At 40.0% G+C, this 1,126,839-nt stretch overlaps 16 protein-coding genes and 1 long non-coding RNA gene across 26 annotated transcripts; 11 read left to right on the top strand and 6 right to left on the bottom strand.

The window, feature by feature from the left end:
• Positions 1-25,277: 25,277 nt before the first annotated feature.
• LOC132829827 (transcription factor AP-2-beta-like) lies at positions 25,278-107,703 on the bottom strand. Its single transcript, XM_060847195.1, has 7 exons — positions 107,677-107,703; positions 106,598-107,059; positions 98,294-98,354; positions 50,284-50,509; positions 49,740-49,858; positions 37,513-37,654; positions 25,278-25,569 (listed from the first exon to the last, which is right to left on the bottom strand). Exons 1-7 carry the CDS (start codon positions 107,701-107,703, stop codon positions 25,278-25,280), a joined length of 1,329 nt encoding a protein of 442 aa, XP_060703178.1.
• Positions 107,704-330,783: 223,080 nt separating this feature from the next.
• Positions 330,784-435,734, top strand: ago4 (argonaute RISC component 4). 2 transcript variants are annotated; one of them, XM_060847567.1, is made up of 19 exons: positions 330,784-330,867; positions 374,306-374,477; positions 375,184-375,304; positions 376,598-376,779; positions 380,250-380,386; positions 385,439-385,573; positions 388,197-388,284; positions 392,330-392,477; positions 394,177-394,296; positions 395,552-395,680; positions 402,986-403,119; positions 403,492-403,676; positions 405,535-405,694; positions 408,359-408,449; positions 408,935-409,159; positions 413,534-413,668; positions 417,409-417,510; positions 417,777-417,976; positions 428,951-435,734. In XM_060847567.1, the coding sequence occupies exons 1-19, from the start codon at positions 330,849-330,851 to the stop codon at positions 429,057-429,059; spliced, it is 2,592 nt and encodes an 863-aa protein (XP_060703550.1). In that variant the 5' UTR covers positions 330,784-330,848; the 3' UTR covers positions 429,060-435,734. The 2 variants fall into 2 exon arrangements, with proteins under 2 accessions (XP_060703550.1, XP_060703549.1); XM_060847566.1 differs by having other exon boundaries at positions 395,552-395,734.
• A 5,917-nt stretch (positions 435,735-441,651) lies between these two features.
• Positions 441,652-558,108, top strand: LOC132830136 (protein argonaute-1). 2 transcript variants are annotated; one of them, XM_060847642.1, is made up of 19 exons: positions 441,652-441,762; positions 477,290-477,476; positions 482,615-482,735; positions 484,501-484,682; positions 489,031-489,167; positions 491,445-491,579; positions 496,773-496,860; positions 498,301-498,448; positions 499,237-499,356; positions 501,442-501,564; positions 506,362-506,495; positions 514,058-514,242; positions 517,110-517,269; positions 531,050-531,140; positions 546,512-546,706; positions 547,147-547,281; positions 548,417-548,518; positions 550,214-550,413; positions 554,551-558,108. In XM_060847642.1, the coding sequence occupies exons 1-19, from the start codon at positions 441,738-441,740 to the stop codon at positions 554,657-554,659; spliced, it is 2,577 nt and encodes an 858-aa protein (XP_060703625.1). In that variant the 5' UTR covers positions 441,652-441,737; the 3' UTR covers positions 554,660-558,108. The 2 variants fall into 2 exon arrangements, with proteins under 2 accessions (XP_060703625.1, XP_060703626.1); XM_060847643.1 differs by lacking the exon at positions 554,551-558,108 and adding an exon at positions 548,816-548,868 and having other exon boundaries at positions 550,214-550,381.
• A 14,250-nt stretch (positions 558,109-572,358) lies between these two features.
• Positions 572,359-693,926, top strand: LOC132830127 (protein argonaute-3). Its single transcript, XM_060847629.1, has 20 exons — positions 572,359-572,710; positions 612,925-613,096; positions 626,616-626,736; positions 631,715-631,929; positions 640,654-640,790; positions 660,333-660,467; positions 664,758-664,845; positions 666,344-666,491; positions 667,659-667,778; positions 668,898-669,020; positions 675,115-675,144; positions 675,923-676,056; positions 676,212-676,396; positions 682,140-682,299; positions 685,343-685,433; positions 686,272-686,466; positions 687,389-687,523; positions 687,729-687,830; positions 690,434-690,633; positions 691,671-693,926. The coding sequence occupies exons 1-20, from the start codon at positions 572,692-572,694 to the stop codon at positions 691,777-691,779; spliced, it is 2,619 nt and encodes an 872-aa protein (XP_060703612.1). The 5' UTR covers positions 572,359-572,691; the 3' UTR covers positions 691,780-693,926.
• Positions 693,927-720,443: 26,517 nt separating this feature from the next.
• On the top strand, positions 720,444-739,338 carry tekt2 (tektin 2 (testicular)). The gene is made up of 9 exons (XM_060847486.1): positions 720,444-720,599; positions 721,966-722,091; positions 724,432-724,637; positions 727,956-728,099; positions 729,591-729,705; positions 732,868-732,975; positions 734,527-734,670; positions 736,292-736,371; positions 739,125-739,338. Exons 1-9 carry the CDS (start codon positions 720,444-720,446, stop codon positions 739,336-739,338), a joined length of 1,293 nt encoding a protein of 430 aa, XP_060703469.1.
• A 9,289-nt stretch (positions 739,339-748,627) lies between these two features.
• On the top strand, positions 748,628-767,641 carry LOC132829911 (RNA-binding protein 38-like). Of its 3 annotated transcripts, none has more exons than XM_060847327.1 (5): positions 748,628-748,690; positions 748,905-749,065; positions 760,976-761,099; positions 763,283-763,334; positions 766,557-767,641. In XM_060847327.1, exons 2-5 carry the CDS (start codon positions 748,907-748,909, stop codon positions 766,810-766,812), a joined length of 591 nt encoding a protein of 196 aa, XP_060703310.1. In that variant the 5' UTR covers positions 748,628-748,690; positions 748,905-748,906; the 3' UTR covers positions 766,813-767,641. The 3 variants fall into 3 exon arrangements, with proteins under 3 accessions (XP_060703310.1, XP_060703309.1, XP_060703308.1); XM_060847326.1 differs by having other exon boundaries at positions 748,656-748,720; XM_060847325.1 differs by having other exon boundaries at positions 748,658-748,747.
• A 15,093-nt stretch (positions 767,642-782,734) lies between these two features.
• Positions 782,735-823,086, top strand: cap1 (CAP, adenylate cyclase-associated protein 1 (yeast)). The gene is made up of 13 exons (XM_060847467.1): positions 782,735-782,809; positions 789,807-789,911; positions 795,981-796,081; positions 799,895-799,972; positions 805,572-805,715; positions 806,830-806,915; positions 808,411-808,516; positions 811,579-811,750; positions 812,878-813,050; positions 813,721-813,844; positions 814,914-814,996; positions 818,206-818,346; positions 821,077-823,086. Exons 2-13 carry the CDS (start codon positions 789,815-789,817, stop codon positions 821,158-821,160), a joined length of 1,389 nt encoding a protein of 462 aa, XP_060703450.1. The 5' UTR covers positions 782,735-782,809; positions 789,807-789,814; the 3' UTR covers positions 821,161-823,086.
• Positions 819,330-834,755, bottom strand: ppt1 (palmitoyl-protein thioesterase 1 (ceroid-lipofuscinosis, neuronal 1, infantile)). Of its 2 annotated transcripts, XM_060847469.1 has the most exons (10): positions 834,593-834,755; positions 832,645-832,754; positions 830,903-831,030; positions 830,714-830,784; positions 830,327-830,429; positions 827,592-827,682; positions 827,210-827,308; positions 826,156-826,227; positions 824,885-824,973; positions 819,330-820,438 (listed from the first exon to the last, which is right to left on the bottom strand). In XM_060847469.1, coding segments are annotated over exons 1-10 (891 nt in total). In that variant the 5' UTR covers positions 834,720-834,755; the 3' UTR covers positions 819,330-820,437. The 2 variants fall into 2 exon arrangements, with proteins under 2 accessions (XP_060703452.1, XP_060703451.1); XM_060847468.1 differs by lacking the exon at positions 819,330-820,438 and having other exon boundaries at positions 824,731-824,973.
• Positions 834,756-836,892: 2,137 nt separating this feature from the next.
• Positions 836,893-871,902, bottom strand: LOC132829854 (palmitoyl-protein thioesterase 1-like). Of its 2 annotated transcripts, XM_060847239.1 has the most exons (9): positions 871,779-871,902; positions 870,219-870,325; positions 869,317-869,444; positions 869,097-869,167; positions 866,287-866,389; positions 859,748-859,838; positions 857,218-857,316; positions 849,974-850,045; positions 836,893-838,603 (listed from the first exon to the last, which is right to left on the bottom strand). In XM_060847239.1, exons 1-9 carry the CDS (start codon positions 871,879-871,881, stop codon positions 838,481-838,483), a joined length of 897 nt encoding a protein of 298 aa, XP_060703222.1. In that variant the 5' UTR covers positions 871,882-871,902; the 3' UTR covers positions 836,893-838,480. The 2 variants fall into 2 exon arrangements, with proteins under 2 accessions (XP_060703222.1, XP_060703223.1); XM_060847240.1 differs by lacking the exon at positions 870,219-870,325 and having other exon boundaries at positions 871,779-871,860.
• A 30,211-nt stretch (positions 871,903-902,113) lies between these two features.
• On the top strand, positions 902,114-912,044 carry LOC132830167 (uncharacterized). The gene is made up of 3 exons (XR_009646334.1): positions 902,114-902,691; positions 905,060-905,159; positions 911,990-912,044. It is a non-coding gene; the product is annotated as an uncharacterized LOC132830167 (long non-coding RNA).
• Positions 912,045-919,668: 7,624 nt separating this feature from the next.
• LOC132830165 (elongation factor 1-alpha-like) lies at positions 919,669-924,564 on the top strand. The gene is made up of 8 exons (XM_060847703.1): positions 919,669-919,776; positions 921,129-921,290; positions 921,458-921,637; positions 922,071-922,367; positions 922,536-922,689; positions 922,818-923,074; positions 923,881-924,115; positions 924,203-924,564. The coding sequence occupies exons 2-8, from the start codon at positions 921,147-921,149 to the stop codon at positions 924,319-924,321; spliced, it is 1,386 nt and encodes a 461-aa protein (XP_060703686.1). The 5' UTR covers positions 919,669-919,776; positions 921,129-921,146; the 3' UTR covers positions 924,322-924,564.
• A 13,085-nt stretch (positions 924,565-937,649) lies between these two features.
• Positions 937,650-953,276, top strand: rpl11 (ribosomal protein L11). The gene is made up of 6 exons (XM_060847632.1): positions 937,650-937,724; positions 944,281-944,431; positions 944,523-944,629; positions 945,884-946,015; positions 950,615-950,725; positions 950,840-953,276. The coding sequence occupies exons 1-6, from the start codon at positions 937,719-937,721 to the stop codon at positions 950,867-950,869; spliced, it is 537 nt and encodes a 178-aa protein (XP_060703615.1). The 5' UTR covers positions 937,650-937,718; the 3' UTR covers positions 950,870-953,276.
• Positions 952,345-970,578, bottom strand: LOC132830128 (kelch-like protein 31). The gene is made up of 3 exons (XM_060847631.1): positions 970,469-970,578; positions 958,910-960,122; positions 952,345-957,026 (listed from the first exon to the last, which is right to left on the bottom strand). The coding sequence occupies exons 2-3, from the start codon at positions 960,094-960,096 to the stop codon at positions 956,294-956,296; spliced, it is 1,920 nt and encodes a 639-aa protein (XP_060703614.1). The 5' UTR covers positions 960,097-960,122; positions 970,469-970,578; the 3' UTR covers positions 952,345-956,293.
• Positions 970,579-989,090: 18,512 nt separating this feature from the next.
• Positions 989,091-1,040,755, top strand: eloa (elongin A). Its single transcript, XM_060847344.1, has 11 exons — positions 989,091-989,174; positions 1,015,248-1,015,304; positions 1,018,007-1,018,119; positions 1,019,741-1,020,791; positions 1,023,267-1,023,381; positions 1,024,987-1,025,139; positions 1,027,212-1,027,309; positions 1,033,103-1,033,283; positions 1,037,758-1,037,866; positions 1,038,131-1,038,285; positions 1,040,006-1,040,755. Exons 1-11 carry the CDS (start codon positions 989,100-989,102, stop codon positions 1,040,065-1,040,067), a joined length of 2,169 nt encoding a protein of 722 aa, XP_060703327.1. The 5' UTR covers positions 989,091-989,099; the 3' UTR covers positions 1,040,068-1,040,755.
• Positions 1,040,756-1,047,264: 6,509 nt separating this feature from the next.
• gale (UDP-galactose-4-epimerase) lies at positions 1,047,265-1,072,693 on the top strand. 4 transcript variants are annotated; one of them, XM_060847264.1, is made up of 12 exons: positions 1,047,265-1,047,345; positions 1,049,075-1,049,143; positions 1,049,258-1,049,384; positions 1,054,266-1,054,381; positions 1,056,347-1,056,460; positions 1,060,138-1,060,314; positions 1,062,004-1,062,117; positions 1,065,965-1,066,031; positions 1,071,465-1,071,550; positions 1,071,712-1,071,789; positions 1,071,915-1,072,029; positions 1,072,197-1,072,693. In XM_060847264.1, the coding sequence occupies exons 3-12, from the start codon at positions 1,049,261-1,049,263 to the stop codon at positions 1,072,277-1,072,279; spliced, it is 1,074 nt and encodes a 357-aa protein (XP_060703247.1). In that variant the 5' UTR covers positions 1,047,265-1,047,345; positions 1,049,075-1,049,143; positions 1,049,258-1,049,260; the 3' UTR covers positions 1,072,280-1,072,693. The 4 variants fall into 4 exon arrangements, with proteins under 4 accessions (XP_060703247.1, XP_060703249.1, XP_060703246.1 ...); XM_060847266.1 differs by lacking the exon at positions 1,047,265-1,047,345 and adding an exon at positions 1,047,357-1,047,458; XM_060847263.1 differs by lacking the exon at positions 1,047,265-1,047,345 and adding an exon at positions 1,047,357-1,047,472.
• An 849-nt stretch (positions 1,072,694-1,073,542) lies between these two features.
• lypla2 (lysophospholipase 2) lies at positions 1,073,543-1,103,637 on the bottom strand. Its single transcript, XM_060847302.1, has 10 exons — positions 1,103,538-1,103,637; positions 1,097,488-1,097,592; positions 1,096,565-1,096,596; positions 1,086,479-1,086,544; positions 1,085,588-1,085,635; positions 1,084,948-1,085,018; positions 1,082,535-1,082,608; positions 1,082,352-1,082,453; positions 1,080,262-1,080,435; positions 1,073,543-1,076,925 (listed from the first exon to the last, which is right to left on the bottom strand). Exons 2-10 carry the CDS (start codon positions 1,097,563-1,097,565, stop codon positions 1,076,875-1,076,877), a joined length of 696 nt encoding a protein of 231 aa, XP_060703285.1. The 5' UTR covers positions 1,097,566-1,097,592; positions 1,103,538-1,103,637; the 3' UTR covers positions 1,073,543-1,076,874.
• A 3,941-nt stretch (positions 1,103,638-1,107,578) lies between these two features.
• On the bottom strand, positions 1,107,579-1,124,840 carry pithd1 (PITH (C-terminal proteasome-interacting domain of thioredoxin-like) domain containing 1). Its single transcript, XM_060847377.1, has 6 exons — positions 1,124,552-1,124,840; positions 1,121,244-1,121,287; positions 1,118,130-1,118,207; positions 1,113,553-1,113,657; positions 1,112,330-1,112,438; positions 1,107,579-1,108,817 (listed from the first exon to the last, which is right to left on the bottom strand). The coding sequence occupies exons 1-6, from the start codon at positions 1,124,744-1,124,746 to the stop codon at positions 1,108,716-1,108,718; spliced, it is 633 nt and encodes a 210-aa protein (XP_060703360.1). The 5' UTR covers positions 1,124,747-1,124,840; the 3' UTR covers positions 1,107,579-1,108,715.
• Between the last annotated feature and the right edge of the window lie 1,999 nt (positions 1,124,841-1,126,839).

The following is a 1,126,839-nucleotide window of genomic DNA, read 5'->3' as shown; positions in this document are numbered from 1 at the left end:
GACTAAGTTTGATGTATGAGCTTAGACGTGGGTTGTTCAACAATGGAAGTACCATACTAAGCCAATTCCCTTCTCAATAAAATGCTCACTTAATTTAATCACACAATGCTAAGTTGCAACCAGGTGAAAAGGATTCCTCAGCCCATTTTGTACAACAAAATTGTGAATGCATTGAATTGAACAATTTTCCTGCATAATGTGCTCGGGGAAACATTCCTTTACGGGGTGGGAAGTAGAAACTCTGGCTGACTCTCCTCTCGCTGAGTCAGGGAGGTGAATTGTTATATCCTTATTATAATCCCAATATTATATTGTCACTGACCTGAAAGTGAACCTGAGACTTTTTAGTCTGTATGTCTCCATTACATACCAGCTTTACCAATTCAGTCATGAGTCGATCTCACTGTTTGCATTTTTGGTTGTAATGTAAAGTAAGGGTGTGTCTAGTCAAATTAAGCTAGTGGAAAATATTTAAGCAAATAGAAGCATAAGAGAGATCAATGTAAATCTGCTTTACAAGAGGCAGATAAACAATGAACAAAAAAAAGTATAATTTTGAAAATGTCAGGAAAAGCTATCTGTAAAACTGCAGTGAGGATTATGGTATATCTAAAGGACCACTCAACAGTTGGTATACCTATGTTGCTCACAGTATATTAAAAATGACAAAATTTAGATGATATATAATGTGGGTTTTATTGTACCTACTGGGAGAGCTCTCAGTTCCAGCCAGTTTCCTTCCCATTCTATTTCTATTTCTGTAAGTCTTTCTCTTATCACTTACATCTTTGAAATTCTGTCCTTACTTTTTCTCATTTCTTTTTTTCTGTAGGTCTATTAGCATTTTCCATTGTAGTTGTTGGCCTGAATTTCATTCCCAACATTTCTATAGTAGAAAAAGTTGTTTTCATCCAGAGGATAGTAGGAGTCGTGAATGCATTGCCTGGGAAGGTCGTAGAGTTGGGAAACCTTACAACTTTCAAAAGTATATGCACTCAAAATGTGATTACATTCAAGGCTATGGACCACGTGCTGAAAAGTTGGATTAGTGTAGAAAGGACAGTCCAGACTCAAAGGAGCTATTCTGTGCTATATGACTCCATTGTTCTCTATGTTCTATCTGAGTGACATTCTCTGGATCTCTGTGTCTCTTCCTTATATCATTTTTCTTCGCTGTATAAATAATAGCTAAATGTTTTCTTTAATATATCATTTTTTTCTCCTGTTAATTTTCTCATTATGTCTGCCTGTCTACTCGCTCAACCACACACATTTGGGTATTATTATCACTTTTCTGGCATCATAACAACAGGTGCTTTACTCCTGTATGTTATGAATATTCTATTTTACACACAATTGAACTATATTAAAAATGAGTGAATGCCAAAACAAATGTTTTATTTCTGTTGACTAGAGATAGTGTCAAACCAATTCTTTACTTAGTAAGCATTTTATATGAGTTCAGTAGTACACAAACAGCAAGGTAGGCAGACACTTTGATAAATAGGTACATGTTGGTCCTGGAGCAGATAAGTGGGTACGAAGATCAGTAGGTAGGACAGGTTATGAGGATGGTGCTGAGCTGGCAGGTTGAAACTGGGGTAAGGTGGAGGAGGGGAAATGAGGAAACTGGTAAAGTCCACACCATCCTCATGACCTGTCCTACCTGCCAATCTTCCTTCCCACCTATCCACTCCACCCTCCTCTCCAACCTATCACCTTCATCCCCACCTCCATCCACCTATTGTACCCTTAGCTACCTTCTCCTCAGCCCCACCCACCTCCCATTTTACTGTCAACCCCAGAGGGTCCCTGCCTCATTCCTGATGAAGCGCTTTTGCCCGAAACATCAATTTTCCTGCTCCTTAGATGCTGCCTGACTTACAATCCTAGAGTCATAGAGATGTAAAGCATGGAAACAGACCCTTTGGTCCACCCCGTCCATGCCGACCAGATATCCCAACCCAATCTAGTCCCACCTGCCAGCACCCGGCCAATATCCCTCCAAACCCTTCCTATTCATATACCCATCTAAATGCCTCTTAAATGTTGCAATTGTACCAGCCTCCATTACATCTTCTGGCAGCTCATTCCATACACGTACCACCCTCTACGTGAAAACGTTGTCCTGTAGGTCTCTTTTATATATTTCCCCTCTCACCCTAAACCTATGCCCTCTAGTCCTGGACTCCCCGACCCCAGGGAAAAAACTTTGTCTATTTATCCTATCCATGCCCCTCATAATTTTATAAATCTCTATAAGGTCACCCTTCAACCTCCGATGCTCCAGGGAAAACAGCCCCAGCCTGTTCAGCTGCTCCCTGTAGCTCAGATCCTCCAACCCTGACAACATCCTTGGAAATCTTTTCTGAACCCTTCCAAGTTTCACAACATCTTTCCGATAGGAAGGAGACCAGAATTGCACGCAATATTCCAACAGTGGCCTAACCAATGTCATGTATAGCCGCAACATGACCTCCCAACTGCTGTACTCAGTACTCTGACCAATAAAGGAAAGCATACAAAATGCCTTCTTCACTATCCTATCTACCTGCGACTCCACTTTCAAGGAGCTATGAACCTGCACTCCAAGGTCTCTTTGTTCAGCAACACTCCCTAGGACCTTACCATTAAGTGTATAAGTCCTGCTAAGATTTGCTTTCCCAAACTGCAGCACCTCGCATTTATCTGAATTAAACTCCATCTGCCAATTCTCAGCCCATTGGCCCATCTGGTGTAGGTCGTACTTTTCCAGCACCACTCTAATCTTGACTCTGATCTCCAGCATCTACAGTTCTCACTTTCACCTACATGTTGGTCCTGTCAACCTTCACTGTTGTAAATCCATCTGAAAGATTCTGAAAGGATTAATACTGATGAAAGCCATAAGTACCACCTACAATTATACTGTCACATATACTTGTGGGCAGAACAGGTTAGGGTCTCAAAAGAGTTAGGCTTAATGTCCTCCTCAAAGTCTTCTGTAACAATATCTATCAATTTAACCTAAAACTACTGAATAACATACAATATTTTTTATTTCAATGAAGAAGTAGTTTTCCTCTATCAGACCAGACCAATCAGGCCTGCAGTTTCCTACACTGTAAGAGAATAGTGGCTGCAACTTTCATCATGAGCATTCTCATTAAGCATAGTGATCTAGCATACCCATGCAAGATTCATTAATAGAGAAAAATAAGGAGGGAAGGTTAAATACATTAACATTGAGCAAGTTGCAGTCTGGGCAGCAGTGATTTGTTTAATTTTAATATATTTCAGCATTGACATTGACATCCCAGTTTGGAATGGTTACTATACCTTCTACACCTAAAGAGATTAAAGGCAGTGACAGTATACTAGACTTTCACATCAACCAAAGAGTGTTCAACTCTTGCTTTTCACATTTTATGCATATAAATCACTTAATTGACTCATTGTACCACAACATCTTGTATGCTTCACTCAATATTTCCTCAGATTGATGCACCAACAAAATCCAAAACTGATTCTTAATTTTTGTCAGTTCATTATCTGAAATAACCTGAGCTAGCCACAGGGCAGAGACAGATGGATAAACAGAAACAAGTTAGTCCCATCAATCTTTTTTGTAACTTAAATCCTGTGATACCACACACCAACCTCGCTGACCTTTCCATGAGTGGGAACAAAGGAAAGTGAATAGTTTTGAATGTTATAGAGCTTAATAACATTCTGTGTGATGCATCATAGCTGTGTGGATTCTAGGCAATGATTACCCAGTATAATGTGATTCTGTCTGATATCTTTACAGTTTTATTTTACTAATAAAGTCAATGTATTTTCATAAAGTAACTCTGCAGTATAATCAGTCTGATTTTATTTGTTTCAAAAGGTAAGAATGAGCCTCTTCATTCAATCAAGGTAATATGGATCATTAGGAAATTAAGGAAACAGCTTTTCATAAAAAAAAGGCAACAGAAATTAGTATCATAGAATTGTTACAGTGCAAAAAGAATAAATAAGTAATTTGTCTCAATCTTCAGAGCAGAGGAGGATCTTGAAACCAGAACTTTGAGAGGTTCGTACCTAAGTAATTATTAGAATTTAATGTTCAGGGAGAATTGAACTATAAAGATTAATCATAAGTCACCCAGGAGCAAATGGTCAGTGTCAAATTATCCTGTGGGAATAAGAGATGAAAGAGCCTAGGTTTCAAATATAATTTTCCAACAGTCTGTAGAAGTGACAGCTGTGCGAAAAGATGTGAGGATAGAAAATACATTACTCTGCAAAACAGACAGACTCCAGAAGTCCTATGGAGTTTTTGAGAAGATTTGAAGCTCAGGTTAAGGTTCTGGATGTATGTTTGCTCACTGAGCTGGAGGGTTCGTTTTTCAGATGTTTCGTCACCATACTAAGTAACATCATCATTGAGCCTCCGGTGGTATGGCTTGCATTTAGTTATGTGTTTAGGTTTCCTTGAGTTGGTGATGTTAGTTCCTACGGCAATGTCATTTCCTGTGGTGATGTCATTTCGTGTTCTTTTTCTCAGGGAGTAGTAAATGGGATCCAAGTTAATGTGTTTGTCGATACAGTTCTGGTTGGAATGCCAGGCTTCTGGGAATTCTGGCAAGTGTCTCTGTTTGGCTTATTTTAGCCAATTTTAGCCAAGAAGTCCTATCTCAGTTATTGGTAAACTTGTTGTTTGTTCATTAATTCCATTAAATTTCCACTGTTCCTGAATCAGGACCCTGGAATTTCCTTCCTAAGGGCATTGTGCATCAACCTACACCATGTGGACTGTAGTGGTCCAAGAAGGTAGCTCCCCACCACCTTCTCAAGAGCAGCTGAGGACAGGCAATAAATGCTGGTCAGCCATGAATAAACAAAAACACCAATGGTCCCTGTGATCAGCTTTTCTTTCTCCCTGATGTCCCTGATGTATCCATCCCTTTGTCTGCCTAACTGCTGCTCTTTCTCTCTCTCTCTCTCTCTCTGGAGTTCATCTCCACCTATCATAACTGCCTCACATTTAGCATAACCTTGGAGAATGAAAGGAGCAGTTACTGAGGGAAGTTCTTTAACTGGGGAAAAGGAAATAATGACGCTATCAGACAGGAGTCAGGAAGTACAGACTAGGAGCAATTGTTCCACAGAAAGGGCACAGCAGACATGTGGAGACTATTTAAGGAGCATTTGTTGCAAGTAATACACAAATTTGTTCCTCTGAGACGGGTAAGAAGGGGTAAGTTTAAGGAACCTTGGATGACGAGAACAGAGGAACTTCTTGTCAAAAGGAAGGAGGCAGCTTACGTAAGATGGAGGAAGCAAGGATCTAGCACAGCTTTAGAGAACTACAAGCTTGCTATAAAGGAGCTCAGAATTGGACTGAGGAGAGCCAGGAGGTGGCACGAAAAAGGCTTGGCAAGAAGGCTTAGGGAGAACCCAAAGGCATTTTACTCATACATGTGGAATAAGAGAATGATCAGGGAGAACGTAGGGCCGATCAGGGATCGTGTAGGGAACTTGTGCGTGGAGTCTGAGCAGATAGGAGAAGCCCTAAATGAGTTTTTTGCTTCGGTTTTCACCAAGGAAAGGGAACTTGGTGTAAATGAAAACTTAAAGGAGCTGGGATACAGTCTTGACCAGATCAAGATTGATGAAGTTGATGTGCTGGAAAGTTTGGAAAGCATTAACATTGATAAGTCTCCAGGGCCAGACTAGATTTATCCTAGGCTGCTCCAGGAAGCGAGAAAGGAGGTTGCTAAGCCGCTGGCGAGGATATTTGCCTCTTCACCCTCCACAGGAGTCGTACTGGAGGAATAGAAGGAGGCGAATGTTGTTTCTCTTTTCAAGAAGGGTGATAGGGAAATCCCTGGCAATTACAGACCAGTCAGTCTTATGTCTGTGGTCAGCAAACTTTTGGAAAGAATTCTGAGGGATAGGTTTTATGACTACTTGGCAAAGTATAGTGTGATTAAAGGCAGTCAGCATGGCTTTGTGAGGGGCAGGTCATGCCTCACAAATCTTATTGAGTTCTTTGAGGACGTGTCAAGACAGGTCAACGATGGTTGAGCAGAAGATGTGGTGTATATGGACTTCAGCAAGGCATTTGATAGGGTTCCCCATGATAGGCTCATTCAGAGAGTCAGGAAGTATGGGATACGGGGAGAATTGGCTATCTGGATTAAGAATTGACTGGCTAACAAATGGCAGAGAGTGGTTGTAGATGGAAAGTATTCTGCCTGGAGGTCAGTGTTGAGTGTGGTCCCGCAGGGCTCTGTTCTTGGGCCTCTGCTCTTTGTAGTTTTTATAAATGACTTGGATGAGGAAGTTGAGGGGTGGGTTAGTAAATTTGCAGATGACACAAAGGTTGGAGGTGTCGTCAATAGTACAGAGGGCAATGGCAGGCTGCAGCACGGCATAGACAGGATGCAGAGCTGGGCTGAGAAATGACAGATGGAGTTCAACCTGGATAAATGCGAAGTGATGCATTTTGGAAGATTGAACTCGAATGCTGAATATAGGATTAAAGACAGGATTCTTGGCAGTGTGGAGGCACAGAGGGATCTGGGTGTGCAAGTACATAGATCCCTTAAAGTTGCCACCCAAATGGATCGGGTTATTCAGAAAGCATATGGTGTTTTGGCTTTCATTAAAGGGGGATCAAATTTAAGAGCCGTGAGGTTTTGCTGCAGCTCTATGAGGCCCTGGTGAGACCACACTTGGAATATTGTGTCCAGTTCTGGTCGCCATACTATCGGAAAGATACAGAGGCTTTGGAGAGTGTGCAAAGAAGGTTTACCAGGATGCTGCCTGGACTGGAGGGCTTGCCTTATGAAGAAAGGTTGAATAAGCTCGGACTTTTCTCTCTGTAGCAAAGGAGGAAGAAAGGAGACCTGATCGAGGTATACAAAATAATGAGCGGAATAGATAGAGTCAATAGCCAGAGACTTTTCCCCAGGGCAGGATTGACTGATACGAGAAGTCATAGTTTGAAGATATTAGGAGGAAGGTATAAAGGAGATGTCAGAGGTATGTTCTTTACACAAAGAGTTGTGAATGCATGGAATGTATTGCCAGCTGTGGTGGTGGAAACAGAGTCATTGGGGACATTTAAGTGACTGCTGGACATGAACATGGATAACAGTGAGTTGAGCGGTGTGTAGGTTAAGTTACTATATGTTATATTTGGATTAAATCTCAGCACAACATCGTGGGCCTAAGGGCCTGTTCTGTGCTGTACGTTTCTATGTTCTATGTTCCTCCCCACATACCCCCTCATCTCCTCCACCTCCACTCCCCATCTCCTCCTAAAAACACCTGTCTTCAGCATACATATCATGTTTCCTTAGCTCCTATCCGTTACGCAATTTCTGTTTTTGTGTCATTAATCCCTGCATGCTCTTTGCTCATTGTCCAATCTAAATCATAGAAAAGACACTGAAATCTCAGAAGACAGGAGAGCTCATTTTGAGTCTAACATAGGACAGAAAATATGAAGTACTTGGAACAGATCATTAACAGGCAGGTCATGCTTGATCGATTTTTGAAAAATAGAAATGATGATACATAAAAGAAATGCAGTAGATGGACATCATATGGATTGTATGCAATGTGAAGGTTTCGACTTTTCAAAATTCTATAAGAAGAAAAAATATGCAAAAGATTGAGGGTAGCAAATGTCTCCTCTTCAACAAAAAGAGACGGTGACAGGTGAGTGATTCCAAAATCTTTGCTTTGGTAAACTCAACATCATTAGTTTAAGATTGTTGACAAAGCTGGGTTTGATTCGGCTACAGAGATGACTAGGGCAGAAAACAAAAGTAAAAGCTAATCATTCAGACTTTGTGGCATTCTAGAGTTCCATAGGGGCCTGCGTTTGGATCACTCTTATTTACTTTATCTGTTAGTGATTGAGACTTCAACATTTAGAGAACAATATTAAAATTTCCTAATTCCAGCAAATGTTCTGACATATGGAAATCGTGAATGAAATGATAAATGAAGCATAAACAGGCAGGGTGGTGGTCAAGTTCAATGATGAAGACCACACATTGATGAATTTTTGAAGTAAGAATAGGAAGTGAAAATATATTTTAAATAGTAAGATTTTAAAAGGACGGGAAGGGGAGAACAGTAAATATACTTGACTTAACATACTACATTTACTACTTCAGAGGATACAATAACATAACTTGCTTCCAATGTGCAATATTAATATCATATGTAAACCTAAAGTCATAATTCATGCCTTTGCCTTGCCAGGCTCTTTACTATTCCTTATCAATTGAATCATAGCAACAGTTTCCATTTTCTGAGCCACAATGAGTGAGATCTGATAGTTCTCAAATTACTGCTTGTTGGTGGCACCCAACCAAGAGAGATAGCTGTAATTAAAGATCTAATTAAAGGGCTTTGAAGTGTAAATGAAATTGGCAATGCATGATAACTTTACCTCTTTGTATGTGACACAGAGATAGAAAAGCATAAGCTTCCGGTTGATTCAAATCCAACATCCAGACATTTAGTGACATGCAGTGACTCAAGTAGATCGATAATGCCATTATGATTCTTTGACTCTTTAGGAGATGTCTATTGTTTGTTCCACTCTTACTTCAGAATATGACGGGCCTTTAAAATCTGAGAGTGTGCAGATGACTGCAGTTGCCTATAATGATGAAAAGATAGGTAATATCACAGGGTGGCACAGTGGCTAACACTGCTCCCTCACAGCCAGGGACCCAGGTTTGATTCCACCCTTGGGCAACTGTCTGTATGGAGTTTACAATTCTCCCAGTGTCTGCATGGGTTTCTTCTCACAGGCCAAAGATATGCAGGTGAGATAGACTAGCCATGCTAAATTGCCCAAAGTGTGCAGCCTAGCTTTGGAAAAAGCAGGGTTATAGGGTGAGGTGGGATGCTTTTTGGAGGATTGGAATGGGCCGAATGGCCTGCTTCTGCACTGTAGGATTTCTATGATTCTATCTCAATCAAACAGGCATTCACTCTTCAGCCTGGTTGCAAATTAATAGTTTTAAACTTTCAGAGATGTCAAAAACATCTAGGCTGATGTTAAAAATTCAGTTATATTTTGCACTGTACTGAATGCACTTAAGTAATTCTTAACATCTGATTGAATATGTCACACTCCGTCTCTGATGCTGATTACATGTTGTGCATTTTTGGTTTCATTTCAAACCTTCAGGTTGCTTTTCTTCAGCTGTACCATCTTACAGATCGATTTTTTTTTCTTCATGAGAATTATGTCAAGTTCTAAATTATTTTTGTAGTTTAGTAAGCCTTTCATTTGATGAGCAATTGTATATTAATTTATGCAATCCCATATGTGTTTCATAAAGTATTGAACATCCTGACTTCCTAGTGCCTGTTAGAGGGTTACATGGATACACACCAAGATAATGGCACAGGTGGAGCTTATACAGGGAGCAAAATTGATCTGAACTGACACAGCCCATTTAGCCTTGGCTTCTGGGAATGTCAGGGGCAGGACTGTGTTCTGATGGTCATGTTGTTTTAGATATGTATAAATATATATATATGTCTAAATTTCTTGTGGTGATTTGATTTAACTCAATTAACCATTCTGACATAAATGATTTGCCACTGCTCAAATTATTTCCTTATGAATCATCCCTGATTTATAACATGCAATTTTCCAAATCTCCATAGTAAATGAGTGTTATAATTTCCCTTCTAACTATAGCGATCTCCATCTTAGACATCATTGTAATTTACAAGGAATTGGAACAAATTTTTCCTTATAAACATGATGTTGTCAAGAATATAAATCCACTTAACATATAGGCCATCATGTAGACCATAGAGATTGCCTTGAAGAAGAAATCTGGTAAATTAGAAAATGACATCGTACTGCCGGATCCTATTCCTGGATATATTGTCAGAGGAAGGTTCATCTGTAAAGAGGGTATGTAATACTCTCCCATAAAAAAGAGAAATAAAGTTAGTATTTGCAAGGCTGTTTCTGTATATCTCCTAGGGAGAAAAAGTGAAAACTGAAAGTTGACTGTCAATTCATTAATTGGAGAATGACAAGCCCAATATGGAGACGTATAAAGACACTGAAGAAAACCTGTGCATAGCATAATCAAGTGTCAACATCCCCTCGCCTGAAGTAGTCATGGCTGCAATTCCCACCCAAAGAATAATTAGTCTTAAGCACATCACAATAACAGAGACAGACTTTTCTCTCAGAGAGAGGAGGAAAGTATTAAAGGAAAGCTCACAAAGCATGATTCCCAAAGACCAATTAAAAAGCAGGCAGCATGGTGGCTCAGTGATTAGCACTGCTGCCTCACAGCACCAGGGACCTGGGTTTGATTCACCATCGGGTGACTGTGTGGAGTCTGCATGTTGTCCCTGCATCTGTATTGATTTTCTCTGGGTGCTCCAGTTTCCTCCTACCTTCCAAAGTCATGCAGGTTAGGTGGATTGGCCATGCTAAATTGCCCATAAAATTCAGGGAGTGCAGATTAGATGGATTAGCAATGGGAAATGCAGGGTTACAAGGATAAGGTAGGGTAGTGTGTCTAGTTCAGATGCTCTTCAGAGGACCAATATTGATGTGATGGGTTGAATAGGGACTCAATGACAAAGCAGCCCTGAAGGAGGACTAGCCTAGAAGTAAAGTGACCATTCATCCATCTTCTGTCTTTATTGTGGTAGGTTTATAGAAAAAGAAAGAGATAAAACTATTTTAATCTGAACGTGTGCATTGTATCCATGTATGATAATGTTTTTCATATGGTTCCCTGGACCTGCAAGATTCCTTTTGCTGGTACTGCCTCTGCTTTCAACAAGGATACACTTGTCTGCATGAAATTTCCTTCATTGGACAATGTGTAACTGTGTCGTCAGATTGGAATACATGCTATGTTTCAGAAATCTTTTCTTTTTGGAAGTCATACAATTCTGGAGATTATTCCCATATTCTTCAAATTTCACGAGTGAGAAATTCACCTTGAGCAACAGTACGAGATGGATAGCATTACATAGGCTGTTTATTATTTATGTCATTCTCCATTCACCCCTGTTAAAGTCAATGGAAGTGAGAAAGGGTGCATAGCAGAAGACCAGATTTGTGTTGCCATCTCAGATATATTTCTTTCCTACTTTTTTAAAAAAAATTCTGATCTATTGCCTTTTGTTTAGTTGACATGCAGGACATGGGTATTGCTGGCTGGGCCAGCGTTTATTGCCTATCCCTAGTTGCCCTGGAGAAGGTGATGGTGTGCTGCCTTCTTGAACCACTGCAGTCCATGTGCAGTCGGTACAGCCACTATGCCCTTAGGGAGTTCCGGAAATTTGACCCAGAGTCACTGAAGGAACAATAATGTATTTCCAAGTCAGGATGGTGAGTGGCTTAGAGAGAAACTTGCAGGTGGTAGTGTTCCCATGCAGTTACCTCTTTGCTTTTGTGGGAAATATAGTCTTGTAACAACATTGCATTGCTGACACTCAAATGATATATCACTTTGCAATACTCAGCAGTTTAACAATAAGATACATCAAATTTGTGTTATGAAGCGAGTGACAAGAGAGTCAAAATTTTGTTTGTTGTAGCATTCAGTCTCACTGAAATCCATCCTTTCAACTTGGCATCTCTGGAAATGCCAAGAGTGTTGTGTTCTTCATTAAATGCCTGTCATATCACGTCTGGAGTGTTGAATTTTATTTGTGTCACCACAGAAAGGCCTTCTGCTGTCAGCGTAATTATTTTTCAGAATGTGCCAACTTTAAAACTGCTGCAAATTTGTTAGAGCATTTGACATTTAAACCACTCTGGAGTTGAAAAATGCTCCATATGTTCTGTCGTGACAGCCCTGCTACTGTTGTATGTTGGAGTCTAACAGTCCAAGAATCAAAGCTAAAACACCTGCCTGTGATTAAGAAATCTAACAAAGGTTCCTCATGGAAAAAGACAGTATAACCAACACAATCTCCCTTCATTGTAACAAAGTGAAATTGCCAATGTCAATGTATTGTTAATGCATTCATCATGAGTGACATGAATGACTAATCTATTTAAGAAGTTAAAGTTATGTATAACTGCCACATGAGTTGCATACGTGTTTTTACATTGATTTTCATGTAGCATCCGGCTGTGTTTTTTTGGAACACTTCTGCTTCCATCCATAAGGCTGGCAAACTAGAGGAAATAGTCTTCTCAATGAACAAATGAATTAGAAATGTGGTATTCAAGCAACCACCAAGGTTACTGCCAATTCTGTGGCATTCACCTCAATTGTCCCAATTATTATCTGGAGTCTCAAAAGAGTCTGCTCTTCCAAACTGTATACCTTATTAAAAGTTTCAAACTTTAATGGGAAAGTTTGTGTGATGAAGTGTTAAACAGGCAGATGACCCGATATATAAGATGAATTGTATTCCAAAGGTTTCTATTGTACCCAATACCAGGTCTTACTCACCCAGGTCTGCATCTAGGCAGGAGACACCGAGTAGCCCTGGCCCTCTAGAGTCAAAGGAGCTAGAAACAGCCATCCAATCTCCTAAGTCAATAGCGCCAATTACAGTTCAGGCTCGCTCCACCCTTGATGCAGAAGGCAGGACTGCACTTAAACATGATAAGGTGGAAAAGAAGAAAGAAACCTACTGATGGAACATCATTGTAAATTACCTTTAACTTTCGGAAATATATGCTCACTTACACTGTTAAAATGGCTGCTGTAATGTCTTTGTAGCTGGAAGGCCTGGTTAAGTCACACTCACTGGATAGATGAGCAGCTGTTTCAGTCAAAATCATAAAATTAAAAGAAGGTTGCATTGGTCAAGCAACTGACTCCTTGAATGCAACTAGCCTCAGATGCCAGGGATCCTTACACTGTGACATTGAAGATCACACACCATGTTGCACTTTAATAAGGTGAGCACTGAGGGTGACCACAAAGAACCGCCTCTCACAGATTCAATGCTGGCCTCAAGCAGTCTAGGTGCATTCTGAAACATTGAAGGGTTACTGGTGACGGAAGAGTCAAAAGGTGATTCCTCATGATACCTCTCAACCTGGTGACTTTTTTGAAAGACTTCATAACATAACACTCTACTTTTTATCCTTAATGCCTTAGGAGCTACAAACCTTACTGCCATGTGATGTTAGTGCAGTGCCTGTCAATAGGATCTGTAATGTGTTGATACTGAAAGTGGGATCAGCCAACAATATCAAACATACAGTCACATCTATAGCTGTAACCGAGCACTGAAGACCCTGTGCATGATGTGAAGTATACAAAAGCTGGCTGAGAGGATAATGGTGAGCTGCTTTCTTGAATCGCTGCTGTCCTTGCCATGTAGACATTGCCACAGTACTGTTAAGAAAGGGGTTCCATAATTTTGACCCAGTGACATTGAAAGAGGAATGATATGGTTTAAAGTTGGATAAAGTGTTATCTCAAGAGGGATTTGCAGGGAGTTGTTTTCTTATGGCCTTGTCCTTCAAAGTGGTAGAGATCATGGGTTTAGAAAGTGTTGCCTAAAGAGGTTTGGTGATTTGTTGCAGTGCATCTTATAAATGGTACATACTGTTGTCATTGTGCAGGAGTGAATGCTCAAGGTAGGTTTGTTGCCAGACAAGTGGGCCTCTTTCATAGGATTCTTTTTAATTTGGTCACTGTTTCAGCAAAGATAATTGAAATTTACTCCTAAGTGGAAATGTTTATTACAGTTAAAAATTGACTTGATAAAAATTAATTTTTAAACATTTATTTGTTGCAGGACAGATGATCCAAGTACAGACAAGGGAAAAGGACAGTCAAGAGAGCTTATATGAACGTTTTGAAATATGTTTGCTAGATCACTGAATGCGAATCTCAGATTCTTCCACAGTTTGTAGCTTTCTTAAGCAGCAGCACTATGTGGAAATGCTTGCAGCTGCCTTCGTCTAGAGTGCTGGTTGCAGACTGTTCACAGTGTGAACTCATGTAAACTGCACTCTTTAAACTAATTTGTGTTATCGAACAACTTCAAAGCTGACCCCATGAACAGACACAAACACAGAGAGATGAGTTAGTAGTCCCCAAAGATAATGGAAAATTATAGATCATTGGGTAATTACAGTTCTACAGAAGTTCATTTTCTCTGACATCCCAGTACACATTTTGGTCTCGAATATCATCCTCTATGTGCTTGCGCAAGATAGCAAGTTTTACCAGTCTTATTTCACTTATCCAGATCAGTGGCAGGTGGATAAGAAATTGTCAGCCTAAGGACCCTTCAAAAAGTAAACAATGTGAGATTAACAGGATCAGTGGATCTATTTTCAGGTTGTAATTCAGAAACTAAGTGTAGCTGTGAGGAACTGACTTAGATTAGGTTCCCTACAGTGTGGAAACAGGCCCTTCGGCCTGACAAGTCCACACCAACCCTCCAAAGGGTAACCCCCCAGACTCATTTCCCTCTGACTAATGCATCTAATACTACGAGCAATTTAGCATGGCCAATTCACCTGACCTGCACATCTTTGGACTGTGGGAGGAAACCGGAGCACTTGAGGAAACCCACACAGACACGGGGAGAATGTACAAACTCCACACCGACAGTTGCCTGAGGCTGGAATCGAACCTATGTCCCTGGTACTGTGAGGCAGCAGTGCTAACCACTGAGCCACCCCTAAAAGTAAAGCAATGACAAACACAGACCCAGCAAGTGCAAACCTGCACTTGCAAACTCCAACGCTACACCTGATCAGCTTGAAGATTGAACCCACAACCTTGGTGTTATTAGTACCATGCTCTAGCCATCTGAGCTAACCAACTAATACTTGCTGAGGAGACATAAGAATGATCTCAACTTTTTCTAAATTATCACAATACAGTCGGTTCTTCTATAATACCGTGATTGCCTTCTTGGGCAACCTTGCGTTATAGAAAAATCACACTTCAGAAACAGTGCTGAAAGTGTTGGTGCTGTCACTGCATTACAGCCAACACACGTTTTACAAGTTCATGCTTTAGAAACAGCATCCCCAATCATATTGCAGTGAATTTGTGTTGATGAAACACACGTTATAAAAGAACAACCTGTAGTGGTAAAATCAATTTTCAAATTCCAATGTGCGAATTTTAATAGCTGAGACTTTCATGGACTAAAACCATCTTTCAAAGGAAGGAAAATGGACTTAAGTTGGCTGCAGCAATCACATGACCATGGGTTAAGGCAAGTTAAAAAAAAATGTGGAATAAACAAAATTTTCTAATTTGAAATTACCATTTTTTCTAAAGATATTGAAACCAATCAATGAATTCAGGAGCAAACAAACTCACCTCCTGTTTTACTTGTTACTTGTCTGATACATTGCATTTATCGTGGAACATTACCCACAAGCATCCAGCTTGGAAATCCAATAAAGGCAGACTTGGGAATACGTAAATGAACGTTAAGGTCAGCAGAAAGTTAGAAAGAAAATGAATTGGAAATGGAAAAAAATTGGAATACATTTTCTTCTTGTTTCTTTCTAATCTTGAAAACTAGAACCAGTGATAAAACCCATTGGAAAAAATATCCATTAACAGATAATTCAAGGATTCATAAATTTTGCCACAAGACAAGACACCAATTAAACAGCCATGGTCTCAGGTTGAATTCTCACAACTCAAGGGGAGGTGGTGACCTCATGATATTATCACAAGACTATTAATCCAGAAATTTAGCTAATGTTCTGGGGTCCTGAGTTTGAATCCCAACATAGATAATTGAATTAAGACTCTTTTGATGACAATGAAACCATTGTTGATTGTTGAAAAATGGTCTAGCAAGCCACTTAGTTGTAGCAGTTGTTATGAAAGCTCAAGAAAGAAATGAAACGGGACAGACCAACTGGCATCGACCAGTGCTCCATAAAAGGCAATTGCAGAAACAGTGTTAGTGCCAAAATTGAGAGACCCTCTCATAGACTAGTCAAGCATAGTCACACTCACAGAGTCATACCTAATGGACACTGTCCCAAATACACCATCACCATCTCTGGATATGTCTGATCACACCAGCAGGACAGACCCAGCAGGCAGCACCATGGAAGAATTGACCTGGGTGGCCTCAACATTGACTGTGAACCCCATGAAGTCTCATGGCTTCAGGTTAAACATGGGCAAGGAAACCTCCTGCATATTGCAACATATCACCCTCCCTTGGCTGATGAATCAGTACTCCTCCATCTAGGGCAACACTTGGAAGAAGCATTGAGGGTGCCTAGGGCACAAAATCTAGTATGGATAGCAGATTTCAATATCCGTAACCAATACTGTCTCAGCAGCAGCACTACTGATTGAGCTAGTCGGGTCCTAAAGGATACATCTGCTAGAATTGGGGCTGCGGCAGGTGATGAGGGAACCAAAAAGAGGGAAAGACATATTTTTATCTCATCCTTACCAATCTGCCAGCTGCAGTGAGAGTGACGGTATCAGTGAGAGTGACCACGCACAGTGCTCATAGAGATGAAGTCCCATCTTCACATTGACAATACTATCCATCGGGTTGTCTGGCACTATCACTGTGTTAAATGGGACTAGACTTCGAAAGATCTAGTAACTCAATAATTGGTCATCCATGAGGCGATGTGGGCCATCAACAGCAATAGAACTGTACTCCAGCAGAATGTGTAACCTCATGGCCCGGCATATCCCCCACTCAACCATTACCATCAAACCAGGGGATTAACCCTGGTTGCATGGAGAGTGCAGGAGAGCCTGCTAGGAGCAGCACCAGGCATATCTAATAATAAAGGTGTCAACCTGGTGAAGCTACCAAACAGGCTTACAAAACAGCATAAGCAGCAAGTGAAAGACAGAACTAAATAATTCCATAACCAATGGATCAGATCCAATGTCTGCATTCCTGCCACATCCATTTATGAATGGTAGATACTTAAACAACCCACTGGAGAAGGAGGCTTCACAAACATCTTTATCCTCAATGATCGGAGAGCCCAACACATCAGTGCAAAAGATAAGGCTGAATCATTTGCAGCAATATTCAGTCAGAACTGGCCTCCTCCAGTTGTTCCCAGCATCACAGATGCCCGTTTTCAACCAATTTGATTCAATCCACAGATATCAAGAAACAGTTGGAGGCACTTAATACTGCAAAGGCTATGAGCCTGAGAACATTCCAGCAACAGTACTGAAGACTTATGCTTCAGAACTTCGCCACGTCCCTAGCCAAGATCTTCCAGTATGATTACAACACTGGTATCTACCCAACTGTGGAATATTGTCCAGGTATGACTGGTACACAAAAAACAGAGCACGTTCAACACAACCAATCACTGCCTAATCAGGCTATCCTCAATCATCAGTAAAATGATGGAAGGTATCATCAACAGTGATTTAAGCTGCACTGCTCAGCAATAATCTGCTCAGTGATGCCCAATCTGGGTTCCATCAGGGCCACTCAGTTCTTGACCTCATTACAGCCTTGGTTCAAACATGGTCAAAAGAGCTAAATTCCGGAGATGAGATAAGAGTGACAGGCCTTGACATCAAGGCTGCATGTAACCGAATCTGGAATCAAGGAGCCCAAGCTAAAATGAATGAATAAGCATCGGAGGCAAATTCTCTGCGAGCTGGCACATAGGAAGATGGTTGTGGTTGTTGGCGGTCCGTCATCTCAGCTCCAGGACATCTCTGAAGGAGCTCCTCAGGGTAATGTCCTAGGCTCAACCATCTTCAGCTGCTTCATCATAAGGTCAGAAGTAGGGATGTTTTCCAACAATTGCACAATTCAGCACTATTCACGACTCCTCAGATACTGAAGAAGTCCATGTTTAAATGCAACAAGATCTGGGCATAGACAGGTTGGGCTGACAAGTGGCAAGTATCATTTATGTCAAACAAATGCCAGATAATGACCTTCTTCAATAAGAAACAATCTAGCCATCGACCTTTGTCTTTAAATGGTGTTACCATCACTGAATCCCCCACTATCAACATCCTTGGGGTTACCATCGACCGGACACTTAACTGCTTTGCCATATAAATACAGTGCTACAAGAGCTGATCAGAGGCTAGGTTTGCTCTGTCAAGTAACTCATCTCCTGACTTCCCAAAGCCTGTCCACCTTCTACAAGGCACAAGTCAGGAGTGTGATGGAATAACTCCCCATTTGCCTGTGCGGGCGTAGCTCCAACAACACTCAAGAAGCTTGGCACCATTCAGGGCAAAGCAGCCTGCTTGATGGGCACCACATCCACCACCAATGTTCTTTAGCAGCAATGTACTACCTACAAGATGCACTGCAGAAATTCACCAAAGATCCTTTGACAGCACCTTCCAAACTTACGACCACTTCTATACAGAAGGATAAGGGCAGCAGATACATGGGAACACCTCCACCTGCAATATCCCTTCCAAGCCACTCACCATTGTGGCTTGGAAATATATTGTCACTGTTGCCAGGTCAAAATCCTGGAATGCCTTCCCTAATGTCATCATGGGTCTATCTACAACTCATCAACTGCAATGGTTCAAGAAGTAGACAAGCAAGCCAGGCAGCATCAGAAGTCAACATATCGGGTATAACCCTTCTACAGGTTCAAGAAGGCAGGTTACCTGTGACGTTGCTTATTTTTCTTAGGGTTACCAATGAGTCAAATTCTTCTTTCCTTTATTCAAGAAAATCTTGTAATTGATTCCTTAATTTAGATTGGTACGATGTTTTACTTGAAATGGGAATATAGCCGTATGCTAAGGAGAATTACAAATCTTTATAAAGGCCAGCGCAGGAGCTAAAAATGGTGGTAGCCAATTCACACCTCCCAACTTAGTTGTAACAAATAAAATGAAGAAGGAATTATTTTTCCAAGCTACTACAGAAATGTTGCAGTTACAGCAAGACTTTTTTTGATCAACAGACAATGTATAATATACTAATCACAATAGTGTGGGTGGAACCGTGTGTTCCAAACATAGAATGTTCTTAGATCATTGGGTCCATAAAACAATTTTAAACAAATGACTTGAGGAAGGGGAGAGTTATTACACTGGAACACATTCCTGGTTGCATTTTAATCAAAATGTTATTGGAAAGGCCTTAAGGATTTTTGAGCAACTAAATAAAAGGGAAAAAAATTACTATGTGGTACCATGGATTGTGTATGTAGAATCTTCTGTAAGAATGTCTGTAATGAAGTTCCCTATTGCCAAACACCTATCCATTGCTCTTCATTTTCTCAATGAATTATTTCTTCAAAATTATTGGTCATTTGAAATAAGATATGGCATGAAATCACCACTTCAGTGTGGTGACATAAGATTTTTCTTTTCTATAATTTATGCCAAGAAAGTGGGCTTCAGACTTCACTTTTAAAAACTCAGTTTACCATTAACAGTGTACAATTGTACATTTGAGACATAAATTTAATTAGGATCACAATGGAATCTTGTTTTATATCTACTAACTTTGGTTTAATCTCTACCCTATATGTTTACATGAAGAGCAAGCTTGGAATTCACCAGCAACTATCCACAAGGCGTTTTCAGGAACATGCCCATGTGATAATTCCACTCTCTACTGAATTCCTGTAGAACAGCTCTTTTAAGACTATTCTTAATGTTCTCCCTCACTAATGTCATTGATTGGTCAGTATGTGTTCATCCTGAGACTCCTGGACTGTCTCTGTGAATTAACCCAACAAGACAGAGTTCTTACTGTGTCACCTAGAACAGCTGCAGTTCAAAACTCTTCAGAAAATGGGTCGACCTCCTCGAAGCATTCCATATGTTTGCTATTGTTCTTTTTCATCTTTTTTTTAAGGCTGCAATTTAATCTTAACTCATTCTCTCCAATATTTGGTTTGAACAAAACGTCCCCCAAACAGCATTCTCTCAAATCCTGGGGGCAATTACTTTGGGCAGTAAGATTGTAGAAATTCTGTCCTGAACACACCAAATTCCTCCGTCAGCTATTATGGCTAAAATGCTAATCTGTTTAAAATAACTGGGAATAGAGTAACAATGCCATTACACAGCAGTGAAAACTGTTACAAAGACTATTGCACAGCAAGATGTTAAAGCATAATCTTTAGCTAAATAGTTGATAATATCCAGGAGACATTTTGTTAAAGCTCTGATTAACCTTTTTCTATTCCCAACACTGATAACTCTGCTCTATATTTCAGCACTGTCTCTCTTTTAGAGTTATATTCAAGCTTTTCTTTTTAGCCCAACATGAACTTGTACACTCAGTTGCACCATGTGCTTTTTATAATATTTTTCTTCAGGGTCACATACTATGAATAAATTGGTTAAAAATGCATTTAGGAGTACAAAGCAGACTGTGAGTTACTTCCTTCCCTACCCCACCCCCAGCTCATCCCATCACACAAACTCTGTTTCAGATTCCAATCTGACTGTTTTCATTACTTTTGCAATTCCAAACGCACATTTCTCTATTCCCTGACAAATCAGGATCTGATTAAATTTTCTGCTGGATATTTCAGTGGAAAAAGTAAATCCTGTTTTATTTCATGACTTTAAAAGGTTATTAGTTATTCTTGAAGTTATATTTATTTGGAGATTTACTTAGCAATGTTTCATTGTTGAAGGTGCTCTTTTTGGTGAAATGTTAGTTGAGCCTTGTCCGTCTGTTCTTGTGAATATAGAAGATCCACTGGTGATATTCAATGAAATGCAGTGAGTTCTCCCAATGTCTTTATGAATATTCACTCTCAATCTCCACCACTGCAGCAATTCACCTGACTTCTATGGAAAGACCTTCCAAACTCTCTACCACTAGTACAAGAAGAATAAGGGTATCTATTCCATGGGAACACCACACCACTATCATAACTTGCAAATACATTGTCACTTCTTCATTGTCACTTGGTCAAAACCCTGTAACTCCCTATCTCACAGCACTGTGCATGTACCTATATCATATGGACAGTATGATGCAAGGCAGCAATTCACCACCACCTCCTCAAGGGCAATTAAAGATGGGCAATAATGTTGGTCTCATGAATAAACAAGGAAAGAATAACTGGGTCATTTGCTAGCAGGAGACTCATTCTGCAAAAAAATTGGCAACTTAATTTGTTTATGAAATACATTTCAAAAATAATTAATTTACTATGTGGCACCTTGTAATATCTTGTGGGTAAGAAAACATTAGAGCTTTCTACAAGATTTTTTCCCTTTTTAATGAACTTATTAAATTCATAATTTGCGCAAATTACTTTGCATTAACACGATTGTTCATTGTCATTTTAAGATGTTAGACTATCACCCTCCCTTTAGATTTGCATTAACAATTTTATTAAAATATGAAGTTATATATAATTTTCAAACAACCAGGGTTCAGTGCTGTAATCAACATTTTTTTCACTTGGAGAGTTCTAGGTAAATAATGCAGCTTACTTCCAGAGTATATCACTATGTTGTTGAACTTCCTTTAAATGCAGTGGGCTACACTTTCTATTAAATACTAATTCTTCAATCCAGTTTTCATAAGTCAGTTATTTGATGGCCTTGGTAGTCTTTAAGTAGAATTGTTTTCCGACTGGTGCTGCTAAATTATTGCCTATAGAATCAGAATGGAATAATAGGAAGAGGAGAGAGATATAATCAAATTGCTGACTGAAAACACACACTTTTCCTTTTCAACATGAGTGTGTAATAAGCCCCAAGGTGCAGGAGAGATATTTACAGAAAAATGAACTGTTTTGTTCTATAACTAACAACATTCTCATCCTTGTGAGGTGCTAGTACTCCAATCATGCGTTCTAGTTGCACTTGTGGGTAAAAAAGAACTATAGTCATTTTATCTCTTTCAAGTTTATGCAAGCTTGCTGTGTGGAAATTGGCTGCTGCATTTCCCTACACTACAACCAATGTTCCCTCTAACTTTTCCTGCCACTGCTTTGAGGTCAGAGTATGGCAGCAACTTCCAAGCAGAAGCTATGCATTGGCAAGCAATTAGCATGCCCAGAGCTTCCTAGCAGCTGCACAACCAGATGTGCAGCTTTGAAGAAACACTGACTACAGCAGTGACTGCACTTCTAAAATACTTAATAGACTTGAACTTCTGAAAATTATCATACAAATTCAAGCTGCTTCCTTCATTTCTTCTTCATTCACTTCCAGTTCAACTTTAAACCACTTCCACCCATGCCTTTCCCAATATTGTAAGCATTTTTTAGTATTTAGATGAGGGCATTAGCATCCAGTTGCTTTACTATTCACACCTAATACCCAGAATCACGTGTAACAAATTCCCTTGTCTCCTTTTAGTAAAATTACAGGCTTTCTTTATTTTAGACATAATGCCATATTATAGCTGCGCATAAATGATTAATTACCATCACTCCCATTTTGGCAAAGGCAATAAGCCCATTCATTCCCATTGCTCTATTTCAGGCTCCAATCTGCAGACAGGCAGAAGTGACTGATACTGGAAGCCATGTCTTTAAATGTGCAGCAGCCCACAACTAATTATTTATAATTTCAAATTTCCCAAATAAAGCATACTAAAAGTGACACATATTTGTACATTTGTGAGGTCCAAATTAATAAATAACTATCAGCTTTATGGTATCCATCCGTGGGTATCCCTGGTATGGCCAGCATTTGCTACCAGTCTCCAATTTTGTAACAGTTGGATTTAAATTCCACCTGCTGTCATGCCAGAATTTGTACCCACTTCTCCAGAAAATTACCCTGAGCCTCCAGATTACCAGTTTGGAGACATTACCACTATGCCACCATCTCACCTTATGAAACACATTCCTCTACTGTTCAATCACAGAGCCAGAGATATGGACATCAAGCTGCTTATCACCCAGCTTTTAAAAATAATGCATGTCAAGGCAGAATTATTTTGTCACTCAGTTACTTTTCTCACATTTTGTTAATAGAAAGACATCTTTCACTTCACATCAATGCAAAACATACAACGAAATTCAGGTCTTAAATCATCTGAAGTGAATTTAGTTAATTCTAGATTTGTTGAAAGCACATCTTTAACTTTTTCAGTGCTAGCATGGAGCTGATGGTCCAATAAATCTTTCTTCTTTTTTCCCTTGTTTAACTTGGCCATCTAGTAGAAAGTGAGGACTGCAGATGCTGGAGATCAGAGTCGAGAGCGCGATGCTGGAAAAGCACAGCAGGTCAGGCAACATCTGGGGAGCAGGAGAATCGCCTGCTCCTCAGATGCTGCCTGACCTGCTGTGATTTTCCAACATCTCATTCTTAACTTGGTTATCTGCCAGCTCCATGTTGTACTAAGCAGCTATCTTGTGACAGAAATGTCTTTTTTTTTGCAAATCAGCAGCACTGTTTATATTAGGAATACATTAACAATCATCGAGTCAAACTAATCAGGACTTTTTGAACAGCAAATATTTCCTGATGCTGATAACTGTTTTAATTAGATTCTTAATCAGACTGGGGCTAAGGAAAAGTCATTCATATTTAGCTTGCTAATTTTCAATCCCACAACAAACTTCTTCTGATTCAGCATGCCACCAATTCTTATATCTATCTATTTATGGAAAATAGACAGATGGACTAAAACACCTGAGTTGAATTCATATGATATGCTTCAATGCCATTGCTTCTTAAATGTAAAGAGAGTTTTGATAAGGGTTAATGTTTAACAAGACTGGACAGGGTTAATTCAACAATATTGATTCAACAGCAGAGAACATGAAACAATATAAATTCTTCCTGAGAATTTTTTTTGCTTAGTTTCACAGTACTGTGTTTTTTTTATGGTGCTTTCTAAAAGTACATAGAGTGAGCTTATATCTTGGGGGAGCTCCAGATTAATTGTTCCTCAAGCCTGATGGAATCAATGGAATGTTAAAATGCACCCTCTTACATAGCACCTAGGGCTGCATGTTCCTCGGGGAGGGTAGTGAGGTCTTATATTTCAGTGAAAAAGGGAAATATTCCATTTCAATTATTTTGCAGCAATTATCTATTTGAACATTTGATTTATCAGCAGGCAATATTCTGTTATTTTAATGCTAAGTATTCCTCTTCACAATTACAAGAATGGAATAAGGGTCTGGGGATAATCTCTATCCAGAAATGCAGTGCAGATTGCAAGAGAAAAGTCACAACAGCTCTTCTGCCTATGGGTTGTTTCCTGCTGTGTCTGATAAGTTGCCCAATTGTTCCGCTACTGATTTGATGATATGACCCACCCTATTTACTGTTTTCACAATTGTTCTTTACACAGTGAAGTAGGGTAGGTAATTAAGCCACCTCATGCTGGTAACTCCATATTGATCACACCAACAGTGAAGAATTTGCCCTAGTATGGGTGTCAAACAGAATCATGTTTAATTCAGGTCATTGTTGAAACTGCCAGATTAAAACCAAAAGATTGTGTTTATTGCACTAGATTGTAGTTTTTAAGGAAAAATAAGTCAACTGAAGTGAACATTTAAAGTTTAGCACCGTTTAAATCATTTTCTTTTATTAACAAGACAGAGTGCCTCATGGGTTTAAAACTTAAACATTGGTTCAGCTTAAACCTTTTTTTTGCAAAGTCCTGACAACCGTGCTTTCATTACATGAAAGAAATATATAATAGAATTGTTCTGTATAGCAGCACAATTTATTCAACAATTTATGAAACACTCTAGACAAACAAATTAAGAGATTTATAACCTCGTACCTCATACGCCACCATTTCAAAATATGGTTCAGGAACACATTCACAAATATTCCTCTGTGCATCACTTCCACAAGAAAATACAATAACCTATACACAGATACTGCCAATCTGCCCTTATCCTGTGCCTGAACCCTCAAGTTAAAAAACAAATCTAAAACCAAGTCTTCATCTCCTATAACTCACAGCAGAAAACCAGGTCAGCAGATAAATAGCTTGCGTGGGTCTATTTAAAGTTCCCATTTAATTACACATAAATAAATATATACATATGGAACACTATTTGCTCGTTCTGCTGAGGCTGATGCTCCAAGCTTGTGCTTTATCAATGTCTTGCCATGTTAATGTTCCCAAATTCTGGATCAATTGTCCCAAAGTAATTCAATGTGCATATCACTGATTGAGATTAGCCCAAGCCGAGGCCTTATTTGGTCTGGACAAAACCAGGCTAATTCTCTTCTCCTGCTTCTTCCTTGCTTTCTCACCTCAATTAGAAAGTTGTCACTGTGCAGTCACCTCCACACAATCCTCCTGATGATTTTTTTTGTCCTTTTTTTTAATTGCACGTTGAATGACTGTTTAATCTCTTTAATAATTAGAACAGTTTGGTCCATGCCATCTGTCCCTGGTTATTTCCGATGTTTGGCCTCTTTTTCTGTGCTTTTAGTCCCAGATTCCCCCGGGGGATGGCTGTTGGATGAGCTCAGAAACATCTTATCCAGCCCCTTTAGAGCCTCCACCAGGTAATTCTGGAAGGCAGTTAATGCAGCGATGATGGCGGGACTCCCAAAGCCATGTGTAATCAGGCTGAAGTGAGTCAGGCAGCTCTGGACTCCCTCTTCCAGGATGGCTGAGGGGCGGCTGTTTCCCAAAGGAGACCGGTCCTGAGCCAATAAATCTGTGAACTCTTTACAGATCTGCCTAAAAAAAGAAAGGAAATGTGAATAGTAAATATTGGCTATTAAGAAATATCTGGGTTGAAATCATTTTGTGCCATAGTAAGGAGAGTTTTGAAGCTTTTTAATTAATCCAATACTATTTTAAATGAGGATGTTTTAACTTTACTTTAGACAGATTAATATCTTTGTCCAAATGGCAACACCAACAAAGTTTACCTAATAAAATCGATCACTGTGGTCACTATTTTGGATTTCAGTGCCATTAAATATTGTAGCTCTCTTAAGCCTTTTAGCTACTTTCTCCTCTAGCTGAAAAAGGTTCAGCTTTTACCTTGTTTTAAAACATTACGAATGACTTTGGTGTCCTATTTTAAGTTCGGTAAAATAGAGAACACAGGTGGCACTCCAGCCAGAAGCTACAGCCAGACTAGCCTGATATTAATGGCAAATGGTAAATCCAGAGTGCATTAAAACTAAAACAGCTCTACGAATCGTGTCATTCTCCTTCCAGCGAAGAACATAATGAGAGAAATTTTCCACAAGTGCACCCGTCCCCAGAGGAAAAGTGACCTGCAAGACCAGGTCTCTGGCTTGTTTGAACCTCTTGTCCATATCCTGGAGAATCCTGACTGACATCCAATCAAAACAAGTGGAAGCATTTAAAATGTTTATAAATTGCTTGAAGTAGTGAGAAGTCATATGCTTCCAGTGTAATTTTCTCGAAATTCCATTGAGTGGACACACACACAAAAGACCTCACAAGGGCCATCCAATAGAGTTACTGATAAGAGACAGCCAGGAAACTCTTCAGCTTCTCATCAATGTCAATGATGCAGCAGGGGTGCACTGAAGAATAGGAATCCAGTTGCTGTTCCTCCTAAATGGCAACAGATCAAAACAAAGATACTCAAATTTACACTAGCTTTAAGGTTTGCAGTAGGGAATTACGTATTTTGCCTGAAGCCCCTAATTTCTCACTCACATAGGGCACTTAAGTGAGCTAAATTCAGAAATACAGCCAGGCTCAGCCAACATGAACTCAGACACTATGTGAAAAACACATCAGTTCACTCTCAGCAAGATGACAAAAAAAACAGTCCCAGCAAACGTGATGTCATTGGGCCTCTTAAAAATATTCAAAATTTAACAAAAGTACAGAAAAATATATTGAAACTGATCATATATCCCCATGTCTTTTTCTTCTCATACAGAAGTGAAGTTATCTTTTAATATTCTTATGCAAAAGTGAAACATTCCATCAGTTTTATTAGTTTCTGTTTTATTATGGATAAGTTTTTAACTCTGCTAAAGTTCTTTCTGAAATTCCAAGTGTATTTATAGCTCCTTCCTGTTGAGCAAAGCATCATTAATATCAGAGGTACTCTCTTATAGAGAAAAAACAAGCTTGCAGACTCATCTCCATTTACCGTATTGCAAATTGGCTACAGTACATTAGCCCCAGTAGTTAGGCTTCCATTCACATTAATTGTACTAGACTGACATATAACGATCCTTTGTGGCAAGTGATTCTGTGGGTAGGTTTGTTCCTATTTCCAAGCGGAAAAGTTTTGGTTTCAGAGAGAGAGGTTACAGGTTCGCTTGCAATCCTCTGTTATGAGGGCACTTACTCCAAATGGACTGCAACAGTTCTAGAAGACAACTCATCATCACCTTCTCAATGGTAACTAGGAATGGACACTAAATGCTGGCACAGCCAGCAATGCAGATTTCTGATGAGTGAATGAGAAAACATTACAAACCAACAGTATTTACATATATTATAGATATTTTAATGAATCTGCTCAAAGACAGAATTTGAACCTTTTGGCCTATAAATAGAGTGATAATTATCACACTAATATAGTATGATAACCTCAGTTCAATTGGACAAGCACACGATTATCTCCAGGTTAATTATCTCTTCCACTTGTGAGAAATATTCAAAGTTGGAAATGAGTTTTGAACAAAATGAGTAGTTGGAGTTTTTCCTCACTAAGGATCAGATGAGAATGGAGAAGAGGTGGACTCTTGTATATCCCCAGCTCAGGCCCAAGAAAAGCTCCATTCATTCTCCCACTCAGGAGATAGTGTGTGCGCCATGGAGAAATTATAAAAGCTTGTGGGGGAATAAAAAGCTTTAAAAAAAGTAAAAATAAAATGCCAGAACAAATATAGATAGATTAATGATGAATTTGGAGGATACTGTTGAGTGTCAAATACAAGGACAATGTGTACAACCTGTCTGTAACTGTATGACTGTAGGATTTATAATACCCATAGGATATGGAAACAAAATGTAAAATAATTACAGGCCACATATTATAAGGAATTCAAATGTCTGGCAGTAAGTTGCCAGCAGTAATTCAATTAAGGATTCTGATGTCACCATAAACCATGAAAGCAAAGAGGCTTACGAACCTCAGCAGAACCACAAGTTTGAATTACTGTGTGAAATTTATTACCAAACATTTGTTACTCTTTACAATATAGAGTGTATAATTATTTAACATTTGACTTTTTAACATCCTGTGGTGGCCTCACCAAGCACAGTAAAGGTGGTATAATGTAAATGGGAAAGTGATGAAGCTAGAGAAGCATAGAACTCCTGAAGGCATATGGTGATATGTGACACTGCACAGTTCCACTTCATAATACTTTGTATTGTACAGCAGCAGATTGTAGGAAACACATAAGACACTATAATACAAACGATGATATATAAAGCCAGGATTTACAATACATTATATAATTCACAGGTTGGTCTCATGTTATTGTTTAATGTGCAATCTTGGATCTAATGCTAAATTATGATGTGAATTGTCATTAAACTAGCCCCATCTCTAAAGCCACTGTTCAGAAAACACAGGTAGAAAGTTGATCTATGACATTTTGAAATCATCTGGAATTCAAATATTGTGAGAACTTCTCTAAATTGACAGCTACTTCTAAATTTTTGGCTCATGCTGTAGTACAGGACCTGATTATCGACATCAGCAGGAAATTGATTTTATTTTTAGAATTCAGACACTCTTATGAGCAACAGAAATGCACTGTTTTTAATGTACCTTAATGGATCTTTCATAAAATTCAGTTGATATGTTTTTCATAAAGACACAAATTTTTGTTTCAATCTGCTATTCAACATGTAAAACGGACGTTAAGGATACAAAATCTAATTTTAAAGCCTCAGGTAATTAATCATTCAGGTTGTAAGTTTACCCGCAGAGCTGCTCAGCATGCAAACTTACAACCTGAAACTTAACCTGAGCTACAAATCTTCTCTAAAATCACAATCATCAATCATTGCTTCATTACTATTTGGTTAGAAAGTTTAGCACATCAGCATGCATAGCTGGAAAATAATGGTCGCTTTGTCAGGAAATGTTTCATAATGCAATAAGAACTCTAATCAGTAATTGTTTTGGAATTCTATGTGTAAACAAAATAGAGCATGGACTGTAACAATCATCTTTTTTGATCTCTTGTAGATGAACTCTTTGAAGTAAAAGCAAGAGACCTTGATGTGTAGCTCGCATTAAATTCAATTTCCAGCTCATCTTGAAATCATCTGGGAAAACTGACTGTTTTAGCCTGAGTAAAGACGCAATTTGACATTGATATTAATGAAAATAAGTAAATTTTCTGTGAACAACATTGGTTTAGGATTACTCACTAGGAACTAAATAAGGTACAGGTGGTGTATACACTACCTTCCACACTACCTCTGAATTAAAACTTTTAGCTTTTAAAATTCATTCTCCAGCTTTCATACCCATCATTCACAAACTCGGAGAAACTCAAACATCCCATTATAGCATGAGGAAAAGCATACTTCCACTTGCTCTGAGAAAACCATCTTAATGTTGGGAAATTCTTCACACTGCGTGCTCAGATTGTAGCATCATGGGAATCACAGGCACAGGTGTAGTTGATTAACTCTCTTCAGCTGACAGAGTGAGAGCTCTGGGAAAAATATCAACAGCAAAGCTCAGGCTTTTGAGAGAGGCTGATGTCCCTAAGTAAAAATCTTAATCATAGGACACAAAAAGACATTTGCTTAATATAATTAAGGAATATCTAACTTTTGCAAAGTTTTTATTATAGTAGAATGTATATTTTGAGCCCAGTCAGGAAACCTAAGGGGACAAATGGTGGACCATAGAGTTTTCACTAAAAATGCTAAGATTTGATTTTCTTTAGACCATTTCAGATAGAATCTTCTGACTAACCATTCTAGCCTTTCGCTTTTATAAAGTATTTGCAGTTTTCCATTAATAATTTTCCAGTCACTTTCCTTCCTTTGATTCATACAATTTCTCATTCCTCATTTCAGATTTGTCACTTTTTATTTCATTGAATCAGCAAACTACGAACCTGAAATGTGCTGATGTGCGGTCAACAAAGAAGAATACTTATTTTATAATTAGATAGATAGATACATTATGAAGTATTACTTTGCATATTTACACCATATATGAATTTTTAAATATCCAATATGTTTAGTTTATTCATTAAGATGTTTTTTTTTAACAATTTCATGGAACAGAGTGATGGGAAGAGTGTTTCCATCATGATTCTCAATAATGTCAACATCAGCAGCACTAAAAACCAGTCAGGATCTTCCTCACAGAGAAGATTCCTCTGCTGCCAATTCTAAAGCAACATTAAACAGTTTGGGAACAGGTCTGAATACTGACTTAAGTCCAAGGAAGTGTGCAGTGCTGGAAAAGTCAAAGGAAATAGTACAAGGAATATATTTTTATTACAATGGAAAGCATTTATTTTGTGATACATAATATATCAGGAGATACATATATATGTAGATTCGATTAGAAACCACTCACTGACAGATTTATTTTTATTTTTCTTTCTGACATCTTTATTCTTTTCAATACATTCATCAATCACTGATCTGGAAATGTCACCAAAGTTTATTTCTGATTCCTCTTTATGGTCAGCCTGTCTAAATACAATATTATCACATGTACAGACACCAGTCAAAATTTCTAAATGTTCTTTACTCCATCAAAGCAAATATTGGAACCATGGGCATAATAGCAATACCCCCACTGCTGTCTGGAATGTTGCTCTCATTTGGAATAGTTTGTGCTAAATAACAGTTCAACTAGAAAGCTTCATAGGGGAAAACATTGCACTCAAGTAAAACTCTTATACTGTCACTTCTTGCCTGGTGTCACTTAGCAGCAGAGCTGGCAAATTGATGGTGACAGTAACAGGGATCCAATACAATACCAATTGTATGAAATGTTGTGAAAGTTATTCTTCCAAGAAAATTTAATGATATCACAGTGTTAAGCCCTGTGGGTCTAAGGTTGTTGGCAGGTGTACAAATTCCAGTTCAAACAAAATACACCCTGACGGCAATGCTTGAAAAACATTACATCATGGCCTATTAATTAATACCAGACAGGGAAATTTGCCAGTTATTCCCCCACAGACACACACATCAGATATTGCACTGATCTATCAACAGGCCAAAACATCACTGTGCTAGAGCCCAGCCTGTGGGCTTACAAAACACCTTTTTCTTTGATTGGAAGTGATCCTGTCTTCTATGTAAATTTCACCCAATTTCACTGGGCAAATGATGATAATAAAACTGCCCAAAAAAATTCTAAAATATTCTGTCACGGGTTGCAACAAAGAGAAGATAATGAGCCTTTCCAACCACTGGGTGACGTATTACACCCACAATCTCAATTCTAAGCAGGCCCTTAAATGGTTCTCTGCATCAGGACTATTTCTTGTTTACGCTGAACAATAATTAACAAATACTTTCCTGTTCATCGGTATTCACCATATCAAGCATGACATGTTAATGAGCCTGATTTTCTTTGCATTCCTCCCAGCTTCACTTCTAAAGGTGTTTGTAGTCATCTAATCCCACACAATGGCTATTATTAATATGTGAGCTGAAATAATTAATATTGGCTCTTGTACATGATATCACAGTGAAACTAGATCCTCCATTCAAACATATCATTTCTCATTGGACACTATTCTTGAACTCCTTCTATTAAAAACAATCCTTGGCAGCTTTCTGTCTTGTGAGATGATGTTTTGCACCTTGGTAGTCCCTTCTGCGAGAAGCATCATCTTGTGCAGCTCAGGAACTCCGTTGTAGCAAGAGAGTCTGCCTTATTAGCTGTCGATGAAGACAATGGGCTGAGAGGGTGCAGAACTTTCTGACTTCTGTTTTCTCAGGGCTCTCTGATGTTTCTGCTTGATCTCATTTCTTCCATTGCTATTAGTCAGCCTTGACAACGTGATGTTGGAGGTTGTTGATCACACAGTGAAGCTCCACTGTCACCAGCAATCTGTCACATGATGCTGAAATCAGCACATACATTCCAAAAGCTGTAGCTTATATCTTCAAGCTGAGTTTAAAAAGAAGTGGGAACTTACAGCAACTTGACTGAAAGCACCAAATTGAGTCTACCAGTCCTCTGTCCACTCCTATACATTAGTGATACCTAGACAACAGTTGCTAGGCAGGAGAAAAGGCTGAATTGATTCCACCTTCATTGTGCCAGGTGTTTCCTCAACATCTCTTGGTAGAACAAACTCTCCATCTCAGAACACCTGGAACATGTTAACTATAACAACATAGACCCATTGCTAAACTGACAACATCTGCACTGGCTTGGCCACATTCACCGGATGGATGACAACAGTATACCCAAATACCTTCTACACCAGTCACTGGGTCAAGTATTGTCCAGAAAAGCTAAAGTTCAAGCAGTTACAGGCTTTCCTGTTTTTAAGACCAAATGAGAGACATTGCAGTTCCTCGGAGCATATGGATTTTACAGGACATTTGTACAAATTTAGGCTGCTCCATTAACATTATTGAAGAAGGAGGACAGTATGGTTGGGCAGAATGTTGTTAGACTTCCTTTGAGAGATCAAAGATTACCTTAATAAATGAGACTATTTTAGTTGCTTTGAATTTCAACAAGTTATACAATTCATTCCAGTGATATGGGCATGGGAGACATATCTTTCCTAGATGGTGATATTAAACTATCTATGATATTGATGGTGATATTAAAGAGCATCCAGTTAGTTATTTTTTGAGGAAACTTAATCCTTGTCAATGAATGTACTCCCTAATTGAAAAAAAACTTAGCTTTGCTTTGCTTTTTCAACAGTTTTCAGCAAAGTCAAAGAATTGTGATCGACCCAGACCACAATCTATCTACATTTTTGGAGAAACTCTAGACCAAAAGTTTCTATTTGTTTTGCTAGAGTCTGATGTGGCAATCATTTATTTTAAAAATTGTCCATATTGCAGGAATAAACCGCATAAAGGCAAAGATTTTATCCAAAATTTGATTGTTATACTAAATGTAAAAAGTGAGGTCTGCAGATGCTGGAGATCAGAGCTGAAAATGTGTTGCTGGTTAAAGCACAGCAGGTCAGGCAGCATCCAAGGAACAGGAAATTCGATGTTTCGGGCCTCATTCCTGATGAAGGGCTTTTGCCCGAAACGTCGAATTTCCTGTTCCTTGGATGCTGCCTGACCTGCTGCGCTTTAACCAGCAACATATTTTCAGCTTGTTATACTAAATGACTCGTAACCTCAAAAAGGTGATTTAAAAATGCTATTTATACAAAAATTGCTTTGGACCAAAACTCTCCATCTATTTAAATAATATTATCTTTGAATTAAGAACCTGTGATTACAGGGAATTTTGAATGAACCATGGCAAGGGGATCATTGTGTATATTGTAATAAAATGTGTCAATGTTGGCAAATGAAATGAAATTAATTTAGGATATCTGGTCGGCATGGAGGAGTTGGACCAAAGGGTGTTTGTCCATGCTGTAAAACCCTATGACTCTAAGATAGTTGTTAAGTTGTTCATCATATTAATGTGTAGTATTTTAAAGGATAAGTAGTTTTTTTTCTTTTAAGAAGGAAATGTGATTGTCTAGGTGCTTTTGGCAGGGTGGGGTGGTGGGTGGTGGGGGGAATGTCTTGTATTTTATGTTGCAGTGATGGTCTCTTAAGAATTTGGTTTCACTGGGAGTTGAGATCTGAGAAATGCACCTTGCTTGCAGTAGCTGATCATGTAGCCAGGTTGTCTGAGAGGTAAACAATAGAATAGCAAAGGGTCAACCAGCAGCTAATTACAGGGTGAGTAGATTGAAGGTGGGGCTCTGGTCTCAAGCAGAGTTTTAGTACTTACTTTGAAAACCAGTTGAGAAGTTTGAACATTTCTTTCAAGTAAGATTCAGTAAAGTTCTGTGTGATGGCTAAAGAGAGTTTAAAACTCTGAAGGACTGCTAATAGTGACTTGAACCTCTGGAATAACCAAGGTGAGAAGAGAAGAGAAGCACTTCAGATACAAAAGCCAGAGTAAAAGGCTAATATAGCTGGGGGTGGTGGTGGGAACCTAACTTATCTCCACTTAAGTTACTAGTGACACCAATGTTGATCAGGGATCCATGAAGAGAAGATTTACAGAAAAACCTTTGCTAGAAGTAAGCAGAAGGCCCAAGAAATATCAATCCTCAAACAATTCTTTGAAATACTCCTCAAACAAATTCATTAATTTTCTAATTTCCAATAACTATCTGACAGGAGTTAGTGCGAGTGCAAGTCAAATGGGTGCAGAAGGAAATTTCACTTCAGAAATTTAGCTCAATTTACAATTAACTATGTACATTTTTAGTGTCTAAAACATCACTACATTCTATCTTAAATATTTGGTGATTAGTATTCACGTTATTTAGCTTTGGTGAATTTTCTTTCGTTTAAAATCAAGAACATTGAGGTTTCATTCTTTTAGTAAACACTTAGATTCTCAGTTTCTAAAAAGAAACTAAATGGATTACTGGACTCTACAACAATCATAATTATGAAAACCAAAGTTAACATATTTGTTTGCATATCACAGCAGACTATCTCATTTCCATGGAGTTAGGCAATAGTAGGCCATTCTTAACTACATCAATGAAGAACCCTGTGCATGAGGTGCTACACAAATTAAATGTTCCCCCCTTTTTACCTTTTATTTGCCCAAGAACAAAATCAACTCTAGGGCAACCATTGCCCTTGTTGCTTAGGTCCGGTGATTCCAAGTCAAAAAGAGGATGCTTCTGGTCAGTTTCGTGTTGGAAGAGCAATTACTATTATGAAGATCTCCCACTATTTAATTTTCTTTATTTTAATCATGTGAAAAATTTCCAGAGCATAATAATCACTATTTCATGGTTGCCACTGCAATTGGTTAATAGTTAATTCCTCACTGTCCAAAAATATCACTTCTCTGCAATGATTTTCCTTTGCCCTACTCCCAAATAGCACCTAAAATATACTTGCAATGCAGGTTGAAATAGGTGCTAATCCATTCTGTTCCTGAAAAGCATTGCACAATAATTTCCTGTATGGTTAATTTGATGACTGTTTTTGAGTGCACTTGAAAATGTTACAACAATGTTAATTTGATACAGATGAATGGCAGAGACCTCTGCACTCAGATTTCCTCTAACAGTTCTAGGTCCAGTTCAGGGGCAGCCAGCACCAAACAAACCCGTTGCTACTGATTTCAGAGCTGCTACTTCAGTGTTAACTGTCTCAAGGAATAGGCTTTGATTGTCAAGTGAGTCCCTTTTTGTTTGCTTTTTCAGCAGAACTAGTGGTGTTGCACTCAGACTTGTTGAAGAGTGTTATTATGACTTTACACATAGCAATGAAGGTCATTATTAACCATATGATTAACTACCACACTCTTTCTGTTTATGTGTTATTTTGATGCAGATAAGGGAAACAATCACAAGCTCCACTGCCGATTCATTCACACCAATTTCTTCTGAGCTCCTGACAATTGTCTCCCTACCACATTCATTCTTCCCAACCATGTCACCTGGGGTTAAAAGAAGCTTCACAGTCAAGACAGCATCTTCCTCCTCTTCTCAAGCTATCAACCTTAATTCTTGTACTTGTTCTCTATGTCTCTCTGCTCATTGCCTGCTACTGCTGTGTAACCCACTCATCAACTCCTCTCAAATATGCTGCGCTGGTGCCTACTCTGCTGCTTGTTAAAAATCACACAACACCAGGTTATAGTCCAACAGGTTTATTTGGAAGCACTAGCTTTCAGAGTGCTGCTGATGAAGGAGCAACACTCCAAAACTACTGCTTCCAAATAAACCTGTTGGACTATAACCTGGTGCTGTGTGATTTTTAACTTTGTACAACCCAGTCCAATACCGGCGTTTCCAGATCACTATTGTGCTGTTGCTTTTCCATGCAGCAACACAAGTATATTCAGAGGACAGTGTACCTTTAAATAAGCATGAAAATCATCAACTTGCAATTTTACGGCTATTTTGGCCAGCTAAGAGTGCGAAAGCTATGTACATTTAATGGCAATGTTGTTCACTATTTTTACACAAAATTGAGATCTCAAGAGATTGCAGTACCATATGTTCCTTGAGAATGGGACTTTGTTAATATTGATGAGAAAATAACAGCAATCAAGCTGCACCTTGTCAAGCAGTTGAGCAGTCACTATATAAATGGAGAACAATTACTGCTGTAGCAAAGCAAGGATTCAATACCGAGTTCAAACAAGACTTACTGAAAGGTTTGCAGCTAGCCTGCACATGTTGGAAACCACTGTTATGTCATAAAATCAATCTGTAACAATTTGGGAAGGCAACACTTTAATCTAAATGCTGTTGGTACCGATATTTAATATAGACAATCAGAAAAATCTCACTCATTCTTTTTTAATCCACTTTTACATTTTTAAAGGATTTGTACAAAAACTTCTTTAAACAGGAGTAGCAATGACTTGAAATTTGTTCCTCTGGTAGGTGTTAGAGGCAGAGATGTCAATTATTTCAAAAGGAAAGTAAATGAGCACTTGAAGGAAATAAGCTGACAGAGCTGAGGGGAAATTGATTGTATTGCTCCATTGATAACCTGCAAAGACTCAATGGGCCAAATGGCTTTCTTCTGTGCTATAAACAGCAATGACTTTTAACTAGTTTTAACTACAATGACTTTTAACTACAAGATTTCCCAATTTTTATAACCTATGTCATGTGTCTCTATGTATTTCTCCATTTTGGATGTATTGCTTCTAGACCTTGGAAGGCAGGTTTTGCACATTTAAGTTTTTTTTTGGATCATTATAAATTATTGCATTCCAGTTGAACAAAAAACATACTTTGTCTTTGCAGTTCCATTATTTGACAGCTGAGTGACCTTTATCAGCATTGCAATTGCCCTGCATCTTCCAATTAAGTATATGCTGGAATAAGAGACTGAGAGAGCTGGTAACTAAGTGCTTCAATCAGCTCAAAGTACAGTATTCCATTGTGGAAACATCTGCAGGCTGCACAAGATTATTGCTATTAAATGTATAGTGTATTGATTAGAACAATAAGATCCTGTAAGGACTGGGAGATTCAATTCCAAGTAAACAGCCTGGATACAATTCTAATTCTAATAGTGTTGCTCAGATCCTGAGATGAAACTCAAACTCAGCAGGGACTTTTGAGATTAACTCTTTTAAGCCTGTCAATTTATTTCTATGTTCGAGCTAAGAATAAAAATCTTATGATTTCTCAGTTAATCTGGTGGTCACTAGTATAAAGAAATGCATTGGAAATCGTTATGATCTATCTTAGAGAAGTGGCTTTCAACATGTATAGGTCAAGTGCCTCAAGTTGGGAATCAATGGATAAGTAGATAAAGTGGGAAAATGAACTTGAGGAGAAGATTAACCATGATCTTAGTGAATGGTGTCGGCTCAAGAAACTCCATAGCCTATTCCTGCTCCTATATTGTATTTTCTTACATTCTTGCTGAACTTTGAGAACTCCAAATGTTCAAAAAGCTCTTGATTGTACAACCTGAGCCTGAGCTAAGGGTATGTTAAGATCTTTTTGAGGGGGGAAAGATGTGTATCGAAAATCTGGTACTCACTTGGTGGCAAGCAGCATATTTTTTCGAGTATGGAGCTCAGCTGGGTCTGAATGTTGTCGGGTCAGGAACTCTGCTGCTGCCTTTGCAGGGAACTCAGTCTCACAAACATACCCAAAATCCCGGGCCAAGTGCACAGCCTCTCCTACAGGAAATAAATTGGAAAAGAGAGTGAATTAAGTAATTTAGGGTCTGCAGTGTGAACAAATTTTTTTCAGCATGAGGTCAAAAATATAATAGTTAATTTCTCCCACTGGTGAATTCCTGGGCTTGGCTTCAGGTTGAGCTAAGTTTCAAACCTTAAAGACTGCACAATCTTAAGGCAGTCTTACCACACCATCATTCCGGCTAAAACTCTAATTCAAGCCTTTTAACAACTTTGCTGACCTTTTCTTAGCCAGTGTTTGGATCAGCATCCACACACCAATTATTTTGGAATTTTGCAGCTCCCTTTTTTTCATGTGTTATGTGCCACGCACCTACCTCCCTACCACAGTTAACTTTCACTGGCTCCCCATATCCCAATACATTGGTTTCAAAATCTTCTTGCCTGCTTATAAGTTCCTCAATGGTCTTGCTCCACCCTTATTCTGCGTTCTACACCACCTCATCATTGCTTCTGATTCTATTGAGCTTGCTTCAATCCTATATGGATGGTATTCATATGAGCTATTATCTTCCTGAGTTTTGTAATTCACTTCTTAAACCTTGATTCTTCTCTCCCCAACTACAAAAGCCACACTTCAGTAACCTTCCCTAACTCATCACCCAATACCTGTTTCATGTCCATTTCCCCTTTTCATTTCTTCCTCTTGAAATGTCTTTATTCATGTAAGTCATTTTTATTTTCCTTGTAAACAAGAAAGTTCAGCACAGTATTTTAGTTACAGGGCAACTTTGTTGGATTCTCAAATGGGAGAGCTGGTGAATGAATCCCAGTCATGGATTTGGCCTTGCATATACATTTGACAGTAATCACCAGATTGTCTTAGGTAAGTAGTAGTCAGTCATTGCAATGTTCAAAAGCACTCGCATGCAATTGACCGAGGACAACCCTGGGACCACATTAAGAATGTAGGAATTTAATTCATATGTGGGTATCTAAAGAAAAAGCAATTATATTCATTCATATAAAAAAAAACAATGACATCCTCAGCTAGAACTACAGATAAGAGCTCTCATTTTACACAATCTGAGATGGATCTTTAATCAATTCAGCTACAAAAATCATTTAAGAAATTTTGGAAGTTGGATAAAAAGGCATCAAAAGCTAACAGTTGAGTGCCTTTCAGTAAATATTCCTCTGTTAAACATTAAGGAAAGCAAATGTACTTTAGATGTATTTCACGACTGTCATCAATTACAGATTTAAAAAATAGAAAGGCCTCACTAAAATATGTGTTCCTGAGTGGTTCCCTACTTTGTCCATAACTATTAAAAAGTAGTTTAGAAATACTGAAATAGTCTAGAGTTTTATAATCAATAGTTTTTTTTTCAAGCAGGACCTTTCATAGTACCATCATGACCCAATCTTAATTTTTTCAAAAAATACTGTTAGCGCTGTAACAGTTTTGTTGACTACTTAAACATTTTACGTTATGAATGTGACATCTCAATGTTTAAAGAAACATTCCCTTTGTGAAATAATGCCATGATGTCCAGAGCAATTCAAAAGATGTCATTATTCCATTATTCAGTTTCGCTTGTCATAATTCATATTTCCTTCAAATACTGAGGCATTCAACCTCTGCATATTTTGGGTGTATAGCTTCTGAATTGGAATCCAAGTTCAAGGAAGAGATAGTGAGCTTTTATTGGCTCAAACCACCTGCAGAATTGTATATCATTCTGGTCATTGTACTACAGATAGAGTGGCCTTATTAGGGGCAAGGTATGTATGAGACAATGAAACTGACCATAAGACCAGAACACATCAGAGCAGAAATAGGCCATTTGGCCCATTGAGTCTGCTCCAGCTAATTTGATAATCCTCAACTCCACTTTCCTGCCTTTTCCCCATTATCACTGATTCCTTGAATGATTAAAAATCGGTTTCTCACAATCTTGAATATACTTAATGGCCCAGTCTCAACATCCAGCTGTGATAAAGAATGTTAATGATTCAGTATGAGAAGAAATTCCTCTTCATCTCTGTCCTACCTGGACAACCCCTTGCTCTGAGATTATGCCTGCTGGTCCTGGACTCTTGCACAAAGGAAAACAATCTCTCAGCATCTACCCTGTCAAGCCCTGTAAGAACTTTTATGTTTTGATAAGTTGTCTTTCCCTTTTCTAAATTACATTTAGTACAGGCCTATACTACTCAATCTTTCCTCATAAGGAAATCCCTCCATGTTCAGGATCAACCTAGTGAAACTTCACTGGACTGCCTTCCTGAGGTAAGGGAAACTGAGAATTAGAATCCTTATAGTGTGGAAACAGGCCATTTGACCCAACAAGACCACGCCAAGCCTCTGAAGAGCATCCCACCCAGACTCACTCCCGATCCTGCTCCTGTAATCTTGCATTTCCCATGGCTTACACACCTAACCTACACATCCCTGAACACTATGGGTGATTTAGCATTGCCAATCTTTGGACTTTGGGAGGAAACCAGAGCACCCGATGGAAACCCATCCAGACATGGTAATAACATGAAAAGTCCATACAGACAGTCACCCGAGGATGGAATCAAAACCAGGTCCATAGCGCGGTGAGGTAGCAGTGCTGACCACTGAGCAATTGTGCTACCCCTGGAAAACTGGGAATTTTCAAAGCAAAAAAAAAAGGCTTAAAAGAGCCCGTATTGAAGCTTCTGGACCCTAAGGGTTAAAAATTGAACCTTCATAAGTTGTTTGACATAACTACAAACTCTGTAATTACAGTACAGTTTAAAACAGTGAAGGTGTATAAATTGTTTAGATTCACAGCAAAGACAATGAAATCACAATAGAGTGAAGGCAGATAATGCTGACAAATTCACAAAGGAGCAGATACATAATGTGGTCAAGCAACCACAGGCCAAACTAGTCACTCTAAATTGACCCACAGCCGGAGAAATCAGGCCTGACATAAAATTGGCCAAACTAAATGAAACACCTGCCAGCAGCTATCGGCTACAGAACAGTGGAAGCCAAGAACAAAGATGTTACAAGGGTTCATGAGGAATCAATTACAACCAACCCTAGGTTTTTATATTGGAGAAGTGTCGATCAGATGTTCAGGCATCTTCTCTGCCTAAGTATGTGCACTTTACACCTCCCAGCATGGCAGCAGTGAAGTGTGTTGATGCAATCCTATTGGATGATTTCAGCCCAGCCTATGACCCTGTTGGCCAAAGACCCACAGAACATTTTGGAAATTCAGGAGTGAACAGTGGTTAAGAACTCACCCCTGGATGCCACCCCTCAATAAAGGCAGTGAAGACACAATGAAGATTGAATGAAGACCCACAAGGAGGTTTTGCAGAACAACCTATACAATATTTAAAAGGCATCTGGATAGGTATATGAATAAGAAGCATTTAGAGGAATATGAGCCAAATGTTAGCAAGGGGAACTAGATTTATTTTGGATGTCTGGTCGGCCTGGACGAGTTGGACCAAAGGGTTTGTTTCCATGCTGTAGAGCCCCATGACTCTATGCTTCTATTTGTGGTAGAGATCCATGTGGTAGCTTAAGAAGATTCAGCAGAAGATCCTGACCTGCAAGCCCCACCTTTGTGGAAGACAGCCAGCCCTATGTCAGAGAGGAAGGAGATTCCAACAGCCCAGCTCAAACACATGGATCATTACAGGTTATACGGATAGAGCTAGATAGGGAGTAAATATTATGGGAATTTGGGAAAGGTCACATGGTGTTTTAATAAGGAACATGTTGTTAATAAAATCATGTTAAACCACAAACCAAATTTTGTGTCCCTTCATCTGTCTCACCACAACAGTGCTCGGGTAAAGTGATTTAATACATAAACACATTTAATACATAAATACATAGTTCAAGTGTCCAAAACAGAGACAACATTAAACACGCCATTCAATTTAAACATCAAGATTTTGGGAACTCATTCAAATATGTGTTTGACTTGTAACCATTAATAAAATTTCATAAGTGCTAATGACAGCTATAAAAAAATCTTGTGTTACTAGTGTATTTTTTTGTTTTACTGCTTAATACATTTGTTTGACATTTATTATCTTTCAAAATTTGACAACTTCTGATCTTCTGATGAAAAGAAGATCATGTGTGAACATGATGGAGTCAGTAACATAATTAAACTGAAGGAGGTCTTCTGTTTATCATCTGGGCAGCTGACAAAAATAGTTTCATCTCTGAAGAGTGAAAGTATTGGGAATTGGAGTTCACTTAGTCAAAAATATAGAAGTTATAGAATCATAGAGGCATACAGCACAGAAACAGACCCTTCAGTCCAACTCATCTGCACCAACTAGACATTAAATCTGACCTACTCCCATTTGCCAATCCTTCCTATTCATACACCCATCCAGGTGCATTTTAAATGCTGTAATTGTACCCATCTCCACCACTTCCTTAGCAGCTCATTCCAAACACGTGAAAAGGTTACCCCTCAGGTCCTTTTTAAATGTTTCCCTCTCATCTTCAACTATGCCCTCTAGTGTTGGACTCCCCAGTCCTAGGAAAAAGACCTTGACTACTCACCCTATCCATGCCCCACATGACTTTATAAACCTCTATAAGGTCACCCCCACAGGCTCCAACACTCCAAGGAAAAAAGCCCCAGTCAATTTAGCTTCTCCTATATCTCAAACCTCCAGTCCTGGCAATACCAATGTAAATCTTTCTGCTCCCTCTCAAGTTTAAGAACATCCTTCCTATAGTACCTATAGATTGACTTAGATCTCTGTCGTTAACATGCCAACATTTCCACATTATTTAGGAGGTTACCGAGTAGGACATTGATCTGCTGGGAGTTACTACATGATTTCACAGTTTCAATTTCCCACTGCAGCAACAACTCTTTGTCTCCCCATTATATTCCAATAACCGTACTCTGCAGAACATTCAGTAAACAGTTGTTGTACAGGAGCCGGTTGAGGGAAAGGAATCAAAAGAGTTGAGGAAGGGCAATCGGGGTGTTGGGGCTTGGGAGTCTATCAAGTGAATGACTGGGAAAGAGGCTAGGGGACCTGGGGCTGAAGTGGGCAAGGGAGCAAACTGAGATCAAATGTATCTAGAAAAAAAAATTAAAACTCAATTTTCTTAAGTTTTCCAATTTTCAATGATAATCTTTCTTTTTTTACCATTTCATATCTCTCAGTTTCTATCCTCTTAGAACTTGCTATGGCTGTCATTTTTCAGAAGGATACACACCTGCTTACTTCTCAATTGAAAAAAAATGTCAGTGCACCTGAAAGGGCTCAATGCCTCTCACAGATTTACAAATTTCTGTCAAGTTTTGGCTGAGAAGTTAACTAGGAGAAAGTGAGGACTGCAGATGCTGGAGATCAGAGCTTAAAAATGTGTTGCTGGAAAAGCGTAGCAGGTCAGGCAGCATCAAAGGAGTAGGAGAATCGACGTTTTGGGCATAAGCCCTTCTTCAGGAATGAGGAGGATGTGCCAAGCAGGCTAAGATAAAAGGTAGGGAGGAGGGACTTGGGGGAGAGGCGTTGGGAATACGATAGGTGGAAGGAGGTTAAGGTGAGGGTGATAGGCCGGAGAGGGGGTGGGGGGGGGCGGGGGAGAGGTCGGAAAGAAGATTGCAGGTCAAGAAGGCGGTGCTGAGTCTGAGGGTTGGGACTGAGAAAAGTGGGGGGGGGGGGGGGGCGGTGAGGTGAGGGGAAATGAGGAAGCTGGAAAAATCTGCATTCATCCCTAGTGGTTGGAGGGTTCCTAGGCGGAAGATGAGGTGCTCTTCCTCCAGGCGTCGTGCTGCCTTGGTCTGGTGATGGAGGAGGTCAAGGACCTGCATGTCCTTGGCAGAGTGGGGGGGTGAATTAAAGTGTTCAGCCACGGGGCGGTTGGGTTGGTTGGTGCGGGTGTCTCAGAGGTGTTCTCTGAAACGTTTCGCAAGTAGGCGGCCTGTCTCCCCAATGTATAGGAGGCCACACCGGGTGCAGCAAATGCAGTAAATGATGTGTATGGAGCCAACCAACCCAACCGCCCTGTGGCTGAACACTTTAACTCCTCTTCCCACTCTGCCAAGGACATGCAGGTCCTTTGGCCTCCTCATCGCCAGACCATGGCAACACGACGCCTGGAGGAAGAGCACCTTATCTTCTGCCTAGGAACCCTCCAACCACAAGGGATGAATGCAGATTTCTCCAGCTTCCTCATTTCCCCTCTCCCCACCTTTTCTCAGTCCCAACCCTCAGACTCAGCACCAACTTCTTGACCTGCAATCTTCTTCCCGACCTCTCTGCCCCCACACCCACTCCGGCCTATCACCCTCACCTTAACCTCCTTCCACCTATCACATTCTCAACGCCCCTCTCCCAAGTCCCTCCTCCCTACCTTTTATCTTAGCTGCTTGGCACACCTTCCTCATTCCTGAAGAAGGGCTTATGCCCGAAACATCGATTCTCCTACTCCTTGGATGCTGCCTGACCTGCTGCGCTTTTCCCGCTGTGAGATGTTAACCACTCATATTCCACCAATATCAACTGCCTCTTAAAAAGAATCAAATTTCAGAATATTGTTTAATGATAATTTCAAAACATTCTCCTTTCCCGATCAGAATGCCTTCCACTTATGAGATCTCAAATGACAAGTATTGCAAATTCAATGTAATAGATTTTCTGCGGGGCTAGATTTGGATTAATTGCTGAAAATTTTCACTGAAAATGTACAAGAAAATATAAAGAAATCATCTACCTGGCTTCTGCACATTATAACAAATATATCTCACCTCTTTGTGATAAAGTAATGTCACATTTTCATTTTAATTACTCCTTTATACAATGACTAACAATAAAATTTAGCAAAAGAAATTTGTTGTTTTGAAAAACTATAAACCTAGATCTTAAAGCACTGAATATGATCAATGAACAACCAGGAGATGACAGGATTTATTGAAAACACACCATTTATTAGCTTTTAATTCGAAAAGGGACAAAATTGGTAAATATATTTGGATTAATACAGTGGTTTTTACAACCACAGGACACCTCAAGGCACTTTCAGCCAATTAAATTTAAAAGGCCCTTTAAAGTATAGTGACCAATGTCATGTAGGAAATGCAGCAGCCAATTTGTACACAGCTAGTTCGCAGAAACAGGAACATGATCATCACCAGATAATCTATTCTTGTGGTATTGATTGCATAATAAATATTAGCTAAAATACCAGGAATAACTATTGAGCTCTTCTTTAAAATAGGATCTTTTAAATTAAACTGAAGCTGGATGGGGCCTCAGTATAACATTCCATGTTAAAGACAACAAATCTGAAAATGCAACACATGCTCAGTGCTACATTGGAGTATTAACATTGATTTATTTTCTGTGACTCAAAGGCAAGAATACTGCCAAATAGGTTACAGTGACACTCAGTTACACTGACATTGAGAATATTTTTGCACAGAAAGAGACAAAATGCAACTAGATAACTATAATGGTTAGTAGAGAGACTTATTTGAGATAAGCCAAATCAACACAGAAGTTACAGAATGATTATGGCACTGTTAGAAATGATAGATTTATAATAAATTAATAAGATTTTTTTTTAAATTAAATAAGTTTCAACAAATAACCAACAAATAAGCAAACTTGCCAAGACCTCTCTAACAGTGTCCCCCAAACTTTTTACCTCTGCTACTTAGATGAACAAGGACAGTGGATGCCTGGAAACCTCATTGTCTCAAATAATCCTCCAAGGTACACATCATCCTGGCTTAGAAATATTGCTTGGTCAAAATTCTGGAACTCAAATTTTAACAGCATTTTGTATGTAACTATACCATGTAGACTGCAGCAGTTCAGTTGGTGACTCACCACTACCTCATCAAGGAAAATTATGAATGGGCTGTAAGTGCTGGCCTTCCTAATGATGCTCACATCCCCTCAATGAGTATTAACAAAACAAGAAGTGAGGCTCAAATCAAATGTTTAAAAACATCGTTAAGAGGTATGGTAAAACGAAGAGACAGAAAGGATAGAATAGTGAAAAAAGAAAGTGCATCAAGAAAATGGTTACAATAAGAGAAAATGATAATGGAAGACACGTTTATTTAAGAGAGTAACAATAAACAAAGAAACAGGGAAATTAAATAATGAAAAATTGAGAAGGTGAACGAGAAAAATGACCTTGCAAATATACCTTTAAAGCAGCAAATAAATGCTTAATAGAGAAGAAATTACAAGAAAAACAATAGAACATTTACTGATTTAGTGAAGGTGTCAGTGAAATGTTGAAATTAGCTTTGAAGACAATTTTGAAAGTGAGACAAGAAGTAACTCAAGCACAGGATCCATGATAACAAAAAGTTGTCAGTGACAGTGAATTTGAGGAAGGGGATGCACACAACTCAAGCAGCAAAAGGTGAGTCCTGTGGGAGTAGGTTGCAAAATGGAACTCTGGAGTGCACAGTATGTTAGGAAAGTGGGAGATTGCAAAGAAAGCTGAAGGATTTGAACTCATTATTCTGGCGAGGTGTGAAAGAATGAAACAAAGTAAGGTGAAGAAAGTGTCAACATTACAAAATGAGACTGAAAGTGGAAGGAAGTGTGTGTGTGTGTGTGTATACACACTGTGAATTCAAAGGTGGAGGGTATTTCATCTCAAACTTTAGAATCACTTGGATTACAGTTAAGAAACCTTAATACAACTAAAAACATCAAAAAGATTAGTCTTCTTCAAAAACAATGATTGAGAAAGCAAATAGATCATCTATAAAGCAAGTGTTTATTATTTGTCAAGTGTTAGCAATTTCCTTTTAGAAACAGTTTTTCATTTCCTTGAACAAACTCTGGCTAATCAGGCAGATAATTAGATTTGCCTACACAAATGACCTGCTTTCTCCCACCAGACAGTAGAGTCTGCAGTACTTTCACGTCACACCAGTATAAGCACCCTTTTTAAAAAAAATGTTTAAAATGACTGTGCACCTGCAAAATGGCAGCAGGAGCAAAAATTTCAAATGAAATTCTAGAACAATTGTGAGCACAGGATTCAGCGGTCTGATGATTACTAAAAACAAAATTTTACTCATGACAGGAGAAATTCAATTTATCTCTCAGCATTCAACCTCCAGGTTTTGGGTCTAAACTTCACCAGGATGATATACAGGGTGTTTCTTTGGTTCAGGTAACTTTTAATAGTTTAAAGTGGTCTGCTGAAACAGAAATTACAGCGCTTTTGATTAAAATTGGAATCCTTTGCAGTTGTAAGACTCTAAAGATAAAATTCAACATAATAAGCACAGCCTGTGCCATGCCTCCTCCACCTAGTCACGACTGAATTTGAGTCACTCAGCAGATCAGCACAGATCGACAAGCAAACCAATTGCCCAGCCAAAGTTTTACCTAATTTGGTCTCAAAAGAGATCAGATGTTTGTAAAGAAGATTTCATTTAAACCCAAATTTTGAACTGCATCCTCAGTCCAAGTATACAGTATGACTTTTGTGTGTAAGATACACACAAAATAATAAGTAACACATTGCATTAATAACAAGTGTATGTTTGTAATATACACTTGTATATAAACTACCTGTACAACTTGCAGTAAATCCCCAAATGGTATATTTCAGGGACAGAATTCAAGCGAAAAGGATGTTTTGCTAACCACACAATAGGTAATGTGGCATGAGTTTCAGTTCAAGTGCCAGGCTGTAGTCCCAATGACTGGCTGACCATATTCTTTTGACCATCCACAGCAGGAAGCATGCAGACCGTGTTTGCAAAGCTCAGAATACGTGTCCGATACTAGATCTGATTTTGCCATTGGATGACATTGACCAAGTAACCCTGATTGTGGTAAGGATTGAAAACCAAGAGTATCAGTTCCACTCAATGTGTGATGCGTGAAGCTGCGTACATTTACACATGGAGCCCTTTTCTTTGTAAGCAAAAGGAATTTATCCATATATTGCATCTTTTTCCCATTGAGGAAAGGATTATGGAGACTGTCAATCTATGTTGCATTCAGATGGCAATGCTAGTCTAAGGAAAGCAAGTTGTTATAATGGGAAATATAAGAAAGCTATAAACCATATTAACAATTAAGAAAATGAGCAATGATCTGGCAAGTGGAATTTAATATCAGAAAATATGAACTTGCCTTTTTCAACAGGAGGAATAATAATAAAGCATATTATCTAATTGATGAAAGATTACAAGGTGCTGAGGCATCCGGGTATTCCAGTGCAAAAGGTTTAGTGTGCAAGAGCACCAAGTACTTAGAAAAGCTAATATGATGTTCTTGTTTATTCCAAGAAAATCAAATACAAAAGTTAGGCAGGTTATGCTTCAGGTATATGGACCTTTGGTGAGACCCCATCTAGTGTCTGAAAGATTATTAAGAGGTGAAGAATCATCAGTCTCTTACATTTCCTGGTCTGCTGTCTGGAAGAATTCTTCAAGGCTATTGATTACTTAGCCTATTTAATGACATAACTGTTGCTGGGTTTTAAAATTACAAGTTGTCATAAATACAGACTTCGAGCAATTGGTAAACAGGATATCATGGTGGCTCGAAATTAACAAATAACAGCAGGACCTTGATTGATTTCAATCAAGCTCACTGACATTACTGGGTTTTTCAGTTCTTGCAAAGCAGTTAGTCTTAAAATATTAATGTCACCATTTACTGTTTATAAAGTCAAACAATCAAAAAGACTGAACCAGTCAGAACAAAAGGATGCTATGGTCAGTCTTTATAATAGTTTGAATATTCAAAGGACACAGTAAAGGCAAAGTTCTTTAAGCCTTCAGACAAAAGAAAGTCAGTAAAACATTTGTTTACTGAGATGACAGACAGGCAGCATGAATGATCGTTTTGGCACTGTATCAAACAGAAATGATTATAATCAGGCTGCATACCACAATAGGAGAAAATCATCAATTTATTTTTAGACCTAAAAATAAATATTAATAATAACTATATTATCTTAAATCTAATAATAATTTAAAATAAATATAAATAAATAAATAAATATTTTTCCCTTTTACCTCAAATTTATTAATGGAGTTTACAAGAGACAAAAAAGGGCAGAAAGAAATTCCTGTTGTAGTTTTCCCTCACAATTTGAAATGCCTTAACATATCTTATTAATGGTCTCCATGATATTGCCATCCATTTGTAACTTACTAAGCACTAAAATCTCCCCCTGAATTTTCTTGGCCTCTGACTGTCTCTTTTTTTAACCCTACATTTGGCAACTGTGCCTTCAGAAACCAACCTCGCAAACTCTAAAATTTTCTTTTTAAACTCTCCCCTTGTTCATTCATCCCTCCATCAACCAAACTCTTCCTTGCAAAATGTCTTTTTGAGCAATGTGACAATATATCCTAATCATTCTTTCTTTGGTCAAATTTGGTAGTGCTTATGTCTCTATGAATCAACTTGCAATATTCATCTATATTAAAAATGCTATGAATAGAAATGCAAGATTTTGTAGTTAACCTGAAAGAAACAAATGTTGGGAGATCATAACAGGTCAGACAGCTTCTTTCTCATCTACACTTTGTAAAAGAGAATCTTGATCATGTAAAAAAATGCTATCAGTTGAAGCTGCTTACATTTGAGTGTTCTGATAAAACTGTTTATAGCACTAAATTCCAAATTTGTTGTTTTATATTCTTAATATGAGCAATAAGCTCATTTGAATTTTTTAATGAAAAAAGTAGCTTTTAATTATAGGGGAATAGATTATATTTATGGAAGCAGTTTAAGGCAAATTTTAAGCAAAAAATGAAGTTATGCTCCTTACCTCATTTGCTTGCACAATGAGATCAATAGGCATGTAGATCTTCATGTACTTGTGTGTTGTCATCCAGTATTAATATGAAACAGTTTGGAATATGTAGAGTATATATTTGTTGAGTGCCTGAAAATTCCTGTAGGATTCTGCAGAACTAAGCTCCTGAGGTTGAGTCTCAAAACTAATTATCGACTTTTTACATGCATTCATGAATTCACAGGGGCATAAATACGTTTTTACCCCCATGTACATTTATCAGCATGCAGAACCAAAGGGTTTAAACATGAGCTTCTATTACAGATGCCCTTGAGTGGTTGCTGAAAAATTCCTTACCTTCGACAAGTGAGGTGAGTAAAGTAACGTTGGCTGCTTTGCGCCTTCCTGCAGGCAAATTCAATCCAATCTTTTCCAATTTTTCTCTCAAAGATCTTCCTCCATTTTTTGACTTTGCTCTAAGGAAGACAGACATTTGTTTCAATTGAGTGCACAGATGGAAAAGTAACAATTTTATACAATTCTCTGTTTATTCAATATATGTATGAATTTAGCAAGATTTCATGAAAATATTAATGATGTTTTACATGCTCACTCTAACTTGAAATACATTTAATTTCTATGTATTTTGCTTATCTCCTTTTATCCTACTTCTCAGTTTGCATTTTATTATTTTTGTTAGATTCTATCCTTCCTAATTTTCTTTCTTTAGTCATTTCTTCTTTTCCAGTTCGTACTGCATTTCATCCCCTTTACTTCTTATGTTTACCATTATCTCGCTGTTCCAAACCAATGTCTTAATTAATCTTTATTCTTCTGCTTGATTCTTTTTTTCTCTCAGCAGTTCCTCCCTGCTGTATCGGTCATTCTATACTTGACCCACCTCCTCAGCACGCCTCCGAGTAGTGATGCGTTCAAACACTCTGGTGGTGACAGGCGCCTCTGAACCTCTCCCACAGTCACTTTGTACTTGGACGTAGAACTGAGCAGTGACAGACGGCCTGGGACGGAGCAGAACACTTCATTTGGGTTTGTCACTCCTCCAATCAAGCCATCCTTTTGCATGCTTGAAGAAAGTGAACCACCATTTGCTTTAATCGGCATTGGAACTGAAATAGAGCAAAGAGAAAAAGAGGTACTGGACAATATAGTGCATCAAAGTTTGAATGCAGTCTATATAGAACCAATAGGGATTACAGAACAGATGAGACATTCTGCGATGGAAAGAGTGTTTGTCAAATATCAGGCAGTAAATTAATATGTCATTTTCATTTAGATTATGGTCATGTATTGAAAGCTCAAATGAAACAATGATGGTGACAGAGGTTCCTGAAAATTAGTCTAGGTCTGTGCATCAACAGCAAAACCACAAACTCATATGATAAGTCCAAAACTACTATTGTAGCCCAAAACATCTCAGTTATTAATGCTAGCCATCCATTAATTTGTACACTAACAAGCACATTGCTGATCAAAATCTAGAAGTAGAATGCTTTAAAGCAGACAGAGGACGATAAATGCCCCATGCCAGTAATACTTCTGCTCCAGAGATCACAATTAGAAACCAAATTTTACTGGTCCTGAACGTTGTACAGAGGTACAAAATATTTATTTTTTGAAAGTATTAAAACTTCTCAGAAATGGATGTTGACTTCATGGGAGCAGGACATGAACCATCTGCCTTCCCTAAAATCAGGAATACTTTCCTAACCTAATGGAGGGCAAAGAATACACTGAGTCCCATATTAATTTTGCCTGGGTCTACCTTCAATGGCATATGAACCATTGTGGAAAAATATACTTCATTCCTGATGGTAGTGAATTTGAATACTTAAAGATCTGGCTAACTAGTGATTAAAAGCTCAGGCTAAAACTACTGCTAGTTGTCTAAGCTAGTGTCTGCTCAGCATGAATAGGGCCTACTGTACATGGAAGTGCATTGTATCAAAATTTGTTTCCAATCAAATGCATAATGTTATGAATTTAACAAAAGTAAATTCTTCCCAAGTGCTGATTCAATTCAAGGATGTTAGTGTTGTACCCCAAACTGTTCATACATATAACCCTATTCAGATTTTTGTTTTAAATATATTTTTTGACAATTTTCTCTGACAAATTCCTACTGCCCACCACCACACCCACAACATTTTCTGCTCTTTATGAAGGTGCAATTCCACAAAAATCAGTTGGCTCAATATGTAGTCCAAGAGATTACAATTGATTATTAAATCTTAACAGTATGTTTCAGTGATGTGGATCATCGCAGACCTGTTTCCCAGCAACTTTCCTCTACCTACTTCCTGAAGAAGTAATTGGGGACAAACATACAAAATGTTCCTGTTTGATCAAGATAATCAGTATTTTGGGGTTGATCTTTTTTACTTCATTCACAGTTCTAATCTGGATCACTTATCCAAATTTTGATTGATGCAGTATGTACTATGAGTATGAATTCTCATTGGATCAGGAACTCCCATTAACAGTAGGAGCACCAGCAGGGGCAGTACCAACAGAAAAGAAAATAAACAATAGTTAGGGAGAAAATAGGAGCAGTAAGCCCATTGCATTTTCAGTATCTGTCTTAGGATGATATCTGATTAATTCTTCCCCAAGATTGTTTTGGGCTGATGGCTGTCGTCAAATGTTTCTAAGTTAGAATGCAAGGCAGAAGACATATGGCTGAATTTTATGATTTCTTGATTAGGTCCTTTTTTTGGAGGGTTACTTTTGCCACATAGCTGAGCTTGTTCTCACACCAGATCTTTTCAAACATGCCTCATTAATTATCTACCCACCCCTATGGCAACCCCATGTGCAGTTCTGTCCAGTCTAACCATGCACCATTCCAAAAGCAAAACTCACCACTCAGCAGAAAGACCAGCATTCCTTGTATCTGCACCATGTTTGAAAGGTTGCTGTGCATCTCGACAAGATTTGAAGCTGGCCTGCCCATTGACAACCAGACTCTGAATATGTCAGAGAAGAAAAAGATAGCACCGCAAATCTCCAACCAGGACCCAAACATCCTGCTCAAGAGAGCAGTGCAAAGAAACAGATTAGCAAAGGAGGTTACATCACCATACCTTGGCATCCTGGTCCCATGTTGCCACCCAAGTCAGTGTCGTCTCCACAGTGCAGAGAAATGGGCAGTGGTGCCACAAGAAGGTCAACGGCTTCCTCCATTGCTCTAAAGTAAGTGCCACACTTTACTACTTTAAAGTCACTCCATCTCTGATACTGCACCCATCTCCCAGCAAGGCTCATGTTCTGCCTCTCTCACTATTGCCTGCAATTGATTTTTCACATTCAATCTCACCAGCCCAGCCTCCCACCCCACTCACTCTATGTGGCCTTTGCAGTGGTTTTTCATTCCTTGGAAAAGCAGCACTAACAACCATACCACCAACTTTCACCTGAGTTATCCTTCCTTTTCTCTCATTGGAAAAACAATCTATAATTGGATATAGAGTCACTCATTTAAGAGAGCTGAGGACATGTTTTTCTTCTCTCCGGTGGTAGTGAATCTGTGGAATTCATTTTCACAAAGGGCTGTCGAGACTGGTTCATTAAGTATATTTAACTTGAGATAGACAGATTTCTAATCAGCAAGAAAATCGAGATTATGAAAATATGGTTGGAAATTGGACTTGAGGTTTAACAGGTCAGTCATGATCTCATTGAATGACAGAATGAATGGTTTTATGAACAGTTGTGTATGTAAGTCTGCATGTATGTGCATGTGTGTCTTAGGGTGGGTGCAGGTTGGGCGTTGTTTCTTCAGTTAAGCAATATAGTCACTGACCAAAAGAACATCTCAGTACTCAACTAAACTGTTTTGCTATAGTTCATTTAGAAGTTGACCTCCCATTGTTTCCATTGGGTAGAGAATGTTGATTAAATATATAGAGGCCTCCTTACATTGATTTAAAAGGAAAAAGATTACAAAACTGTTCTATGATTGCTGAAAATTAAAATTATTTAAGCTTGGGGAATTTTGTTCAAGTTAATTCAATTTGTATTTACAGTTTCATGAAAACACATTCTAATTTGAAGCACAAATATTCAGTTCCTGCATTAGATGCAAGTTTGCTCCCCACCCACTGTACAAACAAGATAATACTCAGCATTAATATAGCCAATCTTACTGCATACAAATGTGATTAGAAGCACTGTCTTGCTTTACCTAATCCAGTAAAAGGATTTAACTGCATGTCTAAATGTCATAGTCATAGCAGTAATTATCAAGTCAAGGAATAAAAAATAGTTGTGTTGACAAGAAAACATACACTTAGGTATGATGGGATTTCAGTCCCATCCAGTACTGAATCACTGTTTTGTTGCTATAAGCGGCAAAATGAGGGTCGCACTCAACAACTGGAAAAATGACTGGCCAGTGTTATTAGCCGTTTCTTGAATAACTCATGATGTTACTTTGAGAACTACTGCAGCTCTAAATGGTGCACATGCAAGGTGAATTATGAAGACCATGAAGACCAGAATGGGAAAAAACAGAGGGGAGATAATATCTAAATATACTCTCAAGCAAAAGATTGTGGAAGTGAAATACATTAGGAATATCAATTACAAAAATATCCTGAGATCTCAATTTAAAATAATTTCCTTCGGTAGATATGAAGGAAGGATATGGTCCTTACAGACAGGTTACCCATTTCATCCATTAATTTCTACTGTAAATGAAATGTTTTGTAAACATTTATTACATAGAATGTCACAGCTCAGAATTAAACCAATCAGCCCAGAATATCTATATTCGTTCTTATGCTCCACATGAGCTTCTTCCCAGCTTACTTTCTCTCACCCTGTTACCATATCCTTGTATTCACTTCGCTCTAATATACTTATCAAACTTCAGCTTAAATGCTGCAAGTGGTAACAGGTTCCAAATTCTAACCAGTCTCTGAATGAATAAGTTTTGTCTCAACCTCTGGAATGTTTTATACAGCATCATTCACACTCATTGCAATATAAAATGAGGAGAATCAAAGGTGCCCTGGCTTCCACATCTGTACCGGAACTTAGATCTTTCCATGGACTGGTGAATTATTATGGAAAGTTTATACATAACCTGGCGTCCATTCTGGCGCCTTTACATTTGCTATTGAAAAAGGTCAGTCTTGGAAGTGGTTTCATATAGAAGATACAGCTTTTAGGGAAGTGAAGAAGCAGCTATCATTATCTAAGGTGTTGGCACACTACACCCCAAGCGCAATCTGGTGCTGACAGGTGATGCCTTCCAAATAATATCGGGGTAGTATTTGACTCACAGGTGGCCCAACGGAGAGGAAAGTTCAATTGCGTCCACTTCCAGGACTTTGGCTGATGCAGAGTGCAAATATACCCAGATAGAGAAGGAAGTTTTGGTGGTCATCTTTGGTGTGTGGAAGTTCCATCAATCCCTTTACTGATGTAAATTTAAATAGTAAATAGACCACAAACCCCGCACTGCCCAGTTCTACCTACTCCCCAAGATCCACAAGCCCAACAACCCCGGCCAACCTATTGTCTCAGCATGCTCCTGCCCCACTGAACTCATCTTGTCCAACCTCGATTCCATCCTCTCCCCCTTGCTTCAAGCATTTCCCACCTACATATTGACACCAAACATGCCCCCCATCTCTTTACAGGACAAGGCTGTAAAGCCCAAAGCTTCAGGTCAACTTCAGCAGTGAATTCTCATTCTAAGTGCGTACAAGTTGGTCACCATCTGGGAGGCCACGTTGTAAATGTGAATGCCTTGAGCTGCCTCCTGCTGGCAGAAACACCATCAGTGGTGCCACCACTGGAGTGTCCATTTTTGTTTTAAATTTCCTGGACACCCTTCCTGTCACCGCTGACAATATCAGACCATGGACACAAAAAGATCTGGTTCTGGCAAAACTAAAACAGCTGGTGGTGTTGGGGGTAACAAAAGAGCCATCACAACCAGAACTGAAACCCTCCTGGATTCATTGAGACCAGATCACCATAGAGGATAGCATTTTATTATAGTGAGCAAGGGTGATTGTCCCAAGCAAATGTCACTGCCAGGTGGCTGAATTCCACCAGGGTCATCCAGGGATGTCAAAAATGAAGATGTTGGTGAGACGTTATGTCTGGGGACCAGGATTGGGTGCAGACACAGCCACCTTGGTGGGGCAGTGCCTAGAGTGCCAACAAGGACAATACTTACTGCTAGCAGCTTGCCCCATATTTGTGGGAATGGCAGGGTAAATCATGGCCACACATCAACTATGCCAGCCCTTTCATAGGCTCAATGTTCTAAGTCATTGTGGATGCCCACTTAAAGTGGTTGGATGTACATAGAGTGTATTTGTCAAACACAGAGACAAGGTTTGGTGCCGAAATGACAGAAATGGCCCTGCATGGGTAAGAAGCATTGTCAATGCAAGGTCAGGTCCCATGATATACAAAATTTGAGTAAGTGAGGAGCACGTGGACCACATGAAAGCTACAAACTCATAAACAGGACAGGAGCAAAACATACCCATCCCCTCAGAGCATCCAGAAAGGCTGTCGGAACACATGGGTTCTCCCCATCCATCTGGCGTCGAAGCAATCTCAGAGTCTGAGATGGACATGGTAGATGTCACAGCCTTGACGCATTTACTGCCTGAAGGAGAGGATGAATTTCTTCTGAGATGCTGTGGATGTAAGAGGCTAGCCATGGTCCAGTACACCTGCCCCCACTTCAACGAATTCTGGAGCTGCCACAACATGGAGCTCTTCTTCCTCCACCTCTGTTCCTTCTTCTTGGACAAAAACTCCCAACCTTTCTCTGAGGACCCCTTCTCCCACATCCAACCTTCCTCCTCCACTTGGTGACACCCCCCCACCGGCCTTGTACCCACCCTAGAACTCTTCATTGCTGACTGCCGACGTGACACCAGCCACTTAAATGTCTCCACACCCCTCACTCCTTTCGAACATACAGCTCTCCACCCTCTCTGTGCCAACCCCTGGTTCTCCATCAAACCTCCTGACAAAGGCGGGGCGGTGGTTGTCTGGGGAACGTTCCTCTGTGTCACAGAGGCCGAATGCCAACTCACCTGACAACACATCATACCTCCCTTACCCACGACCCCACCGTAACCCATCATGCCAAAATCACTTACACTGTCTGTGCCCTCATTGCCTTTCACTGTCTCAAAACTCATAGCCCCCCAGCCCCGCACTGCCCAGTTCTACCTGCTCCCCAAGATCCACAAGCCAACAACCCCGGCCAACCTATTGTCTCAGCATGCTCCTGCCCCACCGAACTCATCTTGTCCAACCTCGATTCCATCCTCGCCCCCTTGCCTCAGGCATTTCCCACCTACATATTGACACCAAACATACCCCCCATCTCTTCAGTAACTTCCAATTCCCTGGCCCACAGCGCTTTCTCTTCACTATGGATGTGCAGTACTTATTCACGTCCATACCCCACAATATACCGACCACTGCAACGGACAGCTGGAACCGACAACCGGAAGTGGCAGAGACAAACCACTATAAATGCCGGAGGAAACATCACAGAAGCACTCCACAGGAGGCTCCCAAACACTGAGGATATCACCCAGACAGGGGATGAAACATCTGCAACACAAATTCCCAGCTCGGCGAACAGAACCACAACAAGGATGGCCTCCAGACTCTCCAACAGTCTCATCTGGTCCACCTCCACCAATACCCTCCTCCGCCTCACCGAACTGGTCCTCACCCTCAATAACATTTCCTTTATCTCCTCCCATTTCCTCCAAATCCAGGGGGTGGCCATGGGCACTCAGATGAGCACAGCTACGCCTGCCTCTTTGTCAAACAGTCCCTCATCAGTACCTACACAGGCACTGTGCCCCAACGCTTCTGCTGTTACATTGAAGACTGCATCAGTGCAACGCCTTGCTGAACTGGAGCTGTTCATTGACTTCGCTCACAACTTCCACCCTGCCCTCAAATTCACTTAGTCCGTCTCGGATACCTCCCTCCCCTTTCCTGACCTCTTCATTTCCACCAACAGTGTCCAGATGGATGTTTCCTACAAACCCACAGACTCCCATAACTGCCTGGCCAACATCTCCTCCCACCCAGTATCCTACAAGAACTCCTTCCCATTCTCCCAATTCCTCCGCCTCCGTTGCATCTGCTTGGATGAGGAGACTTTCCATTCACAAGCATTCCAAATGTCCACCCTATTTCGATCAAAGTGCTTTTCTTCCCTCTGTCATCCGGACAGCTCTCCAATGCACCTCCTCCATTCCCATTCCACTGCTCTAAACCTCCCCTCCAAACACAATAAAGACAGAGTCCCCCTTGTCGTCACCTACGACCCCACCCGTCTCTGCATTCAACACATCATCCTTAATTACTTCCACCAACTCCAACTAGACACCACCGTCAAGAACATCTTCCCCCTCCCCATCCCTCTGCCTTCCTCAAGGACTGGTTTCTTTGACAGTCCTTGATTTGCACCACTCTCCCCACCAACCTCCCAGGTACCTTCCCCTGCAACTGGAAAAGATGCAAGACCTGCCAGTATACCAGCCCCCTCACCTCCATCTATGGCCCCAAACAGTCCTTCCAGGTGCGACAGAGGTTCACCTGCCTCTCTTCCAACCTAACTTACTGCATCAGGTGCTCCTGACGTGGTCTTCTCTACATCAGGGAGACCGAATGTAAACTTAGGGAACAGTTTGCTGAGCATCGCAGCTGGGTCTGCAGGGGCTGACCAGACCTCCCAGTCACTGTCCATTTTAATTCCCCTTCTCACTCCCTTTCGAACCTGACCATCCTCAGCCTTTTCCATGGCCATAACAAACAAAACCGCAAATTGGAGGAACAACACCTCACCTTCTGCCTGGGCAGTCTACAGCCCAGAAGACTCAACATTGAATTCTCCAATTTTAAATAACCTCCCTTCCCAAATCCCAACTCACTGATCAGCCCCATCCCCTCCGTTCCATTCCTCCCTGCCACCAACCGGATTCATTCCTCCCATAGACCAACCAGGTAGTACCCTCTACCTGTCTTCACTTATCCCCACTTCACCACCTGCCCCCCCACCCCCTCTATCTGCAACTCCCCCTAAACCCACTCACATTCATAAAGAAGGCTTACACCCGAAATGTCGACTCCTCCTCCTCCTGATGCTACCTGGCTTGCCATGTTCTCCCAGTCTTCTGCTTGTATCTGAGGCTGAGTCAGAGGAACTGGACCTGGTGTGAAAACACGTCAGGAGAGGCTACAAGGTGAAGAACAGGCTGATGTCCTCTGACTCAGAGGGGAAGGGATATTGTAATTATAATGGGGTCAGCCAGGGAGCCCTCATAGAATATGAATTCCCCAATTGGGGATGTTAGCCTGGTCCATTCAGGAAGTCCCGGCTCACAGATATAAACAGGAGTGTCCCTTTTAAGGACATAAAAAGGCGGGTCCTATATTGACTGCTGCTGCACACCGTCCACCTCTTCTCCCTCATCCACCGTCCGGACATGCCTTAGCGTGCCCATTTGCCACTGGGAGGTGGGGATCCCCAGTGGATGGCTCTCTACGCGGGAGTCCTCCCCCTTTCTCTCGGGGATCTGGGGTGGAGGGTGCTGCACGCAGCAGTCCCCTGCAACCGCAGATAGTGGTGGTTCACGAACTCCCAGCCCAACTGCTTGTTCTGTGGTGCTGTGGAGTCCGTGGACCATGTGTATATTGGGTGTGGGCGTTTGCACTCCCTTTTTGATTTTCTGAAAAACCTTCTCCTCTGCTTTTGGTTGCACTTCAGTCCCACGCTCCTGATCTTCGGGCACCCAGTGCGGAGGAGGGAGGGCAGGTCTGAAGACCTCCTCGTGGGTCTGCTCCTGGGCCTGGCCAAACTGGCCATAAACAGGTCCAGGCAGCGGGCCGTGGAGGGGGTCGTTAGGGCCGACTGCCTGCCCCTCTTCCGCGGTTACGTTAGGGCCCGGGTGTCCTTGGAGAAGGAGCACGCGGTGTCCACCAACACCCTGGAGTTGTTCAGGGAGAGGTGGGCGCCGCAGGGAGTGGAGTGCATCATTTCCCCCTCCAACTCTATTTTGATTTAGTCCCTGCCCTCCCCTTCACTGTTTTGATCACACAGCATTGCCCTTTGATGTGAAGGGCACTGCTCGTCACAGGCCACTCGGGTGTTTTCCTACTTTTCCTGGTGGTGGAAATTAAATAAAGATTTGTGCACTTTATGTCTCTCACTGTGTCTCACAACTACACACACACACACACACCATGGGTGCTGGGGAAAATAAGCACTACCGCAGTTAGGCGGTAGTGTAGGGTTAATAATAAAAAAAAATATAACCAGGGGATGGGGCACTGCTAGAAAAAAAAACAGGAGTGTCCCTTTTAAGGACATAAAAAGGTGGGTCCTATATTGACTGCTGCTGCACACCGTCCACCTCTTCTCCCTCATCCACCGTCCGGACATGCCTTAGCGTGCCCATTTGCCACTGGGAGGTGGGGATCCCCAGTCGATGGCTCTCTACGCGGGAGTCCTCCCCCTTTCTCTCGGGGATCTGGGGTGGAGGGTGCTGCACGCAGCAATCCCCTGCAACCGCAGATAGTGGTGGTTCACGAACTCCCAGCCCAACTGCTTGTTCTGTGGTGCTGTGGAGTCCGTGGACCATGTGTATATTGGGTGTGGGCATTTGCACTCCCTTTTTGATTTTCTTAAAAACCTTCTCCTCTGCTTTTGGTTGCACTTCAGTCCCACGCTCCTGATCTTCGGGCACCCGGTGCGGAGGAGGGAGGGCAGGTCTGAAGACCTCCTCGTGGGTCTGCTCCTGGGCCTGGCCAAACTGGCCATAAACAGGTCCAGGCAGCGGGCCGTGGAGGGGGTCGTTAGGGCCGACTGCCTGCTTCTCTTCCGCAGTTACGTTAGGGCCCGGGTGTCCTTGGAGAAGGAGCACGCGGTGTCCACCAACACCCTAGAGTTGTTCAGGGAGAGGTGGGTGCCGCAGGGAGTGGAGTGCATCATTTCCCCCTCCAACTCTATTTTGATTTAGTCCCTGCCCTCCCCTTCACTGTTTGTTCACACAGCATTGCCCTTTGATGTGAAGGGCACTGCTTGTCACTGGCCACTCGGGTGTTTTCCTATTTTTCCTGGTGGTGGATATTGAATAAAGATTTGTACATTTTGTGTCTGTCACTGTGTCTCACACCTGCACAAAAAAAAAACAGGAGTGTCCCTTTTAAGGACATAAAAAGGCGGGTCCTATATTGACTGCTGCTGCACACCGTCCACCTGTTCTCCCTCATCCACCGTCCGGACATGCCTTAGCGTGCCCATTTGCCACTGGGAGGTGGGGATCCCCAGTGGATGGCTCTCTACGCAGGAATCCTCCCCCTTTCTCTCGGGGATCTGGGGTGGAGGGTGCTGCACGCAGCAGTCCCCTGCAACCGCAGATTGTGGTGGTTCACGAACTCCCAGCCCAACTGCTTGTTCTGTGGTGCTGTGGAATCTGTGGACCACGTGCATATTGGGTGTGGGCGTTTGCACTCCCTTTTTGATTTTCTTAAAAACCTCCTCCTCTGCTTTTGGTTGCACTTCAGTCCCACGCTCCTGATCTTCGGGCACCCGGTGCGGAGGAGGGAGGGCAGGTCGGAAGACCTCCTCGTGGGTCTGCTCCTGGGCCTGGCCAAACTGGCCATAAACAGGTCCAGGCAGCGGGCCGTGGAGGGGGTCGTTAGGGCCGACTGCCTGCTTCTCTTCCGCAGTTACGTTAGGGCCCAGGTGTCCTTGGAGAAGGAGCACGCGGTGTCCACCAACACCCTGGAGTTGTTCAGGGAGAGGTGGACACCGCAGGGAGTGGAGTGCGTCATTTCCTCCTCCAACTCTATTTTGATTTAGTCCCTGCCCTCCCCTTCACTGTTTGATCACGCAGCATTGCCCTTTGTGAGGGGCACTGCTTGTCACAGGCCACTCGGGTGTTTTCCTATCTTCCTGGTGGTGGAAATTGAATAAAGATTTGTACACCTTGTGTCTCTCACTGTGTCTCACACCTGCACACACACACCATGGGTGCTGGGGAAAAAATAATAATAAGCACTACCGCAGTTAGGCAGTAGTGTGGGGGAAATATATATTTTAATAAAAAAACCAGGTGAGCATTGTCCTTTGATAAGAAAAAAAACAAAAAAAAAGGAACAGGAGTGTCCCCGCCCTCCCCTTCAAAAAGAAAGAAAAAGAAAAAAAAATTAATTATTGACAGAAAAAAAAATAAACAGGAGTGTCCCTTTTAAGGACATAAAAAGGCGGGTCCTATATTGACTGCTGCTGCACACCGTCCACCTCTTCTCCCTCATCCACCGTTCGGACACGCCTTAGCGTGCCCATTTGCCACTGGGAGGTGGGGATCCCCAGTGGATGGCTCTCTACGCGGGAGTCCTCCCCCTTTCTCTCGGGGATCTGGGGTGGAGGGTGCTGCACGCAGCAGTCCCCTGCAACCGCAGATTGCGGTGGTTCACGGACTCCCAGCCCAACTGTTTGTTCTGCGGTGCTGTGGAGTCCATGGACCACGTGCATATTGAGTGTGGGCATTTGCACTCCCTTTTTGATTTTCTTAAAAACCTCCTCCTCTGCTTTTGGTTGCACTTCAGTCCCACGCTCCTGATTTTCGGGCACCCGGTACGGAGGAGGGAGGGCAGGTCAGAAGAACTCCTCATGGGTCTGCTCCTGGGCCAGGCCAAATTGGCCATAAACAGGTCCAGGCAGCGGACCATGGAGGGGGTCGCTAGGGCCGACTGCCTTCCCCTTTTCCGCGGTTACGTTAGGGCCCTTGGAGAAGGAGCACGCGGTGTCCACCAACACCCTGGAGTTGTTCAAGGAGAGGTGGGCGCCATAGGGAGTGGAGTGTATTATTTCCTTCTCCAACTCTATTTTGATTTAGTCCCTGCTCTCCGCTTCACTGCTTGATCACACAGCACTGCCCTTTGATGTGAAGGGCACTGCTTGTCACTGGCCACCCAGGTGTTTTCCTATCTTCCTGGTGGTGGAAATTGAACAAAGATTCGTGCACTTTGTGTCTCTCACTGTGTCTCACACTTGCACACACACACACCATGGGTGCTGGGGAAAAAATAAGCACTACCACAGTTAGGCGGTAGTGTGGGGTTAAAAAAATTTTTTAAAAAAATGAACAGGAGTGTAGTGGCCCTGGCTCGCCAAGGATTTGAGGTTTGTCCTCATCTCCCTGTAAACTGGTTGAAGGGTAGGGTTTGAGGCCTAGCTTTGCTGCTCCTCTCCCTTGCAAAATTGCTGTCTCTTGCGTACAGCTGTAAATGTTAACTGTTTTTTTGTAAACTGTTTTGTAATTTGTATAATAAAATTAAAAAAAACAGGAGATTCAGCATCTCTTTAATTTAAAAAAAACAAGAGTGTAGTGGCCCTGGTTCTCCAAGGCTTTGAGGTTTGTCCTCATCTCCCTGTCAACTGGTTGAACAGTAGGGTTTGGGGCCTGGCTTTGCTGCTCCTCTCCCTTGTAAAGCAGCTGTAAATGTTAACTGTTTTTTGTAAACTGTTTTGTAATTGCTAAAGAAAATTAAAAAAATAAACAGGAGTGTACCAGGGCGGGCTGTCCTAGAGATGTCGAAAGGTGTGTCAGGGCGGACCGAGAACTGGAAGGGCATGGGGTGGACTGAGAGCCGGAAGGTGTGTAGGGGCGGGCTGCCTTAGAGTAGCCGGAAGGTGGGAGGGATGGGGGCTTGCTAAGTCTGTATTGCATGCACTGTTTTTATGTAATTGGATTGTCTTTTTATGTACAAATGTCACTGTTGCTGTCTTGTAATGTTTGAAACTGGGATTTGAGGTTTGTCCTAATTTCCCTGTAAACTGGTTGAACGGTAGGGTTTGCTGCTCCTTGCCCTTGTAAAATTGCTGTTTCTTTGTATACAGCTGTTAATGTTAACTGTTTTTTGTAAACTGTTTTGTAATTGTTTAATAAAATATATAACCAGGAGATTAAACAAAATAAACAGAGGTTCTGTTCATTCTGAGAGCTGCTTGTCAGGAAGCCAAACCAGTGTCAAGAGCTGTCCATGTGTAAATAAAGGGTGACTTGATGACGGCCACTGTGGAGTTATTTCATACACCAAATAATGATGTGTTATGGCATTATTTTACAGAGTTTGAATGATATTTACACAGAAGGGTTAAACCTCTGAGATGTGGCACACAAGATAATTGTTACAGGAGAGTCACAAGATGCAACTGATCAGTTTATGCATGCCACCTGAGCCCCAATGTCGATCATAGTCGTTATTCCATCAGCATTATTTCTCACTTCACATAACATCCACTGCCTATCAAGCATGACATTACAGTTTTTAAAATATCCCATCTATTGCTCAACACTTTGGCAGAAAAACCCTGAGGATTTAGCACTTCAGTTATTTTACAAATTGCCAGTTAAAACTAGTCTTGAATTATCCAATATTTTTTTGAATTCAAACTCTTCTAGAACTGGGTTATACTGCCACCTGTGTACTGGAAAACCAGCATGTATACACAGCTCCTACTTTACTGTGATTAAAAAGTTGGACAGTTTCTCCAAGTGTCATTGGAAAGCAAATGCCGGATTGTACCAAAGCAGGAGGAGCAATAAAATTGAAGCCTTGCAAAACAGGTGTCCACAATTAATCATCACCTTTGGCAAATTATTTTACGTGCATCTGCTTGCTTCTCACAGAAAAGTTTCTGTTGAAATCTCAAACATTTCAAATGGGAGCATTATGAACAAATTCAATGAACAAGTGTGGAAATCTAATCCTAAAAATTATTTTGACTTTCTGAAACATAGACCCTTTGATGTTAGTCTGGTTAAAATTTCTACTTTAAAAATTATTTCAATATTATTTGTGTGCACAGAGTTGATTATTTTCGAAAAAGAAATGTTGAAACAAGTTATATCTTAACAGGAGAGATTTTTAATGAAAAAAAGATGGTGCAATTACATAGGTGGTAGTGCAAATAGAAAAAGCCATTTTGGATTTTATATGTAGCATATTGAATATAAACTTTGTTGAATTTGAACAATGCAATTGTACATTCACAGTTGGAGTATTGCATTCGGTTCTGGGTACTCTATTATAAGAAAGATGTTAACAACTTTAGAATTTATGTTGCCAAATATTATTAAAGATTATGCAACCAAAGTGTTTAGATGGAATTAGAAACAGATCAGCCATGATCTGGTAGTTAGCTTAGTAAGACTGACTAATAAGGTTCGATGATATGAGATCCAGAGAGAGCTAGCCAAATGAATACAAAATTGGTTTGATGGTAGGAGACAGAAGGTAGGGGTAGAAGGTTGTTGTTCAGACTGGAGGCCTGTAACCAGTGGTGTGCTGCAAGGATTGCTGCTGGGTCCACTCTTGTTCATCATTTATATAAATAATTTGGATGAGAATACAGGAGGCATAGTTAGTAAGTTTGCAGATGACACCAAAATTGGTTCTCATTGGTCGGAGCATTGAGTATCGGAGTTGGGACATCATGTTACAACTGTTCAAGATATTGCTAAGGTCACAACTGGCATATCGTGTACAGTTCTGGTCATGTGGAAAGGGTGTCAGAAAGATTTACAAGAATGTTACTGAGGTTGGAAGGTTTGAGTTATAAGGAGAGACTGGAGAGGCTGAGACTTATTTCCCTACAGCATAGAAGGCTGAAGGGTAACCATATTAAGGTTTATATAATCATGAAGGACATAGATATGTCTTTTCCCCATAATAGGGAAGTCCAAAACTAGAGGGCATAGGTTTAAGGTGAGATGGGAAAGGTTTAAAAGGGATTTGCGAGACAACCTTTTCACACACAGGGTGGTGGGTACAGAGGAACCTTGATTGTCCTGCATTCAATTATCTGAATTTCGGATTATTCGAACAAGATTGCAAGGTTCCAATGTGTGGTTAAACTCTGTTACCGGCATTCAATTATCCGGTGTTGGATTAACCAAACAAAATACTTCCCGCCCATGGCCTTTGGATAGTTGAAGTTCCTCTGTATATGGAATGAGCTGCCTGAGGAAGTACAATTACAAAATTTAAAAAATATCTGGACAGGTACATGGTTGGGAAAGGTTTAGAGGGATATGGGCCAAACATGGGCAAATGGTACTAGTTCAGTTAAGGAAACTTGATCAGCGTGAATAAGTTGGGCCAAGGGCCTGTTCATGTGTATGACAGTATGACACTCTGAATGGCAGAACATTCAGGCTCACAGGGCTGAACAGCATCTTCCTGTTCCTATGCTCCTTAGTGCTACAGCAAAATTTTACATGGATGATATCACAGATGAGAAGTTATACAGTAATTACAGAAGGTACAGGAGTATAAATATCAAGTAAAGGCAGTATCAAGCTGAGTGGCAGATGAAATTTAATTTAGATAAATGTGAGGTGCTGTATTTTGGAAAGCAAATCAGAGCAGAACTTATATACTTAATGGTAAGGTCCTGGGGTGTGATGCCAAACAAAGAGACCTTGGAGTGCAGGTTCATAGTTCATTGAAAGTAGAGTCACAGGTAGATAGGACAGTAAAGAAGGTATTTGGTATGCTTTCCTTTATTGGTCAGAGCATTGAGCATAGTAGTTGGGAGATCATGTTGTGGTTGAACAGGACATTGGTTAGACCACTTTCGGAATATTGCATGCAGTTCTGGTCTCCTTCCTATCAGTAGAATGTTGTGAAACTTGAAAGGGTTCAGAAAAAATTTGCAAGGCTGTTGCCAGGGTTGGAGGGTTTAAGCCCTAGGGAGAGACTGGATAGGCTGTGGCTGTTTTCCCTAGAGTGTTGGAGGCTGAGGGGTGACTTTATATAGAGGTTCATAAAATCATGAGGGGTATGGATATGATAAATAGACAATGTGTTTTCCCTGGGGTGGGAGAGTCCAGAACTGGAGGGTTTAGGGTGAGAGGAGAAATATATAAAAGGGAACTAATGGGCAACGTTTTCGCACAGAGGGTGGTGCATGTATGCAATGAGCTGCCACAGGAAATGGTGGAGGCTGGTACAATTACAGCATTTAAAAGGTATAGGTATATGAATGGGTATATGGATGGGTATATGAATAGGAAGGGTTTAGAGGTTGGACCGAAGGGTCTGTTTCCATGCTGTACATCTCGATGACTCTCAGCTTGAATGATTCCCCTGGCCCTGGTTTACAAATAGTGTTTGGATGCTTATGGGTTACAAATTCATGTTGGATGATGGTGCAGCACAGTGGTTAGCCATTAACAATAATGCTAACATTAATGATATACCAGGCTATAATCAGTTTTACACATTTTGATAGAGCTGAATATCGGACAGGGGCATAGATTGGATGTCTGAGGCAATGCATATAGGTAATGCCTGTCTATTTATGTTTCCATTTAAAACTCACTACCTCAGTTCACATATGAAGGAAACACCCTGGTTGAGGTGTTGGAGAGTTGCTGATTCTTTTCAACCATACCTGACATGAATCACTGTCTTCATGCAAAATGGGGAATGAATATATTAAATAGGCATGAAAGGTTTTGGCGATCATTCTCTAATCCTTAATACTTCATTTTATTTTCCTCAAATACTGTGTCATTAATAACAGTAACTGAACAATAAACTTACTTCAATTGTGCTACTTTCTATTTACATGCAGGTGTGATGAGCCATATAAACTGTCTGGATTAAAGCACTCAGACCACCGTTTATCATCTTAATTTGCTCTGCTCAATTCTTGTGCCAGCCACTCTTTTATTTTATTACAATTTTACTGATTCATCTTAGGAAAATGCAAACAGCTATTCAGCAGCACTATCTCCAAATGGCTCCAGCTTAACACACCCTGTGTTGTATTGGGGAAAAAAAACAGCTGGTGCTCAGTCTAACAGCACACACCTGAAAAACCTGCACTGGTGTGGTTACCAGAACACAGTGCACATACTATGCTGATCTACTGCACTAATTAATGATTTCTGCTCATTTGCACATTGTAGCAGAATGAGTCCCCAGGCCTGAAAATGACTTACTGCAGGCAATTCCTACTCTCTTTATATCACCGGAAGACCAACATCTTTGTGTTCAAGATCACATGTGGCTCAGCAGCACAAACTTAAGATGTGTTCAACTCTTGATGATTCATGATATTTACTCACTGACACATTCGTTTCAGAACATAAGTAATTATACATTTACTGTAGTTGTTATCCCTCATGTAATTTAAATGACGTGAGCATGTAACTCAGCTGACATTTAAATGCAATACTTATTGAACACCGTATTACCAGGAAATTGTATGCCTTTATAGATAAACAAAAAAGCATTATATGCCATCATTTTACTTCATAAAGCAGAGCATTCTATTGCTATCCAAGAAAATATTTATCCCTCAACCCCCAGCATCAGCAGAACTTATCAACTGCAAGTTGACAACATTGTCATTTGTGGCTGCTTATTGTGACTGGTGCTTTTGCAAAACAACAGCTTACAGGTACATTGGGACTTCATGAGGATGTATAAATGCAAGTTATTTCTTTATTTCCTCATTCTTTCTAATATAATCTGATTCCAGCACAGTCAGTCCATTTTAAAATAAATATGATCAAGTTCTATAACATGTCTAGAAAATCTATCAGTTACAGAACGAACATTTTATCTTAAAGGCTTTTTCCTCAATTCTTCCTTTTCTCCCCTCCTATCTTAATGCTGGCTCAAGGTATGGTTCTATACACAAAGTATTTCATCCACTTACTGCTGATGATCAGTGGGTCTCCCTCATTAATAGTTGGCAAGATTTCTGCTGCTACAAAACTCAAATATTCTATTTTCTGCCAGTTGACATCCAACTGCTGTTTAGGATGCAAATAAAGTTACTGGAAAGATTACAGAGAAGGCAGACCTCAGCACTGAAAGTCTGTTTGATCAGCACCTTCCCTCAATGATTTGCTATTGTCAGGAACACAGCTAAGATGTAAACAGGATTTCAGCTTTTCCCAGTAAAGAGGATAACTTTTCTTGCTTATTATTCTGGAACTGACAACTATTATCTGCATACCAATTGACTATTGAAAAACAGAAAAAATTAGTAGAGAATAGATAAACTCTGCCTTGATGTTACTTCATTACAGTTAGCATGATTTACATTGGAAATTAATTTTCAAATCTGTTGATAGTTCATAGTACCAAACAAACTCTGTCAATAATTAAGTATCCAATTTTTTGCCAGCAGGAAACACATGACATTAGTTTCTTGTCTTTGTAACAAAATAGCATTTATTACATTATTTTATTTGACCCTATTGGGACTGTGAAATTACAGCGGTGAAGTATACTAGTGTATGAAAACAAATCTAAAGAAGAGTTAAAAGCCAAGAATAGATCATTGGGAATGCCAGAGTTGATTAAGCAAGGCTAAGAGGAAAGCCATTCCCTGTGATGTACTGATTGCACTGAATTATAGAATGGAAACTCATAAATGCAATGCTCTGGAGCTGAACCACTAGGGAAAGATGGTGGAGCAAAGTGGCACAGTCAACCATGACAAGGGCCATAGAGATTTAAGGAGATCAAGGAGGGATAAGGCACCACAGTTGCAATTACAAAATTTAACATGTCTGACTCTGATTAGGCAGGTGTTTGGTGCTGTAAACAGGGGAGAATGAAACTAAAAGAATTCCAACAGGGGTTTGTGGACTAGATGGGCATAAAATTGGAGTGTAACAGTATGGTCAGGAATTTAGACAAGGAGAATAAGGATGATGATCTGGCATTAATTGAAAAAAGCAAATTTAAAAAGTGTGAGAAAACTGTGCCAACAGTTTTGAAATGAGAGGAACAATACTATAGCCAATGTGCGGACATGGAAAACCAAATGGAGAGGGAGCACAAGGCAAGTTCAACAGAAAGGATATCCTGAAGCAAACAAAGCATGTGGAAATGTGCAGACTGGCAGAGGATGGAGTTATTGGAAAGTTGGGCACGGGAAGAGGATTGATAGATGGTTGAATAGACAAGTCTCAATTTTAGAAGAAAAAAAGCCCTCATGTTTGGTGTAGGAGAAGTGGGTGAAAAGATTACTGTCAAAGATTTTCATAAGAAGTAGTTTATTGTATACAGAAAGTATCACGGCTGCCCTTATCATCCAAGACAGTCTTGGGATAATCATAGCACTTGAGGCACTTGAGGCATTTGAGGTCAGCTTACATTGTGCCAAAGTTACGTGCAAACCTGGGGCTTCAGGACTGAAACAAACTGTACCTGGAGAACAGCAAGGTAGGCAATAGGTGAGTGACATTTGGACATGAGGACATTGACGCCAAAACCTGTTTAGTAAATTGACATTATCAGTGGTATCATGGCAAATTAATGGCCAGAATGAAGGCGGTTGGGAGTTTGTAATCAAACTGATAGATAGCTGGGTTGAGTTTCTTTCCACAGGAGATGGATTGAAGGAATACAAGGAGATGTGGATGACAAAACAAATAAGAAAAAGGTGGGTAATAGCATGATTAATGACACTGACCATAAGTGTGGCACGGTCATATGAAATATGGCAGTCAATGGGACAAGGTGGCATGGTTGTGATTGTGGTTGAGAGAGTTTCTATGAAGTATGTGGTTAAATGATCTAAAGGGAAGAAGCAAAAACATTTTGCAGTGAGTAGTCAGGATCTGGAATGCACTTCCAACGAAGGTGATGGAGGCAGATTAAATTGGGTTTTTAAAAGAGAATTGGATAACTATCTGAAGAAAATAAAAATAAAGGCTCTAGTCATAAGATAGGAAAGTGAGACTAATTGAGTTGCTCCAGCAGACAGCCAGCTCAGACACAATTACCTCCTTTTATACTGTAATCATTCTATGATTCTATGAAGTGACATACAAAGGCATGTTAGTCCAATGAAATAGATGGAGGTTGAGATTATTGTTGAAAAGGTAATCAGTGCAGAGTGTTTGGCAGAAGTGGAAGGCTTAGAAGAATCCCTACAGTGTGGAAACAGGCCTTTTGGCCCAACAAGTCCACACCAACCCTCCAAAGAGTAATCCACCCAGACCCATTCCCCTACCCTATACTTACTACTGACTAATGCACCTTACCTGCATATCCCTGAACACAATGGGCAATTTAGCATGGCTAATTCACCTAACCTGCACATCTTTGGATTGTGGGAGGAAATCTGAACACCCAAAGGAAACCCACACAGACATGGGGAGAATGTGCAAAATCCACACAGTCATTCACCTGAGGTTAGAATCAAACCCAGGTCACTGGTACTGTGAGGCAGCAGTGCTAACCACTGAGCCACCATGCCACCTGAATTAGATAATGAAATTGTCAAATCATAAACGTTGCAGATGATGAGGACTTTGAAGGAATAGTGGAAAGGTTTGAAGCATAAGGGAAATAGGGACAGGAGTCAGAAAGAGCCTTATCCAAAGGTTGAGTGAAAACATTTTCCATGCATCTGGCTCTAAAGTATCTTTCATTAATATTAGCTTATGCGTCCCTGTACTAACATCTCAGATTAACATGAAATAATCTTCCAAATCTGCTTTATCTTTCCTATTTCATGTTTACTTGTACAAATGCTTTTTCAAAAGAACTTAAACTTTCTCCAGTCTCCTTGGGACTTTGCTGGAATCAGTGATTGACCTCTGAACTGGCTCTTTGATTTCATTTTATCCCTATTCTATCATTAGCTATTTCTCCAAGGTTCATTGTGTATAAGTGTAATTCATTGTTGTGCAGCACCTTATATTTATTTGCAATTTCCATACTTTAGTTCTTGTGCGAGCTATTCTCAATCCTTCCCATTTTACTACCTTTCCAGTCCTGACCCCCCCATGCCACACTGTCCAATTTAATATCATGTTTCACTGTGGCCAATTTCTAGTTCATTAATATACACATGGATATCTTTATCAGATGTGTTTTACGGCATCTTGGAAAAGCAGACAAACCTTAGTGGCATCAATTACAACTGGTAGTGGTTCAACACGCCCTGTGTTGTATTGGAAAAAAAACAGCTGGTGCTCACGCTGACAGCATAGACACTAATGTTGTTTCCAGATCAGAGTGCACACACTATTATGAGTTTGTGCACTAATTAACAAACTAGCGGAATGAGTCCCCAGGACTAAAAAAATGACTTACTGCAGGCGATTCCTACTCTCTTTATGTAACCGGAAGAATAACATCTCTGTATTTAATCAGATCACAGCAATGCAAACAAACCAAGGATGCAGCTTAGTACTACATTCAGTTCAGTAGACAAATTTGAATAATGGCTGGTAAATTTGCTTTGTGAAGCAATATAATATTTTAACTTCCTATTAATTTCTCAATTTACATGTGACATCAACTGTTACTCAATGTAAGTCTGTTCTTTTTTAAAAATATAAAATTGTAAAATGGACTCCTGACCACAGAAATCAGTTTTAAGTGGTTCGGAGCTTAAGAACAGGAGTAGGCCATTTTAGCCCCCACTCCCACACTGAAACCGGTCCCCTATTCATTGAATCTATGGCTTCTCTGCAGCCAAACTACTTTTGACCAACTTTGTCCTATGCCCATTATATAAAAGATCATGCAATGCAGTGACAGCAGTCCTATCCCTGAAACAAAATTATAGATTCAAATCCCACCTCAGGACTTGATGGCCACAGACAGCATGCTGCAATATTACCAAATAAGTAGATTGGTATTCTACAAATTTCTGTAAATCCTTCTGATATGTCTATGACAGATGATAACAGTAGAAGAATTTCTTGATCAGCCACAACAGTGTGGTATCTACAGTGCAACTGCTTCCCCATGTCAAAAGACTTTTATGAACAGGTTATTGCCAGGTGCAAGCATAATCCTTCTTCTGAGTGATTACTGCACACGCATCCCCAAATACATCTGGTTTGCACTCTCAGGTTTGAAATTAATGAATGATCCAGCATTAATTACTATTACAGAAGGGAGTTCCAAAATTGTGAATCCTCTGTGTTTTCTTACTTCATTCCCAAATTATTTGCACTCAATTTTACAATATACCTCTAAGTTTCAATCTCCTCAACTGATGAAATAGTTTCTTTCCTACTATCCAGTCAGTTTTCCCGAATGCCTTTTAATCTGCTAACTTCTGAAATACCAGGGAATACAACCATTGTTTTTGCAATAATCTCTCAGAATTTAGCTCTCTAAGGGGATTTCAACTCTGGTAAAATCTGGGCTTCATTGATACATCTTCTCTAAGATATGGAACCCAATAATGCTCACAAAATCACAAATGTGACCAAACCACTCCATTAACCTGATAGATTTTTATTGCATGTGTTCATGGCATTTCAATGACTAAATTATCTGGACCTTCAAGTTGCCTTTGGCCACCATTTTTTCTATCTTATCGCCATTTAGACAATACCCCGTTCTGTCCATTTTAGGTACAAAATGGATAGCCTCACATTTGTATACACTGGAATTCATTTGCCAGAATTTGGCCAATTCACAATCAATACCTTTGAAATCTTTTGATCCTTTGAAATTTATTGCTTCTACCTCCAATTCTTGCAATATTGCCTACCTTTGAGCCTGTCAGCAAATTTGGATATATGATTTTCTGTCCCTATAACATGGTTTGTTTCCTCTTTCCTTGTTTCCAACTGTGGGTAAATTTGGACAATGGCAGTAAACTAAATTGACTATGCACATGACATTGTTACAAAATTATTTCACACCTTGTGGTTCTAGTATAGATCTTCATGCTATCAGAGGGGTCACACAGGCTAATGGTATATTACAGGATAATATTACTATTATCCCACCCAGACCATCTCTGGTTAAAACAAATGGTAAGACAATGGCAGGTAGGGCAAGTAGCAGACATTTATTGGTGTCACTGAAACCATTTTACATCAGATGACATAGTGTAGTATAAAGGGAGGATGGGCAAGTAACCTTTCTATTATGGGCTTTTAAGCAGAAACTTCAAGAATTAACATTGCTGCATAATTCATTCTGTTGTATAAGAGGTTAATGTTCATGTTGCAATGGCTATACCCATTCTACTATGTTGCACACAGACAATGAGTGGACACTCTCACTTTCAGATGGAACAGAGGCATCTGATTCAGTTCCGTAAGGTACTAGTAATTATACCTTGCCAAAGGTAGTTGTCTTCTCACTATCACATGATAAACTTTCTTATTATCCAATTCAGTTTCTCTTCTGAATCCTCCACCACTAATCACTGGATAGACCCAAGACAAAGCAAAGACAAAGGAGGATTAGTGGCAGCGAACTATCTCAAAAAACCCATACTTGGTAGAGTTGTTGCCACAAGGTACCAGGAGAGGTCATCTGGGAAAATTCCTCACAATCTCCAATTCACTCTCTCCCAGCTCCATATACAGCAATGCTGCAGCCTGTTTGATTGCATGAATTTACCTCATAAAGGTCCAAGAGAAAGGACCCTGCCTCCTATCACTTCGTAGTGCTGTGTTTTAGTGTCTGGAAGTGATGCATCACAAAAGCCATTCGTCAGAATCTAACAAATCTTTGGCAAAACTTGAACATTCAAATTACAGCAAATTTGCTTAATGGAATTTCCAAATAGCAGAAACATCAAAATATCAAACAAGCATTTGCTGCAATTTAAATAGTAAAATTTAAATCAATAAAAATGAAGTGTCATAATAAATGTGGCCATTAAGCTTTGGAACAGCCATGAAAAGAAAACTAAAACTCTCAATTTTCTAAATCTGAGCCAGACAAAATCCATAAATCACAACAGTGTTTGTTAATATTTACAGTCCTCTCCATGACAGAAGTTGACATTTATTTCTATTATCTTCTAAGGATGTTTTAAACATATTTATTTTGTTCTGTACACATTAGAACAGCCTTCCTGTAAACTCAGGACTTTATGTTGAGTTATGCTGTGTTACTGATTGATGGGAGACTCATTTGTACTTATCCTGTAAAAATGGTTTTGGCAAAAATAAGTACAATACGTAATATTTTAGACAGATGTGATCTGAGGCAATTTGAAATCTATTGTTATTATTTTAAAGCTTGATATCTTTTTAATGCCCTAGGCATTTGCAAATGTTCTCAAAATACTTCATAATCAAAGAGAAAAAGAAAACCTAATTTTCCAGCTGCTTGTGTACCTGCCAATGAAATGTATTAACGTATTGGTTGGCCAACAGCCCTAAGCATGTCGCTCAAACATATAGTCTACACCGTGAAGGTTGTTTCACAATTAGCTAGTGCTAAAACAACATGCAATACCATATATCGATGGCAGTCATGTGATGTGATATACTTTCCAGATCTATGCCATTATCACCAGCATTACTTTTTTTCCGTTTCTTCATTATTATCTATTGCATACAACCTTTTCACAACAAAGTGTTTAAAAATACCAAAATTTGTGAATATGAGATTATAGGTTTCACATTATAAAGAATAACAAGCAGCTGGCAGTGAGTTTTAGGGAGTAATTTAAGCTTGGCGTTCTGTTGACGTTTACAAGTCTGCTCGAGCTTCAGTCTTGCTATTAATGGCGTCATCAGAACCACTTTATTGAATTACTGCTTTTGTAACTGACTGCCAGCCATCTGTTATCCTATATGTATGTGTTATGATGTAACATTAGACATAGATAAAAAAAAACCTTGCTGTCATTTAAAAGAAAAGAAAGTCTAAGGTAACTGGAAGTGGCAGCTTCTGCATAAATCATAAAAAATTATTATGCCGCCCTGTGATACTGCATACTGACATTGGTTAAGGAGCATCTGTGATGGGACCAGCTTTAAATAAGCCAGCTATATCCACGTCTGATCAACTCAATTAAGCTTTGAATCCTAAATTAAGCATTTAATTTATCAGAATCAAAGCTGTTAGAAACTATGAGGGAAAAGGAAGGAACGTGTGTCTGCAAATAAGTACTCTTAAAAGTTTCATTTCTGGACATGCTAACCAGTTAGTACTTTAAAATCCTTTGACAATACTATTTTTCTGTCTTGAAAAACAGAATAATAATACTTATGACTGTAACATATAGTAATCTTTCATTTTATTATGAGGTGAGAGATGCTCACTAATTAATCATACTAGAGAGTTTATCAAAAACTCAACTACATGAGAAGTTGAATGTCTATAACAGAAAATCGCTAGCATGTTTTAGTAAGAATGAAAGAAGGTCAACCGAAGAGTTCAAATCTCTACCAGAACCATTGTTTAAACAATGTGATCTCAAAGAATAATTAAATTTTGCTGTCTTAAATAGGACAAGCAGTTAAAATTACTCTTTAACCCTGACAAGAATAATTTAGTTACACTGAAGAAAAAGCTTGTCCTTAAAGGACAGTGATCTGATGGAGGATGACACCTTTTTGCTGTCCTACGTGAAATGTCAATCTAATTTATATGGTAGCCACCTCCTGTGTCCAAAACCTTGAATATCTCCAATAAAATGTTATTAACAGAAAAGAAAATGTCTAAGCAATTTGCTTTCAGATAAAACATGATCTTTCTTCTTTAGCATTACATAAAAGTTGATAGTATGGGACATCAATTCAAGCTGAACCTAAAGAACAGAGAGGTTGTCAGAGTTGAGGCCATATTATAAATAATAAGTCAGGACGTCTTTTGAAATTTGACCCAATATGGAAAAATTCTTTAGTGGGTTCAGCTGTGTTGTTCTGACAATTTTTGTGATTTGTCTGCTTTCATTTATTTGGAGACAGAGAATGCACTGTGACATATAAAATTGAGTAACAATAATCATTAACTTAACATATTGCATTTGAACAATACTGTGTGCACTTATTCTAAATATTAACTTATACATTGTTGAATAAAAATCTAGGCAAACATGTAGTTGAAAAAGTCATGATTTTTGTCATGATTGTTACAAATAAGGACACAAAACATACAACAATATCTAACATGTTTTCTTCTCTGAAATGCAGTCATTCCTTGTTGCTTATTCCCTGGTTGCAATTATAACGTGACAGCAAGTGATTATAAAACAGGTTTGGAAGTGAATTACATTGAAGTTTACTGGAGTGCTGGGGTATGTAATGTTCACAGGTAGCAGGAGGCCACCTCAAACAGCTACAATTACACATCCCTGCCAAAAAGAAAAATGCCTCCCACAAAGATTCAGACACTAATGCTGCTTCTTTAATGTCTCAAGTTGGAAGAAATGTTTTGCTGTCAAACAAGGAAACCAAAACAAAATTCGTCCAATACTTTATTCACAATCCTTTCAAAAAGGGTATATTTTGCACAGTCAGTAAGAATGAATGTATGACATTTATGCATGTATTATTTTCACAGCAAAGCAAGTGCTAGAATAACTTTCAACAGAAATGTCGCCTGTTATCTTAATGAAAATAAAAGCCATCTGGTGCTGTTTGTTATTATCAGTAATTATTACAAACTGTACAGATCCACAATGTTCTACAAAATCTCCACTTAGCACTGCAGACATTGCACTGATTAAAATTGATTTACAGCCACAACTAATTTTAGGTTATATGAACATTTCTTACATCAAATGAAATATAAGTGTTAAGAAAAATAAAATATTATTAAAAATGAGATAATGAGAGTCCAGAGACAGTATATTTCTGTTAGGGTGGAACAAGAGGCTGGTAGGTATAGGGAAAGCTGGATGACTAAAGAAATTGAGGCTTTGGTTAAGAAAAAGAAGGAAACATATGCCAAGTATAGACAGGAGAGATCAAATGACTCCTTAGAAGAGTATAAAGGCAGTTGGAGTATATTTAAGAGGGAAATCAGGACGGCAAAAAGGGGACATGAGATAGCTTTCGCATATAGGGTTAAGGAGAATCCAAAAGGATTTTATAAATACATTAAGGACAAAAGAGTAACTGGGGAGAGAATAGGGCCCCTCAAAGATCAGCAAGGCAGCCTACGTCTGGAGCCACAGGAGATGGAGGAGATATTAACCCCTTACCCAGCAAAGACGGGTTAACTTGTCTTCACCCAATTTATCTTTTTCAGAGTGCGACGAGTAAACTTGTCCAAAACATATAATTTCAAAAACAGCCACAGACGAGTTTATACGTCAATTCTCAGCATTTCTGGGCCCTTCTCAGCTAGAAATGAGTATACTCGGTGACTCATACGTCTAGTAGCTGTGTCTCTTCCACCTCAGGCATTGCAAGAAGCGTCGACGCACCGCTTTTGGGCACACACTGTCATTCTGTTTTTTTTTACAAATTACGCCCAGATGTCAAGCTCAGAAGATGACAATGAGTATGAACCTTCTGTTAGAAGCTTGGATACATCAGATGAGAGTGCAAGCTCCTCTGATAATGGCTATTCCATTCCAAGTGAGGAGGAGGAGGAGGATTGACGAATTTGGTGTCGACGTGCGATGTCGGAAGAATGCATGCTTCCTCCAACACCACACTTCCCATTCACTGAAAATCCTGGAATATCAATTGATCAAGACACAGCTGATATGACTCCTTTGGATTTTTTTAGTCTTTTATGTGACAACAGAATTATTGATCAAGTTGTGGACGAAACTAATCGCTTTGCTGAACAAACTGGAGAAAGAGATTATATGTGCGCCCGGTAACAAAGGCAGAAATTTGTGCGGTTTTCGCCTTGAAAATGCTTTGGGGTATTGTGAAAATGTCAGATCAAGAAATGAACTGGTCGAAAGATGAGCTACTTGGAAGACCAATTTGTTTTTGCCAAAAATGGTATCTTCAAAATAAAATTTCAAGTAAAATATTGGAAATAGATAAAAACAAAAGTTATTTCCATAATCAGCATTAAAAATACTATTAAAAATTTTTAAAATTCGTCTGAAAATGAAACATTTTCTCCAAAAAAAGTCGCCGGGGAAGACGTTAAACGATTAGTTTGCATCAGTGTTTACTGTGGAGAAGGACATGGAAGATATAGAATGTGGGGAAATAGATGGTGATATCTTGAAAAATATCCATATTATAGAGGAGGAAGTGCTGGATGTCTTGAAATGCATAAAAGTGGACAAATCGCTAGGACCCAATCAGGTGTAGCCTAGATCTCTTTGGGAAGCTAGAGAGGTGAGTGCTGGACCCTTTGCTGAGATATTTGTATCATCGATAGTCATAGGTGAGGTGCTAGAAGACTGGATGTTGGCTAACATGGTGCCACTATTTAAGAAAGGTGGTAAGAAAAAGCCAGGGAACTATAGACCAGTGAGCCTGACATGGTGATGGGCAAGTTGTTGGAGGGAATCCTGAGGGACACGATTTACATACATTTGGAAAGGTAAGGACTGATTAGGGATAGTCAGCATGGCTTTGTGCATAGGAAATCATGTCTCATGAACTTGATTGAGCTTTTTGAAAAAGTAAAAAAGAGGATTTATGGGGGCAGAGTGGAAGATGGCGATCTGTGTGGACATCAGTAAGGTGTTCGACAAGGTTCCTTATGGGAGACTGGTTAGCAAGATTAGATCTCATGGAATACAGGGAGAACTAGCCATTTGAATACAGAACTAGCTTGAAGGTAGAAGTCAGAGAGTGGTGGTGGAGAGTTGCTATTCAGACTGGATGCCTGTGACTAGTGGTATGCCACAAGGATCCATGCTGGATCCACTGCTTTTTATCATTTATATAAATGATTTGGATATGAACATAGGAGGTATAGTTAGTAAGTATGCAGATGACACCAAAATTGGAGGTGCAGTGGACAGCAAAGAAGGTTACCTCAAATTACAATGGTGAGCCAATAAGCTGAGGCAGATGATATTTAATTTAGATAAATTCAAGGTGTTGCGCTTTGGAAAGGCAAATCTTAGCAGGACTTATACACTTAATGGTAAGGTCCTAGGGAGTGTTGCTGAACAAAGAGACCTTGGAGTGCAGATTCATAGCTCCTTGAAAGTGGAGTCACAGGTAGATAGGATAGTGAAGAAGGCATTTGGTATGCTTTCCTTTATTAGTCAGAGCATTGAGTATAGAAGTTGGGAAGTCATGTACCGCTGTACAGGACATTAGTTAGGCTACTGTTGGAATATTGTGTGCAATTCTGGTCTCCTTTCTATCGGAAGGATGTTGTGAAACTTGAAACAGTTCAGAAAAGATTTACAAGGATGCTGCCAGGGTTGGAAGATTTGAGCTATAGGGAAAGGCTGAATATGTTGTGGGTGTTTTCCCTGGAGCTTTGGAGGCTGAGGAGTGACCTCATTGAGGTTTTAAATCATGGGGGGAATGGATAGGATAAATAGACAAGGTATTTTCCCTTGGTTGGGGGAGTCCAGAACTAGAGGCCAAAGGTTTAGGATGAGAGGGGAAAGATATAAAATGGACCTAAGGGACACCTTTTTTGCACAGAGGGTGGTGTATTATGGAATGAGCTGCCACAGGAAGTGGTGGAGGCTGGTACAATTACAACATTTGAAAGGCATTTGGATGAGTATATGATTAGGAAGGGTTTAGAGGGATCTGGGCCAAGTGCTGGCAAATGGGCCTATATTAGGTTAGGATATATGGTCAGCATGGATGAGTTGGACCGAAAGGTCTGTTTCCATGCTGGACATCTCTAAACCTCTATGACTCTAAATTAAGAGAGAAACAGGTTTTGTTCTTAAAAGGAAGCATTATGAACAGTGCTACCAATAAGTGAACATTTCTTATCATTGAATAGAAATTGAGCATCAAATTCCAAAGGCATATCTCCAGTTCCTTCCAGTTCACTGAATGTCTTTAACTGCATATTCCCATTAAGTAAATAGGGATTCAAACTAAACTTTAAGATTTATTTTGGAATAAACATCCCATGTTGCAATGTAAATTTCCTGATGACTATTGTTAACACATGTATGATATTTATTATATTTGCGGCAAATAACATATGCACTGAACAGAAACCTACTGTATAATGATTTCCATCACTTTTCTAGAAGATAGATTCTGTGGAAGACATTTAGATCCATGGATATATGTCTGCCCAACGTTTTTAATGCTTGTTTTGTTTTCAGTTTGATTTTGACTAACTTTCAATGTTAAAAGTTTGCAGTCAGAACCATACTAAATGAGTTACTCAGATTAAAATGTAAATAATTACACATACTGTAGTTCGGCCTTCCTGTCATATTTTGATTAATTCTGGCAAGTATGTTGAAATTGAATACTTTGAAAATGCTTAAAAAATCATTGATTCACCATTTATTACTGATTATATTTTTATACTTAATCAAAAATATCCACAATTTTTAATGATTTTCAAGCATTTTCTCTAGCACATAACATCATCCAAAATGGAGGTTATTCAATCAATCTGGTCCCAGTGCTATGGTAATATTGCTTTGCAACCCTCTGCTTGGATGAAGCACTGCGTTTTTTTGGATGACTCGGGAAACTTGACCTCTGCCTTCATCCCTCTTGTTATCATGAGATAAGCAACAAACCTCAATTTGTATATGGTCCACCTGAGGCTGACAAACCATGGTGTAAATAATCACGGTGTTAGCCTGCAATTTATCTTTCCATGGTACACAATATGTATTTTCTTTCAAAAATACTTAACTTCATTTGTTTGTTCCATTAGTTTAGCTAGCAACAAAATTTAATCTCTCCACACTCTTCAGCTTGATATTTGTAATGATTTAAATCCACAAAATTAAACTAATTATTTCTTATAGCCCTTAATTTAATGCAACAATAACTAGCCCTTTAAAATAGTTAAAAGTGAAATTTATGTATCATTTCTCTTTATTAAAATGAATTTTGTTGAGCAGATTATTTTTCTCTTATTTGATTGAAATGTTGATTATTCCCCCAACACTTTCGTCCATTTAGATCACCAAATCACAATAAATCCCATTCTTAGATTGGCTACATTGTGGAAGCAGACTGTTCCGCCCATCAAGTCCACACTGACCCGCCGAATAGCATCCCACCCACATCCACCCTTATCCTATAATCCTGCATTTCCCATGGCTAATCGTCCTAACCTGCACATCTTTGGACTGTGGGAAGATACCAGAGCACCTGAAGGAAACCCATGCAAGCACAGGCAGGATCTGCAAGCTCCACTGAAGCTGGAATAAAACGTTGGTCCCTAGCACTGTGAGGCAGCAGTGCTGACCACTAAGCCACCAAGCCACCCAATCTGCATGTGCAGTTGGTTCTTTTAACATTATTTTTAATACACTTGTGTTAATATTATGTAATATTTAAAATGAATACAGCTAAATTGCCCGTAGTGTTAGGTAAGGGGTAAATGTAGGGGTATGGGTGGGTTGCGCTTCGGCAGGTCGGTGTGGACTTGTTGGGCCGAAGGGCCTGTTTCCACACTGTAAGTAATCTAATCTAATCTAATAAATTATTGGATAGGTTTCCAAATATTACAGGTTCCTCCTCAACAGATTTTACTGAAAAGAGATGTTTATATTTTGTGAGGAAAGAGTGCTGTTTGGTTGACAACTTGCCAAAAGTTCAGCACTCTCCTCTCATAAGGTAGAAGTGTTGTTTCCTTGTTACTTTGGTATTTCTTGTGAATTGTCCTAGTAAGTGTAAGATGAAAAGCTTCAAAAAAATGTGTATTTTTTTCAGCAACAATTAAGTTCTGTACTACCAAGTGACAAGTAAATTTTACTGTTCTCTTCATTGCTGTTACAGAAATTATTAACCTGAGCACTGCTCATTAATTTTGTCAGCCCTATGTGGCACAGTATCTTTGAGTTTTCTTAACAATAATTTTTTTAAAAGTTAATTAAGTAATACAATTCACAGTTTAACTAAGAGTTCAAGGGAATTAGCACAAATTACATGTCTTCAATTAAACATATGTGCATGGATTAATAGTCATATAGGATCATGAATGATTAATAAAGGTACAATCATTTGAGATGAATTGAGATTGTGAATATCTCTTAAAAATGGTTAACATCATAATTAATACTTGTCAACTGGTGGAAAGTGCCAGATAATATTTGCCAAACCAGTTCTTACAAAGGACTATGACATGCTAAGAAAACTCATAACATACTATATAGCCAATACATATTGAACAAAAGAGGTAAAATATAATTTTGGGCACAATTGAAATCCCAATCCAAATTCTGCCCACAATTGCATCAATTTGAATGATTTTATTCCACCAAGTTTCCACACAAATGTATTTGCATAATGCTAAATGCAAAATCTGGCACAAACCAGCAAAATTGGGCTTTATTTTAAAGCAATCCTTTCAAAGCTTTGTTGATATATTTAACAATTGTAATTTTATAAAGTTGTATTAACATAGCTAAATGTCGTTTATGGAACAATGTAAAAAAAAATGTATATTAAATCTTTGACCCTCCATCACTACTCATGATCCATTTAAAATAACTGAAAATGGCACTAGAAAGGTATGCAAAACTATTTTAGTTAGATTCATTTTTTGTAAAACAAAATACATTCAAATCCTTATAAAATGTAACTATTAGTGACTTTGCAACCAAAGGATCCAGCTTAATATTTGACCCTTCTCAAAAATCTAGAAATGAGTGCCATTTGCCCCAAATACCCAGTGTTGATTAATTCATCCAGCTGAGTGATCTTTTTGTGGGTTACACAAAACTCAAGCGGTTTGTACCAATAAAAAATGTGCAATTGAGCAGAACTGCAGGGACTAATGTTGCATTGATAATATATTGCAAACCAAACTAGTCAAGATATTTTGAAATAAATTAGATATGTTTGAAGAACAAATGGCACTAAATAATCTTCCTTGTGATTAATGCTTTTACCATAAGCATTCACTTAATAGGAATTTGGACTTAAATACTAGATTCGGCATTATGTACTAATATTTCTAAAACATTTTCATATGTCTGGGACTCCTGGTTGCAGGGCAAATGTGGGTTCATCCTAGGACTTGGTGCCGGCATTGGCAAGAGCACAGTGGCAAAAAGATGACAGCTAAAGAGTGGTAACTCCAATGATGATGGGTCCAGAACAGTCAGTGGCGAGGCAGTGAAGGAGGGATGGTGGCGCAGGTCTCATGTGGCTGGTGAGCCGACTCAGGACTCACGATGCAAATGGTGGTACAAAGATAGTCTCTCTTTCAGTTATATCTTTTTACTCTTTTTTTTATTCTTAAACCATTCAAAGTGGCGCCAGATTGTGGCAGCCGTTTAAGCTTTTCACTGTATTTTACTGTATTATTGACTGCAAAATGCAAGTGACAATTAATCATTCAAATTCAAATGTGTATAATTCTAATTTGGATTGCCTATGTATAAGTGGGAGTGCAGTATTCACCTGGGAAGTTGCTTCAATGATGATTGTGTCAGTTGAACTGTAAACATAATGAAAAATGTGACATGTATTTTTAGTAAATATAAACTTTCAATTAATGTAGCTCGAAATCAATGCAATGTTTGTAGATTTGCACAAAAGGGCTTTTTGTTCCCGATCCCTTAACACAATATTGGATAGTCCCTTAAGTATGCAGCTGACATTGCATTGAAGTATAACAGATGAACAATGCTTCAGAAATTGTTATCCCAAGCAGTTAGAGAGTCGATTATTTATATGTACAAGGAATTTACCTCAAAAGATTTGATCCTTCTGGGTGTTACAGTGACTACTCTTTATCAGAATAATATTTTAGAGTTCACGGCAGCTTTTTCAGACCTCAGGTCTCTCTCTTCTACATTGATGGAGTGCCTGCAATAATGACAGTTGCTCAGTAAGCACTTTATCACCTGGGAAGAGACCACTGGGATCAGCCAAGCTCACCAGGGTCCTGTGGAATAGGTACATCTAATCAAAGTTGCCATTATTCCTGTGGACTAGACCTCTGTGACTGATGTAGAGGCAACTTGCCGATGGCATGACACTAATTTTATCTTACAGATCTAGCTTGAGTCAAGTTTATTTAAACAATATAAAAGAAAACAGGACATACTGATTCAAATCTCAAAGTTACCATTGCATCTGACAATTGCAACACACAAATTTATAGCTTACTGCATGTGAAATCAGACTCACTGATAGGATTCTAAAAAATTAATTTGGCACCTAAATAATTCTTCATAGTAATAAATATGAGCAGCTAGATTTAATGTATATAAATAATCAACAAATAATTGCTTGTAACCATATTGTAATCAAAGTCAATCAAGTACATTCAATGACTGACCTCATTCTGGTTTCTCATGTATATATCGATTTGTTGATAAGTGATTGGAGACAAGAGTTTATTTTTAGTACTCCTTGTTTGTTGTTGTGGCATAATTATAAACACTAGTCATAAAAGATGGGTAGGTGTTCTACTTCACTGGAAATATACCAGTTTCCTTGGTTTATGGATTATCAACACAGGAAACACCTCTCTGATGGGCAGTTCATTGAAATACTCAGATGGAAAGGGAGTTGTGATGCACATTTCCCAAAATTCAAGAATGCAGAAAATTTATTCCACAAGATATCCAAGGGAAAATAGTGCCCCACTGTTTCTCCAGAATCAGTTATGTTACTAGGTCATTTAAAGGCTACAAATCATAGCAAAAGATAGCAAAAATAATTCTCGATAAGAATGAGAGTAACAGGATAGTTGTTATGGAGGAATTTAACTTCCCCAATATTGACTAGGAATATTACAGTTCAACTAGTTTAGATGGGCCAGTTTTTGTTCAATGTGTGCAGGAAGGTTTTCTGACACAGTATGTAGACAGGCCAAAAAGAGGCAATGCCATTTTGGATTTTGTACTGGGGAAACACCAGCCAGGTGTTAGATTTGGAGGTAGGTGAGCATTTTGGTGATAGTGACCATATTTTGGTTATGTTTACAATAGCAATGAGCAGGGATAGGTATATACCTCAAGGAAAGAGGTATAGAGTCATAGAGTCTTGGCGATGTATAACTCGTCCATGCCAACCAGATGTCCCAACCTAATCTAGTCCTGGTAATTCCAGGTTTTTGACCCAGTGAAGGAACAGCAATATATTTCCAAGTCTGGACAGTGAGTGGCTTGGAGGGGAACTTGAAGGTAGTGGTATTCCTGTATACCTGCTGCCCTTGTCCTTCTAGGTGGAAGCAGTTGTGGGTTTGGAAGGTGTTATCTGAGGATGTTCGGTGAATTTCTGCTGTGCATCTTGTAGATAATATACACTACTGCTACTGAGCGTTGGTGGTGAAGGGAATGGATATCAAGCATGCTGTTTTGTCCTGGATGGTGTCAAGCTTCTTGTTTGGGCTGCATTCATCCAGGCAAGTGAGGAGTATTCATCATGCTCCTGACTTGTGCTTTGTAGTTGATGGACAGGCTTCTGGGAGTCAAGAGGTGAGTTAGTCACCACTGTATTTCAAGGCTCTGACCTGCTCTTGTAGTCATTATGTTTATGTGGTGTGTCCAATTGAGAGCTAGTCATGCATTCACATATCTTCTTAGCATCATAGCATTTTTTTTTTGGGAGGGAGCTTCTGCATACACCAAACATCTGCTAAATTGAGATCTGCTAACTTTTGTTTGCAGACACAAATAGATTATAGCAGCGAGTGGCTATAGAGCATACAGTTGACATGGCCTTGCATTCCTCTGAAGTCTGTCTTTTCTTTTTTCAAATACCTTTGACAGTTAGATTTCCTTTAGGGAACTGCTGGGATAAAGTCAAATTGAACAATTGCCACAAAGGTCCAGAAATAAAAGCACAAATCAAAAGCGACAAACAAAATGACTGAAACATTACAGCTTCAACTGATTTAGAACATAGAATATAGAATGTTACAGTGCAGTACAGGCCCTTCGGCCCTCAATGTTGCACCAACCTGCAAAATTAATCTGATGCCCATCTAATCTACACCATTACATTATTATCCATTTGTAAGTCCAATACCCGTTTAAACGTCTTTAATGTCGACAAGTCTATTACTGTTGCAGGCAGGCCATTCCACATTCCTACTACTCTCTGAGTAAAGAAACTACCCCTGATACCTATCCGAAATCTATCACCTCTCAATTTAAATCTATGTTCCCTTGTGTTAGCCTTCACCATCCAAGGCAAAAGGCTCTCACTGTCCACTCTATCTAATCCTCCGATTAGTTTATATGTCTCGATTAAGTCACCTCTCAACCTTCTCTCCAATGAAAACAGGAAATTCGGCGTTTGGGCTTTTGCCCGAAACGTCGAATTTCCTGTTCCTTGGATGCTGCCTGACTTGCTGCGCTTTAACCAGCAATACATTTTCAGCTCTGATCTCCAGCATCTGCAGACCTCACTTTTTACTCCAATGAAAACAGCCTCAGTTGCCTCAGCCTTTCCTCATAAAACCATCCATCCATACCAGGCAACATCCTAGTAAATCTCCTCTGAACCGTTTCCAAAGCTTCCAGATCCTTTCTTTAATATTGTGACCAGAACTGCATGCAATACTCTAGGTGCGGCCTTACCAGTGTCTTGTACAGCTGAAGCATGACCTCGTGGCTCCAAACCTCAATCCCCCTACCAATAAACGCCAACACACTATTCCTGTTATTCTTACAAAGTGAACTACCTCACACTTATCCACATTAAATTCCATTTGCCACTTCTAGGCCCAGCTTTGCATCTTATCTATGTCCCTCTGTAACCCACAACATCCTTTGGCACTATCCACAACTCTCCTTATTCTTAGTGTCATCTGCAAGTTTACCAACCCATCCTTCTACGCCCACCTCCAGATCATTTATAAAAATGACAAACAGCAATGGCCCCAAAACAGATCCTTGCAGCACACCACTGATAACTTAGTTCCATCAACCACCATCCTCTGTTTTCTTTCAGCAAGCCAATTTCTGATTCAAATCACCTTCAATCCCAAACTCCTTATATTGTGCCACAGCCTACCGTGTGGAACCTTATCAAATGCCCTACTCTAGTTCACATAGACCACATCAACTGCCTTGCCTTCATCCACCTGTTTTGTCACCTTCTCGAAGAACTCAATAAGTTAGTGAGGCACAGCCTACCCTTCACAAAACCGTGTTGATTATCCCTAATCAAATTATTTCTCTCCAGACAAATATATATCCTATCTGTTGTAAACTTTTCCAACACCTTACTCACAACTAAAGTAAGGATCACTGGTCTATAATTACCAGGGTTGTCCTGACTCCCCTTCTTAAACAAGGGAACAACATTTGCTATCCTTCAGTCTTCTGGCACTACTCCTGTCGACAACGACGACATAAAAATCAAAACCAAAGGCTCAGCAATCTTCTCCCTGGTTTCCCAGAGAATCTGAGGATAAATTCCATTCGGCCCCAGGGTCTTACATATTTTCAGCTCCTCCAAACTTGCTAAAACCTCAATCCCATCCAAACTTGTAGCCTGCATTTCCATATTCTCACTAACATTGACCTTTTACAATGTGAATACTGACGAAAAGTGTTCATTAAGCACTTCCCCTATGTCCTCAGATTCCACACACAACTTTCCACTACAATCTTTGATTGGCCCTAATCTTACACTAGTCATTCTTTTATTCCTAATATACCTATAGAAGGCCTTAGGGTTTTCCTTGATCCTATCTGCCAACAATTTCTCATGTCTCCTCCTGGCTCTTCTTAGCCCTCTTTTTAGATCTTTTCAGGCTAACTTATAACTCTCAAGACCCCTAATTGAGCCTTCACGCCTCATCATCCCATAAACCTTCCTCGTCCTCTTGACAAGAGCTTCAACTTCTTTAGTAGACCTTGACTCCCTCTCTCGACAACTACCTTCCTGCTTGGTAGGTATATACTAATCAAGAACCCGAAGTAGATGTTCCTTAAATAAGCTCCACATTTCAAGAGCGTCTATTCCTGCAGTTTCCTTCCCCATCCTCTGCAACCTAAATCTTGCCTAATTGTATCACAATTGCCTTTCCCCCATTAAAGACAAAAGGGTAACTAGAGAGAGAATAGGCCCCCTCAAAGTTCAGGGAGAAAGTGAGGACTGCAGATGCTGGAGCTCAGAGCTGAAAATGTGTTGCTGGAAAAGCGCAGCAGGTCAGGCAGCATCCAAGGAACAGGAGAATCGACGTTTCGGGCATTCCTGAAGAAGGGCTTATGCCCGAAACATCGATTCTCCTGCTCCTTAGATGTTGCCTGACCTGCTGCGCTTTTCCAGCAACACAATTTCACCCCTCAAAGTTCAGCAAGGCGGCCTTTGTGTGGAGCCGCTGGAGATGGGGCAGATACTAAACAAATATTTTGCATCAGTATTTACTGTGGAAAATGTATTGGAATATATAGAATGTAGGGAAATAGATGGTGACATCTTGCAAAATGTCCATACTACAGAGGAGGAAGTGCTGGATGTCTTGAAACGCATAAAAGTGGATAAATCCCCAGGACCTGATCAAGTGTACCCCAGAACTCTGTGGGAAGCTTGGGAAGTGATTGCTGGGCCTCTTACTGCAATATTTGTATCATCAATAGTCACAGGTGAGGTGCCGGAAAACTGGAGGTTGGCTAACGTGGTGCCACTGTTTAAGACGGGTGGTAATGACAAGCCAGGGAACTATAGACCGGTGAGCCTGACCTCGCTGGTGGGTAAGTTGTTGGAGGGAATCCTGAGGGACAGGATGTACATGTATTTGGAAAGCAAGGACTGGTTAGGGATGTCAACATGGCTTTATGCTTGGGAAATCATGTCTCACAAATTTGATTGAGTTTTTTGAAGAAGTAGCAGAGAGGATTGATGAGGGCAGAGCGGTAGATGTGATCTATATGGACTTCAGTAAGGCGTTCAACAAGGTTCCCCGTGGAAGACTGGTGAGCAAGGTTAGATCTCATGGAACACAGGGAGAACTCGCCATTTGGATACAGAACTGGCTCAAAGGTAGAAAACAGAGGGTGATGTTGGAGGGTTGTTTTTCAGACTGGAGGCCTATGACCAGTTGAGTACAACAAGGATCAGTGCTGGTCCCTCTACTTTTCATCATTTAAGTAGCTGATTTGGATGTAAGCATAAGAGATATAGTTAGTAAGTTTGCTGGTGACACCAAAATTGGAGGTGTAGTGGATAGTGAAGAAGGTTATCTCAGATTACAATGGGATCTTGAGTAGATGGGCCAATGGGCTGAAAAGTAGCAGATGGAGTTTAATTTAGATACATGTGAGGTGCTGCATTTTGGGAAAGCAAATTTTAGCAGAACTTATACACTTAATGGTAAGGTCCTCAGGAATGTTGCTGAACAAAGAGACCTTGGAGTGCAGATTCATAGCTCCTTGAAAGTGGAGTTGCAGATAGACTGGATAGCGAAGAAGGCATTTGGTATGGTTTCCTTTACTGGTCAGAGTATTGAGTACGGGAGATGGGAGGTCATGTTGGGGTTGTACAGGGCATTGGTTAGGCCACTGTTGGAATATTGCGTGCAATTCTGGTCTCCTTCCTATCGCAAAGATGTTGTGAAACGTCAAAGGGTTCAGAAAGGATTTACAAGGATGTTGCCAGGGTTGGAGGATTTGAGCTATAGGGAGAGGTTGAATAGGCTAGGGCCGTTTTTCCTGGAGCATCGGAGACTGAGGGGTGACCTTATAGAAGTTTATAAAATCATGAAGGGCATGGATAGGATAAATAGACAAAGTATTTTCCCCCGGGGGGGGGGAGAGAAATATATAAGAGACCTAAGGGGCAACCTTTTCTCTCAGAGGGTGGTACATGTATGGAATGAACTGCAAGAGGAAGTGGTGGAGGCTAGTACAATTGCAACATTTAAGAGGCATTTGGATGGGTATAAGAATAGGAAGGGTTTGGAGGGATATGGGCCAGGTGCTGGAAGGTGGGACTAGATTGGGTTGGGATATCTGATTGGCATGAATGAGTTGGACTGAAGGGTCTGTTTTTGTGCTTTAAATCTCTATGACTCTATGTCCTGCTCTTTGGTTTGAAATTCTATTCCATTTTTGTCTGTCACTTTTCAGTTTTCTGCCCATTCAGCTTTGCCATCGTGTTCAAGTTGCTTCTTGAGTTTTTCCCAAGGCACCTGGTATTTCTGTGACCTTAGGCTGAATATTATGTTCACCTGCAGCTGTGTTTTCAGTTGGCAGAGAGGAGTGCAAAATAGATCAAGTGCCCCTGTCCAACCTGTCACCTTCCTGCACGCATCCTGAACTCATAACTGTATGAGGAAGGTGGGCGGGTGCAAGAACGGGTAGTCGCCTGACCATATTTAGATAATCAATTAAGAGTCAATTAAGTCTGTTAAAATATGGCTGGCATGGTGAGTCAGACAGGAATGGATAACCTTTTTAAAGTACCTACATGAAGGAAGGTGGGAAAGAAGGGGTGCACCTTGTCCAAGATGTAACCTCACCCTTTCTTCTGCATCAACTGCCAGATAGGACCTGCTCCTCACTTCTCTCTCCCTGGACTCTGGATCAATCCACATCATAAAATTTCAAGAGGCAGCCATGATCCTCCTTAGGCTGCTTTCTGAACTTCCAACAACACCCATCACAGAGCTCTGACACTGACAGGAGGAATGAGTTGCTGGCCAAACAGAATGACCATCAGCCCCTGAGGGCAGGAATTCTTCCCAAGGGAGGGAGAAAAGTTCCTGCAGTTGGTCAATTTAGCCCCACTTGTAGTGTGTTCTGCTTGCAGTTCCACTTGTATTCAACATGCTGACTTTTACACACAAATTATCTGCCAGGGCTTGAGGGGTGGGGTTTGAATCAAATACCCCACCCGGCCATAAATATCTGCCCTTAACTAAATACTCTTTTTTGTTTCCTTCCCTTTGGATTTCAAATGCAACTTTACATTCCCAACAATTGTGTTCACTGCCTCTATCAAAACCTATTGCTGAAACAAAAGCTGATACTGTGTAAACTTCAGAAGATTAGATAAATACTTTTATGTTAGCCTTCTAAACCTGCATTTAGGATATATTTGTGATAGAAAATCTTGCTGAAGTATTACCTCTAACATAACAGCAACCATCTCTCTGCTTTCAGCCTATTTTGTTTTGCTTTGACAATATTTTACACAAAAATGCACCACTCAATTTATTTTTGACTCAATATATGTGTATTTGGCCTTCTTTTAAAATGTTTTCATAAATTTCTTCTTTTCTCACTAATTTGTTGTTATCCTCCCCTCTCCTAAGAGACTTGACACCTTAATGAAGTATTGGTACAGGCTGGTCATGCATTCTCTAATAGGATACCTCAAAGTGGGCATCAATCACTCATGAACCTCAATACTGAGTTTTGAAAAACTGTTGCAGAGATGTCACATTCAAACTTTTTCTCCCCTCAGTCAACATCTCATATAGTGCTTTCAGCAAGGAGGACTAGTTTGGGAATATGGTGCAGGATCCTATGATCAATTTTCTTTACTTCAGTTATCTCGACTGAGATTAGTTATGCAAAACACTACAGATGATTTTTATTGGCTGAGAAATATATGACAATGTATACATGTAGGCATAGTGATTTTAGAAGTGGGCCATAGTAACCAACAGTAGCATTTATTTATTAATATTTTATTACAGAATCAGAAATCAATGAGGAAACACAATTTTTCTATATTTAACTTTTCAAACATAGTGAATTATTTTTCCAAGTATCATGCACACCTTTTCCCAAATGAAATTGAAATGTGTGCATTGTACTTGGAAAAATAATTCACTATGTTTGAAAAGTTAAACATAGAAAAATTGTTTCCTCTTTGATTTCCAATTCAGTAACAAAATATTTCCAACATTTTCCACTGTTACATGTCTAGCTATAGGCCTGTAACATATTAGAAAATACCATGAGTCCAGTTCTTATAGTTTTCTTGACAATGTGTGTAAATAGTGTTTGTAGCACCCATGGCATTTCAAAATATAGAATCACTTCCAACAGCACAAAGCATTCTCGAGTCTTGTGAGTTACAATTGAAGGTTGTGCAAAACATGCAACTCCTGTAGATCAGCGTCAGAACTGGCGACAAGCCACAGGCAAGGGAATGCCATGGATCATAGATCTCAAAGGCAGCTGACTCAAAAATCCCATTTCAGAAAGTTCCACACTAGCAGTATCACTTTACCTTCAGTTCACTACTTTGATTCAATTACAGATTTTCAGAGCCCAGTGCATTAAATTAGATAGCACTTTTGATGATGTAGTCCTATCGGTTTAGCTGGATTTCTGATTGAAAAGCAAAATGGATTTGATCAGCATTGTAGATGTTGATATTTCTTTTTGTGTAACTATTTATGTTATGGGAGGAGTGAAAATCTTTCAATACATTTGAGATTAGCCTTGCATCTGCTGACTTCATTATGCAACAAGCAATGTTAATTTTTCTCAAAATGAAAACCTTATTGGACAAAGATAACACTTTAATGCAGGTTCATACAATTTTCTGTTACGTGGTTAACTCTATCGCTGAAGTTTAGTTAACCAGATAATTTTCATTTGATAAAAGACTTGACCAACTATATATAAGATTAGTACAAAGAATGAATGCCATTTTCTTAGTCCAGGTTCAGCTTTATTACTGGATTTGATTTTGTTTCTTGAAATTTTCCCCAAGGGACAAGAAAAAACCAAAATTTAATGCTAACAGGATGTAAAATTGCAGCTAAAGATGAATTGCTTTCAACTTAATTTTGCTTCAATTAAATCATATTATTTTGCTATGACACAGTTGCTATTTTTTATTACATGAATATTTTCTATGAATATTTGATTGGTATTGCAAGGTTCAGATAAAATATTTCAGGGTTTATCTTTCATTGTTGCTTTTTTTCTGAGATTTGTTTTAATCCAAAAGTGAATGAAAGGAAAATAATAATTTTTAAAATTCCTTCTCAAACACTGGGGAGAACTTGTTAAGGGTCTCACTTGAAACATCTGTGCAGAGAGAAGATATAGTTGAGAAGTGAATCCTGACCTCAATTTAAAGATTGATGTTGATTAAAGGAAAAATTCAAGATATCAAATACCTATTGTTAAATCATTATTTAAATGACATGATGCCTCACAGGAAGAATATAAATTGTTGCAATATACTTAAATGCATTTTTTGAAAATTATATTCTATAGTCAAAGCAAATTAATGATATTTCAGTAAGTGTCCAAGACTTTTTGTAGTGTCAACTGCATTGTAAAAAATCAATTATAGTTGTTTTAGATCTCATTCAATTTCTGAAGAGCAACAATCACAACTTGAAAAGTGAAATGATCATCTAAAATAGATTTTGAAGTTTTGTGAGGTAAGTGCGAGTTCAAAATAAATTTTAATAATTGGCAAAGAAATTATTTGCCTTATGGGTTTTTTTATACATTGTTTCTACCTACAGCGTAAAGCAAGTCTGGAATCATCTTAATAAAATAATTAATGTTAACTTCCATTATAAATTCAACATTGAGCTTTCACCCCTACTTAGTATTCGTGTTGCTAGTAGTATTTCATCCTTTGCTATATTCTTCATTCTGGTAATTCATATTTTCACATTTCAGATAAATCACTGGTTATAAAGTCAATTCCAATATTTGAAATGCATTGGATAAATATATTAAATATTTTGTCTGTGTTGCTGTTTTTAAAATATGATTATAATGAATGTCACAACATCTACATCTTAAAAATTAATTAATTATTTTCAATTATGCTCTTTCAATATATGAATTCATATTCTGAGCTTGAAAATAATCGTGTATAGTAAAGCCCTATACAAAAGCTACCTGAGACTACCCACATAGTAACTAATACATATTTACAACTCTCCAGTATATTCCAGTTCACCTACCGATTCAATGAGGAAAAAGAACGAGCAGGAACTGATACAAATTCGTATTTGACTAAGACGGCGAATGTGGTACACGCTGCACTTTTTTTTCTGTGCTTTCTTAGTTTTAAGTCAGCATGATCTATCAATGATGTTTTCGTCTATCGTTTCTTCTTTTTATTTTCTAATATTCTTTCTGGATGTATCTTTATAGTCTAACCACAACGTAAAGATTTGCCTTCTCAAATCAAAATTACTGTTCTTTGATTTCATTTCTGTAATGTAAATATACATGCTGGTGTCAGCCATTCAATGTTCCCTTCCTTCAGCAACAAGTGATTTGGGAGCTGTTATTAGCTATTCAGTCACAGCCAGATGTCAGTTCCATTTGCTAACCTGAAATTAATATTTTAGTACTGTGGAGAAGTGGTAAAAATACTCATGAGGTCAACACTCTTTATCCTTTCCTGAGTGACACATTCGTAGCAATCATGATGCTAGTACGGGTATGCGTGTGTGAGATCTATTCCACATTTAATAGTAGGGTGTGTGCATAATTTGTATAACTGATTCTGCAATTGTTCATTTCTACTATAAATTCACATTGAAATGTACTCTGCCATCAAATAGTAAATTACAGAGATATAAAAGCTATTTGTGACCAAGATGGTAACGTCGAGGAAGAAAACCCTTATTTGTAGGAGGCAATTAACCAAGAAGCAGCATGTACTCTGCATTGACTACACTGAATGTATCATTGTTTCTATATCCAAGTGACATGCGACCTGCTTGAGCAATCTGAAATGAGCATTGCTGCGGCCTATTCCAATCGGAGCTTCCGAATGTTCACAAGAACAGGTCTGTGTCTGCGTTTGTGTTCACTCATTGAGGCCATTACCCTTCCGACACCACAATATTATACAGGAATCTGAACTTGACTGTGGCTTCCTGAAATGAGAAGTCCTCCTTCCCTTGTGTCGGCGCAAGTTGCATTGACCGCGCTGTTACAGGAGGGAAACATCTAAATACACAAACGCTTAAAGCACAGGGATATCTGAAACTTCAGAAGTAGAGCTATTAACCCTTTCTCCGAAAATCTGGGAAGTTTGACCCTTTGTGACTGAAATACATTTACCGATTTCTACCTCAAGAGCACCTCAAACTTTGAAGCTCATCATTTGCTAAGAATCTCCAGTCCTCGTCCAATTGTTTAAAACATTCTGCAATACACAGGATGACGTTTTGATTTGCATTTTTTAAAAGTGCGGAAGTTTCATTAGTTTGTCCAAATAGATTGAGTCGACGATGTGACTTCATAACTTTTATTTGTAAGACGCAGTTGTGGAAATAGTCACCAGATTATTGTTTAAGTTATTCACATCCTAAGCGAAGATACAAGTCCCAAGTTAGTTCCAGTCTGTCGATCTAAACGACAATAACCACAAGAGTTGCCCTTGCTCTTGACAGTTTTTGTATTATGTATAGCATCCACCAAATTTTAATAAATACTTATTTGGGATTCACTTTGATCAGAATGATTTTCGAACGATCAAACTTTAAAACAAAAGTGACCCTTGCAGCCAAGATAGTCCTTACACCCCCAGAGTCTCCCTCCATATCGTAATCACACACCGATCATTCCTAGTTCTGAACTTAAAGTATTGTGCTAAAATGTCTAACGTTTTAGCCTGAAACTGTCGTAAAAGAGGTTTACAATGTCACTCAGACAATCGTCTCACTCCTAAGAGGGTAATGGTCACCCTACTGGGAAATCTCCTTTCCGACCAGGCATCGAGAGAAGACAGAGAGGGAGAAAGAATGTAAAGAGAGACACTTGAACACAGCGCAGTAGCTAGATGGCTGTAAAGTTGTTGTTCCCTGAATTGAGGCTCGCACTGCCGCTTGCGGCTGACGGCGGTCTGACGCTGTTACAGCGCAACACCGGTTCATAATGGAAATGAATCGAGTCCCGGAGTGGCTTTCTAAGCAACCAACGTTCACCAACTCCACAAGCAACGCTGTTTTTTTTAACAATTGCTTGTATTTATTGGCATTTTACGTTTATACCAACTGCCGCTATTTGACTGTTTATGATTTTCCTTTGATAGTGTTGGACATCGCCCCTCAAACTGTCTCTGTGCTCCCTGCTAATGGAACTTGTTGGTGGGGTTGGGGAAGGGGATAGGGAGGGGGGATGGAAGAGGTGAGAAAAGGGGAAGTGTTGTTCTCCACAATTATCTGTCCGCAAACAGCATGATCCCACCTCAAGGGGAACTGAACACGAGACTTGGACGCGGGTGAATTTTACGATTTCAATGGTGCTTCTCAAAACGTGAAAAGGAAAATAAAAAGTGCCCCGGCATTTCTTTCGGACGTGGCCTTTCAGTTGAAGTAGTTTCGCAATATTCGTTTAATATTTATTTGTATGGCCTTCTCTAATGTATTTAAACACGTTCTTCAATGTATATAAACTTTCTAAATACATTTTAAAACGTATACAATATGTAACCTAAACAGAACTATATGACGAAACGCGAGTTCTCACGGACCAATAAGAAGACAGTGCGGAAAGACGTTATTTCGCTGTTGATAGATATGACGTAAAAAAGATTGGAGATGGTTTCAGTTGGCTTTGAAGCAAGTGGTTTATAAAGACATATTGCAATACATTGATGCACTAAAATTCGATTAGATTTTTGGCCCAACATTAAGTGTGACTGAAGCGATGGCTTATTAATTGGCTGGAATTTAGAGTACTCTCTATGGCTGGTGTTTACTTTTATTTCAGTTTTCAGTTGTGTTGTGGGACACTTAAGGCACATGGGAAAAATAGAAACCCTGAGATCAAAAACACGCTGGCACTTTCTCTGCTAAATTCACCGGTGGCTTTGCTAAACTAATTAGGTCGGTGGTTCGGTGCTGGGGATTCGCACGGAATCCCGAAACCTCGCTGGAGCATTGGTTTGAATTGCGCCCTGAATTGCAATACAGTGATTATTGAGCTGGTAATTTTCATAGTCGGAATATTCCTCGGAATACCAGGGCTGCAACACATACATGCTCTGATTGTATTTTACCTTTTGTCAACACAACCTTATTTGATCGAGTACACTCCGAATTCGTTACACACTACTGTATGTGGAGAACAGGAGAATTCAACCAACTTTTCTCTTCACTGACCCCGCGTTCAGAAACTTACAGTCAACATCACACAGGTTTATCTACACCTTCTAGCCAAAATCGAATGAAGACAGATATTAATTATTTCATTTTGGCTTAACGTAACACCTGTCTCTCCTTTTAAAGCAAACGTCTATTTATTTCCAGCCTCAGTCACAGCATTCAGAAACCAGTCGTGGGGGGTTTCCTGTATTAATTTTGAAGGCTGCTCTATTCAGATTTCGCTCACAGAAAAAATCACTCAGCAATCAGCCTTGTCTCTGCTCTCATTTCCTCAAATTAATTGGAGATTGAGCTTGTATAAATACTTGACACTCTTTCAGCAGCCTATCTTCTTAAAAGTGTCACAACTTTGCCATGAAGTTCCACTTACTTCTAATAAATTCAATTAAAGGAGAGCGTTGGTGTTTGTTTTTAATGGTATTTGACAGTCTATCCAATGTGTATAAAGTCTTGGATCACTGTGATCAGTCTAGGTTTTGCAACAAAAAGGGTGATGGGATGTGATGGATTGCTCATGTCACCAAGACTTCGACTATATTCTGAGTGTTTATGCTGTCTCAATGTTCAAAACTTTTTTAAAAATCAACATGCTTAAGCTTGGCCTTAACAAACTTTCGGCATGGAAATAGAAATATTATTACAATGACTGCTGTTTATTGGGCATGTTTTGATGCATTCTGCCAAATACATTTTAATCAGACCCAGCTTAAAATCTCACACTATCACACCGTTAATGTTATGGTATCATAAACTAATCGGGACAGATAACATTGAGACAGTAAAAATAAGCTAGTCGAATATTTAAATATGAAGTGGTTGCAAACAGACTTCTGGTAGTGCATATTCCGGGAGACCAATGCAGGTGACCTCCTAAACAGTGATAAGTGAACACTCTTGCGGAAAAAAGTGTTTACAATAATACATTCATAATATATCATAAAATGAGTTAAATACGCGGGCAATCCGTTCCAATTTATTACAGCTTGATCAGAGCAGGAGGGGTCGTTTACCTTTTTTAATTACCGACTGGTCCAATATATTCATCCCAGAGCTGCCGTTATCATCCACGGCCTGAAGAGGGGGGAAAAGATAAGATCAGACCGTTTAGTTAACAGCATTAATTCAGTAACAAACGTCTCTCATGTACAGTACTGACTATAATGCACCTCGTTGTTGAATTCACTTGGTTCCTTTGCCTCTAAGTTATGTGAAACTAGCTCTAGTTTGAATAAATTTTAAAGTAGTGCCTCTCTTCTGACTGTCACTTGCGCCTAACGGCGTAGTTTTCCCCTTGAGATTGTCCACTCACATGTGGCCGCATCAAATCTTTCTGGATTAACTTTCCTCCACGCCAACTCCCCTTCCCCAACGAATATTTATCGGCGCGCCATATGTATTGGGGTGTGTGTGTATGCCTGACTACAAAACCGAAGAAGTTCGTGATTTTTTATAACGCCTCTCGCGACGCGTTGCGGACGCCTGAAAACTAGTTGTAACCAATGGAGAATTGTAAGTGTAGTCACTATTGGAACCCAGCAATCAATCGGCCATCAGCAAACTCCGACAAACGGCAATGTGACTGGGTAGCCCCTTTTTTTATGATGTTAAGTATTCGCCGAGGCACCCGTGCAACTCTGTTTCTCTTTGAATAAGTATTTTGGGATGTTTAACGTCCACCAGAAAGGGCATTGAGGGCTTCGGTGTAACATCTCATCAGAAAAAAGAGCATTTCCACCATTGCAGTATCCTTGCACTACTGCACTGAAATATCAGTCTTGAGGGCACGGGACGGGACTTGAACTCGCCGATTTTTGTCCGAGAGGACACTATCAGCGAGTGTTCTGGTTCGTTTCAGGATCGATCACAGCCAAAAGAAACCTTCATGGAACCGCTACGTTCAATTCATGGCCTAAAACAAAAGGCTTCTTCTAGAATCGTTCATTGCACTCGAAAGAAAATATCAGACAAATTCTGCAGTGACATTTTCTACAAAAGTGACAGAAACGACCCAGTTTTTTCTCCTCTTTATGGTTCTTGCCGGTCATTGTTTAAAGGTCCAATGCTATCGTGTACTTTTCTGTGGAATTATCGAAAATAATTAAATGTTTTGATAGATCCAATATTTTCAATAACACTAGTCAAATGGATGGAGTACATTTTCCCCAAAATGCACACCTTGCAAAAAGAAGAAAGGTATTACAAATGGGGTGCAACAATGATCAGGAAGAGGGAAAACAGTTTTCTTTCTCTCTGCAATCATTCCCGCGCGAGTTATTGTTCTAAAAGATAAGCCACTTTTGCTAGTGAGGCCCTAATGGAGATTGTCATAATTTCACCCCTGAGTGAATGGATTTGTTGAGAAGTGGAGGTGTGTATATGTGTACATATATTTACATATAGATAGAGATCGATATTATCAAAGTGCGTGTGTGGGGGGGAAGGCGAAACACGGTACTCTGGATAGGCATCGCTAAACCAATGCGATAGGGAGGAATCTAGACTAATTTCCGTGTGTCCTGTCACAGAACATTTTCATGGATCATGTTGATGACAGGCACGGTGGACACCAGGAACCGGATTGTCACAGCTCACGTTTATTGGTGTGTCCGAGTCTCTAATTCGCCTAGAATTTGCTTCAAGGTACCTTCTACTGATTAATTTCTCGGTTCCTTACATACAACAAGGTTTATGCTGGTTTGTAAATGGAAGGGACAGGCTCAGATTCAAATGAATTACTGTAATCGCGATTTTGACAGAACTGAAAAAGGGAGCCAATGTGAACGAAACGAATGCCAGGAATTTAAACTGGAGACCATGTACTTTTAATTTACAGGTAACACTAACCAATTAATGGTGTGAAAAGTGATCCACAACTTATCGGTTGCAGAATTCTTTAAACTTTACAGTTAAAGAGGAGCTTGGTTCAATCTTATGCTTGATTCAACCTTTAATCTGAACCGATGATGACCCTGAAAACACATAGTTGGACCAAACTTTATAAATAATGGAAATAAATGGGATCCTCACCCTCAATCTAAGTATAGCATTCCTATGTGTCAATCCATTTCTCAAATTACACAGTAGCCTGATCCAAAAGTCAAATGTAACTTAATGATTAATTCATCAAAATTAAACTATACATGCTCATAAACAACGTTTTAAATCGTTTTTCTTTCTACACGGTCCCCAAGTGGAAATCAGGCGGACAATATTGCTCGTTACGTCAGAAAAGAACGAGCGTTGGAACTTTTAACTCGGAAATAAGCGGGGGGGGGGGGGGGGGGGCGAGTGAATAGAATTATTCTATCCTGCAGTTTGTTGCCTGTCCCGTTTGAGCTTTCTGAGTGGAAATGAGCGAGCCACACGGCTCATTTGTTGGCTACTGCAACGTTCAGAAGGCTGCACCGAACCAAACCTAGACATCATTTTTCCTTCACGGGCTACCGAGGTTTAGTGCTGCATGAAATCCGTCGATATTTTTAAAGCTGCAAAGGCCAGTGGGTACGGTAGATGGTTAAAGCAGCTGTTCCACACAGTGCCCACATTAAAGGCGTGCAAACAGATTTGGGTTATAAGGCAGCAGAATCAGCTCCATATGTCCTGGTTGTTTATGGTCACTTTGGGATTTAAACTGCAGCATCTGTGATACGACAATAATCATCAACAGGAAATCCTATTTACATCTAAACACGTTGACAGAAGAGATCCGACTGCAGTTAACTGTGCTGGCCTATGGTGAAATAACTAGACAGACACTACTGGGGCTATCAGCATCTCTGTTATAGGAGTAAGGGTGAGCCTGTGTACACGAACACGCCACATTAATACTTACTACATTAAATGATCGCCTTTGTGATTGCCTTGCATTTAATAGGATCATTCTTTAGTATTAATATGAACGATTTTGTATTGGAGCGCTTATTCTCTTGTACACGAGAATATACTACAGACATTACAAAATTCTAGAATTTTGATAGCTAAAGGCATGAACAGGTTGGAATTAAAACAGGTATTTCGTATTAGAGGTTCCTGGTTTGTCCTGAGAACGAGAGAATTACTCTTCTCAAGGTAAGCCGCAATCATCAACACCAGAGGTTCCAGTTGTAACATCGCTGCCCGCACGTGTGCATCCCTGGTACAGTTTATTTATCACACGGGATGGAATTGAGTCCTAGACTTCGACCCGTTTTCCTTTGCTTTTCATTGCTGCAGTATAAATATAAGCATTTAATACGCGGCTCTCGCGATTCAAGATTAAGTGTTGACTGGAACTATCTTGGCTTGATTAAAGTTATCTTTATATACAGAGTACATGGTTCAGGACTAGTTCTGAAGTCTCAAGTCCTCAACAGATAGGGGACGAAATATAATTGAGTCTATATTTCTAAGGTAAAAGTTAACCTACCAATCAGCATTTTTGAAAAAAAGCATGTGGATTTGATATTCGAGGTTTGCTCGTGGCAATCTAGTAAGACAATTGAAAATCAAATTAAGCGTTAACTTTAAAGAATGCAACTTTGAAAATTAGCTTTCATCCCGAAGCTGTAAAATAAGTTATATTGACTAATGCCTTACGCATTTTAAATCTTAAACAATAATTACAGAAGCTAACAAGACTAAATGATACTGCGCGGGTAATAACCATTAATACGCCATAACCCTATATTAGGCAGAGCTGCGATTTACGCTAAATTAGAAGTTACTGTGGGTCCTTAGTGAATTTTGTCAATTTTCTAGTCTCGAGAATGGATTAAAACAAAACCAATAATAACTAATTTGTGAGTATAGCTTTATATCAAAATTATTCGCATCAGATAAGGGGAAGAGTGACTATTTCAGGACACAGACGGAACTTTTAATCTGGACGAGTTTCATGTCCCAAAGAATAAACAAAGAGCCGTGGTCAGCTTCGCAGTTTGTTTTCCCGGTTTTGACATTATATAGATTTTAAACAAGCAAGAATACTCCGCACCAACATAAGTTAGGTTGATGTGGAAAATTCTACCTCACTGTGTTCGCTTATGGAAAGATTTTCTTTCCGTAGTTCTTATCTGACTTATATACCATTAATTTGTATCTCCTACTTTTCTTCTCACTCTCGTACACACGAGCCAGAGCTCCGTCAATTCTACATTTGAAAGCAATGTAAGAACAAATCTCGAATCTTGATTTCCAACTATGATGTTTACACATCAAGAATTTATATTTGCCTTTATATGATTTCAAAAATAGCCCCCAGTTTTATTACCTGCGAATCTTAACAAACGCAATACTGGGGACAACATCATATTGGGGCGACTATGATACTTGGGGAATGTGACATAATCGGGATTGGGATATTGTTATTATATCATATTTAATAATATAATTATTAAAGGAATGCAATGTCAGGAGGAATATGACCTTATGAGGTATTATTAGTGGAGTGTAACATTAAAATAATTCGATAGTAGGGGAAAGGAGGTATGGGAGGGAAATGACAGGATGGGTATATGACATTAGAAGCACTATGATACTGAGTAGAATGTGACATTAAGGAGAATCTGGTATTGAGGGAATGTAATATTTGGGACAATGTGAGATAGCAGGAATGTGGCACAAAGAGGAAATTTGACTTTGAAAGGAGTGTGATATTAGAAGCGGGAGATGGAGCTGAATCGAAGCTCAGCGAAATGAAATTATCCTCCCCCACCCCCATCCCCTCCACCCCACCCCATGCCTTCTACAAACATGCTCGTACAGGCAGCACCTTCGTGTAACAAACTAGTAAAACCCAAGCAAGTTCGAACATTCCACGGATTCTTCGCAATTAACTTTATTTTCCAGGTGCTTGTGGTTTGAGCTGTATCTGTTCTGATCATTTACAAGATGTCCCGGGGTTCTCGAGTTCTTTAAGGAGTAAATGTTCATAAAGCCGGAAGTCATCAAACTTCCTTTATTACCCAAAATACATTGTATCTGACGAGTTTACACAGTACTTTCACTCCCGGTCTACGTGGCTATATTTTAGTCCTCAGGAGTGGAAAAGCTGGAAAGTTGGACAATATCTCGGAATTTACTTTAATGAAGTTGTTTAGGCTGTAGGCCATACTTTATGTTAAACTGCACTGAGGTCTGAATAAAACGCTATTATATTCATTAAGCCGAGATCAAGGTGAGAAATAGCACCTGATAGTTTTATAATTGAAATAGACTCTAAATTTGTCCGTACTCAGTGGGAATTCCAGTTCTAAAGAGAAACAAACATTGGAAACAGCAAAGGATGTTATTATGAAATAAAATTGCTGGGAAGCATTTGTAGTGAGAGGAAGAGAGAGACAGGGAATGTTCGAGTCTAGTGGCCCCTCTTCAGAACTGGAGACGTTCCTGAAGAAGGGCCACTAGACTCGAAATGTTAACTGTATTCTGTCTCCACAAATGCTCTCAGACCTGCTGAGTTTCACAGCACTTTCTGGTTTTGTTTCATATTTCCAAAATGCTTTACTTAATTTCAGGGACTGCATTATTCTGAAATAATTATTGACCAGAGGCAGAGAGAGTGCACTGGTGACAATCCGTTTATTAATAAATTGACACCTGGTTTGAAAATGCCGCTTCTGGACGTTAAATTGCGCATCTGGTTTTATAACTTACATCCAAACTCCTGCAACATGAATTACATACTAACCCGCCCTGCGGATGTAATATTTCTGGTAGCAAGCATCTTCAAACTAGCTTAGCTAAAGCTGTGGTTAAAGTTCGCTTCCTATAAAAGTCCGATTGTCATATGACTATCAGGTTACAGTGAGGACAGAATTGGTCCTTTTAACAGAAAATATCACTTTTTTTTAGGAGGTATCTCCACTGGTCATTTTGCCAACTTGCCAGCTAACTGAAGCCAATTTTAAATTAACTGGGCAAGTACCGGTCGAATATATTTAAAATTTAGATTTCTTAATAAAAAGTCTTAGGTGTATAATGTGAAGTTCGGCAATAAATTTGGTCAATCGCGCAAAACGGCGGAGTGCATTATTGTTATGTATCTGTAGATTATAAATCCTATCGTATCCCTTATTATTTATCATCCCACAGGCTTGATACATCGTCCATTTTATGGAAAATACAATATAGTTTCATTACCTCTACTCGAATTTTGCTGGTAGCTAAGGAGGAACAGGGGAAGGGTGAGATTTTCACTTCCCTTTGAGAAAACTCGCAAGCAGTTTATAAAATGCACGCCGAGTTAGAATTGGGGACTTTTCATACGCACAATGTTCGCAAATTGTATGTCAATTCTGAAATTTAATCGCGTTCGTTTTCTCGGCACCTTCGATATTATACTTACACAGACCAAACTCTGGCACTGGGACCGGAAAGTCAAAGAACACTTTGCAATAATAACAGAATCAGAACCCTGCATTTTACAGTGAGCAAATCGACCTCAGCACACAGTTTACAATGGGGACGAGAGATTGAACAGATCAAGCTAGAGAAAATCCTATTAAATATTGCTTTGCACTTAAGTTATAAAATTATTATAGACAAAGCTTGTACGCACAACCAGGGAAGCATTGTCGCACCACTTTTCTTTATGATAGCAACCCATGTATGACGGGCACTTTACAACTGTCTCTCAATCTTTCTATCTAATGATTAAATTGATTTTGTTTTCGATAACAGATGAACTCTCTCTGACTTTTTGTTTTGTCGTGTTGAATTTAGAGTAATTTCTCTCTCTGCTAAGTGTCACGCACAGGATTAACTTGCGGAATTAATAAAGCGAATAGTAATTACAAAACCTCTAATTAGACAAAAATAAATCTTTTAGTGGAACAATTCACCGAGATGAGGATGAAGAAATCCCGCCAATGCTGGAGGACAGGGAGCCACCAGTGATATGCTCAACTCCAATCGCTCTCGACTTGATTCGCAGCAACACGGCCGCCTTGAACAAATCTATGAAGAGCTCCATGCGAAATAAAACCAATTTAAACCACTTTTATTGTTTGCAACTGCAGTTAGCTGAATGGAAGACGGAAAGCGAACGCTGATAGTGAACGTTTCACTTGGCCTTGTTTTTAATTTGATTGTGTATCACTGAGATTGAAACTGCAAAAACATTTCCACCTGATACCAGGAATCATTTTGTTTTTAACAAAAAAAAGGGGGAAAGACATCATCGGGTTGTGTAGTGAACAGCTCCCTCACTCACAGATCTATGGGAAAAGGCAGGCTCAATAATAAAGAAAACACACATTTGGAAACTCTGCATTGTGGCATTCACTGTTGCCCTATCCAGTACCCGGTAAATTTGTTTCGCATTGTGCATGTTACAGGGGCTGCTGCGGTTGTACCGTCATACCACATCTAAATCCAGCTGTGTTTAGTAAAACTTGTCAGGTTGCGTTCTGATCAGCGAGCCATAGCTTAAACATAAGCCAATAGACCATACAAATCCTTCACACAAACCGAGAGAAATAGTGGGAGGAAGAGAGCCGGACAAAACCCATAATCGGAAGTGTGAAAATAATGAAACATTTGTATTATAAACTGTCACTTTCCCCTTGGTTTAAATGAATTTTTACTTAGCTTTTCTTCCCTAACCAACTCGCTGTTGCCAAGAGCGCTGCATATAGGCCACAATGATCCATAAGTACCAGGACCCGTAATCATATGTTCCACACACACACACATTCATCGTCTACTTTTCAGACAGTGCCTCAGTAATGCAAAAATTGAAAAAAATGATCTTTTACTAACGAAATAAACCTGTTAATATACCATTGGCCAAATCAGTTAGCTATTTAAAAATCAACAGGAAAAGACACTTGCAACATTAAACTAAAACTTGCAATATGTTCGCCTTTGAGTAAGAAACATTCATTCGTAAATAAAGCGAAGTATACTTCTTTTTTCTCAATATATTTATATAATTGAGAGGATTCGACTAGGTTAAAATAGATGGGTTTTTTTCATATTGACGAGTCATAGTAAATAATTGTCAGCGTTTGCAAACAATGCAATCGCCTTCTCCCGGACTGAGTGTCCACCTAGTGTAAGGATACTGGGTGCAGCATAAAAAAGCCAGTCACTTCACTGTAAACTTAGCAATTATCTACGCTCCGTTTATTTCAGATATTTTAGTTTATTAGTACAAATTGCCCAATATAACAATAGCACCGTGTCATAAATAACTGAAGGTTTAATTTTAGTTAAATTCCTCTGGATCTTTTTCTCCCTCTAAAACTATTACATTTTCCTGAAGTGATTAGAAACATATTTTTTCTGGTATGCATGTAACTCATATCAAGTGTTCAGTGTATTGAAGACTGTACCTGTACATCGTCCAATCCGTGATGATTGAGGGCATGAAGAGCGAGTGTGTCCACCAGTCCATGGTTGGTGTCGAGGCCGTGGCCGGAGTGGAGCAGCACGTCAGGCCGCCGGATCCCATGGTAATCCCGGCGGTGGTCGAGGCTTGACAACTGGGAGAGACCTCTGGGTTGATGCAGGATGCCCTGCTCAGCCGCCACCTCCTGACGCTGCCTCTGTTGCCACGGGTGTTGCTGGGGTTGGTGCAGGGGGCTGGCCAGCGAGTAAGGGTCGTTGACGTGAGCGTACGGCTCCTGGCTCTGGGGATAGGGCAGAGGCTGGTAGGGCGGCGGGAAATAAGGCGGCTGGAAGTCCGAGGATGGGGTGTGCGAGAGCGGCGGGGCCGTGGAGTATGGCGCCTGGCTCATGGAGCCGAGCTGGGCGAGGCGGGCACTGTGGCTACCGTTCATCCCATCGTGCCGATCCTGGGTGAGAGAAATCAAGAGATACGATCATAGGAGCGGAACTCACTGTGTGCATAAAAGATAGACTGGGCCAAAACTATATAATAATCCCTTTCCAGTTTTAATATGACTTTATGTATAGTTGATCTTGTAAAAAAAACTTATTTTTTCCATGTCATTCTTACTTTCGTTTACAGCTTGGTGCCATTATTTGAATTGTTTTTCTCTGGTTGACTTCTGCCTCGATTTAAAACTACATCTGCGCTCTCCCCACCCCCACCCCCGTAAGTTGGTGGGATCAAATAGATCGGCCACATATCTACAAATAAAACTGAGTCCCAGCCCAAAGGAAAACATAGCTCCCCATCCCCTTCACATGCACGCAGCCCCCGGTTTACGTTGTGTATCAACATATTAAAGTTGCACCATGTGGGAGTTTCAGCTGTATTGTGAAATGTAAAAAGTTGTCCAAAATAACGAAAGCGATGAGGACAAAAAAAACAATGCGAGTCAGGTAAACCATCTGCAGTACATTACTTGGTAAGACCGGCTTTTTAAAAATTTCTCCCAGACGATTTCATCAATTTAGATTCCAATCCCATTAAACGGCCCCGTTTTCCCCTCTCCGCCGTACTTACCATTGCAGCGTATGTGTGCACCAACATCTGTGCGATCTAGGGACACCAAATCCCGAACAATCCCAGTTTCTTGTTTCTATTTTTGTTTCAATCGGAACACACTCCAAAGAATGAGGAGAAAACGAGCCCAAAATCCATAAAGATCCGTCTGTCGGGGATATGTTTGAAAGAGGAAACCAAGCTATAGGAGCTGGAGGAAAGGATTGGGTCCGATTTTCTCTCTCTCTCTCCTTCTCTCTCTTTCTGTCTCTCTCACTGAGTCCGGGCTTTCTCTTCTATTAAATATCAGCAAATCTCTAATCAGCCGAGCGTGAACGAGCGCCGCGCGTTCCCGACACGGGCCCGGGGACGCGCACTTCCTGTGTCAAATGGAACAACTCCTGATCTGGGAGGGAGAGGAAAGTAGCGAAGGAACCGAATCGAGACATTTACAAAGAAAAGCCAGAGACGATATAAATACGTTTTGCACATTGTTTATTAAGACTTGTCAGCGCGCTCCTCAGCTCTCACTGCTCGCAGCTTCTCACATACCGGATGCAAAGTGACTGCAGCTGGGGAGGTGGGGGGGGGGGGGGTGTAAATCGTCCAAAGCCCAAGGATAGGGGCTAAAAAGACACAGGCTATTCGAAATGCAGCTTAACCGTTGATATTTTAAAGAAAATAAACACAATTTTTAAAAGGTCTCCTTTTATACGTAGAAAAGAAGCGCATAAAATAACATCAATTTCAGTCTGGACTTTGTTCCAATCTTGCAGCAGGATAACTTGGTGAAAGTTTGAGGGACGTCTGGACGGTGGAAGCCGGCAATCGCTGCGCTGTTAGGTTTTTTCTACCCTTTCCACAGTCCAGGGATGTTGCCCCAGGGCTTGTTTTAAATCTGAATGCGCTGAGCAGTTGGCGTCGCTTGAGGCTTCGCTGCTTTTGAAACCAGTCTGAAAGGACTGGCCGGCCTGCTGCTGAATCTTTCCCGAATTTCCACGTCCGCTTCAGCGTCGGAGAATCGTCGCCTCCGCCGATAGCAAACCAAAACCAAATACAGTACATGTTTGTTTAGTATCATTTTGTAATAGTTCGGTGAACGTGTGGACATGAAATGAGATTAAAAATTATTCAGAGTGCAGTAATTAAATATTCATAAACTCCTTTCTGTGCAGAGTGCAGGTAACTGCACTGTAGGCTTCTGTGCTATAGTCGACATATCAACATTTCGATTTAATGATTAAATATTGCTATTTTCATACAACAGAGACGTTTAACAAATTATTTCAGGAGTAAACATCAAGGCGCACACAATCTAGCTAGGAGCTCATTTGAAAGTCTTGCGTAGTGCTTCCTTTGTATTGCTTTTGTTAACATCACTTCAGGTACTCAGTCGTTTTTTAATCGTTCCTGTCCGTCTGTACTGTACTTACTCTTTACTTCTGCAGATATTTTGAAAGAAGTTTCAGATTGCCTGTTCTGTGCTGTATTGTTCTATATTGCAATAGCAGCAGTGAATGTGCAGCATTCCTATTGCAATGTGAAAGCGCGCTGACAAAACCCCACTTACATTTCCAAATTAATGATATTGAGAGGCCGATGATCATTAACAGGTGCAATACATGAATTATTGGATAAAGTACGTAGGTCCGGGACTGTATTCATGTTCTTCCTTCTAATTGCTCTTAATCGGCCACCCTTACTACTGTACTAGTTACATTTTAGTTCGAATTAACCCGTCAAATGAATGGGAGAATTTAGAAATGGCCGCTGACACGCACACAGACCCTTCGTGCAACCGAAACGTGGGTCGAGGGAGATTAGACTCCAATTTGTTCGACACGAGCGTGGCTCAATACAATAACAAACACTTCAGAACAATAATTAAACTTTGCTGCTACCTGTAAACCAGACTGCGTTCAGAAATATTCCGTCCTCACTCCAACGTATGAATATCCGCAATGTTAATAATACAATAATGTTTGGGTCAGTTGTAATGACTATTTCGTAGCGGGATTGCCATGGGGGATGGCTGATTTACATTTTAAATCCCCAACGAGTCGGTTATATTTACTGTGGTCGCACCATTATACATATAACCCGAACATTAATAATTCAATTTCCACACAAAAATGCTTAAGAAACAAAACCGTACAAAAATACTTTCTCAAATTTCTTTAAAGTTAAACCCATCCACTAAATATTATTAGAACGCCCCCTCCCAAAGAACGACACAACTTAATTTAGAATGATCTTTATGGCAACAAGGATTGGATTCGGACTCTACACGATATTGATGTGTAAATTCAATTTGTAGTTTGTGGAAGTAGTCCATTTAGATCGAAAGGCATTTGAACCTTTGCGAGAAACAAGAGCTTTCTCTGCGATTTCTAGGAGAAATAACATATATTTTGGCTATCGGGAGAGATGCTGTGTGAAGAAAAGGCTGTGAGAATAGGAATTGATAAAATAGGGAGTTCATGCTTATGATGCGTGTTTGGTTGCACGAGAAAGGATTGTCTCTTTTCAGCTCAGAGAAACGATGTCTGTAAGAAACATAGAGTAATGGGGTAGCGGAGTGGGGGCGTGGGGAAGTGTAGGTGGTTTCTAATGTACAGATGTACATTGTTGGTACTAGTGCCTCTCACTGGTGGCAATACTGGCGCACTAGATGCACACACTGGGCTTTCTTCTGTTCATTCGGTTGCATTGCCTCGACCTCGGTAACCATCACTTTGTGGCAAGAACTACACCGTGAAAAAAAACCAAAGCTTTTTGAATTCTGACTAGAACGATTCCTCGAGGCAGCTGAGACGAACTGTTTACTGATAATGCATTTCGTTATGAATGCTCAAAATATTCCAAAACATTCACAATTTGTCAGATTAAAGCAACGCGGGTAAGCTGCATAACAAGAAGAACGGGTTGTAAGCACATTTCCCAGACTCTGCTCAGTGTATACTAATTAACTTCACACACAACTAATCAAACAGCTCATTTGAATAATGTCCAGCGAAGGACATATTTCCTCAGAGTTATTGCAGACTAATGCTAAAACCCATAAGTGCATTTTCCTTTGCATTTTTAAAGAATGTTTTTTGTCACGACCGAAACTCTGAATTTCTCCCATTAAACATTAATGTCGCCCAACCCATTTTTTATAAAAAGGACAAATATTATCCCGGATAATCTATGGGGAAAATCAGATGTACAAAATCAACTTGAATCCAGATGTCAATATAATAAACCGATAAAAAGTTTGTTCGCATGTCTATTTATATACGTGCGCGTGTATGTAAATATGTACATTCATTTGGGAAGGCTATTTACAGCATAACTGACACACATTTATACTTGATCTTATTAAGGGTTCGATCAATTTATTACGTTCATCCGAAATAAATTTATACTTTTTTTTGCCAACAGGGTTAAAGTCTGTAGTCCAGCTAAGGAAAGAAAAAAGATAGATGGTTTGTAATTACTGCGAATGGACTAGTAGCGTCTTCTTCACGATAAGGCTTTCTAGTTTCCGAAAGTGGAGAAATTCACGAGGCACAGCGTAATTGGGACAGTCGTCGGACCTTGAGAAACTCTGATTATAGAAAAATAAACTCAATTTCCCCGTCTATTTTACTGCTTTGGAGACTGAGGTTGGGGAGAAAGGTGCCTGACTTATTCATGCTTTACAGGAGTTCCGTAAGAAATTAATGGCCCAATTTAAAGTTGTTTTTAACGGGATGATACTAGTTATTCATAAGATATTTTAAAGAGAAGGAGACTGACTGTGTCTTATTAGCATTAACACAATTGATCAATTGTTCAAGACTGGAAACGTTTGCCTCTTCCCAAATCCGGAGATGTCTTCTCCAGTGTTTAAAGCTACACAAGTCACTCGATGCACAACATCCGCACGATTTCCTAGTGGTGAACGCCAGGAAATGATAAAACAAAAATAATTTGATAGAATTGGCGTTTGACTCAGTATTTTCTAAGTCCTTTAGTAATAGCATTCCACATATTTAAATTCAGAAATGCTTTGCATCTTAATGATTATATCTTCATAATTGACTCCATCGCTTATTTTGGTTACACTATATCGAAAAACGATTCCTTATAGATCTCAAATATTTCCATCTGTGCAAACAACCCAGTGTCTGTAAAAGGTCCCTATTTGAATACCATGCCATTTTACATATACGTTCCAGTTTTGCGGGTCCGTGTTGAAGTATCGTTAGGGGTGTTAGTCGCGCTCTCTAAACGAGCTGTGATCTCATATGTCATTCAATATATTTGCTTAGAATGTGTTTTCTTTGTGTAACTTCCATCGCTGTTATGCTTTCTGACAGAAAAGTGTATGCGATTCGATTCTTTCTGCTGTCTTTGCGTAATTCGTATGTTTTTAGGAGATTTAGTCCTGTTTCTCGGTGAGAGCTTTGAGGGACATATACAGATTCAAGATCTCACATTAAAATCAATTGAATTCTCCCTCTGTCGCCTGCAGCAATCCCGGCTTTTTGTTGTTGTCGTTGGATAGCAGAGAAATAGGAGGGGGTGAATCTTATCGTTTAAGAAACCTGAATTCCATCTTTAAACAGTTACTTTTAATTAAACCCACTATAAAATGCTTTACAAAACCCATTTCCTTTGCAGAAAAAAACTACTAATCGATTTACTTTTTTTCAAAACAAGAAATCCTTTTCTTGTTTTTCTCAATCAGAATGTTCCTTAAAGCGAATTATTTTCCGCGACAACATTTCTCCATAAATTAAATGTACCGCTCCATCCCCAACATGCACGGACACATTAATGCACACGTCGGATGCAAATATGACAAGATATCTCTAAAGTTATTAAAACCAACCGCTTGATGATTTATATCAAACTAAGTTCCAAACTGTTGCAAAAAAGTTCTAAAATCAAACTCAAGTTGAAACCTTTACTCATCTTTTGATTGGAAGATAACATAGGTTTGCTGTTTGATTGTTAACACTAAAACACACACACTATGTGTGTTTATTTTCATAGCTTTTTATGATAAAATTCACAGTTCTCCTTTGCGGTCTGTCGGCGAGTGTACTGGATACAAAGCAGCTTTCCATTTTCTTGCGTCACCCCAGCAGACCCATGTATCAGTGTCACAGCGACACCCTGTGGAACACACTACAAGATTATAGATTCAAACCTTTTAGTTCATGTCTGTTGCAACCATAGCATAACAACAGTTGAAATAGTTACATACACGAGGACATTGCCAACTACCAAATTATTTTATCAACGGGAAAGACCAGAATTCAATGCGCTGATGTTTATTCCATATACAAACTGAGGACAACAGTAATCGCCACCTCCCCACAAAGTTATTGAAGTTGGATTTTACTTGAATCGAAATTGCAATGTTTCTGTGAGTATTCAGAATTATTTGCTGGGGGAATGATACTGATATCTTGCAGTCCTGTTGCGTGGGTGTCTACAATCTAGCCATTCGTTTGTCTTGTTCTCAGAGCAATATTTGGTGATTTACGTTAAAAAGCTGATCTAAACTTTTCTAAACAGTGCTAAATGTTTCAGAAACTGGGATTCCAGGACCAAAACAAAAATCTGGGTCTAACCGGTGGTAACCTATTTAAATTAGTGGGTAAGTACTCAGTAGGAAGGACATAGAGAACCAGACACATGTACCACTTGAAAACGGAAACGCACACGAACTTCTAAATCAGCACAAGATCACCTGAAGAAGGCAGCTTGACTCCAGCTTGGTACGAATACACATTCTAAAAGTCCCTGGACAATATGTTAAATCTACTGGGAACTTTATAAATTTCTCCTACCTTCAGTAAAGGCTGAAAGCCGCCTGGAGGCTTCCAATGTTAAAAATTAACCATCTAGGGATAGGGCTTATTTGTGTACCCAAGCATAGCTCCTTTGTCACTAACCTCAATGTAACCCACAGAAAAGTCGTGGTACAACGTATTCTGCTTCGTCGAGGATGAAACCATTCACGCAATTCAGTCGTGCTCTGGCTTTTGCAACTCTTTTTTTACACCAGTTACAGAACTGTGAAATGGTACATGCAATTTACCGAACTGCTTTAAATTCAAAATTGGCCGAGGATTTGCCTATGGAAATAATTATGAAGCTAGTAACATTCACTATAATGTAAGCCTAAATGGTACAGTAAACTTATGTGACGGTCAGGCGTGCGATGAAAAGTTTATATGTCCAAAAGTTGCCTCCCTGGTACGGCTAACTGTAGCGCACTGTTTGTCTTACTACTGAAATGAACTATTGGCTTGAAGTTATTGTACTTAATAGATACTAGTACATGCAAGCTCACCAAAAATATAAGCCAATGATTACAAAACTGAGTGTCATTTGTAATGACGTGGAAAGTACTGTATATTTCCATTTACTTTTTCGACATTGAAAATTAACTATTAAAATTGTACAGAATAATTACTTCAAGTATTAATTGTTGACGATATGAAAATGTCAATAATACATACTTTTTAAAAAGTCCTTTCCATTATCTTGCCGCAATCCAATCTTTCTTACTTTTTAAAAATCAGATTTGATATTTAATTCACCTCTCTAATTTACAGTTCCTTCTCCATCCTCTTTATTTCAAAATCATTTAGTCTGATTAGTTAAGAAGATACACAATTGCCTAGTCTGTCAATTCAGCTTCCAAATACTGTGTTGCCCTCAATGCCCACAACCACTCACACCTTCAGAGTGATAAACAAACAGCAAAGCTGCCATCAGAACAAAATGTCTCAAAATTAGAAGAAATCAAAGAATTATCAGCAACAATTATGTTTTTATGGTCTGTTTCATGTAGTAAAACATTGCAAGATGCTTCACAGGAGACAAAAGCTAAAAACCTTAACTTTAAAAAAACTGAAAACTTTATAAAAGTTGGTAAAGTACTCAGTGTCTCCTTAAATCCCAAAATGTACAGAACTAAGTTTTAACTAAAGCAGGGTAACTCCATATTGTTCACTCATACTGCTCTAAAAATTGCACCAACTCCATATGTAACTGCAACATGAAATAAATAGCCAAACAGTGATAGAGGAAAAAAAAATTCTGCTATATGCATGACCTATCAGTCACAATCTAACTACATTGTACTGTAGTCATATCTCTCCTTGAATATTGTATCTAATTCTGGTCATTGTGACACAGGGTTCAAATGTTGGAGGCAGTGTACATAATGGCCACAGGGCTGACCCTCTAATGTTAGACATCTGAGTTATGAGGAACAAAAGAGAGACTTGGACTTTACAGCCTACAAAGGAGATTTCTAAATTATGCTTCTACTATGGAGGTATGAAAAACAGTAAACCAGTATTGAAAATGTAAATCTGGGTAATTATTTTAAATTAACCATCAAAATAGCATGAAAGATTATAGGTTCAAACTAATAAAAACAAAATTGGACTGCTATGAGAAAGTTCTTATTCAGAAGTGTGATGAACACATTCAAACAAGGCAACTTATGCTTAATGCTGGAAACTGGAATTCCCTTTCTAAAGGTGGTTCATCATCACCATGTCAAGGCAAACAGAGATGGGCAATAAATGCTGACCTATCTAACAATACTGTACCCATATTCCATGAACAAATACATTTTTACAAATCTGAATCAAAAACACAAATACAACATTAGAAATAGTCAGTTGGTCAGGCATTATCAGGTTAGATGGATTGGCATTACTAAATTGTCCATAGTGTCCAGGGGTGTGCAAACTAGGTGGATTAGCCATGGGAAATGCGGGTTACAGGTATAGGGTAGGAGGTTAGGTCTAGGTCAGATGCTCTTCAGAGAGTCGGTGTGATGGGCCAAATGGCCTGCTTCCACACTGTGGGGATTCTAAATTCCATGATTCTATGATGTCTAGAGAGGGACAAAGAATTAGCAATTCAGGTTGATAACCTTTCATAAGAACTGGAATATGTTAGAAATGTTGCAACTTCCAGCACATATACAAAGAAATAAAGTTGGAAGGATGTAGGGTAAGGTCTGCACTAAGGCAAAATGCAGGAGAGATTAAATTACAAAAAGCATCTTTATGTAAGACAAAAGGAAATACCAAACCAACAAGAAAAGAAACAAAAGACAGATATAGATAAATTCTGAATGGGAATAACAAAGCCATCATCTATAGCTGTAGTCTTAAAAAATAACAGTAAAAATTATGATCTGAAATTGTTGAACTCAGTGTCTGGAAAGCTGCAAAGTACTTCATCAAAAAATATGATTCTGTTGTTCTAACTAATTTTCAATTTTATTGGAAGAGTTTAAGGGGCTAAAGGCAGACAGACCATAATAGAAGCTGGTCAGAGAACTAAAATGGCAAATGTTATGATCTAAAACAGGACTGTTAAATTTATATCATGATCTGGTTAGGGACCAGTAACATTTGTTTAACAATATACAAAATTTAATCTTACAGATAGTGACCGAGAGTAAAGCCACAAGATTCCAGTGTTTTTAAACAAACATGTAAGCTTCACTATGCAAGATGAGAAAATTAACACAATCTATAATCTATATACACAAGTTGTTTTCTAATATCTAGAATTAAAATGAGTTAAATAGGATTTGATAGACAAACTGTGAATGAACATTCCACAGCTGGCATTGGAAAAGCAGATGCAGTCAAGACCAATCTCAAGATTTTTAGCAACCTAGCCAAATATTAATGATACTGTCAATCCCAAATCTCTTTAAAACTTTGTCTCTTTCACAACGTCTATCAAATCATCACTTTTGAATACCTATCATCTGACTTTCCTCAAAAACTGTTCAACTTTGCATCACTTCAAAGGGTGCTCAACTCCCAATGGTTTGAAAACTTTTTTTGGAACTACCCTCTTGGATTTCCAAGGCTGTACTCTATCACCTGCTCATGGCATATTCCAGCTCTTTCGTAAACATTTAGCTTCACTGAACTGTCACAATCCCTGTACTTGTTTGATTGCCAGTTTCTCAGCTACATTGAGCTACAGATGCTGCTCCTGGACTTCTTTGAGCCTTAACTCTCTGGGCAGACGGTGGTGTAGTACTAATGTTACTGATTTTGTAAGTCAGAAATGCACTTTAATGCTCTGGGAATATGGAATCGAATCTCCCCATGACAAATTCTGTAACTAACAGCTATCCTACCATGTAATCACTGTTATTAAAAACCCATCTAGTTCACTCATACTTTGAGGGAAGTCAATCTGCCATCCTGACCCTTATCTGGCGTACATGTGACTCCAGACTTATAGCACCCTCTAGGGATGGGTGATAAATCATGGCCCAGCCAGAAATGCTGACATCCATGGATGGTTTTTTTCAAAAGGCCCTTGAAAATTCAATGAGTCTCCTGTGCCTCAGAGCTAACTGCTGCCTGCAGCCACCTTTTCAGATTGACAGAAACTGACTCTTGAACTGATTTGAAGACTCGTGACAAACAAGCCCCATTTATGTTATCAGGAAGGATTAAATGTAATCAGCATTAGAATATCTTGAGCCTTAAATATTTAAAGGTTGCTAATAGCCACAGTAGATACCGATAAAGAAAATACAGCTGCATCATATAGGTAACAAGAAGTTTGGGATTACTCATAAAGATTGAATGGAGATGTTCCACAAAGCAGTCAGCAAATGTCCATTTAGTCTCCCAATATAGAGGATTCAGTATGATACCTACCTTTCTGAGACTGTTCCATTCTTGACACCTTGGGACCAGCCTGCAATTACTTCCAACACTCCATCCATTTCCTATTTCACTCTGCCATGAAAAGACATGAAATGAGACACTAAACATCCATTCAGGTGAATCAGTGACTTTGTATTTGCTACTCACAATGTGATCCTCTCAACCCTGGATGTAAAATTAGCAACATTACAAGAATATAATAATCTCCAACTGATACACAATTCTAAATTAACTTGCATTGCTGTTCCTTCATAATTGCTCATTCAAAGATATCGTATTTTCTATTTGATACCATTGTAAGAATACTATCATTATAATGGGAATTTTTCCATTCACATTAAGACTTATACAGTTGTTAAAATGAACTAATAGTTACCCCTTAGGTGGCAAACCTGAAATGAATTAAGGTTGCTTAGAGTGATCCTTTATCAAGATTAGTTCACCAGAGCATTTACCAATGATACATAACTTTCTGTCTTCTTTCTTTGAGTTGCCCCCATCAATAATACATATCCTCTGTCTTCCTTCTAGAACCCTGCTTTTTGAGTTTTTATCAAGGGTTTACAAATAGAATTCCGTTTTTGAAAGAGCCCATTCACAGTTGGATTTCTGGATTCAAATTAGTTAGTCTGATACACGATTGGCATTGTCGGTTGGGTAGTGTATCCCTAAATCGTCTTCCATTTGCCTATTTATGTAAGGACTTTGACCAATCTTCTACAATTAGTAGTTTTACACAATTCAACTTGTTCTATTCAATTCAGCTGTACTATTGCAACTAATAAGTATTGATGTGGTCACAAGCAATACAGCTATCCAGTTTCTACATCATAAATACTGCTCCAATCTGGCAACCAGTCCATTGGCTGATTTTTTTACAGTATTGAATGGCTCAAGATATCTGTGGACACGTTTTCATTAATAAGTGTCTTTAGAAGAGATGAACAATGTCAAAAAACCATGTAAATTTATAATTTATTTGTTGCGAATATAAGTTACACTATTCTGATCAATGAAAAGAATAACGTTAGTATAAAATTTGCAAAATAAGTCACACCAATGAATTTAGTGAATTTAGTTGATTAGAATTTGCTTGCATACAATGGTATTGAATGGTGTGAGTAACATATACAGTTAACTTTCCATGTGAATCTTTAACCCACAAAGAAGTTAAGGAAGTTTACTAATTCTAGCTTGAATTTGAGGGACTTGTCAGACTTTTTAACCTCTTGGTTTGGTCTTTATGCCTAGAGGGTTGGTTTAGCTTAGATGGCTGGTTTGCAATATAAAGTGACACTGACAGCATGGGTTTAATCCCCACATAGGCGGAGATTACCATAAAGGTAATCTTTCGCCAACATCTTCCCCTCACTTCAAGTTAAGTTACCATCAATCATTTCCATCTAATGACAGAGCAGCCTTGTCGTCCAGTATGATGAAGTTACCTTTTGTCTTCACCCCTTACTGAGGACAGATACGCAGAATTATAAATGGTTGGATTCGAATAGCTTGGCTTGTTTTAATCAGGAGGTTCCTATAATATTATGAACCACAATAGCAAAATGTTTTGAAGGTATCACTTTAAATCCAGGATTAATTTATAGCCAAATTGCTCACTAGGAGCCACACATTATTTTTACTGTATGTAATATAGCAAAAGGAAAATAATTCTAATGACATTGAAAAGCACTGTCAGAAACACAATGTTAGAAAATTGTAAAATGTTACTGTGATACCTGTAGTTCTATTTGTAGCCTTTAGACTGTAATCTCATTTTTAGACACGCTTTGTACTGCACCTGCAATGCTTTTCTACATTTCTTATTGTATATGGTTGGTCCTTGGATTGATGATAGTGGTAGAATGATGGGAATGGAAGAGTATGGGACATGGCAGGAATATGATTACAGATCGTGATGGATTACAATTATTTTGCTGCAAAAGATCCACAACATTTCCTGAAAGACCCATTTCTAGCTGATATACGTTTTGAATCTATCTCATTTAGCACAGTGGTATTGACATACACCAGAACGCATTCATAATGTAACCAAGGGACTTGTTAACAAAGACTTCTCCCAATATTGTCTTGGACAGGTGCACTTGTAAAAGATTGGCCAGATGAGGTCATGTAAATTTTTACCTTCTTTCATTCTCTCATCATCTGCTGTATACTTGTCACTGTTCAGCTAACCTGGTCAGTACAACGATAGGCAGTGAAGTGCTTCTTCCAAGTTGTCTTTAATATGGAGCAGTACAAATTCTGCAGCTAAGGAAATGCCTCAACCATAACATTGTCACAAATCAGCTATCTCATCCTCAGACTTTAGTTGAAATATCTGCTTAAATTACATAGACACATTATTTTGCTTATCTTTTTTTCCAAGTTTGCTTGCCTTTCAATTAACCCAAAGTGATTTATATTCACTGAACTCTGCTTATAGAGAGAAAAGTAGGTAGGAGTATGGAATTTGAAACACAAACAGATCAGCCATAAATTTATTCAATGTCAAATAGCAAACTCAAGGAGCCAAATGGCCTAATTCTGCGCCTTATCAAACGTTCACATGCATGTTAGTAAACGCTGATATGCAGCTGAAGTAGAGCTAGATGAACTCAAAAGAGGCAGAAGGCAATTTGGACTAATAATGGCACAAATATTCATTGAATGTCTGCAATCCTGTTCAAATAGGGAACCAGTACTCATCTGCATGCAGTTTTTAAATGGTACATGATCATGTTTACATTTTTTTATAATATATTTTTATTAAGGAAAAATAGATTTTTAAATATTACAAATACAAAACAATGCAATTCAAAACAGTACAAAAATAGTATAAAACTAAACCCAAATAATAAAAAAATTCCCCAACCCACCCTCCTATACGAATGTATAAACATATATAGAGAAGTATAAAACTTTAAAAAAAACCTAAACTAGCTATTTAACTAACGAAATAAATACCTAACAACAAACAAATAAATAGTAATAACTTAGCCCAGCCAAACAAAACACTTATACATTCACAGTTCCTTCTCCCTGGATATTGGACTCATGAAACACAATCGTTACAGCTATATAAAAGCCCTAGTTAGTATGGCAGATAAATCTGTGTCAAGGTATTTTAGAAAGGGTTGCCATGTCTTGTAAAAATTCTCAGTTTTGTGGTGTACCATATTTGTGAGAAAATCCAGGGGAATATGCTCCATAACAATCTTCTGCCAACTCGACAGACCAGGGTATTTTTCTGATATCCAACCTAGCAAGAAATTCTTCCTTGCACAGAATGTAAGAATATTGAAAAGTTTTGCCTTATGCGAGTCTGCAGGAAATACAATGGGTAGGCCCAAAAGGAGTGAAATAGGGTCCTTCTCCACCCCTACACCTAAAATCCTCTCCATTGCACCCACCACAGTGCTCCAATATGTTTGCAGTCTGTCACAAGGCCAAAGACAATGGGTAAGAGTACCCGTACAGACCTTGCACTTGGGGCATGCTGACAAACGGTCTGGGGCTAAGTGGACCCTGTGGAGAATCTTCAACTGTAAAGCATGGGTCCTATTGCAAATTGATATCTTCCTTGCATTCTCCCAAATATCCTCCCATGCCTCTGAAGAAACTTCAACACCAGCTCTCTTTCCCACATCTTGCAGAGTCGATCAGACTCATCTGAGGTTGCACCCCCAATTGGTGATCTAGAATACTGACAGAGAGTGTACTCTTAGCCCTTAGTACTCCTCTTTCTATGTCAGATTTGTAGGGATCAGTCAAAAGTGTGTTTTTTTTTAATAAAATCCCTAACTTGAAAAAAACGGAAGAGGTCTCTATTAGGTAATTCGTACTTCCGTACTAACTGATCGAAGGACATCATTAAATCTCCCCCAAATAAATCACCCATGCAAGATATACCCCTAGCTGCCCAATGTTTAAATCCTGAATCTATCATATCTGGTTGAAAAATTGGCATACCCACTAAAGGTGTAAACAAAGATGTTTTGCCAATATTACCTTCTCTCTGCCGAATTGCCCTCCAGTGAGAGGGACTCACTGAAATCCTTGTAGAGGGAGGAAGAGAGCTTCTTAAAGGAAGGCATCCTTGCAAGAGGACTCTCAGTAGGTTAAAATCTTCGAGGAGAAAGTGAGGTCTGCAGATTAGATTAGATTAGACTTACAGTGTGGAAACAGGCCCTTCGGCCCAACAAGTCCACACCGACCCGCCGAAGCGCAACCCACCCATACATTTACCCCTTACCTAACACTACGGGCAATTTAGCTTGGCCAATTCACCTGACCCGCACATCTTTGTGACTGTGGGAGGAAACCGGAGCACCCGGAGGAAACCCACGCAGACACGGGGAGAACGTGCAAACTCCACACAGTCAGTCGCCTGAGTCGGGAATTGAACCCGGGTCTACAGGCGCTGTGAGGCAGCAGTGCTAACCACTGTGCCACCGTGCCGCCCATTATTGAACCCACGCTGTTGGCGCAACACTGCTCTGTAAACCAGCAATCCAATCAACTGAGCTAAACCAACAGCGTGTGTTGCTTGGATGCTGCCTGACCTGCTGCGCTTTTCCAGCAACACATTTTCAGCTCTGATCTCCAGCATCTGCAGACCTCACTTTCTCCTCGAAGATTTTAACGTACTGAGAATCCTCTTGCAAGGATGCCTTCCTTGAAGAAGTTCTCTTCCTCCCTCTACAAGGATTTCAGTGAGTCCCTCTCTCACTGCACCCCCCAGGTCATCTCCTCTGATTTCCTCAAACTCAGCACCGCCCTCCTAACCTGCAATCTTCTTCCTGACCTCTCCGCCCGCACCCCACTCCAGCCTATCAGCCTCACCTTGACTTCCTTCCACCTATCACATCTCTATCGCCCCTCCCCCCTACCTTTTATCTTAGCCTGCTGGACACACTTTCCTCATTCCTGATGAAGGGCTTATCCCCGAAACATCGAGTTTCCTGTTCCTTGGATGCTGCCTGACCTGCTGCGCTTTTCTAGCAACACATTTTCAGCTCTGTCCAGCATCTGCAGACCTCACTTTCTCCTTTGAACAGCCAATCCAGAACTGGAGTAACGAATATGCCCAAATACACAAACCCCCCTGTGACCACCGAAATGGGAATCTATAGTCACTCTCAAGAGCCAACTCTTTTGTAAGATCACCCATAGGCATAGCCTCTGATTTAGCAAAATTAATCTTATACCCTGAAAAAGCGGCAAACGCGTGAATGCAATGTATCAGGCAAGGCACTGAAACTGCTGGATTTGTCAAGAAAATTAGAACATCATCTGCATACAGCGAGATCTTATGTAATTTTGACCCCACTTCTGGAGCTAATATATTGAGATCCCCATGAATGGCCTCTGCCAACGGTTCAATCATCAACGTAAAAAGTAATGGTGAAAGGGGACAGCCCTGCTGGCTGCCCCTAGAAATATTAAAATTGCTTGATCATACCCTGTTGGTAATGACCGCAGCGAGAGGTACACTGTAGAGAACCTTTACCCATCTTATGAAAACTTCGCCCAGACCAAACCAGTCTAGAGTATAGAAAAGGTACGGCCACTCAACTTGGTCAAATGCCTTCTCTGCATCTAAAGAAATCACCAATCCCTGTATTGACTGCTGTTGGCATGCTTGAATTACGTTAAGCAGCCTCCTAACGTTATTGGAGGATCTGCGACCCTTTATGAAGCCCATCTGATCCTCTTTAATAATAGAAGGTAACACAGTCTCCAGCCTTAACGCAAGAGCCTTAGAAAGGATCTTAAAGTCCACATTTAAGAGTGAGATGGGCCTGTATGAAGCACATTCTTCCAGATCCTTCCCTTTTTTAAGGATAAGTGAAATATTGGCCTTCCTCAGAGATGGTGGGAGACAAACATGACTGTATGAATCATTAAACATATTCAGCATCGGGCCTGACAGTATACTTATAAATTCCTTATAGAATTCACTGGGAAGTCCATCAGGACCGGGCGCCTTTCCACTCTGAAGCTGCCTCACATCTTTCTGCACTTCTTGCTCTGATAATGGGGCACTGAGAAAGGACTGTTGCTCGGGAGTCACACCCGGGGGCTTCAGAGCTCTAAAAAAGGATTCCATTTTGGCCTGCCTCTGCTCACAATTCTCAAACTGATATAATTTAGAGTAGAATCTCTGGAACGCCACATTAATCTTTTTAGAATCACATGTTAGGTTCCCAGACCCTTCCCTAATCGCTGTAATGGTTTGTGGGGCACTTCTCTTTCTGGCAAGGTATGCTAAGTATTTGCCTGGCTTGTCACCATGCTCACATAACCTTTGCTTTGCAAAAGCCGGTTCTTTCTTTGCTGTCTGCGTGAGCATGGAATTTAGTGTAGACCGCAGTGCCGTAATCCTCTGTTGTTTGACCAACGAGGGTCTGTCAGTATAGGCCTTCTCGGCTGCCTTCAACCGTGCTTCAAGGAGACGTTGCTGCTCATCCTTCTGCTGCTTCCTACTGGTGGAATATGAAATAATTAACCCTCTGGCATAAGCTTTGGCAGTTTCCCAGAGAACAGATGAGCTATCAACCAAGCCTATGTTGATGTCTAGGAATGCCCGAAATTCCCCAGAGAAATACTCCACAAACTTGCTGTCCATGAGAATAAAGGGGTCCATTCGCCAGTACCTTGAATCCACTGTAACATAATTAATTTTAACCATGAAGTACACTGGAGCATGATCAGTGATGGCAATATTACCAATTGTACAGGATGCCACCAGATCCAGGGTTACCACAGGGGTCAGAAAAAAATGAATTCTCATGTGACATCTGTGTGGATTGGAGAAAAACGTGAAATCCCTACCTGTAGAGTGGAGACACCTCCAGACGTCCACCACTCCTAATTCCCCACACAAACCCAATAACTGTTTAGTTTGTGCAAAGGGTATCGAGGGACCTTTAGGCAACCTGTCTACTGTGGCGTCTGTGAGGCAGTTAAAATCTCCCCCTATAATGATGTGCTGAGACTTGAGACTTATCAGTTTAGAAAAAGCATCTACCAAAAATTTAAGAGGATGAGTCGGGGGACAATAAACATTTAAAATGCCATACTCTTCCCCATTTATTAAGGCTAAAAGAATTACAAACCTCCCGCATGTGTCTTTAACACATTCCGACAATTTAATTGAGAGATTTTTCCTAACCAATATAGCCACTCCCCAACTTCTGGTATTAAATGATGACAAATAAACTCGGTCAAAGCCATTCTGCTGTTATTTCAGATGTTCCTTGTCATCCAAATGTGTCTCCTGTAACAAAGCAATATCCACCTTCTCCTTTCTAAGACTCAAGAGTACCTTCTTCCTCTTAACTGGTGAGTGACTTCCCTTGATATTCCAGGTACACCATTTAATCAAATCATTCGCCATAATCTTCTGCAATTACATTTAAATTCCAGAGAGGAGGAACCCGAACCACAAATTGCTGAGCCTTAGTGTCGCATGATCCCCAAATATAAAAACTACATAAACTAAAACCGCCACATTTAACAAACATACAAAAATATTAAAAATAAAAAACAACAAAAACTAGAAAACAAACCAACATATAAAGCACCAATAGCGCTGAGTAGGGGAACTCACCCCCTGCCCGGAGGGGACAACTTCCCATCCTAAACCACCCATAAATAGGCATCTAACCATCTCAACCACCTTCACTTCTCCCAGCTAGAGCTGCATCGCAAGCACAAGCTAAAAAGAATAAACACTCCATAGAATATCAATATGAATAAAAAAAATTCTTTTACAAAAAAACGGGGGAATAAATACCCCACCCATCCTTTGGTATGTCCTAACTTAGAAATTTAAAATGTACATCTTAACCACCGCCAGACATAGTTTGGACCAAATTATTATGAATAGAGGTAAAAAAAGGGGGAAAAACAAAGCTCCAACTGGATTTCCTCCATTTCTTTTACAGAATGCTAAACACAGACTCAAGCAATGATATTTATATATACTACAATTGTTTAACTTAGGTTAGTTTGTCCACAAAGTCTCTTGCCTTCTTCGATGTGTCAAAGAGATGCATGGATCCATCTAAGGTGATCCGAAGCACTGCCGGATATCTCAGGGAGTTCTGAATCCCAAGCTCCTTCAATCTTCTCTTGACACCATCATACGATTTTCGTTTCTGGATCCCGCCACTGAAAAGTCCTGAAAAAACATGATCTTAGACCCCTCGTAAATTAGGGCCTTTGGATCCTTCCCCTGGAATCTGGAAGCCTCCATGACTCTCTCCTTAACCCGGTAATGATGGAACCGCACCAGGAAAGGATGAGGGTGTTGACCCAGACTCGACCTCCGTGCTGCGACCCGGTGAGCCCTCTCTATCTTCAATCCTTTCATGCCAGTCTCCAAGTCAAGGAATTTCGGAAGCCAATCTTCAACAAATTCCGCAGGCCGCTCACCTTCCTTACCCTCGGGCAGACCGATGATCCAAATGTTTTTTCTCCTGCCCTTGTTTTCAAGTTCATCCACTTAGTCACGCAAATTACGAACCTGCGTCCTCAGGGCTTGGATCTCTTCCTTGAATGAACTGGCATCAGCTTCCACTACTGTGACCCTGTGCTCCACCTCATCCTTCCTCTTCTCCAGGTCTCCCAGCTGCTGCTCATACTTCTGCAGCATGACAGAGACTGGAGTCAGCTTATCTTCAATCTGTTTCACCAACATCTCGCGAGATTTAGAGAGCTGGTTCACCAGGTCCTGGAGAGTAATCTGCTCTGAGGCTGCTGCAGGCTGAGCTGCAGGCCCGGCCTCAGATGCTCCTTCTCCCTTTTTAGGCATGTCTGAACAGCTGAAAATACAGGTAAGTCAATTTTTAAATGTTTCTTGGGGCTCCACAATCTTTCCAGCGCCCCAAGAAATCCTGATGACCTGGGTTGGGTGGGTTAAAGGACCGTCCTGCTCCTGCTGCGATGCGAAACTCTGCAGGGTGATCTTCTCAGATCGTCGCCATCTTAGATCCCCATGTTTACATTGTTACTTTGTCAATCTGTCATTAAGTGAGAAAGATAAGTCTGTTGGGGAAAGATGCATCATTGGTAGCTAATGGTGGAAGTTAAAGATAGAATCAAATTTTTAAAAAGTCCAATTCTATGAAGATTAGTAGCAAGTCATAAAATAGAAAACACAGCATAGAATGACAATAAAAAAGAAAGAGATCATGGTATACAGAAGGCTCGCTGAAAATATAAAAAGAGAGTAGGAGTTTCTGTTGGCATAGTAATGTTCCACATGAAAAGTTATTGTGGAAAATAAAATCTCCTGGTGTTCGGGCATGTATAAAAATGACTAAACAGGAAGCAAAGTGCAAGCATAAATGGATCTTTTACAGGTTGACAAAATGTAATGAGTATTTCAATTCCATCTCAAACATCAAAAACTGTAAGTACAACAAACTTTTATCCATCCACCTCCATAACCAGTGCTCCTCAAACATTCCAGAAGATTCCCCTGGCCTCGGAAATGACTCAGACACCATTAGCCATGCGGCTGATGCAGCTACCACCCCCACGCTGATTGATGATGTCACGTCCGCCCCATTATAGCCACTCCCACAGCCACTTCCACCCCTCACAATTCCTCATGCATCACACGTGACATCACATCCGCCCCTCACATCATCGCTGATGCCACACGCTCAATGACTTCCGCCACCCCTACTGCCGTGATCACCACCACTTCCGCCCCCACCAGTGCCACTCACCTGCATTCTGCTGACATGCCCCCCACAGACCCCACTGTCACTATCCCCACCCTCCAGAACCCCGAGGGGAACACTACCCCTGCTCATGACTCCACCCCCATTCCCCTCACCATCACACCCATGCCAGTTACTGGCTCTGACCTCACTCCCAGCTCCACATCCACACCAGATACCAGCTCCCAGTCCTGTCGGGTTTTCACCATCCCTCCAGACCTCCCCCTCACTGAGGACGAACAATTAGTCCTCAGCAAAGGACTCACCTTCATCCCCTTCGTCCACGCATCAATGAATTTAATACATGCCGTGACGTCGAACAATTCTTCCGTCGCCTCAGCCTCTGAGCTTACTTTCACAATCAGGATTCCCGCCCACCTTCCGAGGACCCCTTCGCCCACCTCCAACACACTGCATCCACCTGGACACCCCGCGCTGGCCTATTATCTGCCCTTGACCTCTTCATTTCCAACTGCCGCTGGGACATTAACCGCCTCAACATGTCTACCCCCACATCAACCTCTCACCTTTACAACGTGCAGCCCTCCAATCCCTCTGCTCCAATCCCAATCTCACCATCAAGCCAGCGGATAAAGGGGGCGCAGTGATAGTCTGACGCACTGACCTCTACACCGCTGAAGCCAAACACCAACTCGAGGACACCTCTTCCTACTGCCCCCTCAACCATGACCCCACCCCCCCCCCATCACCAAACCATCATCTCCCAGACCATACAGAACATCATCACCTCAGGAGATCTCCCACCCACAGCTTCCAACCTCATAGTCCGAGAACCCCACACTGTCTGGTTCTACCTCCTTCCCAAGATTCACAAGCCTGACCACCCTGGCCGACCCATTGCCTCAGCATGCTCCTGCCCCACTGAACCCATCCCTACCTACCTTGACACTGTCCTAACCCTCCTGGTCCAGGAACTCCCCATATACATTCGAGACACCACCTACGCCCTCCACCTCCTCCAAGACTTTCGTTTCCCTGGCCCCCAACGCCTCATCTTCACCATGGATATCCAATCCCTCTACACCTCCATCCACCATGACCAGGGCCTCCAAGCCCTCCATTTTTTCCGCTCCAGACATCCCCAACAGTACCCTTCCACCGACACTCATTAATTTGGCCGAACTGGTCCTCACCCTTAACAATTTCTCCTTTGAATCGTCCCACTTCCTCCAGACCAAAGGGGTAGCCATGGGCACACATATGGGCCCCAGCTACACCTGTCTCTTTGTGGGCTACGTAGAACAGTTGATCTTCTGTAATTACACTGGCACCATTCCCCACCTCTCCCTCTGCTACATTGATGACTGCATTGGTGCCACCTCGTGCTCCCGCGAGGAGATTGAGCAATTCATCAACTTCACCAGCACATTCCACCCTGACCTTAAATTTACCTGGACCATCTCTGACACCTCCCTCCCCTTCCTGGACCTCTCCATCTCCATTAATGACGACCGACTTGACACTGACATTTTTTACAAACCCACCGACTCCCACAGCTACCTGGATTACACCTCTTCCCACCCTACCTCTTGCAAAAATGCCATCCCGTATTCCCAATTCCTCCGCCTCCGCCGTATCTGCTCCCAGGAGGACCAGTTCCACCATAGAACACACCAGATGGCCTCCTTCTTTAGAGACAGCAATTTCCCTTCCCACGTGGTTAAAGATGCCCTCCAACGCATCTCGTCCACATCCCGCACCTCCGCCCTCAGATCCCACCCCTCCAACCATAACAAGGACAGAACGCCTCTGATGCTCACCTTCCACACTACAAACCTTGGCATAAACCAAATCATCCACCGACATTTCCGCCACCTCCAAAAAGACCCCACTACCAGGGATATATTTCCCTCCCCACCCCTTTCTGCCTTCCGCAAAGACCGTTCCCTCCATGACTACCTGGTCAGGTTCATGCCCCCCTACAACACACCCTCCCATCCTGGCACTTTCCCCTGCCACCGCAGGAACTGTAAAACCTGTGCCCACACCTCTTCCCTCATCTCTATCCAAGGCCCTAAAGGAGCCTTCCACATCCATCAAAGCTTTACCTGCACATCCACTAATATAATTTATTGTATCCGTTGCTCCCGATGGGGTCTCCTCTACATTGAGGAGACTGGGTGCCTCCTAGCAGAGCGCTTTAGGGAATATCTCCGGGACACCCGCACCAATCAACCACACCACCCCCGTGGCCCAACATTTCAACTCCCCCTCCCACTCTGCCGAGGACATGGAGGTCCTGGGCCTCCTTCACCGCAGCTCCCTCACCACCAGATGCCTGGAGGAAGAACTCCTCATCTTCCACCTCGGAACACTTCAATCCCAGGACATCAATGTGGACTTCAACAGTTTCCTCATTTCCTCTTCCCCCACCTCACCCTAGTTCCAAACTTCCAGCTCAGCACTGTCCCCATGACTTGTCCGGACTTGTCTAGCTCCTTTTCCACCTATCCACTCCACCCTCTCCTCCCTGACCTATCACCTTCATCTCCTCCCCCACTCACCCATTGTACTCTATGCTACTTTCTCCCATCCTCACTCTCCTCTAGCTTATCTCTCCATGCTTCAGGCTCACTGCCTTTATTCCTGATAAAACACACAACGCATTGTTAACCACTTATAGTCCCCATTAGCAGCTACTTATTCTTATAGGTTGACCTTTATCCACCCTTTTATCTGTCCAACTGTTCTTCTCTCTCTTTGGACTCTATTTCCACCTCTCCTTTACTCCTTATCCCCTCCTCTCACCCCACCTTCTGCATAAAACCTGACTTTTTCCAGCTATCATCAGTTCTGAAGAAGGGTCTCTGGACCTGAACTATTATTTCTCTCCACAAATGCTGCCAGACATGCTGGGTTTTTCCAGTCATATCTGGTTTTGTTTCTGAATTCCAGCATCTGCAGTTCTTTCACTTTTTTAAATTTCAAAATTTTGCACACTTTTATAAAACCTTTAACTTTGTGATGGCCCTGGGAATAGCGAGAGTCGATTCCTAGCACAATACTCCAATGAGGAACAACACATCAAAAATGAAAACAAAGGCCAGAATAATATAGGAGTCTGAGTGATGTAAGCTATGGTGAGATGGCTAGTAGAATTGGGCAAAAAATGCAGCAAGGCTCAACTTGACATCAAGAGTAACTCATATCATCTTTCATGCTTTGTCATAAGAAGCATGACAAGATTTTCAATAAGTAGCAAGTTGCCAATTAGCTGTGATTATTGCTTGTAAAATGCCTTATTAACAGCTCAACTCACCTCATCAATATTTCCATCTTACCAAACTCACCAAACAAGCTTGACATCAGGGAAACCTAATAAGGAAGCCAGAGTGAGCAAACGGTTCATGGTTTGCTCCAAAGGACCTCCATGTTGGAAGTGTGGCATCAATATCTCCAAGCATGCTCCATCAGTCACATGTTCAGTCACATGCAGACATTAGCATTTGACATGTGCCAACCTCAAAGAACCCTCATGGCATATCTCCAATCCACTTATAGGAAGATACTGCATTTCAGATGCACTTTAGCCTGGATCATTAAAATGCTGCAGCAAGAACCCTTTATGCTCAGGGATATGTGCCCAGTTCATGGACTGAATCAGGCCGTATCTCCAAGCACTTTGTTTGCTCTCATAGTACTCACTCACCATAAACCTAAATGCTCTCAACATTCCTGCATTGCACTGCCCTGCCTTTCTGTGTTTTGCCTCCCTTAACCAGACACAATAAGCTCACAGTACTGCTCTCCTGTAGTGCCATTTCGCACAGACACAGAGGCAGAAAGCTTCTCACAGCAGTCCTCAGTCAAGTTCGGAGGGATAGCCTTCATTTAGGGGTTCCTGGCACAGAGGCAGCCTCCAATACCAGTTCAGGGCAATAAAAGTCAGGATCAGCTCCTCAGAATGGGGAGGATGGGAAGGGGAAGAGGAGAAATGACAGGAAGCACACCACACACCTTGAAGCCTTCTGTCATATTGCAGGCTGTTTTCCTGATGGAACAAGAAAGAGGCAAGTATTATTGGAGTTGAAAGTGGGTGATACAGCTATTACTGTTGGCGCAGATAGAGAGGTTTAGATTATAGATTGACAAGTTTAGATGCTCTACAATGCTGAATTGGCCCAACAAGTCCACACCAACCCTCTGAACAGCAACCTACCCAAACCCATTCCCCAACACCTAACACTACGGTCAATTTAACATGGCCAATTCAGCTAACCTACACATCTTTGGACTGTGGGAGGAAACCGGAGGAAACCCACGCAGACACGGGGAGAATGTGCAAACTCCACACAGACATTTGCCTGAGGATGGAATTGAACTTTGAACCCTGAGCCACCGTGCAACCCCAATTGTTCTGTGTGAACAAGTTGATTGTATAGTATGCATGCAAGTTTAGTGGTGTTGGGGTGGACAAGTGAGTGTGGAAGCTGTTGCAGGAAATAGTGAAATTGTTGGAGCATCAGACTTGTTGGGAAGTGAGTCTAGTTGCAGAGATAGAGAATGAAGTATTGGAGGGAAAAAGGAGGAATTTACCCTGTCGTAACACATTAACCTTCTTCCAACAGTGCTGGGCATTCCTCCAGACAACTGTCAGTGGTTTAACTCAAGTGGCAATGTCAGACTTGGCAGGCAAGGTCTGGTGTTGTGGATTCCACTCCTGGCCCTAATGGACAATGAGGTCCTGTATACCTTATCACCCAGTAGGACCTTAAGGACCCTGCACAAAAAGCAAGGTGCCAATTTCTCCCTGTCTGCACACGTGCAGCAAATGTCAGCAAGCTTGCAGGGCTTAACAGCTCCAGATTGACAGAGCTTGTCTGAGTGAATATTGAACTTTTAAAGATGATGCAGGCAGAAGGTATGCCTGTTGATACTGGGAAAATGGCACAGGAACAGCACATGATAAGATAGGGTGGAAATCGGACATGAGAGATGCCATTGGGATGTGTTAGGTAATTAATGAGATGAGTTTGGTAAGATATGGCTGGAGAACGTCTCGGCCTTGGTATTGTAAACTCTCCAAATATCTCAGTGCAACCAAAGGAAAAGATTATATTCAGTCCAAGATACCCTTTCAAATGCTGAGAGTATTTTAATTGTTACTATCAAACGGTTTTTCTTGGACACGGTAGGAAGAAATCTCCTGATTCTGTTAACTTATATTACATTCAGATCAGCTTGGTTGTACTTTTGTTTATGTATATAAATACTATTCTACTTGGGTAAGAAATGCCTTTGGTTTTTGCAGCTACATGGAATGTCAATTCCAGTGTCTGTTTTTCTTGATACACAAAGACTTTCCAGAACTGCCTTAGAACCTGTGAATGTAGATAAAGATTTTTCCTGAATAAAGTACATTTTTGCAATAAGAAAACTTGTTTAAAAGCAATTGTCTTTGTAAATCTAATAACCAATTAACTACCTTACATGTAAGAAATGGTCAATACTGAAACAACCTCCTTTCTAGAAATTTCAGACTGTTTATTAAAATAACAAAATCTATAGCAAAATCTGCACAAATCTGGGAATCCAAATCTCAGACATTATTAAAAGTTTATAGAGACCAGTGATCATAAAAGGACTGAAGATTTGCAATTATTTTATGTTTGAGATAGGCCAATTTTCAGATGATCATAAATATATCAACTTCTGAACACTAGATGGCATCTATTATTGTTGAAAAATCAGTTCGGCAACTAGCTATTGTGGAAAACTTTAATTCCAGGAGAATTGGTGACTTTTAATTGCTCATTTTGCATTCACTTTGTTTAAAAAAGCAAATAATTCCAATGTACTCATAGGCATCTCCGAATGCTTGACTTTTGACAAACATTACCAGAGGTTTGATGAGGGCCATCTACAAATCTCCCAGGTCACACATGGTTTAAACAAATGAAAAAGAACTAAAACAATATGAAGAAGAAAATGAGATGCAGATTAAAATTCACACAAAAGATGCCTATTAATTTTAACTCATTTGAACCTATAACATTACACTTATTTCCAGTGATGGCCATTTCATTTTAGTGAAAATACACTTAGATGGTGAATGTCAATGTATATTAAAGATTCCAAGCAACTGCTCAACTTACAAGGGTTTCTTGCCTGTGCAATATTTATTTATCCACCAACATCATCAAAGCAGAATATCTGGTCATTTACTTGATTGCTGCTTGAGCAAATCTGTAATGCAAAAATTAAATCTTGTTTACTTTCCTTTTGCTCATTCATGGGATGAGGGTGTTGCTGGTTAGTTCAGCATTGATTGCCCATCATTAATTGTCCTTGAGAAGATGGTGGTAAGCTGCCTTCTTGTACCACTTGGTGTAGGAACAGCCACATGCCGTCAGGAAGTGTGTTCCACAATTTTGACTTGGCAACACTGAAGGAACGGCAATATATTTCCAAGCCAAAGATGGCAAGTGGTTTGGAAAGAAAATTGCTAGTTGCCATGTTGCCATGTATCTGCCTTTGTCCTTCTAGATGGCATTCATTGTGAGTTCAAAAGCAAAGTCCCCTCTATATTGCACCATGACGCAGACACAGCCACTCCAAGGTGCCAAGCATGAGGATTTACACAACGTTCGTGGAACTGGCTTCTGGTCCCAGAAGTTGGTGCTATGTGTGGACCTCAAAGACTTGCACAGCTGTACAGAAAATTAGAAAGAATGCTGGTTGGAAGCTGCTTCTAAAGTACTTTCATGTATTTCTGCAGTGCACCTTGCAGATGGTACACAATACTGTTACTCAGCATTAGTGGTGGAGGGACTGAGTGTTTTGCAGATAAGGTGCACATCAAGTGAGCTGTTTTGTCCTGGATAGTGTTAAATTTCTTGAATGTTGTTGGATCTGCACTCATCCAGGAATGTGAAGGGCATCCCATCATACTTTTGAGTTGTGCCTTGATGATTGTGGGCAGACTTTGGGAAGTCTCAAGTTGAATTATGCTTTTCATGATTCCCAGTCTCTTGCCTGCTCTTATCACCACAGTATTTATATGCCTAGCCCATTTCAGTTGCTGTTCAATGGTAATTCCTAAAATATTAATAGTGGGAGGATTCAATGATAATAATGCTACTGAATATCACAGGATGATTGTTAAGTTCTCTCTTATTGGATGTCTTTGCCTGGTACTGGTGTGGCACATTACTTAGCATTTGTCAGGTCAAGCCTGGATGTTATCCTGGCCTTTCTACATTTGAAAATGGGCTGCATCACTTTCGTGTATAAGTTTCACTGGTTGTAAAGTGCTTTAGGATATCTTTAGCTTGCAAAGAATGCATATGTAGTCTCGTTTCCCCTTGACTGGCCTGAAACATGAACTAACAGTAAAACGTGATGGGATTGGCCTCACGAATGTAGAAATTGCACAAAGTATATCCAAAGCATTTTAACCATTTTAAAACAATTGATCATCTGAAATTCAGTTTTGAAGAAGTCATATCGGATTCAAAACGTGAACTCTGCTTCTCTCTCTTCATAGATGCTGCCATACCTGCAGACTCCAGCATTCAGTGTCTGTTTCAGATTTCCAGCACCCACAGAAATGTTCTTTTATTCGATTACTTACCTTTTACTTAGGACCATGTTCGTATTTTTTAATATGAAAATGTTCCAGGTACTGATCCCAAATAAAACCTATTTAAGTTTTGAGAAAGCATAAGTAATTCACCCCTGCAAGTAACAGCGCTTTCGCCACAGCAAACGACATCAGCCTTAAACAATAGAAGCCTGGATTAAAATGTTCAAATCATGGAATTATGAAACAAAACAGTTACATAAGCAATAGGGTTTTCACCATCTAAATTACTTGGATGATTAGTTGTGCGAAGAGCACAGGAGTAATCGAACCAAACTCATTGACACGCCTCTCTGAAGCAGCGAGGATGAAGCTCGCGCGGATGAAGCTCGCGCGGAAAGGTCACGTGCTACCACCGCGCGGAGGGGCAGCCGTTGATGTGGTGGCCACGTGCCCTGCGAGTGAACAAGGAGGCGCCGAGAAGCTTAAAGAAGCTCACCGATGGTGATGGGGGATTTCTTCTGACCGGTCTCATTCCTCCACCCTCCCCCGGACTAATAATAACCCTCACACCTTAGACTTCCTCTATTCTTCCCCCACACACTGCCCTGCCAATTCACCCTATCCCCCCTCTTCGCTACATGCACCTTCACCCTTCCTCACCTCTCACTTCCCGCTCCCCCTTCACTTTTCTCTTCCTGCCTCTCATCTCCTCACTCTTCCCTGCATCCCTCTCCTCCCCTTCCCCTCAAATCCCTCCGTTCCTCTTCCTCACCCTCCACTCCAGCTACTTTTCAACGTTAAATATTTATTATTTGTGGTCAAATGTTCTTCTTACTGTTCACTTTAGGAACGTTTATCTCGCTTTGATGGACGACGATGGCTATCACAGAATCCACGAAGGAGCATCCTTGTACGCGCACGATCAAATCTTAGTCTTTCACGTCTCGGTTAGTTTTAGTTGATCAATGTATACTGCGAATATCATTTAACATTCCATAAGCTCAGACATAGTGACTCGAATTTTCTGATCTGAGTCGGTTGAACTCCCCGCTACTAACTCAGATCAAACTCAATCACATACCTATGGATGAGTTCCTAACTCAAACCTCTAGGGTCAGGATCCTTATCAGCTGAAGTAGCGCAGTTCAGGAATCCACCAAGAAAGGAACATAAAGGTGTCGTCGGTGTTGGGTCCCAGATTGAGAAGTTGGGTGTCCATTTCCTGATAAAAAGCATCCCAGGTGAGGGAACTCCTATATCGTTGGGAGGTCTGGCTGCTCAGTGGTGGGTAGTTAGTGAGTTTAACAGCCAGGAGTTACAACTAAGTTTTAATTTCGCTAACTTTTCCTGGCTAACTATTCAAGTAAATGAATCACAATGATCCAAAGTCTGTAACTCCAGCTCCAGCTGGGAACTCCTTGGAGGGTTTCAGACAGCAGCTCATCAGAAATATCAACTTCCCAGGCAATTCCTGTAGAGTCAGATGAGTTGTGTCCTTCACGTGGTAGCAATGTATGGATGATCTGAGTCTTTTCTTGTATTAGTTGTCAATTAAGATTTCATTTGATGAACAAAACAAATTGTTCTAATGTGATGTAATAAATACAACAAAGGTTTACTAAATTGATTCCTGGGACGGCATGACTGATGAATGAGGAGCGATTGATTTCATTTAAGGCTTACTAAGCAGTCTGGCTTTACAGCTGAGTGACTGCCTAGGGTGGCAGGATGCGAGCAAAGCAGGAGATATTGTCTCCATGGACCTTAGTAAAGCCTTTGATAAGGTTCTGCATTTAGGCTGATTAGTAAAGTTAGATCTCATGGAATTCAGTGAAAAGTGTGAGAATAAACTTTACTGGACTGTTATTCAAGTTTTTTTGACCAATTAACATTGAATACACATTTTGGCTAATAAGACTTTCAGTCAATGAAAACCCAAACCACAATTACCCACCAAGTTACCTCTAAACTGCTTTTACCTGGGAGAACAAAATAATGGCATTAAAGATATACTTCAATACAGCAATGAAATTAATGAAATGTGCAGTCAGTTATAGACTTTGAGTGAGCTGTCATTAATTGGTGTCAAAACACCAGGGGTTTTCCAATATTCTTATGGTTATCTTCTCTGATCCTGGATCTGTATTTCAGAAACATTTACAACTATAATAACTAACGAATTTCAAGAGTCAGCACGTGCAGAAGTGATCAGCAAAATGTTCTTTGAACAGTTCATCAATCCTAAAACTAAATATGAGGTAACAGCCAAATACATCTTTTTTCTTCAAACCTAGCAAAAAAACATTATAAACTTCACTGGCTTTACTCTGGTTACTGTAGCAGCCCCAAATAGCAGAGGATTTTCAATAGTTAAGGAGGGAACCTAATAAGTAGTGAGGAGCAAAATAGTAAAAGCAGTACTGCTGTTAGGTAGAAGAATCCATAAAGAAAAGTAGAGTGGGAACCCCTCCTGTTCCACTACATTCTTTCCTCTCCTGTATTCTAACCCATTTTCACTCCATTGTATTATTAATTTAAACTGTACAGCCTCCCTTGAGCTTTTTAAAATTATTTTCCATCTCCAGAAGGTTTAAAGCTAATTTTTTTTATTTGTTCGTGGTGTTGCTGGATAGAAAAAGCATTTATTGCCCAGAGGAGAGGCTGCAGGCTTGGTGTCACAAGCAGGCAGATCAGGTAAGTATGACTATTTCCTAAAGTACATTCCTGAAATAAGATGACTTTTACAGTAATGATTACGTGATTACCATTAAGCTAACTCTTACACCAGGTTATTTTGTTGAATTTATATTTGACCATCTGCCACAGTGGGATTCAAACTCATAATCATACAACATTAGCCTAGAATTCTGAATTCCGAGTTTAATGACATTACCACGACACCACCATTTAGTTTTATCTATCCTACTCTTAAACTTTTTTGTTGTTTTCTCTTTCCCCTAGCCAATACCAACGGCCTTGTCCCAATCTAGTGTAACTTGCGCTTCTTGCTGTTTTATCTGATACTGTCCCCATCTTGCCTCAGCTGTAGCTCAACTTCCAACCATTAACCCACTTGACGTGAAAGCTGCATTTACTTTTGACTACTCAGACAGTTCTGTGATAAGTTAACAACTGATCAAATGTATATTTTAACATTAGGGGTTCAATAATCTGTGCCTAGATTTTGTTTAGTGTATATAGTCATATATTATTATTATGAGCTGGAAGGTTTATTTTCAGACATTTTGTCACCATACTAGATAACATCATCAGTGAGCCTCCGACGAAGCACTAGTGGTATGTCCCACTTTCTATTTATGTGTTTAGATTTCTTTGGGTGGGTGATGTCATTTTCGGTTCTTTTTCTCAGAGGATGGCAGATGGAGTCCAAATCGATGAGTTTATTGATAGAATTCCAGTTGGAATGCCATGCTTCAATGAATTCTCACATGCGTCTCTGTTTGACTTGTCCTAGGATGGATGTGTTGTCCCAGTCAAAGTGGTGACCTTCTTCATCTGTATGTAAGGATACTAGTAACAGGGGGTCATGTCTTTCTGTGGCTAGTTGATGTTTATGTGTCTTGGTGGCTAATTTTCTGCCTGTTTGTCTGATGTAGTGTTTGTTACAATCCTTGCAAGGTATTTTGTAAAATGATATTTGTTTTGCTTGTTGTTTGCATAGGGTCTTTTAAGGCCATTAGCTGCTGTTTTAGTGTGTTGGGAGGTTTGTGGGCTACCATGATACCAAGAAATTTGAGTAATCTGGAAGTCATTTCAGAGATGTCCTTGATGTCAGGTAAAGTGGCTAGGGTTTCTGGGTATGTTGTGTCTGCTTGTTTGGGTTTGTTGCTGAGGAATCGGTGGACTGTGTTTATTGGGTACCCACTCTTCTTGAATACGCTGTATAGGTATTTCTCTTCTGCACTTCGTAGTTCCTTGGTGCTGCAGTGTGTGGTGGCTCGTTGAAATAATGTCCTAATGTAACTTCATTTGTGGGTGTTGGGATGATTGCTTCTGAAGTTAAGTATTTGGTTCATGTGTGTTGTTTTCCTGTCGATGCAGGTTTGAAGTTCCCCATTGAGTGTTCGTGCTACTGTGACATCTAGGAATAGCAGTTTATTGTTGTTCTCCTCTTCTTTTGTGAATTTTATGCCAGTGAGGATATTATTGATGGTGTTGTAGGTTTCCTCTAATTTGGTGATGACAAAGGTGTCATCCACGTAGCAGACCCAAAGTTTGGGTTGGATGGCTGGGATAGCTTTGTTTTCAGTCTCTATATTACTGCTTCTGCTAGAAACCCTGATATTGGTGATCCTATGGGTTTTCCGTTGATTTATTTGTTGGTCTTGTTATTGAAAGTGAAGTGGATGGTAAGGCACAGGTGCACCAAATTGACAATGTTATCTTTGCTGATGAACTTGGCGCTGTCCGGTGTTCATTTATTCAGTTCTTCTAGTAGCGTAGTCAGTGTTTCTTTGGCCAGGTTGATATTAATGGATGTGAACAGGACTGTTATGTCAAAGACGACCATTATTTCATCCTTTTCTATCTTGGTGTCTTTTGATGATATTTATGACTTCTTGGGTGGAGTGAATAGAATGGCGTGAGTTTTCTATTAAATGTTTTAGTCTTTGGTGGAGTTCCTTGGCTTGTCTATCAGATAGTGAGACTACAATTCTGAGAGGGGCTCCTCGTTTGTGTACTTTGGGTAATCCATAGAAGGATGGTGTGTTGGATCCATTTGGTTTCACTTTTTGGAAATCTGTTTTTTTTTAATTCTGCTGATTTCTGAGGTTTTTTGAGTAAGGCTGTGATTCGGTTTTCTATTTGTGGGGTTGGGTGTATTGCCACCGGTTTGTAAGTGTCAGTATCTGCATGCAGTATGTTCGCTTTTTGATAGTAGTCTGTTTTGTTTAAAATGATGGTCATGCATCCTTTGTCTGCAGATAGGATTACAGTGGCAGGAAATTCTGCGCCAAAAACTTTACTCGCTAATGCGACAGACCGTGAACGGACAGACATACTACAATGAGCCATAAGCATCAAACAGCAGCCAATACAGAAAATGAAAAATCTAGCCCTCCAGGTAAAAACAAGACAAGCTCACACAAAAGAACAACACAGACTTGGATAAAAACTTTTCAGTCCAACCTCAAACATACAGAACAAGCCGTCCTAGTAAGATGATTAAACTACAACTATAGAGATGCGGACAAATGGGCTTTCTAGCAGCATTAGAATCTGAAAGACAATTGACTCACAGAAGAAACCAAACAGACCATCAGACAGACAGTCATACCAACACTAAGCAGGAAAAAGGAAGGAGACGCACTCAATACACAAGAAAGGAAAGCACTAGAATGACTCAAAAAAAGACAAAAACATTGTAATCCTACCGGCAGACAAAGGATGCAAGACCGTCATTTTAAAGAGAACAGACTACTATGAGAAAGCTTGCAGTTACTGACACTTATCAACAGGTGGTGATTGACCCGACCCCCACTCGTGAACCGAATCACTGCCTAACTCAAAAACCTCAGAAATCAGGAGAATTAAACAGATAGACTTTTAAAATGTGAAACCAGATGGATCCAACACCCCACGCTTCTACGGATTACTCAAAGTACACAAACCAGGAGCCCCCCTCAGACCCGTAGTCTCACTACTTGGAACACCAATGTGCAGACTAGCCAAGGAACTCCGCCAAAGACTAAAACACTTAATAGAAGACTCACGCCACTCCGTTTACTCCACCCAATAATTCCTGAACACTGTCAAAGACACCAAGATAGAAGAGGATGAAATAATGATCTCCTTTGATGTAACAGCGCTGTTCACATCCATTAATATCAACCTGGCCAAAGAAATACTGACTACACTACTAGAAGAACCGAAGACACAGACAGCAGACAGCGCCAACTTCATCAGCAAAGATAACATCATCAAGCTAGTGAATCTATGCCTTACCACCCACTTCATATTCAATAACAAGACCAACAAATAAATCAATGAAACACACATGGGATCAACAATATCAGGGTTTCATCAATAGCAGAAGCAGTGATGCAGAGACTTGAAAGAACAGCTCTCCCAACCATCCAACCCAAACTTTGGGTCCACCAAGTGGATGACACCTTTGTCATCAAATGAAACAAATTAGAGGAAACCTACAAAACCATCAATAATATCCTCACTGGCACAAAATTCACAAAAGAGGAGGAGAACAACAATAAACTGCCATTCCTAGATGTCACAGTAGCACGAACACTCAATGGGGAACTTCAAATCTGCATCGACAGGAAAACAACACATATGAACCAAATACTTAACTACAGAAGCAATCATCCCAACACCCACAAATGAAGTTACATTAGGACATTATTTCAACGAGCCACCACACACTGCAGCACCAAGGAACTACGAAGTGCAGAAGAGAAATACTTATACAGCATATTCAAGAAGAGTGGGTACCCAATAAACACAGTCCACCGATTCCTCAGCAACAAACCCAAACAAGCAGACACAACATACCCAGAAACCCTAGCCACTTTACCTGACATCAAGGACATCTCTGAAATGACTTCCACACTACTCAAACCTCTTGGCATCATGGTAGCCCACAAACCTACTAACACACTAAAACAGCAGCTAATGAACTTAAAAGATCCTATACAAACAGCAAGCAAAACAAATATCATTTACAAAACACCTTGCAAGGATTGTAACAAACACCACATCAGACAAACAGGCAGAAAACTAGCCACCAGGATAGATGAACATCAACTAGCCACAGAAAGACATGACCCCCTGTCACTAGTATCCTGATGTACAGACGAAGAAGGTCACCAGTTTGACTGGGACAACACATCCATTCTAGAACAAGCCAAAGAGACATACATGAGAATTACTTGAAGCAATGCATTTCAACAGGAACTCCATTAATAAACACATTGATTTGGACCCTATCTACCATCCTCTGAGAAAAAGAACTGAAAATGACATCACCCACCCAAAGAAATCTAAACACATAAATAGAAAGCGGAAGATACACAAGTGCGTCACCGGAGGCTCACTGACGATGTTACTACTTAGTATGGTGACGAAACATCTGAAAACAAACCTTCCAGTTCAGCGAGCAAACATACATCGAGAACCTCAACCTGAGCTACAAATCTTTTCAAAAATCACTTGCAATATTATATTTATCATATTTGTGAATAATGATTTTAGTACAAGATTATTTCAAGTCGGAGGATTAATTGTATACCTCCACTTGTTGAATGGGATTTTCTAGGCAGAAGTGGGTAGGCGTGTGAATTTATGCCACTGATTAATAAATCAGTTTATGGGCTCCATCCTTTCATTGGGCTGTTTTCCACTGTGGGATAAAGATATAATATGATATGTCTCTAATCCCATTTTGTCATTGTTGCACGTGGGAACCAAATAACACAGCAAAGATGAATATTTACTTCCTTGCTTTTTCTCAGTTATTGACTAAATTTGAATTTTTTTTATCTTGACATGCCCATTTTTGTTAGATTGATCTAGCTTTTTTAAAGACACTTCTACAACAAGGTGCTAACATAAATTTCAAGGATGTGAATGGATGCACTGTTCTACACGAGGTAAAGTATATTTAATCTTGCGTATTTATTAGTGCATTGTATTTTGGAATACCTAATTTTAAAACTGACCTGAGGCTATTCCTTGAGTAATAACTAACAGAATAGTTTAACCAAAATATCATTCAATAAATCTGACTACACAGCTGCATGAAGTTCAGACTTCAGTTGAAAACTTTTAAACTTTTTTTTATTTCACCTCTATTTTTGTAAATGAGTCATGGAAAAGTATTAAATCATTGATCCTTTCATTTTAGGCATTATACTTTTGTTTTTTCATGTTCCTTAGCATGTTGTTGAAATTTCCTTTCAATCTTAGCTTTGCCTTCATTTTCTGTCTTATTTCTTAAGTGCAATTTCCCATTTGCGCAGAGTTCATCTACCACCTTGGTTGATGTTACTGACATTCTTTGACCGAGTCAATGACATTTTCTTTTTCTTTGATGTTCAGTTTAGCCATAAAATCTGTTCTACTCAATAGCCAATCTGTTTGGTTCCAATCATACCTTTTTAATGCGGCCAGCTCATTTTCTACAACAGATTCTCTAATTTCCTTCACATCTCCTTGGGAATTTCCCAGAGTTCTACACTTACCATCCTTTTAATTTTTCATTTCACGCTGTCCTTTAGGAACATGAGATGAACATCTTGCATGCTGATTATCTTCAATTCTACATTGTTAGTGTGCCATATTTATCTCCACGTTACCAAGTTGTAGCTTAGTTATTTCTTTCTGAAATTTAACATGACTAAGACCAAGATCATCTTAATTGTTTCTTAACAAAAACTATTGACTCAAGTAATTGACAACATCCCGATTATAGCCACAGAATCAGATTGAATTCAATGATGCACAACCTTAGTGCCTCAAATATCTCAAAATTTCATAATTTCTCTGACACTTCACTTCATCCTTATCTCACTTGTACCACACTGAAACTTTCATCCATTCCTTGTCACTTGGGCAGTTTTAACATGCATCTAAGTTGAAGTATTTATAATCTCCAAATTGTGATGTCTTGAGTCCCATTCTCCTATTCCATAATTCGTAACACAACTAATGAATATGAATAATCTCTTTAATAGATTGCACAAGATAAGCAAAATCTACCTGTCATTATATATATTGTTGTTATTTTGCAGGCTGCTGGTACTCTTGTCAAACTTTTCATAACTAAATTAATTAACCTTGGGTTTATACATGAATAAGTAAAAAACAATTTGATAATTGACATTGAGCCCTAATATGCCGGATTTATTTAATTGGTGTAGGTGGCTCGAAACTGGCACGTGGATATTGCAATATTTCTTGTGGAGCAAGGCGCTGATGTGAACCAGACTGATGTTTTTGGAAGAACTGCCCTACATGTGGCAGCTGCTGCAAACAATGTGGAAATGATCAAGTTCCTTATCCAGGAAAAAGGTATCAAGATATGGATTTATTTGAAAATTATATTTTAATGCAAACATTCAATGTCTACAAATACATATATTTTTCACTTTAGTAACAACATTTCCTTGTAATGTTTTTGTTTGTTGAAAATCATCTGACACAAATACTTTGTAAAAAGTTATTAGATTGTTAATATTTTACAAAGTCAATTGAATGATTATTAAACATAAATTCAGTTTCCAAGTGGGTATTTTAAAGGGAGATGGTGGCATAGTGGTAAAGCTACTAGACTACTAATTAACAGCTTAAGCCAGTGTTCTGAATACATGGTTCAAATTCCTCCATGCCACTGATGCAATTTGAACTCTGTTGACAAATCTGAAAACTAAAATAAACTCCGTGATGGTGGCCATGTCAATTATCATTGATTGTTATGAAACCATCTGGTTCACTAATGTCTTTCAGGGATGGTAAATTGTCATCCTTACCTAATTTGACCTTCATGTAAAGATAGACACACAGCAATGTGGATGATTTTTAATTGCACTCTGAAATGGCCTCATACGGTACTCAGTTCAGCGGAAATTAAAGAAAGGCAACAAATGCAGTCTGTGTCAGTGACATCCTGAAAGAATAAATTGTTTAAAAACTCTAATAAATTCCCTGAGATTGCAGAATGTTACAAAAAGAATGTCTTGTATCAGTTCTTCAAACATGCTTTGTAACTATCGTTTATATTATAATTTGGTGTTAATTCATTTGAGGCAGAATGAAAGTAACATTTTGTGTTCTCCAGTATGTCACTAAAATGTTCACTGAATCGCTGTTAGGACTGTTGCTCATCCTAAATAATATGCTAATAGACTGTCAGTTTGGTTAGAGGAAAGTTTTGGCACAGTGCTGACAGCTAGCATGCAGTGCAAAGATCATTATGGGCAGGGAAATGGTAATCAACATAGTTTCAAAACATCTTATACTTCATTGTGTGTTTTAATAACCATACTATTGAAGTTCATGAGCAAGAATTGACATTTATCTAACTTTGATATCCCTTGTAATGTTTTATAATAAAATCATCAATCTCTTCATTCAGAAATGTCTGTTGTGGAAATAACATGTGCAATATCTTACCGCCTGATTTTCATTGAAGATGGATGCATAAGCTGTACCATAGAACTTGGTGATTCTTGGAGTGTGCAGTTCTGAAGGATAGTGAGCAGCAAGCTACATTGGCTTCAGTATTACTGTGCTACTGAGTGGCTAGCACTGTGGGAGAGTTGTAGTTATTGCAAAAATATTTGAATTAGGTGTAAGTCAGGAATTGCCCTCTGTCTTGTTTTACTGAAAATGGTGCTATTTAACTCAATACAGGGGTGGCATGGTGACTCAGTGGAGGAGCGGCATGGTGGCTCAGATAGGAGCAGCATGGTGGCTCAGTGGTTAGCACTGCTGCCTCACAGCACCACAGACCTGGGTTCGATTCCCGCCTCGGGTGTCTGTGTGTATGGAGTTTGTACATTCTCCCCGTATCTACATGGGATTCCTGTGGGTGCTCCGGTTTCCTCCCACAATCCAAAGGTGTGCAGGTCAGGTGAATTGGCCGTGCTAAATAGCCCATAGTGATAGGTGTATTAGTTAGGGGTAAATTTAGGGGAACGGGTCTACGTGGGTTACTCTTTGGAGCGTCGGTGTGGACATGTTGGGCCAAAGGGAATTCCGTACTATAGGGAATCTAATGTAATCTAATCAGAAATGCTGATGGATGTTCACAAGATCTGGTGCGTGGCACAGTGGGATAGTGGTTAGCACTGCTGCCTCACAGTGCCAGAGACCCGGGTTCAATTCCTGCCTCAGGCGACTGACTGTGTGAAGTTGCACATTCTCCCCGTGTCTGCATGGGTTTCTTCCGTGTGCTCCGGTTTCCTCCCACAGTCTAAAATGTGCAGGTTAGGTGAATTGGCCATGCTAAATTGCCCGTAGTGTTAGATGAAGGGGTAAATGTAGGGGAATGGGTCTGGGTGGGTTGCGCTTCGGCGGATCAGTGTGGACTTGTTGGGCTGACCAACAAGTCCACACCGACCTGCTGAAGCACAACCCACCCATACCCCTATATTCACCCCTTACCTAACACTATGGGCAATTTAGCATGGCCAATTCACCTAACCTGCACATCTTTTGGATTGTGGGAGGAAACTGGAGCACCGGGAGGAAACCCACGCAGACACGGGGAGAACGTGCAAACTCCACACAGTCAGTCGCCTGAGGCAGGAATTGAACCCGGGTCTCTGGCGCTGTGTGAGGCAGCAGTGCTAACCACTGTGCCACCGTGCTGCCACTGTAAGTAATCTAATCTAATAATAGCCTTTATAAAATACATATAGTTACTTTTGTCAGTCAAAAAATTAACAATTGATATGTAACAATTCAATTTTTTCCAGCAAATGTAGATCAAGTTTCAGACGGAGATATGCTGACACCAATGCACTGTGCAGCAAAACACGATGCTTTAGAAGCTGTTGTATGCTTATATGAACACCATGCAAATATTCACAGAAAGGACGCCAGAAAGAGAACACCACTTTTCCTTGCTGCAGCAAATGGTCAGTGAATAATGATGAATTGTGTTTTTATTTGTATTTTTGTTTTTTCATTGTTGAACACTGAAATTGAATGTTTGAAGAAATAAGAGGATGAGTGGATTCAGTCTGTAGGAGCATATTCACTTATTCACTAAAATCTATTCAACTCACTGCACAATCTCAATATTCCTGTTGCCCTAAATCTATAGAAATATTGATCTTTGTGTTGCTTGTACTCAGTAACTGAATGTTCACATTTATCTGAAGAAGATTCCAAAGATTTACAATATTTTGAGTGAAGACATTTTTCACCTCCTAAATGCACAACTGCTGATTCTGACTATGACTCCTGATTCTAGACCTTGAAATAAGGGGAAACATCTTCCCATACATACCCTTGTAAGTCCTTAAGAATTGATGTTCCAATGTGATCACTTCTCAAACTTCCAAACTCTGAAATATATAGGAGAAAGTGAAGACTGCAGATGTTGGAGATCAGAGTTAAGAGTGTGGTGCTGGAAAAGCACAGCAGGTCAGGCAGCATCCAAGGAGCAAGAGAATTGACGTTTCGGCCAAAAGCCCTTCATCAAGAATCGGGCTTTTGCCCGAAATGTTGATTCTCATGCTCCTCGGATGCTGCCTGACCTGCTATGCATTTCTAGCACCACACTCTTGACTCTGAAATATATAGGCCTAGTATATTCAGTCTCTTCTCAAGTTAATGCCATCGTCGCAGAAATCAATCAAGTCTACCTTTATTACAAACCCTTTAAGGCAGGTATGCGGGTATTTCTGGGATAACACGCATTTCGGCAGCGCTATAACATCACTGAAGAATTAGGGAATGGTATTTTGGAGAATGCTTACCTTCGTTGGCAATAGCATGATTCCAGCAGGGATCAGTTTGTGTGCCTTGTTCTGCGTATGCACTGATGTGCTTGCTGAAATTGCTGCTCCATTCTCCCTATGCACAGATTTTATTGCCATTTCTGTGCATGCGTATTGTCAGCATGTGCCGTTCTGCGCATTCGCGATATCACTCAGTCTTTGTGTCGTTCTGTGCATGTACTGATGTCAGCTGCCAACAGAGCAGCATTCTGTGAATGATACTGTACAGAGACAGCTTTCTAACATTTTTTTTAAATGTACTGTGTGAAACTTATTATAGTTTTGTTAATAAATATTATTTCAACTTCCATGCAGACTGTGCTATATGTTGTGTTAAACTTTTTGGTGGTTATTGAGCGATCATGAATGATTTCTTTTGCTGGTCTGCCACTAACCCTACTTTTCCCATTAGAATCCATTATTTATATTAAGCAAGGTTCCGCTGGAACACACCTACAGCATTATAGGAGAACTACCTGTATCATTCTTTAGGTTAGAAGACCAAAACTGTCCACTATGTTCCAAGATGTGGTTCAAAAGCTTATGTTGTACTTCAAATCCCTTTTAAAAGTTAATGAGTCCTGTCTGTGTGTGGGCCAGACTTGCTTTTGGCAGAAGACGACCATCATTTCTACCTTCTACAGTCAGGTATCAACTTACCGTTGAATGTTGACCAGGGAAGAAGAGTCCATGCAATAACAGCTACTAACAACTGGAAGAAGGCTGAAATAGTCTTTTATATCTGTTAAATTTTTGCTTTGATGTCTGCAGCCAAGTTTCATGACAAAGTTCAGTGTTTTCTGGAGCTTCATTAATTCTGGCAAAGCGGAAGGTAGCCCCACCATTGCAGTCGAAAACAACCTAGGACCAGCTAAGTCTTTGGCCACTTATGATGCTGCATAACTCATGGAGCCTAATTAAGTTCTGTTTTAGAAATTCATTGATAGTCACCTCAAACAACACAATTTGGAACTGATTAAAGAGTAAGCTGTATTACATTTGGTATTGTGTAATGTGACGGCATTAATTAATGACTTCAAAGTAAAGGCACCTTTAGGGAGCAGCAATCATAAGACGATTGAACTTTGCATCAAGTTTGATAGAGTAATGAGCGATTACGGGACTGGTATTTTTAATATAAATAAGGACATCTGTATAGGAATGAAAGCAGAGTTAGTTGAATTGAATTTGAATGTTAAGATAGATCATTAGAGAAGCAGCAGCAGTCACTGAAAAAGAATTTCCAAAGTTAGTGCGTTCCTTGTACAAAGAAAACTTCCAAGGAGAACACCCACCATCTGTGGTTAACTAAAAAAGTTAAGGAGAGCAACAGATGTAAGGAAAAACCTGCAGTTGCACAAAGGTGACTGACATATCAGATGACTGGTCAGAATACAAAGAATGGCAGAGAATGACAAAAAAATGAAATCAGGACTAATAAATTACAGCATGAGAAATAACGAGCTAGAAATGTAAAATCAGATAGCAAAAGTAAATAAAATGAATATTGGTCCTCTAGAATGTGAGGATGGGGAGTTAAAAGTATATAATAAAGAAATGGAAAATGTATTGTTGATTATGTCTTCCCGATAGAGGATAAAAAATTCCAGTAATACATATAAATCTGGAGTTTGAAGGAAGAGAGGAACATAGTGAAATTATAATTACTAGCGAAGTGGTACTGAGCAAATACCTGGAGCTGTGGGTTGATAATGATTCTGAATCGAATGGACCTCATCCTAGGGTCTTAAACAAGGTGGCTAATGATGTATTAGTTATATTGCTGTGAGTTCTCCAAAATTAATTAGACTCTGGAAAGATTCTATTAGATTAGAAAATAGCAAATCTGACCCCTCTGTTCAAGAAGGAATGGAGGCAGAAAAATGGAAATTGGAGGCCAGTTTTGCTTGACACTTTTTGTGGGAAGATGTGAGAATTGATTATTAAGGGGCACTAAGGAAAACTCAACAGAATTGGTATAAGTCAGCAGGATTTTATGAAAGGGAAATTGTGTTTTACTAACATATTGGAATTCTTTGAAGGAGTAACATGTACCATGGATAAAGATGCACCTTTGATATATTGGAGTCAGATGTCCAAATGGCATTTGACAGGGATCTGCATAAAAAGTTTAGTTCAACATAGGAGCTCATGGTGTTGGAGATAACATACTAATGTGGGTAGAAGATTTGCTAGCAGACAGAAAATAGAGCATACGCATATGTGGATCTTTTCCAGAAACTTGTCATAAGACAAGTGGCAGGATATGATAAGCGGGATCTTGTAAGCACCTGTTCTGGGCTCTCAACGTTTTACAATTGCATCAATGACTTTGAAGAGGGGATTAAGGCATGGTGACTAAATATATAGATAAGAAGCAAAATATGTTGTGAAGATGACATAACAATGATATAGTAGGTTGTGAGTGGGCAAAAATCTAGCAGATGGAGTAATATGAGAAAATGCGAAGTTGTTTACTTTAGTAGGACAGATTTTTAAAAATGTATTATTTAAATGGAGGAGGACCCCAGAATTCTGAGGTGCACAGGGATCTTAGTGTTCTAGTGCATGAGTCACAGAAAGTTAGTATGCAATACTTATATGTGGTTAAAAATAATAGAATGTTATCCTTTATTATTAAAAGAAATTGAACTGAAAAGTAAGTATGTTACACTTCAGTTATACAGGGCATTAGTGAGAACACATGTCAAATACTGTACAGTTTGGTTTCCTTATGTATGGAAAGATGTATATACTTTGGAGGTATTTCAGAGGAGATTTACTAAACTGGTACCTGAAATGGATAGGTTACCTTATGAGCATAGATTGAACTTTTTTTCACTAGAGTTTTGAAGAATGAGGGGTGGTTTGACTGAATTTTAAGATTATGAAATATCTTGAGAAGGTGTGCATGGAAGTGACATTTACTGATGTGGGTGAGTCCAGAACTAGAATACTTAACACTGTTCAGAGTTGTCCTTTTAGGACAGAGGCGAGGGGATTTTTTTTTCTCACATCATTGTACTATTTTGAAACTCTATGTCAGAAGTCATGGAGGCATTGTCATTTATTATTTTAAAAGTGGAGGTAGATATATTTTTGTTCGGTAAAGGAACTGAAGATTATTGCATGGAAATGTGGAATATGGAACAGAAACAAAACAGCCATAATCTTATTGAAAGGCATGAAGGGTTGAATGACTTAATTCTGGCCTTAATTCCTACGTTCATGCATTCATTTCTGGGGTAAGGGTGTTGCTCTGGATCTGATGTTCCTCTGACAAGTCCTGATCAGTTCCTGATCATATTTATATTTCTTTGTTGGTTGATGACATCTAGAGCATTTAGACCTATTCTTGCTAGTTTATTGATTTGCGTGACAACTGCTTCTGCTACTGTACCCAAACTCCATGGCACAACCTTAATAGTGAGCAATTGTAGAGAGTCACACTATGGTGAGAAATCAGGGCAGAATTTTATTAGGTAGTTTATAAACCTAACAAACAATTGCACTACTTTCATTTTTGTTGGTTGCTGTATCTCTGCTATATCTCTCCTTTTGCCAGGATCCAGACAAAATATTTGTGTTATCAGTACATGACCTATGAACTTGATTTCAGACGTTTTCAATTGCATCTTTTCCTCTTTGTTCCATTCTTTTTTCTTATCACAGTTTTTCTCCCGATGTTCAGTGATTGATGTCTTTCCTGCTTTCACTTGGTTATCATTATCTGCCAGCTCGTCAAGGAATGGTTTCTTGGCTATCACATTTTTCTATCCCATTTCAGGACTGCCTAGGTCAGTGGGGTCACTGGTTCCTTTATCGAGTCTTTCAGGCTGGAGTTGAGAACAGCTAAAATGCTTCTAACAGGTGCTGAGTCTCACAATCCTATTTGCTTTGAGATGATATATACCAGGAAGACAGCTATGGAAGCATTTTTGCAATTTTCTGGGATTTGTTCAGCAGCCAATAGCTTGGTAGCCTGTAAAACAGTACAAATCTTTTCTGGTCTGTTTAGGGTAACCTGTGCAAGTTTTAGACTTGCTTTTGAGATTAGTGGATTTTGCATGACATCTACCATCTGAATCTGTAGATTTTCATTTTCTTCATTACATTCAGCTCTCGGCTCCATTTATCTTTTTGGAATGAATATTGCTTCAATATATATCTTCAACTTTACCTTTGAGGGCTTCATTTTCAGGTCACCATTTGAGTTGCTTTGCAAATGCCTGCATTTCATGTATACCTGATCTCCTTCTGCAGTCACAATTCCAACAGTCAAAACTTTTTTTTAATCGATATTTTTATTGAAAATTTAACATGTTTTTACAAACTTACAAAATAATACACACAAATACAAACATTAATATACAATTAAATATTTAAAAAAACCAAAACCTAACAGCCAAAAAAAGAGAAAACAAAACTCAACTAACTACGAATCTAACCTATAACTAACCAGAGTGTACAATAAAATATCTTACATTACTCAAGAGAAAAAAAAACATAATACTTAAATAGTGAAGTACATGCTTGGAACGAATTAACATTAAGTCATAATAAAACCCATATTCATGCGAGATTCGTCCCCCCAAGGACCCCCGGACCAGCCAGAACCGCTACCACAACTAGATGAAAGCCCTTGACAAAATGGCTGAAATATTTGTATCTATGTAATTCAGGAAGGGCTGCCATATTTTATAGAATAATTCAGTTTTATGGTGCACCATATTTGTAAGGAAATCAAGGGGAATACATTCCATGACCAACCTACACCAATTTGAAAGTCCTGGGGGGCCCTCAGCATACCGAGTTTACTAAGATATTTTTCCTTGCACAAAAGGAGAGAATGGAAAATAATTTCTTCCTGTGCACATCCAGGGACCACAAGCTCAAAAAGCCCAGGAGAAGAGATACTGGATCTACTCTAATTTCCGCTCCCAGGATTTCTGTCAAAGCATTTGCTACTCTGACCCAGTGTATTTATGGATCTTATGACATGTCCATAAGCAGTTGTGAGAGTGCCCACCTCTATTTTACATTTGGGACACATTGGAGATACTCTTGCCTTAAATTTTGCCAATCGTTCCAGTGCTATATGAGTCCTGTGGAGTACCTTTAACTGAATGGCTTGGGTTCTATTAAGACGGAGATTTTTCTGGCATTTTCCCAGACGTTGTCCCATATTTCTGTGGATATTTCCAACCCCAATTTCTGATCCTATGTTCTAAGCAATCGTTCCATGTCTTCTGAAACTTCGTTATGTAATAAATGATAGAGAGTGCTGACTGAGGGCAAACCCATTGGCCACAACACTCTTCGTTCCCTATCTGATTCATAAAGGCGAGCTAATAACGTAGTCTTCTTCAGTATGTAATCTCGAATTTGGAAATATCGAAAGAGGTCTCCATTAGGTAGTCTAAATCTCTGGTGCAGCTGTTCAAAAGACATCATGACCCCCTCATCAAACAGATCCCCTAAATAGGAAATACCCCTGGACCTCCAGGATTTAAATGTGGCATCTGTGAGCCCCGGTTGAAAACCCCATGCCCCCACTATAGGAGTATAAGGGGAGGTTTAATGTGAATTACCCTCGTTTTGCCGCATTATCTTCCAGATTTTAATTGTGTTTAATACAATAGGGTTTTTACAATGGTCCATAATGACTTGCATCTCATTCAAAAATAAGAGGTTCATAAGAGGACCCTTTGCTTGAGAAGCCTCGATGTCCAGCCAGATTGATTGCGGGTCAGACGAGACCCAATCGGCTATGTAACTTAATAGAGAACTCAGCTGATACTTCCTAAAGTCTGGAAAATCCAGCCCTCCCCTTGCTTGTGAAAGCTGTAGCTTCTTAAACTTAATGAGGGGCCGTCTATGATTCCAGATGAAAGAACCAAGCCAACCATATAATTTGCACAATGCCGGCTTTGGCAGCATCACTGAAGCATTCTCATAGGGTATAAGAGACGGGGCAGGACATTCATTTAATTAGAGCTATTCTACCTCGCCAAGAAATTGGAAGATCCCCCCAGCGTTGAAGATCCTATCTGATCCTTTCAAGTAGGTGCACAAAATTGACCTTGTACAGCTGACCAAATATTGGGATGATAAAAATACCTAAGTATAAAAAACCCTCTAGAGACCACCAAAATGGAAAATGAGATCTGTCCAATAAGTGGGACATACTAGCGAGACCACCCATCGGCATGGCCTCCGATTTTGAGAAATTAATTTTGTAACCTGAGAGTGCACTAAATAAATTAATATCTTGGATCAGGTGAGGCACGAACATCAAAGGATAGCTAAGAGAAAAGAGAACATCATTTGCATAAAGGGTAATTTTATGTTTACCCGTGCCAACCCTCGGGGCCATTATAGTAGAATCAGCCTGTATAGCTTCCGCTAGTGGCTCAATTATTAGGCTGAATAGTAACCGTGAGAGAGGACATCCCTGACGGCAGCCCCTACCCACACTGAAGCTATCTGAGTCTAAACCATTGGTGATCGTGGCTGCTTTGGGGTCATTATACAATGTTAAGACCCACTTAACTAATACCTTTCCAACGCCAAACCTTTCCAGAATATAGAACAGCTATGACCATTCAACCCTGTCAAATGCCTTCTCCGCATCCAACGAGACTACTATTCCCATCATTCTTTCCTAATGACAGACTTGAATCAGATTCAAAACCCTTCTAATATTATTAGATGATCTACGGCCCTTGATAAACCCCGTCTGGTCCTCTTTTATGATATCTGGCAATACACTCTCCAGCCTCAATGCTAATGTTTTAGAAAGAATTTTAAACCTACATTTAGCAAAGACATTGGTCTGTATGATGCGCAATCTTCTGGGTCCTATCCTTTTTTGAGAATGAGAGAAATATTCTTTCAACGAAGGTGGGAGGCAGTCCTGACTATATGAGTATTTGCTGAAAATGTGTTGCTGGAAAAGCACAGCAGGTCAGGCAGCATCCAAAGAGCAGGAGAATCGACATTTCGGGCATAAGCCCTTCTTCAGGAATGACCTGGGGTGTGCAGTGAGGGAGGGACTCACTGAAATCCTTGTAGAGGGAGGAAGAGAGCTTCTTCAAGGAAGGCATCCTTGCAAGAGGATTGACCTGGGGTGTGCAGTGAGAGAGGGACTCACTGAAATCCTTGTAGAGGGAGGAAGAGAGCTTCTTCAAGGAAGGCATCCTTGCAAGAGGATTGACCTGGGGTGTGCAGTGAGAGAGGGACTCACTGAAATCCTTGTAGAGGGAGGAAGAGAGCTTCTTCAAGGAAGGCATCTTTGCAAGAGGATTGACCTGGGGTGTGCAGTGAGAGAGGGACTCACTGAAATCCTTGTAGAGGGAGAAAGAGAGCTTCTTCAAGGAAGGCATCCTTGCAAGAGGATTATGCCCGAAACGTCGATTCTCCTGCTCTTTGGATGCTGCCTGACCTGCTGAGCTTTTCCAGCAACACATTTTCAGCTCTGATCTCCAGCATCTGCAATCCTCACTTTCTCCTATATGAGTAGTTGTACATGTCCATAAGTGGACCAACTAGTACTCCTGTAAACTCTTTATAGAATTCAACCTGAAATCCATTTGGACCAGGTGCTTTACCACTCTTAAGCTGCCTGATTGCGTCAAGTACTTTCTGGGTTGTTAGGGGAGCATTCAGGATCGACACCTGTTCCGGGGTTAAGTCCGGAAAGGCCAGGCTTTTAAAAAAGGACTCCATCTTCTTGGCTCTATCTTCACAATCCTGCGATTTATACAAATCAGAGTAAAACTTTCTGAAGATTGTGTTGATCCTTTTATGATCGTGAGTTAAAGTACCAGCACTTTCCCTGATGGACATGATAGCTTGAGGGGCCTTTTCTTTCCTTGCGAGAAATGCTAGGTATCTGCCAGGTTTATTGCCATATTCATATAATCTTTGCTTTGCAAATAATATTTCCCTCTTTGCCGTTTGGGTATGCATGGTTTTCAGGGCTGTCCTAAGGGCTGTAATCCTTTGTAAGTTAGCAACAGAGGGCCTATCAACATACGCTGTCTCAGCTGCCTTTAAGCAAGCTTCGAGTAGACGCTGTTGTTCTCCCTTTTGTTTTTTCTGGGTCGCCGAGTATGAAATGATCAGACTCCATGCATAAGCTGTAATGGTCTCTCACATCACTGACGGGATACTAGCCGTACCTGAATTAATTTCCAAAATATTTGAATTCTTGAGAGACATATTTTGCGAATTTACTATCCTTCATTAAGAAAGAATCTATACGCCAGTGTCGGAGTGGGGGGGGTCTCATTGTTCCTAGTCTTGATTTCCATATACACTGCAGCATGATCAGAAATTATTATATTACCTATTTTGCAGGATAATGTGGAATTCACAAAGGTCAAGTGGGCAAAAAACATATAAAATTTTAGTGAGACACTTACGTGGATTAGAATAAAAAGAGAAATCTCTGCCTTGCGGGTGGAGGCACCTCCACACATCTACTAATCCTGGCTCTTTATTCAAATCTGCTAATTGCCTGGATCTGGGAGATATACCCGCAGTATTCTTGGGTATCCAGTCTATCTCCGGGTCCATAATGCAATTAAAATCTCTTCCTATAATTGTGTAACGAGCCCTGAAAGCCATCAGTTTGGAGAATGTTTCCATTATAAATTTGAAAGGATGTGCCAGGGGACAATAAAGATTCAAAATCCCATATTTCTCTCCATTTATAAGGGCTTTAAACAGTATGTAACATCCAGATTCATCTTTTATCTGACAAGATTTTGAAAGGGAGATTCTTCCGAATGAGAATGACTACTCCCCTACTTTTTGAACCGAAAGATGAAAAGAAGGCCGGATCAAGTTCACCCTGTCGTAATTTCAAGTGCTTCTTTTCCAGTAAATGTGTCTCCTGTAGAAGAGCTACATCAACCTTTTCTTTTTTGAGTTTGATAGTATTTTCTTCCTTTTGATTGGCGAAATACTCCCCTTGACATTGCAGGTACACCATTTAATCAAATGACTAACCATAATCGTCCAGGCAAGTCCGAGACCCCCCGGGAGGAAGAACCCCATCCAAAGAACCCCGAGCATAGACCATAGAAAATTCACAAAAATAGAGATTCTTTAAGACACTCATGCCAATATAGTAAAAAAGTATTTCTAAATAAAAAAAACATATTTAAAAGGAGATTTTCCCCCTTGCTTCCAGGGGGCATCACTTCCTATCTGAAAACCCATTATATCCTCTCCCAACAAGTGCCCCACCCTCGACCCAGGCACCCCAAAATAAAATAGAAAAATTCAAGTGTACTATAAAGTTAAAATTAGTGGTGAGTACCTTAACCCCCCCCCCCTCACTCATACCAACATCTAGATACATTTAGTAACGATAATACCACATATAAACATATAAAACTATAAAGTTACCGACTCAGCAGGTAATAACTAAGTATAATAACACAAAACAAGGGGGGAAACCCCACTCTAAAAGAAAGAAATAAGGTAGGACAAAGCAAACGCTACTCCCCTCACCTGAATCAATTAAATCGCCCGGTGTATAATAAAAAAAGAAATTGCATAGTGGAGAACAAATAAGCCCCCCCCTCCCTACTCCCTGGAGATGATATTAAACAATAAAGAAAATAAGGGAAAAAAGGATAGACTGGGGGAGGGGGAGCAAAACAGCATCATTAACCACACGGATTAATTCTTACAATCTATTTAAGAGAATCCAAAACTTCCTTGGTCTTCTCCGGCAATCCGAAGTTATAGCCGGATCCTTCGTAGTTAAAACGTAGCGTCACTGGGTAGCGCAAGGAGTACTGGATGTTTAAGTCCCCTAGACACTTTTTTGTTTCATCAAACACCCTCCTCTTGCAGACCAAAGCTGGGGAAAAATCCTGAAACAGCATATTCCTTGATCTCTTATATGTCATGGACTGGGGATCTTTCCTGAGCGTTCTGGAGGCTTCCAGGAGCATTTGCTTCTCTCTGTAACATTGAAGCCGGAACAGGACCAGGCGGGGGCGCTGGCCTGACCTGGACCTGTGTATAGCAACCCGGTGGGCCCACTCTACCTGCACCTGGCCAAATCCAACCTCCAGCTTCAACATCTGAGAGAGCTACTGCTCCAAAAACACTGCAAGCTGGCCTTCCTCTTCCCGTTCGGGAAGGCCCAGCAAACAAATATTTTTTCGACGACCCTGATTCTCGAGGTCGTCGATGTAATCTTCTAAGGCCTGGACTCGCTGTTCAAGTCTGCAGCAGCCCCAGAGGTTGCGGCCTTTAGCTCTGCCCCCGCAACACGATGTTCGATTTTTTCAATATCTCGGTCATGCTTTTGCACTGCGACTCAGAGCGACTCTCAACTGCTTCTGGACTCCTCTATGAAGACGTTGATCTTCTCTTCCAGCTTGGTAATTACAACAACAAGGCTCGCCACTGTAGCTAAGTCCCCCAGGGCGGCTGCAGACATCTCTGCTGCAACCGGGCGGGAGTTTGGGGAGGGGTTCCTGCGAGCTGCGGGCATCCTTTCCCTTAGTCATTTTAACAAAGCACCAAACTACTCAAGTTTGATGCAAAATGATTAACTGTATTGAATAAAAGTTATTTTGAATGGTTTGGCAGGTGGAGTAGGGCAGCCCATTTTACTGAATTTTGGGCAGAACACGACAGACTCAGACTTGCTGGGTCGCCACCATTTTGGATCTCCCAGTCAAAAACGTTTTATTAGCTTTAGACCTGACCATGCCAACTGTTGAATAGTCTAAAATGATTCATTAATACCATCATCCAACATATCTCCGACAGCCACCTTTATAACTTATTCAATCCACAGATTCAGTCAATAAGCACATCGACCTGGACCCAATATACCGGCCACTGCAACGGACAGCTGGAACTGACAACCGGAAGCGGCAGATCAAACCACTACAAATGCTGGAGGAAAAATCACAGAAGCACTTCATAGGAGGCTCCCAAGCACTGAGGATGTCACCTAGACAGGGGACAAAATGTCTGCAACACAAATTCTCAGCTCGGCGAACAGAACCAAAACAACGAGCACCCGAGCTACAAATCTTTTTACAAACTTTGAAGATAAACAAACAGTTAAGATTACCATTGCTATGGTAATGAAAGCCTCCATATAAAAGCTAAGTATTGAGAATACTGGAATCTGAAATAAAAGCACAAAGAGTGAGAAAATCTCAACAGCAGCATCTGTTGTGAAACAGTTAACATTTTGAATTCAGTATGATTCTTCTGAACTCATTGTTCAAACTGGGAACAAGCTCAACCAGGTGAAGCAGGATAGTACTGAATGAAGATTATTCTGGCTTCTTTTCAGGGAAGAAGTGTGAAGATACTATGGCTATGAGAGGTGTATTTTGTCCTTTATTTTGAAAAGAGGTTTTGAGACAGAGGTATAGAGTTGTCTCTTCCAAGCCAATAAAGTAAACAGCTTGTGAGGCTTTGGGTTTTTTTTAAGTGAAAACAGTAGCGGCAGCATGAATGAGTGGAGAGAGGTGCCCAGACAGCCAGTGTTTTAGTTTAGTTTCAATGTTTGGAATTTTGAAGTTGGTTGTGGAAGCTGCTGTACATCTCACTGCTACAGCAAAAAACTTGAGTTCTCTCTCTTTCTGCTAGGGCTTTCTTTGATGTTCTTTTCACCTGGACTGGAGAAACATTGCATGTGAGATAATCTATTTTACTGAATTTGCCTTTCCCACGGGTTTATAGGATGTTACTTTATTGGAACAATTACTGTGTACTCGTTAACTCATCAATTATTCTAATAAGTTTTCCAGTAGAATCAGTTATACCAATTCTCCTTTCTTTTGTTTGTATTTTAACTGGGTATAAGAATAGAGTGTTTTGCTTAAAGCTGAGTAGTGTGACCAATTGAATTCCATCTGGAACACATTACCTTACACTTGCCTTTAAATAAGATAAAAGGTAGCGTCTAGGCTATTTCTGTATATTTGAAGGGATTTGGTCCGGTCCATAACAGAAACAAGGAGCCAGTAGAACATCCTGATTGTGAATGGGTGTGCATTGGGAACTGCATATCCATGGTAAAGGGAAGACAACTAGAAATTGTGGAATTGATGTACAGGGTCAAAAGGGACTATCAATTTCAATCAGAAGAGACTGGATGAGGGGAGAATAAATCAAAACCGGATGAAATAAATTAAATGAGCAGGAACAGGCTAAAACAATGAGTCTGTCAGTCCTATTTCTGGATTTTTAGGAATAAGGTAGAAACAGGCTAAGCAGAGTTGAGGGTCTATGAGGTGGGAAGCTATGGAGGGGTGAGCTCCAAGTGAAATAAGATCAGTGACAGTCCTGGAAACAAAAGCTTTGTGTTCAGTGGTAGGATCATGTTCCCGACTGGAGTAAGAGTTGGCGCTCAACCTTTGCAAGGTAGAGTTCAACATGCCAGATGACAACAGCATCAGGTTTATCAGCAGGTTTGATAATGAAGTCAGGGTGAGACTTGAGGGAACAGAATGCAGTAAAGTTAGAGTGGGTGAGGCGAGCAGAGAAAGTAAGGCACACTGAACACTCGAAGTATGTCAAGTGATGACCTTAAAAATCCAAAAAAAAAAGCTAACACTCGAAGATCAAATATTGCTCAAATACAGATAACATCATTTGAAGTTCTTATGTTGCAGGCAACAACTGACAGAGACCACTGATAATTCACGACAAGATGTAGAGACAAGAGATCTGATTGAATTTTTATTGCAGCTGAACTAGCTGATAGAATAATCAAAATCATGATATAAGAAGTGTTCCAGAGGGACCTCTTGGGCCAATCTAAAAGTTATAATGTGTAGATTCTACTGTTAATTGGACACAAGAACAAAGTCATATATATAAGTGTCTTTCACACAGGCAAGCTGAAGGGAATCAAAGGTGAAGCCTCATGGGCAATGCAACCTCATACATGCACCAAGATATTCCACAGCTTTAATGATATATGCAAGGCATGTGGCTCCAGTGGGCATTGGAAGTGGCAGTGCAGAAAGAAAGGTCTGAAATCATTCGATGTCATGAGTAGCCACAACTAGATGTTAGATAAGTGCAGCAATCAAGTTAACCAAAAGCATGTAACAGATGCATCCAAATAAAATCCACAAGATGTTTAGCCAACTGCTCAGTAAATGAAGTTACCCAGACTATTTAACCACACCAGTAACAGATATTCCCTACAGTGAACATCAAAAAACAAATATATGTACATATAAATACATAAATTAGGAGCAGAAGTAAGCCATTTAGCTATTCAAGCTGTTCATTTAGTAAGATAATGACTGACCTGGTTCTGCTCTAAAATCCACATTTCCTTCGACACATGGTAACCCCTGATTTCCATGTCTGTCAAAGATTTATGTACCTCTGCCTTAAAAATATTCTGCCTGCACCACCTTCTAAGACAGAAAGTTCCAAAGTTGCATGGTGCTCTGTGAGAAAAAAAATCCCCTCATCTCTAACCTAAAAGGATAGCCACTCATTTTCAAACAGTATCCCTAAGTTCTGAACTCACCCATAAGATCAAAGATCCTTTTGTGTCCACCTTGTCAAGACCATCCAGGGGATCTTATGAACTTCAGTCAAATCATCCCTTGTTTTTCTGAGCTCTAATGAAAACAAACCCAGAGTATTCAATCTTTCCTTATTAGACAACCCACTCATTCAAGGTATCAATCAAGTAAACTCCTCTGAACTTGCTCCAACTCATTTATATCATTTCTCAAATAAGGAGACCAAAGCTGTTGACAGTATTCAAAGTCATAGAATCATACAGCCTGGAAACAGACCCTTAGGGCCATCTATGTCACGCAGACCATGTTCCTAAAGTAAACTAGTTCCACTTGCCTGTGTTCGGCTCATATCCCTCCAAATCCTTCTTAGTCATATACGTATCCAATTGTCTTTTAAATGTTGTAACTACCTGCATCTACCACTTCCTCTGGCAGTTCATTCCATACATAAACCACTCTCTGTGTAAAAATGTTGCCAGTCATGTTCTTTTTAAAACTTTCTACTCTCACCTTAAAAATAGTTTGTTTTGAATTTCCCCATCTTAGGGAAAAGACTATTGCTATTTACCTTATCTGTGTTCTGCATGATTTTATAAACCTCTATGAGGCCACCCCAACCTCCTACGCTCCATTGAAAAATATCCCAGCCATCCAGCCTATTTTTAGAGCTAAACCCTCCATTCCTGGCAACATCTGGTAAATCTTTTTTGAACCCTCGCCAATTCATGATATTGATCCTATAGCAGGATGGCCAGAACTACACACAGTATTTTGCAGAGGCCTCACCAACATCCTGTACAACCCAATTCCTATACTCAAAGTTCTGAGCAATGAAGATAAGCATGCTAAACGGCTTCTAAACCACCCTGTCTACCTGTGATGCAAATTTCAAAATTATGTACCTGAAACATAACATCCTTATTTTTATGTTCAATTCCTCTTGTAAAAAAGTTTACATTCCATTAACCTTCCTGCATATGTGATGTACCTGTATACTAACGTTTTGCGACTCATGCACAAGCACGTATAGATCCCTCTGAACTTCAAAATTCTGTTGTCATTCTTTGTTTAAGTAATGCTCTACCTTTTATCCTTCCTGCCAAATTAACAAATTCAGATTTCCCCATGTTACACTCTGCTGTCATTCTGTTTAAGTAATGTCCTACTTTGTACCCTTCCGGCCAAATTAAAAAATTCAAATTTTCCCATGTTATAAGCCATCTGCCAAATGTTTAACCTACTCACATATCCAGTCTCTTTCGATCTTCATCCTTGTTATGTCACATTCATAACACATTTTCCTGTCTTCAGTTGGAACTCTTTTCCCCAAAGGAAGGTTTGATAAACATTTACAAAATCTTGTGGGAGTCTGGACAGAGTGGATAAGCAGAAACTGTTCTAACTCATAAACAGATTGAGAAGCAGAGTTTTAAAGAGTTTTGCAAAAGAAGCAATGCAAGGTAACAAAACACGTTTTACATAGCGAGCAGTTAGGGTATGGGATACAATACCTTGAAGTGTGGTGGAGAGAGGGTTTTTTTCATAAAATACCTTGTGGTGTGGTGGAGGCAGGGTTTTTTTCAAAGAATTGCCAAAGTGGGAACAGACCCTTCAGCCCAACAAGCCCGCACCAGACCCATCCTCCTGCATTTTCGTGGCTAATGCACCTAACCTACACATCCCTGAACACTATGGGCAATTTAGTATGGCCAATCCACCTAACCTGCACATCTTTCAACTGTGATTCAACTGAGAACATTGAATGATTACTTAAGTAGAATTAATGTGCAGTGTTAATACAAGATTGGCACTAAGATAAAATGTTTAGAGAGCACTAGCAGACATGATGCCCCCCCCTCCCCCCCCCCCCCCCCCCCCCCCCCCCACTGGCCTGTATCAATACCCAAACGCTTCTGTGATTCTATCTTTCTGTCATCTACAAATTTAACTGCTCTGCCTTCAATTCCCTCATTCAAGTCATTGAAACAAATTGAAAAAGGTTGATGGCCTAGCCTACATACTCAGTGGAACTCTGCTGATCACATCCTGCCAATCTAAAAAAGACCTTCACTCTCTGTTTTCTGCCAGCTAACCAGTCTTCAATCCAGTCTTTAACCCTACACCATGAACTTCTGTTTCATGCAAAAACCTTTTATATGCAACCTTTTCAGATGCCTAGTGGAAATTCAATTACAGTATATCTACATCATCATCCTCTCATCCACAGTGCATGTTCCTCCTCTAAATAATTGTAAAACTCAGTTAATTTCCCCTCCACAAAACAATATTGACTCTTCCTGATTACTTTGAGTTTTTCCAACTGCCAAATTATAACATCAGTTACTGATTCTAAAAACTTCCCCAAGGTAAACATAAAGCTAATTGGCCTATGATCTTTTTTTCGGCTTCCCTGGCTTCATCAATAGAGGAGTTATATTTGCTATTTTCTAGTCAAATGGAACCTTTCCAGAGTCTAGTAGATTTCCAAAACTTAACATCAATGCATCTAATATATCATTAGTCACCTCATCTAAGACCCTGAAATAAAGTCCATCAGAATTTGGAGTCTTATTAACCCACAGCTCCATCAGTTTGCTCAGTACCACTTTCCTAATGAGTACAATTGCACCATGTTCCTATCTTGTTTAATCATGCGGATTTATTGGTATTATTGGGATGATTTAGTACACTGTATCACAAAGACATAAGCAAAATATTTATCCATTATATCCATCATTTCTTGGTTATACATTATTAACTTATCATTCTGAACCTCTAGAGGACCAACATTCACATGACTTTTTTCCCCTTTTAGATACCCACAGAAATTCTTTTGATCTAATTTTACATTTCTAGCTAGCTTTCTCCCAATCTCTAATTTTTTAGTCCTGATTAACTTTTTTGTCATTCTCTCTTGTTTGTAATCTGACCAGTCATCCGAACTGCCACTCACCTTTGTGCAATTATGTGCTTTTCCCTGATGCTTGATGCCCACTTTAAGTTTTTTTCTGTTTAACCATGGATTAAATTGTCACCGTGGTATCTTTCTTATAAAGGATTGTATTTATACTGAATGTTTTGTAATATCCCTTCAAACATCTCCAACTGCTTCTCTTCTGCTCTGTTAACCTGATATGTTATAGTTATCAGTTATGTCAGCTAGCTCAGCTTTTATGCCACCTAGTTGTCCTTTATGAAGTTTAAAATATTCGTCATAGACCCCACTCTTCTCCCTTTCAAACTGGGTGCAAAATTCAATCATATTATGATTGCTGCTATGTAGAGGTGCTTTTACTCTGAGGTCATTAGTCAGTTGTCTCACATTATGCAATATCAAGTCTAGCTTGCTCAGTAGCTGATTCCAGAATGTGCTGATCTAAGAAACTTTCTGAAAAGCATTCTGGGAACTCTTCATCCAGACTACTGTTACAATTTGACTGTTCAAATGTAGATTAATTAAAATCCCTCATAACTATTGCTGTTCTTTTATTAAAAACATCCAAAATTTCTTCTTGTGCAATTCGTCCTACATTGCGATGACAATTTTGGGCTTATAGATCTCTCCAATGATAGACTTCTTTCCCCTATTCATCATCTCCACCATACAGATCGTACAATCTGATCGCCTGAATCAAGGTCACCTCTATTCATTGCACCAATGTGATCTTTGATCAGGAATGCTAACCCTCACCATTACCTATCTTCGTACTCTTTTTATATGTCATATACCACTCAATATTCAGAATCCAGTTCTCTGCAGCCTGCAGCTATGTCTCCATGATGGCTATCAGACCAAATGTATTCACTTTGTTAAAGTACTTATGCGAGACAGCTGAGGAAATCCCTGATGGACTTGACTTGTAAGGCTCTCTTGGTTCGTCCTGAAGATCGTACTCTGTGGTAGTCTGGAATATAAAACTCTTACAGACAATTTACTTTAAATTATTACCTTTATTTACCAATGACATCAATGTCACACTATAACATAGATACCTACAAACCAGGCTTGAACTAAGGTTTTAAAACCATTAGCAGAATAGCGGCACCAGCTCTTACCCCTAAGAGCTCTCTCAGCTATTCCCCTTATTGCTGCAAACAAACTGTCTTTAGACAGAAATTGGTATTAAAATTGCAAAAACACCACATATCCTTATCAGATAAGCTGTAATAAGATGCAAAAGTTTGCAGGGGAAGAGAAACTCATTGACAGGTCTGAGTGCGCTTGACTAATTAAGCTACATGCACATGATCAAGTCAGGCCAAACAGCCAATTGCTTTGGCTAGATAACTTTCCCTTTTAACGGTACATCATAACGAGAGACTAGTCTAAACTACGTGGAACTGGTCATGAGGTAACCTCGCTCAGCTAACATGCCCAGTATCATTGTCCTACAAAATGGCTTTTTCTTTTAAAATCATCGAAAATTGCCAAAATGCAAATTAAATTCATAATATTCCCAGATCGCAAGCTCCAGGGAACAACACACAAACATTCGATCCATGACAAGCAAGTGTACATTTAGATCAGACTACAAAAAGTTAACCTTTTCACCAGCTTCCGTCCTCTCTCTCTCTCTTTCTCTCTCTCTCCCCGTGTCCCTTGAACCCTTTGGTCAGTGAATCCAATTTACAGAATATTGTTCTCTCTCTCACGAACATCTTCCAACACTTTCTTACTATGTCAGTTTCAGTCTTTGTAGTTTCCTAGCTTGTAAGATTAATTAGACATTCACATTCCAGAACATTCAAGATTAGGGGGCTGAGCTTCATAAATTCAAATCTGCTCAGTGTGGTGTATGTGAAAATGTACCAGGATTGTTCTTTTAATTGCATATTCCACTCGGCTTATTAAATTACAAGTTCTTTTACTATTGAGTATGAGTTTTGTTAAGAGTTTTCAATATAAACCAGAAATTCAGTTATCCATCGTCCAACTGTGAAATATGCATAGCTGCTGGCCATCAGGGTCAAAAGGAAATGCTGCTACCCATTCCACAAGTGAATAAATGTTGTCACCTTATTTACACTGATTCATTGATACTAAGAGCAGATATCCTGCAGCAGATGTGTAAGGCTACTAGCTTTCTCAACTTCAGTGTACGCAACTAATTCATCAGCTTCATTCAGATGCACATCTTTTAATTTTTTTAGTTACTTTTGTAGCATCTAGTCTTAACTGCTGGTATATTCTTAGCTTTTTCTCTCTGTCTCTTTCTGTCATTCTTTGATCTTTTCCATTTTAATATTTTGTTCTGCCCACTTGTTTAGCTTAGGGCTCTGTCTACTTCCCTAGTTGTGAGGCTCATGAGAACACGAATGCTAGCATGAATTCAGGTCCCGCTTGTACAGATCACACTTTCTCTTGTACTAGTGCCAATGGCCCATGAACCAGAACTCAATTTTCTACCAGTCTTTGAGTCATTGCATGGAATTTTCTAATCTTATTCATCCAAAACTAAGTTGTACCTCAGTAATTTCAAAGGTCTACTTTTAAATTTAGCACCTAACTTCAACTACTCCCTCAACTGAAACGCTTTTCTAGTTTTGCATATTTCATTGGTACCAACGTGGATCACAACTGATGAATTCTTCCCTTTCCCCAACAAGTCCTTCTCTAGCCTAGAGGAAATATCTCATACAAAACAGAAGTTATGAGAAATCAAAATTAATGCTTTGGGTCCGGTGACCCTTCCTCAGAATTGGCAACTTTGATTTCTCTGCACAGATGCTGCCAGACCTGCTGAGATTTTCCAGCAACTTCTGTTTTTGTTTCTGATTGAGAGCATCCTCAGTTCTTTTGGTTTTTCGCAAATATCCCAATCCTAGCTTCGGGTAAACAATAAAGCCATCTCTGCTCATGCTCTTTGTTGCAGAAAATGGTGTTAATTGCTCTCATTATACTATCCATTTCTACCTTTATATTCCTTCTTGCTCTTCCCAATTGATTAGCTTGCTGTATCACAGTGCCATGGCTAGTTAGTTTATCTACCTTATCTCCCAAATAAACTAACTGAGAAATCCTCAAACCTAATGGGCAATTACAAATGCTGAGGATCCTATACTCCTACTGTCTGGGTCCCCTTTTCTGCCTCACTTGCAGTCACAGCCCCCTGTTACTGACCATTGACTGATTCAAAAGGGTATATGACCACCTTTTGAAATAAAGTAACCAGAAGGTTTGTAGCTCGGGTGCTCGCTGTTCGCCAAGCTGGGAATTTGTGTTGCAGACGTTTCGTCCCCTGTCTAGGTGACATCCTCAGTGCTTGGGAGCCTCCTGTGAAGTGCTTCTGTGATGTTTCCTCTGGCATTTATCGTGGTTTGTCTCTGCCTCTTCCGGTTGTCAGTTCCAGCTGTCCGCTGCAGTGGCCTGTATATTGGGTCCGTGTCGGTGTGTTTGTTGATAGAATCTGTGGTTGAGTGCCATGCCTGTAGGAATTCCCTGGCTGTTCTCTGTTTGGCTTGTCCTATAATAGTAGTGTTGTCCCAGTCGAACTCATGTTGCTTGTCATCTGCGTGTATGGCTACTAAGGATAGCTGGTCGTGTCGGTTCGTGGCTAGTTAGTGTTCATGGATACGGATCGTTAGCTGTCTTCCTGTTTGTCCTATGTAGTGGTTTGTGCAGTCCTTGCATGGGATTTTGTACACTACATTGGTTTTGCTTATGCTGGGTATTGGGTTCTTTGTCCTGGTGAGTTGTCATCTGAGCGTGGCTGTTGGTTTATGTGCTGTTATGAGTCCTAGTGGTCGTAGTAGTCTGGCTGTTAGTTCAGAAATGTTCTTGATGTATGGTAACGTGGCTAGTCCTTTGGGTTGTGGCATGTCCTCATTCCATTGTCTTTCCCTTAGACTTCTGTTGATGAAATTGCGGGGGTATCCGATTTTGGCAAATACATTGTAGAGGTGTTCTTCTTCCTCTTTTTGCAGTTCTGGTGTGCTGCAGTGTGTTGTGGCCCTTTTGAATAGTGTCTTGATGCAACTTCTTTTGTGTGTGTTGGGGTGGTTGCTTTCGTAGTTCAGGACTTGGTCTGTGTGTGTGGCTTTCCCGTATACCTTTGTGGTGAATTCTCCGTTCGGTGTTCTCTGTACCATCATGTCCGTATCCATGAACACCAACTAACCATGAACCGACACGACCAGCTATCCTTCGTAGCCAGACACGCGGATGACAAGCAACATAAGTTTGACTGGGACAACACTACTATTATAGGACAAGTCAAACAGAGAACAGCCAGGGAATTCCTAGAGACATGGCACTCATCCACAGATTCTATTAACAAACACATCGACCTGGACCCAATATACCGGCCACTGCAGCGGACAGCTGGAACTGACAACGGGAAGCAGCAGAGACAAACCACTATAAATGCCGGAGGAAACATCACGGAAGCGCTTCACAGGAGGCTCCCAAGCACTGAGAATGTCACCTAGACAGGGGACAAAACGTCTGCAACACAAATTCCCAGGAGAAAGTGAGGACTGCAGATGCTGGAGATCAGAGCTGGAAATGTGTTGCTGGAAAAGCGCAGCAGGTCAGGCAGCATCCAAGGAGCAGGAGAGTCGAAGTTTCGGGCATGATTCCTGAAGAAGGGCTCAACACATTTTCAACACAAATTCCCAGCCCGGCAAGTTTATGCCTTCTTGATTAGATTAGATTACTTACAGTGTGGAAACAGGCCCTTCGGCCCAACAGGTCCACACCGACCCACCGAAGCGAAACCCACCCATACCCCTACATTTACCCCTTACCTAACACTACGGGCAATTTAGCACGGCCAATTCACCTGACCCGCACATCTTTGGACTGTGGGAGGGAACCGGAGCACCCGGAGGAAACCCACGCAGACATGGGGAGAACGTGCAAACTCCACACAGTCAGTCGCCTGAGTCGGGAATTGAACCCGGGTCTCAGGCGCTGTGAGGCAGCAGTGCTAACCACTGTGCCACCGTGCCGCCCACACTGCAGTGACTGTAGCTTGCAGTGATATGCTGCAGTGACTGTAGCTTGGCCTCCAGCTCAATAATTCTGTGCTTAAGTTCCTGCTGCTGTAAGCCCTTATTGTAGATGTGTTTACTCTGTATTTCACTGGTACCCAGGAACTCCCACAGTCTTCAATCATAATACATCAACAGTCTTGCCTATATGTGTTGGTGAATTCGTAATTACTAATTAATTAACACAACCTATATCTCCACAATGTATTAGCGCTGCCAGTAAACGTTACAATACTGATGAAACAATGCAGTATTTCTAATAATGATAACATTTACAGTTTCTAACAATACTAGTTACTACTTAACTGCTCCTTCTGTTGCACAAAATTGGAAATCAAATGCTGGAGGCTGCAAAAAAGTAGTCAAAGAAAAGATTACCTCCTTCCCATCTTTCATATAACTCCTCATTCAGTGCACCTTGCTTTATACAGTAAAACGTACTTAAAATACCTGTTTTGCGCTTTGTATGAATTCCTATTTTGCACCAAATTCATAGATATACTCACTCAACTGTTGTCTCACTGAGATGAATGTCACACTGAATGTGCTCCTTACTGACAGTTGTTTAGTGTAAGTTCTTCTCCAGCCCAAAGCAGATATCTTAACCCTGGCTTCAGAAAAACAATAAAGCCATCTCTGTTTACAATCTTTGTTGCAGAGAACAGTGTCAATCCCTCTCGTTATGCTGTCCCTTAGTACTACCACATCCTTCTTAGTTCCCCCAGTTGAATGGTTTACTGTATCATGGTGGGCTTTTGCCCGAAACGTCGATTTTCCTGCACCTCGGATGCTGCCTGACCCTCTCTGCTTTTCCAGCACCACTCTAATCTAGACTCTTGCTGTATCATGGTGCCATGGCCAATTGTTTAACTACCCTACAGCCCTCACTCGCATCTAAACAAACTGAGAAATCCTCAAATCTAATGGGCTTCTATGCTGATACTGTCTTAATCCCCTTACCTGCCTCACTTGCAATCGCAGCTCCCTGTCACTAACCGTTTAAAGTACTTCTTTTTCTCCATCCATGAATTCCTACTTGGCACCAAATTCTCATATGTTCATTCAGCTGTTATCTCACTCAGTGAATGTTAAAATAAATGTGCTTCTTACTAACGGTATGTATTAAGTATTAACAGTATTAAGAAAAATATTTGCTACCATTCCAGACCACATGCACGTAGATGCAGGGACAGCAAAAATTTATACCATTACAGGTGTAAATGTTTGCACTTTGTATATTGAAATGTACAAAACCACAGATTCAAGTGGTAATTTCACCACCAAGTGCCAGACTCAGATCTCCTAAAATGTAAGCAGAGGATAGGTAGCCACAGGGTGGATGTAAACAAAGATGGATTGGTCAGACCATCTCATTTCTCCAGTATGTATTCCCATTTTTATTAAGTTCTCTAACTCTCAGCCTTCAAAACCAGTCATTTCTCGCTCCTTCTGCTTTCAATGCCAACCGACTCTCAATGCCCTTGAACCAGTCAAAATAGGGTCTGTTTGAACTCATTGTTTGAATTCAAATAGACCTGTTGACCTTGGGCTTGTCACCTGACTGATTTACAACCGTTCCCCTTCCTCACCAGTAAAAATGGGATCTGTCATACATGGGATGAGGTTTCCTCATCTAAATTCTGCATTACAGTTTTAAAAGCTGAGTAGTTTTCCCAGCTCCACAAAAATCTGTCCCTATTTTGTGAATGGGATGTGAAAGAATGAGGGGTTAGTTGAGGGAAATAGTAAAAAAGATAGATAAATTTGGCAATCCTTCTCTTTGATTTAGAAATGCCAAATTTCATAAACATGGTCAACATGTTTTGGCTTGATCCCTGCTCATTATTGAAACAAAATTATAAAATGATTTCCTTCATGAATTAACCAACAGAATTTTGATTTGATTCTACATCTGCATCCTACAAGTGTCTAATTAACAGCTTTCAAACAGGCCTCTAATTATTTACAGGAATCCAAACTGGGAACATATTCCAGTTTTGAAATGGTGTGTAAATTGTTATTGTTGTGCATGTATATGGAACACACTGTAAATTGTAAATTGATTCTTACGAGACGATAATTTGTTTGCAAATTACTGATTTAAGATTTATTTCTTGCTCGTCAAGGTTATAGTAGAACAGCCATAATGTTGTTGAAGCTTGGAGCTAGTGCCACAGTGGAAGACAACTCTGGATTCTCATGTCTCATGGAAATGATCATTAAAATGCCTACTGTGGTAAGATTCATATAACCTATTGCAACAACATATAATTTATCTATGGAAAAGTTCAGTAAAATAGCTGTATTTAACCATCAAATTAGAAGTTACATATGTGCTAGTGATATAACTGGTACCAATGAGTTGGTGTTCTTGATTCCTGAGGAAAATCAGTTGCCTAAATACAAAGATCAAACAAATAGTCTGAATACTTAATTCATTGGATCTCTGCCCTCTTCCCTGAGTTATTGGGCCTTCACTGGGAGCATGTGGATCTGGTGCAACACTTGTAGTAGCCTTGTATTATTTGCAAGCTCATTGCACACCAGCAAGCATTTTGGCTGTGGATTTCCTAGTTCATTCATTCAGTGTCTCCTTGAAGGGGGCGAGAGGGTGTGCAGAAATTCTGGCAGCATGAAGTGAAGAGTGCCAAAATGTCAAACTAACTGATGACTGTCAGATACATTGAAACTGTAGTTTATTCTACATACTACTTTCCCACCTCCAGAATCTTTAGAGACAATCCAAGACCTCAAGGCCATCAGCATCCATAATGCCATGATCTTGGAAATTTGTGGTTCAAAGAATTGTACTCAACACTATCCATATTTAAAACAGAATGTTTGGTCAATGCAGATGTTTTGCCAAGAATATCCACAGACCATATTAATGACCCAGGATGGAAAATAACAATGCTCCTGTAGGTAGTCAATAGCTTCTCCCATTTAGCTTTTGGAAGAGGACACCAGGAAAATCAAATCCATGGAGAAAAGAATAGATTCAGGATTGGTGCGTGTGTGTTTATGTATATATGTTTATGAAAGTACTTGCTGCTGGTGAGGTGGAATGACTGCTCTTGACACTAAGGCAACATTTTACCATATTTTGTGCCATAGAGTCCGAGAAAACTTTAGGTCAATGGGAAATCAGAGAGAAAATCTACAGTGGTTTGAGTCATATCAAGCACAAAGGAAGCTGGTTACATTTGTTTGATGCTAATCATCTCAGCCTGAGTACATTGCTGCGAGAGTTCCTCAGGCATCATTCTAGGCCCAAACACCCTCAGCAGCTCATCAATGATCTTCCCTCCATCATGTAAGATCTGGAGTTTTAATTGTAAAGCTGAAGTCAATTACATTTATAACCCAAGTTGGGAGAATGATATTAAAAGGATGGTTAATTCTGATGAACTACTAACCATCTCAGGTAGAAGTTTGCCTTTGCAAGATTCACACATTAAGCATAAAAATGTGTGTTTACAAGCAAAGTTAGTATGCAGTGTGGTCCATCCTGAAACACCAGTTCACATCTTTTAGCAAGATGTGGTGCATTTCCTTCTATGACCAAAGTCTATCTTTTTTAGAGTCATAGAGTCATGGAGATGTACAGCATGGAAACAGACCCTTCGGTCCAACTCGTCCATGCCGACCAGATATCCCAACCCAATCTAGTCCCACCTGCCAGCACCCAGCCTATATCCCTCCAAACCCTTCCTATTCATTTACCCATCCAACTGCCTCTTAAATGTTGCAATTGTACCAGCCTCCACCACTTCCTCTGGCAGCTCATTCCATATACATACCACCCTCTGCGTGAAAAAGTTGCCCCGTAGGTCTAAACCTATGCCCTCTAGTCTGGACTCCCCAACCCCAGGGAAAAGACTTTGCATATTTACCCTATCCATGCTCCTCATAATTTTATAAACCTCTATAAGGTCACCCCTCAGCCTCTGATGCTCCAGGAAAACAGCCCCAGCCTGTTCAGCCTCTCCCTGTAGCTCAAATCCTCCATCCCGGGCAACATCCTTGTAAATCTTTTCAACCTTTTCAAGTTTCACAACATCCTTCCGATAGGAAGGAGACCAGAATTGCATGCAATATTCCAACAGTGGCCTAACCAATGTCCTGTACAGCTGCAACGTGACCTCCTAATTCTTGTACTCAATACTCTTGACCAATAAAAGAAAGCATACCAAACAACTTCTTCACTATCTTATCTACCTGCGACTCCACTTTCAAGGAGCTATGAACGTGCACTCCAAGGTTTCTTTGTTCAGCAACACTCCCTCAGACCATACCATTAAGTGTATAAGTCCTGCTAAGATTTGCTTTCCCAGAATGCAGCATCTCACATTTATCTGAATTAAACTCCATCTGCCTCTTCTCAGCCCACTGGCCCATCTGATCAAGATCCTGTTGTAATCTGAGGTAACCCTCTTCGCTGCCCACTACACCTCCAATTTTGGTGTCATCTGCAAACTTACTAACTGTACCTCTTGTGCTCGCATCCAAATCATTTATGTAAATGACAAAAAATAGAGGGCCCAGTACCGATCCTTGTGGCACTCCACTAGTTTTGCTGCATGCCTGGCTGCCGGAAGTTGCTGCAAATTAACCCTTGCTAGCCACTAACTCTGTGCATGATCTGTGGTGTTCCAGTATACAGATTGGCTCAGAAATTGCATGATCAATGTCTGATTCGTTTCTTAAGTGGTATAGTCATTTTACCAATGTTGCTTCTTATTTTGACTGACTCCCTCAGGAATCAGTTACTGGTGGAATCATCTTCCTTGGTCTTGTTTTTGCTGTTATTTTAAAGAGAATTTTAGGTCTCTGAGCTTAATTTATTCAAACTTGGCCTTCAGAAATGAGATAACAAGTATTCCTGACAGGGTGAAAGGGAAGGCAGGTAGGTATAGGGAATGCTGGATGACTAAAGATATTGAGGGTTTGGTGAAGAAAAAGAAGGAAGCGTATGTCAGTATAGACAGGATAGATCGAGTGAATCCATAGAAGAGTACAAAGAAAGGAGTATGCTTAAGAGGGAAATCAGGAGGGCAAAACGGGGACATGAGATAGCTTTGGCAAATAGAATTAAGGAGAATCCAAAGGGTTTTTACAAATATATTAAGGACAAAAGGGTAACTAGGGAGAGAATAGGGCCCCTCAAAGATCAACAAGGTGGCCTTTGTGTGGAGCCACAGAAAATGGTGGAGATGCTAAATGAATATTTTGCATCAGTAATTACTGTGGAAAAGGATATGGAAGATATAGACTATAGGGAAATAGATGGTGACATCTTGCAAAATGTCCATATTACAGAGGAGGAAGTGCTGGATGTCTTGAAACGGTTAAAAGTGGATAAATCACCAGGACCTGATCAGGTGTACCCAAGAACTCTGTGGGAAGCTAGATAAATAATTGCTGGGCCTCTTGCTGAGATATTTGTATCATCGATAGTCATAGCTGAGGTGCCGGAAGACTGGAGGTTGGCAAACGTGGTGCCACTGCTTAAGAAGGGCGGTAGAGACAAGCCAGGGAACTATAGACCGGTGAGCCTGAACTCAGTGGTGGGCAAGTTGTTGGAGGGAATCCTGAGGGACAGGATGTACATATATTTGGAAGGGCAAGGACTGATTCGGGATAGTCAACATGGCTTTGTTTGTGGGAAATCATGTCTCACAAACTTGATTGAGTTTTTTGAAGAAGTAACAAAGAAGATAGATGAGGGCAGAGCAGTAGATGTGATCTATATGGACTTCAGTAAGGTTCGACAAGGTTCCCCATGGGAAACTGATTAGCAAGGTTAGATCTCATGGAATACAGGGAGAACTAGCCATTTGGATACAGAACTGGCTCAAAGGTAGAAGACAGAGGGTGGTGGTGAGGCATTGTTTTTCAGCCTGGAAGCCTGTGACCAGTGGAGTGCTACAAGGATCGGTGCTGGTCCCTCTACTTTTTGTCATTTACATAAATGATTTGGATGCGAGCACACGAGGTATAGTTAGTAAGTTTGCAGATGACACCAAAATTGGAGGTGTAGTGGACAGCGAAGAGGGTTACCTCAAATTACAACAGGATCTGGACCAGATGGGCCAGTGGGTTGAGAAGTGGCAGATGGAGTTTAATTCAGATAAATGCGAGGTGTTGCATTTTGGGAAAGCAAATCTTAGGAGGACTTATACACTTAACGGTAAGGTCCTATGGAGTGTTGCTGAACAAAAAGACCTTGGAGTGCAGGTTCATAACTCCTTGAAAGTGGAGTTGCAGGTAGATAAGATAGTGAAGAAGGCGTTTGGTATGCTTTCCTTTATTGGTCAGAGTATTGAGTACAGGAGTTGGGAGGTCATGTTGCGGCTGCACAGGACATTGGTTAGGCCACTGTTGGAATATTGTGTGCAATTCTGGTCTTCCTGTCGGAAAGATGTTGTGAAACTTGAAAGGGTTGAAAAGATTTACAAGGATGAATCCAGGGTTGGAGGATCTGAGCTACAGGGAGAGGCTGAACAGACTGGGGCTGTATTCCCTGGAGCGTCGGAGGCTGAGGGGTGACCTTATAGAGGTCAAAATTATGAGGGACATGGATAGGATAAATAGACAAAGTCTTTTCCGTGGGGTGATGAAGTCCAGAACTAGAGGGCGTAGGTTTAGGGTGAGAGGGGAAAGATATAAAAGAGACCTAAAGGGCAACCTTTTCACGCAGAAGGTGGTATATGTATGGAATGCGCTGCCAGAAGAAGTGGTGGAGGCTGGTACAATTGCAATATTTAAGAGGCATTTGGATGGGTATATGAATAGGAAGGATTTGGAGGGATATGGGCCAGGTACTGGCAGTGGGTCTAGATTGGGTTGGGATATCTGGTCGGCATGGATGGGTTAGACTGAAGGGTCTGTTTCCATGCTGTACATCTCTATGACTCTGTGACTCTATGAGGTGAGTAAATCTTATCTTGATAGGTGAATAAATCTTATCCATGCCCCTCATGATTTTATATACCTCTGTAAGGTCACTGCTCAACCTCCTGAGCTCCAGTGAAAAAAGTACCAGCCTATCCAGCCTTATCTTAATACTCAAACCCTCCAGTCACGGCAACATCCTAGTAAATCTTTTCTGAACCACCGTGTCTACCTGCAACTGTGTACCTGAACCCTAGGTCTCTCTGTTCGTCACAATGCCAACCACCCTACCATGAAATGTATAAGTTCTGCCCTTATTTGTTTTACCAAAATGCAGTACCACATTTACTCAAAGTAAACTCCATCTTTCACTCCTCACCTCATTGGCTCAATTGATCAAGATTCCTTTGTTATCTTCGTTAACCTTCTTGACTATCATCAAGACCACCAGTACTGGTGCCACCCACAAACTTACTTACCACGCCTCCTAAATTCTCATCCAGATTGTCTATATAAATGACAAACAACAGTGGACCCTGCACCAATCCCTGCAGAACACCGCTGGTCACAAGCCTCCATTCCAAAAGTCAGCACTCCACCATCACCCTCTGTCTGCTATCAAGCCATTATTTTTTCCAATTGGTAAACATTCCCTGAATGCTATGTGATCTAACTTTTCTAATTAGTCTATCATATGGAACCTTGTCAAAGGCTTTAGTAAAGTCCAAGTAGACAACTTCTACCACTCATCAATCCTTTTGGTTACGTCTTCAAAAAATTCAATAAAGTTTGTGAGACACATTTTCCTATGCACAAAGCCATGTTGCTCATTCCTAATCATTCCTTGTCCCTCCAAATGCATGCAAATCCTTTCTTTGAGATACCACTCCAACAATTTACCCACCAATGATGTCAGGCTTCTCCATACAGCCTTTCTTGAATAAAGGCATAACATTAGCCACCCTCCAGTCCTCCGGCACCTCACAAGTAGTAGTAGCATATCCAAATATCTCTGCTGGGGGTTCTGCAATTTATTCTCTAACTTCCCACAATGTCCTGGGATATATTAAATCAGGTGCTTTGTGTTTTCTAAGACCTGCTCTACTGTAATGTTTCAAGACATTAATATTTATTTCCCTGAGCCTCTACATCTTTCCTCACAATCAAAACCAATGCACAATATTTGTTTAGTATCTCTCCCATCTTCTGAGGTTTAACACATAGACAACCTTATTGATCTTTAAGGAACCCTATTCTCTCCCTAGTTGCACTTGTCCTCTTAATGTACTTGTAGAATCTCTTTGGATTATCCTTAATTTAATCTGCCACAGCTATCTTATATTCCCTTTTTGTTCTCTTGATTTCCCTCTTAGGAATGCCCCTTCAATCCTTATACTTTTCAAGAGATTCACTTGGTCCTATTTGTCTTTATCTAACATATGTCTCTTTCTTAGTCTTGACCAGAGCCTTAATATGGCTCAGTGGTTAGCACTGCTGCCTCACAGTGCCAAGGACTTGGGTTTGATTCCCCCCTTGGTCAACATGGAGTTTGCACGTTCTCCTCATGACTGTCTGGCTTTGCTCCAGTTTCCTGCTGCTGTCAAAATATGTGCAGGTTAGGTGGATTGGCCATAATAAATTGCCCATAGTGTCCAGGGATGTATGAGGTAAATGGATTAGTCATGGGAAATACAGGGATAAGGTAGATGGGGTGCATCTGGATGGAATGCTCTTTGGATGGTCAGAGTGAACTTGATGGGTTGAATGGCCTGCTTTCACACTGTAGGGATTCTATTATCTTTATTTATCCACTGTTCTCTACTCTAACCAGCCTTACCCTTCACTTCAGTGGGAACATAATACCTCTGAACTCGTGAAAGCCTCCTACTTGCTAGTCTTCCCTTTACCTGCAAACAGTCTACTCCAAGTAATGTTTGAAAGCTCCAAGTGGGATATTTGTTGATCATTGTAGTGTTCAATACCATTTGTGACTCCACATGTACTGAAGCAATTATACCTGTGTATGCAACAAGACCTGGACAACTTTCAGGTTCACGTTGATAAGTAACAAGTGTCATGTGGGAGTAAATTCAGAACAGAAATGCGGAGACATTTCTTCAGCCAGAGAGTGGTGGGCCTGTGGAATTCGTTGCCGCATAATGCAGTGGAGGCTAGGACGCTAAATGTCTTCAAGGCAGATATTGATAAATTCTTGATGTCACAAGGAATTAAGGGCTACAGGTAGAATGCGGGTAAGTGGAGTTGAAATGCCCATCAGCCATGATTGAATGGCAGAGTGGACTCGATGGGCTGAATGGCCTCACTTTCATTCCTATGTCTTATGTGCATTAAACAAAGACCATCAGAGAAAACCAAACTTTGTCCTTAATGTTTAATGGTATTACTATTGCTGAATCTCCCACCATCAACATCCATTGATTAGAAACTGATTTGGCGAAACTGAGGACTGCAGATGTTGGAGATTAGAGTCAAGATTAGAGTGGTGCTGGAAATGCACAGCAGGTCAGGCAGCATCCGAGGAGGCTCCTCAGATGCTGCCTGACCTGATGTGCATTGCCAGCACTCCTCTAATCTTGACTAGAAACTGATTTGGGTCAGCCATATAAAAACTGTGACTCTAAAAGTAAGTCAGATTTAGAAATTCTGTGGCAAGTAACACCTCTTGACTCTCCAAAGCCTTTCATGATTTACAAGGTAGAAGTCAGGAGTGTGATGAAATACTTTCTACTTACATGATTAATTGCACTCAATAAGTTTGGCACCGTCAGTACAAAGCAGCTGCATGATTAGCACCTTATCCACCACTTTAACTATTTGCTGTCTTCACTGCAAGTGCACTGTGGCAGTGATAGCCATATCCTGTAAAAGAATTTTGCAAAAGTGAATAGCATAGTAGCACTCATTAATTTAACTTAGATACATGTGAAAATTGAGCTCTTATTTTAGATACCGGGGGCTGCTATTTTGCTGGCTAATCACCACTAGCAAATGGGGATTGCTAAAGAAAATAAATTGAAAAGAAAATTGAAGAAAACAAAGGTGTATTTTCCAACACTGAGTAGTCCATCTTGAATAATTATAAAATAAGAAGCTATTGAGCCTGAGCGGAAAGATGTATTAGCATATTACGTACTGGCAAAAGGGAAATCCTTGAGAAATCAGAAGAGATTTCTCGAGGTGAAGTTATGGTTACAAGTATATTGACCAGGGTTTCTTATGGCCTCAGATAGTACCAACTTTACTAGATCAGTGAATTGTAATGCTTGTCTACATATCCATAGATATGCACAATGTTTTACAAAATCGCGGAACATGTCATTTCTCCCACCGATATAAATACTAAACAGTTGTACAGGGACAATTTCATCTGTGTGCTTTCATAGTTCTTGAGATTAGCATTGTTGTAATTATGTTTGATTACAAACCTTCAAAACTCTTGTGGTTATGTTCTGTGATACAGTTTTCCTATGTTTTGTGGACATGGTTCATTTTTTTGAATTAGTTTCCACACATTTAGGAGGGATTAAAATCTTATAGAATCATTCAGTACAGAAAGGCCGTTTGGCCCATCAAGTCTACACTACCAAAAATATCTATTACTTGCACAAGTTCCACTTTCCTGCTCTAGGCCCCTAGCCTTGAATGTTATGATATGTCAAGTGTTCATCCAAGCACTTTTTAAAGCTTGGGAGGTTTTCTGCCTGATTACCATCCCACGCAGTGCATTCCAGACCCCAAACCATCCTCTGAATGAAAAGTGTGGGGGTTAAAACAAAATTTAAAAAAGAAAAGAAAACAGCAGTGCCCCCCTCCAACTCTATTTTGATTTAATCCCTGCCCTCCCCTTCACTGTTTGATCACACAGCATTGCCCTTTGATGTGAAGGGCATTGCTTGTCACTGGCCACTCGGGTGTTTCTTTTCTTCCTGGTGGTGGAAATTTGAATAAAGTTTCATGCACCTTGTGTCTTTCACTGTGTCTCACACCTGCACACACATATGGGTGCTGGAGAAAAAAACAGTGCACCCCTCCAATTCTATTTTCAGTTTCCTTATTGGGCTTTGCTTGCTACTGGTTCACTGGCCACATGAGTGTTTTCCTGGTAGTAGAAATATTGTATATATTTTGCACAATGGTGTCTTCACTGAGCTCTTACACATACACACAACACGGGTGCTGGTAGAAAATATAAGGACTATTGTCGCATAGTGGTAGTGTGAAACAAAGGATAAACGGGGGATTCAGAATCTCCTTAGTTTTGGGTCTGAGTCCAAGTTGGCTGGCCACAGGACAAAAGAACAGGAATATCAGACATCCTGTTCATCTGAAAGCTGGCTCTGAGGGAGCTGTATCAGTGTCAGTGACTTTCCACATGTAAATAAAGAGTGACTTGATGATCACCTGCCTCTGTGGAGTTATTCAGTGGTGATGACAATGGGTTTTGAAGTATTGTCAATCTGTGCAAACATTGGAGGACATTTTCCAAAGTCTACTCATTGTTGCCCATTATCTAGATGACATGCTAATAACACTGAAGACCAATAAGAAGCACTTAGAGGGCTTGGACATAGTCCTTAGATGTTTATTCCAGTCAGACATACAGCTTAGAAGGGGATAATGTGTGTTACAGGCACCTCAAGTGACCTACTTATGCTACAGAGTTGACAAGACCAGGGTATACCCATTGGAAGATAAAGTGAGGGTGATCAATGGTGCCCCAGCTCCTTTATCTGTTTACTTGTGCTTAATTATTTCCTTGGGCTGGTGAATTATTACAGGAAGTTCATACATAATCTGACCTCAATCCTGGCACCTCTACATTAACTCTTAAAAGAGGGTCAGCATTGGAGGCTGTAGTTTTCAAGGAAGTGAAGAAACAGCTATCATCTTCTAAGGTGTCAGTACACTATGACCTTATGCGACATATGGTATTAACATGTGATGCCTCCTGGTCCAGCTTTGGGGTAGTATTAACTCATAGGTGACCCAATGGAGAAGGACACCTAGTACGGTATGCATCCTGGACATTGCCTAATGCAGAGCATAAATATGCCCAGATAGAGAATGAAGGTTTGGCAGTCATATTTGGAGCCAGGAAATTCCACCAATACCTTTACAGATGTGCATTTGTAATAATAACAGTTGACAAACCCCTGCTAGATCTACTTAAAGAGGACAAGGCAGTCCTGCCCAAAGCTTCAGGCCATGTTTAATGGTCGACTGTAATACTAAGTGTATATAATTACAAGTTGGAACACGATCTGGGAGGCCAAGTAGCAAATTAATTGAGCTGCCTCCTGCTGGCAGATACACCACTGGTGCTATCACCATTGGAAAAGTTCCTAATGGTTTTTAAAAATTTTCTGGACACACTTTCATTCACAGCTGGCAATATCAGACTTTGGAAGCAGAAAGATCTTCGCAAAACTGAAACAGCTGGTGGTGATGGTGTAAACCAAAGGGTGGTCACAACTAGACCTGGAGAGATTAGATCACAGTAGAGAGTAGTATATTATTATGGGGAACATGAGAGATTGTCCTGAGGAAAGGTTGCCACCCAGATACTGGAACTCCACCAGAGTTATTCAGGGGTGTCCAAAATGAAGATGTTGACAAGACGTTATGTCTGGTGGCCAGGATTGGATGTAGTCGTATCTGCCTTGGTGGGGCAGTGCCCAGTGTGCAAACAAGGACAAAACATACTACCAGCAGCTCCTTCATATAAAGAGGAAGGGCTGGGTAAACACTAGATTTGGTTACACTTTGACTCTACAGGCCCTTTAATGGGTAGAATGTTCTTAGAATGTGGAATGCCCATTCATAGTGGTTGGACGTGCATAGAGTTCATTTGTCAAACACGGGGATAATGATAGAAAAACTGCATGCATCTTTCGCAATACACAGACTCCCAGAAGTGTTGCTCAGAGATAACCAGCAGGGAATTTGAGTATTTCTTAAAGTCAATTGGTATTCAGCATATAAGGGACAGCTTCACCATCCATCATCTAATGGCCTGGCAGAAGGACCAGTCCAAACTTTGAAGGCAGGCTTAAATAAACAGCTTCACTAGAAATCAAACTGTCCCAGGTATAGGATTACCCTTCATGGAACTGCAGGGATAGCTCCAGCAGAGTTGATAATGGAGAGAAAACTCTGTATCAGATTAAATTTGATCTTCCTGGGGGGAATCTAAGATGGCAGAGATCTGAGAAGATTGCGTTGCAGAGCTCCCCACCGCAGCACAAGTGGGACGAACTTTTAACCCACCCATCCCAGATCATCGCAATATCCTGGCACTCTAGAAAGGTTGTGGAAACTGTGAAAAATTAATTTACCTGCGTTCCTTGCCATCCAGAGATGCCAAAGAAGGGAGGAGGAGCGTCTGTGGCCGGGCCCGTTGCCCAACCTGCAGGATCCTTGGACTCGATTACTTACCAGGCCCTGGTGAACAAGCTTGTAAAATCTCATGACATGCTGTGTAAGTAGAGGAGAAGCTGCACCTGATTTCTATTATGCTGCAGTAGCATGAACAGCAGCTGGGAGACCTGGAAAAGAGATTGAAAACAGAGTCACAGTGGTGGAAGCTGATGCCAGTTCATCTAAGGATGGGATCCAAGCCCTGGAAAGGGAGGTCCGTACTTTGTTCGACCAAATGGATGAGCTTGAGAACAGGCAGGAGAAAAAATATTCAGATCATCAGTCTGTCTAGGGTAAGGAAAGTGAATGACCTGCGGAATTTATTGAGGACTGGCTGCTGAAAGTCCTTAACTTGGAGGCTGGCCTGAGAGGCTTGAAGATCAAGAGGCCACTCCGGGTCACGGCATGGAGATCAGGTTTGGATCAATGTCCTCGTCCTCTCCGGATGTGGTTTTATCACTACAGAGAAAAAGAGAGAATTGTGGAAGTTTCCAGAATCCAGGGGAAAGATCCAAAGGCCCTAATTTACAAGGGCTCTAAGACTATGTTCTTCCAGGACTTCTCCGCGGCAATGATCTAGAAAAGAAAATCTTATGACGGTGTCAAGAGAAGACTGAGGGAGCTTGGGTTTTAATACTTTATGAGGTATCTGGCGGTGCTTTGGATCACCTTAGATGGATCCGTACATCTCTTTGACACATTGGAGAAGGCAAGAGACTTTGTGGACAAATTAACCTAATCTGAACAATAGTATGTACAAATAGTAGTGTTGTTTGGGTATGTCTTTGTTGTTTCTTAAAATAAACAGAAGAAGTCCGGTTGGAGCTTTCTTTTCCTTTTTTTTCTATTGGTAATAATTTAGTTTAAACAATGTTTGGCAATGGTTGAGATGTGTTCTTTCAATTTCTAAGTTAAGTTACACCAAAGGATGCATGAGGTATTGACCCCTTTATTTTTCTTTAACTTTTTTTTCTTTTCTTTATTCATATTGCCATTCTATGGTGCATTTGCGTTCTTTTCTGCTTGTATTTGCAGTGCGGCTGTAGCTAGGAGGGCTAGATGCCTACTTATGGGCAGTTTGGGATGGGTAGTTGCCCCCTTTGGACAGGGGGTGAGTTCCTCTATTCAGCGCTGTTGGCGCTTTATATGTTGGTTTGTTTTTTTTTCATTTTTGTTGTTTTTAATCTTTGATAGTTTGTTGGTTTGTTAAATGTAGTGATTTTAGTTAATGTTTTTTTTTGGATCATGTAACACTAAGGCTCAGCAATTTGTGGTTTAAATTCCTCCTCTCTGGAATTTGAATGTTACTGCAGAAGGTTATGGTGATTAAATGGTGTACCTGGAATATCAAGGGAAGTCACTCACCAATTAAGAGGAAGAAGGTACTTTTGAGTCTTAGAAAGGAGAAGGTGGATATCGCTTTGTTACAGGAGACATACTTGGATGATAGGGAGCATTTGAAACTACAGCAGACTGACTTTGATCGGGATTACTTTTCATCATTTAATACCAGAAGTAGGGGAGTGGCTCTATTAGTTAGGAGGAATCTCCCACTTAAGTCGCTAGAGTGTGTTAAAGACACCCACGGGAGGTTTGTAATTTTTAAAGCCTTGATAAATGGAGAAGAATATGGTGTTTTAAATGTTTATTGCCCCCCAGCTCATCCCCTCAAAATTTTGGTAGATGCATTTTCTAAACTGATCAGTCTTGAGTCCTGGCATATCATCATAGGGGGAGATTTCAACTGTTTCTTGAATCCCACTGTAGACAGGTTGCCCAAAGGCCTCCTCTGTACAAACTAGACGACTGGTGGATCTGTATGTGGAGTTAGGGTTGCTGGACATCTGGAGGTGTCTCCACCTTACAGGCAGGGATATTATGTTGTTTCCAATCTGCACAGATGTCATACCAGGATTGATTTCTTTTTCTGACCCCTGTGGCAAGCCTGGGCTTGGTGGCATCTTGTGTGAATGGTAATATTGCCATCTCTGACCACACTCCAGTGTACCTGTTGGCTAAGAGTAAGGACGTTACAGGGGGTTCAAGGCATTGGCAAATGGATCCCTTTATCTTCAAGAATAATAAGTTTGTGGAGTATTTCTCTAGGGAATTTCAGGTGTTCCTAGACATTAACTCAGGCTCAGTTAGTAGTCCATCTGTTCTTTGCGAAACAGCCAAGCTTATGCCAGGGGGTTAATTATTTCTTACTCTGTCAGTAGGAAGCCGCAGGAGGACGAACAGCAACGTCTCCTTGAAGCGCGGTTGAAGGCGGCCGGGAAGGCTTATCTTGACATGCCCTTGTTGGTCAAACTACAGAGGATTACGGCGCTGCAGTCTGCACTGAATTCATGCTCACGCGTATGGCAAAGGAGTTTACCTTTGCAAAGCAAAGTTTATATGAGCATGGTGACAGGCCAGGCAAATACGTAGCATATCTCGTCAGGAAAAGGAGTGCCCCACAAGCTATTAAGGCGATTAGGGAAGGGTCTGGGAACTTAACATATGACTCCAAAAAGATTAATATGGCATTCCAGAAATTTTACTCTAAGTTATATCAATATGAGGGTTGTGAGGGAGGGGCGGGCCAAAACAGAATATTTTTTAAAGGATCTGGAGCTCCTGGGTGTGATCCCCGAACAAGAGTGTTTTCTCAATGTCCCCTTATCAGAGCAAGAGGTGCAGGAAGTTGTGAAGCAGCTTCAGAGTGGTCCTGATGGACTTCCCAGAAAATTCTATAGGTATACTGTCAGGCCCGATGCTCAATATGTTTAATGACTCGTACAGTCATGATTTTCTCCTGCCATTTCTGAGGGAGGCCAATATTTCACTTATACTTTAAAAACGGGAAGGTCCCGGAGGACTGTGCTTCATACGGGCCCATTTCACTCTTAAATGTGGATTTTAAAATCCTCATAAGACTCTCACATTAAGGCTGGAGACTTGTTACCCACTATTGTTAAAGAGGATTAGATAGGATTTATGAAGGGCTGCAGATCCTCCAATAACGTTAGGAGGCTGCTTAATGTAATTCAAACTTGTCAACAACATTCAGTACAGGGATTGGTGATTTCTCTTTGCATAGAAGGCATTTGACTAAGTTGAGTGGCAGTACCTTTTCTATACTCTGGAGCGGTTTGGTTAGGGCAAAATCTTTATAAGATGGGTAACGGTTCTCCACAGTGGCCCTCTTGCTGTGGTCATCACCAATGAGGTACAATCAAATAATTTTAACAGTTTTAGGGACAACCAGCAGGGCTGTCCCCTTTCACTACTGCTTTTTATGTTAGTGATTGAACCATTGGAGGAGGCCATTCGTAGGGATCCTAATACAGGGGAACCTCGATTATCCGAAGTCCTTGGGCAGGCAGGTTTTCATTCGGATAACTGATTATTTGGTAACTTGATTTGATGTTAAACAAAGGAAGTTGCACTGCCCATAATTGCATTAAAAAGCATGCTAACAGAGTTTTATTTCATTTGATCACTAAAGTTTAAGCATATCGCTTATAAGTTCATGACATTTTACAACTCAGATCACTTTTTCTGGAACTGTACAATAAAAAGAATTCATTGAGGTGGGGGTTGGTTATTATTTCTGAAGAAATTATCCAGCCACTGTTGCTTGAGGAAGTGCTGTCACTTTTCTTTTGCGAACAGTAAGCTTAGACGAAGATACATCAATTTAACGGCATCAACTTTATCTTGTGCTTCGTACCACTCCATGAAAAATCGCAAACTGTCAATAGCTTCATTAATGGGGACTGGAGGTGGTGCCGGTATTAGATTTTCCTTGCTATTCACACCATTCGTACATTCCTGCTGTTCCTCTGTGACTACGTTGACTGTTTGACCATCGGTGAGTGTCTCTGTTCCAATTTCGTTATCACAGTTCACCCAATCATCAATCTCTGTCTCTGCAACATCTCCTAAACCCAGCTGTCTGCAGTTTTCAGTGATGTCAGTGGTTATGCTTTGTACACAACAGTCTGCAATTGTCTGCAAGAACATTGAGCTGCCTAACGCCGTGACCATGTTTGAAGTGCTGTAACCAACCCAATGATACACTGTGATCAGACTCACCGGTATGGAGGCCTTCATGGAAACTGGTAGCTTTTTCCAGTATCAGAGGCCAGATACGGGAATTCCTTTTTCACACTGCTGTGAAAACCGCAAAAATACAGCTTGGTCGAGTTGCTCATCCTTTGCTGGCTTCATGGATTTTCTTTTTAGAGCATTTGCAGTGTCACTTAGGCTGGTCTTACTTTCTTGATGTCAGACACTGTCTCTATTCCAGTGTTGTACTCCTGTGCAAATCTGGATGCCTTTTCACCATGATCCAAGTGCTGTAAAATCTCTCTTTTCTGTTCAATTGTCACTGTGGTGCGCTTTCTCTTCACAGACATGGTAAGTACAGTATGTACAACAAACTCGATCAGTTACACCAGATACGAACTCAGAAAAAGTTGTAGAGGGAATGAAGACACCACTGACTTCGTCACTCATTTTAAAATCCTTCAGCATGTCAGTCATTTTCATATGTTAAAATTCTTTCAGTACTACGACAATTGACTGACTAAGATAGTTGGACAGTGTCATTAATGCCTTATCTGCTGCAATGCTTGCACGTCATTTTTTGTGCGCGTATCCCCCTGTTTTCCTCAGTTAAACTAAAGACTGATCTTTGCACAACTGTTGGTGAAAATTATGTTAACACTGCTACAATTGACTGACTGAGGTTTTGCAGCTGTATCATTAACATCTCTTTTATGCAACATTTGCAGATCTTCTTCAGTGCAGGCAACCCTCGTTAGTGCTGCTAACAAAAAACGTGATGGTGACACTATTATCAGTAATGCGACTTTGTTGTAACGGTTTCACGGGACCGTCAGATTCCTTTCGGATAATCAGATTTTCAGATAAATGGTATTCAGTTAATCGAGTTTCTACTGTATGTCAGCTCCAGAAGTGGGGTCAAAATTACATCAGATTTTATTATATGCGGACAGTGTCCTAATTTTTTTGTCAAATCCAGCAGTTTCAGTGCCTCACCTGATACAATGCATCTGCGCGTTTGGCGCCTTTTTGGGGTACAAGATTAATTTTGCTAAATCAGAGACTATGCCCATGGGTGGTCTTACGAAAGGTGTTGAAGGTAAATATCAATTCCCATTTAAGTGATCATGGTGGGGGTTTATGTATTTGGGCATATACATTACTCCAGTTCTGGATCAACTCTTCAAAACCAATTTTGTTCAATTATTTGACAAAGTCAAACAAAACCTTCAAAGGTGGGAGGTGTTTCTGGTCTCCTGGTTGGCTCAGATAGCGCTAAATAAGATGAATATTCTCCCCTGTTTGCTATACCCTATACAGATGCACCCCCTGATTTTCAATAAGCAAATATTCAGGAGACTGAATGGCTGGTTCAGTTCCTTTATTTGACATCGTAAGTGACCCCTCATTAAATTAGCTAAACTGCAATTGCCTCACAGATTGGAGGGAGTGGGCCTTCCAGACATTGAAAACTACCAACTAAACTCACTTTTATGCTACATGAGTGATTGGGGACCTTCTTTCAATATGATTAGATATCGAAGCCTCCCAGGCAGGGTGCCCCTTACTAGCTTGCTGTTTTTGGACAAAATGAGGACAGTTAGGGAATATTGTCACAACCCAATAGTTATTAATACTGTTAAAGCATGGGGGGAGGGGGCAATTTGGCAGAGGGAAGGCAATATTGGCAAAACATCCTCATTTACACCATTAGTGGGTATGCCGGGTTTTCAACTGGGTATTATATATTCAGGATTCAAATGTTGGGCAGCTAGGGGTGTGTCTTGCATGGGCGATTTATTTGAGGGAGACACAATGATATCCTTCGATCAGTTGCCACAGAAATATGAGCTTTCTAACAGGGACATCTTCGTTTTTTTTTCAAGTTGAAGATTTTATTAAAAAAAACTACACTTTTGATTGATCCCTACAAATCCGACATAGAGATGAGGGGTGCTCAGTGCTAATAGTACACTTTCTGTCAGCACTTCAAATCATCAATTGGGGGGAGGGGTGCCCCTCAGATGAGTTTGATCGACTCTGCAGGGTGTGGAAGAGAGAGCTAGGTTTTGAAGTCTCCTCAGAGGCAAGGGAAGATATTTGGGAAAACACAAGAAAGATATAAATTCGCAATAGGACCCATGCTTTACAATTAAAGAATCTTCACAGGGTCCACTTGGATCCAGACAGTTTGTCAAGATTTAACATGTCCCAAGTGCAAGGTATGAACAGGCACTCTTACCCATTGTCTCTGGTCTTGTGGTAGGCTTCAAACATACTGGAGTGTTGTAGCAGGTGCAATGGAGAGGATTTTGGGTGTAAGGATGGAGAAGGACCCGATTTCTCTTCTTCTGGGCCTGCCCACTACATTCCCTGTAGATGCGCATAAGAAAGAACTTTTCAATATCCTCACTTGTTGTGCAAGAAAGAATAGCTTGCTAGGTTCGGTATCCGAAAACCACCAAGCCTGTCGGGTTGACGGAAGATTGTTATGGAGCGTATTCCCTTGGATTTTCTCGCAAGTATGGTACACCACAAAACTTTTTATAAGACATGGCAGCCCTTTTTGAACACAGATGTATCTGCCACACTAACAAGGGCTTTTGTACAGCCGTAACGATTGTGTTTTACGAGTCCAGTATCCAGGGTGGAGGAACTGTGAAAGCATGAGTGTCTTGTTTGGCTGAGCTGAGTTATTATTATTTATTAGTTTGTTATTGGTTATTATTTATTTAAGTTTAATAGTTAGTTGAGGATTTTTAATTCTATATTTTTCTATATATATTTATACATTTTTACATGAGGGTGGGTTGGGTTGTTTTTACTTTGTTTCTTGTGTTTTTTTGCATTGTTTTGAATTGTATTGTTTGTATTTGTTGTAGTATTTAAAAATCTATTTTTGCAATAAAAGTATATTTTTTTTAATAATGCGATCTTCCCAGACCTTGGTGGGGGTACAGAGTTTGAAACAGCATGAGGGATGCCAATGCTGGACACAAGACTCCTTTGAGTGAGAGAGACAGCTTACTTCAGGGGATGAAGCTTGGTGTCGGAGCCACAGCAATGGCCCTGCATGGGTAAGAGGCATGGTTGACGGAATTTCTCCTTCTGAAAATGTACAAGCAGGACTGCCCAGGCAGACCCATTGTTTCTGCCTGCTCCTGTCCCACAGAACACATCTTTTTCTATCTTGACTCAGTCTTTTCTCCCCTGGTCCAGTCCCTGCCCACTTACATCTGTGATTCCTCTAATGCTTTATTCCAGCTTTGGAATTTCTAGGCTCCAGCCTTATCATGGATGTGCAATCCCTTTATATGTTTATCCCCCCACCCCGATGGTCTCAAGGCTCTCTGCTTCCTCCTGTTGCAAAGGCTTGAACCATTCCCACCCACCACCACTCTTTTTCACTGGGCTAATCACATCTTTATTTTCAACAATTTCTCTTTTAATTCCTCTCGTTTTCTTCAGGTCAGAGGGGTAGCCATGGGTACTTGCATGGGCCCCAGTTATTCCGGTCTTATTGTGGGGAAATGGAACATTCCTTGTTCCAGTCCTATTCTGGCCCCCAACTAAAACTCTTCCTCCAATATGTTGATGATATCATCAGTACTGCTTTCCTCTCTCGTGTGGAATTGGAAACGCTCATCGATTTCGTTTCCAATTTCCACCCCACCCTCACATTCACCTGGTTTATCTCTGATACTCCCTTACCTTCCTCAACATTTCTGCTTCTGTTCTGTGGTTAGACTGGCCACTAATATCCACTATAAACCCACTGACTCTCACTGCTACCTGGATTATACATCCTTGCTCTCTGTTTTCTGTAAAGACTCCATTCTACTCTCTCAATTCCTCCATTTTCATCACATATGTTCCAATGAGGCAAACTTCGATAAGGGAGCCTCTGAAATGTCCACGTTCTTCTCAACTGAGGATTCCCCAGCACTGTTGTCAACAGGGATGGGTCCGACCCATCTCCCGCACCTTTGCCCTCAACCCCTATCTTTCCTCCCACAACAGCAATAGGGTTCCCTTGACCTTACCTACCACCTATCAGCATCCACAACCAGAAGATCATCAGCCACCATTTCTCCACCTCTAGTAAAATGCCACCATCAGACACATATTCCCCTCCCCTCCATTGTCCGCCTTCTGCAGTGACCATTCCCTCCAGAACTCCCTGGTCCACTCTTCCTTCACTTCCAATACCCTCCTCCCTCACACCGCATGATACTTTCACTTGCAACTGCCGAAGATGTAACACCTGCCCACACATACCTTTCAGGTGAAGCAGCACTTTGCCTGTACTTCTCACAATCTAGTCTACCATACTCACTGCTCACAATGTGGCAATGGTACTAGATCAGTTTAGGATATCTGGTCGGCATGGACAAGTTGAACGAAAGAGTCTGTTTCTGTGTTGTACATCTCTATGACTCTATGTCCTAACTCACAACTCTATGCACCAGGCCTTGTTACCACATAGTCTGCCATTATACACGACATAATGTCAGCCACTAACAGTCTTCATTAACAGCTATTCACCCTTACTGCCAGATTATTATCGGTTCCTTTGTGCAACTGTTCTTCTCTCTCTTTGGGCTCTATTCCCACCTACTGTTTACTCCTTACCTCTCCCCCCAATCTATCTTCTGCATATAAGCAGACATCTTCCGGGCTACCATCACTTCTGAGTAAGGGTCACCAGACCCAAAATATTAACTTTATTTATCTTCACAGACGCAGCCAGACCTGCTGAGCTTTTACACTACTTGCGTTTTTTTAATGATTGATTTCAGGTCATTTTCATTGACGTATAAAATTTGGGTAGATGGGCTGTATGAAAGCTGAAAACCCGCAATTGGCGTGGGAGCAAAACAGCTCCATGACAGCCTTTCTGACTATTCCGAAACCCATGGTTTCTTCCTTTTAGCTGTTGAAAATATTTCAGAATCTGAGATGGACACGGTAAATGTTGCCGCCTCAATGCTATTGCAGCATGAAGAAGAGAATTAATTTATTCGGAGATGCTCCAGGTGCAAGAGGCAAGCTACTGTGCATTTCGCACTGTCCATATCAGAGGCAGATTTGGAGGAACCTGACCTGGTGCTAAAATGCCCCAGGGGAGCTACAAAAAAAAGGCCCATGTCCTTGGACATAATGGGGAAGGGGACTGTAACAAGATCAGTCAGGTGGTCCTCATAGAATGTGAGTTCTCTGATTGGACCAACTTTACAGCCGCTATAAGAGAGACCTGGCTGACATAAAAACAGGAGTGTCAGACAACCTATTCACCCTGAGAGCTGACTCTGATGGACTTGGATCAGTGTCAAGGACTCTCCATGTATAAATAAAGGATGATTTGTGATGAGATACTAGCCTTTATGGAGTTATTTCAAACACCTTCAGGGATCTATGAACAAGCAACCCAAGAACCTTCTGTTTCTCTGAGCTTCCTACTGTCTTGCAATTCATGAATATTCCCCTGCCCTGTTTCTTTTTTTGAAGTGCGTTACCTTACATTTATCATGTTAAATTCCATCTGTTATTGATTTGCCCATCTGACCAAACCATTTATATCCTCCTATAACCGAACATCTTCCTCCTCACGACCAACCACCTGGCCAATTTTTGTGCCATCCTCAAGTTTACTTATCATCCCTCCCAGCTTCTCATCTATATAATTCTCACCTATAGGGTGGCAAGGTGGTTCTGTGGTTAGCATTGCTGCCTCACAGTGAAGGGGACTCAGGTTTGATTTCAGCCTAGGGTGACTGTCTGTGTGGACTTTGCACATTCTCTCTGTGTCTGCATGGGATTGCTCTGGTTTCCTCCCACAGTCCAAAGATGTGCAGGTTAGGTGAATTCTTTTAGATGATTTTTTTTTCATCCAAGGATGTGCAGGTTAGGTGAATTGACCAAACTAAATTGCCCATAATGTTCAAGGATGTTTAGGTTAACTGCATTAGTTAGAGGAAATGTAAAGTAATACGGGAATGGGTCTGTGGGATACTCTTTGGAGAGTTGGTGTGGACTTGGGCCAAATGGCCTGTTTCCACACTGCAGGGATTCTATGATAATTTATGAATATCATAAACAATGAAGAAACCAGATCCCTCTGGTATGCTACTGCACACTGTGCTCTTGTCACACAAGCAGCCTTCTACTACCAGCCTTCATCTCCAATCATGAAGGCAACTTGGATCCATCTTGCCAAGTTACCCTGGATTACATGAGCTTTTAGAGTCTTTTAGAATCTCCTGTATTTATCCTGCATTGCTAACTTGCCTACTTTGCCATCAATCCATTTAATAACTTGCCTGGCTGCCTTGTCAATTGCTGTGGTTTAAGAAATGTTTGATTGGCTGCTTTATCTGGCATCACAAAGTATTATTCCCAGTAATAGAGCACAGTAAGGTCTCTTGGATTTTCCTTCTTTCCATATAAGTAGGAATCTCACTAGCGGATCAACCTACAAGAACAAATATACCAATTGCTGGAGACACTCAATAGGTTTGGCGGCATTTATGGAAAGAAGGTAGAGTTAATATTTCGAATTTAGTGGCTGTTCTTCAGAACAACCTATTGTTGTTTCTCGAAAGAGTACCATTTACTGACCTGCACCAATTTCATCCATATTCCAAGTCAGAATTGTGTTGAACTAATCATTGTTTTCCTGTATTCCGCTCTGCTATTACTGAGTGGCCACTTCTAACTGATCCAAAGTGAAGAAGCTAAAATCTTTCACATAGGGAATATTTTTTTAACAGAGCTTTTTGGAGGAAAGTACAATCAATGTATAGAATTAAAGTAAAGTACTAATGCTAACCTACACAAATTTTATTTATAAAGCATTGTGTGACAATGCTGCCCCTTTAACAAGGTTATGTTGTCCTTGTTTTTTCTCAAGACGAGTCGTGAAGGCAGAAGTTCTGATATGTCTGGAAATGGCTACTTAAAAAGAATGGCAGGGGAATGGCCAGTTCTCCCAGTTCAGGTTTTTTTTCAAGTTTGATCTGTTTTAGCAAGCAGTCAGAAAACTGCTGGTAGCAGAGAAGCAGCTACCGTGAAAAGAGGTTCCATGCTTTAACAGCTGAACGTTTCCTCTGAAACCTTTCCTGCCTGTAAGAACTGTGTTTGAATTTATCTTTTGCCAAGGGGTGTGTTTATGGGATGTTGGGGTTTGGAACAGTTCCATCGTTAAGTTGCGATAGAATTGGTTGGGATATTAAGTAAGTTAAGTTGTTCCAAATTCTGTTTTCTTTTGTTCATGTTTCATCCATAGTGTTGAAATAAATTCTGTTTTGTTTAAAGCTGAGTGGTTTTACCAGCTGCATCGCGCTTGGAATATACACGTTACATCTGCCTAATAAAAAATAAAAAAGCTAGCATCTGGACTACCTTCTTAAAATGGTTTGAGGTTGGCTACCCTGGTCCATAACAGACTGGAGGCTCTTGACTCAATTTATTCTATAGTTCCAATTTGGGATTAGGGTTGTTGGACCAGAAGGCAATGAGTTGTAGGTGTTAGTGTCTTTTGTTCAAGGTTTTGAATTCAGTTGGTTTAAGCAGTGCTTGATGTAGTAATAGCGCTTTCAGTCACTAAGAGTTTTCGGAGGGTGGAAGGAATGACTTAGAGAGCTTTACCAAAGAGCTTTACGCAAGGCAAAGCGGCTGGGAATTGGCAGACAAGCTAGAGTTGGAGTTACCTTCATCCATGAGAAAAGGAAAGATAATTATAGCAATAGCTTGGCATATAAATTTGCTGGAAACACCATCAAAATCTTTGGAAATGGCTAAAATTCAATTGAAAATGAAGCCGCTTGAGTTAGAGGCAAAAGAAAGAGAAAAAGGAATGAAACAGTTTGAATTACATTTAAAAAAACAGTGCAAAAAGAAAAGGACAGAATCGCTTTAGCAGCACAAAAGATAAAGGAGAAGGAAGAAAGGGAGAAAGAGAAAGTTTGAGCTTCAGAAATTGGCACTTAGATAGGAAAGTTGGCTTAAAAGGATGGAGGTGAAGGCTGAAGGTAAGCTAGTGAGGAAGAGAGTGAGGATGAGCAAACCCATTGTAGCCAAAAGACTGGTGGGGACCTGTTTTAAGTATATCCAAACATTGCTTAAATTTGGTGAGAAGGTTGTGGAAGTTTTTTGCATCTCGTTTGAGAAGATGGGCTTTGTTGATCCAAACAAAGCTGGTAGGTAGAGCTCATGAGGTATTTGCATCACTATTAGAGGAGGTATGTGGGGCATATGAGGAGGTGAAGAAAACCATTTTAAGCCTACAGACAACATTTCAGGAATCTAAGAAGGGACCCTTGTCAATCATATATTAAGTTTGAAAGGATCAAACAAAGAAACTTTTAATAGGTAGATATGGGCATTAAAAAATAGGGCAAAAATATGATGCTCTTAGAGAGACAAATATTTTGGAGGAGTTCAAAATTTCACTTCTTGAAGTAGTGAGAACATATGTAGAACTGCATAGAGTTAAAATGGCATGATTAGCAGCTGACATGGCTGATGAAAGTTTGGTTTCCAATGTCGATTTAGAAATTGGGGAAAAAGAAATCCTCACATGGTAAGGGAAAGGTAGATCTCGGTGACGATCATAAGGATAACATCATAGGATAAAAAGGAAACCCATGAAGGGGAAAGAGAAGAAAAGGGTTCCAGTGTTATCACTGCAATAAAGTAGACCAGATGAAAACAAGAAGTGGGATAAAAAATGCTCAACAATGTAGAGTGAGGTTAGAGTGTCCAGTGAAAGATGGAGAGATGGTGGTAAGAGTACTGGAGAAACTCCCAGCTCCAGGAATACAATTTGTCCTTGCTAACACTATAGCTGTGTCATAGGTGAGAGTGCTGCCTACTGTGGTTGAATAGCTAGTGGATAATCAGACAACTGAGGTATTATAGGAAGCATGTCCTGGGAGTTTTCCTGACTGTGTGGTAAAGAGGTCACAAAGTCACCAGCTGAAACAGAAGGGAAATCAAAGAATACAGTTAAGAAAGTTGAAGTAGAATTATCAAATGTTTGATCAAATGCGACAAGACAGGAACAGATGGAGGACAACGTGGATATCTTTTGCTCAGAGAAGTTAACTGAATTACAACACAATGATGAAAAACTGAAGAAATTGTTTCAAAAGGCATTCAAGGAAGGAGAATCTGAGTGTATCCTTGAGTGATACTGTCTTAAAAATGATGTCTTCATGAGGAAATGGAGACCATCACATAATCTGGCAAATGAGAAATGGGCAGACATTCATCAGGTTGTGTTACCAATGGGTTATAGAAAGGAAGTATTACGGGTAGCACATGAACTACCAGTACGAGGTTATTTAGGGGAAAGAAAAATTCAAGTCAAAATACAGTAATATTTTTACTGTACTGGACTGCATAAGGATATAGTTAAATTTTGTCAGACATGTCAAGTTATTGAAAACCACAGGCAGTAATATAAACATGCACCTTTAATACTGATTCCTGTATTTGAGGAACCTTTTACAAGAGTCTTAATTGATTATATAAGACCCCTACCTAAAACAAAAAGTATGAATCAGTATTTGTTAACAATAATGGATGTGTCGACTAGATTTCCAGAGGCCATTCCATGACATAATATGCTGCTTTTTTAATAGGATTGTATTGTCCTTGATTTTATCCAAAATGTCTTCTAAACGGCAGAGGTTTCAATATAACTGGAAATATCTACTTGAGAAAGCTTCTAAATTTTTCTTAATGAAATGGGAGTTCTTCCAGTTCAGGGTTTTGATTTGGTTTAGTTTCAGCTGGGGAGCTAGAGAAACAGCTGCTGGTAAAAGATATAACTCCTTGCTGATCTTTTCTCCTCTGACATCTCTCCTGTAAGATTGTTTGATTTTACCTTTTTTTGCTAAGGGGATATTGATGGAGATGTTGCAAGTATTTGGAACAGCATCATTAAGTTGTGTTTTCATGTCGGTTGGGTTTTCAAATAGTTGCGTTATTCTAAATTCAGTTTTCTTTTGTTCATGTATAAATAACTTCTGTTTTGTTTAAAACTGAGTGGTTGGGTTAGCTGCATCACTTCTGGGGTATCCACTTTATATCTGCTTAAAAAACTAGGAAAGTTAGGGTCTAGGCTACCTTCTTGAAATGTTTGAACTTCAGAGATTGGCACTTGGGCGGGAAATAATGAGGACTGCAGGTGCTAGAGATCAGAGTCAAAAATTGTGGTGCTGGAAAAGCACAGTAGGTCAGGCAGCATCTGAGGAACAGGAAAGTCGACGTTTCGGGCACAAGCCGTTCATCAGGAAAGTCAGCTTAAAAGGATGGAGATGAAGGCTGAAGGTAAGCTTAGTGAGGAAGAGCGTGAGGATGAGCATACCTCACCAAAGGCCTGGTGAGGATCTGTTTATATATATTCAAGCATTGCCTAAATTTGGTAAGAAGGATGTAGAAGCCTTTTTCATCTCATTTGAGAAGGTGGCTGAACAAATGCAGTGGCCATTGACTGTGTGGGTTTTGTTGATTTAAACAAAACTTGTAGGTAGACCTACTGAAGTATTCGCATCACTATCAGAGGAGATATCTGGGGTGTATGAGGAGGTGAAGAAAGCCATTTTAAGTGCATGTGAGCTTGTGCCTGAAGCGTACAAACAATATTTCAGGAATCTAAGGAGGGACCCAGGTCAAACATACATTGAGTTTGAAAGGATCAAACAAAGTAATTGTTGCCTCGTATGGAGGGAAGTTCTTACGAGGAAAGGCTGAGGGACTTGAGGCAGCTTTCATTCGAGAGAAGAAGTTTGAGAGGTGACTTAATTGAGACATGTAAGATAATTAGAGGGGTAGATCAGGTGGCCAGTGAGAGCCTTTTTCCTAGGATGGTGATGGCTAGCCCGAGGGGGTATAGCTTCAAATTGAGGGGTGATAGATATGGGACAGATGTCAGAGGTAGTTTATTTACTCAAGAGAGTAGTAGGGGCATAGAATGCACTGCCTGCAACAGTAGTAGACTCGCCAACTTTAAGGGTATTTAAATGGTTACTGGATAGGCATATGGATGAGAATGGATTAGTGTAGGTTAGATGGCCTTCAGATTGGTTTCACAGGGCGACACAACATTGAAGGCCGAAGGGCCTCTACTGCACTGTAATGTTCTATGAAATCAGTGTTGTTGGGTTAGAAGAAGAACCGGGAAGCCCGATGTTGGAAAACAGGATAAGCCAGTGAATTTTGTTGGAGTGGTAACGGAATGCACAGGGGAGGCTAAAAAGCTGCACTAGAATGTTCAACCTAGTTGGAAGTTGGTAAAGGAGAAAGTGCCAGATTTTCTTCGACTATATACTTGAGAAGGTAAAGTTTACTTGCCAGGAGCAGCAGGTAAAGAAGTTACATTTTTAAGAGATACAGTGCCCTCTCAATCTTTGATGTTGAAAGATGAGGAGATATGTACGTCTGGAGGACTATTGCCAGAAAACACACTAGTAACAGGAATTCATGGTGAACCAAGAAATGCTCAATTATATAAAGTGAAGTTAGAGTGTCCAGTGAAGAGTGGAGACGTCATGGTAGGAGTACTGGACAAATTCTCAGCTCCAGGAATACAATTTGTGCTTGCTAACGATATAGCTAGCCCCATAGGTAAGAGTGCTGCTTACTATGGTTAAAAAGTCAGTGGATAATCCAGCAACTGGGGTATTATAGGAAATGTGTTGTGGGAATTTTCCTGACTGTGCGATAATGAGGTCACAAAGTCACCACGTGAAACAGGAGAGATCAAAGAGTACAGATAAGAAAGTTGAAGTGGAATTATCAGAGACCCTCGTGATCAAATGGTTGAGACAAAACAGGAGCAAATAGATGACAAAGTAGAAATCTTTAATTCAGAGAAATGACCTGAGTTACAGCAGAAAGATGAGGAACTAAAGCAATTGTATCAAAAGGCATACACAGAAAAAGAGTCGGAATGTATCCCTGAATGTGACTATCTTAAAAATGATGTCTTATTGAGGAAATGGAGACCATCACACATGCAGGCGGATGAGAAATGGGCAAAAGTTCATCAAGTCGTATTGCCAGTGGGTTATAGAAAGGAGGTGTTGCGGGTAGTACATGAACTATAAGTAGGAGGTCATTTAGAATAAGAAAAACTCAAGCTAAAATACAAAAACATTTTTACTGGCCTGGACTGCACAAGGATGTAGTTAAATTTTGCCAGACATGCCATACATGTCAGGTAATTGGAAATCCACATGCAGTAATAAAACCTGGTCCTTTAATGCCTATTCCTGCATTTGATGAACCTTTTACAAGAGTCTTAACTGATTGTATAGGACCCCTACCTAAACCAAAAAGTGGGAATCCACTAGATTTCCAGAGGTCATTCCATTATGCAATATCACAGCTAAAAGGATTGTAGAGGAGTTACTCAAATAATTGACTAGGTATGGACTACACACAGAGATACAATCAGATCAAGGGTCAAGCTTCACGTCAAAATTATTCAAGAAAGTTATGGACAGCTTAGGTATAAAACAATTCAAATCTATTGCATACCATTCAGAATTGCAGGGAGTGCTAGAAAGGTGTCATCAGACATTAAAAACCGTGTTGAGGGCTTATAGTCAAGACTATCCAGATGATTGGGATAAAGGAGTTCAGTTTGTACATTTTGCCATCAGAAATGTAGCAAATGAATTGACCAAATTCAGCCCATTTGAATTAGTTTTTGGGCATGAAGTGAGAAGAACACGAAAATTGATTAAGGACAAATTGGTAAGTCAGAATTCAGAAACCACATATTTGGACTATGTATCAAATTTTAGGGAATAGTTAAATAAAGTGAGGGAGTTGGCTAGGCAGCATTTAAAAGTATCACAGCATACAATGAAACAGGAAGCAGGCAAGAAATCAAAAACTTGCAATTTCGCTATCAGAGATAGGGTGTTAGTGCTACTTCCAGTGGTAGGTAGACCTTAAAGCAAGGGTTAGTGGACCTTATCAAATTGAAAGGAGATTGAGTGAGGTGACCTGTTTGATAAGGACTCCAGACAGAAAGAAATCTCACAGAGTGTGTCATGTGAATATGCTCAAAAGATATTTTGACAGGGAAGGAAAGCGAAAGGAGAGTGAAGAACCAAATTCAGAGGATTCTGAATTTGACATTCCTCAAATTAAATTGGACAATGAAGAAGTTGTCAAAAATTTGAATGACTTATTGAGTTACCTTCCAGAGGAAAATGGAAATGACCTGAAAGGGTTATTACTTTCACATAAGAAAACAAGCAAATTATGCATGATGTAGTTATAGGTGATGCTGTTCTGATTAAGCAATATCCTTATAGACATAACCCTCTAAAGTTGTCACAAAAGGAGATTGAATGCATACTTCAAGACAACATAATCAGTGAGTTACAGTGACTGGTGTTCACCCATAGCACTGGTGCCAAAACCAGATGGTACATAATATGTGTCAGTGCAGTTACAGAGGTTGATGCATATGTGATTCCACATTGGGAAGACTATATTGTAAAGGTGGGAAAAGCAACTTGCATTTCTAAGTTGAACTTGCTCAGAGGATACTGGCAGGTACTTTTGGCCAAAAGAGTGAAGTCAATTTCAGCTTTTGTAACGCAGAATGGACTGTATCAATTAAAAGTCACGCCATTTGGTATGAAAAATGCACCCGCCACATTTCAAAGACAAACCAATAATGTCATTTCCACATTACCCAATTATGTAGTTTATATTAATGACCTGGTGATATTTAATCACACATGGAAGGAACGTTTACAACATTTATCAGAATCATTCAATCGACTTCGGGAGGCAGGTTTGGCGATAAACCTGGCTAAGAGTGAATTTCCCAAATCCCAAGTCACCTTCCTGGACCATGTTATCAGACATGGACAGATGGAACATAAAAACAGAATGTAAAAACCAAGGTTATTGGGAGTTTCTCATACCATTGACAAAGAGAGCAGTACTACGATTCCTGGGATTGAGTCAGTTTTAATGGAAATTCATATCGAATTTCAGAAGTGTGGCTGCTCCACTCACTGAATTCTTAAAGAAAAATAGGAAGTCCCAGTGGATGGCTGACTGTCAAATGGCATTGTTAACCATTGCCCCAGTATTAGCCACACTTAATTATGCAAAGCCATTCAACGTGGCTATAGATGACAGTGCTGTGTATGTCTCACAGGAAGATGATGTGAAGATAGAAAGACCAATTGGATATTTCTCCATGAAACTGAACATTCATCAGCAGAAATATTCGACAGTTGAGAAGGAGACTTTCGGCTTGGTGCTGGGGTTACAACAGTTCAACATTTATGTTGCCCGTAATGAGTCTGAGACAATCATATATACCAATCATAACCCATTAAAAGTTTTGGAGACATTTAAGGACAAAAATTCCAGACTGGCTAGATTGTGCTCATTATTTGAAAATTGTGCATGTGGCAGGGCGAGAAAACTCGATTGCTGATGCATTGTTGAGAGTTGCGTAAGAAACAGTGGCAGGAGTAAACAGATTGAAATAGAATGTGGTAGGGCATGTTTGCATGGTTATAGTCAATGCAATGTACATGTATTGTAGTGTGCGAATACACTACAATACAAATACAATACAATAGTGTACGATTACAAGGGATGAATTCAGATTTCTCCAGTTTCCTCATTTCCCCTCCCCCCACCTTGTCTCAGTCCCAACCCTCGAACTTAGCACCACCTTCCTAACCTGCAATCTTCTTCCTGACCTCTCCACCCCCACCCCACCCTGGCCTATCACCCTCACCTTAACCTCCTTCCACCTATTGCATTTCCAACGCCTCTCCCCCAAGTCTTTCCTCCCTCCCTACCTTTTATCTTAGCCTACTTGGCACACTCTCCTCATTCCTGAAGAAGGGAGGAGGTGTGACGATGCTGCCCTTTAACAAGGTGATATTGTCCCTGGTTTTTTTAGGAGGGGTCGTAAAGGCAGTGATTCTGATATGTCTGGAAATGGCTACTTAAAAGGAATGGTGGGGAGATTCAAGATGGCGGTGACCCAGTAGGTCTGAGTCTGCTGAGCTCTGCCCAGGACCCAGGCAAAATGGGGTACCTACCCTCCCCTCAGTTTTCCCAGCAGCTGCAGTCATTCTGCATGGGTCAGGTCTGGGCTCTGGAACGCCATAAATCGAGGTCATCGGAAGAATATTCAGTTGCTGAGCCTTCCTGAATGGGAGGAGGAAGGCGAGCTTGTTGACTTTTTGGATCAATGGCTCCCACAACTGCTGAAGCTGTAGTCTGAGTTAGGCCAGGTGCGGGTCGAGCAGGCCCACTGGGTTGCTGTGCGCAGGCCCGGGTCGGATAGCACCCCTGCCCGGTCCTAGTATGACTTCAGCACTACAGGGAAAAACAAATGTTGCTGGAGGCCTCCAGAGTTTTGGGGGAGGATCCCCAAGCTATGGTGTACAAGGGATCCAAAATAATGCTGTTCCAGGACTTTTCTCCGGATGTGGTACGCAAGAGGAAGGCATTTGATGAGGTAAAGAAACATCTGAGGGATTTAAAAATTCAGCATTCCATGTGACACCTGGCAACGTTGCGCTTCAGTCATGGAGGGTCTGTGTATAATTTCGGATCGCCAAAAAAAGTAAAAGAATTTTTGGATGCTGTCAAAAAAACTGATGGACTTGAACTATATGGACAATGACTTTATTTTACCCCCCTTTTCTTTCCTCCTCTCTCCTCCTTTCTCTTTTCCATCCTTTCTTGAGTGGGTTTTTTTTTTCAACTCTTATCTATAATTTGCTTGGTTTGTCTGGTTGGTGGGGGATGTTTCTGAGTTTGTTTTTCTTTCCTTAATATTTGCAGGGATTGTAATTTTATATATTTTATTTTATATTGCTGTTTTGTTAAGAGTGCCTAGGTAATAATATGGAGGGGTGGGTGGTTGCCCACTTCTAATTCTTGTATTATAAGACATTGGCATTTGTTTATCTTCCTTTGTAATATCTGGGCTGAGGACATGGCTGAGCTGGGAGGTATTATGGTAGGATTATTGGAAGGTAGGAATGCCCCCTGTGGACCGGGGAAAAGTCTCCTTTTAATTATATCTTCTTTTTAAGAGTAGTTCTTAGTTGTTTTGATTTAGTTGTTTTAAAGGTTGTATTTTTAAGTTTATGTGAATTGTTTACGGTCTCTACTCAATGCTTTTTGAGGGGGGGTTCTTCCTTCTGGGGGTTCTCAGATTTTCTTGAACGATCATGACTAGACATTTGTTTAAATGGTGCACCTGGAATATCAAAGGGAGCCACGCGCCAATTAAAAGGATAAAGATATTATCAAGTCTTAAAAAAGAGAGGGTTGATGTAGCCCTTTTACAGGAGACACATCTACTTGATAAGGAGCGGTTGAAACTGCAGCAGGGAGGATTTGGTCAGTTCAAAAAGTAGGGAGTGACCATTCTTATCCGGGAGAATCTTCCCTTCCAAATGCTAAACCAGATAAAAGATGAGTCTGGTATACATTAGTTAAAGCCCTAATATATAGAGAGGAATATGGGATTTTGAACGTATATTGCCCTCGACACATCCTTTTAAATTTGTAACAGATGCTCTCTCCAAGTTGATGGCTATTGGGGTGCATCACATAATTATAGGAGGAGATTTTAATTGTATTATTGACCCTGAGATGGATAGGACACCTAAGAGCTCTGTGGGTATATCTCTGAGATCTAGGCATTTGGCTGATCTGAATAGGGAGTTAGGACTGATAGATGTGTGGAGGTGTTTTCATCCTGAGGGTAGAGATTTTACTTTTTATTCCAATCTACACAAGTGTCATACCAGAATCTATATGTTTTTTGTCCCTTTGACCTTTCTGAATTCAATATTGTCTTGTAAAATAGGGAATATAACTTTTCCAACCATGCAGCAGTGTATATGGAGGTCAAGACTAGTGATGACAAGATAGGTTCCCAACATTTGCATATGGACTCTTTCCTACTGAGGGATAGTAAGTTCACAGAATATTTCTCGCAGGAATTTAAAACTTTCTGGGGTATCAATTCAGGTATGTCCAGTAACCCATCGGTGATGTGGGAGATTGGTAAGGCATATGGGTGCGGCTTGGTCATCTCATATTCTGTGACTCAGAAAAAACAACAGGGAGAACAACAGCATCTGCTTGAGGCTCGCCTGAAGGCAGCTGAGACAGCATATGTTGACAGGCCGTCCGTTACTAAATTACAGCAGATTGCAGCCTTCAGGGCTACTTTGAATACCGCACTTACTCAAACAGCAAAGAGGGAGATACTATTTGCGAAGCAGAGATTATTTGAACACGGTGATAAGCTGGGCAGGTATCAAGCATATCTTGCTAGAAGGAAAAGGGCTCCCCAATCCACTACGTTTATTAGTGAAGATGCTGGTACCCTGACTTGTGATCCTAAAAAGATCAGTGCAGCTTTTAGAAAGTTCTTCTTCGAGTTGTATAAGTCAGAGAGCTGCGAGGATAGAGCGAGGAAGATGAGTTTGTTTAAAAAACTGGTCCTCTTGGCTTAACTTCAGAGCAGGTGTTGCTTTTGAATGCCCCCACTAACAACACAGGAAGTCCAGGAGGTGGTGAGGTAGCTCCAGAGCGGTAAAGCGCATGGACCAGATGGATTTCAGACTGAGTTCTATCAAGAATATATAGATGAATTGGCTGGACCACTCATAGATACATATAATTATTTATATAGTCAGGATCGCTTCCCGCTCTTCCTAAAAGAAGCAAATACCTCTTTCATTCTTAAGAAAGGAAAAGCCCCAGATGACTGTACTTCATACAGACCTATATCCTTATTGAATGTGAACTTTAAAATTCTCTCAAAAACGTTAGAATTAAGAATGGAGAGGGTTTTACCATTTATTATAAAAGAGGATCCGACGAGGTTTATTAAGGGTCACAGATCTACTAATAATATTAGAAGAATATTAAACATGGTACAAATCTGCCAGCAGGAAGCGATACCGGGATTAGTCGTTTCCCTAGATGCAGAGAAGGCATTTGATCGGGTAGAATAGCCATATCTTTTTTAGAGCTGAAAAATGTGATGCTGGAAAAGTGCAGCAGGTCAGGCAGCATCCAAAGAGCAGGAGAATCGATGTTTCGGACATAAGCCCTTCTTCAGGACTTTCTCCAAGTTGATTTTAACCATTTTTTTAATACTATGTAACGGTTTGGCATTGGAGAGGTCTTTACCAAGTAGGTCGCTGTATTATATAATGACCCTAAAGCAGCGGTGATTACCAATGGTTTAAGATTGGATAGTTTTAGTGTTGGCAGAGATTGTCTCAAGGATGCCCTCTCTCACCACTACTATTTACACTAGTGATTGAACCGCTGGCGGAAGCTATCCGAACTGACCCGGAGGTAGGATCAGGTAAGCATAAAATCACTCTTTATGCAGATGATGTCCTTTTCTTAAATGATCCATCGATATCTGTACCCCGCTTAATTCAAGTGGTTAACCTATTTGGTACGTTCTCAGGCTACAAAATTAACTTTATGAAATTGGAGGCCATGCTGCTAGGAGGTCTTACCAGCACATCCAATTTTGCGGATGGATCCCGCTTCCCCTTTCAGTGGTCTCTGGGAGGTTTTCTCTATTTAGGTATTTTTATTACCCGGGTATTTGGTCAGGTATATAAAGCTAATTATATGCATTTATTAGAGAAAATAAGACAGGACCCAAATGCTGGGAAGACCTCCCGATATCCTGGCTAGGAAGAATAGCTTTGGTCAAGATGAATATTCTACTTCGTCTATTATACCCCATGAGAATACTTCTTTTGATATTGTCACGACAGGTGCTGTGTAAGCTTTATGGCTGGCTTGGCTCCTTAATTTGGAATCATAGACAACACCTTATTAAATTAGATAAATTGCAGCTCCTACAAGTAAGAGGAGGTCTAGATTTTCCGGATTTCAGGAGGTACCAACTGATTGGGTCTCTTGTGACCCACAATCAATTTTGTTGGCTATTGAGGCTTCCCAAGCAAAATGCCCCCTCAACAATCTATTGTTTATGGATAAGATGAGAGTTATTTTGGATCATTGTAAAAACCCAATTGTATTAAATACAATCAAAGTTTGGAAGATGAAGCGACAGAATAAGGGTGATTTACAAAAAACTTCCCCATCTACTCCTACAGTGGGAACGTTGGGATTTCAGTCAGGCTTGACTGACACTGGATTTAAAATTTGGGAGTCCAGAAGCATATCCTGTTTGGGAGATCTGTTCGATGGGGAGGCCATGATGTCCTTCGAACAGTTGCGTCAGAAGTTTGGGTTGCCTAGCAAGGACTTCTTTCGACCTTTTCAAGTACAAGGCTTCATACAAAAAAAGACCACATTGATGACTGATCCGTACAAACCAGATATGGAATGGAGAGTGGTTCGGCCGACGGGTGCACCCTCAGTCAGTTTTCTCCACCACTCGCTAGGTAATAAGGTATCGAAGGACATGGACCGGTTATATAAAACCTGGAATCAAGAATTAGGGATAGAAATCTCCTTAGAGATGCAGGAGGATATCTGGGAAAATGCCAGGAAGATCTCTGTCTGTAATAGAACTCAAGCTATTCAATTGAAAATACTTCATAGGGCTCATATGGCATCAGAGCGGCTTGCAAAGTTCAAGGCAGGAGCATCCCCAATGAGCCCTAAATGTAAAATAGAAATTGGTACTCTCAGTTATAGTTTGTGGACATGCCATAAAATTCGTAGATTTTGGGACAAGGTAGTGAATGCCTTGGCACAGATCTTGGAGACGGAGATGGGTTGCGTCCAGTGTCTCTCCTTTTGGGCTTTCCAAATTTTCCTTCTCTAGATACATATGGGGAGAAACTATTTATTATCCTTTCCTTTTGTGCAAGGAAAAACATTTTAGTAAGTTGGGTATCAGATAGTCCCACAGGACTTTCGAATTAGCATAGGATAGTTATGAACTTCCTTAGAAATATGATGCACCAGAAAATGGAATTATTTTATAGAACATGATGGATCTTTTTAAACTACACCGATGCAGATGGATCGGCCATAGTGTTTAGGGTCTTTGTTTAGCCATGAAAATGATGTTTGTTGGCTTGGGGGCCCATGGGAGGAAGAATCCTGTATAAATATGGGTTTTGGTATGACTCAGTATAATTTTGTTTTGAATGCATATTTATTTATTTACCTTTTTTTCCCCTTTTTGTTGTTAGTAATGTACAATACTGTGGTCTTATATCTTGTTTTGTGTTTTCAGAGTTTGTCGAGTAGATTAGTAGTTAGTTTACTTAATTTTATATTGGTGCTGTTATTATACTGTAAAGTGGATACACTATTTTGTATTGATTTTGTAATTTGTAAAAAAAACCTCAAAAATCTTTTTCTTTCCAATAAAAATATTTACAAAAAAAAAACAGGAGAGTCACCAGTTCTCCCAGTTCAGATTTTCTCTAGTTTGGTCTGTTTTAGCAAGCAGTCAGAAAACTGTTGGCAGCAGAGAAACAGCTACACTGAAAAGAAGTTCCATGCTTCAACAGAGCTCTTGCCTGAACGTTCTCTCAGAAATCACTGCTGCCTGTAAGAACCTGTGTTTGAATTTACCTTTTGCCAAGGTATGTGTTTATGCAATGCTGGGGAGATTGGAACAGCTCCTTTGTTAAGTTGTAGTTAGGTTATCAAATAAGTTATTCTAAATTCTGTTTTCTTTTGTTCATATTTCATCCATAGTATTTAAGAATATTCTGTTTTGTTTAAAGCTGAGTGGTTTGACTAGTTGCATCACTCATGGAATATCCACTGTACATCTGCCGAAACGAAATTAAAAAGTTAGCATCTGCGCTCCCTTCTTAAAATGTTTTAAGGGAGTCTGGCCTGGTCCATAACAAGTGTGACACAGTATTAATGAAATACTAACCATTTTGTTTTAAATTTCAGGCAAAGTATGCATTGGACCAGCTGCACATTGTTGATGAAACTGGAAAGAAGCAACACTATTATCTCAAATATTTGCTGCCTACTGGTGATGTGGGTGAGTTGTTTCAAATTTCACTGACGTAATTAAATATCCCAACTCCATGCTGTATCTGTGTTGCTCATGTGATGCAATCTTGGGCAGGAGGCAAGCTCAATGCTCTTTGGTAGCACCATATGACAAGGAGCTAGAAGGTTCTCATTGGAGGAGGCAAATTGCCTATTGAAGGCAAAAGGCAGCCATATTTGGCCCTGCTGCTGCCTTTCTAAGAGGGGAGATGGGAATTCTGCAGGTTTTGAAGCTTTTTAGCTCAGATTATTGATTAGATAATAAATGTCACCATGTCTACTTTCAAGGCGAAATCATTGGAGCAAAAGTATTTCCAGTTTAAAAATATCTCACTAATATATATCAGATTGTACAGGTTTGGTGATTTCCAATTTAAGGATTGTGTTCTGGCCCTCCCCAGCACATTAACAATTGTCTCAAGGGGCTTAATGAGTTCCTAATTGAAAGCAAATAGTTTCCCTATTACTTATCCTGCCATACTGCTATTGAAAATTCAGCTTTTCTCTGTATTCCTTGGACAACCAGTTTGAGGATAGTCTGAATGAATTATTGGTGGACTTTTTTTTATCAACCTGTTTTGATGTATTATGACACAACCTTTTTCACTGGAGCATAGGAAGTTGAGGAGTGACCTTATAAAATCATGAGGGGCATAGATAATGTGAACAGCAATACCTTTTCCCCGATGTGGGCGAGTTCAAAACTCAGGGACATATTTTTAAGGTGAGAGGAGAAATATTTAAAAGGGATCTGAGGGGCAAACATTTCACACAGGGTGAAATATGTGGAATAAACTGCCTGAGGAAGTGGTGGATAAAGGTACAGTTATAGCATTTACAAGACATTTGGATAGGTACGTAAGTAGGAACGTTGTAGAAGGTTGTGGGCCAAATGCAGGTAAGTGGGAACAGTTTAGTTTGGGAAACTTGGTAGACATGGATGGGTTAGTCTGAAGGGTCTGTTTCCGTGCTGTATGACTCTATGACTGTGTATAACTCTGGAGCAGGTGGGACTTCAACCTGGGCCTTCTAACCCAGAGTTAGGGACATTATCACTGTTCCACAGAGACCTTCAAATTTATAATATTTTGAATCAACGTGTTCAGACATGTTATGATATACCTCAGGAATAGGTGAGACTTGAACACAGGTTGAAGTAGGGATGCTGCCACTGTCCCACCAGAACCATAGAAATTATGAGTATTAAAGAAAGAGTCACATTGTTTGTGTACAGTTGAAAATTCAGTAATGTTTTTCATATTAATTGTCCTGGGCTGGTGAGTAAAGGAGCAGTTGGATGATGCAGGTTAATGTGTGGCTGAAGAAATAGTGCAGGAGAAAGGGCTTTACTCTTGAACCAGTCCTGTCTAGGAAGGTCCTGAGCAGGATGGACAACCTACATCTCAACAAGAATGAGGCAATTGTCTCCTCATGGAATTTAAGACCAGAAGACATAGGACAGAAGTAGGCCATTTGGCCCATCGAGCCTGCTCCACCATTCAATAACTTGATGGCCGATTTGATAATCCTCAACTTGACCTTCCTGTCTTAACTCTATAATTCTTGATTCCCTTCAAGATTATTAATCTGTCCAATTTAACCTTGAATATATTTAGTGACCCAGCCTTAACAGACATTTGTAGAAAATAATTCCACAAATTGTCTACCCTCCTCATCTCTATCTTAAATGTGCCAAGACTATGACCTCTCATGCTAGAGTTTTCCACCAGGGTAACAGCATCTATTCTATTAATCTTGCATGTTTCAATTAGCTCTCCTCTCATTCTTCTAAACTCCAATGTGAACAATCCCAACCTACTCAACCCTGGTTTGACATGTGCCTTGCATAGTTTCTGTGCTAGTCAACGAAGATCTAACTACATTAATCCCATTTTCCAGCTTTTGGCTTATAACCCTTGAGGCATTGGCAATCCAAGTGAATGTCTAAATACTGCTCACATATCACAAGATTTTCTGATTCAATCATCTTTCAAGCAGTGAGTTTCAGACTTCCACCACAATTTCTCCTCAACTCTCCTCTTAGACTTCTGTCTCTTGTCATAAACTTATTCTTGCTGGCTATTGACCTCTCTTCTAATGCAAAAAGTGCTTATCTATCCAACCTGTCTATGCCCCTGATAATCTCATACATGTCTGTGAGGTTCCTTGTCTGCTATTACGCTTCAAAGAAAACAAGCCCAGCTTCTCCAATCTTTTTGCATAGCTCATTGCTCTAGCCTGGCAGCATCCTGATAAATCTCCTGCGTACCGTCTCTAGAACGAGCACATCGGTGGGGATCCACGATGGCGGCGACCCAGCAAGTCTGAGTCTACAGTGCTCCTCCCAAGACTCGGGCAAAGTGGGTCACCCACCCCCACCACATTCACCAAATCATTTAAAATAGCTGTTTAATTTAATTGGTTGTTTAGTAAAATGATTAAAGTGAAGGAAGCCCGCAGCTCTCAACAAGCAGGAACCCCTCCCTCAACCTCTCCAGCTGCAGCAAAGGCGTCCGCAGCCGCCCCGGAGGACTTACCTACGGTGGCGAGCCTTGTGGAAATCATCTCCAAACTGTATGCGAAGATCGACGCTTTTATTGAAGAATCCCAAAGCCGATGGGACTTACTCTCGGCCGCGCTGCAAAAGCGGAGCTAAAGGCCGCAACCTCTGAAACTACAGCGCAATCGGCCGTGGATCGAGTCCAGACTTTCGAAAAGCGAGTCCGGACCTTAGAGAACCACATTGATGACCTTGAGAATCAAGGTCGTCGAAAAAATATTCGTCTGCTGGGCCTTCCCGAATGGGAAGAGGAAGGCCAGCTCACAACGTTCCTTGAACAGTGGCTTCCACAGCTGTTAAATCTGGAGGCTGGATCAGGCTAGGTAAGGGTAGAATGGGCCTAACGGATCACAATACACGGGCCCGGCTCAAACCAGCGCCCCCGCCCGGTCCTGTTCCGGCTGCAGAGCTCTAAGGAGAGGCAGATACTCCTAGAAGCCTCTAGAAATCTTGGAAAAGATCCCCAAGCCATGACCTATAAAGGATCTAAGATCATGTTATTCCAGGACTTTTCCCCAGCTCTGGTCCGAAAGAGGAAGGCATTCGATGAGGTGAAAAAGTGTTTAAGGGACTTAAATATCAGTACTCCTTACACTACCCAGAGACGCTACGCTTTAACCATGAAGGATCCATGTATAACTTCGGATCGCTGGAAAAGGCCAAGGAATTTTTGGACTCTCTTAGATAAATTGTAAGAGATAATTGATGTTGGTTTGCCTCCCCCCACTCTGATTTATATCCCCCTCTTTTTTTTACCTTACTGTTTTACATTACCTTGGGGGGGTGGGGAGAGGGATTTACTTGTTTGTTCTCTACTTAACGATTTTCTCCCCCCCTTGTTTTTTTTTAATTATTCTATATATATATCTATATATAGACCGGGGATCTAGTTAATGTTGGTGGGGGGAGGTGGTTACCTTGTTCTATTTTACCTCTGTCTCTAGGAGCGGGGTTGTTTTCCCTTGTTATTTTGTATTATTATATTTAATTATTACTTGTTGAGGTTGTAACTTTATATAGTTATATATGTTTACACATGATATTAACATTACCATATATATCCAGGTGTTGGTGTGGGTGGAGGGGTGGGGTAGGGTGCTCACTGTTAACTCAAGCTCTGTAGTATATTTGAATTTTCCTCATCCTATTGAGGAGTGCCTGGGTCAAGGGTGGGGCACTGGTTGGGAGAGGATACGATGGACCTTTGGAAAGGAAGTGATACCCCCTGGGAACAAGGGGGAAAATCTCCATTTGAGTACTTTTTTTTATTTAGAAATAGTTTTTTATTATCCTGTTGTGAGTGTATTAGAGAGCCTTTATTTTTGTGAATTTTATATGCTCTATGCTCGGGATATTCTGGATAGGGTTTCCACTCCCGAGGGGTCTCGGATATGTCCGGATGTTTATGGTTGATCAGTCGGTTAAGTGGTGCACCTGGAATGTCAAGAGGAGTAATTCGCCAGTCAAAAGGAAGAAAATATTATCAAATCTCAAGAAAGAAAGGGTTGATATAGCTCTCCTACAGGAGACACACTTGTTGGATAAAGAACACTTAAAATTATGACAGGGTGGATTTGATCCTTTTTTTCTTCTTTGAGCTCAAAAGCAGGGGAGTTGTTATTCTTATTCGGAAGAATTTCCCTTTCAAACTCCTAAATCAGATAAAAGATGAATCTGAACGATATATTCTGATTAAAGCCCTTATAAATGGAGAGGAATATGGGATTTTAAATTTGTATTGCCCCCTGGCACATCCTTTTAAATTTATAATGGAAGCCTTCTCAAAATTGATGGCTCTCGGTGCCCGTCATACAATTATAGGGGGAGACTTTAATTGTATTATGGATCTGGAAATAGATAGGATTCCCAAGAGTACTGCAGCAGTATCTCCCAGATCTAGACAATTGGTGGATTTGAACAATGAATTAGGATTAGTAGATGTATGGAGATGTCTTCATCCACAGGGCAGAGATTTTTCTTTTTACTCCAATCCACAAAATGTCATACCAGAATTGATATGTTTTTTGCCCCCTCGATTTCCAATGTGTCCCAAATGTAAAATAGAGGTGGGCACTCTTGTACATTGCCTATGGACCTGTCATAAGATCCATAGATACTGAGCTAAAGTAGCAAGTACCCTGACAGAAATTGTAGGAACGGAAATTAAAGTGGACCCTGTATCTCTCTTTTTGGGCTTTTCAAACTTACCCTCCCTGGATATGCATGGGAAGAGATTATTTTCTATTCTCTCTTTCTGTGCAAGGAAAAATATTTTGGTAAACTGGGTGGCTGAAGGCTCCCCTGGACTTTCAAATTGGCACAGATTAATTATGGAATGTATTCCCCTTAACTTCCTTACAAATATGGTGCATCAAAAGACCGAATTATTTCATAAAATATGGCAGCCCTTCTTGAATTATATAAATACAGATATTTCGGTTATCCTAACAAGGGCTTTTATTTAATTGAGATTGCGAACCTGGCTGCTCCGGGGCCCCTTAGGACAGGAATCCCGCACGAATACGGGTTTTGTTACATTTGATGTTAACACATTCCGAACATGTGTCTCACTATCCAATTTCTGTGTTATCCGTTGGTTTTTTTTCCTTTCTCTTATGTGAATAAAGTAAGAGACTTCATTATACACTCTGGTTAGTTGTAGGTTACATTAGTAGTTAGTTGAATTTTGTTTTTTTTCGGTATTTTTCTTTTGTTAAATTTTGGTTATTATTTATTTAAGATTTTATTGTATATCAATGTTTGTACTTGAGAGTTTTGTTTATTTTTGTAAACTTGTAAAAATGTTAAATTTTCAATAAAAATATCTATTAAAAAAAAACGAGCACATTGTTCCTGTAATATGGTGACCAGAACTACTTTTGTTCCTCCAGTTGAGGCCTAACCAGTGCTTTATAGAATTCCAGCATAACCTCTTTGCTTTTGCAATTTGTGTCTTGATGCATAAAGGCAAGTATCACATATGCCTTCTTAAACATCTGCCTACTGCCCTGCTACTTTCAGGTCCATGTACACCAAGATCCCTCTGATCTTCGGGAATTTCTAGGATCCCGCCATTCAGAGTGTAATCCTTAGCTTGTTAGGCCTCTGCCAGTGCACCACCGCACATTTTTCTGGGTTGAAGTTAAGTTGCCTTTCCTCTGTCCATATGTCCAGCCCATTGATATCCTCCTGCAATTTTCAAACTATCTTTCTCACTATTTGCCAGCCTACCAATTTTCATGTTATCCACAGGACTTCTTGATCATTCCGGTAGCAAATAGGGGACACAGGCTTAAAATGGCCACTGCAATTGTTGTCGAGGAGAATACTGAGATACCGGCTACTAGAATGGATGGGATTGAGGTGCACAAGGAGGAGGTGTTAGCAATTCTGAAAAGTGTGAAAATAGATAAGTTCCCTGCCGGATGGAATTTAACCTAGGATTCTCTGGGAAGCCAGGAAAGAGATTGCCGAGCGTTTGGCTTTATCTTTATGTTGTCATTGTCCACAGGATTAGTGCAAGAAGACTGGAAGGTAGCAAATGTAGTTCCCTGGAAATTATAGACCTGTGAGCCTTACTTCAATTGTGGATAAAGTGTCGGAAAGGCCTATAAGAGACAGACTTTTTAATCATCTAGAGATCAATAAGTTGATTAGGGATCATCAACACGGTTTTGAGAAGGGTATGTTGTGCCTCACAACCTTATTGAGTTGTTTGAAAAGGTGACCAAACAGGTGGATGAGGGAAAAAGCCACTGATGTAGTGTATATGGATTTCAGTAAGGTGTTTGATAAAGTTCCCCATGGTAGGCTATTACACAAAATATGGAGGCATGGGATTGAGGATGATTTAGTTGTTGTATCAGAAATTGGTGAGCTGAAAGAAGACAGAGGCTGGTGGTTGATGGGAAATATTCATCCTGGAATTCAGTTACTAGTGATGTACTGCAAGGATCTGTATTGGACCCATTGTTGTTTGTCATTTATATAAATGACCTGGATGAGGGCACAGAAGGATAGGTTAGTAAATTTGCAGATGACATAAGGTTTGTAGAGTTGTGAATAGTAATGAAGGATTTTGGAGATTACAGAGAGACATAGTTAAGCTGCAGAGCTAGGTTGAGAAAAACATGACAGTTAATATTTGGGTTGTTAAAATCCCCTACTACTACTGCCTTACTGTTCTTATACTTTCCACCTTCCTGCCACCATCCAAGCAGCTAGACCACCCTAAGTGGCTTGGCTATGGTCGGTATCCACAGAGGAATAGTCACCCTCACATTTTTCTTTTGGCCAAAAAGAGGGATGCAAGTGAGGTGCATCCAGAGGTATCCCTCATGACCTGCCTGGTCTCCTTCTTCTAGCAGACAGTCATCTATTTCTTCTTTCCTTGCACTTCCTTAAGTTGTGGAGTGACCACATCCTGAAATGTGCTATCCACGAATTTCTCAGCCTCATGAATGCACTGTAGCTCCCCAGCTGCCATTCAAGTTTGAAAACCTGGAGTTCAAATTGCTCCAGTCAGCAGAAATTCCTGCATACATGGCCATCCAGACCATGAGGAGCACCTGGCATTTCTCGCATAGTACATAATATGCAAATCATTGACCTGAGCTCCCCAGACATGTGTCATAACTGAATAGAACATGAACCATTGTGTTTATTTCACCCTTGCTCCTACTCAAGTGTATATGAGAAAAATCTAAGTCAGGTGTATATCCCAAGACCCACTCAGGTCTTCTGCCAGTCTGTCTGCTATTCTGTGAGGTCCTCTCCTCGCCCATTCCTCTCAGTTTTGCTTATTGACTGTCACAGCACTTCAACCTCGCCTACTCCTGTCGGGATGCTGACTGCATGTCACAGTGTCCTTGTCTTCCCTGTTACTCTGCAAAGAGGCCCATTTTAGGAGGCCAATAGGCCACACTCAATAGTGATGTTTTTTTTTTGCTTTTATTTTATCAGCACCTGAACTGATTCTTTATTTTGAACTCTGGACCAAGATCATTTCTCAGTACTGTACCAATTTTATATTTTATTAACAGAACTACTGCACCTCCTTTTTGTTTCCTCCTGTCCTTCCAAAATATCAAATATCCTTGAATATTCAGGTTGTAGCTCTCTAATCCTATTTCCTTGCCTTTTCTATACCTCTTCCCAGTTAGTCCCTATTGTTACAAAATCTCCCTATTATGTATGCCTCATATCCATCAAATGTATGTATTATGTATGCTATGAATAGCAGTGATTCCAACACCAGCCCCTTGTGGGTACTATTATTTCCAACAATGAAATTCCTTTGTGCACCCTGACAGCTTTTGGACTTTAAAAAAATCTCAATCTGATAATCAAAATTAACAAGCAATATTCCCTTGTGCTAGAATGGCGTATCAACATAGATCATTTTCTTCATAGCACAACCTTCTGACATGAAGGCAGAAATTCTGCCACTAAGCCCAATTGAACTGTAGCTAACTTGTGTTATTGAAAGATTTATTTGTTGTTTTTTCTGTTTATCTTCAAGAAAATAAAACATTATCCTCCAAGACACTGGTAAGACAACTTTTTTTCCTTAATGTTCACTTGCTTATATTTCTTATTTTGTATAAAGTATATAAATACATGTATGAGTACACAAAGACAAATAATTTTCTGCTAAATGTATCTATTTTTATTGTCTGTTAATATTCCCCCTTCTTGTACTAATTAAGGCTGGCCTCTACTGCTGAAAATTGCTTCAAGCAATTACAGTCAAACAAACATTTTTTGAACTTTAATGTTGAATAAGCATTTTGATAACTGCCATTCAGAAATTGTGCACATCAAACTGATTCTATGTTTTTGAAATGTTTAATGAATGGATTATATGTTTGGTAGCTTATTCAGAAAGCTGAAAAGAATATTATTACAAGTGATGTATGTTTGGCTGTAATTAGTGCTTATTTTGTCAGCATTTCCATTCTTACCCCTTAGAAACTGACCACAGCTTCAGCATGTGACACATATGCAAGTTTTAATGGAAATCCTGAAATTATGGTCATTTAATTAGTGAACCATCACAGGCAGCATTATAGCCCAGAGATAACAATCGCTGAAATCAGTTCCAAGTTCAGTTTCTCTCACTCCCTCATCACAATTAAAATTTCTGTAACAAGTTACAGTTGTTCAACTCAGGAGTAACTTGTTTTTAATATTGATACAATTAATAATGATGAGCAACAGAACTGATTGTAAAAAAGTTTATGTTTGTAGAATGCTGTTAAATGATTAGTGGATTGTTAAACTAATTTATTTAAGTATTTTCAGAATGTTTTATCTTTTACCTTGTGGATGTCACATTTTTTAACTTTTGCTACATAAAATAAAATGATTTTATTTTGCTGTAATGAGTTATTTGATGGGTGACTACAAAAACCTTATGATGTATGTGAGTGCTTGAACAGCTTGATGAATCATTCTGGCTCCATGCTGGAAATGCCCTGCAAAGAATGCAGCAGGTAATCGTATTATCACTGCACATGATAAAGATAAAATTATTGCCAATGAGGTCACACAGTTTCTCAATGAAGCTGATTTCAAGATCAACAGCGAATGCCCTTGCTTTGCCAGACTCTAGGCTTGTATTTTTATTATATCTCGTAATAAATCATATTCCATGGGTTTCAGTAAAGCACTTGGAATAATGGAATCTTAGAATAATTAGAACCTTAGGATGCAATACAGAACAAGGCCATCCTTCACCACTACCAAGACTAATGGATTGACATGTAGTTTCTGAGCTTAATTTTGCACCTTTCTTGAACAAGAGTAATACATTTGCAATTTTTCAGTCCTCTAACACCAGTCCTGAGTCTGAAGAGTGGTGGAAAACTATGGCAAGTGTCTCCTCACTTCCACTCAGTTCTTTCACTCTTCTTGGATTCATATCTGCTGGACGTGGCTATTCAATACTTCTTGCTGATCAATTTTAAACCCTACAGTTGTCTGAACATCTTACTCTTTCGCCATGACCTCTGCAGCATCTCTTTGATAGAAACAGATGCAATGGATTCATTCAATGTGTCATTGCCTCCATGTGCAAACTTCTGTCATAGTCCCTAATTAGATGCACACCTCCTCTTACCATGTGTTCATTTTTTGTTTCTTCTCCTGTTTATTTCTGTAAAAATAAATGTGGGAAATATTGTAGTTCAAATTCGTAAGTACAAGAACTCATAGTTTTGGTCATGGTAATAGGTCATTGTCGTAGTTTTAGGTCATAGTTTTAGGATAAGGGGTAGCAGATTTAAAACACAGATGAGGCAAAATTACTTCTCTCAAAGGGTCATGAATTTGTCGAATTCCCTCAGAGTGCAGTGGGACATTGAGTAAGCTTAAGGAGGAGACAGAGAGGTTTTCATTAGTAATGGGTTCAAGGGTTAAGAAGAGTGGGCAGGAAAGTGGGATTGAGGCTGGCATGAGATCATCCACAATTGTACAAATGATGGAGCAAGCTTAAAAGGCTTAATTGCCTACTCTTGTTTCTAGTACTTATGTTCCTAAATTTTTTGTGAATCTTACAGATGATATTGCTTGATCTAATCTGGTGCAGGAAGGCAATGAAATAAGGATTTCTTACTGCAGCACATTTTGAGGCTGGAAATGTTTTGACAATTAATCAGCTGATTTTCAGCTATTGATTCAGACAGTGAGCAACTTCATGAATAACTGGAGATCAGCATCAGTTTTATATGTTATCAAAATTGATAACTGAATAAAAATTGAAAGGATAATGATACGTTAATCAGATTTTCAAAAGTGAAAACAGACCTTCTGAGGCAATGTTCTGTCAAATTAGAAACAGATATGTCTTTACAACTCCTCAACGTAGCATCTTCTCCATTTTTATCATTGTGCTGATTGAAACAAGTGAAGTAGCCATAAATTATTGCTTTTCTTACTTTGTAAAGTTGACTCCCCACAACGTCCTGAAGAAACAACGCTCTGTGGATGTAAACAAAATGAATACACACCTCCTGAGTTCCTACCATTCATAGAAATATGGAAAAACAGGAATAGGATTGGATCATTTGGCCTTGCAAGCAAGCTCAACCATTCAACATGATCATGACTGATCATCCAACTCAGTTGTTGCCACTTTTTCCCATACTCTTTGATCCCTTTAACCCAGAGAACAACATCTCCTCCTTGAAACCACTCAATATTTTGGCCTCAACGGCTTTCTTTAACAGAGAATTCCACAGGTTTACCACTCTCTGGATGAAGAAATGTCTCCTCATTTCAGTCCTAAATGACCTCATCCATATATTTATACTGAAACCTCTGCTTCTGGACTTCCTGGTCATCAGAAATATCCTTCCTGCATTATTTACATCCAGTCCAGTTAGAATTTTATACATTTATATGAGATCCCCTCTAATTCTCCTAAATGAATAAAGTCCTAATGGATTCAATCTCTCTTCATATTTCAGTCCTACCATCGTAGGAATCAGTCTGGTGAATTTTCATTGCACTCCCGCCATAGCAGAACATTCTTCCTCAGATAAAGAGACCAAAACTGCATTCCAGATGTGGTCTCATGAAGGCCATGTACAATTGCAGTAAGATATTCCTGTCCTATATTCAAACCCTCTCTCTATGAAGGTGAGTACACCACTCATCTTCTTCACCACACTGCATCTGCATGTTTACTTTCAGTAATGGTGTACAAGGACCCCCTTTCCCAATCTATCATCATTCAGATAATAATCCACTTTCCTGTTTTTGCTCCCGAACTAGATAACCTCACATATATTTATGTTATACTTCATTTCCCTTGTATTTGCCCATTCATTGAACTTGTGGAAATCATACTGAAACATCTATGCATCCTCTTCACAGTTCACCCTCCCAGCCAGTTTTGTGTCATCTACAAACTTGCAGATATAACATTTAGTACCCTCATCTTAATAATTTAAATATTTTTGAATAGCTAGGCTTCAAGCAGTGATCCCTGCAGTATCCAACATAACTAGCTGCCATTCAGAAAATGACCCATTTATTCCTACTTTTTGTTCCCTGTCTGCCAGCTAGCTCACTATCCATCTCAGTACACTACTTCCAATTCCATATGCTTTAACTTTACATGCCAATTTCTTATGTCGGACTTTATTGAAAGCCTTCTGAAAGAAAAGTGAACCATGTCACTGGCTCCCCATTAACACCCCTACTAGTTACATACTTAAAAAAATCCAATATATTTGCAAACATGATTTCCCTTTCATAAATCCTTGCTGATCTGTCCAATCTTATCATTGTTTTCCAAGTGTTCCACTATTCAATTGGTTATTACAAACTCTACATTTTCCCTATTACTAATGTCAGGCTAACCAGTTTATAATTTCCTTTTCTCTCTTTACCTCCTTCTTTAAACAGTGAAGTTTTATTAGATACCTTTAAATCCATAGGAATTGTTTTAGACTGTATAGAATCTTGAAAGACAAACCCTGGTACATCCATTAATTCTGGAGCCAATTCCTTAAGTACTCTAGAATGTAGATTGTTGAGCCATGGGGATTTGTTGGGCTTTAATCTCATCAATTTCCCTGACACTATTAAACTTACTAGTATTAATACTAATAATACTCCTTCCTTGGATCTAATACTTACCCTTATTTCTCTTGTCAGTATGACAGGACCACCTTTCCCATTTTATTTTTGTCGCAAATAGGATGAATAAGTGGTGAAATTTGAGTTCAATTAATATTTGGAATGATATCTATGAAATCATTGTCAATTGGTATCTCAAAGCTGAGGGAGGATACATCAGAGGACTTGTGTAGCGAAGGCAATATGGGTAGAACTCAGGAGTAGGAAAGGTGAAATCACAATGCTGCGGGTATATTGTTTGCCTCCCACCAGCCAGTGGGGGATAGAGGAGAAAATATGTAGACAACAACAAGGTTGTTGTGGTGGGTGATTTTAAATTCCTCTAGATTAACTTGGCCCCACTTCATTCTAGGGGCTTGAATGAGACAGAATTTGTAAGGACCATTCAGGAAGGTTTCTTGACCCAGTATATAGATAGTCCAACCAGAAAAGGGATTATACTGGACCTGGTTTGGCAAATGAACCCGGCCAGTTGAACGAAGTTTCAGTGGGGGAGCATTTCGGGAGGAGTGACCTAATACCATGTGTTTTTAAGATACTTATGGATAGAGATCACAGCAGACCTTGGGTGAAGGTGTTAAATTAGGGGAAGGCGAGCTATAACAATATTAGGCAGGAACTGGAGAATCTTGATTAGAGACAGTTGGTTGAGGGGAATTCCACATGGGGCATATGGGTGTATTTCAAACGTTAGAAGATAAGAGTTCAGGAGCAGCACATTCCTGCGAGAATGAAGGATAAGTATGGTCAAAAAGAAAAAGGAAGCATACGTCAGGTCTAGGGGAATGGAATTGACAAAGTCCTTGAAGTACATAAGGAAAGTAAGAAAGAACTTAAACAAGGAATTAGAAAGGCTATAATGGGTCATGAAACATCATTAGCGAACAGAATTAAGGAGAATCCCAAGTCTTTTTATACATATATAAAAAGCAAGAGGGTAGCCAGGGTTGGCCCACTCATGGACAAAGGAAAGAAACTATGTATGGAGCCAGAAGAGGTAGGTGAGGACCTAAACTAATATAGGTAGACAACCCTCTATCTAAAATCCCAAAATCCGAAAAGCTCCAAAATCTGAAGATTTTTTGTGAAGATTTTATCTGACGAACATGGTTTTTGGCCTATAAACAGTTAACCCAACTGCACACCCACCCGATACGTGTCACTCAGATGCGACGTGGAGGGGCGTGGCGCAGCACAGGCAGACCTCAATTCTGTCTCAGGGCCCGTTACTCACAGTGAGTCTGCTGTTCAGTAAGATGTTTTTAAAATGTCACCGTTGAACTGTCACTTACTCTGAAATTCAAAAAAATTCTGAATTCCGAAAACCAGCTGGTCTTGAGCGTTTCAGATAAGGGATTGTGTACCAGTACTCTGTGTTGGTATTCACCAAAGAGAAGGAATTGGCGGAGGATGATCTCAGGGAAGGGAATGTCGAATTTCTAAGCCAAGTTGCTACTAAAAAGGAAGAGATGTTGAGCATCTTGACAAGTGTCCAGATAGCTAAGTCCTTGGGTCCGATTGGGATCTATCCTAGAATGTTGTGAGGGGCAAGAGAACAAATTGCTGGAGCATTAACAGACTTTTTTTTATCCTCTTTGGCCACAAGTGAGATCCCAGAGTACTGGAGAATAGCTAATATAGTCCCATTGTTTAAGAAGGGTAGCAGGGATAATCTAGGAAATTGCAGGCCTGCGAGCCTCACATTGGTGGTAAGGAAATTATTGGAGAAGGTTCTCAGGGACAAGATCAATCTGCCTTTTGAAGCAAATGGACTTATTAGTGATAGACAGCAAGGTTTTGTGCAGGGAGATCATGCCTCACTAACTTGGTTGAGTTTTTGAGGAAGTGACAAAGTAATTGATGAGGGAAAATGTTGTCTACATGGTTGATGTTGTCTGCATGGACTTCAATAAAGCCTTTGACAAGGTCCCTCATGGCAAACTGATACAAAGGGTGAAATCACATGGTATCAGGGTGAGCTGGTAAGATGGATACAGAACTGACTTAATCATAGAAGACAGAGGGTAGCGGTGTAAGAATGCTTTTCGGAATGGAGAGTTGTGACCAGTAGTGTTCCACAGGGATCAGTGCTGGGACCACTGTTGGCCTACATTAGAGGAAAGTGTGGTTAGTCTAATTAGTAATTTTGCAGATGATACAGACATTAAGGAGGATTATCACAGGATACAACAAGATATAGATCAGTTTGAAGCATGGGCAGAAAAATGTCAGATGTAGTTTAATCCTGACAATGTGAGGTGATACATTTTGGGAGGTCAAGTATAGGTATAAATTATACAGTGAATGGCAGAACCCTTAGAAGTATTGATATGTAGAGGGATCTGGATGTGCAGGTCCAAAGATCACTGAATGTGACAGTGTAGGTAGATAAAAAAGGCCTGTGTTATGCTTGCCTTCATTAGAAGGGGCATTGATAGGCAAGTTATGCTGCAGCTTTATTGAACTTTAGTTAGGCCACATGTGGAATATTGTATACAGTTCTGGTCAGCATACTACCAGAAGGATGTGGATGCTTTGGAGAGGGTACAGAAAAGGTTTACCATGATGTTGACTGATATGGGAAATTTTAGCTTGGAACAAAGGTTGGGTAGACTGGGTTTATTTTCACTGGAACGCAGGAGGTTGAGAGGCAACCTGATAGAAGTTTATAAGATTGTAAATGACATGGATTGAGTGGAAAGTATGATGCTTTTTCCCAGGGTGGAGAGGTCAATTACTAGGGGACACAGGTTCAAGGTGTGGGGGTGGGGTGGGGGTGGTTTTCAAAGAGATGTATGAGGCAGGTTTTTCACACAGAGGGTGGTCAGTACTTGGAACATGCTGCCAAAGGAGGTGGTGGAAGCAGACAAAATAGCAGCATTCAAGAAGCAGTTGGACAAATACATGAATAGGAAGGGAATAGAGGGATATGAATCCTGTGATTTAAGATAATTTTAGTATGGAAGGGCAAAAAGTGTCGACATTGGCTTGGAGGGCTGAAGGGCCTGTTCCTGTATTGTATTGTTCTTAGTTTTCTTTGTTTGGAAAAATCCATCTGGTTCACTAATGACCTTTAGGGAAAGTCCTTACCTAATCTGGCCTACATGTGACTCCAGACCCACAACAACATGGTTGACACCTAACTGCCCTCTGGACAGTTAGGGACAGGTAATTAATGCTGGTCTGGCCATTGAACCCTCATCCCATGAAAGAATATTTTAAAAATTCAGTAAAGCTTTTAAAGATAACTTTGTTGATTCACAACTTGATTTGAAAAAATATCCTATGATAGATTAAAGACTCGATAAAGTTTGATTAATACAACATGCGAAGAGCTAAAGACAAAAATATAGGCATTTCAAAGCATAGGGTGGAATCTTATGACAGTCTGAGGCATGTGGGTGATGATCAGCTATGTGGCAGAATTGAGCAACAAGTGAGGCCAGTCTGATCTTGATGTTGAGATCATCTTGTTCCATATTTTATGCTTTCGACAAGCAGTGTGGCAATATTCTCATGAAGTAGCGATGAACTACCAATAGACAATCATGATGCCTTGTTTAATACCTTATTAATGCTGCCACTTGCCTCATTAATACTCAGATTCCAACTTTCCAAACAAGCTAGCCAGGACTGAACCAGAGTGTGTACCTGGTGGATTAAGCTTGTCACTTTTTGCAAACAACCTCCATATTGGACACTGGGCAATGACATCTCAGGATATGATTCACGGGCACAAGCTGTTTGTACCTTTCATCGATATTCCCTCTAATTTCATTCTCAGTGTGTCAACCTCCAAGCCCAACCACAACAGCAACGTCTGAACCTCAAGATCATTGCATCTATATGGAAACTGCTTTTAGGGAACAATGCTGTCAACCCAGGGCACACCAGCATCTACCATTGAGAAGACTGCAACAGGGACACTTTGTGCACATGGACAGATTGACAACCAGGTGACAGATTGGACCAAGTTGCATCTGAGGGCTGCTCATTTGTTCTCTTCACACTCTCTCATCTAATACCTACCTGCATGCTCATACCATCCATGTCAAAATATCCTTGTCCTGACATGCTTCATGATGTCCATTCGCTCATTGGCAAACCAGAACAAAAGGCTTTCACTGTTGGCATTTTAAGCTGCTTGTCATGTTTGTCATTATTAACGGTCCAAGGGAAGGGTAATATCTTAGTAAATGACACACTGAGGCAGCAATGGCAGACACTACTCATTAAGTTAGGCAAATGGCATGTTGGAAAATGGTGGAGGATAGTGCTCAATCCATTCATTGCGGTCTACCGTCGGTCAGGAGGATCCCAGTACCATTAGCCAATGGCATTGTTTTCTCACAGTCCAGGGATTTTGACAAGGTTACTTGTCTTCTTTAGATGCTCACAGGAGATCTGTCCTAGTACATACTAGGGAGTATTTGTGTTCAGTGCTCTAATGCTAGCAGATGTGATTTGGGAGCTGCAAACACAGCAGTCAGAGATCTGGTTGGTCATTTCTGGAACTGTTCTTGAAACTCGTGAGAGATCTGGGGCAAAAACAGTTTTGGGTTTCTGTCTGTCAACATTGCAGAATAGTTCAAAAGGTTTAGGGACAGTGGGGCATCGAAGACAAAAAATGTGGGGGTGGTTACAGCTGGCATGGTGAAGAAAGTAGAAGCATTTATTGTAGTTGGGTTGAGGGTAAGGATGAACGAGTCACAATACTGACACAGGCTCTGTGTGTTCTGAGACAAAATGATGGAAATGTGCAAGATGCTATAGTGGGATTTGAGGGCTGCAGGAGTGGGAAGTCATCCTCTCCTAGTAGCTGTGAAGTTCACTGTGGTGCGAAACATTCTATTTAAGAGGCTCCTTTTAGGGAGTGATAGGAGATATGTGTGGGATCTCTCAGTTTTGTGTCAAGACCTTGAATGATATTGTCAGTGCAAGGTAGCATTGGTTCATTTGCTTCCCTCAAGTTGAGGTGTGCTGCAGCCCAGGAAATAGAATTCAGGAACAATAGCTGACTTTCTCCAGGTGCAAGTTTCCATCAAGTGTATACACATAGTCCTGAAGCAGTGTGTAAGCTGCTGAAAAAGTGATTTTGCTGCTGAAACAGTGGTTTTGCTGATTGGACTATTCTGGGGGGACCCTCTAGTATATGCCAGACAGAGTATGCTAGATCATCCTGGTTTGCTGTGCTTTGCACAACTGAGTAGGCAATGAGGTAATTTCTTGTCTGCAGAGTAACTGGGGGATCAGGAGCAGTCTTCTGAAGAGGACGAGAACCTTGGGAGAGCAAGTTGAAAATGTCTATGACAACTGTGACAAATAGAACATAGAACATAGAACATAGAAAGATACAGCACAGTACAGGCCCTTCGGCCCTCGATGTTGCGCCGACCGAATCCTACCTAACCTACACTAGCCCAATAACTTCCAAATGCCTATCCAATGCCCGCTTAAATGACCATAAAGAAGGAGAGTTCACCACTGCTACTGGCAGGGCATTCCATGAACTCACAACCCGCTGTGTAAAGAATCTACCCCTAACATCTGTCCTATACCTACCACCCCTTAATTTAAAGCTGTGTCCCCTAGTAACACCTGACTCCATTAGCGGTAAAAGGTTCTCAGTGTCGACCCTATCTAAACCCCTAATCATCTTATACACCTCTATCAAATCTCCCCTAAACCTTCTCTTCTCCAATGAGAACAGCCCCAAGTGCCTCAGCCTTTCCTCATAAGATTTTCCTACCATTCCAGGCAACATCCTGGTAAACCTCCTCTGCACTCGTTCCAATGCCTCCACATCCTTCCTATAGTATGGCGACCAAAACTGCACACAATACTCCAGATGAGGCCGCACCAGAGTCTTATACAGTTGCAACATGACCTCAGGACTCCGGACTCAATTCCTCTACCAATAAAGCCCAGTACACCATATGCCTTCCTCACAGCACTATTTACCTGGGTGGCAACTTTCAGAGATCTGTGTACATGGACACCAAGATCCCTCTGCTCATCCACACTACCAAGTAGCCTACCATTAGCCCAGTAATCCATCTTCTTGTTACTCCTACCAAAGTGAATGACTTCACACTTAGCTACATTGAATTCCATTTGCCACATTTCTGCCCAGCTCTGCAACTTATCTATATCCCGCTGTAACCTACCACTTCCTTCCTCACTATCCACAACTCCACCGACTTTTGTGTCATCCGCAAACTTGCTTACCCAGCTTTCAAGCCCTTCCTCTAGATCATTTATAAAGATAACAAAAAGCAATGGTCCCAAAACAGATCCTTGTGGTACACCGCTAGTAACTGCATTCCAAGATGAACATAGTCCATCAACTACTACCCTCTGTCTCCTTCCAGCCAGCCAATTCCTAATCCAAACCTCTAATGTATCCTCAATGCCATACCTCCGTAGTTTTAGCATTAGCCTACCATGGGGAACCTTATCGAACGCCTTACTAAAATCCATATACACAACATCTACTGCTTTACCCTCGTCCACTTCCTTAGTCACCTTCTCAAAGAACTCAACAAGGTTTGTGAGGCACGACCTGCCCTTCACAAAACCATGCTGGCTATCCTTGATCACGTTATTCCTATCCAGATGTTCATAAATCTTATCCCTTACCATTCTCTCTAAGACTTTGCCCACCACTGAAGTCAGACTCACTGGCCTATAGTTACTAGGGCTATCCCTACTCCCTTTCTTGAACAAGGGGACCACATTCGCTATCCTCCAGTCCTCTGGTACTATTCCCGTTGACAATGACGACATAAAAATCCAGGCCAATGGCTCTGCTATCTCCTCCCTAGCTTCCCATAGGATCCTAGGGTAAATGCCATCAGGCCCAGGAGACTTATCTATTTTCATCCTTTCCAATATTCCCAGAACCTCTTCCCTGCATATTTCCAGGCCATCCATTCTAATCATTTGTGACTCCATATTCACATCAGCAACAGTGTCCTGTTCCTGAGTGAATACTGATGAAAAGTATTGATTTAGTGTCTCTCCAATCTCCTCCGCCTCCACACACAACTTCCCACTACTATCCTTGACTGGACCGATACCTACCCTAGTCATCCTTTTATTCCTGACATACCTATAGAAAGCCTTTGGGTTTTCCCTAATCCTACCAGCTAAAGACTTTTCATGTTCCCTTCTCGCTTCTCTTAGCTCTCTCTTTAGATCCTTCCTGGCTACCTTATAACTCTCTATCGCCCCAACTGAACCTTCACGCCTCATCTTTACATATGCCGCCTTCTTCCCTTTCACAAGGGATTCCAATTCCTTACTAAACCACGGCTGCCTCACAAGGCCCTTTGCACCATGCCTGACTGGTACATACTTATCAAGGACACGTAGTAGCTGCTCCTTGAACAATCCCCACATCTCATTAGTGTTCTTCTCTTGAAGCCTGTTTTTCCAATCCACACATCCTAAGTCATGCCTCACTGCATCATAATTTCCCTGCCCCCAGCTATAACTCTTCCCCTGCGGCGCACACTTATCCCTCTCCATCACTAAAGTAAAAGTCACCGAGTTGTGGTCACTGTCCCCGAAGTGCTCACCTATGCTACACATTAGACAAAACCTCATTGACACCCAGCTCCAAAAGAAGGGAGCTGGGTACCATAGACAATTATTGCTTGTAATATTTTTTGGACATGATGACAAAATCTGATTGGCAGAATTTGGCATTGTGGTGGCATCATTTCTAAACCCTTTCCTTTAAAGTAAATAAAATCTCATTGTTGTATTTGGAATTGTCCAATTACTTGCCTATTTATGGTCTTCCCCTTCAGGACAGTGACAAGCTACATGTGTCTATTGAGCGCTGTGGATGGAGTAGCATTGACTTAGGTGTATAAATAAAAAAAGAACTGCAGAACCTAGAAACCTGAAGCAAAAACAGAAATTGCTGGAGAAACTCAGCATGTCTGGCAGCGTCTTTGGAGAGAAACAGAGTTAACATTTTGAGACTCGTGACCTGTCTTTAGAAATGACTTAAATAGTTTTCAGGTGGTATGTAGCTAAAGAAAGCTAAAGTGTAGCATGGTGGTTAAACAGCAACTAGAGGTGAGAGAACGAGGTTATATATATGACACAGTGTCAGCTAAGTCGGCTGTATGCAATGGCTTTGTGACTGCTGTGCCATGACGTTGCCGGAGATGGTGAATGCTGAATTGTCAACTCTTGTCCAAGTGCACAACAGCCTTTCAAAAACAGCTATCAGTTTCCTTGACCTCTGAACTTAATCTGTCATTAGGCTTTGGAGCTCAGCCAAACATTTATAACAAAATTCCTTTGCATACAGTGTCATCATAATCTCCTATGTGGGATATATTAAAGCTTTTAAAGTAGTAGAACAGATGGCCATATATCCCATTGCTCCAAAAGCCAAATAGAAGGCTGCATTGTCAATGATAGGCAAGCAGGAGGCTGAAAGAACAGAGCAAACATGACAGCATCAGGAGATGGAGAAGTCAATGTTTCAGGTGTAAACCTTCTTCAGGACTGGGGGAGAAGGGCTGAGTGGTTGTACCCTCTACCTGTGTTCATCTATCACTGCAAAACCACTCAGCCCTACTCCCCACCGAAAACCCTCCCCCAACCTCCCCCCCACCACCTTTATCTGCAGCTTCCTTTATACCCCACCCCCAGTTCTGAAGAAGGGTTGCACCCAAAACGTTGACTTCTGCACTTCCTGATGCCACCTGACGTGCTGTGTTCTTCCAGCCTCCTGCTTGTCTACCTTGGATTCCAGCATCTGCAGTTTTTTTTACTTCTAACAAAGTTGTCAATGAAGCAGTTCAGCCATTTGTTGCACTGTTTCAAAGGTTAAACAAATGGGTGACCTTAAATCAATGAGAAGATGAGAGCAGAAGCTGTTATTGACCCCAGTAAAATCTGTTTGATGCAGAAAAGCACTTTATCCACTATGTATGTTAATCACTTTGACAAAGCTGATCAATTTAATCATAACTTGCCTTTTCTAAACAAAACCTAAACATTGAACACCACATTAAAATATATTTAATGTATCATTCAGCATTGGATTATGAGTGTAAAATATACAACACTTTTTAAAGTTACCCATGAAAAGCAATCCAACTCTAGAATTGGCTTTCAACATGGTTCATGGCATCTCTAGTCTGGAATGAGGTATATGAAGTATATGAATAACTGTATGAACTACTGTCACAATGCTAGTCTGGTACAAGGATACTTTGCCCTTCAGTCTTTTTTCGGGGGGGGTGTGTAATTGGCCAGGCTCCATCATGCCTGAGGTCTGAGTGGTTCATTGGGGGCCTTGTTGTTTATCCTAACAGTAGTTCACGCCAAAAGCTTGAAAGATCTTTTGAAAATTGATATAATTAAGGGGGCATGGACAGCTCTCTAGTTGTGCAGTTCAATTCATTTCAGGAGTGAGTTGAGTAAGATTCACAGGGGAAATTGTTCTTCTGCCCTATGATTTCGAATTGTGCCATTGTTTACTGTTTGTGCTAAGGGATGTGGGTATTGGGACTGTTGCAAGTATTTTCAGAACAGGATCATTAAGTCAGATTTGGATAGAATATGTTATCTGGTATTCTGTTTTCTGTTCTTTGTGTTTCATTCCAAATTTTGTTCGTTTAAAACCTAGCAGTCGACCCAGCTAATTTACTCCAGGAATATCCACTATACACCTAGCTAAACAAATAGCTAAGTTATGGTCTGGGTTACCTGCTTAACAATGTTTTGAGGGGTCTGGCCTAGTCCGTAACGCTACGAAGTGGCATGGTCTCTTTTCAAAGTCAGTCTGATTATAGGGTGGACAGAAAGCACCACTCTTGCAATGGAGCAATTGACTTTGGGATTTTTTGTATGGGGGCTTGTGACCTGCTCTTTATCCCATGCTCTTGAAAGTACTACATGATGGGAATAGAACAAAAATCTTGGAATTAGGTCCAACCCACCTCTTGCTGCCCCCCCGACTCAATAGGTTTACCCTGTGTTAGGTTGGTGAATTAGAATCACAGTATCGGTCAATCACCTGCAAAAGCCTGATTTTAAATGATTGAAAATGATAAGTAGAGTCATAGAGATGTACAGCATAGAAACAGACCCTTCGGTCCAACTTGTCCATGCTGACCAGATATCCTAACTTAATCTAGTCCCATTTACCAGCACTTGGCCCATATCCTCCAAACCCTCCCTATTCATATACCCATCCAGTTGTCTTTTAAATGTTGTACTTGTACCAGCCTCCACCACTTCCTCTGGTAGCTTCTTCCATAAATACACCATCCTCGGTGTGAAACATTTGCCTCTTAGGTACCTTTTAAATTTTTCCCCTCTCACCCTAAACCTATGCTGTCTAGTTCTTAACTCACCCACCCCAGGGAGAAGACCTTGTCTATTTACCCTATTCATGCCCTCATGATTTTATATACCTCTATAAGGTCACCCCTCAGCTTTCCAAGCTCCAGGGAAAACAGCCCGAGCCTATTCAGCCTCTCCCTATAGCCCAAATGCTCCAACCCTGGCAACATCCTTGTAAATCTTTTCTGAACCCTTCCAAGTTTCACAACATCCTTCCTTTAGCAGGTAGACCAAAATGTATGAAAGTATTTTCTATTTAAATTGGAGTATAGTAATGGGCTTCTTAGGCATTTTTAAAAAATATTCAAAATCTTTCAAAACTTACCAGAATCTTTGAACTTAAAGTTCCAACTTAAGTTCTGCAGTCTCCATCAAAGCATTTAAACAAATGAGTGGAATTTCCCAAAAGTGATTAGTTCATGCTCAAGATGTGATCACTTTTTCGGTGTGGCCTGCATAGGTCGGGTTCTTTTTTAATTAGTGCAACAGATTTATAGTGGTTCTGTTCGCCGAGCTGGAAGTTTTTGTTGCAAACGTTTCGTCCCCTGGCTAGGAGACATCATCAGTGCTGTGGAGCCTCCTGCGAAGCGCTTCTTTGATGTTCCTTCCAGCATTTATAGTGGTCTGTCCTTGCCGCTTCCGGGTGTCAGTTTCAGCTGTCCGCTGTAGTGATTGGTATATTGGGTCCAGGTCGATGTGTCTGTTGATGGAATTTGTGGACAAATTCCATCAACAGACACATCGACCTGGACCCAATATACCAATCACTACAGCGGACAGCTGAAACTGACACCCGGAAGCGGCAAGGACAGACCACTATAAATGCCGGAAGGAACATCAAAGAAGCGCTTCGCAGGAGGCTCCACAGCACTGATGATGTCTCCTAGCCAGGGGACGAAACGTTTGCAACAAAAACTTCCAGCTCGGCGAACAGAACCACTACAACAAGCACCCGAGCTACAAATCTTCGCACAAACTTTGAACATTATTTATTTTTAAAATCTTTAAATCTAATGCACAAATGACAAAGAATTATACTTAGAGAATCATTAAATAATCAAGCAGAAATCATTTAAAAATTTTAATGTTGATCTATGTTATAATGCTGACTTTTGCATTTACTCTGCTTTTCTATGCAGCTGGAAGTGATACTAATAAGTAAATGCTATGTTGTTCTGGAACACTCAGTTCTGAAGAAATTGATTGAATTAAAGTGGAAAAGCTATGGATTGTGAGTAACTTAAAAATGTCATTAATTACAGTAAAGAATTCACAAAATAAAAGGAAATTCTAAATAGTCAAAATGTCTTGTATTTAAGCAGAAAATGTAAGGATAATCAATATTAAATCACAACCAGTTGATAATCATATCTCAAACATTGGAGAGTCAAAGATGTCAGTGTGGCAATTTTTAAATGACAGGTATTCAGAGGAGGAAAAAAAAGAGAATTCTCATTTATTTAGCATCTCTAATGTTCTGAGAATGTCCTGGTGCATTCTATCTTGAATGGATCACTTTTGACTTGTAGGGCTGAATTTACCAACATGGCTAAATGCCAATTTGGGGATGTTTCACAGAAGGTTTTCCTCCATGAACTCTAGTGAGTTTCTCATGCATATTCATGCTGCTCAACTCGTTACAGGGGAAAAACAATGACTGCAGATGCTGGAAACCAGATTCTGGATTAGTGATGCTGGAAGAGCACAGCAGTTCAGGCAGCATCTAAGGTGCAGCGAAATCGACGTTTCGGGCAAGAGCCCTTCATCAGGAATAAAGGCAGTGAGCCTGAAGCATGGAGAGATAAGCTAGAGGAGGGTGGTGGTGGGGAGAAAGTAGCATAGAGTACAATGGGTGAGTGGGGGAAGGGATGAAGGTGATAGGTCAGGGAGGAGAGGGTGGAGTGGATAGGTGGAAAAGGAGCTAGGCAGGTAGGACAAGTCATGGGGACAGTGCTGAGCTGGAAGTTTGGAACTAGGGTGAGGTGGGGGAAGGGAAAATGAGGAAACTGTTGAAGTCCACATTGATCCCCTGGGGTTGAAGTGTTCCAAGGCAGAAGATGAGGCGTTCTTCCTCCAGGCGTCTGGTGGTGAGAGAGCAGCGGTGAAGGAGGCCCAGGACCTCCATGTCCTCGGCAGAGTGGGAGTTGAAATGTTGGGACATGGGGCGGTGTGGTTGATTGCTGCGGGTGTCCCGGAGATGTTCCCTAAAGTGCTCTGCTAGGAGGCACCCAGTCTCCCCAATCATTACAGGGGAACCTCGATTATCCAAATGTGATGGCTGGGCACTATTTTGTTCGGATAATCGATTATTTGGTTATCGATTAAATACCTTTCCTCTAGAGCTCGGAGTTTTTAAAGTCTGCTCCTTGTTCAGGAGATGCAGCAGCATACAGCGCGCAAGGCCCCGCCCCAACCCCCACCCCCGATGCCGTCAATCACCGCCCCCAACCCTGTGCAACACCTCTCCCCCACCCCAACCCTGTTTAGCACTGCCCCGCCCCCAAAAACCGTACCCCCGCCCCCAACACCGTGCAACACCTCCCCCGCTCCCCTACCCCCAATCCCGTCAAAGACTGCCCCTGTCCCCCAAAACCGCACCTCCAACCCCCAAAACTATGCAACACCTCCCCAGCGCCCCCCCAAGACCACACCCCCACCCCAACCCCATATTCGGATAATCGAGGTTTCTCTTTACGGTATTTACCAAGCCTCTATGGCACTGCTTTTGTGCTTATCAATTGTAACGTATTCCTCACTACTGGGAAATGCATGACTCGCACTGCCTGTGCCATACTTAAATCCTTGCTGTGTACCTGGTCTAATACTGCAAACCAGTTGCATTTCAAAATGTGTTACTATGCAGTTCTGAAGAATGTAGCTCAGAAAAGGAAGTTGTACCCCTGCTTTGCCAACAGAGTCCTGCAAGTCCTGATGGGCAGGATGATGGTAAGAAGGGTCATTTTCTTTCCACAGAACTGCCAGAGGAGATCATGACACCAGACTCTAATAAGCTGGTCCAAATTTGCCACCAGGGTTGGGTGTGGTGTCCACACTCCAGATAATCATCCAGAAATTCCCTGAACTCGAAGCTGTATCCACATCATGTTTTACACTCTCACAATTTTAAGTTGAATCTTCCCTCAATCACTCTCACTTGCCTCGCTCCATTATACCATTAACCCAGTATGCTGTCTGCATTTTCCACTTACTCATCTTGCAGAGCTCACTGTATTTCTCATGCTTGCTCAGCATAATAGCCAAGCCCCTTTTGTCTTGGTCAATACTTTCCCTTGTCTCATTCCAAGAGAAAATTGTCCACAATAGGGCTGAAGGAATCAAGACAGATGGTAGAGTGCCTGACATTCATCATCTCATCCCCTATCAAGAGAGAAGAGAATTTTTGGCTGAATGGGCAAAGACATTGCCTGAACAGGCAAGAGTAGGGACAGCCAGTGTAGTGATATCAAGACCTCTATGTCCAAATAACCCAGTAAGATTAATTTGCATGTTTTGTCCATTAGTAATTTTGTTCGAGTGCACAAATAGATACAGAAGCAACAAGAAGGTTTGTTGGAAACACTTGGGAAACTGGAACAGAAATTGCAGGAATCCACTGATGCGATCATGCACTAGGCTGACTTTGGCATGCATGTATCTGTCCGTCTCCATGGATAGAATGGTGGCTACCATGGAGACCTAGGTGCAGTACACTTAATGTTTGGTAGATATGCACATGGACGTACTCCATTGCTGTATCCATTGGTGTTCACACAAACGATAAAGTGACAGGGAGACAAGGGACCTTAACTCAAGTGTCCTTTTCTCACAAGTAGACAGATTGGTCCCAGTAAGAACCTAACCATAGGAGGAACCACAAATCCCCCCAGATGTTTTCTGTCAGGATACTGCTGAAGTTCACAACTCTTCAACCTCCAACCTGTCTGCACTGTTGAGTTCAAGTTGAGGAACGTGAACCTACATCTAGCCAGGACACACTCAACATGTCTGGGTCTTCTAGAGATAACCTGCTCAAAGCCAACACGCTTCACTTCGGAGCAGACCTCCTCCATACCCAGCTGCAGACCCTAATTTGCACCTAGATGTAGAGGGAGGGAAAGGAAAAATAAAACCTTATGAGGATACATAAATGGCACATGTGAAACTTCATTGTAAATACATCATTACATTTTGATATATATATTCAGTTTTCGTCATCAGCTCTGTAAATTACTGTCATTGTAAACGCAACAACAAAATGATTGTAAACAGATGAGCCATAGTTCGCACCACATGCCCTTCTACCCTGCCTGAGTGATAGGTGTCCTTTCCATTGTGCCTATATCAGCAAATCCCAAGATCTGACGGTTTCTATCCGAAAGTATTAAAGGAAATTGGGGAGTACATTAAGGATGCCCTAATCTTAATCTTTCAGTGTTTCCTAGATTCAGAAGTCATCTCTCTGGGGATGTGCCATTCTGGACATGTCATTTCACTTTTTAGATTACTTACAGTGTGGAAACAGGCCCTTCGGCCCAACAAGTTCATACCGACCCACCGAAGCACAACCCACGCTGACTCATTCCCCTACATTTACCCCTTCGCCTAACACTACGGGCAATTTACCATGGCCAATTCACCTAACCTGCACATTTTTGGACTGTGGGAGGAAACCGGAGCACATTGCCTGAACAGGCAAGAGTAGGGACAGCTCATGTAGTGATATCGAGACCTCAATGTCCAAATAACCCAGTAAGATTAATTTGCATGGTTTGTCCATTAGTAACTTTGTTCGAGTGCACAAATAGATACAGAGCACCCAGAGGAAACCCACACAGACACAGGGAGAATGTGCAAACTCCATACAATCTGTCACCTGAGGCGAGAATTGAACCCGGGTCTCTAGCGCTGTGAGGCAACAGTGCTAACCACTGTGCCACCAAAGAGGAAAACCAGGGAATTTCAGATCAGTTAGCCTAACATCTGTGGTGGTGAAATTGTTTGAGTTTATAATCAAGGAAGGGTAACTGAATACCTCAAAAGTTTCAGTTAGTCAGGGAGAGGCTGCATGTATTCATGACAAGCAGGTCATGCCTGGCAAATCTCATTGCATTTTTGAAGAGTTGACTAAGGTAGTGAACTGGGCAATGTATATGGATGTTGTTATCCTGAAAAGACAGGATAGATAAAAATTAACAATTTCCACTGGTTGGGGATTTTAGAACTAGGGAGCATAATCTAAGTATTAGGGCCAGACCGTTCAGGAGCGACGTAAGGAAGCATTTCTATACACAAAGGGTGATATATGTTTGGAACTCTTCCATAATCTGGAGTCGATGTTAGATCAGTTGCTAATTTGAAATCTGAGATGAATAATTTTTTTGCTAAGCATAGGTATTAAGGGATTATGGGACAAATGCAGATATATGGAGTTAGACTTTAGGTTAGCCATAATCTCATTGAATGGCAGACAGACTCGGGGCACTGAATGGTCTATTCCTATTCATGTGAAACTTTGTCATGAAGAAGCATCAAGTGTTGTGAAGGCTTCCATCGATTTGTAACCTTAACCTTTACTAAACTTTACAATGAAGAAGCATCAAATGTTGAAAGGCTTCCATCAGTTTGTAACCTTAACCTTTATTGAAAAAGGTGTTGCTGGAAAAGCGCAGCAGGTCAGACAGCATCCAAGGAGCAGGAGAATCGACGTTTCGGGCATAAGCCCTTTCTCAGGAATGAGGAGGGTGTGCCAAGCAGGCTAAGTTAAAATGGGGGAGGAGCATTGGGAATTTCCCCTCCCCCACCTTATCTCAGTCCCAACCCTCGGACTCAGCACTGCCTTCTTGACCTGCAATCGTCTTCCCGATCTCTCCACCCCCACACCCTCTCCGGCCTATCACGCTCACCTTAACCTCCTTCCACCTATCGCATTCCCAACGCCCCTCACCCAAGTCCCTCCTCCCTACCTTTTATCTTAGCCTGCTTGGCACACCCTCCTCATTCCTGAAGAAGGGCTTATGCCCGAAACGTCGATTCTCCTGCTCCTTGGATGCTGCCTGACCTGCTGCACTTTTCCAGCAACACATTTTTCAGCTCTGATCTCCAGCATCTGCAGTCCTTACTTTCTCCTCACTTAACCTTTACTCAACCTTGCAATGAATAAGCTCCAAATGTTGCGAAGGCTTCCATCAGTTTGTAACCTTCACCTTTATGAAACAACAGGAAGATCAAACGAGTAGGCTGAATTCACACAATTCAGTTCCATTGAATGAGGCTCACAAGGAACTCCTCCTTGCATTGATTTGACTGATACAGCTGTCTATAGGATGCTAAAGGTGAAAAATGTCCACATCCTCCTTCTCAGTACAGTGCTGTGGCTCCATGGATCCTTGATGTCCATCATGTAGCTTTGACGTGTCCTCTTGTAGTGTGAAGCAAAATATCCAAGATTAGGCAGCGTTTTCTGCACTGCAACACGATGGATCCCTAGACATAACTTGCATAGGAATCTCGTGTGAAACAGACATCTTTTGGCCCTCATTGGTCACAGTAGAAGAAGGTGTTGAATTGCGGATACATTGGACATCATGACATTGCTTTCTGGCTGTCAACTCTAAATACACTATTGCACTACTGCCTCAATCTCATCTGTACAACATTCCATGAAAGACAAGCAAACGTGGTTCTCCTGCACATTCACTGCATTATGAGGGTCCGAATGTCTGGAAACTTTGCATTTGGAGACTGCACCACATCCACTGGAGGTTAATGATTGCCCTAGGTTTACAGACTGATGTGTTTTTCATACATTTCTAAAGTTTCTTAGTGCACCATCAACAGCTTCTGTTCCTGAATCCACTGGGGACAGTTTCATAGAATCCCTACAGTGTGGGAGCAGGCCATTTGGCTTATCAAGTCCACACTGACCCTCCGAAGAGCATCCCAACCAGACCCACAACCCCTCCATCCAGTCCCTGTAGCCCTATATTTCCCATGGCTGATCCACCTAGCCTGCACAGCTCTGGACACTGGGCAATTTAGCCAATCTATCTAACCTGCACATCTTGACTGTGGGAGGAAGCCAGAGCACCTGGACGAAATCAATGCAGAAATTGGGAGAATGTGCAAACTCCACACAGTCACCCAAGGGTGGTCTGCAACCCAGGTCCCTGGCGCTGTGAGACAGCAGTGCTAACCATTGAGTCAACATGCTGCCCAAATAACCTTTGTGGATAATATCAGAAACAAAGCAGCTCCTCAGTAATGTGATAATTTAGCAATTGCAACACACATAACTGACATGGAAACAGTGTCCTGAAAACACTGAGACATAAAACTTCTAACAAGGAGGCCAATCAAATACCTCTACATGGTGTACCTATATATCACTGATCTGATTGGATTAATGCTGCTCAAGCCATTTGCACAATACAGTAGGGGAAGATATATATGGTAGCAATAATTAGAATTTCTTCTCAACCCTTCACCCTTACATTACCCAAGAATGGCAGTAAAGGTAATGGCATTTTATAGTCCAAGGTGTGAAGTGAACAACTCTTGGACCATGTGCAAGCTCTGAAATCTTGGAAACTGATTGTGACTTTTGGAACTAAGGTGAATTTTTACAGTATGCTTGACATCACTTCTGCTTCACAGCCATTATTAGGATTAATTTGTGTTGTTGAATGCTATGGTAAAAATTGTTTGTTGTTATGAAGTTTAGCCAAGAGTTTGTTAATGCATGAAGTACAAATAGAGAATTATGTGAGAACAGATGTCTGTAACCTGTACTATGTATATGTCAATTTCATGTTATTACCCATGAAGGACTTCACATCACTCTCATGTAAAGCTCGCACCTTCACTTATTCTTCCCATTCTGGATGTGGTGCCAGCCATTTTCTATCTCAATAGCACATGTGCGATTTGAATGAGAGTGGAAGACAACACAGGACGCGCTTCACAGAGTGAGTTGTAGGTTCAGCCTGTCAAACTACTGATCAACGCCCCCCAAACCTTCATGTACCTTACAGCCTGCCCAGCCTGTCAACATCAGTACTGTTCCCCACTTTCCCTCCCAAATGTTTTGTTTAACTGCTCACTTCCCAGCTTTACTCCTGAGGGCCTAATATACAGCTTAGAAATGCCAAATATAGTTATGCACTGCCTTCTTATTGAAACCAGGATGATGGAGATCATTGATAGTCTCCCCTCCCACAGTAACCATCACCCTCTCATACTGTTGTCATCTCCCACCCTTATGTTAAGTTGCCATTCATTACAATTGTTCTTCTGTCTGCATCCCAGTATGCTACCTCCCCATAATTGACTTCCACAGCATCCCCAATACAGTTCTGGCCCCTGATAACTCCCTTGACTTTCAGTGAATATATCCCCTAGACTGACTTTGGGCCACCTCTTTGACTGCCTTTGAAAGACAACTCCGACTGATGAATGAACAGACTCCTGACTGAACAGCTCCCCTGTATAGTTCCCCAACAGAGTTTTCGCTAATCCCCAGACTGGTTGCACTGAATCTTCAGGAATAATCATTGGCACTCTGCACACTGTAATGATATCAACTCAATGACTCTGAGCAATCCAAGCACTCCACTGGTCTGATATTGGATGGTGTACTTGGCTTACTGTGCCGGTATCTCCTGACTGATGATAGTCGTCCTTATCTTAACTGAGGATTACTTCCCCTAAACTTTTGAGACATGCAATTTGATTGAAGTGCAGCACTGTGCAATCTGACACATCTCATGATGCAGGTATGTCACTGACAAGGCATGGTTCTCTATAGCAATGTGTCCATCCCCTTGACTGATAATTGTTGGAAAGCATGGTTGGCTTTGTGTCTGCAGTCTGACTGTGATAGGCCTAAGTACCCCGCTGACTGTGACCAAGCCCATGGACTGATATTGGATGATGCCCTGTATTCATTCCCTGACTCATGACAATTGCCCTTGTCTTCACTGAGAATTACTTCCCCTGACTTTTGAGATTTGGCCATTTATCTCTGCACTATGAGGCAATGTAATATAGAAGTGCTGTGAGTTTGTAAATTCTAACTGAAAGGCAAAACAAAGGAAAGATGATGTGAGTATCCAAGTAGGTGCAAAGTGAGTGAGCACTATGAAAGTACCTGGCAGCAGCATTACAATGAAAAATGATACAAATAGAATCCCTCCAGTGTGGAAACAGGCCATTTGGCCCAACAAGTTGGCTTTTGAAGAGTATTTAATTCAGACACATTCCCTGCCATATTACTCTTACATTTCCCCTAACTAATACCCTGAACACCATAGGCAATTCAGCATGGTTAGTTCACCTAACCTGCACATTTTTGGGCTTTGGGGGGAAGCTGAGGCACGCGTGGAAATCTATGCAGACACGGAGAATGTGCAAACTCCACACTGACAGATTCAAACCCGGGTCCTTGACGCTGTGATGCAGTAGTGGTAACCACCAAGCCACTGTGCTGTCCTAAGCTGTGATATGTAGCTGAGACATGACATGCTGTGATACACTGATGATTTGTCACAATCATGCTATGATACTTACATTAGCTCCCACAAAAAAAGGATGAGATGTAGTCGTGGAGCACCAAAGAATATAATAAACATTTTTTGAAGTAGCTGATATCTATGTATGTATATTACAATCACAGGTCCTTGAGTGCTTGAGCTCAAGCTAAGTGATTCAGATGTCAAGCAGCATGCTTTCTTCCATGTGTCATTCTGTAAGAGAAAACAGCTCAGTGAGATGGAGATTGCAAACCTTATGCCATTAGATCACATACCATGAAATGGTGATGACATCATGAACATGGCCCTTAAAGAATTATTGCATATCTGCTGCAAGACATAAAACATCCCCCTTTTTCCAAAGAAAAGAATTCCTGACAAGTATACATCATTGTACATAGGTATGTTTTTTCAACTCAGCAATTATGTAAAAACATAGTAAATAAGATTTAATCAATCAAATTTCACTTATAACATTTTGGAGGTTTGACAACAAACCAATGCTGATGATCCTGCACCATTTAGAAGGTGTGTGTTATTCTTGATTGCTCTTAACTGTCAACTTGATTGTCTTGGTATTGATTACCATCTCTCGGCATCATCACATAATCACTGATATTTAAGTTTACATCTCGTCTTTCTGTGTGCATGATTAGCATGTCGTAAATTTTTATTTACTCGTGGGATATGGGACATGCTGGCTGGCTAGCATTTATTTACCATCCCTAGTTGCCCTTGAAAAGATCATGGTGAGCAGCCTTCTTAAACCACTGCAGTCCATATGCTGTAGGTTGACTCTTCATCAATCCTCTTCGTCACTTCTTAAAAAAATGCAATTAAGTTAGTGAGACATGATTTCCTATGCACAAAGCCATGTTGACTGTCCCTAATCAGTCCTTGCCTTTCCAAAACATGTAAATCTTGTCCTTCAGGATTCCCTCCAGCAACCTGCCCACCACTGATCTCAGGTTCACCAATTTATAGTTTTCCTGGCTTTTCCTTGCCACCTTTCTTAAATAGTGGTACCATTATAGCTAACCTCCAGTCTTCCAGCATCTCACTTGAAGCTGTCGATGATATAAATATCTCAGCAAGGGTCTAGCAACACTTCCCTAGCTTCCCACAAAGTTCTGGGGTATACCTGATCAGGTCTCGGGGATTTATCCACCTTTATGCATTTTAAGACATCCAGCACCTCATTGTCTGTAATATGGACATTATTTAAGATGTCGCTATTTATGTCCCCAAGTTTTCTAGCTTCCATATCTTTCTCCACAATAAATACTGATGTAAAGTACTCATTTAGTGTCTCCCCCACTTCCATCAGTTCCACACTTGCTGATCTTTGAGGGGGCTCGATCCTCTCCCTAGTTATCTGTTTGTCCTTAACCTATTTATGGAATCCCTTTAGATTCTCCTTAACCCTATTCACCAAAACTATCCCATGTCCCCTTTTTGCACTCCTGATTTCTCTCTCAAGTCTACTTCTACTGCCTTTATACTCTTCTAGGGATCCACTTGATCCCTGTTGTCTATACCAGACATATGCTTCCTTCTTCCTCTTGACCTAAACCTCAATTTCTCTAGTCTCCCAGCATTCCTTAGACCTGCCAGCCTTGCCCTTTACACTAACAGGGGCATACTGTCTCTGGACTCCCATTACTCATCTTTAAAGACTTCCCACTTTCCAACCATCCCTTTACCTGTGAATATCTGCCCCCAATTGACTTTTGAAAGTTCTTGCCTGTGGACGTGATCTATGGACTTAAATAAGACATTTGACAAGGTTCCGCTTGGTAGAATGATTAACAAGGTTAGATCCCATGAAATTTAGGGAGAATTAGCCATTTGGATATGGAACTGGCTTAAAGGTAGGAGAAAAGGGTGGTGGTGGACGATTGTTTTTCAGCCTGGAGGTCTGTGACTAGCAGTGTTCCACAAGGATCAATGCTTGGTCCACTGCTTTTTGTCATTTATATAAATGATTTGGATAACTAATTTTGCAGATGATGCCAAAATTGGTAGTGTCGTGGACAGCCAAGAAGGTTCCCTCAGACTACAACGGTACCTTGATTAGATGAGCGGTGGGTAGAGGAGTGGCAGATGGTGTTTAATTTAGATAAATGTGAGGTGCTGCATTTTGGAAAAGCAAATCAGGACAGTACTTGTATGCTTAATGGTAAGGTCCTGGGGAGTATCGCTGAACAAAGAGACTTTGGAGTGCAGGTTCATAGTTCCTTGAAAGTAGAGTCGCAGGTAGACACAATAGCGAAGAAGGTGTTTGGTATGCTTGCCTTTGTTGGTCGGTGCTTGAGTATAGGAGTTGGAAGGTCATGTTACAGCTGTACAGGACATTGGTTAGGCCACTTGTGGGATAGTGTGTTTAATTCTGGTCTCCCTGCTGTAGGAGAGATGTTGTGAAACCTCAAAGGGTTCAGAAAAAACTTACAATAATATTGCTAGGTTTGGAGGGTTTGAGCTATAGGGAGAGGCTGAATAGGCTGGGGCTATTTTCCCTGGAGTGTCAGAGGCTGAGGGGTGACCTTATAGAAGTTTATAAGATCATGAGGGACATAGCTAGAGTGAATTATCAAGGTCTTTTCCCCAGGGTAGCAGAATCCAAAAGTGGAGGGCATAGGTTTAACGTAAGAAAGGAAAGATTTAAAAGGGACCTCAGGGGTGACTCTTTCACGCAGAGGGTGGTGTATGTCTGAAATGAACTGCCAGTGAAAGTGATAGAGACTGGTGCAATGACAATATTTTAAAGGCGTCTAGATGGGTATATGAATAGGAAGAGTTTAGAGGGATTTGAGCCAAATGCTGGCAAATGGGACTTGATTTATTTAGGATATTTGTCGGCGAGGACAAGGTAGACGAAAGGGCCTGTTTTCATGTGTACCTTTATGCCTTTATGATCCACAATGCCTTTAGGGAGAGAATTCCACAATTTGTACTCAGCGACAGGGAAGGAATGGTGAAATATTTCCAAGTCAGGGTGGTGAGTTGCTTGGACGGAAATTTGCAGGTGGTGGTATTCCCATGTATCTGCAGCCTTGTCCTTCTAGATGGAAGAGATTGTGGAAGGTGCTGTGTCAGGATCTTTTGTGAATTTCTTCAGTGTAGATAGTACACACTGCTCCTACTGAACATCGATGGTGGAGAGAGTGATGCCTGTGGATGTGGTGCCACTCAAGCAGGCTGCTTTGTCATGGGTGGTGCCAACTTTCTTCAGTGTTGTTGGTGCTGCACTTATCCAGGCTATTGGGGAGTATTCCATCATATTTCTGACTTGTGCCTTGGAGATGATGGACAGGTTATGTAGATCAGGAAGTGAGTTACGCACTGCAGTGTTCCTTGCTTCTGACCTGTTCTTGTAGCCATGTGTTTAGGTGGTAAATCCAGTGAGTTTCTGGTCAATGGTAACCCCACAGCATGTGATGGATGCCCAGTCTCGAGTTGCTAGATCCATTTGAAGTCTGTCTCATTTAGCATGGTGTTACTGTCACGCAACACAATGGAGGTTATTCTCAATGTGAAAGCAGAGCTTTATCTCCACAAGAACTATACAATTGTCTCTCTTACTGATTTTATCATATACAGATGCAACTGCAGCTGACAAATTGGTAAGGATGAGGTCAAATATGTTCTTTCCTCTTGTTGGATCTCTCTCCACCTGCTGCACACCCAGTCTGGCATCTGTTTCTTTTAGGACCTCACCACCTTGATCAGTAATGCTGCTGCCATGGTGGACAATGGAATCCCATTGTCCCACTGAGTACTTTTTGCGTGCTTGCCATCTTCAATGCTTCCTCCAAATATTGTTCAACCTGAAGGAGTGCTAATTCATCAGACAAGGGAGGATGGTACATGGGAATGAGCAGGAAGTTTCCTTGCCCCAGTTTAATCTGAAGCCATGAGACATAATGAGGTCCAGAATCAACATTTAGGACTCCTAGGCAATTCCCTCCTGTCTGTATACTAATGTGCTGCCATCTCCTAAGGTCTGTCCTACCAGTGGGAGGAGACATAACCAGGGATGGTAATAGTGGCATCTGGGAAAGTGTATGTAAGGTATGATTCTGCGAATATGTCAGGTTGTTGGTAGGTTTATCTGTGAGACAGCTTTCCCAATTTTGGCACAAACTAAATTGGTCTGAGCTGTCTTCTGTACCTTCTTAATGTAGCCTCATGATCTGTAATGACTTCACACAACCTTGGCTGAAGGCATATCATAGAAAACTTTGCTAGTATTTGGATATTTGCAACTGGATTTCTAACTCTCAGTCTCTACCCAGTGTGAAGTTGTGGTGGTTCCCTACCTACTTAGTATGGTGTATCTTTTCAATTCTCAATGTACTTGAAGAGTTCCTGTAGCCGTTTCATTCTGTACCACCTTGGGTAGTTTCAATCTCATGAATGATTACAACGCTGAGATCGCTACATACTAATAGTTCTGACAGTGCTGAATCGGTATGAACTGGGTAGATGATTTCAGAATTCCAACCTGAGATCGTACACTGGTGCTGATAAGAAATTAGTCTGTCAGTCTTGAATACATTTAATGACCCAACCTTGACAATAACCTGTTGTAAAAGACTCTACAAGTTCACTACCTTCTGAGAGAAAATAAAATCCTCCTCAGTTCTGTCTTAAAGCAGTGACCTGTTACTCTGAGATTAAGCCCTTTTGTCCGAGATTCTACCACAAGAGAAAACAGCTTTTCTGCATCTATTCTGTCAAGCTCCTTTGGAGTCTTACATTTTTCAATAAGGTCTCCTCTTCATTTTTTAAAAATCCAATGAGCACAAGTCTAAATTACTCAACTATGCTGCCGCAAAGCTCGTCCCTTTTTTTTCTAAAAGCTGTTCCTTGGCTTGAGGATGTGATGTACTTGATTTTCTTTCAGAGGGGGAATAAACCAGGCCAGGCTCCAATCAGTCTGGTGTGGTACAGAAATGAAAAGGATTTTGAGAGGCCTTTTGTTTATACATAAACAAATGAGACTTCAGGCCAAAGTGGTCATATTTTAGAAGTGATCTGGACAAAGAAAAGGGAGTGGTCAGCTCTCTGCTGTTCTGAGCAGTTTAGTTCAATCTGAACTGTTAAGGAGTTCAACAGTGAGCTGTGTGGAACATCTGTCTCCCTCTCTCTCTTTCTGCCCTCCAACTTCAACCTGTAAGCATGTGTTCCATTTATACTGGGTTTTAAAGGGAGTTTGCTAATTGGGACTGTTGTGTATATTTGGAACAGCATAAGTCTAGTTTGGGTAGACTGAGTTCTGTAAGGGTTCTTTATTCTGTTCTTTGTGTTTCATTGTGTAATTTTGTGAAAAAAGTTTGTCTGTTTTAAAATCTATTAGTCAACCTAACTAACTTACTCTGGTAAGTTTCACTGTCCACTTAGCAAAACAAATTGCAAAGTTATGGTCTGGGGCTGCCTGCTCAAGAATGTTTTGAGTGGTCAGGCCAAATCCATAACAATGCTCAAGAATATTTCTCCATACACGGGGTTGCCCTACTGAACCAGTGTAGTGTGATTGTGCCACTGCACAAAATTGACAATCTGTTGGACGCTGCAAGGCAGCCTTTTGAATGTTGTATCAGAAAATTCCATGTGTTAGGAGATATATCTTTTAGAATGCATGGTGGTCATATGATGGCAGCTCTTTCAATTTTGTATTTGAGGATATACTGATCTACCTTTAGGGGACATACAATGTTGATAGTCACAAAAACTTCTGCTTGTCAGTGTTGTTGATGTTGTGTATGATATTAACAATATGAAAAGGTCAATCATCTTCCAAAGATTCCTCCTTGGTTTGTTAGCTGTTCACTTTATTGATGTATTTGTGTAGAGTCATTGAGTCATAGAGATGTACTGCATGGAAACAGACCCTTCAGTCCAACTTGTCTATGCCAACCAAATATCCAACATTAATCTAGTCCTATTTGCCAGCACTTGGCCCATATCCCGTCAAACCTTTCCTATTCATGTACCCATCCGGATGCCTTTTAAATCTTGTAATTGTACCAGCCTCTACCACTTTCTCTGTGAGCTCATTCCACACATGCACCACCCTTGCTTGAAGAAGCTGCCCCTTAGGTCCCTTTTGAATCTTTCCCCACATTTGGATGAATTTCTTTTCTGCCAGTGTTGTGATTTTGTACCACCGTATTGATCACTTTGTCTTGATCTAAGATCTACCAGATTTTCTGCATAGATATGTCTAATGTCCTTTGGCTCTACATTGTGGCAGATGTGACAAAATGTTGAACAATTTCTGTGTGGGTGTGACAAATACCATTTATAATAGATGTTGCTGGTTCAGTGTACTTCTGATTGTAACCAAGATGTTGTCTGCATCCAAAGCATATAATTGATATTGTACTGCCTCCATGGCTTCACAATGGCATCTGTCTTCCAGTAATGCATCAATGATGTGGCCCCTTACTTTGCCCAGAAGATCTTTCTCAATGGCTTTCATTGAAGTGGAAGAGATTACCACTTTGTTCTTCAGAACCTCTGTTCTTCAGAAAAGTCACAATCCATCCCTTTGCTGCCATATCAGCAATAAAGTCATCAATATCGGGAGTTTTGTTTGTACTCTATGAGCTGGAGTGTGTTAACCTGGAATTTGTTTTATACCTTGAGAAGGTTCTTTACGATCTTTGTTACCTTTTTTAGAAAGGCTGCATATCTTTATTCAGTTAACTCCTCCTTGCTGGTCACAATTAAAATTTTAAGAGATTTTGTGTTGTGATCATTTATGGCTGGATCTATGAAGTAGAGCTGTCATTCAGTGAAGATGTCATTTGCTGTCAAATCTAAATTTAACTGCTTGCCTTCCATTTTTGTTCTAGTCTGTAGCTTTTCTTCTTCTATTGAAATAGGATGCAGGGCTTATTTTATTTTCTTTCATTTATTGGGTTCAGAGTACTGTTCTTTTATTTTTTTTTATTTTGCTTTATTTTATACACTTGTGACCTCTAAGAATGTTTTCTGAGAGTGCCTGTGTCTTTAAGAGGTAAATGACTGTAATAGCAGGTTTCAGCCAAATAAGAGACTGATGATGTCATACCAGCTTTGTAGCCAAATTGAAGAAAATAAACAGTTGAAACAACTGACTGCTGCACAGGTAAGCTGCTCTGGTATAGAAAATCACTTTATTGTTCTTAATATTTTGTTTTTTTTTTAAACAGAAAGACTGTATAGTTAAATTGAAAATATCCTTTGACTGTTGATATTTGTTTTGAGCCTGTGAGGAGACCTTTACCTGCAGATTTTACTTTTAAGTTGGAAAGCTGGCTGAACTTCAATTTTTTTCATTTTTGTAAAGGAGATAGATGACTTTTGGCTTGACAGGTCTTGAACTTTAAGTAGAGAAAAAGTATGCCTACCTCCTGGCTATTTAAGCTGGAGATCTGTATTCACATAAACATATTGTAATCGGTTGTCCAAATGCTTTATTATCTATGTGATTTTCAATGAGGATTGTTTAGGAAACATTTACTGATGCCTACTACTGCAGTGCACCATGACAATATCATAGCTGAAACATGATGTAATATGATAATACTATTGATCTGCTGCCATCACACAATGATACTTCCTTAGCTTCCTTAAAATAAGGATGTTAGCTTCCTTAAAATAAGGATGGGTTGTTTGGTACGAAAGAATGCAATGAACTTTTATTAAAAACCTGGTTTCCACATATGCATATCATATTCATATCACTTGCTGTCTGCTCTCAAGCTCAACAGTTCAGATATACTGCAGCATGCTTCCCTCAGCATGTCATGCTGCAAGAGAAAATAACTCAGTAATATGGAGCCTGTGAGCTTTATACCGTTACATCACATATCATGGTACAGTGATATCATTACAAGCATGTGCTTTAAAGGTATGTTGCATATCTACTGCAAGATATAATACAAGAACTGCCTAAGGTGTTGAAGAGCTCCAAAGTTCAATACTGAAGTAATGAACTGTTTTCTAAGTGATTTGGAAATGTTCCTTGACGTGGTGAGGCTGCTGCAGCTCTGATGCCAACCACAGTGGAGGAAGTATGCTGCCTATGGAGCTTGCCCTGACATGTTAGGGAATGCTGGCCAAGATGGAGGCTTAGTGGAGCAAACAGTGAACTAGAATGGCCAGGTACCTACTCAGCTTTCCTATCGGGAACTGTTGTCATTTTTGGGTGGCATGGTGGCTCACAGCACCAGGGTCCCAGATTCGATTCCAGCCTTGGGTGACTGTCTGCGTGGGTTTCCTCCAAGTGCTCTGGTTTCCTCTCACAGTCAAAAGATGTGTATGTCAGGTGAATTGGCCATGCTAAATTGCCAATAGTGTTAGGTGCATTAATCAGAGGGAAATGGATCTGGGTGGGTTACTCTTCGGAGGGTCGATGTAGACTTGTTGGGTCGAAGGGCCTGTTTCACACTGTAGGGAATCTAATCTAATCTCAAACCTCTATGCCAATTATAATTCAAATTATATATGAATGAGAGACAATACTTAATAATTAGATGACAGTGCATGAACATAGGCCTCTCACTGCTTAATAGTAAGATTCTGGCCTCACTATTATGCACTGCGTATGGTTTTATATCGAAACTATGTGATAGTTTTTCATTGACAATGCTGGGGTAATATTCTGGCAGAACTGTTTTCCTGCCTTTTATAATACTGGTCTAATTTTCACACAAAGGAGCTGGAGTAGGTCATTTGGCCCTTTGTACCTCTTCATTATTCAGTAATAACAAGGTTATTTGATTTAACCTCATCCAGATTCCTATCTGCCCAATAACCTTTCACCCCTTTGCTTATCAAAAATCTATCTACCTCTCCCTTTAAAATATTCAAAGGTCTTCCCTCCTCCTCCTTTTGAGAAACAGAGTTCCAAAGACTTTGAACTCTCTTGAGAGAAAAAAAAGTGGTCTTATCTCTAAACAGTGACCTAGTTCTAGATTTTCCTACCAGAAGATACAACCTTTCCATATTCACCCTGCCAAGTCCCCTCAGAATCTTTAACTTCAAGCAAAATACTGAAAACAATAAAAATCAGAAAAAAAAAACAGAAAATGCACAGGAAACTTAGTGGGTTTGGCAACATTTGTGAAGTGAGAGAAATGGGGTTAATGTTTCAAGTTCAAAGAATTTTCCTAAACAGAGTTAACAGTTCAAGTCCAAGATCATTTGTTACATCTTCCAATAAGAAAGATTCTATTTATGCCTACTCTCTGCTTTTTGTTCTCCAGTCAATCTCATATCCATATTGCCCCCAACACTGTAAGGTTATATTTTGTGAAGCTGCTATACCTGTACTCTTTGTCATACAATGTTCATAAAGCTGACTTTAATGGATTGAAAATCAGGCACATTGTCCATGAATCACTTCAAAATCACCTAACCATTGAAGATGAAATACATCCATGTATGTAAAGTAAGTGTCAAGGTAATAGAGAAAGTACCAATTTAGGTTTGCTGACATGCTGCTTGGTGTGAGTAAATAAAAGCAGAAATAATCACTTGGTACTACAGATCTTGAGTATTGCTGAAAAAGATGTGCCTTTGATATTTTTAGTCTTGCACTTTATCAGGACCGAAGCAAGAATGCAAAATTTCAAAGGGAACAACAATTTATACTGTATGAGTAAAAGGATGCTTATTGGTCAGCAAGTGGATTCTGATTGGTCAATGCATTGCCATGGCGAGTATACTAGGGAGGAATTTTCAGCAAAGTGTCAGTTAAGATTCAAAATGAGGTTGACTGTTGTTGGTCAAGGTGTTGCCTTTGGGAATGAACCAGGGAACAGGTAGCTCCCTAATCCTTTTAGCTGAGAAAGGCTCAATGTCTCAATATGTCCTTTCTGTTTGCAGGAGCAGGGATCTGCATATCAACATATAAAGCTTCTAGCAAATGGGAATGAGTCACATTGCAAGTCCAACTGATAAACAAGATTAAGAAGCACTGTAATTTTTTTGTATTTTTGATTTTGGACAGAACTTTCATTATTCAACATTTCTCACTTGCTGTGAACAAATGCTTAGTTCCTTTAATACAACCAAAACCATTCCTCCTAACTTTTGTTACATGTCATGTAATTTCTTCTGCCGTCACAACTCTTTCCTTTTTTCCCTTCTTCCCCCTCCTAATCCTTTGATGGCATGACACCCATGACATTTCTATCTTTCTTCAGTTCTGAAGAAGAATCATATTTGATACAAAACATGAACATAGTTTGTTTCTCCACAGATGCTGCCAGATGTGCTGAGTATTACCAGTTTTCTGTTTTCATTTCAGATTTCCAGTACCTACAGTATTTTCCTTACAATTTCTTTTAAATTTTTATAGTATGTCAAACAGCCTGTTGATCATAATAGATTTCATCTTCATCATCAGTTGGGCTTGTGTGTTACTAATGAACAAGTGGACAATTTGGCATGCCTTTTCTGAGGTAAACTATCTTCCCATTATACGATATTTTTGTGTAAATAAATGAAATAGATTTTAAAATTACTATATTAATTTGTATACTAAGAACTAAACCAGAAGTGCACAATTCCTAAAATGTATTCCGAAATTTGATTATTGTGTTAACATTTGGTCACCACATTAGATTACTAGATTAGATTAGATTACTTACAGTGTGGAAACAGGCCCTTCGGCCCAACAAGTCCACACCGACCTGCTGAAGCGCAACCCACCCAGACCCATTCCCCTACATTTACCCTTTCACCTAACACTACGGGCAATTTAGCATGGCCAATTCACCTTACCTGCACATTTTTGGACTGTGGGAGGAAACCGGAGCACCCGGAGGAAACCCACACAGACACGGGGAGAATGTGCAAATTCCACACAGTCAGTCCCTGAGGTGGAAATTGAACCAGGGTCTCTGCCGCTGTGAGGCAGCAATGCTAACCACTGTGCCACTGTGTCGTCCACATTGATGGTTATGTTCCAACTTAAATGATTCAAACAACCTTGCCCAACTTTAGTAGTATTTCTATTCAACTGACTGCACAATGTGATATTAAAAGCAATGTGCAGGAAACAATAGCAGAAACGATGATGTGTTTAAAGTGAGCATATTTTAATAAAGATGACTATTTTATTTTATGTACTAAAAATTAAACCAGAAGTGCACAATTCTTTCATCACTGGAATTTTATATACTGCATTCAAAGATTAGGGCCTAAAGATTCTGTCATTCAGCGTTCATTTTTCAGGCTTTAAATGCCCTCTTAAGTCTCCACGTGGTTTACCGGATGTGCAACTTCATTTGTTCTGGAAGTGGTCTGCTCTCTATATTTGTGGTTGTGAAATAATCAGTAGATATTTCTCATGCCCTGCATCAACCCCTCCCCAACCAACCCAATGGACACTGATCTACCCCTACGCCATGGCAGCTGTTGTGTCTCTCCCCACTAGAGACTGTCTCCCAGACCATCACTCCACATTGCCAGTCCCTTTTCCCACGTACTCATCAGCAGCTGCAGTAAATGCTTATTGTTCCTTGCAGTCTGCTTTCTTCACAATATCACATCTTTGAAGCCAATGATTAATTACTTCTCCCACTGATTGGCCAAGAGTGGACATAATCAAACTTTTAAACTCATGTGTGTCTCCAAAATGTAGATTAACAAGGAAATAATGTCTAATTGTCTTATAGATTTTTTTTTGTCTGGCTTACATGTGTTTAGAGATCCAGAATACCAGCAACAACATTTAATAATTTTATCATACCTTTCTAGGAATGGTGGTATATATTACTGAGTATCTTCTGCATTGTGGAAATGCTGTATGTAATATTTGCAGAGGTTAATGAATTCTTAACATTAAGGAATAAGATGCGAAAATGGAAGCTTTGGAGGAAAAGTCATATATTACAAGACCATATTTATTGCCATCCTCATTGGCCCCAGGTAAAGAAATTAATTGGATGAAGAAGGTATCACATCTGTACTTAGTATTTCCTGTTGTGATTAACACTCAAGCCTATTAGATAGATTACGTTTAAGAAATCATTTTATGATACAAAGGTTGGGCTGCATTTAATTGCAGTTCCAAATGTTTCGTGGCAACTGATTTAAAAATTGAAAAAACTATTCAAGAGATGAAAGGTGTATATAGAGATATACAGCAACCAAGGGAACTAAATTTTATTGCTGGAAAAGCGCAGCAGGTCAGGCAGCATCCAAGGAGCAGGAGAATCGACGTTTCATGCATGAGCCCTTCTTCTGGACTCATATCAATATCAGGGCTCATGCCCGAAACGCCGATTCTCCTGCTCCTTGGATGCTGCCTGACCTGCTGCGCTTTTCCAGTAACACATTTTCAGCTCTGATCTCCAGCATCTGCGGTCCTCACTTTCTCCTAACTAAATTTTATTATTTGGAGATAATCTTCAGTTTATTTTACCTCAACTGGAAACCCAAGTTTAGGGTCTACCTACAAATGTAAGAGGTTTGAAAAGATGATTCAGTCAAGCCTTAGAAGCATAATCCCTGTAATACACAATAGTAACTTCTGTTTTACACCAACATTGTCTTAGTCTCCTCATAGCCACTCCCAATAACTCATACTGGGATATGATGACTAGGGAGTTGGAATTAATCCAAATGCCATTCTTCCCTATAAGCAAAGACAATAAATGCTGGCAGACTTGTACAAAGTAATCAAGTTTGATGGTTTGTTATGCACCAAACCAAGCACTCAAAGTATATCAAAGAGATAGCTTAAACTCTACTTTTTATCTTATTTGCCTTATTTCATATATATGGCACTGCATTCTAGATGTGATTCAATTGGTCACACTACTCAGTTTTAAGCAAAACACACTTAATTCTTATCCTACAATTAAAATGCAAACAAAAGAAAGAAGAATTGGTATAACTTTAACTCTATTGGAAAATAGATAATTTAACTAAAAACAGCAACTATTCCAATTTAGTAACATACCATAAACCATTGGTAAAGGTAAAGTCGTCTAGGAGAAAGTGAGGACTGCAGATGCTGGAGATCAGAGCTGAAAATGTGTTGCTGGAAAAGCACACAGCAGGTCAGGCAGCATCCAAGGAGCAGGAGAGTTGAGGTTTCGGGCATGAGCCCTTCTTCAGGAATGAGGAAAGTGTGTCCAGCAGGCTAAGATAAAAGGTAGGGAGGAGGGACTTGGGGGCGGGGCGTTGGAAATGCGATAGGTGGAAGGAGGTCAAGGTGAGGGTGATAAGCCGGAGTGGGGGTGGGGGCGGAGAGGTCAGGAAGAAGGTTGCAGGTTAGGAAGGCGGTAAAAACAATGACTGCAGATGCTGGAAACGAGATTCTGGATCAGTGGTACTGGAAGAGCACAGCAGTTCAGGCAGCATCCAACATGCAGTGAAATCGACGTTTTGGGCAAAAGCCCTTCATCAGGAATATAGCGGAGAGCTGAAGCATGGAGAGATAAGCTAGAGGAGGGTGGGGGTGGGGAGAAAATAGCATAGCGTACAATAGATGAGTGGGGGAGGGGATGAAGGTGATAGGTCAGGGAGAAGGGTGGAGTGGATAGGTGAAAAAGAAGATAGGCAGGTAGGACAAGTCATGGAGGTAAAAACAATGACTGCAGATGTTGGAAACCAGATTCTGGATCAGTGGTGCTGGAAGAGCACAGCAGTTCAGGCAGCATCCAACAAGCAGTGAAATCGACATTTTGGGCAAAAGCCCTTCATCAGGAATAAAGGCAGTGAGCTGGAAGCGTGGAGAGATAAGCTAGAGGAAGGTGGGGGTGGAGAGAGAGTAGCATAGATTACAATGGGTGAGCGGGGGAGGAGATAAAGGTTTTAGGTCAGGGAGGAGAGGGTGGAGTGGATAAGTGGAAAAGGAGCTAGGCAGGTCAGACAAGTCCGGACAATTCATGGGGACAGTGCTGAACTGGAAGTTTGAAACTAGGATGAGGTGGGGGAAGGGGAAATGAGTAAGCTGGTGAAGTCCACATTGATGCCCTGGAATTGAAGTGTTCCGAGGCGGAAGATGAGGCATTCTTCCTCCAGGCGTCTGATGGTGAGGAAGCGGCAGTGTCCTCGGAAGAGTGGAAGGGGGAGTTGAAATGTTGGGCCACGGGGCGGTGTGGTTGATTAGTGCGGGTGTCTCGGAGATGTTCCCTAAAGCGCTGTGCTAGGAGGTGCCCAGTCTCCCCAATGTAGAGGAGACCGCATCGGGAGCAACGGATACAATAAATATTAGTGGATGTGCAAGTAAAACTTTGATGGATGTGGAAGGCTCCTTTAGGGCCTTGGATAGAGGTGAGAGAGGAGGTGTGGACACAGGTTTTACAGTTCCTGCAGTGGCAGGGGAAAGTGCCAGGATGGGAGGATGGGTCGTAGGGGGGCGTGGACCTGACCAGGTAGTCACAGAGGGAACGGTCTTTGCGGAAGGCGGAAAGGGGTGGGGAGGGAAATATATCCCTGGTGGTGGGGTCTTTTTGGAGGTGGCGGAAATGTCGGTGGATGATTTGGTTTATGTGAAGGTTGGTAGGGTGGAAGGTGAGCCCCAGGGGCATTCTGTCCTTGTTACGGTTGGAGGGGTATGGTCTGAGGGCAGAGGTGCGGGATGTGGACGAGATGCATTGGAGGGCATCTTTAACCACGTGGGAAGGGAAATTGCGGTCTCTAAAGAAGGAGGCCATCTGGTGTGTTCTATGGTGGAACTGGTCCTCCTGGGAGCAGATACAGCGGAGGAATTTGGAATACGGGATGGCATTTTTGCAAGAGGTGGGGTGGGAAGAGGTGTAATCCAGGTAGCTGTGGGAGTCAGTGGGTTTGTAAAAAATGTCGATGTCAAGTCGGTCGTCATTAATGGAGATGGAGAGGTCCAGGAAGGGGAGGGAGGTGTCAGAGATGGTCCAGGTAAGTTTAAGGTCATGGTGGAATGTGTTGGTGAAGTTGATGAATTGCTCAACCTCCTCGCGGGAGCACGAGGTGGCGCCAATGCAGTCATCAGTGTAGCGGAGGAAGAGGTGGTGCCGCTGTAATTACGGAAGATTAACTGTTCTACGTAGCCAACAAAGAGACAGGCATAGCTGGGGCCCATACATGTGCCGATGGCTACCCCTTTGGTCTGGAGGAAGTGGGAGGATTCAAAGGAGAAATTGTTAAGGGCGAGGGCCAGTTTGGCCAAACGAATGAGAGTGTCGGTGGAAGGGTACTGTTGGGGACACCTGGAGAGGAAAAATCGGAGGTCTTGGAGGCCCTGGTCATGACGGATGGAGGTGTAAAGGGATTGGATATCCATGGTGAAGATGAGGCGTTGGGGGCCGGGGAAACGGAAGTCTTCGAGGAGGTGGAGGGCGTGAGTGGTGTCTTGAACGTATGTGGGGAGTTCCTGGACTAGGGGGGATAGGACAGTGTCGAGGTAGGTGGAGATGAGTTCAGTGGGGCAGGAGCATGCTGAGACAATGGGTCGGCCAGGGTGGTCAGGCTTGTGGATCTTGGGAAGGAGGTAGAACCGGGCAGTGCGGGGTTCCCAGACTATGAGGTTGGAAGCTGTGGGTGGGAGATCTCCTGAGGTGATGAGGTTCTGTATGGTCTGGGAGATGATGGTTTGGTGATGGGGGGTGGTTAGGAAGGCAGTGCTGAGTTCAAGGGATTTGACTGAGACAAGGTGGGGGGAGGGGAAATGAGGAAACTGGAGAAACTGGAGATTTGTCTCATCAAATCCCTCGAACTCAGCACTGCCTTCCTGACCTGCAATCTTCTTCCTGACCTCTCCGCTCCCACCCCCACTCCGGCCTATCACCCTCACTTTGACCTCCTTCCACTATTGCATTTCCAACGCCCCTTCCCCAAGTCCTCCTCCCTACCTTTTATCTTAGCCTGCTGGAAATACTTTCCTCATTCCTGAAGAAGGGCTCATGCCTGAAACGTCGACTCTCCTGCTCCTTGGATGCTGCCTGACCTGCTGCGCTTTTCCAGCAACACATTTTCAGCTCTAAAGGTAAAGTCGGTAAAGCAGATTTTCTCGCATGTGATTCTAGCAGCAGAGAGAAAATCTCAGCTCTTAGCTGTCGCAGAGAGAGAGAATGTTGTAGCAGCTTCCACAACCAGCTTCAAAACCCTAAACACTGAAAAATAAACTAATACCCTGGTTCTGTGGGAGCCTGCCTCCACTCATTCATGCTGCTGCTATTGTTCCAACTTTTTAAAAAATCCCAAGGCCTCACAAGCTGTCCAATTTATTGACTTGGAAGAGACAACTTTGCATCTATGGCTCAAAATCTCTCTTCAAAAAAACCAGGACAAAATGCACCTCTTAAAACCATAGTATCATCATATTGTCATATATATCCTTTTCAATCGCAAGTCCTGAATAATAACCAAGATTGGGATTCTTGCTGTTTTTGTTCTTTCCTTAGCTCAGTTGAAGTGAAGACAATTAAAATACCCATATCACTGCCCCATTAATATTCTATTCATATTCAAAGAATCAAGAATAATAACTTTGATCATGGTGTGGTTTGTATGATGCACTAAACCAAGTGCTGAGTTGACAATATGAATCATACAAGTTCTCTTATTTGGGATCCCAGCATGTCTAATTTCCTCTCCTTCTTTTCCCTCCTTGACATTCATTCCTTAGAACTCGTCTTCTTTGCCAAAGCATCTTTGTCCCTTACATTTTTGTAAAAGGCCTTGGGAGGATTTTTTTCATTAAAGATACTAACTGTATTTCAGAAACCAACACCAGGAGCCAGTATTGAAGAAAACAATAAAGAAGTACCCTGTGCTACCACAAATGAAAGCAAAATACTGTGGATGATGGAAATTTGAAGTGAAAACATAAAGTGCTAAAGATATTGTATCCTGCTCTGTTACCTTAATGCAATCATATAGAATGATATGCCTGTAAAGCACCTAAAACAACACTTTTCACTGTACGTGGATACACGTGACAATAATAAATCAAATCGAATCAGTTTTGGCAGTGTAGTGGTTGTGATGAGATCACCAAGGTGGAACTCATAGAATTTCAATTCCCTGATTGGAACTGTTAACCTGGTCCAGTCAGGGAGCCTGGCTAGCAGGAGTGTCAGAGGTTCTGTTCAGTCTGAGAACTGGCTCTGAGGCTGCCATTTCAATGTCAAGTACTATGCACGTGTAAATTAAGGGTGAGTTGGTGACAGGGTACTGGTCTCCATGGAGTTATTTCAGTGGTGATGAGAGAAAAGCGTATGCTTCTGAAAAATTTCACTCACAATAGTCACCTTTAAGTTAGTTTAAGCATTCCTGCATCATGCTGTTATTTGGGAAACATGACTCGTTTGAAGCAGCCAGTAGAAAACTGGGCCAAATATGTGGAAAGAATGTATAATTTCTTCTAGGCAAATGACATTGAGACAGATGAAAAACAATGAGTAACTCTTCTGACAGCTTGTGGACCCACAGCTTTTTCAGTTATTCAGAGCCAATGTTTCCTGAGGTACCAGTTACTAAAGCCTTTCAAGAGTTTGTGGATTTAGTAAAGGAATATTATGACTCAAACCTTTCTCTAATTCTGAGATGCTATCATTTTTACTTGTCATTTCAAGAACAGTGGAATCCATTTCAGGATTTTTGATGAGGTTAAGATGACTGGCAGATACTAGGATACCGTTTGGTATGTGGAATTAATGATATAACCATGTAAAAGCACCTAGCTGAAACTCAACTGGACTTTACACAGACACTACAACTGGCTTTGTCATTAGAAAATGTAGCAAGTGGAGTATATGAGTTACAGGGTATGTGATAGAAATGGAAACCCTCGCCAAGCTGACTGAGCTCGGGGGACACCACTTGAGTGAAGACAATTGCATAGCCTCACTCAGAACATACCCTGAACATTGGGACCGAATGTCAGTCCACAGTAAAAACCAAGACAAGAGGGGGATCCAAGATGGTGATGACCCAGCAAGTGTGAGCCTATAGTGCTCCTCCCAAGACTTGGGCAAAGTGGGTCACCCACCCCCACCACACTCACCAAATAATTTAAAATAGCTGTTTAATTAGTTGCTTAGTATTAAATTTAAACAATCTAATCTTCAGTAAAAATACTAAAGGGAAGGGAACCCACAGCTCTCAGCAAGCAGGAACCCCTCCCCCACCCTCTTCAGCTGCAGCAGAGGCGTCCGCAGCCGCCCCAGGGGACTTACCTACAGTGGCAAGGCTCGTGGAAATCATCTCCAAACTGTATGCGAAGATCGACGCTTTTATTGAAGAGTCCCAAAGCCGATGGGACTCACTCTCGGCCACGGTGCAAAAGCACGACCGAGACATTAAGGAAATCGAGCGCTGAGTCGGAGGGGCGGAACCAAAGGCCGCGACCTCCGAAACTACAGCGCAATCGGCCGTGGATTGGGTCTGGACTCTCGAACAGCGAGCCCGGACCTTAGAGAATCACATTGACGACCTCGATAATCAAGGTCATCGAATAAATATTCGTTTGCTGGGCCTTCCCAAATGGGAAGAGGAAGGCCAGCTTACAGCATTCCTCGAACGGTGGCTTCCACAACTTTTAAATCTGGAGGCTGGATCAGGCCAGGTAAGGGTGGAATGGGCCTACCGGGTATAAATACGCGGGCCCGGCTCGGACCAGCGCCACCGCCCGGTCCTCTTCCGACTGCAGAGCTATAAGGAGAGGCGGATACTCCTAGAAGCCTCTAGAAATCTTGGAAAGGATTCCCAAGCCATGACCTATAAAGGATCCAAGATCGTGTTATTCCAGGTGTTTTCCCCAGCTCTGGTCCGAAAGAGGAAGGCATTCGATGAGGTGAAGAAGTGTTTAAGGGACTTAAATATTCAGTACTCCTTACGCTACCCAGCAATGCAACGCTTTAACCATGAAGGATCCGTGTATAACTTCGGATCGCCAGAAAAGGCCAAGGAATTTTTGGACTCTCTTAGATAAATGGTAAGAGATAATGGATGTTGGTTTGTCTTCCCCCCACTCCAGTTTATATCCCCCCCTTTTTTTTACCTTACTGTTTAATATTATCTTGGGGGATGGGGAGAGGGATTTATTTATTTGTTCTCTACTTAACGATTTCCCCCCCCTTGTTTTTTTAAAATTATTCTATATATATATATATATATATTTAATTATATTTAATTATTACTTGTTGAGGTTGTAATTTTATAGTTATATATGTTTATACATGGTATTAACATTACCAAATATATCCAGGTATTGGCGGGGGTAGGGTGCTCACTATTAACTCTATCTCTGAGGTATATTTGAATTCTCCTCATCCTATTGAGGAGCGCCAGGGTCAAGGGTGGGCACTGGTTGGGAGAGGATACGATGTACCTTTGGAAAGGAAGTGATACCCCCTGGGAACAAGGGGGAAAATCTCCATTTAAATATGTTTTTTTTTATTATTTAGTAATAGTTTTTATCATACTGTTGTAAATTAATTAGAGAGCCTTTATTTTTGTGAATTATATATGCTCTATGCTCGGAATGTTCTGGATGGGGTTTCCCCTCCTGAGGGGTCTCGGATTTGCCGGGACGATTATGGTTGATCAGTCGGTTAAGTGGTGCACCTGGAATGTCAAGGGGAGTAATTCGTCAGTCAAAAGGAAGAAAATATTATCAAATCTTAAGAAAGAAAGAGTTGATATCGCTCTCCTACAGGAGACACACCTGTTGGATAAAGAACACTTGAAATTATGACAGGGTGGATTTGATCAGGCTTTTTTTTCTTCTTTGAGCTCAAAAAGCAGGGGCGTTGTTATTCTTATTCGGAAGAATTTCCCTTTCAAAATCCTAAATCAGATAAAAGTCGAATCTGGAATGATATATTCTGATTAAAGCCCTTATAAATGGAGAGGAATATGGGATTTTAAATTTGTAGTGCCCCCCCCAGCACACCCCTTTAAATTTATAACGGAAGCCTTCTCAAAACTGATGGCTCTTGGTGGCCGACATACAATTATAGGGGGAGACTTTAATTGTATTATGGATCCGGAAATAGATAGGATTCCCAAAAGTACTGCAGGAGTATCTGCCAGATCTAGACAATTGGTGGATCTGAACAATGAATTAGGATTAGTAGATGTATGGTGATGTCTTCATCCACAGGGCAGAGATTTTTCTTTTTACTCCAATCCACTTAAATGTCATACCAGAATTGATATGTTTTTGCTCCCTCTATTTTTTGAGATTCCGTATCATCCTGTAAAATAGGTAGTATAGCAATTTCCGATCACGCTGCTGCATATATGGAAATCAAGGCGAGGAACAATAGGACATCCCCTCGGCATTGACGTATGGACCCCTTCTTGGTGAAAGATAGTAAATTTGTAAAGTACTTCTCTCAAGAATTGAAACTTTTTTAGAAATTAATTTAGGTACGGCTAGCAACCCATCAATGATGTGGGAGACCATCAAAGCTTACGCGCAAGGTTTGATCATCAGCGACCCAGAAAAAATTAAAGGGAGAACAACAGCGTCTGCTCAAAGCTCACTTACAAGCAGCTGAAACAGCATATGTTGATAGACCTTCTATTATCAAATTGCAAAGGATTACGGCCCTTAGGACAACTCTAAACACCACGCTTACCCAAACGGCTAAGAGGGAAATATTATTTGCAAAACAAAGGTTTTCTGAATTTGGTGACAAACCAGGTAGATACTTAGCATTTCTTGCAAAGTAAAAAAAGGCCCCTCAAACAATCACGTCTATCAAGGAAAGTACGGGTATTTTGACTCATGATCATAAAAGGATTAATGCAATCTTTAGAAAATTTTATTCTAATTTATATAAATCGCAGGATTGTGAAAACAGGACTGGGAGGATGCAATCATTTTTTAAAAATCTGACCTTTCCAGACCTAACTCCGGAAGAGGTATCGGTCTTAAATGCTCCCCTAACAGTTCAATACTTGACGCAATCAGGCAACTTCAGAGCGGTAAGACACCTGGCTCAGATGGTTTTCCAGCTGAATTCTATAAAGAATTTACAGGAATATTGGCTGGTACACTTATGGACATGTATAACTACGCGTGCAGTCAGGGCTGTCTCCTGCCTTCGTTGAAAGAGGCAAATATCTCTCTTATCTTTAAAAAAGGAAAGGATCCAGAAGATTGTGCGTCATACAGACCAATATCCTTGCTAAATGTAGATTTTAAAATCCTTTCTAAAACGTTAGCATTGAGACTAGAAAGGGTATTGCCAGATATCATAAAGGAGGATCAGACGGGGTTTATTAAGGGCCGTAGATCATCCAATAATATTAGAAGGGTTTTGAATATGATTCAAGCCTACCATCAGGGAAAGATACCAGGAGTAGTAGTCTCATTAGACGATGAAAAGGCATTTGATAGGGTTGAATGGTCATATTTGTTTTATACATTGGAAAGGTTTGGCGTTGGAAAGGTGTTTACCAAATGGGTCTCAACATTGTATAGTGATCCCAAAGCAGTTGTGGTTACCAATGGATTAGGTTTGGATAGCTTCAGTGTGGATAGGGGCTGCCGTCAGGGATGTCCTCTCTCGCCATTGTTATTTACGCTAATAATTGAACCACTAGCAGAAGCTATACGGGCTGATCCTAATATAGCGGCCCCGAGGATTGGTACATAAAGTTACCCTTTATGCAGATGATGTTCTTCTATTCCTCAGTCATCCTCTCAGGTCCGTACCTCGCTTAATCCAAGTTATTAATACATTTAGCGCATTCTCAGGCTATAAAATTAATTTCTCAAAATCGGAGACTGTGCCAATGGGTGGCCTTGCTATGATACCCCACTTAGTGGATGGATCCCACTTTCCCTTTCGGTGGTCCCTGGAGGGTTTCTTATATTTAGACATTTTCATTACCCCAGTATTTGGTCAGTTATACAAGGCTAACTTTGTGCATTTACTGGAAAGGATAAGGCAGGACCTCCAGTGATGGGGAGACCTTCCAATTTCCTGGCTGGGTAGAATAGCACTAATTCAAATTAATGTCCTTCCCCGTCTCCTATACCCTAAGAGAATGCTTCCGGTGATGCTGCCGAGGCTGGCACTCCGTAAATTATATGGCTGGTTGGGTTCCTTTATCTGGAATCGTAGACGGCCCATCATTAAGCTGAAGAAGCTACAGCTTCCACAGGCAAGGGGAGGATTGGACTTCCCAGATATTAGGAAATATCAGTTAAATTCCCTATTAAGTTACATAGCTGATTGGGTCTTGTATGATCCGCAATCAATCTGGCTGGACATCGAGGTTTCTCAAGTAAAATGCCCACATATTAACCTTTTATTTTCAGACAAGAGGAAAATCAATACGGGTCACTGTAGAAATCCTATAATACTAAACACAATTAAAGCTTGGAATATAATGCGGCAAAATGAGGGCAACTCACATAAAACATCCCCCTATCAGCTAATAGTGGGAGCATGGGGATTTCAACCGGGGTTTACAGATACCACTTTTAAACTCTGGAGATCCAGGAATATCTCATGTCTAGGGGACCTATTTAAAGAAGGGGTCCTGATGTCTTTTGAACAGCTGCGTCAGAAATTCAGTTTACCTAGTGGAGACCTCTTTCGATATTTCCAAATTCGAGATTATATACAGAAGAAGACTACGTTATTAGATAGTCTTTATAAATCAGATAGAGAATGTAGAGTGCCACGACCAATGGGTGTATCTTCCGTCAGTACTATTTATCATTTACTACATGATGAAGTTTCGGGAGATATGGACAATCTGCTTAAAACATGGGATCAGGATTTGGGACTAGAAATCTCTATAGAAACGTGGAATGAGATTTGGGAAAATGCCAGAAGAATCACCTCTGCAACAGAACTCAGGCTACCCAGCTGAAGATACTTCATAGGGCCCATTTAGCACCGGATCAATTGGCAAAATTTAAGGCAGGAGCACCTCCAATGTGCCCCAAATGTAAAATAGAGGTGGGCACTCTTGTACATTGCCTATGGACCTGTCATAAGATTTGTAGATACTAGACTAAAGTAGCAAGTACCCTGACAGAAATTTTAGGAAAGGAAATTAAAGTGGACCCTGTATCTCTCCTTTTGGGCTTTTCGAACTTACCCTCCCTGGATATGCACAGGAAGAGATTATTTTCTATTCTCTCTTTCTGTGCAAGGAAAAATATTTTGGTAAACTGGGTGGTTCAGGGCCCCCCTGGACTTTCAAATTGGCACAGATTAATAATGAAATGTATTCCCCTTGACTTCCTTACAAATATAGTGCACCGAAAGACCGAATTATTTCATAAAATATGCAGCCCTTCTTGAATTATATAAATACAAATATTTCGGCTATCCTAACAAGGGCTTTTATTTAATTGAGATTACGAACCTGGCTGGTCCGGGGCCCCTTGGGAGAGGAATCCCGCACGAATATGGGTTTTGTTACATTTGATATGAACACATTCCGAGCATGTGTCTCACTATCCAATTTCTGTGTTATCCGTTGTTTTTTTTTTCTTTCTCTTATTTGAATAATGTAAGAGACTTAATTATGCACTCTGGTTAGTTGTAGGTTAGATTAGTAGTTAGTTGAGTTTTGTTTTTTTTCTTTGTCAGTATTTTTCTTTTGTTAAATTTTGGTTATTATTTATTTAAGATTTAATTGTATATCAATGTTTGTAGTTGAGAGTTTTGTTTATTTTTGTAAACTTGTAAAAATGTTAAATTTCCAATAAAAATATCTATTAAAAAAACCAAGACAAGGGCAAATGGTGAACATTTTCTTCAGGATCTGGGCTGGATTTATCTGGATGACATGCCAATAACAGGAAAGACCAATAAAGAGCACCTAGAGAACTTGGACATAGTCCTTAGATGTATCTCCAAGGCTGGCATACACCATTGAAGGGAGAATATATGTGTTTCAGGCAATGCATGTGACCTACTTGGGCTACAAGACAAGGCCGGGTTACACCTGTTGGAAGAAAAAAATGAAGTCAATTAAAGGTGCAACATCTGTACCAGTGCTTCGTTCTTTCTTTGGATCGGCGAATTATTACTGCAAGTTCATACAGAACCTGGCTTCAATCTTGGCACCCATACAACTGCTATTGAAAAAGGGTCAGCCTTAGAGATGGTCTCATAACCAAGACATAGGCTTTAAGGAAGTGAAGGAGCAGCCATCATTGTATAATCATTGCACTATGTTCCCAAGTGAGATCGGTGCTGACATGCAATGTCTTCCCGTTTGGTATTTGGGTAGTGTTGGTTCACAGATGGCCCAGTGGAAGGGTAACCCAGTAGTGTGTGCTTCCAGGACTTTTGCTGATGCAGAATGCAAATACGCCCAGCTAGAAAAAGAAGGTTTGGCAGTCATCTTTGGTGAGAGACAGTTCCACCAATACTGTATGGATGTAAATTTGTAATAGTAACAAACCACAAAACCCTGCTCGGGCTACTCAAAAAGGATAAGGCTATGCCACAAATAGCATCAGACCGAACTTAGCAGTGGGCTATTATTCTAAGTGCATGCAGTTACAAGTTGGAGAACTGTCCAGGATGTCAAGAAGCAACTGTGGATGGATTGAGCTGCCTCCCACTGGCAGAAACACCACCAGTGGTGCTGCCACTAGAAGAGTCCATTCTGGATTTAAACTATCTAGACACACTTCCATTACCACTGACAATATCAGACTGTGGACACAAAAATTTGGTCCTGGCACAGCTAAAAAACCTGGTGGTAATGGGAGAAACAAAAGTGCCATTACAACCCAGAATTGAAACCTTTCTGAACCTGGCAAGACCAGATTACCGTAGAGGATGGCATTTTATTCAAGGGACAAAGAGTGATTGACCCAAGCAAAGGTCACTGCCACGTATGGCTGAACTCCACCAAGGTCATCCAGGGGTGTCCAAAATGAAGATGCTGGTGAGGCGTTATATCTGGTATCAAGGATTGGATGCAGACATAGCTGCATTGGTGTGGCAATGCCCAGAGTGCCAACAAGGACAAAAACTACCACCAGCAGCTTCCCCACATTCATGGCAATGGTGGGGTAAGCTTGACTTGGGTTCCATATTGTTCCCATGTTCTGAGTCATTCTGGATGCTCACTTAAATTGGTTGGAACTTCATAGAGTTCATTCTTCAAGCAGAGGGATGACAACAGAGAAGCTGCAAGTATCTTTTATGATAAATGGGCTCCCAGAAGTGTCAGTCACAGACAACCTGCCATCAATTACCAGAGGGAATTTGAATATTTCCTAAAGTTGAATGGCATTTGGCATATAAGGACAGTTCCATTCCATCCATCATCTAACGGTATGGCAGAAATAGCAATCCAACCTTTGAAGACAGGCTTAAAGAAACAGCCTACAGCTTCATTCGATATCAAAGGGACCACCCCTCATGCAAGTACAGAGATAGTTCCAATAGTGTTACTAAAGGGGAGAAAACTCTGCACCAGTTTAAACCTGCTTTTCATGGATCTTCATGGGAAAGGTGAGGTGGATTCTGGGCAATCCAAGATGGAGGACGAGAAAAATTTCTGGCTGTAACAGCTGTTCCTTTTTTGAAGTATTTTAAGTGCTAGGGATGATTTCTTCTAATTCCAGGAGCAGCAAAAAAAATTCAAAACAACAGCAATTTTAAAAGGGAGAAGAACAGACAAAGGAAACACACGGTGAGGACAGTGCAGGAGAGAGAGAGAGAAAGAGAGCCTGCACAGTTACTACCTTTGCTGTTTTGAATTCATGTATCACTGGACATTGGAGTGCGTTTGGGAAAATTAACAAACAGTGAAATTCACAACTAATCTTGGAGGAACCTGTTTGGGCGAAGTTCACAGCACAGAATCAGATAAATTAATCGTTGTTTTAAGTGTGCCCAACAGAAAGGCTGCAGTAGTGTGTAAATGGGTTCTTTCCTGTTTATATGTTTTTGGAGATATGTCTCTTGATTAAATTTAAAATATAAGCCATAACTATTAATTTAGCCTGGGGCAGTGTTTTGTAAAGGAATAAGTCAGTGTTATGTTCTGGGTCTGTAGATTGTGAAGGAGCAAAAATGGCCTTTAGTACAGTGACATGTATTTCTTGTCAGATGTGGGAGTTTAAAGAGAGTTCAAGCGTTACTGCGGATTATATCTGCCATAAATGCTGTTGGATGTGAATCTTATCAGATCAAATGGATCAGTTGGAGAGACAGTTAGAAGCAATGAGGAATTTGCAACAGCAACAGTATGTGATGGATGGCAGATATAGGAAGGGGGGAAAGTCTCAGATACAGTCACATAGATGGGTGAACTCTCGGAAAGGTAAGAGAGGTAGGCACCTAGTGCAGGAGTCTTTTGTGATATACCCATTTCAAACAGGTATGCTGTTTTGGAAAATGTAGGGGGTGATGGATTCTCAGGGGAACGTAGCACAAACAACCAAGTTTCTGGTATTGAGACTGGCTCGAATGCAACGAGGGGTACGTTGGCTTCCAAGAGATCAATTGTGTTAGGGGATTCTGTAGTCCAAAGTACACACACGTTTCTGTGGCTAGCAGCGAAAAAGCAGAATGGTGTATTGCTTCCCCGGTGCCAGGATCAAGGATGTCTCAGAGAGGGTGCAGAATGTTCTCATGGGGGAGAGGGGCAGCAAGCGGTCATTGTCCACATTGGAACCAACGACATAGAGAAAAGGTTGAGATTCTGAAGGGAGATTCCAGAGAGTTAGGCAGAAAGTTAAAAAGGAGGTCCTCGAGACTAGTGATATCTGGATTACTCCCAGTGCTACAAGCTAGTGAGGGCAGGAATAGGAGGATAGAGCAGATGAATGCATGGCTGAGGAGCTGATGTATGGGAGAAGGATTCACATTTTTGGATCATTGGAATCTTATTTGGGGTAGAAGTGACCTGTATAAGAAGGATGGATTGCACCTAAATTGGAAGGGGACTAATATACTGGCAGGGAAATTTGCTAGAACTGCTCGGGAGGAGTTAAAGTAGTAGGGTGAATGGGTGGGACCAAGGGAGATAGTGAGGAAAGAGATCAATCTGAGACTGGTACAGTTGAGAACAAATGTGAGTCAAACAGTCAGGGCAAGCAGGGACAAGGTAGGACTAACAAATTAAACTGCATTTATTTCAATGCAAGGGGTCTAACAGGGAAGGCAGATGAACTCAGGGCATGGTTAGGAACATGGGACTGGGATCTCATAGCAATTACGGAAACATGGCTCAGGGATGGGCCAAACTGTCAGCTTAATGTTCTAGGATACAAATGCTACAGGAAGGTTAGAAAGGGAGGCAAGAGAGGAGGGGGAGCGGCATTTTTGATAAGGGATAGCATTACAGCTGTGCTGAGGGAGGATATTTCCGGAAATACATCCAGGGAAGTTATTTTGGTGGAACTGAGAAATAAGAAAAGGCTGATCACCTTATTGGGAGTGTATTATAGACCCCCTAATAGTCAGAAGGAATTTGAGAAAAAAACTTGTAAGGAGATCTCAGCTATCTGTAAGAATAATACGATGGTTATAGAACATAGAATAATACAGCACAGAACAGGCCCTTCGGCCCACGATGTTGTGCCGAACATCTATCCTAGATTAAGCACCCTTCCATGTAGCTATCCAATTGCTGCTTAAAGGTCGCCAATGATTCTGACTCTACCACTCCCATGGGCAGCGTCTTCCATGCCCCCACCACTCTCTGGGGAAAGAACCCACCCCTGACATCTCCCCTATACCTTCCACCCTTCACCTTAAATTTATGTCCCCTTGTAACACTCTGTTGTACCCGGGGAAAAAGTTTCTGACCGTCTATCTATTCCTCTGATCATCTTATAAACCTCTATCAAGTCACCCCTCATCCTTCGCCGTTCCAATGAGAAAAGGCCGAGAACTCTCAACCTATCCTCGTACGACCTATTCTCCATTCCAGGCAACATCCTGGTAAATCTTCTCTGCACCCTCTCTAAAGCTTCCACACCTTTCCTAAAGTGAGGCGACCAGAACTGCACACAGTACTCCAAATGTGGCCTAAACAAAGTCCTGTACAGCTGCAACATCACTTCACGACTCTTGAATTCAATCCCTCTGCTAATGAACGCTAATACACCATAGGTCTTCTTACAAGCTCTATCCACCTGAGTGGCAACTTTCAAAGATCTATGTACATAGACCCCAAGATCCCTCTGTTCCTCCACCTGACTAAGAACCCTACTGTTAACCCTGTATTCCGCATTCTTATTTGTTCTTCCAAAATGGACAACCTCACACTTGGCAGGGTTGAACTCCATCTGCCACTCCTCAGCCCAGCTCTGCATCATATCTAAGTCCCTATGCAGCCGACAACAGCCCTCCTCACTGTCCACAACTCCACCAATCTTCGTATCATCTGCAAATTTACTGACCCACCCTTCGACTCCCTCATCCAAGTCATTAATAAAAATTACAAACAGCAGAGGACCCAGAACTGATCCCTGCGGAACTCCACTTGTAACTGGGCTCCAGGCTGAATATTTACCATCTACCACCACTCTCTGACTTCGACCGGTTAGCCAGTTTTCTATCCAATTGGCCAAATTTCCCTCTATCCCATGCCTCCTGATTTTCCACATAAGCCTACCATGGGGAACCTTATCAAATGCCTTACTAAAATCCATGTACACTACATCCACTGCTCTACCCTCATCCACATGCTTGGTCACCTCCTCAAAGAATTCAATAAGACTTGTAAGGCAAGACCTACCCTTCACAAATGCTGGCTGTCCCTATTCAAGCAGTGTCTTTCCAGATACTCTTAAATCGTATCCCTCAGTACCCTTTCCATTACTTTGCCTACCACAGAAGTAAGACTAACTGGCCTGTAATTCCCGGGGTTATCCCTATTCCCTTTTTTGAACAGGGGCACAACATTCGCTACTCTCCAGTCCCCTGGTACCACCCCCGTTGACAGTGAAGACAAAAAGATCATTGCCAACGATACTGCAATTTCCTCTCTTGCTTCCCACATAATCCTAGGATATATCCCGTCAGGCCCGGGGGACTTGTCTATCCTCAAGTTGTTCAAAATGTCCAACACATCTTCCTTCCTAACAAGTATCTCTTCTAGCTTACCAGTCCGTTTCACACTCTCGTCTTCAACAATATGGTCCCTCTTGTTCGTAAATACTGAAGAAAAGTACTCATTCAAGACCTCTCCTATCTCTTCCGACTCAATACACAATCTCCCACTACTGTCCTTGATCGGACCTACCCTCGTTCTCGTCATTCTCATATTTCTCACATACGCATAAAATGCCTTGGGGTTATCCTTGATCCTATCCGCCAAGGATTTTTCATGCCCTCTCTTAGCTCTCCTAATCCCTTTCTTCAGGTCCCTTCTGGCTATCCTGTATCCCTCCACTGCTCTGTCTGAACCCTGTTTCCTCAACCTTATGTAAGCCTCCTTCTTCCTCTTTACTAGACATTCAACCTCCCTCGTCAACCAAGGCTCCCTCACACGACCATTTCTTTCCTGCCTGATAGGTACATACATATCAAGGACACGTCGTATCTGCTCCTTGAAAAAGTTCCACATTTCCACCACATCCTTCCCTGACAGCCTATGCTCCCAACTTATGCTCCTCAAATCCTGTCTTACAGCATCGTAATTTCCCTTCCCCCAATTGTAAAATCTACCCTGTTGTGCGCACCTATCTCTCTCCATAACCAAGGTGAAAGTCACAGAATTGTGGTCACCATCACCAAAATGTTCACCCACTAACAAGCCCATCACTTGTCCCGGTTCATTACCGAGCACCAAATCCAATATGGCCTCCCCTCTGGTTGGGCAATCTACATACTGAGTTATGGTAGGGGATTTTAATTTTTCAGACATTGACTGGGACTGCCATAGTGTTAAAGTATTAGATGAAGAGGAATTTGTTAAGTGTGTGCAAGACAATTTTCTGATTAAGTATGTGGATGTACCTACTAGAGAAGGTGCAAAACTTGACCTACTCTTGGGAAATAAGGCAGAGCAGGTGACTGAGGTATCAGTGGGGGAGCACTTTGGGGCAAGCGACTATAATTCTATTAGATTTAAAATAGTGATGGAAAAGGATAGACTAGATCTAAAAGTTGAAGTTCTAATTTGGAGAAAGGCCAATTTGAACGGTATTAGGCAAGAACTTTCGAAAGCTGATTTGGGGCAGATGTTCGCATGTAAAGGGACGGCTGGAAAATGGGAAGCCTTCAGAAATGAGATAATGAGAATCCAGAGAACGTATATTCCTGTGAGGGTGAAAGGAAAGGCTGATAGGTATAGGGAATGCTGGATGACTAAAGAAATTGAGAGATTATTTAAGAAAAAGAAGGAAGCTATAGACAGGATAGATCGAGTGAATCCTTAGAAGAGTATAAAGGAAGTAGGAGTAAACTTAAGAGGGAAATCAGGAGGACAAAGAGGGGACATGAAATAGCTTTGACAAATAGAATTAAGGAGAATCCAAAGGGGTTTTACAAATACATTAAGCTCAAAAGGGTAACTAGGGAGAGAATAGGGCCCCTCAAAGATCAGCAAGGTGACCTTTGTGTCTAGCCGAAGAAAATGGGGGAGATACTAAATGAGTATTTTGCATCAGTGTTTAAGGTGGAAAAGGATATGGAAGATATAGACTGTAGGGAAATAGATAGTGACATCTTGCAAAATGTTCAGGTTACAGAGGAACAAATGTTGGATGTCTTGAAATGCATAAAAGTGGATAAATCCCCAGGACCTGACCAGGTGTACCCGAGAACTCTGTGGGAAGCTAGAGAAGTGATTGCTGGGACTCTTGCTGAGAAATTTGTATCATTGATAGTCACAGGTGAGGTGCTGGAAGACTGGAGGTTGGCAAACATGGTTCCACTGTTTAAGAAGAGTGGTAAGGACAAGCCAGGGAACTATAGACCGGTGAGCCTGATCTCAGTGGTGGGCAAGTTGTTGGAGGGAATCCTGAGGGATGGGATGTACATGTATCTGGAAATGCAAGGACTGATTAGGGATAGTCAACATGGCTTTGTGCATGGGAAATCATGTCTCACAAACTTGGTTGAATTTTTTGAAGAAATAACAAAGAGGATTGATGAGGGCGGAGCGGTAGATGTGATCTGTATGGACTTCAGTAAGGCATTCGACAAGGTTCCCCATGGGAGACTGATTAGCAAGGTTAGATCTCATGGAAAACAGGGAGAACTAGCCATTTGGATACAGAACTGCCTCAAAGGTAGAAGACAGAGGGTGGTGGTGGAGGGTTGTTTTTCAGACTGGAGGCCTGTGACCAGTGGAGTGCCACAAGGATCGTGCTGGTCCCTCTACTTTTTGTCATTTACATAAATGATTTGGATGCAAGTATAAGAGGTACAGTTAGTAAGTTTGCAGATGGCACCAAAATTGGAGGTGTAGTGGACAGCGAAGAGAGTTACCTCAAATTACAACAAGATCTTGATCAGATGGGCCAATGGGCTGAGAAGTGGCAGATGGAGTTTAGTTCAGATGAATGCGAGGTGCTGCATTTTGGGAAAGCAAATCTTAGGAGGACTTATACACTTAATGGTAAGGTCCTATGGAGTGTTGCTGAACAAAGAGACCTTGGAGTGCAGGTTCATAGCTCCTTGAAAGTGGAGTCGCAGGTAGATAGGATAGTGAAGAAGGAGTTTGGTATGCTTTCCTTTATTGGTCAGAGTATTGAGTACAGGAGTTGGGAGGTCGTGTTGCAGCTGTACGTGACATTGGTTAGGCCACTGTTGGAATATTGCGTGTAATTCTGCTATCCTTCCTGTCAGAAAGATGTTGTGAAACTTGAAAGGGTTCAGAAAAGATTTACAAGGATTTTGCCATGGTTGGAGGATGTGAGCTATAGGGAGAGGTTGAATAGGCTAGGGCTGTTTTCCCTGGAGCGTTGGAGTCTGAGGGGTGACCTCATAGAGGTTTACAAAATTATGACGGACATGGATAGGGTAAATAGGCAAAGTCTTTTCCCTGGGGTCGGGGAGTCCAGAACTAAAGGGCATAGATTTAGGGTGAGAGGGGAAGGATAGAAAAGACCTAAGGGGCAACTTTTTCACACAGACGGTGGTACATGTATGGAATGAGCTGCCAGAGGAAGTGGTGGAGGCTGGTACAATTGCAACATTTAAGAGGCATTTGGATGGGTATCTGAATAGGAAGGGTTTGGAGGGGTATGGGCCAGGTGCTGGCAGGTGGGACTAGATTGGGTTGGGATATTTGGTTGGCATGCACAGATTGGACTGAAGGGTCTATTTCCATGCTGTACATCTCTATGACTCTATGAGGTGGTGGTGAGAGGGGTGAATAGTTGAAACAGCATCAGGAACACAAGAGACAAGACAAAGGCATTTTTAGATGAGAGAGACAGTTTACCTCATCTAAAGTTAAACTTGATGCGAAAGGCATAGAAATGGTTCTGCATGGGTAAAAGGCATGGTTGATGTGAGCTCATGTCCTGTGACTTATTAAGTTTGAGTATGTGAAGTGGTCCTGAACAAGTACTTGGACCACATGAAAGCTGCAAACCCAAAGACAGGGCAGGAGCAAAACATACCTGTCCCTTCAGAAAGGCTGTCAGAACCCATGAGTTCTCCCCCTCAGTCTAATATTAAAGAAACCTTGGATTCTGAGCTGGACACTGCCAATGTCTTGACCTTGGTGCCTTTATCGTCTGAAGAAGAGGATGGATTTCTTCCAAAGGCCTCCTGACACAAGAGTCCAGTACACACCACCCGTATCCCAATCTGAGTCATAGGAACCAAACCCATTACAAAAATGCCCCAAGAGAGGCTACAAGAAAATGAGCAGGCCTATGTCCCCAGACCTAGAGAAGAAGGTGTGCAGTTATTGTAATGAGATCAGCAATGTGGAGCTTATAGAATATAAATTCCCTGACTGGAGCTGTTAACCTGGTCCAATCCTAGAGCCCACTGAGGAAGCCAGACCAGTGTCAAGTACTATGTGTGAGTAACTAAAGGGGATCTTGGTATTGGGATGCCAGCCTCTGTGGAGTACTCTCAGGCAGCACCTGAGAACAGAGGAGCAGCCAGTACTTTTCAGTCAAATATGACTTTCTCAGAAATGGAAGTTCGGCCAGTATTAGCTCTGTTTCTCTATTCACAGATCCTTTAAGCCATTTTGAGCGTTCCCAGCTTTTTAAAATTTTACTTATACAGCATTACTGCCATGTATTAGTCTATGTTCTTCTAGGATTAATTAACTTCCTGTTTAATTTATTTAAAACTCTAATATATTGACCCAGATCTTCCAATAACCAGATAACCATAGATGTGAGTTGCATATGGGGACCTCGAGGGATCCTCATCATGGCAGACGTGGCAAGTATTGCCCAGTAAATTGAATATTCCACTGGGTGATTCTTCTATGCATTGAACTCTGAAAATATCCATTTAAATCTGAGATAATTTGGAGAGTTCTAATAAAATTAAGTAAGTAATTACTCTGGAAAATTTAGACCATTAAATACATCATCTAACTGCAAAGTAACTACTCAACTAACCCCATTGGAACTCTTCTGAAGAGTCATGTCAGACTCAAAGGATTAACAATTTTTTTCTTGTCACAGATGCTGCCAAACCTGCTGAGTTTCTTTAGCACATTCAACACTGCTTCAGATTGACATGATCCGCAGTATTTTGCTTTTATATACACACAATGTAACTGTTTAAACTGAATAAAATAGGTAACTGCCTTTTACTGTTTCATTTCCCAAGGCAATGTATTGACCAATCAAAGTCAACCTTCCTAATATACATTTAAACAAAGCTTGGAAGTTAAATGTAAGTTATCATTTAACTGTATATTTTCCATGACAATGTTTCTAACAATCACAGTGCACTTGCAAAATAATCAACTTTTTTTTACACATGGTACGCTTTTGCAGACTATTCAATGATAAAGAGCCATTTCAACTATGCCAGATCTTGACAATATCTGATGCTCACACATACAACTCCAATAAGACTTCTGTGTAATAATAAACAGCCTGGAGGACTTTGCTTTATGTTCTCAGATTCTGAGGCAAGTGGTAACACTTCACTACTACCTCACCAAGGACCAAACAAACAAACTGTGAATTTCCGAGATACTTTTCATGTCTTCAGTTCATTCCAAAATGTTTCATAGACAACCAAATAATTTTAAATTCCAGTCATTGTTCTATTGCCTATCTTCAATGAATTTAGAATTTTCTTTGAAAGCACAATGTGATATGATATCTGAAGCATACATATTTATACAAATTAGTACAATTTTACCCCAGGAAGAACTCAACCTAAAGAGAGAAATTGCTGCTGTGGACAGAATGAAAGACTATTACTTCCTTAATTGGTGGTAGGTTCGAGTATTATTTAAAATTGTATTTCATTTGTTTTTGATGACATTGATTATATTCAAAATGGATTGCTGGTATTGAAACACCAACAAATGAAAAGGATGGTGATTTTTTTAATGCTTAACTGTACAATGAAATTTGTAAACAAATCAATTGCATGCGGTTTTATGAGTGACAACAACAGGATGCCTGCATATTAAAATAAGGTAGCAATCTGTAGAAAGCAAATTTCCTAACACTACATTTTAGACACACTTTTCTGTCAATCCTTACTATAAATTCAGTAATGCTAATATTAATATGGTTGATATTGAACCAATTATGGTATTAGGCTGAAGCTTTTTATAAATTGCTCTCCAGTTGGTACAATATTTTGTATGTTGTGAGGTGGAGGTGGTGAAGGGACTCTTAATGCAAACAGAAATATTGCAGTCCATCAGTCCAATTTATTTTACTTATTGCAAGAGTGTGATGGAGGAAATAATGAAAATCGAATTAAGTATTTTTGGAAAATGTGTGCATCTGGCAGTTTAGTTCAAGAAGAAATGTATTTTAAAACTCTGGAAGCCTCTTATGTTCCAGGCAGTCTTTGCAAAACATAGATCTGTATAAAATGAAGGCCTTAATAAGTCAGGAATTATTTGACCATTTGTGATTACTTTAAAAAACTTCAATAGTGTATCAAGTTTTAGAAATTAACTTAGAGTCATAGAGTACAGCACTGAAAAACACTTTGGTCCAACACGTCCATGCCAACCAGATATCCTTAACTAATCCATCCCATTTGCCAGCATATGGCCCATATCCCTCTAATCCCTTAGTTATCCTGTATTTATCCATCCTGTTCAGATCACCCATGGAATTTCTATGCTTTGTCTTCCATACCTTCCATCACTACTCACTCATTATCCACTGTGTACAGTCCGCAGATTCCATCTAATATCCATAAAAAATACTTTACTCTCCATGAACAATATCCTCTATCCATATTGTGAAAGAAAATGTGTTCATAAAAAATCCTGATGTACTTGTAATCTATCACGAAACCAGAGACCAATTCAGAGGAAGGAGCTGTATTAAAACTTGAAAATATAATTTATTCTCAGATGAATGGAACACCAATGTGTTGAAACCCATTATATTTTTGAAAATTAGACAAGAATTCAGAATTACCATAGCTGTCCTAAGAATAGACTTCTGTGTTAGAAGAGAAAAACAGAAGGTACTAATTTCAATATCAAATTGGAGTCCATTTCAATTAGGTAGGAGCAGAATTAGGCCTTTCGGCCTATTCAGTCTGCTCCTCCATTTGATTATAGTTGATATTTTTTTCAACCTCATTCTCCTGTTTTCTCCTCATGACCCTTGATCCCCTTACTAATCAAGAACCTATCTATTGCTGCCTTAAGTATACTCAATGACTTAGCCTCTATGGCCTTCTGCAGCACTGACATCCACAGATTCAACATCTTCTGGCTGAAGAAATTTCTTCTCATAGTCCTAAAGGGTTGTCCGCTCATGCTGAGGCTGTGCCCTTGGGTCCTAGTCTTTTCTACTAGCGGAAACATGTTCTCTACATCCACTCTATCCAGCCTCCCAGTAATCTGTAAGTTTCAATCAAATCTCCTCATCCTTCTAAACTCCATCCAGTGCAGACCCAGAGTCTTCAAGCACTCCTTGTATGAAAAGCCTTCATCCCAGGATCATTCTTGTAAATCTCCTCTGGATCCCCACCAGCGCCAAAGCATCCTTCCTTAGATAAGGGGCCCATAACTGCTCACAATATTCCAAATACCAGTAAATGAGCAAGTGGCTCGACCTTTTTCATATTAAGATTTATTTTCAAATGTCAAAGTTTTGTTTTTATCAGCCAGAGCCATTTAGGTTACAGCAGAAATGATAGCATTTTGTAAAATTTGTCACTGCAATATGGCACTTTCTCCATTAGAAAAACACTATCATGATTGTTAACAAATACATAAAATCTGTTTGATGTAAATGTCAACATATCTTTAAAAGCCATTCTGATGAACTATTGCATTCAAAACAGAACTACATTGCAGTATAGCACATAATTGTGACACTCGAAGGTATGAAAACATTTTACACTTATCTTTCAGAATGTACCAGATGCCTCAGCAGACTTGGCATTTTCTCCAAAAACCTTCAATCCTGTTTTGCTTATAATGGGTTTCCAAATGCCCACACTACTAGACAGAAATGATGTATAAGAGGAAATCCAATTTTGTCCCCTATATAAAATAGGGAATCAGAAGGACAAGGTGTGCATTTTGTAAACTCAGCATTTCTAACCTGCAAAAAAGCCTGAGGAAAATGGCACTGTGTTTAGAATACAGAGTAAATTGGATTTCCACCAAAAAACATCAAGTGTGACCATTCATGCATTACAAAGCATATCCTGACCAGACAAAATAATAGAGCCTAAAGAGAGAGAAGTGCAGTTGGACAGACAAAGGAGTGAGGGTCACAGATGCTGCCTGAACTGCTGTGCTTTTCCAGCATCACTCTAATCTAGACTCTGGTTTCTAGCATCTGCAGTCATTGTTTTTACCCAGACAAAGGAGTGAATAATGGTCAGCCTAAGAAAATGAATGACTGCTAATGGGGCCTATTAGTGGTTAACAATGAGTATTGGGAAATAGCAGACCATGTGATAAGAAGTTCTGGTTTGTGGGGGTTGGGGCAAAGACATAGGAGAAGGTGCCTCAAGCCCTAACATTGTTGAATGTGCGACCAGAAGGCTATAGAATTCCCAAGCTGAAAATGAGGTGCTGTTCTCCCAGCTTGCGCTGAGTTTGGCTGGAGCACTTCATCAAGCCTGAGACAGAGATGTTGACCAGGGAACAAGGTGGTATGTTGAAGTGGATGGCAACTGGAAGCTGAGGGTCTCTTTTGGGAACAGAACTTAGACTGTGAAGCCCAATGTCTGATGAGGTCACATGGCCATATGGACTGAGGAGTGGTAGATGGATATGCCTTTTGGTAAGGCAAATCTGGGCAGAATGCTGTGGAGTGTTGCTGAACAAAGACCACCCTGAGGCACAGCTATATAGGCTGTGAAGAAGGCATTTGGCACGCTTACCTTTATTGGTCAGTACAGATGTTGGAATGTTATATTATGACTCTACAGAACATTGGTTAGGCCACTTTTGGAATACTGCATTCAATGATGGTCTCCCTGCTATAGGAAATAGGTTGTTAAACTTCAAAGGGTTCAGAAAAGGATGTTGCCAGGGTTGGTGGATTTGAGCTATTGGGGGAGGCTGAATAGGCTGGGGTTAATTTCCCGGGAGCGTTGGATATTGAGGGATAACCTTATGGAAGTTTATAAGATCATGAGAGACATGAATAGGATGAATAGCTAAGGTCCTTTAGTTAAAAATCATACAACACCAGGTTATAGTCCAACAGGTTTAATTGGTAGCACACTCGCTTTCAGAGCGACCCTTCAAAAGCTAGTGTGCTTCCAATTAAACCTGTTGGACTATAACCTAGTGTTGTGTGATTTTTAACTTTGTACACCCCAGTCCAACACCGGCATCTCCAAATCATAAAGTCATTTTCTTAGTGTAGGGGAGTTCAAATCTAGAGGGCATTGGTTTAAGATGAGAGGGAAAAAACTTAAAAGAGAACTAAGAGGCAACTTTTTAACACAGGGTGGTGGGTTTACAGAATGAGCTGCGGAGGAAGTGATAGAGGCTGGTATAATTGCAACATTTAAAGGCATTATTTGGATACATGAATAGAAAGGGTTTAGATGGATATGGGCCAAATGCTGGTAAATGGGACTAGAGTAATTTAGGATATTGGATTGACATGGATGAGTTGGACTGAAGAGCCTGTTTCCTTGCTGTACAACACTATGATTCTGAATCATAGAATTCCTACGCTGTGCTCACAAGGCCAGCACAGTGGCTCAGCAGTTAGCACTGCTACCTCACAGCACCAGGGTCTCAGGTTCGATTCCAGCCTTGGGCGACTGTCTGTGTGGAGTTTGCACATTTTCCCCGTCTCTGCGTGGATTTCCTCTGGGTGCTCTGGTTTCCTCCCACAGTCCAAAGATGTGTATGTCAGGTGAATTGGCCATGCTAAATTGCCCATAGTGTTGGTTGCATTAGTCAGAGGGAAATGGGTCTGGGTGGATTACTCTTCGGAGGATCGATGTGGACTTGTTGGGCTGAAGGGCCTGTTTCAAGATTAGGGAATCTAATCTAATCTAAAAAAACATCCTCACCAACCATCCAAAGAGTATCCTACCCAAACCAATTCCTCTACCCTATCACTCTACATTTCCCATGACTAATGCACCTAACCTACACATCCCTGAACACTGTGGGCAACTTAGCATGGCCAATTCACCTAACCTGCACATCTGTGGACAGTGGGAGGAAACCAGAGCACCAGGAGGAAACCAACGCAGATACGGGGAGAATGTGCAAACTCCACACAGACAGCTGTCCGAGGCTGAAATCGAACCTGCGTCCCTGGCGCTGTGAGGCAGCAGTGCTAACCAATGATTGTGAGCAGTGAATGTAGTAAACTAGATTGAGTGAAGGTAAGACACTGCTTCGCATGGAAGATATGTTTGGGTGGTTGGATACTAAGGATGGTGCTACTTAGCCTTAAGAAACACAACATCATTTATTTTCTTGTAGCCCTCATGTCAGGTGCATTTGTGAGGGCACTTACACTGATCTATACTGCTATTCAGCCCAGTCTCGATGTGTTTCATGGGATGGCTTCCTGGTGTGTCCCCTAAGAAGAGGACTGTCTTCTGTCCCTGACTCCATCCAGGAGTAGTTTTAATAAAGGATCACTGGAGTTAGGGGTGAGATTCTGATTCTTAAGCTTTTCATTCGATGTGTTGACAACCACCGTAGGGCTTTTTAGAAGCTTGTGGCTTGTAGCAAGTGGTTTGGTGTCAAGCTTAGCCATTAAAATGGGCCAGAACCAATGATCCCACAAGGTTTCACTAGAGGGAGAGCTTCCTGCTTGCTTGCCACATGCATCTGCTGAAATCATCCACAGCAGCTCACTTATATATATAATGAGGTGAAAAGGAAGCAATTATGTGGAATAACTTTCCCTGGACTTTGGCAGATGTGATTGCAATCTAAGATGCCCACTGCTATAACAACTCCAAATTGGGAAATTTCGGCTTCTGTTAAGTTTGAACTATTTGTTCTGTGATCTTCAATGGAAAGATTGGACACAATGAAAAATGAACACCCAATTTTCTCTGAGTGTATTTCACGCTGCAGAGTTAAACCAATTATACCCCCATAATGTTTTTAAACATATTAGGAATTTAATAAATTATGTGCTACAAAATGTATATGCAAATTTGTGATTTTCGAAGATTTTACTTCAGCCCTCAGATAGTCGAGCAAGCTAGCAGTTCAGTGTAAAAGTTCTGCCTTTTAAGATAAATATATATTCATGAAATACAATAAGGAAAATTATTTAGCTGAAAGTTGAGATGTTGGGCCTATTTGAATGCACAAAGGGCTAAGGTTTATTAGGTCAGAGGATAATGATAAAACTCAAATAAAAGAAAATTGGCGTGAATGCTGGAGATATGAAATAAAAACAAGAAGTGCTGGAGAAACTCATCAAGACTGGCAGCATAAGTGGAAAGATAAACAGAGTTGAGGGTTTGACTCCAATTGACTCTTCTTTGGAACACATTGATGAGACTGGTGCACAGGTGCAAAAGTCAGTTTGCCATTTTACACCATGATTCGTGTCACCAGCAATTTTTCTCAGGATGGAAAATGTGGGCACAGTAGCCCTACCCAATTTGAAAATGAGTCTAATTAATCTTGTTAACAAGCACATTGTCAGCTTTTTAAGTGTTAGTTGGGATTTTCTTTGGGAGGTGTTTTCAGATGACACCAAAATTGGAGGTGTAGTGGACAGCGAAGAGGGTTACCTCAGATTACAACAGGATCTTGATCACATGGGCCAATGGGCTGAGAAGTGGCGGATGGAGTTTAATTCAGATAAATGCGAGGTGCTGCATTTTGGGAACGCAAATCTTAGCAGGACTTATATACTTAATGGTAAGGTCCTAGGGAGTGTTGCTGAACAAAGAGACCTTGGAGTGCAGGTTCATAGCTCCTTGAAAGTGGAGTCGCAGGTAGATGAGATAGTGAAGAAGGAGTTTGGTATGCTTTCCTTTGTTGGTCAGAGTATTGAGAACAGGAGTTGGGAGGTCATGTTGCGGCTGTACATGACATTGGTTAGGCCACTGTTGGAATATTGCGTGCAATTCTGGTCTGCTTCCTATTGGAAAGATGTTGTGAAACTTGAAAGGGTTCAGAAAAGATTTACAAGGATGTTGCCAGGGTTGGAGAATGTGAGTTACAGGGAGCGGCTGAACAGGCTGGGGCTGTTCTCCCTGGAGTGTCGGAGGCTGAGGGGTGACTTTATAGAGGTTTACAAAATTATGAGGGGTATAGATAGGATAAATAGACAAAATCTTTTCCCTGGGGTCGGGGAGTCCAGAACTAGAGGGCATAGTTTTAGGGTGAGAGAAGAAAGATATAAAAGAGACCTAAGGGGCAACATTTTCACGCAGAGGGTGGTACGTGTATGGAATGAGCTGCCAGAGGATGTGGTGGAGGCTGGTACAATTGGAACATTTAAGAGGCATTTGGATCGGTATATGAATAGGGAGCGTTTGGAGGGTTATGGGCCGGGTGCTGGCAGGTGGGACTAGATTGGGTTGGAATATCTGGTCAGCATGGATGCTTTGGACTGAAGGGTCTGTTTCCAAGCTGTACATCTTAATGACTCTATGACAGACCAAGTGCAGGGAGGCATCTATGCTAGGGCAGCCGTCGATGGCCACACTGTGAAATTAAGTGGGCTATTCCTTATTTTTAGTCATGGACTGAAGCAGGAAAAAGATTGTTTAAAAACCAAAGATTGTGAAGATTATTCTTGCATTGTTAAAAAACACGTTGCCTGACATTCAACTGTAAGTGCTGTTTTCTGCTGTTTGTTCAAGTTGTGGAGCAAGTTTAGCTGCAGATGAGCTGAAGCCAAGAATTATGTATGAATGCAATGGTAACAGGTAGCTGATTGATCTGGAAATTGGGGATTCTTTGTTGATGACAAAAGTCTTCTTCCTGCTGTTACAAATTTGAAACAGTGTATGCTCACTTTAAGATAGAAAGCATTTTCTGAATCTTAAAGTACAGCTCCAGCTAAGAGAAGGGCTGTTCCATATGTAGCAAATGGCTGTTAAGTGGATAACTGAGTTTTGGTTGCTATTTTGGCAACAATTCAAATTTAAACAATTAAAGTTATGCCCAGGATACCAAAACCAAATTGAGCTTGAATTTATTGTATTCACAACATTGGACTAATGAGAGGGTACAATGTTCAAGGTATAAAAAACGCGGGCATTTTGAAAATTAGTTAGAGCAACTGCCGTAAAACCAGAGACCTAACTATCCATCTAAAATGAAAAGCTCTCAAAGAAATCAGAAGGCACTATCTATCAAAAGTAACTATTCTTGTACAAAGTTAGAAAGAAAGAAGATGACTCAGGGAGAAGACAGCAGAATCCAAGACCGGAAAGAGACTACCTCGACTTGAGATTAAGTTAATCTAATGTTTAATAATTATGTTATTGGAAGAGCATTTTTCTTGAGTTGGGGCCAGATAGTAATTACTTAAGGAAAAGGGGGCTTAGATTTGCTAATAGTTTTTGTTTAGTGTTCACTATTAGAGTTAGGAAAATAAATTGTTATTTTTCTTCAAATTGTGGAAATTAGCAGCTCACACACTTTAACAGATTATGAGGAGAGGTGAGCTTTTTTGGGTGTTTGATTTTAATTAACAGAGGGGTTCTATCTCTGCATCGTGACACTGCCAACAACTATGTGATCAGCTGCCAGGTAGCTAAATAGCTTGTGGGAATGTTTGGGCAGAAGCTGTCAGACTGCTGAAAAGGAAAGAGCTGCTTTTTCTCAACAGTAAAACACACCAAACCTGAAGAAAACCAGTTTTAATTTCCCTCATCAGTTGCTGTAAACTGGGGGTTTTAGCCAAGAAGTCAGAGGCATTATAAGTGTGCATCAGTCATTCTGTGACTCTGTAAGCAAATTAAAATACCTGGAGAAGGAAGACCAATGAGCAATGCATTGTGACAAGGCAAAAGGATCATCTCAGTAAACCCTGAGAACAGGGACCATTGAACATCTTACCTCAGCCCACGACACCCATTTTGTTGTATGTCTCTGTGTATATTTATGGAGAGTTTTATAAGTGGGTTTAGAGTTTTAACCCGTAGAGATTTATGATGAGGGTTCATAGTTGTTTATCTATAGCTAAAGCTATTTGTTTGCAGTGAATTTGTATTAAGTATGGAAACCTGATCTGTGCTTTCTGTCAACCTGGATCTGAAAGATATGTAAATTGGGGAATTTTGCATATATTTATAAAATCTTTAACTTTTGTGATGGCTCCAGAAATAGTGGTACTTGACTTCCAGTGTGCTACCTCAGTGAGGTATAACGTTGCAAAGACCTAGGAAGAGGGGAACAAGATGTCAGATATAATTGTCAGTCTTCTAAATGCTTGTTAAGATCACCGCTGATGTGGGATTATGGTTCTCAGATACCGAATTATTGACAGTGAGAATGAGCATCTTTTATTTTTATTCTTCCTTGGCATATGGATGTCACTGGCAAAGCAAGAAATTGTTTCCTACTCTTACTTGTCCTTGAAAAGATGGTCCTTAAACTGCTATAAACTGTCTAGCTCAGGTGTGCCATCTTGACAGAAGAGAGTTGCAGAAACCGAAACAGAAATTGCTGGAAAAGCTCAGCAGTCTGGCAGCATCTGTGGAGAGAAATCAGGGTTGAGTGACTCTTCCTCAGAATATTTCACTCAGGTCACTAAACCCAAAACATTAACTCTGATTTTTCTCACAGATGCTGCCAGACATGCTGAGCTTTTCCAGCAATTTCTATTTTTGTTTCAGATTTACAGCATTCGCAATTCTTTCAGTTTTTGTTTAGAGAGAGTTATAGAATTTTATTCCAGTAATAGTAAAGGAATGGTAATATAGTTCTAAGTCAGATGGTGTAAGGCATGAAGGGAATTACAAGGGGTGATTATGCCATGCATCTTTTTCCCTTCTCCTACTGTGTGTTAAAGGTCATGGATTTGAAAGGTGGGATTCAAAGAGTGTTGGTGAGCAACAGTTTGTCTTTAGTTGCCACTGTGCATAAGTGGTGGAAGTAGTGAATGTTTAAAATGGTGGATGAGATGCCAATCACCTAGATTGCTTTGTCCTGAATGGTGTTGAGCTTTTTGAGTATTGTTGGAGCCATATTCATCCAGGCAACCAAAGAGTATCCCATCACACTCTTGATCTTTAAGAGCTTCAGGATGGTTTTATGTATTGCAGACTAACTTAAGGCTTGTCTCACACAAATTACCTGCTGAAATGTGTAGTCATCACCACTAAATTTGGTGATCAATATGATTGTTTTCAGAAGATATTGAATTTTGCCACATCAATGTTTGTTACATAACAGGGATATCATTTTTGCAGTAAATTATTGACTTTTGTAACATTCACAATCCTTTTTGCAGGAGCATACATGACTGTATTATCCTGTCTTTTTTATTTGCAATTGTTTGCACCTACTTATTTGCCCTTGGTCTGAAAGTAAACGTTGACATCTTTCATCGGCGTCTTATTGCAATCTCATTGATTCCATTATGGCTGAAGAATTTGAAGCACCTTCGTGCTTTCAGGTAAAATAATAGGATTTTTACTCTGACTGCTCTGTTTGTTACTTATGTGCTCTTTCCTTGTTTCTCTCCTCCATCCTTATAAAGTGAATGATTATGAATATAAAGACCATGTCTTTATGTTTCTGTATTTTTAATTATGGACCAATGAAAAAGAATTGTTTTAAATCCGATGATTTCTGAGGATTGCTGCGTGTTTTTAAAACATGTAATCTGACATTCCTCGTAAAATCTGGATTATACAATTTCTGACAGTACTGCCAGTAATAATTGAAGTATATTTTACAGATGAACTGGAGCCAAAGGGTTGTGTAAAAATGGACTTTTTTTTAGCAATGAGTAGCTGATTGATCTGTGGACTGCTGACCAATTATTATTCACAAAGGCCTTCTGCCTGTCAACAATTATGTGATTGGTTCTCAGGTAGCTGTATCACTTGAGGCTGCGAAGAAGCTTCAGTAGAGTCTTCACACTTCCATCAACTCAGGAGCTCTATTCCTCTGCCCTCTGCAGTAAAAGCCACATTAAGCCTGAATAAAGCTAGTTTATTTTTTCCTTCAGCAGTTGCTGTAAGCAGCGACTTTTAATTAATGTCAGAGATCTGTTACAAGCATAAACAAGCCTTCCAAAGTCTGTTGCGAGTGAAAGCTTTCAGAGAAGAAAGAAAGACTGAAAAGCAATATTCTGATGAGTACAACATCCATCTCAATAGATCCTGTGAATAGAGATCTTTGAACTGCCTTCCCAGATTTCCCTCTTCCCATAAACCCATCTTTTTGATATGTGTGTGTTTGTGTGTACGCCCATGCAAAGGGATTAGAGTTTTAACTAGTAAAGTTCAATGCTAATAGTTAGTAATTGTTTAATTGTAGTTAGAGTCTATTTGTAATAAATAGTAATTCTTGTTAAATAAGGAAACCTGAATCATGGTTGTTGTCACCCTGTGTCTAAAACACAGGTACATTGGAGAATTCTGCAAACCTTTTAAAATGTTTAACTTCTGTAACAACTCTCGAAATAGTGGGGCTTGACTTCCAGCATGCTATCCAAATGAGTTGTAAAACTGTTTGGAGAAGATTTGCGGATGGTAATATTATATAACACAGGATGGGAAAAGAAAACAGGTTCTATCCTGCATTTAAGACCTTGCATTAGAAACAATAAAGGATTTCTTGCAAGTGCCACAGTTGTCCCTAACAGTTGCAATGGAAATCTCAAAGACCAGTAAAATTGACTTATCGAGTCTTTGAGTCCCACAGCACAGAAACAGGCCCTTTGGCCCAAACTAGTCCATGCTGACCAAAATGTCCATCAACGCTAACCCCATTTCCCTGCACATGGCCCATATCCTTCTAAGTCTTTCCTGTCCATGTATTTGTCCAAATGCCTTTTCAATGTTGTTAATGTGCACACCTCAACCATTTCTGCTAACAGCTCATTCCATATGTGTACCACCCTCTGTAAAAAAGTTGCCCACTAAGTTCCCTTTTATTCTTTCCCTTCTAACCTTAAACTGATGCCCTCTAGTCCTGCATTCCCAAACTCTGGGAAAAAGACTGAGTGCACTCACCCTATCCATGCCTCCCATATTGTATACACTTCTATAAGATCTCCCCTCAGTCTCCTACACTCTAGAGAAAAAAGTCCTAGCTTGTAAAACCTCTCCTTATAAGTCAGACCATTGAGTTCTGGCAGCATGCTTGTAGATTTCATCTGCACTCTTTCCAGTTTAACAATATCCTTCTTGTAGCAAGGTGACCAAAACTGAACACAGTACACCAAGTGTAGCTGCACCAATGTTCTGTACACTGCAACATAACTTCCAAAGCGAACGATGAAGGCCAGGTTGCCAAAAGTTTTCTCCACTGCCCTGTCTAACTGTGACTCCACTTTCAGAGAACTGTGCACCTGAACTCCAAAGTCCCTGTGTTTCACTACCTCCTTAAGGCCCTACCATTCACCATGCAACTCCTACCTTGATTTGACTTTTCAAAATGCAAGACCTCACACTTACCTATATTAAACTCCGTTTGCCATTTCTCAGCCCACTTTCCCAGCTGATCAAGGTGCTGCTGCAATATCTGATAACCTTCCTCACTATCCATGATACCTCTTATTTTAGTGTCATCTGCAAACTTACTATTCATGCTTTGTACATTCTCATCCAGGTCATTGATATAGATAACAAACAGCAGTGGGTGCAGCACTGACTCTTGAGGCATTCTACTAGTCACGGGCCTCCAGTCCAACAAGCATTCTTCCATTATTACACTCTGCTTCTTACCATCAGGCCAATTGTGCATCAATTTTCCAGCTCCCCCGAATTCCATGCAATCTAACCTTCCAGAGCAGCCTACCATGTGGAACCTTTTCAAGGGCCTTATTGAAATCCATATAGACTATATCTAACTTCATCAATCTTCCTGATCACTTCATCAAAGATCTCCAGCAAATTTGTGAAGCATGATCTCCCTCACACAAAGCCATGCTGACTATTCCTAATCAAACCCTGTCTTTCCAAATGCATGTATATCTTATCTCAGAATCTTCTCAAGTAATTTACCTACCACAAATGTTAGGCATACTGGTCTACAATTTCCAGGTTTTTCTATGCAGCAGCCTTCTTGAATAAGGGCACAACATTAGCTACCCTCCAGTCTTTTGGGACATCAGCTGGGGCTAACAATGATGCAAAATATCAGACAGGCCTCCGCAATTTCTTCTGTAGCCTCTTACAGTGTCCTTGGATATATCTGGTCAGGACCAGGGGATTTATCCATCCAAACACCTCCTATTCTGAGATTTGGACTGTCCCCAAGGTATGACCACTAACTTCCCCAAGTTCCCAAACCTTCTTGCCTTTCTCTGCTGTAAACACAGAAGAAATATTCATTGAGGACTTCACCCATCTCCTGCAGTTTTACACACATGTCCACTTTGGTCCTTGAGGAGTTCTATTCTCTCTCTAGTTATTCTTTTAACTTTAATATACTTAAAAGATCTCTTTGGATTCACATTAATCTTCTCAGCCACTTGTTGAGTAAATTGGCATTACCTGACAGCATTAGCAAGTCAGAGGTAATCAAGGTATTACTTGTAACAACAGAAATATAGGAAGGGTCAGATATTCCAGGGAGTGAAACATTGAATCAGGTAATATTCCATTACAGTTAAGGCAGTTTGAGCATGAGGAAACAATGAAAATATGCCAGAAAAAGACAAGGAAAGAGCAGAAAAAGACAAAAATAAAGCAGAAAAAGACAAGGAAAGGAAATGAGAAAATTCAAATTAGAAGGGTAAGAAAGTCAAAGAAGAGAATATTAGTATCAGCGTAAACAATGCATTTGAAACAGGAGACATTACATGCTGATGCAAACTGTGGCAGGGAGATTCTGAGTCATAATTTTGAAATATTTAAGTGTGCACGGGCCCTATTAAAATTTGAGAAAAAGGATGTGGAGGCATTCTTTGTGTCATTTGAAAATTTGGCAAAACAAATTAATTGGGCAAAAGAGGACTGGATGTTGCTCATGCAAAGTAAGTTTGCAGGTAAATCAGGAAATTTACATTTCATTGTCAGATGAGACTTCTCAGGATTATGATATAAGAAAACTATATTGGCTGCATATTGGTTAGTGCGTTTGGCATATATGCAAAGGTTTTGCAATTTAAGGAAAAGCCTCAGAACAGCTCACTTTATTGGTATCCCATCTACAAACATCCACCACCTCCACCAGTGACACTCAGTAGCAGCAGTGTGTACCATCGACAAGATGCATTGCAGAAATTCACCAAAGATCCTTAGATGACACCTTCCAAACCAATGAACATTATTAGAAAGACAAGGAGCAATAGATGCACGGGGTCACCACTACTACTACAACCATCTACAAGTTCCCTTCCAAGTCACTCACCATCCTAACTTGGAAATATCACCATTCATTGTGTCTGTGGGACAAAACCCTAGAATCGCACTCTGGACCCCATGGCATTGTGGGCTTACCTACAGCATATAGACTACAGCAGTTCAAGAAGGCAGCACACCACCTTCTCAAGGGCAACTAGGTATGGGCAATAAATGCTGGCTGAGCCAGCAACCCATAAGTACAATAAAACATTGAATATGAAAAGGTTGAACAAAATCATTTTGACATGTGGAATAGAGCATGAGAAATTGAAATCCCACATGAATGAAGCTGTTAGGGATATTGTTTTTGGAGAGGAATTTAAAAGCTCATTACTTTCCAGAATAAGAACCCATGTTCAGTTCCAAAGGGTTTGCAACTGCTAGACAGGCAGCAGTAAAGGCTAATGATTATGAGTTAATCTGTCAACATTACCCCTCCCCCCCCCCCCCACATCATCCTCATAATTGAAAGGGATAGAAATTAAGAAAGTGAAAGGAAGACAAATAGTCAAGCTAAGGAATGGATAACTGGGAATGCTCCAATATCTCCTCAGATCAGAAGGGAAAATGCTGAGGTAGAGGTGAAAATTGGAAGTTGAAATGTTTCTGCAGGAACAAGATGGGATATATTCATTCAGAATGTCACAAATTGAGAGTTTGTAAGAATGAGAGGAGATTCAGAAGGAAAATGCCACGGGACATATTGTGGCCTTAACTACAACTAGGAGGTCAGATGTTGACACTGCTGTAAGTGCAGATGAGAGATTTGTAGTACTAATATAGAAAGGGAAGATAACCCCTTTTTTTCTCCCAAAAGGAAGCATCCCCTAGCTCTTAACTATACCTAGGAATACTGTGACTACTCAGCCTCTCTTGATCCCTGCAGACAGTTCAGTTAAAGCCAAAGTGTTGATAACTGGAATCGATGGAAAGTCTATCCCAGTTCCGTTGTCCAGTTTCACAGTGGTAATTGCTGTTGTTATGACGTTATCTGTGGATGGAGTTGGTTTGCTCCTGGGAAACTCCTGGGGTGAAAATCATTATATTATTTTATAATATAATGATATTAACAACAAAGTACTGAAGAAGATGTGGAGATATCCTCACAGACCTGCAGATGAAAAATGGACAGTTGTTCACTAAATACTGGTACTGTCATGTTAGAAAGAGATCTGACTACACTAGATGAAGGCAGGGCAAGACATAAAGAAATACCAAAAGTACATGCCTCAAAAATCAAGCATTTTACAAGGCCAAGACTTAATAAAAATGTAGTGCAGTTCAGTACAACAGATTTCAGGTTGTAGGAAAAACTTAATTGCAACTAAACCAGCGCCTTTGATCGCCACACCATCTTTTGAAGAGCCATTCAGTTGAGCATTCGAGGATAGTGTGCAATCACTATCAAAAATAAAAGCAGGTCATCAGTATATCCTTACAACTATGGCATCTCCTAGGAAATACCAGGCCAATCTAAATTATTTAGTTTTTACCTTTCTTTACAATTGAGACTGGAACACCTACAACAGATAATTAGAACTCAGCAGGTTTTAGGAATCTTACTCAAATTGTAATATTAATTTGTTCATTTGAGACTTTAATCAATGGGGCAACTGTAATAGCTTCACAAAGGCTGGTATCCCTTCACCAAGTCACTCTTTATTAACACTTGCACAGTAAACTGGCTGTGGCCAGCCAGTTTGAAGTCAGTCCTTGAAGTGAGGAGATTCTGAATCTCATGTTTATATCTAATTGCCCAGGGCTTCCTGATTGGCCCAGGTTAACAAATCCAGTCATGGATCTCATAGTCAATGAGATCCACCTGTTCTAATCACTACATTCCTTCCCCTCACTGAGTCGGGGACACAGGCCTGCAATGTTTTCACCCCAGGTCTGGTTCCTCGGACATAGGCAACTTGTACCAGACCGTAGCCCATCTCTTCCAGAGCATCTCAGGAGAGCTTCCTACTCTTCTTCTAGTAGTAACAGTATGGAGGCAGCATCCATCTTGGTCTGAGGTTTCCTTGACAGTCAATGGAGAAGGGGATTCCCACAATTTCTGACAGGCATTCTGGCTGTTCTGAGGGACCAGGTATGTTTTGCTCTTGCCCCGTTTGCGAGGTAGCAACTTTCATGTGTTCAGTACCATCTCATCTACCTGAAGTTCATATGCCATGGGACTGTGCCTTGCATCAACCTCGCCTTGGATTACAGAGCCATTTCCATGGTTCCAGCACCAAACTTGGTCCCCTGACTTAAACCGTCTCTCTCGTTTTAGAGAAGTTATATGGCCAGCATTGGCATTCCTGCTGCCATTTCACCCTCTCCCCAGCAGATCTGGGAACATCAACAACTCTGCTGGAGCTATCTTTGTATTACGGGGAGGCGGACCTAAAATTGAACAGGAACTGGTTTGGTTTGGTATTGAGACAATGTAGGCTGTTTCTTTAAGCCTGACCTCAATGTTTGGGCCACTTTTTATGCCAAACCATTGGATGCTGGATGGTATGGAGCTGTCTTTCTGTACCAAATGCTATTCGACTGCAGGAAATATTCAAAATATTCCCCACTGGTAAATTATGTCCCATTGTGCATGACCAATACTACTGGGAGTCTGTATTACACAAATGATACATGCAGCTTTTCAATCATCCCCAAGTTTGCCAACTGAACTCTATGCATGTCTAACCATTTTGAATGGGCATCTATGACGGCCAAGAACATTGGGCCCACGGAAGTCAACATGTAACCAAGATCGAGGGTTTACCTGGCCATTCCCACAAATGTGGGGGCTTTGGCGACAGCAATTTCTGTCCTTGTTGGCACTCTGAACACTGGCCCACCAATGCAGATATGTTGATATCCAATCCTGGCTTCTTCTAACTGGGAAGTTTAAAACGAGAATGGACTGTTCTGGGGTGGGCACCACTGGTGGAATATCTGCCAGTAGGAAGCAATTCAAGGCATCCACATTAGCCATTAGCTTCTGGGATAGTGTTCCAACTTATACTTATGTGCGCTGAGTGTAAGATCCATCACTGAATTCGATCAGACTCTCTGGGCGCCACCACCTTGTCTTCCTTCAAGTAGTCCTAACAGGGGTTTGTAGTCTGTTATTATGACACATTAACATATGTAAAAGTAATCAGTGGACTTGCACCCAGGATGACCACCAAACCTTCCTTCTCTATCAGCAACAGCCGAAGTCCAGGAAGCATATCCTATTGGGGGTTCCTCTCCATTGGGCCACCGGTGAACCAATACTATCCCGATAATGTATGGGGAGGCATCATGTCAACACCATTTCTCACTTTGGATTGTAGTGGACTAACACTTTGAATGACAACAGCTGCTTTTTCACCTCCCTAAAGACTACTTCTTGGTGACAAGACAATTTCCAAGGCTGACCATTTGTCAATTGCAGGTGTAAGAATAGCAAGATGGGAATTAGGTTACGTATGAATTTTCTGTAATACTTCACTAACCAGAGGAAAGATCTAAGCTCCAGACATGAGAGCTGGGGCACCTTTGTTCGGCCTCACTTTATTTTCCAACAGGTGTAACTCGGTTTTAGTTGACTCTGTAACCCAAGTAGGTGGTCACTTGGATTGCCCAAAACACACATTTGTCCCAGAACCGAAGTCATACCCTTAATCTGAAATGACTCCCCAGTGTAGTTCTCAGTCTGGTCGAGGCCTTACACAAACTTAAGAGTTAGAGTCCAGAATATATCTTGTTAAAGATGGTTTTGCAAACACAGATAAACTGCGCCATTACCAACCTCCATTTTACCAAAAGCTAATTTTAATTGGTTCTGATGTGGATGTTGTTCAGCATTTTAATTGTTCCAACCCGCATGTATGTGGGCTTTAAAGGGTTTGCACTGTCCTGGATGTCAGCCTACAAGTTATCTTGTTCAAGTCAGGCATTGTTGGACTCCTTTGCTGTCTCGAGTCTGCATACTGGCAGCAACTACAATGACTTGCTGGGCCAGATCCTGAAAAGGTATGTGATTTTGGGTTAATCCTGAATGAGGTGCTGAGACAACATTTGGTACATGGGATTAATGGTGCAACCATGCAAAATTGCATAATAGCTGAAGCCCAGATAGATTTTAAACAGGCAATACAACCGGCTTCATCTTTAGAAAATGCAGCAAGTAGAGCATGGGAGCTACAGGGCATCCCAATGGAAGTGAACACTCTCATCTGCCTGACTGAGCTTGGGGAACACCATTTGGGTATAGGTAATTGCAGAGCTTTATGCAGGGCATATCATGAGCCGAGGGACTCTAGCCCATTCCACAGCAGAAACCCACAAAGTTGATCCTCAACCAAGTGGCTTAAAAGTCATAGAGTTATAGACAAATTCAGCACGGAAACAGATCTTTTGGTCTAACTTGTCCATGTCAACCAGATAAGCTAAATAAATCTAACCCATTTGCCAGCATTTGGCCCATATCTCTCTTAATCCTTTCTATTTATGTACACAGCCAGATATCTTTTAAATGTTGTAAATGAACCAGTCTCCACCACTTCCTCATTCCATACACGCACCACCCTCTGCGTGAAAACGTTGCTCCTAAGGTCTCTTCTGAATCTTTCCCCTTTCACCTTAAACCTATGCCTTCTAGTTTTGAACATTCTAACCCAGGAGAAAAGATCTTGTCTATTTACATATCCATGCCCCTCATGATTTTATAAGCCTGTATAAGGCCACCCCTCAGCCTTCGACGCTCCAGGGAAAACAGCCCTAGTCTATTCAGCCTTTCCCTACAACTCAAATCCTCCAACCTTGGCAACTTCCTTGTAAATCTTCTCTGACCGTCCTTCCTGTAGCAGAATGGCACATAGTATTCCAATAGTGGCCTCACCAATGTCCTGTACAGCCAGACCATGACCTTGCAACCCTATACTTATTGCACTGACCAATAAAGACAAGCATACCAAATGCCTTCTTCACTGTCCTACCTAAATGTGACTCCACTTTCAAGGACCTATGAATCTACATGGAAGGGTATAGTGTCTGGTGCATCTGGGAATGTTAAGTCCCTCATAACCAAAAATGCTACAGGTTTACAAACAGTCAGAAGGATTACTCGTTACTTTTCATTTGGTCCAATATCATTTGCCTGGTAAACATATCACATTCTTCCCATATACTGGGCCCAGTCTTCAATGGCAGGATCAGGTAAGTGAAGCTTCCCAAATGACAGCATGATACCAGAAACACCCCAACTCAAAGACAACTGTTCAAGCAAATGTTCTTCAGCCACGTACTGCTTTCTCCCATTGCCGCTAAAATAACTGCACAAACGCCACCTCTACACACCCTTAGCAAAGGCAAATTCAGTGAAAAGGCTTGTCTCACATGCAATGTTTCACCAGTCCAGGAGAAAAGACACAGAGAGATAATTCTGGCAGAGAGAGAACTTCAGCTTTTTGCTGTGGCAGAGAGAGAGAAAGAGAGAGAGACCTTCCACAGTAACCTTCTAAACCCCAACAAGTACTGAAAGCTAAACTAAAACCCTCGTTCTGTGGGAGCCTCACTCCAACCATTCATGCTGCTTCCATTGTTCCAACTTTTAAAAAAGCACCTCAAGGCCTCAAAAGCTGTTTACTTTATTGATTTGGAACAGACCACTCTGTACCTCTGAGCTCTCTTCATAATCAAAACAGGACAAATTGCACCTCTTGAAGCCACTCATCACACTGGCTCCTTCCCCACCTGCTGCCGAGCTAATCTAACAGCTATGTCGTTAGGACCTGACCGACTTGATTAGTTATGCTGCTGTCAAGCCATTCTTGATGTTGGACATTGAAATCCCCCACCCAGAGAACATTTTGCACCCTTGCAACCCTCAGTGCTTCTTCCAAGTGTTTTTCAATGTGGAAGAGTACTGATTCATCAACCGAGGGAGGATGGTAATGGTAATCAGCAAGAGGTTTTCTTGCCCCTGTTTATCTTGAAGTCATGAGACTTCAACAGGTCTGACTCAATGTTAAATATTTGGAGGGCAACTCCTTCTCACCTGTAAACCACTGTGCTGCCACCTCTGCTGGATCTGTCCTCTCAGTGAGACAGACATACCCAGGAATCATGATGGTGGTTTCTGGGACATTGACAGGTATTATTCTGTAAGCATGACTATGTCAGACCAGTGCCTGCCTATTCTGTGAGATAGCTCTCCTGATTTTGACACTAACCCTCAGATATTAGTAAGTACGAATTTGCAGGGTCAACAGGGCTTTTTCTTGCCTAGGTTGATGCCAGGTAGTCCATCTGGTTTCATTTCTTTCTTGAGACTTTGTAGCAGTTGATAGAACTGAATGGCTTGCTAGGCCTTTCAGAGCACAGTTGAGAGTCCATCACATTGCTGTGGGTCCAGAGTAACATGGTGGCCAGACCAAATGGCCCTGGTGCCGTAGTGAGAGCTACTACCTGAACTTCTGCTGTGGTGGGATTTGAACCCGGGACATCAGAACATTAGCTGAGTTTCTGGATTAATAGTATTCCGATAATATCACCAGGCCATCGCCTTCCTAGTTTAATGTCTTTCATAACATTCGTATTTTATTGTAATTGCATTTATCAGTTCTTTTCTCCTCCCCAGTGTTATCGGTTCTATTGTTGTGACAGTTGGCAAGATAATGGCTGATGTTGCAAAGTTCTTATTTCTATATCTTGAATTTTATTTTGCATATATCTACACCTATTGGTTAGTATTTGGAGGTAAGTTTAATTACGTTCAACCTTTCATCTATTGTGTTAATACACTGATAATTCGAATCAAAGACTTAAATGTGCACTTGTGGTTCCTGAGAAACTGAGACAGGAGAAATTATACAGAATATGGAAATCCTAGAGATATTAAACAAAAAATATCCGTCACCCTAAGACACAATAGGACCCATTACCCAATTACCCAATCTATCAATGTGCTTTGACCTACATTGGCTCCTGGTCAAGCAATGCTTCAATTTTAGAATTGTCTTCATTGTTTTTATTGTTTTCAAATCTCACCATGATCTTAACCATCTCCATATGTGCAACCACTCCAAATACTTGTTAAGGAAATTTAAGATTTTCTAATACAATTTAAATAGATTCTTATTACATGTTTTATAGTTTGTAATTATTGTTATCGTGATCATCAAAATGACAGAAGCTAACATAAATATATAATTTGACGGTCCTTACCTTAGCTGATTCTACATAAAACTTTTATTGTTACTTTACTCAAAATCTAGGAACTCCAGACCTGCAAACTTTGGATGAATCATTTTATTTTGTGTTTCGGATTAGTGTTAACGATGAATGGAATACAAAGCAATTAGAAGCTCGAGATCCTGTCTTAACTTACATTATCATTGGTACCCACATTGGCCTTACTTCATTTCTATGTTTTAGTATTTTTGTTGCATTGATGGACAATACATATATGAGGTAAGAAAGATTTCCCAACCGTGTTTGTCAAGGATATAGCATTGTTATTAATTCTTTTCCATCTCTGTATTGTTTAAATACTATAGGAATACTGGTCCATTGATCAGATAGGATGGAAAATTGTTGGTTTTGGTGTTAGCCAGAAATTCAAGCTGCAAGACTGTGTCCATATCATTAAAAGTGGTCATTGTCTACTCTTGCAAGACTCTGGATCAGGATGGATGTCAAGAGTTTGTATTCTAGGAACAGCAATCACTAACTGTTTTAAACAGTCAGAGAGAAAATTCAGCCTTCAGGTGGTTAGATCTTGCTCGTGGGGAAAATGAAAGATTTCTCATATAGAACCCAAATTAAGTTTTAGCGTGCTATGAAACGCACATGGGAAAGAACATGAGTGTGCTATTGGTTAGTGTATAGATAGATAATGGAAGTGTTATGGGTCTGCTAACAGCAGATCACTGAGAAGTTTGCCAATACCAGAGATAGTTTGGCTGATGACAAAGTACCCCTTTAAGTATTAAAGGCTAGCCCAGAGAAGTTAAGGAGACTGAAGAAAACCAACATCGAGTGGTAGGAAACCCAAGAACCAGAAAATGTTTGGAAGTCTTTTTTATTTTTTTCAATCTTATTATTCTCTTCTCTTTGGGGTTGTGGAGATAGGGGGAGGGAAGATTCTGCTTTTAACCAAGAGGACGACATGCATGTTTGTTGCTTATCTTTAGTTATGGTTACCATAACGTGTGTGTTGTTTATTAACAGAAACTTCTAACCGACAAAAAGAAAGTATTTCTTTCTAACCACCCCAGTATGTCATGTGGAGAAGTAACTGAAAATCTTCTATTAGCTGTTCTCATTCACCATTTCCCTTGAAACTACTCCCTTTGCAAATTTTGAGTCATTAGCATAGAATTGAAAGGAGTTGAATGAAAGCTGAAAGAAAACAAGTTTTTGACATCTGTGATCTGGACTGGTGCCAAAACTGTGTTTCTCTGATTTTACTTCTCTCTCCATCCAGAATACTTGTGCCTTGTCTTTTTTTTTGCTTGTTTGTACGTGTATGGAAATTTTTTAAAGGAGTAGAATTTAAGTTATACAGTTGTAAGTGAACAGTAAAGGTTTTGTTCTTGGTTAAAAAACAGTTAGATTACGACAGTTATTTTCTTGTTTATTAATACTCTGTGTATATTCTTTTTGACATAAATTAGACAGGTAAAATTTGTCAATTCAGTAGCTTAATCAAATTTTCACATTTATGATAACTCGAGCGATAATGAGGCTTCATTCTAGTGCACTATGCAAATGAGCCATGATAAGCCCTACAAGGAGCAACAAAGCTTGTGAGAGTTGGAATCGCTGAAGAAGTCTCACTTGAATTAAATAAGTGGGAGAGGGCAAGGATTTTGGGAACTGAGAGGGGTTTGGAAACTCAGCAGAGGGAGTAAATCCCATAAAGTCCAAGGAATCACTCAATTAAACAGGGCAGAAGTTAAGCCAGACATGTCAGGAAGGAGTTTAAAGCGAGATCAATCACCTTAAAAGGCCAAAAACGACCAGGGAAGGTGACCAAGGATAACAGGCCAGAATCAAAGATGAGATTAATACATACCTCAATAGAAAAATTCTAAGAGGGAGAGTGGATTTCTCAAATGTGTCAGAAGAATGCAAAGCTAAAGCCTCTCATAGTGGAAGAACTGTAGGAGTATAGCATTTGAATACCTACCTGGTACACAGTTCCCAGGATTCAGATTTTAATACTTGAGACTTTGTCCTGCACTACATTCATTTACCACCCCTTCCCCCCATCCCCCCCGACTCCCCCCAACCGCCAGTGGCAATATGTCAGATGTACTTGTTTTTAGACACACTGCTTAGTAGGTATTTAGTCACCTTTAGTTGAAGCAATACAAGTATCAAGGCTGAAAGCAATGATACCGTTTTGAGTGAAAAGCAAAATACCTATACCAAAAATTTTGAAAATTTGAAACAGAAACACACAGCCAATGACTCAGCAACCACAGTGAGAAGAGAAAAGATTATTTCTAAATCAGAAATGTTAAGGCTATATTGATGGAATGCTACACCACAAATCTTAGAATGGAGGATTTACTTCTACCCCATTTGTTTGCATCGATCTTTGACGGTGTATTGAATTACTTTGGTCGCAATGTTTGAATACATTTTTATTAGAGACAAAGTGATTGCTGCTTCACTGCCCCCCATGTTCTACAGATTTTTAATATTTTTATGACAGTTATAAAACAGATCACATGATCTCACTAAATGTATTGAAGCCTTTATATAAGACTGCCCTTTCCACAACCAAGCCAGGTTACACACAAATGATTGAATTGGTAACTTCATTTTCTGAAAACTGAAAGACATTCTTTTTTGAATACTTAAGAATAACTTTTTCTTTCTATTTAGAGTTTATGAGAATTTGAATGCGAATGTTCTAATGGAGCGAGTCAAAATTATACTCCAGGTAGAGAAAAATTGGTCTACACGTCTGCACCGTGAAGCACTTAAGAGTTTTATACAAGACAACTGCGAACCTTTAACACTACGATACAACAGGATGAGAAATCTAAGACAAAATACCATTCCATTTGGAGAAATTGAGGAGAGAAAACTAGTGGAGTCTGTGTTGAGAATCAAGGTACAATTTGATGGTAAAATTGAAAATGTTCTATTTAATGACTTCTTGGAGGGAGTTTTGTGAGTCGTTGTAAATGTCTTAAGGTTATGGCCTAGAACATTGTTTTTGCAGCACTCATTTTTTAGGATACTAAACTTCATCCTAAAAAAGATGTTTATGTACGTCACAAGCCAGAAAAGTAGGCCACCTGCAACATTGGTTAACGTTAAAAAATTAACAGTGCAGTTATCAAAGTGGCATTATGCCCAATCATATGTTGCAAAATTGGTTTACTTTAAAGCAGTCACATTGGCTGCATTCAAACTAATCAGGTCAATCTGCAACCTGACAAGTGAGCCAATCGTTTCAAACCAGACTTATGAATAACCAGTCCCAGACTTTGTGAGTAATTAATTCCGGATATTGGTTTTGTATCTCAAACAAAATACTTTACTATTTATTAAATACATACTAATTTTAGCAGAGGAAAGTTTAAATAACAAAGGTAAACTGATTAATATCTTTGCATTAAATGCAAAACATTTGTTTTAAGCATCCATTCACACAGAAAGATAGACAAACCAACACAGTTAGGGATAAACAAAACAAAATAACAAAACTGGCCAGATTACTTAAATAGCTTTCACAATGTGTTGATTCACAGGCGTGGATGTAGATCCTTGGTTGCTTGCCTGGAACAGCCAATTAAGGTAATCTTCTCAGTTCACGAGGTGAAGATAGTAATAATTCTCACTCAGCTTTCTACTGACTGGGCTGTCAAGAACCGGTTTGCAGATTAGGCAGGGAGGTTTCAAATCTTCATGCCGTGTTGACAGCATAGAAAATACACTTTAGAAAAAAGACTTTAACTATGATTCCATACTCATAGATTGTCCCAAGGCATCAATTAACAATCAATATTTGCCATCTGCTTGAACATCGGGTTTCTTCCAGACTTGTCAGAACCAATTTTATAAATACTGACCTTATTAATGGCCAACTTCTTCATAGAATCATAGAGATGTACAGCATGTATACAGACCCTTCGGTCCAATCCATCCGATCAGATATCCCAACCCAATCTAGTCCCACCTGCCAATACTCGGCCCATATCCCTCCAAATCTTACCTATTCAGATACCCATCCAAATGCCTTTTAAATGTTGCAATTGTACCAGCCTTCACCATTTCCTTTGGCAGCTCATTCCATACACGTACTACTCTCTGTGTGAAAACGTTGTCCCTTGTGTCTCTTTTATATCTTTCTCCTCTCACTCTAAACCTATGCCCTCTTGTTCTGGACTCACCGATCCCAGGGAAAAGACTTTGTCTATTTACCCTATCCATGCCTCTCATAATTTAGTAAACCTCTATAAGGTCACCCCTCAGCCTCCAACACTCCAGGGAAAACAGCCGCAGCCTGTTCAGCCTCTCCCTTATCAGTCAAATCCTCCAACCCCTGGCAATATCCTTATAAATCTTTTCTGAACCCTTTCAAGTTTCACAACATCTTTCCGATAGGAAGGAGACCAGAATTGCACGCAATATTCCAGAAGTGGCCTAACCAATGTCCTGTACAGCCACAACATGACCTCCCAACTCCTGTACTCAATACTATGACCAATAAAAGAAAGCATACCAAACACCTTCTTCACTGTCCTATGTACCTGCGACTTTACTTTCAAGGAGCAATGAACCTGCACTCCAAGGTCTCTTTGTTCAGTAACACTCCCTAGGACATTATCATTAAGTGTATATGTCTTGCCAAGATTTGCTTTCCCAAAATGCAGCACCTCACATTTATCCAAATTAAACTCCATCTGCCACTCCTCAGCCCATTGGCCCATCTGTTCAAGATCCCATTGTAATCTGAGGTAACCTTCTTCGCTGTCCACTATACTTCCAATTTTGGTGTCATCTACAAACTATACCTCTTATGCTCACATCCAAATCATTTATATAAATGATGAAAAGTAATGGAACCAGCACCAATCCTTGTGGCACTCCATTGGTCACAGGCCTCTAGTCTGAAAAACAACCCTCCACCACCACCCTCTGTCTTCTGCCTTCAAGCCAGGTCTGTATCCAAATGGCTAGTTCTCCCTGTTTTCCATGAGATCTAACCTTACTAACCATTCTACCATGGAGAACCTTGTCGAACACTTACTGCAGTCCATATAGATCACATCCACTGCTCTACCCTCATCAATCCTGTTAGTTACCTCTTCAGAAAACTCAATCAAGTTTGTGAGACATGATTTCCCACCCACAAAGCCATGTTGACTATGCCTAATCAGTCCTTGCCTTTCCAAATACATGTACATCCTGTCTCTCAGGATTCCCGCCAACAACCTGCCTACACCAACATCAGGCTCAGCTAGTCTATGGTTTCCTGGCTTGTCCTGACCACCTTTCTTAAACAATGGCACCACATTAGCCAACCTCCAGTCTTCCGGCACCTCTCCTGTGACTATCGATGAGACAAATATCTCAGCAAGGGGTCCAGCAATCACTTCCCTAGCTCCTACAGAATTCTAGGGTACACCTGATCAGGTCCTGGGGATTTATCCACTCGTATGTGTTTCAAGACATCCAGCACTTCCTCCTCCGTAATATGGACATTTTTGAAGATATTGCCATCTATTTCTCTACATTCTATATCTTCCGTGTCCTTTTCCATCGTAAACACTGATGCAAAATACTTGTTTAGTATCTCCCCCATCTCCTGCAACTCCACACAAAGGCAGCCTTGCTGATCTTTGAGGGGCCCGATTCTCTTCCTTGTTACCCTTTTGTCCTTAATGTATTTGTAAAAGCCCTTTGGATTTTCCTTTACTCTATTTGCCAAAGCTATCTCTTGTCCTCTTTTCGCCCTCCTGATTTCCCTCTTAAGTATACTCCTACTGCCTTTATACTCCTCTAAACGATTCACTCGATCTATCCTGTATATACCTGACATTTGCTTCCTTGTTTTTCTTAACCAAATCCTCAATTTCTTTAGTTATCCAGCATTCCCTTTACCTACCAGCCTTTTCTTTCCCCCTAACAAGAATATACTGTCTCTGGACTCTCATTATCTCATTTTTGAAGGCTTCTCATTTTCCAGCCATCCCTTTTCTCGTGAGCATCTGCCCCAATCAGCTTTTGAAAGTTCTTGCCTAATACCATCAAAATTAGCCTTCCTTCAATTTAGAACTTCAACTTTTACACTGGGTCTATCCTTTTCCATCACTAATTTAAAACCAATAGAATTATTGTTGCTGGTCCCAAAGTGCTCCCCCACTGTCACCTGCCCTGCCTCGTTTCTCAAGAGTAGGTCATGTTTTGCACCTTCTCTAGTCAGTACATCCACATACTGAAGCAGAAAATTTTCTTGTACACACTCAATAAATTCCTCTCCATCTAAATCTTTAACACAATGGCAGTCCCAGTCTATATTTGGAAAGTTATTATGTATTTCTGGGAATATCCCCTCTCAACACAGCTGTAATGCTATCCCATATCAAGAAAGCCACTCCCCCTCCTCTCTTGCTTCCCTTTCTGTCCTTCATACCATTTGTATCCTGGAACATTTAGCTTCCAGTCCTATCCGTCCCTGAGCCATGTTTCTGTAATTGCTATGATATCCCAGTCCCATGTTCCTAACCATGCCCTGAGCTCATCTGCCTTCCCTGTTAGGCCTCTTGCATTGAAATAAATGCAGTTTAATTTATCAGTCCTACCTTGTTCTCTGCTTTGTCCCTGCTGGCCCTGACTGTTTGATTTGCCTCTCTTTTCAGCTGTACCAGTCTCAGATTGATCTCTTTCTTCAGTATCTCCTGGGTCCCAACCAACCCCCCCACCCCCCCCCCCCCCCACAACCACCACCACCGCAACCACCACCACCACCACCAACTTATGAGTTTAAATCCTCACAAGCAGCTCTAACAAATCTCCTTGCCAGTATATTTGTCTCCTTCCAGTTCTGGTGCAATTTGTCCTACTTGTACAGGTCACTTCTATCCCATAAGAGATTTCAATGATCCAAAAATGTGAACCCTTCTCCAATACACCAGTTCCTCAGTCATGTATTCATCTGCCCTATCCTCCTATTCCTACCCTCACTAGCTCATAGCACCGGGGGTATTCCAGATATTACTACCCTCAAGGACTTCCTTTTTTAAATTCCTGCCTAACTTTCTATATTCTCCCTTCAGAATCTCATCCTTTTCCTTTCCTATGTCGTTGATTCCAATATGTACAATAATCTCCTCCTGGCCCCTCTCCTCCTTGAGAACATTCTGCACCCTCTCTGAGACATCCTTGATCCTGGCACCAGGGAGGCAACACACCATTCTGATTTTCACTGCTGGCCACAGAAATGTCTGTCTGTGCCTCGGACTAGAGAGTCCCCTATCACAATTGATCTCTTGGAACCCAACGTACCCCTCATTGCATTAGAGCCAATCTCAGTACCAGAAACTTGGCTGTTCGTGTTACATTCCCCCAAGAATCTATCACCCCTACATTTTCCTAAACAGCATACTTGTTTGAAATGAGTATATCCACAAAACACTCCTGTACTACCTGCCTACCTCTCTTACCTTTCCTGGAGTTAACCCATCTATGTGACTGTATCTGCAACTTTTCTCCCTTCCTATTACTGGCATCCATTACACCCCCTTGCTCTTGTAAATTCCTCATTGTCTTTAACTGTCTCTCCAACTGATCCATTCACAACCAATGGCATTTATTGCAGATATAATCCTCAGTGACACGTAAACTCTCCCTAAACTCCCACATCTGACAAGAAGCACATATCACTCTATTAAAGACTATTTTTGCTTCTTTCAATCTACAGACCCAGAAAATAGCACTGTCTTATTCCGCTAAAAAACACTGCTCTAGGCAGTGTTATATAATGTTTTTGGCTTATATTTTTAAGATTAATCAAGAGATATATCTCAATAAAACACATAATCAAGAAAGAACCCACTCTACTCAGTACTACAGACTTACTGTAAGGTCACACTTAAACTATTCACTTATCCATTTCTGTGCTGTGACCTCTCCCAAACAGTTTCCTCCAAGATTAGTTGTGAATTTCACTGTTTCTTAATTTTCGCAACTGCACTCCGATGTCCAGCAATACATGAATTCAAACAGCAAAGGCAGTAACTGCACAGGTTCACTGCTGTGTCAGTTAGCAGTGTGGGTTTCTTTCTCTCTTTCTGTCTCCTGCACTGACCTGACCATGTGCTGCCTCTGTCTGTTTCTCTCCCTTTTACAAGTGCAGTTTTGACAATTTTCCCCAAAGTTCCAAAACAATGCTACAGAATATAAAACAGTAATTGCTGCCCCTAGAATTCAAGGAAAACCCTGCTAACACCTAAAATACGTCAAAAAAGCAGCAGCCTGTTACAGCCAGAAATTTTTCCGTTCCTCAAACTTGAAGAATCTCCTGTGCCCCAAGACAGCCACCCAGTAAACCCTAATTTTGTCTACAGTCTTTCAGGATAACATGTAGCTGTTATGCATTCTGCCAGATTGAGGGACCCAACATTGAATAGGATGTATGTTGTGAAGGACAGATGAGTGCGAAGGAAAGCAAGAGATCCATTTTCATACCATCAATAGCATGCTTACCACACCAGATAGAAGAACCATGGTGAGGTGAGAGTTGAGAAGAGGCATAAGGCAATGTAGTAATCGCCAATATTTTCACCACCTCTAGATGCCATAGGCTGTAGTGCAGCTGGCTTCATGATATTGAGACTCATTTTCTCTTTAGAGCTCTGGAGATGTGAACATTCTTATTCCCTGCCAGTCTGCCCTTCTCCCTTTGATTGTTCCACAAAAAAAGAGGACAGAATACCAGTGATTATGTAGTCGGCAGAAGTGGGTACTGCAGATGCTAGAGATTAGAGTCCAGATTAGAGTGGTGCTGGAAAAGCATAGCCGGTCATGCAGCATCTGAGGAGCAGGAAAAATCAATGCTTCGGGCAAAAGCCCTTCATCAGGAATTTTGGTGATGTGCCTACCATAACTGAATGGCTGGAGATGTGTGGGAGCATTGACTATGAGGCTGACCGGATGGGTAAGCTTTGCAACATTGAGAAATTGGGGTCTGTTAAACAGCATGAGAGGTTGGTGTTATGGTGGATGGGAAGTCTCATGGGAAGATCCATTCACTGACCACCATGTAACATCATTATACTTCTTGTGGCTTTCCTGCCAAGTCTCCTGACCCCCTGAAAACCGTTGCATCTCTCCTCCTGCCTGCCTCAACTGCTAACACTTCCTGCACTGCATTTTCACTCCGGAAACTTATCTAAACCCTGATACTCACTGTTTAAAGTACAACAATATTATTCAGTGCAGGTTGATGTAAAAGGACATACTGCCTTTAAGACCATATTGCTGGCTGCACCATGTATTGTTCGTACATGATAGTTTATGCTGCTGTTTTCTTATACAGGTTTACTTTTCAGGACATTGAAATAATAAAATAATCTGGAATAAGGTAATGAAATGCCAGAAGCAAATGCTGGGATGTCTATTCCACTTACCTTCAGGATCCATTAAACCTCCTTCACCAACACCTGCAACTGAACACCCCTCAACCCTTTCTATCCTTCAACCCTTTCTGAATGGTCTGCAGAAGACAATAACCCAATCACTGTAGTAATTGTTTTTATTCTGCAATCACGTTAATAAGTTGAGAGACCAAGCTTACATGCTACTAACCATCAAATGAACTGCCACAGACAAGTTGAGAATTGTAACACTTGTGCCTGAAAATGGAGCAAACCAGTTTTTAGTCCAGGCTTGTAAATGGTAATGGGGTGTATCTCTGTTTGCATATTTAGGAGATGGTCAATAATTGCACAAACGTAATTACTGGAATCCCAAAAAAGAATGAAGCAGAATCTATGAGCTACGTCCTCCAGCAAGATCAACAGTAAGTACTGGAGAGATCCAAGATGGCGGCGACTCAGCAAGTCTGAGTTTACAGTGCTCTTCCCAAAACCTGGGCAAAGTGGGTTATCTGCCCCCGCCACACTTACCAAACCACCCAAAAAATTTTTTTAACCTTAATTAGCTGTTTACTATTATATTTAAGCAGTTTAATATTAAGTGGATAATGAGTAAACCAAAGGGATCCCGCAGCTCTCAGAAAACAAAGACCCCTCCCCCACCCTCTCCTCCTTTGGCTGCAACTGCAACGTCTACAGCCATCCCGAGGGTCCTACCGGCAAAAACAGGCCTTGAAGAGATGATTGCTAGGCTGGAAACGACACTCGGCGATTTCATCGTAGAATCCCGACAACGCTGGAATGCATTCGAAGAAAAGCTGCAGAGACACGGCCAGGCCATCGGGGAATTACAGGGCCGAGTGGAGGGGGCGGAACTAAAGGCCACGACCTCCGAGGCTGCAGCTCAAACAGCTGCAGAACAGGTGCGAGCTCTTGAGCAGAGAGTCCGGGCCTCTGAAATTTACATGGATGACCTCGATAATAGAAATCGGAAAAAAAATATTCAGTTGCTGGGCCTTCCCGAGCAAGAAGGGAAGGAACAGCTAGCAGCATTTCTGGAGCGATGGCTGCCGCAGATTTTAAACCTGCGGGCTGAAACGCACCGGGTAAGGGTGGAGTGGGCCTACTGGGTCGCGACACGCGGGCCTGGCTCAAACCAGCGCCCACGCCCGGTCCAGTTCCGGCTGCAGAGTTATAGGGAGAGGCAGATACTCCTGGATGCCTCTAGAAATCTTGGAAAGGATCCTAAAGCCATGATCCATGAAGGATCCAAGATTACGTTATTTCAGGACTTCTCCCCGGCTTTGGCCCGAAGGAGGAAGGCGTTTGATGAGGTGAAGAAATGTCTAAGGGACTTAAATATTCAATACACCTTACGCTACCCAGCGACGTTATGCGTTAACCACGAAGGATCCGAGTATAATTTTAGATCACCAGAAGAGGCTAAGGAACTTTTAGATTCGTTTAAATAAATCGTAAGAGACAATTTATGTTGGCTTGCCTTTTCCACACTCCGTGGGGAGAAATGGATACTTTATTATACTTTACTTTTGCTTCTGGGAGCGGGGTTGTCTTCCCTTGCTATTTTATGTTATTATACTTAACTGTAATCTGTTGGAGTTGTAATTTTATAGTTATGTGTGTTTGTACGTGGCATTGATGCTATCAGATATACTCAGGTGTGGGTGGGGCGCTCACTGTTAACTCTAGCTCGGTATTATATCTAAATCCTATTAAGGAGCGCCCGGGTCAAGGGTGGGACACTGTTTGGGAGAGGATATGGTGAACCTTTGGAAAGGAAGTAAGGCCCCCTGAGAACAAGGGGGAGGATCTCCATTCAATAGTTTCCTTTTTATCATACTGTTATGAGTGTACTAAAGAACACTTTCTCTTATTTGAAAGATGTAAGCGACTCAATTGTACACTCTGGATAATTGTAGATTAGATTAGTAGTTAATTGAGTTTCATTTTTTTTCTTCTTCAGTATCATTCTTTTGTCGAATTTTGATGATTATATATTTAAGATCTATTTTCATATTAATGTTTGTATTTGAAAGTTCTGTTTATTTTTGTAAATTTGTCAAAATGTTAAATTTCTAATAAAAATATCTATTAAAAAAAACAGTAAGTACTGAAACAAAGAAACTTACATTTAGAATAAAAGTAAAAAACAAACAGTATCACTTAAGTAATTTTGCTCATGTATTGTCCTTCATTCAGTGTAGCCACAGTCTCTCATTATCTGTGAGATATGGTAAGCTGGGAGTTGTTAAGAGGCATAAGGCAATATAGTAATCTTCAATATTTTCACCACCTCTAGATGCCGTGGACTGTAGTGCAGCTGGCCCATATTGAGACCCATCTTCTCTTTAGAGCTCTGGAGAAGTGAACATGCTTATTCTCTGCCATTCTGCTCTTTTCCCTTTGATTGTTCATCACCTTGTCCTGCAAAAAAGAATGGCAATGGTTATATAGTGGGCAGAAGTGGGTACTGCAGATGCTAGAGATTAAAGTTAAGGTGCTAGAAAAGCATAGCAAGTCAGGCAGCATCTGAAGAGCAGGAAAAATTGACATTTCGCGCAAAAGCTCTTCATCAGGAATCCATTGTTGTGCATGAATTTGAAAACAATGCCATGATGTTTGAAATAAATTAAACTTTGCATGATACATGAATGAATTTTGTCAGCTGTTTGTAATACAAAGGCTCTAATTTAAAACCTAATTTCTTCTTGCATTAATTTTCTATTCCAAAATTTGGGTAAAGACTTCAGCCAAAGATTATGGTTATTATTCCACCACAGTATTACCTTATACACAGTAACCATTCATCTCCTTGATTATCAAGAATCAACTTACCTTTGCTTTAAAAATATTCTGCTTTCAATGCCTTTTAAAGAAGTGTTCCAACGACTCATGAACAATGATGAAAATAATTATTTGTTCATCTCTGACTTAAAGGATAACCATAAGGCATGGGAACCAGAAGTAAGCTGTTAAGGACATCACCTCTAATCTGCCTTTCAATGAGATCATGGCTGATCTGATCATCCTCAACTCCACTTTCCTGCCTTTTTCCTATAACCCTGATTCCCTTCGTGATTAAAAATATATTTCAGCTTTGAATATTCTTTGTGATTAAAAATCTATTTCAGCCTTGAATATATTTGATGACCCAGCCTTGAAAGCCCTCTGTGGTAAGAAATTCCATGGATTCAGTACCCTCAGAAGACATTCCTCCTCATCTCTATTTTGAATGTGCAACCCATTATTCTGAGATTATGCCCTCTGGTCCTAAACTTTGCCACAAAGGGAAACAACCTTTCCACATCTACCCTGTCAAATCTCTTAAGAATCTTAATGTGTTTCAGTAAGGTGCCTCTCATTCTTCTAAATTCCAATGGGTACAGGCTCAGTCTATGCAACCTCTCTTCAGAAAACAGCCCATCCAATCCAGTTCTTTGGACTGCCTCCAATGCCATATGTCTTTCCTTAGATGGGATGAATGGCCTACTGCTGCTCTTATTATCTGTGTCGATATTTAAGGTGTTCAAAATCATGAGCGACCAGGACAGCGTAGATTGGGAGACATTGATCCCATTGGTGGAAACATTGAGAACCAGAAGTCACTGATCTTCACTGGTAACATGAAAAGTATTTTGATTCCGTGAATATTTAGGATCTGGAATGTACTACAATACCATGCAAGTATACTTAATCATGGCTTTCAAAAGGGAATTGGATCATTATCTGAAGTGAAATGAAATAACAGAACTACCAGAGTAAAGCAAGAATTTGGCATGAGATGAAGGGATTTTGCAGAGAGCTGGTATAGACATAACAGGCCAAATGGCCTCATAATTTTATAATGTCTCACCTCCAATTTTTAACTCCCAGTGAAAGCCCTGCATGATGGGGTCAAGGTTGACAGGAAGTTCAAATAATATTAAATTTTATATCATGGGTCTCATCTGCACATCTGTCTCTTGCCTGAATTTAAGCTGAATTGCTACCTGTAAGCAGGCACGAGCAAATTTTCATGGAGCGAGAGACTGCCTCTGAGGAACAAACATTGAAGTAAGGTGGTGCGAGCCTAAATTGCATATGCAAAGAAATACTCCAAGTGTTTCAGCAGATGTCCCATTCACCTGCTCATAAGAACAAGTTAAAATCACAATCTTTGAGATCAAAAGAAGTACTTGTCATTGCAGGTATTTTGACTTTAACTCTCTTTCACAGGTTGACAGAGTTGAAACAGCCCACTAGCTCTTAATTAATATCCTGTCTGTAACTTATAGGCTGTTGGATGACTGCAGATGTCGAACCTGAGGGAAAGAGCATGTCAAACATTCTGAAAGTAAAAAGACTAGGACAACAAGGAGATTTCTGCCAAAAGACCTTTTTAGTCCAGTTCATAGAAAATGAAGTATCAACTTCTGATTCTTCATAGATTTGAATCATATGGCATTAACTGTTTCTGGCTTGGAGATTAATTTTGTTGGCATTTTTTGAATGAATTTGATCTGTGCATTTCATTTTGATGGGGCAATTTCTTTATAGATCTGTATAAACATTTCATAATATCAAAGTTGATGCTTTGGAAACACAGTAAAATGGACTTTTGTATACTTTTACATTGTAAAGGTCAAAGGGTAAGAAACTAGCTGTATTGCAGAAACACCTATCGACAGTCCAGCAAGAATTGGAAGTGCTGCAATCTCAGCAAGAAATCATTGATGAGGAATTACAGAATGACATGGACAGACTAAAGGAAGTGGTGCAGAAAATGTGTGAGCTGCATCAGAACAGAGGTACATCACATCTCAGGTTTATGGTGTTAAAATTCTACAGTAACTGGATGTTATTAGGAAATTACAGATAAAGCTCTGGTATTGAATTTCATCTGCACCATAATGTTTCAGACCTCCATTGAGGAACATGGAAATAAAAATCTGTTTTAATCAATTCAAGTAACAATTTAAAGTTTTAAAGTTATACGTTTAAATGGTGGGCCAAATATTTAGGCCTACAGTGCCATTAGAAATGAAGCTATGCAATACTTGACTGGGTTGTTCATCAAATAATCAGCCACTTCCAGTGTAGCCATGGAGCCTATTGGTGCTCATGTCACCATATCTTGGGCCCAGTAGAAGAAACTAAATTAATTGATTTTCCATAGCTCTATTGAATGGCATAATACCTATAGATGCCAAATTTATCACTTAACTTCATTCAGTGAATTTGCCATATCTTTCAGAAAAGAATATGTGTTAAGGTGCAAGAGGGGCCACCAATATTAGCATTACTTAAAGGGTCAGGTACTCAACTTGAATGCAGAGTAAAATATTTTTGAAGAACCTGTATTGCAAAGTTTCTTGAGTGCTTTTGAGGTGTTGGATAGGGAATATTGCTAGCATCATCAAAGATAAAGCAGAGAAATATGTGATCTCTTGTTTGGAGCATACCAGTTCAGTACCTTTGTGACTGCAGACAACACGCAGATAGAGCAGAATAAGGAAAAACTTTTGATACCCATACAAACATGGAGTTGGACTCCTCCAAGCGCTTTGACAGTGACAGAAAGACCAGCCAATCCATTTAGTATGCATTTCAGTTGTCTGTCACTCTCATCAAGGTTCACATCTGAATCTTCCATACAGAGTTAAAAATCACACAACACCAGGTTATAGTCCAGCAGGTTTAATTGGAAGCACTAGCTTTCGGAGCGCCGCTCCTTCATCAGGTGGTTGTGAAGGACACAGTTGTAAGACACGGAATTTAGAACAAAAGTTTACAGTGTGATGTAACTGAAATTATACGTTGAAAAATACCTTGATTATTTGTTGAATCTTTCATCTGTTCGAATACCATGATATTTTCACTTCTTTCATGTGTAAATCACAAAACTTTTTTTTAAAAGTTGCATTCTCAGGTTAACTGTAACAATTGGCGTTAGCTAGACAATATGTTGAAGGTGTTAGCCCCCGTGTTCTCTGTCTGCGCCATAATGTTTAGACTGATTCTAATCTAAAAAGTGAGATCACAGAGTCTTACACGAATTCATGCAGTTTTTGAGCAAAGTACCATGTAGCTCTGTAAGTACAAATTCACCCCACAAACGTATATGTATATGTGTGCATGTGTGTATGTGTGTCTGTCTGGGTTGGGGGGTTGTGATTATCTGTGAGAGAGAGTGTGCATGTGTGTGATTGTGAGTGTAGAGTGTCTTAAGTCTGTGAGGGGAAGCATGGGTGAGTGTGGGAGTGTGTGTGTCTGTAAGGGTGTGTCCATATGTGTATGTCTGTGTTTGTGCATGTGTGTGTGTAGGAGTGTCTGTGTGAATAGTGCAATGGTGGTCACCTGTAGTGTGACATGAACCCAACGTCCCGGTTGAGGCCCTCTCTATGGGTACAGAACTTAGCTATCAGCCTCTGCTCGGCCACTTTTCGCTGCTGCCTGTCCCAAACTCCGCCTTGGAGGATGGTCACCTGAAGGTCCAAAGTCGAATATCCTGGACCGCTGAAGTGTTCCCCAACTGGGAGGGAACACTCTTGTCTGTTGATTGTTTTGCAGTGCCCATTCATCTGTTGCCGTAGACTTTGCTCGGTTTCCCCAATGTACAATGCCACAGGGCATCCTTGCCTGCAACGTATAAGATAGACAACTTTGGCTGAGTCACATGAGTACCTGCCACATACATAGTGGGAGGTGTCCCCACATGTAATGGGAGGTATCCATGTCCACACTCTGACACATCTTGCAGCGCCTACCGTGACAGGGCTGTATGGAGTTGTCCTGAAAGCCAGGCAATTTGAGACAAACAATGATCTGTTTGAGGTTTGGCGGTTGTTTAAAGGCAAGCAGTGGAGATATGGGGAAGGGCTTGGCAAGGTGCTCATCCTCATTAATAATGTGTTGCAAGTCATGAAGAACATGGCGTAGTTTTTCAGGTCCTGGGAAGTACTGGACAACGAAGGGTATCCTGTCAGTTGCAGCATGTGTCTGTCTTCTGAGGAGGTCATTACGGTTCCTTGCTGTGGCATGTTGGAGCTGGCAGTCGATGAGTTGAGAATCTTACACCGTTCTTATGAGGACATCCCTGAGTACTTCCAGGTGCCCATCACGTTCCTCCTCATCTGAACAGATCCGGTGTACGTGTAGGGCTTGTCTATAGGGGATGACTGTTTTAATATGTTTTGGGTGGAAGCTGGAGAAATGTAGCATTGTGAGGTTGTCCGTGGATTTGCGGTAGAGTGTGGTGCTGAGGTGTCCATCCTTGATGGAGATGCATGTGTCTAAGAATGAGACAGATAGTCGAGAGTAGTCCATGGTGAGTTTGATGATGGGATGAAATTTGTTGATATCACTGTGTAGTTTTATCAATGATTCCTCGCCATGGGTCCAGAGGAAGAAAAAGTCATCAATATACCTGGTGTACAATGTTGGTTGGAGGTCCTGCGTAGAGAAGAAGTCTTGTTCGAACTTGTGCATGTAGATGTTGGCATATTGGGGTGCAAATTCGGTCCTCATGGCTGTTCCATGTGTCTGGATGAAGAACTGGTTGTCAAAGGTGAAGACGTTGTGATCAAGGATAAAGCGGATGAGTTGTAGGATGGTGTTTGGAGATTGGCAGTTGTTGGTGTTGAGTACTGAGGCTGTTACCGCGTACTTCTCGTGCAGGCGACCTCTACTGCCTTCCAAAGGTACACAAAGCCCAACACACCAGGACATCCCATCATATAAGGCAATGGGATCCTGTGTGAGAATCTCTCCGGCTTTGTTGAAGGCATCTTGAAACCAATTGTACAGGGGATCCCAGCTTCTGTCACAACACTACGGATTTCTTACAGAACCTCAGCACCTACGGACCAATCAAACCGGGAACATCCCTTGTCACAATGGACGTTTCAGCACTCTACACCACCATCCCCCACAATGACAGTATCATGGCAACTTTACTTTACCCTGGTTCCTAGCCTTTGCCCCTGCTCTAGATCTTTTCTCTGCGTCTGGTTTCGCAGAATCAGGTTCCCACAGACATACCGAAATGTGGCTTCCATATGGCTAGCTGCACATGCTCAAGCAGTGACATTATTACGTGCAGAATATAGTGGTCAACCGTACATTTTCAGATGGCATCCTAATTTCAGGATGTCTCTCGTCAGCACCTGCTATCATCAGATCTCTTTGTGCATGTGGCAATTTTGATGGCCATCTTTGCATTCAGGACAATTATTCTGATTTTTTAACATTCTTTTAATTCATTAAGGTAGCAGATATTAAAATAAGGTGATGGAAGTTGAAAAAGTATGCTTCATAAGGCATATTTTGGTCGCAATAGTTAGTTAGTGATAAATAATCTCTTAGGTTTACTTTGGTTTAGTTACCTATTAATTATATTTGTTCCACATTAATTTTAATTTTTAGCTGCAGTATAGCAGGAATCTTCCATCAGCTGCTGGGAAAATCATCTCTTTTTAAAAATGAGCAATCTTTTTAGAATTGTGACATTCTACTCCTTCTATGTTATGATCTGAAGGTGCCGGTGTTGGACTGGGATGGACAAAGTTAAAAATCACACAACACTAGGTTATAGTCCAACAGGTTTATTTGGAAGTACAAGCTTTTGGAGCACAGCTCCTTCATCAGATAACTAGTGAGGCAAGATCATAGGGCACAGAATTTATAGTAAAAGATCAACGTGTCAGACAACTAATGCAATGTATTGACAAACTGAGATTGCTGTTAGGTTTTTAATCATTGTGAATGGCGATGCAAGTTTCTATTGATTAATACATAAATCCTAGAACTTCTTTCAAGTCACAGTCCCGAGATAATTTAAGATTTTATTTTTAAAAAGTGACATTTCAGCTCAGACAATGCATTAAAAGTGTGAGGTTAGAATTTGTCTCTGTGTGTGTTTGCATGTGCATCATAGAGTGAGTGTGTGACTGTGATGGAGTATGTGTCTGTGAGAAGGTGTGTGTGTCTGAGAGAGAGCGCATGTGTGAGAGAGGGTCTGTGTGAGTGTGATCATGTGTAAGGGTGTATGTGTACAGGTGTATGTTTGTGTGTGAGTGTGTGTAGTGTAGTGGGGTCACCTCTACTGTGACATGAACACAAGATCCAGCTGAGGCCATCCTCATGGGGATCAAACTTGGCTATCAGCCTCTGCTCGGCCACTCTGCATTGTTTGGTATCCCAGAATCCACTGTGGAGGGCAGTCACCTGAAGATCTGAGACCGAATGTCCTCGATCGTTGAAGTGATCCCTGACTGGGAGGGAACATCCCTGTCTGTCGATTGTTGCGAAGTGTCCATTCGTCTGTTGTCATAGCTTCTGCTTGGTCTTGCCAATATACCATTTCTTGGGTCATCCTTGCCTGCAGTGTACGAGATAGACAAAGTTTGCTGAGTCAAATCGCCAAACAGTAATGTTCCCTCACTTCAGCAGTCAAGGACATTCGGCCTCGGATCTTCGGGTGACCGTCCTCCAAGGCAGATTTCGGGATACGCAACAACGCAGAGTCATCGAGCAGAGGCTGATAGCCAAGTTCAGTACTCACGAGGACAACCACAACTGGAATCTTGGATTCATGTCACACCACAGGTGACCCCATTACATGATGCATCCTCATTTACATACGCACAAGCACACATACACATTCTTACACACAATCAAACTCACACACTCATACAGACCCTTTCTCATGCACATGCTTTCTCTCAGAAACACACACTCACACTCACACCCTCTCACAGGCATACACTCTGTTACACTCACTTATATACTCTAATAAAGAATGTACAGATGCGCACACAAATTCTCACACTACCTCCTTCTCTCCCACATACACTCTGTCTCTCTCTGTTTGTCCCTCCTTCACATGCACACACACACGCACACAAACACATATAAGTCTACGGAGCGAATTTGCATTTGCAGATTTGTATTTGCAGATACATTCTATTTTGTTCAAAAAGCACACAGTCTATAGGCAGTCAGTCCATGTGACATTTTATCAATTTCTACTTTGCAAATAGAATCAGTCTCACTCCAGAGAAATATAGACAGACAGACAGACTCTAACCTCACACCTTTAATGCATGGTCTGAGCTGAAGCGTCACCTTTTCTTATATAAAATCTTAAGTTACCTCAGGACTGTGACTTGAAAGAAGTTCCAGGATTTACATATTAATCAATTGAAACTTGCATCATCATTCACAGTGATTAAAGACTTAACAGCAATCTAGATTTGTTCAATAGATTGCATCAGTTGTCTGACACTTTGATGTATTACTATAAATTCTGTGTCCTATGACCCTGTCCCACTAATTACCTGACGAAGGAGTAGGGCTCCAAAAGCTTGTACTTCCAAAAACACCTGTTGGACTATAACCTGGTTTGTGTGATTTTTAACTGCTTCTACATTGTCAGACTACGTGTTCACCATTGTATCTTGAATGATGTAAGTTTCTTCCAACTAAATATTGAGAAAACTGAAGCCATTGAGTCAGATCTCTGCCATAAACTCAGAACCCTTGTTTCCAACCAACAAAGATTATCTTGGGTTACACAAGACTATTTACAACTTCAGTTTCATATTCAACAATTGAACTTAGAGTCGTAGAGTCATAGAGATCTACAGCATGTCCATGCCAACCTAGTCTAGTCCCATTTGTCAGCCCTTGGCCCCTTATTCTTCTAACACTTCCTATTCATATGCCCATCCAGATGCCTATTAAATGTTGTAATTGTACCAGCCTCACCATTTCCTCTGACAGTTCATTATATAAACACACTACCTTCTGCGTAAAAAAGTTGTCCTTAGGTCCCTTTTAAATTTTTCTCCTCTCACACTTAACCTATGCCTTCTAGTTCTGAACTCCCCCATCCCAGGGAAAAGACCTTGTCTATTTACCCTTCCATACTTCTTATGATTTTATAAACCTCTATATGGTCACTCCCTCAGCCTCCGACAATCCAGGGAAAATAGCCCCAGCCTATTAGACCTCTCCTTATAACTCACACCCTCCAACACTGACAACACGCTTGTAACTCTTTTCTGAACCCTTTCAAGTTTCACAACATCCTTCCGATGTGGCCGAACCAATGTCCTGTACAATCGCAACCAGATAATCTGACCAGATAATGGTTTTGTAACAAAGTCAATCATTTTCCACCTTTATACATTGCCTAAAACTGTAATTGCTTTAATCAAACTTCCCTAAAAGCTTTTCAACTCCTTTTTCACCTCCAGAGTCATCTGTTATTATGCACTTCTTGCTGGTCTCTCCATCACTTAGAACATAGAACAATACAGTGCAGAACAGGCCTTTCGGCCCTCGATGTTGAGCCGACCTGTGAACTATTCTCAGCTCGTCCCCTACACTATCCCAAAATCATCCATGTGCTTATCTAAGGATTATTTAAATCACCCTAATGTGGCTGAGTTGACTACATTAGCAGGTAGTGCATTCCACGCCCATACCATTCTCTGTGTAAAATTTTGTTTCATACACTTCAGTTCATCGATAGTTCTGCTTCACAAGAACCAGATTTCGTTTGCCTATTTCTATTCATCTATATCAGCTTCTCATCCCCAATGCTTCAAATTTAAAATTCTAACCCTCATATTTAAAACTGTATAAAAACTCCCCCATTCATATCTCTGTGTTTCTGACATCAACCTGTTGTGTCTGAATTGCTGTTTGTATTACTGCTGCTGTCTAAATCTTAGTTTATAACTTGCAAGTTATATTGTGTAGTATGCATAATTCTTGCTTAAACTAGTCTATTCCAGACTTTATGGAGGTGCAAGTACCATGATCTGAAGCAGAACTATTCTCAAATCTCTACTCCAGCAGTACATTGGAATTTCAGAAATAAGAATTGGATAAGAAATGGATAAGAATTTAACTTTATTGCCATTCTGCAATTTATTTTCTGATTTCTTGATTTTTCTGTGTGTTACATTTTGTAATCGAGAGAAAGAAAGATTATAAAGGTGTAAGAAGAAACAATTATGAAGGAGTGAATTAATTCAAGTAAATATTTCGTGTATGTTTATATGCATTTTAATGCATTTTGTTCTCAATCTGGTTCCAATTAGCATCACTAATCTTCAGCTATGAGAGGTGTAGGGAAATAGCAGGGAAGTGGTAGTAATTAATTAGGTCTACTGAAGATCCAGTAGAACTACAATGACCAAATATCCTCTTCTGCCCTGTGTTGTTATATCATTTAATTTCATTTTGGTTCCACTTATAAAAAGGCCCAAAGACTGTTGTTTTTCCTAAATCATTAGTTTCTGATAGTATTAAATGCGAAATAAAAGACCCATCAGTACTATATGATGTTTGTTTCAACCCTGGAATAAATATTAATTTTAATGCTGTAAATAATTTTACATAATTATAGAAGTGTTCTGGTGCAAGAGAACGCCATTCAGCCTATTGTGTGTGCATCAGTTCTCCAAGTGAACATTGTGACTTAGTACCATTCTCCAGCCTTTTTCCCATACCTTTGCTATTGTTTAAGTAATCTTCCAATATCTTTTTTAATGCCTCGGTTGAACCTGCCTCCACTACACTTCCATGCACTGCATTCCAGGCCTAAATGCTTCATCGTGTGATAACGTTTTTTTATTCTCACATCACATTTACTTCTTTTTTAACTCACTTTAAATCTCTGCCCTTTCATATTTGGTCTTATTATGAATGGAAACAATTTCTCCTTGTTGACTCTATCCAGCCCCAGCATGATTTTGAAAACTTCTATTGGATCTCCTCTCAGGGTCCTTAGTGTGCTTCTCTCCAAGGAGTACACTCCCATCCCTCCAATCTGTTCTCAAAATGTAAGTTTCTCATTCCTTGAACCATTCTTGTAAATCCCCTCTCCAACGTGTTCACATCCTTTGTATGATGTAGTGCCCAGAGACTACACAAAACACAACACAGCTGAGATCTAACAAATGTCTTAAACAGATTCAGCAGTGCCCCCCTGTTCTTGCACTTTATGCCCTTATTACAAAAGGCCAGCATACTGCATGTCTTATTAACTGCTCTGTTCACCTGTCCTCCCACCTTTAATGATCTGTGCCAATATGCACTTAGGCCTCTCTGCTTCTGCACCGGTTTAGAACAATACCTCTTATATTGTCTGGCCATGCATCACCCCACATATCTGTGCATTGAACTTCATCTGCCACCAACCTGTTAATGTCCCTTTGAAGTTCTACACTGTCCTTCTCCCAGTTTACAATGCTTGTTATTTTCATATGATCCACAAACTTTGAAATTGTGCCCTGCACACCAAGATTTAGATCATTAGTATATACCGCAAAAAGCAAGGTTCCTAATTATGATGATGCTGCTCCTTTAACAAGGTTATGTTGCCCTTGGCTTTTTTTCCAGAGAGATCATAAAAGCAGCAATTCCTAAAAGTCTAGGTTTGAAGGGCTTTCGGGTCAATTTGATTATAGGTGACAGATACTGCCTCAGGCAAAAGGCATTTAAGTTTAAAAAAAACTTGTAAAATGAAAGGAGAGTGGCCAGTTCTTCCAGCTCAGCTTTTCTCTGGTTTGGTTTGTTTTGGTTTTTAGCAACCTGGCTGTTCACTGAAAGCAAGCCGTCAGTTTGAGGCTGCTGGTCCAAGAAACAGCTGCATGGAAGAAGGTGTTCAATGCTGAATCCCTCTCTCCTGTAAGACCCTGTGTTTGATTCTTCCTTTTGTGCCAAGGGGTGTTTATGGGGATTGTTGCAGGAATTTGGAACCGCATCATTAAGTTTGGATAATCTGCTTGGTTTTCAGGTAGGTTAAGTTATCCTCTATTCTGATCTCTTATGTTTATGTTCCATTCAGTAAACTTGCAAATAAATTCTGTTTTGTTTAAACTAAGTGGTTGGACTAGCTGCATCTCTTCTGGAATATCCACTCTACACCTGCTTAAAGCAACTACAAAGTTAGGGTCTGGGCTACTTTCTTGAAATGTTTTGAGGGGGTCTGGCCTGGTCCATAACAGATTGGGGGCTTTTTGTGGGATTTATCCTATAGATCCAATTTGGGATTTGGGTTGTTGGACTCGAAGGCAGTGAGCAGTAGGTGTTAGTGTCTGTTGTTCCAGGTGTTGATTTTGGTCAGTTTAAACAGTGCTGAGGATAGCAATGGCTCTTTCAGTCACCAAGGGTTCCCTGGGGGTAGAGGAAGTGATTTTGGGGGTTTTGCAAAAGGTGATTAGGGCCAAGCTGTTGGAATTAGCAGACGAGCTGGAATTGAGGAAAGAAGAGATAATTACAGCAATAGTTCAGCATTTAAATTTGCTGGAAACATGATCAGAATCTTTAGAGATAGTTAAAATTCAATCAAAAATGAAGCAGTTTGAGTTGGAGGCAAAAGACAAGGCAAGTGCAACAGAAATGAAACAGTTTGAATTACGATTAAAAGCAGAGGAAAGACAAAAAGAACGAATTGCTTGAGCAGTAAACAAAGAGAAAGAGGGAGAAAGAAGAGAGGGAAAAGGAGAGAGGGTAAAGAAAGGAAGAGAGGGAGTTTGAACTTCATAACTTTTACTAGATATGAACTACCCTGAGAGAAACAATTAGAACAAGGGTCAAACTTTACATTAAAATTATTCAAATAAGTTATGGACAGATTCGGAATAAAACAATTCAAATCTACTGCGTACCATCCAGAGTCACAGGGACCGCCAGAAAGGGAGCATCAGACATTAAAGACCATGTTGAGGGTTTATAGTCAAGACTATCCAGATGATTGTGACAAGGGAATTCTGATTGTACTTCTTTCAATCAGAAATGCACCAAATGAATCGATCAAATTCTGTCCATTTGAATTAGGTTTTGGGCATAAAGCGAGAGGACTGCTAAAATTGATTAAGGAGTAATTGTTAAGTCAGAATTCAGAGACCACATATTTGGACTATGTGTCAAATTCTAGGGAATGATTAGATAGAGCAGGGGAGTTGGCTAGATGGCATTTAAAAGTATCACAGCATACAATGAAACTGGAAGCAAACAAGAAAACAAAAATTCGCAGTTTTGGTATTGGAGATAAGGTGTTAGTGTTACTTTCAGTGATAGGTGAACCTTTAAAGGCAAGGTTTATGTTACCAATAATGTATCTAAGACAATGATATACACTGATCATAACCCAATGAAGTTTCTGGAGATATTTAGGGACAAAAATGCTAGAGTGTTTAAATGGAGCTTGTTGTCACAGCTATTCACTTTGAAAGTTATGATAGTGGCAGGAGGAGAAAATGTGATTGCCGACATATTGAAACTTGAAAAAGAAACAGAGGCATTCGGTGGCAGGAGTAAAACAAACCGAAACAAAGTGAAATAGTGCATGTTTGCATGATTATTGTCAATGTAAAGTATATGTGTGCTGTAAAGTATTAACAGTTTAAGATTGAGGGCTTTTAAAAAGAAGCCATCTTTGGATATTGATGGTTCTTTTTTTAAGGAGGGGAATGTGACAATGCTGCTCCTTTAACAAGGTTATACTGCCCTTGGATTTTTTTTTCAGAGAGGTCGTAAAAGTGGTGATTCCAAAAAGTCTATTTTTGAAGGATTTTAGGGTCAATTTGTCTATAGCTAACAGATACTGCCGCAGGCAACAAGCTTTCAAGTTTTAAACATTGAACAATGAAAGAGGAATGGCCAGCTCAGCTTTTTTTCTGGTTTGTTTTGATTTTTAGCAGACTGGCTGCTCACTGAAAACAGTCAGTTTAAGGCTGCTGCTCCAAGAAACAGCTATGTAGAAGGTGTCCAAGAAACTGCTACGTGGAAGAAGGTGTTCCATGCTGAATCCCTCTGCCATCTCTCACTCTTTCCTGCAAAACTCTCTGTTTGATTTTTCTTTTTATGCAAAGGTGTTGTTGCAGGAATTTGGAACAGCATTATTAAGTTGGGATAATCTGATAGGTTAAGTTATTCTCTATTCTGTTCTCTTCTGTTTGTGTTTCATTTGGTAATCTTGTAAATAAATTCTGTTTTGTGTAAAACTAAGCGGTTGGGTCAGCTGCATCTCTCCTGCAATGTCCATCTTACACCTGCATAAAACAACTAGCAAAAGTTGGGTCTAGGCTACTTTCTTGAAATGTTTTGAGGGGGTCTGGCCTGGTCCATAATATACCGACCACTACTCCACTCCAAATCTTCCTCCAGCTCCAAAGATATTCTTTGACCATTTCTCTCCATTTTGTATCATTCAGCAAGTTTTGTATCAACATTTCCATAGTCCTTTTTGTTCCATGAGTTTTAATTTTTCTCATAAATGTTGTGTGGCTCTGCATCAAATGCATTCTTTAAATGCATGTGCAACAGATCAACAGCATTACACTCAGTCATCCTTTCTATTGCCTTTTCAAAAAACATTTCAGCAAGTTAGTTAAACATGATCTGGCATTTCGAATCCATGCTGGCTCTACCTAACCGATCGATTTTTTTCCATGTGACTACTAATTCCACCTTCAATATTTGTTTCTTGTAGCTTAAAGTGAGTGTTCCATAATTGCTAGGCTTATCCTAATCATCTCTTCTGAATAAGGATTTAATGTTTGCGGTTCTGCAGTCTTCTGGCATCTTCTCTAAGATGGGAGAGACTGAAAGATTATGGCCAGTTCTTCTGCAATTTCAACTGTCACTTTCTTCACTGTCCTTTGACAAGTTTGCCAAGAAATTACATAAATTGCTGGGAATTACTGTTTTTCAGCATTCTAACTGATCATGTCAATAAGGCAAATGCAGTAAATAATATGTATCATAAATACTGTTGAAGCCATTGTTTAAAAAGGTGGTTCATAGAATTCTAGGTTTTGTGATTGTCAATGTTTTCTTGAATGTATCCTTTTACTTATTTCATATGATGTTTCCTTTACAGGAAGGAATTAAAAAGTAGGAAGATCATTAATCAACACCCGCTGACAGCTGGCAATTCAGATTTCACAGAGAATTATACAAGCGTCTAAAACCTAATTGATTTAAATTTGAACAGCAAGGTAACAATCTCGTTTATTTTTGTTTCCACAATCCCTATCAGTCCTCTAGGCTTTAGAATGAAAATAATCTGAATGTAGCTATGAGTACTTATCAGGCATTCTGAATACTTATCAGGCATTCTAAGCATTGATTTGAAGCCTGTAGATGATACTGGGACTCCACAGAAGATGTTTAGTTCCACTAAACAAGCTGAACTTGATCTTAAGACTTGAGTTTATTGTTCTGTTGAATTCTCCTTTGTATATAAACTCTGATAGAGTTAACCTTGATTGTTGTGGGGTGATCCATATGGAGAACCAAGATCCCGAAGAGTTTATTAAACACAGAAGCTGCTGGAAAAGCTCAGTAAGTCTGTCAGCATCTGTGAAGAGAAATCAGAGTTAATAGTTCAGGTCTGGTGAGCCTTCCTCTAAACAGCTGCCAGACCTGCTGAGCTTTTCCAGCAACTTCTGTTTTTGTTTCTGATTTACAGCATCTGCTGTTCTTTTGGTTTCCAAAGATCTTATGTTATCCAAGGCCATGATTTCAAACTAAGTGTGAAAAGACATTGTTCAGACCTTCTGCTCTGTGAATTTATACAGCAATGTTTTCTTACTCAGGAAACATCGCCAAAAACAGGATTATATGTAAACCAGACTTAGAATTTTAAAACGCGAAAGGAGACCATTTGGCTCAGATTCCTATGCCAGTTGCTTAAAAATGCAATCAAATTTGTTCTGCTTGCCTGCTTTCTTTATGTAACTGAAAATTCCATTGAAGTTCCCTTTCTTATTTTTGATGTTTGAGCTAACATTTGTGATTACGTCCACTTGTTATTTGGCAGTATAGGCCTCATGAGTACCTTCTAAAATATATCACTGTCTTCGTTGTTAATTTATCCAGACTCTCCTTAAGTTAGAATAGACATCTGAGAATGGTGGTGTGATAAAATATTGAACATAATTTGAACTCAACCTCACACCTAAGTAGTATTTCTACTCAATCAATGGAGAAGTTGCTAATTTAGATTTTCATCTAAAAGAAAGAAAATATCTTCTTTTCAGGTACTGTCTTAAAATTCAGTTATTCTTTAACATTTGCAATTCTAGTTCGCCAGTCTTCAGGAGGCTCATGTAATATAGTTGATCAGATAAGTGTGTTACTGTCCTGGATTGCATTTGTTTTAAGATGGACCATGACTTTTGACCAGGATCAGAGTTAATCCAGAGCTATATTGGCCTTACAAAGGTCTGGATTTTCATAGAGTACAACCATATCAGGGGATCATTAAAAATGATAAGGAGACCTTGGTGGGATTTTCACTTCCATTCCCTTTTCTGGCATATTATGCTAGTTTGGGATAAACTACACCTACACACTCTTATCCACATCAATACATCTCAAGCTCACTATCACTACCCATAACTTTTGATAGACTTAGGTAGAAGCTGACAGATTGTTTCTGCTGGTCAGTGAATCAAAAACACAGGGCATAGACTTAGAATAAGGGGCGATCATTAAGAATTGAGATGCGGAAATGTTTCTTCAGGCAAGGTGTTGTGAATCTTTGGAATTCTCTGCCCTAGAGAATTGTGGATGTACATCATTTAGCACTTTCAGCTGGAAGAGAAAATAGTTTTGGTCTTTTAAGGAATCAAGCGATAGCAACAATGGGCAGGAAGATGGAGTTGAAGCCAAGATCATTCATGATCCTAATAAATGGTCAGCTATTTAGTCTACTTGTGCTCCTATTTATCGCATTTATTCTGTCCATTGACAAAATGATTCGTGGCATGTCAGAAGTCATGAACCACAGGGGAACCATAGACTTGAGCCAGGAACAAAAATGTACAGATTTTTAACATTACCTTTGAAATACATTGCCCATGTTACTTTTTGATAAAGCTATCAATCAACACAGTCATGCCAGTTTATGCATCAGTTTATGTGGTCAGGTTGCTACAAGGTTATAATGATATCAATCAAAAAAGATATAATTTGTCTGCAACCTGTATCAACATTGCTTGTTGAGCACTAAGTGGATTTAGCCATTCTTGGAGCTCAACTGAGCATTCAGAATGAAGCAATCTGGCAACTATTTCCACAGGAGCAGTTGCAACTAATGGCCAGACATCTTTTTTTAAATGGTCTCTTTTTAAATGTTTGGCTGAGTTCCAAAGATTAATGGGTCAAGTCACACAAATCATCATAGATAGTAACACTGTTTCTTAGTATTGGATGCTGATGGGAAGATTGGAACCTTTGAAGTTTTATCAAGTTGCTGCATTTTGTTGCAGTTGTGCTGTATTACAATGTTCATTAATTTTTATTATATACATTAACCAAAGTGTCTTGAATGCTGGCTGTTAATTTCCAATTTGTTTAACACCTGAGTTTACTTTACTTTACTTTCATAGTGCTGTTCTCTACTTGAGTCATACCTATTTCTTTCTCTGGGGGCTCATATTGTTTATGAACAAAGTTATGCATTTCCTGGCATAAACTCCAGATTCAATTAGGGCAGTGACTTAGGTCAGGACTCTTTTCAATGACTTAACAGCAATTGATTATTAATTGCTAAAAGAATTTTAGACATTGAACCTGGTTGCTAGTTCATGTCTTGGCCTTGAAGGCCACACCCTCAATTTGATTACAGGCAGGCCTTCTCAGATGGGTGATCCTGCTTCCAGTTTTCAATTTCCTTCCTGAAATTGGACAAGCGTCCTGACTGAAGGTGGGAGTACTCCCTAATCAACTGTAGTTCCCTTCATCCTGCTAAGGACTGGTCCCCTTTGTTTTTCAGACTTGCAATTCAGTCGAAGTATAGACAGTATATTTGCCATGTAAGCTACTGGCACATACCATAGATTTAACATTGACACCGCACAGAGCCATAGCGGAGCATGTTCCTCCTTAAACCATCAAGAAGCTGCCTGTAAGTCCCTCTGCACTAAAAAGCAATGTTAGTAACAGAGATGTCAGCCTGTGAGATCGGACTGAAAATTAATACAAATCACAGAGACATGCACCTAAGTGCAAAGTGATTGAGTGCCAAGAAAGTAAACTAAAAGTTATAAGATGCATGAGATGTGTATAGATCCCATGGATAATTATATTCAAATGATTTTGAGTCCAAACTTTTGTGAGAGCATTATTTCAGTTGGTCATGCTCCATTAAACTTGCATCTCACTGTTTACTAGCTCCCTATATTGAGTCAAATAATTAAAACTTAATTAACTGTTAACTAATATATCCATCAACTGTTCCCTCATTTGAGTAGGTTTCAGACATTCTTTTAGACTTGGCAGAAGTTTCCAAATCATACAGGTTTCCCTGAGCTCCAAAGTAAGTTCCTGAAAAGCTGGTATGTAAGTTGATTCAAAGCAGCCATGATGGGGTGAGGCTGGTGATTTGGTGATGCCCACTTGCATTGATGAAAAGTGGAAAATTACTTTATGGTCTAATCATGGAGCACGCAGGAAGTTTGTAATGTAGAAAGTATTATCTGAAGAGCTGGAGAAGCAAGCAGTGAGCCGCTGCTGCAAGTTAACTACTCTGACTTTCATGTCAGGGATTGACACTGTCTATTTTCTCTGGAAAGGAGAGAATTAAGAGCTGTGTCAATATGAGACAAGCTTAGCTAATAATGAGAAGTCAATACATGGAAATAAGATAGTTGCTGCTCATTAATGAGATTCGGAACTTAGTTTTTAAATCTTAAGGGAAAATCAAAAATGTTTGCTAAATGTTGAGAAATTGATTTTTTTCAATTTTAATATACTTTCACAAATCTCTTGCCATTGCCCATGCCTCTCCAGGGAGCAAAAAGTTCTACCCTTTGCCTTCCTTGGCATCCAGTTATTTCCTAAGACCATTGATGAAAAGATTTAGAATGCCTCTTCACATTAAACATAGAACACAAATTGAAGTTGACTTCAAAAGTGCTCTCGAAATGCAAGTTAGTGTGAAAAAACATGCCACTATTTCCAACATTTAGAATTTACTGTATTTTGAAAACTTGTAGCAGAAAATTGTTACAATTGTTGAACTGAAAAGTTAAAGACTACTTGATTTGGGTTCATACATTACTAGATAGAATGTATTCTGGAACAATACAAATTTCTGAATATTACAAACTTTTATACAAAAAGCATAACTGTCCATATTATATCTTCTCTAATTTTATGTTCATTTTCTATCTTAAAGGAATTTGAAAAAAGCTATGTTGCGTTCCAGTATTTTATTAAATAATATTTCCTTGCATCAATCACCAATTATTTATGGAATTTTTATTCTTGGCTGATCAACATCATCAAACTAAGATTGAAAAGAATATTAAGCCTGACTAAAGCTTGGATGGTAAAACAAATTTCAGCTCTTAAACATTAAAATTATTTTTAACATATAAATTTAGAAGATAGGACCATTATGCACAAATTCTCTAAAATATTTGAGTAACACCCAACAATAAGAGACTTGATTTCCAGCCGGGAAGATCTTTGGTTATTTATTTTCTCAGTCTTCTCTCCTTTTCAAGAGGTATCAATAAACCAAGGGACAATGTCAAAGGCAAAACCAAATATCCAGTACATTTTCCAAGCCTTCAATTATATACCCACAAGAATGTAATTCAGCCTTACATGTCGAAAGAAATGGTTTGTGCATTATGGTCAACTCTATGTTAATTCCGTGTGAATGACATGAACATAATTTCCAGTAGAATTCACAGGGAGGCATTCAGGAATAGAAACTGTAAATAATTTCTTCTCATTATCTAGATAGCTGAAATATTCAACTGAATTGTAACACCTGAACTACAATACTGGCTAAAAGCACATATTTCTAAGGAAACCAAAGCTCCAACTTGCAATTCTCATGTGACAAAATCATTGTCCTTAGATTTAGTTTCAAATGTTGGATGAAAAGTTGTGCAAACAAATTTTTTAAATATACCCTGGAACAGATTAAAATATACTTTGAGGTCTGAATAGCTCAGTTCAACACTGGAAATATATTTCCCAATCAAATTATTTGGCATAAATCTCAGTTAAAAGAGCGTTATAGGCAGGTTACTAAACATTGTTTAAATTTGCTCAGAGGAGGAAACAAAATCAGTCTCATTGCCACACAAATTACTTACTCTCACTGCTAATGCAATAATCTATGTTATAATCTTGCCTGAAAGAGAAAATTTGTCAATGAGAAATATTAAAGATTAACTGGCCATTTTAGATTATTTAATATAATTTTATTTTCCTATCCTATGACAGTCCTAACAATACAATTAGTGCTGTATGCACAGTGAATTACTTTATAGGATGATGTTTACTTTGTTGATATTTCCTTTGTTGAATTGAGGCACAACCATTCATAGATTTTATCAATTACTGACTGGAACATCCTATCATATGATCAGATGACAAAGGATCTAGGCAACAATATCAGAAATGTAAACAATAGACCAAGTTATTGTTCCTTTACCTTGTTAGTGTTTTTCAATGTGTAAAGCATTTACTTTTAGTTCAATGTCCAGTCAAATTTTTATGTGAAATATTTACATTCTTTCTCTGCAGCATTCAATTATGATCGAGATAATGATACAGATCATTTTACTTTATTCTATTGGAATCTTTCACAAAAACTCATTAAAATAAATTATCTTCAAGTGTGGATTATAAGTTAGTTTCTTGAAGTACTTCAATGTATTCAAACTTATGATACTTTACTTTAATTCATTAAATCATTAAGTATATTTCTGATCGTTTATAACTTTGCTGTGTTTGGTGCAATAGTAAATATTAAATTACAAAAGAATGCTGTACAGTAATTTCTAGTCTTCAATTGTCATTATTAAATTTCCAGAATACTCATGATGTCGTTGAAATGTATGTCATTGAAAAAAAATTACTCAGGAAATTTGACATTCTATAGACTTCATTTTAAGTCTTTCGAACTAAATGGAAATGTATATGAATGTAAAATTAATCTGAATATTTGCATTAATGTTTTATGGTTTCATTTGAGAAATATATTCACAAATAATTACTAACATCACTTTGAAATCAGTTTTTTTATTACACACATTTATATACCATTTACAGATTGGGCAATGGAAGCTTCCTCTTATTCCAAAAGTCATATGAAACTTAGACAATTATTCTTATCTGTATATAATTAAATACCTTATAAGATTTGTATACACATTGATTCAATACTTCAATTTAATATGTTTAGTTATCACTTCTTCCTGTTTGCTTTTACTTCCACATATATTTGTTTCTGCACACTAATGTACATAAGTCAGTTTCTTATGCACACTTCTGCACGACTTAATGGAACTGCATGATTTAAGAACTGTACCAGTATCAGGCACAATCACTAATGATTGAATAAGCCAAATCCTCTTTACTCTTCATCATTTCCCCAACCCAAATAAGCCTCAGTCTAAAATAATGAGTTAAATAGTGTTCTGTTCTAGAATTCTCCAATTTCATAAGGACTATAATGGGGTAGAGAAAGGGAGGTTGTGGCACACTGCTATGTCCTTACCTTTGAACCAGGAGGTCTGGATTCAAATCCCACCTGCTCCAAAAGTGTATAATATCACTGAAATAGGTAATTTAGAAAATATCTGGACTAGGTAGAGATGAAATGTCCTCATTGGTAGCAAGATCAAGAACCAGGGAATACCAATTTAAGGGAATTGGTGTGTGGTGCACCTTTAAGAGAGAGTGAATGCTGTTCTGAACTGAGTGATTACAAGCACCTGTGTATATGACAAGATGGCAGTCTCAGAGCTTACTGGAAAATTGAAACTATGTAACATTTGGCTGTGAAATGGATACCTGAGTTGATTGTTGTTTTGACAACAATTCGTATTTAACCAATCAGTTTAAATTATGCCCCAGGATACTAAAACCTAATCGATTTTGAATTCATGATTTTGCCAACATTGAACCAATGTGACAATCCAATATAAAATGGAGATATAAAAATGCAGACTTTTTAAAAATTGCAGAGAGAGCAACTGCCATTGAGAGTGATCCAAGAAATCAGGAAATACTCTCCATAAAAGGAACCTTTTCATATGAAATATATTTGCAGTAAAAAGAAAGAAGATGATGCAGAGAGATTTTCAGCCAGAAGAAGGAAGACCGAAGATGACAGCAGATATGCTGGTTTTAAATTAAGTTGATGTAATTTTCGTAAGTAGCTTATTGGAACAGCATATTATTGTAGAGTTGGACGCAGATAATAAGCAGTGAAGAGAAAAGGGAACTTAAGAGTTGTGAATAATTGTTGTTTAATATTCACATTTAGAGTTAAAAAATAAATTGTTATTATTTTCTTTAAATAGTGGAATTTGGGAATTTGCTGTTGTAGAGTCATAGAGATGTACAGCACAGAAACAGACCCTTTGGGCCAACTCGTCCAGGCCGACCAGATATCTCAACCTAATCGAGTCCCATTTGCCAGCACTTGGCCCATATCCCTCTAAACCCTTCTCTTCCTATTCATATACCCAGCAGGTGCCTTTTAAATGTTGTAATTGTACCAGCCTTCACTACTTCCTCTGGCAGCTCATTCTCTACACACACCACCCTCTGCATGAAAAAGTTGCTCTTTAGGTCTCTTTTATTTTTCCCCTCTCACATTAAACCTATGCCCTCTACTTCTGGACTTCCCCCACCCCAGGGAAAAGACTTTGTCTATTTATCCTTTCCATGCCCCTCATGATTTTATAAACCTCTATAAGGTCACCCCTCAGCCTTCGACATTCCAGGGAAAACAGCCCCAACCTATTCAGCCTCTTCCCCGTCACTCATATTTTAACAGATTACAGGATGAGGTGAGCTTTTCTGGGTGTTTGGTTTAATTAACAGAAGGGTTCACTGCCATGTTGTAACAATTGCTAAAAGCAATGGGAATCCAAATATTTTTACAAAGGCTATGTTTATGATCTATAATACATTGCCTAAGAGGGAGGTGAAAGCAGATTAATTTCAAAAGGGACTTAAATTACATTGTTACAATGTAAAAGGCAGCCATTCAGCATACCCTATATGCACCAGCTCTTTGAATGTGTGATTCCCTTAATGCTATCCCCTGCAGCCTTTTCTCCATAAGCATGCACGTTCTTCCTTTTCAAATAAAAGAGTAAATTCCCTTTTGAATGTTTTAATTGAACCTGCTTTCATCAATGTCATGTAATACATTCCAGATCTTAACAAGTTGGCATCTTTAAATGGCTCCCCCTCCCCTGCCCCTTCCTTCCAATCATTTTTGTCAATTACTTTAAATGCGTGCCCTCTTATTTCAGTTCTCTCGCAAATTGCAACAGTTTCTCCCAATCTACTGTGATCAGGCCCTTCATGATTTTGAATACCTTTATCCATTTCCTCTCAGCCTTTTTTTTCAAAGGATTTATACAGACCTGACGTTTTCCAATCTATCTTCATAAGTTCCACATCCCTGAAATCGTTCGTGATTTTTTAATGCTCTCAAGTGTTCTCACATCCTTCCTAAAATGTGACAATCAGAATACTCCAACTCAATAAACATTAATTCAAGAGGAACAAAAAGCAAGGCTATGGAGAAAGGGTGAACTATCTAAATTGCTTTTGCAGACAGCTTAGATTCAGTGGATGAAACTGTCTTTAATTCCATCACCATTTTTTAATATTCTAAGGGTGGCTCAGTGCCAGGTACGCAGGTTTGACTCCAGCCTCTGGTGACTGTGTGGAATTGCACATTTTCCCCCATGTCTACATGTTTCCTCTGGATGCTTATGTTTCCTCATAATCCAAAGGTGTCGAGGTTTGGTGGATGAGCTCAGTTGCTCATAGTATCTAGGGATGTGCAGGTGAGGTGGATTAGCTGTGGGAAAGGCAGTGTGACAGGGATGGGATGGGATGCTCTTTAGTGGGTAGGTTTGGGCTTGATGGACTGAATGACCTTCTTCCACTATGTAGGGATTCTATGATTCCAAGTTGCAGTGATCAATTAGAAGAACTGAGGAAACTTCCAGTAATACCATTTAATATACAGGTAGTATGCTATACTTTTGAAATAAATGTACTGTATTGAGATGTAATGGTACGCGAAGGGCGAATCAGAAACAGTAATGATTAAGAGGTTGGTTAACTGTGGGATTGGGAACAACTGCTCTACCCAGTTCCACATTTCAGCTAAGTTTCTTATTTTCTTTATAAAAGTAAAATACTGCGAATATTGGAAATTTGCAGCGAATCAGAAAATGTTCAGTGGGTTGGGCAGCGTGTGCGGTGAAAAAAAAGCATATCGTTTTGGCCAATGATCTTTCATCAACACTGGGTCACTCACTTTTTATCTCTTTTATTTGAAGAATATTCTTGGACCTGTCAATTCCCAATCCATGACTCTTGTTGTTAGTCTATCAGTAAAGACACGCCTTGAAAATTTGTGATCATTCTACATGATAAATGTAGTAAGGCCCACGATGTGCAGATATTACATTTTCTGTTCAATTCCACTTTTTTCTCAATAACTTTATACCTTACACCTTCTGCAATTTTACATTCTTCCACATCCCCGGTTTTCTTTTCACGCGATATTTTCTGTTTATTTCAGGTAAGCTTTGTGCTGCTTTCCAACGGTACTAAACCGGCTGCCCGTCTCCCATCCAAAACTTCCATAGCTCCGGTCACACCGACCCAAGAAAATATTCTAGGGCAAAGGCAAGATGTTGAAAGATTTTAATTTTTCCCCCCCGTGCTAAAAAAGCACCAAACAACTCTGTGGAGAGAGAAGTACACATTTCGAGACCTGTACGATTGTTCTTCGGAGTTACATGAAGCAAATCACCAGCTGAGCATATCCGCGCAGAATTCATTCCTGGTCTCATGCGCGGGCACAGTGCCGCGCGGTTTAAAGCTCCCTGAGCCGCGCACCCATGTTCCGGGCTCTCGCTTCTGGGCCGCATGCGCAGTGATTGTGTTGTCTGAAGCGTCGGTTTGTCGGGTACTTGACACGAAACGGGGGTCGGCAGCTGCGGGAATGGAGCCGGTGTCCCCAGGTAAAAGGATGGCGCTCGTGCCCTGGGGGGTGGTGTGAGGCAAGGAAAATGTAATTGTCAGTCATTCAGTAAAGGTTTGATGGCGGGGGTAGGTGAGAATGGAAAGAAGGGTTGGTTCAGGGCCCAGTCTCCTGCTCGCAGCCAGACCGTTTGGAGGAAAAGAAATACTTCTAACTTAAGACACGATGGGTTGTTTCTTGGGTGAATGTCTAATCGGATACCTTGGAATCGAGGCCTGCCCCGATTCCCCAGCGACGGGTTGAGGCAGACATGAAGTTCAAACCTGTTTGTATACAGGTGAAACGGGCTGTGAGTTCCTGGGTGACGGTGAGGAAGCTAGGCCCAGAGCAAAGCCACGGGCCTGGAAGCGAAGAAAGTGGCCGTGGCGTCTTTATAGTGAGCGTTTCCTTCTATCCCTCTCCCGTGGCCTGGTACAGGGCAGCAGGGCATGCTAGAGCGAACTAGTTGTTTCGGTCGGAAAGCTGTGTATTGGGGTAAACGGGACGTGTTCATTACTGAGGAAAGGCGGCTTTAAATTCACCCATGGGGCGCGATAACTCGGCATAGTGGGGAGGAAGGTGGACGCATGACTTCTAAAAGCTATAAAATTGGGTTGTATAGATTTCCTTTTACAATAAAGGACTCCGTGCGAAGGGACGTAATATCCGTTTCCAGGAAGCTTATAACAGTAGTAGACCAGTTAACTCCCTCGAATTTAATAAGGTCAATTCATTCGCATTTATTTTTGATGAAGGATTGTTGTGTCGTACACTTGGTGGATTTAAAGCATGCTCGATGAAAACATATATGCAGAATCTACTGTTTTCAAAGATAGAGGATGAAATTACAATTGAAATCTGTTTAACGTCTATTTGTTTCCTGCTTTTTGATTTGGGTCAATGCTTGGTCTTTGGTTACAGAACCAACTAACGCAAGGATCCTAAAAAGTAGCATTCGAAGAATACGTTCCTATGCAGTTTACTTTTTTCAAGGCAATATGTCTCTTTTTCGGTTCAACAAGAAATGTGAGAATAAAGGGGGAAAAAGTAGTCGTCTTTGTGCAGAGTACTGGAATTTTGATTTACTTTTAACCTGAATATCAGGGTTTTCCACTGTCATAGTTTTCTCACATCAATGCTGGATGAACTACAGTTGTCTCTAAGTAAAAATTGGAAGACAAAAACCATTGTCTTTGACCTGCACCACAAACCTTTGTTTGTTTCCCATTAATTTTTGGATCAATCTCTGGTTACTGCCAACAACCTTGATGACCTGTTTAATCTCATTGAATTTGGAGCTTATCCTCTCCATTGTAAAGATCTCAACGTCAATTTCTGTATTATTATCTATCTGTCTCAACTCCGCTTACCTGCTGCTCAAACTATTGGAGGAGAAAGTGAGGACTGGAGATCAGAGCTGAAATGTGTTGCTGGAAAAGCGCAGCAGGTCAGGCAGCATCAGAGGAATAGGAGAATCGACGTTTCGGGCATAAGCCCTTCAGGAATGAGGAAAGTGTGTCCGGCAGGCTAAGATGAAAGGGAGGGAGGAGGGGCATTGGAGATGCGATAGGTGGAAGGAGGTCAAGGTGAGGGTGATAGTCCGGAGTGGGGTGGAGGCGGAGAGGTCAGGAAGAAGATTGCAGGTTAGGAAGGCGGTGCTGAGTTCGAGGGATTTGACTGAGACAAGATGGGGGGAGGGGAAATGAGGAAACTGGAGAAATCTGAATTCATCCCTTGTGGTTGGAGGATTCCTCGGCGGAAGATGAGGCGCTCTTCCTCCAACCGTCGTGTTGCTATGGTCAGAGTGCCTCATCTGGAGTTAGGAGTCTAGCTGCCTGTGCTTTTCCAGCACCACTCTAATCTAGACCCCAAAATTTTCATATCCTAAGCTGCACCAAGTCCTGTCTACCTTGTAGTAACTGAATTAAATTGGAGATGTCGATATGTGCGATCTTCTTGGAGATCCTCTCCACTTTTCGTCGTCTTGGAGACACTCATGCACACACATATACAATCGCTCTCTTGAAAGCTAGTGTGCTTCCAGTTAAACCTGTTGGACTATAACCTGGTGTTGTGATTTTTAACTACGTTCACATATACATTCTCTCTCGCGCAAAACCCCCAAGACACACAGACAGAGACACACACATACACACACACCCATGTGTGCTCATATATTTTGTGGAGTGAATTTGTACTTGCAGAGTTACATTGTACTTTGCTCAAAAACTGCATGAATTCATGTAAAACTCTGTTATCTCACTTTTTAGATTAGAATCAATCTGAACATCATGGCATAGACAGAACACTGGGCTATCACCTTCAACATATTGTCTAGCTAACACCAATTGTTACAGCTAACCTGAGAATGCAATTTAAAGTTTTGTGATTTACACATGAAAGAAGTGAAACTATCATGGTATTTGAGCAGATGAAAGACTCAACAGACAATCAAGGTATTTTTCAATGTATAATTTCAGTTGTATCACACTGTAAATTTTTGCTATAAATTCTGAGCCTTACAATTGTCCTCCACAATCACCTGATGAAGGAGCAGCGCTCTGAAAGCTAGTGCGCTTCCAATTAAACCTGTTGGACTATAACTTGGTATTGCGATTTTTTTTTTAAAACTGAATTAAATTGGTTTCCAGTCCAAAGTGCCCCAATTTTTAAAAAATATCTTTACTGTTCAAAAAAGGCATCCGGATGGGTAGGTGAGTAGGATGGGGTTAGAGGGATATGGGCTGAAAATGTGTTGCTAGAAAAGCGCAGCAGGTCAGGCAGCATCAAGCAGGATTCCTGATGAAGGGCTTATGCCCAAAACGTCGAATTTCCTGTTCCTTGGATGCTGCCTGACCTGCTGCGCTTTTCCAGCAACACATTTTCAGCTCTGATCTCCAGCATCTGCAGACCTCACTTTTTCCTCCTGAGAGGGATATGGGCCAAATGCTGGCAAATCGGGCTAGATTTATTTAGTGTACCTTTTATGTCGGATGAAGGCTCTGTTTCCACGTTATACGTCACTGATTCTGTGTCCATGTCCTCAATGGTCCCCCATTTTTAATCTGTACCCATTTTGAAATCATCTGACACCTCTTCCAAAGAGATGTTAAACCAGGGATCGAACTGCTTGCTGTTTTAGATGCAAAAGATTCAAATGAAATATCTGAACCACAATAGAGGAGTTCGTCCTAGGGTTTAACACTCGAGTCAACATCTCTTGCAAAAGTCTAATTACTGTTATGAAGGATTTATTTAGTTTTCACTTAGGTGTAACTGGAATTATATTCAGATGAAATGAGGGCAGAGAATTTTTTTTAACCTCCAGACAATTCAATTGCTTAATAGCTTAAGAAGTATTTCTGAGTGTAGTAACTATTCTAGTATAGGAATGTTAAATTACTTAAGATATAATTAAGGAATAGTCCATTTTTGTGCTTTTGGTAAAAATTATCAATCTCAAAGTTCGTGTAAAAGTAAAATTACAATTAACAGTTTGCTGTAAATAAGCCCCCATTGCTTATCATTAAGAAACAAGTCAAAAAGAATGTTTTCAATTTAAAAAAAACTAGGTTATAAAGGAGTCATCTATGGCTCGGTGACTAGTTCACACTTCTCCAAATCAGAAGGTTGAGATTATGTGCACCAGGGACTCAAACGCAAAAGACTCCGTGTAGTACATTACAATGGTTAAAGAAGGCAGATCATTACCACCTTCTCAACAGCAACCAGGAATGGGCAACAAATGCCAGCTTGGCCAGGGATGCCCATGCTTCACGAGTGACTGCAAAAAAAAGGACTGGTGCAGATAAGAAATTTAACCAAAGCCCATGAGTAAACAATCTGATGTCAATATCTTGCAGAAGAATAATTAGTGTCCCTAGTATCCTGGCCAATGTTTACCCCTCAGTTCTCCACTAACACTGCTGAAATAGATTTTCTAGCAATTGTATTGATGTTTGTGGGATCTTTCTGTATGTAAATTGGTAGCTGCATTTCCTGTGTTACCATAATTGTTTATGTAAAGTGTGTTGGTTTTAAACTTATTTGGAACCTCATAACATTTTGAAAGATGCTATGTATAAATGCAAATCTTTGTTTGCTAAGAAGGTTTGGCTACTTGAGTTAATGTTGCTTGAAATTGTCATACCAAATCTGACCGGAATAAGCATGGACAACCAAGGATATTGTGACATGGAGTTTCTACATGATAATTATTTAATCTGGTTACAATTAAATGAAGTAATGCATAAGATCAACTTGTAAATGTAAGTATGTTGGCACTGAAACCAATTTACACTTGTGACTGTAATCTTTTGTATTAGTTCAGTAAAACCTTTACTCAAGACACACTTGCCTACAAAACTGTCCGTGCCACCAGGTGGTGGTGGTCCATTTATTGGGTGTGCGATTGATGATATTTTACTGAGCGAAGCAGACATCTGTGCTGCCCAGAACCTGGTCAGATTTAACTCCTCGATCAGATCTGCCATGCTGCCCCAAAATTTAGTTTCTAAGATCGAAAGCATCAGATGGGTCTGTTGATGTGCTGTTTCAGAAATATCAATTAGTTAATTGAACCAGTGATTACAATCTGTGATTAACTGTCAATTGAGGCTCCAAACTGACAATCCTGCTGTAGTTTTAAAAAGTTTCTCTACCCAAGCATCTTGACCCTGTTCTAGTTACTAATCAAATATGTTGCTTGCACAGCTTGATTACACTGATTCATGGTAGTTTTTTTGAGTTTCTGATAATGAATTTGCATGGAATTGGGACGTAATTTTAACTTGGCAAATAGGGTGTTATGTCCAGCGATTTGCTGTTTGTCACTCTAGCAGAAACCTCAAATTATAAGAAGCACACTGTGTGAGGTTGCCCTACAGTGAGATGAAGGCTTTGAGTTACTGACTTTCCTATTGGAATTGCAATGTAGAGGGGGATAGAGATGCTTTAGCTAAGGTTTACTGCAAGAAGTAAACTCTCCAGAGTGAGTGTTAAGTGAGACCAAATAAAAGGAGTGGTTTGACAGATAGTGAACCTGGTGGAGAACCATAGTGTTCTGCAAAATGCAGGGAAAGAAGCAGTTGGTGAGTGGGATTTATGAACGTTTCTAGTCATGTAATTAAGATTAAAGTCTTTAGTTTTTGTGTAGGTCTCTGCTGTTTTTATTTTTCAAAACAAAAAAGCTGCTTACGTATTAGATTGATACTGACTTTTTCTTCACTATTTTATTTATAAGTTAAGTGTAGCGAGCAGGGAATCACAAGTAATTTATTTGAGTCAAGTCAATGTGATGGCAGGATGGGTAATGTGCTAATGTTTGTGTGTGGAAGCTGCTGGACACATTCATTCTGGATCACATGTCTCTAGTAAATGATTTGGAGATTCTGGGGTGTACAAAGTTTTTAAAAATCACAACACCAGGTTATAGTCCAGCAAGTTTAATTGGAAGCAATAGCTTTCGGAGCGCTGCTCCTTCATCAGGTAGCTTTCTCTGAAAGACCGCACTCTGAAAGCTAGTGCTTCCAAATAAACTTGTTGGACTATAACCTGGTGTTATGTGATTTTTAATTGTGTAGTAAACGTCTGCATTTTGAGGAGTTTGGGTCTGAGCTGCACATGCTGCACCAGGGGAAATTGCTTTGACACTTTGCTCTGGAGAGTAGTCACACTTCTCAAACTTAGTCATTCAAAATTGGTCTATGATCAGGGACAGAAAGATGTGACTGTAGGTGGCAGAAATGAGGACCCGGGGATTAAAATGGAGGAGTCTCAACCCCAGCCATTAACCAACAGTTGCGAGGTTTTTGAAAGCATTGTGAATGGGAGCTGTGGGAATAGTGAACAGACTAACTATTACCTTGGTCCAGTGGGTCATTTCGGGTTGGGGCAGGAAGTAAGAATGGAGTTGTGGGAGGGGATGGTAATGTTAGGAGTATAGATACTGGTCTCTGCAGCTGTGAGTGGTAGTTTCATGGGCTATGTTACCTGCTTGGTGCAAGGGTTAAGGACATCTTAGTGATGGAGGAGAACTTGGCGGGGGGGGGGAAGGTGCAGTAGCCATTGTCCACGTTGGCACCAATGGTATTAGTAGGAGTTGAAAAGAGGTTTGATTTCAACAGTTAGGCACCAAATGGTTCTTTTCATAAATGCACATTAGTATTTGGAATAAAATAAATGAATTAACAATATAAATGTAGTTTAACAGATATGATCTTGTAGCCATGATTGCAACATGGTTACAAGAAGATCAAGGCTGGGAACTAAGTATTCAGAGATATGATGTTTTGTAAGTACTGGCAGGAAGAAAAGGGTGGTGAGATAGCATTGTTGACATGAGGTGGAATAAGTCTGATAGAAATGAGTGAACATGGATTGAAGGATATAAAGTCTCTATATGTGTACAGAAATAAAAAGGGAATGAAGATACTAGGAGTAGTCATGATCTGCCTTAACATCTACACGGTTGACATGAGGTAGAGGATATACCATTGCTGATTTTATTAATCTTTTAGAGTGAGAGTCCTGTTGGTAGGGGAAGCCACGAGGAAGAATTCAGTGTGTACTTGGAACAGTTTCTTACTATTATATTGCAGATCCAAGCAGGGATCAGTCTCTTTTAGATCTGATGTTGTCTAATGAAGTAGGTTTCGTAAATAATGCCAGAGTATGCCCCTCAGTGGCCATAAACATCTAGCATTCAATTTAATGTGTAGGAACGTGAGTCGGAGACAATTGTGCTAAGCTCAAATAAGGTTAACAATCGTAGAATGAGAGCAGAGCTGGCTGGAGTGGTAAAGGAGTTTTTGCAGCAAAGAAGGTTTAGGAAGAATGGGAGCATTCTAGGATTCCTGAAGAAGGGCTCATGCCCGAATCGTCGATTCTCCTGCTCCTTGGATGCTGCCTGACCTGCTGCGCTTTTCCAGCAACACATTTTCAGCATTCTAGGAAGCTCAGGACCAGGGTCATCTTGGGGTGCTTGTCCACAGATTTCTGATGATGGCAGGATAGTTAATAGGGCAATACGGACTGTTCCCTTTCAGTCTTCGTATTGGTTATAAGAGTAGGGTGGTTATGGTGGAGCTGGTCAAAGCTTTGGTTATGCCACAGCTGGAGTAGTGTGTGCAGTTCTGGTTTCCACTGCAGGAAGAATGTGATTGCACTTATAATGGGTGCAGAGGAGATTTAACAGGATGATGTCGAGGATGGAATAGTCTAGCAATGAAGGGATACCTTGGGTTGTTTGCTTTAGAGCAGAGAATTCTGAGAGGGAACCTGCTTGAAGTATGCAAGGTTGTGAAGGAATGGACAGAATGGGCAGAAAGCAGTTCTTTCCATTAGTTGAAGGGTCATTAACAAGGGGGTGTACCTTTTTTTTATAATGTGAAAGGCAGATTTAATGGCGATTTGAGGAACACCTTTTCATCCAGAGAGTAGTGGGAATTTAGAGTGCACTGCCTGGGAGGGTAATTGAGGCAAGAAGCAGCAAACTTTTAAAAAATTACTTGGATGAGCACGAAAATGTCCTAATGTTCAAGGCTATGGACCAAGTGCTGGAAAATAGGACCAATGACATTCAGTGGGTTTTTTTGTGCAGATTTGATGGGCTGAAGGGCCTGTTTTGTACTCTCTGTATTTAAGAAAATACTTCGTGGCTCACAGCAAAGATCTATTAGTGAGAAAGAAAGGAAGGAGATAAGCCAATCATGGTTAACCAGGAAAGTTAGGGATAGAATTGAATTGATGGAAAGGACATGTACGTGGGAAGCAGAGGATACGGAAACTTATAAAAACCAACAAAAGATGACCAAAAAGCAGACTCATTCATAGACCTGACAGTTGAACATACAGTAAACAGTGCTTCAAACCAGCATCTGCAGAAAAACAACATGCAGACCAAATACTTAGCCGCAGAAGCAATCATCCCAACACCCACAAATGGAGCTGCATCAAGGCATTATTTCAATGAGTTACCTCTCACTAGAGCACCCAAGAACTACAAAAAAAAATCTGTACAATGTTTTCAGGAAAAATGGGTACCCAGTCAACACAGTCTGCCAGTTCCTCGAACCCGAACAAGCAGACACAATGCAACCAAAATCTATAGCCACATTACCTTGCATCAAAGATATATCAGAAATGACTTTCAGACTACTTGGACTCCCTTGGCATCATGGTAGCTCACAAACCTACCAACACACTTGAACAGCGACTAATAAACTTAAAGGATCCATTAGATACCATCAGCAAAACTAATGTCATTTACATGATACCATGCAAGAACTGTTTTTAAAAAAAATTACATCAGACAAACTAGCAGGAAACTTGCCACTAGGATACGTGAACACCAGCTGGCCACCAAATAACACCATTCACTAACACTAGTTTCTATACATACAAAGAAGGATATTACTTTGGGGCAACACATCTCCTCCTAGGACAGGTGAAACAAAGATGCACACAAGAATTCTTACAGGCATGACATTCTAACCAGATAAAGTTAAAAATCACATAACACCAGGTTATAGTCCAACAGGTTTAATTGGAAGCACACTGATGAAGGAGCGTCGCTCCGAAAGCTAGTGTGCTTCCAATTAAACCTGTTGGACTATAACCTGGTGTTGTGTGATTTTTAACTTTTGTACACCCCAGTCTAACACCGGCATCTCCATCCAAATCATGACTTCCATTGATAAAAACATTGATTTAAGTCCTATCTACCTTTCCTTGGGGGGGACCGGAAATGACATCAAAAACCTTAAGAAACCAAGACCTATAAATAGTAAGGTGGAACATGCCACCAGCACTTCACCAGAGACTCTCTGCTGATGTTACCTGGTATGGTGTCGTAACATCTGAAAACAAACTTTCAAGCTCAGCAAGCTAACTTGCATTCTTTTCATCGACCTTAGCTACAAATCTTCTCAAAAATTGCTAACTTTCAATATTTTGGTTTCCCTCTTACTTATAAGCAGAGGCCCCTGAGCGAATGAGGCTAGGTATAATGGAGAACCAGGAAATAGCAGTGAAGTTGAATAACTACTTGGCATCAATCCTCATTTTAGACACTAATAGCATATCAAAGTTAGTAAATACTTAAGTGGCAAAAGGAACTAAATAATGTAAGTTTGCTGCAATCTTAACCCAACCCTATGGTCTGTTATCAGAGATGACTGGTGGTAGTTGCTATGCCTCAGATGAGGTGAAAGGTTGAGAAATAAAGAATTCCTTAATAGTAACCCCAACCACGTGGGAATTGAGCCTACATGTGGTTGTCACTTTGCACTGTTAACCATCCATCGATAGGTAGAAAGTAGGGGGTTGCTTTCCAGACTGGAGGCCTGTGACCAGTGGAGTGCCACAAGGATCGGTGCTGGGTCCACTGCTTTGTCATTTTATCTAAAGGATTTGAATGTGAACATGGGTATAGTTAGTAGGTTTTCAGATGGCACCAAAATTGGAGGGTAGTGAACAGTGAAGAAGGTTACCTCAGATTACAATGGGATCTTGATCAGCTGGGCCAGTGGGCTGAGGAATGGCAGTTGGAGTTTAAGCTAGGTAAATGAGGTGCTGCATTTTGGAAAAGCAAATCTGAGCAGGACTTGTATGCATAATAAAGTCCTGGGGAGTGTTGCTGAAGAAAGATCTTGGAGTAGTCATGTTCGGACTGTACAGGACATTTGGTTTGGCTGCTTTTGGAATATTGTGTGCAGTTCTGGCCTCCTTCCTTTCAAGTTTCACAACATCCTTCCAATAGGGTTCAGAAAACATTTACAAGGATGTTGCCAGGGTTGGAGGGTTTGAGCTACAGGGAGAGGCTGAATAGGATGGGGCTGTTTTCCCTGGAACATCGGAGGCTGAGTGACGACCTTATAAAGTTTATAAGATCATGAGGGGCGTGGATAGGATAAATAGCCACAATCCTTTCTCTGGGGTGGGAGAGTCCAGAGCTAGAGGGCATAGGTTTAGGGTAAGAGGGGAAAAATCTTCTCAAAACTTGCTGGGAGGGGCAATGTTTAAAAGGGATCCAAGAGGTAACTTTTTCATGCAGAGAATAGTGTGTGTATCGAGTGAGCTGCTTGAGGAAGTGGTGAAAGCTAGTACAACCGCAACATTTTAAAAGGCATCTGGATGGGTATACGAATAGGAAGGGGAGGGATATGGGCCAAGTGCTGGCAAATAGGACTAAATCAGATTAGGATATCTGGTCGGCATGGATGAGTTGGACTGAAGGGTCTGTTTCCGTGCTGTATATCTGTGACTCTCCAGAATCTGGTTTCCAGCATTTGCAGTCATTGTTTTTACCTAGTTGATTTTAACCCTACTGCGAATCCTCTTGCAAGGATGCCTGCCTTGAAGAAGTTTTCCTCCTCTCTCTACAAGAATCTCAAGGAGTCCCTCTCCCACAGCAACTCCCAGGTCATTTCCTCTGCCCTGAAGCTCTTCAACCATGTTGTGAAACAAACTCGGTACCACAGCCACATTTGCTTCCTCAGTGCCTGCCTCCGTAACCAACTCATCCCACACGGACTCCGAACCACCGTTAAGCCAGCAGAGTTCGGACCCGAACAGGACGAACAGTACAGACTACAGATTCAAAAACACCAGCAACCGTTCTCTTTCAGGATCCTCCGCTCCACGCTTGCAGCAATGCGCCGGCACCTAACCTCCCTACAGTCAGCCCTGCCTCAGCTGAGGGCCACACTCTCTCAGAATTGCAAAGGACCCCTCCTGTACTACATCCTCAGGAGAATTCATACTCTCAACAAACAGTACTTCAACTCCATCTCCAACATCAAAAACTGTAAGTACAACAAACTTTTATCCACCCACCTCCATAACCAGCACTCTTCAAACATTCCAGAAGATTCCCCCAGCCTCGGAAACGCCATTAGCCATGCGGCTGATGCAGCTTCCACCCCCACACTGATTGATGATGTCACTTCCGCCCCCATTATGGCCACTCCCAAAGCCACTTCCGGCCCTCACATCATCAGTGACTTCCGCCACCCCTACTGCCGTGTCTGCCACCACTTCTGCCCCCACCAACGCCGCTGACATGCCCCCCACAGACTCCACTGTCACTATCCCCACCCCCCAGAACCCTGAGGGGCACATTACCTCTACTCATGACTCCACTCCCCATTCCCCCCACCATCACACCCACTCCAGGTACTGGCTCCGACCCCACTCCCTGCTCCACACCCACACCAGATCCCAGCTCCCAGCCCTGCCGAGTTTTCACCATCCCTCCAGACCTCCCCCTCGCTGAGGGTGAACGATCAGTCCTCAGCAAAGGACTCACCTTCATTGCCCTCCGTCCACGCATCAATGAATTTAATACACGCCGTGATGTCGAACATTTCTTCCGTCGCCTCCGCCTCCGAGCTTACTTTCACAATCAGGATTCACGCCCACCTTCAGAGGACCCCTTCGCCCACCTCCAACACACTGCATCCACCTGGGCACCCCGCGCTGGCCTATTACCTGCCCTCGACCTCTTCTTCATTTCTAACTGCCGCCGGGACATTAACCGCCTCAACCTGTCTACCCCCCTCCCCCACTCTAACCTCTCACCCTCGCAACGCGCAGCCCTCCAATCCCAACCTCACCATTAAGCCAGAGGATAAAGGGGGTGCAGTGGTAGTCTGGCGCACTGACCTCTACACCGCTGAAGCTAAACGCCAACTCGAGGACACCTTTTCCTATTGCCTCCTAGACCATGACCCCACCCCCCCATCACCAAACCATCATCTCCCAGACCGTACAGAACCTCATCACCTCAGCAGATCTCCCACCCACAGCTTCCAACCTCATACTCCGGGAACCCCGCACTGCCCGGTTCTACCTCCTTCCCAAGATCCACAAGCCTGACCACCCTGGCCGACCCATTGTCTCAGCATGCTCCTGCCCCACTGAACTCATCGCTACCTACCTCGACACTGTCCTATCCCCCCTAGTCCAGGAACTCCCCACATACGTTCGAGACACCACCCACGCCCTCCACCTCCTCCAAGACTTCCATTTCCCCGGCCCACAACACCTCTTCACCATGGATATCCTATCCCTCTACACCTCCATCCGCCATGACCAGGGCCTCCAAGCCCTCCGTTTTTTCCTCTCCAGACGTCCCCAACAGTACCCTTCCACCGACACACTCATTCATTCGTTTTGCCGAACTGGTCCACACCCTTAACAATTTCTCCTTTTGAATCCTCCCACTTCCTCCAGACCAAAGGGGTAGCCATGGGCACACGTATGGGCACCAGCTATGCTTGTCTCTTTGGCTACGTAGAACAGTTGATCTTCCATAATTACACCGGCACCACTCCCCACCTCTTCCTCCCCTACATTGATGACTGCATTGGCGCCACCTTGTGCTCCTGCGAGGAGGTTGAGCAATTCATCAACTTCACCAACACATTCCACCCTGACCTTAAATTTACCTGGACCATCTCTGACACCTCCCTCACCTTCCTGGACCCCTCCATATCCATTAATGATGACTGACTTGACACTGATATTTTTTACAAACCTACCGACTCCCACAGCTACCTGGATTACACCTCTTCCCACCCCACCTCTTGCAAAAATGCCATCCCGTATTCTCAATTCCTCCGCCTCCACCGTATCTGCTCCCAGGAGGACCAGTTCCACCATAGAACACACCAGATGGCCTCCTTCTTTAGAGACCGCAATTTCCCTTCCCACGTGGTTAAAGATGCCCTCCAATGCATCTCGTCCACATCCCGCACCTCCGCCCTCAGACCACACCCCTCCAACCGTAACAAGAACAGAACGCGCATGGTGCTCACCTTCCACTCTACAAACCTTCGCATAAACCAAATCATCCGCCGACATTTCCGCCACCTCCAAAAAGACCCCACCACCAGGGATATATTTCCCTCCCCACCCCTTTCCGCCTTCCGCAAAGACCGTTCCCTCCGTGACTACCTGGTAAGGTCCATGCACCCCCCCCCCCCCCCCCACCCCCCACGACCCATCCTGGCACTTTCCCCTGCCACCGCAGGAACTGTAAAACCTGTGCCATACCACCTCCCTCACCTCTATCCAAGGCCCTAAAGGAGCCTTCCACATCCATCAAAGTTTTACTTGCACATCCACTAATATCATTTATTGTGTCCGTTGCTCCCGATGCGGTCTCCTCTACATTGGGGAGACTGGGTGCCTCCTAGCAGAGCGCTTTAGGGAACATCTACGAGATACCCGACACCAATCAACCACACCGCCCCGTGGCCCAACGTTTCAACTCCCCCTCCCACTCTGCCGAGGACATGGAGGTCCTGGGCCTCCTTCACTGCCGCTCCCTCACCACCAGACGCCTGGAGGAAGAACGCCTCATCTTCCGCCTCGTAACACTTCAACCCCAGGGCATCAATGTGGACTTCAACAGCTTCCTTATTTCCCCTTTTCCCCCCCTCCATCTTAGTTTCAAACTTTCAGCTCAGCACTGTCCCCATGACTTGTCTGGCCTGGTCCAACCTGCCTATCTTCTTTTCCACCTATCCACTCCACCCTCTCCTCCCTGACCTATCACCTTCCTCTCCTCCCCCACTCACCCATTGTACTCTCTGCTACTCTTTCTCCTCTCTTCCTCCCCCCCCCCCCCCCCCAATGCTTCCAGCCCACTGCCTTTATTCCTGGTGAAGGGCTTTTGCCCGAAACGTCAATTTCACTGCTCGTTGGATGCTGCCTGAACTGCTGTGCTCTTCCAGCACCACTGATCCAGAATCTGGTTTCCAGCATCTGCAGTCATTGTTTTTACCCATCTGTGACTCTGACAACTGCACTAACTGACCCATGCAGACAATAAATATCCCTCTCTCCCCTCTCCCCTCTCCCCTCTCTCTCTCGGAAAATGTGTTAGGGAAGCTAATGGTCTAATGATAAAGCCATCAGACCTGATTGGGTGCATCCCCTGATATTAAAGGAACTAAAGAGATAGTAGAAGGCACTGATAGGATTCAAGGCATTAGGACACTAATGAGATTACTTGGATTCTGAAAAGGCTTTAGACAATTGGAAAGCTGCCAATGGAGCACATTTATTTAAAGAAGGAAGACAAAAAACAGGTAATTATAAGACAAGTTGGCTTAATGTCTAATTGGAGGAAATACTGGACCCTATTATGAGCCATGTAATAGCCTGAAGGAACACAATTTCATCAAGCAGAGTTAGCATGGCTTCATGAAGGGAAAATCGTGCCTGCCAAACTTACTAGAGTTCTTTTGAGGAGATAACAAGTAGGATAGATAAAGGGGATGCAATGGCTGTAATATATTTGGATTTTCAGAAGGTCATAGTCAGAGTTATACAGTGTGGAATTGGACCTTTTGATCCAACTCCTTCATGCTGACCAAGTATCCTGAACTGATCTAATTCCATTTACCAGCATTTTGCTTATATTCCTTCTAACTCTTCCTATTTATGTACCAATTCAGATACCTTTTTTAATTGTACCAGCCTTCACCACTTCGACAGATTATTTTCATACATGCACTACCTTGTGTAGTAAAAATTGTTTGTTGGGGCCCTTTTTAAATCTTTCCCCTGTCACCTTAAACGTATGCTTTCATGTTTTGAACTCCTCTACCCTGGGGATTTTTTTTAAAAAAAGTTTATTCACCCTATCCATCCCCCTCATGATTTTACAAACTTCTGCATAGTTACTCCTCAGCCTTCCACATTCAAGGGGAAAAAGCTCCAACCTATTCAGCGTCTCCATTTAGCTCAAACCCTCCAATCACAGAAATGTTCTTCTAAGTCTTTTCTGCACCTTCAAGTTTAACAACATCTTTTCTGAAGCAGGAAGACCAACACTGAATGCATTATTCTAAAAGGAGCCACACCAGTGTCTTCTACAGCTGCAACATAACGTCACAGCTCCTATACTCAATGCACTGACTGATGAAGGCAAGCATGCCAAGCACTGCCTTCACCACAAAACCAAAAGAAATGCAGGTGCTTTGAATCAGAAACAAAAACAAAAGTTACTGTAAAAGCTCAGCAGATCTGTCAGCACCTGTGAAGAGAAATCAAAGTTAATGTTTCAGATCTGGGGACCCTTCCTCTGAATTGATGATAGTAGCTAAGAAAATGTCGGTTTATACGCAGAAGATAGGCTTGTGGGAGGGAAGTGTAAGGAATAAATGATGGTATGGATAGAGCCCAAAGAATGAGAAGCAAAGCTCAACAGACAAAGAAGTTAATAACAATCTGACTGGGAGAGTAAATAGCTGTTAATGGAGATGTTTAGTGGCTAACATTTAATAGTATGTGAAGGAAGTCTGTGATAACAAGGCCTGATGTGTGTAACAGTGGGCTCAGACATGGGGGCGTTCAGGCCCTAAACTTATTGAACTTGATATTGAAGCTGGAGGGATGCAGGGTCCCCAAATGGAAAATGAGGTGTTCTTCCAGCTTGTGCTGAGCTTTGCTGGAGCACAGCAGCAAGCTGAAACAGACATTGGTCAGGGAAAGGGGTGGTGTGTCAAGTGACAGGCAACATGAAGCTTGGTCTATCTTGTGGGCAGAATGTAGATGTTCTGCGAAGTGGTCACCCACTGTACACTTCGCTTCCGCATTGTAGAGGAGACCACATTGTGAGCAGCGAATGCAGTAGACTAGATTGTGAGGAGTGCAGTAAAGTGTTGTTTCACCTGGAAAGTTTGTACCCTTGGATACTGAGGAGGGAGGAGGTAAATATGGAAATGTTACACCTACGTTTGCATGGGAAGGTGCTGAAGGGAGGGCCTGTGTTGGTAGTGAAGGAAGAGTAGACCAGGTGTATCAGAGGGAATGGTCCCTGTGGAAGATGGACAAAGGAGTGGAGCAGAGTGTCTGGTGGCGGCACCTTGCTAAAGGTTGTAGAAATGATGGCTGATGATCTGCTGGTGGGATGGTAGGTAAGGACAAGGGGAACCGTACTGTTGTGGAAGGGAAGACAAGGTGTGAAAGTGGAGGTGCAGGAAATGGGTTGGATCCAGTTGAGGGCCCTGTCAACAGTGTTGCTGGGGAGTCCTCGGGTGAGGAAGAAAGTGGACGTTTCAGAGGATGAGGACAACCTTGGCCAAGTGGAGGAGGGTGGTGGTGGGTGGGGACAGTTCAGGCCTCTGCTCCAGGAAGAAGCGGAGACCATCCTGATTGGGGATGGATCCTGTAAAGGGATTGCACATCCATGGTAAAGAAGAGGTGGTTGGAGCCTGTAAACTGGAAATTCCAAAACTGGCATAAAGCATCAGAGGAATTGTGGATGTGCGTGAGTAAGGACTGGACCAAAGGAAGAAAATGCTGAGTTAGGTAGGAAGAGATGAGTTCTGTGGGCCAGCCGCAGGCTGAAACAGTGGGTCTGACCAGGCCAGTCCTGTTTATAGATGTTCGGAAAGAGATAAAAGTGGGATGGAGCTGGGGGAATTATCAGCTTGGAGGTGGAAGGGGTTAGGGTAGACTTTGCCAGATGAAATCAGGTCAGTGATTGTAGTTGGTAAAATGGTGTGATGTACCAAAGTGAGATCATCAATCAGGGGAATATAGGAGGAGGTATCTAGGAGCTGGTGCTCAACCTCTTCAATGTAGAGGTCAGAAGACCAGACTACTAGAGTAGCACCTGTACCGTCAGGGTTGGATCTAAGCACAGGGACTACAGTCAGTTTGGAGGGGGATTGGTGGCCTCAATCTCTCTGATCCAATCCAACCTATGTCAAGCTAACAGATCTCAATGAATAGAGTGCAGGTAAGAGGCTGGAGGGAGACTTGGAGCTGGGCAAAGTGGCCTATGGGACAGGGAGAGGACTCTTAGCCAAAAATAACACCAGCCTGTCTACCTGTGGCACCACTTTCAAGGAACTATACACCTAAACGCCCTAGGTTTGTTTGTTTGGCAATACTCACCAGGGTCCTATCATTAAGTGTACAAGGCCTTCCTCGTTTGCCTTCTCAAAATACAATACCTCACATTCATCTAAATGAAACCCCATTTGCCATTCCTTAGCCCATCTGATTAGGGTCCTATTGTACTGAGGTAATCTGCCTGAGGTTCACTTTGTTACCAATTTTGATATCATCTGCAAACTTACGAACCATACCTCCCTATATTCCCATCCAAACTTATTTATATAAATGACTGAAAACAGTGGACCAAATACTAATCCTTGAGGCATACCATTGTTTCTTGAGGCTACTTGAGAAAATATGCCATGGTGTTGAAGGTAGATAGAAGTTTGGCTAATTTAATGGAAGATAGGTGGGATAAAGTGGGGCATTTTTAAGGATGGAAATCTAACTGTTTGTATGCCGCGGTAATGGTGCTGAGGCAACACCTATTTATAATGAGTAGATATCTAATGGGAGTATACTATAGCCAAGTTTGAGATTACCCAAGTCTACATGGGAAGCCAAATCTGGAGGATGACAGTCTGCAGATTGCAACTGATTGGTTAAATGAATGGGCAAAAACCTGGCAGATGGAATATAATGTGGTAGAAACATGCACTTTGGCAGAAAGAATAGACTAGCTGAATATTATTTTAGAGGAAAGACCGCAGAAGGAATGGGACAGAGGAATTTGGGCATCCACACCTTGAATCACAAACAGTAAATCCAACTTCACTAGGTAATAAGGGAAGGCAAATTGAATGTTGGTTTCTATTTCAAAGGGAACAGACTATAAAAGTGGAGCGGAATAGATGTCTGGTGGTAGAGAGAATTTGCTAAAACTTACAAGGCACGAGTCAGACCATGCTGTGAACTGTTTTTGGCTCCTTATCAAAGAAAAGATATGCTGGCGTTGGAGGCATTCTTCAGAACAGTCTTTAGGGTAGGTTGAATAGGTTGGGTACATAACCATTGGAATTTAGAACAAGCAGCAACCTTATTTAAACATAAAAGTTGTTTTTTCTTTTTGGAGAGTCTAGGACCGGGGATGTAATCTCAGAGGAGGTCAGGCATTCAAGATTGAGATGAGGAGGAATGACTTCTGAGGGTACTGAATCTGTGGAATTCCTTGCCACAGAAGGCTTTCAAACTGTTGCTAATTGTATTCAAGGCTGAAATAGTCTCAATCATTAAAGGAATTTGAAGCTTAGGAAAATGGAGTTGCAGATGATCAGATTAGCCATGATCTCAATGATTAGCAGAGCAGTCTCGATGGGCTAAATGGTCTACTTCTCCTGCACCTTTTGATCTTGTGTTTAAGCCTGACAGATTTAAAGATGTACAAGTGAATTGCATAGTAGGCTTGGGAGGAGAAATAATCTGTTGGTAAGCAAAGAATCAATTGGCCCATTGATATACTCTTCCAGATTATATTATTGCTTGCAAGAACGCGAATGTTTTGAAACAGTTTTTTTAAACAGAAGTTTGGGAGGGGTGTTTGGAAACTAAGGTCTGACAAATGAGGATGTCTGGGCCTTCAAAGCTTGATTGATCAGGAGCTGTTTGTTGCACTTTCAAAAAAATAGCCTATTTAGTGATTGGGGATCAGCTTGTTAAAAATCCAGGATACAAAATATTGCAAATGCTAAAAATCTGAGAAAAGGCTGGCAACATCTGCAGAGAATAGCAGAGTTAATGTTTCATATCAAAGATCTTTCTTCAGAAGTGAATAAAGAGATCTAGGTATATGCCTTCTAGGCCATTGTGAAGTAGGCAGGCAGAACAAAGATCTGTAATAGGTCAGAAGCCAGGGGAGATACATTTCATAATACCTTTTATAATATGAGCCAAAAACAGTGGTGGTGGATGTAATGAAGAAATAATCTTGTCCAAACAAAGCTTTCATTTAGCAATTTATGCCATCTATTTGCAACTTCATCATAGAGATGTACAGTATGGAAACAGACTGTTCGGTCCATGCCGACCAGTTTTCCCAACCCAATCTAGTCCCACCTGCCACCACCTGGCCCATATCCCCCTCACCCTAAACCTATGCCCTCTAGTTCTGGACTGTCCCCACCCCAGGAAAAAGACTGTCTATTTATCCTATGCATGTCCCTCATAATTTTGTAAACCCCTCAGTCTCCGACACAGCATCCTTGTAAGTCTTTTCTGAACCCTTTCAAGTTTCACAACATCCTTCTGATAGGAAGGAGACCAGAATTGCACGCAATATTCCAACAGTGGCCTAACCAATGACCTGTACATCCATAACATGTCCTAACTCCCATACTCAATACTCTGACCAATAAAGAAAAGCATATCAAACACCGCCTTCACTATTCTATCTACCTGTGACTCCCCTTTCAAGGAGCTATGAACCTGCACTCCCAGGTCTCTGTTCAGCAACACTGTCACGGACCTTACTTTAAATGTATTAAATCCCTGCTAAGACTTGCTTTCTCAAAATGCAGCACCTCGCATTTATCTGAATTAAACTCCATCTGCCCCTTCTCAGCCCACTGGCCCATCTGATCACGATCCTGTTGTAATCTGAGGTAACCTTCTTCGTTGTCCACTACACCTCCAATTTTGATATCATTTGCAAACTTACTAACTATACCTCTTATGCTCACATCTGAATCATTTATGTAAATGACAAAAAGTAGAGGGCCCAGCACCGATCTTTGTGGCACTCCACTAGTCACAGGCCTCCAGTCTGAAAAACAACCTCCCAGCACCACCACCCTTTGTCTTCTATCTTTTGAGCCAGTTCTGTATCCAGTTGGCTAGTTCTCCCTGTACTCCATGAGATCTAACCTTCCTAACCAGTCTCCTATGGGAAACTTTGTTGAACGCCTTAATGAAGTCCATATAGATCACATCTACTGCTCTGCCCTCATCAATCCTCCTTTGTTACTTCTTCAAAAAACTCAATCAAGTTTGAGACATGATTTTGAAGGGATAAAGAGAAATATGGATCAACCCAACAAAGTCAAGAACTGTGGAAGAAACAAGGCATAGAATGAGTTGGAAGCAAAGGTTATGATCTAGTTGTTGAACTCCATACTAAGTTCAATAGTAATGATTTGAAAGATAAGGTAGTGTGCCTCGAACATGTGTTGAACTTCACTGGAACACACAATCATGCCATATACAGAAGGGTCAGCATGGGAGTAAGGTGGAAAATTAAAATGACAAGCAAACAAGCTTGCAGTTACACTTGCAGACAAAATAGAATCACTGCTGAGGGGACTACTTAATGCAAAAAGGAGCTCATGTTGTGAGCAATGAATATTATATACTAAATTGAAAGAAGTGGAGTTAAATTGTTTCATTTGGCGAGTTTTGGGCCTGGGACCGTGAAAAGGGAGGAAATGAACAGGTAGGTGTTGCACCTCCTATGCTTGTAGGGAAAGTTGCCATACGGAAGGGAGGTGGTGTTGAGGGTGACTGAAGTCGATTTGAGGGAATGGTTCCTATGAACAGCAGAGGATGATGTGTTTGGTAATTGTCATGCTGAAGCTGGTGGAAATGGCAGAAAAAGCCGACGTACCAGAAATTGGTTAAGTTGGAGGGTCTGTACAAAAGGCAGTCACAACTTGGGCCTGTGTATACTGTATATCCATAACAGCACCTTTTTTTTATTTGGAGCAAGTGTGTGGATTTGAAAGAGATGTTTAGAATGAGAACATGCTTGACCAGGCAGAAGATGATGATGATGGTGGATGGGGACTGTTTTGCCTCCTTGAAAGGAGGCCAGAGAGCTCAGAACATACAGCTGGGGTAGAGGAATTCATAGTGAAGGCAAACTGGTAAGGGCCAAGAATCTCAAAATTGTTGAATGATCTAGAACATCAGAAATGTCATTGATGTAGATTGGAAGAGCCTGCACAAGGGGAAGAAAAAGGCTTCATGTCCATTTGTTTGTTCTAGGCATGCTACAGTGCTTCAGTAAATTGGTGTAAACTGGATGAACAACATCTCATCTCCAGACGAGCACTTTAGACCTTCTGGACTCAATATTGAGTTCAACGTCTTCAGCTGGTCCAAACATTTTAGTTCTGTTTGTTTGCTTCGTGCTAATCAAGTTTTTATTTTAATTAAGCCGATGCCCTTCATCTGTAGTTGAATAATGCAAGAATTTTTGAAAAAAAAACTTTCAACACGAGAACCAAAGGGTCTTTTGCAGGTCAGTCATTTATTTTGATGCATTCAAAATGAAATGACTAAAAAACTTTGAAATGACTAAGTATCCTTCATACTATCAAGAAGTAACAGTATTGCAGTGTTTACACAAAGGGAGAAGTTTGTTTGTCTCCAATGTGACCTGTGGGCACCAACAATTGTTTAGTATATCGCTGAATCAGACCTCTCTCATGTGGTATCAATAGAAGTTTGGCATTGAGTTTCCTTCTAATTGGCAATACTCAATATAACCCTGTGGAATAAGGGGATTTGGCACTAATGAAATATAGTGTGATCCATGTACTATAGGATTACAGGGCAACTCATTGAAAGGGACAGTCTTTTAAAATTCCTAATGAAGTAGGAAAATCTGATTATAGCAATTTTGCAAGCTGAGCAGGTAGATGAGGAAAACCTCCATTTTGACTTGTTATGATAGTATTGATTGCAATACCTCCATCCGTGCCTTACATCCTTGATTTGCCATTTAATGATAATTTATAATCAAATATACATATCTGGATGTTGAGTGAGAACAGGATTATGCTTGGCTATGATGTCCATCTTGATAAAATAGCTTCACTGTTCTTGCTGTATAAGATCAATTTTGTATAATCACTTTTACAAATTGGTTGTAGAATCTCTACAAGAGTCAACATCTTCAAAAGCAGGAAAAAAATGCAGTGAAATCGAATACATCTTCAAAAGTTGATATTCAAGTAAACTGCCATAATATATTTCTCCACTATCTAGGTTTTCAGCACCTATCAAATTTTAATTGCACAATAGGGTTTACTTTTCCTTTTCCATGGTGATATGTCAGAGTGACTGTGGGAATGGAGAATGAGCTGCTTGATTTCATTGTTTTAAAAGTTTTTTTTTGTTTTACTGCTGATAGTAAACTTAGTGTGGTAAAATGGAAACCTCCCTTTTTAAATAGCTGGGAAATTGTGAAAGGAAGAACCGCATTTTTGAAAAAAAGAATATTCAAATAATTAACTTTATTAAAAATATTATTGTCACTGACATTTGTTTGCCGATTTGCGATTCGTGATTTTGTGGATACAGAGGATTTGCTGTATGTTAATTTTAATACTGAATTGGGCGTGTTTAAAAGCACCACCTGTCTTTTTGCTTTGCTTTGTTCATGCTTCCTTTTAATGTTTGTAGTTTTTCTTTTTTGCAGTGTGGTTGAATCTAATAACCAGGTACTGAAATTAACAGCTTGAAATTTGCAGCGTTTTGTGATTGTTTTTCCATCTAAATTATCTGTTCATCACATGGTTGAAAGCAGATATGTTATTCCTTTTTTTATTCACTGTTGTTAAACTTGCAGTAGATCTTTGAAGAGGGTTTGAATATTTGAACATTTACAACTTGCATAATAATTCTACATCAGAATTAGCTGTCATAGTCATACAGCACAGAAACAGACCTTTTTGGTCCAACCAGTCCACGTGGAACAGAATCCTAAACTAAACCTACCTGTTCCTGACCTATATCCCTCCAAACCTTTTCTATTCATGTACATAACCAAATGTCTCTTAAACACTTTTTAGTTGTACCCACATCTACCACTTCCTCTGGAAGTTCATTCCGCACGTGAACCACCCTCTGACTTTTAAAATAAAATTGCCCCTCGTCTTTCTTTTAAATCTCTCTCCTCATCTTTAAAAATGTGTCCTCGGTCTTAAAATCCCCATCCTAGGGGAAAAAAAACAGTATGTGTCAAATTTCCCAGGCCCTGTAGATTTTAATAATAAGATGAAAAATGTAACCTTGTTTCAATGCTTTTATCTATGAAGAAGGGAGGAAAGTAAATTGTGAGGAAGCTGCATCAGGGTTGAGAGGTTGTGAATGGACAAAAATTTGGCAGATGGTGTGTCATACATGTAGATGTGAGTGTGTTCATTTTTTTGAAAGAGCAGATACATTGTGCACAATTTAATGAAGAGGGACCACTGAGTACTGCAGAACAGAGCTAGAATATGCATATGTCATATAGCATGGAAACGGACCCTTCATTCCATTTAGTCCATGCTGACCATGTTCCTAAACAAAACTAGTCCCAGCTGCCTAAGTTTGGCCCATATCCCTCCAAACATTTCTTATTCATCTACTTATCCAAATGCCTTTTAAACATTGTAACTGTACTTGCATTCACCACTTACTGACAGTTTATTCCACACGCTAACCACTCTTTTAAAAGGTTATCCCTTACGTTACTTTTAAATCTTTCTCCTCTGTCCTTAATGTTGAACTCCCCTACCTTTTTCACTAAAGGTGAATAGCGAAGGTCTTTTTCCTAAATCCCCCTTGTAACCTCTATGAAGTCAACCCTCAACCTCCTACACTCCAGTGAAAATTGCCTATCTAGCCAATTTTTAAAAAATTTGATCTCTTCATTCCCAGTGACATCCTGGTACATCTTTTCTGCACTTTCTACTGTTTTTAATAAAACCTTCCTATAACAGAGCAACCAAAACAGAGTATTCCTGAAAAAGCCTCACCAACGTCATGTACAACCTCAACATGAGATTGTTGGTAGGATTAGGGAAAACCGAAAGGCTTTCTATAGGTATGTCAAGAGTAAAAGAATGACTAGGGTAGGAATAGGTCCAGTCAAGGATAGTAGTGGGAAGTTGCGTGTGGAGGCTGAAGAGATTGGGGATACACTGAATGAATACTTTTCGTCAGTATTCACTCAGGAACAGTTCATTGTTGCCGATGTGAATATTGAGTCACAATTAATTAGAATGGATGGCTTTGAGGTATGTAGGGAAGAAGTATTGGAAATTCTGGAAAGGGTGAATATAGATAAGTCCCCTGGGCCTGATGCATTTATCCTAGGATTCTCTGGGAAGCAAGGGAGGAGATTGCAGAGCCATTGGCCTTGATTTTTATGTCCTCGTTGTCTACAGGAATAGTGCCAGAAGACTGGAGGATAGCAAATGTGGTTCCCTTGTTCAAGAAGGGGAGCAGGGATAACCCTAGTAACTATAGGCCGGTGAGTCTCACTTCTGTTGTGGGCAAAGTCTTAGAGAGAATTGTAACAGATAGGATTTATGAACATCTGGATAGGAATAATGTGATCAAGGATGGTCAGCATGGTTTTGTGAAGGGCAGGTCGTGCCTCACAAACCTTATTGAATTCTTTGAGAAGGTGACTAAGGAGGTGGACGAGGGTAAAGCGGTAGATGTGGTGTATATGGATTTTAGTAAGGCGTTTGATAAGGTTCCCCATGGTAGGCTACTGCAAAAAATACGGAGGTATGGCATTGAGGGTGCGTCAGAGGTTTGGATTAAGAATTGGCTGGCTGGAAGAAGACAGAGGGGAGTAGTTGTTGGTAAAGGTTCATCTTGGAGTGCAGTTACTAGCAGTGTTCCGCAAGGATCTGTTTTGGGACCGTTGCTGTTGGTCATTTTTTTTTATAAATGACCTGGAGGAGGGGCTAGAAGGTTGGATGAGCAAGTTTGCGGATGATACGAAAGTCGGTGGAGTTGTTGACAGTGAGGAAGGATGTGGCAGGTTACAGCAGGATATAGATAAGCTGCAGAGCTGGGCAGAAAGGTGGCAAATGGAGTTCAATGTAGCTAAGTGTGAAGTGATTCACTTTGGTAAGAGTAACAAGAAGATGGGGTATTGCACTAATGGTCAGATACTTGGTAGTGTGGATGAGCAGAGGGATCTTGGTGTTCATGTACACAGATCTCTGAAAGTTGCCACCCAGGTAAATAGTGCTGTGAAGAAGGCATATGGCGTACTGGCTTTTATTGGTAGAGAAATTGAGTTCCGGAGTCCTGAGGTCATGTTGCAGTTGTATAAGACTCTGGTGCGGCCGCATCTGGAGTATTGTGTGCAGTTTTGGTCACCATACTATAGGAAGGATGTGGAGGCACTGGAACGGGTGCAGAGGAGGTTTGCCAGGATGTTGCCTGGTATGGTAGGAAGATCGTATGAGGAAAGGCTGAGGCACTTGGGGCTGTTTTCATTGGAGAAAAGAAGGTTTAGGGGTGACTTGATAGAGGTGTACAAGATGATTAGAGGTTTAGATAGGGTTGACCATGAGAACCTTTTTCCACGTATGGAGTCAGCTATTATGAGGTGGCATAGCTTTAAATTAAGGGGTGGTAGGTATAGGACAGATGTTAGGGGTAGATTCTTTACTCAGCGAGTCATGAGTTCATGGAATGCCCTGCCAGGAGCAGTGGTGGACTCTCCCTCTTTTATGGGCATTTAAACGGGCATTGAATAGGCCTATGGAGGTTAGTGGGCTAGTGTAGGTTAAATGGGCTTGGATCGGCACAGCATCGAGGGCCAAAGGGCCTGTACTGCGCTGTATTTTTCTATGTTCTATGACATCCCAACTTCTATACTCCATGGTCTGAGCAATGAAGGCAAGCACGCTAAACACCTTTTTGTAACCGCCCTATGTGTGACGCAAATTTCAAAGAATTATGTATCTGAAACCCTAGGTCTCTCTGTTCTACAACATTACGAGGGCACTACAATAAATGTGTAAGTCCTGTCCTTTTTTTTTTGTTTTACCAAAATAGAATCATAGTCATAGAAATGTACAGCATGGAAACAGACCCTTCGGTCCAACCTGCCCATATTCCAATCCATCTAGTCCCATCTGCCAGCACCTGGCCCATATCCCTCCAAATCCTTCCTATTCATATACCCATCCAAATGTCTCTTAAATGTTGCAATTGTACCAGCCTCCACCACATCCTCTGGCAGCTTATTTCCTGAACGTACTACCCTCTGCGTGACAAAGTTGTCCCTTAGGTCTCTCTCTTTTTTTAAATATATCTTTCACCTCTCACCCTAAACCTATGCCATTTAGATCTGGACTCCCCCACCCCAAGGAAAAGACTTTGTCCATTTATCCTATCCATGCCCCTCATTATTTTGTAAACCTCTACAAAGTCGTCCCTCAGCCTCTAACGCTCCAGGGAAAACAGCCCCAGCCTGTTCAGCCTCTCCCTATAGCTCAATTCCTCCAATCCTGGCAACAACCTTTAAAATTTTTTCTGAACCCTTTTGTTTTACAACATTTTCAGCACATTCTCCTTCCTAACATCACATTGATCTGTTTCATGCTGTCCTCCGAAATGTCAAGGTCCCTCTCAGTAGTGAATACTGAAGCAAAGTATTCATTCAAGGGCTCCCTCCACTTCCTTTGACTCCAGGCGCAAGTTCCTTCCATTATCCCTGATCAGCCCTACCCTCTTTCTGGCCATCCTCTTGTTCACCAAGAAAGCATAGAACACCTGAGGGCTTTTCTTAATTCTACCTGCCAAAGCTTTCTCATGACCCCTTCTAGCTCTCCTCAGTCCATTCTTCAGTTCTGTCCTGGCTACCTGATAGCCCTCTAAAGCCATGTCTGAAGAATCATAGTATCCCTACAGTGTGAAAACAGACCAATAAGTCCACACCGTTCCTCCTAAGAATAACCCACCCAGACCAGTTCACCCTATCCTATTGCTCTGTTTACCTCTGTCTGATGCACCTAACCTACACATCCCTGCAATCTATGGGTACTTTAGCACTGCTCATTCACCAAAGCTGCACATCTTTGAATTGTGGGAGGAAACTGGAGCACCCGGACGGAAGCCATGCTGACACAGGGAGCATGTGCTAAGGCTAGAATCGAATGTGGGTTCCTGGTATTGTGAGGCAGCATTGCTAAAGACTCTGCTGCCCCTTAAAATGTGGCACCTTGCATTTATCCAAATTAAACTCCATATCCAACTGATCAGCCCATTGACCCAATTTGATGTTTTAGTGTTCATTTTCAATTCTTGTTCTAAACTTCTAGATTTGGTGTGGTCTTCAATGTTTTGCAGGGTAACTTGCAATTCGGTGTTGCTAGTGTCCTCCAGTTTTATTCTTTAATTGCCTCCAATTTTTACCCCGAAAGTACAAAGGACACAACTCTCTAAATTTGTTCTGTGTACAGACCAAATTATTTTATTGACAGCACACAGCCTTGCCGTACTCTCTTCATTCAATATGTTTAAAACAAAAAGTGCAGGAGAAGACCATTTAATTCTTAATCTCTCCTGCTAGTCAACAAAATTATGGCTGATATGCCCAGGCCTCAACTCCTCTTTCATGCCAGCTCATCATAGCCATCGATTTGTTGATACCTCAAAATTCCATCTATCTCATTTTAGAATAAGAGTCACAGAGCCATGTCACACAAAACAGACCCTTTGGCCGACCTCACCCATGCCGATTAGGTTTCCTAAACTGAACTAAACCCATTTGCCTGCATTTGGCCCGTATCCTTATAAACCTTTCCTATCCATATACCTGTCCAAATGTCTTTTTAAATATTATAATTGTTTCTACCACTTCCTCTGACAACCTGTTCTATATATGTACCACCTTCTGTGTGAATGTTGTCTGTCAAGCCCCTTTTTTTTTGAAATGCTTACCTTCTCAACTTAAATCTATGCCCTCTAGTTTTGTACTCCCCCACCCTTGGCTATTCACCCTGTCTGTGCCCCTCATGATTTTACAAACATCTAGAAGCTCACAGCACAACTCCCTTTGTTCCGGGTGGGAAAGAAAAAGTCAAAACCTATCCAGCCTCTCCTTCTAACTCAACTAAGTCATTTTTTTCTTTTTGCAGCCTTTCTAGTTTAATAACATCCTTCTTGTAGCAGGGCAACCAAAATTGTACTTAGCACTCCAAATGTGTAGTACTCCCTTAACCTGCACACTTTTGGATTGTAGGAGGAAACTGGAGCAACTGGACAGAACCAATGCAGACACAGGAAGAATGTGCAGAGGCTGGAATCAAACCCGGGTTCCTGGCACTGAGACAGCAGTACTAACCACTGTGTGCCGACCCTTAAAGTGCAGGGCAACCAGCATTGTATATAGTACTCCAAATATGGCCTTAATCAATGTCTTTTGTAGATGTAAAATGAGGTCCCAACTCCTGTACTCAGTGCTGTGACTTATGAAGCCAAGCATGCTAAATGCCTACACCACCACCCTATCTACCTGGGGCACCACGTTTAAGGATTTGTATACCTGCACCCCTAGATCTCTCTGTTCAGCAACACTCCCCTACCATTAACTGTGTAAGTCTTGCCCTGGTTTATCTTACTAAAATACAATCTGTCTCATTTATCTAAATGAGTCTCAACTGCTGCCACTCAGTCCCATTGTACTCTTCGATAAACTTCTTCACTGTCCACAATACCCATCAATTTTGGTATCATCCACAAACGTACTAACTATGCCTCCTATATTTTTGTCAAAATTGTTTATATGGATAGAATTGGACCCAGCACCGATTCTTGCAGGATGCTGCTGATTACAGCCTCCCAGTCTGAATAACAACTGTCTGCCATCGCTCCCTGCCTCCTGCCATCAAGCTAATTTTGTATTCAGTTACCTAGCTCTCCCTGGATCCTGTGTGATCTAACTTTGCTAACAGGTCTGCCTCTTCAAATACTTTGTGTTCTCTGGGGTAAAAAAAATTCTAGATGTTTTGACCCTCTGGTAGAAGAAATTCCTTTGCATCTCAGTTTTTAAATGAGTGTTAAGAATAAGGAGACAATGGCTTTTAATTTGACACTTACCCCATGTGTGGAAATGTTTTCTCTCAATATCTCCCCTGTCAAGTCTCCTCAGAATCTTCTTTCATTCACATCACCCCTCATTCTTCTAAAATCTAATGAATAAAAGCCTAATCATTTTAGCTGTTCTTAAGTTTAACCCCTTCAACCTAGAAATCAACCAAGTTAACTTTTTTTGAACTGTCTCCAATGCAAGAATATCCTGTTTTAAATACAGGGCCAACACTATACACAGTACTCAAGGTACAGCTTAACCAATACCCTGTACAGTTATAACAAGACTTCCCTATTTTCAAACTTCAATTCCCTGGTGATAATGACGAGTTCCATTTGTTGCCCTAATTGCTTGCTGTATGTGCATGCTAACCTTTTTGTGTTTAATGAAGAACACCTAGATTCCAAAAAGACTTGAAGCAGTGTGGGATCTACCTCCCTCTAAATAATAGACTGCTTTTGACTCTTCCTACCAAATGCATGACTTTACACTTTCTGATATCAAATTCTATTTGCCAAGGTTTTGTGCATTCACTCAACTTCTCTATGTCCCTGTGCAGATTCCTTATGTCCTCATCACAACATGCCCTCTTACTTATTTTTCTATTGTCAGCAAATTTGGATACATTACGCTTTGCCCCTACTTTGATAAAGTTCTCAATTGATGCCTTGAGACTGATCCTTGTGGCACTCCATGAGTCACATTTCTCCAACCTGATAAAGACCCACTAATTCTGATTCTCTGCCTTTTGAATGTTAACCACTCTTCAATCCACACATATATTACCCCAATACTGAGTTCCTGTCTTATGCAAAACCTTTTTAATGTGGCATCTTAACTGCATGCCTTCTGAAAACTGTATGTCCACCAGTTTCCCTTTTGTTAACACTGCTTATATCATCGAAGAACCTTAGCAAATTCATCAAATGTGATTTCCCCTTCATAAAACTTTTCTGGCTCTGATTTCATTGAGCTTTTCTAAAGTCCAGTTATTTCTTCCTCAATAATGGACATTAGCATTTTCCAATGACTGATGTTAGGCTAACTGGTTTGCAGTTTCCTTTTTTTTATTACTTCAGAATGTTGGCCTATATTGCAAGGAGAATGGAGTATACAGTTAGGAGTACAGCTGTGCAGGGCATTGGTGAAATTGTGTTTAGAGTATGTATGGTTTTGACCACTTTACTTAAAGCATTGCATTAGAAGCTGTTCAGAGAAGATTGGATAGTCTGATGTTTGGGATGAAAAGACTGTCCCAAAATCAGATTCAGAGGTGATCTTATTGAAACATGTAATATTCTCAGCAGGGTAGATGCTGAGAAGATGTCACCTCTTGTGGGGAAATTATAATTCAAGGACTGTTTTTCAAATAAATTTCCTGGGTTGAGGATTTTTTTTTGTTTTGAGATTAGCAAGGCACAAACTTCAAAAGAGACATTTATTTTTGCTATTTTTAGAACTACATTTTGGTTTGCAGGAACTACACATTAATCATCACTAATTCCTTTATTAAACAATGCATTCATGTAATTTCTGGCTAGTCTCACCACTTGGATCAATCTTTTTTAAAAAAAATCAAATGGTAAGATTAATAAATTTGAAGTCAAATTACAATGCTTTCCACTTCCAGTGGCTAAGCTTTCTAAAACACTAAATGTGGAGCAAAGATTTTAATATTTTACATACTGCACTCTTTTAGAGTGCTACTTAAAATCTTTGTCAACTTTATTTTATGGATGAATGATCTAGTCAGGTTGTTTTCCAATTATCAAAGGTTTTATCTTTAATTGCATCAGAAGAAATTATTCTTCTAGTAACCAGTTAAGCTGTACAACCTTTGTTTTATTTAACATACTTTTCTAGGTAGTGTCTCCAAGTCTGCCATTCAGTTAGATTTTTGCCTAAACTCTATCAAATCCGTTTTCCTGTTTTATTTCTCTTTGCTCCATTTAAATTGTACCAGAATCAGTGTTTTCATAGTTCCAAATTTCTAATTCTAGGTGCAAAACTGCTTCCTTATTTTGTTACTAAATTTCAGTGATAACTCCTCAATTGTAATTTTTTTCTTCTTGCCTCTAAACTCTAGCAAAGGAAAAGTCATTCAGTATCTACCCAATCAAATCTAATTTTTTAAAAAAACATTTCAATATGCTTACTCTTCAGTCTCTTGTACCCCTCATGCAAGCCATGTTTATGCAAACTGTCCTCCCTGAGATTGAATCTTCTGAAGTAAACACACTGGTGATTGTGCACAGTGCCCCATCTAAAATCTATACAAAGAAATCCCTATTATCTGAAGGACATTGGCCGGGAGAGTTTTGTTCCATTAACTGAATTCTGGATAATGGGATGCTGGATAACATTGTTTAGCCACACATCAGGACCTTTTCGATCTTGCCGGATAATCTGATATTTGGATAATCGAGGTTCCTCTGTATATTGTTCCTGAGACATGGTCGCCAAAAGTTTAGTGCACTACTCAGAATCATACAACAAGGAAACTGATCTTCAGTCCACCTCATCCATATTGTCTAAGTTTCCCAAACTAAACCAGTCCCACTTCTCTACATTTGGCCCGTATCTCTCTAAACCTTGCCTATCCATATACCTGTCTAAATATCTTAAATATTGCAACTGTACTACCCTCTACCACTTCCTCTGCTAGTTCATTCCACATATGCACCATCCTTTTATGAAAAGACCTTTGCTATTCTGCTTATCTATGCTCCTCATGATTTTATAAACTTCTATGAGGTCACTTCTCAACCTCCTGTCCTCCAGTGAAAGAAGGTTCCAGCCTACTCTTGTAACTCAAACCCTCCAGTCCTGGCAATATACTGATTTAAATTGTTTGAGCCCTCACTACTAAATGATATCCTTCCTGTTGCATTTCAACCAGAACCATACACAATGGCCACACAACCGTACAAAGTGGCCTCACCAACATCTTGTACAACCTCAACAGGTCCCAACACCTATACTCAATAGTCTAGCATGAAAGCAAACATGTTAAAAACATTCATATTCACACAGAAAGTTGTTTCACAGGTAGACAAAGAACAATGTATTTTTGATATGGGCTGAGCAAAGTTCTATATAATTTATGTTTAACTTTTTTTGTCTTACATCCTGTTGAGAGAATGGGCAACATTTGTATCTGTATGTTGGGTTTTTGATTGATGTACATGGACAAAAAATTCTGCTGATCCTTTATAGTTCCTAACTACTTAGAAATGTCTCTTGTTTGGGTCCACTCGCATGACTCGTTCACTTGTCAGAATTCATTGGGTAGTGCACTGGAAATCAAGTTCCAATATTCCTGGAACAAACAAAAACAAAGTATTATAAAAACTCTGGTCTGGCAGCGTTTGTGGACAGAAAACATAGTTAATGTTTCAAGTCTAGTGACCACTCTTCACTATTCTTGGAGTCGCCTCATGTGACAATGTAATGAAACTGCCAAAAAGCTTAACTTGCTTCTGACTGCTACCCAAGATAAATGCAGACAACATCAGGTTTCTTCCGAAACCATAAGAATTAACTAGAATTGTTGTAACACTTCAATAAGAATGGTGAAAGAGCAGAATATCTAATTTTGCAGCTTAAATTTTACCCCTTTTAAAATTACTGTGCACATAACACACACTGGGAAGAAAGAGACAAAATGTGAATAGAGGAGGGAAAAGTCAGGGGAATGTAGTGCTCTTTCACCAGTCCAAATCACAAAGCTAGATAAGTTTGTTTCACAATGCTTTTGATGTTTCAATGTTATGTGCACAGTGATAATCAATCTATTGTCCATTGTTTGATTGGTTGCACTTGACTTTATGGTTGTCTTTTAAGTTTAAGAATTATTTCTTCCCAGTGTCTGAAAACACTAGTTCTGTTCTTTCAACAGAAAATTAAGGAAATTGAATTGAATTGAATTGAATTTATTGTCACGTGTACCAAGGCACAGTGAAAAGCTTTGTCTTGTGACCAATATGCAGATCAGAGTTAAATAGCATAGATAAGTAAGTAAACAGCAGCAAAAACCAAAACACAGATACAGGCGAATGCTAAGAGTTTGAGTCCATTCAGTATTCTAACAACAGTAGGGTAGAAACTGTTTCTAAAATGGCTGATGTATGTTCAGGCTTCTGTACCTTCTCCCTGATGGAATTTGTAGAAAAACATTGCCAGGGTGGGATGGATCTTTGAGAATGCTGGTGGCCTTTCCTTGACGGCGGGTTTGGTAGATGGATTCTATAGATGGGAGAATGGCCTTTGTGATTGTCCGGGCCATGTTCACCACTCTCTGTAACCGTCTCCGATCTTGAATGGTATAGTTGCCATACCAGGTAGTGATACATCTAGACAGAATACTCTCAATGGTGCACCTACAAAAGTTGGCAAGGGTATTTGCCATCATGCCAATTTCCTCAGCTGTCTGAGGAAGAAGAGATGTTGTTGGGCCTTTGTAACCAGCACATCTACGCAAGACCAAGAAAGCTTGTGTGGATGAGCTTGACACTCCACTCGTTCCACCTCTGTGCTGTTATTGTGCAGGAGGGCATGAGTAACATCCTGCCAAGAGTCAATATTGGGAAGAAAAAGATTGAAGCAACCGACTTTTGGAAGTCTGTTTTCATTCCTTCGGAGACTGTGTGTTAAGCTGCACTCTGACCAATCAGAAGGTTGTTGCTGTGCTGAGCCTTGTGGATTAAATGACATTGGTTCGTCTGGACTCAGTTTATGTAAAATAATGTCAGTCATGGTTAATTAGCTTGACTTTTTCTAAGTATCTCCTTGCACATTCTCCCCCTTTTAAAAGCAGTATTCCATTTTTCTTAATCACAACCAATCACAACAAAAATTTGGAATCTAATAATTATTATTTGCCATATTTTTGTCCATTCATTTAATTCAGTCTGTCCATATACTTTGAGAAAAATAAACTTTAAAATTTCAGTATAACCCTCTGGGTTGTGCATTTGTCATGTATGAAATGAATTTTTAAAAACATTTATCTAATCCACCTGTTCAAAAAATGTTATTACACCCCTCTGGCGCAGGTGGAACTTGAACCTGGGACACTACTACTGAGCTACAAGAGGACTCGCGTTCAAAATACATTCCTTTATACTTGAAGAATCTGTTTTAAATTTACTTAATGCTTTTGGGGGCAGAGTTTAAGGCTGGATCCTGATTGAAGAACTACAGTTCCTGGCATGCCAGTGACTCTGATGTAGTCTCCATTTGTGCCAGAGTGACAAGCCATGTATAGTGGGTCTGTTTCTTTTTGCCTGCTCAGAGGCTTTGCAAACCTGAACATGAAAATGGGCATGACTTGCATATGAGCCCACACAACATGGTTAATTTGGAACTGTTCTGTGAAGCTGATATGAAGTTGTCTGTTCTGTGCAGCTTCGACTGTGAGAAACCAAGGAGCAGTTGATACTGCATGCTGTTAGTGATTTGGAGCTTCAAGGTCTTTGGAGCATTTTGGGAAAACAAATCTTAACAGGACTTGTACACTTAATGGTAAGGTCCTAGGGAGTGTTGCTGAACAAAGACCTTGGAGTGCAGGTTCATAGCTCCATGAAAGTGGAGTCACAGGTAGATAGGATAGTGAGGAAAACATTTGGTATGCTTTCCTTTATTGGTCGGAGTATTGAGTACAGGAGTTGGGAGGTCATGTTGCAGCTGTACAGGACATTGGTTAGGCCACTGTTGGAATAGACCGCCTTTTCCCTGGGATGGGGGAGTCCAGAACTAGAGGGCATAGGTTTAGGGTGAGCTGGGAAAGATATGAGACCTAAGGGGCAACTTTTTCATGCAGAGGATGGTATGTGTATGGAATGAGCTTCCAGAAGAAGTGGAGGAGGCCAGTACAAAGGCATTTGGTTGGGTGTATGAATAGGAAGGGTTTGGAGAGATATGGGCCAGGTGCTGGCAGGTGGGACTAGATTGGGTTGGGATATCTGGCTGGCATGGACAGTTTGGACCGGATGGTGCTATACACCTGACTATGTTGATAGCTCTGTTGGGATACAAGAAACTGGAGGAGTTGTCAACTCGGTGAAGCTAGCATTTCATGTAAAGAAAAGCTAGTGAAATGCAGCTGTATGTTAGAGTTGGGATCAAGCTGATGATTTAATGTTGGCTGAATCCTTGTAAATTTAGTGATATGTACAGTCTTGAAGAGATGAATAACTGTGAAGATGAGCAGTCATTGAAATATAATGAGCTGGAGTCTGGTTGCCTGATGGCCCATTTAGAAGAAGCAAAAGGATGTCTAGTCTAAGTTGGAATTGCTATTGAGATAAATCAAAGACTAAATCCTCAAATAAGAGCTGAAATCCCATGTGTTGAAGACAGTGGATGAAGAATTTTTGCAGTACTTAGTGAGCTTGAGGTATTGCTCAGATTTATGGGATCTGTTTGGCATGTTTTTGCAATTTGGAGTACAGTTCTTTATGGTAATCCATATTTGTCTTGTTAATTCCTAGATGTTGGAGCATTAAGATTGACAGTAATGAATATTGTGTGTACTAAAAATTCTTTTTGTTTATAGCTGAAATCTTGTATTTTTATTCTTTTCGTGAATAACTGAAACTTCAATAATTTGTTCCAAACAAAAGTTTTTTTTTAGATTACTTACAGTGTGGAAACAGGCCCTTCGGCCCAACAAGTCCACACCGACCCGCCGAAGCGCAACCCACCCACACCCCTACACCTACCCCCTACCTAACACCACGGGCAATTTTAGCATGGCCAATTCACCTGACCCGCACATCTTTGTGACTGTGGGAGGAAACCGGAGCACCCGGAGGAAACCCACGCAGACACGGGGAGAACGTGCAAACTCCACACAGTCGGTCGCCTGAGTCGGGAATTGAACCCGGGTCTCAGGCGCTGTGAGGCAGCAGTGCTAACCACTGTGCCACCGTGCCGCCCACAAATGAGAGAGATATTCCTTTTGCTTCTTCTCAATTCTAATCCTCTTCTCTTGCTTGTGCAAATTCACAGATTACGACTTCACACATTGTTAGCTATACAAGTCAAACAGGATATGACATTTAAGTTATTGATCCCTAACCAGATCATAACAAAATTGTGGGTGGTCTTTGGGATTGTAACAAATACTTATTGCTGTCTCCTATGCAACCAATTGCCAGTCCCTATTATAACGTGATCTGCTAATTTGTTGTACATTTGGAAGTGTCCCACTCATCCTGATTCAGCACGTGTTGTAGCTTCTCATTTTGTCTTTGTTCAAATATCTTGCCACATAGGAGGTGTTCTTTTGGTAACTGGTTGTCTAAAATCTTTATTTCAACTGTAATAGAAATTGTAGAGGGGAAGAACGTCTATGCCAATCCCTCACTCACCGACAGCATGCTTTTAAAATTTGTACAGTATAAGCTATGTCCAGCCTCTTATGAGCATATTGAAGTTAAAGCTTGTGTTCAAAGACTACTGGGAGGGTAAATACTATGTGGCGTATTGTGCCTGTACACTTTAGTAATGGCACTTGCACCACAGTGCTATGAAACAACTTTTTAAATGTCATATCCTGTTTGACTTGTATAGCTAACAATGTGTGAAGTCGTAATCTGTGAATTTGCACAAGCAAGAGAAGAGGATTAGAATTGAGAAGAAGCAAAAGGAATATCTCTCTCATTTTTGGCACTGAACCATTTCTTTTGCTGAACACTTTGGAGATGGTGTTCTTAGTGTACTTGCAAGTCTTATGTTTTTGCAGGGAAACATGCAATCATAATATCTCTAGCAGCATTTGGAAAGGCAAGGACTGATTAAGTTAGTCAACATGGCTTTGTGTATGGGAAGTCATGTCTCACTAACTTGAGTATTTTGAAGTAACAAAGAGGATTGATGAGGGTGGAGTGGTGATCTATATGGCCTTCAGTAAGGTGTTCATCAAGGTTCCTCATGGGATACTGGTTAGCAATGTTAGATCATATAGAATACAGTGAAGTAACCATTTAGAGACTGAGCTGGCTTGAAGTTAGAAGACAGAGGGTGGTGGAGGGTTGCTTTTCAGACTAGAGACCTGTCACAAGTGGTGTGCTGGGTCCACTGCTTTTTGTCACCTTTTTATATAAATGATTTGTATGTGAACATAGGAGGTATTGTTAGTAGGTTTGCAGATGGCACCAAAATTGGAGGTATAGTGGACAGCAAAGAAGGTTACTTCTGATTACAATGGGATCTTGATCAGATGGGACAGTGGGCTGAGGAATGGCAGATGGAGTTTAAGCTAGATAAATGTGAGGTGCTGCATTTTGGAAAGGCAAATCAGGGCAGGACTTGTACTTAAGGTCCTAGGGAGTCTTGTTGAACAAAGACCCTTGGAGTGCTTGTTCATAGTTCCATGAAAGTGGAGTCACCTGTTGATAGGATAGCGCAGAAGTCATTGGTGTGCTTTTTTTATATATTGGACCGAGCATTGAGTATAGGAGTTGGGAGGTCATGTTGTGGCTGTATAGGACATCGATTAGGGCAGTTTTGGAATGTTGCATGCAATTCTGGTTTCCTTCCAAAGGAAAGATGTTGTCAAACTTGAAAGGGTTCAGAAAAGATATACAAAGATGTTGCTAGGATTGGAGGATTTGAGCTACAGGGAGAGGGTGACTAGGCTGTGGCTGTTTTCCCTGGAGCATCGGAGGCTGAGGTGTGACCTTTTTAGAGATGTTTATAAAATCATGAGCAGTGTGGGTAGGGTAAATAGACAAGGTTTTTTCCTTGAGGTGGGGAGTCTTGAACTAGCGGGCATAGATTTAGGGTGAGGGGAAAAATTTTAAAGGGGCAGCTTTTTCACGCAGTCTGTGATATGGAATGAGCTGCCAGAGGAAGTGGTGAAGATTGATGCAATTACATCATCTGGCTGGGCATATGAATAGGAAGGGTTTAGAGGGATGTGGACCAAGTGCTGGCAAATGGGACTAAATTAGGTTAGGATAGCTAGTTGAAAATGTGTTGCTGGTTAAAGCACAGCAGGTTAGGCAGCATCCAAGGAACAGGAATTTTGACGTTTCGGGCCAGAGCCCTTCATCAGGAATGAGGAGAATGTGCCAGGCAGGCTAAGATAAAAGGTAGGGAGGAGGGACTTGGGGGAGGGACGATGGAGATGTGATAGGTGGAAGGAGGTCAAGGTGAGGGTGATAGGTTGGAGTGGGGTGGGGGCGGAGAGGTCAGGAAGAAGATTGCAGGTTAGGAGGGTGGTGCTGAGTTGAGGGAACTGACTGAGACAAGGTGGGGGGAGGGGAAATGAGGAAACTGGAGAAATCTGAGTTCATTCCTTGTGGTTGGAGGGTTCCCAGGCAGAAGATGAGGCGCTCTTCCTCCAGCCGTCGTGTTGTTACGTTCTGCCGATGGAGGAGTCCAAGGACCTGCATGTCCTCGTTGGAGTGGGAGGGAGAGTTAGTGTTGAGCCACGGGGTGGTTGGGTTGGTTGGTCCGGGCGTCCCAGAACCAACCAACCAACGCTTCTCTGAAGCGTTCCGCAAGTAGGCGGCCCGTCTACCCAATGTAGAGGAGGCCACATCGGGTGCAGCGGATACCACCCCACCAACCTCTGCATACAGCGTATCATCCGCCGTCATTTCCGCCACCTCCAAACGGACCCCACCACCAGGGATATATTTCCCTCCCCTCCCCTATCAGCATTCCGCAAAGACCACTCCCTTCGTGACTCCCTCGTCAGGTCCACACCCCTCACCAACCCAACCTCCACTCCCGGCACCTTCCCCTGCAACCGCAGGAAATATAAAACTTGCGCCCACACCACCTCCCTCACTTCCCTCCAAGGCCCCAAGGGATCCTTCCATATCCGCCACAAGTTCACCTGCACCTCCACACACATCATCTATTGCATCCGCTGCACCCGTTGTGGCCTCCTCTACATTGGGGAGACGGGCCGCCTACTTGCGGAACGCTTCAGAGAACATCTCTGGGACGCCCGGACCAACCAACCCAACCACCCCGTGGCTCAACACTTTAACTCTCCCTCCCACTCCACCGAGGACATGCAGGTCCTGACCTCTCCGCCCCCACCCCACTCCAACCTATCACCCTCCCCTTGACCTCCTTCCACCTATCACATCTCCACCGTCCCTCCCCCAAGTCCCTCCTCCCTACCTTTTATCTTAGCCTGCCTGGCACATTCTCCTCATTCCTGATGAAGGGCTCTGGCCCGAAACGTCAAAATTCCTGTTCCTTGGATGCTGCCTAACCTGCTGTGCTTTAACCAGCAACACATTTTCAGCTCTGATCTCCAGCATCTGCAGACCTCACCTTTTACTCTAGGATAGCTAGTTGGCATGAATGAGTTGGACCAAAGGGCTTGCTTCCATGCTGTATATCTCCTATGACACATGATAACAGTCTTGCCTTAGGACCCAGTTAAGACTCCAGTGCTAGTTTTAGTAGAAGGTATTATATAAAGGTAGTTAGTATCTGAAAGGGTTGACTGACATCATGAGAAAAGCTCAGCCCATCAAGATGTAAAGGACTGTTCTGGGAAGGAGTAAACTAATTCAGCTGCATAATCATATGTTAACAATGCTGTAGGAGAATATTTCAGTAATATTAATTTGAGACTGATGTCTACCAAGTGACCACAATGTATATCAAATATAATGTAACCACAATAATATGTAATCTATTTACTAAGGCTGAATCTTGAAGCAGTCTCCTGCCAAATACTTTGTGTGGCCATCCTTCCCCCACAAGGTTTAGACTAATTCTAGCAAGAAGGATATATGGCAGCAAATCTATTCGAGACATTGCTAGTTCAGGTGGATAATCGTGACAGTGTAAGAGAAGGGGCCTTCCTTTCTTGCGGCTGATCTTGTGGTTGTAAAACTATATTGCGAGTCTTGACCTTAAAATGCTGTTAAGACGCCTCTATTAATTTGTGAATTTGGTAGCACATACTTTGGGATGTCAACTCTCATGAGCAATTTTATAATTGCTTCCTACTAATTTTCTACAGCAGTTCTAAGTTGAAATAATTGTGATTAATCAAGACCATAATGAACATTTATTTAGAGACAGTCAAATTTCTTCATTTTGAATCTGTTTCCTGTCTTTGGGAGCTGGACTGGGTTGGCACAGTCTTCAGTTTTTGAAGGAAGAAGACCCTGTAATCGCAGTCTAGACATTTTGGTTGGTACTGTGCTGGGTAACACATTGTATTATATATCCTTTTTGTTAAATGTGGATATTAAACTGGATGTGCATGTGGTCTGCCTGTAAAATTGTAACAACAGCTTACTCCTGTACTCCAATTTTCTTGCAATAACAGGTAACTGCCATTTGCTTTCCTAATTGCTTGCTGTACCTATTTGCTCAAGAGCTCCTTTCTGAGCATACCCAGATCTTTTTGGTCATTAGGACAGAAAGGAATCATTTCAAAATTGCACACGGCATATTCCATCTGCAGAGCTCTTTCACCACACTGGTAGTTCCCCTCCCTGTGGAGGTATAAATCTCACCTGCTTTTTGAAGTGTCAGAATTTGCTCAAACAAGTTGATTTTTAAAAAATAATCTAGGGATTCCGGTCGCAGTCGGCGTAGAGATAGAGACATTACCAAAAAGACTGTGTTAAAGTCACACTTGCTCAAGAGATGTGTAATAACATGGCTGAATAGATGAAGTAAATATGTTAATCAGTCAACTATCTTGTTGCCACAGACTCAACCTGTTTATGTCTCTTAACTCCATGACATCCCCTCTGTTTACCCCTCTACTTGACTTATCAAATGCCTTTTGGAAATGTTAGGCATGCTATAATTGCTGGTTTTGTTTTTTTATCTACCCTAATGCTTACATCCTCAAAATATCTTGAATGTATCAAACAGCAACTTGCTTTTGTAAAACCCACTTTGACTTGCTATAATTTTCTAAGTGCACTATTAAGACTTCCTTAATGTAGATTCTAGCATTTCTTCCAACAACTGTAGTTAGGATAACTGCCCTATGGTTCATTATTTTCTCTTGTCTTTCTTGAAAAATGACATTGTATTTACAGACTTCAATCTGGCACTATTCCAGTACCCAAAAATATTTGGATTTTTTAGCCCATTCATTATTTCCAGAGCTGTGTCTCCTAGAATTCTGGAGTGTCAACCCTCCCTCCTGTCTCAAATTTTGACAGATTATAGTCAATGGTCTTCTCCAAATGTTTTTCTGACATTAATTTTATCTTTTTCTTAGCACCCCCCCCCCCCCCCCCCCCCCCCCCACCCTGACTGAACCCTTATTCTTGTATGCAACTTGTGTCTTCTACTGTGAAGATAGACAAACACAAAAATATTTACTCAATGCCTGTCTCCTGTCCTGTCACTGTTTCTAAGCAACCAGTTTTTACTTTAACTGTTCTATTTATTTTTGCTACTGGGAAGAGTATGTTCTCCAGCCAGAATATATTATCTGCATTGTGTGTGTGGTGCTGGAAAAGCACTGCAAGTTAGGCAGCATTCAAGGAGCATGTAAACGGACTCTTGAGGCATAAGTCCTTCATCAGGAATCTGTGTGCTTTTCCAACACCACATTCTCAACTCAGAAAGTGAAGACTGCAGATCGGAGGTTATATTACCTGCCCTTTCTGCTTGGTATTTCTTTGAATTGGTCTTCATCAGTATGACCTCTAATCCATCTGGGGCACCAGATGGTGATCTGTAAGAGGTTTCCTTGTCCGTACGTGATGTCATGAAACTTCATAGGTGCCAGAATTAATGTCTGGTGTCTTCGCTGAGTGGTCTAAGCGGATGGAATACAGGCTGTTCCTCCCACGGTGGCGTGAGTTCGACTCCGAGCGCTCCTATTGTTGTGTTGCAGATTAGATTTCAGTGTTGAGCACTACTGTGTTTAAGGGCAGCTCAGTGGTACAGTGGTTAGTACTGTTGCCTCTTGCCTCAGGCAACTGTCTGGAGTTTGCACATTCTCCCCATGTCTGTGTGGGCTTTTTAACGGGTGCTCCAGTTTCCTCCCACAGTCCAAAAATGTGTAGATTAGATGAATTGGCCATGCTGAAATTGCCCGTAGTGTTAGGTGAAGGGGTAAATGTAGGGAAATGGGTCTGAGTGGGTTGATCTTCGGAGAGTCGGTGTGAACTTGTTGGGCCGAAGGGCCTGTTTCCACACTGTAAGTAATCTAATATTAAAGGACACCTAGGACCACACTACCTTGGCTAGGTTGCCACCTCTGGTCAGTCTGCCTTGTTGGTGAGACACAGTGACTGAGAAGATTGGCTATCTGATATGATTTGGTGAATATGATTGTCCATTGTAACTTGACTAGAATATGGGGCAGCGTTCTCAACTTTGGCACAAGTCCAAAGTATTAATGAGGGTGATTTTGCAGGTGTAACTGTTCATAGTGCATCTTCTGTCGTTTCTGAAACCCAACTGGATTTTGGTAGATCAACTGATTTTAATCTTTGAATTTTCTGTGGTAGTTTGATACAACTGGTTGATTGATTGATTTTTTTTTAATGTAGTCAGAATCAACCATATAACTATGGGCCTGGAGTCCTACATGGACTAGACTGGTTGAGTGTAGCAGATTTTCTATCCTGGAAAACATTAGTGAACTGGATGGGTTTTAGATGTCAATCTGTTAGTTTCATGATTATCAACATGATGTCAGTTTTTCATTCTAGATTTTACAGTTGGTTGAATTTAAATTGTCCCCACTGCCTTAATGGAACTTGAACCAGTATCTCTACATTAGTCCATACTTGGGATCACCAGACCAGTAACATTGCCAGGGGTAATAGCATGGCAATAAATAATAAACTAAGTGGATTTGTAATCCAGCAAAATATTACTTTACACATCCAAGGTTATCTACCTTGTCTGGAAATGTGGCCATTGCTTTTTTTCACTTGAATTTCCATGCTGGGTCTTGTTACATGAATCAATCTAACCGATGGGTTATTATATTTCTCAATTTGATTCCTCCTTTACTCTTATTTTGCCCCAGTGAGCGCTGTAGCTGCCAACAAGGTGGTGAAGCCTAGATGGCAAATCCTGGCAAAGGTCATAATTCAATCGTTCATTGACTCTGAAGGATATCTATAACTGAGTGAAATGTTTGTACTTCTGTTAACTCTCCCTAATTGTTTGAAATCCTGCAACTTTGTCTTGGCTCAAGTGCAAGGAAAAGTAAACTAGACAAGCTGTTTGATGTTTTGAGAATTTTAGAACCAGTTCTTGGTAGAAGGATGCAGGTGGAAAAAGAAACTCATTTTTCTTGAACTCTTAGTTTTGGACTTCTGACAACATAATCTTAATGATTGTCAAAAGCTCTGTTAGTGCACTAGTGCAAAATAAGAACAGTTAGTTTCTAAACCTTGTTTATGGTAACATGCTGCTCTTTATATGAAAGGATCTCCTGGCTTGTTCTACTGTTGGAACATACTACCTTATCATAGAAATTCCTTTTACCTTGATAACTATCTTAATGATCTTGTCATGTGCTTTGTTTCCTTCTTTCCTTTTGATCTGTAAAAAATGAGTTTGTTTTCAGATTGTACTATGTTAGAAAGAATTTTCTCATTGTGCTCCAAAGAATGATGTTGGGGCATTTGAACCAGGATCTGTTTTTCATTTGGAAAATTGCTTCTAGCTTTTGTTAGATGTTTAATGAAAATTTAAATGCTGTTGGGCAACTCTTGGAAATTTGTATAATATTTGTTTAAATCTTGTATATTTCAAAAGAATTCTGAACCTATGGATTTTTTTTCAGCCCCTCCTGCAACCACCAACCTGTTTCAGCCACCTCGCAGGCCAGGTCTTGGCACTGTAGGAAAGCCTATACGTCTGCTAGCCAATCACTTTCAAGTTCAAATCCCAAAAATTGATGTTTACCATTATGAAGTGGACATTAAACCAGAGAAACGCCCCCGCAGAGTTAACAGGTGAGAGAAAGACTGGTAGAAGTCCTTGTCCTCCGCTTCCATTTGGTTAGTATAACAAGAATCTAATTTTTTATTAATTGAAAGTTTCATTTTAACCTTTTTTTGGTAACAAGTATTGAAAAGTGTTTCCTATTTGGAACTTAGTTAATCCTTGTATGCATCCCTATTAACCGATTACAGGAATGTAGGCAATGCAATGAACATCTCTTGCACTTGACAGATGACTTGTTAGCAGAAATTTATCTTTGCTGAAAACAATGTCAATAAATGGATCCTCAACTGTCTTTGACTTCTTGCCAGCAATTTCTATTTAATTACAACTTTGGGGGGAATAATAAAATTTTCAAAAAATGTACTTCATTTGAGACAAAGTTCCTTTCTGTACAGAAAGGACATCACCATGTAAGTTGACCATTGCTGGGTTTTGGGATGCTGTGGGGATAAGGTAACAAACTTTCACTTGGCATGTAGACTTCACTGGGCGGAATGTAAGTTTTATATTTCTTTTTTCTTTTTGAGACCAGTTTGCTTTTCAAACGACACTTTTTTTTACATTAGTCTTCATAAAAATACAAATCTAGATTGTCAAAAATGGAGGAAATAGTAGATATCTACCTCTTAATAATATCCAGAATCTGTTTTTTAAATGAAAAATAATAACCAATCTGGAACAAATCTTTATTGCAAATTTTTATTCTGTTTGTAGAGAAGTGGTTGATACCATGGTCCGACACTTCAAGATGCAAATCTTTGGAGATCGGCAACCAGGTTACGATGGAAAAAGGAATATGTACACTGCAAATCCATTACCAATTGGCCGAGAGAGGGTGAGAATAAGATGTTTATTTAAGATTGCTTTTGCAGCTTTTGAACTTGATTGAGGTATTTAAAGTTTTGCAGGGTTTTAAAATTTTCTAAGATCTAAAATACCATTGTTATGAAAGCAGCAACAAAGAAGGAATATTGGGAAACGTGGGTGGTAAAGGTGAGAGTTGTTCTTAGTCGAAAAAGGGGGCAAAATGATCTCACTGTGGTGCTTTTGGGAGACAGGACTATATCAACATTGACAGTGAGATTGGAATGATCATTTTCATCATGACCTCCAGAGGGAGAGGTGGGACCATTACTTATGTGATCTGTTGGGTGGAAGAAAGTCAAATTAACTGGCTGCAAGCAAGCGAAGAGTGCCAAATAAAATGGGTTGAAGAGGAAAGTGTCATAAAATAAGCTGAAATTAGAGGAGAGAGAGAGGGGAAGTTGAGCTTGGTTAGCTAGATGGTATATTTCAGAATAATGCCAACAGTGCTGGTTTGATACCCTTTTCTAGCAGAGGTAGACTTGGGACCTACCTCTGTGCCATGCGGCTGACTGTGGAGGATGATGGCAAAACACCATTAAAAGAAGCTGTTCAGAAAATGGCTCCGGGTAAAACATGAGCCAATGATCAAAGGACCTGCTTTGGGCAGAGTGCATATGTGCGAGTGACTGGGAGAAGAGAAAGGATGGGAAAGTTTTAGATAAAGGAAACGGTCTAGTCTGGTAGGTTCAGAGAGATGTGGTATTCCTTTGCAGATATGGAGAGCTAAATGTAGGAAAAGTTGAATGTTTAACAAAATTTTTGTCAAGTGATATTTGATTTGCTGAAAATTCAGGTGCCTCTCAATCTTGACCTCCATTTTTATACCTGCAAATGTGTTGCTGGTCAAAGCACAGCAGGTTAGGCAGCATCTCAGGAATAGAGAATTCGACGTTTCGAGCATAAGCCCTTCATCAGGAATACTCGAAGATTTTTTACTCCATTTTTATACTTCATGCTTTGTGATTTTAAATTGAGATAAGCGTTTTGCAAAACTAATCAATTCTGTGATTTGACATTTTGAAAGCCCTCAACCTCCTTATACTCGTAGTACATGGGAAGTAATGTTGTGCATGCTTTAACTATGAATTGCACAGACTAGTAGCTCTTGTGTCTTTTGAGAGCTTTTGAATTGATATTTAATGTTCTATTGTCAGGTTTGTTTTTAAAAAGCTTTTGGAGTTTTCCTGGTCAGCAGGTATGTATTGTGTAACGGCAAGTTGTTACTCAAGGTAAGTGGATCTAACTTTGAATTTTGCCACAGGTTGACTTGGAAGTGACCCTTCCTGGGGAAGGCAAAGACCAAACCTTCAAGGTCTCCATACAGTGGGTCTCAGTTGTCAGTCTACAGTTGCTGTTAGAAGCTTTAGCAGGGCACCTTAGTGAAGTTCCTGAGGACTGTGTACAGGCACTTGATGTTGTGACAAGACACCTTCCTTCAATGAGGTAGGTCCTGACGAACTTTTACTGCTTTTCTGGAAAATAGAAAATGTGCTATATTGGAAGATTGTGACTGCCCATATGTATGCGTTGTTTGTATCATTTCAATAAAGTGTGGTATTTTGCATTTTTAGCAATTTTTGAACCAGCCATTGGCCAAAACATGGAAGAGAAAAAGCTGCAAATAGTAGAACCTGCTGGAAATGTGTAGCAAGATTGATTGATTGCTTATTTAAATTAGAAAATGAGTTAACATCAGGTGTTTTACATTTTCACCAGAATTGAAAGCTAAGAGGAAAATAAACAAGTTCAATGTACTCACAAATAGCAAAACTTAACTGACTAGTTGTTTCTAAATTTGTTTTTAGAAAGGAGAATCCAAAGGGATTTTATCAATACAGCAAGGACAAAACTGTAACTAGATAGAGAATAGGGCTCTTCAAAGATCAAGGCAGCCCATGTGCCGAGCCACAGGAGATGGGAGGAGATATTAACTGAGTATTTTGTATCAGTGTTTGTTGTGGAGAAGGGCATGGAAGATACAGAACGTGGGGAAATAGATCACATCATATAGAGGTGTTTGACAAGATTCCTCCTGGTAGACTGGTTAGCAAGGTTACATCACTTTTGAATACAGGAAGAACTAGCCATTTGGATACAGTACTGGCTTGAAGGTAGAAAAGAGAGGGTGATGGTGGTGGAGGGTTTTTAGATTTAGATTCACTACAGTGTGGAAACAGGCCCTTCAGCCCAACAAGTCCACACTGACTCTGCACAGTAACCCACCGAGATGCATTTCCCTACATTTACCCCTGACTAATGCACCTAACAATATGGGCAATTTAGCATGGCCAATTCACTTGACCTGCACATCTTTTGGATTGTGGGAGGAAACTGGAGCACCCAGAGGAAAACCATGCAGACACTAGGAGAATTGCAAGCTCGACACAGACAGTTGCCCGAGGTGGAAATCAAACCCAGGTCCCTTTGGAATATTGCATGCAGTTCTGGTCTCCTTCCTATAGGAAGGATGATTGTGAAAGTTGAAAGGGTTCAGAAAAGGTTTACAAGGATGTTGCCAGGATTGGAGGATTTGAGCTATAGGGAGAGGCTGAATAGGCTGGAGCTCTTTTCTCTAGAGTGTCAAAGGACGCGGGGTGACTTTTTAGAGGTTTACAAAATCATGGGAGCATGAATAGAGTAAATAAACAAAGTCTTTTTCTTAGGTTGGGAGAGTTCAGTACTAGAGGGCATAGGTTTAGGCTGAGAGGGGAAAGATATAAAAGACAACTAAGGGGCCACTTTTTCTCAGAGGGTGGGTGCGTGTGTGGAATGAGCTGCCAGAGGAGGTTGTGGAGGCTGGTACAATTGCAACATTTAAAAGGCATCTGGTTGGAAATATGAATAGGAAGGGTTTAGAGGGATATGGGTCCAATGTTGGCAAATAAGACTAGATTAATTTAGGACATTTGGTTGGCATGGACAAGTTGGACCAAAGAGTCTGTTTCCATGCTATACATCTCTGTGCCCCTATAATGCTGGAGAGAGGTAGAAATATATGGGCCAAAATATAACTCTTGTTTTAGACCGTGAAGTTGTATTAGACCAAAAAGAAATGAAAATAGTTCTAAGTTAAAAAGGCAAATGGGGCCAAGGTATTAAAAAAAATAAAATTTAAATACCAAGAGAATAGAAAGACATCAGCATTACCACAGGAATTTGTATTGGAGGAAACCAGTTGATGGGCAAGAACAAACTCTGACTGTTGGAGTAATGGCAGGTGGTAGCATGTTTGGTAGAACTGCTCATGTAAAATTCAAACCATGGTGAGGGTGTAGTGATTGGATGAGGCTGAAAAAGTGAAATCATTAAAGCAAGAAAGTCATCGAAGATAAGGCTACAGAAAGTTTTAGTCAACTTAGTCGTGATAACAAAAATCTGAAACAGATGTGACTTGAAAACAAGCTTACTGGCCCAAAGGTACGGGCACTACCACTACACCACAAGAACCTGTAAGGTAAAGCTGTGCAATGTTTATTGTACAAAATATTCTCTGATGTCTAATCTACATCCTAGGTTTATTAGTCTCTATTAGCTGAGGTGAGGACAACAGCCATTCAAACACTTGACTTTGATAAGTGCTCACAAGTCTGCTTTCATTGAATTTGTTTATTTGTGCTAACTTGCATAGCATTGTACACCAATGCACAAAATTGGCAATTATTGACACATTGGTTGACAGGCTCAAGGCTACTAGGTTTCTTTCCAATTTATCATGCCTTCATTGAATGTGCCACTCATTTTCTTTGTAGGTATGTAATATTTTACGTTAATCCATATCAAATTTAATATACAACAAGAGGACATAATCTTAAATTTAGAGCTACCCGTAATTTTGGAGTGAAGTTTTAAAACACTTTTTCCACATCACGTGAGGTGCTGTGGCTTTAAGAAGTTATTTTGTCCTTTTTTTTTAAATTTTGAAACAAGGTTGTAAGGCAGAAGTGAAGAGTACCAAAACCACTAGAATAAGCAACTTTTGAGGCCTTGGGTTCTTAAGTCGGAACAATTTAAAGCAGCCTGGTTGAGTGTGGCCAGCTGTCCTAGATCAAGCTTTCTAGTTTTGTATTTAGTTTTTATCATTAAGCAGTTGCTGTTGTGGGCTTGAAGAAGTAGAAGCTATTTTTTCCCTCTGTTACAGCTAGAAGCTGGGGTTTCTCTGAGGTGAGACAAATCTATTTTTCTGTATTTGCCTTTTTGGCCAAGGAGTGTGTTTATGGGATGTTGTTATATTGGAACAGTTAATTAGTAATAGTTACTATTTATTTTTCTGTTATGTTTTCCAATAGAGCTGTTATTCTGAATTCCTTTTTCTTTGGTTGTATTTTAACTATAGTGTTTAAATAAATTGTTTTGCTGAACATTAAAGTGTTTGGTCAGTTATGTTGCATCTGGAACAAGGCTCTTCACATTCACCTTTAAAATTTAAAAAAAAGTTAGGATCTAGGTTACCTTAAAATATATATGTTGAGGTCGTCTGGTCTATAACAATAAGCATTCGTGGATATCTGGAACTGGAAGTTTTCAGTATTTGACAGATTTTTATTGGGTAATGGTTGTGTTGTTGAGATCCACATCCATGATATTAATGAACAGGTTAGCAATGCTGAATGGTCTATCCAGATTTTGAACTTCTGTCTCCTTGTAATGTGCCCAATGTAGCTTGTGTTGCATTTTCTGAATTCCCAGTTCTTTCTAACCTGATAAATATTCTGGCACTTTATTTGCTGTTATAATAGAACTGTTGCCTCCAAGAAATAGGTTGCAATGAAATATCTCTAAACGGTGAAGCTTTAGACTCCAATACTGTTGACTGAATGTCTGTCTTGTAGCTTGTCAGGCAGATTTAAAGATTAGTTTGTTTATCGAAAAGTTCTGGAATCTTTAATGTCTTCCCTTTCCCAATCTTCTCTCAGGTATACCCCAGTGGGCCGTTCCTTCTTCTCTCCTCCAGAAGGTTACTACCACCCACTGGGTGGAGGTAGAGAAGTCTGGTTTGGTTTTCATCAATCTGTCCGACCTGCCATGTGGAATATGATGTTAAACATTGATGGTGAGTTGAAAATACTGTGCACGCATTTACTGCATTGATCCAAAACATGCTGGAATTTTTTTCCAATTTTCTGGAATACTTCTGCAATAATTAATATCTAATCCAGTATGGTTATCTTATTAAGAAAGCCAAAGGGTCTTGTGGTGTAGCAATAATGTCCTTACTTCTGGGCCAGAGGTTTCAGGCTCAAATCCTTGGGACGTGATGCCCATGAAAGTGTTATAGTACGTTCCAAATAAGTTGATTTAAAAATACAAAACGATCTAATGTGATATTGGGCAATCAACTGCAACCTATCATTATGATAGATCGGGTAATCTTAACCATGTAAGACAAAAGATGAGCAATAGCATTTGTAAAAGTATTAAATCCAGAGGAGCTGATTTGTTTAATTAAGTGAAGCATGAGGAAATAAAAGTAAATTATTTTTCTGTTCAATCATCTGTGGGCAAACTGGTACTTGCAGTTCATTACACCATACACTTGTTCACAGACTTCCTACAGAGTTTTCTCGTGGAATTTGTTGTTTGCCCCTCTATTTGCTGCAATAATGTGTACTTGGTCCTTGCTGTTTAGAATTGTACCTTTTGTACTGAGAGAAAATCAATACTAGATCAGTTCGTTTCACACCAGACAAAATATACAAACTTATTGAGGGTTCTGGTTTGCTTACAAGTATCATGTTTGCCAGTGAATCACCAAGGTAGTGTTTTCAAGTTCCATTGCAGAACCTGAATGCACAAAATCAAGGTTAATAGTTCAGTGTAGTGTTGAAGGAGAGCTGAACCATCTGACGTCTTTCAGTTGAGATGTTAAATTGAGGCCTTATCTTGTTTATTTGTATGGATGTAAAAGATCACATGGCACTATACAGAAAAAGTGCAAGCAAATTGTTACTGGTGTTATGAGCAATACTCATTTCTGTATCAATTTCACCAAAAAAATTATCTAGTTGTTATCACATTGCTGTTCGTGTGTAAGTTTCAAGTTAAGGCATTGCTTAATTGGGACCTAGTAGATAAGTGAGTACGCAGTTAATGAATGAACAGAACTTAAAGCAAATAAACATCAGAAATTTAGGTGGGCAAAGTGTAGGGGTAGAATGTGAAAGGCTGCTGAGAAAACGGAGTGTAGTCCAATCTGAAGATAAATAAGACAGTGTTTCAACAATAGAAGAATTGAGATAAGGTGGATAACGGAAGTCAGAGTTGGGAGTGGTAGTGATGACACAAGATTTATAGTTGGGTGATTTATCTCTGGGTCAGATTTGGCAAAAATGTGAGCTGTCTGGTTCCAGCTACAGCTGCCAAAGAGGAGAATGGGGTCAGTGGCTAGGGAGTCTTGTTTGTAGCAAGGGACGAGTAGCAATGACATAGTGTGGCATTCTCTATATGAGTTGGGGGACTTGAATAATAAGGCAAGTAAATGTGGCATTTTAACCAAAATATTGAATAATCCTTCAAGCAGCATCTGATTTCGGTGCCAAACACTATAAACAATAAAATGGAGGGAAAGGAAGATGGGGTTAAATTGAAAGAAAGTCAAATGCTTTTAATTTTAATATAAAATCTGAAGGAATGAAAGCCAGTATTCAGTATCAGTAGTTACTTGCCCATTCCTGCGTAAGTTTTATTTTTATTGGGTGGCAAGGCATAACCTTTCTATGTTGGGTTAAATGGTATTGATAATGTAACCGTTGTAACTGATTGCCATTCCATGTGTTTCAGTGCTGAGTGCCAGCAAGATATTGGAATATTGCAACTTGTGGAGGTGCAGTGGTGTTTGGACAGCAACACTGAATTTCTGTTTAACTACAAATATGCAGTCACTGTAACTTACTATCCAGTTTACTTTAATTATGAATGCTGATAGTCTTATCCTTTTTTTATTTTTATCACAAAATCTGAGCCAATACTGTGTGGATGAATTGTGGATGTTTTGTATAGAGATGGAAAATCTCCATGGGGCAAAGGTGTGGTTTATTTCTTGATAAACAGTGACAGTGTGTTCAAAATGTGTCTATAAACTACTTTTGCAACGTCCAGTAGTGTGCAAAGCACTATGCAATTGCAAGTCCTTTTCACAGTGTCTAACAAATCTTCGAGAGTTTTGTTTTGAAGAGGTAACCAAGAGGATGGATGAGGGTAGGGCAATGAATGTTATCCATATGTGCTTTAGTAAGGCCTTTGACAAGGTCCCACATGGCAGGGTGATCATGAAGGTTTGATTGTGTGGGATCCAATGAGAGCTAGCTAATTGAATTCAAAATGGCTCAATGGTAAGAAGCAGAGGGTTGAAGGTTATTTCTTGGACTTGAGATATTGTGTTATAGGTAATCTTTAACTCACTCACCAGCTTGCTATATTCCTTTAATATGGGGTTCCTGTTCATTCATTCATAACCCTTTTTATTAACAAGTTAATTTCTATAACACTTTCTTTAACAAAACTGTGGTTCTGTAGTATATTTTACTATCCAAATTTAAAAACAACCTTTTCAAGCCCATTACTGCATTTTCACACCTTTATCAGCCCTTGCTTTAAGCAGTTTTTGTTTACCTCTGAATAAGTGGAGCATATGGAACAATTCCATACCCATCCAGTCTCCATAAAACATTATAATATTAATCAGTCCTTACCAATCATCTGGACCCAAATAGAATTAAGTACCTGTTAAATATCTTTTAACTGGACCATTATCCCTTTTAAGAAACAAACTGACAAAACAGCACTTCCATGAAATTGCATGAGTGAATGAAACTCATTTCTGGTGAATAGTAAATAAATCTCTCAACGAGGCTGTAGTAATCCGTTTAACTGACCCTCCGAAGAGCATCCACCCAGTCCTATTCCCCTACTCTATTACTCTACATTTAACTCTAAGTAATGCATCTAACCTACACCCCCCTGAAAACTGTGGGCAATTTAGCATGGCCAATTCATATAATATGTACTTGTTTTGATTGTGGGAGGTAACTGGAGTATCTGGAGGAAACCCAAGCAGACACTACAAGAATGTGCAAGCTTGATACAGACAGTTGCTTGATGCTGGAATCAAACCCAGGTCTCTGCTCTGTCAGGCATCAGTGCTAACCACTGAGCCACCATGCTGCCCCACTTATTTAGAGCATATAGGCCTAGTATTTTTACTGACATTTACTAACTTAAAACACAAAAGGGCTAATACCTAATTCTGCAATCAGACTGGACAGACAGCCCATCAAAAGTAGCAGCTAGCACTTAGCACATTTTAACCCATCTCTTGTCTCCCAGGACAGAAGCCTTTCAAACATTTGTATACTATAGATAAAAAAATGTAACACCATATTAATGGAATCTTAACATATATAAGAACGGTGTATAAATGGACTGTTGGAAGAATTGTATTTCGGGATTGTATTGCTGCCTCAGATCTATGCTGTGATTACTGAATAAAAAAGGCTATTTTTGCAGTTACTGATTTTGGACATTATTTGAACACGATCCCACAGACTGGAGGTCTATGACTAATGGTATGACACAGATCAGTGCTGCGACCTTTTGTTATTTACACAAATGATCTATGTGTGAATGTACAAGGCATGATTAGTAAGTTTGTGGAAGAAGTAAGTTTGTACAAAATTAGGAAGAATTGTTGATGGTGAGGAAGGTTATTAAAAATTAGAGGTATCTGGATTGGATGAGGAAGTGAGCTGAGGATTGGCAAATGCAATTCAGTACAGATAAGTATGTGGTGTTGCACTTTAGAAATCTTACCTTAGTTTGACTTGCCACAGTAAATGGTAAGGTCCTGAGGTGTGTTGTGGAACAAAGGGACTAGGAGTACAAGTACATAGTTTTATGAAACCCGCTACACAGACTGGGTCGTGAAGAAGACATTTAGCATGCTGACCTTCCTCGATTGAGGCATTGAGTATGGGAGTTAGGATGTTATGTTGTAATTGTATAAGGTTCCAACCTGAAACCTTGACTCCTCTTCTCTGCTGCTTTACCTGCTGTGCTGTTTCCAGCTCCACTGACTCTCCAGCATCTGCAATTTCAAAGTCGCTGGTGAGGCCACACTTGAAGCATTGTGTACAATTTTGATCACTTTATTAGGAAAGATGCAGCTAACCTGGAAAGGGTGTGAAGAAGAATTAAGAGGATGTTGCCAGGACTATTAGGCCTGAGTTATGGAGAGAGGTTGGGCAGGCTAGGACTTTATTCCTTGGAACGTAGGAAAATGAGGGATGATCTTTTTGAGGTGTACAAAATCATGAGGGGCATGGATAGGATGAAGGCATGTAGTCTTTGTTTTCCAGGGATGGGGGAATTGAAAACTAGAAGGCATAGGTTGAAGGTGAGCATGAAAAGAAGGACCTGATGTGCAGTGTCTTCATGCAGGGAGTGTTGGGTGCATGGAATGGGCTGCTAGAGAAAGTGGTTGAGGCAGGTACAATAGCAACATTTTTAAAAAAAAAGACACTTTGGAGGTAGGCAATTGGAACTAGCTGAGTGATCACCACAGTCAGTGTGGAACAGTTTGGGCTGAAGGGCCTGTTTCCATGCTGTATTACCCTATAACTCTGTAATTTGAATATCCATTGTTTACTTTTGAAAAGATTGCGTTACTCTGCTTTCTTTTGCCACAGAGTAAACCTTTGATCTCTAAATATTGTGCTTGTGCCTTCGTTAACTTGTTTGAGGAACATTATGTAAATTAAGGAATGTTTTGACACTTGGAGATACGCATGTATATTTTTAGGCTAGGTTTTTCAGTGTGAAAGAGAACTTTTGAGTCTTTTGAATAATTTTGTGTGCACATCACAGCTGGTTTTCTGTTTTTGTTTAGGGTGGAAAAAGGAAGTTTAGACACATTCCCAAACCATCTCCCAATATTGTCTCCATTTATCTGTTGAGCATGAAGAGCTTTCAGGGCTGGCACCATACTCCTGCGATCAGAAGGCCATCAGTGGCCGCGATGTGCTCTGAAAACTGGAGAATTTAATTACTTATGAAACCTGAGTTGATTTTAAAGTTCCAAGGAAAGTGATTATTGTCTTGTCTCTTCCAGTATCTGCAACAGCATTTTACAGAGCTCAGCCAGTAATTGAGTTCATGTGCGAGGTACTAGACATTCAGAACATCAATGAGCAAACCAAACCACTGACTGACTCTCAGCGTGTTAAGTTTACCAAAGAAATAAGAGGTAATGTGTTTAGTCCAAAGGCATTATTTAAAGCTTTTTAAGAAGCAATTTTGTTATCAGAATTCTCTGTACTGAAAATATTCTGCTGTTTAAAGGAGGGGTGATTTGATTTTTGTTAAGCTCTGAGTTTGAGTTCAATTATTTTTAATTCCATTGTTTTTATTAAACCTTTTAAAATCCAATGAAGCACTTTTTTTTAGTTGTGATATAATTGACAACTATCTCAACTGATCAGTGTTACATTTTGCAAAGTATGTTTCTTAAATCTTTAATTGCATAAGTTCCATATGTATATATGAAACATTATGGAATGAACAGCTTATGTTTTCAAGCTGTAGAATTTTGAACATGAATTCTGCTCTAAGATACATTTGATATATTTTGTTGGTTGTGTACACAGCAAATTCTGAGCAGTTTGTCTAATGAAATGTAAGGCATAAAGTTATGGAATATTGTTTCCATCAATTCCAAGTTTTTAAAATACAAGATGAGAGAATGCACTGTACAGCAGCATAATGTTAATTTATTAATGGAGTCCTTATTAAAATAATCTAATTCTCTCATTTGAAGTGATGTGCTGTATGTGTTTGGTTTACCAAATCTTATGTGAACAATATACATTCTGATAAATTCTGTAAAGATTTTGAACAAAAATGTTGCTGACTTTTCTTATGATAAAAGTTTGTATTATCACTTGAAACTTGGGAGTGTTAACCATACACCAGGCCTCTTCTGTGCTATTGACAGGTACCCTATGAACATACAGTAATGCCACTGTCATTGCAGTGGCTATGCTATGTGCTTGAAATGCTACCTTTCAAAATATCTTTATTTTCTGCAGGGATCTATACTACAATGGTTCTTATGAGTAACAATAGAATCCTAGAGATGTACAGCATGGAAACAGACCCTTCAGCACAACTTGTTCTTGCCAACCAGATATCTCATCCCAATCTAGTCCCACCTGCCAGCACCTGGCCCATATCCCTCCAAACCCCTCCTATTCATATACCCATCCAGATGCCTTTTAAATGTTGCAATTGTACCAGCCTCCAGCACTTCCTCTGGAAGCTCATTCCATACGTGTACTACCCTCTGCATGAAAAGTTGCCCCTTAGTCTCTTTTATATCTTTCCCCTCACCTTAAACCAAAGCCCTCTAGTTCTGGACTCCCTGACCACAGGGAAAGGACTTTGTTTATTTATCCTATCCAAGCCCCTCATGATTTTAAACCTTATATGAAGGTCACCTGTCAGCCTCTGACATTCCAGGGAAAACTGCCCTAGCCTATTCAACCTCTCCCTATAGCTCAAATCCTCCAACCCTGGCAACATTCTTGTAAATCTTTTCTGAACCCTTCCAAGTTTCACAACGTCCTTCCGAATAGGAAGGAGACCAGAATTGCACGCAATATTCCAACAGTGGCCTAACCAATGTCTTGTACAGCTGTAACATGACCTCCCAACTTATGTACTCAATGCTCTGACCAATAAAGGAAAGCATACCTAACGCCTCTTCTATGCTCTCTACCTGCGACTCCACTTCCAAGGAGCTGTGAACCTGCACTCCAAGGTCTCTTTGTTCAGCAACACACCTTAGGACCTTACCCTTCAGGATATAAGTCCTGCTAAGATTTGCTTTCCCAAAATGCAACCCTTCATATTTATCTAAATGAAACAGTATCCGCCACTCCTCAGTTCATTGGCCCATCTGATCAAGATCCCGTTGTAATGTAAGATAACCTTTTTCACTGTCCACTACCCCTCCAATTTTGGTGCCATCTGCAAACTTACTAACTATACGTCTTATGCTCCCATCCAAATCATTTATATAAATGATGAAAAGTAAAGGACCCAGCACCGATCCTTGTGGCACTCCACTGGTCACAGGCCTCCAGTCTGAAAAAACAACCTTCCACCACCACCCTCTGTCTTCTACCTTTTTGAGCCAGTTCTATAATCCAAAAGGCTAGTTTTCCCTGTATTTAGTGAGATATAACCTTGCTAACCAGTCTCCCATGGGGAACCTTATTGAGTGCCTTATTGAAGTCCATATAGATCGCATCCACTGCTCTGCCCTCATCAAAAAACTCTTATCAAGTTTGTGAGACACTTCCCACCCACAAAGCAATGTTGACTATCCCTAATCCGTCCTTGATTTTCCAAATACATGTACGTCCTGTCCATTAGGATTCCCTCCAACAATGCGCCCACCACCGACATCGGGCTCACTGGTCTATAGTTCCCTGGCTTGTCCTTACCACTTTTCTTATACAGTGGCACCACGTTAGCCAACCTCCAGTCTTCCAGGACCTCACTTATGACTATCTATGATACAAGTATCTCAGTAAGAGACTCAGCAATCACTTTCCTAGCTTCCCACAGCATTCGAGGGTACACCTGATCAGGTCCATGGGATTTATCCATCTTTTATGTATTTCTTGACATCCAGCACTTCTCCTCTGTAATATGGACACTTTTCAAGATGTCACCATCAATTTCCCTGCATTGCATATCTTCCATGTAGAAATGTGTAGTTGGAATTTTAAGACCGTTGTTTAGTTCAACTCAGTTGAATGTTTAACTATTCTAATGTTAGTCCTGTTGACCTGCTCGATTTCTAGGTCTGAAAGTGGAGGTGACTCACTGTGGACAGATGAAAAGGAAGTACAGAGTATGTAATGTTACCCGACGGCCGGCCAGTCACCAGACGTAAGTGTGCAATCCTGAATAATGTTCTGACAGTTTTTCATTTTTGCCTGGACCAGTAGAGCAAGCTTAAACGCCCAGAGTATAGTATTTAGAGAACTAAGCAAATGTTCTTCTATAAAACTAAATAAAATGTATGGATAAAGACTGGTATGCTTGATAGAATACATCCTACAGAATATCACATTTCTGATATATTATGTAGAAGTATTTGTGATGCAGGATTAACTTCTACCAAAAACCTTGAAATAGAGAAGAATTAGAAGGGACATAAGGAAAAGCCTTTTTACCCCAGAGAGGTGTCTACGTTTGGCTGAGGTGCAGATATTGAACTTGTTTAAAAGGAACCTGAAGCAGTGTAACCTGCAAGGCTGGGGAGTAGGTGCTGGAAAGTGGGACTAAAATGGGTGGCTCTTTTATTCAAATGGTTAGATTTAGATTCCCTACAGTATGGAAACAGGCCCTTTGGCCCAACAAGTCTACACAGATGATCTGAAGAGTAACCTGCCCAAACCCATTCTTTTACCCCAGACTAATGCACCTAACAACAGTCTGGGCAATTTAGCATGGCCAATTCACTTGACCTGCATGTCTTTCGATTGTGGAAGGAAACCGGAGCACCTGGAGGAAACCAGCACACTGGGAGAATGTGCAAACTCCACAGTCAGCTAGCTGAGAGGTTCCTGGCACTGTGAAGCAGCAGTGCTAACCACTGAGCCACTGTGTCACCCATAAACTAGTGTATACACTATGGGCTGAATGGTCTCTTTGTGCTGTGACTTTTCTATGATTCTACTGACAGGCAGAATGGAAGAGGAGGAGGAATATGCCGGATAGTGAGGATGATATAAAGACAATAGTGAGTCAGGATTTTGGCTTGGAAGATTTCAATGGTAATTAGGGTCAACCTAAAACAGAAAATGGTCACAGCAGTATGCTTTTAGATCCCCCTTAGTAATAGGTTGTTGAGCTATGCATTAGGCAAGAAACAGGTGAAGCAAAGTAATACTTGATAGTCTGTACAAAAATTAATCAAATTGGTGCAAATATTCAGGGAGATGAGTTTGAGGGTGCTGTTGTGACCATACCCCACTAAACGTTGTGGGAATGACTAGTTTTAAAGTCACCTATATAAAACTATTTTATATCTAGTTTTATGCCATGTGTCAGAGTTAGTTGTTAATCTCGTAGTGAAAGATCTGCTGTGCAAAAGTGATCATTATACATTTGAATTGTATACTAAGTTTGAAAATGACATACTATGGTCCCAAGCAAAAATCTTAAGTTTAAGCACCGGTTATTACATAGGTTTGCGTGGGAGAGGAGCCAAAGGTTGATTGCGTAAACAGACTAAAAGGTACGTGATTAAATATTTCCCATTGTTAGATTTAAGAAACAATTCAACATTTGACAAAAATGCATTTCATTTTAATAACAAAGCAGCAATCAGCAAGAAAGATCCAAGTGCAGCTTTTTGAGGATAGCAATAGGTTAAAAGAAAAGACTTGTAATGTTGCAACAAATGTTAGAAAGTGTGAGGATTGAAATGCTTAGAAGCCTGCACAGGGGAAACAAAAAGTTGATTTATAAAAAGAGAATAAACAAAGAGTAAACTAGCCAGGAATAAAAACTGATCGTAAACTTGAAGGCAACAAAAATAAATGCTGGTTCTTTAGAGACAGAAGAAACAATTATGGTGAACAAGGATATGGCAAAGATGTTGAGCACATACTTAGTCTGTTTTCACATTAGAGGACAAATTACAAACCAGGAATAGAGGATAACTAAGGAGCAGACAAGAGTTGAGGGAAAAGTACTGCATAAACCTCAGGGATTAAAATCCAACCAATCCTTAGGATTTTTTATTTAGTCATGGGATGTGGGTGTCATTTGGCTAGTCCAACGTTTATTGCCTATCCTAGTTGCCTTTGAGACCTGTCAATCAACCACTGTGGTCTATTTAGTGTCAGTATGGCAATGCAGTAGTTATTTTTTTTTTAATTTTAAAATGGTCTAAGAAGATTGGATGTTAGAAAACGTGACACTTCTATTTAAAGGAAAAAGGAAGGTGGAAAGAAAGGAACTATGGACCAGTTAGCCTCCCATCCACTATCGGGAAAATGTTGGAATCTATTCAGGTAGTTTAGTATTGTACTTAAGGGAGAAATTTCTTTACTCAGGGTTGTGAATCTTTGAACGTTTATTCCAGAATGCTGTGAATAATCCTCTGAGTATATTTAAGGCTGGGATCGGCAAATAAGAAATCAAATGTAAAGAGGAGCAATGTGAAACTGAGTTGTGCAGATGATCATTTTGAATAGTGGGGTCCTTTATAGTGATATTGCAAAGTTATGGAAACCAATTTTGTTGCCAGATGATTTAAAGGAGTAGAAAAGCATGAGCTATAGTTGTTGCTTACCTAACTGAAATATTGGTTGAGAGCTTGCCCTCGCTTGCCAATGTCATTTAATGGATTCTTAATGTGATAGTGGCAGGATTTCTGACCCTCTAGTTCTGGACCACAAAGCTGTTGGCCATTCACGTGGCTGGCAACTGTAGGCCCAGAGAACGTTGGATGGGAGCAGGGTGATATCATCTGGAAACACAGCAGTACCCTTTGAGAAATGTCATTGGAACTGTCTATCCAGATCAGTGCATTGGCAGATCCCAGTGAGGGCATGGCAATGGTAGTGGATGGATCTTGTCATGAAGGAGGGGAGATGTGTGGGGTGGGTGGATCTTCTCAGGGATGGGTGCCACTAGTGGTCAGAGGGGACCTACGATGGAGGTCCTATTTCTTAATTACCCCAACAGCTAAAGCTACTGCACCATTCATGTGCCCTAGATAAAATTAGAGCGGTGTGTTCATGAAGCTGTTAAGTGCCCATTCATTAGACGTTGCTAGGCGCATGGGTTTCCTCAGTGCCCCCACTGCTTATCCAGGCTAGACCATGGTGTTTAAATTAAAGTTCCCACTTTCAAAGACAGTGGAGAAACATATATCCAATCTGCGGACTCCTAATAGTTAAGATAAAGCATGGTTGTGAGTTTGTTCTTAAAGCTAGTTTTATCCATTTAAGTCTTGAATACTGTTCAAATTATTCAGTTAAATATTTAAAATTAATTTGAACAAAAATGAAGTCCGAATTTTTTTTTTTGATTTGTGAATCTATTCTGCATTCTTGTAGGAGCACTCGGCTGTGTGCAATGCATATTATCTATAACAGACTCCAGACAAGATCTTGGAACCAATATTTACACCTAGTTACTTATTGTACTGTTAAGTTTTAAAAAACGGTTAGTTTGCTATTTAATCCCAGGGCTTTACAAGAGTAGAATTTGCTCAACTGCTTTCTGAAAAAGTAAGGGTAAAGTTGCTGTATCCCACTGGACTATAGGGCTGTTCCATAGGCTGCTATAGAGGGAAATGACATGTGGTGACCCTCAGGTTATACCACCAAGTCAGGAGAGGAAGAGGTTGAGAAGGAAAATTCTGCATGGTCACCTCAGCCGGAGCTGGAATTTAATTCACGCTGGCATCACTGTGCAAACTCATTTTATTCATTTCTTACTGCTGAGAGTTAAATGTTTTATTTTCCAAATGTATCAGATTTGTCAAGTTTATTAATCTATTACTTATTTCTCACTTTTGTGATCTTTGACAATTAGTAATGGCATCCAATGTAATACACTGAGATACTTTTTTTGGACTATACTTGTTATAGGGAACTGAATATAGGTTCTAGATGTGTGCTTTCCCCTTTTCATATTGAAATCCTTAAGACAATCTTATTCATGGATCTCCTTCGATATTTATTAAAAATAACTAGCCTTGTCTATGTGCACTTTTTTTCCTTGAATTTTAAGATCAATTCCAGCCCAAAATGCCTCTAGCTATTCTTTTGTAACGCATTCTTTATTGATGCCTGCTTACGTATATATTTTTGAAACCATCTTCTTTGTTATATGCAGCTTTGCTTTGTGTTGTCCACTTAGCTTTGATTAGCACTGACCTGCCTCATGTTTGTTAATTATCTGCCTTTGCCAGGTTTCCTCTACAACTGGAAAATGGGCAAGCAATGGAATGTACAGTGGCACAATATTTCAAACAAAAGTATAATTTGCAACTTAAATATCCTCACCTACCTTGTCTACAGGTAGGGCAAGAGCAGAAGCACACCTATCTGCCACTTGAGGTAAGATTTGAAATGTAGGGATTTGTATACTTTAAGTGAAAAATTGTAAACTAATTGAATTGTTGGGGTCATCGGCATGTCCATATGTTTACTGTGCTCTATTAAAAATGTTAGTTTTAATTCTATTTTTATATAACATTTGCTTTTGATTAGTGTCATTACTTAATGCAAGAAAGAAAAGGTTTTCTGGTTTATGTTGCCAAAGTTTCTCTCTTTTTTTTAAAATCCAAAGTGGTAGATTTTCTTATCAGTATAAAGTTCCACAAGTCGTCACCCTATAATACTTCAAGTGGTCATTATTCATGTTGTCCATGTCAGCAGGTTATCCATTATCAGAGATGTTGCAGATGAGTTACAGCCTGATCTCGGGCAGTGTTCCCAAATGCAATTTATAAAGCACAAGATTCTAATCATCACTTTCTTTTCTTGTTCGTGGATGCTGTAGCCATCTGTTGCATTCCTAATGCTGACATGGCTGGCATTGGTTAACAGTACAGATTTATGTTTGAACTTGGGGAAAGACCTGGTTCATAAAATGCAAGTAGTGTTTTTAACTCTCAACTAAACTTTTAATGCCTAAGATGGCACAATTTTTAAACTTGAAAAAAGTTGTAAAATTCTTCTGAGTTGATGGATTGGGTGGCAAATGGTAAATAATATTTAATCCAGGAGCGTGGAGAGATTTTGTTTTTGTGGAAAATGAGGCAATACAAACCTAAGAGGTGCAGTCCTACAGAAGATGCAGATGTGTGTAAACTGTGCAGTCTGATAAGGTGCTTTTGAGAAAGAAATTTGGGATTCTGGGCTTCGTAAATGGAAGCGTAGAATACAAAAGCACGCAGGTTATGATGAAGTATTGTAAAACATTGGTTTGGCCTCAACAGGAGTATTGTGCATCACAGATTAGGAAGGTTGTTGAGGCTTTGGAGAGTGTACAGAAAAATGGTACAATGGTTCTAGTCCGATAGATAGATAGGAGAACCTAGGATTGTTTGCGAGAGAAGTGAATGTTAAGATTTGATACAGGTATTCAAAACTGTGTGAGATCTAGTCAGAGTAAATAAAGTGAAACTGTTCCCTTTGCAGAAGTGGTTGTAAACTACAGAATACCAATTTGGGACCAAAGACGACATGAGACCTTTTTTTTAAAAAAAAAAGTAATTTCAGTTGACTGTCAAAAGGACATTGGGTAAGCACCGGGGACATAGAACTGGCTGGATGTTTCTTGCAGAGTGCAGATGCAGCAAACGCAAGCTGAAAGATTGCCTCTATCCTGTAAACATTCTAGAATTCTAAGCAAAATGCTTTTCAAAAACTGCTTGTAGCTGACTTCTGAATTCATATCTTAGTTAAAATTTCCCTTTCTACAAATTTTTTAAAAATCATTTACGTAGTGGTAGTGATAAAAGTATTTGAAATAAGTGTTTTTCCCCTGTCCTTTTACATCCATGAAGTTACATACACTCAAAAGGCATTAATGTGTGGAAGTAGAGACAAATGTACAGTTGAGTGGTCTGCGTAATTTAAACCATGTGTAATTGCCAAATATCTTGTCACACTTCTCACGTGATATTGTGCATGATAACAGTTTAATTGAGGAAAAGTATCCATTGATACAGTACATATTGTGCGCTGTTTCATATAAGGCTTGTTTAAAATTAACTTGTTAAATTCATTGTTTCTAAATTTCCATTTGAAGGTATGTAACATTGTAGCAGGGCAGCGCTGTATCAAGAAACTAACAGACAATCAAACGTCAACCATGATCAAAGCTACAGCACGATCAGCGCCCGATCGACAAGAGGAGATTAGTCGTCTGGTGAGTGAGTTTGTTTTTTTAAAATGAAAATTCAATTTCTGGTGCAGGTTCACCTAGAGCTAAACTGACTAGTAAATCATATTGGAAATAGAAACTTACCATTTGTGTTCCAAAATGTGTAATTGGAAACAAGCAGCTTTTTAAAACCTGATTTTGAATTTGAAGAGATGTCTTCAATGCTGAAGAATGAAGACTGATGAGTTATTTGTTTAATTCCTGATCTTTGAATGAACTGGTCACCAGTTTGTGCAATAGTCCTGATTGAGACAAGGAAAAGATATCATTCAAGATTCCAACATCTATTTAATGATTTCTGTTGAATGCCTACCTATAAGGCTGTGGTTTGATAATACCTTCATATCTGTGCATAGCCAAAATGATAATTCTTCTCAAGATCTGCCAGCATCTGAGGGATTTACCCTTTGAAAGAAAATAGGAAGGGGAAAAAAAATCAAACTTTTGGTGCAAGGTGATGCTTTTGAACTATTTCAAGCTGAAGAAGCAGACTTTTTTAAAGTCTAGTAGCCCTTCTGAATAAGATTTGAGTGAAGCATCACTACTACAAATCCAAACCAATAGAAGTTCTAGAAGATGCATCTTTCTAAATTATTAAATGTCACGAATTCCTAAAACTGCAGATGATTTAATTAAACTAGCAACAATGTGTCCCTTAAATTTAAGGGCTAAAGTGCAGTCTGCATTTTAGAAAATTGTGCTTTTTCTGTTCAATCATTGTTAACTTTTTTTTGCCAGTGTTGTTGCGTACCCTTCTCATTTAAACATTATTTATAAAAATGAGAGTTTACTTTCTTTTTTGCTGTATGCAGTGATCATCACCTTGGAATAAGAATGCAAAAATTTGTATGATAATCTGTTAGATTTGGACCAAATTTCACTGCTCCTGTACAATGATTGATTGATTGGTGCTGTTGAATCTCTGCTGAGTTTTTTATACCCCCAATTGCAATACACTTCCTGTTGCTCTCTTAAACCATGGGACTGTTCAAATGTAAACACCTGAAAAGATAGTCTGTTTTATTTCTGCAAATCTGGGGATATCTGAGCTTTTGCAGTCACACATTGTTGTGCAAGATCAGAAGTACCCAATATATGCTTCCTTTGGATACTTGTCAAGTTGTTCAAATGGTATGAAGCATACCTATTCGCCTACAATTGGATGCAACTTAGTTATTTTAGCAGGAACATTTTAAAAATAATTTTTGGTATCACTGTGTGCCTTGTTTTTTTTTGAAAGGTGAAGAGTAACAGTATGATTGGCGGGCCAGATCCATATCTAAAGGAGTTTGGTATTGTCGTTCATAATGAAATGACTGAAGTTACAGGTCGAGTGCTGCCTGCACCGATGCTCCAGTATGGAGGCAGGGTAAGTCTGATGTTGGACGGAAGCAGCTGGAATTGTGAATGCACAGGACTTGAAGTAAGTGATATAGCACACTGCTATGCAATATGTATGAGCTATACAGCAAAACTATTTTAAGCAAAAGTATTTACCAGCAACTGTTTAATTCTGGCAAGTTAAAATTCTTGCCTCATTTGGGAACTGTTACTCTGCTATATTTGACAGTGTCCAAAGTATTGTCCAAAGTAGATTTCATGTTGCACTTAAGATTTCTTTTGCTCGTGGGAGTGATAAAAGAGCTATTATTTCTGAGGAAAGAAAATATGTTGGTTGCAAAAGTTTTTCTTAAGCCATTTCTATGAAGTAGGTTTTTTAAAAATTATTTTCAACTTGCTACTAATTTCAGTGTCTAATCAAAAACTTGGAGCTGTTTCCATTATCTTACGGTATTACATCATATTGCATGATGATGCAAATCAGTTTTCTTTGGACAGGGAAACAGCTTGGTTATGCACATTGGGCAAGTACTTATTTTGACAACTGATATTTGTATTTTAACCAGTTAATTTCACATTGAAATTTTAGGGGAGAAAAATGCTCCAAGGGAGACTTGTCTTACCACAACATACATTAGAATTTTTAGTTTCAGGTTGGAAGTATTTCATTATTCCATACAAATTGATATTCCCTTTATAAATCAGTTCTACATTGTGGGTTAAAGGGGCCTCCTGTTTTCATTTTGCATGTGGAAATAATATTTCTAGTTTATACCTGTAATTCTTAGCTGTTAACATGAAGTAGCAAATTTAATTCTAATCGCACAAATAGAACCTGCCATTTAAGCACTTAATTTTGAAACCAATCCAATTTTTTTTAGATGGGGTGTTTGAATTGCATGAGTATGCCTTTGTTACAATAGTTAAAAATCACAACACCAGGTTATAGTCCAACAGGTTTGATTGGAAGCACAGTAGCTTTCGGAGCAACGTTCCTTCATCAGGTGATAGTGGAGGGCTCATTTGTTACAATACACTCCTTAAGGCAAATTTCTATTATGAAGATAGCAGTCTATATCAAACAGTGCACTCAACTGATTGGATACAGACACTGAAGTGTGTACCGTAGTGTTTCTTCTTGGTAGCAACTGAAATCAAGCAAGCTGCTTCAGTTGTGGCCTGTCATGTTCAAACATATAGCAGTTGCAAACTGCAAAAGATTAAAAATAGTTGGGACCCAGTAGGATTTGCGAATTTCACTTTTTTTTTTGTTCCAAGTGAAGTCATTGATGCAGATTTCATTTATAAACTTCAAGTTTCATTCACTTCTCACTTTTTGCATTGCCCTCCACATACAAAAGGTTAGAAAGACAATAGGTCAATTTCAGAGGTTTACCATGTGCAAATTCTCTTTTTTCCAAATTCCTGTTGTCCATTCTGCCCCAGTGGCCATCTTTGCCCCTGCAGATGTTGCTTGTGCATTGCTTTCATTTGTGCACAAGCTCATGTTCTTTTAAGATCGGATTGCTTCAGACAATTAAATTTTTATGACAGTTTCTGGTAGATTTGCAAAATGTGTTTCTATTAAACACAAGCCCATTCTAATTTTTGTAAATGGTTTAAAATTTTGTGTAGTTGGTTAATGTGTCTTTGTTCTGTCATGCACCAGAAGATTTTTTTCATTCTATCAGAGCTTCCAGAGAATGCTGGATTAATTTCCGTTTAGTGTCTGAATGCAAGATTGTGCTGATATGAGGAAAGCATGCTAGAGAATCTCTTATTCTTTGGCCTTGCTTTGATATTCTTCCAGTGAGAGACTGAACACCAGAGCATTAAAGGTGCTTTGCATCAGACCAAATATTTGGAATTTGTCTTTGTCAGTAAAGTATCACTGCTAAGTCAATTCCAAACACTATTTTGAATTTACCTAAACTAGCAATTCTGCAAGTATTGCCCAACTAGGTTTCTTTTATTTGAATACATTGGTTCAACGATTGGTCTTTCTGTGTTTACTTTTGTTAGTTTTTAAAAATACATTAATGTATTAGCATAATGCCTAAATCTTTGTGTGTGTGTCTATTGCTGAGGTATGTCTGTTTGAGGTTTCTTGCTGCATGGAAGGCAATGAACTCATCCACCAGACCTGTAGCAAATGCATTCATTTGCTGGTCCAGAGAAGAATTTATGAAAAATAGTTAAGGAAATTATGGTATAGCTTCTGGGAGAAAAGGGATCTCTTCAAAAAGAAATTTTCTGATTAGTGTACAAATCTTGAATATTTTCTCTAATGAAGTTAACAGTGAGAAATCATCTTTTATGGGTGAGTAGTTGTTGAGGCGACTTGGAAACTGGAATATTTCTCCTTAACCATCAATTCTCTAAGGATATAAATTGGAACAGTATTAAACTACACTGCCATGTTGAACCTGCTCAACCATTCAGTAAGGTCATGGATGATTTTCCTATTTTATCTCCTATTTTCCTATTCCTTAATTCCTCTTTTTATTTCAGAAGTCTATTGATATAAATCTTCAATATGCTTAATGACCTGAACTCTAACAACCATTTTGAGTAGAGAGCAGCAAAGATTCACAACCTTATGAAGAAATTTCTTCTGCCTTTTAAATGGCTGGCCCCTAATCCCAAGAGCTTGATTCAAACTGTCCAGCCAGGGGCAGTGGCTTCAGCATCTACTCTTTGATGCCTTTTTGAGAACTTGCTGTGCTTCAAGATATTGGTCAGTGGTGTGATTTTTAAAATCGGTCTTAACAGCACCATGCTCTATCCAACTGAGCTCTGCTTGAGAACTAAAGGAAGTATGGAATAGAAATATTCAAAAGTGTAAAAAGCATTAGATACAACAGAACTGTTGCTGCTAGGAGATCAACAGAATGAAAATTTTTAGTTGTCAAAAATATCCAAAGCAACAAAGACAAATTATCTCCTGCAACAAATTAGGATCATGAATGTACTGCCAAAAAATGTAGAGGAAATAATAAGTCATTTACCTTCAGAAAGAAATTGAGTGCAGATATATTTAATTTACGGGTGTACTACAAAAAGTGGGAGAATGCATTGGCATTATAAGCTGAATGGCTAGCTGGTTTGTTTCTATATCTGTTCTTTGGGTGCACAGCTGAGAGACCTAATGATTGTTGTGCCTTATCATTATGCTGTTTTTAAAATAGAACGTGACAATTTTTTTAAAATGTCAACTTCTTTGGGTTTTATCTTTTTATCTGGCCTGACATATGTGGTGTCAGTTATATTCCAAGCATTTTTAATATTGAACTGAATTTAAAAACCAGCAAAGAATGACTTAAAAATTAATGAGGGGACAATTAGGGAGAAAGTCAGCCTGAAACCAAAAAAAAATGTAGCGAGGGTTCCTACAATATTTTAAAAGGTTCTTAATCTTGTAAAAGTGAGCGTTGGTTCCATAGAAAGTGAATCTAGGGAGTTTGACAAATGTAGGATAGAGATTAAAATAAATCGAGCAGATATTTTGCATCTGACTTTACTATAGGAGATACAAGTAACAATCCAGAAGCAATCTAAATTTGGAAACAAAAGGGAGGGGGAAGTTGTAGGGAAATTTATAACCATGAGGAAACTGAGTAAATATTAGATCTGCCAAGTGCCCAGATCTTAATGATTTCACCTTAGGATCTTAAAAGAAATGGCAAGTGAGATAGACGATGCATTGGTTTCTGTGTACCAAAACACTCTAGATTCTTGAAGATCCAATTAGTTTGGAAAATAGCAAATGTAACAACTTTATTCAAAAAAGGGAGAGACTGAAAGCTAGAAGCTACTGACCAGTTTCTTAACTTTCGTCATAGGGAAAATGTTAGAAGCATTGGTACACAAGTTATAGCAGGACACTTGGTTAAGCTCGAGGTAATGCAGCAGAGTCCACATGGTTTTGAGAGAGAAATCATGTTTAGGCAATCTGTTTAGAATTGGCTGAGAAAGTAACTTGCTGTGGACAAAAGATGGTATACTGTATTTAGATTTTCAGAAAACCTTTGTGGCAATTTATCAAATGCTTTGTGAAAAACAAAAGCTCCTGATGTGGGAGGTAGCATAATGGTGTGTATAAAAGATTGGTTAACAGGAAGCAGAGTGTAGGCATAATTGGGGTCTTTGTCAGGTTGACTTGATGTACAAGTGGTGTGCCTCAGGAATTCGTTTTGGAACACGGTGGCTCAAGGGCAGCACGGTGGCTCAGTGGTTAGCACTGCTGCCTCACAGCACCAGGGTCCCAGGTTTGATTCCAGCCTCAGGTGATTGTGCAAACTCCACACAGACATTCTCCCCATATCTGCGTGGGTTTCCTCCCACAGTCCAAAGACGTGCAGGTAAGGTGAATTGCCATGCTAAATTGCCCATAGTGTTCGATGCATTAGTCGGAGGGAAATTGAGCTAGATGGGTTACTCTTCGGAGGGTCGGTGTGGACTTGTTGGGCCAAAGGGCCTGGTTTCCACACTGTAGAGAATCTAATCTAATCATCTGTTTACAATTTACGTAAATGACTTTGAAAAGGATCTGATGATAAAAATCTTGGAGCACGAATAAACTATTTGGCCCTTCTCTGCCTGTTCTGCTATTCATTGTGATCATGGCTGATCATCAACTTGGTACCCTGTTCCTGCTTTCTCTCTCTATGCCTTTTAGCCCCAGGAGCTATACCTAACTCCTTGAAAAACACAAAATGTTTTGGCCTTGACCACTTTCTGTGGTGGAGAATTCCACGGTCACACCGCTCTGGGTGAAGAAATTTGAATAAAACAACGGTATTTTTAGGCCAAATTTGTTGATGACAATAGTGTAGAAGTAAGTTATGCAATGGAGTATAATATGGCTGAATATGAAATCGTTAGTTAGTAGAAAGACTATCGAAGCATGTTATCTAAATGGTGAAGATTGCAGCATTGAGGTGCTGAGGATCTAGGTATCCTAATTCATGATTTTCAAAAGGCTAATATACAGGTACAGCATGTAATTAGGAAAGCTAATGGAATGTTATTTATTATGAAGGGTATTGAATACGGGGTAGGCAGTCTTAATTCACGCAGGACATTAGTGAGACCCCATTTGGAGTACTGCTATAACATCAGAAGGATGTAAATGCATCGGAAACTACTCTATCATTTACTAGACTTTTACTTTTGAATTAATTCAATTTTGTATTATGAGGAAAGGTCAGACAAGCTAAGTTTGTGTGGTCTTTCTAATAATAAAATGCGACTTAATTGAATCACAAGATCTTGGAGGGGCTTGTTGATGCATAGAGGGTGTTTTCTCTTGGGAAGAAATCTAGAATAAAGGATCACAATTCTTGTTGGGGGATGGGAAAGAGTTGAGGTGAAATTTATTTTTCTGTATGAGTCGTGAATTTTTGGAACACTGTGTTCCTGAAGGGGTGATGACTGCAGAGTTTTTGAATATATTCAAAGCAGAGCTGAATATATTCTTGGTAAACAAGGGGGTGAAAGATTATCTGGGGTAAGTGTGAATGTGGAGTTGAGCTTGGGGTCAAATCAGCCATGATTTTACTAAATAGTGGAGCAGGCTTTGAGTGAAGAAATTCCTCTTCTCAATCCAAAATGGTCTGTCTGCCCACCAGGGTAACATCATCCCTAGGCTGAATGGCTTACTCCTGCTCCCTGTTGGAATGTTTTATATTGAGTGTTTTCTTTTGGTGGGGAGTGACAAGTGGCAGTAGTAATGCAAGGATAGTCAAGGACAGTGATTTAGCTTTGTAATGGTTTGCTTTTTCTGTGATCTTTGACTTTATGGGTTCTCAAATTTGAGCCCCAATTGTCAACATGGGCTTTCTCCTATAATTTTAGGTATGGGGCTTTAAACAAAAAAGAATTGCTGTTGAGCACAAGCGTGCAGTGGTAAGTTAACTGCATTCTGTGCCATTGTTTGCTAGCAGACCATGCGAGAGAGGTAGAAAGAAGTGGGCTTGAGTTCACACAAATCAATTTATGTAGTTTTTCAATTCAAAGGGGAGCCACAATTCTTTTAAACTTGACCAGAAAGGTTGCAGTTTGATTAGTGGTGTTCGGCTTCATCTTTGTTTTTTCTTCTGAAATAATATGATGCTGTTGAAGTTGTCCATAGTATGTGAAGATTAACCAGAATAGAGACTGTTTTTTTTGGAGGTATAAAGTAATTTTGCTGAAATTAGCTAGTTACATAAATTCTGCATCCTCTGGAAGCCATGTCTGTACTCTGTCTTTCTGTCTCCCAATATATTTGTTTTTGCTGATTTGAGAATTTTAATATTGCTTGTATTTGCAGTTGGTATGCTACATTTTATAGTTTGTTTATTAATATTTGCTGATTTATTTGCAAGCTGTTAACAATGCTATAAGAAAAAGTCTCCCCTGATTGGGAGAATGGGGCATTGGAACTTTGTTGCCTAATCTTGCATTGCTTCTCCTTTTCTCACTGGTCCAAAAAGGAGCTAAAGATGGCCATGTGGGTTGCAATTATAATACATTGGAAAGGGACCTTGCGTTGATACGCTTCAGCTGGAATCTAAGAGACTGTATCATTTGGCTTGTTTTGATTTATGGTTGGACATGGGTGACTTTATCTAATGATTTGATGCCAGGTAATTTATTTGAAGAATGAGGACTATTCCACTAAAGCTAGTAATCCAGTCTTGTTATCCATGATTTGCTGTAAAGTTGTTTTGGCCTACTAGGATGAATTGGGCTTTATTGGCAGAGATCCAAGAGATTTATGTTGTAATCAATTCAAGTGCAGGATTAAAATAGTCATTTGGAGGTATTTATAACGTTTATATTTAAGATGTTGCCATTATTTGGAAAAGTAATTACATCAGGTGATAACTGTGCTTCAATCTGGCTAACATTTATTTTTGCATAGATCCCACTTAATACTGGAAAGCAACTAAAAGTATGCTCAAAACCATGAACCATCTAAGGGTTTTGGGAATGGGCAACCTATTATCATGTTGCCTGTGGGCCTGTTTTCAAACCTAGTTTAAATTTGCTTGCCTGCCCTGCTTAGTTCACTCCAAATATTTGAAGAGATTTATTACTTTCCCTTTGGAAGTTATGTTAAATTAGTTCTGTATTTGAATATACCGACAACTGTGGAGAACAAAAACCAGTCTGAGGCTCTTGTTCCCAAATTTTTAGATATTGGTTTCCATCAGTACTTTGCAGTTCACGTTGAGAATAGTGCAAAAGACAAACAATAGTTATATTGGTTAAAGTATGCCATTATTCACTGCCTGTCTTTTAACAGGTTTTTTTTTTCACTTTCCCAACCCCTGTGTATTTATTTCAGAATAAGACTGTTGCTACCCCAAATCAAGGGGTGTGGGACATGAGAGGCAAACAATTCTATGCTGGCATTGAGATCAAAGTCTGGGCAGTTGCTTGCTTTGCACCACAGAAACAGTGTCGGGAAGAAGTCCTAAAGTAAGCATCTGATGTCTTCTTGGTTTCGGGTTCATTTTATTCAATGTTGGATGAAAATCATTCATGTTTAAAAAAAAAACTTGTGCTCAATGTTCTTGTGTATCTTGGTCAATACTTCTTCCAATCTAAAATTTCCAGTTTCTTCTAGTCTGCGTAATAGTGTACTATTGAAAATACACCTGTACGGTGTACTGTTTTTACTGTTTTATGTTATTTTATAACTTGCAGTAATTTCAAAGAACACCAAATTGGCATCAAATTGAAACTAGTTAACATTAATTTTCGAAGTGCTGGATATAGGTGGGAGTGGATGCTCTTATTCTGTCTAGTTTTAATTGTGTTCCTCATTCTTTGCTGTTACTCTTTCTCCAGAAATTTTACTGACCAGCTGCGTAAAATTTCAAAAGATGCCGGAATGCCTATTCAGGGGCAGCCATGTTTTTGTAAATATGCCCAAGGTGCAGACAGTGTTGAACCTATGTTTAAGCACTTGAAGATGACTTATGTTGGTCTACAGTTGATTGTGGTCATCCTACCTGGAAAAACCCCTGTATATGGTATGTAAAAGATTTAATGTATATTTTTATTTGCCTTCACTTTCCTAATTTTAGGTTGTAGTGGAATTTGGATGCCACCGAGTGCAAAATAAAAAAAATTCACCCTTTTTCAGGAGCTACAATGCAAGTAAGACATAGAAAATAGTCCCAGGAATAGATGATTGAGCCTGCTCCTCCATTCAATGTGATCATTATTGATCCTGAATCTCAAAACCATATTTCTGTTCTCTCCCAATACTCCTGACATCATTAGCCTATAGAAATCTGCTTATCTTTTCCTTAAATACATTCAGTGACTTGGCTTCCACTGCCTTCTATTGTAAAGAATTTCACAGTGTCACCCACCCTCTGAATGACAGTGTTTCTTCATCTGCCTAAAATGCACACATCACTCTCATCAGTTCTGTCCAGCACTGTCAGAATTTTATGTCTTAATAAAATGCTTCTCCATTCTTCTAAATTTCAGTGGACACAGTCACAGGTTGATCCAGTCTGTTGTCTTGCAATCAACAATCCAGCAGTTGGTAGTGAACCTTGAAACATTGCCATTGCCATATTGAAACAAACTACCATTTTCCATCCATATTCAACATTCCATGCCTTTGGGTTCCTTTGTTAAATGTTTTAGTCTTGGTAATTTTTGATATGGATTTGTGAGAAATATGAAAGGTTTAACAACTTTGTAGCATTGATGGAATGTAAACTTACAACTGAAAATTGTGCTCTGCACTTCCTATCTGAGTTAATTTAAGAGGAAGTTGATGGCAACAGGAAAGCTCTCTGAGAAGGAAAATCCAACTGTGTGCTACAACTATGGCTCCAACAAGCATGTTAAAGCAGTTTTGCTAAACTTATGATGCCGGTTTGTTGGCACAACTGTGAGCCTGCAGTGTAATGGGTGGTGGGCAAGTAGTGAAATGTAAACTAATGTAAAAATATTTTGTAACATGAAAATCATTTAATTTCTGTACTTGCAGATTACAGATGTGGTTATGTCAACCTTTATTAGAGGGCTAATTACTTTTCATGATACATTATTTGCTTGATAGATTGTGGTGGTGCTCTTTCTTACATTTCACCACATGATCATTCCATAATGCCGAGTAGAAGGTCATTAAATTTAGATTTGCCAGGATGTTACTGGGAATGGAAGGGTTAAGTTATAAAGATAGGCTGGGACCTTTTTCACTGGAGCATAGGAGGTTGAGAGGTGATCTTAGAGGCTTATAAAATAATGAGGGATATAGATAACGTGAATGGCAGATATCCTTTTCCAAAGGTGGGACATTTCAAGACTAGGGGGTGTATTTTTAAGGTAAGAGGAGAAAGGTTTTAAACAAAAATGAGGGACTTTTTTTTTAGAAGTTTTTAATGTGTGAAATGAACTACCAGGGGAACTGGTGAATGTGGATATAGTTAGAACATTTAAAACATTCAGATAAGTACATGAATAAGAAATGTTTGGAGGGATTTGGGCCAAGCGTTCCAGATGGAACTAGTTCAGTTTAGGATTATGGTCAGCATTGCGTAGTTGAACCGAAGGTCTGTTTCTGTGCTATATGACTCTATGATTCTATAAATAACGAAAGGTTTGGTGAAATGAAGTGATATCACAAACCAAGTAGAAGATTGATATCAAATATACTAATGCAGTAATCCTAAGGAAAAATAGATTTGTTCTGAAGAACTGTTCACAGGATGGACAACAAATTTATTTGGATGATGTCTTTGACTTTAACTTAAAGAAATGTTAATATCAGGAGCAGAATGTAGGCATTCTTTTCCTGTTTGGGAACCCATAATAAATTCTCTGTTCTCTGGAAATGACAGTTTTTCAAACTTGCATTTTCTCTTCTAGCTGAAGTGAAACGTGTAGGCGACACACTACTGGGGATGGCAACACAATGTGTTCAGGTGAAGAATGTGGTCAAAACATCCCCACAGACTTTATCAAATCTCTGTTTAAAGATCAATGCAAAACTTGGTGGAATCAATAACGTCCTTGTACCTCATCAACGGTAAATATATTCATTTTGCATTTGCCCAGCTTCCATTGCTTTAATGCACTAACTTTGAAGGCCAACTTGCCAGTACTACATAAAGAGTTTGTATCAAAAGTGACACAACATATTATTCATTGTATTTGTTGAGATAACTGGAAGATTCCACATTTTGAGATGCTTGATAGCTGTTGCATGAAGCATACTGGCAAATTATTTCATGAGATCTTGACATCACTGGCAAGATGATGCCTATCCCTACTCTCCCATGGGAAGGTGCTAGTGAATTGTCTTTTTGAACCACGACAGTCGACATGACATGATGCAAGTAAGCCCATGGTGCTATTAGGGATTTTAAGATCTTGACCTAATTAGAGTGAAGGAATGATAGTGCCAGATCCAGATGTTGTCTGACTTTTATTGGTAATGTCCAACATTCCTATCCTTGTTCATTTATGTGGTGGAGGTCATTGTTTGGAAGGTATTGTCAAAAGAAGCCTTTGGCAGTTGTTGCAGTTAGATGCAGCTGCAACGGGTATATTGATGAGAATGAAACCAAGCATGTCTTTCACTTTTTCCCTTTTTGGTTTCCATCCACCTTCTGCAGACTCCCCACTTAGTGATGTCACCAAGCCAATTTGAGTGGGCATTTGAAAACCACTAACTCTCTCCTCTCTATCCTGTTTCCGGTTGGTGTTCAGCTTGAAGTATTGATTCATCAGCTATGTTGGTTTGATGCTAGGTGGTACTTGGCATAAGGTTTCCTTACTCATGTTGAACCTAATGCCATGTGACTTCATGGGTTCTGAAGTTGGTGATATTAGGGAAGTCACTAAACTAGCAGCTGAAGATTGTTAATCCAAGAATACTGCCTTGAGGAACTCCTGCAGTGATGTCCTGGGTTGAAGTTTGGCCTTCTAGCAACCAAAATGATGCTTTGTGATAAGTATGACTCCAACTGGCATAGATGTTCTCCGATTCCGTTTTACTTGGTGGTCTTAATGTCACAGGGAGGAGAAAGTGAGAACTGCAGATGCAGTGTCAAAAAGTGTGGTGCTGGAAAAGCACAGCTGGTCAGGCAGCATCCGAGGAGCAGGAGAGTCGATGTTTCGAGCATAAGATTTTCACAGTTTGTTAAATGCACCCTGATTGAGCAATTACTCACCTTGCTTCTAGAATTCTGTTCCTACCTGTGTTTTGGATCAAGGTTTTAATGAGAATGAGCACGTTTTTCTGATGAAACCCAAACTGAACATTGAGCAGGTAAGTGCCACTTGATGGCACTTGATACACCTTTTGTCACCCTGCTGATGGTTGAGAGTGGGGTAGCGGTGGTGATTGGCCAGAATGGATTTGTCTTGTTTTTTTGTGGGTATGATGTGTCTGAGCAAGGTTCCACTTTGAGGTGGTACTAGCATTGTTGTGGTGCTAGAATAGCTAGATTAGGGTATTGGAATTGAAGTGGAAGTAATAAGTGCATTAGTATATTACAGTCATTAAATTCCAAGTATCTGCCAAGTTTTCTTGGTAGCCAAGCAGAAAGAGGAAGCATTTTCCAAATCTAGCATGCACGTCCATCTGCTCTGATGCAACACATCTGATGTAGATAACATGTAATAAATATTCAAACAGAGCTGAGTTTCTTTGGGAATTCAGATGACATCTATTGTTTATCCATCTATAATCTACATGCTTGTTTAAACAGTTATTGATGTAAGGTTGTAATTTTCTCTCAGGCTAGATAATACTGTAGATCATTCTGATTTTAACTTTTTATTCCTTTCATTGGCTACCATGTTTGGGTAATGGGATGCAACTCCTAATACCAACACTTTCTTATTAACGCTGCAATAATAATGACAACATTTAAAACTAAAGCAAACATTAGTTTATGGCGTCAGCATTTGATGTTATTTGTAGGATCATTTTCCTGCCTACTGACATATGATCTATGTGCATCATTATTGCAACTTGATCACAGCGAATGCTTGAAAGTTAATGACTTAGTTAGGATAGGAAACATGCATGATCAGGAAAAAGTAGGGCCCATCTAGGACCCAAGTGACAAACTGTGTGGACCAGAAGACATAGGTGAGGTTTTAAGAGTTCATTGTCCTTCTCTATAGTGAATAGAGATGCAATCTAAGTATAGGAATCAGAGAGCAGGTTTGTGATTTATTTGAACAAATTATATTCCAAATGGAGGAGGCATAAAATTTGATTAAAAACACTGGCCCAGATATATCCCAGGCTGCTGTGAGAGGAGACTGCCAGGATCTTGACATTAATACTCAAATACTCTCTGACCACAGTACAGCAGGAAATTTTTGTAATCCAGAAGATGGTGGCTATCTGGAATTCACTGCTTGAAAGGATGATAGAGCTGGAGACCTTTTACAACATTTGCATAGTGAACATTTGAAAGTCAAAGCGTAAAAGGCTATGGTTCAAGTGCTGGCAAATGGAACAAGAGTACATAGCTGCATGGTGACCAATGTGGACATGATGGGTCCAAAGGGCCTCTTTGTGCTTGAAATCTTTGACTTCCTTAATATATTTATTATATATTATCTTAAGGATTCGCCTAAGCCATAATTTTTTTTACCTTTACTAATCAGTTAAGTATTACGCCGTTGAAGCCCACTGCATTTTTAAAAATGTGAACATTTGTATTATATTTAGGCCATCTGTGTTCCAGCAGCCTGTCATCTTCTTGGGAGCTGATGTCACACACCCTCCAGCCGGAGACGGCAAGAAACCCTCCATTGCTGCTGTAAGTTTTGAATGCTATATTAGAAAACAATTTGTGACAATGTTGAAAAATTGACTAAACATAGGTTCAGGAAGTAAGTGTGACAAATACAGAAATTTGCTGAGCAGTAATTGAAGCCCTCAATTTGCCTTCAACAGAGGGTATTATATTCAAAAATTAGCCAGAGCATTATTTGGCTGGAAAAACATGCAGCAAAGATACTGATAGTGGGTCACTGCTCACGTTAATATCAGGCACAGTGTTAACAGAAAAAAGTATGCCTTGTGGCTCAAAAATATGCAAGAGGGAAATAACTTGCTGTTCTTGGGTAGCTTTTCTAATTAGGTTAATGGAAGGTAGTGTTTTTGTCATTTATTCAACTATATATCTTCTAACTAAGTGTACATTCAAGAAAGTTCCTCCCTCCACAGTTGGTGATGCTGTGATATTGGTTTTAACCTACAACAAACTGCAGTTAAATACTTAATATTTTGTTTGCTTTCTAGGTAGTTGGTAGTATGGATGGGCATCCCAGCCGATACTGTGCAACAGTACGTGTGCAGACATCAAGACAAGAAACTTCTCAGGACCTGCTGTTCAGTCAAGAGGTGATTCAAGATTTATCCAATATGGTGCGTGAGCTCCTAATTCAGTTTTACAAATCGACCCGCTTCAAGCCAACGCGCATTATCTACTACAGGGGTGGAGTTTCTGAAGGACAAATGAAACAGGTATGTGTTGGTGAGATGCTTAATAAATCATGGAATCATGTAGTAGTATAATGCATAAGAAGGTCAATTAGCTCATTTAAGTCATGTGGTTCTTTGAAAGAGCAATTTGCAGTGAATTCATGAGTCACGTCATAGGGGAATCTGCTCTCTAGATTTTAGTGGTTTTACGACCATTCTGGAAAAACCAAAAATTATCCTTGAAGAGGAGCAGCATTTAGAAAAAGGGGACCAGCTTTGTGACATTCCATAATAACAACTTCTTGAAACTGGCCTTGAGAATAGTTGGTTTGTATTCGTGCTGCTTTTTGATGGCTTCCATTATCTGGCTGGTGAGCTGTTATCACTGGTGTATTTTCAGGTTCTTAATCTCCCCAGATGCATTGGCAGGAATTTAGCCATGATATTGGGAGGCAAGAATGACTGCTGGACTCAATAGTATCAAGCTATCTTTGTTGAACAGGACAGTTATCTATGCTAATGATGATGATCCTTTTCTATTAATACACATTGCCCACTTTTCTGATTCACACCCCAAAAATGCTAGAGGTCATGCAGGAGATTTTGTTAATCTCATTGCATCGGATGTTTCTTGGCATTTGCAAAGTACTGTGACTTCTTGAACTCTATTGAAAGAGACTAGTTTACAATGTCATCTATTTTTGACATAGATTACTTTCACTTTCTACCATTACATGTTTAATCTTAAATATCTAAGCACTATATTCTTAAAATGTATCAAAAACCGTCTGGTTTCATCTATGTCAAACGTTACTTCATGCATACTGGTTCATGACATGTGTGAGATTATTTTGCAGTTAATCGTCAGTAGATGTAAAGCAAGGAAACACTCCCTTTGGTCCATACCGACCACATCCCAACCCAATCTAGTCCCACCTACCAACACCTGGCCCATATCCCTCCAAACCCTTCCTATTCAAATATCCATCCAGATGTCTATTAAATGTTGCAATTGTACTTGCCTCCACCACTTCCTCTGGCAGCTCATTCCATACATTTCTGTGTGAAAAAGTTGCCCTTTAGGTCTCTTTTATATCTTTCCCCTCTCACCATAAACCTATGCCCTCCTAGTTCTGCACTCCCCCACCCCAGGGAAAAGACTTTGTCGATTTATCCTATCCATGCCCCTCATGATGTTATAAGCCTCCTATACGGTCACCCCTCAGCCTCTGACGCTCCAGGGAAAACAGCCCTAGCCTATTCAGCCTCTCCCTATAGTTCAAATCCTCCAACCCTGGCAACATCCTTGTAAATCTTTACTGAACCCTTTCAACTTTCACAACATCCTTCCGAATAGGAAGGAGACCAGAATGCATGCAATTTCAAACAGTGACCTAACCAATGCCCTGTACATGACCTCCCAACTCCTGTACTCAATACTTTGACCAATAAAGGAAAGCATACCAAACGCCATCTTCGCTATCCTATCTACCTGCAACTCCACTTTCAAGGAGCTATGCACCTGCACTCCAAGGTCTCTTTGTTCAGCAATGCTCCCTAGGACCTTTTTCCTTAAGTGTATAAGTTCTGCTAAAATTTGCTTTCCCAAAATGCAGCATCTCTCATTTATCCAAATTAAACTCCATCTGCCACTTCTCGGTCCATTGGCCCATCTGATCAACATCCCATTGTAATCCGAGGTAACCTTCTTCACTGTCCACTACACCTCCAATTTTGGTGTCATCAGCATTGTTTCCATAACTGCTGCACCCTCATGGCTTATTAAGTGGATGATAATGCCATACCTTGTCTTGAATTTCCCATTCATTGGTGCTGGTGAGCACCATTGTAGTCCAGCCCCTTTCCCAGGGTGCCACCTCTTTTGCTGTAGAATTGGACTAAAACTGGGAAGCTCCAGCTACCAAGAACCAAGAGGTGAGCTGCTTCGACATTGAGATAGGTAGTGGTTTTCACCCTCTTCCTTATGAGAGAGAAGACATGCTTGCTCAGCACCACAGTTGTCCACCTGCTGTATTGACTTCAATTTGTCTCTGGTCAAAAGCACTTCTAATTTTCTGACTATTTTAGTCATAGGATTTGAATTGCCTTTCACAGGGTTATCTTGTTGTCAGGCAATGACTTGGCGCCATGATTTTGCACAGTTGGATGGCCTAGCTCTATTCTGATTCATTAGTGAGTCATAGAGGTGTCCAGCACGGAAACAGAACCTTTGGTCCAACTTGTCCACGCTGACCAGATGTTGCAACCTAATTTTGTCCCATTTTGCCAGCACTTGGCCCATATCCATCTAAAATCTTCCCATTCATATACCCATCCAGATGCCAAATCAATGTTGTAATTGTACCAGCCTTCACCACCACTTCTGGTAGCTTGTTCCATGCATGCACCACCCTCTGTGTGGCAAAGTTGCCCCGTAGGTCCGTTTTGTATCTTTTTCCCCTCTCACCCTAAATCTATGCCCTCTAGTTCTGGACCGCCCCATCCCAGGGAAAAGACTTTGTTTATTTATCCTATCCATGCCCCTCATGATTTTGTAAACCTCCTATAAGGTCAGCCATCAGCGTCCGACGTTCCAGGGGGAAAAAGCTCCAGCCTTTTCAGCCTCTCCCTACAGCTCAAATTCTCCAACCCTGGCAACATCCTTAAAAGGGTTCAGAAAAGATTTACAAGTTTCATAACATCCTTCCGATGCAATGTTAAATAGAATCCCCACAGTGTGGAAGCAGGCCATTCAATCCACACTGACCCTTCAAAGAGCATTCCACATAGACTCGCGCCTTCCTTGTAACCCTGCTAATCCAGGTAGCTTGCATATCCCTGAACACCAGGGTAATTTAGCATGACCAATGCACCTGATGTGCACATCTTTGGACTGAGGGAGGAAACCCACGCAGAACGTGCAAACTCCACAGAGACCAAGGGAAGAATTGAACCGGGATCCCCGAGGACTGAGGCAGCAGTGCTAACCACTGAGCCACTCCTTTTTATATTTTACATGACTTTGAATTAGTCAAAGTCAGTAGCCTAAAACTTCAGTTTATCTTGGGTGTTATCCCTTTGGATTTGATTGACAGCTGATGGGAAGGGCTAATAACTTCAACATAACCAGAATTTCAGGTTATCCAAATGTGATTTCATTGTAACTTGCGCAAGTCCCTATGTCTCCAACATGTAATATTTTTTCCTACAGATATCTATATAGTTCCCAGTTGAAGGATGCCTTCAGGTAATGCATTCCCAAATCCCAAATGTTCAAATATTGTCATGCAACCCCTGGCAGATGTTTTTAAACATTCAGGTATATTATGACACGTCTGGAGTAGGTTGGATTTGAACCCAGTCCTTTTAATCCAGATGAAGGCACATTACCATGGCATATAAGAGCCCTGGTGTCACCTCTACTAGTACTTATGCCAACCACTTCATTCCTCTGGTTACTGATCATTAGCTATTGGAGACAGTCATCTGAACCTGCAATGATTTGAACAAAGTGTTTTTTTAGATCTGTGTTCTCTTTTGTAATACACCCACAAACTGGCTGTTGTGTTATATTTAAATTTCTGTACATTGTTTCCAATCATTAATGTCGGATTTCTAAAATATTGCATTGTACTTGAACTTTATTATAATCCAACTTTGCAAGCCTAGTTTTGGTTACAGTTAGGGATGAATCTTAACCAAGGGTTTTTCTTCAAATAGCTCAGCTGCCTCATGACAGTTGTTCCATGCAAATACATAAGTTTGGTTATCAATTCCAGTAATACTAATTCCTAACCTTGGTTTCGCTACTGTTGAGACACTGAATCATGTCAACTTTCTCCCAAAAAGTATTGGCAGTCATATCTTTTATCTCTGTGCACAGTCACAGTAGTATTGAATGCTTGAAGTTTGCTCAGCCTGGGAAAAGAATGGTCACCTTAGAGAGGCCTACTCTTAAACATGTTCTACAGCCTTTTTATTGGACAAAGTTTAGTGGAATAAGCAATGTGTTGGAAAATTAACTATAAGGAAATAACACAATTGAATGAGAAAAGTCCTTACGACATTTCGTGGGCGGCACAGTGGCACAGTGTTAGCACTGCTGCCTCACAGCGCCTGAGACCCGGGTTCAATTCCCGACTCAGGTGACAGACTGTGTGGAGTTTGCACGTTCTCCCCATGTCTGCGTGGGTTTCCTCCGGGTGCTCCAGTTTCCTCCCACTGTCCAAAGATGTGCGGGTCAGGTGAATTGGTCATGCTAAATTGCCCCTAGTCTTAGGTAGGGTAAATGTAGGGGTATGGGTGGGTTGTGCTTCGGCGGGTCGGTGTGGACTTGGTGGGCCGAAGGGCCTGTTTCCACACTAAGTAATCTAATCTAATCTAATTAATTCATTTTCTGTTCAAACCTGCATATAGGTTGCCTGGCCTGAGCTTATTGCCATTCGGAAAGCCTGCATTAGCCTGGAAGAGGACTACAGACCTGGCATAACGTACCTTGTCGTTCAGAAACGACATCATACACGACTGTTTTGTGCTGACAGAAGTGAACGGGTAGGTGTCCTCGTGTGCACACATACTGCCGTTATAAATGAATCACACTCTAGGTAAATGCATTCTCTGTTCTGGAAATAAACTATATAATGCAGGAGTATCCAGCATGATCCCCCCCCCGATTACTGTCTCACAACCCTTCTCATCTTCTTCAGGGAAGAGCAACTAACTAGACAAGACCCCATTAGTCTTTGTTTGTGTAAACAACTGCTTTCAGGATAGAAGGAGCAAAAATTGTGAAGCAGGAACATAAAAATAATTCATTTTGATTTCCTTCAGGATTGTCTATATAATTGCCATTGTAGTTTTTAACCATTTTTTTTTTTTGCAGTATTATCATGGTACAGTATTGCATCTTACGAGCAGTTCAATGCTTTTAAACAATTGATACATTGATTTGGCTGAGATCTGTCACTATCCACTATCCTATTACAAACCTCCCTCCACACAGCACCTTGTAGGTGGCAATAACAATGTTAGGATGCTTACATAAATAGTTATGTTGTAGTTTATCCATTTAAAAAGACTACATATGAATAAAAGCTGTACAAATATAATCAAAACTATTCCTTGTACCATTCTAAGTACAGTTAATGAGTGATTTTTGAAAGCTGTCGAGATAGCTGGCTGACTGTGTAGTTAATTTTGAATGTGAGATACGATTGTAAGTGAATAAGAGTACTGGACACTGATATGGGTCTTTACAAATGCACGCTTATCCTGTTGGTATATAGTTCCTTGCCTGTCTCTTATGAAGAAAACATAGCAAAGCTGTTTCACAGATTTAAAATTAGTGGTGAGAGATCTAGAAGGGTGATAAGAATTTTATTTGCTGTGATTTAGAATGTTCTACCTAAAGAAAGTGGTGAAAGCTGCTCCAATAAATTTTTAAAGCAAGGAAATGGAAAGGTACTTGATGAAGAATTTAAAGGGTTACATGCAGAAGGTTGAAATGTTGAGCAAGAACTAAAATGTTTTGTGGAGTATGTACCAGTATAATGACAACTTTTCATACTGAAAGTTGCTATGATTCCATACATGATTTGGACCAGCAGCCAGACAATGTTGTGGCTTGATCTAAAATACTAATTATATGATTTTTGTCTTGTATTCTATTTCAGCTATCCTTCCTCCCCTTTGTATTGTCCCACAGGTCCAACAAGGCGTTTATTAATGCCTCCTTGAAGCAGCAATCCAATCTGTCCTGTTTTTGCACCACCTACCCTGTCCATCTAACTTTGTGGTCTTTTTATCACCAACTCACAGCTTTGTCCTTTTTTCTTCTGACATTTAGTTGGCCTTTATCATTGCCCTTTGTAGCTAGTTAGCTTTTGGTAGCTGGTGTACTGAAACCTCTATCAAATCTCTTTCTTTAATTTATAGATTTGTCTCTGTCTTAGATCCAAAATAGATTTTTGACCTCTTCATCTCTCTTTTGTATGCATTTAAATCTATATTTGACCAAACATTTGAGGGTCCCCTTCTAATATTGTTACCTTTTTAAATTTACATTTTATTTTCTCCATACACCTTTTTTTATGAAGTTCCTTGAGACGTCTCTGTTCAAGCTGCTACATAAACATTTATCCTTTTGGATATGTTTGCTCTGAAAAGCAACCAATAATGTTTGCAAAAAAAAAATTAGATTATCAGAGCTTATGCTGCACTTCTATTGAGGCAAGAGATTTTACTGTACATGGTAGGTAAATAGTGTCTGGCTAATTTATTAGAGTTTTTTTTGAGGAAGTCTCAACAAGAATGGATAGAGGGAAATGAATAGACGTGTTGTACTTGGACTTGGAGAAAGTATTTGACAAGGTACCTTGAAAAATGAAATCATCAGAAAGAGCCCACGGCTTTAGTATCTTGGCATGAATAGAGAATTGGCTTGTGGGAGGAATCCAGGCTTGTGGGGGGATAAGGGATTATTTTTCAGGTTGGCAGCCCATGACCAGTGGAATTTTATGGGTATCGGTGCTGGGAGTACAACTGTTTACAATGTATGTTAGAGACTTGGAGGAAGGCAGTGAATGTACCATAGTCATATTCGCAGGTAACACAAAAATAGGTGGAAAGGCAGTTTGTGAGAGAAATGCAAGTAGTTTACAGAAAGCTACTAATAAGTGGGAAAAACATTGGTCAATGAAGTATAAGTCGGGAAACTGTGAAGTTGTAAATTTTGGAAGGAAAATGAGAACACAATATTATTTAGAGAAAAATTGTAGGGAGCTGAAACACAAGGGGACTTAGGGGTAGTTGTGCACGAAACACAGAAGGCCCTAGTATCAAGTGTAGCAGATAATGAGAAGGCTGATTGAATGTTGGTCTGTATTTCAAGGGTTTTGGAGCCCAAGACTAGGGAAGATTTTACTGTTGCTGTATAAGGAGCTGGTGAGACATCTGGAGTACTGAGTGTAGTTTTGGTCCCCTTATTTAAGGAAACATTTTAATTAGAGGCAGATCCTTGGTATGGAAGGATGGTCATGTGAGCAAAACTGGTTGGCACTATACTCATTGGAATTTACAAGAATGAGAAGTGATCTAATTGAAACATTATAGGATTCCTTAAAGGAAGGGCTTGACAAAGGAAATGTTGAGAGGATATTTCCCCTCATGGGTATAGTCTAGGACCAAGGGCATCATCTCAGAACAAAGGGCACCAATTTAAGATGGACGTGAAGAGAACCTTCTGAGGGTTGAGAGTCTTTGCAACAGCTTTTCACAGAGCTGTGTGAATCTTCACTATATTTAAGTTTGAGGTAGATTGTTGATCAGTAGGGAAATTGAGGGTTATGGTGGCAGAGGCTTGAGGGGTCAAATGGCCTACTCTTATTTCTTATTGCCGTAATTGTTTCTGCATTTCTCTATCACAAACTTAAGCACCTTTTTAGCTCAGGCCTAATTTACACAATTATACTTAAACGGTTTAAATTCCTTTTAGTTTGGGTGGTGTTTTTGAATGTTAAACAACATAGACCTTTTTTGTAAGGGACATTTAACCAGCATTTGTTAACTTTGTAAATCTTGCATGTGAAAATCATTAATGTGCTCTATGATCTAATTAAAAAACAGCAGCATATTGCAAATGCTTTTTATATGGTCTCTCATTCAACTGCATGAGACAATTGTGTGTTTAAGACTCACTCCAGGCACTTGAACATATTAGGTGGATACTTCAATGCTCTTTGAGGTACTGACTTTGGGATAAAATCTTGGAACGTGACTCCCTCAGTGGATATAAAAGCTAGCACAGCTGGTCAGGCAGCATCCAAGTAGCAGGGGAATCGACGTTTTGGGCATTTGCCCTTCATCGGGCTGAAGAGCTTATGCCTGAAATGTCAATTCTCCTATTCTTCAGATGCTGCCTGACTGGCTGTGCTTTTCCAGCACAGCACTGTTCGACTCTGATCTCCAGCATCTGCAGTCCTCACTATATTTTTTTTCTCCTGGATATAAAAGATACCATGGTACACTTGGAAAACTTGCTTTGCGAATATTTTATCCCTCAAATAGCATCTAGAAACAGATCTTCTAGAACCTGCCATATGTAGATCAGATGCTATTATTTTGTATTGCAAGAAAGACTAAACTTCAACAGTACTTGGCTGGACTGTACTGTAGGTATCTCTAGCTTAAGAAATAAGCTAGAGATGTGTTTTTTTTTTCAATCAACATGCTTGTCATTTGTAGCTTTTTAGTTTTCTGTTTTTTTTTAAGTACAACTTATTCTTCATTGACAGGTGGGTAAAAGTGGCAATGTTCCCGCTGGCACAACTGTAGACAACACCATCACTCATCCATCTGAGTTTGATTTCTATCTCTGTAGCCATGCAGGAATTCAGGTACAATGCATTCTGTCACCTTGTTTTGATATTTAAACTTATTTAAAATTTCCAAGTTTTCGCATTTTTTTTCAGATTGTGTAGGCATGCATTCTTTTCACAGACTGTCTTGTTTGCTTTAGCTGTCTGCTACCTCAATTCTTGGAAAAATGTATTTTTTGACCTGATTGTTTTAAAGATTTGAACTTTACTGCTGAATAAGAATCCCTGGCATGTTCTCTGTCCTCCATAGATAGCATTTAATACCATTTTGTTTGTATTCTTAGGGTACCAGCCGTCCTTCGCACTATCATGTCTTGTGGGATGACAACTGCTTCTCAGCTGATGAATTGCAGCTCCTTACCTATCAGTTGTGCCACACTTATGTACGATGCACGCGTTCTGTCTCCATTCCTGCGCCAGCATATTATGCGAGATTGGTTGCTTTTCGAGCAAGATATCACCTTGTTGACAAAGATCACGACAGGTAAAAATTTTAGCCTGGCTCTGTAATTTTGGTATTGTAGTCATAGCCTTATTGAGAAAAGTGAATTTCTCCTCCATTTTAGATGTAATGTCACAGGATTTGTACTTTTTTGGCATCCCTGCATGTAATGCTAAAATATGCCCAAATAGATGCCGTTGATGTAGAATCCTAATTGTCCAGCACGCTCAGACCTTGTTAATGGGTTCCTTGAGAAATGTGCCTTCAATGGGATAATATCTAACCTCCTGAACTTATCTATTTTTGTGAAAAATAGATATGTTTGCTATATTTAGGTTTGCAGATGTATATAAAAATTTCCTTTAAAAATCTTACTATGCTCCATGTTTCATTCAAGTTCACTTTTTTGAAATGGCGCAGTTAAATGACCATCCTTAATGTCACAGTTGTGAAAATGGCAGGGCTCCTTGACTGAAGGCCTATCTTCATTGCTCATTTGCACATGTTGGGATTCCTACAGTAAGATGCACTATAGTTTTAGTATGGAAGAGCAAAATGTGGCGATGCAGGCTTGGAGGGCAGAAGGGCCTGTTCCTGTGCTATTTTCTTTTGTTTCTATAAGGTTAGCCTTTTTGGCAACCTTTTAAATAGGGCCTACCCCATTTATTCATCATGCAAGCTTTGTGCTAAACCAGGGCATGTCAGTCATCCTGCAGAATAATGACTGCGCTGATGAGATCATTTCTTGTTGTATGTCATTCAAATTCACGAATAGGTCTAAGGTGATCACACTTGATTCTGGAAAATACTCATTGTAACTCAGATTACTGTAGAATGGTGAAGTTTCTCAAATGTTTAAACAATAGATGAAGCTGGCTGTTTCATGCAGCTATGATGTAGTAGCAATACCAGTGGTGTACACCACTGATGAAACCTTGCTGTCAAGTCCAACGACATTCTGCCTATCACACGGATGAGTAAGGTGCATGAAATTAAGTGATGCCAGGTATGTAGTCTGTACATCCCGTAGACTGGTAGCGTATCCTTTTGGCTGTTTGTAAAGGACAAATTGTTAACTGTACTCAACTGGTATGTGCTTGCAAAATGGCAAACATACTATCCAACATTAAATATGGTTCTGCAAATGGACCATGTTTGTTAAATATTCCTGACTAAGCAAAGCATTATACTGACAACTGATTTAGTATGGTCAATCAACTCAAGTATCATATACTTGCATGTGTTAGAAGCTGCATATATTAATACACAGCCCTCTTTCTTGCAACAGAAAGAACTCCTATACATGCTGCACCTGTTTCCAACTCCACAAAACAGGCAATAGCCATTCTCTGGTTCATTTCTCAGGACAATGCCTTGACCAATCTGACTCAGCTTTCCTGTTTAAAATTTTAAACAAAACTTTGCAATTGGCTGTCAATCACACTCCAATTTCCACATTCTCTGAGACAATGTGCTTGCTACTTAAAATTCACTTGTCAACCAACCAGCCCCACTCTACAATAATTCAGTATAATAAATGTTGTTTTTACATTATATTGATATTTCTTGCAAATTGTGCTGATGAATAAATGATGAAAAGCTTTAATAAAATCCTTTATCAGAAATGCTAAAGTTAAATTAGTTATTTAGGTATCAACTAGAGTTCAAATTTTGGGTCCTTTTGGTGTTGAGTTTTAAATTTTTTGAGTCATAAAGAAGTGTTATGCAGAGAACAGAGCTTATGGAGATAAAGGATATCAAATTTGACCACCTCACTCTGTGTCCCCTGTTAACTCACTGAGAATATTATCGTGTTCCACATTCCTGTATGAAAGGGAGCACGTGGGTTGGGGGAATAGAATATATTTGCCTTTTTAAAAACCATTTTCACTTGAGCAAATGATTTTAATTTCTAATGAGGCAATCTTTTTCTCCCTATTGGAGTAAATGACCAGGGGCATTGCTGGGGGTTTATGATCAGCTTTGGTAATCCTAAAGTTTATAAAATTGTTCCAGCAATTCTCTTTAAATTTGACTACCCATTGAGTATTACTGTGGGTAATAAGTCACTTCAATATGCAAGGGTTTTAAATTCATGGTTTCAAATGATTGACTAATTAGATCCTTTTCTATGAAGTTTGTGATTTACAATTCCAAACCTAACATGTTCCTTTTTTTTTTAAAAGTAGTTTTTGGGTTTTAAAACCAGTTTTGAAGAGGTTTTGTATGTCTCGCTAATAGCAAACGTATCTCCAAATATCTTTACATTTCTGAGCAGCCAAATTATAAGCACTTACAAATTGACAAAATGAGTTGTAAATCTTTCTGAAAATGTATGGTTGCAAGAGGGATTTGCTAGTTGCAATCATTTTATTTCATATAAAAATAAGAAAATGCTTTTTTTTTGCACAAGCTTTCTGCCAGATGGTTATACCATACAGAAATTGAGGGGCATGGATAGGATAAATAGACAAAAAGTCTTTTCCCTAGGGTCAGGGAGTCCAGAACTAGAGGGCATAGGTTTAGCACGAGAGGGGAAAGATATAAGAGACCTACGGGGCAACCTTTTCACGCAGAATGGAATGAGCTGCCAGAGGAAGTAGTAGAGACTCGTACAATTGCAACATTTAAGAGGCATTTGGACGGGTATATGAATAGGAAGGGTTTGGAGGGATATGGGCTGGGTGCGGGCAGATGGGACTAGATTGGGTTGGGATATCTGGTCGGCATGGACGCGTTGGACCGAAGGGTCTGTTTCCATGCTGTACATCTGACTGTATGATAAGTGATCTCTTGATGAGGAAGTGGACATCCATTGCACATTCGAGCAAATGAGAAATATACAGAGATTCATTTATATTGTTTTGTCAGTAGGGTATAGAAAGGAGGTGCTGAGAGTGGTGCTATCACTTGGAGGTCTTTTAAGGGTGAGGAAAACACAGGCTAAAATACAAAGACGTTTTTACTGGCCTGGACTACACAGGATGTGTCATACATGTCAGCTTCTTGGAAAACCACAAGCAGTACTAAAAGCTGTAGCTTGAATACCTATTCCAGCATTTGAGGAACCTTCCACAAGCGCCTTGATTGTGTAGGACCCCTACCTCAAACAAAATGTGGGAATAAGTATTTATTAACAATGGATGTATCGACTAGATTTTCAGAGGCAATCACATTATGCAACATCACAGCTAACAAGGCTGTACTAGATATGGACTACTAGTAGAGATCCAGTCAGATCAAGGATCAAACTTCACACCCAAACTATTCAAGGAGGTTATGGATAACTTGGGAATAAAGCAATTCAAATCTACCGTGTACAATCCAGATCTGCAGGAACCGCTGGAGAGATGGCATCGAACACAAGACCTTTATTGAGGGCTTATGGTCAGAATTATCCAGATGATTGGGATAAAGGAGTTCCATTGATACTTTTTGCAATCGGAGATGCACCAAATGAATGTACCAAATTCAGTTCATTTGATTTAATGTTTGGGCATGAAGTAAGGGGACCATTAAAATTGATAAAGGAGAAATTAATAAATCAGAGTTCAGAGACCACCCATTTGTTTCAAATTTTAGAGAATGATTAAATAGGGCTGGAGAGTTGACTAGACAGCATTTAAAAGTATCATAGCATACAATGAAACAGGAAGCAGATAAGAAATCTCAAATTCGCAATTTTGCAATTGAGGATAAGGTATTGGTGTTACTTCCAGTAACAGGTGAGCCTTTAAAAGCAAGGTTTAGTGGACCGTATTGAATCGAGAGGAAATTGTGAGGCGAGCGACTTGATAAGCTCTCCAGACTGGAAGAAATCTGAGTGTCATGTGAATATGCTCAAAAGGTATTTTGATAGGGAAGGAAAGCAAGAGGCGAAGGTGTTAATAATTACAGCACAGAAGGAAGAACCAAGCTCAGAGAATTCTGAATTGGACATTCTTCAAATCAAATTGGACAATGAGGAAGTTATCAAAAATTGGGATAGGTTATTGAGTTACCTTCCACGAGAAAATCAAAATGACCTGAAAGACTTATTCCTATCACACTGGGAGATATGCGGATATAAACTGGGAAGTGCTAACCTAATTGAGCATGACTTGGAGATAGGAGATGCTGTTCCGATTAAGCAACATCCTTATAGGCATACCCCTCTAAAGTTGGCACAGGTTCAGAAGGAGATAGAGCATATGCTCCAATATGGCATAATCAAAGTGAGTTACATTGATTGGAGCTCACCCATAGTCATGGTGCCAAAGCCAGATGGCACTCAACAGTTATGTGTCAACTATTGCAAAGTCAACACTTACAAAGACTGGTTATCCAATTACACACTTGGAGGACTTTGTTGAAAAGTGGAACAAGCAACCTGCATTTCTAAATTGGACTTGCTCAGACGCTACTGGCAAGTATCTCTGTCAGAGAAGGCAAAGGCAATTTCAGCTTTCAAATGCCAAGTGGACTATATCTCTGAGAGTGCTAGTCCAGGATTCTCGAAAGGTTGACTTGCAGGTGGTTAAGAAAGCAAACGTAATGTCATTTATCTCAAGAGGATTGGAATGTAAAAGCAGCGACGTGAGACTTCCTAAAGATTGGGTTAGGCCGCATTTGGAACATTGTGTCCAGTTTTAGGCCCCACACCTCAGGAAGGACATATTGGCACTGGAGTGTGTCTAGTGGAGAGTCACATGAATGATCCCTGGAATGGTAGGCCTAATATATGATGAATGGCTGAGGATCCTGGGGGAGATCTGATAGAAAGTTACAAGATAATGCATGGCTTAGAAAGGGTGGATGCTGGGAATTTGTTTCCATCAGGTGGGGATACTAGAACCTGTGGGTACAACCTTAGAATAAGAGGGAGTCAATGAAAATGAGACGTTTCTTCAGCCAGAGAGTAGTGAGCCTGCAAAATTCATTACCACAGTGCGCAGTGGAGGCCAGGATGTTGAATGTCTTCAAGGCAGCGATTGATAAATTCTTAATCTCACAAGGAATTAAGGGATACGGGAAGTGTGGATAAGTGGCATTGAAATGCCCATCAGCCATGATTGAATGGCAGAGTGGACTCAATGGGCCGAATGGCCTTACTTCCACTCCTCTGTCTTGTGGTCTTATATCAGTTCAAAGTCATGCCATTTGGTATGAAAAATGGTCCAGCCACATTTCAGAGACCGGACTGACTGACCTACCTACCTACCTGTTTACATTGGCCTGGTGGATTTTACTCACTCAGGGAAGGAACGTATACAGCGGTTATCGGACTTGTTCGATCGACTTTGGAAGGCAAGATTAGTGGTAAGCATCAAAGGAGCAGGAGAATCGACATTTCGGGCATAAGCCCTTCAGGAATGAGGAGGGTGTGCAAAGCAGGCTAAGATAAAAGGTAGGGGGGAGGGGCGTTGGGATGCGATAGGTGGAAGGAGGTTAAGGTGAGGGTGATGGGGCGGAGAGGTTGGGAAGAAGATTGCAGGTCAAGAAGGCCGCCTTGACCTGCAATCATCTTCCTGACCTCCGCCCCCAACCCCTCTCCAGCCTATCACCCTCCCCTTAACCACCTCCCACCTATCACATCCCCAATGCCCTACCTTTTTTGTCTTAGCCTGCTTAGCACACCCTCCTCATTCCTGAAGAAGGGCTTATGCCCGCAATGTCGATTCTCCTGTCCCTTTGCTGCTGCCTGGCCTGCGCTTTTCCAGCAACACTTTTTTCAGCTCTGATCTCCAGCATCTGCAGTCCTCACCTTCTCCAAGCTTAGTGGTAAACCTAATAGTGAATTTGCCAAAGTCCAAGTCACCTTCCTGGGCCATGATATTGGACATGGACAAATGGCTCCATGGGATGCGGAAACAAACTTAACTGGGGAATTTCCCACCGTCAATGAAAGAAGCAGTACTATGGTTCCTGGGATTGAGTGAATTTTAGCAAAAATTTGTGCTGAGCTTTAGCAGTGTGGATACTCCACTCACCAAATTATTTTTTTTTTAAAAAAGGCAGCAAGCTTCAGTGACAGCCTAAAAACTGTATTAACCACTGCCCCAGTATTAGCCACACCAGATTACATGAAGCCTTTCAAGGTGGCTGTCTAGGCCAGTGATGTGGGTGTCGGTGCGGTATTCCTGTAGGAGGATGACGAGGGAATAAAAAGACCCATTTTTCCAGGAAATTGAACGTTCATGAACAGAAATATTCAACAGTGGAGAAAGAGTCTTTAAGCTTGATGTTGGCATTACACCATTTCAGTGTTTATATTACCAGCAATGCATCTGAGACAATCGTGTACATTGATTGATAACCTGTTCACATTTGTGGAAACATTTATGGACAAAAATGATGGACTGTTTGGCTGCAACAACAAGCTCCATCTATTCAGTTTGGCAATTGTGCATGTGGGAGGTCGTGAAAACATGATTGCTGATGCGTTATCGAGACTCTAACGAGATATGGAGGTGTTCAGTGTTGGTTATGCCACAGCCTGAATACGCATATAGTTGTGCATGTTTGCATGTGCATAGTTAGTTTAATGTATATGTGTATTTTTGATGACTAACCAGTTTGTTTGAAGGGTTTAAAAAATGAAGCCTTTTTTGGTTTTTTTTAAGGCGTAGAGAGATTTAAAGGGTATTGAGAGGCCTTTATGTTTATATGTAAACAAATGAGACTTCAGGCCAAAGTGGTCATGTTTTAGAAGTGACCTGTATAATAAAAGGGGAGTGATCAGCTCTCTAGCTGGGCACTTCAGTCCTGAACTAGTTAGAAGTTCAGCTTATGGGAACAGGTTGCAAAGCACGCTCTCCTTCTGCCATTTGAACCTCAACCTCTAAGCATTTGTTCAATTTTTTTTAACTGTTTTTAAGGGGGTCTGTTTATTGGGACTGTTGTGTATATTCAGAACAGCATAATTAAATCTAGTTGGATAGACTGAGTTCTGTAGGGGTTCTTTATTCTGTTCTTTGTGTTTCATTTTGTAATTTTGTGAATAAATTTTTCTGTTTTAAAACCTGGTAGTCAAGCTAGCTAATTTACTCAGAGTAATTTTCACGATACTGAAGCAAATTGTAAAGGTATGGTCTCAAATGTTTTGAGTGGTCTGGTGTAGTACATAACAAGTGTTACAGCTGCAGAGAAGGTGCAGAAAGAAATCAGAATTCACTTCAGAGTTCTATTCAAATGTCTGATAAGAGCAAGGAAGAAGTTGTTTGTTGAAACTGTTTGTAATTGTATTCAAACTTTTATATCCTTTTTTTATGGAAAATGATGGAAGAGAGTATAACATGAGGGGGGTGGGTGTCTTTTGATTATCTTTTGATTTCCCAAGGTATCAGGAAGGATAGATGGGATTAAAGGTTGAAAGGCTGGTTTGTGAGATGGACTGAGCTGTGTTCACTATTGTCTGCAGTTTCTTGTGGTCTTGGGAACAGCAGTTGCTATACCATGCTGTGATGTATCCAGATAGGATATTTTCTGTGGTACATTTATGGTGGTGTAGATGATGGACTTGTGGCATTATTACTGGACTGTTAATCCAGACACCCAGGGAATGTTCTAGGGTCCCAGATTTGAATCTCACCATGGCAGGTAGTGAAATTTTTAATTCAAAAATCTGGAAAGAGGAGTCTCGGTTGACCATGAACCCATTGTCGTTCGTCAGAAAAATCCATCTGGTTCACTAATGGCTTTTAGAGAGGGAGTCTGCCATCCTTTCTTAGTCTGATCTGCATGTGACTCCAGAATGACAGCAATGTGGTTGACTCTTAACTGCCCTTTTGGGGATGAGCAACAAATGCTGGCACAACCAGTGACACTCACATTCTGTGAATAAATGTAGCTGTTAAAAATGTCAAATTTCCTTAGCCTCTTGAAGAATTAGAGACATTGTGTTTTCTTGACCATTGCAATGATGTGGTTGGACCAGGACAGAGAGATGATCACCCAGCTCTTGACCATCTTCACCTCCACACAATTGATGCAGACCGATGCGTGCCTTCCACTCTGCTTCCTGAAGTCAATGATCATTTATGGAGAGATTGTTTTTATATCATGCTGCGAAGCATTCAATTTCGTTCCTGCATCCTCCCATTGTTTTGAGATCCGACTTACACAGGTGATTTCGTGAGCAGATTTGTAAATGGAGTTGGGTGGAATTTAGTCACATAGCCCCCTGTTGTTTTTCTTTTTATATGCTCATGACTATGCAGCCTTGTGGGACATCAGTGTTGAAGATTATGGTGGAGGCGGTGTTGTCACTTATCCTTACTTATTGCAGTCTCTAGGTCAGGAAGTTGATAACCCAGTTACAGAGGAGGGAGCCCAGACCAAGGTCCTGGAGTTCAAAGGTGAGTTTGTTTGGAATGATGGTGATGAAGGTGGAGCTGTAGTCAATAAGTAGGAGACTGATATAGATATCTTTGTTATCCAGGTGTTCCAGAAATGAGTGTAGGGCCAGGGACGTGGCTTCTGCATGAATTTCAATGGATCAAGGCAATTTGTTAGGCTGGAGTTGATGTGAGCCATGATTAACCTTCCCAGGCACTTCATAATTATGGAGGTCAGAGCTTCTAAATTCATTGAGGCGCATTGTATGATTTTCTTTGGCACCAGGATGATCATCTTGAAACTGATGAAGACTTCAGACTATAATGAGAGATTTGAAGATGTCTGCAAATACCCTGCTAGTTGGTCCATACAGGAGATAGGCGGACAGCTGGGGACTCTATCCGAGTCAGTTACTTTCCATGGGTTCATTTAGCATTGTGGGTGCCTCGGAGACCATTGGGATAGGTGACGTTGTTTCACTGACCTTGTGTTCATTTTGAGTATGGAATGCATTGAGCTCATGAGGTAGGGATGTACTATTGCCCATGATTCTGTTCGACTTTGCTTTGTATCCTGTAACCCTTTGTTCGCGGCATGGCATACATAACAATCTGTTTGTGGGGTTGATCTGGGTCTCCAGCTGAATTTGATATCACCTCTCAGCATCTCTGATGGCCTCACAAAAGTTGTACCTGGATATCGTGTATAGGTCAGGGTTGCCCAATTTGGATCGTCTCAGACCTGAACTTCAGTAGGGAATGGATCTCCTGGTTTATCCATGGTTTGCAGCTGGGGAACACTTGGATCAAATTCTTCGACATGCAGTCTTCTACACACTTGGTAATTAAATCTGTAATGGTAGTGGCACACCAGTTTAGGTTGGCAGCTGAGTTCTTGAATATGGACCAGTCCACTGCTTTGCTAAGCAGTCTTGTAGAAGCCTTTCCGTTGCCTCAGACCAACACTGCGCAAGTTGCTGTACTCTGTTCTCATGCTTCAATTTCTGTTTGTAAGCTGGAAGGTGAGCACAGTGTTGTGATCTGATTTTACAAAATGCAGACAGGGGTTGGAGTGGTCGACATCTTTTGGTTTATAGAAATGCTCAAGCATCTTCCTACCTAAGGTAGGATAGGAGATATGTTAATGGTATCTTGGTAACACCATTCTTGAGGTTGGCCTGGTTGAAGTCACTGGCTCTGAGCATAGTCTCAGGGTGTACCATCTCAAGACTGTTTGCAGTGTTGTATACTAATATCAAGGGGTGGCATGGTGGACTCAGTGGTCAGCACTGCTGTCTCACAGTGCCTGGGACCTGGGTTCGATTCCACGCTCTGGCAACTCTGGAGTTCGCACATTCTCCATGTCTGCGAGGGTTTAGGTTGGGTGCCCTGGTTTTCTCCTACAGAGGGAGCTTAGGTGAATTGGCCATGCTAAATTGCATGTAGTGTTCAGGGATGTGTACGTTAGGTGCGTTAACCATGGGAAAAACAGGGTTACAGTGATAGAGGAAGGGAATGGGTCTGGACGGGATGCTCACCAGAAGGTTGGTGTAGACTCGTTGAGCCAAAGGGCCTGTTTCCACATTAGGGATTCTATGTAAGTATACTCTTCACTTCCACACAGGGTGGGATGTGGACCGCTGTCAGGTTACTGAGGTGAACCCACGCAGCAGGTAGTAGGGATGGCACTTTACTGTAAGATGTTCTAGGTTCAGGGAGTAGTAACTCACCAGGGTCACCATGTCAGAGCACCAGGAGGTGTTGATTAGGAGGCAGACACTCCCTTGCCCAAGGACACTGATCTATTTTAGTGAACTGAGAACCCTCTAGTTGTAAGGTGCAGTCAGGTGTAGCAGAAATGAGCCATTTCTCTGTAAAACAGCACCCTGGCAAGACTACACAGTGTGCAGTATTAAACTCCATCTGCCATTCCTCGGCTAACTGGCCCAGTTGATCAAGATTCTATTGTACTCTTAATAACCTCCTTCACTGTCCACTACAACAATCGATCTTGGTGTCATCTGCAAGCTTACTAACCATGCCTCCTATATTCTCATCCAAATCGTTATGTAAATGAAAAACTCCAGAAGACTCGTCACTGATCCTTGTGGCACACTGGTTCCAGGCATCCAATTTAAACAACCCTCTACCACCATCTCTGTCTCCTACTGTTTAGCCAAATGAGTGTCCGTCCCGCAGAAATGGAATGTACCTATGACTGCATTTGTTCCCTTATGCAAATGCTAAATAATAAAAAAAAGGATTCACTACCCTGTGATGGTCAAGCAAGTTCTATTTTGCATTTTGGCAAGAAAGGGACTACATTTCTTTTTTAGTGGCTGCTGTTGAGTTTTTTTTGTCAGAAAGCTATAATTTTAGATAATTCTCAGGGTGTTGAAATTGTCAGTTGTAATTAACAGAAATTAACTCCCTAGAGTCATGATTGAAAAACACCCAGCGTGTGGTACTGTTTATTTTGAGATTTTTTTTTGTTCTTAAGTATTTGATGGTAAGAAAAATATTGACTGAATACTGCAGAAGAGTAATCAATGATTCAATGTCATATTAGCAGCAAGATAAAAATCTTTTTGAAGAAATCTTCATTAATAATTGGATGTTTCAGATTGAAATGTTCTTTTTAAAATGTTTGATTTTAATGCATCTTCCAACATGTACATATGTATCTATTTAATCTTTACAGTGCTGAAGGAAGCCACATCTCTGGACAGAGCAATGGACGGGATCCTCTGGCACTTGCCAAGGCTGTACAGGTCCACCACGATACCCAGCATACAATGTATTTTGCATAAGACCGACTGAAGTTTCCAGTGATTTTACAGAATACTGTGCCGTTCTGAAACGTCCTTCCTTAGTGCTAATTTTCTTCAACTAACTCTTGAGGGCCAAGCCAGTTTCAGACAACAGTCTACCAGCGAATAAGATGCAATGCACTGAATGACTCATTTAGGATTTAAATGCACGGAGAAATGAGCCATTCTTCTTCAAAGTCTACCAGAGGCACTATATATGGAAAATACTGGTGGTTTTTTCCCACCATACTGATTTTATATTTTTTACCTCAAGGCCGAACACCCTAAGGAAAAGTTGCATGAGTGACTTTGAGTGTTACTACATTCAGTAGCAAGTTTTGATATTGTGTGTTTTCTTTCTCCGTTTATACGAGGTAATACTGTTGTAAAACTCGCATCTATTTTTAATCTTTTACACACCAGACCGTGGATATGTGTGTGGGAGAATGAACACTTGGGATTCCTTTATAGATAGTTCTAGTATGTAAATTGTGGAAAGATTTTAAAGGGAGCCTTTGAAATTATACAGCTATAAAGGCCCAAGTATTTCCAAACTATACAAGTACAGACAAAGATCATTACAGTGCACTCGAATAATTTCAAAGGAGCTCTTGATAAAATTTATGCTCCTCATGATTTTGCAGCTTCATGGAGATTGAATAAAATGCGAGAGGTTTGTTTTAGGATTTAAAGGAAGATTTGACTCTATGTAAACCTAAAATAAACAATTTTGGAGAACTATGGTTCCAAAATTGTAAAGCAAAATACAAGGAAGAACATTCCCTCTAAGCTGCATAGTTGCTCAGTCTGTGCATGCTGACACTGTTCCCAGCATTAACTTCCCACCTGAGAATCCATTGGTGCACATGGCCTGTGCAGAAGCAAAAAGAATTAGAGGGAATATAGACTGAGAATGCTGGAGATCTGAAATAAGAACATAAAATAATACAAAGGTTCTGGTTGGGCAGTATCTGTGGAGAGAGAAACAATATTTAATGTGTCTGGCCAATGTACTTTCATCAGAGTTGAGTAAACTCAGGAAAAAAGGTTTTGCCAATTCTGATTATCAGTTATCAATCTGAAACATAATTCAGTTTTCTATCTACCGATAGCCCTGCTGAGCGTTTTCAGCATTTTGTTTTCATTGTATGGTTCCGAAATGTTTTGCTTGAGCATTTGCAATATCCTATGATGTTGAGCTGCCTAGCTCAAATTGTCTGCATAATAGTGGATACTCTCTGCTTATTGATGGTCTGACCATTTTGTTGCTTTTTATTAAGTAAGGCCAGCTGGACTGTCCATCCCCAGTTAGATCATCCATCTGTGATATGCCAGCAACTGTGTATTTCCCACAATTGACTATTTTGACTCATTGGCAGGCATGTGGCAAGTCAAAAATCAAAGCTTTTATAAATACAAGTTTAATTAGTTTGACATCTTGTTGCCATGACAATCCTAATTGATGCAATGGCGAACTGCCCAAGCTGCCACTGATGAGTTCCATTCTTGGTACTAGAGTGAATTTTTTTTTTAAAAATATAGGGATTTTGCACTAAAAGTTTTTTGATGTGATTTTACCTTTTAAACCTTAATTATAGTTGATTTATGGTAGAGTTGTATGCAATAGATAGACAATTCCTCAAATCAAAGTTTCATATACCAGGGGTGAAACTGCTATTTTGCAGAAGTTACTTGCTGGAGCTGTATATGCTATATGTGGACTGGACTGTACTTGGATATTTTGAAGTGTTCATGAACTTTTTATGCCGAATTGTAAATTGAAATTGTCCAGTCTTATTTTTTGGTTCATCCATTTCAGAAGCTAAGTACCTGTATTTTGCTGCAGTGAATTTTAGTACAGTACCCTAAGGTGCCAGCTTGATAAGTTGTGAAAGATGTTGAGTTCATGAAACTGTTTGGTGCTTAAAAATACTTGGACTGTATTAACATTGGGGCTTTTTCTAACTAGTCTGTCCAAGTTTATAGTTTTGGGCAAGAAAGGTTCAACTTGCTTTCCTGTCAAGGAGGCTGAAACTTTGGGCATAATACTGCAGGGCAATTGGATCTTTGAATAAGAGACATCTTGATTCATAATCAGGCGTAATTCTCTTTTATTTAAAGTTGTGCATACATTACTATGTTTATTTGAAGTTTTCTTGTGCAATACGTTCAAAACCGTCAACTGTTTTTTAAAAAAAAAGACAAAGGCAAACAAACTGTAAAGGAAGGGAATTAACTGGCCAGAATGTGTGGATGATGAAACACTGCCTTCCTTTTTAAATCCCCAGATCTCATTTTGAAGTTTTTGTCAAAGTTAACTGAAGATGTTCTCTATCCTTGTTTTAGAATACAATTTTACATGGCTAGTGAGCCTTTTTTTTAAGGTTAGCAGCATATCCACTTTGTGCCATCTTCAGCTGAGCAAACAACATTTTTATTTAGCTATTATGGGAGTCGAAGGAACCCAAGGAAAAATGCTGTTTTTAACTGCTAGAATTGTTTAGAGCATTCAAGTCTTCAGGAGCCTCAGCTTGTGATTTTGTTTTTACGAAAGATCAACAGGATGAAAGCAATTTGTTTGCTTCATCCTACAAAATTTGTCAGGTCACTTTCCATGTATTGTATTTTGACATTCCACGGATAAAGTCATCTTAAGGAGGTTGTTTTTATCCATATGTCCAATATAGCTATTGGCTGCTTTCAAATAAATGGCTATGTACACTTTTTTTCCCCCTTGTGTTATGCTGTTGTACAGATGTCAAAATTTCATGATAGCCATGCTTTTTTCATCATGTGAGAACTACATGAACATTTTGTCTTCCTCCAAATTTCTCATGGCACCCAAAAAGGCTAGGGTCTTTACCAATAACTGAAATGATTCATTATACCTATTTAATTTGGTGGCTGACCTGTGTTTCATTAACATACATGCCTGGTATTGTGTTTAACCTTTTTATCCTGGCATTTGCAAATTGGCACGGGTGTTTTTTTTCTTTTAAGCTGATCTTGCTGTGAGTAGTTTAATACAACTGCTAAGATAGAAGGCTATTTTTAAAGCTACAAATCCAGTAGCTAATATCTTTATGGTTATTTTTCCACTTATAATTCACACTTCTTATGTTGTATTACTCATGAAATTGCTACTGTTTTTTTTTAAAAGGCAGGATTACTGGGGTTGTGTGAACTTGGCATTAAGTGGACCAGTAAAGCAACCAATTTTTGTAGGGGGCTTGATGTAGCATCTGTCCTTGTTGTTGCTTTTTTTTAATGCACCTTTTTATATGGATTATGGTGGTTTGTTTTGTGCTTTTAAATTTTACATGCACTTCAACAATATCTGCAATAGTTTTCAAAACTTCAACCTTTTTAAAGACACAATTTCAGCAGCTGAACTAAGACTTCATTCTCAAGCAGACTTTACAATCTTAATGCAATGAACTTTACCAGCAGAACTGATAGCTTCTTACTTCACTGCACTTTGTAGCCAATTCACCTAGCCAGCATACTGTACTTTCTTACTATGACACACAGCATAGAATTACTGGTACTTGTACCTTCAGATTAAATTGTTGCAACTAGATGGTGCCAAAAGTGCTTGAAGCTGAGGTTTAAGATTAGCTTTTACAGACAGTATTTTTATGAACAGTTTTCAAAGTTCTTGTTTAAAATACAGCTCTCCAGGAAGATGCAATTTTCAGCTCTTCTCCCAAAAACAGAATTGTCTTTCAGTGTTGGAGTATACGGATCCTTTGTTGAGCAGCACATCTTGTATGGGGTATATTTTATATTTTCTTTAATAAATTGTTGATTGTAATGGAAATGTATATTTGTGGGATATTGGATCCATACTTTCAAAAGAATGCAAATGCTTTTGCAAATTCATATATTGCAGATAGATTGGACTTTATAATATTCTGTTTCTATATACTTAGCCTTAATTAAGCTACAGGGCACGTTAATTTTCAATTACAATTATTTTGCAGTTTGTCTAAAGAATAGCTGTCAGTACAGATTATGTTATTAGAGTGGCAGGAAATAATTACAATTTGTTTTCACCTTGTATGAATGCGCATATCTAATTCTGAGTTAGAGCAAGGCATTTTTCAAATAACTATTTTCCAAGTATGAACAGCATTTTTGGCAGAATTTAAGTAGCTTAATATAGTAAATGCTTGGAAAAAATTTCAGGGATATGATATTAATTTTTAATTCTGTGGAGATGGACAAACTCCAGCTGTTTATGCCCAGAACTAATAGAAAATGTATCCTGAGGTTTTAATTTCTAATGCTACAGATAAACTATCTTTCACTTGATTTACTCTGATACACCTGTAATGGAATCAAGCAGGCTTGGTTTCCACATCACGATGAAATAATTACCTCATGAACATGGGAGTGAAAGCATTGTATGTATGTATCTACTCTCAGCTCAGTAGCATAAGTGCTTTCATGGGAATTTAATACTGAAAGCTTAATGTGCAGCAGTGCAAAGGACAAGAGAATAGTTTGAACTCGAGGAAAGTCTGATTTGAAACAAGTTTTTAAATGCTTGGAGCAGGGATTTCTAGGAAAGTATGTCACTTTATCGATCCTTATGGACTAAAACTCCAAACTGATCATGACACTTTGGAATGTTTTGAATAATATTACTCAAGCTCACTGAAGTATACGTTATGGTTGTGGATTAGTTTTTAATAATGCAAATTAACAACATTTGACACACACAAATGGGCAGGACATTGGCCATCAGATGTAATATCGTTGCAATTCAGTTTAAAGTTTCACCGAAAAGAAGAACACGATCCAACCCATTATGCTTTCACAGGTTCTCAAAGAACTGCCTGTTTAAATCCATTCTTCTACACTATCCCAACACGACTTTTCCTCTTGTTAATTTGTTTTATTCCTTTATAAATCCGTTACTGATTCCCTGCTTCTAGCACTTAACTGGTACCGTCTTTCATGTATTACCAGTTCGCTGCACTTCTATAATTTCAAGAAACTCCAAACATCTAACTTTTGTAATGAATTTATATACACTGATTCACCAGCTGCAACTTTTGGTCAGATTTTGTCATCTCAATAATATCACTGCAAGAGGCACATTTATTCCATTGCAATTAAAACTCACCCGTTCATTTGAATTTTTTTTGTCTCCCTGTCCTAAAGAAGTTTTTATTTTATTCATAACTGAAAAGAGCAGGACTGTTGTTTCAGTGGGTGTCACCACTGTTGCTGTAACCTATTGATAGCTATTGTAAAGTGTTTTTGTAACATTGCTGTACCTTGGCAATGTAGTGTTACATCTGCTTTGCACATGAAATGTCAAAAAAAATTCAAATTCTGTTGATACCAGAATTGAAGTTGTGATTTGGGTGAATAATCAAAGTGCACTATATTGAAAACTACTAGATTGTCCAAAGATTTGAATAAATACAATTAATTTCCTGCAATTTTCAGAGTATTTTTAAGAAAATATATTCATCTATCATGAGGAATCAAAAATCCATGCCTTCAAAATGGAAGGTCCCTCACCAGCATGTCATGATTTGTATTTTTAAAAACTCCATTACTATCACCCCTTCTCTAACTCACCTCCCTGCAGCAAAACATATGAGCACACAACAAAAATATACATGGGGCCTTCATAGTCTGCATGGGTTAGTATCACACCAGCCAAAGCATTTAATGATTCACCATGGTAGCTATGTTCTTGTTACCCTGCAAGCAATATACATTCTAAATTTAGAGATAGTATGTTGGACTACAGAATCAAATAGATGAATCCTGTTTTTTTTTGTATTTTACCATTTTTGAAAACGTTGTTGTATTGTTGAATGCTGGTATAAATTCTCCAGTTGCTGTGGGTAAGTCATGTCTCTAAACTTGCAAGTGAAAGACCAATTGTGAATGGGTTTTAACTAAATTTTTCCAGAGAGGGTATAAGTCAGAATTCTGTACTTCTGACTTATACAAGGTTTATTTGTTCTTGAATCCATTCTTCTATCATTGAACAATATTGAGTATCTAATCTGATGCACCACCACAACATATATTGTTTTTGTTTATGTTCATTACCATTTAAAACTGATTTAAAGCATGTTTGGTGGTATAAGTCTGTCCAAATCAGAATGCAGTTTGCACCTTCTGAATGTTAAATGCTGTTACCTTTCTTGTTCGCTAAAGACTGGTCTGATTTGTTGATGATGCGATTTATTTTGGGGTGCAGGAAAAAGGAATTGGAGCCTGGCATTTGTGAGTAGTGGCATCTGGTAATCCATGGTCTTAAGGTCCCTGCCTGTACAAAACTGCATTGAAAGAATTTTATGCTGCATAGTTCTGCTGTATCCAATTTTTCTTTTGTATGTAGTTGATTGGAAAACCTTGGTACAATGTATGTGTTTTTCAGTAAAATTGGAAAAAGCTGTTTTCTAGTTCCCATACAGATGTTTAGATAAGTGCTGTTTTGATTATTTTGAGTCTTGATTTGTGAATATGTCTATCAATACGAGGTACTTTCTTGAGCAGTGGGTATGGATAATGTGATAACTTTCCCGACATTGCGAGAAGATGTTGGCTGATTGAATTACAAAGCTGTACTGCAATATGATTTTTAGCCTGCAGGGACAATTTGTGTTCACGTAACAAAATAAAATGGTATTTTTTGTGCCAGAATTTCCAAAGTCTATCAACTTGATACTTTTTGTTTTCCACACCTTTTTTGTCCAGCTTTTTTTAGTATTCGTTGCAATGTACTGTGTATATGGTGGCTTGGGCTCTGAAGGTGAATTTTAGGAACCTCTGTTTCTCTCTGATCCCACCTGAATTTTGGCTTTTATCTATTCAGTGAGGTACAGTAAATGATGAATATGGCAATTAATAATGTGCTACTTGCTGAGGGTCGGATGAAATTTCTAATAAGGTCTTCTCCCTTACCAGCACGGAAATGTCTGATTTTCTTGGACTGGACTATTTTCTGTAGCTATTGAATCAACCTTTGCCTGGTGTTGAAGGTGCAGGATGATTGGTAGCTGCATTGCTTTGCTAAGGTTGGAGGATACCAAATGTTGTCATGTGTAAGCCTGAATGCATTATGCATGTCTGGTTCACATTAGTGATAACCTTTCGACCATACTATGCTGTACCTTTTTTGCCAATTGGACTGGACTCTTTGGATATAGATAAGAAATGGGAATTGTACGCTCCTCTTCACAGCCTATACAGCGCTTTTGTTGTGACATGGATTCCACCTATGTTATAGTCATACAGCATGGAAACAGACCATTTGGTCCAACCAGTCCATTCTAAACATAATCCCATATTAAACTAGTTCCATCTGCCTGCTCCTGGCCCATATCCTTCCAAAGCTTTCCGATTCATGTACTTTCCAAATGTCTTTCAGTAGTGTAACTGTATCTGCATCCACCAATTCCACTGGCAGTTCAATCCACAAATGGGACTACTGTGGTTGTTTTTCTTAACAAAAAAGGTTGCCCCATGTCCTTTTTTTTTAATCTCTTCCCTTTCATTTTAAAAATATGCCCCTAGTTTTGAACTTCCCACCTTAATAGACCTTTTGATATTCACTTTACTGCCCCTCCTGATTTTATAAACTTCTATAAGGAAACATGGCGTGGTGGGTAGGGGATGGGTCTGGTTGGGATGCTCTTTGGAGGGATGGTGTAGATTGGCAAAGCTGAATGGCCTGCTACCATGCTGTAGGGATTCCATAATTCTATAAGGTCACCCCTTAATTTTATCCTCCTGTGAAAAAAAATCCCAGCCTTTTTTTATGTAACTCAAACGCTCCATTCCTGGTAAATCTCTTTGAACCCTCTTCAGTTTAATAATAATTTTCCACTAACTGGGTGATCAGAACTGCATGCAGTACTCCAGAAGAGGCCTCACCAAAGTTGTGTACTTGATCTTGATATGCACTTTTAATTACAGATTTAGACTGCTTCATTGATGGAACTTGAATCATCTTTGAAAATTGCTTACAGATAATGCTTGCATTTTTTGATCATTTTGTATCCTCTTGAATATAATCTTTGAACCAAAATGCAGGTTAATTAGTTGCAGTGTTCCATGTACATTCCAGAATGTGTTAGAGAATTTGGTTTGGTGTGCAAAAGAAATAATTTGCCTCCTGTCTTCCTAGTTTATTTGTAATCTTTTTTACTTCTACAAATTTTTGTTTCAGCAATGTGAGCTAGTTTCATGTGAGATGGTAGACGATATTTTCACTTTGAAGGGAGGAGCTACACTTCCAGAGAGATTGCTGTGGAATTTGGTCTGTGGAATAATTTTATAGAGAAATTACTAGAAAGGATCCATGTTACCAAGTGGGACCAGGATGTAATTGCAGATATGGTGTAAGCGGCAGTGATTGCTGGTGGGAGGTCCCAGTCATTTAGTCAGACTACTGGTACTGGAAGGTCTTTTTTGAGTGGGTAGCATCCTTGAGTCAAAAGCTCCAAATCGGAGTCTCACCCCAGGGTTTGATGACGACCAAGAAAAGTACATAAAAGATATGATCAAAACAGTTGATTTACCAACCTGTGAATCCCTCCAGCATGTTCCAGGTGGCATACACCAAATGTGGGAGATGGTCAGCCATGTGTTGGAAGGAAGGTTGTATTCTATGCCAACACAGTCCAGAGCACTAGACCACAGCATACATGTAAAAGTGTATGCTGCCACAACAATCAGACTATCCCTAATCAGTCCTTGCCTTTCCAAATACGTGAACATCCTGTCCCTCAGGATTCCCTCCCAACAGCTTGCCCACCACCAACATCAGGCTTACTGGTCTATAGTTCTCCGGCTTGTCCTTCCCACCTTTCTTAAACAGTGGTAACACATTAGCCAACTCCAGTCTTCCGGTACCTCACCTGAGACTATCGATGATACAAATATCTCCGTAAGATACCCAACAATCACTTTTTTTTCCTAGCTTTCCACAGTTCTAGGGTATACTTAATCAGGTCCTGGGGATTTATCCACTTGTGCATTTGAAGACATCCAGCCCTTCCTCCTCTGTAATATGGACATTTTACAAGATGTCACCATCTAGTTCCCTACATTATATATCTTCCATGTCCTTATCCACAGTAAATACTGATGCAAAACACTCGTTTAGTATCTGCCCAACTCCTCCTATGGCTCCACGCACAGGCTGCCTTTGTGATTTTTGAGGCGCCCCATTATCTCCCTTGTTACCCTTTTGTCCTTTTAATGTATTTGGAAAAACCCTTTGGATTCTCTTTAACTATTTGTCAAAGCTATCTTGTGTCCCTTTTTTTAGTCCTCTTAATTTTTCTCTTCAGCATACTCCTACTGCCTTTATACTCCTATAAAGGATTCACTCAATCTATCCTGTCTATAACTGGCACATGCTTCCTTTTTCTTAACCAAGCCCTCAATCTCTCGTTATCCAGCATTCTCCATACCTACCAGCCTTTCCTTTCATCCTAACAGGAATATATTGTCTCTGGACTCTCATGATCTCATTTCTGAAGGCTTCCCATTTTCCAGCCGTGCCTTTACCTGCGAACATTTGTGCCCAATCAACTTTTGAAAGTTCTTGCCTCATACTGTCAAAATTGGCCTTTCTCCAATTTTGAAGTTCAACTTTTTAGATTTGGTCTATCCTTTCCTATCACTATATTCTAAAACTAATAGAATTATGGTCGCTGGCCCCAAAGTGCTCCCCCACTGACATCTCAGTCACCTGCCCTGCCTTATTTCCCAAGAGTAGGTCAAGTTTTGCACCTTCTCAAGTAGGTACATCCACATACTGAATCAGAAAATGTTCTTGTACACACTTAAATTCCTCTCCATCTACACCCTTAACCCTTTGGCAGTCCCAGTCTATGTTTAGAAAGTTAAAATCCCCTACCATAAACACCCTATTATTCTTACAGAAAACTGAGATCTCCTTACAAATTTTTTTTCTCAAATTTCCCCCTCTCTATTAGAGGGTCTACAATACAATCCCAACAAGGTGATCATCCCTTTCTTATTTCTCTTTTCCACATAAAAGTATATTCTAGCTGATGATCAAAATCTTAGTAAAAGATAGATTTTTATGAACATCTTTAAAGGAGGCAGTCATGCAAGGAGGTGATTCCAGAATTTTAGGTCCTTGAGAGCTAAAGACAAGGTCGCCAATAGTACACCAATTTAAAAAGGTGGACGAGAGACATCAGTTGTAGTGTGGATATCTAGGATTGGCAAAGATTAAAAGTGAAGGGTAAGTCCAGTAAGGAATTGAAAACCAGGATAAGAACAGAGTAGATTAAACTTGCATATGAATGGACTGCACGTCATAATTTTAAAAACCTCTTTTCAAATCTCCAGCCTTTTTTCCCCACTCAAGGAAAACCATTCCCAATGTTTAGTTGTTATTATTTGTAATTTCTTATCCTTTATATCTAGCTAGTGCACTCTCCAATGCATTCACATCGTATAACTGTGGTACCCAGACAACTGTCTTAAACATGTGACATCCCCCTCAATCCTCCAGAATCCTTTAGTGTAGAAGTAGGTCACATTGACCCTTTTGAAGATATCCTGCTCCCCCGCACAACCCTATCCTGCATTCTCCATGACTGATGCACCTAATCTGCACATGTGAATCAGAAACCTCCCCAGAGAGTCCCTGTTGCTGTTAAGAGACAAAAACTAGCAGATGCTGGAATCCAAAGTAGACTAGCAGGAGGTTGGAATACTAGAGCAAGCCAGGCAGCATCAGGAGGTGGGGAAGTTACATCTCTGATATAACCCATAAGGAATGGAGGTGGGGGTAGGGAGAACTGCAGATAAGCAGGAGGGTGAGGGTTCTGGGTGGTAAGGAGAGAATGGTGAGGTCATGATAGGTGAACACAAGTGGTGGGTATGACATGGTTGACGGGATGGCTGCCCATAAGGGCCAGCTTGACCACTTGATCACCACCCATTTCAATTCCCCTTCCCACTCCCTCTCCATTATGATCATCCTTGGCCTCCATTGCCACTGTGAGTGAGACTGCAAATAGGAGGAAGCAACACCTTCTGGGCAGTTTCAAATAACCTTCCACCCGTCCTCTGACTCCTTTCCCACCATGCCTTTTCTCCCATTCTGCCCACTGATCCTTCCAGCCACTGACCTGATTCATCCGTTCCATCGACCAATTAGGTTGTACCCATCATCTGTGTTCACCTATCAGGACTAGCCATTCTGCCTCCCACCCCCACCTCCATTCCTGAAGAAGGGTTATACTGGAACATTAGCTTCTCCTCCACCTGATGCTGCCTAATCTGGTGCTGTGAGGCAGCAGTGCTAACCACTGACATGGCATTAACCTAAGCCATGCCACTCCATGACTACTTTTATATCCATTCTCTGTTCTTGCTGTCCCAGGACTCCATTTCTAAGCTCTCTTTCTCGATTCCCATTCTGAACTAGCACAAGTCATAAACCCCAACTATTTTATGGCAAATGTCAGCGTTGATAGCCCTGTAATGATGAACATCTGCCACGAGAGGGAGTTTCATCCATTTAAAAGTAGTTACAACAGACAAGGTCTTTTCTCTGGGATGGTCGAGTCCCGAACAAGGGGACATAAGTTTAGGGTGAGAGGGGAAAGATTTAAAAGGGACCTAAGGGGCAACATTTTCACACAAAAGGATGGTGTATGTTTGGAATGAACTACCAGAGGAAGTGGTGGAGGCTGGTACAAATACAACAATTTAAAAGGCATCTGGATGGTTATATGAATTGGAAGGGATATGGGCCAAGTGCTGGCAAATTAACTGGTCGGCATGGACGAGTTGGACCGAAGGATCTGTTTCTGTTCTATACATCTCTAGATTCTAATTTTCAAAAGACCATTTCGTACTTATGTATTGCATTTATTTTTCATTTATGATGTATTTTAGTTTGTTAATTATTCCAGCTTTTGTGTTCAGTGCTGCACACGTATGCTGCAGTATTTTACCTTATTGCCTGAAAAAAAACAATTTATAACATTTTAAATCGTAATTTTCAGGGAACACAGTCGCAAATTTAAGACTCCTCATTCATGAAGACTGTTGTCTAAATTATGAACTTATAATGATGTGCCGTTTAAAGTACACTCTCTATTGTAAAACAGACTGCTCCTAACTCATTCGATGAGAAGTGGTGTCCACACTGCGCAATTTTGCCTTTCCATGTTTTAAGTAAAAAATGAGGTCTGCAGATGCTGGAGATCACAGCTGCAAATGTGTTGCTGGTCAAAGCACAGCAGGCCAGGCAGCATCTCAGGAATAGAGAATTCGACGTTTCGAGCATCTAAGAACACACTATTCACAGTAACCACTCACTGCTGCTCCGCCAACGTCCGCGATGCGGCGCTACCTTCCTTGTCTACCTTGATGGTTGTCGCCAGGTGCGTCATGACGTCACGAGAACGTAACTTCTGGGTCAAAAGAACGAGGTTTTGTGGGGAGCGTGTGGCGCATGCGCAGTGGACAGCGGTTAATAGACTGGCGCGTGCGCATTTGTCGCCCCTTTAGGAGAGTGCCCGCCCGGGCGGCGCATGCTCAATGCCAGTGTGCGTGTTGTGTTGTGGAGTGGAGTTGGTCCGTGGGGAGGTCGCGGGGGTTTAAGCCTTTTCACCCGGGCAAATCCGCGCGCTCACGTTGGTATATGGGATGGAAGCGGGGCCAGCGACAGCAGGTAACCCAGTGGGGAGCGGGAATTGAGTTTTTGATTGTTATTTTTCTGTAAAGTGAGCTGTGGGGGCTCAGGTATAGGGTCTTCTGAGGGAGCATGCGCAGTACCGCAGCAGCAAGCAACAAGAGTTGTTTTCTTAAAAAAAACACACGCCAAAACTGAGATTGCAAAGCTCAGTGCATACAGTGCAGGGCAAATAAAATCTCACTTTGCTGCACAGCGCACGAAAGGAGCCCGTAGAATCGTCTCCGATTCAAACTTTGCGCTGAGCTGCAGGTATATGCATCACATTTGATGGAGAAATTTGCTCTTGGAATGTGGACTGCAAAAACCCCAAATCATGTACATCTCATTTATTTATTCGGAAAGTTAACTATGCTTGAAGTAAGGTGCAATGCAATGTGATGTAAGGCATGGTCGTTGGAATAGGGTAAAGAAACCAAAATACTCAGCAATATTGTTCCATCGTCAGTATTATGTCACAGGATGAAATGATGAATTTGTAGATATAGTATTCTGGACACTATGTATACCGAGTGCTGAGAGGCGTTTTTGTTGTTAACAGAAGAAAAACCTCAGGTTCTTCAGAGGATGCAGAGAAGTGCCAAGATCAAAGGATTCCGGGATGGAGAAAGACTCTTGTCCTTGAAATAAGTGATCTTTTGTGAAAGCACATAAAGCAAGCAATGCAGAAAGCCTCAATCTGAACACCAATGTGTAGAAAAATTATTTGGGCTTGGAAGAATTTCTTCGAAGAGTAATGAACACCAACTTTTAGATGGTTTAATGTGAAAACGACCTTTGGTTATTTTAGAGTTAGATAACTTCTAATTTGGGGTGAAGGTGGGTGGGGAGGGAAAGATATGTTTCATATCTGTTTTGATCTTCAACTTTGTAGATAATGGAACGTTTACTCTCTAGATTCATGAGATTGTGTTTTCTGTCAACCAGATATTTAAATTTTCTTGGTACACCAATGAAACAACAGTAACCACATCTTCATGGAATTTGAGCTATGAAGTGCTTTTCCTGGCTCAGACCTAGTACACCTACATCAGAAGGTTGTGGGTTTCCAGCCTTTAGAATATGATGTTAATCTGAAGCCCTTGTTCCAATCTTGGCAAAGTCTCAAATGGTTGTATTTAAGATCATCAATAGAGTTCTAGTATCCCAGCTAATCTTCCTCGCTCAACTTCACAAAAATAAGGCAATTTGATTTTTTTTCAAAGGTAAACCAAACCAAAAAAAAGCTAATCAACTTTATAAAGTATCAGGGCAAAAGCCATCTAACCTCTGGTTAGACCACACCTGGATGGTGTGGGAAGTTCTAGGCACCACACGTGGACACTTGTATTTTTTTTTAGGTTAAACGATGTGTAGATACAATCTCCCCCTCAATTATGTTAAGGGGAATGATTTGGGACTGTATTGACTGAAATTTAGAAAGTTATGCAGTGGTATCATTAAAGATCTCTGTTATCAAGGCTAATGTCGAAAAAATGTGAGGTGCTGCATTTTGGAAACTCAAATCAGGGAATGACCTATACGCTTAAGGTCCTGGAAAGTGTTGCTGAAGGAAGAGACCTTGGAGTGTAAGTTCATAGTTCCTTGAAAATGGACTTGCAGATAGATGGGAAAGTGAAGAGGGTATTTGGTATGCTTTCCTTTGTTGGTTGGAGCACTGAGTACAGGAATTGGGAGGTCATATTGTGGCCGTGCAGGACGTTGGTTCGGCCACTTTTGGATTATTGTGTGCTATTCTGGTCTCTCTCCAGTCAGAAGGATATTGTGAAACTGGAAAGGGTTCAGAGAAGATTTACAAAGATGTTGCCAGGGTTGGAGGGTTTGAGCTACAGGGAGGGGCTGAACGGGCTGGGGCTCTTTTCCCGGAGCATCGGAGGCTGAGGGGTGACCTTTTTATAGAAGTTTTACAAAATTCTGAGGGGCATAGACGAGGTTTTTTCCCTGTGGTGGGGAGTCTAGAACGGGAGGGCATTGGTTTAGGGTGAGAGGCGAAAGATATAAAAGGGACAATGTTTTCACACTGAGGGTGGTGAATGTATGGAATGAGATGTCAGAGGAGGTGGTGGAGGCTGATACAATTTCAACATTTTAAAAGGCATTTGGATGGATATATGAATAGGAAGGGTTTGGAGGGATATGGGCCAAGTAAGTTAGGATATCTGGTTGGCATGGACAAGTTGGACTGAAGGATCTGTTTTCATGCTGTACATCTCTATGACACATACTAGATAAAATTGAATTTAGTTACGGAGTCTGGAGCCAGAGGGCATGATCTTTAAAATTCGACTCAATCAAAGGTATATTAGAAAGCGCTTTTATATCCAAAGTGTGGTAGAGGTTTGGTAGCTGATCTTGAGTTGCTTGTTCATTTCAAACCAGAGATCAATTTTTTTTTAATTATTGAGGAAAATGTGTTTAAGACATATGGGGCCACAGTGACATAGATCACAAACAGCCATGACGTCACTGAATTATTGGAGATATTTTCTAATTTACCTGTTCAGGCATGTCTCAACTAAGTGGGATTTGAACTCGACCTTCCTAATCCAGAGGTAAGGGCCACTGTCACTGTACCACAAAACCCTTTTTTTAATTGATTAGTTGCACAGACTTGAGCTAAATGATCTACACGTGTTCCTTCTTCAACAGGAGTATTGTGTCAAGGTTGTACTTCCGAAAAGATGAGAGCTTTGAAGAGAGTGCAGAAAGGATTATAATTTTATGGTTAGACTGCAGACGCTGGGATTCTTATTTTGAGTAGAGAGGAATGAAGAGATTTGATTGAAGTGTCATGGGTAGTTTAGGTGGTGCAAGTAAAGGGAAAATATCCGTTGGTGGTAGGGTGAATAACAGGAGGGCAGAGTTGTTGGCTGACTGGCAAAATAGCTTTGGCAATGAATGGTTAGGAATGTAATGCACTGCCTAATAGTGTGCTGGGTACAGATTCAATAGTGGTCTTCAAAGCAAGAAACATATTTTTGAAACAAAAATAGAAATTGATGGAATAACTCAGCAAGTCTGCTAGCATTTGTGGGGAGAAAACTAACATTTCAAGTCTGAAGGGCAGTGCTATTTTGTAGATTTACAGCTAATTACATAATTACATTTAAGCTAATCTAAAATTGCCACTCTGCACATGTTCAGCATGAGCTGTCCAATCCATTGTAGATGCATTAGGTTTGTGCTGTAATTCTTAGTTGAGAAATTATTTCTAGATTTATACAAAATCCTTTCTAGAATTAAAGTCTAAACATTGTCTGCAGTGCAGTAATGGGTTTGTTTTTTCTGATGTGTAGCTTGTGTTTTTATTTCAAAGTGGGTTCCTGTAGTTTCTGCTGGTTTATTGGTTAACTAACAATCAGTTAAATAAGTCTGCCTTAATCCAATAAAATGTAAATATTTTGAAATTAAAAAGATTGATTACTGGTATCGAAGTTGCTCAGACAGGTACCCATTTTTCTTGTCCGTGTAAACAGCAGGCTGTTTGATGGTGAACCACCTCGTGTACTCACCAAATGCCCAGACATGCACAGTTCCAGCAGGGACTGCTGACTTTCAATGAGGAAAATGTTAATTTGTGTTCCTGCAACTCCTCAGCCTGATGTCATAAGACCTTCACTGACATCCTAGTTAACTGTTGAAGACCAACTTAAACCTTTCTGTTTATTGAAACAGCAGGATATTCACAACTTTATCATCCTGAACCCAGAGATTCCCTGATAGGTCTGCTTTCTGTGGCAGGAATCAAAATGGTGGCTGTAACGTGCCTAGGAATGGAGCTCTTTGTAGACATAGGAGCAGCCATAAATCTTGAACAGAAGAACTGCCCTTGTACAGCTTCCAGTGCAGACATAATATTTCTCAATGGTTATTGGAATGCTGTGGCCTAAATTTCCCTATCTCTGTCATCTCTCTCTGAATCTCTCCAATTCAATTTCTCTACTCTCCAATTAAGCTGTGTTTTCTCATTTGAGGATTGCCAAGATTATGCACAACAATGTTATTAATCTTGCCACCTCCTCCAACATCTTTGCTTTGCCTTGCTCTTTAGGACGACCCTAACTTACATTCCTGCCTATCTAATCGGTTAAAAATCACACAACACCAGGTTATAGTCCAACAGGTTTAATTGGAAGCACACTAGCTTTCGGAGCAACGCTCCGTCATCTTATCACCTGATGACGGAGTGTCGCTCCAAAAGCTAGTGTGCTTCCAATTAAACCTGTTGGACTATAACCTGGTGTTGTGAGATTTTTAACTTTGTACACCCCAGTCCTACACCAGCACCTCCAAATCATATCTAATTGGTGAGTCTTCAAATACCCTGAAGTATGTATCCCTACTCAGTTCCTGTTTGTTCTGTGTATTATTTGTAGCAGTTTAATGTAATTGAGGAGCTTGTTGAACCAACTTGGTATTAAAAGTGCTGATCATTACCTGTCCTGTCCTGTTAAAGGTTATGACTGAATCAGATGAGTTTTTAAGCAATTTGGCAGCATTATTAATCTAGATCTCTGGATTACTCCTTCAGTCTTGAATGTCCTATAACTTCAACCAGGCAAATGTGGGTAACCAATTGCCCTCAGCCAGTTCATACAGATTACTAGCTTTGCAAATGTGGCCTGTAAAATTCACAAGCTGACTTCCAACCGCATATGCCAGCCATCCTAAACAACGTCCACTTCCATTTCCATCACATTTTCTCTCCCTGCACCTAGGTCTGCAGATCTCAAGCCCTTGTTCAGTCTTTCACATTTCAAGACCCTATTTGCTCAAGTGCTCCTTTGGCCAGTCTCTCTCTTGCATTTTCCATTGATTTCTGTTTATCCAGGAGCTTGTCCCCATCAGTTATAATTTCTGCTGCTGCTGTACTGATCACCTCACCCTGAATTTGGACCCCTAAATTCTGGAATTACTTTCCTAAATCAGTGCCTTCCTACCTGCATCTTTTTTGAAATCACTTCATTCTTTTGGTCTCTTTTGACTTGCACATTTTTTTTCTTGCTGTACTCTCTAGGGATGCTTTTCTGTTATGCTATATAAATATTGTATGCCGATATTTTTGAATTAGCCTGTTCAGAGATGATATTTCATATCTCTGGAGGAGGTGTGTGACTTGAGCCCAGGCCTTCTGGCACAGAAATAGGGACACTGCCATTGTGTCTCACGAGGCCCTTAAGTGCTGTTGTATACTTTTTCTTATTTGCCATTCCCAATTTATTTTGGGATATATAGTTCATTTTCTAGATAGATAGTCCAAAATTCTTACCTAGGTGATGATTTATAAACTGGAAGAATTGTTCGTCTGGCATTTAACAACTAAATAAAGGTTTGTAATAATATCTCTGAAAAGGTTAATTAGAAAATATCTGAAGGCAAAATACTGTAGATGCTGGAAATCTGAAACAAACAAAATTCTTGAGAAACTCTGGTGTGGCAGCATCTATGAAGAGAGAAACAGTTAATGTTTTGAGTCCAGTGTGAAACCACTTCAGATTTTGGCCCCTAAAGACTGAACTGTTGAGTATCAGTAAATTTCAGTTTGATTGTCGCAGTTCTATTTGTGTCTATGGCAGGAACGTATTGTGATTTGAGGTATTCTATTCCAGCTGTTTCATATGTTTCTACTAGCTATATAGCATAAAGCGTAAATGATACTGATATGATGCAAGCTTACACATGTAATGTTACAGATGCATTTTTCAGCATGGTGAGTGTCTGGCCATACCGAGCAAGCTAAAAGGCAGATCAGGGAGTGAAGAAAGGACTATTTTATACGTCTTTGAGTCCAATCTATAAAGATCCATAACAACAGTATGATGAAAGAGCATTCTGTGGAGGCTCTGGGACAAACACTTTTTTTTTTCTCATGCCAGACTTTTCCAAACCAAGTTATGCTGTAGTGTAATAATTCTGGAGATATGCATAACCTTAGACAAAGTACCATTATTATGATTCTTATTCATGTATGTGCCTTGCGTGACTGTCAGGTTGCCATCTTGCATGTACTTGACCCTGATTTTATCCAAGGTCAACATGCAGTCTTACAACAAAGTTCGCTGGATAACAAATGTATACAAGAATCTAGCTATTTTTTATTTTGTTTAACAAAGACGCAGGCCAACTGTAATCCACACAACTTGGCACCGATTATGGATCGAAGTCAGGTGTTGACTCTGAGAACTACCGTGTAGCTCAGGATAGGGAAAAGTGGTTTGAGTTTAGGTGTGCATATTTATTCCAAAAAGTGAGAGTGCAGGATATAAAAAGAAAATTACACTTGCTGAGGAAGCTTTTTCTTATTTTATAGCTAATTTTAAAATGGCCTACCTGCATACCACTAACTGCCTTTACTTTTAGGTTTTTTTTTGAGTATCTGTATTGGCTGCAGAGATGCCCTGTACTCCTGCCCATCTATAGTAAATATTTGACTGGAGGAGTAGGAGAAGTGTACTATCTTCTAATATCCAGAAGATTAATAAAGGAAAGAGTGCATTTGCATAGCACTACCATGTCTCCTGGAGAGTGCAAACAGCTAGAAGCATTGTAACCTGCTTTTTGTAATAGTAGGAAAACGTGGCAACAAATCTGCACACTGTTATGTCCCAATAACAATGAAATAAATGACCAGAAAATCTGCTGTAAGTGCTTTTAAGAAGAAAAAGTTGACAAGGACTTCTCCGGTCTTCACATTGATTTCACAGGATCTCTGTAATCATCTGAGGAGGCAGAGAGACAGTTCCTTGGTTTACGAATCCATCTGCATTTCCTCAACATTGCATAAGTGTTAGCCTAGTTGACATTGTTTTCTTGTTTTATGCTCAGAGGGCAGCAATTTAAGCAGTACTGTTTTTGTCTTCACCAATGTTCAAAAATGCATTTGGTTGTTATAAAGGCCTAAAAGGATAAGCTCTCTGGGCTGCAGGGCTCTTTCAAATTATTAACTTTTCTGTTTTTATGTCCGTTTTGATTTTGGGTCAAACTGTTTGCCAGCGAAAAGCATGCTGTGTAATTCACCACAAATAATTTTAGGTTCCACTCACCTTTGTAAATAGTCTGAAATTTTACTAGAATTGATCCTGGGTGCAAAAATGGCATATGATATTTGTTGCTTCCTCCTTTATAAGCTTGGAATGGTTTGCAGATTGCACTTCTTACTGTATGTTACGACCTCTTTGTGGATTTGGCAATTGATATTAAACTACTAATAAAGCCAGTAAAATATTGAAATACATAAACAAAATTATAGAATATAAGACAAAGTTGTGATCAAAGGATAGTGTTTCAATCAGACCACATCTTGAGCACTAACTCTGCTAAGAAATGAAGTAATTCAGGCTTTAAAAGTGATTATGAGAACACTCCCTTTTACTTTTTGACATCTTTTCCTAGAACTAAAGGAAAGGAAAGACAAAAGAGATCAAGTGAATCCTTTAGAGTATAAAGACAGTAGAAGTATACTTGAGGGAAATCAGGAGGGCAGAAAGGGGGCATGAGATATCTTTGGCAAATAGGATGGTAAGGCAAAGGCTGATTAGGGATAGTCAACCTGGCTTTGTGTGTGGGGAAATCATGTCTTACTAATTTGAGTTTTTTTTTGAAGAAGCAACAGCGGGTTGATGAGGACGGTGTGGGGAACGTGATCTATCTGAACTTCAGTAAGGTGTTCAGCAAGGTTCCTCATGGTAGAGTGGTTAACAAAATTGGATCACATGGAATACAGAGAAAAAGCCATTTGGATGCAGAACTGGCTTGAAGTTAGAAGACAGTGGTGGTGGGTTGCTCCTCCTACTGGAGGCCTGTGACCAGTGATGTGCCATAAGGATCGGACTTATGTGCCATAAGGATAACACTGTTTAATCATTTATATAAATGATTTGGGTGTGAACATAGGTTATAGAGTAAGAGATATACAGCATGGAAGCAGATCCTTTGATCCAACTCGTCAATACTGACCAGATATCCTTACCTAATCCAATGGCCAGCACTTGGCCCATATCCCTCTAAAGCCTTCTTATTCATATACCCATCCAGATGCCTTAAATTTGTAATTGTATCAGCCTCCACCACTTCCTCTTGCAGCTCATTTCATACACGCACCACCCTTTGCATGCAAATGTGCCGCTTGGATGTCTTTTTAAATTTTTCTCCCCTCACTCTAAACTTATGCTCTCTAGTTCTGGACTCCTCCCAACCAGGGAAAAGATTTTGTCCCATTGCCCTATTCATGCCCCTCGTGATTTTATAAACCTCTGTAAGGTCACCCATCAGCCTCCAACACTTCAGGGAATACAGCTCCAGTCTATAGTTAGTAAGTTTGCAGATGACACCAAATTTGGAGGTGTAGTGGACAATGAAAAAGAGGTGGGGGAAATGACCTTTATGGAAGTTTATAAAATCATGAGGTGTCTGGATAGGGTAAAGAGACATGGACCTTTTCCCTGGGGTGGGGGAAATCCAGAACTGGAGGGCATAGGTTTAGGTGAGAGAGGAAAGATTTTAAAAAGGACCAAAGGGCAAACTTTTTCTCACACACAGTGGTGTGTGTGGAATGAGCTGCTGGGGTATGTATGGAATGAGCTTGGTCCAAATACAATGCTTAAAAGGCATCTGGATGAGTATGTGAATAGAAAGGGTGTAGAGGGATACGGACCAAGTGCTGGCAAATGGGACTAGATTAATTTAAGATGTCTGGTTGGCGTGGATGGCTTGGACAGAAGGGTCTGTTTCTGTGCTGTAAATCTCTATTACTCTATCTGGAAGGTGACCCCTTGCTGATAAATGGTTAATCTGGAATGCTATCAAATTAATCAGTGGATACAGGAAAAGGTCATGCAGGTTGAAACTAGTAAAAGGTATCTCTATTGATGTCAGGAGGAGTCTCTTTATTCAGATAATCAGAATAATTTGCAGGCTGTGGAATAGAAATGAAAATCCTGGAATCCAGTAGAAATAATGAAAGGCAGCACTGGGGGAACAACCATGTGGAATTTGAATGTGAGATTTCAGATACTAATCCTCATTAGGAAATATCTTGTGATCTTTCTCCACTCATGCCAGCGTGCATGTGTGCCTTAGAGCTTTATTTTTACTCAACTTGAACTGGATTGACATCACAATGTCACATTATGTTTCTGCACAGTTTTTCATGATTGCTTTAAAGAACTATCAAAATCATTACCCATAGAATTTCTAAGTATTGAACGACAAATGTCAGTTGCTTGAAAATGGGTTTTAAAAAAGTGATTAAAAGTTTTGTTTTAATGGTGACTTGTGTTTGGGTACAGTTAATACTGCTTATGGAGTTATTTTTGTACCTCATTCATGCTACAGAACTGTGCTGGAGCATCAATTCTGTCTATTGAAACTAACCTGTTTTTCAGCTTTTTGACCGTCTCCTCACTCTTGGTTTATAGGTTCATTTTTATAGAATATCAAGGGGCATCGGTTTTAAATATTTCAAAGAGGAAATGCACATTTATTGAGTGTCTATCATGCTGGAAAATATAAAATTGCTTCCCATGCAGTATTTTTTAATTACCTAAAAAGGTCATAGTTATTATGTTGGAATGTCCCCAAAAACTACGTATGTGAAAAACAGCTAGGTAATTTTTTTGGTGTTGTTTGAGGAATGATTATTGTCTCAGGCAGCAGGAGAACGTGCACCTATTCCTCAGTTGGTAGTCGAGGGTCTGTATTGTTTTTCCGGGGAGATTACCACTAGACCACAAGAGGGGAAGAGTCTATTATTAGGCTGAGTGTACCTAATGGGTTCATTTAAGGTCTGAACAAAATGATTACCAGAAGGCACATGTACTTTGATAGAAAACAAATTTATTAGCTTAATCAACTAAAATATACAGTATTACAAATTTATGGGGGCTAATGAGTGAATCTATTAGCTTAACTTTCATAACATACGTGTATGTAAGTACCACAAGTTAGATGGTCTCTGCTAGCACGTTTGTTAGCAATGAATGTATAATAACGGGTTTCACTGCCTTCTGCCCATTGGGACCTCTCTTTGCGACGGTTGGTCTGAAGAACTCAGAGGAATTCCTGGTACCATTTGCGATCCTGGTCCAAGGTGAAGTTAGTGTGACAGAGTCCCTGATATTAATACTATTCTTTTTAGGGCTATGTTACCATTTTGTCGTACTTTTCCAGATACTCCACTATTTGGACAATAAGTTGAAAATATGCAGTAGCCCTGTGTCAACTACCTTTTTAAAGGGTTCCCATAGACAATCGACATTATGCAGTTACCCAACAGATAAATTCAACGGTTTGTTTTTACACTCAGCCAGTTATCTTCCACTTGTTTCCTATTGCTCCTTAATGCGTCCAATTAACTCTTAATGGTCTGGTTTGAAAACATTTTTTTGAGCCTACCACAACAGAATCTTTTATGATGATTGAGCGAATGAAGTAAATTTTTAGTGTAGCTCTGACCATGTAACACTAAAGTCAGCTTTGAGTTTGTGGGAATCAAATCCTTTATTGAAATAAAACAGAACGGTACAAATACTGAATAGATCAGGCAATATCTATGAAGGCAAATAGAATTAGGCTTTCAGGCTGATAGCATTCCATGTACGTGAAATGCTAATTCATCACCCACTGGTTCCAAATTTTTTTATTGCTGAAGTGTATAATTTCTAATGTACCTGTTTACAGATAAATGTCTGATTTACCACCACTGAAGTCAGCTGCTTTCACTCATATGTATGTACCTTGAGAGAGATGAAAATGTTGTCAATGGTTAGTGTTTTCACAAGAGATGATTTTTGACACCTTTTTTCCCCCCTCTCCCTTTGAAACATACCAACTCTGCAACACATCTCAGGTGGTTAGACTCATAGGAGCTCAGTAATGCACATTGGATTACTTAAATACAAATTATATTATAGCTGAGTTTGTCCGCTAACCAGCAAAGACCGAGGGTAGGAACGAGTGCAGATTTGCCATTTGTATGTCAAGTTGGGGAAACGTGACCAATCATAGAACTACAAGTGGCCCTTGTCGCTGCTCAGACTCTCATTTGTAACAAAGTATTAATTGCAATTTTTTTTTAGTTGAAGGTGTGCAAATCCTGCAAAGTCATAGTCATAGAGATGTACAGCATGGAAACAGACCCTTCGGTCCAACATGTCCATGCCGACCAGATATCCCAATCCAGTCTAGTCCCACCTGCCAGCACCCGGCCCATATCCCTCCAATCCCTCCCTATTCATATACCCATCCAAATACCTTTTAAATGTTGCAATTGTACCAGCCTCCACCACATCCTCTGGCAGCTCATTCCATACATGTACCACCCTCTGCGTGAAAATGTTGCCCCTTAGGTCTCTTTTATATCTTTCCCCTCTCACTCTAAACCTATGCCCTCTAGTTCTGGACTCCCTGACCCCAGGGAAAATACTTTTTCTATTTATCCTATCCATGCCCCTCATAATTTTGTAAACCTCTGTAAGGCCACCATTCGACCTACAACACTCCAGGGAAAACATCCGCAGCCTGTTCAGCCTCTCCCTGTAACTCAATTCCTCCAACCCGGGCAACATCCTTGTAAATCTTTTCTGAACCCTTTCAAGTTTCACAACATCTTTCCAATAGGAAGGAGACTAGAATTGCATGCAATATTCCAACAGTGGCCTAACCAATATTCTGTACAGTCGCAACTCCTGTACTCAATACTCTGACCAATAAAGGAAAGCATACCAAACGCCGCCTTCACTATCCTATCTATCTGTGACTCCACTTTCGAGGAGCTATGAACCTGCACTCCAAGGTCTCTTTATTCAGCAGCACTCCCTAGGACCTTACCATTAAGTGTGTAAGTCCTTCTAAGGTTTGTTTGCCAAAATGCAGCACCTCGCATTTATCTGAATTAAACTCCATCTGCCATTTCTCAGCCCATTGGCCCATCTGGTCAAGATCCTGTTGTAATCTGAGGTAACCCTCTTCGCTGTCCACTACACCACCTCCAATTTTGGTGTCATCTGCAAACTTAGTTTCTGTAACTCTTAATGCTCGCATCTAAATCATTTATGTAAATGACAAAAAGTAGAGGATCCAGTACCGATCCTTGTGGCACTCCACTGGTCACAGGCCTCCAGTCTGAAAAACAACCCTCCTCCACTATTCTGTCTTCTACCTTTTTGAGCCAGTTCTGTATCTAGTTGGCTAGTTCTCCCTGTATTCTGTGAGATCTGACCTTGCTAACCAGCCTCCCATGGGGAGCCTTGTTGAACGCCTTACTGAAGTCCATATAGCTTACATCTATCACTCTACCCTCATCAATCTTCTTTGTTACTTCTTCAAAAAACTCAGTCAAGTTTGAGAGTTCAATCAACTCAAACAAATCAATGAGAGAGAAATTTTCTGGGAGAAATTACTAAGATTAGATTAGATTATAATGAGTTTGGAACTCAATTTTTCAATTTGGCACACTCGCTACTTTGAATCTGAAAATGATAGATTTAATCCTCATTCAGAATTTGAACATACAATAAAAGCCAGTTGTACTGATGTTTAGTTTATTAGTTTGTGATTCAGATGGGTGCTGGTCATAAGATTTTATCTCACACTATCCTAGGAAAGGCAAATCTTTTCTTTCACTTTCTTCAATGAATGCTTTTAAAAAGAAAATAACTAGTGGTTATCATGCAGCTCTTTTATAAGACTTTTGTCCACATAAACTATTCTTCGGATTGATTCATTCATTATACCTGAAATATTATTCAAAGTTTGGGAGAAGTATTATGGACTGATCGTGCAAACCATATGAATTCAAGTCTGAAAGCAAAATACAGTGAATGCAGGAAATTTGAAATAAAAACGGAGAAAGTTATAAATACTGACTAGGCAGCATCTGTGAAGCAGAAAACAGAATTAGCTTTTCTGGCTGATTAGGATTTTGCCTTTTTGAAACACTAACTCTTCTCCTGGTAGGTTCCAAATTTTTGTGTAAATGAAGCGAGTGTATAATTTCTAATGAATACATGTGTCATTCTCAAATCTTGTCTGATTTGACACCATTTATGTGTCTTAATCCCATCATCTTTCACTGATACGTGGATCTTTAAAGTAATTTTCTGAGGAGCTCTCCAAAACACACTTGCACATGTCAGCTGTGGGTAAAGTTAATTAACTTTTTGCTAAATGGAAACTGGCAAGTACAATTGCTATGCATACCTTTTTTATAAAAGAGGAATTAGATCAGCAACTCCACAAATCTTGTTTCTACAGGGTTGTGCCAACAATTCACAGATACGGAGAGATGAGAAAGTAGCGTCTAATATTTTCACACACCTTCCATAGCACAGCTATAACCTTTGGGAGTGTAATATCTTATAAAACGTCTCCCATATCAGGCATTGGTGGTTAATTAAAGAGTCATAGAGTTGTTCGGTATGGAAACAGACCCTTTGGTCCAACGCATTTATGCTGACCAGATATCTAAAACTGTAGTTCCGTCTGTCAGCATTTGGCCCATATCCCTCTTAAATCCTTCCTATTCATGTACCTATCCAGATTCCTTTTAAATGTTGTAATTGTACCAGCGTCCACCACCACCTGGGAAAAAGACCTTTGGTATTTACTCTATCCATGCTCCTCACGATTTTATAAACCTCTAATCTCACTCCTTAGTTGGAGACCCTTCAGGGAACAAAGTGTCTGCCTAAAATGGAGATGAGGCAAGATTAAAGTTCTGGGAGCTGTTCGATACTGGTGGACTTGGTCTGTCAACAAACATTCAGCTATACTTAAAATCATGCTCCAGAAAACTCCTGGGCAGAGACTGCTAGTTCTTTACTGGCTCAGTCTACTGCCCCATGGAGAAACCAAAGCTGTTTGTGCAGCAGCGATGCATCCTCGGCCACGTTTAACACAAAATGACTTTGACTTAGAATTGAGGTCAAGGTTAAAATATCTAGATTTTTCAAGAGTTGAAGGAATGTTTGGCATATGTACTGATTGATTGATTGTCATTTCTGACAGTTTGCATGAGTTTCATGAGGGCAGCAAATTATTCTGTTTTTTTTCATGTTGTGCAGCCGTGTTGATTCATGATAACTATAATTGACATTTAAAAATTTGTTAAGCATACTGCAGGTCTGGAGGGAAAACCAGTATAAAATGTAATGTAAGCTTTGCAGTTACATTAAAACAGTTCTTAGGTGGATTAATAATGGAAGGCGGCTGTTTAGGAAAATTAGTTTGCAATCAAATCATTTGATTTATGTGCAAATCCTTTGCAGGCACACGAGGTTTCTCACTTTGCTCTTGATTGTGTGCGTGTATGCACTTTTTCTATTCATTCTTCAGAAAATTTAACCAAGTGAATTTTAAAATCAAACAACTGGGGCAAGTCTATTTATAGTTTTGTGACTTGGAAATCCATAGGTACTTTAAGAACCCATGTGTAGTTGCCTTTTGCTGCATTTTCAAAAGGTCAGATGTTCAAACCCACAGATGCATTTGAACAGAAATATTGCTTGTGACAATTGGCCTGCCCTTGTGTAAGAGGATGGATGCCTACTCAGCATGACAGATGGCAGTATAGAGAAAATGGACAAAGGTTCTTAATGGACAAACCAGAAGAGAAGGCAGACACAAAGGGACAAAGCATAGTAAATGAATTATGGAATGAGAAATGCCATGTGGTGTGAGAGACAAGAAACAATGGTTAGCAACAACTCTTACATTTTAAGTTTCACTAGATTGTATTCAGAAAATCACTGTTTGAAGAATTATCATATCTGGTATACTGGGCTGATTTGATGCTATATTTCACTGCTGTCTTGCACTCTGTTTTAGTTGTGTGAGTAATCTAGATATTGTGTCCTGCAGCTGACATTGTATTTTAGTGCTTTTATACTATTTTCCACTTGGCTAGTCTTTTATTTTAAATTTTGTTTAACTTATTCGGATTACAAATTTGCCTGAGATTAACAAACCATCTGAATTCACAATGAACTACCGCTATCAATTGTTGAAGTTAATTATACTGAATTGGTACTGCTTTGGAGATTTGATGACTGTCCTGGCTCAAATGCATGCTGCGATAAGCTTGGCAGATTTAGTATTAAATTATATCTTTTTTTTTCCCCCTTCATTCCCTGGTGCACATTTATCAGCCATCCTATAATATTTGTTTTCATTGCCTGAGTTCAGTCTTTTATAAAAATAATTTTCGCCTGCATAGACTTGACTGTGATGTTTAAAGTAGCTGAGCTTAATCTATCTGCATGGCTATTTAGCCCTGAATGTGGTTGCGATACTAGATCATGGTACAGACTACTTTGGTGGATGTTTGTGCTATGAGTGGATAATGATGCTGGGTTCCTTGTATTATGATCCAGGTTAGCTTGGCAGTCATCAAGAGTTGTCTTGATATTTCAAATTTACTGTAAAATAATTATTACCGTAAATATAGAGCGATGTCATCCTTACTTCATCCTGAACTCCATGCTCCCAGATTTAGTAACATGTTTGAGCATTCATGAATCACCGGTGTTCATTTAATCCATTGTCTACGGTAACTTCACATCAGAACTTTGTAAAATCATATTTCTGTTCCCCATTATCTATCTTCCAATTTTATCTATTTCCTTCTGAGATCCCATGATTTAAGTCCAGCTTCAATATTTATTTTAATGAAGGTTCATGCAATTGTAATAGCCCTTTGTGTATGTAAAAACCCATAATTTCCTCAAGAAAAATTCAAAATATCCCATTTTAGTTTTGGAGCTGGTATAGATTGATCCTGTGGTTTCTGCAGAGCCTCTGATGTTTATTTCGAAAGAGTTGTATTGCTTCTACCCAACTCTTATGAAAACATTCCCTTTTTAATGGACTAAATTTCAGAGAAAGGAAGAAAATTCTACTTACATTTCGGCAATATCTGAATACATGAATATTACAGGAGCCAAAATAATTACTATTTCATGCACTTTAAAATTGTTCATTGTTTTGAGGTTATTTCTTCAGCTAATTCATATTTTATTCAGTGATCTTTTTATTGTAATTAAAACTGAAAAGCTTGGATAAAGATATAGTGCTGAATCTTCCTATCCTGCAAATTTCCATGTGATTGTGTGTCAGTGTGGACAGCATGTTCAATGTACCTGTATTCCTGATGAAGTGCTTTTGCCCAAAACGTCGATTTTACTGCTCCTCGGATGCTGCCTGAACTGCTATACTCTTCCAGCACCACTAATCCAGAAGCTACTTTATTTGTGTCAATCATTGAGCCCTCCATTGCAGGGTTTGGGATTCTTTAAATTGTTTACACTGCTAGGGTACGACTGATATTAACCCCTCACCTACTCGCTGCTTTATGGTTTGCCTTAGTTCAGTTTAATGTGTTGTACAAAAGTGTATTGAGTAGACATGTGACCCACGATGTCTGGATGGTGGAAGCAGGCATTGTGAATGAGGATGCCTCATAGGTTTTCTTTGTATTCAATTAATATTTAAAGACCTGCTGATGGTGTGTTAGCGTCACTGGACCCAGAAATCCAGGGTAAGGTTTTGAAAAATCCTTTTGAATAACACTAGTGCAAGAAAAGTTTGCATTTTGTAAAAATCTGGAATTAAAATGTAACTAAATGCTGACCATGTAATAACTTTGTTGATTTAGCTTAAAATTCCATCTGGGCAAAATGTGAGGACTGCAGATGTTGGAGATTAGAGTCAAGAATGTGGTGCTGGGAAAGCATAGCCGGTCAGGCAACATCCAAGGGACAAGAAGATCAACATTTCAGGCAAAAGCTCTTAATCGGGAATGAGGCTGGGAGCCTCTGGGCTGGAGAGATAAATGGGAGGGGATGGGGCTGGGGGGGGGGTGCGTGGGGGGAGATTGGGGTAGGGTGAGAAGAGGTGCAATAGGTGGATGGTGTTGGGGGTAATGGTGAGAGGTATGGGTGGAGCGGATAGGTGGGACAGGTCATGAGGGTGGGGCTGAGCTGGGAGGTTGGAACTGGGATAAGGTGGAGAGAGGGAAATGAGGAAACTGGTGAAATCCATATTGATGGGTTGGAGAGTCCAGAGGCAGAAGAGAAGACATTCTTCCAGGCATCGGGTGGCAATGGAGGCGGCCCAGGACCTGCACGTTCTCCTGTGGAGTGGGATGGGGAGTTGAAGTGTTCAGTCACGGGGCAGTGGGATTGGTTGGTGCGGGTGTCCCAGGGAGCTCTGGGACACCCACACCAACCAATCCCACCTCCCTGTGGCCGAACACTTCAATGCCTCTTTCACTTCGCCAAGGACAAACAGGTCCTGGGCTGCCTCCATTGCCACTCCCTTCCCTCCTGACGCCTGGAGAAAGAATGCTGTCTCTTCTGCCTCTGGACCCTCTAACCCCATGAGGTCAGTGGATTTCACCAGTTTCCTCACTTCCAGCCCTCCACCGTTTTTGTCCCAGTTCCAGCCTTCCAGCTCAGCCCCGCCCTCATGACCTGTCCGACCTGTCCATCTTCCTCCTTCTCCCCACCCCCCCATCCACTCCATGCTCCCCTCTGCCCTATCACCATTACCCCCACCTCCATCCACATATTTCACTCTCAGCTACCTTCCCCCTCCCAGCCCCACCACCTCCCATTTATCCATCCACTCCCGAGGCTCCCATCCTCATTCCTGGTGGAGTTGCCCGAAACGTCGCTTTTCCTGCTCCTTGGATGCTGCCTGACCTGCTGTCTTTTCTACACTCTCAATGAAAATTCCATCTTGTTCACGAATATCCTTCAGGGAAAGAAATCTTCTATTCTTGTATGAGCTGGCCTACATGTCACGCCAGACCCGCAACAATTTGGTTGACTCTTTTTTTTATTCTAAGGGGTGGATAACAAATGCCGTCTGGAATATGATGCCTTCATCCCATAGACAAATTTTAGAAAGTCTTCCTCAGGATTTGTTGAAACTTCTTTTAAACCATTGCTCAATTGTAGTGTGCTTGTCCCACCTCTTAATTGTCAATGTTAACCATATTGTGTTTAAAAGTGTGAAATTTTTTTTAAAAAATTGATCAAATTAAGCACCTTTAAGTATATTGAGTGTTATCTACATTTTTAATCCACAGTAACTAACTTTTGAAATCTATCATCTGTTGTCAATTTGCTCGAAATTAGTCATAGTCAGAAAATAATAAGCATAAGAACTAGGAGTAGGCCGTCAGGTCCTTCGAGCCTGCTCCGCTATTCGGTAAGATCATGGCAGATCTTTTCATGGACTTGGATCCACTTAACCCACACTCTCTCACCATATTCCTTTATTGGTCAAAAACATTTCTATCCCATTGTTTACTGAAAGTGGGCATGGAGTTCTGTAGATTAACAACCCTCTGGATGAAGAAGTTCCTTCTCAATTCAGTCCTAAATCTGCACCCTCTATTCTTGAGTCTATGCTGTCTTGGTAAAAACAATGACTGCAGATGCTGGAAACCAGATTCTGGATCAGTGATGCTAGAAGAGCACAGCAGTTCAGGCAGCATCCAAAGTGCTGTCTTGTCCTAGCTTCACCTGCCAGTGGAAACATCCTCTCTACTTCTGTCTTATCTATTCCCTTCATCAAATAAGAGGTACAGTTAGTAAGTTTGCAGATGACACCAAAATTGAAGGTGTAGTGGATAGTGAAGAGGGTTACCTCTGATCACAACAGGATCTGGATCAGATGGGCCAATGGGCTGAGAAGTGGCAGATGGAGTTTAATTCAGATAAATGCGAGGTGCTGCATTTTGGGAAAGCAAATCTTAGCAGGACTTATACACTTAATGGTAAGGTCCTAGGGAGTGTTGCTGAACAAAGAGACCTTGGAGTGCAGGTTCATAGCCCCTTGAAAGTGGAGTCGCAGGTAGATAGGATAGTGAAGAAGGTGTTTGGTATGGTTTCCTTTATTGGTCAGAGCATGCAATACAGGAGTTGGGAGGTCATGTTGTGGCTGTGCAGGACATTGTTTTTACCTCGCATTCCAACAGTGGCCTAACCAATGACTGCAAATGCTGGAAACCAGATTCTGGATCAGTGGTGCTCAAAGTGCACAGCAGTTCAGGCAGCATCCAACAAGCGGCGAAATCAACGTTTCGGGCAAAAGCCCTGATGAAGGACTTTTGCCCGAAACGTCGATTTCGCTGCTCATTGGATGCTGCCTGAACTGCTGTGCTCTTCCAACACTACTGATCCACTGTTGGAATATTGCGTGCAATTCTGGTCTCCTTCCTATCGGAAAAATGTTGTAAAACTTGAAAGGGTTCAGAAAAGATTTACAAGGATGTTGCCAGGATCTGAGCTACAGGCTGAACAGGCTGGGGCTGTTTTCCCTGGACTATCGGAGGCTGAGAGGTGACCTTTATAGAGGTTTACAAAATTGAGGGGCATGGATAGGATAAATAGACAAAGTCTTTTCCCTGGGGTGGGAGAATCCAGAACTAGAGGGCATAGGTTTAGGGTGAGGGGGGAAAGATATAAAAGACACCTAAGGAGCAACTTTTTCACGCAGAAGGTGATACGTGTATGGAATGAGCTGCCAGAGGGTGTGGTGGAGGCTGGTACAATTGTAACATTTTAAGAGGCAGTTGGATGTGTATATGAATAGGAAGGGTTTGGAGGGATATGGGCCGGGTGCTGGCAGGTGGGACTAGATTGGGTTGGGATATTTGGTTGGCATGGACGAGTTGGACCGAAGGGTCTGTTTCCATGCTGTACATCTCTATGACTCTATTTTATATCTTTCAATAAAATCCCCCTCAATCTTCTGAATTCCGATGAGTAAATTGGGATTATATTCAATCTCTCCTCTTAAACCAACCTGCTCAACTCCGGAATCAATCTAGTAAAATCCTCTGCACCCCCTCCAGTGCCAGTACATCCTTTCTCAATTAAGAAGACCAAAACTGCACACAATACTCCAGGTGTAGCCTCACCAGCACCTTGTAAAGCTGCACCATAACTTCTTTGCTAAAAGGATTGAGTTTAAAAGCAATGAAGGACAAAATTCCATTTGACTTCCTAATTTTGTGATTCATGGAAATGAGCTCTTCGGCCCAAACTGGTCCATGCTGACCATGGTGCCCACTCAGCTAGTCCAGCTGCTGCATTGGTCCATATCCCTCAAATTTCCCATCTATGTACCTTCTTAAATGTTGCTATTGTATCTGCCTTAGTAATTTATCTGGTAGCCCATTCCATATATGCACCACTCTGCATGAAGAAGTTGCCCTTCAGGTTGTACTTAAATCTTTCCCCTCTACCGTCAACCTCTGCCCTCTAGTTTTCAATACACCATCCCTGGAAAAATGACCACATGCATTCATCCTCTGAATGTCCCTCATGATTTTATGTGCCTCAAAAATGGTCACCTCCCCTCTCTTCCCCCCCCCCCCCCCCCCCCCTCTTTTTCCTACCTTCCAAGAAATAAAGTCCTATCGTGGTCAACGTCTCACCATTACTCAGGCCTACAAGTCCTTGTAAATCTTCACTTTCTTTCCAGTTTAACTATGTCTTTCCTTTACACAATGCTGCAAGTGCAGTCTCACCAACGACTTATACAACTGTAACATAACGTCCCAACTCCTATACTCAGTGCCTCAAATGATGAAGGACACTATGCTAAATACCACCCTGTCTACTTGTGACGCTGCTCTCAAAGAGCTATTTACTTGTCCCCTTGGTTCCATGACACACCTCAGGATCTTGCCATTTACTGTAGAATCCCTGCCTTTGTTTGACTTTCCTACTTTCCTTACTCTTTCCTGTATTGATTTGCATTTGCCAATCCTCAGCTCACTCCCCCATCTGATCAATATAGCTCTAACTTTTGATAACCTTCCTTGCTATCAATGTTTCCTCTTAATATTGTATCGTCTGCAAACTTACCAATCATGCCTTGTACATTCGCATCCAGATCTTTTATGTAAATAACAAATAACAAAGGTCCCAGCATTGATCCTGTAGCACACCACTAGTCACAGGCCTCTAATCCAAGAAACAACCTTCAACTATGGCCCTCTGCTTCCTAACATCAAGCTAATTTTGAATCCAGTTAGCTAGCTCTCCCTGGATTCGATGTGACCTAACCTTGTGACAAGCCTGCTGTGCAAGACCTTGTAAAAGACCTTTCTAAAGTCCCTATGGACAACATCCATTCCCTACCTTCATCTATCCTCTTGGTTACCTCTTTTGTTTTTAGATTTTTTTCAAAGATTTGTCAGACATGACTTCCCACACACACATCCATGCTGACTATTCCTAAGCAGATCTCGACTAAACAAATGTTGATTGATCCTGTCCCTCCATATCCTCACCAACAACTTACCTTCTCTTCACGTCAGGTCACTGGCCTGTAGTTCCTGGATTGTCTTTGACTTTCTTCAACAATGGGACAACATTCGTCATCCTTCAGTTTCCGGAACTTCACCAGTGGCTAAAGATGAAGTGAAAATCTTTGCAAATACCTCTGCAGTTTCTTCTGTAGCCTCCCACAATGTCCGAGGTTGGACTTGATCAGGCCCAGGCAAATTTATCCACTTTAATGCATTTTAAGGCTGCAACCACCTCCTCTCTGGTAATATGTATGCAGTCCAAAATATCCCTACTTGTTTTCCTTAGCATCCATGATTCTCTCCTCTGTAAATACGGAGTAGTGAGAAATAACACTAAATGTTGAATTGTTTAGAAGTTCTAATATGCGAATCAGTCTCATAGCAGTGACTGGGGATTAACCCTAAAATGACCCAAATCTCAAATACTGTTCCTACCTCAGGTGTTGCAACTTATCAAAAAACTGCATGGACTAACCTGAACAGAGCTCCATAGCAGTGAAGAGCAGACTTTGAAAGTGTTTTTGAAAACTTTTTGGGAAAAGAAAATGTGCATATGTACCCTTTTTAGAATATTCTGTGCTCGATCTACATTTTGCTTTCCCATCACTTCCCTACTTAGTAAGTTGCATTAACTTTAAAATAATCATACTTGTGTTGAAGCCCCCATCCCCCCACTCCCACCCCCTTGCCTCATCCCACCTCCTTGCCTCATCCCACCTTATTCCTGTAGCTTTCTCTCTCTACAGAATATTTAGTACTATTCTAAAAGGCTGATTTCCTTCATTGTCTTAGTGGTGCAATCTGAAAAACATGATCCTCTTGCTTCTCTTCACAACTTTAAGAACTCCTTTTAAAATCCAACTTTTGGAACAAACCTTTGCTTCACTGACCATCACCTGGTACTTTAAATTAATGGTTCACTGCTTTTTGTCCCTTTTAACTTTTATTTAATTTATAATATTTTACACTGATATATTACATTTGGTCTGAAATAGTTGCTTTAACAAAAGCCCAGATTTTTAAATATTTCTGCCTATGGATTTTTTCATCTTTTAAAAGAGGTGGAGATGTTTCCTCTTCTGTTTACTTTCTCTACTTCTCCCTCTCAGCTGTAGGGAAAATAAAGGTCCTCAGATTAGAAGTCCTTGACTGAGTAGACGCAAAAAAGTAGTTATTTTAAAAACATTGTCAATGGTTGTGAGTAACACAAGGATTTTAATTTGCGGAGGCCAGTACAGCGTGTGAACAACTGCTTCGTGTCCCAAGCTACTGCATTTCTAATGAAGAGGAGATTTTGCATCATTGAGTGAGCGCATTGTGTGTGAGGGGAGACACAACCCCTGTCACACCATTCAAATCTCCATAACAATGTGAGAGTATAGCTGTCTCTGCCATGGAGAGGTGAAGTATGTGTGACCCCTGTATCCAGGAGCTGAGAGGGAAAGCAGCCCCCACAGTCTGAAGCTGTGACAAGAAGCCATTTCTCCACTGGCTCCCTCTTCTAGCTTATTGTGCTTGTCTGAAAATGTTCGCTACTGCTTTGATTGCTGCAGATTATTCATTTATATTTATAGCCCAAATGTAAAGCATTTGTTAACTTATTTCTATATACGTTGCCTTCGCAATACTTTGCTGTAGATTGATCATAGCAAGTGGGAAATTGAATGGTGAATATCTAAATGTATATTACAGACATTAGGAGATGTTTTATTCAAACTTTTAACAAATGTTGGTTGAATTTATTCTTGATATTTTGAATGATGATTTCTCCCTCCTTTTGGAAGGGCACAGATTCATATTCTCTCTTGAATGTTCAAAGAAACCCAAAAGAAATCCATTTTAATGTTCGGGTCTTGTGTAATTGTGTGAATGGAAAAAGATTTTTAATATTCAACTTGGACAAGAATGTGGCCTTCAATCTCTGTTAACTGGTTCAACCTGAGTGCACAGTACAGAGAAGCCACAGATTTAAGAGACCAATGTGTTTCTGTCACACAGAAGCAGCTTCTGCCTTGAGTATTTTTTTCTGATTCTCCAGGTTCCTGTGTTGGACTGGGGTGGGCAAAGTTTAAAAATTGCGCAACACCAGGTAGGTAGTGGGGCAAAGGAGCAGCACTCCGAAAGTTTGTACTTCCAAATAAACCTGTTGGGCTATAACCTGGTGTTGTGATTGTTAACTCGGTCAAAATAGCCAATCAGCATTGTTTACAGTGATCAAGGCAAGGTAATGGCTGAGTGATAATGTTACTCGGATGCATTATGTATGAGGAGAACAGGTGAGAGTACAGCCTTGAAGCATGCCTGAAGGGACCTTGCAAGTGTGTAAGGAGCAGCCATTCTAGGAGATTCACTGAGTACAATAAATGACAACATGGTGCCTTTTAAATTAGGAACAAAACCCTGAGGTTTTTGAGGCATAAAGGGATAAATGAAAGCTAGGCCAAAGGAGGAGGTGTTAAACAGGCAAGTTTAATACATGAGGTTTTCTTTTAAGGAGGAATTTTATGAATCAAGTGGATTAAGAGAAATAATATACATTTAAGAGATTAACTCAAATCCTGTACTCCTTTCTTCACTATGTAAATTAGTGAACATTCATCATGACCATTCCTCCTCCCAATAGCAGCCCAAGCAAGTTGGTCTGTCAGACCCACAATTGTTGCCTTTAGAAAGAATTCCAGCAGATATGGGGCTTAATGGTAATGGAGTGGAGCAGAGTGAAAAACCATTTTCTTCACTGAAGTGTATTTGAGCTTATAGCTACTAACCAGATACTTGCTCAACTTTTCAAAAATCGAGGACATGTAGATGGACAGCACTAAAACATCAGGGTGTAGCTATTTTAGTATGTTGACAGGTTTCTCAGCCAAGAAAGTAGCCAAGAATACACCAGAGATGGTTTCAGTTCCTCAAATAAGTTAGATGTGGCTTTCCATTGTTTTTATGCAAACTTCAGGGTATCAACACCTGAAATAAAGCCTCTATCAAAAGCATTTGCTTGTTTTTGGGCACCTACTTATCTCAACTATGCACTTTATCCTCAGCGGTGCTCATTGCTGATTGATGCTTCACAGAAGTACATAAGACTGTAACTAGCTTTGGAGATGGAATGCATTCAGTGCACACTGATCCACTATATTGCAACAGCATCCACAATAGTTCAAATCAAAATAGTCAGTAAGAGAGAGGCATCAATGCTCTAGGGTTGTATCATGTCTGTTCACTAATGTTTATAGCACTGAACATTATTATTTTACACAATGTTGATATATGCATTTTCATCAAAGCATTCTGCTTTGTAAATTCTCGTGCAAACTTTCCCATGAGAAATGATTTTACACACAGCCCCTTTTATGCTGTTCACCTCTGCAGCAGAAAAACTTGTGAGGGGTGGGGGAGCAAAAAGATTCATCTTCACAAGCTCCAGTTGTATTAATGGGTGGTTCAGTTCCAAATCCTTAAGTTGATGTAAGCCAGTTGTGCAGACATTGAAAACTGTGTATGATATAGGCGTAAGTGACAGGGGAAGGGTGAACACGTCCTATGTAGCTTTTCCAAATCTGGAGAATAAGTAAAAACCAAAGATCCTAGAGACTACTGAAATAATGACTGGCCAAATCATCCCTCATTCACGAAAAGGGTGGTCCCTGAGATGCCAGAGGAAGTGGTAGAGGCTGATACAATTACAGCATTTAAAAGGCTCTGAATGGGTATATGAATTGGAAGGGTTTAGAGGCATGTGGGCTAAGTGTTGGCAAATGGATCAAGCTAATTTAGGGATATCCGGTCGACATGGACGACTTGGACCGTGCTGTACACCCCTAGGACTTTTATGACTCCAAAGATGCCAGAAGATTAGAGGGCTGCATTCTCAGAGAGAGAATATTGATGGTAGTTTAATCCGAGGGTCACCACACCTCAGGAGAGGGGAGATTTTGTAAAAGAAAGTCTATTATTCTTGACTGGTGCGGGAATTGCAATCCACACTATTGGCATTACTCTGTGTTGACTCAACAGTTGGCTTGCAATGAAGTGCATGCGTATGTAACCAACTTTCACCTGACAGCATAAAAAGTAATGTACATTCCCAATACCCACATGTTATGACCCACATTTAAATAGAGTATTTGGTAATGTTAGTTTGTATAGACCTGGAACTTGATCTGAGGGCTTTTGGCTTAGTCTGCTATTACTTTGGAAACTGTATAAGGAGAAAGTGAGGACTCAAGATGAAGAATAGAGTTGGAAAATGAGGCACTGGAGAAGTACAGATCAGGCAGCATCTGAGGAGCAGGAGAATCGCCTTTTCCGGCATGACCCTTTCATCAGGGGGAAGGGAGCTGAGAGGTAAATAGAAGGTTGGGGAAGGGGTGGGGGAAGGTTAGCTGAGAAGGCACTAAACAGATGCGGGGGGAGGGAAATTGTGATGCATTTACCTATTGTCTTCCCAGCTACCATCTACTCCCACCCTCCTAATTATCTCTCAATCACCTCCACATTCCTGATGAAGAGCTTATGCATGAAATGTTGATTCTCCTGCACCTCTGATACTGCCTGACCTGCTGTGCTTTTCCAGTGCCACACTTTTCAAGACTTTTGAGGAGATTAGCGAAGCATTTTATCAAATATCTGTTCCTTTTTAACCTATTACATTTTCAAAAAAGCTCTAATGCATAACATTGTATGATCGTTGTTGATCCTCAATGCAATTGTCTTTAAGTATTGAAAAATGTGTATCAGACTATGATCTTGGAACTATGATCTTAGAGTTGAATTATTAGTTACAGACTAATAGGAGTTTAAATTGTCCTTTTCAAAAATTGAGATTGGTCTTTTGTTATAGTTTTTGTAGTTTCAGCACTACAGAATTCTTTAAAATTTGCTATTACGTTACATGTTGAAGTGGTTTTAATGAGTGGGGCATTTAAACCAAATTTTTTTAAAACCATGTAATTTGGCTTTTGTGTAGCATTCTTCTACTCTGCCTAATCAGCATACCGCAAGCAACATTATGCTAAGAGAATGAATGAATGGATCAGTGTTGTACATTCTCCAGATAAGCAATAGAAAAATGAAACTGAAGGCATTGCAATTTTGTATTTATTCCACTATATGACAATAAAGTAATTTTGGGTCTCCACTGAGAGCTAATCTGCTGAAATACGGTGTGGGAGAACTGTGGTTTTACTCCACAGGAAGCTTGGAAAAGCAAGAAACATCCAGCTGGAGAAATCAGCAGCTCCCTACTCTGCATTTTTGCTTTGTAGATTGATTTGGCAGCAATCAATATTAATACACAATTTATACCCAAAGGTATGCCTTCTGTGTCCTGCTTATATTTGAGGGCATTTTGTCCTGGGCTCTACTGGAGTTTCCTCCTGTAACCTTTACTAGGAAGGGAAGTGCCTCTGGCTAGGAGCAGGAAGGGAGTTTTATTTCAGTTTCAAAGTCACACCCAAAAATTTGGAAGTTGCAGTTTTTTATTCTCAAAGGCTGAACAAACAAATTCGGGCATTCCAGGTTCTCACAATTATCATTCGGGTAAGGTGCCTTCAGAATTGAATGCCCAGTATCTTGACTCTGTGTTGAGCAAGTGACTGTGGTTGCTGCGTATCTGCACTTCATTACATTGCAAAGGGATATGCCCTTAGGTTGACAGTTCACTCACGTGGCTGTGCTGCCCAGAAGTGATTTGGTTGATTTTAAGTAATGTGAACTTTGCAGTAAACTTGAAGTCAAACTTTTGATTCCATTTATAGCAGCCAACTTGGGTGATGCCTGACATTGGATCCTGTTAACATGATTGAAAAGGTGGTTAGTCTTTGAAGCCAAAGACTTCAATTTATATGGTATTTTATCCTACTTCATAGTAATGAATTCATTTTTTTTGTTGTTGTTGAGAATTATTATTGGTCTAATTCGGGAGAACTTTGCTACATCAAGCCACTTCAATGTCATTCTAAGCAAGCAGAGCTTTAACCTTATTTTCCTGACGGACAGTACAATTGATAAAATAGCAAAGTTCCTCTCCTGAACTGGTGCTCGTCTGTTCTTGTTTTTTCCTTTGCCCTTCCCTTTTTTCCCTTTCCCGTTTCCCTCCCTAGTAGGCCAGACCAGGGTGGGACAGCTGGCAGCCCAGGGTGAAGATGTCTGCAGGATGGGAACCAGTGAAGCCCTGTCAACCACATGGAGCCCTTAGGCTGTAGTGTTTAACTTTTTAGCTTTATTTCTTGTTTTTCTAACGTACACTACATTACAGATGCAATAGACCTTTTTTTCTTTCTTTTCTTTTCTTTTTGGACATAAGTACTCAGTACTTTGTACCGAAGATGCTGCCGTGCGTTGGTGACATTGCACAGTTTTTACTCTGCTTCAGGTTTTTCGTAACTTGAGTACGCGTGACATTAAATCTCTTTCTAAATTTCTATGTTTAGATTTCTCAACTTCCAAAATGAGGTTTAAACCTGCCATCTTTGATCAAAAGACAAGCTGGCACATAAACTGTAACCAAGATTTCAAATGTTGAAACTGATGAACCATCTTCATATTCTTCCTGTGTAAGATGTTGTTTTTAAAAGCTAATTTTCAGTCATTCTCCATTGCATAAGATAGTGTCATTCAGTTGCATGATGCTACTCAGATTATTGAAACATGCGTAAATTTTCAAATGTTGAGTTAGGTTAATGTTGAGATGGAATGAAGGTGTTTCGGTTGTTTATATAGGGGAAAGTTGTGGAAATAGATGACTGTGACTTCTCATTGACTTGGAGGATATGACTAGAGGGAGAACTGGAAAACAAGTAGTTTAAAAGTAATGAATACTTAACACGCACACTGGCAAAATCATTAAGAAAAGTTCAAGGTGAAAAGGTGGTTGGTAGAATTATCCAAATGTTAATCACGTAATCATTCTGGAAGATCTAGGTGTGATACAGTTTGGATTATTATGACTGACCCTCGAGGAATGCATTGTTGCTCTAAACCCATACTCCACACATTGAATGAATATAAGCTAAATCTTTTTTCCAGTTACCAAGAAAATTCTCATCTGCTTGGTCCTTCTCCCTGTTGGAATTGTCTTGTGGGTTTCTGGGGAATGGGGCATTCTTTTTAATTTGACTGTTACTGGGTTTTACTTTATTTGTTTCTATAAGTGTATAATTCAAGATTATATTTTCCAGTTATAAACTGAACATAGGGCAAATTTTATGAGACTTCATTTGTTTAGAAATCATAGAATCCTGACAGTGTGGAAACAGGCCCACATCCACGCTGACCCTCAAGAGTATCCCACCCAGACTCATTCCCCTAACCTATTACATTCCTTCTGTTTAATGCACCTAACCTACACATCTTTGAACACTATGGCTATGGGCAATTTAACATGGCCAATTCATTTATCCTGCACATCTTTGGACTGTGGGAGAAACCCATGCAAAAACGGAGGATAAGGTGCAAACTCCACACAAACATTTGCCAGATGCTGGAATTGAAGCTGGGTCCCTGGCACTATGAAGCAGCAGTGCTAACCACTGAGCTACTGTACTGCCCACCGTTTAGCTTGCAATTTGACTTGATTTTCAAGCACATCAGACTGATCAGATTTTAATATAGTGACCTCCAATGAACAACAAGATGCTAAAGAGCAGGTCGAGTGTGTGGTGCTGGAAAAGTACAGCCGATCAGGCAGCATCCAAGGAGCAGGAGAATAGATGTTTCGGCATCTATCAGCAGCTGGGCCAATCTATTCCAAAACAGTTCCTTAGACCAGGATAATGCTATTTATAATACTATGCAGTATTCTTTACAACATTGGCTTATTTGACATATGTATTTTCATCATTCCAGTATTTTATTGTTATAACAAAATATATTGGACAGGTACAGTTAATGAAAAGCTTTTTTTTTGTTCACTAGTAAGCTGTGAATACGTTTTGATTTTTTTTAACAGAATGCAACATTTCTGTATTAACATGAAAATTGCACTAACAGATTGCAAATGATTGCATGGATGCCAAACTTGATTCATAAAAGTAATGTTCTTAATAGGTTAAGTTTTTAAAAAGAAACTAATTTTCTTGCCTGATGTTTCTCAATCATGAGTGCAGTTGTGTTTTAACTCTTTACAACTGTCTCTAGCTGTTGAAAATGGCAAACTAATTGACATTTAAGGAATAAAAGAGTGTAGTATTATTGCATTGCTTTCAGGTACTCTAGCTTTCAAGTCAGTAAGGTGACACTCTAATATGAGGTCTCTATTCTTGTTCTCTGTACCATTTCATTAGTTGGCTGTTCTAATATATTTAATTGGCAACTAGACAGTGAGCAAGCAGCTAGCTACCTAACCGACCAGTTAGTCAGTCAGCCAGTCATTATTATATTTAATGGAATAATTTAAGTATATAATCCAGAATGTATATGCAAATCATATTAATGTACATACTTGTTAATAATAAACTTTGAGATATAACTCCGTACAGACCAGACTCTGGATATATAAAATAAAGTACCAGGGTTTCAGAAGCAGCAGCAAATGGGAACTGAAGTGGCAGTTGTGAAAATATATTTTCCTAATGGGCATTCCTTATCACCAACCTGAGCTAGTAGCTGAAGCTCTCTCTCTTCCCCTCCCCCTCCCATTTGTCTCTCTGCACCCCCTGCACACTCTGTTGCTCTAACAGCCCACCTCCCCGAAAGGACACAAGTTTGTAGCATTTTTTAACAGGACTGCACTTCGGTGATTGACTCTACAACTACTTTTGCAACATTCAAGAAGAACAGCAAAATGACCAATCTTGTGCAAACTGTCAATTATTTAGAGGGATGATATGATGTTCAGCATTTTGATATGCATACAAACTAAAATGTTTCAAGAGGGTTAAATGTTGGGAGAAACCCAAACTGCAATGCAGTTCTCTGAAGCAGCATATGAAAAAGATCCTCAAAGAAACAATATCAAAGACATCTCAAGCCTCCATCCATGGCATACAACTTTGCAATTACCTCTCGGACTTCAGTTACAACTTTATAGTTTGCAGACTTAGTCAGAAAATTTGTGGTTAATTTGGTGCACATCGATGTGATCAAAAAATCTGAAGTCTTTGCTTCCATCCAAGCGATATATCCCAAAAAGAATAGATAGCATGTACTGTATGCAAAGATTGACATTGCACATCCAAATCCCATTCTTTTATGCATCTCTCAAGGTTTACTCAGGGAGACTGTTGCAGTCTAAACATAACTGCTTATGACTTAAATTCCATTCATAGATAATACCAGTCTTAACTGCCAAACAGCTTCTCAGGATGGACACCAGAATTTTTTTTTTCTATTGTTGATACTGCAGGATTTTATATAATTGAACTAACTGCATACATGGATCCATCATTGCAATCTACGAGGTAACCAGTCACAGTTTCAACAACAATGATATTAGACTGCACCATCAAATCCATCCATGACTTGATGAACCTCTATCCAGATCTGTTTGATTCTGTTGGTAACAAGAAAGGTTTTTACAACCTTTCATTTGAAAGATAATGCCCAGTCCAGCATTAAACATCCTCTTAAGTGTAGCATTCACATTCAGGATGAGCTCAAACTGGAAATGGATTCCATAGTAGAAAATAAGGTTGAGCATCTCACTAATTAATGCAACACCGTTTATTTATGTTTTGAAAATAGATGACACACCACTAGCAAATTCCCCACCAACCTATTCAACATCCTGCTTTGGAAATATGATGTTCATTTACTGCTGGATTAAAATCCTGGAATTCTCTTCCCTAATGGCATTGTGGCATACCTATAGCATATAGACTGCAGGGGTTCAAGAAGACCGCTCACCACCACCACCTCCAGGGATGGGCAATAAATGCCAACCAGCACATATCTCATGAGTGAATTAAAATAAAACTGCAGCTTAAAAAATGTCAAGACTAGATTTCTAGTCCGTTTATCTTTTCCCAGAATCACAGGAACTGCGAATATTTAGAGCATTGTTTGATTGATATTGTTTTCTCCAATTACAATTTGGATCATCTGTTAGCTAGGATATATTCCAAAAACACATGGATCGTATCATAGACAATCTACCAGATCTGTATGTCCACAGGTAACATTGCTGTTCTTTAGAAAAGTAAACATGTACATGATAGAAATCTGCTTCAGCTCATGGAAGCAGAAACAAAGCAAGGTTTTGTTTTTGACAGCAAACATGCCAAATCAATAACTTGAGGTTAATCTACTCTTCAGAAGGCATTAGATCTGATCCTACCAAAATAGAACAGGTACAAAAGATGCCTTCATCACTAGGCACAGATATTTCAGTTTCTTTTTTTTTAATCCCTATATGTGACCAAAGTATTTTCTCTTTGAAATTTGTTGTACAAAGATGTGACTTACTCGTGACTGAAAGGTCATTAATATATCTTTTGAATTTCTCAAGAATGCTTTATCTTCCAGCAAATTTATCCTTCAATATATAATCCCTCAAACCTAACATATTGAAAGTGCATGTATTCTAGGAAGGCCTTGAAGCATATTTATTCCAGCGTGCCAAGTCTATTGTATTTTGTTTTAAAGTCATTACAAGCAAACTACTCCAACATAGGGATGTTGTTGCTTTAGCTTTCAGAGTGAGCTCAAAGATTCAACATATAGCGCTTTAACAAATCTTTAATTGATATGAGCAATCACAAGCCATTGGAAATGATCTGTCAAATCTCTTACAACTACGTGGGATAACTACTTATGAATGATTTTATTGTCTCCTGATTTTAGTGAAAAATACACTGAAAACCTTCCACTGTTGCTATAAGGTAGTGCCATTTTGAATAGTTTAAGAATAATGGGGGGGGGGAAAAAAGTCATTTCAAGAGAGTCCATAACCCTTCCACTACCTCTTTGTTGTCACTATACCCAACCAACATCAAAGTCACTGCTCCACAGGTACCATCTTTTGCCACAGCAGCTACCTTGCTAACGTCACTTCCACCGATGTAGCAGCTGATACCAGGTCCTGTGCTCGTAGATCCAAGAGTTGCAAGTATCATATAAACTCTGCTTTTGCTTTACTATTCCTGATGCTCTTTGCAGAATTCCAAATCCAGCTAAGAACGGAAATTTATTTTGTTCAAATTGCTGGAAAAACTCAACAGGTGTCTGGGGGAGAGAAAACCAAGTTAACATTTTGAGTCCACTGGCACTTCTATATTCTGAAAAAGTGTTAGAAGAATCCTGGGTATAAGTGAGAAGGGACTGGTCAAGGGGAGAGAAAATTGAGTCAAGATAGAAAGACACAAGTTCTGTGGGGCAAAAACAGGTCTGCCCAGGCAGTTGTGCTTGTAGATTTTGGGAAGAAGGTAGAAGCAGCTGTAGAAGGTTGGGGTACCCAGAACTTAAAGGCTGTCGAGGGGAGATCCCCAGATAAGATGAGATTAGTGGCCTTTGTCGACAAATAACCTTGTGCTTGATGATGGGGTAATGGACCTGACTGAGCGAGCAGGAGGTGTTTGAGAGCTGGGCTTAGCCTCCAATGTAGCAGTCAGTATGCCATCCAACAATAGCACCACCGTTGTAATCAAGCCTGCTGATAAAGTCAGCATTGGATCTGAGAGCACAGAGTGCTGTCAGCTCATGTGGAGATAGATTTGAATGGGTAAGGGGTAGGGATGCTGTGAAAGTATGGTGACTATGCGCTGTTGTGACATCAATGAGTAGGTCAAGTGCAGGTAAAAGGGTAGAAGGACGGGTCCAAGTGGAGGGAGAGTGTTAGAGAAGGGTGAAAGGGTCTGAAGCACAGGGAGACTCTTGCCCACCGAAATGGGCGCAGAAGTAAAGATGATGGAAGAAGAATTCAATGTCAGGTCATGTGCCTGAAATTCATTGAGATGGGGGTGCAGAGGAATAAAAGACTCATGCTGGGTATAGAATGTTGCTGTGTCTGAGTGTAAAATCAGAAGGGATAGTAAATGTCCAACAGGAGACGGAATGGAGATCAAGGGGTGGGGAGGAAGGTTCCAGAGGGGCTCTGCGCTTTTGCAGCTTTGCTTTATTTAAAGAACAGGATTTTCCTCCAGGTTTAAAAATTTGATATTTTTAAATCTGAATTTGATGGACTCCAAATTGATCTAATTCATTTTGATCAAACAGCGCAAATTCAGCTAACTCTATCAAATAATGTCCAGCCACAACAGCTCTAGATGATAAGATATTCATCAACAGTCCCTGAGAAAGTGCAGCTGTTCTGATCTGAGATGAATTGTGCCTCTCTATGCCTAATTAAGTAATTAATCCTTAAACTTTTGATATTATGCTTGACCATATAAGTATAAGTCACATGGATACAAAAAAAACAAGAGATTGGCATCTAAATTTGTGTATTGGCCCCACATCAGTAAGGACATTGACCAACTGATTCAAGTTGTATGAAACGTCAGTTCCGTAAATCTCAACAACTGGGAGAATCTCTCATTCCACAATTCCTTCTAAGCTGTAGTCGAACGTTGTAACTGATATTTTCCAAGTCTAAGCATCCCAGTGACTATATTGAAAAATTTCCTTTCATGCAGCAAATCAAAATCCCCCGAGTGTAGCAGCTGTTGACATGTTAACTGCCAATTTCAGTTTATTGTAATTATAACTTGCCTAGTTGTTCAGGAAGTCGGGTATTCAAATACATTCCTTTCTCGGTATCACTCTAATTGTCTCTCAGCACCAAACAGCCACATCTATAGGAAGCATTGTTGAAAAGAAGGGAGAAAGTGGTATGTTCTGCTTCAAGTTAACATTTTGAGATTTTTGTACAAATATATGGGTTTGTGGAAAGATGAAATGACATCTTGTACAATCAAGATCATACAACAGTGTTATAAACAATGGTCAAATCACACATTGAAACAAGACCCATCTAGTGCTACATGACCTGACTCCAGTACTAAAAGTGTGACATCTGACAACAACTAGGTATCAATAATGCATGAAACACATGCTTCTGCAATGACAGTACAGCACATTGAAGCTACATAAGCAAATTGTGATAAGTTTGAGGATTAGATTGGTTCACATTGTGCATCCATCAAAACATTTAGAATAGTAACTTATTGTCACTTGTGTTTATGAAAATACAGTGAAATGTATATAGAAGTTGCCACAATTCAGCACTATTTCAATTATAGTAATTAAAAACAAATAATTGAGACAGGCCAAAATTCATCTTTTGTTCCTTTCATGGCAATCTGGGATTCTAAGATAACTATGGGATGCCACTGCTGAGGCCACCAAAGGAAGGATTTTCAGCCAGGACCCACTTCGCTACTACTGCTACATCCAATGCTGAAGCAACTGCATCATTGCCATTGCAAGGAGGGACAGACAGGACCCACCAAGTTGCTGAAGCTGAAGTTGCCACATTGCCACCATAGCCACAAGTAATGAACCAAAACCATCGTGTAGCCACTGCTGAAACTACCACACAGCTACCAGGAGAAACAGACTAGATCTTCTGACAACAAAGCCTTTGATAAAGCCATGAGGAACAGACATCTGGATCCATTACACATTGACAAATTATTTTTATACATTAGGACAATGTGTTTCCTTTATATATTAGGATAGATTTCCTACTCTTCTACAAGGAAATGTATGATGTATTAATGCATAGCCCTCAGGCAGTGTACCTTATAGATGGCTAGATGGCATCACAACATGTAATGCTCCAGCATAAGAGATTTCAATCTTATTCTCTGCACAATCGCAACTGGCAGTTGGTCTATTCGCAAACAATCAGCTAGCCAGATGCTCAGCTGGTGGATGGTGTGTGTAAAATAGTCATAATCTAACTGAGCATATAATCCAATAGTGTAAATATAAATCTGAAATGTTGTATTTTGTATCCATAGTCATTGTTGTTAAATCCTTCTATATCTGAATCTATGCACAACGTGATGTGCTACGTGAACCACTGTGTATGTTTGTGCGTAAAAGATTTTTGCTGATTTAGCATGCACTAGTGTGAAGTAATGAATCTAAAGAAAGCAGTAACGCTAGGAAGAAAACAACCACTTTCATGTTTCTGTGGAAACCGATTAATACCTATTTGCTTCTCCTGAAAAGTTTTGTTTGATAATGTACCTTATCTGAAAACTCTGATAAAATACTAATTTTCTTTTCATGTCTTTTCAGCAACAGTTGGCCCATATGTGCCACCTCTGCAGCAGGTGTTCCAGGCACCACGGCGACCAGGGATAGGAACGATAGGCAAGCCAATTAAACTTCTAGCCAACTACTTTGAAGTTGATATTCCAAAAATAGATGTTTACCATTATGAGGTGGATATTAAGCCGGACAAATGTCCAAGGAGAGTAAACAGGTACCAATCAATCAGCTTTATAATTCAGAATAATTTTATTCTGTAAAGATATACAAAATAGAAGCAGAAGTGGACTATTTAGCTCCTCATTCACTGACTGACATGCTGGCTCTGCCATTCAGTAAGATCATGGCTGACCTATGTGTTTCGAATTCCACATTATTACTTATTCCCTTTGATCATTTTGCCTAGCAAGGGCTAATAGAGAATTGAGCAGAGGAACCTCGATTATCCGAATATCAGATTATCCGAAGGGGATCTCAAGGTCCCAATAGAAATATTACGTCAAAGGGTTGTTTCAACCCAGATCGCGTCTTTTGTTTACGGGTACAATGATTGAAAACTAATTCGGCTCACTGAAATGCTGCCGAGAACAGTCCTGGACAAGTCCAGGCACCGTCTCTAAATGACTGTTTGTTTGTTTCTCTCTGTCTCCGGACTTTCCCTGGATTTTTACACAGGGGTGTACCCCAAATGCCCCCCGCACTTTCCCCCAGATAATCTCTCCAACATTGTCCTGTACAGGGCAGAGGTGGCGCCTGTCAGAAAGTGTTTCTGCACACGCTATTTGGATACTTAGCCCACAAAGGTGGCAGCAGTCTTACTTTTGGTGTCCACTCTGGCTGCCCCAGAGGCAGGGGCCAGTTGGATTGGGGGGGCATGGTGGGAGTGGACAGGTTTGGGGTCTCGCATGCTTGTGCTTTTGCCTAGTTTCCTGAATGGGGAGCAGACTTCACAAAAAACTCCGAGCCCCAAAGGAAATCAATTAACTGAATAATCAATTATCCAAATAAAATAGTGCCCATCCATCTCATTCAAATAATCGAGGTTCCTCTGTAGATCACAGTTTGTTCTATTAATGCCTCTTGTTCCCTTTGAGAACTATATAGTGTCTTTTCACACTACAAAATACCTTGATACAAACCTGAGTACATTTCATTGAAGATGTTGAGAGTTATCTTGTGAAATGGTCTTTCAGGGTGACCCTGCAGCACAATAGATTTTTTTTTGTCTCTTGATTGTATGTTCACAATTTTCACACACACAGATCTTTAAAATTAAGAGTGTCATAGCTTGCTTAATAAATAATTCAAACATTTTGTAGCTTGAATCTGTTGGTTTTATTTTGGCTATTTACCTTGTGGTTTAGGAAGATTACTGGATGAAACACAGCCAAATAGGCTCAGGACCAAACCTGGAATTTCTCCCTCTACTGGTCATTTATAATCAATATTGATATTGTATCAAGAAAAAATGGGGTTTTTTTCTTTGAACTTTATGCAGATGCATGTTAAAACCAAATGCACTTCTATACCAGTATAATGCTGGCTTTGATATGCATATAATTTAAGGTTCCCTGTTCACTGTCGAAATCATGAAAATTTCAACTGTGCAAATGCACTTGAAACATGTTAAAATGGATATATTTGCCATAATATATTTGATACCAGCATAACATTTTGTTATTTTCACAGAATTTTTAAAAATAATAATGGTATGTTATTCAAGATTGGTTTCACACATTGGCTGTACTGAAGCATGACTTGCATTGACAAATGGAAATAAAGATTGAGTAATTACATTTAAAAATTTGGAAACATGTTCCCATCGTAATAACAAAAATAGACAAATTCAAGTAAGAGGGATGAAGGAATATTACATTAAAGTGCAAACCAAGAAATAGACCACTGAAGTACAAGTAGATTTCTTGAATTACTTACTTAGATTGGCTTCCCAATTTTGGAAGGAGTGGAGCTACAACTATTATGCAATGTTTTTAATATTAGATCTTGTGAAAGATTTATTAAAAATAAACTGGTCATATCATTGGCAGTAAGTTTCTTATTTTGACAAGTCTTTCAGCTTCATGGAGGAATAAGAATAATTGTAGATACTCTAGTGGAAATAAAATCGTCCTATCAGTTGTGATACCATTTGTTGGCATTACTGGACAGGTCAGATCCCAGAATGTTCTAATATAATAAATTAGTTCCTTCTGTTTAGTTAGTTCATGTGGTGGTTAGTCACTGAAATATTCATGTGAGGCTATTGATTCTCTTGGACAACAGAATTTTATTACAGACAAATAAATTGAAAGGTCCATCTAGATGTAGAAGAGTTAAAAAGATGTAAAAACACACAGCAAAAATGTTCCAACCTGTTTCTTGGATACTATCCATTACAGAGACTCTAATCCAGAGAAACTTTAGGGTTCTACCGACTGTACTTGTTTTCACTTCAGTTATTGACCTTTGCCTGTAAGGAAAAAGCATGTATTTATTCAGCATCTTTAACATGTCAAGGCCATTCCAAATTGCTGTTACTGTTCATGGCACAGGCAAATACATGTAGCACAAAGCATAGCCTGTAAAACAGCAAACAGGTCATGCCCTTTGTGAGTTTTTGATGCACTTGGTAGACAAAGAAGAACACTGCTGTTCCCCTTGATGGGAACTTTTATTATCACTTGAGCAAGAAGCCGAAGACACTCTTTAAAAGTCTTGATCAATAAAAGACAGCATCAGAAATATGCTACCTAGGCTGGTACAATTACAACATTTAAAAGGCATCTGGATGGGTACATGAATAGGAAGGATTTGGAGGGATATCGGCCAAATGCCGGCAAATGGGACTAGATTAATTTTGGATAACTGCTCGCCATGGGCGAGTTGGACTGAAGGGTCTATTTCCGTGCTGTACATCTCAATGACTCTATATTTCAGGGAGGCATCAATCCAGATGCTGCCTGTGATAGAGTGCTACCAATTTATTTCTGAGCTGACCTCCTGTTGATTATTTATCAAATTTTATTAAGATAGGCATTCGACAAGGTTCCCCATGGGAGATGGTGAGCAAGGTTAGATCTCACGGAATACAGGGAGAACTAGCCATTTGGATACAGAACTGGCTCAAAGGTAGAAGACCAAAGGGTGGTGGAAGCCTGTGACCAGTGGAATGCCACAAGGATTGGTGCTGGGTCCTCTGCTTTTTTTTGTCAGTTCCATAAATGATTTGGATGCAAGCATAAGAAGTATGGTTAGTATGTTTGGAGCTGACACCAAAATTGGAGGTGTGGTGGACAGCGAAGAAGGTTACCTTAGATTACAACAGGATCTTGATCAGTTGGCCAAACTGGCTGAGAAGTGGCAAGTGGAGTTTAATTCAGATAAATGCGAGGTGCTGCATTTTGGGGCAAATCTTAGCAGGACTTATACACTTAATGGTAAGGTCCTAGGGAGTGTTGCTGAACAAAGACACCTTGGAGTGCAGTTCATAGCTCCTTGAAAGTGGAGTCACAGGTAGATAGGATAGTGAAGAAGGCGTTTGGTATGCTTTCCTTTATTGGTCAGAGTATTGAGTACAGGAGTTGGGAGGTTATGTTATGGCTGTACAAGACATTGGTTAGGCCACTGTCGGAATATTGAGTGCAATTCTGGTCTCCTTCCTATCAGAAACTTGAAATGGTTCAAAAAAGATTTACAAGGATGTTGCCAGGGTTGGAGGAGTTGAGCTATAAGGAGAGGCTGAACAGGCTGGGGCTGTTTTCCCTGGACCGTCGGAGGTTGAAGAGTGACCTTATAGAGATTTATAAAATTATGAGGGGCATGGATAGGATACATAGACAAAGTCTTTTCCCTGGGGTCAGGGAGTCCAGAACTAGAGGGCATAGGTTTAGGGTGAGAGGGGAAAGATATAAAAGAGACCTAAGGGGCAACTTTTTCACGCAGAGGGTGGTACGTGTGTGGAATGAGCTACCAGAGGATGTGGTGGAGGCTGGTACAATTGCAACATTTAAAAGGCATTTGGATGGGTGTATGAATACGAAGGGTTTGGAGGAATATGGGCCGGGTGCTGGCAGGTTCAAAAAAGAACCTACATTGGGTTGGGATATCTGGTCGGCATGGACGGGTTGGACCGAAGGGTCTATTTTCATGCTGTACATCTCTGACTCTACTTAACTAGCTCCTTCATGGTGCTTTTCTGTGGACTATAGTGGCAACTCAGTGAATCATTTCCAAGTCTACCAACATGAGCCTTTCACTAATTTGAGACCCTAAATTTTCTCAGTTCTAATAAGTTGCAGATTTCTGACCAAATTCTCCTGGCTTGGAAGATTTAATCAAGTTAAACTTTTCTGCTGAGGTGACCAGTTCTCTTAACTGCCTTGAATTCCTCCTAGAAGAGATACTAAATGTGTTTTTGAACTCCACCCTGATGTTTTTTGAACTGAATTTTTTAAAAAACTTTTTCAATACTGGATTCTTCTGAAGCGAAAACAAGGCTTATGACCTTTGTTTGCTATACCTGTCATAAACCAAAACAATATAAACACTTTTCTGTTAACATCACAAGGTTTGCAGTCACCTGCTTAATGACATGCTGAATTAAAGTCACTGATTTGGAGAGAAACTTTGTTTTCCTTTTTATATTTCCCTTTTAAACATTATATCAAGCATCCAGTAGTTCTGTATCAAACAAAAATTTGACTCTAAGTCCCATAAGGATATAACAGATGTCTAAAACCTTTTAAGGAATATCCAGTGTACAGTGGCAGAGAGAGAATCCTGGAGTTACAGGCCCAGGCAATTGAAGGCACAGACTTTGGTAGGGTAATTAAAATGAACAGTCCAAAAGTCCAGATTGGAGGAAATAACAGAACTCCAATTAGATAAAATTTGAAAATTTAATCTAAGAATCCTAAATTCAAACAATTTTGAACTTTATTGTATCTGAATCTATCTATGCCTTACGAAGCTGTCATTTTCCTGATTCATAGAGAGGATAAAACTTTCAGTGATATCTTTGCTATTATTCCACTTGTGGTGTTAACTCACATTTCACAAATAGGATGATTTCATATGATTCCATAAGGCATACATGTTTTAAATCCCAGAAAAGGTGTGGACAAGTCACCGGTCCACCCCTCACTCCTCCATCCAGACCTAAATGTAATTTCCCTGTGAATTCTTGTAGTCACTACAACAAAAATCAGTTGCTGCTTCTGCTTCCAATTAATACGTTTTAACTGTTTGTCTCTTAACTTGAGATGCAATAAAAGCACACATTCTCCATATAACTGTAAAATTGATCTAAAATAAAAAGACTTTTTGAATCTACTCAACATGTCTGTTTTGCAGGGAAGTGGTGGAGTACATGGTTCAACATTTCAAACCTCAGATCTTTGGAGACAGAAAGCCAGTGTATGATGGGAAAAAGAATATTTATACAGCAACACTACTGCCAATTGGCCAAGATCGGGTATGAAAAATTATTGATAATCTCTTGCTGGAAAGAGGATAAATCCTTTCATCCTAACCCAAAAATGGGAGCTCTATTTCTTTTCAGTCTGTGAAATTAAGTCTCAAAGTTGCTTTGTGTAGAGTTGAGCACATCAGAGGGGCACATGTTTGAATCCTATTGTTTACTTAGCTGGTCTAGTCATAGATTACACTCTAGGTTGAAACTGCCAGTTGTGCTGTGAAAATAATGAGCTCGAGTTCACTCTACTGCTTCAATATTCATCAAACGCCTGTGTGAAACATGTGGTATTATTGTTGTAGTTCTCATGGTGTTCTTTCTTCAGACTTTGTATGGTTAACAAATTTACCTGTGATGAGGTGGTTTAGCAGTGGTACAATTTCATAAAGATACACACAAAGAGAAGGAGTGGGGCAATTTGATAAGATTATGGCTGATCTAAATCTCAAATCCAAATTCTGCCTACCCCTGATTATCTTTCACCCTCTTGCTTTACCAAGAATCTATCAAACTATCAATATCAATATCAATATATTTTCTTCTGTAAAGATTGCTTACTTGCACTCATTTAACACTGATTATCTCTGCTTTTCTGCTCATTCTCATAACCCTCAACCACTATTTTTGTTACCACCAGATTTATCTATTTTGATGCAATCCCATTTGGCCTCCCATCTTCTAACTTCTTGGGCTTGAGATCATCCCAAGTCTGACTTGCACAAAGTCCTGTCGCTTATTACTTCTGCCATACATTGGCTCCCTGTCTATCCATGCCTTCACTTAAAATTCTCATTCTTGTGTCAAGTATTTGCATGTAGCACTTACCTATCATTCAGGTTACCAAAAATTCTGCATACTTTGAATGGCCACCAACAGCCTTCATCACATTATTGCCTACAATGCTTTAGCTACCCAAATCCTAATTTCTGTTTAACAAGCTGTTAATTTCCTACCCTGTATTTCATTTGGTCCTTTCAATCTTAGTTGGATTATGTTTTTTTTAATGCATTCATGAGATGAGGAGGGTTACTGGTTAAGCCTGTGTGAGACAGTTAAGAGTCAATCACATTGCTATGGGTCTGGAATCACATGCAGGCCAGAACAGCAGATTTCCTTTCCTAAAGGACATTAACCAGAGCAATTTTTCCTACATTCGGCGGTGGATTCATGACCATCATTAGATTTTTAATGCCAGATTTTATGTAATTCAAATTGTACAATGTTGTGGGGCATTTTCTTGTGTTAAAGTAATGAAAGTGTTATAATGGATGTATGTGATCACTTAATCTAGCAACAGTTTTACTCTGAGGACTGCTGTTAGTGAGTCACATATGATATTTCCGTTGTAAATATAAATGACACAACCCAGTATACTGAGAGTTTTAAATGAGGTGTCCCCTCTTCCACCCCACTAAACATCCTGTACCAATTTTGTGTGTCTGAATATTTTAATTGTTAAGTAAGTAGGCAGTTTTACAAAGCTAGTTTTAGTTCACACTTCTCAATTTTTTGTGCATTATTTAAAATCAAGTTTGGAGAATCATTGAGGCCAAAAAAATACTATGCGTCATTCATTTCCTTCCCTAAAGGTGAAAGTAGTACAAGGAAGTTGTTTGACAGACCAGTATTTAATATTGATAGTTATTGTAATCCATGAAATTTGCTGGTCTGGATGGTCAATTATTTTTAGTTTGCCTTGTGAAATTGCCCAGAGTGAATAATCTTCCCATTAAGTTTCATTTATTTGTTGTTTTTTAAATCTAAGGTTGACTTTGAGGTGACCATACCAGGTGAAGGAAAAGATCGCATTTTTAAAGTTTCAATTAAATGGTTGGCAGTGGTGAGTTGGAGATTGCTACATGAAGCCCTCGTCAGTGGTCGAATTCAGGTTCCTTTAGACTCTGTTCAAGCCCTGGATGTAGCTATGAGGCACCTGGCATCAATGAGGTAATTTAACTTCCTGTTGATTTATCAGAAGAAGTATATGTAATAGTCAAAGCTTGAATATTTGGTTTAATATTTTAGATTTGGTTTTACATTCGTTAAGGCAAAAAGAGAATTTTGGGAGGCATTTTGATAAAAATGCTCAATATTATGATGGCTGCAAACAGTGTTAGAAGAAACTGTTTCTAATAACAGTAGGAACCTGTGAATAGTGAAATGTGCATTCATCAGTGCATCCTTCTGACCTTATGTTGGAGGGGAGATCATTGTGCGTAAGGCACTATCCTGCAGTGACCTCTGGACCTCCAAAATCACAGCCATCTTCCTTTTGTGTTAGATATGACTCCAACTAGTGAAGACCTTTCCCACAATTTCCACAGACTGCAGTTCTGCTTGGACTCCTTGATACATAAGTCAAATGGTGCTTTGATATCAAGGCTGGTCTCTTCCATGTCATCTGTAGAATTCAGCTCTTTTTTTTCCTCTCCGTTTGTTTCATGGCCATTAATGAGGTCAGGAACTAAGTGGTTGGTAGAACCCAAACTGATTGGCAGTGAGCTGGATATTCATGTGCTGCTTGATACCACTATTGATGACCCTTTCCATCACTTTGAGGGTAGAATGATGGGTGATAATTGACCAGGTATAATTTAACCATTTTTCGTGAATAAGGCGAACGTGGACAATTTTCCCCATTGCCAAGCCAAGTACATGTCTCTGTTTAGCTGTACTGAAACAGCTTGGGTAGAGGCATGGCTATTTCTGGAGCACAAGTCTTCAGTACTACTTCCAGAATATTGTCAGGGCCCACAGCCTTTGCAGCATCCAGTGTCTTTAGCTGTTTGTTGATATCATGTGAATTGAATCATATTGGACGAAAACTTGTATTTGACACTGGAAACCTTGGGAAGAGATAGAAATAGATCATCCACTTGCCACTTTTGCCTGAAGGTAAATGCAACTGAAGGTAAATGCAAGTTCTTCAACCTCATCTTTTGCACTGATATGTCGGGCTCTCCCATCATTAAAGATGTTTCTTTCCTTTTCATTGTTTAATTATCCAGCATGATTCATGACTGGCTGAGGCAGGATTTCAGAGCTGAGAATTGATCCTTTGATTGTGGAATCACTCTGCTCAGTTTATTGCATCCAGCTTCGGCTGTTGGTATGCAAGTAGTTATGTGTTAAAGTCTGGATTACATGATGCTCCTGGAATGCCCTCTGCATTCTTCATCGAACTAGGATTGATTTTCTAGTTTGATGGTAATAGAGTGAGGAATATGCCAGACCATGAGGTTAGAGATAGTGGTTGAATATAATTCTACTGATGGCCAACAGCCCCATATGGTTGCCCAGTTTTGTGTTGCTGACCTCTTTGAGGTTCGTCCTACTTAGCATAATGATAGTGCGACACATATCTTAATGTGAACTTCACTTTCTTGGCAACTGTACAGTAGTCACTCCTATCGATGGTATTAATGGTCAAACATATCTGCTGCAGATAGATTGAGGATAAGATGAAATACATTTCTCCTTTTGGTGAAGATACAAAGATTGAAAAAGAATTGAAACTTTGCTTCAGTGTAAGCAGATAACTTGCCATGGCCAGAAAACATTAAACTCCAAGATCCAGGAAGCACAGATATCCAAATACATGGGAAAATCTTCGTAAGGTTTAGTCATGAAGAATGAAATGTCATTTAAGAAAAAAATCTATTGAGTGATTCAAATAACTCATTGTTGTCAGCAATCACCGTCCATCTAGGAATTCTGTGGATCCTTGCATGGCTGATAAACCTAATCCTACAGCCGCAAATCTGACCACACATTTGGCAGCTTTGTCCGGGAGGTGGAAGTGGACCTTGGCCTTCAGATAGTGGCATTCCTTGCTCTGGTTCCATTACAGACTACTTGCTGAAGGATTTTCTTGAACAATTGTCACTTCACATAGGAGTTTCCTCCAAGTCACTTTCTTCTACATGAAGATCTCAATGCGATGACATCAATATTGCATTTTTTTTTTGCAGGAAGCCCTCAGAGTTTTTGAAGCATTTTCCTTTTTCGAGTCTTCCTTGAGTTGGATGAAAACAGTTTACTTTGGCAGTCAGAACTTGTGAATGCTAAGCATGTGGCTGACCCAGCGGAGTTGGTTTTGAATGATCGTGATCATGATGCTGGTGGTATTAGCTGCTCCAAGAATGCTGATGTTAGTGTGCCTGTCCTCTCCGCTGATGTAACAAATCCTTCTCATTGATGGTATTTCTGAAAGGTCTTGAGGTGGTCTCTGCACGTAGTCCAAGTTTCAGAGCCAAAACAAAGAGTCAGAAGTGTGACTGTCTTATACACAGGGATCTTGGTATCAGCACAGATGTCATGGTTGTCAAAGACTGTGATACTTAGGCATCTGAAGGCAGCGCTCACAGATTGGATTTGATATTGAATTTTCGCATTGATGTCAACCTTGGATGATAAGGAGCTTCCCCAGCAGAGGAATTGTTCCACATTTTGGGATGATTTCTCCACGGAGGGATGGACTGGAACTTGACCTCAGATGGGCTGCTAAAGGATTTGAGTCATCTTGATGTTGAAACTGTGACCAATTTGACAGTATGCTTCTGTAAAGTCATTAAATGAGACTTGAACATTCTCTTTTGAGAGAGCAGAAATAGCATTGTCATCTGCCTACTGACATTCCACAAGTCGATGTCGTTTTCTTGGATTACAGCCAGTTGGGTTTGACAAGATTTCCACCCTTCTGTAAACAATGTCAAAACCACTGTACTTGACAAGATGAATAGTGATGATAAAAATGGAGTAATGGGTGGGGATGATGACATCCCTGCTTGACCCTTTCTTGACCTCAAAGGATTCTGTCATTATTACCATCAATGAGGACCATTGCCGACATCTTGTCTTGGAGGAGATGGAGAATGTTGATTTGAGTTTCGCTAAACAGGCGGCCTTTGACAGGATCTTCCACAGCAGATCCCAATTGACTGTGTTAGAAACTTTGGTCAGATCAATAAATGCTCTGTGGAGTGGTTGCTGGTGTACCTGGCATTGCCCTTGGAGTTGTCAGGCTGTGAAAATCATGCACATAGTTCCATAGTTTGGTCAGAAGCCACACTAGCTTTCAGGAAGGATTTCCTCAGAAACTGGAAAGAAAGTGCCTAGCAAGGACTTGGGCAAATATCATCTTGGTGATGGAAAGCAGAGGATTCCTTTGTAGTCATACCTGTTGGGGTGGCACGGTGGTTAGCACTGCTGCCTCACAGCGCAGTGACCCGGGTTCGATTCCAGCCTCGGGCGACTGTCTGTGGAGTTTGCATATTGTCCCCGTGTCTGCGTGTGTTTCCTCCAGGTGTTCCGGTTTCCTCACAATCCAAAGATGTGTAGGTTAAGTGAATTGCCCGTGCTAAATTGCCTGTAGTGTTCAGGGATGTGTAGGTTAGGTGTATTAGTCAGGGGTAAATATAGGATAATAGGGTAGGGGAGTGGGTGTGGGTGGGTTACTCTTCGGACGGTCAGTGTGGACTTGGTGGGCTGAAGGGCCTGTTTCACACTGTAGGGACTCTTCGTAGAATTCAGCAAGCCTGTTCTTTGCCCTTCCCGGGGACAAGGCAACAAGCATTGAGCTTATGCCTTTAGGATAGTAGGTTTGTTAAAAGTGCCCTTCTGACTCCAATGTTACATTATTGTTTCTGTTACTTTTGGGTGCATCTAGTATTTTCCTGCAATTATCATTTTAGCAGAGTAGTTGTTTGTTTGATATAAGTGTCCTCTGGTTCAGCTTTGAAATGTTCCTTCCTACTCATTTAAAAATGAAATTCAGCAAATTTTGTTTGAAGGCCATATAGAATTTTGCTTCAATGCCAAATAGTTTCTGTAGTAAGATTGAGTGAAACCAATTGATGAACATATTATGGAAGTTAATCTGGCAAAGACAAAGTTTTATTCTAGAACAAAAATATGAAGTTTTTTTGTTACAATCTTGCAATTTTACCCGTGGTTAAATGCCAGATTACCTGCAACCAAACTTGGGTGAGATTAGCTAATCAGTTTCCCCTTAATTTATATTTATTGTCAGTTTCTGACACTGACTACAAAGTTGTCTTCCTATTAACTTCCATGAGGTGGCAGTGCTAAAAACTGCTTTCAAACGTTCATATCTACACAACTGCAACAGCTTGTAGCTGTGAATAAGCATAATTAGGAATCAGTTGTGTGGGCTTTCCCAGTCAGCTTGTACGAAAATGTGATAGTCATTATCTGACCTCATTCTCCATCCCTAATTGTATGAAATGTGAGGAAAAAGTACTAATCAGATCAATAACCCATTCTTTAATTTCAGGTACACCCCTGTTGGTCGATCTTTCTTCTCTCCACCTGAGGGTTACTACCACCCACTGGGTGGAGGGAGAGAAGTCTGGTTTGGCTTCCATCAGTCTGTCCGGCCTGCCATGTGGAAAATGATGTTGAACATTGATGGTAGTGTATTTTCTGTTGAACAGTTAAATTGATTAATTGTCCTTTTACCTGTTATTGAAGGTCAAGATTGTCTGTTTAAAAACAAATTATCATGCACATCCTGAGAATGAATAAATTACACAGGCTCGGGCATAAAAACATGGCCACATTAGACGATGAACATTATACCATCTGTGCAAGTATACTCTGGCAAAAGTTTTTTTTAATGAAAGGAAGGCTGCTTTGCAATCAGTTACATTATAGAAAGCAAAATTAGGATTTTTTAAAAATGGTCCTTTTAGTTGCTCTGCAAGCAAAAATTAACATAAAAGTTTCAGTTTATTATGGATAGCTGCATTAACATTCATTGCTTTCACATTTAAAACAGCTGTGAAGAGAAAACTGTTTTGTGCTGTTAGTTACTGTCCTCTTCATAGGTGTCACTATAAACTTTATGGTTCAATAAACGCTTGGTCAACCTGGCCCACCTCATTCCCGAGAACTTGGTCTAGTAGTGCTTCCTTTCTCTTTGGACAGCAAACATTGCTGCAGCAAATTCTCCCGAATGCACCCTAAGAAATTTTGCTTCTCTGTCCCCTTTACCCTCCAACTACTCCAGTCTATTCAAATATTCCCCATAATAGTTACTGTATAATTTTTGAACATCTCAAATTTTTCTCATCCTTGCCACTATTTGGTGGCCAATAGACTACATTGAGAAATGCCTTTTTTTTGTCTCTTGGCTTTAGCCAAATCACTTCAGTCATTGTCCCCACCCCCACTGTAATTCTGCCCTTAATCAATACTACTCCCCCACCCCATTTTAATTCTTGCCTATCTTTCTTGCACACTTTATCTCCAGAAATATTTAACAGCCAGTCCTGCTCTTCTTTGAGTCAGATCTCTGTTTTAGCTATACCATCATATTTCTATATGGCTGTCCCTGCCTAAAACTCGTCAGTCTAGTTGAGTATATTTGTGCATTCACATATTGGAGTAATTACTGAAGTGCTAAATTGTCTGTTAGTGACATCAGGCTATGTCAGACGTTAGGATGTGGCTGTGCACATACATCCAGTTCACATTTCTCTGTCATGATTTGTCAGCATTATTGCATGAACAGATTTCCATACCTTTTAGTTCATGTTCGTTTTTAGAAGCGATCCCCAATACCCATGCTCCTCGGCTATTTTCCCCAGCTCCTTACATCGATTTCATTCCAGGATGGGGTGCTGCTTAGTCCCTCGTTCCATTAGTTTTGACCCCTGTGGGAGAAAGTGACTGTTCAGAAGTCAAGGAAGCTTTGATTAGCTAATATCCCTCTGAAGCATGTAATGTTTTGTTTCAGCTGATTGTATGTGATCACAGTGATTGTACTGGCAGCAGCATCTTTGTGCCAGCTGTAGCTGCTCTATAACTGGGCATGATGTCTCACTGCGCACTGTGTTCCTGTGCTTGCTCACTCCTTGCTCCATCCAAAGATGGCCTTCACAATAACCATTTTCTTCGTACATACAAATACACAGTAACACTGATTTAGACTTTATTATTTTTTCCCTTATTCTGAACCCACCTATTAACTACTTATTTGTTATCCTAGTGTTCTCTCTCTCCTGGTTCTCAGATTCCTGCCAAGCTTTTTAAACCCTTCCCAAAGCACTAGGAAAACACTCTGCAAACAACTGAGCTGCAGTTCTGTTTGACTGCAAACCATCTGCGCTAAAACCAACCCCTCTCTGTCTCATTAGGTCTCTTTAGACATGTATGCTCTCTTTTCCTCTTCTTCATGGGTCCTGTCGTGACTGAAGGCACTTGACTGCCCACCAGTCTTTTTGTAGCAAAAACTTTTTGAAATGATGCAAATAGTGACTTATTGTATTGCATTTATCATGATGCTGTTTTATATCCTTATGTGCACATTCTGATATGGTTGAAAGTTGGTTGTTAAAGCTGCAAGTACAAGCACTGTGAAGTGAAAACAGGTCCCCTGTTATTATCAAATGGTTGTATTCCTTTCCTAAGTGCATGGATTATCAAATGGCTTCACAGGGACAGCTTGCATTTATGTAGCCCCTTTTATGAAGTTTCACTATGTTAAAGATGCTGTCTTATTGCAAGCTGTAAAGAGTGCTTAGGATTGCTGTAGTGTTTCTTTTAAAGTTACTTTTCACCTTTTATCATTTTTGTTAAAAGTTTTTTGCCAGTCACTCTTGAACAACAATTTTAATCTTACACGTTGCACTTGTTAGTTATATTAGTAATAGTCATTGACTATGGTCTACTTTCACCTTATTTTAGTATCAGCAACAGCTTTCTACAAAGCTCAGCCTGTAATTGAATTTATGTGTGAAGTCCTTGACATACGGAACATTGACGAGCAGCCAAAGCCTCTTACTGACTCTCAAAGAGTGCGTTTTACGAAAGAAATTAAAGGTAGGTTTCATCATTTGCCTTTTTGTTTTGGTGTTCTTGACATTTGGTCAATATTTTATAAGTAAACACAGCTAATTGCATGCAGCAAGGCACACAAACTGTGATAAATGACCAGAAACTCTATTAATATAAGAAGGGCTTATGCTCGAAACGTCGAATTCTCTATTCCTGAGATGCTGCCTGGCCTGCTGTGCTTTGACCAGCAACACATTTGCAGCTGTGATCTCCAGCATCTGCAGACCTCATTTTTTACTCTAATATAAGTATTTGCTGAGGGGGAAATGCTTGCCAAGACACCTGAACAACTGTGTTTTCTACATGTAGATGCTTTCACAGTAATCTTGCATTCATTCATTCAACATCAATATTTTGCAATGAATGGATTTTTCTTACATGCAGTCACTCTTGTAATGCACGTTGTGAAAACCAATGCATACAGTGAAAGATCCTACAAGCAGCAAATTAAAGGACTACCACATTCTTTATGTTTGATCAATTAAATAAATAACTGTGGATGCTGAAGATACAGAAGAAAAACAGAAATTGTTGGAGACACTAGTCCTTCAACAAGGTCCTGCATGGTAAACTGGTTAGTGAGGTTTAGAATCTTGTGGGAAGCTAGGGAAGAGATTATTGGGCCCCTTGCTGAGATATTTGTATGATCAACAGCCATGGGTGAGGTGCTGGAAGACTGGAGGTTGGCTAATATGCCTTTATTTACGAAAGGCTGTAAGGAAAAGCTGGGGAACTGGTGAATCTGACATCACTGGTGGGTAAGGTGTTCAAGGGCATTCTGAGGGATAAGATTTACATGCATTTGGAAAGGCAAGCACTGATTAGGAATAGTCAGCATGGCATTATGCATGGGAAATGGTGTATCACTTAACTGAGTTTTTTTAAAATGACTAAGGTAGCATAAACTTTGTCTGAATGTACTTCAACAAGATGTTCAACAAGATTCCACATGGTAAACTGGTTAGTAAGGTTAGATCACAATGGGATGCAGGGTGAGCGAGCCAGTTTGATACAAGTTGGCTTAAAGGTAGGAGAGAGAGGGTGGTGGTAGAGGATTGCTTTTCAGACTGGAGACCTGTGCCCAATGGTGTGTCACAAGAATCAGTGCTAGGTCTACTGCTTTTTGTCATGTGAATAAAGGAGATATGGTTAGTAAGTTTGCAGATGATGCCAGAGTGGGTGGTACAATGGCCAATAAAGATGATTGGGCAACAGGATCTAGATCAATTGGGCTGAGAAGTGGCAGATGGAGCTTAATTTAAATTTGTGAGGTATTGCATTTTGGTAAGGCAAATCAGGGCAGGACTTGTACCTTAATGGTAGAGCTGTGGAGAGTGTTATCAAACAATGAAACCTTGGGGTGTGGGTGCATAGTTCCTGAAAGTGGAATCGCAGGTAGACAGGGCGATGAAGAAGGCAAAAGTAAGGACTGCGGATGTTGGAAACCAGAGTTTAGATCAGAGTGGTGCTGGAAAAGCACGGCAGGCCAGGCAGCATTCAGGGGAGCAGGAAAATCAACGTTTCGGGCAAAAGCCCATTATCAGGAAGCTTCCAGGGTGAAGAGATAAATCTGCATACAATTGTGGTCACCCCTCTGTAGGAAGGATGTCCACCCTGGAGGCTTCCTGCCTCTATTCCTGATGAAAGGCTTTTGCCCAAAGGGTGGTGAAGAAGGCATTTGACACACTTGCCTTCATTGGTCAGTGCATTGAGTAGAGGTGTTGAGATGTCATATTGCATCTGTATGGACATTGGTCAGAACATTGTTAGAATACTGCATACAATTGTGGTCACCCCTTTGTAGGAAGGATGTCGTTAAACTTAAGAGGATGCAGAGAAAATTTACAAGGATGTTGCTGGGGTTGGAGGGTTTGAGTTATAGGGAAAGCTTGAATAGGCCAGTGCTTTTTTCCTGGCGTGTCAGAAGCTGAGGTCCGATCTTATGGAGCTTTATAAAATAATAAGGGACATGGATGAAATAAATAGCCGATGTCCTTTTCCTAGAGTGGGGGAGTCCAAATGTAAAGGGTATTGGTTTAAGATGAGAGGGGAAAGATTTAAAAAGGACCTGAGGGGTAACTTGGTCACGCAGAGGGTAGTGCGTGTATGGAATGAACCGCCAGAGGAAGTGGTGGAGGCTGGTACAATTACAACATTTAAAAGGCTGGGTATATGAATAGGAAGAGTTTAGAGGGATATGAGCTAATTGCAGGCAAATGGGATTAATTCAGTTTGAGATACCTGGTCAGCATAGATGAGTTGGACTGAAGGGTCTGTTTCCATGCTGCATAACACCATTGTTCTAGGTCTGGCTGCATCTGTGAAGAGGAAGCAGAGTTTGTTTCAAGTCCAGTAACCTTTCTTTAACTCTGCATTCTCTCCACAGAAACTGCCAAACTTGCTGAGTTTCTCCAGTAATTCCTGTTCTTGTTTCATTTCTTTAATTGAAGTGGTTTGAGAGATGTATGTTGGCCAGGATACTAGAAGACTCTCCTCTTTGAATTGGCTCATGGGGTCTTCTACATTCACTTGAGCTACTAGGTAGGACTTTGGATGAATGTGGGTCAGTGGTTAGCACTGCTGCCTCACAACACCAGGGACCAGGGTTCGATCTCAGCCTCGGGTAACCGTCTGCATAGAGTTTGCCCATTCTCCCTTGTCTGTGTGGGCTTCCTCCTGGTGCTCCGGTTTCCTCTCACAGTCCAAAGATGTGCAGGTTAGGTGAGTTAGCCATGCTAAATTGCCCAGTGTTCAGGGATGTGTAGGTTAAGACCATAAGACACAGGAGTGGAAATAAGGCCATTCAGCCCATCGAGTCCACTCCGCCATTCAATCATGGCTGATGGGCATTTCAAAGGTGTATTAGTCATGAGAAATTTAGGGTAGGGAATTGGTTTGGGTTGGATACTCTTTGGAGGGTCGGTGTGGACTTGTTGGGGACAAATGGCCTGTTTCAATACTGTAGGGATTCTATGGTACTTATATGGTGAAAGGTGGCAGTGCAGCACACCCTCCAGTATTGGACTGGAATATTGAGTTAGAACTATGGGTTTAGAACTTCGGCTGCCAGTTCTTATAGCTTTGTCTCCCATTCTCCCAGTAACCTGCAGCTAATGAATAGTCAAACCCAAGACTGCAGGTTTTGTTAAACCAGCAGTCAGAAGACCCATTTTTCACTACTTTATGCATTTAGTGATTTAACTCTGGCTGTTTAAAGATTTTTGAGGTTACTGCAAAATATTCACAGATTTTCAGATCAGCCTAGCTGCAGTCACAGCATTGGTACATTGTGGAATTACACAATCTTGGCATATTATATTTGCAGTAGCCAGTTCATCATGGCTCCTCCATATGTAAGTAACTCTGGAATGTACTTTACTCCATCCCAAAGGAACATGCCTACAATTTCATCTGCAATACACCCTGTCAATTCTACAGCACACTGTTCGTGCTTCACAGAAACATGAATCTAAGTTACACATTTAAGTTAGATGGGGTTTAAACTAGTCTTCAAACTTGCTGAGAGTACCTGCTTGAGGCCACCTATAAATTTGTAAAATTGTTGTTTGAAATGGGCAAAATTCTACATGCCCTGTACAAACAAAAAAAGGGTGCTTGGTAGTAGTTATTTTTGGTATTTCTTTCTTTGGTCCATAGCAGCTTTTAACAATGTACATAAGTAGTAATGACAGACCTGTTGAAGAGTAACACGTTGCATTCACACACAATTAGGCATTTAGAGATGAAGATAGTTTAAAAGCTTTACTTTTAAACTATCTTCATCTCTATAATGCTACTGCTGCTTGGTCTTCAGTTTCTTTTGTTCAATGTATTGTAGGAATTTGGGATGTAAGAGAAAATAGTCAATAGTGTAGCTTCTATTGAGCATGTTTTATGGGAGAACAATATCTGAAATGCAGGTTGTCTTCCAATGTCTGTCTTTATTCAGTGGACAAAGCACAGCAGATCTGCAGCTTCTGTTCAATAGCATTCCTCTCATTCCACAAACTATTCATATGCTGTATAAACAGAATTGCCAGGCATTTTCATAAAAAAAGCACGAGCAGTAATATAAATATTCAAACTGGAAAGGAGATTTCTTTTGTGTTAATGGTTTTCCTGTTAGCAGGTAGCCCTCCATTATCATTACCGAATAACAAAAGGCTGTGTATATTGTCTGAAATGCTGTTGAGTGGTTTATTAGATAAAGTGGAATATTTTCCCATACCACTCCCTCCTTTGATGCAAGCAAACACATTCCTGTTCCCCTCCCCTCCCTTTTATATTAAGAACCACTTAGAATGGTAATCTTTTGTTATTAACTCTGTCCATTTATTCTGTGGGCATGTTTGACAACAATAGAGAGACTGTGTACTTAGTTTAACATTGGGTTTACTAATTGATCCTGCTGTTCAGAGCATTCCCTGATATTATCGGAAGGTACAGCATATAATACGAGGAGAAAGTGAGGACTGCAGATGCTGGAGATCAGAGCTGAAAATGTGTTGCTGGAAAAGCGCAGCAGGTCAGGCAGCATCCAAGGAGCAGGAGAATCGACGTTTCGGGCATGAGCCCTTCTTTAGGAATGCTTTATTCTCACAGAGCCTGAAGAAGGGCTCGTTCCCGAAACGTCGATTCTCCTGCTCCTTGGATGCTGCCTAACCTGCTGCGCTTTTCCAGCAACACATTTTCAGCACAGCATATAATACAGCAAGTCTGAAATGCAATGCTGTCCAAGCTCAAGGTTATTGTCCTAAACCATGTCATTCATAGGACCTGTGCAGCTTCCTTGCGAGATGTACTCATGCTCAGAAGCACAAGGGAAAGTCAGAGTTTTTGGGGTTTCAGGAGCAAAAGATCATTTACATTGTATAGTTGCCTTCTGACATCTACATCACATGCTCAAACTGTGAGAATAAAGCATTAGTTTCATTGACTGACTGGCATGTTAAGTCATATCCTCAATGCAGAATCATACATTCACTTCTGATATAGGTCACTGGATGACTTTCAGAAAATATTTCTTGTCTTTTGCATCCAATGCCATCAACTAATTTGGCTCAAAACCGGGAATACAATCTAGATCTTGATTGTCAGCTTATTCATTTTCTAACCAGCTGAACCATCAGGGCACTTCCAGTATTCCTGGCCTTGATCTTTTTGTTCTGATTTGTACAGGTTTAAAAGTAGAGGTGACTCACTGCGGACAGATGAAGAGGAAGTATCGAGTGTGCAATGTCACCCGGCGGCCAGCCAGTCACCAGACGTTAGTATATACTTTAATGCAATGAAATTAGTGTTTCATTCTATGCATATATCTGTGAAAAGCAGTCAGGTTAATTGACCTTTGAAACAGACTTTAGTGGTGCACATATTTATTTCTGGGCTCTAGTGTGGTGGTGCTTATAGTTCTGAACTGCAATGTACTCATTGATGGAAAGTAGATCTTCATTTGCTTTCAAATAGCGTAAATGAAAATCAGTAATGATCCAAAAAACAACCTAAAATCTCGCAACAAATGAATACAGCTGTATTCATATCCCATTTCAGTTTTTTGAACAATCTGAGGCCTACTAAAATGTGTAAAAGTTACCTTAAAATTTTGGAATTATAATTTTAATAACAGCACCTCGTATTTATGTAATGCTTACGCTATGGATGCTGTCTTGTGACATTTCGGTTACAGGATGCTGAGCAATACTTGAGTAAGAGGTGACTGAAACCCTCAAAAGTGGTAAGTTTTGCAGTGATCCTGGCAGAAAAATAGAGAAATTGAGAAGTTTCGGGAGTGCATGGCTCCAATTTAGGGAAGGTGGGATACAAAAAAAATCTCAACAGGTAATTTAAATTGGGATTAGGAGTCGGACTTTGTGGGTGGGGTAAGATTGTTGAGGTCTTGTAAGTGAAAATGTTGAGACTATTAGTAGAATTTTACACATAGAAGCATACTGTTTATCTTAAAGAGTGACTGCCAGTGTTTATGCAGCAAATGAGTCTCCCCTCACGCTACTTCTAATCCTGTCAGCTTGTCCTTCTACTTCTTCCCTCGTTTACTTAACTAGCTTTATTTAAATTCATCTGCTCAATTCAGAATTTCACATTTTCATCAATCACGAGGCAGGTATTTCTCTGAATTTGTTTTTGGATTTATTGGTGATTATACTTGTTTTAAAAAGAAACCTTGCACAGGACTGAGATGCCTCATTCATTTTTAAGTAGTGTATCATAGTACCTTTAAATTAGGGAACTGGGAACCAGTAGAGGTTGGCAAGGCCAATGACAATGGAGAGCTGAACCTAGCACAGGATAAGATGGCAGGCTGTTGGGAGATAATGTAGTATGGAATATTATAGACCAGCAAGGAGAGTACTGGAGAAGTTAAGCTTAGAGAAATTGAATGGGAGCTTCAGTGCATTGGGAATTTTAGCTGAAAGCAGAAGCAAAGATTGTTAAAAAGATTAAAATAAATAGGCTTGGGTTATGAATTGGACATGAGATGTGAAATTCATTTCAGGATCTAGCAGGGTCCTCATTGTATGTTGTCAAGTTCTGCTTGATGGAAAGGAAACTGAGCTAAGGTGTAAAGTTTTTGTTGAGAGTGAAACACATTGGCCCTCAGCCTTTCTGATACATGGGAAAAAGCCGAGTCAGGGGTTTCAATGTTTGTGAACATCTGGTAATCACAACGTGGTTATTTTTCTCCCAGGTTCCCCTTGCAACTGGAAAGTGGACAGACTGTGGAGTGCACAGTAGCGCAATATTTCAAACAGAAATACAACCTTCAGCTAAAGTACCCACACTTACCCTGTTTACAGGTGGGACAGGAACAGAAGCACACCTACCTGCCGCTTGAGGTGAGATGTAACTGCAGTGTAGCTGAAGGGAGAGCCTCTTCATAGGAATGAGCAAGAGGTTAGGTCATTTTTGGTGAGGCCAAAGACGTGAGTCTCCAAAGGGGAGAGATTTTTTTTTAATTGGCAGCAACTGGTTGAAACTTAAAAAGACAGACCTGGGAAAAGGGCTGGAGAGTGAATTGGGGATACGAACAGGCACTGTCGCAGACCAGGTGCAGGTTTGACGGCAAAATCTCATTTATAAAAATATAAATGGCAGCATATATTTTAATATCTGAAGTACGTTGTTTAAAATGAGAGTGGCAATTGGTGCAGCACAGAGCACACTTTAGTTGTGTAGAGAGTCAAGGCAATGATGCTGAAGGATAATGGAAAGTGCAGTAGCATCATCTAGTGGTAGGCAACTTGCACTTCTCGTATGATGAGCAAATATTAACACAGCTTTCATTTCTGCTAAAATGTTTATCCCTTAATAAAAACTACCAGAAAGATTGCAGCTCTGTCAGTTTACTGTAACATTGCTGCAACCTGTTGAACACCTGTGTGTATGACATAGCTGATTTTAAAAATACAAAAGAAGCTTCTGAATAATTTCCCTTCCCTGACAGTAAAATTCTTTGCTCTGTTTTACTGTTTTGCAGTGTTATACCGTCATTTTTTTGCCAGTTGTCAAAATCCTTATTTCATTGCTTTCACTCTCGTGGAACATGAGAAATAAAAAAAAGTACCCAATTTTTACTTACAAATATAACTTGGCCAGGACTAAGATTCCTTGTTCATTTTCATAGGTATGTAACATAGTACCTGGACAACGATGCATCAAGAAACTTACGGACAATCAAACATCAACAATGATTAAAGCAACAGCACGATCAGCGCCAGACAGGCAGGAAGAGATCAGTCGACTGGTGAGCGGTGGAAATCCATATAGACAATAGATATCTGATGCACAATTCATTTGGGTCTTGCGTTTAATTCATATCTAGTGTCACTTGTATGGCCACTCTGTTTTACAGGAAAATTGTCTATAGTTTTCATTTTCCATTTTGCAGTTTAGTTGTTGTCAGTGAGAAGTTAATTTACTTAATATAATCAGAATTATAATAAGTCCCACCTGCTTCAGAGGTGTGTAATAACATGTTTGAACAGATTGTTTAGAAAAAATTTGGAATTTACAACACAGAAGAGCATTCAGTCCATCATGCTGATGCTGCTGTTCCACCGAAGCTAATCGTTCTGTTCTCATTTCTGTTTCCTTTATTCTTTGATCAAACTAATGGTTTTCATTTGAAAAATGTTGTAGTCTCACCTCTATAAATCGCTTGTGATTACCTCTCCCATATTCTACTAATTGTCTCCATGAATATATTTCTTGTTCAAACCTCCTCCCAACAACAATTTTGAATCTATTACCTTTGTTCCACTGGTTACAAGTTCTCATTATTTATATTTTTTAATCATAATTTGGAAAATCTCTATTCAATCTTGTTAACCTTCTCTGCCCCAGTGAAGAGAACAATGTTTGAAAAGCTGTAACCTGGTTTATAGTATATAAAAGTCAGGTTATTGACTCATCTGCTGGTGCTTCAGCCTGAGCCATCTTTTTGGCAGTTTTTCAATTATGAAAGATAATTTGAAACATTCCTCTTCATCCCCTTTCCATGGCTATAATTGTGCATACAAATATTTAGTGGATATATTATGACTGTAGAAAATGTCCAGGACAAGCCCTTACAGTTCTGTCACTATGTCATTGCCAAGTGCTCGGGCTCTCTGTACCGAGCAAGTTGATCTAAGATTCTTCTCTTCATTTTCAAATCTTTGCAGACTACATTGTACCTGAAAATAACCTTCACATGTTCATCATCACTTAAAATCTTCACTCTCCCAGCACTAAACCATTTCTCACCATTGATGTTCTATGCCTTGCAATAGGTGCCTGCTCTTTATTGGCACCTGCATTTTTAACTATTTTTAACCTCTCTGTTTCTGAAACTTTTTATTCTCTCTTTCCTTATTCTGTATCGTGATACTTTCTTAGTTTTCAAACTTTGCTCTGTGACTAAACTTGGCACTCTGCCTTGGAATGTGCAAGTTGCTGAGCAGCACTGTCTGAAAACATGTTGACAATTTCCATGTTTTCAACAATGATGGCAAGTATTCCCTATATTCTTCATGTTTTTTTGTTAGACAAAACAATTGTCTAGTAATGGATGAGGTAGAATCGTATCCAGCTCAACATCAGCTTGGCCGAAACTGTTCTTTACAGTCTTCATCATAACCATAGCCCCAATTTCATCTCACTTGTAAATTGCTTACAGATTTATAATTGAACTCACTGGTGCTCAATTTCTGTCTTGCTTGATCCTAAGCTAAACATCCACATTATATCTGGTTTATCACTGAAACTGCTTTCGTTTCTCATGTAGCCCATCTTTACTCCTGCCTCATTTCTGTCACTATTGAAACTTTCATCTGCACTCTTGTCACCTCTGGGTTGCATTAACTAACTTTTTACTGTTTGTCTTCCTGACTTCCCAAAGTACCATTCACAGATTTTTCTCATTTATCTGGAGGTCTGCATACTGCACCCACTTTGGCCCACTCCTTACTCTTGCCTTTGCCAGTTTCACTGGATCTGCATTTTCCACTGTGTTAATATCTCCCTACCTACCTCTACTAAACTCAAATTAACACCCTCTACTCTGGTACACTGTATTTTCTTCCACTTCCTGATTGGCAAAATAACCTTTAGTCGTCATGCCTCAGCATTCTGAAACTCACCATTTTCAAAGTGTCTGTTTAAATCCAGTAATGGATTTAGTCAACTTCATTAATCCAGCCTTCAAACTCTTGCAGTGTCCAGTTTGCTTTTCATGTCGCAACTTTTGGTGGAGAAAATAAGAAAAAAATGTATGTCAAATTTGAAAATCTCTCATTTCTGCAAGAGTTTCAGCTGTGGGATTCAATGCTAATTAACATTTTATGTGCAGATGAAGAACGCCAGCTACAACCTTGATCCTTACATTCAGGAATTTGGGATAAAGGTGAAAGATGACATGACTGAGGTTACAGGCCGGGTTTTGCCAGCACCAATTTTACAATATGGTGGCCGGGTAAGTGACAACTGTTCCCAGATATTCGCATAAGAGAAGACACCATGCATAATTTGGAGAGCAGCACAATAAAATACTGTGATTGAGTTCTAACATGATAAAGATTGATTGTGATAACTGTCAGAGTATCATAGAGAGTTCGGTAGACTTTATACCCGTGAATGCAGTCTATGTCTAATCCAACTGAGTAGTATTTTCTGCCCAAGTTCACGCCTTAAAACATATATCAAAAGTAAATAGGCTTTCTATCTGCAAAGAAATCTTAAAAACTGTCCAAGAGTTGCGTGGAGAGGCAGCATGTACCTTAACTTTCTCCTCAATGGAACTGAGAAATACAGAACAAGAAGATAATTGAAAGCTGATTTTAGTTGGGCAAAAGGCAAAATGTTATAGGTATTGGCACTCTTTAAAAAAAAACCTCAAATCTTCAGAAGTATTCAGGCATTGAACAGAACCTACAGTCCAGTAATCCTGACTCGTGTTCAAAATACTTCATCTATTCTCTTTGCAAATACTCCTGACTGCGGAATGTTTTCAAGAATTTGCTTTATGGCTAGAAGAAGTCAACTAATATTTTCATCTTGTTAATATCCAGTAACCTCCTGCAATACCCTGTCTGTGGATAGGGTTGAGGGCAGTGTTAGGACCGTGTTCCAGATTTGTATAAACCTCTAAGCACATAGAGTTAAAAACACTTCTCAGATTAGGCATCATCTGTGAAGGTAAGGTCAGAGAAGAATCTGAGTGTCGTCATGCCACAGCCGAGGTTGAGAAAGCAGGACAGACCTTCATGGTGACCTCTGCCAGTACGTGAGTTGAACCTGTACTGTTGGCATCACTGTGCATTGTAAACCAGACATCCAGCAAACTGAGCAGAGAAAGAGGCCATTCAGTCCATCATGTCTGTACATCTGAAATATAAATAATGTTTAAACTGAGATCATCAACCTGAAACATTGACTGTTGCTCTTTGTATTGATATGTTAAATTATTTGCTGATTGATTCCAGTAGCTTCGATGGCTTTTATCAGATTTTCGTAAGTTGCTGTGTTTTATTGAAAAACAGCCTCCTGATTAAGGTAGTCAGCACAAGCCTTATTCCCATATATTGTCAGGGGAGCGAGTATTAAGTGTTTGTTCAGTGATGTCCTTAGTGTTCCCGTTATCACTTCCACTTCAGAGAATTAATGGAAGGAAAACATTGATTATTTTCCTGATCAATCTTTAGACAGTATATTTCAGTGCTATTCTGTAGGTAGATACAAGGTCATCTTGATAATCCCATCCATCATTCTGTCCCAAATTACGAAGATTAAAATATAAAGGGATTTTAGAAAGGCCTTCTGGAGAATGTGACTCCTTTCTTTAATCTAAATATATCTGAGTTAATCTGGTCCTTCACTTACCAACAAGTAAGTTTGAACTTTTGATTTATTTTCGCATCTTACTGTAGCCTGTGCTTCACCCTAATTCAAATAGTTTCTTATCTTTGATCCTTGTGCAATTATGCTACTTTAACTTCTGGCACCCTCTACCCTAACAATGTATTCCTTCACATATGACCCTCTGCCATTTTCTATCATCCCATCTTGGCCCATCCATTCCTGCTTTTAGAAACAGCCAGTTATCAGTTTTCACTATCCTAGCGTCTCTTTTATTGTGTTCAATCCATCCTTACTGAAATTGTTTTTCCTGCACGTGATGTTTGTTGTATAAACACAAGTTGTTAATGAAATTGTTGCCTCATATGGTCAGGAGTTACTTGTAAAGGCTTTTTATTCACATTGCTTGGTTCTATATGAATCTTGTCATCCTCAGTATGTCAACAAGGGTGACATTTGCCAACCTTCATGATTTGTCTTTCATCCTGTGATTCATTCAGCCAATTCTAAAGCCAAAGGTTTTTGGACAGAGAGGACAAGAGTTGCTGTGGGAAAAGAGGGTTCTCAAACCAGGGTTCTGTATTCCTTCTGCTTTGGCTGCTTTTCCACCGCAGAGGTTGTGTACTCAGCTTTGTAGCTACCTGCAATTGTATGGCCATGTGGCACAATTTGCAGCAAGATTCTTCCATGTACCAATGTCATATAGGGGTGCAGCACGGAAAAAGGCCCTTCAGTCCAACTCATCCATGCAACCAGATATCCTAATTTAATCTAATCCCATTTGCCAGCACTTGGCCCATATCCTTCTAAACCCTTCCTATTCATATACCCATCTAGATACAATTACAGCATTTAAAAGGTATCAGCCTCCACCACTATCTCTGGCAGCTCATTCCATACACGCACCACCCTTGGTATGAAAAAACTGAGGTACGGTGTCTCAGTGGTTGGCACTGCTGCCCGATAACACCCGGGACCCGGGTTTGAATCCAGCCTCTGGCAACTGTCTATTTGGAGTGTGCACATTCTCACCATGTCTGTGTGAGTTTCCTCTGGGTGCTCCCGTTTCCTCCCACAGTCCTAAGATTTGCAGGTAGGTGAATTAGCCATATTAAATTGTCCATAGTGTTTAGGGATGTGTAGGCTAGGTGCATTAATCAGGGGTAAATGTAGGGGAATGGGTCTGACTGGGTTACTCTTCGAGGATCGGTGTAGACTTGTTGGACCAAAGGGTCTGTTTCCATGCTGTATGGATTCTATGTATTCTTAGGGCCCTATTAAATCTTTGCCCTCTCACCCTAAACCTATGCCCTCTAGTTCTGGACTCCCCCACCCCAGGGAAAACACCTTGTCTGTATTCCCGATGAAGGGCTTTTGCCCGAAACGTCGATTTTGCTGCTCCTCGGATGCTGCCTGAACTGCTGTGCTTTTCCAGCACCACTCTAATCTAGAACCTTGTCTGTTTATCCTATCCATGCCCCTCATGATTTTATAAACCTCTATAAGGTCACCCCCCCTCAGCCTCTGACTTCATTCAGCCTCTCCTTGTAGCTCAAATCCTTCAACCTTGGCAACATCTTTGTAAATCCTTTCTGAACCCTTTCAAATTTTACAACATCCTTCCGATAGGAAGACGACCAGAATTGCACGCAGTATTCCAAAAGTGGCCTAACCAAATGTCCTGTACAGCCGCAACATGTCCTCCCAACTTCTATACTCGGTGCTCTATCCAATACAGAAAAGCATATTAAACACCGCCTTCACTATCCTATCTACCTGTGACCCCACTTTCAAGGAGCTATGAACCTGCACTCCAAGGTCTCAGCATCACTTCCCAGGACCTTACCCATAAGTGTATAAGTCCTGCCCTGATTTGCCTTTCCAAAATGCAGCACCTCACATCTATCTAAATTCAACTCCATATGCTAATCCTCAGCGCATTGGCCTATCTGATCAATATCCCGTTGTACTTTGAGGTAACCTTCTTCACTGTTCACTACACTTCCAATTTTGGTGTCATCTGCAAACTATACCTCCTATGTTTGTATCCAAATCATTTTGAATTTTTAGTGAGACCTTTAGAATTTCCTTAACATTTTTTAATGTTTCAAAATATTCTCCATAAGATTGAGCGCCAATCTTCAGTTGCGAAAAGAGGATCTCTTTTAAAAGCTAGTTATTAGTTAATTGGATGTGGTATCTAGAGTAGTAAAGCTGATTATGTGATTATGTCTATAATGCTGGGGAAATTAAGTTTAACAGTGCCCATACAATTAGGGATGTCGGCCAGCATTGTGATTTGCCTTGAAGAAGGGTTACGCCCAAAATGTCAACTTCTCCACCTCCTGATGCTGCTTGGCTTGCTGTGTTCTTCCAGCCACCTGCCTGTCTACAGTCAGCTTTGTGATTTGTGGCATCAATTCCTCTGTAAGCTGTTAATATCGATGCACTCCCATTGATACCGCACCATCTCAGAAAATTATAAACACAAACAATTTGATCTTTCTGCAATTACATTTCCTGCTTATGTTAATTGTACTGGCTGGTGTTCTCATTTTCAAGGCTGAAGGAGACCTGATGGAGCCAAAAGCCCAGTAGGAGAGAATTGTCTATAAGAGCTAAACATACAAGGGGGAAGACAACAGTAACTTAAGCTAGAAATATACAGAGGTAGTCATGTAGAGTGCCTACCTCTGACTGAGATTGCTATGCATTTGAATCCCCTGAATGTTCAAGCTGAATTCCACAGACAATGTTAAATAGCTGACCTGACCTCACCATGATATTGTAATTCATTTTGAGTAGAGTGAGAGGGAAATCTGTTGTAACTAGTTCACCCTGCTATTAATGCATATATCATATGTCAGTCCAACTTTCTGCTGATCATTTCTCACTCCTCTATGACTGTAAAAACTTTTACAAGATGGTATCATGCAGAAAATTCCACTAAAACAGGTTTGTACTACCACATAAGATGTGTACAAGCAATCATTTTTTTTTGGAGTAACATAAGACATCTTAGAGGATCAGGCACAGTGTATTAGGGTGAAGAGACACTAAGCCACCACCAGGGAAAGCTGGATTTGGAGGCCGTAGGGCACAGTTGGTATCTGGCCAGTGTGCAAGCTGTCAGGGGAGAAACTTTGATTGTAGGAGAGTGTACCTGAATTGCCGTCTACTGAAGAAGTCAATTTAGCAGCGAATTAGCTACTTCCATTCTCTCACATACCTGTTAAACCAGTCTGTGGACTATTTTAAAAAAGCAAAGAGACTTGAAACATCTTACAGATGACTATAAACATTACAATAGCCTCACAGAATGGTGCCATCCATCAAAATGTAGTTGTGACCTTGTAATTAAAATAAGAATCTACAGAGGTCTTCTGAAATTGTTTGTTTCTTTTGTGTTTCACAGAACCGAGCAATTGCTACTCCAAATCAGGGAGTGTGGGATATGCGTGGCAAACAGTTCTACAATGGGATTGAGATCAAAGTCTGGGCCATCGCCTGCTTTGCTCCACAGAAACAGTGCCGGGAGGAGGTGCTGAAGTATGGAGATTTTCTTTAAGTATAAACAAAGAACAAACTTGCAATTATTAAAATGTCTTGAAAATCTATGAACATGCCAAGCATTTCCAGTTTTTTGGAAGTGGGTTGTCATTGTTTTTAAATAGGACATTATTTATGTATTTGGTATCAGTCCATCTGTTTTTGGTGGTAATCATTGAAAAATGCCTGTGGCCATTGCATTGACAGAAGTTTTCTGTTCTTGAATAGTGCTGTGCTACCTTTTATATCCAGCTGAACAACCAAAGGACAACCCCTCCAGCAATGTAATATATTATTATAGAATAATGCAGCACAGGAGGTGGCCTTTCAGGTTATCATGTTTGTGTCAGCTCTGTGGAAGAGCTGACAAGATTATTTCATTCTGGATCAGTGGTGCTGGAAGAGCACAGCAGTTCAGGCAGCATCCAACGAGCAGCAAAATCGACATTTCGGGCAAAAGCCCTTCATCAGGAATAAAGGCAATGAGCCGGAAGCATGGAGAGATAAGCTAGAGGAGGGTGGGGGTGGGGAGAGAGTAGCATAGAGTACAATGGGTGAGTGGGAGAGGAGATGAAGGTGATAGGTCAGGGAGGAGAGGGTGGAGTGGATAGGTGGAAAAGGAGCTAGGTAGGTCAGACAAGTCGGGACAAGTCATGGGGACAATGCTGAGCTGAAAGTTTGAAACTAGGATGAGGTGGGAGAAGGGGAAATGAGGAAGCTGTTGAAGTTCACATTGATGCCCTGGGGTTGAAGTGTTCCAGGGCGGAAGATGAGGTGTTCTTCCTCCAGGTGTCTGGTGGTGAGGGAGTGGCAGTGAAGGAGGCCCAGGACCTCCATGTCGTCGGCAGAGTGGGAGGGGGAGTTGAAATGTTGGGCCACGGGGGTGGTGTGGTTGATTGGTGCGGGTGTCTCGGAGATGTGCCCTAAAGCGCTCTGCTAGGAGGCGCCCAGTCTCCCCAATGTAGAGGAGACCGCATCGGGAGCAACGGATACAATAAATGATATTAGTGGATCTGCAGGTAAAACTTTGGATGTGGAAGGCTCCTGTAGGGCCTTGGATAGAGGTGAGGGAGGAGGTGTGGGCACAGGTTTTACCGTTCCTGCGGTGGCAGGGGAAAGTGCCAGAATGGGAGGGTGGGTTGTAGGGGGGCGTGGACCTGACCAGGTAGTCACGGAGGGAACGGTTTTTGCGGAAGGCGGAAAGGGGTGGGGAGGGAAATATATCCCTGGTGGTGGGGTCTGTTTGGAGGTGGCGGAAATGTTGGTGGATGATTTGGTTTATGCGAAGGTTTGTAGGGTGAAAGGTGAGCACCAGGGGCGTTCTGTCCTTGTTACGGTTGGAGGGGTGTGGTCTGAGGGCGGAGGTGCGGGATGTGGACGAGATGCGTTGAAGGGCATCTTTAACTACGTGGGAAGGGAAATTGCGGTCTCTAAAGAAGGAGGCCATCTGGTGTGTTCTATGGTGGAACTGGTCCTCCTGGGAGCAAATACGGCAGAAGCGGAGTAATTGGGAATATGGGATGACATTTTTGCAAGAGATGGGGTGGGAAGAGGTGTAATCCAGGTAGCTGTGGGAGTCGGTGGGTTTGTAAAAAATGTCAGTGTCAAGTCGGTCGTCATTAATGGAGATGGAGAGGCCCAGGAAGGGGTGGGAGGTGTCAGAGATGGGAGGTGTCAGAGATGGTCCAGGTAAATTTACGGTCAGGGTGGAACGTGTTGGTGAAGTTGATGAATTGCTCAACCTCCTCACGGGAGCATGAGGTGGTGCCAATGCAGTCATCAATGTAGTGGAGGAAGAGGTGGGGAGTGGTGCCGGTGTAATTACGGAAGATCAACTGTTCTACGTAGCCAACAAAGAGACAGGCATAGATTATTTCATTTCCCAGTTCTTTCCTTGTGGCCCTATATTTGTTTCTGCTTGTGTATTTTCCAGTTTTGTGAAGCGTTGCCACTGAACCTGCTTCCACCACTCTTTCAACAAGTAAATTCCAGATCACCAGAACTCGGTGTAGAGAAAACACTGTTCCTCCTGTCACCTCTGGTTCTTTTGTCGATCATGTTCTTTGTTTACTAACCTTTCTGCAACTGGGAGTACCTTCTCTAAATTTATTCTTATCAAAACCATTCATATGCTTGAACACCTATCAAATCTTTTAACCCTCTCTGCTCAGAGGAGAATAACTGCAGCTTCTCCAGAATTTCTGCAGTGTTAAACAACCTCATTCCTACCATTCTAGTAAATCTCCAGCTTTGCAATGCCATGATATCAATCCTGAAGTATTTGACAATCTGTTAGAATCTTCAAAGAATGTGACCAGGTTAACCAGGGTGGAAAGCAGTAATATACAATATTTGGATGTTTAAAAAGCATTCAATCAGGTACCACAGGACAAGTTTATAAACAAAATTAGGCTACCTAGGATTGGGGGTGTAATATATTAACATAAATTGTAGATTAGTTAATGGACAGAAAACTGGAATTTTACCAGTGTACTGGAAGGATATGTAGTTGGGTCCCAGTTGTTTATAATCCATATTCATTACTTGGATGAGGAGATTGCATGTAAGATGTTTGAGTGGATGGATGATGCAAAATTACAAAGGTCAGTAAGCAATGAAGAGCATGCAAAGAGACTGTATAAAGATGTGGACAGATTGGATAAATGGGAGACAAAAAAAGCAGATAGAATTGTGTAATATGAAATTAGCCATTTTGGTTAAAAAAATTAAATGGAGATGTTAGAAAATATTTAGCTAGTTTTCTACCTGTTTGTCCAATGTAGTGGACAGGGTAAAAACAATGACTGCAGATGCTGGAAACCAGATTCAGGATTAGTGGTGCTGGAAGAGCACAGCAGTTGAGGCAGCATCCGAGGAGCAGTAGTAGTACTGCTCCTCGGATGCTGCCTGAACTGCTGTGCTCTTCCAGCACCACTAATCCACAATGTAGTGGACAAACAGGCAGAAAGAAAACTAGCCACCAGAATACATGGACATCAGCTAGCCACAAAAAGACATGACCCACTCTCACTAGTATCCTTATATACAGATGAGAAAAGACACCACTTTGACTGGGATAACACTTCCATCCTAGGACAAGCCAAACAAAAACACGCACGAGAATTTCTAGAAGCATAACATTCTAACCGGAACTCTCTCAACAAACACATTGACTTGGATCCCATTTACCACCCCCTGAGAAAAATAACAGAAAATGACATAACCAACCCAATGAAACCCAAACATAAATAGACAGCAGGCTACACCACCAGTGCTTCATCTGGAGGTTCACTGAAGATGTTACATAGTATGGTGACGAAATGTCTGAAAACTAACCTTCCAGCTCAGCGACCAAACCTACATCCATGTCACCATCCATTATCGCATTTTTATATCTTCCACGTAAACACAAAATCTCCCCCATTTCCTGCAGTTCCACACATAGGCTGCCTTGCTGATCTTTGAGGGGCCCAATTCTCTGAGTAAAAGGTGAGGTCTGCAGATGCTGGAGATCAGAGCTGAAAATGTGTTACTGGTTAAAGCACAGCAGGTCAGGCAGCATCCAAGGAACAGGAAATTTGACGTTTCGGGCCAGAGCCCTTGATCAGGGCCCAATTCTCTCTCTAGTTACCCTTTTGTCCTTAATGTATTTATAAAATCCCTTTGAATTCTCCTTAACTCTATTTGTTAAAGCTATTTCATGTCTTCTTTTTGCCCACCTGATTTCCCTCTTAAGTGTACTCCCATTGTCTTTTACGGATTCACTCAATCTCTGCTGTTTATACCTGACATATGCTTCCTTTCTTTCTTGACCAAAGCCTCAATTTCTCTATTCATCCAGCATTCCCTACACCTATCAGACCAGCCTTTCACCCTAACAGGAACATACTGTCTCTGGACTCTCGTTATCTCATTTTTGAAGGCTTCCCATTTTCCAGCCGCCCCTTTTCACAGCTTCCCCTCACCCCCTCCCCCCCCCCCCCCCCCCCAACTTCCAAATCAACTTTTGAAAGTTCTGTCCTAATGCTGTCAAAATTCGACCTTCCTCAAATTTAGAACTTTAACATATAGATCCAGTCTACCCTTTTTCATCATTATTTTAAACTAATAAAATTATAGTCTCCAGCCCTAAAATGCTCCCCCACTGACACCTCGGTCACCTGCCCTGCCTTATTTCCCAAGAATAGGTCAAGTTTTGCACCTTCTCATAGGTAAATCCACATACTGAATCAGAATTTTTTTTTGTACTCACTTAACAAACTCCTCTCCATCTAAACCCTTAACACCATGCACCATGGCAATCCCAGTCTATGTTTGGAAATTAAAAATCCCCTACCATTATCACCCTAATATTCTTACAGATAACTGAAATCTCTCAAATTTGTTTCTCAATTTCCCACTCACTATTGGGGAGGTTCTCTAGTATAATCCCAATAAATTGCTCATCCCTTTCTTATTTCTCAGTTCCACCAAATAACTTCCCTGGACATCTTCCCAGGAATATCCTCCCTCAGAACAGCCATAATGTTATCCCTTATCAAAAACACCATTCCTTCTCCCCTCTTGCCTCCTTCCCTATTCTTCCTATAGCATCTGTATCTTGGAACATTAAGCTGCCTGTCCTGTCCATCCGTAAGCCATATTTCTGTAATTGCTATGATATCCCAGTCCCGTGTTCCTAACCAAGCCCTGAGTTCATCTGCAATTTAATTTATCAATCCTACCTCGTTCTTTACTTTGTTCCTGCCTGCTCTGACTGTTTGACTTGCTCCTTTTCCCATTTGTACGAGTGTCAGACTGAAGTCTTCCCTCACTAACTCCCTGGGTCCCCTTCCCCCCAAAACCCCCCAACCTAACTAGTTTAAATCCTCCTAAGCAGCTGTAGCAAATCTTCCTGCCAGTATATTAGTTACCTCGCAATTCAGGTGCAATCTGTCTGTCTAATACAGATCACTTCTACCCTGGAAGAGATTCCAATAACCTAAAGATGTGAACCGCTCACCCTTGCACCAGCTGCTCAGCCACCCATTCATCTGCACTATCCTCCTATTCCTACACTCACTAGCTTGTAGCACGGAGAGTAATCCAGATATTACTCTCTTTGAGGACCACCTTTTAAAATTCCTGCCTAACATCCTGTATTCTCTATTCAGAATTTCATCCTTTTTTCCTTTCTATGTCATTAGTTCCAACGTGTACAATGACCACCTGCTGGTCCTTCTCTCCTTTGAGAATATTCTGCACTCTCTCCAAGTTATCCTGGATCCTGGCACCAGGAAGGCAATGCACCATTCTGATTCCTCCCCTAGCAATTTGACAGTAGGAAACCCAGATTGAAGGGTATTGCTGAGATTATTAGAACAGTATTGTGTGAAGAATTTAGTGACCTGTAGTGCAGTAGAACATGTACAGATCTGGTTTCAGTGTTCTTAACCCAGATTCTCACTTCAGTGGATTGTGAAGCGTTTATTTTGTACATGGTAAGCCAGCTATTAAACACAATTTTCCTTCAACTAACTACTGAATTATAGTGTAATTTAAAATTTCTGTGTAGAATTCTTTCTGCATTAGTCTGCAATTACAGGCTATTGCAACTACCATTGCAAGAACTCAGTACCTTACCCTATGTATTTTACACTGTCATGCTTGCACCTGCAAAGCTTGTGACCTGCATTTAGAAGGCTATTGTAAAGCTTGTTTCGAACACAAGGGAATTAATGTTACTTAAAATCAGTACAATCACAGAATTGCTTCAGTGCAGAAAGAGGCCATTGTACCCATCAAGTCTGCAGCAACCCTCTGAAACATATCCCACCCAGAACTATCCCTGCAACTCCGCATTTCCAATAGCTAATCCATTTAGCCTGCACATCCCTGTGCACGACAGGACCATTTAATGTGACCAATGCACCTAACCTGCACATCTTTCGACTGTGCGAAGAAATCACCCAGTGGGAACCCATGCAGACATGGGAAGAATGTGCAGACGCCATACGTTCAGTCACCTCAACGTTGAATTGAACCTAGGTCCCTGGCACTGTCGGACAGTAGTGTTACCTGCTGTGCCACTATACCATCCAGATCAGTTACCAAACAATTGAACACCTTATCTTTGGAAAAAAAAGACTTTAGATGTTGAAAATCTTAAATGGATGTTAGGCTGCATGTATGGAGAGAACAACATGTTTTAGATCAATAATTTTTCATTAGTTATGATGATGAAAAGCCATCAACCTGAAACATTAACTCTTTTTCTCTGTCCATGAGTATTGTAATTCCCTAAAACTGTCCCCTTTATGTAAATAGCAACACAGTATGAAGAATGCTCTGGTGCAACTTCTGCTTCCCTCCACTGTATCACACAATATGCATTCCAGTTCAGTGGTTTGTTTATCTACCTGGATACTGCAGAGAAACCAACAGAATAGAACATGCAGAAGAAAATAGATGTTGTTTGGTAGTACATGAGCTGAAAAAGACACATTTTGTTGAATGTCTTCATTTTGCACTTATCGGGTCAAATTGTATCAATGCCAATTCAAATGGAAAACCAATATTTATACTTTAAGAAAAGCGTGCAGATTGGTTGGCATGTTGACTCTGGTTGTGATGTTGCCATGGAGAACACACCAATAAATAATGACTGACAGCTGCCAGGTTTTATCTAAATTTTAAATCAAGCAGGTTGATTGGTGAAGACATTACCCTGAGAAATTAACCAATGAAAGTTGAGTTGGAACAGGTGCAGAGTGTATACATGTTCTTTGTCAAGCCTTATGTATTAATACTTGGTTTTCAGTGCCTGCAAGTGTGCACGCAGCAAGTCTGACTGACAATCTGAAATTATCCTGCAAATGCTGTCCAATCGCATTTAATCACATTTTATTCAGCAAAATCCAATCTGTTGAGACCATGTTAGATTTTAGACTTTCTCATCTTTGGATTACCCATTTAAATCTCTCATTTTCCTCGCTATGTACAAGGACACAACCATCTTGATAGGGCCATCTCTGAACTGCCCTTTCACCAACTGTAAGCTTTTGTTGATCTTAGTCTTGATATATGTTTGGCAACAATAGATATTATAAGTGAAAATAGATCATATCGCTAATATTGGTGCTTTGGAACAATATCTGTGATATCTCTAAGCGGGCGCATAGTCATATATACAGCAGTAGTGACACATGGTAAATGGAAGAAATTACAGACACAAAACAATAATTGTTAGAATTGTAACTTATATCATCATTTGCCACAATTTGCTGCTGAATTTGAGGAATATATTTGATGTGATGTTGTATAAGCAGACAGATTTTGTACATAAATCTTGAGTGGCCCCCCACAAAGGAAATTGTCTTTTTGGATAATTTCTGTTTTCAGACAGCTGTATTTGGCAAACTTTATGTATATTAATAAGGGGAAAAGTGTAATTGCTGAGGGATGTTCTGACTTCCCACCTTGTATGGCGGATCCTCAGAAAGCACAATTCTTTTTAGAAATCACAACAGTCCCAACTGCCCATAGAGCTCCATATTTAAAAGTTTTGTCTTTCAAACATATAGGAGTTTTACTGACCAGCTGCGAAAAATATCTAAGGATGCGGGGATGCCTATCCAGGGCCAGCCGTGTTTCTGTAAATATGCGCAAGGAGCTGACAGTGTGGAGCCAATGTTCAGGCATCTGAAGAACACCTATTCAGGACTCCAGCTTGTCATTGTTATTCTACCGGGGAAAACACCTGTCTATGGTAAGAGTTGTAGAAGCTTCATGTAACTTTGAATCAATTGCTTCTTAAATACAATGGCACCACCTGGTGGCAAACACTTACTTTTGGCTCTCTTTTTCAACGAACTTGCATATAGGAACTGATTATCTGTCCCTATCGGTTACATTCATGATTCTGATTCTGAATCTGAAAAGGTGTTCAGTTAATTATATAATAGGGCAGCATGGTGGTTCAGTGCACCAGGGACGTGGGTTTCATTCTACCTCCGTCAACTGTCTACATAGATTTTGCACATTCTCCCATGGTTTCCTCCAGGTTCTCCTATTTCCTCCCACAGTCCAAAGATGTACCACGCAGGTGTATTGGCCATGCTAAATGCAGGGATAGAATAGGGGTGGGGGCATCTGGGAGGGATGCTCTTTGGAGGGACAGTGTGGGCTCGATGAGCCAAATGGCCTGCTTCTACGCTGAAGGGATTTTATGGATCCTATTCTATGAATTCTATATTGAGTGTGCAGTGAGTTTAAGTAATGAATAGATGAGCCCCACAGATCAGGAAGATCTAGAGTTCAATCTTTGCTAAATTAACTGACCTCAACAAGGGAAGAAAAAGTGACAACACAGTGGACTGTAACAGCCTGGATTAGGAAAAGGTCATTTGGGTGGGGTTCCGATTTTTAAATACGATTCAGTAATACCTGTAAAAGTAAACATGTGGACAACTGAAGACATAGAGTCATCGAGGTTTTTCTGATAGAAACAGACTTTTTGGTCCAACTTGTCCATGCTGACCAGATTTCTTAACCTAATCTAGTCACATTTGCCAGCACTTAGCCCATATCCCTCTAAACCCTTCCTATTCATATACCCATCCAGGTGCCTTTTAAATGCTGTAATTGTACCAGCCTCCACCATTTCCTCTGGCAGTTCATTCCGTACATGCACCACTCTCTGCGTGAAAACTTTGCCCCTTAGGTCCCTTTTAAATTTGTCCCCTCTTACCCTAAACCTATACTCTCTAGTTCTGGACACCCCTACCCAGGGAAAAGACCTTGTCTATTTATCCTATCCATGCCCCTCATGATTTTATAAACCTCCATAAGGTCACCCTTCAGCCTGTGATGCTCCAGGGAAAACAACCTCTCCCTGTAGCTCAAATCCTCCAACCCTGGCAACATCCTTGTAAATCTTTTCTGAACCCTTTCAAGTTTCACAACATTTTTCTTATAGGAGGGACACAGGAATTGCACACAATATTCCAAAAGTGGCCTAACCAATGTCCTATACAGCCACAACATGACCTCCTAACTCCTATACGTAATGCTCTGTTCAATAAAGGAAAGCATACCAAACGTTGCCTTCATTATCCTATCTATCTGCAACTCCATTTTCCAGGAACTGTGAACCTGCAATCCAAGGTTGTTTTGTTCAGCAACACTCCCTAGGACCTTACCCTTAAGTGTGAAACTCCTGTCCTGATTTACAGTTCCAATATGCAGCACCTCACAGTTATTTAAATTAAACTCCATCTGCCACTCTTCGGCCCATTGGCCCAGCTGATCAATGTCTGGTTGTACTGTGAGATAACCTTCTTCGCTGTCTGCTATACCTCTAATTTTGGGGTCATCTGCAAACTTACTAACTATACCTTCCATGTTCACATCCAAATAATTTAGGATGATAAGCAGTGGACCCAGCACTGATCTTGGTGACTGCTACTCGTCATAGGCCTCCAGTCTGAAAAGCAAACCTCCACCACCACCTCCTGTCTTTTCACTTCCAGCCATGCATGATTCAATACTGATTCTCCCTTGTGATCACATAATTTGGTAGCGCTCTGATATTAAAAATGTTCATTTGGAAAGAAAATTTAAAACTTGCTTTTATATGGCACTCTCCATGATCCTAGCCCCATTACCCCTTGGCTTCCTTTAAAACACTGTAGAGACAACACTGAGTGTTGTCAGTGAGCCCATACAGTGATGTGATAATGACCGGATAATCTAACTTGAAAGATAAATGTTGTCCAGGGAACAGGATGATATTCTGGTTTACTTCAAAATAGTGTCATGGATTATTTTACTGGCTTGAGAGAGAGCAGATGAGTCCTTGATTTAACATCTCATCTGAAAGCTGGCATCTCTAACAGTGGAGCAAACCATCATTACTACTCTGGAATGTCAGCTTTGAATTTTGTGATTGTCATAGGGTGAGATGTGACTCCACACGTTATACATTGGAGATGGATGTACCATCAATAAGCTATAGAAGTCATCTAGCAAAGATTTGAGGTTTAGGACTGGATGAGAGTAAAGATGATCACAATATTTGCTCTTCTCAAGAAATTCTATATCCCATTTCTTGAAAATTACTGTGGTTATTTATTGATAGACAACTGAACTTGAATATTAAATATGAATGGGACCTGTGTATCACCATTGCTTGAGAATCTAACACTGGAGATAAAGGTTGCACTAATTTGGGACAAATATTCCTTTATTGAGAATTGAACTCCCATAACAAGTGATTTGCATAAAGCTTATAACAGTGCTTTTTTGAAAATTGAGATTCTCACTAACAGAGTAGAAGGTGAAACCTTCATTTAGAATAATGATTAACTTCAATTGCCAATCAAGTTGACCCAGCAGTGAAGCATTTGGATTGCTGCAATCAAGTGACACCTGAGATATTTTAGGTCTTCAGGCTTGATAGTTCAACCAGGTCTTTAGTATTATGTGTTAAATGAAAATATTTTGTTTTGAAAGTTTTGGAACTTTAATTTTATAAAAACATACTGCTAGGCATATTGCCCTTTTTAACTTAAAATATTCAAAATTATGACATTTGAATTTCAAGTACTAATTTTTGATTTTGTTTCCCCAATTTAGCTGAGGTGAAGCGAGTAGGTGATACCCTCCTTGGCATGGCAACTCAGTGTGTTCAGGTGAAAAATGTTGTGAGGACATCTCCTCAGACATTGTCTAACCTCTGCCTAAAAATCAATGTGAAATTGGGTGGAATCAACAACATATTGGTACCTCATCAACGGTAAGATTCATACGTTCTACAAATAAGGTTTGTGGTGGTATTAGGTAGCTCGGGTGCTCGTTGTTGTGGTTCTGTTCGCCGAGCTGGGAGTTTTTGTTGCAAACGTTTCATCCCCTTTCTAGGTGACATCTTCAGTGCTTGGGAGCCTCCGGTGAAGCGCTTCTGTGCTGATTCCTCCGGCATTTATACTGGTTTGAATCTGCCGCTTCCAGTTGTTGCTGTCCGCTGCAGTGGTCAGTATATAGGGTCTAGATTGATGTGTCTGTTGATAGAATTCGTGGATGAGTGTCATGCTTCTAGGAATTCCCTGGCTGTTCTCTGTTTGGCCTGCCCTATAATAGTGGTGTTGTCCCAATCGAATTCATGTTGTTTGTCATCTGACTGTATGGCTACTAGGGATAGTACACCTGAACTACAAAACGAGGAAGAAGAACACCTATACAAGGTATTCGCCAAAAACGGATACCCACGCAACTTTATCACCAGATGCCTAAGAGATAGACCACGGAACGAGGACATGCCACAACCTAAAGGACTGGCCACACTACCATACATCAGGAGCATTTCTGAACTGACAGCCAGACTGCTGCAACCCCTAGGACTCATAACAGCACACAAACCAACAGCCACTCTCAGACAACAACTCACCAGGACAAAGGACCCGATACCCAGCAGGAGCAAAGCCAACGTAGTGTACAAAATCCCATGCAAGGACTGCACAAAACACTACATAGGACAAACAGGAAGACAGCTAACGATCCGCATCCATGAACACCAACTAGCCACGAAACGACACGACCGGCTATCCCTAGTAGCCATACACTCAGATGACAAACAACACAAATTCGATTGGGACAACACCACTATTACAGGGCAGGCCAAACAGAGAACAGCCAGAGAATTCCTAGAAGCATGGCACTCATCCACGAATTCTATCAACAGACACATCGACCTAGACCCTATATACTGACCACTGCAGCGGACAGCAACTGATAACCGGAAGCGACAGATTCAAACCAGTATAAATGCCGGAGGAATCAGCACAGAAGCACTTCACAGGAGGCTCCCAAGCACTGAAGATGTCACCTAGAAAGGGGACGAAATGTTTGCAACAAAAACTCCCAGCTCGGTGAACAGAACCACAACAGATAGCTTGTGCTTTTAACACCATTTTTATACTATAAATGCAGTAAATTATTGAGGAACCTTCCTTGGTCCGACCTCTGATACAGCAGGCAGCTTAGCAAAATTTCATTGGTATTTTGGGAGTTTTTTTCTTAATCCATTGATACTATGGTTGAAAATTAAGCAATATATGTGCAATTTACCAGTAAATCTCAAGCTATGTCCAAGGTTTAATTAATATCTTGGCATTTTGGAAAAATGCACTTCCTGTTCTTCCAAGCTTCTTAGAGATGACATGTGCATTTTCATCAGACTTTTCTTTCCTTCAAGGGGTCATTGCTGATCAGATGAAAATTTATTGCCCATTGCTAGTTGTCATTTGAGAATCTTGTGGTCAGCTGCTTTTGCAAACACAACTGTAAGGCTTCATCGTCCATTTCAGAGGACAGTTGAGAGTCCACTGTTATTCTGTGCATTTGAACCAGGTAGACCAGATTAGGCAGACCACAGATTTGTTTCTCTAAAGGGCATTAGTAAACTAGGTAGGTTTATATGACAATGTGATTATTTCATAGTCCCCATGACTGTTACTAGGTTTTTATTCCAGATTTATTTAACCATTTTGACCTAAATTCCCTAGCTGCTATGCTGGGATTTGAATTGATTTCTTTGGATCATTAGACCAGTCTTCTAGATTACTAATTCAGTAACATAACCTGAAGGCTTGCGGCATCCTTGAAGTGATGAAAATTCAGTGTGGCGCAGAATGTATATGATTGCACCAACTTTTCTAGAAGAAAAGATTTTTTTCTCTCCATAAAAATGTGCAGTTTGACTTGAAGACAAATAGGATACAGACCAGCTGGCAATGTCTATGTATTTTGGTGGCACAGCAACTGACTTTTGGAAGTGCACAAGTGGCGGATTTTATTTCACGGTTAAGTGACAGGAATGCATGCATTTATTTGGCTGCGAGGAAGCAAGGCACAAGTCCCATTGCTTTCTCATGCTCCAGATGGAAGCTGTGGGGAATTGCTTTTCATGTTATTTCATGGGATTATTTTCAAAAAGAGAAGGAAAACTTGTTAAACATTTTCTACATCTAAACATCTTTTAGTGCAAATTATGGTTGTGGGGATAGCTAGAATCGACATGATTTCATGCATTCAATTTAGCAAAATTAGTTTTGAAAGACTTCGGGGAGTTAACGATTGTATGGGAAGTATACTTTGTACACAATCTTTAGCATAAAAATCAACTTGCTATTAAATAATTTATTTGTACATGTAAAATAGTTTTGTGTATTTTATTTGGCTGGAACAATTCTGTAATAGAAACAAAAGCAGCAAGGTGATCTCTTCAATTTAGCAGTCCTTCCTGAAGGACACAAGGAAGTTAAAAACAAACACATTTTGGAACTAATAAGCACATTGAATTTGTTCTCAATCAACTCTTTAAATTTAAGGAAATGTTATTCTACTGTGACATGGAACTGCTTATGCTTCAGAAAAGCTTGTTTACGATTAAACTTTCCTCAAATCAGAAGGTAAAAATACAGCATGCCCTCCAGAGACTATTCTCTTGAGGAATTTAATTACGTGCTTGATATTCAGGATACAAGTTCAACACCAGAAGACAATGAGAGCAGGATGAAGCCATCCAGCCTAATGTGTTTACTCTTTCATTTGATCATATCTGCTATGTTTCTCAACCTCATACTCTTATCTTTTCCTCATAACTCTTGATTCCCTTATTAATCAAGAACTTATCTATCTCTTTCTTAAATGTATGCAATGACTTGTCCTCTATAGCCCTCGGTGGCAATGAGTTCCACAGATTAACCATCCCCTGTTTGAAGAAATTCCTCCTACTCTAGTTCTAAAAGGTCATTATTCACTCTGACAGTGTGCCCTATCATCCTGGTCTCTCCTATTGGTGGAAACATCATCTCCACATCCACTGTATCCAGACCTGTATTGATGAGATCCCCTTTAATCCTTCCATTTCTCATGACAAGATCTTCATCCTTGGGATTATTCCTGTAAACTTGCTTGGACCCTCTCCAAGGTTCCTTAGATATGGGCCCAAAACTGCTCTCAATATTCCAAATACGGACTGTTCAGCCTCAGTAGTACATCTTTGCTCTTGCATCCTAGCCTTCTTGAAATAAGTTCTAAGTTCTAAGGCAAATAAGTTCTATTTGCCTTCCTAACTGCCAACTGAAACTGCACATTAACCTTAAGAGAATCTTGAAGTCGGACTCCCAAATCCCTTTGTGCTTTAGTTTTCTGAAGCTTTTCCCATTTAGGAATAATAGAGGCTTAGACTATTTTCTATCAATTTGGTGTTTGTTATAAAGAGTCCTGTGTGGTGTGATTTTTTTTTCCGCAACAAGTAGAGTGTCTCTTAATAAATATGGAAGTCAGAACAATAGAAGTGTCAACATTTCTAAGACAATAATACCAGGGAACAACATTTTTATTTTTCTTTTACCGCTCAAGTTCCAATTATTTCAACTAGCACAGTCCTTGACAGCAGGAGGAGATATTTAGGTGCATGCTGTCAACCTTTGGCTATATAGAAATGCAGACTAATTGACCCAATACTCGAGTCTAGGCTCCGACAGAACAGATTAGTTTTCATTTACGGTTGTGGATTGTTCCTCACCTCTAACTGAGCCCCATGAGTTAAATTTTTATATCTGCCTTTTCTTAGCTGTACTTTCTAAACTATATTTGGTAGTCATACATTCTCATAGGAGAGTTTATTCCCTTAATGAAGCATATACCCTGTAGTATGTAACTTGTTTTCGTAGCATTAAATATCACTTCTTTTGGACAAAAATAAATGTAAGATATGTTTTATTCTGTTTTCTATATTTATTTTTTTAAATTAAAATGGGTATACTGCTAAAACAATGAACTTTAAAATCTTGGTGATTGTATACTTGAATCTTGTTGGAACACATTTTACATCTAATGTTTTCTTTCATGGGTTTTTTTCACTAGCTGTGCTTATGGATTGACTAGCCTACTTAATTAAGAATTCTATTAAAAAGTGACAGATGGCAACGGAGATTAAGAAAAATTCTCTTTTATTCAAGAATTGCTTATTGGTTCCTGGTAACCATGTGATTGCAGCTGCTTTGTGGTTTTGGTCTGCTGAAACAATGTGACTGAAAAACTTCATCTGTGATTGATGTCAGGAACTGCTGCTAATTGTTTTTAGTAATCGTTGAGGATGTCACATATTAATTTAAACTGATTTATTTTGGGCCTCAATAAAATGAGCTGCCAAAACCATAATGGAATACAAATTAGAAGGCTTTTCGAATCAAATGTTAATTTATATTGTTATATCCAATTACAGAATGCCACGTGGCATTGCTCACAGAGAAATGGAGGATTTAATGACACTAATTGATATTCTCTTTGTCTTCCCCACCTGGGGTCTTTCAAATTACTTTTGAAATGAAAAATTCCAGCTGGGGAAAACAATTACGTCTTAATTTTTTAAAGCTCAGTACTAAACATTTTAGCAGTCTGAGTGGTTTACTGTAACTAAACATTAGACTTGGAGGTTTCTCAGACTATTTGGGAGAATTGTGTAGTCTACTTAAAAGCAACTAAAGATTAGGGCAGAAGTATTCTAAGAATAGTGAGAGTCAGAACAACTGATGAAAAGGTGATTAAATGTGGTTACAAGGAGGTGGTGCAAATTACGTCAAAAGATTAAAGAAACTGGGAAAGTGAACAAGAATGACAGCATTCCTGGTGCATAGTGGGAGCAGCAGACGAGGTGGACTGCACATCTCAATGACTGGAGATATGGAGGAAGTAAAAATAATGATCTTAGAAATCAAAAGTCAAGTTATATTTCCTACTTGGAGACTATGGAAGATTGTTGTCCTATTGTCCCACCATACTGATTTTTAATCTTCGAGTAGGGGTAAATTCCTATGGGCTCAACATTGATACTAAAGGGATAACAGGGGTGGAATCAAAGTGTATTTTTTTTTGGTGGAATAGTATTATTTTAATAGATGCATCAATTTACAATGGGATGAGGATAGGAATGTATCTTTAGATCCAGAATAGCATTGGAGAGCAAGATAAGGCAAATACAGAAAAGAGTTTTAAAATTGGGTGTGAGAAATATTTAGACAGCATCTGTGGAGAAAAGCAAAGTGAAAATTTCATGTTGATATTGTCCCTTCATCAGAATGATCTTCGAAGAACAACCTGATGAATATTTCCGTAATTTTCTGATTTATTTTAGATTTCCAGCATCTAGTGTTTGTCTTTTTTTTAAACTAGACCCTGACTGCAATTTTCAGGAAAATGTTGAATACATGTCAGTAAAATTGTTGAATGTGATGAGCAGAGCATGACAAATTTGAAACTAAAAGTCTTTCAAGAACCACAGGTAATTACTAAATGTATACTTTTAGAACAGGAAATTTCACTAAGGGAAGTTATCAGTGCGGTTTTCAATGTGATGCATATGCAAATATGAAATTCAAAATAGATTCACTACAAAATTAATAGCGATGTCTGGTAAAGGAATGCATATAATAACTATATTTGTCTATTATAGCAGCCTTGCGAACAAACCCCCATCTGACCCTACAATACTGATTCCAATCCAGAGCCTTTTCAGTAGAAAATGAAATAATTGTGTTCGTCACATATTCACAAGCCCATGAATTTCTATTATACCAACAGATTAATCACAATTATTAATGGCCAATGAGATTGAGTTAATAATTATAACAGCTGAAAAGTCACATGATCACTAGATCTGTGAGCTTGCTCATTTGAGACTTATAATACAAGTAAGAAAAATTAGAACTAAGATGTCCTATGTTTCTATAATAGTTTCACACAACCAGTATTAATGAAAAGCTTATAAAATTCACCTGAAGTAAATGCAAATGCACTTTTGCTTAAAAAAATCACACCCACCAATTGCATCAGAGCTGTTCTTATTAGAAGTTAATCTGTTGAACCAATAATTTCATCATTGAACCGAACTGGAGGAGAAATATTAACAGAAATCAATGTTATGTAGTGCAATCATTTATTTAGCTTTTTAAACTATTGACTATTATCCACTATTTAGTTATTTAAATCCAGTATCTTATGAATATTTAAGTAGCAAGTTCAACTTTATACAAGAACTGTTGATAATTTGTCACATTAAACCAAGGTTAAGTAGCATTGTGGTTATGTTACTGGACTAGTTTAAGGGCGGCACGGTGGCACAGTGGTTAAGGGCGGCACGGTGGCACAGTGGTTAGCACTGCTGCCTCACAGCACCAGGGACCTGGGTTCAATTCCCGCCTCAGGCGACTGACTGTGTGGAGTTTGCATGTTCTCCCCGTGTCTGCGAAGGTTTCCTCCGGGTGCTCCGGTTTCCTCCCACAGTCCAAAGATGTGCGGGTCAGGTGAATTGGCCATGCTAAATTGCCCGTAGTGTTAGGTAAGGGGTATATGTAGGGGTATGGGTGGGTTGCGCTTCGGCGGGTCGGTGTGGACTTGTTGGGCCGAAGGGCCTGTTTCCACACTGTAAGTAATCTAATCTAATCCAGATGCCTGGACCAAAGATTTGGAGATATGAGTTGAAATCTTACCATGTCAGCTAGGAAATTTAAATTCTTACAGTTAGATGTAAGAGGATTTGAGCTACAGGGAGAGGCTGAATAGGCTTGGTCTGTTTTCCATGGAGCTTCAGAGACTCAGGGGTGACTTATAGAGGTTTATAAAATCATGAGGGGCATGGATAGGATAAATTGACAAAGTCTTTTCCCTGGGGTCAGGGATTCCAGAACTAGAGGGCTTAAGGGTGAGAGGGAAAAGATAAAATGAGACCTAAGGGACAACTTTTTCACGCAGAGGGTGGTGCGTCCATGGAATGAGCCGCCAAAGGAAGTAGTAGAGTCTGGTAAAATTGCAACATTTAAGAGGCATCTGGATGAGTGCATGAATAGGAAGGATTTAGAGGGATATGGGCCAGGTGCTGGCAAATGGGATTAGATTAGGTTAAGGTATTTGGTCGGCATGGACAAGCTGGACCGAAGGGTCTGTTTCAGTGATTACATCTAGAACATAGAAAAGTAAAACACGAAATAGACCCTTCAGCTCACGATGTTGTCCCAAGGATTATTCCTAATCTTAAAATAAAATAACGTAACCTACGCACTCCTCAATTCGCTGCTGTCCATGTCCACTCCCCAATTCACTGCTGTCCAACAGTCACTTAAATGTCCCTAATGACTGTTTCCACCACCACCGCTAGCAATGCACTCCATGCATTCACATCTCTGTAAAGAACCTACCTCTGACGTCTTCTCTATACCTTCATCCTAATATCTTAAAACGATGATCCCTCATGCCAGTCAATTCTGCCCTGGGGAAAGGTCAGGCAATTGACTCTATCCATGCCTCTCATACCTTGTGTACCTTGTGTACCTCAATCAAGTTGGGTCACCTCTTCCTCCTTCTCTCCAGAGAGAAAAGTCCAGGCTTAATCAACCCTGTCTTTCTAAGACAAGCCCTCCAGTCCAGGCAGCATCCTGGTAAACCTTCTTTGCACCTCTCCTGACCTGCACTTTTCCAGCAACACATTTTTATCCCTGACCGGCCCTACCTTCTCCCTGATCATTCACTTACACCTCACGCATGAGTAAAATGCTTTTGGGTTCTCCCTAATCCATCCTGCCAAACCTTTTTCGTGCCCCCTCATGGCTCTCCTCAGTCCATTTTGAGCTCCTTTCTAGTAAGCCTGTAATCCTCTGAAGCTGTGCTAGATCCGTGCTTCCTCCACCTTACGTAAGCTGCCTCCTTCCTTTTGACGAAAAGCTCCTCTGTTCTTGTCGTCCAAGGTTCCTTAATCTTACCCCTTCCTGCCTGGCTCAGAGGAACCAATTTGTGCATCACTCGCAACAATTGCTCCTTAAACAGTCTCCAACATGTCTGTCCTGCCCTTTCTGTGGAACAATTGCTCCCAATCTGTACTTCCCAATTCCTGTCTGATAGCATCATAATTTCCTTTTCCCCAATTAAATATCATCCCTTAGTAACTGCTCCTTTCTCCCTCCAAGGCTGTGGTAAATGTGAAGCAGTTGTGGTCACTGTCACCAAAGTGTTGTCCCACCGTGAGATCTGACTCCTGTCCTGACTCATTGCAGAACACCAAATCCAAAATGGCCTGTCCCCTCATCGGCTTGTTCACATACTCCGTAAGGAAACCCTCCGGAACACATCTGACAAAAACTGCTCCATCCAAACTATTTGCGCTAAGGAGGTTCCAGTCAATATTGGGAAAGTTGAAGTCACCCATAACAACAACCCTGCTACATCTGCATTTTTCCAAAATCTGCTGGCCTATGAGTTCTTCAATCTTCTTACTGCTATCAGGGATTTGTAGAAAACCCCCAAAGAGGTGGCTGCACCCTTGCTGTTCCTACCTTCCACTCATATTGACTCAGTAGACAAACCTACCTCAACAACCTTCGTTTCTGTAGCTGTGATGCACTTTCTGATTAGCAATGCTACACCCCCTCCTCTTCCACCCTCCCTGTTCTTTTTAAACATTCTAAACCGTGGAACATCTAGCAACCATTCCTGCCCCTGTGAAACCTAAGTCTCTGTTATGGCCACAACATCACAGAGCATGGATCAGTACTTGGGACTAAGTTCATCACTCTTATTTCTAACACTCCTTGCATTAAAGTAGACACACTTTAACCAATTCCTTTGTTTCATCATATGAAAAACCTTCTCGATGGATTTACTACTTCCTGTTGCTGCCCCATCTACAACTACCCCCCTCTCAGATATATAGCTCCGGTTCCCACCCACTTGCCAAACTAGTTTAAACCCTCCCAAACCACACAAACAAATCTGCTATCCAGGACATTTGTGCCCCTCTAGTTCAGATGCAACCCATCCTTTTTGTACAGGTCCCACCTTCCCCAGAAGGCATTCCCAATGGTCCAAGTATCTGAAACCCTCCTTCCTGCACCAGCCTCACAGCCATATGTTAAGCTGCACTCACTTACTGTTCCTCACTTCACTGTCTCGTGGTACTGGTAGCGAACCTGAGATCACTACTCCTCCTGCTTTTCAGCTTCCAACCCAGCTCGCTGTAGTCACTTATCATATTCTCAAACCCTTTCCTGGCTATATCATTGATGCCTATGTGTACCACGATTTCTGGCTGCTCACCCTCCCCTTCAGAATCCTGTAAACCCGATTGGCGACATCCTGGACCCTGGCACTGGGGAGGCAACATATCTTCCAGGAGTCCCATTCCTGACCACAAAATCTCCTGTCTAACTATTGAGTCCCCTACCACTAGCACTTTTGTATTCATCCCCCCTTCCCTTCTGAGCCTCAGTGCCAGAGACCTGACAACTAAGGCTTTCCTGGTAGGCCGTCCCACCAGCAGTATTCAAAACAGTATACGTATTGCTGAGGGGAACGGCCACAGGGGATCCCTGCTTTATCTGGTGGTTCCCTTTCCTCTCCTTGACTGTAACCAGCTGTCCTTATCCTATGTCTGAGGAGTGACCACTTCCCTGTACATCCTGTCAATTTCTCCCTCAGCCTCCCAGCTGAGTAGTTCATCCAGCTCCGGTTCCCAACTCGGTTTTCGAGGAGCTGGAGTTGGGTGCACTTACCGCAGAGACATGTGTCGTGTCTCTCACCTGCCACATTAGATTAGATTACCTGCAGTGTGGAAACAGGCCCTTCGGCCCAACAAGTCCACACTTGCCCCCTAACACTACGGGCAATTTAGCATGGCCAATTCACCTGACCTGCACATCTTTGGACTGTGGGAGGAAACCGGAGCACCCGGAGGAAACCCACATAGACACGGGGAGAACGTGCAAACTCCACACAGTCAGTTGCCTGAGTCGGGAATTGAACCGGGTCTCTGGCACTGTGAGGCAGCAGTGTTAACCACTGTGCCACCGTGCCGCCCACATTCTGCAGGAGGAACATGCAACTGCCCTATCAGTCACACCCCCGCTAATCTGAAAGCCCACACAGCACTAAACAAGGAAGAAAAGAAAAGGGAAAAAAAAGAGAAACCTTAAAACTTAGAGTTCACAGACTCTTAGTAAGGTTAGAGGAGACCCTATGGTGTAGGATCTCTGGTTTAGATCTCATCCACTTAAAAACTTCCCAGCAGCCCTCCTTTCTCTCTGCCCTCTCTCCTCGCCGCTGTATTCAAAATGGAGACCTGACTCTTGAGGCAAGTCCCTTTTTAAGTGGGAAAAACTGACTTACCCGACAGCCCTCGCTTCTCTCCGCCCTGTCTCCTCGCCGCTCTGTTTAAATCTCTATGACTGTGTAATGGTCATCATAAAACCATTGGATTGTTGTAAAAACCCATCTGGTTCACTTGTCCTCTTTAGGGAAGGAATCTGCAATCCATATGGGATATGGCTAACATGCAGTCCAGACTCAACACAGTAGAATCCTCTCAAAGCCAATTAGAAATGGATAAAATGCTAACAATACCCACCTACCGATGAATAGGGGAAAATACACTTCTAAAAAGTTATAGTGCAGCTATGCATTGTATAAAGATTCTGGTAAAACATGAGTGCAAATTATAGAGTACATTTCATGTAGAAAACATCCTAATGTGTTTAACAAGAGCAATTGACATCAAGCCAAAAGAGATATTAAGAAAAGTGATTAAAACCTTAAAGTAGCTTATAAGTAAGGGTCTTAAGATGCAGAACAGGTTTACTGAGAACAAATTCTGATCTTCCCAACAAAAGGTATAGATTGTCAATGTTAGGGTAAAGGAATTGGGTGATAAAGAGGAAAGAGTTGGAGGAATACAGAGAGCTTGAAGTGCGTTGAAGTTTATGGAGGCTATAAATTGGCACGCTGTCAAGAAAGCATTGGGACTGTTTAGTCCCGGGACTGCACAAACATGGATGATGGGTCCAGATGCAGACAATCTGAGGCAGGAAGTTTTGCAATTTTATAGAAATGGAAATAAATGTTTGTTTTTTGATGAACAAGACAACCGGTCCTTAATTCAGCTCAAAGCTCAAAAGAAGACGTGGCAAACAGGATTATTAATCCTCAAAATTGGGGTTAATCAAGGAAGGGCAAATCTGTGAAACTTGACCTGTATTTTGATGTTGCTGAGAGGCAGCATGAGGAATTGGAGGAGCTAACAATAGATCATTTGGGGACTCCAAACATATTTGCTTTAAATTGGGAAAAGAAACCACTTATGGGTATAACTGAATACATGAGAGTGAAACCAGGCAAAGCTGGGAAATGGAGATTCAATGGTCCGTAAGGGTAGTTTGGTCAAGCGTGTTCAAAATTGTTGGGTTGAGATCCTAGGTATGATAGTGTACTCCAATCGCAGTTGTGGAAGGTGTGATTTGTGACTTTAATTAGAATATTTTCAGTGCTATGAGAGGTACAGAAGTGTGTTTGGAGAGATTCAGTAATGGAGATATGGAAGGAGGGTCAATGATTTTGGGGACATTAGCAAAGAATTTGAAGAAGAGTAGAAGGTTTAAGAAGGGACTGTTTTCAAGAAAAGATCAGCTTCTTATGGAAAAAGATGATAATAGCCAATATGAAAAGAATTATAGAAAGATGGGTGAAGTCCTAGAATTTGATCTAGGAAACACAGGCAAACATCTGAGAAGCACATAAATTAAAAATGAATCTGATCTATTCAATAAATCAGCTAACTATTGAATTACATTATGGCAATTCAACAAAAGCCTCAATATTATAGCATTTTACTCTTTTACCTAAATCTTCAGTAATCTGTGCCATGTACCATTTCTGCAAATATTCAAATGCGGCTCAAATTGCTAGCAAAAAGTGCTAAAGATAAGCTTACACTCCAGTGTTTCCTTTTTCTCTACTGGAGAATTGTTTCTCGCGTTCAGTTACTGCTTTCTTCCTCAACCTATTCCAAATCAAAACCAATAGATCGGTGCTTTATTGCAGAGGAATAGCCCTTTCCATATTGTGTCTGGTCCAATATTGAACTGTATGAAACTTGTATAAAATTTTAAAAATGTAAAGCATCTGATAGTGTCAGAAAAAATAACATACCCCCAAACAGTAAAGTCTGGCTGCAGAGGATACAAGTTGCTTTGCCCTAGAAAGTTATGGCCACATTTACAAATGAAATCAGATTTACATTTTAAATCCATAATTGCAAACTGTACAAGAGGACTTCCCATTTATATACTTAACAACAGATTATTTTTCAACAATAGCTCAGCAAATTCTGGGATTTTGGATGAGAATAAATTGATCACACAATTACTTTTTGTTTTGCGTTCCATTTATATTGCTGAATTCTTCAATTTTGTGTGCTTAATTGGGCCAATACAGCAATAGCAAACAATGGCAATTGTTCTTGCATTGTGAGCTTGGTTTTGTTCAACAGGGTAATGATGAGACATTCTACACAAACTAGAAATAGTAATGGAGATACTTGCATGTATTTATTGAGGCCAACAAAAACTCATTCCACAATGTTTACTCTGAAGGATTATCTCCAGCAGTAAATATACTGTTGGGTAATGATGAAGTCTTGAAAGGAAAACTAAAACCAGGATGTCATACCTATTTCAACTGTCAACAGCAAGAGTTTTGATGTATGTAAAAACAAAATGCTAGATGACACTTTGCAGAGTATGTCAAATTGAAGCTTTTCACATGACTGGATTCTGGGTAATCCAAGATGGAGGACAGGAAAAAAATTCTGGCTGTAAGAGCTGCTCCTTTTTTTGAGGTAGTTTAGGTGTTGGAGGTGATTTCCTCAAATTCCAGGAACAGCAATTACTGTTTTAATGCTGTTGCATTGTTTTGGAACTTTGGGAAAAAAAAGTCAAAACAACAGCAGTTTTAAAAGGGAGAAGAGCAGACAAAGGAAGCACATGGTAAGGACAGTGCAGGAGAGAGAGAACCTGCACAGTTACCATCTTTGCTGTTTGAATTCGTGTATCGCTGGACATCGGAGTGCATCTAGGAAAATTAACAGTCAGTGAAATTCACAACTAATCTTGGAGGAACTGTTGGGTGAAGTTCACAGCACAGAATCAGATAAGTTAATTGGTGTTTTAAGTCTGTCCAAGAGAGAGGCTGTATTAGTGAGTACAGTGGGTTCTTTCTTGATTATATGTTTTTTGGAGCTAAGTCTCTTAAACATTTTAAGAAGCATTTGGATGGGTATATAAATAGGAAGGGTTTGGAGGGATGTGGGCCAGGTGCTGGCAGGTGGGACTAAATTGGGTTAGGATATCTGGTTGGCATGGACAGATTGGACCGAAGGGTCTATTTCCATACTATGACTATGACTCTATGATTTGAAATAGTTACTGAATCATTTAATCCTCGTGTAGTTGGAAACTAAAGTGGTCATATTGAATAATTAACATAACCTGTGCAGTTTGGAAATATATCATGTTCCCTGTTCCTGGAATTTAAGAAAAACCTGTAAAAAAAGGTAAATTGTTCAACAATGTGTTCAACAAAAAAAGCTTAATTTGATGTTGTGTTAATGATGTAGCGCCATTCAGTGCTTTCAATAGTTTATTCACTTTATGTAAGTAAAGTTTAGAAAAGGATTTCCACCTGTTTCCTTTCAGTTCAGCTGTGTTCCAGCAGCCTGTGATCTTCCTGGGCGCGGATGTCACACACCCACCAGCTGGAGATGGCAAGAAACCTTCTATAACAGCAGTAAGTTTGTACTTTAGGATGTCAAATTATGTACTGTAATAATTGTCAGTGACCTTCATGTGCTAGGGAAAGAAAACTTGTATAAGCCTTGGGCTGTGTCCTTCTGTGTGATCTTAGTGTTCATATGTTTATGGCTAATTAAATGGTCTGGTTTATTATAATTGGAGTAATTATAACGTGTTCACCATTATATTCCACTACTATATTTGACTGTTTAAATGGCCTATCCCAATAAGAACCAAAAATATCTTAACTGCTATGAGTAAATACTGAAAAAGTGAAATTCAAATTCTGCGGAATGAAATAGTGTGAACAACTCAACCACCTATTACATAGCTCACCCAATTACCCTCTTCACAATGCAAAAATAAATTAGTGTTGTAATAGCCAAACAATTTGCTGCCTCTGTATTTTATGCTCCTTCCTAAGTTGAGTTTCACTTGAGGTTGCTGAGCTAAATTGTTGTTTGGCTGAGGAACTCTGTAGATTGAAATGAGCTTGTCAGTTTCAGTGAGTAACTTAAGAGTTTAAATTATTTTAATATTTTGAATATATAACAAAGCGATCTGTGTCCTGTGGTCTGTGTAGGTTTTTAGCACAGTTTTCTGTGTATTCATTATATAATACTTGACATACCCACATTAATCATAAACTTATGCTGATATTTTGTTTGCAAACAGTAGCCCTGTTGAGAAAATAAGAGTTATCTTCTTACCAGTTTAACTGGATGTTAAAAATACGGGGTACTTTGTCAAAGAATAAAATCAATTATTTTTATCCATGTGGTAACTTTACTCTCTCAATCCATAAACTTGGCATCAGCAGCTGCAAATTCTGACAGTATAGTAGCATCATGTTCCAATATAATAACAATAACTATTTTAAAAGTAATTTAATGAAAAGCATTTTAAAATGTTTTCATAACAGGATAAGATACTTGGGAAAAAAAATTAGAACAATTATTAAACATGCTTTAAGCCCCCGAGACTACTTGCCTTATTGGGTGAAATTTTTATCTGAGTTTGTAATCGATATCTTTGGACTAATGATAGAATTCCAGTGAATACAAAGAGGCTGGAGGTTGTCCAAGTTTAGTTATGTTAGGAAGAAGTGTTGACTTATTTATCATGCTTTGGTGCTTCACAGGAACAGTTAAATATAATCATATTTAAACATTGTCTTACTGCAGGTGGTCCATCTTATAAAGTGCACTATTTGGTACACATTTTTTTCTGCACCATCGGCTCAAAAATGCTTTTGTGTGGTAATTTGCAGGGTGTGTGAGCTGATAAGAGTAACCCAACAAGACATTTGGAATCTGTGATCAACTGTTATCAATGAGACTTAAGGACTAAGAAAAAAACAGGAATGACTGAAAAAGAGAATTTGTCCTAGTATAGAAATAAAAAGGAGAAGATTTAATTACAAATGTAAAAAAGAAATGAAGGCTATTTAAATAAAATACTAAGCTTGCCATTAAAATTTCTAAAAATGATTTACACACAACAGTAAGACTGAATTGTTTAAATTGTTACCTTTCTGGATTAGAGAGGTTGATTGGATTGCCAGAACAACTATTAGTGTGATTCTGCTTATTATTCCAGTGTGTAGCATCAAGTAGATCCACTGAAATTTGCTTGCTAAAATTATTTTTTTCTCATATCAATTTTCTAATGCCTTGTCTCTGGAGGACATTGAAGTCAGTCCCAGTAACTCTGAAAGTACCTTACAACTTATTGTTGTGTGAACTTTAATGACAATCCCTGGTTGGCAATTCAACCACCTAAGCATCACTGCCAAGCCCCCTTTGAATCCTTCAAGTACAAACATCCCCCCCCACCGCCTTCCGCGTGCACACGCACACACTCCTTTCTTCCACAGGGACTATTCAAAAACTATCCTTTTAGCTCAAATTTCTAATTGCTTTTCTGTTTGACCTTATCTCCGACCAGACTACACAGTTACCTTTCTATTTGTGAATGTTGCACAAAGATATGTTTAAAAATTAAAACCAAATAATTCCCTGGTCCGCGTTAGTTTTAATTCTCTTATCCTTTCAAATCTGCAGTGTCAGCAGCAATTAATTATTTCAAGTGACAAGAAGGAGCTGAATCAATAATGAAAAGCAATAGTTTGAATCTGTTCTTTCTCTGAAATGTTTGAAGTGAATGAGTTCATGATTGTTAACAATAACGTCTCCATGGTCAAATTTGTCAGTGATTAAAGTGGCTGCTACATACTCCCCTTTCAGAACACCATTTCAACAGGCTATTTAGTAATGAATCTTCATTCACTGCAGCACAAATGAGGATTTCATTTTAAAACATACCTAACCAAATGTTAACATAGTGGCACGTGTAGAGCTAATTTTTCTCTTCTAATCTTGATTATTTAATTGCTAATTTAGCCTTTCTTTAGTCTGGGTCACAGTTGGGTAATGTTCATCTGTGTCAATGTTGGCCCCTTTTGGAATGAGAATTTTGCAAAGTCATAAAAGGTGTCAGTATAGTCCTTTTTTTTTTGTAGAGCCTCATTATGTATACAGTGATGTCAGGATACAGAAGCTGTATTTGGTTACAGAATGAAGTGAAGCTGTGTTCCTACATTATCAGCACTAAAAATAATGTTTCAAAAAAGCCTACTGGTGGCTACACTAAATGAAATAAATCCAAAAATAAACTTTATTAAAGCCCCTTAATTACATCTGCAACAGGAGAAAAAGACTACCAGGTTTTTGTGTGGCTGCTGCAGCTTTACCAGGAAGAAGCATTGGGAATGACTATGACCTATGATTATATTTCCAAACCTTGAAGTCAAATTACCTTTCTAACAAACTTTTTCACAATATTTTCACCTTCCTTCCTCTTTTAATGGTATTGGCTCTGTATTAGAGTGCAGTTTTGCAATTATTGAAGGGTTGTGATGCGCCATCTGAATGTGATCTTAGAAAGGGAGTACTGACAGGCAACCTGTCATTGGTAGAATCACAATTAACACCAAAGATGTCTTTCTGCCCAGCCATCAACATTCATCTATGGACTGATTTCCAGTAGAAATTGTTATATAACATTGGAATGAGGCGGCTTAATTCGTATTTTTGTTCTTTCTCTCTCAAGCTCAAGGATGAGGGAGGCCATTTGACCTATCTAAGTCAATCCATCCAGAGCTTGCCAACATTCCCTTACAACAGCATTGTTTTCTAGAATGATTCCAGGAATTTCCCTTTTTATCTCTCTACCCAAAGGTCTACGCCAAGAGTTGATTATGCAACATATGAAATGGTAGCATAAGTTTTTCTAAATTTTTCTAATAATATCTGGCCTCATCTTCTGGATATTTTAGCTGAAAGTAATATGCTAGGTGGACTTTTTCACGTCATTTCCTGTCATAACTCTGCAATAACAATTGATGGTGCCAAGGGTCAGTATCACAGCTCTCTTCCATTCTGTCAGTGCACGATTCTGCACGCTGCATGGTCTTAAACATAGAAAATACGAGCATGATTAGACCATTCAGCCCATCAAACTAACTCTGAAATTTACTGTTATCATGCCCGCTTCTCCATCTCACCATACTTCTACTTTTTCACTAAACCCCTTGGCAACTTTAGCTTCTAAAAATCTATTTGCTTCGTAAACATGTTCAATTATTTTGCCTCCGCAGCCTTAGTTCCACAGCAGAGCCATGGAGGCCTACAGCATTGAAAAAGGCCCTTTAGCCCATCAAATCTGCACTAGTCAAGCAACCATCCAACTAACTCTAATCCCACTTTCCGTTTGTTCCAATGTTTTGTTATCACAGTGTGCATCTAAATATTGTCATAAAGGTTTCTGCCTCTACTACTCTTACAGGCAGTGAGTTTCAGATTCCCAGCACGATAGAATCTTTTATCACTTTTACTCTTCCACCTATTTTTTTCTCCCCCTGCCCCTGAGTCAATCTTGCTGCACTTTCCTAGCATCTAAAATGCAAAATCTGTTAAGAGAGATGACTCTAGGGGATTTCTGCATTAGCTGCTGGTGGTTTTATTCTGGAAGTCACCTATTCCCTTTCTGTTTGTGCACTCTCTACCTGAGGTGTGACCACCTCACTGTACATGCTAATCATAGATCTCAGCATTGCAGAAGTTGCACTTGACAACAGCTCCTGTTCCAGATACAAAACACAGATTTCCAGTAGAAGGAGTACACATGGTCACCCTGGACATGAAGTGAACCTGACTTTCCACATTGCATTGGAGGAGCATTCCACCTGACCGAGCCACCTTGTGCTTAAATTACTCACCATTTCCTCCTGTGATTTAAAGAATGTTCAATATATACTTTACCACATTTTGTATACGTAAAACAATCTTTATCTAAACTGAGGACCAATTTTAACATAAGTACCAGTCAGTAGTAATACACAGTGTCGCCATTAAGCTCTTGGTCCCACTTGATGACCTTATGTTTTCCCTGCAATGTCAGCCTCAAATGTGTTTAAGCTAACCCCTCATGATCAACTCCTGGTCTCCTTGAGGTGGTTTCCCAGTGATGTCACACTTCTTATGTGTCCCAAATGTGAAGATTGCTCGTGCTGTTTGAAGCTGCCTCAATCTTGAACTGAACCTGAACTCTCCACTGCTTTCTCATGCTGTTTCAAGCATCCCCAATCTAACTCTTGTTACCCTGAGACTGAATTAGCAACATCAGTCTGATCAGTCTATAAAGTTTGATCATGCCTTCTTCAGCTTAAGTTTTGGCTGCGGAGCTCAACATCCAGTTGGTTTATGTTGATTGCATCACTGCTTTATTATCATATGTACTGAGACCAATGTTCGGTGAAGTAAAGCAGACCTACTTGCTAGTTAAACTCATTGATTCATCAAGTAAAGTTCAAGATTAGAACCACCTTAAACTGTGACGAACAATTGTGCACTTGCATCTTGACATTTTGTTTCATTTTGAAGTCAGACATTTGATGCAAAATAACAGGAGAGCCAGTAGGAAATCTGATTTTGGAGAGTTTACAAATGACACATTTTCTGAAATCCGGAAACAATAACCTTGAACATTCTTGTGGAAAGATAATCCAAGCCCCAAATCCAATAAAGGCTTTGCTTATGAATCAGATGCACTGCTTGATGTGCAAGATAGTGCAACAAGTAAATACATGCCATATGTGCAGAGCAAACTTACAGATTAGTTAGCTCCCTTACAATTCATGCCATAGAGTGGAAATGCCTATGGATTGATTAATTTATGGGATGCCATTCTAAGTTAAAAGTTAGTTTATGAACTCAACACAGTATATAATGGCAAAAACATGAATGGATTTCATGTTTTCGTCCATTGTCAAACTCTCCTGATGCTAAACACTTTTTTAATAAATAAAACAGTGTATGTGTGTGCCATTGTCTTTTTTGAAATTATACTGCATTAATGATTTGGTAAATTAATTCTCTTTGAGAAATCTTGGAGGCTAGTCAATGATTGCAGTCTTGTTTTTGAGTTTAGAGGAATTTATTTTCTTGTAAAATCAGTCAGAAGTACAAAACAGTGTAGAAACATTCTTGTCTTTTTCTCTGCACTCACTGAAATTGACAGCTATAGAGATTCAGATTTACTCTGCAAAACAAAAATGAACCCAAAAAGCACAGTTGACAGTGGTGTTCCATTTTTGCTGGAAATTTAAACTTGGGACTCTCTTGTTTCCATCTCTACCTATGAGCATAAGTCAGCCCTTCTGTTTCCATGACATTGCTCTTGTAATTCCTAAATTAGCCAGCAGGCAATAGTCTAGAACAGCCTGATGTCTAGTTTCTTGTGTGTAGAAGCCTCTATTTTACAGTTTTTGTGTACCATTGGTTTGGATGACATTCAGTATTTGTCACCCACAGATCGTTAATCTGTGACTCAGTGGAACAGAATGTTGGATTGCTGTACCAGGTTTACAGCAAACTTTCCTGATCAACAGACACGTGATTCCATTTGATGGAAACTATATTTAGATAACCATTGTATTCAATTTCCAGTCTGCACAGATTTAGATTTAGCTTGTTCCAAGCTTAATCTATAGACATAATGTGGCCTGTTAGATGCTGAGTTAATGAGATAATCCAATCCCTGTCCATAATGAACCCTGACTGCAGTATGAATGCTTTCGCTCAGCACATTTCCAAAATCTGAATTTGGAATATTGTGTGCTAGAATGCACAGCATCTAGATTTCCTGATGTATGGATACAATTCATCCTTTTGTGTTTTTAATTGTCAGATTTGTGTCATGGCTCAATCTAAAATAATGAAGAGATGGGAGCTTTGTGTGTTTGGAACATTTGATAATTTGAGCTTTTCCCTGAGAAATATATTGAGAAGGAACCAGAGATGGCTTATCTTTATGAACACATTGTGCTTCAGAATATCTGGTACGTTCAGGTCCTACACATTGTACCATGCTTTCTCACATTTTCTTTCACAGCAGTACCTTTGTGAGTCACCAGTTAACTCGCTAACAGAACTTGTTGCCTGGTAACAACAACTGCCAGCTGACTCATAGACTAATACAAAATGATGTCACTCTTTCCATTGGTGGAACTGTGACTTTATTTAAAGAAAACCATTTTACAGATGTTCTCTAACAAACTATAGATTTTATTTGCTGTCAGCTTGTATTTTCTTATCAAGACTTTAAAATAAATAGACTATATCCTATTATTATGTAAATATTAATTTCCAAAAGCACAGAATACATGAGGCAAAAGAATGAAGCCTTCTGCACAAGCCCGAGAGAGATGACACTTCAAGTCCAATATGAGTTTTCCGTTCTGGACTGAGATGAGTTTTTTTTCCACTGAGTGGTGAACATGTTGAATTCTTGACCAAGTCACTAGATATATTTAAGAAAGGCCTAAATTTTGAGAAGCTAAAGGTTTCAAATGGTTTTGGGAGTGAGTGGAAGCATGGTATTGTGATCAAGGATTAGCCATGGTCATGTTGAAAGCGGAGCAGGATTGATGGGCAGAATAGCGTCCCCCCTGCACTCACACACATACCTTTCTTTTCATGTTTTACCTCGCCAAATTGTTCAAGGAGAAAGTGAAGACATCAAAAACTTCTGAAATTTAACCCTAATCAACATAAGAAATAGGAGCAAGGGTAGGACATTTGGCCCCTCAAGCCTATCCCACCATGGCTTATCTACCCCAGGCCTTTTTCATAACAGCTCCTCTTTATATACTTGATGATTTAGCTTGAACAACTCTCTTGGATACAGAATTCAAGACATCCAGTAACCTATGAAATTCCTTCACACTTATTTTTAAGGAGTGTTCTCTTAGTTTGAAATACCATCCCACCAAAGTGGAAACACCTTCTCAACATCCACCCTGTCAAGCCCTCTCAAGATCTTATATGTTTCAATAAGATCATCCCTCATTCTTCTAAACTCTTATAAATAAAGGCTTAACCTGTTTAGCTGTTCTTAGTCAAAACAGTGGCATTTTTAAAAGGGAGAGGAACAGACAAAGGCGAGGTCAGTGCAGGAGAGCAAAAGAAACCAATACTACTAACTGACTCAGCAGTGAACCTGCGCAGTTACTGCCTTTGCTGTTGAATTCATGTAATGCTGGACATCAGAGTGCATCTGGGAAAAGTGACAAACGGTGAAATTCACAACTGATCTTGAAGGAACCTGTTTGGGAGAGGTCACAGCACAGAGACAGATAAGTGATTAGTTTCACGTTTGGCCTGGGGCCTTGCTCTAAGTCTGCAGTAGTGAGTAGAGTGGGTTATTTCTTGAATATGTTTTATTGAGCTATTTCTCTTGATTAAACTTAAAAAATGGAAGCTATAAGTATTAAGTTAGTCTGGAGCAGTGTTTTGTAGAGGAATAAGACGGTGCTATTTTCTGGGTCTGCAGATTGGAAGAAACAAAAATGGCCTTAGAGTGATATGCTGCTCTTGTGGGATGTGGGATTTTAGGGAGAGTTTACCTATTACTGAGGATTATATCTGCACTAAATGTCATTGATTGTGAATACTATCAGATTGAATGGAACGGTTGGAGCAACAGTTAGAGGCAATGAGGAATTTACAAGAGCAAGGGGCTATGATGGATGGCAGTTATAGGAAGGGAGTAAAGATACAGATATAGTTCTATCGATGGGTTTAACATCAGGAAAGGTACGAGAGGTAGGTAGGTAGTGCAGAGATCTTCTGTGGCTATCCCCATTTCAAACAAGTATGCTGGTTGATGGATTCTCAGGGGAATGTAGCACGAAAGCCAAACTTTTGGTTTTGAGACTGGCTCTGATGCAATGAGGGATACATTGGGTTCCAAGAGATCGGTCGTGTTAGGGGACTTTCTAGTCTGAGGTACAGACAGATATTTCTGTGACCATGAGTGAAAAATCAGAATGGTGTATTGCTTCCCTCATGTCAGGATCAAGAGAGGGTGCAGAATGTTCTCAAAGGGGAGAGGGGCCAGCAAAAGGTCATTATACACATTGGAACCAACGACAGGAAGGGAAAAGGTTAGAATTCTGAAGGGAGATTACAGAGAGTTAGGTAGGAATTTAAAAAGGAGACTCTCGAGAGTAGTAATATCTGGATTACTCCCAGTGCTACGAGCTAGTGAGGGTAGGAATAGGAAGATAGAGCAGATGAATGCATGGCTTGGGAGCTGGTGTATGAGTGTTTGGATCATTGGAAGCTCTTTTGGGGCAGAAGTGACCTGTACAAGAAGGACAGATTGCACCTAAATCAGAAGGGGACTTGCACACTGGCAGGGAAATTTGCTAGAACTGCTCGGGAGGATTTAAACTAATAAGGTGGGGGACATGGGGCCTAGGGCGATAGTGAGGAAAGAGATCAATCTGAGACTGGTAATTTTGAGAAAAGAAGCGAGTCAAACAGTCAGGGCAGACAGGAACAAAGCAGAGAACAAGGTAGGACTGATTAAATTAAACTGCATTTATTTCAATGCAAGGGGCCTAACAGGGAAGGCAGATGAACTCAGGGCATAGTTAGGAACATGGGACTGGGATATCATAGCAATTACAGAAATATGGCTCAGGGATGGGCAGGATTAGCAGCTTAATGTTCCAGGATACACATGCTACAGAAAGGACAGAAAGGGAAGTAAGAGAGGAGGAGGAGTGGCATTTTTGATATGGGATAGCATTTCAGCTGTAGTGAGGGAGGATATTCCCGGAAAATCCAGAGAAGTTATTTGGGTGGAACTGAGAAATAAGAAAGGGATGATCACCTTATTGAGATTGTTAGATCGACCCCCTAATAGTCAGCAGGAAACTGAGAAACAAATTTGTAAGAAGATTTTGGTTATCTGTAAGAATAATAGTGGTTATGGTAGGGGATTTTAACTTTCCAAATATAGACTGGGACAACCATAGTATTAAGGGTTTAAATGGAGAGGAATTTAAGTGTGTACAAGACAATTTTCTGATTCAGAATGTGGATGTACCTACTAGAGAAGGGGCAAAGCTTGACCTGCTATTGGGAAATAAGGCCAAGCAGGTGACAGTGTCAGTGGGGGAGCACTTTGGGGCCAGCAACCATAACTCTATTAGTTTTAAAATAGTGATGGAAAATGATAGACCAGATTTAAAGTTGAAGTTCTAAATTGGAGAAAAGCTTATTTTATTAGGCAAGAACTTTCAAAAGCTGAATGGGGGCAGATGTTCGCAGGTAAAGGGACAGCTGGTAAATGGGAAGCCTTCAGAAATGAGATAACGAGAATCCAGAGAAAGTATAAAGGGGAACCTCAATTTATCCAAACAAGATGGGAAGGCAGTATTTTGTTCAGATAATCAATTAAAGATCTTTCCTCTGGGGTTTGGAGTTTTTAAAGTCTGCTCCCTGTTCAGGGGACAAGGCAGCAGCACACAGTGCGAGGCCCCGCCCCAACTCCACCTCCTGCCAACTCTGCCCGTCCACCCCCACTCCATATAGAGCGCGCGCGTACACACACGCACGCACTTTTTACTGCAACTTTTTGACAGGTTCCACCTCTGCCCTGTACACGACAGTGTTGGTCAGATTACCTAGGGAAGGGGAGTGGGTTAGAGTACACCCCTCTGTAGGACTCCAGAGAAAGTGTGAGGAGAGAGAGGGCAGGAGGTCAGTTATTTGGAGACGGTGCCTGTTTAATCACTGTAAACAAAAGACGCGATCACTGCTGGAAACACGTCTTTGATGTAATGTTTCTATCAGGATCTTGAGATCTCCTTCAGATAACCTGATTTTTGGATAATTGGTGTTTGGAAATCAAGGTTCCTCTGTATTCCTGTTAGGGTGAAAGGAAAGGCTGATAAGTGTAGGGAATGCTGGATGACTAAAGAAATTGAGGGTTTGGTTAAGAAAAAGAAGGTAGCATATGTCAGGTACAGGCAAGATAGATCAAGTGAAACCTCAGAAGAGTATAAAGACAGTAGGAGTATACTTAAGAGGGAAATCAGGAGGGCAAAAAAGGATATGAGCTAGCTTTGGCAAATAGAGTTAAGGAGAATCCAAAGGGCTTTTACAAATACATTAAGGACAAAAGGGTAACGAGAGAGAGAATAGAAAGGCCCCTCAAAGATCAGCAAGGCGGCCTTTGTGTGGAGATGGGGGAGATACTAAACGAGTATTTTGCATCAGTATTTGCTCTGGAAAAGGTCGTGGAAGATATAGAATGTAGGGAAATATATGGTGACACCTTGAAAAATGTCCATATTACAGAGGAAGTTGTGCTGGATGTCTTGAAATGCATAAAAGTGGATAAATGCCCACGACCTGATCAGGTGTATCGTCGAACTCTGTGGGAAGCTCAAGAAGTGATTGCTGGGCCTCTTGCTGAGATATTTGTATCATCAATAGTCACAGGTGAGGTGCCGAAAGACTGGAGTTTGCTAACGTGGTGCCACTATTTAAGAAAGGTAGTAAGCACAAGCCACAGAACTTTAGACCAATGAGCCTGACGTTGGTGGTGGGCAAGTTGTTAGAGAGAATCCTGAGGGACAGGGATGTACATGTATTTGGAAAGGCAAGGATTGATTAGGGATAGTCAACATGGCTTTGTGCGTGGGAAATCATGTCTCACAAACTTGATTGTTACCTTCAAAAAAACTCAGAGGATTGATGAGGGCAGAGTGGTAAATGTGATCTATATGGACTTCAGTAAGGTGTTTGACAAGTTTCCCCATGGGAGACTGGTTAGCAAGGTTAGATCTCATGGAATACAGGGAGGTGGTGGTGGATGGTTATTTTTCAGACTGGAGGCCTGTGACCAATGGGACCACAAGGATCGGTGCTGGGTCCACTACTTTTCATGATTTACATAAATGATTTGGATAAGAGCATACGAGGTATAGTTAGTAAGTTTGCAAATAACACCACAATTGGAGGTGTAGTAGACAGCAAAGAAGGTTACAACGGGATCTTGATCAGATGAGCCATTTGGGCTGAGGAATGGCAGATGGAGTTTAATTTTGATAAACGCGAGGTGCTACATTTTGGGAAAGCAAACCTTAGCAGGATTTAAATACTTAATGGTAAGGCCCTAGGGAGTGTTGCTGAACAAAGACCTTGGAGTGCAGGTTCATAGCTCCTTGAAAGTGGAGTTGCAGGTAAATAGGATAGAGAAGAAGGCATCTGATATGCTTTCTTTATTGGTAGAGTATTGAGTACAAGGGTTAGGAGGTCATGTTGCGGCTGTACAGGACATTGGTTAGGCCACTGTTGGAATATTGTGTGCAATTCTGGTGTCCTTCCTATCAGATAAATGTTGTGAAACTTGAAAGGGTTAAGAAAAGATTTACAAGGATGTTGCCAGGGTTGGAGGAGTTGAGCTATAGGGCAAGATTGAATAAGCTAGGGCTGTTTTCCCTGGAACTTCGAAGGCTGAGGGGTGACGTTATAGAGGTTTATAAAGTCATAAGGGGCATGGATAGGGTAAAGGTCTTTTCCCTACGGTGGGGTAGTTCAGAACTAGAGGGCATAGGTTTAGGCTGAGATGGGAAAGATTATAAACGACACCTAAGGGGCAGCTTTTTCACGGCAGAGGGTGGTGCGTGCGTGGAATGGGCTGCCAGAGGAAGTGGTGGAGGTGAGTACAATTGCAACATTTAAAAGGCATCTGGATAGGTATATGAATAGGAAGAGTTTGGAGGGATATGGGATGGGTGTGCTGGTAGGTGGGACTAGATTGGGTTGGGATATCTAGTTGGCATGGATGGGTTGGACTGAAGGGCCTGTATCCATGCTGTACATCTGACTCTAATAAGTCAAACCCTTCATCCCAGTGACTCTTTTCTCATAAGGAATGTGATGGAATCTGGTGCTGAACCAGATGCTCACAAGCTGGCATCCTGTTTGACCCTGTGCTGAGCTTCCAATGCCATATTTTCTCTATCAAACTGCTCTTTCCACCTCGGTAACATTGCCTATCTTCATCAGTGCCTCAGCTCATCTGCTTATGGCCTCATGTCCTCCTTATTATAGTAGCACTTTCTAGTCCTACAGCACTTCTGATTTCTGTGTCATTCTTGTGGACCCCCAATTTTTATTACTTCACCAATGGTGGCCAATTGTTCAGCTGTTCCTGGGCTATAGGTTCTGGATTCTTGAAGCCCATTGAGAAGTTTCACAAATTTAAAGGTGCTAAATAAATACAAGTTTGTTCTATCTTTCATACTTCACTCTTATTTCAGCATAAAAGTAAGGAACATTTACAGGGAAAGATAGTGTGCACAGCCTTTTGGTACCTTATTTACTTCAAATAAATGATCTTCAATCCATCAGGGATGAAATGTGTAGAAATATTCAAAACCAGACTATTTGACCCTGTGCTGAGCTTTGTTTGATTTTAAAATGTGCACATCCTAATACTGAATCTTTTCCTGCACTGGATATCCTTGTGGGTTTTGCTACAGGTGGCACTTGCAACTAACATCAATTCTTTCCATTAGGCTTATTCAATACCTTTTTCCAATTTAGTTTCTTTATGCCAAAGATCGCCTACGTTGCTTTAACCAACCCTCTTCAAATGTGATATCAGAAAATTCGAGGCTTCTCTACACATAAATATCAGTCTTGTACATTCTTACCTTTCTCGTCTTCTAGTGATTTCTTACAGCTGGATGATCGCCAACTCCTTTTTGAAGCTGCATTACAGCCACTTAAGTGCTGCAATAGTGATATGTCACCCTTCACATCACAGTGAGGACCTCCCAGCAGGGAGGGAGAGTGTATACAACCTTGGAATTCTGGCCACAGTGTTAGAGTTGAACTAAACTTGAAAACAAGTTACTCTCACAATAAATATGTAAGAAATAGTATCCACTACATTGTGTTTAACTCAAAGTACCACAACTTTAAAAAAAATTATCTTTTTTTCATTCCAACACCATTTGTGATATTATCATACTTGATTAGATTGTCAAACTAAAGTATACTCTAATTACCAATTTTGGAAAGAGCCCTGAAAAACCACAAAAACAATGGTAATATGATCTCAGTTCTTTATAGATTGAAAAGAAAGCACAAAGAAACTTTCCTTTGTCTGAATGCTGGAAAGACCATCATTAGTTTCAGCTGATAATGTGAAGTCCTGCCCTCTAATAGTACCCCCCTCTTGCGTAACTAATTCAGATTCTATTAAGTCACGTGTAAATCATAGTAAGAATGGCAGCCCTGCAGGGAAGCCCCCAGAAATTGTCGATGTTAGCCAGACCTGAGGCTATCAAAGCAGGACAGGACCCAGCATCCTACAGGAGGTGGTCAGGCAGGCAGGTAAAAAAGGGTTACTGTATTTTGGAGGTGCCCCCAATGTACACAAGACACAGCCTTGAATGATGCACCTTCCGCTTTCTTTCCCTTTTTAAAGGAAACTGTCAACCCGTTGTTGCCCGCTGACCCCTGGCCAGCATTTTATGGCAGTGGAGGTGAATTGAGGGTCTTTGGGCAATAATTGGCCACTTTAGGGTCTCCGATGGCCTGAAGTCTCTCAATCCAATCCATTATTGTCAACAAAAGACTACTAAAATTTTGCTTCACTTCCACCACCACCACTAAACACTGATGCATATGTCACCTTGAGTTGATTTATTTTTCCGAACATCCCCCTTTCCATCCATCCCAAATTTGGCAATCTATTAAATTTAACCTATTAATAATATGCTGCGTGCACGAGTCTCATTTATCTGTAATTTCTGTTCTTCCTGATCTCCACGTGGCTTCCTAGTGTGTTGCCTCCTCAGATTTATGCATGGTCTTGTCTCCAATCTGTTTGTACTCCTCTAGCTTTGTCTTCTGCACTCCTGAATTCTTTAAGTTTAGTTTTCTGTGTATCTTTCCTACCTGTCACTCCTCCAATACATGCTCTCAACCATCAAAAGCTATATTTTGTTAAAACATATTTTGGTCATCATGCCTAACTCCATCATGGTTTAATATATTTCCTTACTTAACTTATAAAATACCTTGACATATTTTTCCATATTCGCTGCAGTTGCTCTGAAATACCACTGCTATTCATGTGTTATCTTTCTAAGCCAGGACTAAATCTGATGTTGCCTAGCACTGACCCACCCTGCCTTTAATTTATAAGGGCAACTCAGTTGCATGTCCTTTGGCTGTTCATCTTCCTAAATCCTGTGTAACAGTTGGGTATTGTACTGGGAAAGATTGAAATAAGCAGTGACACCTTAAAAAGCTAATGGTTGAAGATTCTAGCCAAAGAAGTTAAGTCATAAACCTTTGGCCATAAACTTATTTTATGGATATTTGGCTTTGGGATGATTTCACACCATTATTAATGAATGTTTCTAATGGATGTATGTAAGGGGAATCCAAATAAGGAAACAGGGAATTGTAAGGCAAAGAAAAAGTGTCTAAATTTTTATTTGATATTTCCTTAAGAGACATGTGTGTTTTATTCAAGGGGAGATTCAGGTGAATATGTTAGACAGCTGTTCAACTACTGGAAAGCGTGAACAAGAAGGTAAGTCACGACCAAATGCACAAAAACGCACACTCAAATCTTTCAGCTGGAATTACAATGTTGAGAATAAAAAAGAACACAAGTAAATTTTGCAACTTTTTAAGATCAGAGTCACTAAAGGCATTTGGAATCAAAATGAGCTTGGAACCTTCTTCCTATGTACGACGTAGTACAGGGTTTTGGGGAACTGTATTACATAGATGAACAGCCAAAGGACGTGCAACCGAGTTGCCCTTGTAAATTAGTCAGTGTTATACATTGAGGAACTGTATGGCAATTTGTTATCCAGTAAAATCTGGATTCAGACGACTTAGGTACATTCAGAATTTTGATGTTACAATTGTTTACGTGAGATTGCTAGTTTGCCTGAAAGTTATGTTTTTCTCATTCTAGGTGGTTGGCAGCATGGATGCTCATCCAAGCCGTTACTGTGCCACAGTTCGTGTGCAGCGACCCCGTCAGGAAATAATTGAAGACCTTTCCTACATGGTTCGAGAACTTCTGATCCAATTTTACAAATCTACTCGCTTCAAGCCAACAAGGATTATCTTCTATAGAGATGGCGTTCCTGAAGGACAGTTACCACAGGCAAGTTGCAGTCGATTACTGAAATGAACACCCAAAATGGCTATAAGTAGTGCTAGTCCATTAATGATTAGATGTACTTTGTTGGAATTTAAATTTGATTTAATATGAGCAAAAGTGAACTGTACAAACAAACAAAAGTGAAAATTGGTTTAGTTTGTCTATCAGTTATTCTCCTTTAATACCCTTCTTTGCACATTGTCCTTTGAGTAGGGGTGCAGGCTTGGGTTAGATGTGATCTGAAAATTGCTAGTGAACTGTAGATCAAATGTGGTCACTTGGACATTGCAGCCTGTACTTAATACAACTGCATAATGAAAAGTAGCTGCTCCCTGCACTTTCCTTACTCATTTTGCAAAGATGTTTCTACTTCACAGTTTTGTTCCCCTGTTATCACAAAACCCCACAATTTTAACTTATAAACAATGTGAAACCTTTTTTAGATACTACACTACGAGCTCCTGGCTATTCGTGATGCCTGTATCAAACTGGAAAAAGACTATCAACCTGGAATTACCTATATTGTTGTCCAAAAACGGCATCACACACGGCTCTTCTGTGCAGATAAGAGTGAGAGGGTAGGAGATGATTTCTATTGTGCTATTGATGAATCTATAGTTGTTTCACTTTTTCCCCCTCTTCCATTTCATGACTTCTATCCCCATCACCGTAGTGCTCCCACCACCGCTGAAGGTATTGTTTCCTTCTCAATACATCAAATCAACGTAGCTGGCTTTCAGTGTTGAAGTTTCACATGTAAGCTCAGACAGAGAGTGCTTGCACATTATTTGACTGTGAAGGCGAAGGACAAGAATGATCCTATCCATGTACATAAATTTTTGGATAGAGTTCAGAATTATTAGTTCAGTGAAGTTTTCCCCTTTTCTGTGCTGCGTAACAATGATGTTCTTTGCTCCTACTGCCACTCTGAATAAGGTCAACTAAATTCAGCCTTGTTTGGATGCCTATACCATATAGTGCTGCATTTACTCAAGGGAAACATGTTTTTAAAGAAAAACCTTAATCCATGACCAACCAAATTAAAGGAAGATGTGTCCAATTTAATGGGGAATACCTGTACTGGTTACTTCTGGGAAACTTATGGACTTTATTTGATGAGAAATTTGTGTTGTGGTTACCACTAAATCAGGGTAAACTTTAGGATAAAATTAAGTCTGCAAAGTATATGACAATTTGGTGGTTATTTCTGACTGTATTAATCATTCTATATGTGCTCAAAAAGAGAAAATCTTACTGATTTGATTTCATCTACCAACTTGAAATATAAATCCCGCTGTTAAAATTGTGCTGGAATTGAGATGAGAAATAAAGAAATTGGACCCATCTTAATATTGAAGAAATTACATTTATAGGCAAATATTAATCTCTACAATCCACCTATTGGATCTGTGTGTTTGTTAGTCTCCAGATGTCATTGTTATGTATACGATGTGCAGTCATTGCCTGAGCTTACAGGTGAAGCAAAGCTACTTTAATAAGGCACCAAAGGCCCCTAAACCAGTTTAATACATTGAGCAAACATAAACACGAGAACTAATATCACCTAAACATATCATCTTGTTTCAGTGCGTGCAAAATGTTATGATGCGCTTAGAACTAATAAGCAATGGGCCAATATGAAATTTTTACACATGACAAAATGTTCATTTGTTATTTTCTTCAAAGTAGTGTATTTTCTTTTTCTTTTGCCAGATTGGAAAAAGTGGGAACATACCAGCAGGGACAACAGTTGATACCAACATCACCCACCCATTTGAATTTGATTTCTACCTTTGCAGTCATGCTGGGATTCAGGTCTGTTTGGTAACTTGTGACCATTACAGTAGCAGAGAGTCAAGGGTGGTTGCTATACATTAGCTCCTGTATTACCATTTAATAATACTGGAGCTGCTCAGCTGATAGCTTATTCTTCCCATTAAGGCACCTCCCCTCTGGGGAACTGGTACTAATTTATTTTAAGGTCAGTTACAGGTTAATTGTTGTTGATGGGGAGCTTTATAGATTGGCAGATTCAATTGAATTGACAAACTTCAGTTACAAAGAGAAATTAATAAATAGCCTCAGCATGAAATAGATGCCTTTGCTTTTTAGATGGATGAAAGAAAAGAAGAAAGCAAACAAGGAGGGAAATTTCTAGGACACTGGTAATGTTGCCTAAATTGCTTGCTAAATTTAAATGCATACTTATTGATTCACCCCTGGATAATCAGGCCTCAGATTCTTCTGACAAGCGTCGGTTCCACACCCAGTTATCTTGATGTATGTTTGTTGACTATCTAAAGATGGAGTTGGAACCAGAGGTTGTACAACAAAACCCATGTCAAAAAGCAAGAGTTTAAGGAGCAGGAAGATCATGAAGTTCGCCTACAGTTTGGAAGGACTAACAAATGGAAGCGGAAGGGTAATAGTGTTGGTAGCCATATAAAATGAGAAAAACTACAACAAGGAGTGAGTTGATTTAAACTGCAGGAGTGTTTTAAGCTGCAATGCAATATCATGCTCTCTCATACCTTTTTTTAGTCCACCCACAATAATCAGTATATTTAAAGATCTCTGTCTCCCTTTATGCCATTTAAGGATTTATTCTTTGAAGAATCTTTGGATTGAATGCAATGTGAAGACTGTTGATGCTGTTTGACAGTTAGACATACCCCAGTTTGAAAAACAAATTTTGGTTCAATACATTGTAATAAAGAAAATAGTATAGAAAGAGAATTGTCAATTGCACAATAGGTTTAGTTTCAATGTATTGCAAAGGGAACAGAGATGTGAAATGTTATCAAAAAAGAAATTGCATTTTGAAGTAGTTTTCTTTCTCCCTGCCTGAATTTTGATAAACAGTCAATGATTTTGGAGATCGCAGTCTAAATTTAATATCTTAGTTCACTAATCGAACAAATTCTATTAACAGATATGATGCATGTAGTTTTGGTAATGTAATTACTTTTTCAGTGATGACAGGTTTTCAGATGCAGTACTTAGCCTCATAAATATTAAGATACTATTCCTATTATTAGTAATATTGTAGTTTTCTCTCCAGTTATGTGGTTAGCACTATCTAGATTCAGTATTGTCCTGGATCTTTCCTAGCTTATTAACCTTGCTGAATTGGCGAGATAGATCTAGACAACTTATTTGAAGCATTATCCATGCTGATGTGTTTTCTGTCTGTCGGGAAGCATCATCAACTCATCTAGTATCCTGCGCTGGTGTTGCAATTAGGGTTTTGCAGATTGTATTTGTATTGTAGGATCAAAGAGAAGAGTGAGGATGTTAACCTTTCCAAACTTTGGGAAATAGTTTGTATTTTCTTAGGATGTAGGTAACAAAAAGATGTTAGTCAGTTTAAGTATGAGACAAGGTGGCTGAGTAGTGGAATTAAGCTTATTGAACTTTACAAATATCTGTTCAATTTAGTAATGGAGAAGAGGTAAAGTTGAGTTTTCATTCTCAGTACTATTCTCTAAATTTCATCCCTTATGACTACAGGGCACCAGCAGACCTTCACATTATTATGTATTATGGGATGATAATCGATTCACTGCAGATGAGCTTCAGATCTTGACCTATCAGCTGTGTCACACCTACGTGCGGTGCACACGTTCTGTCTCTATTCCAGCACCAGCCTATTATGCCAGATTGGTGGCATTCAGGGCAAGATATCACTTGGTGGACAAGGAACATGATAGGTAAGAAAATTGTCTGAATATTTACATAAAGTTAATTTGCTGGCTTATAAATAACTTTGGGCTTTTGCATTGGATAGTGTAAGGAAGTGGTGAAGAAAGACTGTTTTTAGACTAACTATTATTACCTTTTATTGTGGAGGTGCAGAGCCTGCACATTACTTAGATAAGCAACTTGGTTTGTGGTGTTCAGTATACATTATTTTTTAAAAATTATTTATAGGATTTGGGTGTCACTGACTAGGCCAGCATTTATCACCTATCTCAGATTGCTCTTGAGAGGTTGTTGCTGAGTTGCCTCCTTGAACTGCTCCATTCTGTGGGAGCTATATACAGCCAGAGCTGTTAAGATAGGGACTTTCAGGATTTTAACCCAGTGGTTAGCACTGCTGCCTCACAGCACCTGAGACCCGGGTTCAGTTCCGGACTCAGGCGACTAACTGTGTGGAGTTTGCACGTTCTCCCCATGTCTGCGTGTGTTTCCTCCGGGTGCTCCGGTTTCCTCCCACAGTCCAAAGATGTGCGGGTCAGGTGAATTGGCTATGCTAAATTGCCCGTAGTGTTAGGTAAGGGGTAAATGTAGGGGTATGGGTGGGTTGCGCTTCGGCGGGTCAGTGTGGACTTGTTGGGCCGAAGGGCCTGTTTCCACACTGTAAGTAATCTAATCTAATCAATGATGATGGAATGGTAATTCTAGTTCCATATCCAGATGGTGTGTGGCATAGAGGGGAACTTTAAGGTGGTGCTACTTCCATCCATCTGCTGCTCTTATCCTTTACTGTGATGTTGAATGGTGTTATCAAAGAAGCTTTAAGTTGCTGACTTGCATCTCATGGATGGTAATAGACTGCTGCCACTGTGCATCAGTGATAGAGGAAATGAATGCTGAAGATGGTGTGCCAATCAAGTTGGCTGCTTTTTCCTGGATATATTGAATTTTGTGTTGTTGGAGCTCCAGCAAGTGGAGTTTGTTTGATCACAATTCTGACTTGTGCTGTGTAGGTGGTGGGTAGGCTTTGATGAGGCGAGTTGTGAGCTGCAGAACTTATAGCCTCAGTTTAGTCTCTGGATAACTGTAACCTTCAGGACGCTGATAGTGGGGGAATCGGCAATGGTAATGCTATGAATGTCAAGGGAAGGCGGTTAGATTCTCCCTGGTTGGAGAAGGTTATGGCCTAGCATGTGTAGTACAAATATTAGTTGCGGGTTTTCAGGCAAGTGCATGAACTAAAGCATCGATTACTGTACCTCAGAGCACGTTTGACATTTTCTATTAATTTCATTTTCTTGTCTATTATCATAATTGTTAATGCAAATTATTTTAAACTTGAATACGAGAGAATTTGTGCATTGGGTGTGACAGTTTCCACAGAAATTGTTTGTCAGTCTGTCTTGGGAATTTGTACTCTCCTTCATTCAGTAAACGATGACTCAGCCTTCCTCACTCCAAATCATCACACAAACACAACTGCATTCTTCTAACATCTGCAGAGGATCCTCAGTTATGCAGATGCAATGGGTGGACACTATTTTGTTTGGATAATTGATTATTTGGTTAATTGAATCAGTGCCTCTCCTCTGGGGCTCAGAATTTTCTGGTTTCCTTTTTCCTCTCTCTGTCTCAGGGCTTGTTTCTGAGCAGAACGCCTTTTGTGTGTAAGGGACCTGCAGCATTGCTGAAGCCTCCCACCTCCTGCCCTAGTCAGTTCAAAGGGATTGACACAGCAAGCACTTGGTAAGTCCGCTCCCCGTTCAGGAGACTCGGAGCAGCACTCTGCATGCGAGACTCCATCCCCTCACCCTTGTGCACCGCCCCCCCCCCCCCCCCCCCCCCCCCCCCCCATCCATGCCCCAATCCTGTCCACCCCTGCTCCCCCCAGTCTGCCGTCCCAACACCGCACCCCCATCCAACACCATGCCCTGCTCTCCCCCTCAACCGACAGCACTCCATCCAGCCCACACTACCGCCGGGGCAGCTGGACTGGACAATAATAATAAGACTGCTGCTGCTTTTTGAGTTGGGGGGGGGGGGGGGAAAGAGGTGTGGGGGTGAGCCAGTCTCAAAATACTGCGTGTGCATGCCACACACACACTTTTCACAACTTTTTGACAATGTTGGAGAGATTATCTGAGGAATGGGGCAGTTTAGGATACACCCTTGTGTAGAACTCCAGGGGAAGTGTGGGGAGAGAGAGAGCACACTGATGGTGAAGTCATTTGTAGACGGTGCCTGGGCTCCCATCGATGTCTAGGTCTGTTCTCGGCAGCATTTCTGAAGGCATGTTCGTTTTTAATCATTGTAAACAAATGACGCGAACAGAGTTGAAACACCTCTTTGATGTAATGTTTCAATTGGGACCTTGAGATCATCTTCGGATAATCCAATATTCGGATAATAGAGGTTCCTCTGCATATAGTCATCCATAGTTTACAGTAAAAATGTCAATTGAATTTACCAATCAGTTGAACTTTCATGTGAACATGCTTTCATTGTCTATTGAAACATTGATATTGGTCTTCTGCTACATCACCAGTTTGATTGTTTAGTCATTTAAAAGAGAAAACAGATTTATTATGAAGCCCTGAGGCATTCGCATTTGTGAAAATCAACATACAAAGTGCATTGAGTACATTTAACAAGGGGAAAAAGTCTGTCACCTCTTCGGATAAGCCAAATTACTGTGACACAATCGAAAAGGACATTATTCATGACTTTTGTTGAGACTGATTGAGTGTCTGGGACTAACAGTAAACTTAATTGGATTAAGTCACACCTATTGCATGAAAAGTGATAACATATTTAAGAACTTCAAGAATAGGAAGTTGAGGTTAGATTATAATTTGAGGGCAGATGGATGAAAAGTCCATTTTCATTGAGGCCAATGCTGAAGACAGTTTTAAGAAGTTTGCTACAGGGCTGAAGGTGGTGGAAGTTTTTACAATGTAAAGCTAGTAACAGGGCATAGAAGGGAAGTTGGCTACCAACACTAGTGTAAATGGCGCTTACTGTGGATTGTCATGTTGTAATGGAGAGGGTTCTATGTAGAATACAATAAGGGAAGTAATATTAATTATTGTAAGAGTTTATTATTCCAGAGTATTCCTGTAGTTATGGATTGTAGAGCAACTTCCAGAATGATACTAATATGTATTGCATGTGTAAAATATAGATAGAATTCTTCCTTAAATTTTTAAAGTGACCAAAGAATATATGAAAATCACATCTGTAGTGATAGTATCTTGAGACTAATAGAGGAACATTCAACTAAACTATTTTTAAAGGCTTCTTTTAAACTCTTTTGCATGGGAAGTGGGCATTTATTTTGCTATTCCAGTATTTACTGCCCATCTATAATTGTCCTCGAAGTTGGGAAGCTGGTAGTGAACTATTATCTGGAACTATTGCAGTCTGTGGTGCAGATACACTACTCTTGTAGCCACAATATTTATATGGCTGGTGGACCAGTTAGGTTTCTGTTAGTGGTAGCCACCAGGATATGGGCTGTTTCAGCAATGACAATGCCTTTAAATGTCATGGGTAGGTGGCTAAATTCTCCCATTCTGGGATATGGTCACTGCCTGCGACCTGTGATGCTCTAAATGTTGCTTTCCACTTAAATCCAGTTTGGGCCTATATTTCTGCCCTAGAGAGCAATCAGTGACTTTGTATGATAATTATGTCTGGTCACAATTGGCTCAGCTCATTGAGCATCTGTTCCTAGAGTTTATATCCTTCTGACTGATTAAAAAGAGGGGATCTGTTTCCAGGATAATAACAATGATTGTTCTCTGGGAATGAGGGCATCAAAAATGATGATGGAATAAGCTGAGCAATCAACAGCTCTCGAATTATTGTGGCAAATTGAGCCCAAAATCAATTGGAATTTCAAGAATGCACTGCAGAATATGGAAGATTTTTCCAGGGGTATTTGAGATGGTTAAAAAAAATGTTAATTTCAATTTTATTCCTTCAAATCACCATCTTCCAGATATAGCATATAAGTGCTTTTAAAAAAAATTAAAGTACCCTGGCCCCAAATAGCATTCAATTCAACCTGCTTTAACTGTTATTAATCCTAACTGGCAACCTGTTGTTAGTCGGCAATTACAATTTTTTTTACACTATGTTTTTTTTTACAGTGGAGAAGGCAGCCATATCTCTGGTCAGAGTAATGGACGGGATCCCCAGGCACTTGCTAAAGCCGTCCAGGTTCACCAAGACACCTTACGCACAATGTACTTCGCTTAGCTGTGTGGTAGTTTAGTCACCTCAACCTGCCAGCCTTCTGGACCAGAAGCAGCCATACATAAACATTTGAGTATCTTCCACTGACTATGCCTTGGAGGTTGGAAACGGTCAACATATATTTTACAATAAGTAGCTAATGAACTACAAATGGACAGGGAAAGATTGACCAGAAAAATTATCGAACAGGTCAAAACTATTCCACATGAAGAAAACAGATTTCATGTTCAAGTTTTATTTTTTACTTGTTTATGCAATATATTGATAACTTTTTAATGTAAAATGGAAATGTTCACCACTGCCAAACTCCTGTTTGTTTTTTATAACATATGAAAGAAAATGACGAGCAACCACTTCAAAGGACATCATTCAAGAGATGAGAAATCCCAACTGTCCAAAAGCTGAACTTTTCAGTTTAGTGCCTGGACTTAATTATTTGAATTTGCCGATCTGTTAACTTGCCAGAGTTCTTTTCATGCATATGCCGAAGTTGGCACCAAAACATATCAATAGTTCTCAACCTGATTATGTTCTTTGATGTCTCATTCTTTGCTATTCCTCGGAATTTCATTTTGACAAGTGCAGAAAGTTTGTGTAGTTACACAATCTAAAATGTTATCATGGTCACATTCCAAAGTCTGGATTTTGAAAGTTATGAATTTATGGGCAGGGAGGGGGGAGAGAATAGAAGTCCTGATTGAGGCAGTAAAAGAGAATCTCTTGTAAATTTTTTTTTAATGTTATAAGAACCTTAAAGCATTGTGATGGCTGCACATCTTTGTACTGATATTGTAAGCCACTCTTGCTCAACCTATAAAAGGGATGAAAATGGCAACAAGGAAACAAGTAGAATATAGATAATCAGATTTAGCGCAGTTAAATGAATAAAAAAGAGCTGGGGTATTTTGAAACTTGCTGTTCTTTGAATATTCTTCAGCTGTCTAGCAAAAGAATTGCACACCAGTGAACACTGGCTGTAATTCCCACTAATTATTTTGGACCTGGATGTAGATTAACAAAAAGCTTAATTTTGTATTTTTTGAAAGGGGCATTAAAGATTGAGCATTTTTTTGATGTTCCTCCAAACTGAATTAGTGCTTTGTTTTAAAAGCTTTGCTTAGCCTTCATTTGGATTTGAAGCTTCTTATTTTCCTTTTCCATACCCACTTTTTTTTATACTCTAGATCAGTGCCAGTAAATTGAGAATTTTCCAGATAATTCTGGAACCATCCCATGTCAGCATAAAACATTGGGCAAATGTCATAAATAATGATGCACTACTAAAGCTTCCTGCACTGTATTTCTACAGGTTGTATTTCTTAAACTAATCATACTGTGAAACTGTCAAATAGGTTGGCGATCAGTTATGTCCACTGAGCACTAAATTGGAACTGGCCAAAACTTGTGTGCATTAATATGAACCCAAGTTCCAGAGATGCATGTTTTAGCTTGCTGCACAGCCCAATTCTATAAATAGATTTTAAAATAAGGTTGCAAAGACTAATAGACTGGTCCTCTCAAGATAATAAAGATTTACTCAGCATATTGGGGAGTAATTTTATATTCACAAATTTTGCACTGGAATTAAACCAATCTAGAACAAGTCTGCTGACATTCCTGTCAATAACACTAAATTTCACGAATACAATGCACTACAAACAGACAGTAAATACAAGTAACAAAATATAATACAAATGTAACCAGTGGGAGGAAACCACTAGAAATACATTAAGATGCATTTGACAGTCCATGATTTTTACTTGAATTTAAGTTTTTTGGAGCTTTTCATTGTCCCTTCAATCTACATTTGTCCTTTTAAGATACCTTATTGGAATATGGTGAAATGGCTCTAGCTGCTGTTTAATCTCATGCAAGGCATCTTTGAGTGATTATATCAGTTTAGAGAGAAAGTGTATAGCTAAAAACTTTGAATATCTAAGCATGAAGGCCTGCAGAATCCCACACTTGCCCTCTTTGTCATCTCACTTTGTAGCAGAGATCACTCCACAGTAGTTGAGAATGAGACCCTGACTAATTGGAAATCCTATAACTCTGCACAATCTAAGAATTAAACAGAAGATCATGCAGCCTTTCAGGGATAGTTTCAGCCTACTTTTGTCAGCTGTCATGGAAGAATTTTGTACATTTTAAAACTTCATTTGAAACAAGTGCACCAAAGCTAATCGTAGTGTTTTAGGAATAGTTTAAAACTGGCATCCACGAGAAGATGATCACCAGTTACACCACTTCCACTTGCTGCTGGTTACAGTCTTTTATACCTGGACATCAGTGTTGTATGTTAGTGAAGCTGATGTTTCCACTCTGCATGCTACTCAAAGTGTGGTTTGTTTTCTCCGCTTATTATTTGTCAGCTCACATCTAGAAAAGTTTTCTAACGAATGAACTTTGCTAAGTTTATTTTGGATCTGTAGGAACAAGTTGGCAGCTAACAAAGTGAAAAACACATCGAGGACCCAATAAGACAGACCAGTGACAAGAGTTGGGTTTTATCCTCAAGTAGAAAGTGAAAGCCGAAAATTGTTAATCACCCATGTCTAATGTGCTTAAAAATAATTCTGTAAACTTTATTTTTAAAAACTACCTTTGTGAAGATTATACAAAAATGTATGCGCAAGTGGCTCAGGAGTCACAGGATGTTCCGATCTGATACTTGGCTGCATTAGAAGATAAAAATCAGAATCAAGCAGGTTGCTTTTCCCCTCAGTTATCTATTGGAGATGGGCACTTTTAGAAGCCTGAAATTGCTTGTTTATCCTCTTGATCCAAAGCATAATGCATAAGAAGGAAAGCAAATTAACTTTTAAAATGCACATTATTAATTCTCTATTTGTCAAATTCTGAAAGTATAATAAAGAAATAATGAACAGTGTACAGAAGGTCAATGGCTAGACCCTCCCTTAATCCTGGTTGATTATCTCTTTGGCAAGTTTAGACTAAGAAACACTTCCCTATTTTGTAGGAAAAGGTTCCAAGCTTCTTGAATGACACACAATGAATAGCTAAATCCCAGATTCAGTCTTTGGTCTTTGTTGAATTACCTGATTGATTGGAATTTATACTTTAGGTCACTAACCACCAATATTTGCTGGAAATGAGGTGTAAGCCCTTCACAGTTAAATAATCTAAAGGGTGAAGAGCAAAAGTTAAACAATATTCAAGTGAATACTTGGAAACATCCACAATTTGACACTAAAACTGATTCTCACCATTTGGTGAACTGATAATTCAGTAATTCTGGGGCTCAGACTTTTTTTTTCCCAGGACAATATCAGCCATTCCTGTTGTTTTAAAAAAGTTATAGTCAGTTAAGGCAATTGTCTTGGTGCTGAGAGTTATGCTCAAGTATTTACAGAGGCAGAGTGGTTTATTTTCTTACACTGAACCAATATACTGAAGTTAACTCTATTTATAATTTTCTATGTTCCTTTTCCTCAATGCACAAGTGTTTTTAAAGAAATAAAAAAAAGTGATTTGAAGAAACTTCTCAAAGTAATTTTATTCAGAACATCCCAGAATAAACATCCATTTTCACTGAAGAGAACAGCAATAAAAGTTAAATTAAGATGCATCAACTCAAGTGGAAAAAAGTGTATCTTAACCATCTATCAAACAAGAATGTTTCAGTAGTTTGGCTACTTGTGCACACTTGCACTTAGGCTGGAATATACTGCCATATTGTGCCAAAGGTGGTTTTTGTGTCTCAACATGATAATTCAAGATGACACTAGTCAACATTTCTGATCAATCATATTACTAAGAAATTGAAACCAAAATCATGCAGCAGATTCAAGCCTTATGCAGAACATAATATATAGCAGAGATAGGACAGCCTGATCAGTTATGCTGTTAAATTTCTACAATGAAAATGCTTAAGACTTGTATTGCATCCGATGGTTTAGATTTTACAATTGTAATATTGATGTAACTTCTAAATTTGAATGGGTGATTGGAAAAAAATACGCTCAATCAAAATTGTCAATCAAGTGGCGATGTCTGTTTCTTTCCCTCTTGCAGGAATTCTGGTAGCTTACTGCAGTCCGAAGGCTAAATTCTGAGGAAGGATCACTTGACCTTAAACATTAACTGATTTCTCTCCACAGATGCTGCCACACCTGTGGAGCTTTTCCAACAAATTGTTTTTGTTTAAGACTTTTAAGGCTCTTTTACATGTTCTTAAAAGCATAAAGCAATAATGGTGCTACCGAAGTGAAGCTGAGAAACCTCGAGTGCGTTATTTTGAGCTATTTCTTTATCTGTTAAACCATACAAGGAGTAGGACTGGGCCATTCAATCCTTCGAGCATGCTTCACCATTTAGTGAGATCACGGCTGAACTGTTTCTAACTTAAGCGTGCATTCCTGCCTGTCCAGAATAACCTTTCACCCTCTTCCTTGAGAATGTTTTAAGGCAGAGGGCTCCACCTTAAACCACGGCTCCTTAAAGGACTGAGTTCACCACCTTTGAGGAAGAGTCTCAAAGACTCAACTTTCCAAGAAATAAATCTAGATTTAAATAGTCAATTCCTTATTTATAGATAGTGACCCCTAGTTCCAAGCTCTCCCATAAGAAAAGTCCTCTCTATATCTACCTGTCCAGACCCTTTAGGATCTTGTGTTTCAATCATTTAATTATTCTTTAAAATCCAGCAGATACAAACCTTGCCCGTCAAACCTTTCCTCATAAGATAACCGACTCATTAGAAAAGTTGACTGAATGATCCTTATCACAAGGAGAATTGAATACAGAAGGAAGAGCGATGTAAATGCCTTATGTAAAAGTCGTTATATTGTAGTAAGTTAACATATTTACATCTATCTTCAAACTGAATATTGTACATAGTGCTCCCAGTGTAGTTTCACCAATACCCTATATAATTGAAGCATAACCTTCCTGCTCTTTATTCAATTCTCCTTGTGATAAAGTTCATTCTATACACTTTCCTAATTGCTGTTTTGAAGAATTCTGCTTTTTGCAAGTATTCAAATTTTATATCTGCATATTACATTATGAAACTTACATTAAGATCAATAAAAGGATTCCACCTAAGAACTAGAAGTAGAATGCAGAAGAGATTTACTTGCAAATTTCCAAGATTGATTAAGGACAGGGATAGACAGGAAAGATTAGGATTGCTCTCCTTTGAGAAAAGCCTAGGAAGAGATCTGGTAGAGGTTTTCAAAGATATCAGGGGCCTGGATATAGAAACTTCCTGCTCAAAATGATCAAGAACAAAAGGAAACCGGTTTAGAGGTGATTTGCAAAAGAATGTGGAGTGAGAGAAAAAAACATTTCATCAGCGGTTGAGGTCTGTAATACTGTTTGAAGTTTGGTTTAGGCATTTTCAGTAAAAGTATGCAACAGGGCATTGGATGACTATTTATATTAAAAAAAGGATATGGAGAGAGAAAAGACAGGAGGAAGCCACCTACTTAATGCTACTTTGAAAAGTGTGGTTTGCATTTGTGTTGGGAAAGATGCAGCAATGCATTGACACGGAACACCATAGCCTAATTTAAGATCTTAGTAACTGCTACATTGATACATCCCTCAAGTTTCATACTAACTGCTGTATAATCAGAAATGAAGTTATCTTTAATACCGAATCTTTAGATTCTATGTGGACTTCTTTTATATTTTATTATAGACAAAGCATGCTTAAATGTTAAAAATGTAAAATGAGGGTTATGTATAGACTTTAAGTTGGGAGGATATAGGAGTATTTCGCAAAACATTTGGAATCTTGGAGTTTGTAAATGGATTGCAAATGCTGGGACGTTATACAGAATCTTTAAAGCTTTGATTAGGTGGCAACTAGAGAATCACATGTAATTTTGATCATCACATTTCTAAAATAATGAGGGCACCTTGAGAAGGTGTTGATGAAATTTATCACAATGGTTCCAAGGATGTGTAATTTTAGCAACGAGGTTAATTTGGACAAGCTATGTTTTTCTTCAAACAGATGAGGTTCAGGGGATATTTGATAGAGAATAGACAGGGAATAGCACTGATTCAGATTGCTCATACACAATGCCAGCATGGATTTGGTGAGCTTCGATAGAATCAGTCATTATAGCACAGTAAGCTATGACTGTTACTGAGGGTGCTGCTCTGTTTGTACATGGGTGAGACCTTTTTTCTCCCCCAAGTACATAGTAATGATGGCTGGCACTGTTAGTTTGCATATAATTTTAAAGCAATATCAAGCTGCTACCTGTACTATAAAAGTAGCAGAAGATAACCTTATCTATTTACACTATTCTTAAATCCACACAATTACTGTAGTGAACTATAGTTACTCAGAAGTCCCAAGGTGAAAACAAGGATCACTGCTAGAACCAGTTTGCTCTCCATTTCCATAAACAATTGAGTCTCTGGAATCTTGAGTACAATTTGGATGGCATGATGGCTCAGTGGTTAGCACTGCTGCCTCAGTACTCCATAACTGCATGGGTTTCAGCCAAATGCTCCACATTCTTTCCACAGTCCAATTCAAGGGGCCTAACAGGGAAGGCAGATGAACTCAGGGCTTGGTTAGGAACATGGGATTGGGATATCATAGCAATTACAGAAACATGGCTCAAGGCTGGACAGGACTGGCAGCTTAATGTTCCAGGATATAAATGCTACAGGAAGGACCGAAAGGGAGACAAGGGAGGAGGGGTAGTGGGGTTTTTGATAAGGGATAGCATTACAGCTGTGCTGAGGGAGGATATTCCTGGAAATACATCCAGGGAAGTTATTTGGGTGGAACTGAGAAATAAAGGGATGATCACCTTATTGGGATTTATTATAGACCCCCTAATAGTCAGAGGGAAATTGAGAAACAGATTTGTAAGGAGATCTCAGTTATCTGTAAGAATAATAGGGTTTTATGGTAGGGGATTTTAACTTTCCAAACATAGACTGGGACTGCCAAAGTGTTAAGGGTTTAGATGGAGAGGAATTTGTTAATTGTGTACAAGAAAATTTTCTGATTCAGTATGTGGATGTACCTACTAGAGAAGGTTGCAAAACTTGACCTGCACTTGGGAAATAAGGCAGAGCAGATGACTGAGGTGTCAGTGGGAAGCACTTTGGGGCCAGCAACCATAATTCTATCAGTTTTAAAATAGTGATGGAAAAGGATAGACCAGATCTAAAAGTTGAAGTTTGAAATTGGAGAAAGGCCAATTTTAATGGTATTGGGCAAGAATTTTGGGCGCAGATGTTCACAGGTAAAGGGATGGCTGGAAAATGGGAAGCCTTCAGAAACGAGATGAGAGTCCAGAGAAAGAATATTCCTGTTAGTGTGAAAGGAAAGGCCTGTAGGTATAGGAAATGATGTATGACTAAAGAAATTAAGGAGCATATTTACGAGAGAAATCAGGAGGGCAAAAAGGGGACGTGAGATAGCTTTGGCAAACAGAGTTAAGGAGAATCCAAAGGGTTTTTACAAATACATTAAGAACAAAAGGATAACAAGGGCCCCTCCAAGATTAACAAGGCAGCATTTGTGTGGAGCCACAGGAGATGGGGTAAGATACAAAATGAGTATTATGCATCAGTATTTACTGTGGAAAAGTATATGGAAGATATAGACTGTAGGCAAATAGATGGTGACATCTTGAAAAATGTCCATATTACAGAGGAGGAAGTGCTGGATGCCTTGAAATGCATAAAGGTGGATAAATTTCCAGGACCTGATCAGGTCTCTGTGGGAAGCTAGGGAAGTGATTGCTGGGCCTCTTACTGAGATATTTGTATCATCGATAGTCTCAGGTGGGGTGCCAGAAGACTAGAGTTGGCTAACGTGGTGCCACTGTTTTAAAAAAAAGTGGTAAGGACAAGCCAGGGAACTACAGAGCAGTGAACCGGATGTCAGTGGTGGGCTAGTTGTTGGAGGGAATCCTGAGAGACAGGATGTACATGTATTTGGAAAGACAAGGACTGATTAGGGATGTCACCATGGCTTTATGCATGGGAAATCATGTCTCGCAAACTTGATTGAGTTTTTTGAAGTAATAACAAAGAAGACTGATGACAGCAGAGCAGTAGGTGTGATCTATATGGACTTCAGTAAGACGTTTGACAAGGTTCCCCATGGGAGACTGGTTAGCAAGGTTAGATCTCCTGGAATACAGGGAGAACTAGCCATTTGGATTCAGAACTGGCTCAAAGATAGAAGTCAGGGTAGTGGTGGAGGGTTGTTTTTCAGATTTTCCTCTGTTCTGTGTAGTTCCTGTGCTGCAGTATGTGGTGCCTCGTTGAAATAATGTTCTGATGCAGCTTTGTTTGTGGATGTTGGGATGATTGCTTTTGTAGTTCAATATTGGTTTGTAGGTGGTGTTTTCCTGTAGACGCTGGTTTGAAGATCCCCATTGGCTGTTCGCTCTACTGAGACATCTAGGAATGGCAGTTTGTTGTTGTTTTCCTCCTCTTTAGATCTGTTGCTGAGAAATCACTAAACAAGCAGACAAAACATGTCCAGAAACCCTAGCCACTCTTCCCTACATCAAAGACATCTCTGAAATGACTGCCAGACGACTCAGACCCCTTGGCATCATGGTAGCCCACAAACCCACTAACACACTAAGACAGCAGCTAATAAACTTGAAAGACCCTATACAGACAACAAGCAAAATTAATGTCACTTACAAAATACAGTGCAAGAACTATAACAAACTCTACATTGGACAAGCAGGCAGAAAACTAGCCACCAGGATACATGAACATCAACTAGCCATAAAATGACATGACCCTCTCTAACTGGTATCCTTACATTCACCACTTCGACTGGGACAACACATCCATCCTAGGACAAGCCAAATAGAGACACGCACGAGAATTCCTAGAAGCATGACATTCCAACTGGAACACACTCAACAAACACAATGACCTGGACTCCATTTACTACCCCCTGAGAAAAGGAAACATCACCAACCTAAGGAAATCCAAACATATAAATAGAAAGCAGGAAATACCAGCGGTGCTTCATCTGGAGGCTCACTGAAGATGTTACCTAGTATGTCAAAATGAACCTTCCAGCTCAGCGAGCAAATCTACATCCAAATTGCCCAGTGTCCAGGAATGTGGAGGCTGGGTGGATTAACCATGGGAAATGCAGGGTTACAGGAACAGGGTTTATGCAGACTCAAGTGGCCTGCTGCCACATTGTAGGGATTCTAATGAATTTCAAATCTGTGCATGATACCAAGTTTTACAGGTATGGCTAATAGAGATTGTGGCAAAATATAGATTTGCAGAATGAAGGTGTAATTGGAAAAATATAAATAGACCACATGGTCTTCAGAAAGTAATTCAAATGGATGAAGAAAAAGTGGAATCTGAAGAATACTAGTACATAAATCATTAGAAGCTACACCAATGAGTTTTTTTTAAAAAGCAACCAAGAATCAATCACTTCGAATAGCTATAATTGTATTAGCCTCCACCACTTCCTCTGGCAGCTCATTCCCTACACTTACTACCCTCTGCATGAAAAATGTACCTCTTAGGTCTCTTTTATATCTTTCCCCTCTCACTGTAAACCTATGCACTCTAGTTCTGGACTCCCCCACCCCAGAGAAAAGATTTTGTCTATTTATCCTATCCATGCCCCTCATTATTTTGTAAACCTCTATACGGTCACCCCTCAGCCTCCGGCACTCCAGGGAAAACTGCCCCAGCGTATTCAACCTCTTCCTATAGCTCAAATCCTCCAACCCCGACAACATCCTAGTAAATCTTTTCTGAACTTGAAACAATATGGTTACAGGTTTCCCTGCTATCTGAACGTAGAGTGTTCCTATGAAACCTTTCATAAGCCAAATGGCGTAAAACGAAGAAGCATTAATTTACGTGGGAAAAAATTTCACCTTTTCTCGTAAAAGCAAAAATCCTCTTAAAATTTCCTTCCGCTAGAGAAAGCAGGTACTAATGTAGGTCTTTCTTTCGTAAAAGTAAAGTGGCGTAAAGCAGAATTTCAAAGTGGGGGATACCTGTCAAAATTAATTTACTGGATGAGACCAATACCAATAAAGCCAGTACTGATTGCTCATTCCTGAGAAGGTGGTAGTGAGCTGCTTTGTTGAATCATTGCAGACCACATGGTGTGGGACGCTCAGTGCTTTGGGGAAGGGAATTCCTGTATTCTGACCCTGATGAAGTATACAGTGACACTGATGAAGTGGCTACGCAGTGCTACGTCAGGATGGCGAATGGTTTGGAGGGAGGTTTGCAGGTGATGGTACTCCCCAGTGTCTGCTGCCCTTCAAAGTGGAAGACGTCATGGGTACAGAAGGTGCTGTCAGAACAGCCTTGGCGAGTTACTGCAGTACATCCTGTCGGCACACACACACAGCTCTGAGGATAGGGAGAGTTCTCTTTCAGAGAGGAGTAGGGGAGATTTTCCTGGTGGAATGGTTAACATTCATCTAAAAATCACTAAATAAAAGAAACGGAGTATCACTTCATTTTCAAAAGGGAGCTTACTGTGAATCAATTGGGTGCTGCACTTTCTACATCCCAATAGTGACTGCATTTCAATCTTATTGAGCACAATCTGCTTTGGGACAATCTAAGTTCATGAAAAGAACACTCTATTCAAAGGAAGTGGTCGAGGCAGATACGTTAACAACATTTAAAGGGCATTTGGGCAAAAACATGGATAGGAAAAAAGGTTTAGAAGGGTATGGGCCAAATGCAGGGAAATGGGGTTAGTGTGGATGGGCCAAAGGGCCTGACTCCGTGCTGTAGGACTCTATGACTCAAAGGAAATGCAGGGGGTTACAAGAGTGGAGCCCACCCACAGAAACAGAGGGCTCAAACTTCAAATCAAATCGAGAACAGAAAAGAATAACCAATTCTAACAGTCTCCAACATTCAAACAGTTGATCTGTAATTAACATCACGTCAATTAAATCCTAAAACCAGCAGGGGTGATCAACTGGTGCTCAGTAACTCCACATCCCAGTCAACACAATGCTAACTGGACATTGAGGGTCACATTTTTAATGATGCCCTTCAATGTTTCTGTCCATGTAACAGCAACACAATAAGCAAACGTGGACAGAACCTTGGAATGAAACATGTGACAGGAAATATTCACCACGGCTTAAGGTATTCAATCTCACAGTGTATTTGCAGGCCATTTAGCCCACTGTCCTTGTATTAGATCTGTCAAAGATCTATTCAATCAGTCCCACTCCCCTGCTCTTCCCCCAAATTCTTACACTGCTTGATTTCAACTATTTCACCAATTCCTCTACGAATATTATGAATTGAATCTGCCTCCACTGGTCTTTCAAACATAGTATTTCTGACCAGAACAGCTCATTGCGTAAAGTTATTTCTCATCTTACCTATGGTTTTTTTATGTTCAATCTGACCGCTCTGGGGCACTGAGCCGCCTACAGAAGCCTGTTGCTTCATACTCACTCAATTGAAACCATTCAAAAACAAATGTTTGAATGCCTAGAGTGAATTTCTCCTCAATCTTCTCTCTGTTCCCAGGAGAACAAGACCCCATTGTGTCCATATTAACAAATTCCAAATTGGCACTGCACTCCAGAATGGATTTGATTACCCAGTATTTTCCATCATACAGCATTCATCATTTTTCAAAATTCCTCTCCACTCCCCTCTTCTCCCATTTCTCAGATATGGACTAAACATGAAGTGCCCACCAGATAGTTAGAGAAGTGGTTCACTCGGCTGATTGCTGAGAGAAAAGCATTACCTCATCAGGAAAGTTTGAGCAGGGTTGGTCTTGTACTCATAAGGGCTTAGGAGGATAAGAGGTAATCCTACAGAAACATACAAAATTCTGAGCACAGTTCAACTGGGTACAAGCTGTGATGATATTCCCTCAGCGGAGGCTCACTGATGATGTTACCTAATATGGTGACGAAATGTCTGAAAGATAGAACTAAAAAGCAAATTCTTTTAGAGAACTTTGGTTAGGACATACTTCAGAGTACAGTGAACAGTTCTGGTGTACATTTTACAAAGTGCACAGAGACACTGGAGCAGGTGTAAAATATTTACTTGAATAATAAATTGCAAGGTGAGATATCTATCAGGAAATACTTAAGGGTCAAGTGCTCTTATGTAGAAAAAAGGATACAGGCATAAATAGACTTAGGTTTTATTGTCACGTACTCAAGTACAGGGATACAGGAGTACAGTGAAGTTTATAACTTTTCACAGCACCATCTTAGGTAAAATGTAGAAAAAGATATGTTAAAATTCCAAGATTACAGTTCTTCTCAGTATAAAGTAGTAAATAAGAAATAAAAATACTAAAAAGTTCCAAATTACAGTCCTCCTTTAGCTATGGGTCTGCAGTTTCTCCACACTGGGCTATCCACAAGAGGGCTCAATCTCTCCTATGCTGGGCTTTATCTCTATTTGATAGAGAGGAGTTTAGGATTATGAAAAGGTTTGACAGAGTAAATCTAGAGATTATATCTCCACTTGTGGGGATAGATTAGAAGGAACATAATGATTATCCTATTCTTACAAATCCAAAAGTCAGAAGAAAATCACTTATCAATAATTGTTTAGGGTATGAAACATGCTACCCGAGGAAGTAATTGTAATAGGGTCATAGAGATGTCCAGCATGGAAATAGACCCTTCGGTCCAACCTGTCCATGCTGACCAGATATCCCAACCCAATCTAGTCCCACCTGCCAGCACCTGCCCATATCCTTCCAAACCCTTCCTATTCATATACCCATCCAAATTCCTTTTAAATGTTGCAATTGTACCAGCTTCCAACACATCCATATGGCAGCTCATTCCATACACGTACCACTCTCTGTGTGAAAAAGTTGCCGGCTGGGAATGTGGGTTCAAATCCCAAAATGGCAGAGGGTAGAATTAAAACTCAATGAGTAATTCTGGAATTGAAACCTAGTTTCAGTTATGGACACCATACAATTATTATTCTTAGTTGCAAAGAACTATCTGGTTTCTTTTGGTCCATTAAGGAAGGGAAGCGGACAGGTTTACCTGGTCTGGCCTGAACCCTCTTCAGTACCTCCACAATGTAGTAACCACACTATGTGAGGTCTGTTAGCCACTTGCTATTACACTCTATATCCCTGGAATAATACCAAGACTCAGTGTTATACAGATATATTCCCATTTCCTAATCTTAATTCCAAATGGATTATTTCATATTCTTCTACACCTGTCACCTGTTTGCCTCCATATATCTTGCTGCACAACCATCTGTCAGATCTTCAGTAGAATTTATTACACATGTACTTTGTAATTTGCATGTTGTGACTCAATTCTCATTTTGTTTGCTTAGCGACTAAATCCAGATCATTTACACTCTCATCAAGAATGCACGTATGCACACACACACACACACACACACACACACACAAATCATCCAATTTGGACCATACCAGGATTGATCTGCATCATTCAAATGGTGGAAAGTAAGGAATTATGGCCATCAACAGACATTTTGGAATGCATGCACACACAATGCTACAGAGTAGTCCTCAATTACAGAAGAATTGTAATGAAGTATAGGTTTTGGCATATTCTTTAATGAGATGTGGATGTTACAGGCAAGGCCAGCATTTCTTTCCCACTAAGTCAGACTCATTGCTTTATGAAGTCACATAGGCCGCACAAGAGAAGGTGATACAAATTAAGTGATCGTGGAACTAAGACAGCCAGATAGAGTTAGTATACAGATCAGACATGATCTCACTGAATGCTAGTCCAGGCCCACTGGGCTGAATAGATTGTTCCTGTTGCTAGGTATAAAGGCAGCTGAATTGTTATGAATACTTCAGCCTTATCTTTTGCACAAATGTGCTGGGTTTCCCCATCACTGAGGATATTTGGGAATGTTTGTGGAGCTGCCTCCTATGAGCTGTTTAATTGTCCATCACCATGTATATTGTGACAGAACTGCAAAGCTTAGATCTGATCTGTTGTGTGTGGGAATGCACAGCTCTGTCTATCACTTGCTGCTTATGCTGCTGATCTGCATGCAAGTTGTTCTATTCGGTAGCTCCACCAGGTTAACAACTCATTTTTATGTATGCCTTGTGCTGCTCCTGACATGCTGTCCAATAGGTGTAGATTATTTACTTTCCAATTAAACAAGAGGAAAGAGAAATAAAAGGATCTGTCAACACGGACAAAGAAAGATGCAAGAAGGTTTTTCCTGGAGCATTAAAGCCAACAAGGACCTGGTTGGATTATTTCTGTGCTGTAAGTGTTTAGAACATAGAACATTACAACTCAATACAGGCCCTTCAGCCCTCAAGTGTTCCACCAACCTATGGAACCAATCTGAAGCCCATCTAACCTACACTATTCCATTCTTGTCCATATGCCTATCCAACGACCATTTAAATGCCCTTAAAGTTTGAGAGAGTGTACTACTGTTGCAGGCAGTGTGTTCCACGCCCCTACTACTGAGTAAAGAAACTACGTCTGGCACCTGTTCTAGATCTATTACCCCTCAATTTAAAGCTATGTCCCCTCATGCTAGCCATTGCCATCCGAGGGAAAAAGTTTTACTGTCCACCCTATCTAACCCTGTGATCATCTTATGTCTCAATTAAGTGACCTCTCAACCTTCTCCCTAATGAAAACAGTTTCAAGTCCCTCAACCTTTCCTCGTAAGGGACTTCTCTTTGAACTGCTGCACCCACAATGCTGTTGGCTAAGAAATTCTGATCCGATAACAATGAAAGAGCAACACATATATCCAAATCAGGATCAGAGCTCTGAAGGGACTTTGGTGTGGAGGTCAACACCTTGACTTTTTGCATTGCATCCTGGATACCTAACATACTGCTGCTGTGGAAGATGTTGAATCCAGGAAAAGGGATAGTAATCTGTATGCCCTCAGCTCTTTGAGTATGGCACCCATTGTAAATGGTGAGGTGATAGCCTTACAGTATTATCGATAGATTCTTAAGCCAGAGACCCAGGCTTGAATCCTGCTACGGCAGAAGGTGGAATTTGAATTCAATATGAAAATTTATCTTGCTAATTAGCAGCCTAATAATGACCATGAAACTATCATCAATTTCAGGGAACACCCATCTGGTTCAATAATTTCTTTTAGGGAAGAAAATTGCCATCCTGATCAGATCTGGCCCACATGTGACTCCAGACCCAGAGCAATGTGGGTGACACTTGACCATTCAAAATTAGGGATGGGTAATAAATGCTGGCCTGGCTAGTGACACCCATAGCCCATGAATGACTAAAAAGTGTGAATAAAACTTGCAAGGGCTCTGATGAGCTACTCGCTATCTTGTTTCCATTGACATAGTGGATGGTATTTAATCCAATTGACAGGAGTCTTACCTGCTAGCTGAATAGTGGCTCCATTCCCAATTGAGGAAGTCATTAAATCCCATCCGGTGTTTGGGACTGACATAATTCAACTAATTAATGCTGACCTCCTAGGAATTTAGTAACAGCAACTTGCCCTTAGTGATGCTCCGAGGGTCACAGAAACAGAGCTAAAGATTTCTGTCGTTTGAGCTGGTTTATGTGCAAAGGTATCTGCTTTAGACACTCAAAGATGACTTTATCAAAAAAGTGTGATGAATGGATTCAAACACTGGCCAAATCCACTCAAATTCATGATATGCCAGTGGTCAAAGTTGTGGCAGATAAAGTTCCAGGAAACAGTTCTTGTAATAGATTCTGAACCTTTGATCATTGTTTTCAAAAATCAACTTCCTCAAGCATCTTATGTTGAAAATGAGGAGAACAGTAATTTTACCAAATGGCATAGGAATTACAATCACAGCTTTACTTTGAAAGTTTGATTTACTTAGAAAGAAACTTCTGCATCAAAAAAAAACAGGTTTTCGATAGTCCATGCACCTGAAAAATTTTACCCAAATCAGATAAAAATTTCATTTAATCAAGGATCATAGTAAACAATATAACTTAGGTTAAAAGCATTTGAATAGAACTCACTCCGTGGAAAATAATGTACAGCTTGATTAAAGTACTTCCAGTAAAAAATTAGGTTTGCAGATGCTGGAAATCACAGCTGAAAATGTGTTGCTGGTCAAAGCACAGCAGGCCAGGCAGCATCTCAGGAATAGGGAATTCGACGTTTCGAGCATAAGCCCTTCATCAGGAATCAAGAATTATCTTCAGCCTCATGTCACGATTCCAAAACATAGATAACATTTTAAATGCCTCGAATGTGGTGAACAGCCATAAAAGATGATGCAAAATTTAGAAGTTTGCTGTTCCAACAAAAAGGTCACTGATCTTAAATATTAGTCTGTTGCTCTCTCGAAGAAATGATTAGGTCAGGCAGCTTCTATCATTTTGTTTTAAATTTCCTAACATTGAGTTAAGCCTTTTTCTAATTCACAAAGTAAAGCTGAAGTAGAAGGTTGCAGATTCAATTTGTAACCTGTTGAGTTAGCTGATTATCTGAAAACCTAGATACCCATATAAATATTGTCCGGATTGGATGAGTGTAGACCGGCTGCATCACTGCAAAAATTGTTAAAATTATAAACAAATACAAAGTGAGATTTCCACGATTAGTTTGCAGCATCCCCATTCACAACTCAGACAATTCATTACTTTCCAGTTGACCTGTGATTAGTACAGCCAAAAAGAATTGGCTGAAGTCAAAGCAAAGTTCTCATCTCACCACCTGGTGGCCATTTTCGGAGGGGCTTCTGGGGAAAAGCCCGAGTCTTCAACATGAGGGTTGTACAGAGAGAAAAACATGTTCAGTGTATTCAGATTTTTATGAATTAAAATATAGAAATGCTGTCCAAAAAAAGTCACCATTACGCGCGGATATAAATCTTAAGAACGCACTCGACAAAAATACCATACCGCCTTATCATCCTGAGATAATGGAGATGCTTCAAAAAGAACACGAGTTGCTCCCGAGGATTCCTCACATTCCCTCCCCATTCAAATTTGTAATTTAACTCATCCTCTACTATTTCGAATGCTAGGGATGTGGTAGAGTAACTATTAATTGTTGACAGGATTAAACTGCACCTGTTCTTTCTTTATACGACTAAAGATCTGACCCTTATCTAAAATATACCTTATCACTCTTCTAGGCAATCACTCGCTAACGAGTTTGATGGTCCACCAACTTACTAGAAAATGTGGCTCACGTACTTTATTGTTCAGCTTCAGGAAACATTTTCACTGAATCACGTACTCCGGCTACACTGGGCACCTTGCTTTGTAATCCTGGGTTCTCATTTTGCTAACTCTGCGAAGAAGGCAGCTGCCTTTTACCAGAACCATCTGAAGTTGAAAGAAGCCTCGAAGAGAAGTTTATATCCTCGGCGTTGCTGGAAAGAACATTGATTACAAAACAAAGACATGGTTTTGAGCCTAGAACTTGGTCATGAAGCCCAAGTCGAACACGTGTAAATTATTCGCCATACCAGTTGAACAAAAAAACAAAGAGGACTGAAAGGAAAGCAATTTCCGCTCCACTTGGTGAAAGAGAATCAAAAATAATATCTTTAAAAATAATCCTTAGGAAAAACAATGACCTTGCGTTTCCCTGGAAACCGGTTTACAAAATGGCGACGAATAGACGATTACGTCCCGTGATGACGTAAGGCCCCCGAAACATTGGAATAAATAACCCAGGGTCGCCAATCGTCACTTCCGGCGGTTAGATGACGGTTTTTCCGGTTGGGGAGACGCCGTAGCTGAGGGGGAGAAAAAAAAGACGAAAGAGGCGGAAAATAAAGTGGTGTGCGCGGGGCCCAAGTGATCACGAGTAGTAGATACCTCTGAGTCCGAAGCCATCCTGCCCACTTCAGGGGTTCGTCTCCGGTCAGTGAAAGGGAGAAGCCTCGCCGGTGTTTTACAGCCAGGGAGGAGCGGGCCCGCCAGGCAAAGATCTGCACCGAACCGGGCAGACCATCCCTCCGACAGCGCAGCGGCTGGGGATCGAAGCGGGTCACCCGCCGGCCGGTATCGTCCGTCAAGAGGCCGCTGAAAACCAAGCCTGTGTAGGAAGGGGCTCCATGAATGGAAATCGGAACCCCAGGTATGAGTAGCCGCTGCACTGGATCCCGCAAGTTACTTGAACATGCCCTTAAACGGCGAGTGGCGAAACCTAGGGGATTGAGTGCTGCGGAAGGAATCTAAGCACAGTAGCGGCCGCGGGGCGGGGAAGGAGCAAACTGTCATAAAACCAGAGAAAATAGGCGAGCGAGGGAGATATTTATAAATGGGTTACTGGAAATGTTAAAGTCAGACTTTAATTAGATGAGAAACAAAAAAAGAAGTTGCTGGGAAAGCTTAGCAGGTCTGGAAGTATCTGTGCAGAGAAATCAGTTATCATTTCGGGTTCACAGAACTGAAGAGTCACCAGACCCGAAATGTTAACTCTGATTTCTCTTCAGAGAGAAAGTTACTTGGTTTGACTGAGATGATATTAACTTGACACGCTGTGTGCACTGGCGCCGTCGGTCAAATTTCTAATATTTCAGTTGCAGAATAATCTGACTTATAAGCTTTAGTTTTATTTTATCACTGTTTGTAAACTGAAAGGTGCAAAAAGAATGTCAGGAAAAACAACTTCAATACTTGTAAGATAAATTATTTGCTGCCTCCGTTAATTTAGAGGGACCTAGCAGACGTTAAAATCCTGTTAGAAATAAAACCTGTGATTCTGCCTGCTGAAGAAAATGATTATGCCAACTTTTTTTTTAAAAAATCCCCACTTTTAATTACAAAGTCATTGAGTCATGCAGCATGAAAACAGACATTTCGGCCCAACTAGGCCATGTCGACCATGTTCCCAATCCGAACTCGTCCTGCTTGCCTGCATTTGGCCCGTACACCTCCAAATTGTTCTTATTCATATACTTATCCAAATGTCTTTTAAATGTTGTTGTAACTATACCTGTATCCACCACTTCCTCTGGTAGTTCATTACAATAGACAATAGGTGCAGGAGTAGGCCATTCTGCCCTTCGAGTCTGCACCAGCATTCAATATGATCATGGCTGATCATCCTTAATCAGTATCCTGTTCCTGCCTTCTCTCTATAACCCTTGATTCCACTATCTTTGAGAGCTCTATCCAACTCTTTCTTAAATGAATCCAGAGACTGGGCCTCCACTGCCCTCTGGGGCAGAGCATTCCACACAGCCACCACACTCTGGGTGAAGATGTTTCTCCTCATCTCTGTCCTAAATGGTCTACCCCGTTTTTTAAGCTGTGTCCTTTGGTTCGGCACTCACCCATCAGCGGAAACATGTTTCTTGCCTCCAGAGTGTCCAACCCTTTAATCTTATATGTCTCAATCAGATCCCCTCTCCGTCTTCTAAACTCAAGGGTATACAGGTCTAGTCGCTCCAGTCTTTCAGCATAAGGTAGTCCTGCCATTCCAGGAATTCACCTTGTGAACCTACGCTGCACTCCCTCGATAGCCAGACTACACATAAAAACCACTCTCTGCTTTTTAAAAAAAAAAGATGTCCCTTTTTAAATCTTTCCCCTCTCACCTTTAAAATATGCCTTCTACTTTTGAACTCTCGCACTAGGAAAATTATCTTTGCTATTCACCTTATTTATGCCGGTCGTGATTTTATAAATCTCCTGAGGTCACCCCTCAACCTCTGATACTCCAGTGGAAAAATATCCCAGCCTATCTTTATAACTCAAAACTTCCATTCCTAGCAGCATCCTGGTAAATCTTTTTTGAACTCTCTCCAATTTAGTAATCCTTCATGTAGCAGGATGACCAGAACTGTACACCATATTCCTGAAGAGGCTCACCAATGTCCTATACAGCCTCAACATGATATCCTGATCTCTATACTCAAAAGCCTGAGTAATGTAAACAAGCATGATAAACACTGCCTTAACCACCATCTGAATAATGCAAATTTTGAAGAATTATGTATCTGAACCCCCAAATTTCTCTGTTCTGTGACATTATCCAGAGCCCCAAAGTCTTGTTTTACCAAAATGCAACACCTCTCATTTATCCAATGGGCTGCTCCTCTGCCCATTGACCCAATTGATCAAGATCTCTTTGTAGTCTTAGATAACCACCTTCGCTGTCCACTATATCACCAATTTTGGTCTCCTAAATTCTCATCCAAATCATGTATATAAGTGACAAACAAAAGTGGACCCAATACTGATCCCTGTGAAACACCTCTGATGGCAAACCTCCAGTCTGAAAAACAAACCTGTACCACCACTCGGTGTCTCCTGATGTCAAGCCAATTTGGTATCCATTTGGCAAGGTTACCCTGAATCCCATGTGATTTAACTTTACTAATTAGTCTACTGTGCAGAACCTTGTCAAAGCACCCCTCTGCCCTCCTCAATCTTTTTGGTTCCATCTTCAAAAAGATCAAGTTTGTGAGACACTATTTCCTTCACACAGAGCCATTCTGACTATCCCTAATCAGTTCTTGCCTCTCCAAGTGCATGTAAATCTTATGTTTCAGAATCACCTCTAACAACTTACCTATGTCTGACTCACAGCTCTATAGTTCCCAGGCTTCTTGTTACAGCCTTTCTTAAATAAAGGCACAGCATTAGCAATCCTTCAGTCATTGGGCATCCCCCCCTGTGGTCATAGATAATATAAATGCATCTGTTAGAGGTTCTGCAATTTCTTCCCTAACTTCCCACAGTGTCCTAGGACACGTTTGATCAGGTCTTAGAGATTTACCTAACTTATGTTTTCTGGGACCTCCAGAACTTGCTCTTCTGTGGATGTGAACTGTTTTCAAAACATCAATATTTATTTCCAATTTCTCCAGTCTTCGTTTCTTTGTCCACAATAAAAACCAGTTCTCAATATCTCTTCCACCTCCTGAGGTTTAACACAGATGACCTTGCTGATCTTTAAGTGGCCCGATTCCCTCCCCAGTTGCTCTTTTGCTCTTAATACTGCTTGTTGAATCTCTTTGAGTTAGCCTTGGCAGCAGAGGTAAATGATGCCTCATATCTCCTTTTTGTCATCCTGATTTCCCTCTTAAGAATGCCCCCACATCCATTATTCTCCTCAAGCACTTGGTTATGTGAATTAACGTTCTTTCTCCACCTTCCCCAACCAATACAAGATACATTGTGTCCTTGCTATATTCAGTGCTTTGTTTGAAGTATTTGTGTACCGGAGAGCACTGATTCATCAGCTCAGGGAGGGCAGTATGTTACATTCAGCACAATGTTTCCTTGGCCATCTTTGACTTGATGCCATGACCCCCTTTCACTGACATTAGTACTAGTCATTTTAAAATAATGACTTGTGATTAAATGAAAAATTAACACTTCTTACAATATTGAAAGTTGAGAGTTCTGTGAAGTGTAATTCGGGGAAGCAGGATTGACGAATTACATGATTAATTTGCTGAAATGTTTAGAAGCATTTACAGTAATTGTCTAATGGTCATCTTAGACAACATGGGTATGGTAAATGGCCATTTGGGCACATCTTTTAATAGGGTTAGTGAAGTTGGCTGTTAGTGCTATTGTAAAAGTGAACATATAAATCGACATTGCTTTTTGTTTATGCAATTCCTTGTGCACTTTCTATAGAAGATGAAAGTTGCTTGGATTACATCTCTATTACAATGTGGTAATGCATTTATATCAGACTGATATATCATGCTTGCAGTCATCACTACAATTCAATTGTTCAATTCAATTGTTTTGATGAATTGATAGGATTAGTTTGGTCATCGATGCACGCAAATGTAGTCTGAAGTAATTAGAACAATTGGGGAAAATGATTGTAAATAGAAATGGAAAGTTAGGTATTATTCCACCTTCTAGCAGTTGGTGAAAAAGATCATTCTGGTCCCATGCTCAGTATTCTCTTACGATTAATTTAACCAAGTTTTTTCACAATTTAATATTTAAATAAAATTTCCAATACATCTTCCTCTTTTTAGGCTTTACACATACTTAACCTTGCTGAAAATGTGTTGCTGGAAAAGCGCAGCAGGTCAGGCGGCATCCAAGGAACAGGAAATTTGACGTTTCGGGCATAAGCCCTTCATCTTTCCTGATGAAGGGCTTATGCCCGAAACGTCAAATTTCCTGTTCCTCGGATGCTGCCTGACCTGCTGCGCTTTTCCAGCAACACATTTTCACCTCTGATCTCCAGCATCTGCAGACCTCACTTTCTCCACATACTTAACCTTGCCTAGTAATGTTGTAGATCAACTACATGTTGTTCCAATGCCGATGTTTACTTGAGATACCCACACACAACTGTGGCTATTATTTATTTATTCTTCCCATCTATTAACAGTGTCTCTGAAATTTGATTACTTATTTTACCACTCCACATCTTGATTGATTTATTGCTGTCATATGTACAGTGAAAAGTGTTTTGTGTGCACTGCAGGCAAATCATGCCATACAAAGTGTATCAGGGTAGCAGAACAGAGTGCAGTATACAGTGTTACAGTCACAGAGAAGGTGCAGAGAGAGAGATCAGAATTAACATTTAAGGAATCTGTTCAAAAATCTGAGAACAGTGGGGGGCAAAGCTGTTCTTGAATCTATTTGTATGTGTATACAAACTTTTATATCTTATGCCGGGTAGAAGGGCATATAACCATGGGGGGAAGAATCTTTGTGTTAGTTGCTTTGTCGAGTTTGCAGGATGTATAAATGGAGTAATTGGTTGAAAGGGTTCACTTACGACCTATGTTTCTTCCCAATCTTTATTTGAAGAAGAAACGAAGTGCAACCAGTCTTCTGGATTAGTTACATCCAGCAAATGTTTAGCACTGTTCAATGTTGTAAATTAAATTGAAATATTTCAATAAAATTAGTTTCTTTCCAAGCAATGCCAATGACAAGCAGAGTCCAGAGATGAATGAAATGTCAGTTAATGAACTTTTTTTAGTATCGCAATCAACAACAAGCTTGCTAAAATTGGTAGCGTTTTGGTAGCCTGATAGCACTAAATTAACTTTATATCCCTTTTTCTCTTCTTGACATGCTGGAACATAAAGATCTAACTCCTCTGGTCCTAGCTCAGCGCAGTTTATGATAATAAGACCGTTTGATAATCAGTTGCTGTGAAATAATTGTTATCAGGCCAACTTCCCTGAATTGAAAGTTTGTAAATTCAGGGAAGAAGCAAGAACATTCTTCTGCTTAAAAATAGTTTGAAATATTGGTTGAACCAATGTAGTTGGCAACTGTGTTTTTTAATGCACTATAATATACAGTTCCCTTAAATCAAAGTGCTGAATAATTCTAATTAAATAGATCAGTGTTGGATATAACTCAGTTGGTAGCCTGTGTACTTCCTACCCAGATGGTTGTGGGTTCAAAACACACTCAAGTACTTGAGCACAAAAAAAAGATTGAAACTCCATTGTGGTATTAAGTGATCACTTTGTTTTAGGATCTGCTGATTTTTGGATGAGATGTGGTCAGAAGTGTAGTCATAAATAATCACCTGGCACAATTTTGATGAAAATTAGGTAAGTTCTCTCGAGTGTCTTGGCCAATATTTATCCCTCAATCACTAACACTAAAACACGTTATCTGGTCTTCAATACATCGCTATTTATGGGAGTTTGGAGTGTGAAAGTTGGCAGCTGTCTTTTGAAGACTGTAACATACTTTGAGGTATCTTGCGGCTGTGAAAAGGACTATATAATCTAAAGTTGTTTTTTATTTCTGTATAGAATAAGTTCTGGAACATACCAGTTGTTGCAGGATTTTGACAGTACACTGTATTCCTGTGCCATGAATTATATAGGTAACTACCAGAATGGTACTGATTGATAGATTTGTTTCTTCTGTTCATAAGGTAATCAGCTAATGTACAAAAATAATGTCTGTAGTGATAGTTTCAAGATACTAATACAGGAATGTCGACCAAAAGCTTTCTTTGTATTACTATTTCATGGGCAACACTGGCTAGTCCAGCACTTACTGTCTATCCATAATTGCCTTTGAGAAGATGATAGTGAACGGATCTTTGAATCTTGTGGTATAGGAATACCAAAAGCATTGTAAAGAATAGTGTTCTAAGGTCCTGACCCAGTGACAATAAAGGAACAATACTATAGTTGCAAATCAAAATTGTGTGTGGCTTGGAGGAAACCTGCAGCTGGTGATAATCCAAAACATCTGCTGCTCTCGTCTCCTAGATGGTACATGATTTGGAAACTGTTGTCAAGGAAGCCATTATTATAATGCATCTTACTGATGGTACACACTGCCATTTTAAATTGGTGGAAGTGGGTGTTGAAAGTGGTGGATGGGATGCCAATTGAATGGCTATTTTGTCCCTAATGGTGTTGAGCTGCTTGAATGTTGGAGCTGCAATTGTAAAATATTCCATGACACTGCTGACTAAACGCAGATTGTAGATGGTAAACAAGCTATGGCGAGTCAAGGCAGCATGTTGCCTGCTGCTGAATTTCCTGCCTCCGACCTGCTCTTGTAGTCACAGTATTTATATGGTTAGTCCAGTTCAGTTTCCAATCGGTGATTCTTTGCCTGTGAAGCCCTCTGATGTTCCAGGGAAGGGAAATATACAACATAGTGGAACTACTTTGTTTATTGTAGCAATTGCTGTAATTGTAGTTCATGTAGTATTATTATTATTATTATTATTACTACTACTACTACTACTACTGGACAGGATGATTGGCAGTGTCTTGATGATCTGAATTTCAAAAAAAGACTTTGCAAGTTGAAGATCTGAACATCATCCATGGAAGTTTCTGTCAGTTGAATAAATGCTAAATGTTTGCAGTATGTTTTAAAATACATAATTTTGTGTTCTCATTGACGTTCTTTGATTGAATGTATTTGGGGCTGATGTATAATCACACGACTAATGAAATCCTTTATCATGACATGGCAATAATGTCCTTTTTAAAAGGCTGGAGGGAGCCAAAATTGATTGGAAATACTGTTTGTAATGTACACTTTACATATTCTGACACATGGTGCAGAAAGCCAGAAAAGATTCCAGAGAAATGTGCCTTGTTTCAGTTGAATTTTCATTGCTTTATATTCAACTGACATTACAGCTGATACAGAAGAGCCAAATAACAGCCTTAAATAGTTAATCCGCTCTCTGCTGCTGTGCATGTTTGCTCATTAGTTTGAGTTAAATAATGTACATTGGCTATACCACTTGTTCCTGACAAAAGATTAGAATAGATTACTTAGTGTGGAAACAGGCCCTTCGGCCCAACAAGTCCACACCAACCCACCGAAGCGCAACTCACCCATTCCCTTACATTTACCCCTTTACCTAACACTACAGGCAATTTAGCATGGCCAATTCCCCTGACCTGTACATCTTTGGACTATGGAAGGAAACCGGAGCACCCGGAGGAAACCCACGCAGACACAGGGAGAATGTGCAAACTCCACAGTCAGTTGCCTGAGTCGGGAATTGAACCCGGGTCTCTGGCGCTGTGAGGCAGCAGTGCTAACCACTGTGCCACCGTACTGATATTTATCTGTATGAACAAAATACAGGTTCTAAGTAGATGTAAAATTGAAATGTATGTTTGTGCATAATTTGTTCTGCATGTAGACCATTGTCAGGTTGTTTTAGTCAGTCAGATTCTTCCAGAACACTGGCTCACATAATCATTTTCCGTGGTATGCTGTCTGGACGACTACCTTGCACCCTTCAGAAACATTTACTCATTCAGAAAATTGCCTGTTTACTAACTCTCAACACTGTGCACCAGCTCCTCTCATTGGCACCTTACCTTGCGAAGCTGCGGTTTTAGAATTCTCACCTTCTGTTAAAGTCCTTCTGTGACCTCCATTCTGTGTGTCTGAATCTTTTTATGTGGCTCTATGATCCACTCTAATACTCCAATTCTGACCCTTTGTGCATTATGAATTTTCCTTGTGCAGTTGTCAGTCATCTGCTTGAAGATCTAACATCCACCCTGACCCTTTCAACCTCTCTCTCTTCCTTTTTCTTTTCCTTTCAGATCTCCTTAAAACCTACATCTTTGACCAAGCTCCTGGCTATCTGATCTGGCAACAAATTTTGATAGTGAGCCAATTAACAATGTATGAAAGCTGGTTAAATGCTTGATGAACAAGAGGATGGAGAGGTGGAAATATTTGGAAACTAGTTTCAGAATTTAGGACTGTAGACAACTGAATGCTGATTATCAATTTAGGGACAAACCAAACTGAGGGTTCGTGAGGCCAAAATCTAGTATTTTATTATAGATCTATAAGCACAGACATTTCTCTAGTATAAATAGGGCCATTCCGGGAACCCATTCACAACTTGCATTCATGCATCTTCAAATTTAAAAGATGTCAAACAATTTTTTTTCTTGGAGATGTAAGGGCAAAAATGAACACTGATCCTAAAAGGAATGAATAAATGCTTGGTGCATGTGGTGACTATTAAATAATATCTAGGAAATGAGAGACCAGGAGCTTAAGGAAAGAATTTATAATGTGGAGCCTTTATCAATTGAAAGGACAGCCAGCATTACTAGACAGGATGAAGCGGTGCACAAGTTGTTGGACATTGGAGTGGAGATTTTGGATGTGGGAGTCTATATAACCAAGAAGGCATTTGCATAAAATGACTGTGTATTTTTACATTTTTGAGCTGTTGGAAAGATCAAGAGAATTTTTAAACTGGCAATAATAGGAATGATGGGAGAGTCAGTGACATGAGATGCTATGCAGACATGAACTTGGGATGAGTTGCAGTTCACCAAGGCTGGAGAATGTGAAGCCAGCAGAAGTGCTATTGAATAGTCCTGTTCACAGCTAACTGAAGGAATGAAAGTGGTTCAGTTGTGGATTAGTTGAGGTAGCAGTCCAGCTAGAAGAATGGGTGTTTGGAAGGTATAAAATGAGAACTTCAACTTGTGACCAAATAGGATAGTCTAGCCTGTGACTGGCTGAGAAAAGAGATAGAGTTGATAGTGAGAAAGAAAAGCTAAGGAGAGCCAGGTGTGATGAATGTGGACCATATTTTTATTTTTGCTGTATTGCTGCCTCTGAATTAGCTGTTTAACAGCTCTTTAATTAGGTCATAATTTTGACTATCTTTATGAATTTCAACTGATAAGAATGGAAATTTTGTTTTTTCCTATTTTATTTGAACACAGCTGTTTTTTGTGTTTTTCAAATAACAGGCTGTTCTCCTGATTTCAGACATTAGCCAATTTATTTCTATTCCTGGTTAGAAGAAACAAACTGCATTGATTTAGCAAATGCTTTTCCTGTGAGGACATGTAATCTTAGTTTTATCAGCCAGATACTCAGTAACCTAGGAGTTGGGGTACAAGCCTCTGTTTTAATTCTTTCTTGTTAGAACCTTGATGCAATGTTTTCTTTAGAATTTAGCAGATTAATGGATGATCTGATAGAAATCTTTAAGACATTAACAGAAAAAGACAGTAGATAATTTTTTTTTCCACAGGTTAGGGATTGTCGAAATAGGGAACATAGTCTAGAAATTTGGGCCAGACCGTTCAGGAGAGATGTTGGGAAACACCTCTGTACACAAGGGTGTTTGGATGCTTCTATACACAAAAATGTATGGAACACTGACAGTGGGTGTTGGATCAGTTGTTAATTTTAAATCTGATAGATGATTTTTATCTCTTAAACAAAGATCTTAAGGGATATGGGCCGACAGCAGGTTATGGAATTAGACCAAAGATCAGCCATGATCTCATCAAAGGTGGATCAAGCTCAAGGGGCTGAATGGCCTATTCCTGTTTCCTTGCAATGGCATAGCAATTCAATGCACAATTTTAGTCAGCAATGATTAGACCTATTCATTTGACTCAGGATTGACAGCTGGTGCATCGGTTGTTTACAATTCTGGATGCTTTTTTTTCTAAGGTATAGTTACAGCAGTTAGTTTATTGGCTGATGCCCGACATTTCAAATATAATGTACTTGCAATTCTATTCACAATAGCACTGTACTACATTATATGCATATACAGCAAGACACGGTTTTTGAATTTCAGTATATTCAGCAACAGTATTGAAATAGGTATTAATGAAACGTTTTTAAACATTGTGGTATACTTCATTCAGTTTTGGGTTGGCTTGAAGTCAGCGTGGATTTATGAAGGGGAAATCATGCTTGACTAACCTTCTGGAATTTTTTAAAGATGTAACTCTGAAGATGGACAAGGGAGATCCAGTGGTTGTAGTATACCTGGACTTTCAGAAAGCCTTTGATAAAGTCCCACATAGGAGGTTAGTGAGCAAAATTAGGGCACATGGTGTTAGGGGCAATATACTGACGTGGATTGAAAATTGGTTGGCTGACCGGAAGCAAAGAGTAGTGATAAACGGCTCCCTTTCAGAATGGCAGGCGGTGACCAGTGGTGTGCCACAGGGATCAGTGCTGGGACCGCAGCTTTTTATAATGTACATTCGTGATATGGATGAAGGTATTAAAAGTAATATTAGCAAATTTGCTGATGACACAAAGCTGGGTGGCAGGGTGAAATGTGAGGAGGATGTTATGAGAATACAGGGTGACCTGGACAGACTAGGTGAGTGGATGGATGCATGGCAGATACAGTTTAATGTGGATAAATGTGTGGTTATCCACTTTGGTGGCAAGAACAGGAAGGCAGATTACTACGTAAATGGAGTCAAGTTAGGTAAAGGGGCAGTACAACGAGATCTAGATGTTCTTGTACATCAGACAATGAAAGCAAGCATGCAGGTACAGCAGGCAGTGAAGAAAGCTAATAGCACGCTGGCTTTCATAACAAGAGAAATTGAGTATAGAAGCAAAGAGGTCCTTCTGCAGCTGTACAGGGCCCTGATGAGACCATACCTGGAATATTGTGTGCAGTTTTAGTCTCCAAATTTGAGGAAAGACATTCTGGCTATTGAGGGAGTGCAGCATAGGTTCACGAGGTCAATTCCCGAAATGGCAGGACTATCATACGCTGAAAGATTGGAGCGACTGGGCTTGGATACGTTTGAGTTTAGAAGGCTGAGAGGGGATCTGATTGAGACATATAAGTTTATCAAAGGATTGGATACTCTGGAGGCAGGAAGCATGTTTCTGCTGTTAGGTGAGTCCTGAAGCAGAGGACACAGTTTAAAAATAAGGGGTAGGCCACTTAGAACAGAGTTGAGGAGAAACTTCTTCACCCAGAGTGTGGTGGGTGTATGGAATGCTCTGCCCCAGAAGGCTGTGGAGGCCAGGTCTCTGGATACTTTTCAAGGAAGAGTTGGATAGAGTCCTTAAGGTTTGTGGAATCAAGGGTTATGGGGGTAAGGCAGAAACAGGATACTGATTGAGGATGATCAGCCATGATCATAATGAATGGTAGTGCTGGCTCGAAGTGCAGAATGGCCTACTCCTGCACCTATTGTTTATTGATTGTGCTATAGATTTGAAACTTGAATCCATATTCATTTGTGATGTAATTTTAGTTTTAATTTTCAAACATTATGGTATATTTCTGACCAGCTGGGGATGAAGGTGGAAGAATTATAGAAGTGACTGATAGCTATGTTGATAACAGTTTAGGCCTGTGCTCTTCGTTATTCTGAAAGCTCTTAAGCTTCAGAAATGCATATTATATGCTTTATCGTAATTACATTATTGACATCTATACATACCTTCATAATAACTGTTGCTCAAACTTCCCCATACCACAAAACTTTTCCTTCTTTCCACAGTTTTTCACTACCAAGCCACATTACTTGATTTATCTAATTTTCTCTCCCATCTCTTGTTTTTAACTATGTTGATAACATAGCCATTCAAAATTTCTGGCAATATTTAACAGGAATGAATTCTGTGTTTAAAAATTACCAGAAAAGCTTATGAATGCCTAAATACTAAACATCGAATCTGATCACCCCCTATCCAAAGAGACCATTTTAGGATAATTTTTCTTTGTGTAGATTGCGTTGAAGCATCATTCCGTTTCAGGTGGTGACATCTAAAGTTCAAATCCATACTTAAATTTATTTACACATTTCAAATCTAATAAATTCTTGGGAATTGTCTACCTATACACAATAGTGCAAAGTACAATTCTTTTTAATCTTTTGGGCCCGTATGTTTAAAAAAACAAAACTAACTTAAACTAGACAAACCACTGAAAGGTAAAATTAGTGAGTTTTGAGAAGATTTATAGCTCAGGTTGAGGTTCTGGGGGTAGGCTTGCTCACTGAGCTGAAAGGTTTGGTTTCAGATGTTCTGTCACCATACTAGGTAACATTATCAGTGAGCCTCCGGATGACATTGGTGGTATGGCCCACTTTTTATTTGTGTGTTTATGGTTCCTTGGATTGGTGATGTCATTTCCTGTTCTTTTTCTTGGGGGATGGTAATTGAGATCCAAGTCAATGCGTTTGTTGGTAGAGTTCCGGTTGGAATGCCATGCTTCTAGAAATTCTCATGCATGTCTCTGTTTGGCTCATCCTAGGATGGATGTATTGTCCCAGTCAAAGTGGTGTCCTTCCTCATCTATGTAAAGGTACTAATGAGAGTGGATCATGTCTTTTTGTGGCTAGATGTTTCTGTATCCTGGTGGCTAGTTCTTTGCCTGTTTGTCCAATGTAGTGTTGTCCAAACTCATTAGTACCTTTACATTCAGATGAGGACTGATATAGCATATCCATTATAGGACAAGCCAATCAGAGACACACATATCCTAGAAGCATGATATTCCAACCTGAAATCTATATCACCAAACACATTGATTTGGGTCCCATTTATCACCCCCTGAGAAAATAAACAAGAAATGACATTACCACAGGAAATTATGTCGCCAACCCAAGGAGACCTAAACACATAAAAAAGCAGGCCATACCACCAGTGCTTCATCCGAAAGGCTCATTGATGATGATACCTAGTATGGTGATGAAATGTCTGAAACTGACCCTTCCAGCTCAGCGAGCAAATCCACGTCCAGAAGAGTAAAATTATGTGCAAGTAGGATTTGGTTGTACAGGTTTGGATTAACCTATGCTTAGTTGCAAAGTGGACACTCATGTACTCACTGTGTACACCACACTTGGTCAATTGGTTGAAATAAGAGCATAATGCAATACTAGTGCAATGTGAAAGGCTACAGTGAAATAGCATTACTAATGCTGAGTAATCAATCCATTCCAGGAAATTAAACTGCTTGCTTCAAACACCACAGCATGATCATAGTATGATTCATCCACTGGATTGATCAAAATTCTTCGCACAAAGCTTTCGTTGAATATATTCTATAGCTTCTTCCTCTCCTCCTCTGTCGTTTTCCCCTAGCCTTCACCCAAAATATCCCCAATGATTAATAAACTTCATTTGACTTAAAAAGAAATACATAAATTCATTTTATCTTATGAATGCGCTAAGTATTCAGTTTGTTCACATCATGGTATGAAGCACAGTGGAATTGGGTGAGATTACTGCCAAGGAGGGAAATGAAATATGATCTGCAAGCTTTGTTAGTCACTTTTTCTTGCCACCATTTTTAATTCAGGACAGGTTCAGAATGTGAGATTCAAACTTAGCTTTGTGGAATTGCTCACATGTACTGTATTCCCGCCTAAGTCTAAATATAGCTTTATGTTTCAAATGAGAAAAGAATCTTTTTGAAGAACAGGTTTCGGATTTAAATTTGAAGACTTCTTTATTGTGAAAATAAACTTTGAATTCCACATCACTAGGTAATACTTTTAATACACATTTTCGCTCACATTGCAGCACATTTATCTGAGTGTAAAGTGTGTGACTGAAAGCCCCAGTGTGGATTTGAATATGGCATCTGAACCAAAACTTCACTAGTGTTAAAGCAAAATTAAAGTCCTTTCTTTTAGCCAATTCAAGGCCTTGGTTCAGTTGTTTCCATTGGATGTAAAAGATGCCACTTGTTATTTGAAAGGGCAAATGATATCGGTGTCCTAGACAAAATACTTCCAGTCAAAAAAAACCAAAAAAATTGCAGATGCTGGAAAGCTGGAACAAAACTGAAATTGCTGGGAAACTCCAGTAGGTCTGGCAGCATCTTTGGAGAGAAATTAAAGCTCGCATTTCAGGTCCAGTGACCCATCCTCAAGATCTTTCTTTCCAATCAAAGTTCTCCCAATATTACCGTTGCCAAAAACAGACTAACTAGTTATTTAGCTGTTTGGAATCTTGCTGTTCACAAATTGGCTGCCTCATTTGCGCACATATTTTTAGATGATAATAATAAATTACTAGTAAACAAGAAGCATCATGAAACCCCTTTGATACATTTTGGATTTGTAATTCACAACTGGATATGTCTTACCTCAGCTGTGCAATATACTTTGTGCTTTTGAAAGCTGATAATATATTGTGCTAGCGTATTCGTAGCAGAAGCCAAATAGTAAATATATTTCTCATCCTAGGAAATACAAACTTGAAGACCCATTTCAGTATCCTGCTTTAAACATTAATGTCTTCTTCTAAGAAACTGAACCAGAGGGGGTTTTCAGAAAAAGCAGTTTTAGGTGAAACAGGCCTAAGATAGAGGAACAGAATCAGGCCATTCAGCCCATTGATACTACTCCATCATTTGAACATGGCTAATATGTTTCTTAATCCTATTCTCATGCCTTCTCCCCATGACCCTTGATCCCCTTACTAATCAATAACCTATATAATTGTCTTAAATACAATCAATGATTTGGCCTCCACAGCCCTTTGCAGCAATGAGATACACAGAGTCACCACCCTCTGGTTGAAGAAATTCCTCCTCTTCACAGTTCTAAAGGGTTGTCCCTTCACCCTGAGGCTGTGCTCCCAGGTCCTACTCTCTCCCAGTGGAAGCATCATCTTCACATCCACTCCAAGCCAGGCTTCTCCGTTTTCTGTAAAATTCAATCATATCCCCCATCAACTTTCTAAACTCCGAGTATAGGCCCAGAGAAATCAACTGTTTCTCTTATGACAAGCTCTTCATTCCCAAGATCATTCCTCTGAACTTCCTCAAGAGCTTCTTTAGCCCAAAATGTGGTTTGACCAGAGCCTTGTACAGCCCTCTTGAAATGAATGTCAGTGTTGCGTTTGCCTTTGTATTGAACCTGTATATTAACCTTAAGAGAATCCTGAACTAGGACTCTCCAGTCCCATTGCACAACAGATGTATGAAGCGTTTACCAGTTAGAAAATAGTCTACACCTCACTTTTTCCTACCAAAATGTATAACCTCACATTTTGCCACATTGTATTCCATCTGCCACTTTTTTTTTGCCTACTTGCCTAATTTGTCCAAGTCCTTCTGCAACTTCATTGCATCCTCAACCTGTCCCTCCACTGACTCTGTATCATCTGCAAATTTTGCGGTAATGCCCCCTAGTTCTTTATCCAGATCATTTGTATATAATCAGAATAGTTGTGGTCCCAACACTGATCTCTGTGGAACACCACTAGGTACTGGCTGCCATCCTGAAAAATAAACAGAAGGAAAAAGCATTATTTATTCATGACGTGTTTGAGACATTTTTCTGCAGCAATAAATCCTCGCTAGAACCAACAGTAGAGCCTATTGAGTCAGATTGAGCTAACAGCCTTACGGTGAATAAAAATTATTTGATGATGAGGTTCCACATAATTGTATGAAATGGAGGGATTGGAAGGAGTTACTAAGATTCCAGATTTAGGCAAAGCTACATTGAATGTGATAACGTATCACTCCCTGAGGCGCTCGATGGTTTCTATGCTCAGTTCGAGTAGAATGCCAGTGGCATGGTGTCACTTGCTCCAACAACCCTGAATCATCAGTTCCCTCCATCACATGTCAGATCGCTCTTCCTGAGAGTCAATCCAAGGAAATCGACAGGCCTGGATGGAGTTCCTGGCCATACATTTCGATCCTGTGTGGACGAGCTGACAGAGCTGTTCACTGACATCTTCAACTTCTCCCTCCTAGAAGCTGGTGCACATCTGTTTCAAAATGACCATCATTCTGATACTAAAGAAAGCATATGGAACGTACCTTATTGACTACTGTTCTCTATATAATTGTAAAGTGCTTCAAGAAGCTGGTCATGGCCCATGTCGACTCTAGCCTTCTAACGTGCTTCAATCCCCTGCAATTTGCCTATTGATATAATATGTCCACGGGGGATGCCATTTCCCCAGCCCTGCACTCATCTCTGGGACATCTGGACACCAAAGACACCCAATCCTCCACATCAACGACAGCTCTGCCTTCAACATCTCAAACCTCCGAGACCTAGGTCTCTACTCTGCCCTCTGCAACTGGATCTTCAGCTTCCTGATCCACAGACTGCAATCAGTGAAGATTAGACAGGTGCCCCATCTCCCACGATAACAATCAAAACTGCAACCGCCCCATTCCCCCCCCCCCCCGATGTGTTCTCAGCCCCCTGTTATACTCCCTGTATCCCCACAACTATGTAGCCAAATTCCAAGTGAACATCACCTACAAGTTTGCTGACGACTCCACCGTGGTAGGACGATACCAAACAACAAGTCATCATACAGAAAGGAGATAGGCGTGGTGCAATGATAACAACCTCTCTCAATGTGGGCAAAACAAAATAACTGATATTTGACAAAGAACAAAGGAGGAGGACACACCCCCATCTACATCAATGGAGCAGAGATTGAGGGGGTTGACAGCGTCGAGTTCTTCGGGGTGATTGTCATCCTATTTCCCTATCCCTGTATCGGTCGAAGCAAACACTCAGCGACACAGTATGGCTTTACCTTCTTTACATCATCTGGCATTTCACAATGGATGTTCCCCACCTCATTAACTGATATTATACAATGGATGTTCTTTACCTCGTTAAACCACTACCCGTGCTTCCAGCACCTCATTATTTACTGCAAGTTCTTATCTGGTCAAAGTCATGCTAGCTGAGCCTTTGTCTCACAATCCAAAACTTGACACTTTTCCTATCTGCTCATACCTTATATATACCTTCTCATGATGATAACTGACTATCTGTCCTGGACTTATCACATAGATGTGACAGTTGAGAAAGCACAACAATGCCTCTTCTTCCTCAGACAGATTGACACGTTCAGAATGTCTATAAGGACCCTCACCAACTTTTACAGATACACCATAGAAAGCATGCTACCCAGGTGAGTAATGGCCTGACAACTGCTCTGCCCAGGATCGTAAGAAATTACAAAAGGTGTGCACAGTCCAGACCATCATGGAAGCCAACCTCCCATCCATGAATTCCATTTACACTTCTTGTTACTGTGGAATGGCTGCCAAAATCATCAAAGACCACTCCCACTCTGGTAATGCTCTCCTACAATCTCTTCTGTTAGGCAGAAGGTACAGAAGCTTGAATACGTGTACCACAGGTTCAAGAACAGCTTTTTCCTTGCCAATATTAGACTGATGAATGGACATTCCAACTTCAAATAATGTTGATCTTGCTTCACACATCTCCTATGCTGTGCAACCTGTCTACCTGACTCTGTCCACGAACCCTATGAACTGTATGTCCTTACTTGTAATGATCTTCCTGTACTACTTACAAACAAACCTTTTCACAGTACTTAGGTACGCATGACTACAATAAATCAAATCAAGATAACCAGTCAATTGTGTTAATGGACAAAGTGGCAGAAGATCATTGGAAGGTGTTTTAAAAAAAGATTGAATGGGATACAGAAATTCCTTGTACCATGCGGGGCAAGGACATTGCTTGCAGTGGCAAGGAGAACCAAAAATGCATAAATGGGCAAGAGACATCAGAACCAAAGTAAAAGTCTTTCATTGTCTAAGTTTCTTCCTTTTTGCCCAGCTTTAGGTGTGATTTTGCACAATTACTTCAACTGTAAGTGACAACATTTATTGAAATTTGATTCAATTACTAACTATAAGATGATTTCCTCATAAAATCCCCAATGTCTTTCAAGATTACTGGCCAAAAGTCTGTCTTTCTGGTCAACTACCACGCTGGAGGTGTCAGGCATTTTTCTGAAGTCTACCTTCTGAGCCATTGTTCTTTTGCCCCTCTTGCCAGGTCATCTTCTCTTCCTCACTTCCAGAAATCATGCACTTGGCAGAGACTCCCTTGTCTATTCCAGCTAAAGGTGCTGATTTTCTCTCTTAGCTAAGCTGAGATGAGGTCGTCAATATGCTATTAGTGTGCATTGCCACTTGTAGTTAGTTGTGACAGTCGAGGACAATCTGGTACATTAGTGAACCTTACCATCAAAAGTGTGAAGCTGACAGTGGCTCAGCTCAGAGTTAATAGTCATGTAACAAGAATCCCATATAATGTGAAAGCTTAGAAATCTGCAAGAAAATCACATTCTAGTCAATGCGAATGATGTAAAGAATAGCCAAGAGGAACAAATAAGGGAGTATGAAAGAAGGATAAAAAGGAATATCAAAATCAACAGTAAAACATTTTGGGAGGTGGGGGGGAATGTTGATGGTCAGGAGCAATGTTGCCCCTTTCAAAATTTAAATATCAGTAATATTGTCAAAGTAAATAGGAGACAGCAGACACGTTCAATAATCCATTTGCATCAATACTTTACACGTTGGAAGAGTTCAGCATCTTGGCCATCTTGAGAAAACTAGTATTGATTTGGGGTCAAGGACTCAAAAATGAATGTAAGCAAGATAAATTAAGAAAATAATGCCATCAAAGAAAAATCTCCGTGCAAATGATTTCCATCATTTGAGTTTTTAAAAAAGTGGTTGAAAACACTTAAAACATAGAAAGATACAGCATAGAACAGACCCACGATTTTGTGCTGAGGTTTAAATAATAATTTAACCTACTCACTGCTATCCATGTGTATGTCCAGCAGTCGCTTAATGACTCTGCTTCGCACTGTAATTTTGAAACTATCTATTAATTCAGAAACCACTTCTTCGATTGGAAAATTATAGATATAAGGAAAGTGAGAGGGGTAAGCTAGGGAAATATAAGCCAGTATCCTAACGTCTATTACCAGTTTGTTTATTAGAGTCTATAATTTAAGGATTGAGTGAACACCTTTGAAAATTTTCAGTTCATGGAGATACAGCATCAGTATGTGATTGAACATTTTGAAGTGATGACTCAGGCATTTATTCAGGGAATTTTTTTTTTAACATGAACTACTAGAAAGCATTTGATTGAGTGCCATTATAAGATACTGTTAGCTAAGGTTGAAACTTCTAAAATTGAAAACAAATTATTGACTTGCTTAGGAAATTTGCTGAATGGTAGGAGTCAGAGTTAAGGTAATGGGCAGAAACTCAAATTACTATGATGTTCCACAAGGATTTGTTCTGGGGCCTCAATAGTATAGATTAATAACTTGGGTGATGAGATGAAAAAAAACTGCAATTCTTTGTTTAACAAAGATATATGTGGCATATCAAAGCATAATATCACAAACCATTATCAATGGTATTTATACTTGTGTGACATTCAAATTTTTGCACTAATGTTTTTTGGTCAAAAATAGTGTTGACCTTTACATTCAGAGACTTTTTGAGAATCCAAACGCTCCCATTGCATCTAACACCAAGTTGCCAGTTTGGAAATTATTCCGGCCAACTGCACCCCAAAATGAGCTAAAATTACACGTGCTGACTGGCTGAACAAGCCACCTGCAATGGTGTACTATTCTATCCAGTGGATTTGCATCAGGGTGAGTCTGACTCAGTGGCAGGTACAAAAAGTTTGACATTTTTTGGCAAATAACAAAGCTATACGAAAGATAAATGATGTTTTTGACCATCAGTCAGAGGTTGACTTTGCACAACTTGAAACCATTACTTGAGTATATGTGGTAGGTGAAGTGAATGGACAAAACTGTAGCAAATGGATTTCAAACATGAAATCATCCACTCTGAGCCTAAGAAAATGGTGAAACAGGATATTTTCCAAATGTTGAAAAGTTAGCAACGATGAAGGTACAAAGTACGTGGGGCTTCAGTTATGTAGATGATTAAAATAACCAAAAAAGCTATTGAAATACAGGTCTTCATATCTAGAGGACAAGAATACAAGGTTGGGATGGGGGGTGGGGGGAAATCATGTTATAGCTGAATAAAGTTTTTGTTAGATCAAACCTGGAGTACTTGGAGCATTCTGGGTGCCACCTTCTAGATTTGAGGGAGTGCAGCATATCTTTTGGTGCAGTGTTTGTCCTTGCCCCTGGACCAGAAGGCCCAGCTTCAAGTCCCACCTGCTCCAGAATTGTGTAATAACATCGCTGAACAGGTTGATTAGAAAAAAAGCCCAGATCACCATCTTGACTTCGAGGCCTCAATAATAAGGAAAGTCAATGCTTTGATTCAGTCTGGAGTTTTACAATGGTATAACAGTTGTTTTGTACAAGCCATGTTAACATGAAACCAAGTTTGAGCTGCATGAACAATTTTAATTATCCACAACAACTTCCATTTAGAATGCTAGTGCTCTTTTTGACATGTTTTAAATGTGGTAGAAATTAGCATTAATTGAATTGAAGCCAGATGAATTAGGAAACAAGGCATGGAATTTGTTCTTGATAAGATTGGGTTCTATGAATAAAACTATTACAAATCTCCACTTTCTGACCACCATTCCAATGTCTTAGCAGTCCCTTTTTCATTCTGTCTTTGAAGCCCAATTCTCCAGTGGCAGAAGGTCTGAAGCATATGAGTGGATACCAGGTGCTTTCTTTCCAGCAATACAAGGATTGGAATGTAACTGTGGAAAAGAGAGAGGCAGTTGGACAACTTCTACATGTTCATGGTCATCACAGCCAGGCCCAGAAGCAGACTCAAGATCAAGGAGCAATTGTTTTTTTAATGTTAACCAGTTCAGGAATGTTATTGCACACCTCCAAACCATGTGGGACTTGAACGCAAGTTTGTTGGCTCAGAGGGTAGGTCACTACCAGTTAACTGTATCATTGAAACGCAAGAAGTCCAGGTTCAAGTCCCATCTGCTCCAAAAATGTTTAATAACAATGAGGAGTGGATTTATAACAACTGTTAAGTAATTCTCCTAGTATCTCATTTGATTTATTTAATTTTTAAAACCTTATTCCTAGCCTTGAAGTCAATTTTGGCTTTCCATTAACCATGCTAAGTTAGCCTCCCTAAATTCTTAAATAGCCAATGTTTTTCAATCCATGTCATCGGGACTGCAAACAGTCCAAAGAACTCTGGTTATAAAATTAAAAGATACAGCTATATTGTTTTGAATGACAGAAAAGGTGTGTCATGTTTGCTTGCTGCTCTTTTCTGTCTGCACCAGTTGATGTAAATGTTGGTACTGCCATCAAACAGCTTATAGAATGAGAGCAGATCAAACCTTGTATCCAAAAATATAACTAGTGTTTAAAATGTGATGTACTGATGAAGATCCAATTTTGTATTTAACCAGTAAGTAACTTCTAACTTGGACCCATTATTAGCAACAGAAAAGATGTCCTATTCTCTCACTACGGAAACTTCTGTGTGCATTTTGTTTTACCTCTATAATAGTTTTTAAATTCAGTTTTTCTCATTTTGCAATCGTTCTACCCAACCCCCTCTTTTTTTTAAAAGGGAAAAATGTATGCTTATATTGACATCTGTTTGGCTGTCTTGTCAATAACAAATTTGTTTTCACACAAGTGTTTTGTACTGTCAGGGGAGTCCTTTCTATTAGCTTTGGGACAAGGTGTGTCAGTCCTAATTAAATCTGTGAAGTATTTGAATTTTTACATAGTCCTAATCACATCATTGTTGACTCCTCCTTAAAATGATCTTGAGCACCAAGCCCATTCATTTGATTGAGATCTTAAACTTTGGTTAAGGTGACAAAGTTTTTCTGGTATTTTGTGCATTTAAATAAGATGTACATTACTTTAGAAATTATGATTTATGACGCAATGTTACTAAACCTGCCTGAACTATCTGTGTCATACTCCATACTGCACTGCATAAGTACCAGAATGGTGACCTAGTTTAGGTGTTAGATCATTAATAAGAAACAACCCTTACTGCAAGAAGGCTTGATTAATTGATTTCAAATTGCTGACTAAATTACTATGATTGAGATTGAATAATAAATGCCATTCATTTTGGTAATTCAAATGTTTGAAATTAAGGTTTAAACTTGTCTCTGTGCCCGGCGCAGTTCGATAGATCAACGGGCATTGATGAAACTAGTGCAATGTGCTTTGCCGGCTGGTCACAGTCCTATGGCACTGAAACAGATCCTTTGGTCTAACCCGTCCACGCCAACCAAACACCCCCATCTGACCTAGTCCCATCTGCCAGCATTTGGCCCATATTCCTCTCAACCCTTCTGATTCATATACCCATCCAAATATTTTTTAAATGTTGTAATTGTACCAGTATCCACCACTTTCTCTGGCAGCTCGTTCCATACTTGCACCACACTCTGTGTGGGGACAAAGTATTGCTCAGATCCTTTTTAAATCTTTCCCCTCTCACCTTAAACCATGTTCTCTAGTTCTGGATTCCCTCTCAATAGGAAAAAGACCTTGGCTATTCACCCTGTCCATGTCCCTCATAAATTTTATAAACCTCTACATGGTCACCCTTCAGCCTCTGACGCTCTAGGGGGAAAAAAGTCCCAGCCTATTCAGCCTCTTCTAACTCAAACCCTCCAGTTCTAGCAACATCCTTGTAAATCTTGTCTCCACCCTCTCCAGTTTAACAACATCCTTCCCATAGAAAGTCAAGTAGAATTGTATGCAGTGTTCTGAAAGTGGCCTCGCCAGTGTCCTGTACAGCCACATTATGACTTATTTCGTAGTTTATGTAGTCCAATTGCTAATCCAACTCTCGAACTTAATAAGCTTGCTGTGGAATAAAACAACATAACAATTATTTTTTAAAAAGTCAAGAACTGTGAATGCTGGAAATCTTAAAACATAAGTTGCTGGAGCAACTCAGCATTTCTGGTATCATTTCAGGTCCAGTGATCATCCTCCAGAATTCTTTGGATAGATCCAGGCCTGCTGAATTTCTCCACCAGTTTTTGGTTTTGCTTCAGCATGTTAGGTTCCCTACTTAAGATTCTTAAGCGCTTGATGCAACTGCAATTTGCCAACTGCTGTGAACAGCTACAATTTATTTCGGCATATACAAGCTTTTGGAGGATCATTTAACACTGTTCACGATGCTTGTGGAGGGTGTCAAATGAGGCTGTCTGAACAAGGGAACCATCCTCCCTTTATATAGGATTTTGCATTACAGTCAGTCATGCCTGCAAGACACCACCCCCTCCGTTCCCCCATCGTCACATACCACCCAAAAACTCTGTGATGAGGTTATTCCTTAAACAGCAGCATTTACAGATTATGATTAGATTGTCACATCCTGCCTGCAAGACTCAAACCACCCCACCCCGAGACATTCAATTTCTTAAGTCAGCAGAACAAATGAACCCTTTTAATATCTCATTCCCTCTATCATTCCATGATAACCAGCTAAATGGGGCTTCGAAAGGCGCTAGCAGCTTATTCATAAGAATCTGGCAGCCAGTATTTAAGCAATGATTATAACAACAAGAATTACTAGCTCATGCAGTAGATAGGATCCTTCCAGTAGCCACCCTAGCCAGCCATCTCCATTCTGAGGACCTTATCTGAAATAATCCAATTGGTTCTTAATATCCTGGATGGCATGGGCTATGTTGTATGATTCATCTATAACAATGGGTGATGTGTTTGTCTCCTATTATTGTACACACTCTTTCCCCCCCCCCCCCCCCCCCCCCTTGTTGGGCCAGTTGATGGACTACTGTGTATCTAGTCTGTTGTGCATAGAGCCTTAACTCCATCAATTCCTGATTAACCGTGTCTAGTCCCTTTACTGCAGGGGTGGGCAATTAATTCTTCCTAGGGGCCACATGAGAAACCGGTGTTGTGTTGGAGGGCCGAACCAACAATAAGTTGAACATAATTCTGTTCAGTATTAATTTTCTCCCATTGTAAAAAGTACTAAATTATATAGTTTTGTACTGAAACTCTTAATCAAAAGAATAAGGATACTCTGTTACAATAAAGATATGAAATTGTGGAGTAGGTCAAATATAGAAGAAATAAACAGGTAAAAACAATATTTTCAGTATTACATTTTATTTTTAACATGTTAATCTCACAAACCAATAATGAAAAGTTGTTTGATTATTGTTCAGTATTACAAACAAACAATTCTATACAAAAAGCCCTAAGTACTTTTGATGCTTTTCAGTTCACTTTTTACTTCTTTAGTGACTCTGAACTCTGGACCCAAGTCTCGTGGCTGAGGGGGAGGCACTGCCACTGTATTCAAAACATTAACTCTACTCAGTTGCTATCAGACTTCTCAAGTTTATCCAGCATTTTCTGTTTGTTGCAGATGCTGGAAATCTGAAGTTTTTGCTTTTATTTGGAATCAGCAGTACAATTTCACATGTATGGTGGGGGGGGGAGGAATCTCATAAAAACACAAAATCCTGATGTAATTGGACAGGCTAGATGAAGGAAGAATGTTCCCAGTGTTAGGCAAATCCAGAGCTATGGGTTACAGCCCAAGAATAAATGGGGGTAAATCATTTCAGGACTGAGGTGAGGAAGAATTTCTTCATTGAGTTGTCAACCTATGGAATTCTGTACCACAGAAAATTGTTCAGGCTGGTCAGCTAGACATATTCAAGAAGGAGCTGGAGTGGCCCTGTGGCTAGAAGGATCAAAAGGTATAGAGAGAAAGTGGAAGTGGGATACTGAAATTGCATGATTGGGCATGATCATATTGAACGGTGGTGTAGACTTGATGGGCTGAATGGTCAACTCAACCTATTTTCTATGTTTAAAGTGGTCTTCCAAGGCTAATTAATTTATATAAAAGCGAAAAAGTGCAGGTCCCAAAAAGCAGACGAGACCAGGCCAGGATCTCGCCTCCAGGCCAGGAGTCTGCACTCGCTTCACCCCAGACCTTGAAATGAGGGGCAAGGGGTGGGGGAGAAACAGATAGAGCAGTCGAGATCCGAATCAGGAGTCCAACTCTGTTGCCACCTCTACTTGAAAGGACTGTACTTCTGAGCTTCTTATTTCTTTATTCTTCCAATATGTCCTAGATATCTTTTGTACTTCAGATAACGCAAAGGTCGGTAATACTGAACATTTTTTATTTTTCTAATATATTCCTAAGAATCTGTACTTAAGATGGTGCCGTAAGCAGTTTGACTTTGTAGACTTTTCACTGTACTCAAGTGAATGCATGTGATAATAATTGTAATTCAAACTTCCTATTTGCCAATCTGAGTAAGTAACACCATCGTTCTCTGCTTTTTTACATACTTCCCAACAAGACTAGAGTTTAGAAACAGTGAACTTGTTAATCAGGTTTTAAAGGCCTTATATCTTTAAGTTTTCTTTCCTGACTTAATAAGATGCAGTGGCAATGTGCAGGAAGGCTGTATTTTTCTCAGGTTTGCACACTATTAAAAGCAGTTGTGTAAACTGTTTGAAAGTTTAGTGCAGAAAGTGAATTATCACTAATTTACTTAGAATGCCCCATAAAATAAATTAATGCATTTGATGACATTTCTAATCTTGAATGGAACCTGTTTTCTGTAATAGTAGATGTTATTAATCAGTTGCTCCAGCCATGTGCTGACACCTCGCTTGTGCAGGTGGAACTTGAACCTGGGCCTTCTAGAAGCAGACAAGAATTCTGTCTGGTAATAACAAGAGCTGTTTGACATGTTTGAAGACTTTTAAAGGGGTGTTTGTGGCTCAGGATAATGTCTCTAGTTTTCTGATTAACATTTGTTACTTAAGGAATACAGTCAATGTTGATTTGTGGGAGTCCACTGTCGACTTGCTGGCAAACACTATAAAAATAATGCAGCTTGTATGTGAGCAAGGCCAAGTATTTGGAGTAAGACTAGAATAAAAATAATGCAGCTTGTATGTGAGCAAGGCCAAGTATTTGGAGTAAGACTAGTATAATCAAGGTCTTGGGTACAAGCTCGGTAATTTACTTTCATGAATGAAGAGCAAAGCAAAGTTGCAATGTGGTATTGTCCTACTGGACTGGTCACTTTGGCTTTATATAGCAAAACTGAAGTCAATTAGAATCAGGAAATAAATTCCCCACTGAAATTTTTAAAAAAATATTTATATATGTATTTGTTTCAAAAATATTCTGAAATATAGATTGATAAGAGAATATCAAATGCAGTAATTAAAATTGTTTCAAGTTGTTTTCAACTTCTATTTTGTGTTAACCCCGACAATTTTACTAAGAGTCTACTGTATAGATCCTGGAAAGTCTTGATTATGGATAGGGTAGTGATTGAAGGCTAGACGAAACAATGGATGTATTTACCAGGAGTTAATTCAAGATGAGGGAGCCCACAATTATTTTAAATATGCATGAATGACTTGAATTCGGAATCAAAGCAAATTGATCAGATTTGCAAATAGCCCATGTTAAGAGAAAATTTGAAAATTTCCTTCAGAACATAGGAAGTGTGTTTGGGTAGGGCTATGCCCGATCAAATTTAAGCAGACCTATAAATTGGAATGAAAATGTATGTCCAAATTGCTATTTTCATACTGGACGGAGAGAGAAATTCAAATGGTGGATGTGGTGCAAAGTGCCTCAAGGGTGATCTCTCATGTTAATGGTCAAATTGAAGAAGAAACCTGAAGATACTTCCGTTTTTCATCCTGGGATGAGTGTATCTGACAAGCACTTGTATTTATTAAAACCCCTTTTAACATCAAAATATCTCTGGCCTACAGGAACATATGTAAACAAATTTCAACACCAAATCATACAAGAAAGTATTATGACAAAAAGCCAGAAGCTCAAAGAGGTCAGTTTTGAGCTGTGTCCTTGAGGGGAAAGAAGAACGATGCAATGATTAGAAGGGAAGTCCCAAACTCTGGACTAAACTGGTGAAAGCAATTTACCAGTAAGATTTCGAAGATGCAGTTGCATCAAAATGCACAAGGTATAAAATGCCATGGATAAAGTAAAACCAGGAAACAACTTAAAACCAGGTTGTGATATTTGGATATAATTTCAAACAAGTGAAAAGCAAATTTTAGAATGTCAATTTTCGTATATGTCTGGATTGATTGAAATGAGGCAGATTCATCTAAAATGGTGAAAGTGAAAACATTCGAATAATTTCAGAACAAATGGTGGGGCAAAGAATCTGAAAAAGCATAAGATTTTTATTAGTGCATTCTATAACAGAAATCACCCATCTGAAATGGCTAAATAGATTTATTATTAACTGTTAAAAAGAATTTGGGTACGTAAACTCACAGGAAATATTTACAGAGCTATAAGAAAGGGAAGGAATAGTGGGTTTAAGCGGACAGCAAAAGCACGATAGATCAAATGGCCTCCTCCTTTCCCATGGGATTCAGTGATTCTGTATGCATAAATTAAATAGAACAAATTAATTTCCTCATCTGTAAATTTTTTGTGCTTATTCCTGGGGCATGAGTATCACAGGCAAGACCAACATTTTCATTGTTCTTCTCTAATTGCTATCAAGTTGATGATGGCAGCAGCCCTCCCGACTCATTGTCTGTGATAGTACATGACATCTCAACATGGTGGGAAATTCCAGAATTTTGACCCAGCTGCAGTGAACAAGCTGCAGTCTGATTTGAATTTGTGAACGCTTGTGACTTTGGCAAAACAGGCAAGTGGCATGTCTGTTGCCCTCATCTTTCCAGAGGATAGAGGTAATGCATTCAGAATGCCTTGCCAGAGGGATCTTGGTAACTTCCTAGTGCATGTTGTAGATGGTCAGCAATGCTGGTTCTACACCAGATGTGAAGGGAGTTAATATTGAAAATTTGTGGGTGGAGTGCTAGTCAAGTAAACTGCTTTGTCTTCTATATTGTTGAGCTGCTTCAAAATTTATGGAGTTGCATTCATCCAGGCAAGTGAAGAATATTACATCACGCACTTCACTTGTGCCTCAGTGATAAATCTTTGGAGAGAGAAGTTACCACAGAATTCTTGATATCTGACCTACTTTTGCAGCCACCGTATTTTATGTGGTTGGTCTGGTCGGATTTCTGGCTAATAAGATAATAAGCCTTAAGAGCACAAGTAGACCACTTAGCTCACTGTCTGCTCTGCCATTCAGTGAGATCATGGCTGACCTGATAATCCTCGACTCCACTTTCCTGCCTTTTCCACAAAACCTTTTGAGTCCCTTATTGATTTTTAATCAATATATCTCAAGCTTGAATACACTTTGCGACCCAGCTTCTTCAGCCCTTAGTGTTAAATAATTCTGGAGTCTCCTCTGAGAAAACAAATTCCTCCTCGACTCCCTCTCCTAACCACACTACACCACAAAAGCCGCCTTTTTTCTCAAATGAGATCCAACCACTGCCTAGTTAGTTTAAAACTGCTTGAAGACATTGCTTAGAATGTTATGCATTATGCCTTTTTAGTCCAACCCTTTCTCTCAAGGGAAGACAGTCTCTCTGCATTTACCCTGTCACACTCCCTAAGTATCTTTTGTATGTTTCAACAAATTGATTCTCTCATTCTTCTAAACTCCACTGAGTGTAGGCCCAACCTTTTCAGCCTTTCCTCATTTAAAAAAAATCCCTCCATACTAGGGTCAACTTTCTCTGGACTGTCAGTGTTTCTTTCACATGGATTAAAATTGTTCAGTTTTCCAGCTGTGGTCTGACCAGTGCCTTATACAATTTTAACAACTTTTTTGCACTCCATTCTCTCTGAAATTATTACATTTGCCATCCCTATTACCTGCTGAATTTGCTTTTTTTTGTGAATAATAAATGAGCATTCCAAATCCCTCTATGCTTTAGCTTTGTACAATTTTTCTTCATTTAATTAATGGTGAGTTCCTCCTATTCTTTTTCATCACCTCATCAATCATACTTTCCCACATTATATTCTATCTGCCAACTCTTTGCCCACTCTCTTGACCCCACGATATCCCTTTTGCAGATTCTTTGTGACATCCCTACCATTTGCCTTTCCATCTGTTTTGTCATCTGCAAACTTGGCTTGGCTACATTCACTTTCCTTGTTTAAATTAATAATATAGTTAATTTTAACAGCCTATTCATGGATGTTAAGATGCACTTCTGAAATAGGTGGGATTTGAGCCTATGATCTTGACCAGAAGTAGGGATGGTACACTACACCACAAGAGTCTTTTTTTTTCTTAAATGAGATTCAACCACTGCCTAGTTAGTTTAAAACTGCTTGAAGACATTGCTTAGAATGTTATGCATTAAATTTTATAGGCGGAAGTGGAAATTAGTGGTGCTGGAAAAGCACAGATGCTGGAGATTAGAGTGGTGCTCGATAAGCACAGCAGGCCAGGCAGCATCTGAGCAACAGGAGAATCGACATTTCGGGCAAAGGCCCTTCATCAGGAATGAGGTTGGGAGCCAAGGGGGTGAAAAGATCATTGGGAGGGGGATGGGGCTGGGGACAAGGTAGCTGAGAGTGCAATAGGTGGATGGAGGTAAGGGCAAAGGTGATAGATTGGAGAGGAAAGTGGAGTAGATAAGTGGGAAGGAAGATTGACTGACAGGTGGGAGAAATCATGAGAACGGTGCTGAGCTTGAAGGTTGGAACTGGGGTAAAGAGAAATGAGGAAACTGGTGAAGTCCACATTGGTGCCCTGGAGCTGAAGGGTCCCGAGGCTGAAGATAAGGCATTTTTTCTTCAGGAGTCAGGTGGTGAGGGAGTGGTGATGGAGGAGGCCTAGGACCTGCATGTCCTCAGCAGAGTGGATGGGGAAGTTAGAGATTAAACCATCTGCTGTTACATAATGAATGGTCATAACCTTGTAAACTGGCATCACATAATAAATACTTTTCCCCTTGTTCACTGACTTTACATACTGAATGCTTCTTCTTGTTAAATGATTTTATATACTAAACATTTTTCTGCCTTGTCAACCCACTGCCCTTGCCTCCGGCACCTCATTGTTTACTGCAAGTTCTTATCTGATCCAAGTCATGCTAGCTAAGCCTTTTGTTTCACCAAACTCAAAACTTAACTCTTTCCCTACCTGCTCATACTCTATACATATTCTCAATTGTAATGCAAGTTTCACCTCCAAATCTTATTTCCTGTCTCTCTTGTTTGGTTTTTAAAATTTTTCCAATCCTTTGGCTTACTACTAATTTTTGCCATGTTGTATGTTTTTTTTCCCTAACTTTGTTGCTTTCCTTAACTTGCCTAGTTAACTATTGTTGCCTTGTCTCTTTACTAGATCCTCCTTTCTCACAAGGATATTGTCTTTGTTGTGAGCCATGAACTATTTTCTTAAATATCTGCCTTTGTTCCTCAACCATTTTTGCTACTAAACCACTTTCCCAGACCATACCAGTTAACTCTGCCCTCATTTCTTTGTAATTTATTGTATTTAAGCTTAGGACAGTTGTTTTGGACTCCCTCAAACTGTATGCTAGATTCTACTATGTTATCACTTTCATTGGGACTCTCTCTTACTCTAAGCTCATTAATTAAACCTACAATATTACACATTACCAGATCCAAAATTACTTGGTCCCTGGTTGGACCTTTAACATTGTTCTAGGAAACTGTCCCAAATACAGTCTGAATTCTTCTTCATGGCTATGTTGATGTAGGATTGGAAACAGGGCCATGTGGATCTCATTGGCGATGAGATCCTTGATTTGAGAGATGAACAGGAGATTCAGAAGGTCTCCTCAGTCTAGGGACTGGCTTTGATCTGGCTGTTCAGAGCCCATATACTATGCACATGTAAATAAAGGGTGCCTTGGTGACAGAATACTTGCCTCTCTGCAGTTTTCTTTTAGTCTACCAGTCTGATTTTTACCAATTTACATGAAGATTAAAGTCATCCATGATTAATTAATGCCTTAATGATATGACCTTATTGCCTCCTGTTTTATTCTCCGTCATGCCATATTGCCAATATAAAGTTCCTGTCATTGTCATCTTTCCCCGTGTTATTTCTTACCTCCACCCATTGCTATTGAGCAAGTTGATAGGCTGAGAAAGTGCACAATTCACTGACCTCTGTTTTCTGTGAGCTCTTCCCAGCCAACTGAGCTTTTGTTTCTACTCCCTTTTATCAATCCCTTCCATACAGTCACCCTCCAGAGGTCACAGCCATCAGCTACTGACTCCCAACTGTAAGTGTTCATGTTTATCGTTTACATATATTGCTTGCAGATGCTTTTAAGCGTGAACCGCCTGTTGGATATAACCTAGGGGCTTGTCCATCATGCAGAAAGTCTTACATCACTTGAATATGATTGAGCCAGCGCAGGTATCATTGACTGAGCAATGAGTATGGATATTTTTAATCAATGTATTCAGATATATTTTGATACATGTGTGATGCAGGTGGGACTTGGACATGGATCTTCCAGCCAGAGATAGAATACTAACACTGCATCACGTGAGTCCTGTGCTGATGGAACTAATGTGTACTAGGACTTCTGAATTGGTGACAATGCCCTACCAAAAGATTCTAGGAATACATTTGAGACAGTGACAGTGGAAGGTATTCATCCCTTTCTCCTGCCTACTAGATTGTCCAGGTCTCAGCACTGTATTACAATGTGTTAAGCATGCAAATTTGGTAAACTCGCAGTTTAAGATTCCCAGTCAAGTTGCTGTTGTTTCACACCCTTACTCGGACTTGGCAGCTGCAACGTTTACATTGTGAGAGTTACTTTTGACCGTCAAGGGACACGCTGGTGAGTATGAAGGCTACCTACTACTTCCAGAGTCAACATTCCAAATACTGAATTAACTGAATAGTGATATGGCGTCTTCCTGAAAGACATGATATCTACAATGTTCCAACATTTCAAGGGGTTTCAATAAATTTATTAAGCATGACTTGCCTTTGGAATTGTTGCATTAAAATTGAAGTGATTTTGAATTGTGATAAGATCAAGATATTGAAAATTCTTTTTTCTGCAATGATATTGTAAACAGGTTGACATTTATAAAGATTGTTCATGATTTCAGATTAATATCAGCTGATGTTTTAAAGATCAAATTAATTTGGAAAAACATTCATCCAAACTCACCACCGTTTTATAGAAAATCATGACCATGATCAAATGCACAAATTTTTGTAATGAGTTGTATTATTGCCTATCCACAATGAAGTTTATAGCCTAACACCACTTCAATAAAACCATTGAATTTAAAGACTAAAATTGGCAGATGTCAGTATTCTAAAAGTGAAGTTTGGTATACTTCGTTTTAAATGTTAAATAAAGGCTTTAGCATTAACACCCTAGATTGCAGTGTGTAAGCCAACCCTGTTTTGGGAAAGATTTTGAATCTTCACTGGACCGTTTGTACGCCAAGTACAAGATGTGAACTGATGTTGGTGTGGTTAGTTGCCACTTTTAAAGCATGAAAAGAAACGTGACAATGATGATTTCATTTAAATTACATGACAAATACTATTGAATGAATTAACTTATTTATTTTATCCTTTTTAAAGTAGCCAAAGTTATGCCAGACCATAGTCTGCTCTCATTTGAGAAGCAGTTTAACCTGAGGATCACCACACAGCCAAGGGGAAGAGATTGAGAAAGACAATAACCACAATTTAAACTTTTTTTTAAACTATCTAATACATTTGTTTTCAGCATCTGACACAAGGCTTCATTCGAAGACACTTTTGCTAAGGTACCAAGTTACCATTCTGGAGTAGCTTTGGTAATTTTGATTTCAGCAACAAAAAACCTTCCTCTTCTCCTACAACATTAAACATTCCTATTCCTTCAAACAATATACCAACTAGCTATTGCTCTAAAATCTTTGAGAGTTACCTAGTTTGATTTAGCCTATCTATGTACTTATATGCACGCATTGCATTTCTGGTGACAACCTAATCATTGTTGATTTTTGAAAACCCATGTTGATACCCATTTAAAATCCAGCCACCGACTGGTCTCTCTGCTCAATTTGTTCTTCATTTTCAGACGCATATTCATTCTTCTTCCATTGTCACATATTAGTATCAATTTCTCCTGCAGCAGCAATGGATTAATGAATATTATGGCTGTTAGTTTTAAGCCAGATTCATACTTCTTGCTGGAGTCCCTAGTGTTCATTGCTGCACACTGTCAGCTCTGTGTAGACGTATCTTCTGTTCCTGCGTGTACACTTAGTATGGCCTGCATCACCCACTTGACCCCATTGCTGATTTTCAAGGTGAATAAAATAAGTGTCTGTGAGGATTAAGACTCTTAAGTACTAGCATTTCTTAGTACAAATGAGAGTTGATATGAATGTCAAGTATAGGCCTAAACATGAATATTAGCACTGAAAAAGGGGGGGGGGGGGGGGGTCATGTGTTATTCTGACATACAGACAATTTATTTCATTTACACATATCAATTTTTAAGTTCTTCCACTCCTTCACAAATTTAAAACTCCAATGAAACAATTTGTTTTGTGTATTCCTCTGATGCATAGTTACATAATGCAACTTTGATATCCAGGTATTAGGGATCCAATTATATTAGTACAGTGTTTGCTCTGTTCTCCTAGAGACAATGATTATATGATAGTTGTTCTTGCAAGCTGAACATTAAAAAAAATTTATATGTTTCATTATGTCTGTCAGGAAAGACTAAACAAGCTGGGGTTCTCTTTAGGTGGAAGACTGCTGGTTTTTAAATGTTCTTTCATGGGATGTGAGTGTTACTGGCAGGACCAGCCCATGCTGCCTATCTCCAATTGCTCTTGGTATGGTGATAATTAGTTACTACCTTGAACCACTGCAAATCACCTGCTGTGTAGGTCTACTCAGTATTATTAGGAAACAAGTCAGGACTTTGAGTCTAAGACTGTGAAGGAACGTTGATATTATTCCTGGTTAGGACGGTGTGAGGCGTACAAGGGCTTGGGCAGCAGCCTAATAAAAGTCTTTAAAATTGTTAAGGATTTTAATAGGATAAATGTAGAGTCAGTGTTTCTATTTGTGAACAAACTTAAAAATAGGTTCACCAATACAAGATGTTGCAACAAACCAAATAGGGGGAAATTCCTTTACACAAATTGTAGTGAGATTTCAAACTTGCTACCACAAGTAGCATGATACAAATAGTATAAAAGGAAAAGTGAAATGGCCTTTAACCATGGTGGAGGTGACCACCTTGTGGTATTGTTGCTGGACTAGAAATCCAGACATCCAGGTAAGGTTCTGGGGACCTTTTTGTTCAAATCTCCCCACGACAAACTGTGGCATTTGAATTCAGTAAAAATATGGAAGTAAAACTAAAATTATCATATTGTCATGAAAACATTGTTGTAAAAAACCCATCTCGTTCACTAATGTACTTCAGAAAAGGATACTGCCATCCTTACCTGGTTGGGTCTACGTAAATATGACTCCAAATGTGGTTGACCCTTAACCGAAAGTCATTCAATTCTATCAATCACGAGAAAGGGAAAAGGGAGTGAAACTGGACAAACCACACGACATCAACTAAGGCACCAGAAACCACAATGCTGTCAGCCTGTAAAGTCCTCCTTGCTGGAGACTTGTGCTAAAATTGGGTTAGCTGTAAGACTGATTATTGGTTCCACAGCCAACAAATCAGACTGAAGTTCTTCATTTCTGCCACTTTTAGTCATGAATTGCAGTGGACAATTAAACAAACTACTGGAGGAAGAGTCTCTGCAAATATCCCCATTTCAACGATGGGGGAGCATGGCACATCAACGCAAAAGGCAAGGCTGAAGCAGTTGCAATAATCTTCTTCCAAAAATGCAGAATGGATGCTCCAAACATTACCGATACACATTTTCAGGCAATTTGATATCAAGAGACGATTGGAGGCACTGGATACTGCAAGGTATATGGGCATTGACAACATTCCGGCAAAAGTACTGAAGACTTGTACTCCAGAACGTGCTGCATCCCTAGCCAAGCAGGTGCTGTACATAAATTTAAAAAAAGCAAAAAAAAAAATCCAAAACAGTCAATTAAGCCCCATCCATTTACTTTCAATCATTGGTAAAGTGCTGGAAGGTGCTGTCAACCTGGAACATGATATCTCACAACACTTGCTCACTGGAGCCCAGTTCAAGTTCTGCCAGGGCTACTTAGCTCTTCTTGTCATTACAGCCTTAGTTCAAAGATGGACAAAGGAGCTGAATTCCAGAGTTGAGGTGAGAGTGACTGCCCTCAATATCAAGGTTGTGTTTGACTAAGTGTGTCAGTGGACATCAAGGGGAATACTCTTCACTGGTTGGCGTCATACCTGGAACAAAGAATAATTATTGTAGTTTGATTAGATTAGATTGCTTACAGTGTGGAAATAGGCTCTTCGACCCAACAAGTCCACACCAACCCTCCGAAGAGCAACCCACCCAGCCCCATTCCCCTACATTTACCCCTTCACCTAACACTATGGGCAATTTAGCATTGTCAATTCACCTAACCTGCACATTTTTGGACTGTGGGAGGAAACTGGAGCACCCGGAGGAAACCCATACAGACACAGGGAGAATGTGCAAACTCCACAAAGACAGTGTTGGAGGCCAGTCAATTAATGCTGTCCCAGCCAACAACATCCATGTCCTGTAAATCTCAGGAAGAAAGAAGCAGGAAATGTTGGCATAGAGAGGTAAGGAAAGGAGGGAAGTGGCTTCTTTGTCATGTAACCATCAGCATACCTCTGTTGCATAGTCAATAGATCGAGAGATTCTTAAGTCCAGATCTGTGGTTTCATTGCCTACGTTGATCTTGTCACATAGTGATAGTATCGCTACCTCCGGGCCTGGATTCAAGTCCCACCTGCCCCAGACAGGTCACGGCACATTTAACCAGGTTAATTAAAAGTGTTTACACCTATTGTAGTAAATAGTCTGTTTCTGTGCTGCACAATTCCATATGATTGTCTGAGGTTAATACTGTTTTCTTCCTTGTGATGAACATTGGTTATTTAGTTTCTGTAATATGCATTTTATGTTTTATAAGGGGCGAGGGTCTGTTGCTGGCCTTGTCTACTGAGTTCAGACATTCTTTTATTTTCCAAGGTACATTATGGGGGCTGCTATGTTGATGAGTTACTGAAACTGTATTCACTTTGTGCTGTTAGTACTGTTCTGTGGGGGTGAGTTCTACAGTTTGTCTGATGATTAATCCTCTCCATTATTTGACATTTTAAGTTTTGAATGAGTGAGTGATGTTCTGTGGGTGGTGATACAGACTGTGTCACTTCGTGGGTGTGTGGGTAAGTGTATTCAGAAAGAACAGGCAATGCTAAATCCAGAAGTTGTTTTCTATTCGAGCTCTTTGTTTTAAAAAAAATCAAATTCGGCAATGTCTGGTTTTTAGTGAAATCAGCAGTGCTGTCTGCTTTTGCAACATTTTAAAATAGTTCTTTTCCTCCAGTCTGAGGGAGTCTGAAGAGTCCATGATCTAGATCATTGACATATCTTGTGGGTGATAAGGTGTTTCCTATGGCTTGTGGCTTTTTGATGGAAATCAAGAGTTCATTTATTGAAGTCCAACACCAGCATCTCCAAATCATAACTATATTTGGGGATAGGACACTTTGGGGGAGAAAGGGGCATTATAAAGGTAATGCATTCTAGCTTTCTGTTGTGTCTAACCAAACTTTTGCCTGTAATTTAAAGTAAATGTAATGTTCCTACTTTTTTTTTATTGGCAGTCTTGATATGTTATTTAATTTTAACCTTCCAGTATTTTATTAAAGTGTGTCAACAAACATTGACAGTGGCTTTCAATCCATTCTTTGCATATTGTTGAGATTGATTTCCAGGCAGGGTATTCCATCATACTGTTGCCTTATCCTTTATAGGAAATAGGGTAGTGCAAAGACTTTAGGTAATTGTTACCAACATTGCCATGAACGAATGCATCTGCAATAGGTAGATTTGTGAGGATGAAATGAAGTAATCTCTCTGTTCCTTCACTACTTGCTTCAGGCCTAGTCTTATCCGTTGTGTCCTTTAGAACTCATTAGAGTCCCCCAGCCAGAGTATATTGTGCCCTTAACACCCTCCATTCTCCTTGCAACTGGTGTTTAACACAAGGGAAGACTGGACTCCCAATTTTGGTACAAGTCCACAGAGTTAGTGAGAAGGATTTTGCAAGGTAGATTGGTCTCTATATGCCTTTGGCATGCAGAGTTGTAGAGATGTACAGCACGGAAACAGACCCTGGAGTCCAACTTGTCCATGCCAACCAGATATCCTAAATTAATCTAGTCACATTTGCCAGAACTTGGCCCATATCCCTCTAAGCCCTTCCAGCCTTTTAAATGCTGTAATTGTACCAGCCTCCTCCACTTTCTCTGGCAGCTCATTCCATATACTCCCCATCCTCTGTGAAAAAGTTGTCCCTTAGGTCCCTTTTTAAATGTTTCCCCTCTCAGCCTTAAACTTATGCACTCTGATTCTGGACTCCCCACCCCAGGAAAAAGAAAAGACCTCGAATATTTACTCTATCCGTGTCCCTCATGATTTTGTAAACCTCCAAAAGGTCAGTCCTCCCTCTAGCACCCCAGAGAAAATAACCCCAACCTATCCTCAGCCTCGCCCAGTAGCTCAAACCCTCCAACCCCAGCAACATCTTTAAGTCTTCTCTGAACCTTCCAAGTTTCACAACATCTTTGCTGTGGGAGGCAGAGCAGGATTACACAATATTCCAAAAGTGGCCTAACCAATGTCCTGAACAGCTGCATCATGACCTCCTATACTCAATGCTCTGACCAATAAGGAAAGCATACCAAATGCTGCCTTCACTATCCTATCTATCTGCAACTTCACTTCCAAAAAACTATGAATCTGCACTCCAAGATTTCTTTGTTCAGCGAAACTCCCAGGACTTTACCATTAAGTGCATATGTCCTACCCTGATTTCCCTTTCCAAACTGCAGCACCTCTCATATATCTAAATTAAACTCCATCCGCCACTCAGTACATTGGTCCATCTGATAAGATCCCATTGTAATCGGAGGTAACATTCACTGTCCAATACACCTCCATTTTGGTGTCATCTACAAACCTTTACGAACTATACCTCCTATGTTCGTATCCAAATCATTAAGATAAATGAGGAAAAGCAGCGCAACCAGCAACAATCCTTGTGGCACATAACTGGTCACAGACCTTCAGTTGGAAAAGCAACCCTCTACCACCACTCTGTCTTCTACCTTTTGAGCTAGTTCTGTATCCAAATGGCTAGTTCTCCCTGTATTCCATGTGACCTAACCTTGCTAACCAGTCACCATGAGGAACCTTTTTGAATTTCTTACTGAAGTCCATATGGGTCACGTCCACCACTCTACCCTCATCAATCCTCTTTGTTACTACTTCAAAAAGCTCAATCAAGTTAGTGAGACACGATTTCCCAAAAACAAAGCCATGTTGACGATCCTTAATCAGTCCTTGCCTTTCCATATACATGTAAATCCTGTCCCTCCGGGTTCCCTTCAACAACTTGCCCACCACCAATGCCAGATTCACCGGTCTATAGTTCCTTGGCTTATCCTTACCATCTTTCTTAAATAGTGGTATCACATTAGCTACCCTCCAGTCTTCCAGCATCTCATCTGTGACTAATGATACAAATAACGCAGCAAAGGGCCCAGAAATCACTTCCCCAGTTTCCCACAGAGATCTAGGGTACACCGGATCAGATCCTGGGGATGTATCCACTTTTTGTGCATTTCAAGACATCCAGCACTTCCTCCTCTATAATATGGACATTTTTACAAGATGTCACCATCTAGTTCCTCACATTCTACATCTTCCATGTCCTTCTCCTCAGTAACCCTGAAGTTCCACGCATAGGCTGCCTTGCCAATCTTTGAAGGGCTCTATTCTCTCCCTAGTGACTTTTTTTGTGCTTAATGTATTTGTAAGATCCCTTTGGATTCTCCTTAACCCTATTTACCAAAGCTATCTCATGTCCCCTTTTTGCCCTCCTGATTTCCCTCTTAAGTATACTCTTACTGCCTTTATGCTTTTCTGAGGATTCACTCAACCTCTGCTGCCTATACCTGACATATGCTTCCTTCTTTTTCTTGACCAAAATCTAAATTTCTCTAGTCATCCAGCATTCAGTACACCTACCAAACTTTCCCTTCATCTTATCAGGGCATACTGTCTCTGGACTCTTGTTGTCTCATTTTTGAAGGCTTCCCATTTTTCTAACGCCTGGGTCAATATAAGAGAGGCTGTCCAATTTTATTTTTTGACTTTTCTGCAGTTTGATATGCTTGAACCTGTCTCCGGCACTAAGGGGTCAACTATATGCTGTGAATCTGCAGTTTTGTGTTGGTCAAACTCCTAAAGAAGACAGATTTCCTTCCCTCAAGGACATTTGTAATCAGAATGCATTTTTATGATAATCTGTTAATTCCATGATTGCCATTTCTGAGACTGCTGTCTGACCTTTTCACTTTAGATTTATGACTTAATTGAATTCAATTCCACTAACTGCCAAGATTGTAGTGAAATTTGGTCCTCGCACTGAGCAGTATGCAAGTTAGTGATGTGTCAGTAATGCTTGATATCACTATCTATAGTTCCTTCCATCACTTTGACTGTGAATAGACTGATACAGTAATAATTGACTGAATTATATTTTCTCTTCTGTAGACAGGTATTTCTTTGACATTTAATTTGTTCAATCGGTCTCCATTTGTAACTACCATTTTCCTGTATATTTCTGTGAGTTCACTTGTTGGTAGTCTTTGTCATAATTGCTCTTGTTTATAGATGAAATTCATTGAAATTAGATCAACATACCTGCCTGAGAGATTCTTGTATTTGATTTATTTTTAATAAATCTTTACTTTTTCAAATGGGTGAAACCAAGTCTTAATATTATATAAGCATATGAGAAAGATATTTTAATTTTATGTTAAACAACATTTCTCCATCACAACCATCAGCGAAGAAAATGCTTCGAATCACAGCACTAAATAATTCAAATTTTCAGATTGATATATGTGGCATGTTAAGATTTTGTGCTTCCCTGTGGCGTTGCAATACAGTATATTACCACCATCAATTGCGTACTTGCATAACATCCTACAACATTTACGATCTTGTTGTCATCAAGCTCATTGTGGGGAGGAGTTGATTAGAGACCAAGCACTTCCTTTTAGGTTTTGGGGTGTGGAATACCATTTTTCTGGTGGTCTGGGAGCCAGTTATGCGCTGTCACATTTCATACATAATTATCATAAAAACAAATAGGGGTGTTAACTTTTAAATGAAAAGAGCTATGTCTGAACCTTCAGGTGATTTTTCAATTATTTTCTTTTCCATTCTTGCAGGAGCTGTTGGGGCTCAGCCCCTTTTCACGGTGCCAAGGCGTCCAGGATGTGGCACCATGGGAAAACCGATTAAACTGCTGGCCAACTGCTTCCAAGTAGATATCCCAAAGATTGACGTCTACCTCTATGAGGTAGATATTAAACCAGATAAATGTCCTCGCAGGGTAAACAGGTGCGTATAGAGACAGATAAGTCCTAAGGTGGAAAATAAGGAGCGTCAGTGTACTGTTACATTTGTACACACCTTTTACTTAAATTTGAATACGTTGTTTTGCAGCATATTTTGTATTGTTCAGGAAGAGGCAAAACTCAACCTACTCTTAAGAAATAGGGCAGAACAGGTAATTGAGGTGACATTGGGGTGTAGGACCAGTGATCATAGTTCTAATAATTATGGAGAGGTATAAAATTGGTCCGCACTGGCGGCACAGTGGTTCAGTGGTTAGCACTGCTGCCTCACAACGCCAGGGATCCGGGTTCAATCCCTGCCTCGGGCAACTGTCTGTGTGGAGTTTGCACATTCTCACCGTGTTTGCTTGGTTTCCCCAGGTCTTGCGGTTTACTCCCACAATCCAAAGATGTGCAGGTTAGGTGAATTGGTCATACTAAATTGCCCATAATGTTGTTAGGTGCATTAGTCAGGGGTAAATATGGGGGAATGGGTCTAGGTGGGTTACTCCTTTTGGAGGGTCGGTGTGGACTTGTTGGGCAGAAGGACCTGTTTCCATACTGTAGGGAATCCAATCATCTAATCAAGTTCTAAATTGGGGAAGGCGAATTTTGATCGAATTAGACAGGAGCTTGCAGGGATTGTTTGGAGTGGTTTGTTTGCAGACAAAGGAACCTTCAGCAAGTGGGAGGTCTTTAAATATGAAATTGCTGGAGTTCAAGGTCTATCTGCTCCTGTGAGGGTTAAAGGCAAGCTTGAGAGGAATAGCGAACCCTGGATGACAAGAGATATTGAGGCTTTGACCAGAAAAAGAGGACGTATGGCTCAGGTACAGGCAGCTGGGATCAAGAGAATTCCTGTAGCTATGGAGGGAATACAGGAGTTTACTGAAGAAGGAAATCAACAAGGTGAAAAGTGGGCATGAGAGCCTTGGCTGAGAAGTTTAGGATGAATTCAAAGAGGTGCTTTAAGTTATAAAAGGAAAAAGAATAACTAGAGAGAGAATGTGACCCCCAAAGACCAAAATGGACATGTATATGTAGAACCTCATGAGGTGGGTGAGTTGCTCAATGAATATTTCTCCTGTGTTTCCAGTGGATAAAGACATGAAGACCTGGGAACTTGGGGAAGTTAGTGGTCATATCTTGGTGATAGTCCATATTCTCAGTAGAGGTGTTGGATGTATTAGATTGTATGAAGGTGGTCCTGACCAGATCTATCCAAAGCACTGCAAGCAGTTAGAGAAGAAATTGCCAGGACCCTGGCTGATATTTTTGCAACATCGTTAGCCACGGGTGAAGTCCTGAAAGACTGAAGGGTAGCGAATGTTGTGCCCTTATTGAGCTGCAAAGAAAAACCTGGGAACTATAAACCAGTAAGCCTAACATCTGTGGTAGGTAATTTAAGAAGATTCTGAGAGAGAAGATATGTATGCATTTAGAATTAGAGTTTGATTAGGAATAGTCAGCATGATTTTGTATGTGGAAGATCATGCCTCACAACTTTGAAGTGACCAGAAAAGTTGAGGGCAGGGCAGTAGAAGTAGTCTACGTGGATTTCAATAAGGCCTTTGGTATGATTCTACATGGTAAACTGCTCTGGAAGATTAGATCACGTGGAATCCGGGGAGCTGGAAAATTGGATATACAATTGGCTTGATGGTAGGAAGCAGAGGGTAATAGTGAAAGGATGCTTTTTGAACTGGAGGCCTGTGACTGACCAGAGTACCTCTAGTCAGTGCTAGGCCCATTGCTGTTTGTTATCTATATCAATGATTTGGATGAGAATGTACAAGGCATGAATAGTATGTTTGCAGATGACACTGAAATAGGAGGTACCATGCACAGTGAGGAAGGTTATCAGAAATTGCAGCAGGACCTTGATCAGCTGGGGAAGTGGGCTGAGAAATGTCAAACATAGTTTAATATAAGTAAGTGTGAGGTCTTGCATTTTGGAAAGTCAAATCAAGATAGGAGTTTCATGATGAATCATAAGGCCTTAAGGAGTGTAATGGAACAGAGACCTTGGAGTTCAGGTGTATGATTCTCGGAAAGTAGAGTCACAGATAGACACGGGAGTGACAAAGGCTTTAGGTACACTGGCCTTCATCAGTCAGGATATTGAGTATTGAAGTTGGTAAAAGTTTCATGTTGCAGTTGCACATGATGTTGGTGAGACACACTTGAAGTATTGTGTTCAGTTTTAGTCACTTTGCTATAGGAATGGTGTTATTAAACTGAAAGGAATGCAGAAGAAGTTTACAAAGATATTGCCAGGACTCAATGGGTCTGAGTTTTAGGGAGAGGACTTCTTTTCTCTCAAGCGTAGGAGACATGGGGGAGCTCTTATAGAAATGTATAATATCATGTGAGGCATGAATATGGTGAATGTACTCAGTCTGTTTCCCAGGATGGGGGAATCGAGGACTGAAAGGTATCAGTTTAAGGTTAGAGGGGAAAGAATAAAAAAGAACTTGAGGGGCAACATTTTTACACTGAGGGTGGAACCCATATGGAATGAGCTGCCGGTGGAAGTGGTTGAGGTGTGTACAGTAACAACATTTTTAAAAAGCATTTGGGCAAATACATAGATAGGAAAGGTTTAGAAGGAATATGGGCTAAGTATAGGGAAATGGGGTTAGTATTGTTGTGGTTCTGCTCGCCGAGCTGGAAGTTTTTGCTGCAAACGTTTCGTTCCCTGGCTAGGGAATATCATCAGTGCTGTTGGAGCCTCGTGTGAAGCGCTGCTTTGATGTTTCTTCCAGTATTTGTATTGGTTTGTTCTTGCCGCTTCCGGGTGTCAGTTTCAGCTGCAGTGATTTGTATGTGGGGTCCAGGTCGATGTGTCTGTTGATGGATGTTCTTGCCGTTTCTGGGTGTCAGTTTCAGCTGTAGTGGTTTGTATATGGTGTCCAGGTCAATGTGTCTGTTGATGGAGTTTGGGGATGAATGCCATGCTTCTAGGAATTCTCTGGCTGTTTTCTGTCTGGCTTGTCCTATGATAGTGGTGTTATCCCAGTCAAATTCATGTTGCTGGTTGTCTGAGTGTATGGCTACTAGAGATAGCTGGTCGTGTCGTTTTGTGGCTAGCTGATGTTCATGGATGCGGATTGTTAGCTGTCTTCCTGTTTGTCCTATATAGTGTTTTGTGCAGTCCTTGCATGGTATTTTGTAAACTACGTTAGTTTGGCTCATGCTGGGTATTGGGTCCTTTGTTCTAGTGAGTTGTTGTCGGAGCGTGGATGTTGGCTTGTGTGCTGTTATGAGTCCTAAGGGTTGCAGTAGTCTGGCTGTCAGTTCTGAGACGCTCCTGACGTATGGTAGAGTGGCTAGTCCTTTTGGTTGTGGCATGTCCTCGTTCCTCGGTCTATCTCTTAGGCATCTGGTGATAAAGTTGCGTGGGTATCCGTTTTTGGCGAATACCTTGTATAGATGTTCCTCTTCCTCTTTTCACAGTTCTGGTGTACTGCAGTGTGTTGTGGCCCTTTTGAATAGTGTCCTGATGCAGCTTCGTTTGTGTGTGTTGGGGTGGTTACTTTCATAGTTTAAGACTTGGTCTGTGTGTGTTGGTTTCCTGTGTACCCTTGTGGTGAATTCTCCGTTGGGTGTTCTCTCTACTAACACGTCTAGGAATGGGAGTTGGCTATCCTTTTCCTCTTCTCGTGTGAATCCGATTCGTGTCAATCCATGAACATCAGCTAGCCACAAAACGACACGACCAGCTATCTCTAGTAGCCATACACTCAGACAACCAGCAACATGAATTTGACTGGGATAACACCACTATCATAGGACAAGCCAGACAGAACAACCAGAGAATTCCTAGAAGCATGGCATTCATCCCCAAACTCCATCAACAGACACATTGACCTGGACACCATATACAAACCACTACAGCTGAAACTGACACCCGGAAACGGCAAGAACATCCATCAACAGACACATCGACCTGGACCCCACATACAAATCACTGCAGCTGAAACTGACACCCAGAAGCGGCAAGAACAAACCAATACAAATACCGGAAGAAACATCAAAGCAGCGCTTCACACGAGGCTCCAACAGCACTGATGTTCCCTAGCCAGGGAACGAAACGTTTGCAGCAAAAACTTCCAGCTCGGCGAGCAGAACCACAACAACGGATACCCGAGCTACAAATCTTCAATCAGATTTTAAGGGGTTAGTATTGATCAACGGTTTGGTCGGATGGACCAGTTTGGGCCAAAGGACATGTCTCCGTATTGTGGAATGCTATGACTCTATCTGTAGAGCACAGAAGACTGAAGTGACATTGATGTTGGCATTTAAGTAATACATCACTGAGCAATAAAAAAGATACTTTTAATACATAAATATGATAACTCAATAACATAATTGGCATTAGGATATGAGTAACAGGAAAAGTCTATACTACTTACAAGATCTTTATGATATTTTAAATTTATGGTTTGTTTTACATCTCATGAGCTTAAGAAGTGCTATAAAATACGGGCTTGTTTGGTGTTATCGGTAATCAGTGTGAAAAATCGATCTGTCTGACGAGTGGAGCATTCCAATTCTTTGCACGACCCCAGGATTAAGATCACAAATAAGCACATAAGGAATCAAATTTATAAATTTATGTCCTATCAATCTATGATGCATTGCATCAGATTATCCAGATCTACCACAGTACCACTGGTATTTACATTTAATAACCAACCTTCTGCAATGTCCAGCTGTTCAGTGTTGCAGAATTATTTTTAAAAATCTTTACTGAGAGATTTCAGAGCAAGTCAAAAAATTGCTTGCATTTCGATCTAGCATATTATGCCATTTTAGCCACTGAAGAAAACAATACCTGTAACATCATGTTCTACTTTTGAAAAAAATATCAAATTTGACCTGAAAGCTGGCAGTATTTAGTATCTTCACTGTATAACAAATATTTCGAATGAGGACTCCACCTACTATGTCAGTTGAATTTTATTTGGTCTGGAGAAGAAAGGTCACAGGAAGGTTTAGTTTGAAACGTTTTTTTACCAGCACATGAACAGTCTTTGTCCATATCAGTGGAGGATTAGTGATATTATTTCATAATTGAGTGCACTGTAAATCAGTTCATGGATAATTAAATTAATGGAAAGCCATATGCAATTTAGAGGTAACCGAGTAGCTTAGAATGGCATGGCACTAATCTCTCAGAATCCTAGATGACATTTTGATTCATTCAAGCAATGATACAACAGTCATATGGATCCTAAAATTAGGTTGCAGCATTAGAGTTCTAAGTTGTATATTATTTTTATAATACACACATTATGAAGTTTGTAGTTACTTCCAGGTGTGGGAAATTGCTGTCCTAACAGTTGAGTTGATACCAACTGCCCACAAATGAAGATCATTTGCAAGGGTTATTGCTGACGGTGGCTGCAGGACTACATTTATCATTGACTAATGATAAATGTCATTGCCATTGCAGCAACTTGAAGTACTCAGTAGACTATATACAAGTCAAAGAAGCAAGCTGCTGCCTGCAGTATAATTTCTGTCATGGAAGAATGTTGAATTCTGAAGTGGTGCAGACATCTATGAATTTCTAATAATGAATGGTATTTCTGTATCCAATTAACCTATAGGATTTTACTGAAGAATGTTGGAATTCTGGTACCTTTCTCAGAAGTCTTAGTGAAAGTTTATAATGACAGTAAGACTTATTCAGCAATGGCTCCCAACATTTCTAATCTTTGATAAATTGCTATCACTAATTCAGAAAAGCATCCTTGATATCAATTAAATCAAACTTGACTTCAGAGGTGGTGGTGTAGTGCTAATGTCATTGGACAGCAATCCAGAACCCTAGGTTAATATTCTGGGGAGTATGGATTTGAATCCCTAAATGGTGAAAATGAATTTAATAAAAATTAGAATAAAATAAAAGCTTAATGATCAGGAAACTACTTTTGATTGTTGCAAAAACTCATTTTAGTGAACCATGGGTTCACTAATGAATCAAGGCCACTACTAAATTCCCTTTGGGGAAGGAAATCTGCCATTCTTACCTGGTCTGCCCATCGTGTGACTCCAAACCCAAAAGCAATTTTGTTGACTCCTAAGTGCCCTCTGGGCAGTTAGGAATGGTAATAAATTCTGGCCCAGCCAGTGATGCTCATACTGTATTCTGTGAACAAATAAAGGTTGAGTTTCATGTTCAACTGGACATTGATTTTGGAATGAATCCTTTTACACCTTCTATCTATATAAAGTGAGACGGTAAAAACTGATTTGGACAGAGTTAGTAGTAATGGGGGTTTGTGCTTATGCTACTCTTTTTTTTTAAACGGTTCAATTAGTTAGATGTATAACAGCAAATGAAATTATAACTGCAACACATGAGTAACTGTACGTCCTCAATTTATACAGGGAGTACATTTGTACTCCTCATTAGGATATTCTGTTTCTGGAGCAAGGAATTATTGAATTCAGCAGAATTAGTCATGGTGTGTAGTATCAGAACAGATTGTGGTTATTAGATGAACTAAAGAGAATAAGAAATCTGGGGCAAAGTTGAACAATAAGGCTGGGGGGGGCTGGCATTTGTAGAGATTTATAAAATCATGAGGAGCATGGTTAGGGTGAATAGCCAAGGTTTTTTCCCCAGGGTGGGGGAGTCCAAAACTAGAGGACATAGACTTAAGGTGAGAGGGGAAAGATTTAAAAGGGGCCTAAGGAGCAACTTTTTTTGCGCAGAGAGTGATGCGTTTATTGAATGAGCTGCCAAAGGAAGTGGCCGAGGCTGGTACAATTACAGCATTTAAAAGGCATCTGGATGGGTATATGAATAGGAATGGTTTAGAGGAAAGTGCGCCAAATGCTGGCAAATGGGAATAGATCAGATTGAGCTGTCTGGTCAACATGGACGAGTTGGACCAAAAGGTCTGTTTTCATGCTGTATGACTCTATATGGAGTTGTATGTTACAAATCATTTGAATGGTAGAACAAGTTCAAGAAGTTAATCAACGTCACTGTTCAGTCAAACAGAAGAATCTTCATTCAGATTCATCTAAACCAGGAAGTATTTAAAAATTGCATGTACATACATAGAAAGTACATGAGAGGCAAAGAAAGATGTTACTCATTCAGGCACAGTAAAGGCAACACATTAAGTATCCTTCTTGATGCTGCTTATGTTCCCTTCATTATTGAATCTCCTACAAATGCCACATTATGCTTCCCCTCTTCGGCCCACCATCAGCTGCAAGGTGCTGTGGTTCAGCATTTTCTTGTCCCCACACTAGGCTTTATCCTTGTCATCATAAATACATTGTGCCAGTTGTTTAGAATCATTTGTGCTGACTCCTTTTTCTCTAGCTCACCAAATTCCGCATATAGTAAAGACTATTGTTGCACCAATTTTATTCTGAACCTGCATCTGAGGTGTTACCAAAATCTAGAGCAAACTGCCCAGGTCCTGCTGCCCCTCTCATTTATCCATCAATATTTCCAGTTTGCATTTAAATGATCACTGAATTGAAGAGATTTGAATGGAAGCATTGACTGACTGCAGATGTGTTCACTTGGGGTAATCTCACTGTCCACAAACTCTCTCAAAGCTGCAGCTTAGACACATAACCTGCTCTGTTATATCCTAAAATAGAACAAAGAACTGCAGATGCTGGAGGTCTGAATCAAAAAAACAAATTGCTGGAGAAACTCACCAGGTCTGGCAGCAACTGTGGGAAGAAAGCAGAGTTAATGTGTGGAGCCTGGTGATTCTGATGACGAGATCCAGACCTCCTGATTTTCTCCAGAAGTTTGTTTTCGTTTCTGTCATATCATAGTCTAGCTTATTTTATGTTGTTTTATCTATTTCTAATTTCAAGTATTTTTAGTATTATATGTATGAACTTGCACTAAACATTCAACAGAACTTTGAAGTCCATATTGCCTCAAGCTTAATAGGCCGGTACAACAATTTAGAGGTTAAAAGCAGCATTTCTTTCCTCCACAATAATGAAAACCCAGTCTCATCAAATTCTTGATTTCTGCAGTATTTAGGTTGTGTTCTTTTCATAATGCGCCTGAGAGCAGGTACTGCTTGCTTAGCAAGGTACTATGTCTTTTTCAACTGAAGCAGAGAAGACTAAAAGGAGATTTAAGTTTTTTGATGAAATGAAGAGGGAAACATTACTTTTTCTGGTAATGAATGGTATTGGAGACATAGAGATGTACAGCACAGAAAATGACCCTTCAGTCCAACTTGGCCATGTGGACCAGATATCCCAATCTAATCTAGTCCCATTTGCCAGCACTTGGCCCATATCCCTCGAAACCCTTCCTATTCATAAACTCATCTACATGCCTTTTTAAATGTTGCAATTGTATCAGCCTCCTCCACTTCCTCTGGCAATCTGTTCCGTACACGCACCACCCTCTGCGTTTTAAAAAAAAAAGTTGTCCCTTGGGTCCCTTTTAAATCTTTCCCCTTTCACCTTATGCCTGTACCCTCTAGTTTTGGACTCCTCACCCTTCACCCTGGGGAACACATCTTGACTATTTTCCCCAGTCCATGCCCTTCATGATTTTATCAAGTCCGTCTTCCACATGTGCGGAACCTCGGAGTAGCTGTGCACCCACACAAACTCCAAAACAAAACTCGGATTGACAGAAAGATTCAACAGGTCTGGCAGCATATATGGAGAAAAAAACAGTTGGTGTTTCTGGTCCAGTGACCCTTCTTCAGAACTTAGCTTTGGTGGTATTGATTTAAAATATTGCAGGTAACAATAACGGATAGGAGATCATTCTTTACAGAGCAATTTGTTGCACCTTAGAGATCTCTGGCACAAAGAAAGTCTGAGACAGTCACTGTTTCCCTCTTTTTAGGAAAGTAGATAATCATGGGGAAAGGCAAGGGCTGTGAAATAAGTCCTTTTTTTTTTAAAACAGTTCAGCCACAGACAAGCACAAATGTGATGGATTTTGTGACCTCCCTCTTTGCTGTAGACATCTGTGTCTCTGGACAAGTAAGGCATTATTATAAAGTATATAGGTCCTTGAAGACCAGAGTCCAGAACCGAGTCACAGCCTAAAGATGTGGAGTAGGCCATTCAGGACTCGTGAAAAATCGCTGCTTCCAGAGAGTGGTGAGCACATGGAATTCTGCCACAGAAAGCGGTTGAGACCAAGACATTGAATGTTTTCAAGAAGGAGGTAGATACAATTCATTGGGGCTAAAGGAGGGAGAAATTTGGAACAGGGTACAGAGTTGGATGATCAGCCCTGACAATATTGAATGGCAAACAGGCTTAAAAGGCCAAACACCCTACACCTCTTTGTGTTTCTGTGTTAATTCCAAAATTAGCATTGCTGTAGGCACAACCTCTGATATCTGCATGACTCCTCTTTGGAGTTTGAAATATTACAGATATTCTGAGTTTTTACAAGATCTAACTTTGTAAAAAGATAATAAGAAAGCCCAGGATAAATGTTGCCAACTGTTTTACCAAGAACTTAGACTTAATATAACTTAGCCTCTCCTGTATTTCTAGTGTTCTATGAAGAATTCTAGGAGGTTTTAGATTTTAATAATCTAAGATGTGGAAGTTGTAGCAAACCAGGAGTAGAAGAACAAAGATAATTGGAGAAATGCACAAAAAGCTGGATTTTGAGCAGTGCAAAGACTTCAGCAATTTGTAGGACTGGAAAGGTCACAGAGAAGAGTTAGGCTAGCTGACTTGTAACTGTTGACCATTTTTCCATTTCTTGGAACAAGACGTACTGAGCATACGTTGTTTCCTTTTAAATTGAGGGTCATTCAGAAGATTAGAGTTGAAAATGTTACTAGTTCTGTAAAAATGCTGGTCAAGAATAAATTGAAACAACAGCATTTCTATCCCTGAGAATGAAAAGTAGCACCAAGTTAGGTGCTTTGTCTCATTACACTTCAATCTCGGCAACCTTCCATCTTGTGGGACATAATGTAAGAATTGAGAACAGGAGTAGGTCATTCAGCCTATTACGCCTACCTCACATTTTCCCATTTTAAACTCCATCTGTCAGGTTTTGCCTACTCACTCAACATATTTATATCCCTTTGCAGATTCCTTATGTCCCGATCATCGATATGCCCTCACCACCTATTTTTGTGTCATCAGCAAAGTTGGATACATTCCACTCTGCTTCCTCCTCCAAGCCATTAATATAAATTGTAAATAACTAGGGGCTTTGGGCTGATCCTTGTTACACTTCACTAGTTAATCTTTCCAACCTGAAAAAGACTCCTTAATCCTGTCACGTATGGACTGAGAATCAGTTAACATAAATAAAGTTTACCCCCAATTCTGTGATCTCCAAGCTTGTGTAATAACCCTTTTAAGTGGTACCCTATTAAATGTCTTCTGGAAATCCACAATTTATCTACCTCTTCCCCTTCAACAACTCTGCTTGTTATATCCTGAAAAAACTCAAGCAAATTTGTTCAAATATGATTTCACATGTATATCCCTTTCACAACACCATTTAGGAAAGCTTAAAGTATCAAATAGAATGGTTTGCTATTTTATACTTAACAAAAAAACTCTAGTATTTTTTCAACAATGGATATTCAGCCAACTTTATTCCGTTAGTTTTACAAATGATTTGCCCAGTGTGTTCCATAAGTTAAACATCACTAGATGTGGCCCTGGCATGCCTGAGAGGGGTTTCAATCTCTTGTCAAGGAGAAAACGTTGAGTGCAGGATTTTTTGGCTCCCTCTATTTCTTCTGAACCATCTTCTCAGCCAGCTGAATTTATTATTTCTGTTTGCCTTTTCTAATGCCCCTCCAAACAGCCTCCATAAGTCACAGCCATTAACAGCTGTCTCCAAGTCCACCAACTTCATGTCTTGCTTGCAGGTGTGCTAGTAACAGATATGGATGCCCTTGAGTAATGGGCTGTCATCCATTCATTCATAACTGTACCAACGCATACATCTTTGACTTTACTGTGACTGAAACATGGCAGCACTCAATTTGAAAGTGTGGAATATGATTTGGAAATAACTATCCTCAACTTAATTTAGGGTAATTACATGTTTGGGGGCAGAGTTGGCTGGCATGGATTGGGAATGAAATTAAACAGAAAGTGATTGAGAAACAATGGCAAATGTTTAAGAAAATAATCCATGACTCGCAGCAAAAATGTGTATTGGTGAGGAAGAAAGATTCTAGAAATGGGATAAACCCATCGTGGTTAGTTGGCAAGTTCAGGATCGTGTCAAGTTGTTAAAAAGTGCATCAAAGGTTAATGGTAAACTAGCTGATTGGATAAGCTTTAGAAACCAACAAGAGGTGACCAGAAAGGAATAATGAAGGGAAAAAATAAACTGAGCGCAAACTATCAAGTAATATAAAAACAAACTACAAGAGCTTCTTTAAATAAATCGAAAGGAAGAGAAACCAAAATAAACAGGGGCACCTCTGTAAATGAGATTGGAGAAATAAAGTGGAGTGAGAGTGCAGAAGTAAACAAACTAACACACCAGAGGGGGGAAAGGGTACCAGTCAAAATAGTGGGGATAAAGTTCAATAAGTCCTCTGGACCTGAAGGTTGCATTCTAGCATTTTAAAGGAAATGGCTCCAAGATATTGGATGTACTAATAATAATCTTCCAAGAATCTTAAGTTCTGAAAAAGTCCCAGCTGATGAAAAACTGCTAATACAATATCTTTATTCAAAAAGGGAGGAATCTGTAGGTCAGTTAGCTTGACATCAGTCGTTGGGAAAATGTATATTATAAAGATGTAATAGCATTTAGAAATGCATCATAAAATCAGTCAAAGTCCAATCATGCCTGACAACTGTATTAGAGGTCTTTGAGGAAGATACAAGCAGAATAGACGATGGGGAATGAGCAGGTGTAATATATTTGAATTTCCAAAAGATGCTCGCTAAGGTTCTGTATATGAGGCTGCTTAATAAATTCAAAGCCCATGAGTTGGGGATAATATATTAGCCCCAATAGTGAATATGTTAACTAATGGAAGTCTGTGTCTAAGATAAGGGAGACATTTTCAGACTGGCAATCGATAATTAGTGGAGTGCCATGGGGAACAGTGCTGGGGCTACAGTTAATTACAATATATGTTAATGACTTGGATGGGACAGATGAGCGTACTGTTGCCAAGTTTGCAGACAAAAATAAATGGGAAGTCAAGTAGCGAGGATGTCTGAGCATCTATAGGAGGACATAGATTAAATGAGTGAGCAAACTTTGCAGATGAGATATAATGTGGAAAAACAAAATTATGCACTTTGGCCAGAAGAATTGAAGAGCTAAAAATTAAATGAAGAAAACCTTAAAGTTATAGCATGGTGACTTTTGGGGTCCTTGTGCATGAATCACAAATAAGTTAGCATTCAAGTTCAGCACATAACCTAGTAAACCTTCTCTAGAATACCTCCAAAAGTTGGTACAGGTACACAATCATTTGTCTGAAATCCTTGGAGCCAGTTGTTTTTCAGAGTTCAGAATATTTTGGTTTTCAGAATAAATGACATTTTCACAGTGAAATAAGAAAAACTAACAGTAGATGCACGTGTGACTAGTACGAGCGCAGAGACACAATTGTCGCCTGCCAGTGCTGGGCCACACCGCCACGTCACAACTGAGTGATGTGGTTCAAGTGAGCGTGGAGTTGGGTCACCTGTCCGTGTGCCAAAATAGTGCTCGACACTCCACGCTTCACAAAATTGCGGATCTTTCGGCTTTTTAGAATTTCGGATAAAAGATTGTTTACCTATGTATGTTTTCATAAATAGAAGCAAAAACAATTTGTGGTCTGACAGGATTTAGTTTTAGCAAGACCACCTTTATTTTTATCCTCCATTCCCTTTGAAATAAAGGTCAACAGTCCAAATGCCTTCCCTTTGACCCACCATGAATCTCAAGATGTCCAGATGTTACCCTATCATATCTGACCTTGCCCATCATATTGTGGAAAGAGATCACACTGAACAACTTTGGAAGACAGCTATTTTTCTGCAGAGTTTAAATATGCTGGTTCTGCTCATATTGTTGTATGCCATACTGAGAACAGTTAGGGCAATATTTTGTGGTCCCAGCATTTCTCTTGGTGGCTGTCAGACTGAGAAAATCATGTCAGTTTTAGATCTTCCAGTTCTGATGCCACACTGAGATTCAATAAGATTATTAGTACTCATTAACTATGCCATTATGTAGTCAAAAAATGTGATGATAGAAAAGCACAGCAGGTCAGGCAGTATCTGAGGAGCAGGTGAGTTGACATTTCAGGCATAAGCCATTCATCAGGAATGCCATCATGTACCATAGTCATTTGGTACATTCCAGGAAGTAGTTGCCTGTGGAAATATGACTATATATTGACATAAATATGAGTTGCTCACTCAGATGGGAAGAGGGTTAAAAATTACCTTCTATTGTTTAACTGCTTTGTTTATTATTAAATAGAATGTTGACTTTTGATTCTTTTTTGCTTCTTGTACTTTTCTCATTTGTCACTTGTTCTGTGCTATTATAGGGAAGTAGTCGACTCTATGGTCCAGCATTTTAAAGTTCAGATTTTTGGAGAAAGAAGACCTGTCTATGATGGGAAAAGGAGTCTCTACACTGCAGATCCCATTCCCGTCAGCACCACTGGAGTAAGTGCTGCTCAAATTTATTTAATTAAATTTATTGCCTGTTCTGCAGTATATACAACAGATAGGTTAATTACTACTAGACATAAAGTCGAATGCACTTAGTGTGTATCAGATAATGAGCATGTAATTATTGTGCTTATTTTAACTGGGAATCTTAATTTGTGTCAGAAAAGGAATTCTTATAAAAGTTTCAAGTTTCAAAAGTGCTCTGGTGGCTGAAAGTCTGCTTGTGAGCACTTAGCTATTTTATGGACTTTGGTTTATCCTTTCTTTTCAGTTTCTTAGTGACACTAGTAAGCAAATTTATTAATTCAAAAGAAGACTTATTTAAATAAGATGGATTTAATGGTTAAGTTATGAAATTAACAGTATGGTTGCTAAACAATTGGTGTCTTTTTTCATTCATCAGTTCTGGTAAATCATTCCACATTGAGTGCCATTTTCAAATTTGCTTTAATGTTGGAGGACCTTGAATTTGTCTAGCATGTAAAATGGTCATCCTAAGATTGTAGCGTTTTGCATGCTTCGCTCTTTTAAATTCTACCCCTCTATGCTAGATTTTCTTCGGGACTTGCACTCAGAATGGCACTGTCCTCTGAATATTTAGGTCATGTCTCACATTTAGCTATTCTGCATAGCCGTCAGGATCAAGAAATATGCCTTTTGCCCACGAACTAAACAGAGAAAGTTCCTAATGATACAAACAGCTTTGGTTGTCTGCCAGAAATCAGTGCATCTGTCCCATCACTAGCCGAATAGTGACCATCCACAAAACAGTGGTAAAAACTTGAATGGGACAGTGAATGGGTGATGATAAGTGTCCACCTAAACTGAAAATGCCAAAACCCATGCAACTGGCACCAATCTAATCCACACCCTAACTGTCTCACCAGCCCTTGAGAGTTCAGGTTGCTTTGGTAATAAATTCTTTTTACATGCATATTGTAGCCTGGAGCTTTGCATTATAATAATGGAGACACCAATTTATTTCCTTTTGTTATTCACTCATGGCATGTGGGGACTACTGGCTGGACCATCATTTATACCCTATCACTCGACACCCTTGATGGTGGTAGTCTGTGTCGTTTTGAACCATTGCTGTAGGTAGACCAAGATGCCATTATGGAAGGATCCATTTTGACCCAGCGAAACTGGAAGAACAGCAGTATATTTTCCAAGTCAGGATGATGAATGGTTTGGAGGTTGGTGGTTTTAGTCTGACAAGGGATTCCTCCCCCCACCACCACCACCACCACCCCACCTTCTTGGCACTTGCCATTGACCGGTTTTGGAAGTATTTACAGATTGTTACTCAAACTGTCTCACCACATTATGAACGCATAATGGGACTTGAACCAGAAACTCCATATCAAAAACAGGGACACTACCACTTCATCACAAGACCACCTTTTTCCTCAGTTACAAAACTGAAAGTATTACTTCAAGCTTCTCCTTCATTGAAGAGGCTTCCATCTAATCTATATCCAACAACCTGCTCTGAAAACATTCTAACAACTATTACAAGTTCCACTACAATAGTCTAAACAATCCATAGCTTTTTTTCTTTCAACGTAAAAACATAGCAATATTGTTCCCTCAATTATCAATGTAGCTTTTAAAATTCAGACATTTGCTTCTGTGCACAGTCCCATTTTAAAAAAGAAATAACTGGATGTTTTTATTACAGGAAAAAGGCCTACACACTATGTACCTCTTATTTTGCTGCTCCTCTCACAGTTTGTGGGAAAATTGGTATCGATGTATTACTTTAAATTCCAAATGTATAATTTATTCATGAAATAGCTGTAAATCCTTGAAATTCAGTTTTAAAAACATGAGAGGAAAATGAGGTTTGGTTTATCATTTGGCCCTTCTGTTTCTCGTGTGCGTGCTGCTCCCTACAATCCCATCTGAAAGCACAGAACTTGCTTTCACATGTATGTTGACTATGTCCAGTGCTATCCTTTACAACTGTCTATCTCAACGCATTCACAATCTCTAAATTATCAGATGCTTATTTGATATCCTATACTGGATGTGCAGAAATTTCATTCCGTTCAATACTGGAAATTGTTTTCTGTCTTCTAATCCAGAATCCATTCACTAGCTACTGACGCCATCTTTTTCCCTCCCAATAATCTTCAGACTAAACAGTCCTTCCACAAATTTGGAATTATAATTGACATCCAAAGATGAATTTCTGACTTCATTCACTCCACCAGTAAGACTGGCTGTTAACTACCTCCGTAACATGGACTAATTTTGCCCCTGTCTTAGCTGATCTGCTACTGAAACCCTCTTGTATTTGGTTGACTGGACTATTCCATGGCTGGCCTAACATATTTTATCCTTTTATTATTGTTAACGTATTTTTCTAATTAACCTATTTAGAAATGTTATACACACCTGTGGAGCAGATGGAACTTGAACCCGGCCTCCCAATCCAGAGATATGGGCACTACAACTGCCCCATGAGGGGGCCCCTTGTTCTTCCCTCTAAAACCTTGAAGTCATCCAAAGGAGTTGCCCGTGCCTTAATTCACACCAAATCTTGTTTCCATATGAATCAAGCGTATTTTGATCTACTTTGGCTCCTTGATTAGGCTAACACTTCATTTTAAAACTTTTGTTCATATTTTGTTCAATCTCTCCAGGGTTTCTTTGTCTCTAGCCACATCCTTCTGAGATATTTGCACTGCTCTGATTCTGAATTCTTGAGCATTCCCAACATAACTTGTTCACTTCTTCTGCACTTCTTGTTGTCTAGGCCCTAAGCTCTAGAATGCCATCTGCTCTTGCCTTTTTGCCTGGGTAATTTCTTAAAGCCTATTTCTTAAACAAGCTTTTGGTGTCATCTGAACTAATGTTTCTTTCAGCAGCTTGGTGTCATATTTATTTAAAATGTTTCTTTCAAGCACTTTGGGACATTTTAATGCTTAAAAGCTCCAAAACAGTGTTCAAGTTCATTGCATTTTTACTTGAATCTGGATTAACTGTCAAGGATGTTGACAAGTGCTGAGCTCTAATTACACCCACTGACTCCTGTTGGCACAAAAAGTCAGCTATTACAAATGTGGTGTCTCAAGCCTTCAGGTTTTAATTGTTACTGAACATTTTAGAAGTACAAAATTAAAATTGTTTTCAATTTCTTTCTTTTTTTCCCCTTTCAACCCTATCATTTTCTCTTTATTTTCCATACTTGATTTGGTATTATATTTATCCAGGCCTGATATGTACTTCACATGTGTGCTGTTCATTTCTTTACAAACTTCAATCTGGTTAAGGAGGTACGCAATGATTGCCTTATTCAGTCAGGTATCAGATGCTATTTTCCTTGCATTGCACCATTACTAATTTTTCAAGCAACTTAACATCCCCATGCTTTTAGAATTTGAATACACAGGGGCTGGTCTTAAAAAAAAAGTTAACATGACACAAAATTAATTTTAAATAATTTTCCATTCTCTAGTGGAGTTATAGACAGGATCACCATATAATCCACATCCTCACTGCATTTAATTTATTCCTTGTTGTGCAGCACAAACTTATCTGTGAAATAGCTTTGAATGAGTGAAGGTTTAGCACTGTTCTTGTACACTTGTTCACTTCCCTACCTGTCTTTTTATTTTTGTGAATTATACAGTGATAGGTACTCCCAGGTCACCTATAGTACGGATAATTACAATATGTTTTTGTCCCCATTTCAGTAGAATATCTCTACTACACAATATAATTCTTCCTAACATATGAAGTTCACTGACTAGTATCTAAGAGACCCACAGAACACTTGTACTCAAGTTGGTCCTAGTTGGCTCTGTAATTAGGTTAGTTAGTTACAGTGTGGAAACTCCTCTACACTAACACTACGGGCAATTTTAGCATGGCCAATTCACCTAACCTGCACATTTTTGGACTGTAAGAGGAAACCAGAGCACCCGGAGGAAACCCACACAGACACGGGGAGATTGTGCAAACTCCACACAGACAGTTGCCCGAGGTAGGAATTGAACCCGGGTCTCTGGCGTTGTGAGGCAGCAGTGCTAACCACTGTGCCACCATCCCACCCACAATTCCTCTCATTGCTCCCACACCATTCCCATTATTTCTCCAGCAAGATCACCTTACAGATGGACTTCCCTCACTGTTCTTTTTCTCAATCAACATCCCACTGACACTAATAATTGGCAACCTCGTTACAATCCCCAATGAGATTAATCCGCTCTGAATCTTCCTTGGTTCTTTAAACTATAAATGTTCCTTTGTCGTCTTTACAAATGGAAGTTGACAGAAATTATATCTGCTTTACAACTCTCCTAAACATGCATCAATCTTAGTTATAGCTTGTGTTCTTTTTCTCTACACGATCTCTATTTGACTAAAGCAAGACCAACTGTACTCCTTTTATGGTCATGTGTAAGAACTTGACTCTTGAGTTTCTGTAAGTTTCAATCTGGGCCTCTGTCTCCATGGAAACTAAATCACATGGGCCTGTTTCTGAATGCAGTTCAGCGTGATTTCAGCATCACCCATTCTTGGACATTGTCATTTACTTCTAAAGAAATGTTTTAAATCATAGTAGTCTCCTGAAGTCTTGCATTTGGAACAGCATGTTCCAGAGGCCATCACAAGGCCAATCCACCGACCAATCAAAAGTGTAGATTGAAAACTTGCATATTGTTATGATAAATTGTTACAGATTTTGTGCTGTTGAGTGACATCGATTAAAATTGATCCAATCCATTTTCACATAAAATCTCTTCCAACCAGCAAAATAGACTATACCTTTCCTCCCATTGTTTGGACTGTATTTGAGCTCAGATCTCAAGAATGAGATGTCATTTCAATAAGCAATTGCTATAGAGGCCCTTGTATTTTTGACCAATTTTCTGTTTGTAAATATTTAGCAGTAAACTTATCTTTATGTACCTAGCTAAAGAAATTTATGTCACAGGTTGTCTTAAAGCATCTATTTTTGCAGGTGGATTTGGAGGTGACATTACCAGGAGAAGGGAAGGACCGAATTTTCAGGGTGTCAATTAAATTTGTTTCAAGAGTGAGCTGGCATTTGCTGCATGAAGTTCTGACAGGCCGCAGCATGCCAGAGCTACTGCCTGGGTTAGACCTGGACAAACCACTCAGCACAAATCCTGTACATGCTGTTGATGTTGTCCTCCGACACCTCCCTTCCATGAAGTAAGTATCAACTTGAAATTTTTACTAAATTTGTTGTTTTTTTTTATTATTGTTTTCAGTTTCTCAATTCACCAAGTGCACACACACACCATTATTTTTTTTTATTGGAGTTATTAGCCTTTTAGTTTCCCCTGTGTCTTTGTATGTCTCTGTATCTTAAAAAGATAGACAGCTAGTGAATAACGTCTTCGTCTATTTCTGCCAGGGTTGCACTATAAGCAGTCAGAGCCATACATATATGCATATATGAGGTAAAAGCAATGACTGCAGATGCTGGAAACCAGATTCTGGATTAGTGGTGCTGGTGGAAGAGCACAGCAGTTCAGGCAGCATCCAAGGAGCAGCGAAATCGATGTTTCGGGCAAAAGCCCATTCCTAATGAAGGGCTTTTGCCCGAAACGTCGATTTCGCTGCTCATTGGATGCTGCCTGAACTGCTGTGCTCTTCCAGCACCACTAATCCAGATATATGCATATATATCTTGACAATTGTCATATAGAGAAGCATATGTCCAAACTGAATTCTATCATTGGTAATTTATGTTGGTAATTAACACCTTTCCTCCACTTTGTTGTCCTATTACAAAATGGACTACAACATTACCAGGTAATATATCTTGAATAAACAATAATTCTCAGACATCTTGAGATACTGTGCATTTACATCAACATTGCTATTTGAGACCTTGGTCAGATACAACAAAAACATCCCAGAGTTATTTTGTGAAAACCACTCCTGGAAAATCTGAGAGGGTCCTTCCTATTTCCCACCTAACTTTTGTTAATGCCCCGTAGAATTATAGAAGATGATCAGAAGTATCTCCTAGAATTTTGGAACCAAGCTCATGTAGCAGATATACTTTTGGCAACATCCATTGTGAATTTAGCTCTTTCTACATTTTCCCAGATGTCTGATCAAAAAGAGTAGTGTAGTCGGTGAAGATGAAGAATCTCAAATGGAAATAAAAATGCATTCCTGAATTTTAGTTAAAGGACTGTGAATGATTTACATTTTTTCATTTTGCAACATTTTTCCATTGTCATCAGTTGGGTAAGTTTTAGTTGAGTCATTGTTTACACTTGTCAAGGTGCCATCCCGATTAGATATCATGCGCTTCATATAGAAGTTACCTTTTAGTGTACTTCAGCCTTAAATGAATCCCTCACTGGATCAATTTGAATATGTAAACTTCGAATATATTGTTATGATGGACTTGGAAATAAATTGGCAATCTAAATTGGCTCACAGTTCTTTTGCTATCACATACTGGATCCCTAAGAACTAGATTAAGTTGTCGGAACTTGAGGGACTTCAGAATCAATACAAAAAAAACTGAATTCCCTCAGCACGAGTTAGATTGCACCTGCCATACATTATTCTTTCCATTTTGGTAGGATCTGTTGAAGGCAGTTAGGGCTTAACTTGACAGCTTCCTTCTACTGTTTTACACTATTGTGGCTGTTGACTTCGACTAGAAAACAAATTGGCAACATAGCAAAAATTCTGTTTTACACATTTGAAGGAGTAGGTTGCTTGAGCAAACAGCTTTGTGAGAAACCTCAACCTTAACATTATCCACAATAACCGAGCAATTTGTGAAAGTAAACTTTTTTAAAAAACCATAGTCTTACCAGACCATAGCGTTGCTCTCTCAGCAGAGAGAAACATCTGGTGGTGGTTTAACTGAAAGATCACCCCACATCAGGGAGAAGTTGAAAAAGAATTACCTTTTGTGATAGCCTCAGCCGGTATGGGAATTAAACCCGCGCTATTGGTTTCACTCTGTATCGCAAACTGACTGTCCAGCCAACTACGCTAACTGCTCCTGTTGTGAAGAATGTCACTCCAAAGAATCAATGTCTGGCTGGGATGTTCTTCAGAGGGCCGGTGCAAACCCAATGGGCCGAATGGTTTCTATCTGCTTCATAGCAAACAAGAAAGAATTAGAAATTCTATCATTAAACATTTAAATAAAACTCCTGAGAGTATTTGTGAAATTTAAAATAGCAAGCGTTGGTTGTTAATTTGCAGAAATACTTACAATTCTCGGAGTTGTATGTATTCTCTAAGTTGTTTGATATCATAATTTGATGAGCATCATTTCTGTATTTATACTATTCCTGTAACTTGATATGTTTTGAAATCTAATTTCAATTTAATTATATAATTGAAAGCTTTATATTTGAGTTCTATGTCAGCATTTAAAATTTAAATAATATTGTCTTTATGAAGGAACATAAATTGTGACCAAATGAAGATTGAATTGTGCAATTTATTGGTACAGAATACAAATTTTACATCTGATACTTGGTTCAAATTAATTTTAGACTAAAGAATTACATGGCTTCTTGCTGTTAAGATTCAGTTATGGTTTGAAAACTGCTCTACTTTGCCTTTAAATGGCAAATGTAGGCAAGATGAGGGGAGATTGTGGCGTAGTGGTAATGTCACTGGACTAGTAATCCAGACCCCCAGGCTAATCCTCTAGGGATATTGGTTTGAATCCCACCAAAACAGCAATGACAATTGTTAGAATTTTGATTTGATGAAGAAGTGTGGATTATAAAGGTAGTCTGAAGTAATGGTGTCAGTCACAACTGTCATTAGAAAACCCATGCAGTTCACTATTTTGTTTTAGGGGTTGTTACCTGCTGTCCTTAACTGATCTGCAATCTGACTTCCAACTCACAACTTGAACAACCCCAATGTGGTTGACTCTTAAATGCTTGACTCTTAGATGCTGTTTGAAATGTCCTAGCAAGTCACTCTAGGCCAAATAGGGATAGGTGACAAACAGTCATCCCGTGAAAGAATAAAGAAGATGAAGAAATGCAGCTAGTGTGGGAAACAAAAATTACAACCTATTCCGGACGTTTACTGACTTCTTAACCCTTGACTTAGACTTGGTCTTCCTGCCCAGGAATTGAGCTGAGCAAAGAGCCCTTGAAACTGTTTCTGATTTATTTTTTGAGGTACATGCTAGTGCTAGTTCCTTCATGTCTGCTGGATTGAATATGTGCTGCATATTGGTTATATGCTGAGGCATTTTAACAGGATTAATTCCAACAATATACTTGTTCTCTTCAATGTCAAACAACAAGCACAATACAACCTTATTGTCTTTGGACATAAAATCGATCCTTAAAATAATAATCTACTTTATGTGGTGGAGCATGACAACAGAACCAATGTTCCAACTTCATCTTCCTGCTGACTGATTCATTCACTGAATATATAGTCAAATATAACTCTTGATCAAATGCACCTGTCTGTATTATTACGTGTCAGAGAGTCTACAGACAATCAGTGGCTACTCACCAACCATCTCCAAAATGTCGTCTGCTCTATTTCACCCAGACACAACTGCCAATCAAATCACCTCTCCAGGGTAGTCATTATCCTAGAACATTTGGAATTAGATGAGACCATCTGATGCATTGATCTTTGTCATGTTATCTGTGAGACAGATCCCTGAGTGTGTGTTGTGAAGTGTCATTCACCAAGTTCCAAACCGGTACAGATATTTACCTTTTTACTTTGACAAGTATTAGCTAATCTATAATGTAAATATGTAAATCCATAACTAATAACTGCCCAATTCGGTTGTTGTGTTGTGGTTAGTAATAAAGAAAACCATTGTTAACTAAGTCAGACATATTGTCAGTTTCAATCTTCTGGACTGTTTATAATTCCTCACATGGAGCAAATCATTTTAAAATCTTCTCTTTGCATGGTTGCAGAAACTGCTAGAACAACAGTGAAATGGATGTTCAGTTTTTACTGGAATCATACAGCATGGAAACAGACCTTTTGGTCCAACTCGTCCATGCCAAACAGATATCCTCACTAAATCTGGTCCCATTTGCCAGCATTTGGTCATATCCCTCTCAACCCTTCCTATTCATATACCCATCCAGATGCCTTTTAAATGTTGTAGTTGTACCAGATTCCATCACTTCCCCGGTAGCTCATTCCATACATGCATCACCCTTTGGGTGAAAAAGTTGCACCTTAGTCTCTTTTTTTTGAATAGATATTTTTATTGGAAATTTAACATTTTGACAAATTTACAAAACTAAGCAGAATTTTCAAGCACAAACATTAATATAAAAATAGATCTTAAATATATAATCACCAAAATTCAACTAATCCACAATCATCCAGAGTGTATAGTTGAGTCGCTTACATCCTTCAAACAAGAGAAAATGTTCTCTAATACACTCATAACAGTATGATAAAAAGGAAGCTATTTCCAAACAATAAGAACAAAAAAAAATTAACATGTTTGAATGGAGATCTTCCCCCTTGTTCTCAGGGGGCCTTACTACCTTTCCAACGTTCCACCATATCCTCTCCCAAACAGTGTCCCACCCTCGACCCGGGCGCTCCTTAATAGGATTTAGATATAATACCGAGCTAGAGTTAACAGTGAGCGCCGCACCCCCACCCCTCCCCACCCATACCTGAGTATATCTGATAGCATCAATGCCACGTACAAACACACATAACTATAAAATTACAACTCCAACAGATTACAGTTAAGTATAATAACATAAGATAGCAAGGAAGACAACCCCGCTCCCAGAGGCAAAAGTAAAGTAGAATAAAGTATCCATTTCTCCTCACGGAGTGTGGGAGAGGTACGCCAACATAAATTGTCTCTTACGATTTATTTAACCGAGTCTAAAAGTTTCTTGGCCTCTTCCGGTGATCTAAAATTATACTCGGATCCTTCGTGGGTAAAGCATAACGTCGCTGGGTAGCGTAAGGTGTATTGAATATCCAAGTCCCTTAAACATTTCTTCACCTCATCAAACGCCTTCCTTCTTCGTGCCAAAGCCGGGGAGAAGTCCTGAAATAACATAATCTTGGATCCTTCATGAATCATAGCTTTAGGATCCTTTCCAAGCTTTCTGGAGGCATCCAGGAGTATCTGCCTCTCCCTATAACTCTGCAGCTGGAACAGGACTGGGCGTGGGCGCTGGTTTGGGCCAGATCCGCGTACTGCGACCCGGTAGGCCCACTCCACCCTTACCCGGTCAGTTTCAGCCCCCAGGTTTAAAAGCTGGGGCAGCCATCGCTCCAGAAATACTACTAACTGTTCTTTCCCTTCTTGCTCTTGAAGGCCCAGCAACCGAATATTTTTTCTCCGATTTCTGTTGTCAATATCATCCATGTAAATTTCAAAGGCCCTGACTCTCTGCTCCAGAGCTCGCACCTGTTCTGCAGCTGTTTGAGCTGCAGCCTCGGAGGTCGTGGCCTTTAGTTCCGCCCCCTCCACTCGGCCCTGTAATTCCCCGATAGTTTGATTCTGTTTCTGCAGCTTTTCTTCGAATGAGTTCCATCTCTGTCGGGATTCTGCGATGAAATTGACGAGTGTCGATTCCAATCTTGCAATCATCTCTATAAGGCCCGTTTTTACATCAGCTGCAGCCGGAGGAGAGGAGGGTGGGAGAGGGGTCTTTGTTTTCTGAGAGCTACGGGGTCCCTTTGATTTACTCATTATCCACTCAGTATTAGACTATTTAAATATAATATTCAGCAGCTAATTAAGATTAAAGAAATTTTTTGGGTGGTTTGGCAAGTGTGGTGGGGGCAGGAAACCCACTTTTCCCAGGTTTTGGGAAGGGCTCTGTAGACTCAGACTTGCTGAGTCGCCGCCATCTTGGATCTCCTAGTCTCTTTTTAAATGTTTTCCTCTTTCACCTTAAACCAATGCTGTCTAGTTTTGGATGCTTCCCCGCTTCCACCTCTTCCCCCCCCCCCCCCCTCCGAAAAAAACTGTATTTATCCTATCCATGCCCCTCATGATTTTATAAACCTCTGAAGTCATCCCTCAGCCTCTGACGCTCCAGGGAAAATAGCCCCACTCTATTCAGCCTCTCCTTATAGCTCAAACCCTCCAACCCTGGCAACATCCTTGAAAATCTTTTCTGAATCCTTTCAAGTTTCACAACATCCTTCTATAGCAAGGTGACCAGAATTGCACGCAGTATTCCAAAAGTGGCCTAACCAATGTCCTGTACAGCCACAACATGATGTCCCAACTCCTATACTCAATGCACTGACCAAGAAAGGCAAGCATACTACACGCCACCTTCACTATCCTATCTACCAGTGATTCCACTTTCAAGGAACGATGAACTTGTACTCCAAGGTCTCTTCAACATCTCTCCCCAGGACCTTGCCATAAAGTGTATAAGTCCTGTCCTGAGTTGCCTTTCCAAGTTGCAGCAGCTAACTTTTATCTAAATTAAACTTCTTCTGCCATTCCTTGGCCCATTGGCCCATCTGATTGAGATCCCATTGTACTCTGAGGTAACCTCTTTGATAGTATCAAAATTGGAGGTGTAGTAGACAATCTGTAAACTTACTTAACCATACTTCCTATGTTCACATCCAAATTATTTATATAAATGACAAAAAGCAGTGGACCCAGTACCAATCCTTGTGGCACTCTGCTGGTCACAGGCCTCCAGTCTGAAAAGCAACTCTCCACCACCACCTTTTGTCTTTTACCTTTGAGCCAGTTCTGTATCCAAATAGCTAGTTTTCCCTCTGTTCCACGAGATCTAATCTTGCTAACCACCCCTACCATAAGGAACCTTGTTGAATGCCCTTCTGAGGTCCATAAATATCATGTTCACTGCTCTGCCCTCATTAATTCTCTTTGTTCCTACTTCAAAAAATTCCAGTTAGTGAGACATGATTTCCCACGTACGAAGCCATGTTGACTATCCCTAATTCAGTACAATCCCAATCAGGTGGTCAAGCCTTTTCTTATTTCTCAGTTCCACCAAATAACTTCCTTGGACGTATTCCCAGGAATATCCTCCCTAAGTACAGCTGCAACATTAAACCGAGTCAACCACTCCATTTCTATATTTTTTTTTGCCCCACTTTTGATCCTCCTTATAGCATCTGTTTCTGGAACATTTAAGCTGCCTATCCTGTCTATCCCTAAGCCACATCTCCATAATTGCTATGATATCCCAGTCCCATGTTCCCAACCAAGCCCAACGTTCATCTGCCTTCCCTGTTAGGCCTCTTGTATTGAAATAAATGCTGCAAAATTAATCAGTCCTACCTTGTTTTCTTTGTTCCTGCCTGCCCTATCTGCTTGACTTAATCGTTTTGCTAACTGTACTAGTCTCGCACTGATCTCTTTCCCCACAATCTCCCAGGGTCTCACCATCCTCCAACCGCCCCCCTGGGCAATCTGTCCTCCTTATATAGGTAACCTTTACCTCAGAAGACGTTCCAATGATCCAAAAGACGTGAATCCTTCTCCCCTGCACCAGCCCCTCTGCCACGCATTCACGTCTATCCTCCTATTCCTATCCTCACTAACTTGTGACGTTGGGAGTAATCCAGATATTACTACACTCGAAGACCTATTGGTTAAATTTCTGCCTGACTTCCTATATTCTGTCCTTAGAATCTCATCCTTTTCTCTTCCTATATCGTTAGTTCCTTTGGGTACAACAGCCTCCTGCTGGTCCCTTTCCCCTTTGAAAATATTCCACCCCTCAGAAATATCCTTGACCCTGGCTCCAGGGAGACAACACACCATTCTGATTATTTGCTATCAGCTGTGGACTCATCTGTCTGTGCCTCTGACTAGAGAGTCCCCTATCGCAATCGATTGCTTGGAACATGGCATTGTATTAGAGCCATTCTGGTTACCAGAAACCTGGCTGTTGGTGTTACATTTCCCGGAGAGTCCATCACCCTCTACATTTTCCAAACCAGCATACTTGTTTGAGATGTGGATAACCACAGGAGGCTCCTGCACTTCCCGCCTCCATCTCCTACCTTTTCTGGAGGACACCCATCTACTTGACTGAATCTGCAGTTTATCTCCTGCCCTGCAGCTGTCATTCATCACACCCACTAGCTCCTGCAAATTTCTCATTGCCTCTAACCCAGCACACTTCCTGTAGACATAATCATCAGTAACATGGAAACTCCCTAAACTCCCATATCCGACAGGAAGAATGCATCACCCTGCTAAAGGCCATTTTAGCACCTTAACAATCTACAGACCCAGAAAATGGCACAGTCTTGCTGCTCCAAAAACACTGCTGCAGGCTAGCTTTGTACAATCAGATTTTAATCAAGACAGATCTCCATAACAACATATAATCGAATAAAAACCCAGAACGAACTCTGGTGTCCAGAGTTACTGAAACCAAACAGCAAAGGCAACAGCTGTGTAGCTTACTTCTGGGTTAGGCAGCAGTGTGAGTTTCTTTCTCCATTTGAATCACTTTCCATATGTTCACTGTCTTTGTCTGTCTTCCTTCTTTTTAAAAGTGTCATTGTTTGATCTTTTTTAAAACCAAAGTTCCAAAACAATGCACCAGCTTATAAAACAGTAGTTACTGCTCCTAGAATTTGAGAAAATCAGCTCCAACATTAAAAATACCCCAAAAAAAGGAACAGGTCTTACAGCCATAATTTTTTCCCATTCTCCATATTGGAATGCCTAGAATTCACAGTATTTGAGGTGGAAATCTTGGCTACTACTTTGATGGTCATCTCTACTTACCCTGAAAAAAGTAAGAATTCTCTTGACGTTCCATAACTGAGCACTTAGGACCTCATTCATGCAAGGCCTCCTATTTAAGTTAATCTCTTGACTGTAGAAGTAGAATTGTTTTGAAAGTTGTGTATAGGACCATAGGCATGTTGTCAGAATCTGTGGTCTGCAATTTTTTTCAGGTACACCCCCGTTGGCCGCTCTTTCTTCTCTGCACCTGAAGGTTATGACCATCCATTGGGTGGAGGTAGAGAAGTCTGGTTTGGTTTCCATCAATCTGTCAGACCAGCCATGTGGAAAATGATGCTGAACATAGATGGTGAGTTTATTCGTTAGTTATGTTCCATTCTTCAACTAAATCTTACTCCTGTTTTCCCATTTGTGTTCAAATTTATCTGAACAGTCCAAGTGTTTACAAAATGTTGAATAATTGCTCTGACAGACTGTGCTGTAATAAGGTACAGTAATAATTCCTGCTACTCCTGGGAAAGCTGAAGACAACACAAAGAAGGTTCTGAGGGAGAAAGACGGAAGATAAAGTGCTATTGCAGCAGCCTCCTTCTATCATTGTTCCAGTTGTTATTAAATAGATTCTGATCTTGCATGACTCGTTTCGAGCTTTGGTAGAAAGAAATAATCTGATGTCAAACTGTCAATACCGGCTTTGTCAGTTCCTGATTTGCTTTTTCATGGATGACCTCCCCTTCCCTTACCTCCATAAACTTCTCTATTAAATTTCTGTTGCTTGTATCTCATCCTGTATCATATCTTGGTTGTCTATCATCTCTGTTCTCACTAAATTAGATTGGCAAGTTTTCCCCAAAACACAATTTTAATATTTTTTCATCCTTGTGTGAATTCCCTTTGTGGCTTTGCTTCTCCCCCTCTTTCAAATCTTATCTAGTGCTTTAAGTGAGATGGTGGCATAGTGGTAATGGAGTACTGGGTAGTGCTGTAACTAGTATCTAGAAATGTAGTGGTAATGGGCTAGTAATCCACAACTTCAGTTTAATGTTTTGGGGATTAAAGCAAAATACCATGGATACTGGAAATCTGTAACAGGTACAGAAAATGCTGGAGGAAATTGGATCTGGCAGCATTTGTGAAGAGAGAAACAAGGTTAACTTTTCAAGTCTGATATAACTCTTCTGAAGATTTTTTTTTAATATTCTAGAATATGATTTGAATCACAATATGGCAGATGGTGAAATATGAATTAAGAAGCTAGTGTAGTATGATGCTACTTACGGTTTCATGGTGACCATATAACTCTTTCTGATTGTCGAAAAAAAATCCATCTGGTTCACTAAAGCCCTTTGCGGAACGAAATATGCCATTCTGGCCTGACTGCAGAACCATAACAATGTGATGGAATCTTATCTGCCTTTTGAAGTGACCTAGTAAGCCATTCAGTTGTATCAAACTGTTATGAAGTCTAAGATATAATTTTGTGAAAATGACAGAAACATCAGTGGTGGCAAGTGGTATATAGTCAGTTGGGAGTTTTGCTGGAAGTGGTTAACACTGCTGCCTCAACGCCAGAAAGCCAGGTTCGATTCCAGTTTCTGGTAGTTGTCTGTGTGGAATTTGCACATTGTTTCCTCCAGGTGCTCCAGTTTCCTCCCACAATCCAGGTGCAGGTTAGGTGAATTGGCCATGCTAAGTTGACCATAGTGTTCAGGGATGTGTAGATAAAGTGCATTAGTTAGAGGTAAATGTAGAGTAATAAGTTCGGGGAATGGGTCTGGGTGGGTTATTCTTTGGAGTTTCGGTGTAGACTTGTTTGCCAAAGGGCCTGTTTTCACATTGTAGGGATTCTGTAATTCTATGATTCTTGCTCAATATTGACTGTAGGTCCCACAAAGTCATGTGGCTTGGACAAGGAAACCTCTGTCAACACCTCCACCCCCAATCATGAACATTCCTTGGAAGAAGCGCTGATTAGAAAAGACACAATATATTCTGTAGGTAGGCTAATGTCCATCAACAAGGGTGGCTAGAACAGACAACTGACCAAACTAGCTGAGTCCTAAAGGATGGAGTTGCTAGTCTGGGTCTGGCAAGTATTGCGGAAGCCAACAAGAGGGAGCAACTGCCTTCTCAAGGACAAATAGGAGCGGTACTAAACAATGGCCTTATCAGCACTGGCAGTATCCCGGGAATACTAAACAAAAACAGGAAAATGTAATAAAGGCCACAATCAAATCTACCATGATCTTACTGAATGGCAAAATGACCTCAAGTGCTAAATGGCCTAATTCTGATCCGTATCATCTTATTTTCTTACATTCTTGATTAGGAAAGGATGATGTGTTTGCTCTTAATTTCTTGGGAGTTAAGAAATTAAATTTGGTGAATTATAGTGAAAAAATGGCAGTCCATCAAATAAAAGTATTGTTTTCTTCAGATGTGTGATCAAGAAACATGGACAATATTTGATAATCAAAAGTATAATAATTACTGTAACTGTTCAGTTTATCAAGGCTTTCGTTCTTCAACTGGGCATTTATTTTTCTCATGAAGATAAGTGCAAAATTAAATTTCTGATTTCTGCAGTTAGCATTTGACACTATTAAGTAGTTTTAATTAAACGTATGTGTCGCTTAAACCTTTTGAACACACTTACTACAGTACTCACTGCATTTTGTAATATAAATAGTGTAAGGAATTAAAATAAGTTGCAGAAGAGCTTAGGCATCCACCCATGCGTTCAGATCTGCTAATAATGAGCATTTTAACCCTCCCTCTTATCTTTGTGTTGAGGTAAGATGCTATGCAGATTCAAGTAATTTAGCATTAATAGCATTATTGTCTTGACATATGGACAACTTCAAGTTAATGTAATCTGAGCAGAGAGACTAAAGCGATTTTTCTTGTATACAGTCATTCCAAATCATATTTTAGAGTCTAGCCTCATTACAATGTGAAGAATCAAGCTTTAGAAAGTTTGCAGGTTATATAGTTCTTAATCAACCTCTTAGAGATGTTATTTTCACACCTCTGGAACAGGTAGGACTTGAACCTCGGTAGGCTCTGGGCTCGGGTATGGGAATCGCCTCTGCACCATTAGAGCTCTAAGGTTTGCAGTTTAAGAATGTATTGGATATCTGTTGCTGCTGCTGGCATTTAACATTTAATCCTCAATTAATTTATGCTAATGAGTCTCAAGTATTTAGATAGGCCTTCTTTCTTTACCTCTGTTTATTTTAGTTTTGTCTATACTATGTGGTCACATATATCTTTGGACTAACGGCGCAAGTTCAGGTCAAGATCTACTTCAAAAAGAAATAGGACAAACCATCCCATCTACCTACTCTGTCATCAGCACAATAATGGAAAAAGTTGTTGATAGTGTTATTAAGTAGTCCTCTTGAGCACATGGCCCCAGATTTCATTGCAGCCCTGGTCTTAACATAGCCAAAAGAGCTGAACAAGAAAGGTCCTTATGATTAAGGTAGCATTTGCCCAAATGTGATCAAGGAGCCCTAATAAAATTCACATCAACAGAAATCAGGGAAACTATCCACCAAGAATAAAGGAGGTGGGGATTAATCTTCTCAGTGTAAACCATCACTCCAGGAGTTTCTCAAGCCCTCTGCTCAATCATCTTAACTGTGCCATCAATCATCTTCCCACTACCATAAGGTCAGAAGTGGGAATATGGTGGATGATTGCAGTTTGTTCAGTTCAACTTGTGACTGTTCAAATAAAGCAGATTGTGTTAGCACACAGTGTACAGTTTTGTCTTTTTATCTTTTCCTGGTCACCTTTGGCAAGACTAGCTTTCATTGCCCATCCCTAATTTCACTGGAATTGAGTGGCTAGTTAATCATTTTCAGACGGTAGTTGAGACATTGCTGTGGGTCTAGAGTCACATTTAGGCAAGGCTCAATATAGGTGGCAGATTTCCTTCCCGAACGGGTATGAATCAAACAGGTGAATTTTTACAATAATAATTTTGTGGTCACCATAGCTGAGACGAGCATTAAATTTCAGATTTGTTAATTGAATTTACACTGCCATAATATAATAGTGTCTCTAGAGCATTATCCTGATTCTCTGGATTACTAGCCCTGTCACATTATCACCAGATTTATGTATTTAAATTTAGAATAAAATTGAGTCATGTGATCTGCAATGAAGTTGTCTTAACAGCAGTTTTGGATGATAGGGCTGTCAAATATTTAAAAGAATGCATAGATTGTTTTACCGGGAGGAAGGTGTAAGATATTCTCATTTAAAGATAGAAAAGTTCCGTGAGTTCAAAAAATGTCAGATTGTTAAGAAAATTAAACTTGAATTGTTCATTTGATTCCAGGGTAGGGATCTATAGAACAGCTAATCAGCATTTCTGTTGGGATATGAGTCACGTGATTCATTTTTCCTAGTGAAAGGTACATTGTAAAGGTCAGGCTAGAGGCTTCCTAAATATACCTGAGTATCACAGGTGGTTTCATCTGACAGAATTCAGGAAAGGGAGGTCAGTTTAGGCAGTAAGGCACTGTGGATCCATGTGCAGGAACATCAGTGGGACCTTATGCTCAGAGTGGAAAGACAAAATTTGTGATGAATTAAATTGGAAGATTTTCCTAGCTTTTGCTATAGAGAAAAATCTCCAGGAAATCTAGCACCGTAAAATCTGGAATTAAAAGTTTCCAGCCTGGGAAAAGAAAAGATCAGAAGTAAACCATCACAAGCTGAGGATTGTTCTCGATCATGGGAGAATTGAACATCCATTCTCCTCAAATGGCACTATGACTTATATCTGTAAAGTGGACTTCGCCAGTTGTATTAGAAAGAAAGAGGGATAAGTTCAGTTTTGGGATTTAAACTACAAGTTGCATCTCAAAATAGTGTTTTGCGAATAGTGATTTTAGTCTAATTTTAGAGTAAACATAAAAGCTTGTCATGTTATCCTTTTGACTATTAACTGGAAGTTTGAATTTCTTTTTGTTAAGAAGTTATTGGTCTCTATGGGAACATAGCAGCAAGACCTGTACAGCATTCAGACTTGGTCTGATAAATGACAAATAGCATTCACGCTACATAAGTACCAGGTAATAATCCCCTCCAACAGGAATGTCTAACTGCCTCTTCTTGACTTGAAGTGGGATTATACTGAATCCTCCACCAGCAAGGGAAGGGGCAGAGGTCACCATTTTCTTTTTTAAAATGAGATATTTAAGTAGACTAGCCAAATAAATATTTAGTGATAATGCTGTTCTCCAGTTCTTTTCACTAAATGTAAATGCTTTGAATTTTGGAATACAGAATAAATTTCAAAATCTGCTGATAGTATCAAACTTGAGGCTGAATATGAGGATGATTTGAATCGCCTCAACAGGACAAAGCTAGGCAATTCAGTGACAGATGTAATTTAATTCAAAAGAATGAGGTGTTGCATTTTGACAGCAGGAATACGGAGAGACAATATCAACTTAATGGGACAGTTCTAAAATATGCCAATACAAAGGGTCCGGAGAGTACGTGTGCATTGTTTTGTGAACATATAGCAAGGCATATTGAGAGAGTAATTAAATAACAAATCATATGAGATCTTGGCCTTCATAAATCAAAGTATTAAAGATGAAAATAGGGCAGTTACAGAGTTAGATGTACAACACGGAAACAGCAGTCCAACACATCCATGCCTAAATTAAGTATCCTAAATGAACCCAGTCCCATTTGCCAGCACTTGGCCCATATCCCGCTAAACTCTTCCTATTCATATATCCATCCAGTTGCATTTTAAATGTTACAATTTTACCAGCCTCCACCACTTCCTGTGGAAGCTCATTCCATACACGCACCACCCTTTGTGTGAAAATGTTGCCCTTTTGGTCCCTTTTAAATCTTTCCCTTCTCACCCTAAACCTATGCCCTCTAGTGCTGAACTTCTCCACCCTAGGGTAAAGAACCTTGTCTATACCCTATCCACACCCCTCATGATTTTATGAACCTCTAGCCTCCGACACTCCAGGGAAAATAGCCACGGCCTCTTCCTATAGGTCAAATCCTCTAAGCCTGGCAACATCCTTGTAAATCTTTTCCGAACCCTTTCAAGCTTCACAACATCCTTCCAATAGGAGGAATACCAGAATTGGACAGTATTGAAAAGTGGCCTAAACAATGTTCTGTATAGCTGTAACATGACCTCCCAACTCCTATACTCAGTGCTCTGCCCAATAAAAGAAAGCATACGAAATGGCACCTTCACTATCCTATCTATCTATAACTCCATTGTCAAGGAACTGTGAAGTTGCACTCCAAAGTTTTGTTGTCCAGCAACACTCCCCAAAACCTTGCCATTATGTGTATAGGTCCTACTGTGATTTGCCTTCCCAAAATGCAGCACATTTCCAAAATACCTCACATTTATTTTGCGGTATTTTAGGCAGTTGTGCTGAATTTTTTGTCAGGCATTAACTGCAATATTTAGTCCAATTCTAGTCACCATATTTTACGAAGAATGTGAGTGTCTTTGAGAGAATTTACCAAAATAGTTCTGGGGTAAAGGGTTTTAGCTATTACTTTAGTTAGGAGAAACTGGGATTCTTGGATTTGAGATTGTTTGCACATTTGATAGAAATCTGCAAGATTTTGATGGGCTTGGATAAGGTTTACCAAAGTATCTGCACATTAGCTGATGGTACAAATACTAGGCTACACAGATTTGAGATATTGAGCAAGACATGTAAGGGCAGTGATGAAGACCTGGAATTCACTGTTCCATGGGCACAGTGGAAGGAGATATGACCAATAATCTGAAAGGAAATTAAATAAGTGCTTTCAATAAAATAAGCTTTCAGAACTACAGGGATCAAGCCAGGAAATGAGAATGACTGACTGAATTTCTCTGTAGAGAGCTGGCATAAACTGAATGGCCGTTTGGTCTTTTTTTTGGTGGTGGAAGAGATGTTCTGTCCTCCTGATTTTCCCAAAGCCATCATCGTTCCCTATCATCCATAAGGCCCAACTAGAGTCTGTGATGAAATACTTTCCATTTGCCATGATGAACACAGTTCCAAGAACACTCAGGAGACTTGACAAATCAGCCTGTTTATTTGATACACCATTTGTTTCCTTGAGCATTCATTCCCACCACCACCTTTTGTATATGTTGTGTTCAAGAGGCAATGTAGAAATTCACCAAGTTGTCTTTGACAACCCTTCCAAAACACAACCTCTACTACAATTTCAGAAGGTCACAGGCTTCAAGTAGATAAGAACACTGCCACCTATATGTTCCCCTCCAAGCCAGTTAGCATTCTGATTAAGAGATAACATGAAACCCTTTAATCGCATGCATTGACCTTTTCTTCAGGATTAATTAAATAATTATCTACAAATTCCTACTGACAAGGACAGCAGAATAGAGAAGTTTTGAATTATGTCAGGCTTCAAAACTACTTGCATAAAAAATTATGCTAGTATGGCTTCAGAACTAATTTAATTCTTGTGCAAATAGTTTTGAAGCTTGACAAAAGTGGGAATTTAAGTTTTTTTTTAAAATGGGAATCTGTAGAGCACTTTTTGACCCAGAGAGAGAGAGGTTACTGCATTTGATTCCTAGATTTTTCACATTATATGTCTAGTTTATATGAACAGTTGTATGATTTCATTGAAAAAATTTTCAGATGTTTGAATGACTCAGTGAAACCACTGATAGCAAAAATCATGCCATCAAATCATGATGTAAAGAAATTTCACTATCACAAGTTTATTACTAAGTACATAACATATTCTCTGAAAACAGAATCAATTTTGCTCTTGAACTGACAATGTCAAACTTTTAATTGGGACAACTAGGGACTAGCAATAAATGCTGGCTAGCCTGCAACACCCATATACCAAGAATGAATTTTTACAAATGACAGTTGTCGTTCAGCATTTTATCATTAGTTTATTGCGGGTTTCTCATTGACATATTTATACTTTTTAAAAATGTGAATGCCAGTAGCTTTAATATGCAAACTTGAGGTGGTGAAACAGATGAAGTTAGCAACTGTGCATGTTATGTCAGCGCTTACAACCAAGTTCAAAAAAACTGGAAAGTAAAAATGGTTCCTGGTGAGATCAGGGTATGAAATGCACAATCCTGCAGTCTTTCAGTACAGTAAATTTTGAAGAATTGAAATGTCATTGTGAATCAAAGTGCGTTGCTATGCTGCAATGCATCTGCTGTTTTACCCGAGGTGTTCTTTAAACAAATTTTAAACTGTGTCCAACCCAGTTTGTCATAGTGGACAGCAAATGTCAAATTCACAAATCAAATAAGGTCATTTGTTGAGTTGTCATGCATCACATGATTTACTATGTAACATCTGTGGTCATTTAACTGGCCATAAAGGAAAGATAGCTTGTTATATTTGTACATATCTATTATATGATATCTGGCCTCCATCCAGTTATTGACGTATTTGGGTTTCATTTTAGCTTTTTCCTCCCATTTGAGAAGAGGCCACCTCTGTACTGCAATGCATCTAGTTATAAAATTGCATTTCTTACAGAAACAGGTTTACTTCAGTTATTATACTGTATGCATCTGTCTTACTATGATGATAATCAGCTGATGTGGGTGTGAGCAAAGCGTCAGTGGTTTCAACGAAGAAGGTTGAAAGTGTGACTCATTCAAATGGAATGTTTCTGTGGTTATGACGAATGCAGTTGTGGTTTTTCCAATTCAGTTCAGCTATTTGACATTTCATTATTTCAGATTTCATTCTTGATTTTCAGTGTTGGGAGTGTTTTGCTCATTCATTTTTTGACAGTCTTCTTGAGAAATTGAAAATAAAATAAACATATCTTTTAAAAAGAGCTGTGTTAAAATTAAGTTGTTTTTATCCCTCTGTATGCTTCCCTTTTATGTGTCTATCAGGATACACCTTAAATGTTGCTAATGTGCCTGCTTCACCATCTCCACTGGTGGTGCATTCCAGATACCCACTACCCCCATAAGAAAAATTTTCCCCACACACCTCCCTTAAACTTCCTCCCTTTCACCTTGAACCTATGCCCTCTTGTACCTTTCCATCCTGGGGAGCAATATTTTCTCATAACTAAATCCCTCCAGACCAGGCAACATCCTGGTAAACTTTCAAAGTGCCCTCTCCAAAGCTTTTATGTCCTTCTGGTAGTGTGGCAACCAAAACTGCTTTCTGAAACAAATTATGATGATCAATTGCAGTATATAGCAAATCTATGCAATTTGAGAGTTCTGCATGGGGCCAGTTCCTGGAATTAGTAATTTTCTCAGCAGTAATGGATCAAAAATGTTAGGGGATTTGAGAATGTCACTTGGGAGGGTTTAAACTAGTTTAGCAGGGGTAAGAACCAGACCAGTAGGTCAGCATGTGTCATGGTTGCGGAGTAGGTAAGAGGTTAAGTCAAGTAAGTCTAATAGGAGGCACAGTCAGGGCTAGGTTAACAAAAACTTTGGGACTGGCGGTCTCAATTGTATTTATTTAAGTGCAAACAGATAAGGCAGATGAGCTTAGTTCCATGCACTAATCCAGGATGTATGGTATTGATGCTATAAGAGGAACCTGATTGAGAGAAGGGCAAGTATGGTAGCTCATGTTCCAGGCATAATAGAGAGGGATATAAGAAAGGTGAAGGAATTATATTACTAATTAAGGAATATGTCATAGCTGTACTAAGAGAGGACATCTTGGAGGCCTTGACAAGAGAAGACATATGGGGTAGAATGTGGGAATAAGAATGGTGCCATTGAAGTGATGGAGCCTATACTATAGTCCTCCCAATAGCTATTGGTAGATGGAGGAGCAGATATGTAGGCGTATCATGGAAAGATGTAAAAACAAAAGGATTGTTGTAATGGATGATTTTAACTTCCCCAATATAGACTGGGACTGTTTTAGTGCCAGTGACTTACATGGGGCAGAATTTATTAGGTGCAACCAGAAGGGTTTCTTCAAAAAATATATGTAGGTAGTCCAACTAGGAAAGGGGCTGTGCTAGATTTTCTCATGGAGATTGTCTTGGTCAGGTGATTGAAGGTTTAGTTGGGGACACTGATGTTTTGAAAAATATTCAGGTAGTCAAGTCCCCTGACCTGATGGGATCTGTCTCTGGATACTGAGGGAGGAGATTGCTAAGCCCTTAACAGCATTCTTTGTATAATCTTTTGCCACAGGCAAGGTTCCAGAACTCTGGAGAAAAGCCAATGAATTCCTTTGTTTAAGAAGAGCAGTGGGAAAAATCCAGGAAATTGTAGGCTGATAATCCTTACATAAGTGGTAGGGCGATTTATTGGAGAAGATTCTTAGGGACAAGATTTACTTGCACTTACAAGAGTGGATATATTAGGGATAGCCAGCATGACTCTGTCTGAGGAGGTCTTGGCTCACAAATTAGATTGGGTTTTTCAAGGAAGTGGTGCAGTTGATTAATGAGGATAGGGTAGTGGATGTTGGCTGCATGGACTTTACTAAAATATTTGACAAAGTCCATCATGGTAGGCTGGTCCAGGAGATTAAGTCACAAGGGATCAGTGGTGAATTGGTAAGCTGCATATAGAATTGGCTTGGTTGTAGAAGACTGAGAATTGTTTTTATGGTTGGAAGTCTCTGAACAGTGGTATTTTGCAAGGATCAATGCTGGAACAATAGTTGGAATTTATATAAATGATTTAGATAAAAACATAGGTGGTTAGCAAGTTTGCAGTGAACTCAAAAATTGAGGTGGTGTGGAGAGTGAGGTCATCGAAGGATAAGGCAAGGTATAGATCACTGGGAAAGCTGGGAGGAGAAATGGCAGATGGAATTTAATCCAGGCAAGTATGAGGTGATGCGTTTTGGGAGGTCAAATGCAACAGGAAAGTATGCAGTAAATGGTAGGACCCTTAGGAGTATTGATGCACAGAGACTTGGGGTGCAAATCCATAGCACCCTGAAAGTGGCAGTGCAAGTGGATATGGTGGTAAAGAAGGCACATTTCATGCTTGCCTTCATCTGTTGTTGTATTGAATATAAAAGTTGGCAAGTCATGTTGCAGCTTTGTGAAATTTTAGTTGGGCTGTATTTGAAGTATTGTATGACCCACTATTGAAAGAATATGGAGACTTTGGAGATGGTGCAAAAGCGGTTTACCAATGTATTGTTTAAATGGAGTGTATTTGCTATAGGGAGAAATTGGACAAACTTGGGTTGTTTTCACTAGAGTGTCGGAGGTTGAAGGGCGAACTAATAGAAGTATAAAAAATTGAGAGTCATGGATAAGATGAATATTTAGCTTTTTTTTGGCCAGGTTAAAAATGTCAAATACTAGGGGGTATAGGTTTAAAGTGAGAGGGAGGAGGTTTTTAAAGAAGTGAATAGTAGGTGCTTGAAACGTACTGCCAGGGAGGTAGTAGAAGCAGAAACAATAGCAAAGTTTGAGGCATTTAGACAGACACGTGAACAAGCAAGGAATAGAGAATGCAACCCATGTGCCAGTAGATGGAATTAGTTTAGAATGGCATCAAGGTTGGTGTATACCAGGTGGACCGTAGGGCCTGTTCCTGTGCTGTACCATTCTATATTGTAAAAGGTTTGATCAAGTCTGAGCTCTGTAAATCATGGGCAATGCTTTGCCTGAGAGTTTCACAGATAAACTATTCCTATTGGTGTTCAAACTGGATTATGTGTATTAATGGCAGAATTTATTGAAATGTGGTATTTTTGCAAGTTGAGTAAATGAGGGATCGTTCATCTGACTTGTGGGTTTATTCCATGTTATTTGGTATGAATTCCTTATATTTGTAATGCTGGAAATTTGCTAACAATCCCACTCAAAAGATAGATATTAATCTCCAGCAACTGTGGCTAGTCTTATTTCAGAATATTTCATAATATCCCTCCTTCCCAACCACACCAGGACTATATGAAAGTTAGTGGCTGAACTGTAAGGTACACAAGATTTACAAATAATGCAAATTCTGTTAGATGGGGGTCATCAGTGGCCTTTCAGATTTATTTTACAATTACATTCTTCGGGCAAATGGTCATTTGAAAGCCATTATGATAAAGAGACTTGCAAAAAAGTGGAAAAACTGCAGATGCCAGAAATCCGAAACAAAATAGAAATTGCTGAAAAATCTCAGCATGTCTGGCAGCATCTGGAGAGAATTTGGAGTTAAGATTTGAGTTCAGTGACCTTTCTTCAGAACTCAGGAGAATTGTATCTCTCAAGTGTCTTGTGTTCACAGAAACATCTCAAAGCCATTTTGTTGCCGCATCTTTGAAGTAAGTTTACTGTTATGTAGCTAAAGATGAATGCTATAATGCACAAAACAAGAATTATCAAAACAATGACTAATTCATTCACCTGTTTCAACTTAGTGTTGAGTCCTTTAAGGATGGAATCTAAGCTATGATACATCTTTGGTTACTGCTTCAGGATTTTTATTATCCACAATAATAGACAAATGAATGTCAATCAAAACTACATACTGAATTCAAAGACCTTTGTTTAAACTGCAACCTGTTCGTGTACAAGGGATATGGTGCCAACTAAATAAAACTAATCTGTTTCCCATCAATATTACATAGCAACTTTTTGACTGCTGTCCACTTTATATCAATAGATATTATTCATGACCAAAACATTTCCAGATCTTAGAGATGATCTAATGCTGTTTATTAAAACCGTTCACCTTAAAAGTCAGTTAATTTGTTTAAATGAAGGACTTTATTGATGTTCAACACTTGCAATTTGAACATGTATTATCCATTGTCTTGACAGTAGAATTCTCTTGTCCAAATGTAGTTGGTGTTATTGCAGAGTATTTCTAGTTTGGAACTTGAATTTGGAGAAACATGCTGTATACCACCATCACTATCCTGGCTCCATCTTGTTGCATAAACAAGACAGACCCACCAGAGTTGGCAACTCAGAGGTATGCAATTAGGTAGGAGTTGCCCTAGAAGTCCTCAACATTGATTCCAATCACCATGAAGTCTTATGGCATCAAGTCAAGTATAGTCAAAGAAACCTCCTATTGATTGCAAACTACCTCCTCCCCCTTCAATTAATGAATCAGTACTCCTCTCTGCTAAACATGACTTGGAGGAAGCACAGAGGGTGGCGTGGACACAGAATGTGCTCCGACTGTAGACTTACATGTCCATCATCAAGTAGTGCCACTGCCACAACCTGGGTACTATCATTGACCAGAAACTGGACCAGCTATATAAATTCTGTGGCTACAAGAACAGATCAGGGATTCTGAATTCTGCAGCAAGTAATTCACTTCCTATGTTCCTGTGTCAGCCCACCATCAACAGGGTTCAAATCAGTATTTTCCACTTGCTGGATGAATGCAGCTGCAACAACGCACAAGCAGCTCAACACCGTCCATGACTATTTGATTGGGACCCCATGCACCACCTTCACCATTAACTCCTCTTACCGCCAGTGTATAATGGTAACAGTTGATCATCTACAAGATGCATAATAGTATTTCATCAGGCTGCTTCAACGGCATCTTCCAAATTTACATATTGGACCACTTGGAAGGATAGGTGACAAATGCTTTCGAACACCATAATTTTTAAGTTTCTCTTGAAGTCAGACACCATCCTGTCAGGTCTTACTATTCCTTCCCTGCTGGTCCAAAGTCCTGGAATTACCCAATAGCAACTCAAGACTGCAGTGGTTCAAGAAAGCATCTCACCACTATCTTCTCCAGAGCAGTTATGAATGGTCAATAAGACCTGGCCGAGCTAGTGAAACCTACAAGCTATGAACAGTTTCTCCTTTACTTGGACAAAATTTTGTGCTGGATGTTGGAAACTAAACAGGTTTCTAGCCATCTGTTCATATCATTCATAACCCTACAAAATAAACTTAATATATTTCCAACGCTATCTGAATACTGACGCCCATGACCTTGCATAAATGAAAGCCTTGGAGAACAAAGAGGGTTATTTGAAAGTATGCAGCATTTTGCAAGTTTCACAGTAAGAGCTAAGAATACTTAATGTTCGAGCAAATTTAATTAGTTTTTGTGTTGACATTTTTTCTTCACATTGTGGGTGTTGCCTGGAAATATGACTCAGTTCTGTTATGATTCATGACTTGAAAGTCAAGAAATCTTTAATTAAATAGAGTGGTTTTCCCCACTCATGTAAATTACAGCACCAAATTGAATTGAATAAAGGAAAGAGCAATTGTGTTTATGTAGCGTCTTTTGTAGTCTCCATATGTCCCAAAGTATTTCATTGTGCAATGAAGTAATTTTGAAGTGTAAATTCCTTGTAAGGCAGGGAAACAGGACATCCCATTTGCACATGGCAAGGTCCCAAAATAAGTGAAATATTATTAGAAAATCTATATTAACATTTAAAGGATAATTGTCATCACGGACAAAACTGTGTGGCACATCTTGAAATAGGATGACATGCCTTATCTGTGTTGGAGAAGGAAGAAGAGACCTCAGTTTTTCAGATGAAATGTTTAAATTACGTTCATGAATGAACCAATTGGCCAGTTTTAGCCATAAATTGGCAAGATATTTGACTCTATATCAATTGAGTCGTCATAGGTTTCTTGGTGCAATTTTGTTTCATCCTGTCTCAACTTCAGCTGTGTTTTTAAACCAATATGTCAAGGCTTCTGTGCCTCTGTTCTGTGGCATCAAGTAATACAAAGTATGCATTTTCCCTCTAAATCTGCTTTCGTAGTCAACTGGCCTATGATTAGGATACTTTCCTGCACCTCGTGATGCATAAGGCAGTCAAAGCATTTTCTTCCTATTTGCAAACCAAGTTTTTACGAGAATGATCAGTGTTCTGCCTCACTGTGATAGTGCACTGGAAATCCAGCCCTGCTAATCCCAGGGTGTCACAAAATTAAAGATTTTGTCAGAGTATGCAAAACTCCCCCATTTATCTTTTTTTTTAGTGCCAGATTAACAGAAAGCACGGACCAGGTTTCTGTACTTTACAAGAATTGCTATTTATCACAAATAAACAGATGCTGCTTTAGGTAAACAACTTTGAACTGTTGACAAATAACTCTACTGGTTAAAGCTGTAATCCTGTTGTAACCACCCTACCCCTACCCCCCAAAATCCTTGAATGCAGATATCCACTTACAGATACAAAATAAATATTGATGTTTTGGGTGGAGGGAAAAACTGGAAAATAGTTCAATATTCCTTCTCCATATGCAATGCTGAGGATTTACTGCTCCCTCAGGCTCTCTTTCAAGTTGATTCACTGACCTGCAGGAGGCACAGAGTAACTAATTCAGAACTTGTAAAGTCTCTAACTTATTTGTTAAAAGCAAGAGCTTGCAACAATTGATGAGCAAAAATAAACTGGCTTTCTTTGGGCTTTAGATATTTTTTGCTGCAGAGAAAGGGCAATATTTCCCTTCCAGGAGATCCTCCGGACATCTGGCTATTTTGTTTATACTCCAGGGCTGTTCAGATACCTGACAACCAATCACATTTAATTATTGGCAAACAAAATACACTTGTCATTGATATCTGTTCACCATTGCCCAGTCCACACCCCCCTCCCCGTTGCTTGAAGGAACTGCAGTGTAAACAGAACCTACAATGTTGAAGAGTGTGGTGCTGGAAAAGCAGTTGGTCAGGCAGCATCCGAGGAACAGGACACTCGACATTTCAAGCATAAGCTCTTCAGGAATGGAGAGTGGCCCAAGGGAGCTGAGATGAATGGGAAGGTTTGAGGCAGGGGAAAGGTAGCTGGGAATGTGATAGGTAGATGAAGGTGGAGGTAAAGGCGATAGATCGGAGAGGAAGGTGCAGCAGATTGGTAGGAAGGAAGGTGGACACATAGGACAGTTCAAGAAGGCGGCGCAGAGTTGGATAAGGTGGGGGTGGGGAAACTGGTGAAATCAGCATTGATCCCATGTAGTTGGAGGGCCCCAGGCAGAAGATGAGGCATTCCTCCTCCAGGTATCTGGTAGCTAGAGTTTGGCAGTGGAGGAGGTCCATGGCTTGCATGTTCTTGGCAGAATGGGAGGGGAGGTTAAAGTGTTTGGCCACAGGACAGTGGGGTTGTTTTGTGTGTGTGTGTGTGTGTGTGTGTGTGTGTGTGTGTGTGTGTGTGTCAGAGATGTTCTCTGAAATATTCTGCAAGTTGGGGTCCTGTCTCCCCAATGTAGAGGAGACCAGATCGAGAGCAACGGATGAAGTGTATGGAAGTACAGGTAAATCTCTGTCAGATGTGGAGGATCCTTTGGGGCCTTGGGCTGAGGTGAGGTGGGAGGTGTGGGCACAGGTTGCCAAATTAATAATATATTTAAATGTGGCAGATGAGCAATCAGTTTTTGGTGCCCGTGCACCACTGCATTACGGTGGTCAGTTAGAGAGTGAATGGGAAGTTGCTGTCTGGGCATATGCCCTATTTGTGTGTGCCAAAATTCATCCTATAGGGCCATCGCTCTCCTTTGTTCATTTTCCTCTGTCTCAGTTCATCTCTTTCTCCCTGTCTCTTCCTTGCTCCCTCGTTCTTTCTCTCACTTCCCCCACCCCCAAACCCCCCCTCCCTCTCTACTTTTGCACTCACACATTCTCTCTTGCACTCTTTCTTGCCTTGTGCACTCCGACAGTGCAGGTGGAGACACTTAGCCCATCGCATTTCACCCACCCTATCTCTATAACCTCTCATTATCCATGACTAATTCAAGACTAATCTGCACATTTGGACTGGAGCATCCAATGGAAACCCATGCAGATACCGGGCAAAAATGCAAACTCCACACAGACAATCACCCAACGCTGGAATTGAACCTGCATCCCTGGCACTGAGAGGTAGCAATGCTAACCACTGCCACCATGCCACCTCCTATTACCCCTCCTAATTTTGTATAGTTAGTAGAAATATTAAGGGAAACTAAGCAAACCTCTCTTTTGTCAAGATTGACAATATATAACATTACCCTTGGACATAAGTGAGTAAATTTTATTAATTCAGCACAAAATAAGACAATTAAATTTTCCACACTCAGGGTCACACTCTTTAATAGATCCATGAAGTAAAAATGCCCACCTTTCTGTGTGCACATCTTTATTATTAAAAGGTGTCACTTATAATCTTTCAGTCTAAATCCCTATGTATTTGTAATAGAATATGGCCATGTAAGTTTGTTATGTTATAAATACCCTATCCTCCCCAATCCCTTTGCCCACTTCCACTATAGGTTTTGCAGTTTAATTACAGGATAGTGAATTAATGTAGGTAGTTACTGTTAGAATTGTGGTCATAGGAATTCATGATCGTGAATAAAGGAATAAAGTGTATGACTTTAAATGGGAATTGATTTCTATTCATGTTGTCTAGTCCAATTATTCTCTGCCCTCCAATTGTGATACATTTGTTGGTTACACTTAGTCTTGGTTCCTTTCTGCAAAACGTGGAGATTAATTACTATTTTTTTATATGATCTAAGTTAGCACCAGTTTACCATTGGGCATTTTTTATTATGTAGCTATTGTCATTTTTTTCTTAGAATAAATGATTATTCAGATATGGAAGAATACAGTGGAGGACAGTAAGCCAGACCTCACTTTGGCATCAATGATAATGTCATGCCAGTTTGGTTCTCAGGAACAAAACAAGGATTATTGGCTCTGCCTAGGAACATTATTTATCTTTTCATTGCTAATATGTAATTTTGTTGAACTGATTGAGTTTTTTTATGCAGAGTAGGACACCCACATAGCTGAAGTTCAAAATCTATTCCCAAGCAATTCATATTCATTTGCTCAATAATTATCAACTTTGAATCTTTATAAGCATTCATTAGCAGGTGTAATAATACTCATAGACAATCTGTGATAACTTAGTGTGGAATTAAGAGAAATGGAAGTACTGCATTCTGTTATGTAATTTGCCCTGTACTGAATTCCTGGTTTCAGTTAGGAAGCAAAAAAAGTTGCACACGCAAATGAAGAAAAAGAAAATTGAAGGTTAACTTGATTTTCAGATCCTTTAAATAACTGCAGTTATTTAGTCATTTGAAGTCTGAAGTTAACTCTTTAAGCCTCTCAGCCTTTCTGCATTTCTCTCCTACTTCTTAAAATTCACCCCTCTTGACTAAGCTGCTGGTCACCAGTGTCTTATGCTAAATTTTGGCGAATAAGGCTCTTGTGCTCTGACTTAGGGACATTTTTACTGTACCAGGACAATTGCATAGGCTGAGTTTTTGTTGTGTGTCATCAGATCTTTTAGGTAGAGGATATCACAGCTTATTCCAATTCCAAGCCCATCTAGCACTTCGGTACATGTTTTCAAGTAGGAGTAACTAAAACGTAAACAAGTACAAAGACCACAGCTAACTTTCCTCTTTCTTCCTATTTCCAACAGGAGTCACTAACAGTACCAAAAACTGTCTTACTAAAATTAGCTAATCAACACTGATCAGGAAACTTGGGCACATCAGTGTCTTTAGTGCACAAATAGAAGAAAAATGTTGCATTATTACATAGAAGAATATTGAATGTTTAGATTTGTCTAGTATTGAACTGCTGTGCCTTCCAGTATATCTGATTTGAAATGCAGGTACTGGTAGCCAAAGCTTTAACCATAGTTGTAGTAGAGTATATCAGAAGAGACTTGTGCAGGTGCAACTTTCACAACCTGAAGGCAAGCTCCTAGGAGTCATTCATTAAAAGATGACTTCCATTTTTCCACATTCATAAAAAAAAATTAGATTTGTATGACTTGGTTCTTGCTCCTATTTTGATAATATCCTAATGACATAACTGTGATTCCATCTTGGGAGTTTTCAATGTGACCGGAGAAGGTGAAGAAAGCACAGCTAATCTGTCAGAGTCCATTTCTATGTTAAAATGTTGTAGAGATTTCTTTGGGAAGAGTTGAGGAGTGAAATTAATTTGTTAATCAGAGGAAAATGGCACAGAAAAAAAAAATCTCTCAAATCATCGAGTCTCCACTAGCTCTTTCAAAGAATAATCCTGTTTGGTCCCACTCACTCATTCTTTTACTTCATCCCTGCAATGTTTCTCCCATTACTTAGTTGGTTTCCCCCTTGAAAGCTACATCAAATATGTATCCACGATTCAGGTATAGTTTTGTTCCACATTCCAACTTAATATAAGCAATAACTTAGCTGATTTTTTTGTTTTTTTTTAAGCAGTCGCCTTAACACGTTGCTAACGCTTTGTCTTTTATTTATTTTATTTAAACACTTTTAACTTAAGTACCTACATCATATATTTTCTTTTGCCTGCTCTGCTTTCAGGAGTTAACTTAGTTTCTCAGTCAATTCACACATCAGTAATCCCTCGACCTTGGAACCATTCCATAATTCTCTTTACTTCCATTTCTTCTCCAAAGTTTTCATGTTCTTCCCAAGATGTGAAGCCCAGAATGGACACACTATTTCAGCTGGAGGAAAAAGCAGTTTATATTAAACTTATAATAAATTCTAGGATGTTTTGTACTAGCTGACTATACTTATAAAACTCAAGATTCCATGTGTTTTTAACATCTTTTCTTAATCTTTTCATCTTTAAAATTTTATGTGCTACAAATATACCTGGTGTCTCTGTTCTTGCATTAACCAAAAATCACATCGTTTACCTTGTCTTTCATCAATGTTTAAACCAAAAGATATCTCTTTTCTGCATTGAATTGGTCCTGTGTCCATTGTTTGTGTTTGTGTCCTCTTAAAGTGTATTAGTATCTTGCTCACTGTTCATTAGACTTGCAAGCTTCATGTCATCTTCTCATCCCTTTACACATCCAATTAAAGAATTTTCAGCTTTTTTAATGTGTATCCTAAATATCTTACAAAGCAAATCCTAGCAATTTTCTTGTATTGTTATCCATTTAACTACAATGATTATTTTTCTTCTTTATAGTTTCTGCCACTGCTTTTTATAAAGCACAGCCTGTAATTCAGTTCATGTGTGAAGTTCTAGACATTCATAATATTGATGAACAGCCACGACCTTTGACAGATTCCCACCGAGTCAAATTCACCAAAGAGATAAAAGGTAAGTTGCAAACATTTTGTTGACTGCTTAATTTAGTAAGACAGTGGGTGATTTTGAAGTCCCGTTAGCAAAAATAATTTCCATGACCTGAATTTGTAATTAGTCATATAAAGTATACAGCATGAAAATAGACCTTTCAGTTCATGCCGACCAGTTATCCTAACTTAATACAGTCCCATTTCCCAGCACGTGGCCCACATCCCTCTAGACCTTTCCTATTCATATACCAACCCAGATGCCTTTAAAATAATGTAATTATACCAGCCTCTGACACTCTGTCTTGCAGCTCATTCCATAGACACACCACCCTCCTTGTGAAAAAGTTGCCCCTTAAGTCCCTTTTATATCTTTTCCCCTCTTACCCTAAACCTATGCTCTCTAATTCTGGACTCCCCCACCCCAGGGAAAAGACTTTGTCTATGTATCCTATCCACACCCTCATGATTTTATAAACCTCTATAAGGTCACCCCTCAGCCTCCAACATTCTACGGAAAACAACCCCAGCCTATTCAGCCTCTCCCTATAGCTCAAATCCTCCAACCCTGGCAACATCCTTGTAAATCTTCTCTGAACCCTTTCAAGTTTCACAACAACATCCTGATAGGAAAGAGATCAGAATTTCATGTAATGTTTAAAAAATGACCTAACTAATGTCCTGTACAGCCATAATATGACCTCCCAACTCCTATACTCAATGCTCTGACCAATAAAGGAAAGCATACCAAACGCCACCTTCACTATCCTATCTACCTGCGACTCTACTTCCAAAGAACTATGAACCTCAATCCAAGGTCTCTTTGTTCAGTAATGCTCCCTAGGACCTTACCTTTAAGTGTATAAGTCTTGCTCTGATGTGCTTTTCCAAAATTCACATTTATTTAAATTAAACTCTGGCAGATTTCTCAAGTTTGTTCTGTTTCTTAATCCTTGACAATTTTATGTTGCCACCTTTTTCAAAGCTAAACAATGGGTGTATTTGTTAATGAAGTAACACTATTAACAAGTATAGGATACCAATAATAAGTGGAAGTAACCATTTTGAATTTGGTATACATTTGCTTGAAGGATAATCTTTTCATAATAAAAAGGCTTGAATAACCCCTCTCAATTCTGACTCTTTTCCTTAATACATATTTTTGGATTTAGTTTTCCACTTTATTAAGTTTACTACACTGAGGAGATTTTTTTTGGAGTAATCTATTAGCGTAAAAATGAAATGGCTGCATGAACAGTGCCATCCACTGGTCAACAGTTGTAGTGAAAATTGCAGTTTGTTAATGTTACACCTTGTGGCAAGCTAACTCCATACATCCATGATGAGAGTTTTTTTTAAAAAAATATTTCATGGGACATATGAAGACTCTCCCAACTTTGACCTTGTCTACAGATGTTGGTGCAAGGAATATGACAGGTTGTGACTTGATATTCTGATCTGATGCCCAAGTCCTAAATGAACACTCCATCAGGTTCTATTTTTATTCCTTTATAACTTCCTGGCTTCCTGGGTTCTTTGAGGGCAGTTGGAGTTCGGCAAGTTTTCCTATACACAGTACTCTTCACTTACATATCTGACCTCTTACATAACATTACATGTATCATCTTCTTTCCTCTGTCACTTCTTATAAGACAGCATTTCAACACATTATATGTATGATGGCTACTCGTTAGAATAGTCTAAAATTAATCTTGCTATCTCCTCTGTCTCATAACCCAGTGTCACCTCCTATTTCCAACGTTTATTTATATTTTTTTGGGAGATAGTCACTGCCTCACCAGTCCACATAGCACAGCATTTCCTGATGTAACAAGTGCCTGCATAATCTCTGCTGACTCTTCCTACACTCGTGCAATGTAAATTGATGACCTTTCCAATTGATGACCTTTCCTCACCGTTTGGAAAACAGAAATAGCCTTTCCTTACTTTGGCACATTAAAACCCGTCATAATTTTTAAAATTTCAAGCCAAAATGTTTTCTATGTTTTAAGTTTTCCCTGAAAACAAATTAATTGCTTCCTAAACCTTTAACATTATCCAAGGAGTGAAATATAAATGCCTAAAAGTTCCAGGGCAACTGAACTAACAAGAATGCAATTTGGGTGCATTTATAACACCCAAATTGCATTTTTGTTAGTTCAGTTGCCCTGGAACTTTTAGGCATTTATATTTCACTCCTTGGATAATTGATTCTCCACATTCTTTATTGCCTTGAGTGTTTATGCTCCTATTGTTGTCATACACTCAAGAAATCTTATTGTATACTTTTCAGCATTGAAATTTAGTTTGCCCAGTCAGCTAATCTGCTAGCCACTTTTGCTGACCACCCACCTCCATCCTTTGTATCATTTTTACATCATACTCCTTGTATGTGAACGGGGATGAATAATTAAACAACTAATAGGAGGCTCCAGACAAATCCCCATTGATGAAGGGGAGACCATCTTAGTGTAAAAGATGAGGTGTTTTAAAACAAAACATAAAATATCCCAATTAACTTGTCTTCTAGTTGACATAAAATCAGACTCAACTCTTGTACATAATTTTAAAAAAAACTGTTTACTACAAGTAATTAGACTCTAGCTACAAGTAGATAAATTTGAACCGTTAATGTATAATTCTACTAATTAAAATTCTGATTCCCTCACAAGAACTGGCAGCCTCTGTGGAGAAAAAGCAAAGTTAACATTTCGGGTCCAGTGACCCTTCTTCAAAACACAACAAGCACAGAACAGAAAATAAACTGTTTCTCCGATCTCTCCTCATAGCTGATACCCTACAAGCCAGGCAACGTTCTGGTAAACTGTTCAAACTTCTACATCCTTTTGGTAGTGTAGCAATCTAAAGTGTAAGACAGCTGCAACATGACATGCTGATTTTCATACTCTGTGCTCTCATCAAAGAACACAAGCATACCATATGCCGCCTTGACTGTCCCTGTCCACTTTTGTTTCCACTTTCAGGGAACAGTGGACCTGTATGCCTAGATGCTTCTATGTTCATGCTACTAAGCATTCTTTTAATGTATACTTCATTCTTGCACTAGACTTTCCAAAACACCACTCATTTGTCTGGATTATCTGCCATTTCTCTGCCCAAGTCTCCAGCCTGTCTATATCCGGCTGTATCCCCTGGCAGACCCCATTACTATCTGCGGTTGCCCCAATTTTTATGTCATCCACCAACTTATCAGGCCACCTACTTTCTCCTCAAACTCATTTGTATGTATCTTACAAACAGGGGTCCCAGTGCTGATCCTTGTGGAACACCACAAGCCACAGACCTCCAATGTGGAAAACAACCTTCCATGACTACGGTCTTCTGTATTTAAGCTAGTTCTGTTACTAGCACATTGTGGATCCCATATGACCTCAGCCTACCACAAGGGACCTTGTCAAGGCTTGCTAAAATTTATTTGAATAAGATCTACCACCCTGCCATCTTTGTCACTTTCTCACAAAACTCAACCAAGTTTATGAGACATGACCTTCCCTACACAGTCATTCTGCCTTTGGCTAATAATCCCATATTTGTTCAGAAATGAGTAAGTCCTAACTCTTCAGAATCTTCTCCAGTAATTTCTCTACCTATCAGCCTATAATTTCCCAGATTATCCCTGTGGTTTTATGAAATAAAGGAACAACTTTGGCTATTCTCCAGTCCTCTAAGACCAAAGAGGACACAATCCTTTCATACAAGGCCCCAGCAATTTCCTCACCGGACTCCCTCAGCATTCTGGGATAGATCCCATCTGGTTCTGGAGATTTATCTACCTGAAAGCTTTTAAAACACCAACAACAACACCTTATTTAGATTGTCATGCCTTGGAATTTCAACACATCCTTCTAGAGACTCATCATCCGTCTTTTGAATACTGATGAAAAGTATTCATAAAGGACATCACCCACGTCCTTTGGCTCCAGGTATAAGTTCCCTCCTTTGTCCATGAAATTTGTAAGATTAGGAAAGTTGCTATATTCTCCTTTCCTGAATAGTTCGCATTCATCAAATGACCATGATGTTCCAACCAATTTGATTTTACCACTGTTAATCAATTTATGGGTTGTGGGAAGGGCCTGGCTTAGATCTTGTGCTGTTTCCAAATTCTAAAGGAAGTGTTGAATGGGCATGGAGTGAAATGGGAATGAACAAGAAATTATTCATCTTTTTATTCATTGAAATTTGTTTGAAGTCCAAAACGTTAGAAATCAATCTATTTCCCATTATTGAGTCAACAGTTAAATTGGTTTGTAACAGTTGCCTTTTTTGCCTTCTCCTGACAAACTTCTCACAGGATTGAAGGTCGAAGTAACTCATTGTGGACCTATGAGGAGAAAGTACCGTGTGTGTAATGTTACCAGGAGACCAGCTAGCCATCAGACGTAAGTAATAATAAATCATAACAAATTCTGATAGAGGATTCAACAATCTAACAGTATTTTTCTTAAAAGCCCCTCACAGTTACAGATAGTCTATTCAGATTTTGCCTTTTAACGTTTTTTTTAAAAAAACGTTTTCGTATTCGAGAGACCCTTGAGCTGCTTGCTCATTGTAGTAGTACTGCCTCCTTGCCGCTTGCCTTTTCTTAGTGGTTCTGCAGTAAAAAGAAATGGAGTACCACCTCTCACAGGCTTGCTGGCTATACCTGAGTCTTCCAAGTACAAGAAGTTTTGCTTTTTGGGGATGGTCTTCAGTCATTACTGTGTTTGGGGTTATACTCTAATGGCAATTGCTGAACCTTGCCATTGTATAGTTGCAAAATTGCCATACTTAAATATTGCATGATGCACTGCATTTTGTTACTTTTAATTGCACATTTGAATGTTTTTACCAACCTCAGAGGATTAAACCTCCTTTTCCACAAAAATCTTTAGTTCTTTTTAAACTTCTGTAAAGGATAACGAACATTTTTTTGTTTTGCCATTGTATGCTGAATGTTGTCATATGTGCAACTCAAATAAATGTTTATGGGGAGAAATGTTAAAAAGCATTAGGCATTGGCAAACATCCTGTTGGTTTAATATTGAGTCTCAGAACTGAAGCATTAGAAAGATTAATGAGGTTTGTCATTCTTATTAGTCCAATAGATACTTTTAATCCATCTGTTAATTGTTACTTCTAAAAAAAAACTTGCAATTTGTACAATGATTGATTTTCATTTGTAATTGAAGGAAAGAAGAATTGGCCATGCTAATTTGCCCGTAGTGTTAGGTGCAGGGGTAACTGTAGGGGAATGGGTCTGGGTGGGTGCACCTCGGCAGGTCGGTGTGGACTTGTTGGGCTGAAGGGCCTGTTTCCACACTGTAAGTAATCTAATCTAATCTAATTACATTCACAAAGGCCCTTGAAGAGAATGTAGGCCCTTCTGTTCAATCCGATCCAAAGTGATTTGTTAAAGATATCTTTTGTCCCAGCTAAAACTTGTTGAAATGTCAGTTCATTTCTTGGTAGATGTGTTAATCCAATGCAAAACTGCATGTCAGTTGGCATGTCACCCTGGGGTCATACAGGCAGCAAGTAATTGAAACAAATAATTTCCTTTAATTGTAAAGGAGAAATGTACACATTGTTGACAGCAATATGAAAAAGATCAATTTTTTAAAAAAAATTATTCTGCATAACATTTTTTCCTTGAACAGTTGACATTTTGTTAATCTGATCACTAGGGATTTGGGCAGTAAGCGAAAGCCAGTAATGGAATCAATTTAAAGGCCACAGCTGCGTAAACCTATTGGTGTATTATCCAAATTAAGATGTAAACTCATTAACCCTATTATAAAGTGTAGAAATATGATTTGATTGGTTTTCTGCCAGTTACATATCAACTTATCTGTTACTAAGCTGTAGATCTACACTGAGGATTATTGTGTTACTTCCCAGGTTCCCCTTGCAGCTGGAAAGTGGACAGACTGTAGAGTGCACAGTAGCACAATATTTCAAACAGAAGTACAACCTTCAGCTAAAATACCCACATCTGCCCTGTCTACAGGTGGGACAGGAACAGAAGCACACCTACCTACCACTTGAGGTGAGAGATAAATGGAATTGATTCACTCTTACTAGCTTGACCTCTTTAACATCCAGTATCTTAACAAAATTAATTTTGTTCTGTCAGCACCATTGGTTTACAATCAAACTGGTGCCTCGATTAATTTCTTTCTAAGCTGTTATCTTGTCCAGTAATTGAAACTGAAATTTAAACTTGGGATTTGCCATGTAAAAATCCCGAAGAAGTCAAGCGACTCAAAAATACTTGTTTTTCCAAAGTCAATTGAGGTAAAATGTCTGATTGGACAGATTGGAAAGAAAGTTTCTATTTCTATAGCATGTTTCAAAATCTTAAGATGTCTCAAAACACTTGCAACCAATGAAGCTTTGTCACTGTGGTAATGGAGAAAACTTGTGAACAACTATGAAATTATTGGTCAGATGATCTTTACTTTAATGTTGATTCAGGGATAAATATGGACCAGGCTATCAGAAATGAAGCCTCGCTCCTCTTCACTTTTGGCATATAACCTGTTAAATGAACCATAGAGTTCTGTTGAGATTCAGATTATCATCCAACTCAAAAAGAAGGCACATGAAACAATGTAGCATTGAGACAGAAATACTTTCTCAGAGTAGGCTTTTCATTTTTACATGTTTCTTCTGGAATTGTAATTGGCAAATGTCATTATATAGGAAAGATCATCATGAAAATCTTGACTGCAGTTGTGAGTTGCAGTGTGAGAAAATTTCATAATACTAAAATTCAGTCATTGACCTCTCAATTAGTTTGGAACCCAAGAGGCTTTTGTTTACTAATTTCACAGCAGCCAGTATTTATTTTGCAACAATAAAACATCACATTACACATAATTTGTCTAGTTATTTTCATATCAGCATTTCAGTGTGGATAGTATCAACTTTCAGACTCTCGAGATAATGGATTTGTCATTAGCTGTTAGCCAGTTGTGTTTAGTGTTGTGTTTTTAACAATATTGTACAATCCTGTCTACAAAATGTATTCCATTAAAAGTATGGTGAGTCATAGCCTAACTCTGCTGTACCAAGGTCTTTAGCATTATCAGAGTATTTATAATTAAGACATTGCACCTGCATGTATCAAGCTAGTTGTTGCTGTGAAATGGTAGTCCTCGTGCGTGAATATTAATGATCTATATGTTTCCACTGATGTTTTACATTTGATTAGGTGTGTAACATTGTTGCGGGACAGCGCTGTATCAAAAAACTGACAGACAATCAAACATCAACCATGATTAAAGCAACAGCACGGTCAGCACCTGACAGACAAGAGGAGATTAGTAAACTTGTGAGTTATTGTTTCTGCATGTAGTCAGATTGTAGTAAATGCTATTTGTAACTTCTATATGTTGCTTAGATGTGAGAGTTTATCCAATGAATTTTAATTTATAAAGAAATTCTTTGCTTTCATATAATGTGCTCATCACCTAAGACATGAATTTCACCATGTTCACACAAATTTGGTGATTATGACAGCAATTTTGATGTTCTGTGATAGTGAGCTCACACTCATCTCTAGCTTTCGGGAGGTAAGAAACAGCAGTAGTTGATCCTACTCCACCATTCAATATGATCATGACAATTTTTGGCTTCAACTCCAGTTTACCTGGCCACACTACTTGATTCCCTATAGACCAAAAATCTGTCTGCTTTAGCCTTAAATATATTCAGCATTGGAATTTCCACAGTCTTCTGAGCTAAAGAATTCCAAAGATCCACAAACCTTTGGCTGAAGAAATACCTCCTCATCGGAGCCTTAAGTTATTGTTCCCTGGCATTGGCTGGTGCCATTGTGCTCTAGATTCCCCAAGCAAGGAAAAAGAGAGTGTCTATTTTATTGAGTTCCTTCACAATCTTTTATATTTCAATGAGATCATCTCTCATTCTTCTAAACCTCTGAAAATATAGACCCAATGTAGACCATCTTTTATTGTAGGACAACTGTGTTATGCTTTGGTTGCTTCTCTAACTACCTCACTTTTGTAAAATATTCATCATCCCTAACTTCTATAGATTCCCCCACCTCCCAACTACCTTCACCTAAATCTCCCTCCTAATCAGTCTACCAATCACTATTTCACTTCTTGGTGATTTTAATCTTCAACTAAATTTTCCCTTGTCCTTGTCTCACTAATCTATTTTAGCAGCATTTATGTAATTAGCTACCTCATCTTTCACCTTGTTATAATTAACCTCAAAATATATAGGTTGTCCTTTCAAAGTCTAAACTTCAACCAGGAACTTTTAAATTCAGCAAAATAAGTAGCAACAATAAATAAACTTTTCATGTATTCTTTTCATATTTTTTAAATTGGTTAATAATTAGCTGTGTAATGCATCCCATGTTCTCTTCATGCTGTTTTGAAATATATTTTAATTTGAGTATTTGATATTTCACTTTTTTCAGGTAAAAAGTGCAAACTACGACGATGATCCTTTTGTCCAGGAATTTCAGTTTAAAGTGAGAGATGAGATGGCTCATGTCACTGGGCGAGTACTTCCAGCTCCCATGCTGCAGTATGGGGGAAGGGTAGGTTATGACAATACTTCTGAAATTTGTGACTCTAAAATGAGGAGTTGACAATTTTACTGGAAAATAATCATTTTTAAAATTCAGAATATCAATGTTTGCATTGCACTATTAACATTATCTAGTGATAGGCACAAAATATAATAAACCTGTAAACTGAATCTACTCTTGACTTTGGCTGTCATGTGTATATGTGTTGAAAGTTTCTTCATGTTAATAATTCTTTTCTAGAACGTTGGGACCATTATTATTCAGTTTTGCTGGGGAGAACAGTAGAAGTTTTTGTTGTAGGCTAGATTAAAATTTTAATCTTTATCTTTTGTGCTAATCATCTAGATTTTCCATTTAATGCAATGGACTTTGACAAAGTTCTGTTAAATGTACAGTACGTGTACGTGGAACTATAAGTGAATTGATGAGCAAATGAATAGAGAAAGAAAAATCCAAGGGTCTCAAAGCGGACCTAAAATCTTTTGCACATATTCGAGAGTCTTTTGTAATGCAACAGTAGTTTAAGAGCAGATAATCTGCCCAAAATTTAGTCTGTGGGATTGATGCAGAGAGACTTCAAGTGTGCTGTAATAACTTCTAACATCAGTGTATCTAAGTACTCAATGGTTGAGTTTTGAATCAAGGGGCCAGCAGATGAGAAAGCCCAGGACATCACTGCAAAGATCAAGACCAAAGCATCTTCAGCAAGAAGTGCCAAATAAACAATCTATCTTGGCTTCCCCCTAAAGTCTCCAGCATCTTAGAGCATTGTCAGCTTATTCGATTCACTGCACATGATTAGATTCCCTACAGTGTGGAAACAGGCCCTTCGGCCCAACAACTCCACACCAACCCGCCGAAGAGTAACCCACCCAGACCCATTTCCCTCTGACTAATGCACCTAACGCTATGGGCAATTTAACATGACCAATTCACCTGAACTACACGTCTTTTTAACTGTGGGAGGAAACCGGAGCACCCAGATGAAATCCACACAGACACGGGGAGAATGTGCAAACTCCACTCAGAGAATCACCCGAAGCTGGAATTGAACCTGGGACCCTTATGCTGTGAGGTAGCAGTGCTAACCACTGAGCCACCATGCCGCCCTTAACTGACATCAAGCATCAGTTGAAAGCACTACATAGGCTATGGGCCTTGACAACATTCTGACAATAGTACTGAAGATTTGTGTTCCAGAACTAGTTGCATGTCTGACCAAGCTGTTCCAGTACAGTTGTAGCACTGACTTCTACCCAGCAAGGTACAGACTGCACAATATCCTCTCCACAGAGTGGGACAAATTCACCCTGTCCAATTACAACCCATCAGTCTATTCTCACTCATCAGCAAAAAGATGGAAGGTGTTATCAACTATGTTTTCAAGTAGCACTTACAAAGAAAAATGCTGTTGTCTCTCGCAATCCATTTGGAATCTGTCAGATTCACTCAGCTGCTGACGTCATTGTATTCTTATTCTAAACATTGACATATGAACAAAACTCCAGGCAAAGCAAGAGTGAGTGTCCTTGACATCAAGATAGGATATATCTGCGTCCAACTTAGCAAAACCTGAACAACAGTCATGGGAGAAAGTGAGGACTGGGGATGCTGGAGATTAGAGTTGAGAGTGTGGTGCTGGAAAAGCACAGCAGGTCAGGCAACATCCAAGGAGCAGGAGAGTCAACATTTCGGGCATAAGCCCTTCATTAGGAATGAGGCTTGTGGGCCAAGGGTCTGAGGGATAAATGGGAGGGGGTGGGGCTGGGGGGAAGGTAGCTGAGTATGCAATAGGTAAATTAAGGTTGGGGAGCAGGTGATAGTTTGGAGCAGATAGATAGCAAAGACAATGGATAGGTTGCTCTCTTGATATGTTTATCCTGCCAATGAATTTGCTAGTTTTTGGAAAGGCAGCTCTCTGATAACTCTTCAGGGATTTGAAGTGTCTGCTGTACATTGTCCATTTTTCTAATGCGTACAGGAAGGTGGGGACCACAGCTGCTCTGTATACTGTGTGCTTGCTGCTAGGTTTGAGACTTTGAACATTGTTCCTCAGTCGCCTGAAGGCTGGAATGGTACATTGGACTCGATATTGGATCGAATGTAATCATTGTCTGCCCACACAGAGAGGAGGCTCCCGAGGTATAGGAAATATATCATATTGTCCAGAGGCTGGCTATGTATTTTGATGGTCAAGGGCAGTGTTGTGTGGCAGGAGAGGGTTAATAGCTAGCCTTTGTTTTCCAGATGTTTAATCTGAGACAGATTCTCTCATGTATATCAGTGAATGTGTCAACGAAGGATTGTGGCTCAGCCTCTGAGTGTATCTGCCCATGGGTACTACCTGCCTACTGCAGTTGAATGACAGAAGTCAGGATGGCCTTAGTCTGACCTGGAAGCATCAAAGGTTAAACAGTTTTCCATTCGCTTATAAGTCAGCTCCAATCTGCATGGTGCTTCATGGCGATGAGTGTTATGTTTCACTGAGGAAGATGGAGAAGAGCGTAGTGGAATGATGTAAGCATGCTTAATCCCATTTTGTATTCATATTGGGTCCATAGTGGACTCATTGGTGAGGATTGTGGCTCATGTCATCATGAAGCAGGCAGAGAATGCTGACAAATTTCTGCACGTAGCTGAATTTGAGGAGGATATTCCACAGTTCCTCATGGTTGATAGAGTTGAAGACGTTTGTGCAATTGAAGGTGACCATGTACAGGTGCTATTCTATGCACTTATCCTGGATTTATCTCACTGAAAATCAAGTTCATTGTGCCACTTGAAATTGCATTGCAAGTCTTAGGGGAGTTCTTCAGCACTGGGAGGAGGCAATTGAAGAAGATTCTCAAAATGACCTTCCCATGGCAGACAGTAGAAAAATCCCTCTTTCTATAAACAAGTCTATCTCCTTTCTTGAAGATGATCTCAACGATGACATCTCTGAGATCTCCCAGCATGGTTTCTTCCTTCCAGACAATGGCAGTCAGATCTGTCGAGAGTGCCTCTCTGCCATATTTTAGTACTTCAGCTTGTTTCTCAGCTCCTGGATGACTTTTCCGACCTCATGCCAGGTTGGAGGTGTGCTGATATGGCGACAGATAGTGTACTGCAGGTTGGCATTGAGAGCAACCATGTCAAAGGCTGCAACTTTGTTGAGGAGTCCTCAAAAGTGCTGACTGCCTTGGTCTTTTGAGTGACTGTCCATTTATTTTAGTTCTCAGTGGAGTAGATTCCTGGGTACTCGGCCTGTGGATGGCTTTGATTGTGCTGAAAATATTGTGCACGTCATGGTTCTCAATGAGTTGCTGAACCTCCTGTATTCGGTTGCATGAAGTCTTGTTTCCTGTTGCTCAGGTTTTGTTGGAGCTGCTAGTTCAAGAATGCTTTGTGTTTGCATTCTCATCAAACCATCGATCTTGATGTCTTCTGGTCAAGAAACAAGCATCTCCACGTAGGTGCTGATTATCTCCTTTTGGAATGGACCAGGTGCTGGGCACTTTGTGGCCCTGACATGTTGGTTATCACCAGTTTGGCTTTGAGACAATGCCTGAGTAGGTCAGTCTTCTCTGGTTGTTGAGACTAGTAACCTTGAATCTCCTGTGGTAGAGTTTTTCTACCTCTGCTGGTTTGGAACCAAATTGATGGAGATGGTAGAGCAGCTTGATGATGGTGATTGGTCAAGCACTCGTCCTTTCCAGTCATGAAGCAGATTTAGAGGACATCTTCGTAGTCCCTTGTTTGAGCAATGATGTAGCCATTTAGGTGCGTGCTTGGAGGAGGTTGTTGTCATGAGGTCTTTTGCTTGTTTTCTCATGAAACAGGGTGTTTATTATAATGCTGTCATGTTCAGGGCACTTTTTCAGGAGGACTCCATTGGGATCTGTTTTCCCAGTGGGGCTTTGGTCTGGTTTGCATCCCGCATGACTCTGGTATTGAAGTAATCAAGGAGAATCAACTCCTCTCCCTTGGGGATGCGGGACAGTGATGCAGGTGTAGAATGCTTCTCTTGTCTCATCTGTTTGATCTCAGGTTGAGATATAGGCGCTTGTTATGACAGAAATGGACAGCCAAAACAAATCAACCTTTCTGCATTTATATTTACAACACAGTAAAATTAAACAATCACAGGCCCTCAAAATTAACTTCATTGGTTCCTAACCAGACTCTGCAAATCAATTGTAGACACAATGTCTGTAGTTCAAACAAGAGAGTTAGCAATTTATAACACCACAGTAACTTTAGCAGAGCAAAATTAAAAAATAATATAGTCTAATTAACATTTGTGATTTAAACCCAATATTCTTTGTCTTCAGCCTCACTCTCACAAAAACAGACACAGAAACACAGTTAAGGAATAAATCGAGGAAAATAATAAATTAGGCAGATTTCATAAGCAGTTTTCACAATGCATTGTTCCACAAATGTAGATTATTGTTTCTTAATTGATTTTCTGAAGATATTGATCGGGGCCACCTTTTCACTCAGAGGAAAGTCAATGATACTTGGAATTTAGTTTCTATTCTCTGAACTCCCAATAGAAGATGACAAGATGCTAAGCAGGCAGTTTTCAAATCTTTGTGCTGTAGCATCAACAACAGAATTCCTTCTCACAGAGAACTCGTTCCAAAACTCAGTTCAAAACTCTTGTTTCTCCCTGTCAGAATGATCATCTCCCTATAAGGTCCTAGTTACCATTCATTTGCCAATTCTACTTGAGCACTAGATCTTTCCCAGACTTGCTAGAACAATTCCCAGGTACTGACCTTGTTTCTGGCTAAACATTTGTTATCTGTTAAATATACTGTTCTTTGCTGGTATCAAAAGAGTCTGTAGAACCTTTTGCACAATTAACTTCCTGGCATGACCTCGCAAACAAACAGCTTGTTTCTTCAGATTTCCCTATTTTTAAACACAAGCTACTGCCCACAGTCCAAATGTCATTTTCCGCTCACAGTTCTCAGTTCACAGCTCCAAACCAAAATTTATAAAGGAACAAAACATAAGTAATGAAAAATCATCAAGGGTTCTAACACACTGTATTGTACTGATTCTGGGCCAGAGTTAGGTACTCACTTACCCCAAAGGCATTCATTGAGACGTAGGAATAGTTCGTTCCTGACTGCCACGTAGAGACAACGTTCTTCTGGTTTGCCTTTCTAGAAGGTAGCTTGCTCTTTAGGCTGATGTCTCACTGAGTGTGGCGCCAGAATTCCCAGACTATGATGTCAGTGTCACATTCAGACCAATTGTTGTTGAGGTTGTTAAAGGGGTCCTAAAGTTCCAAGTTCCTGAAGTTAAATTGGGTGGTACAAGAGGGAGGGGGTGTAAAAGATCCCTATGCATTATTCTTTTAATATGGGATAGTTGTTGCACACCAACTACAACAGTCCCAATAGCACGAGCTTTAGACCCAATGGCAAGGAAAATCCAAGACGACTGCAGAGACCGGCTGTGCTAGAGGGTGAGAGGCTAACAAGCACTCAGCTTCCATCAATCACTACCATGGTGGAATAGGAGGCAAAGCCCATAGTAGTGATGACCAATGATATCTGTGTGTCAAAGGGGTGTCCTAGCTGGGATCCGGTCCAGAACCATTCACCAGCTCAAGCTCCTGTGGTAGTAGGTCAAAGTTCAACTCAAAATGGCACAGTGAGTTGGGGAGCTGGACCTAGTCAAGTTCAGAGTCATATTGCAGTCCATACCGGGGATGTGCCAATAATTAAATTATATTGAGAGATGTAATCTTTACATGGTTTATCTTGACCCCAGAAGAGCCTGATTCAGAACTATTATTGAAGTTTTTTTTATTTTGCAAAACTAGTTAGACAAGAATGTATTGTTTTTTGGATTTTTTAAATTGAATTAACCCTTTGGGATTACAGCAGAAGATAGCATTAAAAGTGCAATGTCCTGTGCATTGGAATTTGTTCACAGTTTATGGATTTCTTAAATTCTCCTTGTTCAGTAATATGTGTCTGTGTATCGTAGAAGGTGTACAGTGTCCAGAGGGTTGATGACGTTAAGAGAGCGTGCAGGTTTTTTTGAAAACAAATTTGTGATGATATTCCTGGTATGCACTGAGTTACAATATCTTGTTTTATAGGTGGAACCAAGTCATTTCAGATTACAAACTGTAAGTAACCCTAAACATGACTAAATGAGCAATGTGATATTGTCTGAAAATATCTTGTTCAATAAACATAATGCTGTTTACCTTGTGTGTCATACCTTGTATATTTGTGTGGTGAGCTAATTTTTGGTCCATGTGATTAAAACTGTACCCATCAGATGCACTAGTGAGAACTCTCCTACTAACATGTTTAATGTAATACAGTAATGCAAAATACTACAAATGCTAAAATTCTGAAAGAGAAACAGAAAAGACTAGAAATAACCAGCAAGTTCAACGAAATTTCTGCTATGTCATTGGTCATAGCGTACAGTGGAGGCTTAATTATGGAGAGAGAGAGAGAGAGAGAGATAGTAGAAAATCAAGACCTTGTTTGAGAAAGTGCCACATTGGCTCACATTTCAAAAACACTGAGAGGAGACTATTCTGTCAAATTCTCACACCCTTGAGCTGATTGTGTAATCTACTGTTTATTTAAATTTAAGTTGCAAATGTCTTTTTAAAATGCAGATATATCAGTCATTTATTATTAGTCTTGTTACGCTGCACGCATTTCAATTCGGTTGTCAAACAATACTAATCGTCTGTAACAATATTTTAAAAACTACATTGGATAGCTTAGAAACTACATCAGATAAATCTTTCTTGCGTTTCTAATTGTGAAAGTTACATAACTTTTTTCCTCATTGCATGAATTGAAAATGTTTAATTTGTGTAAGATTTCCATTTTTTCAAAATAAGGTGTAATTGATCTGATCTTTTATTTTACAACTTTCTGCAGAATCGAACGGTTGCTACTCCAAGTCATGGTGTTTGGGACATGAGGGGGAAACAGTTCCATACTGGGGTTGAAATCAAAATGTGGGCGATAGCGTGTTTTGCAGCACAGAGACAATGTAGAGAAGAAGTACTTAAGTAAGATGACCCTTCCCTAACTTTAAATTTATTGTTCCAGTTAGATACTTCCAAACAAATAAATTACTTTTAAAGCTTTAGAATTATTATAATTTCGGTCTTGGCTCTAAATGTATTTAAATTGAGTGGATGATCAATTACCACTGTCTTCTCAGGAGTTTTACTGACCAGCTACGGAAAATATCAAAGGATGCGGGGATGCCTATCCAGGGCCAGCCATGTTTCTGCAAATATGCGCAAGGAGCTGACAGTGTGGAGCCAATGTTCAGGCATCTGAAGAACACCTATTCAGGACTCCAGCTTGTTATTGTTATTCTACCGGGGAAAACACCTGTCTATGGTAATTAAATATTCTTTAAATTAGTAAACGCACCTAATTATTCAAACTTTAAGGTTTAAATCCTTACTTGGCATATCATTCCATGGCCAATAATTCTTCTACAGTACCTGTTTGTAACACTCATTTGTATTTAGACCTGGTTGGAGGTGACAGTAAGCGTTTTGAATGTTGCCGTAGAGTTGATTTCCCACTCAAGACTCACATGCACTTTCAGCAGAAATTGATGTGTCACAAGCAGACAGTGCAAACATGGCAAATTTTAACCCTATGCTGCAAAATGCTTGTTGTTGCTTTATATGACATCAATGCTTGGAATTTAATGGCAAACTCATTTCTAAGGAGGGTGAGTAAAATATTTACTCAGGCAATGGGGTGCCTGATGAGGATCTTGCTGAGGTCGAAGATAGTACCTTATCGATGCACGTAGCTTTGGGAAGGGGATTGCCAAACCCCTGACAGCCAAACCCCAGCTGTTGCTGCCATCCCTTCATTTCCATAACCTTCCTGCCTTTGCTTACCTGAGACCTGGGTCCCTCAACAACCCTCGCCCTTCAGTGTTTGTATTGCCAGCAACTGTGACTGCTCCTATGGTGACATTGCCTGTACTGCATAGTTGTCAACTTCAAATGGTCAGTAGCTCTCACTGGTAAGGGTTTTCATCCCAGAGATATTTGATCCTGGTAATGGCTTACTGTTCACAAATTGTGTGCCTGAGGCTATGTAGATTCTTATTGGCAATCCAGCCTGCAAGCAGGACCCTGTTATCTGCATTAAATACTGCCCAGTGTGTGTGATACCAACAGAAATTCTTAAAGGAAGGTTAAGCAATTTTTATTTGTATTCATTGTCATTGAATAATTCCTTCCACAACAGGCCCTAATTTATACATTTTGTGTTCCTCATCTGCTTTAATGATGTTGGGAGAGGGGAGGGAATTGAAGCATCTCCGAGCAGCTCCACTCGCTGCAGTTGTAGGTCTTGAATGATTTAAAGATTAGAAAATTAAAAACATAGGCTGATTACCGAAGAATATGGATATCCACCATCAGAACAATTATTTTTGATGGGAATCAAATGTAAATTATGCCAGATGTTTTATAGATAGACAATGGGGGAAGTACTTAGAATGAACGGTTTTTTTCCCCCTATATGTCCTTTTTAAATCCTAATTTGTTTATTTTAGCATTGCATTTATTGGTCATACCATACCAGTTAAATGCAAAGTTATTTCAACACATTTTCAGGTACCCATTAGACAATTTTACACTCAAAGAAACATAACTTGGTATTGCTGAAATTATTATTTAATTCTTAAAGTTATAAGCTTATACCATTCTAAATTTATTTTGTTCATCAATGCAGTATTCACTGCAGTCTTGTAGTGAGTGTCTATTGTTGGCTTTTTTTTCTTTAGTATTTAGAGTCATAGAGTCAGACAGCATGGAAACAGACCTTTTGGTCCACCAAGTCCATGCCAGCTATGTTTCCAAAGTAAACTAATCCCACCTGCCTGTATTCAGCCCATATTTGGCTTCCAAACCTTTCCTATTCGTGTATTATCCAAATGTATTTTAAATGTTGTAACTGCCCCTGCATCCACCACTTCCTCTGGCAAGTCATTCCAAACAGTAACTGTGCTCTGAGTAAAATATTGCCCTTAATGTGCCTTTTAAATCTTTTTCCTCTCACCTTAAAATTATGCCCGCTAGTTTTGACCCCATGCTGCAAAATGCTTATCGTTGCTTTAGATGGCATCAATACTTGGAATTTAACAGCAAACTCATTTCTAAGGACGGTGAGTAAAACATTTATTCAGGCACTGGGGTGCCTGATGAGAGTCTTTCTGAGGTCGAAGGCACAGTACCTTATTGATGCACTTAGCTTTGGAAAGGGGGTTGCTAAACCACTGACAGCAAACTCAGCTGTTGCTGCCATTCCCTCTTTTCCATGACTTTCCTGCTTTCGCTTACCTGAGACCTTATAGAAAAGACCTTTGCTATTCACCCTCTATGCTCATCATTATTTTATAAACTTTTATAAGGTCACTCCTCAATCTCCTATGCTTTAGTGAGAAAAGTCCCAGCCTATTCAGTCCATTTTTACAACTCAAACCCTCTATTCGAGGCAACATCCTGATAAATCTTTTCTCAATCCTCTTCAGCTTAATAGTATCCTCCCTATATTCTGCATACACGACTCCAGAAGAAGCCTCACCACCGTTTTGTGCAACTTAGATATGACGTCCCAAACCCTGTACTCAAAAGTCTGAGCAATGAAGGCAAGCATGCAAAATGCCGCCTTAACTACCCTGTCTACGTGTGATGCAAATTCGAAAGAATTATGTACCTGAACCTCTAGGTCTCTGTCTGCAATACTGTCCAGGCCCAACCACTAATTGTGGAAGTCCTGTCCTTGTTTATTTTATCAAAATGCAATACCGCACATTTATTCAAATTAAACGTCATCAGCTACTCCTCAGCCCATTGAACCATTTGATCAAGATCTCTTTGTAATCTTGCACAACCTTCTTTCCTGTCCACTATATCATCAATTTTGATGTCATCCACAAATTTATTAACCATTTCTCCTATGTTTTTATCCAAATCATTGAAATAAATGACAAAACAAAAGTGAACCTAGGACCAATTCCTGTGGAACACCACTGGTCACAGATGTCCAGTCCAAAAAAAGCACTTTGAATCACTCAGTCTCCTCTGGCAAAACCAATTTCGTATCCAATTAGCATGCCCGTCCTGAATCCCATGTAATCTAACTTTACTGATTAGTCTACCCCGCAGAACCTTACCAAAAGCTTACGAAAGTCCAAGTAAACAACATCTTGTGTTCTGCCCTCATCAACCTTTTTGGATACTTCCTCAAAATAATTCCAGTCACATTTTCTCTCGCACAAAACCATGCTCACTGTCCCTAATCATTCTTTGCCTTTCCAAATGCATATAAATCCTATCTTTCAGAATCACCTCCAACAATTTACCAACTACTGATATCAGACTCCCAGGTTTTTAGTTCCAGGGTTCTTTCAGCTTTCCTTAAATAAAGGTACGTTAGCCACCCGCCAGTCCGCCAGCACCTTACCCGTGATTATTGAATATACAATGTTTCTGCTAGGGGTCCTGGAGATTTATCCAACATTATATTTTATATGACTTCCAGTCCCTCCTCTTGTTTAATGTGAATTGTTTTAAAAACATCAATATTTATTTCCCCTAAGATCTCTAGCCTCTATTAATGTTTCCACAGTAAAAACTGAAATGAAATACTCATTCAATGTCTATCCCACCTTTTGAGGTTCAACATATAGATGACCTTGTTGATCTTTCAGGGATCTCTCTCGTGTTCTCTCGCGCTCTCTCTCTCTCTCTCTCTCTCTTTCTCTCTCTCTCTCTCTCTCTTTTTCCCCCAATTCGCACTCTCTCCCCATCTCACTCACTCTCAATAATTCAAGAATCTGAATCCCTGAATATGTTCAGCCATTGATTTATCTGCCCTATCTGTTTATTTCTTCCCTCATTAGAATTTGACACTGAGTAAACCGGAGAATACTGCTTTTCAAGTTCTGTTTTTTAACCTTCTCATAAACTTTTATGTTTACTCTGGAGAGCCTATACCTTTTCCTTAACTGTCATTCCTACTAATCTGTACAACAACTTCCAGGTTCTCACATTCCCTGTCACAATATGCTTCAAACATTTTGATACATCCTTAACCCTGGCCCCAGAAAAGAGTTATTATACAATTACATAACCTTGCCCAATTTTCGTGTAAATCTGGCATTTGCTCGTATAACAAGAGTGTGTCAGTTCATATAATCCACATCCACTTGAAGGGTGTGAAGGAAATTAAAGATTAGCTGTTACATTTGCTTTCATTGGAACTGATTGAAATGTAAATGAAGTCCAAATCAGCCTTGATTTGTTCATTAATCTAAGTAACATTTCAGTGGAGCATATAAATTGCTACTAGTGATGAGATTATTTTGTGGAAGACTATGCGCAATTGTAATGCCACTAGATTATGTAACCCAAAGGCCGAAGATGGTGCTTGTGAGCATATCAGATGAAACCCAGAGTACTGTTAATTGTATAAATGAAGGTTCAGTGTATGAGTGGACAGTGGCACATGGGCAGTTGTTTGTATAATTATAAGATCAAGTGTTACTAGTTAGTGTGGTATATGTTCTTATCAATTTAACCATTGATACATTCCCTATCTGGGAGTCAAATACTGTGGATTTTGAATCAGCAGATTGTGCACCTACCTCTGAGCCAGAAGTTCTGGGCTCAACAAGGGACATGTTAGATGGAGATGAGGAGGAATTTCCTCAGGTGAATGTTTTTAATTCTTTTCCCTTGCGGGGACTGTGGTTGTTGAATCATTGAGCATACTTAAGATAGAAATGAATGGATTTCTGGAGACCAATGACATAAAGATATTTGGTGATAGTGTGTCAGATAGATGATGGCCACAGTCACTTGGATAGAATGAATGGCCTACTCATTTTCCTGTGTTCAAGACCCCACTCCAGATTCGTTGGCTCTGGAAGGTGTGTTTATATCATTAATTAAATTGTTTAATAATCCTTCAAGCACTTCCCTACTATTCCTCAGGGAAGAAGGTATATATGAAACAAACAAGATCAAGTATAAAAAGCATTCTATCTGGTACAGGCATGTGTAGCAAATTGAAGAACTGCCTTGATGGTCTGTTCCTGCATCTGATCTAGGCAAAGGGCAGTTAAAGGGATCCATATGACCTGGCTGTCTGCCTCTCCTTAATGGTTATGTGTGAACTTTGAATGTCCTTGAGGGAAAGTGCTGAGTCCATCATGTCCTTGTAGGTGGTGAGCACTGCAAAAGCTGCAATGCATTATCACGCCTCATTTCATTTAATACTTTCATTTTAGTTATTACCCTTTACAGAGGCATTGTTCAATGGTTGTATTTTTAATTTGTTTTTTCTTAATCTGAAGAATATAAAGGGACACTAATTGACTAATTGAATTGGTGTTCTGTTGTAGAATTAAGAACTATACATGTTTATAATTTCAATTTGTGCATCAAAAACTGAGTAAAGCCTTCCGGTCTCTTCCTTCACCAACTGGTTCACAAATTTAATAGGAACCGTTCATGAGACTGACTTTGAGCATCACTGATCACAACAAGTGATGCTTCAGAGTAATGCAACAGCACAAGTAAAGCAGCATACTTTTGATGCCACTTTATTTATTTGAACCAGTGCATTGCAAATGCAGCAGCACTATTGTGGTAGAAGTTTCTTTCAATGTTTCAGTCGCCTTAACCCAAAAGTTTAATTTCTCCCATTTTTTATTTTACTGATGTATTTTGAGAAGGCTTTGCTTACCACTAGATATTTCTAAGCAAATTATAACTGGATGTTTTATATATACTGTCAAGTATTTAGTAGAAATGGTTCCAGGGCATGTGTTTAGCTGTCTATATAAATGAATTTGGATGATTACAGAGTTATTGCAGCAAGGAGCACTAGTAGTCTGTGGAAGTGCAGGAATACTTGCATCTGGGCTGTGAAGTGCTAGGAATGAGACTCCAACCATCTTGTCACACACTGCAAATTCTTAATCATCCAGAAGACTAATTGAATGGATCCTCAAAATAGCTCTCTGGGTAGCCTGACTCAAAGTCTGATTGCCTTCATTGGGGAAATCACCAAGAAAAATCTTCTAATGCATTCACCTTTCTTCTAGCCGAGGTGAAGCGTGTGGGAGATACTCTCCTAGGAATGGCTACTCAGTGTGTTCAAGTGAAGAACGTTGTCAAAACGTCTCCACAGACATTATCGAACCTCTGCCTGAAGATTAATGTGAAACTAGGTGGTATTAACAACATTCTCGTGCCACATCAGCGGTAAGTTTGTTTTCTTGTTTTGTCTCAGTCAAGATGCTTTGTAAAAATATTATAAAACAAAATACGGCAATAGCCACATAAGGTAATATTGAGTCAGATGACCATAGCCTCATCAAATAAATAAGTTTTCAGGATGATCTTAAAAGAGGAAACTGAGGTGAAGATGGGCATGTATTCTGAACCTTAGTGCTTGGGTAACTGTAGGAACAGCCAACAAAGATAAAGCAACTAAAATCAAGGATACACTATAGACCAGAGTTAGATTAGCACCAGTATCCTGGATGGCTCTGAAGCTGGACAAGATTAAGATATTGAGTGGTAAGGACATGAAGGAATTTGAAAGGTAGAGTAAGAATTAATCATTTGGGTGTCGGTGTAGGTCAGCAAAGACAGACGTATGGAGAAGCAAAGCTTGTTGCGAGTTGTTATAACACAACCGGCCAAGTTTGGATAACCTCATCAGTATTAAAAAGAATTGAATGTTATCTTAAATTGCTGATTTATAATGATTTTTGCCTTTGTGAAGTTAGCAGTTTCCCTGGTAGTATGGGTGAGGGCTTTGACTTTTTGACAATATATTCACTTTCAGTTGGAGTTCCACTTCATTCAGCTACAAAACCGAAGGTTTGTGAAATCTCATTCAGGTGTTTTGGCAGAAGTTTGCTTGAATTTGCTACGGTTTAAAGTATAGCTGATTTTGGTAGATCTCTGTGTGAACATGCAGTTATCTTTGTGAAGCGATGACCATGTTGTTTCCAAGACTGAAATGGGTACAGTGGGTACAGAGCCATAAGTTGAATTGGGCTCCTTTTTGTTTTAAAATTGATGAATCGGTGATTGAAGCAAACAGACTGGGAAGGATCTTCTGTTGTGCAAACTATGCTGATCTTCAGACAGAAGGCAATTAGTTGGGTGTCCCCAGGTAGGTCTAGGAAAAATCTGAAGTTCCTCTGTAAGAATGATATTGAATAATCCTTGCTGACAACAGATAAGGACTGATTCACACTCCATGATGATGCATCTACAACATACAATCATAAACTGATTGTGTTCATGTAAGAAGCATTGTTATAAATCTGAGATGTAACAGCAAATTTTATACTTGCAAAACCCTGAACTTTGTTTACAAACAGATGTAAGAGGAAGAAATAGCGCAAAATATAAATGTTATATTGGTAAAATTCAATAGTCAAGAGACTTCAAAAGGAAATTTGAAACAGCCTTGCTAGATGTAAGGAGCTCTTGAAATCCTCTGTATTGCTGAACTGATCGTTCTAAAGTCCTGAATCGTATGAAAAGATAGTTACATGAGCAGCTGACAGATCAGTGATTGTTTGCATAGAGGAAAGAAATTACAAAATAAACTAAATATTTCATGGCATTAAAATTCACCTAAGAATCTTGAATTTTTGTATTGAAGCATTCTAGTTAAGGCAACTATTTCAGATTGACAGTTATAAGTCAGCCAAGCTAAATGTCAGTAACAAACGAGATGTTAGAAAAGGAAGGATTGGTCAGATCTCAAACAACGGCAAGACAAAGTACAGGAAAAAGAGCATAGTGGCATCGTGTAACTTCAACAATCTCTCCCTCAATATCAACAAAATGAAGGAGCTGGTCGTCAACTTCAGGAAGTGAAGTGGAGGACATGCCTTTATCTGTATAAGTGGTGCTGAAGTGGAAGTGGTAGAGAGCTTCACATTTCTATGAATAAATATCACTAACAATCCTTCCTGGTTCATCCATGATGATGCTAAAGTCAAGAAAGCACACCAATGCCTCTACTTCCTCAGAAGGCTAAGAAAATTTGGCATGTTCACAATATCTGTTACCAATTTTTATAGATGCACCATGGTATGCCAACTGATGTGCCCAAGGCTGCAAAGAATTATTAAATTGTTAATGCAGCCCTGTCCATCACAAAAACCAGCCTTCCTTCCATTGACTCCATCTATGCTTCCTGTTGCCTCAGGAAAGCCGCCAACAAAATCAAAGATCCCTCCCATCTCCGTTATATTCTTCCACCTTCTTCCATCAGGCAGAAGGTATAAACGTTTGAAAACACAACATCAGATTTTTAAAAATAGCTTCTTCCCAGCTATTATCAGATTTATGAACAGACCTCTCATATTTTACAGCTGAAAAGGTGTTGCTGGAAAAGCGCAGCAAGTCAGGCAGCATCCAAGGAACAGGAAATTCGACGTTTCGGGCATAAGCCCTTCACTCCTGAAGAAGGGCTTATGCCCGAAACGTCGAGTCTCCTGTTCCTTGGATGCTACCTGACCTGCTGCGCTTTTCCAACAACACATTTTCAGCTCTGATCTCCAGCATCTGCAGTCCTCACGTTCTCTTCTCATATTTTACAGTTGATCTTTCTCAGCACCTTCGCTGTAGCTGAAAGACTATATTCTGTATTTTATTCTATTACCCTGATGTACTTCTGTGAGGTATGATTTACCTTGATAGCATGCAATATAGAACTTTTTACTGTATCACCGTATGTGTAACAATAATAAATCAATCTAATCAAATCAAGTCAAAGGTGGAGTTGGAGCCCTAGGGATATGTGAAACAATAAATTTTCATGGAAAGGAAGACATTGGACTTTGCTATTGATGGTTTGTTGGAGTGGCTTTTGCTATTATGCAGTCAACGTTGGTGTCAGATGCTTGCATTGTTTCATATATTGTCTGTAACCTAATTGCTATGACTCTGTGGTAAGGTTTCAAAATCGGGTTACACTTACTAACTTCAGTCACACTAGCATGAAATTGGCATCAACAGAAATAATTATTTTCTAAAGGCTATACATTAAATATACAAGACAAAGAATAAATTTATTTGTAATAAAGATAGTTGTTTGGAATAGAAATTAGTTAGTCAAAAGTTTGCAAATAATCAAATTTATATTCTAGTCAGACTCTGCAATTTATGTACAAATTAATTTCATAAGAAACAAAAAGCACCTATATTTGCATTATATCTGTTCCAGTTTTGAACAAGCTACTCAAGAATTGTTTATTTCTTCATTTAATGCCTGTAGACCATCTGTATTCCAACAGCCTGTGATCTTTCTGGGGGCTGATGTCACACACCCACCAGCTGGAGATGGCAAGAAACCTTCTATTGCTGCTGTAAGTGTTCATTTTTTTTACATGAATACGTTCTCTCAAATGGGCAAGGGTAGTGGAGGAAGAAAGGAGAAAAATGGCAATGTAAACAAATCTTGTCTTCTGCATTGTGTACTCTTAATTTTGAATGTGGACGAAGGAACATGCTGGGCTGCTTTGCACTTAGTTCATGAATTTTCCAGGAATATTTTAGAATTTGGTCAACTTGAGGGACATGCTAAATCAAGTCAGCCCATCTAACATTACCAGGGTTGGTAGGGTTCATGTGGGGGTAGGGGGAAGGGAGGAGTGGGTGGGCATTTAAAGGTTGGTATGAATAGAAAAAAGTGTCAATTCCAGTCATGAGGTACTCCACTTGCATTGCATACCTGGATCTCACAATTCGTTCCTCCAGGATAGTGGTCTATTTCAAAGGCAGCAAATGCAGGAGCAGGGAAAGAAGCCATCACAAATGATTCTCTGGTTCTAATTAGATGGATTAGAAAAGAGCAAGGTGACAGCAGTCCTAACCACTGTATCCACATAGCAGCAGAGTTTGGGCAATCACATTGAAGATTGCAGACAGATCAAGAATGACGAGGATGGAATGTTTAGCTTTGTCACAGACACGTAACATGTCAGCTTTACTACTGATGAAGGGAAAAATTCACCTGTCACTGACTTTTGTGTTTCGGTGAGAAGATAGGTTAATTATGACTTATTTGGTTCTGCTATCCGCATTCCTATATATGCAAACCTGGGTCATCAGAATCTTTTCATTTTCAAATCCCACAAATCATTCATAAAGCAAGTGTCACAGTGTTAATCAGTCTGTGTGCAATTATCTGATTGCTTTTTCTAGGTTGTGGGCAGTATGGATGCCCATCCTAGTCGTTACTGTGCCACTGTACGAGTTCAGAGACCTCGACAGGAGATCATTCAAGACCTAGCTTCAATGGTTCGAGAACTTCTCATTCAGTTTTACAAATCAACTCGCTTCAAGCCCACTCGAATTATATTCTACCGTGACGGTGTTTCTGAGGGCCAATTCCGTCAGGTAAAAGTAGCTCATGGGTAACTATCATATTCTGTGCTCCAAGCTAATTAGTGCAAATTTAAAATTAAATTTTATGACAAAAATACTTTCCAGTTAACTTTGTAAACTTGCTATAACCAATTCAGGACAAACTCTGCTATGTTTCCCTTACAATGTGTGAAAATCTCTGGGCTGAAACCAACATGTGAGAACAAAGTTGGACTGAAAGCTTCATTTTGCCAGTTTACTATCAAATGTAATCCATTTTCCTCCCATGGGTATGAATTTGAAATCTGAAAATGCAAAATATCTGGAACAAATGCAAAATCTGCTTCCATTTTGTTTTGATGGAGGGTGGACAAGGGGCAGGCTCTGCTCAGAGGAAATGTGTTGACAATTTAAATATATTACATGTCTTCATTTTTAACATTCTAATTTTAATGGAACTCAACAGCTCAAAGGAAGGGAAAGTAGTTGAATCCATGAGACAGTCCCTTTACAGAGCTGCCAGTGGGCAAAGAATACAGTGGTAAGGCCTCCAGACAGACTAATCAGTAATGCCAAATCGCCCACTTTAGTTACCCATCACTCCTACTCCAGCAATCTCCCAGGACATGAACTCCGATGGGATCCCTTCCTCATGATCAAGACATCTGCTAACCAACATGGGATGACCTCATTGCTATTCCCACTCAACGGTTTATATTTTCCAATACCATTTCCTACTGTAAATAATCTCCATTTTGTCAATCATGCTAACTATGGAAAAAAATCAGATGCTGTTATCCAATCCTGTCCCCACACCAGTACAGAACATTAGCACTAGATTAAAATCCAGCCCATGATCGAATCTCGGGGGTGGTAGGATCCATGAACTTTATGGAGTCACTTAATTTAACGGCATTCCCCACCAATCATACTTACATTTGCTTTTATGCTGTAGGTATTGTATTGTGAGCTATTGGCAATTCGAGAAGCCTGCATCAGCTTGGAAAAGGACTATCAGCCTGGCATCACATACATTGTCGTGCAGAAACGTCATCACACTCGATTGTTCTGTGCTGATAAGAATGAGAGGGTAAGAACTATCCCTCTCCCTCTCCCTCTCCCTCTCCCCCTCTCCCTCTCAATACATCTGGCTTGAGGAGTTTTAAAGCATGAGTTAAATCTTCAAATGGCCATTAAACTCAACAATTTTTCTTTTGGAGAACTGAGTGTGAAATGGTACACAATTTTTGAGTCTGGGTGTTGAGATTTATTCTTTTATTCCCTCTGTCTGAAAGGTTGGAAGAAGTGGAAATATTCCAGCAGGCACAACTGTAGACACAGATATCACCCACCCATATGAATTTGATTTTTATCTCTGCAGCCATGCTGGGATACAGGTATGAAATGAAAGCTTGATAACGTAATATTTGTATTGCTGGAGGATAAAGCAGGGAAATGTGTGAAGCTGTTTTTTCTGAATGTTTCATATGTTTACAAGTACCACTTCTGTTAAGAGGGAAGGTTAATAAATAACTGGAAATCAGAGCAGACAACAAGCACATCCTGATGTCTGCCATTTCAAAAATGCAGTTGTTGCAAAAAAGAGACATTTTTCTCCGAATGAGTAAGTGCTCATAGTTTTAATTTTGCCTATGTAATGTACTAGGAGAAAGTGAGGACTGCAGATGTTGGCGATCACAGTCTAAAAGTGTGGCACTGGAAAAGCACAGCCAGTCAAGCAGCATCCGAGGAACAGGAGAGTCGACATTTCGAGCATAAGCCCTTCATCAGGACAGACTTATGCCTGAAATGTTGATTCTCCTGCTTCTCGGATGCTGTATGACTGCTGTGCTTTACCGCACCACACTTTTTGACTCAGTAATATGCTGAAGTCTAAAGAGATTGTAAATTAATAATGTTGTGGTTTGCCTTTTACTAAGGAAAGAAATAAGTTTTATTTATGGAACCTTTCATTTCCTCATGGCGTCACAATGGACTTTGTAACCAATTAAATACTTCTGAAGTGTAGATATGGTTGTAAAGATTAGATTAGATTAGATTACTTACAGTGTGGAAACAGGCCCTTCGGCCCAACAAGTCCACGCCGACCCCCGAAGCGCAACCCACCCATACCCCTACATTTACCCCCTACTTAACACTACGGGCAATTTAGCATGGCCAATTCACCTGACCGCACATCTTTGGACTGTGGGAGGAAACCCACGCAGACACGGGGAGAACGTGCAAACTCCACACAGTCAATCACCTGAGTCGGGAACTGAACCCGGGTCTCTGGCGCTGCGAGGCAGCAGTGCTAACCACTGTGCCACCATGCCGCCCGTAAAGAAAAGCAACAAATAGCGTTCCCTCTAAATTTGTCAGCATTGACACATCATGTGCAGAAACTCAGAACAACAGCTTAGAGGGAACTCTATCAGCAACAAATTTGCTCACAGCACAATCCACACATACCAACATGGCAAATGACCAGACAATCACTGGATAAGCCAGGTGAATTTACCTGGCCTTCAATGAATACAGCACTACATTGTGCTTCGTTCTTTGAAATTCATTGAGAGCTAGGTTGTTCTCGGTGCACCATTTTTCCAGGTCTTCCACCTCCTGTCTGTAGTCTGTTTCATCACCATCTGAGATTAGACGGACTATGGTGTTATCATCAGCGAACTTGTAAATGGCATTAGTCTGGTGTTTGGCAACGCAGTCATGGGTACACTATGCAGTCATGAGTACACAGTGAGTACAGTAGGGGGCTAAGTACGCACCCCTGGGGGGCTCCAGTGTTGAGTGTTAGTGAGGATGAAATATTGTCCCCAATCTTCACTGTGGCCTGTGGGTCAGAAAACTGCAGATCCAGTTGCAGAGTAGGGCTTAGTCCAAGATCACTAAGTTAAGTAATCAGTCTTGAGGGGATAATCGTGTTGAAGGCTGAACTGTAGTCAATGAATAGGATTCTTACGTAGCTGTTCTGGTGTCAAGATGTTCTAGAGAGGAGTGAAGGAAAGTGATATGGCATCTGACATGGATCTGTCCGAGAAGACTTCTGCCAGTTGATCTGCACGTGCGCTGTCTGGTACTTCACCTGGTCCTGTCGCTTTCCTTAGATTCACAAGAAGGAAAACTAATCTGACCTCTGATGCAGTGACTGTTGGGATAGAAAAGTAATTAAACATTGCCATCCAACATACACATAAACGTAGATACGCTGTTTCCAAAATGGCGGTAGTGTCTAGTACAAAAGGAAAATCAAGAATATGCAGTTTAAAATGTAACAGTTTTGAAGTGTTGAGTTTAACCTGAGTCTACAGTTGTTTAATTGTTGCTTCATATCTTCAGCATTAGTGAAATTTCTGAATTTGTGGTCAGTATGGTTTCCAAATGGGCACTATCTTTGAGAAGCTGATAGAAACAGGGAACAAAGTGTATGCTTTCCATTTTTGTTCATTTTGGTTCAGATGGATTCTTGTTTATTAATAGTTTAGTGACTGGCTTATCCTGGTCAGGTGACCAGAGCTACCTTAAGTCAATAATTTTCATTTAGGCTACCTTACCCTTAACCTTAGGTAGATTGGGTACTTTTTTGACTAATAGTGACCACATTCAGTATTTCATGAATATCCAGAGTATACAGTCTGATTAGACTGTGACAGTTATCACATTGAATGGCTTTGCTGCACCCTATTTCCACTTATGACACGGAGGTGCCATTGATGGACTGGGGTGGACAAAGTTAAAAATCACACAACACTTCTTACAAGTTTTCCGATAAGACCAATCTTATCGTTCATGGAAATATAGAAATCCCAACCTGTACGCTGATCAGTGAACATAGGGTCAGTATATATAATACCTTTTAAAGTTTTACCAAGAGTCAGTTTGGACCACTCTAGCATGGCTGGTAAAGGAGGCTGCCTAGAGGAAAGTAAGTATATTTGTAAGAGGATAACCTGATTAAAAAATTTGCCAATGTTATCTGTTTCAGGGTACAAGTCGTCCTTCACATTACCATGTTTTGTGGGATGACAACTGCTTCTCTGCAGATGAACTTCAGCTCCTCACCTATCAGCTATGTCACACGTACGTGCGCTGCACACGCTCTGTCTCTATCCCAGCACCAGCCTATTATGCACATCTAGTGGCATTTAGAGCAAGATACCACTTGGTGGACAAAGAGCATGACAGGTAATAAAGACTATATTTTGTCATTGTTAGATGCATTTTCTGTGTTGCTTCCATGATCTCTACATGTCAGGTTTTCTCTTGCTGATGATAGAAACGGTAGATAATAAATACTCATAATTAACATTGGTTAGGGATTCACAAGTATGGAACTTGCATAAGTTAAAATTACCACACGTTTTGTTTGAATGTCAAAGTCAAATTTAGGCAATTCGTTCTTCAGCTGGACAAATGATTAATTTTAGAATTTCAAACAGTATTTTTGATTACTTGCAATACAATGCGGAGGGAAGCTAAGACCAACTGGCACTCAGTTGAAGCAAGTTTGGCATTGGAATGAAAGAAATTGGATGAATGTGATGGAGATAGTGATGTTGGAGAAGATGGACAAAGAGTGATTTTGTTTTTCACAGTATAGCTTAAAGTTTTGTCAACAATCATAAACCACTGGACACTGATGATCAAGCAGGAAGACATTAAAATATTGTGTTTAAAGTTATTCTCCATATTTAAAGAATAAAATTAGCAAATAGGGAGACATATGATAGACATTTGTTTTCAGTACTTTTTTTGTTGCTTGATGCAGCTACTTGTTCCCTATACATTGCATTTTACATGGTTATTTGCAGTTTTTCTTTTCATTAGTGTAATTTTAGCTTTCCAGAAGCAACAGAAAACCTTTGTTTATGAGAGTTGGGTTCAGCTAAACATTGTACAAAATCTTGTGTGAATTTTAACGACTGCCAAAACTTCCATCTAATGAAGCAACACTTTGTTTACCCTGATGTAGAAATTATGCAAAGCTGTATGGATAAAACTAATCTCTCTAAATTTTCTTACACTGTAAGAAATATCAACAATATCTAGATCTATAATATCCTTCATAGTATAACTTGCATAAGTAGGCATTAGAAACAGTAATTGTAATCTATGTAGACATGAATCTATTTGTTTGTTATGTTTTCATGAATACCTAGAAGAATACAAATGTTCAAGTCGGGGTTTGTCCAGTTTTGATCATCTTTCTCCAATATTTACAGCGCTGAAGGCAGTCACATTTCCGGACAGAGTAACGGACGTGACCCACAGGCTCTTGCCAAGGCTGTGCAGATCCACCAGGATACCTTACGCACAATGTACTTCGCTTGAGTTTGGGAACTTCTCTCCAGAAAGAACCGAAGATTTCAGCCTACATTTCCAGTGGGGTCAGTTTACGGGAAATGTCTCCAGCCATACTGTAACTTTCACTGTGCGGAGACAATAGTTTCAATAAACTGGCGGAAAGGGATTGTTTACCTACGAAGATCATAGCACTATTATGCAATACGAAACCAGCCAACTGCTCTGTGTGTGTGCGTGCGTGTGTGCACATGTGCGCGTGTGTGTGTGTGTGTGTGTGTGTGCTCCGTCAGACCTCATGTCTGTGTCTTTCCTTTTTCCTTTTTCAGTATAGTTTCCTTTTTGCCTTTACCTCAGTGTTTGGCAGCACAAAACTCATCTTTATCAAGCAACACAAAAATGGAACAAAAAAAATGTTCCACAAACCTTGGATCTCAAAAGTAGTCACTGATTAGGTCAGAAATCCAGCCATTCACTTTAGTCCTCAACTTTGGGAGTGTGGGATGGTTGCTGTAGGTGAAAAAGACCTGTTTGAAAATATATTCTACCAGTTCTTCTTGAAATTCAAGAAGTCCCACCTCCGCAATGCCACTGTTCAAATTCCATTTATTGGTTAAGTTACCGATTAAGTCAACTGACTGTTGAGTATAGCAAGTAGTTGTGGCTCAGCTTCATAATCAGAGCAGTGGAATTTTACATATAGAAGATAAAATCCAGGACTTGGATGAGCATAAGCAATGATGGTGAGAGAGAAACTTTTGAAAATTCCAAGATTTGGGGGCTCTGTTTAATGTAGAAACTTTTGCTGTTTCTTTTATTGTTTACTTGCTAGCTCAACTAAATGTGATGTTTTTTTTTGTTTTAGCATCTTTATATTTATTAGAAAAAATGCTTAATTTAATATGAATTTACATTAAAATATAGTAGCATCAATTTTATTTAGTTCTGGAATGTAACCGTGTTGTATACTGACAGAACATTGCTACCGTTAGTGCAATAAGCGGTTGGTTAGAAAGCCCGTGTCCTACGCTGTAACGGAGCAGCAGTCGTACCACTATAACCGTGGGAGAGTGGACACCTCCGCACTTCAGAACCTTATCAGTTTTAATAAGAAAAAAGGTTGAATGCAAAAAAAAAGTAGGGCTGGGACGTTTTAATGTTAGTTTATTGGGACATTACCTTATTTAATTTACACATCTAATCACTGAAATGTGAATTATTTTTCTGTTTTATTTCAGTCATTCCATTTTAAAATAATATACCAAGTTTTTTATTTGGAATTTTTTCATAAAAGTTTGACTTGTTTCATTGATACAAATCTCATGACGTTGTTTGCACTTTGTAAAACCTCATGAACTGCATGTTTTATCCAATGGTTGTCATTGCACTGGCTCGAACCGCAATATACAAAATGCTGCAGCCTTCTTGATGGATGGGCATTGCTTGTGTCCCAGCCCTACAAAACAGCCTCTCCTCTACATGAAAGAAATTGTACTTCTACAGAATTAAAAAGTAACCAGAACTTTATGGAAACCAAGAAGAAACTGCAGAATTTTCCTCCCCTTTCATAAAAAGCAGGCTTATTGTCATTTGATTATAAAACAAACTCAGATATTTTTGATTTATTACACCCTTGCCTCAAACATAAGGGCTAATATTCTATTAACTCTGGCATGCAAACTTTCAGTAAATATTCCAACTTTAAAAAGGAATGTAGTGCCTGTTTTGTCAAAACTGATTCTTCAGGCACAATTGCAGTGATAAAATATGAAAAACCTATCAGAATTATCTTTGTTCCTTTAGCCCCCCCCTCCATGGTGAAGAAGTAGAATCAGATTAAGTCAAATTATGTAAATAAAGTCTTAAGTTTTATTCATTTAGGAAAATGAATATTTTCTTTGTAAATCAGACTCCCATTCTCGACTTTACAGAAGTTTTCCATAGTACACAGGACATCATCTATATAAGAAAAGCAAAGTTTTGATTGGCTTTTGTTAGCGAATTAAACAGTGCTTTGCTTGAGAAATTTTAAGTAGATCTACTTTTTGAAATAAAGTTTTTTTGAAAAGTCAATGGAGTTGATTTCACCACCAATCTCAGAAATGCAAAATCAAAGAAATCTGTTTTTCCTTCATATTTTCTTATGCAGATCTCTTACTGCTCTTGATGTACATAATTGCCTGAAAGATTTTTAAAAATATCAAAATATACCTCCTTGGATGTTACTTTTTATTTAATCTAAATACTATTGGTTCTTTTTATTAAGCTCCACAAAGCTGATAAAGAAATGCTGCCCAGAGAACTCTGTTTCGCAAATTAGTAACCATCTCTTCCTAGATTCCCCATCATATAAAGGGGTATCTGAATTTAATCAGGGGGGTACCCATTTGAAGGGAATCTTTACTTTGGAAACGTCTTCTGCAGAGTCCACCTTTGTGGACGTATTTTTTTCTTTGGAATCTATTCATTGATCATATTTGTATTTTGAAAATTATTATTTTTTGAGTTAATGTTTTGGACCAAAAGTGAATCATGGCTATGACTATTAAAATGATTCTTGTCACATGGAGAGATCCTGTCAATATGCCGCTATAGATTTTGCATCACTTTCAAATCTTTCACTTACCAGCTGAAAAACCACAATGGCCATCAGGTAATTCAAAGTCTGTAGCAGAAATAGTAGCAGTAGTGGTGTCATATTGTAACTTCCCAGCTTATAAAGTATTGGTATCTTTGATTGCGTCATCCCTGAAAAAATTGTTTTTCCACCTAAACAATCACGTGCTGGAATATCAAGAGAAAATACCAAAAGAAACAGTCCAATCCAGGCTTGTTTGAGAACCATGTTTTGCAAGGATTGAGTGGCTAGTTAGATGACTAACTAAATTCATCACAATCACAGGGAAAATGAAGTTTTGCATGATGACTATATTTGCAAATTATGTACAGTTGTCCCAATAGAATGAATGTATACTATGTCCAATTTCTCTTGAAATAGGTCAACAATCACAAGAGCTTGTTCCACAATGTGAAGATTCAGTTAGAAATAGACTTCTGGATGAACAAATAATTTACCAAGTTATATCCAAGCACTCCAAACTAACTGGCACCTCACTGTTTAAATCTGTCTCGTATAAGAAATTATTACAATCTTTCTCCCATTTATCATTCTGATCAAACGGTTTTTAAAAATTCTTCTGATCTTCACTTTTGCAAAGACAGACTTTATTTTCAAGTGATCTGATCACAAAGAATATTTTGCTTTCCAAAGCCTATCCATGTATTATTTGTTTCGATCTAAACTACTTAACTCTTAAGAAACAGTGCTCATACCCCAACTTATCTGAATTCATGATCATCTATTCTTTCTCCCACACCACAAAAAGCGTAATTGTATGTCACATTAAATCATTTTTGGAAAAATCCTTCAGGACAGCTCCCCACAAGTTAGCTCAGCAATACTAACATTTAGCAACGTTTACTAGGGCTAATCATCTATATGCACTGTATGCTTGCAACATATTTCAAATTAACTCACAAGCTCTCTATGAGCTATATTTGAAGAGGAGGAGAGTTCTGCAGTCAAGCCACACCAGGACTTTAATACTTGGTGCCTTTGTCATGTTCATTTGGTCTCTGTGGATCTAGTTTAATTGAGCCAATGCCGAATCTGAATCACAATTCAAATCACCACTGTTTACTTTAGACAATGTACAATAATGGTGTACATGGAATGCTGCTCTTGCAACTTTACAAACTGATAGCATTTAAAACAGAATGCTTCCTTGTACTGCATATTTAATCAGTCCACATTTCCCTAACGTCAATCTGTAAATTAGAGGTTTTCTGTGAGGAGGGGCATGTGTCCCTGTACCATACCCATCAGCTAAGTTTGTGAATGCCTGCATAAAGTGCCAATAGCATTTGCAGACTAATGTCATTATGTACCAGTGTTGGGAGGGCAGTGAGACCGATAGCTGCTATTTGTTAATCAGTGTCAGACAATAACTGCACTAGGAATTGAAGAGATTCTCACAGTTCCTATTTACAAGAGTGAAGGAAAGAATGTAGTGATTGACCAGTATAAAAATTAAATCAGGCCAGCTTTTACCAAGCCCCTTTTTCTGATTTTATTTTTTCAGAACATTATCTACTGATTTAAATTTTAGTACTGGTTTATTGTTAACCTGTACTGGGAGACACCACAAAAACAAAAGAATTAGTGCAAGTGAAAACCTGACTGCCTGCCTGTATCAATATCACCACATTACAGGCAGGTACAGGTTTTGGAAAGTTAGCAATATGTGCTGTATCTATTTTGGTACCTCTTAGTACTTAGTACTTAGTACTTAGTATGTGTAGTAATGTGGGGGTTTTACAAGTATAGCATCTGTTTTAGTGTACTGGAATGATCTCTCTCAATATGAGTCTAGTACCACTGGATGCAATATCTGCCACTACATATGTAATAAGTGCTGGAATTGATTTTACTGAATACCTATGCTGTAGAGGTCTAGTATCTGTACCATTAATGTTTTGGTATGGGCACAGACTTGAATGCAGATGTGGCATTTGTACTGGTCTATTGCTATAGGAAAGGGGTGGCTTCAGCATTTATGCTGATCCATTTTAATTATTTTTTTGAAGATCAGTCCTTAGAAAGTGCCTTTACAGAAGCTGGTGCTGTAGAATTTTTTTTTGTTCATTATGTGGCTGAAACAGTTTTATATAATGCCAAGAATATGACAGTATCCTGTAGCTGATGTATTTAATGGCAGTTTCTACTAAGTCAGGACCAAGAAGGGGGACAATAATACGAAAAGCTTTGAAGAACACTCTCAATACACAACCTAACCAGAAAGTGATACAGAATAGGAGCTATGATTGTTGTGAATTGACCACATTTCTTTAAACTCTATCTCCAAGTTGAGAATATTTTCCTATTTTGTAAATGTTTATATGTCGATGTTCTACTCAACCCCTTCCATTGGAAACTTCATGTCTAGAAGGAGAGATGAATGATACAGGCCTAATGTGTGTTATGAAGTGTAACTGGTATGATAAGAGTGCATGCGGTATATTAATTCTAATTTGCTTGTACCTTTGACAAAAACTTTATAGTTGGCCAACTGCACTCAATGGTGCTCCTATTATTAGGCCTATACCATCATATCTCTACAAGAGTTGATATTTTCAGTAAACAAATTAAGCTTTGGGAGGCACATTTTCAGTTTCTGAAATGGTGAATATGTATTTGCATGTAAATGTATATATACATTTTCGTTCTCGTCACATTCTATTATCTGTTCTGAAGAATTCAGATTGTATTTTTTATTTAAACAAAGGAACTGTTTATAAATTGATACAATAACGTGAAAACTCTCTTAACGAACATAAGTGTGCTTACTGGTAGAGCCAGAATTTCAGGTAAGGAGTACTCATTCACTGAGGATTACATATTTGTTCTTTTGCGTTTTATTTAATTCTAATTCGAAGGAACCAATCTGGCAGAGCCAGTGAATTAGAGAATGTGCTTATTTGTGAATAGTACATTCCTAAGTTTCCATCTTAAGTTAACTATTTGTTTCTAACACTGACATAACAGTAAGAAAACTGCTATCATCTGAAGATAGTCTTGCTTTTATTAGATCAATAGCTCTTACATTGAGCAGCTAAGCTATCTGCAACAGCAAAAGCAGTACTTTCCTTGTTTGTTGTTGACGAAGAGCTGGGATGAAATGGTGGGAGTAAGGCTAGGTTACTACAGTTGGCCCCTGGAGTTGTGGATTAGAGAGGGGAAAATTTGGCAGGGTTCTGGTCACACTCATCTGTTGTTGATGCAAAGGTGTGAATACGATGAGGATAGGATCTATTTTGCTGCAACATTCTCAATGAATGAACAGTTTGCTACCATTTTGTCTCCTGGTCTCTCTCTCGCACCTTGCTTTAGTGGACATTTGCTCAAGAATTCAATACTTTTACAAAGTACACTGAAAAAAAATCAATATTTTAATTGGTTTCTACAGTTTGTTTTAATTGGATTGAATTGTTTGTGATAATTCTTATGAAAAACTGTCATTTTTCTGTCCACTCCAAAGAGGCAGAAGCATTAATTGGGTAACTTTTCCTCCCCTAATGAATTTCAAATAACTAATCTGATGTGATATGAATAACAAAGTTGAAAATCCAACTTTTCAAACTGGTTTCTCTATCTAGTCTTTTGCAACTCAGTGTTTTAGTATGTTCTTGGAATTGTGCTTAAAAAGTATTTTTGAAATTATATTTTCTATTAGCAAATTGAATCTATTAGACTTCTGATGGCTTGATCATGTTTTGGCTGTATTGACCCCTTTTTTAAATGTATTCTAGAGCAAATAAAAGAATGTTAAAATAAACATATCAATTATACCAATTGGATCATAGAATTATATAGCACACAATTAACTTGTTTGCCCTGTGATATTTGCATAGGCTCTTTGAAAGAGCTGTCCAATTTATTCCACACCACATTTTTTCCACAAAACCTTGTAAACTAGTCCTCTTCAAGTATATGTCCAATAGCCTTTTGAACGTTCCTGTGGAATTTGCCTTCTCTATGGTTTCAGGTAGTATAATTTCTGAACGAAGTATTTTATTATTTCCTTATTCTTTGCCAGTTAATTTTCTACAACCTTGGTTCTTGACCCACAGGAAATAAACCTTTCATAATTTTGAATACTCTATAAAGTAGAAATGTAAGAAGGTATACAGCACAGAAAGAGACCATGTAGCTTATAGTCAGTTGTGTCCATGCTGGTTGGAAAAAGATACATCTAGTCTTCTTCCGTCTTCTAACTTCTACTCCATAGCCCTGTAGGTTATGGTGCCTCAAGAACATATCTAAATACTTCTTGAATACAGTGAGGATTTCTACCTCTACCACCCTTTAAGACAGAGTTCCAAACTCTGACCACCCTTTAAAGAGAAAATAATGCCTCCTCAACCCTGTTTAATTCTTCTACCAATTATTTGTATCTATGCTTTCCTAATTATTGACCTGTCATCCTTATAATCCACAGTTAAATATCTCCTTGACCTTTCCTACAAGGACAACAATTCCAGCTTCAATCTCTTCCCAATAAATTATTTTCCTTATCCTGGTACACCTAATCTGCATCTTCTCTAATGCCTTGACATCCATTCTAAACTGTTAACTATTAAAAAAAAATAATAAAAAGAGGTTGGCTAGGACAGTAAAATAATCATTAAAGTACTAATTTCCAATCTGCATTCTTATTAGCTTATAATTGGACCTGCTTATTTACTTCATGAAGGAGAAGATGATAAATTTGTGCAAATGTAAATTATAGAAATAGTGAAAAAATTAAATGTGGAAAAGTAAATCAAATGGAACCAGTCATGCGAATGTTTTCATTGTATGTTGCTTGTACTACATAGAGTAAAATGTTTTGTTGAATGAGAATTTTATGAAGAGGGATTTATTTGATTTTGTTTTAAATCTGTCAGAAATGCTACTAATAACTATAGTTGACAGTTTGACTTCCAGTGCGACCTGAAACTTAAACTAAACGCAAGTGAAGTTGGGTGAATTTATGCTAAAGAATCATATCCTGGGGTGGAAGGGAGGCAAAAGGAAAAGAAATGTTATTAACTATGTCTCCTCTCACAGCAAGCATACCTCCTGTTAGCCTCGTACAGCAACACTTGTGTCAAACTCGAGGAGAACTGAGTTTTCCTTCTCATATGAAGGATGAAAACTAGTAGTGGTTGGTGGTTGTGTATGGTGAGCGTTCTGTTTTAAGGAAGCTTGGGATTAAAAAAAAACACTGCACCTCAGTAACCTTCATATGCTGCATTTAAAAAAAATTGCTTTTGGTTACATTATATCTGCTGCACATGCTTGACAGTACACTTTAAAATGTTCAAAAATTGTCTTAATAGCAGTTATCGAATTGGATTTTTAATGAAAAAAATGAGCCTTTATTTTGTGGTTATTTCTGAAAGTTAACTCTTATTTATTACTAATGTTTAGCATACCGCAGTGTAACATATGCGTTAGTGTTGCAATTATACATTAAGAGGGAGGGCCTCTGCTATCGCTTGTTGCCTTTTTCTTCAGAGGAGATTAGTGTGAATTTGAAATTATCATAAGTGTTTTTGGATATTCTACCTATTACTATTGAGGTTGCATAGAATAGATCACTGGCCTTCATTAAAGAATGACAAGATCTTTGCAGGTAAATCTTGCAAAAGGTGAAATCTTAAATTAGAAATGAAAAACATTGGTTCTTTAGTCCATCGATACTCAACTACATATGTTTTTTATAAAATGAATTTCATTAAGTGTAATTTTGTCATTAACATGTCTAAGGCATAAGAAAGATTTTGCAGCCACCAAAAATTAGTTTCTAACTGAAATCCTACAGCGATAGTCTGTGCATGCAGTTGTGGAATTCATTGCAGGGTATATTCAGTGTTGTAAGTCATCATAATGAAGGCCATTGATTTTTTTTATATATATATGATGTTAAATTAAACCCATCATATTGTTTCTTTAATTAAACACACTCCCATTCAAGTGGCCAAATACCAATCCATAAATTTCCAAAGTGACCTCAGGTGAGCTTCATGCCATGTGACATTTATTTTAATTTTTATATTAAATTGAAATTGACCTGTGGCATCTGTAAAAGTTCAACTTTGGTCCAAGTTACCGAAACTGCAATTTTTTTTTGGTTTTACCTGAAAATGGCAACAATATGATAGGTCAGCAATGAAGGCAATGGTATATTCTGGGAATTGAGAAAACCATACTGAGCTATGTGGGAGAGAATCAAATGACAGTATTCGTTTCTGTTGCTTCAAATGTCAAAGTGGATATTCAGTCTACTGAATGACTTATTCCACTGCCATCAAATATCATTTTCTTTACAAAGTCATATTCAGTTCTCTGGCAATGTAATAATTTTCATGTGAAAGTTTGGAATTCCCACTTTTATGGCTCCTTTCACCATACACCATTCCCTAGCCAAAAAAAATGACCTGCAGAATTCTTTCTAGATCTCTGGTCATTCTTGATCCAGATGTTTGGAGAGCAGCTGTTTTGGGTGACTTGTCAGCTGAATTTTCCCTCCCTCTGGAAAAGTGCCTGACCTTGACTGAATGCTTCCCTGACTGCATGGCTGAGTTCGAGAATTTACCGTGTGGGGAATGGCAAGCCATTTATGTTTTATCAGTCCATAGTACGGTGTGTTACAGGATCATAGTGCTTCTGTGCCATGCCATTGACATTGTAACGAATCTTAATTACATCAGTGCAGGTTTCCATATAATAAAAATAAACTTTTTAATTAATGTAATGCTGCTTCTATGTCTACATTTCTGCCTGTGTTAAGGAATGGAAGCAGTGACAGCTGCATCAGATACGTGTGTCACTGGGGCCCAATACATTCAAATGTAAAAATCTAGCTGTTAATGTCACCTTAAACAGCTCTCTGAGAAAGAAAGAGAATAATGATCATCTTTTTGAATACCCAAGTTAAACTGATGAATTTGGGATCTCTGTATTTCCTGTTTGTATACCTTTTACATATTTAAGTTAGAAATATCTAACTTGTTCAAAGCTGAGTTCCCAGGAGATCATTTCTGTATTAACCCTCTTGAGTATCAAATAAAATTTGCTTTGTCTTTTGTTCATAGTTACTCTCTTTATCCATAATGTTCAGTGTTGTGTCTTGAGTACCCACTAGCCTTTGGGCCCCACTGCAACTTTATTGAATCATCCTCCAATGTATTTGCAGTGTTGAAGCTGCGGCTGTGTTTTTGTGGCAGTTGAACTTCAATAGGTTTTCAAACTCTAGGAAGTAATTAATTGTTTTCATCCAAGCAGACCATAATCAGCATTTTAGTTTAAAAATTCATCAACCTAAATGTGCTTTACAGTTTTATAAATATGCATCAATATATAATGCCTTTAAACTTGTTTTCATTATCTGACAAGTAATGCACATGAATTGAGAAACGCACAGAGCCTCAAGAACATTTCTTAAAATGAAAGTATCCTGTGAATAAAATAGATTTGTAGTCTTGCATTTGGTGCATAATTGTTACTGTAGTCCTCAAGAGGGTTAATATATGTTTAACGTGTTTTTGTAAATGTGTTCGTAATTTCTAAGAATTTCTTGCTTGGTCCATTCTTGTTACAAAAAAAAAAGAAACTTGACATTTTTTGTTAAAGTCCAAATGTATTTGCCAGTTGACTTGGATTTTATAGTCCCTAGATATTTGATCTGAAATTTTGTGGAACTTGGCAAACAGTTTGCCTGTACAAATTCTAGCAATTTCTTCCAGCGCAGATATTTTCTAAATAAATTTTTCCTCTGTATAAATTTTGGGAATTAAATTTTATTTACATATGAAGCATTCAATTAAAATTTCAAAACTTAAAATCTTATGTGGTTACATGCAAATCAATTGACTGTGATTCTGTAGAGAAGTTTTGCTATTAGTGATTGCATCATTTGTACAATTGCTGACTGAAGCTTCTCAAAGTATTTGGGGGCCATGCTGGATTTGTCTCATAAAATAAATATATAATGTATCTTTTTCAGTTGATCAAACCTGCGATTCAACAATATTATTCGACAGTTAGTTTCAAAATGTTCACTATGAAACCTCTGAACAATACTCGGCCAAACATCACAGGTGTTTTCTTTATTAAATTTGAAAACTAGATTTTTGTTTTAAAGTCACAGCATTGTACGTTTCTGACTTCAAAATATTCTTGGAATAGGCTCCAAAAGAGAAATTATGATTTTATTTAATTTTGATTTTTGCTGCAAGTCATCGTTTGTTACTAAAATTGTTTACACTTTCAATGTATCCTCTCCCTCCAATTCACAAATCATAAAATTGTGTATCCAGAGCATTTCCCATCAGTTACATATTAACATTACATGATCCTGGCAACATCTTATGGGTTGTCCTACACTGTCAGCCAGTGGTATGTTTCCCAGTCTTAATATATTGTAAAATCAAATCTACAGTGTCGCAAAAAATCTGTAACAAAATTCTATAGGTTATTTGACTAAATCTATTGTAATTTTTTAATGTAACTCTCTTGTTCAGTGTTACTGTCCTCTTCAATAAAAGTTTATTTCAATACATTAACGTTCAGACAAGTCCCAATATTTCTTGATTCTCTAATACTGTTTTGCCAAGATATTTCAGTATTTTTTGTTTTCTTAATTAATTACTTTAGGTTTGTGCAGCATCTTTGGACTTTGGTCTTTCAGCCCTAATATCTGAGTTAAATACAGTTCAGGTGTAGAGGTTCTATGCAAAATCTGCAGCAGTCACAATCTATCATCATACAAAACTAATTATGATTTCATAAAGAGGGTAGTTACAGCTAAGATTTATGTAATACTTTTAACATTAGACAAGTTCCCAAGTGACTACATATCTGAGGATCAGATGCAAAAGGAAAATTGGTTGAGAGGTAATGAGAAAAGATATTTTGATGGGGATGAGAAATTCACAAGGTGAATTATTTAGGGGATGTTTCTTGATTTGATTAAGATTCTGGACCATTTATAGAACAGTGAAAAGGGTGAACACAATAAATTATAATGGAAGAAACAGATCTGAACCAAATTCTTTCCTTGGAGATTGTCGAAGAAAGATTTGTGAACTAAAACGAGGATTTTGATGTCCATTTATTGACTAATGGAATCAGTTGGGGTCAGTAAGGACAAGTGATAAATGAGCAAAGTTTTGTATGGGGTAGGATGAAGATGGTAGTGCTCCTAATAAGTTAACATTTATATCAGTAGAAGTTTCACTGGCAAAGGACATTGGGAAAGATGACGTGCATTAATGAGTGTTTGCATCTTACGTGATCTGTAATATTAAAATCTAGAAGGAATGTGGTAGCAGAGTAGTCAAAGCTTTATTCTGCATCTTGTTGTTTCTTGAGTTTCTAGTATATAACTCATTAATGACTAATTTCGACTGATATAAAATATGAGGTTTTTAAATGAAAGAAACATTTGATTAACCAGTTACATGCTGCAAAAGAGCTGAATGTAGCAAGACAAGACGAAGGAGGAAAGATCCAAGAAAAATTAAACCAAGGTACTCCGGTGCATTTGGACATTGGAGGCTTTGTTTCATTTTCTCAGTTCAGCTCTTGAAGTCGCACCAAGTCCGACCCAACAGAGTTCTTACTTATCTCCAGGAATTGAGTCAGAGAATTTAAGGGTTCATCTGTTTCTAAAGTCTAGCCATGTTTGAAATTAGCACTTAACTTGATGTTAACTTGTTTCTATTTGGCTTGATTGTAAAGAATCTGTCTGTCAATGACACCTGGAAAGTTGGTAAATTAGGTGGCAGATTAGATCACTGAAGGCATATCAATTCAAATGTGCAAGCAGAAATATGTGAGGTTATGCTTAGCCACAAATGAAGTTGCACAAAGTCTGGCTTGACTACTGCTGCTCAGAGTATTGACTCGGAATTTAAGTGAGGGAAGAGATGATGTTCTGGTCTTTTACATGCAAGATTGGTTTGAGAGAAGTAGTAAGAGATGCTGAGAACTGAGAGCTAAAGTCCAAGGGCATTTAGGTAAACAGATGGGTAATTGGTGAGTTTTAAGATATAATTTTATTTTCTCTCCAAACTAGGGCTGTGACTTAAATGAAGAAAATATACTGTATTAAATTGATGGCTTAACTAGTTAAACCAATTGACTAATTACAAATGATTATTAAATAAGTCTTATTTTAGTTATATTCTTTATCTAAGAGATGGGTTACCTCTAGGAAAGGTAGGCAAGAGAGGCATGTCGTGCAGGAGTCTCCTGTGGCTATCCTCACCTTAGTGTGCAACTTTGGAAAATGCAGGGGGTGATGGGATCTCGGGAATGGAGCACGGACAGCCAAGTTTCTGGTACTAAGACTGGCTGTAATGTAATGAGGGGTACATCAGGTTCCAAGCGATCGATTGTGATGGAGGACTCTCATATGGACCAAGGGCAGAAAGGATTAGTTTAATTTGGCAACATCAGCAGCGCAGGCAGACGTTTCTGTGGCTGACAGCAACAAATCAGAATGGTGTATTGCCTCCCCCATGCCAGGATCAAGGATGTCTCTGACAGTGCAGAATATTCTCAAAGGTGAGTAAGACCAGCAGGAGGTTGTTATATACATTGGAACTAATGACATAGGAAGGGAAAAGGATGAAATTCTGAACAGAGAATATAGGAAGTCAAGCAGGAATTTAAAAAGGCACTCTTCAAGGGTAGTAATATCTGGATTATTCTCGGTGCTACGAGCTAGTGACGGTCGGGATAGGAGGATAGAGCAGATGGAATGTGTGGTTGAGGAGCTCGTGCAGGGGTGAAGGGTTCACGTTTTTGGATCATTGGAATCTCTTCTGGGGTAGAAGTGACCTGTACAAGGAGGACACATTGCATCTGAATTGGAAGGGGACTAACATATTGGCAGGGAGATTTGCTGAAGCTGCTTAGGAGGATTTAAACTAGTTAGGTGACTGGGTGAGTAGGGGGAGATGACCCAGGGAGTTGGTGAGGAAAGAGATCAGCCTGAGACTGGTACAGTTGGGAAAAAGAGCAGTCAAATAGTTGGGCAGGCAGGAAAAAAGCAGAGATCGAGATAAACTGCATTTATTTCAATGCAAGAGGCCTAACATAGAAGGCAGATGAATTTGGCATGATTAGGAACATGGGACTGGCCTCTCATATCAATTACAAAGATGTGGCTCAGGGATGGACAGGACTGGCAGCTTAATGTTCCCGGATTAGAAAGTAGGCAAGTGAGGAGGAGTGGCCTTTTAGATAAAGGATAACATTACGGCTGCACTTAGGGAGAATATTCCTGGGAATATGTCCAGGGAAGCTATTTGGGTGGAACTAAGAAATAAGAAAGGGATGATTACCTGATTGGGATTGAACTATAGACCTCCCTATAGTCAGCAGGAAACTGAGAAACAAATTTGTAAGGAGATTTCAGTTATCTGTAATAATAATAGGGTGCTAATGGTAGAGAGTTTTAACTTTCCAAACATAGACTGAAACTGCCATAATGTTGAGGGTTTAGATGGAGAGGCATTTAAGTACAGGAACATTTTCTAATTCAGTATGTGGATGTACCTACTAGAGAAGGTGCAACACTTGACCTACTCTAGGGAAATAAGGCAGGGCAAATGACTGAGGTGTCAGTGGGCGAGTACTTTGAGCCAGAGACTATAATTGTATCAGTTATAAGTAGTGATGTAAAAGAAAGGATCTAAAAGTTAAAGTTCTAAATTGGACGAAGGCCTATTTTAACCGTATTAGGCAAGATCTTTCAAACGTTGATTGGGGGTAGATGTTCACAGGTACAGGGACAACTGGACAATGGGAAAACTTCAAAAATGAGATGATATGTCCAGAGACAGTATATATCTATTAGGGTGAAAGGCCAGGTTGGTAGCTGTAGGAAATGCTGGACAATTAAAGAAGTTGAGGTTTTGGTTAAGCAAAAGAAGGAAGCATATGTCAAGTGTAGATCGTGGAAATCGAGTGAATCTTTAGAGTATAAAGGCAGTAGGGGTCTATTTAAGAGGGAAATCAGAAGATCAAAAAGAGGACATGAGAGGGCTTTGGCAAATAGGATTAAGGAGAATCCAAAGGGATTTTATAAATACATTAAGGACAAATGTGTAACTAGGGAGAGAATAGGGCTCCTTAAAGGCATGCATATTTGCAGAACCACAGGAGTTGGGGGAGATACGAAACAAGTATTTGGCATCAGTGTTTATTGTGGAGAAGGACATGGAAGATTCAGAATGTTGGGGAAATAGATGGGTGACAAATATCCATATTACAGAGCAGGCGGGGTTGGATGTCCTAAAATCCATAAAGGAGGGTAAATTCCCAGGACCTGATCAGGTGTACTCTAACCTCTGTGAGAAATGAGTGAAGTGATTACTGGCCCCTTTGCTGAGATGCTTGGATCATCGACAGTCACAGATGATGTGCTGGAAGACTGGAGGTTGGTGAACGTGGTGCCACTGTTTAACAAAGGTAGTAAGGACAAATGAGGGAACTATAGACCGGTGAGCCTAATGTCCGTGGTGGGCAAGTTATTGGTGGGAATCCTGAGGGACAGGATGTACATATATTTGGAAAGGCACAGACTGATCAGGGACAGTCAACAAAGCTTTGTGCATGGGAAATCATGTCTCACTAACTTAATTGAGTTTTTTTTTCCCCAAGTAGTAACAAAGAGAATTGATGAGGGCAGAGCAGTGGGTGTGATCTGTATGTATTTCAGTAAGGCATTTGACAGGATTCCTCATGGGAGACTGATTAGCAAGATTAGATCAAATGGACTACACCGAGAACTAACCAATGGATACAGAATTGGCTCGAAAGTAGAAGACAGAGGGTGGTGATGGAGTTTCTTCACAGACTAGAGGCCAGTGACCAGTGTTGTGCCATAAAGATTCATGCTGGGTCCACTGCTTTTCATCATTTATATCAATGATTTAGATGTGAACATGGGTTACTAATATAGTTAGTAAGTTTGCAGGTGACACCAAAATTGGAGTTGCAGTGGACAATGAAGAACACTACCTCAGAGTACAATGAGATCGTGATTAGATGAGACAGTGAACAAAGGAGTGGCAGATGGAGTTTAATTTAGATAAATATGAGGTGCTGCACTTTGAAAAGGCAAATCACAGCAGGACTTATACACGTAATGGTAAGGTGAGGCATGTTGCGAAATGAAGAGACCTTGGAGTGCAGCTTCATAGTTCCTTGAAAGTGAAGTTGCAGGTAGATAGGATAGTGAGGAAGCTGTTTGGTATGTTTTCCTTTAGAGCGTTGAGTATAGGAGTTGGGAGGTCATGTTATAACTGTACAGAATATTGATTAGGCCACTTTTGTGAGCAATTCTGGTCTCCCTCCTACAGGAAGGATGTTGTGAAACTTGTAAATCTTTTCTGATCCCTTTCAAAGATGTTGCCAGGGTTGGACAATTTGAGCTATTGGGAGAGGCTGGAGCATTTGAGGCTGAGGCTGATGCTATAGAGGTTTAGAGGTTTATAAAATCATGAGGGGCATGGATAGGGTAAATAGGCAAGGTCTTTTCCCTCAGGTGGAGGAGTCCAAAACTAGAGGACATAGGGTTAGGGTGAGAGGGGAAATATTTAAAAGGGACTGATGGGGCAACTTTTTCATGCAGAGGGTGGTGCATGTATGAAATAAGCTGCCAGAGGAAGTGTTGGAAGCTGGTACAATTACAACATTTAAAAGGCATCTGGATGGGTATATGAATAGGAAGGGTTTAGAGGGATGTGGACCAAGTGCTGGCAAATTGGACTAGATTAATTTAGAATATTTGGTTGGCAAGGACAAGTTGGACCGAAGGCTCTTTTTGTGTGCCATATATCTCTATGATTCTATATGGAAAAATGTATTCCACTTGTGCTGCTAGTTGTTGGAGTTTGTGCTTAACAAAGCTATGAGAGCAAACATGTCTACAGATAAATGCAAAACACTGCGTTCTGGAAATCGGAAATTAAAACAGATGCCAGAAAAACTCAACAGGTCTGTGGAGAGCAACAGAGTTCATATTTTCAGTCTAAATGATTCCACTTTAGAACTAAGAGGGGCTGGAAAATAATGTTTCTTAAGCTTTTGGCAAAGAACGAGGAAGATCAAGTAGAACAAAAGATGTGGGTGCCCAGAACAAAGGAAGCACTAATGGTGGCAAAACATTAATTGAGATGTTGGTCAGTTTGAATAGAAGAAAATAGGTCAGTTCCGATGAGCAAAGCCAACATGACACACATCTGGAGATTAATCAAAATGGAGAACTATGTTCTCAGTTTAAAGTTACCGAACTCTATCTTTTAGTCTTGAAGGTTGTAAAATACCTAAGCAGAAAATGAGGTACGATTCTTCAGCATGCCTTGAGCGTCACTGAAAAGCTGCAGTAAGTTCAGGACAAAAATGTTGACATGGGAGCAAGATGATTTATCAAAATGGCAAGGTTTTACTCTTACATGATGTCTAATTCTTGCCAGATACTTGCCATTTCAATAAAGCATCTTGTACCTGTGCCAACATTGTCATTGTAGGCCTACTGCTATGTTCCAGCAAAATTCAGTTCAATCTGGAGGAACAGCACATCATTTCCTGCTTAGGCACTTTATGGCCTTAAGGCTGAACAGTGAGTTCAATAACTTTGTCATGAACACACTGCTCTATTTTGGTGTCCTCATTCACAAGGAACAGTAAACAGCAAGGGAACTTGTGGTGAGCAAGGAGTCAATGGAGAGATGGCAACCAGAAGGCCAGGGAAATAGTGAACAATCAAATAAAACAAAGAACTGTGGATGCTGGAGACCTAACAGTAGAGAGAAAGCAAAGTTAATTTTTGTCATTGGACTTGAAGGGTTAGCCCTGCTTTCTCTCCACAGATGCTGCCAGACCTGCTGACTTTTGACAACAGTTTCTGAATTAGTCAGCAGGGCGGCTAAGTTTTGGCAGCAACCAAATCATGACACCAGAATCTGAAATGATTTTGAAATATTTGCAAAAACCGTTTTGCTGGTGCTGAACTTGTTAAAATATCTTTGCATCATTTATTATTATACATAGCTTCCTGCCTGGAAAGAGCAGGACTACTTGCAGCTTGACTGGTAGTGATATCACAGAGGCCCTGTGACTGTACATAATGAGTGTACCCTCTGCAGTAAACACAGATTTTACATTACACAAAGAGAGAACACATAAATGTAAGGGAACCGTTGAGAGTTGGGAAAGAAATATTACATATGCAGTCGAGAAGAGTATGGCAGTAGAATGGAATACAAAGAGATTAGGAGAGAAGTCTAAAGGCAAAGTGGAGCTATGAAATTACAACAACACTAGGAAAAATAATGGAATCCTTGCTGAAAGAGAGAATAGAAGAATATTTAGAAATGAGAAATGTAATGATGAACAGTACGCATGGATTTCAAAAGGGGAAAATTTTGCTTGACCAACCTTATTGACGTTTGTAAGGCAGTAAGAGAGTGCAAACAGGACTGCAACAAATTATTGGAGAATATTATTTCTTTGTTTGACATATTAATTTGCAAATTGAGGTTAACACTGATAAATAAGGTAGTACATTTTGTTTGGAAGAGTAGGCGGTTATTCATGATACAGAGATTGCAAGTCAAAATGAGGTCGGAGGATAGACACCTCAGAGGCCAAATATATTGGTGAACAAATGTTATACCACCAGATAGCAAGGCCACAAAAATAGTTCAAGGCTTTATTTCTAAGTTTGAATTTAAAAGTTGATATGTTGTGCTCAACTTGTCTTGAAACTTATTTAAACTATTTTTAAAATATTTCATGGAGTTCTGGTCACCATATAAAAGGAATGTAGAAGCTCTGGAGGGGATGCAGAAAAATGTTAAGATTATACTAAAATGCACGAATATATGCATCAGGAAAGGTTGACAGGATGGGTGTCATACTGAAAATAGAAAGCAGAGATATCTCATTGAGGTCTTTACAATTGCAAGATGTTCTGTTACGATGGGTCTACACAGCATGAGGAAGAGTATAACTGAGACTATCAATTTGAGATGATCAAGACACCCAATAGGGAATTTGGAGAAAATCTTTACCCACAGTATCATTAGAATATGGATGTAGATTATACATTTAAGAAGAAGCTAAACAAAGATTTGAGAGAGAATGGTTACATATGAAATGATAAGATAGAAAGTTTGAATGGAGTAGACCAGTTGAGCTTAATGGCCTGTTTCCATGCTATACAGCCTATGTAAAGTTTTATTTCCATTTTTGTCAAGGGTACTAGCTCCTTGCTGTATTGTCATTTTACCTTCTATGGCCACCATTATCTGTGCCATAATGCAGATCAACAAGTTGGCAAATCCTTACAACACACAACAATGTCAGGAGGTAAGTGTGGAATATACTCCTGGCCAAGCATGGGATGGAAAGAAAGCAATCTGTAGCATATCATATCTGAGCAGCTGTGACTTGCAGAGGGATGAGCTGAATCCAAGTGTGGCTGATATTCGAACTACAGATGGAGCAAGGAACAGCTGAAAGTTGAAGATACTTTTTTTTCACCTGAATTGTAGCATGGTACAGCAAAGAAGAAGGCTATTTGGGTGGAAATAAATTACTTTGGTAACCATGATTTGGACTGGGGTGGACAAAGTTAAAAATTACACAACACCAGGTTATAGTCCAACGGATTTATATGGAAGCACTAGCTTTTGGAGCGCTGCTCCTTCAGGTGATTGATGAAGGAGCAGTGCTCAGGATGCTGGTGCTTCCAAATAAACCTGTTGGATTATAACCTGGTGTTGTGTGATTTTTAACTTTGGCAACAATTGCGTTTTGTACAAGTGGCGCGAAGATGTAAGCGATGTGTAAGTCAGTCACATCCACGTCTTGCTGTGTTTGTCGGGAAGCACCGAGATGCAAAGCCTCCGAACTTTAGACATTCCTGACACCATGTCAGTTTTTATTTGGGTTCACACAAAATATGGCTTAATGTTTTGGTATTTGTGTATTCCACTGATCGGAACACGTCTATTCAGATTATATTGAATTTCAAACGATCGTCTTGAAGTCATGATTTGGAGATGCTGGTGTTGGACTGGGGTGTACAAAGTTAAAAATCACACAATACCAGGTTATAGTCCAACAGGTTTAATTGGAAGCACACTAGCTTTCGGAGTGACACCCTTCATCAGGTGGTAGTGAAGGGCTCAATCCTAACACAGAATTTATAGCAAAAATTTACAGTGTGATGTAACTGAAATTATGCATTAAAAAATTGATTGTCTGTTAAGTCTGTGAGTGCAGTGTCTTAAGTCTGTGAGGGGGTGCATCCACCTGATGAAAGAGCGTCGCTCTGAAAGCTAGTGTGCTTCCAATTAAATATGTTGGACTATAACCTGGTGTGTGATTTTTAATCTCGAAGTCAGGTCATCTCAAGTTTCTGAGGAGGTCCGAGGAAGGGTCATTCTGATTTCTCTCCACAAATGTTGGCACCTTTTCGAGCAATTTGTGTTTTGCACTTCGAGTTTTAATCAATTTTAATGTTGCGGGTTCACACTCAATTATGACTGAAACTAATGGCCTCTCCTGGGGTGAAAAAGAAATGGTTTTACTGAGTGGATCTTGGCTGATTTCCACACCCTCCAAGGCTACCTCCCCTCGACGATATAGCGTTAACAAATACAGGGTCAATTATTGATGCAGGGCATGACTGAATGGCGCCGCCTGATTGTAGCACTTCCAGTTGCCATGGTTGTGTTTGTTCAAGTTCATTTTTTCTGATTGGTGCGAAGGGTCCGGTCTCCGAGCAACGGTGACAGTGTTTGGGAGGGAGCGGCTGGAACATTCGATGTGCGTCGAGCCCGTGGTCCAGACTCCCCTGAAGAACAGTCCGGGGAAAACCCTATCAATTGTGGGTAAGTGCCTGGCTTGCATTTTGTTGGTGTGCAACTAAACTATGAGAAACGTTTATTTTCGTTTCGTGCAGTCGAATGTTCACGTGAAATTGTTGCCACCTTCAACTAGTTGAGTCCCTTCAACTAGTGTAGGAAAATATAACGGTAAAACTTGGGGAAATGTTCATCTTATAAAATAGCAAGGCAAAAAATCTGGTAGATACTACTGCAATTAAGAGTAAAGCAGAAAGGCTCCTATTGCCGCCTGGGATGGGATCAGCTCATGCACGCCAATCTGGATTCCTGGTCTTCATTATTTTTTAGTGTTCTGTGCTAGAAAGTAAACTTTGACATATTTTGGTGGAAACGAGGAAACTGTTGAGATTCATACAATCCATCTTGACCTCATCTGTCATCAAGCATCTTTCTATTGTAATCCCAGTTCCAATTATTTGAACTGTTGGCTGTGTGTGCTGTGGCATTTCAAAATCAAGAGTATGATCAGGCAAAATCAACGTGGTTTTACTAAAGTCGCATTTTGTTTAACAAAGGTATTAAGTCTTTGCAACCAGTAAGTAAGTAAAGACAATGCAGTAGATGTAATTTATTTGAATTTCAGAAAGGCATGCAATGATTAATGTACAGAAATTGAAGAGTAGAGATAAACAGTGTCAAGACATTTAAAGTTGGCAGGTTGAAACTAGTGCAGTACCACAAGGATCAATTCTGGTGCCTCAGCTATTTATCATCTATATTACTATCTTAGACAAAATAGTAAGTATAATGTACCAAATTCAAAGGTGATGCAAGCTTGATGAAAACAAAAACTTTGAGGAGGGCACAAACAGATTGCAAAAGAGATATGGACAGGTTGATCCTAAGATGTGCTTTCCAGCTTTGTATTTATGCCATCACTAAACACATCTATTTCCACCATCCCTCAACATCCCTCAAATTCATTACCTGCTGATGATTTCCTCATTTATGCCTTAAATATCTCTATACTTGATTATTCCAATAAATTTCTGGTTGGCATCCCAGATTTTACCATCAGTAAACTTGAGGTCATCCAAACCTCAGTGTCCATGGCCAATTCACACAGTCCTGTTCACTCTGTATTCACTGACCAACATTGGCTCCTGGTCAAGCAACAACTTGCTTTTAAAGTTGGTAAAAACAATGATTGCAGATGCTGGAAACCAGATTCTGGATCAGTGGTGCTGGAAGAGCACAGCAGTTCAGGCAGCATCCAAAGTGCAGCGAAATCGACGTTTCGGGCAAAAGCCCTTCATCGGGAACCTTCCTGATGAAGGGCTTTTGCCCGAAACTTCGATTTCATTGCACTTTGGATGCTGCCCGAACTGCTGTGCTCTTCCAGCACCACTGATCCAGAACCTTGCTTTTAAAGTTGTCATCCTTGTTTTCAAATCCCTCCGTGACCTTGCACCTCCCTATTTCTGTAATCTCCTTCAGTTCTACAACTCTCAAACATTTTTGCGCTCTAATTCTAGCCTCTTGTGCTCCCCCAATTTTAATTGCTGTACCATTGCTAATTGTGCGTCACTATCTAAGTTTCAAGTTCTGGAATTCTGTCCTAAACCTTGCTTCTCCCTAACTCACTCGCCTCCATTTAGATACTCTTTAAATCCACATTTTTGACCAGGTTTCTGGTCATCTGATCTAATACCACACTATGTGGCTTTGTATCAAAATTTATTTCAGAATGCTCCTAGGGCAATCACTGACTTAAATAGTCGAGCAGCCAGATGGACTGAATGACCTATACTGTTCGTAAATGTATAGGGCTTTGTGAGACCACATCTGGAGTGTTATGCATAACTTTGTCTCTATATTTCAGAAATAAACACTTTGAAACAGAACAGTGAAGGTTGTTCAATAGGTTAGTTCTGGGGTTATTCTATTTGAGTAAAGTGGGTTTATAATCTCTGGACTTCAAAGAATGAGTTATTATTCCTTCATGGGTGTCACTGCCAAGGCCAGCATGTGTTGCCTGTCCCTAATCCATTTCAGAGGGTGGTGAAGAATTGGTCACATTGCTGTGGGTCTGGAGTCACATTCTCACGTCAGTGGGAGGGAAACTACTGGAGAGAATGCTGAAGGAGAGAATTAATCTTAACTTAGAAGAGGCAAAGTTTAATCAAGGTTAGTCAACATGGTTTTGTCAGAGGGAGAACGATCAGTCCTCAGCAAAGGCCTTATCTTTATCTCCCTCCGTCCACACATCAATGAATTTAGTACACATTGTGACATTGAACATTTCTTCCGCTGCCTCCGTCTCCAAGCTTACTTTTACAATTAGCACTCCTGCTCACCTTCTGAGGGCCCCTTCACTCACCTCCAACACACTCCATCCACCTGGACACTCCACACTGGCCTACCCTCGACCTCTTCATTTCCAACTGTCGCCGAGACATTAACCGCCTCAAACTGTCTACCCCCACTCCAACCTCTCACCCTCACAATGCACAGCCCTCAACTCCCTCTGCTCCAATCCAAACCTCACCATCAAAGCAGCCAGACGCCAACTTGAAGACACCTCCTCCTCCTATCGTCCCCTCAACCATGAAATCACCCACCCGCCCCCCCCAATCACCACCCCCCCACCCCCCAAATCACCAAACCATCATCTCCCAGACCATACAGACCCTCATCACCTCAGGAAATCTCCCACCCACAGCTTCCAACCTCATAGTCCGGGAACCCCGCACCGCCCAATTCTACCTCCTTGCCAAGATCCACGAGCCTGACCACCCTGGCTGACCCATTGTCTCAGCCTACTCCTGCCCCTCGATACTATCCCCCCTAGTCCAGGAACTCCCCACATATGTTCAAGACACCACCCATGCCCTCCACCTCCTCCAAGACTTCAGTTTCCCTGGCCCCCAATGCTTCATCTTCACCATGGACATCCAATCCCTCTACCCCTCCATCCGCCATGACCAGGGCTTCCAAGCCCTCCGTTTCTTCCTCTCCCAACATCCCCAGCAGTACTCTTCCACTGACACACTCATTTGTTTGGCTGAACTGGTACTCACCCTTAACAATTTCTCCTTCGAATCCTCCCACTTTCTCCAGACCAAAGGGGTAGCCATGAGCACCCATATGGGCCCCAGCTATGCCTGTGTCTTTGTCAGCTATGTAGAACAGTCCATCTTCCATAGTTACAACAGCACCACTCCCCACCTCTTCCTCCGCTTTATTGATGACTGCATCGGTGCCACCTTGTGCTCCCACAAGGAGGTTGAGCAGTTCATCAACTTCACCAACACATTCCACCCCGAACTTAAATTCACCTCAACCGTCTCTGACACCTCCCTCCCCTTCCTGGACCTCTCCATCTCCATTAATGACGACCAACTTGACACTGACATTTTTTACAAACCCCCCAATTCCCACAGCTACCAAGATTACACCTCTTCCCAACCTACCTCCTGCAAAAATGCCATCCCGTATTCCCAATTCTTCTGCCTCTGCCTCCACCATATGTTCTCCCAGGAGGACCAGTTCCACCACAGAACACACCAGATGGCCTCCTTCTTTAGAGATCGCAATTTCCCTTCCCACATGGTTGAAGATGCCCTCCAACCCATCTCATCCACATCCCGCACCTCCACCCTCAAACCCCACCCCACCAACCGATCTTCACTTTGGTCCTCACTTTCCACCCTAACAACCTTCGCATTAACTGCATCATCCGCCGACATTTCCGCCACCTCCAAACGGACCACACCACCAGAGATAGATGTATTCCCCCAACCCTTTCGCTTTCCGCAAAGACCGTTCCCTCCTTGACTACCTGTTCAGGTCCACGACCCCCAACAACCCACCCTCCTGTACTGGTATCCTCCCCTGCCCCCACAAGAATTGCAAAACCTGCGCCCTCACCTCCATCCAAAGCCCCAAAGGAGCCTTCCACATCCATCAAAGTTTCACCCGCACATCCACCAATGTCATTTATTGTATCCATTGCTCCCTATGCGGCCTCCTCTACATTGGGGAGACTGGATGCTTCCAAGCAAAGGGCTTCAGGGAACATCTCCAGGACACCTGCACTAATCATCCCCACCGCCCCGTGGCCCAACATTTCTACTCCCCCTCCCACTCTGTCGAGGATATGCAAGTTCTGGGCCTCTTCCACTTCTGCTCCCTCACCACCCAATGCCTGGAGGAAGAACACCTTGGAACACCTCAACCCCAGGGCACCAATGTGGACTTCACCAGTTTCCTCATTTTCTCTCTGTCCACCTAACCCCTGTTCCAACCTTTCAGCTCAGCACTGTCCTCATGACCTGACCCACCTGTCAATCTCCCTTCCCACCTATTCACTCCACCCTCACCTCTGACCTATCATCTAACTGAGGGTAGTGTAGTTGATATAGTTCATAGGCTTTGTAGAAATTCATATGCCAAGGTCCCACGTTGGAGAATGATAATGATGATAAACACACAAAGGATCCAAGATAACTTGGCAAGTTGGTTTGATCTAAGTCTGCAGTCCTGCCACGTCCAGTCGTGAATGTTGGTGGACAATTTAAAAACTTTACTCAAAGAGGAGGCTCCACAAATATCCCCATCATCAAAGATGGAAGAAGGCAAGGCTGAAGCATTCACAGCAATGTTCAGCCAGAAGTCAAGTGGATGATCCAGCTTGGTCTCCTGAAGTGATCTCAAGCATTACAGATACTGGTCTTCAGTCAAGTCAACCAGTCCACTTGATATCAAGAAATGGTTGGAGGCACTGGATACTGCAGTGGTAATGGGCCCTGACAATATTCTGGTATAGAACCGAAGACTTGTGCTCCAAAGCTTGCCGCTTCCTTAGCCAAGTTTTTCCAGTACAGTTACAACATTGGCATCTGTCAGACAATGTGGAAAATCAGCCAAGTTTGTCCTGTACACAAAAAGCAGGACAAATCCAACCTGGTCAATTATTGCTCCGTCAGGCTAGTCTCTATCATCAGTAAAGTGATGGAAGGTGTCATCAAGCATTGCCTCCTCAGCAATAACCAACTCACTGATGCCCGGTTTGGGTTTCACTGGGGCCACTCAGCTCTTGACCTCCTTACAATCTTGGTTCAAACATGGACAAAAGAACTGAATTCTAGAGGTGAGGTAAGAGTTAACAGTCCTTGACATCAAAGTCACTCCTCCAACGCACTTACAATCCTGACCTGGAAATATATTGCCGTTCCTTCACTGTCACTGGGTCAGAATCCTGGAACTCCTTCCCTAATGGCATTGTGGGTCTACCTACAACACATGGACTGCTGCGGTCCAAGAAGGCAGCTCACTACCATCTTCTCAAGAGCAACTTACCTCTTTAATTGAGTTCTTGGTCATCTGACTTATTGGACCTGTCATTTCTGCAGCTTAGATGGGAGTTGAGCATTGGAACTCTGCAGAGTCCTCGAGGTAGCAGATTCTGAGGAAATTGTCCACAAGATTAAGATTCCACTGGTCGTTCTCCTACACCTGGACCCTCTGAAAGTCTCCACTTAAATTGGAGAATTCTGAAGTTTCACTGCAGTTAACAGTTACTCAGGAAAGGTTACACTATTTAAAAAAAAATGCTATGACTAACTCCTGGGTAACTATTCAACTGATCCTGCAGTTTACTACCAGACTTTTACATCCACACCTTCCCCAGATCATTTAGATCACCCTAGACCATGAGCCGTCAGAGCCCCCCAACCCTCCCCCCAACATCCACTGCATGGGAGCTGACACACCACATACTGCCCAGGACCTGATACACACCTCTCTGCCCAGGATCCATTAACAACCACATGTTCACACTCCTAAACCTACCCCTTTCCTCCCTGGAGCCAACGTCCCCCCACTTTTGGTTGGACCTGAAAACCCCATCTCTCCCTGGGACCCAACTTAGCCTTCCCGCCTCCCCCTTCTCTCCCCTTCCCCCCCCCCCCCCCCCCCGCCAATCACCACCACCACTGGACCCCCTGTAATGTGACGCCTGACACCCTTCCTTCCCCTTCCCAAACTCTTCCCCCACCTTCCCAGGAACTACAGTTTACCTTCTCTACCAGGGAACAGACAACCCTTCTCCCCTACTGCGTCAGGACATGTAATCCACACCCACAGCTGCTGCCAGACCCGACACTCCCACTACCTTCCCAAACCCACTCACCCCTACACGTTTCATGGCTCTGTTCCCATTTTGTAACTTGGTCCCTATCAACCTGGCACTGCAGCACCCCAGCCCTACATACTTGGTACATTACCATCCCGGCACCCTAACCTCACATTTTCCCCTATACTTACCCTTTCACAACAGCTGGCAAAGTGGCTGTCAGTGATGCCGGATGTTAAAATCACGGAATACAGCAACTGACTGCTGTGAAATAAAGAGGGCATGGTTTTCCTTTCTGACTCTCCTGCACTAAAGGGGACCTATCAGATTTGTATATCTGCAGGAGCCCTGAGCAGAATCTCTTGTCAGAATTGTGGAGCTCATTCTTTTTTATAAAAAAGAAGGATCAGTGGCATTCTGAGTGTGAGTCCAAACCTCATTATCTAGTTCTGTAGTATATCTTGTTTTATAACACTTCTGCGAATGCATTTTGGGACATTTCAAGTTTGATATGTTACATTACTATTAGTAGAGCATCCCGTGCTCTGTTGATTCTAGACTATTGTAATACTACATCAGTGTCATTGCTGGTGAGGGGTCTGTTGGGCAGGAGAAAGTGAGGACTGCAGATGCTGAAGATCAAAGTCAAGTGTGATGCTGGAAAAGCACAGCAGGTCACGCAGCATCCAAGGAGCAGGAAAATCATCAGCAAAGGGCTTTACCAGCACCTCACTCTCGGTCTATTGGGCAGCATGGCCAGTTCTTCCTCCACACCCTGAACAATCTCTTCCTCTGAGGTCAAGGAGGTTGCCTGTGAGGGAGATGTTTGCCTTTCAGCTACTGTACTGGCTGCAGCTGTAATACACAAAAGGCAGGTGTTGCACCCAATGGTGAGGGGTGGGTGCTGGAGCAACATACTGATTGCCTGGCAAATGTCAATGTTTCAGTGCTATCACAAGTAGTACAAGATATGGATGCCTTCAGATCACCCATACCTATCCTGTCCTGCAAGGACGAGTATCCTCCCCCCATATGAGGTAAGGACCCTGGCATCTGAACGGACACACACACACACACACTCTCTCACTCACTCGTGTGCGCGCGCCACACACACACACACACACACACACACACACACTCACACTCATACACACTCACACTTGTACACACTTTCTCTCTCTCACTCCCTTTCCTGTGCCCTAATGTGGGATGTATTTTCCTGTAATGACATTAAGGGATGAATGGAGTAGACACGTGGATAGCACAGCATGTGGAAGAAAGGCATTGAGGTATTCTGAGGAAGTGAGGGGACAGCACAGTGGATGCAAGGTTACTGATATGGGAGGATCAGGGGGTGAATGAGAGAAGGGTTTGCATGCAGAAGAGGGCTTTGGTGAGAGGTGAATGCAGTTACAGGGATAGACTGAGTGTGAGACAGCAGAGAGCAGAGTAAGGCACTGGCTCTGGTGGTACGGAGAAGGTCATTGACCTATTTACAGCACTGCTAACTGGTCCGCCAAACCCTGGAAAGGGCACTGACTCTGGTGCCAATCTCTGACCAGACAGACATTGTCTGGCATGGCCTCCTCTGTCCCTCCTTCCTCCAGGAACAAGATGGGCATACTGTGCACCAGCCCATCAAACGGGATCTCCAGATCCCTGTCAGAAAACTTCAGTGTCAACTTGCTCTTGTTAAGTCATCTCCGTCCATTAAGAAATAAAGAGCAGGGCAGATGCCAGCACTCCTTAAGGTGCACTACAAGTGCTTGAAGGTGGTCTGGCTGCAAGGAGCACTGTTCTTATGGCAGATGTCTGGTGAGTGAAGAGTTCCTGTGGAAACAGCATGTGGTAATATTGGATAGAAATGTGATGGGATGCTTGCTGTTGGGCTAATAGCAGCAATTAAAGTGGCAAATTTAGTAAGATACAGCAAGGAAACGTGCCTAGTCACGTGACAAGTTTCAATCTGCCAAACTTACACTTGCACAACAAAAAGTTACAGTCATTAAGAGAGAAATACTGACTCCTAGTCAATTCTTTCAATAATTCTGAAGTTTTCTTTCAGTGATATCACTGTGGCAAAATGGCAACTCTGAGTTTGAAGGCAGCTCAGAGATATTCTGTTCCAGACTGGTTCTCCAACAATAACCAGATCTCAACCAATTCAGAAAGACAACGTTATATGTCGCATCAGATCCGCCAGGAAGGTCGGGCCCTACGGAATGAAACTAACAACCAGGTAGGAATCAAAACTAGATTTGAACCTACTGTTCAAATGTATAAATTCATAATCATATGTTTTTACTTTTTGATAGATTGTGGATAACCCAATGTAGTCATAGTAAAGGTACTAAAGTTGAGGCAATTTAATTTACAATTAAAAAAGCACAGACCAAATCATCTCAAAAGAGATGCACTTAGTTAATTTCTAAAATGAAGGACTTAGCAAGAATGGCTAATCAGGGTAGGCCTTTATGCATTAGATTTGGAAGAATGAGAGGTGACCTATTGAAACATACATGATTCTGAGGGGGCTTGACAGGTGGATGTTGAAAGAATGTTTCCACTCATTATGGGGTACTGAAATAGAGAACATAGTTACAGAATAAAGGGATACTGAAATGCAAAGTAATTTCTTTTCTCAGGGTAGTGAATGTCTGGTATTCTCTATCCCAGAGAGCTGCGAAGGCTAGGTCATTGAAAGTATTCACAGAGGAGTTTGATAGATTTTTGAAAGATTGAGGGCTATGAGGAACTAGCACAAAAGAGGCACTGAGGCCTTGATCTTACAGAGTAGCAGGGGAGGCTTGAGGGTCTGTGTGGTCTATTTCTTATGTTCCTATGTCCTTGTGTAATGTGGCATTTTGAGGAAGACACAGCTTTTTGAAAACAATTTCTAAATAAATGCAAGACACTGAAGGTTTCAACAGCAGGAAGATAATAGCCTGAATTCTATGCAAGGAATAAGTGAGGCTATGAATACTCTCAGTCTTTAAGGACTAAACCAGAAAGTAACATTCAGCATCTGTACATGTGCAGTTAAAGTCAGAAAGTTGAACAATGTACTCCGAGTTACTTTCTTCATCTAAAAGCTTTGTTATACAGGCACCTCATCAAAGGGAAATATATGGAATGGTTTGTGGTTGCAATGTTGCGCAATAGCAGTTCAGTAAGTATGACAGGGAAAGTTTGAGCTTTACCATACAGGTGGAACAGAATTTTTCATAGCTTATTAAATCTCAACTACTGCCAAATAAGCTTTCTGACATTGAAAATTAACATTTACAAGTGGAATGTCATTTTCCAGATTTTACTCATTGCTGGAGATTTTTTTATAAGTGTATTTTTTCCTCTCTGCCTTCCTTTCGAATAATTGTAATCCTCAAACCAATTTATGTATTGTACTGTTTCTACAGACTTTTGCTTGCACCTCTATCATACAGGTTTCTACTCCCCTTTGTTGTATTAATCCTAAGGTTCTTTGCTGGGTCCAAAGGTTTAATGTGTAAAATAAGAAATTGTATAACTTTGCCAAGTCTAGACTAAACTCAAAAACTCAGGCACTAGACAAAAATATCAGAGTGATCATTCAGTATTTGTCACAGACTAAATGGGACCAAGAAGATAACAGCACCAGACTCGCTGAACGTATGGATGAGGTGGAGCGGTGGAAAGATGTTCTAGAGAACACTCTTTGTGACATTAACGTTGAGATCGATGCTTTAACCAAAGTAAGTTTGCCCTAAAGTTTCATTGTTAAGTTGAAAATGGTCACAGTTCTTCAATTCTGGGCAATATGGTAATTGCAGAACAATGGATTCCATGTACTGTGCTCACGAGAGTCGGAGCTCAAGTTAAAATTTCAATATTTGAGAGTTTCTCATGACAGAATTTGAACATTGAGGAGAGAGAAAGTGTGGAAATGCATGAGTCACTGCTTTTTATTGGACATGGCTTCCATGTTCCCAGGTGTCCATCACACATTCCTGGATTCCTTCACATCATTGCCATTTCTCTGTTAATATCTAGACACTGTCCTCTTTTCCCCATTATGCTGCATCATGAAGAAATCAGCTGCAAATACATAGAAAATAGGAGCTGGCCTTGGCCATTCAGCCTTTGAGCCTATTCTACCATTCAACATAATCACAGTTTATTATCCAATTACGTATCCTGTTTCTACTTTCTCCACATATCCTTTGATCCAGTTGGCTGTAAGAACTATAGCTAATCCTTTCTTGAAAACATTTGATGTTTTGGCCTAAACTCCTTTTTGTGGCAGAGAATTCCACAGGTCACCACTTTCTTGGTGAAGACATTTCTCCTCTCAGTCCTAAGTGGCCTAGCCCATATCCTTAAACTGTGACCCCTCGTCTGGACTTCACAATCATTGAGAGCAACTCTCCTGCATTTACTCTGTCTAGTCTCATTAGAATTTTATTGGTTTCTATGATACCCCTCCTGATCTTCTAAACATCAGTGAATATAGTCCTAACCTATCCTATCTCTGTTCATTAGTCTTGATGTCCCAGGAACAATCTGGTAAACCATTGTTGCACTCACCCCATAGCCAGAATACCATTCCTCAGTTAAGGATACCAAAACTGCACACATTACTCCAGGTGTGGTCCCACCGAGGCTTGCACAATTGCAGGAAGACATTCCTGCATTCCTATACTGGAATCCTCTCTCTATGAAGTCCAACATACAATTTTGCCTTCTTTACCACCTCCTGCACCCAAGGACACCCAGGTCTTGTTGCAACTCCTCTTTTCCCAATTTGTCACCATTTAAGTAATAGTCTGCCTTCTAGTTTTTGTTACCAAAGTGGATAACTGCACATTTATCCACATTATATTTCACCTGCCATGCATTTGCTCACTCACTCACCTTGCCCAAATCATACTGAATCATCTCTGCATCCTCCTTGGAACTTACTCTCCTACCCGTGTTTGTGTCATCTGCAAACCTGGAGATTTTACACTTAGTTCCTTCATCTAAATGATTAATATATATTTTGAATAGCTGGGACCAAGCACTGATCCTTATGGTTTCCCACTCGTCACTGGCTGCCATTCAGAAAATTATGTTTATTCCTACGCTTAGTTCCTTTCTTGATCTATGTCACTGCCAATCCCACATGCTTTAATTTAACTTGCTAGGCTGTAATGTGGGACCTGACCAAAAGCCTTCAGAAAGTCCCAAGTAAACCACATCCACTGGTTCCCCCTTACCAATTCTACTAGTTATAACAAGCAGATTTGTCACATATAATTTTCCTTTTGTAAATCCAAACTGACTTTGTCCAGTTCTGACACACTTTTTCAAATGAAGCAAAACACTCACTAAAGCATCACTGAGATTGCCCAGTCCTATAAAAAACATACATTGACTCTCAGACTCTCTTAGTCTGCCTGATTCTGGAATACATTGTGTTTAATTTACCCACAGAACCAATGATTCATTCAACATGATCAAGAATGATAACACTGTTTATTTATAAATTTCTTTCTGACACCCACTTCTCTTGATGTATCATTTTAACCATATAAGTGGCTGAGGTAGGCAATACCCTAGTGATATGATAGCTGGATGATTATTCCAGAGAACTGTGTAATGGCTGCCATTTAAAATCAGTAACACATCTTGAGGTAAGAGTCTAACGATCACCATGAAACCATTGTCAATTGTTGGAAAAGCTCATATGGTTCAGAAATGACCTTAAAGGAAAGAAACTGCCATCCTTACCTGTTTTGGCCTAAATATGACTCCAAATGTCAATGTGATTGACTCGTAACTGCTGTCTGGGGATTAAAGATGGTCAATAAATTGCTGAGCCAGCAATACCCACAATCCTGTGAATGAATATAAAAAGGAAGAGAACAACTCCTCTGCCAATGCAACGTGTAGTCACTTTTCTTCCTGTGCACCTGTACTTTGTGCTCAGTGAAGAGTAGTTTCTCCCAATAGTTGCTGTATCGAAATTTACAGTAGTTGGATGGGTGTACTTCATGCACAACTGACAGGTTTTGGACAACATATTGATTTCAGCTTGATCTGATCTTTTCAAGAGTAAGGAGGAAGCAGAACGTGCTTTAGAAGCTAAGAATCTGAACCTGGATGTTGTCATTGAGAATCTGACCTTACGGGAAGGACGGCAAGACATTGATCTTGTGACGGACCAAGTGCACGAACAGCTTCTTAAGGAAGTTGAGGTGATCGAAGGCTCAAAGAAAGCGCTTCAGCAGAAAATCACTGAAGCCTTTGAACAGCTCTGGTATGTGCAGCAGTTTGTGCACTATTTACCAAGTATTTTGCAATATTAGCGACCTGCCTTCTCCTACGTATACCAACTCTGTCAGATTTAATTTTGCTTTCCTCTTTCTTTTTAAACTTACCCCTTTCCCCTATTGCAGAAGTACCTACATTTTGTATCTTGGCTACTACAAATATTACCCTATCTAGGCCCAAATTCTCCAGAAACTTGGTTCACTTCTCTTTGTGTGAATTTCAACTTTCCCAAAACTCTGCCACCCACATCTTGCCTGTTTTCAGTTTCATTGAACTATCAACTTTGTTCGCATCCCCCCCCCTACTGCATTGAATTGAAACATTAGGATAAACTCCACAACTTCATCCAGCTCTGTAATCCATCACCCCAATGTGTCAGCACATGCCCGAAGTCTTTATGGCTTTGATTTCTTTTCCATCTCCTTCCACTCATTTCCAACATCAGTGACTAAGCAATTAACTTTCTGGATCTTACACTATGCGAGTCTTTTCCAAAGGCTGTCTGTCTGCTACCTCAACTACAAATGCATCCTCTAAAGCCTAACTTTTGAACTGGCTTTTAGTCACATCCCTTTATTTCTTTGTGAATATTTGTATCTCTAACACCATGAGAAATTTACTAGATTGGAAGTATTATGTAAATACACTTTCGTATCCATATCTGCCTACTAGAGAATTAAATCCATGAGGTGACCAAACAATATGCTTAGACAGAGATGAAGATGTAATTCATTGTAACTGAGGAATATGCTTGATGCCTTTATATATTTTCTCCCTATATTCCATCATCCGTGATCAAGCATTCGGCTGCCTGCATTCTACTCTCTGGAATTCAGATTTAACTCAGACTTCTAAATCCTCCATGTGCAAAACTTTTGTTTTAATTGAAATCTGCATCTTACAATGTCTCCAGTGCAGTGTATAGGAGTTTATTAAATGAGTCCAGATAAGATGTACACTTCCTGCCTTACAAACTTAAAAACACACCTGAAATGTATCATTCCATTTGACTGCTTGCACTGCAATCTTGCCTCTATATGATTTTCACCTTCAACTGGTGGACCAGGATAATTATTTGACCTAACAGCTCAGAGAAATCATTGACCTGAAACATTAACAGATGCTGCCTGACCTGAGTTTTTTCAATCTTTTCTTTGTTCAGATTTCCAGCATCTGTAATATTTTGTTTTTGAATTGTTAAATGTAGTATTTGATTTAACAACTAGAGTACCTCTTACAGCGGTGCTTCTAGTCTTCCTTTCTCAAAAGATAGAAAACCATTTGTTGTCTGGCCAGTTTTCAGTGAAGAGTAACTGAATCTGTCACTCAAAGCCCAACATTGAACTTGCTATAATAAAACAAAGAACTGTGGATGTTGGAGATCTTCAACAAAAACAGAAATTGCTGATGAAACTCAGCAGGTCTGACAATACCTGTCAGGGGGGAAAGCAGAAGTTAACATTTGAGTCCAGCGACTCCTCATTAGAGCAAATAGCAGCAAGTGAAAAATTATATTTACAGTGAAGATGAGCTTGGGGCGGTGAGGGGAGAGGTGACGGGATAGGGGGACACAGAGCCCAAAGAGAGAGATGCGAAAGCAGTAGGCAGTTGAAGGGATAATTGACAGTAAGCCAGGATAGAAGCTAATAAGTCGATTTCGCTGCTCGTTGGATGCTGCCTGAACTGCTGTGCTCTTCCAGCACCACTGATCCAGAATCTGGTTTCCAGCATCTGCAGTCATTGTTTTTACCTAGAAGATAATAAGCTCATGCATTCATGGAACGAGGGTGTCACCGGCTGGCCATGCATTTATTGCCCATCCCAAATTGTCCAGAGTTAAGAGTCAACTATATTACTGTGGTAAAAACAATGACAGCAGATGCTGGAAACCAGATTCTGGATTAGTTGTGCTGGAAGAGCACAGCAGTTCAGGCAGCATCCAAGATGCAGCAAAATCGACGTTTCGGGCAAAAGCCCTTCATCATGAATAAGGGCAATGAGCCTGAAATGTGGAGAGATAAGCTAGAGGAGGGTGGGGGTGGGAGAGAGTAGCATAGAGTACAATGGGTGAGTGGGGGAGGGGATGAAGGTAATAGATCAGGGAGGAGAGGGTGGAGTTGGTAGGTGGAAAAGGAGATAGGCAGGTAGGAGAAGTCTGGACAAGTCATGGGGACAGTGCTGAGCTGGAAGTTTGGAACTAGGATGAGGTGGGGGGAGGGGAAATGGGGAAACTGTTGAAGTCCACATTGATGCCCTGGGGTCGAAGTGTTCTGAGGCAGAAGATGAGGCATTCTTTCTCCAGGTGTCTGGTGGTGAGGGAGCGGCAGTGAAGGAGGCCCAGGACCTCCATGTCGTCGGCAGAGTGGGAGGGGGAGTTGAAATGTTGGGCCATGAGGCGATGTGGTTGATTGGTGCGGGTGTCTCGGAGATGTTCTCTAAAGCGCTCTGCTAGGAGGCGCCCAGTCTCCCCAATGTAGAGGAGACCGCATTGGGAGCAACGGATACAATGAATGATATTAGTGGATGTGCAGGTAAAACTTTGATGGATGTGGAAGGCTCCTTTAGGGCCTTGGATAGAGGTGAGGGAGGAGGTGTGGGCACAGGTTTTACAGTTCCTGCGGTGGCAGGGGAAAGTGCCAGGATGGGAGGGTGGATTGTAGGGGGGCGTGGACCTGACCAGGCAGTCACAGCGGGAATGGTCTTTACTGTGGGTCTGGAATCGCATGTAAGCCAGATCAGGTAAGGATGGCAGTTTCCTTCCCTAAGGGCATTAGTGAACCAGACGAGTTTTTCTAACAATTGGCAATGAATTCATCATTAGACTCTTAATTGCAAATTTTTAATGAATTTATATTACTCTATCTTCCATGTCAAGATTTGAACCCAGGTCCCCAGAATCTTACTTGGGTCTCTCGATTAAGAGTTCAGCTTCTGCAGCAAATTCTGTTTTTTGTTTTTAACTTGCTAGACTGCACAAGTAGATTTCTCTGACCCTGCATCTGTCATTACTGAATTTAAACTTGCTGTCAGATAATATACATTTTGTTGCATTACCTAAAGATTTTCTTGAACCATTTATTTCTAATGGAGTTAGAGTCAAAGAGCCATACAGTCATGGCACATGAAGGATTGACGTGATGTAATTAGAGGATATTACACAAACAATGGTATAGTACCTCAAGAGATGCATTACATTTTCTACTTTATGATCTGAGCAGTGTTTCAGCAGCAGATTGCTCAGATGGAAGTTTTACAATGTGCATGTAAAAATTATTTAAAGTATATACTGTTTGTTTCTTTGAAGTTTGTTAATGGAAGCTCGTCAACAGCTGATCTTTGATATCAGCAATAAAAAGGAAGCTTTGAAAATTGATGAAGTTGCCTTGTCACTCAACAATAATTCCCCAAACATTTCGTTCAAACCAAACCCACTACGCATCCCTCCAGGGTAAGAAATACCTTTTTAATGTTTCAATTTTGATAATTCTCAACTTTGCATCTCTGTATGTCTGAATCTCAGTTAATCACTCTATTCTTTTGACCAAGGTGCTAACTCATGTTGGAATACAGTTCCATAGGTGCCATTGGCCAAGAAACCCAAGTGGCTTCTGTTTTCTATGAACAAAAATTGCTTGGTTGAGATCACCTAAGTCAGTATTATCTGGGAGATATTGAACTTGGGACAACTATACTACTTCTGAATTTCCTCGACATAATCCACCGACCCACTGAAGATTTATGCGCATATCATTGGATTTATGTTTTTGTTCTGCTTTCTTAGAGCCATACAGCATAGAAACAGACCCTTTGTCCTACCAGTCCATGCCAACCATAATCCCCAACTAAACTAATCCCCCCAGCCTGCACCTGGCCCATCTCCCTCCAAACATTGCTTATTCAAGTACTTGTCCAAATATTAAATGCTGTAACTATACCTGCATCCACCACTTCCTCTGGCAGTTCATTCCACACACAAACCACTCTCTGTATAAGAAGGTTGCCTCTCATGTCTTTTTAAAATCTTTCTCCTCTCACCTTAAAAATATGAGCCCTAGTCTCACCCTAGGGAAAGGACACCTGCCAGTCACCTTACTAATACCCATCATAACTTTATAAATCTGTATGTGGTCACCCTTCAACCTCCTGCACTCCAGTGAAAGAAGTCCCAGCCTATCCAACCTATCCTTATAACTTAAACCCTCCATTCCTGGTGATATTCTGGTAAATCATTTCTGAATCCTCTTCAGCTTAATAATAACCATCCTATAACAGGACAACCAGAACTGCGACACAGTACTCCAGAAGAAGCCTAACCAATGTCCTGTACAATCTCAACATGACTTCCCAACTTCTATACTCAAAGGTCTGAGCAGTGAAGGTTAGCGTGCTAAATGCCTTCTTTACAACCCTAAAGTAAATGTTTTCATAAAATTAGTCCTTTGCAACATAGTGAATCAAACATTCTCCATGTTTGTCCCCTGTTTGCTAGTGTGATAGGGAATAGTACAATGAGCAATGGCAACACTTTATTATATTCTGAAAGTGAACATTTTCATGTTTGTAAGCCTAAATACAGTGATAATCAATAGGTAATTTCACTATGAACATCACCATCAAACTGATATTGCTCAATATTCACAAGTATTTCCCCAACAAGGTTACCAAATATTCAGACAGATGTGAGAGCCCTCATTCTGGCCCAGTTGTAGCATACCAGCTGCTGTCCTGGCTGAATAACTAACTCAGCATGGACCTGTCTCTGATCCTGGTGATCTAGGCATTGTGACTGCAAAACTGTCAGCACTAATGTATGTACCCACTGATTTATCATGGACATTCCAGAAAGAGAAGTTTCACATGATCTCTTTTTAAAAAAAAATTTAAATGTGAGAAGGAACAGATGATCAATTTTGTTTTGTTGTTGCCCTGTAATGGGTAGATCCACCACGAAACAGCAATGGGATATGTTCAGTCGATACAACAAGGATCGTGCAGAAGCAGAGATGAAAGCCTCAACCAGTCTCCGTGAAGCAATTTCTGCCACTATTAAATACGTAAGTTTTAAAAAGAGCCTAATATCTCACATTTTTCAAATTTGACATTACAAAAGCAGAAATGAATACCTTGGACGTCTGTCTGTGACTAATTTTCTTCACTATCTTAACTGATGTAAAACAAAGAAAATATTAAGACGACTTTGTTCCAAGATGTGTTTGGGTCCCAACTTCACTTCCAAGCTGTATTATTATCATGAATGTGACACGTAGTGACCAGAAATATGATAATCCTATCTTCTACATAAAAAATCCTCAAGTATCAGATATTTCATACTGACTGTGACATAACTATCATACTTACCCACACAGTGCAGCCCTGTCATCATTTTCTTTGCTAAATGCTGTTCATGGCAGAAGGAAATGTAAATAGCAGTGTTTTAAATTTTGGGGATGAAATAGTCACTGTGAATTAATCCTTGCTGCAAAGGGGTATTTGTATCAAGAGAGAACTTGTTTAGTGTGTGAGTATTTTAAAATGTTACTATTCCAAAGACTGGTCTCCAACCTATTCAGCTGGGTTGGAGAGAGTGGTACTGATGTTGATATAGTATTGTGTGATCAGAGGAAGGAATTTAAATTTCTCATGGATAGCATAGCAGCCTTCCTGGATTCCTTTTTTTTTGCAGAAAGATCTGTTTCTTAGTTTTCTAAGCCACCTTAGATTTCTAGTGCCAATATGGCTCCCTGTACCCAAACAATTCATTGTGCCCTTGTTCAAATCCAAGCCTGACTTGTCCCATACAAAATGTCTCTACTTCACCACTTGCTTTTTGCTTTGCACAGTTTCCTTAAAATCTTTATGGTTCACCTCATCATCCTAAACATCAATTTTCCCTTTTGTCTCTCAAATGAACACTATAAAAATTGATTCTGAGAAAACACAGCTTAGGTTTAAATAAGTAAGTTGAAAACATTCAATGTTACCAAATGATGATCCCTCCTATCCCAACCACTATTTCTAAATTGTCAGACTACTGTCCAATATCATCTTCCAACTAAGTTCTGTAGCCATTCACTCGGCACGGTGGCACAGTGGTTAGCACTGCTGCCTCACAGCAACAGAGACCTGGGTTCAATTCCCGACTCAGGCGACTGACTGTGTGGAGTTTGCACGTTCTCCCCGTGTCTGCGTGGGTTTCCTCCGGGTGCTCCGGTTTCCTCCCACAGTCCAAAGATGTGCGGGTCAGGTGAATTGGCCATGCTAAATTGCCCGTAGAGTTAGGTAAGGGGTAAATGTAAGGGTATGGGTGGGTTTCGCTTCGGCGGGTCGGTGTGGACTTGTTGGGCCGAAGGGCCTGTTTCCACACTGTAAGTCTAATCTAATCTAAGTCTAATCTAATCTAATCACTCCTTCCCTGTCTCTGATAACTGTCCAAGTCTTTTCACAAATACAGTGTCATGTTTGAACCCAAGATGAGCAAAGAACGCCTATTTCCACTTTTGTAACATTTTCAGTACTGCAATACCACCCCTATCTCAACCTACCTATTGCTGAATCACCTGCATATGTCTTTGTCCCCTCTATACTTGACTATTAAGTGCATTCCTGGACAATCTTCCATTTTTATTCTCCATAGACATAACTCTGTAATCCATCTGCTAACTTACATCAAGTACACAAGGGACTCGCCTGTCACCACTCTGTTTGCTGACTTACATTAGTCTTGTTTAAGCAACTCCTCAATTTTAAAACTCTCAAAATAGTTTTCAAATGACTCCAAGGCACTATCACTGTTACTTATTATCACTACAATCTCCTCCAGCCCTACATACTCCAATTGTATCCTTTTGAAAATCCCTGATTTAAATTGACCCATCATTTATTTAGCACCATGATCCTAAGCTTTGGAATTCCCTCCATAGATCTCTGTCTTTGTGCCTCCCTTAGGCTTTTAAGCACTCCTTAAAACCTACTACTACTACTTTGACCAGCATTTGCCCATTTACCCAAAGATCCCCTTATGTGGCTTGGATCTAAAGCTTACTTGAAGATGCTACTGCTATTGTCAAAGGCAACTGACTAAGTACTGTTTCTGTGGTAATAGACTCCCCAAAATAATTAAAGTTAATATCAATTGAATTAAAAATTCCCCAATGTACAGTTGTTTATGTCTTTATGGGAAAAAAGGGAGGTGAAGGAGACTATGTTCACCAAAGAACATAATGGTACAATGTCATGATCATCAATAAATCTTGGTTTGTTTTGAAACAGTAATAGCAGGATGTTAAATGTCTCAAGACTATTCCTGTGACAATTTTAATCTCAGCTTTGACAGCAGAAAAGTGCTTTTATGGACCCCAGTGTCCCTGATCTAAAATGGAATTAAAACTTCATGGGCTCCTGCCCTTAACAGCTAATCAATGAAAGCCTCCAAATAACTGAATCTATGCCCTGCAGTACTAGATTTTGCACTGCCTGAGCTTCGGGTAGAAGGAATAAAATATAGACAATTGCAAATCTCAAGTGGGATCCAATTCACATATAGTTTACTTTCTCCGGTCCATATCTATGCTGACCATAATTCCTTGTGTTAACAAATCTATTCTTATTAAGATCTTCATTCTTTCCGCATCTGAAAGTCTCTACTCTCTGAACAAAATAAACCCTAGCTTGAAGACCATTTTGAATAGCTGGCATCATGTTCAGGTTGTGTCAAACTGAGCTTTCTCAAAGAGGAAAAGCTTATCAATGAATTGATTAAGGTGTGTCTTTTACACTCAACTGATGACTCAACACTCCAGCATTTTAAGAAAATTGTAGAGATACCTTGGTGTTGGACAAAGGAGATTAAAACAATGAAGCAAGGATATTTTTAGTTTAGTCCTGCTGATTTGTGATACAACACACAAATTCCACAAAGCTCATATTAATAGAGGGAACCGATATGCTAACTTGCAGTGCGATAAAATAGATACATATCTGTGAACCTTCACTTTGTTACTAAACAGAATCATGTAATTGGGAGAATACACTCCATCACAGCAAGGGGAGGAAATCCAAATGATTAGTCACTTCAAGGAGAGTGACTCATTTGCCAAGAAGCACAAGTAGTGAATTGTAAATGTCAGGAGGATCTTTCAGGAAGAGAAAACAATGAGTAGATAAACAACTTTTGAAATTGTTATCAATAAATTGTCTCCTTATTTTTGTCATTGCAGACTGATAATGAAATAGAGGCACAGCGAGTTGCCACTGACTTTGCCTTCAGGAAGAGAATCCATGAGTTTGAACAGGCGCTTAGTGAATTGAAATGGCAGGAGAAAAATGTAATGGAACTCATTTCGTTTGGATGCACGTTTTCCATATTTATTTGCATGTTAGCATTTTTTCCAAACGTATACGTTTCTGATCCATTAAAATACATTTTTGTAACAAACTGATGCTTGCCAGATCAAAAATAATTTTTTTGATCTGTAACAGTACTGTATTCAGAAACTTGTACCAATGCTGAGTCTGTTATTGTTGATTAGAAAAAATAGCGGTGGAAAGTCTTACTTGGTTGAGTACAGTACACAGCCCAAAGATTGGCACTTTGAGCCGTAAGCAAGGTGGAAATGTAATGTGATGTGATTAGTATAATATCTGTTGTGCTGCGGTTCTTTGTGGAATCAAACTTTTACAGCGGTGATTGAAACTATTTAATCCATCAAATCTACACCTATACCAGTGCCAGCAGTTCAACTAGAGCAAGCTGCTATATCCAATTTTCTTGCCTTTTCCTCATAATCTTTTGTATTTCTTGGTAAAATATTTGTCCAAAATTTCTCTCTTTTGTCTGTCATGTTGAAATCAAAACTGATCATATTCGATTGGATTTTGCAGTTGAGTAAATGGTTTAGACTATCAGCACTCACTATTATTCAGGAAAACATCAGACAGCAACTTCTAGTATCCAAACTCTCGCATTAAATGTGCAATTTAGGAAATATTTATCCAATTTGTTGTGCTCCTCCAGAACCTTTGCTATAACAGTACCTCATCTAGATACTCAACATCCTAACCTTATACTTATACTATACTGTATTATATAATATTAGGACTTACCCATTCATGTTTAAGTTTTTTTTATGTCTTTGTTAAGTCTGAATTAATAGCAAATAAGCTCTCAGGCACTGAAAATTCATTTTTACAAATGTCAATCTGTCTCAGTCCTTCAGCTTTCGATTAATATTGAACATTGAAGAATGGGAAAATAAAGAACTTTTTTTTTCTTGACAGTCCTAATCCCATCTTTCTTTCCTTCTCTTTATTTTCAGTTTGATGCATGATTTTACCTGGTGTTGAATATTCTAATTTACACTTCCTGGCTTTGACAGTGCATGCCTCAGAAAAGGTGCTTCAATCTCACTGGTTGAAGAAGAATCCTATTACTGTCTTGTTTGCACAAGTCCCAGATGTCTTGTCAAGGTCTCCCACTGACAATAGGTTGTTGAACAGAAGCCTGCTAAAAATCTGTGAATAGATGCAAGTGTAATGAATGATAAGTACTATCCATTCATCACTGATTGCAAAATCTAAACCAATATTTACTCTTCCAGATCATTCTTACCTCATTTGTAGAAGTCATTGTCTGTCTCGTCCTTTGACAATTTTTCTGCAATCCTAATTTTGCATCACCCAACAATATTTCCTGGTTTATTTCATCTTTTGAATTCTTTCTCATTATAATGTCCTATAACGGACTCTCAAATTTGTCTTTTCAATAAAAAGATATGCTTGTGATCTATAAAGTGCCAGATTTAAGGGCTGATTTTGTGATTTCAAGTTCTTTTATTTTAATAAAATTATCAATGTGCTGAGTCCTTGCTGTCTCTCAGATCTTGGAGGACATCGCAGATCTTGAGGAAGATATTCGACATCTTGAAGCAGATCTTCGAGCTAAGGCAGCTCCTTTGAAGGTGGCTCATACGAGACTTGAAACTCGTACCTACAGACCTAATGTTGATCTCACCAGAGATGAAGTAAGAGCTTATGTAATATTTCAGCTCATCTATGAAGCTTAATAAGAATTTATTAATTGCAAAAGCTTATGAGGTTATTGAGACATTATATTTGTGCATTCTGTTTGGATAATAATGGGGACTTTCTTACTGCTTCTGGACAATCTTAATGCTTTCACTGTAATGCAATGTGAGAAAGACTTGGAAATAATTGAGTTACATTTTGAAGATCAAGGGTTCTTGTTCCATAATTTCCTGATATATCTACACACTGGACTCTTTTCAAAAAGCTTTAAGTCTTGGCCAAGCACTAAGTGGTTAGCTTTGTAATAAAAGCAGTGACTAAATACTCCTTGCAGTCCTCAGTCCTGTTGATTTGATTTCTCAATACCAGTTTTCTCCTCAGTTTCAACAGTGCCCACAGTTCCTTTTCTTTAGATATACAAGTCTCAGCCTCTCTCACACATTCTCTCTCACACACACAGTGTTTGACAAGGATCTCACCGAAAATGGTGAGGATGAGCAGCCTTGATGCATTTTAACTCTCCGTAGCCCAAGTTTATCGAGATAAATTATAATAGGACTGTCTGTGGTAGCCTAAATAATCACATATAAAGATTGAACCCAGGACTTTGTTCAGCCATTTGACCAGGTAACATGCATTTACACAATTAGGGCTTCTCTGGAACTGTTCAGCCTTTGGAAAATTAACAACCAGATGGTTCTCTAACTCTGCAAGATGTAGAGTTTGATGTGTTCCCAACCTAGAGCCTGGTAACTCTAAGTTATCTGTCTCCAGAGTAAAATGTTACTGCACTAAGTCCCAAATCTGTGTTTTTCTCCAACACAATTTCTGAGGCAAGAAAAGAAAGACAATAACAGACAAGCAAGGAAGAGAGAAAAAGGGAGAATGAGAGAAGGAGAGTAAAATAAATTAACAAGGAAGGAGAAGAATGAATAAACAAACAAATATGAAGGTTTTAGCAGTGGATTCAGTGACACCAATAAGCACATGAGTTCTTAGGTTCTTAACCAATCTGCCATGCAAGACCTTGTCAAAAGCTTTATTGAAGTTCGCATAGACGATATCAAATGCACTCTCCTCATCGACACTCCTAGTCACCACCTCTCAAAATTCAAAAATTCGTAAGTCTTCTACACTCCAGACAACAAAAGCTAATTTTTTTGTAACCTGTCCTTATAAGTTAACCCTTTATGTGCCATTATGATTCTGCTGAATCTGCCTCGTTTCCCCATCCAAGGCCAGTAGATCTGGTAATTTGTGCACAAAAGTGAACACATTTCTCCAGAGGGAGTTCTGACTAAGTCTCTAACAACTGAAAAGTCACTTTCTTTCTTTCGTGTTTTGACTCCTTCAGATAACATAAATTCATGGATGTTGTTTTAAATAGAAATAATATGAATTTGTGTATGAAAACAGTTGTACAGTTTGTTAATACAATACTTACTTTATTTGTATTGTGTTGCATATAAAAGCAGCTTTTGTATATGCTGCAGAATCTGGTAACAAGCAGAGAATGGATACAAGGCAGGATTGGTAAAAATAATTGAGAGAGCTACCTTAATGAAAAGTTATCAATTCATGTAACATTTAAGAAGTAAATTTTTTTCTCCCCTCCAGGCACAGTATGGACTGGTGGATGAGGTTCATCAGTTGGAGGGCACCATCGATGCACTCAAACAGAAGCTTGCCCAATCTCAGTATGTTTAAGTTGTCTGCTCACAAATTAACTTGCTACATATCCAATATTTGATTTCTGTGTGCAAATAAATGTACTATTTTATGATAAATCAAGGCTAGCCTGATGCCAAAAAGGATTAGTCAGGTTCATGTAATTTTTCTTAAAAAGGAAATATTTCATAGTACCATTAGTTTTAGGGTCAATATCGCAAAGATGTAATGTTTCAGATATCTATGGCATTTTTCCAAGTATGGTGAACTTAGCAGTTTATTGGTTGTCAAATGAAGTCATTATATCCCAGTTGATGACTATGACTTGTTGAAAGAACAATTGACCATAAGTTCATAAGATAGAGGAACAGAATTAGACCATTTGGCCCATCATGTTTGCTCCACCATTCAATAACAGCTGATATGTTTCTCAATCCCATTCTCTTGCCTTCTCTCCTTACTTTTGATCCCCTTACTAATCAAGAATCTACCTATCTCTGTCTCATTTGATTCTGGCAATACTCTTCCAGTCTGGTTTCGATTCCAGTTTCGGGTGACTGACTATATGGAGTCTGTACTTTCTCCCATGGTCCAAAGATGTGTAGGTTCGGTGGATTGCTGAACTGTCCATGATGTCCAGGGATGTGCAGGCTAGATGGCTTAGCGATGGGAAGTACAGGTTGTGGGAATAGGATAGAGGGTTGGGTCTGGATGGGATGCTCTTCAGAGAGTCAGTGTGGACTCAATGGGCCAAATGGCTTGCTTCCACACTTTAGGGATTCAATGATAATACAGTTGGCATGGGCAGTCAGGTGAAATTTACAATAACTTTTTAAAGTTCTTAAAATGGTGGATGGAAGGCAGGACTGCTATACTTATAGGGCACCCTTTGGTCCTGAGTGCACCCCCGAGAAGTTAATACAAGGTCCTTCACTCTCACTCACATTCTTTAAAACCCAGCCCTAACCCTCAGCTCAAAGCCCACTGAACTCCCTGGATCCAAGCTCAAAGAGCTCTTGTAAGTGGACCAGCCTGCAGTCCCAGTCGCCCCCAGTACACAACTCTGGCACTGTTGGGTCTGTTGCAGCTGCCAGCCAATCAGATCATCCAGCAGCTTGCAGGGGAACGACCTCCTTCTAGGAAGGGGCAGAAGTCCCATTGTCAGCGAGTTTAGCCTACCTGCACTGCTTTATTGCTGTAGAGTAGGTTTCTATCAGGACATATGGCTGGCTGCTGGCATTCCTTTTACTGACGGAAGTGAGCTTGTTTCCTTTCTTGCTCCCACCTCCACACATCATTTTTCAGCCCTTTGAATATTTTTAAGGCAGAAGTTTATAGATTCTTGATAAGCAGTGGAGTGAGATGTTATCATGACAAGGCAGGAATATGGGATAGTCAGATCAGCTATGATCTTATTGAATGGTGGAGCAGGCTTGAGGGGTCACGTGACCTGCACCTAATTCATATATTCAAAGCAATTAATTTTGTTTTATTTCAAAATTAACATTTTTACTTTTGTCAAATTGAAGTGACACAATTGGAGGTAGGACATTTAATTATTGCAATAGGTCAGTTAAGTTATTGACATAATTGCAATGTTATACCAGTTTTTACAAATATGACCAGATATTATGATCTTAGTTAGAGTTTTTGGTTTCTTCGGAAATCCAAAGACCTGGCTAATTACTGAAAGAAGAAAGTTGCACAGTTCACAATTTATAGTAATAAAAAATTAATGCACAAAAAGCAAAGAACATGGATACTAATAACAGTTATTTGTAACTGAACCAAACTAGATAGCTCAATTTTTTTCAAAACTGAAGAAACTCAAGTCAGATATTTATCAGAATTTAGAAGATTATCTAATTGATCTGAATATTATTTCAAGGATTCATACAAAATTGAAGTTTCTTGGGCTTTTGCTGAATTCTCATAAGATTGCCTCTTCAATTTTTCTGCAACCATCTCACAGTTGTAGATTCCCAGTTTATTACCAGTGTTGCAAATAGCTTAAATGTAGCCAGTTCAAGTCCAAATTCTCCTAGTTTTTTTTGGTTTTCATCACGAGAGTCTAGCATCTAACAACTCACTGACCATCACGAAGTCTACCTCACTGTTTGTCCTTCAGTTGTCAAGCTTTAAATCCTGTTAGTCAACACAAACAATTTCAACTGAATTTGTCTTGAAGGAAGTATTTGCTGTAGTCAACCTGTTCAAAACTAAACTCTGCCCACAGGAATCTACTCCCTGCTGTAACTAACTACATCTGTGTACATCTTTTACTACTATTTATATCCTAACAGCTTGGTCACTTGCTGGAGACAAGCTACTTTTACAAGGGCTCCTCTTCCAGTGAAACCAGGTCTCTCCTCAAAAGCACGTGAGCCATTTCAATAAGGAAAGGGTTTTTTAAAAAATATATTATACAATTGCTCCACCAATGTGATTGGCTGCTGGAGCACGGGCTGGGTTACAATTACCTCCTGGTGAGCAAGCACATGGTTTCATTTGGTGTCTCCCCACGGTGGCATAATTGTGGTAAGAAACAAATAGCAGCAACAACTTGCATTGTCCTGCTCTAATGGCATTATTATGACCACTCAGAAAGAAATTATACTCTGGAGCTTAAAATTGTGAGGTTATATTGTAATTGGTGGTGAAGTTTGGAGTTACTGCACTGTTTGAGATGAATGGTGGAATTTGCTGAAGGTACAAAGGAAAAAAAGTCTGCCAATGATATGAATGAATTATAGCTGTTTTAATTCTGATTCCTGTGTTTCAGGGATGCTTTGACTTCACTGCAAAAACAACTTGCACGAATACAAGAGGATATCGGCTTCAAGACTCATTCATTGTGTCTTGATAAACATAGCATGGATGTTAGAGCAAAACTAACCACTCCACCTGAGAAATATGTGTCAAAGACAGATAGCTTTCCCCGCACGCCCAACCGACAACTATCAGAAATCAAATGCAGGCAACTTGAATTATTATAATATGGGATCAAGTACAAAAAACAAATGATATACTTGGTAATCTAATGCTGCATCTGCTGTTATAGTGAATCTGTAGTGAAATGTGCTGTGTCACAAAGCAAATAAATAAATATACACAAGCCTGTTAGCAGAGTACATGGTGTTGACAAGTGAATAGGAAATAAAATATTCAATATAGAGTTCACCAGCTTCAAAATCTCCACATTCCCAGCCTCATCCCATGTCCAGCCCTCCCTCTCCTCCCTAATCCCTTGACCTGACATACTTGTCCAACTTCCTTCTCACCTATCTGCTCCACTCTTTCCACTGACCAATCACAATTACCGCGTGTCTGCATCCACCTATCACCGTCCCACCTACTTTCGCTCAGCCCCATCCTTCCCTTTGTTTATTTCTGAGCTTCCTTCCCCCTCCCTAGGCCTGATGAAGGATCCTGACTGAAACATTGACTTTCCTGCTCCTCTGATGCTGTTTGACCTGCTGTGTTTTTCCAGCTCAATATTTTATCAATTCTGACTCCAGCATCTGTAGTCCTCACTGACTCCAAGATATTGTTAAACTTGAGTGCGTGCAGAAAAGATTTACAAGGATATTGTTGTAAGGATTGGAGGGTTTGAGTTATAGAGAGAGGCTGAATAGGCTGGGGCCTTTTTCCCTGAAGCATAGGAGCCTGAAGGGTGACCTTTCAGATGTTTATAAAGCCATGAGGGGCACAGAGAGGGTGATAGCCAGGACCTTTTTCCTAGAGGGGGAGAGTCCAAACTTAGAAGGTAAAGGTTTAATGTGAAAGGGGAAAGATTTAAAAGGGACCTAAGGGGCAGCTTTTTAACACAGAGGGTGGTGCCTTAATGAAGCAAGCTGCTAGAGGAAGTGGTAGCGGCTGGTACAATTACAACATTTAAAAGGCATTTGGATGGGTATAGGAAGGGTTTAAGAAGGATATGGGTCAAATGCTGGCAAATGAGATTAGGTCAGATTGGGATGTCTGGTCGGCACAGGCGCGACGGTCTGTTTCCATGCTGTATGACTCTAAAACAACCTCAAGATGTGAGTTTAAACAAGAGAACTCATCAGATCTTTATAATACGTAAGAAAACCCTGTAACAGCAATCGTTTCTGAATTCAAAAGAGCTATTGGAATGAAGAACCAAAACAGGTGATAACATTCTCTAGTTCATTTGTTAGGGCATGTCTTGATCAATCAGAGTTAACCTGCCTAGTTTAAAATTTAAACAAAACAAGCAATTAACTATCTGGCATCATTATCTTGTGCATTGTCCATGGTAACATGTCTACCAATCAGAGTCTACTTGCCAACCAATCATCACTCCTCTCATTTTGTTTTATTCATTTAAGAGACATGGGCATCAGTGGCTGGCCAGTATTTATTACGTGTCCCTAGCTGCCCTTGAGAAGGAGCTGCCTTCTTGAACCACTGAAATCCATGTGATATAGGTGGACCCATAATACACTTGGGAGGGAATTCCAGGACTTGGAGGGGACTTTATAGACGGTGTTCCCATGCATCTGCTGCCCTTGTCCTTTTAGATTGAAGTGGTCACGTGTTTGTAAAGTGCTGTTTCAGGATCATTGGCAAATTTCTGCAATGCATTCTGTAGATAGTGCACACTAGATTAGATTACTTAAAGTGTGGAAACAGGCCCTTCGACCCTCTGAAGTGCAACCCACCCAGACCCATTCCCCTACACATAACCCTTCACCTAACACTACGGGCAATTTAGCATAGCCAAAACTCTGCTTTTGGACTGTGGGAGCAAACCCACGCAAACATGGGAAGAATGTGCAAACTCCACACAGACAATTGCCTGAGGCGGGAATTGAACCCAGGTCTCTGGCGCTGTGAGGTAGCATTGCTAACCACTGTGCCACTGTACTGTCCACTACTATTGAGAGTCAGTGATGGAGGGATTGGATGCTTGTGGATGTGCTAATCAAGTGGGATACTTTGTTCCGGATGGACCAAGCGTCTTGAGTATAGTTGAAGCTGTACCCATCCAGGCGAATGGGGAGTATTCTGTCAGTCTCCTGACTTCTGCTTTGGAGATGGTTAACGTGTTTTAGGAAGTCAGGAAGTGAGTAACTCACAAAAGAATTCCTCTGACCTGCTCTTGTAGCCACTGTATTTATATAGTGAAGCCAGCTGATTTTCTGATCAATGGTCATACAGTAGACAGGGGGGTAAATGTTGTTTTCCTTTTACTTTGGTATTTCTTGTGAAGTGTTCTGATTTTTTGCAAAATGTAAAGCTTTGACAAAATTGTCTTTTTTTAACCAATATTCACTTTAAGGACTATTTGCACGAACTGTCCAAACTGCTTCATAAATAAATAATGGTACTTACCAGCTAACTGTTGGAAATAAGGTGCAAGGAAGATGGGTGATAGCAATTGACAATGCATGGAAGATTTTTGGATGAAGATAAAATCTAGTTTGGTTATTATGCCAATCTCTCAATGTTTAAATAGCCTGAGAATGTGCAATATCTAGCATTCTATTATAAAGACTAGGCATTTGGATATGATACTGGATAACTACCCATACCCATGGAATTGCACCCCAGCAAACACTAGTACCTTAAGGGAGGAGAGAAACATTGATAAATAAAGCACATTTTACAAAAGGGGAGATTAGGATTTCTGTCATGATATTTCTTTAAGCTGTTTGTAATGCAGGAATTTAAGCCTTACAGATCAAAAAGACCTTTCTCTAGTGATGGATTTTCCACATGTCAGATTTTCTCTTTTGTTGATTATTTTCTATCTGATAAGTTTGTTACAATCAAATTGATTATTTTTGTTTTGATGTAATATTAGTCATAATTTCAAATACAGTGAAAGTCATTTTATGTCTATCAATTACAATAAAAAAAACACAGTGCTACTCTTTATATTTTGTTATATTTTTGTTTTTTTTAAAAATGTTTTTCCACAGCTGTATTTCTCAAGCTGTAACTGGATGACAACACATCCCTGCTTCAACTTACTGTCTTCTCCCCATAATCCTTGATTCCCATCCTGATCAATAATCTTATCTATCGCAGCCTTGGATGTACAGAAGGATTCTGCCCCCACTGCTCTCTGTGACAAGGAGTTCCAAAGGCGCACAACCCTCTGAGAGAAGAAATTCTCCTCATCTTAGTCTTAAATTGGCAAGTCTTTCTCTGAGACTTCATGGGCAGAATTTTCCCCTCCCTGATGAAGCATGAGTATTGGCAAGAAACAAGGGAAACTGCAGCTAGAATGGAAAAATATGATTCTTGATGTCAAGAAGTTATTTTCCCCTCAAGTCTTAAATGGTGACTTCAGAATCTCATCATTGAGTGGCAACTATCATATTTCAACATATTTGGGTTTCATTTAAACTCCAAATTGCCCTTGTAAATGTTATTTCCAATTCTGTCCTTGTAGCTGCAGCTCACCAATTGCTTGTTCTGGCCATTCTCCATATAAGTTGCCATCAGGAAACCATCAACCTCACCACATCATCATGCCTCCTCTTTGCACCAATTCTGATACCATTTCAGCCCTTCAACAATTTGAAGCCATGGATATCTATGGCTTGTATGTTTCTGCCAGATTGCTTTGTGCATAGTGCCATACGTGCATCTGGACAGCATGGATCTTATACTTGTCAGCTTGCTTTTCTTAGTGCTCATTCACTTCTTACATGGAGATTGACAGCATCGCTGTTTCACGTTGATTTCTTTGAGCACACTCATTGACTTTATCACTGACCTACTGCCTGCCAGCGATTTTGTGGTTTGCATTGCTTTCTTAGCACACCGGGTCTTTAGTACATTACTCAGCTACAGTCTGCCAGCCCCTACAGCTTGAAGTGCTTTTAAGCACAGAGAAAGGCAGGCAGCTTTTAACAGTAGGGAGCACAACAGTCAGGGGGAAGGACATGTTGCTTTATAACACTGCTACATTAACTTTACGTCTGCAACATGTGCCAGGAAACACACTGCACATGCTTCAAGCAAATAGCCATGTGTAAAATTCAAACAAGAGAAGATCTTGGTGTGCTTACAGATGGCCTACATTCAATCAGGATGCCAACACAGTCTGTCAAGGAACTATCCTATCTCAGTCCAGGGGGTTGGCCAAGGTGAGTTGGGTATTGGTCTTACCAGAACCCAGAAGTCTTAACTGACCCCAGTTAGTCCTGCAGGTAGTCATGATAGTCAGCAGGTTGAAAGGAATCCTGAAAAATCTCGTTTTGACCCTTCTATCATTGGTAACCCTTCAATGCTTCAGAACCATCAAAACATACTTGACCTCATCCTTACTAATCTGCCAGCTGTAAATGCATCTGTCCAGGAGAAAGTGAGGACTGCAGATGCTAGAGATCAGAGCTGAAAATGTGTTGCTAGAAAAACGCAGCAGGTCAGGCAGCATCCAAGGAGCAGGTGAATCGACGTTTTGGGCATGAGCCTGAAGAAGGGCTCATGCCCGAAACGTCGATTCTCCTGCTCCTTGGATGCTGCCTGACCTGCTGCGCTTTTCCAGCAATACATTTTCAGCATGCATCTGTCCATGACAGTATTGATAAGAGCAATCAATGCACAGCCCTTACGCAGAAAAAGTCCCACCTTCACATTACGAATAAACTCCATCATGTTGTGTGGCAATATCACTGCTCTAAATAGGACAGACATCAACTCAAGAATTGAGCATCCATGAGGTGCTGCAGGCCACCAAAAGCGGCAGAATTATACTCCATCACAATCTGTAACCTCATAACCTAGCATATCCCCCACTCAACCATTACCAACAAGCCAGAGATCAACCCTGGTTCAATGGAGAGTGCAGGAGGGCATGACAGAAACAGCAGCAGCCATACCTGAAGACAAGGTATCAATCTGGTCAAGCTATCAAACAGGACTACCTGCATTCCAAATAGCACAAGCAGCAACTGATAGACAGGGCTAAGCGATCCCAAAACCAATGGATCAGATCTAAGACTTGCACTCCTGCCACATTCAGCCATGAATGATGGTGGACAATTAAACAACTCACTGGAAGAGGAAGCTCCACAAATATCCCATCCTCAATGAGGGAAGAGACCAGCACATCAGTGCAAAAGATAAGGCTGAAGGTTTCGCAGCAATCTTCAGCCAGGAGAAGCGCTGAGTGGATGATCCATCTCTGCCTCCTCCAGTGGTCCCCAACATTACAGATACCAATCTTCAACCAATTCAATTCACTCCATGTGATATCAAGAAACAGTTGGAGATACTGGATGTTACAAAGGCTGTGGGCCCTGATGACATTCCAGCAAGAGTACTGAAGATGTGTGCTCCAGAACTTGCCAGTCTCCTAGACACACTCTTCCAATACAGTTACAACACTGGCATATACCCTACAACGTGGAAAATTGCCAAGGTATGTCATAAAAAGCAAGACAAATCAAACACAGCCAATTATTGCTCCATCACTCTACTCTTGATCATCAGTGCTATCAAGCAGCACCTACTCAGCAATAACCTGTTCAGTGATACCCAGTTTGTGTTCTGCCAGGGACGCTCAGCTCCTGATCCCATTATAGCCTTGGTTCAAACATGGACAAAAGAGCTGAACTCTAAACGTGAACTTATAGGCATCAAGGAGCCCTAGCAAAACTGGAATCAGTACGTATCGGGGGCAAACTCTCCAGTGATTGGAGTCATACCTGACACACATGAAGGTGGTCATGGTTGTGGAAGGTCGGTCATCTCATCTCCAGGACATCTCTGCAGGAGTCCCTCAGGATACTGTCCTCGGCCCAATATCTCCAGCTGCTTCATCAATGACCTTATCTGCATCATAAGGTCAGAAGTGAAGATTGTGCAATCTTCGACAAACATGTTCAGCACCATTCATGACTCCTCAGATACTGAAGCAGTCCATGTTTAAATGCAACAAAATCTGCAGAATTTTGAAACCTGAGCTGAAAATTGGCAAACCACATTCATGCCACGCATTGCCAGGCTATTATCATCACCAATAAGAGAAAATCTAACTACTGCCCCTTGACATTTAATGGTGTTACCATTACTGAAACACACACACTATCAACATCCTGAGGGTTAATATTAACCAGTAACTCAACTGGACTCACCACACAAACCAATTGGCTACAAGAGCAGGTCAGAGACTAGGAATACTGTGGCATGTAACTCACCTCCTGACTCCCCAAAGCCTGCCCATCATCTACAAGGAACAAGTCAGGAGTAAACTTGAATACATGCCTGGATGAGTAGAGCTCCAACAACACTCAAACAGCTTGACAACATCCAGGACAAGGCAGCTTGCTTAATTGGTACTACATCCACAAGCGACTACTCGCTCCATCCCAATGCTCAGTAGCAGCAGTGTGTACTATCTACAAGATGCACTGCAGAAATTCACCAAAGATCCTTAGACAGCACCTTCCGAACTCTCAATCATTTCATCTAGAAGGACAAGTGCATCAGATATGTGGGGACAGCACCACCTTCAAATTCCCCTCCAAGCCACTCACCATCCTGACTTGGAAATATATCATTGTTCCTTCACTGTTGCTGGATCAAAATCCTGGAATTCCCTCCTTAATTGCATTGTGGGTCAACCCACAGCAGCTGGAATGCAGCAGTTCAAGAAGGCAGTTCACCAACACCTCAAGGGCAACTAGGGACAGGCAATAAATGCTGGACAGCCACATCCCACAAATGAGTTTTTTAAAAAAAGTGTGTATGGACTGAAAGTACTTTTAAATGCTTGAGCATTCTCAATCGAGCTTATAAGAGACAGCACTTTGTATAGCTTTTGTCTACAGACCACTCATGACAGGAAGAGCAGTAATGAGAGTTGTTATTTTTGTACATCTCCCAGCCTTGAGTGGCAGTGCACTGCTATAGAAAAGCTGATGTATAGAATGCACCTTCCTCTGCAGAGACATTTAGCCTCATCACTGATTTAATGTTCTCACTGACAAGATGGGTGTTAATACGGACTGATGTGTGAAGGCCAGTCTCTGGCATGTTCCTTCTACCTCCAACATTGTCCACATTAAAATGCAATGTCTTAGCTGAAGTCTTCCAAATCACAGTTCAAAGATCCCTAATGTCTGATGTCATCTGCAGTGAAGGAGTCAGTTGCTTGTGAGAGATGAACAATACTTGGCCATTATAACTTATTTCATCCTTCAGCTGACTGAATAGGTTGCACATTTCTCACTTGCATAACTTAATCAGGTCCAACAGTGAAAATGATACCACAGCAGGCTTTGTAGCAGTGTATGTAAACACTTATTTATAAAGGTAAAAGGCTATTTACAATGAAACTTTACCCAGGCCATTTGTTTCCTCAATATGTTCTCCTCTTCCTCTACTTCCCACTATGTCTGGGTTGGAGGGAGTCTGCTTTGTGGTTAGCCTTGTTCACATGGAACACTAGCACAGTGTCCCATGGTGCCTTTCAGCCTCGGCATCCTGGGATTGCCTTGCCCAGAGGCAGGGCCACCCTCCTCAATTTGAACTTATGCAAACTTTGGCATTATGGTCGGGAGGAAGTGGAGGGAATGGGTGCCTCTGGTGTGTCCTGCCAGGAAACTTTGGAGAGAGGGGAGTCCTGTGTGTGGCTCCACCTCCAAGTGGCTGCCTTCTTGTACCATCATGTCTTCCTCTGAGGAAGGACATTTGGAACGAGGTCAATATTCCTTTTCCTGTTGTCATCTTGCCATCATTGCCATCTAGGGCTAGAGCAATGAAATGCAGGTTCCTGCACATATCTAACAATTAGCTGGAACTGGGTCTCCACGGCAGTCTACAATCTGCCTAAGGAGTGCCAGAAGTAAACATGCAGAAACAACACCATACTGATTACATTAATGGACACTTCCATTTTTCAAGTTAGCTTACTGTGTACCTTTTATAACATTCCTGCTGTTCCTGTGTCTATATGTACAGTTTGGTAAAGTCAATGAAGGCTGAGAGCAGGGATTCATCTTCTGCCTGTGGCTGAACTGAACCCTCGTCTCTGGCATTCCTCTGAATGTCAGAGTATATCAGAGAAAAATACCTGGGAATTTTTTCCTCAACCAGCTACAGAGATGTGTCAGTGATACACTCACCATATTGTCTCTCAACTCTGTTCTAGAAAGAATAAATCACAGAAATGAAATTCTCTAAATTTGTGGAAGATGCAGGTGAAGGCCTGGTGATGGTCAGATGTCCATCATCTAGAGGGTTCATTGGCTTCCTCCTTAGGAGTGAAGGTAGAGAAGAGGGTCTTTTATGGTAGTCTCCTTGGGTGGAGCTAGTGCTTGCATAAGGGAGGAGAGAAGCTTAGTTGTTGAAGAGGGATTAAAAATTTGTGCAAATTAAGAAGGAGTTAGTGCTGTTAAGCGAGAGTACACAGTATAATGCCATTTATTAGATTGGCAGCTATTTGAAATCTCCCCATCGTCACTTGAACAATCATACTGTTCTCTAGCAATCGAGAATTTTGTCCTTGTAGAGAATGAGAAACCTGATGTCTGCAACCTCTGCCATCTTGGACCAATATATCCTGGAATTAAATGTGATGATGCATGAGCAGGGAAGTGATGAGTTTGCCCCAGTGAATAAGGCACATCCACCAATGGTGGGGATCATGTGGGAATCAGAATCAGTGGAGTATTAGTTAATTTGCTGGTGAACACTGTAACTTACTATATCTTTTTTAAAATTGTGACTGCGAATAACTACAGTGCTCAGTTTTGAACTTCAACCCATGTTGAATTTGTTAACTTTTTAGTAAGGATAGTTAGTGCCTTTAGAGTTGAGATCAGTCGGGGCACCTATATTCTGACTGGTGCGCTGCCTTTGAAATACAGGAAATTTAAAACTGCGAAGTAACAAAAAAATTAAAAGAATGAGTTTTAAATTATTTTAGTTGTCAATCTCTAGTGTAAAAACTAAGCGTTTTCTTTCCACCAGACGGCGACAACAATCTTCCACTGCCCTACCCTCTATCCACATGTGCATAAAGAAAGCTACTTGTGATGAGAATCTTGTCCCACAGTTATCAATTATACAGTATATTAGCCCGATCGATAGTCTGTGTTTAGAATAGAAGAGCTGCATGGCGCAGTCACCTTAATGCTCTTCAGGCCTTAGCAATTGATTGCTATTCAAGGAAGTACGACGGTACAGATGATTGACGACTTCAGTAGCCAATAGGAAATAAAACCAGTCACTAAGGCGGATCCAGGCGCCGACTAAGCCAATGGGTTGTCGAGCGGGGTGTAACTTCGAGTCCCGTGAGGATACATTGTGAGTTACAAAGAAACAAAAGCAACGGAGGCAACGAGTGCGCGGTGAGACAAAGAGGTGAATTCCGCAGCAGACACGCGTGTAGCGGTCAGTGAGCAACCATTTGTTCTCAAAGTGTGTTCATTTCGTACTCTCTTCATCTAGGCATTAATGAGTTTAATAACTGCTAAATTATATATTCGGGCTTCTTGTCCTTTGTAAATGTAACTGATTTATTGTAAGAGTTGTATGTTTTGTGTATCTGTTTCTCCAATCCCACCCCCCAACCCAGCTATGAATAAGGACAGAGTATTTCGGAAGCTCTTCGTGGGTGGGTTACCTTACCATAGTAACGAAATATCACTCAGACGATATTTTCAGCGATTCGGAGAAATTGAAGAAGCGGCGGTGATAACGGACAGGTTAACTGGACGATCTCGAGGTTATGGTTTTGTGAGTATCTGACTTACTAACCACGCCGAATAGGACCACTGGACTGTTCTCATATGTTTGCGGGGTTGGGGAGGAATTGTTGAACTATTTGGTGAGACATTAACCTCGAAACTAGCTGCAAAGGCAAGTTATTGGGTCACAACTCCTTTTAGACTCCAGGGTTGTCCAAAAGCAATTGCTGATTATTCACAGGTGTGACAAGGGTGGTACTATTTAGCCAAATTCGCTAATCTTATTAGAAAGCTCTTTACATTTATGTTCGTGATCCTGCCTTAACATATTTACTTAATAAACATCCACCATCAACATGAAGTAACCAAGGAAGTTGCAACCGTCAACACTGTTTGGGTTGTGCCATTTTACCAAGTGTATTATATTGGCCAGGGATAATCCCCATTATTTCTTGTCTGGAGATGTAAGTATCCATCTAAGTTTGCAAACTGGCATATTTCAATATACTGGAAGATATATTAGTCTAAAAATTCCTTGTAGTTTTTATATGGATTACGAATGGTTGAAGCTAATCAAAATTAACTTTAGATATCAAACAGTGGGATGAATGAGTTGTTTTTGATAGTTTGAATGACATCTGACAACATGAGGAACACTCCCTAATTTGTACAGTGTAGGTCTCCTTACTTGAAGAATGTTAAATTTGGAAGCTGTCCAGAAGGCTGACTGTCCTGCTATCTGGAATGGGTGGGTTGCCCTTTCAAGAAAGATTGGAAAAGGCTCGGCTCATCTGCTACAATTTGGTATATAGATGACATGATTGAAATGTGCAAGATCCTGGGGAGAAAAATGAACAAGGAACTTTCTCGGAAACATTTTGAAAAATCTCAGCAGGTCTGGTGGCATCAGTGAAGAGAAAAATAGTGAATGTTTTGAGACTAGTGACCATTACAGGTCCAAAACAATGACTGCTTTATCTCCACATGCTGCCAGACTTGCTGAAATTTTCTGAAATTATTCTGGGGCAACTTGACAGGGAGGCTATGGAAAAGATCTTGCCTCTTATTAGAATATTCAAATCCTGGGTTGCTGTTTCTTTTTAAATTGCCCATCTTCAAAAGATGAAGAAAAACCTCCTCAATATTGAGTGTTTTTGGAAATGTTTCTAAAAGTGGTGGAGTTTTGAAATTTTAAAGATGATACTTGTTAAGCAAAGGATGAAAAGTTATTGGGAGTGGGCAAGAATGTAGAATAACCACATCTGACTCAAACTTCTTAAATGGCAGCACAAGGCTGGAGCAAAGCTCCTAATTCCTATCTATTTCCAAAGCTGTGCTAATTAATATATTTAGTGCTCGCTAGTTCACCTGAACACTGAAAGTCCTCTGGAAACTGAAATAACACTTGTCCCTCAAAGGAAAGCAAGGATGAGGTGCTAATGAACATGAAATATTTACAACGATTGTAAATTGTCTAGCTTTAATTTGAAATTATATTGTAACATTCACCCACATACAGGTGACATTCCTATTGTGGCAAGTTTAATGTAAGGCTTTTGTTCCTCCCTCTGTAATGTGATGGCCAACACACATGGTGCAGCCACTGGCCCTTTTGTTTTTAACATTTTCTTCTTGCCACATCGTGACTTTTATGATAGTTACATTTGATCCTTTACATTCTAGTATTGTTCATGAATTTGAACTAATGTTTATTTCTGTAGGAAACAGAAGTTTTATATATAAATTCACCTGTAGGACAAATCAAGTCTTGACTCCAAATCAAGTTATTATATTTGTGCATATTTCAAGTACAGCCTTGCTGAAGTGTTATGCACATTGGAGCTGCATGGAACAATTCTAGTAATGTGAAAATAAATTTTGAGCTTTAAAAGCCAGCTTACTTGAAAACAAACATCACCAGGAAAAGCTCACTTTGGCCCAGCTGAAAGTGGTTCCCACTGGTCTGGTACAAGCTTGAGCAATTTTTTTTTTGTCTCCATATTTATATTAATGCTTCAATTTTTTTTTTGTAATCTGGCCAGATTCAGACCATTTCTAAACTATTTAGGTACTGAGTAAATACAACATAATTCTAACTGCAGTAGAGTGTTCCCACTAAAGAACTGGTTTTATTTTTCCACTGGAAACTGAAATAACACTTGTCCCTCTTTTAGAAATGAAGCTTTAGGACCAGCACTGCTCACGTTACTTCTGATTCATTCCTGTGAAAGGTTCTTGTTTTAAGAGGCATTCGCAACCTACCCATATGGTTGACATATAGTTCCTTCACCCCTCTTCTCCACTTCATTTCATTCTGTTCATTTCTTAAAAGAAGGTTCCCTTGCCACCATATCACTTATACTTTCTTTTAAATTAACTGTGGCTTTGGTCTTTCATTCGTCACAATGTTTAATTGTTTTGTCTGATTTTTATCAAGAGGCAGATTTGGGAAAACTAGGTTTAAAAACAATGACTGCAGATGCTGGAAACCAGATTCTGGATTAGTGGTGCTGGAAGAGCACAGCAGTTCAGGCAGCATCCGAGGAGCAGTAAAATCGCCATTTCGGGCAAAAGCCCTTCATCAGGAATAAAGGCAGAGAGATAAGCTAGAGGAAGGTGGGGGTGGGGAGAAAGTAGCAGAGAGTACAATAGATGAGTGGGGGAGGGGATGACGGTGATAGGTCAGGGAGGAGAGGGTGGAGTGGATAGGTGGAAAAGAAGATAGGCAGGCACGTAGGACAAGTCATGGGGACAGTGCTGAGCTGGAAGTTTGGAACTAGGGTGAGGTGGGGGAAGGGGAAATGAGGAAACTGTTGAAGTCCACATTGATGCCCTGGGGTTGAAGTGTTCCGAGGCGAACGATGAGGCGTTCTTCCTCCAGGTGTCTGGTGGTGAGGGAAACATTCATTCCATTAAATATCTGGACGATCTAAAGTGTTTTTTTTCCTTGCCATAAACTCTGTTCTCAGCATTCTAGTCCATCCCTCTACCTGACACTGAACTCGGAGTCAAGGTTAGAGTGGTGCTGGAAAAGCTCAACAGGTCAGACAGCATCTGAGGAGCAGGAAAATTGATGGTTTGGGCAAAAACCCTTCATCAGGAATGAGGATGGGAGTCGTGGGGGGGGTGGAAGAGACAAATGGAAGAAGGATGGGGCTAGGGAAAAGGTAGCTTGATGCAATAGGTGGATGGAGGTGGGGTGAAGGTGATGGGGTGGAGCGGATAGGTGAGAAGGAAGATTGACAGTTGGGACAGGTCATGAGGATTGTGCTGAGCTAGAAGTTTGGCACTGGGATAAAAGGGGAGGGGGGGGTTAGAAGTCAGGAAACCTCACTATGAAACAACCCACCCTCCCCTCCTGGCACCTTCCCCTGCCACTGCAGGAATTGCAAAACCTGCGCCCACACCACGCATCCCGCATCCCCCTCACCTCCATCCAAGGTCTCAAAGGAGCCTTCCACATCAAAGTTTCACCTGCACTTCCCCACATGTTAGTTATCGTATCTGTTGCTCCCAATGTGGTCTCCTCTACATTGGGGAGACGGGACACCTATTTGCAGAGCGCCACAGAAAACATCTCTAGGATACGTTCACCAATTAATCCCACCACCCTGTGGCTGAACATTTTAACCTCCCCCCTCCCACTCTGCTAAGGACATGCAGATCCTGGGCCTCCTCCATCGCCACTCCCTCATGACTTGACGCCTGGAGGAAGAACACCTCCTCTTCCACGTCGGGACCCTTTGACCCTGTGGCATCAATGTGGATTTCACCAGTTTCCTCACTTCTCCTTCTTTCCTCTTTTCCCCCCCCCCCCCTCTCCTCACCCAAGTTCCAACCTTCCAGCTCGGTACCATCGTCATGACCTGGCCCACCTGCCAATCTTCCTCTCTGACCTATCATCTTTCACCCCCACCTCCATCCACCTATTGCACTGTCAGCTACCTTTTCCCTCTCCTCACCCCTCCCATTTATCTCTCCACCCCAGAGGCTCCCATCCTCATTTGTAATGAAGGGCTTTTGCTGAAATATCTATTTTCCTGCTCCTCGGATGCTGCCAGACCTGCTGTGCACCATTCGAATCTTGAGTCTAATCTCTACCATCTGCAGTACCCTGTTGCGCAGAACTGTGAACTTGGGCCAGACTGTTTACAACCTTGTTATCTGATTCAATCCTGAATTGAACTTAAAAGAATTTGATCATTTTCCATAACCCAAGATACTAATTTTCACTTCCACAACATTTCCTGCCTGTGCCTTTGTTAACACTAGATTTGACTATTGGAATGTTCTGTTAATTGGTCTCTACTGCGTGCCTTGTGTACACTTGACCTCATTCCAAAACTATGCTGCTCAGTCCTCATTGGCCTTCACTCCTGTGTGTGGTTTTACATTTGCTCCTATCCTACTTTTAGTCTTTTTAAAAATTTGCATCCTTGTTTCCAAATCTCTTGTGGCCTTGCCCATCCCTGTCTCTGTAATTTTTCATCAGCACAACTACCCACCAAACTTTCTGCATTCTTTATCAATGATTTCTATTCTGTCCTTTCCCTTTCAGCGGCAGAGCCTTCATTTGCATTGGTTCTAAGTTCTGGAATTTCTTCCCCTTTACTTTTTAAGCTGCTATTTAAACCTACCTGTATGTCCAAATTCAAAGTGTGGTGCTCAAAACTGAATATCCCAATTTAACTGAGTGCTAGTCTGTTTTATAAAGGTTCATCATTTTTTAAAAAACTTTTTTATTCGTCTACTAACAAAAGGTAAGGTTTACATCGTGTTTTGTTAACTCTTTTCCCCATCTGCCCTGCCACCCATTTGAAGACTTGTATATGGATTTCCCAAGGTGTCTCTGTTCTTGTAAACTTTTTCATCTTTAAAAAGTAAGATTCAGTTTGTGCCTCTTGTCACTTCTTTTGCCTAGCAAAATGTATCACTTCATACTCCTCTGTCAAATTTCATCTGCTTTTGCTCATTTCACCAAGTTCCTCCGGAGGTTCGTTCTATCATCCATCTAGCATTTGTTTGAGTTTCATGTCATCTGCAAATTTTGAAATTTTTCTGCATTCACATTACTATTGATCCTTTCATTCCATGGGCTTCAATTTTAACTGAATTATTGGGTGGTTCTTTGTCAAATATTATTTTCAGAAGGATTGGTATGCTTCTAATCATGAATGGGGGCAAATGTTAGCAGGTAAAGGTTTGGCTGGAAGATGAAGCCTTCAAAAATGAGATATCGAGAGTCCAGAGGCAGTATATTCATGTTAGGGTAAAAGGCAAGGCTGGTAGGTGCAGGGAATGCTGGATGATGAGAAATTGAGGTTTGGTTAAGAAAAAGAAGGAAGCATATGTAAGGTGTAAACAAGATATATTCTAAGGATTCATTCGATCTAAAGGCAGTAAGAGTATACGTTAGAGAAATCAGGAGGGCAAAAAGGAGACATGATAGCTTTGGCAAATAGTTAAGGAGAATCCAAAGGGTTTTTGCAAATAAACTGAAGACTAAAGGGTAACTCGCAAGAGAATAGAGCCCCTCAGATCAACAAGGCAGCTTATGTGTGGAACCGCAGGAGATGGAGAGATGTAAATGAATATTTTGCATCAGTGTTTACTGTGGAGAAGGACATGGAAGTTATAGAATGTGGGGAAATAGATGGTGACATCTTGAAAAATGTCCATATTACAGAAGAGGGGCTCCTGGATATCTTAATGTATAAAGGTGGATGAATCTTGTATAAGACTCTGGTGTGGCCTCATCTGGAGTATTGTGTGCAGTTTTGGTCACCATACTATAGGAAGGATGTGGAGGCATTAGAACGAGTGCAGAGGAGGTTTACCAGGATGTTGCCTGGCATGGTAGGAAGATCGTATGAGGAAAGGCTGAGGCACTTGGGGCTGTTCTCATTGGAGAAAAGAAGGTTTAGGGGAGACTTGATAGAGGTGCACAAGATGATCAGGGGTTTAGATAGGGTTGACAGTGAGAATCTTTTTACCGCTAATGGAGTCAGCTGTTACTAGGGGACACAGCTTTAAATTAAGGGGTGGTAGGTATAGGACAGATGTTAGGGGTAGATTTTTTACTCAGTGGGTTGAGAGTTCATGGAATGCCCTGCCAGTAGCAGTGGTGGACTCTCCCTCTTTATGGTCATTTAAGCGGGCATTGGATAAGCATATGGAGGTTATTGGGCTAGTGTAGGTTAGGTAGGCTTTGGTCGGCGCAACATCGAGGGCTGAAGGGCCTGTACTGCGCTGTATTTTTCTATGTTCTATAAATCCCCAGACCTGATCAGGTGTACCTTTTTTAGTACTCTGTGGGAAGCTAGAGAAGTGATTGCTGGGCTGCTTGCTGAGAGATTTGTATCATCAATAGTCACAGGTGAGGTGCTGGAAGACTGGAGTTTGGCTAACATAATGCCACTGTTTACAAAGGTAGTAAGTAAAAGCCAGGGAACTATAGACCAGTGAGCCTGACATCAATGTTTAAGTTGTTGGAGGGGATCCTGGGGGGCAGGATTTACATGTATTTGGACAGGCAAGAATTGATTAGAGTTAGTCAACATGGCTTTTTTGCATGGGAAATTGTTTGTTTTTGTTTCTTCTTCAAAGAGGATTGAGGGTAGAGTGGTGGACATGATCTATATGGACTTCAAAAAGGTGTTTGGCCTGGTTAGCAAGGTAAGCTCACATGGAATACAGGGAGAATTAGCCATTTGGATACAGAACTGGCTTGAAGGGAGAAGATGGTGTTAGTGGAAGGTTGCTTTTCAGACTGGAGGCCTGTGACCAGTGGTGTGCCACAAATATCAAAGCTGGATCCACTACTTTTCCCCATTCATATAAATGATTTAGATGGGAACATAGGAAGGAAGTATAGTTAGTAAGTTTGCAGATGACACCAAAATTGGAGGTGTAGTGGACAATGAAGAAGGTTACCTCCAGAATACAACAGGATTTTGGTTAGATGGCCAAGGAGTGGCAGATGGAATTTTAATCTAAATAAATGTGAGGCTCTGCATTTTGGAAAGGTAAATCAGGGCAGGACTTACCATTCAGTGTATAAGGTCCTGGGGAGTGCTGCTGAACAAAGAGACTTGAAGTGCAGGTTCATAGTTCCTTGAAAGTGGAGTCTCTGGTCAATAGGATAGTGAAGAAGTGTGGTTTCCTTTATTGGTCAGAGCATTGAGTATAAGAGTTGGGAGGTCATGTTGTGGTTGTACAGAATATTGGTTAGGCCAATTTTGGAATCTTATGTGCAACTCTGGTCTCCTTCCTATCAAAAGGATGTTGTAACACTTGAAAGGGTTCAAAAAAGATTTATAAGGATGTTGCCAGGGTTGGAGGTACAAGGAGAGGGTGAATAGGGTGGGGGTCTGTTTTCCCTGGAGTTTTGGAAGCTGAGGGGTGACTTTTGTAGAGCTTTATAAAGCATGATGGGTATGGTTAGGGTATGTAGACAAGGTCTTTTCTCTAAGGTGGGGGAATCTAGGATGAGGGGAAAAACTTTAAAAGGGACCTAAGGGGTAACTTTTTCTCACAGGGTGGTGCATTTATGGAATAAACTGCCAGCGGAAGTGGTGGAGTCTATGGGTATGTGACTAGGAAGGATTTTGAGGGATATGGGACTAGATTCATTTAGGACATCTGCTCAGCATGAGTGAGTTGGACTGAAGGGTCTGTTTCCATGCTGCAGAATGTTTGACTGTATGAAATGGTACATCACTCCCATGATCTGGCAAAATGTACTGAACAGTTTATCAAGGATACAAACCTAATAACTAAACTGTCAAAATAAATCATTTTTGAAGTTTGAAGCAACTATTACAGCTGCTCATGGGAAAACAATGTAGCAATATTTGATTGGCATCCACACTGCTTTACTGCAGGTGGTGATCTATCATTAGTTTCGTGAGTAACCTTCACATAAATAAAATAGCCAGTCAGTGATCCAGTAGCTTAGTTATTGCACAGTCCTTCAAGATGATTGTACTGTAGTTTTGAGTCCTGGTGATTTGACTTTTGTCATTGTAACAATGTTTTTAGAAAATCTAGTGGTTGGAACAACTTACTTCTACCACACGTTCTGCTTATTAGCCTGCATGGGTGTTTTGCTGGCGGGGGAAGAAAATGGAGTTAAATGGTTCTTCATTAGAACTTTTCAAGTCAAGACTCAAATGTTAACTTTCTCCTCATAGAAGCTGCCAGATTTTCTGTTTCGCTAGCAATTTTTTTCAGATATCTAGTATCTGAGTTCTTTGATTAATATTCACATAATTGCCCTTGTATTATAAAAGGAATTGTGGATTATTTCAACAGAAGTTTGACTGACAAAATTCAACTATACATTGCATTAAAAATGTATTTTAATTTCCCATTAAATTCTTTACATTTATCTCTAAATTTGTGTTCGCTCTTCTTTTCAAATAGTGGGAATACTAATTATTTGATATTTGTAAAGGAAGTCCTTTCTACTTGAGTCTGTTTTCTCAGAAGTGGAGCCACTGATCTTTAATGAATATATAGCGTGCCTTGTCCATTGTCCAAACGTTCACACTATACACCAACTACAAGACGAACAAACCTTGGGTTACTTGAGCTTATTCTGTGTTTCATGTCTTCGAGGGGATTGAGAATTACAGAGCAAATACACCATTGCTTATTAACCTGCTGCCAAGGTCCCATCACTTCAATTAGTATAATATTGTTGGCGACATTCTTCCAAAAGATTGAATCTAACTTGGAATGCAACTCGTCTGTGAGTGTATCTATCTGTCTTTTATTTCCTTCTGCAGTCCAAACACCTGAAATAAACTGTGATCAACTAAATTTCATATTGTTCCCTTGATTTTTTTTTCAGCTAACTGCAGATTTACTCCTCCATGGATTAGGAAATGAGAATTATTTTAAATTGCTACTCACGTTTATATTTTTGTTTTTAAAACTAAAAACTTTTCACTTGTGTAGAAATGGAAGAGTAAGGCAGATCAAGTGATAGGAAGTGTGGAGCACAAGTACTTTCAACTGTGAAATCTGAAGGATAATTGTCCAGGCAGCTAGTTGGTATGTGGCATTATTGGATAGAGTGCAGATCTCATACAAAGATTGTGAAAATCTTCAATGAACAACTTAATAGTTTGCAACATTTCAGTTAAGATTTTAATGTCTGTGTGGTACTGAACAAACATTTGAAGTGAAGTAGGGCAGAAGTTGGGTGGCACAGTGGTTAGCACTGCTGCCTCACAGCGCCAGAGACCCGGGTTCAATTTCCGCCTTAGGCGACTGACTGTGTGGAGTTTGCATGTTCTCTGTGTCTGCGTGGGTTTCCTCCCACAGTCCAAAGATGCGCGGGTCAGGTGAATTGGCCATGCTAAATTGCCCGTAGTGTTAGGTAAGGGGCAAATGTAGGGGTATGGGTGGGTTTCGCTTCGGTGGGTCAGTGTGGACTTGTTGGGCTGAAGGGCCTGTTTCCACTCTATAAGTAATCTAATCTAAGAATTAGAGGAGAGCACTGAGCAGAATTGGGTTCTGGATACACCAACATGAAGCTGACAGGAAGAGTCGCGGGACCTGAAACGTTAACTTAGATTTCTCTTCACAGGTGCTTCCAGACCTGCCAAGCTTTTTCAGCAACTTTCGGTTTTTGTTTCTGATTTACAGCAGCTGCAGGTTTTTGGGTTTTTTAAACCCATCATGACTACTGGCTTAAAAACATGTTTCTGTGCAGTAAACCTCCAGGGGTTGGAAAATCTTTGAGCTGTGCTATTGATCATTCTTGAAGCTTGCAATTGGTCTGTGCTGCTTTTGTGAGGGAAACTAACCCAAATTCCTTACTCTTGTTGTTACTTGAGGATTCTTTCCCTGGGTCACTTGCGTGTGTTTGTATTGAAATCTGCAATTCAATAAATCTGACTACTTAATGGACTAGCAGAAATTTTGTCCAAATAAATGGTGTGAGGACTGAAACCACTGTTTTTAGTCTAATTCCAAACTGATACCATTTCTTGCTGGCAATTGTCTAGTACTAAACTAAACTAGTTTGGAACCTGTGAACTTCTAACCAAATGTTTACAGTTTTGCCAAGGCAGTCTGTGTTTTCACCAATTTTAACTCTAACCTTTTGATAAATGTCTTGGCTTACCTGCTGAAACTATCATTCCATATCTTTCTTTCTTTATTACTTTTTCGTCTTGATTATTCCAATGCACTCCTGGATGTTTCATATTTTGCCCTCTGGAAACTAGGTAATTCAAATGCCGAGCAGCCTGTATTTTGGATCAAAGTCCTGATCCTCCTGTTTAAACTTCTGCTAATTTGACTTGTATAGGCTCCTGCTCAAGCATCACCCTTATTTTTTAAATTCCCCAAAGGACTTGCACCTCCTTTCTTTCAGCCCCAAGAACACTTGACACCTGCCCTCTAATTCTGGCTTCTTTGAACATTTGATGATCATGCTGTTTGGTGGCTCTGCCTTCAGGTACCTAGACTGAGATTTCCCCTCTACACACTTCTTGCTTTCCATGTTTTCAGAAAATCCTTGTAAATCTTATCACTTTGAAATAAATCTTTCTTGATCTAACCTAATATTTCCTAATGTGACTCAATTATTTTGTTTTGTATTAACTTAGCACTTTTAGTGCTAATATAAAGTTCTAAGTAAATTTAATCAACTTGGAGTGCCCATAATGAATGGTACGTAGGTGCACACTCCAGGTTTGAACTTCGGAATAGGAGTAAGCCATATATGGACATTGAAAAACTCAATGAAATCAGGGCTGATGTGTGGCCTAACTCCAGAAACCTGCCTTAAGCCCATATCTTTTAAAACTTTTGCTGAACAAGAATTTATCTACTGATTTAAAATTAATAATTGTTTCTGCATTCTCACATTTGTGAAAGTGTTCAAACACTTTTAGTCACCATATGAAATATTCAATGACAACTGTTCATTGAACTCTTGTCTGCAAACATACAAATTACTAACAGGCCCCTGCAGCATAGCTAGTCTGCTCTGTCATTAAAGATGATTGTGCTGATTTGACTCCTTATTTTTAAATTATCTGCAAGTTCTAGTCTTCCCACAAGGAGTAGCGTAGCCTCAGCGTCCACACGAAGTCCCCTCAAAATTTTGATTGAACAGGACTATCTGTCATTCATCTAAACTTCAGTGTATACAGAGCCTGTTTGATCAATTTTCCCTAGAGTTCATTCCTTGAGCCTATGTATTAGTTAAGTGAACCTTCTCTGAACTCTTATGTCGTTTTATATTCTTAAATCAAACCAAAATGGTACACCATACTTTAGGTTATGGCTGCATATGACTGTAGCAATGCATCCTTACATTTGTGTTGTTTGGCTTTTGATAATCACTATTCATGTGGAGGTAGTTGAGGAATGTAACCAAAGGTAAGAGTACTGCTTTTCTATGTGTCGCTGTGGATATGGTATCCCACAGCATCACTGGGATTGAGGCCATGCCAGAGTTTGGACTTTACTAAATTTTGGATTATCTGTTAGCCAACGCTTGAACCTACAGAAGATTCATTTGGTTTGTGTTCAAGTCACACATTTTCCAAACTGATAAACATACAGCACCTGCCTGGCTTTTGAAACCACTTTCCACTGAACTGATTACTCCATATCTCTGCCTACTCCAATGACCTTTCAGCTCCTTAAGAATTTTCAGTGAAGGGTCCAATCCATTACTGCCATGAACAAGTTTGATTATTAAAAAGCACATTCAGCAGACAGTTTATTTATATTCCCTAAGTAAATTATGCCCCTGTACTCAGAAGGTGGGCTTGAAAGTCAAGGTTTTTGGACATGTGCATTTGGAATACTGTGCCTATACCAGCAAATGGCTGTTACAAGTTTTTTTTTGGTCTTGTCAAAATTAATCTCTAAATTGTAAAGTCCTGTTCCTTTTTGGCATTACTTTTCTTAATAAGCTTGTTTTAAATTACAGGTCACCATGGCAGATTGGGCTGCAGCAGACAGGGCGTGTAAAGATCCTAATCCTATCATTGATGGAAGAAAAACTAACGTGAACCTTGCCTTTCTTGGGGCCAAACCCCGCATAGTACATTCAGGTAAGTCTTGGGGATTGGGGCATCAAATATTTAACAAAAAAAAAGGATTTGACTTGTTCTAGATCTGGAATTTCAGACTTGTTAAATCAACTTCTTAAAAATGTGGAAGTAGGAAAAAAGTTATCTCGAACACTCGTTTCAAATACGAGACTAATTGATCACTTTGAAGCACCTTGTCCTACAATAAAGGAACTATGTAAATACAAGTTGATTTTCCATGCATTTCTCACTGGTCTCAGCATGGCTGTTGTGTTTATTGTAACCTAATGTCCTGCAAGGAAGTAAATAGTCTAAATCCTTGACATCCATCTGAGTAACTCCCATTGAGAAAAGCTCTGATTTCAGGTAGCTTCAAAGATTAGCAGTGCTTTTGCTTTTGTATTCTATTTGCTAAGTCTAGATGGATGTGAAGAGATGCAAGAAATTCCAGTTTACCATTTAATCATGAAGTTTGCTAAAATGGCTTATTATAAAAGGTACCTTTTCCATAAGGTTGGACTGTGTTGGGCAATAGCAGATTAAAAGATCTTGGAAGAAACTGTAAATACATACAGCTGGTACAATAACTTTGAATTTTTTTTTAATTTTTAAAGAAGTGGTGTTTCTCAAACTGAGGATGGTAAGCAACCTGATTACACATCTCTGCTGTACTGAGCCACAGTTGTTGAGGATACTGGAACTAGTCATAGAATCATAGATACATACAAAAGGGAAGACCCTTCAGTCCAACTCGTCCATGCCAACCAGATATCCCAACCCAATCTAATCCCACTTGCCAGCACCCGGCCCATATCCCTCAACCTTTCCTATTCATAAACCCTCTAGATGCCTTTTTGAATGTTACAATTTGTACTAGCCTCCACCACATCCTCTGGTGTGAAAAAGTTGCCCCTTGGATCTCGTTTATATCTTTTCCCCCACCTTCTAGTCTTCTAGTTCCGGACTCCTTTCTCTCCTTCACCCCCCCCCCCCCCCCCCCACCCCCTTTCCAGGGAAAAGACTTTGTCTATTTGTCCAATCCATACCCCTCATGATTTTATAAACCTCTAAAACGTCACCTCTCAGCCTCTGACACTCCAGGGAAAACTGTCCCAGTCTATTCAACCTCTCCCTATAGCTCAAATCTTCCAACCCTGACAACATCCTTGTAAATCTTTTCTGATCCCTTCCAAGTTTCATAACATCCTTTTGATAGAAAGGACACCAGAATTGCATGTAATATTCCTAATGTTGCCTAATCAATGTCCTGTACAGCCTCAACATGACCTCCCAACTCCTATACTCGATACTCAAGCTGAAGCAAATATAACAGTTAAGGTGCATTTGATGTCTATGATCTCTCTCTTTTTACTTAGCTGTATATGACCTGCTCTCAAACACTGTCCTATCTTTTAAGACTGTCACAGTTGTTGATCCTTTAGGATATATGTCTTAAATACAGCCTGTTTATCCCTTGTGAAACATTCTTGTCTAAATTTACCAATCAAGTTTTGTTCAGTTCTTAGGTAATACACAGTATAGTTTCTGATGGGAAGAAACATGTGGAGTCAAATTTCCAGTACTTGAAGACATTAAGAATATGGATGTTTGATGTGGGCTGTGTTGCTGCAGACCGTATCGATTTTCCTAACAAAAGGAATTATACCAATGGAAGTTGACTCGGGGGTAAAAATATTTTGGCAACCTTTTACGTGAAGGTTCTGCATTTCCTTAGACCTTCCCAGTTCTTTACATTCTATCTGGGTTAACTTAGTTATACTGAATTCCACAAGATGTGCTCCATTATTTTATAGGTAATGATGTTCTATGCAATCTGCAGCAATTCAGTACCTCAATCAAGTACCTATTTATTAGGATGTGTGGGCATAATATTAACAAGTGATCTGAGCATGGTGTTTGAAGGCTTCAGTCCTTTATTCCTAATTTGCAACTTGGGGACACTGGATCTTCATGAGCTTCTATATTTCAGTCTTTGACATGCTAGCTAAGTTAAAATATTTTATGTTTGTACTGTTTTGAGTTTCAGCCCAAGAAAGCTCAATCTTTGCAAATGCTCTTAATACTGTTAGGTAAATGTAAGCCACCTCTAATGCTGATTTGTTTTTTTTTTTTGTTTTCTCTCTTTCCTCTTCTCCTCTCCTCTCCTCTCCTCTTCCCCCACCCCCCCAAATCTTAAATGCCAGGGGGTATGGGCCTGCAACAAGTGCATTCAACTCTAATGCAGAGACCATATGGGTAAGATGGCATATTATGCTTATTTCAAATTTGGATCTTGATGCCACCATGTTTGATATGAGAAGTGATTCTTTCATTGCTGTAAAATTCTGGCATAATTTGAGAAGATTTGAACATTAGTGTCCATTAGAGAAAGGTATCCGTAACATCGTACACGTGTATTTATGGCAGCTGAATGGAAGTTGGGAGAACTTGGTATTTTCCAAGTTCATAAATGTAAATCAGTGGTGATGCTTTGAACGTTTTGGTGAATAACCTTGCCTACACTGATTTTTAGGGAGATACATGGTAAAGGTTAGATTCCCTGCTTTTTCCTTATTTATTTCCTTTCATTACCCACTGCTTTCTGCTTTACCTCTGAAGGCGTGACACCTAATGGAGTGCAGTTCCAACCGTTCTAATCTTTCACCCAAGTGTATGTGTGCACATAAGCATGGGCAGCATCTTAACATTTTGCAGGAGTGAGTGGCAACCTAAATCTCTCCTGTCAAGTCTAGGGCCAAATCACAAACCTTTGCTACCAAGGGGCAGAAGTGGGCAGTCATCTTGAATCCAAGACTTTTTCATCTGTGTTGCATGTTCTTATTAGTCAGTTGAGGAAATCTGATTTGGTCTCTCATTAACATGGAGTGTCTCTACAATCCCCTCAGCTGGTGATACAGCCCCAATCTAACTTACAGATGATGGTGTCCCATGTTTTTGTTGCCATTATTGTTTGAGGTGGATGCAGTCATGGGTTTGGAAGGTGCAGTTAAGGAGTCTTGATGAATTTCTGCAGTGTATCTTGTAGGTGGTACAGAGTGCTACAGAGCATTGGTGGAGGGAATGAATGTTTGTGGACCTCGTGCTGATTTGAAGCTGTTTTGTCCTGGATGGTGTCAAGCATGTTGAGTGCTGTTGGAGTTGTACTCATCCAAACAAGTGAGAAGCATTCTGTCACACTTGGCTTGTCTTGTAGATATTGGTCAGGCTTTGGGCAGTCAGGAGGTGAGCAACTTGCTGCAAGATTCCTAACAACTAGGTGGCTCTTATCGCCACATCATTTATATGGCTAGTCCAGTTTAGTTCTGGTTAAAAATCAACCCCCCCCCCCCGCCACTATAAACTATCCAGATCTTGGTTTGCATGGGGACTGTCTTTTTAAAGTTTGCAGATGTTCCAAAACTTGGCTTGCATTGAAAATTGTAAAGTGGACAGTATCAGACTTCAAAAAGACATTTGTAAGTTGGTGGATTGGATAAAAATTCAAACAAAGTTCAATGTGGAGAAATATACAGTGTACAAAGAAGAGACTTTTTAAAGTAAGGGGTGCTGTCCTGAAGTCTATAGGAGCAGAAGCCTGAGTGTAGATGTGCACAAATCACTAAAAGTGGCAGGGCTGGTACAGAAGTAAAACATCCTGTTTTAAGTTTATTTAGTAGAAGCATAGAGTGCAAGAGCAAGGTGATCATGCTGAACCTTTACAAGACTCAACTGAAGTAGCGTGCCGTGCTGCAGGAAGAATGTAAACCTGTTGGAGAGATTGCAGAAGAGATTTATAAGAATGTTTCCAGTGAGGATAAATGGAAGAAGTGGACTGTTTTACTTCTGGGAAGGGAGATTTGATTTTTTTTTGTGATTTTTGAGAAGAAATAAAGTGAAAAAAGAGATGGCCAGTCAGTAAAGTTTGCAAGATCCTACCCAGAAGTGTGCTGGACGTAACTTTGATTTGAGGCATTCAAGAGGGCATTGATGACTTCTATTTAAGTCCTGTAGAGGGTTACTCTGTTTGAGATCAGGTGCTAAATGGCTGCTTCTATACTGTAACAATTTTTTGTAATTCTCTAAATCTGTAATCTTTCCTATCAGTGACTCTAATTCAGTACCTCGGTTGATCACTGTTGACATAATCTTGACCCTTTTAGTGTCAGCATTCCATAGTTGAAACAAACTATTTGGAGTTACGGTAATCCACTAGCAACTGACCTTCCCTCCCGAATCTTGCTCCTTCCTTTCCATTGCAGTTCATTCCTGCATTTGTAGAGTGTTGGCAAAAGGAGAAGTACAAGTGTCTTGCATATTTGGGTTTAGCTGACTTTTTTCTTTTACTTCCTGCCAGAGATCTTGTGTTGCAAGGAAAGTAATGCAGTGTGTTTTGGATCTTGTACTTTATAATTTGGTTACTCCAGGTATCTATAAATGCAGAAAATTCTGAAATAACAGGAGTCCACTGAGATTCTTCAGGTTAACATTACAATTTTTATATTGATTCAATCTCAGATTTATGAATAGGAGGCAGGTGCCGTTCAGCTATGGAGAGAGAATATGATGGTCTTATTGATTCAGTTGGCTTTTCTTGTTTCTAAATGTTCTGGTGTTAATTGATCTATGGTAAATGATGTGTGGTCTCGATTTTGCTTTTAATTTTGATTCTTGAGATTTGATACTCGTGCTGCAGAAAGAAAAAAAAATCTTTGCTCATATTGCTTTTTTTGACCTAAGCAATGCTGGTTGAAACGGAGCAACATGTTGGGAAGAATTCTGCTAATGCAGAATGTTAACTGCCTGCTGATAATTGGGCCTATTCTTTGCACATCTTTTTATAAGCCAAAGGTGGGGTACAGTAACATTCAATTGGTGAAGACAGAATATCCTGCACTAAAGTATAGAGAATCAGAGGTTGTTTGAAATGGTCATCTGAATTTCCATACAAGGAATCAGTGTGCGTAAGGCACTTCCTGAAAGTAGGACTGCACTGAATGCAGTCACGCTGAGTCTTTTAAGATAATTGACTTTAAACTAACCAGCAACTGAGAAGTGTGGCAACTGCTTAGTGTTTTAATGGTGTTGAAGGATAAATATTGGCCAGGACTCCAGAAGAACTCCTTCTTAAAATGGAATTTCTTGTGCCCACATTAGGCAGATGGATCCTCTGTTTAATCACTGATCTTGAAAGAAAATGCTCTTGACAATGCAGCACACTGTCCAGTATTGGACAGTGAAGACTGAATACACAATCCTGCAGTTGAGTTTGAGGTAATTACTTTGAGTCTGCAACCTGAAATTGTCCACACAGGCCATTCACAAGTTAGCCCTTTTTTTAAATTAACACACTTCAAAGACATTAAAGGGTCCAGCACACTTAAATGAATCTGTCAAGCAATACAAAACATTATTGTTGCACACATTAGGAGATAATCAGTGCTAAAAGATTAACCTTAATTTTTCTGCCCTTTTTTCCAGTGTTGCACCATACTTGATCCCACAGACCATCCTTCAACCTGGCCTTGTCCTGCCCTCCACCTCGTACCTGGATTCCAATGTTGCATTGTATACACAATATCCTACTTACGAACATTATTACCCAGCCTCCCCTCAGTACCCCAGTCTTGGCTACGCCTACACGATGCAGCTTCCATTACAAACTGGAATTCCAAGCTTGAGCCAATGCCAGCATGAGCCAACAACATTACACACAGCTGGACTTCAGAGACGATAGCCAGTGTCAATGAAAGCAGGCATGAGGCTGAGATTTTGAGTGCTGACTCGGAGGAAATTCTAGTACTGCTGAGTTTGTCAACTGTACCATTTGGATCTACTACCATTGTATTCGTATTAAGAATACCTTTTAATTTTACAGTAAAATACAAACCAAAATTGAGAAAAATGCAAATTCTGGCATTTGTACCTCCTAAGTATTTTTTTTGTTCCCCATTTCCCCCTTCCAAGATTCCTGCAAGTTATAATGCTTGAGTACTTCTGATTTTTAACTTTCCCTCCCACCTTGAAGGGAAAAGTCAGTATGCAAGTATTTTGTATTTGGAAATGTGAATTTATTATTAATCTGATTCATTCAAAAAATGGCAAAGCAGGGGTGGATTGAGGCTGACCAGTCACTGCAAGATTACGATCTGCTCAAGCCAGCTCAACACTTACCTCCACTGAATCAGTCACTGACAACCGCGAAGATATAATTTCTACTACTGTATCTGGCTATCATCTAGAACATTTATGGAAATCTTTAATTGCTTACATACAGATCAAGACTTCTATAAAGGAATTGTTGCATTGCAATTCCATGCTCAGCTCAGGATTTTTTTAATATAAATGTAACTTTATACTTTTTGATCCTATATGGAAGTAGTACACTTGGGGATTCTTTTGCTTGAATCAGCTATGCATCTATTCCAGACCACTTGTACTTGGGGAAACAATGCTTAAGTAATTTATGAAATTGTGTAATCTGTTCATAGTGTTTATTGTGAGTACTTATACTTGCAAGTACTTACACTATGAATTGCAGAAATTAACCTATTTGAATGCTGAAAGTGTTCCTTCTTTTCTCTGTAAACATTAAATTAAATGAATATTTATAAACAAAATAACTGTCACTTTCATATTTGATGCTAAAGATGTGCAAAATGTATACACTTTTTCATTTCCTGACCTTTTTTTGTAGCTGCAAATTTGAAGTGCATGAAGTTAAGAAATTTTATTTAACACCTAATTTAAGGGACATTTAGAACCTGCTTTGGCATGAACACAATTTGCATCAATCTGTTTTCTGCTTGCATCTTTAAGTTTGTTTTCAGTTTTTGAACCAATTGTATGGAAGATGTCAAGAAAATGATATCTACGAGCAGCTGAAAAACGAATACTTTGTTCTTGTATTGTGTGTCGTAGTGGTGTGTTGCAATCGGATCCCTGGCTGACAATTGTACCAAGCAATATTTATGTCTACAGTGAAACAAAATTTTTTTTATATAATAAATTTAGGTGAACCACAAATCAGCAGAAGAATGCAATCTGAATTAGCTGATCTTAGCTAGTCTTCACCCAAAGTGTCTTGCCAGTATTCATGTATCATGATGGACCTTTTTTAGATGGAGATTTGGGGAGGAAGGTGGATGGAGGTGAGAGCATACTTGGGAAACTAAGGATGTCTTGCCCTTGTCTGATCTTGATTTATGTTCCTGCTTTAGCTAATCCCACTAAGAGGTGGATTCTCAGCCTCCCCACCCCACATAATAAAATCTATAGAGTATGAAAATTATATCTCATGCCTAAAATTCCAGAACATTTTAAGGTAAAGTATGAAGTTGCCATAGTCCTAAGGTACCAAAACCTGTGCACTTATTGGAGAGATGCTTGGTGGGGATTTAACCTGAGGATCACTGTGCCTCCGGCAAGGGTAGAGTTTGAGAAGATGGCTCTTTCATGGTAATCTTAGCTGGCTTGGGAATTGAACTCCAGCATTGCAAACTAACAGCAGAGTGCCACGACCGGCCCAGTCAACTGAGCCTACCACTTCCTTCATTATACATAGTATGATGCGCAGTAGATACTCCTTCACAATCCCATTAACCTGGCTTTGCACTTAAGACCCACTTTTCAAAGTCCTGCAATGAGATTTCATTCATTTTTCCAATAACTGTGTGCACCCTCAATTATCCTTTATTCTGTAACTGGGTGGTTGGTTTTCTCCAGTTTCTCAAGAGCATGAGAAGTGGTAGATCATACAACTCATGAACTATGCTATTCAGTTTGGTCATGCCTAATCTTAATTCAGCTGCACTTCTCTCATGTAGTCCCATATCCATGTTGATGTAAACTATGCCTGTTCCAGCCTTTGTATTCAATGGAGCATTCACATTCCTCTGGACTAGAGAATTCTCATGTTTCAAACTTTTTTTAATTAGGAAAAATTATTTTTTTAATCAGGCCCTTATCTTGACTGTACTGAGATTGACCCAATAGAAACAAAAGCTAAAACAATCAAGTCCCTTGTCTGTTTCAACATTGTTAAAAGGTGGTGACCAAAACTGCATAACATTCTGCATGTGGTGTCTCAAAGCAAAATACAATTAATCTAAACAAAACTTTATTTCTGTACTCCAGTCCCTTAATAAACTTCCCCTTTTGGCTGCTTTTTGCCAATCTGAGCTGGATTGAAGATGGCTGGGATGATGCAAAACAAATCTAGAACCTCCAAGTATGTTTTTAAAAGTGGGGGTCACAGATTATCCGAAGCAGGTTATTCAGTGATGATTTGCATTTTAAGCTTAAGATACACGGCAGGAAAAAACATGATAGAGGCAGGAGTCACTTGTCTGTTTTTAGTAACTGCCTCCTTTCTTTGTCCTTTGTCTCAAACTGACTTGGGTGCTGAGAAGATCTTTCACAGTTATGACTTAACACTCCCTATAACCTCCATGCATCTGTAAATATATTTAATTTCTTCTAAGGGCTGACTTAACGTCCTCTGTTTGAATAGCTGTGGCCAAAGAACAGGCTCCCAATGTGTCACCTGTCCTTAGTCTCAGCCAAAGTGTTGACCAATCTCTTGGTTTGTCTCATGGATGGTACCATTTTAATTTCTGTCAGAGACTCTTCTGAATAAGACAGAGTAGACCTCTTCAATTACACTTTTGCAATTCTCCCTGTCAATTTTTTTTTCTATACGTTTGCTTCTGAGTTTATCATAGAGATGACAACTAGTATTTTGTGGGGTGGCCTTGTACTGTGCTTACTAATTTTATTTGACACTATTCAATGGTCTAGTAGTATTATCACTAGACTGTTAATCCTGAGACCTAGGAATGTTCTGGGGATCTGGGTTTGAATCCTGCCACTGCCAACAGTGGAATTTAAATTCAGTTAAGAAAATGTGGAAAGAGGAGTCTAATAGCCACGAATCCATTAGATTACTTAGTGTGGAAGCAGACCCTTCAGCCCAACAAGTCCACACTGACCCGCAACCCACCCGTACCCCTAACCTAACACTACAGGCAATTTAGCATAGCCAATTCACCTGACCCGCACATCTTTGGACTGTGGGAAGAAACCGGAGCACCCGGAGGAAACCCACGCAGACATGGGGAGAACATGCAAACTCCACACAGTCAGTCGCCTGAGTCGGGAATTGAACCTGGGTCTCAGGCACTGTGAGGCAGCAGTGCTAACCACTGTGCCACCATGCTCAGTCAGTTGACTGACTGAGGAAAAACCCATCTGGTTCACTAAAGTCCTTTAGGGATAAAACTGGCATTTTTACCTGGTTTGGCCTGCATCTGATTGCAGACCTACAGCGATGCTACATGTTGATTCTTAAATTGACCTCTGGGTAATTAGGGATGGGCATTAAACACTACCTGAGCCAGCGCTACCCTCTTCCTGTGAATAGTTTTTGTTTAAAAATTGCCATGACACCAGGAATAGCTTTCTCTAATCATCATGGTGCCTTGGCAGTAGGATCTTATGTTGACTTCAGCTTACAGAAGGTGCCTCAGTTAAACATATCACCTGAAAGATGGCACCTGAGTGTAATACTTCAGTAATGTACTGAATGATCAGCTGGATCATATGTGTGGCTCTGGAGTAGGATTCAGGCTACAGGTGACTTTGGGTTTGTCTGGAGTCACATACACCATAACAAGGCAACATACATGTGCCCCAAGGGGCATTCTAGTGTAACAGCCTCTTAAATGAGGTGGTCAAACTGCCTGCTCTCATGCAATTAAACTCTGATAAAATCAACCTGCAATGAAGGAAAAAGGATTATTAATTCACAGTATGTAGGTGTTGCTAGTTGGCTAGTGTTTATTACCCATCTTCAGTTTGCCTCCAGAAGGTGACGGTGAGCTGCCTTCTTTTTTAAAAAAAACTGCAATCCATTTGCTGTTGGTTAGCCTGTTAAGCCATTAGGGATTTTTGTTTGAGCAACACTGGGGAACCTGATATTTGAGTGAGGATAGTGAGTGGCTTGGAGGAAAACTTTTAGGTGATGCTAATCCCATCTACCTCTTGCATGTTGCACTTCTGAAGTGTATTCATAGATGTACAAGCTATCTAATGAGCATTGGTTAATTTCAGCAGCATATTTTTAGACAGTACACAGCTTTTAACAAGTATTAGTGTTGGATATTTCTGAATGTGGTGTCAAATTAGCGGGCTGCTTTGTCCTTATTAGTTTCAAGCTTATTATTATAATAATAGTCATAATATATGGCTAATCTATAATTTTTGCCTATAGTGAATTTCTAATTTCAATGACTTAAAAACGTTGATTCAGTTGCTAGCCACTGATGATGTTCAGCCTGTTATGGGACATTCGTTAGGTGAGAACAGTAAAACTAGATTCCAATGTCAAGTAACTTACTCTCCAAGCACTCAAACATTTGGAAGAATGCTAACATTCATTACTGCATATCTCAATGTAATCTATTAACTGTAGAAAGAGAGAATTGAGATCGGGACCAAGATCTATCTGATGAAACTTCGGGGATGAATCTGCTATCCATGGTTATTTTTTTTAAATGTCCAAGGTGATATCAAACTCAAAGACAGAATTGTGTAAAGATTGGTGATAGATCAGATGTATGGGCAAAATATAAAAAGCAAAGAATTTCTAAAATATTAATGAAGGAAAAATGAGAGTACAAGAGAAAGTTTGCCAAAAATATGAAAACATGTAAAATATTTCTTCAGATTAATTCTTACTCTTAACACTTGTTAAAAATAATCTGGGGAATTGTTAATAGTTGATAGAGATGCAAGATGAAATGAATAGGTATTTTGTATAAGTCTTCATTATGGAGTAGCATCCTGGAAATAGCTGTAAATCTGAAATTGGAAGGGAGGAACTTGAGAATATTACAATTAGTAGGGAAGTGGCACTGAATAAATTGTTAAAACTTTGAGTTAACAAGTCCCACGTTCTCCTGGATTTCATCCTAGGGTCTTAAAAGAAGTAGCTGGTAAGATAATTGATATGTTGGTTTTGATTTTCCAAAACACATTAGACTTGAGGAAGGTTCCTTCAGATCAAAAACAGCGAATGTAGTTCCTTCATTTAAAAAAAAGGGAGGGAAACAGAAAGCAGGAAACTACAGGGAAGTTAACATTTTTCATTGGGAAAATATTCAAAGTTATTGTTAAAGATGTTACAATACTGTACGTGATTGAAATGAACAGACAGGGCCAACATGGTTTTATCAAAAGGAAGTTGTTTAATTTATTGGAGTTGTTTTGAAGAAATATCTTGTACTGTAGATAAAGGAGGACCAACAAATCCATTGTATTTTTTTCCAAAGGCATTTGATTAAAAAGTTATTGCAAGAAATTAAATTTCATCGTGTAGGGGGTAGCATATGGCATGAATAGAAGATTAGCTGGCGAATAGAGAGAGTCGGAATAAATGGATCTTTTTCAGGCTGTGCAAGATGTCTCAAGTAGTGTACTACACCGGTTGATGCTGGGCCTCAACTCTTTGCAATTTATATAAAGGCATCAAAAGTATACTAACTGAATTTGCTGATGACAGAAGATAGGAAAGAAAGTGGATTGTGAAGAGGACAGAAAGAGTCTCCAAAGTGATAGGTTGCAAATGGACAAAAGTCTGGTCATGGAGTACAATGTCAGAAGGTGTGAAATTGTCCATTGTGTCAGAGGGAACACAAGAAGTATATTATGTAAATAATGAGAAGTTACAGAGCTGTGAAATGTAGAGAGATCTGGTGTCCTTCTGCATAAGTCACAAGGTTAGTATACAGGTACAGCAAGTAATCAGGAAAACTAAAATAATGTTAGGTTTTATTGAGATGAGAATTGAATGCAAAAGTACAGAACTTCAGTTATAATGGGGCAGTGGTGAGATTGCATCTGGAATACCGTGTTCAGTGCTGGTCACCATGCTTACGGAAGGATGTTAAATATGTTGGAAGCAGAATGGTGAATATTGAAAGACCCAATAAGTGGAATCGGCAAATTGCTTTGAGGAAAGGCTAGGCATGTAGCCAATTCTGTTTCGAAGAATCAGAGGTGAATTAATTGAAATATATAAGATTGAGGGGACATGACAGAGTGGATGTCAAAAGAATGTTTCGTCTTGTAGCAGAATCTAGAACTAAGGGTTATAATTTTTAAAATAAGGGGTCCCCATTTTCAGATGAAGGAATTTTTTTCTGAGGGTTGAGTGTCTTTGAAAATCCTTTCTCAAAACCTAGTGGATCCAGGATCTTGAAACATTTTAAGGAGATTTACCTTTTGATTATCATGGATGAAAGATTTTCAGGGATATGCAAAAATATAGAGCTGAAGATAAAATCAGATTTGCCTTCATCTTACTGAGTGGACCGAGGACCAAATTGATTAATGTTCCTTGTTCAAATGTCTGTACTGTGGTTTACTGGTGGAGGAAGTCAACACACTGTTACTGCTGAGAAGAGTGGCAATACACTGCTGACTTACTAATTGACTTATCCCAATGGGATTCTTCTATCTCAAACATTTACCCCAAGAAAGAAAAACATAACTGGAAGATTATGCAGTTAGATTTCCTCACCTTGGATTTTCTGCTGTTTTTATATGCACCATTAATGCCAGTGCTAAATGTTTAATATATTTTGGCTGGGTTTGAGAAACTAGCCTGTATCTTAGAAAGTGACTTATTCTTTTACCCAGCTCCTAAATGATATGAGCAATGGGGATTCAATTAGGAAAATATTGGTAAGATCAGAAAAATTAGACTCTTAACATTAAGTGAAAATATTTGATTTTCACACCCAAGGTTTAAATGGCAAGCTGAAAATCTTGCTAGTGAATGGTGAGAGGCTTATTTGTATGCATTACATCTCATTATTACCTTGTTTATATATACATATAAAACTGATTACAAACGATGTAGGTGGCCTAATTAGTAGGTTTATGGATGACACAAAGACTGGGGGAAGATATAGCAGGACATAGGGTGGAGAAATGACACAGTTTAATCTGGACAAATGTGAGGTGGTGCATTTTGGAAGATCTAATGCAGGTGGGAAGTATACAGTAAACCCTTAGTAGCATCAACATAGAAGGATCTAGATGTTTCCTGAAGGTGGCAGCACAGATGGATTAGGTCAAGAAGGCATATAACTTCATCAATTGGGCCATAGCATATAAAAATTTGCAAGTCATATTGCAGCTGTATAGAACTTCAGTTAGGCCACATTTGGAATATTATGTACAGTTCAGGTTGCCATACTACCAGAAGGATGTGGAAGCTTTAGAGAGGGTCCAGAAACATTACCAGAATGTTGCCTGGTTAGGAGGGTATTAGCTATGAGGAAGGATTGGACAAATTTCATTTATTTTCATTTGAACGTCAAAGCATGGGTGATACGATAAGATGTTTAGAAAATTGAGAAGCGTGATAGAATGGACAGTTGAGGTCATTTTCTGAGGGTAGATATGTCTATTAAATCTGTGACAGAGTTTTAAGGTAAAATAATCATACAGCACGGAAAGACACCCTTTGGTCCAACCCAGACTATGCTGACAATAATGCCAAATTAAACTAGTCCCACTTACCTGCTGCTGGCCCATATACCTCTAATCCTTTCCTATTCATGAACTTATCCAAATGTCTTTTAAATGTTGTAATCATATTCACATCCACTACTTCCTCAGGAAGTTCATTCCACATTTGAACCACTGTACTTTGTTTTTTAAAAAGCCCCTTTGTGTCTTTTTAAATCTCTCTGGATAAGTTTAAAAAAGATATGAGGGTTTTTTTAACATGGGGAATGCCTCATTGAGGAGGTGTGGAGGCAGATAGAATAGCGACATTTAAGGGTATTGACAGATTTTAGCTGTATGGAGGCAAATGTTTTTCAGTTTAGAGAGGCATCATGTGTTGGCACTGTTTTGATCTGTATTCTAATGTCACTTAATATGTATACAATTTCCAATTCTCTCTCATGATGGAGAGGAACTAGACAGTGACAATTCCTGTCATGAAAGTAAGGGCAGGTATCTGGCAGCTCTTGCTCATTGCTTGTTCCTCTGGGCCTCCACCTTGGCCAATGGTTCCAAAACATCTCCGGCTGTGGCCTATGGGCAGTGACTGCCTGCACCTGCCATCCACAGAGGGTGGCATTGGACATGCACCCACTGCTTCATTGTGGTGCATTTTCGACTAACTTAGATGCAGTTCTCCACTTTGATACTGCATTTTGAAGCACAATGACACCTTGCATTGTAATGCTGCTGCTAGGCCACTTAGCATGCAGGGACAGGCACCCATCTCATTCATTGGAGTGGTATATCTCAAGGTTCTTCGCTTGCTTGGTTAATCCTTACTCACTTTGCACTACTTAGTTGCTCACAGCTTCTCAGCCTTGTCTTTTGGCATTTTGCCACCTCATTCAGAAGTTAAGGGTTCATCATAATTTTGTCTTGCATTGCCATTTAATGCATGCACAAAGCTAGACAGTTTGCTTTAGTTGGCAGCAGTGATGAGGTGGAGGTGGAGGTGTCGCTGTTCAGTACTGTGCTAGGTCATTGTCACATGTATACCATGTGCCAGCAGTTTATGCAGCAAATACACTTTATGTGACCACGATTCATTAGTCCTCAGAGAAGTCCAGGGGAACAGTCAGTCAAGGGTAGCATCCAATGTCAGTCCAGGACTTAGATATAGCCATTCCTTGTAGTCATGGTCAGAGGTTCCATATCACTATAGTCTGAAGAATGAGCCATGGCCAGTCCTATAGGCCCAGTCCAGAGATTAGCAGTAAGTCAATGCAGAAACTGCACAGACTCTGTCAGGCATCCAGTCACTCAATGCAAATGTTCTTCCAAGTTGGTCAGGGATCACGATCAGACCTGGTGAATGTAAAGGGGTTTATCAGGGGCCACCACCTGGATGGGAAGTTGAGAAAGTCAATTATGGGGATTGGAGGCACCATGTTGGGCTACAGAGGGTTCAGTAATTATGACAATACTGCGGTTAAAGTATTTAGATGAACAAGTGGCAATTCTGATTTTAAGGGCTGTTGTGGTCAGCATGCAACTCACTCTCATTCTCATCCGAAATGGAAAATGGCTGCAGCGCTCAAGTTGAATGGGTGCAGTAAGCATTCATTTCTTCTCTTTGCATGCAGGCTCTATGTATGACCAATGTGAGTCCCTTCTTTGAGTAACTGTATTAATCAGACACTTACACAATCAGACCCCTGTAAATCATTGTATACCCTACATGTGAAAATCTTGTAGTGTCCAACTATGTGGGATACAAATCATGTTCGTAAGCAACCATAACCATGTCATTGGTTATTACAAACTGATCTGAAGTCATCTCTGTGAAGCAGAATTAATCATTGGCAAACTGAAAAATGTAAACTATGAGTCACAATTCAAAAAGACAATGTGTAGCCTACAACATCCTGGATTATGTGGAGTTTGTTTCCTTTCCCCTTGAACTGTAAGATTTTGCCAACATGCTGTTATGTGCAATTCTGCCAACATAGATGGTGTGGGGGCAGGGTCAAGGCTGCAGTAATCGTATTGCACCTACAAATCCCTACTTTAATTGCACTACATATGTCAGAATAAAGTCCAGTACATGTAGGCATGTAAAGGCATTCCCACATAGATGTGACAGTCAAGGTGGCACAACTTCTTCCTCAGGTGAACTTCAGAAATTTGGCATGTCCATAAGGACCTTCACTGACTTCTACAGATCCACCATTGAAAGCATACTGTCCGGGTGTGTTACAGCCTGGTATGGCAATTGCTCTTCTCAGGACCATAAGAAACTACGGCAAGGCTGCCAACATCATCAAAGATGCATCACATCCTGGCAATGATCTCCTACAATCCCTTCCATCAGGCAGAAAATACAGAAACCGGAACACCCGCACCAGCAGGTTCAGGAACAGCTTCTTCCTGGCCGTTATTAGACTAATGAGTGGACTCTCCAAAATAATACTGATCTTGCTAATGTTGATCTCGTCTAGCACACACCCTCTGCAATGTAACCTGTATGCCTTTGACTAAGTTTTTTTGATCTCTACAACCTTGCTTACTATGATCTGCCTGTACTGCTTCTAAACAAAGCTTTTCACTGTACTTCCATACACATGACAATAAATCAATCAATCCATGTCCCACTCTCTGGAAGACTATGGTAAACGGTCATTTGTGTGTGATGTGAATATTAAGTGCTTACATTACCAAGAACCTGTTCTGTTTCTATTGAACCTATGTAGCCAATGATTCAGGCACAGCAAGAGCAATTGTCATAGTGGTCCAATGAAAGGCACAAAGAAGTTGAGGAGGAATACACATGCCAGAAAATCCAGGACCTGCAGCTGCTGAACAGCCTCCACATGAAGAGGGCACTGCTGAGGATGCCCTCAAAAGGAAGGCATTCAGGAGATCCGGAGTCTTATCGTCCTCAATGCCTTTCCTTCAGATGAGTGAGGTACAGTGTTGCTGCAGACTGAGGATGTCCTGGGACAAATGTCACAGAACTATACCAGCTGCTAGAAATGAGACTTGCAACTCCAAAGCGTGGGTGGCCAGTCTAACTGTCACGGTTATAACTGAAATGTTATGCTGCTGGCTCCTTCTGAGGATTCACTGAAGAATCATGTAGGATGTGTCAAATTCAACCCAAAAATGTATCAAAGTTGTTACCTATGCAGCTTATGGCAGACCACACTGCCTTATCTTGCTTCCCTGTGATAAGGGCCACAATTATTTTCAATATATTCATGAAGTTTGCAGATGGCATAAAAATAGGTGAAAAGGCAAGTGGTAAGGATGACACAGAATCTGCAGAGGGATGTAGACAGGTTAAAAGAGTTAACAAACTTGGCAGATTAATCATAATGTGGAAAAATGTAAGGTTATATACTTTGGCGAGAAGAATAGAGAAGCTAAATGTTATTAAAATGGAGAAAGACTGCAAAGCTACTGCACAGTGATTTGGGCGTCCTCGTAAGTCACATAAATCACAAAAAGCTAGCCTACGATTTCAACAGGTAATAGGACAAATGGAATGTTGGTCTTTATTTTTGAAGGGAATGGAGTGTAAACACAGAGAGAATTTGCTAAAACTATGCAAGAAACTAGTTATACCAGCTGTAGAATACTGTGAACAATTCTGGTCCCCTTCTCTAAAGAAATATGTACTGGCATTGGAGACAGCCGAGAGGTTCACTGGGTTGATATTGGTTATGGAGGATTTTTCTTATGAAGAAAGGTTGAGTAAGTTGGGCCTTTACTAATTGGAATTTAGAACAGTAATAACATACAAGATTTTTAGGCGACTTGACAAGAAGTTGTTTTGCCTTATGGGAGTCTAGGACCAGCGAGCAATGGAGACTGTTATTATGTCAAAGGAGACCATTATTACATCAAATGAGACCATTATTTCATCTCTCTTCTATTTTGGTGTCTTTGACATTCAAGAATTCTTGGGTGGAGTGGATAGAGTGGCAAGAGTCTTCTACTAGGTATTTCAGTTTTTGGTGGAGTTCTTTTGCTAGTCCGTGTGTCAGTGTGCCAGGGAGTGAGACTATGGGTCTGAGTTTGTCGACCTTAGGTAATCAGAAAAAGCAAGGTGTGTTGGGTCCATCAGGTTTCATTTTTTGGAGATCTGTTTTAATAATTTTGCTTGATTTAGGAAGCTTCTTCAATATAGTTGTGATCCTGAATTCCTAATGTTATCAAAGAATTCCTGAATGTCATCAAAGACACCAAAATAGAACAGGACAAAATAATGGTCTCCTTTGACGTAACAGCCTTGTTCACACCAATTAACATCAGCCTGGCCAAAGAAACACTGACCGCACTACTAGACAAATCAAGAACACAAATATCAGACAGCACCAGCTTCAACAGAAAGGCAACATCCTCAAGCTAGTAGACCTGTGCTCCACTACCCACTTCACCTTCAATGACAAGACCTACAAACAAATCAACAGAACACCTATGGGATCACCAATATCAGGCCTCTTAGCAGAAACAGTAATGCAGAGACTCAATCGAACAACCCTCCCCACGAAGCAACCCAAATTTTGGGTCCATTATAAGATTAGAGATTAGATTAGATTCCCTACAGTGTGGAAACAGGCCCTTCGGCTCAACAAGTCCACACTGACCCTCCGAAGAGTAACCCATCTGGACCCATTTCCCTCTGACTAATGCACCTAACACAGTGGGCAATTTAGCACAGCCAATTTACCTGACTTGCACATCTTTGGTCTGTGGGAGGAAACCGAAGCACCCAGAGGAAACTCACGCAGAAACGGGGAGAATGTGCAAACTCCACACAGACAGTCGCCCGAGGCTGGAATCGAACATGGGACCCTGGTGCTGTGAGGCAGAGTGCTGACCACTGAGCCACCTTGCCGCTCTATGTGAATGACACCTTTGTCATCACAAAATGGAACAAATTAAAGGAAACCTACAACATCAACAACATCCTTATGGCATAAATTCTACAAAAGAGAACAACATTCCTAGATGTCACAGCAGAACAAAGAGTTAATGGAGACCTGCAGAAAGCATCTAAAGGAAAGCAACTCACACAGACCAGATACTTAACTACAGAAGCAATCATTCCAACACCCACAAACAGAGCTGCATCAGGATATTATTCAAACAAGCCACAACACACTGCAGCACCTAAAAGCTACGAGCGCAAAAGAAAAATACTTAAACGGTTTGTTCAAGAACAATTGGTAACCGATAAACTCAGTCCACCAATTCTTAAACAACAAAACCAAACAAGTAAACACCACACGCCTATTAACTATAGCCACATTAAAGACATCTTGGAGATGACCACCAGATCTCTCCGACCCCTTGGTATTGTGGTAGCCCACAAACCTACCAGCACACTGAAACAGGTACTGATGAACCTAAAGGACCCTATACACCAACAGCCAGCAAAACAAATGCTGTTTGCAAAATACCCTGCAAAGACTCTTAACAAACACTACATCAGACAGACAGGCATAAAACTAGCCACCAGGATACACAAACACCAATTAGCCAGCAAAAGACATGACTCACTATCACTAGTATCTTTTCATATAGACGAAAAAGGATACCACTTTGACTGGGACAACACATCCATTTTAGGACAGGCTGAACACAAGACACACATGGGAATTCCTAGAGGCCTGGCATTCAAACTGGAACTCCATCAATAAGCAGATCAATTTGGACCCCATTTACCAACCTCTGAGAAAAAGAACAGGAAATGATATCACCTTCTGAAACAGACCAAGACACATAAATAGAATGTGGGACAGAACACCAGTGCTTCACCGGAGGCTCACTGATGATGTCATCTCGCATGGTGACAAAACGGCTGAAAACAAATATTCTAGTTCAGCGAGCAAACTTACAACCTGGAGTTAAGAATTATTAGATCAGCCATGAATTTACTGAATGTTGTGGCATATTCGATGGGAGGAATGGCCTACTTCAGCTGCCATGTCTTACAATCTTATGATCTGATGCATAGACGGGCTTTAAGTATGGCACTGACTGTGGAAACAAGGGGCTTGCCTACAACTTTCCACAATTTTTGGCAATAAATTAATGCAATTTTACTTTTGAAGTATTTCTAAAATTTCCTTTGAAATTTATGAAATCAGTTGCATCATTTCTGAATTCATAGGTTTTTTTCAATTGCTGATTAGATCGTGTTTGGCAGATTATTATTTTGCAACAACATCAACAACTTGCATTTATCTAGCACCTTTAACTTTAGGAATATTCCAAAATTTGACACTTGGACAGTGAAGATATCAAGACAAGTGAAAAAGTTGGTTTTAAGAGTTGCCTTAATGGAGGAGAAACAAGACGTTTGAGAGGTTCTAGAATTTTACACCCAGTAACCACACTTATTGCTACCAAAGGGGGACAATTAAAAGAAGGGAGTCAGAAAGCCCAGACTAGGTGAGTACAGAGATCCTAGAGAAAGGAAGGAATGAGGCTGAAGATGGGACTTTAAAATAAAAGTGTTGTTGTATCAGGAGTCAATATGGATCATAGAGTACCTTGAATGGTGGATGAGTGGACTTTCTCCAAGTTTGGAAATGGGTAGCAGCATTTTGGCTGTTCAGTTAGAGTATTTTTTTGCCTATTGGAAGTATAACATGAAACACAAGAAACCAGAAACATTGGAGGCACTAAGAGAGATAAAGTTGGATGTACTCAAAATACTGTTGTTTTTAAGTTGCCAACAGTCAGTGTCTGATTATCTAAATTTTTTTGTTGTACATATTTTGACTGATCATTCAAGTCATTTATGTTTCTGATTATCTTTATGGTTCACTTTATGGAATTTTCTTAATATTTAGTATTCTACTGAATAAATTCTCAATTAAAATGGCAGTGTCCCTCACATTGTATCCTTAGAATGCATATAACCACACCTGTAAAAAATAACGAAGTTAGAGACAAAAAAACTAAGAGACAAAAAAAAACTGCAGATGCTGGAATCCAAGGACACTGAAGAAGGGTTACACCTGAAACGTTGACTTCTCCACCTCTTGACGCTGCCTGGCTTGCTGCATTCTCCCAGCCTCCTGCTTTGTCTACCTTGTAAAAAAAAACTAAAACACAGTTTCTTTAGAATGGTAAATTAATCTTTGCCTTCAATCATTCATAGCCACTGGATGCTATAATCAAGTCAGTAAAACTAATTATTCGATACACAAGTGCAACATGCATCATTCAGAGAAATGTATTTTTTTGTTTGTATACATTTTCCTCTTTATAACTGCTCGTTTCTCATTTTAGCATTAGGTTTCTAAACGTCTGATGGCATACTAAACACCTGGTGAGAAAGCTGTAGATTTTAGTCATCCAGAATATACTTGAGTAAGTTCTTACTTAGAATCATAGAGATTCTATGTACAGCACGGAAACAGACCCTTCGGTCCAACTCGTCTACACTGACCAGAAATCTAATCTAGTCCCATTTGCCAGCACTTGGCCCATATTCCTCTAAATTCTTCCTATTCGTATACCCATCCAGATGCGTTTTAAATGCTGTACTTGTACCAACCACCACCACGTCCTCTGGCAGCTCATTCCATACACGCACCACCCTCTGCGTGGAAAAAGTTGCCCCTTAGGTGCCTTTTACATGTTTCCTTCCAGCTTAGAAAAACAAATTAGGTAATTGACACGAATGTTTTACCCAGATTTTTGTTTCATGCGGAAATATTGCATTTCAGTAAAACATAAATCGTGAGTAATCAAGAAATTGCAAAAATAAACAAGGTGGCCATCCTTAAAAACAATCTGCTGTTGTATTTTGCTCTTTCAGGGCGGAGGAGATATTTAAACAGAAATAGATGAGAGTTAAGATTAGAAGAAACCTGTAATCACGTAAACGTAGATGTTAACCAGACAATTTTCAACACTGTCAAAAATTGTCATGAAACAAAAAAGACCTCGACAATGAATGAAGAATGGTATATGTGTTTATAAAGTAAATACAGCCCCTCCCTCTTACTTCCTCAGTTGATCTTTCCTCTTATTTCCGATAACTGAGCTCTGATCTGCTCCTCGCTCCGGCCGAAAGGCCTTTTTTTTCCCTTATTAGGCGATAGCGGAAATTGGGTCCGGGGTGGCGCGGGGTGTTGTGGGATATTGGCGGTATTTCCGGCGACGGTTTTGGAGGAGCGAGAGCGGTTCGATCTCAGGTGAGTGACTGGGGTGGGGAGCGTTCGGGTACTGCACTGCTGGTTCGGGTGCATTTTTTTTTGTTTTAATATTTAGCTTCTTCAACGCGAGCGGACGTGTATCAGTCGCTGTTGTTCTCTTTTCGGTTCTGTACGCTTTATCTGTTATATCGTGGTCGCGTTCTGAGTTTTTTTTACGTGTTCAGGTATACGACTAGGGAGGGCTTTGTGGGGTAGGGCCGGGGTTTCCATGACGACAGGAAGGTGTGTGTGAAATGGGGGTATGTAAATAACTTGTACACTCGGGATTTAAATCGTCGCTGGAAGGAGTTGTTGCTTACTAGACTTCTTGACTTGTGGCTGGGTGAGTCACAAGGAGTGGTTATTTTTGTTTTAGTCCTCGCCTTTTTGGACAACAGTGGTCTTCTGCTGATTTAGCAATATTTTGACCGTGCTTGGAAGTTGAAGACAGACCAGGATTAACTATTTGTTCAGTTATTTGTGTGGATTTTTTCCAAATACATTTTAAGATGCATCTGGTGATGGCGTAAAGGAGGTGTTAACTGTACGAGCTGTGTCCTGGACAGAATAGATTGAAATTTAACAGTGACCTTGCAATTAAGTAAATGTATAAGATCATTAAAACTCAAGCTCCTGAAAAAACTTAAAGTATGAGAAAACTTGAATTTTTTTTAGGCATGGATTTAGTGTCATCCTGTGGTTATTTTTCAGTTGTGGTTTTTTCCTACATGCAGTTGGAATGTACTATATCTTGAGGGGTGTATTAAGTGAATCAATGACTTAAGTTTTTTGAATTACTCTGAAGAGTTTTTTTTGTTTAAAACCTGCACACAAGATGCTGTGTAAATTATAGCATGAATGTTTAGGCTGCTGTAGCAAAGTAACAAAGATTGAAAACTCTACCTTTTATGAAAGAGTTAGTTATACTTTGCTTGTCCTAACTTGCTGTAGCTGGCATGTAACATTTAGGAGGAATGTTTTAATGGCGAATGTGAGACTTGTAGAATCAAAAATGAATTGTGGGTTGTACACTTCATGCAAACTACTTGAGTGGAAATTATGGTTAATTAGGTAAAAACAATGACTGCAGATGCTGGAAGCCAGTTTCTGGATTAGTGGTGCTGGAAGAGCATAGCAGTTCAGGCAGCATTGAGTGGGGGAGGGGATGAAGGTGATAGGTCAGGGTGGAGTGGATAGGTGAAAAAGAAGATAAGCAAGTAGGACAAGTCATGGGGACAGTACTGAGCTGGAAGTTTGGAACGAGGGTGAGGTGGGGGAAGGAGAAATGAGAACTGCTGAGGTCTACATTGCCCTGGGGTTGAAGTGTTCTGAGGTGGAAGATGAGTCATTCTTCCTCCAGGCGTCTGGTGGTGAGGGAACGGCGGTGAAGGAGGCCCAGGACCTCCATGTCCTCAGCGGAGGGGGAGTTGAAATGTTGGGCCACAGGGTGGTGTGGTTGATTGGTGCGGGTGTCCCGGAGATGTTCCCTAAAGCGCTCTGCTAGGAGGCATCCAGTCTCCCCAATGTAGAGGAGACCGCATAGGGAGCAACGGATACAATAAATGATATTAGTGGATATGCAGGTAAAATTTTGGATGTGGACGGCTCCTTTAGGGCCTGTGAGGGAGGTGGTGTGGGTGCAAGTTTTGCAGTTCCTGTGGGGGTGGGGGGTGGATTGTAGGGGGGCATGGCCAGAATGGGAGGGTGGGTTGTAGGGGGCCAGGATGGGAGGGTGGGTTGTAGGATTAATTAGCCTTTTGAGTAATTTGCATGTATTAAAGATCTTGTATTTTGGCTTCACTAGTTTTGACAATACTTTAAGTATTTATAAGTATTTTAATGCTGAAAGCTTACTCTTAAGGGCATTCTTTGACTTTTTCAAAAAAAAAGCTAAACATTTACTTCATCCAAATATATGCTGTTGAATGTCTCGTCTAGGGGTTCTACCCTATACTGTTGGTTAACCATTTAAGCAGTCTCCAGCATGTTTAGCCTTGTGGTAGATTTTGTTTCGTTGGTGGTCTACTTTGAACTTTGTCTCAATTATAACTTTAGTTCTTGACTTGTTGAAAGCATGTGCCATGATGAAAGAGGAGAGGCATGAAATCAAGAGCAACAAAACTGTATCTTTTTAAGAAACATTCACTTTCAAGATAAAACTTGCTGCAGGTATAGTATTGATAATTCAATACTACAAATTGTGGTAAAATTGCTGTTCAAACAAGATGGCAGTTTAATTTTTCCTAGCAGAAGCCAAAAAGTTTAAATAGGATGTGTTGTCTATTATACTGTTATAATTAGACATATGGTAAATGGAAAATACCATGGTACAGAAGCTCTGAAAGCAGTTCAAATGCTACTTTTTAAGATGAATGTTTAGCTGAAATTGGTTCATGTAACCCACACTTTAAGCCTTTAAGTCTTTTATTTCCTCAATGAAATACTTTAAGCAGATGTAAGGATGATACAGTTACAGACTTTGATTCTGATAAGAACCATATTTAATTATATTGGAGACAGTGGCATGATCCTATCACCTTCCATACATTATATTACCTGTTTTAAAGTGGTAACTAGAATTGGTGTCTTTATTTTTCAAAAAGGAGTGCAGACATCAATGGCAAGACCAACATCCTGTTTATCACCAAATGGCAACAGATGTATTGCCTTTATTATGAATTTGTTCTTTGTAGAATATTATGCTCTGAGTTGTCCATTGTATTTTGTGATTGCAACAGGAGAGATCAGTGGAGAGTGATATCATGCAATCTACATGTTAACAGGTCAACCAGCAGAATTAAAATTGTGTGGATTGTACTGAACTTTATACTGCAGGCATTTCTAATTCCTCCAATTAATAAAACTTCAGCCTGTTTGCTTTATCTTACAGTTTACAGAATAGCATTGCAATAGGAAAGTAAAATATGGCCCTTGGACTTTGGAAGAAAATCAATAATCAGTTAGTATAATTCAGTTCTTTTTGAGGCTATGAGCACTTTGTTAGTCCTCTTCTGTAATTTGTGCTGAAGACAGCCTAGATTGAGCAAAGCAGAACCTTAGATATGAACCAAAATGAAAGTTAATTTGACTTGATGGCACTCCATGGAGTTTAAATTGTGAAACATATGCAACACTTCTGTAATAACTCCTGTATGAGCATGTTTAGTATGCATATTCCCTGACGAGATCATAGAAACAAGTAGGTATCTGACCCATTACAAATTGTTCTGTAGTCCATCTTGTGGCCTCTGTTCACAAAACTTCCTAGTTTCTCTGAAAAATTAAACTCTGTTCATTTAAAGAGCAACTCTTCAGTTTGTAGAAACAAATCATTAATGCAATACCAATAGCAAACTTTCACTGGAAAGTGAACATTTCATTAAAGGTACGGTTTTGTTGCTCTTGAATTCATGCCCCTCCCCTTTCAAAATGGCATGTGTTTTCATCAAGTCAAGAACTAAAGTTATAACTGAGGTGAAGTTCAAAATAGATCACCAACTGATCATGGCTGAACTGCAAATTAAATCCTGTGAGCCTTTGTGCCTTGATTGAAAATATATTTATTTTTCAAAATATAACACATTTATCTAGCATCAGTTGTTTGATAAAAGGAGTTCCAAATGTTTACATGTGCAAGGTCGTATATGTTGCAGTCCTGAAAATTCTTCTGGCTCTGGGGTCATCTGAACCAACAGAGATGGTTCATCTTTCTGTACCATATGTTTCTTGACAGTACTAACTGAAGACCAACATGTGTCTCAACATTGACCATTTCTGAATTGAGTTGTGAGTAATAAAATCCACCAGCATAGCTTTTCCCATGAGTAGTGTCACTAGTGACTTGCTTTCTGCCTGCCAAGTAGACTTAAAGTTTATCCAGGTATTAGGTGAGCCAATGAGTTCAGTAAACGTCCATTAAATTCCTCTTTTTTTGAAACCACTCATTTGGTGAAGAAATAGTTCTGGCCATATGGCCCTTGTCTCTTTTGGGTTAGTGAGAATTAAATTAGTTCATCTAATTCTGATGCCTATGTAAGAATCCCCTGCTACGTGAAGCAGGAAGGCAGCTTTAATTTTTTTTGGTGAGCAAGGGGATAGTGTAATGCAGAATATTTCAGGGGGCTGTGACACGTGGAGCTTTGCTTTGAATTTTTCTTCATGCAAACACTTGGCATGGATATTTATTGAATCATTGGGAACAGTAGAGGTCCTTCAGCCTATCAAATCTGCACTGATAAATATCGCTCTCAATCTGAATCTACTCTCCAGTGTAATCATATCCATCCTTCATATAATTCCGATTTGAAAATTATGCAGGTATGCTTGGAAATTAACGTATCAAATACCTTAAGGTCACGAGCTATTTAGCTGTTTCCTTGCTAGATGATCCTGCATGTGACAGATCAGTGACCAGTCATCTGGCTTCTGATTAGTTGGAAATGTTCTCCTGGATCCTGAGGTCAAAAGTCCTGATCTGTCTGGTGGATCATCTCTATCTGATGAGGCTAGATCTATTTCTTGAACTTGAGCAGTTTGTTTACAATTTCTGGAACCATATAAGTAGTGTTCTAATTTGTGATCAGATTTTGATTTGGAATTGTTATCGCATCAACCTAAGAAAGATTTGGGAATGTTAAGTTGATTTTGTGGTGGAACTTAAAGGAACCTGAGTAATTACTGAACTTGTGTATTAACTCTATACAAAGAAGGAAAAATTTTAATGTTGGATTGGTTGGTACCCACCAAAATAACAATTTAAATGTAATTGGATTTGTGTGGAGTCTAACAAACAGTATAATGGGAAGTGACCAAGTCTCTTGGTTTGGAATTTGTAAAAATTTGAGGCATTTGTGAAATTTAAATTTGAGCATTTGATCAATACTTTTCTGAAGAATTAGTAATGAGATGTGGCTTAACAGTACTCAAGACTTCAGTTTGAGGAATGTAGAGATCAGCAAAACTTGTAATTTAAACTGATCTGGAACTATAAGGGGTCCTCACTCCTGGCATTTTAAAAGCTTGTTTTATGACTGACATCTTATTCTTGATCCAATTCTGACAACTGTTGAGCGTCAAAACTTCACACTGGTCCCTTATTGACCAACATTGTGAAAGCTTCCATCTGTGATAGCTGCCTACCTTTCACAAACTAGCTGAATGAAAAGCATTTTGTATATTATAGCCTTGCACACTATACTCACTACTTTAAACTCTCAATTGTCAATGTCCTCTTTAACGTGTTGCCTACCCAATTTGCTCGAAATGAATCTGTTCAAACAGGTGTCCACCCTTGCAGTAACACAGTAATGGTTCTGACTAAAATCAATAGTTGACCACCTGTGACTGAGCACTGTTGCTATTTACTTATTATTTGATTATTTGCATTGTATCTGACACATTCAAGCACACTTCTCCAGTGATACCCATTGCCCAGTGCAATGGAGCTATCCTTGAACTATATCAGAGGTGTCTCTTTTTTCTGACTTTGTCCAGTGTTCATTCCTCTCCTTTTGGTAACGTTATCCAAAGGTAGTGTTTCTTTCACGTTTGTGTTGATGGCACCCACACTGCCTCGTCGCTTTTGACTCCTCCACTACTGTTTTAGACTGCTTATCCAACGCCAGTACTGTTAGTCATACAGCACAGAAACAGACCCTTCAGTCCATGCAGACCATAAATCACAAACTAAACCCCTTCCACCTGCCTATGCTTAGCTCCTATCCTGTCAAACGTTTCTTATTCATGTACTTTTCCAAATGTCTTTCAAACATTGTAACTGTGCCCACATACACCACTTCCTCAGGAAGTTCATTCCACGCATGAATCTTAGAAAATGCCTCATGTCTTTGATCTATTTTCCCTCTTACCTTTTAAAGACTTCTTCACGTCCTGGTCTTGAAGTCCCCCACTCTAGGGAGTTGGTACCTGCCATCTGCTGTTCACCATATTTATGCCCCTCCATGATTTTATAGACCTCCTTTGGTCACCCCTCAACATCGTATGTTCCGACGGAGGGGGAAAGGGGCCAGAACCAAAGGACATCCTTCCTTCAGGGTGGCAAGATGGCTCAGTGGTTAGCACTGCTGCCTCAAGTTCCATTCCAGTCTCAGGTGACTGTGGAGTTTGCACATTCTCCCCATGTTTGCATGGATTTCCTCTGGGTGCTCTGGTTACCACCCCAGTCCAAAGATGTGCGGGTTAGGTGCATTAGTCGGGGAAATTTAGAGTAATAGGGTTGTGGGAAATTTCTGTACGTTCAGGATAAGTTACCATTTTCTGATCATTTCAACTTTAAAAATGGAATTCTGACGTTTTGAAATATCTTTGATTTCTGCCTCATGGTACTTCTGCATAATCTTGCAAAGGATAATATGTGAAATGAAGCAAAGTTGTTAGTATTGACTTCGCCCTATGTTGCCACATTGCTTCACAAGGTGACCTCAGCATTTCAACAAGCATTTACGTTTTTTTTTATATAAAATAAATCTTTTAAGTAATCTACAAGCATTGGCATAACTACAGATTGTAAGTCCTGTAATTTTCAACCCTCACACTGAAGTTGTTTTGCACTGTGTACATGATTTGTCAGAATTTGAAGATTTTGACTTCACCCACTTGGAACACTTGCACAATATTAGCAACGGGGTCTTCTCTTGTTTTCATACAAATAAAGCTGAGCAACATTTCAGATATTCCAGAAATCTCTCTTCACTGTAGCCTTCAGGGTATGATTTTGTGGTTGCTTCTCATTCGTGATACATGTAGAAAATTGAGGGAAAGCAGAATTTGTGGTGCTAGTTTCTTTTAAGAACATAGTGTATACAGCTGCTTGCAAAATTGTTTGGAAAGTTATGTACCAGCTAGTGCTAGTCATTTTGAACATATTTCTTCGCGCCCCCACCACCCCCCAAAAAAAAACAATCTGCATGAAAAAAGTAGTCTTTTTAAATTTGATGTTTGGGTCATGTTTATTGATTTTGTTTTCCCTTTTTGTTAGGTTGAACAATGGCAAACATGGAGGCCCTTGTGCAAAGGTTGGAGAAAGCTGTTTCACGACTGGAGACGTTAGAATCCAGTAGCAATGCAGAATCTGGATCTGATGGTAATGGCAAACAAGACTTGAAACTATTTAAAATTATCTGTTCTGTCATAGAATTTGAATGGTCTATGAAAGCTTAGAGACATAACGGGCTATAGCACAGAAAAAAGCCCTTTATCCCATTGTGTGCGCACTGGTCAAAAACAAGCATCTAACTATTCTGATCCCATTTTCCAGCACTTGGCTCATAGCTTTGTTTGCGTTGGCACTGAAATTATACATCTAAATATTAAATATTTTCAGGATTTTTGCCCCTACTTTCTCTTTTTATAGATATTTTTATTGGGAATTTAACATTTTAACAAATTTACAAAAATAAGCAGAATTTTCAAGCACAAACATTAATATAAAAATAGATCTTAAATATATAATCATCAAAATTCAACTAATCCACAATCATCCAGAGTGTATAGTTGAGTCGCTTACATCCTTCAAATAAGAGAAAATGTTCTCTAATACACTCATAACAGTATGATAAAAAGGAAGTTATTTCCAAACAATAAGAACAAAAAAAAATTAAACTTGTTTGAATGGAGATCTTCCCCCTTGTTCTCAGGGGGCCTTACTACCTTTTCAACGTTCCACCATATCCTCTCCCAAACAGTGTCCCACCCTCAACCCGGGCGCTCCTTAATAGGATTTAGATATAATACCGAGCTAGAGTTAACAGTGAGCGCTGCACCCCCACCCCTCCCCACCCATACCTGAGTATATCTGCTAGCATCAATGCCACGTACAAACACACATAACTATAAAATTACAACTCCAACAGATTACAGTTAAGTATAATAACATAGCAAGGAAGACAACCCCGCTCCCAGAGGCAAAAGTAAAGTAGAATAAAGTATCCATTTCTCCCCACGGAGTGTGGGAGAGGCAAGCCAACATAAATTGTCTCTTACGATTTATTTAACCGAGTCTAAAAGTTTCTTGGCCTCTTCCGATGATCTAAAATTATACTCTGATCCTTCGTGGGTAAAGCATAACGTCGCTGGGTAGCGTAAGGTGTATTGAATATCTAAGTCCCTTAAACATTTCTTCACCTCATCAAACGCCTTCCTTCTTCGTGTCAAAGCCGGGGAGAAGTCCTGAAATAACATAATCTTGGATCCTTCATGAATCATAGCTTTAGGATCCTTTCCAAGCTTTCTGGAGGCATCCAGGAGTATCTGCCTCTCCCTATAACTCTGCAGCCGGAACAGGACCGGGCGTGGGCGCTGGTTTGGGCCAGATCCGCGTACTGCGACCCGGTAGGCCCACTCCACCCTTACCCGGTCAGTTTCAGCCCCCAGGTTTAAAAGCTGGGGCAGCCATCGCTCCAGAAATACTACTAACTGTTCTTTCCCTTCTTGTTCTTGAAGGCCCAGCAATCGAATATTCTTTCTCCGATTTCTGTTGTCAATATCATCCATGTAGATTTCAAAGGCCCTGACTCTCTGCTCCAGAGCTCTCACCTGTTCTGCAGCTGTTTGAGCTGCAGCCTCGGAGGTCGTGGCCTTTAGTTCCGCCCCCTCCACTCGGCCCTGTAATTCCCCGATAGTTTGATTCTGTTTCTGCAGCTTTTCTTCGAATGCATTCCATCTCTGTCGGGATTCTGCGATGAAATTGACGAGTGTCGATTCCAATCTAGCAATCATCTCTATAAGGCCCGTTTTTACATCAGCTGCAGCTGGAGGAGAGGAGGGTGGGGGAGGGGTCTTTGTTTTCTGAGAGCTGTGGGGTCCCTTTGATTTACTCATTATCCACTCAGTATTAGACTATTTAAATATAATATTCAGCAGCTAATTAAGATTAAAGAAATTTTTTGGGTGGTTTGGCAAGTGTGGTGGGGGCAGGAAACCCACTTTTCCCAGGTTTTGGGAAGGGCTCTGTAGACTCAGACTTGCTGAGTCGCCGCCATCTTGGATCTCCCCGCCCCTACTTTCTTAACAGATAGTTACTTTCAGATTTCCACCACCATCTGGGTGAAAGTACTTTTCCTAATGTCCCTTCTAAACCACCTCCTCCTTAACATTTTAAGATTTGTGCCTTTGATCATCGATCCCTCTACAAAGGAGAGGAAAGCGTTCCTTCCCATTTTCCCTGTTGTTACTAATGTTGATGAAAGGTTATGCCTTCAATTCCTTGCTGCTCAGATGCTGCCAGACCTGTTGATTCTGACTCTCCAGTATCTGCAGGTCTCATTTATCACCCTATCTGTCATCCTCCATTTTATACGTCTCAATCATGTTTCCCCCCCCCCCGCAGTCTGCTCTGCTACAAGGAAAGCAATCTGTCTATCCAATCTCTCCTTTACTAAAACTCCACTGCAGGCAACATTGTGGAATTTCTTCTCTGCAGCATCTGTAGTGCAGTCACATTTGTCTTGTTCCAGAGCTGCTCTAGTTTTGGCCTAACAAACTTTATATACAGTTCTAGCATTACCTCCTTGCTCTTAATTCTGTACCTCGGCTGATTTGAGTGTGTATAGGGTATAAGCAGGTAGGGAAAGAGTTAAATTCTGAGTTTTGTGAAACAAGATGTTCAGCTGAGTATGACTCATAAGAACTTGCAGTTAACAATACGCTGCTGGAGGCAAGGGTGATGGGTTAACAAGGTGGAAAAGCATTTTATGTAGAGCCATTTAAGAAGATGAGGTAGCATTCAGTATGAGAGGTCAGTTTAACAAGATGAAAAGTATTAATTATGTGAAGTCAATTATTAATTGTGTAATGGCAGATGGCTTAATCTTTACTATTGACACTCACTGGGTGACCATTACAATCAATATGTATGTTGCCTGATCTGGATGCTTCTCCCTGTAAAATGACTAATAATTCATTTGAGAAGCTGTACTTCCAGAGAAGACCATGAACTCATGTCTCTGCACATAGGCAATCATTCTCTCTCCCTCCAGGGCCTGAAATAAAGATGGAGGTAAAACTACACTGTCTCTGAGCATTTTGTCTTGAGTGGGGGGTGGGTGGGGGAAACAGGATGACAGATTCAAAAAAATTAATCTACATGCCTCTTAAACACTACCTGTCCTGCTACCTTAAAGGGCTGGTGAACATGCACACCAGAGTCCTTTTGATTCTGGTGCTTCCCATGGTCATACCCTTCAGGTATAACTTTCCCTTGTTTATCCTGCCCAAGTGCATTACCTCACACTTAGCTGGATGAAATTCTATTTGCCACCGATCAGCTCATTGATATCATCTTGTAATCAAAGACTATTTTCCTCATTATTTAGCACCCCACTAATTTTCATTTTTGTGAATTTACTAATTAGCCCTCCTACCTTCAAGTCTAAATCATTTACAGCAAGGGCCCCCGCACTGATTCCTGTGGACCCCACTGAACACAGATTCCAGTCACAAAAATACCTTTTGACTGTCTCCCTCTACCTCCTGCTACTCTCCTAATTTTCAGGAGCCAAATTTCCTTGGATCCCATGGGCTATTACCTTCCCTATTAGGAGTAAATTACTGCAGACGCTGGAATCTGTACTGAAAACAACAACATGCTGGGGATCAGTGGGTCAGGTGGTATCCATGTTGCCAGAGCTTCTCTAGTTCTGAAAAATCATCTAGACTTAATGTTTTTTTGTGGCATCCTTGTAAAGCTGATGCAACTGCAACACGCCAACTTCTCTGAACAATCAAAATTTATTAAGCACAGTACGATACAAGCTTTGGCAAAACACTGAACGCACTTTGCTTGTGAAGCGTGTCCAGGGAAGCGCATTGAACAAAGGAAACAGTTCTTCCTTTACACAAATTTTTACATCAGTCAGTAATGCTCACAAGACAATCCCAATCATTCCCTGATTGTTTCTGGAGTGGCATGTGACTATCTAATGCAAATCCTCCCTTAGTGGCCAGATCTGGTTGAATTGTATTTTTTTTGTAACTATAGATTGCAGTCAGAATTTTTAATTGCAATGTTCCAACTGACTTCTGAATTGGTGATGAAAATTTGAATAGGAGATGACAATGTAAATTGCTCTGAATGGCAAGGAAATGGCCATGTAAATGGCTCTGAATAATAGATTTCTTACAATATCTAAGTCAGAAGCACCCCACCATAGTTTCAGGAGATCCAATTTCCTGCAGATCAGCAGATCAAGTTAATTTTTTAAATTGCAAACATTGGCTTGCTGTCTCTCCATGGATGCTGTCTGACCTTCTATGATCTCTCCAGTATTTGTTTTTTTTTCAGTACTTTCCCTATTAGTCTTCTGTGCAGGACTTTATCAAAAGCTTTGCTATAGTCCAGTATACTGTTAAATGCATTGCCTTCATCTACACATCTAGTCACTGCTCCAAAAACTTCAAGTTGGGCAGACATGACTTCCCCTTAACAAAACCTTGCTCTCACTGGTTTTTGTTTGATCCCTGCTTCTCCCAGGGCTGATTTAGTTCTGTCCCTCAGAATTGCTTAAATATTTTCCAACCACTGAGATGAGACTGACTGGTCTGTAGTTAGCTGGTTTGGATTTCTTCTTGTAAATTGTAACAACTTGATTGTCCTCCAATCCCTTGGCACCTTTTCTGTAGACAGAGGAATTGAAAATTAGCACTAGTGCCTGGGCAGTTTTCTCCCTTGCCTTGCATTTGATGTTTGCCTTTGACTTTGGGCAGCATGGTGGCTCAGTGGTTAGTACTGCTGCCTCTCAGTACCAGGATCCTGCGTACAATTCCTGCTTGTCTGTGTGGAGATTGCACATTCTCCCTGTGCTCCAGTTTCCTCCCACAATCCAACGATGTGCAGGTCAGGTGAATTGGCCATGCTAAATTGCCCACAGTGTTAGGTGTGTTAGTCAGGGGCAAATATAGGGTAGGGAAATGGGTTTGGGTGGGTTTCTCTTCGGCAGGGCAGGGTGGACTAGTTGGGCCAAAGGGCCTGATTCCCTACAGTGTGGAAACTAATATAATCTAATCACTCAATAGCTTGCCATATTGTTCTATTTCCTGGTTATTGTTGCTTTGGGATTGATCCAGTTAATGTTAGGTCATGCTACTCAATCTGTTTGAGCGAGAGAGATGTTAATTGATGTTCATCTGTTTGTGTGACTCTCATTTTAATTGTCATCTTAAACAGATTTGAGACTCTTTGCATCTATGAACAGTCTTGTCTTTTTTGACCAGCTGTATTAATCTTAGAGGTGGTATTGGTTCTTGGTTAAGATTATAAGCACGAATTCCTCGCTGTTATTAGTGTAACCTGGGATATGGATGAAGTTAGGATGCTGTTTACCTTCAAACTTTCTGTTCAAAAATGTCCTTTTTGTGCTGTGTTGATGCCATTCCAGTGTTGGTCACAAAAGAAGACCTAAGCTGCTTTCTCAAAAGAATAAAATTAAAACAAGCAGAGAAACTTTGTTTTTATGTTGGATGAAGATTTGGTAATTACCTGCTGACAAACCTTTCACTCAACATGCATATGAACTTACAAATTAGGAGCAAGCGTGTGCCATTTGAGCCCTGAGTCTGCTCATCCATTTGGCTGATCTGATTGTGAACACTACTTGCCTGTCCACCATTTTAATACATTTCCTGATTTTTATTTAAATGAAGCTTGCTGAATCAGAAGGCTAAGATATGAGCCCCACCTGATTCAGGTGTGTCAGAACATATTTGCGCAGGTTAATTACAATCTAAGCTTCATTTGAAGATTTTTAATGAAGTTATTGAGATGAATAAGGCTGTAATAGGAGAAATCAAAATTAAATTGTTCACTAATTCAGTTTAAGATTTTAAGTGATTCAATGCTTTGATTAAAATATGGTGTAATAAGCTGCATCTATCATAAGTTGTCTTCAAGTTCTATCCTGAATAAATTAAGATCTAACTTTTACAAACAATTGCAATCCGCTTTCATGCTATACATCCCTACATATTTCCCTTTATAAAGTTAAATGTGCTTTGATACCAGAATCCTGAAAGCTAGTTAATTTTCTGTTTGCATTTATGTATCCTTGTAGAGTAACATGCATTCTTTTGATCTTGAACAATTTTGTGTGCATGAATTGATTCTTATTTTGCATTACAATCACATGATCTACCTGTATGATGTCTTTCTTTTATGCAGTGGTTGCTCCCTTTGTAGAGGCATTTGATGAGATGTTGGTTGGAACAATTGCAAAATATTACAAACTAAGCAAGGAGATTGGAGGTGATGTTGGAGAACATGTGAGTAATTATTTTCAGGGAGTTGTCAAATTATAGGCAGCCTATCATTTTGATAATTCCTGATAACTGATCTGGGTATTTTTGGGGGGGGGGGGAGGAAGGAATAACCACACGTTAATAGACCTTTGGTGATGACATCTGTTCTTCCCAACTCGCTGGAAAGTAGGCAGGATAGAAACTAACTGAATTATAATAGCTGTTTTGTGTGTTGAACCCCACTTGTTAAATAATCTGGCTTGTATTGAAACACTGAATTACTAAGGCTTGGTCCTTGGTTACAGAGTTTATTGAATTCCACTAAAAAGAATATAATTTAGTAAATAGGTGAAAAATATAAAGTTCCTCCTTGACTGTAGTCATCCATGTAATCAAGGAAGAAAAGCATTTAAAATATGTAATGGCTTCTGTGAAGATGGTTATATTTCTACCACAGTTGATCAGTCTATTGGCTTTAGCTGTAAAAGCTGAAGCATTATTTTTAGTTTATCAAGAAATGATACTTAGTAACGATGGCACTGCACATCAGTGGTGTGTTCAGAAAAGGAAATATTTGGATGAAAGTGTACCTTGTAGTTCTTGAACTTCTAATTATAGTGTCACCAAGTGGTTGTTGGATAAAGCAAATTGAACATCTGTGTAGTACTTTATTTAATAGAATGAAATATTTGTATTTCAGTTCATACTTTGAAGACACTTAGTTCATGTGAGCATTATAAAACGTGAAGGTTGTAATGTTGGACTAGGATGGACAGAGTCAGATGTCATATGACACCAGGTTAGAGTTCAGCAAGTCTATTTGAAATCACAAGCTTTCTGTGTTGCTCCTTTTGTCAGGTGACCTTTGACATTATACAACAATGCAGCATTCAGCTACAAGAGAGATCAGATCAGTAGATCAAAAGTTTGGTCACTGAAGTAGGTTTTAAGGAGGGAAGTGAAGTGGAATGCGTGTTCAAGTTTAAGGCTTAGGTAGCTAAAATCCCATCCAGCAATGGTGGATCTGTTAAATATGGCAATGCTTGAGTTCAGAATTAATGCAGTGCAGATAACACAACTTTATAGGGGTGTGGGATATTAGAGGTATAGAGATGAAACTGTAAAAGAATTTGAAAGTGTGGGTGAGAATTCTGAAATCGTGTTGCTAGCCCAAGAGTCAATGTATGTCATTGAGCATCAATTGATAGGTAAGTGGGACTTGAAGTGCAGCAGAAGTTTTGGTAACCTCCAGTTTACTGAGAGAATATAGGTGGTGAAACGGAAATTTACGAAGACCAGAAGGGATGAAACCAAATGCATGTGTGATTCGAATAAATATGGGTGAACTGAATGCAAATAGAAATGATTTAAATATGACCTGGTAGGGGTAGCATTGTGCAAGGTTGAAGATTGGCAGGCTACCAGGAAGCAGACTAGTGAGTAGGTCTTGTCCAGTTTGACAAGGTATAATATGTAATGTGTTCAAGGATTCATGTTAGGACCTAGTCTGTTTACAATTTAGATCCATGATTGGATGAAGGAGCATTAGGTATGTTTGCCTAATTTGCTGGTGTCAAAAGATGGGTAGGAAAGCAAGTTGTGAAGAAGCTGTAATAAAATATGGGCTAGACAAATGAGCAAGGTTGGGACAAAAAGTATATAATGTGCAGAAATATGAAATTCTGTTTCGGTATGTTGAGTAAAAGCATATTTAAATAGTGATATTGCAGAGCTCTGCTGTATAGGAATTTGGCAGTCTTTGTGCATGAATTGCAGAAGTTTAGTATGCAGGTACAGCAAGTAATCTGGAAAGCTAATGCAATGTTATCATGAGGGGAATTGAAGACAAAATGGAGAGGTTGTGCTTCAGTTATCTAGAACACAAGTGAGATGCATCTGTAATACTGTCCATACTTTAGGTGACCTTATTTTAAGCAACAATAGGAATGCATTGTTAATGTTCAGAGAAGCTTGACTAAACTAATAGCTGGAATGCTCTCCGAAGAAGGTTGGCCAAGCTAGGCTTGAGATTGCTGGACTTGAAAGGAGCAAGAGACAATTTGGTTGAAATATACAAGATCCTGAAGGTATTGACTGGGTACATGTGGAAATCAAAATTTTGAAAATGCGAATGTACCAGATCCACTGATGCTATCTCATTTGACTTCCTTAAAACCTTGTTTCCCTCATATTTCTGTGAATTTACATGTTGGTTATCTCGTGAAGATAACAAGTAGTTATTTAATTGATGTGCTTTTTTTTCTATCTATTCACATTTCAAATTGTAAGGGACCTATATATGTCATCTAATATTTTTTCATGTGCAGAAACCCTTGTACACTTTTTTTTAGCTCTGTGCAAGTTGACTGTCTTGCATGCTTTTCTCCTCTTAATCTGTCTTAATCCTCCTCTTCCTGAATTCTAAACTGCTTCCAATCCTTGGGCTCACTACTTTTTCTATTTGAATCTACTTTACTCTTTGGATCTGTAATATTGTTTTATAAACCGCAGTTGGGCCACTTTTTTTTTCCCGACAAGTGCATGATAACTACTGCAATGCATGCTTTTGTTCTTAATTGGCCATTGTTGATCTGTTAGATTTTGTAACTTCATTAAAAAGGCCTATCTCAATCAACTTGCCCCTCCATATGTTTTGTAGTTTTCCTTTGTTTAAATTTGTGACCCTAGATTTAAATTGGACTACCCCATTTACTATCAAGCCATTGTTATTTTCCTTTTGAGGGCCTTTCAACTCAACATTACTAGATAAAATCCAGTCCAAGCCAGTTCCCAGGTTGTTTCCTCAATGTGCTGCTTTTTATAATAAAAATCTTGCATTCCATTCACTATAGTATTATTGCTAATGTGGTTTGCCCTGTCTACATGCTGACTAAAATCAGCCATGCATAAAAGCACCCTTGTATGCATCTTCAGTTTGTCATTTAATGCTGTCCCCTACGTTACCAGCAGTAAAGAGGACTACAGGCACCTCCCAAAAATGCTTTCTACCTCCAATTGCTTCTTGGATTCATCCAGAGTGATTTACACATCTGGATTTCTTGTGCAGATATCCTTTCTCATTATTGCACTGATTTTATCTTTCCCAAACTATGCTACCCCAGTTTGTTTTTTACTTTTTCACTACTTCTTCCTAAAAATTGAATACTGTTGGTTCCCAGCTTTGGTAGCCCTGCAGTCATGTCTCCATAATTGTAAAAAAACATGAGACTCAATTGCAGCTATTTGACTTAAATTGTGTACCTTATTGCCTATGCTCCAGTTAATTTTTAAAACACACATGAAAGTGATGTCAATGAACAGCATGGTATGTTGTTAATATACTAATGATAGCTGGAGTATTAGAAATGGAAGGTAAAGCTGTTAAATCCAGAGTGAAGGAAGTTTTTAAATATGCCTTGCCAATATTCTGGCTATTAGGGTGCTGTGTATGGGTATTTGAGAGTTTTCTTCCCTAGGCATTGTGAATGGTCCTGTCCACAAAATTGTTACAAATGCTCAGTCTTTCAAATAACTGTGAGAAAGTACAATTTATACAAATCTTTAAATTTGAATGGGTATTTAATGTTGGGATGATTTAATCAATCAAGTTATTTTATATCAAATTGGTGTTTTTTGTCTAGAAAAACTGGGTTCGATGCCAAAATACAATACTAATTCAATGTTTGTTTGTTTGCTTGCTTCCAATCACGTTAAAGCAAAATTAAAATTTAACAGAAAATTACAAACTAAAATAAAACCAAACATAGATTTAATCAGGTGGGGGCTAACCACTTTTTATGGTACATTCCAATGTTTTTTCCCTTGCTGTTTGTTTAGGCTGACTTGGTCAATGAAGCTGTGAAGATGGAGAGAGCATTCCTGGTAACTGCCTCCCAAAGCCAGCAGCCTCCAATGGTAGGTGATACTTTTGGATGTGTTATCTGCAATGAAAACCTTTTTTCACATTTGTAAATTTATCAACTGTTAACTCTTCTATATCTAATAACTTAATTTATTCATTGTTTCACACTTACAAAATATTTTGCTCAATTTCTAACTAGCTATTTCCATCACATTCTTTTTGTCTAAATATCTGGTTAGTTTTGAATGCTATTTGTTGTCATGTGCATCCTTGGAGAACATGCAAGACAGTATCCACTCTTTGATTTTTAAATTAGTGGCTTGATTCACAAAAATAATGCTGAGACTTCTGTTAGGAATAATGTGATTTGGTGACCATGCTGAGTTTAAGGGGGCTGTGGATCAAGACCCACTACTTAGAATTGGGTTCAAAATCTAAGGTGCTTTGCTCTGGTCCTGGCCTGAGGGAGTGTTGCACTTTTCAAGGCGCTACCTTTCACATGACACCTTCAACCTGTAGGGTGGGTAAAAGATCCTTTGAAATACTTCAAACAACAGAGGAGTCCTTGCCTACATTTTGTTGTTCAACAAATATAAATTAAAACAGACAAATCTGGTCATTGTCTCAATCCTACCAGTAAAGAGTTGTGCACAAATTGGCTTTGTAGCTCTTGACACCAAATAAATACTTAATTGTCTTAAGTATTTCAAGATGTCATAAGATATAGGAACAGAAGTCAGTCATTCAGCCCGTGAACCCTGCTCTGCAATTCAGTGAGATCATGGCTGGTCAATAAACCTCAACTTCCCCTCTTATTTCTGTCCCATTACTCTTCATTCCCTTACTGATTTAAAAAGTCTGCTCACTTCTGCTTTGAATATACTTAATTACCACAGAGCCATTGATGCTAAGTTAAGAATTCCACAGATTTGCTGCCATCTGAGAGAAGAAATCCCTCCTACTCTGAAATATGTGACACCTTGGTCGTAGTCTCATCGACAAGGGCAAACAAACTTTCTGCATCTACCCTATCAAGTCCCCTAAAAATCTGCTTCCATAAGGTTATGCCTCTTTCTTTATTCCTAGAAGTACAGCCCAAATCTATTCTACCTGTCCCCATAAGATATTTGTTCTATACCTGGTATCAGCCTAGTGACCATTCTCCAGATTACTTTCATTGAAAGCAGAGGCCCAAAATTCAGTATTTCAACTGAGGTCTGACTAGTGCCCTACATAGTTTCAGCAAAACCTTCCTAGTTTTATATTCCATTCCCTTTGAAATGTAAAGTTCCGTATGTCTTCCCTATTACCCACAACATGAATGCTAGCTTTTTTGCGATTCATAGATAAGAACTGCCAAGTTCTGCTAATCTGTGGCTTTCCGCAGTCTTTATTTTCCATTTTCATAGAATCCCTACAGTGTGGAAACGTATCATTCAGCTCAACAATTCCATGCTGACCCTCCAATAAGTAACTCACCCAGACCAATACACCTACCCTATTCTCTACATTTGCACCTAACCTATACATCCCTGAACACTATGGGCAATTTAACATGGCCAATGCACCTAATCTGCAGATCTTTTGGATTGTGCAAAGAAACCGGAGCACCCAGAGGAAACCCATGCAGACATGGGGAGAATGTGCAAACTCCTAAGTCACCGGAGACTGCAATCGAACCTGGATCCCTGGTGCTGTGAGGCACCAGTGCTAACTACTGAGCCACCATGCTGCCCATTATTTTATAATATCCGGCTCCTCTATTCCTGGCAAAAAGCATAACCACACATTTCCCATTTTATATTCCCATCTGCCAAGTTTTTACCCCTTGTTTAGCTTGTCCATAATGCCATGCTCTTTTAGGGGGAGTCTTTTTCACTCCTTTATGAAGCAGTTAGCAAATGATCACCCCATCATTATGGGTGTTTGGTAATAGCCTTGACCAGATTGTGCTTGAAATTATAAAAGGGGAGGGGGGTGTGTGAAAGAATGAATCTAAAAGTAAATTTAAATTGCATTTGCTGCTTCTACTGAACTTGTTTAGTGTTTTCAAAGTGTCTGAAGCTGAATGCACAACTTCTGCATTTAGTTTGTGTATCTTTTTTCCAGCAATTTTAGCTATATGGCCAGTGTGCAAGCATACACATGACATAGAAGGCCACCTGTCTGTGACTGGGGAAGCGGTGGCTTAGTGGTAGTACCACTAGATCAGTAGTCCAGAACCCAGGGCTTATGCTATAGGGTGTATTCAAATCCCACTATGACAGATGTGAAATTTTGAATTCAATGGAAATCTGGAATGTGACTTCAGCTGAATGATGAGCATATAACCACTTGCAAAAACCCATCTGGTTTACTTAGTTTTGCTTCCTTAAAAAAATGAAATGTCATGTTTATCTGGTTTGACCTACATATGACTCCAGACCCACAGCAATGTCGCTGACTTTTAACTGCCCTCTGGCTAATTAAGGGTGGGTAATAAATGCTGGTCAAACCAGCAGCATCCACTTCCCATGAGCCAAGTTCTAAAGATTGTTGGCAGCTTTCTTTCTGCTCTTTGCATCACCTAGAAATGGTCTTAATAGTACAGGTCATTCTGTTATAACATGTTTCGTCAACATGAATTCGCTATAATCTGATTGACGAATTGGGGACACTTTCTACAGTACAAGCGTTTAAAATATATTGGCTGTAATGTGATTAGAGCACCAACACTGAGCACTCTTTCTAAAGTGCAATTTTTCTATAATGTTGGGTTCCACAAGAACGCAACCATCCCATTATAAAGAACTGACTCTATACATTGCCTTTACTTCAAACATAAATGCTTGTAACTAAGAGCCAGTGATATCTGAATAATAAAGTGGATTTAAAATAGACTTTAGGAATTCCTGAGAGCTTAGTCATTTGAAGGTGACGCTGTGTACAAGAATCAAGAAGTATGCATATCAAGCAGAAATAAAGTTAAAAGTTCTGCCCTGATATTGAAGGCGGGATAGGCTTAAGTGACAACGTGGCTTATCATTCCCTGTGCTCATATCTGGACTTTCTATTTGATTCCTGCCTCCAAGTTGTAAGTAGAATAGAATTTGGCCAGTTTTGGTCATTGTTCTTGTAGTACCTCATTGATGGAAATCATGAACTTATTACACAGAGGTTTTAAGCATTTAAAGTTGAAAATTAGTATACATTTTAACTTTTTGTTAATTACATCATTAGTGTGGAAGCAGGGAGTCAACTGAATTAAGTAAATCAGTAGGAACTTTGGGATTCTGTAATTTGAAATGTTCTCATTGTTCATTAAGCTGTGCCAGTCTTAATAAATGAGCTGTAATTCTGTAATGTTTGGTTGTTTATCCTCTCCAAGGATCTCACTAGAGACTAATTAAGGTGTAACACCATAGTAAAAATAGCTGCTAATTATAAGCTGCACTCCCAATCGTCTGTAAAATGGCTTATCTGAAGTCTTCCTTTGCCAGCAAGTTTTCATCTGTCTTTGATTAACAGGATTGCTGAAGTACATCTGAAAATATTGGGTCACCTTAAAGTATTTTGTAATGGGTGGCTATCAGAAAAATTGTCTTTTAGAAGTAAATAGGGTAGTACAATATACGGTATTATAATTGGTGCAGTTACAGTCTAAATTTCATGCATTCACAAGTTTTGGAAAGGAGAGCAAGTTCTTGCATCCAGAACTTGTTTAATACTCAAATCTGTTTGTATGACTGATTCAAATTAAGTTAAACCGATATTGCTGTACTTGCAATCTTTCTGCTGCAAAGGACCTGATCACAGGTAAAAGAAACTGATGATGTTCCCTAGCCAGGGAACGAAATATTTGCAGCAAAAACTTCCAGCTCGGCGAGCAGAACCACAACAACGGATACCCGAGCTAGAAATCTTCAATCAGATTTTAAACACTTACGGGCGAGAAACACTGAAACAAGCCAGGAAAAAGCACTGATGATGTTCCCTAGCCAGGGAACGAAACGTTTGCAGCAAAAACTTCCAGCTCGGCGAGCAGAACCACAACAAAGGATGTTAGTGCAGCATTAACCAATAGTATACTGTATCAAGGAAAAGGCCAAGTATTTTTTTTCAAACAGGACTGTCCCCCAATAAACTTTAAGAAAGTGAATGCAATGTTGTCATTTGTCTCGAGGGTTGAAATATAAAAGCACGGTTGTGGTACTGAGATTTTATACAGCTCTGGTTAGGCCCCATTTGGAGTACTGTGTCCAGTTTTGGTCCCCACACCTCAGGACATACTGGCACTGGAGCGTGTCTAGTGAAGATTCTCGTGGATGATCCCTGGAATGGTAGGTCTAACATACGAGGAACAGCTGAGGATCCTGGGATTGTATTCATTGGCGTTTAGAAGATTTAAGGGGAGACTTAATAGAAACTTACAAGATAATACATGGCTTGGAAAGGGTGGAAGCTACGAAATTGTTTCCATTAGGCGAGGAGACTAGGACCTGTAGACACAGCCTTAGAATTAGAGAAGGTAAATTCAGAACAGAAATGCGGAGACATTTCTTCAGCCAGAATGGTGGGCTTGTGGAATTCATTGCCGTGGAGGTTGGGACGCCAAATGTCTTCAAGGCAGAGATTGATAAATTCTTGATGTCACAAGGAATTAAGGACAATGGGGAGAATGTGGGCAAGTGGAATTGAAATGCCTTATTTCCACTCCTATGTCTTATGGTCTTAGAATAGAGCAATTATTATATTATTTGATTTATAGTCTTTCCTACTGAGTGGCTCCTGTTTTGGTAGGAGTCATTACAGACCCCCAATGTCTTCATTCCTTTGCTGTCCCTCTGCTCAAGTGTACTCTGCCTCATTCACTCCTAGATCATCTCTCAACTTCCTCCTTTTCGCCTGTCAAGTCTGCTCCTTTCAATCTGAATGAAGGCCAGTGGGAAGAGGCAATAAATGGCAATCTACCTAGAAATGCTCATATCCTGTGACTCAAAAGTATAAATCTGGATTGCTGCATGGTTCTGATGGGTCTTATTTAAATTAATTATTACCTACATTTGTGAAAGTTCTGCTTGAGATTGACTTCCACAAATCATAGCAGCAGAGTTTATTTTGAGCTAAATTTGAAACACACATTACTGATGCTCTGACTTGTGTTGCCAAAATACATTTAAAAATGACCAAAATTTCATCCTAGGATATGCAACAAAAATATTCAAGCCCTAATGATAAAGACGGAATTTGATTTTGCCTTGGTTGGGTTTTTTGTAGTGTGGTTGTTCCAGTAGTGTTTCTGACTTGCATTTATTTAAACTGACCTGCCAGATTTGGTATCATGAACAAACTGGGTTGGAGGGGTTGGGAAGGAAGAGAATGTGAAAACCAGGCATTTTTCAAATGCATTTCTACTGTTATCATTTTTGAAGTGACTGACAGACTCTTACACTTAAGCTAGAGCAGAGAATTTTCAAGCTAGGATCCATGGGGGACCAGAATAATTAAGCGTAATTTTATCTGCAGTTGGGCTTGCTGCAAGTGGTGAGCTTAGTGTTGTGCATTAAGTACTTTGTTTTTTTGAACTCTGCATTTAACTTACTAATACCCCTCTCTTCTGTAGAAGTTGGTTATCTTAAAATGTGCACTGCTTATTTGTCGTCTTTTTTGTAGAAAGAATTGACCCAATTACTTCAGCCTCTCTCCAACAAAATTTCACAAATCCAAGACTTCCGGGAGAGAAAACGTTCAAGCGCAAAGTTCAATCATCTGTCGGCAATTAGTGACAGCATCCCTGGTCTGGGATGGCTGGCAATTGTAAGTGTTCTAGTTGCTCATCGATAAGCTATCCCAGTAGTGTTAATAAGATAATTGTGAATTTGACATATGTATTCATTCATTATTTTTGACAGGCTTTCTAACTGAGGGACTTTTTATTAGCCACTTCCTGTTTATTCACTTTGAAGATTTGTTAACTCTATCCCCAGTTTATTTCTTGGTATGAACGGGTGTAAGTTAGGATTGACTCTTGTGCAATCACTCCTTGGTCAGGAAAAGCAGAAGTGCCCAGCCTGAAGGAGATGTGCAGCAATGAACAAGCTGCACCTGTTGTCAGCACAGTCCCCAACTCTAACAGGCATAGATTGGCCTCTATCCCCCTCTTCTGAAATAGCTGATATAAAGTTTGTATTTTCCAGAAAACTGGGATCCTTTCTGATTTCGGTGATTCCTCAAAGATCACCATCAATGCCTCTGCCGTCTCATTAGCTATCTGGGTGATTATTTTCCACATTCGGACTTTTAGCACCATCCTCTCCTTAGGATGGACACTAAACTCACTTCTGATCCTGACTGTGTGGAAGTTCTGGATTGCTGCTGGTGCCTTCCATTGTGAAGGCTGTGGTGATGTACCTATTTCTTGGATTTTATTTTTTCCCCATTTTCATTGTTGTTCTCTTATTTGCTGTGCCTGATGTTTAGGTTCCCAAGCCCTGCCATATTCTGTCTCAATATGCAACTGCTTTTTATAAGTTATTTCAAATGCAGTTAATGTGAATGTAAAGAATCTCAATATGAAGTTAATTTGTATCAAAGGTGCAAACAGCTGGTCACTTGAAACTTGGCTTGCTCTTGAAATCAGCAGAACTTTTTTTAAAAAAAATCAATAAATGGGGATTTGTAATGCAGAAGAAACTAGAATAGCTTGCTTGGCTTTATATAATTGGTCTTTGTAACTGAATCCTTTGGAAATGGTTAGTGATATTCAACCAATATTGGTGGTTGAATATGATCAGCATAGATGGTGTAAGTGGTGGGAATTGTATGTTACTGCTGTTTCCTTTGGAATCGTGAAAATATATGCTTGTTTCTTTGCATCAAATAGTAAAATTATGGTATTTAAGAACATGAGAACTATGATTTCTGCTTTTAGGCTCCCAAACCTGGTCCTTATGTTAAGGAGATGACTGATGCTGCTATGTTTTATACCAACAGAGTTTTGAAGGAATACAAAGACACGTATGACTCCATTTACTATCCTTGTGCATTTCCTTTTTCATTTACTGAAAATAAACAATTCACTATGCTAAATAGATTCATATCTTAATCTGCAAAGTTACAAAATTAGCATGGGGTTGGGTGGGGGTTTATGGGAGAACCCCACCTGTTGGCTGGAGTCCCACCACCTGTTCAATCAGTGCCAACAGCAAGTATGATACCTGTTCTGGGGTTGATTTTGGGCCGGTTTCCTCCAGAATAGATAGATGCTTGTTTTTGAATAGAAGAGTTTCGAGCAGAAGGGCTTTTTTTTTCTGTGCCGTAGACCACCAACTGCACTTAAAATGGGCTTTATGGCGGTGGAAGTTGGACTTCAAGCAGAGTTCTCTAGTTCTCTACTTCAAGCAGAGAACTAGAGAAATGAGTAATGGTGTTTGGACATTGCATAGTCAGTATTGAGTTGGATTACTTTTTTTTCAGTCGTTATGGGAGTTTAGGCCTATTGAACGTGGGGAAGAAAATAGGGTATGATTTGAACTCTAGCCTCTGCAGAGATCTAGGCTAAATAAAGATCTAATGGTGGAGTCTAATGGTCTACTTCTAGTGATGTTTGCATTTAAAGTTTCTTTAGATTCCCTGAGACTTGGTTACCAGAACTGTTCCCTTGTGCTTCCAGCCACCTTGTGCTCTGGACATCTTGTGCACTTGTGTTTGAAGATAACACCTTACGGGATGTTGTTGTACTGGAATTGTCAGTATGTTAGTAATCCAGAGTCCCTAGTTAATGTTCTGGGTTCAAATCCCACCATGATCAATTCAATAAAGCTTGGAATTAAAAGTTTAGTTGACTGTAATCACTGTCGATTTGTAGTAAAAGCCAATCTGGTTCACAATCCTTATAAGGAAGGAAATCTGCTATTCGTGCCTGGTCTGGTCTACATATGACTGCAGGCCCATAGCAATGTGGTTGACTCTTGACTGGCTACTTCATGGGATAGTTAAGGCACTTGAATCAAGTGCAATTAGAGATGGGCAACAAATGGCAGTTGAAAGGGTAAAGGAGAAAAATTTCTTTGGAAGATAAGGTGGGGCTCGAAAGGGGGATTTTAGGTGAACCAACTGCCTCCTAATGAAGTGCAATGTGATTTTTTTTTTTGCATCCAAAAAAAGGTTTGGAACAATAGTAAATGCTAATTAGTCCGGGATCATCATCCTCTCTGCATATTTTCCTCACTTGAGAATTTTAACTTGCTCGGCTTGAGCTATCGAGTTCTTTTTCCAGTCAGAACGGCTGTAGTAATAATGCCAAGACTGTTGATCTCAGCACTACTTACACCCTGGTAGTAATGGGAAACCCTGCTGGTGCTTAATCCAGGCTTTGTATCCCTCCCCTCTGGCATAAATTTCCAACCAATTCCCTGCTTGATTCTCATCTGCCCATAAATATGTATAGAGTTTGACATTGAACTAAACGTTTGCAGAAAAGTAATAACTTAACTACCTTTTTCAACTTCAGTGATAAAAGACATGTGGAGTGGGTTAAGGCATACATAAGCTTCTGGACTGAACTTCAAGCATATATCAAAGCACACCATACAACTGGGCTTTCATGGAGTAAGACTGTAAGTATCCTGGTTTTCTGTCAAAAGATCTAGTGCTGATTTTTCTCTGGCTCACCAGAATATTTCATTGTTTCTTGCACTGGGCCACGCAGTGGAAAGTTTGTATTGATTTCACTGAATTTAGACCATACAAATAGGGGGATTGCTGCATTTAGCTGCGAGCTTTGCAAGAATCTGCGTTAATGCAGTTACTGTGTGCCAATGACTCAATTTCCTGTTTGTGTGGGCATATGGTGAAATGTTGTCATCAATTACTTCATCTTGTCCTTGGCTACCACAGTAAAATAATGCTACTAATGTTTTCATCTAAAAATCATTAGACAAACAAAACATGAAACTGATATTTTTGCCCACCATTCTCATTCAGCCCAGGGATGTTGAGGCATTGGCTGCATCCCACTTACTCCCCACATTTTAGTGTAAAAGTGCAGATTAGGAATAGAGCTTGGGATGTTGTGATCTTTTGGTTTAGTACAGTGCCATTATGTTTGTTCTAACATTAGGAGCTTAGTTTTTTTTTTCAAAGTTTAACAAAATTTGAGACTTTTTTTATTCTTGTGGAAATGATTGCTCATGAAATAGATTCACTGACCATCAGAAAGGGCAGAATGGAAAATAATGCTTTTCATCTGGAATGAGTATTAAATGCTTAATAGATATCAACTTGTAGAATTTTCCCATTTAAAAAACATGTTTGCTCAAGAAATCTCCTCCTAGTGCAGAATTAATTCTAAGCATATGTCTGAACTAACTACAAAATGGCAGAAGTTAGTTACTTGAAGGTTGAAACTGGCTGAATTTAAAGCTTCAACATTTTTTAAAAAGTGCTATTCAAAAATTTAATATGTAGTGTTTCTCAAATATTAAGTTGTCAAGCTACTTAATGAAGTGGAGAATGATGAGGACAGAAGAGGGAGATGCCTAAAGAATGGAGGTTTGTTTTGGAAGTGGCAAGTAGGAATAACACTCGTATTTAACAGGAGTTACGTAAGATTTGAGGTTCACACGGCTGGCAGGGTGGCTAGCATAAGAACCATATTCTGAATGGAACCTGTCATCTTGTGTTTTTGCAGTTTTTATTATGCATTGAACCTTGTTTCTTCACAGGTTTTCAGTTGCAGAAGGTAAAAGCCATGGCCATTTGAGGTGGGGTATGATGTGATAGGTCAGAGTGGAGGGTGGACCGGATGGATGGGAAGGAAGATGGGCAGGTAGGACAGTTGAAGAGGGTATTGACGAGTTGGAGGCCCTGCCCTCTTCAACTGTCCTACTTGTCCACCTTCCTTCCTTCCCCCTATCTGCTCCACCCTTTCCTCCTTCCTTCGTCACCCTCCACCTCTATATAATACCTAGTGTCTTCCCAACTACTTCCCTCTCCCCCAGCTGCACCCCCACCCTTCTATTTATTTCTCAGCCCCCATGGAGCATTAATTCTCTGCTCCTGTGATGCTGTCTGACCTGCTGTGCTTTTTCAGCACCACACTTTTTGACTGATCTGTAACCCCTGTAGTCCTTACTTTTCCTAATTCCTTATATAGCTGTAGCAAAGTCTCCTACTTTATTCCCTTTTGAGATGAAAGCTAGCATCCATTTGCCTCCCCCATTACCTGCTGAACTTGGATGCTAACCTTTTGTGATTTGTGATCATAGGTTCCTAAATGTGTCTGATTTTCACACTTTTTTTTTCTCCATTTTTTAAAGCATTAGGATAGAAGATGAGGATGAGATCTAAAGGATATTTAGTAATGAAGAGCTGTGATAACATTAACAATAAACTGTTTTCTGTTAATTGGTGAATTGATAGAGCATAAATTAAATCATAGATGTACAACATGGAAGTAGACCTTTGGGTCAAACTTGTCCATGCCAACCAGATATCCTAAATTAATCTAGTCCCATTTGCCAGCATTTGGCTCATATCCCTCTAAACCCTTCCTATTCATATACCCATCCAGATGCCTTTTTAAATGTAATTGTACCAGCCTCCTCCACTTCTGTGGCAGTTCATTCTATACACACACCATCCTTTGAAAATGTTACCACTTTAGGTCTCTTTTAAATCTTTTCCCTCTTACCTTTAAACCTATGCCCTCTAATTTTGGAATTCCTACCCTGGGGAAAAGGCGTTTGACTATTCATCCTATCGTGCCCCTCAATTTTATAAACCTCTGTCACCCCTCAGCCTCTGCTCCACGAAAAATAGCCCAGCCTATTCAGCCTCTCCTTATAACTCAAACTCTCCAATCCTGGCAAATCTTCTCTCAACCCTTTCAAGTTTCACATCTTTGGGGACTTCAATATGGAAGATCGGAGAAAATTGTTCAAGATGCTCCTTTTTTCTTTGGAGGGGTGATTTTTCAGTGGACATGGAGGATGCTGGCAGATTTTTTAAATTCAGCAGTTTATTGGAAAATGTACTGTCTTGCATTCTGCACATATTTTCAGTAATAGGTATTAATAGGAATGCAAACGAAGCAATTGATGCAGTTGCCTGTTACCACAGTTTTTGAACAAGATTTTATTTGGAAGAGAAGACCTGTAATCTTGGCACTAAACTTCTAATACTTTTTTTAAACTGTTCTTTTAAGAAATCTAATCATTGTTAGAAATATGATCAAAGAGGATTAATTAATGTACTTTTGCCTGTAATCAATATCTCCAATGGCTGGGCTGTGTATCTGAACTGAAACAAATGAAGCTACATATTTGCCTAGATACAATATACCAATTTTTGATTTTGGCACAAATGTCCTACAAATTGTGTGAATCGAATTCTGAAATAATTAGACTTTTAATTTCATTGTTTTTTGTTTTGATGACCTTGGCAAAGATTTGCTCACTTGAATACAGGATTAATAGAATACCTCCTTGAACTTAGTGTTGCTGAGCTGTTTTTTTACACTGAGTTAACAATATTTAACCAAGTTAGTTTTGTGAATTTTAATTTTTTTTTCTTTCTTTCGTACTCCCCTCTTCTCTCTCTGTCCCTACCTTTCTCTCTCCTCCATCCCATCCACACGTGCACACGCCCCCTAACCGCCACTACCTTGACCTTTTGAAAGGGTCCAAAAGCAACTGCGTCTTCAGTTACTACATCACCTTCAGCAGGAATTGCCCCCCCTCCTCCTGGGCCGCCGCCACCACCACCACAAGAAGTTGCTTCCTCAGTGGACACAACCAGTTCAAGAGCAGCTCTGTTTAGTGAACTTAATAAAGGAGCAGAAATTACAAGTAGTAAGTATTCTTGGCAAATTATTTGAAATGAAACCAGTATAAATGGATCACTATTTAACTGTCTATATTTCTGTACACTAATAGACACATGATGAACTTGATTTACAGAGATAATGTTAAATTTAGAGCTTTGCTTTGATTAGAGAACAATAAAGTTTATAGGCTGCTTTGTTAGTTGTACTACAATAAGATGTGGTATTGATTTGGACTTTTAGAGGAATGAAATGAACCTTAGGTGCTGCATTCAGCAAGAAGTGCATTAAAGTGGAGGATTATTTTGGCCCAGTAATGACACTGCAAAACTTAAAATGTTTTGAATTAATTTTGTGCAAGTTACTCTTGGAAATTGTTCACCTGAAAAACAAATGTGGGATGTATGTATTTAACACACTTTTTCACTCGAATGTTTATTTCAGAAATGAGAGCAAACTAATGAAGGAAAATCATTCCAGCAAAGTTGGTACCTCAGTGCTGTATCTGTAACTAATAGTCAGTTCTAATTTGTTTCTTCAACACAAATTAGCTTTAATGTGATTGAAAAAATTTAGTCATTTGTAGAATGCAAACTTTCCTTACCAGTATTGGCCATAATGCGATTCCGGCCCTATTAGTTTAAATGGCGTGGCTGATGCACAATTTTCTTGATCAGACAAGAACAAAACTATCGCATGATATCAGAAGAGACTGTACAGGAAAGGAAGACAGCACACCCTGTGCAGTGAAGCAAAGTGTTCAAATTGCTTCCCATGTTCCACCTCTGAGCCCATGTAGCCTTGCTAATTCTATTTGTTTTACATTGGTTTGTGAATTTCTTGTAGCCACAAGATTTGGAGACTGGCAGCTTATTGATTGATTGTCTTATTTGACAGTCTCAGCATATTAATTCAGGATTTATCTTCAAATCTTGATCGATCCAATTGGAAAATGTGGATTCTAACTTAGTCCCTGAAGGTTTATGGTTTTGTCCAAGCATAGCCTATGTAGACAAAGTTTGAATGCTCCTGTAGGGGGTGATAATCCATAAATGGGGTTAAGATGCATAAGGCTGGAGATGTGTGATGTCAAGAAAAATATGATCCTATGATTTTATCTCGTGGCTTGTTGTAAGCATTTATTTGTTCATTTAGGACTGAAGCATGTGCCAGACAGTAGTAAAACTCATAAGAACCCAGCATTAAGAAATGCAAATACACCTGCACATACTGGACCAAAACCATTCAAAGCAGCTGCTGCTTCACCAACACCATCAGCCAAGAAAGAGCCACCTATGCTACAGTTGGAAGGAAAGAAATGGAGAGTGGTGAGTCTTTAACGTTGGACTAACTTATAAAATAATATTTCCTGGGGTACTACGTTGTGTGATTTCATATGGTGTTACCAAATATGCCATGATATCATGATTCTAAGAATCCTCGGTATAATTCCTATATTCGCTTCAATGATTTCAGCTGAAATGTGTTCCAGTTGACCTTGCCACCTGTAAACTAGTTATTGTCACCCTTATAGTGCCTCAATAGCTGTCCTTGTGACTTCAGAGTTAGTATATCAGCATGTCTGATCAGAATAAGTTTGGGTGGGGTGGAATTAAACTTGAAATATTGGTGGGGAAGGGGAAACTGTCAAATTTTCCATGGTTAGGATGGACCAGGATAGGTTTCATGCACTGTACATCAGAGTCTTAATGATCATTTGAAGTGCCAGAGGATACTGGTTTAAAAAGCCATCAAGATGGGAGAGGAAGGAAACAAGGAGCAATATTGATCCATTGGCAGCATTTTTGCATATTTTGATTTATTTCTGAAATACCTTAAATTATTGGTCAACCTACCAATATTTAATTAACCACCATTCATGCATGGGAAATATTAGCAAATGAATAAGCCAACCATATCTCTGCATGGGATCACTTTATATTATTGCTACCCTATCTTTTCGGTATCTGAAAACTATACATTGTTCTCCACTTGTAGGAAAACCACGACAATGCCAGTAACCTATCTATTCAGGTGGCAGAGTTGAAGCAAGTTGCATATGTGTACAAGTGTACCCAAAGCACCCTTACCATCAAAGGCAAGATCAACTCAATCACTGTTGGTAAGCAGAAACAAAGTTTCAATCTTTTTAAGATTAATTTAATGTATTTATTTTTAAAAGAACTTCCCTGTATTATGACAGCTGCAGCACAATCAAACTTCATGATGCAATGTTCCCTCTAATTTTCTTTCCAGCTGTACAGGCCTCTGAGGCCCATATGTGCTGGTGACTTCTGAAATCAGAAGTCAGTGCCACGATCGGCAGGCTGCTGCCAGTTGCTGTGTGCAGAATATTGGAGTGATCAGTGTGCTGCTTATAGGGAATGTTACCCAGATGTATCTTACAGCAGGCAAATCAATTGACCACATTGTGAATTTGAGATTCAAGAAACTTCACTGATTTGGGAATGCTATGTCTCTGAAGTCTAGGTAGATGCTTGATATCTTTCTTTTTAAAAACTTGTTCACTGGTTATTTGCTTTCTTCTGGGCTTGCTGTCTTGGAAGTAAGTGCATGTTCACTCCATGCTATGATTTGTCACTTGGCCCAATCCCTCTCCCTCCTTTTTTTAAAAATCAGGTCTTTACTACAATTTGAAAATGTCAAAAATACCAACTGGTTATTTTCAACATTGTAACAGTTCTGAGCTGTTGTCTCTGTTTGTTTCACCACTCAAGTTCTGAAATAAAAAATGATCAAGAGAAAAATTTGTATAAGTGAGCTGTCATTTCCAGTGTCCGTGCCACTCATTGCGCATTGAAGTTGTTTCTTTGCATTGAGTGGAAACACTAGGCAATGTGCCAACTTTTGTAATGGTCACCTTGGTGATAGGACCTCCCTAATACCTTGATATATTTATTTAATGATTAACTAACTGAATCATGCATAAAGAAAGTTTAAGGTTCAGTTGACTAAACTTAGCCAAAGTGCGTGAAGAATTGCTACAATTAGCCTTTTTTAGGTTAAAAGTTTATTTCATCAATGTTTACAGAAGAACAAGGGTTTTCCATCTATCTATTACAAACCAAATAGTGCAGTTGTCCTGGGAAATGTTTACAAAATGGAGCCGGATATTTCAAACATTGTATTTGTAACAATGCAGTAACTCTGACAGATGTTTTGTTTTGCAGATAACTGTAAGAAACTGGGTCTAGTTTTTGAGGATGTTGTTGGAATTGTGGAAGTCATAAATTCACGAGATGTGAAAATTCAGGTAATTGAAATGTAGGAAGAAAAGTAACTGAACCATCTGCCCCATAAGAAATATCAACCTTTAACAAAGGCAATTGACACATTCATTTGATTTTATTACTGTCACATGTACTGAGGTACAATGAAAATTCTTGTATGCTTTACAGGCAGATAGTACTGTACAAGTGCATCAGCGTAACAGAATGCAGGATACAATATTACAGATGCAGAGCGAGGTTAACGTTAAAGAGGTTCATTCAAAAGTCTGATAACATAGCAAACAATTTTCAGCAAAATACAACTTAATTTATCCTGTAACATATGCAAACATACAAACTGAGGACTTAAGAGACTTGGATTTTGCATAGTGCTGTTCACTATTTCGGAACTGCCTGAAGTACTTTAACTCAAATTTGATATGCAGTTTCAGTATAGGAAACATGATAATCACTTCACATGCAAGCTCCCACAAACATTGAGGTGGCACTAAGATAATCCCTTTTTTGAGAAACTTCAGTAAGGGTCTACATGGGAGACTGGTTAGCAAGGTTAGATCGCATGGAATGCAGGGAGAACTAGTTATTTGGCTTGAGAACTGACTCTACAGTAGAAGACTGGGTGGTGGAGGGTTGTTTTTCAGGCTGGAGGCCTGTGACTAGTGGAGTGTCACAAAGATTGGTCCTGGGTTCACTACTTTTTTGTCATTTATATAAATGATTTGGATGTGAACATAGGAATAGTTAGTAAGTTTGCAGGTGACACCAAAATTGCAGATGTGGTGAACAGCGAAGAAGGGTACCTCCAATTACAACGGGACCTTGATCAGATGGGCTGAGGAGTGACAGATGGAGTTTAATGTAGATAAACGCGAGGTGCTGCATTTTAGGAAAGCGAATCAGGGCAGGACTTATACACTTAAAGGTAAGGTCTGAGGGAGTGTTGCTGAACAGACCTTGGAGTGCAGGTTCACTGCTCCTTCAAAGTGAAGTTGCGGGTAGATGGGATAGTGAAAGAGGCACTTGTTATGCTTTCCTTTATTGGTCGGTATTGAGTACAGGAGTTGAGGTCATGTTGCAGCTGTACAGAACATTGGTTTTGGAATACTGCATGCTATTGGAAAGATGTGAACCCCGAAAGGGTTCAGAAAAGATTTACAAGGATGTTGCTAGGGTTGGAGGATTTGAGCAATAGGGAGAGGTTGAATAGACTGTGGCTGTTTATCCCTGGAGTGTCTGAGGCTAAGGGGTGACCTTATACAAGTTTATAAAATCATGAGAGGCATGGTTAGGATAAATAGGCAAAGTCTTTTCCCTGGGCTGGGGCAGTCCAGAACTGGAGGGCATAGGTTTCGGGTGAGGGGGTAAAGATATAAAAGAGACTTTGTAGAAAGTGGTAAGTGTATGGAATGAGCTGCCAAACAAAATGGTGGAGGCTAGTACAATTGCAACATTTTAAGAGGCATTTGGATGGGTATATGATAGGAAGGCTTTGGAGGGAAATGGGCCGGGTGCTGGCAAGTGGGACGAGATTATGATATCTGGTCGGCATGGACAGGTTGGACTGAAAGGTCTGTTTCCTTACTGAACATTGGAGATGCTGGAGGACTAAATATTGGCCAGGACACGAGGATAATTTCTCTGTATGCTTGCAGCAGAGTGCCAAGGGTTTTTGTGCCCACTCAGTTTAAGATCTTGGCTGAAAGATGGCACTTGCCATATTGTGGCATTGAAGTGTCACCCTAGATTTTTGTGCTTTTGTTTCATGAATGGAACCCACACCATCTTTTGAGGCAAGAGTACTGTTTCAGCCATGACTGACGATTAGTTTAGATCATACTTGATACATTTATTGTGTAAACAACACTGATTACTAATGGAAGTTTGCTCTTAGATAATTGTCTATCTTATTAAAATCTAGTTGTAACTGTAGATTTAAGAATTTGAGGCTTTCCAACTTTTTTGTTTTGGTGTTTTTTTTTTAAAAAAAAACCCACCACCACCACCAAAAAATACTCCTCTAAACGGAAAATCCAGTATTATTTGAGCAATACAACTCATTGGAAATGGCACATCTTATCTGTGACAAAGGATTGTTGAGATTACTACCTTGATTTCTTTTTGATGCACAGACAGCCAAGGTCTGTGTGTAACGTAGACTTTAAACCAGAGATCAGTGGGTTAACATGCCAATCAGTGTGCGAGGAACCTTGAAGATGGTGCACTTGCATATATGGTTTAGAGGAAAGGATGGTAACTTATGGGGATAGGTAGCAGGCACCATTTTAAAGGGATTGACCACCAGATTAACGATTGCCCCAATGGTTTTATTATTAAAACTTAAATTAGCATGTTTATTGTCAAATGAGAAGGAGTTAGATACATTTGTGGGAAACTTTAAGTCTGAACCTAGTTTTTAATGGGACTCTTAGTAATAGTGTAATGCTTGTTTTGCCACATACCTGAAAAATGGGGTAATTCATATTCTCTGCAACTGGACAATGTACAGTAATATCTAGATATCATCTGTTTAAAAAAACTTAATATTTGAGATTTTGAAAATGCAATCAGAGACTTGTGCATTGTGAGACATAGTTCTGGCATATCCTTTTTTTTGTAAGAAACCAATGTGAAAGTTTGGTTGTAGTTGTCCCTTTCAATAAAGGGAGAGAATCACTTAACTGTTTTACTGGCCAGAAGATCAGAAAATTTATTACTTTAAAAATTGGTGCTTAGTTTGACTCCTATTAAATTTTTTTTTAATTTGTTCTGATGTCTGATCAGTGGGAAGGATTTATATTTAAATTGTTGATGTAAAATTACAATACAGATCGTCCTGCTATAACGCATGCTTCGTTAACGTGAATTGGCTATTTAATGCAACTGACGAATTGCAGACATTTTGATAATGCAAACTTTCTGCTGAATGGGCGTAGCAATTTTATGTCGCAATCTTCAGTGTGACTTTCTATAGCGGTTTTCCATGGCGCAATTTTCTATAGTGCAGAGAAACAGAACTGCCATATTATAACAGAACAACCAGTTCTGTAATTTTTCCTTGGTTTTCAAACTGCATTAGTTACCTTTTTTTATGTTGGAGAAATTAGTTTGTCTGGTTTTGGTTGTTTCATTTAATGTCTTCAGTAGGCAAGTAAGTTTCTGAATTAGTTCTCATTCAGATGCTTTCTATTTGCAAAGCCTGTGTTCAAAGTGGTTCCCTTTTTTCTCTCTGCAGGTGTTGGGTAAAGTGCCAACTATATCCATCAATAAGACTGATGGCTGCCATGTCTACCTTAGTAAGGATTCCCTCAATTGTGAAATTGTTAGTGCCAAGTCCTCTGAGATGAATGTCTTGATTCCTGTCAACGACGATTTTGTAAGTCCATCCTCTCCCTTTTTGCTCTTTGCACAACGAATGGCTCACTGGAATTCACAGCCTTCTTCCTCCCACCAGACCTGTATGCAATGTTTTCTTTCCATTCTTTTTATTGTGTGGAGTGATTTTAAAAATTACCATTGTCAAAAAGTATTGAGACTTTTTGCCCCTTGGAAATTGAGTTCTCATCATTTAAATTGCTGGTCCATGTTTTTGTTAGTTTATGTACCTCCATTTGTTTGTTCAAACAGGTTTGGGCATGCTGGACTTGGTTCACTAGAGATCAGAGCACTTTTTTCCTCACACTTCATCCTTAAATTCAAACAACAGAACTAGCCAAGCAAGGTTGTTTAAACTTCTACCAGAAAGTCTGGCCTCTGAGACCAGAAGATCCACCGTGAACTGTTTTATGTCGACCATCATACAAATATGCAGCATAATTGGTTTACTGTATCTTGTTTTGAGATACAAGAGGTTACTACTTCCATAATCAACCAACATTGTGCAGCTATATGGCAATTTGAATGCTTCTATCTCATACAGAGAGAAGAAATGAAAGTCTAACAAGGCCATGTCACCCTTCAAGTGAACTCTGCCTGTTCAGAAAGATTATAGATAATCCAATACAATGACATGTTCTTGTTTAATGCCAGTGTTTCATTATTAAGGCCAGAAACTCTAATTAGATTTATTTTGCATATGTACCTGATGGATGGAACATGCATTAACAAACTTATTTTGAGGTATACAAATTAATTAACTACAGGCTACTGAGTTTGTGAGTAAAGTAATTGAGGCATCTTAAGATTGAATCACGAAACATTTAGATTTGTTATAATTATGCAATAGCATAGGGGTCATTACAGAAAAGTTTACTTGAAAATTGCAAGTTTTTTTAAGACAGATCAAGTTGACAAAAATTTGGAGCTGAGCTTTTAAATGTAAAGCTTTTTGATAATTTCTCCAAAAGATGATAGAGCATGGATTGGTGGCAAAGTTCTGAGACTAATTTAAAATCATCAAGATCTGAAAGACTAAAATAGTTGAATGGGACCTATGGCTATATATTATGTAGCCATTGGTGTTGACAGCCTGATTGAAAGTAGGCTGATGGGAAGTAAGAGGTTTCGTTGGATTTGTCAAGCCATTTGAGTGAGCATACTTTGGCAGTTTTCCATTTGTTGCCAATTTTGTACCTGTACTAGAAGGACATGGCTAATTCTGCAGCATACACCTTCAGTATTTTTGAATGTTGTCAGGGCCTATAGCCTTTGTCTTGTGACTTGTTTCTTTTATTACATGGAGTGAACCAAATCCACCAAAGACTGGCATTTGTGATGCTGGGAACCTCAGGAGGCTGCAAGTGAATCATATACACTCAGCAATTCTGGTTGAAGGTGGTTGAATACTCCAACCTTATCCTAAACATTGGGCTTCTTCATCACCATGGATGAGTATATTTGTGGAGCCTCCTGCTCCTGTTGGTGCTGTAATTATCATCCTCCTCCATTTAATGGCTGAATGTGGCACAGTTGCAAAAAAAAGACCTGATCTGTTTGTCCTGCAGGTAGTCCTGTTTTATAGCTTTTACCAGTTTGACATCTTGCCCTATTCATTGAACCAGATTTGATCTCCTAGCTTGATTGATAATAGGATATGCCAGTCCATGGGATTACAAATTGTGGTTAAATTCTGCTGTTGGTCGCCCACCGCTAAATCTATCCAACGTAGCATAATAGTGTGTCTCAACTTAATGGTGGCATGTCCTCAATATGGTGACAGTGGAACTTTGCCTCCAGAAGGTCTCTGCGGTGGTCCCTCCTGCCTATACTGTCACACAGATGCATCTGCAACATCTCTCAAGATCAAGTAGGTTATAAGTCTGGTTACTTCTCCAGCTATAGGCTGGGTTGAGCAGCTACGTGCCTCAAGAATCCTAGAGGATAGTTGATTGCAACTGAGTTTCCTAGCCGTAGTACGATCTATACCTTTTCCACCCTCGGTGCTTCCTCCAAATGGTGTTCTTGTTCCTGATTCTGTTCATCATTGTTATACCCAGAGATGATGGTGTTGGTGTTAGGATGATGTCCATCTGTAAAATTTGGAGTATGACTGTTAGGCTATTATTTTTTTGTGGGACAGCACTCTCAGTTTTGGCGCAAGTCACGTTAGTAAGAAAACTTCATAATTTCTGATGTCTAGTTTGATGTTGCGAATGTCCAGTTTCATTGTTTTCTTGGACTTTGTAGTGATTTTGATACATTGCCTTGCAAATAACTTTAATTGTAAGATTCAACCATGTTGCTACGAGTGCGATGTATACCAGACCAGGTACGGATGACTGGTTTCTCTCTCAGGGCATTAGTAAATTGGATGAGTTGTTTGACAATCAACAATGGTGGTTGATTGTTGGTTGCCTTTTGAGGTTTATCCAGCAGCAATTAAGTTTACAAGCCAGTCAAGTATGTCAGTAAATTTGAATTATTGCATGTATCTGCTTTAGTGAAAAGGCTGTGTACATGAAATGAAAGCTGAAGGGAACATAGCCTCAGACTGTATTAATAGTGAAAACAGTTTTACACATCACTTATTCTGAGCCAAATTATATGCTGTAATGTCACTGGCTATTAAAAGAAAATATCAAACCTCTAATCATTGCTGTGAAAACAAATGGAATTTAAGCAAAAAAAATACTGATAGCAATTCATTTATTTGGTTTTGTTTTGACAGGTTGAGTACCCTGTTCCAGAACAATTCAAGACTGTCTGGAACGGGAAGAAACTGATGACTACAGTAACAGAAATATCTGGTTAAATACATGGTTACTGAGGATGTTTTATCTACAGGCATGATCTTAATGTTGCTAGTAATGATAAGCCTGATTAATCTGTAGAAGCAACAAGCTAACTTTCTGCACAATCTACTCTTAAAACTTAGCCTATCACTCCTCATGAGAGGTAATTAATCTGCTACAGCATATACCTCAGATGTACTGGGATTAGCCTTTCCAGTATAAAATGGCCTTTAGTAGCTGGATTTTAAGCATGACTGGCCTGAGATTCTAAAAGTATGAATAATTGAATTTATGGGAGTAGAATGCTTACAGAATGGAAAAATTGGAGAGAACTTCTAAGTAAAGTGCATCATGCAATTTTATTCAAGGCGAACATCGCTGAGCTGTTATTTGCATGGGTGAGATAAGGTTTTGTGCTCAGCCTTGCACTAAAAATCTGAAAATTGAAATGCATTAATACCATTCTAATCCTAAAATTACTATCAAAGCTAAGGAAGTTCTAATATGCAAAGATGTATTTTTAATTTGCTTCTTGCCTTGATTATTTAGGCTTTGGGAACTATTGTTGCTTTTTAAATTATAGGTGAAACAATTAATTCATTGCTGGGATTGGTTTTTATCCCTGAAACCACGTAGCCTTTTATAGAAAGATCACAATCGTTGATTATAAAAACCTCCATTGCCATGAACCAGACCAAAAATTCAATGCAATGGTCAAAGAACGGTTACAGCATAGATAGGAGGTGGTCTTTTGGCCCCTGGCTTTTGTGGATCATGTTTTGAAAAATGGAAGTGAAGTGTGTCAATTTTCTTCAGAACTGAAATGTGGGAACTGAGGTTATTATGGACTAGCTGTCTTTAAAGCATTCCTTAAATCCTCAAACTTAAGCATTCCAAGGTGAAAATTTATCCTCAAATTTTCTTTTTTGCTCCATCTTGTACCTTAGCTCCTGTGGCTTCACGTGGTGTTCTTCTGCAGTTTGCTTGGCCTAACGTTTATTTCTAGCACAATTGATGTAAGCTGAAGTTGAGGCTGATATGGTTTGTCCCCTGTTGTGGTTTTAAAAATAAAATTAGAACTTCACTCCACTTTTTCTCAGGGTCTGATTCCTACTGAAATGTGCAGTGGCTGTTCAGAATATCGCTGATATGCAGTACCTGAGTTTTGGTGTCTGCTTTCAGAGAGCATTTGTTGTCTAGAAACATTCCATACCCCAAAAAGCAAACTTAACATTACAGAAAGGAATAAAACAGTTAATTCACTTTATTGTTTCAATAATAGATTAAATAAGGCTATTTTGTATCTGGATATTAAACAATTCAGCACAGTTGCATTGAGTACTTTTTCCAGAATTTTGTTTCAATTTAAAATAAATTCAGCGCAATGACTTGCACATTGTGCTTGTTTTCTTTCATTGACAATGCATTTTTTGGGTACATTGTGCTTCAGATTCAACTTTTTTTGAAATTACCAATAATGGTGAAGTCATTGGGGATGAAAGTAGTTATGACTTCTGAATGGGCCACCGAGCATGTTGTATTTGATGTAATTAATGTCAATATCTGAGCTATTTGAGAAATACATGTAGACCTTGTAAGTTTCTAATTAATGATTGTGGCAAATTGGGTTACAAGGCTGCTACAAGAAGTTAGAAATAAGATTGAAACCAATTTTCTTAATTGCCTTGAACTTTACATTTTGTACAAAATGATGACAATTCAGTGCTGAGTTACATTTAGAGGAAGCTTAATCCAGGAGTAGATTTTGTGCTTTTGACAAGTGCTGCTCTATCTCTCAATGTGCACTTGGGCAATTGGTACTTTGTCAACAACCTCAATATTCTGTGTAATTTTAGTACTGTACAAAGGGATCAAACTCAGTTCTTGCTACTTGTGGCTACTATGCTCTTATCAAATTAAACTTCAAAATAAAATTTTGTCAACTAGTGTCTTGTTTGAATTTGTTTACTGATCAGCCTTGAAATTAGAATTGCTCAATTTTGAGGTGAAACTTTCTCCAATGTCCTATTTTGTTCAAATAGCATGAAAAGCTTCTAAAAATCAAAGCTTCTAGATCACTGACATACTGCTGACTACATGTGATCTTATCAGTTGTAGATCTGGAGTTCAAAGTGGATATGGAGAACAGGGTAGGTGGTAAGGAAAAGTACACAAGTGTCTGGTGCTTTGAGTTCCCAATGCTGAACCAGAAACCCTAGGTTCATGTTCCAGAGGTGTATAACATCACTGAATAAGTTGATTTAAAAATATCTACATGAAATACTTTTATAAAAAGTATTAACAGACTAATGAATTTTTAAAAATTCATTTAATTAGAATCCCACAATGCTTTGGCGATTACAACATAAATTGCAGGAACTTTAATGTCAGAAATTTAATAGTTAGTAATATTCTTAGCCAAGAGGGTTAGCACAATACTAGTTTCTTTTACCTATACAAATCCAAACCAGCTTTGCCTACTGTTTCTACCCAGTAATTAGAGTGGGATAAACTCAACATAGACTTTGTTTTTGTAACAATGTTCTTGGCAATTTGATTTTAGGTACAGGAATGTGGGTATATGTAATCAGTGGTAGTTAACCTTGACCACACAAACTGCAAATGCTGGAAATCAAAAAAAAATTGCCAGGAAAAAGAAGTCTCAGGTCTGGCAGCATCTGTGGAGACCAAACATTTATCATTTCAGATCCAGTGACCTTTCTTCAGAACGATCAATAACCTGGATTCTGAGAGAAATACTGTCTAAACATCTCTCTCCTGCCCCCCCCCCCCCCCCCCCCCCATATAAAATTATTCAGATGACTATATCTGGAATTAATGGGCTATCTTCAGTTCTGAACCTAATTTTAGTAAGACATAGAAGGAATGTCATTTGGTCCATTGACCCAGTCTGCCATCTAATCATGGTTGATTGGCATTTCAACTCCACTTACCCATACTCTCCCTGTAGCTGTTAATTCCTTGCAAGATCAAGAATTTATCAATCTCTGCCCTGAAGACATTTAATGTCCTGGCCTCTATTGTGCTCTGTGCCAATGAATTCCACAGGCCCACCACTCTAGCTGAAGAAATGTCTCCTTATTTCCATTCTAAGGCTGTACCTATAGGTCCTCCATTCTTTTCTCCTCTCTCCCCCCTCCCCCCCCCGCCCCACTCCCCCTTCTTTTCTTCTCTTTCCCCCCCCCACTCTTTTCTTCCTCCTCTCTCTCTCTCCCTCCCCCCCGACCATTCCTGGGATCATTTCATGTGACTCTCTGCTGGACACACTTCAATGTTAGTATGTCCTTCCTGAGGTGTGGGACCCATGTAAAGAAAAATGTATATCTTGTGTAATTTCTCTCTGCCACCCCCCCCCCTCCAAAAAAAAGTTGTTTCTAACTAAAGAAATCTACACGTCATTTACTTCAATTGGATCATTTCTAGCTATATTGAGAACATTTTAATGATTTTTGACATCATAACATTCAAACCAAGCAAAACAAATTGCTAGAAAAATTGATTTTATGATTCAGTGCATTAGAACTGTTGATATGAAAGTGACAGTTCAAATAAAAATACTAGATTCTACAGAAGCTTATGTAAGTTTTTAGTCACAATCATGACAAACAATAGATAATGAGCCAGTGTTACAACATTACAGCATAAGCTGGTAGATACTGATTAATTATTCAACATGCCTAATAAAAGGGTCACTTGAGATACGGAATTATGTTGGTAACAAACCATTCTTCTGAAAACTGAAGGTGATCACCATTCACAGTTAGAAATTGTAGTTTGCCCGCTTTGTCCATTGTCTTCAAACCCAACCGATCCTATGGAGTGAAAACAAAATGCTTTTTTTAATCATGCAAATGTAATTAGTGACTAGCTTTGTTTCAACTTCAACTGGGATGTCCTATGCAGCCATGCCTCCTTACGTAATCAAGAAGTGGTTTCTGTGTGACCAAAACCCTTGCCCTGATAGTATCACTTCGGCAGAATTGAGAAATTCAATACAATTCATGCTGCAGCTTTGTCTCACTAAGAGCAGAGCATAGCAATGCACGTCCATTCCGAGTGAAGCTTTCATATCTTGTACTGTAGAATTTGTGCAATAAGAATTTTCTAAAATGCCAGATTTACTGTTGAGAGTGAGGCATTCCAGTTCTAGAGTGATTTGTACACACAATTTATTCTCACTATCACCGTGAAATCCATTTACATATTGTTCAAATTCCTATGGTTGCCACATATCCATATGTCAGAATTTGCAGCCATGTAACTGTCTTACTGGCCAATGGAAATGACTAGAGATATAACTTGAAGCGATCACTGAGTTCAACCTTTACTTTGGGAAATCCTCTTCTTATTTCTGTTAAACATGCTCAAAATCCCTTAGATAATATCCACTAAATTTCCCTTCAACTTTCTTTCCACAGAACTGTACTAAAATCCAGTCAAGTTTGCAACATTTCTTCACCAAATTCCTAGAATATTAAATGCATGATTAACAAAAGTTAACTTGCAGTGAAAAGTAGTGTGCAGTCATAAAATACAGATTGATACTAAATCCTGCCCTACCACAAACCCATCAGCTCATCAAAAGATTTGCCTCTTTTGGCCACATTCCAATCTTGATAATCACTAGAAGATCTTTTTCTTGCATAAATTTACCCATCTGTTTTTATAGATGCCAAATGTTAAGTTCCAAACTTTATTGTTGCCCTCTTACGTACACAAACTTAACCAATGCTGGAAAGATTACAAACTATTTCCTGTTGTCTACTGTCATTCTAATTTAGCTCAACATCCCTATTTATTTTACTGTAACTTGCTTTGTGTGGTATATTTGGAACTTCCAGTCAAATTTCTCTCAAAAACTTTACAGTCAGATTCCATGGACAAATTATTGAAAAGGGACAGTGTGTTAGCATGTCGTCTTGTTTCCCAAGGAAGATGCCTTTCTTTAACACAACAAAGGTAAATTGCGCCAGTTGCATGTTGACAATTCTTACCTCTTGATAAAGAGCACTCTCCTGCAAGCTGTAAGTGTCCTTGGCTTGGCCAACTTTATAGAAACCAAACCACTGGAACATAAATGAGATTGATCATTTAATATTGGGTTTGATAGAAATAGACTGCTTATAAAAGAATACATTGTGGATGCTATAATGCTGTGTCAAGGTTTGTGTTTTGAAGCAAGATAAAAACTCTTCAGCTTTAATTTTAAAATGCAAGCAAGATTGGCCTGAGGTTCATATGGATGAATATGCATTGCTGCAATTTTTTTATCTGGTTCTCATACAAATTAATGTCTGATCTTGCAGTTCTAGTTTCTGATAACCAAACAGAAAATTTATATTCCTCTAGAAGTGCAGACATTCAACCTTGTAGGGACACATCCCACATCTGTAGATTTTCTGTGCATCAGAATAGCAGCTAACTGATCATGCAAAATTCCTGGTTTTTTTTGACAAAGGCCACAATCCTGATCATTCAACCATTTTAGATTACTTGTTGTTTGATTTTTGGAACCATTATGAAGTTCTCTAACTTGTGTCAAGTTGAATATGAAGAATTGACTTGCTTTGAAAATGTCCATTCACAGCTGTACAATCTATTTCAACTCTAAAGGTGGCCTCACATGCATATCTTACCCCAATTAAATAGTATATTGCTCACAAGATGTCAAAGGTAGCTAAACAGATGATCTCAACATAGTGGCTAAAACGTGGCCATGAGCTTTATGGAATACAGGAGAATTTGAAAAGTAGTTGGCTGTGGAGAAATGAAGCCAGAACACAGCTTATATGGTTGGCACATTATTATCCAATACACAATTCGCAGCAGAAATACTGCAAATTACATTTTTGGAAAAGATTTGGCTTCCCAGGTTCGATACTTTCCTATTGTCATATTGGTAACTCTCTAAGAGGTATAATATGTGAAAGCAAACAAAATAAATCAATTTAAATGCAACTTTTCTGATAATTGAAGCAAAACTCTATATCCAATTAACAGCTGCAATAACAGTAAGTTAGATGAAGCATCAAGAGTAAGCATTCTCACCTCTGAATCAACTGGATCAACCATGGTATCATTCAAGAATTTCACCATTACAAGTTTTTTCAATTTCATCAGATTCACCTTATAGGTTTCGTTAATGCCCTGTATCAGAAGTAGAAACAGTAATTGTTTGAATCTCTCTAAAATAGCTCAGCAAATCTACTCAATGACATAATAAGCAGCAAGATTGGCAACCCAAGACATAGATGTATGAATACAGTGGAAGACAAAACTACATTTCTGCAAAATACAATGTCTGAGGTGATGCACACACTACTGGGTGGATTCTTAATGTTGACATTAGATGGACATTGTTCATACCATACGCAGAGCTGTCATAGGGAGAGGGTGAAAGTTTATTTTACTAAGACTATTGAGTACCTACCCTTTCTTGATTAATATCTGCCAAGAAAATACTCTTCTCCCTGTATAGATCTTCATTTAAGGGATCATGCCAGTACTCTGCCTGCACCAAGCTAACAGGAAAACAATTGTAAATAAACAGAGTTGGTTGTTTTTTAAGCAATTATAGAAATAGTTTCCAAATTCACCATTCCTTTTATGGCTAATTGTGGAACTGGTGAGAGGAAAACCATGGAAATGGACATCATTGTTAGATCATTTTAAAACTATTTGTTCAATCAATTCCATTGAGTAGCTTAAGGAAGTTGTAGAAGACAAGATGGGACGCTGTCACATTTTTAGTTATTGAAGTTGTTGGTGACTGGCTTGCATGACAGTGCTACCAAGGAGGAGAGAAGCCAGCTGAAGAGACTCAAAATATGAATAATGGCTGAAGTGATATCAACACTGATTGGTCAAATGTTCAAGAACCTTTGAAAGCATTCAAGAGAAAATTCAACTTCCCTAATCCAAACCCACTATGTTGCATTAATTTCAAACTAATTAACCTTGAAAAATTTCTGCAAGTCTAAATATTCTAATAGTTATCCTTTCCCAGTTAAAAAAAAATGGACTCCTGCACAAGTAACTCTTGCCACTGGGATTTCTTTAAAGAAAATCCTGATCACAAACTGAATTGAAAGTGAAAAACCATTGGTGTATTTCTTAATGATACTTGCTGTTTCAATTCTAAAATCTACAAAGTTTTATTCAAAACAGGTTATTTTTCATTACTTATCAAATATGAAATCAAATAAGACACCGAACTTGCATTAAATTGCAACATTAAAACATAATGTTACTTTTAACCAGTACTGGTTATTCTCCATGTAACTAATACTTCATTCCTGCACCGTTGCCTTACTATTTTATTCACTCTTTTCTCAGTTACCTTTCTAATGTATTCTTACACGTTGACACAGCTGGTGCTTCAACCACTAATTCCTTTAATTTACTCCTGCCTCAGCACCCTCTATATTACAAATATATTTTACTTGGATCCCCTCATTAAGGCCCCACCATCATTGGTTTTTACATGTCTATCTCTACTTACTGTTTGTTCTATTCACAATTTCTAGCACTATTATGCACAGTGGTTAGCACTGCTGCCTCACAGCACCAGAGACCCGGGTTCAATTCCCAACTCAGGCATCTGTCTGTGTGGAGTTTGCACATTCTCCGTGTCTGTGTGGGTTTCCCCAGGTGCTCTGGTTTCCTCCCACAGTCCAAAGATGTGCACTTAAGGTGAATTTGCCATGCTGAATTGCCGGTAGTGTTAGGTGAAAGGGTAAATGTAGGGAATGGGTCTGGGTAGGTTGCTCTTCGGAGGGTTGGTGTGGACTTGTTGGGCCGAATGGCCTGTTTCCACACTGGAAGTAATCTAATCTAATTATCAAACCACCTGTAAATTTGTTTTTTTCCAAAATTTGTTTTAAATTTGTTTTCCCAATAACAGGCAACCTCCTCTTTAGTCGGCATTCTACTCGCTGCCTCAGCATCCTTCCTGTAAGAGTTCAGCCCACAATTTGTGACTGTACTTGAACTGTGGCTTTAAAATTTCCTATTAGGTTCATCAACACTTCCTGCCTTTTCTATATCCCACTTTCCAAAACACTATGACTCTATCCGGTGAGCATCAACTCCAAAATGGCTTCATCCTCACACCTCATCAGCCTTTTCCCATTCACGTTATCATTTAGTACCACCTTGAATTCTGTCTCTTTAACAAAAGCATTTCACCATCCTTTTGCAGTTTTTTCGGTCCTCACTTATTTGTGTTATGGACTAGGCCTGACCCCTCAAAACATTTTTAAGGTAGCCCAGACTATAGCTTTGCTATATGTTGAGATAGGTGTATAGTGGATATTCCCGGTGTAAATTAGCTGGGTCAACTGCCAAGTTTTAAACAAACAAGATTGATTTATAAAATTACAGAATGCCCCCTTGTGCTAACCATGACCATCCTAGAAAAAAAAAGACCCTCACTCGCCACTCTATCTAACCCTCTGATTATATGTCTCAATTAAGTCACCTCTCAACCACCTCTCTATCGAAAACAGCCTCAAGTCCTTCAACCTTTCCTCGTAAGACCTTCCCTCCATGCCAGGCAACATCCTAGTAAACGTCCTCTGAATCCTTTCCAAAGCTTTCACGTTCTTCCTATAATGCGGTGATCAGAACTGTACGTAATAGTCCAAGTACAGCTGCAGATTGACCTTATGGATCCGAAACTCGATCCCTCAACTAATAAAAGCTAACACACAATATGCCTTCTTAACAGCCCTATCTAACAGCCCTTTGAGGGATCTATGTATGTGAACACATATCTCTCTGCTCATCTACACTACCAAGAATCTTACCATTAGCCCAGTACTCTGCATTCCTGTTGCTCCTTCCAAAGTGAATCACCTCACATATTTGGCATTAAACTCCATTTGCCACACCTCAGCTCAACTCTGCAGCTCATTTATGTCCCTATCAACTCCAGTAAATTTAATTGTATCTACTTCTTTATAGCTGTTCACAGTGTGCCCTTTATTGTTACATCTTCATTATCTGGGAATGAACATATGGCAGAGAACAACATATTTGTTTTTGTAACATTAGAGAAACGTACTGATTGTTTCTTAGTTCACTGTGAAATCATTAGACATATAATTCAGGCAATAAACAAGACAAGATAGTCTGATCTTAACACCGCAACATTGGTATACTTACTGGTCTTGGATTGGACTGCTGTACGCACCCACGTTCAGCATTTTTCTTATCAAGTTACAGATCTGGGAAGTCTCTCCAGGACAGCGAGGTAAACCGTACACTCCTGATGGTGGAAAAAGATACAGAATTTAGTCTGAAATGACTTCTCTTTCCATCTTTTAAAAACCAGCCTTGATTCAAAGGAAATTTGTAGGAAAACAGGGCAAATTCAGCAATACACTGAAGTAGTGTTGTTTTAGTTTAGATATAGCCCCATGGCCCCCTCCATATATTAATAAAAACCTAACAAGTGTGCAAAGTCAAACCAAACCTATGTAAGAATTTCAACTTATGTAAACTATATTTCAAATTAACTTGGATAGAATACAATGTTGTCATAAATGTTACCTTGATGTTGGCCTCCAAACGTGATAAGTTTTAACATTGCAGGAGAAGGACATCTCTGTGCCACAGCTCTCCTATAACAAATGAAAATCCACAAATGAAAGAAAACTTCAAGTAAACAGTCAAACCTCCCTTCAACTCCAATTTTGAAAAAAATGTAACTTTTCGCAAGTCCGATTTGGTTACACTTACAGAAATTGACCACCTTGAGAGAAGCCCATTGCATTGTATCCATTCTGTAGATTCTTGTCCTTGGACAATATATTACACACCAGCTCAACCTGGTCATTTACATTCATGAAGAAACTGTTCTCCATGTCCTAAAAACAGTGTTCAATATATAAATATTTTTAGTAACACACAGAAACATAGGAGTTAGTAGCTGGAGTAGGCAATATACCCTTTCAAGTCCAGTCTGCCATTTAGCATGATCATGGCTGATCCTGTACTGGTCCCACAACTCCACTCTCCTGCTTGCTCTCCATAGCTATTTAGTCCACTTTTCATCAGAAACATATCTATTTCTTTCTTGAACCTGTTGATTGATTCTGCCTCAACTGCACCCTGGCACAGTGAGTTCCATAGATTCACAACTCTCTGAAAGTAGTAGTTTCTCCACTCAGCTTTGAACCTAACCCCCTCAGCTCTTTTTCTATGACCTCTTGTTCAAGTCTGTCCCACAAGGGGGAATATCTGTTCCACGTCCACCGTATCAATTTCCTTTAGCATCTTATACACCTCAATCAGATTCCCACTCATTTATCTGAACTCCAGTGTCCAAGGTATTCAGCTGCTCCTCAAACAACAGCCCTTTCCTCTCTGGAATCATCTGATGAACTTCTTCTGAACTGCCTCCAGTGTCATCGTATCCTTCCTCAAGACGACCAAAACTGGACACAATTCTTCAGGTATGGTCTCACCAACGTCTTGTATAATTGGGACAAAACTACGTTGTTTTCATAATCCAGTCCTTTTGGAATAGATGCCAGTATTCCATTTGCCTCTCATTATATGCTGCAATTTACTATCCACGTTCTACAATTCATGCACCACGATGCCCAGAGTCCTCTGTACTGACACACTTTGAATTTAATAATAATTTTCTCTTCTATATTTCCGGACAAATTTTGTGAGGGATTATGAAAGAATAGATCATTCTAGATCACAAGAGCTCTTTTTTTGAAAAATCAACATTTTACCCAATATTTTAATATTGCGTATTTAATACAAAAATATCAAAATTAGACAAAAACATTACTTTGTAATATAAAACCATTTACAGGCTAGTCAAAACATGTACTACATAGACCAGGAGGGCATAATTCTCTTTGTTATTTATACTTTTCACTATTCTCAGCCAGGTTATTATGGCCTTAGTGTTTTGGACTAGACAGTTGAGATCCTCAAGGATCTTATATCTAAACGTATCCTGTGTCTTAGCTCAGACTATTTGCATATATGGATGACTGATGAGGTCAGCAAAACTTTGTTGTATAATGCTTTCCAGTGTCAAAACCCAGACCTTGCACTGAATGGATTCACACATAAATAGGTTTTTTAAGGAAGTATATCCAGATTATTTCATCTGCAATTTATCTTTCGAAAAGCATCTTAAGCATGAGGGTATACTGTCCTGTATCTGGTTCAGACATTCATAAAGAACCTAACTAAATTTAGTTAAGTTATTCAATAAGATTAAAGCTGGAGAAAGGAGAGACTTTATCAGCTTCCTAATGGAAAGCCCATAATATATTTACACGTCACCACAAGATGTACGGCAGAACTACTGCAAAGGTCTCAACTGCACCAAATAATTTGTACAGAGCTATTTACTAAAGCTGATGCACGAGTGCCAGGAGTGTATGTTATTCTGGAATAACTTTTATTAAAGCATCACAATTGTGATCATTTCAACTTAATGGATTAAGACACACCTCAGCAATGCTATTTCCAATTTCCAGGGATAAGACATAAATTCCTGTGATTTCTTGTTCCACCAGTTTCTTGATAAATCCCATGCTAAGAGGATTACAGCAACTGTCACCTAAAATTTAAACAATTTGTACAGAAAACAAAGCAAGTGTTATATAGCTATTTAAATGTATTAAATAGAATTTTACAGTAAGAAAATCTGCGGCTTAGCCCAAAGGATCCGAGGGCATTTTTGCTAAGTTTGCAGATGAGAAAAGATAGGTGGAGGAGAGGAGACCACATCAAGAGCAACTGACAGTAGATGAGGTGTTTGGAGGTGCAGGAAAATCTCTGCTGGTTGTGGAAGATTTCCTTGTGGCCTTGGATGGAGGTGGTGGTGGTGGTGGGGTGGGTGGTGGTTGGGCTCAGGTTTTATACCTCTTGCAGTGGTAAGGGAAGGTGCCAGGAGTGGAGGGTGGGTTGGTGGGGTCGTGGGCCCATGAGGGAGTTGCAGAGGGAATGGTGTTTGGGGAATGCTTTAAGGGGTTAGGAAGGTAAATGCAATCTTAACATACATTTCAAAAGAGGCTAGAGATGTACAACTTCAGCAGTACAAGTCTCGGTTCAGACCTTGTTTAGAATATTGAGAGCTGTTTTGGGCCTTGTATCCAAGGAAGGATGCTCATCTTTGAGTGGGTCCAGAGGAGGTTTACAGGAATGATTTTGGGAACGAACAACTTGTGTAATACAAACAGCGGTTGACGACTCTGGGGTCTGTACTCAATGTAGCTTAGAAGGATGAGGGGGTTCTCATTGAAACTGAGGGGCCTGGGTAGAGTGCATGTGAAGATGTTTCCATGAATAGGAGAGACTAGGACCCAAGGGAACGGCCTCAGACTGAAAAGATAACACTTCAGAACTGAGATAGAAGAATTTTCAGCCAAAAGGTGATGAATCTTCAGAATTCATTACCACAGAAGGCCATAGAGGCCAAGTCATTGCGTGTACTTAAGACAAAGATAGTTAAGTTCTTGATTAGTTAGGGAATCAAAGGTTACAAGGACAAAAGAGGAGAATGAGGGTGAGAACATATCAACCACTATTGAATGGCATGTTGTACTGCATTGGGCAAATGGCCTAATTCTGCTCCTATATCTTATGGTGATCTCCAGCATCTGCAGTCCTCACTTTCACCTATCTTATGGTCATGTTCCTTCTCTGCCCTTCCTCATCTAAGCTTATCTGCTACCCTACGTTTTCACACAACGCATTTTGAAACTTCTACTTTATTCAACTGTACGTGGTAGCAAGTTCCTCATTCTAACCATTCTGGAGTAGTGGGTTTGTTGTTTGAGGAAGTATACCGGTTTGTTGTGATAGAATCAAATGCAAATAATAGTTGTTTTTTTTAAACCAGAGCATTATACTTGGAAAAATAAAAATAAGTAAACTGTACATCCCCTTTCGAATACTGTAGATATTTTCAAGATATTGCAAAATGGTTGGGGCATTCTCAAGCGTCGACTCGATGTTGAGTGTCCTAATTTAAATCAAGTCAGCTTTCACTTTTACTTCGCCGCCTCCACGCTTGATTATACAGTAATAGGATTTGCCTGACTTGATCCCACGAGGCAGCTTAAACAGAATACCCTTTATAGAGGAGGTTAGTTAATTTTTATAAGTCTATAAAACACCAATTGTGTGTTTATCGTGTATCCTACCCTCTAAAGGGCACATCGAAAATAACTGCGCGTTTCGCGTATTTTAAACGAACAATCTTCACAGTCTGTAAACATGTTCGAATACTAAATGAAATATTTAAACATATAATTTAAACAAGGGATCCGCTGGCGGTCAGTGACCAAGACAGCGGGACAAACACTCGCTGTGCCCCCGCGATCTGTCAGTGCCCGGTTAACTCCGTTTCTAAAGTCTGCTCACTTTGAGATAATGTTTTGCCCGCCGTCTTACCCATGCCATGCCAAATGACCACCGGGACTGGCTCCGTGTCGTTGCTGGCGGTCTTCCATGACACGGTTTCCCAGACGAAGGAGACGCACAGAAGCAACAACATCCACCCTCTTCCCTGCGCAGCCATCTTCCTCAGTCATATGATCCGTGGTTGTCATATGATCTTAGAGTTTGTGTGGGGTCCGGAATAACGTTGTTGCATTGCATGTAAATGAATATTCATTTCGATACTTCTCAAATGTAATGAGTCATTTGCAGTCCACACTTCAATTAAATATGGTTCACTGTTTGTGTAATCTATAAACTCTCATTTATGGAAGTTGCTGCTTTTGCATTTAGTCACCAGCATACTGTGTTCCTTTTAGCATAAAGTCCATGCTACTACATACTAATCAAGATAAACCTAAAAAATCACCTATATCAAGCTTTCAGAAGCATAAGCTGAACAATCTTAGAAGACTGAAGGTCCAGCCGGATCCGTGCAACCACGATACAACTTGATTCCCCACAGCACCATCTAAAGCCCTAAGCCAGTTCAAGAGGGCGTGAGGAGCAAAATCTGGAAAATCAGACTCCCAACGTTATTCATGATCAAGTTGTCATCACAACGAACATCTTATCAGCTATTAACATTAGGACCCCGCCCCCTCAGCTCCATAAACTCTGGGACTTATTGCAAAAGTTCCCAACTTCAAACGTGAATGATCCTTTGCAAAAAGAAAGAAATTTCTTGACACCCAATAGTTGTATCTTCATAATGGGCCTTTGATTCACCTTCAGCTAATTTCAATAATCTTTCTGTACTGACTCTGTAGTTCTTAGATTATTTAAAAATAATCTAAGGATAATTCAGACAACAACAACAAATACTGTTTCAAATTGTAGCCACCACACTTTAGGATAGATGCAAAGGCATTAAAAGATTGTGCAGAAAAGATTAGTTCAATTGAAGTTCCTCTCTGGAACCACTAAATTCTTAGGTTGAAGCAGTTAGGACAGTGTCCTTGAAGAGAAGTCCAAGAGAAGGTTTGAAAGAGTATTTAAAAATAATGGTGTGTCTAAAATAAGTAGATAGAAAAAACTCTCCCCACTCACAAAAGGACAGAAAAGCTAGCACAGAATAAGTTACTTTGCAAAAGCAGCAATGGCAACATACAAAATAACGTTTCTTCGCAGCAAACTGTTATGATTTGGAATGCATTGCCTTGGCGTGGTGAAAGTAGGTTCAATTTGCAGGATCCAAGAGTGAATAAAATTATTACAGAGAGAAGGCAGGAGATTGGAGACAAGCAGGTTGTTCACTTGGAAATCTGGTGTACACACACTTTGGTTTCTTTGTCCTATAATATTTCTGTGCTTGTGTGGTTATTGATACAGGAGGTATATTATCTGACCTGTAGGGAAATATTGAAGAGAACAATTCTTGCACATGTCCAGAAGCTGAGTATAGGAGCAAGGTTCAGGATAAACAGATGGATGGGCAAGATAATAAAAAATTCAAAATAAAGAGAACACATTACAAAAATGATGGTATTTATAGAAGAGACAAGAATTTAAGGTGGTTAATTTGAATAACATGCAATTAAATACCAACAATATTAGACACAGATTCATGATTTATACAATAAATTATAACTTGAAAGTGTGAGATCATTGTAGCTCCATACTAATCATTACTGGATTATTAAATGCACCCTTTGGCCATTTGGTGTGGAAAATAAATCTTGCCTAATAAAGTGGTAGTGACAGTGCTGCAAAGACCATGCCATTCAAAATTGGAGCATCTCAAGCATAATGCCACGAGGGTCATGTTCCACACTCATGATCAAATGAGGCACGCTCCAGCAGGGAGCAAGTGGTTTTCTCAGACATTTTTTAGATTAGATTCCCTACAGTGTGGAGACAGGCCCTTCAGTCCAACAAGTCCACACTGACCTTCCGAAGAGTATCCCATCCAAACCCATTTGCCTCCGACTGGTGTACCTAAAAAAATGGGCAATTTAGAATGGCCAATTCACCTGACCTGCACATCTTTGGGCTGTGGGAGGAAACCAAAGCACCCAGAGGAAACCCACGCAGACACTGGGAGCATATGCAATCTCCACACAGTCACCCAAGGCTGGAATCGAACCTGGGTCACTGACATTGAGGCAGCAGTGCTAATCACTGAGCCACCATGCTGCCCCATTTGAGCAATGATAGCTACTTTCTCTTCTCCCCCTTGGACTCAATCATTCAAGTTGTGGACTAGGAAGTCTAGAATGGGTTCCCATGGTGAAACAAATAAAAAGGAAGCAAAATTCAAAATGAAACAGTAGAATTTTATTCAATAATAGTCCAAAACTACATTGAACAAGTTAACAGAGATGAGAGTGAAAACGATGCTTTCTCATCACAAATAAATTAGTGCACATTTTTCAGGCCAATACACAAAATTTTCTCTACTGTATTTTAAAACATTAGTTTTTTTTAAAAAAAGGTATTAGTTTCTTTTTAAGAATTGATTTATAATATAGTCAGCCTAGCCTTAACCAGCACTTTATCAAATGGCATCCTTGATAAAGTGGCAAAAATTACCATGATGTTTGCTGTATTATTCTGTTCAGTTATTATAGTTTTTTGATTTATTTACCTCAATGTAAATATACTTGCGGTTCAATCGAATGGCCACAGAAAATATTAACAGATGATTCAACTTTGAGTCAACTTCTCCTCAAATACTGCAAGTCCAAGTAGTCAGTTGAGCATGCAAGCGAGAAGGCTTTCTGCCAGTAAGTTTTATTTCGGTGATTTATGCTTTAAGTATAACAGTGCTATGTATACCCCTGCATTACATGATTACTTATTGTATGTTTTTATGTTGATTATGTTGGCTATCTTGACTATCCAGAATTATTTGATCAATCGGCACACTGGTGGTTCCATGAATACTGGATAATAAGGTTTATTGTAATTTCAGAGCGTGGAGGTCACACTGCAATACCATAACTCTCATTTGGCATCTGTAGTGCCTTAGTGATAGATCATAGAGTCTAAATGCAAAAATGACATTAAAGTCTTTTTGTCGTTGTGCTATTTGAAAAAACATTACAAATTAATGCTCTATGAATGTGAAGATAAAAGATCCAATCTAAGTTGCCACAGATTTTTGAAATATGTGACGAGCAAAATTAATCCCTCTCTGGAATGGGTCTGCTATATGTCCTAATGAGAAAAATCTATTGTTAAAAAGATAAGCAGCATTAATGCCCATAAATTCAGTGTGCGGTCTCAAAAAATGGAATCACAAAATATAAGGTGCTTGCTCTTAAAATGTTTCAAGTGCCATTTCAGCATTAGCTTAAACTTCTCCATAAGAGTCCCCGTAAGCTATTCTGCAAAGGGAATTATCCAACAAAGCCAGATCCTTCTCTCATCTAATTTGTAATTTTTCAGCAGGGGATATCAATGAGTAATGATTAAGTTTGGCAATAATTGCTGATTGTTAATGATGTTTATAGAAATACTGAAGCCATATCTGATCAAATGACTCAGAAAGTAACTCCTTTTTGTTCTGTATGGCTTATTCCTGCATAATTGATTCCACTTTCAAAACCATTATTTAGCATCAGCTTTAAAGAAAGGTCCAAATTTCTCCTGCACGCAAATCTGCATTAGAAATTGAATTGTTTAGCAATTTGAATTAAGCAACATAAGGTATGAATTGAGTTCCATCATTACAAGTGCTGTGAATTCATTTAAAAGTAGATGACATTGTGGAAAATCAAAACTTGGAATAAAACTTCTTCAAACTTGACTAATGAGCCAGTTTTTTTTTAAACACAGCTTTATAAGTTCTTAAATGGATTAATGATGGCGGTGTTGGCAAATTACTTGACAGCAAAAGGGTCACTTCAGGTAAGGAACTATGTTGTTAATAAACCATTCCTTTGAGAATTGAAGGTGGTCCCCATCCACAGTTAAAAATTCCAATTTTCCCGCTTCATCCATTGCCTTCAGTCCTAATCGATCCTATGAATACAATAAAGTTAATTATTTTCCAGCCTTCCGGCTTCCTATAAAAACGTTTTACTCTTGCCAGATGCTGAAGCTTGCTCAACTGGTCGTTATTAATGTCTGAGCCTCAAAAGGTTCCCATTCCACCCAAGTGAGATCTAATCTTTGCATGGTCTGCATTTAAAGAAGACATGCTTTCTATCACCAAATTACCCTGAAAATGAACAGGAAATAAGTTCAACATGGCCCATCCACTGGTGAGAAACCGGTCATGGGGGGCTTTCATATTTTACATTTACGGAGGTATTTTTGGAAAATAAAAAATGCAACATCAAAGACATGTACCTCCAAGTGTCTATAATGATTTTAAGGTTAACCTACAATATTCCTAATACACTGTGGTAGAAATATTTATTTAAAAACAACAGAATTTGTACCTACATAACTGTGGCCAAGGAAAACCGCTGTTGCCCTTTATCTGACCTTGCAGAACATCAGTACATCCATTAAATCTTTTGAGCTCAACCAACTTAAGTACCAATTTAATCATTTCTAGCTAACCCTTTACTCCAGCATCATCCCTTGAATGTATTACATGCTTTTTCAAAATGTTTCCAAGACAGTACATAACATTCTGTGACTCATTTGTAGAAGTTAAAATGACCTCCTTATTTCCGAATCCCGCACTTCTGGTTACAAAACCAAATATTCAGCTTATTTTATGATCTATTTCCATGCACTGCCTCTTTTTAAATTCCTTGTACAAGTATGTGCCTAGGTCTGTAAAATACCATATGCCAAACATGCATGTTTCAACATGGAAATCTAGCATTGAGGCAGTGATTCTATTTGACTCTACAGGCTACACTATTTTGTGTCCTCTGTTGGGGAGAATACACCATCAGATTGCCTAGAGTGGGGCTAGGGAGGGTAGCACTATTGCTACAGCAGACATTACCAGTTCCAGTCCCCAAACAGTTAATCACAACCATGGGGGAGAACCTAGCAACTGCAGGGCTACCTGTCTAAAGTAACATTCCTTGCTGATTAGATCATGTCAGCCAGTATCAGACTGTCCCATTGAGAACTCATGACTAATAAAGGAACCGGTAACTGTCGAACGGTGTGAATTGTGCTATCAGAGTACATGATTGCTAAAGCATCTGCTAATGTACCTACTAGAACAGAATCCCATCGAAACCCATGATAAATAATAATGATTGTTAATTCGCTTGCGGAAAACCATTGACTCTGTTACGGAAAACACCTAGCCTGTCAGACACATAGTAATGAGATCGATACTCTGAACAATGGACTATTGATTGCAGGGTCGGAACTGCCGACCCCAGGATGGCTGTACCATTGTCCGGCACAGCGGGAGCTGGACAGGCACCTCGATGCGACCAATAGAGGCGCAGGCCCCCTCGCTCTCAGGTGTACTGACCAATGAGGGGACGAGCGAGGGAGAACTGACCGGGAACTCCTGGCAGCGCGAAGTATAATTGATCCAAGTCCGAAGGGGAAAGCAGAACGCCTTCTCCAATGAATTGCATGCTGTAGAATTCGTTGTATAGTTTGCCAGTTGTGATTCTGTAAAATAAACGGTGCTCTGCTTCAAACTAAAGAAGCTGGTGCGGTCTCTCCTTCCAAAGAACTCGCAAAGACTGGAATCCCGAGGTTCCGGCCTAACATCTGGTGAGCCTGCCGCGGGAAGGGAAAGAGACCACGGCAAGTTGGCCACGTTGGCGGATCAGGAGGCAGACAACCTTCGGCCGAAACCTTCTAAGGTGAGGAAGCGCCTGTTAAACCTAAGGCTTCCAGTAGTTACATTTCTTTAGTTAGTCTCTTGTTTGCTCTCTGACCCTCACCAACCCAAAAAACTGATCAGTTTGGCAGCAGCATCGCAGAATCCTGACTGGTAAGCTACCACTAACCTTTTAATTTGTAACTGGTTTGATTTCGCATTGCTTTCGGAGCTGAGCGCGTCCCTTGTTGCCAGTTTAATCCGCGTTGCTTTCGGAGCTGAGCGCGTCCCTTGTTGCCTGTTTAATCCGCGTGGCTTTCGGAGCTGAGCACGCCCCTTGTTGCCTGTTTAATCCGCGTGGCTTTCAGAGCCGAGCGCGCCCCTTGTTGTCTGTTTAATTCGCGTGGCTTTCGGAGCCGAGCACGTCCCTGAGATTAACTATTGCAGCGCTGACCGCACTTGACTGCTTGGATCCACGTTACAAAGCACTTAAGACCGACGAATCTTGCTATACACACTTGCTGCTAGCATCTACCAAACCCCGCGGGGACAGAGGTCGGATCTCATCTTCTGAACAGGGTTATCCGCACAGACGTCTGCCTTAGACCGGTTGTTAAGAGCAGAGATCTGCCACGCGAAGGTCAGGCTTTGAAAGATGCTCTGTTTTTATCACGGTTCCCATCAGGGGAGATCCGACATGGGGGACCTGATCTCAGACCGCCGAGGCTGTAACGCCTCGGAGCATGTTACTAAGACAGAGGGAAGGGGACTGCGACAGGCTGAGACGGGGATGCAGAGACACCGACATTATGCGTGGCTTGGCATGTATGTGGGTGACAACCTGTGTGGGGCCCGCCCAGTGAGAGAGAAAGAGAGAGTGCTGTGATTTTGACGGACGTGGCGAACAGGAGTGTTGCAGGAACACTTACTCCCAGGTCTGGACCTGCTAGACCGCGTCGGCAGCGAGGCATCGGGGTGCAGCGGACCTGCACCGGCAGCCTCTGAGAGAGAGAGAGCGTGGAAAGCTGTCCAGCAAACAAGAGCAGATCTGCAGCTCTGTGAGTATGTGAGTTTCGTTCCCTGGATTTAACGGGCTGGGGTTTTTTTTCTGTAGGCTCACATTGATTTTTAGGATTGATGACTTCTGTCCTCCCAACATTGTGTACTGCCCCACGATCATTTTTTTAATTCCTTTTTTATTTGGAAAGGTAGAGACGGGTACAGAGAAGTGACAGAGTAAGGGATGGTGGAGCATTTCATTGTCGGACCACTACGGTTGTGCCGTCCTAAGACGGTAAATCCCGGGGTGTCCCGGGGTCAGCTTAGTTCTGGCGGGTGTGCTTGGTTCTGGCGGGTCAACTTACTATTGGCGGGTCCGTTAAGTTTTGGCGCGAATGCTCACTCTTGGCGGGATTGCTCGCTCTGGGAGGGGCTACTCGTTTTCAGGGGTCTGCGACCCTAACAGGTCGATCACTAAGCCACCACTACATCGGAGGGACACGTAGGCGCGATTGTCCTGGTCCAGGGGATAATCCGATGGGAAGGTCTTCTTAAGTTATCATGATGATGACATGAATCATGCTTCTAACTACATCTTATTCGACAGGTTGTATCCTTTTTTTTTACTTTTAAATAGAAAATACCGAACAACAACATGCGCAGTGCAGCATTACCGTACGGTGGCACAGTGGCCACTACTACTCGCCCCTTTTTTGCTTTCACCTGTACATGAAAGCGCTATACATACAATCGCCTCCCACAGGGGTACAGAGCTTTGCCCTCGTCCTTATCATTCCCCTACTGTCCGCGGCCCCTGTTGCTGCCCCGCAGAGTTCACAAGCCCCGACGGGGGTACACCCCCTCACAGCATAACACGACACTCTAATAGTCACGGGAGCCCATCTCCAGGGCGAACTTGTGCAGGGGGGTGTAAGCCCGCCTCTCCGCCTGACACCACCTCCTCAGAGGACGAGGGTGAGATCCTGGGGGGTTTGTGCGGTTATTCTTCTTGTCACTGCTTGTCCTTACACTTTCCTTCATGCTCCTACAATAGAACCTCTCACTGGGCCTGGCACGTCTGGGTCGTTTCGCTTTCCTGCTACCACATTCTGACCGCTAGATTTGATTTTATACCTACTTGTCTGTATCTTAGGCGGTCACGGGGGCCATGCTCTGTTCTCACCCATTTGTCCCTGACTGACTGCCAAGTGTGAATAGCCTAGCAATGCACACGTTGTAACAACTTTTGTCTGCAGCATAGGGATCGAAGCTCAGCTCTTGCCCATATCCTTCAGTCTCTTCAACGGCGAGTAGTTGTTTCCAATTCACCTGTTCATACCTTCTGCAAGGCGCAGATTCGCGCTGAAAACGGCAGGGTCACCAGGTTCTTTTATGATTCTTTTCCCTGGGTAACTCTTAAGGCCTCTTACTACCTACAAACTTTGCCTTACACAGAGGACAGTGCTACACAAAGGATTTCTGTCCTGACCTGTATAGAGTGTACTCACAGCTCGTTACCCGTGTCATTCACCATGTGCCCAAACTAAATGATTACTCCTCTTTTTCTGGCCGGTAGGCAACGGACTGTATTCCTCTACCAGGTAATACTTCCTATTTCCTGCAGAGCATGACCTCAAACTTCCCTTTTTCCATTTCAGCTGCACTTCACCTGAAATATTCCACCTTCTGGAACTCAGTCGCTGCATTGGTAATCCGCATGTGATTGCTGGATGTTGATGCAGCAAACTCTCTTGTGAAATTCTATCATTCTCTATACTCCTCGTCACGATTTAAACAAAAAACATGTGTTTTTCCGGCGACCTACCCCCACATCGGAGTGCAGGTCGGGGAAACACTGCTTTTCACCCGCTAGTAAACTTCACTTGTTTCACCCAGCCCGGACGGCTTACCCGGGGATACTCACGGGCAGCCAAGCGGCAGCATTAACGGTGAGTCGCGCAGATTTGTGGTGAAATTGTGGGGGGCAGATTCGGTACAATTGGTTGCCCCTGAACTGGGAAGGGACTTGTGTTCTGCGCGCCCTCAGTATTCCACTCTCCGTCTCTGCACATAGGAGCTGACATCCTCTGCGGATGAGGACACTCTATTCATACCCTTCTTACGGGAGTATTCAATAGGATGTTACATGCATCTCAACTTACGTATTTTTTACTCTTACTCATTTGAATTATCCTTCATTCTCTGGCTTTTATCACGTTAAATAAGCTACAAGGATACCAGAAGCTTCCCTGAGAAGATCATGTTACACATCCATAAATATCACAGTCAAAAAGGGGGGGTGCAAGCTCTAGCTGACAACACTCACACATCCACTCACTAACAATCAGGTGATTTCGAGCTAGAACAGTGTTAACCTCTCTGCTAGCTGAGCAGCCCCTTATGGCTCTCACTCTCTGTTTCACACAGATACGACGTCCGATATGCCCGCAGCACCTGCGCACTCTCTTTTGGCTATGACACACGGCCCTTCACACACACAGATTCTTGCATACACAAGGATTATACTTGCACCTCTCGTTCTGTATCTCGTTCAGGGGGACAAGTCCCCTCAGGCAAACAGTCCAATTTCGTCCCACCGCAAATCTCCTAATTGCCCAGAGTTTTACATTACTCACCAGGGTCCCCGTGACAAAGGCCCCCTCTCCATAATCATCATCATCCCTTCTACTGAACGGGCTGAAAACACATGGGGCAGCGCATGTGAGAGTTGCCCAAGGCAGTAAGTCCGTTCACAACCGCTGGTGGGCCCCTGACTGCGGTAACATATGGAAAACTTGGGTGCAGGGTCTGAAGGGAGGATGACAATAACTGGCACCATTTCCCCCATTGCCCCAGGTCAGGGAGGCCAAACGTTGCCCTGAATTCAATTCAGGAGACTGAGCCCGACAAGGACGTGGGAAATGAGGGGGCGTAACAGAGCCCTGCTTTGCCCTACGTCTCTGTGTAGTGATAGGGTTGTTGTCCGTCAACACCGAACGAGGTCTGTTCTGTGATATCTTTGCTGGTATTTTGGGAATGCTTTTGGCTCTCTAACTTCTTCACTGACCCTTGTCCTGAGTGATCCACCTTGTTCACCATGGATTCCGCTGCGAGCAGGCAGGTAGTCGTAAAAGTAAGATTGTGCTCGTGGTTGATGTTTTACGTGCATTTTGTCTAAATTTGTCTTCAACCTTTGCCCTGGGGAACCCACCTAGGGTAATGAGTTCGAATCCCCTCTTGACATCACCTCCCAGCTGGACGAGGGGGAGATTATTGCGGGTTGTGAGGAAGGGTGTAGCCCGCTAAAGGGGGCCGTTGCTACTAGGCCAACCGTCCAAGCGCCTCTCCTCGCCACTAGTGTGGGGGAGGAGAATTAGGTCCCCTGGTCATATAGCGACTTTTGAGAGAGAAACCTGCCAGGAGATAATTTAGGACCACGGACAGACGAGACGGCCTCGTTTGACCTTTTCTGAAATCTTATACGGCGGTCCCCACCAGATAGCTTCCCCACCACCCTCTCCCTGGACGCATGGGGGACCCTCAGGCTAAAACATAGGCAGGACGTACATGAATATCTGGGAAGAGCAGGGAACAATTCGCCTGAAGAGGAGCTTCAGCGATACGCAGGTGCCTTTTTTGCTGATGTTACCCATGCTTTCTGAGTTGCCTTTGTGTTTTTAAATTACCTCTCAACAATATTTACGAACAGCTCGGGGGTTCTCCCCTACGTGCGAGTTATGCTGCGCACCCTGGGAAATTAGGGGGCCCCCTGCGCCATGTTTTTCGTAACCACACAGTGGGACTTTAGCTGCTCTATTGTCCTGTTGCCACGGGTCACCCATACTGCAGCAGAGCCGACCCTGTATGTTCGTGATCTCACACCCGACAACTTTCTGGTTTGTCATTTACATAGTGTACACGCTGCAGTTGTTACAGTTCCTGCGCGATGCGTGGTGCATTCACCCATGTCCAGCTCATCTGAAGTGATTACCTACTTTATATTCCACCTGTTTTTTGGTTTGCCTCCTAAGGAAGTAACCTGCGCATACGACAATCTGTTTTAATCACCTGTGGTGACAGTAGACATAGTTTGCCTTCCCCTATACGGTGTACTATTTCTCCCCTTTTAACTGTTGTCAATCCTTTTACCCCTCTAGGGGGTCACCCTATATTTTCGATAGAGCTCTAGGCCGGATATTCTTACTCTTCAACATTAAATAGCCAATGTGCATGACGACGTTTTTGCACCTGCAGCTGCTAGTGCAGATGCACAGCAAGTTATAACCGAGACTCGTACTATCTTGCATTGTCATCATTGTCCCGAAATTTATCTGCCCTGTATAGTGCTATTTCCCAATTGGCAGCAGCCTATCCTACTGAATGTCTTCCACAGCCTACGCACGTTTGCTTTTTAACTTTTCCTGATTAAGAAATGCTGCTACTTGGTATCTTTTGCGTGACTGCTTTTCCGCAGTTACCTCTCCCAACACTGAATCAGTGGGGTGGTTGCATTTTTTCGACTTTTTCTGACTCTTTAACATAAGAGGAACAATTCCCCTACAGGATGGTCTATTTCCCCCTGTTTCAATTGCCTTTTGTGGCAGCCCGTGGTCAGGGACCTTTTTTCTCTCTGATTGGAGTTCACAAACTGCTCTGGCCTCCTTTGTACAAGGTACTATTTCTTCCTTTTAGACGGGACCATTCCTTTTACCTCACACTGGGGTCACTCTGTTTTTTAGGTGACGGCTTCGTACAGGTCCATGAGCTATGAGAAAGGTTAGGGGTTAAGCCTACCGTCACTTTTTTACCATTGCCCTGATTGATGTCTGGTTTCTCCAGTTCTGTTGCACAACTGGGTGGGGGGCAGTCTTAGTGAATGCATTGGACATTTCGCACTGGCCCCCTCTTTCTTTTACTAGATGACTAAAGACTTCACATCCAGGAGTACTGGCATGGTGATGTCCGTTGAGTCTAATAGCAAGAAGCTTTTCGAGATCAGCTCACCCAATGGCTCTGCCTTCACAGGAATGTGCTAATGGCGGTTGTTAAATACAATATTTTTATTTCCCATACTAGTAGGATGTTTTCTGGCTGATTTCACCAAATGTCACCCTGGGGATGGCAGGACTCTTTTCACCACATTTCTGCAGCCCCATCTCCCTGGTTTAAATGTAATGTGGTATCATTACTTTTCAACCGAACCCCCCATACGCTGGGCTCTGCACTCCTCAACAGATGCCTGCGCCGCCACCAACTCTGAGTACACGACAGCCTGCGTGTGATCTCCTACAAATGGGGAGGGACATATGGAATACATGCTGTAAGGTGACTTCCATGCATGAACCGTGGAGCCGGTTTTCCGTGCGGCCGGTTGCATTAAGTGACTCACGTCTCCCGGTGGGAGGCCAGGCGAGTGGGGATCTGGCGGTTATTCTCTCCAATGATGCACTGCCACCTCTGAATGGGCTACGGGTGCAGGCGTACTAAATACTATCTCTCCGGTGCATGTCAGCGGTCTCAATGGCTTTCTTTCAAGTTCATCCGATTGCGTCGTCCACGGCGGTGCGCTACGGTTCTGCTCTTGATGCTACTCAGTACTAGCTTTTCTCCTTTATAAACAATGAATGTGGTCTGGTTGTCCAAGGAGTCACTACTTATTTTGCCCATTTGACCTGGGGATATGTGAATTGATCCTTTCATACAGTGGGGGGTTGAGATGTACTGTGTGCCCGGGACTCGAAACACTGCTGTTCACACAAGCGATTTTTACATAATCTCCAGTACTCCCGGTTGGCTTCAGCTGGTCTCGAGGGCCACTGAACACACTATTGAGCCGGTTGCCACTGCCTGTGTCCATTCTTGATGGCGGTGAAACGGATGTCGGTATCTACAATTCAATGCAGTACGACTGGTTAGCCAATGACGGGTACGATCCCGCGGGCGAGGGACAACCTAAGACAGGCACAGTCGCGCAATGACATCAGAACTGGTGGCCCACGTTCGTCATGATTTAATAAGATCTCTGGCCTCTGTCTTCCGTGTCGGACGTCTGGACTGAGCTGCTGGCCTGTGGAGCATTCTGATCTGCGGGAACGCCGGGGCACAGTACAGTTTCTCACTGGGTTTCCGCTCGCTAGCAGGTACCTAGCTGCTGGTAGTGTGCTAATCCTATTCCGTTTCACAATTCACAGAACATGTTTACACTTGGGTGCCCTTTGGACTACAGACTTGCGTTCTGCGGACACCTTACTTATTTTAATTCCTCCACTCCAAATCTCTTGCGACTGTTATGTACTCGTGTACAGTGCTCTGTTTGTCTTTTTGCCATGTTTTTTGCCATGCTTGATTAATTCTGTGCTTTTGTCCTTTCCACAGAAGCCTGCCAGAGTTGTTTTATCTATTAACTTAGATTTGCACGTAGTTTTAATTATCTATTTGTAAATTGTGTTGCGGCGTGTTGCGTAGGGCACCCTTCATCCCAACATGACTGTCTCCCTAGAACCGGTGATTCTGGTCAAGACAACGTGCTCGGGTACGACAAAGGGACGTCTGTGGGGGCGTCTGCCGGCACACCAGACCCCGGTCGCCTCGTGGTGTTGCGTTTCTTACGGCATGGGGTGTGTGGCCTCTAAAAGAGGCCAAGGGAGGGAATGTTGGGGAGAATACACCATCTGATTGCCTAGAGTGGGGCTAGGGAGGGTAGCACTATTGCTACAGCAGACATTACCAGTTCCAGTCCCCAAACAGTTAATCACAGCCATGGGGGAGAACCTAGCAACTGCAGGGCTACCTGTCTAAAGTAACATTCCTTGCTGATTAGATCATGTCAGCCAGTATCAGACTGTCCCATTGAGAACTCATGACTAATAAAGGAATCGGTAACTGTCGAATGGTGTGAATTGCGCTATCGGAGTACATGATTGCTAAAGCATCTGTTAATGTACCTACTAGAACAGAGTCCCATCGAAACCCATGATAAATAATAATGATTGTTAATTCGCTTGCGGAAAACCATTGACTCTGTTACGGAAAACACCTAGCCTGTCAGACACATAGTAATGAGATCGATACTCTGAACAATGGACTATTGATTGCAGGGTCGGAACTGCCGACCCCAGGATGGCTGTACCATTGTCCGGCACAGCGGGAGCTGGACAGGCACCTCGATGCGACCAATAGAGGCGCACGCCCCCTCGCTCTCAGGTGTACTGACCAATGAGGGGACGAGCGAGGGAGAACTGACCGGGAACTCCTGGCAGCGCGAAGTATAATTGAGCCAAGTCCGAAGGGGAAAGCAGAACGCCTTCTCCAACGAATTGCATGCTGTAGAATTTGTTGTATAGTTTGCCAGTTCTGATTCTGTAAAATAAACGGTGCTCTGCTTCAAACTAAAGAAGCTGGTGCGGTCTCTACTTCCAAAGAACTCGCAAAGACTGGAATCCCGAGGTTCCGGCCTAACACCTCATCCTAGACAAAGCAAGACAATCAAACTGTTCCCATTTTTAAGATGAAGAATCAAAGGAAATAGACTAAGTTCTAGATCCCTTACAGTGTGGAAGCAGGCCATTCGGCCCATGCCTACCCTCTGAAGAGCATCCCACACTATCCCTGTAACCCCACTTTCCCCATGGCTAATCCACCGAGGGTGCAAATCCCTGGACACCATGTGCAAGTTAGTTTGGCCAATCCATCCAATCTGCACATCTTTAGACTGTGGGAGGAAACCCACACAGACATTTAACAGAGACTGGAATTAAAGCAGAGTCCTTGGAGCTCTGAAGAAGCAGTGCTAACCACTGAGCCACTGGGCTGCTTGAAGTGATTGGCAAAACCAGAAGGGACATGAGGAAGAGCCTGTTAAAAGCAAAGTGTTATTAGGCTCTAAAATCACCTTCAGACAGTGCAGTGGAGCAGATTCAATTGCAGCTTTCAAAACAGATTTGAAATTGTTTTCAGAAAAATAATTGCAGGGTTTAGAGGGAAAAGGACTAAATTCATAACTTTTAAGGGCACTGGCAAAGACAGGCTCTTCAAATGCTGTAATCAACAATGAGAATTAATTTAACTGACAAGATCTTAATGGTTTACACTATTAATCTCAATGTTGAAAACCTTTCAACTTGCACATTTAATGGGATGCAGCTAATGTTTTTCACAGAATACTAGTTTCATTATTACTGTGGACAGCCTTAAGGTTCAGGAAAAATGAATTTGTTGGATATTCAATTTTTTAAATGTTAATTCCACACATTTTGAATTTAAAAATACTTTAGCTTCTACTTTATTTTGATCTTTATGCACTGGCACCGACAGGACTGGCTGAACAGTTTCTGTGTGTGTTCCATTTGGCAAATAGAATGCTTTCAGTTTCAAATTTGATGTCTCATCCCTGAATATTCAGGGAAATCTTTACTTGAGACATTCCCTTTTAAATTTGATCTTCCAACACCAGTTTACTTTCTATTGCTGACCTGTCATTTTGATTCTTGCTGTATGGTTCATCATTTTGGAACTGGTTAACACAGCCCTAATTTCACATAGGAATTTTACAGTCCAAATTAAACACTAGCATTCAGCTCCCCAGGATTGCCCCTCTCTATGGCATAAGAGAGATAAAAATGTAGCATCATAACAAATCTTACCTCTTGATAAAGAACACTCTCCTGCAAACTGTAAGTGTCCTTGGCCTGGCCAGCTTTGTAGAAACCAAACCACTGGAACAAAAAGCAGAATGAATTTGGTCATTTTATTGGTTTGATTCACTTGAAAATCCCTTGTTAAACTTCTAATTGAAGTTAACTGAAAGAAGGAACACTCATCTATAGGTTTACCGTGTGTCAGTACAAGATGAAAACACTTCAGATATCCCACTTTGTATCTATAGTTTATGGATACATTAGCTGAGCAAAAGCTAATCAGCCAAGTTTCTGGTATTGAGACTGGCTCTAATACAACGAGGGGTACATTGGCTTCCAAGAGACCAATTGTGTTAGGGGATTCTGTAATCCGAGGTACAGACAGACGTTTCTGTAGCCAGCAGAGAAAAAGCAGAATGGTGTGTTGTTTCCCTGGTGCCAGGATCAAGGATGTCTCAGAGAGGGTGCAGGATGTTCTCACGAGAGAGAGGAGCCAGCATATCCACATTGGAACCAATGACATTGGAAGGGAAAAGGTTGAGACTCTGAAGGGAGATTACAGAGAGTTAGGCAGAAATTTAAAAAGGAGGTCCTCAAGAGTAGCAATATCTGGATTACTCCCAGTGCTACGAGCTAGTGAGGGCAGGAATAGGAGGATAGAGCAGATGATTGCATGGCTGAGGAGCTAGTGTATGGGAGAAGGATTCACATTTTTGGATCATTGGAATCTCTTTTGGGGTAGAAATGACCTGTACAAGAAGGATGAATTGCACCTAAATTGGAAGGGGACTAATATATTGGCAGGTAAATTTGCTAGAACTGCTTGGGAGGATTTAAACTAGTAAGGTTGGCGGGGGGGGGGTGGGCGGGCAGAGAGATAGTGAGGAAAAAGATCGATCTGAGATGGATACAGCTGAGAACAGTAGTGAATCAAACAAACAGTCAGGGCAGACAGGGACAAGGTAGGACTAATAAATTAAACTGCATTTATTTCAATGCAAGGAGCCTAACAGGGAAGGCAGATGAACTCAGGGCATGGTTAAGAACATGGGACTGGGATATCATAGCAATTATGAAAACATGGCTCAGGGATGGGCAGGACTGGCAGCTTAATGTTCCAGGATACAAATGCTACAGGAAGGATAGAAAGGGAGGCAAGAGAGGAGGGGGAGTGGCATGTTTGATAAGGGATAGCATTACAGCTGTGCTGAGGGAGGATATTCCCAGAAATACATCCAGGGAAGTTATTTGGGTGGAACTGAGAAATAAGAAAGGGATGATCACCTTATTGGGATCGTATTATAGACTCCCCAATAGTCAGATGGAAATTGAGAAACAAACTTGTAAGGCGATCTCAGCTATCTGTAAGAATAATAGGGTAGTTCCAGTAGGGGATTTTAACTTTCCAAACATCGACTAGGACTGCCATAGTGTTAAAGGTTTAGATGGAGAGGAATTTCTTAAGTGTGTACAAGATAGTTTTCTGATTCAGTATGTGGATGTACCTACTTGAGAAGGTGCAAAACTTGACCTACTCTTGGGAAATAAGGCAGGGCAGGTGACTGCCTGAGGTGTCAGTGGGGGAGCACTTTGGGGCCAGCAACCATAATTCTATTTGTTTTAAAGTAGTGATGGAAAAGGATAGACGAAATCTAAAAGTTGAAGTTCTAAACTGGAGAAAGGCCAATTTTGACAGTATTAGGCAAGAACTTTCGAAAGCTGAGTGGAGGCATATGTTCGCAGGTAAAGGGATGGCTGAAATTGGGAAGTCTTCAGAAATGAGATAACAAGAATCCAGAGAAAGTATATTCCTGTTAGGGTGAAAGGGAAGGCTGGTAGGGATAGGGAATGCTGGATGACTAAAGAAATTGAGGGTATGGTTAAGAAAGAGAAGGAAGCATATGTCAGGTATAGACAGGATAGATTGAGTGAATCCTTAGACGAGTATAAAGAAAGTAGGAGTATACTTAAGAGGGAAATCAGAAGGGCAAAACGGGGACATGAGATAGAATTAAGGAGAATCCAAAGTGTTTTTACAGATATATTAAAGGACAAAAGCGTAACTAGGGAGAGAATAGGGCCCCTCAAAGATCAGCAAGGCAGCCTTCATGTGGAGCCACAGAAAATGGGGGAGATACTAAATGAATATTTTGCATCAGTATTTGCTACAGAAAAGGAAATGGAAGATATAGACAGTAGGGAAATAGATGGTGACATCTTGCAATATGTCCAGATTACAGAGGAGGAAGTGCTGGATGTCTTGAAACGGTTAAAAGGTGGATAAATCCCCAGGACCTGATCAGGTGTACCTGAATACTCTGTGGGAAGCTCGAGAAGTGATTGCTGGACCTCTTGCTGAGATATTTGTATCATCAATAGTCACAGGTGAGGTGCCCGAAGACTGGAGGTTGGCAAACGTGGTGCCACTGTTTAAGAAGGGCAGTAAAGACAAGCCAAGAAACTATAGACCGGTAAGCCTGACCTCAGTGGTGGGCAAGTTGTTGGAGGGAATCCTGAGGGACAGGATGTACATGTATTTGTAAAGGCAAGGACTGATTCTGGATAGTCAACCTGGCTTTGTGCGCGGGAAATCATGTCTCATAAACTTGATTGAGTTTTTTGAAGAAGTAACAAAGAAGATTGATGAGGACAGAGTAGTAGATGTGATCTATATGGAATTCAGTATGGCGTTCAACAAGGCTCCCCATGGGAGACTGATTATCAAGGTTAGATCTCATGGAATACAGGAAGAACTAGCCATTTGGATACAGAACTGGCTCAAAGGTAGAAGACACAGGGTGGTAGTTTTTCAGACTGGAGGCATGTGACCAGTGGAGCGTCCACTGCTTTTTGTCATTTACATAAATGATTTGGATGCGAGCATAAGAGAACAGTTACTAAGTTTGCAGATGACACCAAAATTGTAAGTGTAGTGGACAGCGAAGAAGGTTACCTCAGATTACAACAGGATCTGGACCAGATGGGTCAATGGGCTGAGAAGTGGCAGATGGAGTTTAATTTAGATAAATGCAAGGCGCTGCATTTTGGGAAAGCAAATCTTAGCAGGACTTATACACTTAATGGTAAGGTCCTAGGGATTTTTGCTGAACAAAGAGACCTTGGAGTGCAGGTTCATAGCTCCTTGAAAGTGGAGTCGCAGATAGATAGAATAGTGAAGAAGGCGTTTGGTATGCTTTCCATTATTGGTCAGAGTACTGAGTACAGGAGTTGGGAGGTCATGTTGCGGCTGTATAGGACATTGGTTAGGCCACTGTTGGAATATTGCGTGCAATTCTGGTCTTCTTCCTATCGGAAAGATGTTGTGAAACTTGAAAGGGTTCAGAAAAGATTTACAAGGATGCTGCCAGGGTTAGAGGATCTGAGCTACAGGGAGAGGCTGAACAGACTGGGGCTGTTTTCCCTGGAGTGTCAGAGGCTGAGGGGTGACCTAATTGAGGTTTACAAAATCATGAGGGGCATGGATAGGGTAAATAGGCAAAGTCTTTTCCCTAGAGTCAGGGAGTCCAGAACTAGAGGGCATAGGTTTAGGGTGAGAGGGGTAACTTTTTCACACAGAGAGTGGTATGTATATGGAATGAGCTGTCAGAGGAAGTGGTGGAGGCTGGTACAATTGCAACATTTAAAAGGCATTTGGATACATATATGAATAGGAAGGGTTTGGAGGGATATGGGCTGGATGCTGGCTGGTGGGACTAGATTGGGTTGGGATATCTGATCGGCATGGATGGGTTGGACCGAAGGGTCTGTTTCCGTGCTGTACATCTCTAGGATTCTAAGGGGAATCCAGCTGAGATAGAAAAAGACATTCATCATAGTCCCAGAAGACCATAGCCTGCCCTCTTAGAAAAGCTTAGTCAGTTTAACCAGAGGGTCACCACACCTCAGAAGAAAGGGAGGTTGAAGATGTAGGGTCCCGTAGTGATCTCAGCCAGTACAGGACGTAAGCCCATATTGATGCCATTAATCTGCATCAGACACCAGAGTTAATTGGTGGCAGTTTCGGTATGGACATGTGCAGTTTGGGGGCTTGGTTATAGCAGAGGTACAGTTACCAATGCTATCACGAATGAGACGTAGAAGAGACCAGAATCAGTGGAAGAGTTTGCTGGTCACAAAATTAATAAGCAAAGCCACAACAGAATTTAAGTACAAGGAACAGAATATTAAATTTGAGGCATTGTGGACTAGGAACTAATGTAGGAGAAAGTGAGGACTGCAGATGCTGGAGATCAGAGCTGAAAATGTGTTGCTGGAAAAGCGCAGCAGGTCAGGCAGCAACCAAGGAGCAGGAGAATCGACTTTTCGGGCATGAGCCCTGAAGAAGGCTCATGCCTGAAACATCGATTCTCCTGCTCCTTGGATCCTGCCTGACCTGCTGTGCTTTTCCAGCAACACATTTCCAGCTAGGAACTAATGTAGGCTTGCAAGAATAGAACGTCACTGAAATGCAATAAATAATGAGCCAAGAACAGATTCTTGGGGCAGTCATGAGAGAATCATGCAGAAGTGGGGAGAAAAACAGATACTTGAGCTACAAGCAAATACATTACAGTAAAATGTAGTAAGAGTGTGTAATTTATTTTCAGGTCATTTCATGGAGATCTCTTGGTTGAGGGAGAGATTCAGAGGGTTATTGTAAAAATGGGTACAAATAAGAACATGTTCAATTACCTTGGATTGGAAAGACTGAGATGCTGAGCCTTCAAAAGGTATTCATTTAAAATGAGGGATGAGTTATAGGAGTCTTTGAACAGAGGATGACAGTACCTGATAGGGGGTAAATCATTAACTAAATCACCCAGCACAGAAACAAGGAAAGGAAGTTGGATGTTCAGCAATTTACTGTAAAGACAGTCAAGGGAGCAGGATAGTATTTATTAGACAAAGCATGAAAAAGAGATTGAAGAGAAAAATGTCATACAGGGATACGTGATCAAGGGAAGGTAACAGTAAGACTGCTGAATAGATGGCCTTCACTTAGCAAAGTCTTTGAGCTGCACAATTATTGGAATAAAAGATGGAAAGGGCATGTAAAATATTTCAAAAGATGATAAAGAAATGAAACTACTGCTTTTGTGGGTGTTTAGGTCGAGACACAGCTTATTTTCATGTTGTAATTTCTATAAAGTGTAGTTTAGGAAAAATGTTAGAGGCCCCTGCCAGTGAGAATATGATCAAATGTGTGCTGCTGGAAAAGCGCAGCAAGCCAGGCAGCATCCAAAGAGTAGAAGAATCGACATTTTGGACATAAGCCCCTCATTAGGGATGAGGCTTGTGGGCCGGGGGCTAGAGAGAGAGGGGTTTGGGGCTGGGGGAAGGCAGCTGGGAATATAATAGGTAGATGAAGGTGTGGGAGAAGGTGATCGGTCGGACAGGAAGGTGGAGCAAATAAATGGAAAAGACGATGGACAGGTCAAGAGGGCGGTGGGAGGCTTGGGACGGGGATAAGGCGGGGGGAGGGGGAATGGGGAAACTGGTGAAATCCACATTAATCCCATGTGGTTGCATGGTCCCAAGGCAGAAGATGAGACGTTCTTCTTCCAGATGTCAGGTGGTCAGGGTTTGGTCATGGAGGCCCAGGACCTGCATGTCCTCGGTGGAGTGGGAGGGGAAGTTGAAGTGTTCAGCCACAGGGCAGTGGGGTTAGTTGGTGAGGGTGTCCCAGAGATGTTCTCTGAAAGGATCCACAAGTTGGCGTCCTGTCTCTCTGATGTAGGTAAATTTCTGTTGGATGTCGAAGGAAGGATCCTTTGGGGTCTTGGTCAGAGGTGAGGGAGGGGAGAAAGGAGGTGTTGGCAGGGAGAAAAGAAGTGTTGGCGCAGGTTTTGCACTTGCTACAGTCGTGGGGAAAGTGCTGGGAGTGGGGTGAGGGCCGATAGGGGGTGGATCTGACAAGGGAGTCGGGGAGGGAATGGTCTCTCCGAAACACTGATAAGGGTGGGGAGGGAAATATATCCCGCGTGGTGGGGTCTATTTGGAGGTGGCGGATATGGCAGAGGATGGTGCGATATATACACAGGATGGTGGGGAGGAAAGTGAGAACTGGGGGTGGGGGGGGCGGGTTCTGTTCTTGTTGCATTGGGAGTGGTGGGGTTCAAGGGCGGAGGTGTGGGAAGTCGACCATGTGGGAGGGCAACATCGACCATGTGGGAAGGGAAATTATGGTCTTTGAAGAAGGCGGCCATCTTTTTATGATGGAATTGGTCACCCTGGAAACAGACGTGGAAGAAGCAGTTGAATTGTGAATAAGGGACGGCATTTTTACAAGAGGCAGGGTGGGAGGAGGTATAGTCCAGGTAGCTGTGGGAGTCGGTGGATTTGCAGTAGATGTCTGTGGTTAGTCGGTCACTGAAGATGGCAATGGAGTGATCCAGAAAGGGGAGGGAGGTGTCTGAGATGGGTCCAGGTGAATTTGAGGTGAAGTTGGGGGACAATGCTGTTGTAGATGTGGAAGATGGACTGTTCCACGTATCTGACAAAGAGGCGGGCATTGCTGGGGCCCATGCGGGTGCCAATGGCTACCCCTTTGGTTTGGAGAATTGGAAGAAGTTTTTAAGGGTGGTGTGGGTATGTGGGTCCTGGGCCTCCTCCATTCTCAAATCCTAACCATCTGATGCCTGGAGGAAGAACATCTCATCTTCCACCTTGGGACCCTGCAACCACATGGGATTAGTGTGAATTTCACTAGTTTCACCTTTTCCCTTCTCCCCTCCCCCCACCTTATCCCACTACCAAGCCTCCAACTCGGCACCACCATCTTGATCTGTCCAATGTCTTTCCTGTCTATCCACTCCACCCTCCTCTCCTATTTACCTATTGCACTTTTAGTTACCTTCCCCTCAGCCCCACCCACCCCCTCCCATTTATCTCTCAGCCCCCCCACCCACGAGCCTCATTCCTGATGAAGGACTTATGCCCAAAACATCAATTCATCTGCTCCTCAGATACTGCCGGGCCTGCTGTGCTTTTCCAGCATCACACTCTCGACTCTGATCTCCAGCATCTGCTCTCCTCACTTTCTCCCAGTGGGAATGCGCCAACTGGAGTTAATTAAACTTTCTCCTCACGTTTAGAAACTGCCTGCAATCTGCTAAAACAAAAAGGTGGCAGGAAATAGATGCAAAAATAGTCCAAACATTCTGATGATTGATATTTATAGAACAGCAGACACAGCTGCAACCATATTCATAGCAGCATTAAATTAGAAGCGTGAAAACATCCATTCTCACCTCTGAATCAACTGGGTCAACCGTTAAATCTTTCAAGAATTTCACCATTACAAACTTATTTAGTTTCATCAGATTCTCCTTGTAACTTTCATTGATTCTCTGCAATAGAAGGGAGATAGGTATTGAAATCCCACTCAAAATTAGCATTTCAAAATCCAGACTTAAATATGATGTTTTAATTTTTTTGCACCAATTATGTACAACCATACCAGTTCAGAGTAGGTCATTCAGTCCCAAGTCTGTCTGCCATTCAATAAGATCATAGCTGATCAGACAGTAACCTCAAATCCACATTCCCACCTACCTTTCACCCCTTGTTTAGCAAGAATCTACCAGTGTCTTATGTTACAACATGGGGTAAACCCGCCTGCTAAATTTAAAACCAGCAAAAGATTTATCCTGTGCAGTAAACTGTAAAATTCGAATGACTAAGAACTATTTAAAGTAAAAATTAACTAATTTATTTTTCAAAGTATAACTGAGAATAATTAACTAACAACAACTTACCATGCCTTACTCTAACCTATCTTTTACCTTTCCTTCTATAACAATAGTCAGATAAAACTCCCAATTAAGATTTACAAAACCACACTTCTTATCTCAAAACCAGACAGCTTTTGTGCTTCTATTTGGATCTTCCTGTGTCTTCTCTTTTTCATAGGAATTTCTGCATCACAGGTTACTGATCGAAAAGGTACTTTTAAGAGAGACTATTTTTCAAGCAGTCTGTTTATATGCTGGGCTTGGCAGTTCTCATCTCAACTGTTCAGTTTTCCCTTGTCTTACACCCCAAAGCATCGGATTGTATCATTGGCTTTTAAGATGGTCAATATACTCAATTCAAATTGGATTGGAGTTTAATTTTTTTGGGGGGTATAATTTAAACTGATTGGCCAAATTCGAATTTGTGTTTTTGTCTCATAGCAACTCAGCGAATGCTGTTTACTCTGAATCAAATGTTACTTTGTAAATTCTCCAGCACTCTGTGTACTTGCCAAGTCCTTCACTCTCTTAAAAAGATATACCTATATCTTCATAACACTTATCCAGTGACTTTGTTTCCACCACCTTTTCAGGAAGCATGTTCCAAAGACTCTTGACTCAGCAAAAAAAATGACAATCTTTTTCAAAAAAAATACGCAACCCTTGATTTTTGAACAGTGACCTCTAATTCTAACTTCTCCCCTAAGAATCATCCTCTCCACGTCCATCCTGTCGAGACTCCTCAGAGGGTGGTCCGTTTCAACCAAGTCACTTTTATTTTATAAATTCAGCAGATACAAACTTATCCAGTCCAATCTTTCTTCATAAGGAAATCCTCTCATTCCAGCCTGGTAAACCTTTTCTAAACTGCCTCTAGTATATTTACATCCTTCATATTTTTGTACTCAATTCCCCTTGCAATCAATTCTAGTATTCTTTTAACTTTCCTAATTACTAGCTGTAAATACATACTAACATTGTGTACATACACTAGGACACTAGATCCCTGTATATCTGAGCTGTAATCTCTCACCATTTAGACAATAAGCTTAATTTTTATTCTTCTGCTAATTTGGTCAATTTGACATTTTCCTATATTATATTCCATTTGTCACATCTTTGCTCACACATGTAAGTTATTTATATATCTTCTTCACAACTTAACTTTCCTACCTACCTTTGTGTCATCAGTAAATTTGGTTACCCTACCATCAATCCCTTCACTAAGCCACATATATAAATTATGAACATTTGGGGTCTCAGCACCAATCCTGTAATGCACCATTTGTTACAGTTAGTCACCTGAAAAAAATAATTCTTATTCTGCTTCCTGTTAGTCAGTCAATCTTATATCCACACTACCCCCTATTTTTCTCAATAAAGCTTTGACTGGACATTTTATCAAATGCCTTCTGAAAATCTAAGTACAGTGCATCCACTGGTTCCCTTTTCCACAGCATGTGTTACTTCCTTGAAGAGCTCCAATTGTTAACGCTGATTATTTTGAACTTCACAATGTAGGAGACTATTTAGCCCATCATGTCTGCGTTGGCTGAGCATTTTAACTAATCTTTTAATTGTAACCCTGTACATTATTTAAATCATAACAATTATTTAATACACTTTGAACCTATCCCATTACCCTGTTATAATTAATCATAGGGAAAATGTTAGCTGTTAAGCTAACTGGCCTGTGTTTTCTGCTTTCTTCTTCCTCCCTTTTGAGTAAATATGTTACATTACCGATCTTCTAATCTAATAGATCAGAAGATGGTGAATGTAATACCTTTACTGAAACTACTGTTCTACATTATAGAACAAATTTGTTCCATAAAACAAACAGCAAAAGTGATAAACAAGGATAAAGACAGAAGAATACAGAAAGAAAGAAAGTCAGTAAGTTATGTTTTCAAAAAGGATATGGTGTTTAGTGTGATGGGGTGGCATAGAAGGCTGGATTCTTGATGTTTATCTGGCATTTGATGGATAGAGTTCACAACCTACAACTTCCCACAAATTAAAGCCACTAAGCTCAAGGAGTACCTACCCTTTCTTGATTAATTTCTGCCAAGAAAATGCTGTTGTTCCTGTACAGATCTTCATTCAAGGGATCATGCCAGTACTCTGCCTGTACCAAGCTAACATGAAAACAATAAATAAGTGAAATTAATTGATAGCCTTAAACAGCTACAAAAATGACTAGTTTAAAATGCACTACAACTTTTATGGTTAGGTTAAGGCAACTGAGGGTGGAAGACTGAGAAGTTAATGTCATGAATGGACCTCATTGGAGAAGTCACAAAGAAAGAGCACAGTAGTCAACCAGGCACAATGTGGCAAGTTTACAGAGGACAAGGTGGGTACCACGTTCATTATTACAAAAATGTTGGTGACACTGCTTTCTACCCATGCCAAGGCAAGCCTTGAGGTTGTTCAAAATGGGAATTGTTTAGTATACAGACAGTCAAATGTTTACAACAGATTTGAGAATCTTTGAGAGTACCCGAGTAGAAAATGCAAGTTTCCTCAATTCAATTTCACATTCAGATTCATGATGCAAAAACCAAGCAGATTGCTTTTGTTCTCATCTAATTCTCCAGTAATCATTATGTTTCAGTAACAATAAACAAGATTAACTCACCCCTTTGGCATCTATATATTCAAAGTGATTAAATTTGGTTTGTATTTACAAAGTGTGTTTGTTGAACAAAAATAAAATCTGAAATGAGTTTATGCATATTGATGCTGTTGTGGATCACAAAACATTGTGACACAAGGAGTTAAACCAAAGTATTCCATTAAAAATTTAAAAACTCCAAAAAAAAAGACAACTCTCCATTTACTGATCTGGTCACTTGCCTTCCTCCCCAACTTCCCAAAGTGAAATTACATTTTGTAATAAGATCATCTAATGCTCTCTTAGAACATAGAAAAGTACAGCACAGAACAGGCCCTTCAGCCCACGATGTTGTGCTGAGGATTATTCCCAATCTAAAATAACCTTGGCACCCCTCAACTCACTGCTGTCCACGTGCATGTCCAGCAGTCGCTTAAATGTCCCTAATGATTCTGCTTCCACCACTGCCGCTGGCAATGCATTCCATGCATTCGCATCTCTCTGCATAAAGAACCTTTCTCTGATGTCTCCTCTATACCTTTCTCCTAATATCTTAAAACAATGACCCTTTGTGCCAGTCAATCCTGCCCTGGGGAAAGGTCTCTGGCTATTGACTCTATCCATGCCTCTCATTACCTTGTATACCTCGATCAGGTCACCTCTCTTCCTCCTTCTCTCCAGAGAGAAATGTCCAAGCTTAGTCAATCTCTCTTCATAAGACAAGCCCTCCAGTCCAGGCAGCAGCCTAGTAAACCTTCTTTGCACCTTCTCCAAAGCCTCCGTATTTTTCCTATAGTAGGTTGACCAAAACTGGACACAATATTCCAAGTGTGGTCTCACCAGGGTCTTGCAGAGCTGCAGCAAAACCTCGCAGCTCTTAAACTCGATCCCCTGGTTAATGAAAGCCAAAACACCATATGCTTTCTTAACAACCCTATCTACTTGAGTGGCAACTTTGAGGGATCTATGCACTTAAACACCAAGATCCCTCTGTTCCTCCACATTGTCAAGAATCCTATCTTTAATCCTATATTCAGCATTCACGTTCGACCTTCCAAACTTCATCACTTCGCATTTATCCAGGTTGAACTCCATCCGTCATTTCTCAGCCCAGCTCTGCATCCTGTCTGTCGCGCTGCAGCCTGCAATAGCCCTCGATGCTATTGCCGACACCTCCAACCTTTGTGTCATCTGTAAATTTACGAACCCACCCCTCAATCTTCTCATCCACGTCATTTGTAAGAACTATAAAAGAGCTGAGACCCATGAACAGAGCCCTGCGGGACACTACTCACCACTGACCTCCAGGCAGAATACTTTCCATGTACAACCATTCTCTGCCTTCTGTCAGCCAACCAATTCTGAATCCAGACAGCCAAAGCTCCCTATATCCCACACCTCCTGAATTTATGAATGACCCTCCCATGGGGAACTTTATCAAATACCTTGCTGAAGTCCACATATACAACATCCACTGCTCGTCACCTCCTCAAAGAATTCAATAAGATTTGTGAGGCACGACCTTTCCCTCACAAAACCATGCTGACTGCCTTTAATCATGCTATGCTTTTCAAAATAATCATAAATCCTATCCCTCAGAATTCGTTCCAAAACCTTGCTGACTACAGACATAAGACTGACTGGTCTGTAATTGCCAGGGATTTCCCTATTCCCTTTTTTTGAAAAGAGGAACAACATTCACCTCCCTCCAATCCTCTGGTATGACTCCCGTGGAGAGTGAGGAAACAAAGATCTTCGCCAGCAGCTTATCAACCTTTCTCGCTTCCCAGAGCAACCTAGGATAAATTTAGTCTGGCCTTGGAGACTTCTCAATCTCAACATTTACCAAACTTTCCAGCACATCAACTTCATCAATCATGATCTGTTCAAGCCTGTTTCCCAGCTCCTCAAAGTTCTCATTCACAACAAGGTCCCTTTCCTTAGTGAAAACCAAAGCAAAAGACTCATTTATGGATTCCCCTATCTGCTCAGACTCCATGCACAAGTTCCCCATGTTATCCCTGACTGGTCCTACTTTCTCCCTGATCATTCTCTTATTCCTCACCTATGAGTAAAATGCCTTTGGGTTCTCCGTAATCCTTTCTGCCAAGCCTTTTTCGTGCCCCCTCCCAGGTCTCCTCAGTCCATTTCTGAGCTCCTTTCTAGTAAGCCTGTAATCCTCTAAAGCTGTATTAGATCCTTGCTTCCTCCACCTTACGTAAGCTGCCTTCTTCCTTTTTATGAGAAGCTCCTCTATTCTCGTCATCCAAAGTTCCTTAAACTTACCCCTTTTTACCTGTCTCAGACGAACAAATTTGTGCATCACTTGCAACAACTACTCCTTAAACAGTCTCCACATGTCTGTTGTGCCCTTTCTGTGGAACAATTGCTCCCAAGCTGTACTTCCCAACTCATGTCTGATAGCATCATAATTTCCTTTTCCCTTATTAAATATCTTCCCTTAGTAACTGCTCCTTTCCCTCTCCAAGGCTAACGTAAATGTGAGGCAGTTGTGGTCACGGTCACCAAACTGTTCTCCCACCACGAGATCTAATACCTGTCCTGGCTCATTGCCAAGCACCAAATCCAATATGGCCTCTCCCCTCGTTGGCCTGTCTATATACTAAGTAAGGAAACCCTCCAGAACACACCTGTCAAAAAAATGGCTCCATCCAAACCATCTACACTAAGGAGTTTCCAGTCAATATTGGGAAAGTTGAAGTCGCCCATAACAACAACCCTGCTATATCTGCATTTTTCCAAAATCTGCTGGCTTGTGATTCTTCAATTGCTATTAGGGGATCTGTAGAAAACCCCCCATTGAGGTAGCTGCTCCCTTGCTGTTCCTAACTTCCATCTATACTGACTCAGTAGACAGTCCTTCCTCAACAACCTTTGTTCTGTAGCTGTGACGTACTCTCTGATTAGCAATGCTACACCTCCTCCTCTTTTTTTTTCACCCTCTTGTTCTTTCTAAATGATCTAAACCCTAGAACATCTAGCAACCATTCCTGCCCCTGTGAAACTCATGTCTCTGATTTTGCGGCCATAACGTAGTCCCAAGTACTCTTCTGTAGTTGTTCTTCTGTACTTTCTTTAGAAAGTCCTGGGCAAAATCTAAACTGAACTTGAAAGTTTAAAGGAAGTCAAAAGCATACAGCAAGTACCACTCAAGCACCTAAGTGTAGGGTTTTTAACATCTCAAACAAAAAATGTTAAATGTGTTTTTAAAGACTTTACATTTAATTACAGCAGGCTATTTGCCCACATAGTTTGCACTGATTTTGTTTTTCTCCACTTCAATAAGATTCCCAAATCCACTCCCCATCCTGTCCCCATATCTTAGCGTTCCGAAAAGACCACTCCCTCCGTGACTCCCTTGTCAGGTCCACACCCCTCACCAACTCAACCTCCACTCCCGGCACCTTCCCCTGCAACCGCAACAAATGCAAAACTTGCGCCCATACCTCCTCCCTTACCTCTCTCCAAGGCCCCAAGGGATCCTTCCATATCCGCCACAAATTCACCTGCACCTCCACACACATCATCTATTGCATCCACTGCACCCAGTGTGGCCTCCTCTATATTGGGGAGACAGGCCGCCTACTTGCGGAACGTTTCAGATAACACCTCTGGGACACCCGGACCAACCAACCCAACCACCTCGTGGCTCAACACTTCAACTCTCCCTCCCACTCCACCAAGGACATGCAGGTCCTTGGACTCCTCCATCGCCAGAACATAACAACACGACGGTTGGAGGAAGAGCGCCTCATCTTCCGCCTGGGAATCCTCCAACCACAAGGGATGAACTCAGATTTCTCCAGTTTCCTCATTTCCCCTCCCCCCACCTTGTCTCAGTCGAATCCCTCGAACTCAACACCGCCTTCCTAACCTGCAATCTTCTTCCTGACCTCTCCACCCCCACCCCAGTCCGGCCTATCACCCTCACCTTGACCTCCTTCCACCTATCACATCACCATCGCCCCTCCCCCAAATCCCTCCTCCCTACCTTTTATCTTGGCCTTCTGGACACACTTTCCTCATTCCTGATGAAGGGCTTATGCCAGAAATGTCAAATTTCCTGCTCCTTGGACGCTGCCTGACCTGCTACGCTTTTCCAGCAACACATTTTCAGCTCTGATACTCCAGCATCTGCAGACCTCACTTTCTCCTCACTCATCAAATTAGCTAATCACTAATCCAAATAATGCACTTCACAAACCATCTCACTGAAGAAATTCCTTGCTAACGTTCGAATTTACATCCACTCCAACACCCTCAGTTAAGAATCCTTGTTGTAAAGTTTTCATCTTAATGATCACACAACACCAGGTTATAGTCCAACAGGTTTATTTGGAAGCACTAATTTTCAGGGCTCTGCTCTTTCATTAGGTGGTGGTGGACTATAAGATTGTAAAACACAGAATTGAGAGCAAAGGTTTACAGTGTAATGTAATTGAAAAAGACCTGGAGTGTTTGTTAAGTCTCTTATCTTTTAAAATGACCATATTGACTTCAGTTCTTTTTATATGTAAATCACAAAATATTTTTTAAAAGTTACATATGAAAGAACTGAAACTAACATGGTCATTCTAAAAGATGAGAGACCTAACAAACAATCCAGGTCTTTTTCAATATATAATTTCAGTTACATTACACTGTAAACTTTTGCTCTCAATTCTGTGTCTTACAATTTTATAGTCCACCACCACCTGATGAAGGAGCAAAGCTCCAAATAAACCTGTTGGACTATAACCTGGTGGTGTTGTGTGATTTTTAACTTGGTACACCATAGTCCAACACCAACACCTCCAAATCATGTCTGCTTTAATGAAACAACCATTTTTTCCAACTCACCTTTCAATCCTGTTGTTTTTTCTCATACCAGACAACTCCTTCGTGAATTTGCACTGTACCTTTTCTCTGCCTCAGTGTGGAGCCCAAAACTGGACAGTGATGTGCTTTTTTTAAAAAAGATTCTTTAATGGTCTCAACTTTCATGTAATTCTTTTCCAATAATACCTAAGACCTCCAGTTAAAAAAAAACTTGGTTGTCATGTGAAACACAACCTGTAAACATCTTCAATCTCCCATTACTTTTCTTGCATGCAAATTATAATCTTTTTAAAACAAAGTATCACCTTACACTTAGTGCATCAAATTCCATTTGCTACTTGCAGTTTTGTGTCTTTATGTTTTTACTATGTCTCATAATTTAATATCTTCAAATTTAAACTAGATCTATCATTGATACATAGCAAATAGAAGTAGTTTTAGGATAAAACCTTGTGGGGTGGCACTGCCAAGTTTAATTATTTTGAGAAACTGCTCTCACCTATTACCTCCTCTCTGATCAGTTTGTAAAAAACAGATTTCCTCCTCAGACTCCCCAACCTTCAAAATCAATCCTCAATCTTCTCCAAATGCTTTACACAAATATATGGTCAAAGGCCTTTGAGTTAATGTGCATCATGTCAGCTCTATTTCCCCAAACATTACAGCAGTCAGTTCAAATACACGAGTTAGCAACCACAATGTTCCTTCCTGAAATTATTACAGTCAGTTGTTATAACTGTTCCGTTCTCATACAATCCCGTGTTATAAGAAAATCACATAATAGCAGCACCATTTAAACTAACGGGGTCAGAATTGTTAAAACAAGTACACAGTTTAGACGTTCATACTATAGAAACAGTGTGCCCAATTCATCAAGTCATAGTGAATTCACATTAACAAAACATGCATTATAGCAGAACAACTTGTATACAGAAACCGAAGAAAGATGTTATGATAGTTATTTCAATTATTCCCCTTATCAGGATGTGGTTTTTATCATTTCATTCTTATAACTGGACAATACATGACACTGAGCAACCTATTCATATTTCACTAGGAGATATAGACAATTTATGAAATGAACAAGATTCAACGGTATCTTAATGTGTCTCAGTACGGGTAATACTTACTGCTGTTGAATTGGACTACTGTAAGCACCCAAATTTAACATCTTTCTTATCCAGTTGCATATGTGGGAACTCTCTCCAGGACAGTGTGGTAAACCATACACACCTAATGGGGCAGCAATGTGACAAAGAAATAGTCAGAAACCCTTTCATCCAACTAGTCATGCTGACTATGATCCCAAATTAAACTAGACCCACTTGCCTGCACTTGGCCTATATCCCTCCAAACATTTTATTCATGTCCATATCCAAATGTCATTTAAATGTTCTAACTGTACCTGCATCCATCACCTCCTCCAGAACTTCATTCCACACACAAACCACTCCCTTAAAAAAGGCTGCCCCTGTGTCCTTTTTAAATCTTTCGCCTCTCACCTTAAAGATATGCCCCCTAGTCTTGAAATCCCCCACCTTAGGGAAAAGACACCTGCCATTCACCTTATACCCCTTATGATTTTAAAACCTCTATAAATGGTCACCCCCCAACTCCTCTGTCACAGTGAAAAAAGTCCCAGCCTATCCAGCCTCTCCTTACAACTCAAATTGTCCATTCCCAGCAACATTCTGGTAAATCTCCGAACCCTGTGGAGTCTGTGGGCATGTAATGGATATTGGTAGAAAGCTGAAGCAAAATTGATTAATTTTTCTATTTCTGGACAAGAGGGTAGGTGAAAATTGAGACCTTGAGTGAACCTTGCAAGCTAGGAGGCTTTATGAGAGTGTTTCCAGTAGCAGAGCTAAACTGAATGACGGCTTTGTAAATGAGAGATACCAGAGAGAAGTATCCTTTATTTTTGCAGAGTGCAGATGACTATTGACTTTTCTGACACTATTTTCCAACACTTTTGTGGGCTGCAACAGCAAAGTTGTCTCTACCTAGATTTAATGGGTGTGATTCAATGGCCTCATGATTTTAAACCCTCTATAAAGGCCACCCCTCAGTCTCCTACACTCCAGTGAAAAGTCTCAGCTATCCAGCTTCTCCTTATAACTCAAACCTTCCATCCTGAGCAACATCCTGGTAAATCTTTTCTGAACCCTCTCCAGCTACATAACATTCTTCCGAAAATTGGGTGACCAGAACTGGACATAATACTCCAGGAATGGCCTCACCAACATCCTGTACAGCTTCAACATGACATCCCAACTCCTATACTCAAAACTCTGAGCAATGAAGGCAAGCATGTTAAACACCTTGTCATATAATCACAGGGTGATTAGCAAACTTCAAAGAATCAGGTAATTGAACCCCTAGGTGTCTCTGTTCCGCAACACCCAAGCCATACTTTTAATTGTATAGGTCCTGCCCTTGTTTGCTTTAAAAAAAATGCAATACTTTGCACTTATCCAAATTAAACTCCATCTGCCAATCCTCAATCCATTGAACCAATCGATTAAGATTGTCTTTGTAATCTTAGATAACCTTCTTCATTGCCCACTATACCACCAATTTTGACTAGAACTCAGGCTAAGTCTATACAGCGTATCATGGAGTATTCAATGGGATTTATCCCAAGCTGTCTCAAAGACAACTTGTATGCCCACACATAATAAATTAGTTAAAGAGAACAAGTTTGGTTTTAAACTTTGCAATCCAGCGAGAAATGGCACATCAGGGGAGAGGTGGCACTGAAATGGGGAGGAAAGGAAGAAGCCACAAGAGAGAAAACAATGTGGGGAATGTAGCCAGAAAGTGGCTGATATTTTCTTGTGGGTAGCTGGGGAGAACAGATGGTGCTAGATATGTTCAGCTTCCAAAGAGTCACAGAGTCATACAACATGGAAACAGACCCTTCAGTTCACACCAACTACAAATCCTAAACTCATCCAGTCCCATTTGCTAGCATTTGGCCCATATCCCTCTAAAGCTTTCTTGTTCATGTACCCATCAAGATGCCCCTTAAATGGGGCAATTGTACCTACTTCCATCACTTTCTCAGCCAGCTTGTTCCATATAATCACTAACCTTTGCATGAAAAAGATGCCCCTTTTAAATCTTCCCTCTCTTATCATAAACCTATGCCTCCTTGTTTTGGACTCCCCTACCCTGGGAAAAAGACTTAGCTATTCACACTATTCATGCCCCTTGATTTTAGAAACCGCTAGATACTTATGTTATTTTATGAGTTTCTGTCTAATTTCACCAGCATTCTATGATTTGAGTATTGCATAACTGATTCTAATGTTTAGTGAACAGGAAAGATTCCAGCGACACTTTATATTTTAAATGGTCTCTGAGAGGAAACAAGGACACCAATGAACCAATTACCATTGTCAGTAAGAATAGGTGGTGATGACAGTTGATTTTTATATCCAAACTGGGCCAAATAAATGCTCGATAAGAACACACATTGCTTCAGTGTGATAGCTGATCACCATGGACCTAATTAAAATGGCACCCACTTTTCATGTCTGCCTCAGGGCAGTTCAGTTTTAGGTGTAGTTAGCAAGCTGATTTTTGCATTTGTCAGGAACTAAAAGGAGCAAATCTTTTATGTTCTATGTTAATGATCAACTCTATTGAAGGGTAGTTAACTGAGAAGGTAGTTTCAATTGAAATTTTAGAAAGGATGAAGCATTGGAATGTTATAACAGGTACTTCAATACGAGTACAGGGAGGCTGTGATGTAACGACATTCTACCTTAAATAGTCCTTTGATCATGTGATCTCAACATTACCACCTTCACAGATCGTAATTATGGAATAGTTGCTCATTTTTACAGCAGGTTTGTCATACAATTGCAGTAAACAAAGATTTCAGCCTTTGAAAGTTATGCATTTAAATGGAGCAAACCAAACTAGAAAACATTACCTTGATGTTGGGCTCCAAATGTGATGAGGTTTTTCATTGCAGGAGAAGGACATCTCTGTGCCACAGCTCTTCTATAACAAATGAAAAATCAGGCAATTTTTTTTTAATTGATAAAAGATCATTGGTAGTGAAGCCTTTTGTAATTTCCTGAAGATTTAAAAAGTGCTCCATAAGTGCAGGGCTCCCTCAGAAGGTAAACCCTATTGGTCTTCACACTTACATGAACTGACCTCCTTGAGAGAAGCCCATTGCATTATATCCATTTTGTAGTTTCTTATCCTTGGACAATATGTTACATACCATCTCAACTTGGTGATTTACATTCATGAAGTAACTGTTCTCAATTTCCTTAAAAAAAAAGACAGATTTTGTTTGTAAGGTTGTATCACTAACAGTAGATAAGGCTAGATCATAGAGTTTGCTTAATTTTGAAAAACCTGCAAAATCCTCTTGGGTATGATGCATATAGTTGTCAGTACAAAGGAACCACACTATTAATAGACAGCATTTCCAGGGAGGGAAAACATTATAGGTGCAGAAATCAGAGGTAAGCTGGATCTTCCTAAATACCTGAGAGACTATAAAAATCAAAACAAAATGTAAACTTTAATACACCCTCTTTATATAATTTGTCTTTCCTCCAGATTTTCTCTCTGACAGCATCAAATGTAGTCACTATAAGCATGCATTTCCTGTGCATGGCCTGTGTGGAATTTAATCACACTCCTCATCAGGAAGCAAAGAGGGGTTAACAGCACAGCTGAGTCATTCTTTATGTTGATCCTAATAAGATGTATTCCATGCAAACATTTCCACTGGGAAGTGCCAGGCAAATAGGAAATATGAACTCTACTTTGTTATAACTTATAACCATGACTTGTGGTATAGCATACTTAAAGCTTCCTAACTAATTAAGAAACTTTTTTTTTTAAAATCGACCACTCCAAAATAAGCTATCGAGCATGTTACCAAACTGATTTCTCCAGGATCACATTTTAATTCATGTTTAAATAATTCAAAGTTCATTTGACAGCAATAAATTCAGTCACAGCATTTTAACTTTCTCATCACAATAATCATACCTGGCTTCATTCTTCCTTATTATTCCTCATTAAGACCTACCTCAGTAGCACTTTTTCCAATTTTCAAGGATAACACATAACTTCCTGGGACAGTTTCTTTCACCAGTTTAATAAATTTCAGGGTAAATGCTTTACAACAGCTATCACCTAAAAATAATCAAGTTGTATAGAAATCAGAACACTGAAACATCACTATTGCTATTGAGCACACTGACAATTTTAGTAGTAAGGATTATTTCAGCAAGTTTATTAGTCAAAGTAGAATCGTGATGCAGACTGAGAGATTTATACATTTATAATATTTGCAGTAAGTTTGTATTTTGAGGTAGGGATATAGAGGGGTATAGGCTTTCCCATGTTGATTATTAACTCCTTAAGACATGAGTGATTCTATAGCCATTGTGATTAAACATCGTTGAGGGCCAGTTTTCAGAACTGAGTTTTATTTACAGTACATAGGACTTACCTAGCAAGGTAAACAATTGCACCTCAAGGTTTCTGTTCAAAATTTTTGGACCTGTTTTTAAGCTTGGGGAAACACCTACATCTTAGTGAGAGATCTTTTAATTTCAATTTTGTACTTTTACAGGGAGAAAGCTGCTCCTGAGAAGAGGAGAAAAGATACCCTTGTTAACATTAGATTACCTTAAAGTCAACAGATCAGAACTGTTGGTTAACATCCTGAAAAGATTATTTGAAGCTGAGAATGTTTGAGCTCAGCTGTATGATAGCTTCTTCCCGGAGCTGTCAGATTTTCCAGATGGGATTGGAAGTTAAATTAAGCACATTGAGGTGTCAGAGAAAAAGAATTTTGTAGAGCGAGCACTACACACATTTGCTTTTTGGGTAACATACAGATATGTTTTGGGATTATTTCACCATACACTTCAAAACTTAAGTTTCTTAGAAGTTAACTGGTTAGTTTATTCTATTTTATTTTCATTCCTTTTGCATCATAAACTTCTTTTACTATGAAAAAAAATGCAACATTGCACACTTTTTCAGTAAGAGACTACTTCATCAAAACCAAAACATTTTGATCAATAATACCAAATTTCAGTCTGGGATCCAAATTGTCCCACAATAGCATCAGGTGGGATCAATACAGGTTCAAATGCAAATAAACTAAATTTTGAACAATTCTGTTAATACATAACAAAAAGTAAAACTGATTATAATAGCTCAATGTTAGAAATACACGACCTATTATGCAAAATGGTTTGCTTACTCTTGACAAAAACATGATTAATTGCTACTGCTATGCCTTGAACAAAGTCCAACTTCAGTTCTATATCTGATTATATAGTAATAGGATTTAGTTGTCTTAACCTCATAAGACAGCTTCAAATAAATGAAAGTTTAAGGGTTTACATTTTTAAAAAAATGTTAACCATTGCAGGCTGGTCGTATAACGTCAAAACTGAGTACACTTTGCTGTTTTGTGGATTATAAATCAACAATTTACAATCCGTTCAAAAATCAAAGTGAAATGCACAGGCGTACGATCAAACGAGGGATTCGCTCATCATCTGTCCGTCCCCGGTTAACTCCGTTTCTAAAGTCTGTTTACTTTGAGATAATGTTTTCCCCGCCGTCTTACCCATGCCATGCCAAATGACCACCGGGACTGGCTCCGTGTTGTTGCTGGCGGTCTTCCATGACACGGTTTCCCAGAAGAAGGAAAACCAGAAAATTAACAACATCCATCCTCTTCCGTGCGCAGACATCTTACGCAGTTATATGAGCCGTGGTTGTCATATGATCGTAGAGTTTGTAATTGGTCAGGAATAGGGGTTTGTCTAGTTCCCTTTACTTGCTACAGTGCTGGTTAACTGTAAAATACTGTTTTCATTTTTACCCATCTAGAAAAGTGTCTACAGTGTTGAATAGTTGAAGACATTAAGACACTGAGTATCCATTCTTGATATTGTGAAAGATCATAAACCTGAAGTTTGTTTTTCCCGGCTGAGTAATTTCAGTGTGTTTGGTTTTTGTCAGGTTTCCAGCATCCTCAGTACAGTATTTCGTTTTTGTGTTGGAGCAGTTACATTGCTTGGATTGTGTACAGTGAAATGCCTTTTCTTTTAAGTTTGTCTTTGGATGTAAATCAGCTTGCCCACTCTAATTGCGTTGGTGATGTTTATGTGAGCCACTTTCCCAAACTATTGCAGACTAAATAGAAACGTAGAAAATAGCAATAAGCTATTTGGCCGTTTGACCCCACTGTGCCGTTCTTAATGATCATGGTTGATTATTCAACTCAATACCTTGCTCCTGCTTTTTCAATGTTTTGGCCTGAACCGCTTTCCGTGGCAGAGATTCCATATGTTCACACTCTTTGGGTGAAGAAATTTCACCTCATCTCACTCTTCGGGTGAAGAAATTTCACCTCATCTCAGTCTTTGTCTACACCATTTCAGTAGACTGTGACCCCTGGTTCTAGCAAATTTCTGAATTTACCCTGTCCAGTCCTGTTAGAATTTTAGAGGTTACACTCCTTATTCTTCTAATGTCAATGAAAGTATTCCTAACCGATCCTATCTGCTTTCATATGTTAGTCCTGATATCCTGGGAATCAGTCTGATAAATCTTCATTGCACTCCCTCTATAGACAGAATATCCTTCCTCAGATAAGGTGACCAAACTGCAAGCAATACTGCAGATGTAGTCTCATCAAAGCTGAACAACTGCAGTAAGACTTCCCTGCGCCTGTACTCAAATCCTTTCACAATGAAGGTGTCAGAGAAATTAGCCCAAAAAAGCAGAGATTACAAAACGCAGATCGAAGTGAAATTAACAAACTTTTTATTAACAGTCTGTCCAGGTAGCCAAAACTCTCTTCCCCAAGATGAGAATCAAGCCAGTTTTTATAAGAATACAGTACAATGATGCTAATTAAAAATAGTGAAAATACAATGGTCTTGATCATCAAGTAATCAAGTTACAATGGTCATAATTGCAAAGAAATTATCTGAAGAATGTCCTGAAAGTAGATACAATGAAGTATCTGGTTGCATCAATCAGTTCTTAATTGGATCAGAAGATTCCAGCACTCTTCGAGGGTAGGTGAGAATGTCCCTTTACTTGGCTGTAAGGTGTATCGATGTTTTTCTCCAACCTCTACATCGGGGAGAAGGTACAGAAGCCTGAACACACGCACCAGCCAGTTTGGAAACAGTTTCTATCCGACTGTTGTTAGAATACTGAATGGACTCACAAACTCTTAACATTCACCTGTACCTGTGTTTTTGTTTTTGCTGCTGTTTACCTATTATTCACTTATCTATGCTACTTAACTCTGTGATCTGCCTGCATTGCTAGCAAGGCAAAGCTTTTCAATGTGCCTTCGTACACGTGACAATAAATTCAATTCAATTGTTGCTCTCCTGTGAGCGAGGTATTCTGGTGCCTCTCCATCTGACCTGTCCTTTGTGTGGCTTTGGTATCACTGGAATGTGGGACTGCCCTTAAGGCTTTTGGACAGCTATGTTTATCGGTCCATGAAGCTTAATGTCAGATTGTCTTGGGAAGTGTATTCCCTGATCTGTGAATGACTGCGGTCATGTCTGGTTTCCCTTGTCAGCCTGTTTGGTCAATGCTGAAGCATTCTGGGTGTTCTTTGTGTGATTTGGACAGGCTTGATTTTCTGTGTTCTGTGTGGCTATGCTGTGGGTAGGCAGTGGAGCAGATCTTTTCCCGCAGAAGGCCAACGTACTGATTTCCTGCTTCACTGTGTGCTGCACCTGCATGCTTACTTTCAGGGACTGGAGTACAAAGACACCCAGGTCTGGTTGCATATCTCCTTCCCCAATCTATCACTTTCAGATAATAATCTGCCTTCTGTTTTTGCAACTAAGTGAATAGCTTCACATTTATCCACGTTATACTTTATTTGCATCATTCACTTTCTTCAAAATCACATTGAAGCATCCTCCTCATTCCCATCCAGCTTTATGTCATCCACAAACTTGGAGATAATACATTTAGACAAATTCTGTGTACACACACTTATTTACTTCTCAAGTGTGCTCATGATAGAGTTCATACTTTTCCCACTGCAAATGTGAATTACTTTTTCTTGCAGATCTGTTTTGAGCCAACTTAGCAATACTTTCTCAAAGATACAGATGTGAAATTTGGTTGTGGCTAATCAATGAAAAGCATTAGTCCATTCCTGGTCATGCAAGCATTATTTCAGCTGTCATGGAATTGCAAAGGGACGAACTTTAATTTTGTTGTGGAGGTGGCATTGAAGGTAAATGAGCCAACACTTTCCTGTTAACAGCCAGTACAGAGGAAACTCGATTATCTGAATCCCAATTATCCAAAAGTCGGTTTATCCGAAGGAGATCTCGAGGTCCCGCTAGAAACATTAAATCAAAGATGTGTTTCCAGCAGTGATCGCATCTTTTGTTTACAGTGGTTAAACAGGCACCGTCTCCAAATGACTGACCTCCTGCCCTCTCTCTCTACCCACACTTTCCCTGGAGTTCTACAGAGGGGTGTACCCTAATCTCCCCAACCCTCCACTTTCCAGAACTAATCTCTTCAACATTGTTCTGCACAGGGCAAACACGGACCCTGTCAAACATTTGCAGTAAAAAGTTGTGTGTGTGTCTGTGCTCTTTTGGGAGTCTTACCCAACAAAGGCAGCAGCAGCAGCAGTCTTGTTGTTGGTGTACAGTCTGACAGCCCTGGGGAGGGGCTGGGCATAAACGGGGGCTTACGCACTTTGTGCTGGGGGGGACGGGGTTGGACAAGGTTGGGAACGGGGAGGTAGGGTTGGACCGGGTTAGGGGGCTGGCGGGGGGGGGGGGGGGGGGGGTGCGGTGTTGGATTGGGTGGGGGGGGGCGGAGGGAAACGAGAGAGGGCAGTGTTTGGGGGCAGGGTCTCGCGCTCTGTGTGCTGCTGCAGTCTCCTGATCGAGGAGCAGACTTTTAAAAACTCCGAGCCGCAGAGGAAAGGCACTTAATCGATTTTCCGAATGATCAATAATCCGAACAAAACAGGGCCCATCCATCATGTTCAGATAATCGAGTTTCCACTGTGTATGGGCTTGCCAGCTTATTCTCAACTCTAGATCATTTGAAACAGACTAATCATTGGAGGGGTAGGGGTGTGGTGGTGGGATGTTGATGGCTACCCACCTGCTACTAGAGGGAACCACTTAGGGCCCGGTGGCCTTTTAAAGACACAATGCTGGCTCCAGTGACATTTATAGAAAATTTATAGAAATTCTTTAGGAGGATCCTCTATCTTCAGGGTCCCTCTTTTTCTCAGCGCTGACTGTGAGGTTTCAGGTTTTTTAATGTTGAAAACCCTGATATTGGCCTCTTAGCCTGCGGAGCCCACTTCTTGTGCTTAATTTTATTAGGCTCCTGGAGGTGACCACTTTAATTGCCTGTCATTTCCAAAATTAATTTGAAGGTCCCAGTGTTCTTTTTCTTGAGATTCTGACACACTTGATGCAACTGCAACATACCAACTTCTGTGACCAAAGTTTTATTAAGTATACACAGTACAAACTTGGGAAAACTCTTAACACTTTGCTACGCTTGCAAAACATGTCAGGAGGTCTCTCTGAACAAAGGAACAGTCCTTCCTTTATACAAAATCTTTATATCGTGGTCAGTAATGCCCACAAGACAACTCTCAGCCACTCCCTCACAGTCATATGCCACTCAAGACATAATGCAGTGACCTAATCATCTCCAGAAACAATATAATGTAAATCATCCCTTAATTGTATTTTTTTAACTAAAGGGAGTAGTCAAAATTCCAACTACAATGTTCTTATTGATTTTGAATAGGATGATGATGCAAATATAAATTATCTCTGAATAATAGGAGATGGCCAGGTAAATGGCTCTGAATAGCTAGGGATGGGAATGTAAATTCCTTACAATCTACCTGTAAGTCAGAGGCATCACACCTCAGGACATCCAATTTCCTGCAGGTCAGCAGAGCAAATTAACTGTTTAAGATCACATTCCCTCATTTTATCATTCCATGATGACCAGCTAGATAGCACTACTACCTTCTTCATAAGAATCTTACTGCCAGTACTTAAGCAAGTTATTGACACACAACATACAATTATTATAACAGGAATTACTAGTCCATGCAGTGGATAGAATCTGCAGTAAAGAAAGTGTTCACCAGTAAAGTTCTTAAACCCACAGTCCTTAGTGACCACTCCATCCCCTCCAAGCTGAGAGGAAACAAGTCAGTTATCCAAACTTTCCTTTAATAAAGTCCAACCTGAAAATAAAATCCAGTCTGTCCTTGCACACCACTGCATGGAAAAGTCTGAATTCTTGGATAAGGGCAATTAAATACTTAAAAAAACTGATGAGACTTCCATCCTTGCAGAGATTTTTCAGGTGGAGGATACCAGTGTATCTGAGCACGAAGTGAAGCAGCAGGGTAGGTGACCGCAGCATTTCTTGCTGCTTATGCTCCCGTTTTGCTGTCAAATGTAACAAAGCCAATTGGCTGTTTTGATGTCAGCTTGATCAGTGAACCGGATCATGGTTTAATATCCTTAGGTAAAAAGGAAGGCCACTGACAGAAGGCATACGGACCTTCTCTTTACTATTGTTACCTTCTTGTCTTTTCTTGTTCATGACAGGGGAGCTGATTGAATCTGTTGGATCAGGTTGTGGAGGTGTTAGTGGTGTTCCAAAGGCGTGCTTTACCTGTGAATGGAGAAGCTCTTGAAACAACGTTAGCTGCTGCAAGTATCTTTGCATTTCCTCTTTCATTGCTTCCTTGCCAAGGTGGGTATCAGGATGAAGACAGTCACACATTTAACTATACTAAATTGTGTCTCCCTATTTCAACATTCTCAGTTGTCTTGAAGTCTGCTACTCTGTTCACTATTTATGACATCATCAAGTTTTATACAATTCATAATCTTCTAAATTGTACTGCCTAAAGAATTCAGTCATTTATAAGCAACAATTAATGGTCCTAAAATCAAAGCCTTGGGAGTCCCCATTCAGGTTATTCAAAAATTATTTTCTTTTAACAAATTAATTCTTGGCTAATATGAAAGTTGTCAGGAAAAATATTTCCAAGATCTGGAACAGCAACAAAATGTTTCCTGTGTTTTGGCCATTGAAGAATCAGTTTCAATTCAGATTTAAATCTCAAATATTCATGGGAAACAAATGCAAAATATATTAAAATATGTTCTCCAAATGAAACTTCCCAAATAAAACCAGTCAGAATCACAGTAGTTACAGACCAGTAACTGTACAACTTTGGTAGAGACCAACATTCTTTGAATTTGTAATATTAAGGGGGCCAATGAAGCCTTAATAATAATTGACAGAACTTAAACAGCTCAGCCTCAAGTTCTAATATTCTCTAAAATCTTAACAAAACATCAAAATTAAAATGCACTCTTCTTTTTGTGAAAACTCTGCATTAAGAAACAGCAAAGATATCATAATACATTAGCCAAATGAAAGTATTGTATGACCACTGACACAATTGTTTTTGAAACAGGCATTCTAAATCAAGGGCTGCAGGCCCTGAATCAATTTGTTTTAAGGTTACATGTTTGATAATTTTTAAAAAAGACCTAATGTTGTATAACATTAATGTAAAAACAAAATCTGCCATATTACATAGCCCCCACAACACATTGAATTGATATCCTAATTCAAATAAGGCAAAACAGTTACTTAAATATTTTCTGAACCAGTATTTTAACAAATCAAAATATTTAAATATTAAACACTTGCAGCATAGCATAATTTATACTGAAGCTTCCTTTTTCAACCCAAGTATTAGTACAACCTTAATTTAGGTGTTTCTCATTTTTTTAAGAGCCTCTGGACAGAATTCTTCTCATTTTAATATGAGGAGAAAATGCGAAACATTTGAGAACCCGTCAGTTCACCCAATAATGATCTATGAAATGGGAAAACGAGCAGTCAAAAAGGTGGAGAGGTGGTCCCAGAAGACCCACATCAGAGTCGGACAAAAATAAGTCTCGTCAACACAGAAAAAAAAACACAAGCATTGGTCTGAGATTCTGAAAGCTGCACGAACCCCATAACGCCCAGCATGTGCAAACAAAAAATTACTAAAACATCCCTAGAGTGAGGAATTCCACCCCACCACCGGCCAAGGCAGTGAAAGATAGAAAGACCAGTCACACCCTCCTGATGAAACCACACCCACTAAAACAGAAAACCCTCACAGCTGACCACACGATGCCGCAATCCAAGCCACTCTCTTCCTCCCCAGACGAAAGACTCGCCAAAAGTCGAGTCTGCAACCCAGAAACTGAGACTCCCACAATAAAAACCCGGACAAAGCTTCCCAGCAGTCAATGCACTTCACTATCGGGATTCAAATGGACCGGTTCCACTTTCATCCCCTCTTCCTGGTGACGCCATGTTGTCTGAAAAGTACATCAAAGGGGAGTTATGGGGGTTAAAGGAAATAACTTTAAGAAGTACCAGATTTTGTTTAGATGTTTTTCTTTGAAGTTCATGATTTCTAACTTTTTTTTCGCTGCAAAGCCTCAAACCTCACCACGAGAGCACTCCAACCTCCTTTTTCCAGGGGACTTTAACACCATTTTCCTAGAAGACTTTAACTTCCTTTTCTCAGAGGACTTTAACTTCCGAATTCTCAATAACATATGACGCTGAAAGCGAGCCCGTGAGCGTGCAAGTGCGTAACTTACCTCGGAGATTCTGTCACCACAGAATCCTAGGGGATGAGGGGTCGATTGAGTGATAGGTTAAGGAGAGAGGTCAAGGTAAACCTTACCTTGTGAGCCCATCCGTCTCGCACAATCGGCACTCAGACGATCAATTATTCAGTCGACCTAGAAGCTTCGTCTATGTTGGAATCCCAGCGCTGCTACCAAATGGTTATTTTCCTGAGATTCTTACACATTTGATGCAACTGCAACACACCAACTTTTGTTAAGCAAATATAGTACAAACTTTGGAGAAACTCTTAACACTCTTCGCTATGCTTTCTGTGAGAAACAAAGCTCACTCACGTCAATAATTTCAGTCCGAGACAAGATCTGAATCAGTAGTGTCATTTATTTCACACTTGCAATTGGGTGTGATGTCCACAAGGCAGGGACAAAACACATTGAATTTAACAAATACTCCATATTTATATAATTTGGTTCCTACATTTTTTTTCTTATTTCATTGTTTCCCCCCCTGTTTACATCCTCCACTTCCCTAAGACCGGTACCCATTACTCCTGTTTATCTCTTGTCTTATCCGGCCTTGTCTGTGACAAAAATGCTTATTCCTGTTCTCACAAGGCCATTTGACCTCATCCTGCTGTGGGCACATCCTTGCCTTACCATTATTTACTCCCTCCATCTGTGCCGCCCCTCTCAGCATCTTATCATTAAGACTCTTTTAATTGGGGTTTAATCCTGTGTTTCTGTAAAAGTGGGAAACAGATGTTTATACCTATTGTTTATACAGGCATATTTAGTTTAACTGCCTCTCTTCACAGCATTTTATCTAGTGCCTGTATTATCTACTATTGTTTTGCAGTCCCGTTTCTTTCTTGCATACATTTTTAGCTAATACAAAAAAAATTATGGATTTCCTCCACATAGTTTCCATTCTTGTTGACTCAGCTCTTGGCTGAAACAATTACACACTACACTGATGTGAGTTCATTCACCTTGTATCAGAAATTATAATTGCAGAAGTAATATTAATTTACCTATATCCCATACTTGCAAAACATGTCAGAGAGGTATCTCTGAACAAAAGAACAGTCCTTCCTTTATACAAAATCTTTATATCGTGGTCAGTAATGCCCACAAGACAACTCACAGCCACTCCCTCACAGTCACATGCCACTCAAGGCATAATGCCGTGACCTAATCATCTTCAGAAACAATATAATGTAAATCATCCCTTAATTTTTACATCTGTTGCAAATCATTTTTTTAAACTATAGGGAGTAGTCAAAATTCCAAATACAATATTCTTATTGATTTTGAATAGGATGATGATGCAAATATAAATTATCTCTGAATAATAGGAGATGGCCAGGTAAATGGCTCTGAATGGCTAGGGATGGGAATGTAAATTCCTTACAATCTACCTGTAAGTCAGAGGCATCACACCTCAGGACATCCAATTTCCTATAGGTCAGCAGAGCAAATTAATGCATTAATACCACACCAACATCAGAATCTCAATTCAAAAATCATCAAAAAGCATCAAGATTGGAAACTCTAAACTCTAAATCCATTTCAAGTGTCAATATTTCAATCAACATTTGACGTTCAAATCACTGGCAGGCTTCCCACAGCTTGACAGCTTATACTGCTCTTCCTGGTAGTTCATCAGTTATTGACAGGATTATCTGAAGTTGAAAGCAGAGAGATTTAGAAATAAGTTACAACTGTGGTCCTGTCAGTCCTAAAAACAAATATGACTAACCAACTATCGGTAGTATATGGTTTTCTGTGCTGATGTGATATATACTTTACATCCCAAACCTGGTAGATTGTACCATGAGACTAAACAGTGAATCCCTTTGGCCCTTTACAACAAGAAAGGTACCATCCATAACCAATCAGGTTGTGGTTGTAAAAATAGTATCCGACATTACAAGTAATTGGACAAAATTTCCTAAATACTCCTGAGTGTGTGAAGAATTACACTGAGAGCCAATTTGGGATTGTCAGTTGAACTCGCAGTGTAATGCATTGCATATGTTGGAAGTTATGTATATTGATAAATAGGGTCCTCTTCTTTGTAGACATAAAGAACATGGACACTCTCTGTACTTCTTTCAATTCAGCAAAATAGGTGACAGCCCTTCCGTGGCTCATTTCTCAGAGCTATGCCTTGATCAATCAGAGTCACTTGTCTGATTTAAACCTTAAACATTGCTTGGTTTTTAACTATCAGTCATTGTTAACTGGTGGATTCTTCATAGCAATGTCTCAACTGATCAGAGTCCACTTGCCAACCAATCAGCATTCTCCTCTCATATAGTATAAATGTTGTTTTCCATTTACTTTGGTATTTTTGGAAATTTGGATGAATGCAAGATGAAAATCTTTAGTTTTGTCTTTTCTGCAATACTCAAGTGCTGAACTGCTACAATACTATTACACTAAAGATGATAATTTCATTCAAAATCAGAAAACACTGGAAACACCCATTAGTGAAATCAGCATTTGTAGAAAGAAGGATGCTATTATTTTGAATATTTTAAATTCTTTTATGGAATGTGGGTGTTGTTGACAAGACCAATATTTATCGACCTTAATGACAAGCATAACAGCAATGTCTGCACTTCAAAATAGTTAATGTACTGGTTGTAAACTGCTTTTGGATGTTGTAAACCCATGTAAACAGAAGTCCATTTGAAAGAAGATCATAAAATGGTGGAAGAAAAACACAAGAAAACTCAGTGGAAGTCCATTATAATATGGATGTTGAAGTCCAAAAGCGAAACTATAGCTGGATTATGTTAGATTGTGTTTATTTCTCTTATTTATAAATAGCAAAATTAAAACTAAATAAAAATATAGTCATTTGGGAGATGTGAGACTCAGAGCTATGTAAATTTACAAGATGTTGAGCCATGCTACACCAGACTTCCACAAAATCAGAACTGCATCTTTTCAAAAGTTACTAACGTGGGAAATTGCTGGAAAATGTGATATTTTGATACAAGCAATAGAGCATAGAACAGTACAGCAGAGGATCAGGCCGTAGGATCACTATGTCCATGCCGACTATGATCCCTGTCTAAACTAATCCCATCTGCCTGTACTTGACCCTAGCTATCTATTCCCTGTTTGTTCATGTCCATGTAAATACTACTTAAACTTTGCTATCTGTTTCTACCACCTCCCTGGCAGCATGTTCCAGGTACCTACCACTCTCTGGGCAAATGTTAAAGACACAATAAAGCCAGCAATGAAATTGGCTCTAACTGTAGACATCCAAAGATAAGGGTCCAGCCAAAATGCAAAAAGAGTGAAGTGTCGAACCACAGATACTGAGAGCACATTTGTGGATGAAGAAAGGGTGTTCAAGTGGAGCACTGTATATTTAGGGCCCTAGTAGAAACTGGAACCTTAGTTCAATAGGACTGCATTTAAGGCTAATGCTTCCATTAGGTGGAACAGCACTCACACATGCACGGAATGAGACTATTCACAGGCGATGGAGAGGCAGCAGTCAGTAAGAAAGATTTCATTAAATTACATTTTAGAATCTGATTGCTAGGCTTAGTTAATGATTCCACACTATCACATGGTCAAATTGAGTTTTTCACAGACAGCAAAGTCTCTGTCTAAATAAAGCATTTATTGAATTTTATGCAGAACGTGAGAGGCCTCTGCTTTACATCTAGTGGATATTGGAGTAACTATGAGACATGGATCAATATTTTTTGAGTCTGATTTAATTAGCACTTAGATCCCAAAGTTTTCTATTTGATCACAAACATTAACTTAGTCTCAGCTTGTTTTTGATTGTAGGAGAGGCAATCTAGGACACATTTACAGGAGATTGATACCTGCCCGCGCCCCCTCTGCATGTATGCTGACCTTACCTGGGGCTATCTTTACTAGTGCTGAGAGTTAGGAATGAACTGTAATCCAACAAAACAAGGAATTGTGACTGCAAACCTTTAGACCCAAAGTTTTTATTGTCATGTCATGACTACATACTTTGTGATTTTCTTTTCATGCCAAAATGCACAATTCTTTTCTTTGAGGCAGGTTCATAATAGTTTCCAACCTCCCTCTCCTTCCCACTTGCAGAAACCAAAGTTACTTCCTGTATGCTGCTTTTACATGTTCCTGCTCATCTCTGATTCTAAAACTGAAGTGGAAATTCTTATCAGTCAGCTTAAAATGGACTCATGTTCGCTGGCTATTTCATGCTGGCAGTATATAATACTAGTGATTTATACAGAGTATTGCCCAATCATGTAAAAAGAATGTACAGCCCTTTACATCCAATTTCCTTTGTGTGTGTGTTCACATTTAGCACTTTCTTTTAAAGGTGGAGTAGTGAAAGGAACACTTTTAACCAACTCAAGAGTAAAATATAATAGAAATTGAACTAAGTAAAGATAATGGTAACAGATGCAATTGTGTGGGATGCATGGGCATGTCCAATACTATAGGAGATACTTTATGATTCCAGTTTTAGGTTTCACATCTATGACTTGCATGTAAGCAAGTGCAATTACAGATGTGCATAATCCAATTTCATCTTTTCCATTTGGGCAAATGGAGAGGTGAAATTTTAAGTTGGCTGACTTGTATGTGATCATTAGAAATTTCATCTCTAACAGCATTGTGGGTCTATTACAGCACATGGATTGCAGTGTTTCGAGTAGATAGTTCACCACTGCCTTCCCAGAGGCAATGAGGGATGCATTAAATGCTGGTCCAGCCAGCAGCACCCAATTCCCATGCATGAATTTTTTTAAAAATGCGATGGAATCAGGGAAGGCAAAAGCTTCACTCTGAAAGAGGCATTCACTGATGTACCACTACATCTAACAAGATGGAGGAAGGTGGTCCTGTTTTCATTTCTGCGCAATGAAAAAGGCATGCCTGGGGGAGGCTGATGAGGTGAGTAACAGGAGTATTTTTAGAAGGATGGCACTCTATGTTGTAAGCACTTTAATGAACTAACTGGATCAGGAAAGGTGAGCAAAGTTTCAAATTAGCCCACACCCTGTAGTACATCTCTTCACTCTATCTTTGTCAAGTGTATTCCATCTCATCAGTAGGGCCTGGAGACAAGTGGTGTGTCAACATACCTTAGAAATAGAGATGGCAAAACCAGGCTCAGTGGTATATGGAATCCAAATTAAATATCTCCAGCCCACATCTCATTAGAAAACTGAGTTATTCAGACTCAGTGCTGAATAGAATATGGTCACAGTACTCCATGAGCATTTCAATATTTGTATATTCCATGGCTAAACCAAATCTATCTCCTCTCACTTCCAGTACTATCAGATGAAGAACAGTAGTTCATGACTTCCTGAAGGACTGTTCCTCAGAAGAGCTGATTCCTTCATGGACTGTATTATTACAGGACAATAGATACACTTAGATTCTGTTAGATGGAATGTCATTTCATGAATTGCACATCAAAAGTGAACAGAATAAAACAGTGGTGTTGGGAGAGCTGTGGAAAACCTGTGTTGGCAGGAACATCTGCAAGCTATGCTCAGGTGGACCAAGGCACTGAACCAAGAGTGGGCATGGTGGTGTATACTTGAGGAAAACAATGAAAAGAAGAATGACGGAGAGTAAACAGTAAAAAGTGCAAAAGCACTGCCAGGGATACTTTCTTCAGTCATGGAGAACAGAGGATTCCAGCTCAATCATTTGTGCATAGATGTCACAGGACACTGCCAGGATGTCATCCTCGGTGGAATTTGAACCATAGCACAGTGTTTGCTGACGCTGGATACTAATATCACTGCTTCAATAAATAGGATGGCAGAAACCTTAACTAATCCATTCAAGCTGAAATTGCAAAGTGACAGGTGCAGTATGCTCTTGAACAAGGAGAGATAGAATGGAGATGGGGGGGATTAAAATGGATGTTAGACATGACACTAGTTGCCCAGCTCCATCCGTACTATAACCGGTGTGCTGTCTCTTCTCCTGCTATCCCAATCTTCCCTTATAATCAGACCAGTTTCCACTTCCCAGCTGAAACCACTGGAATTACACCATATAGGAGTCTGGTTCACAAAAGGTACAAGAACGTATCTTATGAAAATGTTTTAAAAGTATCTTTAATTTATTAAGTTAGATAAATATTAATCTGCACTAGTTTTCTGGTTTGTGTTAGTCTTTGGAACCAATTATAGTCTGTGTTTAAGTTGGGGTGAGAATTGCAACATAAATATTGCTGATGGAGGAGTGGAAAACTGGTATCACTTTTCCTGCTCAAATTTTGTATGAAATGCATTTCATCAAATGGCTCAAAGAACTTCACATGATAAGTTGTTTTTTGGAAGCATTGTAACTGTTATCTAGTAGCTACCCTGCATCACAAGCATCCCACAAACAAGAAGTAAATGACCAATATGTGGAGATTCCAATGTTGGACTGGGGTGTACAAAGTTAAAAATCACACAACACCAGGTTATAGTCCACCAGGTTATGGTCAACCAGGTTTATTTGAAAACACTAGCTTTTGGAGTGCTACTTCTTCAACCTATAGTGACTTCCTCGACCATCAATGAACAGGCTTTTCAAGATCTAATCATCTCATAACCCAGCAAAATATTTGTAGAATAGATTCAATTCCAAGCATTAAGTAATCATAGCTTTTTATCTTTACTAGCTGTGGCCTTAATAAAATAACAGCTCAATCATGATCAAACCCATCCATATTGCTGAAAATGAGTTTGGATTCAAAGGTCTGATTTCAAACTATTTCAGATACTACTAGTCTGAAAACACCCGATCTAAATGAATTTCAAGATGCGGGGCACATTTTTAATGTGAGAGAAGAAAGATTTAAAAACACACGAAGGTCAAATCTTTCACACCGAGGGTGGTTTGCATGTGGAATAAACTTCCTGAGGAAATGACGGATGTGGGTACAATGCAATGATTGAAAGACATTTGGCTAAGTACACGACTAGGAAAGGTTTGGAGGGATACGGGCCAGAAGCATTCAGGTGGGCAAGTTTAGTTTGAGATTACATTTAGCATGGACTACTTGGACCTAAGGGTCTGTTTCTGTGTATGAATCTTTGGCATCCCACAGCTATAGGGTGCAATTGATTGTATCCACATAGCTTTGAGAGTGCCCTGATATTAACCAAGACAGCAATGTTTATGAATGAAAGGCTTCCATTCCTTTTAATGGTCACTTCATTTGTGGCCATACCACCAGATTTTTCAGGTCTATGCCAGATATTCAGGGAGCTGCCCATTAGCCATAAGTGCTGGAGCACTCACAGTTGTCATCATCTTTCATAGGGTGTGGTGCTGGAAAAGCACAGCATATCAGACAGCTTCCGAGGAGCAGGAAAATCGACATTTCAGGCAAAAGCCCTTCATCAGGAAGGCTTCATTCCTGATGAAAGGCTTTTGCCTGAAATGCTGATTTTCCTGCTCTTCGGATGCTGCCTGACTGGCTGTGTTTTTCCAGCAATACACTCTCTACTCTAATCTCCAGCATCTGCTGATCTCACTTTCGCCTATCCTCTTTCATAGGCCCTCAGTCGATACAAAGATGTTTGGTAGGTGACAAAGGAGTATCCAATACAGACACGTGTAAAAAGTGAGGTCTGCAGATGCTGGAGATCAGAGCTGAAAATGTGTTGCTGGTTAAAGCGCAGCAGGTCAGGCAGCATCCAAGGAACAGAAAATTCGATGTTTCGGGCAAAAGCCCTTCAATCAGGAATCTTCCTTCAGCTGGAAGATCAACAGGTTTTGGACAGACCAAAGAGCATCTTTGACCGAGTTGATGATCCTCCAGGCGCAGTTGATGTTCGTCTCAGTGTGCGTCCCAGGGAATGGATCGTAGAGCACGGAGTCCCGCGTCACGGAGCTGCTCAGGACGAACCTCAACAAACACCATTGCATTCTTCTCCAGACTTCCTTTGCATAGGCACATTCTAGAAGGAGGTGTGTGACAGTTTCGTCCCCTCCACAGCCACTTCAGGGGCAGCATGCGGTGCGGCAGAGAGTCCGGGCGTGCTTAAATGATCTAACAGGCAGAGCCCTTCTCACTACCACCAAGCCATGTATTGGAAAGTTCTGGCGATGCGGCATTCTGCCAAATGACTTTGACAGTCTGCTCAGGGAACTGCTCAACAGGATCCACCTTCTCCTTTTCCTGAAGGGTCTCAAGGACACTACGTGCTGACCATTTTCTGATGGACTTGTGGTCAAAGGTGTTTTTCTTCATAAATTTTTCCATGAAGGACAGGTGATACGGAATGGTCCAACTACTTGGAACATTCCGCAGCAGTGAGGCCAGGCTCATCCTTCACAACCCAGGGGACAGGTAGAACCTCAATACGTAGTGACACTTGGTGCTTGCGTACCAGGGATCCACGTACAGCTTGATACAGCCACACACAAAGGTAGCCATCAGGGTGAGGGTGGCATTGGGTGTGTTTTTTCCCCCATTGCCCATATCATTATACATTGAGTCCCCTTGAGATGATATTCCAATGCCTGGACTGCTCAATTTGTGCTTTGCAATGGAACCCAGTAATGGTGTTTCACACCGTAATGATGTACTGTCCTCTTCACAATCTAAGTTGGCAAAAAAGTGGTGTATTGAATGAAGAGGAGTGAGAGAAATCCTTTTGAGGAGGAAAATAAGGGTAAGAATCCTGAGATGGGCAAGAAGGACAGTCAAAAAGAGGAAGACAGAGTAATGGTCCCAGAGACCTCAAGATGCTAAAGAGTAGCTTATAGCAATACACTTCCAAGATGTCTGACCTGAGTTGATAACTTTAATTTACGTGGTCTAATTTTATTTGAGCAGTTAGCAGGAAGCCCTCTGCCTGATGTATTCATTGTTGCTAACACAGTTGCTTGGTTTCATTGTTCACGATCTTATTCAATAAAATGTTCAGTTCTTCTCTCAAATGTGGACGTAATGTCTTCATCTCTATGAAAGCTAATATGTCTTTGTAAAACTTGCCCTAAATGAATTTTAGCCATGAAACAGCTGAGATTCTGTGAGTGGTTCCACTTGGCCATATTCTTGAACGTTTGTGCTAAAATGGCCCTTGTGTCAAAGGTATGAGAGTCATATCAGGGAGTACACTCCTTCATATTGACAACTTATTTGTCACTCATTCTGGAAGTGCTCCTTCTGCCACTATCCCTTCAGTGCTTCAGAGAGCTATGAAGCCTTCACTGTATCCCTGCCTCAGTATTCTCTCGGACAGCATTTCAACTGCAAAGGACTGTGTATTTTATTCTCCAGAGAGTTGCACATTTGAGGGAAACTAAATGTGTGAGTGTGCATTGCCCATTTCACAGCCTTAAAAGTTAGCATTTTTTTGAGAAGCCCAGATATAGGACATTCCTTTCCCTCCTGGATGAGCTGACCAAGGCCATCAAATCCTTCAAAAAGATTAAACTCCCAGAAGTGAAGGCTTATTGCCTAAGTTGTATTCAGCTCTGTGGGATTTGACTGGCTAGTACCTGCTGGAGGTGGATGATATTATGCTTCTGGTAGGTAGCGTGTGTGAATGCATGAGGAAAGGTATCATCACCTTTATCTGCAAGTGGAAGAGGGAGAAAATTAGGAATTGGTGACCAATTTCACTGTTGAATGCAGATTACAAAATCCTATCAAAGATCATCACCAACCAAGTTAGATCTGCTCTGGGATTGGCAATTCATCCCAACCAAACCTGTGCTATACTGGGCAGGTCAATCCCCGACAGTCTTGCTCTCTTCAGGGATACGATTGCTGCGTACAGGACAAGGGAGTGGATGTCTACCTCATCACAGCCTGGACCAGGACAGGGCCATTGACAGGATATCGTATCCCTACAAGTAGGACTTGCTGTGTAAGTGAGTTTTGGGGAGGGAATCGCAATTGAATCCAACTGCTCTACACCAATATTGTTCGTGCAAACTCAATTGAAGGTGGGAATCAGACAACTTTCCGATCAGATCTGGAGTCAGACAGGCCTGCCTACTCTCTCCTCCATGGTTTGTGTGTTGTACAGAGCCTTTCGCTGAGTCCATTAGAAAGAATGCGAGCCTGAGAAGGGTGACTATTCCAGGCAGTAGAGGCCTGCATTTCAAAGCCTTCCTGTACATGGATGATGCTACCATTTTCTGCTCAGATCCACTGTCAATGCGCAGATTCATGAGCATCTGTGACCATTTCAAATTGGCCTTTGGAGCTAAGCTAAATTGAGGCAAGAGCAAGGTGATATTCTTTGGGAACTGATCCAATTGATCCCTTATCCCCTTCACCATCAGGCCAGAGTACACGAAGGTGCTAGAAATGTGGTTTGAAGGGTCTGGCCATGACCAAATTCTTGGGAGGAGCGTATTGCCAAGGTGAGGCAGAACCTGGGCTTTTGGAAGCACTGCTCTCTCTCCATTGTGGTAGAAACCTGGTCATTAGGTATGAACACACTCTCTGTCATTGTACCTGGTGCAGGTCTGGCTCATTCCCAAAATCTGCACCATTGCAGTCCACAAGCCATCTTCCACTTCATCTAGATGTCTAAGATAGACCATGTCCCACGGCCACCACGTACAAAGCTCAGGTTTGGGGTGGGGAAGATGGAGAATATTCCCCTCACCGCCCTCATCCTGATGGTCACCATTGTATGCGGCTGCATCAAGCTTCGCATAGACTTTAAGTATGCAAACACCAAGTGTCACTATGTACTGAGGTTCTACCTGTCCCTGATTTGCAAAGGACAGTGTGGTCTCCTTGCTGGGGAACACTCCAAGTAGTTGTACCATTTTGCATTAACTATTCATAATGGAGAAATTTCCAAAGACAAACACTGTTAACCACAAGTCCGACAGGAAATAGCATGTAGTGTCCTCAAGACCCTGTGGGAAAATAAGGGGGTAGATCTTGTCGGGTTGTTTGTTGAGCACACTGTCAAAATCATTTGGCAGAATGACTCATCACCAGAACTTTCCAACAAGCACCAAGACATTGCTTGGCTGATGGTGAGAAGGGCAATACCTATGAGATCCTTCTCCTGGACTCTCTGTGCCACAGCACATTGACATTGGAGTAGCTACAGAGGGGTGGAGATTGCTACACACCTCCTGCTGGAATGTGCCTTTGCAAAGGAAATCTGAGAGAGATGCAGTGATTTGTGGCGAGGCTCATCCCAAGCACCTCCATGAGCAGCACTCTATGCTGTACATGCTGTGCCCTGGGACACAGACCACTGTGCCTGGAGGACCATCAACTTGGTGAAAGACACTTTTTGGATCTGCCTGAAACTTACTGGTCTTTCAAAGTAAGGAATTGTAGACTGGCACTTTCCAAGATCCAGTACTATGGGCTGAGGGAAACTAGGGGCAGCTGCTGCCAAGGTGCAGTAGGGAAAGGCCACGATCTAATGTCTTTCTGCTTAAATTAAATGGGGTCTGTTCAGTTATTGGACTCCCAAGTTCACAAAGTATGTGTAAAATTATGTATTCTTGCATAAGTAAGAAATGCCTTTGGTTTGCTTTGGTGGATCAAGTCAAACTTCAATGTTTGTTTGTTTCTCCATAATACCACTGTAGAGGACAGAACTGCTTTAATGACTATGTCTGTATATAAGGGTATTTTATGAATAAAATATTTTTGAAATTAAGAAAATATTTTGCTAACAGGATAGTTCCTTCACTTTTTCTTGCACCAATTGAAGTGATGTCAACTGGCCTTTAAATATGGCACCAGACCCTCTAAACCAATCTTTGAGTTTTTCACCATTTGATTCATTGAGTAGCACATGTATCACTTGCACAGTTGAAAAGTTGTGAAGCACTCTATTGAATGAGAAAACTCATGGGCATAGGTAAATACGCCAACTAACACAATCACTGCCATACTTTAATTTTAGAAGAGAAAATTCTGCCCTTAGTGTCTGAATTTGCATATACAGTAGAAAACAATCATTTTGTGGTCAAGTTGTTAATATGGATATATATTCCATTGACAAGTAGAGAAGCAATGGTTCATGTAATATCTTTCGTTACCTCAGAAGTTTTCAAAACATTGTAGTGTGCTTTTAATGGGTTGTTATTGTTAATTGTAGAAGTTACATGAATTTACAATCCGGTTTGTGTTAGCATTTACCTCCATATGAATAAATACATTAACCACCCTGTTCTCATCATTCACTTCTCAAAACTATTCCTGTGAACACAGTTTCTGCCCCATTACTAGTCATAAAGTGAAGTAAACAGTCACATAATTCTCTCTGTAATGACAGGTTTCTTGTTTTCTGTTCCAAATATACCTAATCTTGTCTCTAAGGTCTGTAGCTAGGAAAACAATCTGGAAACAATCTGCTACTATCTATACTGAGTCACACCCTACCTTGTCTAAAATGCTACTGTGTTGTCTCATGATCCACATTGTTCTAATGAAAAAAAAATGGCAATCAATTTGTACACAGCAAAGTTCCAAATACAGTTTCATTAATGATCAGACAATCTGTTCTAGTGATGTTTGTTTGGACAACGTAAACCCTGCTCTGTTTCTATTTGAACAGAGCCAGAAGATATTAACTTCAATTAGAAAGGACAAATGGGACCTCAACTTAACAACTTTTCAAGAGATCAAGTATCAATCCAGTCTGTATCTTTAAAAAATGCAGTTTTGAGAAACTTGGATACGAATGGCAGGGGGAGAGAGCCTTATGATTCCACAGTAATTTTCAAGATATTTATGGGAATCGTATCTGTGAATTAATATTCATTGTCTCTGATTTAAAAAGAATATATCCAGTGCTTTTGCCACATGATACTATTTGAGAGAATGTGTTTTAACTTACATTTTGATAACAGTGATGTAATACATAGGTTCACACCACTGATTAACCATACAATGATTTTTCTGTGTCTCTGAAGCTTGGAGTGAGAGGGAGAGGAGAGGCAGGGAGAGGAAGTGCTTGAGAGGTGAGTCAATTAGTGACAATATCCTAAGCTATTTAGACACTGTGCTTTGGAACTGCTATCCTGAATACCTTCATCTTCTCTTCCTTTAAAACCTTCCTTCACCATCTTTGACCAAGCTCTTATTACCCCTTAAAAATAGAAGAGAATAGAATATATTTTATTGTCACACGTACTCCATTGTAGAAGTACTGTGAAAAGCTTTTGTAATGTTTGCCAAAATAGGATATCATAATAGGATATTACCTCCTAACATCTCCCCTTTAGGCATGGTATGCATTTTTCTCTGTGTTTCTCTGAAGATTCTTTTTCTACATTAAAGGCAATATGTAGATGCAAGTTGTTGTCTGATGAATGAAATCCTCAGATGGTTAACATGGTGAGGCATTAATGATAAAAAATTAACATTTGTCTTGTCTCTGTGCTGATGTAGTCATGGAGATAGTGCAGCCCTTGCCTGTTCATTCTAGATTATCTTGCCTGCTTTATTTCAGAAAAATGTTGTTTGAAAATGTAAAATTGTTACAATAAGTTCTTGTAATACTTGTTTTACTTTTCTGGTAGCTGCAATATGGATCATTCTGCATAAAACTTTGTTTAGGTTGAAAGATTTCTTTTTATAGCTTGTAGCTCCTTCAGTGCAATGACTAAACTAGCCATCAAGTGTACAATGATGAATAACTAGATCTACTAGCTGCAATATAATTTTAAAAGATTATCATTGTGATTTCAGAATACCTGTGGTCACTAATTGAGTATTAAGAACTATACAGCATAGAAACAGACCCTTGGACTAATTAGTTCATAATCCCAAACTTTCCTGCCTGCACTTAGCCCATTATCCCTCCAAGCCTTTCTTATTCATGAACCTATCCAAATGTTTTTTAAACATTGTAACTGTACATGCATTCACCACTTTCTCTGGCGGTTTATTCCATTCCTCGTGTCCTTTTTAAATCTTTCTCCTCTCACCTTAAAAGTATAACCCTGGTCTTAAACTCCTCCACCCGAGGAAAAGACCCTTGTCATTCACATTATCTATGCCCCTAAGGATTTGAATATTCTCAATAAGGTCACCCTCAACCTCTTAAGCTCTAGTAAAAAAAGTGCCAGTCTTTCCAGTCTATTATTATGTCTCAAATCCTCCATCCCTATCAATATTCTAGTGAATGTTTTCCGAACCCTCTCCAGTTTGATTATATCCTTCCTTATAATGGTTACTAACTGCACACAGTACTGTAGAAGAGGCCTCACCAATATCCAGTGCAACCTCAACATGACTCCTTCACTCAAAGGTGTAAGCAATGAGGGCAAGCATGCTGAACACCTTCTTAACTAGCTGTCTACTCTGATGCAAATTTTAAAGAATCATGTACCTGAACCCCTAAGTCTCTCTCTGTTCTAACATACTACCAAAGTTTACAGGTAAATTATTTTCCATTTGATTTCATCTAAATGAGCTTTGACGTTAGAGAACTGGTTCTATATTTTTCATGCCTTCAAACATGCCCTCATTTTAGACAATTTATTAAACAGTAGAAAATTAATCTTATTGCGAAATTTGAACTAGCATTTTCCATATAATGAAGGTTCATTATATTATTTGAGAATTTATTCCCTAACAATAGATTCCATTTGTCTTCCTAAAATGTGGTGTGGTGGGAATGGGTTTCAGTTTAAGGTGCACTGGCACCAGTACTCAGATAGAAGGAAACTGTTTCAGTGGAAGAGAATTCACTTGAAATGGTACTGGGACTAAAGCCTCAGTGAATCAAATAACTGAGGACCTAGAGGAGGCTTTAAATTATTGGGGGGGGGGTGGAGTGGGAGGCATTCAGGATGAGGGTAGATAGCCTTACAAAGCAAAGGATATGGTAGCATTGCAGGATGACTATTTTGATAATGATACCCGGATTGGACAGAAAGGGACAGAGTGTACTGCATTTCAAAAGCAGCAAATAGGATCATAGCATCAACATAAATGGTGTAAAGGCAAATTTAATAGTTCTTTACTTAAATACATCTCAATGGGTATGATCTCATAGCCATTATGGAGACATGGTTACAAGGACATCAAACTGGAACTAAATGTTCAGAAGTTTGTGACTTTTCAAAAGGATAGGCAGGAAGAGTGGTGGAGTAGCTTTGCTATTATGAGATGGAATAAGTATGATAGCAAGAAATTATTTAGGATCAGATGATGTAGGATCCAAATGATTGGAGGAAGGAGTAATAAATGGAAGATAACACTGGAGGGAATAGTCCCTTGACAGTATCTATTCTGTATGACATAGAATAAATCAGAAGATACTAAAGGCATGTAAAACATCAGTAATTTAATCATGGATAAACTTAGTCTTTATGTAGATTTGGAACGTTAAATTGGTACAGGTAGCCAGAAAGAAGAATTCGTAGAGTGTTGAATTGAATTGAATTTATTGTCACGTGTACTGAGGCAGATTAAAAAGCTTTATCTTGCCAGCAAAACGGGCAGATCACAGAATTAAGTAGCATAGGTAAACAGTGGCAAAAACAAAAACACAGGTAAAGGCGAATGTTAAGAGTTTGTGAGTCCATTCAGTATTCTAACAACAGTCGGGTAGAAACTGTTACGGAACCAGCTAGTGCATATGTTCAGGCTTCTGTACCTTCTCCCGATGATAGAGTTTGTAGAAAAACATTGCCAAGGTGGCATGGATCTTTGTGTATTTGGGACATATCAATATTGTGTGGATCCAACCAGGGATCAGTCTATTTTGGATCTGATAATGTGTAATGTGGCAGATTTAACAAATGACATCAGAGTAATATCCCCTGGGAAACAATGACCATTATGTTTAGCATCTCACTGAGAATGAGAAATTTGGGTGGGAAACAACTGAGCTATACTGAACTAAGGGTAATCACGTAGCAATGAAGGTAGAGTTGGCAGGAGTCAGCTGGGAAAAGAGTTTAGCAGAAAAACAAAAAAAGGAGAGAAAAAAACTATAAGGGCAAACAAGCAAGTAATTATAAACAAAGACTGTAAAAGCTTCTCTAAATATATTAAACAGAAGAGAGAAGCCAAAGTGAATATAGGAACTTTAGAGAATTAGGCTAGGGAAATAATATTGAAGAACCAGGAAATGACAGGGGACTTAAATAAATATTCTATATTAGTCTTCACAATAGAACATACTAATAGCATTCCAAAAATTGAGAAGGTTTTCTCTAATTTGTTTTGTTTAGTGTTGACAAAGGTGTCATCCATGTAGCGGACCCAAAGTTTGGGTTGGATGGTTGGCAGACCTGCATTACTGCCTCTGCTAAGAACCCTGATATCGGAGATCCCACGGTGTACAATTGGTTTGTCTGTAGGTCACATACAGATGAAGAAGGACAGCACTTCAACTGGAACAACACATTATTCCTCGGACAAGCCAAACAGAGACACGCACGAGAATTCGAAGAAGCATAGCATTTCAACCGGAAATCTATCAACAAACGGACTTGGACCCCATTTACCACCTTCTGAGAAAAAGAACAGGACATGACATCACCACAGGAAATAATGTCACCAACCCAAGGAACCCTACACACCTAAATAAAAAGCGCGCCATATCACCAGTGCTTCACCAGAGGCTCACTGATGATGTTACTTAGTATGGTGACAAAATGTCTGAAGACAAATCTTCCAGCTCAGTGAACAAACTTACATCCAGAACCTCAACCTGAGCTACAAATCTTTTCAAAACTCAATATACAGTTTTGTTAAGCAAAGGTAAAAGATACGGGCCCGTACAGTTCCTGTATTCACTTTGGCTTCTCTCTTCTGTTTAATATATTTAGAGAAGCTTTTACAGTCTTTGTTTATAATTACTTGCTTGTTTGCCCTTATAGTTTTTTTCTCTCCTTTTTTTGTTTTTCTGCTAAACTCTTTTCCCAGCTGACTCCTGCCAACTCTACCTTCATTGCTACGTGATTACCCTTAGTTCAGTTTAGCTCAGTTGTTTCCCACCCAAATTTCTCATTCTCAGTGAGATGCTAAACATAATGGTCATTGTTTCCCAGGGGATATTACTCTGATGTCATTTGTTAAATCTGCCACATTACACATTATCAGATCCAAAATAGACTGATCCCTGGTTGGATCCACACAATATTGATATGTCCCAAAGATGGTCTCATTGAATGGTGGAACAGGTTTGAGGGGCTGTTCAGAAAACCCTCCACACCCAGAATTATCTCATATACATTCTCTGGACTGTGTCCAATGCCAGTTAATGACCTGAAATAAGAGTCAAAAAACTATTCACAAAGTTACAGCTGTAGTCTGGCTGGTGCCTTGTAAAGCTTTAGCAAGACTTTCCTATTTTACACTTAATTTCCTTTGAAATACAATCCAACAGTCCATTTGCCATTCCTATTACCTGTTGAACTTGGATGTTAACTATTTGTGATTCATGCACAAGGACTCCCAAATCCTCAGTGCTACAAGCTTTCTGTAATCTTTGCCCATTTAAATAATATTCTGTTCTTCTTGCCAAAGTGCATAATCTCACGATTTTTCACAAGATGTGATATTATTTTTGGTTCTTTTTCTCAGAGGTTGGTAAATGGGGTCCAAATCAATGTGCTTATTGATGGAATTCCAGTTTGAATGCCAGGCCCCTAGGATTCCCATGTGTGTCTTTGTTTAGCCTGTCCTAGGATGGATGTGTTGTCTCAGTCGAAGTGGTGTCCTTCTTCGTCTGTATGTAAGGATATTTGTGATAGTTGGTCATGTCTTTCGGTGGCTAGTTGGTGCTCATGTATCCTGGTGGCTAGTTTCCTGCTTGCCTGTCCAATGTAGTGTTTGTTGCAATCCTTGCAGGGTATTTTGTATATGACATTTGTTTTGCTGGCTGTTGATACACGGTCATTTAGGTCATCAGTAGCTGTTTCAGTGTGTTGGTAGCCCACAAACCTATCAACACACACAAACAGCTGCTGATGAACTAGGATACACGAGCACCAACTAGCCACCAAAAGACATGACCAACTATCACTAATTTCCTTATGCACAGATGGAGAAGGACACCAGTTCAACCAGTGCAACACAACCATCCTAGGACATGCTAACCAAAGACACGCATGGGAATTCCTAGAGGCCTGGCATTCAAACCGGAGGTTCATCAATAAACACATCGAATTGGACCCCATTTACCAACCACTAAGAAAAAGAACCAGAAATGATACCACCCATCATTACAGACCAAAACACATACATAGGAAGCGGGACAGAACACCATTGCTTCACTGGAGGTTCAACTGATGATGTTACTAGCATGGTGACGAAACACCTGAGAACAAACCTACCAGCTCAGCAAGCAAATTTACAACCTGATAACAGACTTTCACCTGTCCACTACCTTCATCACATTTTCAAAAAATTTAGTGAGGTTTGTCAGGCATGGTCTACATGCCATGAATCCATCTGGCTCTCCCTGATTAACTGAAAGATTGTGAGGTGTTAAGTTAGCCCATCTTCATTATAAACACCAATAATTTCCCCACCCCAGATGTTAGGCTAACTGGTCAGTAATTCTGTGGTTTTCCTCTTTCGACCTTCTTAAAAATCGGAACTTTCATTTGCAATTTTCCAATCCATAGGGATGAATTCTGTATCTAGGAAACTCAGAAACATTATAGTTAGGGCATCACAATGTGCTCACCCATTTCCTTTAACATTTCCGATGGAAACCGTCAGGTTTTGGGATTTGTCACTTTTTAAGTTCATTAATTTCTTCATTACTTATGTACTCAGAGTTTAGAAGAATGAGAGAGCTTATTGAAGCAAATGAGTTTCATAGAGGGTTTTGTAGGATAGATGGGAGAGGTTGTTACCCTTCTTGGAGAGTCTAGGACCAAAAGGCATATCTCAGAGTAAGCATATCTCCATCTCATATAAGATGGAGATGAGGAGGAATTTCTTATTTCATAGGGATGAGAGTCTGTGGAATTCTTTTACTGCAGAGGGCTGTAAAGTCTGGGTTAACCAAAGTCATTTTCTCGTAAACATGGGGTACAGCGTTTTTGCAGCCAGAACTGCACCTTGTCTTAAAGTGAAGGCTGGTCTCTTGATATTAGTTCCCTTCCCCGCCTCCCCCCCCCACCCTTTGCCCCAATAGATATGCAGCCAATTAATTGTGTGAATAGCACTGTCTGCATGGACAAATCAATCTAGTCGGAAGAGCGCAGTAATATTTTAGGCCTCCTGCATCATTACCAACTGGCACAAGTTGTTTGCAACCTGCCCTTTGCATGTGTGTTTATGATAGTGATATTGTAGATTGTATTGTCAGCTGAGCCATACACCAGGAGGGAGAGGGATATTTTCTTCTGAAAACAAAGACATTGTAAAGACTAAATTGGAATATCTCTCTGGACATTAGTATAATATTAAAGAATTAAACCGCACTGACTGAACATTCTGGAAGTGGTGGGTGGAGATGACATTCATGCAGGAATGCGGATGACTCCCACTCCATTTCGACAGTCATTTGCTACTACTCCCCTACTATTAGCAAATTAAACTATTATTCAATCTCTTCTATTCAGAAATGCTTTCATAGCCATCCCCTGAAGCTAAGTATGTTGCACCTGCATTGTCTTGAGGAATCACTGAGTCAGGAAACTATCTATATAACGATTCCCCAGGAATAGGGCATTTACATTTGCATTATCTCCGAGGATTATCTCATCCTACCATTGTACCTAGGGTAAAATGTGTCTATGAGGGAGTGGCTGGGGGTTGTCTTGAGTGGCATGTGACTGTGGGTGAGTGGCCAGAGTATCTATAAGCATTACCAACTGACCTGTATAAAGGGGATGTGTTTTCTTTGTTCAGGGCCCATTTTGACTCGACTTCACACGCCTGCGAAGAGGATCAAGGGGGGGTCATCTAGCTTGTATAAGCTTTAATAAACTTTAACTGTTTGCAGAAGTTGGTGTTTATGAATTGCACCTTGTGTGTGAAACCTCAAGAAAAGAACCTAACAATTGTACCAATAAATATATTTGGTTTTGTTTCAGATCTCCAGTATCTGCAGTTCTTTGTTTTATTGTACCAATGAGGTTCATTAACTCTCTCATTTATGGCATAAGTGGCTGAGGAGAAATTTTTGAATGCCACAAGTTATGATGAAGCAGAATTCACAATCAAAAGGGATATGAGAACCAGATTTGATGGTGACTTCCAAATAAAAGTTGAATAAATACTTTAAAAAAGATTTAAAATATTTAAATAGGAAAGGGCAAGGAAAACAACTAATTAGACAACTCTTCAAAAAGCCAGAGCCAGCATGATAGTGGGGAACACATTGGAGCCTATTAGTTTTAAAATAGTGATGGAAAAGGATAGACTGGATCTAAAAGTTAAAGTTCTAAATTGGAGGAAGGCCAATTTTGAAGGTATTAGGCAAGAACTTTCAAAAGTTGATATGGCGGGGTGGGTGCAGATGTTTGTTGGTAAAGGAACTGCTGGAAAATGGGAAACCTTCAAAAATGAGATAATAAGAGTCAAGAGATGGTATGTACCCGGATGTAAGTTTGCTCACTGAGCTGGAAGGTTCGTTTTCAGATGTTTCTTCACCATATTAGGTAACCGGTGAAGCACTGTTGTTGGTGACTCACTTTCTATTTATGTGTTATGGGGTCCTTGGCTTGGTGACATCATGTCCTGTGGTGATGTCATTTCCTGTTCTTTTTCTCAGATGGTGGTAAATGGGGTCCAAGTCAATGTGTTTGTTGATGGAGTTCTGGTTGGAATGCATGTGTGGAACCGCAGGAGACGGGGGAGATTCTAAATGAATATTTTGCATTGGTGATTACTGTGCAGAAGGATATAAAAGGTAGAGAACATGGAGAAATAAATAGCGACATCCTGAAAATGTCCATATTTCAGAGGTGGTGATGCTCTGGTGGATAATCCCTGGGATCTGATCAAATATACCCAAAAACCCTGTGGGAAGGTAGAGAAGTGATTTTTGGGCCCTTTGCTGAGATATTTGTATCATTGATGCAGGTGTGATGCTGGAAGACTGGAGGTTGGCTAACGTGGTGCCACGAATTAAGAAAGGTGGTAAGGAAAAGCCAGGAAACTATAGACTGGTGAGCCTGACATCAGTGGTGGGCAAGTTGTTGGAGGGAATCCTAAGGAACAGGATTTATATGTATTTAGAAAGGAAAGGAAAAGATTGATGACGGTTAGTCAACGTGGCTTTATGCGTGAGAAACCATGTCTCACAAATTTGATTGAGTCTTTTGAGGAAGTAACAAAGAGGATTAATGAGGGGAGAACGGTGGATGGAATCTATATGGAAGTTCAGTAAGGCATTCAACAAGGTTCCTCATGGTAGACCAGGTAGGAAGGTTAGATCACATGGAATACAGGGAGAACTAGCCATTTGGATACAGAACTGACTCAAAGGTAGAAGACAGAGAGTGGTGGTGGAGGGTTGCCTTTCAGACTGGAGACTTGTGACCAGCCATGTGCCTCAAGGATTGGTGCTGGGTCCACTGCTTTTTGTCATTTATATAAATGATTTGGAATGTGAACATAAGAGGTATGGTTAGTAAGTTTGCAGATGACACCAGAAATTGGAGGTGTAATGGTCGGTGGAGAAGGTTACCTCAGAGTAAAATGGGATCTTGATCAGATGGGCCAGTGGGCCGAGGAATAGCATTTGGAGTTTAATTTAGATAAATGTGAGGTGCTTCATTTTGGAAAGGCAAATCAGGGCAGGACTTATATACTTAATAGTAAGATCCTGGGTAGTGATGTTACAGAAAGAGACCTTGGAGGTCATAATTCCTTGAGAGTGGAATCCCAGGTAGTTAGGATAGTGAAGAAGGCGTTTGTTATGCTTGCCTTTAATGGTCATTGAGTATTGGGGTTGGGAGGTCATGTTATGGCTGTAGAGAACATTGGTTAGGCCATTTTGAAATACTGAATGCAATTCTGGTCTCCTTGCTGTAGAAAAGATGTTATTAAGCTTGCAATTGTTCAGAATAGATTTACAAGAATGTTGACAGGACTGGACGGCTTAAGCTATAGGGAGAGGCTAAATAGGCTGGGGCAATTTTCTTTGGAGCATTGGAGGCTGTGGGGTGACCTTATAGAGGTTTATAAAATCATGAGGGCATGGAAAAGGCAAATAGACAAGGTCTTTTCCCCATGTTGGGGAGTCCAAAACTAGAGTGCATAGGTTTAAGGTGAGAGGGGAAAGATTTAAAAGAGGTCCAGGCAACTTTTTCACACAGAGGGTGGTGCGTGTATGGAATGAGCTGCCAAAGGAAGTGCTGGAGGCTGGTACAATTACAACATTTAAAAGGCATCTGGATGAGCGTATGACCAGGAAAGGTTTAGACGAATGCAGGCCAAATGCTGGCAAATGGGACTCAATTGATTTAGGGTATCTGATCGGTGTGGTCAAGTTGGACCAAAGGGTCTATTTCCGTACTGTACAGCTCTCATGTTCCCTTTTTGCCCTCCTGATTTCCCTCTTATGTGCAATCCAACTGCCTTTATACTCTTCTAAGGATTCGCTCGATCTGTCCTGACGTATGCTTCCTTCTGTTTCTTAACAAACACCTCAATTTCTGTAGTCATCTAGCATTCCCTATACCTAGCACTCTCTCCTTTCACCCTAACAGGAATATACTTTCTCTGGACTCTCCTTATCTCATTTCTGATGGCTTTCCATTTTCCAGCAGTCTCTTTACCTGCGAACATCTGTGCCCGATCAGCTTTTGAAATTTCTTGCCAAAGTTCCTATCTAGTGCAAATTTTATGCTAGTTTTGTCTTTATACCAATGATTAATATGTTATTAGATAACTCCAGTGAGGAGACCCAATTTCATTTACAGAAGATTCAGTTTTAGTCTAGGTCACTCATACTCGAGGTTTGGTCTGCTTTACAGGACTTCCCAAATGTGTAGCCATTTTTACTAGTGGGTATGGTGCATGGGGGAGAATAATATTGAGCCGAAAGGCCTGTGGATGCTGTAAATCAGAAACAAAAACAGAAATTGCTGGAAAGCTCCGAATCCGAAACTTTAACTCTAATTTCTCTCCACTGATGCTAACAGACCGATCGAGCTTTTCCAGCAATTTCTGTTTTTAATACTGAGCTGAGTTGATCCAAGCTTATGTTAGGAGTAGGGTCGGCTCCAAAACCGCAGCCCAAAGACTTAAAAGAGAAAGAAGAGGTAGCCTGCTCGGTCTAGTCCTGTCTGGTCACTAGAGGCCATTGGAAAAACTATACTGGTGAGCTGATCGAGATACCTCAATGTCCCGGCTCCGCCGGGCATGGAGCGACCCCAGATTGTCCGCCTCTTAATCCCTAAGAATGAAGCCTATTGCTACCGGCTGCCCCTTCAGTGTCTGATGGGGACTCTGACAAGTTAATGAAAAGCTCTAGGTGCAGCTTTAGATTTGCACGCCGTTCCCGCCCTCCCTTTCAAGTCAGGACCTTTCCGTTGAAATGTGAATGTAGTCTAAAGGTGATCTAGCGCAAAGATAATGTACTTAATCCTCGATTATACTTTAGAAATCACGGCCACGATAAATACTGAGCAGAAATCAGAACGAACTTTGGGGGCAGGTGGAATGTGAGTAGTACAGGAATCTTAAATTTAGTTTTTCCGATTTTCAATTTGCAGCCGGTTGGGAGGGCACGGCCGTGTGGAACTGAGAGTAGATTACAGTGAGAGAAACGAATTTGTTCGAGGGAGTGGAGAAAATAGTTTTTCAGTCGTTCCTGGTTCACAACAAATGGAAATTACTCCAGCCCTTCTTGCCTCACTTCCGCTTTCTGAAACTCAGACTGCGTAGAGACATTAAAGTTAAAGGTAAGTAAAATTCTACATATTAAACAAAACTCGATTACTACACCATCAGGTGATTAACTGCATAGTAAATGGATGACTGACCGCAGTAATTACAGCTCTCTGAGTATTGGGTCATGAGGTCATGCATCTATGTGAAATTCAGAAATCCGCCCCAGTGATTTTTTTTCACTCTGTAGTCACAAAGCATTGAGCTTTAAAAATGTAATGTTGATTATTTGTAGTGAAGATTGTTTAAAAAGAAACTACAATATAGCGGCGAATACCTCAAGTTCCTTTCAATAAAACCAGAAAGTGCTAGTGAAAACAGATCTGGTAGGGCCTGGAGAATGAAACAAAATTAAGGTTTCAACTCTCCTTTTAAGAATGTTCTATGTATCAATTAGATCACTCCTCATTCTTCCTATAGTTCACTCCTCATTCTTCCTAACTCTGGGGAATTCAGTGTCCTCAGGACATTAATGTCATCCCAGGATTTGTCATTAGAAACAAGGAGCAGGAGTAGACCCTTCAAGCCTGCTCTGCCACTCATTATGATCCTCTGACTCAATGCTCTCATCACCCCACTTCCTCCCACCCCCACCTCCTCAGGGATCTTTTGATTCCTTTAGCCAAAAAGTTATGTCTGCCTGCTTCTTGAAAGCACAATGTTTTGGTCTCAACCACGTTCTGTGCTGGTGAATTGCACAGACTCGCTACTCTGTAAGTGAAGAAATTTCTTCTTATCTCGTCCTAAAAGGTTTACTCTTATCCTTAAATTATGACTTGTGATTCTGGACTTTCCCCACCATCAGTAACATCCTTTCTGCATCTACCCTGTCTTGTCCTGTTAGAAATTTAAATCGGTTTCTACAATATTTTGTGCTGCTGCATTACTGCCTTGTTTAGGAATTGCACCGTTTCGGATTATAAGACCCTACGACGGATAATGAGGACAGCTGAGATCATCAGGGTCTCTCTTCCCACTATTACAGACATTGGCACCACACACTGCATCTGAAAGGCTAAGAGCATTGTGGAAGAACCCACATACCCCTCACTTAATCTCTCTCTCTCTCTTAAACTAGCAGTCATTAGTCCTGTCATCCCAGAAATCATTTTGGTAAACATTTGCTACACTCTCTCTAGCAAGAACATTCTTCCTCAGATCTGAAGATCAAATCTGTATACAATATTCCACAATAAACCATTCAGAAAAGTTAAAAATCACACAACACCAGGTTATAGTCCAACAGGTGAAATTGGAAGCACTAGCTTTCGGTGTGCTGCTCCTTCGTCAGATGGTTGGTGAAAGACCAGTGCTCTGAAAGTTAGTGCTTTCAATTAAACCTGTTAGATTATAACCTGGTGTCGTGTGGTTTTTAACTTTGTACACCCCAGTCCAATACCGGCATCTCCAAATCATGACTACAATTCAGAAAACAAATTCACAAAACCTGTTTATTCCTACTCTTTGTTTCCTGTATGTTAACCAATTTTCTATCCATCTCAAGCTTCACCACAGGCACATGATAATGTTACCAGAATGGTTATGAAACATCTGAAAACAAACCTTCCAGCTCATCAAGCAACCTTACATCTACTAGTTATATAGAGTCATAGAGTTGTACAGTGCAGAAACAGACCCTTCTGTCCAAATCATCCATGCAGACCTCTTATCCTAAACTAACCTAATCCCATTTGCCAGCATTTGGGCCATATCCCTCTGAACCCTTCCTATTCATGTACCCAGCCTTTTAAATGGTACTTTTTGTCGATTGGCTTGATGAGTGGGAGAAAGTGAGGACTGCAGATGCTGGAGATCAGAGTCAAAAAGTGCAGTGCTGGAAAAGCACAGCTGGTCAGGCAGCATCCGAGGAGCAGGAAAGTCGATGTTCCAATCATAAGCTGTTCATCAGGAATGTGGGGGTGGAGAGGAGGCTGAGAGATAAATGGGAGGAGGATAGGGCTGGGGTTAAGGTAGCTGGGAATGCGATAGGTAGGTGAAGATGGGGGTGATGGTGATAGGTCAGAATGGAGGATGGAGTGAGTAAGTGGGAAGGAAGATGGATAGGTAGGACAGTTCAAGAAGGTAGTGCTGAGTTGGAGGGTTGGATCTGGGATAAGATCGGGGGAGGGGAGATGAGAAAACTGGATTTGACATTGAACCCGTGTGGTTGGAGGGTCCCATGTTGGAAGACGAGGCATTCTTCCTCCAGGTCTCATGTGGCTAGAATTTGGCGGTGGGGGAGGCCCAGGACTTGAATGTCCTTGGCGGAGTGCGAGGGGGAGTTGAAGTGTTTGGTCACAGGGCAATCGGGTTGTTTAGTGCATGTCCCAGAAATGTTCTCTGAAATGTTCCGCAAGTTGATGTCCTGTCTCCTTAATGTAGAAAAGACCATATCGAGAACAATGGACACAGTAAATGATGTGTGGAGGCGCAGAAAAACCTCTGTCGGATGTGGAAGGATCCTTTGGGGCCTTCGATGGAGGTGAGGGGGGTTGTGGTTGCATGTTTTACATCTCTTGTGATGGCAAGGGAAGGTGCCGGGAATGGAGGGTGGGTTGGTGGTGGGCGCGGACCTAACAAGGGAGTGGTGAAGGTAGTGATCTCTGCGGAACACACACAGGGCTGGGGAGGGAAATATATCTCTGGTGGTGAGGTCTGTAGGTGGCAGAAATGGTGGAGGATGATGCATTGTTTCCAGAGGTTGGTGGGATGGAAGGTGAGGACCAGGGAGTTCTATCCTTGTTGTGACTGGAGGGGTGGGGTTTAATGGCAGAGGTATGGGAATTGGAGGAGATGCGCTGGAGGGCATTGTTCACCACGTGGGAGGGGAAATTGCGGTCCTTGAAGAAGGAGGCCATATGGTATGTTCTGGAGTGGCATTGGTCCTCCTGAGAGCAGATGCAGTGGAGGTGGAAGAACTGAGAGTAAGGGATAGCGTTTTTACAGGAGGGAGTGTGGGAGTAGGTGGAGTCCAGGTAGTTGTGGAAATCGGTGGGTTTGAAGTAGATGTCCGTGTTAGTTCGTCACTGGAAATAGAGGTGGAGAGGTCCAGGATAGTCCATGTGATCTTGAGGTCAAGGTGGAAGATGTTCATGAAATGTTCATGGGAGCACAAGGTGATGCTGATACAGTCATCGATGTAGTGGAGGAAAAGATGGGGATTAGTGCCTGTATAACTGAGAAAGATGGACTGTTCAACGTACCTGACGAAGAGGCAGGCATAACTGGGGCCCACGCGGGTGCCCATGGCTACCCCTTTGGTCTGAAGGAAGTGGGAGAAACTGAAGAAGAAATTGTTGAGGGTGAGGACCAGTTCAGCCAATCAAATGAGTGTGTCAGTGGAAGGGTACTGGTAGGGTCGGCCACCACAAGAGGTGTAAAACCTGCATCCACACCTCCACACACGTCATCTACTGTGTCTATTGCTCTTGATGTGGTCAGCCCTACAGTTGGAGACAGGATGCCAACTTGAGGAATGTTTCAGAGAACATCTCTGGGACACACGCACTAAACAACCCAACCACCCTATGGCCGAACAATTCAACTCCCCCTCCCACTCCGCCAAAGACACACAAGTCCTGAACCTCCTCCACTGCCAAATTCTAGCTACCCGACGCTAGGTGGAAGGACGCCTCATCTACCCCTTGGACCCTCCAACCACATGGGATCAATGTCGATTTCACCAATTTCCTTATCTCCCCTCCCCATCTTATCTCAGATCCAACCCTCCAACTCAGCACTGCCCTTTTGAACTGTCCTACTGTCCACCTTCCTTCCCACCTATCTGCTCCACCCTTTTCTCTGATCTATCACCATCACCCCACCTTCATCTACCTATCGCATTTCCAGCTACTTTCCCCCCAACCCCGACCCCTACCCATTTATCTCTCCACCCCTTGGGCCCCTTCACATTCCTGATGAAGAACTTTTGCTCAAAATGTCGACTCTCCTGCTCCTTGGATGCTGCCTGACTAGCTGTGCTTTTCCAGCACCACATTTCTTGACTTGATAAGTGCAAAACAAAAAACAATGTTAAAACTCTCTATCTCCACAATGCACATTCTTTGTAAGGGACAAGGTCAAAAGAATTCCACAATTTCCAGTTCTTGATGTGTTATAGCTGTAAGTCTTTTCTCCATTGTTTCTGTGATGGCCTATCCTTCGTAGACAAACAGGAGGCTGGAAGAACACAGCAAGCCAGGCACTACCAGGACATGGAGAAGTCATAGTTTTGGATATAATCCTTCTTCAGGACTTGGGGTGGGGGGTGAGGTTGACTTTGCCACCTTCTTATGCTGCCTGGCTTGCTGTGTTCTTCCAGCCTCCTGCTTGTCTACCTTGGATTCCAGCATCTGTAGTTTTTATTATCTTCAATTTTGTGTGTCCTTCAGCAAAGTAGTTCTGAACTTAGTAATTTGCCAGTTTGCAGCACTTGTTTGAAGACAACTCTGCACTGGAACATGAGCAAATCTCAGATGACCAAAGAGCAGAATTCACTAAGTTGATAGTCTTCCAGGTACACTTAGTGATTACTCAGCGTATGTCTCTAGGAACAGATCATGGAGCACAGAATCCTCTTTCACACATCTGCTTAAGAATGTAACGAGACAAAAACCACAAAATCTTTCCTAATCTTCTTTGAAAGGCACATTTCACAAGAAATAAATAAAAACAAAAATTGCTGGAGAACTTTCAAAACTGAAGGATCAAAGGATTCAAAATGCTTTTCGGTGTAAGCATCTACATGAGAGCCAAATAGACAATAGACAATAGATGCAGGAATAGGCCATTCTGCCCTTCGAGCCTGCACCACCATTCAATATGATCATGGCTGGTCATCCTTAATCAGTATCCTGTTCCTGCCTTATCTCCATAACCCTTGATTCCACTATCCTTGAGAGCTCTATCCAACTCTTTCTTAAATGAATCCAGAGACTGGGCCTCCACTGCCCTCTGGGGAAGAGCATTCCACACAACCACCACTCTCTGGGTGAAGAAGTTTCTCCTCATCTCTGTCTTAAATGGTCTACCCCATATTTTTAAGCTGTGTCCTCTGGTTCGGCACTCACCCATCAGCGGAAACATGTTTCCTACCTCCACAGTGTCCAATCCTTTAATAATCTTATATGTCTCAATCAGATCCCCTCTCAGTCTTCTAAACTCAAGGGTATACAAGTCCAGTCGCTCCAGTCTTTCAGTGTAAAGTAATCCTGCCATTCCAGGAATTGACCTCGTGAACCTACACTGCACTCCCTCAATAGCCAGAATGTAGTATAGCACAGTCCAACTACTCAGCGCATTCCACAACAGTGTGGCCAAACCGACAGTTGGTAACGTTGGGAATGGGTAGTAACTCAACACTTAGTAAGACTCGGTGTCTGCAGTGTGAGGTTCTACACACAGCTTGATGCAATTGCATACAATTTTGGCCATCAGGATGAGGATGATATTGGATACATTTATACTGCCTGTTTCTAGAAGTTTGAGCTTTATGTTCCTGTAAAAACAATACATTTTGGACCTTCAGATAAAGCAAAAAATGACTTTGGTGATCAACACAGCACAGGAGAAAAGAATGGTTCAGACCTGCACCATGTACAGAAATACAAAAAAGCACCTTGCACCTGATGACCATCTTCTTACCCGCAATGGAGAAGAAATGTCTTGTCACAAGCCCTGTTTTGGTTGATCATCACTAATTGCTCCTTCCAATTTTCAGTGCATATCTTAGCACCTCTGAACCTAATCCCCAATATCTTCAACTAATTTGTCTTGACAGTGAAGGGGACGCTAATGGATCAATCAGATAATTCCACAAATATATGGCCACACTCTTGCCTCCATTAACTATGGCTTACAAGGCCTATTTGAATTTGTTGCAGATGTTCACATTCGTGGCAGTTTCAGTAGTTGATGGTGACATCGTCCATGAACAGGGAGGCTTGTTCCTGAGTGCTTCCACTACCAGAGACAGTCACTCTCTCATTCCCACATTCCTCCAGAAAGTAACGGCAAAACTCCATATTTGAGAGGAACACCCTAAATCTGTAGTTTTCAACCTTGGAAGTCAAGGGATCTAGGATTTCCAGGAGAAGATGGTCACAGTATTGTTTTAAGTTCAGCTTATGCTCAATACAGACCTGAGCATTCAAACCTTCCGGTATTGTTGCAAAGTTAACCAAATCTTAGAACAGTGTTACACTTAACTGACTGTACTGTGAGTTAGCAACGAATAGGAAATTAAGCAGTTAAGTTGACATTGCAAACAGAAAATGCTGACAAGTCAGTCACCATTTCCAAAGGGGAAAGACAAGTTAATGTTTCATCTGAATGTGGACAGTTTTCAGTGGGAGTGACTCAGATCTGTGACCTTCCACGTGAGTTGCATAGACGTTAATGAATAATTTTAGTATGCATGAATCAATTTAGTTTGTGCGAATTATGCATGATCAAAAGAATCAAGGAGTTTAGAGATTTTTACTGCCTGTAATTTGTTACACTAATCCCAGATTTTTCTTTTTGTAAGTGTCACTGTTGAAGCATAGAAGAAAATGAGGATTGAAATGCTGAAGATCAGAGTCAAAAATTGTGGTGCTGGAAAAGTATAGCATTCGAGAAGCAGGAGAGTCGATGTTTCAGGCATAAGCCCTTCAACAGGAATGTTTTTCCAGCGCAACACTTTTTGTCACTGTTGAAGCATGCCAGCCTGAAGTCAGGAATGTAAAATTATTTGTCATCCCTTCAATAGTATTTGGGAATTTTTCACCAAAAAAAAACTTGAAATTCTTTTAAATAAGTATTTTACAATTTTAGAATCTCCTTCTCTGGGGCGGCACAGTGGCTCAGTGGTTATTACTGCTGCTTCATATCGCCAGGGACCCAGGTTCAATTCCAGCCTTGGGCGACAGTGTGGAGTTTGCAAATTCTCCCCATGTCTGCATGGGTTTCCTCCGGTTTCCTCCCATAGTCCAAAGATGTCAGGTAGAGTGAATGGGCCATGCTAAGTTGCCCATAATGTGCATTAGTCAGAGGGAAATGGGTAACTCTTCTGTGTGGACTTGTTTGGCCTTTTTCCACACTGTAAATAATCTAATAGATTCCCTACAATGTGGAAACAGGCCCTTTGGCCCAAAAGGTCCACACCGACCCACTGAAGCTCAACCCACTCAGACCCATTCCCCTACATTTACCCCTTCACCTAACACTTTGGGCAATTTAGCATGGCCAATTCACCTAACCTGCACATTTTTGGACTGTGGGAGGAAACCGGAGCACCCGGAGGAAACTCACACAGACACGGGGAGAATGTGCAAACTCACACAGTCACCTGAGGCAAGAATTGAACCCGGGTCTCTGGCGCTGTGAGGCAGCAGTGCTAACTACTGTGCCACCCACAATCTAATGTAATCATCTCAAACTTTATTTTGATTGTGCAATATTAGTTGGGTTAAATTGGATTTTGTGGTCTCGAATTTCTTTCTGTGCAATTTGCTCTAAGTTATCATGACCAATACAAAAGATTGAAGAACTTCAAGCATAAATCAAGTTTCCACCCACAAAATTAGTCATGCCTCCAGAGTGAATGAACCACTATTTTGAATATCTTCTCATTTGGAGTTCTTCGAGGAGGCTCTTAGCATTAAACTTTATTGTTTAGGGTACAAGGACATTAATACTTAAAACTTTTCCATACTTCTTTTGAATTCACTAAAAAACTGAGAACCAGATCATTTTCAGTTTTTTAAAAATCTGGTTAGCAGAATTTGATCTAAATTCTTATATTTGTGTGACAAACTTATTTTCAGTGTTTTCCCCCATGGCAAAAGGAATTAACTACAATTTTGAAGTAGTTAGTGGACTGTAAATGTTTTAATATTTTGTGGTGAAAGAAGCGATAACAATTCAAGACCATTTTTCTTTTCTTTGTATTAATTAAACTATGGCTGAAAATGTGTTGCTGGAAAAGCGCAGCAGGTCAGGCAGCATCCAAGGAACAGGAAATTCGATGTTTCGGGCATAAGCTCTTCCCTCATTAATTAAACTATACTAGGTTACTCCTAAGTAGATCAAGGAACATTTTCAGTGCATTTTTTTTTGAAAACATTACTCTAATGCATTATTAAAACACAATGATGTATGGAGAATTTTACTTTCAACAAAATTAGTTTGAGCAGAAACTTCTGAAACTTGAGCAATTTGCATTTCAATCTCGAATCATAGCCAAAGCAAAAATTTTCTGTTTATGGAAAAGCAAATGCCTACTCTTGTCTTGTGATTGTTGCATATTGCTTATTCCATACAATGCGACTGTGGTTCTGAAATTTGATATGGCGGCACCGTGGCTCACTGGTTAGCACCAGGATCCCACCTCGGGCGACTGTATGTGTGGAGTTTGCATATTCTCCCAGTGTCTGTGTGGGTTTCCTCCAGGTGCTCCGGTTCCCCCCCACAGTCCAAAGATGTTTAGGTCAGGTAAATTGGCCATGCTAATCGCCCATAGTGCCAGATGCATCACTCAGAGAGAAATGGGTCTGGGTGGGTTACTCTTTGGAGGGTCAGTGTGGACTAGTTGGGCCAAAGGGCCTTTTCTACACTGTAGGGATTCTAATCTAATTTAGAGAGTTATGTATTATAAATATTTGACTATTTTTACACATGTGCCTTGATTAAGGAGGGTTGTCTGCCTGCCATGTATTTGGAAATTGCTGAGCCCAGGACATTTAACTCCTAAAGACTGGGAAACCTAATTTTATTGAATGTATACATCTTTCTTGATGGTTTACTTGAAGTTTCATTGGTTTCATGGAAGTTTTGGAATTAGTTATTGTGTAGATGAATTTGAAATCAGACATCACATAAGAAGCAGGTGTAGGCCATCTGGTCCCTGGTCCATCATTCACTAAGATCATTGTTAATCTAATTATGCCTTCAATTCCACTTTTGTGTCTACCCTTTATAACCCTAGACTCCCGTCAGATCAAAAATCTGAACAGTACGGTCTTAAATATATTCAAAGACCCACTGCTGTCTGGATTACAGTCTTCTGCACAGAAAATTCCAAAGATTAACAGTCCTTTGATAGAAATTCCTTATCTTGATCATAATGGGAGACCAATTAATCTATGTTCCCAGATTCCATAATCTCTGATGAAGGGAAACATGCTATCACATCTACCTTGTCAACCCCTCCTCAGAATTATATTTCAACAAAATCACCTCTCATTTTAAATTTCAATGAGTATAGACCACTCCCCCTTACCCACCACCACCACCACATTTAGCCTTTCTTCATAAGACATTCTTTCGTTCCAGGAATCAGTTTGACGATTTTGAATCATGTTTGATATGCTATATCCTTTAAGCAAGGAAACCAAAACTGAATACAATACTCCAGGTGTTGTCTCAAAAACGTCCTGTAGGAGGTTTGTAATTGTAAGTTCCAGCAGAATTTCCCTACTTTTAAGCACCACCCACTTGCAACAAAGGTTAACATTCCATTTAACTTCCTAATTATATGCTGTGAATGCGTTTATTTCAGATTCAGATATTTCAAGATTCCTCTGTTGCACAGCATTTTGTATTCTGTTTAAATTATATTTTACTTTTTTATACTTCTTACCAATGTGGTAAGATCTCAATTTCACATATTATTCTCCATTTGTCAAATGTTTATTTATATCTTTTTGCAGATTTTTAGTGTCCACTTCACAACTTGCGATCTGACCTATCTTCATATTACCAGCATATACTCTGGTCCTCCATCCAAGTTGTTCAAGTAAGTTGTAAATTGTTGAGACTAATCCCTAGTTGCAGCCTGCCAAACAAAAAATTAACCTGTTTACTCTATTTATTTTCAGTGCGTGAGCCAATCCTCTATGCACATTCAATCATGTTTATTGTGTTATTATTATGCTATTGCGTAGTAACCCTATTATGTGGCACCTTATTAAATCTTTAATGAAAATCAAAATACAGAGAGGGTGGGTGCCAGATCTAGGGAAATGTTTGTGTTTGGTGGTAGGATTGTGGGATGGGTTGGTATTGAGTCTGGTTTAGTAGTTGTTGGGGAGATGTTTTGTGTGCAGAAAGGGGAGTGTATCAGGTAGTAGGGGAATGATGGGGTTAAGATTGTTCTGGCAAAAGAGAAAAAGCGTGGTTGAGTGTAGAGTTTGGAAAAGAAGGATCTGGAGTAGGGAAAGGGGGAGTCCATCAGCAGGTGACAGACTGAGACCTGATCTGGTCCGGGGAGAAGAGGGAAGTCCAGCAGTATGCAAAAGATGAGAGGTTCAGGTCTGGAATGAGGAAGGGGCAAACATAATAACTGAGGGGTCAGTTTACAGTCAGGGTCTGCAGATGTAAGTGGTTGGGGAGATGCAGTTGAGGGTGTGTGAGGTAAATATGTGGTCAGTTAAATAGTTATAGGTAGTTCTGGGATAACACTCTTTTTGGCAGCACGATTTGGCTGTAATGTCGCTGAAGAAGGGAACAGTATTTTCAAGCACACTTACCTCCATTGGGAATAGTACAATTCCAGCAGGGATAGGTTCATGCACTTTGCACGTGCACCGATGTCTGCACCAAAACCTCTGTACCAGTCTGCGCAAGTGCTGATTTCTGTGCCATTCTACACATGTCAGTGTTTGCACATTTCCACACTTGACATAAGTGACATTCTGTGCATGCGCTGATGTCCACATGCCATTCTGTGCATGCACAATGTCAGCACCTGTTTTTGTGCTGTACTGCACACGTGCCGACATCTACTTTCGACAAGGCAGTTTTCTGTGAGAGGTACTGTACAGAGAGCAGCTTTCTAACATTTAAAAAAAAAATTGTGTTAAATTTACTTTTATTTCATTAATAAATATGATTTCAACCTTCATTCAGGCTGTCCTATACTTTGCATTCGACTTATGGGTGATTTCTGAGCGATCATGAGTGATTTCTTTTTGCTGGTCTGCTCCAACCCCACTTTTCCTGTAGGCCCCACTATTTATTTTAAGCAATTCTCTAATAAGCGAGGTTTCGCTGGAACACAACTATGGCGTTATAGGAGAACTGCCTGTACTCAGAAGTTAAACATGTATTTAATGGTTTAACTTTTCCTGAGTAGCTATTTGCTTAATTTGTTAAGAACCCTCCAAAATCTCAGTTTGGATGGAGATATTCAGAAGTTACACTTGCAGATGAATTGCCCAACTGAATCTTCAATTTGCCAGGTAATTCCTTTAGAATCTGATGTGTGGAAATTTCTCTGGGTCCCTATGCACAAGCCCCATGTATGCTGGAATAATGACAGTCTGCTCATCAGAAAATGCAAAGAAGGTATGAAGGCCGACACCTGAAATTGTCCTAGGCAGTGGAAATGACAATGGAAAGTCATACTTGCTAACATCTGGGGACTGACGCTAAAATTGGATGAGCTATCCCACATACTAATCAAGCATCAGCCTGATATATTTGCAATCACGGACTTATATTTCCATGTACCACCATCATCTGAGTGTGTCCCGTGCCACCACCAGGACACAACCACCAAAGAGTTCCTTTGAGGGTCTTTAACATTGATCCTTGACCCTACCTGTGAATTGTTTCCTTTCATTGAACACCACTTAGAAGAAACACTGAGCATGACAAGGGTACAGAATGTATTCTGGATGGGAGACCATGAAAGGTAACATCTGTATTGACTGAACTCTGAGTCCTAAAGGATAACCATCAGACTGGGTCTGCAGCAGGTGGTGAGGAACCAACAAGACAGAAAAAAACTTACAGGGCATTCTGATATAACGTGATGGTCGTGTTCCTCTGCAACCTTGTGCTCTAGAAATTTGTGCTATGAAACAAACCTTATAGAAAATCACACTGTGGAAGATTGCGGTAAAAAAAGTCACTAAACCCATTCAGCAGAAAGTTTGCATTATCCAAACAGTGTCCATAATTTGTTAAGTGTTATAGCCAATTCGCGTTGATAAAACGCATATGTTATACTAGAATGACCTGTACTTGATGTCATACTCACCAATCCGCCTGTCACAGTTTTATGTGTACATGAATGTATCAGTAGAAGCGACCAACGTGCAAATTTCTGCCTTCACATTGAGAATACCTTCATCATTTTGTGTGGTGCTATCACTATATTAAACGGGATAGAATTTTGAACTGATCTAGAAACTCAAAGTAGGATATCCTTACAGTGCTGTATGCCATTAGAAGCAGAATTATGATTCAACCACAATCTGTAAGCTCACACCTGGCATATCCCTCCACTCTACCAATATTGATTATTGATATATTTTTGAAGGAGAATAGAATCAGAATAGCAGGACAGAGGTAAAAGTTCAATTGTTGGGCTTTTGTTGTGCAGTGGTAATGTCCCTACCTTCTCCAGAAGTGTGTAATAGCATCTCTGAACAGATTGATTAGAAAATATCTAGAAAATCAATTGTGACCTGGATAGCTGATATCCTACTTCTTCTGCTCTTCCATTCAGTCAGTTATCAATTTTTAATCTAATCCAGGAAATAAATTGTATTTTACTAGTGAAAAAACATTAAATAATTATGTTTTAAATGGAAACTGATTTTTTGCAGTCTCACTATATTAATAAGTAAATAAATATTTAGTGAGGTTTAAAGTGTAAAAGAATATATATTTAACATTTTTGTTCTCATTGAAAGATAAAATGTTAATTCCTCTGTAACTGTTTACTTAAAAACAAGAAATTGAAAACATTGATTCAAATGATTGGAAAAGCAGAGGATTGTTTAAATGATTTGTTACAGTTATGCAAATCTATTGCCTCATTCAACTTTTGAAATCAAAGATTGAATTGTTAATTCGATAATCTGTAACATCTTGGGGGGGGGAAAGTACATGAAGGATTAAAAACCAAAAAAGAAATGTTATTTCAAAATTCTTCTGTTTCCATAATACAAAATCTGAGAGCTGCAACATTTTGTTTATAATAAACTCACATGCCAACAACTTGAGCCATTTAATACCTATTTAAAGAACTGAAAATAAACAATTTGCAAGTATGTAATGACAGATTATCAAACCGGGTAACTACTGTCTCTGACTTGGAAATACTATTATTCTACTTAGTCATTGCCTCTGTTCTCATCAATCCATATTGTTTGCTGACAATGAAATCAAAAATCTACAAAATCAACCTCAGCCTCAACCCACCATTCATATGCATTCTCCTCCAGCCTCAACCTTTGTCAGTCCACTTTCCAAATCTATCTCCCATAATACACTCCTTCACACACTCAGCATTGTGCTAAGTTTTTTCTTTTTAACAGATTGGCCCTTCTCAGTTGAACTGGTTCTGAAAAAGGTTCACTGGACCCAAAACATGAACTCTTTTCCTCCACAGATGCTACTAGATCTGATTATTTTTTTCAGCAATTTGTTTTTGTATTTGATTTCCAGCATCTGTAGTTCCTTGGTTTTCCTTGGCCCTTTCAGTTATTGGCTTGTAAATTATTTTACAGCATCAGAGTCTCCCTGAAAATAAATATCAATGTAATTACTCATCTTGAAACAATTTTTTAAAGTACTAAATTTGAGGCATATGCTGTCAATAATATGAAAGTATACAGCACGACAAACTTTACAGTTTAGAAAGAGGCCATTTTTCCCAACAGATATTTATACTAGCGTTTATACTCCACACGACCCTCCTCACATTTTTTTTTTCATCTAACCCCATCAACATATATTTTCAATGATTTCTCCTTCATATGCCTATCTATCATCTTTTGATTGCCTGGTATAAGTTTCACATTCTAACTACGCTAGGTAAAGATGTTTCTCCTGAATCCATTGTTGTCTTTATTAGTCACTCTGTTATTTTTATAGCCCCTAGTTCTGTAGGTCGAATTGTCCTCAGTAAGTCTGCTGTACCAAACCCTTCCAGTATCTCAAAATTATTTCAGAAAGTCAGTGGGTCTGACAACATCTATGGATAGAGAAACAAAGTTAACATTTCAAGTCCAAATTACTCCAAACACTTTCTTCACAGGTGCTATCAGACCTGTTGAATTTTGCTGGCACTTTCTGTTCTAAATATTTGACAACAGTATTCCTCACTACGGCTGAGTCTCACCTTAAATTATATAATGAAATATTAGACTGGGACCTTAGTCAACAGTGTTTTGGCTGCCTCATTAAGATATGGTACCGTAAACTTCTATCAATTGTTTAAAACTGCAGCACTTCATGGTTTGTGTCAACATTAGTGCTTCTTGTGCAAGTCATTTCTTTCTATTTTTCTTCTGACTCACTTGCTTCCATCATCTAATTTGGTGATCTGAAAAAAATGATGTCACTAGTTTATTGGAATCACTTTGTGAAAATGCCTAAAAGCTAGGAAGTGCCTCCCTTCCTTATGTTCTTACCAGAAATTCGAGGATTTTTAGGCATACACAAATTTTGTGATTTCTGGTGGAATTTGAAGTCAATCTTCCAGAATATGGAGTCAGAACTGTGAATGTAAGAGGATACAGTGGCAGAAGTAAATCTAATGTATTATGCCTATTCCAAAAACAAAACTGAACCAACTTGTTTGGACATGTATGACAGTCCTCTGGGTAAGTGGGATCTTAACTTGGAATTTCTCACACACAGAAGTAGGGACATTACCACTGCACCACAAGGCCCTCCAAATGTCTATTTTATGTTGATGTGATGACAATCAAGTTAATTGCTATCCTGGTAATTGGAGCTAAAGATTAGATTGCACTTTCTGTCTCAGTGAACTGTGCCAGTTTCCACCTCACAAGCAGCAAGTGATGATTGGTAGCCTTGTGATTATTAAAGGGGATACGGCTGTACATATGCATATTTCTCATGCCTGACATTTTCTGGCCAGGTTTTATTTCAGCTGTGACATTCCTGCTTTGTATCTGTTTACCACTGTAATATTACTGTACTCTGAAACCAGTAGGTCCCGAAACCATGTCCAAACACCATACTGATCTGCTTTATTTCTCATTAACTGAAAAAAATGAATTGCTCATAAAAGGTTAGATCACAGAACAGTTTCGCACAGGAACAGGCCCTTCAGCCCACCATGTCTGTGCTGACCATGACACCATTCTAAACAAATCCCACCTGCCTGTACATGATTCATATCCCAGTATTTCTTGCCTTATATGTCTGTTTAAATGTCTCTTCACCTTTGCTAAAATATCTGCTTTTATCATTGCCCCAGTAGCATGTTCCAGACACCTACACCTTCTATGTGGAACAAAACTTATCCCCTTCCACCGTAAACCTATTACACCTAAAGTTTGACATTTCCACTGTGAGGGAAAAAGACTCCCACCTACCCACCCTATTCATGTCCCTTCTAATTTAAATATCCCTGTACTTCTATCAGGTTTCCTGTCAGCCTCTGACATTCTAGTGAAAACAATCCAGGTATGTGCAACCTCTCCTTAAAGTTAATACTCCAATCCAAGCAACATCCTGGTCAACTTCTTTTGCACCCTCTCCAGAGCCTGCACATGGTGCCTATTGAGTAGGGACCAGAAAGTTTGAGACGGTTGGAATTTACTTTGAATTTTAGGAATTACATGAATCACATTTTAAGATAAACATAAAGGAGAGCTAAACTTACATATATGACAATGCTCTTATTTAATATTCAAAAGTAAATTATTATATGAAGTATTAAATGGTCTGCTTGTAGACTGCTGAATCAGTTTTGTGCCAATGCTAAAGGTATATGATAAATTAAACCATATGCAAAATAGTTATCATGCCACGATGTGGCAGGACCAAAGATAATAGGGGATACCAGCTTTTGATATACTGTACTGATTTCATGCTGATCCAAAGCTTCTAATGTAAAAATAGTATGATAATGGCAATCTTATTTAGTGAGATATTTTAGTGCTAACTTTTCCATAATTACAATTATACTGTGTGTGTTATGCCTCCTTGTCTTGTCAATTGGTTGCTGTGGTCAAACGTGAGTTCAAATTCAAAACCAGAATTTAATCATAATAGCTTGTCAAGATTTGCTTTTTGTGGGAAAAAAAGTCAGTGTACTTATGATAAATGGCAATTCAATGACAACAAATCCACCATATCTCCTGAATGAACCAGTCAGATAAAGGTTTCTCCAATGTTTAAGTCTATTGAGTACAGAGGACGAGGGAGCAAATTTTCACTTAACTAGAAATTTAATATATAACCATGAGAAATTAATGCAAAAGATTTGATCGTTAAAGGTGGAAACTGTGTAATCGGATAGTTTCTGTTGATTGCCAGCATGCTTTTCTGCTTTTATTTTTGTTCTTTGCTTATTTCAGTATTTGAACATCAAATGCATATTCGTGCATGTATATAAATCAAAAACAGACTCTCTTAATCTTTGGGTATGAATGTTATCATATGGCCATATTCAAAAATGAACTGATGGAATATTTTGTTCGACATACTAAGCAATCTTAGCCTGGCATTTCCAACACTTTTTTTAATTTCAAGACATTCTAGATTGTAACTTGAAATCTAGGATTAGTCTTGTTTTTGACACTTGTAGTCTAATGAGTAATTGTCTTTATAAAGGGTCAAAGAGGATCAAAAAAACAACTTTTTTCCTGAAAAGAACGCTTTAAATCTCAAAGACGAAAACAAAACGCCAGTAGAAGTTTAAATTGGAATTTCTGGCATCAGGTTTATACTTCAGAAACTTCTCGAGGAGGCATTCGGGAAGATACTGAAAGACGTCAAGACCGGATGGGTGGCAACCCTGACTAGTCCTGGGCAAAGAGTTTGTGAAAGGTCTACTTCTTTGTTTTGTAAAACATAAAAGATACAATGACGATGTATAAGCCACTTATTTTATACAAACAGAAATATCACTTGATGAAAAGTAAAGAGCATAAAGAAAGCAAAGTGAGAGAGATAACATGCATTTTTCCGCCATTGAGAGCGGGAAAGGGGGCGGGCAGCAGGAATGCGCTTTTGTCGTCAGCGGCCCGCCCGCCTTCCCCCTGTTGCCTATAAATTACAGCGACGCCATCTCTTCGATCCTTTAGCCTGCGTGTCAATCGAAGGGAGGTTTGGAGCTTCATTGCTGGACGGTAACTATCACGTTAGGAATTATGAAATTGCTAGAAGCTTACCGATTGTTGGTTAGGATTACATGCTAGCCTCGGTTATTTTGTAACATTGGATGAGGGTGGGTTTTCAAGGTGTTTTTTCCAGACTGTATTCGATTCAGTGGGACGTTTTAAAAACGCCATGACTCCATTTTTTGGCTTGCTGTAGTTGATCTGCTTTTGTAACAGCTGAAGTTGTGAATTTTTTTTGGTGGGGGAAGGGGGTGTTGGGTGATTCAGGTGTGGTGCGCGCGTTTAACCACCGCCATACTTTTTTTTCAAAAGCCACTGTTTCCCAAGTTTGACTTTTAAAATAAAATCCTCAAATTTCAGTTGATATAGATATCGAAAGAGTAGATCGCGGTCTTTCCGCTGTATTTGTTTGTTTTTATTGCGTTCAGTGGGTTGCCCTCGATCGGGGCCTAGAGGCCGCTTTTGTGGCGACGACAATGTGCGGGCGCCGGCAATCCGTCTCAATCCGTGTCTATAAAGCGGCCAAGCCGCGATAACCAGCCGGTTTTCAGTGGCTACTCGGTTTCTTCTAATTTTTCGGGGGGTATTTGAAGCGGGGGCTTTGGTTTTGGCTCCTTGATGTGTATGTGAAAGATGAAGGAAGTGCGGCGCCTCCATTGTTCCGGCCGTGTCTGATGCAATCATGGCCTCGGGTCGGTGAAGACAGTCATTTGTTCCGCTGGAGCCAGGCACCACCTCTGCCCATTTTTATATCTGGAAATCCATTTACTACCGGACTCACATTCCGCCTGTGCTGGAATGGTGACTCCCTGTTCTTTCTTATGGAAGCCAACGCCCGGTGCATATCTTTTTTAAAACCCTCTCTGATTTCGTGAGCGATGGTTTCGAAGAACTCGCGGCCTTCGAATTCTTGTTTTTTACAAGTTGATCCACTTCGGCGTGCATGGAGGATTCTGTTCGCCACATGTTTTTCCCCCCCACCGACAGTAGCTCCCCACGCCTTCACCTCAACTACTTTAACCTGGTAGAGAGCCATCTGGTGTTGGCTGAAACTCCAGTGTCAGGGCCTTCACTCACTCCGTGAGTCATTTGCCACGTCCCCAGTTGACTCACAGCAGCAAGGCAACATCGCCCTTGGCTCCGGCTCACTCTTTCTGGCCCCCAACGATACATCTTTTTAAATCGATTTCTTTTTAAAACAACAAAAACGTGTTGTAGTGACCCCCCCGCCCCGGTTTGTCAGTTTCACACCATAGACAACGCGGTATTATCACGTGAAACCTTCCATATTAGGTAAACCTTCTGTTTAAGCAAGGTCATATTTGTGAAGCAATTTCGTAATGTTCTGACTTTCCCAACAGCATTCACACGAAGTGAAGATGGGCAAGGAAAAGACACACATAAATATTGTTGTCATTGGACATGTGGATTCTGGGAAATCAACAACCACCGGCCATCTCATCTACAAATGTGGTGGAATTGATAAAAGAACCATTGAGAAATTTGAAAAGGAAGCTGCTGAGGTTTGTTTAAGTTACATTTTCTCTGAATTAAATCAGTATTTGATGATTCATGATTGTTTCTGTTGCATGAATCTGAAGCAGATTGCTGTTCTGACTGAATTGAGAATTTGTACTACATTGAAAGGCAGTTTTTGCTGCTGTGTTCACATATATTTTATTCATGTTAGATGGGCAAAGGGTCATTCAAATATGCCTGGGTGTTGGATAAGCTGAAGGCTGAACGTGAACGTGGTATTACCATTGACATTGCTCTCTGGAAGTTTGAAACATCCAAGTACTACATTACCATCATTGATGCCCCAGGACACAGGGACTTCATCAAGAATATGATTACTGGAACATCACAGGTATGTAATCTGTCCAGTAGGAGGGACCTGGTATCTTCATTGGCATTTTATATCTCTAGAAACATACTGGCTTTTATTGGGTTGTTAGCAGCATCTACCTAGTCATAAGATGACCACTTCTCAACCCAGTGTAACTCTTTGAACTCCCTCTATAATGCATGTATGTTGCTTAACAATACATAGTACTGCTTTCCTGTTTTTGTTTCTGTTTATTATGGGACTTCTCACTGTTTACTTTCCTATCAAATTGGTACCTTCGTGTAATTCATGCATGTTTGCAAATATTTGATCTTAGCACTGATCCTCAACCAGTTCACTTTTTCAGGGTTAGCAAACTAACCCGTGCAGAATTGATGTCCAACAAGGCCTGTATTGTTAAGATTGTGGCTGTTTGAAGATGTTGACCCTTTATTATGGATCTGTTGTCTCCTAGGCTGACTGTGCTGTGTTGATTGTTGCTGCTGGTGTGGGTGAGTTTGAAGCTGGTATATCAAAGAATGGACAAACAAGAGAGCATGCTCTGCTTGCCTACACACTTGGTGTCAAGCAACTCATTATTGGTGTCAACAAGATGGACTCCACTGAACCACCATACAGCGACGCAAGATTTAAGGAAATTGTAAAAGAAGTTAGCACGTATATCAAGAAGATCGGCTACAATCCAGACTCTGTTCCTTTTGTTCCCATCTCTGGTTGGCATGGTGACAACATGTTGGACTGCAGTCCGAAGGTAAGTGTGTAGTAATGCAGTATATTGTCACTTGTCTGGCTTGCATATATTTAAAATCAATTGATGTTAGTTGTTAAGTACTCTTGTTTCTTTCTTGGATTGGAATAAATGAATTTAATTCTGGGTGTCAGTGCAAATGTTTTAGCATGCTAATTTTTCTTTTCAAAGATGTGCTGGTACAAGGGTTGGAAATGTGATGAAAAGAGTAAGGAACCTAAAACAGGCTGTACCCTTTTGGACGCCCTAGATTCCATTCGACCTCCAGAACGCCCCTTATCTAAACCTCTACGTCTCCCCTTGCAGGACGTCTACAAGATTGGTGGTATGCTATGCTATATTTTCTGAATATGTTTTGTCAAAGATCTTGAATTTAGAATTCATAATGCACATGCAGTTTTGAAGGTCAGCACTAGTTATAATTGCTTCCTTTTTTCTTTGTGTATGTGACAGGTATTGGCACAGTACCAGTTGGTCGCGTTGAGACAGGTATTCTGAAACCTGGTATGGTGGTGCACTTTGCTCCTGCTAGCATTATCACTGAAGTGAAGTCTGTGGAAATGCATCATGAAGCTCTTTCAGAAGCTGCTCCTGGTGACAATGTTGGTTTCAACGTTAAGAACGTTTCTGTGAAGGATATTCGCCGTGGTAATGTTGCTGGTGACAGCAAAAATGATCCTCCACAGGAAGCAGCTTCCTTTATTGCACAGGTGGGGCAATATTAGTTAAGTTTCAATATAATTTTTAGTATGAATGTACCTATTCTGCAGCTGACCAGTTATCCTGAGATTTGAACTTGAAAGAAGTAACTCCTATGTATTGACTTAGCATTAGTGATTATCGGTTCCTGGAATTTGGCCTGTTCTGATCATTGTTCATGATATGTCCCATCCTTGTGTATAAATATTGTTGTAATCTTCCCTCTATAGGCAGCTCCTCAGTACCTTGTTTGTAATATTCCTTAAGACTTTGGATGTTATAAACCAAAATATTTCAACAGATACTAGGGCTACAGATAGTTAGCTGTCTGGACTTGGGTAGCTACTGTCACAGAGCGCTTCAGAGAAAATCTAGGACATCAGCACCAATTTCACCCCCCCCCCCCCCCTCACTTTCCACCTCTGGACCGACCAATGCTATGGCATCAATGTGGATTTCAGTTTTCTCATTTACCCACTCCAGTTCCAACCTTCCTGCTTAGCATTGTCCTCATTACTTGTCTCACCTGTCTATCTTCCTTCCCAACAATCTGCTCCACCCTCCCCTGCGACCTATCACTTTTAATCCAAACTCCATCCACCTATTGCAGTCTCAGCTACCTCTCTCACCCCCAAGGCTCCTAGCCTCATTCCTGATGAAGGGCTTTTGCCCAAATCATCAATTCTCCTCTGCTGCCAGACCTGTGCTTTTCCAGCACTGCACTCTATATCGTTGTATTGTCTATCTAACTATTTTGTAGTTAATTTGTATATCTGTCCAAGTTGCATTTCAGTCCATATTTTGATTATTTCTTTAGGTTATTATCCTGAACCACCCTGGCCAAATTTCTGCTGGTTATAGCCCAGTTCTTGATTGTCACACTGCCCATGTTGCCTGCAAGTTTAGTGAGCTGAAAGAGAAAATCGATCGTCGTTCTGGCAAGAAGTTGGAAGATAGCCCCAAATTTGTGAAATCTGGAGATGCAGCCATTGTGGATATGATTCCATCCAAGCCAATGTGTGTGGAAAGCTTTAGTGCATATCCACCTCTTGGTATGTTTTTTTTTGGTTTTTCTTCTATCAGATTGCGTGTATTTACTTTGTACACAGGACTGACAGTGTTCTTTGTTTTTGGTCCAGGTCGTTTTGCTGTCCGTGACATGAGACAGACTGTGGCTGTAGGTGTGATAAAGTCTGTTGTTAAGAAAGAAACAGCTGTGAAAGCTACCAAGGCTGCAACTAAATGTTTAAAGAAGTGAATATCACTATCAATCACTCTAGTTCAGCAAGCCCTGTCGAGACTGATGCCACCAAAATGTTTGTTCGTTACCAGCCAAATATGTGTATTGATGAGAGACTGGATATTGATCAAGATGCATCGCAAAAAATTCAGAAGGAAAGGAGGAATGAAGGAATCAGTGTCATTGCAAATGCCCTTTTTCATTTGAGTGATTAATAACTATTATGGTTGTGTAACAATTAAAACTAATGAACATCCAGAATGTGTTAAGTGTACATTAATCTCCCATAGTGCATTCTAGTCTTAAAACTGACTGTCTTTTTAATATTTTTTAAGATTTTTTTTTCGTTAAGCAACATCTGACTTAAGGAAGCAAAGAGATTTCTAACAGGCCTTCAATGAGATACCACTTCAAAAGTACAAGTACAATAGAAATAACATGAGAGCACCAGTAAAGAATTGGATGGTGAACAGAATGAAGTGTGATGATTTAAAAATCGCAATTTCAAGTTGGTAGATTCTAAAGACCAAAAACAATTTAGTACCATTTATTGAAAGAGATTTAAAGTTGCAGCTATAAATGCAGACAAAACTTTATTTAACTATGCTGTTTTTTTTCTTCTTGCTGATAGCAAGATGGTTATTAGTGTATGGGTAGATCGGAACATTTTAGCTGCCATACTGTTGGCCTTGTACTTGGTAGTGCAAATTGTTACTTGAGATAGTGGTGGTTCTGAGTGGTTTGGTCTGAGCTGACGTCTAGATCAATTGCTTTCATTTATTAGTTACTCTGTCTACTTGATGGAGTTTAGAAGAATGAGGTGATCTTAGAGTGGATGCGAATAGGATTTTTCTTTGCATGAGATTTAAACCTAGGCAATACAGTGAAACTTAAGTGTCTCTCTTTAGGACTGGCCATTGAATTCACACGGATAGGATTTGGTTTTTCTTCATAGGTGTGTTAACGGCTTGGGTACGGCAGCTAGCTGGAATATTTATGATCTTAGAGTCAGATGTACAACACAGAAACAGACTCTTCGGTTCACCTCATCCATGCCAATCAGATATCCCAATCTAATCTAGTCCCATTTGCCAGAGTTTGACCCATATTCCTTTCAACCCTTCCTATTTGTATACCTAACCAGCTGTTTTAATGTTGCAATTTAACCAGCCTCCACCACTTCATCTGCTGGCTCATTCCATGCACGAATCACCCTCTGTGGAAAAAGTTGACCCTTGAGGTTCCTTTTTGTATTTTTACCCCATTCACCCTAAATCTGTGATGTCTGTTTCTGGACTTCCCTATACCAGGGAAAAGTCTCAATCTAATCCATGAGTAAAAAATGAGGTCTGCAGATGCTGGAGATCACCGTTGAAAATGTGTTGCTGGTTAAAGCACAGCAGGTCAGGCAGCATCCAAGGAAGAGGAAATTCGACGTTTCGGGCATCAGCCTTTCATCAGGAATGAGGAGAGGGTGCAAGGCAGGCTAAGATAAAGGTAGGGAGGAGGGACTTGGGTGAGCAAGTTTGCGGATGATATGAAAAGTCTGAGTTGTTGACAGTGAGGAAGGATGTGGCAGGTTACAGCAGGACATAGATAAGCTGCAGAGCTGGGCAGAAAGGTGGCAAATGGAGTTCAATGTAGCTAAGTGTGAAGTGATTCACTTTGGTAAGAGTAACATGAAGATGGAGTACTGGGCTAATGGTCGGATACTTGGTAGTGTGGATGAGCAGAGGGATCATGTACACCGATCTCTGAAAGTTGCCACCCTGTGCTGTGAAGAAGGCATATGGCGTACTGGCTTTTATTGGTAGAGGAATTGAGTTCCGGAGTCCTGAGGTCATGTTGCAGTTGTATAAGACACTGGTGCGGCCGCATCTGGAGTATTGTGTGTAGTTTTGGTCACCATACTATAGGAAGGATGTGGAGGCACTGGAACGGGTGCAAAGGAGGTTTACCAGGATGTTGCCTGGTATGGTAGGAAGATCGTATGAGGAAAGGCTTGGGGCTGTTTTCATTGGAGAAAAGAAGGTTTAGGGGTGACTTGATAGAGGTGTACAAGATGATTAGGGGTTTAGATAGGGTTGACCATGAGAACCTTTTTCCACGTGTGGAGTCAGATATTACGAGGGGGCATAGCTTTAAATTAAGGGGTGGTAGGTATGGGACTGATGTTAGAGGTAGATTCTTTACTCAGCGAGTCGTGAGTTCATGGAATGCCCTGCCAGTAACAGTGGTGGACTTTCCCTCTTTATGGGCATTTAAACGCACATTGGATAGGCATACGGAGAAAAGTGAGCTAGTGTAGGTTAGGTGGGCTTGGATCGGCACAACATCGAGAGTCGAAGGGCCTGTACTGCGCTGTATTGTTCTTTGTTCTGGCAGGGTCAGGCTTGACTACAACAGTGCAGAGGTGAAATCTTAGGCAGTAAGGTAAGCTTCGAGTAAAAAATGAGGTCTGCAGATGCTGGAGATCACAGCTGAAAATGTGTTGCTGTTGAAAGCACAGCAGGCCAGGCAGCATCTCAGGAATAGGAATTCGACGTTTCGAGCATAAGCCCTTCATCAGTAGTAAGGTAAGCTTGTCAACAATGCATGAGAATTCTTGACAGAGATCCAAGAGGAGTACTTTGTTTCTCATGGTCCCATCCTAGATTAAAAGTTACGTGGCTTTTTTGAGTGGCCACCAATAAATATTTACTTTTGGATTTTGAAATAAAGGGATGTGGGTCAGTCCTGTGATTTCTTTTAGGATGAGAAATCAGTCTGGAAACGTGCAAATCATGGTATCTCTTGTTTGCCCTGTTTTGCTTTGTATCTTGATGTAGTCATGGTGTTTTGCCTTGTTGGTCAGGAGTCCTCAGTCAAGATAGCAGACATTTTGCTGGACAGCACATTGTTACGTCAATCTCACTCCTGGTACCATGTGGCTGCAGCTTACACAGCAAACACTTCTGCCAAAGTCTTCCTGCGTGCCAAAACATCAATGCATGAAGACTTTGGTAGAAGGTCCAAGTAGCATGTTGATGCTCAGTGCATCAAATAAATATATTGCAATCATTTAACACATTAAATAGTGCCTGATTAAAGAAAGTAAACTCATTAAAAGTTTTGTATCATTTGAAACTCCAAAGTAAACACTTGAGTTCTTCAAAGAACAAAGAAAACTTACAGCCTGTTCCTTCAGCCTTCCAAGACTGAGCCAATCCAAATCTACCGTGTAAACCTGTCGCCCAATTCCTAAGCATCTGTATCACCCTACTCCCCACCTACTCATGCATCTGTTCAGATGCATCTTAAATGAATCTACTGTGCTTACCTCTACTACTTCTGTTGACGACACGTTCCAGACACCTACCACCCTCTGTGTAAAGTACTTGCCGTGTGTATTCCCCTTAAACTTTTCACCTCTCACTTTGAAAGCGTGACCCCTCATTATTGAATCTTTCACTGGGAAAAAACGTATCTCTATCTAGTCTGTCTACAACCTTCATGATTTTGTAGACTTCAATCAGGTACCCCCTCAATCTCCTTTTTTCTAATGAAAACAAACCTAACCTACTCAGCCTCTCTTCATAGCTAGCACCTTCCATACCAGGCAATATCCTTGTAAACCTTCTCTGCACCCTCTCCAAAGTGTCCACATCCTTTTGGTAATGTGGCAACCAGAATTGTACACAGTATTCTAAATGCGGCCAAACCAACGTCATGTACAATTTTAACATGACCTGCCAGCTCTTATACTCAATAACCCGTCCGATGAAGGCAAGCATACCGTATGCCTTCTTGACTACTCTGTCCACCTGTGCAGCCACCTTCAGGGTACAATGGTCCTGCACTCCCAGATCTCTCTGCTCATCAACTTTTCCCAAGGCTCTTCTGTTTACTGTATAATTCACTCTAGAATTAGACTTCCCAAAATGCATCACCTCAAATTTGCCTGGATTGAACTCTATCTGCCAATTATCTGCCCAATTGTCCAGTCTATCTATATTCTCCTGTATTCTTTGACAGTTCTTTATACTTTCTGCTACTCCACCAACCTTTGTGTCATCTGCAAACTTGCTGATCATACTAATAGTGCCCTCTTCCAGATCATTTATGTATACCACAAACAACAGTGGCCCCAGCACTGATCCCTGTGGAACATCACTGGTCACCTTTCTCCATTTTGAGAAACTCCCTTCAACTACTACTGTCTGTCTCCTGTTACTCAACCAGTTCTTTATCCATCTAGCTATGCACACCATGTGCCTTCACTTTCTCTATTTGTTTACAATGGGGAACCTTATCGGACGCCTTACTAAAGTCCATGTATATGACATCTACAGCCTTTCCTTCATCTATCAACTCGGTCACTTCCTCAAAGAACTCTATTAAGCTGGTAAGGCACGGTCTCTCCCGCACAAAAACATGTTGTCTATCACTGATAAGCCCATTATTTTCTAAATATACATAATTTTTATCCCTCAGTACCTTCTCCAGCAACTTTCCCACCAATGACGTCAGGCTCACTGGTCTATAGTTGCCTGGAATATCCCTATTACCCTTCTTGTACAGGGGGACAATATGAGCAACCCTCTCTTCCGTCAGCACCTCACTTGTGTTTAAGGATGCCACAAAGATATCTGTCAGGGCCCCAGCTATTTTTTCTCTTGCCTCCCTCTTGCCTCCCTCAGCAACCTGGGATAGATCCTATCTGGTCCTGGGGATTTGTTCACTTTAATAGTCTCTAGCCTACCCACTTATGTCAACGTGATCCAGACTAATCCAACTTCTATCTCTAATCTCAATATTCATCATGTCCCTCTCCTCAGTGCACACTGAATGCAAGATCGTTCAGAATCTCACCCACTCTCTCAGGTTCGACGCACAGCCTTCTGTCATTATCCTTTAGTGGACCAATCCTTTCTCTAGTTACCCGCTTGCTTCTTATATAAGAATAAAAGGCTTTGGGATTCCCCTTAATTCTGCTCACTAAAGCTATTTTATGACCCCTTTTAGCCCACTTGATTCCTGGATGTTACTTTTGTGGATAACTTAAAATGATCAACAAATAAATCTTAGTAGTGTGACACTTGAAGAAACATTTCAACCACAAACCAAATGACTTTGTGTTCTTGTATTTATAATTGTTATGACATGGTGGTGAATCCTTCTGCTAATTAAATCAAACACCCAGAAAAGCTCACCTTGCCTTGTAATCTGTTAAAAGTATGAGTGGCAGAGAACTCCCAACTTCCAATATTTAAAGTAAAAAAAAATTTATTTTTTAACTCTAAAAGTGAACATTAAACAACAACTATTTACAATTCTAAGTCTCCTTTCTCTTAAATGTTTGCTATCTACCTCCAACTCTATACTTTTCCAATAACCACCCGTATTAAAAATTACATCTACTTAATTTTCATAATCAGACAGTGGCTGTCATCTCTTGCTCTTCCTCTTGCTGTAGATCTCCTTGGATCATCTTCTATCTTTTGCTGCAAAGATGTTTCATATGAGAAAAGTACCTTTGATAGAGAGTGTATTGCTCACAGTTACTCTGGAGATAGCTCTTTCTCTGGCTAACTCTCAAAATGCCAGCTTTTTCATACCCCAAACATCGGATCATCTCATTGATTTGATGTCGAAAACAATAAATTCAAACTTGATTGGGTGTTAGTATTCTGGGGCATAATTTAAACTGATTGGTTAGATTCAAATGGTGGTCAAAACAATTGATGTATCTAGGTTATAGCCAAATGTTACAATTTTCAATTTTCCAGTACACTCTGAGACAGCTAGTCAGGTTCCTGCAAGCTCTTAAGGCAAAACAGCTTTCACTCTCTCTTAAAGGTACAATACACTCCTTCAACTTCAAAACACCTCCCACCCAAAGAAAAAATGAACCATCAAAATGAAAAGATGGCTTCATATTTTTTCTAATTCTTAACTCCATTACCATGAAGTACATAGGACAATAAGCTAACTTCACATTAATTTCTGCACATAAAATATTGGTATCTGTTTAATCTTATCTATACTTAATCCATTAAATCCACAATAACGCATCTGCTATCACATTCTTACGACCCACAACATATTCAATGTGTAAATTTAAAGTCTATAATAGCAGACTCTAATGAGATAGTCTCATATTCTTGTCTTTAAATCATTCCAAGAATGTAAGAGAATTGTGATCCGTGTACACAACTGTCTCCGACACACTGTTCATCACATAAACATTATAATGTTAGCAAACTCAATAATTCCTTTTCAATGGTAGAGTAATTTCTCCAGTGAACGCTGAGTTTCTTTGAAAAGTAACCAACTGGCCATTCAATTCCATTATCGTCTTCCTGTAGCTGGACAGCTCCAACCACTATGTCACTAGCATCGATTGCAACTTTGAAGGATTTCAAGCTAAAACTGGTGCAGTGGATAATATTGCTTTTAAATTGTCAAATGCCTTCTAGCATTGTTCTTCTTCAGCAAATCTGTTAACAATGCCACAATGCTGCTGAAGTTTGGAACACATTTCTGGTAGAATCTGCCTAGTCCCAAAAATCAAAGCACCTCATTCTTCAAGGTTGGTTATGGAAATTCTTCGATGGCCATCACCTTTGCATTCCTTGGGGTCAACCTTCCATGACCAACGTTATGTCCAAAGAACGTCACTTCTGCTTTTGTAAATTCTGTTTTATTTAAGTTTATTATCAATTTTGCTTCTCTTAATTGTTCAAAGGTCTCTGCCAACTGTACCATGTGATCTTTCCATAACTCACTAAATGTCACTACATCGTTCAGATAGACTGCACAGTTTATTAATCCAGCCACAACTCTGTTCAAGAGTCCTTGGAATGTGGCTTTTGCGTTCTTCATTCCAAAGGGTATCATTTTGAATTGATATAACCCATTTCTTTTTGCTTTCTCTGATAAAGGTACCTGCCAAAAACCACACAGTAAGTCCAACTTTGTGATGTAAGTGGCTTGTCCAACTTTCTCTATACAGTCCTCCAATTGTGGTATTGGGTATGCATCCAATTTTGCTATGGTATTGACCTTCCAATAGTGCACACAAAATCTTTTTGAGTCCTGTCAGGTTTGGGAACTAAAATGATCTGCAAACTCCACTCGACCTGACTCAGTTCAATGATATCTTTGTTGAGCATCGCATCCACTTCCTTCTGGACCTGTGTGGCTTTGAAAAGATTGTCTTTGACTGAGTTGATGATCCTCCAGGCACAGTTGATGCTCATATCGGAGTGCATCCTGGGGAACAGACTGTAGAGCACGGAGTCCCGCGTCACGGAGCTGCTCAGGATGAACCTTGACAAACACCACTGCATTCATCTCCAGACATCCTTTGCATAGGCACATTCCTAGGTAGGAGGTGTGTGACAGTCTCTTTCCCTCCACAGCTGCTTCGAGGGCAGCGTGCGGTGCGGCAGAGAGTCTGGGCGTGCATAAAGGATCTCACAGGCAGAGCCCTTTTCACCACCAGCCAAGCCATGTCTTGGTGCTTATTGGAAAGTTCTGGCAATGAGGCATTCTGCCAAATGATTTTGACAGTCTGCCCAGGGAACCTCTCAACAGGATCTGCCCTCTCCTTTACCCGAAGGGTCTCAAGGACACTACGTGCTGACCACTTCCTGATGGACCTGTGGTCAAAGGTGTTTTTCTTCATAAATTTTTCTATGAAGGACAGTTGATACGGAATGGTCCAACTACTTGGAGCGTTCCGCGGTAGCGAGGCCAGGCCTATCCTTCACAACACCGGGGATGGGTAGAACCTTAGCACGTAGTGACACTTGGTGTTTGCGTACTGGGGATCCACGCACAGCTTGATGCAGCCACACACAAAGGTGGCCATTAAGGTGAGGGTGGCATTTGGTGTGTTTTTTCCCCCATTGCCCAGAGCTTTGTACATCAAGTCCCTTCGGGCCCTGGCCATCTTTGGTCTCCATACACCCTTTTTGCATAATAATCCATAATGGAATTGCCTCTGGAAATCTGGTGGACACATCCATTATGGTTAGTAGATACTGGTTCTCACTTTTAGTTCGTGGGAGGGAACCTACACAGTTAATCACAACCCACATAAAAGGTTCTTCGAATGCAGGAATTGGCAACAAACATGCTGGTTTTATTCCTGCCTGTGGCTTACCTACTATTTGGCACGTATGACATGTACAGCCAATGTTAACCACATGCTTGTGCATTCTAGGCCAATAGAAATGCCTTTGTACCTTAGCCTGAGCCTTTTGTACACCTAAGTGAACTCCTGCAGGTAGTTCATGTGCTACCTGTAACACTTCCTGTCTAAATGCCACTGGTAACACAATCTGGTGCCGTTCTGCCCATTTCTTCTCTGCACTAACATGCCGTGGTCTCCATTTTCATCTTGGGATTCTATCTTTTTTTTTGTAGATATTTTTATTGAAATTTAACATTTTTGCAAATTTACAAAAATAAACAAAACTCTCAAATACAAAGATTGATGTACAATTAAATCATATATACAATAGTCATAATTTAACAAAGAAAAGAGAAAGAAAGAAAACAAAAAAAAAGAAACGAAAAAAGAAAGAAAAAAAAAACTCAACTTTCTACTAATCTAACCTATAACTAACCAGAGTGTATACCTAAGTCTCTTACATGCTCGGAATGTATAAACATCAAATGTAATATAACCCGTATTCGCGCAGGATTCCTCTCCCAAGGGGCCCCGGAGCAGCCCGGTCTGAAATCTTCACTAAATAAAAGCCCTTGTTAGGATGGCCGAAATATCTGCATTTATATAATTCAAAAAGGGCTGCCATATTTTATAAAATAATTCAGTCTTTCGGTGCACCATATTTGTGAGGAAGTCAAGGGGGATATATTCCATAATTAATCTGTGCCAATTTGAAAGTCCAGGGGGGCCCTCAGCCACCCAGTTCACCAAAATATTTTTCCTTGCACAGAAAGAGAGAATAGGAAATAGTCTCTTCCCATGCATATCCAGAGATGAGAGGTTCGAAAAGCCCAAAAGGAGAGATACAGGGTCCACCCTAATTTCCGTTCCTAAAATTTCTGTCAGGGTATTTGCCAGGGATTCTATCTTTAAGATAATAACCCTCAGGAATATTCTCTGACTCCTTTTCTGAGTATGCATCAACATACATATCTTTTACTGTTTCGCCTTTCTGTTGTAAATTGCTTATCCTTTCTGGACTAAACACTTCTGCCTGACCCTCTGCCTGTTCAGGTTTTTCCTGCACCATTACATCAAACAGGGCAAACCGGGTGTCCATTAACTGAACCTCAACTCATTTATCTTTCTCTTTAGTGTTTGCTTCATGCTGTGACTTATGATAATGGGATCTTGTCACTACACAGTCTGGGAAAATTCCAGGGTATTTTTCTTTTAACTCCTCAGTTCCCTTGTCTTCCTTTGGCTTCTGCACAACAAGGGGTGTCACTCCCACGTTGGATCCCACTAAATCATTCCCAGGAACAAACTGTATTCCTGCAACTGTCACTTTTCAAACACTCCCACTGTTATTTCCTCATTCTTGAGTTGGCACTCCACCCTGATCTTACATAGGAAAATATTAAAGTTCTGTCCATCTATCCCACAAATTACTTCTCTCTTGGGTAACATGTCAGAAAAAGTGCAAATACGTTCATCTCTTATTATTAGAGACTGGTTAGATCCTCTATCTTTTAAAATTATAACATCTTACCCTTCTCCCCCTGTTCTTTCTGAGTAAATTTATTCTCAGAGGCAAAGTCTTTATGGAGATCAGGCACTAACCCCACACCCAGCCCCTGCCTAGGCTGTGCGCTTTCCTGCAGCTCCTTGACTTTCTTGGGGTTTCCTTTACTACTTTCACTAATGCCACTGGCTTAGCTTCTTTTACCGCATCTTTTCCCACAATGCCTTTCTTTAATGACCAGCACTGTGACTTTACATATCCCACTTTACCACAGTGGAAACACCTGAGGCCTTTCACCTCCTTTCCAACCTCTTGAGCGTCTTTTTTAATCTGGGGTAAACAATTACCAGTGTTCTCTACTCTTTGTTTTGTAGTGTTGGCTCTCCCTTTCTCCCAATTTCTATCTCTCACAGGATGAAATTCTTGCCAGAAGCTAAACTTTGCCTAATGCACCAATGTATGTTCATCTGCCATCTCTGCTGCTCTTCTCACTTCCTGAACTTTCTGTTCATCCAAATGAATTCTTGTCATCTCTAGAAATGAGTTTTTAAACTCCTACAACAAAATAAACTCTCTTAGAGCCTGGTTGATCTTATCTATTTTTAAGGCCAGCACCCATCTCTCATAATGACTATGTTTAATTCTTTCAAAATCAACATAAGTCTGAGCTGGTTCCTTCTTTATGGTTCTGAATCACGGTCTATACGCTTCTGGTACCAATTCACAAGCACTCAAAATAACATGTTTGACATCTTCATAATCTCTTCATCTCCTCATCTGACAGCGCTGCAAATACCTCAGTAGCTCTGCCGACCAGCTTGGTCTAAACTGGCATGACCCACAAGTTCTCTGACAATTCCATCTGCCTAGCCAATTTTTCAAATGAAATAAAGAAGGCATTGATATCTTTCTCATCAAAATGTGGCAGTGTTTTAACATATTTGTATATATCACTACTTTCTCTCTTCATTCTGTTAACTTGACTTTCCTAACTAATTTGCAACTTCTGAAGTTCAAATTCTCTCTCCTTTTCTCTTTCTTTTCTCTCTCTTTTTCTTCCCTCTCTTTTTGTTCAGCTAAGAACCTTCCCTCTCTTTTCTTTTCCTCTAACATGGCTCTTCTTTCCTTTTATTTATTTTCTAACTCCATTTTCCTCAATTGTAATTTAAGTTTTTCTAGTTCTACTGCACTAGTCTGCTTCTCTGACACACCTAAGTGCTCGACTAACTGCCTTACAAATTCAGCTTTACTTTTGTCTCTGGTTAAACCTAATACTAACTACTTTGCTAATTCGGAAAGTATTACTCTATTTAGATTCAGGACCTTAGTCTCAGAATCACTATGTTACTCTCCACCCTGATGAGGAATTCCCCAAAGAGCCTCACATAACTAGATTGCCAATTATTCCTTTCTGATTATACAATACCCAGTCTAGGATGGCCTGTTCTCTATTTGGTTCCTCAATATATTGATTGAGAAAACCATCACATATATAGTATTGTTACTCACTTGATTTTTCCAATCTATATGCAGATGGATAATTACAGACATAATTACAGACATTCATTTATTACAGGCATCTCTGATTTTCCTGTTTAATGCCATTTCCAACATCAGTCCTACAATTTCATGGTCTCTAAACAAACCCCATTAATGTTTTTTTCCTCTTAGTATTTCACAGCTCTACGTACACAGATTTCACATTGCTGGAGCGTATCCTTCCTGAGTGTTGCATTAATCCCTCTTTAATCAGCAACGCAACTCCACTGCCTTTTCCTTTTATCTGTCCTTTTCTGATATTTGGTCCTGCAGCAATACCTTCATAATTCTCATTATACCATGCCTATTTTCATCTATTTGTGTGATTCCTTCATCTACTTGATTGCAAATTAAATTATGGCACAAAGCCTTATTCTTTTTAGCATTACTTGTCCCATTCTATTATTTTTTGTTGTATCCCTGTTTGATCCTGACCGTTAATTTCTCAGCCTATCACTCCTGGAAAATGGCTCAATAAACATCATTGAGTGTTGAGTCATACAGATGTACAGCGTGGAAACAGACCCTTTGGTCCAACCAGATATCCCAACCCATCTAGTCCTATCTGCCAGCACCCGGCCCATATCCCTCCAAACTCTTCCTATTCATATACCCATCCAAGTGCCTCTTAAATGTTGCAGTTGTACCAGCCTCTACCACTTCCTTTGGCAGCTCATTCCATACCCGTACCACCCTCTGCGTGAAAAAGTTGCCCCTTAGGTCTTTTTTATATCTTTCCCCTCTCATCATAAACCTATGCCCTTGAGTGTTAAATTTACATTTGGTTTGTTAATAAATATGATTTAAACCTCCATTTAGGCCGTGTTATACTTTGTGTTAGGCTTTTGGTTGATTTTTGAGCGATCATGAGTGATACTTTTGATGGTCTGCCCCAACTCTACTTTTCACATAGCTCTCATTATTTCTTTTAAGCGATTTTCTATTTAGCAAGGTTGCTGGAATGTGTTATAGGAGAACGACCTGTTAGATCTGGAGATGCTGGAAATCACACCAAATTTGTCATCAACAAGTTTATCTCTGAAAGTTGCCACCCAGGTAAATAGTGCTGTGAGGAAGGCATATGGTGTACTGGGCTTTATTGGCAGAGGAATTGAGTTCCGGAGTCCTGAGGTCATGTTGCAGTTGTATAAGACTCTGGTGAGGCCTCATCTGGAGTATTGTGTGCAGTTTTGGTCGCCATACTATAGGAAGGATGTGGAAGCTTTAGAACGAGTGCAGAGGAGGTTTACCAGGATGTTGCCTGGAATGGTAGGAAGATCGTATGAGGAAAGGCTGAGGCACTTGGGGCTGTTCTCATTGGAGAAGAGAAGGTTTAGGGGAGATCTGATAGAAGTGTATAAGATGATTAGGGGTTTAGATAGGGTAGATACTAAGAACCTTTTACCGCTAATGGAGTCAGGTGTTACTAGGGGACATAGCTTTAAATTAAGGGGTGGTAGGTATAGGACAGATGTTAGGGGTAGATTCTTCACACAGCGGGTTGTGAGTTCATGGAATGCCCTGCCCGTATCAGTGGTGAACTCTCCTTCTTTATGTTCATTTAAGCGGGCATTGGATAGGCATTTGGAAGTTATTGGGCTAGTATAGGTTAGGTAGGACTCGGTCGGCGCAACATCGAGGGCCGAAGGGCCTGTACTGCGCTGTATCCTTCTATGTTCTATATGTTCTATAACACCATCCTTGAAACTAAAATACATTTTGAACCTTGGTCGTGTAAACCTCCACCAGGGCTTTTGCTTTTTCTTCTTCCAATGCAAGTTTCTGTTCTGCTTCCAGTTGCACTGATTGCTTTTTGAGTTATCAGTTTTTGAGGAAACTGATCAGCATTTTCTAATACCAAAAGAGAAAATCTGAGCAGGTGTGGAAGCATCTGTAAGGAGAGAAAAGAGCTGACGTTTCGAGTCTAACTGACCCTTTGTCAAAGCTCCTTACAGATGCTGCCAGACCTGCTGAGATTTTGCAGCATTTTCTCTTTTGGTTTCAGATTTCAGTATTCACAGTAATTTGCTTTTATCCAGCATTTTGTAATGATGTTTTTGTGGGGGAGATGAGGAGGGTGTATTCTCCTGGCGGTGGAAAGGGGGCGCTAATCGGTAAGAATGTGATGCTCTGGTTCATGTCCAGGGCGATGCAGGCCCCGGTTTAAACCGTTGCCTTGTCTCCAGCACCAACATGGCGGTAAGCGAAAGGGTGGGGGCAGGATTAAGGACAATCGATTTACTTTAAAACTCACCGAGGGCCCTGGCTTGAGGCGACTCGGTGCTCACATTGACTGTTAAATAGAGTCGAGACGAAATCCGCTCAGCCTGAAGCAATAAATAAATAACATGCAATAGCTGCCTGTTACTGAAAGCTGTGGATGTCGGTCTGTGCGCTTTCCCAAACAACTTATTTGCTTTTTAACATTCTGAGTGACAGTTTATTTTAAAAGGAAAAATGTGCCCCCGTGTGCAACTTTAGTTTCTGGGATGTTTTTAATTGCCTCGAAAGCGCTGCATAAGTGTAAATTACTGTGGATTGTGTAAGAAGTTGTTTTAAAACTAGGAAATGGATTACTTCTTTAGTGTAGGACCATGGAAGATGTTGTTTGCAGTACTGCAGTTTCAGGCTTGAACGCATTTTTAATCTAAGGGCAACGGAGTTAGATGTTGTACGATTGTGGGGGACACAAAAAGCCAGCGATCGGTACAGAGGATGTACAGGACAAAAACAAAGTAATCAGCCCATGCTGATGTTTATGTTTTACTTCAGCTTCCTCCAATATTTCCTCCTTGTAATGGACTATCGTAGATATTTGTTCCCTCCTCCCTTATGCTGGTCTAGTTATCTCTTACATTCATGTGTACTGTGCACTTTAATGACTTCCTGTTGGGTAATTAAATTTCTACTGAATTCATTTCTTGGTGAATATCTTATATTGATGGACTCTAGTTGTACTCCACATACGAGAACATTCTCTCTAGACCTAATGTACCAAAACCTTTTATAATTTTAATCACCTCTATTAAGTCACCCCTCAGCCATCCTTTTCAAAAGAAAAATGAACCAACCTGTTAATATTTCCTGATATTTTTACCCATGCTTTTCTGGTATTATCCTTGTAAATCTTCTCTGCACCCCATACCCATCCAGCCCTGAGCTTCAACAGGCTTTCATTTAATATAGTGACTAGATTTATGTGCAGTGATCTAACCAAGTTTCAGCATAATTTACCCACCTTTTATTTTTATTCTAGAAATAAAGTTTGTGATTATTTCGCTCTTTTTGTGAATTCACTAATTTGTGTTGGTACTCCAAACTCTCTCTGTTCATCCACTCCACCTAGATTTGCACCTCCTGAGCAACCTCTCTATTTTTCCTACCGAATGATGCAACCTAACTATGTTAAACTTCATAAACAAATTATTTGCCCCATTATGTGAGTTTATTAATACACAATAATTGCAAAGCCTCCTCCACAATTGGATAAGATTATGGCTGACCTGTAGCCTCAACTTCACATTCCTTTCTATCCCATATAACCTTGGATCCACCCCCACCCCCACCCCCACTACTTAGTCAGACAAGAATGTAAAGCGAAAGTGAGTACTGCAGATGCTGGAGATTCAGAGTCAAGATTAGAGTGGTGCTGGAAAAGCACAGCAGGTCAGGCAGCATCCGAGGAGCAGGAAAATCGGTGTTCTGGGCAAAAGCCCTTCATCATAAATGATGAAGGGCTTTTGCCTGAAACATCGATTTTCTGCTCCTGAGATGCTGTCAGACAAGAATGTGACCCTGCTGTATAAATACGAAGTGATCCTAGCTCCACTGCTGTCTGGAGAAGTGAATTGCAGGTGCAACTGACCCTCTGAGAGAAAAAAAATCCCATCTCCATCTTGGATAGGAGACCTTGACATTTTAATCTGTGTACCCTTCCCATAAGGGCAAAAATCCACTAAGTCCAGGGTCTTATGCATTATACAGGATCACCTTGCATTCTTTTAAACTCCAATGGAAACACGCCCAAACTGTCCAAAGCTTGTCTTATAACATAATCCCTCCATCCCAGGTATCAGGTGAGAGAACCTTCACTGAATTATTCAAATGCAATTTATATTTAAATAGGAATTCAAAACTCTACGTAGTACTCCAAATATAAATTCTGATTTCTGCTCCTGAGTTCAGAATGCAGAGATGAGACATTTCTGATCTGGAAGAAAATAACACGGAAGTTCAGGTTTTAATTTTGGAGTAGACTAAGTGCTAACAAATTTCTTTTGCTGACCAGCTGAATTGTAAACTAACAGCTTCTTTAGCACGGACAGTACATGCATTAAACACACTCTTGGGGAGTTGGGGACTGTAGCTGTGATCAGTTATGTTATAACAGGAATCTGAAAATGTCTTTCAATACTGTAGGATTATCCTCCTGCTTTACAAAAGACTACAGTTAGTTCACTATTTGAAGAACATTTGAATGTCATGCCATTTGACAGGATTAATTAATCGCTTTGACTAATGGCATCTGTATACAGCAGTGACCACATTATAATTTAATTTTACATGTAGCTTGAAAGGCAGAAATTTGGGTCTAAAATGAGAATTTTAAGCCTCAATAAAGGCAAGCATGTGGGCATGAAAGTTGAGCATACTGAAGTAACTGGCGTATTAGGCTAGAGGAAGAAGGTAGTTAGGAATGTAAAAATGGATAACAAGAGCTTCTACGATCATTGAAAAATGAAAATGAGTAAGTAAAATGAGTGCTGATCCTCTAGAGAGTGAGAATGGAGAGCTAATAGTAGATATCAAGGCAATGGTGGATAAAATGAAAAAAAATATTTACTTCTGCCTTCACTATAGAGAATACAATAAGCATTTCAGTAAGAGCTGTAAATCAGGTGGTGAAAGGAGAGAAGAACTTAACAGAGTTATAATCATGAGGGAAACAGTACTAAGCAAACTAATGTATTCTGATTTGGAGATGCCGGTGTTGGACTGGGGTGTTCAAAGTTAAAAATCATACAACACCAGATTATAGTCCAACAGGTTTAATAGGAACCAATTAAACCTGTTGGACTATAATCTGGTGTTGTGTGATTCTTAATGCAGCCTGATGCGTCTTGGGATCCAGGATTTCATCCTAGTGTCTTAAAAGAGATTGCTAATGAGTTAGTAGACATGTCAATGTTAATTTTCCAAAACTGCATTTGCTTCAAGGAAAGTTCTATTGTAATGGAAAGTAGCAAATATAACTCCTGACTTCAAGAAGGAAGAATGGAAGAAGAAAAGAGGAAACTGCAGGTTAGCTGGCTTGACATTTGTTATGAGGTAGGTTTTAGAAGAAGCAGCTGCAGGCGTAATTGATGCATTGGTAGTAAGCTTCTCAGAAATCTTAGATTTGAGAAGCATTCCAGAGGATTAGAAAATTGCCAATGTAACACTTTATTTAAAAAGGGAGAGAGACACAAAAACAATTAACTATGGGCCAGTTAGCTGGGAAAATGTCAATTGGGAAAATACTGGAGTGTGACAAAGGATGTAACAGAGTACTTAGAAGTACATCATAATATCAAGTAGAGTCATCGTAGCTTAATGAAGGGGAAGTCATACTTGACAAATTTATTGCTGTTCTTTGAGGAAGTAACAAGCAGGATAGAAAAAGGGGGACTTTGAGGTTTGTAGGATGGGCCTATGCTCACTGGAGTTTAGGAGAATGAGAGGTGACTTTATTGAAACATGAAATTCATGGGACCCTAACAGTCGATGTGGAAAGCCTTTCTGTGGAAAAGTCAAGGGTAAGTAATCTCAGAGTAAGGAATTGCCTGCTTAGGACAGAGGAGGAATTTCTTTCCCCCAGAGGGTAGTGGTTCTGTGGACTTTTTTTTGCACAGAGGGCTGGAGAGGCTGGCTCATCAAATTTGTTCAAGGCTGAGGTAGACAGAATTTTAATCAATAAAGGAATCAGGATTATGTTGGACAAGGAAATCACAGTTTACTGAGGATAAATTGAACCAATTGACCATGATGATATTGAATGATGAAATAGATTTGAAGGGCTGAATATCCTTCAACTCCGATTTTATATGTTTGTATGAAGTTTCAGAAAAGATTTGGACAATTTTATGATATTGTGTCAGGAAAAGAATTATAATTCTAGGGACATGGTGTATTGCGAGAGAAGAGATGCAAAAAGTAATTGAAAGGTCCAGGAAACATTATAGGCGCTGATGGCAAAATTATATCCTTGCAACATGGTAGCCAGATCATGAGATATATGGTTTGTTGGCACTGATTACACATTGACCAAACCTGAACACATGATGGTTGATCTTTGCTGGCAGTAGATTGTGATACATAATGGGCTAACAGAGAATAAACCAAATGTTTGGGAAGTTGATTTGCAGACATTTTGTCTCCTGTCTAGGTAACATCTTCAGTGCTTTGAAGCCTCCTTTGAAGCGCTGCTGTACTGTCTCTTCTGGAATTTATTTGGTTTTGTTTCTGCTGCTTCCGGTTGCCAGTTCCGGTTATTTGTTGTAGTGGCTGGTATGAAAAATGTGTTGCTGGAAAAGCACAGCAGGTCAGGCAGCATCCAAAGAGCAAGAGAATCGATGTTTCGGGCATAAACCCTTCTTCAGGAATGAGGAGGGTGTGCCAAGCAGGCTAAGAGAGGCACTTGGGGGAGGGGCGTTGGGAATGCAATAGATGGAAGGAGGTTAAGATGAGGGTGATAGGCTGGAGAGGGGGTGGGGGCGGAGAGGTAGGGAAGAAGATTGCAGGTCAAGAAGATGGTGTTGAGTCCGAGGGTTGGAACTGAGATAAGGTGGAGGAGGGTAAATGAGGAAACTGGAGAAATCTGGATTCATCCCTTGTGGTTGGAGGGTTCCTAGGCGGAAGATGAGGTGCTCTTTCTCCAGAAGTTGTGTTGCCATGGTCTGGCGATGGAGGAGGCCAAGGACCTGCATGTCCTTGGCGGAGTGGGAGGGGGAGTTAAAGTGTTCAGCAACAGGGCGGTTGGGTTGGTTGGTGCAGGTGTCCCAGGGGTGTTCTCTGAAACGATCCGCAAGTAGGTGGCCTATCTCCTCGATGAAGAGGAGGTCACATCAGGTGCAGCGGATGCAGTAAATGATTTGTGTGGAGGTGCAGGTGAATTTGTGACGGATATGGAAGGATCCTTGGGGCCTTGGAGGGAAGTGAGGGGACAGGTGTGAGCACATGTTTTGCATTTCATGCGGTTGCAGGGGAAAGTGCCGGGAGTGGAGGTTGGGTTGGTGAGGGGTGTGGACCTGACGAGGGAGTCGCGGAGGGAGTGGTCTTTCCGGAACACTGATAGGGGAGGAGAGGGAAATATATCCTTGGTGGTGGGGTCTGTTTGGAGGTGGCGGAAATGTATCTGGAGGTTGGTGGGGCGGAAGGTGAGGACCAGTGGGATTCTGTCCTGGTTGCGATTGGAGGGACGGGGTTCAAAGGCAGAGGAGCGAGAAGTAGAGTAGATGCCGTGGAGAGCATCGTCAACCACATCTGAGGGGAAATTGCGGTCTTTGAAGAAGGAGGCCATCTGGGTTGTTCGGTATTGGAGTTGGTCCTCCTGGGAGCAGATGCGGCGGAGGCGAAGGAATTGGGAATATGGGGTGGCGTTTTTACAGGGGGCAGGATGGGAGGAGGTGTAATCTAGGTAGCTGAGGGAGTCGGTAGTGGCTGGTATTTCAGATCTAGGTCAATGTGCTTGTTGATAGAGTCCGAAGATGAATTCCATGCTTCTAGGAATTCTCTGGATGTCCTCTATTTAGCTTGTCCTATGATTGTTGTGTTGTCAAACACTGAAGATGTCACCTAGATGGGATGAAACATCCGCAAATCAACTTTCCAGTTCGGCGAACATACCCACAACAACTGGCACCCAAGATACAAATCTTCGCACAAGACCTGGATAAAGTCATTTATCTCAACAATTAACAACAAAAATTAGGACATTATTGGCATATGTGCCAGAAGGGATGAGTGGGTTGACAGAAGGTTTCCAAAGTAGAAAAAGTTGCAAATGTCTTAAAGCTATGGAGGTGTTAGATACAAGGACTGTGGTGTGAGTATCATGCGCATGACGTTTTTTGCTACTGTACAATGGCAATAAATTGTTCTCTAGTCAGTGATGCTCACAACCTATGAAAGAAGTTTTAAAACTTGCCATGATACATATCAATACGATGTCAACAAAAAAAAAATGCATACTAAATTTAAAATCTGAGAGCAGAGCACTGATATCACAACTACTAATGTTCTGAATACACATTGATTCTCTGATCCTGGCAGATTGCTAAGTGGTGGAACTAGGAAACTACAGTTACAGTGCTGTTTGTTTGATTTATTCAGCATTCTAACACCAGGGTTGAACAAGGAAATAGGAGTGCATTACTCCTCCCATCAATAACCTCTATTTAATAACCCATACTCCATTCTCTATTATTGAATAATTTAAAATTACAACTCTGATTTAAGAAAAGATATTTTCAATTATACCGCAAGGTTAAATTGATTGCATGTGGAGCTTTCATGAATCTACTGGAACATTTACTGAAAGTCTAGTAAATGCGTTAGTATAGCTACTTTTTGTGGGAGCAAAATTGGTGGGCAGATGTTAATATTTGAGAGCAATATGTGGAGAGAAGAGGAATTCATCAAGGTCACAGTGGCCAGCATTAAACTTAATATTACCAGAAAAATATTTCTTGATTTCTAAAGTCATCCCTTAATTTAGGACCAAGGTGAGAAGAAAGAGAACCCTATGCGTGAGCTCCGTATCAGAAAGCTCTGTATGAATATATGTGTTGGCGAAAGTGGTGATCGACTTACTCGAGCTGCCAAAGTGCTTGAGCAGCTCACTGGTCAAACACCTGTCTTCTCTAAAGGTGAGTTTATATGCACTCCTTGAACTTTATAAAATGTGACTTAAATGCTTTTGAAAATGTGGCATAATCAAATATCTTTTGCCCGCATCAGCTCGCTATACTGTGAGATCTTTTGGTATCAGGAGAAATGAAAAGATTGCTGTTCACTGCACAGTCCGTGGTGCCAAAGCTGAGGAGATCCTGGAAAAAGGCCTGAAAGTAAGTAAGGCTTAATTTTGAAGTAGTTTGTGGAAGTAATTTAGGTTTCCTCTTTAATGATAAGGGTGAATCTTCTTTTTAAAAGGTCCTTTTGTAACCCTTGCTTCAGCAACTGTTTCAAGCAGTTACAGTTGATGTGGGGGCAAGCAGAGAAGAGAAATTGATCTGTTTGATAAAACTGGTGCTACAGTCATAGAGATGTACAGCATGGAAATAGACCCTTCAGTTCAACCCATCCATGCCAACCAGATATCCCAACCCAATCTAGTCCCACCTGCCAGCACCCGGTCTATATCCCTCCAACCCTTCCTATTCATAAACCCATCCAAATGCCTTTTAAATGTTGCAATTGTACTAGCCTCCACCACTTCCTTTGGCAGCTTATTCCATAAACATACCACCCTCTGTGTGAAAAAAAAATTGCCCCTTAGGTCCCTTTTATCCCTGTCTTCTCTCACCCTAAACTTATGCCCTCTAGTTCTGGACTTCTCCACCCCGGGAAAAAAAAACCTTGTCTATTTATCCTATCCATGCCCCTCATGATTTTATAAACCTCTATAAGGTCACCCCTCAGCCTCCAATGCTCCAAGGACAACAGCCACAGCCTATTCAGCCTCTCCCTATAGCTCAAATCTTCCAACCCTGGTAACATCCTTGTAAATCTTTTCTGAACTCTTTCAAATTTCACTACATCCTTCCAATAGGAAAAAGATCAGAATTGCATGAAATGTTCCAAGATAATGCCTTGTTTGGAGATGCCATCTTTTGAATAAAGGTTAAATAGAATGTTGACAGAAATAGGATGTGCTGGAAGTACAGTAGAACCTCTGTTATCTGAACGAGATGGACATGGAATATTTTGTTTGAATAATTGATCGTTTAGATAATTGATCTGATCGTAAGCAAGCAGTAAGTTGAGTGACGGTTATCGAACATTTCTCTGTTATCTGGCAATGTACAACATAATGCTGCTTAATTAATAAATGAATGCTGAGTTGCCTAATGCCATTTTTATGGGACTTTGAGATCTTGTTTAGATAATCCGAAATTCGGATAATTGATGTTTGGATAATTGAGGTTTTGAGCACCATTTTGAAGGGGTAAAAAAGTAATTTATCAAAGCATATAATTTTTACAGCTCCCGGAGAAATTTAACTAAATGGTACTCAGAATTGACCTAATTTGATGGAGTATCTGTTGTAAAAATGAGGCGGGGATGAAGCGCTTTAATTATTTTGTTCTTTCCGCCTACAGGTTCGTGAATATGAACTGAGGAAAAACAACTTCTCAGACACTGGAAACTTTGGTTTTGGTATTCAGGAGCACATTGATTTGGGCATTAAGTATGACCCAAGCATTGGTATCTATGGTTTAGACTTCTATGTGGTACGTACCATCTATTGCATGCTGCCTGTGGGATTAAAATAATGAGGTGAATATACATTTAAATATGTTGCTCAAAAACATTTTTCTCCTTGTTGGAAATTTTTCTGACCCCAGTTATTTTCCACACACATTGATAAATAAAACCATCTGTTCCCAGGTCTCTCAGTACAACTATAAGTTGACTTAAAAATATCCCAAACAATTTTTTTAAACAACGGAACCAATTTTGATAATACATTGCTAGTGGCTGCCGTTCTGTTGTTGTAAAATGGTTGAGGTATATACTTAATCCATGCTAGTTAGTTATTTAGGTGTTGCAGTGTCCTAGTTTTACGTTAATTATACACAAACCCTTTATAGTGGGAAGAAGCCTGTATTCATACTAATTTATCCCAACCCTTTAACACACCATTATTCTTAGTCACTGATACTCATGCTCAAATTGTATGAATTGTATGTGATCCCAAGTTCTGAAATGAAACTGTTATGTCGACCTTTGCACTTGTGTGGTAATGTATTGAGATTGTAGTATGATTGACACTTCAAAACTAGAATTCCATAGCAGCATTCCAGTGCAGTTTTCTTTTCTCCAATGTGCTAACTGATACTCTGTGTTCTGTAAGCACTGATAAACATCTTCTATATTGTCCCAGCCCATTCTTGTTTCTACTGTGTCTGATTGTTTGCAGGCTTTTGAAGGCATTGTGGTAGCTGATTTGATTCCGTATTAAATGTGCAGTTTCTCGGGGGGGGGTAGATTTTTTTTTTATCAACCTGTTGAGAGATGTTATTATACATCTCTGGAACATGTGGGACACAAATGTGGGTCTCCTGGCCCAGAGCTAGGGACAGTCCGACTGTGCTGGAAGAGCTGTAATTTCCAGGGGTAAACACGATATAGTGATAGGAAGCAGGTTTTTCTAAGAAAAGTTACTCCCTACTGTCGTTATAGAAAGGAATATAGTGTACTTCTTGTTTCTGGTTTAAGCTAACTCGACACAAAACAAACTTCTGAATTAATTTCCCCTGAAAGTCTAGGATTCCTGCTGCTATTTCTTGTAATTCTGGTTGAAAGAGTAAACAGTATATGTCTTAGGAAAACAGGGTGTTTTAAATTGTGATGTTTCTTGTCTTTTTAGCCAAATGAGAAGGAAGGCTACTGGACTTATGATACAGAGTGATTGCATTCTACGGATCTGCACCTAGTTGAAGTGTCCATTCCTTCATGGGTGGGAGTGGGTGAAGAGAAAATCTGAAAGGCAGATAATAGCGATAAAGTATATATTGCATGTTAGGTGATTCTCTTCTATTAATGGTGTTTACTTTTATGTAACAAAGGTGGTAACATTCATGGTGGAATGGAAAAAGCTGTTGTTCAAAATATATTAATACTGATTAGAGTTACAGTGTGCTATTTAAGCAGTCCAAGAATGTTAACTGGAAAAGTGAGTAAGGTGTGAAATTAGAGTTGACCTAGAATTGAGAGCTCTCTGGGATTGTGTATCTGAAAACGATATTGCTAGGGAAAAAAGGAGTGAAATTTTATGTCTGCTGTTTATGTTAATTTTTTTTCAAATCACGTGTCATATTAATTATATACATTAGGTACTGATGGGTGACTCTCAGCTTTCAAATAGATTGTAACATAATTTGTGGGGACTAGAACATCTCCAGTCATCTATTTGTCAAATATATGTTTAGATTTTAAATATTTTGGTGGCAGGTTGTTGAAGGTGCAAGCTGCTAATGGCATAATGGAGAAAGGTCATGTGTGACCTGAATGAACAGGGTAAGTTATTGTGTACCTCCTTAACCAATCAGTTTAAAAGACTGAGAAATAGACACCACAAGGACTGAGAAGAAAGTGTAAAGTAAATGAGTTCAATATTACTATCAAGACAAAAGATTGAACTATTAGGAAGAAAAGTCATGATTGCAGTTGATTGTAATACTGGACAAGTGTGATCCCTGAATGAAACCTGGCTTGATAGATCATAAGTCTTATTTTTGCAGTATGCTACATGGTGGTTAGTCACTGAACATATTCACAAGAGGTTGCCAAGTTTCTTATATAAAAAAACAAGGTTATATGTATGCAAATGTACCTCAATTTATCAAGATTGTAACAAAAACAGAAGAAATAGTTATAGCCTTTTTCCCACCAATATTCCCTTCCTTTACACATTCGTAGAGAATTATTACTTCTATCATAACTCTTTACTTTCTGACTTTTTCCAGTTTTTGTTTGGTCTACTTACACTGTTTTAAGAGTTCTTTACACTTCTGATATCCTGAACCTCCTTTCAGTTCAGATGATCTGGATATCTTTTCAGTTCTGACAGCCAAGACACTTCTACCAATTCTCATAACCTGGAGATCTGCAAACTACCTTGCAGATCAGATGAAACCGCTCTCCATAAATGGAAACCTTATTCTTGATTATTTTTCTGCTGAACTGATCTAAAACTAAAATCACCAATGGATCTTTATTATTTGTTTTCCTATACGTAATAAAGATAGCAGTGAGAATGTTCCATCAAATAAAACCATAGTAAGCGTTTTATCAGATACCTGAGACATTCTGGCGTTTACTCAGAAGTCCAGCTATGAGCTAGAAATGACCCCTCACATTGTGCTGCTCACGCATTTACATTCAGGTCATGGCCAGTGGGCAGGAAAGCTTGCTCCCTGCTTCTTGGACCAGATCCTAGAAGTGATGGGGAATGGAGTGATGAAAGAAAGGCAATCCTTTTTTCCATCCGACAATCACAGGAGGCCACACCATCAAACGTAGCCGAGCATGGGCACAGATTGCAGATTGCATCAGTATCCCAGGTGAAAAAGGTGCCGGGGAGCATAGAAAGGTCAGTGATTTTCTGCATTCTGCCCAGGTAAGTGTGACAGAATTCTGAGTGGTGAAGAATGGATTTGATATGCTTGTCTTCATTGGTCCGTGCACAGAATAAAGGATTTGTGAAGTCTTGTTGCGGCTGTACAGGGCATCGGTGAGGCTACTTTTAGAATACTGAGCTCAATTCTGGTCTTCCTGCTATAGGAAAGATGCAAGGTACAGAGATTGGCTGCTTGTATCTGATCACTGAAGACTCGTGTGCTAAGAAAGCACTGTGAAGTATCCAGAGACTGGCAGTCTCCAACCAAATGCAAAGTGAGTGAGAGCTAAGGAAGCTAGCCAAGAGCCATAAGATGCATCCTATGTAGATGCATGATACGTGCTTGTGTCCCTGCGCACAAAGTTACCTGGCAGGAATGCACAACTCTTTGGTGTCCTTGAACTCCAAAATTTGAAGGACTGAAGTAGTATGAGAGTTGATCCAAATGTATACCTGGTGAAGCTGGTGGTTTGATGCCAACTTGCATGGATGAGAGGTTGTGGAGGATGGTGGCCATTGAGCGTGCTGGGACGTTGTTCTGAAGAAGCTGTTGGGTGATGTCTGGGACAAGCAGTCAGCAAGCCATAACAACCTGCTCTAATTTACATGTCCTAAAATTTACGCATATAATTTCTTGATAAAGGTAAGAACTGGATCTGATGAATAAATGAGGTGAATTGGAGCTTTAATGAAATGAAAAAAAAATAGAAATAAGGTAGTCACCACTAATGGTAAGTCTCTGCAGTCTCTGTTCAAGGTTTAAGGAGAAAATTGGACCAGTTTTTCCTCTACACTCAGATTGGGTTTTTTTCATTCTCACCTATTTCTTCACCTTTCTTGCTATTGCTTACTCATGACAGAGGGGATGATTCTGCCCTGTGTCTCTCTTTGCAACTTCAACCTCTTAATTTGTGTGAGTCTAGTGGGCTTTTGCACCTTTAGCATAGATCCTTCCTATTGATAAAGATCAATGTAGCTGTGTTGCTTAACCTCTCACTATTGAACGAACCAATGGGTTAACCACTCCATCCTCCCGAATTAAGAGAAAGTGAGGACTGCAGATGCTGGAGATCAAAGTTGAAAAGTGTGGCACTGGAAAAGCACAGCAGGTCAGGCAGCATCTGAGGACCAGGAGAATCAATGTTTCTTATGACCGAAATGTTGCTTCTCCTACTCCTCGGATGCTGCCTGACCTACTGTGCTTTTCCAGCGCCACACACCCTCCCAAATTGTTCTGTTTTATTTGATCTAAAATGTGTACGTAATTGATTTCAGACAAATTTTGTTCGAGAATTGTCGATCAAAGACTTTCTGTTTATCATATTTTGCTTAATTAATTGGTCTCAGATCTTCACTTTACTAGCTATCTTGAAAATTTTATGATTTGGATTATTTAGTTCCCTCTTTCTTTCTGCTATCCTTTCTTGTGTGTTTTCATTCCCTCCCCTATTCCAACCATAAGACTATTTTCCCTCTTTAGTGAAACATAATATGTGCAAAGACTTACATCTGTTGTGTCACTAGCTTTGAGTTTCCTTAATTTCTGTATTTACCATCTGAAGATATTGATTTTTTTTTTAGTTTATGTAAACCCCAGTCTGTTTGTATGACTTTTCATCACCTAGAAGTTTGAAAATGTTAGCATTATGAATGAAAACTTTTTCTTTGCCCACCCCCTGCATTGTTGTGACTTCTTTCCCTCTGACAGGTTCTGGGAAGACCAGGCTTCAGCATTGCTGACAAAAAGCGTAAACGTGGTCGCATTGGAGCCAAACACAGGATCAACAAGGAGGAGGCTATGCGCTGGTTCCAACAGAAGGTACTTTTGTTTTCATGGTGGTAGTAATTAATCTTAATGTCAAAATAAATACAAACTGAAATTTGTTTGAAGACATTTCACTTTCTAACGATTTGCATTTCTTTTTTTTTCCAGTATGATGGTATCATTCTCCCAGGAAAATAAAAATGTTTTGTAATTGTCATTAATACAAGAATCTGATCCTTATTCAGTTTTCATTTAGTGATAGTTACTTCATCATTGTAACTTGAATTAGGCAGAAAGATAACTGTCAGTTGTACTGCTGGTTTACCTGTTTTCTGACTCTATTATAATTTGACAAAGTTCCTGTCTGGTGATGAATTTACAATTGTTTAGTGAATGTAGCCTTCTCTTGAAGCTGCTATTTGATATGTGCTCTAGCTATCTGTGAACTCAAGAATCATAATTCCATGAATGCAATAAGAGCTCTTTGGTGTGAATCATCCTGTTGTTGATCCAAATTTTCTCAACAGCCCTAAAATTTAACAATTTTTTTTTTTAATCATTTCAGTTTTCCCTTGTGTTGAGAATCCCAAAGTTATGGTTCAATAATGTCAATCAAATGCTAATGCTTCTGGTGTAGGCCTGAAGAATAAATTAAATCTTCCACCTGTGCACCCTCAACAAAGTTTCACCCATTGTAAGCAGCGAATCTTGGGTTTTGTAAATGTGATTTCCTGTCTACGCTATTGCTGGTGGAAAGCTGAACTCACCATGAACTCACTACCAGGAAACACCTATTATCAATGAACAGTTCTGCAGAGAAGAGCATTGTACTCAAGTCCAATGTTAGATCTTGTGACTCCAGATGATATGTTGATTGGGACTGGATGGTCTTTCCCTAAGTTTAATTGTAATGTCCCACTGATAGTTGTCTTAACTGAAGGTGTTCAGCATTCAAGGAACTGAACAAGGTAATGAGGAAGGAGAAAAATACTACACAGAGTATGTGGGGAGAAAGAAAGCTGATGGATACCAATGGTGCAGATTGCCTTGTTGGTTTGTCTTCACTCCAAGGATCGCTGTTTCTGGGAATGAGAAGTTGGTTTACATGTGAATGGAGCAATCAGATTGCTCTTTGTCCAGGTAGTCTATATTCTTGATGTTAAGCTGATTTTTGTTTTCCATCCCCTCCTTTACTGAGTTACTCAGTTCTACAAGACCAAACGGCTCTACTGAGAACTGGCCCTACTTTGCCAGATGTTCATGTTTCCACTTCTGGGTCTTGTGTCTGTAATTTATTTGCTTTACTCATGATGTCTACTGTTGTCACATTGCTGTCTTTCATTTGAGCACTTCACAGATCATTCCTATTTTTCTGATCCTTTGTTATATTTCCCCATTGTATTTTTTTTAAAAATCAGTATTTTCTTCCAAAGGAAGTCTTCTGGCAAAAAATCTTCATTGTGCTGTTGACAAATATTCCCTGATCTACTAAAGGCTTCTAGCATTTTCTTTTGTTATTTTTATGTAACCATTGTGATTCATTTTTACATCTAAAAATTCAGAGAATGAGAAAGAGTGCTTTCAATTCAATGTGTTGGTGGAATAACTATTTTCAGAACATAGTGTAAAACATTATGACTATAAGGTAGTGACAACACAATAAATACACCATATTTACTATTTATATATTTTTATTCACACATAAATAGTAATTCAAACATTTTCATGACAGTGAATATGCAAGGAATTTGACACATTTCTGTTTTGGATGAATGCAATTTTCTTTGAAAAGCAGTTTTTGCTACTTCTTCTAGCATTCAAACATTTCTATTAACTTCAGCCATCAGCCTGCCTGTGTTACAAAGAACAATATTAACTTGCCCTCTCCTTTTCCCATCCCTTGCCCACCCCTGAACTCACTTCCACCCGCACTCTCCCTTTCCCTCTTTCTTGGAGTATGTGAAGTTTAAATAAACGCAAACTTGATCTGAATACATTGTACAATTTCATTCAACCTTTGGAGAATTCCTGGGAGAGAAAGATTCTCAGCACTGTTATTCTGCTACATGGGAATCTTGATTCATATGTAACCTAGTCATCATAAATTTAAGAAATCAGTTCTCAGGGCTCAGCTACATTGACTTGTGTTTATTAGTCCATTTTGTTGTCTTTCACTTCTGGATCCAATATATATCTTCTCTCCTGTGAGCTATAGTAGCAATGATTAATTGCAAATTAGTCATTATGTTTATCAGCAGTCTCAATTCTTGCTGCTGAGAGTGATCATTCCTCCTGTATTCCAAGTATAAAGTTTACGGCAGAATTTATTTTTTCTTGAAAAGAAATCCTTCAATTCCCTTGTGAGTCATGTTGAATGAACTGCTTTTCTGGTTTATTTTCAATGCTTGTTCAATGATTTCATCTAGACCATTTCCTGATAGTTCAAAATACTCAATTGTACTTTGTGTTGAACTGCGTTTGCAACTGAATGTTATAAGTTGTTGATGTAAAGAGGAATGCTCTCCAACATTCTTCACCATCTCATTCCACCAACCCATATCTCATGTATGGCTATTTTCCCAGTTTAATTCCAAATAAATCTGTTCTGCGGGCATTTTTCCAGTGTATTCATTTGGAAACTCTGTGCTTTATAGAACATTTACACAGTTGGGAGAAGTGATTGCTTGATTAGTCAGATACAATTTCAATGATACTGATATTCAGTAATCCCTATTATTTCAATTGTGTTCATTATAAATAATGTAAGGTTATTTTGAAATATTTATATCTTGTTTGCTTTTTGGGCCGATAGTTTTTTTTAAAACAGTGGCATAAAATGCTGGGAGACAGTTTTGTCCATTAAGCAATCAATTTTTGACTTTTCCCATAATATTTCCTATTTGTTTTACGTTAGCTTAAACATTTAAACTGCAAAAATTTAAAATTACTCAAGATTCCATTGCTTTCACTGTCACCTTTGGTGAAGTCTCTCACCTTTTATTAAGACCTATAGAAGCACAATTTTGATCATTCCTGGCTGCTTCTGATCCATTTAGGAAATTGTACTTTCCTTTTTAATTAAACTTGAAATTGAATTGTGTTCCAAGTTTTGAGTAAACATACATATTGTATCTTTTTTTGTTTCATGCTGTGTCATCAGGTCTCGTGTAAAGTGGGCTTCATTGAAAGAATTTCATATTTAAAGTTTCTCTCCATGCTGTTATACCATTAGGAAGATGATGAAGGTCAATCATTGCTCAAGCCCTGGCCACCATTTATATTAATGCCACTTCTGATTCAAGACAACTGGAATGATGCCAGTAGTGCCTCTTACTAATTTATACCCAACTCCAGGTTATAGTCCAACAGGTTTAATTGAAAGCACACTATCTTTCGGAGTGCCACTCCATGAGGTGGTTGAAGGATGAAGGAGTGGCGCTTCGAAAGCTAGTGTGCTTCCAATTAAACCTGTTGGACTATAACCTGGTGTTGTGTGATTTTTAAGTTTGTACACCCCAGTCCAACACCGGCATCTCCAAGTCATAATTTATACCCCTTCTCTACATTGCTAGGCCCTCTGTCTAATTGTTTATCTGTGAGCTATTTAACTTGACCCTGTAGTCTGAAGTGTGATGTTTAAACAACTACTTTGAACAAACTTATGTGGGCTGAATAGTCAAATGCCTGACTTAGTGATTTGTCTCAGTCTTGGGCAGACATATTATAGCTGGAAGACTGTTAGAAGTATTAATTTGCCTCTTGTCCTTCTCCACCTCCTTTTCTATTCTTGTGCATTGTTATCCAAACTACTTTTATACCTTGCTGCATTGCCCAGTTGCTACATTTCATTTTAATTTTGCCAATGGAATAAACCTCCAGAACTACATCCCAATTCTTTTTGCAGTGTGATAAACCAGAGATAAAGGGAAGTTAAATCTCAGGTCTATGACCCTTCCAGCTTGTCCTATCGTTTTACTTGCAGATCTATTTCTTTTTTCATTTGATAAGTTGTTTTAGTTTATAATCCAGAGAACTTGGATTTGATTTTTGACAACAATTTGAAACAGCAGATTTTTAAAAAATTTTAAAACAATGTGGAAGATGAAGACGCAAATCCTCACAAAGGTGAAAAGAAAATTTCTAATTACAAAATTTTAGTCAAGATCTGAGGTTTATCTACTACAGATTGCTGTTTTCCTTAAACCAAGAGTTACAAAATTCCATTATTGCCACTACCTCAAATTTCTACTTACAACCTTCTTCAACTTTGCTAATTTTTTTGGCACTAGGTATTTTCATAATCCAAACACTCCCTCTTGTTACTCTCATGGTCACTGCAGTAATCTGAAAATTTTGCTTTTACCTTCATACAGCTAACACTAAAATGTTGATACTTCAATGTTTGTCTTTTTAAAGCAATCTTGATAAGAATCAAAGTTAAAAGTGACAACTCATTTGTTAAATTTGTTGGACTTCCACTTCCTACTTTGGTGAATTAACAAATCAAGATGATTACAGAAGTGGTACTTCAAAAGCTTTTGATTGTTTTTTGGTGAAGTTGTTTCAAGTGTTTAGCAAACCACTTAAAGAAGCTTTTAGATGAGGCACAGCCACCCTTAAATCAACAGAACATTTCCTTACCTTTTGTGTACAACATTCACTTTATCTCAAGACATGATAGTAAAGGAGAAGAGAGTTGACAAATTCCTTTTCTTATTTTTCAAATGAGAAATGCAATAAAATTGGTGTTTTTAATGAAGGTATTCTTCATTTTGTTCCTCTTTCAGACTTGTCAGTGTTGATGCAACTTTATTGAATCTGAAGTCTAGAAATATAACTGTTTTCATTCTTCAGAGCATGTCAGATCGTAATAAAATCAATTACATGATGGATAGAAAGTGACCATCACGGCAGCACAGTGGCTCAGTGATTTGCACTGCTGTCTCACAGCAGCAGGGTTCCAGGTTCGATTCCAGCCTCTAGCAAATGTCTGTGTGGAGTTTGCATATTCTCCCTGTGTCTGCATGGGTTTCCTCCAGGTGCTCCGGTGCCCTCCCACAATCCAAAGATGTGCAGGTCAGGTGAATTGGCCATGCTAAATTGCCCATAGTGTTAGATGCTTTAGTCAGGGGGAAATGGATCTGGGTGGATTACTCTTCGGAGGGGCGGTGTGGACTTGTTGGGCCGAAGGGCCTGTTTCCACACTGTAGGGAATCTAATACTGCATCCAGTGAACAATGTTTTTTTGGTTGAATTAGAATATTGATGTATCTTGGCCACTTGTATTGACATTTATAAGAAGCACTATCTTCATGGAAACATTTGACAAAATTTTTTTTGTAAAAACAAAATTCAGTGCACCAGTTTAGAGATTTTGGGGTAATTGTAAAAATATTTGTAGAACGCATCTGTAAAGATATCCATCTGGAAAATGCTATGAGACAAAGTTAACCAGCTGCTGCCCACTCTGCCATGAAACCAATAATGCAAGTTTTTCTAGACATTGTCAGGGAAAATGTGTGGTAAGGCCTTTATGAATGAAAGAACTGGGTGGTGATACTGGGGTTTACATTTGAAATCTGGTTGTATAAGAGTTTCTTAAAATTTTAGATATGCTGCTCATTAGATACTGATTGCTGCAGATGCCACAGAACTAGCTCTGGACTCTCGAAGTTTGTTGTTGGGCAACATAATGCTGCAGCAAGAGACACCCACCGTGGCTTCTGGTAGCTCATCCTCATCAGTCCATTCATTCAGATCTGGATTGTAGACCTGGATGCAGCTCTTGTACTTCTTTGCACTTTCATTCCAACCTCCAACTAGATAAATTCTGTCATTCAGGATTGTTACACCAGCTGTACTTACACCGATTGATAAAGGAGCTACGTAGCTCCATTGCCCATTATAAGCATTGTAGCGTTCAACTGTTATCACATCAACCCGCTCACCTTGCGGCCCAAGCTGACTGCCCCCCATCACGTAGCTATAATCACCAAGAGTGACTGCACAGTGCCAACCTCTGGGTGTACTCAAACTAGCATAGTCTTTCCAAGTGTCTGTTGTTGGATCATAAGTGCACACTGTACGAGAGTAACCATTGTTGATATAGCCACCAGTTATCAGGATCTTGCCATCGCTAAGAGCAGAAGCATGGCAGCAGCGGGCAACATCCATCCGAGCCTTCATCTGCCACTGGTTAGTGGAAGGGATGTAACATTCCATGGACAAAAGAGGACCATCTGAGTTCCGACCACCAATTGCAAAAAGCAAGCCATTGTAAGCACACATACTGAAATGGGTTCGCCTCTGAAGCATGCTGGCTAAATGAAACCATGTGTTGAAACGAGGGTCATATCTGAAAAACACAATGATTTTTTAAAATATACCTTTCAGATATGAAAAGATCACATAAAGGAAATGATTTCATAGGTTTGTCATTTAATATGAATTGCTTGTTGAAAAGCTGAAGATTCATCTATTCTACCATCCACAAGTCAGATTATGAAGTGGAATTATTGATTAATCATAGCAGTTGATCTATTAGTCAAAATATGACAACAGCAGAAAATCAAGGAATTTTTTAACACACCTAATTACCACTTAATAACTTCCATGTTTCCTTTCCTACATTATAACAGTGACTATGCATCACAGATGTACTTCATTGGTCATAAAACACTTTGGCATCTACTGAGATCATGGAGGGTGCTGTATAAATGTAAATTTTTCTTCCTATTTTATCACTCCTTAGAACCTCAGTGTTACTTCATACTGTGGGAGTTGCCTCTTCACTCAGGTTTCTAATTGAAAAATAATGTTGCTTTTGAAGACATGGTACTCAAGGCAAGAATTTCAAATGAAAGATTTTTTAGTGGCTGTAAAGGAACTTGTACTATTCTGTGCTTTGTCATGTCTCTGGAGAAAAAGTACTTGGCTTTATATAGTTTCTTTAATATCTCAAGATATCCCAAAGTTAAACAAACCTGAAGTGAATTTACTCCCATAAATAATGCAGCAACTAAATTGTGCACAAAAGGAACAGCAATGTGATAATCAGTTCTGTTTTTAAAAAAATGTTCATTGACAATAAATGTTGGCCATGATATCATAGAGAATTATCTTCTCTGAATAGTGGCAGGGGATCTTTTACATCTATCTGTTCCCTCAGCCTGTAATGGAATAGACAACTAGTTTAAGTGCTCAAACCAGGAGCGGAATTCAATTGATGAAATATTTCATCCAGAGAGAGATTTAAGATTTATATTTGTTCCTAAATGGTTGCTTCCATCTCCTTAAATTTTGCAGTCAAAACCACTACAAATGTCAAAGCCAAAACTGAGAGCTCTTCACCCCTCCCCTGGTCCACAGCTATTTGAATTTTAGGTTAAAAGTTCACAATTTTGTAAAATAATTCAGCTTATAGTAACGCCTGAGTACAACCAAGAAAAAACTAATTGGGTCCAGTTTCTGCAAATGCAAAACAGTTCAGCTGACTGCAAAAAGGACAGCAGGAAATTTCTGGGATTAATTAGGAACCTTTGAAAAATTCTGAAAAGACCTAAAAGGTTAGTATTTGTTTCAGTTAGGAGTAAAATTCTCTGGCATGTACTGGGGATATGAAAAGCACAGGTACACCCCAACTTTATTATACTTTAAATCTAAAATACCATGTCAATATATTGTGATAGACACTACCAAGTGTCTGATGTACTTAGCATCATAACTGTACTGAAATGGTATCAGGCCTGTGAAGGTATGCTAAATTTAAAGGAAACACAAGTTATTAAGGCATCGCTTGCAAATGAACAAATCTTGAGTAAGGCATTGTAAAAAAGTAATAACTGGATAATCTTTAGTTAGTTTAGAACAGGGCGTATTAATACTGCCATCTTTTTAGAATCTTCTAATAGATTTTAAAGTTGCCTTACCGCGACTTTATTAACCAGTTTTGATTTGAGTTTTAAATATCAATTCTACAGTGTATAAATTCTGCTGCGAATTTGATTGTACACTATCACAATAATGACAATGCTTCAGAAGTATAATTGGTGTTGAAGGGTTTTTGGATGTCCCATGGAAACTATAGGCATTAAATTGGGCAAGTTTCTTACTTTAAAAACTAGAACATGTCCCTGGGAAGAAAGAAAAGCCTTAAATAGTTCACAGATTTTGTTTTTATCCTGAGTTTGAAATAATCAAACACTTAGCATATCGAACAGAACAATCAATGTATGTTACCTGTTTAAACTGCTGACAGCATGTTTAGCTTGGTTTCTGGCATCATTCTGATCCTCACCACCAGCAACATATAAAAAGCCATCCATCACAACTACACATTGATTGAAGCTTTTGGCCGGCATTTCTGCAAGTTTGTTCCATCCATTTTCAGGATCTCTGTATAAAATATCTCTACTCAAAGCCTTCTCAGTCAAAGCTGGTCGACCACCTACGGTTAGCAGAACCTTCTGTCCTCCCCTGAGCTTTGTTCTTCTTGATTGCATTGAGTTCTGTTGATGAGGCAAGAGGTGGTAGTTCATGGCATTAACCAGGAGTCGATGGCAATCTGGATCTTGCATCATGCATGGGATAGGTTGAACATAACTGACTAGATCATGAGCTGAAATGGTACCAAATCTGATATTACTCAACAGGTCAGCTGCATGCTTCACCCTTTTAGAATCAAATTGCAACCATTTCATAGCAATTTGAAATGCAGTGAGCTCAGAGGGTAGTTGCAGGCTGTCATCCATCAACAAATCACTTATTTGGTCATATGTCAGTTTCATGAACTGATCATTTTCTGAAAACTCCAAGAAATTTTCTCGGATGAATTTCTTTGCTGACTCTTTCACCTGATTTAATCCATATGTCCCAGCAATATTTGAGATGTACATGCAGTTTTCCACATTAATTTCTTGGATGAGGAAGTCAGTGCACAAATTGATCAAGGTACACATTTGAAACTGGGTGGCAGTGGCAATGGTACATCCAATGGTATAAAGAGACAAGCTGAGTCTCCCTGTGTAGGCATAGGTTATCACAGTGGTCAAACCCAAAGGTGAAACGTCATTAACATCAACACATTGAATTGAAGGATCTTTTTTCAACATGTTACGGAAATAATCACTACATGCAGCCATCACCACTTTATGGACATCAAAGGATTTATTTTTAGTGGATAGTATAAGATCAGAGAACAGTCTCTCCTGGCGCATCCTGCTGATTTCCTCCAAAAGGATATTGCCATGATTAGGATTGGAGACTTCTGTGGCTGTGCATCGAAACCCATTTGATCCACTATCATAGAGCGTGTTAAGGTGGTTCAACTGATCGATGTCAATGGTTGTGTCCTCAACAATGCTTAGTTTTGGTAATTCATTCTTTTCTGTCTTGTTTTTCTTTGTGCTTTTCTTCTTTGGTGCCATTGTGTGTTTTATAGACACAACCCAATCTAAAAAGTAGAAATGTAACAATGTTCATTATTTCATAATCCTAATACCTATAACAAAAGCTTGAAAATAACTTAGTGTAAACTAGTCGTCTTGTTTTTTTTTCTGATTTGAAATCCCTGCTAATCAAAATTAAGATTTTATTAGATTTTGGAATTACACACTTGGATACTTGAGTAGCTAAAATTTAGCTCTACAGTTCCACAAATTTCTATACATACAAAAAGGACCACATCTTTTTGATAATGAATTCTGAAAAACATGAAGATTCATAACTTCTCTTGCAATACATTTTGTTCACCTTTGTTTATTGTAAAATACCTTATCAGTCAGTTTGTGTTTGGTTGCACTATGTAGTAGTTACTCAATTGCTGTAGACAGACCAAATCAACATTTGCTAACAAGGTATTTACCATGGCATTATTAATATGAAGTTAGCTATCGGCTACATTTATATTGACCAACTAGAAGTCACCAAATGTTTAATCAAGAACAGTAAAAATATAAACACAAATTACTCATCTTGATATACCACATCCTAAATATTGTATACAATCTAGCCATTGAGGCAGCTAGAAATAATGTTTAAGGCATAAAGTAAATCTTTGGTGTTAAATGTATGAGTTGTGAGGAAAAGTGAGAAGTTTGGACTTTAGCACCTTCAAAGAAGCAACTCTGACAATCTTTTAAAAAATATATTAGATAGGGAAGTGGTCCAGAAAATGTTGAATCTTAAATTATTTCAATCTAAATTAATTTCAAATGCTGGGCAAAGTTTAAACAAACGATAATCACAAATTGTAATGGGAATTCTACATGAAAAAGCTGAAGTAATGTATTGGAAGTACTGAAGAAGCAATTGGCTGAACAATAGAAGGACCACAGGAACATTCTGCTTGGACAATATAAATGGGGTGAATACACTTTTTGGTCTGTATCTAACTTATAAAAGTTTAGCAAAATTAATGTTAAAAAGCCGAATGTAAAATATTCCAAAATTTACACTAAGAGTTTCAGATTTCTTTTAATCACTATTGAGAGTTTGATGTCATGGGCCTGGCAGGCTCAGCTGCTGTTCTTCTATTAAAAGATTGCTATTTTGAGATTAACTACTCCAGCACCTGTGATCCCTCATAAGAAAGCGATTTGTGGATTTTGACTACTACTTTTTAGGTGATACAGATTTGGAACATTTAAGTGGGAAAATTTGTTGATGTTCTCACTTTTTATATTTGTTCACAGGACAGGGCGTTACTGACTTGGTCAGCATTTCTTGCCCATCCCTAATTTCCCTTGAGAAGGAAGTGGTGAGCTGCCTTCTTGAACTTAGGGGTTTATAAAATCATGAGGGGCCTGGATAGGATAAATAGACAAGGTCTTTGCCCTGGGGTGGGGTAGTCCAGAACTAGAGGGCATAAGTTTAGGATGAGAGGGGAAAGATGTAAAAAGGTCCTAAAAGGTAACCTTTTTACACAGGGGAATGCATGTATGGAATGAGCTGCCAGGGGAAGCTGGTACAATTACAGCATTTAAAAGGCATCTGGACGGGTACGTGAATAGTAAGCGTTTAGAGGGATATGGGCCAAGTGCTGATAAATGGGACTACATTAGGTTAGGATATGTGGTCAGCATGAACAAGTTGGACCGAAGGGTCTATTTCCATGCTGTACATCTCTATGACTCTCTGCTCTAGTCTATGGGGGAGTAGTTACATCCAATGCTTTTAGGAAGGGAATACCAGGATTTTGAACCAACAAATGTGCAGGAATGGTGTTATATTTGCAAGTCCAGATGGTATGTGGTTTGAAGGAAAATGTACAGTGGTGATACTCTTTAGCTTCTGTTGTCCTGGTCCTCCTACATAGTTGAAGTCATGTGTTTGGAAGGTGTCAGTTGAGCCTTTGTGAGTTATATCATATTGTAAAATCTCTACAGTGCAGAAAAAGGTCATTTGTCCCATCATGTCTGCACTGATCCTCTGAAGACTATCCCGCCCAGACCGAGCTTCCCAATCCTATTCCCATAACCTTGAATTTTATCATGGCTAATCCACCTAGCTTGCACATTTCTGGTCACTACAGGGGAATTTAGCATTGTCAATCTACATAACCTGCACATCTTTGGAGTTGCTGTACTTTATCTGATAAATGACAATGCACATTGATGCTGGAGCAGCAAATTTTGAATATGGTGGATGGCTGCCAATCAATTAGGATGCTTTGTCCTTGGTGTGGTTGAGCTCTTGAGTAATACTGGAGCTGCATTCATCTAGTTATGTGGAGAATATTGCAGGAGTCTTCTGTGGCTATCCCCCTCTCCAACAAGTATGCTGTTTTGGAAAATGTAAGGGTTAATGGATTCTGAGGGGAATGTAGCATGAACAGCCAAGTGTCTGGTATCATGACAGGCTGTAATGTAATGAGGGGCACATTGGGTTCCATGTGATCAATTGTGTTAGGGGACTCTCTAGTCAGAGGCACAAACAGACTTTTCTGCGGCCAGCAGCTGCCTCCCTGATGCCAGGATCAAGGATGTTTCAAAAAGGGTGGAGTATGTTCTCAAAGGGGAGAGGGACCAGCAGGTGGTCATTGTACACTTTGGAACCAACAACATGGTTTCTTTTATTGGTCAGGGCATTGAGTATAGGAGTTGGGAGGTCATGTTGCAGCTGTACATGATGTTGGTTAGGTCACTTTTGGAATTTTACGTGCAATTCCCTATCGGAAGGATGCTGTGAATCTTGAAAGGGTTCAGAAAATATTTACAAGGATATTGCCAGGGTTGGAGAATTTGAGGTGTAGGGTAAGGCCGAATAGGCTGGGGCTGTTTTCCCTGGAGCATTGGAAGCTGAAGGGTGACCTTAGAGGTTTATAAAATCATGAAGGGCATGGATAGGATAAATAGACAAAGTCTTTTTCCTGGGGTGTGGGAATCCAGAACAAGAGGGCATTGGATTAGGGTATGAGGAGAAAGATATAAAAGAGACCTAAGTGGCAACATTTTCACACAGAGGGTGGTGTGTGAATGGAATGAGCTGCCAGAGGAAATGGTGGAGGCTGGCACAACTGCAACATTCAAAAGGGTGTATGAATAGGAAAGGTTTAGAGGGATATAGGCTAAGTGCTGGCAAATGGGACTTGATTAGATTGGGATATCTGGTCGGCCTGGACAAGTTGGACCGAAGGGTCTCCTCCTGTGTTGTACATCTCTATGACTCTCTATTCCATTACAGCTCTGTCTTATGTTTTGTTGATGGTTGACAGGCTTTGGGGTTCAAAGTTTGGGAGAAGATTTGTAGCTCGGGTGCTCGTTGTTGTGGTTCTGTTTGCCGAGCTGGGAATTTGTGTTGCAGATGTTTCGTCCCCTGTCTAGGTGACATCTTCAGTGCTTGGGAGCCTCCTGTGAAGCACTTCTGTTATGTTTCCTCTGGCATTTATAGTGATTTGTACCTGCCACTTCCGGTTGTCAGTTCCAGCTGTCCGCTGCAGTGGCCGGTATATTGGGTCCAGGTCGATGTGCTTATTGACTGAATCTGTGGATGAGTGCCATGCCTCTAGGAGGTGCACGAAATGACATGACCAGCTATCCTTAGTAGCCACGCACTCAGATGACAAGGAACATGAGTTCGACTGGGACAACACTACTATTATAGGACAAGCCAAACAGAGAACAGCCAGGAAATTCCTAGAGGCATGGCACTCATCTACAGATTCAATCAATAAGCACATCGACCTGGACCCAATATACCGGACACTGCAGCGGACAGCTGGAACTGACAACTGGAAGCGGCAGGTACAAACCACTATAAATGCCGGAGGAAACATCACAGGAGGCCCCTAAGCACTGAGGATGTCACCTAGACAGGGGACGAAATGTCTGCAACACAAATTCCCAGCTAGGCGAACAGAACCACAACAACAGGCTTTGGGGAATCACAAGGTGAATTATTCACTTCAGAATTCCTGGCCTCTAATCTGATGTTGTAGTCAATGCTTATATAACTGGTCCAGTTCAGTTCCTGGTTAATGATGTCTCTCAAGTTGTTGATAATGGAGGATTCTATGATGATAATGCCATTGTATGTCAGGAGAATTGGTTAGATTCTCTTGTTTTAGAAATGCTCATTTTCTGCTACTTGTATTATTTGCCACTTATCAATCAAAGCCTCACAATTGTCTATATCTTGCTGCTTATCAACATTGACTACTTCAATAAATCAGAAATCATGAATTATGCTGAACATTGCACAATCAGCAGCAATGATCCCCACTTCAGAACTTAAGATGGAGGAAGGTCATTGAGGAAGCAGCTGAAAATGATTTTTTCAAGGACATTGCCTTGAACAACACCTGGTCCAAAGCTGAGACAAATGTTCTCTAACAAACACAATCATCTTCCTTTGTGTAAGATATGACACCAACTGGAGGAGTATTTTTTCCTGATGTTCATAGACTTCAGTTGTGTGGGGGGCCCTAGTCAAATGTTGTCTTTATGTCAATAGTAGTCACTTTCACTTCAGCCCTTCGTTCTTGTTTGTAGCAAGACAGTAATGAGGTCAGGAGTTGACCAGCTTTGGTGTAATGTTATTTACTAAATGCCACTTGAAAGCACTAGTTGTAACCCCTAATCTAATCTAATCTAACTGTAGGCTGGTGTGCCAGTAATTCGCTGGCTTGGATTTGTCCTGTTTTTTGGTCACAAGAAGTACCCTAGGAATTTTTTTTCTGTTGTCAAGTGGGTGCTGGTGTTGTAACAGTACTGGGCCATGGATAATTCTAGTGCACTAATCTTCAGTACTATTGCTGGCATATTGTTAGACTGCATGGACTTTGAAGTACCAAATACCATGAACCCCAATTTGATACCATGTGAAGTGAATCGAATTGGCTGAAGACTGGCATCTGTGATGCTGGGAATCTCTATGAATCCAACTTGGATCATTGCTCAGCAGGTCTAGCAGCATCTGCGAAGAGAAATCAAAGTTAATGTTTTGGGTCTGGCAACCCTTCCTCAGAACCCCGGACCCAAATATTAGCTTTGATTTCTCTTCACAAATGCTGCCAGACCTGCTGAGCTTTTCCAGCAACTTCTGTTTTTGTTTCTGATTAACATCATCTACAGTTCTTTTGGTTTTGACTTGGATCATTACTGGGCTCCTCTTACAGAAGATGGTCGCAAATGCTTCTGTATTGTTCTGGACCCCCCCCCCACCCACATCAAGAACAAGCATAATTCTGGAGCCTTCTCCTCTTAGTTATCTGCTTAATTGTTCACCATAAGTCATGGCTGGATGTGACAGGACTGCAGAGTTTGGAGCTGATCCATGCTCAGTCTATCATGCTACTTATCATGCTTGACATGTAAGTAGTCCAATGTTGTAGCTTCACATGATTCATACCTCATTTTTTGATATCCATGGTGCTGCTCCTGGCTTGTCCTCTTGCACTATATTGAAATAGAGATTCCCCACCCCAGTAATAGTAAAGGGTGGGATATGCCAGACAATGAGGTTGCAGAGGAGAGTTAAATGTAATTCTGCTGGTGCTCATAGCTGAAAGCATCACATGCATGCTTACTTTTCAGTTCTAAATCTGTTCAAAATCTCTCTCATTTAGTGCAGTGACCACTGCCACACAACAGAGTCAAGGGTATTCTCCATGTGAAGGTAGGTCATCATTGCCACAGGCTGTGTGGTGGTCACTCCTATCAACATTATCATGGACACATGCCTCAGTGACAGGTACACTGGTGAGGATGGTACCATGGCAGTCTAGGTGATGGATAGTGAAGACCCCCATCCACAGTACATTCTGTACTATTACATTCTACTTGATTGACAAGATTTTTGACTTGGAAGAATTTTCTTCATTGACACCTTTTTAAAGTAAATTAACTTTAAGAACAAAGATTATGCACCATCTACATGATTTCAAGTTTATGATTTCTTTTAGGTTAGCTCACTAAATCCTTAATTTGAATGTAGTTTGCCAAAATGTTGGAGAGCAGAGAAATTATTGATGATAACCATAGACTAGCAAAAGGCCTGAATTTTCAGTCAGCAGTAAAATGCAGTGCTCACCCCTGCCCATGACAATCTAGTGATCTAACTGTTGCATTCAACCTGAATTGAAGATGGCAAAATTGCAATACAAAGGAAACTATTGATACTTACATTTGACTGCTCTATCCTGATATCCTGAAGTTCTGTTAACATATAGAATTCTCACAGCTTGTCTTGGAATATAAATAGATCCTTGTTATGTTTAGTAAATGTTCTAATTTTGCTTTTGGATGGAGGCATCTAAGGCTGCAAAGCTTACATAAGAAATGTGATATTTTTATTGTATTTTCTGTAATGTCTCACTTGAACTGTTTTGCAAAGTACTCATAAATAATTTATAGTAGTATACATTTGTTACAAGCTCTCTCTCAGTCTTGTCCAGACTTCAGATCTATTCCCTTACAATTTCTCCTCTGAGTGACAATTAATGCTTATAGGAAGAATGAACCCTTTGGATCACAGCCTCCATTGTACCTAGGTGACTGGCTGAACTGTGAACCTTTGTACAGTTTGCTTTGCTTGATTAGAAATGGCTTTTGTCTGCAAAGTTCTGTGGTAACCCAAACCAAGTTGATGAGCCATCTTTCACAAGGTTCAAATCATTTACAATTAGATTCCCATTTGCAGGTGTTTCTCCATTGAAATGCCTGAAAGGATCAACTCCTGCTTTGCCCCCTCTGGTTTTCAACCCTTCCTCATTTTAGCAATATAGTTAATGTATATGAATATTGAAGCCAAAGAATGATCTTGTTATTGCAACAATGTTAGAATGACTAAGGAGATGGGCAAAATCCAGAGCAACAGTAACTCACCAATGCTTTTACCAAATGCACATTCCAAACCCCAAACCCTATCACCAAGAGGGATAAAGGGCAGCAGATATATATGGGAACACCAGCAACTGCAAGTTCCAATCCAAGTCACATACCATCCTGGCTTGGAATAATACTAGGGGTTCTTTACTGTAGTTAAGTCAAAACCATGGTATTCCAATTCTAACAGTATTGCATGTCTCCTGACACCCCAAAGATTCCAGCAGTTCAAAAAATGCAGAGCTGGCAATAAATGTTGGCCTTGCTCATAATTTCGTTTTGCAATATATTAGGAAGTTTTACAGAAAATGTTTAATCTTGAACATTATTTCAATTTAAATCAATTCGAAAATGTCGAGAACATTCACACAAACAATAATTACAAACTGTACTAGAATTCTAGTTGAAACAGTAGAAACAAAATATTGGAAATACTGAATAGAGAGACCATAGAAACCTCCTGCTTCGATGATAGAAATGGGGCGTATTCACTTTCTGGTCTGTTATTTATTTGTAATTAATCAACAAAACTGCTGTTAAAAAGACAATTATAAATTATTCTAACATTTATAGTAGAAAAATCCTATATCCCATGGTCGACTCGAAAAAAGCGATCCCGAAGCCTGAAAATGCAGTATCCCATCAAGCGATCTCTAAGCCTGATCCCCTCCAGTTTTCCAAAATCCGCAATATTTTGTTTTTATTTAAAAAGTTGGAGGTTAGTGAAAAGTTACATTCACACTACACTGTACCCAAAGCAGAGCTTTTTTTAAAGTCTTATGTCGGAAATGTTTCTATATTAAAGTTCGCTCCACTTCATCCTTCTAAACGTATTTGAACTTGCTCTCAATCACATCTGTTCGCAAGGTTAGCTATGCACATACATCACCCTGGTTTCTGAATCTGCGAGATCCCCTCAAAGACAGATCTATTTTTGAGGTTGGAAACCCAAAATTCAACCTTGGCGAGTTAGCCAAATCTCTAAAACGTGCTACAGGTGATTGGAGAGCGGAATTAACCCGAGCGAGTTAATGTAGAATTAACAAGTGTATATAGTAAGGAAGACCTGATTTGAGTGAGAGCAGTTGAAAATTTCTCCAGGAGAAATAGTGCCATGATAGGCCATATGATGTATATTATTCCAGCTCACAGGTTGGTTAACAAAATATCCCATAAGAACGCAGTGGAAAAGTGGAAGTTAAGATTTGCTTTTGTGTTGTTTTTAAAGGATGCTACCTTTCAGGCCGGATCCTTTATAAAGCTGACCACGCTGGTTTTCTATGGGTCCTGATTAAAATAGAAGAGTAAAAATACCAAGAGGGCGCATTTCATTCCAGCCAACCCTATAAATATTCACATGTCGTCAAGCGAAATGCGCGAATATGGAAGGAACAGCAGGGACACAGCTCCCAGAGCAGCCCCTTCCTCGGAAATGCACCGAGTTCCACCCGGAGGTCGGAGCGGTTTCCATGTTTAGTTCGAGTTTTTAAAAAACCGAAACCTTAAACGCATTTCAATCATTTTAAAAATAAACAACAAAAGACAAATATTCACAAAGTCTTGCTAGTGCGTTAATAAAACCCAGTGTTTCATTTATATTTGTCGCTCGGTTTAGTATTGTACTGCATTCTAAACTGGTACGTGAGTGTCATAGACAGACGTGTGAATCAAGCGTCAGGTGTCCTGGGATCTAGCGACCTATGATGTGGATATTTCTCAGGAATCTGTTCAAAGATGTTATTGCAGCGGTGCGGGGGGACCCGAGCCTGGGTTTGCTGACTCAGAGGGGGAGACACTACCACTGCACCACAAGAATTTACTTTCGGGACATACACAACAGGTGGGTCAAGGAATCGATTAATCAGTCGAATGGAAAATGACTGGGACCTAAAGGGAAATAAAATACTACCTCAGAAAAATACCCGAAAGAACTGCAGATGCTGAAAGTCGGACAAAAACAGTTATTGCTGAAAAAGCTCAGCAGGTCTGGCAGCATCTGCGGAAAGTCATTAGTTACCGTTTTGGATCCAGTGACCCTCAGCTTGGAATACACCTCATTCTCGGCGAGACCCACATTCTATAGCTTGCTCTCTGATGGATGCGACAATGGAAAGTTCCACTTTTCCCTTGAAAAGGTTCATTTTTCCCCGCGCCCTAATCTGCACTTCAGGAATCTCAGCACTTCAACACAGAGAGACATCAGCCCAGTGCTTGCAAACTACATTAATCCTGACCTGAATAAAACAGGCTGAGCCAGGGAAATGTCATATTTCTACAACTTCTAAAAAAAAGTTGGAACAGACACTGAAGTGCTGGAGGAACTCAGCGGGTCAGGCAGCAGCTATAGGGAGAGAAATGGACTTAACATTTCGAATCTCGTCCAAAATTGTTCAGAACAATTTGCACACGTTAATGGTGTCTCTCTACAAGATGCTGCCTGACCTGCTGAGATTTTCCAGCAATTTCTATGTTTGATTCCGATTTCCAGCTTCTGGAGTATTTTGCTTTTATTTAAAAAGTTGGAGCCGGGTGAAGATACGTTCACGCCACACTGCACCCATAGCAGAGTTTTGTTTTTTAAAAAAGCCTAATGTTAGAAATGTTTCTATGTTATAAATTGCTCCACTTCATAATCCCAAATACATTTAAACTTTCTTCTATTCACATCTGTCCGCAAGATTAACAGTGGACAGTTATTAGCCTAACGTCCTGACCGGCTGAAGGTGAAACAAGGGTATGTCATTTCAATGAGCTCTCATTTCTGGGAGGCCATCCGTCCGTCATGTGGCTCTCGCAGCTGCTCGGACAGTTACCAAGGTATTCTAGGACAGAAATAGCAACACCCTGGGTTGTTTATCGAACGCCGGGGCCATTTTAAAAATCGTTCATTTTGCACTCGACCACAGAATAAAGATCGCAAACGAATGGACGAAGCGGAATCGACAAATTATAGTAACAGAGAGCACCGTTGTAGTTGGAAATCAATTATTTCAAATTTTGATCGCATGTAATTTACCCCGATTCAGAAGCACACTCTCGCCTGTTCAGGCTGGGAATAATATTCTGAACCACCAAAACCACTGAACAGGCACTGGACAGTCTCGGGTCCAACTTCAAGTTCTAACAGCGAGGAATCAGAGTCGATTTGGGAAAACAAACCCCCACACCGACTATCGCTTAATAACATTTCAAAACAATTGGTACCACTTCAGGAATTCGGTCGACGGATTGTTCTGCTTTGATTTAAAATAAATATTCCCACCGCCCGCCGCAATGTTAAATCTGAACATTCAGCTGAAAACGCCTGGTTACATTTTTACTCAGCATTAATCAACATTTGGAAATTAGAACCACAATCCTCCTCCATCTACAAGCAACAAGAGCGAACTTCACTTAGTAACACATCGCGAAGTGAACCACAGCATTGCTCGGTGTGGAGGTTCCACCTCCCCTTTCTAGCCTCTGAATGTTGTACCTTATTTGATGGAACTCGCTGAGAGTTGGTTTCAGGAGAGAACTGTGGTTTCGTGCGGAGGACTTGGATCAGCAGCCAGCTTCTGAGAGCTGGAGAACGAGACTGTCTAAAACAACACACAGGAACTGACGTCTCCAACCCGACCCAGGAGTTGGGGGTGGGTTGTGGTAGTCTGGAGAACCATCGAAACAAGCACAGAAACAGACCATTCATCCCGAAGGATCCAATGCTCCACAATGTCTTGTCTCCACCCAATTCAGAACCGTCCTAACACCGTTCACTCTCATGTCACACAAGGAACGTCTTCAGGAGAGGAAGGGAGTTTTCACTTTTTATTTTGGACTCGCAGTGTTTCAGGCTATGGGTTGAATTGAACCATTTTTCCAACTTAAAATCTCATTTCAGAAAAAGATAGAGAAACTCAGCAGGACTGCCAGCATCTGTAGTGAGAGAAACACAGTTAAAATTTAAGCCCAATATGACTCCAGAGGAAGAGTTTCTGTAGCACTGTTTTTACTTCAGAATTCAGAAAAGCAGTGCTTTGTGTTTAACTGTCTAATTTTGTTGTGCAGGAGATTTTTGTTGCTTGTCACTTGAAACTTTTCTTGTCTCTACCAGCAGTTAGCTTGTTCAGAACAGTTATATACTAACAATTATCGGTCATTCAACCTTTCAAAAAAAGTAGATTGTACCATTTAAGGTAATTCAACTGGTTGACTGATCTACTAATATCCCCTCTAAGTTACAACCTATACATTTACTGCAAAGTAAATCCATAGCTCACAATACAAGACCTAATTTCTGCTGAGTAAAATGGTGTGTGGTAGCATGGTGATTATGTTCCTGATGTGGTAATTCAGAGGGTAGGACCATTAATTTGAAGACATAACAATTGCACAAGTTCTATCAATTGATTCACTAATATCCTTTCGGGAAAGAAATCTTCTGCCCTCACCTGATTGGGCCAATGCAGCATTTCACACCTTGGGGCTTGTTTGTAAGTTCTAGCAATGAGACACTCTGCCAAATGCCCTTGGCAGGCTGAAAACAAAAATTGTTGGAAATCACAGCGGGTTAGGCAGCATTCATGAAGAAAGAGCAAGCTAATGTTTCAAATCTAGATGACAGTCCACCAGAGACTCTTCATCATGATGAACAGTCACCTAGAATTAAAATGTTAGCTTGTTCTCTCTCCATGACTGCCTGATTGATCCACCGTGATTTCCACCTTTTTATTTTATTTGCAGCATAGACTCCAGCATCTGCAGTAATTTGCTCCACCTTTGGTAGTCTCCTCAGGTAATCATCAATAGCATCTACCATCTCATTTTTTCATAAGGTCTTGAGAATAGTTGAGAATAGTACATGCTGACCACTGCCTGATGGGTCCTGGGGTCAAAGGTGCTTTTCTGCATAAACATCTCCATGAGAACCAGGAGGTATGGAACAGTCCAAGTACTTGGAGAGTTGCACAGCAATGTGGCAAGACCTATTCTTTGTAACGCTAAATTAGAAACTCAGCATGGTGTTTGTGTACTGAGAGTCTACACACAGCTACACACAAAGATGGTCATCAGGATAAGGGTTCATTTTTTTCCCTTTTAACTAGAGGATTGTAAATCATATTCCAGTGAACATGGCTCAAAGCAGAAAGGTGCTTCGGTGATTGCCCTGATGCAGGAGTGAGGAATGGGTCACATTTGCGCATGTAGAGCAGCACTGAGAACTCCTTGCATCAATGATCAGGGTCTTACATTTCCATATGCTCAATTCTTATTTTATCATCACTCCTTGCTCCTTCCTGTATTTTTAAAGCACATAATCTGGCCCCTGTGAACTAAATCATCCTCAGGTAATCTGATTGGACAGTGAAAGGGAAAAAAAGGATCTATCAGCCCAATTCCCAAAGAAAATAGCTTCTCTCTTGCCTCAGTTTACTTTGTCTCCTGAGGCCAGTGCGAACTGGTTGCAGATACCAGTAGTCTGCACACTGACAGTGGATCCAAGCAGCAGAATGTGACCTCATTGTGTAAAAGCAGACTTTGACCTGACAACCTCTGCTACCTGGGATGGTCACATCTCTTTTGATCATATCCTTTCCTGATGGACTAAGCAAAACATTCTATACAGCACATGAATAAGATGAGAAGTGAGAAAAAAAAAACAGCCCTGCCAGACTTCAGGTTTATACAGACCACTTTCTGAGTTGTAACAATTGATTGCAACTGCTCTCCTAGTGTTTGTCTAGACCGGCTGTATCCAACTATAGATTCCTTCCTGAAAGTCCTTTCAGGGCAGCCCAGCTATCATGGAGCTGTATGATATTCTCCTGGTCCAGGCTGATGAAACGGGTGTTCATACCCTCATCTGTACCAAAACTATCATAAGACCCTCAGAGATCTCCCAGGAACAGCACAGGTCTCGTCACAGTGAATTATAAACTCCAGAGCAGTTGTGACCTGACCTTGGACAGGATTCATAACCCACATTCAGTAGTGAGATTGGTCACCAATTGCAAATTTCCTTCGTCTCCTTCTGCTCATAGATGAGGATAATGATGTCTTTCCTCATGGGTTTGGAACTGCTGTTGGCCAAAAGCATTCTCTTGTGCTCCTCCAACAGGTCCTCGCTGATCAAATCCCACAGCAATAAATCCAACCTGACCAGTAAACAGTTGTTTCTGGGAATAAGACTTTTCTCAAAGCACTCAGGAACCTCATTCAATACATCCTCCCACATACTAGCATCTAAGATCTTAGAGATGGAGAACAGGGGTGACCAGGGGGCCATGCTATGGTCTTCATGTTGTATGGGATGGCATAACAGGATTTTCTGATTTACCAAAGTCAGACTTTGATGACTTCACCAAATCATCATCTTCCTACAGATTGTTGATCACAGACCTCCCTGTATGTATCTTCTGGAAGAAGAACAATGAGTACAATACATCCTACTCCATAGAATGGAAACTGGACTGGAGGATGCTTTGAAGACCTCTAAAGCAATGAGTGAACCTTGTTGGCGCTTTACTTCTTAGAGATTATTCTTGACATCAACCTGTATTGACTGTAAATGGAGCAGATTCTGCAGCTTTTGGGAACTAGATGCATTTCCCTCTGTTTTCCCTCTTGCTTTATGAACACCTTTGAGGATTAAGAATATCTTGATGTTCGTGTTGATTGTTTCCCAGCAGAGTGCCAGAGTTCTCCAATCTTTGAAATCTCACTTGAATTGTCTGACGTTTTCTAGAGTCAACAGACTCATGTTCAATTTCCATGACCCCTTGCCAACCCTCTGGTTTGCTTGTGGATGACAGTCATCATGCAGAAAGCGGTAGTCAGAGAAGAACACCAGCTTAATACCTGTGGATCTGATGGCATAGACATGGGACACAAACAGGAAGTCTGTCCTCGAATGGACTTGTTGAAGATGTTGTACAATTTGGCGTCTTTTCCAGTTGCCATCAGGAGATGGCATGCAGTTTGCTATCAGTGCTGCTAGATCATACAGCACCAGTGATGATGTTGTTGGAGTCACCAAGTAGAATGTTCAGTGTGGACATTGCCAGGTGGGAGCTACTGAAGAACATCTAGTTGTCCACTGTTTTGAGATGAAACATACACATAAAGTAAGTGGAGTAGAAAAAGTTTTGCACATTTCATTGCTACAAGGAGGTGCCAAAAAGGGGAAGTCATGGCCTGGTGGTAATATCACTGGGCTGTTAATCCAGGTAATGTTCTGAGGACCTAGGTTCAAATCCCACCACAGCATATGGTGGAAATTGAATTCAATGAAAAAAAAATCTGGAATTACCAGCCTAATGGTGAACACCCCACAGGTTGCACTTTTTATGTCAATGCGTACAAGACAGATTCTACTGTCAGTGTCACTGTCAGTCACTAAACTTCTTTACAACATTGTCTCCTTTGCAAGAGGTTCCACATTTTGCAAAGATCCTGCCTTGAAAGTCATTCCATCACATACTTCCTCAACAACTGCTCACATTCCAGTAGTTAAATCTCTTCACCTAAGACTGAATCAGTGAAGTTGTACTCCACCACCTACTCACAGCTCTTTGGCAAAAAGTTTCAGTAAACTGGCACTGCCCCTGGAGTGTGTCCAACCTCCAACATTTCCCAGCAGCTCAACTGCTTATTGGCTTCCTTTATCCTCCACTCCCAACTGCACTGAACTTCCAGGGACTTCTTAATTGGCTGGAGTCTGAAAGCAGCAGAACTGTTTTGATTCAAAACTTCCCCAGGTACAATTACACAGGCAAATTGAAATCAGACCCTTCTTAAGCTTCACACATCTATGAAGACATAACCTGCTCTGGACTGTCCTTTATGGTTTAGCATCCCCAATTTGCAGTTTCAAATATGAGCTAAAGAAATAAATGCATCTTACAGCAGTTCAAAGTTAACTGAATGATTGTTATTATAATGTTAATAGAGATCAAATTCACAAACATTTCTCTGGAATGTCATTATTACAAGCAGTGCATAGACAACATGGCTCCAGTTTTTCAGCTCAATAAGCCCACCTCCCTTTTTTTGATCTTATCTTCCTAGCAAGAACCTCTTAAAGGAACAGAGCCATAACCTATCAACTGTAATATTTGTATTTATCAAATATTCTATAATTAATCTTTGGTCTCAAAACTAAAAATGATATACCAAAATTCACAAACACTGGCATACGAGGAAAAAGAATATGTTTCAGGCTTGTAGGGAGACAGAACTATGAAAAACGTAAAAGTTTGAGTCTGATTTTGAGGATTGTTGAGAGAGATGTTATTCTTTCTCTGTAACAATCAGATAAGTTTATAATATTCATTGTTCATTGGTGGTGTTTAAACATTGAGACCTGGCTATTGGCACACGTTGCAGGTATCCACATTAACAAAGGTGTTCTGATCTCCCATTAGAAAAACTAAAGTGCCATCACAACAGAAGTTGCCCTGAGCAACCTGTAGGTTCTTCACAGCCAGAAGTGAGCTGAGTGGCCATATTCCTGCTCTAACTTCCAAGTCACAAATTCTCAGCGCCTAGTCGGTAAAATAGGAAACTGCATATTAATGAGGCAAGATCTGTGGTTAATAAGTTCATGGCAGGCAATAATCCTCTTTAATGTGCAAATTGCTACTGCCTGGTGAAAACTTGCTTCAATGCTAGCTGTTGCATAAAAGATGCAGTGAGTTGCTCCCAAACATAAGATAGGTTTTTCTCAACTTTTCATTTGTTCTGCCAAAACATCTGCTATATCCCACATTGTTCAGGTCCCAGCTCAGTGTTCTAGCTCAGTTAAAGATATTTTCTCTCAAATAGAAGTTCATCACTTAATGGAATTAAAGACTAATTGCCCTTATTTTTACCTTCATGGTAACATTAAGATAGGATGATTAAATGTTTGGCCATGGAATTTTGTTTAATAAGTCCTAAAAAAGTGGAGAGAGAAAACTTTGAGAGAGGGGGGATGGTTGAATGGAGTTTGAGATGGGCCAATAAACAATGGTTTTAGTTTCCATGTTGTTTAATTGAAGGAGATTTCAGCTCTTGTAGAACTGGATATATGATAGGGGAGGTGATGGCCCAGTGGCATTGTCACTGCTCTGTTAATCCAGCAACCCAGGTAAAGTTCTGGGGATCCAGGTTTGAATCTTGCCAGATGGTGGAATTTGAACTCAATAGACATCTGGAACCAGGAATTTAATGATGACCACAATACCACTGTTGAAAAACCTATGTGGTACCTTTAGGGAAGGAAACTGCTGGCCTGCCTGTGTGTGCAGACACAAGGTTGACTCTTAAATGCAATGGCAATTAGTGATAGACAATAAATGCTGACCTCGCTAGTGATGCTGTTATCCTGTGAATGAATTTTTAAAAATGATAACCAGACTGAAAACACAGAGGCAGTGGAAGGGCCAAGAGAAATGGTGGTGAAAAAGTGCTGAATATTGTCAATGTACACATGAATCAGATACCTTGTCTGTGCACGATATTGATAAGGGGCAGTTTGTAGATGAAAATCTACGGAAGTCGAGGATAAATTCTTGAGGAAGGTGACTGATGCAGAAGCAGGAAGAGAAGCCATTACAGAAATGCACTGGTCATTTTCTAATCAACCTGTTCAGAGATGTTATTACACTGCTCTGGGGCAGGTGGGACTTAATCATAGATGTCCTGGTTCAGAGGTTGGGATACAACCACAAGAGTCTTTGTGCGCTAGTTATAACTGAATAAGAAAGAATGGAAGCACTTGGACCATGGAGGAGTGTTAGCAGATCATGGTTACAGTCACAGAGAATGCGATTTATTACTTTGATTAAGGGGATTGCAGTGCTGTAGTGGTGACAATCTAATTGGAAGTATTTATTCAGAAAGGCAGATTTATAGGATGACAAGATGTCACCTTGGGAGAGAATGACAGAACTTGGAAGAAGAAAGGAAGATTGGAGTTGGGTGATTTAAAGAGGGGAACAGTGGATGTTTTGATGAGGGGTATTATGAGAATACGAATGCAATTTAAAAAGATAGGGGGAAATAGTATCTGAGGAAAGGGAAACTCTACAACATCAAACGTCTTTTAATTATTCCTCTGGACTTTTGATTTATGTTTTTGTACTTTTTGTTGAAACTTAACTGTCTTTGCAGGCTTTCTGTTTCTGGGCTAGATATGTTTCTTATTGGCAGTAGAAAAACAGGAAAACAACACACACGGACCAAATATTGAACTGCAGAAGTAATCACCCCAACATCCACAAATGAACCTGCATCAGAACATTACACCAGTGAGCCACCACACACTGCTCAGAGGAACTACGCAGAGCAGAGAAAAATCATCTATACAGTGAATTCAAAAAGAACGGGTATCCAATGAACACAGTCCGCAGATTTTCCAGCAACAAACCCAAACAAGCAGACAAAATGCATCCAGAAACCCTAGCCACTCTCTCCTACATCAAAGACATCTCTGAAATGAATGCCAGACTACTCAGATCCCTTAGCATCATGGGAGCCCATAAACCCAACAACATACTAAAACAGCAGCTAATGAACTTGCAAGACCCTATACAGACAATAAGCAAAACTAATGTTATTTACAAAATACCATGCAAGGACTGTAACAAACACTACATTGGTCAAATAGGCAGAAAACTAGCCAGGATACATGAACATCAACTAGCCACAAAACGACATGATCCTCTCTCACTAGTATCCTTATGTACAAATGAGGAAGGACACCACTTCGACTGGGGCAACACATCCATCCTAGGACAACCAGAGACACACATGAGAATTCCTAGAAGCATGGCATTCCAACCAGAACTCTTTTAAAAAACACATCGAGTTAGACCCCATTTGCCACCCCACTGAGAAAAAGAACAGGAAATGACATCACCACATTAAATGATGTCATCATAGGAAATGACATCACCAACCCAAAGAAACCCAAACAGATCATTAGAAAGCAGGAATTATTAACAGTGCCTGGCCTGGAAGCCCACTGAAGATGTTACCTAGTAGGGTGATGAAATGTCAGGAAATGAACCTTCCAGCTCAGCGAGCAAATGTACATCCAGAACCTCAACCTGAGCTACAAATTTTCTCAAAACTCACTATTGAACAGTATGGATAGTATCTGAGTTGCTAATATCACCAGTTGTTGTCATTCACTGATATATATTGATAAACAACCTATAATATCACATCAGTGGAATACATTATTTTGGCTAATTCTTTGGTAAATTGATCACATACTGTAATGAGAAGCAAACTTAATTTAGTTTAGTATAAAACAATAACTTATGTTTATATAATGGTTTTAATGTAATCAGACTACCCAAGGTGCTTCATTGATCACTGTCCAACTTGTAGCATCATACCCATGTAACATTACATAAAAATGCACTTTTTATAACCTACACTGCAACGTTTAAAGGCAAGCATCCAGTATGTCTTCTTAATTACCCTATTAATCTGTTCTGTCACCTTCAGCGATCTGTGGACAAGTACTCCAATAGGATTTTTAAATCCAGTAAGTAAGTAAAAAAAAAGACAGTGAAGTATGTAAAAATAGATTAGGTCAGTTGACCAAATGCTTGGTCAAAAAGATAGGTTTTAAGGAGTGCGTTAAATGTTGAAAATAAAGGTAGAGAGACAGATGGTGTAAGGACGGAATTCTGAATCTTGGCACCCAAGAAACTGAAGGCGTGACCATAAATAGTGAAGCAATTAAAATTGGAGATGTGCAAAAGACCAGAATTACATGAGCATATCATCTCATTCTAACATCAGTGGTAGTGAAACTACTGGAGAAAACAGTGAAGGAGAAAATTTACTTCCATTTGGAGAGGCAAGGTTTGGTCAAGAATAATCAACACGGTTTTGTCAGATGGAGATCGTACCTTACAAATCTACAGAATTTCTTTCAAGGTGGATGAGGATAGGGCAGTTTATGTAGGTTATATGGATTTCACCAAGAGTTTTGACAAGTTCCCATATGGGAAACTGATCAAGAAGGTAAGAACTCCTGGGATCCAGGATAATTTCCAAGTTGGGTCCAGAATTGGCTTCATGACAGAAGATAGAGGGTGCTGGTAGAAAGCATTTTATGATGTAGCTGAGAATGTGGGGGAATGGATAAGTAAGTTTGTGGATGACACAAAGATTGGCTGGGTTTTCCACAGTGACGAGGAAGGTGTTAGGTTACAGGAGGATATATACGGATTTGTCAGTTGGGCAGATCAGTGACAGATGGAATTTAACTCTGATAAATGTGAGATGATATACTTCAGAAGAGGAAACAAGATAAGTGTGTACTCAATGAATAACAAGACACTTGTAAGCTAAAAGGAACAAAGGGATCTTAGCCTGCGTGTCCAAAACCCTGAAGGTGCCAGGACAGGTTAATAGGGTGGTTAAGAAGTGAGATGCTTGCCTTTAATAGTCAGCATGGATTATAAGAGCAGGGAGGTCATGTTGGAGCTGCACAGAACTTTGATTCGACCATTAGCTGGAATGCTATGTGCTATTCTGGTCATATGAAGGATGTGAGTGCATGGGGGGGGGAGGGGGTGCAGAAGAGATTACCAGGATGTTACCTGGGATGGAACATTTTAGCTAAAAAGAGAGGTTGGATGAGCTTGATTTGTTTTCTTTGGAGCAGAGACCCGGAGTTGGGGGGTGGGGTAGCATGATAGAGGTGTATAAGATTATAATGAGAATGTGTATAGAGTAAAAGCAGGTGGGGAAAGAGTTAAGTTCTGAGTTTTGTGAAACAAGAGAATCAGCTGAGCATGACTCAGATCAGATCAGAACTTGCAATTAACAGTGGGGTGCTGGAGGCAAGGGTAATGGGTTAATAAGGTGGAAAAGCATTGTTTATGTAGAGCCATTTAGCAACATTAGAGCCATTTAACAATATTAGAAGCATTCAGTATGTAAGATCAGTTTAACAAGGTGAAAAGTATTCATTATGTGAAGCCAGTTAAGGTTAAGAACATTCATTGTGCAACATCAGATGGCTTAATCTTTGCTATTGACACTCGCTGATTGTAACGGTCATCCAATCAATATGCATGTTGCCTTATCTGGATGCTCCTCCCTGTAAAATGACTCTATAATTCATTAAGAAACTGCTCTTGCAGAGAAGATCAAGAACTCATGTCTCTGTGCACATGGGTGTTTGTTCTCTCTCCCTCCAGGGCCTGGAATAAAGATGAAGGAGGTAAAACTATACTGTGTCTCTGAGTGTTTTCCTTCAACTGAGCAGGGGTGGGGAGCAGGATGGCAATATTCAACTGGGGGGGATGGGATGACAAAGAGGGGCATGGACAGGGTGAATAGAATACAGCTGTTCCTCTTAGGTGAAGGGTCAATAAGACAGGCTCATAATTTTAAAGTTAAAGGTAATAGGTTTAAAGGAGATTTGAAGAAAATGGTTTTCACCCAGAGGGTGGTAGGGTCTGGAATGCACTACCTGGATTGGTAGTTGAGGCAAAAAAAACCTTATTACCTTTAAAAAGTAATTGGATGAGCATTTTAAGTGTCCTAACATTCAAGTCTATGAGCCTAGAATGGAAAAGTGGGACTAGTATAGGTAGTATCTTTTTTTGTCAGGGCAGACTTGATCATCCAAAGACCTCTTCTGTTCGGTATGCTTCTATGATTGATACATATTTCAGAGGATTGTGTGATTGGAAGAAACTAAGAGATAGGGTGGAGGCAGGCTGTTGAGAAATTTTAAAACTAGGATGAAAAATCAAGTATCAAGCAATAGTTTGAACAGGAACAAATGTTGCCCAGAAAGCACAGTGATTACAGTTGAATTCTGTTTTCTACAAGTTAAGACAAGGATAGCAGAGTTTTCAATGACTTCAAGTTTATAGAAGGCAGAATATGGGAGACCAGTTCATTGAAGTAGTTAAGTCTAGAGGTAATAAGAGCAAGAATGAGGTTTTCAGCTTCATGTAAAGTGAAACAAATGAATTCAGGTGCTGATATGGAAGAGGAATGGTGCAAATATGTGGTCAGAATATTGTGTCTGGGTCAAATACAACAACAATTTTATGAATGGACATATTAAAGCAATATGGATATATGAGGCTTTTGTTTCTACTCTTGTTGAGTTTTATGCTTATCAAGCTGATTGATATCTGCATTTGTTAAAGGAACGCTTATATACGTTTAGTATTATCAGGAGCACTCCCAGGACAAGCACAACTCACATCATATAAAGGCTAAAACATACTCTCCTGCCATAACAATATTCACCAACATCATCAGAAAAGGTTCACAATCTTTTGTGATTTTTTTTTTATTTGTGTTTACTATTTCCAACAAGCAACCATTGACAATTACTGCTAAGTTATGAGAAATCTTGTGTTATGAATTTATGTCTACAAGCAACTGGGTTGATTAAATCCATTTCTCTTGAGATTCCTTAAAGACAGCTGAATTCAGATAGGTCTCTTTCTGATCTCCATCCAAGGACAACTAACGGAAAATTGAAAGGAATACATAGAAAAACAATTGCTAAGCAACTTATCTTAACTCTCAAAAGTGTTGCAAAGCTTGCAATAGATTACTTTGAACTGGGAAGTGGGGAGATGAGTACAGCATTAGTAATTGGGGATTCCATAGTTAGGTGACAGATAGGAGGGTCGGTGGGAACGAGAGAAACTCACATTTGGTTTGTTGCCACCTAGGTGACAGGGTTCGTGATGTCTCTGATTGTGTTTTCGGGATCCTTCAGGGGGAGGGGTCCACATAGATACTCATGACATAGGTAGGAAAAGGGATGGGATTTAAGACAGCAATTCAAGGAGCTAGAGTGGAAGCTTAGAGCTAGAACAGACAGAGTTGTTATCTCTGGTTTGTTGCCTGTGCCACATACTAGCGAGGTGAGGAATAGGGAGAGAGAGGATTTGAACTTGGCTATAGGGAAGGTACAGGAGGAAGGGTTTTGGATACTTGGTTAATTGGGGCTCATTCTGGAGTAGGTGGGACCTCTACATACAGTATGGTCTACACCTGAACCAGAGGGGTACCAATATCCTTGGGAGGACATTTGCTAATGCTATTCGGAAGGGTTTAAACTAATTCAGCAGGAGAATGGGAACCTAAATTGTAGTTCCAGTGTCCAGGAGGTTGAGAGTTGAGGTCACAAGGGTTTGCTGCCAATCAGAAAGTGTCTACTTCAATACTTCTACTTAAAGGCAGAGATTGATAAATTCTTGATGTCACAAGGAATTAAGGGCTACGGGGAGAATGTGGGTAAGTGGAGTTGAAATGCCCATCAGCCATGATTGAATGGCGGAGTGAACTCAATGGGCTGAATGGCCTTACTTCCACTCCTATGTCTTATGGTCTTCGTGCCAGGAGCATCTGGAATAAGGTGGGTGAACTTGCAGCATGGGTTGTTACCTGGGACTTCAATGCTTTGGCCATTTCAGAGATATTGATAGAGTAGGAACAGGAATAGTTGTTGCAGGTTCTGGAATATAGATGTTTCAGTAAGAACAGAGAATATGGTAAAAGAACAGGAGGTGTGGCCTTGTTAGTTAAGGACAGTATTATGGTGGCAGAAAGGATGTTTGAGGACTCGTCTGCTGAGGTAGTAGGCTGAGGTTAGAAACAGAAAAGGAGAGGTCACCCTGGTGGGAGTTTTCTATAGGCCTCTGAATAGTTCCAGAGCTGTAAAGGAAAGGATAGCAAAGATAATTCTGGATAGGAGTGAGCGTAACAGGGTAGTTGTTATGGAAATACTATAGTTTGAATACTTCAGATGGGTCAGTTTTGTCCAATGTATGCAGGATGGTTCCCTGACACAGTATATAGACAGGTCAACAGGGGCAAGGCCACATTGGATTTGGTACTGGGTAATGAACTTGGTCAGGTGTTGGATTTGGAGATAGGTGAGCACTTTGGTGATAGTGATCACAATTTGGTTATGTTTACTTTAGCGATGGAAAGGGATAGGTATACAACGCAGGGCAAGATATATTGCTGAGGGAAAAGCAATTATGATGTGATTAGGCAATATTTAGGATGCATAGGATGGGGAAGGAAACTACAGGGGATGGGCACAATTGAAATGTGGAGCTTATTCGAGGAACAGCTACTGATCGCCCTTGATAGGTACGTAGTTGTCAGGTAGAGAGGAAGTGGTTGAGCGACGGAGCTGTGGTTTACTAAAGAAGTTGAATCTCTTGTCAAGAGGAAAAAGGAGGCTTATGTTAGAATGAGATGTGAAGGCTCAGTTAGGGCGCTTGAGAGTTACAAGTTAGCCAGGAAAGACTTAGAGAGCTATAAGAAGGGCCAGGAGCAGATATGAGAAGTCATTGGTGGGTTGGATCAAGGAAAACCCCAAAGTTTTCTATAATTAAAAAATGATGACAGAAAGATTAGGGCCAATCAAGAATAGTGGTGGGAAGTTGTGCGTGGAGTGCGAGGAAATGGACAAGTGCTAAATGAATATTTTTCATCATTATTCATACTGGAAAAAGATAATGTTGAGGAAAATATTGCGATACAGGCTACTAGATAGGATTGAGGTTCACACAGAAGAGGTGTTAGCAAATCTGGAAAGTGTGAAAATAGCTAACTCCCCTGGGCCGGATGGGATTTATCCTGGGAAGCCAAGTAGGTGATTGCAGACCTTTTTGGCTTTGATCTTTATGTTGTTATTGTCGACAGGAATAGTGCCAGAAGACTGGAGGATAGCAAATGTTGTCCCCTTGATCAAGAAGGAGAGTGGAGACAAGCCTGCTTATTATAGATCTGTGAGTCTTACTTTGATTGTGGGTAAAGTGTTGGGGAAGCTTATAAGAGATGGGATTTAAAATCATCTAGAGTGGAATATGTTAATTAGGGATAGATAATACAGTTTTGTGGAAAGTAGGTCATACCCCACAAACCTTTATTGAATTCTGTGAGATAGTGACCAAACAGGTGGATGAGGTAAAGTGGTTGATGTGGTGTATATGGACTTTAGTAAGGCATTTGATAAGGTTCCCCACAGAGGCTTGGGATCGAGGGTGACTTAGTGGTTTGGATCAAAAATTGGCTAGCTGAAAGAAGGCAGAAGGTGGTGGTTGATGGGAAATGTTCATCCTGGATCAGCCTTTTTCCTTGGATGGTGATGGCTGACACAAGGGGACACAGCTTTAAATTAAGACAGATGTCAGAAGTACTTTCTTTACTCAGTGAAGTGCACTGCCTGCAACAATAGTAGGATCTCCAGCTTTAAGGGCATTTAAATGACCATTGGATAAACATGGATGAAAATGGACTAGAGGGGCTTCAGATTAGTTCCACAGGTTAGCACAACATGTTCTATCTGGCCAATTCAATAGCCAATTGTGCATGGTCAGATTGTACACAGCAATTGCTAGATGGATTTAATCTATTATTAAACAAATTGATTTAAGGGTAGAATGTTTGCTTGGACACATGGAGACCTACACATAATGACAGTATTCTTTTATTTAACATCTTTACAAATCAGTGGAACAATTAGATGGACCTTAGTTCAACATTTCTTTGGAAGGATGGGACCACTGGCCAATTGCTCAAGACTTGGAGACAATGTTACTTTCTAAATCAAGCTTGCATTTAATATCATGTGAGATTGGATTTGGACAGTAAAATACGTTATAATTACGGCCAAGGTTACATCTTCGTTAAACTAGATTCCAAACATTTTTTTTTAGGTGTATCTGAATACACATGATTTCTAACAATTACTTCAGCTTTTGGGTCTATGAATACTTTGTAAACAATTTTTATAAACATTTTTTGATTAAATTAAAATTACCTCTTGGACAGAGAATTGATGATAACTTTGGTAATAGAGCCATGAAAATCAATAAGATCCCAAGTTTAATTTCCCAAGCTGTGCTTAGATGCTGTAATCAGCTCAGTAATAGGAATGCTACAATTGGTGTCAATGTACTTACATTAAATAAAGGACAATCATCCAAGATTCCTGTTCTTCATTTCTATCCATTGTGTCTTGGTGAACGTTTACAGATGCTGATGCCCAATTAAGGGTCACTTCTATGAGTCCGTGCAATAAATTATCTTTGTAATTAAACTGTCACACGGAGAATAGTCATTTAAGAAAAGTATTGCTGTGCAACAATGGTCTAGGAACTCTGTTCCCTTCAGAATGGGAGAGAGAAAAAGAAGGGAATTAACCTGAGGTGGGGAATATGTGGAGATAAATGTAATTATTTTCATATTAAAAGTTACTCATGATTCTGCATACACTTCTCAACAGCAAATTCGCAACAGAAAGTTGTATGAGGCTCCGATTTAGACTCTATGGTAGACAAGGAGGAGGCTGGAAGAACACAGCAAGCCAGGCAGCATCGGGAAATGGAAAAGTCAACATGTTGAACTACTTCTTTGGGTTGATCAAAGGAATTGAAGGAGGGGGAGGGGCTGGGAAGGGAGTTGGGGATGGGAAGGGAGGTTATTTGAAATGGAAGAACTCAATGTTGAGTCCTCCGGGCTGTAGGCTGCCCAGGTTGGAGATGATGCATTGTTCCTCCAATTTGTGGTCTGATTCGATGTGGCAATTGAGGAGGCCAAGGATAGTCATGTTGGAAAGGGAGTGGGAAGGGGAATTAAAATGGGGGTGACTGGGATTCAGGTCGGCCACCGCAGGCCCAACTGAGTTGCTCAGCAAAACGTGCACTGAGTTTACATTTAGTCTTCCCAAAGTAGAGAAGACAACATCGGGAGCACCGGATACAGTAAACTAGGTTGGAGGAGAGGCAGGTGAATCTCAGCCTCACCTGGATATACTGCTTGGGGCCCTGGATGGAAGCGAGGGTTAGGGCTCTGTCAAAAGTCCTGTTAATAGTTTTCAATATTAGGTTTCTCGTTCTTTTTTGTGCAGACTATATCCTCAAGAGATGTAAGATATATACCTTAAACAAACTTGCAATTCATCTATTAAATACAGAATTTTTTTCATGTAGTTTAAGTCAATAATAGTCATAACAATGAGATGAATGAATGTCTCATTCTTCTTTAGCTCACCCTTATCCAGAAACAGTACAGAATAGTCATCAGTGCATACATCTCAACCTTAGAAGCAATGGATAAGACCAAAGAAGTATTCTACTTCTACATTAATCATTTGTTGTCCCAAATCCCAAAGATAGACACATTTATTTTATTCAATGAGAAAGTGAGGTCTGCAGATGCTGGAGATCAGAGCTGAAAATGTGTTGCTGGAAAAGCGCAGCAGGTCAGGCAGCATCCAAGGAACAGGAGATTCGATGTTTCGGGCATAAGGCCTTCTTCAGGAATGAGGAAAGTGTGTCCAACAGGCTAAGATTAAAAGGTAGGGAGGAGGGACTATGGAGATGTGATAGGTGGAAGGAGGTCAAGGTGAGGGTGATAGGCCGGAGTGGGGTGGGGGTGGAGAGGTCAGGAAGAAGATTGCAGGTTAGGAAGGTGGTGCTGAGTTCGAGGAGGAAGAGAGCTTCTTCAAGGAAAATTCAATGTCAATGGACCCAAAGACACTGCAAAAAAAATGTTATTCAGCCAACCTGCAATCTTCTTCCTGACCTTTCCGCCCCCACCCCACTCCAGCATATCACCCTCACCTTGACCTCCTTCCACCTATCGCATCTCTATCGCCCCTCCCCCAAGTCCCTCCTCCCTACCTTTTATCTTAGCCTGCTGGACACACTTTCCTCATTCCTGAAGAAGGGCTTATGCCCGAAACGTCGAATCTCCTGTTCCTTGGATGCTGCCTGACCTGCTGTGCTTTTCCAGCAACTCATTTTCAGCTATTTTATTCAATGCCAAAGTTAGAAGGAACACAATCATCTGGAAAAATAATTGGCAAGAAAGCTGTATGGAAGGCAATTTCCAATGAAGCCCTCCTCCTAATGAAATGTCTGGAGCATGGTCTGATCATAATGAATGCTATTTTGTCAGAGGTACCAATACAAGACCTTATGCGACACCCTCATACTGAACAATGTACATATTTGTCCATGTCATCATCAGATTGCTGAACTATAAGGATGTCCGCATCATCCACACTGTGACTAAAGCATGACTGCTGCAGAAAATTCAATGTCAACGGACCCAACGACACTGCAAAAAAATGTTATTCAGCCAACTTAGCATCGCTCAGTAAACAGGAACTGCTGAATGATCATTGTGCTTGCTCTGCTCTGAAAATCATTGCAAGCAACATCTTTGAGGAGATCCTAAGCTTCTTCATGAGGAAACAGAAAGACTAATTTCATGAGTATTGACCAGGAAAGTGAGGAGCTGCTAAAATGTAAGGGCAAGGTATTCTTGAGCTGGAAACATCATCAATACCTGAAAGAAAGAAATGAGTCTATAACTGAAAAAAAGGCAAAGATCTAACAAAATACTCAACACCGAAAGAGTAGAAGGAATGCAAGAAATCCAGAAATTTGTTGACAGTCATGAAGGGTATGGGTTTTTCAGCACAATCAAGACCTCAGGGTCTACAGTTGTTGTTAGGAAGTTTCCTGAATATAGGGTGCAATACTCCCCCCATATTCAGGAACATTTTGCTGGTGTGGAACTAATCTACAAGATGAATGGGAACTATTAGCTTACATCCCTCCAGTTTAGAACCAAACCAGTATTCGGAAGACACCTGCATGTTTGCACTATACTCTGAAGATGAGATATTTACCATCATCAATGTATTCATGGAGGTGTATGTGAGAATAGTCCTTAAGCTGAACTTCAAGAAAACAAATGTCTTTTACCAGTCTGTACAAGATAGTCCCTACAACTATCAAAATCTATTGCAAGACATAGGACGACATGAATCAATTTTCATATCTTGACAGCCTCTTCTCAGTAAGGGCAGCTATAGCCAATGATATTCAATATTGTCTCCAATGTCCCAGCACTGCCTTTGGCTGTCAGAAGAACAGAGTATTTGATAATGAAAATCTCAAGACTAAGCACATGAGTTACAAGGCAACAGTGTTTCCAGTCCCCATTCATGTGTCAAAGATGTGGTCAATGTACAGCAGATACCTCAAATCCCTTGAGAAATATTATCAGTGAAACCTCCATAAAATCCTGCAAAGTTAATTGTGTCCTTTCTCAGGCTAACATCTGTCACATCTGTGGTGCATCAGCTGTGCTGGGTGGGTCACATTGTCTGCATGTGTAACACAAGATTCCAGAATAAATTACTCATTCTGAGTTTTATATGGCAAGTGATTACCAGGAAGGCAGGGCAAATGCTTAAAGGATGTCCTCAAGTTACCTCTTAAAAATTATAACATTCCCACTGTCACCTGGGAATCTCTCTTCCACAACCACATGAAGAGCAGAAACATCCATGTGTTCCCACTGTGAATGCCCGAGACGGTTTAGAAATCTTGCAAATTGTAATTCTTTACCTTTTTGAACGTGCACAAGCACAAATATAGGCAGAAACTTGAACATCCCAAAAACCTCCATAGCTCCATACAGCTAGCCGTGGATTCTTTTGTGATCTCAGGAGTCACAACTTCAGAGTGAAAGAAAACAATCCTCAGTCTCCAAAGACTGCCTGAGATGCAGAGTCAGGACAGTAAGCCTTGTTCCTCTTGAAACCAAACTATTTAATATCAGCTTACTAAATGAAGCAGTTATATTAGTTATTAATAAAGAGAACTATAAAAATAATTCCTATAAAATCTAGTTTTTGTGTATCATTGATACATTTATTTAACTGTATCTGTATTATTATTATTATCAGCTGCAACAACAACTTGTACCTCTATGGCAGCTTTAATAATGCCACAGGCGGATTTAAAGGAAAATTCGAACGCCTTACCGCATTTTTTATGATTCCAAACGGTTATATTAGGATAGGTTGTCAGTAAGTAATGCTATTTAATTTAATGGAAATTAGCAATTTTATCTTTTCGTGTGCATAGATTTTTTTGTGTTGACCGATGTTGAACTCCTGAAAAGCACAAAGTGGAAATTGCCAAGCCACGCGTCACATTAAGATGGAGGTTGTGAATAAGATCTATCAACTACAACGGGCAGCTATTCAATTCCAGGTTGAATGTGTGGAAGCACTTCCGGGTGGTTGCTGGGCCAGAGACGGTGGGATCATGGCTGCAGACGGGTTGCAGGAGCAGGTTTTAAAGCTGCAGACTCGCTTGTCAGAGACTCAGGAATCGAAGAAGGTAAAGAATTGCAAGTTGCAAGATTTCTAAACCACCTCGGGCATTCACGGTGGGGACACAGCTCGAGAAACGGGGGAACGAATCTTAACACGAAGACATTTGACTTAACACCTGGAAAACCAATGATCGATCCATTGAATAATACAGTCCAAGCATTGGAGAACTAGGGGTCAGGCCAAGGGTCCTTTGCCTGGATGTTTATATTTAATCTGAGGTGTTAATCAGCTTGTTTTATTAATTTTACATCTTCACTTTCTGTTTACAAAAACAAAAATACGCGTGTGTCTTCACTCTGTTGTGAGTGAAAGTGATGACATTGCATTCTTTGATTCTTACAGGAGCCCCCATTTAACTGAATTAAGTAGAACTGGTTAGTATATTTAAGAGAACAGAAATGTTTTGCTGCCACGTTGACTTTAAATGTAATACTTACAATTTTTTTTAATTTTACAAACCATCCAGAACATTTTTGATGGGATTAATTCAATTTAAAAAAAATTGGTAATGAATAATTAAGTGATGGGCAATGGATAGAGTAAACGTATGAAATGGTGTTAGTAGATAATTTTGATAGCTCTGCATTTGGAGATCTCAAGAATGTAAGTTATGTATAAAGAAAGTTTGTTGATTGCTTAGTTGAATTCTGATGATTTTTAAAAAATTGAATTAGTGAATCTTATATCAGTGCTGCAATTTGTTCAGTGTAGGATGCTGAGCAGACAGACTCTCTGGCCTAGCCTCTTGTAAATATGAAGTTCATTGAAAAATTTGCCATGTCATAACTGGTACTAAATACCATTCATTCATCACCTCTTGGCTCACTGACCAGCATTGAATTAAACAATGGCTTAATTTTCAAATTTTAATCCTTATTTTCAAATTTTCATCCTTTCTTTTCAAAACCTTCAGTAGTCTAGCCCCTTCCTGTTGTACAATGTAATCCAGCTCCACAATCCTCTGGGAAATTTCACGTTTCTTTAATTCATGACTATTGAGCTGTGCTTTTAGCTGCCAGACATTTAGCTTTGGAATTCCTTTCCCAAAACCTCTGATTCTATCCTCTTCCTTTAAGATACACTGGAAAAGAGACTTCATTGTTGTAATTTGTCCAAATATCTTTTTCTGGCTTGGTGCCCTGTTTTTGCACTATAATACCTCTAAAGTGCCTTAATGTTTTGTTATGTTAAAGGTACTATATAAATGCAAATTGGTTTTATAAAGGGCAACTATTTCCACTTTCTCTAATCAAAGGACAATGTGATGTTATAACAGCAGCTTGCCACAGTTGTATCTCTCTAAGATGTGGCAGAATATGAAGCTTCTGTCTAAAGGTAAAAGTTTTAACTCTTAAGATTTGTGCTTTGCAACTGGATTTCAATTTGTCTTTATTTTGGGCTTTCTCATTCATTCTTTTCTTATTTCTGTAGTTTCTATTTGTCAGAAATTGCAGACTAGATCCCCTTTTTGAAGCTGATGTCTTTGATTTAAGTCCCGCCCATTTAGATGTAGTACTCCAATAGTTGTATGTTATAAATTACAAGGAGTAAAGATTGCACCCTACGTTAGAAGCCATACTTTGCTGCAATATGTTGTAAATAGGGCATAAAAATCAAATTGGATCTGGATCATTTTAATCCTAAACTAAATTTAATCTGCTATTGAAAGGGTAATGTTTTAATCAACTGTATGAATGCTTCTACTCAGTCCTAATCCCCACTCCTCAGCAGGATAGCTGGCAATCTGGAAGCCAAGTGTACTGTAACAATTTCAAAGATGTCTGCATCAATGCTCAAAGCAATCTGGCCATTTTGGGGATATTGTAATAGTCTATAATGGATATTGAATTCTACCATCAGTTAAGTGATTATGTGTGCCCTGAGGGTAATCTTGTGACTTTCATACATCTCTAACTTGTGAGGCCAGGTTAATGTTTATTGTTGTTTGAATGGCCAGGTGAAATACATTACGTTCAGTCTCCTAATGTCATAGAGGTGTATAGCATGGAAACAGACCCTTCCGTCCAACTCGTTCATGCTGACCAGATATCCTTAATAAATCCAGTTCCATTTGCCAGCATTTGGCCCATATCCCTCTAAATCTTCCTGATCATGTTGTGATGATGAAGCTCCTTTTAACAAGGTTATGTTATGCTTGGTTTTTTTTTCAGAGAGGTTGTAAAAGACACATACTCTACAAAGTCTAAGTTGAAGGGTTTAAGGGCCAACAGATACTACCTCAGGCAACAGGCTTTCAAGTTTTTTTGGAGAAAAAAGACGCATGCACAATGAAAGGGGAGCGGCCAGTTCTCCAGCTCAGTTTTACTCTGGTTTGGTTTTTAGCAGTAGTGTTGAAAAAACTGCTGGATCTTAAAGAAGCAGATCCGTGCTGATCTCTCTCTGATTTCTTTCCCATAAGAAGCTGTGTTTGATTTTACCTTTTGTGCCAAGAGGTGCTTATATTTGCTTGTTGCAAATATTGGGAATAGCATCATTTAAGTTGGTATAATTTGTTGGGTTTTTGGATGGGTTAAGTTATTTGGTATTCTGTTCTCTTTTGTTTCATTTGGTAATCTTGTAAATAAACTCTGTTTTGTTTAAAACAACATGGTTTGACCAGCTACGTCCCTCCTGGGATATCTGTGTTACATCTGCTTAAAACAACTAGCAAAGTTAGGGTCTGTGACACTTTCTTGAAATGCTTTGAAGGGATCTGGCCTTGTCGATAATAATACACCCATCCAGATGCCTTTTGTGAGGTTTGAAAATGTTGGTGGGCATTCTTCTTTCGCAGTTTAACAGCAAAATGACATTGACTGCTTCAAAAGGCATTTCGTAGTCTCACATTTATCATATTTTATGATCTGACAACTTTGAATTCTAATACTGTATTTTGTTTTACTGATTCCAGATTTTTAAAACTGGATTATTTGTGAACTCTCATTCCAAGGATTAATAATCCAGTATTATAACCACTGCGCCAGTGTACCCATGATAAGCATTGTAGGTTTTATTTCCAGACTTGGTGTGGAGCCTTAATTCAACTGGAAATGTTTTCCAAAGAGAGGGCAACTTATTAATTTGGGACTGATGAACATCACAATCAGATTTTTGAGTGGAAGAAATATGTGTATTTGTAAATTCCTTGTAATATGAAAATATTTTAACTCATCCTGATATTGACCTTTTAATTCTCACTGCAAAGTACTCAGTCAAAAGTTTTAACATTTTGTCTAATGAAAAGCCATTGATCTCAAACATTGTGTATTCTTAGTCCATTGATGCTGCCTGATGTGCTGAGTATTTCCAGCATTCTGTTTTTAGTACATGGATTTTAGCATTGTTTGTTTCCATTTTTATTATTGGATACTTTCTAAATATAGGTGAACAAAAGTACTCATGTGTGAATAGTTGTCCACAAGGGATCCCTTCAGCAGCTGTGTTTGTAGGATTGCTTTATTGAAGAGCTACAGTTGCCTAATTAGACTGAAGGGTGAAGTCCTGATAAACATCTGCCTGGACTAAGTGTAAAACGGCTTTGCACTATTCCAATTACTCCAGTTTATAAAGAGAATTTATTCCCGGAAAATTGATTATTTTTCCAAAATTGAGCAGTAGAATAAAGTTAAAAGGCAACTAGTGGGCTGGGAAGAAATTGCAAGTTGGTATGCAGTCAAGATTCTGATGCCATGCGCACATCACATTATTATCTTTCACTTCTACTACAATCATTTTTATACAGTCATTGAAAAGAACTTTTTTGAAATGCAAAATTGCTGATTGTCAATTGGAAATTACAGCAAAAAAAATTGTAATTTGATTTGTTTGTAGGACATACATTCTGTTTATCATTTAAGTATAGTTTTAAAAAATGCTTTCCTGATGATCCAAATAGGGAAGATTAGTTCTGACAGACCCAAGAAAGATGTGGAAGGTTCCGCTCCCAAGATTCAGTTGTTTCTGAACAAGTTGATATGATTAGCTACAGGTTAAATTCACAACACTGGTAAGATGGGAAAGAGAAACTTGCTGTCTTTCTGCTCTGTTATCCAGGGCCATCTGCTGGAAGTACATATGGATAAAAGATAATGTTTTGGCTATATGTGTTCCCTTGTTAAGTCACCTGTTGACAATTTCACTCTCTGAGCATGTGTAAAAGTGATGTTTTCTAAGAAAAATGTCATCTGCTTACTCTTTTAAGCAAAATGTATTGCTTCACACTTGCTGATGTTGAAATTAATTTGGCAATTAAATGCCCATTCTGCAAACTTGTTAATGTCAACTTGTACTATTTCATTTTGTCTCCTTCATTACTAATGACATCTATTTGGTGTCATATTTAAATCGATAATCCAAATCATTTATACACAGTGACCAACAGTTGTCCCACAAGAATCTTTACGGAACATCACTTCATACCTGTAGCCAGTCTGACTGACTGATTATTTTCTATTTTGTCTGACATGGAAGGAGTTCTGATTTGAATTATTTTCCAGTGCTTCAGTTTTGTTTCTTGTTGTCGTATGCATTATCTGAGTTCATGGCTGACACACTGGGGATTTACAGGAATGATGGTTTATCTCACCCCGCATGTCAGTGTGCTCGCATCTTTTTGAGGCCTTTTAAATGATCACAGTGTCTTCCCGCTTGAAACTGAAGTGCATGTAGGCTTTCCCATTTGAAATAGGAATTGCGTTGAACATTCATGTGGAAGGATAATGTATGCCATATAAATCTTGTTGGTTTGTTTGTGCTGATGAGAATTTTGGATGTTCAAACAGTGATTGATATAAGTTGAGGTCTGCCATTACACCATTTGTTGAGCAGGCCTTGTTTCCTCTGGGGTACCTGCAGAAAAACAATGAACAGCTGCTTCGAACCTTGGGTTGAGTGATCAAACTGTGTGCTCCTCTTACCAAACATCCTAGGCAACTATTTCAGTGCAATTGGTCAGTAAAACTATTTACTGTATACCATCGCATTGAAAGCTATACCATGCTGTAGTGTTACCTATAATCACTTGGAGAGAAGACATAGTGATCCGTTAGTAAGAGAGCTGGTGTTCAACTGCTCGTCTTAGCTAGCTGGAAGACTCAGACATTCTTTTTCTCTTGATTTTGAAATGGGATACAAGGGACTCAAAGAAAGCCAGTTTTGAACATGTAGTAGTGTCAGGTTTACTGGTACAGAAAGGACTACGTATTTTTATTGAAATGATTTTCTGCACTTTTTTTTTAGATCTGTTAGGAATACCTTTGTAAACCCAATCTGATTTATATTGTATTTCTTGATTTTGTGGTTGCCTTGACACCCTTTTAAAGGAGAAAAGATACTGAAAACTGGAATCGGGGAATATAACCTGGCTTCCATTTCCTCAGGATTGTAAACAAGTATAAAAATCTCTTGAAGAACCGAGGAAGTGGTAGAGGTGGATAGCACAACATTTTAAAACCGATTTGGACAGGTACATGAATAGGACCAAATGCAGGCAAATGGGGCTAGTTAAATTTAGGATACCTTGTCAGTATAGGCAGGTTGGACCGAAGAGTCTGTGTTTCTGTGTTTGTGTTTTTGACACTGACTATAATTCTATAAGTGTAAGTGTTAGGTGATCTGATGTTTTAGAAAGAAGTACACAGTTGGAGTTCTGTAGCTGCTTTCATGACCCCAGTTTGCCCTAAACATTTTACAGCCAATGCAGTACTTTTCGAAGTATAGGTACTGTTGCAATGTCGGAAATGAGGCTGTCTGTTTGTGTCCAGCAAACACCCATAAACAGTTCTGTGATGATGATGATGACCAGATAATCTTTTTAGTGGTTGTTGATTAAGAAAAGTAGTGGCTAGAATAATTTAAAGTCAATTTGAGAAGACAAGCTGATGTGCCAAACTTGAGGTATCTGTATCCATGTTTCCCTGCTTACAGGGATTAATGCTATGGGAATATTTTCATTACCTGGGTTTGATTGTCATTATAGTTACTCCTATTTAGTTTCCCACAGAAAGTCCATGATATTCAGATTCATTTGAGGCAATGATGATATGTTGTGCTTTAAACAGCTGGTTTTAAATGGTGTACAGTGTTAAAGAAGGACAAGAAACATTGATTAAGAAGTACACTGTGAAACTTGAATTCTGTTTGTGTTTTGTGAGTAGCATTGTTACTGTTCTAAAAGGCAAAATTCTTGTGTGTTAAAAATTAATAATATTAGTCACCACATTTCTATGTAAACTGAGGTATGAGAAATGCTTATTGTTGCGATATAAGCAATTATTAGTGAATCTATAATAATCACTTGATATTTAACACAACCATTTCAGATAAAGCAATTATGCCCTTGATTTTTTTTTTATTTTGCTTTGTATTAATAAAGAGGGACATTTTTAAAAATTCTGTTTGATGTTTCTAGATTTTTGACAATTAATTTGCTTCCTCACTTTTTCCATTGTTTACCAGGACCTCTCTTTGTGTTCATTTGTGGGGCACAGGCACCACTGGCTGGCCAGCATTTATTGTCTATCCCTAGATTCCCTTGATAAGGTGGTGGTGGTGAGCTGCCTTCTTGAACTGCTTTAGTCCATGTGCTGTGGGTAGACCCATAATTCCCTTGGGCAGGGAATTCCAGCATTTTTGACTCAGCAATAGTGAAGGAAAAGCGATATATTTCCAAATCAGGATGGTGAATGACTTAATGGGGAACTTGCAGATGGTGGTGTTCCCTTGCAACTGCTGCCCTTGTCCTTGTGAATGGAAGTAGTCATGGATTTGGAAGGTGCTGTCTTAAGGACCTTAGGTGAATTTCTGCATTCCATTTTGTAGATAGTACTGAACATCAGTAATGGAGAGAGTGGACACTTGCGCATGTTGTGCCAATGATTTGTTCTGGGTGGTGTCAAGTTGCTTGTGCCATTGGAACTGCACCCATCTAGGCAAGTAGGAAACATTCCATCACATTTCTGACGTGCCTTGTAGATCGTGGATCGGCTTTCGGGAGTCAGGAGGTGAATTACTAGCCTTTGACCTGCTCTTGTAGCCACTATGTTTATGTAGTGAGTCCACTTGAGTATCTGGTCAATTTTAAACCCCCAGATGTTAATATTGGGTTTTCAATGATGGCAACACCAATGCATGTCAAGGAGCAATGGTTAGATGGTCATTTCCTGGCATTTGTGTGGCATGAATGTTATTTGCCATTTTTCAGCCCAATTCTCAATATTGTTCAGATCTTGTTGCATTTGAACATGAACTGCTTCAGTATCTGAGGAGTCACAAATGGTACTGAACATTATGCAATCATTGGTGAACATTCCCACTTTCGACCTTGTGATTGAGGGAAGGTCATTGATGAAGCAGCTTAAGATGGTTGGGCCTAGAACACTACCCTGAGGAGCTCCTGTAGAGATAACCTGGATCTCCAACAATGACCTCCAGCAACTATGAGCATCTTCCTATGTGCCAGTTCTGACTTCAGGAGAGTTTGCCCCCTGATATCCATTGATTCCAGTTTTGCTAGGGTTCCTTAATGTCATACTTGGTTGAATGCGGCCTTGATGTCAAGGACTTTGATTCTCACCTGATCTCTAGAATTCTGTGCATTTGCCCATGTTTGAATCAAAGCTGTAATAAGGTCTGGAGATGAGTGGCTCTGTTGTAACCCAACTGGCCTTACTGAACAGATTATACTGAGTAAGTGTTGCTTGATAGCACTGTTTATGACACTTGCCATCACTTTACTGGTCATTGAAAATAGACTGATAGGGCAGTGATTGGCCACATTAGATTTGTGCTGCTTCTTGTGTACAGAACATACCTGGGTATTTTTCCACATTTCCAGTATTGTAACTACTGAAACAGCTTGACTAGGGAGTGGCAAGTTCTAGAGTACAAGTCTTCAGTGTTATTGTCAGAATGTTGTCAGGGCCCACAGCCTTTGCAGTATCTGGTGCCTTCAATTGTTTCTTGATATCATGTGAATTGAATTGACAGAAGACAGGCATCTGTGTTACTGGGACCACTGGAGAAGGCCAATATGGATCATCCACAAGGCACTTCTGACTGAAGATTGCTGCAAAAGCTTTAGCCTTATCTTTTGCACTGATATGTGGGACTCTTCAATCATTGATAATCGGGATATTTGTGGAGCCTCCTTCTTTAGTGAAATGTTTATAATTGTCCATTTACAACTAGATGTGGCAGAACTACACAGCTTAGATCTCATCCGTTGGTTATGTGATCACTTAGCTCTGTCCATCACTTGATGCTTATACTGTTTGGCAAGCCTGTTTTGGTAGCTTCACTAAACTCGTTATTAGGTATACCTGGTGCCGTTCCTGGCATGCTTTCTGCACTCTTCATTGAACTAGTATTGATCCCTTGGTTTGACTATAATGGTTGAGTGAGGAATATGCCGGGCCACGAGATTGCAGATTGTGTTGGAGTACAACTCTACTGCTTTTGATGGTCCATAGCACCTCATGGATGCCCAGTTTGAGTTACTAGATTTGATCGAGGTCTGTCCCATTTAGCACAGTGATAGTGCCACACAGAATGATGGAGGATATTCTCTATGTGCAGGAATACTGATTCATCAATCAACGGAGGATGGTACGTTGTAATCACCTGGAGGTTTCTTTGCCCAAATGTAACTTGAAGTTGAGACTTTGTGGAGTCTGGAGTCGCTGAAGAGGACTCCCAGGGCAACTCTCTTTTCACTGTTTACTACTGTGCCACCGCATCTGCTGTGTCTGAATGCTGGTGGAATGGAGCATATCCAAGGATGGTGATAGGGAGTCTGGGGCATTGGCTTTAAGGTATGACTATGCTTGACTGGTCTGTGAGACAGCCCTCCCAATTTTGACGCTAGCCTCCAAAATGTTAGTGAGGAGGACTTTATCAGGTTGACAGGACTGTTTCTGCTGTGGTCTTTTCCAGTACCTAGGTCGATGCCAGGTGATTCATCTGGTTTCATTTCTTTGTTGGGACTTTGATACAACTGGGTGGCTTGCTAGGCCATTTCAGAGGGCAGTTGACAGTGAACCACATTGCTTTGATACTGGAGTCACGTGTTCATAGAATCGTAGAGTCCCTGCATTTGGCCCAACGAATCCACACCGACCCTCTGAAGAGCATCCCGTTCAGACCCATACTGTCTTCCCTATTCCTGCAATCCTGCATTTCCCATGGTTAATTCACCAAGCCTGCACATCCCTGGACACTGGGCAATTTAGCATGGCCAATCCACCTAACTTGCACATCTTTAGACTGTAGAAAGCAACCAGAGCACCTGGACACAGGGAGAATGTGCAAGCTCCATAGTTTCCTGAGCTGGATACTGAACCCGGGTCCCTGGCACTGTGAGGCAGCAGTGCTAACCACTGAGCCACCGTGCCACCCACACAGTTATGTCCAGACCAGGTAAGGATGGCACATTTCCTTTCCTGAAGGACATTAGTGAGCCAGATGGATTTTTCCAACATGATTTCATGCTTATCAGTAGACTCTTAATTCCAGATTAAAAAAAATTATTGAATTCAAATTCCACCATTGACCCATTCTGGGATTTGAATCTGGGCTCCCAGAACATTAGTTGAGTTTTTGGATTAATAACTATAATACCACCAGGCTATCACCACTTCTCTGACGCTCAGGAGCTTCCTTTAGCTAAAAGGGTAAGATAATTCATGTTGACATTTTTTTAACAAACCTGTTAAGGTGTGTGCTGACTGACTACCAAGACTTTCAACTTATTCTCTCCCTTTCCACAAAAGATTTACAAGGATGTTGCCAGGGTTGGATGATTTGAGCTATAGGGAGAGGTTGAATAGGCTCAGGCTGTTTTGCTTGGAGCGTCGGAGGCTGAGGAGTGACTTTTTATAGAGGTTTATAAAATCATAAGGGGCATGGATAGGATAAATAGGCAAAGTCTTTTCCCTGGGGTCGGGGAGTCCAGAACTAGAGGGCATAGGTTTAGGGTGAGAGGGGAAAGATAGGAAAGAGACGTAAGGGGCAACTTTTTCACTCATAGGGTGGTACGTGTATGGAATGAGCTGCCAGAGGAAGTGGTGGAGGGTGGTACAATTGCAACATTTAAAAGGCATTTGGAGAGTATATGAATAGGAAGGGTTTGGAGGGATATGGGCCTGGTGCTGGCAGGTGGGACTAGATTGGGATATCTGGTCGGCATGGACAGGTTGGACCGAAGGGTCTGTTTCCAAGCTGTACATCTCTATGACTCTATGACACTATAACCATTTCTTGTCATTCTTCCCCAACGATCGAATTCTGTTTTAATGAAAGATCACCATGTGAACTAAGTATGTCTAGCGCATTGAGGTGCATGTGTGACCCTGAAGAGCTGTTCATTCTATTGTCATAAATTTTAATATACAGGTCACATATAATAAGCACACCATAGCTATATTTTGATGCTGAAATCACTGGACATGATGCTTGTTCTGACTGTACAGTTTTCCTGTTTATTCAGCAAGGGATGGTGTTGTATTTTCAATAGCTGTCTCATCTGCTCCATCACTTAATTGATTTGTTTGTATTCCTTTGGAGCTTAATGTTATGTGGAAAATGTTTTAGTTACTGGCACATGGTCAAAAATTGTAGTATGAATGAGCATTTTATGTTCAAAGCTTTCGCCTGGTGATTGGCTGCTGTTGCAATTTCAAGAACAGTAAACCCACACAATGTAGCAATAGAAATCTTCTGCTTTTGGGAGAAGTGGGTTGAAGCAAGAGGCTACCATCATAATTGATCTAATTTCAGCTGCTAAGGTTGACAGTATGAAATTTTTCTGTGAACCGTGTGTAATTATTTTAAGTAATTTCAGCCTACCTCACATTGGAATTATGCCTTGTTTTCCATTGCTTGTTCACTAATGAGTTTCTTTATTGTAATGTATTTTATAGAATTATTCTTTACTCGATAGAACTCAGATCTGTGACAGAGTACAGGACAATATGAATGGAATTCTTAATGGTATCCTATTACACTTTTCCCCTCGCGGGTAGGTTCGTCCCATTACAATCGGCTGCAATCAGAAATTTAGGGTAAGGGGAATCTCAGTTATGAACTTGATGGTCTTTTCATGAGATAAAGTTTAAAAATCACACAATACCAGGTTATAGTCTAACAGTTATATTTGGAAGTACTAGCTTTTGGAGCACTGCTCCTTCAGGTAGCCATGGAGTATGTTCATAAGACACAGAATTTATAGCAAAAGATAGCAGTGTCATACAATTGAAATGATACATTGAGCAAACCTAGATTGTTGTTAAGTCCTTCATCTTTTAGAATGGTTTGCAGCTTTTGGTTCATTAATATGTAAATCCAAGAACTACTTTTAAGTCACATTCTCGAGATAACTTAAAGCTTCATAAAAGGTGACATCTCAGCTCAGACAATGTCAGAATCATAGAGATGTACAGCTTGGAAACAGACCCTTTGGTCCAACCTGTCCATGCCGACCAGTTATCCCAACCCAATCTAGTCCCGCCTGCCAGCACCTGGCCCATATCCCTCCAAACCCTTCCTATTCATATACCCATCCAAATGCCTCTTAAATGTTGCAATTGTACCAGCCTCCATCACATTCTCTGGCAGCTCATTCCATATCCGTACCACCTTCTGTGTGAAAAAGTTGCCCCTTTGGTCTCTTTTATATCTTTCCCCTCTCACCCCAAACCTATACCCTTTAGTTCTGGACTCCCTGACCCTAGGGAAAAGACCTTGTCAATTTACCCTGTCTATGCCCCTCATAATTTTGTAAATCTCTTTAAGGTCACTCATCTGCCTCTGACGCTCCAGGGAAAACAGCCCCAGCCTGTTCAGCCTCTCCCTGTAGCTCAAATCCTCCAATCCTGGCAACATCCTTGTAAGTCTTTTCTGAACCCTTTCAAGTTTCACAACATTTTTCCAATAGGAAGGAGACCAGAATTGCACGCAATATTCCAACAGTGGCCTAACCAATGTCCTTTACAGCTGCAACATGACCTCCGAAGTCCTGTAAAAAGTGAGGTCTGCAGATGCTGGAGATCAGAGCTGAAAATGTGTTGCTGGTTAAAGCACAGCAGGTTAGGCAGCATCCAAGGAACAGGAAATTCGACGTTTCGGGCTAGAGCCCTTCATCCGAACTCCTGTACTCAATACTCTGACCAATAAAGGAAAGCATACCAAACACCACCTTCACTATCCTATCTATCTGCGACTCCATTTTCCAGGAGCTATGAACCTGCACTCCATGGTCTCTTTGTTCAGCAACACTCCCTAGGACCTTACCATTAAGTGTACAAGTCCTGCTAAGATTTGCTTTCCCAAAATGCAGCACCTCGCATTTATCTGAATTAAACTCCATCTGCCAGTTCTCAGCCCATTGGCCCATCTGGTGCAGATTCTGTTGTAATCTGAGGTAACCCTCTTCGCTGTCCACTACACTTCCAATTTTGGTGTCATCTGCAAACTTACCAACTGTACCTCTTATGCTCGCATCCAAATCATTTATGTAAATGACAAAAAGTAGAGGACCCAGCACTGATCCTTGTGGCACTCCACTGGTCATAGGCCTCCAGTCTGAAAAACAACCCTTCACCACCACCCTCTGTCTTCTACCTTTTGAGCCAGTTTTTTATTCAAATGGCTAGTTCTCCCTGTATTCCATGAGATCTAACCTTGCTAGTTAGTCTCCCATGGGGAACCTTGTTGAACGCCTTGCTGAAGTCCATATAGATTACATCTACCACTCTGCCCTCCTCAGTCCTCTTTGTTACTTCCTCAAAAAACTCAATCAATTTTGTGAGACATGATTTCCCACACACAAAGCCAGGTTGACTATCTCTAATCATTCTTTGCCTTTCCAAATACGTGTACATCCTGTCCCTCAGGATTCCTGCCAACAACTTGCCCACCACCGATGTCAGGCTCACTGGTCTAAAGTTCCCTTGCTTGTCCTTACCACCCTTCTTAAACAGTGGCACCATGTTAGCCAACCTCCAATCTTCCGGCACCTCACCTGTGACTATTGATAGAAATATCTCAACAAGTGGCCCAGCAATCACTTCTCTAGCTTCCCACAGCATTCGAGGATACACCTGATCAGGTCCTGGGGATTTATCCACCTTTACCTGTTTCAAGACATCCAGCACTTCCTCCTCTGCAATATGGACATTTTGCCAGATGTCACCGTCTGTTTCCCGACATTCTATATCTTCCATATCCTTTTCCACAATAGATACTGATGAAAAATACTCATTTAGTATCTCCCCCATTTTCTGTGGCTCCACACAAAGGCCGCTTTGCTGATCTTTGAGGGGCCCTATTCTCTCCCTAGTTACCCTTTTGTCCTTAATGTATTTGTAAAAACTCTTTGGATTCTCCTTAATTCTATTTGCCAAAGCTGTCTCATGTCCCCTTTTTGCCATCCTGATTTCCCTGTTAAGTATACTCCTACTTCCTTTATACTCTTCTTAGGATTCACCTCAATCTATCCTGTCCATACCTTATATATGCTTCCTTCTTTTTCTTACCCAAACCCTCTATCTCTTTAGTCATCCAGCATTCCCTATACCTATCAGCCTTTCATTTCACCCTAACAGGTGTATACTTTCTTTGGATTCTCGTTATTTCATTTTTGAAGGCTTCCCATTTTCCAGCCGTCCCTTTACCTGCGAACATCTGCCTCCAATCAGCTTTTGAAAGTTATTGCCTAATACCGTCAAAATTGGCCTTTCTCCAATTCAGGACATTTGTATCCTGGAACATTTAAGCTGTCAATCCTGCCCCTCCCTGAGCCATGTTTCTGTAATTGCTATGATATCCCAGTCCCATGTTCCTAACCATGTCCTGAGTTCATCTGCCTTCCCTGTTAGGCCCCTTGCATTGAAATAAATGCAGTTTAATTTATTAGTCCTACCTTGTCCCTTCCTGCCCTGACTGGTTGTTTGTTTGACTCGCTTCTGTTCTCAGCTGTACCAGTTTCAGATTGATCTCTTTCCTCACTATCTCCACAGTAACCATTAAACTCTCTTTAAACTGCCACATCTGACAAGAAGTACATATCACTGCAAAGGCCATTTTTGCTCCTTCACAATCCACAGACCCAGAAATTAACACTATCTTATTCCTATACAAACACTGCCCCAGGTTAAATTAATAGTTATGGCTTATATTTTAAGTTTGATCAAGACACCTATCTCTTAAAAACGTGATCAAGAAAGAACCCACTCTACTCACTACTGCACATTCTCTGTAGGCCACACAAAACCACGATTAACTTATCTGAATCTGTGGTGTGAACTTTGCCCAACTGTTCCTCCAAGATCAGTTGTGAATTTCACTGTTTGTTTACTTTCCCAGATGTACACTGATGTCCAAGTAACTGTGTGCAGGTTCTCTCTCGTTCTCTCTCTCTCTCTCTCTCTCCCCCTCCCGTTCTCTCTCTCTCTCCCCCTCCCGTTCTCTCTCTCTCTCCCCCTCCCGTTCTCTCTCTCTCTCCCTCCCTCCCGTTCTCTCTCTCTCTCCCTCCCGTTCTCTCTCTCTCCCCCTCCCGTTCTCTCTCTCTCTCTCCCTCCCGTTCTCTCTCTCTCTCCCCCTCCCGTTCTCTCTCTCTCCCCCTCCCGTTCTCTCTCTCTCCCCCTCCCGTTCTCTCTCTCTCCCCCTCCCGTTCTCTCTCTCTCCCCCTCCCGTTCTCTCTCTCTCCCCCTCCCGTTCTCTCTCTCTCCCCCTCCCGTTCTCTCTCCCTCTCGTTCTCTCTCCCCCCCCTCCCTCTTCTCTCTCTCACTCAGAAAAAGAGAGAGAGAGAGAAAGTGTGTGTGTGTGTGTGTTAAGTGTAGTGGGGTTACCTGTAGTGTGACATGAATCTAAGATCCCAGTTGAGGCCATCCTCGTGGGTACCTCATGGGATAACAAGCAAACATATTGCAAATACTCGACAAGGTATAGTAGCATCTGTGGAGAAAAAAACAGTAAAATATATCTGATCTATGACCTTTTCATCAGAATGTCCTTTTTCTTGGACTTTTTGTTACTGACACCGGAGGTTGCCAAATTTAGGTTTCTTTTTGTTAAATTTATCCACTGTTCTTAAAATATTGAAACCAAACCCAGTTGTAACTGCATTTCCATGATCTGCAGGGAAGCTATGCCCCCAGACTGAGTACTTTTCGTTAATTAACCCACTATTTTCCTCATTTTCCCTTCCTTCAATCACTGAAGCTACAATTAGCTACCATGTTGTCTGGAAGATGTTGAATGTAAATGTTAATTGTTATTGTGTTTGAGCTTTAACTTTGCATTATAATCTTGTATTATATTTATTGCGATATCCTACATTTGTTAACATTAAATACATAGTTAATTACTAACTTGACTTAAAGTTTTCAAACATTTAACCATAATGCATTGAATTTCCAGCTCTTGGTTTTTAACAGTTTTGTACAAGTATCGTGTTGGTTTTTTTTCATTTCCATCCCATTTTGGAGGCATTATTGCATGCTTAAATTACACCCTCCATGTGCATGTCCGGGCCTAACCTCTTAAACTGTGGGTTGTTACTGTTGATACTTTGCCAACCTGCTTCTACAAAGGTTTCTGGTGGAAAGTTGCACAATTTTCTGTTTTGTTTTCACGTTGAATCAATTTTATGATTTTAAATTTGTGTTCTTCTGTACTGTTCTAACTGATCTGTGAAAACAATTTATCTGCATTATATTTTTTCATTACCTGGCATAACTCCATTAACCTAGTCAGTCTGGTGAAAATGCTCTGTTCTAATTCTCATGTCTTCCTCCGTAACTGTGGCTTCCCTCCTGCTAATTGGATTGCAGAATCTTCACAAGAGATCTGCTATCTTGGGTTACAACAGAGCCATTGCCATTTTATATTTCTTTATGGCTGTCTTCAGTCATTTTACATATACTTCCTGTCTGCTCTTGATGCCTTATTGATAAATGGTTTATGATGTTAGAGGTGAATGTCTTCGAACTCAAATCTTGCAGTGAACAACTTTGAAACTAACACACCAATGTACATAAACAACTTCTCCCTCTGACCAATGACAGCAAGGATAATCCTTTTCATGAATTACCATGTAGACTGACCATGATTATAAATTACTAACATGGTTGTGGCTGTTTCTTATATTAATAATGCCATGACTACCATATGAGTGCTGGGAATAATGTAAAGATGTGTTTGCTAAGCATTAGGTAGCTGGTTTCAACTGGTTCAGTATTCTTTGAAAAGAAACTTTTTTAAGTAGGCAGTGAAAAGTGATGTGACACCATATATTGTCAAAATTAAAATGGCTTGCTTTCAAAACTACACTCTAGTACCTTGCTCCTTGTCGAACAATGCTGGGAGTGTATACTTTACTGTGGATTCTGAAAAAAATTTGTACGATTGCAAAGTGACGAGGAAATTAGGCACAGGACATCCTATTGCAGACCAGAGTTTTTCGACTCCTTCCTTTTCTTGTGACTGGCTTGATAACAGTTTCCATAAGTAGGTCATCTCAGCTGCAAGCCAAAATGTCAAATAGTGAAGTCTTAATGTAGTGAATTGTTTACCTATTGATAAACATCTAAACTGCTCAATCAATTAATCTATCCTCCATAAATTTAGGGGATGATAAAAGATCATTGCTATGCAGTAAGTTAACATTTCAAGATTGATTTGACAAACAAAAGAATTTATAAAGTGGCAAAATACTGTACATGAGTCAGCAATTCATACCACCTGTTGTGACAACTGTTTTAAAAGTCTACTTTTGTCAGCAGACTATGGTAAATAAACGCTTGTTTTGCTGTGCATTACCTTTCTTGGTCTGAATGAACTGAAATTGAAGATTACTGTATTTTACAAGAATATTTTTCCTTTGAAATACAAGTAGAAAACAAAAATTGCACTACCTAACTGTTAGCAGTCTTAGTATGTTCAGTCAGCATAGGACCTTGTTATAGCCAAACAGACCATGTAGTTGCCTGCTTTTTCTCCTTTACATTAAATTTATTACTTTTTGCCTTGATAAAGAGGAACACTTAATAATTTTTGCATTTAATAAAACTCCACATTGATATTGACGAATGGCCTATACACTTGAGTCCCTTTCTCTGCTTCAAAATTTCATCGTCATTTTGGGGAAGAGACTATAATTCCCATCACTCTAGTGGAATGTTTTGCTCCTGATGAGGATGTACATGTGAGCAACAAATATTCTTGCACACTCTTGCGCTCGCAGCAAAAGTCATGAGCTTCCAAAAGCGGGTCAGTAGCACATTGCATTTTTTTTATCTGCGCTGTTTCAGAGAATGCAAATCACGGATTCCATAGATCAAAGTATATTCTCTGTCTGTGAGCCAAAAGGTAACTGAACAGCTTGTTCAGTTTCTAATCAATTGAAAAAAATCCATTTTAAATCCGGAGTATGTGGTGCTATCACCAAGATGGCCACTTGCTATTTGCACACACATTGGCAATGACATGACACCACCATGACAGAACCTTCTGGCTCCTGGCTGTGTCTTTCATGTCAGAACCTTCTGGCCACCCCCTGTCTGTGCTGTTGGACTCTGCCTAGTCATTGCTGACCACATATCTCGTTGCACGGTTTGGTACTTTGGGCTCTTTCTGAATATGCCAGTTTTCTTTCTTTTAGGGGCACTTTGGGCATGGTGCTTTAGCAGTATAGTGGTGCAAGTCTAATAAAACCAAGCACTCATAGATTAGTTCTGAAATAATGTCATGACCACTGGCTCCAGTGTGCTGATACTCAGGAGATTGACTACAAAGCTGTGCTTTTTTTAAAATTGTGGGAAGTGAGTTTGACTTGCTGGCCAGCATGTTTGCCTGTCCCTAGTTGCCCTTGAGTAGCGGTGAGTTGCCTTCTCGAACTGTTGCAGTCCATGTCCTGTAGACAGACCTACAACACCTTTTTGGGGAGGGAATTTGAGAATTTTGACCTAGCGACAGTGAAGGAACAGTGATATATTTCCAAGGCAGGATGGTGAATGGCTTGGAGGGCAACTTATAGTTGGTGGTCTTCCCATGTATCTGTTGCCCTTGTCCTTCTGGATGGAAGTAGTCATGCGTTTGGGAGATTTTGAACTTTTGCAGTGCATCTTGTGGATAGTACACACTGAGCGTCTGTGGTGGAGAGTATTGATACTTGTCGATGTTGTTCTAATCAAGCAGGCTGCATTGTCCTGGATGTCAAGCTGCTTGAGTGTTGGCAGAGTTGCACCTATCAAGGCAAATTGGGAGTATCCCATCATGCTCCTGACTTTGCCTTGTGGATGGTGGACAGGCTTTGGGGAGTCAGGAAGTGAGTTACTCGCTGCAGCATTCCTGGCATCTGGTCTGCTCTTGTAGCCAATATATTAAATATGGTGGGTTCATTGAATTTCAGGTCAATGGTAACCTCAAGATATTGATAATGGGGGTTTCAGTGATGGTAACACCATTGAATGTCAAGGTGCAGTGCTTAGATTGACCATCTCCCATAAGAACCATTGCCTGGCATTTGTCGAAGAGTTGACAATTGTGCTGAATATTGTGCGATTATTGGGAAATATTCCTACTTCTGACTTTATGATGGAGGAAAGGTCATTGATGAAGCAACTGAAGATCATAGAATCCTTAAAGCATGGAAGCAGGCTATTTGGCTCATTGAGTCCACACCAATCCTCCGAAGAGCATCCCACCCAATTAAAATGAGAATTTTTACAAGTTGAATAACCCACTGGTTTGCTGTGGCCTTGACTTCCCTTTCCTTGAATTACTAATTCAGATTGGTCTGTTAGTGGGTTGTATTAAACAGTGATTTCTCGGATGAGATTAACCAAGCTAGTCAGATTGTTTGTCATCAACAAACAAAAAAAAAAGACATTATTAGAGGAACTCAGCAAGTCTGGCAGTATTTGTGGAGAGAAAAACAGTGTTAGCGTTTCGAGTCAAGTAACTTTTCTTCAGAGCACTCTGCCTGCCAAGATGTACGTCAAGTGAAAATTTAATCAAGGTATCGGGGAAGAGAATACAAATAAATAAAATCACACTCCTTTTATTTGAAATTTGGCTTTGAATTTAAAATGATATCAGAGACAACTTTCCTGTGATATGTTCTTTGATCATAATGGAGTAATAGTGATTAGGTCAATGTGTAATAGAGTAACAACAGAAGGTTAACATGATATTACACGGATCAACTGCAATGATTTCTGCCCTTATATAAAAAAACTTGATGAAAATTATATTTATAATTAATACTACTTTCAGCATTTCAATGCTTAAAATGATACTGAGTCTCAAGGCATAGCTGTTTCTTGACATAAGCAGTCAAATGTTTTTCTATTTAAAGCAGTAGTATATAATTTCAAAATGTACTTTGTGGTATAGCATTTTTGGATTTAATTTATTTTTTTGAATTTAATTTGAATTGCAGGACTATTTGCTATTGTATTTATTCACATTGCATTAGATGCTGCAACATTTTTTAACAAGGAAAATTAATAGGAAGTACTTTTGGGTCATACTGATAAGAGATATCAATATTTTAGCATGCTAGTTATCTTTTATGGTTTTATTTGTAACTTGATTTTTTAAAGAGCAAACCAATACTATTGAAGGATGGGTGAATTGTGCCGTTTGTCACCTTTAAGATGATAGGAGTGTCAGGTGGTTGCTATTTTTGACATTTAGGCAACTGTGCCGTGTCGAAGTAACAGTTTATAATTGGCATCAGCAACCACTGAGGGTGAGATTCCCATAGATGGAAGCTGATGTCAGTGCAAGTTCAGCCATTCCAAAGTTGACTGCAGGAACATCAGCAACTTGCCGTATATAGTACCAGAGCAGCTGTACTTCTGCCCTGTTGTTCTTTCTACATAATCTTTTTTGTGACAGTGTATTGTTTAGCCTGCAGCAAGACATGTGAACAGCTGTTGAAGTATTTGGACTTGAGCACCTGTCCTGGTTAAGTCCAAATTACTTTAATTCCGATTTGTATGGGCATTGGCTCATTGTGACTTACGAGACGGGAGTGATACCAATCTTGTAGATTCAAGGTCCACTTGAGACTTGATTATATAATCCATGCTAACACATCGGTGCAGAACAAAAGGAGGTAAAAGCTACCATGACACTCTGAAAAAGAATGGGCAAAACACCTCCACATTTAGCCCTTCAATCATTATAATTGAAAAGTAGATTGGTTTTTAAATCAAATGATCACTCCTCTGTCTCATTGTTCATAGTACAACCTTGCTGTGTGCAAATTGGCTGTGGTTCCTCTATTACAACAGCGATTGCACTTAACAGCAACTTCCTTGGCTGTAAAACTATTCAGGACATGATGAGGATGTGAAAACTGTGACATAAATACAAGCTTTTCCTGTTTTCATTGTCTGAAAAAGAGGACCTCACAAGGGATTGCTTTTAATTCTTTGAGGAGAGCAGTGCTAATTTCCTCTTTTTGTATTAAAACAACAGTTTAAATCAGAAATCTATAACCATCTCTCTGAGACATTGAGAATGAATATATTCCGCAGTAACACAGACTGGAAAGGACCAGGGTTCCTGGTAACAGATCTGCGACTCAGAGGGTTGGTCCTTTAATTCAGTGATACTGGGCCGAGGAGGGAAGATCACCGTGATTCCTGTGTGTGATCATTGTTTCTAGTGACTGGTTGTGTGGCTATCTGGTGAGGAGAGGCGGTTCCTCGTGCAGAAATAGCACTGAAAAATCAGTTTATCACCAAGTGTTCACATGGCCATGAGACACAAGATAGCTGGCATCCATTGAATTGAGCACAAATGAGCTAGCATTTGTGAAATAATATCCAGCATGACCTCCCTCCATGATGAGATCAGAAATGGGATGTTCAGTTATTTCCAGTGTTCTGTATCATTTGGAACTCTTCATATAAGGGAAGTCTTGGCAGCATGCTGCAAGAGCTGGACACCATAGAAGTGCCAGGCAAAGACAATTTCCAACAAGTATTTCTTAACCATCTCCCCTTGCTGTTAAATTTCATTGCTATCATTGAATTGCCCATCCTGGGGTCACCATTGACCAGAAACTGAAATAAACTAGCCATAAAAATACTGCCAACAAGGGCAGGACAGAGGCAGCAAATTATGCAATAAGTGCATTCTCCTTTAAGACCTCAAGTTGTTGGAGGTAGTATGTTGGCATGGATCGAGAATTGGCTAATGTGCAAGATAGAGTGAATGGGGATTAGGGGTTCTTTTTCAGATTGACGTGTCGCCAACAGGGTTCCACAGCAATCGGTGCGGGGGAAGCAACTGTTTACAGTTTAAGTAAGTGCCTTGGAGGAAGGAAGTGAATATAACGTAACCAGATTTGCAGATAACACAAGAATAGATGGAAAGGCAGGTTAAGAGAGGGATGCAAGCGGTTTAGAGAGATAGTGATAGGTTATATTAGTGGACAAAAAAATTGACAAATGGAATCTAATGTGGGAAAATGTGTAGTTAATTTTGGAAAGGAAAACAAATAAGTAGAGAATTATTTAAATGGAGAAATACTGTAGAAAGCTGTAACATAAAGGGACTTGGAGGGACTTGTGCACTGGAATTAGCTAGCACAGTTGCAGCGGGTGATTAGAAAGGGCAATGGAATGTTGGCTCTTACTTCAATGGGGTTGGTGTATGAGAATTGTGAAATCTTACTGCAACTTTACAAGGTGCTGGTGAGACCGCATCTGGAGTACTGTGAGCAATTTTGGTCTCATTGTTTAAGGAAAGGTATGATTTAATTGGAAGCAGTTTGGAGAAGGTTCACTCGGATGATCCATGAATGGAGGGTTTGTTATATGAGCAAAAATTAAACGGATTGAACTCTACCTGTCGGGAATTTAGAAGAATGAGAGAAGATCTCATTAAAATATAGAGAATTTTGAAGAAACTTGACAAGGTAAATGCTGAGTGGATGATTCCCCTCTTGAGAGAGCCTACAACTAGGAGTTGTTGTCTCAGAATTAAGGGGTGCCAATTTAAGATTGAAATGAGATGGAATTTCTTCACTGAGGTTAGTGTCTTTGGAACTCTGCCAGAGAGAGCTTGTGGTGTCAAAGTTCTGGTATATATTTTAAGGCTGAGATTGATTCCCCAATCAAGAATCTAAGATTATGGGGAATATGCAGGAAAGTGGATTTGAGGTGTGTCGGGTCAGTCGATCCTTTTTGAATGGCGGAACAGGCTCAAGGGGCCAAATGTCCTATTTCTGTTCCTATTTCTTCATTTCATATAGTCTTAATTAACTCCCCTCCTGATTTTACCTGTGCCTACCACTATCTATCACCCACAAGTCAGGAATACGATGGAATATACACCAAATGCCTGGACGAGTACAGCTTCAGCAACACTCAAGAAGCTTAGAAGCATCTCATCAAAACAAAGCAGCCAAATTTGACTGGCATCCAAATCTATCACCATAAACCTTCACTCACTCCATCACTGGTGCATATTAGCTCAGTGTGTTCTATCTACACAATGCCCTGAAACAACTTAGTAAGCCTCCTTCAGTAGTACATTTCAACCGGTGTCCTCTGGAAGGATAGAAAATGAGCTGCAAGTGAATACTACCAACTCAATATTGCAGTTCACACCAGGCATCATCCTGATTTGGAACTATATCACTTTTGCTTTGCTGTTACTGTGCCAAAATACCTGAAATTCCCTTCCTAATAGCACTAAGGATGTATCTATAGCAAATAGACTGCAATGGTTTAAGAAGATTGTTCACCACAACTTCTTAAGCGTAATTATGGATTGGGAGCAAATGCTGAACTTTTTATCCTTCAGTCTTTGAAGCTTTTGCACCACACTCTATCTGTTGCATAACTTCTCTCCTGGGTCTCCTTTTATGCCTTTTTGATATCATTTTATCACTGACCTACTTTGACCAGATAGGATCCATTCAGCTATACCAGCAATAAGATGCACTCCAGCAACTCACCGAGGCTGTTTCAACAGCATCTTCCAATGTTTTCCAAGCTCGTGATGGCAGCCATCTAGAAGGACAACGGAACATCCATTAGCTGCAAGTTCATCTGCAAGCCGCATCACCCTAACTTGGAACTATATCTGTTCGTTCACCATTGCTCGGTCAAAATCTTGGAACTCTTTCCCTGACATCACTGCAATGTATCTACACCACGTGATCTGTGGCAATTCATTGCCATGTTCGTAAGGGCAATTAGGGATGGATAATAATGTAGAAACATAGGATTTTTGACAGGGGCAGACCATTTGACCCTTTTGAACCTGCTGTACTATTCAATAAGATCATGGTTGATCAGGTTGTGGTTTCAGACCCGATTTTCTGTTCAAACCTTAAATCTCATGTCTAACAAAAATCTATCTAATCCATCAGCCACTATGTTCTGGGGAAAGAACTTTAGAGAAAAGGCATTCTAAACTGTGTTCTTTAGTTTCAGTCTTGCCCACAAGAGGAAACATCCTCTTGGTATCCATCCTAATCATTCTCATTGGATCTTGTATGTTTCATTGAGGTCACTCAGATTCTTCTGAGCCAAAATGGATATTGACCTAAACTTTCCAACTTTCATAAAACAAGCCTCTTGTCCTATAAACGAGTCAAGAAACTTCTTTGTACTGCTTCTAAAGCATCCTTTTTTTAAAAGAAAATGATAAAATTCTACAAAGTACTCCAGATATGGTGTCATTAACACACTGTAGAGCAACATTCAAATTTCAGACTTTTATATTCCATACCTATTGCAACAAACAACATTCCATTTGTCTTCCTAATCACTTGCTGTACCTGCATACTTATTTTGTGATCCATGCAACAGGACAGAGATCCCATTGAACATCTCTCTCCAATTAAATACTGTACCGCTTTTCTATCCTTGCTGCCAACATGGACAAGTTCAGATTTGAATACTTTACAGTCCATCTGAAAAATGTCTGTCCACTCACTTAATCTATCTGTATCCCTTTCCACCCAGTTAGCAATGTCCACATCCTTTGAATAAATTTTAAAAAATGTAGGCATGATTTATTTGCTGCTGATATATACTCTGACCCTTTTTTATCTGGATAAGCCTGTTGGTTTTGTCGAATTTTGCACTTAAACTTACTCTAAAATAGAGAACTAAAGCATAGTTGCATGTACTACTTCATCAGAATGAATTTGGTATTTTAACCAACTCTTCCTGGTTCAGACTTTGCACTGCTTATTAATGATTATTCAAAAACAGAAAAAATCCGAGGGAAAGGAAAACTAGATTAAGACAGTGCAAGAGGAAGACTGGAAAAAATTAAGAGGCATTCTTTGACATTAATTTAGATCATGCTACTAGAAGGTACTTATACTGGAATGGATCTAGTGTTTCAGATGAGTTTAGATCATAGTTAACAAGTAAATACAGAAATTTTATGCTATTTAATGTTGAGTCTGTCAGTGAGGCATTGTTAATGGAAAACCATTTTTGGAGGAGCAGGGCACGTTGAATAGCAGTGTCCTGATTTTCTTGTTTATCTGTTGACATTATGTGGTCATTGGAATTCAACATAATTTGTTTCCTGGCTATTACCAGTGTAAAATCTGGCTCAGTGGCTTGACTTTCTTTAATGTGTTTATATTGCAGCACATCTAAACACTCCTGTTAATGTAAGTAACTCCTGAGAGGTGTTTTTGATCAGCTCTTTGAAGTCTCAATAGGCCAAAAATTTCTTCAAGCAGGCAAATTATCTATCCTCTATGGAATTCTTAAAATGGCTTATGGGCATAATAATGCCTCATTCCATCTTCTGGTTCATTGCTTCTCTCTTCAACAGCGTAGCTGAAGGTGATTACTTAGTTAAATGGAGGACACATGCTGTTCCTAGCACCTGCCTATACTCAGTGCAGCAGCAGCATCACGTTAACTCGTTTCTTTTTTTTAGAAACATTCAGTTATTCAACACAGGTTATGGTAATCAGGAGTGTTGTAAACAAAGAAAAAAGAACTTGCAATTAAAATACACCTTTTGATGTTCCAAATCTGTTTTGAAATATAGTTACTGTTGCTATGCATGAAATTAAGCATCAAATTAGCACACAGCAAGGTCCTACTAACAGCAATAAGAATAACTTTTTTTTGTGCTGCTGATTGAAGAATATGTATTGTAAGATACTGAGAAAGTACCTAGCTTTTTTTTTCAATGTGCTTGGAAACTTTTACCTGGACCTTATCATATTAACCCAACCAAAAGGCAATTCCTCGGCCAGTGCAGCACTCTGTCTCAGAAACACCCTATTGCCTGTGCTCAAGATTGTAGAGCAAGGCTTGAATGTATTGACTCAGAGGTAAGAGTACTAAGAGTGAGCCTCAGCTGGCACCTAAGGAAATATGTTTTTGTTTTGACACTCTATAAATAGGTTTGCAGACACACACCTCACTATTAAAGGGGTGAATAATGCATCCAGAAATAATGGTGTGAATTTTAAGTAACCTTTAATGCCCTGTGATTGGGAAATATTTCATCTGTCATGTGTGTTTGTTTGTTTTTGATGTTAATTTTCATCAAAGGTGTACTTTGCAAACAAAAGGAGTATTTAAAAAAAACTGCAACAAAGCTTTTACCTATTTTACTAAAATTACTACTGCTTCAGAAAGAGCAGAATTTTTTTTGTATTCCCATCAAGTGTATTTATAAGATTTTAGATTTCTAAGTTATTTTACGTTATATAAACTTGTAACATGCAAAATCCAAAGCAAGTATACAAATCATCCTTATGGCATGGTCCCGTCCAGACTGGTGCATAAAGAAGGGGCATTAATGGAAAGTCAGAAAGCTGCACCTGCTTGTGGAAAATTGAGGAAATAAACAATTCCAGTAGTAGAAGTGAACTGTTCTATATTTTGACTGTCCTCAGTTGGCTTATTTTCCAACTTCGTGATCTCATCTGTACTGTGCTAGGTTTGAGGTTTTTGATTTTCTTTTGTTGTATAATTTGTTAGTACTGTCAAATGACAGTAAAATTCAAAAATATGGTATGTGACAAATATACCATATTTGAAGGATCATATTTTCAATTTCTTTTCATTAGATTCTGAAGACCTTGAAGCGCTTGAATGAATTTCCTATCACTGTGGATATTTTAGCTGTAAGTTACAATTTTCTGCATTTTAAAGTTTTGGGAGTGGAAGACCATGCTCCTCATAAACTAGCTGCCAATCCAGTTTGGCATTGTACAATTAGAGTTTATAATATAGAAAATTTCCATTCCAAAAGCTCTCAAACTTTGATTAGTGAATCTTTGCTTTTTCAATCATTTATTTAAACAAATATGAATTATAAATTTGCAGAAATTCTGCAAGTAAATGAAAGTTAAAAACGATGGCCAGAACTTTGTGGTCATTGGTAATACTTTTCCAGTGAAGTTGCAAACAATATTTTAAACATTCTACCTTTTACTTATTCAAGAAGAAGGCAATGACAGGGTTAAGATTACTTATTGACTAGCACAATCTATTAGGATCTGTATTGTATACATTTATTTTTTTTAAAAAGTTGTTACAATACATTAATTGCAAATAACAAGAGGTGTAAGTGTCATTTAGAATAATATTTGAATTTGAAATATCCTTTATTTGTATGTTGAGATTAATAACATCTTAGTTATTGTTGTGTACATCTAGAGATTGACACTGCCACGGTTAAATATTTCACAATCGGTTTTGCTTTTACTTTCCAGTTTTCCCAATGTTCTTGCCCTCTTCCCTTGTCATTAAAAATTTTTGAAAGCAGTGTTGGAGCAAAGTGCCAGCTATATTGATTGTCTACCTCCAGTGTCTACTGATGTAATTGAATATTCTGTCCATATCAGTGTTTATACAAGAGCACATGATGGATAAGAATAATGCTGTTCTCACTTAATATTTCCAGCTTAAATTAACTGATTTATTTTTTTGACTAGATCTAAGAGTTAGCAGTAAGAACAATGGCTTATTTACCTTTGTAAAATGCAGTGCACCTGGGCCAGTTGTGCTCCATTGCCTGAGATCAGCAGAGACCTGAGAAGCCAACCTGGGAAAGTTTATCCAGTTCATTTTGGCACTATGCATAGTTTATTATCTTACCTGAAAATAATCTCTGTCTGGATGATGCAACCAAAACAATCAATATATCACTTTTACAACATCAAGGAATCAAGAGTAGGATTCTGACTGAAGGATAAGAATATACTGACAACATAATCTGTGACAAAAAAACATACATCAAGACAATGGAGATGCTGAGTTCTCTTTTTAGATTGTCAGATTATTTACATAATTCCCATAGCTAAACCCACTATAACGTTGTTCCTATAAAGAGTATTTTCATAAGTAATGACGAATGCTAGATCATCAAAGAACACCAAATGTAGCATAGTGCTTCTACACGAAGATTGTTTGGATCTACCCTAACTAAATATTTTGCAGACTTACTTATATTTGATTTTTTTTGCCTCCGACTGATCAATCCATTGCTAAGTCTTTAATTCTTCTCAAGATTTATCTTTATAAAAAAAAGAATGTGCAAGTCTATGAGGAAAAATAGGAATAGTGACACAATGTAAATTGTTAATTTGTGTATTGTAACAATTTGATTAAGCTGGGAATGTACAAGTTGTTACTCCTAAAGCGGATTTTTAGTTCTTAAAATTCAACATATTCCCATCTCTCTAGCCAACCTTCTGATCGTCAACGAATGGATGATTTCTGTCCAAGGTTCTTTTGTGGAGAACCTCTGAGCACATTGTCCTAGCCAAGCTACAGTTTCCTCCAGTTAAATTTGGGGAAACTGAAGTCACTGTCACCTTCTTCATTAGTTGTCCATTTCCCTTCACCCCCTGCTCCCACCACTCACCAGCAACAAATCCCATTTACTTCTCAACACTTCCACACTCCTCCCATAATTGCTGTCTCAAGCTAAACCAGACCATTCACAAGCTTTTTCCTAAGTGAGGCTTTGGATCTCATCTTCTTTACCTCCATTAAATTGTCCATCTCTACCCTTGCCTCAGCCAACTACAAATAAAGTTTGCATTTGTGTTTTTTGGATATCGTCCACCAGATTAGGTTACTCCCAGCAGCCTCCCATCCTCCTCCTTTGCAAATTTGAGTTCATCCAATACTCTGCTCCCCGTATGCTTACAATGCCAAGTCCTATTCACCCATCAATCACCACCTCGCCATCTTTCATTTTATCCCATTAAACCACACCTTAGATTTAAATTGTTTATTCTGTGATCATGTCCTTTGTAGTCGGAGGCTCTCGTCTTCATAACCTCTTTCAGCCCTACAACTCCCATAGAACTTTACATTCTTCAAACTCTGTTCTTTTTCACATCTCAAGCTCACTTCTGTCTCTTTTTTTTAAAACTGCCTAAGTTCCAAAGTCTGAAATTCTTTGCCTAAACCTTCCTGCCTCTCCTCCCTCCTCCTTAAATGCTACCTCTTTTGTAAGGCAACTAACGGATAATAGGTAACGATAGTTTGGAGTTAATTAACTGATATTCCTATCTTGTTTTTACACATAGAAGATTCAATAGAGTAAATTAACAAGGATGTATTATTGCTGCACTGTTATAAAAGAATATATACTCCAGATTTCTTTCAGAGGCAGTATGCCAAGAAATCAACTACTGTTGAATACACCATAAACACACATTTCTTGAATGTGTTATTGAATGTTGGAGTATAGTAGAATTACTGTTCAGTTTTTAAATTTATTAGAAGAGTGAGGCAAGGATTTGAGATTATGGTAAGTATACAAACTGAAGAAATTTATTTCATTGCTATTTCTTTTCTTTTTTATAAACAGGATACAGGAATAGGGAAAACTGTGAATGGATTCAGGAAGCATGATGTGGTTGGAGATTATGCCAAGAACTTAGTTTCAAAGTGGAAGAAACTGGTACCCCAGGAAGTAGAACGGTATTGTTTTAAAAGCCCTCTCAGCTTAAATAGGGAAGTCTTCCTGTGTACACAATACATACACAATTTTCCTATTTGTGTTTAATATATAACAGCCAAATTCTTGAACTTGAAAGAAAGAGAATTATTAATCGTGTTATAATGCATAAAAAAACTAAAATGCACCCTTGTTCCCACAATGTGGTAGTTTTAAATGTGGAGGTTGTCATTTTTAATTGACCCCAACTCAAGCTCTTTGGCAATTTATTGCCACCAGTTTTGTAACTGGAAATCTTTTTTTTATATTAATGTTAAAATAGAGGGAATGGCATTCCAAACTAAAGTGATCAGAAATCTGAACTTCTAAGTAATAAAATTTTGTTTTTTGGGTGTCCTTTTGAATGTCCTAGTGTTTAATTACTATTAAAGATGAACAAATGTAATGCAGTATCTCACATTCCTTGGGAGTGTCCATTCCACTGAACTAGGAAATCAGCTTCAAGTCCTACCTGCTCCAGATATGAAAATAACTTCTCTGGCCAGGTTGATTAGAAAATATCTAAGTAAAGTATTTGAGTGATACTTGAAAGATGATTAGAATTTGCAGTTGAAAAAAATAACTGCCTTTGCCTCTCTGCTATCTTGCCCCCCCCCCCCAAAAAAAAAGTCCCTGATATTTGATTAACAAGAGCATGGCACCAACTTCAGTACTTTTCAGAATTATAAGTTTGAATGTTGACTCCTCTGTTATATTTATAACATGTTGCTTTATACAGATATAATAATTGTAACTTGAGTTTACATGAATGAATCGGGCAGGAATTCTATCTTTTGTTCAACTAAATTGTTACATGATCCAATCATCTTTATGACTCCTTGCCTTCCTTTCTCTGCGTTCCAAAGCAATTATCTTTACCAGTGGCATTCTTAGAATGGCTGGACACTTAACTGGAGATCAGAGTCCTGATCACCTTACAGCTGACTCATTAGTCTTCAGTCACTCTGCAACAACATGTAAACATTATCTTGTTGGTACACATTTTGCTGTTATTCATTGGGATTGAATGAGAACTACTTTATATTCCTCTGCAAACTAAAGATTAGTGCTATAATTCTATTTCTCTGGCTTGCATAATGTTTTGTAGTGGACCCAACAGTGATTTATCTTGCCTTTCTGCCATTGAAACGTAAACTTTTATTGTAGAAGAAAACAATTTGACATTGTGTGCCTGTGCTGACTTTCAAATAACTATTCATGTGTTCCTCATATGTAAATGTATACCATTACTGTCAGCAGGTTTGATTTGAGGAGCTCAGAGTTGACTCTGATGTTGACAATTAACATGAACAAATGGATACTTTTTTTAGTAAATATTAGAAATCAGTGATTGAGAGTTCAGCTTGACTTTGTTCCATGTTCCCTCTATTAAGCATGTGAACTAATTGTTAATCCTTCTAGAGATCTGAGATTGAAAGTAAGACCACCATAAACTGTGTTGCTTGGTTCCACTTTACCAGTGCTTCTGCCTGCTGTTGAATGTTCTTTTAAAAATAGAATGCTTTCTTATTTTCTAAGTACTGCTGCAGTGCCAATTAGAACTTTCTTATGGCCAATTATTAATTATATGTTTATTTTGTTCAGATCCACCAATACATTGGACGAGCGACAATTTAGTTACAATAAAGGGGTATCTAGAAAGAGACACCGGGAACTTCCTTCAGAAGATGATTATGGACAGACATTCCAGATCCTTCATAGAGAGTCCAGTGAACCAAACTATGAACATATTCATGAGAAAAGGAGACATTTATTGGAGAATGAGAAATCTTTCAGATCTGGTAGCCAAAGCTTTCAGTCTTCAAAATCCAATTTTAAAGAAGAGGCAGAGAGATGGACTAAATCTCCTCCTGTGGAGGACTATGATGAGGAGAATGACTATTCTGAGGAAGATGTTGAACAGCCTATGCAGCCATCAAAAAGTTTCCAGAAAGCTCCTCGGGACCATCACAGCTCACGGGTAGAAGTAAACACAGGCCGGGACAGGGAACATAAGTCTTCGCACAAGGGAAAACAGCAATCAGTTATAAAAGATGAAGAAAAATATAAACTTTCATCACTACAAATGCAAGATAAAATAAAATCTTCCTTAAAGGAACAGCATAATCATAGGGACCGAGGAGAGTTTGCGTCAATAAGTTCCAGTCATAAGAAACCTCGCCAGCAACCTGAGGAAACTTTAGAATGTAAAAAATATAAGCATAGAGACTCAGACAAACGAAAACCTGATCATGAAGAACCAAGGGATACATCAGACAAACCCAAAGAGAAACCGACATCAAGTAAACAGAGAGAACAGTCAGATTCCAAAAAATCCAAACCTACAGAAAAACATCAGTCTGTTTCTTTCCCTAAGGACTCGACTAAACCAGAAATAGCTGATGACTTTGAAGAACCAACAATGTCATTTGAGTCTTACCTAATCTATGACCAGCCACAGAAGAAAAGGAAAAAGGTTAACAAACCTGTTGAGAAAGTTAAAGAGACTCGGCCAGATAAATCCAAAGGCTCAGATAAACTTGTGTCAAAATCGGATTCTAGAACCTCAGATCCCTCTTGGAGAGAGAAGAATGTTGAAGAAAAGAAGAAATCCAAACGGCACATTAAAGAAGAGGCTAGTGTTAAACCGAGAAAGGTAAAATTAAGATTAAATAAAATTGCATTAAGATCTTAGCTAATTCTGGGGGAAAAAAAAAGTCTTTTATAGATTATAGAAGTTTAACAGGATGCTGCCAGAACTGCTATGCTCTTCCAGCACCACTGATGCAGAATATAGAAGTTTAACAGTCATCTTGTTTGTGAAATCTGGGGTGACATGGGTTAAAATTCCGCCCTTTAGATCTAGAGTGTATGAATTTTTACATGAGCTTAATGACCACAGCTTGCCAAAGACAGGAAAAGAGAGACTAGCCTTTTGCTAAAAGTGACCAAGTTTGAAGGCACTGTGTTCTTACAATTGTTTATAAGTTGGTTCATCTGTTGCTATATTTTTAACTCCCATAGAATACCCTACAAGAATTATATGGTCTATAGGAGTGTAGCCATTGGAAAAGCAGAGAACAGAAAAAGGAGCAATTGCACATTTGAGTCTCAAGGACCTACTATGACATTAACCGAATGAAATAACAATGTTTATTTCAAACTGTACATCTGTAACAAAATTCTTGGCCTAGTGGTTTTGCTTTCTGAACAATTGTATTGCCTGTTGGGTAGAAACCTGCCTGAATTTCAAACTCAAATTAAGTATCAACTGTTTTGTCCCTTTTATTGTTGGTGACTAATTGTGCATTTGGAAGAGGAACTATATGTACTTAGTGCTTTAATTTGACAGTGAAGTTCAAAAGCCTCAACACATCCTGCGGAAGTAAACCAGTGTCACCATTAATTTAATCTTGCCAAACACTTGCTCTGCACTCCATTATTAAAATTAGAAACTAGTCTCAAGATGTGTGAAAATGGCAAGAATATTGATGAGGTTGAATTCTACACAATAAGAAACATTCCTGTTACTTCAGACTTTGGTACTAACTGCCTTATGATGCTAAGTACAAATTTGGCAAGTTCAAGAAATGTGGAGAGAATATAGACTGTCTTGTGCTTGATTTTTGCTTCATTTTTCCATTATGGTGAAAAGCATGTGTGATTACTATGAACATCTGTTTTTTCTGATTTTAACCTGAGAATTTTATTTGCTACAGCCAAGTATGGTGCTAGGTCCTCTACTTTTTGTCATTTACGTAAACTATTTGGATGCGAGCATAAGAGGTACACTTAGTAAGTTTGCAGATGACACCAAAATTGGAGGTGTAGTGGACAACGAAGAGGGTTACCTCAGATTACAACAGGATCTGGACCAGATGGGCCAATGAGCTGAGAAGTGATAGATGAAGTTTAATTCAGATAAATGCGAGGTGCTGCATTTTGGGAAAGCAAATCTTAGCAGGACTTACACACTTAATGGTAAGGTCCTAGGGAGTGTTGCTGAACAAAGAGACCTTGGAGTGCAGGTTCATAGCTCCTTGAAAGTGGAGTCGCAGGTAGATAGAATAGTTAAGAAGGTATATGGTATGCTTTCCTTTATTGGTCAGAGTATTGAGTACAGGAGTTGGGAGGTCATGTTGCAGCTGTACAGGACATTGGTTAGGCCACTGTTGGAATATTGCATGCAATTCTGGTCTCCTTCCTATAGGAAAGATGTTGTGAAACTTGAAAGGGTTCAGAAAAGATTTACAAGGATGTTGCCAGGGTTGGAGGATTTGAGCTATAGAGAGAGGCTGAACAGGCTGGGACTGTTTTCCCTGGAGCTTGGAGGTTGAGAGGTGACCTTATAAAGGTTTACAAAATTATGAGGGGCATGGATAGGGTAAATAGGCAAAGTCTTTTCCCTGGGGTTGGGGAGTCCAGAACTAGAGGGCATAGGTTTAGGGTGAGAGGGGAAAGATAGGAAAGAGACCTAAGGGGCAATGTTTTCACACAGAGGGTGGTACACGTATGGAATGATCTGCCAGACGAAGTGGTGGAGGGTGGTACACTTGCAACATTTAAGAGGCATTTGGATAGGTATGTGAATAGGAAGGGTTTGGAGGGATGTGGGCCGGGTGCTGGCAGGTGGGACTAGATTGTGTTGGGACATCTGGTTGACATGGATGGGTTGGACCAAAGGGTCTGTTTCCATGCTGTGTATCTCTGACTCTATATCAGTGGACTGCCCAGCCACCGACTGGCTTTGGAAACAGGTTAGCTGTCAGACTTCTGGCCACAGAACTAAATTTGGCATAGTGTTGAACTGTAGAGTCATTGAAAAGACTTCTTTTTATTATGACATAATTTATTTTAATACTTATCTAATAAGAAATAATGGTACTATCAATATTCTCAGCAGCACTTTATTTGTCGAAGGCTATTAGCCTTAAAAGTAGAGTGAACCACAAAAGGAAAAGATGTAGCAATACATCAGCAATAAAGTATTTAGTTTTACACTGGCCAATATCTCTCAGTTTTGGCATTCCAATATCAGATGCTGCTGGATGGGTCTTCAATTATTATTTGTAGTTTGCCATTTCAAGGCTGAAATTTTAATATTGCTTTTTCTTTTCCTCTTTCTCAATAGATGATGATTGATGTAGTACCTGTATTACCGGATATTCCATTGCCACTTATCCAGCCCAACTATAGACCCCTTCCTTCAATGGATATGACACCATTATCACCACCAAAAAGAAAAGGTGAGTCTAACCTGTTGTAGTTTGGAATTGTGAATATGGTCACGGTGTGAGTGGATGGGACTTGGTGAAAGTTAGGATAAATACTGTGGAGTTTTGGAATGACTTAACGATATAGAGGTTGCAGTTGGATGGCTGGCAAGGAGAAAGTTGGAATGGCTGAGAGTGAGTTAGTAAAGGTAGTCAAGATATGGGTTTTAGCAGGTATGAGCTGAGGCAGTTTTATAGAGGAATAAGTAGATTCTGGAGGTGATCTGAAGATGGAAGCTCAGGTCAGAGTTACATAGGAAAGTTAGCTTGTGAAGAGTTTGAATAGAATTTTGCCAGTTGATAGGATGTTTAGCTACTGATGTCAAATTTGATTCCACATGTTTCAATCTTAGCCAATCAATGCAGGTGGTGAAACCAGCCAATAACAGATGGAGGTTTATTGGTAGTTTCAGCATGTAAAAGGAAGATGCTATAGTTAAATGCAATTTGCAGTCTTCACATACCACACATAATATGCTGAGTTTTTCCTGGTGATGGAGCTCCAGTGAAAGACCAGAAAACCAGGCATGACCCAGTCTGAAATTAGTTCATCCCTAACTAATTTGTCATGCTCCCTTTCCCAAAATCTGCTTACCAGTTGGAAGATCTAGTAGCAGTACTGTGAGACAAGAGGATGCAGTGATGATCACTGACTCTAATGTGATTGGGGTCAGGTGTCTCTGAGGCTAGTTCAGGTAGGCCATGAGATATTGCTAAAGAGTCAGCCATTGTCATTGGAGGCTTAGTAGTCCATCCATGTGTCACAAACTGGTCCAACTGGATTGGCCCCACCAAACTCGCAGGGAGGCCTCCATCGTCTAACTGGCTAAGGAGGGCCCAGCTACTTATGCCCTGTTTAGCTGCTGTCCTTGTAGCGAGATGACAGTAGTTTCAAGTGTCCTCTGCCTTTGTGATTGAATTATGCACAAGTCTAAACCGCATGCCTTTAGGGCACTCCTGTTTCTACCCAATTTCTACCACCACAGTTTACCTGAAGAGTTGAGGTCCCTAGGACTACCCAGGATGAATGAGTTGCATCAGTTTCCCTGGAACCATGTACATGTCTGCAGAATTTGTGATGTCCGAAACTAATCATTTGTTCAGCAAGTGGGAAGTCTTCATGAAAGCACATTGCTGCTCTGCAGGTGCCTTGATAGCCACATGCATACAGTCCTTGGGAAGTGAGCTGTGACTCTGTATTGCCTGGAAAAGAATGGGAAGAAAAGAAGATCACAGCTAATTTACCAGCTTTTGTTCTAGCTTGAGTCTTTTGACCAGTGTGTGACAGGTATTCTGGTTGAAGAGATTGTATGATCTCAGTTGGGAAAAAGAAGGATGGTGAGTGGCTGTATGTGCATGTGTGCAGAGTTACAGTGGGTGTGGGTTGTGCGTGTGTGTGTGCTAGATTGTTTATACAATAGCTGGAGATGCATGTATATGGAGTAATGTATGTCTGTGTGCATGTGTAGGTTGAAAATGTGAATGTTTGGGAGGACAAAGTGTTTTTTTTTAATGCAGTGACTAGAACTTAATTCCTGAAGTGCTTTGGATATGAAATACAGTTTCCTTTCTCTCCAGCTGTATCTGTTCTGTCTGAGGAGGATCTGGGATTTACTGGTCGCCGGTTTAACTCAAAGATGCAGGTGTATTCTGGATCAAAGACTGTCTACCTTCCAAAGATGATGTCATTGTATGAACAGTGTATTCGAGTTCTACAAAACAATGTGGATTGTAAGTCACAAATAAGCATCAGAATTGCATACTTGCCTGAGTATGTGAAGTTAGGATTGCGTGATATGTTCCTAATAAGAAAGTAGCTCTGTATTGGTTCCAGGGTTGCCTGATCCTCTGCTTTCAACATTTGAATTTAAACATAGCTATTGCTTTTAAGTTTTAGTTTTATTTTGTTTGTCACGCTTCCCTCCGTCACTTGACTCCCAGTTAGAAAGCACTTCATCTTTGATTACACTAATATGTGCTTCAGAGATTGAAAAGCTTTGACGACTCCATAATGTCATCCATTGGTGTTCCAATCTATTTTATTTGGTTTGTTTCTCCCAACAAATAGATGGAAAGTTTTCACCCTTCCTTCTTATTGAGTGTTAATTATATGTAATTATCAAGTAACATTTAAATGTCAGCATGTATAGGGCTCTTTCTTGACCAATGGTATTTTCCAAACTTTCCTTAAAGACTTTGGCGCCTTGATGTCGTACGGTTCTGCATGTGCTAAGATTTCTATTTCCTCATCACAGTGTAAACCTTGATAAAGATCATTGGCAAGTTACTTGACACAGGCCAGTAGATGTCCGGACTTCCTTCAACAGTGTTGCATCTCAACACTGTAATTTTCAAATCCAGCTTCCACAGATTTAGTTCCTTTCTTCCCTCCTGTTCTTGTACATATGTGGTGGCTTAATGTGGTATTCCTTCCTTGTCTTAATTTGAATTTACATGGTCTCAATCAGCAAATATTGCTGGGGATTGCTGAATAACGTGCAGTACTAATCATATCCACTATTGGTGGGAAGGGATTTAAAGAGCTGCATCTTTGGGTTTGAACCAATGACCTCAACTATGGCAATGCCTGAGGCCAAAACTTGCTGCATTTCTTGAAAGGAAGCCTGAGCATTTTAAAACTAGTTGTATGTTTGAAGCTGAGGGAAACTGAAAAGCAGAATTGTTGTCTACATGTTCTTTTTGCAAAAACATTGATTCACATGTAATTCTGTTGCCATGGTCTAACATTCCAGTATGGCTAGATCATAATCTTTCCTGCATGAATGAATTTTGTGGACCGTAGGAAATAAATTCTTCATTCTAATTCTCTCTAAATACTTTATCTATCAATAGAGTAGGAACCATGCTGAGCTGGAATGAACTATACATGTTATACCTGTTATTCAACATGACAATTTGTTATTTAATTGTTATGCCATAATAGTTACACTAGTAACCAGGATTCCATTTACTTCTTTCTCTTAAACTCACAAGCTAAAGATAAAGGCTGTGTAAAGGTAAAGTCACTGTAATCTCAGAGAACAATAGGGCTGTTCTCTCATGAGAGACATCTGGTAAACTAAAGATCCCCATATATCAGGTAAGAGTTGAGATTGAAAAGGTGGAACTTTCATGATGATCTCAGCCAGTACAGGTATTGACCTGTGCTGTTGGTGACACTAGACATCGCAAATCAGCTATCTAGCCAACTGAACTAACCAGCCTGTGCTGTAGGGCTGTATATTGTGGCTGAATTAGAAGCACCCCAATCTTAAGACGAGGTTTATGATTTTAAAAAGACTCCGAGTAGACTATCTCAGAATTGCTTATCTCAAAGCTTTTATATAATTATATGTTGACTTTTATTCCTTTTTCTTCCCTGTTGCTGAGATAATGTTTTGCAGATCATAAACATTCTCCAGAACTCTATCTGAATATGAAAAACACTTAACATGAACCTAGATTTCAGGAGTGGCAGATATCTTGATTGTGGAGTGGCATCATAGTTGAGTCTGATGTAATCATCTGTTAAGTGTACATTCTAGCAGGATAATAGTCAGTCGAAAGATATCTTTATTTAGTCCTCTACCTTTCTTAATCTGAAACTGAGGTATTTTGTAGCTGTCAGAGAAACATTTTGTCTAAAACTTATAAACATTTGTGAATCCTATTATTTGGGAATGTTATAGACTGGAAATTCCATGAAGTTGCTCCTCAGCTGATGTTACTTTAAGGAGGCCCTACTTCTACTGTTTTATCTTTGTTGTATATTTTTCATTAGTATCTGTTGTGCTTTCTCGCAGCTATTCATGAAGTTGGAGGAGTGCCATTTGAAATTTTAGAACCTGTCCTGGAACGATGTACCCCTGAACAGCTGTATCGGATTGAGGACTGCAATCCGGTAAGCTTGTGCTCTGACTCCTAAAAGGGAAGTTAATGGAAAGGTACAGGAGCTGCTCATTGTGATGCCCCAGTCTTTGCTAATAGTAAAATAAATTTTTATCTTTTCTATGATCCTAACTTTATTTATGGATAAGACAGTATGGTGAGATACTAGTGCAGTGGTAATCTGACTGGATTAGTAATCCATAAACCCAGACTCATGCTTTGGGTACAAGTGTTCAAAACTCACCACTGCATGTGGTGGAGTTTAAATTCCAGTGAAGGAAATCTGAAATTTAAAGTTAGGCTCAATAATGGTGAACAATGAAGCTATAACTGTTTTTTTGTAAAAACCAATCTGGTTCACTAATATCTTTTTAAGCAAGGAAATCTGCCACCCTTACCTGGTCTGGCCTACATGTGACTCCAGATTCAGTTGGTTGACTCTTAACTGACCTCTGATTCGAAAAGCATGGCAATGGAAAAAGCACAGCAGGTCAAGCAGCATCGGATGCTGCCTGACCTGCTGTGTTTTTTTCCAGCACCACACTTTTTGCTTCTGTCCCTCCAGCATCTGCCGTCCTCACTTTTTCTTCTTAAGTGACCTCTGAAACAGCCTGGCAAGCCACTCTGTTCAAGGGCAGTTAGGTATGGGAGACAAATAATGGCCTTGCCGATGATGCCCACGTCACACAAAAGAATGGAAAAAAAGTGGGTTGAAATAGGTTGACAGACTTTAAGAATTTATTAAGAGGTGTGGTGAAACACACTTTTTGGGCTAAAATCAGAATCCCTCAGAATTTGTTGTGATCTCAGTTGAAATATTTTTTGTTTTGTATCGTCTTTGTTGTGTCCTGTCAGTGTACACTTTGATAAAAAGAAAAATGGGACTTATTTTTCACAACTTCAGGTTCCAGAGCACTTCAAAGCCACCAAAGTGGTTTTGAAATGATGTAATTGTATTGCAGGTAACATGGTATTTATTTTGTCCATGACAACAGCATTTAAACAGCAGTGAAATAAACAACTAGATAATTTGTTTTAATGTTTATTGTTGAGGGACGAATATTTGTCAGGCACCCAATGAGCTACCCCGCTCTTCAGACAGCTAGCCAATAGCAAAGGTCTGCTGATCTATTTTAAGTGAGTCTGGTTATAGTCTGGGAAAATTTACATCCTCCCACATCCCAGTAGACCAAACTGTTGATATGGTGATAGCTGCACCTTTCTTGTTGATTCTAGAACTGTGCTGAGTTAGCTGATGTCACCTAAGGCAGTGGTAGTAATGTGACCTATGGCATTAGCACCCAATGGTTGCAGAAGTGAAAATTAACCAAAGCTCCTGATTCAAGATGCTAACGAGTGACCCATTGCTTCAAGTGGATCTGAGTTCTGTCATATGTAAACAAGATCAGATTTGGATGTGATGCCTCTATTGGTCAAATTGTTTGCTGGTTTCACAATGAAGAATAAACACTCATATGAAAAACATTTACAGTACCATAGGATAAAAGGAGGAAGTTTCAGATGGATTAGCTACAAATGGGGAGATGGCAGAAAATGTTTTTGGAAATAGATGCTTGATGACATGCACCCTAGAATGATATGGAGTGCTGAGAGGATGTGGCAAATGATCTGAACACAAATTTTAAGCATTTTTGGACATAGATCTTATGCCAGGAGATTTGAGAGTTTCTATACTGATACATTTGTTCGAAAAGTACAAAAAGATAAATTGAGTAACTATGGACCAGTCTAACATGAGTAAGTAAACTTCTGGAAGTCATTATATTGGGGATAAAGTGCATGTAAACTAGGTAATAAATAGAACTGTATGAAATTAGAATATGGTAGGATGGTACGTGTCTACATGAAGGCAAACAGATATTGCTAAACCTGTAGCAGCAGGTAGATAAGCTGCAGTTAAAATATAGTGTATACTTTGGAGTTTAATATCAAGACTTTGGCAAGGGTGCAAAAGAGAGTTACTGAGATGACAAACAGGGAATTAATTGTTTTAGTATGAGGAGTGATCAGGAATACTGGAATTCTTAATTTTGCTAATTGCTTTTTTCCTCCAAGTTTAAAAAAACTCTGTTTGAGGAGCAGATTGAAAATTGCTTAACTTAGTACAAAAGTAAGATTTTTTAAAAAAAACATTGTGACGAATAAAATTAGGAGAGATGGGGAAAGAAAGCTTTCCATCCTGTAGAAAAGTACTGCTCTATAATGACATGCATTGAGGTAAGTGTCATTCTGGATCCAGATTCAAGGCTTTTTACTCATCGGTGCCTTGGTCATTAGGTAGAATATCATCATCAAATAAAGTATTGACTCCTGTCTTAAATATCCCGGGCTACAGTACTTCGGAGGATCAAAGTTCTTTTTAGAAATTAATGTTCATCATTAGAAAAAGAGATGGATGTACTCCATGCTTAGAAAAAGAGAACATACCATACAGTGGCATCAGTTGAAACAAGCCAGATTGTAGTGGATTGGGGAGGTGGATAGTCTGAGAAAATTAAAAATGGAACACAGCAGACGGCAATAATGCAGGTAACATCAGCTGTGATCCGCATTAATTTAAAAGCAACAATTGTATTTCTCAATAATGTTATTTGTCAGTTGGCCAGTATTGGCACTGAAGAAAAAGATGGCTTTTGATGTGTTACGTGTTAGGCTCTATGAAGTCAAAGGTAGGTATGATATATGAAGGGTATGTCTGAGGGCATGTTGAGCAACCCACACTTATTGTATAAAATAAGTAATTAAGTTGTGGAAACAGAGAATTGCTGTTTGTTTCCTGTGGTTATTTTGTCAAATTTAGTTGAAAGCTTGAAAACTTTGGGATATTGGTATCTTGTTGACTGTCTGATGAACACCAAAATAGTTCATGCTGGTGCAGGTTTCACAACTACATGGTCACACATAAATATGAAGGATGAGGTTACTGTTTTCAAAAGAGCTGCCAGCATGGTCAGATGATCTGAACCTGACTTCATTCAAGTGTTTTTTTTCAGGCATCACAGAACAAGGTCAGATTAGGTTGGGACATGTTGCAGTTGTCTACAACATTTCTAAAAAAGAATGATTAATTATTTTCAGGACATTGAGAATTCAATTAGTTCTTAACGGCTACATAATATTCACCATCATCCTTTTGAGTTCTCTGCACAAAAATGGGTCTAACCCACAGCAGTGAGGTGTCAACCAAGGGTAGGGAAAAAAGGCAGCTCCCAAATATACCCCAACAGAAAGGGGATTGAACTCCAAGCTGTTAGTATCAATCCAATGCAAATTGGTCATCCAACCGACTGAACTAACTGGTTCCCCCCAAGTTTTTTGTTTACTGTAGAAATATAAACATACAGGAATTTTGGGCAAGGATTTTCTCCCTTTCTCTCATGCTTTAACAAGCTGATTTACTTTTACAGACTTCACTCCTTTCCCCTTGTCCCTCCCTAAACCCTTCTCCTCCTCCTCTTCCTCCACCCCCCTCCCCATTCTCCTCCTCCTCCTTCCCTCTGGCCTTCACTTTCTCCCTTCCTTTCCTTCAACTAGACAGTGAGAATTAATAGGCCATGAAGGACATTACAGCCAAATGTAATCCTATTTAACTTGATCTCCAAATATCTGCACTCTCCAGTGGAACATAACAATCCAAAGTGGTAGCACTTGCAATGTTGAGATTTTCTTGTTCTGCAATTAGCCAGGACAGACTAGGAATTATCTTTCATGGTGTACAAGACTGGAGTACTAACAATTTATAATGTAATATTCAGAACTTATTTATCTGATACTGCTACTGCCCCGATTGAGTCATGAGTGTGCGTAGTTAAGCAGATTGACAGTGAAATTTTCAAATACTCAAAATTGAGCAAAGTAATCCACTGGTATGATATAAAGTTCAAGGAAATTGGCTTTCATGTTTTGAATTCCTATGCTCCGAAGTTTTAATGGAATGTGCATTCAATGTCTGGTATGCGCAGTTTCATGGGTTTCTGTAAGAATGCCTAGAATTTATCAAAGTAGTTTATTTTATTTTGAAAGCACTTTTCATGCTTAATAAATTAGCTGTTGTGTTTAGATAACTTTTGATATGTGGTGACATGTTTTTTTAAAACCATGCCTTATTTGCAAGAAAGGAGACTTAGTACACAATTCAGACTGATGTTCTTATTGAGGTATTGACTTCTCGCTTTAGTTTCTGTAGAAAGTGTAGGTTATAGGCATCATATTTAGGCATTAATGTGACTGGAAATGGACCTGGGAATGGTAGTTTAAACCGGATGTTGTATACTTTTGAAAATGACCAATGGACAATATGGGATGTCTCATAAATATTGCCACCTCACATAGAAAGGTCTTCTTTTTCTGCAATGGTGAGTTCAAAAGAGCTGGAAAATGATGGAAATCTGAGTTATATCGGGTCTGATATAGCAGTCAATCATGGTTTGAAATTGGTCTGGACAAGGGGCAATAGATGTCGGCAATGTGTTTTATGCATATCTCATTATCTGCTCCATTAACTACCACCCAAGACCAGTTTCTTCATCTCCAGTGTCTGGATGTTGATGTGCAAAATTATCCTTAGTATTTACAGTGCTCACTCCCTACAGGAGAGATGAGGTGAATTATTTTCCAGAATATCTGTCTTTACCATGTGCATTCCCCTTTAATTCTCTCTAGTTCTCCTCTATGTACAGATACTAGATGCTGATCTGTAGATCAGATCAAACCGCTGCTAAATCACGGGAGACCAGTTTTAATAGGCAAACCTTGATGGTGAGCATTTCTAGGTTAATTGATTAGATGGAACTTTCTAGTTGTAACTAATTCTGTCCTTCTAAAATACCTATAAATGTGCACTTTTCAACATGATAGTGATACAGAGCAAAAATTCTGGAAATTTATTTCTTCCTGTAGGTACTGGAGTTATGACCGATTGCATTACTACTAATTTTTATTGACTACACAAAACTAGACCAACATTGTAATACCTAAATTGACAATTAATTTGGTTGCATACGAATTGTTTTTGTGATTAATTTACAATATGAAGCAGTAGTGTAGCTTCAGTGAAGAGTGATTTTGGAGGATGGAAAATTAGGTAGAAGTGGATTTTAAAAATAAAATGTAATTACATTAAATAGTCTGCTAATGTCAAAAATAGAGTTAACTAGCAATCACAACAATTAACATTAATAATTGAAAAACATTCAAATTAGAAATACATTTGTCCTGTAACATTTTATTTACTGGTAGATATCTTTTCCCTAGGCTGGAGGATTTCAAGACTAGGGGTCACATTTTTTTGAGGTGAGAAGAGACAGATGTTAAAGTTGTGGGTGGTAAATCTTTTACAGAAGGTGGTTCGCATATGGAATGAACTTCCTGAGGAAGTGGTAGATGTAGGCAATGTTACACCACTTAAAAGACAAGTACATGAATAAGAAAGGTTTGGAGAAATATGGGACAGGGACAGTCAGGTGGGGTGAGTTTTTAGTTTGGGATTATATTTGGCATGAACTAGTTGGACTGAAGGGTCTGTTTCCATGTTGTATGACTCTATGTAGGCGTGAGGATTTTAATTGATTACTTTTAATCTCTATCTTTTAGTAAATGGGTAAACGGGAGTTGTAGCAAAAACAGGTAGCAAATGGTAAAAAGCTATGATAGGATTGGTTAACTTGGTAACTACCAACTGTGTCAAAAAAATGCTATATAGGAAAAGAAAATCCAAGTTTTTTCTTTGTCGTTGACTTCAACTTTTTCAATTAGTGTCTAATTGTGCATTTCTGCTGCCAAACAGACTTTTGTTGAAGAAACTGATCACCTGTGGCTGAGACACTGTAAAAGAGACTTTAAGAACCAGGAACGACAGGAGTTTGAGTCATGGCGTGAAATGTATCTACGTCTTCACGATGAGCGAGAGCAGAAACTCCGAGCTATAACTCAAAGCATTAGTTCAGCGCATGCCAGCAAACCAAAGGGTAAAGAACAATTTTAGTGAATGCAATAATTTAACTAATTGACAGAAATTTACTTTGAATTGTACCAATGCAATGAAAGAACACACTATTTTCTCTTGTTTCAAAAGATTTTATGCTGCTAACACTTTCATTTGGAGGTATCCATAATTCAGGGTTCAATTATTTTTATAGTTTAGCATGTTATTATGAACTGTAATATTTGAATATATTGTAAAGGCAGATTCAATGGTGACTTTCAAAAGAGTGCTGAATCTATATCTGAAAACTAAATACTTGCAGGGCTATGGGATGTAATTGACTAATTCTTTCAAACATCGGGCACAGGCATGTTATGCTAAGTGCCTTCTTTATGTTAAGTGTGTCTATTATTTCACTTTTTGTAAAGCAAATTCTTAGTAATAGATGAGGAAGGAAATTATATGTTGGCTTTTATTGTTGGAGGATTTGAATGCAGGAGTAATGATGTCTTGCTGCAGTTGTATTTGAGATGAAGCTCACCAAGGCTCTGTAATGTGCACAGAATTAATATCCTTACCTTTTTAAAAAAAAAGATATACTCAATAGAGGGAGTGTAATGAAGGTTTACCAGACTAATTTCTGGAATAACTGGATTGTCCTAGGAAGGGGGATTGAGGAGACTGGGTTGGCACTCTTTAGAATTCCGAAGAATGAAAGGTGATCTCATTGAAACACAAAATTCTTACAGGTTTCAACCTCCAGATGCCAGAAGAATGTTTGCCCAGTTAGGGGTCAAGAACCAGGGGGTACAGTGTCGGAATAGGTGGTAGGTCATTTAGGACTGAGATGAGTAATTTTTGCATTCAGAGGATGATGAATCTTTGGAATTCTGTATGCCAGAAGGTTGAGGAGGCTCCGAGTATATTCAAGACAGAAATTAATATATTTATGGATATTAAAGACTTCAAGGTATGGGGAATAATGTGTGAAAATGATGCTGAGTCAGAAGGTCAACCATAATCTAGTTATGTGGGGGAATAGCCTAAATGGACTGAATGGCCTAATATTGTTTCTATTGCCTATGTTCTCAAGGTGAGGAGCAGAACTTCTTTCAGTTGTTTGAATTGTATATCTTTTAAAACTTGCTGATGAACACACTTTACCACAGGGCGATGCATTTGCTATTTGCATTTGCTTTAAATTCTCCGCAAATTGACCATTTCCAGTTCCATAACATTTCCTAATTTTATTCAAAGTGTTGCTGAACAAAGAGACCTTGGAGTGTAGTTGATAGACTGGATACTGAAGAATTTGGTATGGGGGCCTTTATTGTTATACGAGTTGAGTACAGGAGTTGGGAGGTCATGTTCCAGCTGTACAGCACATTGGTTAGGCCACTTTGGAATACTGTATTCAATTCTGGTCTCCCTCCTATGGGAAAGATATTGTGAAACTTGAAATGGTTCAGAAAAGATTTACAAGGATGTTATCAGAGTTGGAGGGTTTGAGCTGTAGGAAGAGGCTGTATAGGCTGAGGTGATTTTCCCTGGAGGTTGAGGGGTTACCTTATAGGTTGAATAGTCAAGGTGTTGGAAAGTCCAAAACTAACGGGCATAAATTTAAGGTGATTGGGGAAAGGTTTAAAAGGAACAAAATGGCAACTTTTTCATGCAGACGGTGGTGCATATATGGAGTGAGCTGCCAGAGGTCATAGAGTCATAGAGATGTACAGCATGGAAACAGACCCTTTGGTCCGACCTGTCCACGCTGACCAGATATCCCAATCTAGTCCCACCTGCCAGCACCAGGCCCATATCCCTCCAAACCCTTCCTATTCATATACCCATCCAAATGCCTTTTAAATGTTGCAATTGTACCAGCCTCCACCACATCCTCTGGCAGCTCATTCCATACACGTACCACCCTATGAGTGAAAAAGTTGCCCCTTACGTCTCTTTCCTATCTTTCCCCTCTCACCCTAAACCTATGCCCTCTAGTTCTGGACTCCCCGACCCCAGGGAAAAGACTTTGTCTATTTATCCTATCCATGCCCCTCATAATTTTGTAAACCTTTATAAGGTCACCCCTTCGCCTCCGATGCTCCAGGGAAAACAGCCCCAGCCTGTTCAGCCTCTCGCTATAGCTCAAATCCTCCAACCCTGGCAACATCCTTGTAAATCTTTTCTGAACCCTTTCAAGTTTCACAACACCTTTCCTATAGGAAGGAGACCAGAATTGCTTGCAATATTCCAACAGTGGCCTAACCAATGTCCTGTATAGCTGCAACATGACCTCCCAACTCCTGTACTCAATACTCTGACCAATAAAGGAAAGCATACCAAACGCCTTCTTCACTATCCTGTCTACCCGCGACTCCACTTTCAAGGAGCTATGAACCTGCACTCCAAGGTCTCTTTTGTTCAGCAACACTCCCTAGGACCTTACCATTAAGTGTATAAGTCCTGCTAAGATTTGCTTTCCCAAAATGCAGCACCTTGCATTTATCTGAATTAAACTCCATCTGCCACTTCTCAGCCCATTGGCCCATCTGGTCCAGATCCTGTTGTAATCTGAGGTAACCCTCTTCGCTGTCCACTACACCTCCAATTTGCAAACTTACTAACTGTACCTCTTATGCTCGCATCCAAATCATTTATGTAAATGACAAAAAGTAGAGAGGACCCAGATTCGATCCTTGTGGCACTCCACTGGTCACAGGCCTCCATTCTGGAAAAACAACCCTCCTCCACCACCCTGTGTCTTCTACCTTTGACCAGTTCTGTATCCAAATGGTTAGTTCTCCCTTTATTCCGTGAGATCTAACCTTGCTAATCAGTCCTCGATGGGGAACCTTGTCAAACGCCTTACTGAAGTCATATAGATCACATCTACTGCTCTGCCCTCATCAATCCTCTTTGTTATTTCTTCTAAAAACTCAATCAAGTTTGTGAGACATGATTTCCCACACACAAAGCCATGTTGACTATCCCTAATCAGTCCTTGCCTTTCCAAATACATGTACATCCTGTTGGAGGCTGGTACATTAACAACATTTAAGAGACATCTGGATTCTTATATGAATGGAAAGGGTTTAGAGGGATTCAGGCCATATGGGACTAGATTAATTTAAGATATCTGTTTGACATGGATGAGTTGGACCAAAGGGCTTGTTTCCGTGCTGTACATTTCTGTGACTTAATCTCAGACCGTCTGCTGCTAAAGCTATCATTTGTGCCTTCATTGCCTCCAGACTTCACGAGTCCAATGTAGTCCACATTCTACCCTCCATGTACTTGAAGTAATCCAAAACTTTTCTGCTTGTGTCTTAACTCACACAATCCTGTTTCCCTCTGCCCTGAACTCTGCTCATTCGTTTACAACGACACCTGGTTAAGTAATATCAGGTGTGGAATGATGCACTGGTAATGTCACTGAATTTGTAATCTAGAACTCCAGGCTAATGTTCTGTGGATATGGATTCAAATCCCACTATGGCAAATCGTTGAACTTGATGAAAAGTTGACCTAATGGTGATCCTGTAATCATTACCATTAAATGTCCTTTAGAGAAGAGAATTCTGCCATTATTATCTGCTGAGAGACTCTGGATCCACCAAAATGTGTATGATTCTTAACTGCCATTTGGCAGTTACACATCTTTATTCCTTTTTTTCAAATCTTTATGTAAAATCCTCCAGCACTTCAAGAGATTTGTTGTATAATTCTGGCATTGTGTCCTCTTTTTTTGATAACTTGACCGTTTGTGGCTGCACCTTCAATTGCATAGGCTGTAAGCTTTGCAGTATCCTCCCTATACCTCTTCGTTTTTCCACATTGTTTTCCTCTTTAAAACCAGTCTTTTTGATATGATAATTGTCCATCGTTTAATATCTCCTTATGTGACTAAGTGTTATATTTTGTTTTGTAATGCCCCTGTAAAGTGGCTTGGGATACCTTATGACACTCAAAGTACTATATAAATGCATATTGTGATCAAATGTAGGATTGGAATGATCTGGTTCAGAAATTTCAGACTTTTTCAGTGTTAGTTTGTGTTGTTTCAAAATCTGATCAAAGCTTGACCTGACCGAGAGAAACTGTCATTAGTTTAACATATTGCTTCTTTTCCATCATCCTTGAGGTTTTCATCTATCCAAATTTGTTAATTACATTTTGAAACCATACCTGTCTTGGGAAAAGCAGCTGGATTATTTTTGACAATTATAATTTTGTCACAATTTAGAATGGGTACATTTCCAACTTCAACTTTCAGCATTGCGTTTTGAAAATCTAGCAATGTGTGCATGCCATAATGGTTTTTGGACAGTTGGAGTTAAATGACAGAAAAATGGAGTTGCACTCCTGATTTCCTGTAGTGCATTCCTCATGGACAGGTTGTGTGTCTGAAGTAGCAATTGTTGCAGTAATCTTTGGGATGCTTCATAGTAACTGGGAAATGTATAACATATATCTTTTTCTCATTCTACTAACTGACTGGCTTGTGTTTTTAAAAACAGGCCGACAAGCAAAGCTGGCCTTTTTAAATACTGAAGTAAAGCCGCCCAGAGATGTAAGGCGCAGACAGGAGAAGCATGGAACTGGAGTATTGATTTCAGCACCTCCAAGGTAATGTTGTATGTTCATTTTAGATGTAATATATTGCACCCTTAGTCGGTGTTTATTTTTAGTCTTTTTACAGGCTTAGAAAGACTTTCCTCGACTTATTCAACTTTATATGATTCTTGGCATCAAAGCTGGTGAAAAGAATCACCTGTTGAGAAATTATACCATCTTCTGAAACCTTATACACCATAGTTGGATAAGTGTGTCGAATTATATTTGGAGCTTTTGAAGTCATTTTGTTTGATTCCCTTCCCACTTTTTCTGTAGGGTAAAGATGCAAAGTCAAGGAGGAAGCAGTGGCAGTGGAGGAGGAAATCAGTCTTTTGATGGTCCTAGTACTAGCCATGGCTCCACATCATCCAGTCTGACACCCCCAAGTAGTGGAGGGGGTCTCCATGAATCCAAGAAACCACAGGTCAAAAGTAAGTTTAAAAATATTTATATTTTCTGATGTCCCAAGTTTCCCAATTCTTTTTTAATATAGTGAGTCTGTTATTGAGTGAAGTATGACAACAGAGAAAATGGAAACTCATAGCTTAGTAACCACATCTAACATTTTCAGTTGTTGTTATTATATTGCGCTAAGCAACAAAGATCTGCCAACCCACCTGACTCTTGTGATAGCTCAACTGATGGATGCTTTGCATGGCTTAGCTCAGCTGTTAAAACCTGCGAGCACTTAAGTTTGATTCCTCGTTTGTGACTTCATTAGAGCAGCAATGATACATTATAGGAAAAAAACATCATTCAGATTTATGTTTATAGTTGCTCAAAGTGTGGAGCCGGAAAGGCACAGCCAGTCAGACAGCATCCGAGGAGCAGGAGAGTCGACATTTTGGGCATAAGTCTTTCATCAGGAATAAGTTCATAGTTGCTCCCTTGATTGTGTGTGTATGTATGTGATTAGAGATAAGATCATCCTTGGATATTATCTGTGTTCCTTCTGTTTGCTGACTTGGATTAACACACAGAAAAGTATGATTTGATTAAGGCTACCAAGACCTTTGAACTGTTTGAAAGCCAAAGTGGCTATCTTCAAAAAAAAAAGCACAATTAACAAACTTGAGGGAGTTTCCGTTCACTGGGAATCTTTGATTGAGTCAGCAGTTCTTTAGAGCACTTGCAGTTTGCCAGTTTGAGGAACTCAGTTTTACCCCAGTGTGATGACATCAGTGAAAATAATTTTTCAGTTGCAAATTAAGTTAGGACTATTTCTTCAAATGGACTATTGATTGCCTGGGTTGCTTTGAAGGAATTGTGTGCATTATTACAGACAAAAATGTACCTGTGACTGGCAGAAGAAAATCAGTGACTTTTTAAAAGTGACGATGAAATGGATTAGAATGAAAGTTAATCATGAGGCTCCATTTAAAAAAAAAATCAGTTTGGAAGAACTGTGAATGAACAACACCATTTTGTTCATTGTGATGCTTATTTCTATTTGAATGTTTAATGTTTACACCGTGAGTTGTGGATCTTTGCCTGGAGCAAGATTGACAGGAAGGAACGTCTGAATTCTGACGTAATGACTTTGTTAAACCAATGTCTGTAAATATGTAATCATCATATGTAGTCTCTTCAACAATTTTAGATGTCCGACAGCTCTTTAAGTCTCCTGGTTCCAGTAACTTGTACAATCTAGCTCAATAGCTGCAGTCCTCAGCAGTTAGTGTGTAAGCAATTATGCTGACTATCTGTAACCGTAATGCAATGTTTAACATTGGCACTTTTCTTGTAAACAACTGTGTAAGTACAAATATACCCATATGATTTACTTTTTGTATTGCATCAACTGTCAATTTTTCTAAAATGAGTGGCAGCGAACATTCTGTCAGTCATAGCAGTTGGAGGTAGAAGCCATTGACCATCGATCAGCCATTGACTGCTTCAGGAGGTAAAGTCGCCTTGTATTTTGGTGACTTCCTCTGTAGCCATCCTAAGAACTGTTTTGAAAGAGATCTAGATGCATCCTTGCTGGTTCCACCAAAGAGTGATGTTTGAACAGCAAAAAGCAAAAAGAATGACGGATAAATGAAAGCTGAGAGATGTAAACAGTTATGTAAACAATTATGTAAACAGTATTTTTTTTCTCTATAAAGGTTTCTGCTATAATTATTAAACTTTTATATTTTTGTTTTTCAGAAATTGCACCAATGATGGCAAAAACAATAAAGTTTTTCAAGAACCGTTTTAGTCGAAGATAAAATGTGTGTGAGAAAGATGGAAGGAACAGTAATATCGCCCCCTCTTTGAATAGTGATGTATCTACTGGTCCTATATCCTGAGCCATTTTGCGTGCTCAAGAGCATAAGGGTACAAATTGCAATACCAAGAACTTAAAGACAGTTTGTGTGCTTGAAATGATGTCTATGGATTACATCTTATTTTTAAAAATATTTTATTATTTTACATTTAGAAGCAAAAATGTAAGCTCTTGTTACTGGGCACTGAGTGTTTTATTTCCCCTCCAGAATATTCATGTGTAAATAACACTTGGGCCAGTCTTGTTGCACAAAGTTTAATCATTATATTTTAAAAATCCTTTACATTTTTAAATTGTCATCATAAAGATAAGTTGATTTTAATGATGAATTTGAGGCCTAGACAATATTAATGTTGCAGTATTGGTTTTAATGTTCTTTCCCAATGTTCTCTTTCTATCTCTTTTACTGTTGTGCCAATCTTTTTGCATCTCATGCTATACGGCGGTTTTGGCATTTTAACATCAGTTGTCTCATTTTAGGTAGGATTCATAGTTCGTAAATTACATTAACATTGTGGGAAAAGAAATGCAGTCACAGAAATAATTAGTGCCATCTTGACTTCTGTTTTGTGGTAATATGATTTTCTCCTAATAAAGTCCTGGTGCTATAAGTAAACATGTGACACTGACATGTATGTTGGCTGGTTTTTGAAGCTGTCAAGAATAAGATTTTAGTTTTGATTTGGATTGCTTTTTTTTTGTAGCAACGGCATTTATAGGACAGCTTATCAAGTAATCAACTTAAAAGATTGACAATCTTTCGTTGATAGTTGCTGAGAGAGCTTCAGAATTTTGCCAGTTATATCACCAAATGTTTATATGGCAAAGGGCAGCCATGTTTTTTGTGGTTTTATAGGGAGCTATTTATTCTGTAAGAATGATTAGATTGATCATTTCACTAACTGCAGGATTGTTACATTTCAAGTGAAAATTGGTCATATTAAATTATACAACAATCAGAAGGAGCATCTTATTTGATAGAAGTTACTTGCAATTCTGCTGACAGATAGCTATATATTACAGTAAGATGCAGTTCTCATGTATAACACTAAATTCTGTATTTTCCTCTCGTTGAAAGACCTCCCCCAGCTCAATTGCTAAGGTTTATACACATTAAAGAACAGAATATTGTCTGTTCATAAAATTTGCTTGGATTTGATTTTCTTTTGTTATCTGCAAGAATTTTGCCATGGTGGCTTTGTTGACCAGTGTACATAATTGCACTTCAATGTAAATTGATTTAGTTAAACTCGAATTTCAGGCCATGAAACACTGTGTTATTATTATGAATGTTTCAGAAACTGGGATTTTTTTGTTCATACTCCACAGTGGTACTATTTCAATGATATGAGACAATAAACTGTGGCTGCTCTCTATTGAGCAATACATCAGCAGATAGGTACGTTATTGACAAAAACAATGCAAACTGGAAAAGTGATATTAATATAAAAACTTATTTTAAGGAGATTTGAGCAATTAGTTGATTATGTAATAAAGTATCATTAATTACAAGATATGAATGTATTTATCATATACAATATGTAGAATTCAATGAATCAACTATGGATTATATTGCAATTAAGTTTATAGGAATAATAATGGTTAAATATCTCCTTTGGACCTTGTCACATATATCCTGCCTTGGCAGATCCTAAAAATCAGACCTAAGGCCTGAACTGTACAGATAACCTTCAGATAAAATATAAACAGTAAGTTTGTTTATTTTAAATGAATGCCAAGAGTGTTTTTCTGTGCTGGATTCAGATGATTGCTATAAATACTTTGAGTTAATCTCATGCAGTAATGGGGTATTACAAAACTATGAACAAGTTACAGGTTTATCAAGGCAGGTGTCTGTCATTCTACCAGTGAAATGTTTCACTGTATAACTTCATGTGTAAAGCTTTCTGTCTTCAATTTCCTCATAATGTCCTGACCAGGAGAGTGGCCAGGTTTTAAAGCTGAAAATGCTGCTCTATAACTGGCCTCAAATAAATAATTATAGAATGGTTATGGTGCAGAAGAACGCCAACCAGCCCATTATTCCAGTGCCAGCTCTCTGCAGGGGCAACACAAAGTTCCAATCCCCAACCTTTTCATCCTGTCTCTGCAATTTTCTTTCTTAAATAATTATCCTATTCCATATTGATAGCTAGAATTTAAATTTGTTTGAATCTGCTTTCCCCAATTTCTAAGACAGTGAATTCTAGATCCTAACCACTCACTGCGTACAAGTGTATTTTGCCATCTTATTGTTACTCCTTTTGTCAATTACAAAGTTGTCCTCTGGTTTTCTATCCTGTTGACATGGGAGTACTTTCTCCCTGATCCTTCATGATTCTGAACTCCTCTAACAAACACAAACATTTTGTGACTTTTCAGAAGAATATGTAAAATTAGAAGGCTTTTCAGCCCCCCTGACATCTTCCCCCAATTGACTTCGCTAATATTAGCATTTTGCTGTATAGAAATTCCTGAAGAAGGGCTTATGCCTGAAACGTCGAATCTCCTTTTCCTTGGATGCTGCCTGACCTGCTGCGCTTTTACAGCAACACATTTTCGGCTCTGTATAGAAATTTAGGCAAGATAAAGTCTTTCGAATGATGGCTCTTTTGATACCTCTCCAATGGTGAAGTTTATACACTTAATTTCTCCTGAGCTATTTTAGAGGGATAGAGCTAATTTTTAAATGGAAGAAAACAGGGGTACCATAAGATGGTTTTTTTATCCTCCATATCCTTTCCCATATGCATATGTAACAGTAATATTAACCATTTGCAGTATCTTTGAGTAGAACTAAAACTGACTGCTAACCTGTGACATTTTATAAATTCTAAGGTACATCCATGGAATCCTTCTGATGTTCAAATCCTCCAGAAGACGTTTATTGCCAGTCCTTGTATCTCAAGTGTGATTTAACAATATTTGCACTTCAACTGAAAATCCTTTTTATCATCATGTTGTAATTCTACTGCCTAAGCTTATTTTGCACTTAGGAATTAAGATATGGCATATACTCCAGGTAACATGGTCCATTGTTTTGAAGAAATAGTCACAAATATTTTGTTCTAAAAACACAATAGTTGGAAGAAAATTGAGTTCTGACACCCAGTTTGTCATTGTGTGATTGACTTAGCATAGTCCTAGAAGAAACCTCAAGAGCTTTATAAATGTTGATCAAATGTTAAAATGAGGTTACAGCCTTGAAATTACATTTCTTGTATCAAATGTATTTATAATATGGTTTTGCCAGAAAGTAGCCTTGTTAATGTGTCTGTGGTTATTCTTGTCCCCTTAGAATAAAATGTCAAAAAAGTAGGTTATTTAGTAAATTATAATTGCACCTTCAAAGGAAAATGATTCTGCAGTAATTAATCCCTCCACCCCATGGACTATTCTTCTAATTTTGAATGCTTTTTCCATTTTCTGTTTTTTAGATGACTCTATGTAACCCCTCATTTTACCCTGGCTAAGTGTACAGGAAGTCAACTTATTCCTAAGTTTTTTTGCTACTTTTATAATATGTGCAACACTGATCCAGAAAGATTTTTCACTTACGTTCTCTCCGTCTTTTGCTGCTGAACCAAGTTAAGAGAGGAGCAATCTTCATTGTTGAAGCTGTGACCTGTTATTGAAGCAAGAGTTACAGTGCTAATGCTGTATCATCCATCAAACATTTGCACAAAGAATTCCGAAGCAGCTGCACTCACTTTGGGGGAGGGGTAAAGAATGAGATTTCACAATGTTTGTATGTGGCTGCTTGGTTAACTGTTCCTCATTTTAACTAGTGGCATTGAGTGTTAGGTGTACCCTGAATATAGATTTTGAAGCATAAAACTTAATTTTTAAAAAATATAGCTACATTTCACTTTTTGTTAAGGGAAGTTAAAACTATTTTTAAAGTTGCAATCTATGATTGTCATGCAAGAGATCTGTACCAATATCCACCATCTGAGTCTTATTGAACTTTGGGGTGCAAAGATGGACTGATGGAATAGCTGCCAACATTTTTTTTTCTTGTTAATTTAATAACACTTGGCAAAAAATAATAATACTTGAAACCTGACTTCCAAGCAAAGTAAAAATAAATCACAAACCTGTTGTCAGAGGCCAGGTTTTAAACTCATGATAACTAATTCTTTAAATTGCACTGAAAAAATGTTGATGTTTCGCAGCTGACATCGTATTGGACAAATGTTTTGATCCTGAATCGTGAATTCCTTTTCCACTTTCTTTAAAATGCAATAAAAGCGTATTTGGAGGAGAAATTGTTTCCACCCTCCTAAGGATGAAAATCATTCTCCGATCTAGAAATGTTTGTTAAAGGGGATATTCAATGAGATTGGTTTGGTAAACTGAATTTGTCCCTTCTGGACTTGTGAATACTGAACTAAATGAAATTGGCAATATCTGGGATATTTAAACAATATTAATGGCTTCTTAGTCAAAACTGTTCTAATGCAAATTGTCAAGGGCAGTCGTGGGCAGCAAGACACCACTAGATTAATGTCTGTGTCCATTTCTAAGCAAAATGCAAATTATTGAAACTTTATTTTTGTGTTATATTAATTACTGCTGGAAATTTCTTGTGAATAATTAATTATCAATAGAATTCTGGTAATACAAGTTGAACATTGCAAAACTATACTATACAAATTATTGCATTAGTCACAGAAACTTTTTTGTTGATTCTTTTCATCTTACTTCACTTCTCTTTGCAAGTTTTAGGATCAGTGCCAACAGACTCACTGGTAATGGTTCAGATTTAGAAACTAATATGGGATTAAAAACCCCTTTCCTCCCAAGTCTGTAAATATACTTACCTTCTGGCATCAAATGAGTCATGGCAGCCCTGCATAGATCAATAATTGTTTTCCACTCTTCATTCTTGATATGTATCCCCCTTTTCGTTTTTTTTTTACCGACTTCACAAAAATGAGAAGAAGCTAAACACAACAGTTCCTCAACAGCTGACTGCTATAAATGCTAAGGATAGTATGTTTTCCCAATACAATGGACAGTCAACAGTTTACACTTCACCCAAAGCCAGAGTCAAATTAGGAATTTGATACTTGGAGAATTGCAGAGGAGATCCCACTTGCTACTATTTTAAGGCACAGTGTGTCATAGGTATTTGATAGTGCTTGGAAGAATTGATGCAACCTCTTCTCAGTATTGAAATTGGGTAGTCTGAAATTTGTATATTTTACAAATCTAATCCTACCTGCCAGCACCCTGCCCATATCCCTCCAAACCCTTTCTGTTCATATACTCATCCAGATGCCTTTTAAATGTTGCAATTATACTAGCTTCCACCACTTCCTCTGGCAGCTCATTCCATACATGTACCATCCTCTGCTTGAAAAAGTTGCCCGTTAGGTCTCTTTTATATCTTTCCCCTCCCACCCAAAATCTATGCCCCCTCTTTCTGGACTTTCTGACCTCAGGGAAAAGACTTCATCTATTTATTCTATTCATAATCCTCATGATTTTCTAAACCTCTATAAGGTCACTCCTCGGCCTCTGACCCTCCAGGGAAAACAGCCCCAGCCTAGTCAACCTCTCCGTATAGCGCAAATCCTCCAACCCTGGCAACATCCTTGTAATGTAAAAAACATCGACTTTGTTTAAATGTGAAAGAAATAGCAAAGTATTGGACAACTGCTTCTGTTGATTTAATGACACATTTAACAATTTTGCTTTTAGATATGAAACCTTGTTGCAACATTTGGTAAAATAAAGATTTCTTAGGATATGTACAGACTTCATTTCAATTTGGCTCCTGTTCAATATTCACATACTGTGCTTTGATAGCCCTCAGTGAAGTGATCCATTCATTCCTGAATGGTTTTTATGTGCTTTTATGGAATTATTAATGTAGATTAAAATGTAAACATTATTAAACAAAGAATATTTCTTCAGTAATGGTATTTAAATAAATATAAACTTTATAACTTGTATTAGTTAAATTTTGCAGATTCTTGTAGTTGATTTTCACAAATAATTGTGGACTATTTAATTTTGAAAGCCACCTAACCATGTTTATAGAAAATGCATTTAGTTTTAATTTAGACTGTCAAGCTTCATAAGTTATTGTGGCTGTCCTGTTTGCATTCCTATTAATGCCAAATGAAGCCAGCTCCTAATATTACAGTACAGTGTGTGCAACTGATGATTAAACTGTTGGAAATTGAATTTCAACATAATGTTGTCAAAGATTGAATGTTTTGTTCAATCCAAGAAACAACATTTAAACTTTTATACTTATTTTCACTCTACAACTTTCTGAATGTGTACCTGAAATAACAGTCTATAGCAATTAATTGGAAATGCTAAATTGTCTGAAACTGTAACATGTAACCTGATCTGAATAGTGTTCAGAGAAATGTTCGTTAATAGATTTGTGATTTTTGTAAGCCTTGTGATTCCATCTATGTACAATAACCGTTTTAATTCCAATTTTGAGTGTCTCCATCTCGATGTAATTGTATGCCTGTTTGGTTACAGTTTTAGTGACTTATCCTTGGAGTACGCTGCACAATCACCTTGTGTTAGGTAAATAAATGCCTGAATACCCACCCTTGTGGATGGGAAGAGCAAGATCACAATGAAGTTCGAGACAGGATGATGGCTGGGGTACTGAATGGCATCAACACAATGGGTCAATACGGTGTGAGCTAGGGAGGAGGGGCGTTACTAGGAATCTCACATTTGACTTATTGATATGGAAACATTTGTTAGTACATCTCGGATTGGTTTAAATCTTCCATGTAGCTTACTTGAAGGATGCACTGAGACTGTGGAATTGTGCCCTAATAACTAATTCAGTCGTTTCAATTGAGAAATTTAATAATAAAAGAAATACTATTTTGAATGATGGGGATATTCATTATGTTCTTTTTGTCAATGTAGTTCAAATGTATGTCATTACTTGTTTCTATTGTACACATTTGGAACCTTTTGCATGAAATATACAGTAGTCCAGTGGTACAAGTGAAGTTAGAGACTTTGCTAGATGAGCAGAAACTTCCCAAATACAGAATATCCTCCTAATGATTGAGAACTGCAGATTAAAGCGTCTCTTGTGTTGAGAGAATTTGTGTGCGCGTGCGCAACGTGATCTCCATGGGTGGGATCGATTACTGAGCATGCGCCAAGTAGACGGGGTGCTAGTTCCGTGTCGGGATCTGCACATGCGTGGTGTGGCGGGCCGTCTAAGGTGAGCGGGGCTTAGCAGGCGCAGCGGTGAATACGGTAACCGGGGGCGAAGTTCAGCGGCGGGGCATCCTCTGGACTGGGCTCTGCACGTAGCTTCGTTAGCCTGTGAATCGGGTGGGTTACCCTAGGTAAGGTATTCCCTGGGTGGGAAGGAGTCTGCGGGCGGGCGGGCGTGGGTGGATGGAATCCAGCTGCGGGTCCGCTGTCCCGGTCCCGGAGCCCCACTGCTGGTGAAGCCCATCGCTCGGTCCGGGAGCCTGGCTGCTGGTTCCGGCCACGTCAGGATTCCTGCTTCGTGCTGGTTGTTTCCTGGTGCCGGAGCCACACAAGGAGCCCATTCATTCCCTTCCCTGCTGGAGAGACGGGCGGTACTGGCTGGAAACCGCACTCCATTCAATCTAACCTCAGTGTAAGGAAACTCAGGTCTCTGTCTAAAAGCACCGCTGAAAAGTTTATAACTCAGAAACTGCAAATACTCTAAATTGCTGGACGGGAAAGGCATACGTAATTTTGGGAAATAAGGTATCACGGTCCACTAGAATCTGACCGTTATAAACTTTATAAACTTTCCATGTCTGAGATTCCTTTCAGCTTGAATCCAGCGCGGTATTCCAGGCCATTTATTGATTGCTTAACCTCTTTACACGTTGTTCGCATACTTGACCTGTGAGGTCAACTGGAAGGAATGTCTTGCAAAGCTATTCGGTTGGCATTGTTGAAAAACCGGTCAGATCCCTTGAGAATCCTTCCTTGGTCAGTGGAGAAAATGCTTTGTGTAAATACAGGTTGTTATTTCTCACTTTTTCTTAATGACTTCTTAGCCCTGCTTTTGACAAAGGATGGTCGGGGTACCAGTAAAGGTTCATGTCCAACATCTATGAAAGTTTTAAAGTATAAAGCATTTAATTACTGTTCACAGTGACTGTAGTGGAGCACCTTCAATTCTGTAATTGTGTTGCAGAATGGTCGGTTTTGCAAAGATGAATCATTGTATTTGTATCAATTAATGATACATGCCCAATGAAAGGTATGGATTTAATGTGCTTGACAAGTGATAGATTGCACTCAGTTTAAAGGCTAGCAAAGTACAAGGGTTATTTTTGGCTTAGCAGAGAGCTAATTTGAAGAGTGTAGTGCTGGAAAAGCACAGCTGATCAGGCAGCATTCAAGGATCAGGATAATTGACATTTCGAGCATAAGCCCTTCATCAGGAATGAGGCCTTATTCCTGACAAAGGGCCTATGTCTGAAACATCAATTCTCCTGCCCCTCAGATACTGCTTGACCGGCTAGCTGTGCTTTTCCAGCACCACACTCTCTTCGACTCTGATCTCCAGCATCTGCAGTCCTCACTTTCTCCTTAGCAGAGAGCTATTCATGTAAAGAAATCTGAAGTTATTGATAGGGATAAACTAAATTCTCTTAAATTAGGTGAAAACAACCGTCCTCCCTCAGCTGATTCCTCCATGTTGAACCACACTTGGAAGAAGCACTGAAAATGACAAGGGCACAGAATGTGCTCTGGTTAAGGAATTTCTGTGTCCACCATCAGTAGTGGTTCAGCAACAACATTACGGACAGGGTAGATTATCATTGATGTATAGCCATAAAAAAAATTCTAATGAGTGATTAGATTCACAAACGCTTAAGAGAATGAGCTTGTAAATGCAACATATTTGAATTTTTAATGTGACTGTATGATCTTAAGAATGTGGCACTTTATTGTTTCAGAACCTGTAGATTTGAGGACCAAGACAAAAATAAGAATTTGTTCTTCAACTTGAACTTTGTTATTAAGTGGTAAGTAAACATCAGTAATCCTGGAGAAACTTGATTGAGTTTCTGAAGAAATTATTGCTACAGTTGAATTTTGACAAGATGTAATTAATTCTGAATCACTTTGATATTTTATAGAAAATGACAAATGAGAAGATCCTAGTGACAGGTGGAGCTGGTTACATTGGTAGCCATTGTGTGATTGAGCTGGTCAAAGCTGGATATGTTCCGGTTGTGATAGACAACTTTCATAATGCGATCAAAGGTATAAAATGTTTTAGGTTTATTTTGTAGCAACTTGTTTGTGAATCTATATGATGGATTGCTTTATTCTCAACAAAGAAATGAAACTAGATGGACCTTTGGCATTGACCTAGGTATCAGAAAAGATGATGGCAGGAACAGCCCTGTCGACTCTGCAAAATCCTCCATCGTAACGTTTCGGGTTAGTGCCAAAATTGTAAGAACCGTCTCTCGTGTTAGTCAGGCAAGGCCCTGACATTCTGTAAAGTATGATTGTGTGTTTGACTATATGCTAGATATCACCATCACAGTTCCTGGTTATGCCCTGTCCCACCAGAAGGACAGACCCAGCAAAGGTGGTAGAACAGTGGTATATAATTGTGAGGGAGTTGTCCTTTAAGTCCTCAATATGGACTTCAGACCTCTTGAAGTCAAATGGCTTCAGGTTAAACATTGGGAAATGAAACCTCCTGCTGATTACTACAATCCATCCTCCCTCGGCTGATGAATCAGTACTCCTCAATGTTGAATGATACTTGGAGGAAGCACTGAAAATGGCAAGGGCACAGAATATGGCTCAGTAACAACATTATGGACAGGCTGGTCAGGCCTTAAAGGGCATAGCTGCCGGGCTGGGTCTGCAGCAGCTGGAGAGGGAACTAACGAGGGAAAAACATATTTGACCTCATCCTTGCCAATCTGCCAGCTGCAAATGAGTCTGTCCGTGACTGTATCAGTAAGAGAGATCAATGCACAGTTCTTGTGGAGATGAATTCCTGCCTTCGCATTGAGAATACCTTCCATTGTGTTGTGACACTATCATTGTGTTAAATGGGACAGACTTCAAACAGAAGCAACTCTAGGGTGGGTATACGTGAGGCACTGTGAGCCATCAACAGTAGCAGAATTGTACTCCATATCTGTAACCTCATGGCCTGGCATAAACTGTACTCAACCATTACCATCAAACCAGGAGATCAACCCTGGTTCAGTGGAGAGCACAGAAGGCATACCAAATAATGAAGTATCAGGTTGGTGAAGCAAATTTCCCAGCAATTTTTCTTTTCATTCCTAAAACTAAGGTGTCAGTTTGGTGAAGCTGCCAAATAGCATGGGCAGCAAGTGATAGACCGAGCTAAGCGATCCCACAATGAATGGATCAGATTCAAGCTCTACCACATCCGGTCGTGAATGATGTTGGACAATTGAGCAACTGACTGGAGGAGGACATTCCACAAAGGTCCCCATCCTCGATGGAAAAGCCCAACACATCAGTGCAAAAAATGAGGTTGAAACATTTGCAGCAATCTTCAGTCAGAAGTATTGAGGGGATGATCCACTTGACCTTCAGGGCTCCCCAGCATCATGGATACCAGTCTTAGCATAATTTGATTCACTTCACATGACATCAAGAAACAGATGGGAGGCACTGGATACTGCAAAGGCTGTGGGCCCTGACAACATTCCAGCAATAGTCCTGAAGATTTGTACTCCAGATCTAGCTGCTCCCTTGGCCAAGCTGTTTCAGTATAATTGCAACACTGGTTTCAATCCAGCAATGTGTGGAAAATTGTCCAGGTATGTCCTGTATGTAAAAACCAGGACAAATCCAACCTGGTCATTACCACCCTACAGTCTACTCAATCTTCATAAGTGATGGAAGCTGTCATCAACAATACTATCGAGCAGCACCTGCTCAGCAATAACCTGTTTAGTGATGCCCACTTTGTGTTCTGCCAAGGCCTTCAGCTCCTGATTCCATTACAGCCCCCTTGGTTCAAACATCAGCAAAAGACTGAGTTCCAGGGTGAGGTGAGAGTGACAGCCCTTGACATCAAGACTGCATTTGACTGAGTGTGTTATTAAGGACTCATAATAAAACTGGAATCAACGGGACTTGAGATAAACTCTGCTGGTTGGAATCATACCTGGTACATAGAAGTAGGTTATGGTTGTTGGAGGTCAGTCATCTCTGCTTCAGGACTTATCTGCAGGAGTTCCTCAGGGTAGTGTCCTAGGCCCACCCATCTTCAGCTGCTTCATCAGTAACCTTCCCTCCATCATAAAGTGGGAAATGGGGATATTTGCCAATTATTGCGCAATGTTCACTATCTGCAACACTTCAGATATTGAAGCAGTCACATTCAAATAAGACTAGATCTGGGTAATGTCCAGGCTCGGTTGACAAGTGGCAAATATCATTCATGTCACATAAATGACAAAGGGCTCTCTTCAATAAGAGACAATCTAACCACTGCCCTTGACAATCAGTGGTATTACCGTCACTGAAACTCCCACTATCGACATCCTCGAGTTTACTATTGACCACAAACTCAACTGAACTCATCATAAACACAGTAGCTGCAAGAGCAGGTCCCAGACTAGAAATACTGCGCTGAGTAACTTGCCTCCTGACTCTGCAGAAGTTGCCCACCATCTACAAGGCAAAGTCAAGAGTGTGACTGAATACTCGCTATTTGCCTGAATGCATGCAGCTCCAACAGCACTCAGGAAGCTTAAACACCATTCAGGACAAAGTAGCTCACTTGGTTGAAACATTCTCAAACATCCATCCACTCCTGCACTGAAACTCAGTAGTAGCAGTGTTACTATCCACAAGATGTACTACAGAAATTCACCAAAAGTCCTCAGCACCTTCCACACCCATGACCACTCCCATCTAGAAGGACAAAGGCAGCAAATACATGGGAGCACCACCACCAGCAAGTTATCCTCCAAGTCACTCACCATCTTGACTTGGAAAAATATCGCTATTCCTTCACTGACACTGGGTCAAAGTCCTGAAATTCTCTCCCTAAGGGCATTGTGGGTCAACCTACAGCATGTGGACTGCAGTGGATTAAGAAGGCAGCTCACCACCACCTTCGTGCACAATTTGGAATGGGCAATAAAGCCAGCGCTGCCCACATCCCATTCATAAATAATAATTATTCAGCACAATATTGCTTTAATCTTTTGCCTCTGTATGACATGATGGTGGTTACTGGAGATCAGGCAGGTCCTGGGTTGGATCAATGTTCAGCACTGATTTCGTATTGAAAACCAGTTAGTTTGGGGAATTAGCTTCAGGCTGAATGTGAGCTCGTCAAGAGAGACAGGTAATGGCATTCAAACTGTGGACTACTATCCAGTGACATGCAATAGAACCTGATGGACAGATCAGATAGAGACAGTGTGAGGCTGTGACAGCTACCTTGGATGAGCAATTAACTGCTCAGCTTTGCATTTGAAAAATTGGGTGTGTTAGCAGAGGACCTTTGAACTCCTGTAGGATCCACACTTTTGGTATCCAACGGAATTGACGTCAGCTGGGATGAGATTGGGCAACTGTTGGGAAAGGCACTTGAATGGCCCATCCTTAAAACTAAGCATTCCCATTGTAGGGAATTGATTTGCAGGTAACAATTTATGACTGCTTTGAATATCCTGAATTGTAATATCAGTAATAATGTTCCAAGCACCTTTTCCTATTGTTTTGCACTGTTAGGAACCACATTGCTGGTGAGGAATTTGTTTGGGTGCAGGGCACCCTGTCAGATGGGCAGTTGACTATTTTTCAAGTTTTGTGTGTTCCTCTTTTCATATGATGAATAGAAACTGTCAGAAATACTAAGCCATTCTGGTAGCATGTGTGCAGTTGACATTTCTGGTCTTGTGTCTAAATACTGTCAATATTTTTAGTTGTACTTTTAACATGAGGTTGGCTGTGAAGTTGCTGCAAAATTAGCATTTTACTATTTGTAGTATTGTAATTAGATTGTCAAGTTTCAAAACTGAACTTTTCTTTAGGATATCCTAACCCTTATCCAAATTAACCCCCTTTTTCCCTTTAAGACTGTTACATAAGTACCATCGTAGACTATGCATTTCAGAGAACCAAGACATCTACAGGAAATAGTTCCAGTTAATCTCTTGGTTAGTTACAAACAAAACTAAGCATGAGCCTGTATTATGCCCTTTTGAGCAAACTAAAAGACTTTTTAGGCAATGAACTTTCTTTAAAATTTACTCCCTCTTGTGTAGGAAATGGTCCCCCATGGGAGATTGACTAGCAAAGTTAGATCTCATGGAATACAGGAAGAACTGGCCATTTGGATACAGACTGGCTCAAAGGTAGAAGACAGAGGGTGTTGGTGGAGGGCTGTTTTTCAGACTGGAGGCCTGTGACTAGTGGAGTGCCACAAGGATCGGTGCTGGGTCCTCTACCTTTTGTCATTTACATAAATGATTTGGATGTGAGCATAAGAGATACAGTTAGTAAGTTTGCAGATGACACCAAAATTGGAGGTGTAGTGGACAGCGAAGGGGGTTACCTCACATTACAACAGGATCTGGACCAGATGGGCCAATGAGCTGAGAAGTGTTAGACGGAGTTTAATTTCAATAAATGCAAGGTGCTGCATTTTGGGAAAGCAAATCTTAGCAGGACTTATACACTTCATAGAGTCGTAGAGATGTACAGCATGGAAACAGACCCTTCGGTCCAACTTGTCCATGCCGACCAATTATCCCAACCCTATCTAGTCCCACCTGCCAGCACCCGGCCCATATCCCTCCAAACCCTTCCTATTCATGTACCCATCCAAATGCCTCTAGTGTGGTTCACTAGTGTGGTTCAGTGCTCGTGCAAAGACATTGAACTCTGATGAATCAACTTTTCTAATAGTTAAATAAAGGAACTATTATACAAGTTAGGTGAAGTAACATTTACAATCTGGGCAAAATTGTCTTGTAGTCATGATTAAGTGATCAGAAGTACACCTGAACAGTTGTCAAATTACTTGATAAAAATTGTTAGCTTGATAAGCTGTTTGCTCCACCCAAAGAGTGAGGATGATTGTATTATTTGCCTGGAAAAAGTCAACTTCTTTTTCTAATCCAGGTGAAGGTGGAATTCCTGAAAGCATTCATCGTGTGAATCAGATCACGGGGACTGACATAATCTTCCAAGAAATTGATCTACTTGATGAATCTGCTCTAAGCAATCTGTTTAAAGAGGTATCACTTGGAATCCAGATGCTTATAACCAGCTTTGCTTAGCTTTTTAAGTTTTAGTTAAGGTTTAGCAATACAATAGTGAATTTTTTGTGCCATCACTCAGGTTGCTGTTTTCCATTATCCAGCTCATCTGCTGCCAAAAACCTCATTCCTGCCTTTATTACATCTAGATTTAACTATTCCAGTGCACAGCCAGCTGGACTCCCTTTTTTTTTATTTGTTGATGAGAAATTTGACTCTTAACTGCCCTCGTCAGAAATAATGATCTTCTGTTTAGAATCATGTGGGGGCGGCAGGTGGCTCAGTTAGCATTGTTGCCTCACAGCACCAGGGCCCCAGGTTCGATTCCAGCCACTGATACTGTCTGTGTGGAATTTGCGCGTCCTCCCTGTGTCTCTGTGGTTTTCCTCCGGGTGTTCAGTTTCCTCCCACAGGAGAAAGTAAGGTCTGCAGATGCTGGAGATCAGAGCTGAAAATGTGTTGCTGGAAAAGCGCAGCAGGTCCGGCAGCATCCAAGGAGATCCTGAAGAAGGACTTATGCCCGAAACGTCAAATCTCCTGTTCCTTGGATGCTGCCTGACCTGCTGCGCTTTTCCAGCAACACATTTTCAGCTTCCTCCCACAGTCCAAAGATGTGCAGGTTAGGTGAATTGACCATGCTAAATTGCCCACAGTGCGAGGTGCATGAGGGAGACTGGTCTGGGTGGGTTACTCTTTTGGAGGGTCGGTGTGGACTGGTTGGGCCGAAGGGCCTGTTTCTACACTATGGGAATCTAATCTAATCTAATTAATCTAAGGTTGGCAGATTTCCTTCTATAAAGGACATTTTTCTGCAAATTTAGATTTCCTTCTCCAGAAGCCTAGATGACCATTGACAGTGGTTATATGGTTGCCACTGTGCCACCTTTTGTTGTTCCAGATATTATTGAATTCAAATACCACCACCCTGCCATGTTGGAATTTGAACCCATCTTCCTCAAGCATAAAAAATATGAGCAGGAACTGCCCATTTTGCTCTGCCATTCGTTAAGATCGTCTAACCTCTAGGTGAAGAGATTTCTTCTCATTGGAGTACAAAATGATTTAACCCACATCCTTAGACTATGACGTGTGGTTCTGGATTCCATTGCAAAATCAAGCATTGGACCATAGACGTATAAAAATAGAAGTGGGAGTAGGCCATTCAGATTTCAAATCTGCTCTGCATTCAGATGATCAGCCATGACTAATCATGATTATATCTTTTGTTTTTATCCCTGCCACTGCAGTAGAAGTCTCATAAGCAGTTTTATCCCCTCTGCTCACTTTGAGATTTGAGGCTTGTCAAGCTGGAAATTAGGCATAAATTATTTTATTGTTACAAATGTGAATGCATAAAATTCATTGGCTGCAAGTACTTCAAACATCTGGAGATTGTGAATGGTGCTGTATAAGTGCAAGGTTGTTCTTAAAATATTTTGAAACACTTGCATGGTCATATTCACGCACTTAGTGATGGGACAGCATTTCGCAATAGTCAGATGATTATTTCATAATAGTATTGAAACTAGTAGTTTTATTTTGTTGGTTGAAATGTTTGGGACTAAGTATAATGAATTACTGTGCTGTCCTTACGAACAGTTGATGACTTGAGTTTGAAAGCACTTACGTTTTTGCAACAAAAAACTCCCCTACATATAGCTACGTTGTTCTTAACTGTGTGATTATCGTCAAATTTTATTTGCAGAGGACATTTTGGACTTAATCTGTAACACTAAATTGATGAGCTGTTAGTGTTAAAATCTATTTATTTCTATTACAGATGAAAATTAACACCTTCACTTAAGTGCAATAAATCTAATTTCCAATGAGACTGTTCCTAGGATGGTGTAATGGCTCAGGAGTTCTCCAACCACGTGTAAAATTGATGATTAGAACAACTGAATTAAGTCCATTTTAGTAATTAGCATAACTTTCCTTTTCCAGCACAATTTCTCAGCTGTGATCCATTTTGCTGGGTTGAAGGCTGTTGGCGAGTCTGTCCAGAAGCCTCTTTTATATTATAAAGTTAATCTGACAGGAACAATTAAACTTCTGGAGGTAAGTGTGCTAAGTTAGGAAATTCCTCTGTAAGATAAACTGTGGGACAATTGAGAACATAGTGTTCAGGGCTGTGGTGCTTGCTTTTCAGTAAGGTAGGTATGTATTAATTCTAGCTGTTAAGATGAAACCCAGATTTTGAGCATGGATCAGTTCATGGAATTTGACTTATTTTCCTTTCTCCTATTGAAAGCATTGGTGTGTGCTTTGGATTAAAATATCTAAGTTTGCTGGTTATACTGGAAGGATAGACATAAAGGAAAAGGAGGTGGGTTAGTTTTGTTATAAAGGAAGATATCATTGTGGTGATGTGGAGATATACAAATGGAGCATGCTATGGAATCTGGTTGGGTGGAAATAGAGAATAACATGGGAAAGAAGTCACAGATGGGAGTCATCAGAAGGCTCCCAAAGAGTTGCTTTGCTACTGGGACAAAGTACAAATGAGAAAATGTTGGAGGTGTGTAGGAAGGGCATTGCCATGTTCTCGGTGATTTTAATCTGTGTATTGACTAGACGCATCAGATGTGCAAGGGTGACGTGGAAGATTGATTTGAAAAGTGCATCAGGGATTGTTTCTTTGACCAGTATTTTACGCAACTTACCTGGGTACGGCCTTTTTTAAATCAGGTAGGATTAATATATCCTTTGTAGTTAAGGATCCTCTATGGAGTGTAACAGTCATAAATGGTGGAATTTCAAATTCAGTTTTGGAAAGCAATTTGAATCTGAAACGAGTATTCTCAACTTAAACAAGGGCAATTACAGATGTACGAAGAAAGTTGTCTAAGTAGATTGTTGGGAGCAGAAATGTTGCAAACTGTGAAATGAGTGGGTGAAGCTGTAAAAGGCAAGTTCGGTATGGGGAAGTGAGAGATTGTTTACTTTGTACTCGATAACCTTTTTTTTTGGGATCCATGTGCAGATGTCAGTAAAAACAACAGTGAACTGGTACAAAAGTTGTTAGAAGTTGCTTGCACTTCAAGGAGACAAATAGGAGGAGGTGGAAAATTTGCTGCAGTTGTTTACAAACCAATCTGAAGTATTGCATTGATTCCCTGGAGACTGTCCCTCAGGAAGGATACATTGGAAGTGATATAGTGCATATTCCACAATGATGCTGGGGCTAAAATAGTTAGGATCTGAGCTCAGGTGGCCTGGACTTGTATTTTCGGATACAGCAGATTAAGAAGTGATCTGATTGAAGACCTTAATTGGTTATAGAAAAAACTGTTTCCTTTGCTAAGCTTTCTTGATAAAGGAGCATTACCTTTAAAATCAGAGGTGGGCCATTCAAGGGTGAAGTCAGAAGGCATCCCTTCATAAAAAGGACAGTGGAAGCTGTTGCTGCAAGGTCAATCGAAAAATCAGAATTTAAAATGATTTTTGATGGGCTGAGTTTTGAGGAATGTGGAACCAAGTTAGTTGAATGGAAGTGTATTTTAAATTGAGCATAAGGTGGGAAATGAAAAGATGAGTAGATGAAGTTTAAAAAATAGATCAAGTGTGACCATATTAATTAGTGGAACAGACTTGAGGCTAAATACCCTACTCCTGCTCTGAAGTTCCAAGAAGTGCAGATAACTCTCTGGTATCTTGTTCACATCTGTTATTCTTTGTTTGTGACCCAAATCTCAGATTTGAATGAGCTAGTTCACTAGAGAGTGGGGGAAAGGATCATTGCTGAATGCAAGTCTTTCGCAACCAGAGTTCAGGCACAAATCACAGGTGATTAATTTTGTTTGTTCCCTTTCTTTCTCGTTCCTCCACTTCCGCCTCCACCAACACCTCTTCTGCCTCCCAACCCCATAAGCCTGCCTGCTGTCATTCAGTACACCACCATGATCTGTTACCAGTATAGACAGGATTGAGTCTGCCACTTTGTTCCTCACTCTGCAAGGTATTTGCCATCTTGTATAACCGCTAATGTGGTTGGCTGCTTTTTTGTGAGAGGTTTAATAACATGTTGTATAGTGTATGGTTGTGATGCCCCATAAAAGATTGGAAATTTGTGCATATGGCAATGGGAAGAAATTATATTGTCTATCTCTGCTTACCTGTGGTATATTTGAATAATTAGTTGTTACTTTTGAAAGAAGATTTGGGTGAGCTGTATTTGTTTTTGTGAGGCTGCTCAGACATCGAGGGTAAATACACTTAATTGTGGTTATAAATGATACAATATTTAGAAACAATATCATTTTCAAGTTCCTCATTCTCCAGATGTTAAAATGTCAGCACCAGCATAAGTGGCAACAATAGTAATTATCAAATGTTTGAGGACAACAAAGCTGGGTAGGAGTGTGAGCTGTGAGAAGGATGCAGAGATGTGTCGATGTATTGTGGACAGATGAAGTATAATGTGGATAGCTGTGAAATTATTCGCTTCGGTTCCAAAAAAAAAACAGAAAAGCGGTGAATTATCTGAATAGCTTTGATTGAGAAAGCGGGGAGATGCAATAAGACCTTGGTTCCTCTGTACACCAGTTGGTGAAAGAAAGAGTGCATGTGGTGGGTTGGTCTTCATAGCAAGAGCATTCATCTATAAGAGCAAAGGTGTCTCTTGTTGAGACACATGTGGGATATTGTGTGTTGTTTTGGTCTCCTTTATCTGGCAAAGGGTGTCCTAGACATGAAGACAATGTAGCAAAAGTTTACCAGACTGATTCCTGGGATGGCAGGACTGACCTATAAGGCGAGACTATCTGTTATGATGATAGTCACGGGACTGGATCTCAGAGAAATCTATAAAATTTTAATAGGATTAGACATGGTAAATGCAGGAAGTGACTAGTTCCAGTGACTAGGAAGGCCAGAACCAAGGGGTCACAATCTAATGATACAGGGTAGGCAATTTAGCACTGAGAAATTTCTTCACCCAGAGAGTGGTGAGCCTATGGAACTCTTTGACACACGGTGTTTGAAGCCAAAGCATTGAGTATTTTTGAGGAGTTATATATAATTATTGGGTCAAAGGGATCAAAAGCATATGGGGCTAAAACAAGAATAGGTTATTGTGTTGGATCATCAGCCATGATCATATTGCATAGCACGACAGGCTCGAAGATCTGTAAATTTTGCCTTGTTAGTACAGGTATTGAATATAACATTTTGGCACATTTTAAATCTTTTCAGTCTGTAGTGTACTTGGATAACTGCTCTTACACAGTGGTCTGACCGCAAACGAGCAGCGTGATTTTTAGACTATTGGACGGTTGCCTTTACTGAAACATGATTAAAAGGTCTTTTGAAGCAGAAATCTGGAAATTGTGAATCTGCAATTACAGCCTGGATTTAATGAAGTCACACTCCGAAAGCTTGTGTTTTCAAATAAGTCCATTGGACTATAACCTGGTGTGCGTTTTGACATAAATATGAAGGCAGAGCCTCAAGTGAGTGCTGAGTTAAAATTGTAGCTTTCTTTCAGTCTTTCAAACCTCAGGGCTTGAGTATATTTTTGACCTGTTCTCACTACAGATGCTGTTTGAGTGTGTCCTGTCAAGTTTGCATTTTGCAAATGGAAAATGTAATTACAATCACTACAAATTGGAAAGACTTGTCATTGAGAAATGAGAGGTCATTGGTAAGAACATTACCCAAAAGGATGTTGAGGTTGGTTTTTGATGATGTGAACTTTGAATTTTTGAATGATTTATCCTTTTCTTTTGTTGCCTTAGACAATGAGAACATATGGTGTTAAAGACATTGTTTTCAGTAGTTCAGCAACTGTATATGGAAATCCCAGTTACCTGCCCATCGATGAGGCACATCCCGTTGGCAGCTGCACTAATTCTTATGGAAAAACAAAATACTTCATTGAAGAAATGATTAAGGATCTCTGCTACGCAGAAAAGGTATTTCTTACCATTGTATGAGTTTGGCACTTGTTGAAGTTGTCAGACTGAAAGTAGGGCTGTGTATGATGTTAACTGAATGCCATCTTGCTTTCAGGAATGAAATCTTATATTCTTATCTGATCTAGCCCCCATGTTATTCTAGACCCATACCAATATAGTTGATTCTTCACGGCCTTATGACATGGTCTACCAAGCCATTTAGCTGTGTCAAACTTCTACAAAGTCTAAACAAAGGAGTGAAACTGGATAGACCACCTAGCATTGAACTAGGCACTGGAAATAACATCAGTTGATGCTGCAAAGTTCTCCTTCCTTGACCTTGTGCAAGATTGGTGCAGCTGTCCCAGTCCAATCAAACAACAACCTGACATTGATTCTGGGACTCCATCCCAGAAACTACATTGCCATCTCTAGGTATGTCCCATCCTACTGCCGGATAGACCCACCAGAGGGGCGGCACTGAGGTGTGTGGTTGGGAAGGAGTTTCCCTGGGATGACTCAACATTGACTCCAGACCTCCATGAGGTCTCATGGCATCAAGTAAAAACGTGGGCATGAACATAAGAAATTAGAACAGGAGTAGGCCTTTCAGTCCATCTTATCTGCGCTGCCATTCAATAAGATTATGTCTGATCTGCCTTAGGCCTCAACTTCTTTCTCGTGCCAGCTCTTGCAACACTCAACTGTTGAATAGTTCAAAAATCAATCTACCTTATCATTAAGTATGCTGTGATCTAGTCTCTGCAACTCTAGGATCGAGTATTCTCCCAGACAGAAATGCGGAGAAAAATTCCTTCCCATCTCAATTTTAAATGAATTGCCCCTTATTCTGGCCTTCAAGCTGGCTGAGTCTTCCCAGGCATAGCTGTCAGACTCTGTGGCAGATTCTGAAGGAAGCAACAAGATGGAAATATCTACTTGACCTCAACCTGACTAATCTACCTGTCTCCGCTCTATTTGTCCATGAAATGATTATTAGCAGTGTTCATGCAATGTCATTATTAAAACAAAGTTCTGTCGTCTACTGAGGATACCCTTCCTTGTGTAGTGTGTCCCTATCGTTGTGCTAAATGGAACAGATCTTGAATAGATCCAACAAATTGAGCATCCATGGTTCATCAGCAGCAGTAGTGATGAATTGTACTATTTGTAACATTGTGGCCTGACATTACCTCATTCTACCATTAACGTTAAGTTGGGAGATCAAATTTAGATGAATGCAGAGGGCATGAGTAAACATAAAGAAGTCAATCGGGTTGAGGTTGAGATTGAAACAGCCCTGCCTACTGCATGCTGCTTCTACTGTTTGGCGTGCAACCAGTCGTAAGTGATCCCGATACCTAATGATCATATTTAAGCTCTGCAGCATCCGGTTGTGAATGATGGTGAACAACTAGCAACAAATGTTCCTGTCTTCAATGATTGGCTTTCTTTAAAACTGCAATTGGCTTGAATCGGTTTTGTTGGATTTATCTTATTTATCAAATCTGAATTATTTAGCAGTTGATCTATTTTAAGATGTGCTATTGCTAACTTGATCCAGCATTTTCTTTATAACTCTAAAATATGAATGCCTAGGAACAGGATTTTTTACATTACTGTACTTGTAAATATTGCAAAGTGTTCTCAGATGATTTTTGAACCTGTGGTTTATGATGATACTTAACAAATATATTGACCATTCAGGATTGGAATGCTGTTTTACTTCGATATTTCAATCCTATTGGGGCACATGAATCAGGAAAAATAGGTGAAGATCCCCAGGGTATTCCCAACAATCTGATGCCATATATTTCACAGGTATGTAATAATTTTAAAAGAGTTTAAAATGGGCTGAGAGTACAGTGGAAGAGGGACAGCAATATTACCTTTAAAACAGCCTTCAAAAAGACAAATTGTTAATGATTTCCTCTTATTAGAATTTATAAATGTTGTATAATTTTGACAGCATTAATTTTGTGTGGGGTTCCTGAAAATCCCGACAAAAAAACTTGTGTTTAGTTGATTTTTAATTTGGAGGAGTTGGTATCTCATGCTAGTCTTCCCAGTGCTGTCTTGCTCCTCCATGTTCAGATGTTAGAATATGCGTCCCTGACTACATTCATCCCACTGTTGGTGGCCATGCCTTCAGTTGTCTTGGTCTTTTGGCTCTGGATTCTCTTTCAGCCTGAGGAAGAGTCATACTTAACGTTCTGTCTCCACAGATGATATCAAACCTACTGAGTATTTCCAGCACTTTTAGTTTCATTTCAGATTTCCAGCATCTACAGTCTTTGTTTTCATGAACATTTGCAACTATTTTCACTGAAATAAGAAATCTTGTGTTTTGTTCTTAAAATCACAAAAGTGTTTTAGGGTTTATTTGATAACAAAGATGTTTCCATTAGTTGTCGAATTAGTAATGAGGGAACACAATGTTAGGACTTTAATACACTCCATTCTTCTATAACACAATGGTTGTGTTCTTGTGCAACCCTGCATTATAGAAACATTGCACTTTAGAAACTGCATTTAGTGTTTGCGCTGTAATCTCGTTATAGCTAACACTCGTTTTAAAAGGTCACGCTGTAGAAACAGCATTCCCGATTCATCACTCACGGTACAGCAAATTCACATTGGATGAAAAGTGTGTTATAACGCAATGATCAATACCAGCAAAATTGAGGGAGAAGTTATAAATCCAGCCCCACCTCCTCTCAAAATTTTTAAACACTTTACTACAGCAACTGTTGAGACATATATTATGACTAACTTCCACAGAAAATTGGACCAGCATTTTAAGAAGTTTGTAAACAAGACCAAAGCAGAGAAATGAAATTTAAGTAGAATGCTTCAGTAGATGTCATACAGGCACAGAAACAAGGATTAGATGGCCATTTGTGCTGCAATTTCAATGAATAACTAAGTCTGCTATTTTCAATTTTCAAAAAAGTAGAAGCTTTTTAAAAAAATGTTCTTTATTCCTATTCCTGTACTTCACATTTCCCAAGAATATTTCCTCTGCCCACAATATTGCAACTGAACATGGGCATGGATAGGATAAATAGACAAAGTCTTTTCCCTGGGGTCGGGGAGTCCAGAACTAGAGGACATAGGTTGAGGGTGAGAGGGGAAAGATGTAAAAGAGACCTAAGGAGCAACTTTTTCACGCAGAGGGTGGTACGTGTATGGAATGAGCTGCCAGAGGATGTGGTGGAGGCTGGTACAATTGCAGCATTTAAAAGGCATTTGGATGGGTATATGAATAGGTTTGGAGGGATATGGGCTGGGTGCTGGCAGGTGGGACTAGATTGGGTTGGGATATCTGGTCAGCATGGACAGGTTGGACCAAAGGGTCTGTTTCCATGCTGTACAGTTCTATGACTCTGTCATAAGCTGTATAAATTGCTCGATGACAATTATGATTGGTATCGCATCCTTGACATTTTAAATGAGTCCTACTTTACAAAGAGATTGGGTATTGCCACAGCTTTAATGATGTGTTGTATCAGCTCACACATCTGGTTGATGGTTAGTTATTTGGCAGTGATTCACAAAACAAATGAAACATTCCAGTCAAACAAGTTTTTATGTGACAATTTGAATAATAGCATTGGATGTGGCCACCTAGTAGCAGAACTTGGGTGACTGCTTTTGTATAGCTCTAATGCTTTTTTTTCTCCCATGCTCAAAGAAGAGGACTATCCTTCAAGCACATTGTATCTGAGCCCTTTACTTTGGATGACGTGCACTATTATGACTCAGCAGTACTTAACACAATTATCTAATGTAAGGCGTTCAATGAACGTGTTTACTAGCATGTCTGATTACTGAACTAAAAAAAGCAACTGAAAGCAGCCTGGCAATATATTCATTTGTTAATTTTCTGTACTTAGGCCCTGTACCTTATCTGCTGTGGGTAGCATCTAAGTCTGTGCTAATTATCTGAGTGAACATTTACTTGGAACCGAGAGCTGAAAGTATCTGCAAACTTATTCTGTGCCATGAGATGTTATCCACTCTTACTCTGTGAACTGCAGCACATCTGATAAATGCATTACTGGATAAACCTATTGCAATGGAACCTCGATTATCCGAATACCACAAATCCGAAAATCTGATTATCCGAAGGAGATCTCGAGGTCCTGATAGAAGCATTACATCAAAGACGTGTTTCTAACAGTGATTGTGTCTTTTGTTTACAGTGATTAAACAGGCACTGTCTCCAAAATGACTGAACTCCCCCACACACACTCTCACTCTCTCTTCTCCCCCCCCCCCCCTCCCCGCCCCCACCACTTTCCTGGGTGTTCTACATAGGGGTGTACCCTAAATCTACTCCCCCCTTCCCCAGATAACCTGACCAACATTGTCCTGTACAGGGCAGAGATGGAACCTGTCAAAAAGTTGCAGTAAAAAGTGTGTGCGCATGTGCTATTTGGACACTTACCCACAAAGGCAGCAGCATCAGTCTTATTGTTGGTGTCCAGTCCAGCTGCCCTGGATAGTGGGCGGGGGCAGTGCTTGACAGGGATGGGGGCAGGGTCTAACGTGCTGTGCTGCTGCAGTCTTCTGAACGGGGAGCAGACTTTAAAAACTTCGAACCCCAGAGGAAAGGCATTTAATCAATTAACTGAATAATCGATAATTGAACGAAATAGTGCCTGCCCATCACGTTTGGATAATCGAGGTTCCCCTGTAAATGACACCTTTCTGCACATAGTTTGCAGCCTGGCGATAAATATGTCTCTTGTGTTCTGTTAACATGCAGTGAAATTGCAATGTCCTCTTCCAAAATGTATGGAAGCCTGGCATTGTCTGAACAATAGGATTCCTCTGTGTGTCCGGGTAAAAAAACGAGGTCTGCAGATGCTGGAGATCACAGTTGAAAATGTGTTGCTGGTTAAAGCACAGCAGGTCAGGCAGCATCCAAGGAACAGGAAATTCGACGTTTCGGGCATAAGCCCCCATTCCTGATGAAGGGCTTATGCCCGAAACGTCGAATTTCCTGTTCCTTGGATGCTGCCTGACCTGCTGTGCTTTAACCAGCCAGACATTTTCAACTTCCTCCTTGTGTCCCTCAAGTTGAATCCAAGCAAATGCAAAACACAACGTTTGACCCTGGTTTAGATACAGGAGTTAATTTGGAGATGGCATTTATGGACATCAGTCTGTCTTTGAACTCCAAAATTTTTGTCAGGATTTTATACCCTTAGTCTTCAACTCTCCTGATTTATTCACAAGACAGTGAAGCTAATTGTACATAGTTGAGAGTTTGGTCTGACAGTATTGGGCAGATCCACCAGTGGACCTGGACATTGCATGCCTGTGGTCAAACATCATCTGAGTTCGTCTGAAGCTTTAGTTGAGGGACTCTGTTTCCATGCATCACCACATGGAAGTAAAGCTGAGTGTTTGTTGGTGGAAAGGCTATGCCCCTACTGACAGGGCACAAGTCTCACACTTGGCTCTCTTTCTCACATTGTTATTAACTAATGATAGAGGCTGAAAATGAAAAACAAAACTGTGGACACACTCTCTTACTAATTCTCTCCACACACACCAGACACATCACATTGATTGCTGGCCTACATGCGTTAATGGGTCAGTTGTAATCTGCCCATGTAGGAAAACCTTTCTGTGGTCAAATATTTGACTTTCTTCTCAGGTTGCTATTGGGCGTCGGCTGTACCTGAATATTTTTGGCAATGACTATGAGACATGCGATGGCACAGGTAAGATCATGCTTCAATGTGAACATATAGAACATAGAACAGTATAGTACAGCACAGTACAGGATCTTTGGCTCACGATGTTGTGCCAAGCATTTACCTTAAACTAAGATCAACCTCGCCTACACACCCCTCGATTTACTGCTGTCCATGTGCTTGTCAAGCAGTCACTTAAATGTCCTTAATGTCTTTGACTCTACCACAGTTGGCAGTACATTCTATGCACCCACACTCTCTGCATATAGAACCTACTTCAAACACCACCCCATACCTTCCTCCAATCATCTTAAAATTATGACCCCTCGTTCTACAGGAAAAGTATCTGGCTAAATACTCTATATATGCCTCTCATTACCTTGTACACCACTATTAATCACCTGTCTTCCTCCTCCTCTTCAGTGTGAAAAGCCTGAGTTGACTCAACCTCTTTTTATAAGACAAGCCCTCCAATCTAGGCAGCATCCTGGTAAATCTCCTCTGCACCCTCTGTAAAGCATCAGCATCCTTCCTATAATGAGGCGACCAGAACTGGACACAATATTCCCAATGTCATCTAAACAGGGTTTTACAGAGCTGCAGCAAAACCTCACGGCTCTTAAACTTAATCCCCCTGTTAATGAAAGCCAAAACACCATACACCTTCTCAACAACCCTATCAACTTGAGTGGCAACTTTGAGGGATTTGCGTATATGGACCCCAAGATCCTGCTGTTCCTGCACACGGCCAAGAATCAGGTCTTTAACCCTGTATTTTGCATTTAAATTCGACCTTTCAAAATGAATCACTTCAGATTTATCTAGGTGGAACTCCATCTGCCACTTCTCAGCCCAGCTCTGCATCCTGTCAATGTCATGTTGTGGCCTACAACAGCCCTTGACACTATCTACACCAACGACTTTTGTGTCATTGGCAAACTTACTAACCTACCCTTTCACTTCTTCATCCAAGTCATTTATAAGAACTACAAAGAACAAAGGTCCAAGAACAGATCCCTGTGTGACACCACTGGTCACCGACCTCCAAGCGGAATACTTCTTATTCACTACCACGCGCTGTCTTTCAGCCAGCCAATTCTGTGTATAGACAGCCAAATTTCCCTGTATCCCATACCTCCTAACTTTCTGAATGGGGAACCTTACCAAATGCCTTACTGAAATCCATATACACCTCATACGCTGCCTGACCTGCATCAACTTGTCACGTCCTCAAAGAACTCCAGGCTTGTGAAGCATGACCTGAACCCCTCAAAGCCATGCTGACTATCTTTAATTAACCTACGTTTTTCCAAATAGCCATAAATTCTATCTCTCAGAATCCTTTCCAGTACCTTGCTTACCACAGACATAAGACTGGCTGGTCTGTAATTCGGAGGGGTTTCCCTATTAACTTTCTTTGAGGGAGGTGAATGTTTCACTGTTCAATCAGCCAGTACTACTCCTGTGAAGAGTGAGGATGCAACGATTATTGCCAGAGATGCAGCAATCTCATTCCTTGCTTCCCGTAGTAACCTTGGATATATCTGGTCTGGCCCTGGGGACTTATCAGTCTTGATACTTCCTAGAATTTCCAGCACATCCATTTTCTTACTATCAATCTGTTTAAGCCTGTTAACCTGGTCCAGTGTTCTCTCAATCAACAAGGTCCCTCTCTCTAGTAACTACCGAAGCAAAAAACTCATTTAGGGCCTCCCCTACCTCTTCAGCCTACTGGCACATGTTCCCCCCACTATCCCTGATCGGCCCTGCCCTCTCTCTGATCATTCTCTTGTTCCTCACTATGTGTAGAATGCTTTTGAGTTTTCTCCAATCCTTCCTGTCAAGGTTTTGTAGTGCCCCCGCCCCCTTCTAGCTCTCCTCAATCCGTTTTTGAGTTCTTTCCTAGCTACTCTGTAATCCTCTAAAGCAATGCCAAATCCTTGCTTCCTCAACCTTAAGTAAGTTTCCTTCTTCCTTTTGACAAGAAGCTCCTCTACTTGTCATCTAAGGCTCCTTCACCTTACCATTCCTTGCCTGTCTCAATGAGACAGTTATTCAACATTTGCAACAAGTGCTCCTTAAACAGCCTTCACGTTGCTGTTGTGCCTTTCCCGTAGAACAATTGTTCCCAGTTTATACTCCATAGCTCCTGCCTAATAGCAATATAATTTCCTGTCCTCCAATTAAATATCTTCCCATACCATCTGCTCCTATCCCTCTCCATGGCTATGATAAAGGTGAGGCAGTTGTGATCACTGTCACCAAAATGCGGTCCTGCGAGAGATCTGACACCTGGTCTGGCTTGTTGCCGAGCGTCAAATCCAATATGGCCTGGCCGATCTACATATTGAATCCCTCCTGGACACAGCTGACAAAATTAGCTCCATCCAGACCATCTGAACTAAGGAGGTTCCAGTCAATATTGGGGAAGTTGAAGTCACCCATAACAACAACTGTTACCTCTGCACTTTTCCAAATTGCTGTCCAATCTACTCTTCCATTTCTCTGCTGCAATTGGGGTGTCTATAGAAAACACCTAATAAAGTAACTGCTCTTTTCCTGTTACTGACTACCACCCATACTGACTTAGTCAACAAACCCTCCTCAACAACCTTTTTTTCTGCAGCTGAAATGCACCCTGTAATCTAACAATGCTACTCCCTCTCCTCTTTTAACCCCCTTCCTGTTCTTTTAAAAAGATCTAAACTCTGGAACACACAGCAACCATTCCTGCCCCAGTGAAAATCATGTCTCTTTTATGACCAAAACATCGTAGTTATTGTGGCCAAAATGTGGTTCATGATTTAGTTATACACCAAACAACATCGTGTTACACAAATTCTACAAAGATTCATACTGTCCACAAGGAAGTTACCACGAAGTATTAATGACAATGCTGATTAGCATATAATTTTTTTCAAGTTGGTTTCACATGTATTTCCACTCTGGCTGATTTCAGTTCTATCTTCCCTATTTTGTACAAAATCTTTGTTTATAATTAGACATGTTCAATACACAAATGCAGATCTATTTAAATTTGAAGGCTCACAAAAAACTTTGGATAACTGAAAAACTGAATTCAGTATGCTGATGTGTTGATTTAGTGAGATGAAAGCTTTCAGAAGAAGGTAAATTTTATGTTCCAAGTGTATTCCATGTATTCTACATCTCCAGTCAGTTTACTGGAAATCAGTTCTGAAGCAATTTTATGTTGAGTTTAATTGCCCAAATCATCATCATGCCTTCATAAGAACTCTTATCATTAATTTGCTTTGATTCACTCCTGTGCAAATACCTGCTTGCTCACACTTCCTGCATTTATATTCGTAGTTTCCAGGGTATGCTTATGTCCAAAGGAGCAGCAGACCCAATGGGCTCAGAATAAGGCACCATGACAGAAGAAAATTGGCAACTTGTTATATCATTAGTTGAAATGTTGTATTCACACTTGTTTTCTGCTAAATGTGTGTAGACAATTGAGTTCTGCAGACAATTTCTAGAAAATGTGGTCGAATTCGGGATCTGTAAGAACTTATGAACCAGACCAAACTCCCTGAAAATATATTAGGCAAATTGCCTTACCCCTCACTTTTCCTTATCGTTAAAATAAGTGTAAGGTGCTGTGTTCTGGATGTAGTTTGATTGATCAAATACCAGGCTTGAAACCAAACACCTTTATTCATACACTATAATCAAAATATGGGCAAAATAATAAAAATAAAAATAAAAGAATTTACTTTATTATTATTTTGTTCAGCATTGATAAATAGTTATCTATTAATTAACTGTTCCAAAATAGGAGCATTCCATTAATGCAGTCTTTGCAAAGGCAAGTTCAGTAAAATAGATTCTCTCTCATATAATTCTAGCAGCAGAGAACCCCACAACTGCTACTGAAAGCTAAAACTGGGGGAAAAAAAATAAAGGTTCTGAGGGAGCATGACCCCACCCTGTAATGCTGCTTCTGTTGTTCCAACTTTAAAAAAGAAACACCACAAACCTCAAGCTATTAACTTTATTTACTGGAGCATACTAAACGGTACCTCTGCCTCAACGTTTTGTCATTTTAAAAAAAAACCCAGAACAAAAACGCCCCTTAAAGCCATCGTATTGTCACATTTTATCTTGTAGATCAATCTGCAAACTGGATGAGATGCATACTGAGGAAATCAAGGTTGGGGATATAAAGGGCCCTAGCAGTAATTTTAAAATCCTCTCTGGCCACAGGTGATGTGTCAGAAGGCTGCTAACATTGTCCCATTATTAAAGAAAAGGGAGGAAGAGATAGACCAGGAAACTACAGGCCAGTAAGTCTAACCCCTGTGAAAGTTTATTAGAAAGAATTCTGAGGACCAGACTATATATGCACTTAGAGCGATATGGAATAATCAGACACAATTGACACTAGATTGCTAGGTTTGTTCAATATATGACACTGATCTTTTGCTATAAATTGTGTCTTATGATCCTGCCCCACTAGTTACCTGATGAAGGAGCAGTGCTCTGAAAGCTAGTACTTCCAAATAAACTCATTGGACTATAACCTGTGTTGTGAGATTTTTAACTTTGTCCACCCCAATCCCATACTGGTACCTCCACATTACGGAGGGAATTCCAGCATTTTGACCCAGAAATTCCCTCCCTAGTGTTGATGATAATGCACATGATGTAGTCTGCATAGGTGTATACGATAATGTCCCTCATGGCAGATGAATCAAGAAAGTAAGAACCGATGGGATCCAAGGAAAAGTGGCACATTAGCAGAGAGACTGGAAGCAGATGATGATTGTAAAGAGGTATTGCTGTGATTGGAAGTCTCCTTTCAATAGGGGTTTCCACAGGGCTCAATGCTGGAGCACTTGTTGCTTAAGGTATAATGATTTTGACTTAAATGTAGAGGGTATGTTTAAGAAATTCATGGATGACACGAAAATTGGTAGAGTGGTAAATAGTAAGAAAGATGGCAGAAAACTGCAGAAGGATATCAATAAACTGGTTGGATGGACAAAGCAGAGGCAAATTAAATTCAACCCAGAAAGCTGAGACAGTGCACTTTGGAATGGCAGAAGACTAAATTATGAATAATAGGGCTCTCTTCACTTTTAGAAATAAAGAAAACTACATTTTTGAGTGCAGAAATGTTAAAGCCGTTCAAGTAGTGTGAAGCTACATGGATGATATTAGCGCCTGGTTACAAGCAGAGATGCTGACAAAGGGGTGGTTGTAGAGCAGTGGAGTTCACTTTCAAAAGCTCTTGAAGGCATCATAATGTTTAGCTTAAGCCAGAATATCTGCAGTCTTAAGATGCTAATGAACACTATTCCACAGGTGCGCATTTTGAGCATAAATGTGATGTTGAAAACTAACTTGTTCCTAGAGTAATGTTGTATAAAGCAGAAGAACAAGTGATTTTGGTTGTAAATGTAACAATTGCAAATAAGATCTTGTTTTGCTGTTCAGGTGTCAGGGATTATATTCATGTAGTGGATCTTGCAAAGGGACACATTGCTGCATTGAAGAAGCTGAAAGAAAGATGCAGTTGCAAGGTTTGTTAATGTGAGATTAGTGCCTCTGCCTTTTACAATTTTAGTCCTATGCCTCAAATTCTTGATATTTTTCCTCCTGTTCCCCCAAGACGTTTTCAGCATTCTGTAACTTATACTAGGACTCTTTTGCATGAACTAAATATATGTCTCTTGCTCTTCAGGTATATAACCTTGGTACTGGAACAGGTTATTCTGTTTTACAAATGGTAAAAGCAATGGAGAAAGCTTCTGGGAGAGAGGTAAGTCAGTATCATTTAAGGAGCTTCAGTGCGGTTACTTTTTAGCTTGGTTGAGTATAAACTAAATAATTTGTAATTTATACATCAATTTAACAGAAATTCCTGGTTTTCTCCTTGTCTTTCAGATTAAATACCAAGTTGTTCAGAGGAGAGAAGGAGACATTGCTTCCTGTTATGCCAATCCAGCTCTTGCAGAGAAGGAACTTGGATGGAAGGCACAGTCTGGGATTGACAAGATGTGTAAGCACTGAATGTGATAATGTTAAGGTTTACTGTAATTTTATTTCATATTAATGCAACTTAATGGTTGATCTATATAGTCTTAATATTTTAGAGCTGTGTATATTTGTATCACTAAATACAGGAATATACATTCAATTTTATAAACAATATCTTTCATATTTTAGGTCAAGATTTGTGGAATTGGCAATCCCAGAATCCTTATGGTTTCAGCAAGAATGAAGCATCAAATGCACCATGTAACAGTTGATTGAGCTGTTTTAGAAAAATAACAAATTTTTAAAAAACATTTTGTAGTATCAAGGCTGTAGATCACCAGTAATAAAATACTGAGTAGATTCTTAATCTGTTCTGGTGGAGGATGGTATGAACTTAAACATCTACCTTTGCATTCTATTAAATTTTAAAATTGAAAATTAAGGCTGTTTGAAACTCAAACTGATCAACTGACTACTTTCACCAAGAACAGTTAATGCTTTCTTGTTGACTGAAGTTTGAGCTATTTAGACTTTTATGATCATATCTTTGGTCTTGTAACTCTAGCAATTTCTATATAATTTAAATGTGTGTATGTATATACACATAGAACCCATGGGCTGGATACAGCCCTAAGTTTTGTACTTTAGAGCAATAGCTTAGAAATAAATGACACTTTTGATAAGTATACATGTATGAATTTGTTTTGTTTTTGGCATGGAAATTGCCAAAATAGTTATCAAGAAACTCTTGGATTCTAAATTGAGTTTGAGTTAAAAGAAAGATTCTTAAGGACTCATTTAGGTAAGATCTTTTGGTGAAGCCACAATGGACAAGACATCACAAAAGTATTTTCATAGAAACATAAAAGACAACTCCGGCTATATTCCCCTGTCTTAGAAATCTCGAACATGGCCTGAGATGAGGAAGGATGTGGAGTTCAGCCATTTTAATCTACAGAGTGAAAGCATTAGGTGGGCAAAGGGTGTTGTGAGGAATTCAATGTTTTTAGGATGGTTTCTTGGAGCAGCAGGTTCTGATGTTGACTAACAAAATGGGATTAATTTTGTTAGTGAAGCAGCTCTAGGCAAGATTGAATTTCACTTTTCACTCTGTTTGGGGGAGGTGTGGGAAGAGCTAGGTATAAAACTCATTTAAAACTTGAAGGTCAAGAAAGCAGCTATCAAAAGTGAGCTGCATTTTTAGATCCAGGGGCATTTTAAAGCATACACTAGAAACATTCTAACATGGATCCATGGTTAAATTGAAGAAAAAACATTGTACAAGTCAAAAGATCAGTTAAAATATAGAAAACATTTGCATAACAATTATTAAACTACAAATAAGCATTTACTTTTCTTATCATTGAATGTCCCAAAACACATCTTCCAGGTAAAGTAGCATTTTACTTGTACCACTTTCAATCTAGCCTATTGAATCTCTACTTACTATGCAATCTTCTATACACTGGTCAGATGATTGTAAATAGGTGAGAATGGAACACTTTCCTCAACAGTATGAAGTAAGACACGGAAAACAGCATGGAATTCTCACTTTATTCATTTTGACATTACAAGGAGATTGGAGAACAAAAATAAAACACCATGGATAAAATAATCGGAATAAGCTACAGCAATGGAACTGTAAAGCGTATATTCAAGTGGAAATTGAAAGGTGCACAGATAAATAGTTCCTTTCAATATTAATTCTCCTGCATTGTCTTTAATTGTCACAAGCCAAGCTATCCTCTTTCCAGAACAATCAATTGCAGATTTAAATAATTTGGGTTATTACTAAGGTTCTGCATATGGTTTGTTCTCCATATTATTTGCCAAACACACTTGTGAATGCATGCAACAGTATAAACCTTTACAGTTTTAACTGTAATTACTTATCAATGCTGCCCAGCAGTCACTATTTTGAGCACTTACAACTCAGCACAGATACAAACATAATTTGCATTTAATAATTCTTAAATTTACAGCTGTACTTTTCTATGAAGAGGAATGTGAGAAAGAACCAAATCAGTTTTTGCTTTAATGACTATTGTTGGGTAAGCTTAGTGTAAATGTTTATGAAAATGATTTTTTCCTCTCCCCACCAACTGTACTGGATTTACAGACCTGGATGTTAGCCTCTACTTCTCAATTTAGAATAGATAATAAATGAAGTGAAGCCTAAATGATTTCTTCTAAAATTACTTTTTAAATCTCCTTTGCCTTCCAGCATCCCAAAGTCTGGTCAAAGTGAGAAAATAAAATGTGCTAACTAATCTGTCCACAGATCACTCAGCCGTCTCAACTGTGGCTTGTGTTGCATATCCTGATATGCCCACTCTCCAGATAAAACTAGCAATTTTTAAAGGTAGGTTTCCAGAATCCTGAAGTGAACAACAATTTACATCTGGTACCTTCTTTGCATCCTCCTTCAAGGAGTCAGTCCACTCTCTTGGTCACACTAACCAACAATACTAGAACTCCTCTTTCTTTTACCTATTTTCTGTAGCACAAACCCAAAAAACATGTTATTTTAAGTTAAATGTCATCGTATTTTAATCTATCACATCAGGAGAGGTAGACAAATAAGCCAGTGCTATAATGGGAAAATATCATTACTTTAAAGGAGAGTCAAATCTCCTGAGAGTAACATTATGTAAAGATGGCAAAACGTCAGTCCCATGATCTCTCCAAGCATAGAGAGCAAATGAAAGAAAACTAGTTAAAAAGGTCAACTTATTAATTCTCTCTCACATTCTCCAATATCTGTGACACAGATTTAATGTCATGCTTTTTTTTAAAACTGAAGATACCTGAATGTATCATGTGGAGTCCATGTACAGCAACAATTTACTAAATCCAACCTTTAAAAATCTAGTGCAATTGTATATAACATGCTGCTTATAGAAGTGTCACACTGTATTCTTGGATCCATTTGTCACAAAACAGAATCCTAGTGTCTCAATGCTGTATACATCAGTGCATATCAAAAACAAATTTATAATTTAAGATGGATTAATTTAGATTCTACTGAAGCAGCTCTTGTAAAGGATTTGAACTCTAGGAAACTGGCGGCATTCATGGAAACAAGGACACTTTCGTCTTTGCATACTTTTCAGATACACTATGTACTGATGTGCTCCTGAATTTGCATCAATGTGCTGGTTAATAATAGTTTACACAATTTAACATTTTGCCAAATTTGTTTACTGCTTTAAAAAAAAGCTCCTGTGAAGCACAGTGACACTTTGGTCAAGCGTTTTACACAAACATAGTATAACTTATGCACTGTAGTTTAGGAAAATCAGCTTGTAACGTCAATCCAAGTTTTAATAATATTTGGGTAGGATTAAATCAATCATGAGTGAAATGACTTTTTACTTACTGTCCCTTTCTATAAGACATGTCTACACCCGACACTACACTGAGTTATGCCAAATGTTTTAAAATAGGGAAGCCACACAAGAATGATGGTCAGTAAGGTTGGCTGGACACATTCCCCTAGTTAGCAGACCAGTGCAGCTCATTGGATGTAGCACATTTTGAGGATGCAACAACAGTGCTAACACATCCCACAGTGGCAGTCATAGGAATTGTAGAATAGCAGCCAATTGGTGGGGGAAAATATTGCCCCTGCAAACTTTTGCTTACCCAGGTGTTGAGGTCAAATGTTATGTTCATATACTGTGTTGAAAGCAGAGTAATTTTAGAAGTTTTTAAACAATTCCCACATTTTCACTGATCTGGTGCATGGGGCCTGCAGAATTTCTGCTTCCAGATTTTGCTGCAATTCTCAATGTAATTATCAGGGAGTAAACAATAACTCACTCTGCATGACTTCAACACTTAGAGCTGTCCTTCGCATGATTCTTCCTACAGTGGCATAGTTAAGATAGCTATGTTATTACTTTTACTATGCTCATCAATCCTTGTTTGAAATGAATCTTACACCCTGTGCCTTGTTTCCTAAAATCAACAGAAGCTCAGTTTAAAAAAAAATCTGGATTAGAACCTGATTTTGAAAAGATTTGTAGCTTGAGTTGTGTATGAGGTCATTGTTCCGTTCACCGAGCCCATATGTTTGTCTGCAGAAAAACACACTGGTTTGGCGAACGAACCAGACCTAGAAACAGTAGAGTCAAAATGACTGATATTGCTTTGTTTTAACAGCCTAACCATTATTGGTCCTCAAACATGCTGTACCTCAGAGTCACTGAGATTATGATCCCATTAATTGAGAGTAACTACAGTATGTCTAGTCAACATTAGGTGCATTCTCCAGTTAATTTTCCCTTACATTCTGAATAGATAAGATGCTTTATTGCTGTTTCTTGATTCCATCAGCCAGTGCAGCAGGACTGTCCATCTCTTGCACTTCACAGTTAAACCAATGATTCCACAATAAAGCAATAAGACGTGAGTACATCAATTTGCAAGTACAAAAAAATACACTGATACTACATAGAGCACATTTTGTAGCTTTAACCTTAGTTGAGACTAATTGGACTGAGGCTTGAATCCTAGAGCTGAAATATGATACCCTTCTCCTTCATAGGAACTTTTATGAATTATGTCTAACTTGAAATAAAACCTACATTAGGAAACTGTTGCTGAGTATTTGAGCTGGAAAGAAGTTAAAATTGAATAGATGCTTCCTGCCAAAAACAGTAATCACTTTACTGATAAAATTACCTCTGAAGGGACTTTGGATTGTGCCAGTAAAAATTGTGGATATATCCACTCTAGGAGAAAAATAACTATTACAAATAAAATGGTCTGTAAAAGACTGGAGGTTGGTAGCACGTGGCTCGAGTTCAGTTGTCAGGTGAAAGTTGAAGGGTTGAAGAAAGTTATACAGGTTTCCTCAGTTTAGTCAAATGGGTGGTAGCTGCTTTGCAATGAATTCTTTCACTGCCATCATTTCCTGTGTTACGAAAAAAAAGTATTAAATTCCAGTTTAAAAAACTCATTCTACAATTCACACTTTTATTCCAATAATTGCAAGTTGAAACAAAGCAACTTTCCAGCCTACACCAAGCAGCTTTCTCCCTCAGGTATCACCTCCATTGGTTTTCAAAGATGCCAACATAACCACCAACCTCAAATTCACTTACTCCAATTCTTGGAAACTATCATTTTATTCCTCTTAAAACTCTTGAACATAGTCTTTGGTTTCAACAATGACCTCAATCCTGAGATTTTCCATTTGAATCTCTCAAATCTGCATTGAACAGTTTATCTAAGCAAAGTTTCAAACAGCATCCCACATGAGGGTGACCATTGCTGTGTTAATCCTCCTTGACCTCTCCTCTGCATTTGATAACATCTTTGTGTCATACACCCCCTACATCAGCTCAGGACAACCCCATTGTTTACAATTCTGATTTTCAGTCATGGCAAGGAATTGACACCAACCTCACAAACAAACATTATAACTTGGAGGCCACAACAACACAGCTGAAGTTGAGACCCAGAGAGAAAGTGAGGAAAGAGATTGGTGTAGTTGGGAAATGGAGCAAGTCAAACAGTCAGGAACAAAAGCAGAGAATGAGGTAGGGCTGATAAACTGCATTTATTTCAATGCAACTGAGGGCATGGTTGAGAACATGGAACTAGGACATCAAAGCAATTAGAGACATGTCTCAGGGTTGGACAAGTTTGGAAGCTTAGTGTCCCAGGGTAGAGATACTAGTAGGAAGGATTGGGGGGTGTAGAGAAGTGAGGAGAGGGAAATTTTTTGATTAGGATAACATTACAACTGTATTTAGGGAGGATCTTTCTGGGAATACATTCAGGGAAATTACTTGGGTGGAACTGAGAAATAAAAGGATGATCATCTTGTTGGGGTTGTAGTATGGACCCCAATAGCCAGTAAAATTGAGAAATTTGTAAAGAGATCAGTTAACTGCAAAAATAATAGCGTGGTTATTGTAGGGGATTTTAACTTACCAAACATAGACTGGGACTATCTAAGTGTTAAGAGCTTGGATGGAAATGAATTTGTCAGGTGTGTACAAGCAAGTTTCTGATTCAGTATGTGAATGTACCGACTAGAGGTGGTGCAAAACTTGACCTACTCTTGAGAAATAGGGCAGGTGACTGAGATATCAATGGGCGAGCATTTTAGGGCCAGTGACCATAACTCCATTAGTTTAAAATAGTGATGAATCTAAAAGTTAAAGTTCTAAATTGGAGGAAGGTCAATTTTGATTGTATTAAACAAAACTTTCAAAAGTTAATTTGGGGGTGGATGTTTGCATGTAAAGGAATGGTTGGAAAATGGGAAGCCTTCAAAAATGAGAATGAGAGCCTGGAGACAGTATGTTCCTGCCATGGAGAAGAGCAAGGCTGGTAGGTGTAGGGAACGCTGGATGACTAGAGAATTTGAGTCTTAAGTCAAGAAAAAGGAGGAAACATATCTCTAGTATAGATAGCAGAGATCAACTGAATCCCTGCATCCCTATAAAGGCAGTAGGAGTATATTTGAGAGGGGAATCCAAAGGGATTTTACAAATACATTAAGGACAAAAAGGTAACTAGGGAGAGAATAGGGCCCCTTAAGCATCAGCAAGGCCACCCTATGTGTGGAATTGCAGGAGACAGGAGAGATATAAATGAGTATTTTACATCAGTGTTCACTGTGAAGGAGGATATGGAGGATATAGAATGTGGGGAAATAAAACACATGAAAGTAAATAAATCCCCGCTACCTAATCAGGTGTACCCTAGAACTCTGGGAAACTAGGGAAGTAATTGCTGGGCTCCTTGCTGAGATATTTGTATCGTTGATAGTCACTGGTGAGGTGCTGGAAGACTGGAAATTGGCTAACATAGTGGCACTATTTAAGAAACATGGTAAGGAAAAGCCAGGTAATTATAGATTGGTGAGTCTGACATCTGTGTGGGCACGTTGTTTGAGATAATCCTGAGGGACAGGAATTACATTTGGAAAGTCAGGCACTGATTAGGGATAGTCAGCATAGCTTTGTGCAATGGAAATTGTGTCTAACGTGATTGAGTTTTTTTGAAGTAACAGAGGATTGATGAAGGCAGAGTGGTGGACAGGATCTACATGGAGTTCAGCAAGGCATTCGATGAGGTTCCTCATGGTAGACTGGTTAGCAGAGTTACATTACATGGAATACATGGAGAACTAGACATTCTGATACAAAACTGGTTCAAAGTTAGAAGACAGAGGATGGTGGTAGAGGGTTGCTTTTCAGAGTGGAGGCTTGTGACCAGCCCTGTGCTGCAAGGATAGCTTCTGGATCCACTGCTTCTCCTCATTTATATAAATGATTTGGAATGTGAACATAGAAGGTATAGTTAGTAAGTTTGCAGATGACACCAAAATTGTAGCTGTAGTCGACACCCAAGAAGTGCTACATTTTGGAAAGGCAAATCAGGACAAGACTTATACACTTAATGGTAAGGTCCTGGGAAGTATTGCTGAACAAAGACAGCTTGGAGTGCACATTCATAGCTTCTTGAGTGTGGATTTGTGGGTAGATAGGATAGTGGAGAAAGATTTTGGTCAGTGCATTGTGCATAGGAGTTGGGAGGTCATATGTGCAATTCTAGTCTCCCTGTTGTTGGAAGGATGTTGTTAATCTTTTCTGAACCCTTTCAAGTTTTACAAGGATGTTGCCAAGGTTGGAGGGTTTGAGCTATAGGGAGAGGCTGAATACTGATTCTCCCCGGAGCATTGAAGGCTATAGGGTGACCTTATAGAGGTTTAAAAAATCATGAGGAACATGGATAGGGTAAATAGACAAGATCTTTTCCCTAGTGGGGGAGTCCAAAACTAGAGGGCATAGGTTCAGGGTGAGAGGGGAAAGATATGAGATCTAAAAGGCAACGTTGTCACGGAGAGTGGTGCGTGTATGGAATGATCTGCCAGAGGAAGTGGAGGCTGGTACAATTACAACATTTAAAAGGACTTTGAATGGGTATATGATTATGAAGGGTTTAGAGACATATAGGCCAAATGCTGGCAAATAGGACTAGATTAATTTAGGATATCTTGTCTTCATGGATAAGTTAGACCGAAGGGTCTGTTTCTGTGCTGTACGTCTATAACACTAATATGCTGTCAAGTCAGCATTTCCTATTAACTAATTAATAAGATCAAATATCGAAGTGGTACATTTATATAATTGTGTAAATACCCAAGTTTAGGTAATGTGCTATAAAATCTTTTATATGGTACAATTTTAAAGATTATAATCAAGTGTAATGAATAAACTACAGTTGCATTCACCTGTTGACATGAGCAGTGCTGCATTAAATACTTTTTGAACTGAATGTTTTCAGGATTAATGATTGTTTTTAGTTTTGCAGCTGTTGAAGATCCAAACTCTAACGGTATCATTAGATCCTTTTCACCATGACACTGCAGAATGCTGATATCCTTGTTGACATTGCTACCCACTGCCTAGAATTACAAAAAGAATCAAAAAGATACTTAAATTATATTATATTTTCAATGTAATTTTCTTGTTACTTGTTTAAACACTTAAAAATATCAAAGGCATAAGGTAACACAGGAAAAGGGCCTGTTGAGCCTGATCCACCATTCAATACAATAATGGCTACTCATTCTTTTCATGCTCCCTCCCACTCTCCCTACATCCCCTTACATTTTTGGTGTTTAGAAATCTGTCAGCCTCTACTTTAGAAGGTGCTCCATGATTAAGCCTCCATGCTATCTAGGCATCACCCTCTGGGTAAAAATAAATTCTCCACTTCCTCATTCATAAATGACTTTCCATTTACTTTGAAATGGTGTCTTCTGGATTTAGACTTTACAACCCGGGAAAGATCTTGAATCTGTAGATTTCAATGTAATCATCTCTCTTTCTTCAAAGTTCTTGACCGAATACTGACCAATTTTCTCCAGTCTCTCTTCATTAGGACAGTCCTGCCATGCTGTAAGTCCCTCAACTGTACATAACCTGTCAGACATGGTCTAACCATGGTTTTAACCAACCTGCATGATCACCCTGCCACAAAAGCCCTCTAACCAAGATGCTATACAACTGAAAAAAAAGTTTAGGAGCAAATTACTGAAGAGTCATTAGACTCAAAACGTTAGCTTGCTGTTTCCATGGATGCTGCCAGACCCATTGTGATCTCCAGCATCTGTTTTGAAATGAAAGATTGCTCTGCCTGCACTCAAATCCTCTTGCAATGAAGATCAATGTATCATTAGCTTTCAGTGACCTTATTGAAGAGAACCCCCAGGTTCTCTTGTACATCTACTTTTTCCAGTATCTGGAAATACTCTGAACACTAACCTTTTTATACAGTGTTTGTGTTATCAAGCTTATGGAAAGATAATCATGCTCTGAATGGAGAATAGCACAGTTTTACTAGAATAGCAGGACTTCGAGAGATAAATTATTGAAGTCAGTTTGCATAAATGTGGCTTCTAATCCCTCGAGTTTAGAAGATCAAGGGATGATCTAATCAAAGCATTTAAAAAGATAAGAGGAACTGATAGATTAGACAGATAAATTAATTGCTTTGGTGTGGGAATCCAGCAATTCAGAAAACACTTTTTCTGGACAAAAATCAATCTGAATCTCATCCCCAAATGGTACTTGGTCAATTAAAATTTACAAATGGAGACTGATTTTTTTTGTGATCAAATTGAATGTAGGAACAGGCTAGTGGGCCTAAATGGCCTATGTTTTTTTCTGGTTTTCTAAATTTGGCTTCCAGTTTATATAGCAAGACCTTGTTATTTAAAACAAATGGAATTAAATGGCATGAGTGCATTAAGTTCTTCTTTGAAGAACTGCTTCAACAAATATTTGATTAGAAAGAAATACCTATTTCAAGCGTAATTGGAATTAGGCATACAGTAATTGAACTGTGCATAAACAATGAGAAAGAACAATTGATTGCACTTCCCCTCAAAAATGAGGTTTTTTACCGTTAAACCTCCCTGTTCCCTCAGGAATACACTAATATTTCAGTCACCAGTTATTCTTTAGTAAGGTATCATGCTCAAGTCATCATACTTTTAGATAGAAAATGGTGACAAGCATTTTAACTGTAACTGCCAAACCAATAAAGTCCAAATTCTTTCATTCCAAGTAGACTGGGTTTAGCAATCAAGAGCAGGAACCTACAAATTCGGTTTTACAATCCCACTGCTAGACATAAGCTAGTGGCTGAATATGTAAACTGACAGCCAGGCCACTGAGAAGACTTAGCGTGTTTAACAAGCAATTATTTCTGTATAAGATAAAAACAAAGTAAGAGTGTAACTATGAAAGTCCAGATAAACATATTTGCCTGATCTACAGCACAAGATAATACAATTAGCATGTAAATTAGAGATACCTGTGGGAAGGCTTTACGAAGAGGAAGCCAGCAACTCAGAGCTATAACTCCAGCCAGTTTGTAATGGCATGTCAAAGCAGTGTACAAAGACAATGCACCACCCTGTATTGAGAAGAAGTTCTTTAATTTTTTTGATAATTTGAAAGAAAGATAGACATTTTTGGAAATAATCTGAAGGGTTACCTGTGAAAATCCTCCTAGTATGATTCTATGTGAAGGAATTCCATTTTTGATCTCATGTTCAATAATCGCTTTAACTTAGACAAATAAAAGTAGACAATTATTATAACAAGTTATATTTGCTTAATCACTCCAGAATAAATCTCTGGATATAAATATCTTAACAAGCATATCAAAAAACTATGCCTTTTGTAAAGGTATCTTCCTTGTCCTTTATATTAAAAAACTGACTTATTCAGACATGTTTGACACACCATGTCAGACGAGACTTGAAACAGGCCCTCGGGTCCAGAGGTAGGGATATGACAATATACCACAAGAGCCCCTTACATTTTAAGGCTTGCCAATCATTAGTCAGAAAGTGAACATGTGCCTCCTGTGTAGCAGGCAAGAATCTATCAGTCACTGAACTACCAATGCAACCACTTCATATGAAACACTTGGAGTCATAGAGATATACAGCACGTAAACAGACCCTTCAGTGAGACTCTAGTCCCATTTGCCAGCACCCTGCCCATATCCCTCCAAATCCTTCCTATTCATATACACATCCAGATGCCTTTTAAATGTTGCAATTGTATCAGCCCTCACCACTTCCTCTGGCAGCTCATTCCATACACGCATCACCCTCAGTGAAAAAGCTGCTCCTTAAGTCTCTTTTATATCTTTCCCCTTTCACCCTAAACCTATGCCTCTACTTCTGGACTCCCCCACCCCAGGGAAAAGACCTTGTCTATTTATCTTATCCATGCCCTTCGTGACTTTGTAAACCTCTAAGGTCACCCCTCAGCCTCTGAAGCTCCAGGGAAAACAGCTCAAGCCTATTCAGCCTCTCCCAATAGCTCAAATCCTCCAACCCTGGCAACATCCTTATAAATCATTTCAGAACCCTTTCAAGTTTCACAACATCCTTTTGATAGGAAGGAGACCAGAACTGCACACCATATTCCAAAAGTGGCCTAACCGACATCCTGTACAATTGCAACATGACCTCCCAATTCCTATACTCAATACTCTGACCAATAAAGGAAGGCATACCAAATGCCTCCTTCATTATCCTATCTACCTGCGACTCTACTTTCAAGGAGCTATGAATCTGCATTCCAAGGCATCTTGTTCAACACCCCCTAGGACCTTACCACTAAGTGTATAAATCCTGCTAAGATTTGCTTTCCCAAAATGCAACACCTCGCATTTATCTAAATTAAACTCCATCTGCAACTCCTCAGCCCATTGGCCCATCTGATCAAGATCCCATTGTAATCTCAGGTAACCTTCTTTTCTGTTCACTCCACCTCCAATTTTGGTGTCATCTGCAAACGTACTAACTATACCTCCTTTGTTCACGTCCAAATCATTTATTTAAATGACGAAACGTAGTGGACCCAGCACTGATCCTTGTGGCATTTCACTGGTTACAGGCCTCCAGTCTTAAAAACAACCCTCCACCACCACCCTCTGTCTTCTACCTTCGAGCCAGTTCTGTATCCAAATGGCTAATTCTCCCTGTATTCCATGAGTTCTAACCTTGCTAACCAGTCTCCCATGAGGAGCCTTGTCAAACACCTTGCTGAAGTCCATATAGATCCTTACTGAATTTGTATTGAATCTTCAACCAAGGTCTGTGTTACTTTTCTGAAAATTGTCTTGTGTAGCTGAAGACAGCATTTTCTGCTCTTAACATGAGCACTACATCTGTTATTTAATCACCATTACACCTGCATAATACAGACATTTCTTTGCACCCATTCAGGTGTACATTGTAGCTGCTGTTTAAAATCGAAGCACTCTATGAAAGCATCTCTCTTTCAAAGCTCTCACTCTTCAAAAATGCTGTCAGTCAACCAAGCTTTCACCTCTTGCTTTTCAGTTAATTGCTTTGCACCTATCCCTCTACCTAAATTCATTACTGGTCCTTAGCTTCACCTATTATTGTCATCGTGCCAGGTTTGAATATCACTCGACTAATTTTACAACAAAGCATCCTCTGCCCTCTCTATACAGGGATATCATAACATCCATGATGGAGTTAAGAATAGATTTTTCTTTTCCATTCTTGCTGGCCTTTCCAGCCAGGATGCCTACTGAAAATCATCTGCCTTCTGGTCTACTCATCACCACCCTTACTTGGACCTGCTGGCAAGGTGCACCTCGCTGTGGATTCCCTGCTCACTCAAACTAGGGTCTTTGTAACCTTTTGTAAAGCCTATGCTCCCAACTCCCTACTTTAATAACATCCTCAAAACCTAATCTTTCATTAAGCATTTGATGACCCTTCTTAATGTTGCCTTTGCACAATAATTTTTTGTATGCTTCTGAAGTGCTGTAGGAAACCTGTGTTAAGAGACCTTACAAGATTTATGTTTAAAGTATATAACTGGTCCTTATTAACTCTGTTGCAGGAATGGAGACTTACTGCATTCAGAAGCTTTCTTTATACCAACTTCATCTTCTGGATCTTCTGGACTTAATCCAGCCAAGTCAAACCTTTTTAAAAAGGGAACAGTGGGATTTGTTGTACTGTCGATCATTGTGCTTACTTAAGTAAAACAAGGCATAGCTTGATCAAATATTTGAAAATTTTATTGAATAATTTGTGCCCTGTTTTAATAATTGGAATTACAAATGTAAAACTGTCTCCAAGATTGCTCTGTGACTAGGAGTGGCAGTGAATTAGGAACAATTGTCTCATGAGAAATACCAGATCAATACTGAAAATTTTTTTACTACTTGCGAAAACAGTGGATTGATCTGCGTTAGTCTTCAGCAAGTTTTAATTTCAATTTCCAGAATTTTCAGGTTATTTCCAATTTACACCAAAACATTCCTCACAGCCAAAGATGAAGTGATTGTGCTCTTGATCATTATACAGTGAGATGATGAGCTGATCAACTGTGGCATCTACATCACCAAGACCAAGTGCAGCGCTCAGGTGAGGCATGGTTAAAACCATGGGAGAATTAAGATATTACTGTTATGAAGGTGGAAACGAAAGGATGCAGTGTTAACACGTCATGAAAACAGAAAGTTTAGAAAACAAAATCTCTCCAACTCACCATGATGGTATAGGTACAGACTTATTCAGTTGCACAGGAATCTTTGGCCTGAATAAAAAATAATTAAATTCAATTCGGAAAGTCTCAATTTTAACCAATATACGTTGAAATGAACATACAGTTTAATACAATTAAGGATGAGGTAAATTTTTAACTAAATATAATTTGCTTCTTGCTTATTTTTTTTTGTGTTTTAACAAAAAACTTCAGTATTCTTTTATGAACAATGTTGAATTTTTAAAGATCCCGTACCCCAGCAGGCTTAGGGTCATTAATTGAGCCATATACACCACGTTGAATTTGCAAATTTCCAGCAGGTGGCAGCAACTGCTAGGAACTAGCCTAGATAAAGGAAATGCAGGTTTTCTCCATGCAACTGTGATGCATGCTAGAAATGCAAATATGTCCTGGGAGAATAGGATCAGGCCTGGATGTGAACAACATGTAAATGAACAGTTTGCTATCATTTACTGTCAAGAGTAACAAAGAACACTACTCCAGACAGGACTCATTGAGCAAATGGTATTTCTGTAACTCAAGCAATATGCTCAGGAGTGTGTGGGGAAACAATTAAATATTAAATAATTAGAACCCCTGGGTTGGAGCTGAAAGTAATTAATCTTTTTATAAGATTATGTTCTTTGGTTTTGAGTATACCAGAATCTAGCTCCAAAAGAATTCACATCCCATTGCTCACAAGCCACAGCAGTCATATCATCAATTCTGATTACAAGGAGTGCATGAGCAAATGTGAGAAATTTTGCAATTCTACTAAACTTTATATAATTAAAATAAGTTATTGTGCTCTTCATAAGTGTGATTAACAATTCCATGTTTCAGAGTAATATCTATTAAAAAAAAGCATTCACAGGCAAGTTGAACAGCACTTACGCATGAGGGCAGATGTACTTCACATAAGGAAGTCGGATGGAGAACAGTGATTCGGCCCAACCATGTCTAAAAAGACAGGATTGCAAAATATTCAGCTCCACAATCAATAGTTACAAGAAAATTCTCAACAGCTACTTGAATAATTCAGGGTGTGGGGGGTTGGACGTTTAACAATAGGTTGAAGAAACTAGTGCTTTCCTGAGACAACAGATGACTGAAGGCCAACATGAAAGAAGTATACAAGACTGGCAGTTTTAGATAAGGCAGACAATATACTCCTTTTAGTTAACATAAAAAAACCAAGGAACACAGATTTAAGATTTGGGAACAGATACCATGTGGTACGCGAGGAACTATCTTTTTACTGCACTAGATAGTAATGACCTGGCAATCACTGCTTGGGGTTAGTGGACTAGGAAGAAATGAATTTGTTCAAAGGAAATTGGTTGGGCACTTGGGCAAAATAAACCTATTGTGCTTTGGGGATACAGTAGGGTAAATGGGGGTCATTGGATTACTTTAAAGAGAGGTTACCGGTGCTTTATTTGAATAGCTTTCTTCTTGTGCCATAATGCCTAGAATTCTTTTATTATCTGACTCTGAAATGAAATGCTCAAGCTCAAATGTTTATGATGTCAGCATTGTCTCCCTCTTGCTGCCAACAGGTACAAGTTACTAATGACAGTTTTACCCAATGCATATGCCATTGGTGGCAGGTATGCATTTCTTCCAAGGTCAATATTGATCTGGCTTTCGAACTCCATGGGAAAGTTGTATTTAAGAAAAAGTATAAAACTATGGGATTAAAAAGTTGTTCACCATCTGCCATAAGAACATAGAATCTATAATTAAAGATCAAATGACTGAATATCTGGAACACTGTTAGCTGATCTCAGCAAGCCAGTATTAATTAATAAAGTATAAACCACACCTGACAAACATGATAGGAGTTGATTGAAAACTGGACAGAGAAATCCTTTATTTGTATGATTTTTCAAAAGTCATTTGATATAATTTCTCTTCAGAGACTGTTAGCTAAAGTTTGAATTGAGGGAAATTATTAAAGAGGTAGGGACATTACCACTGCACCACAACAGCCCCCAAAACACAGAGCCAGTTACACTGAGATCAGCCATTGGTGGTACTGCAGATATTTTCTAACTTACCTGTTCAGAAATGTTTATAATATCTCTGGAGCAGGTGGGACTTGAAGCTGGGGCCTCCTAGTTCAGAGAAGATGACACCACCATTGCACCATAACAGCACTTAAAGAATCATGCCACTAGAACAACAAGTCTTGAATTCAAATTTCCACCATCTGCTGTGTTCTCAGAACCTTAACCCGCCTTTCTACATTACTAGTCCAGTGACATTACCACTACATTACTGCCTTCTCATAGGCTGCACTGTAAACTATGTAGAACAACGCATCAAGAGACATTAACGGACAAATGGTTCAAACAATAGCAAATTGTGAGGTCATCTACTTTGGACCTGAAAAGGATAGATCAAAGTATTTCTAAGTGATGAAAAGTTAGAGACAATGTAAGTCCAAAGACACTTTGGTTGGGGTCAAGTACATGGATCATGGGTCAGGGGCAGATACAAACAAACAAATGCTAATGGAACATTGGCTTTATAATCTAAAGGGTTAAATATGTGGTTAGAAATGAAGTTCGACCCTAAAAATAAAGCCCTCATTAGACCATGTTTGGAAGTAATGTGTTCAGTTTTGGGCACCAGACTTTAGGAATGATATATGCCTTTGAAGGAAAGAAAAATGAAAGGTTTACTCAATGATACCTGGACTCCAAGAGTTAGATTACAAGGTAAGATTACACAAACCAGGATTGTATCGACTAACATATCGAAATTTAAGGAGTAATTTGATTAAAGTTTTCAAAATATTGTTCAACATTTCCACTGGTTGGGGGAATCTAGACTCTTGGATGATAGTCTAAAAATTAGAGACAGGCCTTTCATTTGTGAAGGTACAAGTGAAAGGGAGTTACTCGATGAAAGATTCTGAGCCTCTGACCTGCTCTTGTAGTCACAGTACTTATATGACTATTTCAGTTCAGTTTCTGGTCAATGATAACCCCAGGGCATTGATAGCGTGAGACTAAATGTTAATAATGCCATTGAATATCAAGTGGTGATGATTAGATTCTTAGTAGAGATGGTCAATGCCTGGCACTTGTGTGGCATGAATGTTATTCGCTACTTGTCAGCACAAAACTGTATATTGTTCAGTCTTGCTGCATTTGGGCATGGACAGCTTCAGTATATATTAAGAAGCTCCACCTCTGAAGCCACATACAGATATAAAGGTGACTCTATGGTCTGCAGCTACTCAGTTTGAATATAGGCCTGGGATCAGCATCACTGCCACTCTCGCCTTCAGTCTGGTCAAATCCTTTTTAGTTTACAAACTTACCTTTTGTTGGTAGCATGTTGTAGGCACTTTATGCCTAGCTGATTAGGCTGCAAGTAGTTTTGTTTTGTTTAGTCTGAATCCTAATCACAATGACTGCCTCATGGAACACAATATTGCAAAGGGAACGCACAGATTTTTTAGGCTCACACAAAGGCCTGAATCCATTTTAGAATTGGGTCCTGGAGGCCAATTACCTTTTTCATATTAGGTTGACACACAACCCACCTATGAGCATGCATTTCCTGTTTACATATTGGAGGCTTAGGTGTTGATTTAGCTCCTGAAGAAAGAAAGGCATAATGCTCCCAAATTTCTAGATCAAATAACGTTTCAAAGTTTGTGAGAAGATTTGTAGCTCGGATGCTCGTTGTTGTGGTTCTGTTCGCCGAGCTGGGAATTTGTGTTGCAGATGTTTCGTCCCCTGTCTAGGTGACATCCTCAGTGCTTGGGAGCCTCCTGTGAAGTGCTTCTGTGATCTTTCCTCCGGCATTTGTAGTGGTTTGAATCTGTTGCTTCCGGTTGTCAGTTCCAGCTGTCTGTTGCAGTAGTCGGTATATTGGGTCCAGGTCAATGTGCTTATTGATTGAATCTGTGGATGAATGCCATGCCTCTAGGAATTCCCTGGCTGTTCTGTGTTTGGCTTGTCCAATAATAGTAGTGTTGTCCCAGTTGAATTCATGTTGCTTGTCATCTGCGTGTGTGGCTATTAAGGATAGCTGGTCGTGGCGTTTCGAGGCTAGTTGGTGTTCATGATGCGGATCGTTAGCTATCTTCCTGTTTGTCCTATGTAGTGTTTTGATAACCAGGTTTGACCTACAAAGAATGAAACCTGAAAGCAACAACACCCCCAGATTCTATGGACTACCTAAAGTGCACAAACCAGACATCCCATTCAGACCCATAGTATCATTACCAGGGACACCATCACACAAACAGGTTAAAGAACTACAGCAGAAACTGAAACACCTGATCAGCGGATCCAGACACTCTATACAATCAACACAGGAATTCTTGGACATCATCAGAAATATACACATAGACAAGGAAGAAACCAAGGTCTCATTTGATGTAACGGCACTGTTCACCTCTATCGACAAAACCCTAGCCAGAGAAACAATAGCCAACCTGCTGAACACACAGAACAGACAACAGGACGTTGAACCTATCAACAAAGACGGCATACTCAAACTACTGGACTTGTGCCTCACAACACATTTCACATTCAACAACCAAATATATGAACAAATCAACGGCACACCCATGGGTTCACCCATCTCTGGACTACTCATAGCAGAAGCGGTAATGCAAAGATTAGAACAAACAATCTTACTGCAAATTCAACCCAAACTCTGGGTCAGATATGTGGATGACACCTTTGTAATCATTAAAAACACAAAAATAGAGAACACACACCGGATCATCAATGCCACACTCACAGGAATCCGATTCACTAGAGAGGAAGAAAAGGACAATCAACTCCCATTCCTAGATGTGATGGTCAAGAGAACACCTAACGGAGAATTCACCACAAAGGTATGCAGGAAAGCCACACACACAGACCAAGTCTTGAATTACGAAAGCAACCACCCCAACACACACAAAAGAAGTTGCATCAAGACACTATTCAAAAGGGCCACAACACACTGCAGTACACCAGAACTGCAAAAAGAGGAAGAAGAAAACCTATATAATGTATTCGCCAAAAACGGATACCCGCGCAATTTCATCAACAGATGCCGAAGGGAAAGACAACGGAACGAGGACATGCCACGACCCAAAGGACTAGCCACACTACCACATATCAAGAGCATTTCCATACTGACAGCCAGACTACTGCGACCACTAGGACTCATAACAGCACACAAAGCAACAGCTACTCTCAGACAACAACTCGCCAGAACGAAGGACCCAATACCCAGCATGAGCAAAACCAATGTAGTGTACAAAATCCCATGCAAGGACTGCACAAAACACTACATAGGACAAACAGGAAGACAGCTAACGGTCTGCATCCATGAACACCAACTAGCCACAAAACGACACGACCAGCTATCCTTAATAGCCACACACGCAGATGACAAGCAACATGAATTCGACTGGGACAACACTACTATTATAGGACAAGCCAAACAGAGAACAGCCAGGGAATTCCTAGAGGCATGGCACTTATCCACAGATTCAATCAATAAGCACATCGACCTGGACCCAATATACCGACCACTGCAACGGATAGTGGAACTGATAACCGAAAGCGGCAGATTCAAACCACTACAAATGCCGGAGGAAAGATCACAGAAGCGCTTCACAGGAGGCTCCCTAGCACTGAGGATGTCACCTAGACAGGGGACGAAATGTCTGCAACACAAATTCCCAGCTCGGCGAACAGAACCACAACAACTTAACTATCGATGAAGTGGCAAACAAGATGAAACTGTATTGAAGTATTCCGAGCAGAGTTTTCAAATGGCAAATATTCGAGAATAAGGATTCAAAGAAAGATGACAATTAGGAGTTAAACTTGACTTAAACTGAATAATGGGATGGTCATAGCTACTAACAACTTTATATTAGTGTTAGCCTGATTCATCACAGTCAAAGTAATACGGGTGGCGAAATGAGTGATGATTTCAAGAAGGGAAATTAGATTCAATATTTCTTGACAGAGAAAAAGGAAAATTAAAGAGTTAAAATAGGGAAGAGTGACACAACAAGTCAAATGAGTAGATGTTATATTTTTAGCATAGAATATGGCGAATAAGGAATTCAAAAAGAAACAATAGCAGCAGCAGGGCCAAAAAAACCTGACACACAAAATTACAGGTGAAACAGAGGAACTAAGTGAAAGGTTTAGAAAGATGAAAAACAAGAGGGCCAGATGATAAAAAATTGAAAGCTGTAATGGAGATTGCTGCTTTTAATTCAACAGCTGGTCTGACATGTTCTCCAGTTTTACCTTTTCTGTAAAAATGACAAAGCTTAAGCTCAGCATCTTTGGAGACAGCAACAATGCTTTTTGAAACTAATAAAAAGAATAAGTTTTGTGAATAGTAGGAAATTAAAGGCCTGGAAAAGTGTTTGTCACTTAGGCAAATTAATGACTGTATGCTGACTATAGTTCCATCATTATTTTGCCTGAGAGTTCATTATTTATTGATGCGTATGCTTGAATAAGTATCAGCTATTCACTCAAGGGACATCACACAGTAACTAGACCGGGTCTCTGTCCAATGCTCACTCTTAGGAACGTCAAAACACTGATCAGGAATTGGATGACAGCCAGTTTTCCCCTTCCTAATCCAAAGAGATTGAGATGAATTGTAAGACTCCTTCCAATTATGTTGCGATCAGATAACATCATGTGAGATCAGATAACTTCGCACAGGCCAAGAACTGATTCTGGGTCTTATTGTAGAGATGGTCAGTAACCTGCTGCATCACCAAAGGAATCACAGTGTCATACAACACAAAAACAGACCATTCGATCTAACCAGCCCATGCCCAACATAATCCCAAACCAACTCATCCCAACTACCTGCTCCTGGCCCATATCCATCCAAACCTTTCCCATTAATGCACTTATACAAATGTTTTTTTTTTAAACATTGTAATTGTGGCCCCACCTCCACCATTTCCTCAGATGTTCATTCCACGTGTGAACCACGCTGTGTAAAAGAATTTGCTCGTGCATCTTTTTAAAAATTTTCTTATCTTAAAAATGCACCCCTTAGTCTTGAAATCCCCCCATCCGAAGGAAAAGGCAACCACAGTTAACTATCCATACCCCTCATTATTTCATAAACGTCTATCTGATCACTTCTCAACCTCTTACACCTCAGTAAAATAAGTCCCAGCCTTTCTTTATAATTCGAACCGGCAACATCCTGGGAAACCTCTTATGAACCCTCTCCAGCTTAATAATATCCTTCCTAGAACTAGGCAACTAGAACTGGACACAGTACTGCCGAAGAGGCCTCACCAATGTCTTGAGCAACCTCAATATGACTTCCTAACTCCTATACTCAAAAGCAATGAAGGCAAGGATGCCAAACACATTTTTAGCTATCCTGTCTATATGTGACATAAAATTTCAAAGAATTGTGTACCTGCACCCCAGGTCTCTGTTCGACAACACTACCCAAGGCCCTATTATTAATTGTATAAGCCCTATTCTTGTTTGTTGTACCAAAATACAATACCTTCCATTTATCCAGATTGAACTCCAGTTGCCATTTTTCAACCAGGAAGCTCACTGAAGGTGTTACCTAGTATGGTGACAAAACATCTGAAAATGAACCTTCCAGCTCAGCAAGCAAACCTACATCCATTTTTCAGCCCATTGACCCATTTCACCAATCCCTTTGTAAACTTAGAAAATCTTCTTCACTGTCTACTATGCTGCCAATTTTGGTGTTGCCTGCCCTAACTTACTAACCACACCTCCTATATTCTCATCCAAATCATTTATAGAACTGACAAACAAGAAAGGATCCAGAACTGATCCCCATGGAACACCACTGGTGACAGGCCTCCAGTCCGAAAAGGGACCCTTCACACTCCTGCTGTTAAACTAATTATGAATCCAATTGGCAAACACACCCAGAATCCCATGTGACCTAACTTTACTAATTAGTCTACCATGCAGAATCTTGCCAAACCCTTTACTAAAATCCAAGTAAACAATGTCTACTGCTCAACCCTCATCAACCTTTTCAGTACCTTCCTCAAAAAACAATCAAATTTGAGAAGCATTGATCTTCCTTGTACACAACCATGCTGACTATCCCTCATCAATTTTTTTTCCTCTCTAAACATCCATAAATCCTATCTTTTATAATCGCCTCCAACAAATTACCTACAACCAAAGTCAGACTCTCAGGTCTATAGTTGCCTGGTTTCTCTTTACAACCTTGCTAAAACAATGGTACAACATTAGCCACCTCACCCATAGTTACAGGTGATGCACATATTTCTGCAAGGGGTCTCGTAATTTCCTCTCTTACTTCCCACGATGTTCTGGGATACACTAGAGCAGGTCCTAGAGATTTATTCACCTTTATATTTTCTAAGATCTCCCAAACTTCTCTGCTGTAACATGAACTGTTTTAAAAACATCAATATTTATTTCTCTGCTTTCTCAAGATTCTATTTCTTTCTTCACAGTAAACACTGATGTGAAATATTCATTTAGTATCTCTCCCATCTCCTAGGGTTCCACACAAAGATGATCTCCTTGCTCTTTAGGAGCCCTACTCTCTCTCTCTTTTTCTCGTTATCCTCTTGCTCTTAAATGTATTTGTAAAATCTCTTTGGATTGTCCTTAAGCTTATCTGCAAATGTCTTCTCATATCCCCTCTTTGCCTTCCTGATTTCCTTCTTAAGATTGCCCCTACACTCTTTGTATTGATTAAGAGATTCAACTGAACGAAGCTGTGTATGACTAAAATAAGATTTACTTTTATTCTTGACTAGAACCTCAATACCTTTATTCATCCATTGTTCATTAATCTTACAGCTTCACCCTTCAACAGGAACATGATGCCTCTGAACTCTCATTATCACACACTTGAAAGCCTTGCACTTATCAGATGTCCTTTTATCTGTGAACAGTCTACCCCAATCAACTTTTGAAAATTTTGTCCCATTCCACTAAAATTTGCTTGACTACAATTAAAAGCTTTAACTTTTATGGCAGGCGTATCCTTTCTCATAGTCAGTTTTAAACTATTAAAATTACGATTGCTAGACCCAAAGCATTCCCCCACTTTTATTTCACCAACAGGTCTAGTTTTGCTCCTTTTCTTGGAGTATTCAAATATTGATAAAGAAAATTTTGCTTGAGCACATTTGACAAATTCTTCACCATCCAAGCATTTAACAAGATGGTAGCCCCAGTCAATGTTTGGAAAATTAAAATCCTATAATATATATTATATATATAAAAAATCTGAAATCTCCCAACATATTTGTTTCTCACTTTCCCTCTTACTATTGTAGATCTATGGTACAATACCATCACGGTGATCTTTCCTTTCTTATTTCTACCCATATATTTTTACTTGACTTTTCAGAAATCTTCTTTATTTACAAAAGTAATTTATTCCTTAATCAAAAATGCCACCTCTCCCCTATCTTTATTTCCTACAGTCTCTAAAACACTGAGCTGCCAGTCTTGTCCATCGCTCAACCAAGTTTCTGTAACTACTATGACATCCCAATCTCACGTTCCAACCTTACCTGTAAGACCTCCTGTATTGAAATAAAGGCTATTTAGTTCTTCAAAGTTACTGACTTATTTAGTCATATTCAAATACATTAAATGCACAGGCAGTCTTCATTTAACATAGTCTCACTAAAAGCCATTTTAGCATTGTTTATCTTTGGCATCTGTTTCTTTGTTTTGTATCATTATTTTCATTTTAGCATTGTTTACATGTATCATCGGTGTCTGTTAACATTTTAAATCAGTGCCTGGTTCTCCACTGCCTACTGCTTAGACACTCTCCCTCTTCTGCCTGTGGACAAAGGGGTCTTGCCTCCCAGGCTTGTCTTGCACTAACTTCGGTTCTTGGCCATCATTCTTCTTGCGTTGCTTTGCCCTGGCCTCGTCTCATCTGCTATTCCTGCTTTTCGGGTCCAGGTCTTCTCTTCCCTTTATTAAGTTAAAGATCATACAATACCAGGTTATAGTCCAACAGGTCTATTTGGAAGCACTACTCCTTCATCAGGTAGCTGTCAAATAGGGCTCCAAAATAAACCTGTTGGACTATAACCTGGTGTTGCGTGATTTTTAACTTTGTCCACTCCAGTCTAACACTGGCTCCTCCACATCATGGCTTCCCTTTGTTGGCCCAACTCCCCGTGTCTCGGTTTCCCTCCTGATTTCAAACTGAGGCCCTCTGCTCCATCTAGTGGTAGACATTGGTCATTTACATGGAGTAAAGTCAACCGCTGATGGAGCCTGGCAAAACTAAGTACAGAAGAATATTAAATTTAAAATAAAAGGATAATTTATATTATTACAGCATTTAATTTATAAATTTAGGAATTTAAATATTTAAAATAAAGGTGTTATGTATTTCAACTTAGAGGGTACCAATATAGTTCTTCTTTCTCTTCTAAAGGCGGCCTTACGAAACCTATTTCTAGTTTGAACATTTGATTCTCGCAGAAACTAATACTTCCCTTAAAATCTTTCCATTTAAAATTTTGGTTTTCAGGAATGGAACCAGGATTTAAAGTAAGGTCACTCTACACTACTGCAAAATACAATGTTTGAGGGAGGAGAAAAAATGGTCATTGCGTGTCTCGTCCAACTTCAAGGGCACCTTCTACTGATATTAAAAGTGATTATTAGTGATAATTGAATAATGTTATTTCAATGTGTCAGGCAATGTCCAAGAAATAGCCTATACCAAAGGAAATAAAAACTACAGCAGAAATGATTTAAAAAAAACTTTCCTCATGTTACAATTGTTGATAGGAACATGTACATAATGGGGATGGTTACAAACCCTCAGGCAATAGGGAACATACATTGTTAGATAACTTATCAAAGCATAATATCAAATTTATATTTCTTTCAGTTTTATAGCAATTAAGATTATGAACTTGGTCAATTCCTCTGCACTTTTCATCTAAAGCAAACTCACCCTGTGTCTCCAAGTCCATGCAAGAAAATAACCTGTAAAATACAACCCAAACACACTGTCTTCATACCAGCACAAAGTAACACCAGACAATCAGCAGAGTCATGAAAAATTCTTGATCTACAAGAAAGGATCAAATATAGAATGGTTGATTAAAACTGTTTCAATATACCAAGCATTAAGATTCCAACGTAATTACAGTCATAAGATAATCGTAACTTCACTGGTATGGGATTAACTTCAAAATTGCTGACGCAGCAGCCTGCATATTATAAATTATCCAATCCCAAAATGAAATATGAAAGGGTCAAAAAAGGAATTTGGACGCCACAATTGCTGGCCAAAATACATAGGGGAAACCACAAGGATTAACCACAGACTATATCAGAGGGAGTTTTAGCAACAATCATATTAAAGCACCATTCTGAGCACTGATGTCCTACCGTTACTCTTTAAAGGAGGCTGGAAAAAAGACTAGAGTTTAAAATTGACCACAGATTCAATCTAATATCAGGCTGCAATATGTAGTGTGATTATGACAGTGACACTAATTAACTCTCCCCAGCTGCTGTCACCATGTGGAAAACAAACACTTCAAAAATATTTTCTCTCAGATGAAATAACAAAGTTATTCATACAGGTTTGAATACTGAAGTAATACTTAATATATTAACTGAGACGCTTGCAGTTGAGTTTCATTAAAAACATAGACTATTGGTTCATGTCCAAGTCTAGAGTTAAAAGAGTAATTCTTGTGTAAACTAATTGAGCAACAACTAATATAAAATTCACATAAAAACTGCAACAACTAATCACCAGACACTGCAACAAGGAATTCAGAAGACATTTTAGTAAATCTGAAATGTCTCCCAGATGTCAAAGCATTCTGTTTTCTAGGCAGATCACGAGAACAGGTGGTTTCTTACCACTGCAGTCTCCCGTTCTGTTCCAGAGACAGTCGCAGCCTCATCGAGCAGCGGCAATGACATGTTGTTACCACACATACAACGTCACACGTACCGAATGCAAACCTGCAGATACAAAAGAAACAGGGATAGTCAGGACTAAACACACCCAGTAGCAGATCTAATTGTAATACTGAGAAGACCTTGTTTAACAGTGCAAGTAGTTGCCTCAAAATCCAAACCAAGTCAAGGAATCATCTAAACTCACTATATCAAATTATGTTAAAGAAGAGAATAAAAGTTAGCATTAATCAACTAACTGATAATCTGTTTCAAATACAAGATATACTCATTAGTATTGAGGTTTTATTTTAATTTCATTCTTCCTGTTAGCATTATTTCATTAGCAAATTAATTGAAACTTGCTAATCAGGCTGCTGAGATATCTAGTGTCCCACTGTAAGGCAAGCTTCTAACTACGGCTATCAAGCACGTGATACCCAACCAAAAGGTTGAAGTTACAGTAATTTGCTCCCATGTTAAAGTTCCAGTACTGCACAAGCCCCCATTTCAGGTGGTTTGCTTCAGTTGTGGTCTAGTCTCTGGTTGAAGTAAAATCTTTCATTTTAGGACCTGAAGCACAGATTATAATACCTAATAATAGTGTGATAATGGCATGTGTAAAGTGGCCAAAGGACAAACTGTCCATTCTGGATAAGGAAAAGGTAATTTGTGCCAAGGTCAGAGGGCAAACAAAAAAACTGATTTTTTTATTATCTAAGTTAACAATCAAAAACATTTAGGAGAAGTTGTTCTGATTATTCCGGAACATAATATCAGACATTGTTTTATGAAGCTGCAAATGTGTTGCTGGTCAAAGCACAGCAGGCCAGGCAGCATCTCAGGAATAGAGAATTCGACATTTCGAGCATAAGCGGGCTTATGCTCGAAACGTCGAATTCTCTATTCCTGAGATGCTGCCTGGCCTGCTGTGCTTTGACCAGCAACACATTTGCAGCTGTGATCTCCAGCATCTGCAGACCTCATTTTTTACTCGATTGTTTTATGAAGGATGATTGACCCAAATCATGAACTGTTTCTCTCTCAAATGCAGCCAGACCTTTGAAATACTGAGCATTTTTTGTTTTTATTTTAGAAAGTCTACTGTACTACATAAGTTACAATTCTTCACAATTACCAGAATAATAACTGCTATGTTGAGTGTATTAATTATAAATGTACTTTCAGAATCAGTCTAGCCTTTCAAATAAAAACAAATTGATGGAGAAACTCAGGTCTGGCAGCATCTATGGGGAGAAAACAAAGTTAATACTTAGAGTTTGGTGACTATTCTGTTATGTACAATTCTGATTTCTGTTTTTGTTTCACATCTGTAATTCCATGTTATATATTAGTCTTTTAAATAGTTACTTACTCATAATGCAGGTATGCTTAACCAGATTGCAATAAGTAAAATGAATGTCTTTCAATCTGACATACAGCATGCTTAGCAAGACATAACTCTACAATACACAATGGACAGAATGGGGGAATCTCCAAATCTATAAGCATATGGATTTGCTTATCATAAAATACAAACACAAGTGCAAAGGGCTCCGGCTCTTCACAGGTCTTTGTTTTGAGAGTGAATATTTGCTATTCTGCATGCAACGAGTTGATCATAGAAGGGTAAGAATTAAACATCATGTCTAAAATATCAAGAATCAGAAACCAAGGGGCCAGATATTACCAATATCATTTTAAAATAGATTGAAAGCATGATGAATATTAATAAAATGTACTGCATATGTTTAGAAGCCCACTGAGTAATGCAATATCAACAGAATGCATTGAATCTGCAACTATGTGCTCACAAGTATAAAAAAATCCCACACTGGTGCAAATGAACTGAACGGGTTAATCAAATGGGAATTAATCCCATGGCATAACAGAGCAAGAATTCTAAATAATATTTTTACAGCAGCAAGGCTTCAGAAAGTAACACTCAATACAACCTTGCATATATTGCTTAGTAGCACAATTAAAGAAAAAAAATTGCAATTGAAGATGTTAAAGATGCTGTACAAGTTCTCCCTTATTATTATTTATTATATACATATCTAATGTCTTCTGCATTTATCTAAATGTTCAGACTGAAAGGTCAGACCCATCCATAGTGTATTTTTAGTGTAGACAATTCTGTGTAGGGTTGACAGATGTACCTGTTCGAATAGCCTCAGTAACAACCAAAGCAGAGAATGAAACAAAACCTTAGATCATAAATTCAGGTTTATATCTGGGTTTTGCACAAATTTTAATAATTTCAGTTGAGACAATAGAAATGTCACAACTAAACTCAGCAATTTCTACTAGACAGCACATAAAGTGGTCATAGGGTGGAAACAGAGCAGGTTTGATTGTGATGTGTGCAGCTGAAGACTAACCATTCACTATGGAAGCTCATAACACACAATGGCCAATCAGGGGAAGTTTCAGCTTCAAATAACCTCCAAGGTGACTATTCTGTTATGTAGTTAAAGAGGCTGTTTTAGTTTTTGCAATTTACTTTGTGTGTAATTTACAGCAAATATAAAAACTCGTCAGACACAGTCTGGTTAATTGGAAATATGGGCAGCCATATTTTTTCAACTCTAAGAATAAAACACCATTTAAGCACTCATGAAAATGAATACAAATATTACCTATTAGCACTTATATTTACAAATGGTAATGGTAAGTCAGTATGGACAAGTTCGATCCAGGGGTCTGTTTCCGTGCTGCATGACTATGACTTGATTTTATTCGATATATACAAGTTATTTATATGCCTCTCTGGGTGCTGATCAAAGACCATCAGCCTGAAATGGTTTCTCTCTCTCTACTCAGATGTTGCCAAACCTAATTATTTCTATTTTTATTCCAAATGTCCAGCATCCAGTATACTTTTTGTGCTACTTTTATTCCAGATACTTAATAAATCAGATATTTGTGTGAAGCATCTTGCATTTGATACCATTGATGCAATCAGACATAGCACTTTTTAATAGGGCCCTGAAAAAGTAGCCACCACGCATACTAAAATAAGGGGAGAAAGGGATTGAGAAATAACAACAGAAGTTTAAGGGTATTAAGGCAGCGTTTGAAAGTAGGACAGAAGTAAGTGAAATACAGCCCGACAGAAGGAATTTGAGGGGAAGTAAAATACAGAGTACAGGACATATGGGTTGAGGATATTATGGAGACAGACAGAGGTAAATCTATACAAAGCTTAAAACATTGGTTAGGAAGTAAAGTCCAATTGAATATTGATAGTAACTTAAGGAAACAGTCAGCACCATACTGTCCACATTTCTATATCAGCATCATGGCTTGAGGCACTTTCACATCTTGAACTATATTTATTTTTGGTGGAATATTTCTATCCACATCTCTACCTATCTCAGGTCAATTAGACAAGCAGATAACTTCCTGGTAGCTTCTGCCAAACAACAGGCCTTTGGAAATTATGTCACACATTTCAGAAACACGAACTCTATAAATAATGTTTGGTATGCGCTGAACTGCACACATTACTGCAACAACTAAAACAAGGAACTTGTGTGGAGAATTATGGATCAAAATAACTTCAAACTTGATGGGCGTGCTTAAAGCACTAACTTTCAAAATATTTTCTGAACAAAGCACTCAATTATTAAGTGCATGATCCACAATTTCCATTCACTCTCACAGCATAGATCATAAGATGAATTTTAAATTCAATTTAGAATATCCCTCTACATCTCTGTACTGGTAATTCATAGAAGTCCACGTTAAGTAAAACTTATGGACTGGTTTCTGTGAAAGGAGAACTGGTAGGACCACAGAATATCTTCTAGACTGTTTGGCCTCAGTTAATAAATGGTCATTTCTCACTTTTTCCAGCCTTTGGCTTAACATCAAACCTGTCAATAAAACAGTAACAATAACCACATCCTAAGATTAGGAAATTCACCCCAGTCAACTGTAATAGTACAAAGATTTATGTATTTGAAATGCAGTATGAACACAAACTTTCAAGTTGTAATAAATTCAATTTGTCCTGAATACATGTATAAACATGCATTCAGTACCTTCAGAGCAAAACTAAGGGTTTTCCTTGGTAAGAAAAACAGAAATTGCTGTAAAATCTCAGGTCTGGCAAAATCTGTGGACAGAAATCAATTAATATTTTGGGTTCAGTGACCATTCTTCAGAAGTTCTTCCAGTTTTTTTTGTAAGAGTATGGCTGTTTTTCTTCCTGTTGTGTCTAAGATCCAAGAGCAATCTGTTAGTGCTCTTGTGGCTATATGTAACATTTACGCACCATTTAAAAGAAACAGGTTACATTAAATCAATCAACTAGGAAGAAATATTTGCATTCATGTAATACTGAACACAACTTTAGGGCAGACTAAACTTCTCTGCAGCCAAAGTGCATTTGGTTACTGTTGCGATATATGATACACTGTAACTATTTACACATTGCAAAGTGATAATGACGAGATAATCCATTTAAATGTTAACATGGAGATAAGCAAGAACCAAGAATAATGAAGAATATTCCTGCCCTTCAACTAAAATAGATGTAAGTTTATCTCCACTCAGGTCAGAAAGGGCTTCAGTTAACATCTCGTCAGACAGTACCACTGACAGCGCAGTACTGCTTTGACACCACACTGCAGTTCTTGTGTGAACAGCTCAAGGAACACCTGATCTCCAATTGTTCATTACCTTGTTTTGCTGACTGAAACCTCACATCTTTCCCTGTCCCACTGGGTCAACACAGGATGTTCATTTTCAAACCACCAGCATCTGCTGTGTTCTTTTTTAAAAAAATACAACTGTGAAGGTGCAGGAGGCAGCCATTTAACTCATTGTGGTTGCAATGACTCCATTATCTAATTCCTGATGAAGGGCTTTTGCCTGAAATGTTGATTTTCCTGCTCCTCGGATGCTGCCTGACCTGCTGTGCTTTTCCAGCACCACTCTAATCTTCAGCATCTGCAATACTAAGGTTTTTTTTGTAAGAAAAACAGATATTACTGTAAAATCTCAGGTCTGGCAAAATCTGTGGACAGAAATCAATCAATGTTTTGGGTTCAGTGACCATTCTTCAGATGTTCTTCCAGTTTTTTTGTTGAAGTTTGGCTATTTTTCTAATGCCAATCGCCTGTCATTTCCCCATATTCTTGCACACCATTTCTATCCAAATAATCATCTGTTCTCTTGAATGCCTCAAGTGAAGCTGCTGACTATAGCTCCACAAATCTCCCAACTACCACCACACCCTAAACAATGGGAAGATGCAATCTACCCTCACCCATCAGCTGTCTTTGATATGTAGGGTGGGAGAAGGGAGGTGTGGGAGTCAGGGAGCAGAGGGGGTTGGAGAAAGAGAGGTGTAGGAGTGGTAGGTGGGTGTGTGTAGAGGGGAAGGGGGATGTGTGGGGGCATGGGGTGGGGATGTGTGCACACACGGGCAAGGGGATATGGGTGGTGTGTGCATGTGAGGGGAACGTGTGTGGTGGGCAGGGGGGTGCATATTGAGGTGGAATGGGGACATGTGTGGGGGGCGGGGGGGTGCATATTGGGGTGGAAGGGGGACATGTGTGGGGGGCGGGGGGGTGCATATTGGGGTGGAAGGGGGACGCGTGTGGGGGGGACAGGGGTGCGTATTGGGGTGCAAGGGGGACGCGTGCGGGGGGTAGGGAGGTGTGTATTGGGATGGAAAGGGGGTACGTGTGGGAGAGGGGGATGTGCATGGGAGAGGGGGTTGCGTGGGGGCGGGGGAGAGGGGGTTGCGTGGGAGTGGGGGGTTGCTTGGGAGGAGGAGGTTGCGTGGGGGAATGGGGGTTGCGTGGGGGTGGGGTTTGCGTGGGCGGGGGGGGGGGGGTGTGGGCAGGGTTCCAGAAGAGCGCGGCTCGGAGGGAGAGGAGAGTTCTGCGGTGAAAGCTGTGGATTTGTCACGGCCAACCCCGTATCACCGCGTCCGAATCAGAACTAGGAGGCCAAGGACGGCTCCGGCTGGGCCCGTCAACAGAGCAGACATTTACCTTCACTCAAAGAACTGCCGACACCGAGCAGTTTCCCTCTCCGCAACGACAGGCTCGATCACGTGACAACACCCCACTTCCGCCCCATGCAGATGACGTCACCCGTCCTGCTTCTTTGACTATTTTCTGCCCCCCAGCGGTTGGAGGATCTCCTGTCTATTTGATTCTTTATCGATTTCCCGACAACAGGCACAACCGGAGTGTAATTTCCAGCTATTATTGCAATGTTCAGCTGCTGCCTTGCTGACCGCACCCTCTCCTCTGAAGAGAGACTGGATGTTCAAGTACTGCTTGCTTTAGAGGTGTGGCAGAGTATATCTGGACAGGGCGATTAAAAATATCAACAATTTCTCAAGATTGTTTTCACATCCTCAACTCTTCCTGTGGATTCTGAAATACTCAAATGATAAATGATATAATAAAGGAAGAAAATTCACTCGTGGGATGTGGGTTCTGCTGGCTGGGCCTGCATTATTTGCCCATTCCTGGCTGTCCTTCAGAAGGTGGTTGGTGAGCTGCTGCATTGAACTCCTGCAGTCCATATGTTGTTGGTTGACCCACAGTGCTGTTAGGGAATTAAAACACTTTGACTCTGAGATATGGAAGGACCAACCAACTCAGGATAATGAATGACTTGGAAGGGAATCTACAGGAGGTGCTGTTCCCGTGTTTCTTTTACCCTTATTCGTCTAGATGGAACTGTTTGTGGTTGGAAGGACCTTTGATGAATGTCTCCAGTTCACCTCGTAGATGGTACACACTGCTGTTACTGGGCTTTGTTAGTGTCTACACTAGTGGTGCCAAATAAGTGGGTCTTGGATGATGTACAGTTTCGTATGCATTGTTAGAGCTAGGCAAGTGGGGAGTATTCTTCACATTCCTGACTTGAGCCTTGGAGATAGTGAGCAGGGTAAGGGGAATCAGGAAGCAAGTTACTTGCTGCAATTTTCCAAGCCTCTGACTTGCTTTTGTAATCTTTGTATTTACCGTATATGGTTAGTCCAGTTTGTGGGCTGTGTTGTGAATGGTGCTGAACATAGGATATTTGTCAAAAACTGCACAATGTCTGACCTCACGGTAGAAGGGAGGTGAAGCAGCTGAAAATGGTTAGGCTTAGGATGCTACCTTGAGATTTCCAGGACCCAAGATGACTAACCATAAATAATCACAACGGTCTTCCCACATGCCAGGCATGACTCCAAACAGCAGAGAAATTTCATTGATTCCAGTTTTGCTAAGGATTCTGGATGCCATACTCAGGGCAGTCACTCTCATCTCACCATTTCAACTACTTGGTCATATGGTAATGGTTAAATTACTAGGGACAAGGAATTTATTACTGTGGCTCAATAATGTAAGTAAAATATCAAGTCTCAACTTTAGAAGTTTTCGAATATTAATTGTTTACTTTTTATTTCCAGATATAAGTTGTAACCAAAACTTGATTGTCCTACAAAGCAAAATAAATATCAATGAAAGAATCAAGCTAAAGATTGCATCTAATGTGAGGTCTTTTTGAGCCATTATTGTATATGTGGAATTTCCAGTTTTTTGCTTGTGTATGAATATATCCAGTGCTTTGACTAATTTTTAGTGCAAATGCTAATTGGAAATATTGGGATTAAAAAGTCACAGCTAATGTTGATATTATTTCATAAAGTGATTCCAAATTATATAAAAGAGGAAGGAGTCCAGTGGGGCAAGATTTCAGAGTTTAGATTAGATTCTCTACAGTGTGGAAACAGGCCCTTCAGCCCAACAAGTCCACACCGATCCTCCGAAGAGTAACCCACCCAGACCCATTTCCCTCAGACTAATGCACCTAACACTATGGGCAATTTAGCATGGCCAATTCACCTTACCTGCATATCTTTGGACTGAGGGAGGAAACCAGAGCACCCGGAGGAAACCCACGCAGACCCAGGGAGAATGTGCAAACTCCACACAGTTGCCTGAGGCCGGAATCGAACCTGGGTGCCTGGTGCTGTGAGACAGCAGTGCTAACCACTGAGCTACCGTGTTGTGAGCTTCCCATCTATTTTCACATCTGTTCAGTGAAACTCCTGTCAACACAATCTTGGGACAATTTGGCTCCAAGGTCCCAAGATTTGAGGCTGATTTGTTTTTTCCCAGCTCACTGTTTGCTGGAAGGGGAAATCACCTTTATGTGACTCCACACATGCGGTCACAACAATCAATAGGAATCAATTGGGATTTCAGCAGGTGGGGTGGCTAGATAATACTGCACTTGTGCTTTAGAATTGGAGTACTTGAAAATACTTAAAAGATTGCCAGTCTTCCAAGTTCCAGTCCAGGTTGTGTATTTTGAAGTTTGCCAAGGAAAGTAAGGGTAGAAATTCTGGATGTTCTGAACACAATTTTCCTATCACCACTGGATATGTAAATAGTGCCAGAGGATTGGAAGGATGTAAACATTACATGTTTGTTTCTAAAATAAATGGAAAGAGGGTTAAGTTCAGCAACTCCAAGTAAATCTGCCCAACAGTGGTGGTGGAACACCAAGACACAATAAACTGGCATAAACATAAGTCAGTGTGGATTTGTTAAAGACCAGTCTTGCTTGACTAACTTGATCAAGTTGTTTGACGAAGCAATGGACAGGCTTAATATACCAAATGAGACATGTTAGTAAAATTAAAGCTCACAGCATTTAAGGGTTTGTGACAGTGGGATATTTTTAAAAGTGTAATTATTACTTCAAGATGAACATTACAGAGCTCCAGGAAGATAGCAAGTTTGTGGAATTAAACAGCTCTAACAAAGAACAGGCACAGGGTGAACAACTGAAAACACATGAAGAAACTTGTTCACTATTAAAGGCACCACAGCACAGTATTCAATCAGGCAGAAGGCTAGTGGGTGGGAACCTTACCACTTGCACCAAGGGCCTCAGATATCTCGTCCACCCTGCTGCAAACTGAGGACTACGTCCTACTGCTGTTTTATTATTATAGGCAAGAAACTGCTATGCAGGGAACACAACAAGCAAAACCTGTCATGGTCCCAGGTCTCTGATGAGTGTCATACCAACAGCAGCAAATTTGTAGAATGAAGCAACATCGATTTCATTGGCTGTTCAACCAGCAGCCAAGATCCTCAACAATTCCACGATACTTTATCCTAAGATGTATATGACATGCATAAACACTATTTTAAGAGACAAAAAAATTATTAAAGCAGAATTCCATATTACTTCAAGATTTTATATATTAAAATTATGAACAGTAAATTTGTATGCTAAAAAATATCTTGTCTGACTCCTAACATTATTATACTTTATCTCTTGGCATCTCCTTTACTCCAAAAAAGACACAAACATTCATATTCCTTTCTTGAAAATATGTATATTGCCTTGTTACAATTGTTTCAAATAATATCTCAATGACGATCCATTCCTGGGGCAGATGTTCACCCTTCAAAGCAAAATGGACTTGTTCATTCCAGACAGTTATATGTACAAATACCAAACCCTCTGTATATAAATAAACAGTGTGTGGCACTGCATTTTATACAAAAGCAGATTTACGGTATTCAATGTACTCTGCTATGAAAGATTTGATCCCAAATTGCATGGGTCACAAATACAAGCAGCACTGTTTTTCGACCAGCCAGAGGACTAATCTCAATGAATCACACTAAATAACAGATGTTACTTTTCAAATCAGACACCTTAGAATCTCAACTCTCTTGCCACATTTTTTGTTTAGCAATACTGTTGCAGCTGGAAAAGAAAATGCAAGTTATGAGGCAAATTTTACATAAAATGTACATAAATAGCTGGAGAGATTTATATTCATTTCTGTGGTTTACACTTTATTGCCATCATGTTATTGCATACACAAGGCATGTATACACGATAGCTAACTCACTATTATGCATTTTGTTTTAAGTCAATGGTAATACAGTTATTTTCATGACATTTATTAAAAGGTGTTTAGCAAATATTAGCCAAGTAATCTACATTGTAATTTCCAAGCAGAGATGAGAGGTTCACACACACCATCAATTCAATAACAGCAATAATTTTCAAATTTTATTTTCTCTTTAAAGCAACGGTTACATTCTCTCATATCATGACAGTAACTCCAAATCCAGAATATGTAATAGCTAAGTTCAAGCAAAGTGGATATAAGGACAAAATGTCAATGCAAGTTTTAAACTATACAATAAACCTCCATTCACTCACCTGATTGAAGATCATTGTGTCCGTTGTGTATACTGTTACATAACCTAATGCACAAAGGCATTCAAGAAAAATAGCAACTTGCAGACAAAGATGGAAAAGACTGACAGCAGTTTACATAGAACAGATATGGATGCCACTATTATTTCATTCATTAAATCAATACATTTTGGGATAATTTCAGAAAGATCAGTTGTGTTGTCTCTGCTCATTTTTGATCTCGTTTAAGAGTCAATAAAGTCTCTCTTCATAATTTCAAGATCACTGACATCAGTTTATGTTTCGTATAGCATTCACACAGCATTGTTATGAATCTATAGGTCTCTGATAAAGTTCAGTCCCTGACTATTATAAAATCAAATGAGGTTGCCAATTACAGATGCACAGACTTTAGGAATCTAAATTAGTGTATTTTTAAATAGATGTTTTCCCATTATGTAATTAATGAAAAATACATGTTTTAAGTGGTCATTCTTGTAGACCGTGTTATTGCTCAAGAATTAAATGGCTACAGGAATAGAAAAACACCACATGCAACACATTATTTTGATGTGCAGATTTTGACAGAGGAAGCGGAACTCAGATTTTCAACATACATTGCCAAATACATGTGAAACACAATGAAAAATCAAAATCAGGTACTTTTTTGGAAGCTCTTGCTTTAGGCCAAGAATATCAAATGCTTGCCACTTCTATTTAATTGCCAAATCTGTATTTTAAGTCTTATAAATTAAAGTAGCAACTGCAGACCCCAATTAAAGAGTGTATGGTGTCTCCTTATTAATCTTCTGCTCGCCACATCTTTGTTAGTTCATAATTTACAAGATAGACAATTGTTTGGAGCTTTTCCATTGCACTGTGTTCTATTTCACTGCACATTTACTGAAGATGGTCCTGAAATTCTAGAAGTGTTTTCTTCTTGTTAGTGCAAGTCTTCACTTTTCCATATATGTTGTAGCATCAGAAGTCACATTTTAAGTAATGAAATGTGTTTGAGGAGTGATGAGGTCAATTTTATGATCCATAGGGTTCGCAGAAGCTTCATATGTACAAAGTGTCACTTCATGTCTGTGGCCCTGTCACAAAAAAGAAATTAAATATTCTACTTGCTTCATTTTGCATTCATTCTAACAGATTTCTTTTGCTCAAAAACATTTTTTCTGTCCTTTAATGGTCTGAGGTCAGTGACGTGGACATTTCTTTTAAGAAGTGGTGTTGCATTCAAGTATTCTCAGGTCAGGTAAAGCAAAAATTGGATTACACAGAGAAACCACTAAATACTGATTAATTAAAATGCATCATATAATATTTTCATTTTACATACAAAGATCTGCGCCCTGTACAAGTGAGTGATGTTTCCAGTTTAGTGCAAAGCTATGACAACATTCTGTGCTCTAGTCACATTAGGAGTTCAGTTGAAGCCTTTCATGTGTCAGCAGCAAGCTTTCACTCTCATCTTTCTAGTTTGGGATGAAGCTTAAGCATCAAAAGATGACTTAAGTCATTAATTTAACATCTCTTCCACCCCCTCCCTTCCAAAGATGTAATTTTCATCTGGTGTTGGTGGCAGTATGATGCGGACAAAAAATACTGCTTAAAAGGAGAGAAAGAGTAAAATTACCATCCTCCATGCTTTGTAACCATATGCCACCAAAGCTGCTGCCCATATTCCATTCAATATCCATGTCCTGTTCAATCTTAACCTTTGGCTTCTGTTTGTTCAATGCCTAACATTTAAAATTCCCATTCTGGTATTTAGTTCCATTCATGGCCTGTTCTGTCCAACTCTAACTCCAAGCTCTTGAAGCCCGTTTTTTTTGACAATTCTTTTGTGCCCCACCACTTGTGACCAGCCTTCAAATGTACATGCTCACTTAATGCAATTTTCCCTATAAACTTACCCATCTCCTTTTTTTTTTGACTTCCCTTAAAATTACATTTTACAACCAAAAACTTTGTTCATTAATTCTAAAGACCCATTTTTTGGCTCAGAACCCATTTGTTATTGTATGCCCAAGAAGTTTCCTGGAGTCTTACCCAAATCAAAGTTATTGTCATTGAATAATAAAGAAGCAGACTTTTAAAAACTACACCTTTTTTGCAGCCATCTTGTGAATGAATGTTTGGTAGCGTGATTGTCAACTCTGTCAGAGTTTCAGGGATGATGCTTAAGAATCCCACTCTGACATAGCAATTTCTGCCACATTTGCAGCAGATAAACACAGTGGACATAGTCCAGGATTCTCTAGCCTCCAGATTAGCTGAGCTACTGTTTAGTTAATAAAGAAATAAATCTGCAATTGAGTTTGGTTGCTAAATACACCAAGTTATGCACACCAAGAAGGTCCCAAGTCAGATGCCTACTTTGCATACAATACATTTGAACTGATGCTGTCAGTATCCTTAGCATCTCTAGCTCAGGAATAGAACAAACCATTTTTTAAAAAAAAATCACATTCCTGATTATTACTCAATAGTGTATATGAAGAATACACTTTAGACAATAAAAGGATCTGGTGCAGCTCTGATGCCCCCTCGGATTAACAGGTGAACAGATTATCAAACTGCCTGTCCTAAATGAAAGATGATCAGGTCAGTGTTGGGTCCACAACTAATCACATTATACATTAACAATGTGGATGCAGGAACTAACTGAGCATTGTTGCTCAGTTTGCAGATGACAGAAAGTTAGATGGAGAGACAGGAAGTGATGAGGAACTGGGGATGCTGCAAAAGCATTTGGACAGGCTAAGAGAGTGAGCAAAGAAGTGGCAGACGGAGTACAATATAGGAAATGTGAGGTTATGCACTTTAGTAGGAAGAATAGAGGCACAGACTATTTTCTAAATGCAGAAAAGCTTCAGAAATTTGAAGCACAAAGGAGCTTAGGAATCCTGGTGCAGGATTCTCTTAAGGCTAACATGTAGGTTCAGTTGGCAGTAAGGAAGGCAAATGCAACGTTAGAATTCATTGACAGTACTAGAAACAAAGAACAAATGTACTGTTGAAGCTGTATAAGGCTCAGGTCCGATTGGAGTTAAAATACTGTGAGCAGTTTTGGGCAAAGGAAGGATGTGTTGGCCTTGAGGAGGTTCACAAGAATGATCCTGGGAATGAAGAGCTTTTCATCTGAGGAACAGTTCAGGACTCTGGGTCTGTACTCTATGGAGTTTAGAAGGGCTATCTGATTGAAAGTTACAGAATACAAAGATTGAAAGTTACAGAATACAAAGATAGAGTGGGCATGGAAAAGATGTTTTCACTGGGAGAAGAGTCTAGGACTTCTTTAGCCAGAGGTGTTGAATGTGTGAAATTTATTGCAGCAGAAGGCTGCGGAGGGCAAGTCATTGAATGTCTTTAAGACAGAGATAGGTTCTTGAGTAGGGGAATCAAAGGTTATGAGGAGAAAGCAACAGAATGGGACTGAGAAACATACAAAATGATCAAATGGGAGAGCAGATTTGTTGGGCTGAATGGACTAATTCTGATCCTATATCTTATGATCTTTAAGGTACTGAAAGCCACTGAAACACGTGGAACTGTATCCAATTACAAAGCACATCATCCAGGAGAGGAAGTTTAAAAGGAACAAAATTCAATAAACAAAAAATGGAAAAGAAGTTTCACTAATACTTTATTTGCAAAGGCAAGAAGATTATCGATTTATATATTTTGAAAATATCAATCATACTATGGGCTATTTTATTGTAAGTAGTATATACTTAAAAAAAAATGCAGTGAAATTACTTCAGTATATTCAACAGGTAACACTGAAATTCCACACCACCTCAGTGAAAAGGTTATGAGGAGAAAGCAACAGAATGGGACTGAGAAACATACAAAATGATCAAATGGGAGAGCAGATTTGTTGGGCTGAATGGACTGTTTTCCACCTCTGTTTTCCTGTTTTCCTTGGGCGGCACGGTGGCACAGTGGTTAGCACTGCTGCCTCACAGCGCCAGGGACCTGGGTTCAATTCCCGCCTCAGGTGACTGACTGTGTGGAGTTTGCACATTCTCCCCGTGTCTGCGTGGGTTTCCTCCGGGTGCTCCGGTTTCCTCCCACAGTCCAAAGATGTGCGGGTCAGGTGAATTGGCCATGCTAAATTGCCCGTAGTGTTAGGTAAGGGGTATATGTAGGGGTATGGGTGGGTTGCGCTTCGGCGGGTCGGTGTGGACTTGTTGGGCCGAAGGGCCTGTTTCCACACTGTAAGTAATCTAATCTAAAAAAAATATCACGTACTTTTCCAAACTCAGTGGTATCAGTACTTGCTGAAAATGTGTTGCTGGTCAAAGCACAGCAGGTTAGGCAGCATCTCAGGAACAGGGAATTCGACATTTCGAGCATAAGCCCTTCCTGATGAAGGGCTTATGCTCGAAACGTCAAATTCCCTGTTCCTGAGATGCTGCCTAACCTGCTGTGCTTTGACCAGCAACACATTTTCATCTGTGATCTCCAGCATCTGCAGACCTCATTTTTTACTCGGTATCAGTACTTGTGCAATATCACAACAAGAAGAACGTAAGCTCATGGCTACACATTATTCATAATTTTTATGAAGCTAATTTTTATGTGCCTTCAGACTCACCTCTGACCACTCTCCTCTCAAACCTACATAATAAATTTTTGAAGTTTCTGCACCAAAATTTTTGGTTATGTGAATGGAAAGATGATGAACATTTGAGAAACGAGCTATCCTAAAAGAAAAAGAAACACAGGTAGAAATGTGATAAAGTGTTAAACATTTGGTTATTCTTAATTGGGGTAGAAGTAATTCAAAGTACCACTTTCTGCAGGTAACAGTGGATAATTATAAGATGGGACCCTTAATGGGGAATATGATTTTGGAACACTGCTGTGATATCTTTTGATTGGTCTTAATATAAAAGAACAGCTACGCACACTTTAGCCATTTGCTTAATTAATTATTGTGACTAGACTGCTTAATAATGCTATTTGGCAAAGGTCTGTACAGGACAGCGATGGTAAAATCATTTGGCTGGCTTGTAAGCAAGGAGGTAGGTATACTTCAGGCACCTAATCTTTTAGGAGTGTATTTTTGTCCACATTCAATGGTAGCTTTGGAAACACAAGTTAAAACCATGTACTTTATAAGTGTTCTGCCTCTGCAAACAGGAACATTTGTGCTTACACTTACATTTTGTCACTTTGGATTTGTTATTAGTATCAAACTGAAAACATTAACAGGCTTTGATAGAATTTCAACTTGGGCTGAACTTTCAGCAAGTGTTCATATTCCAGAAACTGTATTTTGATTATCTAAATTAAATTTTGTTTTTGCTGTATTAGAGGAAAATTCACCTAAGCAGCATCAATCTAAACTCAGTTTCTAAAGATAAAGGATCAGTGTGTTAACGAAAACAAAAACACCAAAGTAATAAACACTCAATACAGTGATGAATAACTTTAGAATTTTTGAAATAACTGGATGTGCTTTTTCGAAATTTCAACAAATTTTGGAAGAGCCTTACTTTTTTTAAAATCTATAGTCAGATGTCAGGCAAAACAAAAATTGGTGAATAATTTTCTCTTACTAGCCATCATTTATTTACTCTGAATAACTTGCATTTAGTTTCAGTTCCACATTAGTACCAGTTCAACAGATTTTAGGGGTGAGGGAACAGTGTGGCAAGGTGAGAATTAGATTTCACCAATAGTACAATACATGCACTGTGCTTGATGTTCTCTCTGTTAGAAAATGGGCATCACTATAAAACTGGATAAGAATTTACATGTTTGACATTACAAGTAATGACCAATTTATTGGACAAAATATCAAAATGGACATACTTTGTTGTATATTCTACCTCCCCGGTGAGGTCCCGGCTCAGCTGAAACACCTGATCAGGTTCTCTGCCTGTGTCATCAAATGACATATGTGCGATGTTCTTATACCTGATTGGAAAACAAAAGTAGAATTGATTAGCATGTTCTAAACAGCTTGTGAATTTCCTCTAAGTGTATGAGTATTTCAAAAGAGGACAACATTTCCAGATTTGTTTCCTGCTTTCTTTTCCTTCCCTCTGTTTGTCCACAAAAAAGAAACAACTTCCTTCAACTTGTGCTAATAACTTCTGTATTAAATAGCAATATTGTACTGCAATCATCTGGTAGCAGTGTTTGCTATAAGGCATGAATCAGAAATCATACAACACCAGGTTGTAGTCCAACAAGTTTATTTGAAATCACAAGCTTTTGGAGCGCTGTTCCTTTGTCAGGTGAAGTCACTTCCACATCATTAGGCATGAGGAAAAGGTTAGTTATCTGTACATCTACTATGATGCTTGTCCTTTGGGAAAACAATACAGGTGGATTAAAAATATTCTCAATCATGACAGATAGATTCAAATATTTGAATTTTGTTAAGAACATAGAAATACAAGTAGGAGTAGATCATACAGCCTGCTCAGCCATTCAATACAAATCATTGCCAGTCTTTGGTTTCACACCACTTTACCACCTGTTTTCCAAATCCTCGATTCCTTGAAAGAACAAAATAATCATCTCTTAGCCTTAAATATATTTGATCGCGGAGTGTAGACAACCTTCCAGGACACAGAATTGCAGAGGAGGTAACCGACTCTACTTCCTCTCCAAATCAAAATAAAAGACTATCATAAGAAAATAAGACCGTTTGAACCATCAAATTAGCCCTTGCTAGTCAAAATACAATTTACCCAACTCCACTGTATCACCTGCTGCCCTACACATGCCTCCCCCTCCTCTCACTGCCAAAGCCCCTAGCTCAGCCTGTCCTGCCATGTACACCAGCTTGGGAAGTCATAGTCCCAGTCATTACCAGGCAAAGTGTTAATTTGCCCTTTACTATAATGCCTGCTCATAGATAAAGTTCAGAACAATTTGTAAAGCATAGTGAATTCTGTGCTTGACTGAAGAAAGTGACATTCCCAACAACTAATTTTAACTTCAAAGTGTTTTGAGGAAGGTTGCATCATTTAGGAGTTTATACAGCACTTACGCTACAATTGCCAAACTTACTGTATTCCTTCAGTGTGCACTTTTGAGTTTTTTCCAGCTCTGGATTGGGAATACCTACTAGGTAGTCTTCTAGCGCCAAGAGGAGTTAATAAACAGCCTTTATTTTCTTCCTTCTTTGTTTACTTACTACTCTCAACCCAATCACATGACAATACCTCCCCATTTGTCACCACTTCCTCCTACCAGTTTAATGCCTTTCACATACTGCCCCATCCTAACCAACCTCTACTTTCTTTAGAAATTTTAAAATGGTGAAAAGAATGCAAACATTTAAGATATCACATATCCAATTTTCAAGCCATAGTTGTTAGTACATTGGTCAGGGCAAACTGCCCTCAAAATGCAATACTCTTTCATTTTAGAATTTCCCTGACTGTAACCCTAATGCCCAAAACAACCCTTCTACTGGATTCAAACAAACACTCTTACCAACATCTCAATGCCATCAGCACAGGATTGTCAGAGTTTTAGGAGGTGGCCCGCCATCTCCTCACAGCAAAAAGTGATGGTAGTTAAGTGGGCACATTCCAGAGTTGCCAAAAACTCAACAGGGTCAACCACATTGCTGTGGGTCAGAAATCACGCATAGGCCAAACCAGGTAAGGATTAAAGACAAAATCCACAAATCCAACTACCCTGGCTGACCTATTGTCTCAGCATGCTCCTGCCCCACTGAACTAATCTTGTCCTACCTCAACTCCATCCTCTTCCCCCTTAGTCCAGACACCTACATCCGTGACACAAACCACACCCTCCATATCTTCAGCAGGTCCCCAGCCCACATTGCTTTCTCTTCACTATGGATGTGCAATCCTTTTAGACATCGAAACCCCAGAAGGACGGCCTTCAGACCCTCTGCCTTTTCCTTTCCAACAGACCCATCCAGTCCCCCTCCATCAATACCCTCCTCCACCTCGCCGAACTGGTCTTCACCCTCAATAAGTTTTCCTTTAACTCCTCCCATTTCCTCCAAAATCAAGGAGGTGACAATGGTTACTGGATGAGCCCCAGCTATGCTTGCCTCTTCGTTGGCTATATCTAACAGTCCCTCTTCAGTACCTACTCAGGCACTGTACCCAACTCTTCCTCCGTTACATCGATGACTGCATTGGTGCAGTGTCCTGCACTCTGAACTGCTCCAGTTCAGCCATTGACTTTGTCCAAAACTTCCACCCCACCCTCAAATTCACTTAGTCCATCTCGGACACCTCCTTCCCCTTCCTTGAACTCTCCATTTCCATCTCCGGCGATAGTCTCTGAACGGATTTCTACTACAAACTTACAATCTCTCATAATTACCTGAACTACACCTCTTCCCACTCTGTATCCTGCAAGAACTCCATCTCATTCTCCCAATTCCTCCGCCTCCGCTCGGATGAGGAAACATTCCACTCGCAAGCATCCCAGATGACCACTTATTTTGAATAACATGTTTTCCTCCCTCCATCATCCAGACAGCCTTCCATTGCACCACCTCCATTCCCTGCTCCATCGCTCTAAACCGCACCCAACACAACACAGTGTCCCTCTTGTCTGGATGTAGGTTTGCTCGCTGAGCTGGAAGGTTTGTTTTCATGAAAATGAACCTTCCAGCTCAGCGAGCAAACCTACATCCAGAACCTCAACCTGAGCTACAAATCTTCTCAAAACTTGCATCCCCTTGTCATCGCCAGTCTCTGCATCCAACGCATCATCCTCAGACATTTCCACCAACTCCAAATAGACTCCACCACCAAGAACATCTTCCCCTCCCCACCCATCTTTTCCTTCCGCAAGGACCGTTCCCTTCGACAGTCCTTGGTTCACGTCACCCCCACCACAGAACCCCCAGGTTACTTCCCCTGCAACCAGAAAAGATGCAAAACCTGCGGTACACCAGCCCCCTCATCTCCATCTAGGGCCACAAACAGTCCTTCCAGGTGAGACAGAGGTTCACCTGCCTCTCTTCCAACTTAGTTTACTGCATCAGATGTTCCAATGTGGTCTTCTCTACATCGGGGAGACTAAATATAAACTTAGGCAACTGTTCACTGAACATCGCAGCTGGGTCCGCAGAGGCTGACTGGATCTCCCAGTCACCACATTTCAATTCCCCCAACCACTCCCTTTCCAACATGACCATCCTTGGCCTCCTCCATTGCCAAAACAAACCACTGCTCCTACTGGAGGGGCAACATCTTATCTTCCACCTGGACATCCTACAACCCGGAGGACTTAACACTGAGCTCTCGAATTTAAAATAACCTCCCTCCCTAACCCCTAACTTCCTTCCCAGCCCTTCCTCCTCCCTTTCACTGCTCCCTGCCACCAAACGGATTCATTCCTCCCATTGACCAACTAGGTCATACCCTCCACCTGTCTTCACCTATTCTCACTTCACTACCCTGCCCCGACTCCCACTTTATCTGCAGCTCCCCTCACACCCACCCCCAATCCTGAAGAAGGGTTACACCCGTAAAGTCGACTTTTGCACCTCCTGATGCTGTCTGACTTGCTGTTTTCTTCCAGCCTCCTGCCTGTCTACTAACTTGTAAGTATGGCAGCTTCCCTAAAGAATATTAGTGAACCAGATGGGTTTTCCCAACAATCGACCAGGGCTTTATGGTCACTATAAGACTCTTAATTCCATATACTTTTAATGCCATCAGCATAGAATGGTCAGAGTTCCAGTAAAGGGCCTACTACTTCCTCTGTTGGAACCTCCCACAAGACATTACATAAAATGCATGGAGTGCACAGTAAAATAAATTGTACATGATCTACCACAGCTCTAGGCTTTATGGGTTAAAAGGTTTAGGGTATATGTATAACTTCAAGACTTTTTCTATTCATTCAGGGATGTGAGCTTCATTAGATAGGCCAGCATTTATTGCTCCTCCTTACTTGCCCTTGAGACATAGCACTTATGTGGGGATGTAGTGCACTGAATACATTTTGTTATTTGGTGGTGCCACAGCTAAATAAATTCTTCAGATCCACCATTTTCAATCCCCAGTACAACCTCAGTTAATCTCAAAACAGTTGTTTACCAATAATTTTTTGCAGTACTCAAATGAAATCTAACTCACTGATTCAATTTTGTACAGTGTGAAGTCATTTTGATTAGGCTAGCCATCACATTTAGAACATTAGACAATTTGGTAATGCAGCTAAAAAAAAAGTACCTTTTAAATTAAAAAAGTATTCAACGATTAAAAATGCAAAGACACGTATAAAGCTCTCTACTGGAGCCACATGGTTGACAATTTCATAGTAAAAGTATAAAGATGCAATTTTTCCAATGCTATTTAACATTATTTAACTATTTAATAAGTTTTTAAAGTGGTGATATTAGGTAACTTCAAAAAATAAAAGTCTTTGGCACTTACAGTCTCATTTCTGAAGGATGGGTATCATCATCATCCCCTATTATTATTATTCCTTTGAGTTTTACATTGCCAGTGAATCTGAAACAGGAGAGAAATCAATTATCACCTTAAACACCTCAGCAGGTCTTGCACCCTATTCTGGTACATCCACATGTGCAGCAGGCTGCCTCAACAAATTACTTTACGCAAATAAGTATACTTAAAAGGTAAATGAAATTCGAAAAAAAAAGTTTTAGATCTGCTACTTCTCTGATAGCATGCACATTTAGTTTCACAACCTTCCATGCATCTTTTGATCTTCAGACTTGCTTTCTATCCTGCCCTTCGGAACTCACTTCATAAATCACTACCTTCCTCTCTTTAAAACAAACTTTTCTAGACCTTTCCCTTCTCTTTAGGTCCCATACACTGATTTCTGGTGGGTGCGCTGGGGTCACAAGTAACATTTCTGCTGTTGGGAATCTCAATCAAAAGGGAAGCCGCTGTAAAGAACTTGATTCTTTCAGGGGTCCCCCATGGAAAATGCTCACATAAAATCCAGTCCATAGTGTCACAAGAAACATTTTATTTAACTACACATTCTGGATTTATTTTCAGCAGTGTTGTCCTATGAAGTTTAATAGGGACACCAAGTGGCAGATAACTTAAAATTTAATAAATAACAGTAATGGCATTTTTTTAATGAGAGATAGAGAATACAAAGCTAAAATTAAATAATGAGTCTAGAGTTAAACATTATAAAGAGCTCAGTTAAGGAATACCATATTGAGTTTCATATTGGTAGGAAGAATATTAAAGCTTTATGAAGAAAAGTATTCAAATTCATGATAATTCTACCCGGTACGACAAAATACAAGCACAAAATTTTCACTCAGCAAAAGAAGAATATTGTAGAGGAGAAGAATGAGACACAGGATATTAGACTAGAAAGGATCGAGGTTAGTATGGAAGAGGTGTTATCAATTCTAGAATGAGTGAAAGTAGACAAGTCCCCTGGGCTGGATGGGATTTATCCAAGAATTTTCTGGGAACCTAGGGTGGAGATTTTGGAGCCTTTGGCCTTGATCTTTGAGTCTTCATTGTCTACAGGTTTAGTACCAGAGGACTGGAGGATTGCGAATGTTGTGCCCTTGTTCAAGAAAGGCAGTAGAAATGACCCAGATAATTATAGACCAGTGAGCCTTAGGTTTGTTGTAGGAAAAGTTTTGGAAAGGATTATAACAGATAGGATTTATAGTCGTTTATCAAGCAACAATTTGATTGCAGATAGTTAACATGGTTTCGTTCAGGGCAGGTCATGTCTCACAAACCTCTGATTTTTTTGAGAAGGTGACCAAACATGTGGATGAGGGTAGGGCAGTTGCATAGTGACATGGACTTTAGTAAAGCTTTTGATAAGGTTCCACATAGTAGGCTGTTGGAGAAAGTATAGCGGCATGGGATTGAGGGTGATTTATCAGTTTGGATTAGAAATTGGCTTTCTGTAAGAAGGAAGCAAGTGGTGGTTAATGGAAAACATTCAGCCTGGAGTCCGGTTATTAATAGTGTGCCACAAGGATCTGTTTTGGGATCACTGCTGTTTGTCGTTTTTATAAATGACTTGGATGCAGGCATAGGTGGATGGGTTAGTAAGTTTACAGATGGCACTAAAGTCAGTGGAGTAGTAGACAATGTGGAAGAATGTTGCAGGTTGCAGGGGGACTTCGATAAACTGCAGAATTGGGCTGAGAGGTGGCAAATGAAGTTCAATGCAGATAACTGTGAGGTGATTCACTTTGGGAAGAATACCAGAAAGGCAGAATACTGGGTCAATGGAAAGATTCTTGGTACTGTTGATGTAGAGAGGGATCTTGGAGTCCATGTACACAAATCCTTAAAAGTTGTCACCCAAATTGATAGTGCTGCGAAGAAGTCATCCAGTGTGGTAGGTTTTACTGGTAGAGGGATTGAGTTCCGGAGCCATAATGTCACACTGCATCTATACAAAACGCTGGTGTGGCCACACTTGGAATATTGTGTACAGTTCTGGTCGCCGCATTACAGGAAGACTGTGGAAGCATTGGAAAAGGTGCAGAGGAGATTTACTAGGATGTTGCCTGGTCTGGAGAGAAGGTCTTATGAGAAAAGGTTGAGACACTTGGGTCTGTTCTCACTGAAGAGAAGGTGGCTAAAAGGCATTTGTTAGAGACATACAAAATGATCAGAGGATTAGATAGGGTAGACAGTGAAAGTCTTTTTCCTAGGATGATGATGTCAGCTTGTACGAGGGGGCATAGCTACAAACAGAGGGGTAATAGATTTAAGAGAGATATCAGAGGAAGGTTCTTTACTCAGAGTGATAAGGGCATGGAATGGGCTTAGATTATTTCACTGGTCGGCGCAACATCAAGGGCCAAAAGGCCTGTTTTGAGCTGTATTGTTCTTTGTTCTAAAGAAAAGCTTATAAATTTGGTTTTCTTTCATTAGAAAATTGCAGATTACGGAGTGATTTAATAGGAATATTATGAAGTAATATGCTGGACAGGTAGAAAGAGATTGGTTCCAGTTATCGAGGAGTCAAGAGCCTGAAGTCATAATTAAACTTTAAATGTAAAAGATTTGAACAGAGGACAGGAGAAACCTCTCATCACAGAGTTATGAAACTGAAATCATTTGCTGAAACAGTGGCAGAGGCATAAACCAAGCCAATCTTCTATATCAGATTGGATCTGTGGATGTTCTAATGGAGGTAAAGGCTGACATCACAAATGACCCACTTTAATTCTGTAGCTTTAATATACCAATACTTATACATATTTGCAGGGGAGTAGGAAAATTGGGAAAATTGGTCACACAACACTTTTACAGAAATCCAAAACACCGATTTATAAGAGCATTACCAAAGCTTGGATCTAGCTCGCCTATTACCTGCAGTTGATATGCTGTTCAAGAAACTATAGAAAACCTAGTGCCTAACAAAATACGTTGGTGTAGGCTTGCCGGGTCAGAGGGCCTGTTCCTGTGCTACTCTTACATTTGATAGCATACAAATGCCTGTCAATATTTTCAAACTATGTATACTCCAACGGGTTGATGCAACTATGTGTAATGAGCTTATTTAAGGATGGTACTTACGGAATATTAAACAGGAGTTCCTCATCGTCGTCACTTTCTACAAACTGCATGAGAAAAGTCATAAAATATATCAGATAACAAAGGGTTTTATTCTTTCAGTTATATTTTTTAGCACTGCCATTTATTCAAAAGTTTTAGGAACGATTATCTCACATATCTAATTGGTCAATTCCAGTATTGCTTCAAACATGAAATTTATATGGTAATACATTTGGTACTTTATTAAGTATGGTATTATAATCATCCATTAAATTTTTAACTTTACTAACATCAAAATTAAATAAATAGGCATTTTGTTGCAATTCTACTGCCTAACTGTAAAGTAACAGTTTGAAACAGATAATCAGATACAGTTCATCATTGACTTACATAATTATGCTCAGCAAATTTAGGATAGTACTGTTCAATAATAACTTGCAAATGAAAATTAGGATCATATTTTAGTATCTCCCCATAGTTGGGCATGTTTTAATCCTCTGACTGAATTTTCTTTCAATATTCATGTTTGTATATACAACTGAGTAACACTCAACAACACCACTTGTGATATAATAACATTCTTAACTACTATGCCACCGCATCAGAACTGCTAATGTACAATAGGCAACTATTCACTATTATTCCCGACTCAGGCGACTGACTGTGTGGAGTTTGCACGTTCTCCCTGTGTCTGTGTGGGTTTCCTCCGGGTGCTCCGGTTTCCTCCCACAGTCCAAAGATATGCGGGTCAGGTGAATTGGCTATGCTAAATTGCCCATAGTGTTAGGTAAGGGGTAAATGTAGGGGTATGGGTGGGTTGCGCTTCGGCGGGTCGGTGTGGACTTGTTGGGCCAAAGGGCCTGTTTCCACACTGTAAGTAATCTAATCTAATCTTTTGTAATCTAATCTATTTAAAGACCCATAGTAACAAAAAAAATCTTTATTAATTCATGGAATGTGCACATATTGGCTGGGCCAGAATTTATTGCCCATCCCTAGTTTCTCTTGAGAAGGTGGTAGTGAACTGCCTTCTTGAACTGCTGCAGTCATTTGGTGCACATAGATCCACAGTTCTGTTAGGGAGGGAGTTCCAGGATCTTGGCCCAGCAATATGACAGGAACAAAAATATATTTCCAAGTCAAGATATTGAGTGGGTGGGAGCGAAATGTGTAAGTGGTGGTGTTCCTATATATCTAGTGCTATTGTCATTCTACATGGTCACGGTATAGGAAGATGCTGTTTAAGGAACCTTGGTGAATTTCTGTAGTGCATCTTGTAGATGGTACACATTGCTGCTTTTTAGCATTGGTGGTAGAGGGAGTGAACATTTATAAATGTGGTCCCAATCAAGTAGACTGTTTTGTCCTAAAGACTCAAGCTTCTTGACTATTGTCACAACTGCAGGCAAGACAGAGTATGCTATCAAAATTCCTGATATGTTTTGTAGATGATGGACAGGCTTTGGGAGTCAGGAGGGGAGTTCCTCACAACAGGATTCCTAGCCTCTGACTCGCTGCTGTCTCTGAGCCTTCTGGCTCAGAGGTTAGGGTGCAATCTTCTTACTGTGACACAACACTGCACCACAAGAGCCTCTGTTTTATATGGCTAGCCCAGTCAGCTTCTCGTCAATGGTAACCTCCAGAATCGTGCAAATACTTCAGCCTTATATTTTGCACTCCCATCATTGAGAATGAGGATGTTTCATGGAATCATAGAACCCCGCAGTGTGGAAATAGGCCATTCTACCCAACAAGTCCACACTAACCCTCTGAAGAGCACCCCACCCAGACCCATCCCCCTATCCTATCCCTGTAACCCTGCATTTTCCGTGTCTAATGCACCTAATCTACACATTCCTGAACACTATGTGCAATTTAACATGACCAATCCACCTAACTTGCACATCTTTTGACTGTGGGAGAAAACCGGAGCACCCGGAGGAAACCCACGCCAACATGGGGAGAACATGCAAACTCCATACAGACAGGTGAGGCAGCTGTGCTAACCATGAACCACCATGTTTGTACAGCCCCTCTTCCAGTGACTTGTTTACTTGCCCACCACCCCTCACTTAAGGTTGTGTGAGAACCGCAAAGCTTAAATCTGACCTGTTGTTTGTGGAATCACTTAGTTCCATCACTTGCTATTTATGCTGTTTTGTTATTTTGCCATGTTGAGACCTCATTTTTAGATATACTTGGTGCTATTTGTGATATGTCCTCCTGCATTCTTCATTGAACCAGGATTGATCCCATGGCTTCATGGTACTGGTACAGCAGGTGATAAAACAGGACAAGAGATTGTAAATTGTCTTGGAGTACAATTCTGCTGCTGCTGACAGCCCACAGCTCCTCAGGGATACCCAGTCTCACATTACTTGATTTGTTTTAAGTCTTTTTACACCCTTACATCTCAACTGCTATAACTCGATTCTACTAAATCACTACAAAGAATAGAAAAACAAATAGACATTAATTGCACTCAAGAGTGCGGTGCTGGAAAAGCACTGCAGGGCAGGCAGCATCCGAGGAGTGGGAGAATCGACGTTTCCGGCATAAGCCCTTCATCAGGAATGATCCTCTTGCTCCTCAGATGCTGCCTGACCTGCTGTGCTTTTCCAGCATCACACCCTCGACTCTGATCTCCAGCATCTGCAGTCCTCACTTTCTCCTCAATGTTAATTGCAACCAAGGCACTGCTATGGGGCATTACACTTACGCACCTAGTTCTGTTAACCCTGCAAATTCCTTTTTAATTAACATCAAAGAATTGATGCCACAGCCAAGTGAGCAGACCTGCAGAGCAATCAAGCACTGGCCTGACATCTGAAAACAAGCCTACAAGCTCAGCGAGCTAACTTACATATTTATGTTTCTTAAAAGTATAACTACCAGCCAATTATCTTCACATAGTGCAGCTACACTATCACCAACCCATTAACAGAATAAACCCACCAGATGTCGGGACACAATATTATACTGTGATTATTTTTGGCAATTACATTACTCAACTAATTTCTGCTCTGGCGATTCATGATGTGACTGCTGTCTGATGATATCCTCGTGATCGCTTCTGGGTAGTGTTTATTCCGTGAGGTTTTCCATTGTAGTTTCTTTTACAACCTGAATAAGGGATTTATTGTAAACCTCTGATCCCAGGCCAGTCTCTCTCTGCAATACAGGCCTGCATTGCAACCAGTAATTTACATTGAACAACATTTGGCTCTGAAACTACGGTGGGATCAGTATTTGAGGCCTGTCTCCCTCACAGTACAAATCCAAGGCAGATCTGAACTAGGACAGCTAACTGCTGACACTTCCAGTCGCACCTTAGTCCGGTCCTGTCTCTCCTCCCAGGGTTTGAAGACCAGTTTGCCAGATCCCTCACTCGCCTCATTCAGACACTCCAACCTCTCCTGGTCGATCTTCCGAAAGAGGCCGTATTCCAGGCCTCTCTCTGCGGGGTCCACATGCCCCTCGCACTGACACTGGCCATGCCCATGCCCGTGGCCGTGTCCAGACATCTTCAGGCCAGCCTGTTGCTACGCCGCAAAATGGATTTGCGCAACTGTCGTGCGGTGAATCGGCGCGAGCTTGTCCGCGAGCAGATCACATGACACTGAGACAGCTTGGGAGATAGAGCTCTTGCACGCATACCGGAAGTATATGGCGGACATGGTATTTCCTGTTTTGAATGACAACACAGTAGCTAACTGACGAAGGAGCAGCGTTCCGAAAGCTTGTACTTCCAAATAAACCTGTCGGACTATAACCTGGTGTGTGATTTTTAACTGGGAATTTGAAGACGGTAGGATTTTGGTTCAGAGAGGATGAAACACTTTTTTTTTGGTTTATAGTTTGTAAAGACTATATTTTATAGAAATGAGGACTAGCGCCCAAATAATTTATATTATTTGCCAGAAAGTTTAGTTCCAAAGGGGTAAGTCATAGGAGAGCTCAAAGCTATGGTACACTCTCCCTGCTCCATGTTTGAAACTAGGAACATTTCCAGTGCCAGGCGCCAGAAGTCTTCAGCTGCACGTCTTGGTAGCGCAGGTTTTAGAGGCAGCTAGGACTACTGTGAGGCAACCACGAGGTGAAGAGTATCATGGATAGCATGTAAAGAGAGAGATGGTTACCACAAGCAGGAAGGGAATGGGTGACCACCAGGCACAGCAAGAGTGTCCCCTGCAAAACAGATATGCCACTTTGGATACTGTTGAGAAGAACGGCCTAAAAAGGGAAAGCAGCAACTGCCAAATTTGTTGTGCCACTACAGACTCTGCTGCACAGGGAAGGAATAAAATGTATGGGAATGCAATAGCTATTGGGAATTCAATTGAGAGAAATAGGCATTCCTGTAGCCTCAAATGAGATTCCAGGATGCTATGATGGCTCCCTGGTATGAGAGTCAAGGATGGATCAGAGAAGCTGCAGGCCATTCTAGAGGAGGGTGAACAGTAAGTGGTCACAAAACACAAAGGTACAAACAACATCGGGAAAAAGAAAAGAATGAGATCCTTAAAGCAGAATTTAGGGACTTATTCCTAAATTGAAAAATAGGACTTCAAAAGCTGGTGATCTCAAGATTACTATCATTGCCATGTGTTTGTCAGTGTAGAAATAGCTAGATATATCAGATATAGCTAAAGAGATGATGAGAGAGGTAGGTTTTTCAGATTGAGGCATTGGGGCTGGTTTTGCAGGAGGTAGGACCAGTACAAGCTAGAAACCTGGACAGGAGCAGGACTGATGTCTTGGGGAGTATTTCCTAGAGTGTTTGGGAAAACTTTAACTAAAATGTCAGTGAAATGGGAATCTATGCAAGGAGTCAAAGGAATGGGAATCATGGACAAAAACAAAAGACAGAAAGCAAAGTCAGATAAAAATGTTAGACAGAGAAATCATGGGCCAGGATCAAAAAGGACCTCAGTGAAAAATATTGGGAACGGGACAAGTTATGTTATAAAAAGCCTTAATTCTTTGTGTCTTAATGCATGGAGAATTCACAATAATTTGAATGAACTAATCATGCAAATAGTTGAAAGCATAATATAGTCAGGATTAAAGAGACATGGCTGCAGGTAGTCCAAGGATAAGAACACAGCATCTGAAGTTATCAGTATTTCAGAAGGACAGACAAAAAAAAGGTGAAGTTGCATTGACAGTTAAAGAGAAAATTAATGCAACAGTAAGGAAGGATATTAGCTCTGACAATGTGGAATCTGTATGGGTTGCACTGAGAAACATAAGAAACACAAGGCATTTTATACATAAAATTAGGGTAACTAAGGAGACGGTAGGTCCACTCAAGGGTAAAGGAGAGAATTTATGCATGGAGCCAGAGGAAATGGTTGAGGTTCTTAATGAGTACTTTGCATCGGTATTCACCAAGAGGAGGACATGGATGATGATAAGTTTAGAGAGGGTATGTTGATATTAGGGAGTCTTGAAATTCCCGGGATTGATCCTAAGATACTGATGGAGGCAAGGGAGGAGATTGCTAGGGCTGTGACAGAGATCTTTGTATCCTTTTTAGCCACAGGTGACGTCCCATGAGACTGGAGAATATTAATATTGTCCCTTTAAGAAGAGCAACAGTGATAATCCAGCAAAT

Source organism: Hemiscyllium ocellatum, chromosome 30 (assembly GCF_020745735.1).
Source record: "Hemiscyllium ocellatum isolate sHemOce1 chromosome 30, sHemOce1.pat.X.cur, whole genome shotgun sequence".
Lineage (NCBI taxonomy): Eukaryota > Metazoa > Chordata > Chondrichthyes > Orectolobiformes > Hemiscylliidae > Hemiscyllium > Hemiscyllium ocellatum.
This window is presented reverse-complemented; position numbering and strand designations above follow the sequence as displayed.

Coding starts and splice junctions, on each gene's coding strand:
- LOC132829827 (XM_060847195.1), bottom strand. CDS start 107,703: ATGTTGGTGCACACATACGCTGCAATG. Junction 50,510..98,293: donor CCAGTCGGTAATTAAAAAAG/GTAAACGACCCC, acceptor GCTCTATTTCAG/TTCCAATGCCGATTAAAGCA. Junction 49,859..50,283: donor CTCGGAGGCGTGCTGAGGAG/GTGGGTCAAGTA, acceptor TGTCTTCCTTAG/AGCAAAGTCAAAAAATGGAG.
- ago4 (XM_060847566.1), top strand. Junction 380,387..385,438: donor TATGATGTTAAACATTGATG/GTGAGTTGAAAA, acceptor TGTCTCTTCCAG/TATCTGCAACAGCATTTTAC. Junction 409,160..413,533: donor CTGAAGGACAAATGAAACAG/GTATGTGTTGGT, acceptor ACCTGCATATAG/GTTGCCTGGCCTGAGCTTAT.
- LOC132830136 (XM_060847642.1), top strand. CDS start 441,738: ATGGAAGCGGGGCCAGCGACAGCAG. Junction 482,736..484,500: donor TGCCAATTGGCCAAGATCGG/GTATGAAAAATT, acceptor TTTAAATCTAAG/GTTGACTTTGAGGTGACCAT. Junction 531,141..546,511: donor AGAAACCTTCTATAACAGCA/GTAAGTTTGTAC, acceptor TTCTCATTCTAG/GTGGTTGGCAGCATGGATGC.
- LOC132830127 (XM_060847629.1), top strand. Junction 660,468..664,757: donor ATTCACCAAAGAGATAAAAG/GTAAGTTGCAAA, acceptor AACTTCTCACAG/GATTGAAGGTCGAAGTAACT. Junction 666,492..667,658: donor ACACCTACCTACCACTTGAG/GTGAGAGATAAA, acceptor ACATTTGATTAG/GTGTGTAACATTGTTGCGGG.
- tekt2 (XM_060847486.1), top strand. CDS start 720,444: ATGGCAACTCTGAGTTTGAAGGCAGCTCAGAGATATTCTGTTCCAGAC. Junction 732,976..734,526: donor TGAAATGGCAGGAGAAAAAT/GTAATGGAACTC, acceptor GCTGTCTCTCAG/ATCTTGGAGGACATCGCAGA. Junction 734,671..736,291: donor TTGATCTCACCAGAGATGAA/GTAAGAGCTTAT, acceptor TCTCCCCTCCAG/GCACAGTATGGACTGGTGGA.
- LOC132829911 (XM_060847327.1), top strand. CDS start 748,907: ATGAATAAGGACAGAGTATTTCGGAAGCTCTTCGTGGGTGGGTTACCT. Junction 761,100..763,282: donor ACCCCGCATAGTACATTCAG/GTAAGTCTTGGG, acceptor CTTAAATGCCAG/GGGGTATGGGCCTGCAACAA. Junction 763,335..766,556: donor CTAATGCAGAGACCATATGG/GTAAGATGGCAT, acceptor CCTTTTTTCCAG/TGTTGCACCATACTTGATCC.
- cap1 (XM_060847467.1), top strand. CDS start 789,815: ATGGCAAACATGGAGGCCCTTGTGCAAAGGTTGGAGAAAGCTGTTTCA. Junction 789,912..795,980: donor TGCAGAATCTGGATCTGATG/GTAATGGCAAAC, acceptor TCTTTTATGCAG/TGGTTGCTCCCTTTGTAGAG. Junction 813,051..813,720: donor AAGGAAAGAAATGGAGAGTG/GTGAGTCTTTAA, acceptor CTCCACTTGTAG/GAAAACCACGACAATGCCAG.
- ppt1 (XM_060847468.1), bottom strand. CDS start 834,719: ATGGCTGCGCAGGGAAGAGGGTGGATGTTGTTGCTTCTGTGCGTCTCC. Junction 827,309..827,591: donor CAGATATTAATCAAGAAAGG/GTAGGTACTCAA, acceptor CTTCTGATACAG/GGCATTAACGAAACCTATAA. Junction 824,974..826,155: donor AGAGTGCTCTTTATCAAGAG/GTAAGAATTGTC, acceptor TTCACTCCATAG/GATCGGTTGGGTTTGAAGAC.
- LOC132829854 (XM_060847239.1), bottom strand. CDS start 871,881: ATGTTGTTAATTTTCTGGTTTTCCTTCTTCTGGGAAACCGTGTCATGG. Junction 869,445..870,218: donor TTGGAAAAAGTGCTACTGAG/GTAGGTCTTAAT, acceptor TTTTTTTTTAAG/GAAATTGAGAACAGTTACTT. Junction 869,168..869,316: donor TCTCAAGGAGGTCAGTTCAT/GTAAGTGTGAAG, acceptor CATTTGTTATAG/AAGAGCTGTGGCACAGAGAT.
- LOC132830165 (XM_060847703.1), top strand. CDS start 921,147: ATGGGCAAGGAAAAGACACACATAAATATTGTTGTCATTGGACATGTG. Junction 922,368..922,535: donor TGTTGGACTGCAGTCCGAAG/GTAAGTGTGTAG, acceptor TTCTTTTCAAAG/ATGTGCTGGTACAAGGGTTG. Junction 924,116..924,202: donor TAGTGCATATCCACCTCTTG/GTATGTTTTTTT, acceptor TTTTTGGTCCAG/GTCGTTTTGCTGTCCGTGAC.
- rpl11 (XM_060847632.1), top strand. Junction 944,630..945,883: donor TCCTGGAAAAAGGCCTGAAA/GTAAGTAAGGCT, acceptor TTCCGCCTACAG/GTTCGTGAATATGAACTGAG. Junction 946,016..950,614: donor ATGGTTTAGACTTCTATGTG/GTACGTACCATC, acceptor TCCCTCTGACAG/GTTCTGGGAAGACCAGGCTT.
- LOC132830128 (XM_060847631.1), bottom strand. CDS start 960,096: ATGGCACCAAAGAAGAAAAGCACAAAGAAAAACAAGACAGAAAAGAAT. Junction 957,027..958,909: donor GCTGTCAGCAGTTTAAACAG/GTAACATACATT, acceptor TGTGTTTTTCAG/ATATGACCCTCGTTTCAACA.
- eloa (XM_060847344.1), top strand. CDS start 989,100: ATGGCTGCAGACGGGTTGCAGGAGCAGGTTTTAAAGCTGCAGACTCGC. Junction 1,015,305..1,018,006: donor TCACTGTGGATATTTTAGCT/GTAAGTTACAAT, acceptor TTTTATAAACAG/GATACAGGAATAGGGAAAAC. Junction 1,025,140..1,027,211: donor TCTACAAAACAATGTGGATT/GTAAGTCACAAA, acceptor GCTTTCTCGCAG/CTATTCATGAAGTTGGAGGA.
- gale (XM_060847264.1), top strand. CDS start 1,049,261: ATGACAAATGAGAAGATCCTAGTGACAGGTGGAGCTGGTTACATTGGT. Junction 1,054,382..1,056,346: donor TAAGCAATCTGTTTAAAGAG/GTATCACTTGGA, acceptor TTCCTTTTCCAG/CACAATTTCTCAGCTGTGAT. Junction 1,066,032..1,071,464: donor TGAGACATGCGATGGCACAG/GTAAGATCATGC, acceptor TTTGCTGTTCAG/GTGTCAGGGATTATATTCAT.
- lypla2 (XM_060847302.1), bottom strand. CDS start 1,097,565: ATGTGTGGTAACAACATGTCATTGCCGCTGCTCGATGAGGCTGCGACT. Junction 1,085,019..1,085,587: donor TCTGTACCTATACCATCATG/GTGAGTTGGAGA, acceptor CTTTTTAAAAAG/GTTTGACTTGGCTGGATTAA. Junction 1,076,926..1,080,261: donor AGCACTGCTCATGTCAACAG/GTGAATGCAACT, acceptor TTCGTAACACAG/GAAATGATGGCAGTGAAAGA.
- pithd1 (XM_060847377.1), bottom strand. CDS start 1,124,746: ATGTCTGGACACGGCCACGGGCATGGGCATGGCCAGTGTCAGTGCGAG. Junction 1,121,288..1,124,551: donor AGAGACAGGACCGGACTAAG/GTGCGACTGGAA, acceptor TTTCTCATGCAG/TTTGTAGAAAGTGACGACGA. Junction 1,108,818..1,112,329: donor TGAGAGGAGAGTGGTCAGAG/GTGAGTCTGAAG, acceptor TTTTTGTGACAG/GGCCACAGACATGAAGTGAC.